This window comes from Arvicanthis niloticus, chromosome 1, assembly GCF_011762505.2.
Source record: "Arvicanthis niloticus isolate mArvNil1 chromosome 1, mArvNil1.pat.X, whole genome shotgun sequence".
NCBI classification, from domain to species: Eukaryota; Metazoa; Chordata; class Mammalia; order Rodentia; family Muridae; genus Arvicanthis; species Arvicanthis niloticus.
In genome coordinates this window covers 100,120,240-101,242,468 of record NC_047658.1, presented here as the reverse complement: position 1 = coordinate 101,242,468, position 1,122,229 = coordinate 100,120,240, and the positions used below count along the sequence as shown (strand labels likewise).

At 43.5% G+C, this 1,122,229-nt stretch overlaps 9 protein-coding genes, 2 long non-coding RNA genes, 2 other non-coding genes and 1 pseudogene across 30 annotated transcripts in view; 9 read left to right on the top strand and 5 right to left on the bottom strand.

Annotated features, from left to right (window-relative positions):
- C1H10orf90 (chromosome 1 C10orf90 homolog) overlaps positions 1 to 118,967 on the top strand; it is a 231,549-nt gene extending 112,582 nt beyond the window's left edge. The window contains exons 1-9 of one of the 4 annotated variants that reach the window (XM_034513007.2): positions 25,920 to 26,064; positions 32,417 to 32,508; positions 40,925 to 42,038; positions 85,175 to 85,459; positions 88,478 to 88,656; positions 91,348 to 91,525; positions 114,706 to 114,769; positions 117,908 to 118,007; positions 118,088 to 118,967. In XM_034513007.2, coding sequence (XP_034368898.2) covers positions 26,019 to 26,064; positions 32,417 to 32,508; positions 40,925 to 42,038; positions 85,175 to 85,459; positions 88,478 to 88,656; positions 91,348 to 91,525; positions 114,706 to 114,769; positions 117,908 to 118,007; positions 118,088 to 118,126 — 2,097 coding nt within the window. In that variant the 5' untranslated portion in view covers positions 25,920 to 26,018 and the 3' untranslated portion in view covers positions 118,127 to 118,967. Of the gene's footprint in view, positions 1 to 25,884; positions 26,065 to 32,416; positions 32,509 to 40,924; positions 42,039 to 85,174; positions 85,460 to 88,477; positions 88,657 to 91,347; positions 91,526 to 114,705; positions 114,770 to 117,907; positions 118,008 to 118,087 lie in introns of those variants that run through there. The other 3 variants (XM_034512992.2, XM_076912257.1, XM_076912264.1) reach the window with 3 other exon arrangements.
- A 40,374-nt stretch (positions 118,968 to 159,341) lies between these two features.
- On the top strand, positions 159,342 to 488,172 carry Adam12 (ADAM metallopeptidase domain 12). Its single transcript, XM_034485928.2, has 23 exons — positions 159,342 to 159,929; positions 208,000 to 208,097; positions 249,240 to 249,313; positions 366,444 to 366,522; positions 383,498 to 383,574; positions 399,235 to 399,421; positions 405,871 to 405,936; positions 406,983 to 407,054; positions 413,640 to 413,809; positions 416,458 to 416,542; positions 420,202 to 420,350; positions 440,578 to 440,755; positions 446,351 to 446,440; positions 448,057 to 448,252; positions 459,952 to 460,060; positions 460,165 to 460,363; positions 463,301 to 463,378; positions 465,229 to 465,337; positions 468,233 to 468,368; positions 468,996 to 469,104; positions 470,493 to 470,666; positions 481,063 to 481,193; positions 483,390 to 488,172. Exons 1-23 carry the CDS (start codon positions 159,839 to 159,841, stop codon positions 483,442 to 483,444), a joined length of 2,712 nt encoding a protein of 903 aa, XP_034341819.1. The 5' UTR covers positions 159,342 to 159,838; the 3' UTR covers positions 483,445 to 488,172.
- On the top strand, positions 321,343 to 321,553 carry LOC117701324 (small Cajal body-specific RNA 13). The gene has a single exon (XR_004605682.1).
- On the bottom strand, positions 352,658 to 362,660 carry LOC143436283 (uncharacterized). Its single transcript, XR_013106433.1, has 3 exons — positions 362,000 to 362,660; positions 360,823 to 360,947; positions 352,658 to 352,869 (listed from the first exon to the last, which is right to left on the bottom strand). It is a non-coding gene; the product is annotated as an uncharacterized LOC143436283 (long non-coding RNA).
- A 1,553-nt stretch (positions 488,173 to 489,725) lies between the features above and the next one.
- Fank1 (fibronectin type III and ankyrin repeat domains 1) lies at positions 489,726 to 594,337 on the bottom strand. The gene is made up of 11 exons (XM_034495249.2): positions 594,218 to 594,337; positions 514,723 to 514,900; positions 506,911 to 507,035; positions 503,237 to 503,318; positions 502,107 to 502,181; positions 501,391 to 501,456; positions 494,471 to 494,636; positions 491,228 to 491,371; positions 490,912 to 490,989; positions 490,772 to 490,816; positions 489,726 to 490,663 (listed from the first exon to the last, which is right to left on the bottom strand). Exons 1-11 carry the CDS (start codon positions 594,228 to 594,230, stop codon positions 490,601 to 490,603), a joined length of 1,035 nt encoding a protein of 344 aa, XP_034351140.1. The 5' UTR covers positions 594,231 to 594,337; the 3' UTR covers positions 489,726 to 490,600.
- On the top strand, positions 580,042 to 650,310 carry Dhx32 (DEAH-box helicase 32 (putative)). Of its 4 annotated transcripts, none has more exons than XM_076912199.1 (12): positions 580,042 to 580,401; positions 610,659 to 611,170; positions 623,226 to 623,419; positions 629,367 to 629,739; positions 634,279 to 634,524; positions 636,020 to 636,119; positions 636,203 to 636,361; positions 646,008 to 646,199; positions 646,836 to 646,985; positions 648,102 to 648,289; positions 648,965 to 649,146; positions 649,843 to 650,310. In XM_076912199.1, exons 2-12 carry the CDS (start codon positions 610,868 to 610,870, stop codon positions 650,009 to 650,011), a joined length of 2,256 nt encoding a protein of 751 aa, XP_076768314.1. In that variant the 5' UTR covers positions 580,042 to 580,401; positions 610,659 to 610,867; the 3' UTR covers positions 650,012 to 650,310. The 4 variants fall into 4 exon arrangements, with proteins under 4 accessions (XP_076768314.1, XP_034351130.1, XP_034351120.1 ...); XM_034495239.2 differs by lacking the exon at positions 580,042 to 580,401 and adding an exon at positions 588,038 to 588,136; XM_034495229.1 differs by lacking the exon at positions 580,042 to 580,401 and adding an exon at positions 594,352 to 594,574.
- Positions 650,105 to 662,910, bottom strand: Bccip (BRCA2 and CDKN1A interacting protein). The gene is made up of 7 exons (XM_034495261.1): positions 662,727 to 662,910; positions 657,342 to 657,416; positions 656,592 to 656,672; positions 654,159 to 654,248; positions 653,310 to 653,497; positions 651,972 to 652,146; positions 650,105 to 650,545 (listed from the first exon to the last, which is right to left on the bottom strand). Exons 1-7 carry the CDS (start codon positions 662,889 to 662,891, stop codon positions 650,375 to 650,377), a joined length of 945 nt encoding a protein of 314 aa, XP_034351152.1. The 5' UTR covers positions 662,892 to 662,910; the 3' UTR covers positions 650,105 to 650,374.
- Positions 662,301 to 683,740, top strand: Uros (uroporphyrinogen III synthase). Of its 9 annotated transcripts, none has more exons than XM_034495295.2 (11): positions 662,954 to 663,231; positions 668,299 to 668,400; positions 669,610 to 669,699; positions 669,920 to 670,003; positions 670,935 to 671,031; positions 672,220 to 672,294; positions 673,552 to 673,626; positions 678,969 to 679,049; positions 679,544 to 679,629; positions 680,524 to 680,622; positions 682,987 to 683,740. In XM_034495295.2, exons 3-11 carry the CDS (start codon positions 669,637 to 669,639, stop codon positions 683,116 to 683,118), a joined length of 792 nt encoding a protein of 263 aa, XP_034351186.1. In that variant the 5' UTR covers positions 662,954 to 663,231; positions 668,299 to 668,400; positions 669,610 to 669,636; the 3' UTR covers positions 683,119 to 683,740. The 9 variants fall into 9 exon arrangements, with proteins under 9 accessions (XP_034351177.1, XP_076768354.1, XP_034351186.1 ...); XM_076912218.1 differs by having other exon boundaries at positions 662,954 to 663,257; XM_034495286.2 differs by lacking the exons at positions 662,954 to 663,231; positions 668,299 to 668,400 and adding an exon at positions 662,301 to 662,494.
- A 4,480-nt stretch (positions 683,741 to 688,220) lies between these two features.
- Positions 688,221 to 695,520, top strand: Mmp21 (matrix metallopeptidase 21). Its single transcript, XM_034523625.2, has 7 exons — positions 688,221 to 688,759; positions 689,672 to 690,203; positions 691,197 to 691,336; positions 691,605 to 691,746; positions 692,616 to 692,873; positions 693,489 to 693,661; positions 693,826 to 695,520. Exons 1-7 carry the CDS (start codon positions 688,598 to 688,600, stop codon positions 694,123 to 694,125), a joined length of 1,707 nt encoding a protein of 568 aa, XP_034379516.1. The 5' UTR covers positions 688,221 to 688,597; the 3' UTR covers positions 694,126 to 695,520.
- An 845-nt stretch (positions 695,521 to 696,365) lies between these two features.
- Positions 696,366 to 733,237, bottom strand: Edrf1 (erythroid differentiation regulatory factor 1). Of its 4 annotated transcripts, none has more exons than XM_034505626.1 (25): positions 732,858 to 733,237; positions 731,667 to 731,875; positions 730,165 to 730,231; positions 729,468 to 729,593; positions 727,204 to 727,328; positions 726,821 to 726,977; positions 724,292 to 724,393; positions 723,917 to 724,038; positions 723,070 to 723,181; positions 719,014 to 719,161; positions 718,828 to 718,936; positions 718,303 to 718,414; positions 717,402 to 717,662; positions 715,421 to 715,492; positions 714,975 to 715,125; positions 713,209 to 713,397; positions 712,739 to 712,939; positions 711,082 to 711,300; positions 709,404 to 709,627; positions 708,239 to 708,397; positions 707,938 to 708,087; positions 705,425 to 705,578; positions 702,557 to 702,672; positions 700,871 to 701,022; positions 696,366 to 697,193 (listed from the first exon to the last, which is right to left on the bottom strand). In XM_034505626.1, the coding sequence occupies exons 1-25, from the start codon at positions 732,966 to 732,968 to the stop codon at positions 697,016 to 697,018; spliced, it is 3,726 nt and encodes a 1,241-aa protein (XP_034361517.1). In that variant the 5' UTR covers positions 732,969 to 733,237; the 3' UTR covers positions 696,366 to 697,015. The 4 variants fall into 4 exon arrangements, with proteins under 4 accessions (XP_034361517.1, XP_034361529.1, XP_034361539.1 ...); XM_034505638.2 differs by having other exon boundaries at positions 696,366 to 697,190; positions 732,858 to 733,102; XM_034505648.2 differs by lacking the exon at positions 724,292 to 724,393 and having other exon boundaries at positions 732,858 to 733,102.
- LOC143434189 (uncharacterized) lies at positions 732,980 to 744,921 on the top strand. Its single transcript, XR_013103528.1, has 4 exons — positions 732,980 to 733,113; positions 739,094 to 739,494; positions 742,522 to 743,048; positions 743,775 to 744,921. It is a non-coding gene; the product is annotated as an uncharacterized LOC143434189 (long non-coding RNA).
- A 24,124-nt stretch (positions 744,922 to 769,045) lies between these two features.
- Positions 769,046 to 782,909, top strand: Tex36 (testis expressed 36). Its single transcript, XM_034501193.1, has 4 exons — positions 769,046 to 769,267; positions 775,824 to 775,955; positions 776,706 to 776,786; positions 782,416 to 782,909. Exons 1-4 carry the CDS (start codon positions 769,217 to 769,219, stop codon positions 782,788 to 782,790), a joined length of 639 nt encoding a protein of 212 aa, XP_034357084.1. The 5' UTR covers positions 769,046 to 769,216; the 3' UTR covers positions 782,791 to 782,909.
- Positions 782,910 to 1,035,156: 252,247 nt separating this feature from the next.
- LOC117701481 (small nucleolar RNA SNORA48) lies at positions 1,035,157 to 1,035,300 on the top strand. The gene has a single exon (XR_004605743.1). It is a non-coding gene; the product is annotated as a small nucleolar RNA SNORA48 (small nucleolar RNA).
- Positions 1,035,301 to 1,042,373: 7,073 nt separating this feature from the next.
- Positions 1,042,374 to 1,042,955, bottom strand: LOC117695236 (ribosome biogenesis protein NSA2 homolog pseudogene; annotated as a pseudogene).
- Between the last annotated feature and the right edge of the window lie 79,274 nt (positions 1,042,956 to 1,122,229).

Sequence of the window (1,122,229 nt, the reverse complement as noted above, 5' to 3'; positions counted from 1 at the left end):
TTAGTGTATCTTTTGAGTCTAATGTTTTCCTTTGGTCTTCTTGTAATTTATATTTCTTCAATAAGACTTTCTATTTTCTTACTAAGCCTGTTCTGCATTTACTTCAAGTGTGCTTGGTACTGATTGTCAGAATGTTTTCATCATGGAGACTTTAACAAAGTTTTCAGATAATTCCAATGTGTTTTTCACTTCTGTGTTGGCCAGCATCTATTGACTCTCTTTCTTTTCTTCCTCTTTGGCTTGAGATTGACCCTTGCAATGGCAAGTGTTTTTTTTTTTTTCTATTAAAATCTGGGCATTTTCATCTTGGTATAAAATGCTAAGTCTTATTTAAACCCTTTTTTTCTGAAATTGACTTCTTTTGACAGTGTGTTTGGGTGGGAAACACAGGGTACTACCTTATATCTGTTAGGGATAGGTGGAAGTCCAGGCTTTCCACTTGGGTTCTGTAATTCCTAAGAGGACTCTTCATTATGGTGAGCTATAAGAGTTATCATTCTTCTGTCTGCCCATTGAACCTTCTCTGATGTTCCCCTGGCTGGAGTAGCATGTTGCTATAGCTCATATTTCTGTAATATTAGAGTGGGATGGCCTTGTTACTTCTAGCAGATGTGAAAGTGTTAAATCTCCATATGGCCACCTTGGGTACCACCACAGAGGGGCGTGGTACCTCATTCATGCCAAGTGACAGTGGAAGTTCATGTTCTTCAAGTGTTTTTTAAGTCATACCTAGGGTGTTAGCAGGGGTAAAAGTTCTAGTTCTCTGCATTGCCTGGCTTTCTGCCATACCATGCTGCTAGTGGTGTGAGCATGAGGCCGCTTTATCCTCCATGGTCGTGGGGCTGTACTTGTCCTTTCAAAGCTTTCTATCTAGTGAGTATGAATCTCCTCTGATCTCTGGAGCAAGCTTTGGAGGATTTTAAAAATAATCTCCACCCTTCAGTGTTTTTAGGCTACTGTTTGTGTAGCTCCAGGTCTGAGATACAGGAGGCAAAAGGCAAAACTGTATCACTGTGCTCTCTCATGGGTCCTCTAGCTTGTCCTCTTTCTTTTTTCCTTTCTGAGTCTCCTTGTGAATATATATATATATATATATTTAGTAGGGGGATAAAAAATGATGTGTTCCATCTTTAGGGGCCCAAAGCAATGACTTAAAATCATTAGAGGCATCTTGGTCCTTAAAAAATTATGTCTTTTAAGTCTCTGATGTTTTTGTTAAATATACTTACTTAAAACATGCTTTCTTAGTCAAGAAGATGAGAACTCAACACAGACCGTCTGTGAGCTTTCACAAATGAGTACAAATATGTGACATGGTGTGGAAATATCCCTTGCCGGGCGGTGGTGGCGCACGCCTTTAATCCCAGCACTTGGGAGGCAGAGGCAGGCGGATTTCTGAGTTCGAGGCCAGCCTGGTCTACAGAGTGAGTTATCAGGACAGCCAGGACTACACAGAGAAACCCTGTCTCGAAAAACCAAAAAAAAAAAAAAAAAAAAAAAAAAAAAGAAATATCCCTTACAGTTGTTTTAGAAGCTAGATTCTAGCTGGAGGAAATGGGTGTCTCAAATGGTAGGCCTTGAGGCTCATAGCTCGGCCGTCTTTCCTGTTCTATCTGTGTCTCTTGATCTACCCAGGCATGGGCAAGCAGCTCCACACTCCTGCTTCCATAACCATGAGCTGCTTCTTCTATCATGTTGTCCTTTCCATGATGGCTGTACTCTCAAAGCACCAGCCAAAGCAAACCTTTCTCTCATTAAATTGCTTCCTGTTGGGTATCTGGTCATAGGAACAAGACAGATAACCAGGGTACACTTGGAACAGAGACATTGTACTCACCAATCAGATCTTGTTGGTTCTAATCACCAATCAGATCTTGCTGGTTCTGAAACTCCCATTAATTACTCTAAAAACCACTCTGTTATAAAGAAATCATCAGCCCATCCTCCTGCCTTCCACCCTGAGGGGAAGGAAAGGGGCATCCTGTGTTGAGTGTTGCACTGTGCTGTTGGGTCATCCTCATACTTAACCTTAGTATCTTCAAAGAATGGATTTGCCAATGAGAGAAATGGAGAGAGGTCAATATTCCAATAAAGTGAGAGCTTTACTTAAATGTTTGTGCTAGCCCTTGCCTCCAAGCTTCACAACCATCTGGAGATCTTAGGCAATAGTTAGAGTTGAGCCTGAAATAGCTGTAGCATAAATGGTCAGAATAAGCAAATAATTGTAAAAGTCTCTTTACCACGACTCTTAAAAGGGAAGCTTCATGTTTTCAGGTTCCCAGGACACTTTTTTTTTTTAATATAACACAAAGGCATAATAAGAATTAACTGTGGTTACAGAAACTTATTAATCAAGAGTGGTAGAGTAATATGATACCAGTCGTGACCTCTTCATTTTGTGCACTGAATTTCAGGGAAAGGGAGAGGTTTATTGGTTTGTTTTGTGCTATGGTATTCTCCCTACTCATGGTCATGAGGATGCCCATGTCCAGAATGCTCAAATCCCTAATAGAAACAGGTGAAGCATTTGCCTGTAGCCCAAGCACATTGTACTTGACACCCCATGTGGTATCCAAGGTCTGTGAATACTTGATACAGTGCAGTGTTTGGGGGAACAACAGCATGAAAGACTGTACATAATTAGCACAGTTCTTTTTCACATATACATATTATAAGATCTGCTGGACCTAAGTACTGGCCCTCACAGCAAGGAGGACCAACTGAATTCAGTTTTACCTCTTCCAGCAGTTCTACAAGACAGGTATTTGCCAGTAGGGGAGAGAGAATCAGCGGGGTTGAAAGACAAGAGACACAGAGCTAAAGTGTTAGGAGTCCCTGGCACAGGAGTGGAGTGTTATGCACAGCCTTCTAAGCAAGATGTTCCTTATTTTCTTGCAAGGATAGTACACATGAATCAATATTTATTTCTTTTAGAAATGATGGTCATGTTTAAAACCATTGTGCTCACACCAGGGATAGGAAATCCATCTTAGGAGTTGGCTTTATCATCTTTTACCCCACATCTGTGCTGACCAAGAAGGAAAAAACTCACCAGATGTGCGTAGGCCCCCATCTTACTGGTGGTGCCTGGTGGAGATCAATAGGCCAGGCAGGATCACCATGCCACTGGGATGGAATGGGTTTCAAAGTAACTCTCTTGGATGTGAATTATGCAATTATTCACTCACCTCACTTAGGAAAAATCAATGCTGTCCTGGCTTTATAGTTTTCTTCTGCCTGACACCATTATTTTTTATTCTACTGTGGATAATTTTCCCAAGAGTTCCACTGACCAAGCAGAGACTCATTGTCACACATTCTGTTGTGTGTTTTAGCAAAAGTAAAATAACTCCCTAGCATGAGCCTCCTGGCTAGAGAATATATCCTTGGTGTCTGTTTCTGATGTGTGGGTGTGTTTTAAGTGTTGACCCTCAACAGGACCACTTTGAGGTAGGGAAGTCAGCCAGGTATCAGAGGTAAGGAAGCCACCTCCCATTGCAGCATGGACTGTCCATCACCCAAAGTCCCAGCTGGTAGTTTTCCCAACACACATACACCCATGTACCATTTCAAACTGCAAAGATTTATTACATAAGTAACATAATTTCTGGGCCCCTGCAGGGCCAGAAATATTTAATTGAGCTTAAAGACTTCTTAACATTTGCTATGGATTTATTGAAAAGATTTTTAAAGTGGAAGATTCCTCAAAATATTCAGATTAAGAGTTTTTTTTTTTTAACATTTTGTTTCAGATTTATTTATTGTATATATCTGAGTGTTTTACTTGCATATATAAATATATGTGTATCACACATGTGCCTGGTGTCTGGAGGTCAGAACTGGGTCCTGGATCCCCTGGAACTGGAATTACAGATGGTGGTAAGCCATAATGCAGGTGTTGGTGACAGAACCCAGGTCCTCTGCAAGATCAACAAGTGCTCTTAATCACTGTGCAATCTCCCCAGCCCCAAGAGAATTTTTTCTCTCTTTTTTTAAATTTCCTTTTTATTTTTTAAGATTTATTTATTTATTTATTTATTTTATGTATATGAGTGTTCTGTCTGCATGTACACCTGCATGCCAGAAGAGAGCATCAGGTTACATTATAAATGGTTGTGAGCCACCATGTGGTTGCTGGGAATTGAACTCAGGACCTCTGAAAGAGCAGCCAGAGCTCTTAACCACTGAGCCACCTCTCCAGCCCCCGACCCAAGAGAATTAAAAAAACAGATTTGAAAACCCCAGACTTTTGTTGAATTGAGCTGAGTCAGCTGAATTGGGAAGCACCACCCCTGGTCAAGGGCCTGTCCTGTTTGCCAAAGCCCCAGCTGCCTGCCTTTCACATCTATGACACCTCCTTGCTGGTGACTTGTCTTCTTGTGACCTCGGTACACGGTCTCTGTAAAGTGACAACAAGGAGTCAGTAGTGTACTGGGTCCTTCAAGGAAGGTCAAATTGATATCAGTTTTCAGAATGTCCTTTCTACTTTTATTTGAGAAAGGACTTTCCTGAAAGTAATGGCATTGCTAATGAAAATTGATTTTTCTTTCCAACAGTTTATTTTCCAGAGAACAAACACTGGGAACTGGTAAGCATATGTGTTAATGGAGATAGCAGGGGTGTACAGAAGATGAATCTGACCACCAGGGGGAAAACATATTAGCTTTCAGTATCAGGGATGCGCCCTTGTCCTGGTCTCAAGGGATGGGTTGGTTTCTAGCTTCTGTAAAGTCAGAGTGTGATAGCAAAGTGAACCCTGCATTCCCTCGAATTTTGCCCCATGGTACTCCTGCCCACAGCTGCACAGCCCTCTTCAACTTGAATTATAGGAAAATTTCAATTACTTACTTCTCCTTTCCAAATATCAACCATTGAGAACTTAATAACATAACATCCCACATTTGCAAGTGCTTAAGACACGCCAGCTCTAATGTTAAGTGCTTTATCTGAAAGGATTTACTGTGTTCTCTCCATAACCCTCTAAGGCAGGTATGACAATCATCCTGTCTTTTTTCAGATGAGCGATCAGAGCTGGAAAGATGCTTGGCTATCTGTCACTAGCCAGAGCTGGCAAGTCTGAAGAGTTACAGACCAGCTCTGCTGAAGGCTGAGCAGTGTAGCATGTGAATGCCTTGACTTGCTTATAGCCACCACACACTATACATCATAGTGTAAATTAATATACGTGTACATTTTTATTGCCTGTGCAGTTGTTGATACAAATCATGTCTATGGAATTTATGGGAGGTGTAAAAAAGTGTTCAAGGGCAATTAGAGACAAATTGGTTATATTAGTTTCTTCTCTGGGGCTCTCAACATAACCAACGGCACACACTGCCAGATTGAGGGCAAGTAGGAGACTGAGAGGAGAAGAGGGAGGGGAAACTGCAGTCAGATGTAAAACACTTATAATAATAATAATAATAATAATAATAATAATAATAATAATAATAATAATAATAATGTTTTGAAATTTTTAAATAAATTGATATGAACACCAAAATTTTTTTAAAAAGTTTCATTTTGTAAACAAATAATACACCAGTGGACATATATAGCTAAGGACCTTAAGTCTTGTGTTATTATGTCTTGTAAATGTGCTTTTTAAAGACTTATTAAATTTCATGTCGATGGATGTTTTATCTACTTGTACATGTATGCACTATGTAGGTGCCTGATACCTTTGGAGGTCAGAAGAGAGGATCAGATTCCCTGGAACTGGAGTGCTTGCATGAAGATGCACATGTGTGGCATGAGTGTGCATATTGTGCTTGTGTGGGGCATTTGAATATATGTACACACTTGTGCTGTGGGTTGTGCATGTATGTAGTATGAGATAGCTACTCCTGGTTGCCAACTTGACTATATCTGGAATGAACTACAATCCCAGAACAGAGAACATACCTGTGATATGGATCTTGGCATGGAGATCTTGAAGCATAGTGGCCATGAAAAGTTTAAGCCCAGGCAAGGCAGTACACGCCTTTAATCCCAGGAGAATGAGGCAAGGAGATCTCAAGTTCAGGAGTTCAAGGCCAGCCTGGGACAGAGTGAATTACAAATCCAGGTGTGGTGGTACACACCTTTAATCTGGGCCACACCTTCTGTTGGAAGCCTATATAAGGACAATGGAAGAAGGAAGGCTCTTTTTTCTTCGCCTGCTTGCACTTACTTGCCAGCACATCTGTTGGAACCTACGTCTTCAGGATTCCAGCTTATACAGACCACCTGAAACAACTAGCCTCATGGGACTGAGTAACCACCAGATTCTTGGAGTTCCCATTCAGAGCTGCCCGTTGTTGGGTTAGTTGGACTACTGACTGTAAGTCATCACAATAAATACCCTTAATATATAGAAGACATTCCATGGGTTCTGTGACTCTAGAGAACCCTGACTAATACATGGTATGAGTGTGCACACTATGCTTGTGTATATGTGTTTGTGCTTATGTGTGTAGACGTGTGTGTTAGCATGCTGTGGTCATGGAAGGTATAGAAAAACAAATGATCTTTCCTTTGCATATTGAGGTGAGGTTCATGTAACATTATTTTAAACAGTTCCTCCTGCAGTGTTGTACACCCTCTGCTTCTCTCTAGATCCAGAAGAGTCTCATTAACTGTCAACAAGAGAAAGTCTTGCATCCATAAGCAGTCATTTCCTACCCAGCAGTCCCTGAAAATAATGAGCCTACTTCTCTTCTCCAGGGATTTACCTAGTCTGGGTGCCCTGTGGAAGGGGGAGTTATTATCTGAATTACTGAGTTTGGCAGCAGTCTTGTCTCCAGCATCCTGGTTTTGAGGTTCACCTACAGTGTAGCAGGTAGTAAGTACCCCATCTCTTTTTGTGCTTAAATGGTACTCCCTTGTATGTAGGCACAGCAGTTTGCTTACGCATCCTCGCTCGCAGACTGGGTTGCTTCCACTCTTGGCCTGTGTACACAGTGATGGTTAAGAGTACTTTTTGAGCATCTCTGAGAACATGGCAACTCTGTGTTTAACTCCTTAAGGAGCTGCCAAGCTGCCACAGCATTTGTAGCACCTTATGTTCCATCCACAATGCACAGGGTTCCCATTTCTCTACATCTTACCAATACTTGAAACTTTAGGAAAGAGCCCAACAGGAGACGGTGCTATCTCCTTGTGTTTGTTTTTATATGCTGGTATCCCAGGTTGGCCTCCTTGAACTCATGGTGATCCCTTTGTCTCCATCTCCCCAATATATGTGCATATGCCACCAGGCCCAGCTGCGCTGTGGCTTTCAGTTATGGCATAGATCTTTGTCAGCAAATGTCTACTGAAGCTCTCTTGCTGTATCTAATATAATGGCTTGCTAACCATTTTATTGTTGAGTTGGGAGAGATCTTTACACACACTGGATATGAACTTTTTATCACATATAGGATTTGTGACAGCCCCAACCTGTGCGTTGTCCGTTTGTCTCTTGGAGTCTTCTGATGGGCCAGCCTCATTCTATCATGTTCTTTACTGTTTCCAGATCTCTAATTGTTAAACAGCCCTGGGCAGCCTTTCACCATTCAGTATCAGGGCCTTATTCACTTTTCTAATGCATTCTATTCTTATAGAGTCATGAGGGCTACTTTCATGCTTCAGATTTTACTGTTTTATTCCAGTCAATTGCTCAGTTTATAATTTTTCATGTAACCCCATTTGTTATATGAAGGTAACTCATTACTTCATAGTCCAATTATTAATCTTTTATAACCTCTTGAAGCGCCAACATCATCTAGTATTATTCGTATGCTCTTCTGTGCTGAGGTGGAGTCAAGGCTAGCAGCCATTCAAGACCCTGGTCATCACTACAAAGAAGCCCTGGAACAAACACCTCTATCATCCCAAGTTCTTTTTTACATCTTTATTTTTGTATTTTTAACTGTTTAAAATGTAACATTGAGGGTGGCTTTAAATGGACAACAAGGAGCTAGAGAAATGACCCAATGGTTTAGAGTACTAGCTGATCTGGCAGAGGGTCCAGGTTCAAATCCCAGCTCTTACATGATACATAAATAACTCTATTTCCAGGGAGTCCCTCTTCTGACCTCTGCAGGCATGGGGCATGCGCGCGGTGCACAGATACACATGCAGGCAAAGCACTCATACACATAAAATAAAAATTAAAAATAAATATATATAGACTACAGCATGATCTTATTCCTAAACAGATTCCTACTTTCTCTGCTGCTCTATTCTCTGGCTTGAGATCCCTCTTTTACAAACTAAGTCAAAAAAAACAAAAAAAACAAAAAAAACAAAAAAAAAAAAACAAAACCTCCCTTTTAAATCTCCCTGATCTGTTTACCTCCTCCTGGGCTTGCTTTACCTAATACCACTGTGAAGTCAGCTTTAATGTAGCCATCTCTGTATGTCTTTAAAACAACCCTGATTCTTCCAATGTGTTCTCTTTCCCATGTACATTCACAAATCAGATTGTCAGTTTATGGACTAAATATAGAATTATATAAGCTAATCAGGGTAGAATGAATTTACAGCAGTTCCCTTTGTATCCAGAAACATGTCGCACCTCCCCTGTTTGGTTTTTCTTTCATTTCCTCTGGTATGATTTTACCACACTTTAAATATAGGTCGTGCGTATTTTATTTCAGATGTGTTTCCAGATAGGCTGGGTGTTTTTTTTTTTTTTTTTTGCTAGTGTTAATTTGTTTTCTCCTGGTATTTCCTTGTTGGATGCTGCTGTTCTTCACAGTTATTGTCCCTTGTAGATTGCTTTGACTCTGGGTCAATGAGTCCCACTTTCTTTTTAAATTTTTATTTATTCTTTTAATGTATGTGTATGTGTGTATATTTCCACATATGTGTAGGTGTCTGTAAAGGCCAGAGCAGGGCATCAGCTCTTCTGGATTTGGAGTTACAGGCACTTGAGGATTCCTGAGCTGGGAATTGAACTTGGGTCTTGTGAAAGAGCCGCAAGCGTCTTAGCTGCTGAGTATCTCTCTAGCCTACCTCTCGTCCTCTGGCTTTACTATGCTGGCAGGTCTCGTGGTCTTACTTTCCTGCTTCTTACATCTTGTTTGGCTTTTCATGATTTACTACACTGAGTCTTATTGTTTATAATGAGTTTTCCATATGTCATATAACACACTTAACAAGTACTTGCTGGAAAAATTAACTTTTGCACTTTTAGAATATGTTGCTTTGAGAAATGTTGTCTATTATATAGAAATCACCAGAAAAAAAAAAAAGCATTATATTTATTTTGATTTATTTTCAACTTCTTTTTCAGAGTTTAATGTTTGGGTATTTTGTGGGTATTCTAGTTATGGGATGGACTGATCACTACACTATGTATCCTGTCTGAGTAAAGAGAAGAAAACCCAAGATATGTGTAGTTATTCAGGTTTCTCCCTGGAATTTTAAATAAGAGCAGTAGCTGGAGGTGACTGCTTTGAATGAAACCTTTGTGTTGCCATAAAGTATGACTGAAGAGGCTCTCATGAGTGATTAAGAATCTTTACATAGTACACACACACACACACACACACACACACACACACACACACACACACCCCTACTTACACCACTATCAGCCTCTCTACTGCAGAACAGATCTGGCAGGGACATGCTATTCTATTCACAGCAGGTCTGTTTTCTTTGCTAAATGCACTATTCCTAACTAAAATAGGATTTCTGAGAATTCCAATGTGAGAAAAGTGCTTCCCAAGTGCCCCCACAAGCCATCAGGGCAGAAGGTTCCTGCATACTGTTTTACTCAGTGTCTGGACTACGGGGGCCTCCTCCAGCCTTTCTGAAACCCTGGAGGTTTAATCAACTTCAAAGCTACTTTAGCTCCAGGCTCAGTTTCCTGTAGCCAAGAGTCTCTTGCCCATCAGCAAGGACCAGTTTCTGGCGGTGGCTCAGCTGGCATGGTGCCTCCCACCATCATGTTAAATGTTTCATAATGCTTTGGTTTTGGGGCTTCCCCACACAGTTAGCAGATGGCTTTGCTTTTGGTTACTCGGAAGGGAAACTCCTTCAAGTCTAGAATAAGCAGAGGCCAAAGGCAAGGGTCCCAGTATGGACTTCCAGATATAGCTACTTGGGTTAAAATCTCACCCCTTTCCTTGGGGCCTAAAGGGGGCACTGTATCCAATTGTTTGCTTCTCTGGGCCACAGCTTCCAGAAATGTCAAGTAGTTAAATGAGAAAAGGAGACGAAGACCTATGACCATAGGTGTCAAGTGTACACTTCTCAGAGATGCTGTGACAAACTGCCACAGCATTGAGGAGGCTGAGACTGACACTGACAAACTCATACCTGGAACCTGCCAGACATTCACTATCGAGGTGATGGCAAGGTTGGTTCCTTCTAAAATCCAGGAATCTGCCCCAAGCTTCCTCCAGCTTCTGGTGGCTTCTAAGTGATCATTGAAGTCCCTTGTCTTATAGAAACAACACCTCGTCTCTACTCATACCATTTTGTTTTCCAGTCAGAGTCTTATGTATCCCAGGCTGGCCTCAAACTCATTAAATAGGCAAGAATTTTTAATAAGCCCAAACTTTCTGATTACCCTTCCTCTGTCTTCTGAGTGCCGGGGGGGTCATGGGTGTGTGCTGCCACACCTGGGTTATATATTGCTGGGGATCAAACTGAGGGCTTTGGGCTAGACAACAATGCTACCAACGAAGAAGCTCCATGTCCAGCCCCTTCTGCTTGCACCTCTGCTTGACATTTTCCATGTGTGTGTTTCTGCCTCCAGTTTTCCACTTACACACTAGTCAGATTCAGTTAGGAATCACCCTGCCCCAAGACCTCATTTTAACTTGATTATGTCTTTAAAGGTCCTCTCCCCACATGGGATCACAATCTGGTGTGCTGGGGCTAGTATTTGAGCACAGGGATTTTGAGGGAACATGGTTCAACCCACAACAACATTCAATAAACATGATCAATGGTGATTTTTGGTTTTTTTCTAGTCACACGCCAAAGCCTGGGGAATCAAGTCCAGATGAAAGAGTACAATCTGTCCTGGGGGGGGGGGGAATCAAAGAACTAGAAGACAAGAAGGAGTTAGCATCTGTTTGGCCAAGCCGTAGGGAAACTTGAAAGCACTGGGGTATCTGAAGCTCTAAATCTTGCAGGAGAACAGCCTATGAAGCTAGGATCAGAGGCTTCTGGGCTCATTCCTACATGTGCACCACAGGGCTGACACCTGAGGAGGCTCTTTACTCTGGTTACTGCCACCAGAAGCTCCATCTGTGAAAGATATTCTGTTTTCATGGGCCAGGTAACCCATGGAGTTGGGGCTGAGGGGTTTTCCATGTTGCTAAGCAACGACATTCTCTTTCCCTGGGATGTGCCCCACTCTCCCAGACATCTCTCCTTAGGTAAAGGCTACCTTGGGACCACTGATAACAGTATACAACTTCTTTTCCACATATGTTATCAGCTATAGGAAGTCCTCACATTGGACGGACTGACACTTTGTCAGGCCTTGGCTGTTTTCCTCATTAAATTGTGTTAGTGGATCTGGGAGACTTGACTCGGGGTCTTCAGAAGTGGTCCTTGAGGATCTGTCTGCTGCTTAGCGTTAAGTGTGATATCAAGCCATCCTCCTTTTTAACTTTCAAATTCCACGTGCGAGTGATAAAAAAGCAATTACCTGTTATCTGAGTAGGGAGAGAAGATAAGTGTGACCTTGCTTTCAGGCCTCTGGATCTTTACCTTCCTGTGTTTGTTTACTCTCAGGTGTACCTGTGGTTCTAGGCCTGGCCAAGGGAATAGTAGGATTGCCTATTTCATCCTTCAGAGGTCGTATGTTTTGGGAGTGACACAAAGACCTCGTGAGTAACCACCCCTGAGCCTCTGAGCCTGGCTCATCTTCTTCTTCTTCTTCTTTTTTTTTTTTTTTTTTTTTGGTTTTTCGAGACAGGGTTTCTCTGTGTAGCCCTGGCTGTCCTGGAACTCACTCTGTAGACCAGGCTGGCCTTGAACTCAGAAATCCACCTGCCTCTGCCTCCCAAGTGCTGGGATTAAAGGCGTGCGCCACCACCGCCCGGCCTGGCTCATCTTCTAATCTGGGATTTTCAGGGGACTTGGAGTGGGTGACTTTATTTATTTATTTATTTATTTATTTATTTATTTAAAAATCAGAGTCAGACAGTGTTGTGAATGACTCAAGAATACTTTGCTTGGTGAACACACAGCTGTGGCTTCACTCCCTGGTCTGAGGTATTGGTCTCAAGTTGAAAGAACAGAATGAAGGCACTTTGTTTCTATGAGGCCAGAATAGCTTGGTGGGACTGTGCACTCATCTGGAGACACTAGGTCTGGCTTCAATTCCTTTCTCTGAGTCTAAGCTTCCACATCTAAATTTAATTGAGTTTAAGCCTTGATTTGTTTGTTTTACTTTCTTCTTGAGATAGTTTTACTATGAAGCAAGAGCTGGGCTGGAACTCGATCTGTAGACCAGGCTAGCCTCACCCAGCCTCTGCCTCTCCAGTACTGTGGTTGGGGGTTTACACCCGATCTTTTCAGTTGATTTTTCCAGTGTTTCGTCATTTGTTTGTTTGTTTTGAGATAGTTTCATGTAGTGCACACTGACTTCCATGGTTGCTATGTAGCCAAGCATAACCTTGAACTCCTGTTCCTCCCGGCTCTAGCTCTAAGCGCTGTACTTTGTAGACCACGATACCTGGCTCCTTTTCTTTAAAATGGGGTTCTACAGAAGTAAGGACTAAGGAGAGGATATCGCAGGCCAGCTCCTTCACAATGCTTACACACTCAGGGAAGCAGGGCACTCTGACCCTTCCCTGAGGTCTTGAGCAGCATCAAGAGCGGGGCTGAGAGTTGAGCCTGTCTAGCCAGTGGGTACTCTTCTATGCTGTGTGGTGTGAGGAAGACTCTCTCCCCATCCACCTGTACCCACGTCTAGAGGAGGGATGTCTGCATCCACGAATAGAAGAGATTATTTCCCGATGGAGGAGGGCCCTGCACAGTGCTCACCGCAGAGCCCTCTGGGAAATGGGCTATGTGCACAGGTTAGGCACGTCTATTGACTATGGTCTTCCTGTGATCCCACGGCTTTATACAGAGCCGGAGAAAACCAAAGGCTCAAGCCAAGGTTCTTTCTGCTCCATTGTTTCATGCTCATGGATCCACAGGGCCTGACACAGCTTGTTCCTGCGTAAGAGCAGCCACCGGCAAGGATCTGAGCACTAGCGCCTCTTGTGGCAGGTATTCAAGGACAGCCCTGGTTTGAATGGCCTTTATGGGTTTCCTGATATTCAAGCTGTGTTCTCTAATGAGAAGGTTCAGGAGGGAAAGGGCTGCCGGCTAATGCTGATGAGCAAGTGGGGCTGTCACCTATTTAGAAAATAGCTATGATTTTCTCCATATGATTTCTAGTTGGCTTCCAACTAGATAATCCAAGAGGGAGAAAACCAAACATTTGTTTTCAGATTTTGTGGCTTTTTAATGTATATGCTATATGGACCATAGCTTCACTCCTACCACCATGGCCTTTAAACTTCTGGAACTATATAGGCAAATAAACTTTCTCTTCTATGGGTTGCCTTGGTCATGGTGTTTTATCACAGCAATAGAAAAGTAACTAAGACATCATCCATGCTGTGGTGTAACATTCTGATGTTGTGCTTGCTTTGGGGTCACCCATACTTCTGTAAGTAACCCCTCACCCATTCTCCATAACTAAGTCCAGTAAACTAATTGGTTCACGAAATTGAACTTGGGTGATCACTTTCTAGCCCAGTGGTCCTCAACCTCCCTAATGCTACAACCCTTTAATACAGTTCCTCCTGCTGTGATGATCTCCCCCACCCCCAACCATAAAATTAATTTTGTTGCTATTTCATAACTGCAATTTTGCTACTGTTGTGAATTATAATGCAGATATCTGATATGGGAACCTCATGAAAGAGTCATTGGACCTTAAAAGGGTCTCCACCCACAGCTTGAGAACCACTGCTTTAGCCTTTCATCAGTGACCTATCTGCGTTCACATCTCTCCAGGAAAGAAAGGCAACACAGGCAACACCAGCCTGAAGCTGGCAAGGCCTAGCCATCCCTTAGGGGAGTAAAGGGAAGGGGCCAGACAGCAAGTTCATTCCTTTCACAGTGGGTTTCTGTGTGCAGCCTTATTTCTTTATGAAGCTTCTGCTGCAAACTTGTTCCAGCGCCCACAGGGTCTGTGTCTCATAGGAAAGATGCCATCTGAACACTCTGGATTGAGTCCCTCACTGGAGACCCAGAGCTTGTCACTCAGCCCAGCTCAGCAAACATTTAATTAGCTCTTATCCCTATTGGCAGCAGCTGCTTCTTAGCTTCTGCTGTGTGGCAGGCACTTGTGCTAAGAACTTTCCAGGCAGTAATCAACTCCAGAAACGGAGAAGGAGTCGTTTTTCTCATTTACCGAAGAAGAGAGGCACTGACAGGGTCGGGATGCTGAAGCCATCAACGCACCCCTGGTAGCCTTAGCTCTACAAGCCCAGGATGAGTGAGTGACTCCCGCCAAAGGGGGCTGCGGAGTACCCAGAGAGGCAGCTGTGTAGCCACTGCAGTGTGATGGGGTCCAGGGACAGACTCACGGAAGGACTGGATCATTTGGTGTTGGGACAAAGGCTCCTTGGAAGCATCTGAACTGATCATTTAATGATAGGCTAGAGGTTCCCTCAGTTGACTTATGTCTATGGACTTAGAAAAGCTGTCACTTTGGCCTTTTGTGTGCAGAGCTAAAGTCTGTGTAGCCTGGCTAAGAGGAGGTGAAATACATTATGAATGAAGGTAAGTGTGAACCCCAGGCTTTCACAGTCCAGAGTGAGATGAGGTTAATGTGACAGAAGCACTTGCTTCATGCTCATTCATAGGAAGCTGAGTCTAGACATCACTTACTGGGAGTCCATCTGAGGTGACTCTTTTTTTAAGCAGGCCCAGGAAAGTACCTATGCTAAGTCTGAGACAAAGAGGGAGAGGGGAGGAGGGGAGGAGGGGAGGAGGGGAGGAGGGGAGGAGGGGAGGAGGGGAGGAGGGGAGGAGGGGAGGGAGAGGGGAGAGGAGGGAGAAGGGAGAGGAGGGAGGGGAGAGGAGGGAGAGGGGAGAGGGGGAGGGAGGTAGAGAGGGAGAGGGAGAGAGGGAGAGGAGGGAGAGGGGAGAGGAGGGAGAGGGAGAGAGGGAGAGGGAGGGGAGGGGGAGGGGGAGGAGGGGGGTAGAGAGAGAGGGAGAGGGAGGGAGAGGGAAGGAGAGGAAAGGAAAGGGAGGGAAAGGGAGGGAGAGGGAGGGAGAGGGAGGGAGAGGGAAGGAGAGGGAGGGAGGGAGAGGGAAGGAGAGGAAGAGAGAGGGAGAAGGAGAGGGAGAGGGGGAGGGACAGGGAGAGGGACAGGGAGAGGGACAGGGAGAGAATAAGAATAGTTTGCTGTGGTGCTTTAAATAGGAATGGCCCCATAGACTTGTGTTTGAATGCTTGGCCCATAGTGAGTAGCACCATGAGAAGGTGTGGCCTTGTCTGTGCTATTGTATGTTGGAAGTATGTGATTTTGATTTTATAGGAGATTACAGTTAAGAGATCATATGAATCTCAGAAGAGACTTTGAACTTTTGGACTTTTAGACATTGTTGAGACTGTGATAGACTATGGGACTTTCAGTTGAACTGAATGCATTTCTGTATTATGGTATGGTTACAAGCCTATGGGGATCAGGAATGGAATGTGCTGGTTTGACCAGGAGTGGCCCATAGAGTGAGTGACACTCCTAGTGGGTGTGGCCTTGTTGGAGTAGGTATGGTCTTGCTGGAGGAAGTGTGTCATTGTCAGGGCAGGCTTTGAGGTCTTGGTCCTTCTGCTGCCTGTGAATCAAGATGTAGAACTCTCAGCTACCTCCCTAGCACCATGTCTGCCTGCATGCCACCATGCTGATGGGACCTTCTATAAGAGTTGCCATGGTCATAGTGTGTCTTCACAGCAGAAGAAACTAAGACGGTTGCTTTCAGTAAGATTTCTAGAGCCAAGAAGTGATGGGGAAAGGGATAATGATACAGTTGGAATTGCTACCACTGGGAGGGCAGCTCAGACCCCAGCCTCTTTGCCCTCAGGGAAAATCATGTTTATGATGAAGATGCAGACTGAGCATTGAAGACTCCCTGCAAGGCTGTTTTAGTCAAGCTTCTGTTTCTGTGAGAAATACCATGAATGAAAGCAACGTGGGGAGGGAAGGGCTTATTAGGTTCACAGGTTACAGTCCATCATCAGGTGAAGCCAAGGTAGAAACTGAAGGCAGCAACCTGAAGGCAGGAACTAAAGCAGAGACCATGAAGGAACAATGTTTACTGGCTTTATCTCGTGGTTTACTCAGTTTGTTTTCTTATATACTCTCCACCACCTGCCCAGAGATGGCACTAGTCACAGTGGATCAGGCACCTCCGTATCAATCGTCAATCAAGAAAATGCATTACATGTTGAGGGCATCTCCTCAGTTGGGATTCCCACTTTTCATATGATTCTAGCTTGTGTCAAGTTGGCAAGCATAGTAACACAAAGGTTGCAATAGAGTAACTCACTATACAGATGTTTAGCCATGGGTCAAGGTAGAGAATGAGAGGCTGGAGTGAATAGAGATAGAAGGGAGCCAGAAATGGTCCAGAATCCTGCAAGCACACTTGGAAGGAGTTGGCAGCCCATTTCTCCTTTATAACCAAGTTGTAGAGGACCCAGCAGTTTGATGCCCTGGGTGAAATGGACTGAATTTGTACATCATTCCCAGATGCCTAGCAACAGCTAGGAAAAGGAAAGTTGTTGCCAACCAAGGGAAGACAAACAGATGTTTGGTAACTCTATTTTATGTTGGGCTGTTTATACTTTTGTTAATACTTTGAATGATCCTGTCAATCAAATATCCTAACTATCTCTTCTTTGTTAGAATATTTTCTGTCTGTGGCAGCCTTTCATTTTCCTATGATGGCTCCTTGTGAACAGAAGATACAATAACTTATTGAAGTTCAATGTTTCCCCCTTTTTCCTATTTTATTGCTGTTGTTTTCTGAGCCTTCTATGAGACAGTTTCAGTAACTCCTAATTCACAAAGAAGTTCTGCCATGTTGTATTCTAAAAGCTGTTCATCTGTGAATTATTCCAAAATAATAGCTGTGAAGCGTGAGAGGAAATGGTTAAGATGAGCCTGTCTGCAGTGACCATTCTATGCCTATAAGGAAGTTTACTTGGTAGAGGGGGGTCAGTCCTATTTAAAGATTGTGGAATTGTCTTTGCAAATCTCTTATTTTTGTGTCTGTGTCAGGGTTCCTACCTTGAGAACTATTAACATCCTGAGCCAAATAATCCTCTATTATAGCTAGCTGCCCTTTGTATCACATGGTAATTAGAAGCATCCTTGGCCTCAGCCAATATCATCTCTCTTCTCAGTGGTAACAACAAAAAATGAGACAGAGAGAGAGAGAGAGAGAGAGAGAGAGAGAGAGAGAGAGAGAGAGAGCTCATAAAATGTTTTTAACATGAGAATTTATAAATAGATTGTGAGATTTTCACTGAGAACTTTCTAAAGATACCCTTTCCTATCCAGGGTGACAAAAAGTATTAACTATTCTATATTTTTAAAATACGTTTTTAATTTTGAGCCAGGCTTTTACGTAGCTAAGGATGACATAAAACTTGCCACACAGCCAAGGGTGGCCTTGAACTTCTGATCTTCCTACTCTACCTCCTTAGTGTTGAGGTGTCAGATGTGTATCATAGTTCCTGGCTTTAAAAACAAGCTATTTACTTTTACACTTTTTTAGGTTAGCTGTAGTTGATTGGTGGTTTTGGTAAGCAATAAAGATGATGTTTGGGTTTTCAAAATAATCATGGGTTTCTCAGTCATCATTTACTACTATATATTTTTGTTTCTATTGTCAAAATCTACTAATATGCTATGCCCACTTATTATTTTCTGCATTTCCGTATGTCTGAGGTTGTCTTTTATGTTCTTTTGCTGTTGTTCTTTTCTGCCAGTTTGGTTTTGTTCTTTCTCTAGTAATATATTGCCTATCCTATAACTTTCAGAGAACTTAGCATTTGGTAAGACAAATAGATCCATGGCCGTTTCTCATCTGTCTTTCTGCAAAGACAGACTTATTGGTGACCTTGACTAGCCATGAGTGACATGCCCACTATACCAGATTCCCACCCTCCCCCACACATGGAAGATTACAGTTGTCAGATGGCAGATAATTCCACAGGACCTTAGAAATCAGCTACAGTTCATGTGGAAAAGCTCTTCCAATAGAATGTTCCAATGTTAGGGAAGGACCTGGCATCCAAGTACCTGGTTAGATCAGAATTGCTAGGCAGGTAAGGGAACCTGGAGAAGGTTCTGAGGCTCATTCAATTCTTGGGGGTGGTCCTAAGCGGAACTGGTAGTGAATGCTGGTCTATCATGGCTTTGCCAACCTCTGAGCAGATCAGTGTGGCCTTGGAACCTTGTTGGCTTCCTGCCCTAGAAACATCCTTTGAGTTACCAGGTTTTCTTCTTCCTTCAGTAGTAGCTCCACTTAGCCTTGCTGTGCATGTCCCAAGCCCCCACCTAGTCCCGCTGCAATTCCCAAGTCTCCACGTACCTTTCTCATGCCCAAGCCCTCACCTCGCCCTGCTGTGCATCCGGAGTGTCTTGAGCCAGTTAATTTCCTTGCCCTTTGTTCCCATGCACCCTCTTTATTTGATTTTGTTGTGATTTTATGATTTTACCATTTTATTCCTGTAAATCACTCCTAGCTTGGAAAGTGTTCCAGGGTTCCTTTATCTAGATATATAGAGGTGCTAAATCAATCTCTCCCTTTCTCTCCTCTGCTCCCTCTCCTCCCTTTCCTCTTAATCCCTCTCCCCTCCTCCTTTATGCCTCCCCCCTCCTCCTCTCTCCTCCCCCCCCCTTCTGTGCTTTTTCACATCTCTGATCCCTACTGGACCTGCAGCCAGTGGCCCCGCTGGTCCCTCTCCTCTTGGTCTCAGAGAGAAAGGAAAGGCCACGCCTGGAACAGGCAGAGAGCTGCAATTACTGAAGCTAATGCTTTGTCTCTCACTAAAGTTCAAGTTCATTAGTGAAACTCCCTTTGTTTGGTCCTTCTGCTTTCTGATGAACTGGTACTTATTTTGCAATCAAGAATAAGAAAGTTGGATGTAATAATAACTAGCTTCATTAAGGTTTTTGAGAATGTTAGACTTGACATAACCTTCAGGAGGGCAGAGATTTTTTTTTTTTTTTTTTTTTTGCCTGCTGTGTCCATCACTGTGACCTCAGTATCCAGGCCAGGGTCCTGTCCATAGTGAATGATTCACTAATGCTTGCTGTGGAGGTAAAGAAATGGAAATCATCTGGTGCTTCCACAAGCAGGCAGGGTGCTAAAGGTCTTTTCTCTGTTTCTTCTCTCAGTACTCAAATAATCCAGTAAAATAGGAACCACAATGTTTTCTTTGTAGATAGGGAAACTGAGGTACAAGGAAGTAAGGTGACTTGTCTAGGTTAAAAAGTTTAGGAGCTGCCCAGTTAGATGCAAGCCCACATCTGTGGTCTTCCCTCAGCCACACTTAAAATAACAGCTCCATGTTATTATCCATGACCATCCATGGATAAGAGACATGGCATTATGGGAGTCTGGGAACCACTGCTGTCATTTCTCCCCCCAGGGATACAGGGGGCAGGGTGTACAAAGGTCATTAAACTCACTAAAAGATGCTCAATATTGTTAGGCATCAGAGCAATGCAACCACAATGGTCTACCAATTCACATGCACTTGGGAAGCTATAAGAAAAAATATGACAGACAATAACAAGTGTTAGCAAGGATGGAAAAACAACAACAAAACCAAAACCAAAAATGTAACCTGCCTATGCTGTCACTTATGACACAAGATGGTCCAGACACTTTGGAAAATAATTGGTTTGGCAATTCTTCAAAGGGCAAATATGGAATTACCATATACCTTAGCAATTCAGTGTGCACGGGCAGACATCTGCATTAAAACCTGGACACAAATGTTTGTGGTAGACTAGGTCAGCCTAAATGCCCATCAGCTGATGAATGACTATCAGCTCACATGAAGTCTTTCCAATTAACAGAGAATTAGTCTGCTATGAAAATGAATAAAGTCTCAGCATGTGTACAACATGACAGAGCTGTTATAAATGATACTAAGTGAAAGAAGCTGAAGGAGGCCACACCTCCCGTCATCCTGGATAGGCTAACCAGAGAGCGAAAGCAGACTAGTGTGTAATTGGGACTAGGGTGACACGAACCTACAGTAACTGCTCATGGTTCTGAGACTTCTTTGGGAGGTGATAGGTGTCCTGAAGTCACTGAGCTATGTTTGTCCTGTTCAAGATGGAAAGTTTATGGGAAATAAGTTAAACTGAATAAAACTGTTGTTTAAACATACAGTTAATCATTTGGGGAGCACTGAGATGCATAGCCTAGTTCAGCAGGAAGGGGTGTGGTTAGAGAAAAACCCAGAATGGCAAAGATCCAGGTCTTCTGTTCATGTTTTATTTCTATTGCTATGATACAATATCCTGAACAAAAACAACTTAGAGGAGGAAAAGGTTTGTTTGACTTACAATTCCAGGTTACAGTCAATCATTTTGGGAAAGTCTGGGCTAGTCATGTCATGTCTGCAGTCAGGAGCAGAGAAAATGAAGACACCAAGTCGCCTGCTTGCTGTGGCTTTCATCCAGCTTTCTACTGTCCTATAAGACTTCAGGTCCCCCTGCCTAGAGAATGGTGCTGCCCACAATGGGGTAGGTCTACATCAACTTGCAATCAAGACAATCTTAAACCAAAATGCCCACAAGCCAACTTGATCTAGATAATTTCTCATTAAGACTTCCCATGTGATTCTGGGTGTGTTGACCCTTAAAGCTAGTAAACACAACTTCATTAGGCTTGGCTGAGTGAGGCTGATTCTGCTGCTTCTTGGCTGAGGCTTCTTGGGGAAGCTCTGCCCATCTCTGGTCCACTTATTTCCTTCTTTGCCTTGAGGTAGGAGTGGCTATGAAGATGTTTCTGGAGGCTTCAAATTCTTATATGCTTCTTACCTCTAGGGTCACTTTCTATGATGCTTGAACCATTGTGAGGTTTGTCCTAAACAGAAAAGAAGGATATAGCACAGGGAATACTGAGAGCTTGCGGCTGCATTCAACTGAGATGAAAAGCCCAAGAACTCTAGGGGAAAGCCTTCCAAGTGAGAGCAACCTCACCGTAATTGGTCAGCATAGCTGATAAGCTGTTACTTCGCCTTCTAAGCAGGGAGCCAGCTAATGGTAGGAGTGTGGGCAGGCCTCTGCAAGCCTCGGCTTTTCTTCTGGTGTTGTGCTCTCAGATCCAGCCCAGTGATGGTGCCTCTCCTCACTCCCTACCTCAGCCACATGATGTGCTGTGTGCAGCTAATGGCTCTTCTAATGAGAGATTTACCACTTGGGGCTTTCAGATGCTGCGCCAGCCTCATTTGTCCAGTTCTTGGCGGAGCTTGTAATCATCTCTGTGGGCTCCAGGAACCAGGCTTGCAGTTATGGCCAATTCAGCTAAACAGACTGTCGACAAGAAGTCAGCAGTCCCATACACAAGTGTTGCATTGTTCCACCATGACATCTTATGAGAATACCTCTGCATCTTGTCTCTCTAATGAACCTAAGTTGACAAGTTCTTTTGATGTTACTGGAGTACATGTTTGGCAGCTGGGTTTAGGTCACCTTGGGTCATCTTGTGAAAAGGTTTCAAAAATGTCCTATTTTCTGTCCTGGTGTTTGGACATCTCTAGCCTTCAACTAGAATCTAATCACCCTTGCTTATCCTTTAGAAAGCTGCATGCCTATGCCTAATGACCTGGACAACTGGGATCCTATTACAGGCTGGATGTCACCCAGGCTGAAGTTAGAGTGGGGGCTTCCTTTTCTTGATCATTGTCCCCAGTTTTTGCCAGTACCCGCCTGAATAATGGCTTCTCATGAAATTGAACGGCTGCATGACTTCAATATGGTATAATGATGATTTGTGTTCAGCAAGTCTGATGGAGAGGAAAGTGTAGTATAAGAAGCCTGATGCACACTAGGCCAGTTTCCTCTTCATTAAAGGGTAAAACTGCAAGTGGAGATTGCCACCCTCTTCCATATACCTTAGCTCATGTGTCCTCAACCATAATGCCCCAGCCATGGCAGGATAGGACTCCAAGAGAACAGGACATGGCTCTGAAGCCCAAGCGGAGATGGGGCATTGAGCCCTCAAGAGATGTCAACCTGCTTAGGCTGCGACTGAGTGGGTTTGAATCTAATGTCCTTGCTGCCTGCCAGGCCTCTTCCCAGATGACCATGCTGTGCCTTCATGGAGCCAAAGGATCAAAGACAAGATTCTCATCTTCTCTCTTCTTTCATTAAGTGTTCCTACTACACAGATTCTGGCTCTCTGCTTAGGTTGCTAAGGAATGGCTGGAAGTTTGGTCACCATACCTGAACCCTGGGTGGCCTAAGCCAGGTTGCCCACAAGTGAGCCATACAACACTGAACGCCTGTGTTCAGCTGCACCCATCTGTTACCACCTATCACTGGCTCAAATCAAGATCCCACTCTCATTTCCCCCTCACTCTATACAGGCAGTAGCCTGGGAGGAAATGGTAACCACCCCCCCACCCCACCCCAAAAAAAGGAGGCTTTCATATGTCTGCCAAAATGAACTAGGCGTTTGCCTCTTTTCCATACACACTTTTTCAAGAAGATACCACAGGGCTGGGGAGATTGGCAAACTTGAGTTCAACCCCCTAGAATCAATACAAAAAACACTGGGCAGATTGTACACAATGTAACCCCAATGCTGGGGAGACAACGGTAGGAGATTCCCTTGGGCTGGCTGACCAGCCAGCCTAGCCTAGTTGGTGAGTTACAGGCCAATGACACTGTCAGAAACTAAGGCTTGCTAAAGTCTGAGGAGTAGCGCTCAAGGATGTTGCCTTGGTCTCCACGTGTGAAAGAGCTGCTGTGCACCTAAGAAGGAATTGCATAAGATCAAGTTGGAGCCACAGACTGAAAGACAAAGGGGAACCTGCAAGAAAGGATGAGAAGCCAGAACTCAGATATTTGTGCATCCACTGTATTGAGCATTACTCACAGCAGCTAAGATGCAGAGGCACCCCAAGTGCCAGCTAACGGATAAACAGATAGGCAGAATGGCATCTATCTGAATGATGGATGCTACTCAGCTTTCAAAAGGACAGGGAGTTCCAACAGATGTATAACCCTGAGGATGTTATATAATGTGAAATATGCCAGTCACAAATGATGCTTGAATGTTGAACTCAGACATCCTACTGCTGGGGGAACTCATAAAGGCTGGAGGCTGGAGGAGTGGCAGCAAGGGGTTGAAAGTAAGGATGATTTCTGTTCTGCAAGATGAGAAGTTCTGGGAACTGAATGGTGTAACAACATGACTATCCTTAGTGCCACCAAACACATGCCTAAAAGTGACAGAAATGGAAAATGTTACATTATGTATATTTACAACATTTTTAAGTCACCCATAAGAGTCAAAGATCTCCATGTCACATCTCATCCACCCCCATTATGCCATGGACTCTTCAGATACAGGAACTTCTGAGTGCTGTGTGCCTGTGTTCTCCTAGTACATGACTTGAGACCTTAGTGAACCTGCACTGCACTAAGGCTGGATGGTGGTGCTGCTGATGCTGTACATACAAACACCATGAATGTGGGGTTTGTACATGCCTTATGTTGAGTGACCTTCACAGTTGAGGATACTACCCCTATGCTGTCCCCCTAGAAGAGACTCATCTCTGACACATAGGAGCAGAGTCACTGCCTCATGTTTCAGAGGGCCTGCACCTCATACTTTGGGGGTCTTGCTCAATCAGATTCTCTAGGACCGAAAAATCCACAGGCTTTAAGAGTGTCACTATTTTACTCCATAACTGGCAAATTATGTGGACAATGTCTAGTCAACATCTGCCTCAGGGTCAGTCCACAGTCCAGTTCAGCCATTGTGATCTGATGGTGACACACCGTGGGGTCAGTCAGTGGCATTCACTTTGCCTAACTGCTTACAAAGGCACTGCTCATCTAGATAATGACCATGCTGTGGATGCCTCATCCCGGAACATAAAGCTGTCAGCATCCCAAATGATCTGTTTCACTGAAGGTCCTAAATTATGCAGCTGGCCATGTCTCCCTTTGGTCTTGGCTGCTGCATCTCATGCTTGAGTAGTGATTCATGTGTGCCAGGGCCATCTCAGCACAGGGGCTTTAGTTCAGTCACTTCTCTAGGGTGTCATTGGTTTCCATCACAGCTAAAATGGTACGCCACAATCTTACCTGTAGCTTTAGCGATTGTGCCTTGTTTCCAGTAACCAACCATAGTCGGAGAGTAGCAAGTGGGAAATTACAAAAGCAAACAAGTCACCTGTTAGAAGTTGCATTACTTGTGCTGTGCGGGTGGCTCAGTGGTAAAGCAGCTGTGGCACCAGCATGAGGACCTGAGTTTGATTTCCCCAGAACTTACATTTTAAAAAAGGTCCAGAGTGAGGGCTGGAGAGCTGACTCAGTGGATATGAGCTCTGGTTGAGCAGAGTGAGGCCTGGAGTTCAGATCCTAACACCCGTATAACAAGCTGGACATTGTCCCATGCATGCCTGTAATCCCAGCCCTGAGGGGCATGCAGATAGGATGATTGCTGGGGCTTAATAGCTGCCAGTCTAGCTGGAAAAAAATGATAAGATCTAGGTTGAGTGAGAGACCCTGCCTCAAAAGAATGAGGTAGAGAGTAATAAAGAACACCTGACGCCCTCCTCAGGACTCCTGACAACACATACAGCCATGTGCACCAATGCACACATGGGCACATACAACACACACATACACACATAGATAGAGAGACAAAGTGTTTTATCATAGCATATTATTGTAATTGTTCCTGCTTTATTATTAGTTACTGCTGTCAATCTAGCATTCTGCCTGACTTTTAAATTGCACTTTGTCATAGATTTCCCAGAATAATATGTAGCTAGTTGATCTCATCTGCAATTCTAGGCCCCTAGTTGAGTCTTGAACTACTTCCCTCCCTAGATAAGGGAGAATAACTCTAGAAGCCACTTCAGACTGAGTCACATATAAGTCACAAGATAATATTCTTTATATTTTAGGGACAAAGATATTTTATTTGATTGTATAAAAGCCAACCATAATAGCTATCACAGTAGAAAGAATTTCATATTCCCAAAGTTTAACTAGACTAGTTTTAAAAATTGGCAATAGATTAAATTGTTTAATGTTGTGATGTTATCTGGGTATATGTAGTCCTAAGAATTTTAAAAATATATTTCTTTCTATTTTTTTATAATTATGTGTATCAGTGTAGGTCTGTGTATGTGTGAGTGCAGGTATCCATAGACTCCAGAAGACGATATTGAATACCACAAATCTAAAGTTACCAATGGTTGTGATCCCTCTGGTGGGGATGCTGGGAACCCAGCTTATGTCTTCTGCAAGAGCAATGCATACTCTTAGCCTCTGAGACATCTTTGCAGTTCTCCTGAGAAACTTTTATACCATTTCACTTGCTGTTTAGTAAGGAACCAATATAGTCAAAGCAAGTGAAATACAAGAAAGTAGGGACAGGTTGGAAAGAAACCTTCTGACTCCAGGTGGTACTTAAAGAATTGTTGTTGTTGTTTTGTTGTTGTTTCCTTCTCATGTCTAACTGTTCCTACAGGAAGCTTTTAAACCATTCTCTTGAAACTCATCTTACTTGTCAAATGAATCTCAGATGTTAACCCCAAATTAGTGGTGACAAGAAATGGCCTTGAGGTAGCTATCCACCACCTGGTTGCTAGGTAAACATTCCAATGATTTTGTCAGTTGGATCAGGGCAGAAGGTTGGGACTCTGACTCATTCTGAGAGTGTTGTAGCTACAGATGCAGACTGTGGCCATGTTCCTTGATTTAGCAAGGCACATCTTTGTCCTTAGATGGTCTTCGGAATAAAGTAAGATGGCTTTGGAACATCAGTGGGACACGATTAAACTGTCTGGGGAAGGTATGTTCTTGGTTTTTCCTCACAGATATCAGAGTATAAATGTTATGTTTGTCTTGTACATATTTAATGTCTTCAACTGACCAGACATCCTAGGTACCAAGTTCCAGGGAAAAAGATGAGATATTTGTAGGAGTGAGACTGCTTAGCAGGTAGAAGAAAGAAGCCCATGTTATAACACTTGTCTGGGATGGGGCTGTGAGCTGACTTGGTTCTCCTAAAAAGATGTATCAGACCAAATCCTTGATGGTATGGATGTGATGTTATTGAACAATGTGGTCTTTGAGTATGTGGTTATATTTAGGGGATATCACACTGGATTAGGGTGGTCTCTAGACCCAGTGGCTGCTACCTTTACAAAGGCAAAGTGATTTAGAGGTATAAGCCCATGAGAAAGATGGCTGTGGGAAAATGGAGACAGAGGTCTGAGGCAGGTGGCTGAAGGTATGGACAATTCAGAGAGTCCTTCTGAGAGGAGATGACTTTGAACTGTGTCAGAGATAAAGGGTTAGGAGTTAGCCCAAGGAAAGCCTGGGAGACAGTACCTGGAATCAGTCAGTTCAAGGTTGTGAAGAAGTTGAAGGTACCCACATCCAGGATGTGAAGTAGTTTTGTTTCAAGGGTCCCTGTACCAGTTCTCTTGAGCCCCTGGGTGATCATATATGTGCATTCCAGTGTTGTATTTATTTTCTAAGCCATATTGTGAAGAAGAACGCTTTTTTAACAAGAGGAACCATGGATCCTCTTTATATGGTCCCTGCTGGTGGTATTAAGATTATTTAGCCAAGCTTGCAAGGAGGTATGATTTGTGACCCCTGGCCCTGGTGTGAGCTGGCCAAGACCAGGGAGCATAAGTAAAGTATACTGATGCAATGAAGAGGAGCTTTCCCAGGAGACCAGCTTTGCCTTGTGGGAGGATCCCGGAGGCGAGAGAAGGCAGGGGTGTGGGGGGTAATGCTTCTGTTTGTGCTGTAGGTAGGGGCAATATGAGCGCTCACTAAGGACATAGAAAAGACCAATGGAGCGGAGAGCTCTAGAGAAGTTAACTGATCCCCCTTTGAGAAACTGTGTTGGGAATGACTAGAAAGAGCTCAGCTGTAAGCTTTTAAAGTGTCTTTTTAGTACCATTAAGGTGTTACTCATAAAGGGGACCTGAACCCCCTTGCTAGATTGTTCCACCTGGATTTGTTAAGAGGAAGCAGAGGTAGACAGAAGCCATCAAGAAGAGAATCCAGAAAGGTAGACAGACAAACACGATGTTCTAGAAGTCCAAAATAGAAATCTCTAGCGGCTCAACTGAGGTTAAATCCCTAAATAATCTTAACACCACCAGCAGGGACCATATAAAGAGGATCCATGGTTCCTCTTGTGACATAGAGAAAAGTGACTTTTCTCTATGAAATGTATCTTAAAACCAACGAAAGGAGCTGTTGTTAAGGAGACAGTGACAATCAAGAGCAAGCCTTGACTCCTGTCAGATTAGAAATGCTATTCTACAACATCTACCAGAACAGGGCCAGGCATCTGCACCTTTCCTCTCCTCTGTCACAGTGCCTTAGATGTGAGTGAGTATACTCAGGCACACACACAGGCCCCACACACTCCCCTGTTTGCATGTGGCATTGATGGATTGGTTCATTAGACGATACACAATGGTGCTTGTCTGCTGTTTGTAGGGACAGCGTGAGTCATGTTAGACAATGTGTAGGAATTTATTATTCTGTAGGTACATCCTATGAGCCATTAACGTGTGAGTAGCCCTGGTCTTATTCTTTGCTCTGCTTTCTCCCTTGCTTTTGTCTTCTGCTTGGTTATGCTACTTTCTTCCCCATCCCTTTCCATTTATGTTTAAATTCTCCTATGATAATCTTCATAGTCATCTTGACAGAATTCTGAATCACCTAGGAGACACACCTTTGGATGGATCTGTGAGAGTGTTTCCAGAGAGGTTTATCTGAGGTAGGAAGACTTCCTGAGCATGGATGGGCAGCACTATCCCCACGGTCTGGGTACTGAATTTAATAAACAGAGTCAAAGGAGAGAGTGAGCTGAGTCAACAGCATCAACCTCTGTTTTCCTACAATAGACACCATGTCTCAGTGTGGCCAGCTGCTTCCCCAGCCCAAGCCACTCTCCCTGATGCACCATGCCAGACTGTAACCTTGGCCTATGAACCAAAACAAACCTTCCTTAAGTTCCCTTTATCAGTCATTTTGCCACAGCAACGAGAAATGTCTCTAATGTATGCCAAATTGGCGAGGCCACTAAACTTTTCCTGACCTCCTCAATTGAAAGAGCTTCCTGTGTCAATTGGAGGCCTGTGATAACAAATCCTCCATGACATTGCCTTGAAATCCTATGGAGAGCAGGGAATCCCTCCCACCTCTTGGTGCTCAGCACAGGGCCTGTCTCTTTGACAAGATGGCTCGGTTTGTTGGTACAGGTGCAGCCTGCTGTGGATACTTGGCGAGAGACCAGGGAGTAGAATAGTTTTGGGTATGTAGCTCAGGTTGAGTTGAGATACAACTGTGATTATTCATTCCAACAGACTCAGGAGAGCATCTCTCAGTGAAAGCTAGTGAGTCAGTAAATGGACAAAAAAATAAAAAAAATAAAAAAAACCAGACCATTAAATGCCATGCACCAGCAATGATGACCATAGGTCACTAGATGGTTTTAATTTGCTGCATCATAAATATCAGCTTGCTGATGTCACTGCTAGTTTTATACTAAGTGAAGCATCATTTGGTCCCCATGCATACATGTGGGGCACAGATCCTTGAGAGTTGAAGGTTAGTTTTTGAATCAAAGCACCATGGTTTCCTTCTGGGTCATCAGACAGACCATCCATAAGGGGTGTTACTAGTCTAAGACCATGTTGGACTTCTGATGCCTCATATGCTGAAAAACTGGCTGAAGCATGGATGAATATTTACCTCCTGTATAGGACCCTCACTTGGTGGATCTGGGGGTGGTGTTGGCTGGTGGCATTACTAGAACAGATGTTTCTTATCAATTCCTCCAATGCTGGTCCTGATGCTGGAGGAGCATACTTGGAGAAACTCTGCTGTGGGATAGCCTTGAGGGATGGTTAGCCATCACAGCTTTCCCCCAAGAATCAAAGCCCTAAGACAATTGAGAGCATTCAAGAATAGGTAGACCATTCTTAAGAGATGATCTAAAGGCAAGTGGAGGGTATTCAGTGGAGGGGACCTGAGTGAGGATGTTGTTCAAGGTAAAGTTTGGCCTTTGGTTAGTGTTCTGTTATGGTCCTTTATATCATAACCATGGTGGCTCTAGTCCATTGTGGAGAATGATGCTCAGGGGAGATGGAAGCTCTGTACTAGTGACAGCAAGTTCCAAACAGCAAAGGAATAGAGTAGCAATCCAGCAACCGGGAAGGTGTGAGGACTCAACAGCATCAGCTACATATGCTGACTTTGTAGATGGAGGGAACAGAAGCAGTGAGGTCAAACAATGTCGCACCTACATCACTACAATTGATACCTCAGCTGTGAGTCTTCAAACACAACGCCTAATTGAGCATGTATCCTTCAGTTGCTCAGACAACCTAGGCCAGTTCTTTTCACGCAAGGCCGTTTCTCCACACAGGCACTTAGCCTTTTTTTTTTAATTGCCTCATATACATGATTGTATTAATGTCACAATCACAGGCTTTTGGCTCCTTTCCATCATGTGTCATTGTAAATGTTTTTCTGTGTTGTTACATAGATGTCATATGCATATTTCAAGGTTCTAAAATTCTATCTACCTGAATCTTCCCCCAGTTACTGTGGTACAAGAAATATGATACCCCCCAAATATGCCCATATTCAAATACATCCTTCATATGAAGACATTACCTTGGATTGTTCAGGTGGGCTCACGATGGTCCAGAAACCCTCTTCAAGGGAAACAGTAGGGAAGAGTCAAGGAGAAGGGACAGCAGCAGCAAGGGCTGGAATGAGGCAGACATAGGTTAAGGAATATGAATACTATCTAGGAGGAAGAAAAGTCAAGGAGAATAATCCCCTGCTAGTACCCCCCAGAAAGCAATGCTTGGCTGCTAATTTGATTTTTATCCCAGTGTTATATTTGATATCTCTAGAGGATGCGTTTTGTTTTGCGTCTTGTTTTGTTACAGCAGGTGTAGGAAGCTCATACTTAATCACTCATGCTGCCCAATCCCAGCAGCCTTCCCATTTCCCCCTAGAAATGAAGCTATTCACTCCCAGTAGTGAGTGTCACTCAAATATTTCTAGTTACCCTGTGAAGTAACTACCTCCATATCCTTTATCACATAGGGAAGAACCCAGGTATGCTAAAGCAATGTGCTCAAAGCCACCCATGTACCCAGACCTGTGACTCTAGCCCTGGGACTCTGTGGTGAAATTTTAGTGGCTGCCTGACCCATTAGCACCACCACATTAATGATGTTGGACTTTGGCAAAGAACTGCCTTGACTCATGCTATAATAATAGCCATTTATGGCATATTTACCTGATATCCTTGCCCAGTGCTTTAATGAGGATATCCCAGAGAAGTGAAGGCAAGGCCTGTGTTTCTGCAGGAGGTATCATTTTCTGCTTTTATGGATGAAGGCAGGGTCCACAACTGATTCACTGAAGATTAGCTAGGGCCAAACTAGAGCGCATGGAAACCCATCTGGTCCCCAAGACTGTGCGTATTTTAAAGTTCTCACCCTCATATCATACTACACAAGCAGCTCAGGTGTCTTCTGTCTTCATCAGTCTCACCATCCGATCATCATGAAGCATCACCATTGCACAGGTACCCACCAGACCCTTCAGGTCTGACGTTAGTTAGTGCTTCACAGAAAGTAATCTGCATGTCACCTTGAATGACCCTCTGTCACCCAGTGACAGTCATAGATGGAACCACAGCCCAAGACAGGATGTAATTGTCACTCAAAGACAGGCTGTAATTGAGGCAGGCTTTGGGTGGGTTAGAGGTGATTCTTGAAAGCCCCCAAGGTCAAATCCTGACTACTTTGCAAATCTGTCAAACTTAACAGTAATATAGTATGTGATTTTCACCCACCTCCCCCTGACAAAAAATGCTCTAACCTTATTCAAACAAGAAGGAAATCTTAACATGGTACTGGAGATAAAGTCCCTACCCCAGCCCAATTTCATCATATTCTAGAATTTTGACATAAGCTGTTAAATTTAGGGAGACTGTTTTTGACATGTTTAAACTCCAGGACCAGGGGTAAAAACACTTCATTGCAGTGTTTTTTAAAAATCGCATTCTGTAGAATGTATTCATAGGGAGACAACATTTTGCCCCTGGTCTGAAGAGAATAGGACTCTGGCTATGCTTGCACAGACTCCTCCAACCAGGTCTCCCTATATTTGACTCACATTTCTGTAGGGACATCCTAGCAATATTACTGTGAGAGATCTTGGGGTTGCTGTCACTGTGGGTCTGCAGCTAAGCTTGTTTCAGTCCTGCCTCAGGACCCAGATCAACTTTTAAAATGCTCCTTGCTTTCATCAAAAGGTGCTTTTCCTGCCAGGCAGTGGTGGCCGCACGCCTTTAATCCCAGCACTTGGGAGACAGAGCCAGGCAGATTCTGAGTTCGAGGCCAGCCTGATCTACAGAGTGAGTTCCAGGACAGCCAAGGCTACACAGAGAAACCCTGTCTTGAAAAACAAAACGAACGAACGAACAAACAAACAAACAAAAAAAAGATGCTTTCCCCAAAAGCACCTCTGCTTGGAGTTTCAGAAGTCAGACAGGCCATGTTAAACATCAATCCATCAGGAAGCTTAAGCCAAAAGAAGCTTGTCTTGTCCCTGTGTCTATCCTCATTCACATTTGGGCCTGACCACAGTCTTAGATGTCTTTATGTTCTTATACCCAAAATGCCTTCACTTTCTCAAAAACAGTTTGACAGCCAGTGCCTGAATCTCCACTGTCCCTGTAGTTGCAGTGGCATTAAGAAACTGGCTAAAAGTCGGTCTTGTATTTATGCTGTGATTATAGAGGTGCTGAAAGAAGTAGAATGTAGTTTTCTTTCTCTCTGAGTGTAAACCTGGAACAATAGAAACATGATTAAGGCCATAGCTGATCAACCGATTACTGAATCTAGAGGAGGGAAGAATTCTACTGTATTGAGTAACTGACTCAATTACTGAGATCCAAGAGCATGAGTGATGGGAACAAAGAAGGAGGGACACAGGTTTTGTCATGGCTTGAAATATACCAGAATTGCTATTGGCTGGTATACCATGTGGATGGGGGAACATTAAATTTCATATTAAATTGAGGTTAGCATTCTACTTTATCCTTCGGTGTACTAAAAGTAGCCGTATCATCTCCTTTTGTCTAGGATTACTGCACAAGTGCTATAGTACAAATGATCAAAACACCCTTAAAAACCTCCAGTCTGATGTTACAGAGAGGAAGTTGGACTTCACCAAGGTAACACGTTTGTGCCTTCTAGTGAGCTAAAGGGGCTGGACTGTAAAACACAATTGCTGGCCTGTTCTATTAGGCTTGAGGTTTGTTTTCTTTAGTCAAATGTTGGATTAACGAACCAGAAAAATCCAACCACAAGTGATTAAGGATTTTATAGGAAAATATAGAATCTATATGTACATTTTAAGTAACTCTTCTATAATAATGGATAATGTGTAAGTTTGTAGTGCCAGAGAAAAGTAGGATGGTCTACCTCAATTTTAAAGGAGAGGGGAGCCAGAATATCATGTCATGTACCATTGTGAAGGTCAGGCAGAAATACTTTGAAATATAACAAGCTAGTACAGGTTGTTTTAACTGAAAAAAGGTGTCAGTAGTGTGAAATAGATACAAAAAATTAGAAGTCAAATTTGTATAATGAAGTGATTCAGACTAGAGGTAAAAGAACTCTACACTTAGTGGTTAACATTGCTAGATCGTATCCCCTAGGTTCTGTCAAATGATTCACTCATTTTGATTAGTCTTTTGGCCCAGAGTGGGAGTCCTGATATTTAACTCTTTGTGCAAAAGCCAAAATGAAGCTTTGATGCAGAGCCATGCATTACACACATGCAAATTTTAAAGCACTTAAGCTGCCAGGCCCCAAAACTCTTGTTTCCTTCTTTATTCTGGAGGTCTGACCCAGAAGAGCTTACCTGCTGTGTTGTATTAATATGTTCTTTTAAAAGATTTAAAAGATAAACACTCCTGTTTTTTTTTCTCAAAAAAATATATTTTTGATTTAACTCTCCCTTTAGTAAAGATCCAGGGGTCTCTAACCCCAATATCCCAAGTTAAAGGGTGCTATTCTCCTTTGGCTTCTATTGCTGTGGCACAGTCCTCTTGGGAAGAAAAGAGTTTACTTAGCTTACAGGTTAAAGTTCACCATCAAGAGAACCAGGATGGGAGCTCAATGCAGGAACCTAGGGGCAAGAACTGAATCAGTCCATGGATGAATGTTGCTTACTGGCTTGCTCTCTGGTTTATTCAGTTAGCTTTCTTATACAGTCCAGGTCTACCTGCCTAAGGATGGCACTGCTCGTAGTGTGCTGGGTCCTCCCACATCAACAATCACTCAATAAAACACTTCACAAATACACCCATAAGCCAATATGATGGGACATTTTCTCAATTGAGATTCTTACTTCGCAGATGACTCTAGCTTGTGTTACATTGACAAAAACTAACCAGTGAAGATGTTATTCGGGACCCTAAGATGTGAGATGTAGTTGTTGGCATTCAAAGTCTCTTCTAGAGGGGCACACTGTGACAAGAATTTAACATGCATTGGTGTACTTGATTTGTTTCCTGGGAACAGAGCAGGAAGCAGGTTGGGGCATAAGCAGGAGGAACTGTGGTCACTGGGAATGGAGGTTGAAGGAGAGGCTGGGGAAGGAAGATCTGAGTCCCAGTAGGATGGGGACACTGCTGAGATGAATTACTGTGCTCATAAGAAAGATTTTAGGGCAAGAGATACAGCTACAGCACAATCTTAGACTATTTGCATAGCACACATGCGGCTCTGGGTTCCATTCCCAGCATCTCAGAAAGGAAGAAAATGTTCCATTTGACCATAGTTCCCTTCGGTTTTTCACAAGGAGCTGGAAACTTCCAGCATTGTCCTACTGATTGATGTTAACACTAATTAGTTTGGTCATTAATGATGATCCAAAACTTTGGAGCCATGGGCCTAATTCTCTCTCTCTCTCTCTCTCTCTCTCTCTCTCTCTCTCTCTCTCTCTCTCTCCCTCTCTCCCCCTCTCTCTCCCTCTCTCACACATGTACAACACACACACACACATACAGAAAGAGAGAGAGAGAGCACCTGTACTTACTCTGGACACACATACACATGTGCTGGTATATCTGCACATATATATATAAATGTACATACACAAGAAAGTAACTTAGGAAAATATAGAAATGTATTTTCTTTCTCTATTTCTCCCTCGTGTGTGTGTGTGTGTGTGTGTGTGTGTGTGTGTGTGTGTGTATGAGAGACAGACAGAGAGAGAGAGAGAGAGAGAGAGAGAGAGAGAGAGAGAGAGAGAGAGAGAACCTGAGCACCGTTGCTTTCTGTGGTGGAGTCATCTGCAGATGACATCTTATCAACATCCGCTCTGGAATTGCCTGGATCCATTTAATCCAATCCATAGTGTGACTTTCAACTTTTCCTCCTAACCAGGAGCTTTGAAAGCTTGTCCTGTTTATGTTATAAGGCCACTGCCAAGTGTTGAAACATTCCACCAGATTCCTCACCTGGGTCAGTGGGTCAGTGCCCTAATATTCAGCCTCTCTTGTAACTTCCCTCCCCCAGGATATCAAGCCCGTGCCTCTTCTGCCAAGTGGTTGTTTAAGAGTAAAACATGAGTTATGTTTACTTCTTCTAAATATATATATAAATTCAAGTTTTCCTGATCCTAAAATTAATGAGAATATCATGTAGAAATTTAGGAAAATGGGAGTGGGAGATGACTCAATCAGTGCAGTATATGCGTCATAAACACAGAGACTTAGATCCCCAGCATCCACACAAGCCGAGCATGGTGGTGTGTAGCTGTAACCCCAGCATGATGGGAATGGAGTGGAAGAAATTTATTGTCTAGCTGGTTTGCCCAAATTGCTAAGCTCCATGTCAGAAGTAGTCTCTGTCTCAGAGAGCACCAGAGTATGACACCTGGTATCAACCTCTGGACACACACACACACACACACACACACACACATACAGAGAGCTGGTGCATCTGTACACAAACAAATGGCCATACACAAGAGGAAAATACAGAACTATGTACATCAAATATATTGATTTTCCTTTATTGATTATCCTTTTCTTATTTCCCCTGTGTTTAAAAAACATGCATTAACAATGCACATCAACTTTCATGGCTCTTCTTTCATGCAATATTCCAATAAGAACAAATCCTGCATCATTTAAGAGATTTATTTTTTTATTTTTAAATTCTGCAGATTATAAGAGGCAATTGCACACGCTGCAATTCCCCCTATTTAAAAGCATTGATTCTCGTTGGTTTCCAGTGGCTGAGAGGAGGAGGGAGTGGGGACTTTTTATTTAATGGGAACAGAATCCTGTTTTACGAGATGAGTTCTGGAAATGGTGAGAGCTGCATGGCATTATAGAATTCACTTGACACAGGGAAATGTATACTCAGAGTGGGTAAGATGGCAACTGTCTATTAACCACAGTAAAAACACAGGTGAAAGGTTGATTCTAGCCAGCTTTTTACTGCTGGGTTGCATGCCCGAACCCTCTAGTCTCCAGTGACTGTGTGGAAAGACACTGGCTTTGAGGTGAGGAGCAAGCCAGGCTCCTATTTCCCATTTGTTTTGAAGCCCCGCATCCCGGTTGCTTCTCAGAAGAGTAAATGCAAGTCTGAATTGCTCTTGTATCCAGGACACAGTAGCATGAGGTTGATAGATTACTCAGCAATGATGCTTCTAGGTCTGCTCTATGGAGGTAAGCAGGTTTGCAGCAATGCAGCAATGCAGCAAGCAGCAATGCAGCAAGCAGAGGCAGTGGAGGCAGTGGGTATCTATGAGGAGATAGATTCCAATCTGGAAAATACAGTCATAGTTTGCAGAGCTATACTGGCAAAGGAAAGAATTGTCTCACTTAGTGGGGAGAAATACATATTTCAAAGACAGATCATACTGCGTGCGTCTCCTTTGGAGATATAAATTGCTGCAGGAAGAAAGCCATTTCTACCTCAGTGGCTCAGAGTGGGATTGCTTTGAGTATCTGACGCTTACCTGCCTCTTATTTCAACTTAGGAAATGATGGCCTTCTTAGTCATATGCCTTAAGGTGTAAGTGCAAAGCAGACGCAGTTGATAGGAAACGTGAAACTATGAAAACAGTTACCAGCTCTACAAAATCATGCTGGAAATGCTTAAATCAGTATTTTAAAACATTTCAAAGAAATCAACAGCAGCGTCTCCATGCAAGAGATTGAAAAATATAATCTCAGAAGACAGCGGTCAGGAGATGGTCTATTGCCAAAGCCAGACTCAAACCCAGCCCGGTTCTCACTCATCTTGAACATGTATTGCTTTCGAAACTGACGGTTTTCTACATCCTTTCAAATGAGGTCTTACATCTACATCTTTTTAACTTGATTTTACATGAAAGATATCTCCCTTCAAAGCCACCTTTAGTTAACCTTTAGTTAAAAGGCAGAGGGGATCTCACCCCAAAGTAGCTTGATTTGAGACAAACTGTGTTTTTATAATTTGTCTCTTCTCTCTCTCTCTCTCTCTCTCTCTCTCTCTCTCTCTCTCTCTCTCTCTCTCTCTCTGTGTGTGTGTGTGTGTGTGTGTGTGTGTGGCTGTATTCACCTGTGCATGTAGAGGCCAGAAGTTGACATCAGTGTCTTTGTTGACTGGTTTTAACCTCATTTTTGAAGACATGGTCATCCTGATCCTGCCTCCCTAGCCCTGTGGTTATCGGCACATGCTGTCATGTCCTGCTTTTTATATGGGTGTTAGGAATCCAAATTCAGGTTTCCATGCTTGTGCAGAAGCACTTTATGAATTGAGCCATTGCCCCAGCCCTAGGGGCATATTATATTTGATTATCTATTGGTCTCAGTGAAAAAACTAGATTTGATAAATAAAACTTGCCTTATGGGAATATTGGAATATATGTTAAAGGGTGAAAAGTCTCTCGTTTCCTTTTTAATTTCCCTAATTTTATTTTGGGGATCTTTTGTCAACCCTCAATCTAATGATTGTTCTGATCATTTGGATAGTGTCTCTAGGCAGTTAATTCTAGCAGACCACAGGGGTTTATAATACTCAATATGCACCTGGCATGGAGATAGATGTTCAATACATATTCGTCATCTGAATCACTAAGCATATGCTTTGCCTATAACTGTAATGTTATAGACAATGCCAAAAAGCAGTTATAGGCAAGTTCAGTGAGCTGCTTCCGTTGCTCTGATCATATCAGTTATCTACTAACTTCTGCTGAGTCATGGGAAATGTAATATAGGCAAATGCTTATAATAATTCATCTTCATTGTTGACTTGACAAAATCTAGAATCACTTGGGAGATGGGACTTTGGAATCGGGGCCTTTTTTATTGTGGACACAGTGTGGTGAGCTTCTTTTAGCTGCTGTTCTGACTTTCCTTCCATGATACCTTGAACTGTGAGCAATACACCCACCTACTCTTTCTTCCTCCCTCCCTCCCTCCTTCCCTCCTCTGTCCCTTTCTGCTTCCTTCCTTCCCTCCCTCCCTCCCTCCCTCCCTCCCTCCTTTCCTCCCTCCTTTCCTCCCTCCTTCCCGCCTTCCCGCCTTCCCGCCTTCCCGCCTTCCCGCCTTCCCGCCTTCCCGCCTTCCTGTTACTTTTGTCAGGGTATTTTATCACAGCAACAGAAATGAAACTAAAACAAGGCTCACTTCGAGAGACACCTTCACACTGGCATCTCTCTTTGTTCTTCATACCTTGCATGTGAAGAAGAGAACCAGACAGTTTTTCCTGGGTGTGGTTCTGACCAGCATTGAGTCAGCCAGGAACAGTGTCACCCTGAGTAACAAGTGCTTGAGAAATCAGTTCAGATCCACACATCTCATTAGCACCCTCTCCTCTTCCTTTTGATGGAGTCAGAAATCACAGTCACACTTTGCAGGCCTCAGGTAGTGAAATGGCAGCTGACTCTTTATCCAGGCTCCCCTGGGCCCCGAGGACCTATTGGGATGATGCCTGAGGTCTGTGCCTTCAAGGAAGCCCTCAGCAAATATGTCCCTGAGCTTTGCCTGAAGGAACCAGACTGTCACTGCCAGCATCAGGGTCCTTTCTGTGTGAGCTCCAAGCAGAACTGGCAACTCTTTATTCCTAACAATACAGTCATGCTGATTCTAAGGCCCAGACTCTCACAAGATTCTGAGCCCAAGATTGGGGGCCCTTTGACATTGGTGATTCCAGTACCAGGAAGGGTGTCTTTTAACAGGCTCCATTTCAATCTTTTTCTCAGATTATAGCCATGCAAATCAAGGCTTCTCTGAGGTCTGGGGCCTCTGAGAACCATGCCTCAGGATGGGTTCCAAGTCATGTAGGTCAGTTCACCCTCTTTCTTCTATGTCTATGTACCCTCAAGGGCCACCAAGGAGTTGGTTACAAATACAGATACTAGACCTCATCCCAACAGGTCCTAATTCAACTTAAACCTGGAGATTAAGGTGTTCAGATATCTACCCCTACCCTGTGAGATTTTTAAGCGCCGGTTGTCACTAGTCCAAGTTTGAGGAAACACTGCCCTGCAGAATAAGAGCAACACTGCAGGTTCCAAGTTGGGTTTTATTTTTCTCCTCCAAAGATCAATGTCAAAGGAATTCCCACTGGGTATGATTACACCCATCGTGGGGTGCACAGGAACAATTATTATCAGAACTAAATTTAACTAGGATGGGAGGGACTGTGTACTGTCAAATGGGCTCCAGGTGCACTGTCATTTTCTTGTATGCAAATCATAGCCATGGGAGTGCTACAGGGAGAAGAGTAGAGTAGGAAGAGTGCTACAGAGACGCGGGAAGCCTGCTGGAAACAGATGCTATAAAAGCACTGACTCCCTCTAACCTGTCTCCAGCCCCCTAGCTTCTACTGATCTGTCTTAAGGTGGAGGCATGGGCATCTGGGTCTTTCAAACTACAGGTAATTATTGTTCTGCACTGTAGCATCAGAGGTGCTAGGGAGGCATCTCCACTCACGGCTGGAGACTCCACCAGGTTGACCTTGAACTGCAGAATGACCTTGAATTGGAAGCATGGCTGGAAGAGATGCTTGAAGTGTTGTCCTTGTCCAAGAGTTGAAAAGATTTTGTTTTTAAACACTGAAGGAGGTTTGAAATGGACTCCCCATTCCCCACCCCCATCTTTGGTTATTTTTTGAAATTTATGACTTCTCACATATCTTTAAAAAGTAAATAAAGGCATAGAAACTGAGGAAGCCAGGCATAGTTTCACTGGCATTTATTTAATCCCAACATCTGGATGGCAGAGATAGGCAGATCTCAAGGACAGACTGCTCTACATAAGGTGCTGCTTACTGGCTTGCTCCTCATGATGTGCTCAGCCTGTTTTCTAGTTGCACTCTGGAATACCAGCCCAGGGATTGCCTCTACCACAGTGGGCTAGGTTCTCCCATAACAATCATCAATCAAGAAAGTGGGTACTACAGACTTACCTATAGGCCAGTCTTAAGGAGGCATTTTTTTTCAATCGAGAGTCCCTTTCCCCAAATGACTCTAGCTTGTGCCGTCACAGGGTTGTATGCAGAATCACATGTCCAGATAAAGGAGAACACTCAGTTATTTGAACAAATGAATATTAAATCTACCATAAAGGAAACTCAAATTCTACCCTTGTTCTTTTACATCTTGGGAAAGGCAAAGCCCAGGCCTTCTTTCATGGTCCCTAGGCCTACCGCTTATAAATGATTTTTCTTGAAATCGCAGCAGACCAGCTGTGACTCTGTTCATGCTCCTAAATCACCTCCATCAGGATCCTTCATGTATGCATGTGGGCTGAAGTCCTTAGTTCTCCACACTCAGGATTTCAGACCTGATGAGGAAGCTGTGCTCCCTGTGTTCAAGGTGATTCTCAGATACGCTAGGGTTTGATATCTGCTCTCAAATGCTTGTGCATCCTAGAGATGCCTTTTGGCTTTCAAGGCTGTGTGTGTGTGTTTTAAATCATTATTTCAGAGTCTGTGGGATGTTGTACACAAGTTTCAGAGGGCTCTGTCATACTAAGTGCTGGGCTGTGGTCACACTAAGTGCTGGGCTGGAGTCAGCCTCCTGCAGCACTCAACACGCATACATGAAAACACAAGAAGAGAGGGGAAGAGAGGGATTCTCCTTTTTGTTCTTAATCTGGTTAGACATGGTACAAAAAAAAAAGCAAAAAAGAAAAGAAGCATAGTGTCTTATTCTACACAGTAGTCATCTACGTAAGGGCTTAAGAACTGCTAATTAGAAAAAATGGAATTCCTTGATCATTTAAAATGTGAACAAATGCTTCTCACAGAGTAGCAGCGAGCTACAGCTATACTCTGTATACTGATATATATCCATCTTGGTCCATCCCATTCTGGTAAGAGAAGCCAGCTGATTGGTTAGTCTGGGAAACTGAATTTGGGCATTTGATTTTCCTAAGGTGTCCAGAACATCACTTCCTCACAAACACACCTAGGTCTCCATCCCTCCAGAATGCTCAGGTTTGGCATCAAGAGCGCTTTAAAGGCCTTAATGAGAAACCCAAGTGCTCCTTCTGCAGGATCCCCATGACTTGTAAGAGTTCACTACCTGTATTCTTATGAACGGCTGGAATAATTGAGATTTTTTTTCCTACTTTCTAGGAGACATTGGCATCACAGAACACAAGAATGATACCACCGGTCGTCATTTCCCGGCTGATTGATGGAAAGAAATCAATGGAAATTGGAGCTGTGTTGCCACAAGCGATTGCTCAGCCTCAGCTGCATCCCACAAAGCCAGCTTTGGCCAGGCACGGTGGAGTGAGCACACATAGGCCATTTGCTCTATCTCCAGACAGATTGGGAATTTTGACTCCATCAGATGAACAAGGATTGGAGACAGAACCACTGTCTACAGGGGACAATCTAGACAAAGTCCCCCACAGTGGGTTCTCATCTATCACCATTACTGCACGACGTGTGGGCCCTCCAGCCAGCAACATGGTATGGGACACTTTTAGGGACCCACAGTGTCCCAAGTGCAAGGCCAAGGATGCTCTGTTCCAAAACCCCCCAGTTCTAACTAGTGGTTCTCATCTATGTCAGCACAATAGACCATTCACCTGTACAGAGTTCTCCAGCAATGGCTCCACAGAGGGGCTGAAGGTTTCCCAGGCTCACTCAAGGCTGTGTGCAAGGCAGGACTACTGGGTCACCCACATGCATGACAACGAGGACAGTTTTTCTTCAGACAATTCACCATCAAAAAAAGTCCCAGTGGTGTTCAGTTCTTGTGTCCACCTCCGGGTGTCTCAGCAGTGTCCCAGTGCCATTTACTATTTGGACAAGTCTCTTTCTGTTCCCCTTGAGCAACCTCAAATTGCTAGCCCCAAAATGCATAGGTCTGTCCTGTCTCTCAGCCTCCGCTGTAGTTCCCACCAGTTAACAGCAGATGGAGTAGACGGCCCAGCTAATGGAGAGCCAATCAACAGAGCTCTATCGAAGGAACTCCAGGGAAAGCAGGACCTCCTAGCCCCACAATGGGGCCAGCCACAAGAAGGTCATTGGAAGGAGAGCCCATCATTGGTGCCAGTACATTTGGGGAGTGGCACATGCCCTCGGACTGGCTCCCCTCCACTGGAAAATGTCAAATTTGCAGATGTGGGAAGGAACCAGGTCCCAGTACGAAAGGAGAAAGAGGACCATGCAACATGTACCAGTAGCAGCCATGCCAACCAACTCTCAATCCATATTCCCGGCTGGAGTTACAGGGCTGGTGAGTAGATGTCCACCTGCAGGAGGGTACCCAATATCAGTGTCCAGCTTAGGGAGTGCTATTGAATTTCTTCTGCACAACTCATCCCAGTAGATCGATCACTGAGCATTTGGTCATCTTCGCCCCAAGTCAGCAACTCATAAGTTAGCGCTAACGTCTGATTAGATAGATGTTCTCAGATGATACATTTGTAGATAACAAGAAGCCTTCTCTCAAGATCCCTATCCCAACAATAGTGCCAGGCCAAACAGGCAACCCATAGCAAGCAGTGGCTTCCAGAGCAGCTGGAATAGAGCATGCTCAGACCACATTCCAAAATAAGGTAAGTAGAATAAAACAGCACCCACACTCAGATTTTGTTTTTAACTCTACAGGGGTTCAGCAGCTGAATATTGAGAGTTCTAGAATTCTGAGGGTTTTACTTTTTAATCCTACCATTGATAAATGCATTAACATCAACATTTAAAAACTACACCCGAGTTGTATAATGGTGTGTGTGTGTGTGTGTGTGTGTGTGTAGTTAAGTACAACATGTTTTCTAATGGGAAAGTTGGAATGTTTCTTACCAATCAGCAGCAAAAGGAATCATGTGTCCTGGGTTGTGTCTCGAGCATCCTGGCTGGGCTTTGTTGCTATTTCTGCTATTTCAGAGCCAGACAGAATTTCCCAGGTGGGCTTCCCTGAGACCCTTTGGCTTTCAGGAGAGGAAGTGAGTCTGTCTTGGAGGGACGGAAGCAGCCCAGATTTCTCTGTCTGTTTCAGTTGTACTTTCTGTGACAGTGACTGGTTTATGAGTCATGGACTTTCCACTTGGGGAAAATATTTGAAAGAAATAATAGTAAAACGGAAAATGCAGCATATGCATAATAATTTTATAGCATGAATTTCTTATCCATTTAGCATTTATTAATTAATAAAAATGACTGTAAAACACTTAAAACTATAATGCATGTGGAAGTGTTAAGTGATATAATTAATTTTAACAAGTGTAGATATATTGGATGTTCAGAGATCTTTAACGTCAATTTGATATAGCTTCTGGATTGATTAAATTATTGAAATGCCTGCATCAACAGACTCATTGCATGCAGGAAAATGCAAGCAGTCGTTCTGTGTTCCAAAGATAAACGGCACTTTCGTATTTAAGACAAGTGCTCAAGCTGAACGCTTTATCCTCCTTATTGATGATTCCGGAAATAGAGAGACTGCACTCTATGGTGAGCGTGACTAGATGCTCTGTTTCACGGTATAGAACAATCACTTGGAATTTTTTTTTTTTTTTTTAAATCTCACCAAAGGCTCTTTAAAAAGAACCAGATCCAGATCACAAACACATCTCAGGGCAGAGTGGCTTCCCTGTGGCTTTGAAAAGAGGCTGGCTGTTCCTAGGCAGGTTAGTGGAGGTTAGTTCTGCCTCCTGTGGGGCTGACATCCCTCAGAATAGTCATGCATTATAGAGACTGTAAATGTATTTAGAGCCTGACTCTAAATCACAGGACCGAATCCTATCATTTGAAGAAAGCCACAGAGGCTCAGAGAACCCTGAGCATCACTTTTCTATTTTCTAGCTCAGTGAATGTGGACAGTGACGTAGCCACTCCAAGCTCTTATCCGTCACTCAGTAATTAGTATTCTTGAATGTTGTCTCCAAGCTTGGGTTTAGTTCCTATTCTCTGTGAGCCCCAGATGGAATTTTTGAAGAGAAGAAGTATCATGTGAGCCTCGGCAGTTTCTATCCTAATATTCAACACCACAGAAAACATCAAGGATTGAGGAGACATGCGAAGAAATAATTGCTAACCCTAGGGCCCAAAGGACAGCAGAGAGCCATATGTCTTTTAGAAAGCTATGCTCCATTAGAATGGGGGTAATTTATTGTTTGGGACATGTGCCTCTAGTGTGCATGTGCATGAATGCACGCATGTGTGCACACACACATGCACACCTACCTGGTTTGCGTACACTCTCACTCATGTGTATCTACACAAATTATCAGTGGGCTACATTTCTTATTAGATAACGAGAAAGCATCTTTCTCCATCCACAGAATTCCTGCCTCAAGTTTATAATCATAATTGACTAGCTCTAATGATCACAGTCTATTCTGGTACAGGGTACGTCATTACCGCAGGGAGCATCTGTAAGCTCATTTGCTACCCACCCTCACAGAGCCTTTTAACCTTAACACAAGTAGTCTCAGACCATGGCCATGCTCATTAAGACTTGGAGGACCCGAGCATTTCCTTTCAGCAACTGATGTTGTATCAAGGCATTCTTGTTAGCTTCCTGTGGCTACATACACTAATGGGCTTCATCCTTCTTACTGTCTGAAGCTAGCTCTTTTTATCTGAACTCTACCCAAGCAGGATCCCCTCTGGCCTCACTTTGCTGACACTCAGCTGCCTTTGTAGGAACTGCATGGGAGAGTCCATAGATAGTCAAGACAATTTTTGCTATAGTTACTAAGATCATTGGATAGAAAATTCTCTAGATGGTATTCCTGAGTAAGCCTTGAAGATAAATACCCTGGGAAGACTCCTAAGGTGGTGGTGGTGGTGGTGGTGGTGGTGGAGAGATGGGATACATGCAACTACATCATGAAAAACTGGTAGGTTCTGTCCCCTGAGAGAAAACTTTCCAGCAAACATATGGGTACTCACTTCTCCTTTGGGACTGAGGTTAAGAGTTGATTCTCTTTTTGCCTGATTTCTTGGTCCTTGATGCTTTCTCTTTACTGTTAGTGAGTATCCTGCAGGTACTGTAGAAGGAAACATCATACAAACCTCTGCCCCTGTTGTGAGGGAAGCTTTCATCACTGTTACCACCCTGTGCTTATCATCAGCATGAAGAACAATCATGGTATATGTTGTTAAAATTCCCGATGCCAGATCCTGGCTTAGATCCATTATTTTGAATCATCTAAACAGTTCTGTAGGGAAAGTATTGATTATGCCTATCTTGTAGACAAGACAAACAAGGCTTGAAGATAAAATGACTTACCTAACTCTAAGGATCCATTAAGCGCTATAGCTCTATCTGTGGCTCCTGTTGCATTCTTGCCAGTGATAACCCTGGGCAGAGTAGTCAGGGTGTCGTGGTACCCAGTAGTGGGTCTGTCCCCACTGTCACCATAAAAAGTGGTATTTAAAGATGGCTCAGGAGCATCTCCAAGGGTGATGGCACAGTGGGCTACAAATGGATTTATGATGAACTGTAATAAGTTTAGTTATTAATTTAGTTAAAGCTCATCAACTCAGAGCTCCTCCCCTAACCCAAATCTGGGTCTCTGTGCCGCTCTGTGGGATTTTTAATATTAATCTAAATGATTATGACCTCAGTGTGTGTGATTGATTCATTATTGATTCTGATACATTAACTGTTGCTTAGTTCATTTTGTATCTGTGATCCATCTCTGAAGTTCTCTTCCTTCCTGAGACATTCCTGTAGATACAAAGCAAGATACTGTGTTAGATGTTATTGAAGATAAGACTAGGGACTATGATGCCCTGCTTTGTGGTAGGTCCATGGCCAGTGTACATGCTCTAAAGCTTGTTTCTCAATCTTTGGAGAATGTACATCAGATATCCTGCATGTCAAATATTTATATTGCAATTTATAACAATAGCAAAATTACAGTTATTAAGTAGCAACAAAATAATTTTATGGTTGGGAGTCTCTACAGCATAAGGAACTGTATTAAAGGGTTATAGCATTAGCAAGGTTGAAAACCACTGCTCTAAAAGCATTAGTCTGAGTAGCTGGAAGGAATTAACCCCTGCCAGGCCACTGCATGGATACCAAATCTGCTTATGTTTCTAGGTATGGGGTGTGCATAATGATATAGCTTTATTTCATTTATACATCAGATTTACCTGAAGAGAAGATGCCTTCTGAATTCAGCTCTCTCATCACAGAGGACTTATTTTTACAGAGCTCAGACAGCATGGCTAGAAATGTTATTTTGCAAATGTATCCCCACCCCCAATAATCTAGAATTAAATGAAGCAATCTTTTGCTCTTTCTTTTCTTTTCCCCTCCCTTCCTTCTTCTTTTTCCTTCACTAACCTCTACCCCTTCCTCTTCTTTTTCTCCTCCTCTATCTCCCTCTTTTCTCCTTCTCTTCTTCCCTCATCTACACTCTCTTCCCTTTTCATTTATTCCCCTCCCCTCATCCCCTCCCCTCTCCTGTCCTCTTATAAAGGAAAGTATGCTTTTCCTTGAAGGCCACATGCATTGTATGGCATTTACTCAGCTCTGCTGTTCTGGTGGGAAAGCATTGTGATGCATAGGCTTATACGGCTGTTGCCAATAAAGCTTTTTGTACAAAGGCAAGTGGTATGACGGACTTAGCCTGCCTATAATTTGTGAACTTTGATCTAGAACTACTTGCCAGTATTGCATCCTGTATTCTTAGAACTAAGACTCTGTGTTGGAGATCAATGGACAGTCTATATCCTAAGGCATGCTTGTGAGAATGACCATGGATTGAAGAAAGATGAAGAAGGATGAGAAGATAGGGAAGGTACTCTTGATGTACAGATAAAACAAAGGTCACAGCCACCTCAGGATTGGGAATGACTCTTCAGTGTTGCTCTGAGCTAGAGCAAGAAGGCTGGGCCTTTGTATCCCAAGTAGTAGATGTGACCTTGAATGAGAAGCTCTTGCTTGCTGGTTAGTTCTCTAAGGTAGACTAATGAGGGGTATCTCCCCAGAGTGTGGCATGCAGTGCATGTAAGAGCTGGCCACCCTGCCACTTTCCACTGTGCCTCTTATCACTCTCAGAAATGAGTTAGGAGTCTTCCTGAGTTCCACCTAGGACAAGTCTGCAGGTGGGCTATAGACTGTCATCTTTCATCCATGTAAAGATAGCAGTGAACTATTTTTTCCTAGTTAGCCTCTGCTCACTCACTCAGGAGCACACTGGGCAATTGTGAGAATAGACTTGGACTGGGGACAGTGGTGACGATGTTGAAAAGTGTTCAGACCCAGAGCCATGTTTTTTTTTTTTTTAAAAACTTGTTTATACATTTTAAATAAAATATTTAGAGTATTGATGATTAAAATATTATTAATACTTTGTAAGTAACAATTAAAATATTGAAGTAATCAAAAATAATTATTTCACTTTCCCCTTCTTTTTCCTCAGCCATTTCCAAGGTCTGTTCTTCCAACTCCTTCCATACCCCACTATTCAGTCTCAAATTGATAACCTGTTCTTCCATGAGTATTATTGTTACACACACACACACACACACACACACACACACACACATACACACACACTATAGCAATATCAATGGACATGTTAATGAAGGAGGGAAAAGTCTCAAATCTTACAGGGTCACAACCCTGGACTAGAAAATACAAGAAACTGATGATTGCTGAGCAAGGGAAAGCTAGCCTCTGCAAAAGATAAGCCCTCCTTTTGGTTGTTCAGGACAAAGTGGTCAGCACTGAAACTATATATACACAAACAACAAAAATGTACTCAGCAGAGGCATGTTTTAAAGGTGAGCCAGCAGGACTCACCAATGGACCAGATGGATGGTCAGCTGTAGGGACTGGGATGTCCAGCATTGTGTATATCCCTCTGGATTTCTTGAGGTTGCTCCTGTTTGCAGCACTTTGCAATGAAATGAGAACTAACACAATAGCCACAACTTGTCCAGATGATAAGTGGGTACATGGTCATGACCAAGTAAACAGTCTTAAAGTTGTGTTTTCTTACTTTTTCTGAAGCAAGAAAAATTGGGGAAGGTGAGTTTTTGCTTGTTTTATTAACTACAACATAAGCCAGGAGGTGTGTTAGTGTGCATATGAATACACAAAGAAACTGGAACTGCATCTCACTCAACAGTTTGAAGAAAGCAGGTGTCAACAAACAGTGATTCAGCCCAATCCCACAAACCATTGATATTCGTTTTTATTTGTTTGTTTGTTTGTTTGTTTGTTTGTTTGAGACAGGGTTTCTCTGTGTAGCCCTGACTGTCCTGGAACTCACTCTGTAGACAAGGCTGGCCTCGAACTCAGAAATCTGCCTGCCTCTGCCTCTCAAGTGCTGGGATTGAAGGCATGTGCCACCATTGCCCGGCCATTGATGTTCATTTATACAATGTTCCCTGGCTACTTCTATAATAGTGACAGAGCTTGAGAGTTGGAAAAGAAATTGTGCAGCCCACCAACCGAAATATCTATCACCTGGACCTTTAGACAAAGTGTGCCACCCATGCTCAGGGTTAATCATTTTAGAATCTTAGGTCACTTGTCAGCAAGAGTCATATCAGTTTAGTAAAAGAGGTTGACCAGATGGTCACTTGAATTCTTTCATTGAGGGAGGGGGTTTCCTGTCATTGTAGCTGTCAGAAAAATGATCAGGGTAATTCTCAGAGTCAGATGGAATGATGCTCAAGCAAAAGGAGGTGTATACTTGTCCTCTGCCCCTTCACACCATTGACTCTACGGGTGCCTCGTACCTTCTGACCAAAGCCTGAAAAATTGCCTCTTGCTCTTTTCCTATTTCCAAAACTATTCATCATGGCCACTAGCCCAGATTCCCCTTTTATTGTCAGCAACAAAGTCTGTCACTGTGTGCCAGTCACCATTGTCACTAATGACTGGGGCACCTGCTAAGCTCTAGCACCTTCTGGAACCTCCATACCAGAATTCCGTCTGGACATTCTGTTCTCATTTTCTTCACAATTTATATCAGTCCTGGTTCCAGGCACTCTGCTGTTCTCTGATTGCACTGTTCTGAAACAAAACTCAGGTGTGTAGGTTACAGTCTTTTAAAGTGACCTCTTTATTCTCGAGAGGCCCCCTTTTTTTCTAGGCTGCACACTCTGAAAAGGTAGAAACCCTGTGGGTCACTGTCTCAACCCTGTAGAGCACCATGGGGTGTAGAGCAGATATTCAGGGTCTGGATTGACGAGAAGGTCAATATACTCTGATGAACCAACAAAGCAACTGATGTGACATCAAGATCACTTGAGTGCCCTGTGTCTTCTTCCTTGTACAACCACTCCTCATATCCAGACCTAACATTCTCTAACCAAGGAAGGGAGGGAACCATGTAAGATTCACCAAGAGGTCAGTTGTGAAAACTACAGAATCCCCAGTTGGTCTGAAAACTGGAGAGTGAGGTTTTCCAAACTGTGTTTCCCCTGAGAAGCCAGTCAGAAGAGTCAAATACTATCATGGGACAAGTTTGTCATCTTTCAGATGGCTAAATGGATGTTGAAGAGAGACTATTTGAGCAGCGCTGCACAAGGATGTAGACGGTTTTTACAAAGATATGGCAAGTTTTACATTTCTTTGTGTATTATTACTGATAAGTCTGAATGAGGTGGTGCCATCTCTTACAGGATAATAAATATATGTCTCCAGCATCTATAAGGTCCCAAATTTGCCCCTTTTCATCACCTAAGTCAGCTCTAGAAATCAAGAGCCATTTCCCCCCTACTTTCTTTGTTTTATGAGTCACACCCTTCATTATATGAATGGGTTATGTCTCTACAATGTCAGTGAAAAAGTCATTACTAATGCTTCATTTGTTCAGGTTTGCCAGAGATTCATAAAGAATTCAAGGACTGAAGGCTGACCAGATAATGGTCTGAATTTTTAAATTAGAGAAACACAGAGCGGCTGTCGACATGAATGAGTCATAGATAGCATGAGGACCACTAGCAGAGGCTCCATGGGGTGTCGATAGAAGACTCACTGCATTTCAGTCCGTTCGGCTACTTATTTACCACATTGTTCATAGGCGATTCATGTGTATCAACCTACTAATATGAATTTGCAATGGGATTCAATATCGCTCTATAGTTATTATTACTCTTTGGTGTGGTCTGAGCTGTTTGCTGGAAATTAGATTAAACACAGTCCTGGAAGGACAAAGTGGTATTGTGATGAGTTATGTAAAGAAGAGTGTTTTGGGTACAGATGACCTGGAAAATTGAAAATAAAAACTGTGAGAAATAGGATCATATGTTTTAGTCCTGTGTCTTGGTCAAGTTTTTCTTCCTCCCCAATAATCTTAGGGGAAATCTGAGACCTTTGGATGAGTTGTGAGCCTCTCTGGTGTGGCCCAACTTTGGAGAGCAGAAGACAAGTGAAGATGATAGAACAGACTTGAATCCTTTTTAAACTTTGATTTCAGAAGAATTTGCTGTCAAATGTGGAAATGCTTCTCACATTGTTATCAAATACTTTGTTACCCAGTAGAGCACAGCATGGGGAAGGCATCTGGGTTGGTAATGACCCTGCTCCACAGCTGGGACACTGTAGTGCATAATATGAGCCTTGTTTTGAGAGTATAGAGAATTGTTCTTACCCAGGAAGGATATCACATCATCCCACCCAACACTGATCAAGAATCAAGGCCTCCAAACTAGTATTGTCTTGTTTGAGATATTTGGGGAGATGGGTTTATCTCTTCTATGTCTCTTGATTCATAGGGTCTATCACAGGCTCTTCAGGGTTGAGGTGTCCTGGAGGGCAGGCATGTATAGTAGTAATAGTTCTTTTTGCAGTGTCACCACAATTATGTTTAGACTCTTCCCCATGAAGAGCCTACCTGCCTGTTCTGATTGTTGTGACATACGACCTGTGGGAATGTCCCCAATCATAACCACAGGAGGAGCCGTATATATTATCTTCTACGAGGTTGTCCATGGAATCAGAAATTGATCACCAAAGCTACCAAAACTAGGTTTTTTTGTAACCATTTTCTCTATGAGTTGTAAGATTTGCATGCATGGACCTCATTCTTGTATCTCCCCCGTTGAGGTGGATTTATCATTTGGTTTGTTGACTGGCTGGCTGGCTGATGTTGGTTTTCTTGATACAGAACCTCATTATATATTCCTTGATGTCCTAGAACTTGCTATGATGCTTCTGGTCTCTGCCTCTCCAGTGTTAGGATCACAGATGTACTACCAAACCCGGCTTCCCTACACTCCTTGGTGTGCTCAAAAATCTTCCTGAAGTTGTAGCCATTATTCATTCTATGACATTCACATGGGTCCCATGAGGAAAAAAAAAAAAAAAAACCTTAGTACTAGTTGCTTCTCAGAGCTGTGAATCTTCTGAGCAACTCAGGGTTTCTCAGAACCTTAGATTGTACCACAACAAAATTTCTAAAGTTGCTAAAACTCCAGCTTTGAAATCCAGCTCATACAAATATGTAGAAACTCATAATGACAGCTTTTTGCACAAAACATATTCCTTCTGGCTCTGTCCTACCTTTTGCATGTATAAATATGTGAGCTGGACAAGATAGAGATTATATTGTTCTTTACTCCAAGGACCAAACTGGCAGTTAAATGAAGTGGGATCTGCCTCTGGAATGTTGGGAAGATGAGGAGGATAGAAGCTTGAGCAATTTTTCTTGGATAAACCATGCATAGATGTTTTTGTTCAGATGGCTTATGAAGACAGTGAACATGTGAGTTTTCTCTAGCACGCCTGGGTCAGCACAAATGCTTTTGTGCATGTGAGTCTAAGTGAAACACTTCAATGCAGAAAGTATAGCCCACAGAGTTGTGAATGGCAGAGCAGCTGACCCCAGCCATGAATTTGGAGGAGTGGCCCACCAAATGCATGGAATGTCATAATGCAGTGCATTTGGGAGGTCAGTGTGAGAGGAACATCATGAGGACATGACATGCTGTGTCTAAGCCCACTTTCAGCATCCTTAAAACTTGGTTGGGTTGTGGCTCTTTGGTGGCTATGGTTTCTTCTAGGTTGAGCATTCTGTGAAAAGTTTGCTTAGAAAAAATTTAAATGAATCAGTCCCTTTATTTTCTTATTTTGCCATTTTATTTCTTATTGAAAAAGTAAAACATGCATTATTAAAATTAAAATTGAAGTAAAAATAGAAACATGAAAATCAACGTTAACCATACTACCCAGTAAGTCCTCCCACAGGTTATGAAAATTCATTCATGCACTAAACTTTTCTTTCTCCTCATATAATACTTTCTTTCCTCTCTTCTCCGTTTTTTAAAACCAAAACTGACATCATACATCTGGATTGTCCACTTGTGTTGTCCATGATTCCCTGTTAACCATCTAATTATTGTAAAGCCTCCTACTGTGTGAATTTACTTCACCTTGAAAACCAGAAATCATATTGTTAAATAGATTATTTTTATTTTAAAACTTTTAGAATGATGTGTTGATAAACATCCTTAAAAAGAGCCATGGAATTTCTTCATAAGATTCCTAGGACTTTGGTGAGAAGATCATAATGTTTATGGGTATAGACTTCTCGACACAGTAGTGTTGTCACATGAACTCCACCTTCACTAAGCCTCCTCAAACATCACACACTTATTATAAACTCCACAACCATTATAATGTTCTCTGTACACTTTAATAAGACAGAAATGACATTCATGATGAAAGTCTATAGCTGTTAAAGCTTCCAATTTTTAAGTAACTTCAGATGAACAGAATCACAAGATAGCAAGGGAAGTTTCCAAAGAGCCTTGACTGAGTTTCTATCTCCTTCTGGGCTCATCTTTATCACACACACACACACACACACACACACACACACACACACCACTTGGCTAGCAGTTTCTCAACCTAGATGTAAGACATAGCAGTGTTAGGAGCTTTCCTGGTCTCCACACATAGATACCAGTAACACTTCTCCCTGACCCACTAAGGGGTACATCCCCAAAATGTCTCCAGACATTGCCCTATGGAGTAAAGTTGACCCTTGTGGATAATCACAGATCTAAACTGAAGCATCAAGGCTGGTCTTACCAATAGTGTTAGCTAAGTGGCAAGTGAGGTTCGGGTTCCAGGAGTACTCACTAACATCCCTTTTCTGTTCCAGGATTTCTCCCAAGAGCCATCTTGACTTTAGTCATAATGCCTGCTTCTGGTAATTTTCCACATTCAGATTTTTTGTTGCCCCCATCACCTACTTTTTATCCTTTCCCCAACAGGCTTGGAAAGGTTTCTCTAGCCCACATTCTTCTCTTTATTTAAATCTGTAATCCTTTCAGATGAATTTCCTGTGTGGTATAGTACAGGAATCTTTTTTTCCTACACACTGTATGCCACTTATCCATGGGGACCATCGATGAGAAATCTGTTATTTCAGAACTGGCTGGCAGTACCACCCCTGTATGGAATTTTTGTTTATGCAAGGATTTCCCTGGTTTACACAGGTGTTTCCTTGTAGGAATTTCATGCAACATGAATACTATGTGAGTCAGAAAAGCTCCCATCTATGCATGGGAAAAATGGGGTATCCTTTCAGCTATTCTTAGTGTGCCCCAGTGTCATAGAGAGAGGTGCAGCCACTGCAGAATTCAGCCAAAGTGCTACTAGACCCTTTCTAACATCCATTTTATACTTTAAGCAAGACCTCCCCAATCTAATTCTGTACTCTCTCATACACTGTTGTTAGACATTGATTACCTACAGATGTTTTATGTATAGGTCTATGAAGGTATCCTGATAAAGGAAAAGATAAAAGCTTATAAAGTAAACATTATATTTAAAGGCATATAAAATAGGTAATTAAAATTATGAACAAGGAACACGAGAAAATAAAAGTTTCTAGACTGATTTCAGAAGCTAAAACATCCTTCTAAAGATGAAAAATCATATTAATTGAAACAATTTTTTAAAAGTCACAGAACTTTGGATACAATTAAAAGCAATTACACAGAGACATGAAATATTTCTGTCACCTCCGGAACACGTGATCTTTGATAGTCAGTGTTCCACCATGCTCACCCCTGCGGGTCAAGGGTCAATCTTCATGTCCATATAAATGGAAGTGAACCTGTGGTCTTCCATTATGTAGGGCCTTGTTTCCTCACATGTGCCCTTAATGTCCTCCATCAATATTTTATAGTTTTCAGTGTGGATAAAATAAATTCTTTCTTCCTATTACGAGTGCTACTATTGAGTTTTAAACAATTCATTTCTCAACACATACATAATTGATTTCTATAGAATGATGTTTAATGTTGAGGTTCTCTTAAGAGGTCTTAATCAAATACAGCAGTGTTGTATATATGGCTTAGGAGTTTCTTATTTTTTAAAATAAACTTTCTTTTCAACAGTGTCATATGTGAGAGTCCATCCCTAAAGAAGACATTTATTTGTTCCAGTTCTCTAATGGTCAGACAATTTATGTTGCAGAATAGGTACTGAAAATAATATAGGAGATGGGAGACAGGGAAAGGCTCTAGAAGGCCATCCTCTATGTATGGCCATGGTTTTCATGACTTACTGCACAAGGCATCATCACAAGTAGGATATAAAGAGAGGTACTGAGAGACAGCATCTTTGTCTTATTCCCTGTTATAAGGATGTTTTAAAATGTAATTCCACCTATATCAGACTTTCTGCATACAAGACTTTATATTTCACCTTTATTGTGAAATATTTTACTAGTTTTTAAGTGAGCAGTTCCATGGCATTAAGTAAATTAATGATATTTGGCAACTATCACCACACCCATCCAAAAAAACTCTTACTATCTTATAAACAAAACTCTGTCCCCATTAAAACTGACACTCCATCCCCTGATGAGCACAGCCTACTGTCTGTCTCTGTATTAACTTCTCTGGGGACTTCATGTGAGTGGAATCATACCTCATCTGTCCTTTTGGAAATGGTTCAGCTTACTTGCACACAACACCCTTAGGTTTTCTCCATAGTGTAACATTTGTTAGTCTCCTTCTTTGCTGAGGCACAATAACATTCCCTTCATGGATATGGCCTATTGCCTTTATCCATATGGTGATGGACTCTTGAGTTCTGTTTATCTTTAGTCCATTTTGATTAATCCTCCCAGGAACATGAGTGTACAAATCTTATTTTGATACACTGCTTTCACTGTTTGGGGGTAGGTACCAAGAAGTGAAATTACTGAATTACATGTCAATTCTATTTGTAAGTTTGGAGGAACTGTCATACTGTTTCCATGGCAACTGCACTACTTGGCATTCCTACTGTAAAGTACAAAGGTCCTTGTTTCTGTATACCATTATTCATACTTGTTCTGTATTTACTCTAAATATCCATCCTAATTAGTATGAAGAGATATCTCATTGTGGTTTTGCTTTACGGTTCTTTAAAGGTTTTCTAATGGTTGAATATTTTTTGTATGTGTGCCTGTTGATTATTTGTAGACTCTTGGAGAAATATCTACTTAAGTCCCATGTTTGGTTTTTATTCAGTCTAATTTTTTATTCCTATTACTAATTTGATGAAGACTCTTGATTTGCCTGGGTATTGAGTACTGCCAAGTTCTTTTACAACATCATTTGAATAACAATAGGAGTTTTCTTCTTTATTTTATGAACCTGGGGAACTGCAGTGATTTTCATGCTAACTTGGGATTGCTATTTGGTTATGATATATTACATCACAAAAATAATATTGCTAAATTTCATTTGCTAATATTTGGGGATATATTTTGTGAGGTACTGGTGTGTTTGCTTAGGTATCATGGAAACACTATTTTTTAGAAAATGAGTTGGAAGTTGTTCTCACCTCTGGCTCTGAGTGCTGGACTGAGCTCACCAGAGAAGCTCTCTTGGCTTGAACATCAGTTTGAGGGAAGGTTTTCATTACAAATACAGGTTTTGTTTTTTTTTTCACTTGCATTGTTGTAGTTAGGTTTCTATTTCTGTGATAAAACACTATGGCCCAAAGCAACTTGGAGAGGAGGATGAATTTATTTCATCTTATAGCTTTAGCTTATCATCCAAGGAAGTCAGGGCAGAAATTCAAGGCAGGAACTGAAGTAGAATCCATGAATGAACACTGCTTATAGCCATGGCTTTCTCAGTCTTCTTTCTTATAGCACCTAAGACCATCAGCCCAAGGGTGAAACCACCCACCGTGAATGATCTGGGTCCTCCCATAGCAATCATCAATCAAGAAAATGCACTGCAGGCTTGCCTTGCAAACCAGGTTGGGACATTTTCTCAGTTGAAATTTTCTCTTTCCAAATGACTCCAGCCTATGCCAAGTTGCCATAAAAACTAACCAGGATACATTGTCATTAGCCAGGAGTTCTACTTTTTTGGGGTGGGGGGGATTTGTGTCTTGAGAATCTACCATTTCATCCAAGACATGTGTATGATTCACATAAAGATGTTCATAGTATTTCCAGTATGTTGGGTCTCCAGTAATGTCCTTGGTTCATCTCTCATAATAATGTTTTGCCTTTTCTTTGTATCAGTCTACAGAGACATTTAACACTACACAATTTTTATTTCCCCTCAGATCCATATATATATATATAAAATATTATATATATATATATATATATATATATATATATATATATATATATATTATTTATTTATTTTGTTTTTTCGAGACAGAGTTTCTCTGTGTAGCCCTGGCTGTCCTGGAACTCACTCTGTAGACAAGGCTGGCCTCGAACTCAGAAATCTGCCTGCCTCTGCCTCCCAAGCACTGGGATTAAAGGCATGTGCCACCACTGTCCAGATCCATATTTTTATTCTATTGATATTTTCTATTTGCCAGTTTTCCACTTGGTTGAGCGTCTCTAATCCAAAATCTGAAATGTGCCACAGCCTAACTATATTTAAACATTTGATATAACCCAAGAAGAAAATATTTCCCCATGGAATTTTTTGTGTGTGACAAATTTAAAATGCTGCTTTAAGTTACCTCTTGGCTATGTACATAGCATGTATATGAAACATAGGTGAATCTCCTGTTTAGACTTGGGTTTCATTTTCCAAAAGGTCTGCATATACATTTGTAAATATTTCAGAATCCAACTCCCAAAGATGACTTGCCTCTATGATGCTTGATGTTCAAAGTATTTCTGCCTAGTTAAGCAGCACTTTATTCTCATTGTCTTTATGATGAGGTATATATAGACAGAATAAGACTTGTTTTTCAAAACATTATGTGCTATTCCCAGATGTTTAAACAGCAAGATGAGACCACTCAGTTTTCCTCATTATTCATTTGTATCCATTTATATCTGTCACATTATCTAAGTTTTCTAGGTTTCTCACTTCTGTCTTTTTATCTTCTTCACGGCCATGTGTTGAACGGGTATTTTTTTTTCTCATTTTGCTTTTTATCTCTGCTAGTTGAAGGCAGTTCCCTCAGGTTTTTATGATTTTAGTGACCACATGGAAATTGTCTCCTGTGAATATAACAAAGTCAAAAGCTAAGTGGTATTTCCACACATCTTGCAACAATGTAGCATCCTCAGGTAAGGAGGCGAAATGCAGAACAACGGAGGAGCTCTTGCACATCAGGTCTACCTGCTTCTGTTTCTGATGCTAATAGTCTGACTGTTACTTTTATGCAATGTCTGCCTGTTCCCTGTTTGCCTTATCTCTGGTTCCTTTCTATCACCCAGGTCAGATCTGTTTTCACCTTCCTAGAGCATGCATTGGGGTGGGGAGCTTTGGTGCTTAACTGTTTCAGGCTGGCATGAGGCTGAGGGAAGATAATGGTCCTAAAATGTGGATGGTCCATAAATTTGAAAGATCCGGTGAGAAATACCACACTGTGCTGACAGTGATTTCTGCTCAGCAAATGAAGACATTACTCTTCTTGTGTTTGGCTTCATCTGTTGCCATGGAGAAGATATCTGTACTGTAACTATCATACCTTTGGGCTTTACCTCCGGCTACATTGAATCTGTCTTTATATTTCATGTATCACACATACACATATAGGCATCTTCTTGGTTGATGTTCCCGATATATTTCATGGACCTGATGGTATTGTATTTATTGTGAGATATTCTCAGACATTTGTTTCCTCCCTTGTTTCCTCTGTTGCCTCTTTTTGGGTTCCAGATGTGCTTTCTGTGGTCTTCTATTCTTGTTTCGTCTACCCTTTCTTTTACTTTGGCTACTTCTGACTCTGTGTTCAGGAAAATTATAGTTTTATATTTTACCCCACTATCTTGCTCTTAGATTAATCTGAAGTTGTAAGAGTTTCAAAATTCCACATAATGTACTTTTTATTTCTAGGGCTTTTGACTCTTTTGAGATCAACCTGGCTGTTTTTGTAGATTCTTGGTCCTCATTCATAATTGTAATCTCTTTTATATACCATTAATTTTATATACTTTAAACAGTGTTCATTTCTATTCTATATGTTAATATTGATATCTGATATGTGTGTGACTACAAGTCAGCAGTTCATATTATACACACACACATACAAACACACACACAAATACACACAATTATAAGTTCATACTCATTTGAAACCTTGGGATGAGGATAATTTCCTTCAGAGGAGACCCCCATGCTCACTTCATGGGACTCTTCTGTGAACTCTTCAGCCTGTGATTGTCCATACCAACAGACTGTGTGGGTTCCGGACACAGCCTGCACTTAGGAATTTAGGAAGAGGGACTGTGTGGGTTCCGGACACAGCCTACACTTAGGAATTTAGGAAGAGCAGTTTATGCAGAGCTTGCTTCTGGGCTTTTTCTTCTTCCTCTGTTGGCCTTAAACCCCAGGCTGTAGATGACGTCAGAAGTAGTCACCACCACACGTACATTTGTTCTCCAGGGGTGGGTGGGTGTTTGTTTGTTTTGAAACTTTGCAGAGTTTCCTTGAAAACTAAGTACTATATTTAGAATATGCATTTATTCATATTTCCAGTCCTAGCTGCTTCATAGCAGTGGAATCTTGCGATACCCATTCTATCACATTAATGTACTTTTTCTCACTAGAATTTTATAACAGTGGCCACATGTTTCTTTAAAAGTTAAAATTAAAAATTCAGTTTGGAGCTGGGGAGAAGGCTCAGTGGTGAGGTGTCTGCTTCACAAACATGAAGACATGAGTTTAGATCCTCAGCATCCAAACAAAAGCTGGATGTGATGGCATGCTCCTGTAACTCTGTGCTGGGGGCTGAGAAAGGTAGACCTAAAAACGCATTGTTCTATTGAGCCAAAAGATGGGCTCCAAGACTGGTTACAGGCCCCATCACAAAAAAATACAATGAGGCAGACAAACAGTTGAGGAAGATATATCGAGTAAACCTTTGACTTCCACAGGCACTCACATAAGTGAGCATACCCACACATATGCCCATCTGCATGCAAGAACCAAACCCACACACCTCCCCACACAAACCAACTCGAGATAAATTTGTCATTGTAGTGTGTGTGTGTGTGTGTGTGTGTGTGTGTGTGTGTGTGTGTGTAACTCCTATTGCCTTTATCCATTTGGTGATGAACTCTTGAGTTCTGTTTACCTTTAGTTTACTTTGATTAATCCTCCCAGGAACATGAGTGTACAAATGTTATTTTGATACCCTGCTTTCACTATTTGTGGGTATGTACCAAGAAATGATTGAATATTGTATATGTATATGTATGTGATATATGTGTATTATATATATACATACACACACACACACACACACACACACACACACACACACACACACATATATATATATGAGATCCAGGGCTACAAGGTATGATGAGGACCCTTTCTGGTCACAGATTTCATTTCTTACTATAGCCTCACATCATATGGACCTCTTCTTTTAAGGACATTAAAACCATTCATGAAGACTCAATCCTCATGACTTTTTTTATTTTTATTTTAAGATTGCCATTTAATCACAACATTTCTCCCTCCCCTTTCTTTTCCCAAGCCTGCCCATATGTCCCTTCTCTCCTTCAAACACATGGTCTCTTTTTTCATCAATTGTTTTCGCATGCATATGTGTACTTGTATATACATATATATTCCTAAATATAACTTCTTCAGTCTATGTAACATTACTTGAATGAAAGGTTTCAGGGCTGACTGTTTTTGACACTGGACAACTATGCATGTGTTCTTCCCTGGGAAGGACTGTCTCTCTCGCTCTCAGCCTTACTCAGTTACCTACAGTTCTTGGTTTATGCTTGAGGCTCTGTGGACTTTCCCCCATCTCCTTTAGTATGCTTGCTGTTCAACCTTGTTTAGTCGGCATTTGTGTAAACAGAGTCTTTCTCCCAGGCTCTGTTCTCTGTCTAAGAACTATTTTCCTAAGACTTTCTAAAGTCCAAGTTTTTATGGAGCCAAGATGCAGGGTAACCTGCTTCCATTGCTATAGGAAGTTCTCTGTAACCATGGTGTATTGTTAGCTACTTTTCTGTTGCTATGATAAAATGCCATGGCCAAAGCAACTTACAGAAGAAAAAGGTTAATCGCGGCTTGCATTCACAGAGGGAAGCATGGCAGCAGGCAGTGATGGCCTCTGCCACAGGAAGCAGAGGGCTAAACATCTTCAAGTGCGATCATAAAGCAGAGAGTGAACACGAAGTCAAATGAGACTATAAATTCTCAATGCTTACTCCCAATAACACCCTTTCTTCAGTGAGGATCCATCTCCCAAAGGCTGCAAACCCTTTCCAAAGAGCAACACCAACTGGGGAGCAAGTACTCCAACACATGAGCCTGTGGGAGGCACTTCTCATTCAAACCTCCATAGCTATCTAATAATCTCCTCATATGACCATCCATATAAGCTTCATAGCTATGCCTCTAATGTTGGGAAGCCAGCTTGATTCCTGTGTTTTTCGGCATTTAAAATAATATTCAAATTATATCTCTGTGTGTGAATCTTTGGCCAGATGTCCACTCATGTTCTTAAGCTACATTCCTAGTTAGAGAATTCTGGGGTAAATTATTTGAACATTGTTAAGACTTTTGATTTTATCAGTTGTTTCTGTCGAGGTTCAGAAACGTACTTCAAAGTATGATTTCTGAACAAATTCAATTAAGGAGCAGCCTCAAGGTTTTGCTTGGTTCAGCTACAAACCCTCAGAGGGCAAGTTTAAACTTCCCAACACTTGGTAAGACATTGCAGTGCTATGAACTGACCTTGGACTTTCTGTCTCCATGTAATTTTGTAATTTCTCTGGAACTGAATATAATTATATATATATATATATATATATATATATATATATATATATATATATATATAATTAAATATGTATATGTTATTCTAACATGATTGGCAAGTTTTGTATAATTTTAAATCATAAATAGGGTTGAATTTTCTGTTTATTGGCTGTGCTTATTTTCTACTTTGGAAATTGTCTTGTGTCCCACATCTCAGTCAGCCGCCTAAATGGTTAAATTCTTCTCTGTATGAGTCTTTAGTGTGCTAACTCTCTTATGACCCCACAGAGACCATGGTAGTTAGCCTGTACCAATTGAATAGTAACTCCCGAATAATCTTGAACTTGTCTCTTCCCTTAGTTTGGTCTAGTTCCTTTGACTTTAACCAGGGTAGTTTTGATCCTTCAAAATAATGATATATTCAGAGGAAACTGACATGCGCACAAGCAAACCCAGGACACAACAATAACACTTTTTACATTTCTTTTGAATACAGACTACAAATGAGCTACCGTGCTTGGTGATGCCAGCAAAAATAGTGTGGCTTTCTCTGTTCCAGCCTTCACACAGGAGAGAGAAAGACTCGCCAACTACCAGCAACCAGTTTCAACAAGAATCATAGACAGATAGCTCAGGGAATAGAAGATCCACACATAGTGTGTGAAAATGCAGCGAGCAGCAGCAAGCAGAGCAAGTCCTTGGGTCCCTTAGGCCTTGATGGCTATAAAACAGGGACAAGAAGTTTAGGATGGAGCCAGGGTGGGGACGGTGGGGATATATTATGCTAAGTGATGACTTTAGGCCTCATTCTGAGACCTCTGCAGGCCTGAGGGAGAAATTTAGGTATTTCCATCCTCTTGCCATGAAACCCATGTTTACAGGGTGAATGCTAATGTCTGATTCCCTTATATTTCTCCATTCTTAGTATACCCTTATAAAAATACATCTGATGATATCAAATCACAATCCCAAATCACCCATGTGTTTTCCAACTGGTGCTTGCAAATGAGCTTTCTGCTTCCCGCCTGAGCATCGATCCAGTTCACATGAGAGGCCTTAGGTCCTGGATTAACAGAGACAGGATTAAGAAAGGATTTTTAACATGATGTAATTGGATGTGAATCGTTAATTACATTATGAAACGGCAACGCTCACAAGCTGAAGTCTCTGCAGCTGACTTAAATTAGTTCTTCAACTAAAGAAATTAGCGTGCAAGTCAGAAAACTCTGAGGATTAGAATGTCAAGTGTACAGCCGTGTATTTCCCCAGCTCCACCTGCTGATGGAGAAAGGCTTTCAGAAATGCTGCATAGATCCCAGCTGCATGCCTGGTTCAGAACCTGCTAAACATGCGCCTATCTATCTGGCTTTTAGAAGGATGTATTTAGCTTAAGGAGATAGCTCAGCCAGTGAGGTGCTTGCCTCACAGCCATGAGACCCTGAACTTGATCTCTAGTGCCCATTTAAAAAAATAAACAAGCATGGTGGTGTGTGATTATCATCCCAGGATGAGGGTAGTGGAGATAGGCAGATCTCTAGCCTGGCTGCATCTGTAAGCTCCAGGTCCCAGTAAGAGACACTGCCTCAAACAACATTAACAAACAACAAACAAATAAACAAAAGAAGAGATAGATCAGAAGTTAGGAGTACTTGCTGCCCTTGCAGAAGACTGGAGTGCAGTTCCCAGCACACACACTGGGCAGTGCATAACTGCCTGAAACTCCAGCTCTCCAGGGACCAGATATCTTCTGTGGATCTATATAAGCACCCAAGCATACATGCACATATTTAAAAATATAAACTAATCTTGGTTGACCTCTGGCCTCTACACACATGCACACACATGTACAGATGCACACATACACAATAAACTGATTTATTTAATAACCATTGCCTCGTTCAAACGTTACATTGGAATCATATTATTCTCTTGCATTGCATAATGTCTGCCAGAAATGTCTTCTAGACAAATCTTTCTTTAGAAATATATGAATTTCTAAAATGCTGCATGCTGGTTTGGCTAGAGTACCTGATGTCACAGATGTAGGATACCTACAGTGAAAGTTGCCCCCAAGCCAGGCCTGCTCTGTACCTCCTTTTCTAGAAGAGGAAGTTCCCTTGAGAAAATGTGGGTTCTTTTGAACTGCAGTAATGCCAATGTGTGTTCATCTCAGTTCCCTTTCTCTCTGAGGACATACCAGGGTTTGTTGTCTGCCCTAAGTGGCCTGCAAAGCTGACCTCCTGTTTCTTTTCTGGAAATTGGTCTTCTATGGCTAGGCTCGTGATGGTGTCAGAAACCAGGAATGAGCCATTTCAAATCCAAGGAAAAGCCACAGTAACCATCCCAGGAGATTAAGGGATAAGCAGTCTTAGTCTTGTTCACTGTGTCATCAAGACCAGGGCATCTGTCCACCAGCTCTTCTACCCACCTGCCTTTTTACTGATTTCTAAGCATCTATGCTTTGTAAGGTAGTAGCATGGAGAGAGAGAGAGAGAGAGAGAGAGAGAGAGAGAGAGAGAGAGAGAGAGATGTGAAGTGGGCTTGGTCATAATTGCCAGCTGTTTTATGCAAGGTGGAGGGCAGGACTAATCCTTTGGACAAATGGTCAAGATGAGGTGGACTCATGTAAAGGGTTCTAAGTGTCCCTGGACTGGGACACACATAATGCCACTTTCTCAAGTTCTTTGTAGTCTAATGCATGTACCACACCTGCTAATATGGAGATTCCCTTTATTTTCCTAAGTGCAGTATAAATGAGGAAAGGACAGAAAGGAGAAGAAATGCCTCCGCCAATTGGGATATAGATGTAAACCTTCTTTTTCTTTCTCTGAAGTGGTGGAAACAGAGCGTGGATTCTCTCTGTTAGAATAGCATTTTTTTTTTTTTCCTGCTAAGTGAGATAGACTTATCTCCAGGCTTGGGCATTTAGTCTCCATTACAAATTTCCCAGTATTCTCACTCTGTGGGTGGTGGGGGGAGCAGATATTTCGGCTGACCACCATCTCCCTGGAGCATAGCAAGAAGCCTGAACGAAGTACACACTCCAAAATACCTTGGAATTATTGAGGGTTTGCCCAACATAGACTGTCAGATTCCTTCATTGATTCTTTGGGGATGATATTCTGTCTCTTGATTTTATCTATTAACTGGTCAGCAAATGAATTCTCGGAATATTTTATGGCTCCTCAGGCAATACGTTCCCTTACTGAAGACATGAGGCATTAGACTAATGGTGTGTTACCTGGGACGTGGTGAGGGCAGAGTAGCAGCTAGATACTAGTTGCTGGGGTCAGGAACAAGTTCTTTGCTCTCATGAAGCTTGCTTCTTGGGATACTAGGCATGCATGGGTCTAGACACTTCAACCGTGCTGAACCTTGAGTGCTGAACCTTGAGTGCTGAACCAAGAACTTCTGTAGCACTGGAAGTTGGCTGATGAGATTGGGTTGATTCATTGGCGGCTCTTTTATATAGGATGCCTGGGGAGGTTCTCTAAGCAACTGACATTCCAGTTTCATCCAAGGCCTTTAGAGTAAAAGGAAGTCCTCTGTGACAGTGAAGAGCATGAGCTCTCGATACAAGCGACCCTAGTAGACAGTTTCTGACAGGGTACAAGGTCAGAACTGGCATGTTTAATGGACACAATCAAGGCTAATTAGGCAGAAAGGGCAAAGGTGGACTCATGAGCCTCAAGGGGTAGGCAGGGTTACAGGTAAAGGTGAGAAGGGTTTATGATTTACCTCGGGTGGGATGGAAGGCCGTCTGGGATAGTCATGACCCCACCCAGTTTTCTTCTTAAATCTTACACACAGCTAGGTTACATGCAAAGAAAATTTTAAAACATCAGATTGGTCTCAGATAACTGCAACACAAGAAATCAAAAAACAAAATTTCTCTATGAAACTCAGAAGAGGACACAAATGATAATTTGTAAATACAGCATTTAGACCAGCATCCTGGGGTCAAACAGCATCCTTGTGTGGAACAGCAGCTCAGAGACATTCCTGCTGCAGAGCACCGAGCACCTTTACTGAGCACAATGATTGAAGACATACCCTAACCAAGAGCAAATTAGTTAACTTCAAGTGTTCTTCTCTTCAGTGTGGGGCCAGGACCAGCTGGTCATTTGCAATGCGTGCTGCAGGAAGCTCTACAAAGCACAAACTTGGGTGTGCTGAAGTTACTCCAACATGTTTTGTGTCACCATTGCCCTTGCATATCTTGCAGTCAGGACAGCGGTGCAGATCAAAGCATTTGTGGCTGACTTGTTTACATTTCTCTTTTAGTAGGGTGGAGAGTGCCTGTCTTAGCATTTCTACTGCTAGGAAGAGACATCATGACCACAGCAACTCTTATGAAGGAAAATATTTCATTGGGGGCTGGCTTAGAGTTCAGAGGTTTAGTCCATTACTGTCACAGCAGGAAACTTGGTGCCATGCAGGCAGATATGGTGCTGGAGAGGTAGCTGAGAGTTCTACATCTTGATCTGTAGGTAGCAGAAATGAACTATGAGCCCCACTGGGTGTAACTTTACCATATGAGACCTCAAAATCCCACTCCCACAATAGTGCTTTCTCCAACAAAGCCACACCTCTTCCTAATAGTGTCATTCTTTATGTGCCAAACATGAGTCTATGGGGGGCATTCCTACTCAAAACACCATAGTGCCTTCCTGTACCAAAGACACTAGAATGTAGGAGTGAAAGTTCTTTGTAGGCATAAGCTTGATAGCTTGATGCTCACTGAGTTGTGTTGGTGTTGTCTTCAGCAATGGGGCCTTGACATCAGTTTGTAGAGAGCAAACTATAACTTTGGCAACAACCTGGGTTGTTTGGGGGTTCCACTGGACCCCATTTGGCAAATAACTCAAATAGATGGAACCCAATCCCAGAACTGGACCTTTGTTTAATGACAAGAGATGTACAGTTGGGGGTCTCTGTCCTTCCCCCCATTATTTGGTGATTTCATTTAGATCTTTTTTCATGTATGTATATATTTTAGGAAGCCTCTACAGTATTAGGTTTCCATACTACCTCTCAAATATCCCCTAATTTTAGCTGTCTCTTCACATATTCCTCCTTTTTCCCTTTCCCCCTTTCCCCTTCTTCCCTCTCCGTCTCCTCTTGATCTTTCCATTCAAGCCCCCTCTCTCCATCCATCACTATGTATTCTACTTCCCCTTTCCAACAGGATCTATCTGTACTCCCTAGTTCTTTACTCTATACATGACCTCTGTGGTTCTATAGATTGTGCCTATTATAGTATCACTGACTTAACAGCTAATATCTACACATAAGTGAATACATGTCATGTTTGTCTTTCTGGGTCTGGGATACCTCATTCAAGACGATTTTTTTTTTCTAGTTCTGTCCATTTATCTGTGAATTTCATGATGTCATGATTTTAAATGACTGAGTAATACTCCATTGTATAAATGTACTACATTTTTTTTTATCCATTCATCTGTTGAGGGGCATGTAGGTTGTTTGCAGTTTCTGGCTATCATGAATAGAGCAGCAATGAACATTGTTGGGCAAATGTCTCTGTGGTCGGATGAAGCATCTTTTGGGTTTATGCCCAAGAGTGGTATAGCTAGATCTTGAGACAGATTATTGATTCCCATCTTTTTGAGGAACCACTACACTGATTCCATAATGGCTGTGCAAATCTGCACTCCACCAGCAATGAATACGTGTTTCCCTTGCTGCCCATCCTCACCAGCATGTGCTGTCATGTTTTATTGATCTTAGTCATTCTGATGAGTGAAACATGGAAGTCTCCAAGAAGTTTTGATTTGCACTTCCCTGATGGCTAAGGTTGTTGAACATTTAAGTGTTTCTCAGCCATTTAAGTTTCCTCTTTGAAAACTTACTGTTTAGATCTGTACTCCATTTTAAAATCAGGTCATTTATTTTCTTGAGATTTAGTTTTTAAATTATTTATATATTTTGGACATTAGCCCTCTATCAGCTATATACTTGGATTAAAAATAAAAACTTTTCCCATTTTGTAGCCTGCCACATTGTCCAAATAAAGGTGTCTTTTTCCATGTAGAAGCTTTTCAGTTTCATGAGGTCCCATTTATTCCTTGTTGATTTTAGAACCTGTGCTATCAGTGTTCTATTTAGAAAATCTCCTCCTATCCCAGTGAGTTCAAGTTTATTCCCCACTTTCTTTTCTATCATGTTCAGTTTATCTGGTTTTATGTGGAGGTTTTTGATTTGCTTGGACTTGAATTTGTGCTGGGTGATAAATATGGATCTATTTGAATCCTTCTACATGTAGTCATCCATTTATTGAAGATTGTATCTTTTTTTAAAGTACGTGTTTCTGGCACTCTCTCTCTCTCTGTGTGTGTGTGTGTTATTCATAAACATGTAGATTTATGTCTGGATTTTAATTTGATTCTATTGACTCCATTAATTAATGTGTGTCTGTTTTGTGCCAATACCATGCTGTTTTTATTACTGCAGCTTTGCAATACAACTTGAAATTGGGGATGGTAAGACCTCCAGGAATTCTTCTATTATTCAAGAATGTTTTAGCTATCCTATGTTTTGAGGTTTTCATATGAAGCTTAAAATTGTTCATTCGAAATCTGTGAAAAATTGTGCTGGAACTTCGGTGGGGATTGTATTGCATCTGTAGATTGCTTTGGATAGGATGGCCATCTGTCCTATGTTAATCCTATTGATCTATGAACATGGGAGATCTTTCCATTTTCTGATATCTTCTTTAATTTCTCTCTTCAGTGACCTGAAGTTTTTATCATACAAGTCTTTCACTTCTTGGTTAGTGTTATCCTAACAATATTTTATGTTATTTGAGGCTATTGTAAGAAGTGTTGTTTCCCTGATTTCCTTCCAGTCAGTTTGTCATTTATATGCAGGAGGGCTACTGATTTGTGTGAATTAATTTTGTATTCAGGTTTGCTGAAAGTGTTTACCTACTGTGTTTTCCCATGGAATATTTTAGGCTCACTTATGTATACTACCGTATCATCTGCAAATAACAATACTTTGACTTCTTCCCTTCCAATTTTAACTCCTTGGTCTTCTTCAGTTACCTTATTGTTTTAGCTAAGACTTCAAGTACTATATTGAATAGGTATGAGGTGAGTGAGCAATCTTTTCTTGTTTCTTATTTTAATGGAATTGTTTTGAGTTTCTCTCCATTTAATCTGGTGTTACCTAAGAGCTTGCTGTATGTAAACTGTATTTATTATGTTCAAGTATGTCTCTTGTATTTCTAGTCTCCTCGGGACTTTTATCATGAAAGGGAGTGTTAGATTTTTGTTCAAGGCCTTTTTCTTTTTTCTTTTTCTTTTTCTTTTTTTTTTTTTTTTTTTTTTTGCATCTAATGAGATATGATCATGTGTTTTTGTGTTTCAGTTTGTTTATATGGTGAATTATATCTATGGTTTTATGTGTGCTGAGCCATCCCTGAATCTCTGGAATGAAGCATACTTGTGATGGTGAATAATCTTTTTGATGCCTTCATCATTTTTAAACAAATGAGATACTGAACAGACTACTCTGTGGTCCCTAGTTCCTGGGAACAGCCTTCATAGGCCAACAGAGACAAGTTATATTTGAGAATTCCCAAACATTGCTCATGTTTAAAGATACTTTCAGATTCAAGAAACAGGGAAAGGACCCCAGAGAGTAACAGTGCCACATGGAAGATTAGAGAGTCAGAAACAACAGAAGGCAGACAAGTTTGCCACATCCAAAGCAACCCTGTGGGAGACAGAACTGACCAGAAGTTCATTTTATTCTATTTTATTTCTGTTATTTTTAATAGACCAGTAATATTTGTAAAGATGAATTTAATTAGTTGGTATTAAAATTATGGGATAATATAGTTTTTTAAGGCCACATATTTCTACACATGCAATTATATTTCTGAACAAGAGGTTATCACAAAGAAGTAAATCTCATGAAGAAGAATTATCTGGGGGTTAGTTCAAGTTCATGTGCTTATTTAAATGGAACATTCTAGTTTTTAAGTGGGAAAATTAAAGTGTCATTTTGGAATACTCCAGGAAAATTATAATTTATTCACATAAACTTGAAAAAGTCATAATTCCTATGAATATTACTGAAATAATAGCTTTAAATCCCTGTACATAAAAGTATTTTTCTATTTTATTAAATGTCTTATTTAAAAAATTAAATATATTTTGAACATATTCTTCTCCCCCAAGTGCTTCCATATCATCGCCCACTTCCTACCCATTCGACTTTCTTTCTCAAAACAAACAAAAGCCCAATAAAACAAAACCCATCCAAACCAATAAAATAAAATATAAAATAAAACACCCAAACAGAAACAAACAAACAAAAAACAAATAAACAAAAACAGAAAACTGTAACCAAATAAAAAGACCTGCCCTTGAGTGACTGATATTCCTAGTGTCCCTCCATTAGAGAAAACTGGTTTTCCATCTCCCAGCAGGTACAAGTGACAGTTCCATTGTTAACCTTTACTCTAGTGTCTAGGTTTTCATTAATCCATTCATTCTTTTTCTAAAACAAAACAAAAACTATCACATTGAGTTGGGTAGAACAAGCCAACAGAAGGAGAAGAGCCTAAGAAAAGGCACAAGCATCAGAGACCACTGGTTCGCACACTCAGGAATCCCATGAAAACACTAGACTGGATGCCATAATATAAGTCTAGAGGACCTGGTGCAGACAAGTACAGGCCCTGTGCATGCTCAGTCTCTGTGAGTTCCTGTGAACTTTGTTCATGTTGATTTAGAGGCCTTGTTTTCTTAGTGTCCTCCATCCCCTCCATCACTCTTTCTACCTTCTTTTCCAAAGGTTTTCCTGGTCTCCGAGGACAGGGATTTGATGGTGACATTAGTATTTGATTAACATTTAATCACCATTGGATTGGCATTTTGTTACAGTTTTTTCCTTAAATGTGTGTCTTCAGAAGCATCTTTGTATTTGAAGCGTTATTTTCTCATCTCCGACTAGCATTTCCCTTTCGTTCTTGCGGTTGCAAGTCAGTAACAGAGTCATTAAGAAAATACAATTCCCTTTTTAAGAAATTTTCCCTGCAATGGATTTTTCTGGGACAATGTTCATCTTCTGAGCCAACACACAGGAATCATTTCTTGTCAACACACCAGGCGGAGCATGCCAGTATCACAGTCATTCAAGAAAAATGAGCAGTGTTTGTTAGGGATAAGAAGTTCCGTACTGCTGGTTTAGGTCTGAGTGTGTGAGAATACTTGGTCCCTAGATGGTGGCACTGTTTGGAGAGAGTGTGGAAGCATTAGGAGCCAAGGACTAGCTGAAGGAAGTAGGCCCTCTTGGGGATGGGTCTCGAGGTTCATAGCCTGGCCCTGCTCCCCTTATCCTGTCCCTGCTTTCTGATGTGCTAAAAGTGGGCAAGCAATCACACGTACCACCCTGCCTTCCCACCATGATGGATGCTACCCTTAAACTGTGAGCCAAGTCCTGCCTCATTTAAGTAGCTCTGATCAGGAATCCAGGCATAGCGATGAGAAAAGTGACTTGTAATCCCCTTGCAGTTTAGCCCACCTTACTTATTGCCCAAGGCATAAACCTTTACAGACCTGTAACCACTTGAGAGTCACTACCAGAAAGGGGTTGGAACTCCTAGCTTCCTGTTTTGATTTTAGAATCCCAAATAAAAACAATACATATGTTTTCCTTCTCTGCAGTGTATTTTTAGACTATCTGGGAGATGAAATGGCTTTGGTTCAGCCACATGACTGCCATTAGCACTAATGGGAGAAAGGCGTCTTCATGGAGAAAAAAGCTAATCCCCAAGTGTATAAATAGCAGCTGGCTGTGGCCAGAGGGCAGTCTTAACATGCTGTACATCACGTGCTGTGTTCTTGAGTGGGTAGCTCTGCTCAAGTCAACCTCCCACGTGAGGTGGGTTGGATCAAAGCTTAAGAGTCTTTTGGATTTCGAGGTCCTTTCTCTGGCCCAGCTCTTGGCCCCCCACCCAACATCTAGACAGGAAAGGCTTCGAAGTACTTGTTGGGAGGCTTGTGCCTTCTGGTTGAACTTTATCTCATAGTAAGCTCTCTTCCCCAATTCCAAACAATACAGTGGGATCCCACGCTTACCCTAGTGAGCAGACTTTGCCGAGAAATGAGTGTAATTGGTAATTCAGTTCTGACAGTGTGTTGTCTGGGCCCCAGCTCTGTAGGTGGCACATCAGGGGGGCCATCTGCACAGACTCAGCCCTTCCTTCAGTATCTGTAGCCTTGTAATGCAAAGGTCCAAATGTCTTGTGCACCTCAACCTTGAATTGCTGAATTGCTCTATCGCTCCTGGAGGGTATAGAAAGAAAGTTGGGACTCATCACTATATACCCTATAACCCTTTTCCCTAGCCTGGTACAAATATCTGACTAAAGCATTCAGAACACCTTAGAGGGGAAGGGAATTAAAGTAGCAGGTTCACCAAAAGGAAACTGTCTCCACAGAAGGGAAGAACCAGTTGTTGTCCTCTTTTTAGATTTAACTTTGCATTGCAAGTACACTTAAAATCTTGGGTCTCCTTCAGCTCATGCAGGTAACTCTCTCTCTCTCTCTCTCTCTCTCTCTCTCTCTCTCTCTCTCTCTCTCTCTCTCTCCCTCCCCCTCCCTCTCCCCCTCCCTCTCTCTCTCTCATTCTCTCTCCTGTTTCTAGTGATGTGGATGCAGTGATGCAGCTGCCCTGTCCAGAGGACAAGATGGAAGCCAGGGAGGGACTATATAACTGGGCCCCTCCCACACAGCTTCTAAGGCTCAGGAAGGTAGTTGAGTCTTCTCTACTGCCATGAGAGCACTAGTCTAGAGACAGACATATTTGTGTCCTTCAGCAATGTCAGAATTCATCGAACAATGAAGCTGGTATTCACTAATGATTTCCTTTGATAGATGGCCACTGGCAACTAAAGATTCTTTTACTCTAGTCTTAATTACTAATATTAACCTTAAGTAATAGTGTCTCAGATTACAGATAACACTTCACACATTAGGTTGTGTGTGTGTGTGTGTGTGTGTATGTGTGTTGGCAGATTGTAGAATGGTTACAAAATGATTGAACACCTTGAGACCAGATGGATGGGTGGTTTATTTATAGACATATAGTTGATGTGTGGCAGCGCCGGGGTGAGAATGGCTACTAGCTCTCTGGTGCTGTATTCTAAGTTGTTCCTAGCACTTTTCATGTTCTAAAATGAAGTATCTTGCAGACTCAGTCAATCTGAGAGCTCTGGGGTCACAGTATCTGAGGGTTGTACAGGTGGGTATGTCAGCAGGCTGAGTATGGTTGGTTCCTGGGTAGCTGGTGGCTTCTCTCTGCCCACCAGCACACTGACTGAAACACTGAGCTCCATGGAACTTCCTGGGTGTTTTAGTAACTGTGATGTTACCTGTATGTTTATGCCATATCTGGTAGCTCACCAAGTGCAGAGACAGTCATTTTACAGTTTCTGAGAAAGGACTTTACATGAAAAACTGCTCTGTTAGGACTTTTCTGAATCTCCCTACATATTAACATGTGTATGAATAATGACAGTTTAAACATGTTTTTCATAAACCAGCAAGCACCAGTGTGCCCTGAGGACCTACTTGCCTGAAAACTCACTTTTTAAAAGGGGGCCTGTTGTCATTCCACTCTGAGACTTCAGATCCCACTGGAAGGTGTCAAGAGAGGCCATGAATACAGCTCTGAGTGCTGCAGCAGCAGGGTGGACCCAGGTGTAGAACATAAGAGATGCCATCCTCAGAGAAGCTCTGGGCTTAAATGATGTCCTGGGGCTTAAAGGCTCAAGGAAAACTAATGCGCTGTCTTCTATCCACAAAGACCTGATCTTGCCGGAATATTTGTACCAGTGTAAGAAGTGTGGTGGAGTGGAGTCAGCAAACCTTACCTCTCACTCATCATTAGCCATCATCAAGGATAAAAGATTTGGTAATCTCTTTCCCTTCTTCAGGCTGTGTGTGTGTGTGTGTGTGTGTGTGTGTGTGTGTGTGTGTGTGTGTGTGCGCGCGTGCACATGCGCACGCGCACATACATTTAAAAAGATTTATTTGTTTTATGTATATGAGTACTCTGTGTGCCTAAAGAGGGCCTCAAATCACACTATAGATGGTTGTAAACCACCATGTGGTTTCTGGGAATTGAACTCAGGACTTCTGGAAGAGCAGCCTGTGCTCTTAACTTCTCAGCCATCTCTCTAGCCTCTTGAGCTTGTATATTAAGTATTGGCTGGAGCAGGGGTACTCTTCAGTGATTTTCCTCATGATTACATGTATAACTATATAATTTTCACAAAGAAATTTCTTACTTCTCTGGGGCATATAGGAAATACTTTCACAAGACAGTAGCTTTTAAGAACCAGTTAAACATATTTCTAGTTTTCCCAGCCTAAGCAGTCTCTTGTGTGAAGTCCATAGACTGTTCTGTTTCCTGCAAAATCTTTTTAGTGGAGAGAAATAAATAACTCAGAAATTCTCCACACTATGGGAGAGACCAGAAAGCAGAGCTTTGGTGAGACACCACCTGTTCATGTTATTATAGGTAACAGTCCTTTGGGGAAGAGATGAATATGTCAGGGTGTTAAATGTCCGTGTCTGAAAGTCACAGGAGAGGAAGGCAGAGGGATCCAGCCAGCCTTGCTGACCCAGCCTCCTTCTGAGATTTGATTCATTCCTAGTTACTATTTTCACATACCATGTGCTTTTCCATGGAGACCCTTGGGAACGTCTCCAATTCCGATTGTCAAAAATAGCCTTCAAAGGGCAGGACATTCTTAGGAGAGACTGCGTGCAGAGAACATGCTTCCAGCTGGGTTGGGTTGATGTGGCTGAGGCATGTGAAGTGTGTGATAGAATTAGAAAGTTAGTGGGTTCCTGGTCAAAGAACTCTTCTGGCTGCTCCGGAAGTAATTCTGTTTGACCTAGGAAGTACTAAGTAGCCTAGAGCCTTTTCTATGGGATTCTTCTAACCTTGGGAATATGCTTCCTTTTCTGACATAGGGTCATCAGAAGTATTGTTACCCCTCTTAAGTGGGGAACAGAGGTCCTACTGGTTAGAAGAAAGAATAAGGGAAGGGGTGGAGGGATACCATGATAAACAGGTGTCTCTTTCTTGTCTCTTTCCCAGCCCCAGCCCCAGCTCCCCAGACGGCCACAAATAACAAGTTCTTAGTAGAAAACTGTCCTAGGAGGTAAAGCCTATTATCAGAGCCATCAACAGAATCATAAAATCCTTTGTTTTATATCTCACAGGTTTAGGCCCCATCTTGGTCGTGTGTATTTAGCATTTTAAATCATGTTTGTAGTCCTGATTATTCTCTTCATCTCTCAACACAAAGCTGGGCAGTTTCTGGCTCAAGTCCCATGACCTTGAAATAAGGCTGAAGGTTCTCTCCCTCTGACTCCATGCTAACCAAGGTCCCTTTTTGTCTTCACTATTGTTAAGTCTGTGCCTTGTGCATTCATTTGCCCACTTGCTTCTTGTTTCTATAAAAGTAGGATATGGGGGATGTGTTCAAATTATTACCAGAAAACAGCACCTAAACAAGAGCCATGGTTTTGCTAATGCAGAAGGCAGCATTGCATTACAGGGGCTTATGTTCATCAGTGATCTGTGGACATTCAGAAGCAACATGAGACATTGCTGTGAATGTTGTTCTAAACACAAGGAGATTCCTGGTAGCAACACCCATGTCTTGCTGTGTGTGGACCATCAAGACCTTAAGTCTAAGCATATCTGTAACTGGGTGAGAGTAAGGCTGAGATGTCTTCAAGAGGTTTCATCCATGTTCAGCTAGGATGCTGGGAAGGCTTAGTGTCCTTGCAGGTATCTCTCTGTGTTTGCTGCCTTTTGGCTTTCTGTGGGGCCTTTATATCACTTGGTTACTTAGTTGATAATCTCTAGCCACAAATTCTTACCAGGTTCTATCACATGGCTAATCCTTATCTGATTTATTTGTGGTTTGGTGATTTAGGACGGCTAGTACTCTTGACAATATCCTCAGCTCAGTGCTATAGGTGAGATGGACTATTCTGTGGACCTACTACACTCTGCCCATTGCAGATCCAAATGACCTGCATTCATTCTACAGCAGGGACTGTCTTCCTCACTGTGCTGACACCTCAGCCTTGGGTCTGTGGATAAGAACAACTAGGCAGTAATGCCTGTGAGGTTGGTGGGGTGTCTTATAAGCCATCATAGTGGAGCTCCCACTGAGGAACCACTGGGTGGGGACACAAGTTCCCATGTTGCATTATTAAGCTATTGTCAAAGGCCATTTGCTTTTCAAGTCACACTAAATGCCCATTTTCTTTTAAAAGGTGAGTTTAGTCCATTTGTATTTATTGATAAGACTGACATTTGAAGCCAGCTCTGTAATAGACTTATAATTACACTCTCAATTCTGTCCCATGCTAGATTTCTTTCTAAGATACCAACTCTCTGCTTTTCTGTGTCTACATCTGCATACATACAGATATATTTACATATGTAAAGTTTGTGGGTTTGTCCTAGTGATTCCTTTGTGTTTGCATCTTTTTATATATCCTTGGTCTAAGAGTGGATGGAAAGAAGTACAGTCCAGGAAGCAAGATGGATGTAGAGCCTTTAAGACCATTCCTGTACATCCTCAACTTCTCGTGCATACTTAGACGGAATGCATGTCTTTCATCTTCGATGTTAAACCTTTGGCAAATGAAATCCCAAGTGAAGTGAGTCACTTGTGACTGGGCTTTCATAGCTCCTTAGAGACTACTTACATTCCTAATATCAGGGTCTATGGTCATATAGGCAGATGTCAGCTTCTGAGGTGACCAAAGAGCCCCCTGAGACTCTGTGACTTGGGATGTTCCTCAGATATGGATGCTTATATGAGCCTTCTGTCAATTAGCTACAATGCAAGGTTTACCTCAGAGATAGAGTGAAGTTAACAATCATTGGTCATAAAAGGCGTTTGTAGTAGATGCCATGTTCTTAGCAGTAGGAGGAGAGCGCTAGGGTGGATTTGACTATCCTGGGTGGAAAGTTGTTTCTAGAGTAAAGGGGTGGTCTTAGAGGCAAGAAGACATTGGAGTTCTTGTTAGTAAGAAGATGGTAGAATGAAGGTAGAGGTCCTTGAGAGATTTAAGGTTGCAGCCATGGTCTTTGTTGGCAGAAGGGGGTTAGAGTGACAGTGATTGTCCTTGATGGTAAGATGTTTGAAGTAGTTATCATGATCTTTAGTAGTAAGAAGGGTTGGGGTGGTAGTCATGGTCCTTGGTATGAGAGGTTGGAATAAAGATGATGCTTCTTAATGGTAGGAGACATGATGGCCAGAATTTTGTGTTTTTACTACTGTATCCCAATTGCTCTGTCAGAGCACAGTACATAATCAGTTCTCAATAACTAGTTTCTAAATTGTAGATAAATAGGGTTGCTAGATTTCTACTAGAGAGTAAGACTCAAAACAGTCTTTGCTTCTATCCGCAATACAGAAAACTACAATTGTGAAGGTGATAGAATATGAATTTGAAATGGAAGCCTCTCCCAACACACCAGCATACCCAATAATTTGTGGAAGAGTATCATGTCCTGTGTCAACATTCTAACCATGACCAGGATTCTCCTCTGCTGTCTCTTCTGACATGAAAAGACCCATATCTTTTTTAAAATTAATTTTATTATGTAGCCTTACCAACTTTGATGACTTGATAATTTTCAGAAAGCCCAGGAAAAGCAAATGAGGAGAAGAGATGAAATGTTCCAAAATAGCCGGGAGTGAGTAAACCTTGCATTGTAGCTAATTGTTATATAACCACCCAAGTCTGAGGAGCAACCCCAAGCTACAGAATTTCTTTTGACCCCAGGGGACTCTACTCATTGGTCACCTCAGAAGCTGATATCTGCCTAAATGACCATAGATCTGGTGTTTGGGACTGAGTGGCTTTATCAGCCATATGCAACCTGTACTAATTTGAGTAACAATGACCCCATAGGCTTATCTATTTAAACGTTCCAGGGAGTGGTACTACTTGAAAGGACTAGGAGGTGTGGCCTTGTTAGATGAAGCATATCACTGGGGGTGGGCTTTGGAATTTCAAAAGCTCAAGCAGGGCCCAGTGTCTCACTTCTTCTTGCTGCCTTTGGATCCAGGTTTAGAATTCTCAGCTACCATGTCTGCCTATGTCCTGACATGCTCCCTGCCATGGCATAATGGACTAAACTTCTAAAACTGTAAGTAAGCCCCAATATGAATGATTTCCTTTATAAGAGTTGTCATGGCCATGGTGTCTCTTCATAGTAATAGAACACTGACTAAGATAGAAGTTAGTATTAGGGAGCAGGAGATTGCAGAGTGTGGACTTTGGGACTTTGGGTTAGGAAAGCAGTTGAATGCTTTAATTAGGGCTTAATTGGTCATACTAGCAGGAAGCATGGAAGACCATTTTGCTGAGAGTATTGTAGATTATGACATCCTGGCTCAAGAAGTGGCAGAGAAGTATATTATTAATTGGCTTAGAGACTGATCTTGTGTTATTTTGGCAAAAAGTGTGGCTGCTTTTTGCCCTTGTCTACCTGAGGCAAAATTGAAGCATTTTGAATTAATGGTATTGGCAGAGGAGATTTCAAGACAGTCTAGTATTGACTCTGTTCCTTAGATCATTAGTAACCATTCTCATGCAGATCTATAATGAGAAGGAGCAAGCTGAGCAAGGGAAAATACAAGGTGTACAGGTTTAAGAGAAAAAGAGCACCAGGAAGAGTAATGGAGGTGATAAAACTTTTAAAGAAAACCCTGATGCTACATGGAATAAAGGGAGTGGTGACCTTAGAACAAAACCCACTCAGCTAAGCTTTCAGTTTGTGGAAATGAATTAAGGAAAAGCTTAAACAATGAAGGAAAAGCTTGGAAACAGAAAGCTAATAAACATGTATTTGAATGAGGGGACCAAGTTCCAGTTTCATCAAGCAGCAGAACTTGTCACCTTCAGCCACATGGCTCTGGCTTTAGAGTCAGGATACAAGAAAGGGGTTCTGGAGTCTCCCTCCAGGAAAAGCCACTGAGGCTAGGCACTTGTCAGGGATGTCCCTGCATGAAGCTATGAAAGTAAAGCCTGGATTTCATTGGAGTTTCCCAAGATGTTGGAGATGCCAGGATTGTGGAATACCTGCTGAGAAAAGCTGCATACCAGGTGTGAAAACAGCCCAAGAGAAAGAAGTGTGTTGCAATTAACAAAGTTGAAAGGAGTTGGAGATCTGAAGAGCACTTTAATGGAGATGTAAAGTTTGGAGTTTGCCCAGCTACTTTTCAGTCTTGCTTTGGTCCAATATTTCCCCCCACTATACCCTCTTTCTTCCCTTTTGGGATGACTAAGATACACAACTAAGGCACTACCTCTTGTGGCATCATACCTTGGTAGTCCTGAGCTTATATGTACATTACCCACTTTGGAGAAGGGTCCTGATCCCTCTATAGCACACCTAGCATGTAGTGGAAAAATGGAGGGAAAGGTTACATCCTAACGCCCACAAAAAGAGCTCTACCTGCCTGTCCGATAGCCACTGTAGGCATTGTCAGAGAGGGTCAAAATGTCAGATTTCACAGCTTTCTTATAATAGTTCAAGAGGTAGAATCGAGGGCTTCAGATACTCTAGGCAAGAGCTCTACTTCTGAGCCACACTCACAGCCTAGTATTTTAATTTTTAAATACTTTTCTAAATTACAGCTTTTGACAGTCAGAATTTGTGACATTTTTAGCTTAGCAAAAGCTACTTTAATGGAAAAAGATTTATTGAGAAATAAAAATATCTCTTTGGATATGACCAAGTTCTGAGAAATACTTGAAATGTGTTTCGTATAATGCTTCCGGATCAGAGGAGTCATACTTTTGGATAAGGACTGTGGAAAGTTAGATATTCTAGAGATATCAGCTGAGGGGAACACGGAACCTGATCTAATACCTGGAAAACTTGTGTGTCTTGGTGATGGTGCTTGCAATGTAGTAAAATGCTCCTGTTGTGGAGAGTGGGTGTGCACATGTATGTGTGAGTGTAGAGTGTTACTTCTGCCTCTGTATACATTTTGTTTGTGTAGACTTTTTTCATTATTAATATCCCAACCTCTAGAATTGTAATATGTTGGGGAAAGAAGCATCCTTTCTTGTTTCTGTCTGGGGGAAACATGCATTCTTGCGTTGCTGTGATTGTATGCGTGAGTCTTACAGTAAGTGAGAATTGCATGCACAGTTCTCCACATGGCGTGGAACTTAACCTTCAAATAACACCAATGAACACATGAGGGTTTTTCCCTCTTTCTTTCAATGTTGAGTGCTTCTTATTCCTAGACTTGCACGTTCAAACACCACAGTAAAATCTGCACAGCAGCTCTCTGCCCAGCCTCTTTCCTCAGTCAGTAACTATATCTACTTTTTACAAGCCAGCCTTTTCTGGTCATCAGTCCCTCCTCCCTTTATCACTCTTTCAAAAGGAAAAACTGCTGATATCTTTGTGGTTAGAAGAAAGCTGCTCACTGTCCAGGAAAGGGCTGGTATCTCCAGGAAGCCTCAGTTCCATCAGGGGAAGGAGTCTAATGTGCTTCATCTCTGCACATCCCCCAGCCTTTGCAGCACCCCCCCCCCCTTATGTGTGTGTTTGCATGTTTACATGTGAAGATTCACTTGTATGTGTGTAGGCACTCATGGATGTGTGTAGAATCTAGAAGTTGGTGTGTGTACCATCTTCAGCTACTTTCCACTTTGCATACCAAGGCATGGTCTTTCATTGAACCCAGATCCTCTCAGCTCAGCCCATCTAGTGAGCCAAATTGCTGTAGGAATCCCCCATCTTGGCCACTGAAATGTTAGAATTTTAGGCTGGCTGCTCTAAGCAGCCACCATTTACACAGATCTGGAGATCCTAACCCTTGTCTTCAGGCCTGCATGGCACGTACTTTATCCCCTGAGTAACCCCAGTGATAGCGACTCTGCTTTTGCTCCATGGACCAATGTGAGGATCTTGCAGGTAATCCAGCTTAGGACTCCCCTGTCTCTCAGGCAGGAGGGAGCTATTTATCCTATATCCTCTCTGCCTCTACACTCTTTTCACTCCTTCTCTCATCATTAGGATGTCATGCAAGCTCTGTAGAGACTGGGCAGAAATATGTTGAAGGAATTAACGTCTGATTTTAAACAGAAGTTTGCAGTGGGTATGTGGTACGACCCCAAAGATGCCCATCTCCACACGAGGAGACCTTTCACCACGCACCAAAGGATGAAGCCTGAGGTAGAAAAAAAGGAGAGGGAACCCCCATCAGCCATGCTTACGGAAAGAGCCTTCTACGTTTTATTTCCTCTGTTTCTCAGTGACTGTAGGCTAGCTTTACTTTCTTTGATTCTCCCTGCATTGTAATTGAAGGCAGAAAGAAAAAAGAATGAAGCAAACCATATCTGCTGGGAAAGTTGGACACTTAGAAAGCCACTCTCCTTCCTGTATTTCCCTTCCACCTTGGAGGCATTAGGATGACTCACGCAGAAGCCCGCTCCTCCTGCTTTCTCTTCTACAGCAGACTCCTCTCATGTTCCAGTGCTGCTGAGAAAGCCCGAGTCCTCCCTGCAGGGCCTGTGTCTGCGTTTACAGTGAGCATCTACCTGGTTGAGAGTCCACTCTTAGCAGGTTAACTTCCCTGGTTCCCAGTTTCGATGCTGTCATTCATTATGAGGTTTTACTGAACCAGATCTGTCCAGTGGATGTACACATAGAGTTATAAAGGCAGCAGAGTGGAGGGTCAAAGGTAGTCAGGGGCCACTTAGAGTAACAGGGATAGCCTTAGAACCTTCAGAACAACCCCTGCAGTTGAGTTTAGAAACTGATGTTGATGCTAATGGTCCAGAGACAGCAACACAAGCTCCAGCTATTGTATTTTTAAGATGAAGGCAGTTAAACAGTAGTCTGGCTTTTGAGGGAGATCATGACCACTAGATGCACATACAGAGGAAACTCATGACTTATGCTTACCAGGCTCCTGCTTTCATTCACAGGAGGCTCTGTAGTAGATTGAGAATCTGTATAATCTGGTTTTAGGAGATGGGAAGCTGTGATATGGTCACATATTAGGACCAGCTCCTAATATGGTCTTTGTCTACTAGGATGCATGTTCTAGAGAGCTCAAATCTCTTCTCAAGTCTCTCAACATCCAGGCCCAGTTTAATCTAGTTCACGTATCAGCAATGGAAACATGAGTTCTACAGGTGATAGCCTGGCCTGTACTGTGGACTGTTTGTGCAGCTGCCCCTTATGGGCTCTCATGTCTACTTTTTCTGGATTTAATGTTCTGCCTTTAACATCTGGCTGACAGAGTCCTAGTGCTGTGTCTGTCTTTGTGAGCAGCTGCTCAGCAGGTCTTTGTTGTCTGCTGTGACCCAGAATCCCTTAGTCATTGCAGCTCTGAAATCTATACATCTCCTGGAGATTGGGAAAGAAACAGGAAAGCGACTTTTTCTATCAAGTCAGCATGAATGGTGGTATATTACTGCCACTGGAGGTAAAGTACCCAGAGAAATGCCCATCTTGTTCTGCTGTTCTAAGAACCTGTGTAGGCTGGTAGTGCCCTAGCCTGGCCTGCATAGGCTCCTTCTTGGCTGATCTGGATCGGATCCTGTATTGCCAAGGTTCTTGCTATCCCATTTATATTAGGCTTTTCTTGTCAGGGGCTCTGGTTTGCTTTCTGGTTCCCTGATCCATCTGTCTTAAGATCTGCTGCTATACATAGGTAGGTCAGGATCCAGAAATGTGGAGTAGCACACTCTGCCAAACCCACAACCACTAGCTGGCATGCCTGACCATACAACAGCCTTAATGGTCTCATTGGGGTTAGTCATGTATGTTTAGGACACGATTTGCTGCTAACTTCTGGCCCTGCCACTCTGCTAAACTCTCTTCTGGAAGCCTTCACAATAGACACAGTGACAGGATAGTGGCTTTGGGCATGGTATGCAGAATTTTGGTATTAAGAACATACACATGTAGTGAGATTGATAAAGGTATAAGTGAATGATACACATTGGTCCAATGTTTTTCCCAGCCAAGGATATAATACCTGTTTGTTTGCTTCTTTTCTTTTCTTTTCTTTTCTTTTCTTTTCTTTTCTTTTCTTTCTTTCTTTCTTTCTTTTTTTTTTTTTGTAACTGCTGGGCAGAATCTTCTGTTGGTGTCTGTTTACTTTCTAGTACCTAGCTCAATTCTAGGGCAGACAAGTTTGCTGGGGAGTGGAGCTCCGGTGTATCAAGCAACACCATGAAAAGAATCTGATACATTCCTGTTAGGAAAAAAATGCGTAGTGCCAAATCCTCTTCATGTACAGACACAGGAAGGAGACAAAAATCACAAAATCTGGCAATAGACACTGCCTTTTCATGCTTGTATTGCCCAAGCAGAGCCTGTAGTAGTAAAGTATCAACTCATAAGGGTCATTAGAGTGGGTATAAAATGTCCCAAACCAGCTTCTATGTTAGAACAATTAGTGCCCACTTGAGAGCGCTATTTGGGCAGGTTCTGGAAACTTTAGGACATAAGAACTTGCTGACTGTAGGACTGTAGGGGTTGGCCAGGCTGATTGGCTTTTGGCTGGAGTTCCCTTTACTTCCTGGTCAGGAGAAAATGAAGAAGTTGCTCCAGAAGCTCCTATAGTCTAAAACCAAACCACTTCTAGCATGATGCTTTTCCACTGTGAGGGGATCTATCCCCCCTCAAACCACACACACACACACACACACACACACACACACACACACACACACACACAAGCAACAAAATCCTCACTTCCAGCAGTTGTTTCCGTTATATATTTCAGTCACAACCTTGAGAAAATTAATACAGGGCATAAATGAAGAACCCAAAGTCCAAACTCCCCAATGTATGGGACAAAAAGGCCATGCACACTTCCTGCCTATGCCTGTGCAGACCCATGTCATGGGCTTATTTTTTCTTGCAGAGTAGACACCTGAGAAAACATCCGGTGAATCTCCTAACTTTCATTATCTCAGTGTACCCATTCCTTTCTCCTCTCTTCCAACATATAAATATTTAAGGACCCTTCTCATTGCCATGGCTTTCAAGGCCATGTTTCAGAACTCACAAAAGAGACAGCAAGATACCTACAGAATTCACAAAAGATACATGGTCAATAAGTTACCCACTGTAGGAATTGTATTCTACTCTCTGGGATTGCTTTAACACTTTCCAGTCACAAATAAAGCATTTAAACTTATGCTCATTATATTAGAACAGATAGATGATAACAAGAAAAGGAGGGGGGCCCTGGGGAAAGACAGATACTACATGGGTGGAAATATTGACCATTATACTCCATAAATCTATATGAAATACATTGATTTAAGTAACCCTAGGTGCAGATGATCTCTGTTAGCTGCAGAGATTGCATCCCTGATAATTAGTTGGTTTTTGTACATCTTTTTCTGAGTATCTCTAATAAAAGGAAGCCATGTAGGAAAGTTGACTATTATAGGCCATTTTCTGCCTATGGTATTTTATAATTGAACATAATTGGTGATTTTTTGGAGTAAAGGTTTATAAGCATGTTTTCATACAATTTAGCAAAATGCAGCTTTATTGTACGAGGAGATGTCCCCACTTCAAAAACAAGTCCAGCAGCTGCTGCAGATTCAGCACTTTGGCCTGGGACTGGTAGGAATTTTTCCTGTGTTTTGCTTAAAAAGCACAGAGAATACAGATTCACCCTCATAGTGAGCAGGAACAGAAAGCTGCCAACTTAATTCCTCTGGGCCAGACCCCAAAGTCATAAGGGTGATTTTAGAGGTGCCTATGCTCAAATATCACTGCTTTTCACATTGGACAGCATGGCCTAGCCTCACCTACATCCAGCTGCTCTCAGATACACAGGGGGAAAGCCAGCTATAGAAACTGGGACATTGTTGACACTCACCAGTGACATGCTCAGGACAGGTGTCATGGATCCATGCTTTCCTGTATAGGACACACTTGAGAAAACAGTCTGAATCTCCTTTCTTTATTCCAGTGGTACCCACTATTTTTCCCTGACTCAACATATAAACGTTTAGAGGCCCTTCTCATTAACAGCAGTAGCTTGTACCTTCAGTGGAGCCATTTTTCTTTAGGGATATCAGCATAGGATGATAGTAACTCCAGAAGAGTCATAACTTTATTTAAAAAGAACAACTTATAGAATTTTGTGAAAGAAAGTTTAGGTTTTTTTCTATATCCAGCCCTATTAAACAGGGAACAGAAAGAAAGTGTCTACACTTCCATTTCTACCCCTGGTCTGCTTTGCCCTTTCCCTCACCATCATATCTCTCCAGACATATCCCATGCAAAGAAGCACTTGGTGAGTGCACAGCAGATGTATATAGCTTCCTTCACTGGTCCTGATTGGTGGACATAGGTTTCTGGGGAATTGGATGTCACACTGTAGAGACAGCAGGTGCCATACAACTATAGAGCCACCTCTTCATCAGAGCGTGACAAGGTCATGAACCTCTGCTTCACGTCTCTGCACTTGCTATATCACACAGCTTGATATCAGTAGCTCTGTAATATTAGGAACAGCCCAATATAGGAGCTAGACAAATGCTTAGTATCTGTAAAATGCCCTAAGCATTGTTATTTCCCTTTTACTTCTTTAAATATTTGCATAAGTAATGTTATTTGGCATATTAGACATAATTGAATACATTCTGTAGCATATAGTCTAGTTCTATATTTGTTATGTAAAACCCAATAATATGGTAAGTGAATAATATCTAATAGTCACTTATTCTATTATTATCCCACCTAGGTTTTATAGATGAGGCTATGGGGATTTAAGTGGTAGAGGTAGGATTCGAACTCAGGTACTGCCAGTTAAGCCCACATTCAAGATGCTCCATCCCACATTCTGCTGAGCATAATAGGGAAGATGATGTTACTTCCCAAGTCCACCACTGGAAATAGTCCCATTGTAGCTAAATACATGGTAACAATGTATACAAATGAAGCAAAATACCTGCTAACAGTATAACAGCACCTAACCTACAGTCCAGGGCCAGGGATGATGACCACATATGAGAGTTGTAACTGTATCAACTACTACCCACTGTTCCCAGAAGCCCTGCTGTAGCCCACCAGCCAGAATAGCAAAGGGGCAATGCGTCAGGCACCCGAGAGGCTGGCTCATCTAATAATATGAGTCAACTCTCATTTTATTTTTAATAGAAACAAAAGTACTTTCTGGAAGCAAGAAGAAGCAGCAAGAAGCACAAAGAACTCTTCCTGCTTGCCCAGTGGGACAGAAGCCCATTAAACACTTCCCTCCTGATGGGGACAGTTCACCAAGCAGTGATGGTCAGCCTAGCATTCTTCCTGAATCCCACGAGAGGCAACACCCATACTTCATGACATCCAGAGTCCCTCTGCCTGGGTTTTATTGCTCTTTACAAACTGTGTGTGCCTCTCTGCAGGAAGATGGTGCTGTTCAGATAGAAACACAGTTCCCCAAAGGTAAGGAGGAAGGGTGGCAGTCCCTGGGCTCTTTCTTAATGTGCATAAAAAAATAGCTCAGTGCCTTTCTAGGATGGTTCACACAAACTGGTCTTTTGGAGGTATCAGAGGAAAAGGAAAGATCAGGACCAACAAATAGACACGGTGAGTAAGTTATACTCCACAAACAGACAGAAGGCAGCACTATACAAACCATGAAGGCCCCCAAACTTACTTCACCCAAGGCTAGTGCCAGCTAAAGCCCAGGAGGCTACCCAAGGGGCATAGCAACGTCTGTTTTGGAAGATATGGGGTGCTAGTGCAGCTGCTCTGAAGGTAGCATGCCTCTGGGGCTGCCCAGGCTCCCAATAACTGGCTGACAGGAATAATAGCTAAGGGATACAGTCCCTTTACAGTTTAAAGTGAGCAACTTGGACTCTAGTGCACATAGGCAGGACGCCATCACCATTTCCCACAGAGGAAATAGAAATAGTCAAGTTGGACATAGGTATCATAGCCCTGCAGGTCAGGCTTCTGACCACTCCTAAATACCATAGTGAACAATTCTGTATGAAAAGAATAACACAACAGAGAATAGCCTCTGGTGCCTAGAAATGTAAGGGAGGGAATCTAGACTTTTTCTATCACCCTGAAGACGTTTTTAAAGAACTTAGAAAGACGCAGAAAGACACATACAAGATCATATGGTTTGGGATGATAAAAATTAAAATGACTATGGTAATTTACTAGGAGTTGGTTCTTATACTTTTAACTGCCAATTGATTGCAGAAGCAATTATTAAGCAATAATTATTAATTATTGCTTAATTATTAAGCAATTATTAAGTAAGCTGGTCGGTACTCTTCGAGGTGCAGGAGGCACAGGTCTGTTATGTATAATGAGGTAAACAATGAAGAGCCTGAAGAGGACCCACACTCTGGGAGGGTCTGAGCAGACATCTTTCTCCAAAATGATTCTGAGCTGGCACTTGAGAGCCAATGCTGTTAGAGATTTCAAAATCATACTGCAGAAGAAAGAAAGAAAGAAAGAAAGAAAGAAAGAAAGAAAGAAAGAAAGAAAGAAAGAAAGAAAGAAAGAAAAAAAGAAAGCACAAACACCACCCCAAGGATGAAGGGAAAAGTGCACGAAGTGAAGACTTCCAGGAAGGCCTTGGCTGCTTTGGAGAATTGCAAGAGGCCCAGGAGACCAGTGCCACAGCCAGGGACTTCTGATTCTCCAAGGGCCCCATGGTTTGAGTTGGAAGGCCCTCTAAACCCATCACAGGAGTCTGGACTGCAGGCAGGGCCAAGACTTTGAAAGAGAGAATCTCAGTGGGTTTACATTCCAGATGATGGTCCCAGGAGCAATATGCGGACAGATATGGGAGGGACCAGGCTAGTACTGAGACTCAGTCAAGGAAGAGAGAGCAGGTCTCTAAGGTGAAAGAGGTGTGGGTAAAGACATTCTGGCTCTTGGAGCAGATGCCATGAGCAGTGAGGAGGCATCCTGCTACGACTGGCCCTAGGATTATCATCTTCACATGAGGATGGAGGAGGAAAGAGATGTGAAGACACTAGTTTCTCTGGAGCCAGGGCAGGGCGGAGACGATGTTCACATGGAGACATGAGAACCTGGTGGTAGAGAGTGGGATTAACTTTGGAAGAAGAGGGTACAGGCTAGTGGCTAGACCTGAACTAGCCTGAACTACTAGTTAGGCCTAAATAGAAAGTGGGAGAATGAGGGAATCCTTTAGAAGGAAGAAGAGGAAGTGCTTGAAGGCTGGGAGGATGATCTAAGCACCTCTAAGTAATGTGGTATCGGCAGAGAATCATGTGACATGAAGTGGAGTAAGAGCCAAGGGGGGCTGGATTAGCTAGGGGATGAAGAGACCCAAGTAGAGAAAGTATTCAGCCAGAGAGGATACAGCTATAAACAATTAATGATACCAGGAGCTTGGATGAACTGTCTCCTGTGGGCAGGAGAGCCTCCTCTTAGCCACCTTGCCTCTCTCAGAAGAACCACCTGCTTCAAAGCCCTATACACGGTGCTGTTGATACAAGTGGGGTAAGCATCAGATGGTTCAGGGAGATTAAGACATACTCCTACAACCCACCTCATGACTGCTGAAGAATGTAGAAGGCAGGAATGCATCCTACCTTAGGAAGGCAAGGAGGTATCCTGGTCATTAGGACTCAGCCTGGAGGTGAGGATTCACCAGGAAGCAGAACCAAATGCACTTAATGGAGACCAGAGGCCCTTCCTGCAGGGGCAGGAAGATGCTGGGCAAAGGAGGAGTTAGGTGAGGCTGGAGCTGAGAAGGTACTGCCAAGAATAGAGGAGGTCAGAGAGGAAGAATGGGCTAAGGGTAACAGAAGGATTTATCTTGCATTCCAGAACAAGGCTTGGTCAGGAGGTGACCTGGAACAGTTACTAATACTATTCTACTAACCCCAGGATTGGCCCCACCTGCAGCTCAAAGGATCAATTAATTTTTGACCCTTTCCACAAAGGGAAACTAAAATGGCCCCAGGGAAGGGTTCTGCCAGCTTTTGAGAGAGCAACCCTTCCGATTGCTTCTATGAGGCTAGTGGCGGACTCTGGAAAATGAAGGGGAGGGATGCATAATTGGACTCCATCCCCAGTCATTATATCATTAGTGCGGCAAACACAAGACAGATTAATATGCTGTCTTGAAACAAGCGAACTGTAATAATTACACAGGACACACTTAATATGAGATCCAAACTAGAAAAGTTTCCTTTCATTTTGAGCAAAGGCATTCTGAACACTGCAATCTAAGGAACACTTCCATGGCCTAACTAGCAAGTCACAGACTCACTCGGGATGACTGCTGCAGTGACTGGGGCAGCTGGGAAGGTCTGTGATGAAGCTGGATCTCGTCAGCTTAACAAGGCCTGTTAAGAACTCACTGGCATTTCTATTTTCTAAATTGTCTTGTGTGTCTTCCTCCTGTGTCAGGCAGCCATGCAGGAGAGCTGCTGAATGTCTTCTAAATGTATTACATATCTGCTTTCCTAGATTACACGTGCTGTGACTTGGTTGTAAAACTAAAGGAATATGAGAAGCATGAAGACCCCACTGCCACACCTGAGCCCTCACCAGCAACCCCCTCTCCATCAACCCCAGGGGGACCACAGAGCTCTGACCCATCGGAAGATAGTTATGAGCCTCTGCTGGCAAGCTCTATGACCTTGCAGGTAAAGCCTCTTTCATATCCCCATCCTGGCTTACCTCTAGCTGAAGAGAGGTCTCTCCTGGGGAGTGTGGCATGCACCTGACCTCACTTCTGCCTGTGACTCCCAGTCTTTCTGTCTGTGGCACTCTGGCCCTTCCCTAACATTTTCTAATCTTTTCTTCTGCTATTTGCCTCATGGAAACAATAGCACTTGACTCCACCAGGTAAGAATAAGAATTGTTGGTTCTACCAACCATGTCAATGACTGTGGCAATGAAACAGTGCCTGGAGGTCCCATGGGGTCAGATTACATTTGATTTTTCAAAAGATCCCTATCAGATGAGAACCCCTAGTCATCCCATAGTCAGATGATGGTACAGAGCCTTTGAACAATTCAGGAAGCTTTCCAAGTTGTGTGTCTATGAGCTGAAGGACATGGAAGATATTTTTTTTAGTGGCTGCTTTGGTTAATAGAAGTAACATGATCAAAGTTATGACATTTAACAAGATGGATGACCTCAGAGAAATTCGCTGCTACTAGTAGCATACTGTGTAGTTAAATACACTTTCTGGGAAGGCTTTTGCTATGGGGTGCAACTCCCCATAAATGTAAAGGAAGCTCCCTTGGCTCACTGCTGCATCCCTGAACCTTGATGAGCCTGTGAAAAACATCTAGGGTGATCCCAAAATCCCAAACTTAACAAGATGTCCTCAGATTCATGAGCAGTGATGCTGCAGCCACACTTGCACCAGCAAGGGCATCCTTGGGGACTTTGTTTTCAGCCTTGACCCTTCCCTGAAGCTCCAGCACATTTAGCGACTGGTGAGTCACTTACTCAGTAGCTAATGGCTAGTATTGCCAAAAAGACTCCTTTATCAGTGCAGCTGTCAGAGGCCCAAGCATGATGCAGATGGAGCTCATGACATGTTCCTCTATAAGCTCTCAGTGAGTATGGAAGGGAATAGGACCAAGAAATACTTCTACCCTGGCAGCATTACTAGCAAGCCTGTCCTGAGCACCTACTGTAGGCAGACCCAGGACAATGGCTGTGAGAGCTAAGTTAATGAGATGCAGCATGTGTCTCTACAGCGATCTTTCTCAACCTGTGAGTTGTGACCCTTTTGGAAGTTAAACGGATCTTTTACCGGGATGGCCTAAGACCATCAGAAAATACAGATATTTACTTACGATTCATAATAGCAGCAAAGTTATAATTATGAAATAGCAAAGAAAATCATTTTATCATTGGAGGTCACCACAACATGAGAAATTGTATTAAAGGGACAAAGCATTAGGAAGGTTGAGAACCACTACTCTAAAGCCTAGCACTGAGACAGCCATGTGGGACCTATTCTTGCACAAGGCAGTCTGTGAGGTACTGTGAAGCTCTGGTAGACCTTCAAGACTCAGTAGGGCCTACTAGAAGTGAATATTGCTGTCACTAGTACTCCTATGAATAGAACAATTTTAGGCAAAGATATTCAAGGAATAGGAAGTTGGGAAAATGAATGGTATTAGGGGATACATGTGAACTTACACTGCCGAGGGTCAGCCCCATTGTATATTAATCTACCTTGAGCCTCATTGTTTACATCTAATATGAATAAATACAGAAGATTTCGAGAATTTATGCAGGGATTCATAAAGAGGATGGGTATAAGTGACTTCCCCAATGTCTACCATGGCAGCCCTGTGTAACTGGTCTTTGCTACTTTGTGGGTTTCCCACCCTTTAATCCTCCTGTCACCCGATTTCTACGTGGAAAGAAAGGATTGAGGCAGGAGAGAGAGGTAGAGATCCCTGAATCTAATTTCTTTCTTTCTTGTTTTTTCCTTGAGCACAACTACTAACAAATCACAACCAACTTGACTTACTGGGGCTCTAGTGTTTATATACCCTATGAAAAGTTCCCAGAATAAACATCACACAATTGCAAAAACTATCTGCAGCTGGCAAAACCACACCTCTGCTAGAGCATGAGACAAGTCATAGTCAGCTGCTGTGGAGAACTCAAACCAGCCCTGTATCCCTACACTTGAGATTAAAACAAAAGCACATTCTTACAACATTTCCAAAATTCTAAAATGTCACTATGGCCCTGCACATGCTGCCTTTAACAGGATGTGGTGAGATTCTGACCTGTCCTAGGAAGCTCACAGAACCACTCTGTATAGCAAAGCCTTCTACTACCTCTATCTACCCAGGAGAAGTGGCTCTCTTTAGTCACAGATAGACCTCTGAAAAACACCATTTTTCCACACCAAGGGGACAATGACTGTGCTTCTTAAGACTCTACCCCCAGCAGGAATGGGTATGCAGATTTCTAGCACTTGCCTTCTGGTCCCACCCATGTCTCTTAGAATATGAAATTACAAAACCCTGAGATTTGGGTTCCTAGGCAGTGAGTGGTTTGGCAGGGAATCCACAACTAGACAAATGTTGGCCATTTGTACCCAGTGGCTTCAGTGCTAGTTATTTCTTGGTCCTGATGCAGTGTGCTCTGTGCTGCTGGCCAGCACTGACCTCCAGTACCTTGTCATCAATGTGCCCATACTATCTTTATACATGGTTATGGGGAAAAGTGGTTGGATTTGCACTGTGGCTTTTGCCAGAGTGTTATGCTCTTGATTGGCTCCCATCAAGTAAGTCAGATGGTTGTTACCTGGTCTCCCTTCTTTCAAAAAAACAAAGTCTGTTCTTTGTTTCAATCAGGAAGCACTGGAAGTCCATAGACCTCAGTTCATTTCTCGCTCACAAGAACGGCTGCAAAAACTTAAGCACATGGTACAGCAAAGGAAAACCCAACAAAAGGAGAGCCTGGGGCAAAAGCAGAGCCTACGTCCTGTCCGCGCCAACAAGAAGCAGTTCACCATTCCCCATCCTCTTAGCGGTAAGCTGCAGGTGGCTTGGGAGGCCTATTACAGACTGGGGACAAGCATCCTCAGGCCTGAAGCCTTCACCGAAGGGATGATGATCCCATATTACGCCACTGGCATGCATAGACCTCAGCATCCTGAAGCCAGCTCTGGGAGCCAGTTCATTTTGAGAGATTACATATGGGCATGCAACTCAGCAGAAATAACTTGGGACACAAATTCACCATTGTAGCTGGGAAAGGAGCCACACCACTGTAAGAGCCAGGATAGCGAGTTCAAAATCTTGGCTCCTACTGGAGGCTTGCAAGCGATCTCCCTTGCCCTTTATAGATTGCAAAACAGACCTGGGGCAAGAAGTTGACTCCAGCTTGTCTGCATCAACATTTGTCATCTGGAGACCTCTTCTTGCGAGCTCAGAGGAAGGATGGCCAGCTTGCCCAGCACAGTGAGGTCAGGGTCAAGATGACCCTGAGAGGCAGGCCACTCACTCACTCACTCACTCACTCACTCACTCACTCACTCACTCATTCACTCATAGGAGAAGGAGTTAGCAGGAGCCTTTTCTGGGTCCAGCCCCACATTGGAGGCTGGAACTATCACTGTGAGCAAGATGACCTCGGATTTTTATTTTCATGGACCTTCATAAACAGGCCCTTGAACGAACAAGAATAACAAGAGATGAAGGCAAGGACCAGGGACATCAGAACACTTGTGTAGAGCCTGCCAACCCAAATCTTAAAATCTGGGGGTTTGGAGGAGCCTCTGGTTTATGACTGTGAATAGAGGAATGAGATCTCTCTCTTCCTAGGAAAATATTTTGGCTCCCAGGATGTGAAATCATGAGTATGATTCTGAGTAGAAGTCCTCTGGGGAAAATAACATATTCAATAAAGTGCAGCTAATCAAAGCTTACCAAGGTCTCAGGAGGAGGGGGGAGCAGGAGAGAGAGAGAGAGAGAGAGAGAGAGAGAGAGAGAGAGAGAGAGAGAGAGAGAGAGAGAGAGAGAAGGGGGCCTCTGTAATCAGTTTGTTCTTATTAGACTCCCTTCTGTGTAGATCAACTCCTTCCTGCATCCAGAACACTTTAGGAGAGCTTCCTAGAGACCCCAGCAAGAGCACAGTTGTATGCCTTGTTTTCATACAAGATATCTGGCAAGTTACCTGTTGCTTCCATTCCATGACCCCATTCCAAAATGATGAGAAACAAAAACCAACCAGGCAGATGTATAAAGGGCTGTCCCATCCCACTGTGTGTATGTGTCTAGCTAGCATTTCAAGCTAGGTATAGATACAGGCTTGATCTAGGTGTGTTTTCTAGGAGACTGTTTAGTCTCTGGCTCAACAAAGAGCACCTGTTTGACAGCTGTCTCAAGGTGCTGTGAAGACCAGATGCCAGCCACAGTGGGAATATCTCCTCGACACCTTCACTCATGCTGGGTATGAAAGATGTTACTTGGTCAAAAGAGGCTACTGACACTGGTGTAAACAGATAAGCACAATATAGATGCAAGCACACAAAAGCTGGCATTGGAAGATCTGTTTTCAGTCTTTGGTTTGCGTAAGAAGCAGAGGCATATGGCCATAGGGAACTTCTTCAGGATGGTGATGTCTTTGTTAACTTTATATTACTATGAAAAATACCTGAGACAAATCAATTTCAAAAGAGAAAGCGGTTGATTTAGGCTCGATGATTTTGAAGTTCCAGTATGATTAGTTAGTACTATTGCTTTACGGCAAGGTAGCACATCACAATGAGATGTGCAAAGTGGAGCAAAGCTGCTTACCTCGTGGCAACCAGGAAGCCAATGAGAGAAGGAAGAGACCAAAGTCTCACAGTCTCCTTCAAGGGCACACCTCCAGTGACCTAAGAATGCCCACTTTACCCTATCTCCTAAAGTATCTGCTACCTTACTGCAGCTCTGAGCTGGGGGCTGAGCACTTCACACACAGGAGGACGCTATAGATCCAAACTGTAGCAGGTCTCATGCCTAGCTCCTCCTCCTCTCCTGAGGTAGACCTTCTAGCTATGCCATAGCAATGGCCACAGTATCAGAGGAGGTACAGCCTGTGCATGCCTGCATTACTTTTCTGTCATACTGTAAGAAATTGCCACATGCATGCTGGCTTAAAATCATGGACATTATCTCCAGGTTCTGGAGATTAGGGGCCAATATTAAGACTGCAGGGCCAGTCTTGTCTGGAGGCTCAGAATAGAGCATGTATGTCACATCTCTCCCAGGTGTGATGGCTTCTGGCCATCCCTGGTGCTCCTTGGCTGGTGAGTGGCCCCTGTAGTCTCTGCCTTTGTCTTCATGTGACCTCCTTCCTATCTGTGTGACCTTGAATCCAAAGTTTCTCTTTTCATTCAAAGCTAAATTCCACCCATCCAGTATGACCACATACTAACTTGATTATATTTGCAAGGACCATATTTCCAATGACAAGGTCAAGAGGAGGTCACAGTCACAGTCTGGGGAATTTGGACTTGAATGTATGTTTTGTGTATGTGGGGGGCATGCAACACTGCTTGCAACATCAGCCAACTTTGATGTTTTTCCCAAAACAAATACTCTTATAAGTTTGTATGCTCTAAATGAACATTTTTAAAATTGTATATAATAATAAAAGAGGCCCAGTCTGGAGGCACAGTATTAAATAACCAAGTCACTGTTTTATTCTCCCAATTCCAAGACGGTCCTGGCCACTGGAATGCTCTTTGGGGGACTCGATCAGCATGGATTTTATGGCCATTCTAACTGTCCCTGCGGTGTGGACGTGTTGAGGAGAGCTTTATTTCCATGTTTGTTTGTGTTAGGTCAGTTAGATCAGACAATTCTTGAAACTAGAGCCTTGTATACGCGCAGGCTAGTGAGAGGGAATGTTTAAGGCCCCATTAAACAAGTCTACAGTACGCATCTTGTCTTCAGCCTGTCTGCTGGCAAGATGATAAAAGCAAAATGCAGATGTTTCCTTACATGCTAAATTAGATCATAAATCATGTGTGCGAACGAGCCCCGGCTGCAGCATTGAGACGTCTGGTGGAAGGAAGGCTCAGGTTTGCTTTTCCATGCTGGGGTAACTGCCTCTGATCAGGAACGGGCCAAGCAGTCTTGGCTCGGGGACAGACCTGAGCGTTTCAGGTGGGAGCTCTGGCAGCTGACAAGGCTGGGAGAGGCAGGTCCCTGAATTTGCAGGAGCAACGACGAAAGGGACCTGGGGCCAGCTGTTTCATGTTGTCTGATGAGTTTGAAGCAGCCTTGGAGGCTCAGGGGCAAATGATGGTGTGTGTGTGTGTGTGTGTGTGTGTGTGTGTGTGTGTGTGTATGCATGTGTGTATGCATGTGTGTATGCATGTGTGTATGTGTGTATGTTCACACACATGTGCATGCATTTGTGGGTATAAGTGCTAATTAGGGCTAAGGGTCCCTGTCTGAAGGGCAGGGAAAGTTTTATGAGCAGTTGGGGGTGACAGAGGGTGCATGAAGTAGCTTTATAAATTCCTGGCTACAGTCCCGAGCTCCTGATTGGGGAGTTTCCCATTGTGTGGAGTGAATGGAAACTAAGCAGGTGGGTTCTAGAAAAGGGCAGTGGGAGGAAAGTGCAGGAATGAGAAGTGGCTGGAAATCCTCAGTCTAACTATGGAGATGCGGTTAAGGGAGATGGAAGAGCCAGAAATCAGCTCAAGGAAAAAAGTTACTGGAGGGCTAAAAGGTATTGCTACCAAGTTTGGTCTTATGCAGAGGTCAGAAGATGGCAGCTTGCTGTGCTATAGGACAGAAACAGCAAAGACCGAGGCTAGGGAAGGTCCTGGTGTGGAGACATGTAGAAAAGTTCTTAGGTGGAATAATATGTAACATATGGTAATTATTGAGCTGTGTGAGTAGAGCTAAGATAATAAATACCCTGGCCTGTGGGCTTCTGCCTTTTTCCCAGATCAGTACTCTTGACAATTTACTAGAGTCACCTGGAGCTATAAGCAAGCATGAATTCTTCAGGATCATATATGGACTGAGTCATGTGCAGGACATGGTTAGACTGGGTCATGTACAAAAGCTAACCATAACCCAGGAGCTGAGTGTTTGGGAATTAGCTGTTGCTTCTTCCTTTCAGACAGAACCCAAAGCAGACTATGCTGAATGCATGGGGGAAGCATCAAGTACTGCCACATGGGCACCCGTGTTTAGTAGGGTTTGTATGTGCACCAGGTGGGTGGCAGCCCTTGCTGTTCTCCACTGACACATTGGGGACTTCTTCCTGTTCTCACTGCAGCTCCTCAAACTTGGCCTTGAGCATCTTCCACTGGAGTCTCAGGTTCTCCTTGGGTCATAGCCCCATCCTTTCCAGATCTCTCCCAGCCCATCTCTGCCTCTGGCTCCCTAGTTAATGTCACTTTCTAGCTTAACTCCTGAAAAGATGACAAGACACTAGATATGGCACCCTTCCTGACCTCACATCCAGCCCTTTAAACATTTACCCCAAGATTCTTTACCTTGAGGGGTTGCTTGGTGTATGGAGACTTTTGCTTCTCCACCCAGCTCTTTCTTAAACATGTGTCCTTACTCTTATCTTGGTGTTAAGCCTCAACCTGGCAGGACCCTGACACAGCCACATGGCCTGGCTACGACTTTAGCTCCTTCCCCATGCTCTCATCATGGCCTCCTTCCATATCTATTTCAATTAAGCTGTGTATCTCACCCTTAGGCATGCAGAAAGTCCACCAGGAACATCATCTGCTTCCATAAGCCTCTCTTTCCTTAATGTCCCCATTGCCATTTGCGAACTTGTGGTTCTTATTTACTTACAATTCTCCTACTTGTCAGGGTACTGGGGGACTGTCCCCAGACCAGAAGCATGGATGACCACATGGCTTACCAGCCTCCCTGCTGTATCTCACAGATCAGATGGACTTCATCTGCATTGCGTTATCCACATCTCCCAAGGTGAGCCAAGTCAGGGCCTTTCAAATCACGGACCAGTAGAGGGACGGAATTCTCTAGAAGGCATTTGCAAATTTCCTTTCCCAGAAGATGGCTGACAGTTCTTGGCTGGAGCCAGTATTAACATTGCTTTGCATTCTCAGAACACCCAGGGGGAGATGTGACTCAGTTGATAAGTGATAACAGCAGCCCTGGTCTCCACAGCTCCTGCAGTCAGCCCAGCAGGGCCAAGACACCCTCACTTCTGCCTCATCTGATCCCCTGAATGTTTTTCCATAAAATGCTGAGAGAAATATTTTGTGGTCAGCTCTCCCAGTATTAACCACAGAGGAATTTTAAAATGTGCTTATCAGAGAAAAGTAAAATTTTCTTTATCAGCTCACAGAGAAAACAGGAAGCAAGAGCTACTTGAAGCCTTCTGGTTCAGAGCCCTTTCACAGGCAGACCTCCGGCACTGCGGTGGGTTGCCCTATTGCATTGTTCCGTTATTTAAAGAAGTTTCCGTTTACATGCAGGACGTGTAGGAAGAAAAGACCAGTTCTCATCTATTGGTTAGAATTAGCCTTACAGGATGAGATCATTTCCAATCACAATAATAAAAAAAAGTAGGCTCTCTGGTCTGCAGATGGTGGGGCAAAGGGCTTTATTAGTGATTTGCCCAATGTCCTGGGTTTTGTTTTCCAAATGACTTCCTTCATGTCTTATGAGACACTTAAGTAATAAACTGTGCAGAAACTCTAAGGAAATAGTTTATGAAGTTCATCAATATTGCATAGACCTCCATTTCTTATGATTCTCAAGAGAAAAAATAAAACACAACACAACAAAACAAAGTAAAACTGGAGAATCCTAGAATCCAAGCAGACACTATTTGACTATTTACTATTTGACTAGCAAGGGCTTCAGCAGCTTGAGGGCAAGGTGTGCAATCTGTATTTAAACTTATTTAAGAACATATGTATTTTGTTTTAGCTTTACTCTAGCTTAGTTGATGAAAACTATGCACTGCCCCTTCATGAAGAAGCGTGCTGCAAAATAACGAGATGGCTATGGGGGTCCAGCCAGCACCTGCCTACTTACCTTTCGTCCTGAGGACCATTGCTTCAGCCATCTTGAGGTCAAATGCTTCCCGATACTCTCTGGTCACCTTGGCGTAAAGCAGGTCTTCAGAACTCTCCTCCATTTAAATAACCCAGACTTTATCCCCTTAACCATGCTTTCCCAGGCCACCCCACCCAGCTCCGGGAAACCTCCATTCTAGGCTGTGCTTCTGTGAGCGCCTATATGAAATCCTGCAGTGTTTATCTTTCTTTGCCTATCTATTTAATTAAACACAAGGGTGATCCATGTTGTCTTGACTGGTTCTCTTTTAAAAAACCAAAAAAGTAAATGAAAATCAAGCTGAAACTTTAAATCCTTAAATAGATAGATAGATAGATAGATAGATAGATAGATAGATAGATAGATAAATATCTAAGCCACCTCCCCGTCGCTAACAGTTTTCATGGAGTCCTCTGCTCACTATGTATCACTGTTACAAACAACATCATATATAGACATATATGTTATACATGTATCATTATCTATATATTTATCATTATATATTGTTGTTATGAGTGATGCAGCAATGGACACAGGAGTGCAGGTGTCTCTTCAACGTACTGGCGCAGTGGTTTCCTTTGAAATGCAAGAAGCTAGACACCATGCAGTAAGAGGGCCACACCTACAGATAGTTCTTTTTAGTTTTGAAAGAGCCAGTAGCTAGCCACAGTGTGTAAAGGTCCCTCCTCATCACCCCTCTCCAGAAGTTCTGGCAGTAATTTTTTTCTGTAGCAGAGATGCAGTGGTATCTTATTGTATTTTCATGTAGTGGTATATTGTATATTATTTGTTTGTTTGTTTGTTTTTAAAAATTCCAGCTGTCCAATTTTACCAATGAAGAATGAGGAGTCAGATGCTGGGGTGAAAACCTGCTAGCTTAACTAGGCAGAGAAAGCACCCAGCCGACCTCCCTACCCCACCAGTGTCCCAGAAGGAAAAGGCCCTTTCTCCTTCTCCACACTGTCTTAAATCCCCTTCAACTCAAAGACCCTCCTTTCTCTTTCCTGAGTTTTCTTATATTCATTCTCTCTCAACTGGTTGCTTGCTCTGCCTCTTGACCTATGACCTATTGTTGATTTTATTTAGCTCTTGTTTACAGAAAGGGTTAAAGGTATGTGCTAGGCCCGAGCCACACCAAAATGAGGTTTCTTCCAGTCCACTATCTGGAGGTTCAGAATGTGAGGAAATATCCTGCAATGACAATGTTGAGCATTTTTTCATATATCTAATGACCACTTGGGAAATGGCTATTTACACATTTTCATAGTCAAGTTCTTTTCTTGAAGTTATGGATTACTTTCCTAATATGCTTTAGAAATTAACTTTTTATAAAACGTATGGTTTACAGATATCTTCTCCTGTCTTACAGGTTATCTTCCCCCTTTGTTGATTTTTCTCTTGGCTTCACAAAATGTTTTAAATAGAATCCTCCAACTAAACTTCTTTCTTGTGCTTTCAGAGTCATAATCCAGAAGTCTTTTGTCTGCAACAGTGTTTGGGAGCCTTTTCCAAATGTTTTCTTAGGGTGGTTTGATTCTTGAAGATCCTGTGTTTAAGTCTTTACTCCATTTTGAATTGATAGTCTGAGATAAGGGTCCAGTCTTATTCTTCCACGTATGTCAACACCATTGACCAAAGAGATTGCCCTTTTGTCTACTGTATATTTTCAATGACTTTGTCAAATATCAGTTGAACAAAATATGAAACCATTTCTGGGTCCTCTATTCTGTTCTGTGGTCTGTGTGTGTCTGCCCTTATGCCAGAGCTGTGCCGTTCTGACTACTGTTGCTTTATGATAGTATTAAAGCCAGGTAGCATGGTGCCTCTAGTATGTTCCTTTGCTTGAGATGCTTTAGTTGCTCTGTGTGAATTTTAGCATTTTTTTCTTGTTTTTGTGAAAAAAAAATGTCATTTTGGGAATTGTATAGGTAATACATTGAATGTATAGGTTAGTTTGAGTAATGTATTTCAACAATGTTCTTCAAATTATTGACAGGGGTCTTTTTCCATTTATTAATGTCTTTTCTATTTCTTTCTTCAGTACTTCATAGTACGAACCTTTCCTAGCCTACTTAAATTTATTTCTAGTTTCATTTTGGGTAAAGTTAGTAGAATGGGAAGCATTCTTGATTGTCCATCCATTTCATTGATAACATATGGAAACAATAGTGCGTATGTGTGGAATCAGTTCCATAGTGCAACAGCTTTAGATGCTGTCTTTAGGAGTTCCTCCGTGACACAATCATGTCCTCTTCGTACAAAGATAATCCCACTCTGGATACCAATTGTTTGTCCTGGCTAACTGCTCATTCTAACTCTACAGAAAAAAGAAGTGGTGTGGATGGGCAGCCTTGTCCGGTTCCTGACCTTAGTTGGGAAACCTTCAAGTATGTGATGTTGGGTGTAATCTTAACTTGGTTTGTCACCTCTGTCCCTCATTGTGCTGAAATATATATATATATATATATATATATATATATATATATATATATATTACTTCATATCTTAATATATTGAGTTTTGTTTATTATGATAAGATGTTGAAATTTGTCAAATAATGGTTCTTTGGTTCTGTTAATAGTGTGCATCACACCACATATATACACACACACTCCACATATAATACCACATATAACACCACACACACATATACACCATACCCCCACACACATACACACACACATATACACTCCACATATAACACACACACACACACACACACACACACACACACACCAGGGAAAAGTTCTACTTGACAGGTGAAGAAGCCTTTAAATCACTGGGCAATACTGAGTTCTGCTTACTCATCTCTCAGTCCATCACAACATGTTGATCTATATTAAATTTGTCTAGATTTGACATGAAGGTAACACAACCACTTAAAAAATTAATTTGAAAGAACTCTCTCTTCAGTTGTCTGGAAGTTCCAGGAAAGCTTCTGTTGGATCTTACTAAGCTTTTTGCTAAAAGTCAACAACGAGGACCCCAGGCTTCCCTCTTGATGGCATTTGGTTTTGTTTGTTTTGTTTTAAGTTTCTTCTTATACATCTTCACTTGCTCCCTCTCTTTTTCTTCTTGAATTATTCTTGGTAGGTTTTCTCTTCCCAGGAATTTATGTCCTCCTTTGAGGTTATCCAATTTGTAGATATGATTATACACAGTTGTCTCTCGTGGTCCTTTACATGTCTGTGGTATCAGTTGCAATGTCTCCCCTAATTTCTGATTTCATTCCGTTGAGTGTTCTCTTTTTGTACTATTTTCTTTATCTCAAACCCAACATATTTTTAAAATGAATATCCACACCCCCATGTCTGTCTGTCTGTCTGTCTCTCTCTGTCTGTCTCTCTCTCTGTCTCTGTCTGTCTGTCTGTCTCTCTCTGTCTCTCTCTCTCTCTCTCTGTCTCTCTCTCTTCCTCTGTGTGTGTGTGTGTGTGTGTGTGTGTGTGTGTGTGTGTGTGTGTGTGTGTGTGTGTATACTTATCTGCTTTTGCCTTTGCCTTTGAATGCATGTGGAGGTAAAGTGACAACTTTGGGGACTCTATTTTCTTTGATAATACCTCTACACAGGTTCTAGCAATGGAATTCGAGTCATCAAGCTTTCTGGCAAGCACTCTTAAGCTGCTGAGCGATCCCATCAGCTCTCAAACCCAACCCTTCATTATCTTTATCCTTTGCATTGTTTTTCTAATCTTTATTTCACTTGTTTGTTTCTGCTTTGATTATTGCCATTTCCCCTTCTAGTAACTTTGGCCTTAGTTTTGTCTTCTTTATCTGATTCCTTGCATATAATGTTACATCTTTTGAAATCTTCATGGGTGTAGGCAGATGAACTTCTCTCTCAGGGTTGTTTCTGCCAAATCCTGTGTGTACTGGTCTACTGGTTTTGTGAATTATTCTCCTTTGCTCTCTTTTTAAGCTCATCGGTTGTGCTGAAGCATCTTATTTAATCTCCATGTATTTGTGAACTTTTTTACAGTTGATTTCACTTTATAGTACTATGGCTGTAGTCTCAGACTTGCTGAGGCATGCCTGTGACCGAACATATGATCTAGTACCCAAAGCAGGTACTCGATGGCCTTAGAGAAGAATATATATTTTGATGGTTGGAAGTAGAACATTATATGTATGTCCTATTAGGCCCATTTTATTTAAAGGGTAGCTAAAGCTGAATGGTTGAATGTTTCTGCACTGATTTTTTTTTTTTTTTTTTTTTTTTTGTCTTTTGACAGCATCCACTGTTAAAAGTAAGATTTTTGTATAGTCACTGTATTGTATGACTCTCTCATCTATTGTCACACTATTATTTACTTGGTACAGTTGGGTATTCCAATATCGAGTGCACATGCATATATGTGTGTATGTGTGTGTGCCCATGCATGCATGTGTGCACATGTGATTATTTTATAGTCTTCATGAATTACCTCCTGATCTTTAGTAGTATTTCCCCATATCACACCATTAACTTACTTCATTACATAAACCATCTTGTCTCTCCCCATGTATAGCCTGGTTTATTTGTCTTCATCTAAGGAGAGCCGCTCCTGGACCCTTTTGGTCTCCCTTTATATAAAGCATTTTTTACACTGAAATCTTACTAGTCTATGTACCATTAAAGCTTCAGCAAGTTCTCATAAGCGGTTTACAAATCTGTCTTATTTTGTGTTTATTTATTTATATTTCCATCTATTTTTATTCTCTTAGGAGAAGGTCTTGTTATACACTGAACTAGAAATCTTGCTGATTCCACTACCCAAGTGCTAGGACCACAGACCTGTGCCACTACACCTGGCTTGTTTTAATCCATGCATTCACTCCATGACTTTTTTCCCCTTTTAATTTTATGTGTATGGGTATTTTGCTTGCATCTGTGCACATATCATGTACAAGCAGTTTTTACAAAGGCAAGAAGAGGGAGTCAGATCCCCTGTGACTAGAGTTATATATCTTTGTGAGCTGCCATGTGGGTGCTAGAAATTGAAGTCTGGTCCTCTGGAAAAGTAACCCTTGAGCCATCTCTCCAGCTCCCACTCTGACATCTGGTAGATGGTTTAATTCATTTATACTCCAGTTAATTGGTGAAAAGTTAGACCTTCCTACTGTCATTTTTTAGTTTCTTGTTTCTTATTTTAATAGTTCCTCAGGGTTTTCCTCCCTTGCTATCTCCTGTGTTGATGGTTTTATAGTGATGGATTTTGTCACCATACTTTTTGGTTACTTTATTGGGCTCTTTTTCCTCTACCAATCTACTTCACCCTAAACCCTTCCAATCTCCCAAAATTAGGTAGGAGAGAAAGAAGGTTAGAGGGAAATGGGGTGTCAATCTCATTAGACTACTTTCTGCTGATTCCTTGGAGCAAGTCCAACCTTTGTAGTCAGGAAAACCAAAGTAGTCTTTGTAGTCAGTCTACTTTGGTTGTAGTCTCCAACCAACAGTCAGCATTCCAGCAACCAGCAACCTGCAACCAGCAACCACCAACCACCAACCACCAACCACCAACCACCAACCACCAACCACCAACCACCAACCACCAATCACCAACCACCAACCACCAACCAGCAACCACTAACCAGCAACCACCACCAACCACCAACCACCAACCACCAACCACCAACCAGCAACTAGCAACCAGCAACCAACTAGCAACCAGCAACCAACCAGCAACCAGCAACCAGCAACCAGCAACCACCAACCACCAACCACCAACCACCAACCACCAACCACCAACCACCAACCAACCAGCAACCAACCAACCACCAACCAACCAACCAACCAACCAACCACCAACCAGCAACCAGCAACCAGCAACCAGCAACCAACCAACCAGCAACCAGCAACCAGCAACCAAAGCACAGCAGCCAAGGAGCAGCAGCCGCCACTCTCTTGGGGGCTCTGGCATTTTTATACCCTCTGAAGAATAAACTATCTTGAGCTGGCAAAACCATGCCCCCGCCAGAGCATAAGACAAAGGGTAGTTAGTAATGGTAAACAGTCAAGCAGCCCCATATCCTATACCTGGATGGAAACAAAGACATATTCACACACCATAACTGTATTTTTAAAGAACCCAAATTCTCACTACAGGATTTTACTCTTTTTTTTTTTGTTTTGTTTTTAAATACCATTTCCATCTATTCTTTGAGAATTTCATAATGATCATTTTCATCCTCCTCCCAATGCCTACCCATCTCCCTGCCTATCCAACCTGTGTGTGTCTGTGCCTTTTAAACCCATCAAGTTCGTTTGCATTGGCTGACTTCTACTGGGTGTGGGGCCTGCCTTAGAGTGTAGTTAATATACCAAATGTCACTTTATTGGAGTAATTAACATTCCCTTTCCAAGCAGCAAGCAAATACCAATAGCTCATTAGCTAGCCATAGTTCCTTGGGTCCACTTCTCCTGGCCTACGTTTATGCAGGTCTTAAGCATGCTGATACGATCACTATGAATTCATGTCTGCACCTGCCTTGTTGGGTCTGCAAAATGCTGTTTTCTTAAAGTCATTCTTTACCTCTGGCTCTGATAGTCTTCTTGTCCCCCCTTTTGCATAGATGCCTGGACCTTGAAGGGAGGGGTGAGACATATAGTGGAGATGAGCACTCTCATTCTGTGCATGTTGACTAGTTGTGGGTCTCCCTGTTAGTTTCCATCTACTGCAAGAAGCAGCTTCTCTGATGAGGGTTGACACACTGATCTGTGGGTGTAGCTACCCACCGATTCCTTTCTATTACTTCTCACATCTACTGATTGGCTTTCAATGTAGTTACCTGAGTCTTACATTATTATAACAAGCTGCTTAAACTACTAGAAATTCAACTTTACTTGAATATAAAAACTATGTATTTATGAAGCTTAAGGAGACCCCTGGTATAATCTCAGTACTTGGGATATGAAATAGGAAGATTGTTATGTCTCAGAAATGTCTGCCCTTCCCCCTGCCTACAAATCCCTCCCTCCAGCTACATATATATATATATATATATATATATATATATATATATATATATAGAGAGAGAGAGAGAGAGAGAGAGAGAGAGAGAGAGAGGGGGGGGGGGGTTTCTCTGTGTAGTCCTGGCTGTCCAGGAACTCACTCTGTAGAACAGGCTGGCCTCAAACTCAAAGAGATCTGCCTGTCTCTGTGTCCTGAGTGCTGGGCTTAAAGGCATAAGCCACTACCACTCAGCTAATATAATATTCTTAATTCTTCACTACCACGTTTTTGTTGTTGTTTTGGTTTTGGGGGGGGGTTGGTGTGATAATTTACATATTTTATACTGTATTTTCCTTAGTTTAGCTATATTTTAATTACCTCTTTCTCTTAACCTATTAGAGATATGAATCACTTTCACTGCAACATTATGCCATTAGAATATGCTGATTTGTGATGCCTATGTACTTTCTCAGTGATTCTCACACCGTGTGTTTTCCCATTACTAGTTTGAAGCCTTTTGTTTCTGCTTGAAGAATGTCCCTCACCATTTTTGGCATAGCAGGATGGGTGAACTTACTCAAGAAAAGCATTTATGCATTTGTTTCTAGACTTCTTTGCCAGTAAAGTATACTGGGTTAGCATTTTGTTGTTTTGTTTTGGTTGGGGGTGGTTAGCATTTTTGCTAAGGTTTCTCTTTTAGCCTTTGGAACATGTCATTCTGTTGCCTCTTGGCAATTGATTTTTCAGGTAAGAACTCTGAATGCCCTGGGGGTGTAAGAATCTTCTTTCTCTGTTTACTTCCAAGATTTTATGTTTGGGGAGTTGAGTCTGACTGGAAGCCTTTGCAATCCCTGTACTTAGGTGTTTATATCTTTCCCCAGACTTTTAGCTTTGTTTCTTTAAATAAACTCTATCCATTTGTCTTTCTCTTAGAATCTTGTGACACAGCATCTTAGGTGTTTTAATGATGTCTCCTAAAGCACATAGACTTTCTCTATTTTCCTTTACTTATTTCTATGACTAGATAGTTTTAAATATCCCATTTTGGAGTTCAGATTCTTTCTTCTGTTTAATAAGTCTGACTGTTACATTTTTTATTTCATTTATGGTAGACTTTAGCTTTGGAATTACAGAGCTACCCTCTTTTAAAAGAACATTTCTTCAATCTGGTATACTGTTTTGTTCATTTGTTGTTTTCCTAATCTCATTGAACTGTTTATGTTCTCTTAAAATTTAGTACAATTCCTTCAATTCTTTTTCAAGGGATTTCTTTAAATCTCTGAATCTTTGTTGTCAGCTGCTGGACAATGGTTGGATTCTTTGTAAGAGTGTACTTCCTTGGATTTTCAGTTTTTTCTTGCTTTGTATTGATGTATGCACATGTGATAGAAGCCTCTTCTGAGTTTTATAAGCTATTTCTGTGGATAGGTATATGGAAACTAAGGGAGTGGCTGTACTACCTCTGGATCCAGTGACAACACAGTGAAGCAAGTCTGTGTAGCTGTTAGTTGAGGTTGGTCCTACCAGAGATTATAGCAGTCCTTGTCTATAATGGCAGCACAGGCTGTAGGAGTTTTCCTGGTCTGTCGTTCTCTTACTGAGGAAGCCACAGATAAGGAACATCTCTTTGTACTTGGTCTGTCTTGCAGTAGTAGTGGAAATAACATTATTCATGATGCTGTGCATGGATTCAGGGACTGAAACACAAGGATTTTGAAGGGACCAAAGAACAGAACCTGTATATATTCCAGACAATGTAAGTTGTAGAGAGAATCTCTTATAAGCACCACCTGTCAATAAAAACAAAAACAAAAACTTATGGCCAATGAGGTGAGGCAGAAAATAGGAGGTGGGACATCAGGCAGGGGTAGAGAGAATTCTGGAAATTGTCAGAGGCATGGGAGATTTCCCCCAGAATGCTGAGGAGACCATTGTAAACCACACAGCTGAACTCAGGCTAGAATAAAAGGGATAGCAAGTTAAGAGCAAGCCAGAGAACAAGCAGTAACTTATGGCCTAAACATTTATTAATAAATAATTAGTCTCAGAGTTGTTATTGCAGGAAATTAAGTGGTTGGGAAGAAAAATTAGATTTTACATATGCCAAACTGTATAATAATAATAATTTAATTATGTGATTATTAGTAGTAATAATTACTATTAGTACTAGCAGCAGCAGCAAAGCAGGGTTTTGCTGTGTAGCTTTGACTGACCTGGTACTCTGTAGCCCAGGCTGGCATTGAACTCACGGCAGTCCTCCTGCTCCAGCTTCTTCAGTGCTGGGATTATAGGTACATCACCATACTTAGCCAGATTTTATTTTATTGATGAAGATTAAATCCCATCCTGTGGGCACTGATAATTTTGGAAAATGTAGATTAATTTTAATGGTTAGTGTCCTGTAGCTGGCTTTTTCTTTTTCCTCAGTGTCCTCTGGTCCAGTGCTACCTACAGTTCTGGAGCAGGACCCATGTCTCTTAGAGTTATTTTGACAAATGTTTGTGCTACTACTCCTGTTTTCTCTCAAAAGTTTATAAAGCCCAGGGATGTTAAAGGCACTTACAGGTCCTGCAATAAAGTGTTTAAATCTATTTCACCTTATTTTCCCTAAACATCTTGAACCTTGAAATATTGTTCTGTGATTTTTTTGTTTGTTTATATCCATTATAGTTACTAAAGAAATCCCCAACTGGAGCTGCAATTTTCCATTTTTTTTCTTGGAAATTTAGAACAGTGAGGAAGTTGTCCTATTGTCTGCCTGTGATGCTTTGGTCCACCAATGCCTGGAAGTGAGGGCTGGAGCCCTGGGGATTGTCTGAGCCACAGACAGTATGGGGCGGGCCTGTTTCTATCTGTGACTGGCTTTGCCTCATTCTGGAAGGTAGCCTAGAATTGTGTCCATGCTGGCTCTTGTGCTATTCATGATGGTGCCCAGCATGAAGTCTTCTGGAGTATGAAGAGTTTGTCACAGAACCTTGGAAAGTGCTTCAAAGGTGCTGTGCTATGAAATAAATACAAGAGAGAGAGAGAGAGAGAGAGAGAGAGAGAGAGAGAGAGAGAGCTAGCTTTCAGACAGAGCAGAACTTGGTCTGACAAAATGACCAGGAGCTCAAAGAACAGATGACAGAGACCTCTCATAGGCTGTTTCCCCATTCACATGAAGCCCTGCTACTGTGTTGTCATGGCATGGAGAGCTTCAGTGAACACACAAAGCACAACTCCTAGATTCAGCAAATGGAAACAATGAATGCTGGTGTGTCTGTTACTTTCCTCGTTCCTATGATCAAACACCCAAGAAAAGAAGCTCCAGGAAGGACAGGCTCCTCAGTTTAGGGGTTCAGCCATTATGCTTGGGGTGGGGTATGGTGGTAGAGCTGGAGGTAGCTGGTCACATTGCATCTGCAGCCAGGATCAATGTTTAGCTCTCATATTATCTCTGAGCGGCATTTCAGATCAACCACAGTAAACTTGAATGATTAGGTTCCATGCAGCATCTAAAATGTATATACTTTAAGGGCTTTGTTATTCATCATAAGTGCCAATTCAATTGGGCAACCTTGGTCTGGCATTCCTGTCTCAAGGCTGTGAAGCCCACAGGAGGACTTGGCTTGTTTCTTATCCTTCACACTACCTCTGTTACAGTAACATGGATCCTCAGATATAGGTGTGCTACTAAGTCTTTTGTCAACTTGTTAGACTTAGCTACAAGACATAATACAAGACAAACGAATGACTCTGTATACATCATAAAAGCATAATATTTAATTTATGTATGCTTATATTATCTTTATATAGGATTCCCTGTCTGGTTGAGTTAGATCATTAAGAATTAAGGGTCATTAAATTTTAAGGCCCAGTGAAACGGCCCATCTTCCAAGTGGAATTCCTTCCATTTCCTAAACACTGTGGAAACTCCTGGGGGACAACAGGCATATGCTTTTCTTTGGAAGTGGACGCCCTTTGGGGTTTACTTTGGGGCTTCTGGCCTCAAGGAAAGTAGTGATCTAATTTAGTTTTGAAGCCTCTGTTGTTGCCAACACTAATTAATGGGATTTCTATAAATGTGGCTCATGGGCCCATGTGTCCTTGGCACTCTTTAGGCTAGTCCTCCTCTTTGGTAATCCCTCTGGCTTTTAAAGGGAACTAATGAAAATTGCTTGATCCCTTCGTCCCTTGCTGGGCTAGGCAGTAAGTATCAGTGTGGGGCATCTCATGTCTTCTGGTTGGAGGGTCAGAGTGTGGACAGGGATGGGGAGGGGTGCTGACCTGGACAGTATAAATGGATAGATAAAAGACCCTCCTGGTCTTGGAAGCTTATGCCACTTGGAGAAAGGAGGTAGGCAGACAGCTATAATTCAAGTCTAGAATGCTCTATAGAGGTCAGGAAAAGGATGATAAGGACAGTTCTCATGTGTCCCAGCACTGAAGCAGGATAGCTATAAAGCACATGAAGAACTCATTTCTCTCTCAAGAAAAAATTATTTTTAAATCAATGTTCTTTATATGTGGCTTCACAGCCTTCTCACTGGCCACCACAGTAAGGTCTTCCCAGAGGGGATGTTCCTGGCTGCCTCAGTTACCATGGTCCCTTTCATTCTGCCTTCCCAAAGGACTCTTCAACTCAGTCCTTCACTCCCTTCCACCTTGTCTTCTCACTTGACTCCTGAAATGGTGCTCTCAGCTTGAGGGTGACTCTCTGCGGACAGAATGGTTTCCATGTCCCCTGAGAACCTCTTTGCCATCTTATTTCTCAAATATGTTTTCTGGAGACCCCCTTGGGATTTTTTTTCTTTCTTCCTTTTGTCCAGAAGGGGCAGAGAGCTGTAGCGCCTTTTCAACCTCTCTCATGTGTTTGCATGATCGTGGGTGCACAGCTTGCTTTTCACAATCACCCCAGCCTCTTTGGGGCTCCCACCTACCTCCCACACTCCTAGAGCAAGGTTGGTCACCAAGTGCAGCTGTCAGCAGGGACAGGATTCCACAGAAGCAGGGCAGGGTGTTAGAGAAGTGAGACACTTTAGAAAACCCAGTACAGGTATTTCTCATCACAGAAATTCAGTCAACACTGATCTTCACTGAGCCCTTGTGAGGTTGATTTCAGAAGTTTCCATTAGCCCAGGATTAGTCAGCCCACTGTTGCCTACTTCAGATGAACTAGTGGTTCCTCAGTGGTAAGATGGATAGACGTGATAAATATGGTAGAACTTAGCTTAATCTCAGAAACCATGGTGTGATGGCTCCAGCCAGCTGCTTTTCTGAAATCATTGAATGAACAATCCTGTGGTCTTAGAATATATGCAAACCAAAATGCCCTAGAACACACCACATTTTCACTCTTCATGAAAAGGCCAGTCCTTAGTGCTTTTTTTAATAGAAGACTTAAGGGGGTGCAGACCAAGTGTCTACTTTGCAGGGCAGCTTATGTCATTTGAGTGTTCCTTAGGAAAAAGCAAATGTCTAAAACATTCTTTCAAGAGCCCAGGGTGATCAAGGAGAGGCTCCTGGGAGTTCGTTGTTGAGATGGATCTTCAAGGGTTGATTATCACAAAGATGACTGCAGAGGGAAGTTAAAGCTTTGCAGCCCATGGGAGCTGTAAAGCTTTTCAGGAGGGGAAGAGCTGGAGTCCTCAAGCAACTAGTTGTACTGACTTCAGGGTGGTCCTGGCTGCTTCCTGGTGACATGACACTGTCAAGAGGTTGCATGCTGAGGCCACCTGTCCCCATATGTGCTCACACACAATTGATGTAGAAATTGCAATAAATACCTTCCTGTGTTTATACAAATTAATGGGATTTGGGGACTTGGGTTTTATAAGAGCCGCCTCAGAAGCTTGGAGGACTTGGTACCTAGTTGCTTATTGACTTTGTAACAGGCAAGAGCTCAAGGAAGCCTGGCCTTGCCAAATGAAGTCATAAGGGGGGCCTGGGGTGTGTGTGTGTGTGTGTGTGTGTGTGTGTGTGTGTGTGTGTGTGTTTTCCAGAATGCAGCTTACCTTAGTAATTTTATTGAAGAAAAATCTCCTCCACTTTGGTGATAATAGATTGTATAGTTGTAGTCTTTTTCTTCCAAAGAACCCAGAATATATACAGCTCTAGGAAAAATCCATAAAAGATCCAGAAGGGGGTTAAAAATGATTCTCACCAGACTCTATGTTTCATAAATATAGAATTTTTGTAAGCAGGAATGAGCACCTGGGATTTCCCCGTATCTTTGAGCAAAGAAGGGGCTTCTCTTTGCTGAGACTAAACAACTGACAAACCAGCACAGCTGACAAGTCAGTGTAGGAGAGAAAGGGTTTATCCTAGCTCTCAGCGGAAGGATACAGATCATCATAGTAGGGAACACATGTCAGCAGAATCAGCTCACAGCCATGGTGGTAAAAAAGAGAGGTGGTTTGCTTTTAATTGGGTGAATTGGGAAGACCCAACAGAAAGTGAAGACCCAACAGAAAGTGAAGCCAGGTTATAGAAACTTCAAGGCTAGCCCTCTAGCATCCCATTTCCTCCAGCAAGGCCCCACCTCCAAGTATTCAAACCCATGAGCATATGGGAGACATGTACCATAATACATCTCACCAAATGAATTCCCCCATGAGTCTCACCATATCCTTGAAGAGCTATAAAAGGAAAGAGTGTGTGGGAAATGAATTTGGAATTAATCTCATGAGAAATGGAAGAACCCTTGTTTGTAGTTCTCAAAAAACCAGATTCTGTAGCTACCAGTTGGTGGCAGTGTACTGCGGTCCAGAGTACATGTGGATGGCACTAGGCTCATAGAGGCTGGAACCCAGCCTTGCCTCTCGTATACAGTGAACCTGAGCAGATAAAACTCACCCTTTGAAAACTAATGAACACCAGCCCTAAAATGCCAAACATCATGAGCATGACATCGGGTTGGGAGGAAGACAAAGATCATGGAAGGAAACTTCTGCAACAGTGCACAGAATCATTGTGATCAGATGCCCAAAGTCCCCCTCTCTCTGTTCTGGCCATTTCCCCCCACAGATTGCCAAAGGCAAAGTGCCATTGGTACAATAGTTTGTCAACTTATTACAACTAAGAATCACCTAGGGAAGAGAGTCTAAGTGAGGGATTTATCTAGATTGTGTGTCTGTGCGCTCACACAGCATTGTCCTAGTATCTTAATTGGTGTGAAAAGACCCAGCCTGAAAGTGGGTAATATCATTCCTGTGTTATTTACAGCCTTGGATGTAAGAGTAGAGAAGTCTAGCTGAGCAGTAAGCAATCGTACCTTTATTCTTTCTTCCTCTGCTTTTGACTATGCATCTGACCTGCTGCCTCAAGCTCTTGCCTTGACAAACCTGAAATGATGGGCTGTCCTGAAACTGTAAGCCAAATTAAACCCCTTCTCCTCCAAGTTTGCTTTTGTCATATTCTATGACAGCAACAAAATCGAAACTAAAACATGGCAGGTGGAGTCTTTCTACCTGAGTGACCTTGGACCCACTCCAGGGAGGTATGCCCTCTGCCTTTCACCTCTCATCTCCTGGCAAAGAGGCCCCAGCACATATCCCACTTATCAGAAGGGCTTGGTGATATTAAGCAGATTCAAAATCCATAACAACCACCTCCCCCACGGTCAGGGTGAGCGCACCAGCCTTGAGCCTTCTTGGACATAGACCTGCTTGTTTTGTACCCATTGAGGACTGCTGGGTCCAGGATCCCACCTCCTGCTCTCACAGCTGGCTAAAAGCAGTTCAGAAAAAGAATCCCTGGAAGTGTCAGGTGGCTCACAGTTCCTTTTGTTTCCTCTTGGAAATAGAACCAAAGCTTAATTGTGTTATCGGGTGCTCTGAAGAAACAGACCAAGGAGAAAATGAAGGGCTGGTTTCCAGAATGAACCACATAGAGGCAATTTGAGATTATGAAAAGTCTTACAAATACAGTTTATAATCTTTTTATCTCCCCAGGACATTGTGCCTGTGTCTGTCTACACTGGCTCCACTCTGGCCTCCAGTATCTCCTAAAGAATGCTAATCCAAAATTTGGTTTGAGACTCTGCTTAAGGCTTCCTCTTCCTCTCTGAGGGAAGTCTTCAAATATGCACATATTTGAATATGCACAATGACCAGGATCCAGACTGACTTAGCTGGAACTCCCTTCACTTTGGGAAGTTCCTGGAGCCCTGTCTAGGGTGGAGGCTAGGGTGGGGCACCAGGAGGATCTGTGCCTCACTGCATCATGTGTTGATGTCTTCTCTCCTCACAGTCCTCACCTTTCTGAACCCTGAAGTCTTTCTCCTCTTAAGCACCATGACATGGAGGAGCAGGGTGGATAACAACATTACACACTGCACTTGTAATCATAAAAACGTCATAGTCTTTTCTTTAATGACTGATAGGACAGGATGCAAGCTTATCCACCAAGATGTATTCCACACTGTGAACCAGTGACTAAGTTTTACTGTCTGTCCAGAAGGGAAGTCATTCCTTAACAGCCCTGTTTCCCTGTACCTCTATGGAAGCCTTTCTCCTTATGCTGAGGGAAGGCAGTAAACTGATTGTCTAGCCTTTTCAGAAAGCATGACAGCTGCACGGATATAACCCCTTGTGATAGCTCTCTAAGAGAGCTAATTGAATCATAACTATGGCTAAAGTAAGGCTGGGAGTCTCGTGGGCATTCCAAAGTCACTGCTTTTTCAGGTATTGTAAATGGTAGAAAGTATTTTTAGATATACTATGTTAAAGATATTATTAAAGATAAAGATTATAAATGTGTGTATAATGTTTATGTATATATTACACATGCACACAAAGGCACACAGTTCTACTTGTATTTTTATTGTTGTAATAAACTATCCTGACAAAAAAGCAACTTAAGGGAGCACAGGGTTTATTCTGCCTTACAGTTCATCACTATGGGGAAATCAAAGCAGGAATTTCAAACAGCTACTCATATCACAGCTTGTTTGTTTTGTCTGTGCTCACTTGGGTTTCTCCACTCCCGTACAATTCAGAATCCCCTTCATAGGGAATGATGTTACCCGCAGTGGACTGGGTCTTTCTTCCCAAGTGATACTAAGTTTTGTCCAGTTGATAATTGAAGCTAACCATCACATGTACTTAAACTTAAAAAAAAAAAAAAAAAAAAAAAAAAAAGACCCACAGAAAACAATGTCATGATTTCATGCCTACTCTAGTGTACTTTTTTTTAGTCAAAGGGCACTAGCAAATAATTTGTCCCATGACTTCTCTAGGCTTTAGAGGGTCTAAGAGGGCCTTCATATGACAGAGGTAGAATCTCTGAGTCTCCTTGCAGGATCCAGACCTTCCTTTTCAGAATATTCTAGGGGTGCTTGGGAGGTCTCCCTGTCTTTAGAACCCTGCGAAGCGAGTGTAGGGGCTTTCCCTTGAGCAGTGGTCTCACACTTGTCACTTCATCAAGATGTGACTTCTTCCTGCTAAAAGAAGTGTTTGGTAGGGCAGCTCACTGTGCAGTAGTTCATGTGCTGTGATAAAATATCCTATCAAGAGGTGATGTAAGGGAGGAAAGAGCATATTAAGGCTTACATTCCAAATTTCAGTCTATTATTAGGGGAAGCCAAAGTCAAGAGCAGACAGAGAATAAATTTAGAAACCCTTGCTTGCTTGTATGTATGGTACTTAGCTGGATTTTTTTTCTATTTTTTTTTTTAAGATTTGTTTTTATTTTACACATATGAGTGTCTGTCTGTACATATGCACCACCCATATGCATGGTGCCCACTGAGACCAGAAGAAAGTATCAGATCCCTTGAAATTGGAGTTACAAACAGCTGTGAGCCACCATGTGCATGCTGGGCGCTGAATCTGACTGAGTCCTCAACAGGAGCAGCCAGTGCTCTTAACATGTTCATGGCCCAGCCATGAAGTGATACCAGCCTCCTTCAGTATGGGCCTTCCTACTTCAATCAGCAATCAAGGCAGCCTCTTCACAGACATGTCCACAGGCCAGCCTGATCTACATAATTCTTCTCGAAGACCTTCTTCCTCAGTGATTCTAGATTGTGTCAAGTTTACAACGAAAAGATTCTGATGTTGTGCTTTCACTCTATTTAACTATTGCCAAGACCAGCTACTGGCTGGCCAATGGAAACCCACAGTATTTGTCTCAGGGTATAGCTTGGAGGGTTAACAACCAGAGAGTACTCTGGCTGTCCCTCAGGGTCGCTCCATACATTGTGCTGTTCTGTATCTCCTGAAATTAATCCTCTTTCTATTTCTTCCAGATAATTTGTTCAAACCCAAAGAAAGATGCATTTCAGAGAGGGAGATGCATATGAGATCTAAAAGGTACTTGGTTGTTGTGGGAAGTGTGGAAAGATCTGGGGAGGGGGAGGGGAGGCTTGAAGGGCCCAGATGCTATCCCCTGGGCCAGAGCTTCGAGACCTATATTTAAGGGCTGGGTCTGCTTGGCTGCTGATCTGAAAACCTGGCTGAGGTGAGCAAAGTTGTCGAATTGTGCCTCGGAATGTTTATGCTGATCTTGGACCAACCTTAGGAAAGTGGTGGGTCTTGGATTCAGGAGCGGGCCCATAATTGGTCCCTAAGTGATCAGCAGATTCTGAACTGGAACTCTTCCGTGCATTTGCCTCGTGGCTCTGGGCAGGAGCCATGTGCGGCTGCACCTTTGAAAGTAATTTTACGAGGAGGAGAGAACCCATTTTTTTTCTGGAGAACCTTGACTGTGGCGGTCCTGGGGAAAAGCTTCCAAGCTGGAAGCCGGCAGAGCATGAGAGCCAGAGGGGCCTCGGAGGGGCCACAAAGAGGCTTTTCTGGCAAGTCTGTCTCTGGCAGTCTTGGCAGGGGCCGCCAGGGTTCTCCCTGCTCTGCCTGGCCAGTTACCATTCAAGACTCCCACTAACTCTTAGCACCCTGGGGTACACAAAGGCTGCCATTCTTCCCTGGCATCTGGCTTCTTAACCAGGACACAAAAGCTCAGCCGGGTCGGTCATGTTCACACACATAAAATGTCATTAAGCAGTAATAAAGTACCTAGCCCTAGTAGAGATTATAGTAATTAAATCAAATTGATAGTGCACTCAGAGACACCAGTGAAATAGGAAGAATAATTTTGCCCCCACTCCAGATCCTAAATCTCTGCTTTTACTGTGATTATGTTGTTTCCAGGATAATTAAGTAACTTTGGTTACCTATAGGGAACCTCTTTGAAAGTAAGAAAATAAGAAATGGGGGCACACCATTAATGACATAACTCCCAGCATTCTAACCCGGCTTATAAATGGCCCCTGCATTTGAAGACTTGCTGTTTGATAAGTGAAAAGTTGTATACACCTTGCAATAAAAGTGTTCTCTTCAATTTAGTGGGGACCCCCATCAACACCAACAACAAAAGCTTTCCTTATTGGTCCCCAAACCTAAAACAGCTATTACAAAACCTCATCAACCAAGCAATTTAAATAATGGACTTCAAAGAAGCGATAGTAGACAGAGTTCTCTCCTGGCAAGTCTCTAAAGGAGAAGCTGATGTCTGAGGAAGCTGGGTGAAGCTGGATTCACAGCCTATAGTTGCCCTTAACTGGTCTCTTCAGGGGGACCAAACAATTGGATCTCTGCTCTGTGGAACATGCCTGTCTGGCCTCTGACCCCAGCTTTCCACAGTCACCTGAAACTGCTTTTTCTTTGTGTCCCTTGGTCATGGATTATTTTGGTTCTATTTTTATTCAAATCAAGCAATAGAGGTAAAGCTGAAGTTCCCTCAAGACCAATTAGCCAGCTCTCCTTTGCTCGGCCCCAGACCTATCTGTTAGACTGCTCACAGTCGGTCTCCTTTTTCTTCCCCTTAAAAGCCTCCTGTTGGTACCTTATGTGGTACTTTATGCAGGCACCTGGTCTCCAACCATTCAGTGTTGCGCTATGTGTGCCTTTTCTTCTGTATCTCACCATTTCCTGGCATCATCTGTGAACTTTCCCAACATGCATATTTCTGTCCTTGTTTTTGACTGCCTGTGCAGTATCTTTGTGGGGGCAAACTATTATATTATCAGGGGATCTTGTCTGAGGAAACAGTGCAGGGCCAGAGGTGGAACATGGAAGCTTTTGTTTCAACTTCCCAGTTGAGTTGGGAGTTCCGCTCCAGGAAAGATGGTCTCTGGATCTCAGGAACTGCCCACTTGAGGGCTGTGGGACCAGTTCCTTTGTGGTCTTCTCTCTTGTTCCTTGTTCCAATCACTCTCTAGTGAAGAAAGGTATATTTCCTTATCACACATTCATATAACCCCCATTAACACCCACAGTGTGCTGGGATCTGTCAGAGCACAGGCCACTGCAGGATTCTGTGAGTAGCTGTGCATACAGTGCTTCACAGTACGTAAGAAGCTTTGAGCTTGAGGTCCCAATGCCTGCCCACCATTGGCCAACTGAGGGGCTCTACCCAAATCTCTTCATCTTTCTGGGACTCATGTTCTTTCTTGTATGACAGGTTCCCCTAGATACTTCTTCCAGCTATCGTGAGCATTGAATGTGACTAGCCTGATGCTCAGTAACCAAGATGTCACCTACCGATATTGTCATTGTCCTTTTATACTTAGCACAGTTTAATCACACGTGCCATGTGCTAAGAGAAACAAGCATTTTTTTCCAATCTATGATTCTTGTTGCTGCCATTCATCTGTCGTCCCTTCTGCCGCCTCATCAAGTCACAGGTAGTCAAAAATTGGATGGCAAAAATGGGAATTTGTAGGGAATGTTGACATACAGAACAGCAAACTGGTGGGTCGAACAGCCCTCCTTTTTCAGGTAGTCCCCCTACAAAATATCATTATCACTGCAAATGTAGGGTGAGAAGTAACTTCCACACAAATGCCTGGTCCCCCTGCTCGCCTGCTTCACTGTCCAGGAAGCATCACTGAGATGCTGTTCCCAGTGTGACTGTGTCCTGGGACCTCAAAGGAGTTCTTTTCTTTTTCAGGGCCACTATGAATTGAATTAGGTTTACAAATGTACTTGTTTCATTTTAATTTTTTCCTGTATTCTTTTTTAACAAAATAAACAATAAGTGTTTTTTTAAAGCTATCACACTGAAGTTGGACAAGACAAGACAAACCAAGAGAAGGAAAAGAGCCCAAGAGAAGGCATATATATATATATATATATATATATATATATATATATATATATATATATATATGACCTGGCGCAGATCCATGCAGGCACAGTGCATGCTGCCTCAGTCTCTGTGAGTTTACCTGAGCTTTGCTCAGTTGACTTAGAGGGCCTTGTCCTCCTGGTGTCCTTCATCCCCTGTGGCTCCACCTCTTCTGAAGGTAGAAAAGTTTTTCAGCTGGCATTTTACAGTGCCAGTCGTCAGGAAGGACCCCACCTGTAGGCTCCCTCCTGCTGACTAACCAGGCTGCCCCTTCACACCAGCACCTGCTGTCTTTGGCTCACCATGTCTTCTGTCTATTTCAGAATCTATAATAACTTGCCGGAAGTTAGAAAGAAAAAAGAAGAGCAGAAGAAAAGAGTGCTCTTACAGAGTAACAGACTCCGAGCAGAAGTCTTCAAAAAGGTAACGCCTGGCGCAGGTTCGAGGTGGGTGGTACATGGTGAATGACGAGCTTGATATCTTTGTTTCCCTTGCTCCTCCAGCAATTACTGGACCAGCTCCTTCAAAGGAATGCAGTTTGATCCCAGGTGGCTCTGCTAGCCCAGCCTGGATCTGGGAACAGTTCTGACGATGCTGGATGAACCATTACATTTAACAGTATCTCCACACATGAAAGACACTTTTACTTTACTTCTGATTATTTTTTTTCCCACAAAGGAAATGTCACTTTCTGAATGTCCCAAACAAAAGCAGCAGTACTGCAGACAATAGATCAGCAGTCCATTACTGGGACTGGGACTTCAACCCCTTGGAACCTACCTACCAGACTTAGTCCCTTCCTTTTTTCTTTTTTTCTTTTTTTCTTTTTTGGGCCTGCAAATTTTACCCATTGAAGTTTCCATTGTACCATTTCCACCCAAGCAGGAAAGCTTTATATATTCAAGTGTGCTTGGATGCTTAGTTTTTTTTTTTGGAGGGGGCATTTTTTTTTTTTTCAAAAATTTGAGAAGCAAAACTCTATCACATTTTAACTTCCAATCCCAACGGCTACCAGTTCTGAAATCTAAAGTCAAAGTTTATGTTGTGTACACATTATGGAGTGCCAGAGGCTGAATTTGAGATGGACAGATGGAGAGGCGGAACACAGAACAAGCAGGAGAGCCCTCTGCCTCTCTTCTGCCCCACCCACAGTGCCTGCCTTTGTTAACTAGAGCACCTGTTTCAGTGGAAGCCAGGAGAATGACTGAGTAAAGCTGGCAGTATCTTCACCACCCATGCACAGGAAGCTATCTTGAGCAAATGGCCTAGTGGTACCCACTCTTATTTATTCTTTCAAGCACTCCTAAATATGTATTTGTGGAGTTAAGAACAAATTAGTTTTTGCAACCAGCATGGAAATAAAAGCAGTTATTTGAAATGCAAGCATTTCTCTGTCCTGTATTCTAATCAGTAATGACAAAACCCCCTGCAACCCCACGGCGATACTGTGTCTCCTTCACCTCTACCTCTGGCCATCATGAAAGTCCTTGTGCTTCTGATGCCCGGTGGGGAATGTCACCTCTTGGGAGCTGGTGCAAAGAAGCAGAGATGACTACCCAGGCAGTGTGTAAAAGTCTCCAGTGAAGGTGTAGAAACTGATGCAGGAGCCCTGGTGACACCCCTGTCCCTGTCATCCATCCCCCACTGCTGCTTATGTTTCCTTCTTCTGGAGCACATTTTTTTTTTTTTATTTGTCAAACTTAAAATGTCTACCTGAGGTCTGTCTCCTGGCACTGCTCTCTCTGCTATGCCCTTCAGCAGAGCCAATGCCATCACTTTCTCTTTTTCTTCCTTTATTATTTTATTTATTTGTAGATATCTGTCTCTGTGTATACACACAAACATGTGTGCTCAGATGCTCAGATGCAGGTGTATGTGGGCACGTGTGTGTTTAATTGAAGAGGCCAGAGGACAATCTTAGGTTTCCGAGTTCAGGCACTATCCATTTTAAAAAATTATTATTTTTTGAGATACTCACTTAAATGTCTCACTTGACCCGGAACTTACCAAATAGGGGTAAGCTTACTTGCCACTGAGCCCCAAAGTTCTACCTATTCTAGCCTCTCTAGCACGGGCTACAGAATGGCATTAAAAACAGACAAACAAGTAAGCCAGGCAGTGATGTTACACACCTTGAATCCCAGCACTGGAAGGCAGAGGTGGACAGATCTCTGAGTTCAAGGTCAGCCTGGTCTACAGAATGAGTTCCAAGACAGCCAAGGCTACACAGAGAAACCCTGTCTTGGAAAACAAACAAACAAACAAACAACAAAAACCATAGGTTATGGGGACCCAACACAATTTGGTGTACTTTCCTCTGCAAGCCATCTCCAACAACTAGAATCTATACTTGTGCTTCATTATGTCTGCCCTGTTCAGAGGAAGCAATCTGACAGAACCCTCAGGAGCAGAAATTCTGGGCTTCCACTACTGTTCCTGGTCTGTGGCCTTGGACAGAGATGCCAGTCAGCATCCAGCCGGGGGAGAATCCACATGGTAATCCAAGAATGCTTAATGTACTGAATTATTACCCATATAGAGAATTGTCTAGTAAGAAGTGGAGGCAGCTCTGAAGAGCCCAAGTAGCCACAGAAATAAAGGAGCTGTGCTGTAAGAGTCAATGTGGCTCATCAGATGACAGAAAATGTTTTGTACTGCCACACCCATAGAACTTGCTGAAAATACACCCTCCGAGGCTTGCCATAAACCTGCCCTAGGGATGTACAAGGTTGAGCCCCTCTGCTGCTGCAACAGTCAAAGCGGGTGGGGGTGGAGTGAAGGGAAATGCATGCTTTGCAGTGCCTGGCCCGGGACCTTGCTGAGCTGTATCTCTCCAGCGCCCCCTACTGACAAAGTTAAGCATTGTCCCTCCACCTAAGGGAGACTCAACAAAGGGCTAGGATCCATTTTAACTGAACAGACAAAAAGGGTGAGAACAGGGTGGGGGCTGGGGGAAGCGAAAGAGGAAAATACAGTGAAGACCTGGCACAGTTGGTTGTTTAACCTTGCCTCAGTTTCCCTAACTGCCAGATGCAAGTAAGCATAGTGCCTTCTTCATGCGGTTGCTATGGAAATAAAGTGGATGGGAGTGGAGTGTGTGGAAGAATGCCTGGCCCAAAGCAAACATACCATGAGTGTTTCCTGGCATGCACAGAGGTGGGAGGAGAAGTGCATGGGCCAGGCCGGGAGTTGGTTGAGAGGTCTTAGCAGTGAGATGCTTCAAAGGGCCATTGTATGCTTAACTTTACTGCAGCTGGTCAGTCCTGTAAGCAGGAAGTTTCATCATAAAGTTTGGTTGGGGGCTGGGAAGGCAACTCCTTAGGTGTAGGGGTACTTTCCCAAGGCATGACATCCTGATTTTGTTCCCCAGAACTCACAGAATAGAAATGGGGGAGAGCCAGCTCCACAGCTTGTCCTCTGGACCTCCCCATGTGCACCATGGCACATGCTCGCCCCCACACATACACACAGTGAAAAAGTAAATAAATGCAAGATGTTTTTGAAAAAGTTTGGTTGGTTGGTTGGTTTTAGTTTTTTTGAGATAATGTTTAATGTAACCCAGGCTAGTTCTGAACTCTCTATGTAGCAGATGCTGGCCTTGAACTCCTAATTGTCCTGCATCCACTTCCCAAGCTCCTGGCTTCTTGTAAACTTCCACATTCCCTCCATGTTCCCATCACCTTGGGAATCATTTCAGAGCAGCTCAGCAAAATTAGGGCCTCTTCTAGGTACCCCAATGAATTCCTATGTACAGTTCAACAGCTTTTTGAGAAAATACACACTTTAAGTCAATTCTATGAGAGTTAAGGACAGACACTCTTGGATGAGGTTCCCGAGACATCTGTCCTTACTTTTCTTTAGTACCTCCAGAGTATTTCCGAAGCTTTCCCATGCATCTAAATTCAGGGCCCAGCTGTTTTCAGACTGTTCAGGCGATACTTAAGGAGGTGGGTTTGTGTCGGCTAACATTTTAAAGAGAGAATACTAGGTGGAGCCAACTTTTAAGAGTTCATAAAACACTCACCTTCACTGTAAACCTGCTGCCGAGTCCTCAAATGTAAAGAAAGAAGAGCCAACTGCACATTAAATGGCACTGGAGAATGTTTTCAAGGGCGATCCTTAACTAAGGTCCCAGAGAGGGGAGCCACGTAGGGATATGGAGTGATGTCTGGTGTCGGGTAATATTCCCTCTGTTCTGGCTGGGACAAAGCAGAAAATCAACATTTGGTTTCCTGTTGAGCTTATTTTCTTATTGTAGAAATTATTTTAATGCTGACAAATGAATCGGACACAGCATGCGTTTCTCTTACATTGCACAGTAATAACAGGAATGAAGAATGTTATGATCAGTATAGAAATCAAGGACTACAGAATTAAAGCAACCATTTCTTCCCTCCTCTCAGGAACTGGCCACCAGTTGCTGAGTATTTTTCTTAAACTCAGACCCCAAGAAAGACTCTGTGGGGGTTGAAAATTCTAACTAGACTTTGCCATCATAACTTCAACAAACAAATTCTTCTCTGACAGTGGTTTATTTGCATCTGAGGATGTCTTGGGTCCAGAATGAAGATGGCTTTTCAGAGATGCAGCATGCTGAGGGCTGAGGGTTTTCTGAGGAAAGATTCCTGAGTCTGTTTGAAATCCTTAGAGCCTCCCAGGTGGTAAGAGAATTGGGCCATCTCCCGGTGGTCCCCATGACTTCATGTAGAAGGAGCAATTCCTATTTGGGTTATGCATCCTGTCTGCCAGCTGGTAATGGAATAAGGGGAAAACAATTGTCTTGGCTCTTCAGCCAGCGTCTGTTGCCAACCCAACTTCCTGGAAGTTGTCAGCTCCCCTGGGTGAGTCAGCAAATATTTGCTCCAAGGAACAAGACTCTGAAAGAAGTGTCCATGGGGCAGCCAATTGTGTGAGAGAGTGTGGATAATTCTCTGTCTCACAAAGTCCCCACCTTTCGACATTTACTGGCAAAAAAAAAAAAAAAAAAAAAAAAAATCATGCAATGGACCTGGCCTCTGAGTGTATCTGATGACCCACAGTCTGGGTATGAGGAACAGTGAATGCAGGGTAATAAGAAAGAGGAGAGGCAGGATGTGTCTGCCCAGGGAGGGTGATCTAATCATTGGTACATGAGAGTTCTGGGTCAAGCAACTAAGAATGTGGTAGAAAAAAAATGACTTCTCTGGGTGGACAGGAATGCACTGTGTGCATTCTCAAAGGAAGTGAGTTGCTAAGTGATTACAGTGTGTCCATCAGCAGATGGTTCCACATGATAAGGTTCCTTGAATTTGTACTTTCATCAAAATTGCCCACAAATGTGTAGCATTGTAGAAACCTTTGAAATCTGCCATCCTTGGCAGAAGCAGCCTGTTCCTGGGACTGAATCACATTGGAAGTTCCTCTAGTTCTCTCTGTCTCTCACTGTCTCTGTCTCTGTCTCTCTCTGTGTGTCTCTCTGTCTCTGTCCCCCTCTGTGTGTCTCTGTCTCTCTCTGTCTCTCTCTCTGTCTGTATCTCTCTCTCTCTCATCTTTCCCTATACAGATAGGACAGGGCTGGCTCTTCCTGGAAGAGCAGGCTATACAACAGCTACTGGAGATTCTGTGAGGTCCCCCACTAACATCCTGTGGCTTATTTTAGAGGGCCAAGATCCTCCACCAAGACATTGGCCTATAGCAATGACAACTTTGCAAGCCTCTCCAAAAGTCCAGAGCTTTTCTTCAAGTTGCAGCTGGCATCTCAATTGAAGATTTGATCTGAGGTGCTCATTTGAGGTGCTCATCAGACACAAAAATTCTAGTTTGTTCTCTTGCCTCTCCGAAAAGGGCAAGGTTCCTGGACACACCCTGAATGGCACTTGTCTGGCCATGGTGTAGCCAGAAAGATGACTTCAAGTAGTAGTGTTTCTCCCAGATCTAAGTGCCTTAGACCCTGGGAGGAAAAAAACTGACTTACTCAGAGAATCTCAAAAGAGTGTAGCATTATTAGACAAACAAAGGAAAACTTTTAAATTTCTTAAAAGAAGAGGATAAGAAGGTGACTCCTCACTCAGTAAACTGCTTGACATGCAATGATTGGATCTGAGTGCTTCCCACATGCAAAAGCTGAGCCCAACAGCACATGCCTGCAGTCCCAGTGCTGGGGTCAGAGAGACAGGAGATCTCTGGGCCTCACTGACCAGACAGTCTAGCCAAAACCATGAGCTCCAGGCTTGGTGAGAGACCCTGCCTCAAAAAACTAAGGTGGAGAACAATCAAAGAAGATACCCATTGTCAACCTCTGCCTTCACACATATCACACACATACACCTCTCTCTCTCTCTCTCTCTCTCTCTCACACACACACACACACACACACACACACACACAGCTGAAAAGAGGGGAACTATGAGGGCTTTTGTGGTTGTGAGCTTGACTATGTATGGAATTAGCTAAAAGCCAAACAACTGGGCAAACTTGTGATTTTTTTTTTAAAATAAAATCATTAGTATTTGAAGAGGTAAAAACTCATTTCTAATCTGGATCTTTGAGGTGGAAAGAAACACATTTAGTCCAGATCTTTTGAAGTGGGAAAATTGACCTTAATCTGGGCCACACTTTTGCTGGCAAACTATATAAATACACAGAAGAAGAAAGCTTGCTCTCTCTCTCTCTCTCTGTTTGCTTACACTCTCTGGCAAGTTGATTCCTTCACTGGCATTATAGTCTACTTTCTTGGGATTCAGACATATACTGAAGACCAGCTGAGACATTCAGCTTCATGGGCTGAACAACTACTAGATTCTTGGCACTTCCATTGGTAGACAGCCATTGTTGGGCTAACTGGACCACAGCCTGTAAGCCATTCCAATAAATCCCTTTTAAGTATGTGTGTATACATATACATATATATGTGTGTATGTGTGTATGACATATCTTATATAATAATTACAGTCATTGTTGGACTAGCTGACCACATCCTGTAAGCCATTCCAGTAAATCCCTTCATTCATATATATATATGTGTGTGTGTGTGTGTGTGTGTGTGTGTGTATACATATATATATATATATAAAATCAGTATTCACACTATATATATTTATACTACATATTTATACTATATATATGTATATATGTATATATATATTTTTATATATGTGTGTGTATGACATCATAATAATTATATGATATATATATATGTATGTATGCTGTTCCTTTCTAGAACCCTAATACATAAAAGATCTGTCTGAATAGGAAAAAAGGATGATTTCCTAGAAATTACTCAATTAAACAGCCCCCAACAATGAGTTACATAGAGGTAAGTGTGCTTTAAATATACTCAGAGCATTTCCCCTCTGTTGTGAGCCTTGTGCCTCCCTGGCATGCCTGAAGTAGTGGGACAGCTGCAAATGACATAGAGGATACCATACAGCTGTCACCCATGTTGACTGTGCAGGACAGGTGATCCCCTTTGTCAGAGGTGGTTGGCTGCGGTCTTACCTGCCCAGAGAAGAAAGGATGAACACTTCTACTACTGTGGATTCATTCAGAATTCAACCTCCACCTTTGTGCTGTAGCCATGGCAGCTTCTCTGGACATGTTATGATTACACAGACACCAAAGAGATTTATGATGACAGAGTCCACGTGACCTCGCCTGAGCTTCATGTTACAAACCTCTCAGAATACATGAGAGTTTTGTTTCTCTTTGAAAATATACCTGAAGGCTACTTAGGCCCAATTTAATTATTGTATGATGACATAATTACAGCTGTAATTCCAGCCTCACTCTCAGCCAATATGTTTGTTAAAATGATAAAGTAACTCAGAATGTTTTTTGAAGGGTTTTTTTGGGGTGGGAGGAGGGAGTGGGGATAGGCTGTGACATTTCATTAGCAATGCTGATCCTGACTATAATGAATAAATATTTTTACATGGATTACCTGGGGTGTGTAGCTGTCAGTATGTCTTAGCTGGTGGAGTAGATATGGGGAAGGGTGACAAGATTTTGGTAAAGTGTTTGCTTTGGATCTGGGTGTTCCAAGCCTGCCTTTCATTAGCCCTTGAGAGCAATTTCCTCTCCTGCCGCCACTGCCAGCTCTGAAGGGGCTTCCAACTGGTTGACAGTGAAACTTCCTAAACAAAGCACAGACCCTGAACAGAAATCCACTGTCCCCAGGGCACCTGCCACATGGTGTTTTTAGCAAGAAAACTTGAGAAAGCGTTTTGTTAAAGGCCTAACTACATGCCACCTGCCAGCCCAGTGCTTTCTACGTTCCTGTTTGATCACAGCTGCTTTAATACATGCAAATAAGTGATAGCTACTTTACTGAATTTTTTAGAAACATCAATACCACCACAGAGTCAAGAGATCCATGACTGAATCAGGGTTTCATCCCTTTGGAATCAAGAAGCCCTACTTCCTTTAAAGACTCCATCTGTTTGAGGTGAGCAGCCTGCCGAGGCTCACACTTGGTTTTTCATGTTCTACTTCTGCCCCCTTTCCTTGCCAAGATAGGGACCATTAATATAGGATGGATACCACCCTGTGTCCCGTTCTCCCTTTGGAGTAGCCAGGCCCTTTGCACACCAAGCTGGGCTGAAGGGAGGGAAGCTCAATGGTGTGGGGGGATGTTGCTGTGCCGGATCTTGGTGTACAATGAGTGCATGGGCAGTAAACACACTCAGGAGCAGCTTCAGAGAGCTGGTTCGGTTTATTGGAGGGGGTGGGGGGTGTATTTATGCCCCTGGAGACGTGGCCAGGGTCTCTGGGGAAAAGTTTGTGTTGCTATGGCTAGGACAGGGGTATTGGAAGATGCTTCATCTTCACACTCAGGCTATAGTGTTGGGTCCAGGACCTTAAAAGGTTAAACAAGGGGTGACACCTGATAACTGTCAGGGTAATAAATTCTTACTAGGGTTGATGGTAGGTTGATACCAGGTAGGGAGTAGGGATGGAGCCAACTCCTACCATCCTCAACTGAGGTATATCCAGGGTTGAAGTGTCCTCAACCCTTCCTCTGTAATCCTGGGTCATCGATTCCACAGATGAGTCCACTGGAGAGAGGTGAATAAGTCAGAGGTCTGGGTCTGCTTACAGGGTCCCTAGATAGCTGTGGACCTACTATGGACTGAACATTCATGTCTGTGTGGAGTTGGGCTTCTGAGGAAATAAGCAAAGTTAAAGGAAGTCCTGAGGGTAGCCTTTGAGCCAACGAGACGAGTGACCTGTACAAGAACAGACATAAAAAGAGCACGCTCTCTTTGAGAGCACACAGAGCATACACACAAATGGTGGCAGCCTGAAAGCCAGGAGAGAAGACCTTAGACTAAACCTCGCTGGTTGGCACCTTGATTTTGGATTTGGCCTTCAGAACCATGAGACATTTTTGGTGTTTTAAGTGCCCAATGGATGATATTTTATTATGGCACTAAAGGAGACTAATTAGGACCCTCATATGTCCTCTGCAGTCATGGTACACCTCATCCATTCTGCTGATATGTGCTACGTATGTCTAGACAGACTAAATCTCAGAGCTGGAGGCTGCTGGTTCTTCTTGTTGGTGATGCTCTACATTGACATTTGTGGAGACCATGAGCATATCCCTTTGAGGCATGGGCTGTCTCCCATAGACCCCACAACCTTAGAGGTCTACTCTACAGTCTGTGAATACAGAAAGCCCTTTGTTCATATTGACTCAAGAACCCAATCAAAGTACCCTTCTGTCCAGTCCATTAGAGAGGGGTTTCACTTTAGCTTACATCCTGGATTCCTTCTGTTCTTGGGATAAAGCCCCATAGCCCAGATCTTTAGACACAGCTTTCCTCTTAGGGTTACTATTGCTGTGATGAAACACTATGAGCAAAGCAACTTGGAAAGGAAAAGGTTTATTCAGCTCATGCTTCCACATCACAGTTCATCATCAAAGGAAGTCAGGACAGGAAACCAAGCAGGACAGAAACCTGGAGGCAGGAGCTGATGCAGAGGCCATGGAGGAATGCTGCTTACTATCTTTCTTCTCATGGCTTTCTCGGCCTGCTTTTTTATAGCACTCAGGACCACCATCCCAGGGATGGCACCAACCACAATGGGCTGGGCCTCACTTATCAATTACTAATTAAGAAAATGCCTTACAGCCTTGCTTACAGCTGGATCTTATGGAGGCGTTTTCTCAACCAAGGCTCCTGCCTCTCTGATGACTCTAGCTTGTGTCAAGTTGACATAAAATTAGCCAGGACAGCTCTTAAAAATTCATAGATTCAAGCGATTTTTTTTTTGCCCCTTCTCTAGAAAGTTTGGCTTTCCAATCAGTTATTGCAAGTATATCATGAGAGTGGTCTTTGGGCTTCAGAGATGCTCAGTACTCCCCTCCACCCTGCCACTTTTTTTTCCTGGGATTTTCCCAGTCCTTTACTTTTGGGGGCAAACCATGTCTTTGTAGGTAGCAAGTCCATCTTCCCTGCCCATGGAAAGTTCTGCCTAGTTCTCATTGCCTCAGAAGAGTACCAGGAGGCAAGGGGAGGCAGGCTCTGGAGAGGCTGCCTGTTAGAACAGGGCCTGTAGGCAAAGGCAAAGGTGATAGTTTCACCAGAATATATATATATATATATATATATATATATATATATATATATATATATATAATTTATATATATGTATATATAATATATATAATATATGTATATATAATATATATATAATATATATAAGTTATATATATTATATATATAAGTTATATATATTATATATATTATATATATTATATATATATATATATATATATATATATATATATATATATATATATAATCACTTTTTAAACTCTCTTAGATACCATCTTGTAAACAGATTGCCATCCTTCAGGACAGGCTAGCATACACAGCAGCACTTTCACCAGCTCTGAGACTGGAAATCAGATGAAGAAGTTGGATTGTTTAAGAGGCATGATGTACAAAACCTTTAAAATACCATAATCCCAAATGGGTCTGGTCACATTGACCTGTATTTTCAGCTACCAGGAAGACCAAGGCAGGAGAACTGAGTTCAAGGCTAGTCTAAAGGAGTTGGTGGGACCTTGTTGGAGAACTCTTGCCTAGCATGCATGAGGCTCCAGGATTTGACCACCAGTACTGAGAAAATACATACACTTGCATCTCAATTAGCATGGTGGTCCTGCTTTGAGCACCAAGGAATGTGTAATATGCCCTTTCCTATCTAGACCTCATCCAGGACAGACTCACTAGAGCCATGGATGTCACCAGAAGCTGAATAGAGCCTTCCCTGTCTTTCTTCTGTGAGCTCATCTCTGGATCACGCAGTGTGTGTGTGTGTGTGTGTGTGTGTGTGTGTGTGTGTGTGTGTGCAGTGTTCACTGCACTCTCACCATCATATCTGAGAAGATAGAGTTGTCCAGAGGACAGGAATAACTGACCCAGGTGGTCTCATGTTGGAAAGCTGGGACAAAGATTGGAGCCATGTTTCTCTCCTTCCAGAACTGTGAGCTTTCTGCAGTACCTTCTCCACTCAGGAAGATGGTAAGTATGAAAAAAAAAAAGAAGAAGAAGAAGAAGAAGAAGACACCGATGTCTTTGGGATTTCTCTAAAATCTTAAATAATTTCACTGATATCCCCCAAAGACTTAAATTACGGAGCAATATACCTCATATCCTCAAGTAAATAAACTTAGAAAACATCTGCCTTCATAGCTTGCATTCTTATGGTGATGTGTAAGGTATCCCAGAATATAAAAGATTATATCATGACTTAGGGGTTATGCCATAATGCAATACTTTCAACCAGACCAAAGCATCCAGGGGAACATCATGCTTCTCCCTAGACACTAGCACCTATAAATGCCAAAGCACCCCCACTTTGATACCACCTGCCATGAGGGCTTAGTTATTTTGTGGCATCACCCAATGCTTGTCACAACTCTTCCTCGCATCTCATTTTATCTGAGAAGGCCAACTTTGCTCAAAGCCAACATTGCTCAAGTTCTCTACCTACAATCAAAGGCAGGGGAACAAACAACACAGGTTTCAAATTCTGATAAGAAATTGCCTAGTTTGGGTCCCATTGGAAGGTGAGAGAGGCTTCTTAGATGCATGTATCAATCAATGCCATTCACATGTCCCTGGCTCACTCTTCCCAAGTAGATACCTTGGCATTGGCTGTGTGAAAATCGTGAATTGAGTAGACAGTGGATAAGAAAAGAGGAAAGGAACCATGATCAATAACTGGTCCCAGAAAGCAGAAGAAAATTCCCCAAATTCTGAACAGTCCAGACTATATTGGTGAAAGAACTTTCAACACAAGGTTTCAACTGTAGGTCACAAGGGCACTATATTGTGAAGACTCAATGTTCACAGATTTCCCTTTCTTCTATAGAATACATTCTTTCCTCTAAATGCATATATTATTAATGGACCATCAAATATTCACTTCACCTAAAATGAATTATTCATGCCATAATCTATGCAATGCACACATTGGTTTTCTCCAGGCACTTCACTGAAAATCTCATGTTGCCTTTGTCTTGTTGTCAGTGGGGAGAGACAAGTCTACAGATGTTGATTTGTAATGAACAGAAAAGTTCACAACCACACAGACAAAAGTCAGTGATTCTGTCCAGAAAGCCAGGTTTCAATCAACGATTGTTTCTGAAAGCCGAGAAAGCTCACAGACATGGCATGGTGCTTGTTCTTAGAATACCCCTCCCTTTGACTCCCTCTCCAATGTGAGATGTCAAGCCTGGGTGCTACAGTGAGGTCCACCACAAAGGATGCCCTTTGGTCAATGTTCATGCCTGAGCACATAAGATGATCTGCTTGATAGTTGAGCCTGTGTACACCCAGTTTCCTGTTGGACCAACTGTTTTCACACAAACATTGTATTATCAGTTCCAGGGATTTAAGAAGTTGTCAATATTTGAAGGGTGCACTGTAGTTTGAATCTTGGAATCTGTTCAGAGAAGATGCTTAGTGAGTTTTGATCTGCCACAGACTCTAAGCTCTAGAGAAAACACATCACTGCTCATAAGCAGGACACCTTGTCCCAGGAGGAACAGCTCCCACATGGGGTTGAATTCAATTAGTCAGCTTTTCCAAGAGGCGGTAAGGTACAATTTAAGATATTGTTTCTGGAATTCCTATTGTCAGCTTTCAAATGATTTTCAAGTCATTGAGACCATAAAACATTTTCATTAGTCTTCATATAAATCAATAGCAAGCCCTATGGTTGAATGTTTACTTGATGCCCTGTATAAGGTATGCTTAGACACACCTTAGCAGTGAGTACAGAGTAAAACAGGGAGTGGTTCATAGACGAGACATAACCCATAAGAATACAGAAGGAAGTGCCCCTGCCTCAACATGAGGCTCAGGAACACTGAAGACTAGATGGTAGAAAGACCAAAGAGCCTATGAAATGTTGTCTTCTGCAAATGACAGCATCCATGGTGACCTGTACAAGTCAGTGAGGTTGGTCAGCATTTCAGCAGGTGACATTAACTGGACTTAGTGGGTTACTAACAAACAAAAATAACAAAAAAATAACAAAATGACAAACAAAAACAAAACAAATAAACAAACAACCCAACCAACCAACCAAACAAAGACAAACAAAACCAAACAAAGCAAGAGGTATGATTTGAACACTAGAGGAAAATGTTTGGGGAAGTTCAGGGGAGAAGAAGGGTTGGAAGTCATCTTATACATGTATGAAATTGTCAAAGAATAAACAAAAGATATCCAACAACAACAAAGGCAAACTTCACATGAAAGTAGCGTTTTTACAAACAGAGCTATGGTGTCAGAAAAGGAGAGGCACTGGGAAGGAGGGAAGGAAGGAAGGAAGGAAGGAAGGAAGGAAGGGAGGGAGGGAGGGAGGGAGGGAGGGAGGGAGGGAGGGAGGAAGGGAGGAAGGGAGGAAGGGAGGAAGGGAGGAAGGGAGGAAGGGAGGAAGGGAGGGAGGGAGGGAGGGAGGGAGGAAGGGAGGAAGGGAGGAAGGGAGGAAGGGAGGAAAGGAGAGAGTGGCGACAAGGCAATGAATTCAGATCTGATTATATAAAATGAGCAATGGCTTGATGTGCTCTGTCCAGTTCCCCAAATGCTTAAGATACATCTTGTTGCCAGGGCAATAGTGAACCAACACATCAAACTCCTAACCACTGAGGTATCTCTCTAGCCTCAAAGCCCTACATCAGATGACTCACACCAGCCTATAACTCCAGCTCCAGGGGATCTGACACCCTCTTCTGTCTTCTGAGAACATATGTGATGTACATAAACGGATGCAGGTACATACATACACATACATAAAAACAATACATCTTTAAAAAAAAAAAAAAAAAGGTAGAGCCTTAAAGAGACAATGAAACCTTGGGGTTCACATGAATAGGATCAATGGCCTGATGGAAGAGATGAGAGGAAGCTGTTAGTTTTTCCCATCACAGGATAACAGCAAGGGACAGCATCTTTGAAAAAGAGAGAAAACCATTCCCAGACACCTAATCTACTGGGACTTTGAAGAACTTCTCAACCTCTGAACTGTGATAAATTCTTTTTTATAAATTACCTCATCTAAACTCTTTTTAACAGGAAAAATGGGCCAACAGACACATCGCTAAATATCAAAGGGCATTGTAAACAAAATTAAGAAGGTAAATGAAAAATGGAACAAATTTTAAAGCTATGTGACACAGGGTGTGTTTATTGGTCAAGGTTCTCTAGAGGAACAGAGTTAACAGAATACATATATACATACATACACATACATATATGACTTATTAGAGTGACTTACAGGCTGTGGCTTAGCTAGTCCAACAATGGCTGTCTGCCAATAGTAAGTTCAAGAATCCAATAGTTGTTCAGCCCAACAGATTGGATATCTCAGTTGGTCTTCAGCATACACTTGAATCCAGAAGAAGTAGGCTCTAATGCCAGTGAAGGCTTGCCAGTGAGAGTGAGGAAGCGAAGAGTAAGAGCTTTCTTTTCCCATACCCTTTATAAAGGCTGCCAGCAAAAGATGCTGCTCAGATTAAAAAATGGATCTTCCCAACTCAAGTTATTTAAGAAAAACCCCTCAGGAAGGAAGGATTGTCAGAGCCAGAGGGGTCAACACCACCACAAGAAAATGGCCCATAAAATCAACTAACCAGGACTCATAGGGGTTCACAGAGACCAAACCAACAATGAGGGAACCTGGATGGGTCTGACCTAGGTCCTTTGAAAACATGTTTATAGTTGTGTAGTTCTGTGTTCTTGTGGAATTCCTAAAAGTGGAAGCGACAGCAGTCTCTGACTCTTTTGCCTGCTTTTAGGACCCTTTTCCTCCTACTGGGTTACCTCACCCAGTCTTAATATGAGGGGATGTGCCTAGCCTTTTTGGAACTTGATATGCCATGTTTGTTTGATATCCCTGGGAGCCCTGCCCTTTTCTGAAGGGAAATGGAGGAGGAGTGGGTCTGGAGGAGAGAGGATGTGATAGGGAGGGGCTGGGAGGAGAGGAGGGAGGGAACCTGTGGTCAGGATATAATATATGAAAGAAAAATAAATAAAATAAAAAATGAAAAAAAATCTTCACAGGTTTGTCCAACTGATTAAGTTTTAGTTAATTCCAGTTGTAGTCAAGTTGACAACCAAAAATAATCACCATACAGGGTTAACTCTGTTATAAAGCCTTGATATAGCTCTATTTAAAAAAAAAAAAAAATCTAATAGAAAAATGGCCAAAGGACCTGACCAGACCCTTAACAGGAGAAACAAAACTAGATGACCAACAAACAAAAATACTACATACCATCAAATTTGGAAATTAAATGAGGCAATATATAAACCCATCAAGACATACACCCTCCACTTTGTGTATTGTGAGGCTATGTGTAGGGGTGCATGTGTGTACTTATGGAAGCCAGAAGTCAAACTCAGATGCCATTCCTCTGGTGCCATCCACCTTGATTTTTTTCAGCCAGTCTCGTCCTGGAGGGATCTGCCAGAAGCTGAGTAAAGAGCTAAAACTGAGAACAGGACAGAGAAGCTGGCAGCAAAGGGAGCTTGCAGACAGGAGGCATGCAGATGGTAGTCCATAGGCCCTTCAGAGCCTGTGGTGTGTCCTGTAACTGCAGACCCTGAGTTCTCAGAAGTCTGCAGTGGACCCACAGCCTCACCAGAGCTGCTGTGAACTAGGCTCTGTTTCTGGCAACTTTGAAGAGCATCATGGGAAGCCAGAGGGCTGGAACCCAAGCAGGCTGCTCTGCAGTCTGTTTTGGCCTTTCACACTGGGCTAGATGGCAACCCACAACTCCCGGGAAGGGTATCCATCATGATGTGACTGAAGATGTGTATCCAGGGACATGTAAGGAAATGTTATTTTTATCTGTGAAAAATTAGAAACAACTTAAACGATCCTCAGGAAGGAAGTTGTTTATATCTATGGGATTATGGGCAAAGGTCACAGTAATGTATTTATATTAGACTGATGTTGCAAAGCCATCTGTTGAGAATGTTAAATAAATAAATGGTAGTAAATGATGTGTTTTATACAAAACCATGGAAACGCGTTATAGCTATTAAGACCAAGGACTGTTCTTCCAGATGACCCACGGTTGGTTCCCAGCACTTACTTGGTAGCTCACAAGAATCTTTAACTTCAATTCCAGGGGATCTGTTGCCCTCTTCTGGTTTCTGTAGGCTCGAGGCACTCACCTGGTATAGGCAAAACCCTCATACACATAAAAATTTAAAAATAGTTTTAAAAATGGGTGTATTGTTTTTTTATTTTCCTGAAATATCTCATTTGTGGGCTTACAAAAATAACTTGTTTATAATGTCCAGCATTTCGTTGTTTAGTTTTTGTCTGGATGACTCATCCCATTGGTGAGTGAGGAACTATTACTGTATAAGGACCAATATGTAATTTAAGCTGTAGCATTGTTTCTTTTACAAACTTGGGTACCCTTGTGTTTGGGGAATAGATATTATGAATTGAAATGACATCTCGGTGGCTTTTTTCTTTGATAAATATGTATTGTCCTTCCCTATCTCTTATGATTAGTTTTGGTTTGAAGTATATTTTGTTAAATTTTAAAATGGCCAGCTTTCTTCTTAGGTCTATTTGCTTGGAATATCCTTTACCTTGAGGTAATGTTTAATCCTTGATGTGTTTTATATGTTTCTTGGATGCAACAGAAAAATGAATTCTGGGTTTTGTTTCTTTGTTTTTTTGTTGTGTAATATTTATCCATTCAGGTAATCTGTGTCTTTTTTTATTGGGAAATTGAATCCACTGATATTGCAAGATATCAATCAATGACAAATGATTGTTAGTCCTTGGTATTGTGTTGTTGTTGGTAGTGGTGGTGTGTGCACTTCCCTTCTTTTGACCTTGCTGGTCTGAGATTATTTATTCCCTGTGTTTTCATGAGTATAGTTAACCTTCATTGGTTGGAGTTTTCCTTCTAACCCCTTCTGTAGGGTTGGATTTGTAGACAGATATGGTTTAAATTTGGCTTTGTCATGGAATGTCTTATTTTTCCTGTCTGTGGTGATTGAAACTTTTGCTGGGAATAGTAACTAGCCTGGCATCTGTGGTCTCTTAGAGCCTGCAGGACATCTCTCCAGGCCCTTCTGGCTTTTAGAGTCTCCATTGAGAACTCAGGTATAATTCTAATGATCTTTCTTTATTTGTTACTTGGTCTTTTCCCCCCTGGAAGCTTCTAATATTCTTTCTTTGTTTTATATATTTAGTGTGTTGATTATTATGTGGTGGGGAGATTTTCTTTTCTGGTCCAATCTATTTGGTGGTTTGTGTGTTTCTTGTACATTTATAGACATCTTCTTTAGGTTAGAAAATTTTTCTTCTATGATTTTGTTGAAAATATTTTCTGGGCCTTTGAACTAGGATTCTTCTCTTTCCCCTAGTTCTATTATTCTTAGGTCTTAGATTTGGTGTTTTTATAATGTCTCAGACTTCCTGGATATTTTATGTCAGAAGATTTTATATTTAACATTTACATTGACTGATTCATTTTTTCTATCATATCTTCAGTGCCTACAATTCCCTCTTCCATCTCTTGTAATCTGTTGATGAAGCTTGCCTCTGTAGGTTCTAAATTTGTCATTTCCAGAATTCCCTCTGTTTTTGTTTTCTGTATTGATTCTATTTTCAGATCCTGAGCAGTTTTATTCATCCCCTTCCACTGTTGGTGTTTTCTTGGATTTTTTTAAGGGACGTATTTATTTCTTCTTTAAGCATATTTTTCTCTTCATATAGTTGATTTTAAGGTTTTTCTTGTGGCTTCAGCTGTTAGAATATTCAGGGTCTGCTGTGGATAGAGAATGCCAGGAGAACAAACCCTCTGAATCAACTAAGCAAGGTGCATATAAAGTAACAGAGACTAACAGCAAGCACAGGGCTTACATGGGTCTGTACCAGGTCTATTATAGCTTTTAGCTTAATATTTTTATGGGATTCCTAAGAATGAGAATGAGTGCTCCTTTGCCTGCTCTTGGACTCACCCTTCTGTTGGGATGCCATGTCCAATTTTGATATGATAGTTTTTCCCTTCATCTTATCATATTTTATTTTGTCTTGTTTGGTAGTTATCTCTTAGAAACTTGTTCTACTCTAATGAGAAACAGAAAGGGAGTGTATCCAGAGGAGTGAGGGTGGAGTAGGAACTAGGTAGAGTAGAGGGAGGGGAAACCCTAGTCAGGATGTAGTGTACAAGAAAAGAAATCTACTTTCAATTAAAGGGAAAAGAATAAGTTCACCAATTGTTATTTGGCTACATGTGCTTTATCATTCATTGTCTATACACACATAGTTCATCTTTCATGACTATATAAAACAATTGTTTACACAATAGATGCATAGTATATTTTTTGCATATATAGATTCACAGCATATTTAAATTCTATGTAATATACAAGACATACATATATTTGATTCTTTTTTAGATTTATTATTAGTGTTAATTTGTGTGGAGCTTTGTGAATGTGAATGGAAGTGTACAGAAAGGCCAGAGAGGGCCTCAAATCCCCTGGAGCTTGAGCTAAAGACACTTGTGAGCTGGCAGGCATGGGTGTTATGAATGGAAGTTGCTCCTCTGAAAAATTAGTACTTGTTCTGAACAGATGAGCCTGTCTCTCCAGCCCCCACATTTACATATAGGCAGTAAGATATATACGTAATAATCTCTGTGCAGTGTAAATTATATTTCTTACTGTTTGGGGGTAATTTGTAGAAATTACATTCTCCTAGTCCTCATACCTAATACCTTTTTTATAAGGTATTTTTATTCTTTTCTTCTGTTTCAAAAATACTTTGTATTTTTCTAAACAGTCTACCTTTGTAATTAGATACAAGTAATGATTTATGCTAGTTGAGGAAGTAAACCCCATTGTGAAGTCTCTCAACATTTTACAGTAACATTCAAATTGCTAGCTAGATAATGAGATGATACAACTCCTTTGAAGCCAATTTAGGAACGCATATGTAACATTTAAATTTTTACACCTGTTTTGTGCTCATAACCATATTTTCAGACCTATAGTCTGAAAAACTATTCTAAGTTTTTAAAAGGGCATTGTGTGCAAAATATGCTCATGGGGTTTCTTGAGACAGAAAACTGTGACTAAACCAAATGTCTTAAGGAATAATTGAAAGGTTATGACAACTGTCATCCCCCTTTAGAGAAACAATGTCTACCTGCATTCCTGAAAGGCTCCCCAGAGTCCAGTCAGTGATATACTGCAAGGATATGTGGAGGGAGCCATCCTAAAGTGGTTTAGTGGAGCCCTTGAGTTAAACTCCAAGTGTGGGACCACCTTTCTTGTGAGCCAGTTTCACCTTTCCTGTTGGTAAGGTCTGGGGCCACTGAAAACCCTTGAGCTCTGAGCATCATGACCCAGGGGTTCCACTAGCAGGGACAGTGAGCTCATAGACAGTTGGCCTTAGGCAGGAAGCTAGAGGAGCTGAATAGAGACATGGCTTCTCTCTTACCCACTATGGCCAGTGGCTGACTCCCCTCATATCAAGCCCTCATGCAGCTCTGAAAGAATCTTGAATTCATATTCTTAGAAGCTGTCACAAGGACCAAGTTGTGCTATGAGACAAACCTACCTGCCCTCTGAGCTAAGACTGAGACAAGAGCTCCAAGGAAGGCTCATAGGCCATCAAACCTAGACCATGAAAAACACAGAAGAGGCCAGTGGACAGTGGGCTGGATCCACTAGCACTGTGATTATGAGAACCACCCAGAACAGTCACTTGAAGATGACTGGCCACAGGCCTTGAACCATGGAGCCATGGAACATTCCTGCCTTCATGTAGGAGTACACAGTCCACCTTCCCAAAACCCATGTCATCCTCAGTGATTTTTCCAAGCTTCTTTTCAAGGTTGACTTAATGACCTGCAAGATTAGTGTCCTTTGGGGCCTGAAGTGTGAGTGACAATGGTCACCTTGAGTCATGAGCATAGGAGCACAGGTGGGTCTTGGGTGGGTTTAGCAGAAGTTGTGTATACAAGAGTGTTTCCTGTTACAACAATAAATGATCTCAAAGGGTGATAGGCCAGCCAGCTTTCTTCCCTGGTGCACATGGGGGTCAGACTGTCATTCCTGAGCAGATGGTGCCTAAGAACACATGGCACGAAACAACCTGATCACGTAGTCCTAGGGTAGTGGTGGAAGGCAGTCCGAGATGTGATGAAGTTGGTTGCTTCTAATCTAAGGGAGAAGGGAGGTTCCTACAGCCACAGCTGCTGCACGAATAGGAAAGCATTAAAAATAGGAATATTCTCAATGCCAAATGCAAAATCATAGCAGTAGAAAAGGCCCCAGAGATGTCTTTCTCCCTAAATTGAGATAGGAAAGATTTAAACTGGCAAAACCTTGCCAGGATTTTCCAGCTATCTTCCGAATATCATGCCTTGTTGTCAGCCCTGAGAGGTGAGCCCACAGAAGGCAAAGAGACAAGCTCCCCGAGAACAAAACTCTAAATGCACTTATTAACTTTCAAATCCATTTCTCTTGTACCAAATGAGATCTGCCAGGAAGTGACATTTTAGAGATTCCAGTCGTACGAGAATAACAAAGACAACCATTATGTTGGAAAGAGCAGCTGTGCTTTGATGGCTTAAAGGGCAGCAGACAGAGTGCCCAGGTGGAATTAGGGTAGGATTAGAAGGTGCAGATCAAGCTAGAGGCTGAGAGAAAGAACTCTCCAGTTTCAGACTAGGGTCTGGAGACCTATGACCCCAGAGAAAGCCAGGCACACAGTCGGGCCTCCTGGTTGCATAACATGGCTCAACCCCCAATCTGGACTCCAGAGTAGAAATTGTCTAATTATTTCTGGATGTGTAGTCCTGGAATAAATATGAGCAGAGGGGGCCCATGCTGTCCCTATCTGCTGCGTGGGAAAGAGCTAGAAAGATTGGACTCCAGGGGCGAACTGTGGTCATCCTGGAAAAGATGGGCTCAGTGGAGCTGCTCAGAGAGCTGGCGGAAGGGCATTTGTGTTCGCTGGCTCCCAGGGGATGAAAAAAAAAAAATCCCAGTCCAACTGACTCTTGCCCATTGGAACAGCTGCTGAGAAATTAAGTTTTAAAAAGAAACCCAGAGCACAAAGCCCCCTGTGGCTTGGAGTCCATTGTGTGCCCTTGGCATGTGGACTTCTTCTGTCTGTCTGAGGAGAAGGCGCGCTTATGAGTTGATGATGATAAAATGTGCGTTTTCCGTGTCAGCCAATTTACATCTGTGCCAGGTGGTGATAGAAGGTTAGAGTGGTCTCCATATTTGTGTGAAGGTGTCAGGGATGTCGTCCCTACAGGAGACTGTAGGGACCATTGTCCTTACTTTGTGCTTTCAGGTGTTGGAAGCTGCTCCTTCTTGTCTGTCATGATGGTTGGCCACATCATTCAGAGGGAAGTCGTCAGTCATTTTTCAATTTCCTTCCACTGAAGGAAACTGCCAAACCCAGATAAGAGGACAACATTTTGAAAGCTGCTCTCCAATTACTTCTGGGAGGATGAGCCTGTCCTGCCTCTGTTCTGGTTGGGAAGCAGACATAGTGAGAGTGCTAGAACCAGCTCATGCCCCCTCCTGCCAGAACAGCCACTCTAATCTCCAGGATGTTGACCACACTTCATCTCCTCTAGTACTTGATTCTTGGCTCTTGCCAGCTTCCCAGACCCTATGTGACACTGTGTGACCTTCATGTAAGTATCTCTACCATATGATTCAAATTTTATTTTTTAAGGGATAGGGGAAAAAATCTATTGGTCTAGAAAGTTATCCAGGTCTGTTCTGTAAAAGCAAAAAGAAAATCAGTAATAAAAAAGCAAAAACAGAAACAAAAACCCACCAAGGCTGGACATAGTGGCTTATACCTATAATCCTAGCACTTGGAAAGGGGAAGAAGATTATCTAAAGTTCAAGGCCAGCCTGATTCATGTTGTAAGAAGACCTTTTTCTATAAACAAAACAACAACACAATAATAAATAAATCGTTTAAAAACCCAGATCTAAGGTACCGAAGTAGAGTTTGCTTTTCAAATATGAACTCCCATGTGATAATATGTGGTACATAAGCGAGGTTTTCTTTATGCCTTCAGGACATTTTTAAAAGGTTTTATTCTGAACCTTGACCCTGTTGTTTACTGAAGCAATTTACAGATTGTCACAGGGTAAAACCACACAGATTGAAAATGGTATTGTACTATCGCTCAGAAGCCTGGCCTGGTCTCCCTAAGTGAAAATTCTGATGTCAGGGGAAGCAGGTCTGCATTTCCTTCCACAGCTCAGGGGTGGACCCGCACTGGACTTCATTTGATGTTGTTGGCAGACTCCATCTTTTGTGCTTTGGGTCCCTGTGGTCTCTATCTCTTCATTGGTGTCAATTGAAGGACATGAGCCACTGGCCCATGCCTCTCTTCTCTCTATGCAAGGCCAAAAATCTGGGTCAAGGGGTTTGTAAGAATTAATTTTGTCTGTCAACTTGACAGGATTCAGAATCAGCGTGGAACAAACCTGTGGGCATGTCTGTGATATATCTATGGGAGTTTCTAGATTAGGATTAATGAGTTACTGCTAGCTGTAGTGGCACTATCCAGTATACTGGGTTCGCAGACTAAGTAGAACGAAGAAAGCATTTCCTCACACTTCTTCATGCTTTTCCTCACCATGATGGACTCAACTGTAAGACGATGAGCCCTTTCTTCCTCCCTTCCTCAAGGGGTGATGTTACAACAACAACATGAGTTTCTAACACAGACCCAACTCCTACCCACAGCAAGCTCCTAAGTCTTAATACATTTTAAAATGCCATTGGAAATGAATCCATTTTAGCAGGGGAATGTGTCCCTGTTACCCAGCAGTCTTGGCTACTGAAGCTCCTCACATCCCATTTTGTTAGAAACTCCCCCTACTCATTGCAACTCTTTATCACACAATTCCAAATGTGACAGAGAAAGAGGAAAGAAGAAAGAAAGAAAGAAAGAAAGAAAGAAAGAAAGAAAGAAAGAAAGAAAGTGTTGTAGTTTTGTTTTTCAGAATGAACTTTCTTTTCCATGATTTCAAATCTCATGCCTGCTATTCTACATAACTGTATCTTCCTACCCTTGTTCTCTGTGGGTAAGTGATGGCACCTCCCATGAAGAGGTAGTGTCTCTCTCTCTGCCCATCTGTCCTGGTTGGCCATGGGAATATCTCTGACTATGAGAAAATATGACGTAGGTGGATGACAAGGGAAAGTCACCTCATGACTTGTTTGTGTTTCCTGCTTATTTGCATTCCAGAGGCCACCAGGAGCACTAGGGTCTAGGCTGTCCCAGAATGAGAGAAATATAGACAGCCATCCCAGATCAAGTCCTTAGACTTAGTGACCTGCCACTTACCCAAAAGGTGAATGTGTCCTCACTCCTACCCAGCCTGGCTGTCAGCTAACCACAAGAGCCACCAAGCCACCTTAGACTCAAAGTGTAGCCCTGATGACTCACTCAACCCTGAAAATGATGTCTCTCATTTTGTTTTTGTTCGTTTGCTTTTGTTTTTCGAGACAGGGTTTCTTTGTGTAGACCTGGCTGTCCTAGAACTTCCTCTGTAGACCAGGCTGGCCTCGAACTCAGAGATCCATCTGCCTCTGCCTCCCTAGTGCTGGGATTAAAGACATGTTGTGACACCATACCCAGCTAATGTCTCTCATTTTAAGCCATTCAGTTCCTGAGTGGCTTACTACATTGTAGAAGCTAACCAAAATATGTGTTGTTGTTTTTTTAAACTTTGTCACTGTAGAAAATTTTAATATGAAACAAAAGTTGCTCAAAATTCTGTCAACCCAAAATAACAAGTGTGAATATATTGCTGTTTTTTCCTATGATTTTTATAGACATTTATACAGCTGGAGGGAGCAAGGGAAGAAGGGAGGAGATGTGAGAGAGACAAAGAAACAGAGACAGAGAGACAGAAACAGAGAGAGAATGACAATCCACACAAACTTATATGCTATTTTGTTTAAATTTTGCTTTTTTTCCTTCTTGATTAGTATGATTTCATATCACTATTTCAGGAGACAGGGGCTTTTCTTGACTTAGTTACATCGTTCCAACCTTTCCCTAATAGTTACTTTATGAAATAATGTCACCTGTACAAACTTCTTCCTCCGTGTCTGTGCTTATGAATTCGGGCACTCTCAATTGGCTTACAAGGATTTAAAATAAACAAGTGAGCCTTTATTGGCAATCCCATGTTGCCCAAACTTTGCTGAGTAATTGACATGGGCTTCAGCTTTGGGTGGTCCAGTTTGGCCTTGGAAACAGGAAACTGCCTTTGCTAGCTTAAGCTTCCTGTGAATGCAAGCTTTCCTTTGCGGCAGGACAGGAAATGGCTGAACAGACAGGAAGAACTGCTCAGCAACATTGCTCCTGAATGGCGCCCACACTAGGCCTGTGCTTCCTTCTTGTACAGCTGACCTGCTCCATTCATGTCATGCTCCTGTAGGTTTTGGATGGGGCTATGCAGGCTTGAGGCAGCCTCCTGCATAGATCTCTTCCTAGGCTGAGGATCTGCTTGGAGGGCCAGCAAATCCTCTGCGGGGACAAATGAACTGATGGGAAGTCCAGTGCTCCCTTTCAGTTCTCCAAAGTACAGCACTCAGGATGTATAGCCAGTTCTTTGGAGCACTCCATTTTCAATCCCCCTCTCCCCAACTGTCTTTAGCCCAAATCAGACACCTGTTACTCCATTCTCCCCAACAACCAGCTGTCTCTCCACTGTATATAGAGTAAACATGAAAGCATTCAGTATTCAGCTCACTATCAGATGACCACCAGGCTCTTCCAAGGTTCCCTGGTTCACCTTGGAGAAGATGGAGATGAGAGCCATGGTGCTAGGGCCCGGGGACAGAAGCTAGGGATATTTGTTCAATAGCACACATATGATCATCATAGGGACAAGGTAAAGGTAAAAGGTCTAGGAACAAGTATAGAAAACTCATCAAGGAACTAGACAGGCCAGTGCAGTAAAATGCACCACTAATGTATGTATCTGTACTCTGGTTGGTATGACTTGGAGATGCCCCCAGTGAGGGAATGGAGGGGTGGCTCAGTAGATAAAGAACTTGCCACACAAGCATGAGGACCCAAGTTCAGATCCCCAACACCCACATAAAGCCAGATGCGATAGCTCATGTTTGTGATCCCAGCATTCCCATGGAGAGATGGGAGGCATAGATGTAATCACTGGAAGCTGGTTGGGGAGCTAGTCTGAGGGCTGCAGCAGTGAATAAGATTGTCTCAGATAAAATGGAAAGTGAGAACTAACACTCATTTGTCCTCTGACATTCATACATGTACCATGATTCATGTGTACCTGTATTCACACATATAAGCATACATGCATACACACACAAACACTCACACACACACACACAGAGAGAGAGAGAGAGAGAGAGAGAGAGAGAGAGAGAGAGAGAGAGAGAGAGAGAGTTTTTTTAAAGAGCCTGGTAATATTTCAGCACTCGATGTATTTTTTTTTATTCTGCATCAAGAAACTCTCATAAATCGCTCACAACCCAGGGTGCAGATGTCCATCCACCGGCGTAATCATTTTGCAGAAGTTCAGCGAAAGCCAAATATTTGCCTGAAAGATGGGCTTTTCAGTTTAATTGCTGGTGGTTACAATTATCTACATAGATACTGTGGTTATTTTAACCTGGCAGTGAATTCTCAAAACCCCATTATGCAGATGTCAATCTTTTTGTAGACATGTCTATTAGAGAAATTCAAAATAGCTTCTTCGGGATGATTCTTCTCTTGGCGCGTGCACTTGGACTTGGAGGTCACCGCTGGGGAAATCCTGAGGCAGAGGCAGAGCTGGACAGGCACAGCAAGCATGCACATCCATCAAGCCTTCACCTGGGATGCTCTTGGTCTTGGCACATGTTGAAAAACAAAGTAAATACGATTTGCTGTGATCTTGGCAAAATGGTGAGCAGAGGGGATGAGACAGATGCTTTAAAGCAGACCAGCATTGGCTCTGTCTGAGCATAGATCCCAGGCAGGGCACTCCTCCAGGCAGCTAGCCTTCTTCTTTGTATATTTCCTAGTGTTTGGGAGGGTCTCCGAATTCCAGTCCAAATTCTACTGTGCATTACAGCTATGAAGATAGGTATACATGAGCAGAATTTGTCACTTAGAAAATATGTACCATGTCCTTCCAGGTAAGTAGGTTTTAAGCTCTTAAAAACATTGGCCATTGATGGAATGTTCATTTATTAGTCTTACCAAGCACTGCTTGAACCAGGCCCTTTGACAAACATGGGGGCCACAGGATGAGAAGCACTGCCCTTGTCCTGGAGAGATTTAGACTGTAAGATGATAAACAGGAAACAAAGGCTTCTGCTACAAGTGATAAGAACCATAGCAGAGCTAGGGAGGAAAGGCCAGGGGAGTTGGAGGAGGCAAGATGAATTCAACAGAACTCAGAGCATCTTCAAGTTTTCAAGATAGGAATATCCAGATGGCTAAAACAGTGTCAGCCATAACTGCCCCTGTGAATAGGAAGCTCCTGGGACTTTTCCCTGGTTAGGTGGCAGCTGGTACAACCAAGCTGCAGATGCTCTGGTGGAGAACTGATGGAGGCCAACAAATATCAATCCTGACAACCAACAGGCCAACAGGTCTACTCCCAAGTTTGTGCTTAAGCACAGGTACTCAGGAGATGCCTAGAGTATTGTTTATTGCAGATATCTTCATAGTAGCTGTGGCGATTGAATATGCCCAGGGAGTGGCACTATTTGGAGGTTTGACCTTATTGGAGGAACTGTGTCTCTGTGGGCATGGGTTTTAAAACCTTTGTCCTAGCTGCCTGGAAGCCAGTCTTCTCCTAGCAGCCTTCAAATGAAGATATAGAACTCTTAGCTCCTTCTATACCATGCCTGCCTGAATATTGCTATAATGCGCTGCCCCCCTTAATGATAATGGACTGAACCTCTGAACCTAAAAGCCAGCCCCAATTAAATGTTGTCCTTATAAGTGTTGCCTTGCTCATGGTCTCTGTTCATAGCAGTAAAAGCATAACTAAGACAGTAAGTAGCCAAGAATGGAAGCAACCCAAGTGTCCATACATTGAAGAAAGATTCTCACAATGGAACACTCTACACCAGTAAAAACAGAATAAGCTCATCTTGTGGGTAATAGCATGTCACTCTCACATGGAGTCATAAGAGGCCACTTGACATGATGCCATTTGGATCTATGTGACAGAAGTTAACATAGTGGCTACTGTTTGGGAGGTGTATAAATTACTTTTCTGTTGTGATAAATGCCATGACCAAGGCTACTCTATAGAAGGAAGAGTTGATTCTGGCTTATGGTTCCAGTGGGATAAGAGTCTATCGTGGCGGGGAGGCATGGCAGCAAGTGGAAAGGTATGGTGCTAGAGGCGTTCATATCTTCAACCTAAAGCACGTGGCAGAGAGTGAAAGCTAGAAGTGGCATACTTTCTGTGGTGTCTTTTCTCCAGCAAGGCTGTGCCAGCTGAATCTCCCCAAAAGGCATCACCAACTAAGGACCAAATGCTCAAAAGCCTGGGGCTATGAGGGATATTTCTCATTCAAACCACTGCTGAAGTTTTACAGTTAGGACAAGGGATGGAGGTGCTGGAAGGAGTTTTGTCTTGTGATCTTTGTATTATCTAGGTGGCTGTACCTGGATCACATATGTAATCCTCGTGGAGCTGGGTAGTTAACATGCATGCACCTTTGGTGTAGACCATATAGATCAATAAAAATATCTTAAAGAAGCTAACTAATGAATAGAGCATTATTATTCATTCTTTAAAACACTTAGAAGAGACTCAAGCTTATAAACTCAAGAAAACACTTCTTTAAAACACTTAGAAGAGACTCAAGAAATTATAAACAATATGTTAGGTTAAAGTTTTGTTTGTCTGATTTTTTTTTTCTGGTGCAGGGGCTAGAATCTAAGACCTCACATACAAGGTTAGCTTTGTCACACTGATTCAAGTCCCAGCCTATGTTTTATAAAGTCTTACTCTTTTTTAAAATAAAGATTTATTTTCACTTTTGCGTACATGTGTGAGTATGCACCCACAGGAGTGCAGGTACCCTAAGAGGCCAGAAGAGGGTGCCAGATCAACAGATCCACTGCATCTGGAGTCACAGGCAGTCGCTAGTTGCCTCATTTATGTCCTGGGAACTCAACTTCAGCCTTCTGAAAGAGCAGTATATAATCTTAATTACTGAGCCATGTCTCTAGCACCCAGAGTTTTATTCTTAAACTCATTTCAAGGCCGGAGTAGGAGTAACACCGACCAGAACAGAGACTGCAGTAGCCGTGGCCCTCTCTGCACTCTGACCCTGAGACCTGCCTCCCTAGACCTCACTGCCTGCAGGTTCATGTCAGTTATAGCAGTGCTAATAACAACTGAGGTCACCTCACTTAACTCTCTTTGTAGAGAAATTTAACAACAGCCAAAGCAAACACTCCTTTATGGAAGCTAATTTTTTTTGTCATTTTAAATTATAGCATAATTTTCAAGCATACAGAAAAGTAAAGGAAACACGGTATCTGTTCCAACCAATCCAGTCTAGCTCTTGTGAACTGTTTGCTATATTATCTTCAATTATGGTTTTCTTTTTTTTCTTTTTTTGCCATCTTATGAAAACACTGAAATGTCAAGAAAAGAGAGAGGTGTAACAAACCCTCCTCACACCCACCACCTGCCTCTGTAACTATGAAGTGACACCCACTCTTATTTCAGCCATAGCCCACCCCTCACCCCTGGATCCTTTAGAAACAAGTTTTGACTTTGATACCTTTTTCACACAGAAGTGTTTATGCTGCTAAAAGGCCTCTTAAAATATAACAGGGGTCCAGGAACATGCCTTTAAAAATTAACAATTTCTTAATATCAAATACCATGTCGGTATCCAGCCCTCTCCATTTCCCTCATGAAAGAGTTTTACAAGTCATGCACGCCAGGAGCCCAGCAAGGTTTGCCCTCTGCAAAGTGTTATTTTAGAAAATTCTTTCTGCTTCTTTGGGTCCCTCTTCTCATGCACATCACATCTCTCTCTTTTTGGATATTTGATGATTCTCATAATAAGATGGTAAAAGAATTTAAAACATAATATAGCAAATATAACCAAAAAATTAATAACTACTACATTGGGTTGACGAGGTCAAGTACTCAATTTTCACCCTACTTTTCAGTATGCTTGAAAATTATGCTATTATTAAAATTGGGAGAAAAAAAAAACCTTCTTTGGAAAAAAATGAAATATTAGTAGGTTTTTATGCTTTAAAATATAAGGGCCCCTTGTGATTCACTCATCCACACAAAACAGGTTCCTGACCAGGCCTGTTGGTTTTGTACTCAGTTTTGTGTGCATGAGTATTAAATTGGGCTCAGGCCATAGCTTTGGGGTAGAATCCTGTTAAGCATGCCAGAGATCAGAGCTAACCCTCAGTACTGGAGGTGGGAAAGAAAAAGGACTGGAGTGTTCTCTAGCTCATGTATCAGCTCAGACCCTTTACAAACACCTGGTATGCTCTCTCAAACAGCATACTGAGCCCTGGCCCCAGAGCAGGCTCCGAGTCACTGTGACTGGGATGGCCAGAGAATTTGTTTCTAATGATGTCCCAAATGATGCTTGTCCTGGCCTGTAGCCCCACAATGAATGACACTGTCGTCATTTCACAGTCCACACTTAACCAGCATATTTCCCAAGGTGTGTTTGAACATGGTTCTTTGTTGGGTTTCCATTCAGTGCTGTGTGCTGTCAAGAGACACAGCCTCTGGTCAGCTGTGTGTAAGGCTGCAGTATTCTGTCTCCACCACATGCGGGGAAACTAAAGCAGAGAGTAAATGACCTGCTCTAGGTCACACTGGTCAAGCCAGGGTTTGTACCTGGGAGACTCTTCTTGAATGCATGGTTTTATATGGACTTGCAAACTGGCAAACTCCAAAGGCAGGTGAACATGTGCACACCTGCTGTCCTCTGTTGTCTGGCCGACTTCTAGAAAGAGTCTGTTTTAGCACCAACTATTTGCATACCCTGAGGTAGGGTTCACACAGGAGAGCCAGGATAAATGTTTTCTCTGTCTCTTTATTAGCCCCGTTTCAAAGTAATGACTTGGTTCCCTAGTGTCCTGACCATCCAAAGGGATGCTTATTCAGACTCTCCCTGTCCTAATGGATTACGAATGCAAACTATTCACTCAGTGTGTTTCCAAATCTAAGTCATCACTGCTCCAATTGTTCCACTCTTGCCTAACGGGAGCTTAGTCATATTAGCTTCTGGATTTTCCTGACCTGATTCTTGTGACCTTTGATGAACTTTTTTTTTCCTTCTGGTATGACAAGATATTGTAGGGTTTCTGTATTGGTTGGTGGTCTCTAAAGGAACTGACATGATAGAAGTTACACACACACACACACACACACACACACACACACACACAAGATTTTTAAAGACAGGAATCAGTTTGAGTATTCCAACAATGGCTATCTCACACTGGAGAAGCCAATAATCTTATAGTTGCTCAGTCCACAAGGCCGAATGTCTCTATAGTCCCAATCTGGCACTGGCATCCTAGAGGATTTTTAGACAGCTGTTAATCTTCAGTCTGTGTTGGAATCTGGAAGAAGTTGGATTATCTATTGGTGAGGGAGTTCCACAGCCACAGGATAGATGAGCTTGCCTGCAAGGGTGGAAACGAGCAGATGAAAGGCAGTGCTCTCCTTCTGTGCTTTTCTACCTAGGCTGCCATCTGAAGATGTACCCACATTTAGAGTGAGGGTTCCTCTTTCAAATAATCTAATCAGATAGGCCCCTCACAGGGGTGTTCTCAGTGGCTTGGGTTTTAGTTAGTAGATCCCAGACACAGTCAAGTTGACAGCCAAGATCAGCCATGCTTTTTGTGCTTCTTGGGGCCAGCACTGGCATCAGTGGCTTTTCAGGGAGCTGTGATGGAATTTCAGGGAAAATGGTTTATAGAGACCACAATGCAGGCCCAAGAAACATTTACTATTGATGGTTTGTTTCCTCTAGAACCTCTAGTGCATAAAGCTGAAATTTGAATTTTTTTTTTTCGCAAAAATGTTGAATCTGTCTACATGAATGCTCTCAGCCAAAATGGGTGTTTCTCTAGATTTTATCAGTCTTAAATCTCAAAACACCAAGCGCAAACCTACAGACAGCACCAAGACAAAAAATGCTCATGTGTTTTTCAGTTTGTTTGCTTTTTTATTTCTCCTTCTTCTTCTTTTTTGGATGTCTTCCTAAATATGTATATAATCAAACTCAAGTTTTCATGTCCCAAGGGCCAGATGGGATAATTCTCTCTTTGAACTTATACAGCAAATCAATCAATAGCTAAGTTTATTTATTTCATTTTGTTTTTTGACTTCTAGGGCCGATTTAAACAAAAATGTTTACATTTACTTTGCAATTAGATAAAAATACATTTGTGTTGAGACCGGAGTGATGGCTCAGCTGTTAAGAACCTTGACTGCTGTTTTCTGAGGATCCAAGTTAGCTTCTCAGCCTCCACATGGTGGCTTACAACTGTCTGCAACTCCTATTTCTCGTTTCTTTGGCCTTCTATGCACGTGGTGCACATACCCACACACAGGCACACACTCATACACATAAAGTAAAAATAAAAGAAAGAAAATAATATTTTTGTGGTTAAAACACTGGACCTACTTATGAGAGTATTTGGAGAAGCCCGACACTCCACCCCTTTCCTCTCAGTCCTGACTTATTATCTCTCTTTCATGGAATGACAAGCATAGTTCATCCTTCATTTTTTTTTTTTTTTTGTCACAGGAAATATAACCAAAAACTTGTCAGAAATACTTAAAAATTATCAATGGTCTTTTCAAAATATAATAGTGCAATTCCACACTCATGTTTGTATACTCAAATCATGATTTATTGGATAAATACTGGCATATTTCATGTACCCATACATTTTTCTTCCTAGCTTTTGAGAATATTTAATAATAAGTCTTTATTCCGGATTTCAACTCCACTTTTGGATCTTCTTGATTATACAATACAAAGGGAGACAAACCTACCATACATTTTAGTAGCATGTGTGTGTGTGTGTGTGTGTGTGTGTGTGTGTGTGTGTGTGTGTAAGCCCCAGGGTAACCTCGGATATCATTTCTCAGGAACCCTCTATCACTGGAACTTGCCAAGCAGTTTAGCCCGGTTGTCCAGTGGACCTCAGGGATCCTTTCGTCTCTGCTTTCCCAGTGTTGAGACTATAAGCATAGCCCACAGGATGGTTCAGAACTCAAGTACAGGTTTCAGTAGAGCAGGTGGGCACTGGGGATGGAATTCAGGTCTTTGTGCTTACAAGACTAGCACTTTACTGAGACAAGTCCTCAGTCCCTAGCACTTTGAATTAAGCATATTCACCCTGAAGTCCTGGTGGGTAACTGGGAAACACTGCTGCACTGTCTGTCCAGCCTGCAGTCAATGATACATGATGTGACTCTTGATCTCTGTTGTCTAGATGCTCAGGACTTACAGGAGAACTCCTTGTTTCCTTTCTCCTTTCCCATCTATCTCTTAGAACAACTTCTGAATTAAGAAAAGTCACATAAAGAGGGCAGATATGGCTGTTCATGCCCATAACCCTGGCACTTAGAAAGCTGTGGCAAGATGATGGCTGTGAGTTCACAGTCTGGACCACAGAACAAGACCCCCATCTTAAAAACAGAACAAAGCAAAGAAGTCACAAAGAGGTACAGGAAGCTCCGAGTCTCCATCACCCAGCTTCTCCTCTTGTCTATACCTAACATAACATGGCACATTTATTACAAAGCAAACCAACATTAATACATTATTATTAGCCAGACTTCAGATTTCATTTCTGTTTCATATTTTCCACTGATGTCCTGTTCTGGGATCTAATCAGGAATGTGACGTTGCCTTCTGTGTCCTTCCACTCTGAGTTAATCCATGTTAAACAGCACATTTTCTAAGAGGGAGAAGAAAGAACAGGAGACCAAGCAGTGAGCTCTTCTGAGATGAGCCAGGGGTCAAGTATGATTCTCAGCAGGACGGTCTGGTGCAGAGAAAGTAAGATGCTGGAATTAGGGACTGGGGAAATGCTCAGTTAGTAAAGTACTTGCTGCAACAGTTATAGGGACTCAAGTTAGACTCTCAGCACCCAAGTTAAAAAAAAAATGAAAGCATGTTGGTATATGCCTGCAATCCCAGCACTGGGAAGGCAGAGACAGGAAGATCTTTAGGGCCTACAAAGCTCCAGATCCCAAAGAGAGACCTTCTTTTAACAAACTAAACAAGGTAGATGGGGCCTGGGGAGTAACAACACTTAAAATTATCCTCAGATCTACACATGCTTGCATGTGCATGCACACACGCACGCGCGCGCACACACTCGTGCGTGCGTGTGCACGCGCACACACACACACATGCACACATGCATGCACGCATATGCGCAGATTCTCAAGTGAGGCACGTTTAGGTTTAGGTACTACTTCCAGCTTTTATTTACTGATTGTGGGTCTGGAATACCTTGGTACTACCGAGTCTTAGGATATCATCTGTAACATTGGAACATAAGCCACATCTTTGCCTCACAGGGCAATAGATGTGTTTATAAATAGCATATGTGAAGTGTTTGGGCTTTGATAAATACTCATTAAGTGGTAATTGCTATTATCACGGCATTATTGTTGGGGAGGCCTTTAACTAGCACTTGGGAAATGGATGTCTGGCTATTTGCTGTCCAGAGCATAAATCTCTCTTGTAAAACAGATATGTAATTTTTAGTTCGCAGGCTGAGTATGGAATAACGGTTCGGACAGGCAGCCTCTGGCTAAAAGTGTCCCTAAGCAGAGGGCCCTTTGCAACTGAATCTAGGAAGCACACAGGAGCTACCTGGCTTCTGTTTACAGAGGAGACTTCTACCAACAGGCATTGGCATTATCCTGCAGGGACACTTTAGAAAATAAACAGCTTATAAGTCTATCTATCTCTCTTTCCCTAACCCTCTTTCCCTGCACCCATTCCCCTGCCTCTCTCTGTGTGTGTATGTGTGTGCTTGTGTGTGCACATACACACAAGCACACACATACACTCATGTGCACAAATGTATGTGCACAATTTTGAAAAGACTAATAATAATTTTAAGGTATTTCTGACAAGTTTTTGGTTGTATTTTCTGGGATAAAACCCAAATACCTCTTTGTGTAACATTAGTGCAGCTCTGATTTCTGCTGTTTGTCCAGGGATACCATGTGTGAGCTTCCTCCTCCACTTCTCTACTCCTTTATTTATCCCTCCCCTTTTTTTGCTAAGATACAAGAGACTTTTGTGTCACTCTCAAAAACAGTACTTAAAAGTAGGTCAGAAAAAAAAGGCCATAAAAATAGGTCAACTGCCATAAAATGGAGATGACGGAAGCAGGGTTCAGTTACATATACTTCCCGCTTAAACTCCAGAGGCCTGTTCTGGGAAGGGCCAAAGGGCCACCTTGTGGGTCAGGTGACACCAGGTGCCCTAGGTACCAACCCTGGTCACAAGCACTTTCTTTCCTAGGGATGGAGATCCACCAGGAAAGACCAAGTGGCTGATATAAACCTGAGGGGAAGAGGGAGCCTGGCCTGCAGCTTCTGCTGGGACTGAATAAGCATTGCCTTCCAGGCTCCAGACAGGTGAGTAAGCTGCTGGTTTTGCATAGCAAAACCACACTATTGGATCATGCTGTTGGCATTTCAGCACTGTGGAATTGGACGTGGACTCCAACTCTCACACCAGCCCCCACCTAGGGTGATACACAGCTTCTTTCCAGGTGATGGAAAAGCGCCCAAGCAGCTTAGCAGGGATAGCGATTACCTTACATTAATGGTCTCTTCTTTAATGACACCACTGCTTCCTGCTCACTGTAGATCATTTTTCCATAAGGCACACAACTCTCTCTACAACGCATCCCTAAGAGACACAGGATTTTCCTTATGGCAGAGGATTTTGATTTCTCAACACTAGATTTTGTGAGGTTTCTTGGCATCTTACCAGGTGGAAGGGTCTGTCTAATATATGAGGCTATGACTTTAAAAAATATCAAATTTGATTTTGTCTCTGAGACTCTGCCATGTGACTCTCTGAGTTATTACCAACACACATTTCTGGTTTCAAATTATTCTGACTCAGGCTCTCTTCTAATTTTTCCATTGTTGGCAATATCCTCAAGTAACCACAATCTTATCCATTGTCTGATTACTAGAACAAAACATGGTTTGAGGTTGTTTGGAGCCTGCAGAGAGTTTCATTTTGTTTTAAAAATAATACCAGAAGTAATAGAGTTAGTTAAAAATCAGGGGGTTTAGGCTATAAAACACACACAGATTGCCACTCTGTGGAAATCAGGTCTAACTTGATTTGCGATGGCAATGGGCCTTAACTAGAATAATTAGGAGGGCTATTGGGACAGTGACTTGGGAGAGATGAAATATTGTCCACTTATCTTCTTGAACCTTGGCAATAGATATACTTCCAGAGAACCATCCATGTTGAATTTGGATCAGAAAATTATAGAGAAGAACATTTGTATGGATCCATAAAGAAACATGGAAGCACAGCGACTCACATAAGCACACAACAAGAAATTGATGTCCTTTTCTGTGTCAGCTCTCAGTGAAGCATGGTCCTTTCATATAGTGATCCAGACAAGTGCTGACACATATCCTGTATGGCAGACAGGTGTGTACAGTCCTGGTGACCATGGTTAGTGGGCAGCCTCAGATGAGCAGTGCTACATACAACAGCAGACAGAAAAAGGAAGTCTGCATCAGCTCAGAGCATAGAAAGATATCACAGAGATGCTGGTGCTGCCTAGGGAGGCAGCCTTGGAAGGTTGCCTTGGAAGGGGATATGGGAAACCATGGCATGGTAGATGTTTTAAAGATGTGAGTGACCTCATGGAATTAAAGGGTGTGGTAAGGTGGGAAGAAACATCCAGGCTGTATGCTAATCCCAGAGGATGTTATGTGCTCTAGGAGAGAGATCTGAGCTAACTCTGAAGGCAGCAAGGACCCTGAAACTCTGCCAGCTCTTCATTGGTATTGAAAATGGCAGGGTCATGGTAAAGGGTCCTGCTACGTCTGCAGTTGGTGGAGATGGTTATTCATTTCAAGATCCCAGACTGGAATGTTAGAGGAAGAACAGCTGGCCAAGAGAACCAATGGATGTCTTGTCTGTCTGTCTGTCTGTCTGTCTGTCTGTCTGCTTGCCTGTCTGTCTGTCTGCCTGCCTGCCTGCCTGTCTGTCTGTCTGTCTCTGTCTGAGGTACTGTCTGTTTGAGGCACTGTAGCCCAGATTGGCCTCAAACTCTTAAAAATCTCCTACCTCAGCCTCCTGAATGCTAGTATTATTGGCAAAAATTGCCACACTGGGTATCTGGCTGTCTTGTCTGCCTGAGTTCATGTAAGGGTTAATGGAAGGAAGGAAGGAGCCCCAGATAAGCATGTCCAGCAGGATGCAGAATGGAGAGAAACCAGAAGCTCAGATCTGGGATTCAGGAAGGAGGCTAAAATACCTTTTGTGAAGTTCAGGCAGTGTGTGTGTGTGTGTGTGTGTGTGTGTGTGTGTGTGTGTGTGTGTATACCTCAAGCAAAACCAGGCAGGGGACAGTCTGAGGGCTATCCAGAGAAACAGTGTTCCCAGATCTAGTTGCTTTCCATTTTCCAAAGTGGAAACCAGGCTACATAGAACTCTACAGAGAAGTTAGTGGTCTCTGCTTCAGAGATCCCAGCATACAACAAGCCAGTCCTAGGACTCTGTTAGCCTTGTACAGACACTTCTAGGAGCTCTGGGACCATATTTGGCCTTCTTGTTTGAGAGAAATCAAGACTCTGGAGCAGCCCCAGAGGACAGCAACAAACCTGATTGAGGAGCTTAAGAACTGAACTCAAGAGGCATGTTAAAGAAATTGGGGGTGATTTGCCTAAAACAGTAAGGGTGGCGTAAGAACTGAATTCAGGCATGGCAAAGAGGCCTGTGTCCAGTTATTTTCTAGTTTCAAGAACAGAAAATGAAAAGCAATCCTTCTAATTTTCCACCAGAAAGATCAGGTAAGGAAGGAATTTCATCCCATGTATGAGGCTTGGCCTTCCTTGCAGTTACTGTAAAGGAAATCCCACCTCTTTCCCTGCAAGAAAACTTTCTGGAGACCCCAACTTATTTCCAAAATCCTTTCCAGTTTTCCCTAGTCCCAATAGACTCCAGATCTCCTGGCCTTTAGGAGCCTGTGGAACTTGAGGAACACGTATTCAGTGCTCAAGAACAAGGCAGCTACCCTTGTAGGAGACACAGTCAGAAGTCCTGGAAGCTAGAAACCAATACAGACATGGATATTTGCTTCCATAAATGTGTGCTTGTTATTGTGGTGTAACAAGTTACCACCTATCCCTTCTTCCTGAAAAAAAAAGAAAAAAATTTGATGGTTCAAAACAAAACCTATTATCTCAGGGGCATTATGTATGTCAGGAATTTGAAGGTAGCTAAGCTAAGGCTGGACTTGGGATCTTTCCTAAGGTTGTGGTTAAATACTGTGTGGAGCCCCTGTCACCTGAAAGCTGACAGAGACCAGAAGAGCCACCTTCAGAACACCTCCTTCATACCACACTCAGATCCTGGTTCCCGACCTCAGTCCTCCAGGATGCTGTTTGAGCATCCTCACAAAGACTGGACAGGATTCCCTCAGGCTGAGTGACTTGAATTAAGAAGGACTCAGGACTCACGCAGTTGAGCAGAGCATGTCATCACGGCCAAAGGGCTGTTCAGCTCACCATGCGTAAGTATCACTGAACCCTCGGGTCATTCTTGTGAGTTCATCTCTTTTTGTAGAAATTCTATTTGTTTTCTACTCACTCCCCTCCCCCCACCAGCCCCTGCCATGGGAGTTTCAAGGCTTTCTCAGCAACTGACGTTTCTCCCCACAGATGACTCTACCTGGGGCAGTCTAACAGGATGGTAACATACACACACAACACACACACACACACACACACACACACACACACACACACGGTACCCTTTCCTTCTGTCCACTTTGACTCAGCATCCATGAGTGTCCCTCCACCCCCATCTTCCTTAAGTATTGAATCTGCATGATAGTTGACTCTAGAAGGTTGAAGGAGACTGTGGTGGGGCTGGGGGGGAGGGCAAAATTCTATAGAGGTGAAGCCCTGGGTTCTTAAGGAGAAACGCTTAAGACAAGAAACACAGGAAAATGAATGCCATTTACTACAGGCTACCAGGGAGCAGGCATTTCAGTCTAAGAGATGGAATTAACAAGATTTCCAAGAATCTCCATCTTGGGGCCATTGTGTTTGTTTACTTTTGCAGCAGGCCCTGGGAACTGTGCTGGGAGAGAGAAAAGCTGTTTTGTGAGCTGTCTCAAGTTCCATCAATAGGTCAAGCTGCCCACACTGGAGAGGCTGCCTGTAAAATCTCAGCCGAGGAAAATTTGCCTCCGTGTTTCCTCTGCTCGGACTCAATGGGAATAGAGCTAAACGCAAGCTTGGTTAAGAAATAAGTGCCCCCCTGTTCATTGTGAATGCCCAGGCTGTTAGTCAAAAATAGCACACAGGAAACAGCGCTGCAAAGGTCAACTCTTCTAGAAAGGAAGGGACAAGCAGCCATCTATCTGAAATTTTAATGAGCAGATCCTGGCCTCTGACCTCACACCATTACCTAACAATCCAGTATTGAATGCCATGTCGGCTTCCATTTCCTGTGAACGAGGAGGCAGAATTCCCATCCAAAGGCAGACCATCTGCCGGACGCCAGCCTTGCTCTCTGCCTCGCTGGCTGCGGCTGATGTACGTGAAGTTTTTATGGATGGAGTGGCACCAGGCCCAAGCTTCACAGCCACAGTGAATCAGAAGGCTGGGAAGACAGGGCTCGTGGCTAGATTTTTCTTTCTTTTTCTGCAATGGCTGTTGGGTTTCATTCAGTCAAACACCAAAGATAGTCTTGGGGCACATTTGGCCTCTTGAAGACAGCTTTGCAATTTCTACGCTTAAAAAAAATAAGTTTATTATTATTATTTCTTACAGTAAAGAGCAACAGCTGAGTAATAAACATGGGGAAAAAAACGGATATTAAGAGAGTGTGTAAAACGCCCCAGTACACATGAATAAGCCATTTCTGTATCAGTGGTTTGGGCTAACAGCTGTATCCATCCTAAAGCCATTCTGTCCTGGTGGCCTCCAAGGAAACCATTCCCAAGCCTTTTGCTTTGCATCCCTCATATATCTCTCAGCAGAGCTGGATGCCAAATTCCTGACATCTTTACTGAGCACCCTGGGGGAGCAGGTGGGTGGGAAGACCTTGCACCAGGTCTGTAGCATTCAATTCCTCCTAAGAGGTGTGACTTAGATGATCAGAGGGAAGGTTGCATCTCAGGGTCAAAGACACACACTGCTCCTAAGAGAGGTAGGTCTGAGGCTGGGCTCTTCACTGTACAGCTGTGAAAAAGTCTCTTGGCTCTTCTGTGTGCTGTGGGGTTTTTTTGTTTGTTTGTTTATTTGTTTTTTGTCTGTACATTAAGGTGAAATGATGTAGGTGACACTTTTTATCACAGATCACATGACAAAGACCATTATTATATATGTATATTATCATATACATAATAATGTAGTAAGCAAACCTGGCTACTGTTGATTCAGTTGTCGTGCACACGCTGCCCAATCATGGTGGTTTACTGGATTGTTCTCTAAGACTGAAAAGCCTGCCAGTTGTGGTTGGTGGTGCACACAGTTGGTCCCAGCATCTGGAAGGCACATCCTGGTGAGTTCGAGGCTAGTGGGGTCTACATAGTGAGTTCTAAGACAGCTGTGAAGGCTACATAGAGAGACCCTGCCCGGGACAGAACAAAAAGAAGAGCCTTTGAAGGTGAGAGGCATTTCTCTACAGCTTGATTTCCCAAATTCCTAATGTAACATTGTTAATTCTGACTGCATAAACACCTACAAGCAAGGGTAGCTAATAGCTGATTTCAAAGGGTGCCTGTTCCAATTTGAGTGTGAAGTCTCTCACTTTTAAGGTCTCATGTCATTTTTGAAATGAGAGACTGCTTCAGACCACTGCTGGTCAGAGGCAGCTAGTGAGTAAGGCCACTTTCCAGGGAGGTGGTCAGAAACCCAGCCTTCCCCATCCCCACTCTCATACTGTAGACTTGTTCCAGAACAGGGCAAGTTGTAGGATCAGAACAGAATCTCTGTGGTTGGCCCGGCCATCAGCTGCAGTGTAATCAACGGAGGCTTTGAAAACTGCCAGGCTCAAGACAGGTTTTGAATTCATTGGCCTGGATGGGGGTGACATCCCCTTGAACCCTTACAAGTTCTAAGAAGTTTCCATGTTAGGGACCATAGTGGCCATTATTCTCCAGATGTCTTGTCTGTGGCCCTTGCTGATTCTCACTTGGTTCTCAGGAACACAAAGAGTCCTCTTATGAAATCTGTCAGGCTGATGAGCAGAAGGCAGGGAGGGGCATAACTATAATCCTGAGGTAAGGTCCTCCATCCCTTTACTGGGGCTTGCCTAGCTATGCTCCGAAGAACAGCTCATTCTGAAGATGCCTGGCAATTGGCATTTTCTCTCTCCTGTCAGGCCTTGCCCACTGTCTTATTTTGTTGAGGCAGAATCTCACTTTGTAGACCAGGTTGGCCCAGAACACAAAGTGTAGCCCCTTGTTAGCCTCCCGTCTCAGCCCACCAAATGTTAGTATTAAGGGTGTGAATCACCATGCCCGGTTGCAATTTGCATTTCTAACCAGCCAAACCTGGTGCTCCTTAAGATCAGTGACGTTTGGAAAGTATCTGAACCCTTTCTTGGGTCTAGACAACTGAAAAGAAACTTTGGACAATCTATCAGCATCAAAAAACAGAGCACCACACGGAAAACGCTGTGCCTGAGTGCCTGCTACTGTAAATTCAATCTTATTTCTGAGGTGTGAGGTACTGGTTTGGCGGTTTGGGACGCAGCAGCCACAGACTGCCTGGCTGTGCACCATATACCAGACCTGTTCCTTGCGTCCCACCGGTTAACCAGCTAGCCAGCAGCTAGCAGCCCAGTCATCCTTTCCAGTCTCAGTCTGGAAAGCTAGACCCGGGCGCCGCGTGTGCTCTTGGCTGCCGGCGCCCCGGGCCCCGCGGCCACATCATCCTGAGGCTGGGAAGTGTGCGTTCTCGCGCCTTTGCGCCACGGAGCTGGGTCTACGCGGCGGCCCGTACAAGGGGTCTGAGGGCATCCTGCATCCAGCTACCCCCGGGAGTGGATAGGACCCGGGAGGTTGGGGACCCCGGAGCGGTCTCTAGGACCCGCGGGACACCGCAGGCGGGCGGGGTGCGGGGGAGACGCTAATTTGTTCCGTGGTAATGAGAACGGCGACTGCTGGCCGCGGATCCATTGCACAGGCCCGCCCTCAGATCGCTGGTCCCCGGCGCCAACTCGGACAGGCTGCTCATTTATTGCAACGGTCAAGGGCGGCTCGTGCCAGAGTAGCGCGCGCGCGCACGCACACACACGGGGAGGGGAGAAAGTTCTTTTTTGAAAAATGAAAGGCTAGACTCGCTGCTCAGCGACCTGGGCGCTGCGCAAGGGGGTCGCGGCAGACTCAGGGCAGTAGGACGTCCCCCAGCTCGGCGCCCGCGTGGGATGCTGCAGCGCTGGCCGCGGGGCCCCCGAAGCAGCTGCACGCCAGGCCGGCGACAATGGCAGAGCGCCCGGCGCGGCGCGCGCCCCCCGCTCGCGCCCTCCTGCTGGCCCTGGCTGGGGCCCTGCTGGCGCCCCGTGCAGCCCGAGGTAAGTCACCCGCACAGGCGTCTGCCTGCGCGTCCCCTCCCGGTCACCTCTGGACCAGCCAGGGTCTCAGCGAGTGCCACAGCCGCAGGGACAGGAGACGCACCAGGGCGCATCTGAGGACCCCCCCACCCTACCCCCCCTGTTCACGCTGCCAGCGCCTCGACACTGGTCCCCCGCCAGGTGCCCACTCCGGGGGTTAGGGTGGCACCGGGGAAGAAGACGCTTTGCTTGGGGGACCTTGAAGCAGCTGGTGTCTGAATGAAAAGACACAACCTCCCCTCTTGGGGTGACATTTGCTCCTAAGGCTCTCAGTGTCTTGACAGTTACACGTGTCTCCTGGGAGTGTGTGCTTGGGGTCTTTTTACTAATCCAGTGGGGTAGTCAGTTCCTTCACCCAGCTTCGGAGTCAACCCTCCAAGAGGTTTCCTTTCCACCCGCTGCTCTGACACAGCTGGGGGACGCAGAGGACGCCCCATCCCCATCACAGGTGTACCTGCAGTGCTCTTTACTTTTTTGTTTCAATTAACTTCGTCGCCCAAGTCAACCCTTAGAGATTTCTGACTTCACTCCCTAATTGTCAGTAAGGATCAAACTTTAACAGAACTTCTCTCTTGCTCATCCTTGGTAAATAAGGGCTTACGACAAGACCTCGAGTAGCGCGAGAATCCACTTCAGAGTTAAACGAAAGTGCATACATTAAAGGAGTTTTTACAGACTTGCATTTTCCTGAGTTGGATCTTCTTAAAGCTGGGGCACCTGTGGATCCTGTTTGTATAATGAGAACTCACAGCAGGTGCCTTTTTAAAATTCGGGAGCTTCCCTGGTCACCCTCGCTGCCGGTCCCCTTTTGCCGCTAGGGGAGCTGTTCACCAATGAATGATTCTCCTTGACTTCCAACTCTTATTTCTGTGATTCTAGGTATCGGGCATTTCGTTTTCGGCGACTAGCTAGCCCTCCATCATCAACAGTTTCCAGCACGAAACATTTTATTTATCAATTGTCACTGTTACTCTCGACCCCCAGCATGGCTACCATAATGTAACCAAATTCTAGCTCCCATAAAAACCTACACAGCAATAAAGACCAACTTGGTGAGTTGGTGATTAAACAATTGCACTTATCAATCATCAGTGAGAAAGGCTCCAACACTGAAGACTATTTAGAGAACTCTGAGACCTGCAGATGAAAACTGCAGTCAAAGGTGTTTTTGAGAGAGTTTTGTACAAATGTATTCCTTTGAAGATTCTACAGCAAATGTCCTTAGAAACGTGCAAACTGAGTTTCAAAGTATGCCTGAGTTGGCCTTGAACTTGGCATATACTCCACACACAAACAGAAGTCCAAGCACAGCTGATATTTTTTTTAGAGGCAAATGCTTATTAAATAAAGCTAATAGTGGGGAGTTATTTCATTGGGAAGGAAGCTGCAGCCCCGGTAGACAGAGCTTTGCCTTAGAAGTGGGGAGACATTTTCAGCAGAACGGTAGGACCAAGACGCTTTTAGCAGTTTAAGTATTGCGGTTTAATATTCCAAGTTCATGGTGTGTTTACACTTAGATTCTCAGAATCAACTCTCAGTCCATTCCCTAAGTCCTGTTATTGAGGATGTTTAAAAATGCAAACACATGAAGCATTTATTCATGTTGGCAGACAACAGGAGTCATTACTTGTTGAGGGCTGAGCATATCCTGAGTTTGACCGTAGCCTCATTCAGTACCCTGAGCTCCAACACAGCTCAGCACACACATGTCCAAAAGAGTCCTAGGTCCCAAGCTCTGCATTCCCAGCAGTCTTCCCTGCTGCAAGAATGACATCTGTTGCTTCCTCCGGATGCCTCATGCTGACACTTTGTCCCCGGGGCTCCCTTACACAACACAGGTGTGTTCTCATCTCCCCAACTCCTGTCTTGGTGCACCTTTCCATCCAGGCTGCCCTTAGCACCTCCCTCTGCAGAAGTTTACTTGTGTCCCAGCAGCTGTTGAGTTGTACACTTGAGGTTCCTCTTGTGTTCTCTCCAACGCTGTAGCCAGTGTTGTTACAGTCAGACCCTGGGAGTTGCCTTTCCCAGAACTCTCCTGTTACTTTTGTGTTCATGGATGTGTGTGAGTTTATGGGTGTGCAGATGCATGTAGAGGACAGGTGACAGTCAATCTCCAGTATCATTCCTTAGGTACCACCCACCTTTTATGAACAATGTCTATCACTGGCTGGAATGCATCCAATAGATATGGCTGGCTAGCTGGAAAGCCCTAGAGATCTACCTATCTCTGCCTCTTAGCCATGGGATTACAAGTGTGCACCACCAAGTCTGAATTTTTGCACAAATATTGGGAATTAAACTCAGGTCCTCATGGTTCTACAGCAAGCACCTTCTAGATTGAGCTATCTCAAACTGGTTTTTCTTTAGGAACATGATTCAGCAGTTACTTCAGGACTGTCTTTAATCAAGAGCCTAGAAAGTTCTCTCACATCCTCCCTATATGGCCTTACTTCTTTTCTAAGCAAATCACTTTTTCTTCCTTCGTTTTTGTGTTTTTGTGATGTACATGTTTCAGAAAGTTTTGAGGAAGAATATCTGGGTGATACATAATTTGAAAAGTATTTTATGTGTATGTGTATTTTGCTTGCTTGTGTGTCTGTCCTACAAGCCTGCATGCTTTCTGCCTGTGGAGGCCAGAAGAGGGAACAAGTTTCCCTGGAACTGGATTCAACAGATGACTGTGAGTGCTCCTGTAGGTGCTGGGTACTGAATCTGAATCTACTGGAAGAGCAGTTAGTGCTCTTAACCACTGAGCCATCTATCCAGCCCAAGATAACTTGGATAACTTGTGAATGTATGAAGGCTGCTTTTAGTTGCAAATAGCAGGAAACACAATTGCGGCAGGGTTTTTGTTGTTGTTGTCTTTGTTTTTTGACATGGAAAGCCACTATGAAGTGAACTATGTAGGAATGGTTTCACAAGAGTTACAGACCAGTGGTATAGTCAGAACACTGCACATCCTCAGCATCCGCCATTCTTAGATGCTGATGTCCACTCTTACCTTAGAGCCTTGTTGTCTCACGCTGGCTGCTGCAACCCTTATTCTCATACCTGCACTCTATGCAGCAACAGAGCGAAAAAGGCAAAGGCTGAAGACCTACAGTTCCTTCTCTTTTATTTCAGGAAAATAATATTTTTTTATAAGCCTTTTGGCAGATTAACAGATCTCATTGGCAACTTCTGACCCAGGACATGGTTAACTGCACAGGACTGTGGGTGGGAAGATATGTGTAGCTGTGAACATAGATAGGTACCTCAAAAAAAAAAAAAAAAGCCAATGTTCAAGAGGAAAGCTTATGTCTGCTGTACCCTTCACACACACACACACACCACGAGTGTGTGTTTACATGTATAAAATTATTGCCACTCTTGACATATAAACATTTTATCCCTTCCCTTGTCATTTGGCTCTATTTGGCTTCTATTCCTTCTTTGCAGAAACACTAGTTTTTGTAAAGAAACGAGGCTAAGTATATTTAAAGAAGCGGAGCACATCTCTTCCCCATAGAAATGATGCTCTCCTTCCCTCTCCTGCCCATTCTTTCCGCCTTCCCTTCTGTTCCCCTTCCTCTCCCTCTCTCCCTCTCCTCTCTCTTTCTCTCTTTCACACTCACATATGCACAAACACACATACACACTTCTGTGTGTATGGATATGATACAATACATATGTGTGTGCATATACCTACATATGCGTGTATGGCCAACATTCTAGTCTCTCTCCTTGCACATGGTCCCCATTTTATCTTTGCTTGCTGGTTTGGTGGAAGTCATATGTCCTCTGCATTCAATAAGGGATTTCCTCATTGTCTCTATGCCCACTGCTGCTAGGGGACATGCGAAATTAACAGCATGCTCATTGTTCATCTTTTCAGTATATTTTCTTTCTGAAAGTTACTATATTCTCTTTGTAACTGTGATCTTTACACTTTATATAAATGCACGTTAGTGGCAGTCTTTTCTGTGATCACACTGGGAACTCAGCGTAACTGTCGGATTGAAATTTCATGTGAAACTTTCACTTTACTTTCTCACACTGTTTCTTCAGCTGTTACTTCTTCCCTGTCATTTCCCACCTCTGCACTTTATTGGGTTTGAGGGGCTTTTCCTTATGGTTTCGAGTCCCTCTATTCAATTTAAAGATGTTTTCTACCCTTGCATAAATTGCCTTCTTTTCATTATAGTGACCATGCCTACTTGTCCTGTACAGAAGGTTTCTGTTAGCTCTGAAGACATTGTTGCTTTCTAGATACTCTACATTCAACTTAGGGTCACTGTGAAATTTGAGATTCTTTTGCCCCTTTAGTAGAATCTCTGACTTTGTTCAAACATCCTCTTGGTTCACTGTTGTCATTTAATACTGGGATTCTGATCTGATTGGAAGTTCTATGTGCTTCCACAGATGGGTTTATCAATAGGGGAAAGAGGTGATATTTTATTGGGATATCTCCATATATCATTGATTCTAACATATGTATCCTTTTCCTTTAGGCTGGTAAGGTTTTTTTTGCTTTGTTTTTTTTGTTTTTTTCCTTTTTCAAAAATGAATTCTCCCATCTCCTGCTGAAGATTTTAGCCCGGCTCTAGGGTCTGAGAACCCTGCGTGCTCAACAGAACAGGGCTAAAGAGGAGATCATGCCCTCATGTCCTTGTTTCTACTTACTGTTTGTTTTCAGTTCAGTACTTTGTGACCTTTCCTCTGTATGATCTGGCAGTGGTGGGGGGGGGCAGGGGGAGTGGGAGGAGGAGGTGTTCTTGAACTCAGCAATTCTGTCCTGCTGTGCCTCCTGGATTCATTCTTGCATCCTGGGATTGGGGTAGCAGGCAGCCACCATTCCAGCTTTGCAAGAAATTTGAAACTACCAATTCTCATTTCCCAAAGCCATGGTACCATGGCATTCTCCAAGGAGCAAGCACTCCTGTGTTCGTTCATTCATTCATTCATTCATTCACTCATTCTCTCTCTTTCTCTCTCTCTCTTCCTCCACCCCTCCCTCCCTCCCTCCCTCCCTCCCTCCCTCCCTCCCTCCCTCCCTCCCTCCCTCCCTCTCTTCTCTTTCTGAAGTGGTGCTAGGGATGTATAATCATTCCTTTTCTATTGCTATGCTAAAACACCATGACCAAGGCAACATATAGAAGAAATAACTTATTGGGGCTTAGAGTCACAGCACATTAGAATCTATGATGATGGAGCAAAGGCCCCAGGCATGGTGACAGGATCAGGACACCGCATGAAGCACGGGCAGCAAACTAGAAATGGTGGGAGTCTTTAAACTCTTAAATCCTACCCCCAGTAATATACATCCCCCAGCAAGGCTACACCTCCTTAGCCAAGACAACAGCTCTACCAAATGGGGCCCCAATGCCCACGACTATGGGGATGCTTTTCACTCAGGGCAGACCAGGACCCAGGACAGCACACTCTTGCCCCTGAGCTGTGCCCACAGTGGCCACCTCTTCTTACTATTGTTACTCTTTGTTTCTTATGATTATTGTTGTTGCTGCTGCAGTTAGAGAAACCAGTGTTTTATTGTGGTTCCAAGAGGGGATGTGGGGAAGCACCCGTGACTCTGCCATGCCAACTGGAAGCAGCCACGCCCTTTTTTTCAACAATTGACATTTTCTTCCTCCCACCATCATTTGGCTCCTTCTTTTCCTTCCTTGTGGAAACAAACATTTAAACCATTTTAAAATGTTTTAAAACTTTATTTTCAAACATCTATGAGAACTCAAAGTGAACGTATACCTAATTAGACAAATGTTGCAGCTGTGGGAATTGTGCACACAAAAATATTTTCAAGGACGGAAGCTCCATCATTTAAAGAAGCTAAGTAGATTTCTTCCTGCCCTAAATGGTGCTGTAATGAGCTCATTACAGTTGCAAAAAAAAATTTTTTTTTGTATCAGAGTGTATTCTAGGATCCTTTTAAAGCTCTGTTGTTCCTGCTGTGTCTCTGATTTCCAAAGATAGTTTTGAGAAGCATTTCTGAATATGTTTGGAGGCACATGGGCAACCCTACAACCCTCAGCCTGCACCCCACACAGCAAGGTTAAACAACTCTGGATATCAGGACTGAGAAGTGAGGTAGACACAATCTAAAAGTTTTGTGGAGCTTCTTTCTGTGCTCCATGTAACTGTTTCATTACATATGTCCGGCTAGGAGTTTACCAAACCCAGAGTTTTCATATCGGCATGTAGATATCAGAAAACACTGAGTGCGCTGTAGCCAGGCACCATGCCAAGATCTCACGCAGTGCTAGGGAGAGAATCCTGCAGCATGTCCTATTCCTGCCTCTTCACACAGCAGAGGATAACCAGGGCTTCAGACGGTGCCTAGAGGCAAGGCCATCTCCATGCTATCTCATGTGGAAAAGTAGGCCATACCCCAGCCCTGGTGAACACCCTGTAATCTGTGTACTACATCTTTGGCATAATACAATGCTCATGGCAGTTGAAAATCCATCTGATTTTAGACAGAATCGGTAATGCAGATCAGATACACTGCTTTCCAATTCAGATGTGTACTCAGGTCTTGTGCTTTTTGGACAGACGGCTGTTTCAACCTTCCTACTCTCTGCAAGTCATTTTTCATCCTGTTTCCTTGGACTTTATTTGATGCTCAATATGCCTTGCCTTCAATTGACAGATGAGGAGGAGAAGCTGAATAATTCAGCTTCATATTGATATTTTTTTTATCCTTTAAGCTTTTATGTCGTCCCAAGGCTATATGTTAAGAGCTCAACTTCCTGGCAACCGTTTTAAAATTTAGGCAGCCTCCTTGGGTAGCTTGCTCCTGCTGCTGCGTTGGCCCCCAGAGCCCTTTACATGACCCTCTGTGGATGCTAATATCCCTGGGCATGCCTCACTGAGCAGAGTGTGGTAAGTACCATTCTGCATTTGAACCCCAAGCTTTCCAATGTCATTTGATATTCAAGCCAGGAGAAGATTTCAGCAGTGTTAGAGCACATACATATGAGTGTAGGTTCTCTCCGAGGCCAGAAGAGGGTCTCTGATCCCCTGATGTGAGCTGCCCAATGTGGGTGCTGGCGACAGAACTTGGGTCCTCTTCTTTTAACCACTAAGCCATCTCTCCAGCAAGCCTGTATTTTAAAGATCTGCTGTTCTCTGGTTAACGGAGCAGGTGTACTCCTGAAATGAGATCTACCAAGTATGCTAGTGACTCGAGTTGACACTATGACAGAATGCCTGACAAAAACCACTTGAAGGAGGAGGGGCTTATCCAGTTCATGGCTCCAAGGGAACATCATTCAGCAAGGCATGGTGGCAGGAACTTGGGGTATAGAAAATCAGATCTTTAGTGAATTCAGACAACAAAGAGCTAGGTTGACTTGTGACCCTTGAGACCCGTTCCTCTAGCACTGTCTGTCAGTTAGGACCCATATCGAAGGCCCAGCACCTCCCCAGACTGCCAGAGCCTAAGTGTTCAAACACAGGAGCGTTAGGGTACTGGGGTGGTTCACATTCAAACCATAGCCCCAAGTAAACTTTTCAAACAACTATAGCTTTTTTTCAGTCAATTTCAGTATAATTTGGTTTAGTAAGAAAAGGATTATTGAAAAAGAGTGTAAGGTTGGAAAAAGGACCCAGAATAAGCCACATATTTTATTCCTTACCCTCCAAATTTTATTGTACATGATTCAGAATGTCTAAACTTTAAAGGTCTAAAATATTAAAGATATGTGTGTAATCACACACCTGTTTTCTGCCCATCTAACCTTCTTCCTTTCCGAGTAGTTGATGGGTCTTAAATATGCATTTCTCTAATTAGTCCCTGATGTTATTTTGGGTTTAAATGTTAGGCTAGTGGTACCTTACTACAGATTACAACATTTGCAACTTTCAGGGGTTTTGTTTCTGTTTTTATAAATTAATGTGTTTTTAAGATTTATTCATACTGGCATTTACTTGGTTCTTTCTTTTTAATTGTATGACTAAGCCTTAAATTGTGCTCTCCTCTGTTGACAAATACCTACATCCTCCAGCGTCTCCTTCACAGTGGTGGAGCCTCGTCCTGTCTCTGTGTGGAAGCAGAAGCTCTAGGGGACCTATTATGAATGAATTGCTGAGTTGTACGGTGCGTTCATTTTCCACTTTAATATACTTTGTTAAATTGCTTTTCAAATTGGCTCCACAAAGGGAAAAAATTCCTACTTGGAGAGTTTTGATTACACAAAATTAGGCATATTTTCTATTTTATAGCTTTTACATTTTGACAAGCTGGATGTGGAATATTTTCATCCTTTGACTGACATTTTCACCAGCACCAGATACCCTCAGACCTGTTTTGTTTGCACATTTTCTCTCAGTAGGTCATTGTTATTTATCTATTTTCATTCTTTCATGATATTTGTTTATTTTTCTTCATTCATATCACATAGCAAGTAAAGCGACAGGAAATTTAAGAAATGGCCTGAGAACATGAAAACAAAAATAAAGTGAAAATTATGCACAATTCTTGTACCCCCCCCCCCCAAACAATCACTGTTCCAACAATTTGTGTGTTTGTATTGCAGAATGAGAGCCGTGCTGTGGATACTATTTGGCAGCTTGCTTCCTTTCCTTCCTTTTTCGGTGGTGGGGTGGGGGTGGGGTGACCAATGAGTTTTTATTGAGGTCACTAACAGGAGTTTGGGGGTTACTTACAAGAGCAAGGATAACTCAAAAAGGTACAGCATCACAAGAGCATGGGCATCCACCCATGCCACCAGTAACAGCTCAGGAGAGCTGCAGCCTCTGACCTGCAGCTCAATGGTCCCATCGCTCCCAAAAAGCTAAATTTCTTTTCTGGGGGCTCAGTCCTGCTGGCCACAGGCTCTTCTTCCAGCTGTCTGCTCCTGCCACAAAGCTAAGGAAGGACCTCTGAGAATCTTCCAAGTTTCTGCTCTCTCAGGCTCCTGACCCTTTGTTTACTTGTTGAATCTCGAGAGCCCACCCCCCCCACCCCCACATACACACTCGGAAGAGGGAATATTTCAACTGAGAGGATGTTACTATGCAACAATCTGCCCCTTCTCCAGCACGGAATATTCTTTGCTTCCTTTCTCCTTTTAAATAGTACTTTTATTAATTCTTTGAGGATTTCATATATTTTGATCATATTTATCTTCCTCTCCCAATTATTCTCAGATCCACCCCTACCTACCCAACTTTGAGTTTTCTTCCTCCTCTTCCTCCTCCTCCTCCTCTCTCTCTCTCTTTCTCCTCTCCCTCCTCTTTTCCCTCCTCCTCTCCCTCCTCTCCCTCCTCCTCTCCTCAATAAGTCCCATTTGTGTTACCTAACTTACTCTTGGATGTAGGGCCTACCTTGGTCAGCTTACCAGAATCTTAACACTTTTTTCTGATACCCTCTCCACAGTGTTCCCTGAGCTTTGGAGGGAATGATATAGATGTCCATCTATGGCTAAGCACTGGACCACAGTTGCCACAGCAACAGACACTTGTTCTCAAGAGCTTCACCAGTGGTTATGAGTTCCCATTATACACTGTCTATTGCAAGAAGTTTCTTTTTATGACTGGTTGAGACTGATAGTGACAGTAATCTGCTTGTGATGGGAGCTTGGAAGACCACTTGTATCTGTGGTGTGTATGTGTGTGTGCACGTGCATGTGCTTGTGCACACATGGGTACATGTGGTGGCCAGAGATTGGTGTCAGGTATCTTCCTCAACTGTTCTCTAAATTAAAAAATGATTTATTTATTTTTATTTTATGTGTTTATGTATCTTGTCCGAATGTATGTCTGTGCACCAGACATGCCTGGACATGCCTGGACACCAGAAGAGAACATCAGATGCCCTGAATCTGGAGCCACGGGTGGTTCTGATTGGTGGTTCTGATACAGATGCCCTGTATGTGCTCACGACCAATCTAACCATGTCCTCTGGAAGAGCAGCCCATGCTTTTAACCTCTGAGCCATCTCTCTAGCCTCTCATTTATCTACTTTTAAGCATGATTTTTACAATTACTTTGTGTGTGTGTGTGTGTGATGGTGGTAGGGGGCTCATGTGTGCTATGGCTCACATATGGAGGTCAAAGGGCAACTTTTAGAAGTTAATACTCTCCTTACACCATGGGATCAGAGATAAAACTCAGGTTGTCAGGCTTACTGGGACTTTACCTACTGAGCCATCTCGCTGGCCCTTTTAGTAGATTTTTTTTTTTAAAGTTTGGTTTATGAATGTTTCCTTCTTTTTTGAAATCCAAAAAAGATTTTTTAAAAAGATAATTTCTCCTAAATGTTAACCTTTGCTATTGACTTATAACTGAAATGTACTTTCTGTTTCTCATATGAAGTCAGCATCTATATTTGTATACATCTAAGCAACCCATTATCATGAAAGCAGTTACTGAATCTGCTTCCTATTCTGGTCAACACAGGGAGGTCTGGGGCCTCTTCTGTAGTTTCCAGGGAAGTCTTAAGTTCTCACGTTCCAAGATGTCTTGTTGCTTTGATGATCCTGGAAGAAGGACTTAGGAGAGCTTCAGAAGTACAGAGATCTGTGCTAAAGTCAGCTAGCTGATCTTCCCTGAACACCCCACCTCCCGGGAAGCCTCTCAGGGCTGGAAGGACTGAGATAGTTGGAGCCGCAAATCTCAGGCAAAATTTTAAAAAATAAAACAAAACTATATTCCTGAGAATTTTATAAATGTATGCAATAATAAATACCATCATACTCTCCGATTTCCCCTCTAACTTCCTTCCAAGACATCTCCCTACCAACTTGATGTCTTTTCTTTTTCTTGATAGTCCACTAGGTCCAGTTAATGCTGTCCAATTGTGCCTAGGTGTGGGACCATCTTATGGACCAGACAAATCCTACCAGGGGCCATCTCCTCAAGAAAGAATGACCCTCAATATTCTTGGAGCTACCAACTGGAGCTACCAATAACTCCTCAGTTAAGGCTAGGGCCCTGGGATCATCTGCCACATCTGTTCTGGATCTCTGAATGGCTTGGTCTTACACATGAACCACAGCTGCTTGTGTGCTCATGAGTGCACTAGCCATGTCAGGTCCAGAAGACTGCCTCTCACAGCCCTCCTCCCAGTCTGCCAGCTCCTGCATGTTTTCTGCCTCCTCTTCTATTCAGACAGATTGTATAATCTCTCTCTTGCTTGGTCATCTTCTCTATGAAGTGGTGTGTCTACTTGTGTATATGTTCAGAAGATGCTGTAAGGGAGTGTAAAGTATCCAGCCCATACATACTAAGTTCTTAGAAGACTAAGTCTCTCCCACTCTCTTTTCCCCTTCCTTTCAAACTATCTTGATTGTTCTAGCGTTTTGTATGGATATTAGATTCTTGCTGTAGGGCTTACACAACTTCCCATCCCAAGATCTCAGTTAATTTGGCAGAGAATGAGCATTCTTGTGACCTCAAGGCTGTGATCATAAACATAGGCATTTCTACATACTTGTTCTCTTTGCTGATATTCAGGATGCTTTAAATGACTTTCTCCTGAAAGTCTTTGCATAGCTTTGCAAGAGCTCTGTCTAGATGCTCTGGGCACTTTTAGTTATTAATATTTTAGATCTTTAACTCTTGTTTGTTTTGTTTTGGACCATTATTATTAGTTTTTTATTTATGTGTCTATAAATGTGTCTTGCCACATGAGTGCAGAGGGTAGAGGAGACCGTTGGAACCATGGAGCATGGAGACTGATGTAGGTGCTGGGAACTCCTGGGCGAGCAGCAACCATTCTAAATTGCTGAGCCATCTCTCTAGCCCCTAGATCTTTAATATGGAAAACAAAAACAACAACAAAGAAGTAGACCCTAGTAATATTCTGTGTCTATGACCCATTTTCTACAAGTACCAACTCTAGGTACTCTTGTTTTATTGTGGATAAACCTTTTTGTTGTTCTGATACTTCCTTTAATTTATTGTTAGGGTGTTGTTTTTGAACTCAGTGATTTTGATTAATGTTTATTAATATTAGTAGAATGTGTATTCTGTAGAAATCCTCTGAGAATTATTACAATTCTTCATGTTATTCCCCTTTTCGATTCAGATGGGTCAGCACCTCCATTGCAGGGTAAATAGAAGCAGGTGGCACACATGTGTGATCTCTCTCTCCCTCTCTCTCACTCTAATTTTAATGAAAATAATCTTAGCTTTTGCCCTTTTAGATGCCTGCTTTCTTTCTTCCACGTCCATGGCTAAAGGACTATTTATACCTTTTAGAACTGCGAGTTTAGATACACTAAGTTCTAGTCTTTTCCACACTTTTACTATTACTGTTCAGTCTGTGACATTTGCACTTCACTAACAGAGTTTGGAGAGAACCTTTGCCTCCTCCCAGACAGTGGTACAGGCTAAGCGTGGGTTGATGCTTCCCACTGCACTTCCGGCTTTTCATTATTGCTATTGTTTGGTAGTTCAGTTCTGCTCTTTTTAAACATATGCTACTTTTTGTAATTAATCATCATTGTTAACATAGGATTTGGAATTTTCTAGGACAATGGTTTTCAACCTTCCTAATAGTGTGACCCTTTAATATAGTTCCTCATGTGTGGTGACTCCCAGCCATAAAATTATGTTCATTGCTACTTCATAACTGCAATTTTGCTACTGTCATGAATCATAATGTCACTATCTGACATGCAGGATATCTGACATGTAACCACTGTGAAAGGATCATTCAATCCCTGAAGGGGTTGTGACCCACAAGTTGATGACCAGTATTCTAGGAGAATCACCCATGTGAGGTGTATCCAGAGAGGGTTAACTGAGGAGGAAAGAATTGCTGAAGTGGATGGTACCATCTCACAGGCTGGGGACCATGCTTTAATAAAGGGGAGAAAGGCAGGGAGGCAGCTGAGGACCAGGATTCACCCATCTCTGCTCCCTGAGACATGAGAGACATCCACCTCCCTCTTTCACAACCCTGGGCTGTTCCTGTCACCATGGCTTCTGTCACGGCAAACAGTGAGCCAAGATAGCTGCCCCTCCCCTAAGCTGCCTTTACCAAGTGTTTTTTTCCTCCGCAGCAGCAAGGAGAGTAAATAATGTATTCTTCAAACATTGCTGTGCGTGGGAGAGCTGTAGAGATGCAGCAGCCCTTAAGAGCACTTGCTTTTCATACCGAAAACCCAGGATCAGTTCCCAGATCCCGTGTCAGAAAGCTTAAAGCCACCTATTACTCCAATTCTAGAGAATCTGATGCCTTCTTCTGGACTACAAGGACACCTGTATGCACGTAGTGTTCTCTGTCTGTCTGTCTGTCTTTAACTTAAAAACACTGCAGTGAGGCCATAGGAGACTCTGGTCTGGTTTTGTCAGCCAACACTTAGACTGGTTCATCCAATAGAACCAACTCCTTCCTGCAAACCTCCCTGCTGCTGGATTTAGCTCACTCCTTATTACAGTTGTGTTCCACTGAGAGTTTCTGATGAACAAACTATGTTTGCTGTCCCCAAAGATGTCCATTGTAACTCTCCCATGGGTTTACCTCTGTGTTGAATTCTAGATGGACAGTTGTTTCCCTCAAGCAGATAGAGACCTCCTGGTGTGGCCCAGCCTTCCCTGACATGGCTTTGGTCTCTTTAGAGTAACAATTATTTGTTGGATCTAAATCTGTCTTTTTCTCTAGATATGATAGTTTTTCATTGTCTGTAATTTTATATGTGTGTCCACATGTTGCTATAGTCTCATTGTCAGTTAATATGAATTTGTTTTCATGTATGTCTGAAATGGAATAATTTTTATTTATCATTTATACCTGGCTTTATGTCACTACCACCCCTACTACCTTTCCCCCTCCTCTTTCTCTTCCCCCTTCTCTTTCTTTTTCTTCACCTATGTTTCTTCCTCCTCCTTTGTCTTTTTGTGGTACTTGGGTTTGAACCTAGGGCCTTAAACATACTAAAAAATGCACTGACACTTTATATCCCAAGCTGTCTTTGGCTTAATAAGGCAGAGTCTTATTAGTTGATCAACCTGACCTTGAACTCATCACTCCATAGCTCAGACAGATATTGAACTTGTGATTCTCCTTCCTCACCTACCCAGGTAGAAGAGATAAAAACCTATACCTCCAGGCCTGGATTTCCTGAGTTTCTTGAATCCGGTCTGTTATAAAGATGATTAATCATTACCCCTTTCCTTTATTACCTGCTTTGAAACTCTTTTTTGCCATTGGACCTTGTTAGTCAGTGACCCTGTTCATAGCTTCTGCCTATGCCTTAATCTTTTTTTGCCTGCCTTCTATTTCAGGTACCGTCTCTAAGACTAAATTTGATCTTACCAATTCTCCTTTTAGCTGTGCCTGATTTACTGTTTGGACTACCTATCGATTCACTCTTTATTTCCTGATGTCTTTAAATGTTCATTTGTGAAAGCTTCATTTTGTTCTTCAAACTTGCTAGATACATTTTAAAGTAATACCTGTTCATTGCCTTTCATTGAGGTTGCCTTTTATTTCCTCCTATGTTTAGGTAGATGATATTGTCATATACCAGATTGTTCTATTTGCCAATTCTCAAGAGCTTAGAGTAAGATTTTACTTTTCTTTATTATCACAGATCAACTCTTCCAGAGCCTTCTGCTTTTCCTTTCCCAAATGCCTTTTCCATGGGAGCCCTGTATACTATGAGCCATGCTATAAATTCAGGAACTTTCCTGTAGAGCAGAGATTGTTTAAGACTGACAGGTGCCTGGGTGTTCACTCGTCTAAAGCCATTCTTGCACACTCTTCCCCAACTTGGAACTTTTACACCACAAGTTTATTGTAAGCTTGTTCTGTACACCCAAGGGCAAAGACGTGAAGTTCTGAGTCCCTAGTGTAAGTGAGAACACAGTGAAGATACAGAACTAGAACACTCTGTAGATTGAAAAAAGGTTTATTGGGGGTCGAACAGTCATTGCTGTCTCCTCAGGGGCAGAGAGGACAGGAAAAAGGTAGGAAAGCTTTGCCTGCTTTAAGGGAGGCATATGAACTACCAGCTTAGGATTTAGAGTATTAGAAGGTCAGGTATGGGTCAGAACAGCCTGAGACCTAGTGTGGGACTTAGATCTGTTACAGGCTGGTTTGTGTCAGTCAGAAACTCAGTGCTCATTGGAGGAGGTAGTTGGCTGTACAGGATGAATAAGGGAAGTTATCCCAAAGCTGACTAACAGACACCTGCTTTATAAGGCCTCAGAGTAATGCTGGCTTTAGGTGGCAATCCTTCTCTCTACCTGGTCAGCCTGCAGCCTGACCTGAACCAGACTCTCAGTCAGGACATCAGCAGCAGCACTGGTATTTTTTTGAGCCTGCTTTCGACCTAACATCTAATACTCAACAGATTTGAGGGTGAAAATAAGTGACGTGAGAGATTGCAGGTTCCTTGAGAAACCTGGTGTTTTTATAACCCTTCTAACTTGGGAAGGACAACCCTTCAAGGGTCTGCTTAGATTTTTGTTTTTAATGGGGAGATTGTGGTGCCAGGAATGGAAGCCAGGGCCTCATGTGCTAGGAAAGCATTGTACCCAGGACTAAACCCCTAATCCAGGCCCTGGTTTTAGTCAAGGGTCTTAGCTGTCAATCTCCTCTGTGTTCAAGTTATACTTCTGTCACATAAACCCCTGGAGTTGGGCTAGTATCCGCTGGACCTCCTGATTTCCAAGGTGTTGGAGTGCCTGAATATCTTTGCTTAGAATTCCTTTAACTCCCTCTAATTCCCTTCCCTTTCTCTCAAGTTCAGTTATATGGGTCCTCCAATGTGGGTATCACGTTTAACATTTGCATGTGTTTCAGTGGCTTGGAGTCACCATGTTTTCCAAGCCAGAAGGCCGCATATGAATCAACACATTTCCTTCCTGCACACTGGGATCCAAGAGTTGGGCTAGGAGCTGGGGGAAACCATGGTGTGAAAACCAGACACAGGCTCTCACCTCAGGCATGTAGAGCACATGAATCCTAGGGATGTGCTGAAAAGAAACTGAACCCACTCCAGGGGGACTGGGTCTCAGCTTCCAGTCCTCAGAATATTCATCAGGAAATCAGGCAGCTGCTCTCCTGCTGGCAGGTCATTCTTTGCCTTGGCAGCTGCAGGGGTGGATGTGCAAATGATGGGGCCAAGCTAAGCTTTGGGTGAGGACATCAGCTGTTCCCATCTTCTGCTGGCAGAGGCAAACAGAGAACAGCTGGGGAACCAGTCAGACACGAACTCCGGAAGTTGCCTCTCTGCCAGCAGAGGTGTCAACAGAATTCCTCTTGCCTGCACCTTCTGGGAGCACACACTAGATTTTTCCATGCTTGTTGATTTTGATAAGGGGAGGTTTGTACAATGAAGCATGATGATGGCGCAGACGCTCATCTGGATATGCAGACGCTCATCTGGATATCTTTGCAAGTTTTGGAATGGATTCTATGATTCCATATAAATACATTTCTCCATTCATTTATCTAGGGGATGGAGACCAATCACCTAAATGACACCAACATTTTGATGACTTATTAACTTGATTCCACAAGCTTTATGCCACCTCTTCATGGGGAACTCATGTTCCTTGAGCATCATTAATTCTATTCCTCTCTTATTTCCCTCTGCTAGTTTGTCCTCATGAATTTCACTGTCTTTTTGCCTGCTTCTCCACTCTGCTTGCTATTAGCAGAAGCTTTTCATTTTACTTTCTTCTCTGCACAGCTTATGTCCAAGCCACTGGTTACAGAGGATCTAACAAGACAGCAATTTGCTAAACGGGTGGGAGGAAGGATGAGATGAGAAATAGTTTTTTTTGTTTGTTTGTTTTGTTTTTAAAGCAAGCTAAGACTATTATATTCAGACATATATAATACCTCCTAAATGTACCTTTATCTCCCAAGGACATCAAGGACATAAAATAAGGACCTGTATTTTATCTGTCTCCTCTGAGGTCACACCTGGGTAGATGTTAGTGGGTCAAGGGTATTGAGAATTCTCCCACTACAGTTATGAACATGACAGGTGGCTTGAATCAAGAGTCAGAATCTGAACGTGGAAAAGTGACCTCTTTATATCTGTGTGACTCCAAGGCACCTAGAAAATCTTTTACTTTAGATTCTTCACCACTAAGGAATAAAAATGTAATCCCCTTCCTGGGTTATGGTAACCATGGAGTGAGGAAATGTGGACATTCCCTTTAAATTGTACATTGAGGCACGGGTACCACTGCTCACTGCTTAAGTTTATTTCCCACATCCCCACTCTCACCTCAGAAGGCATAAGTTCTAGGTTCTATGAGCTGCCATCCCATCCTAACGCTAATGGATGGTTGTCAGTGTTGTTTCCAAAATACAAGATGGGGGCATCAAAGGTTCAGGAGTGTTTTCCTTTCCTTCCATCTTTTAGAACTTATGTTCCAGTGTTTATGCTGTTAGGCTTAGAGGTATCTCTCTATAACCCAGAAAGATACTGTCAATAGTCTCTTTCCATAGCTCTGGCTGTCCTGGAACTCACTATGTAGATCAGGCTGGCCTCAAACTCACAGAGATTTGCCTGCCTCTGCCTCCAGAATGCTGGGATTAAAGATGTGAGCCACCAAGCCTTGCTTCTGGTCTTGTTGATTTACAGCTAAAAGGATAAAGACTCATTTCCTTCTATGCCACTGTGGGAGTATCGTAGGTTGGGCAGAAGGGATACTGAAAGGGGAAGAGCCAAGGTAGACCAAGGCAGGGCCATGTCTTTTCCAAGCCTTCATCTCCCAATGGGCCCCTGAGAAAGGACTCAGAGAAGAGGAGGGTTAATAATAGAGTGGGGGAATACATAGAGTTTTAAATGTCTGTCAAGGTTTGGCGTGGGTATTAATAGAAGCTACTGTTTAAATAAGAATCTTTCGTGCTTTTGTGGACAAAACAGCACACAGATCCCCCCCCCCAACCCCCATGCCAATCACCACTCAGAACACAGGACAGCAAGAGTGCAACTCATTCAAGGCTCTGGAACTTTGCTCTTCAGAATTCTACAGATTTAAAAACCAAGCATTCTAGAATTTGAAGGGCTTCAACCCCAAGACCGAATGTTCCATCCAGAAAAGGCAGTCAGTTGAGTATTCTTCCTGCTGCTGAGGGAGGATCTGTAAGGGCAGGACTGGGAGGAGAGGTTGGGATGTCAAGTGAATAAATAATAAATAAATTATTGGGGGAAAACCCACTGACTCGTCCAACACATCTGATTCCATCTCAGATCTCCGTTTAAGAAACAAAGCTAAACTGAGGATTTTATACCTAGAGAACAGCCATGTTTCTAAACATTGATTGCCTTTACCTTGTAGGAGAGAATTAGTTCTTGTTTGTCTTATTTCAGTGAGCCAGTCCTGTTCTGAGAACTGTGGCCTCATTCTCAGCTCACCCTTCACTACCCTACCCCAGGAGGCAGGAGCCACAGTCATCTCCCTTCCTAACTGGAAAGCCAAGGCTGGAAGTTTAAGATATGCAGGGTCTTAGTCCTGGTAGGAAATGCAGCTGCCACTGCATGTGTGAATCCCTCTGCTAAAGAAGAGGACAGAGTACAGACTTAGGCTGGTCACAGCAATTGTGGTGCCGCTGGCAGTTTCCCTCACATTCAGCAAGTGTTGGGATAAACCCTTTGAAGGAAGTAACATGTTAAAATGTGCCCATAGTCCCTCAAAGTGTGTGACCTTTGTGGCATCTGTTATGCACACAGAGAAGTTTAAGCATAAAGAACTTGGGATCTGATTTAGCTACTGCAGCTGCTAGCAGAGTCGAATGCAGTTTGATGGTTGATTTCAGAGCCCACTGGGCTGACAGGAGAGGAGCCATGATCTTTACACACCCCTTTAGACTCCAGCTTTTGCCCAGCTTCCACTTCTGATGATTCAGGGGGTACCCTTGAAGGAGACAGCTACTCTGTTTCAAGAAGGACACTGAAGTACAGTAAGACTTAAATCTCTCACTCTTGAGGGTTCCAAGACTTAGCCTGTGGGTCTTGACATTGAGAATACATTTTTAGGATTTACAGAAACCCTTCGTTTTCTACACTAAAGAATCATATAAGCTTATCAGGTCAACTGCGTTTTCTTTATAGGGAAACTTATTGCATGACAAGTTCAATTCCTGACTCTATTTATTCTTGTGAATGGATGCAAGACGCAGCCTGACAACTTTCACCTATGGCAGATAGAATATTGATGAACGTTATGATATACATATATGGGAATGCCACTTATCTCACACCGGCACCCGCTTATGCTCTCACGATGTTCGTAGCACAGAGAACTAGCCATAACTCGCTCGGTACTCTGACGTGGCTTCTCTTGCGGGCAGCAGTCAATGTACCGCCAGGGCTGGATCCTCATCAGCAGTCTTAACCAGAAAGGATCTGTTTCCAAATTTTTTTTTTTTTTTTTTTTGGTTTTTCGAGACAGGGTTTCTCTGTGTAGTCCTGGCTGTCCTGGAACTTACTCTGTAGACCAGGCTGGCCTCGAACTCAGAAATCCGCCTGCCTCTGCCTCCCAAGTGCTGGGATTAAAGGCGTGCGCCACCACCGCCCGGCTCCAAATTTTATATCACCATACAGAATTCAGTTTTTTAAAGTACTTGCCTACGAGATGATGCTTCCCAGAAGTCCTTCTCATTTCCCAAACAGAGGTTCTCTGCAGCTGTTGAGAGGCCATAGAGAAGGAGCAGAAGGAGGCTCTGCTTCCAAGAAACCAGAGGGGCATAATCCAATCATGATGTGATTCCTAGAATCTGTAAGTTAGAAGAGACTCATAAGGCCAGTCTAGTTCATTCCTAAGGCAGTGGTTGGCTATACTAAGGTGTAACAGGAAGCCAGGTCTTTAATGTCTTAAGCTAACACAATGAGTCAGATAGACAATGAGTGTTACGGTTGGAACCGTCTTCAAAAGGTAGACCTGTCCGTTCTCAGGTATCAGGATGGGTAATAACATCCTGTCTCTAATGCAGTTTTCTTTCTGACTTTCAGTTCCCCCAACATCCCCAAGTGTTGTGTTTACAGTTGTGTCTTCTTTGCCTCTGTCCCCAGATCAGTCTCTTTCACCCCAACACTGTCTTAGACCGAAATCCATCTCGGATGTATCAGGTGGGGTTCTCTAGGGGAACAGAACTGGTAGACCACATACATATTCTAAAGGATTGTACTAGACTGGCTTACAAACAATAGGGATAGATAGTTTGACCATGGTCCTCTGCATACCTAAGAGGCTGAGAGCCTGGAAGCTTCTCAGTCCACAAAGCAGTCTTAATCTGTTGGTGGAAGATTCCTGAAGGGCTGCTGGTCTTCAGTCTATGTCAGAATCCAGTGAAGATACTGGAGTGTAATGTCAGCAAAAATGGCAACAGTAGCAGAGACCGATGCTCTCACCAGCAAGCAGGGAGGGTAGGCATGCAAGTTGATTTTTTCTGAGAATTGTGTTCCTTCTGGGTCCCTGGTGACTGACACAGCTCAGCTGCCAGATAAATGGTAGTGGTTCAATGAGTGAGTAATCCCATTAATTAAGCTCCCCCCCAACCCCTTTCAACAAATGTGGATCAACTAAAGAGAAACTCTTTCCTAAAATTTTGCCTTTATCTGACCATTCATGTAAACAGATATACCACATTTGGCAATTTCTTTTATTTAAAAGAAATCCATGTGTCCTCATGTTTGGTATGGAAAACATAACATTTCTAATATCAGTGATCTAAAAGAAACACCTCTAAGAAATACTATTTTGCTCCAACTATCGAGTAAACAATAAAATGATGACCTGTCCAATGCTTTCTCTACTAGCTCAGCCTGTGCCTCAAGTTCCAGCAGCGTGGAAAGCTGTACACTCTAACTTGGGCTTGAGATCCCTGGAGCTGTTAGTTAGTGATTCAGTGATGATAAACATAGCTGTATGTTCCCTTTCCCCCCTTTTCTTCCCTCTCCAGAATGCTGGGCCTTTGGAGTAACTTTGATTCAAATGAGTAAAAATTCAATGGAGAGGCAAAATGCTCTTTCTAAACAGAGTGCAGCTTCAGCAGCTACAAAATCCAATAGAGAACTCTGCCAGGCTAATTTGTGAATCCTGAGCGTTACCTTGCTCCCTCTTGTGTTTATTAGCATCCTTTTATTTACAGCCGTGTTGGATGGCTTCAGTAGCCTCAGGAAAATGTTCTCGCGTGTAAGTTTGGAAACTTAGCTTGAAAGCTGGCTGTTGATAAACTCTCAGTAACCTTAAAAGAGCATGTCCTAAGGTGGTTCGCCATTTATCTTTATAATTCTCTCAGTGTTTACCATCTGTCCTTTGTAGAAATATGAAAACAAGCTGAGATTATGGAATATGGAAGTGGGTTATCAAAGGAACAGTGAGCATTGTGGTTTTAGGGAGCTTTAATGTACACAACAATTGGGTGGCCTAATTAGTTTTAGGCCTGGGAATATGATCTCCAAGATTTATTTAGATTCTGCAAATTAGCATGTTCATTTGTTTGATATACATATATCAGGATACACACATGCACAATACACACATATATCCACATTTATATGCATCCAGGGAGGTCTGCATTTGAATTCCTTATATTTTATTTCTATATTCATAAGACTTTCATTACTATATTCTTGCCTGGTTTGGGTAGTAGGGCTGTAATGGCCTCTTAATAAGAGTTGTAAGGGTTTTACCTCCTCTTATATTTTGTGAAAGAGTTACAACAAGACATTGTTATTTTTCTCTTAAACATCTGCTGGGATTCATCACTGTAATAATTTGGGGCTGATAGTGTGTGTGTGTGTGTACACATGTGCAGACTCTTGTCTTCCACTTTGTTGAGGTAGATTCTCTCTTGTGGTTTATACCATGGTACATACTTTAGGCTAGCTGACTCCCACGCTTCCGGGAGATTGCCCTGACTCTATTTTATATCTCCCTGGAAGAATCCTGGAGTACAGGATTCTTTAAAAGATGTCTTTGGTTGTTCATTTCTAATGTTGTGTGTTTACAGAGGATGCTTTTCTATTGAGATCTTTCTATCTGTTGGGGCTGCTCTTACACTTGAGTTGATAGCATGTGTTAGTGAATATTCTATAAGCATTTGAAAGCAATGTCTGTTCTATAGCTGTTGGGAGTGCACTCTCCCATAAATGGCATGGTCTTGGAAGAGCTTACCCATCTTTCTGTCAATTATTAAAAGAAAACTAAAACCCCAGATTGAAGTTGTAAAGTTGTTTCTCTTTGAAAAAATTTTAAGGTTACACACACATCATGAAATTTTCTCTCTTTCTGGCAATAATTTTATTATTATTAGTAGTAGCAGTAGTAGTATAGTTATTACTATTATGGTTAGTTAAAATTATGTGTATATGTGTCTCTGTGCCTGTGAGTGCATTGTCCTTGAAGGCCAGAAGAGGGCATTAGACTACCCTTGGAGTTCTGTGTGTGTGTATGTGGGAAATGTGGATATGACAATGTGTCTGTGTGTATCTGTGTGGGAATATGTGTACCTGAGTGCAGTACCCATGGAGATTAGAAGAGGGTATTGGATCCTCTTGAGTTGCTATTACTTAGGCGGTAGTGTGCTACCTAATAGGTTGGTGGGAAATGAACTCAAGTCCTCTGAAAGAGCAGCAAATACTCTTAACCACTAAGTCATCTCTCCAGACCTGGAAATGATTCTTGTTTGAAATCTACTCTGCTATATATGCAGCCACCTGGAGTTTTCTGTGATGACTGTGTGCCTGTGTAGCATGGAGTTCCATTTTTAAGTATCAGCCCTCCCATCCAGAAACACACACACACACACACACACACACACACACACACATCTATATCTATATCTATAAAACATAGTATATATGTATGTGTATGTGATAAATTTCTTGCAAACATCATATGGTTGGCTTTGTCTTTTAATCCATTTAGAGTGCCTTTGACTTTTACAGAGAAGATTAATTGAATTATATTTAATCAGATTATTCATAGTGAGATAGGTTTTTAGTGGTTTTTCTTTTTAATCAAGTCTTCATATCCATAGTTTGCATCAAACTTGCCATGTAGCTAAGGATGCCCTTGAACTTCTGAACTTTCTTGCCTCTGCCTCCTTAGTGCTGAGATTATAGGTGTCTACCACCAAAACCACATGCAGCTTATGCTGTGCTCTGGATTGAATCCAGGGCTTTATACATGCCCAGCAAGCACCCTACCCACTGAGCTACGTCCAGCCTCATGGGAGGGGGGCACTAAACTCGTTACTATGTTATTTTTCTTACATTTACTGGCTTCTTTTTCTTCCCTTTCATATATATGTATATATAAAATATGTATATGAAAGAAAAATATATATTGAGTACCATTAAGGTTGGTCTACTATATTCTCTGGTTTTATTGTTGTATTTTAGTGGCTTCCAGTGGGATTAGAATGGGTACTTTTAACATCCAAAGGATGGGAAGAGACAGGGCATCACAGAAAGGGCACATGGAGCTTAGTGACTTTATCGTTGTTATTCCTGTTCCATTTAAATTATGCATCCATCTAGCACATGTTTTGATATAAAAATGAGGCTACAAATCTGATTTTTACACAGTTGTGTTTATTACTTCATTTTAGTGATTGAAAATAATGTTTTGATCATGCACTAAATTTTTACACATATTTGGGTAGGTTTCAATGCTTCCATTGGCTTCTATTGATCTGTCCCCATCACTGCTTAACAAGTCTATCTGTAAGAGTTCAGTGTTTTGTCTTGTTCCCTACAAACCTTTCTGTGCTTCCCTGAGTATGTTCCGTAGACATTTTAGGGTCTGAAATAAATCACAGTGAATGTGAGCAGGAGTGGGTTAGAATTCCCATGAGTTCAGAGAGAGGACCAAGAAACCTTGTGAAATGTGGCCATGCATCTCAATCTGTCCCCAAAGGCTGTGTCTCCCAGCCTGTCACGCTGAGCACTTTTCACTGATCATCTTATTGTTTGCAATTATCATCGTATTTTTTTTTGCGAGTTCTCTAGATTGCAATATTTTTATTTCAAATTTAAAAGGGAACAGAGGGATGGCTCATTGGCTTGCTCCATAGCAGCTGCGTTCAGCTCTCCAGCACCCATGGAAACAGTAGGCTTGCTAGTGTGTGCTTATAATCTCAGTGCTGGGAAGATGCAAAACAGAAATATCTTAGGGTCTCACTAGTAGTCAGTGCACCCAATACAGAGAGATAGGCTCAGTCTCTCTCTCTCTCTCTCTCTCTCTCTCTCTCTCTCTCTCTCTCTCTCTTTCTCTCTCTGTCACACACACACACACACACACAAGATGGAGGACCAGAAGGATGGCTCAGTGGTAGAGGTACTTATGTACAGACCTGATGTCTCAAGCCATTTTTAGATCCCATAAAGTAGCGGGAGAGGACAGGGTTCTGAGTCTCCATACATGGTATAAACCTGCAGTAGATCACCCGTCTAACTTACCCAGGGCTTTCTCCTAAAGTCATCCTTAATATATACCATTGCTTTCTCTTTGCAAGGTTGGGGGGCGGGGATGAAGGTATCTTTGACTAATGGGTGTTTGCTCACATAAAAACATGAAGTCAGCAGGTGGAGAAGTTGATGGAGTGTTTTGAATTTGGTAATGAAGTTGAATTTTCTATTTTTAAAAACTTAATTTGAGATTCTTGATTTTTGGATTGTCACTTCCTGTTTCTTGGTCACTTTGTTATTGAGAGATTTGTCTTCCTGCAATTGATTTATTAAGGGTCATTTACATATTGTGGCACTACCCTTTTGTAAGCCATAGTTTTATATGAATAGCATTATCATCTATCTTCCACTATACATTTTAGGGTTTTCACCCGTGGTTGTTTTTCTTTCCTTGTCAGTGTAAATGGGATCCAATTTTCAGTTTTATTTAGTAATGTCATTTTTTGTATTGATTTACACATGTACATTTGGAGACTGGTTTGTCTATTAAAATATCATGTTTCTTTTCAGAAGAGATTCAGCTGACTTTTCTGGGTTTCCTAGGTAACTAATTGTACCACCTATAAATAATTTCTCTTTTCTTACATTTATTTCTCAGAGTTCTTTTTTTTTTTTTATTGCTTTATTACAATGAATCAAAGAGACACTGTAGGTTTACAAATGTATGCAAATAGCAGGCCTTCTTTGTCCCCAGTCACTGTATGAAGGCTCCCAGTGCCTCACTGCTGACTGGAGGATTGACTGCTGACTGGAGGTGCAAGTTCATCATTTTAAGGAGGCGTCTATTTCTAGTTTTCAGCTTGGACTTTTAGAAATAATCAGTTTGAATGTTGAATTATATGAATTATACGAACTGGTTTTGGAAGCAAGGCTCAGTCTTCACTCTCTCCCCTCCCTCTTTGGCTTATTGTTGCAAATATTAATTGAAATGTTGATGTAACTTGTCATTGCTAGTGAAATGAGCATGATTATATCAGAGGATTCTTGCATTTTAGGGGACATAGTCAACGCTGTCAAGATATAATGTATTTGAATTTGTCACACTTGGGTTAAAGGAAAAGAGATTTTACATTAAGCTGTGTGTGTGTGTTTGTCTGTCTGTCTTCAACTCCTCCCACATATACCCTTCCTCTCAAATTTATGGTTTATTTTTCTTTAATTACCATTGATACACACACACACACACACACACACACACACACACACACACTATTAAATATATAAGACATCCTGCTTGAGTTGTATGCATATGTGTTTTATGGGTTGACCACTTGGGACTGAGTAATGTAGCAGGAAGTTTGTCCTTGGGGAAGACTGATTCTACCTTTTTCAATGGTCATTAATTACCTGTAACTCTTTATCTAGGTGTGAGGCTTGTGAGATTTCTCCCATCTATATTGGCAGGTCACTTAGTATTGACATTGTTTACATTTTGTTTAGGGGATCACGTTTTTTGAGATTTCATGGGTACAGCCTCCTCTCATATATAGAAGATACAATCTTGCAGCCGACTTCCTGGGCCTCTGGCTCCTACAGTCTTTCCGCCTCCTTCTTGGTGATGTTCCATGAGCCTTATGATATGACTTGTGGTTGTGGATACATCAACCATCAACTGGGGCTGAGCATCCCTAATCACTTGTTCTCTACAATTTGACCCTTTGTGGCTTTCTGTTCTCATCTGCATCTGCTACAAAACGAAGGTCCTTCCATGAGGAGTGAGAGCTATTTACCTATAGGTGAGGATAAGTATTTAGACTGCAGCTAGCAATTGCACTGCTTTTAGTTCATCTGTGTCCAACTTCCTTGGTAATACTTAAAGCATTTTGGGTCTGTTTTATATCTATTGATGTGAAATTATCATTTTAAAAATTTATTTATTATGGATACAGCATTCTGCTGGAATGTATGCTTGCAGGCCAGAAGAGGACACCAGATCTCATTACAGATGGTTGTGAGCCACCATGTGGTTGCTGGCAATTGAATTCAGGACCTTTGGAAGAGTAACCAGTGCTCTCAACCTCTGAGACATCTCTCTAGCCCTATCATTTTCATTTTAAGACAAGGTCTCATCACTTAGTCCTGGAGGACCTCAAACTCACAGATGCCTGTCGGCCTCTACCCCGCCCCCCCACCAAGTGCTAGGATTAAAGTTATGTGCCACTATGTACTACCCTGATACATAAACTCTTTAAACAGAACTTCTAGAAGTCTTCTATCTTTAAATATTTTTCCTTTTACTGTATGGAATTGTTAAAAGTTGACATAGGAGTTCTTATGTCATGAACTGTCTGTGACTCACTCTAAACCTTATGACTATTGTAATAAATATGTGGAAAAACTTCCACTTGCCTTTTGTGACACTCCACTAAAGTGACGTGAGCATTGACTTAGAATTTTATTGATTGGAATCTTGAGTATTTGTTAAAAACTTAGCCAGGTTTTCACAAAATCTTGCCTTAGTCAAGCCTGTAACATTCTCTAGAAAATGATCTATTTTCATCTGCACTTTCCCTTTTTGAAGTCTGCACTTACTTTGGCTTTGAATAGCCACTTTGAAAAGCCAATCAGAGAGGGGTGAAGAGGGAGGTGAAGGGGAGACTATGCTCATACACAGTACATAGTCAGGAAAATGTTCTTAGGTAACACGGTGTCATATGTAATGAACATTCTTTATGCTAATTCAAACTTCAAGCTGGGTGGTGGTGGCACATGCCTTTGATCCCAGCACTCAGGAAGTAAAGGCAAACGGATCTCTGAAGTCGAGGCCAGCCTTGTATATAGAATGAGTTCAAGGACAGCCAAGGCTACACAGAGAAACTCTGTCTGGAAAAAAAAAATCAGACTTCAGTTATAATTCCAAAGACATTTGCATTATAACTGCCTGCAATGAGTATGTAGTATCTATCAGAAACTGGAAATCCACCCAATCCTGCAATCACTAGGCTTTCCCATTTTCTCACTGATGTTCACTGTGTGTCTACTGCATGCCAGATCCTGTGAGTCTTTCTGCTGAGTCCTGCCTTACTCTTCCCCTACACAGAGCATCACTAGTTCTTTGGAAGTTGATGCTCGTGGTGGAGGACAGAGTCCAGTGATCTTAAATCTGGACTAAGGATATAGTCTTGAACATTTTCATAATAAAAATTACCTCTTGGATCCCCAAGGATGCCAGTGACAATCTACAACTCTACTGTTCTTTTTCACATGACGGAGGATTGGCTATTGGCTAGGAAGCTGTGATGGTTAGTGCTGATTGTCAACTTGACCTCATGTGGCATCACCCAGGAGACAAGTCTCCAGGGAGTAGTAAGGGATTACCCAGTTGAGGTTAATTGAGGTGTGAAGATTTAAATTGATGTGATAAATAGAATAACACCTTTCACTGGAATTGAGGACTAGGTTGAATAAAAGGCTGAAGGCATCAGCTGAGCCAAGAGCATTCATTCAGTTGTCCTCTGCTTCCTAACTGCAGATGCAATATGGCCAGCTGCTTGTCCCCGCTGCCTGGATTTCCCTGCCATAATGGAAGTCAGGGCAGGATCTCAAGAAGGAACTCAAAACAGGAAACCACGAAGGAACATTCCTTGTTGGCTTGCTTCCAGAGCCATGTTTACTTAGCTTTCTTGTGCAGCCCAGGATCACCTGTCCAGGGAATGAAGCTGCCTATAGTGGGCTGACACCTTCCATATTAACTAACAATCAAGACAATCCCCATAAGAGAGCCCGCAGACAAAATGGTCTAGGTAATTCTTCAACAGAGTTGTTCTTCTCAGGAGGGTCTAGATTATGTCAAGTTAGCAATTAAAGCTAACCAGGACATAGACTAAGACACAAAATCTAGCAGCACTACGGCATGGGCTCTACTCTTGGAGTGTGACAGCCACAATTGTTTACGGCAGAGCACTTGAATGGTTACAGAAAAGAGTATTCTTTTCTTTTTAGGGACTCAGGAGGACTCATCATGAAGCCTCCCAGAAGGTACAGGTGACAGAAGGCTGGACCTGGATTCAGTTAGCTTTGTTCATTTACAGAGAGTAGTTAGTATCACTGGAGTTATAAACCTCTGTCTTTTTATAATTTTGCTCTCAGAAATCCTCATACAACTCAGCTTTCAAGAACAGGTGGAGGATACTGCAAATAAAACAGGGAAAGAAACAAGTGGGTGTGACCAGTGTCTGCTGTGCTTGCTTACTGAGTGACTCCTTACGCAGTCTGCTTTCCTAGCCCCAGATACCACCCCTGCTTGCTTTTCCTTGTGCTTACAATCCTTGTCCCTGAGGAAACCTCCCTGAACTCTGCCCTCTCGCCCCTTCTCCTGGTTCCTTTCTCAAGGCTATGGGGCTATGATCAGCACTGTTCTAGGCATTCTGCTCTCTTTGGACTCTGAACTCTTAACATCATTGACCTTGTAACCTTTGATTGTCAATGGGCAGGAACAGATGCTCAATACAATACGGAGGATTTTAAACTGATCTCATGAACACATGGGAACTGAGTTCATGTCTGGCTTATCACCACACACACAGGTAGGTGGTCATTGCTCTTGAATAGCTGGGCTGTTTGATAGAAGATACTTCAATGCCCCATACATGGAGGAAGATATACTCCAGCATGGTGGACAGGAGCTGCTCCAATCACAGTGGGAAACAACCACAGCAAGAGCATCCTCTGCCCTTCAAGTTTAGGGTAGTAGCCAAAGGCCATTGGCTCAGTGGCCAGGTTGTCTGAACTACAATATGACTTGCACCCAAATCACGCACTAGGAATTCATTATGAGCACGTGCAGCTTGATCCCAGCAGGAATCAGCATTGCATGCCTGTTATGGTGCGGAGAGCTTGTTATCTAGCTCCTTAAGTAATTAAACATATATCAGCAGTGGCCAGCCACGGACTGAGCAGTACCTGGAATCCCAGTGCTACCTGAGAACCGCTTTCATGGAGTTTTTGGTAGACATGCATCACCCATGCTAGTATTAGATTCCGTTTCTTTCACTGATCTTAATTTTTCCTCTTTGCATAAATTTATTTATGAAAAAATAATGGCCCTTGAGTGTTGGAAGCAGAAGGCCAGGATCTCTTGATGTAAATGCTAGAAAAATAAATCAGAGGAAAGCTAAACAATGTTACTAAATTCTGGCCAGATTACCATGTCTGCTGGTGTCCTGAACCAGAGCCCTTTGTGAGAAAGGGTGGGTGGCCAGTAGCTGGGGAGGTCATCAGCATGTTATGCCAAATGGACTCTGTCCTATAGTTATAAGGCTGTCAGGGAACTGGAAGGGAAGTAACTTGTTCCCCTCCCTGACTTTAGGGTTTTGATTTTGTTCCGCTTAAGAGCATCTTATAACCCACTATCCAGGTGGGTCTGGCTCTCTAAGATATGCTGACAAGGCGGAGGCCCAGGTTCTTGAGATGTTTTCCAAGGCTGACCCACTGAGATATATAGAAAATATGAACCAGAGTCTGCCAAGAACTGAAATATCATGGCCCACTGCTTGGGTTGAGTCTGAAGACTAGAGAGGGCTCAGCTCTAGACTCTGAAGTATGTGGACGTATATGAAGCTGGCCTAAAAAACCCAGGGCAGTGTGGAACCCTTGTCAGAGATGGGAATTCTGGGAAAACAGTGCAGACCTGAATATATCATCCTGCTAATGAACATTGACATTTTGTTCTTGGATGCTGGACTCCGTGTCTATGTAGAGGCAATTTTCATGCATCAGTGTAAGAGCCCCCTCCCTCCCTTTCACATCCATTCAACACATTTGTTTAGCATGTGATAGGTCAAAGGGGCTGATGCATTGACCACATGATGGGAAGAAGAATTTTAGTACTTAAAGAACCAGTCCAAGGCTCTTGTGTGAGCCTCAAATGGGGATGTATCATGCTGTGATAATGCCTGGTGACATCTACTGAGACCAGAACTGGCCTGTCTGTGAAAGTGAGCCCTATTGATTAACTCCATTGTGGCTGGGAGAGGGTAAAACTAGCAGGAGCCAGTTATGACCAGACTCCGCCTGGTGAGGTAGAGCAGGAGGAAGGCTAATTCTGTGAGTCAGGAGATAAAGCAAAGGGCCAGGGACCCAGGTCACCAGGCTACCTAGGGACTGAGCAGGAAGGCTCTGGACCCCTGGTGGTTATTCTTTGGTGCTCTCTGCCAGACCCTGGCTCCTGTGAAGTCCTGATTACTACCCTTCCTCCAAGCCCACTTATCTACCCTAGCAGCTGATGTGAAACAGGAAAAGGTAGGGAATACGTAGAGAGACGGAAGCCCTGCCACTTGCATGAGCATAGGTGCCTTTGCAGGTGAGAAAGAACGCACACAGCCCAAAGAGTGGGATTGACAACCACAACTCTATTCAGTAGTAATGGGAGCAAGGAAGGTAGAAGACTTAGATTCTCCCCCAGCATGTATGTATGCACATGTATGTGTGCATGCATATGTGTGTGTGTTTGAGTGTTTGTGCGTGCACATGTGCACATGCATGTATGTCCACAGCATACATGGAAGCCAGAGATCAGCCTCAGGAGTTATGCATCAGGAGCTATCCACCTTGTATTTAAGACAGGGTCTCTCTATGGCCTGGAACTTGTCTAGTTGGCTGAGGACCAGGGAAGCCTAAGAAATCTGCCCATTTCCACTTCACCAGCACCAGGATTGCTAATACATGCCCCTATACCCAACTGGCTTTTTAAAAATGTGGGTTCTGGGAATTGAACTCATGTCATAATGCTTACAGGCCAAGCACTTTAATAATGGAGCTATCTCCCTGGCCCCAAAGGCCTAGGTTTGAGCTGCTTGCCTGCCATGTGAGCTCTGGGAAGGGCCAATTTCCTGAAGCTCACTGTTCTACTCTGTGTAGAGTAAGTGAACATGTCCCATTAACTGCAGTATCTTTGCCTACCTGTGTGAGATGGCATATGGGGGTACATTAACACAAGATTGCTTGTACGACAGTGGCAACACACCCAGACCCCCAGAGAAAGTCCTGAGGACATGAGTTGAGCTGAGCACTTTAGCTAGAACTTTTCTAATCAGTGGTGACAATGTTGGATAAACTGAGTCTCCCTGTGAGTAACCTTAGGTGGCTTGTTTTTCTTTGGGCTAAATTCCCCTCTTCTTACTTTAAGGACGGCCTCCAAGGCCTGGCTGACCCTAGGAAAAGTGTGGGGTTCAAGATGAGTGTTCTCTCCATGTGACTGTGATTTGTGCTGATATAGTCAAGTTGAAGAATATAAATTATATGATTTCCAAAGAAAATCAATGTGACAATTTCTCTACTCCCCACCCCACAGTTCTCATGAACAGTAATCTCGGGGATGCACTGTGAAAGTGGAATTAGTCTGTGCCAGTGCACAGACCCTGCTTGCTTGTAGCTGTTTCAGTTTTTCCATTTTCTTCTTGGGAACAGGGAGGGGATTGAAATATTTACAAGAACATCGTTGGCCAGCCAGTGGCAAATATCGCCTGCTGTCTATTAAACCGGGCCTGTGTCTACACGCTATCCCGTAGTAGGAGGGAAAAAAATGAGAAAGAAACAGATAGTCTGCAAATATATGGCTTTCTGATGCTGAAGAAGAAATAACTACATTTGGGTACTTTGAATTTTCATCTAGAAATGCCCTACAGAAGAACAACTTAGAGCAGGCAACCTCCCAGAATATGCACATACAGAGAGAAACCCACTTGGTGCAGCCTATCAATTTAACATATAGTTTTCCTGGATGGTGGAGACACCTGAATTGTAGTGGGTAGAAGGCACTTCTGAAGTTTGCTAACATGTGAGTGCCACCCTGGATAATGGTGATCTAAACTTGTGTTTTTCCAGGAGCGCTTCCCCTTTGAATAAGGAGTTATGCAAATATTTGGCTTATGGCAGATACGTTTGGATTCTTGTCCCTCACTTTATAACAATTGAATACTGAAACAGGCGACTCTGGCAGGAGCCCCCTCATAAACTATGCTTTCTTTAACATATTTTAAAAGCAAATAATTTTGGTATTGCGGTCAGCTGCAGACATCATTTGTGCCTTAGCCAGGATATTATTTGAGAACTGTGAAGCTTGCTAGGTATGACATCCGTATATAAACCATGTGTTAGAAAGATATAAATTCAGTTTTGAAATATTTGTTAGACTGCTCTTGGCTTTCTGTCTGTGCCAAACATGTGTTCTGGTGACAGACGGAGTCGTGTGAGCCCTGAATGAAACACTTGGGTGTGTGTAGACCGTGTCTTCCAGCAGTTGGGTATAAAAGCCTCTGATTGCCTAGAGGTCTTTTCTTCACCTCTGCCCCCTGTAAATACGTCACCATGGTTATTCAGTCTTGAATTTAGTGTCATAGAAAAGATGTCTATCTGTGCTGTGAATTGACGAGTGTATTTGAGCCATTCTCATGTTAACTTTACATTTTAAAATTAGAACATTTTCCTGAATGAAGTTTTCTACCTTGTAGGCCTACAAACTATTCAAGGAAGCCTGGATCTGAGATTGTCAGGCAAAATAGAAGACATTGTGGAAACACAAAATATACATGGATACACCACACACACACACACACACACACACACACACACACACACACACACACAGAGAGAGAGAGAGAGAGAGAGAGAGAGAGAGAGAGAGAGAGAGAGAGAGAGAGAGAGAGAGAGAGAGTATAAGTTGCACAGGCTGTGCTAATACTAAAAAATTAATCATTGTTTTCCCAAAGTTTGGGTTTAGCTGAGCTCTTATGTTTTAATTTTCTAAATCTGATGACTTGACCTGGATCCAACTTCACTGTTCACTCTCAAACAGTGACTGTCATCGAGCTCCCTCCCCCCCCTCAGAGATGAGGGATTAGTGAGCTTGGAAATGTCTGTGAGACAGGCAGAAGCAATCAGTCGAGCCGTCTTGTAGAACAAGGAACATTCTATCAGAACAGAGCTTGAAGGTAGACAAAGCTCATGCTCTTACTGACTGGTCTCAGCTCTCCAGATATATATTCATCTCCTTCACTTCCTATCTTGTAGGCAGAGAGGAGACATAAGGGGGGGGGGCGCTGAAGAAAGGGAGTCTCTCACTAGGCATCTGTCTGTCTAAGCTGCCTTACTTTTCCTCTCCAGTCCTCTGATGTCAGAACTATCCCAATAGAAGCTTTTGGTGGCATCTCAGCCATGGTTGGGCTGTCCATCTGCTCAGAGTATGGTTTACCTCCAGTCTCTTCTGATAAATGCACTGCTTTTCATAGGCAGAAATGGATGGGACTCGGGGGAGAGACACCTAGGAGACAGAGGCTCAGGAGAGGCATCTCTGTCCTCGATCTACAATGCTAACTTTAAATCTTAAAAATTATTATTGTCATTGCTGTTGCTGTTGCTGTCGTTGTTGTTGTTGTTGTTGTGTGGGGGAGAGGAAGAAGGGGAGAGAGAGGGAGAAAGGGAGAGAACAAACACAATGTATGTGTGGGAGCATTTATGTCATGATGTGCATATGGAGGTCAGGGAGTTTATGCAGTCAGTTCTCTCTTTCCATCTTTATGTGGGTTCTGGGGATCAAACTCAGGTTATCAGGCTTTTCAGGCAAGTTCCTTTACCTGCTGAGCCATCTCTCAGTTCAAGTGCCAACTTTTTAAACATTGATTTGATGTTATTTCTGTTTGCGTGTGCAGGTAGGTATGTGCATGTGTTCATGTGTGTGCTAGTACAAGGGCACGTATTTTGGAGGGAGGTGCAGTGAGGATATGCACATATACATGGAGGCTAGAGCTCAACCTTGGGTAGCATTCCTCAGAGCCCATTCACCTTATTTTTTGAGGCAAGATATCTGGGGCACACTGGTTAAGCCAGACCCAGCAAAAGAGATAAGCACCCCTAACTACATCCAATCCTTCCAGGTGCATTCCTAGTGCTGGGGAAGGGCAGCCGTGGGAAAGTTTACCTCCTTACATTATTCCAGTGGTTTACCCTAATAATAATCAACAAGCACTCATTGTTTCTAAAATTCTTGCCTATAAAACTATATGGTATGGTCAGAAGCTAAGAGAAGAAAAGAGTGAGTGAGCTTGGGGCATTGACAGCTGTATCCTGCCCCAAGGCAGGGAACCGGGCTGGTATATCAGTGCCTATGCATGGAGAATAAAGGATGCCTTTAGAGCAACTAGTAAATTATTAGTGTGTACTTTAAACCAAGGCACCGATTCTCAGTTCTTTGGTCTTCATGTTCTGACTGGATATCTGTAGCCATCCTAGGAAGGGGCTAGCACTTCTTCTCTGTAAAGAGATCAGAATAAGAGCAGGTATTATGATAGGGGGGGAAAATCTTTAAAAGCTTAAAAGTTTAAAAGCTTCTAAATTAAGCAATTTTATTTGCACTTAGAAACCCCTAATTTAAAGCTAAGCAATTATTTGGAGATAGCAAATCATGCTGTTTAGTTTTAAAACTGAGTACGTGCCAGTTGATGCTATTAAACAGTGCTCCTATGGCCAGCCGTATGCCTCACAGATACTTGCCAAGTTGAATACATTAGGAGTTCTCTGAACTCAGGACTGGAATTCGATGTAGTAATAGTTTGAGTTGTTCTCTTTCACTATCCAAATTAGGATTTTTTTTCAAAGTTAACAGAACCAACAACTAGCAAACCAAAACCATTTTACACGCACATCCAGACTGCCTCATTTTTACACTTGGTCGTCAGGACCTAGGCCTGTCACCCTGGTGCCGTCACCCTCGCTGCTTCAAGCCCTTCTCCCAAGTTGCATTTGTTTCTTGTCCATTCCCAGTTCATCCCAAGCAAACCACAGGCGTCTCAAGAAGTGAATGGTGGGAAAGGAGGGAGAGAAGTGTCTCTTTCACTGCCTTTCCTAATTTGAAAGTTATTTCCTCATGGGAATGTATGGGATGTGCCTCTAAAACCATTATTTAGGTCGAAACTCTAAGTGTATTTTTCTCATGAAGAAAAAGAAGTATTCTAAATGGTATCAAAAGTCCCAACTACATCATGACTGGATAAGTATTTGAGGGCTGGCCTTAGGCAAGTCAAGAGGTCTATAGAAAATGAACTTGAAATGCCTGTAATAAACCCATGCTCTCTAAGTTCAGCTCTACTTTTGGGGGCTTAATGTGCCCTTGGCCAGCATAGCAGGTCAGAAAAAGCAGGATCTGGCTCCAGGGATGATGGTTTCTGTTATGGACCCTTACTTGCCTGCTCTGATCTTAATTTGGCTCCTAAAGGAAGCCTTCCTGCCGGGCAGATAATGAGCCAAATGTTTCAGCTGAGGACTAGGGTTGACACAGCACTTCTTTCTCATTAAAAAGAAGTAAATTGGAATTTTGGCTCATAAATAAGGCTCATGCGGATTGTGTTCTGAGTATCATCCTGCAAGGGAGCAAATATTGCCCCCACCTGCCAGAGCAGTGAAGCCAGTGTCAAGCCTTAGACCCTCACACCTACATCCTCACCAGCAACAACCAGCCATGGACAGTTGTGATTTGTTCCCCGGTGCTTCTCTGCATGAATATTTGTCTGTGCCTAGGGATATAGCAGGGAACTTGACAGTTAAAGCCTCTGCCCTTGGATATGCCCAGTTTTGATTAACTGTAAGGGAGTAGAGACAGACAAAAGGGTAAATAGATAAGTTTGTATCATAAGTTAATGAAGGAATTGAACAAGATGAAGGGCTGAAGAGAAACTGAGGCTGAGGGGAAGGGTACCCAAGTATGGTAACTGCTCTGAGGAGGCTTGGGGAGGGAGGGTCTCATGAAGGTTTAAGAACACAATTTTCTCTATATGAGAAAGGAGAAATGCAAAGACAGACATGTGGGCATCAAAAGGTGGTGGCAACAGAATAAGGAAGGTGGCACTTGCTGGAGATAACCTCTCCAGCTTGCTGCACTCGGAAGAGCATTTTATTGTATTCAGGGTTTCCTGGCCAGCCTGGCCAGTGTAGCTATCACTGTATAGATTGTCAACAGTGTGCATTTACTGTTTTTATAATCTGTGTTCAACACCGCATTTGCATTTGAGGAGGAGCTGCCATCCAAACTTCAGATGTATTATTGCTGCTAGGTGGAAAATGTTTCCAGTGTGAGTCAGCTTTACGCTGCTTATGTCTCCACACCCATAATTCAAACTTGGCCTTGGAAGGTCTGCCATGACCTGGACTTTGTCTCCTTTCTATAACCACAGCTTACCCCATTTTAACCACATGGATTTAGCCACACTAATTGTGTTCCGAGAACAGAATTAGACCCTTACTACTTATTCTCCAAACAAACAAACAAGTGACCAACCCCTGGCAGGCATTTTTCTCTTATCCGGTGTCTTTCTCTTAAGATTAGAGGGAGAACCTGTATGTGCCTCAAGCCAGTTTCAGGCATTGCCAGCTAATCTTCCTAGCACTTGATGCTGGGCTCTCAGATATCAGTACTAGCTTCTCAGAGAATCCCAAGGACAGCATCATTAGTAGATGTTAAACTGTACAATGGCAGTGTTCACTTTAGTAGTGATTTTAGAAGTCAGAAAGAGAACAAGAACCAAACACTCAACTGGACCAGTTGACCTGGTAAAACAAAGAGTATGTCAAAGAGGCCACCCACCCATGTAGCTTAGGGGGAAGTGGCAGATGATGGTGGTGCTGACATGATCAAAGGCTGGAGACAGAACCCTTCTTATTTTTAAGCATATTGGACAGGAGGCCACACTGCTGAGAAGACCAAAAGCAGCATACCCAGGAGATAGTTCAAGCTGTGCTTGGGTGAGATGGACACATGGAAAGAATACTGATTTGGGATTCATCAGCTTCAGAAATAAGAGTTCTCCATGGGGCAGTAAAGGAGATGGTTAGGAGAAGAGGGCAGGCTGGGGGAGATGGCTCGGCTAGTAGAGTGATGGCCATGTGTGGTGGTTTGAATGAGAATGTCCCTCACAAGCTCATTGTATGAACACTTGGTCTCTACTTGGTGGTGCCATTTGTGGAACCTTTGGGAGCTGGATCCTTGCTGGAAGAAATACATCAGTTGAGGCATTTATAACCTTCTCCTCACTTTCTGTTCCCTCTCTTTGCTTCCTATGTGCAGATGAGAGATACTCAGCCAGCTTACCGCTTCTGTTGCCATGCCATTACAAATGCTCCCTCTGGAACCACAAGCCAAAATAACCCTTCTACACATTGCCTTGATCATAGTGTTCTATCACAGCAACTACTACAGTACACGAGCATAGGGACCTGGTTTCAACACCTAGAACCTATGTAAAAAAATGCCAAGGTGAGGGCACACTTGTAATTCTGGCACCAGAGAGGTTTATAACCTCAATCAGAACCCTATGGCCCTGGAGTCAGGCTAGCTGACTGAGCCCTAAGCCAGTAAGAGACCCTACCTCAAAAATTAAGATGACCCCTGTGGAACAGCATCCATAGTTGGCCTAAGGTTTCCATACATATGTGCACTTGTGCACACATGCACAATCACCTTCCTGAACAAGCATGACCACACACATGCACACTCACACACACCATCTAACATCACATTTTAAAGAGTAGAAGACAAGATCTTGTCAGAGCAGGCAAATATGACATCATTAGGTTTTCCTGAAACAGGCCTGGGTTTGGCAAACGTAGTGTAAGATGCCAGATGGCAGAACCAGGATATTAAGTAGTACCCTTAGATGGTCCAGGGTTGTTGGGGAGCACTCTTCAATGGAGGGAAGATTTTATGGGCCACTCTTAGATGGAGCAAATCCAAGGTTCATTAAGCTTTATCAAAGATATTAGGGGTATTCTTAATTGGAGGAAGGATGTTAGAGAGCATCTTACATAGACTAAAGATGCTAAGGAACAGTCTTAGGGATAGAGCTTCTTGTAGCTATATAGTGACTTTCTCATTACTGTTTAATTCATTAAATGCAGTATTTTTTAAACTGTAGGTTGTGATTCCCTTGGGAGTTGTACAATCCTTTTACTGGGGTCATCTAAGACCTTCTGTAAACACATCTTTACATTATGATTCATAATAGTAGCAACAGTACAGTTATGAAATAGCAATGAAAATAGTTTATTTTGGGGGGGGGGGGTTCACCAGAATGTGAAGAGCTGTATGAAAGGCTTGCAGCATTAGGTAGGTTGAGAGCCACTCACTAATTTAATGCCTTAAAGTGGAGTACACTAGAATCCACAAATACCTACTCATGTCTTTTTGCTATTAATGTCTAAAAATCCTTTCTGGGCTATAAACTTTGATGCTTAGTTCCATTTTTCTCACTGAGTTACTTCTTACAAAGTAGGTTCAGAAGAATTCTGACATCCTTTGTTCCATAACCCCCCCCCCCACCTTCCACAAACTGTTACAAGTGAAGAGCTTCTCTTCTTCCAAGAGACAGTGGGATGATGGCATTTGAAATGTAGTCAGCTCTGCTTTTTCAGTTAATCCTGCTATTTATTTATGAGAAAAACCTATACAATCCCCTAGTCCTACCATTTGCCAAATGGGGCTTGTATGAGCCTCCACTGACCAGCCAAAGCTAGAAAATTAGAAGCTTTGCATTCCCTTCCTTTTCACACACGAGAGACTCATGAGGCCCAGCAAGCTTCATAGATGTGCAGTAGAGACAATGTGGATTTGGGGCATGAATCCATCTGCAACCTTTATTGGAAGCAATAGCTATCTTTTTCTGCATTTCAAATTGACATCCAAAACATCTCTGCAGAACTGTGATTGCTCCACAGAACTTGATTGCTCTTGTATCTAAATGGGCTCTGTCTTCTTCATGCTCCAGGCTGTGCCTGGTGGTGCCAGGAGAATTGTGGGACTTGTCATCAGGAGCCCAGATGATAGATATTTTTCCATTTTTTTCTCCATAATAAAAATAATATGTGCTGATTACAGAAAAATCAGGTCTGTATGAACATAAAGAAGAAAAACATAATGAATTCCTAGTGCCAGTGGCTCAAAGAAAACCAGCAGGACCATTTGGCTTCTTTCCAAACACTGATCTGGAAGAGCAGTCTGCCAAACTGAAGGGCATCAGGGACCCCTTCCACATCCATGACCTCAGGGCATCCAGGTCCCCATCTCCATCTGTGACCCCATGCTATTCTGCTGGTCCTCTTGGTAGATGATGGTGCCCTGTCTCAAGTAAGTTATAAAGGATTTGAGCCTCAAGAAATTCAGATTTCTTCCCCAAGGTCATATATATGTGGCATCTCTTCTGATTTTGGCAATACTGGGGTTTAAACAGAGGGCCCTGTACATGCTAGGCAAGCACTCAACCATTGAGCTACATTCCAGGTCAAAGGTGCATGTGGGTGTTTCTCACTCACCTGTGCCCAGGTTTTGTTTCAGTACCATTTTGTCAATATACCATGTGTCAGTCATGCCTTGAAGGTCCCAAAACCAAGTGGCAAGTCTTCCTTCACTTCTTTACTGTCTTATAGGCTAAATAAAGGCCAATAAAAGTTTGTTTTCTGTTCAGCCTCTTGTTTTTCTACTCTCTAGCATGCCCTAGAGTCCCGGAAGGAAATTCTAATTCCCATCCATCTGCCTTCCCAAACTCTAGAAAGCCTTGTCAATGCACCCCTCTGTGCTTAACTACAGCATCAATATCTCCTCTTCCTTCTGAATACATGTCAGTGTTGTAGGAGAAATGACCAGCAAACATTACAACTGTCTGGGATCTGGAGCCCTCAGTGATGTCTGCCTGGGTCCAAGCCTTCTTATACATGCTAAGCTCTTCCAGAAAATTATCCCTGCAAGATTCAGATTAGATTGTAAAAAGTTTTATGACTGGGGTATATTTTTTAACAGTTTTTACATTCGTGGAAACATTAGGAAGCTCATACAAATGCTTCCCAGTTACCCTACAGTTACTCCCAGCCCCCCCACTTCTTACATAAGCATCATATGCATATTTGTTGTAACTCTCATACAAGGATAATAATATCACCATAACATCAAGTTAGGTTCGACCTTATTCATGCTTTTTGTTGACTTTTACCCAGTGTGCTTTTCCTATCTCGGAGTCCATGTAGGAACCCACGGTGCATTTAGCTGGCATGTCTTCTTGGGTTCTTTCTGCCTGAGGTGTAGTATCTCAGATTGTCCTGGTGTTTTATGATACTTGGCAGTTTTGAAGACACCTGGTCAGGAACATTGTAGGATGTACCTTTGGGGGATGTAGCTTTTGATGAGATTGAGTTATATATGGTGTGTGTGTGTGTGTGTGTGTGTGTGTGTGTGTGTGCGTGTGTGTGTGTAATTGTGGATATGTGCGTGGGCTCATGTGCATGGAGAACAGAAGTATCATTTCTTGGGATCCAGCCACCTTTTAAATTTTTACTTATGTTTATTGTGTATGTGTGGATGTTTTGCCTGCATGTATGTACATGCATCCTGTGTGTACAGTGCCTATGAAGATCAGAAAAAGGGGTCATAGCCCCTAGAACTAGAGTTACAGATGATTGTGAGCTGTTATGTGGGGGCTAGGAATAGAACCCAGGCATATGCAAGTGCTCTTAATGGCTGTACCATATCTTCAGCCTCCACCTTGTTTTTTGAGACAGGGCCTCTCACTGGCCTGGTTAGGTTAGATGGACTGGCTTCTGTACCCTAAGTATTGACCTTTCTCTACTATCCCAAAATTAGGATTACAAACAGGTGACACTACATCCAGCATTTTTATATGAGTTCTGGAGAAGCGAACTTAACATCCCTGTGCTTTCATAGCAAGCACTTTACCTACTGAGCTATCTCCCTAACCCCAAAGTACAGGTTTTGAGGAGGAAGATGGCTCATGCAACATTCTGTCATATTATACCATGTCATATCAAGGGCATCTTCCACCCACATGGTGCACTTCTGCTGACGTTGGCTTTGATCACTGGGTTGGGGCAGAGCTTGTCAGTTTCCTCCACTGCGAAGCTACTCTTTTTAGCATCATCTGCCTTTGACTCTTTTGAGGATCGTTAAGTTGTATGTGTGCATTTTTAAATTGAACTGCTAATTTTCATGTAGAGAAGGTACAGATGGGATGAAAGGATGCTGCTGTGTTCTTCCTTAAGTTTGAAGATGTAAGTCTGAACAGAGTTTCTTTGTGTTAATGGGCACATCACCACCCCAGGACTCTGAAACAGGGAACCCCTAGATGGCTTCTGCCTGATTTGATGTAGGTCTTTGGTATTCAGGGCTAATAAAATGTTAAATGAGTTTCCAAGGCCTTGCCCTGGCTTTTTTTCAGCTTAAGATGACTTCTTCAACTTTTTTTTTTGTTAGTCTTTTTTAAAGTTCATCATAATTTCGTTTTGGCTCCTCCACCTGAGCCTCCTTTCTTAATTCCCTGTTGAGCATTGGTGGGAGTTTTCCTTTGAAGAACTCTGTGGGTGAGGCTTTGCTTCCTCTTGTCTTAACATTCTCACCAGTGTGTCTTCTCACTGGCAACTGAACCTTGACATTTTCGAGTTTTTAATATGAACTTCTGGCATTCACAGCAGGAGTTGCACAGCACAAAGTCTGGATGCCCAGATCCTTATGTCCTAGACCAAGTTCACACTTGTGGGTTTGTGAAAATCCTCTCTACAAGGCCTCATTTGTGATTCCTTAGTCCTGTGGGATCCCAAAAGGAGAGAGAATGATACTCTGAGAATTCCATCTCTCAGAGCAATGGTTCTCACCCTGTGGGTCATGACCCTTTGGGGATTGAATGACCTTTTTACAGAGGTCTCCTAAGACCATCAGAAAACACAAATATTTACATTATGATTTGTAACAGCAGCAAAATTACAATTATGAAGTAGCAACAAAAATAATGTTATGATTGGGGTCGTCACAGAATGAGAAACTGTATTAAAGGGTCGCAGCATTAGAAAGCTTGAGAACCACTGCCTTAGAGGGCAGCAATAAAGAAAACTGGCACATAAAGGAAAGTTTGGAAGCAGCTTAGTGGCTCCATGGTAGTGTATCCTACAGGTATGGTATCAGTCCCCATCTCTGGGGAAGTGAAATCTTAATCACTAGGATGCAATGGTTTTGGTTTGGCATGTCACCATGCTCCCCTTTATCAGACAGAAAGGAGAGATTGGGCCAAGCAAGAACAGGCTCAAACAGAAGCCATGTTCTGGGTGACTTTGGTTGTGGAAGATGGGTCATTTTGGGGGATATCTTCTTTGTCATCTTTTCTGTAACATTCAAAGCCATCATTGAAAGGATTCCTTTCTGAGGAGATGGGTCTATAGTTTATAACATCCTTTTTGACTACCCTTAATTGGGTCTGAAAATGGCAGAAACTAATAAAGAACCAGCAGAGTACACACACACACGCACACACACACACACAGAGAGACAGACAGAGAGACAGACAGAGAGAGAGACAGAGAGACAGAGACAGAGGCATGGGGGATGAGAGTTCATTCTTATAGAAGATAATTTGCATTAGAAATCAAAATAGCTACTGTGTTTTTTTTTTTTTTTTTCCCATGATGAAGCTTCTTTATCCACAGAGCAAATGGTGTGTTAGGTTTACCCAGGATCAAAGAAACTGGAAGCTTTTTCCCAGTATGAGCTGCCCACATTTCTTCTTTAGATAACAGTGAGTTTTGTCAATGCCCAAATACAGATTATAAAAAACAAACTGTATACAAACTGTGCATTTTATAAGGTCATATTTTCTGAATGTATGCATCATTCAAGACCTCCTTTTATGGTTTGTCAACAAGATAGCTGCATAAAATACATTGTGATATCTCACAGCTGTGTGTAATTCATCCTGTCTACCCATGCCGCACAAATAAAAATTTTATTTGTATCATCTAAAAGAAATACTAGTGCATAAATACATAAGCAAAGCTCATAAGAAACAGCCTCCTGACCACAGATCCCATGGAGGGGATATTGTGCAACCAATTAAAAAGCCCAGAGATGGCTCCATTATTCCTGTACACAGATCATAAACACTGCTCAGCAGATAGTACAGTTATGCAACTTCTCCAGAGCCTTGCAAAATGTCTCACAAGCATTGGCCCAGTCTGCCTTTAGATTCTCCTAGGAATATCTAGAAATAAAGTTTCTTTGTGAAGAACTTTGGAACCAAAAGAGAGCCTTAATTTGGATTCAGAAACTGGAAAAAAATGTAGGTGAAAGAGGAGAGTGTTTAATCTTGGGCACATTTGGCTTATAGGAAATCCAATAGCTATCATTCTCTGCCACCAAGAATGCCCAAGGAACTTGTCCTGAAAGGCTGAGGAAGTTCTTTCCATTGGGTTTGTTGGCTCTCAGGATGATCAAATCCAAGTTCCCCACCCACAGACCTTCCTTATGCTCCGAATGTCAAGGCATCTCTCCTGGGAGAACACGTGGTAACTGGCTTGATTACGGGACCACGTACCATCTGCTTCTATCTAAGACAGCAGCTCAGGTGGTCCGTAGAACATGCAAAGACCTTGCCTGAAGCATCTAAAGCCTGTGGAAAAGTCTACCAGGTCTTTCTCTGTCATGACTGAGAAAGTATGGGGAAATATTCTGTCTTCCTCTTGCTAGGGTTGAGTCCTGGGGAACAGATGATACCAATGTTAGATCTCTTCCTCTGTCCAGTTTATCAGGCTCCAGGACAAGTGGCTTTACCATCAACTACTTTAACAAATTAACTTGTATTGATAATTTAACTCAAAGCCTTTATGTGGCAAGGACCCTAAGATGCCTGTGCCCACCTGCACTTTGTGTGATCATTCCCTAGGCTGGTCATACTCAATTTGTCATTTAAAAAAAAAAAAAAAAGATTCACTTTTCTTGGCTAACGTGATCTTCCTTCCACTGGATCAGGAGAGTTCTCATCTGCAGATCTCAACTCATGCATTCCCCAAAGCCAACAATCCCCAAAAGTTTTCTCCTGGCGTCTCCCTCAAGAGTCTCATCTCTAGACACTCCCCTCATCGGTTTTTCCTTGCTATTGTCTTTTTCTTGAGACGATGTTGAATTTGCAGGATAAATTCAAACCTGATGCAGAGGATGCAGAATGCAGAGTTCCTCCCTCAGTCTCCTTTCATGTCACACGTGCTGCTCTCTGAACCAACCTCACAGGCCGAGTGCCTCTTCTGGCCATGCTTGGGATTGGAAGTTAATTCAAAAAATTTTGTCTAGATTCTAGAATATTTGAATATGCATATGTATTACTAGATATTTTGGAGATGGGATTCATGTATAAACACAAAAATTCATTTATATTTGTATAAAAGAAAAATTTTAGTACATATACATATAATATACATACATATACATCATATACATATACACATGTTTTTGTGTGCATGATAGAAGCTAGAGGTCTATATTTAGTGTTGCTATTGATTTTTCAAACCCTATTTTTAATGATGGTTCTTAAAAGCTTTAACCTCCCTTCTAGCTCACCACCTACCAGAGGTAATGGAAAAGAAAGGTTATTAGGATATGGGGACGTGGACCTGTTTAGAAAGGTTCCTTGGAGCAAATCCCATTTGCATTGTCAGGAAATCAGCAGTTCATTCACAGATCAGCAGCGGCAGCTCGATCCACTTGCAAACACTTCATGATATACCAGCATTTCCAGTTCAGTAGTGTTGGGATAACAGCCAGGCCTCCGCATGAGTCAGTAGGAGGGACCAGGACCAGCAGGGATGCCAGGAGAAGTTCTTTCAAGGAAGTGGACATCAGGGAAGACCAGAGACTATGAAGTGTTGCAGAGCTAGCTATGTAAGCAAACAAGCCTTCTTCACTGTTGTGTTTTATTTATACTCCCTCCAAACATCGAACGTCCTTCATGGGTCTTTCCTTGGCTTAGCAAAACTCCATGTGAGTCTGTATCAGCTGACATCACTCATCAGCCTCAGTCTGAGGAAGCAGCAAGAAGCTGTCAGCACACCACCAAGGGTTTGTGTGTGTGTGTGTGTGTGTGTGTGTGTGTGTGTGTTTCTCTCTATGGAGTTTCAACAAATGGAGCTCAACAGTGCATGTAAGGGGAACCAACATATGCACATCATTATCAAAGAATCCTTCATCACATATCCTTTCATACACTTGCTTTAACAGAACACCATTTCACCTGTGTCCACTTCAGTGAAACAGTTCTTCATGTATCTGCTTTAGCAAAACATCCTTTCACTTGTATCCACTTCAGGAAAACACTCCTTCACGTGTTTGTCCCAGCAAAACCCCATCCAACACAACTGTCTTTCCAAAGAACTCAGTTTCCACTTCAGTTGAGTCCTTTCCTCTATTTATTTCCAAACTACTATTGTTGTTATGTTATCATTTTCTTGCTGAGTCCAGGACTCACTGATTGGCTAGACTGGCTAGCCAGTGAACTGCAAGGATCCATCTATGTCTGCCTGCCTTATACCGCCATCCCTTGCTTTCATATGGGTACTGGCAATCTGAAATCAGATTCCTAATTCTTGCATGGAGGCACTTTATGGGATGAGCCATCTCCAAGTGCCTATTTAAACTCATCTTCTGCATATACTTAATCACATTCAGTATTAGAGTATCTGCATCATGACTGTTACATCAGTAGAAAGGAGTCAGGCACAGAATTTTACACTAATGGCAGAATCTCAAGTTCAAGAACGTCTGTGTGGGGATTGGTTTCAGAGTCTGAATTTTCAGATTAAGGATGCTCTGCTCATATTCATTCTACAGTCTCTGGGCCATGTATGTCCACCACAGGGTAGTTCCTTCTATGTCCATATGTTAGACACAGGACTGATACTGCCGTGTCTTCTGCAGTGGAGTGTATTTAAGAGACCAGGGTTTCCATACTGCAGACACAATGGGCTTTCTGAATAGAAGCATATGAAGGGAGCACTGGAGATGATGACAACAATGGCAATGACAATGAGACAAGGAACCCTTGCTTGCAAGCCCTTGATGCACAACCTGTGAGCCCCTGGAGGCCACCAGATGAAGACACAGATTGCCAGCATGATTTGTAATTGTAAAATGTAAAACAAGGTGGATTTCTGACCGCCCCGTTCTTTCTTTTTAGCTCATGTTCCCCTGATATGTTCAGATGTCACCTCTGACAGACAAATTCATCTCTGAGCATTTGTGTTGTCTGGGCATGGTAGTAGTTTCTTTTCTCGTTGTAACTAAATACTTAACAAAAGCAATTTAGGGAAGGAAGTGCTTCCTTTTTGAGTCCACAGCTCAAGGGAATGGTCCGTCATGGCAGGAAAGACATGGATATATAGTCAGGAGTCTAAGGCTCCTGGTCCCATTGCATCCACAGTGAGGAAGAAGTTGAATGTTGTTGCTTAGCTCACTGCTTTCTTTTTATTGCATCTGGAACTCCAGACATAGGAAGATGTCAATGACTTTAGGGTGGGTCTTCCCACCTCAACTAACCTGATTATAACCTCCCTCTCAGACATGCCTAGAGGCTTCTCTCCTAGCTCTTGCTAGCCATCTCAGCACTTTTGCCACCCTCCCTACCTTACCTGACATATGTCCACGTTCTTTTCTCCCTCTTTCCAAGATGGCTGAGGTACCCGGTACATTTCTCTGCCTCTGGACATATTCCTGACTTTTCACCCCATGCTACTCAACAACCAGGAGTTTAGAAAGCTTGAGACCAGCTTGAGATTGTTCTGGAAAGGCTACAGGAGACAGTTAACGTTCCAGTAGTAATCCTTTTGTAACCTGACTATAACTGCAGACTTCCACTTCGAGAATGATAAAACGGTGTGGATTTAGAAGTATTAAGGGGATTGTAAAATGTCTAGGATTAAAATTTCAATACCGTTTGTGCCCCATAAATATGAAGTCTTTAGTAACTTGAAACTGTGCGATTATGACTCAAGTCTGAAAATCATGAATTCTGGCTGAAGAAATGGGAATAACACGTGGGGGAATCTGGTCCCATCCCTCACCTCCAGGCCCATGCTGTGAGCCCACCAAATAGCAAGTGTGTGACCTCATAGGCGAACAAGTCCAGAGAAATCACCATGCTGGCTATGAAAACGATACACCCTCCAGAAGAGAAAATGTTATTCTTTCCATTGGGTTTGCTTATGGAAATGGGGCAGAATTGAACCTGTGGCCTGTCAGCCACCTCAGACAAGACTCTAAGAGACAAGTGCATTGGATAGTTTTTCAAATGACTTTATTTAAAAATAAATAAGTGAATAAACCAGTCTAGTCAGTCTGAACTGGCAAATTAATTTTATCTATAGAATCACTTACCAGTGCATATAAAATTAGACTTCCTAAGTGCCCAGAGGAGACTTGGCGTTGGGTCTAACATATTCACTGAGACTTAAGTAAATGGATTTAGTCTTAATACAGTTAAGGCCTTGGGACTTTTAATAGAGTTGATCTTAAGTGAACCACTAATTTATCATTTTTAAAAGTCACTGCACATGCACTCTGGTTGCTAATTTAAGGACTGAATTATATACTTTGCCTGAACTAATAATCCAACATGGATTACAGAAAAATTCAATTTGTTGTCTTTAAGGTACAATATTTTAACGTTGAAATTGACAGAGAATTTATTCATTCTTAATGCCTATGGTGATTTAATGAATTCTAGCGTTTCCCTGGGCTCTCTCAACTTCCAAGTATTTTCACTGTGTCATTTTTGTAATAAGCTTCTGATGCCAAATTCCTCCACCAGAATGAAAACCCAGCTGCTTTTCTTTTGATTCAGGGGTGAGTTCGTGGGACCAGAGAGGAGCTTACGAAGTGGCCAGAGTCTCCCTTCTGAGCAAGGACCCTGGGATCCCAGGACAGAGCATCCCAGCCAAGGTCAGATGCTGTCTGTCTGTCTGTCTGTCTGTCTGTCTGTCTATCTATCTATCTGTCTGTCTTCCTTTCTTCCTTCTTCCTTCTTCCTTCTTTCCTTCCTTCCTTTCTTTTTCACCTTCAGCTTTGAGATACCAGAAGTTTCAGAATTGTGTTGACCAAACTGTTATTCTGTTCATGCTTTGTCTTTACTCATTTCAGCCTAAAAACTTTGTCCCTTTGAAATAAGAGCTCTGTTCTTAACGGGAGTTAAAATGAGTCTAATTCTGGTGGGGCAGCTGTAATGAGAGGCTCACCAATGATAGCATCTACTGAGATTAATTTGGGAATGGAGGGGAGAGATGACTCATTAGTTAAGGCCCTTTGTTGCTCTTACTCAGTACCTGGGTTCAGTTCCTAGCACTCATGTCAGGTGGCTCACAACCATCTGTGACTCCAATTGTATGGATCTAACATTTCCTTCTGGCCTCTGTAGTCACCAGTCATACAAATGGTGAACGCACATACCTTTAAGAAAACATTTATATGCATACAATAGTACATCAGTAGTAATGCCTTTTTCAAAAAAATATCTGAGGGGCTGCTGAGAATGTAGCTTAGTGATGGAACATTCATCTAGCCTACATGACAACCTGGGTTCAATTCCTAGCACTGGAAAACAATTTTCCAACCAAATGCCAAAGGTTACAAGACATAACCTCTGCATTCAGTTTACTTGAATGACAAACTATTTTTTGTATTTATGTCAATATAATCAACATTTTGGTTTTTCCCAATCAGTTATTAATAAAAATGCTTTTATACAACAACAATTCACCATGAGTTTTAATACAGTCTAAACCTTGTTTGTTTTTGACATGTTTGCTTTGCACCTTTTGTGATATAACATAAACAATAGGAATTTTGCCAATTCACACTTTGGTGAGTTTCATCTGCCAAGCAGACATGACTTTCTTAAATTTCAGAATACATAGCAACAGAAGATGATGAAATCTATAGAAACCTGAGTCCTAAGGAGAGATCACGCTGATGGGTTTGCCCTGGTGTTCTATGCAAGTATTTTTAGATCATTTTTCATGATAGAAAACAGACTTTTAAAAAAAAGTATCAGGCTGTAGAAATCCCATGTAGCTTTCCAGAACAGTCACTGGGCCCCTCTGTATGGGGACAGATGGGATGATTTATATCTTCCATTTATCTCCTGGAAAGCATGCATTTGAAACTGTTTTAGGAGAGGTTAGTGGTTTGGCTAAAGGAGCCAAGTATCCAATCTGCACTTAGGGGAAAAAATCTGTTTTGTAGAGGTGGTCCCAAATTGTATGTATTGGAGGACAAGGAAGCATGTTGGCACTCACTGATGCTGTTTCCTAGAAGAAAAAAACAGATAGAAAAAAAACCCCATCATGCTATTGGCCAGTCATATTAGGAAATGATGAATGAGAAGAAGAGAAATATAGTACTTAACAAAGAATATATATATATATATATATATATATATATATATATATATATACTAAAATATTTATAGGCACTGGGTTAGCAGAGTGGGTAAAGAGGCTTGCTGTCAACCTTGATAACTTGAGCTCAGTTTCCAGGACCCACGTGGTAGAAAGAGAGAAACCCATTCTTTCAAGTTGTCTTTTTACCTCTACACACACACACACACACACACACACACACACGGTTTCTGGGTGGTGGAAAGTGTGATAAGGAGTTTCCCAGGAGTATATTTGTAAGACTCAGTGTTTATAAGTACAAAATATCTGTTTAGATTTGAAATTTAGCTCAACAGTGAAGGTTTTGGTTTTTTTTGTTTTGTTTTTTTTTTGTTTTGTTTTGTTTTTTGTTTTGTTTTTTTGTTTTTGTTTTTTTTTTTTTTTAGTATAAGTATATTCTATATAATTTTTGGAATATACATGTCCTACAAAGGTCTTCATGCCCCGGTATGGTTCATTAGAAGTGCAGGTCTGGCTGGCTATCCTGTGTTTTTTTATGTATCACCAGTCTTGTGTGAACTAGTACAATGAGCTACCATGTGGATGGTTCATCACCATTAGTAACAGCCAGGTTGGTTTTGTTCTGGCTTCTGGCCCTGGCTTCATCTTTTGTGTTCATTGGCCCTCTAGCAGGTGTCATGAGGCATACATAAGGAGAAAGTGGTACATCATTTCTGACCAAGTTCTTCTTTCATAAGATGGTCTGCATCACCAGAAACTAGGAAGCACTGTTTGATACAGTTTCTGATTCCTGTGGGATTCTGCTCCAGAAGTAGAACCATAAGGGGGATGAGCTAAAGTAAATTGCATTCAAGTGACTCCATAATATTGGCAGTATTTAAGAGAATGGGGACAGAGGTGAGTTGGTGACAGCTTTTCTTAGTGTTTGATGCTACAGGTTAACACATTAAGTTGTGACATTAACATTACGTGGCCATAATTGCAACACATACTCACATGTGGGTAACTGGCAAAGCTCTGTAAGAATGGGGTAAATGTAGATTGTTTATCAATGTGGCATCCATGCAATGGACACATCTGTTTGATCTGGTTAGTGTCTGCAGTTATTTATCTGCCCCATTTATCAGCAGCAGTCAAGAACTGACTTTGAAACTACATCAACACAGTAACTCTCCACACAAGTCTACCAGTAAATTATTTGTAAAGCCTACATGGTACTCATTGCGTTTCTGAACAGATTTGTATTTTCCTGTCCCCTGCTCATTTTTAAAAGTTCACCTTATGCAGTGGGCACTGGGGATATGGTCAACAAAGGAGGCAAGCAAGCCTTTGCCCCCTTGTACCTTATATTCCAGCGAGGGACATATAAATAAATTCAGATTGTAATTCAGAAGGAAAGAGTACTAGGCATCTACTGGGAGGTACATTGTGGTCAAACGACCAGGAAAGACCTTCTAAGAGATACAAGATTTTTACCTTTTCCACTGAGTTTCATAGAGCTAAGGGTGTAAACAGTTTATATTCAAGGAACAGGAAAGAGCTGGATTTATAACCAGCACACTGTGCACAGTGGGGATATACCATCTCACATTTGGGTCACTAGCTGTGAGAAAGTTGGAGCAGCATCAAGAAAGAGGAGGCAATAGTAAGAACTGGTCAGACTGGAGAATATTATCAGGGAGTGTCAGATATACCTGCAAGTATATTAACAAAGTTAAAGATACTCCCTGTTGTCTGGGCCCTGGCTACACAGAAAGAACTGCCACCATGGACACCCTCAGGGAGAAAGGATCCCCATTTAATATGGTTTTCCCACATTATCAATGTGCCTTGTTCACTGGCTCTCAGTCTGTGTATATATCAGGACTGCCCAGAAGTGTATTATCAATGATCGTTCCCTTTTGGCTCAGGAGAAGACACAAGAATCGTTCTTCTTTTTTTTTTTTTTCTAGATATTTTATTTACACTTCAGATGGCATCCCCTATCCCCATTCCCCCCACCCCCCTTAGGAAACCCATATCCCATGCCCCCTTTTCCTTTTTGCATTTATAAATTTTTTTTAAATGTTAATCATAGGCTTTATAAGTTTGGAATTGTTAAGTCAGAGGTGTAACCCACTGACTGACCTAGATATAACAACTATCTTTGACTGGTGGAGATACATGAATATCTGCTTCCCTGTCTCCCCCCTCTTTCTCTCTTTCATCACCTAGCTTCTCCTCTCTTTCTTCTTCTCCTCTTCTTACTCCCTTTCTTCCTCTCAGTACTCCTCCTACCTTAGCTCCTCCTACACATCACCCTTCTTGTTAAAATGAAACTTTTCTCTCAAAATACAATTAGAGCATAATTATGCCAATTTGTACCAGTGAGGTACAGGATAGTCCTAATACCCAGTCCATCCTTTTGTTGACTAACCAGCTCCTCTGTCATCTATTCTAAATAGAACATTTAGTTCTGAATCTGGCTTTAGGATGAATGTCAGCTGACGACCATCCACTCAAATCTTTTCTCTTAAGGTCAATAGCTATATGTTTTCAACCCCATCAGAAATCCAGAATGACTGAGTTAACTATAATTGTGGGAAGCACAAATCGTAGTTTCTAAAACTTAGCCAATTTATAGAGACCTCTGACCACCTGGACACTCGCTCTACTTCAAAACGTTGGAGCATCTGTTCTTCTGCCTTCTGGTCCAGGATCTTCTGACAGACCTTAGTGCTGCAGAATTATTAAAGGCTGATTACTCTGTCTAGGCAGATATAATTAGTCGACTATTCTGCAAGTGTGTCCTTTTCTGGACAGTAATTTGTCTGTAGAAGGAAAGTGGCAATTCTTGCCTAGTGGCTGTCTCACCACAATTGGAGTAACTCCAAGGATGCTCAATTTCTTCTTAGAATTCAATATAGGAAGCTGTCCGGAGCAGACAGGTCTCTAATGAAAATGAACATTAATACTGAAATGTTTGTCATGTCAATTCTAAGGATTTCTGATGTTTTGAAAACCAGCTATCCATGTAAGGTAATCTGGACTGTTGCCTGTTAACTCCACTCAGCTATTTCTAAATAAAACATAGAGAACACCCTTATAATAAACTCCAAGTCATGAATTTGCTATAGTCCCTTAACTCACAGGCTGACCATCTCAAATCAGTTAAAAAAAGTTAAAGAAGGACTGGGTCTAAGCTTTGTATTCCTAAATGTGTTATACTGGTACAATGCCTATGAGAGTAACAATATTCGTCTCACTCTTATATCACTAAGAAGCTCATGCCAATGAAAACCTTAAAATTTGTAAACAAAGTAAATTGGTGCCATTTAAGAATTTATATCTTCATCTTGATATTAATTATACAGATTTCTACTAATAGGTTATGGCTATGCAATAAACCCTAGCTAATCCTCTCTATTCTGACAAAACCACTACTTTTCCCTAGAGAGACAGCCCAACATTTACCACCTTAGTCCCCAAGCCCAGGGAATAGGGGCGCTGACTCTTCATTAGCTTCTTCAAGCTGATTATGGGCGTTGAGATATTAGAAGAGGAGTGTGGGGGGGGAAGCAAATTGACAATCCTCTGATGCTGTGTCTTTGCTGCCTCCAGATGGAATTCCCGGACCTCAGAAGTTTGAGCAGGTCTGCCCAGCTTGCTTGTTGAGTAGATACACCAAGGCTGATCATTCTGCAATATACAATTCTCAAAACAAATTTTAGTATCAAGATAGTTTTTTTTTTAAAGAGGGCTGACATTTTATTAAGACTGTTGGTTCTACCAGCTTTTCTATTCTTTCCCCTCTTTTATTGGATATAATATTTACATTTCAAATTTTATCCCCTTACCATATTTCCCCCACCACCCAGGAACCCCTTATCCCATCCCCCCTCCTCCTGCTTCTATGAAGGTGTTTATCCACCTACCCCCAGGCCCCCTCTGCACCCTCAGATTCCCCCCCCTCAGTGCTCAGCCTTCAGGGTATCATTGACCTTGACTTCCACCTGTGCCCAACAAGGCCATCCTCCCCTACATATACTGCTGGAGTCATGTGTCTCTCTATATGTGCTCCTAGGCTGGTGGTTTAGACCCTGGGGAGCTCTGGCTGGTTGGTATTGTTGCTCTCCTCACGGGGCCACCAGCCCTTAAGGTTCCTTCAATTTACTCTCTAACTCCTCCATTGGGCACCTTTGATCAGATTAATGGATAGCTGTGGGTATCTGTCTCTGGGTATGTCCGACTCTGGGAGACCTCAAAGGAGATAGCCTTATCAGGCTGCTGTCAGCTTTCCCATCCTGACATCCCTATCAGCATCTATTTTTGGTGACTGCCCATGGAATGAATACCCAGATGGAATGGTCTCCCTACAACCCCCCCTTCAGATTCTGACCCACACTTTGTGTCCATATTTGCTCCCTTGGGTATTTAGTTACTCCTAAGAAAGACCTAGGCATCCTCACTTGTTCTTTCTTCTTCATGAGCTTCATGTCGTCTGGTAGTTGAATCTTTGTTGTTTCAAATTTTTGGGCTAATCTCCGCTTATCAGTGAATAAATACCATGTGTGTTCTTTTGTGATTGGGTTTCCTCACTCAGGATGATATTTTCTAGTTCCATCCATTTACCTAAGAATTTCTCAAATTCATTATTTTTAATAGCTGAGTAATATTCCATTGTGTAAATGTACCACATTTTTTGTATCTATTCCTCTGTTGAAGGGCATCTGGGTTCTTTCCAGCTTCTGGCTATTATAAATAGGGCTGCTATGAACATAGTGGAGCATATGTCTTTGTTATTTGTTGGGGCATTTTCTGGGTATATGCCCAGAAGTGGTATAGCTGGGTCCTCAGGTAGTGCTATGTCCAATTTTCTGAGGAACTGCCAGACTGACTTCCAAAGTGGTTGTACCAGCTTGCAACCCCACCAACAATGCAGGAGTGTTCCTCTTTCTTCACATCCTCGCCAGCATCTACTATCACCTGAGTTTTTGATCTTAGCCATTCTGACTGGTGTGAGGTGGTATATCAGTGTTGTTTTGATTTGCATTTCCCTGATGACTAAGGGAAATACTAATAGGTTATGGCTATGCAATAAACCCTAGCTAATCCTCTCTATTCTGACAAAACCACTACTTTTCCCTAGAGAGACAGCCCAACATTTACCACCTTAGTCCCCAAGCCCAGGGAATAGGGGCGTTGACTCTTCATTAGCTTCTTCAAGCTGATTATGGGCGTTGAGATATTAGAAGAGGAGTGTGGGGGGGGGGGAGAGCTGTCACTGCTGCTGCTGCTGCTGACTGAAAGAGTGTGTGTGGATGGGGGTGAGATGGGGATAGGACCTTGCTGGAGTTACAGAGCTTCCTGCTTTCTGTTGGTGAACTGGTTGGCATTGCTGTGACATGGCATTGTCTCAGCACTCTCCCTCATCTTGGGGGCATTGTAAGCCTGAGAAAGAATACAGTGACTTTCAGAATAATCTGGGGCTGATGACTAAGGATGTTGAGCATTTCTTAAGGTGCTTCTAGGCCATTCGAGTTTCCTCAGTTGAGAATTCTTTGTTTAGCTCTGTACCTCATTTTTTAATGGGGTTATTTTGTTGTTTGGCGTCTAATTTCTTGAGTTCTTTGTAAATATTCGATATTCGCCCCCTATCGGATGTAGGATTGGTAATGATCTTTTCCCAATCTGTTGGTTGCCGTTTTGTCTTGTTGACAGTGTCCTTTGCCTTACAGAAGCTTTGCAATTTGATGAGGTCCCATTTGTCGATTCTTGATCTTAGAGCATAAGCCATTGGTGTTCTGTTCAGGAACTTTTCCCCTGTGCCTAGGTATTCGAGGGTCTTCCCCAACTTCTCTTCTAATAGTTTCAGTGTACCTGGCTTTATGTGAAGGTCCTTTATCCACTTGGAGTTGAGCTTTGTGCAAGGGGATAAGAATGGATTAATTTGCAATCTTCTACATGTTGACCTCCAAGAATCGTCCTTTTTAAAAGTCCCTGTATTCCTCAGTGATATAACCACTTATACATTGTCCCAACTTGAGCAAATATTCCCATATTCATGCTCATGCAGGCGCCTCTAATTAAATGTAGTGGCTCACACACAAAGAGAGACATGGAAGTAGGAAGACTTAGAAAAAAGAGGTTTGGTGTGAGAAGAGAGGAGACACGAGAACAGTGATTCTCAACCTGTGAGTAGCAACACCTTGAAGGGTTGAATGACCCTTTTACAGGTCACATATCAGATACTCTGTATATAAGATATTTGCATTATGAATCATAACAATTGCAAAATTACAGTTATGAAGTAACAACAAAAATAATTTTATGTTGAGGGGTTACCACAACATTAGGAACTGTGTTAAAGGGTCACAGCATTAAGATAGCTGATAAGCACTGCAAGAAATGAGGAGGGGGATTACTGAGAGAGCATGTATAAAAGTATAGAAGAATAAATTTGTAAATGCCTTTGGAGGGTTTTAATGGGAATGCAAGGTTTAGAAGTTGGAGGTGGCACTGAGACTATGTGCAGTGTTGAAATGCTGGTCAATGAGACCAGTAACTTAGACAGAGGTATAGTTGGCGATTCACGCCTTGTCTCCATCTTTCTCTCTTGTCAAAAGCTGTCACTGCTGCTGCTGCTGCTGACTGAAAGAGTGTGTGTGGATGGGGGTGAGATGGGGATAGGACCTTGCTGGAGTTACAGAGCTTCCTGCTTTCTGTTGGTGAACTGGTTGGCATTGCTGTGACATGGCATTGTCTCAGCACTCTCCCTCATCTTGGGGGCATTGTAAGCCTGAGAAAGAATACAGTGACTTTCAGAATAATCTGGGGCTGGGACATTACTGTGCAAATGTGATATTGGGAGTTTAAAGTGTCTTTGGGGACCCATCTCCAATGTCACGTCTTGGAAACATCAAGCTGAGGCTCAGGGAAGACATGTCACATTGATTGAGCATGCGATGGTCTCAGTGGAACTCAGCCTTTGAATGCTCCAGGAAATGTCCAATTTCTAGCTTCCTCACATTGCAATGAAATTATGGAAATTGCACATGAAATGAAAAATAAGAGGCCAAAGGATTAATGGAGGGGGGCAGAACTTCCCTTAGCAGATGTTAGGTCTCAAATATCCAGCAATGACTCATTACAACAGTAGAGGCAGATTCTGCTCAAACAGATACACTTAACATTTCCCAAGCCCAGAAAACTGAGCCCAGCTCTTGTGTCAAGTGGCTGTTCGCAACCACCCCTTTATAACTAGTCATCTAAGAAGGGTGGCTCGCTCTCTCTGTCCCTCCTTCTCACATGCCCTCCTCCCCTTCTGGGTAGGAGCTTCTAATACTTCACCAGAACTGCCTTGCCAGTCTTTAGTGGCCTCTGAAGCCAGGACATGCCTTCCTTCTCCCACTTCTCTCAACTCTGACTTACTCTCTTTTAAAAGCCTTCTTTTGGATCTCAAAAGTCTGTTCTTTTCATGTTTAAGTGTGTGTGTGTGTGTGTGTGTGTGTGAAAGAAATAGGGGAGGGAGGGGGCTTAACCGTTGAAGGTCAAGGACAACTTTGTAGAGTTGTTTATCAACTTTCACTGTGGGATCTGAGATAAAAAAGGCAAGTGAAGCTTCTTTTCTAAGGAAGCTCACAGACTGTGATAAGTTGGAACAAATACTTATTATGACTCGACTTTCAAGGTTAACTTATTTTACAATGGACTGAGAATTACAGAAAATTTGCAGAAGCAGCACAAGCAAATCATTCTTGTGAAGCCCATGCTCAGTTTCCCTGCCATTCATATTCATGTTGATATGACATGTTTATAACAATTAATGATAGTGTATGTGTCCGCATCCTTTCTCAGCCTGAAAGCTTTTATTGGAATAGAGAGATTGAGGTTATTTAAAAGAACACATGAATTCTGAAAAGAATTCTAAAGTTCTTTCAACTGAAGAGCTTAGTTTTCCCAAAAGTGATTTGACAAACATTAGTGGAACTTTGGTAATTTCACATCACAGGAAGGACGACGATCTGTCTCCATTGTTCCCCAAAAGGGTCACAACACTCAGCCAGTGAGGATGGTTCTTCACAGTTACTTGGTCAACAGGTATGAGGACAACAAAGGTGTTTTTTGTGCAACCAAACTTTCAAGTTTACTTTTTGGAAAGTGTTTTTACTCTTCATTTAAAAAAAAAAAAAAAAAAAAAAAGAGACATGTTTTCAAATCTTTCACAAGAGTGTCCAAGAGTATTCATGGGCAAGTTTATCAAATCATGTTACAGTAACACCTACAATGGGGATGGAGCTGGATAACATCTCTGAAGCTTTGGGATTTGGTCCCCAGTACCAGGAAGAATACCTTATATGCAGAACCATTGGATGGCTGCAGCTCTTGTCACTGTAAAATGTTCTTGAATTCGTTACTCTTTGTCACTGTGATGAAACAACATGACCAAAGTGACTGAAGGAAGAAAGAGCTTATTTTGGCTTTGATTTCGAAGGGCAAATTCATAATGGTGGGGGAGCCATGGCAGTAGGATCAGGGAGCCGGGAGGTCACATTGTCAACCACACCCAGAAAACAGAGAAAGAACTGAAACTGAGGGGAGGCTATAAACCCCCAAAGCCCACCCCAATAATGTTTTTCCTCCACCAAGGATTCGCCTCCTAAAAGTTCCATAACATCTTCAAACAGAGCACCATCCAGGGACCAAGTGTCCAAATACCTGAGTTTGCAGGGCACCTACCTTATTTGTTCAATCCACATGGCTCATGTGAAAAGATTTTGTTTTACATGAATTTCATGTGCTGCTGATGCCCTTATTTATTTATTTTTGATATGTCCCCATAAACATCCACCATGGGTTCTTCATGATATGTATCTATTCTTTCTGCTGGGTTGTCATGATAGTCTGAATAAAGAGAAAAATAGATGATTTAAAATTAAAAGTGTATCCCTCCCTAACAAGAGAAATTTATGCAAAGAAATTGGAATGTTTTATGGGGTATATTGAAGTTTTTGCGGGGGGGGGGCTACATGTATTGAAATATCTAAGAGTTTTCATCACTGCCTTAAGATTTACCCTTTTTGGAGGCAGTCTTAAGACCCATTGATCATGCACCTTGGACTTCACATGTAAAAAGAAAATGCAATTTTCCTAATATGGCATGTATTTCCTCCATTGGAGGTTTGGAGCAATAAGAAAAAAGTTTAATAAGTTAACACTTTTATTAACTCAAAGATTGCATTTGATAGATTTCCAAATGTTCATATCTGAGCAGTTTTTAAATTTACCAACGATGAAGATAAATTATAGAATTTCTTTATGTATCATGCCCAGTCCGCTCTTGTTAATATCTGGTATCTCTGCACTTAGCATAGCTATTAAACCACATCAGTAGGCCACTGTTGACTAAATCCAACCTTCAGACTTCCTTAGTTTTCTCCCTAACATTTTTACTTTTTCCCAGGATCCTTTTCTGGAGTCCTCTTTTTAATTAGCCTCATTTCCCTCAAGATTTCTCTTATTCATAGTCTTTTCTGAGACTTTGCTTGTTTTGGATGACCTTGACAGTCTCCAGGACACATCAGAGTCTAGAGACTCATAATCTAGACTGAGCCTCAACCATGGTTATCTGGTGCTTTGCTCTGGGTAGGACTGAGCTTTGCAGCAAAGAACATGGAAGAAAATCTCACTCTTCTACATCTAACCAGTTCTGTACTTGAGAATGGCATAATGCTAGTGTTGACCATTGTCTAGTCAGCCTTCCCTGTGGTCAAGTTCTTTCTTTTCCCTCTTACCCAGTACTAGGAAGTCACTACATATCTGCCACTAAGGAGAAGAAGGGATGCTACCTGTCCATGAGGACCAACTAGGTACCTAGGTGACCTTAAATTCCTGAGCTTGCAAGATTTATTAATTTTTGCCCTATTTTCCTCTGTATTTGATAATTTATTTATGACAATATGGATTTCAGAGATATTTATCATATACTTCAGATTGTGATCCAGTACTCTGGCTTATTTGTTGTTCAAACTGATCCTTCTTTGACTATTGGAATTTCTTTTAAGTGGTTCATGTGTCCTAGCCGTGTGTGTGTGTGTGTGTGTGTGTGTGTGTGTGTGTGTGTGTGGTGTGTATGCATGTGCACAAGTATACATTCTTGGTGGATTTTAAAACAGTAAATCTCAAATGCTAGGTTATGACTGAGGTATACCACTTGTAGAAACAGTGTGGGTGTGCCTGGTTTTTGTTTCGCTGTACCTGTAGAAGTCTGTTTCTAGCCATCAGTTCTTGAGACTGAAATACAGTCATTAAGATTTTCCCCTGAACAAGTTGTCTGTCAAAGTTAACTCTAGTTCTCAGCATTTGACCTGGTTCTGGCACTGGCCATTCCCCATGCTGACCCAGGCCTCAGCACCGCCTTTCTGCTAATTACTTGGAATTAATTTGACCTTTTTCTAAAAGAGGCAAACAGGAAGACTTTATTGAGCTGGCATAACCAATTTCTCATCGTTTTCCCTCAGCAGAGCTACTAAGGGTCTTCCTTTTGCTTGACCCACTAATTTCCCCAGCACATAATTTAAAGGCTTGGTCATGAACTCAAAACAGAGCCAGTAAGAACCAGAACCAAGGAGGCCAGGGCTGTAGGTCATGGAGGGGAGGATTACTTGTCTCCATGGGAACAATTCCTGGCTCAGTTCCTTGACCTTACCTAACAATCCTTTTTCTCCCTGGGAGAACTACTCAACTGCTACTCCCTGCATAAGATCCCAATGACAAAACAAAACTTGATTCAATCAAAGCTCCAGGAGAGCTAGTGGGTTTATTGACTTACACAAGAAAGAGGAGGTAGAGTTACTGCTGGCAGGAGATGGGTGTAGCTAAACCAGCCACACTGGAAAACCTAGCATGGCTGATAGCTTCCATAAAACCACATAGATGGAGACCCTTCCTTTAGACTTCCCAAACCTCAGCTAGCTACAACCTACCTGGATGATCTTACTCATAGAAGCATCTGTAAATCAGAGTATCTACAGACTCAATGTTCTTATTGTTTTTCCTTAAAGACGCAAATGATAATAATGAGGTGTACTGTGCATCTGTTAAAATGGTTTGTCATCAGACACATGTGTTTGGAAGAGTTTCTTTATATTTTCCACCCAATAGATGTTAATAACACCTTCTCGGGCATGTCTATGGACAAGCATACAAATTGAATGCTATACAACCGAGAGTGCAGCAGTGGGTGGGAAACATTTGACTCTAGAGTCAACCAGTACAAAACCATCTCAGCTTCTGCGGGAGTTGGCCCTGCCTAGCAATTAGGTTCCAGAGTAGTTCTATTATAAAAAGTTTCAAGAGGAAAATGTGCCAATTGAAGATGGTCCAGTGTTTTTTTCCCCATGTTCTTTTGGTATGTTCATTTAGTTGGCATTTCAGAACTGCTGTGCCCTTTGCTCAGACGGGACCTTTGAGACTGCCCTCTTCTCCCACAGTGCAAAAAATATGAAAGAACTAAAGACCACTCCAGGGAGACAATTCTGTCCTAGCTCATTTGAATTCTAGCACTTTCCTTTGTAGTTCAAAACAAGACCATTGGGGCACATCTTCTTCGGTCCTGCAAAATCTGCTGATAGGATGTGTTTGCTTGCCAGGTCTGGCTTTAGTGTTTTTTGACATTGGCACACTATAATTGGGCTGTGTATGAATGTATCTCGGCTCTCTGGGAAGTGCAGTCCACCAGGCTCTGCCTGCCCAGGGTGTAAGTTATTGTACACAGAGGCACTAACATCCTGTTGTCTTCGTGTCTTGACTGCTTAGGAAGTTAGGAACTAGACTGCTAGCCTTACTCATAGTCTTAAAGGAAGAGAGAGGGGCCATGTTTTGAGGTCTACCTCCATGGAATTCCATTTCCAGCCTGCTGTTTTGTTGGCAGGTGCTGAGCCCAGACTGGTTCAGTCTGAAAGCTGCTATGGGAAACGCCCAGATTGGGAACACATTCTGGACATCCTGGAGTTTCCAGGGTCAAATGCATAGCATTTTCTGATTTTCATGGCATATTGGCCAGTTGCCCAGATAGGGTTAAGAGTTGCTGACTGTGGAGACGAACAGGAAGGTATTCTGCAGACATAGAGGAAACATCAAATGCTAGCGCTAGGCGGGAACCAGAGGCAAGCCTTTGGCCCCAGCAGGCATGAGGAAAAGGCTGGCAGACAAAGCTGGCAAGACAGGAAATGAGTTGGAGACACTTGAAAGATGTCTTCCTATAAAATAATCATCCAGAAGTGGTAAAAAGACATGCCTTTAGTTAGGCCCACATGCCTAAAGGTAACACGTATACATTTTTTTTTTTTTCAGTGAAACCTTACCAGTTACAAAGGCCCGTATCTGTAAATTCCCCAAATGTCAGCTCACTTGAAATTGGCCTATTATGCTCATTAACCTCAGAGGCAACTCCTTGCAAGAAATTCCTAGAGCTATGAATTAATTTAGCCGTTTTATTTGAAGCAGCTAAGACCGGAACAGGGCCTCGGCATTTTCTTGCTCCCTGTTACAGGTTCGAATGAGGACATCCACTTACACATACTCAATTCTGTGCAGCCAGAGGCAGCCACAGGGCCCTGCTCTCTCCACTCCTCCTGTGGCGAGCGTTGTGGCAGCCTCTGTGGGAACTGTGCATTGAGTGACAAGCTGTGACTCTCTGCTTGTTTATTTTTCTTACCTTATTTGTGCTGCTTATATATGTGTTCAATGTGTATGGGGGGGGTATTTGTATGTGTGTACAGGTAGGTGTACAAATGTGAATGTGTATATGTGTGGAGTCAGAGAATTTAGCTCAGGTGCCATTTCTCAGTTACAAGCAACATTTTTGTTGTTGTTATTATGGTAGAGTCAGGGTCTTTCACTGGCCTGGCCTGGAGCTTGCCAGCAGGGATAAGCTCACTGGCCAGCGAGCCCCAGGGATTGTCTCATCTCTGTCTCTCCAGCACTGGGATTACAAATGTGTACCACCATACTTGACTTTAAAAAACAAAAACAACATGTGTTCTGGGGATCAAATTTGGTTCCTAACTCTTCCAGAGCAGCACTTTACCCAGCGAGCTCTCTCTAACTCTCTCTCTCTCTCTCTCTCTCTCTCTCTCTCTCTCTCTCTCTCTCTCTTATTCCTGCTATAGATAAGATAGTTTCAGTACTTGAGTTCCAAGTGAGTACGACATTTTCAAATGAAGCATGGTCTTGGGCGCCTTGCTGTAGAGTTGGAATTCCATTTAGAAGGCAATTGAAAGCCACCAAAAGCTTAAGAGCAGGCAAGTGATGTTTGGGAACTGTATTTTTGAGAAGGTTTGAAAAGAACATCATTGGAAATTGAATCAATGGGCTCTTAGATAAATCTTTTTCCTTGAAATGCCCATGATGATATCTTCCTTGGTTGGTTGAGTATATCTCATTTACGAATGGATGGTGATTCCCATATTTGTCCCCAGTGAGAAACAGAGTTGTGTAATTCAGGGCCCCACGAAGTAATGTTCCAATCATCAGCTGGGCTTGTCCTACAGCCCTAAGCCTTACCCTGTTCTATTCCCTTTGTCTGGGATCTCCCTTCAGAGCCAGCTCAGGCTGTGTTCTGTCCCCAAGAATCCCAGATGTTTGCTGTTTGCCCTCTCCTGAGAATCAAGTCTCTTTTCCAGGAACTATACTTGCCTCTTCCATACCCGATTTTTACCTTGTACCTTGCCTTTGGTTCATAGGAGCCTGAAATATGTCTCCTGAATGAATCAGTTTTTAACCTTGCCTGTGAATATGTCCATCATTGTCCCATCTATCAAAAATCTTCATCAACTACCCCTCTTCCTTTCCCTACTGTCCCATGGGAGCATATAACTAGCTACCCAGTGCCCAGTCCGTGGCTCTGGTTGTTCTTTCTTTGATCCATGACATTTTGCCTCACCTTTCTTTATCCTGTTTGTATTCTGGTTAAATGTCTTATTCCTCATCTGAACTTTCCATCTCAAGAGGAGGGAGACATGTGGTCTTCATTTTCCAATCTTCATGCCCCCATCTGTATTCCATCAAGCCTAGCTGAATCAGTGAGTTCCAGGCCAGTGATAGACCCTGTCTCAAAAATACAAGGTGACCAGCACCTGAAGAACAACATCCAAGATCAATATCTACTTCCTCTACATGCACACAAGCATTGCACCTGCATGAGCACACTCTCACACATGTGCACTGACACAGATACATGCACACATGTGTGAACACACATGGGTACACACACAAGAATATACACATACACTCAATTATTAGTCTCATGTTTTTATAGCATATATTTGCAAGGAATAATTGTTCCTTCTTGGGTATGTTCTTTCTTTTTCCTGGCCATGTTACACTTCTGAACATATTCAGAAAATATAGATAGAGTGTAAGTCTTCTTAAAACACAAGATGTCCAGAGATATTTGAATTTCAGACATGCAGTATTGTTTTAGTACACGTGTGATATGCACAATGAGGGGACACTTAGAGTGGCCAAGGAGGCTTGATACTTAGGGGTCACTTAGTGCCAAGTTCAGAAGCAGCTCCCTGGGGACCTTGTTTCAACTGATCATTAATGAAGACTATTGTCCCCTAAGGGTAGGTCCCCGTTTTTCCTTCATTAGGATCTATGGCATCACCTTACAAAGTAGGTGCTCAGAAAATCTCTCTCATCCCTCTCCAGGTACACATTTTCATATTTTGTCACACCAGATGTGAGATGACATAATAGTTTTCCTAGTATGAGCTCATAATTCTGCATTATAGGTTTTCTTCTTTTATTTCTGAAGAAGATACTTGTATGCTCTCATTGGCAGTGACAGTATCACCCTAAGTGATTATTTACCCTAAGTGGCAATTTACAGTGAAAGACAATAGAAATGTGCTTATGTCCTTTGGTATTGGTACCCTGTGCTCTGTACTATTGGCTCTTTACCTCAGTCTTCAGGCAGCTCAGAGGCAGCCCAATGTGGTTGCTGTCTGCTCTTCCTCATAGATTTCTGGGTAAGTACTACATTCTGGCCCCTTACTGCCGTCTGTGTGGGTTGGTCTTCCCTTGACAAAGTCAGCCATGGCCTTGGAAAATGGCTACCCCTTTCAGTCACTGCTGGCCCTGCTTCTTGACATTTGGAGTTGATCTCTTCTTCCCATTGCCATGACTGCATCTGGAGTTCCATGCTTCCTCTCATTGTATTCCTTCCTTCTCTTCCTCCTCATCGGCTCTGATTGGTGCACACTGTGATTCAGACATTACCTCTGTAGCATGGCTCCGAGTCTTCACCCTCCTCTCCGCGCCAATCTCCTACAAGGCTTAAGCACATACAGCTTTCTCAGATCCCCTCACCCTGGTTATTGTACTGCTTTCTCTGGCTCTTGGTTCCCTGCATTGAATGTCTCTGCTTCTACAAACTGAGTGACTAACTGATGTTCCTGTTTGCCCAGGAAGCCAGCCAGCTGCTAAGCATACATTTCACTCTCTGTAATGTGATTGGAGCACTTGAATTTTTCTTCTTTCTCTGGACTGAACTATTCTAGCCTTTCTTAGAATGGCTTCCTACTGGGAAAGATGTTCCATTGATGAAAATTACTTAACAAATAAACTGACTCTTAACTAATGATAGAAACCAAAATAAAGTCTGCTTTTGTGAAATCAGAAATATTTTGTCTATTCATAAAAATGTAAAAAAAAAAATCCTGCTAGATTATTTCCTAGATTAATGCACTAAAATCTCCAGGAACACAACCAATGTCTTGAAAACTGAGGTTTTTTTTTTTTTTTTTTATTCTCAACACCACCTATCTATTTTCCTCTGTCCTGTTCATGGAAGGGTAGGACTAAATGGCAATGTGTCTTATAGTACATAGTTGTAGCCTCACTCCTTCTCAGCAACCTCGGGTCTAGCAATGTTCTTCCTCAATGATATAAATGAAGATCCTCAAGTTAGTCTTCTAAGAACTGAGTTGGATTAGGAATCCACACTCTAAGAGATCAATGTGGTTAGACGGTATAGAATATAGAATAGAGTGACTGATCTCCCCCTTGACCCTGGATAGACGAGATAGTCAAATACTAAAAACTAAAATCACAGAGACTGAATGGGAGATACTGTTTGTTTCCCCAAAAGAACCTGGCATAAGATCAGACTGGACAACAAGCAGGCAAAAATGCTACCCTGGTTTCTTCTGGTGCTGTGGTAAAATACCCTAATAAAAGCAGCTTTAAGGGAGAAAGGGCATTTATAGCGCACAGTTCCAGGTTACGGCGCATCACTGCAGTGAAGTCAAGGAACTTGAGTCAAGAGCAGAATAAGAATGAATAGATGCATGCTTACTCATGCTCAGCCCCCTCTGTGTGCATACACAGTCCCAATGCCCTCCATAGGGAATGGTGCTTCCCACAGTAGGAGTGTCTTCTCATATCAATTAATATAAACAAGATAGGCCCCCCACAGATATCCCCACAGGCTACCTTGATCTAGGTAATATTTCATGGAGATTCTCTATCCAGGTGATTCTAGATAGTGTCACATTGACAATTATAACTACCACAGTAGTTAGGTCAGTGTCTATTTGGCTGTATAAATACATGTAATACCTGTAGTTAGCCCACAGGAGGTTCATGAGGTCTGACACAGACATCATTCTTGGATGGAAACAAGAAAATATCTGTCCCTCAGTGACGGCTATAGTACTAAAGGGACTTTGGCATGCCACAGGTGTTATTTGCCATTGCTAATTATGAGACAGTGGTGTGTATTCATTATCTAAGGGGAACTGTTCAGATATCTGTCACTGCACAGCAAACTGGGCATCAGAAAAATTGTGGGACAGCATCTCTGTGATGTTAGTTGAAGATATTTGACTATCTCGTCTATCCAGGGTCAAGTGTGGGTTCAGTCACTGTATTCTACATCTTATACCATCTAACCATCTTGAGCTCTTAAAGAGTGAATTTGTGATCTAAGTAAACTAAGTAAAAATGACTATGCAGAACTTTGCTTTTATATGATCTATCAAAAATGTTGTCAATAGTGAAGAAGAAACTTCTGTGGCAATGTGTAAAGAAACATCCATGAGGTTGATGAGATAGTCCAACATGTCAAACAGGCTTGCCACCAAGCCTGACAAACATGAATTTGATCCTCAGAACCTAAATGGTAAAAGGAGGGAACCAACTTCCACAAGTCATCCCTTGACCTCCAGACATCTGCTGTAGCACCCTAGTACATATATAGACAAAGATAAGTACAAGTAAATAAATTGCAGGTACTCCTGTTCCTATAATTCCAGAGGTAACAACAATTTTGGAGACAGAAATGGCTATGTCGAAACTTTCTCCAAATCAGTAGAGTAAAAGAGTTCTGACATAGGTTAGAAGGCTTGGGTGTTAGGTGGGGGATGGCATGTTCGGTGAAATACTCCATGTCATCCTGGTGGCAGGAGAAAAAAGGACCAGATAAAAGAAGGGGCTTGCTACAAATAGACAACTGGTCCCTCCCACTGACACACTTTAAAGTTGTGCGGTCAAGAAAGCTAAAAAGAGAGCTTCTGATATTCAAGGACAGAGCCACTTTTCCAATCTCTTGGGGTTGAAAAGATAGAACCTTTCTAGATTTTTACTCAAACATCTTGGAGGATAGCTTTCAGAAAGCAGACACTGACTGGCTGAAGGAGGACTGAGTCTCACAGAGGTGCAACCCAGCCCTGACCCAGCTCAGTTCCTATACAATAAAAAACTGCTTACATCTGTCAAAAAGGCAATAAAGTCAATATGGAGGCTTTTTCAAAAAATGAGAGTAGACTTACCATAAGACCCTGCAAAACTGCTTTGCATGTATACAAAGGACCCAAAGTCAACACACCACAGAGATGCTCTTACAATCCATGTTTATAGTTACACAATAGCCAAGAACTGAAATCAGCCTGGATATATCAACAAATAAGCAGATAAAAAATGTGGGAGATATACTCAATGGAATTATACACAGCTCTAAAGAAAAAATGAAGCCATTATATCACAGAAAGATGAAAAGAATAAGAAATCATGTTAAACAAAATAAGCCAGACATAAAAATGAACACTATGTGTTCTCCTGTATGTGGAGCCTAAATTTAAAGGTGTGTGTGTATGTGTGTGTGTGTGTGTGTGTGTGTGTGTGTGTGTGTAAATGAAATGGAGACAAATATGCAGTCTCAACAGTAACTTAGAAACTTAGGAACATTCTGTGTCTCAACAATGAATGTAATGTGTAAAATAACCATGGAAGTGGAAAAATAAGTCAGAGGTAGTGAGCTCAAAGACAGATCAAAGAACACAAAAAATAAAATATAAAAGAAAAATAAGATCGGGCCACAGCATAGAAGTCATATATGAAAACTGTAGCATTAATGGGTCTGGGCTGATTTAAAGACGAGAGACTGGGGCAGAAGCAATATCTGAAAAGATAGGGGTTTTTACAGGAGATGGGAAAACAGCTTATACTTTCACGTTTAGTGAACTTCAGTGAAATCCAATATGAAGAAAGTCTCGTTTGAGATCATGGCAATTAAATCCATAGAAATCGAAGTCTAGGAGGAAGGCTTTAAAATGTTCAGAAAGAAAGATTTTGAGAGGAGCAAGCTTAAGAGAGATAGTTGACTTTTCAGTAGAAACACGATTACTAGAAGAAATTGGAACACATGAAAGGACAGAAAGTAGGAAAGACAACCTAGAATCCATAATGAAAAAGATGCTAACAAAAGTCAAGGAGAGAGCTGCATAGATGTGAGTTAAGGAGGCAGAGGAGAGGTTAAAAGTGTCTTGTGTTCTCACAGAGGACCTGAGTTCAGTTCCCAGGTTTACAACCACCTGGAACTCTAATTTCAGGGGTTTCTACTACATCCTCTTCTGGTCTTGATAGGTACCTGCACATATATTGTAGATATAAATTCACATAAGCATACATAATATAAAAGAATAAATCTTTTAAAATAAGAAGGAGAAATAAAGATGTTTAGTAATCAAATAAGGAGATTAAGTTTCCTCTCCAATAGAGTCAACTATACAAATTATGAAAAGAACATTTTCAGGTTGAACAAAAGTGATTCCAGATGGATGCACAGGACAACAGGAAGAGCATAGGAAGCCAATATGCTGGCAAATGCAATCCTATTGATGCTTTAAAACAAAATAACAAGATGCTTAGGGATTTGCTTTAAAACAACAATAACAAGATGCTTAAAGGTTTGCAACATATGGAAATGAGATATATGAGCCCTGGGAAGGAAGAAAAAGGCGGTTAAACTGTTGTAATTGTGTTGCTTGTTGAAGGCAGTAAAGATGCTAACAGAAGATGCACTGTAATAAGTCTCCCATGCTTATTTTAAGCTCTCATATAAGCACCAAGTGGATAATTTAAACATCTATAACAAGCTATTCAAAAGTATGATGAATATGACATTTTTCACAAAATGGAAAGATCTTGGCTTTAATCTCAGCATCTAGGCAGAGGCAGGCAGATCTTTGTGAGTTTGAAGCCACCCTGGTCTACATAGTGAGAACCCGTCTTAGAAAGAAAGAAAGAAAGAAAGAAAGAAAGAAAGAAAGAAAGAAAGAAAGAAAGAAAGAAAGAAAGAAAGTCGTAAGAGACAAGAAAATAAGCAAGATGGTAGATTGAGTACAAAATCTTCCAATCTCTGCAGTAAAGTTGCATGAACAACTTTAACACAAAATTTGGGGATGAAATTAAGAAACCAAATTTTTCTATGTGTGTTTTATAATACATGTTTGTGTGTTTGTGTGTGTGTGTGTGTGTGTGTGTGTATTTATGTATACAGAGAGTGAAATATATGTCAATAGCTATAGAAATTTCTAAAGAACTAAAGTAAAAGAATGGATAGATGTGCACATATGTGGGCATGTATCTAGATAGGTAGATAGATAGATGCAAACTTTGATTCAGACCTGATCACTTCTGTCTTAGTCAGTGTTATATTGCTGTGAAGAGACACCATGACCATGGCAATTCTTATAAAAGAAAGAATTATTTGAGGCTTGCTTTCAGTTTCAGAGGTTTAGTTCATTATCCTCATGGTGAGAAGCTTGGCAGCATGCAGGCAGACATGGAAGCTGAGAGTTCTATATCCAAAGGATGCAGGAAAAGAGAGCCACTGGACTTAGCTTGGGCTTCTTAAACCTCGAAGCCTACCTAACCTGAATGACATACTTCCTCCAACAAGGCCATACCTACTTTAACAAGGCCATGTCTCCTAATCCTTCTCAAGTAGTGCCACTCCCTAATGACCAAGCATTCAAATACATGAGCCTCTGGGGGCCATTCCTGTTCAAACCACCACAATGTCTAATTTTATTAATTGTAACAGATTCAAGATTCAATATAACAAATCTGATTGGAAATAATTAAGGATAATCCACAATGAAAGCAGCCCAACCTGGCTATAATTCTGCTCACACTAATCTTCAATCTCAAATGTTTTCCTTATAACTCTTTTATGAAATTTGTGAAACTAAAAGGAGGGATAAACTAGACAGGCTCTCAGTGGAGATTTCTGCTAGATAACAGCTTAACATGTAATAATTAACAATACTTTAGATTTTGGTGTACAGCATGTTAATGAAGGTGAACACAGCCATCATTTTAATAATTTCCAAGTGGGAATGCCACTTTGGGAAACAATGTGGACATGTCTTAGAAAACTCAACATGTATTTGCTATGTGCAGTAGGAATTCACTCATGAGTATTTTTCTTTCTTTTTTTTTAAATTTTATTTAATATTTTATTTACATTTAAGATGCTATCCCCTTTCCCCATTTACCCTCCCTAGAAAACCCCTGTCCCATGCCCCCCCTTTCCTTTTTGCTTTTATACAATTTTTTAAAAATGTTAATCAAAGGATTTATAAGTTTGGTAATGCTCAATCAGAAGCGTAACCCAATACCCAACCTAGATATAAAAACTATCTTTGACTGGTGGAATGAGTATTTTTCTAAGCAAAATAAACATGTTTGATGCATCATAAAGAATGGATAAATGGATGCCTTAATACATGGCAGCTTCATCATTGGAGAAAGTGTGACTGAGGGAGGCTTCTGAACTTCCAAGTTGATTCTCTCACTTACAGACTACTGCCAATTCTAATTACTATGGTGGGAGAATTTTATCATACCTTCATCCTGGGATCCTTGCCCATTCACACAATGGTCAGTGTGATAGGTCACCTTGACAATGGTCTCACAGTCAGGAAATTTAAACTGTTTGTTATGAATCAAGAAGCCAAATTATTCTTAAAGCTGGTTTACAGCAATGCCAGCATTTAAATACTTCTTCCTTGCTCTCTAGTCTTGCAATGTAAGGGCATGCTCAAAGTACAATGCCTTCTACTGTTAGACTTTCTTAATGGCTCACAATATCCTGCCTTGAGAAATGGCCCCTTGCACAGTGTTAGATCCCTCTGTCCTGTCTCTCTCTCCCATGGGATCTTAGTAGCTCTTTAGCTATTCCCACTGACCAGATAAGACCAACTTAGCAGAAAAAAAAAAAATGACAGCTAAGCCTGGAAGAGCTTAGCTGTCTGACCTGGAAGAGCAGGTCTGTCTGTGCTTTTCCTGTGAAATGACAGCATCAAAGACATAGTTGTTGTTATGTTGGTGACACACACAGCTCTGCAGGAGCAACTACAATACCAAAAATTACCTCTAATGACAAATGGGGATGTCCCAAACTACTCATGAAAAGAAATGCCTGCTTACTGAAACAGATGAGCTCATACTGCACATGGAGAAAGACCATCTTCATTCCAGAAGCCTTGGGTCCTATCCCTGGCAGCACATAAGCCAGACATTGTGGAGTATGCCTGTAATCCCAGCACTCAGAGTGTAGAGACTAAAATTTCAAGACCATCCTCAGCTACATGGTAAGTTCAAGACCAGCCTGGGGTACATGAGACTCTGTTTCCAAAACAAACAACATAGCATTAATTTCTCATTTGTTAACACACCAAACACCAAAAGGATTGTGTTAGTGTTCTATGTCTTATTTTCCCAGGATGGGTATACTTGTAGACATCCAGATTCTGGCTTTGTTCCATCCTTAGCCTCCAGTCTTCTCTCCTTCATGTCTAGACTGATTCACACCCATGTTCTTCTTTTCCTCTCTGGAAGTCACCTCTTTTCTGCCATCATTAGCTATGTGCACAAGTAGTAGAGATTAAATGTGAGAAGGAATTTACTGTATTAAGAGCAGAAAATGCAAATGGTTCAGGCTGACTGTGTGAGGATGTGATCTATGAGTGTCTAGGAGCCCAGTTCCTTTCCCTCTAAATGTTGTTTTCTACCAGTGGGCTATAATTCAGCATGATGGAGTTTCGTTTTTGAGAACTGAGTATAAATCATCTTGTCTGATGTTTATGGCGATCACTTCAGGCTTAGTCCCCTCCTTTTCTTCCCCCCTTCTGTATCTCAGAACCCCTCCTATGCATTAGCTAAGCATCTCCATGCAAGGGATGAATTCTTTCCATCTCTCTGTGTTCTTTCTTCTTGTGATCATTTGTTTTGCTGAAACCAGTTTATCATATTCAAAATATCATAAAAGACCAATTACTTTTGTTTTTTAAAAAATGCTGATTCTTCACTTTCAGTCCAAACTCCCTGAGCTCACTCACAAAGAAACAGAGACCGAAACTGCATCTGTGATTGCCGCAGGGATGAGTCAGTAAGAGAAGGAAGGTCTAAAGGCTGAAGGGCTCACTTGCAAAGTTTGGCACCAAATACAGTCGCTCCAAATAGTGTGGAATGGTCAAAGCCTAGTGGGAGAGAAAGTAGAGTTTGAGGAGCAAGAAGAGAATGAAGCCAAATGATTATTTGACTAAAGCATCAGAGTTGGACGGCCTTAGGAATCCCTGTGGAGAACACAATACAGATTGTTGCTTCTCCAGAGAATGTTGAAACTTTAGATAAGCTCAGGATGTTTTTGTACACGATTTGGAACTGAGAACTTCTCTTAAGTGGCTCAAGCTGTCCCATGGTCATGATGCATGCTACCCATACACGTTTCTTGCATTGGAAAAGGATTACATGATTAGAGCTCCATCACAGAGAACAAACTCTGATTTTAGGAGGTAAGTGTTAACTGTGTCTTGGGGACACAGAGGAGCTTGCAAACCACAGTGCATTTTGTTGGGAGGAGAGTAGACAAGATGGTGCTCGTCTTCTGTGTATTTCTCAGGGGACACATAACGCTCCATGCCTTTTCTTGGCTCAGAACTAAGGACAACCTTGATGATTGTCCTCAAGGCTCTGGCCAACTAGCCACACCCTATAAACTGTGACCTCATGTAAACATACCCCTTCCTCTAATAAATCCAACAGTCAGCTACAATCACCATCACTCTGCCATCCATGTTTCTCATCCTACCTCCTAAGTTTTTTACATATAACTTAGGTATACAAAGTTTTTTTTTCTCTCCCAGTAACATACCCCCACTGTCTCTTTCCATGAGACCTGAAGATGAATCTCTTTCAGATCAAGGGCATATCGTGCCTAATATAAGTACATTAACCCTGACATGTGTTGAATGTCCTTACAGTTTGGCATGTTCTACCCCTACTCAAAGGTGGTCTTCGAAAGTACATTGAACATCTGTTTGCATATGTAAATAAAATAACAAGAATGGAAGCTGTGAAAGCTGGCTGACCACACTCTTAGCACTCACTGAGTTATAGAACATCTGGCTGAACACGGCTTTTTAAGAAGGAAACTGAACCTGGAGTTTATCCAATATGGCGCTGCTAACATTTGGGCTGGATCATTCTTTACTGAAGTCAGGGAGGGCCTGTCCCAGCTTTGTAGGATATCCAGGACTAGTGTGCTTAGCTTTAATTATCAACTGGAGACAACCTAGAATCGGAGAGATTGTCTCCGTGAGGATTGTTCACATTGGGTTAGCCTGTGATGATGGATGTGGGGGATTGTCTTCATTAAATTAATTGATGTCGAAAGACCCAGTCTACTGTAAGTGACACCATTCCCTAGGCAGGAAGTTTAGAACTGCAAATGGAGAGAGTAATTCCTGTCCTAGGATACAGGATTTTAAGAACCCAGCCCAGCATTGGGCCTGTGCAGGGTGAGGGGTAGTATTGGAATCGGCATCATGGTAAGAAATGGTAAGCCATGTCTTAGCTGCTCACTCATCTAGTTTCTGGTTCCTCAGCCCTGTCAGTCTGTTGAAAACATGACCAAGGTTTTTAGCCTTTCATCTACCTCTTCTAAGTTCTAAAGAACAGCAGAACAGACATCCTCAAATTCTGGGCTTAACATCAGCTTTCCTTCCCAAGCTTGATCCAAGTCCTACAGGCCGTTATTACTGTATAAATTCTCCACTGCTTTCAACCCATTTTAAAACGCCCCTCCCATACGCTCCAGCTGTTTTCAGAGAGGAACGGGGGTTTTAAATGGCTAATGATCATGTTCATCCTCCAACTATCCATTTAAAGCAGTGAGCATCAGACCTTAGTTTCCTGTTCATTTGTGTTGCTATCCTCTGGGTGGGAGGGTACATGCAGGTGTGTCCCCATTGTTCACCGTGAAGCAGGCCAAGCATCTTAAAGCTTACATCTCTGCATGCTCTGGGTTATCTTCTCTAGATGAATTCTTAAAAGTGGGGTGGTTGACTCAAAGCCGTGTGCATTTCTAAGGAATATGATAACAATTTCCAGATTGCCTCGTGGAAGGCCGGGCCAGTTCACACTTCTACCAGCTGTGCATGGAAATTCCTGTTTCTTGGCTTCCTACCAACAGTGGTGTTTCATACTTTAATAAATCTGGCATGGCCCTGGGCGGCTACCAGGTTGGCTGGAGGAATCGCAGCATTAAAAGCTCTCAATAGTTTGAACCTGTGGGTCACAACTTACAGGATAAATCTGGAGGTAAAGTGACAAGGTCTGTGGCTCAATAAAAAGCCTGTGAGCAGGCCTAGGGTGGGGAGGTCTGAAACAATAGCAGTTCCTATGAGGAAGAGCTTTCAGTAACAGTGGGTCACAGCAGCTGTGTTAGTGCTCACCAGGACTGAATTTATAGACTCCACAGGTCAAAAGGGAAAAGGGTTTCCTGGACTCTAAATTAGGTGGCTCATATCAGAACAAGTGTTTCTACATTGTAAGGAGAACTTGTGTACCTGACTGGCTTCCAGAGCCAGTGTAGACTGATGCTCAGACAGTTACTAGACTGCCGGGAAAATAGTTGAAGGAATGAAAGTGTGTGGCTTAACAGATGGTTTCAGGGAAGGAAACAACGACTTTGCATCACTCTTCTTGTTAACTACAGGACACAGTACACAAACATCAAAGTGTTTTCAACCTGAACTTGATTCCCAGACATTCCCACATAGGGAAGGGCATCAGCCTGCTCTTCTCTGGGCACCACCCTTCAAGACCTCAGTTGCTGGGACTTGATGGGTAGAAGAAGAGAAAATATGTAGGTGCAGTATTCACCTCTGTGGGGTGCGTGTGTGTATGTGTGTGAGCATGGTTGTTTGCATATGCATGTGTGCTTTCATGTATGTGTGTTTGCCCACACATGAGTGTGTATGTGAAAATATCTGTGGATGCATGTGCATATCCTTACATAGATATGTGTATCCATTCATGTGATATGTTCATGCATGTCAATTTGTATGTGGATATGTATGTATATGTATGTGTGTGAATCTTCTCATATGTATGCAAATGCATACATATATATATGTATGAGTATGTGTACATGTATATGTATGCAGATATATGTATATGTGTGCATGCATGCTTGTGAATGTATGTGTGCATATGTATGTGTATGTGTATGCATGTATGTGTATGTATATATGTATGTGTGTGTGTGTGTGTACATACACATGTATGTGTGTATGCATATGTATATACATGCTTGTATATAGTGTGCTTGTACATGTGTGCATGTGATTTTGTGTGCTTATATATGTGTATGCATGAGTATGTGTGTGCATGCATGGATTTGTGTCTGTCTCTGCTGTTAAGTACGTTATCTCACCACACTTGTTTTCTCATCACCTGTCCAATCTATGTCTGTTATTTGTTTTCTTTGTTTTGGTTTAAACAGCTTCATTCTAGGATAGGTGAAGAATTTAATACCCGTGCAGGCAGAATGGGGGCAGGGAAGTGTAGGTTCTTGCTAGGAAGGCAGGAAGTCCTGTTCACCTACCACAGTGTTTTCAGCTCCCTTTCTTATTCAGATAACTTCAATCACAGTTCAGTTCTTATGGGTGGGTCCTCTCAGATCTGCCAGGAGAAGAGAAATAAGAACTTGGTTTTGTGTATTTTATGATAAAGTCCTACAGCTTTCTGCAAACTGGACACTGGAGAGTTCTCAGACAAAAGGGATGAAGACCAGGCCAGTGCACATGCCTCCTGGTTCAGCCTTTACTGTGAGCCCCAGAGAGTGCTGCTGTGTGCCACGCTGGACCGAGTGATGTTACTCTGGTCCTAGGGGATGGGACTTGAATTTGGCCATAGTTCAACATGACCTTGATACATTTGGCGAGAGGAAGAGTTTGTCATGAAAAGATGAGCTCTCTCTGGTTTCCTTTGAGGCTGTTGGTGTGTTTTCTGTAACACTTTACCCTCTTGGAACTGGCAGGAGAATCTTTGATTTGAAGTGGATAGTCAAGTATCGGGCTCTATACATCCTTTCTTTCTCAGCACAGGCTGTAAGTGAGGTGCTTCTTCAGAGATTGGGGAAGGATACACATGCACTTTTCCTTATACAGAATATCTGAGTAAGTCATCTGGAAACTTGGATTCTTACAAAGAAAAAAATTTTTTTCAACAGACATTCTATCTCTAGGAAATAATAGAATCTTGGTTTCCATTAGTTACAAACCTTATTGGCTCATTATAAATGATGCATACACAAGCTCGAATCCATCTGTCAGCTGATCATCTTTCCCTCTTTCTTTCCTGTCATCAGTTCAACATTGTTTATCTTTATCATCCAGTTAAGTTGACTATCTGTCTAATATTATGAGTTTTTTGTAAGGTCATTCTTAGGGATGGAGTCACTCTTCCCTTATCCCCCAGAGGATGACAAGCAAACCCTGAACATCCTGACATTCCTCCAAAAGCAAAGACACGTGCAGCCATGGCTCTGGTCTCTGTCTCCCACCCATCTCCACCCAGCTTGTATCATGTTAGTCTATGTCCTAGAGTCCTCATGGTAATGTCATCACTGCTGCCACACTTCCACTCCCAGGGTCCAGGTCACACTGGCCACTTGCAGTATCAGCCATCACGTAACTGATACAACTGTATTTCCAACCTGAGATACTTTAATGACTCTGAACTTTGTAGTAAAAAATCAAGATTAGTATCAAGGTAGACGATTCATCTATCATGGTGCATAAATCTACCATGGGGTAACTCCAAGGATGCTCAATTTCTTCTTAGAATTCAATATAGGAAGCTGTCCGGAGCAGACAGGTCTCTAATGAAAATGAACATTAATACTGAAATGTTTGTCATGTCAATTCTAAGGATTTCTGATGTTTTGAAAACCAGCTATCCATGTAAGGTAATCTGGACTGTTGCCTGTTAACTCCACTCAGCTATTTCTAAATAAAACATAGAGAACACCCTTATAATAAACTCCAAGTCATGAATTTGCTATAGTCCCTTAACTCACAGGCTGACCATCTCAAATCAGTTAAAAAAAGTTAAAGAAGGACTGGGTCTAAGCTTTGTATTCCTAAATGTGTTATACTGGTACAATGCCTATGGGAGTAACAATATTCGTCTCACTCTTACGGTGAGACAGCCACTAGGCAAGAATTGCCACTTTCCTTCTGCAGACAAATTACTGTCCAGAAAAGGACACACTTACAGAATAGTCGACTGATTATATCTGCCTAGACAGAGTAATCAGCCCTTAATAGTTCTGCAGCACTAAGGTCTGTCAGAAGATCCTGGGCCAGAAGGCAGAAGAACAGATGCTCCAACGTTTTGAAGTAGAGCGAGTGTCCAGGTGGTCAGAGGTCTCTATAAATTGGCTAAGTTTTAGAAACTACGATTTGTGCTTCCCACAATTATAGTTAACTCAGTCATTCTGGATTTCTGATGGGGTTGAAAACATATAGCTATTGACCTTAAGAGAAAATATTTGAGTGGATGGTCGTCAGCTGACATTCATCCTAAAGCCAGGTTCAGAACTAAATGTTCTAGTTAGAATAGATGACAGAGGAGCTGGTTAGTCAACAAAAGGATGGACTGGGTATTAGGACTATCCTGTACCTCACTGGTACAAATTGGCATAATTATGCTCTAATTGTATTTTGAGAGAAAAGTTTCATTTTAACAGGAAGGGTGATGTGTAGGAGGAGCTAAGGTAGGAGGAGTACTGAGAGGAAGAAAAGGAGTAAGAAGAGGAGAAGAAGAAGGAGAGGAGAAGCTAGGTGATGAAAGAGAGAAAGAGGGGGGAGACAGGGAGGCAGATATTCATGTATCTCCACCAGTCAAAGATAGTTGTTATATCTAGGTCGGTCAGTGGGTTACACCTCTGACTTAACAATTCCAAACTTATAAAGCCTATGATTAACATTTTTTTAAAAAAAAAAATGTATAAATGCAAAAAGGAAAAGGGGGCATGGGATAGGGGTTTCCTAAGGGGGGTGGGGGGGAATGGGGATAGGGGATGCCATCTGAAGTGTAAATAAAATATCTAATAAAAAAATTACAATAGAAAAAAAATCTACCATGGGGACATTTGATGGTGAAATGAAGGGACATTTTGTAACGTATAGATGGCGTAAATCCCCAAAGCCTTGGATCAGTTCTGTATTTTTATTGCTGGAGGGGGAATCCTCTCACCTCTGATGACTTCCAGTTTCCTCTTCTCTTTTTTCCCTCCTTTCCTCTCTTCTCCCTCTCTCTTCCTCCCTGCTCTCCAGGATCAGGAATGAAGCCCCAGGCCCCTGTGTACGTTGCACTGGGTTTCATTTTTAGCTCAGATTTTCACATTTTCTATGCAAGACAGCATGGCCTGAGACTTGTGGATAAATTTTTAAAGTTGGCTGAAATATCAAAGAGCCCCTTGGTCAGTGAGAGTGCAGCCATGAACTCAAGTAACCCTAAGCCAGGTAGAGCATAGAGAAGTGGCTGAGGGGGTGAGAAGCAGTAAGCTTGATCTTCCACATCCATGAAGGGTGCAAGAGGCCAGAAGATATACTTTATTTATTATTTATTGTGTCATGTGAGTATGTGATATATGAGTATATGAGCATATGTGTTACAGTGCATGTGTAGTGGTCAGAATAAGTCAATTCTCTTTTTTCTACCTTTATGTGGTTTCTAGGAACCAAACTCGGGTTTGTTGGGCAGATGTGGCAAGGACCTTTACTTCTGAGCCATCTCTCTGGTACCTAAACTTTACTTTTAGTTAACTGATCTTTGTACATGCTTACTGGTCATGAAGCATGTTTTAGTATAGGAAATGGAGTCATTTTTTTTAGTATATTTCTGTATAGTCCACTATGTGATGATCAGCCTAAGATATTAAACCATGTGCTTCATCATAAGTTTTTGTCATTTCTTTATTATGGGAACATTCAAAACCCTCTCTTGTAGCCATTTTGATTATGCGATACAATATTGTTTGACTTTGGGCCAAGGACTTCAAAGACAAATGCACTTATTGTCATTGGCCCAGCTAGTGTTTAAGATGGTGAAGAAGCCAGGCCTAGTGTGATGGATAGTACCATTCCTGGACTAGAACTTGGGACTGTATAAAAGAAATGGGTGCACTGGGTATGAGTATCTGTTGCTCTCTGCTTCTTGTCTGTGGGTGCAATGGAACCAGCTGCCTCCAGTTCCTCTGCTATGATTCTCTCTCCATGATATAACATCCAACTATGAGCCAAAGCATACCCTTTATCCTTTAAGTTGCTTTTGTCAGGATATTTCAACACAACAACAAAGAAAGACAGCAGGTCAGGTGTATTAAACTCATCTTCATTTTACAATATTCTCAACTCAGTTTATCAGGATATAACCAAGTCACAGGTTGAAGCATGGTCATATAGGATGATGGGAACAGGGCAGCCCTAGGGTTGGAGTAGGGTGAGGGCCATACAAGAGCAGAGAGATGCAGGTAGACCACAGGAAAAAAATCACAGAATACAACTCAATATAAAGCTAAAAGAAGGATAGTACAAGAGATAGCACTAGTGTGGCCCCAAAGAAAGGTGCTTGTAAGACCAAGAAGGGGCCACAAGATGAAAAGTGCCCTTGGGGATGTTTGGAGGAGGTACCAGTTTTAAACACTGAAGCATTTGGGGTTGCTGCTGAGAGACACATAGGATAGAGTGTTCAGGGCACATGTCACACCCAGGAGAGGAAGAGGACCTAAGGGCCTGAAAGAGAGGGCCTTGTACATAAAGAACCAAGTCCCCATGGATATCACTGGCCTTTGAGGGTCGGTCAATGTTTTAAGAAGAGGAGTTGAATCCTACTTTTCATTCTGTGAAAGGTGCCAGGGAGGAACCTTCAGTGTCCTAGGACTCAGCTGGAATGGAGCTGGAAATCTCTGCCCATGAAACCTGGAAGGTTATTCAGCCTAGGGAAATGAGAGGCCATGTGGAGATTTCTCTAGAACCACCTAGAGGGGCTAAATCTTAAGTCCTCAGGGCTAAGTCTGGGACTTTATCCATTTTCCTATCCCATGCTCCCCGTTTCAGAGCTTCTCCTCTGCCAGCAGCAGTCTGCAACCCTTCTCTCCTCATCTTCTGGTTCCTCTTCTCTCCTGACTTAGTAGTTCATGATAGGCAAGCAAAGGACAAAGCTGGTGACAGTCATGCTGCATGTCTGAGTGACATGACATATGAGTTATCTTCACAAGGTCTGTATGAATCTTGGAGTGTGAATTTTTGTGGCACAGTTAGAATAGATTTATAAAAACTCAGCAATTAGCTGTAATCCTGTTTGTAATAGAAGTTGTTTGCACTTAGCTTTGCTGAGTCCACAGCAACTTGGCAGTGGCACCATGATCGATAGCGGTTCACTTTAAAGGGCTTCTTATATTCCACTAATGTTTATTTGAAAGCAGTTGCAGTGATGCTTGGTAAATGGCTCTCGGTCAACACGAGAGAGGTGCATTCTCTCTAGAAGACAGCTTGCATGCAAACAAACTAGCAACTTGAGCTATTAACTTCCTCTGAGTGACAGTTTTGAAATGGTGTTGCTGCGGGGAAAACAAAGCAGAGTGTGAGTGTTTCCAGACATCAAATTAGTTAGACAAATGAACTTTGAATAGGAAACCAAGCTTTCTGGTTAATCCACACAGTGCATGCTGTGTTCGTGTAAAACCATTCCAGAAAGCAATCATGGGCTAGACTATAATATTTTTAATACCGCGATTGTATCAGTAAGCACACCATAGGAAGCTATTTTGAACAAAGGTGAAGTTTGGAGATGTATGTTGCACTGTATCCACACAGGGTTTTTATTTGCTTCTGTCTGCTTCTGTGGTGATGTTCACATACAGATTACTTAAAATCGTCTTGCCATGTGGAAGAAAGGAGGAAGCTAATTTGTTTCCAGCCATCAATCCAAGGACTGGCCTGGAGCCCAACTCATAAATAGACCCTCAATTAATAAACATATAACATCGCTTTATGAAAATTTAAAGCAAAACAGTTTATGATAGCCATTTAGATCTAGATACAAAGAGCTTGTAAGACAAAGAGCTTTGTCTGGATAAACTGCAGTAAATAGTAAGAGAGATGGTGTCTCACTGCTGTCATGCTGGGAAGTTGAAATTCCATTTGTGGTTGGGTTTCTATAAGGAAAATGCATTTCCATTTCATCAAGCAGGATGGTTTGTAAATAGGCATTTTACCTCTCGGATCCCATCACAATCCTCTTGTTTATGTCAGTTTTGAATACTTCTGTAAAAAAATGGCCTTGGCTTAGGTGGCTTAAAAAGAGTCTCTGTTTCTTATCTCCCAGCTGACTGGTCTGAAGTCCAGTGAGCTGGGTGAGGCTTGACTCTAAATCCCAACAAGATAAAGAAGGCAGCTCAGGCAGCCTGCAGCATAGAAGACACCAAGACAGGATCTACTCTGCTCCTTGGAGGTGTGGTAGAATTAATTTTTTGTGGCATTGGGCCAAAGTCTATGTTTTCTCCATCTTTGAAGTAAGCAAGGCAAGGCTGGGGAGATGGGTCCGAAGCATGAGATCTGAGTTTGCTTTTTAGTTCCTCTGGGAAGTCACAGCAGAGGAGCTGGAGGTAGCTCAGCAGATTGTTCCTGCTGTCGAGAAGAGAACAATGAATGCTTGTGCTCAGATCACTCGGTCTTTTTATACAGCCTTAGACCCTAGCTCAGGGAATGGTGCTACCCACAGTGGGCACTTCCTACCTCAGTTAACTGTATCAGTAAATCAGTAACCCTGCACAGCCAGCCATGTATAATGGCATATACTTATAATTTCAGTGCTGGGGAGGCAAAAATGTGTGGGTCCTTAGGCTTTCTGTTCAGGTAGCCTGGCCTGATCAGTGAGCTCCAGGCCAACAAAGAGATCTTGTCTCAAAAACCAAGATGAATGGCACCTTAGGAAGTACACCAAGTTTTACTTCTGGCCCCCACATGCACATGTACACATTTTCACAAATACCTGAATATGTGTAACTAACACTCATAAATACATACTTTGAATGCACATGCATACTGTTTTTAAAGATCCTTGTGAGTACATTAACCACTTCCTGTCTAAACATTCCAGGGTAACCTCCCCATCCCAGTGTCCTTTCTCCTAGTCATCTTCAAAGCCCTGTTTATCACCTGAGTTGAGTTATTCCCAGTTTTCTGGAATGGTGTGTGGGGAAAAAAAGAGGTTATCTTCATTCTCCTAGTGAGAGAACTGAGGATTTATGGTTTAACAATGGCTCTATGGACAGCCATCTAGCTAAAGTCAAACTGTACATTTTTTAAATGAAAACACCATGTTTTCCAAGACAGCATGGAATAGTTCTTTATTCTGTTACTATGGCTTAATCTTTGGAGATGGTACAGCCATTCTGTGATCCTAACTTTCCATCTAGGGTACTCCTGAAAGGCAGACAAATGCTCAGCCATCTTCCTCTATTGGAGGAAGTTTGAAATTTCTAATGTAGCTCTGGATCCTGACACCAAGCCAGGCCTTCTGCACATGATGGTACTTCTTATGATGGACCCTCGTTTACAGAGGTATCAAGAAGCTGGTCCTCCCTTGTGCCTCCAGGTGCTTTGCCTGTGGTCGTGGGCTGCAGAGTAGCATAGGCTGATAAGACGTTCCCAACTTAGACATTATCCTCTCTTGTTCCTGAGCCATGGACAGATGGCCACTTGGGTGGGTAAGTCTGTCTCTCCTTGCTGATTTAAGAGATGTCTAAAGGCAGAAGGTGACACAAGGCTAAGGACCTGCGGTCATAGACTTCTTGGGAAGTTGTCAGCTAGACCCAGCTGGAAGCAGACTTCTGCAGGCTCATGACAACTCAGCCTCACACCCTGGCTACCTATCACTATGGGATCCTGTCATGAAACTAAAATGCACATTGCTGGAGCTATTACTTTACCACACAGTCTTGTCTTCAAGCCACCATATGGTCCTGTCTCCAGATCACCACATAGTCTTGTATATGGGCTACCATGTCACTAAATTGTTCCCAAGTTTCCCAGTCCTGTTACTCCAGCTACCATTTCTGTGAAAGGTACAGGATCCAAAACCGTTAGGAGGCAGGCCTCTGAGGACAAGAACTTCATGAGATCCACCCCCCCCCCCCTCCAGCAATGCCTCATGCTGGTGGATCCAGGGTTTCTATGCTCCCTGCCACACCCTCCACTCTTCACTTTGAATCTTACTTGAATATGCATTAAGTCCTAAGTCCTTCCTTGTGGCTCTAGGCAGAACCTCTCTTTCTTGTTTTGAAGTCTTAATCACTGTGGGGTGCACAGGAATGGGGCAGGAGGATCTAGAGTCTTCACCTGGTTATTGAGAGACTAGAAAGGCTTCTCCATGTTCATTTTATCCAGTACCATAGATAAACTAACCATTCAGCTCCCTTGGCACTGGAGGTATGGCTGTGCAGCAGAGTGCCTGCCTGTCATGCTGGGTTCCTCTCCCAGCATCACAAGGGGAAAGGAGTAAGAAGCAAGAAGGGCATTACTTAGCTAGAGCAAGCTCTGTCTGCCTCTCATCTCCAGAGGAACATAATGCATGTTCATTCTCAGGCCTCAGTGACTCTGTATGGAGCCTGTGTAGAGCTTCCTGGATCCTTCAGGGGTATCAGACTCTTGGCTGAGGTGGGCAGCCTGTTGAGGCCCCAGAGAAGTTGTGTATGTTTCTTAGGGACTATGTGTGACTAGGAGAAGAGTCCAGCATCCCTCCCATGCCTCATGAGAGGAACTTTAATGTCTTGGAGTCTCTCTTCTCCCCAAGTAAAATGTTTCTTTGGTAACTCACATTGCCTCTCTGCTTCCACTCTTTGCTGATGTGTCTCTCTAGGTTGCTGCACTTGGTACAGGAAGCATGCATGATGAGGCTTATACAGGCCTGACTTCACAGAGGTTCTCTTTTCTTGGAATAAGTATACCACGAACAAATAGATGAAAACATAAATGAATAAGGACTGGTGATGCTACATGCTGGAGGAAGCAGGATGCTGCCAAAAGTACATAGGTGCTCATGACCAGGTCAATGGCTAATGGCCAACAGCCAGTGGTTAGGCCACTCAGAGAACCCAGGGAGAACACTGCAACATTAGACCTTAGAAAGCTGGGTATGACTACAAGAAGATAATTAATTTCATGATCAGGAACCTTAGAGGATCAAGAACTGAACTGGGGGGTGGGTATCCATGTTGAGGGAAAGCAAAGTCCTACCTGGGCCAGAGGAAGGTGGGATATACGTTCTCTGACATATACTCCCCAGAGGGAGAAATTAACTGAAAAGCTGTGGCGTGTCTTAGGTCACAGAATGAGGTGAGAAATTTCCCAGTATAAATAACGGAAAGTGAAGACAAACACTTCATTTCATATGTTTGTGCACATATGTATGTGAATGTGCACATATGTATGTGAATGTGCACATACACATGTGATTGTACATGTGTGCACATATTGGCAGTGCTAGATATAACCAATTCAGGGCCTTACACATGCTATACAGATACTCTACCACTGGTCTATAATCCCAGCCCATTATGTATCCACCAAAAGCAGCTTTTACTGTGAAGAATTTGTGCTTTCTGTTCACAGTTGGACACATGGGTTGCTAATATCAATTTTCCACTGCAAAAAGAAAAAAAAAGATCACCAACTCAGGGATAAAAATCAGTATCACTTATGTAATAACTAACAGGCCCCAAGCCAGGGACCTCCCGTGATGGTGCAGCAGTGCCTTAATTCCTCACTGTGCTAGTCTGCATTTACTTCAGTTTTGTCTTCCCCATGTTCCACAGTGTGCAGATCTTGCTGGCTAGAGAGCTAACATGCTAATATTAAAGTGGTAATCAAGATGCCTCTAAATATTCATAGCAATAAATGCCTCCCTTGTGCCCCATGAATGCCAGAGCTGCAGTCTGAAGCATTTATTTAGTGCTGGAAAGGGACTTAGCTATTCCCCAGCTCCCTTCAATGCAGTATTTTAATGCTGTTGTTATGCCTGAAAAATGAGATCCCTCTGACCTTCCAGCACAATGGTTTAGATGGATGGCTTTGGCTCTGAGTGGACCCCTTGGAAAAGATGACCTCAAGGCTGTGATGGGAATGGACGTGGCTATTCTGCTCCTGCTGAGCCTGTGCCAAGCCACTGCCACAGGGCTTCAAGGTCACGGTCAAATCTTTCTAAGTAATTGAAAATTCAGTATGTGTGTACATATACGTGTGTGTGTGTGTGTGTGTGTGTGTGTGTGTGTGTGTGTGTGTGTGGTATATGCACACTTGTGGAGGGAAGGAAAGAAAGGATGATAATTTTTATCTGTGAATTACTGATCTTTTGCTTTCTGGTAGAAAATTGATATTAGCAAGCAGGTATCCACCTGTACAACAGAGCAAACACTCTCCATGGTAAAAATCTACCACTAATAAATACTAAAGGGATGAGGATGTGGCTCAGGGGTAGGAAGCATGAGCTGGATTTTCATGGAAGAGCAGTATCACATGTCCCAAAGGTTCTCTGCCTGTCACTGAGAGTAGAGATATGAACTAAAGCCTCGGGCTATAAATGGCTCATGAGATAATGGGGCTTACCTCTAAGCCAGAGGACCTGAGTTCAAGGTCTGGAATCCATGTGATAGAAGGTGAGAACCAACTCTGGCATATTGTCCACTCCCCTCCACATGTGTGCTGGAGCACTGACTCCCAATAAACAAACGGATGTAACAAATTTAAAACAAATAAATTCTCAAGAAAGTGTTCTCATATACTTAGCAATTTTTTTTTAATCTAACTTTTTTTTCTATGTTAGATATCTAGGACATGGAGTAGCAGGAATATGTATCCAGTAACTGAGGGAATGTGAGCCATCAGACATTAGAAACAATTAATTAATTATTTATTATTTAATTTGAAATCCCCAGTGAAGGCAAGTGGACAAATCCTACCAGCCATAGAACCTATTCAATTGCAGACATGACACAGATATGTAAAGTCATGTATAGAGAAAGGATCAGAAAAAAAAATCAGTGAGCATCTATTTACATGACTGTGGGTATGTAAGTTGTTTTACACAATAGAATATTGTAAATCTATAAGGATGAACAACACATAGAACCAATAATCCCTACAGGTATAAGATTAAGCAAAACCAACTGAGCCATAGAAGAATGGGCCCAGTATAAGGCTAACATTTGTTTAGAAATTCATAGAGTGTGAAAAAACTATAAATGAAATCAATGTGCTAAGTAATATTAATTAGTGATTAATGGGTTCAGGATAGTTGTTACATCTGGTGAGGAATGAAAGAAACATAAGAATGAAGAAGGAATGTTGTAGATTCAGTCACATCCCTGACCCTGCCAATCTATACTGACGCTCTAACCCCCCTTCTTAGAATGTGGAACATCTAGAGAGAAGGTCTTTAAGAGGCTACTCAAGTAAACTGAGGTCATAGGGTACAATAATAATCTTTTCTTGACTTTGTGACCAAAATATTTTACAGAACATCTTAGGAAAGAAACAATTTGACTCATGATTTCAGTTCATTGTGGCAGGGCAGGAATGAGTGGCAGCTCAGTTTATGGAGGCAGAAACACCTCAGCAGAGGGTCTTCACCTCAAGAAAAACCAGGAAACAGCAAAGCCAGAATCAGAGGCTGGAAGAAAAAAAAAAAAAAAACTTCAAGAGATTCCCCTTAGTGACTCATCTCCATCAGTAGACTGGACTTCCTCAAAGTGTCACAATACCCCCAAAGCGCCACCAACTGGGAATCAAGCATTCAAAACATGAACCTGTGAAGGACATTTTAGGTTTAGTCTATAACATATAGGTAGGCCCTAACTCAACAAGGCAGGCATCCTTCTAAGAAAAGTTTGGAACATAGCTGTGCAAAAGATAGCATCGACTTACTATGGGCAGTGCCATCCCTTCACAGGTAGACCTGGACTGTATAATACACATAGCTGAGCAAGCCAGGAGAGACAGTCCAATAAGCAGTACTCCCCCATGGTCTCTGCCTCAGTTCCTGCCTTGACTTCCCTCAGGGATGGGTTATAGCCTGTAAGACAAATAAGCTCTCTTCTCCCCAGGTTTCTTTTGGTAGCAGTGTTTATCAGAGCAACAGAAAAGCAAACTAGTAAAAGGGCTTTCTACAATTCTGGAAATAGTCTATATTTTCAGCTGGGTAGTATATACCCTATCTTTATTTTATTTTTAAAATGTACATTGATGTACTTTATATATTTGTTTAGAGGCACTTCTCCAAGTTTAAAAGATAGGATAATAGTGACTGCCTAAATATCTTTGGCTTATTGATTAGCATTTGATTGATTGGTTCAGCAAATACAGTTCTTTGCACATCCAACAAAGGATGTAGTTCCATTAGGTAAATCAGTCAATATATCATCGTAAGAAAAAAAAAAAAAAAAAAGAATGGTGTGTTTTATGGCCTTCGGTCAATAACAATTAGGAAAATGGATGCAAGCATGCTTTTAAACAAAAATATCCCGTGTAATGAGTGGATTGGAATGAATGTTCCCTTCATTCTTTTCCTCCACTGATATACTGTGGGGATTTATACTGGTTTTCAACTTGATAAGATATAGAATCACTTTGGAGACAAGTGTCTGGGCACAAGCATACCTGTGAGAGATTGTGTAGATTAGGGTCACTGTGGTAGAAAGATCAACCCTAAATCTGGGCAGCACCATCCCCAGGACTAGGCTATCGACACTGAGGTTGGGGTATATGGATTAGGGGAAGGAGACAGGGAAGGGGGGGGGCATGGAGCAAGAGAAAAAGATGTCTGCAGAGCCATTTCCCTGGCATGGGTGGATTCCTTCCTTCACTCTCCACCCAGCCCTCTGGTGGCTATAAAGAGGTGCAAGCCAACATACTGATCACAAGTATATGATGCCATTCCTTTTCACAGGGGAAAGAACAGGACAGTAAGAGGTTGACGGTGATGTGACACTTCTCCTAATAGCTGATTTTTAAGCTCATTCCAGTAAACAGTCAGGAAAAACATCACAGGTAGAGAAGCAAGCATGTGAAAATTCTCAGGGCATCAGGACAAGTCTTGTATTCCAAGAGCAGGCAAGGCCAGGAGCTAGAGCCAGGTTAGAAGGGAGGAGGGCAGTGTAGGCATGTGAAAAGCATGTGGAAGCCTGCAGGGGAAAGGACATTGGGAACCACAGGCCAAGTTCAAAGGTAGTATCCTATCAGTGCAATGGAAAACAAGCAGGGGCACTTTGTAAAATTGAAGTTTTAAGTGTCCTTCCACTGCTGGATAATAGATGAGAAGAAAGCAAAGGCAGACCCAGGAGAACCTGGATTAGAAGGATTTACAGGAGGAAGTCATGTACTGAGGAGAGCTGCCTGTGGGTTGAACAGAACAGGATGGAGGGGAGGATGGGAAGGTGCTATGGGAGCAGGAGAGGTACTGAAGAAAGCAGCTCTGCAGGATTGTTCCTGGGTTCAGTAGAGGAAGTAAAAGCCATGGAGCCTGAAGGATAGTTTCCGAGTTTTCTGCCACAAGCAGATAATGATAAGGTTGCCCTTTGTACAGTCCAGGAAGATTAAAGAAAGGGTAGATGGATGGGGTAGATGGGGTGGATGGAGCTATGACGAGAGGGGAGGGTTCAGAGGAAGAATCATTAAAGGAGAAGAGTAGAATGGCTGCATCAGAGCCAGGGGTCCCATTTTCTAACTCTGTTGCTCTGGTCTTCAGTACTTGGAGTTGAAAAAATCCCCAAGAATAAAATCATCAATCTGTTCATCTATCTATCTATCTATCTATCTATCTATCTATCTATCCAATCTATCTGTTATCCGTCTCCTATGCCCCTCCCCTGTCCCCTCCCTCTCCCAATCAATGCCAACCCCCCCACCCCCATTCCTTTCCACTGACTTTACTGATGCAGAACATCCAGATGTTGGCAAGGCAAAGCCAACTGCTTTTCAGCTAACCCTTCCTGTTCATTTTTCAGGATCATCCAGATGTGCTGACTGCGCACCTGCAGCTGGAGAGCCGAGAACTGATCCTCAGCCTGGAAAGGAATGAGTAAGTCAAGGTCATTCTTGGTTACAGAGCGGCAGAGAAAGTTAGGGCAACGTCAGTCAAAACTGCTCAACCTTTATATCACCACACGATGTATTCAATCTCATGAGCTTGCTCCAATGTAATAAACTTCATCTTATGCCTTCTTCTTCTTCTTTTTTTTTTTTTTTTTTTTTTTTTTAATTTTGGCTCTTTAATGAAGAAATTATAAATTCTTAGAAAATAGTACACTGGGTTTCTTCGTTGTTGTTGTTTATTTTTTTATTTGTTCTTTCTTTCTGAAAGAATAGATTTGTTATGTTTTATGTATGGATTCTCAGGGGAAATGGTGTCTCCTAAGATCAACTTCCCATGTCTCCTTTACCTTCTAACACTCCCACAAGAACCACAGTTGCAAAGGACTTCTCTCATCTACTTAATTCTTACTTTAGCTAATGAGGTCTTCCAGTGAGCAGCCTATACTTAAAAGATTAACTCTATTTGTCAGGTCCCACATGGTTTAAAGCAGCAATTTTCCCTTTGCAGGAGAACCAGCCCTTCTTCCTCACTTTGAAGAATGAGGGTTCCCTGGGGGGTGGGGGGTGGGGCTGACTGAGGAAAGAAGACAACCCCCAGGGACGTGCAGTTGCAGAAACCAGGATCAATCTCCATAAGAGCAGACCCTGCCTTTCATTGGGTCAGAGCTTGAGTTTGTGGCACTGAGACAGTCAGATGGAAGAACCACCCGTCCTGACAGGTAGCATCTAAGGCCACAAAGTGCTGTGAATCGTGTATGTAAATGGCACAGCCTGCTCCCTGGGATCTGCAACCTGCCACTTAGTGTTTGTTCCTTACATGCCTAGCTTTCACCACCGAGTGGATCAAAGACTTGAAAAACAGTAAAGAAATGACATGTTTTAGCTTTTTCTTGTATCCCGATGACTTTGAAAGTAGAGATTTGGGCACATGAGTTGAATACTCAAAAGAGTTCTGAACAGAATATTATTTTGCTTTTATGTGGCTGTCTTTGGAAAGTAAACATTTTAGAAGATCTTTCTAGACAATGTAATTGGTGTGTATGCAGATGCGGTGTAGGCGTGCACCTGTGCATACCAATGTGTGTGTTTACATATGTGAGACAGACAGTCACTTCCTTTATTGCTTTCTCCACTGTGGGCTGTTTGTTTGTTTGTTTGTTTGTTTGTTTTGTTTTGAGATGCCTGGAGCTAGACACTAAGATTTCCCTGGAGGCTTTTCCAGGGAAATCTTAGTGTCTTTGTTTCCCAGTGGCTCTTATGTGGATGCTAGAGAATCAGAATTTAAGTCATCATGTTTCGATAGCAAGAACTATAGCCACTGAGGAACATCCCCAGCCCCCCTTCCTATTTTTGTCCATGTAAAAATATTGTGGGAAATTCACCTTTTATTTTTTTCATTGCTGCATGCATAAGGTTTTGAAAATATCTCCAAGAAGGTAAGTAAAGAATATGGTTAGAATGTGAAGTGGCCTCTGTGGGCTCAAGTGTTTAAACACTTGCTTCTCAAACGGTAGCACTGGTTTGGAAGGCTGGGAAGCCTTTAAAGGGCAGGACCTCTCTAGAGAAGGTAAGTCACTAGTGGCAGACCCTGAGACTTCATAACCTGCCTCCTTTGTCCACTTTTTCTTCCTGTTCGTGGATGCAGTGTGACCAGCAAGTTCACACTCCTACCATCATGCCTTCTCTACCGTGATGGACCATGTTTTCAAGCTGTAAATCAAAGGAAATCTTCTTCCCTGAAGATGCGTCTAGTCAAATGTTTGGTCACAGCAGTGAGAAAAGTAGCTAGTACTCTAGATGCTCTCTGAAAAGACACAGAAAAACAAACAAAAATCTTGTAAAGACATCCATAGGGTCATGTGTCTTCATGGGTTGTTATGATTGGCAGCAGGGCCTAGAAATATCTGTGCCACAACCTGCTCTGGGTATCTGGCCAGTGTAGGAACATGTTGCTTCGCACAGGGGAAGCTGTGACCCCGAGTTTGCAGATGGTCTTAGAGTTGCAGGTAAAAGAGTGGAACGATCTTATGAAATCCTTTTCTGTTTTTACTCAAAGAGTCTGTTCCACAACAGAACATAGAAGACTGTAGGGAGAAATGAAACAAAGAATAACAACAAAATAAACCAATGTACAAACCCTGGGTGACAAGGCAAGTACAAAGGTGGATTTTCGCCTTATAAACATGTCTTTGTTTTGGATATCTCAAGTTGACACAGCAGTCTTTGTAAAACCCTGTGCCATCGCTTCACTTAGCATCATTATTGACATGCCCTTCCATAGAAAATGCTGTCTTGGCCCCATCTGGTTCTCTAGGTTTGTAAAGTGGCTTAATTGCTCTGTTCATGGCTCCCTCTGGAAGTGATTTACCCTCTGTTACTGAAGATAGCGTAATGCATGCTGACAACCAGACAAAGGATAATTTGTGTGGAAAATCATCTCAAAGGTGCCCTAATTTATTCCTGTCCAATCCTTTAGGCCTTTCCCAAAATAACCTCAGAATTAGAAAAGTTAGAAACATGAAATGCTTTTTTTTTCTCAATTTCTCCCTTTCTTCCTAATCTCTTTGTCTATATTTTTAGAGTATATGGATTATAGGATTGAAGATATGAGCCAGAGGTTAAGGGCACTTGGTGCAGGACCTGGGTTCTCTTCCCAGCACCCACATGACAGCTCATAACTGTCTGTTACTCCAATTCCAGGGAATTTGGTGCTCTCTTCTTGCCTCCCTGGGCTCTGTACTCCCAACACACACACACGTGCCTAGAGCCAAAGCACCCATACTTAAAAAAAGGAATCTTGGTGGGTTTTTTGTTGTTGTTGTTGGTTTTTGTTTTTTATCTAGAATATCTGGGCACAGTGGTGAAATTGTAATCTCAGTACTCAGGAGGCTGAGGCAGAAGATTCAGCACAAGTTTAAGGCTAAAATGGGCTATATAGAGAATTTTTAGGCCAGCCCTGGCAAAAAAAAAAAAAAAAACCAAAAAACCAAAAAACCAAAACAACAAACCAAAACAAAACCTTACCTGAAAGCTATAATAATTAATTTAAATGTAAAATACATAGTGAATACATAGTTATCCCTCTGAGATACTGTAGCTTTGATTTACTTATACCAGTTGTACTGACTCTAATTTTGCAGTGTTGGGGGCCTTGTGTGAGCCGAGTAAATACTCCCCTCTCAGCTTTTCCTCAGTCCCCACCTGTGCCAATTTTAAAGATCACAGTCTGTTAAAAGTAATGTTTTCATAATCCAGACATTCTGGTATTGTTCTTTTGATGATGTTTTTGCCCAAATATTCAGTGTAACCTTTTAAAAAGAAAGTGACATGTCTACTAGAAATGAAGCGATGAAAATGTACAGTTTTGTGAATGTACAATTTTGTGAGGAAGGTAACGTTGTTATGATTCTCCTCATGCTGGAAGACACAAAAGGTAATTAATCATGCACCTTTTAATTAAATTTTAATTTCCATAGCCTTTGGCCCAGGAGATCCAATTTAGAAAGTTTAGTCAAATGAAGCTGTAAGAAATGAGAACAGGTCATTTAAATATTTAAGACCCAAGACAGTAGAGGGCCTGACCAATCAGATAGCCAGACTGTTACAGCGAGAGAGATTAGCCCCAGGTTCAAAGTCATTCACTGCTGAGTCTCTTCCTCAAACTTAAATTGGAAGAAGATGAATAAAATGATGAAGAACTTTAATGTTGCAAAAGAATTTCCATGATGTATCCTATGTAAATATCATGTTAGGAAATCGTATACATGGCCTTCAGTTTTAATTTTAAAATGCTATGTATGCCACATAGCTCTGAATACAGGTACTATAAAAGAAGGCTTTATTGTTTTACAATAAGAAAGTATCACAATAGAGGTTAGGAAGGGACTTTATTTCAAAAGTGAGAAAACTAGGAATGTTTCAAAAGAGGAAAGATGGATGTGCCCCAGCCATTAAAGGGCATACAGCACAGGACCATTTTTCAAAAGACCTTTGAGCAGCCTCAAGCAACTCCTAGAGAGCAAAAATTGTCTACTTTTTGAGCAAGAAACCCCTGGATATCTTTAGATTTGTTATAATTTAAAACGTGCTCAGCAATTAAAGCTGAAGTAAGAGTGGCTTTGGCCCCTTTCGATCACAAGAAGTGTCATCTAGTCTGATGCTGGCAGAGCCCCCTCATTATCCTCCTCAAACCCCTGCCTGGTAAGACAGATTCTAAGCTGGATTCTTAGGAAACACTCCTTTCAGGGGATCTGTTTGATTTGCCTTCCAGCATCCCTAATTTGTGCAAAGATCTGCTGGTGGCTTAAAATATGTGTTTGTGTAACCATAATTGAATGTTTAAAGAAACATTAAGTTTCCCTGGAGCAGCATCTATCAGGACGTTGCCGTCTGTCTATGGGACAGCAGGGACCAGATTTTAGCTGCTGTAACCTCCTTGCATTCCTATAGATTCCCCAGCCATTCCTCAGTGTTACAGAAACTGCATCTTTGATCAAAATGCTTTATGGGACATGCTGGCCAGCTTAGACATCCAGTTTATTTTCCAATTTTTTTTTTTTTAAGTGAGAGCACTAGACCCCATTCAACACATCTCTCTGCCCCAGGGAGCCTTCGGTTTGCACGTCCTGTTCCACCACTGCTCAAAGGTGGTTGCTGTGGGAAATCCATGAAAAACTAAATTTATACATGGGGACTCTCTGAGTGCAAAGAATGTCACTATTGATTTTTATCCAACCTGGAACAATTCCAGACATCTCTAATAGGCAAGTCTAATTAGTACTTTGCTCCAGAACAATAGCAGAGTGGGTGTTTAAACATTGTTCCCTGGTGAGTATAAATATCTAGGAGGGTGTTTATTTTAATTTTGGGGATTATAGCATAATAACATTTCTCCCTTTCCTTTCCTCCTTTCCTCCCTCCAAACCTTCCCATACATGCCTCACCACTCTCCTTCAAATCCACAGCCTTTTTTTCATTAAGTGTGTGTGTGTGTGTGTGTCTGTGTGTGTGTGTACATTCCTAAATATAGCATGCTCAGTCCATATAAAGTTACGTGCATGCATGTTTTCAGGGCTGACTGTTTGGCACTGGACAATCATTATGTGTACCCCTTCTTCCCTGGGGAAGTCCACCTCTCACTCTCCCAGCTTTCCTTGGTTGTCTATAGCTTTTTGTGTAGCGGAGAGGCCTCTTGGACCTCATTCCCTTTGGTACATCTGTTGGTGTCACCCTTGTTCAGCTCTCATTTGGCAGCCATGTTGGTGAGACTTTATGTGTGTAGCTTCTGATGTTACAAAGAGGGCTAATCTCACAGCAAACTCCCTGATCATTTGGCTCTTACAATCTCCCCAGCCCTTCTTCAGCAATCTTCCCTGAGCCTTATGTGTGGGAATTGTTTTGTAGATGTATCCATTGGGGCTGGGGTCCACAACTCTGCATTTTGATGGTTGTAGCTTTCTACAGTAGTCTCCAGTTACAAAGAGATGTTTCCTTGATGAGGGATGAAGACTGTGCTTATCTGTGGGTATAAGGAGAAATGTTTATAGATTGTTGTTAGGGATTATGCCGGTTTAGTAAAATAATGGTTATAGAGTCTTCTCCAATATCCATGACTTCACCAGGACTGAGTTGTTGGCTAGGTTTCCAATTACAGGCATGTTTCCCCTCTTGTTGAGTGGATCTTAAGACTAATTAAAGAGCTGTTGGTTACCACCTAGGTGTGTGTACCACAACTGCACCTTTAATGTTATCACAACATACCAGTTTTTTATAGGAGTTGTTATAGGTTGCTCCATAGGTCTCATGACTTTGGAAGCTTATATGGTACCTTCTGTTACCATGCAAACTAATCCTTAGGGAAGGTCAGTGCCCACTCAGGCATCTCTGGGTGTTCCTAGAGTGCATGGTGTCTTTAGCAATAGGGACTGCCTTCCACCTCTGGGGGGTAACCAAAGGCAACAGCAGCAGGCTATATGTTTGAAGAGTCTCTTGGACATCCATGACCAATAACTCAAATGAGGGCTTCTCGTGTCTGTTGAGGTTTTTGTTATGCTGACTTTGGCTCTTGGAAGGAGTATCAGCAGCTTAAATGAGAAAAGTTTATTAAAACTATATATGTATATCCATATACGGCATTATGTGTACTTTTTTGGTAAATAGTTAAAAGTATAATTGCTTTTGACTTTTTCAGACATATTTATAAGGGTGTTTATTTTAGATCCTTCCTCAGGCTACATCATACAAATGAGACAAGTGTGGCTGGTGTGGAGATTGCATTTGGTGGATTAAGACGTGGCTAAGTGACCATGTAAAGGATGTTAGACCATCATTCATGCTGACCTGGACTATGATAGACAGCTGGAAAAGCTGCTGCCAGTTGCCTCTGGGCAATGCATGCATTTAGCCTCACCCTGGCCCATGGTTTTGGCAGTTGTTGCTATAAAGACATAACGAGGTGCCCAATTCACATCTTCTGGCAGTGCAAAGCTGAGGGGATAAACGTGCCCGACACGGCAGGATCTGGATTACAGAGCTTTTTACACTTTGGATCAATGGGCCAAAACTAACAAGATGAGATTAAATAGAGATAAATGTAAAGTCCTATGCTTGAGTTAACAGTGAAAAAAAAAAAAAAAAACCCTGCAAATTTAGGAAAATTGGCCAGTAATCTTGTGAATGAGACTGCTGACTCAACAGGAATCTTCAAGGCTACATTGGTACTGATAAGGGTGACTTCTACAGAGCATGTGGAAGGCAGTAGCAAGCCCTAGACTAGGGAGGCCACTTTTCTTTCCTATAGTGACCCTGTCAAAGCCACAGCTAGACCCTATATCCTTTACAGTCCTACATAGCATTTGAGAGCCAATGGACCCTGCATTTGTGTGCCCATTGTCAATCAGTGGTTCTTTTCTCCCTACCAAGCAGGGATGACCTAAGGTCAGAGGGAGGGTCATGATGTCCCACTACCATCTCCCACACAGCCTACTGATCATAGGCACCAAGTAAACCCTTATATACTAATGAATGATGGAACCTGAACAGCCTCCAGCCATCAGACATGAGTCACATGAACATGTCATACAAGGTATAGGAAACAATTCCAGGAGAAGAGCTTTGAAACCCAGCTGTTGTTTCTATAGCAAGCTGCTTTAAGGTCTGCCCCAATTTCTTAGTCTGCAGTGTGGGGTCAAGGTCTATGAATAGCAGTGTTGGAAGATTCCTGCTTATGTTATCTCTGACGCTCCCTGTAAATGGCTTCAGTATGGTTTCCCTGCCATGCCTGTAATGCTCATTGTTTTATCACACTGCCTTCTATCTGTGCTCCACTTTAGACTTTTGGATGAGTGAAAAATGGTTTAGATCTGTTCTCTTTCCAAAGGTTGGGTAACGGCCATCCATCTGACCAGACCTGAACTAGCAGGAGCCATCCTTTGGGTTCTTGTTGCAAGAAAGATTTTAACTTCATAGTCTTGATATTCTCAACAACTGCAATTGTAAAACCTTTGCATGTGGATTCTTCACTTTTTCTCAGAGAAATGCCACCCACCTGTAGCATCATAAACTGTAAATTTCCTTGTTGATTCTAAGTGCTGGTTAAATAAAAAAAAAAAAAAAAACTCGGCTACTTAGATCCATAGCTCCATTTCTCTCCTTCCCTTTTTCTGTTGACAAATCCTCATTAGCATTTTGTTAATGCATCGTTGATATCTCTTCATTCACTTACTTTTCTCATCATTTACTCATAAATATTTGATTGACAGCTGACATGGGCCATGGGCATTGGAGATGAAGGAATGGTCTGACATGATGGTGGGCCCTAGAGATAGAACAATGAATGAGGTAAAGACCTGGCTGGCCTCTTACAGACAAGTCAAGGAGCCCAACACTAGACAGACCACGGTAAAAGTAGTAGACTGAAATCAGTTGTGCTTGTAGCCAAGGAAGAACTGCATCAGACATCATCCTGGCCTTGAGAAAAAAAGCAGATGTATAATTGAATGTCATTCAAGTTGTGTGTGCGCGTAGGTGTTATTCAAGATATATAAATAGGCGTGAAACAAGTAAAGTGGTCAGATGGTCGAAGGTTCAAGATAGAAGGAAAGGCTATGCAAAGGTCCAGAGTAATGAGGAAGGGGCATTCCAGAGACAAGGATTTCATTGTGCTAGTAAGCAGATGGTACAGAAAGAGGCAGGATAGCTAAGCCATAAAAGGTCTTCTGCTCATGTGAGGGCTTAGAATTTTTTTATGGTGAAACACCATGAAAGACAGGCTTGTGAACAGGACTGTGACATGGCATGGGTTAACTAATTCTGACTATATGGGAAGATGGTACTGGAGGATAGAAAGAGTGAGGGTGACCGTTGTTATCCAGGGAAAGAGGATGAACTAAATGGAACAGTCGAGGACTGAAGAAGGTTGTTGGAAAATATTTTTGAGACAGAATGGGCTGAACTTGAACATTTGAACAGTTGGGGTGATGGAACAGAAGATCCCAGGATTGGATGATTCTTACATGGGAAGAGCTAGGGGGTGCTGCTTTCATCAGATTAAGAGCCTCCAAAGCATACTGAGGAGTTCTGCCTGGAGTGGTGATCAAAGACATGAAAATGTGGATTATGGCTGGCACAGTCTGATACCTGGGCTGCATGGAGCCTGGTGCTAAGATGGTCCATGGAGGGTAATGGTGAACTGAACAGGGCTTTTTCTCTGGAATTTCTGGATTTATGCAGCTGACAGTGTAGAGTAATACAAACCTAAAGTGGGTAGATCCCAAGCAGGGGGCAGATATTATAACCGAAGGCAATGCTCACTCCATTCAGCTTCTAGGCAGGAGCCGATGTAACAGGTAGGGCCTCCAAAAATGCAGGTTTCCTCCAACACCTCTTCCACATTCCTCCTAGTCCACACCCACCCACATAGTCTGTACTTCTCTACTAGACACTTAGGCAGGCCCTCCTCCCTGAATGAAACCCAGGAGATTATTTCTAGGCTGTAGCGGGGAGGTGTTAGAAAGAGCAGGCGGTCGGCTAGCTCCTGGCCTGGCTGCCATGTTTCTGTTCTAAGTTCCCACACTGACTGCTCAGAAGCGCTGGCCTGGAACCCACAAGACGTTGGCGTGGCTGCTGCCTCTGCTGGTCAACTCCATGGACTCCATGGCTCTAAGCACGGCCCTTGGGCCGACTCTGCCACCCTCATAGTGATCAACTCAACCCTAGACAATATCTGCCATCCTCATGGTACCCAGTAGAAAGAAGACTCTTAATGCTTGAAGATTATCCAATGGGTTTGTATATTAGCAAATACTCAATACACAAGATGTCCACACAATTAGAATTGTTAACCCAATTGCCTAACCTTGAATGAATAATTACTTTAGACTGCTAGAGCCATGCAACACCCTCAGACATCTTCTCTCCTCTCTCCTCCTTCTCCTCCCTCATATGTTCCTCCTCCCAACCCCTAGCTCCACCTAACTTTTCTACTGCCCAATCACCGGCTCTAGTCTTTATTTTACAAATTAAGGTGGGCAGAAGGTTCACATAGTTACCAGTTTACTGATTCACTCCTTGTCTTTAGCCCCTCCCAGGAAAGTAGAATTAGCATCAAAATACAAGACCAGGGCTATCCACAACACTAGGCCACTAACATAAACCCTAAGCCAAGTGTTTAGAGAACACAAGGAGCATGGCCATTCTCACAGACAGTTCTGTTGTTAAGAGCTTGGATTAGCAGGAAAATATCCACCTATAATGGGCTTCTAGTCTGAGGTTCCTGATGTAGCATTTTCCTGTTGTCCCAGTGAATGTTGTCTCCTATGAGGTTAGACTACATCTGTGCAGCTCATCCTACCTTGTGCCTCAGGGAATCAGGAGGCTCTAGAGGCCACTGGAGCACATTGCCATGGATGGCTGGAGGGCCAGGAGATAGTTCTGTGAGCATGAGAGTCAGCTATGAATTGACACAAGCTATACCAATTTGAACCATCTTCTAACAAGACCAACGACACATCAGATTTTGCTAGCAGTTTCTCAGCCTTAACATTTAAGAGTATTTTAATTGGACTAAATTTTATTTCCTGATACGAGCTGAATTCCTTTGAGTCTCTCTTTTTATTTGAAGTTGTGCAGACAGACAATGGAAAAGGTCAGAATACCATTTTTAGAATGTTTTGTTCACCCATCTAACTTAGCATGTAAGTGTCTAAGTGGGTTAAGATCAACCTTGTCCAAACAGTATCTCTTCTTGTTGCAACCAGGGAGTATAGCATCCTTAATCAGATTCCGTAGGAGAACCTGCACAGGATGCTTGAATATGAAGTAGAGAAGTAGATCTCCATATCCACTCTCCTCAGTTTAGTCTCTTAGCTCTTAGAACACACACACACACACACACACACACACGGGTCAAAGTTTTGCCAGTGAGAATCCTACAGGGTGGATCCCTATCTGTGTCTCTGAAGCTGCGTCCCAAATAAATGGGAATAGTAATGTCTTGTCTTCTCTGGGTGATCTCTGGCCACTGAGGGGTGCCAGTGCAATCTGTGGATGTCATTGTACTGTCCCTGTCCCTGAAGCATGGCTGGGTAGTTGTACAGGTGCTGCATGAGCTGGCTGGCTTATGGCAAGCATTTTCGTGGTTTTCATTTCCTCTACAGAACAACCATGGCACTTCTGTTCATGGGTGTCACTAAGATTCATCGGCCACTTAAGACACCAAAATTAATATGCAGGAGAGCTTGGAGCTTTAGCTTAGTTTTAATAAGTTTGTGGCCATTGATTCAGCAGGTTCTTGAACTGGCATGGGAGAGCACAAGGGTAGGTGATTTTGCTCAGAAAGGTTTCCGTTGAAGTCATTATCCTGAATCGAATTGGAGCCCTTGCCTATTATTGGCCAGGGCTTCATTGTGTCTTTGAGAACAACTTGAACTTGGCAGTTGATACAGCTGTTTCTTTGATTCCTCCTCAGTCCCTCTCATTTATGCTGCCAATTCCTACTTCATCAGTGATGTAAAAAGCTCTGATGTCATTAATCACCAATAGACTAGTTTTATCACTATAAAGTTTTCATGGTATAGCTGTGTTTTGCCAGGGGCTTAAACAGGTGTTAGTACACTGGTGTTTACAGCCATATTATTCACAGTAGACAAAGGGGAAAACAACTTACATGGTCATCAGCAGGATGGATAAACACCATGCAGTTATAGATCCCAAAAAGATTTTTTTTTTCCTGACTTAAGAAAAATATCACTCTGACACAGGCTGCAGCAAAATCAGAAGCTATTGAGTTAAGCAAAATAAGCCAGGGACAAAGGACAACCAAGAGTGTGAGTTCAATTATATGAACGTCCTAGTTTCTTCTTTGTTGATGTGACAAAGCACGCTGACCAAAAAACAACTTAGGGAAGAAATAATTTCCACAATAATGTCACAGTTCCAGATCATAGTCAGTGACAGCCAGGAAGCCAAGGCAGGAACTTGATTCAGGTCATGTCACATCCACAGCTACATCAACCCCAGCCATTTTCTTACTATAAATTCCTTCAGAGTTTACTGTCTCTTAGCCTTTACATTTAAACTCATTTTAATTGAGCTAAAATTTGTTTAAGAAAGAGAAAGGAATATACCCATGCTGTGTGGTTGCTATTCCTCATAGTATAGCCTCTGACTGAGGAATCTATTTCACAGCCAAAGAAGTGCAGTAAGAACCATGGAAGATGCTGCTTGTTGGCTAGGAAGTAGGCTTATGCTCTTATAACTCAGGGTCCTCAGGAATGGTATGGCCCACATCAATTAACAATCAAGACAATCTCCTATAGATATCCTCAAAACCTATTTTATCTAGGCAGTTGCTCGATTGAGATTCAGTCCCCAGAGATTCTAATTGACAGCTAAAATGAACCAGAACAGTGACCTACCTAAGATAAACAAATGGAGTTGAAAATGGAATGGGACTGACAGAGGCTGGAAGGAAGAAGCAGGAGTTTAATGGCAACTGAGCCTTGGGTGTGGAGGTTGAGAATATCCTGGAAATGGAGGGTAGTAGCAGTTCCAACATTGTGGATATAGTTCTTATCACCAGATTACATACTCCAAATGGTTAAAACCACTATATATACAATTATTAACATGTAAATACACACACACACACACACACATTTTATATTTCACCACTATTTTAACACCCAGAATCTGAGATCCCAGTATGTTTTTAATCTTCAAACAGAAGGTTTACTTCCAATATTCTTTCATGAACATATGTACTATAAAATTTATTGAATCTTTCTCTACTTAATTCTAGGAAGATCATTCATCTTGGTGAAGCCACTGTTCCAACTGGCAAATAAAGATGTAGCTACACTGTAACTCACAAGAGCTGATCTATATCCAGATCATTCTCTTGGTTTTCTGAGATGGCGTCTTTCTATGTAACCCAAAATGGCCTCCAATGTATGCTCCTCGGCAGTGTGTCACTACATGCAGTTGTAGCTCACTCTAGAGGTACTTCTGACTTCCAGTGCAGCAGATAACTGTGATGCTAGTGCTTGGATCTGATTATAAAAGCATCTCAAGGGAGGAAGGGTTCATTTTAGTGCACAGGTCAAGGTGTAGCCTGTCATGATGGAGAAGTCAGGGTCACCATCAGAAGCAGAGAGCAAGGAAAGCATGCACCAACTCAGCTCACTTCCCCCATTTCATACAGCCCAGGATTTCCTGCCCAGGGAACAGTACTACCCACAATTAAGACAGGTCTTCCCACATTCTTGATGTAATCAAGATAATCTCTCACAGGAATGCCCAGAAGTCGTTTCTAGATTCTGTTAAAGTGAAAAGTAACACTAGTTTTCACAGTAGAGTTTAGAAACAAGCCACAGTTTCCAGGTACTTGAAGGTCTCATCTGAAGCTTTCCTGCCTCTGGCTTCCCAAAAGTTCAAGTCCTGGGCTGTGGCCTGTCTCCCTGCCTTCTTGGTTCCATGCTTCTCCTGACACCAGCCAGCTCTGTATGGTGTCCTTCTTCATCCACCCTACCTCGAGCCACCTCATTTGACTCCCAGTCTTCACTTCAAACTGGCATTAAGAATGGGAGAGTCCCAAGTTTCCCATGGGCTGTGGGTCAGAGTGAGCCCTGAGGATCCAGGCTGCCTGTTGGCTGGCTTGGGAGCTGATTATGTGCCTGCCAGCTGGCAGTCCTTGTACAATAATGAATAGTTTTGTCAGACTCGCCATCCTGACACATCCCATCATCTTGTCCTAAGATTCTTATACCTGGAGCAGTATAAATATAATGGTTGTTTCATCTCTAAAAATGAATGGTGTTTCTCTAATATCAACTCTCCAGGCAGAATCAACATTTTGCAGATAATATATTTCCTTTCTTCTTCCCTCCCTGCAACAGGGATTTAGAATCACCATGGAGATATACCTCTGGGCATCTGCATGAGGACGAATGAGCTCAGAAAAGTTTGACCTAGCGGGGTAGACTCACCATGAATGTGGGTACCACCACCCAATAGGCTAGAGTGTGAGAATAAGGAGGAGAAAACAAAGTGAGAACATGACCTTTTTTCTCTGCTTTCTGAAACAGTGACCAGTTGTCCTCCACTCCAGCTACCATGCCTTCCCTGCCATGATGGAGTAGCCTCCTTAAGCTGAGCCAAAAATAAACCCTCTCTTCCTTAAGTTATCTTGTCAAATATTTTGTTCCTGTAATGAAAGAAGTAAATAATGCCGGATTGTGTATTCATATCAGTAGAATAGATAGAATGTTAGGAGGTTGGTTAAAACATATTAAAAAGTAAAATTTTACCTCAGGGATTATAGAAATATATTTAAACTTTCTCTAAATTTTGGGTCTACTTTATTGTCTTAATGATTGCGACTTGATTCATCACCCCTTCTGTTCTAGTTACTTTTTCTATTGTTGGGAAGAGACTCTGTTACCAAGGCAACTTACCAAGAGACACTCTTACCAAGACAAGAGAAAGCATTTAATTGGGGGCTTGCTTACAGTTTCCGAGAATGAGTCCATGACCAAAACCTGGCAGGCAGCATAGCAGCAGATAGGCAGGCATTGCTCTGTGGCTAAACTCTTTCATCCTGATCCATGAGCAGGAGTCAGAAAAAGAAACTGAGCCTGGCAAGGACTTTTAAAGCTTCAAACCCCACCCTGATTCACATACTTCCTCCTAAAAGGACACGCCTTGTAATCCTTCCTAAACGGTTTCACAAACTGAGAACCAAACATTCAAACATATGAACCTATGGGGGCCATTCTCATTCAAGCCACCACATTCTCTCCATTCTATAAGCACTTTATTCAAAAGCCTTGGGCTTTAACACTAGACTACAAAATAATCTTTATATTTAGAAAATTAGTCATTTCTTCAGATGGCTGCTCTCCCTCCCCCCGCCCCCAATTGCTATTCTGAATGAGATTTATAGCCCTAGAAACTTTGAGCACCAGAATCCATTCTCATCTCTCTGGAAGGAACGTGTTGCTTGGCTAGATAAGCAGACACACACTGATCACCCAGAGAATCAAGGAGAATGTATCACATTTAAGTATGGAAACCAATTAACTGAGTCCTGAGTAAGCCCATGTTCTCCCCCAGGTGTATTTTATAGTAAATCAGGGAACTTGAGCTTGCTCACTGGAAACATGGGAACCATAGGCTACATCTGTAGAGGCAGACCTGTCTATTTCCTTGGAAAAGTTAAACACATAAAAAATTTCAGTCTAGGAAAAATTGTGCTACAGGAATGCTCCTGTTCAGTAGTCATACAAGTGGAATCCCCAGGCTGTAGGGAGGATGTAGGGTAGGCAGCCCCCCAAGCAAAACAGGGTCCCTCAACCTGAGGCATAGGTGGCTTTGAGTAAAGACTGGAGGGCCTTCGTGGCCAACTCAGTGATGAAACCTTGGCCTCCTAGAGACTGTTGAATAAAACAAGAAGATGATGATGGACACGAGGCTTGGGTACCTCCAGGATGCTCATTCTGTTCTTAAAGCACATGACTGAAGTGTGCTGTTGACTTTGGAGTTTGTTTTTCCACACTCTCCTATGAGTCACAAGGATAAAACTCCAGTTTGAGGTAACAAATCTTAACAAGGTTTTTGTTTACAAAGGCCAATTCTGTTGTCTTTGAGCATGTCTGTCTTTCCCTCCCTACTGACCTTCATAGATAGGAATCCAGATGAACATTCAAAGGACATTGTTGTTGGATAGAGTTTAAGTAAAATGCTTTTTGCTGCCAAAGACAAGAGTTGCTGAATATTTTTGATGGGTTGACATCTTTTCTTCTATAATCTTTGGCAAGGAAATTTTATAAAAGGAGATTGTGGAAAAAAACACAAATACTATATAAAGAGTTGAAATTTATAGAGTATATTGGTAACAACAATACTTACATGGTGTACATCAAATATACTCATAATCTATAAGTATCCTGTATTATATAACTTTGCATTATATTGGACTATAATCTGTATTATGTAATACATATCTCTTCATTTTCTTAAAGTTACCCAGTAACCAATAAATTATATCTAGAAAAATAAAATTCATTCTATTCAGTCTATCTCCAATGACTTTGATGGTGCTTAAGATATAAGGTCTTACTGTGTAGCCTAGGCTGACTTTAAACCAATGGTGATCTTTTTTCAGTCTTCTAGGTGCTGGAATAACAGGTGTGAGCCACTACTCCTAATTTTCTGTGACCTCTGCCACTCTAGTGGGCAGTGTGAATCTGAGAGAACAGGGCCTAAAAATGAGATGGACTAAAGTCTAATGTAGTCGCCAACATCAGGCAATTAATACCTTGATGGTTAAGTAGAATCACATGAATGAGATTTTCAATCACAAGGACAGGCCACATGTGTTGAAACCATGTTTCCATAGAGAGGCACATGAATAATAGCTGCAATAAACTCACTCCTCCCACCACACGTGGAAGGAACATGAAAATACATCCCAAGAATCCTTTTGTGTTTTGAAGAAACTGAGGTCATGAGACTCTTGCTTTCTTACAGTGTTTACACAAGTCCTCAGAATTCTCACATGACTCCAGTTTTTGGATTGTGTTCTGACACATGACTTTTCAAAAAGTTCTATAGGTGTTAGGGAAATAACTAAATCAGCAAATTACTTGCTACACAAGCACAAGAATGTAAGTTTGATCTCCAGAACCCAGAGAAAAAAAGCCAGGTATGGTTGTACATGCATGCAATCCAATTGTTGGGGAGGCAGAGACAGGCCAGTCCCTGGGGCTCTCTATCCAGCCACCCTAACCCACTTGGTGAGCTCCAGGCAAGTAGAAACCTGTCTCAAAAAAAAAAAAAAAAAAGCAAAAAGCAAAAACAGAACAAAAAAACATGGATAATGCCTGGGACATGACACTAGTGGTTGTCCACTGACCTACACACACACACACACACACACCCCAAAATTAGAGTGGTGTAAACTTACTAAAAAACATGACAGATTTTTACTTAGAAACAGATATTAGAACATAGAAGCTGAGATGACCTGAACATCAATTCTTTACAACATTTAGAGACTGATTATTAAAACTATCAGTCTGGGGCTAGAAAGATGGCTCAGCTGTTAAGAGCACTGGTTGCTTTTCCAGAAGTCATGAGTTCAATTCCCACCAACCACATGATGGCTCACAATCATCTGTAATGGGATCTGATGCCCTTTTCTGGTATGTGTGAAGTCAGCTACAGTGTACTTATATACATAAAATAAATAAATCTAAAAAACAAACAAACAAAACCATATTAGTTCTTGTTTCTCACTAAAAGAAAAAAAAAGTTTCAGTCCCTGTCATCTCCAAACAGCCAGTGCATGTACCCTAAGAGATGACTCAGTAGTTAAGAGCAATTGTTTCTCTGCAAAGAATCCTGTTTGGTTCTAAGCACCCACAGGACAGTTCACAACTATGTGTAATTCCAGTTGCTTTGATATCCTGACTTTCTGTCTTGATGGACTGCAAACTGTAAGTTGAAATAAACCATTTCCTCCCCAAATTGTTTTTTATCATGGTGTTTATCACAGCAATAGAAACCTAACTAAGACATACAAGGAACATACAATATTAATAAATGGTACAACTGAAGTTGCATCTCCAAGTATTTCCATAATATATGTGTAGCTCCATAAATTTAATATGTGTAAAGACATAAATATGAGAGACGATTTTGGCATCTTCTTACCATGAACTCAGGAAACCACATGGGGCCATGCCCTTGGGTTTGGAGGATACTGTAGACACTGTTCTTCTAGTGTAGTGAGAAAGGAGGACTGGGACCATGAACCTTGCAGGATGCAGCTATGGGCAAGGGCTCCTGGGTATCAGCGTAGGGGCAACTGTAAAAGCAGGGCCTTGGAAAAACACAGAAGTCTGTCTTCATAGTCATTATTAGTACAGTTCTCCTCACCCCAGTGACTATGCTAGAAGGCTTTTGCAATGTTAATATCTTTTCACCCACCACATCATTTTATCTATCTTTCTTCCCCTACAGCATCCCCATCCTTGTGAGCCTCTCTGGGTAATTGAGAGAACCCCTGTTTACTTTTTCACTAGCCTAATCTCTGCTTTCTGAACTGGGCTGTTGCTGATCAAAGACCCAGGTCCCCAGAATTGCAGACTTTGCTTTATGGAGGTCATTAACAGGGGAGGCCTCCTGCAATGAGAGCCCACAAAGGACAGATGTTAGTCTGGCTCCTGGCTGCATGCCTAGTGTCCAGGATAGATCTAAGCACACTGTGGAGCTAGGTTAGACACATGAAAACAGGAGCCTCAACCATCATTTTATCTAGGTGTCCCTTGTACAGATGGAGATTTGAAGAGCAGGGAGAAACCAGCCCAAGTTTGGTGAAGGTGAAAAATGAAGTTAGGGGCTCCCCATATTAAACCCAGAGCTGCTGTTTGCTAATACTCTGGACTTGGGATTCTACTGCACAGCCTGAAGTCTCTAAACCTGGGTATCTCCTTTTGTTCACAAGCTCTTGGTCATGTGGTCTGGTAGTGTTATATTAGCCCAGGTGGCCTGCACACTTGTCAGCTGTAGCTATCTTTACTACTTTTTTTTTCTCCCACCCTTCTCCACCCTTCCTACCATCTAACACTAGATAAGAGAGGAGAAAGGATAGAGGGGAAAGAGGGTGATGTTATCATTAGACTACTTCCTGCTGATTATGGGTATCAAGTTCCTTGGGGCAAATCTGATCTTCACCACCAGGATATCTAATTTCTTTTTGTTGTTGTTTCCTCTTTGCATATTACTACTTAACAAATCGCAACCAACAACAATCAACAGCAACCAACCAACAACCCACCCTGCCTCTAGGAGACCTAAGGTTTATATACCTTCTGAAAAGTCCCCAGAATTCCAAACAATTGCAGAAACTATGTGTCCTGCTGATGGCAAAATCACATCCCTGCTAGAGCACTAGGCAAATCATAGCTGTTGTATGTTGTATGAGACTGAAGCAGCCTCATATCCCACGCCTGGGATTAAAATGAAAACATATCCTTATTTCTATGTTTTTTTCAAAGAAACTAAAACTCCAAAAGTCTCACTACAGTCAGCTGGATGCTCAGGACTAGGATTCCCAAGAAGAGAAGGCAATTTATCTACTTTTTCCTGAACTTTAGTTTTTCTCCGAGTACCCAGTTGATCTGAAGTTAGCAGGGTGAAAACATTGTGGAGGACGAGAAGCATGGCTTCCAGCTGGAAGAAGTAGGGGACTGAACCCTTCCTTGAAGGATGTAAATGCCTTTTCAGGTGCCCCCTTCCTGCCTGCAGCAATACCCACCTCCACCCCCATCCCACCACACTGACTGGCCAAGGTCCCAGATAAAGGGATTTCTGCCACTTTGGTTCAAAGGCCTTATAGACTAGTTTCAGCTTGCCTTGTTATCTTACTGCCAGATTGTAATATCAGGAGACAGCCTCATGGAGCATGTGCTTTTGGGGGTACCCCCTGACGATGAGAGGTTTCCCATGAATTGGAGGCAAATGTGTTTGGGTATTTGTAAATGCAGAGTCGGTTACCACAGACAGCCCCACTTTCTGTTGGGATTTAAATGTAAGTGTTCTCGGACCCTGTACCCTTTGCTTTTTAAATCTGAATGCTGTGGCCACTGATGTCTGTCAATATGGAAAGAACCCCTATGGGCTTTGCCAGTTCTCTCTGGCATAAAGAGGCTCCATTTTGAAGGCAACTATGTGTTGTGGGGGTAGGAGGAAGCTGGGCCTGAGAGCAAACGTGAACTGAACTCAGAACACAATCTAATGTTGTCACCAACCTACTTCAACTCCTTAGGATAAAAAGTAGCAGGCTGGGTGTGGTGGTGCATGCCTTTAATCCCAGCACTTGGAGGCAGAGGCAGGTGGATCTCTGTAAGTATGAGGCCAGCCTGTTCTGCAAAGGGAGTTCCAGGACAACCAGGCTACATAGAGAAACCCTGTCTGAAAAAAAAAAAAAAAATAGCAACATCTCACATTCACAAGCAAGCCCAAGCCAGCTTCTAGCCACCGATACAGTCTCAGTACTTCTATGAGAAGGAACCTGCCCCAGCTGCCACCCAGTACTTGCCTGAGAGCTATCAGCCAATGAGGCCACATTGAAGGACCCACAGAATGAAGCAAGAGCTAGTACAGGACCTTAGAAATGCCCAGACAGACCAAGGCACTCAGTGTGTGTCTCCTCCTGATGCCACCAGAGACTCTTGTCGGGAGTAAGTGACACCAGAGCCTACATACAAATCTGTATCTTTGGAAGCCCAAATCAAAATGGAGAAAATGTATCTAATTACAGTTTTTTCTTCTTGGCACACTTTTAAGGCCGTGTTACAAGTTTTTGAGCATGTCGAAAAATCCATCCAGAAAAGAGGGAGTACTCCCCAGAGATGGCAGTGTGTCAAGTAGTTTGACAGTGGCCTGGGAACATGATTACAAAACAGCTGAGGACTTTTACTCCTAAAGAGTGTGGCTGTCGTGGATGCTCCATGGGAATCCCAGGGCAGTGTGGACTGCAGCCCTGTAGAAATCTGGGAAACGCAGACCAGTGCTGCACAGCAGAACCACACTGGGTGGGCTCTGTTACCTTGTTCACAGAGAGAGCAGGAGGGAAGAATAGCATCCCTTGGGCAGGGCTTGAGAAGGTGCCTGAGCTGAGGCTGATGCTAAGGAAAACAGCCAGCCATGATGGAGCCCAAGATGTGCTCAGCTGCATTGTTGTCCACACTGTCTGCTTTTCCCTTACATCAGCCCTGTGCACTGCATATGACAGCTGTCCCTGTTCTTCAGAGGACAGAAGACCAGTTAAGGCAATTGATAGGTGATAACACTGGATCCAGACCCTAGCCGGTAACCTGCAAAGTCCAGCTTTTTACCCATTCTGAAGATGGAAGCCTATGAAAAGAAGGCAGGGATTGGGGGGTAGGCTGCACTGCCTAGGAGGGACCTGGGCTGAATATAATGTCTGAGCACAGCATGGGGCAGATGAGCTGGCATGACTCAAGGGCACCCTGTCTTCCAGAACAGGATGGGAGCTCTCCGGGGAAGAGACATCAGGAATGCTTAGGACCTACCAGTCCTTCCAGAGGCTTCTCTCACAGAGCCTGTACAAGCTCAGGCCAGACAGGAACCATATCTCATCACAGTTTATCCCAGGCCCTCCACTCCTCTTCACAGTGTCCTGCCATAAGGGAGCCCCCACAGCACAAGCGGGATGGTGTGTGAGAAGACCCTTTCATCCCCAGCCCCAAGGGATGTTATCAGCCCAAGTGAATCCAAGAGCTATCTATCAGAAGACCTGTCTCGGGGCAGACATTTCTCTGTCCTGCCCCTTTCTGTGATACAAGAAGCAGATGCCTCATTGTAATCTCTAAGCAGGCTCACTCATGAACAGAGCCACTGGCTGCTTTTCTTCACACAAGGAGAAATCTGGTGATTCCTTTGTGGCTGAGTTCACTGGGTTCCAGTACCAACACCCCTCCTCCAGGAATACCCCCTGGGAACAAGAGAAATGATAAACTAGGAGAGATTAAGCTGAAAGGAACGAGTCCCCATCGTGAGTCATGAGGACAGAGGACACATTGGCAAGCAGATGAAAACCCTTTGATAAAGACCAGTTGTAAAAGCATGGCCTAACCTAATGCTGAGTAAACTGTGGTGACTCAGAGCAGAATGTATGTATCACCCCCACGCCCTCCTTCTCTCTTTTTTGACTTAAAAAATTGACAAAACAACATTTCCTGTGAGGGGGAGTTTCCAGGGAAAGCTTAGAGGGGAGGGAACTCAAAGCAAATTTATGTTCAGAGTGCACAGTTCTGTGATGCATTTCCACAATGGCATTAGAATTGCCCTGTCCTGTCTCAAGAAAGCAGCTATGACCAGGCCTCACTTGCGAGACCTGCCAACTCACATCTCAGTATGGATAAAGTTGTTCCTCAGAAATGTCCCAGGGGAGAGCAGTAGAGTTTCAGGAAGCAGAATGCCCCAACCACAGGGGTAAAGCCAAATGTCAGGTTTGGTGGCAAGTACCTTTACCTTGCTGAACCATCTCATCTCTCCCCAGCCAGAGAAACCTGGTGACAACTGTGTGTTAATCTACAATTCTGTCAATAAAGTTTCAGTTAGTAACAGCTTCATCTAAGTAAGAGTTTTATCCTATAGGAGTTAATCGTTTAACTTTCCATTCTACTTATCTTTTTTAAAAAAAAGGAAGGAAGAAGAGAAAAAAGAGAGTTCAAAAAATATTAAGTGTAAAAGCTTTGAAGAATTAAAAATTCTTTTAAAACCCTTTTTAAGAAAACCTTGATATAATGAAAAAGAATGAAACTAGCTTGAACATTCACTCCATAAAGATGTTATTATTGGACATTCGATTAGTTTGGACACATGAGTGCACACAAACCTTACCCTTGCTGGCCTCTCAGTAAGCATGTGAGCAGACAGGGTCAGTCTGTGTCACCTCCTGTGGTAGATTCTAGGGAGAGCTGTTAGTTCTCACTCTTACCTCTTAAATGTTAGTTTACTTAAGTGGAGGTGAGCCTCAGTGTGCAACAGCTCCCAGGGACATCCTGTAGGCCTCTGGAGCTCAGACCAAGAGCCCCTGTTTATACAATCTGAGATTACTCTGCAGGAAACTACAGCATCAAAAGACTATAAAGAGCCTGGCAGAAGGCAGGCTCAGGTCACACGTTGGGATTTGCTTGTTCATTTTCTCTTCTCTGGTGTCTGAGGCTGGCCAGTCAGCATGACCATCAAGATGCAGTTCTGCCCTAGACAGACTCCTAGCCTAGGGGTAGATCATGAGTTCTGTTCCAAAAGTAACTAGTCCAGACAAGTGGGTCTGTGTCTTGTGTACTAGCAAAGTGCTGTTGACTCAAAAATGCTTAATCAATGAAGCCATGAATTTAAAGTTGCACTGGAGGGCCTTGGATTTCCCTTGTGTCGAAGGCAAAGGCAGGGCACTAGCATGGCTTTCTAAGGCTCTCTGTTTGCTCTTGGAGACCCACATGCTCTCTCCATCCATCTACGACTGACTCCCACTTGGACAATTTTGTTTCCAGTAGGAAAGGAAGTGCTTGCATTTGACCCTCTTGGCTCGTGAGTGTGGCTTGATTTTAGGAGGTGAATTAATTACAGAGTAAAAAATATATCATCCAGAACTAGGTGGCATCAAGAGTATAAGAACATTTTAACCTGAGAAGACCAGACTAGGGAGAAAGTCAAGCAGTGTAGCCCTGGCAAAGAATATTGACTTTCTTATCTCTCAATTTCTCCAACTGTAATAGGGATAGTTGGGTGTTCCATGCAAGTTCTAGAGTTGAAATAGGCAGATACCTGCGAAGCATTTACGAGAATGTGGTATTGATAGGTAATATTAAAAGTATAGCCTCTGCCTCAGAAACACTAAATGAGACTAGAGAGACAGCTTAGTCAAGTGTTTGCCTTGCAACCATAAGGATCCCCAGACCCCACATTTTTGAAGAAACAGCAAGGTGATATTCATTTTAATCCCAGGGCTGGGAAAGAAGGAACATGTTGATCCCTGGGGCTTTCTGACCTAAGCTGCTTTACAAATTTGAGGACCAGGAGAGTAACTAACTGAAAAAAATTTAGTTAATAACTGAGAAATGACAGCTAAGGGTTTTCTCTGGATTCTACAAACACATGTACTCATACAAACACATGCATATGCACATGAGAGAGTAATTTACTAAGTGTCTTTGATTGCTAGGGAGCCTATCAGGGCAGAAGAGCTTTCTGATTGACCAGACCTGTGAATGGAAGCAACAGATAGGGAAACCAAGGAAGAATCAGCTATCACAGTCCTTGTGCAAGAGTTGAGCTGCCTCAGAAGGGTGAGGCCTGCATTGCAGAGGGCCCATAGGAGGGACCCTGTGTTTCTAGCAAACTCAGAACACTGTGCAAGGACAGCGTATTAGCTATTTTCCTTATTCGTATGATAAAATAGAGGACAAAAGCCACCTGAAGAAGGAAGGGTTGATTTTGGCTTACAGTTGAAAGAACAGTTCATGGCAGCACGGAGCATCTGGAAGCACGTCATCCCCAGGAAGCAGAGGGAGGTAGATGCTGTTGCTCAGTTTGATTTCTCTTATTTAGTCTGAGCCTCCAGACAATAGAATGGTACTATTCATACTTAGAGTATGTCTTGCCATCTTGATTAACCCAATGTAGAAAATTCCTCAAAGATATGCCTGAAGATTCACCTGTCATGTTGGCTATCAGCATAAACCACTTCAGACAGAAGTAGCCATTTACTCTGTGTTGGGTCCTATGCTAAATGCTCTCAAGTTGGTGGTGGGTTTGGGTACTCTGTGGGTTTTGTTTACTCCCAAGCTCAGTTGTTCAGGCCCTCTTTGTGGACAAGTATGTAGCAGACAACATTCATCCTGGAATGTATGTGCAAATGATGGCTTCATTCATTAGACTTCCATCTCTGCGCCAAATACCTGACAGTGACTATTTAATAGAAATAGTTTCTTTTGTTCCATGATTTCAGAGGCATCACTCCATGGTAGGCTGGCTCCATTGCTATGAGCTGAAGTGGTAAGGTAGGGCATCATGTTGACAGGGCATGATAGAGGAAGACTTCTCACCTCATCCTAGTCATAGTCAAGAAGCAGAGACCAGTTCAAAAATTCCCAGTTACCTACCTCCAACTAGGCCTTGTCACATCTCAATAATGCCACCAAATCATGACTTCCTTGGTGGCCTAATCCATTAACAAAGTCAGAGCCCTCATGATCCAGTTACCTTCAAGCCTTTATCACATGATCCTTTGGGCCCACCTTATATCCAAAACACAGCAATGACCTTCTCTTTTTCCGATAAGCCAGTGCTATGGTTTGAATGTGAAATGTCCCCCACAGTAGTCCCTAGCCATCATGCTGTCTGGGAAGCATGTGGAAGCTCTAAGAGGTGGAGACTCACAGAAGAAAGTGGGCTCCTGAGTAAGGCCCCGTAGGTCTTATATCCCAGCCCTGCTTCTGTTCACTCTTTGTTCTTATGTGGGCATATGAAATGACTGAGGTCCTCCTGCTCCTGCTGCCAAGTCTTCCCCTCCCTGATGGAATAATTGCCTTGAACTGTCATCCAGAGTAAGCCCTTCCTCCCTTAGAGTTCTTGGCATTTATTTGACAACAGCAAGGAGGAAAGTAGCCAAAGAGTATGAGAGATGTCTAGGAGCATCGATGTCTTCCTCATTCTTGCATAGGGAAGCCTAGAAGGATGAAGGGCACCTCCCAATACCATAGACCATGAGTACTGCCACCAACAAGCACAAAATAGAGCACCCAAGGCCTCCTATGATTCTCTCTCCTGAAGTTCTCTGTCGGGCTGACTACCAGCTCTCAGCTTGAAGGCGCTCTTCCAAGCTGATCAATCCTCCAGCTCCTGAGCTCAAAAAGCATGCCTTAGGGTCATTACCACCCCAGTCACAAGAGCCTAAGAAACATAACTGTGTATTCCTGGTATTTTAGAAAAGGCCTACACATAAGAGGAGGCAAAGTTATGCCCCTTCCCACCCCACAGCCCACTTACATTGAGCATGTTATCGGCTCGTGGCCACCATGCTGACTCTAGGGGTATTTTTAGAGTCACATGGTCATTAGTCATGACCGACATTTTTACTAGTACCAAAAAGTTGATAACAGTACTATTTCCCAGTTGGTGACTTACTCTCAAGATTGGCACCCAGCCCTGTCTTAAGTGATTCACTTTATTCCCCAGCTGCTATGGGACATCAGCCATTTCTCCTCGTAACGTGGGGCCAAAAAAGCACAAGCTTCCCAGGACCCAGTCAGGCATTAGGAATACCCAGACATCACCCATGGCAAGCTCCCTCCTAAACTTGTCACAGCAGTTTCCACATTATCACCCTTTGTGGGTACGTGAGTGACTTTGGTCAGTGAATCATGTCACTGAGAAGCTGTTTTGTCTTTTTTTCACTTGATTTGTTAACATTGCACTTGAGTGGAAGCAACACTGTTTTGTCTAGGAAAGAGGGAGAGAAGAGTTAATATTAAACAGCAGTGTTTTATACATAACATCCCCAAGCTAACTCCAGAAGCAGCGATGTTTAAGTGAAGCACACACTTGATTCTGTAAGCTTGCTTGCCCGATGACTTCGTGCGTTCATGAAGTTGATTTGAATCAGAGGCTTTAAGGCTGTCACTGAAAAAGCCTTTCTTGTAAAACACTTTCAGATCTTTTTAAAGAAGGATAATTGGAGTTATTTTCCAACATGAAGGGGTTTATGCAATTTCAAAACCATTTTCATTTAAATGTCAAGTGACATCTCTTCTTTGCTATGGAGGACTAAAGTGTAAGCATGGAACTGAGTGGGTGCCTGGGTATTGGTGGTTTACTCTCATGGTCCATGGCCATCTTTTTTTGAGACTAAAACTATGAAATCAGAGATGCTTCACAACAGATTTGAAATAAAGTAGGGATGCAAACAATTACCCAGAACATCAGGTCAGCAGATGAGCACCTCTGAAGATGTCCTGTCACAATGCTTCCAGTCTCTGAGAAAGGTGACCTTTCTGTCCCTAGAGCCATTCCTTCTACTTTAAAGATCCTACTTTTCTTTCAGAACGCCAAGTTTGGGGTTCCCCATCACCTTCTTTATTTACACTGTTTTGTCCTACCCCTTCCCATGTATTTGTTACTTTACATTGGTAAATATACCTTGATCTCTCCAGCCTTTAAAAAATAACTCCCTCTGCCTGCCTTTGATTCATCCACCCCGCCTATCTCCCTTTAAGTTTAGTTAGAACTTTCTCGTTCATCTCATAGTCAAGGTACATACACACATAAGCTCTGGTGTTCTGTGTTCCCAAACCATTCCTTGCCCAGTCCTGTGCCTCCTCTCCATGCCCCTTTCTTTCTCACAAGGGAAGGACCTGTCTTAGGAAGCCCAATGCTTTCTCAGCCCACTGCCTTCTTGACCCCAGTTCCATCCTCCTCTTGAAGAGACCCATTCTGGACTTCCATGGTGATCTCTTTCCCAATGTCCTCAACCTACATAGCTACAGAATCTCTCTGAAGGCTTCTCTCCCTCCTTTCTCTAAGTGTGGATAAACAGCTGGGTAACTGGTACTCACCCTTTCTGTCTGTATTCTGTAGGTGTGCTCTGAGATCTATCTTCTATTGCCGTTGACTCCAAAAGGAGTTGTCCCAGCCATGCTACGCTTTGCCCAGTCCTCTAGTAATGGTCCATCATCTTCTAACTCAGGGTTGCTAGCCTGAGCTCCAGGCCCCTGTGGGTAGTTGTTATTTCCAACTGTTTACTTGCTCTTCTTCTTAGGCCAAGAGAAACGTCTTTCATTGTCTACATTTGGTTTGAGTTCCTATGTTTCTTCTTTCAGACTCTTTAGAACATGCCACTATTTCTTACAGTCCTCCTCTAGGTTCACATGGATTCTCACATGGGTTGTTTCATCAGTCAACTCAATAGTTTTCTAAAAATTTCTGGCCACCATTTATCTTACAAAGATGCTAGAGCAATCTCATTCCCTCCTCAATTTTCTTTGCCACATCTGACTTGGTACTCTTTCTGAAACATAGTTTAAGGCTCAACAGTGTTGTGCCCACACACCCTCCTTGGGCTGGCTTTGTGTCTACTTGATAGAGAGAAGAAAAAGCCTTGGTTGTGGGACTGCTTCCCTGAGATTCAGCTGTAAGACATTTTCTCAATTAGTGATCAATGGAGAAGGGCTTGGCTCATTGTGGGTGGTGCTATCTCTGGCTGGGGGTCTTGGGTTCTATAAGAAAGGAGGCTAAGCAACCTATGTGGAGCAAAGCCAGTAAATAACTCCCTTACTTGGCCTCTCCATCAGCTCCAGGTTCCAGCTCAGCTTGAGTTTCTGTCCTGGATAAACAGCAATGTGGAAATGTAGCCCAAATAAACCCTTTCCTCTCCAACTTGCCTTTTGGTCATGGTGTTTCATCACAACAGTAAAAACCCTAAGACACCTCTGGTTGCTCCCCATTGTTGGGAGCTATATTAAGCACTTTAACTATTCTGTGATAAAAAATACCCAACTGAAGCTTTCTAAGGGACAAAGGATGGTTTTATTTCAGATTACATTTCAAGAGTATAGCTCATCATAACAGGGAGGTCATTACAGCAGGGCCTTAAGGTATCTGATTATATTGCTTCTACAATCAGGAAGCAGAAAGCAATGGATGCCCTTGTTCAGCTAACTCATGTTTGTTTGTTTTTTGTTGTTTTGTTTTTGGTTTTTTTTGTTTGTTTGTTTTTTTGAGACAGGGTTTCTCTGTGTAGCTCTGGCTGTCCTGGAACTCACTCTGTAGACCAGGCTGGCCTCGAACTTAGAAATCCACCTGCCTCTGCCTCCCAAGTGCTGGGATTAAAGGCGTGCGCCACCACCGCCCGGCTAACTCACGTTTTCTTAAGGCCTAGGGGATGTGCTGCCATCCTTCAGGGTGGGTCTTCCTATCCTAATTTGCCAAATCAAGGTATGCCTAGAAGCTAACCCAATCAAAACAACCCCTGATAGGTGTGCCTGGAGGCTTGTCTCTTGGGTGATTTTTAGGTCTGTCAGGTTGACAGTTGATACTATCCCAGTTGGGGATGCCCTAGTGTTTCTAGGTGTCTCCATAGTCGGTCTCTGTGTTACACTCCCAGTTTCCTCTTTCTTTTCGTGCCCATTTCTGCTTAGCATCTTCTCAATACTTGTCATACTATATTGCAGGCTTTTCCATTCCTCACCATGCATTCCTGGCTTCTCCTCCATGTCTCTGCCCTCAATGCTCTCTTGTCTAGTTGCCACTTGTGTTAGTGATGGGATTTTTATCACCATGACCAAAGTCCTTAGAAAAAGGTTAAAGGAGGAAAGATTTACTTTGGACTTGTGATTTCAGGAGCGTTAGTCCATGGTCAGCTGATTCTTTCACCTCTAGGCCTATGGTGAGGCAGCTCATCATGGTGGATGAATGTGGCCAACTTGCTTACCTCATGGTAGCCAAGAATAGAAGAGATGTAGCAGGAAGGATCCAGGCAAAACTATATTCTACAATGGCACATGCCAGTGAATGCTATGAGCCTTGCTTTCAGCAGTTTCACTATCTCTGAGTCAGTGGTTCTCAACCTGTGAATCTCAATCTTTTTGGAGTCACATATCAGATGTCCTGCATGTCAGATATTTACATTATGATTCACAACAGTAGCAAAATTACAGTTATAGAGTAGCAATGAAATAATTTTAGGATTGGGGTCACCACAACATAAGGAACTGTATTCAAGGGTCACCACATTTGGAAGGTTGAGAACCACTGTTCCAAATAGTCTGTTCAGATCCTGAATCTAGCAACGAATTACAGCATTAATTAGGTCAGCGTCCTCCTGATCTAAACACCACTGGAAACATCCTCACAAATATGCTCAGAGGCTAGTCTGTTAATCTAAGCATCTCAGTCTAGTCAAGTGGACAATCAGAGCTAAACATCCATCCTTACCTTCACTTGGTGCATTGCCATTTACACAGTTTCAAATGTACAGCCTAAGATCACCTTCTCCAGAGCTTTTCATGTTGTTTCTAAGCGTCCCATTTTATCCCAATTCAAGTGCCGTTTTCCCCTTCTTTCTGCCCATGCAGCTTTGCCATAGTATGCACCTTTCACTGTCCCTATTACTAGGATTGCATGTACTAATGGTATACAAGCTACTTGGGATCTCTTCATAGAGATCCCCAATGCCAGACACATGCAGTAATAGAAATCAGTAGAAGCTGCTTGGATTGTATTAGATTTTTTTTTTTTTTTCGAGACAGGGTTTCTCTGTGTAGCTCTGGCTGACCTGGAACTCACTCTGTAGACCAGGCTGGCCTCAAACTCAAAAATCCGCCTGCCTCTGCCTCCCAAGCGCTGGGATTAAAGGCGTGCGCCACCACTGCCCGTGTATTAGATTTTAAACTGCACTTAACCTACTAAAGGATCAGATTCAGGTCTCTGCTGTTTAGCTAAAGGAGTACAACCTTTCTATGGCATTTACCATGATACCCCAACACATACTTAGTCAAAGATTTCCAGAAAATTTCTAGGGCTGTCCCTCCACTTCTCAGAGCCTCCCTCTCCCTCCCTCCCTATCTCTTATCGGCAGGCTATGTTTGTTACCACGAATACAGACAGTATAGTAAATAGCCAATGACTTATGTTTGCTCTCCAAATGTCTTTTACTAGTGGTCTTATCTCCCAATGTGTTGTTCAAGCCAGATGAAGGTACAGGCTGTGCTACGGATGTCTCACGATTACTACCAATGCTGGACTAGAGGCATGCACAGTACTGTGCATCAGAGACTTGATGAATTGTTTAGATATCTTAGCTTTCATTTCCAAGTACTCAAGACAATCTAGCCCACTGTTTTATGGCCGAACCTCTGTCTTTGAATCACCACAGAATGGCCAAAACATGAGTAGGCAGTCTGGAAATGACTAGAATTTAAGCAACAGGAATCTTCTGCTCCCAGCTCTCCACCAGATCTGAACAGTATTATGACTTTTCGCTCAACTAGTCAATGTAGGATTTGAGAAACTTGTTGCAGTCAGTGACTAGAGTCACACTTGTTTCCCCACAACAATGTTATTACCATCATAGAGCTATCAAACGCCCTTTTTATTCTCCAAGCAACAGGCTGCAAGCTAGACTAAGGACAGAAGATATCAGCAGCATTTCCCATCTGGGAATGTCTCCAAAAATCCCTAGATATTCACAGATATGTCTCTGGAAAATAAGACATGTTTTATCATGAGTGTGTTCATTTTCAAAGCCCAGCATTAGTGATGGAGGATGGAGGTTGGTTGTTAGAGTGCTTGCCTAGCGTGCGAAAAGCCCTGGCTTCAATTTTTAGCACTTCATAAAACCAGATGTGGTAGTCAGTACATGCCTGTAATCTCAGGACTGAAGTAGAGGCCAGAGGATTTGGAGGTCAGGGTCATCAATGACTGCATATGAAGATAAAGGACATTTTATACTACATGAGACTATGTCTTGATGCAAAAACAAAAGCAAGAAAATGAAAAACAAAACCACAAAACCCAGAATTTTAAGAATGTACGGTTTACTCACCCAATGAAGTCAATATGAATTTCTCCAGCTACCCACATGCCATGCCCCCAACACACACACACACACACACACACACACACACACACACACACACACACTTGCTCCCATTGAGTCTACACTGAGGTTAACATTAGTTTCTGCTTCCCAGAGTGCTAAGAGAAGTATGGAAGATGTGTGAGCAGAGTTAGCACAAAGTAAGAATCAATAAATGCCCAATCTGGTTTCAATTACACACTTATTATTGGTCATTTCATTTGCCTGCTGCAGAATCATCCAGGAATTAAGCAGAAGAAACCTAGCAAAAGGATTTGATGTCTGGTTGACGTCAGCCACTCAAGGTGGGATTCTCGAGATCCCCTACAATAGTGTCTGTATTTCTTGAGCGTGAATGAGTGATACCATACATTGGGCATGCTTCCTGCAGTGTCCTGTGGCCATCACAGCTGCTCTGAATGTACAGATGTGCTGAATATGTCTAGAGAGGAAAAGGGAAGGGATGAAGTCATGTGAGTATACATGGGTAGAGGGAGAATTTCCCACAAGGGTTGCCTGTGCATGTCCCTACACAGCCTTGATTAGGTCCCATCCCTAGCATTAGGAGCTTTCACAAGGAGACAAAAGTTGTATGACATCTCAAGAGTCTATTGCATTTTGTGATAGAAAAACCAGGCCATTAACATTGCATCATTGGGTCCTATTCCTTTCTATGTCAAAGTCCACAGTTAAACTATGTGTCTACCTATTTCTGCCCCAACACAGAGATTTTGACATCCTGAGGAGCCTGGAGTTTCAGCCATGTCTTTGTTTGTTATTTGTGTAGAAATTCCATAACCATTCCAACTCAAATAAAGCAAACTTGCTCTTCGTTAAGCAGGTTCACACAGCTTGGGTCAGACTCTTTGCTGAGACCCACCATGGACAGGCGGGGAGGCTTGCCTCACAAACTGCTGTGTTTGCAGGATCTCACAGAGGGGAAGCAAGCCCCCACTCCCCTGTGCTGCAAGAACTGCTTACATTGTGCTTAATTTTGCCTCATTTTGCCTTGATTTTGAAAGTCTTTGGGGAATTTCAATGAAAAGCAAGCAAGAACATTTAGTGTTTACTGCTGACCCAGAAATACAACTCACTCTCCTGCTTTGTAAAAATCCTTAGGAGTCAAAGCCAGTGTTTACAAAATAGGTAAGGGGGGGGGAGAGTTCTTTAAAGTGCATCAAGGATGGTTTAGAATATGTTTTTACAACTTGACAAAGTCTGTGGAGAAAACAAGGCTTAAAACTAAAGTGTTAGGAACAGCTGCCAATTGAAAATAAATCATAAATGAAGATAAATCACCTCTGAGCATATCATGTAGAAAAATGGAAAAATATTATCAGAATTGTAAAAATCTGATTTGCATGCATCTCGCCCCTCCCCCCCCCAAACATAGCATTGCAAGCGTAAATTGAAACAAGCAGAGACCAACTTGTGTAATGGAGTAAAATCAGCCTGAGATTCCAAACGTGTGTGTCAGGAGACACTGATTGGATTGGAAAAACAGAAACAAATAAACTTTGATTTCCCCTCACTAATTTATTCTTTTCCATGGAGAATTCCAAAGGGTGTTTATAAGTCAATTAACCACTAAGACCCTGGAGAATGTAGCAATAAGATAGTTAATAGTGCTCCTACTAATATCCCCTGCTTTTCTTGGTTCCGCACACACATCTCCAGTATTCTAGCAATGACCATGCAAGTATCCTCCACAAATGCATTCTGTTCCCATTTTCCAGATGGGTACACTGTGCACAACACACACCAAATTTGCCCCCAGGCTACACAACCCTTGCATCACAAAGATACCATTCAAACTTCATTCCCACGGAAGTTATGGTGCTATCTACTTTTGTGTGACCTCCTTGGGCCTCCCAGGCTAGCCAGTGTTGAGCATGGGTACATGGCATTGGTGCATCTTCGAAATAACTCCACTGAATATTGGCGTCATGCTGGCAATGGAAAACACCTGGAGCTCAAGGCAAAGATTCCACAGGTCTCACTGCTACTCGTGTGATCTAAGAGACAAGAAGAAAACATTGACTGAATGACGTTTTTATAAGAACTCACTCTGGTTAGGATTTTTCCAGTTGAGGTATAATTGATATCACATGAAAATAGCCATTTGAAAGTACACAACCTCAGTGTGTTTGGTATATTCACAGTGTATTATAACTGCTACTACAATCCAATTTACTAGTATCTCTTTCTACCTCCTTCCAAAACCACCAAAAGGACAGCAAAAATAAGTTACTTCCTACTTCCTATTTCCATCCATCCATAGCTCTGGTAGGCCCTTATCAGTTTGTAACTATAGATTTCACTGTTTTATTTTTATTTATTTTAGTGTTATGTCCACACACATACATATATGTGTGTATATGTCATATATATACATATATACATACACACACATACACACAAGATATGTATATGTGTGAAGGCCACTGGTCAATGTCGGATCTCTTTCTCTATCATTCTCTACCTTACCTTTAGAAAGGATTTAATGATTTTTATGTTATATGTATGGATATACATACATACATAATATACATACATACATACATACATAATATACATACATACATATATACATACATATATACTACGTGTATGTCTGTGACTAGTACTCTCAGAGTCTAGAAGAGGGCATTGGCTCCCTTGGAACTAGAGTGATAGCTGATTCTGAGCTGTCAGGTGGGTGCTAAGAATTGAACCTGAGTCCTCTGGAAGAGCAGCCAGTGTTCTTTACCACTGAACCATCGCTCCAGCCCTGCTACCTTATTTTTTGAGACAGGATCTCTCACCAAACGTGAAGCTCACTGACTGGTTAGGCTAGCTATCCAGCAAGCACCTCCAGTCCTCCTGTCTCCCAATTCCACGTGCTGGGATTGCAGGCACACAATGTGGTGCCCAGCTTTTTAGTTGTATGCCAGTGATCTGAGCCCAAGACCTTATAGTTACCCAAGCTCTTTCCATACTAAGCCATCCCCTTCTCAGCCTGGATTTGTCTATTTTTGTTCCTATAAATAGAATCATACAGTATGAGTCCTTTTATATCTGGCTTCTCTCACTGACCATGTCTTTTCAAGGTCATCTATATTGTAGCACATGTCAGAATTTTAGCTAGCATCATGATTTAATCACTGAATGATATGGATCCTGATTTGGTTGTGTGCTTATTAGTTACTGAACAATATTCTGAGGCCACTCTAAAGTTAGTTACAAGGAGTTCGGTGAACCCAAGTGAACAAACACTACAAGGTCTAGTACCTCACCTGATACCCAGTGGTTACATAGTAGCAATGACAGCAGCGAATGAAAGCTCTTCAGGGGCTCCATGGAGCTTTCAGAATACTGCAGATGTTCATGACAGGACCTCCAGGCCAGTGCTCCCTGCTCTCAGCTCCATTATCAACCTCTACAAGGCCCTTCTCTCATGGATTTCTGGCTTCAATCTTTTCAGCTCTTGAATATGTAGTTTTTGCTGCAGGCTCTCATGCATTTTTCTCCCTGCCTGGAAAATTCTACTTTCTCACTGTTGTGTGCTCCTTCTCACCCTCTAGGTCTCAGGGTAAATGCTGAGAGAGCACAACTGACCACCTGTCTAAACTAGATGCAGCCAATTCCTTGTTCTCTCCTAGGACTCCCTTTGTTTCCCACTAGACACGTTTCATAATTTACAATTGCATCCTAATGTGTGTTTATGAATTATTCATGGGTCCCTGTTTCTCCCAATAGCTAGAACAGGCATCTATTCTGTTTTGGCTGTCCCACCACTAGGACTTAAGAACACCAGCACATTTGGAGCCAGTCACTACCCACAGGGCTACCTTTGTACTCCTGGCCAGACCAGACTTCCTGGGTTAAAAAAGGACAATGGACCACCAACTGCTACTTCAGATCAATAGTGTTGGTGGCACCTAGTAACTTCTTAGATGTGCCCATCCTTGGGCCTCATCCAAGAATGCTGGGGTTGAGGGTCAGCAGTCTGGTATTAATAAGTACTCTAGGGGATTCTGCTGCTGGCTAGACGCTGCAGAATGCCGATGTAGGAAGCATCCCTAACTCTGCTCATACCTCTGGTCCTAGACCCTCCCGCCAGGTTGAGTCCTTTGATCTAAAACATGATCCAGAGAGGTCAGGAGAGGCTCCGGAGTCAGTCACAGGGTGATAACAGAAACCGAAGTATCACCTAGACCTAGAAAAGATCATGAAAGTTTCATCAATTGAGAAAACAGAATGGCTCTTGACTCAGAAATCCCATACCTGGGTGTATGGTGTATATCCAAAGGCAATGAAATCGTAATCTCAGAGATACATCTGCAATCTATGTTTATTATAGTAAGCATAGTGGGCAACACCAACCCAAGTATCTGCCAACCATGGATTGATAAAAAGTCTCTCTCTCTCTCTCTCTCTCTCTCTCTCTCTCTGTGTGTGTGTGTGTGTGTGTGTGTGTGTGTGTGTGTGTCTCAGTCTGTGTGTGTGCATACATGTTATAACATTATTCAGCTTCAAAAAAGGAAATCCTGCTACTTGGAACAATATGAATGAAACTGGAGGACATGATGTTAGGATAACATGCCAGTCAGGGAAAGAAAAATAACAAATAGTCCTGATTTTGTGTGGAACCTAGGAGCTAGAGTTCATCAGCCTCAGAGGTGCTTGGTGTCAGAGAGCACTGGCCTGGACTAGGTAACCTGAGGAAAGTGATGTTTATATACATGGGACACACACCCCTTCCAGAGCACCTTTCCTGACACTTCCTTTTCTCACCTCCTCCCTCTTCTTTGATGAGTGTCATCTCCTCCCATGTCTGTCAGGTCTGAGTCACATGATACCCTGCCGCTATTTCCCACCTACCCTGTGATATCTGATTACTATGTCATTGTCATTGTAGGCCCACAGGTTTCTTCTGCTGTGACCTGGGGACCTAAGCTACCTACCATCATCTATTTGGGTTGAGCCTGCCACACCTAACAGTTCTGGCAACACATTCTCTTCTTGGAGTTGGTCCCGTTTTCCATGATTACCAACTGATACTCTTCTCACATCTCCCTTGGAATTCTCTCCATGGTTAGAGGGATGCAGAAATCTACAGTGTGGAGTTTGAGCATCCAGATGGGCCAACAAAATCAGAGATGCTTTGTGTCTGCTTCTCCCCAGGCCTAGGCAAGCCATGAGTCTTTGTTTTCTCCCAAGTTGGTCTTTATTTCTTCCACTGTCCCTAAGTTGCCATTTGGTGTGAAGGAGACACTCAGTATGTAATAAAGGAGGCATATTGCTCAACTACAAATGAAATAACCAATCCATCACACGAGCCTGTGTTTGGCTGCCAGATCGTGTGACTCCTAAGCAAATGTCAATGAAGATGACAGGTATTACCAGGTGTTATCTGAGTTTGTATGTTTAAGCACGAATTTCTAAGCAGAGAAAAAGTAATCGCTGCACTCCTCTGACTGCATAAATAATGGTTTTTGGTTTTCATTGACATATGTAATATTATCATAAGTGCTATTACTGTGTAAAATTGTAAATGGAACTGAGCTATTTATATAAGACATGGAAGAAACAGAAGCAAAAAGGAAATTATTCACAGCCTGGTCTCTTTTGGGCATACTTCCTTCCTGTCACTTTTCTATGACATAGCAATTTTGTGACTGGCGGTTTCCTCAGTGTAGAATTCTTTCATGCCAGCCTGCTCATGGGCTCTGCCTAATGTGTGTCCATGCCTTTTATGACTCTCTTCATGAAGGAAAACTGTAGCTCCTACTTAAGAAAAAAATTATGTTGTTATTTATAAGTATCTCTCTTCTGTGTGTGTGTGTGTGTGTGTGTGAGAGAGAGAGAGAGAGAGAGAGAGAGAGAGAGAGAGAGAGAGTTAGTTACCCACAGAGGCCAGAGAAAGTATTAGCCCCCCCCCCCCCCGAGCTGGAGTTACAGGCAGTTGTGATCACTTGATGCAGGTGCTGGGAACTGAACCTGAGTCCTCTGCAAGAACAGTGATGCTCTTAACCATTAAACCCTCTCTACAGCCCTAGCTCCGAGTTTCTCTATAGTAATACAAGGGTGTACTTATGTCCCTGGCATACATATGTGAATGGTGATATATTGCCCTTCCTTAATCAGTTCCTCTTTTATTTCCTTTGTAGAAGCCTTTGTGATGTGGGGTATGGACCATAGTGCTGTAAAATACCAAGTAGGCTGTAGAGATGGCAGTTGTCATTCATCTTGCCATCTCTTACTGTAAATCAGAGGCTGCTTGCTGCAAAGCAGAAAGCTCCTTTCCAACACATGGTGGACTTGCTCAGATATGGCAGGACAGGGTTCCCCTCATTTAGTTCATAAGTGTTCAGTAACCTGTAAGTACTCCTTCCTCTTCTTTGAATGTTGAGGTACCTGGGGGGTGGGGAGGGGACTTTGGAGTTCACATAAAGTGCATTAAAACCAGCCTGAAAACACCTCCTCTTCAAACAAGTACCAATTGCCTCAAAGCCTGCAGCAGCCCCAAGCCTGTACACTTTCTCTCCTCCACGGCTCTGGTCCACACCCGCCCTCACCCCATGACAGTCCCACAAAGAGCACAGTCCTTTGGTTTTTCCCTCCTTAGCCCTTTTCCTAAGTATTTGCTCTGGAAGAGTGACTCTTCCAGCCCTCTGATTTATCATGCAGTCAGAAGGCCAACGCCATGTTAATACAGAGAAAAGAGGGAGCAAGGCATGGTGGGAAATTTGGCTTGACTCATTCAGCTTTTTTTGTAGATAGCAATTTCCAAGCAGAAGGATGAATGTAAAGTCCCCCTGAGAGTCATGGGAAAGGACTCCTACAAGCAAGCATTTCATTTAGTAGCACTGTAGGAACTGCATTCTCAGAGTGTAAAAAATACCCCACTGGAAACAGGATTCCCAGTGATCTGGTTTCACTCTAGTAGGCCATAGACTGAGGAGGAGGATGTTTTCTATTTAAGTATTTCAAAAACATATGTTTAAAAAGTAACTAAGTATCTTAGGGTTTCATTAAGATGAAGTCCTTCTATCCAAAGGATGTTCGAAGTTCTCTCTTGACAATCTGGTTGCTTCTGTTTCATTAGCTGCTGCTGCTTAGTTTTCTGAGGAATGATTTCTTGGACTCAAGCATTTAATAGTTGAGTAGAAAAGAAATCATCTCAGGGTATGCTTTAATGAGGCAACATCCCTCACATTGCAAGTGTTAAGCTCTGGTTAATACCAGTCATTGGCTGGCATGTAGCAGGCATTCTTGGGATTTTGCACACTTTCAAACAATATTGGTTTGCTTTCGTCAGCAGCATTTGGTTTTTATTTGAGAACCTGGGCATTTCTGAGGGTGTAGGGACCCCAGTCTACTCAGATGTTATATATCCATCTTTCTGCTTTTCAAATCAGAGCCAAGAATGCCTGTGACAGTCCTCATCCTCCCTTGAGGTCATTCACTCAATCCAGACTTGAGATTCCATGTCCATGTGTTCTGCCATTTCTTCCCCAGGGACCCACAGCTTTGGAACAGCATGAAGGAAACAGTTCTGGAAACAAATGGGAACTACCAATACCTGCTTTCTTTTCACCCTGGCAAGCTCTCGTAGCACCCTGGAAGTATTGTAATACTTTGGTTTCTGTCACTTTGTTTTCTTGGCCTTGTGGTAGCATCAGGATTATTCAGCAGGTCCCTGGGAAGAAATAAGGAGTAAGCAGACAAAGGTGATAGAGCTTTGTCTGCACCAGCCACATTTTTCTCAGAGTTAGTGCCTTCCGGAGTCTTGTCTTACTATTTATACGAGCTAGTGCTTCTCAAACTCAGATCCATCTAAGAGCCATTGAAGATGTGACTGACATGTACATTATACATCAGTGGTCCAGAGGGAGCTGGAGAATCCCTGCTTCCAAGGAGCCCCTGCGAAGGGTAGATGCTGCTGGCCCATTCTCTGAATAGTAAAGGGTACTCTGTATGGATAGTATGTCACCTAAAAGCCAGAGGGACAATCCATGAGGGAGCTGAGCAAAGTGCTTAGGAAAAGGCTTGAAGATATTGAAGACAGTCATGATGGTGGTGATGGAGGTGGGTGGCGGCGGCAGTGGTGATGACAAGAAAGATGGTGATGGAAATAGTAGTGGAGATGGTGATGGAGATGATAGTGATGGCAATGAAGGCAATGGTGATGATGTCAGAGATCATGGTAATGATGGCAACAGCAGTAGGAGTGGTTATAACGTTACCACGGTGATAGTAGTAATAGGGGTAATAGCAACAATGGTGATGACAATAGGCATAATGGTGATGATAACAGAGATAATAATGCTGATGAAGATAATGGTGGGGATTACAGAAACTGATGGTAGATGTCAATGATGGAAATAGTGGTTGTATTGGTTATAATTGGTGGTGATGGTGGTGGTGGTGATAATGATGGTGGTGACCATAATTATGAAACTATAGTGGTAGTGCTAGTTGTCATGGTGACAGTGATGCTGATGGCAATGGTGATTATAATGGTAACCATGGTGATGGTGGGAGGTGGGAGAAGTGACAGAAATCATGGTGTTGGTGATGGCGACTGTCTTTTGTGATAGTGAAAAACATTTATCTTCATAAGAAAGTCATTGTTGACACAGCTGTAAAATCAGCGTGATTTTTCATGGTCTAAGCAAAGGAGCAGAGCAGATAGAGATGCATTGCTGGGCAGTGTGCAGTCACTCCCCACAGGAATGTCACACAGCTCTCCTATCAGCCCGCTTCCCTTAGACAGCAGTCGAGTTAACTTTATTCTCTCTCTCTCTCTCTCTCTCTCTCTCTCTCTCTCTCTCTCTCTCTCTCTCTCTCTCTCTCTCTCTCCTGGTACCTGGGAAAAAGCCTAGACCCTGGCAACCCCTCAGCAAGTGTGGACTTCCCTTTTCTTTTTCTGAGAAGTTCTAACACACCAGACTGCTCAATAGTCTCCTCATTTAACCTTCACACAGCCTTGGGCGTGGGTATGGTTATCAGTCTCTGTTTAAAGGGACAGAAAGTAACTCTTGCCCAAGGTCATTTGGTTGGTTCAGGCACAACAGAAACTCAGCCACTGTATTCAACACCCTAAAGCCTTTACTCCATGCCATCCCAGTCTTGGGCTGATGACAGAAGGGTCTGTCATGGTGCAGCTACCTGCTGGGTAAGAGGCCCTTCCCCTTAGCTGAGCGGTCTGTAGAGAGGACACCCTGACTGATAAGCACTGTGCTCACTACACCCTCCAAGCCCACTTTGTCTTGTTCCTGTTACTGGCCCCTTAACTCCTCATCCTTCCCCCACAGTTCTGCCTGCATCCTGGAGAGCTTACCCAGGCAGACATTGAGGGTGAAATAGCACTGGCCTGAGAATGGTACCGCTCCTTGTTTCCTCACGGAGCTGTCATCTTTACACCATCTGTGACATGTGCAGAGAACATGGTCCCCACTTGTCTGGGCTGTCTGTGCCAGGATCTTTAGCTCCACAGCTGGCTTCAGTAGGATGTCTCTCTCTGATGTCTTCCAGGACTGCCTGGGCTGAACCCCAGGTACACATTTCATGTTACTGGGTAACCTCTGTTCCATATCCACTGACATTCTCCATGGCTACATCTTTGGTTCATCTGGCTGAGTGGGTGGAGATTCCTGTGCAGCTGGCTCCCATGTCCTATTGGGGCAGTGAGGAAGTGGTAGCTATACCATATTGCAACATTCCAGGGAGGTCGGAGAGTAGCGTTATTCCCGGCCATGTACTTGAAGTGTTTGGTGATAAAGGCTGAACCTGGCATATGCTGAAAGAAGAGATGGCATCAGACTGAAGGGCAGGACCAGGCCACTTTGTACATGCTTTGGTCTCCCCTCATTATCTAGCTCAAATACATTCTTGCTACTATTGCATGTGTTACACATTCAACTGCACTGTCTCTAGCTATGCAAAGAAGCCCGACTTCCCACTGAGACTTGAAAGCAAGCCAATATTCGAAAGGATTGGGCAAGGTCATACAAGGTCATAGATAGCCTGATCTCTCACTAATTTGCTGTGACCTCTTTACCTCTCTTCATTCATTTATTCACCTGTAAAATAAAGACCTTAACTAGAAGCCTCTAACATCCACTCGGGTTTGATACTAGGACTGACAGATCATAGTCTCCAAGCAGTCAACCTTTTTAAATGATTCCTTTTCCGTTATTTCTCTTTCACCCCCATGCTCAGTGATAGATAGATATGAGAGGGTCATGTAACACATAAATAATTCTTTAACAGATGAGTTCCAGTCTTGTCCACCTTTCCCAGGAGGTATGGGCAAGAGGAAGTAGGACACAATAGTCCAGGGTGATCATCATTTCAGGGAAGCATTCATACCATAGCCACTAGGAGACGGCTCCGGGAAGCCATGGGCAGCGAACCCTAGCAGGTGTACCTTCTTCTTGAGCTACTGCCATTTTAAATAGTAGCTGTCCATCTGAACTTATCAGCTGACAGTACGGCGCAGGGTTGGTGCTGCTCGCTGCAGTGTGCCCCCTATAACTGGTCTCCCCTCTCCTGCTGTGGTGCCTGCCTGGGGTCTTCCAAGGCTGGACAAAAGCCCCAGGAAGTGTGCATCTTCCCATGTTGCTTCCTGCCCACCTGTGGCTGGTGGCCAGTGTTGGCTGTGATGATGTACCCTTGTGAGGATGCCACTGTGGGTGTGCAGAGCCAGGGTGAGTGAGACAGGGAAGGAAGGAAGCAGAGGAGCTCGGGAGGCTACATGCTGTCCTTCAGGAAAGTCAAAGAACTAAAGGCCATTGTGTTGTGGAGGATACAAAGGAAACTCATAACTTGGGGTGTGGTGGTAGGTACTGTGTTCCCACAGCCTTCCTGAGAGTGAGGAGGGTGGCTTCTGTACATCTCTCTTCTCCTTCTCCCCACTGGCCACCTACTTTCCCAGAAAAGCTTTATTTGGATCAGTACGTAAGCTGCCCCGGTCTGTAGGAAGCTAGACAGGATCTCTGTGAAAGAAAGTGGCTAGATGTTGATGACACGTCGAAGTGTGGCTTTTCTCTTTTAATAGGTTTTACTCACTCACTGGCACAATCAAGCCTGAGCCTACAGAGCTGTCCATCCCTTGGAAGAGCTGATCATGGACTTTCCCTGACCCCTATAGGCCACTGGGAAGAAGAGGAGAAGAAAGGTACCCCAGGCACCCCAGGCAGGCCCCAGGCTTTTCCACATCAGAGTTTTGTGTGTTACAGGAGCCCTGGACAGTCCCACTAAATACCTTCCTCATAAGCACCAAGAGGTCTGGATGTTTAGAGCCCCGTGGCCTTACTTGAAGTATGGGTCAATGAGATACTGTGAGAACATGTTGCTAGGTTGAAATCCAAACCCTGCTCTGTGATCTGCTTGGCCTTTGTCTGACATCTGGCTTTGCAGAAGTTGCCATTCCCATTTATAAAACTGAGCCCTATCCCCCAGGAATGCTGTAAAGGTGCTAGCTGCCAGCATACAGGGATAGAAACATCAACATGGGTCTCACACAAGGCAGGTCCTCACACTTACGTAGCAAGCATTTGACTGACAGAGCCATTTCTCTTGTCCCCCAAATTATATATAGATACCTCAGAGGTTCTCAGCTCGTTCAACCAAGGTCATCCCATGTAGAATACCATTCATCATTTTATTGCCTGTGATATGTACAGCAAAGGCTGACACCAAGACAAACTCCAGGGAGAAGCAGCACCTAGCCCCAATTAGTTCTTATTCTCAGCCTTTCCCTCAGCAGATATGAGTCTACAGGAGAAAAAAAAATGTAACAGGCAGAAGCTGAAATGGGGGGAAGAAACAGCATGCCTCTTTAGAATCAAATTTGAGCCTTTGTCAGCGCACTGTTCTTTAATCTTATTAAGAGAGCAAGAATTGAGATTAAACTGCACCCAGTTATTTAGAGCTCTGCTCATTATAAGCACAACCCTCTCCCATTTGCATCCTATCTGGAAGCATCCGTGAAAACTCACAAACCATAAATGGATAGGGGAATGATGGGAGCAAATGCAGAGCATTTTCTGTTTGAATAAAGCAAAGCATTTGTGGCGGAGGAGTTGGCAGAAAGCTGGGCTTTCTAAAGCTCCAAGGAACCCAGAGACAATTAGTCAGGATGACAAACCAGCTGACAAAGGCACTTTCCCTCAGCCCACGTGAAAGGAAGGGAAATCTCCTCCAGTAAATCTCATTTCTAAAGGATTGGAGTGTGTATCAAATGACATCTGAGGTCTCTACAGAGATACAGAAAGGAATGGGTGGTGGTTGTGCATACACACCTGACATTGCCTGATGCAGGGAGAGTATGAAGTTGCAGGAGCATCACCCCACCCACCATCACCAACATCTCTTGAATACCACCAGTGTCTCTGTCTTTATTACACATAGTAAACAAACCAGAAATGAGGATAAGGGTTCCACATGGCATCTTTGGGGGACTCTATGGGTTGGTGTGACTATCAGATCCATTAAAAAATACTTGGTGTATGTTGTCTGCCACTCAGTGGGTCAAGTTGCATGGCTTCTGGAAAGCCAGGCAAGCTGCTCCTTCTGGGTAGAAGAGACAGTTCTGTGGTTGCCACTCACCTGGATCAGAGACTCTGCTCTGTCTTCTTCCAGCACTGTCCTTGGGGTGGGCACTGGCCTTTTCATCACTACTAGGTGAAAAGCACCCTCACAGAGAAGCTAAAAGACCTGAGCCTGAGCAGAGAAACACCTAGAAATGGAGGCATGATCTGTAAACCTGCCAACTCATTCCATGTAAGGTCCCAAAACCTGATTGCTCCAAGCAGAATCTGTTCTTACAAGGGAGAGTTCTATGCTACGGAGACACTTAGACCTGGCCACTTTCTAAACACAAGTTCTCTGCAATTGCCTGAACTGTGTCCATGAGCCCCTTTGACTCAGAACTCTTCCTGTCTCCAGAGACTACCAGCATTCATGTTCCATGGAATGCTGTTTCTATAACATGTGAGCAGTAACCCTGCTCAAAGGGGCTGCACTGCACTGCTAAGAACCTCAGGAGACAGCCATCTAGGCTAGGGACTCAGATGGACCATGGGTAGCCCTGGACAAGATGGTTTCTTGGGATATTTGGTTCTAAGGGTCTATGACAATCAGTGACTCACAGGAATGTCACCTTAAGAAATTGGGAGATGCTGCCATTTTTGAGCAGACAGTCTTTGATATAAGGTTTAACACAGTACCTGCCAAGATGCCTTTCTCTGTGGGAAGAATGAAGATGGTTTGACCTCCAGGGAGAAGCAGAATCCAGCTACCTTGAATTTTAGATCTACCTCTCCCTTCCATCATTTCTGTGTTGGTTACAATAGATAGAAGCTGCTGGCCAAGTTCTCTCTTCTTCACTGAGAAAGGAAAGACATGGAGAGTTGATTACAAGCATGTTAACCATGTCCACATGTAAAGACATTACAAAATGAGTAGGTAACTAGTGTATGTGAAAACCATCCATAATCCCTCACTTTTGGGGCAGCCTCAGCATCTATACATCTCCGCAGATCTCTTAGATGTGTGGATGTTCCATCATGATGTCATCACGACCATGTCCTTCTCTTTTCAAATATTTCTGCATGGTGTTCTAAATTCTACTTTGTCAATGCCTTAGAAAGAGTTCATCATGTAATCCCATCAGCTGGAGCCTTGCCTCCTTTGCTTGGGCATCTGGTTAAGCCTTGTGTTTAGAAGATAAGCAAACCATACAGAGATTAGTATCTTGGTACCCAGGCCCCATAGGACCAGTCTGTTTCCTCAGTGAGAACCACAGAAAGCTTGGCAGAAGTTGGGAACATTTGTGTCCTGCCTATGTGTTTGACAAATTGCTTTCCAAGGGGTTGTGTGATCATCTAACTGGCACTACTGCAGGGAGAGGTTTCATCTTTCCCTCAAGGGAAGCGTGTGAAGTATGGTTTGCAAGCGTCTAGTTCTATCATCTGGCCTTCTGGAGATGTGCAATCTTCTGACACAAGGCACTGACCATAATCAGAGACTAACCTTCTCTGAGAAACAGCACGTGCCTGAGAAGGGCTTATAGGTGCCAGAGGTGATGTGGATGTTGCCACTCGAGTCTTGGTGGAACACTCCTCTAGCGCAAGTCAGCTATGGATAAGGCTTCAGGGCTGCTCCACAAGCAGGGCAGTGGTAGCTCTGGAATAGCTAACCCATCATCCCAGAAGGGAAGCCGCTCAGGGTGGCCAAGCATAGCACATACACATATGAGCGGCAGATGTGAGCTTAAATTTCAGATAAAGAATTTTTAGAGTTATGTCTTAAAAATATACGTGACAATTATGTATTATTTATCTGAAATCAAGTTTAGTCAAGTATCCTAGGTTTTACCCAGCAACCCCCTACAAGCATGCCAGACATGCCATGGTGCCCCCATTTACAATGAGCGCTGAGAGGCCATCAACTAGATCACCCCCTAATTTCTCCCTAACTCCCTAAGTCCTCCACTTCCTAACACCTTTCATCAGATAGCACAAAGCCTCATAGCATAGCTGTCCAGATAGCCACATGGCATTGGCTCCAGGAACATCAAGGATACAACATCGATCAATGCTCATGTCCTTCGTACTGAATGACTTAGTGTGTGTCTGTAACCTAGAGCTGTAAATCATCTGTAGATTCTAACGTCTAATATAATGCAAATGATTTGTAAGTAATTCCAGAGTTTATTAAGGTTTTTATTATTTTTGTTTTGTTTTGTTTTTTCGAGACAGGGTTTCTCTATGTAGCTCTGGCTGTCCTGGAACTCGCTCTGTAGACAAGGCTGGCCTAGAACTCAGAAATCCACCTGCCTCTGCCTCCCAAGTGCTAGGATTAAAAGTGTGCGCCACCACTGCCTGAAGGCTTTTATTATTGTTAATTATATACATAGATACATTCATACACACACACACATATATATACACACACATATATAAACACATATGTAATATGTATCATATTTCATATTATACATAACTATACATTATATTTATATTTTTATATATAATAGATATTATATATTATAAAACAGCTTCCCTTCTGGGATGACGGTTAGCTATTCCAGAGCTACCACTGCCCTGCTTGTGGAGTGGCTCTGAAGCCTCATCCATAGCTGACTTGTGCTAGAGGAGTGTTCCACACAGACTCCAGAGAGGCAGCATCCACACCACCTCTGGCAATATAAAAGAAGGTAATGTATCCCTGTAGCTGGAGTTGGAGGTGTTTGTGAGCAGGATACTAGGAACTGAATTCAACTCCTCTGCAAGAGCAGAGAACTCTTAGTGGCTGAACTATCTCTCTAGTCCTTAGTCTGTATTGTTTATGGAATAAAAATAAGGAGAAAACAGTTGGGCCAGTGAGACAGCTCTATGAGTAAAGGCATTTCTGCCTAGCCTAATATGAGCTTGACTCTGGGAACCTGCATACAGAAAGGAAAGAAGTGACACCAGCAAGTTGTCCTCTGGTCTCCATGTACATGTGTGCACACACACAGATAGATAAATAGACAAATGAATTTTAAACCTGCACGTTTTCATTACAGGTGCAGTGTGGCTGACTGACCCCACGGGTGTGGACTGACTCCACGGGTGTGGAGCTTGCAGGCACAGGGGGCTGTGTCTAAGTTTACTGAGAGAGTGATACACAGCCCTTAGCTCGCAGAAACCACTCAGTAAATACTTACTGACACTTTTGCTGTCATGCAAAGGAGAGCTCAGATCTGGAGACTGTTAACAAAGCTCTAGCCTTGTGTTTTAATTAGTTTTTATTTTTTAGGAAAATAAGTCATATTCACCCTCCTCACACCACTCCTCCCAGACTCTCACCCCTTCTCTACCCACTAAACTTTGTGTCCTATTATTTTTAAATTGGCCAAATACAATTTATACTTCCCATATACTCTTAGACACGTGACTTTATTTTATTTTATTGGGTATTATATTTACATTTCAGATTTTATCCCCTTACCCCACTTCCTACCACCATCCAGAAACCTCCTATCCCATCCCCCTCCTCATGCTTCTATGAGGCTGTGCCCCCACCTACCCTCTACCCCCTCCCACCCTCACATTCCTCCCACTCTGTGTTCGTCCTTCATGGGAACAAGACTCTCCTCTCCCACCTATGCCCGACAATACCATCCTCCCCTACATATACAGCTGGAGTCATGGGTCCCTCCCTATGTGCTCCCAGGCTGGTGGTTTAGACCCTGGGGAGCTCTGGTTGGTTGGTATTATTGCTCTCCTCATGGGGTCACAAACCCTTCCTGCTCCTTCAGTCTTCTCTCTACCCTCTCCAATGGGAAACCCTTGATCATATCAGTGGTTAGTTGTGTGCATCATCCTTTGAATGTGTCAGTCTCTGGCAGACCTCTAAGGAGACAGCTATATCATGTTCTTGTCAGCATGCACTTCCAGCCATCCATATCAGTGTCTAGCTTAGGTGACTGTACATGGGATGGATACCCAGGTGGAGTGGTCTCCAGATGGCCCCTCTTTCAGTTTCTGTCCCACACTTTGTTTCCATATTTGTTCCCTTGAGTATTTTTGTTACTCCTTCTAAGTAGGACTAAGGCATCTCCACTTGTTCTTCCTTCTTCATGAGCTTCATGTGGTCTGTGAGTTGAGTCTTCGCTATTCCAAGCTTTTGGGGTACAGAGCTAAACAAAGAATTCTCAACAGAGGAAACTCGAATGGCCGAGAAACACCTTAAGAAATGTTCAACAACCTTAGTCATCAGGGAAATGCAAATCAAAACAACCCTGAGATACCACCTCACACCAGTCAGAATGGCTAAGATCAAAAACTCAGGTGATAGTAGATGCTGGCGAGGATGCAGAAAAAGAGGAACACTCCTCCATTGTTGGTGGGATTGCAAGATGATACAACCACTCTGGAAATCAGTCTGATGGATCCTCAGAAAACTGGATATAGCATTACCTGAGGACCCAGCTATACCACTCCTGGGCATATACCCAGAAGATGCTCCAACATATAATAAGGACATATGCTCCACTATGTTCATAGCAGCCTTATTTATAATAGCCAGAAGCTGGAAAGAACCCAGATGTCCCTCAACAGAGGAATGGATACAAAAATGTGGTACATTTACACAATGGAGTATTACTCAGCTATTAAAAATAATGAATTCGAGAAATTCTTAGGTAAATGGATGGAACTAGAAATTATCATCCTGAGTGAGTTAACCCAATCACAAAAGAAGACACGTGACTTTCTACTGGACTGTGGTCACCCTACCAGAGGACCCTTAAAGAAAACTGATTTTTCTTTCCCAGCAGCTGTTAGTTGCCAATAGTTTCTCAGCTAAGGGCAGGACTTCATGCCTACCTCTGTCCCTCCATGGGATTGTGTCTAGCTTGAGTGCATGCGAGTCTTGTGCATTCTGTTACAATCACTTTGAGTTCATAAGTGCAGCTGCCCTACTGTGTTGAGAAGACACTATTTCCTTATTGGAATCCACCATCTCTAGGTTTTACACTACAGTAATGATCCCTGAGCTTTGGTTGCAGGGGTGAGATGCTGATGTCCTGTTTAAGGCCAAGCATTCTTCAGTCTCTTATTCCCTGCTCCTTGGCCAGTTATATATCTCTGTGTAAATCACTATCTACTGCAAATAGAGGTTTCAACTCTTAGCTACTCAGATTTTATAAGGGACTGAATCTGGTTCCGTCTGAAGGATAGAAATACCCTAGCTGATGGACAGGTATGTGCCACCCATTTTCCAAGGAGATCCATGTGTCCTCTTGGGTGGACTTAGTCTCTGCTGAGGTTTTGAGTCATCCTCTTTTGGTTTGATGAGGTGCTATTTATTACCCTGGAAAATCCCAGAATTGTCCAGCTACTATCCAGCATGTTCCTCCTGCTTTCTGACTGCCAGAGCCCTAGTTCTGATGAATAAATTCCAGGTCAGTTTCCAGGAGTGATCCAATTCTTATCTTATATATAAACACACTTCTTTTTCATTTGCTTAGAGTTATCTGATAATGATAACAGGAAGAGAACCTATTTTCAAAATATTAGCCAGGTGAAATGAATAGATGTACCTGTCATATCAATACATTAGCTGGTACCCTGAGAGAAATGCTGCCTTGTAGGCAATTGCAGCATATCTATTTCCCTATTGTACTACTGTCCAGGCCTAAGGTTGTTAAGCTAAGGGTACCCACTAAGTTGTTACAATGTCATAATAACATGATTAGATTTAATGGACATCCATTTTCCTCCATAAAATGTGGTTATTTTACGGCTCTGCCCATCTTTAAAATGAAGATGAGGTTAAAGATCACTGGTACACAGAGCTAAAGAGATGAGCACATGTCCGGATTAGCAAACTCGCCCTGCTCTGACTGGCTGTGAGAAGGAAAGGTTTGAGGACTAAAGTGATGTGGCTGCTACAGGACAGGTCATTCAGAGCCAAGCCTCCTAAACCAGGTCACCAGAACATTCCTGCAATAACCATCTCAGGTTCTGATCCCAAAGGTCACACACAGTCTGGTGTAACACCCAGGGTAATCAGTCTTTTGGCCTGTATGGACAGTTCATGTATGTTTTTATTCTTTTGCATTCAAGAGCTCCCTCCAAACGGCGCGAGCCATGTGGACTCTATGACCAGCATTCCCAGGACTGGCTGAGTACTTGCATCTCATCTCTTTTAGCTGGAAACTGGGGTAACCCTACGTTACAGGACTGGGGAGACCAGGCACAAGGCGAGGCATGAAGCAGACGAGCAGCTGAGCAGAAGCATCAGTGAGCTCATCTATTGCAAAGGTCTAACCCACTGGCTTTTATTCTTGGACCCCAGACATCTGTACAGATCTCGGCTCAGAAGATGTCTTTCCCTCCAAAGGCGCTATGAGAAATGGCACAAAATGGTGCACATTTTCTCTGAGGGTCAGTTTTTGGGTTCACTTTATGTCGATCACACTGGATAAGGAACTAAGATGACAGAGAGCAGCCACCAATCCCATGCTCTGGGGATGGACAGTGAGTGAGGCAGCCTCCGTTGCTCAATGGTCTTTCTGAAACACTTCCCACAAACCTGTTTCTTAGTTCTTTCAGAGTGGGAATATGTTCTCCCCTAAACCTTCCATCTTATAGGCTAAGAGAGGAGGAGCCTCCAAGGAACCCACAGTGTATTTCTAATTAGCTTAGGGTCTACCTCAAAAAGTGAAAGCTTTTCAACCCATTGTAAGCTCTACAACCTCTCCTGTTATCTAGTTCTGTGACCTTGACCCAAGTCTCCACTTCCCTATCTGTAAAATGGGGACAAAAATACCTACCCTGGTGAGTGATGACAGAAGTGGGCAGATGATATGGGCAGTTGTCCTTTCTGTCCAGGCTTTTCTGAAATGGTCCAATATTGCCAGGACAAGCATTATAACAGTGCCTTCATTCACTCTCAAAAGTACCCAATGGCTGTGGGGTCTGCCTAAACATTTAGAATATAGATACCAAACAATGATATATTACTATTAGCTTTGGACAACGATGATTAATTATTATGTTACAACATCATTGCTGTTCCTAGTCCAATCTAATGAACACCAAAAAGCACCAAAAGTTTTCATTTTCCCTATTATAAAACATTGTAATTTACATGATTTTTAAAAAGTGTGAACTCTGAGGGCTACAGAGATGCCTAGTAGATGAAAGGACATTGTGTGCTTGCAGAGAGTTTGGTCCCACCCTCACACCAGGCAGCTCACAACTGCCAGTAACTCCAGCCTCATCGGATCCGGCACCTTCTTCTGGACACCGTGGCACACATTCTCACGTACACAGACACATCATGCATAATTTTTTTTTAAAAGTAGATATTTTTAAAATATTTAAATATTATAATGCTTGTCCTGGAGATATTATTTAAACTGTGAATTTTAGATGATGCTTCCACTTTCCAGTGACAATTTCATAGACTTGGGTTATTTGAAGTTTGTCATATTTCCTATTACAATTTTTTTTCATATTTTTCCTATTTCAAAGCATGATTTGTTCAGATGAGAGCATGTGGCATACACAAGTGTCACATTTCCTGTGTCAGATTCATAGAATTAGGGAGTCCATGGGAGCTTTTCTCACTTCTGAATAAAGTTTGGTTCCTCGTTTTTATAGGCCACGTAGACTTAGGCCACTCATTTGGGCAAACTAGTAAAGCCCAACCTTTGCTAGTTTTATAAAGTGAACTTACCTTGCACCAGCATTCTCTGCTGTGAGATGTGTTTACCCAGGCTCACCCTTTGCATAAAACTTCCCAGGTGCCAGAATTTGTTTCCTAGCAGCTTGGACTTTTGAATACTGAGTATCACTACAAACACAAACAGAAACTCACTTCTGTCCTGTGGAACCTTTGAAAGTCATAGAAAAGAGAGACCACGAACTGAAGGCTGGGCATGTATCTGGGGAGAGGCGCCCAAAGCCTCTTGAGTATCTCCAGGCTCATCTTTCAAAATCTGGAATTTTCTATTTAGCTCCGAGATAGCATCCTTTGGCCTTCTGCTGGGATTACCCTAGCAAGCTGGCTGAGTTCCATCCAAGGAAGAGGCCACCTCCCTGACCCACCAAGCCTTTTTGATATATGTTCAGCATTCCCAGTGGCCAAAAGCATGGGCGTCATTAATAAAGGACAGGTCTGCAGATACACTGGAGGCTGTGTGACACATTTTAAAGCAGTGGGAACAGATTTATAGCTTCAGAGCATCCTCCTCTTCCTGGAGTTACTCAGGCCCAAAGGCTCCATGAACCTGGAACAAAAGGTCTATCCTGAGGGTGATTTATGGAGAAGGCACTGATGGAACACATCTTGTTAGAGGCAAAATTGTTAGAGGTGAAATTGAGAGCTTTGAGCTTAAAGTTTCTTAACAGTTGGGAAACAAATGGTGGTATCCCCCACCCCCCTCTCCCCCCACCCTGCCCCTGCAAGCTGACCTGTGCCTGCCTAGGAGTTGCTTTCTTTAAACTTTATGGGAGTTCTTTTAAGATGAGAGGGACATGCATGATGCAGGGAAGGCTGGAGTTTGTCCTTATTGGGCACCGTCTTCCCTGGCCTTCACAGAGGAGGCCTCCAGGTCCTAGGCCTGAGCAAAGACTGAGACCCGTTAAGAGGGGCAAGGCCAGCAAGCCAGTTCTGGATATAGTGCGCCAATCTGGGGATGTTACTGTCCTTGTGTCAAGAGGCATGAAAAATCTCAGACACAAAGCATAGTAGCAGAAAAATCTGAAACACAGGAAACAGGAGCAGACAGAATCGGCAACTGGACAAAGACTTTTAATGGAGGTAATGGGACATACATGAACAGAAGTCCCTCCACGAAGCAGAGGACTCGGGAAGCTAAAAGAAAATCCAGTCTCTTCCCATGGCTGGTTTGTTTATTTGATTTTGTTGTTTGTTTGTTTGTTTGTTTGTTTGTTTTTTAAGTTTCTAAAGAGCCTTCCTCCCAAATTTAGGGTTGGTCAATTTAAAGACACAGGATAGTTGATTTGCCCACAACTGTTGGGTAGCATGTAGTGAACCTGTGTGGAACTTTCGAGCCAGTCCATCAACAGGAGGCCTAATGACTGGAGAGAAAAAAATATACAAGGCCTTTTATTTTATTTTATTTTATTTTTTTTGAAGCTGCCAGGCTTTTATCTCATGTCAAGAGAGTGAAAAAGAAACCGGCCATCTTGGAAGTTCACTTTATTACTTAGCCATGACCCCTGTCTCTATCTGTCTGCCTAGCAGGAAGTCTGTCTAATTCCTTGTCCCTCACTTGTAATCACTCGAACAATTTTTATTTTATTTTTACGGATGCATGTTTATATGTGAGTATTCACACATGTGGGGTACACATGTGTGCAAGTGCATTTGCGTGTGTGCAGATGTGTGCAATTGTGTATGGAGTCCAGAAAACAACCTAGAATGTTATCCTTGGTAGTTCCATCTAGCTTCTTTGAGACAAGGACTCTGACTGGCCTACAGCTCACCAAGTAGAGTAGGCTGACTGGGCAGCAAGCCCTAGGAATGCCTCTCTCTCTGCTTTCCTCACAGGGATGATAAGCATGAACCATCATGGCCATTTTCAATGTGGCCTCTGGTGATCCATCTCTGATCCCTGTGCTTTACACAGCAAGCACTTTGCCAACTGAGTTGTCTTCCTAGCCCACTCAAGCTATTTTAAAAGCAGAAAGCTGTAAGCAAATACTTTTAACGCTGCATGCAAAAGCAAGCACATGAAGCAAAGGTCCCAAGGCAGCTGATGTGGGGATGCGGTTATGGCTGCTTCCTTTGGGTGGGGTCGCATCTAAGACAATAACACAAATGTCCCCAGAGTGTATAAACCCAAGGGCGTTGGCCAGAAGGCGAGACCAATTTGTGAACTCTCATCTGTCACAATGTTGATATGTTCATAGACAGCATGGCACTCAGTCAACACACATGCACTTTTGTACTGTGAACATACGTTGTGCCATCGTGAGTTACAGGCAGTTTGCTACCTCTGATGCTTTTTCTGTTTATTGAAAATTCACCTCCTTTCCATCATGAAGCTTTCTTTGGAATTGAGTCCTCTCTTTGCTTGAGGTCTACCTCTAGCATTCTGGTGGGTGCATTTTCTCTTCAAATATGTTCCTTTTCCCCATTCACCTAGGATGAAGTTTCGCCAAGTTGTCAGAGCTCAGTGTCCCTTCATGTGATTCAAGGAACACTGAGCTAAGTAGCAGGATTCTCCAGGCAAGGTCCAAACAGTCTTCCTGATGCTCAAACCCCAACACAGTATCCAGGAAGAGTGACACACCCTCTTTACCCCCTGCTTATCTCACCACATCTGTCTACCCTGGAGAGGAACAGAAAAGGACCTCATTTTAGGTCCTACAGCCAAAAATTATCAGTGGCAGAGTTTAATCGGTGCTAAGTAGCCTAGCCCTACCCCTCAGCACCATGCAGTCTCTCAGAAAGCCATGGGTATAAGCAGAAAGTTCAGGGTGCAGTTTTAACTGGCCTGATCAGACAGGTGTGTCTGAAACAAAGCCTAAACATATGAACCATGTCCTGAGGAGATTAGGAGTTCAGAGAAGACAAAGAAAAACTATCCGATAGTTGCAGGTGACGGTTGTAAGACACATAGAGAGGATTATAGGAGTCTGGGAGACCAGCAGAACAGAGCCCTGGACCCAGGCATTCATCAGGCTAAAAAGTTAATGGTGGGGCCCAGGGTCACAGAGTTAACTATTCCAGTTCCAGAAATGATGTGTCGTGGGACCCGGGAGGGGAGGAGGAGTTCAGAGTTAGGATTCAATGGTGGAACCCCACAGATGTTCAACTTCAAAACATTTGCTTGTGTCAGGGGCCCTATTTCTCCATTTCAGAAAAACACAGTGCTGTTTGGTTTAGGTTTTGTTTGGATTTTTGTTTTTTGGGGGGAGGGGCATATATTATTTTGTTTTGTTTTTACAGCAACAAAGGCACAGAGAAGCTCAGAGACTACAAAAATATATGGCTGGGCTAGAGTTGGCTTTGTGGGGAAAGGCATCTGTGCCGGAGCCTGATGACCTGAGTTCAATTCCTGAGATTCAAAAAAAAAAAAAAAAAAAACTCTGACTCTGATGATACTTCTCTTCCACTGCATATAAGAACACACACACACACCATGGGGGTAGTAAATTTTAAAACAATTTTTAAAGATGTGATGAATGAGTGAATTACTCATTTGACTCCAAAATCTTTTCTCGGAAACAACCAGTTCCCAGCCTCCCCCCATCCTTTCTGTGAACATATGGACATGTCTGTGCTCTGATGATGGTAGCCATGGCAACAATATGCAATATGCTTGTGTTGTGCTTGCTTAAGTCAGGAACCACTGAAAGTAACCGTGAGTCGCATCCCAGGACAGCACCTTAAAACAACCTACAGGCAGGAGTTTTTACCTGTCCTATTCTTCATGTGATGGAGGCACGGAGCTCAGAGGGCAGGGCTGGGAGGCCTCAGCTGTCCACCACAGGGGGCAGTCATTCCTACCAGCTATATGCTTCTATGCAGGATACCCTGTGCAGAGTGGGCCCTAATCATGTACCCAACATCTTCTTGGTAAACATGCCAGTTGTTTCTGGTCTTTGCAGAGGGATCATTAGAGCACATGATAAAATTGGGCTTTTCTTTCTATTGTGTTCCTATCTTAAGAGTAGTTATGGAACCTTGTTAAGCCCAAGATACACATTGGTCCAGAAACCTTGAACTTTGATAGAGGAGCCTTCTCTGACTTGCCTGTAGTACGTCCATGCAGAGTCAAGGCAGCAGGTGGCCCCTGCTTTAAGGGGTAACCAAGGTGAGAACTCATTCTAGTGTGTCTGCAGGGAGCTTTCAGGAGCGCAGTTGAAAGGCCTGCCTTGTGCCCTGCTCCAGTTCAAATGCTCTGCGCCTGGCTGGAAGCTTTTCAGAATATGGATTATTAATCACAACAATAATTAGCTTTAGTCATATGGAGATGTAAGGATAAGAACAAATATCTAGTTTTAAATTGGTGGATAATTTAGGCCTGTTCATATTTTTACACCCAGCAATTATTCTGCAACCACCCCAGAGAAAACGTTGGCATGTTTCTGTGGGTGGCTTATTCATTTCAATGAGTTGGAAAATTCTAGCATATCATGCTGCAAAATTATGTGTGGTACAAGTACTGAATTGATTATTAGCTTTTCTTTCCTGCCTGTGCAGACACTCACTTTAGCATCAGTAATGTTTAGGGGTATGATCTCTAGCTCAGGATGGCCTATTAACTGGGCATCCCCTCTGAAACCTGTGGTATGAAACTGGGTAAAATGAAGTGTGTTGTTTTCAAAGAACAAAGCATGCCCATACCACACTCTCCAAGATGGTGTGGTCGGGTGAAAACATATCATCTCTAGCATTTTATTACTTACAAAATTATTGCCAGACATAATTTTTTTTTATAAACATGGTCTAGTCTTGCACCCACTAAATAGCTGAGGATAACATTGCACTTCTTATCCTTCTGCCTTCACCTCCCAAGTACTGGGATTACACCTGGTTAATGGGATGGTAGGACTCAAAGCCATGGCTTCACACATGCTAGGCAAGCACCCTAACTGAGTGTGATGGTTTGCACATGCTTGGCTCAGGCAGTGGCACTATTAGGAGGTGTGGCCTTGTTGGAGTAAGTGTGTCACTGTGGACGTGGGCTTAAGACCCTCATCCTAGCTGCCTGAAAGTCAGTCTTCTACTAGCAGCCTTCAGATGAAGATGTAGAACTCTCTGCTCTGCCTCCACCATACCTGCCTAGATGCTGCCATCCTCCATCCTTGATGATAATGGACTGAACCTCTGAACCTGTAAGCCAGCCCCAATTAAATGTTGTCCTTATAAGACTTGCCTTGGTCATGGTGTCTGTTCCCAACAATAAAATCCTAACTAAGATACTGAGCAATACCCTCAATATTTTTATATTGAATAGATTTCTGAGATTAGTTCCTCTACAAAATAATCAACATTTTCCTCCAAGTGTTTGTTGAGAATCTATTACAAGTTCCACACTGTGTTGGATACAGCAGGGGAAAATTGCTAAGCTAAACATGAATGCTGCAAAGCTTTGTGAGCTTTGAAGAGTGAGAGTGTGAGGTTGGAGGTGATGCTGAAGAAGTTCATGGCTGGAGAGATGGCTCAGAGGATAAAAGCAGTGCCTGCTCTTTCAGAGAACCCAGGTTCAATTCTCAGCACCCACATAGCAGCTCATACCGGTTTTAAGAGATCCAGGGAGTCCTCTTTTGACCTCCATGGGTACTGAACATAGACATTATACACAAATGTTTATATATGGGTAAAATATCCATGCATATAAAATAAGATGAACAGTTTTTTAACTTAAAAAATAATCTCTCCTACAACTCTATGAGTGTAGCACTGGCTTGTCCAGCTTAGAAGGGGGAATTTTATGGTATATGGATTACATCTCAATACTCTCTGGCTGTATATGTGGAATCTATCAAGAGGCTGATAAGGGAACTGACCTCAAGTGCCAAGCACCTTTTTGCTGCTTAGTGATTACACAAAGAAGGAATCCTGTCCCTACATTTACAGCAAACTTGAGAAAAATCAACATATCTGCCATCAAAGCTGCTCTCATTTAAGCTCTGAAGGATCTGAGTGCTGGTGTTGAAGAGGGTGCTTCAGTCAGTGACTGAACATGATGAAATTAGAATAGCAAAGCAAGGCTGACATGAGAGACCATAGAACCCCACAGCAGCCTGAACTTCTGTGTATACACAGGAAGAAAGTGAATTGATTCAAGCCTATTTCAAAAAGGAAGGAAGGAAGGACAGAAGAAAGGGAAGGGAAGGAAAGGAAGGTGGGAGGGAAGGGAGGGAAGAAGGAAGGAAGGAAGAAAGGAAGAAGGAAAAGTGAGAGACTGGGGAGATGACTCAGTCAGTAAAGCACTTGCTGAAAGAACATGAGAGCCTGAGTCTAGATCCCCTGCATTCACATAACCTCTCTGAGGTTAGGGAATAGAAGGATCCCTGGGGCTTAGTGCATAGTGAGCTCTAGGTTCAGTGAGTGTCTTAGTTAGGGTTTCCATTGCTGTGAAAAGACCATGACCAAAGCCACTCTTACAAAGGACATTTACTTGAGGCTGGCTTAGTTTCAGAGATTTAGTCCATTACCATCATGGTGGGAAGCATGGCAGCATGCAGGCAGACATGGAGCTGGAGGACCTACAAGTTCTACATCTTGTTCCAAAGGCCAACAGGAGAAGACTGGCTAGGAGGAGGATCTCAAAGCCCACCCCCTCAGTGACACACTTCCTCAAACAAGGCTACACCTCCTAAGAGTGCTACTCCCTGGGCCAAGCATAGTCAACCACCACAGTGAAACCCAATGGTGAAGAGTGAGCAACACTCAGTACTCACTCATTCTCAGCATTTTGACCAATTGTAAGTCTCTGCAAACAAGCTCCTCAAACCAAGGCTGAGAGAAACACTAATTGTAGTATAACCCAACTCATTCTAGAATACTGAACCTTACTATAAGCCAAAAGCAAGATTTGGCAGTGTGCATTTAACAAAGTACAAATAGTAGTAGATTCCTACCATAGCACCTGTGATCTCCCTAACCAAGAGCTTTGGACCAGGCTTGCAGTTCCAGGAATAGATTCTTTCTGTGGAGCAGGCCACCAATCTAATCAGAAAGTAGTTGGTTATCCCAATAACATTCATACCACTGTTTCATCAGTGGGCACATCTTGCCTGGATGGTTGATATTGCAACTTACAGAGTTCATAACTGAGTAAGATTGTTGGTGAGTTTCTGCCCCCAGAAGCCTGCATATAGCACCTTCTAGCACTGTGAAAGCCAACCAGCAGGGAGAAAGCTCTAAGCTCAGTTATCACTTGATTTCTCCATGCCCTACATATGTGGTCTACAACAGTAGGGGGCTCATCATCTAGTTATGGCAGGAAAGCAAGAGCAATACCAGTAACCTGTATTATTTGGTGGGTCTCCAAACTAACATTTCATAAGGAAGCATTCCACACCTGGCACTGGTGTTCTTGTTTAACAACCTATGGCTTCTGGGAGCAACATTACTCACCATAGAAAGTAGCTCTCTTCAAACTCCTTTTAAATTATATTTTAACATTATCTAATAAAATAGTAGGTCTCCTGATGGCATTTTCACTCATCCTTGTTTTGGTTAATTCTACCCTCCAGTCCAGGTCCCACCATTTCATGCCCACTAAAACCTTTATACCCTAAGTATTACCCTTCCTACTTTCATGTCATATGGCCTCTATTATCCATCCTTCCCTTAAGCCAAGAACATAATGGAAGTGGGGGCAGAAAGAATGTAAGAGCCAGAGAATGAAAAAAGAATACTGGGAAATGCTGTCTTCTGGACATGACATTGGTGTTGCACTCACGGATTCACAGCAGCAGTGGCTACCTGGATAGGATCTGCACAAGATTGTATCCATCAGCATTCCATCATGGATGAGTGAGGAGCTTGTAAGGTCACACCCTGAGAAGCTATAAGCAGTTAAGGATTGCTGGGGAAGGGAGACAGGCATCATTTTCTTCAATGGTGTGGCCACTGGTAAGTTCCCCTTGCTCAAGTAAATAACCACATGCCCCTGTAGGCGGTCCTAATTAAGTGCAGTGGGCACAGAAGCAAAAGGCATGAGTAAAAGAGAGAGATTTATTGGGAAGAAGTTTAGTGGGTATGAGACATGACAAAAGCTGTGTGTGTGTGTGTGTGTGTGTGTGTGTGTGTACAAGTGGGTATATGTGTACACATGTACACATGTACATGTACTTGTGTATTTGCATCTGTCTGTGCGCATATGTATGTGCAAATGCACATGCATATGTATGTACATGTATGTGGAGTTTCAAAGTTGACTTCCTTGATCATTGAGGCAGGGTGTCTCACTGAAGGCAAAGCTCACTGATGCCGGCTACTCTAGGTAGCCAGCTTACCCAGGCCTGCCTTTTTCTGCATCAGAGTATTGAGATTGCAGGTAGCTGCCATGCCTCCTGGGCACTGACTTGGACCCAGAAGATAAAATGAGGCATGCACTTTATCCACTGAACCGTCTCTCTAGGCTCCCTCCAAATATGTTTTTAATGATCTCTTCCTGGAGTCCCCTGTGTCTTGTAGCCTATATGAGTGTCACTAGATGTATCTTTTGCCACCCCTCCCAAAGACCTCTTAAGCAGCTGCTGGCAGAACACAGCTGGTATAGGCAGGTGACTGTGGTAGTGTCTTCTCACCACCTTATACTCTACAGCTTGTCCAGTAGAATTGTTACATGTTTCACAGTTAAGGTGTGATACAGACTCTTGTTACAGATATTAGAGTAGATCCTGGCACATATTTCCATGACAACAGGACACCAGGATATATTTTCTCATAGTTATGTGTTTATAAAGTCTAAAAAACAATTTTAAGGCCAGGAAAGAGTGACATTGTATTCGTCCATTGTTATACATTTTTATCTATTTGAAACAATTTATATATCCAGCAGATTTTATAGAGGTGTCACAAGAATATATACCGAAAGGTACCCTACAATAAAGATTTCACAAGCTGTATATCTGTCACCATCTTTATCAAGGTATGAACCATCTACATTTCCTGGAAGTATTCTTGAGAAACAATGAAAGACTGAACAAGTGCCTCTAGGTTGATAGCTACTGGTTCTCTGCCCAAATTTCTCATGGTGACTTGACAGCCTCTTCCTGCCTCTAGAATTCTGGTTTGCATGGCTCTCTTCCCAGCTGCAATTTTGACAGCAGTATAATAAGTAATATAAAAGTTCCATTAATCTTCAAAAAGAAATGCTCTGTCAGTTGATGATTCTCAGAGAATATTCCTATGACAAGAAGTAAGAGCATAATTGAGAGAAATCTCTATTTGTAGAGACAAGAGGACATGATCACTGAGAACGATGGGGTGGGGGCAGCGGGGGTGGGGGAGAAGAGAAGGGAATTTCTGCTCTCTTCTAACCTGCCCATCAGGAATGTCCGTAGGAGATAAATCAGGGGAAAGCATGTGTGCCCTTGAGCTTTTCATAGCCTTTCCTTGCAATAGGATCTTTTAGCCAATTGCTTCAGATGGTTCTAGCTTTGCTGTCTCCCCCTGCTAAAAGCCTCTATTCTCTTCTGCCCATATTTTGTAGTGCCAGTTTGGTCCCCCAGAAGAATATCCACTTATCCAAATGGTCATCTAGCATCAAATAGCAAATGGAAAGTCTAATTCCATCTATTTCTCCTTTCTGTAACTATGATGAACTGCTGGAGTGACATGTCTGTCCTGTACTTTGGACATTTGTTCTTTAATGTCATTGTATGTGAGCTTCAAGAATTCCTATCCAACCAAGACTGAATCCTTCACACAGATGCCTCAGCCTGAGCATCACTAGTTGTAGAGATGGCTAGCCTATCCCATAGGTTGCCGACGGTGCAGCATCCCTGACCTCTACCAACAGTCTATCATCCAGATTGTGAAAAACAAAACAAAACAAAAAGTGTCTCCAGATATTGCCATTTCCCCCCACCCCGGGGAACAGAAATCAACTGCAGTTGAAAACTACTGATTTAAAACCAGGAATGTAAAGGGCAGCTTCTCCAAATTTCCCAGGATCCCCTTCTCTTTTCTCAGCCAACTGACAGAAGTATGGAGTTCTTTAGAACAGCATGAGTCTCTTATCAAGAAGCACTATATAAAAATGCAACTCTGAATAATAACCAGTTAGCATACATTATCAAGGGGGAAAAATCGCATCCATTAAAATCTGTTCTCTTGGAACGCTAGCTGTCTGCTATTTTCCACTTCTCGTTATGGACATTAAAGTGCATAAGGGTTTCTGTATATTTTCATAATCTTATCAACAATTAATTATGGAATTTAATCTCTGATTCCTAAGGGATAGTGATAAGGAGATGAGTGGGGCAAGAATCTGGGAGAACACCACTGTCTGAGAAACAGTTTAAATAAACAGACACAACTATTATCCTTCCCAGGATCAGTAAGAAGTCTTACAGTAATGTAAACTCCAAAGATTTTGTGAAATGTCAGCCATGAGAGTGATTGTGCTTCAGGAAGCAGCTGCTGAGTGAGTCTGTATAGCTGGAGTGGATGAGCCTCCGCCATCCCATCAAAATGGTGAAAATAGCATTAAAGCACATGGGTACGCATTGAGTACTTTTGAGAATTTTCTCTTAAACGAATGACTGTTTTAATATAATTTCACATGAAATATCAGGCCTCAGTTATAACGTTCTTCTAGGACTGGAGAGATAGCTCAGTCACTAAAAGTAAAGGCTGTTCTTGCTGAAGACCCAAGTTTCTTGTCAGCACCTGTCATAAGTAGCTTACAACCACTCAGGCTACAGGTTATCCTATTTCTGACCTCCATAGACAGTGCACCTAAATTATACTGCACATAAATGTGTGTATGTATATATACATCATATATATATATATATATATATATATATATACATACACACAGAGAGACACACATAAATACACAAACATACACATACAAACATACACACACATACATATACATGCAGTTTGCTCTCACCATTTGGAACTGGATTACTAATTGGTGTGCTCTTCCCTGGGGAAGACCATTTCTCCTGCTCTCAGTATTCCTTAGCTGCCTGTAATTCTTTGTCTAGGATATTGAGGCTTTCTGAACTTTCACTCATACACGTTTACCATGTCTATTGGCATCTTCTTTGTTCAGATCATGTTCAAGCAACCATGTTTGTAGCTTCTTTAGCAATTATAGGAGATACAAGCTCACATCAAATTCTCTTCCTCTAGCTCTCTCTCTCTCTCTCTCTCTCTCTCTCTCTCTCTCTCTCTCTCTCTCTCTCTCTCACACACACACACACACACACACACACACCCTTCTGCAATAATCCCTGAGCCTTAGGTAAAGGAGCTGTGTAGTAGATATATCAGTTGAGACTGGGCTCCACAAGTCTGCATTTTGATTGGTTGTGGTTTTGTGTAGTGGTATCCTTCTGTTGCAAAGAGAACATTCATTGTTGAAGGGTGAGAACTGTACTGATCTGTGGGTATGAGGATAAATATTTATAATGTAAGTTGGGGTTATACTGGCTTAGTAGGGTAGTGGCTGCAGGTTTTCCTACAAAACCCAAGGCTTTACTAGCTGGGCTAGGTTCCCAGTACCAGGCATGAGTTCCCACTTGTTAAGTGGCATTAAATCCAATTAGAGGGCAAAGGTGTGTGCCACTACTGCACTCTTGGATTTCATTGTTTGTAAAGTCAAAAGGATATCAACTCTGCTAACATGTTTGGAAACAGGGAACAATGCTTTCTGCCAGTGAAGAGGCATAAAGCTCCTTTTCTCTCTTTTGTTCTTATTCCCCATTTACAGACCACAGAATGTTCATCTAAGGGATTTCCAGTCTGTGTTCTTCATCCTTTGCCTTCTGTCTGCAGAGAATTGCAAAGTCAGGGGGAAAAAATCAAATCCCCCATTGAAGTACACTTAGAAGTCAAGGCATGACGCTCTTGTGTTTCTTTGAATGTTGTAATCTATCAAATGACTCCGTAATTGTCTGGTGTTTAGTCTTAACAGACACACATAAATGTCCTGTAATGGAGAAGGGTCCCCTCCTGACAGCAGGCAGGCAATGTGGTGAATCACACTTGATTTGAATGCACGTCTCCTTACGCATGTGATGTTATGATTTACACAATTCCATAGCTGAGTGTGAAAGAGTCAACTTTTCCTTTAATGCTTATGTTTGAAAATGTTTTCAAGAGTAGATTAATGTGTCTCTGAGCTAGGCAGGGGAGTGTCCCTTTGCACAGAACTTAATGGGATGCTGCTTTTGGTGGGATTTACGGGGTCAACATCTCTGGTGTATTAGCCAACACTTTAAAAGGGTAAGAAAGAAATCCATGTCTGTGTATAAGTTTCATGGGCAAGTTGTTTTTGTCTTGCAGAATGAAGGTGCTTTCTTACAGTCTATTTTCTCCCAGAAATGAAAGCTTAACCGCTTCAGGCAGCAGAGATCACAACAGTAGGCTTAATTTGAGCTCAGTTCAGACTTGGTTTGTTTAGATGCTGCTGGGGAAAGATAGGCTTTTCCCCCAGACACATGAGATGTTTGTGGGAGAGCCGTAATACCATTTTCTCACCATAATTTTTGGACTATGATGTGTGTGTGCTTTAATGTGGATGAGTGTATAAACCAGCATGCATTAGCAGAACCGACTCCAATTCCAATGCTGTTTTGTCTAAAATGCTGATCATCTGGTAACCAGACCATCTCAAATTTTAGAAGTTATTAACTCAAAAACAATACAAAGGAATCCTGCCAGTGATGCTGGTCAGCTGGTCTCAGACAACTGTATAAGGCATGCCCCAGCCCTGCTGAATGGACCTGTGAAACAGAGAGAGCCATGGGAAGGTTCAGTTTCTGAGGTGAGCTATCTCAGCCTGGGCTTTGACTCTCTGTCTACAGAACATGGTGAGAAGTGCTACACCTGTGGGGAAGAAGCCAGCCTGCCTTGGAAAACTGTTCTATGAGAAAGATAGATCATATGTGACATACACATACTGATCTTTGAACTTTAAGAAGTGGTGATAGGTTCGTGGGCGTGATAGATCTCTTTCATTTCAGTTTTACTTCTATCACCAACATTGGATGAAGTCTTTTGCCATCCTACTAAAATGGATTGTTGTGATTAAAAAGTTAAACTTTAGGGAAATAAACTTAACTAACATCCTTTTTTTCTATAAAAAGTGAATTCTTTGTTTCTTTGCTTTTTGTTTTGTTTTAATTTTTTTATTTATTCACTTTACATTCCTCTTACTGCCTCCCTCCTAGGCACGCCCTTCCACGATCCTTCTCCTATCCCCCCTTCTCCTCTGAACTGATAGGGTCTTCCTGGGTACCCTCCCACCCTGGCAAATCAAGTCTCTGTGGTGCTAGGTACACCCTTTCCCACTGAGGCTGGACAAGTCATTCCAGCTAGAACATATCCCACAGACAGGCAACAGCTTTTGGAATAGCCCCTGCTCCATTTGTTCAGAATCCACATGAAGACCAGGCTGCACAAATGCTATGTATGTGCAGAGAGGCCTAGGTCCAGCCTGTGTATGTTCTTTAGTTGGTGGTTCAGTCTCTGAGAACCCCAAGGGTCCAGGCTAGTTGACTCTGTTGGTCTTCCTGCGGAGTTCTTATCCCCTTCAGGCCTGCAATCCTTCTTCCTATTCTTCTATAGGAGTCCCCAAACTGCATCCACTGTTTTGCTGTACATGTCTGCATTCATCTGAGTCAGCTACTGGGTGGAGCCTCTCAGAGGACAGCCAGCCATGTTTAACTTTTGTCTGCAAGCATAACAGAGTATCATTAATAATGTCAGAGATTAGTGCTTGTCCATGGGATGGGTCTCAAGTTGGGCTGGTTATTGCTTGACCATTCCTTCAGTCTCTGCTTCATCCCCCATCCCTGCATTTTTTGTAGACAGGATAAATTTTGAGTCAAAGGTACTGTGAGTGGGTTGGTATCTCTATCACTCTACTGGGGTTCCTGTCTGTGAGAATAACTGAATCTCTGACTCTTTGCGTATGCTTGGGACCCTTTTTCCTCTTGTTGGCTTGTCAAATACAACTTTGATATACTTTTTGCTTCATCTTATTATATTTTCTTTTGTCATGCTTGGCTGCTATCTCTTAGAAGCCTGTCCTTTTCCTTTTTAAGATGTATTTATTTTATTTATTATGTATATGACTGCTTTATCTGCATATATACCTGCAGGCCAGAAGAGGGCATTGGAACTCATTATAGATGGTTGTAAGCCACCATGTATTTGCTGGGAATTGAACTCAGGACCTTTAGAAGAGCAGCCAATGCTCTTAACCATTGAGACATATCTCCAACCCCAGCCTGTTCTTTACTAATGAGAGACAGAAAGGAAGTAGATCCAGATGGGGGAGATATGAGCAGGAACTGGGAGGAGTAGAGAGAGGGGAAACTATAATCAGGATATATTGTATGAAAAAAGAAACTACTTTCAATAAAAGAAGAAAACTTTATATATATATATATATATATATATATATATATATATATATATATTGTGAATTCTTTTTAGTACCAAGTGACAAAAAAAAAAAAAAAAGTTAATGCAACCTACTACAAGGAAAAGAAACATCTTACTTCAGGTATGGCCAGACGAGGGACTTAAAACCATCAGGGCCCCTTCTCTCCGGATGAATATGATGATCCAGAAGATCTTAAACATCCCCAGACTTATCCATAATCAACTGGAAGCCTAGCTAAATGCTGATATGTTTCCCATAACTGGCAAGGACAAGAAAGGGAGGCTTCCAAATAACTTGCCACTGAGCCAGCTCAATGACTAGGAAGTCAACATCCCATGGGCTTAATTTGGCCCTCGTGCCTATATCTGTGACGGAAGATATGACCAGACCTATCTAATCCACAAGAAGTGAGGCCATGTCACCAGCAAAAGGGGAAAGGAAAGAGAGACCATTGAGACCAGTATATTCATGGCATGGGTATAAAAACACAATCTTGTTTAGTCGGCCATCTCCAAGGACAGTCAATGACCATGTGTTTAAAATCTTCAGTACAAGTGTTTTTTTTTTTTTCCTCAAAGAGCTTATAAGTCATAGGTATAAGAAATCATTTCCATCCTTGGGGGCTTGTGTCCCCAAGAATCACTTATTGAGTCACAATTTTATATATTGAAAAATAAATGTTTATTGAGTCCCTGTGCTCAATTGACATTCATGGGTGTATACTTAAGCATGCCAGACACCACAGTGGGTATTAGGTATACAGTAGTCAGCAAAACAGATCTCTCCTTGAGTCTGGACTCCATAAGGGTCAGGGTTTAGCACTCATGGATCTGAGGGATCCTGTGAGCCTGCCCTGCAGCTCTGTCTAGTGTTTTTCAGTCTTGACTGTATACTTGGTGACTTGATTTCCTTACTATTGTGACTCAGAAAACAATGAACACAATGTACAGGTCTCTCTGTGGTAGGACTGGCAGTCCTCTGGGAATACACTCAGGAGCGGCATAGCCGGGCCAGATGGTAGTTTGGTTTTTAATTTTTTAAGAATCCTTTATACCGATTTCTCTAATGGCGGTACCAGGTTACACTCTCACTGGTGGTAATTAAGGGCATTGTCTTTCCCCACACCTTCTCCAGCATTTGGTACTTGGTTTCTATTGTTATTTGTATTCTAACCCAGGTGAGACAAGATCTAAAAGCAGTTCTAATTTGCTCTGGTTTCCCTGATGGCTCAGGATGGTAAGCACTTTTTCATGTCTCTTTCTTCTGAGAACTGTCGTTTTCACTTGTTAGCTTATGCCCTGCTTTGAAGATTTGTTTGTGGTGTTAAGTTTGGAAGTTATCTGTGTTACCCCCACTAAGTTCCCATTAAGTCTAGGGAATAAAGCTTACTGCCATAGGATAGGGGTGGGAGTTGGGGGTGAGAATTGCTTTCTCTTCTAGAAGCAACACAGACTTCATGAAGGTGCTGAGTAGCTGTAGGATCCTGTGGCTGCTTTAATGTTCTGTCCTTATCTCAAATCCCTAATACTTTATGAAGAGAGATGCGCCATATTAACAGCTGCACCAAGCACCATGAGTTCTCTGGCTAATTCTGTTAGGAAGGGACCCATTAATGAAGAACTGAGTGGTAAATTGCATGGTGCACAGGGCACCATGGGAAAGGTAGCTAGCTTCCCCTAGAGAATCCCAAGTGAGGTTCCTCCAAGCTGACCATCGACTAAGACTTGAAGGGTGAAAGCATTTCCAGAGAACTTCCACCTATAAAGACAGTACATGAAGCAGGCCTGTGTGTTCCAGTGGCAGAGTACCCAACCCAAGTAGCTTTGCCAACAGGAAGTTACTACATATAGACAGGCAGGCACAGCATTGCTAATATAGCAGCTGGATGTCATTTGGTCTCTGTGGAGGCTCATGGTGATTCTGTTTGGTTTTCATCTCTCAGTCGCAGCTACTGATTGCACTTTCGAGTATTCCACTGATGTGCAACATTAAATGTCTTAACTCTTTAATGAAAGAAGTTGTGTTTCCTCTCTTGCCTTGCTCAATTATTTAGGAAAGAAAATCTTTCTCTAGAAATTTCCCTGGCATACTCATTCACCAAGGGCCAGGGACCTGCCACGATCTACTTCCATGGTGAATTGGGGAGGGAATGGTGCCTGGAGCTTGGCGGTCACACCATCCTCACTGGTACCCTTGTGTTGACTGTTGCTACAAAGGAGAATTTGTTGCAGAAGTCCTTTAGCTCTTGGGTAGATTTGAGTGGACTGAAGACATCTGAAGAGACTAAAAATGGACTGTCTGTCACACACACACACACACACACACACACATACACACACACACACACACACGAAGTCAGACTTCCTCCAGTTTTCCAAGAATGGACCTCCATAGACAGTAAAGTCCCTGTAACAGTGAGACTCCCAAGTGAAAGCTGGTGCAATGGTGTGGTTTCTATGGGTCATACCCTCTTACTGCCCACAGTTATGAAACATCTTTTTAAAAAAATCTGCCTAAAAATTTCTGAGGAATTTGGGAATAAGAAGGAAATTTTTACCTCAAAGATATTTAGTCAGATCCTGTCAAATAAGTAAAGGATATTTGGGGTGTGTTTGCAAGACAAGATTTCTTGTCTGAAGATAGACAGCTCCTGGGTACTTTAGGTAACAGTTGCTTGGATGCAGTTTACTCCTAAACCATTGTTTTCTCACCAACTTCTGTGTTTCCTGGTGTTTACATTTCTATATTTGTTCAGAAAGGATGTCTGAAATCTGTAAAACATAATTTTTCTTGGCCAAGGCACCTACATTCCATAGGAATTCCACCCTACTCGATTTTATGAAATAAAGTTAAAACGTCTGTTGCAGTATTTACCTTAAATATTATTTTTGTTACAATTGAACCAAGGTATTCCTCTCCCTCACACTGTAATCCTTCTGAATATTAGATGCTGGGAGGGATTTATTAATATGCATGTCAAATAAAGAATGCTTTTTAGTTCCTTCTTTCAAAAAAAAAGACATTAATATGATGCCCATAAGTTAAGTAAAATCTACATTCTTGTTCAGTTTCAAGGTGAAAACGAAACCTTGAATTGGAATGGAAGGTCTACATGGATCTTGCCTTGGTAACAAGCCCTGCGCCATCTCCATTACTGTGCATCTGTTTCTCTTCATATTATCAACATAGTGCATTTTGGCCACTTTAATTTTCATGAAGATGGTTTCTTAAGAGGAAGCTCATGAGAATTTAGACTCAAAATCCTCTATAGCCTACCTACTCCACCATTAGTAAATGAAGGCAAGTGTCTCAGAGACATGGTTTTCTCTGTAGCGGTCTGAGGATCAGATCTCAATTTGAACTTTAATAGAAGTTCAAGGCGAAATTCTGTGAACCTGGGGTAATTTGGGGACCTTGTACAACCTGAAGCCACTTGAGTCCTGAGACAGTTAGCGATGATGAGACTTCCATTGTAGCAAAGTGCATTTCATGCCTCTTGGCCCCAAGAAAATTGCATGTTGTGAGTGGCTTGTGTTTTTCGTTGACGGATTTTTGCTCCAGGCTTGAAACTACAATTTTACTCTTGTCATTATCTCAGATCTGTAATTTGGGGAGAAAGTTTTTAAAAATATCTTTTCTTCACTGTGGCAATTATTCTGACTGGGAAGTGAACTTTTATTTTTCTTCTGGTTGAAGGGAAACAGGGAGGGAGGCATGAAGAAGAACTAGAGAACTTTGGGGTTTCCAGGCCCTTGGATTATGGGGTGGGATATCTCAAAATGAGAAAGGAACCTTTCCAGACTCTCTAATGTCATTGGGTAGTCATTAAGCATATACAAAATTATAGTTTGATGAACTTCAGGGTGCACCAGAAGAGGTAAGAGTGGTAATAATGGGAAAAGCCTGAATCTGGAACCAATTCACTGGAAACAAATTAACCAACAATTATGGCATGCCTTAGTTATATTTCTAGTGATCCCAAGTTGAAGAAAAAGCTTTTTGCAGGTACCGACAGCTCTAACCCACGTGGAGGCTCGGGGCACATTCCTCTCATGGGGTTGGGACTCCTGCCACTGAAAGAATCTTCCAGCCAAGATGTTTGAAAAGTTTTGATTTTCCAATTTTGTATGTCTCCAGAATGCACCAGAGATGAAGTCTGGGGTTCCTGGCTTCTAGTGCTTGTATCCTGTGGATTGAAGCTCCTCTTTCCCACTGAATGAATTCTATCATTACAGATACAGCTAGCCATCCATTCTTTGGCACAATGGCCTCCACCCAATGTCTAGTTCAGAGTACCAGGTTCTCTGGGTGTAGCTGTTCTTTCCATGAAAAGATACCCATTAGAAGCCACTTGACCATGCTATCTTTCCCGCCTTCCTGGTCTTTCAAATCTCATCACTTTTCTCAAAGGACAGTTTCTTAACTCTCCCCACTGTCACTAAGATATTCTCTGGTGTGCTTGTTAGTTTTAATGGCATAGCCTGGAATCACCTAAGATGATCAATCTGCCTGAAGATGATGGAGGATGAGGAGACCGGATTGGCCTATGGGCATGTCTGTGGGGGATTGCCTTGATTGTTAAATGAAATGGGAAGACCCACTCTGAAAGTGGACTGCACTATTTTATGGGCTGGGCCTCGTGTATAAGTGTAAATAAACTAGCTGGACACTAAGCCCAATAGCACAAGCAAGCAAGCAGTGTGGGTGTATTCCTTTTTCTCTGGTCTTGACTGTAGATATTATACAACTAGCTACCTTGAGTTCTCTCCTTAGCTTGCCCTCAATAATGGACTATAACCTAGAACTGGTCTTGCACTATGTTGCTTTCTGTCAAGATACTTTGTCATAGCAACAGAAACATAAGTAAAACACTTGTTTTGGACATCCAAGTCCTCATTCTACTCATGGCCCATGGCCTGCTCAGTCATTTCTGGCATATCAACATACTGAACACTACTGGACTTGGGGCTGGGGAGGTGACCCAGTAAATAAAATGATTGATAGGCCACATAGAAAAGACACACATATGCTCATAATCCCAGCACTGGTTAATTGGAACAGTGGAGTATGGCAGAGATAGTTGCATCACTGGGGATCACAGGCTAACGTAAACAACCTCTAGGTTCTAGGTAAAAGAATGGCTATCTCAAAAACAAAGCAGATAGTGGAGAAAATACTCAAGCATACTTAACTCTTTCACAGTTCTAAAAGTTAGAAGCCCACAGTCAAGAGGCTGAGATTTCCAGCAGGGCCTGGTCTAGAGACACTGAGGTAGAACTTGTCTGGCTTGTTCCAGCTGCTGGTGGCTTCTGACATTTCTTAGCTTACATTACTCCACTTTCTGCCTCCACTGTCATGTGTCCATCATCCCTGCATCCCTTCTGTGACTTCACATGGTTTTCATTTCTGGGTGTCTATGTCAAAGGAAAGGTGGGCTCTCCCTCAGTATGAGCCACATCTCTAAAGACCATGTTTCTAACCAAAGCCAGAGTCACAGACCCAAGCTAGGAGCTGGACTTTTCTTTTTGACGATTATAACTCCTCTCATAAAACCCACCATCGTGGTGTCTTAGCTAGGATTTCTATTGCTGTGATGAAAGACCATATGCAAAAAGCAAGTTGGGGAGAAAAGGGCTGATTTGGCTTATACTTCCGTTTCACTGTTTATTATTGAAGGTAGTCAGGAAAGGATCCTGGAGGCAGGAGCTGCTGCAGAAGCCATGGAGGGGTTTTACTTACTGGCTTGCTTCCCCTGACTACCTCAACTTGCTTTCCTATAGAACCCAGGACCAGCAGCCCAGAGTGGTACCACCCACAATGGCCTGAGCCCTTCCCAATTGATCATGAACTGAGAAAATGCCTTATTGATGAATCTCATGGAGATGTTTCCTCAGCTGAGGTTCCTTCCTCTCTGATGATTCTAGCTTGTGTCAGGTTGACACAAAACCAGCCAGTACAGTGGGCATCTCTCAGATACAATTTTCCTCCTGCTTCAGTGCTCAAAAGCCTTGCTCACGAAATCAATGCTAACTCCCCAGGCTTGGTGACCATGATCTTTCCTAGCTGGGTATTTCCCTTTCTACTCTGGCCTCCTCTTATTTCTCATAAGAAAGCCTGCTGGTGCCCAGGCTGATATAAATCCCATGAACATTTTTAATATTTGTGTCTATGTCCAAGGCATCTCTACTGCCTTGAGAATCCCGTACAATCTAAGAACCAGCAGCTCTCCAAGACCCATCTTAAAGACCTTGCTAGACTCTTCCTCTAACGTCTGGAAGACTCTGAGCTACTAAGATCTTTTTCTTCTCTGATGTCTAAGTACATAAAGCATTGTTGTGCATGAAGTCACCCTTGCTGTGAGAGCTGACGTGGCCAAAAGCATCCTTGGCTTCCCTTCTCAGGCCTCTGCAGGCATTGTCTTTTAAAAATATTTTTGAATGTTTCATTTGTTTATGCGATTGTTTTGCCTGCATTTGTGTCTATTTTCATTACTTCTGTGCAGTGCTCAAGAAGGAAATTGGATTATCTGGGGCCAGAGTTCGAGACAGATATAAGCAGCCACCTGGGTGCTGGTAATCCAACTTCCTTTCTCTGGAAAAGCAGCCAGGTACCCTTACCTGCTGAGCTGTCTCTTCATCCCCTGCAGGCACGTTGTCTTACAACATCTCCCACCCCAGCAATGCTGACATGTGGGGATGTCATATGGAGGCCTCATGAATTCAGATGCCATGGCTAAGAGAGGTCTAAGATCTCACATAGCGTGATGGAGCAAGGTGTCACACTGAGCCTTATAACTCCAGAATTCTGCTTCTGTGTCGTATTTGTTTGTTTTATCTGTGCCTGTGCTGTGTCATTGCCGATCCACCAACAGTCAGAGAAGCTTTGCAGTCAAGATATTGTTTAGCAGACAGAGCGGTTTCTGTTGGACACGAAGTACTGCTACGAATCCTCAAGTTACTAAGTGTGTTGCTGGAGGTGCCCTGCTTGTGCCTGGGGAGTGAACGTACAATCAGAGAGCTGTGGAGCCTAGGTTTTGGCCCGGTGGGAAACCTGAGCCACACACACTGAAGACAAATGGGATCACCTAGTGGATTCCTTGTTATTTGTATTGATTCCTGTTTTTTTTTTTTTTTTTCTGATGGCAAGTCCCAAACTATAATCTTGTTATTTTGCAGTAAAAAAAAAAATTATTAAATAAAGAGAATCTTTTGAGATTTTATTGTATCATTATCTTATGTATATAGGTGTTTCTCCTACTTAAAAGCCTGTGCACATGCACTCCTGGTATCTTCAAGACCAGAAGAGGATGTTGGATTCCTGTTACTAGAGTTACAGTTGAAAGTCACCATGTGGGTACTGGGAATCAAACCCAGGTCCTCTGGAAGAGCAGCCAGTGTTCTTCACCACTGAGTCAGTGCTCCAGTCCCCTTTAAATAATCTTTTTATAAAAAAAGTTGTTTGGGGCTGGGGGGGGGGGGGGGTTGTGGGGTGGGTGGAGCACATGTGCATGCTACAGAGCACAGGCAGAAGAAACCAGAGGACAACTTACCTGGTGGGTGGGAGTCAGTTCTTACCTTCTACCATGTGCGTTCTGGGGGTGAACCTGCACTTTAGCCCTGTTTCTCTCTGAGGCATTAGGTTGGGGGACCACCACCCCTGAGCATGCTCATTCTTGTGTTCTGTGTCTAGTCACTTTTCTTTACACTCAGTCAGAACCTTCCATATAATCGTCCAAACCAAACCTCCACCTGGTTAGTCTGAGGGGCCATGACCTGCTAAGAGAGTTATCTTATAAGCAAGTGTGAATACTCTATACTCTACTGTTCTCCGTAAGCCTATGGCCCAATGAGCACCATAGAAAGGTCAGCCTCCCCCACCTCCGAAGAAAACGATATCCCCAGACCTTCTCTAGCCTTCCTTCCTCACACTTTGAGATCAGATATGTGGCCATAAAATGGGACATACTTTTGATATATTGGGAAAATAATTTCTTTCCATCTTGAAAAAATGTACCCTCCTCTCACCACAGCTGGGAGTTTTGAATATGAATAAATTGCCAGGAATTTGGCAGTAACCGTATATTCATAAATACACATGAAATTTGGTGAGGTTTAAAGAAAAACAGAATTGAAAGAGCATATTGTCAGGTTGAAGCCCAGACATACCTTGAGACGGGACTGTGTTTCCAATGGGTTGTTCATTTGCTTTGTGAGGATGGATGCCAGGTAGTAGACCCCACAATGAAAGCCAGGCAGACACAGTACCCACAGCCTGCAGTAGGATGTGAAGAGACCTCTGCCTTCAGACCCAGAAATAGAAGCAACAGGATTTGTGTTCAGCCAGTACAAAGCATTTGCCTGTACAAAGCAGATGCCCCATCTTTTGCCTCAAAAGTCAGTGACCCCCAAAACATCTTGCCTCTTCTGATGGCTCCTTTCAGGGGCTAGGAACAGCTCTCACATGTGAGAGAGACGGAGAACTGGCTGGTGCACCCTACCCCTCCCTGGGCATTTAAATTTTGTCATCTAACACTTCATTAGACTTCTCTCCAGATAGTATGACTTCTCCTTTGCCACAGTTGAAATTAAGTCTTTTAAAAAGTGTCTGTGGAGATGGGAAATCATATGGTAGCTGACAGCAGTGCCTTACCACTCCATTTTGTGCTTGCAGACTCGGGAGTAGGGCCCACCAGGCAGGGGCAAAGAGCCATCTGAGGAGGGCTGCTTGGGAAGGCCATCATCCTGATTCAAGGGAGGCCTTGCCTGCATCATTGCTTCCCATGATTTGGTGATTGCTTATTTATGCTTATTTTGTTATTTGTTTGGGGGAATTAGAGGCATAGGGTGTGTGTGTGTGTGTGTGTGTGTGTGTGTGTGTGTGTGTGTGTGTGTGTGTGTGTGTGTGTGTATACACAGGTACACACACCTGTGCATGTCCAGGAACCAAAAGAGGGAATCAGGTCCTTTTTTATATACATGATAGGGTCCAAACTCTACTCATGATTGCATGACAAGTGCTTTTATTGTCTGGGTCATCTCTTTAGCTCTGGTGATGCTCATTCTAAATAAACACTCATGCAAAAGCCATGAAGCCTCCTGTCATATTACAGAACCCTTCCCCCAACAGTCTGTGCTTTGGAGGTTACCTCATGACTCCAATGTGGAATGCTCTCCCTGAGCAGCTTCATCCTGCCTCCCTTTCACCCTTCAATCTGCAAATTGGGTGAGGGGACTCTCAGGCTCCTAATCCTGTGAACCCCCTTGACACTTCCATCTCTATGACAGAAGGACCTCCCACTCCATCAGTGAATCCTAAGGATCATCTTTTACATCTTCAGGAGTTGCACCTGGCCACATCCCCTGGTACCATACCTTCTCTGATCTCAGATAAACATCATCTTCCATCCTCTAGCTCATCAATTCCCCTTCTCCAAGACACTATCATCCACTTGTCTGGACCATCAAGCATGTCTCATGAGCTATGAACGAGTCTCTGTGAAGTCTGAATCCTTTCTCACCAACCTCTGCTCAAACTTTCCAGTACCTTCATTGCTCAGAGCTAACTCAAGGGTCTGTCTGAGATGTCCTCACAAGTGACCTAGTTCCCTTGGTCTCTAGTCACATATGACTTTGTTGGAGAAGGTTCATGAAGTGGCAACCCTCCTGCACCACCACCTCTGCTCACCATGCTTCTTTCTTTTACTCAAGTATTTATCATAAAATCCTCCAAAATACCATGGACAGCTGTCTCATTTGGTCACTACCATATCTCTATACCTAGAATCAAGTCCAAGTGGGTGATGAAGATGTACTTACTTTAAAAACACAATGCTTGTGTGTGTGATATGTCAAGATGTGCAGAAGCCAGAAGAGGGTATCAGGTATTCCCCTCTACCACTCTCTGCCTTCTTTCTTTGAGACATGGTCTCCTACTGACCCTACAGCTCAGGTTATTCAGCTAGAGATCCCCCTACCATGATCCTCCTGTCTCCATCCTGCTTTGTATGGGAGTGGGTTACAGTGTGAAAAGATTGTGCCCAACTTTTGTCAGTAATAGGATCTGAACTCTGTTCTTCCTGCTTTCAATGCAAGTGTCCTAATCTACATGGCTATCTTTCCATACTAAACGTATACTTTCAAAGCGAATGATCAAATGCCCAAGCTGCTTAACGATTTGTTGAACACTAATGACATGTAGGTCCCCTATATAGTGAGCCAGGCTCTTCATGCCACACATCAAATCCTTTTCCAGGCTCACCTCTGCTCCTGAGGTGTGCTATCAACCCACCTTATAAATGCATGTCCCATCCCCGAGACTGTCACTGGTTCCCTCTGACTTCTTAGGTTCTGCTTTAAGCTTCTGGCTTCAGTCTATTCCCTCCTTCCTGTCGGGGATAAGTCACAACTGCTCCCATGGATCCCTACCTATGTCCTCTATGCCTCCTCATGATGCACAGAATCCTAACTGAATGAATGAAACCCTCTGCTTCTGTCCTCCTCAGTCTTGTGACTGAGCGATCATACATTTCCCCATGTATGTTATACATGACCAGTGAGTTACAGCTGTCTGAGTTGAGTTGCTTCCCACCATTCTACCATCCTGAGCTGTTGCCCTGAATTCCCTCACCTTCCACCCTCACACAATACTTCCACTGAAAGGGCCCCAAGGGCCAATCTGCTCAGTAAATGCACATATGCTCATTGACAAAATGGAAGTCATTTATATCAAGGCAGAGAGTCTGGAAAGTTAAAGACATGACTCTCACATACGTGGGCAGTGAGCATCTATCAAAGATTTAGACATCACCTTAATTAGGGTCTTGGCCAAGCTGACACTGGCTGAAAGAAAAAATAAAAATGATAAAATAAGAATGCTGACTTAGATACAAAACTGGTTAATGTCCTTCAGGCCAATAAAACCGAAACTTCAAGGTTTATCCGCTCTAGCCAACAGAACCGCTTGTGGTTTATCAGTCTTCGGCAAGTTAACCTTTAATTGCACAGAATGGGGTCAGTAATCAAAATCGAATAGTAAATCAAACCAAATAGCACCCCTAGGATGAGAGTCTACAAAAGTACAGGCACTGGGTATCTTAGCCTGACTGCCTCTGTCACAGTGACTCCATTCTGCCGGGGTAGCACAAAAGCTGGGCCAGACAACGCATAAATGGCTGTCTTCTATTTACACCAATCAAGCCTCCCTCCCCTGACCCTGCTCCACTCAGCCCAGTGAGCCCTAGGCAAGCTCGTTAAAAGACACCCTGGTTGGCTTTAAAAGCATGTGTGCCTGAATCATGACAAGCTTCTCACCCCAGTCTTGAGTTTTACTTAATGTATGCTTAACAGTTTGGTGGCTCTTTGAAATATCAGTTCCCAGAAGCTTAAAACTAAGAAGAGTAGTAAGAAAGAAAAAATATTCCCTAGGAGTTTGATGAGATTTACAATTAATATATAATTAGTGAAGATTTTTAAAATATATTTTCATTGGCAAATAAACATTACGTGTGTGTGAGAGAGAGATGCATATTGTTTTTAAGTGTATATGTATTGTGCAATGTCTAAATGAACCCTTTAATGCCTATAGTCCTTCACACCCATGTTTGTGTGTCTGGCTGGCTGGCTGGCTGGCTGGCTGGTGAAACCCTGTGATCTCTCAGTAATTTTAAAAAATACCATACTCTCTTGTTAGCTGTCTTAGTTAGGGTTTTACTGCTGTGAACAGACATCATGACCAAAACACCTCTTATAAGAACAATATGTCACTGGGGCTGGCCTACAGATTCAGAGGTTCTGTCCATTATTGTCAAGGTAAAAACATGGCAGCATCCAGGCAGGCATGGTGCAGAAGGGGCTGAGAGTTCTCCATCTTCATCTGAAGGCTGCTAGCAGAATACTGACTTCCAGGCAACTAAGGTGAGGGTCTTAAGCCTACGTCCACAATGACACGCCTATTCCAACAAGGTCACACCTCCAAATAGTCCTACTCCCTGGGCCAAGCATAATCAAACCATGACATTAACCATCACCATGTCCTATACTAAACATCTTGACATATTCCTGTATCTAACTGAGCTTTTGTGTTATTCAGTCAAGGGTCAAGACCTTCCCAACCCTTCTCTCCTAGCCCCTGGTAACCACTTGTGGATTGCTTTTGATTGTCTTAGATCCCATTTATAAGTGAGAATAATAAAGTTTGACCCACTACTAATCTTTTTATCCTGCCTCTGCTTCAAATCTATGTTGGTCACACCCTTTCTCATCAATATAGGCATTCAAAGACTGCTTCCTGATGTAATTGGAGGTGCATATGAATTTGCTTCCTCTGTTCAGACATGTGAAGCTTAAGCAATATGCTTAAACCTTAAACCAGCACAAAGAGGCATCCTTGGAGCGAAAATACAGATGAATAAAGTGGAGAGTGCCACTTTTCTATGCTGACATTTGAGATGAACCATCTTGTTTTAATGTTGTCTACAAGGTTGAGTTAATATTGCTTGTGGAGATTCAGGGACTTAGGACTCATTTTCTGTTTCACTTGTTAGTTTGATTGTAAGAAGTGCTCAGAGCTGACTTTAGACTTTGTTTTTACATTTGCACGAAACACTTCAATGCATCCATTTTAATTATGATAGAGACACAGTAATGGTCCGCTTTCTAAGCGTTTGCGATTATACCCATAGATGAATACAACTTCTAGCCTAGTCATAGCTTCTCTTTGCAAGAAGAGCTCACCTCAGCCTCTCAAATACTAGGATTTCAGGTGTGAATCATCATGGGTACCACTCCCTACCCTCAAAGGTTGGGCAAATGGCTTTGCCTTTGTGCAGAAGTGCCTGGTTAGACATGCAGCTCTAGACCCATCATGATCCAGCTTCTTCTGGAGGAAGTCAGTCACATGCTGAAATGAGGCTTTGGCATATTTCATAGAATCATATTGCATAGCTTCACGAATGCAGAGGTAAGTGGCTGCTTGAGATGCTAAGAATAAGTCTTGGCTGAGTGTTCAGTCCCAAACCAGCCATTTCTACCGACATTGTCCCTAAGTCTCAGGAATCACTGTGGAAGATGGGGGCAGAAAGAATATAAGAACTGGAGGGCAGGAAGCAGAACTGTGAGATGCTGTCTCCTGAACATGGTACAGGCACTGCAGTTATAACCTCATAGCTACTGTGGCTGCCTGCATTGGGCCTGCACAAGACGGGGTCTGTCAACCCTCAATCATGGGTAGATTTGAAGTGTTTCATGGGACCCTACCCCATCTTGCTGAACTATTAGTACATAGTGGATTCTGATAGAGGAACAGTCATTTTCTTCAGAAGTGTGCCCATGGGTAAGCCCATCAGGTTCCAATGGGTAGTTCAAACCCAGTGTTCACACAGCAGATCCTGTTAAGCCCAGCTGGTCTCAACAAATTTAAAAGATGTGAATGTGGGAAAGGGACTTGTATGGAAGACAGACTCAATAGTGATGGAGGGAGATTAAAGAGGTGGGGGGTATAATATGGAGAATACACTTCATACATGTAGAAAACTCAAAGGACAAACCTAATAAAATGCTGCAGAAGAAAAATTAAAGCATAATAAAATGAAAGTAATCCGAGTCAATACAGGGGCACAGGCTCAGAGTGCCTCTAAGAATTGGAGAATTTTTCTCCATGTGTGAGATCTGCATCCTTAGACAGGTGTTGACCAGCCACAGGGTTCAGCGTCCCAACTAGGCAGACCTTCCATTTCCATCCTCGCCTATATCTCCCAAAGTTGAAAGTGTCCCTCTCCAGACTCCTCACAGATCCACCAGGAAGCCTTTTTTTTTTTTTTTTTTTTTTTTTTTTTTTTTTTTTGCCTTTCCCCCCAAGCATCTAAGCTTCTTATTAGGTGTCTGTGACTTCTGGCAAAGTCCCAGCGTGCTGAGTACATTAGATCACTTAAAACTGGGTCACACCAAGGCTGGCTGTAGCATTTCCTCAATTAACATGCTATATCCAGAGTCACTTTGCTTTTATTAGCTTCTCTTGATAAGCACTTGGGGTGTTCATGAACCAATGTTCCCTGCTTCGTGGATGTAGATTGTCCAGGAAGAAATATATGATCCCTAAGTATTTTGGGCTACATTCCTCACCCCATTTCTAAGTAAACCCCTTTATTGCTGTCTCCCACCTTTGGGCTTCCTCACATGTGTAAAAGATGTGTCTAAGGTCATTGTCCTTGCTTTGTCTGTTAGAGAAATGTTCATGCTTCCTAGTATTACCACCAAATTTATTTCAAGCACCCAGTTTTGTTTTAAGTGCATAGGTGAATCCAGAAGGTGCACTTCTCAAATCCACCTCACCAGTTCCAGGACTCAAATAGATTTTCTCCTCCATTGCTGTCAGACTATGGGCTTTGCACGTGAAACAAACATAGTTGTCATACCCTGTTACCCATGCTGTGTTTCCTGTGCCCACACACTTAGTTGTATTTGTGTCACATGTTGATATTTATTTATTTACATTGGAGTGTTTTCTTTGAATTTTAGTTTTGAGGTGGGATCTTGGTACATTGCCCAGGCTAGCCTGAAACTTGAGTTTCCCTCACCTCAGCCTCTCAAATACTAGGATTTCAGGTGTGAATCATCATGGGTACCACTCCCTACCCTCAAAGGTTGGGCAAATGGCTTTGCCTTTGTGCAGAAGTGCCTGGTTAGACATGCAGCTCTAGACCCATCATGATCCAGCTTCTTCTGGAGGAAGTCAGTCACATGCTGAAATGAGGCTTTGGCATATTTCATAGAATGCCACAGACTTCTGTGATTAAATGGAATCTTTCCATATACCCCATGTCTTAGTTAGGGTTTCTATTGCTGCAATGAAACCCTATTGCTGCAATGAAAGCAAATTGGGGAGGAAAGGGTTTGTTTGACTTATGCTTCCAGATCATCAAGTTTATCATCAAAGGAACATCAAAACAGGAACCCAAACAGGGCAGGAACCTGGAGGCAGGAACTGATACAGAGGCTATGGAGGGATGCTACTTACTGGCTTGCTTCACATGGCTTGCTCAGCCTGCTTTCTTATAGAATCCAGGATGACCAGTTGAGATGACACCATTCACAATGGGCTGGGCTCTCCCCCATCATTCACTAATTAAGAAAATACCCTGTAGCTGGATTTTATGGAAACATCTTCTCCATTCATGTCCCCTCTTTTTGGATAACTCGTTTGTATGTCAAGCTGACATAAGACTGGCCAGCACACTGCACAACTGCTTCAGAAGCCTTGCTATCAAGTGGTGGCTGAAGGTATGCTCTCAAAAAAGATCACATGTACTAAAATACTAAATGACTTAGAGATTAACAAGATAATGGCATGAATGGGAACAGACAATTGGGTAGTGGATTCTCAAAGCCTATTTCTCTCAGAATCCTCATCCTTTTACCTGTAGTAATATGGTCACAGGCTGGAACACAGGATACCTGAAGTACATTTTGGACCAAGAATATGTTTACTTTTTCAATACTTTAAATTCAATGAGGGCAGAAAAATACATGTCAATGCTATGAAATCTCTGGCATCCAGTATTTGCTAAATGAATGAATTCAGTGAGATGTGGATGAAGACATACGACAAGGCAGTCCTCTCTGCCCCAGCCACAGGAGGAGAAAAGCTCATGCTGACAGTGTCCCAGCACTGGGGAAGACAGTTCTCCACTCTTGGTGCCTGTCTTGTGTGGCAGCTGCCATTTCAAGGAGGAAGGTCACAGCTACATTTTGGGTGTGGTACTGTCAGTGACCATCTTGTGAACTATGACAAAGACCTGCAAGACTCTGAGAACTGCCTAAAACAGTGACAAGAGCCACCTTAGATTTCACTAAGGTATGGTCTTTATGGAGACATCTCCAGAAAGGCACCACAGAAAACTGGAGTTAGCAAAACAGAGAGAAGGTAGAGACTTTTGAGGCCAGACATGGAACTGGGGCATGACTACACAAAGGAAATGCATGTAAGGGTTGAAAGCATGCCCCTTTCCACACACAGATCCCAGTGCCACCAGGTATAAACCTAGGATAGGGAATCTGATCTGATTTGATCAGCTTTAAAGTAGGTCTGAAGTCCCACCTACTCACATCTCACTATGTGGCATGAACAGAACAGTGCATGCTTAGCACATGCCTGGGGCACTGTCAGCATGAAGCCTGTAGCCGTGACCATCTACAGGAGGGTGGAGCTGCTGTGGCCATGACAGTGACAGGGTGGGTTACAAGAAAAGCCAGACTTGGGTGGTTGACATTAGCCTCGGAAGCTTCTGTGCTCTTAATCCAACTTGTCCTTCCTGCCTCAGTTGTCATCCTACTATGTGACATATGCCTCTATATCTCATGCTGAGGGAATGAATGCTCCAGTTCTTGAATAGCATGCCCTCGTTCCTTCTTTGCTTCTTTCCATGTGCTGTCCCATAGTTAGCACCTGCTGCTTGCTTTTCTTACTTACTTGTTGAGTCCCTCTCCTTCATTGTGAGCCTTCTCTGTGCCATCTGGGAGGGGGGACTCTGTTAATTCCTTGAGTAGGTCCAGGACTCCTTCCTCAGCCATCATAACATATGTATGATGTATGTACTATACATGTGTACTCATGTATCTCTCTCTCTCTCTCTCTCTCTCTCTCTCTCTCTCTCTCTCTCTCTGTGTGTGTGTGTGTGTGTGTGTGTGTGTGTGTGTGTGTGTGTGTGTGTGACTGTGGCATGAGTGCATCTGTGCATGTGCATCCATATGTTTGTGAGTGTGAACATATGCTTGGCACGGCATACATGTGGCAGCCAGAAGGTAACCTTAGGTATTGGTCCTTGCCTTCCACCTTACTTGAAACAGAATCTATTTGTTGTATACTGCTGCATAATCCAGACTAGTTGAGCTGCAAGCTTCCAGAGATTCTCCTGTCTCTGTGTCTCTCACCAAAAGAACACTGTATTACAGATGTGTACTTCCCCAACTGCCTTTATATAGGTTCTAGGAATCCAAACTCAGGTCAGTGTTTTCACAGCAGCCGCTTTACCCAGAGTCAAATCTCCAGGCCTCTCATCACACTCACCTGTGTCTCCCTACTCTGGGCTGAAGACCTCTTGAAAGCATATCTAGGAATTAGAGCTTACAGTGTGCTCACAGTTGCATGTGTAGAGAAATGGATGGTGGCTGGATGATAGAGAGGTGCATCCATGGGTGGTAAGTGAGTGATGAATATATTGAGGAGTGCATGGTTGATGGATTGCTACATGGATAAGTAGATGATGGATGTGTTTATGCATGCACGAATGAACAACTGATGGATAAGTAATGAATGAACAGTGGATGGATGATAGAATGATCTGAAAGATAAGAAGACAAGGGCCATGCTGAAGAAAATTTTGTACAGAAGATTCCTTGACCAATGAAGATCTCTGAGATACAAGCTAAGAAATAGAAGTGTTTATCACACTGGGCTGCAAGGCTAAGCCTGTGTGGATTCCTTCCAGGCAGCTGGCAGAACACCTGGTATACCATAGTAACTCTGGATGACACCCCTGGGCAAGTAGTCCTAGGTGCTATAAGAAAACAGGCTGGGCAAGCTAGGGCGAGCAAGTCAGTAAACAGCACTCCTCCATTGTCTCCTGCCTCCAGGTTCCTGCCCTCTTGAGTTCCTGCCTGATGTCCCTCAGTGATGGATTATAATTGTAAGATGAATAGGTCCTTTCCTCCCTGAATTGCTTTTGCTCATGTGTCTTAGCACAACAATAGAAACCTTCACCAAGACACCCACCATTCCTGACAAAAGCAAATACAAGTGTTGTGAAGTTGAAAGAGAAGAAGCTGTTACCTGCCTCTGTAGGGCTACCAATGGTCATTCCACTGGGATGTCAGGGGACAGCCAGACCTTTTAAACTAAAATTCAGTTTATAAGTCTGATAATAAATTCATGCCTTTTCATTGTGTGGCATCATTTAAAAGGGACTCCAGAATATCAAAAATGTTCAAGAGCAGAAGTGGTGTACCTCTATCAATTTTTATCCCAAACTTGCACATATTGTGCACATATTTGGAGTCAGACCCAGGTCTAAACACAAAACCCGCTTATGTTTTATATATCCCTCATGAGCAGAGTGTAAAGTAACTTCATACCTTGTGTTTAGAGCCCACACATCTTGACATGAGGTTAGGTGTTTGAGTTTCTCCCTGTGTTGTTAGTTCAGATTTTTGGGCCAGTTTGATTTTAAGAGTAGGGATGTTTGATCTATATTGATGCCTTCCTTTTGACAGTCAATGTCTGTTTTATGACCTAGAGAAGAGAAGAGCCAGATCCCCACAGCAATCCTTACCCACAAGTATAAGCGAAGACTGAGTTCTGTCTAATGTAATTGTGACTCTTGGGTGAAACAGTTTAGGAAACAGATAAGGTCAGAACAGGGGGAGGGGGAGGGGGAGGGGGAGGGGGAGGGGGAGGGGGAGGGGGAGGGGGAGGGGGAGGGGGAGGGGGAGGGGGAGGGGGAGGGGAGGGGGAGGGGGAGGGGGTGGGGGAGGGGGAGGGGGAGGGGGAGGGAAGGGAGGGGGAGGGGGAGGGAAAGGAGGGAGAGAGAGAGGAGGGAGAGAGAGAGAGAGAGAGAGAGAGAGAGAGAGAGAGAGAGAGAGAGAGAGAAAGAAACTTAACTTCAGGGCTTAGTCAAGTAAGGCTTGCCTTATAAACCTAACAACATGAGTCTGATAGTGGTTAACAACTGGGACACCTAAATCTAAATAAATGAACATTAGAAGACCAACCCAATAACAAGGGTTCAAGTGTGAAACCTGAGCCATAATCATAGTAAGCTTTGTACCATTTTAAAACCATAAGGTAACTTCTGTGCAGTATTCAAGAGACTGAAGTCTATGGAGGGTCAATGTGTTCACCTGGAGGATGCTGGTTTAAGAAAATCAGTGTGGGATGGGATTGTGTGACCAAAGGTGTGCAAATGTATGGAGTCCAGGCATCAGCCTCTAGTGTCATCCCTCAGGAGCTTTTCAGTTTGTTTTTTTGAGCCAGGATCTGTCACTGGCCTTAGGTTCTTAGGCTAGACACATTAGTCAGAGAGCCCTAGGGATCCATTCATCTCCATGTCGGGATTACAGGTGTATGCCGCCATGCTGGGCTTTTTACATGGGTGGGTTCTTGGGGTCAAAGTCAGATCTTCATGCTTGTCCAGCCAGTACTTTAGCAAACCCACCACCTCCCCATCCCCAGAAGACCAAGTCTAAGGCCGTTATGGCACAACTTTGTGATTTCAGTTTTTGTCTGCTTGTTCAATCTTGATGTGCTCTAGACAAGAACTGGGAAGAGCCAAAGACCTGGGTAGAAGAGAATCTAGGATGGATCATGCAAGGATTCAAGATGTGTGCACCTTTTATAAGTCATGGCCCTGGTTCTGGTACAGAGCTGCTAGGAATAGGTCCAAATTCCTTGGCTCATGAGTCTTGATGCTAATAGAAATTTCATGCTCTTTTTGAAGAAAACCAAGCAAAATATAAGGACAGTAATGAAGTAAAGAAAGAATATCAAATATACAATCATTTATTAAGTGTGGATTTAGGAAACCTTGGGGTGCCAAGTTTTTGAGTGTTAGTCACAGAACTCAGTAATAGAGTCTTCTACAGTTACATGGAAATTGCCATAACATCCCTGTGTTTGGATTTCAAAACATTCTCTCATGTGTTCATTTTTCCAGCAGTCCATCCATTCATGACTTATGTGGAGGGCTTGTTGTATGGCTCTGGGAAAAAGCTGTTGTGGGATGCCTGCCACTCTGCCGGGGGAGGGAGATGAGCCCCACCTTTCTCTGTCTCCATCAGGCTCTCAGGACCTAGGATAATGTGTGGGAACATGGAAGATATCCAAGAAATGTCTGGGTGAGCCGAGAGAAATCGACATTTGAAAGAAGCCTGGGGTCTATTTAACTGGAAGGGATAACCCTGACTTTCTTACTTGAGAAAATTTGTGCCTTCTTTTCTGTTCCACACATCTCTGTTTACCTCTGATCCCTGTTTCTCAAATAAACGCACAGATGGCAAGGCAGAAGGCAAACTGTGTTTGTTGGGACCAAGTCATCTCAGGGCTGAGCTGTTTGAAGGTACAAAGCATTGATTCAACATCATAGGTGGCACGACTTGGATAGTGGAAGCACTTTCTGGTAGACTGGCCTTCCTAAGATTTTGTCCATCTATGATACCCTGAGATATCAAGTTTGGAATCCCCTATAGAGAGGAGATACCACACGAGCACCATTGAACTCACCTCCATTCACCTCAGAGGCAGTTGTTTCTGCCCTACTGTGGTCAGCATTGACCTTGCATGGTCTTGCTTAGTTTCCCTACTGTGCATTTAGTATCATAATTCCACTGACGTTTCAAACTTCCCAAAGGCAGAATCTATTTACTCCTTTTACTTCATCTCTGCTTATTGAAAGGTGGTTTGGAAGATCAAGAACTCGATAAATTGCCATTAAGTAAGCATTTGGGGATGCTCACGAGAATGCTGTTGAGTAAATCCAGGTCCCATGGGAAGAAAATCCCACCTACACCAGAATACGTACGTGTGTTTTTTTTCATCTTGTGGATATGATGTCTTTCATACCGAAGATAAATGAGTGTTCTTTGCTATCGTAGACCCTCATTATCACACTTAAATCTCAACCTTGCATTTCCTACCCATGCTTTTAGTTTTGAAATAAAACTATTCCTGTCAATAAGGAACTTACCAGTCATCATGCATGGCACATTTCCTAAACCACCACTTCCTATGTATCCGTTAAGTTGCCACTACAGAAACTAGCTTGCATTTTCTGCACCTTGTGACATTTTATTTCAATTTTGAGTAGATCTCCTAATCATGTGCTATAAATAACTTCATTTTAAGTTGTATCTTATTTTGAATTATGTGTTGTCTTAGTCAAAGTTTGTATTCCTGCACAAAACATCATGACCAAGAAGCAAGTTGGGGAGGAAAGAGTTTATTCAGCTTACACTTCCATATTGCTGTTCATCACCAAAGGAAGTCAGGACTGGAACTCAAGCAGGTCAGGAAGCAAGAACTGATACAGAGGCCATGGAGGGATGTTACTTACTGGCTTGCTTCCCCTGGCTTGCTCAGCTTGCTTTCTTATAAAACCCAAAACTACCAGCCCAGGGATGGTGCCACCCACAATGGGCCCTCCCACCCTTGATTACTCATTGAGAAAATGCCTTACAGCTGGATCTCATGATGGCATTTCCTCAAGGGAGGATCCTTTCTCTGTGATAGCTCCAGCTTGTGTCAAGTTAACACACAAAACCAGCCAGTACATGTGTATATGCATGTCTGTGTGGGGGAATATGCACATGAGTTCAGGTGACCACCAAGGTTAGAGGCATTCCCTGGAGCTTGAGTTTCAGCCAGTTGCAAACCACACAACATGGGTGCCGGGAGCTAAGCTACAGTCCCCTGCATAAGTAGCAAATGTTCTTAACTGCTGAGCCACCTTTCCAGCCCCCTAAATGACTTCTAAAGGACTACATATACTCTGTCATCATCTCAGAGAAAGATGTTGTGTAGACAGCATCAGAGGATTGTCAACTTGCTCTCCCCCCCCCCCCACTCCTCTTCTAATATCTCAACGCCCATAATCAGCTTGAAGAAGCTAATGATGAGTCAGCGCCCCTATTCCCTGGGCATGGGGACTAAGGTGGTAAATGTTGGGCTGTCTCCCTAGGGAAAAGTAGTGGTTTTGTCGGAATAGAGAGGATTAGCTAGGGTTTATTGCATAGCCATAACCTATTAGTAGAAATCTGTATAATTAATATCAAGATGAAGATATAAATTCTTAAATGGCACCAATTTACTTTGTTTACAAATTTTAAGGTTTTCATTGGCATTAGCTTCTTAGTGATATAAGAGTGAGATGAATATTGTTACTCTCATAGGCATTGTACCAGTATAACACACTTAGGAATACAAAGCTTAGACCCAGTCCTTCTTTAACTTTTTTAACTGATTTGAGATGGTCAGCCTGTGAGTTAAGGGACTATAGCAAATTCATGACTTGGAGTTTATTATAAGGGTGTTCTCTATGTTTTATTTAGAAATAGCTGAGTGGAGTTAACAGGCAACAGTCCAGATTACCTTACATGGATAGCTGGTTTTCAAAACATCAGAAATCCTTAGAATTGACATGACAAACATTTCAGTATTAATGTTCATTTTCATTAGAGACCTGTCTGCTCCGGACAGCTTCCTATGTTAAATTCTAAGAAGAAATTGAGCATCCTTGGAGTTACTCCAGTTGTGGTGAGACAGCCACTAGGCAAGAATTGCCACTTTCCTTCTACAGACAAATTACTGTCCAGAAAAGGACACACTTGCAGAATAGTCGACTGATTATATCTGCCTAGACAGAGTAATCAGCCCTTAATAATTCTGCAGCACTAAGGTCTGTCAGATGATCCTGGGCCAGAAGGCAGAAGAACAGATGCTCCAACGTTTTGAAGTAGAGCGAGTGTCCAGGTGTTCAGAGGTCTCTATAAATTGGCTAAGTTTTAGAAGCTATGCTTTGTGCTTCCCACAATTGTAGTCAACTCAGTCATTCTGGATTTCTGATGGGGTTGAAAACTTATAGCTATTTACTTTGAGAGAAAAGATCTGAGTGTATGGTCATCAGCTGACATTCATCCTAAAGCCAAGGAAAAAGCCAGGTTCAGAACTAAGTGTTTTACTTAGGATAGATGACAGAGGTGCTGGTTAGTCAACAAAAGGATGGACTGGGTATTAGGACTATCTTGTACCTCACTGGTACAAATAGGCATAATTATGCTCTAATTGTATTTTGAGAGAAAAGTTTCCTTTTAACAGGAAGGGTGATGTGTAGGAGGAGCTAAGGTGGGAGGAGTACTGAGAGGAAGAAAAGGAGTAAGAAGAGGAGAAGAAGAAGGAGAGGAGAAGCTAGGTGATGAAAGAGAGATAGAGGGGGGAGACAGGGAAGCAGATGTTCATGTATCTCCACCAGTCAAAGATAGTTGATATATCTAGGTTGGGTAGTGGGTTACACCTCTGATTGAACAATACCAAACTTATAAAGCCTATGATTAACATTTCTTAAAAAAATGTATAAATGCAAAATGAAAAGGGGGCATGGGATAGGGGTTTTCTAAGGGGGGGGGAATGGGGAAACAGGATGGTATCTGAAGTGTAAATGAAAGATCTAAAAAAAAAAAAAAAAAAAAAAAAGATGTTGTGTAGAGCAGACTGATGTGCACTGCCCATGCCATGCAACTAAAATTAATAGAAATGGCTGAATACCCCATCCTTTAAGTCGAGACAGACTTCTGGACTCACTCATTAGCCCCAAAGACCTGCAGTTGGTGCCCATTCTGACAGCCCAATGCTGGCTCATGGTCTATGAAGCAATATAATGCCAATTAGGTAAACCTCTTATTGAAATCGTATCTCAATAAAAATGGGGATGAAAATTCCACATCTTCTTCATGGTTCTTCTTAAGTCTGCTTTTTTTTTTTTTATTTACTCATTTCATTTGCTTTTGCTGCTGTGGCTAAAAATTTACATTATGTCTAAGGGTTTTTTTTTTATTAGTGGCATTTATTGTATGTTCATACGCATGAGGGAAGTGGGACACAAGCCACAACACAAATGTGGAGGTCAGAGGACAACTTGCTGAAGTCAGTTCTCTCCTTCCATCTTTACCTGGGTTCCAGGGGCTGAACTTTGTTTGCACACTAAGTACTTTCACATGCTCTAACACTTCACTGGCCCCTTTGCCTTTTGCCACCTGAGTACTTGATATTTATCATACATGTAATCTCTGTTTATTGAAGGGATGGCTGTATAGATATATGTATGGCTGACAGGGGAACTAGGGGGGAAATATGGGAAGATAAGCAGCTGGTGGATAGAAGTATGGGTGTTTGGATAGATGGTGGCTGGGTATTTGGGTGAGTGGGTGGCTAGAAACATGACTAGGTAGGTGATAGAATGAGTGCAAAAGTGGATGGATGCTTAGAAGTGTGGACAAGTGGATACACTTCCAAACACTACTATAATTACCTGTGATGTATCAATAACTACAACAAATGGAGTAGGGTCTGGGTGCCATGTCATATGTCAATGTCCCTTCCTGCTCAAATTATTTTGAGGAATTAAGAACCATGGTCAAGATTCCTATGTAGCATAGTCTGTATTTTGTAGCTACTCTTCATCATCCTTATATTACTAAGCTCATGTCCTTCTCCCTATCCCAGAGTGTTCTTGAATAATTCAAGGGTATTTAGTATAACTGTAACAATGATGACAACTCACTGTGGAAATACAGAGCCACAAGGGGAACTAAAAACCTGAAAAGTAATAAAGTCACTCCTCATTAGTGTGTTTTCAAGAAACTTCTTTGTACATGATAAGGCTGTAAAATTGAACAGGGAGCTGAACCAATAACATCAAATGTAAATTTCATAAACATTTACACGAAGAAAATAAGGCACATTGGCTGTTTGGTCTTAAGTCCTTTTAGAACAAGTACTGCACTTATTCCAGATATAAATCTCATCTTTTGGGAGGAGTGGATAATTGATACATATTTATTATCAAACTTCCTTTTTTTGCATTTGGATTTCCTAAAGTTTTTTTTTTAACACTTTAGTCCTTTATGTTTGCTCTCTCGTTGGGATGGAGGTTGACATTAAATGATACTCATACATGTAAACATACACATGGATAATGTATACAACACACAAAGGCACATTCATGTGCATACACACTGTATGCACACATCCCACATGTGCACATACACATGCATGCATGCACATGCGCACACATGTAGACAGAGATACCTCTACACACACACACACACACACACACACACACACATATGCATATACACATACTCCTGATACTAAACTGTTGTTACAATTTTTCTTATGCTAAAGCTGTGGCTCCTGAGGAGGAAGGGGTCACATTTGGACCCTCCTTTCAGACATCAGACCATCACTTTTTCACTTATACAAGAAGTAGCCTTAGGGCTGTGCAGAAATGGACCTGGAATAAAAGGCTCTGCCCAGTCCAATGGATGACATCTTAACATCCACAAAACTCTTGTGGTATTTTGCTCTTTCAAAAAATGGGGATCTTTAAGACCTCATTTTTCTCAACCTAGATTGTAATTTTTAAAAAAAGTCTCCTTAACAGAGATCAGAGAGAGAGTGGAGGCAACCTGGAACCCCAAGTTCTCTTCCACTGAGAAGCCATCTGTTAACTTATAGCTAAATTCCTCTTCTATCTTTTGTCCCACGACATTATATTAATTGCAGTCTATACACACATGTGTATATATATGTGTGTGTGTATGTGTATATACACACACACACAGAGGGAGGGAGGGAGGGAGGGAGGGAGGGAGGGAGGGAGGGAGGGAGGGAGGGAGGAAGAGGGAGAGGGAGAGGTAGTGTTTATAAACCTAAGAGCCCAGTAACACAGAAACTGGTTCCTGAGGTCAGCTGCAGATCTATATCTTTCCTGAACTGCAGGGCCTGGCTCTTGAGTACAGGATAAGATGAAAACACTTGGAATGGTTTTTTAGCTACAATCCTTACATATAGCACAGACCTGAAGCCCTGCACCCACAGGGGTCAGGTTTAAACTTCATCCCAGACACTTATGAGAAGGATGACCTTAAAACATTCTTCATCTGTCTAAACACCAGTCTTCATGTGTCAACTGTGGCAATGACAGCGCCTGTGGAATGTGGAAGGGATTTAAGAATTGTTTAATGGAGCGCCAAGGCCAAGGCAACTATCCCAGATCACGTGTTATTTCCAATCACATCATCTGTGTTCTAGCAGTGTGATTTAGATGCACATTGTATAGACCTTGAGACCTACAGAGTATTTCTCTTTGAAGAATAACTTTTGTACACATTTCAGAAAAATCAAAGCAGAACTTTTCTTTGAAAGATTTATTTGCATTATTTTCAATTATATGTATACATGTATGTCTCTGTACTTGAGTGCAGGTGCCTGTGAAAGCCAGAAAAGACCATTAGATCCCTGAAGCTGGAGTTCTAGGAAATTGTAAGCTTCCTACTATGGATGCAGGGAACTGGATTTTGATCCTCTGGAAGAATAGTGCACGCTCTTAATCACTAGAACTTCTTTCCTTGGTCAAGAAAGCAGATAAGAAGACATGGGAGAAAGACTGCATTATTTACCTGTCTGTCCCTATAATAAGAAAAAGCATTGTGTCCAAAAGAAAGAGTCTTTTGGGTTTAAAGTTTCACAGGGATAAGAGCCTGTCATGGGGTGGAGGCATGGCAGCAAACAGGCATGGTAGCAAGAAGCTGAAAGAACACATCAGGAAGCAGAAAGAGCAAACAGGAAGTAGGGCAAGACTATATATTCTCTCAACTCCTGCCCCAATGACATACGTATGTAAAAGTAACTTTTATTCACCTGATGTAATTGTCATTTCTGAAGCTTGCTGCCTCAGTCTGCTAACCTAGGCCTACTTCTGGAAGCTTCTAGCCTCCATACAATCTAATCTTCTTCTTCTTTCTAATTCTCTGGCTCATGCTGTCTTCACCTGTGTCTAGCTAGTTCTCTTTCTGCACAACTGTCCCATTAAAACTGCCCTCCTCCTCTCTCTCTCCCTCTGTGCATTGTTCCCTCTTATTGTTGTCTCTTTTTCCTCTCTCCTTTCAAGGGAGTTGGGCAGATCTTTTCTGTCAAATCTTTCTTTGATCCATCACGTGGTCTGCCACTCAACTGAACATCACTTTCAAACTTGTGTGCTTCCTTCTACAAACTAACTTTACCTTCACTGTTTGGGATTAAAGGTGTGTACTAAGGGTGTGTTGGATTTCAGCCAGAGGGACTAAGGTGTGTGCTAAGGGCTGAGCCACACTACAACTAGAAATAGATTTGCTTCAGTAAGTAACACAATCTCAGGGTTCACAGTGTGATCAAATATCCTGCAGCATACTTACTCTAGCAGGGCCATACCCTCTAACTTTCCTCAAACAATGCCACCAACTGGGGTCCAAGTGTTCAAATGCCTGGAATTATGGGGATATCTCTTGGTCAAATTGCCATAGATGCTCTCATACCATCACTACATCTAGGAAGTCTTGCTTGTACACTCAAACATCTCCAGTCTACGTGCCTGTTTGCACTCCACACTTCCTCTACCAGGCCTGGTATGTCATGCATCAACTGCTGTCCAAATCTGGATACTTTATTTACATTTGTTTTCATGTTAGTTATCCTAACAAACTGGAGGACTTTGGTGACATGGACCACACTGAAAATCATCTCTTTCCTCAGTATCCAGTGTGGCATGTCGAGGTATTCAGTGTTTACTGTTATAATGAACAAGCTGGCTTATATTCTCTGAATGATGTTTGGATATAGTCAAAATACAGAGGAAATATCCTTGACTCCATAGCATCTTTCTATAAAAAAGGGTGCCACCCATCTCTCTATACAAAGTCAAAGCATTTCTAGAGTACTCCAACTTCTTCTCTTAGAATTGCCTTTTTATTTTGCTTCTAAAGTTGGTCATCCCAACCTTATTAGGTGTTAGGAACTTATTTTGACCCTAACAAACTAGATCAGCTCATTTTGAGTCCAGTGTATAATGAAAGTGCTACCAATTCACTGTATTGGTGTAATGACTTGTCCACAAAAATGAGAGGGAAAAACCAGAATGAAAAGACATATACTAAGTACATGGATGCCAAAAGAGAGAAACATCAAGGAGATAGGGGCTACAGGACCTACTGCACTCTTAGGCACACTTAAAACAACTTTAGCAGGAGTATTGGGAAATTCTCTACAGGCCATTCATATTCAGAAAATAAGTGGCACAGATGCATTGATCAGGATCATTCAAGAGAACCCAACTGTTGTGTTGTATATAAAAAAGAAAGAACTAGCAAGGATGTGTTTGGTAGAAGTGAAGTATGCTGAGGTAGAATTGAGGTAGAAGGGGGTGCCTATGGGTTCATGCTGAGGAGTCTCTTCCCTCTGAGGTACCAGCCATATGAGCCATATGACGGACAGATATAATATGGAATAGAGTTTATTTAGGGCATAGGAAGGGGAGTTGAGAAGGGAATCAAGACAGACAGACAGAGAGAGAGAGAGAGAGAGAGAGAGAGAGAGAGAGAGAGAGAGAGAGAGAGAGAGAAAAACAAGAAGAAGAAGAAGAAGAAGAAGAAGAAGAAGAGGAGGAGGAGGAGGAGGAGGAGGAGGAAGAAGAAGAAGAGGAAGAGGAGGAGAAGAGGAGGAAGAAGAGGAGGAGGAGGAGAGAGAAGAAGATGAGGAGGAAGAAGAGGAGAGAGAAGAAGAGGAGAAGGAGAGAGAAGAAGAAGAAGAGGAGGAGGAGGAGGAGGAGGAGGAGGAGGAGGAGGAGGAGGAGGAGGAGGAGAGAGAGAGAGAGAGAGAGAGAGAGAGAGAGAGAGAGAGAGAGAGAGAGAGAGACCAGGAACAGGTAGAGAGAAAGGGGGAAAGAGATGGGGAGAGAGGAAGAAGGGGCGAAGGGGCAGGGAGAGAAGGGCCAGAGAATAAGAGAGTAAGAGAGTGAGGAGGGGCCAAACAACCCCTTTTATAGTAAGCCAGGCATTACCTGGCTATTGCCAGGTAACTGTGGGTCGGAGCCTAGGAGGAATGCTAACACTGACAGCTTCTTGTCACATTCTTTAGTTTGCATATGATAGAGATGGGTCCTCTTGTATATCTCAGGGCTCCACCTTTGAAAGATTCTCTATGGAACTTCTGTTGATTGATTTGTTCTTCACCTGTTTTCCTCTTATTTAAAGTCTATCGTTGCTTTGGACTCATTTCGTTATCAGGGGATACAGTTGTTTCCATGAGCATACTGAGAAATGCATTGGTTTTATGTACTCATCTTTATAGGAAAGAGACTGGCAAACTGTATGTCTTCAGTTGTTGGTTACAGAACACTCTTAAAGATACTTCTCAAAAATGATCATTATATTCTAACCTCTTATGAGGCCTAAGAGAAACCAAAGGGGAGAACAGGTATTTTTTTAGTTTTTCTCCAGCACATATGATTGCTTAAATTTAGATGTAAAATTATTTAATTTTATAAAAATGTAGATTAAGGAGCTGAAGAGATGGCTCAGCAGTTAAGAGTACTTGCTGCTCTTGCAGAGGACCCAGGTTTGGTTTTCAGCACCCACATGGCAGCTCCCAATCACCTACATAGACACAATACATTCACATATACATTTATACATTTATGTATGTGTGTATACACATGTATGTATATATGGGAAATAATATGCACAAATAAATATGAATATATGGATTAGTAACTGAACCATGTCATAAAAAACCAAGTTCCTCTGATAAATACATTTTCCTTGATTCTTTGAAAGCATATTTATTTGAAAGCATATTATATATATCTGCACAATAAAACTTAAAAAAATAAATTCCATTTCTGTAGAAAAAAAACTAGGAGGTGTTTTGAGGCAGGGTCTCACTATAGAGACCAGGCTGGCCTTGAATTTGCAGTGACTCCTCCACTTCCGCCTCTCCTGTGCTAGGATTATAGGCGAGCACCAGCATACCTATCTACTCTAGCCAGTCAGATATTAACACTGCCACTTCTATAGCAATAACAGCCGCAAATAAAGCACACAGGCTTGCTCAGTCATGATCAAGGCTTTGGTTTTTAATACCAATTAAGAAAGTCTGCACTGTTGTTCAGAGGGAGGTTAATGAATTAACTTCAACAAACACCCAGAGAAGAGCTTCCTATTTAGTGAGGGTAAATTAAGACACCAAACACTTGAGTTTCATATTGCTTCACTTCAGATAGCCCCACCCAAGCACAAACCTTTTTTTTTTTTTTTCCCTAAGCTGTTGCAGTATAGGACATTTGGTAGCTGTTGGATTTTCCCTCTTCACTACATTACAATCAAGCATGGACTAACTCTTGACTTAATTATTTATTCTTTGTTACTGCTTATTTGCTGATTGGTATCTTGGTTCTACCCTGGGCTCCCTTCCCACATTCTTAAATGACCAAAAGAAAAGAAAAAGAAAAAAAAAAGTTGTTTACTTCTGTGTTTTAAATAAGTAATTCAAAAGAGCAAAAAAAACCACTCTGTCCTGATTAGTCTCCAGTCTTCAGTAGGCTCTGGAGGGGACTTAATTTGTCCCAGGGCATTCCTGTGTTTTCTTTGTTGTGTGATCCAGGTACTCACCACATCTGACCTCTATAGAACCGTCAGAATCATGGGCCCTTAGGAGCTAAGTGTTAAACAAGAAAAGATAAGCACCCTTCATTACACGAAGCAGGAACGCAGCAAACAGTGGCCACTGCCATTGTTCCTTAATTATAATTGTCATTGTTGTATATATGAGCAGTATGCATTCTTTTATTCTCTCACCCTACGTTTATTTCCTTTTTGTATTTGCAATCTGATGCTGCCTTCTCCTTACATCCTAGGTAAAGCAATTCTTTATGCTCCCTCAAACAGTTTTACAACCCAGCTTCTCCTTTCATAAATGCCCTCCTGAACGTTGCCCACATTGCACTTCAGCAGCATGCAGCCGTGAGTGAATGCTAAGTGCAGCACAGCAAAGACCCACCTCTCCCTCATTCTGCACTTTAGCACACTCAGTCTCCCAACAAGACATAAATCAGTGGGAGACTGGGGAGATGGGGTGGGGAAAACTGCTCACCGTGCTCTCATGAAAGCTGGGCATGACTGCACCTGCACCTGTAGCCCCAGCTCCGTGGAGGATGGAGACAAAAAATGGCTGGAACTTGGCTTCCATCCTAGATCTCCAGGTTCAGTGAGAGACCCTTTCTATAGAGCAGGACATTTCACAGACATAGAAAGAATAATGTCCTTCACTAACCTCTATACTGAAATGAGCACACATAAGTGTGAGTGTGTGTGTGTGTGTGTGTGTGTGTGTGTGTGTGTGTATACTATTTTTTTAATGATGTACATTTTTTTAAATAACTCCACTGTGGCTCTCTACAAATAGGATGTCACATTCTTCAGTGAACAGACCCTTTCCTGCAAGAACAGGAGGCACCCTGAGGATTTCCTCTCTCTCTGAATCTTCTCCCTGGACTCAGCAGTAAACCATGACAACAAGCAGTCCCTCAGCATCCTACCAAAGTAACACCCAACCTCTTAACACTAAGAGTCTCTATACTGTTGGGGACAGTAGGAGATTTTCTTCAAAGCCCTTCTGAATTGAGTTTTTATCCCCATTTGTTGTTAAAAGGTCATTGTGTTTAGACCGGGAGAAAATCATCATATTTACTTTACGAACTTTCGTGCTTCCTTTACAACTGAAACAAAAGACTCAAGCTGCACTGTGGGCCACATAACACAGATTGTCCTTCACTCAGCCAGCTGCACATTCTGATGGCAGAACCCACTGGATGACTCAGAACTCTCTGGAAACCCTCACAGCATCCTGCCGTTTCTGGTTTGGTATTCTCTCTACTCCTCATATGTCTTAAATTTCATCTAGTGTCTTTATTTAAAATGACAGTAAACTCTATTTTATATCACGTTTAAATGAATCTCTTAAGAGGCCTGGTGATAATTAATTCCACCCTGAAGTATAGAAGAGCCAGAAGTTTGACTCATAGCTTTGGGTGGAGAGCACCGTTACCTCTCTCACTGAAGGCAGAGGCCAACAGGGCTTGGGGGATTGGGGGGAGGACCTGGCATGCACAGAAATCCACGATGCTTCTGCAGTTGAATTCCTTCCTTTTTTTCTTCTTGCTGAGCTGGGGGTTGAACCTAGGGCCCCATGGATGCTCCACAACCACTGAGACTCATCCTTAAACTCTCCTGTTTTATTTTTGATTTTAGACAGGATCTTCCTAGGTTGCCCAGGCCATCCTTGAATTTATTCTATAATCAAGTACGGCTGGCCTTAAACTCTTGATACTCCTGTTCAGCTTCCCAAGTAGCTGCACTACCACCCCCAACTGGTTCTCTTTATTTTAGAGAGAGAAAAAGTAGTGGATACATGATGCACATACTAGGTATGTCCAGGTATGTGCCCACGGAAGCCAGGGGTCAACCTCTACCAAATCTATCTTACATTTAGAATCTGTTCCCTGTTTTTGCTAGGCTGTATGATTTGTACAAACTCCTAGGATCCCTCCACACACACCCACACTGAGTTTACAGACACACTCCACCACATGTTGGGCTTTTATATGGGTGCTAGACTCAGGTCTCCATGAGTGTAGCAAACACTCCAAACACACCATCTCCTTGGCCCCTGGCTGACACTCTTTCCTTTGGAGCAATCTGCAGCTGCATGTGTTTGAGGTCTTAGCTGAACTAACTCAATGCATGGTCTGTTTTTTATGAGCTTCCCAGTTCTGTGACCCAAGACCTAGGACCATGGTGACCTAACCCATTGTGGAAGCCATCTGTGGTTATAGGGTACAAGACAGACATTTGCTGATGCCAAGTTGCTGAGAGCTTACATACCAAATGCCAGTTTTCATGACAGTTTTGTCCACTGACCTTGCAGGTACACGGAGAGACTATCTTGCCCACCTCTGGTGTTCCTATACCAGTCGGGCTTCATCACCTGAGACTTGACCCCATGGAACTCCATAATGAAAGTGTAGAGGTGCTCCCTATCCCTCCACCAACAGCTTGTAGAGCAGGGTGGCCAGTGGCTGGGCTGGTTTTACAAAGCACGCTGGTAAGTGGTGCTCTTCTGTGTTACTGGATGGCACGAGTGGCCCCTCTGTCCAACTTCCATAGCCCTATGATCCCATCACTTGTAATCCCTAGCTCTTCACTCTCACTCCTCTCCAATGAGATAACTAGGTTAAGCTCAGAACTCCATGTCCCATCCTCAAGTATTTGGACAAGAGAAACCTTGGGGGCACTTATAGACAGTTTCCAAAGCAAGCCCTGTACACAGAGAGAGGGAAACACACTCCGTGCTGCACTCCTGGCAGCCCTCCCTGCTCTCTTAGAAAACATATGTTTAAAATAAAACTCCTTAGAAAGCTCTTTTTGGTGTTCCAATAGTTGGCCTGTTTTGGTTTTTGTTTTCTGAGTCATTATTGTTGTTGCGACTAAATAATAATAATAATTTGCAGAGTTGCCCTGGGAGAAGACAGGCCCCAGATTAGGGGAACCAAAGCTCTCTGCACCTGGCTGTGTGGCCCTTAGGTTTCTGAGTGCTGTCAGCATCTCCCTAACAAAGCTCTCCTCTCCACTGTGAGCCCACCTCCTTCTGTGTGTGCTCTTCTGTTTGTCTTGGCGGTGGATCACTGCTAGGCTATTGTTTTGTTCCATTCTTGTAGGACTACACCCCTGAGGTGATCTTGCCTCCCCATGTCTGGGCCTCCTTCTTCCCAGTTCCCCATGCTTCTGAGGGAGAAGGCTCTGAGTGGTTGTAGGGGTCAGCCTCATCTCTCCTGCCCAGAGGCAGTGAGTGGTGAGGTGCTGGGTCTGCTTTGACCTAAAGAAGAAGATTCTACTGTTCTCCTGTCTTTCTCACCTACAGCCCATTCTCAGCAGCTGCCTTCCCTGCCATCTCTTTCCCTCTGTGGCCTCTGCATTTTGCTGTGGAAATTTTAGGGAGAAAATCAAAGGGCCTGAGGTGGACGAAAAGCAATATAGAGAGCTTGGGCTATCCTAGGAAGTCACTGCTTGCTGGACTACCTGAATGGAGGGACAAGGTGTTCCCACACAGGTACAAAATGCTTTGTGGCCATTTAGCATGATCTTTTTCATTCTATCAAGCAGGGTCCTTTCTTCCTGGGTCCCAGAGACACTTTACAAGATCCATGAAGAACAGGATCGCCTTCCACAGCATCATCAACAGTCAGGCTCTCCATTAACCATAGGCAGATGGTGGCTGCATAGATGGAATGAATTCCCAGGCCCCTCAGAGGCCAGCTCTTGGAAGAGTGTCTTCTGGGCATAAGCCACACAGCAGCCAGTCAGCAGCATCTACATAGTAGCTATGTCTCTCTTAGCAAACAGACTAGAGCTCACTGTTGCCCCAATACAGAGGTGAAATAGCCACTCCCCTTGCTGAGGTGATCACAGTTCTATCAGTGATGGACTCGGGGGCATGTAGTCTCCTGCAAATGGGATATCCTGAAGACGGCATATGACATCTAGGGCATTATTTGAGATGAGAACACACAACCTCAGTAGAGGCACAAGAACTGCCAGATAATGGCAAACGATTTTAGCTTCAAAAACATAGAGGGAGCGCATTTTTTAAAACTTGTTATTTTCAGAAAAAAAAAAACATGAAAAAGAGAAAATGCACAGGCTTGAGGGGTGAAGGGTGAGGGGTTTGGGGCAAAGCAGGGAGAGAGAAACAGCCAGATGACGATGTGGGTGATGCTCACACAGGTCTGCAAAGATAGACTGAAAAGCAATCGATTACTTGTATCACTTGTGAATTATAAGGCAGGTGAATTGTATCTCAACATTGTATAAGATAGGGCAAAGGGACACTGGATAATATGGAACCAGATCCTGAGGGGACACTGCTGGAAGGCCAAGGGAACTGCTCTGGCAAAGGACTGAGGTTCAGCTCCCACCACCCACACTGGGAAGCTCACAATTTCCTGTAACTCCAGTTCCAGGAGATATGGCACCTTTTTCTGATCTTTGAGTGCACCTGTACATACATGTTACACATATGGATAAGCACACAGACATACACACAGAGAAATAAAAACTGATTTAAAAAAAAAAAAACTTAAAGTGCTCTGAGTCTGTGGCGTTGACACAGAGACCAGAGTGGACAGTTAAAGGAATGTTTCCAGGTGACATATGCTATGGTCAGTACCCGGTCTGAAATGCCAGCCAAGATCTGGGGACAACGGGCCATGATGTATGTGACTTAATGCTCACCGGTTTAGAAAAATATGTATTACATTTGCCTGAAACACACACAGAGACACACAGAGCCAGTGGGTTGCAGGGAGTACGGGGAAGATCATGGGTATGAGCCATCTTGTTTTCTGAGATGGAGTCTCTCTGTTAGGAGCCAGGCTGACTGGCCAGCAAGCCCTGGAATCTTCCTGTGTCTGCATCTCTGGTGCTGAGATTACAAGCACAAGCCACCATGCTCTGATTTTTTTTTTCTTTATAGATTAGTCCTAGAGCCAGAACTCAGGTCCCCATGATTACAAGAGAAGGACTTTATCTGAGAACCATCTCAAAGCCCAAGATGGATCCCACATAGCCACAATGCCACTGTCACACCCAACAAAATGAGCACAGATTCCACAGGCTCATCTAATAACTGGTCCGGATTTGGATGCTCAGGGTAAAACAGTGTTCTGTCCTACAGGGGGTTGAAATGTGACTCTTTAGCCTTGGAAACACCCAGGCTTCTGGGAAAAAGAAAGAGCTTTGGTGGTATTTTATCCATTTTCCACACTGATTCAGCTTCCCAAATCTGAATGTGGAGAAATGCACTTGGTCATAGTTGTTTTCTGGCCTTGGGAAGTGCTGATTAATTCAATAAGCTTTCAGGTGACTGGAGTATTCCTTTCAGGGAACTCTGGAGGGTTACTGAGGCAGATCATTATAGATGACATTTTTTAGTCATTAAACTATGCCTCCCTCCCTGCTCAGCGTATTTAGCTCTTTTCCCCCCAGACACATGGAAAGCGTTCAGCTCTTAATGAAGAACGCGTTTCTGGAGCATGTGTTTAGTGGGATGACATGATGTCATCCCAACTCCTAACTTCGCATGCAAGATTGTTGTGTGAAAATGAAACCACAAATCTCATCTGAATCTGAGTTTCTGGGTTCTTTAGAGGAAGTATTTTTCTGTTTTCCTTGTTTGAAGAAGAGAGAGAGAAAGAAAGAGAGAGTGGAGGAGGAGGAGGAGGAGGAGGAGGAGGAGGAGGAGGAGGAGGAGGAGGAGAAGGAGAAAGAAGAAGGAACAAGTAGACCACTGCATTTTCCAGCCAGGAAGACAAAAAGATGGGAAGCATGCTGTTTGTTTGCTTGTTTGTGTGTTTATATGCTTGTTTTCTGGCCAACATCCATCTAGACAAGAAAATTCTTAGTCTAGGGTCAATATATGGAGTAAGTACCCCCCTCCCCCCAAACACACACACCCCAGAGATATTTTGGGCATAGGACAGTAAGAAAAGTTGTAATGAAAAGAAAATTTGGAGCTGGGAGATAGCTCCATGGGTAAAGTGCTTACTGCATAGCCATAAGGACCTACTGAGTTCAGATCTCCAAGGCCCGTGTAAACATGTGATGGTGTGGCTCCGTGTCTCTGTAACTCTAGGAACTGATAAAATGAACCTAGGGGATCACAGTCTGTGAGCTCCAGGTTCAGTGAGAGACCCTGTCTTAAAACAGTAAGTTAGGGAAGAGATTAAGGAAGACATTGGATATCAGCCTACTGTCTCCACACACAGCTGCCCAGGTACGTGCATGTACACACACACATACACACACTCACACACACACATACACACACACACACTCACACACACATACACTCACACACATCCTCACACACACACTCATACACACATTCACACACACTCACACATACATACACACCCACACTCAAACACATCCACACACACATACACACACTCATACACACATTCACACATTCACACACACTCACACATACACACGCACACACACACACACACCACCTCAGTTGCCAGCTTTTTATAATGCTTCCAGCATTAGGATGTTAAGTACAGCATACAACTCCAGATACATCACAAATATAAGAAATTACTGCGTGAATGAAATGTGGACCAACTCTTCCCCCTTCCAAAGCTGTTAACTGATTTTATGGGTTGAGGCCATGTTGCTCATTGCAGATTTCAATTTCTCACAACCCCAGAAAACACGATCATGTGGTAAGTTGCTTAACTGACTCCACACAGCCATTCATATTGCCCTCTCCTACACATAAGGAGAGGAACATGGAACACTCCATCCACTGTTCTGACTGCACTATTTACGGTCTTGTAGAAAATTTAGACGATAGGATTAGCTACACTCTCGTGTAACCTACAGAACTGGAAGTGCATAAGAAATGGAGGTGCTGGGAGAGTGTTCCTTTGGGAGCCCATCTAGCAGAAGGAGGCAAGTCAAAGGCCCCAATGTGGGAATAATTGATCATGGGGCCTTTATCCTGGAAAGAGATCCAACCATGGCCCATTGATACCGGCCTGTCTTTTGATGGTTCTTCCCCTGGGCTCTGGGCCATGTGAGACCTAAATGCAAAGCTCTGTTCAAGACAGAAAAGAGAAGAAGCTGAGAGATCAGCCCAGTCCTTGGAGGTCAATTACAGAGAGGAAGATACACTGGGCTTGAGGATTACAAGTGCTCCCTGTAGCTTCTTTAAAGCAAGGAAGACAGAACAGCCCTTCCCCATGAAGATAGAATCCAGCAAGTAGAACTCAGGTGGGATTTATTGTTTTGTTCTACAGTTTTATATTTTATATCCTTTTGTTGTCCCGGAGACACAGACTCCCCTTTTGTAAGTTCTCTTACAGGCAGCAGTGCATGCTGGCTGCTGGCAGACACCCGGGTTTTCCTAGGATGTCCCAACTCAACTGAGCAGGAAAGCATGTGTGCCCACTGATGAGCGCCCTGCACACTCAGGTTCACAGTCAGGGGCCCTGTCTTAGAAAGGGAGGAAACCATGTACTCAAACTGCAGAGGCATTTCTCGGTGGCCTCTACAAGAGCCCATGAGCAGCTTTGTGGGCTGGGCTTAGAAATCTCGAGGATGGAGGGGTCTTTTTCTGTCTTGTCTCATTCTCTGGCAGCGATAGCATGGAAATTTGCAGAGCAGAACTCACTTTGAGCAAGCAGAAAGGAACAAATTTGATCTAACACACATTCTGTGAGCTTGGTTCAATGTAGGTCAGTGTCTAAGAGAGCCCAGCTGGCCAGCCGGCACGTCTGCCTGGGAGCTGGCTGACTGGCTTCCGCCTAGGCCAAGAAACTCCCCCTCAGCCCCAAGCACCAATTAATAAAAGCTCCTCTTCATGCAGTGCTGGTGAGGAGAGCAGGGCTGAACTGCATCCAGATTACTGGGAAAATGCTTACCCAATCGGCAGACCTGAGTGCTCTCCAAGGGTAGCTGGTATGTGGAAGAAACACGTAGACCAGACACACTCATTCTGAAGTTCAAGGCTGTGTATCCAAGGATTAGATTTTTTTTGAGGTCCATGCCAGCCAGAGTTACATGATGAGATTCTATCTCCAAACAAACAAACAAACAAAGTGTATGTTGGTTTGATGGTTCCTAACAACTTGCTAAATGTTTTATTAATGCTAGCAATTTAGAAACATTTCCTTGAAGATATTTATATAATATATATAAAACATATATACATACATATATGTTATATATACATACATGTATATACATACATATACATATACAATGTATACATATATGTACATATATGTATATATTTGTACATATACATATGTGTGTATGTGTGTATATATATGTGTGTGTTTGTGTATGTGTGTATATATATGTATGTGTGTGTATATATATGTGTGTGTGTATGTGTGTATGTGTGTGTATATATATGTGTGTGTGTGTATGTGTGTGTATGTGTGTATGTGTGTGTGTGTATATGTGTGTGTGTGTGTGTATGAACTAAATACCAAATAGGTTCTAAATGATAGAAATTGTAAGTGTCAGAATATCTTAATCTCCTCAGGATTTTTATTGATGTTGATAGTTACTGACTTTAGAGTAAGCAATGATAACTTCTACTCCCTCCTCAAAGCAGGAAAGCATTAACAATACAATTACTATTGATGTTATTTGTTACTGAATTTGATATATATCTTTCTTATTCTTCATTGTATGTGTGCATGTGTGTGTTTGTGGCATACGTACATGTTTGTATATCAGAACATATAAGCAGGTGCTCCTGTATGTATGTGCATACATGCATATGGAGGCCAGATATTAGTGTCTTCATCTATCAATCTTTGACTCATTTTTAGGACAGCATCTCTCACTGAACCTGGAGCTTACTGACTGGCTAGGCTGGCTGGCCAGTGAGATCTGGGAACCTCCCTGTCTCCACCTCCCACCCTGCAATGCCACACTGTGACATCCAGATTTGCAGGTACACTGAGGATCCAGGTCCTCACACCTGTGTGTCAGGTACTTTCTCTATTGAGCCCTCTTCAAACTTGCTGGCCTTGCACATGAGATGTCCCCACAAGGCTGCATTCTATCCAATAAAATGGGCATGAGTCCAGGGAGTAACATATTAAATTAAACATGTAAGGTCTTATCGGACCTGGGTTTGGTGACAGAAACTATGAGGTATTCTATAAATACTAGTGTATGAACTCTCCGGAACCATTAGCAAACATAAGCCCTACCTCCTTCAGCTGTCTGTGAGGATTTTAGTCACAGCCATGTAGCAGTAACTAACACACAGCTCACTCAACACACGTCCATGGAGCACACAACACACTAACTTGGAGGCACTAGTATAAAAACTGAGGGGACAGACAGCCTTTGCCCTGATGGGACTGTACACCTCAGACAAACCCCAAACAATTGAGGAACACACAGGGCCCAGAAGATGGGCAAACAGGAAACACAGAATGAGAGAGAAGCAGGCGTGAAGGTCACTGCAACATAAGAAGAGGACACCTATGGCGTTAGGGTTTCTGAATGGCCATGAAGAGGAAGAAAGAAGTCCACTGCAGATCAAGACAAGGAGGACACAGGCCTTAGGGAATCAAATGGACCCACACTGCCCGGCAGAGAGAGAGCAGAATGTCCTGGCCATCTCCAAGAGTTTGTCAGGAGCACTGTGCACTGTATGCAGGAGTGACACAATTTGAGAATTCCTTTTAAAATATTGCCATAACTTCATAAGGTGAGGAGGGAGGACCATAATGGTGCCAAAATGAGTGTGGGGCTGTGTTAGGCTCCCCTAGTGGGTTAGATGACAAAAAAAGATGAGCTGGAACAGAAGATGGGGTGATACTGAGAGCCACAGGCTATTGAGCAATAATTACTCCAGCTTTGTTGGGGTTAGACAGATGGCTCAACAGTTAAGAGCAGGTACTGGTCTTATAGTAAGACCTGGCTTTGACTCCCAGTATACCCAAGTATGCAATTCAATTCAGGACTGCCTATGACTCCAGCTCCAGAAATCTGATGCCCTCTTCTGGAGACATAGAGAGAGAGAGAGAGAGAGAGAGAGAGAGAGAGAGAGAGAGAGAGAGACTGAGAGAGAGAGAGAGAGAGAGAAAGAGAGAGAGAGAGACTGAGACTTGCATGTATATAATTACCTTTTGTAAATGTACAATGTAGAGTATTTACTAAATATTTTGAAATATCGAACCTTCGCAAGACGATACTGGAACCCCTGCTGCAGCTAAGAACACTCCAGCATGGGATCAGGCCTTGTACCCAAGGTCACAGAAAAAGAGGCAGAGCCGGGCTGCTCCTGGCAGTATTGATGACCTATTTTGAAGATTTGTCTTCTCATGTAAATTGTTATCCCTTGGCACTGTTTCTCCCAGATACTCACAGAAACCCTTTGGGAACTGAAAGCTGGCCTCATAAGTGACAAGAGATGTCAGAGTGACTGACCCCACTCCTCTCCGAAAGCTCCAGGCAGGCTGAGCAGGCACATCCCTCAGCTCTAACCCTCCTGCATGTTAGATGCAGTTAGTCAGTTGGATACATTGTTCCTTGAAACGACCATCCATACCTGATATTGGCTAGAAGTGAAGGAAAACAATTTTCTCCACTTACAAACAAGTAGATGTGTACTCAAGAGCTTGGTGTAAAATGTCTTAGCATCCTAACTCCTGAGTAACTGGGTTGACTTTGGACAGACTTCCTAACATCTCTGAGACTGCTCCTGCATCTGTAAAAGTTGTCAAATCCTGCCTTTGCCATGTTACTGTAGCAAGTTAAAGAACTTCAGGTTATGGCATCCCCTGTCCCATCACCTGTGTGGGTGCTCAGTGAGCAGAGGTTCCTAAATGTCCCTCATCGAGCAGGGTACCATGCACAATTAAAAATGAATTAAAAGCTGACTCTGAAGGGATGGAGATATGGGTTCGTATGATGCTCCCTCAGAATACCCGAGTTTGTTTCCCAGTGCCCACCTTGGATGGCTTACAGCATTTGTAACACCAGCTTCTCTCCTGAGAATTCAAGGTGATCTTCTCTCTTCTGTGGGCACGTGTACTCATATGGACATATGCTCCTTACCATACACACACACACACACACACACGCATATATAATTTTTTTAAATAAAAAATTAATCTTAAAATTAAAATTAATCTTAAAATTAATCTTAAAAATCAAGTTGACTTGGCTTCTGAAATCAAACCCATTTGGTTGTTTTCAGACAATATCTAGGTTGTCTGAAATGCATAGCTTATAGTTTATTATCAATATAGGGTAGGCTTGATTTTTTTCAATTACATAGCTGAACTTACAGTGTCCCATTCTGTAAAGAGTAGTGTCAGCTCTTCCTGCCCTGCCACAAATGGCCACACCTGAACCTGAACGAGTGTCCTTCAGACCCACACTGTTCCTCCTGTGCCTTTCAGCTTCAACCCACTGTAAGAAGTCAACACAAACTAGAAATCTTTCATAATTGCTTTTAAAGGCAATCTCGCCATGTTCAACATACGTTGTTCATTTACAAGGAGTTGGGCAGAGAGGCCATTATAAGACTAAATAATTTGCATAGCAACAAATAAATGGACTTTGAAATCAAACTGCCTACAGGGTGCCAGCTATGTGACCCTGGGCAAGCTGTTAGCTATTCTGTGTGGCCTCTGATCTCAAAATAAATGCCTGTCTGCCAAGGTGTCACAAACATGAAATTTGAACATGTGAGGCAGGGGACATAGCTAAGCGGGTAGAGCGCTTGCCTAGAATATGTGAGGCCGTGGGTTCAGTCCCCCAGCAGTACTTAAAGCAAGCATGGTGGCATGTGCCTGTTGTCTGAACTCAGGAAGAAGAAAGATGAGAAGTTCAAGATTATTCTTCCCTATGACAGGAGCCTGGGATACATAAGATCCTGCTTGAAAAATAGATACATTTGAAAATGCAGATAAAATGGCTTAGCTTTGTAGAGGCCTAGACCAATGTTGTCTGCTGCTATTGGTAGTGGTAATAGTACTTTTTTTCTTTAAAAAAAAAAAAAAAAAAAAAAAAAAAGCCTGAGAAATCCCACTGTTTGCCCAGGTCAACAGAGCACTGGCAGCAGTCAGTCCAGCTATGACCTTGTGATCCTTTCCCAGAGAAATGACCATGGGGCTTTAATTATCTGTGAAAATAGTTCATTGCATTTCCAACTTTTCTATTCTATCTGTCGCCCATCTCCCCCAACTGCATTACTTAAATTTGACAATTCTCATACAGTGAAGACAGCCCACATTCAAGACTTTGAAATAACATGTGATCATTTCAAACAACTGACAGTTGCCCAAGGACTTAAGGCTTTCATGGGAGAGCTGAGGACTAGAAAGAAGACATTTTCACCTGCTTCTACATCTTGGCTGGACAGAAGGTTGACAAATGAGTCTAGTCACATTAATTCTGATTGTCAGCTTGATTGGACCTAACAATACCCTGGAGACAAGCTTCTGGGCATGGTTGTGAGGAATTATCTAGATTAGGTTAGCCTCCAGGCATCCCAATAAAGTTAGGTATTTAGGTTAATTGAGGTGGGAAGACCTGTTCTAATGGTGGGCTGAGGCCCCAGACTGGATATGCAGAAAAAAAATCAAGCCAAATACCAGCCTTTGCTTCTCTTTGCTGACTGTGAATGCAGCTTGCTCAGCTGCCCCAAGCTTTTCCATCTCACCTTCCCTGATGTGATGTGTATCCTCAAACTTCGAGTCAAAGCAAAGCCTTTCTCCCTGGAAACTTCGGGATATTTTATCACAGTAACAAGGAAGGTGACTAAACTTGAGAGAGGCTTCTGCTGAGGTGATGATACCAGTGGTGTATGAGAATAGCTGAACTCAAGAGAGCCATCCCAAAGACAGCCATGACACCAGCTCCTTGTACAGATAGATGCCCATGCTTTGATCCAAAACACTGCACATTTGTTACTTACAAATGGAGGCAGTATATTAAGAAGTCATTTGGCCAAAACTTAATTGTCCCATACAGCTTCCAAAATGCTGTATCAACTGTTTCAGTTTTAATAGTTTCTAGAAACCAAGAGAGAAAGATCTGGGCAAAGAAAGCTTTATTGTCGCCATCATCGTTGTTGTTGTTGTTGTTGTTGTTGTTGCAGAAATCACATGTTTTGATATTTTGAGCATTTTAGTAAATAGAAAATAACAAATGAAAAGGAATGGAGTGCCATAATGTTCTAACAAACATACAGTGCTAATAGAATCCCAAAATGCTGAAATGATAACTGAAAATAGCCTGGAGTTTGTGACTAAACCGAACCGAATGCAAAAAGGCATGTTGGGCCTCCTTGACCATTCACTCACTCCAGTGGACCAGATACACTTCTGGGATGTGGCTGACAGCTGCTTTGTTTCAGGCCTTCAGAACTATGGGGTAACATTGCTTCTAGGAAGGCTGTGTGAACCAGTGGTTAGAAGGGATGGCCTTTAGAACCCAACAGTCCAGTCCCATCTCCCTGAGCTCTGCTATGTGGCTCTGAACACGTTACTTAACCTTTCTAACTGTTCCCTTTTCCTTGTAGCTAGGGTTAAACAGTCCTTATCCTTCCAGAGTCTCTGTCAAGAAAATAGACAGGACAGTGACAATACCTACAACTGTGATAGGTCATAAGGAGGGTGCCAGTGGGCAGTGGTAATGCTTCACCTTTCTTCCCCCAAATGAAGAACCCAGCACTTCTGTTTCCAGGGGACATTGACCTCCTCCAGGGACAACAGGGAACAAAAGTTCTGAGAAACACCAGCAAAGGCGAATTGAGCGGGGAAGATGAAGCCTCTCAGATTCTCTCCTTTTTCATTTTCCAACTCTTATCTGTCTACCTCCCTCTCCTCTCTCCCACTCCGTGTGTGTGTGTGCGTAGTTATACATGTGTGTAGTGTGTTTGGTGTGTTTGTGTATTCATGTGCACATTGGTGTACCTGCATTGTGTGCACATATATATTAAGGCCAGAGGTGGACACTGGGTGTCTTTCACTATTGCTTTCCATTTTACCCTTAGAAATGGGCTTTCACTCAGCCTAGAGATCAATGATTGACTGGACTAGCAGCTCGGGGTGGGGGTGGGGGGGGTTGGGGGGGACCTTCCTGCCTCCACTTACCCTGAAACCTCAGTGCTAGTGTTACAGGTGGGTACAACTGTACCCAACTGGTCCATAAGTGCCAAGAATCCCAGATCAGGCCCCTGTGCCCACATGGCAAGCATTTTACTAACTGAAGATTCTACCCGCTTCTCTCCTCTAACTTTATACCCCCATATACTGTTTTTTTAGTATATTATTTGCCCCCCTCTGTAGACATCACATTAATAAATTGGTGATTCTGCTCAGCCTAGGGTTTTTGCTACAAACCACAAAACATCCTTCATAATCCATGGGGGTTCGGGAGGGTGTGTGCTGGTCTGCTTCTACATATTGACTCTAAATTTACCTAGCTCTAATTTAGGACTAGATAATATTAGATGAAAGATGGTCATCATAGTAAGATGGCAAGCACAAATCCTGGTTTTTAGCCATGATTGTTATTGTGTGCTGTATCGTTAAATCTTCAGGGGCTTCACCTCTCGGCTCAGTCATCTTGGCTGCATCTCCACATTCTAGCGGGAGAAAACCACAAGCCACATTTCTATATGAATGACTTTGTAAGTTGTGGAATAATAGTCTGTGATGAATCTGCAGCAGAAAATGGGTTCAGGTCAGAGGCTCTGCCTGAGAATCAGATGGGTCTCCAGAAGGACAGAGTCACTGAAGTCTACACACACATATGACTCAATCATAGAGAGCATCCACAGGGCCTGCTGGGGTGACTGACAGGCAAGAGCTGTCTTGTGACACTTCTGTGTGACTATGTTGTACAGGGCAACTAAACCCACATCCCTATGTGCATTCTTCTAAGAAATGATGGGGAGTTTACATATTAACCATAAATTCTTATAACCCACATAGTTGATGCTGCTCTGCCATTTCTCTGTTTCCCTCATTTAAACAGTTTTAAAGTTGATACCAAGGAGTCAGGGTTTATCTAAATGGCCTTCAAGCTTTGAGAATTCTTTATTGTTATTACTATGTTGTTATTATACACGATCTGACATTGATGATATTTAATTACGTTTACACGTAAGTCTGAACGTAGGTATGTGCACATGAGAGCAGGCACCCATTTAAGCCCTGTTTACATTGAGTGGTCTAATCAGTTTGAATCAAGTGGCTTTTCTGTATCAGTGTTTGTCTGCTGTGTTCCATGCTCACCATGTGCCAGGCACAGGGCTAGTCTGGGATGTCACTTCTGCCCTGTGTCCCAGCTTACTCTGGGAAAAACAAGCCAACAAAAAAATTAAATGGACAAAGGAAAGTTCTGGAGCCAAATCCTGGCAGAGCACAAGAGAAAAGTTCACTTGAGGTGGGGGCAGGAGAGGGGCTCTCAGAGACCAAAATGAGTAAGCCTAGCATGGGTCCCGTTAATGGAATTCATCTCACTCAAGCTATATAACTAAATTACATAATGCTAAATGCAGGGAAGTGTAATTTCAATATTGATCCCAAAAAATCCATTTGGAGGGCGTCTGTGTTTTGATTCAATATCCAAGCATTTTCAGAAATGCATATTTTATAAGAACTTTACCTACATCAGACCATTTTACTGAAAAGCCTAAATGACCACTTTCAGCCATGTGTGTCCAAAGATTTTGAAATCAGAAAATACAGTGTTCAGACGGAAAGGGTGGAGTTCTGCTTGTCCCCCGCCACACTGCACTGGTGTCTCTACTCCAAGCAATCCCACAAGCCACACACATAGTCAGCTGCTAACTGCACAGAGCCAAGAAAAGGTCCTTCCAAATCACATACTCAATGTGAATGAGCTGAGTTCACCAATTTTCTGTCCCATCCCAGGTGGCCTCCTCCCACCCCAGCCATTATCAGCATCTGGAGTTGCACTGAGCCCCTCCTGGGTGTGACTCATGGATATTATAGTGTTAGCCTTTGTACACTCACACTGGCCTCCTCTGTAGCCTTCCTGTTTCCTTCCTTCCCCTCAAAGTCTTTTCCATGTCGCTGTCAGAGTAGAGGAGTGTTCCAATGCTGCTGTCCACTCATGGCACCGCTGTGTGTCATAGCTCCTGTTATAGAGGACAAATATAGTGACATGTAACAGCCTTCAAGTTTCATTCCCAGCTGCCTATCTCAGTAGCACACACACACACACACACACACACACACACACACACACACACACACACACACGTGCGTGCCATCTGTGTAGGAGTTGCATGTACTATCACATTCACCAAGTCCAGAACCCTAGCCTGCTGCCCCAATAGTCTGTGCCTTTCAGTGTGTGGCCACGCCCAGTAGAACGTCCTCAGTGTCTGCTCTTCTCTATATTTGTTCAGAGGTAACTGGTTCCTTCCCATCACCTTTCCAAATCCTTCTGGGTACCACCTCCTGGGCTAGCTGCAGGCTTGGAAGCAGTTCCAACCCCAGGCAGAGGTCTAGGTGTGTCTCATACAGCTGTGGCCCTCTGAATTTATCCTCCCCAGGTGCGGAAGCTCAAGCTCTGCTTTCCCTCCATGGTCCAGCACAATAATTATTGGCTAAATGCAAGTTATTTAGGTATCACTAATAACACCAAAGTGAATGGAAACCAGCAACATCAGCTCCTGGCAAAGTTGAGATGCCTCTCATTGTCTGGTGTCAAGAGGAAGAGAATGCCTTGTTAGGTCAGCTAATCTAATAAGCAGAGGAAAGGGATGTTCTTGTGAAATCATGCATCTGCCTTCTTCTGCCATTTGCTGATAGAGAGCCATCTAATTTGATTTTCTCTTTGAGTAGAAGTACAAGACAGTTGCTGTCATATTTCCAATACACTCATTGTCCATCTGTCCCTCTTCATTTCCTCCAAGGGCCTTTGACTTCCAGCCACTTTTATAGTAGATATGCATCTTAGAGCACTCTGATCTAGTACCTGCTTGGTGTCATCAAATGCACTGGAGAGAGGGGTGGACAATGAGTCAGCCAAGGGGGGGGGGTGTCCTGTGAATGGACAGAGCCGCTGTGCTACCCTCAGATTGACTCTTGCATTTGTGCATTTACTTAGCCCTTATTCTGCTCTACACATTTCTCCGCTGTTTCACATGGTATCTGCAACACATGCTCAACAGACATCAATCACCTGATCAGCTTGGAAGGACCGGTGGCTCCACAAGGCACAAAAGCACAAAGTGTGGGCTGGAACAAGGGCTCAGAGTTAAGAGCATTTGTTGTTCTTGCAAAAGACCAGGGTTTCATTCCACATGTTGTCTTACAGCCATCCATTGCTCCACCTCCAGGGGATTTGATGACATCTTCTAACATCTGTAGGCACCAGGCATGCATGTGGTACATAGATGTGCATGCAGGGAAACCACTCATACACATAAAGTAAAAATAAATAATCTTTTATTTAAGTACCAACTATGGTGAGACTTTATACCCAGGTCACCTGACCTTCCTGTATCTCTGGGGCTTTTTTCCTTTAAATTTAGATTAGACAGTGTCTAGAGCTAGAGCTGACTTTACTGACCGGAGCCTGTACTCTCAGAGGCTGAGCCAGGATCTGGAGCTCAAAGCCAGGCTGGACCTCCCTCTCTCAAGAGACATAAAACAAATAAATGAACAAAAATCAGAGCACAGACCCCTATAGCTAGCTACTGTAGAGGTTAACTGAGATGCTACAAGCCAAACAGGTGCCTGGCTCATAGGAAGTATTCAACACATGGAGACTGCTATAGCAAACTATAACCAATCAAAATGTAGAGTCATGGAGCCCAGTCCAGTGGATACATCTATAAAACACTCCCAAACCTAAGGCTTAGGGAACCTGTGGAAGATGGGGAGGAAAGACTATAAGATCTAGAAAGGATGATAGAGTTTTCTGTGAGATTGTGTCTCCCAGGAATATCAGAAGCTACACCCATAGAGTATCACAATGACCGCTCATCATGAGCTGAACAGAGGCAACGCCAATGAACATGCCAAAGTGGAGGGAGGGAGAAAAAAAAGCCTCAACTCTATACAAAGAACTGTAAGTGACTAAGGCAAGCTGGCAGCAGGAGAGGTGGCCTTCCCCAGGGAAGAGCACAGTTGTCCAGTGCCAAACAGTCAGCCCTGGAAACAGACATATAAGTCACATCGTATGGAATGAACAAGTTATATGTAGGAATATATATGTAGATATGTATAACCTATATGCATGCAATAACAATTAGTGTAAAAGAGACTATGAATTTGAAAGAAGCAGCAGCAGCGGGGCAGGGAGAGGACGTGTATGAAAAGGTTTGTTGGGAAGACAGAGAAAGGAGAAATGTTATAATTAAATCATAATCTCAAAAAAAATTTTTTAAAGGAAGTGCTCAGCAGACTCTTCCTAGCTTGGGAGGAAGGCTGTGTGGGCGGTCTGCACCACTGGGAACAACATGGTGAGTGAGCGGCCCCTATGGCTTACATTCTCGAGAGCAAAGGGAGGCAGAGTGTAAACAGATCAAATAAGCCAAATTGGAATGCACTACAGGAAACCAAAGGGCTCTGCAGTGGGTAATGGTGAAGGGGCTGCTTCAGAGTCCACATCAGAGGAGGGGGCCCCTGGGGAGACATCATTTACAGTAACTAAGAGAAGGAGGATCCCAAGAAGTAGGCCATTTGACAAAACATGCACAGAACATTCCAGATGCAGGATATTGCAAATGGCAAAGCCCTTGATGGAATATTCTAGAATCATCCAGGGACCACAGTTGGCTAGAGGAAGTGTGACCCAGAGGAGAATTACTCAAGGTGAAAAGCAGGGTAGCATTATGAGTGGCGGAGCTGCCTGCCTAGGCCACCCACCCCAGGACCTGGAGAAGCAGTCAGTGGTATGTCAGAACTCTCTGGAAGCCCAGCATATATATGACTGTATCCTCTCTGACTCCAAAGATGTTTCAAAGACAATTAAAACATGCAAGTACCTCTCCAAGGCTTCATTCTCCTGCACCCCATCTGCCCAGCTGGCCTGCTCCCTGCTATTTTCTCTGCATTAGACATGCCAGCAAGGCTGCTGTGCCCCTTGGAATGGACCTGCCCAGGAGGCCTGTGCAGGTACGAAGAGATGAGAACTTGGGGGATGGGCTTTTGTTCTGAGACCCCACTGCCACCAGGGAAGCCCACTCAACTGTATTTTTTTAAACTCTGGAGGTGAGCAAACTCTTGAGAGCTCAGGAGAATCCATGTGTGGTTGTCAACTGTATTTTGTCAAGTGTATTTTGCTGCACTGTCCTGAAGCACTCATGAAGAAGTACATCACATCTCAGACCCACCCACTGCCATAACCTACCTGACTTAAAATAGCCATGTGTGTTTCTTGAATGTATTGAAATCCATGTAAAACTGCAATATTGCCCTGAACAGGGATATTGTTGTGAACTTGGCTAGAACACCAGGGCAATATGAGTTTGAGAAGAAAGTCTTCTCTATTACATACCCAGCATTCCCACCTCCCTGAATTGAGGTACTTGCCAGGATGCTGGTTGCAAACTCGGGTGGAACCAGTTCAAGCCAAAGAGAGGCTTAATGGAGAGAAGGGATGCTACAGCACACCATTGAATGGACCATCTCTCTTCTTCCCTTCATTACTGAAAGATAGCAGGTTTGTCTGCTTCCAGCATCCTCTCCAAGTGGAGGCTGACTGTGGAGGTCGCTCTGCGAGATTGAGAACATGAGGAAAAGCCTCTTCCCAGTAGTCCCAGTACCCCAGGTTCTGCAAAGAAGATCTGCGATTGGCTGGGCTTGTCTCACACTCTTGTCACTTGATCCTACCCAGAAGAACTGGTGGTGTGAAGAGGACAGCACCATCCCCTCCACTGCCCTCCAGGGACACAGAATTTGAAACCACTGTGGACTCTACTACACTGACAGATAAGATCAGATTCTGTTTAGGAAGCCCTTGCTGGCTTCCTGGTCCCAGATCTTCAGGTAGCCTGTCATGGTCATCATCAGCCTGGGATGCTGCCACTCCTACACACTCTGATAAACTTCAGCATCCTCCTCTCTCTGTTACAGCACAGTGCTGTCCAGCTCCTTCTACAATGCTTTATTAATGTACTATCTAATGCACAGTGGTCCACCCAAGAACACAGCTCCCCTGCTCTGATACAATTCCCTCTGTCACCATACCAGGCCGTGGCATCCTCAAGAGCAGAGGCTGGTGTAATTATATTTGCAACCTAGCAGCTAAAACCAGCACATAGTAGGTATATAGGACATCTTTCCTGCATTGCGTCAAGCAGGATAAAAACCATGCTTTTAATCTCAGGCTGCAAAATCATTTAAAACCTAACTTTTCTATACTGTGTCCTCACTGAAGACCTGGTGACTGTCATAGTTGGGGACACAAGGGGCTTTCCTGAATTTATCTTCTCTTGGAAATTCAGATTTGAATATGTCCAAGTCAGATTTTTTTTCACACCTGCATTACTTATAACATTTAGGTATTGTTTTACCCTCTCCTGTGAGAGCTCAGTATGGATAGCTGGAACTCTGACCTGTGAGGAAAATACCTTTGGATCCAAAGCTGTTTTCCCAGCCAGTGGCTTCAGCACTGATTCTAGTTTGTGGAGCAATGTGACATCTGGGGATACATTTTCCCAACTTGGAAATCTGTCTGTACAACTGTAATAAAATGTGAGATTTGGGGTAAGGTGTATGGTAGGTACTGTGCTGGGGTGTTATTGTGGAAAATATTTACAGTCAATCAGGGGTTCTACCCTGTCTTGGATCATTTAGTTCCCAGATAAAAGGCACAAACTTTTATATTTATAATAAACTTTTACAGCACAAGAACTGAGCAGATCCACCCTCTATGCTATTACGTCTACCTCCCTGCCAATAGCCCTGAGATATGACTTGCCATGTTCTATGTAGGCTGCTTTTACTCTGATTGGCCAACCCTCAGAGTTAGTTCTTATAATCCCTTACTGCACAGTGTCTTCTCCTCCCTCCACCTTCTTTTCCTCTCTTCTCTAATGATAGTCCTCCTCACATACCAAGCCTGGGAACTGAAGCCCCATCTACCTCTCTTCTGCTCAGCTATAGGCCATCTGCATCTTTATTCAGCCAATAGTTTTAAATTAAGGAGCAAAGTCACATAGCATTACTTGGTATACATAAGGATTTTCTCATCCCTGAGGGCAACCAAACTTTGGAGGCCAAGTATTTAGCATTACAATACATAGCAACAAACCAAACCTTAACGGGGGCTGGTGGTGACGGCATATGGTGGGGGTTATGATGTGTCATGGGGGTATGGTGTTGGGGGAGGGGCCATGTATCTATCCAGGTACATGGTGAATGCTAAACTTTGCACCTGAGAAGAATGGAATCAGAAAAATGAAAGGGACCCCACAGGGACCATATGGACAACTTCTCAAAACATCTGTTGTAGACTGTCTCCTACTGGAGTGCTCTCTAAATTCTCCCTGGAAACCTGAATAGGTGAAGCCCTTAGTGAGCCTACCTGGAGTACCTCATTCCCACCCTTGAGAGGCACATGAGAGTCTGTCCATGCATGCCACACTCACCTTTTTATGTCATTTCTGTTTCCACAGGGGACTCATTGCCAATGGCTTCACGGAGACCCATTATCTGCAAGATGGTACTGATGTCTCCCTCACTCGAAATTACACGGTAATTCCTACATGTTTGGGCTAACAGAACTCTGTACATGGAATCTGTGCTGACACTTTTGTAGCTGTTTTGCTCTGAGCTAAAAACATCCCCAGATTCTTAATCTAGGCCCAAGAATCCCTGAAGAAGCCAGGCTCACACCTCACATTCCAGCTCCCTGGATGCTGAAACAGGAAGATCACCGAGGTTAGAGGCTAGTGTAAGTTATAAAGTGAATTTTAGGACAGCTTATGCTACAAAATGAGACCCTTCCCCCAAACAACAACAAAAACAGCTTTTAAAGAAAGGTGATGAGCCAGACATGGTGACATTGACTTTTAACCTCAGTACTTTGGGGATCTCCGTAAGTTCAAGACCAACCTGGTCTATATATCCAGAGCTACATAGTGAATCTCTGCCTAAATGTAAAATCAGGAGAGGAGGAGGAGGAGGAGGAAGAGGAGGAAGAAAAGGAGGAAGAGGAGGAAGAGGAGGAAGAGGAGGAGGTTGCTGTTATTTACCAGAAAGCTTGACCAGAGTTAGAGGTAGCTTAACAAGCAGTCCTGCCTGTAACTTTAATTTTTTCAAACCTTACTTTTAATGATGATTCTCAAACACTTTAACCTCCCTTGTAGCCCACCACCACCAGAAGTAGTGGAAAAGAAAGGATATGGGAAAAGTGACCTGTTTAAAAAGGTTCTTTGGAGGAACTCCCTTCCATGTTGTCTGGAAGTCAGCAGTTCAGTTCACAGGTTAGCAGGTAGCAGCAGCTCGATCCACCCGCAAACACTTCATGGATACACCAGCAGTCCAGCTCAGTAGAGTCGGGTTAGCAGCAGTGGTGACATGACCTAGCAGAGAGAGCCAGGCCTCAGCCTCAGCACAAGTCAGCAGGAGGGACCAGCAGGAACATCAGAAGAAGTTCTTGGCTGTGCCTCTCTCAGGGAAGCAAAGATCAGTGAAGACAGGAGACCCACAAGCATGGTACAGCTAGCTGTCAGCAAGCCAAGCTCTGTCTCTGTCATTCTGTAGAGTCCTATTTATACCCTCCAAACATCACATGTCCTCCACGTGCCGTGCCTCAGCACATGTATCCAATCAGCCTGAGTCCATGCAAGCAGCAAGAAACTACAGTACACCATCAGAAGGTTTTTTTGGTGCATTTCTCTCTATGGAATCACCACAAATGCAGTTCAACTACGCAGTGCAAGGTGGACCAATACATGTGTGTTGTTAGCAAGAATCCTTCGTTACGTGTCCTTTCATGTGCTTGCCTCAGCAGAACATTCTCTCTTCTGTGCCTTCTTCAGCGAAACGTTTCTTCACAAGTCTGTGTTAGCCTTTCACACCTGTGTCCACTTTCATGTGTTTGCCCCAGCAAAATGCCATCCAACGTGCTTTCCAAAGAGCCCTACATTTCCACTTCACCTGCCAGAAAGCTTGGCCAGAGTTAGAGGTGGCTTAGCAAGCAGTCCTGCCACAGCTGAGTTTTGCTGTGTTAAACTTTGCAATATTTTAAAGAAATGTAAAGGGAAAGTGATTGAACCTACCTTAAAGGAATGCACAATATACTTTCTGTTGAGTTACTACAATATATTTATCACCTCCTGACCAGCTTTTCTACTATTTGAACTTTAAAAATATTTAGAGTGTGTGCATATGTGTGTATGTCCATGTGGTAGTCAGGAGACAGTTTGTGGTAATTGGTTTTATTCTTCTATCGTTTGGGTCCCAGAGACAAAACTCAGATGATCAGATTTAGCAGAGAGCGCCTTTACCCACTGAGCCATCTCTGAGACTGTTTATATGTAACTTTGGGCCACATTCATTTGTGTGCTCTTTGGCACACACTATGCATCTGTGTGTACACACAGCCCTATATGTAAATTCCATAAGATTCCAAAAGCAGAGAACAAAAATCAATGCCCTGTGTGGGAAGAAGAGGCTCCCTGCTATAAAGAACTATGTGCATGTGCATTTGTTTTTAAAAATCAAGCCAGTGGAGTTGTTCTTCCTCTTGGGGCCCCTCCGTTCTCTGTGTCAGGCCTCCAGCATTCTCTCAGACCATCCTTGGAACTTGGAACTTAGGAGTGGACACTTCCTGATCTGGGAACATGGTAGCATAAGCTGCCCAGCTCTCCCAGCCCTAAGAAGACACAGAGATCCAAAACAAAATATAAGCATCTACAAGATTTTGTGAAAATGTCAAGCTTAAAAGTGAATCAGGAAAAGCCGTCCAAGAGATAATCAGTTAAGTGTAGTGACTCACACCTGTAATCCAAGCACTTAAGACACACACACAAGAGAATAACAGAAAACTCAAGGCCAGCCTAGGCTATATAGTGAATTCCAGATTAGCCCAGGCTATAGTGAGACCCTCTCTAAAGTTAACAAAACGATATGTGGGGGTGGGGATACCCAGGGCTTTGGCTACCAAGTTTAGGCCATGGAGTCCCAAAAAGCTTCTCAGGACCCAGAGCTGGGAGGGGAAGCGAGAGAATGAATGAATATGACTGAGAATGAATATAAAGGCCAAGTGCTGGAGCAGAGAAGAAAGAACTGAAGGTCTGCAGTTAGAATCTCACAAAGGTTGGCTTCCCAAGGAAGCTTCTTGTGAAGAACTCTCCCAGCCCTACAGAAGGCAAGGAAGAATTGTCCGTCAGGTGTCATGAATTGAAAGATTATACACACACACACACACACACACACACACACACACACAGAAGGAAAGAAGGAAGGAAGGAAGGAAGGAAGGAAGGAAGGAAGGAAGGAAGGAAGGAAGGGAGGGAGGGAGGAAGGAAGGAAGGAAGAAAGGAAGGAAATAGAAGGAAGGAAAGAAGGAAAAAAGGAAGTAAAGAATAAAGAAGGACAAACATGGATCCCCCGTGCAGCCTTTCACATGTGTTATATGCATTATATGCACTGGGGATGCATTGGCCCGTATCCAGAGTCTGAGTATCAGCAGCAGCATTATCGTCATCAGGCTGGTATTCCCAGTCAGATACTGACCTCAAAGCTACTCCCAAGCCAGGAAAGTCTGCTTGAGCCCAAGCTGGAGCCAGGGTTAGAGTGTTCCCTAGAGAATTTTCTACAGCCCCAGTGTATGAGATGACCAGCAAAAAGAAAAGAGGGTAATAAAATTTTAAGGATGAACCCTAAGGCAAAAATCACAAGCCAGACAATGAACAAAGACACTGTGAAGGAGCTCCCATGGGCAAAAGAAGAGAGAAAACAAGTCCTCCCCAGAACAGAGATAGGAGAAAAGCCAGAAGGGAAAAAATTTGAAGAACAAGATAGATCTACTGGAAATTCCACAAAAATCCAACACTCAGTATAGGAAAGAAGCAGTAATCAAATAGATTGTGACAGTGGTGTCCCCAGATTGAAGGAAGACAAAAACCCACCAATCCTGGGAGAAAGATCAGAAACACTCTAGGGTGATTTACAGAGAACCTGCAGGATGTCAAAGAAAATGTCTTAAAACTTCCTGAGACAAAGCAATTTGTAGCAAATGAGGATACAACAAATCCCATCAGCCATAATGGAGTTAAAGCTACAGGGACTGAAACTCTACCAGCAGCTGACTGAGACAGATGCAGATCCCAGCCGAGGTCTGGGACCCCTATGAAAGAGTTAGGGTAAGATTGAAGGAACTGAAGGGGATGGCAACCCCAAAGGATGACCAACATTGTCAACCAACCTGGACCTCTGGGAACTCCAGAGACTAAGCATCAACCGAAGAGCTACCAACCATACGTGGGCTGGCCTGTGCCCCCTTACCCCACACATACATAGCCTTGTCTGGCCTCAGTGGGAGGGATGTGCCTAATCTGGTGGGTACAGACTTGGATGCCCCAGGGAAAAGAAATGCCCCCCAGCGGGGGAATGCCCTTTCAGAGGTGAAGGGAAGGGGCTGGGGTAAAGAACTCTGGGAAGGGGGACCGAGAGGGATCAACATTGTGATGTAAATAAGTAGAATAATTAATTTTTAAAAACTACAGGGAGAGGGACAGTAGCTGGCACCCTCAACTCTGTTGAAATGACTTTACAAAGCCAAGAGCACACAGCCTACTCAACAATTCAAGAACTTACCATTCCCAGAGCCTAACAACAGCTATCCAGGCAAGAGTGCCCTGCACAGAACAGCTCAGCAAGAAGGAAACTAAACGCCAGGGTAGGAGGTTAGAGGCAATAGCAAGCAAAACAGTTGCACCAAATAAATCTATTTAAAATAACAGCTAGGAGGGACTATGTTTGGGCGTTCTCAAACAAGACAGAAAAACAGACTTGAAACGGTTTAAGAGTTTGTCTTGTACTAAAATAATAGGCATGCTGATTAACTTTGATAAGTAGAATATGAGGCACCTGAACATTTTCAGAGTAAACATCTAAAGAACAGAAAAAATAGTGTATTCTTCCAAATAACAGGCTATCAATGGATATCCTGTTTCAACCCAGTTCAGGACAGAAAAAAAAAAAAAGGAAAGGATGGGATAAGAAAGAGAGTAAATATAAAACAGGAAGGAATAAGATTAAAATAACATAACATATGAATCTCATTGTATGTAAATAGGTTGAATAGACGTGTTAAGACCCATATCCCCATGTATAAAATGGAAAGAAATCTAAAGAATGGGTAGATAGATCTGAATTTTAAAATAATAAAGCAGTTGTAGTTGTACTGACATGAGACAAGCTAGTGAGGTAGCAAGAGGGGCAGAGAGGTGGGGAGAGAGAGACGTATTGGTGACCAAGAGGTGCTTATGTAATGAGAAAGAAACAAGTCAAATTGGTAGTGAGAACTGTGGGATAGCTTGGCTGAGTGAAGGTCTTTGTAGCCAAGCCTGATGACTTTATTTTGATCTATAGAACATTCCCTCAGCTTGACCTCCGGCTTCTACATGCATGCTGTGATACATGTGTACACACACTCACGCAGGCACACACACACACGTGCGCGCGCGTGCGCGCACACACATAAATAATAAACAAAAGGCTATTGAAAAAGCTGTGCAACTGCTTACACTAAGAGGGAATTCTCAAAATAGAGTTTTAAAACTGTAACTGAAAAGGACTGTGACTTTTAAATCTACAGATTCACCTGCAGTTGATGCTTTAGCCCAACTCCTAATTATAGGATTTCTTAAAATCTAAAGTATCCATTAAAATTAGGGGTGAGGAGTGTAAAGCTTTGTTTTACTCATTAGTTCAATAATTTAAAAGCAACCCCCCCCCAACCACCATAACCCTTACACGTCACAATTTCTCTCCAAGAGAAAAGTCTCTAAAAATGACACTGACACAACTTAGGGAGACACTGGAAACCTCTGAGATCACCCGCAGCCCAGGTGGCAGTGTCTGAAAATGAGGATTAGGAAAATGAACAGAAACTAATGAGAAGGAACATGCAGGGGTGAGGGGGAACCAGTTTGTCAAAAATCTGGCTATTTGAAAAAATAAATACATGAGCAAACATTAGCAGAATGAAAGAGAGAAGACACTGAAGCTAGACCTTTTGTACAGAGACCATTTCAGTCACAGCAAAGCTATGAATAAGGCTGGTCAGCATCCTAAAAAAATGCAGAATTCTTGGGAGCTGGAGTGATGGCTCAGTGGTTAAAAGTGGTTGTTGCTCTTGCAGAAGGAACCAGGTTCTATTCCCAGCACCCATATCATGGCTAACAACCCTCCCTGACTCCAGATGCCCACTCTGACCTCTGCAGGAACTGTATGCGTGGTGTGCTCAAACAATACACATGCAAGCAAAATATCCACATACATAAAAAAATTTAAAATGAAATTTTTATAATTTTCATATATAAATATTATATTGTTATTAATATTAGCTAAGGTAAAAGAAAAATTTCAACATCATATGCAGAAATCAAGAGTGATGCTTTTCTTACCTGGGCATAGGGGCACGTATTGGTAATCCCAGCATTTAGGTGGTGGTAGCAAGGGGTAAGAGTTCAAAACCAGCCTAGGCCACATAGGATCCAGCCTGAATTACATGATACTCTGTCTCAAAACAAAATTATAGTGGTTCTTTTTCTTTTACCCACAGAATATGGTATCAGGTTCAAATGACTTTGATAAGTGAGTTCTGCTGTGCCTACAAGGGATAAACAACTTGTGAAGTGGGTCTTATAGGCTGGTGTTGTTTAGGAACACAGTTGTAAATGTCCCAAATAAGTTATCTCTACCCAGCATACAGTTTTCAACTTCCTTTTAAGGAAAGCAAGGATAGCTCAATATTTATAATTCTAACAGTGTGGCTTATTATATTAGTAGCTTCAGACTCGGAGTATTATAGTTACCTCTCTCCTCCTCTAGTCTTTACTCTCTCTTGTACAGGTTATAACAGCTTGAATAGGGTAAGGATGTTTCTGATACCCCTCTCTGCTTCCATAGAACCTTACATGGCCTCTTGTGTATAGCAGTTTTCAAAAAATGATTCACCCGATCAATACAGTGTCTCTATCCACAAGCTGTCTATTCCCCCATTCATCTGTTGGGTGGGGGTGGAATAGTGTTGAATAAAATACATTCATTTGCACATAAGCGCTACTGGGTTACTAAATTAGTTTAAGCAGCAGAATTAGACTAAAGCATTCTAGTGAGTTTCATTGTACCAGCTTCACCTCCACAAATTAGACAAAAGAGTTGAGGTATTTAAAAATAAAAACACACATAAAAGTACTTTGGATATACTTACTACAATGAAATAAAATAAAAGTATATTCACTACAAAATATTTGATACAATAAAATATGTACAAATCACTTTGAGAGGCCAGTTCAGTGAGGGAGGGATATTTGATATGTTTTCACACATGGGAAAAGTCCAGTGGAAGTGCTGTGAATCCTTTAATAATACTAAGGAGTTGTGGACTTGGACATTGAAAGTTTAGGAGTCTTGGAAGATGGTCCAGGTTTGTGCCATCCAAAGGCACCAGGGGATCAAGTGAGAAGTCCCGGTAGATCAAAGACAAGACATGCTCTGGGAAGGAGGTGGCAGTTAATGGAGAGTGTCCTGGTAGAAACTGCTATGTAATGACCAAAGGGACAGATAATGCAGGTGCCAAATGTTACCTGGTGAGGAACATTTTGCCAATGGGGCTTTCCTCTCCATATGGACAAACAATGGGGTTCTCCACAGTACTCCTAGGAGCAGTTACTGCTTAGAAGGAAGAGACAGAGACAGCAATGGGCCCCAGGTTTGTCTGTGTTGGATCTGCAGCAGGCAGAGGAGTCAGTGGACCGTTGAATATTTGTGGACAACAGGAAAAGATTGGAGGGTAGGACCTGAGGGTTGACCTCATGTATAAGCATGGTACTTAAGTTTACCCTGGGCTGGCTAACTCTATCCTCTAGATGTTTGGCTATCTTATTTAAAGTACATTTCAAACATAACTCCCCAAGCTATTTCCATTATATAAACCGTTATCCCAAAGAGAAATAGCAAAGGACTCTCCTAGAATGGCCCCTCTTCCAACTTCACAATGATGAAGGATGCTCTTCTACCATGCATGTAGGGTACACATCTACAGTTACAGCTTTATGTTCTGTTCCCATCTCCCTTGCTGGTCCCCAACACACACATACACACTAGCGAGGAAGAATAAGTAAGGGATAAGAAAAAATGGGCAAATTTGGGACCATGTAACTGTCCAAGAGCTGACAGTTCGGGTTTGGACTTCGATCCCAAACAAAGCTAAAAGCTACACATCCAGACATCTTCTCCTAAAAAAGCTACACATCTTCTAGAAGAGAGCTGGGATGGAAGGTTCCAGAATTTTAATAGTCATCACCTCTGTAAGCTCCGTGCTTCTTTGCATTTTTATTGATGTGTTTACAGGGCCAGGGGCTTGCTCCCTTCCTTCTCACTCTCCCTGGAGGTGTTTGGATGAAGGAGTTCTTTCCCAGGATGAGTCCATAGGCTGGAAAGGGATGAAGATGTAGGAATTATTGGAGGCTTCACTTCTGCCCAGACCAGTGTCCCTCTAAGATATACTAGATAGATAAAAGGTCTTTTCAGAAGCTGATGCTGTGGTTTACTCTTCCGCTGGCTGGATGACTCTACCTTAGTAGGTGAAGAAACTAAGAAGCAACTAAAAGTGGACTGCCCACCCCTCTCAGGACTCAGGAACAACAGCACAGTCACGTGCCTAATTAGAAAATGACCATGTCCTCTTTTCACCCATTGGTCGGTCCCCTTGCCCAGGTCATTTATGTGCTCATTACATTTCTCAGTATCATGACCACAGATCTCACAAGAAGGAAAGGATTTGTTTGACTCATGGTTTGCAGACACAGTCCACCATGATCCACAGACACAAGTACCAGGACTGTGATAGGAGCACTTGAGTAAAGCCCCTCATGTCTCTATATCTTCGCAGAACAGGAAGCAGAGGGAAAGATCCTGCAGACATGGGGCCATACCCTTAAGGCCCAGGCCCTAGTAACTCACTTCTGCCAGCTAGGCCCTGCCTCCTAAAGCTTCTACAGCCTTCCAAAAGAGCATCACCAGCTAGTAACCAAGTGTCCTAACACACTGGGGAGAGGTCTCCTCAAATGCTGGCCTTCTGGTCGTGCCAGCTAAAGCATCAACCACGCTATGGCAAAGATGCAAATCCAAAGAGCTGTCTCCCTGAGTAGAGTCAGGGCGCGGCAGCTAGGTCTTGTTTCTGGTGAGGAGTCAGATGCAGCCTTGGGAGTTTGATTCTTGTTGACTCAGACTGGAAAACAAAGGGAATTCGCTGACTCGTCTCCTTGCCCCTTATAATCATCCCTCAATGGGTCAGCCTGAATTTAAAGTTACATGTGGAGTGAGAACCACTTGGCCAGAGTGTTTTTTGTTGTTTTTAATATAACAATTAGGGCAAGCTGCTTGACTCAGAGCAGTGGCTGAGTTTAACTCTGGAATCAATCTCCTATGTCTCCTTTCCAAGATGAAGTATGTGAGTTTGTCCTTTGCTGGCTACATCTAAGAAATAATTATCTTTTATGCTGTCACTCCTAATATGGCCTGTGGGTGACCATAGTCATGCCTATGTGGGCTAATCACATTCCTACAGAAGCCCTGGGGAGACTGGAATAGCTGGCCAGCTCTCTCAGTGCCTGCAGTGTTTGGTAAAAATGTATCTGTCTGTTCCTCACATGTTGACTGAACAACTGCTTGGGCCACGCACTCTGCTCACCACTGAGAATACAACAGGGTTAAATACAGGTGAGGAGACCCATGGAGAGAAAGGAGGGAACTGGTGTGGTTCCAGCGACCACATCTGTGCTAAGTATACTGAAAGTAAGGCCACGAGGGCCTGATCTTTTCGGAGGTGTCAGAGAAGGCTGCATGGAGGAAAGAACATGTGGATCAAGATTTAAAGCTGGAGGAGGCATTCACCCAGGGTCAGGAAAAAGAGAGCATTCCAGAACACTGCTACAATTTTCCCAGTGCAGGGGTGGGGTTGGAGGGAAGGAAGGTATGCAAAGGTGACTAAGCTCAGAGTGACTTGGAACAAAGTCGTGATAGAAGAATGTTTGAAAGCCACTGAAGTGTCCCTTTAAGGTGTGTCATGGGTATGCTGAAGCTCTGAGGGCATGGGAGAGGCTATAGTAAGACCAGGCAAGTGTCTTGCCTAGGTGAGCTGGAGGTTGAATAGACAGTCTCTGCTATAAAGACCAGGTGTATAAAGATGGAGAGAAGGCAAGGCGCCTGAACATACCTAGAAAGACCACTCGTGGAAAACCAAGGGAGTTTCCAAGGCCATTTATAGGCTGTGGTGTCCTTCTTACTCTACAGGTACCAGCATTTGTAGGAACTCTTGGAGATGGGCCTTCACTTCAGGTGCAGTAGCTATAGGCCTAAGGACAGCAACCACGGTGCCACTCTAACTAGTTCCAAATACCAGCTTGACTGGAGTGCTTCACCAGACATACAATGTAAAAGTGAAGTAGCAGACACGAGGCTTGCACACAGTCAGGCCTTTGGGAAGGTTAGCCCACTACCATGGTGAGAGTTATTTACAACAACAGTCCTTTACTCTACTGTGCCCTAAGACCCTCTGAATCTTGTGGCTAGACAAGAAACTGGGCTGTAGCTAGAGTGGGTACATGAGCACTTCAGAGACTGGTCTCTCTAGCCTTGGGAGTCTCCATCAAAAGCAGCTGGGCCTGAAGGTCTGCTAACTCTGCCTACTCCATGTCCCCTTCCCTCCTGGCACCTATACAAAACCCCTCACCATTAATGAAGATCTGGAACTGGACCTTAGAAATGAATGAAGGTGTGCAAGTCAAGGGTGCTCCTTTCTCTCTAGCAGGTCAGTTTTCTCTTGCCCTCTTTTATTTCTTTATCCCATAAAAAACAGCATGGGAGAGCAGTAGGTAGGAAAGATCATACAGTATAACTGACTTAAGCACATGCTTGTTTTAGTATTTGTGAAAATGGCTTACATCTTACAGATTACTTCTCCATGCTATGTTTCTTAGATCTCTAAAACCCCAATAGATTAAAATCCATTCCATTTCACAGATTAAACACTAAGACTCTCACAAGTCTCAGCCCAAGACTTGAAGCCCAGGTTGATCTCGGTGACATCACAACGACAGATAGACTTCTTGACCTCTCAGGAGATCACAATGAACAGGAGTGTGAGTCTCTCATCCATTCATCCAGTTCCAGCACAGCCAAGTAACTCCTGTGGCCCCCAAGGTTAGGCCTGAGCAGTGTGTCACCAGACATGGTTCTTGTCAGAGTTGGGGAGCAGTGACAGTCCTGGGAAGATGGATGTGCCCGCTGTCTTCTCCACAGTTGCATCCTGGGCACACACATACTCGGGGCTAAGCATGGGGCAGATGGCTCTGCTAACACACAGGCTGCAAAGTCACCATTCCCTTTGCTTAAGGTGTGTGCTCTTGTTGGGGATTGATGTTCTGTATGAGAGACAAAAAGCCTGGCCTGATGAAATGTGGACTGGCTGGTGTGCAAACAAATACACCACACTCACAAACACACTCATTCATTTTCATATTCTCTCTCTCTCTCTCTCTCTCTCTCTCTCTCTCTCTCTCTCTCACTCATGCAGTTTTTTCTTCCTTTGGAAGTGACTCCCTTCTCCTATGATCCCATGAGTGATGTCAGGGTGAGACTCTGTAGGAGAGTGTGGAGTGCAAGCTTCCCTTGTAGGTGGAAGCTTTTTACAAAAAAAGAGAGGCTCAGGAGGGTGCAGGGCATATGTACCTAGCAGTGGAACATAGTGGGGAGCCTATCTGGAGTGAACAGGCCATGGTTTGAAGTTCTGCCCTGCCATCAGCCACCTCTGTGACCTTTAATGGCAGTTTAACAATTATGACCTCAGCTTCCACATCCTTTGAGCAAGAAGTTAGCTGGAAAAGCAAGGTTGGCCTTAGATGGCCCCAACTTCTTTCCAGCTAAAAACATCTTGTCTTTAAGCATTGAATCAAAAGGATTCACTATATTGCCTATGGCAGGGGTGGCCCAGGCCCTTGGGAGCACATCGAAAACACCATTCTCTTAGCACACCCTCCCAGACTCTGTCTTCTAAAAGTCCTTTTAAATTGCAAAATGGAGCTACTTTTGCTACCACTTCTGCATATAAAGTCCCCTTTCTCCTAGTCCACAGAGGGGGTTTGAGGGGTGGTATCGAGAGTTTGATTTGACTTCCCGCAGGGCATGGAGTTGAGGGCTACCAATTTTCAGGTTCAAGAGTTGTTACTCCAGCTTCCTGTTACCCACCATTAGGTTTGATTGATAGTATTAACCAGAAGGAAAACGGTATTTTACTGGAGTGGGGAAACGCATTCGGTTAAATAATAAGTATATAAAATGCACGGTTAGAGCTTTTGTGAAGGGAGAGATGTAATTTTGTGGTTGTGCATGTTCAGGACTCTCTTCCACATGAGGTTTTGTTGGGAGAAGTAGAATGCATTGGATCAGCAGAATGAAGCAAAGAAGATGGTCCTAGGAGGGCATGGTCTCATTCAGAACATCTTTAGAGTCAGGAGGCTGTGCAGTTGGATGCTTTGGGGGCAATCAGAGAGAGGAGAGGGTCTGAGAATGGCTATACAGAGACGAATAACCACAGATACCCAGCAAAGACTAGTGTGGTAATACAGATCCAGGGTTCTCTGGGTTGAGCACAGATTTTCTCTGACCACTGGCTGCCTGTCATGTCTCCTGCAGTGTGGCACGTCCAGAACCTATGGACCAAGTGCTCATAAGCCTAGAAGATCTGATTGGTCTGAGAATCTGAGTCTGAGCATAGGGACCAGCTAATTTCACACACTAGCTTGTGGGCCAAAGTGGGTTTTGCTGGTCTCTGATCAGGGTACTACCTGTAAAGACCCCTTAGCCTCTGACCCTGCCTTAGGAGTCAAGGTCCCAGCAGGGTCATAAAATGTATCTCTGCCACAATCCAATTTCTTAACCAGTACGTGGAGGGCCCAAATATGTCCTTCTGAGTCATGAAGTTATCCAGACAGTGACTCACAGCTTCATCAAAATGAAATCATGTTCATTTACATGTGGTGAGTCATGTTGAAAAACACTAAATTTCAGGAAATTGGAATTGTCTGGGGGAATCTAGTGACTGTGCTCTGCAGTTGAAGAGATTAATCCCTGTCAGGAGTGCGCAAGGGGCTCAGGAGCTGTCTAACTCAGGTACATTGAGAAGTAAGTTGTAAACTCTCACGACAGCTAAGATGCGTAGGGTTGTTGACTTCAAGGAATGGTTTATGAACACTAAACTCCTCTTTCCCTGCGCTTTTATATTCATAAAAGCAATATTTCAAGTTATTGAACTGGAAATTAATTTGATACTAATTTGTTCTCAGCCCGCGCTTTAATGAGCTTGTATTCCTGTGTATTTAATTAGAAAGTACACTTGATAAATAATCCATTAACAACGGAGCCTGAGAACAAATGAGTTTGAAATTTCAGAAGTCAGTAATTATTGTCACTGTGTGGTTTTTCACCCCCTCCCCCAAAATGAGGGAAACTCTAAGACGGATCTCAACAGCTAGTGATCCTGCTCGTCTGGGAAGCCTAGACACCAATAGCAGCTGCTATGCTGTCCTACTCAGTGTCACCTTCAGCTTTGACATGCCTGCAGGTGCCCAGGGCTAGAATCTACCCCCTACCCCAGCCTGTGTAGCACAGCCTGGGAGGGGACCAAGATCCCCCTGATGCCCTGAGATATTTCAGTCTAGTTACATGCATCCCTTGTGTGAGCAAATTTTTACATGACTCCCCTGAAAGTAAGGGGAGGGCAGAATCATTCAAAATCTATACAGACAGCAAGGAGGTACACTCCTATCCATGTCGCCCCTCCTTGATGTTCTACTAGATATCCGATATGGCTGATTGGGCAGCCACATCCCCTTTCATTCTCCTAGCTGAATTGGACCAAGCCACTGCTTATTGAAAAGGACAGTCTCATGGAGGAGAGACAGATTGCTAGGCACTCCATGCTCCTGTGTCAACATGTGTGCTCCCTGAACTGTGTGCTCCCTCCATCAGCCACTGCCTTTGCAGTTTTCCATCTGTAGGTAATTCCTTCTCCAGCCCTGGCCTCTGGACACCAGCTGTCCATACTGCAGCATGTGCAGTGAGATGCTCTCCGGCAAGTAAAAGAAAGCAGAGTTCATAATGGAACCTGGAAAACATTATGCTGCATGAAAGAAGCCAGGCACGGGGCCATGTGTTACAGGCTTCCATTTACATAAAATGAACACAGCAAGCAAATCCATAGGGACAGAAGGGGGACTAGTGGTTGCCAGGGGTGGGTTCCAGGTGTCTCTGTAGGGTCGTTAAAATGCTCTGGAATGAGATGGTTGTGCATCCTTGTGGATTTCAGTGATGGAGGACTTCAGGTACTCTGTGTACTCTAAACAGAACACCATTACAATGCTGACATGGCGTGCTTTAAAATAGTGAAATGTGTGGCATGGGAATTTAATCTGAATTGTAAAAGAGAATTAGATCTTCAGGATATCCAATTGTCATGTAAAACAATTGTAATTAAAAGAGTGGAACTGGCTTAGGAGTGGACAGTTGAGCATTCCTTGGTGGACTATAAAACAGAAAAGAGACATAGACATACCCTGAGTATTCCCATATGCTATGTTTGAACATCTCACATGCTTGGTCACTAAGTCCTCAACTGGTGATACTATTGGCATAGGCCTTGTTGTAGGAAGTGGGTCACTAGGGCTAAGCCACTCTCTACTTCTTTGTTGTCATGGGGAAGCAAGCAGTGTCCCTCTCCCACTGCCAAGAAGTCCACTATGCCTCCCATGCCACAATGGCCTATGAGCTGAAAGGAATCCTTTCTCCTTGAAGTTTCTATTAGGTATCACAGCAACAAGAAAAGTCACAAATAGCACATGACAGAGTGTTGGGAGAAAACTGATGAGCAGGGGTGACTAATGGCTGGTATGAGCTTGTAGGAGACGTTGTAGACTAGCCCTGTACTTCCAGGTTGTAAATAAATCCTGGGTAGATTAAAGAGCTACTCTCAAGACTATGTAAATAGAAGAAAATAAAAGGCATGTACCCGTGACCTCAAAGAAAACTGCCTTTAGTAATACAGTAAATCTAGAGGGTGGAAGAGACACAAATTTATAAAGCCAGAAACTCTGAGCAATAATAGTCAGGTTAAAAGAATTTTCTTATACAGAAATGGGGGTAAAATATTAACATCCTAAATCTATATAAAGGACTCTAAAATCAGAAAATAAAAAGCTCAAACAGCACTGCCACTACCTGCCTCCATGCAGCCTTCACACCTCCCTTCATCCTTTGCCTTTCAGATGACCCAAGAATTTTATCCTCTTGTGTTGTTGAGATGAAATTATCTTAGCAAATGTCTCACAATGTCATGGGTTTTCCTTTGTTACTCAAACCCATCTGGTGTTTGTTTGTTTGTTTGTTTGTTTGTTTTTAATTGATAGCGATGGTAGTGGTGGTGGTGGTGGTAGTGGTGATGATGGTGATGATGGTGGTGTGTGTGCACATGAATTTATGTATACCACATGCACTCAGGAGTCCATGGAAGCTGGAAAAGGGTATCAGATCTGATTCCCTGAATTACAGATGGTTGTGAGGTACAGAGCCAGTTCTGGGAACCAAACCGCCATCTTCTGCATGAACAGCAAATGCCACTGAGCCATCTTTCTAGTCCTGGTTGTTTTTCTTAGCAAAGTTAAGATTGTCTTTGTGAATGACTGTCATCACTAGGAGTAAGGCACCTGTGAGGTGACATGAGCATGTCAGAGGCAGGCTGAAACCTGATTATCACTTTGAAGAGGTGATTTTTTTCCTACAAAAAGCTGGTATGCTGCCGGCATTCTGGAGGCCTGGGTGAGGAGTGCTGGGTATGAGCGGCCATTCCTTGCCAATCAGCTGTTTAATTGGAGCTGTGACTCAACTTTTTTTCACCAGCACAATTAACCTTGAATCTGGACAGAGATCTGTCTTCCCAGGAGGCATCTGTGCTGAAGTTTCTTTGGGGGATATTGCTGGTATCCTACAGAGATATTTGTTTTTCTTCTGAGACTTCCCTCAGTGACCTTTCTGCTGAGCTGTGTATAGGTGACTCTGTGAGATCTCGTCTTTGATTCTTTACCAGCCCTGTCTGTTGTTGGGCTGTAGAGTGAACATGGGTGTGGGTCCTGTTGGGTTGAGTTGTGAGTCCTGTGTCTGTTGCCCCATAGCAGGGGCATGGGAATTTGACTGAGTTCATGCCATGCAGTACTGGGCAAACGTCAGGCTGTGAGAAGCCACAGGGCTCCACTCCAGGGGTGGGGAGAACATAGTCTAGGGTCCCACAGGGGTTGGAGCTCTTAGTTTGGGGATCCCTGGGCCAAGAGGTGGCTGGGAACCAACTGGTCTCAAGCCCTGGGGCTCTCAGTCGACCCAAAGCTGAAGGGGTGAGGGGGAGAGGCTCTGGGTGCATCCTGCAAGAAGGAGACTCTTGGTCACTGTGACTCGCTTGGCTGGGCCATGGCTGGTTTGGCTCACTTGCTTGAGTTGGTGGCCTCTGAGGCTAGAAGTAGAGAGATCATTAGCAGGAGATTAGAAGGCAGCTCAGTAGTTAAAGACCATCTCCACAGTTCCCCACGGTGGGCCCCAAAAAGGAGAGGTCCATGGTCTTTCCATGGTGGAAAGTAGATGAAGCTATACCTGTGTTCTCAGGCCTGAGGTTAAATAGCTTTTGCGAGGAGGAGGGTCTGGGAAGGAATGCTTAATTGGCTATGCCCTCTGGACTTTAGGTATCTCATGAATTTGAAGATGTCTTGAGGCTCTGAGGTCTGTAGTCACATCCTCTATCTGTGCTATGTGACTGATGGCCACAAACCTCTCTTTGGGAGGAGCTATAGAGAGCTGTAGCTATGTGAAAGGAGACATGGGCCCAGGAGCAAGGCTGAACTCCTTCCATCCCTGGAGGGTCTCCGGGGTTCAAGGCCTACTGGACCAGGTACCCAGCTGCCTCTCACAACCCACTACCCCACAGTCTGCTTTGGTGTTCCTAAGCTATTCATTCAGGCCTGGGTTTAGTGCCTCTCACAGTGTGCTTAAATCCCCTATCCTTTCCTCGGCTCATTAGTGGAGACAATTTACATGAGAGTAAACCAGGGGCATCGGTGTGATTTGTTCTGCTGCTGCATTTTGTACTACAGTGGGCATCAGGGACCTCCTTGAGGGATGACAGACATGTAAGAGTAAAGGCCAATCAGGCATGTCTAAACCATTCTGATAGTCTCTAATCAGGTCTGATTCTCTAACCATAAACTTGGGCAAGTCTCATTGGGCTTAACGTTGGATGGTAAGACAGCCTGTATCATACAGTATAACATGTCCTATAGCTAAAGCAAGGAGGGATTAGAGGAATCTGGATTGATTGATTGATTGATTGATTGATTGATTGATTTGATTGATTGATTGACTGACTGACTGATTTTCCCTCCCTCCGTTTCAGGATCATTGTTACTACCATGGACATGTGCAAGGTGATGCTGCATCAGTGGTCAGCCTCAGTACTTGCTCTGGGCTCAGGTAAGTGGATGTGACCACTGAAGCTCCAATTTAACCAAACATAGACCACCCCTGTCTCTGCACTCACTTGAAGACCCTGAGAGAAGACCATGTGGACTCACAGTACAGATGCTCCTCAGCCTTGGGACAAGGCCTGTGTAGGTACTTCCAATAGTACAGCTGACCAAGGATCATAGCTTCTCCTTCATTTCCCCCTTTTTAAATTCTGTTCTCAAGCTGGGACACTGGGGTGGGGGTCTGATAATCACAGAACTAGCTGAGTTTTGGCACCCAAGCATGGGCTGGGGCTGAGGCTATGGCTTAGTAGTAAACATGTCTAGCTACACAAACCCATAGATCCAGTCTTCAACACTGCCAGAAAGTGAAAGAACACAGACATTGCATGAAGGATCTTCTGTGTTCATGGCCCTGATGCTTAAAACCTCCAAGTGCTAACAGATATGGCATTGTTTATTACTATCATAGCAGCTTGCTTAATCAAAACAGATTTAATCCCTGCTTCTCACTGGGAAAGAGTAAACACTAATTTAACATTGACCATGTGAAGTTGACCTCAGGCCCACCTGGACAGGTTTTTCCTCGTGAGTTGTGGATAAGAGTAGGAAATGATGGCCTGTTACCCTGGAATTACACTCCATCCTTCCAAGTCAACTAGTCACTACTGGAGAAGCTACTTGTCTTGACTTTTTTTTTTTTTTTTTTTTTTTTTACTATATGTGTGTGTTGAGTTGTGAACTGTCATCTGGCCAGGGCACCAGAGTGTGGCTCTGTGGGAGGGAGGAAAGAAAGACCTAAAACAATGTACCAGCTTAAACGACAGGGTGGGACTGTGTTTTATAAGTCTATAGTAACTGCCATCTCTGTATGTTCTGTGAGAATTTGGGGAGAATGAGACACACATTACACACATGCCACAGACACATAACAATACAGCACACACACAAATGAACACGCAATCAACAGCTTAACACACACACACACACTGTATTGCGTTACACATCTTTGACATGGCATGGATGGAATACCATTGAGTTTCAGTATTTCTCTTTGTCTGAGAAAGGAAGGTGGTGTCTTCACTTCACCTTAATTCACTTCTCTCTGGTTACTCATTTATTCACGGGACACTACCCTGCCTTCAGTGCTATTCTAGGCATTAGGGATAGCACAGTAAATAAACAGTGTTCCTGGGAGAACACCTGCTAAGAGGATGCAATGGACAGAGAGTGAGTGACAGAAGCCATCATGAAAAGAATGAAGCTGATAAAAAGGACAGGAGGAAAGGACGTGGTCCAAGATGCAAAGATGAAGGCAAGGCACAGACATTGCAGGAAGCAGGAAACAGCATGCATACAGTGTTAGAGCAGAGCAGCCATGTGGCTGGCTTGGCTGGAAAAGGAGGAAGAGAGGTGGCAAAGGAAAATAACCTCAGAGGGGACAACAGAAAGAGCACAGTGATGGTTCTGACACAAGAGCGAGGTTGGGATATACAGGAGCCAGGGTTCATAGAAATCAAGATCGAGTGTGGGAAAGATATATGTAGGGAGATCTTGGTAACAAAATGAGGGCAAACCTTGTCATGGTTTGAATAGAACAGGTCTCTTAAAGGCTTATATGTTGGACATTTGATCCCCAGTTGGTGGTCCTGGCTCGGGAGGTTGTGGGGCCTTTAAAGGAGCAGACCAGCTGCAAGGAATGAATCACTGAGTGTGGGGAGGCTGGACTTTATAACCTTTTACTGCTTCCAAATGACCTCCCCTTCTCCTCCCCAGTTGACCCAGTTCTAGGCCACTCCCATCAACTGCCACGAGAGTATACCCTAAACCATGAGCCATAATAAGCCCTTCCTCTCTTGGGTTGCTTCTTACGAGATACCTGATCACAGCAACCAGAAAAGTAGTCTGACGGGTGAAGGTCAATATGCCATTGAGGGTAGGTAGGCTGAGACCACTGGTTGAAACACAGTAATCAGGCAGCAAGCCGGCTGTGGGACCATGGACACCTCATTCACCCTGAGCTCCATCCTGGGTTAAAGTCAATGGGTGCAAAGAAGAAAAAGATGTCTTCAAACTGGCTTGAAGACAAACAACCTGATGGGAAGTCAGACCCTGGCCATTAAAAAGTTCAGAGGGCTTCAGGCAAGGTTGGACCTAGGATCTCAAAAAGTGGTACCAGACTTGATTTTCTGTCTAACTCCAGCTTTGACTTTCTTCTGTGCTGCTTTACTCTAAGACAGTGTCTGTCTATTTGTTTGCCTGTTTTTACATTTTTAAAAAAAATTGTTTATTTTTAATGTTTATTTTTATTTTTGAGATTATAATTAATTACAGTATTTCTCCCTCTCATTCCTCCCTCTAAGTCCTTCCATAATCCCCCGCATACTCTCCTTCAAATCCATGGCCTCTATTTTCACTAATTTCCATTGTTTACATTTATGTATATACCTATATATTCATAAATATAACTTGAGACAGTGTTTTAGCTTGAAAAACCACACAAAGTCCCACAGAGTAGGTGACTGAGACTTCCCACAGCCCAAGAGGCTAAGTTTAGGATCAAGGTACTGACATGATACATTTACTTCTGAGAGCTCATCTCAGGGCTTTTGTTTGGTACTGTCTTGATATACACTCACATGACTTTCCTTCTCTGTGTGTAGAGATAGGAAGCTCTGGTGTTGGTTCCTTTTGTGAATCCTTCCTGTGACTCTGCCCTCATGTCCTTAACCAAACTTCTTGTTTCTCAGAAAGCCCCAATTCTACTACCACATTGGAGGCTATGTGAATTGTTGGTGCCAGGGACTGGCACTTAGACTATAATGAACACAGTTTAGTTTTTGTCATACTGAGTTATATTCTTATGGAAAGAAGCTGCTGGCATTAGTAAGCTTATATCCTAAGGGGGTGGCAGTGGAAGCATGAGGACCTCTCAAGTTCAGCAAACGTCTCCCAAGTGCATCTTAATTGTGCTTACTGGTTTGTTGCCCATCCTTGGGAGAATCACAGTGGCACATGAACAGATGCTCTGGCCCAAACGTTATGTGATTAGTTTTGCTGACACAGGCAAATAATAGGAAAGGATTGGCAGCATCAAGAGCAATGGTGAACATTAGCAAGAAGGACAACGAGAAGCCAGGGATGCTGAGCATGCCATGGTGGATCAACACTGAGATCCTTGATCAGTGGGAGCATCCAGTTGTCAGGGGGTCTCTATGAAGACATCAAATTCTAGATGAGTGCCAAAAACAAGGTAGACACATTTGATAAAACAGTTTATGGTCCAGTGACTACAACTGTCTAGAACCAGGGGTTCCCAGAGTAAGATTCTGATGTGGGACCTCTCCTGGGGGCATGTAAAGAAATATGTATGTACCCCAGATGGAGAAGACATCCATAGACCCGAGAAAGGCTTCTGCCCCTGTAAATTGCTAGTCAAACCAGTGTGTATGTTGGGGTTACTCACAGGAACATGGGTGGCACCACAGGGAAATCCTTTGTGCAACTTATAGATAGCTACTACAGAAGTTTCCTAAACCTCGGCCCATTCCTTACCTGTCTTGATTTGTTCAGCTTTACCATTTTATTTCTTGAGACAAGATCTCACATAGCCTAGGGTATCCTAGAACTTGCTATGTAGCCAAGGCTTGCTTGAACTTCTAATCCTCCTGCCACCGCCTCCCTAGTGCTAGGATTATGAGCATATGCCCCTACGCCTGGCTTCTTTTATCCACCTTTAAGCCTTGTGAGTCCCATGAGTACTGATAACAGTTATCATACCCAACCCAGAGGAAGCAGCTGCACAACACACCTTAAGGGAGCAAGCTGCCTCAGGTACCTGCCGCACCAGCCACCACATACTTCATCCTTCCTGCACTGCCCACTAAATGTCTATTCCCACAAACTGCCTGAAACTCTACAGACTCCTATAAAGACACAGGTAATCCCTATATAGCAAAGTCACCCAAACACATTCACACCCACCTCCCATTCCCAGCTCCTGGAAAGCAGTTCTTTCCCTCTCACTAGCCACAGACTCCAGAGCTGACTGAGGAATGTTGTACAGTCACTGTGACTGTGTCCCTGCCTCACTCCCTCTTCCCAGATCTTCTTGCCACTCAGAGCACACAGAGCACTCATCAACAGAGAAATCACAGGCCCATGCTGTCAGTTTTATCTTTCCGTGAGAGAAGCAGAATGCTGTATCCAATCTACAGCTCCCTGATAGAAGAATCGATCAGGGCTGGAAATAAAGAACTGTATTTATCTGTAATAGCACCGGCATGATAGACATTAAGATAGAAAATAGGGGTAAATTTTGTGCTAAGTGTGGTGTGTTTTGGAAACCCAAGGGCATGGAAGTACCTGGGTATCCTTAATCCTCAGAGAGAAGTGGCTTATGCAAGCGTCTCCTCATTGGCTGCCCATAATGATGGACAAAGTGCATCCAGTTCTGTTCAATCCATAGATTTATAGCTGTTCTTCTTGTACAGTTTAGACCTAGAAACCACGTGTGTGTGTGTGTGTGTGTGTGTGTGTGTGTGTGTGTGTGTGTGTGTGTGTGTGTGTGGATGGACTCACCCTCATATGTGCACATGTGGAGGTCAGAGGTGAGCACTTGGTGTCTTCTGTTGATCTTTATCATATTTTTTGAAACGAGATCTCTTACTGAGCCTGGAGCTTACTAGACCAGCTTTCAGTCAGGCCTGTCTCTACCTTCCCAGTGCTTGGGGGTATAGATGTGAAGTGCCGCATCCAGCTTCTCCTTAGGTGCTGCGCATCTGAATTCAGGTCTGCATGTTTATGTGGCATGAATTTTACTCACTGAAGACTCCCGAGCCCTGGGCCAGCATTCTTCTTTAGCTCCATGCCCTTTTCCCTAAGGGAGATGCCCTGTTCCACTAAGCTGTTTTCTAGATGTATCCCAAGCATGTTCCATGCACGTGTCTTCTTGTTGCCATCCCTGCCTGCCCCCTGCCTTTGGCTTAGTTGGCCTTTGCAATGTCCACTCTCCTGTCAAGGCCAAATCAAAGGGACGCCTCTCATGAAGCCTTCATTTAATGCAGCTCCACCCTGAACCATGTGAACTGCATATGCTCACTCACCTCAGTTAATACAGCACCCTTTGGTCCTCCATAAATACCTGTCCATAGCCTATGTGTCCATTCTTTTCTCTGGCTCTTCCGGCCCTGTGTTAAGAGCCTTCAGTGTGGCAAACATTCCTGACACATTCTGTGTAGCCCTTGGCCATATACTGGAACTTCCAAGGTGAAAGGCAGCACAAGATGATTTTTGAAATTCAATAAAATAAACTATCAAGGGCTGGAAGGGCCACTCAATGATAGAATCTTGCCTAGCATCCATGAAGCCCTAAGTCTGATTCCCAGCACCACAAAAAAAGTAATAATATTAAAATATCGGGATGAGAAGTATCTTAGTTAGATTTTACTGCTGTGAACAGACACCATGATCAAGGCAACTCTTATAAAGGACAACATTTAATTGAAGCTGGCTTACAAATTTAGAGGTTCAGTCCATTATCATCAAGGCAGAAACATGGCAGAGTCCAGGCAGACATGGGGCTGGAGGAGCTGAGAGTTCCATCTCTTGTTCAGAAGGCAAACAGAAGAAGACTAACTTCCAGGCATCTAGGATGAGGGTCTTAAGGCCCACCCCCACAGTGACACACTTCCTCCAACAGGTCACAACTACTCTAACGAGGCCATACCTCCAAATGGTGCCACTTTGTGGGACAAGCATATTCAAACCACCACAGAAGGTTTATTTATACCTATTAAATAAATAGGTATACTATTACATTCCTGAAAGTTTTGTCTTGATTTTAAGTGTATAATATGACATATATTACACCAGATTTTATATACTAGATGCAGAAAACTTTCCTTACCTGTGCTATTTGAAAATAGTTCTTTTGGTGCTTTCCATAAAGGAGACTTATTCTAAATCGTCCCTGGACTGTAGGGTGACCACTGCCTGAATTACTTTTCTCACTGCTGTGAAAAAATGCTGGATCAAAGTAACTTCAGGGCACAAGGGTTAGTTTGGGTTCACTGTTTGAGACTAAAGTCCATCATGGTGGGTGAAGCTAAGCAAGGACGGCCCTGGCCATAAAGACAAGGGCATGCGGCAGCTGCTCACATTGCTTCTGTAGTCAGGAAGCAGAGAGAGAGAAATACTGGTAGTCATCTGGCTTCCTCTTTTCATTTGTTATATTCAGCCTGGACCCCCACCTGTGAAATGGTGCTGCCAACATTTAGAGTGCCCACCCCCAGCCCCATTAAACCTCTCTGAAAACACCCCGAGGTATGTCTCCTAGCCTATTTGAAATCCAGATACATTGGCAATAAAGACTAAACATCATAACCACCATAATCAAAATAATAATTTACAAGTGGGAATTGAGACACGCACAACCATCGAAGTGTCCCTGCTGTGAGCATGAAGAATTATTGTCGATAATTTGACAATCTGAGTTGACATATCTGAAGAAATCCAACTGTCTGTCCTACCTGAGAAACCAAATGGCCCCTCTGCGCCTCTCCTTTCTCTGTCAGGGGCCTCTGCTGATGTCTGGCACCCTTTTCTTGTGCATATGTCATTCCACAGTCTCTGCCGCATCTCCACTTCTGCCCTTGTGTTATCAACTGTCTCTTGTAAGGACATGTCTCCAGAGTTAGGGCCCACTCTCAGAACAATGTTGTTGTAAGGGATGAGTTTTAATTACATCTTCAAAGACTCTTTCTAGGAGTGGTCTGTTCAGAGGGACTAGAGTTTAGCCCTCAAAACTTCTCTGTTCAGCCCCAGAGTGTCGAGTGTCCTCGGGCTGTTATCACTTCACTGGTGAAAAAGGCCTGTGCCACCCATTTTGCAGGATTTCTCTACATACTAGAAAGGACAATCCACTCAAGAGCCTGAGTTTGTGGGCAGGGGAGGGTAGAAAGTGACTACTAATGGGATCCATTGTCTTGGGAGAAAATGATGAACTGATTTGAGATTAGGTAGAGGCAAAATTTGTAAAAGCCAATATTCTAAAAACTATTGACATCTTTAGACTAGTGGTTCTCAACCTCCCTACACTGCAGCCCTTTAACACAGTTCCTACTGTTGTAGTAATTCCAAACCATAAAATTATTTTCATTTTCTGCTTTATACCTGTCATTTTGCTACTGTTATGGATCAAAATATAAAACCTGAAATTTCTTATTGTCTTAGGTGACCCTGTGACAGGGTTGTTTGACCCCTTTGTGGTTGTGACCCAAAGGTTAAGAACTACTGCAGTTTAAAGCTAATGATACACAGAATCTTTCTCTATGAAGATGTTACCTGAAAGAGGGGTATACCTCAGGATGTCTCTTCACACATACAGTCTCTTCACAGTAACAGCTCCTGCTGTTGTTGCTGGTGATGTAGGATGGCTTGAAGACATGATATTCAAAATGTCTGGGGAGCAGGGGGCTGGAGAGATGGGTTAGGAGTTAAGAGCACATGTTGCTCTGGCCGGGGACCCAGGTTTGGTTCCCAGCACCTACATGGTGGTTAATAACAGTCTGTAACTCCAGTACCAGGGAGATCTGGAGCCCTCTTCTGATTTTGTGGGCAGTGTGTGCAGACATATATGCGGGCAAAATATTCATACACAAAAACCTAAAAAATAAATAAATGTATTTTTAAATGCCTGGGACCAGCAGTGTTTCTGATCTGCCCAAATTTACAATTTGAGTCTTTCTACCTAAGCATCCTCAACTTGTAAATAACTATTTTAAAATGCCTTGTAATTGTTTCATCTTTGATATCTTTGCCATGCATCTCACACTACTGGCACAGTTCCATTTGAAACAGAAGCCCCAGGCTGGCATCTTTGTACCTAACTCAGTACTTGGCACATGGTCACGGTGGCAGTGGTGATGAATACTTTTGCTTGTTTCACTTGTGAGTCAGATATGCACATGGGAGCTGGTTCTGAAAATCGGCCTATGCTAATATTGCTAATATTAGCTAATATTGCTGCCCTCACAGCTTATCAAGCATACATGAGGCAGGATATTACTTTTACCCATGAGCTCCTCCAGAAAAAGAGACCGAAATGAAATTTCATGCCAACTGCATTTCTATCTTATGATTGGCAGTCTGATACAAAGACCAAAAGTCCTTCCTTGGGGTATCCTGCTGGCAGCAGGGCACTGAGCTAGCAGGGATAGTCTGTTTCCTCACTGGTCCTCACTGTTGTCTTACTGAGGTAGCCAGATCCTCACGCCACTTTCCTGCTTGCCTAGGACTAATGATGAAATGATAAGAACAGCAGTAAGCTGCATTGTTCCCAGTGCACCCCTGCTTCAGAGACTAAAGTCTGAATTTTTAGGACAAAACCCTAACATTGAGGGACTATAGAGCTGATGTGTTTTCCCAATGAAACCTCACAAAGACAGCTAACCAGTTTGATAAATAAATATTTTCATTTTTATGGGACTTTTGATTTGGTTTGGTTTGGTTTGGTTTCTGACAGGATCTCATGTAGCCAAATGCTGGCTTCAAATTATGCATATAATTTTGCATTCCCTTAAATGCAGCTTCACCTTCCATCTCTCAAGCACAAGGATAACAGCTAGTCACCACCATACTCAGTTGATGTGGTGCTAAGAAGGGAACAAACCCAGGGCCTCAAGCATGTCATCAACTGAACAACTGAGCAACATCCCTGGCCCCAGACTTGGAATCTTAAGGAAAGGCTGTAGGAGGAGCTAAGGTGGGAGGAGTAAGGGAGGAAGAGGAGAAGGAAGAGGAGGAGCTAGGAGAGGAGAAAGAGGGGGAGAGGGAGGGGGAGGAAGAGAGGGAGAGAGGGAGAGAGGGAGAGAGGGAGAAAGGGAGGGAGAGGGAGGAGAGGCAAACATGGAGGCAGATGTTCACATGTCTCCACCAGTCAAAGGTAGTTGGTATATCTAAGTTGGGTATCAGGTCACACTTCTGATTGTATGGGCATCTCATTATTGATCATTACCAAATATATAAAGCCTTTGATAATCTACGCTTTAGAGTCTCATCTGTACCGAGCGCGTATGGTTGGCAGGATGGTCCAGGCACTGCCCAGCCTTTCGGAGACAGCGTGGAAGATTAGCAGAGCCATCTCCCACTCTGGCATCTTGTAGGTGGCAGGGCTGGTGTCTCTGGCAGGCCATTTCTAGCTGCAGCGCCCACGTGGCCTCCGGCCACTGAACATGGCGTTTGATCTAGCCAGAGCTGCTGCAGCCTAGACAGTCGGCTTGGCTGGAGGCGTTTTTAAAATAATTATTACAACAAAAGGCCGTTGATTTTCCTGCAGCCACTCATCTCTCTGGTCTGTCTTTTTCTCCTTCCAGCTTCAATTCTCTTGTCTGTGTTCTGGGAGCCTCATTCCTCCCAAAGCAGTGCTGGTAGAAGTGGGCTAGGGTGCACGGAGAAACGCAAGCCTCATGGCCATCACACGGCTCCTACACAGAACACTGTGGTGAATACTAGGGACTGAAGAGAAAGATAAACACACTTAAGAGGCTAGTGGAGGAAAAAAAATCAATGATGGATAAGAGAAATTAAACAAAGGGGGAGTATGACATCATCAAACACCATAGGTCAGGGTTGGCTCTCCAGCTCTTCTGTGAGCTACCTGGATACCTTAGACACTGGGGATGATGACTGGTACTTCATCTGAACAAAGATCACCACAGTAATTGGTATAATGAGGCTAGATTTCAAGAAGGTACCTACAGTCCCCATCTTTCCCAAACCATGACATATCTTCTTTAGGCCTTTCCTCCCTGTGGTATGGAGCAGGCAGAACCCTATGTTCTGAATCTGCTAGATTTAAGTTCTCTACTCTGAGATTCTTCCAACTTGACATTTATAACCAAATGTTTATGACATCCAACTTAAAACAAATTGTCTCCCTTATCTAACTGGGGGCCAGGGAGGGCTGTGAGAACATCACATTTCCATGGCTCAGAAACTGTGAATGCTTGAATCTTGGACTGTTCTTTCCAGAGATCTTTACAGCTAAATGATTAATTATACCCAGGATAGTCCAAAGCAATTATTTAATTATGCTGTATCATAGGCTGCCAGCTGTGTGGAGCAAAGGGAAGGCCTTCACCCTTGTTTCTCAACATCTGGCCTTTGGATGACTTAAAAGATAAAAGGATATATGAGAACATTTTTATGACCAAGTAAAAGTTTCTAGAATTTTCCACTGAGTAAAAAAAACTCTCAGCAGTTTTCTCTCGAGCGATTAGAGCATCGTGCCATGTTTCAGTCTCAGTCCCCAGATGATTGGAGTCAACGCAAAGAGCAAGGGGGACTTGAGAATCAGCAAATCATTGAGAAACCATCCCCCAAATAAGGTAGAATTCAAGAAAACAGCTGCCGTTATTTAATTTCAGTGCTCCTTTATTAATGTTTGCCCAGTTAGAGTGTCTAAGGGTAAAAGTGAGACATTGAAGTCACCCACTACTATGATGTTGGAGTTAGTCTGTGACTCAAGATCTAGAGGTATCCATCTTATGAAATGGGATGAGCCTGCATTTGGGACACAAACACTTAAAATTGTGTTTTCTCTTGGATGATTCTCTTGGTCAGTATGAAGTGACCTTCTTTATCTCTTCTGACAAGTCCTGGCTTCAAGTCTACTTTTTTTTTTTAAGATATTAGAATAATAACACCTGCTTCTTCTTGTTCCCATTTGCTTGGGAGACTTTTTCCATCCATTCACTTCAAGGTGATGTTTATTTGTGACCATAAGGTACATTTCTTGATTGAGAAAAATAAGAATTCTGTTCTCTAATCCTGTCTTGTAGTCTGTAGCTCTTGATGGGTGGATTGAGATTATCTATAGACAGAGTCATAGACAGGTGTGTGTATCCCTGTCATTCTTATTGACTGGATGGTGTTTGATGATGTCATACTCCTTCTTTGTTTAATTTCTCTTATCCATCTTTTTTTTTCCTTTGTTAGCCTCTTGAGTGTTTATCTTTCTCTTCAGTCCCAAGTATTCGCTGCAGTGTTCAGTGTAGGAGTGTGGTTTGATGGCCATGAATTCCTTTAGCCTGCCTTAACCATGGAACATGTTTTCTTCACCTTCAGTTATGATAGATGGTTCTGCAGGTTATATTAAGCTGGGTTGGCACTTGTGACCCTTCAGATATGGAATGCCTGATCCCAAGCTCTTGTGCTTTTACAGGTTTGATTGAAAAGTTAGCAATTGTTCTAATGGGCTTATCTCTCCTTGTAGCCTGATTCTTCTCTTTTGAAGCTTTCAGTGTACTTTCTCTGTTCTGTATGTTCCGATTTTAAAATGTAACGTGACACAGGAAGCTTCTGTCCTAGTCTTGTCTACTGAGTGTTCTGTGTCCCTCTTGTTTCTGGATTAGCTTCTTTTTCCCTAGATTTGGGGATTTTCTTCTGTGAAATAGTTTCATCGTTTGAATGAAATTCTTCTCCCACTTTGGTGTCCATAATTTGTCATTTTTTACCTGTTTGTGGTATTCCCCACATCCGTGTATGTTCCACCCATACATTTTAAAATCTATTACTGGCCTCGATGGGCTGATCTGCTTGCTCTATTTTGTCTCCAAGCCCAGCTATTCCATTGTGACATATTCTGTTTAGGAAGCTTTCCACTGTTCATTATCTCTTGTGTTTTCACAATTTCTTCAGGATTTCTTTGCTTCAGTTTTACTTCACTTTCTATTTCCAGATCATAAATTGACTTTCCTATTTAGTCTTGTTTGTTTACGCTCTCTGGGAAAATATTTGCATCCTCCACAAGCTGTTTGAGCACATTTACAATCATTCCTTTGACTTTGTATCTAGAGTTTTGTCTAAGTCCTCCTCGTTAGGAGCTGAGACTATACGTGGATTGGTGTGGAAGGAGACACGAAGTCCTGATTTTTCAGATCACTTCGGGTTTTGTACTAGGATCTGCCCATGCAATGTCAGATGGTTGACTAAGATTTTCCTTCTTTTAATTTGGGCCACATCTCTTTTTTCAGTGGAGAGATTTACAGTTCAAGAGAAACCAGGTTGTAGCAGAGTCCTGATGGTTGAGCTATCCCTTCATCAAACTTGTGCAGGCACCAGGATTGATCATTAGTCCATCCCTGTGGGTTGATACAGACTGCAGGAATAGTCACTCTCTAGCAGTTAACCGACTCTCAGAATAGAGTGAGTAGCAGGTGGCTACAAAACAGACATGTTTTAAATAACGATTGTTCTAGTGAGTAAAGGAACCCAGATGGTGCCGTCTATACTGATGTTGGTGATTGTAGGTATGAGTAGAAGGAAAAGAAATGAAGGCGAGGAGTCACAGTGGGTGGTTCACTATTACATTGTTAGATGGGAACTAGAGGGAGGGGAGCTCCTCAAACAGGCAAACATTACAAATTACGGACACTGAAGAGGGGAAGGAATTTCATGCAAAAGATGAAACTATTTCACAGGAGAAAATAACCACAGAAGAAAATCCCCAAATCTCCCTAGATTCCAGAAGCCAACCCAGATTCAAGAAGGGCACAGAACACTGAATAGACAAGACTGGAAAAGGGGTGTCCTGTGCCATACATAGTACATCCTTAAAACCAGCGAAAACAGAAGGGTAGGATTCCATAGAGAACACACACGTAGAGAAAGAGTACGAATAATAGAGGCAAGGAGGGAAAGGGAGTGGAGAGCTAATGGTAGGTGACAGAGCAGGGTAAAGATGGAGACTATGATGTCATCTACCAGGTCAGCCTTTGGGCTCTAGGTGATGGAATAGGAGGAAAGGAGGTGGGGAAAGAGAAAAGAAATAGGGTGAACAGTGTAAGCATGGGGTTGTGCTTCTCTGCTACACTGCCTGGAGTATATAGATGAGAAATAACTGTGAGGAGTGGGGCTGGGAGCTCAACAGAGATTTAAGAGACTGCAGTGAGAGGCCTGGATGTTGGTTTTTGTCTCCCTGGGCAGATCGTTGCATTGCTTTCCTTGCTCTGCTCTGAGCTCTCCTCTTTGTTGATTTTCAGCAGCCTTGTTCTTCTCTCAGGAGTTCCTAGCTCCAGCTCTCCGTGGAGTTTTCTTAATGAGCTACTTGGCTCTGTACTGTGAGCCTGGGGATAGCTGAGGCAGTCTCTGTGTGGCTGCCATGCTCCAATTCACAGGGCCTCAGCAGGGGTGGCTGTACAGTGCCCAAAGCATTGCCTAGAGCTTGTACAGGGCTCCCACTGTTTCACTGGTCCCACTGAGATATTAATGGGGTCCTGGTAGCAGTCTTCTGGGGCCCAGTCAATAAAAATCTCCATTAGCACACCTTTTGTAGGTTTTCTGGATGAGGGCTTTTAGCCCAGTTTGCTGAGAGACTGTTGGAATTGGCTGGATTCTGCACCCATGGCAGCAGTGAATCCAATGTATAGGTTCAATGTATAGGAAGTTTGTTGGTCTGTGGTATAGAAAGTTAGCTGTGACATTGATCAAGCAGATCCTGGGGTCTGATGAGGAAATTATGAGATACCCCTGTTTTGTTTACCTAAACATAATCAATCACTTGCTCTGATATGGCTTCTAAGCCACTGCCTTACCCAGAGTTCCTTTGTCCATGTATTTTAAAACTATACACTTTTATTTCCAAGCCTAACTGTTGGCTCACAAGGTTCTGTTTTGGTCATTGTCGTTCCCAGAAGGGTGTTTATCTTATGAGTGCTGCATTTAATATCAGGGAGCAACAGATGGCCAGCATTCCTGTGGGTAAGATACATTCACAAAGTATGAGAGTTGCCTAAAATTATCAGTCTTTGGAATAACATGTGAACAGCAGCCTGATATGGGGATCTGTCCTTATCCAAGGAAGAGAGATGCCACAATTTAAACAGTAACTTGGTTGCCTGTGGGGCTGAAAGGTCTCACTGAGTGGTGTAGCAATTGTGCCCTGAAGTTACTGTTATCCACATAGTGTGGGTGAAGAAAGCAAGTTTAGGACACTCAGGAACCTAAACATAGCTAGGAAGTGTCAGAGCTGGAGCTTGAACTTGGAGCCACAGGGTGCCAGAATACCCTATCCCAGCTACAGGACAGGGAAGCTCCCACAGTGTTCTTTAATTCTATAAAGGGTTTCCCATTTGATGTGCACACAAGACAACTGGAGTTCAGATCCCCAGAATACTACAAGTAAATGCCTGATGAACATAGCAACTGTAACTTCAGCCTTGGAAGGTGTAAGCATGTGGTCCCCAGAGCAAGTAATACTGATCATAGGTGGTCTCTGAGTTTGATTGAGAGACCCTGCCTCGAAGAATAAGGGGTAAAGTGATCAGAGAAGATTCATAAAATTGACCTTCGGCCTCTGTATGAGTATACACACACACAAGGAGATAAAAATGAGCTCCCAGTGGACTTAAGGCTATCACCACACATACATCCAAGGATTGGCTCAAATGTTTTCGATACTGTATTAATTACTTCTCTTGTTAGTATGGGAAAATAACCTAATGAGGTAATTTAAGGGAGGCAAGGTTTGCATTGACTTAGAATGCAAGGGATACAGTCAGCACACTGGGAGAGCATGGCAGCAGGAGCTAGAGGCTTCTGGCCATATTCCACCACAGTCAGGAAGTACAGAATAGACAGAAATAGGGCCAGGCTATAAAACCTTAAGTCCCACCCACCTGACCCACGTCTTCCAGCAATGCTCTGCCTCCTAAAGGTTCTGCAACCTTCCCAAACGGCACCACAAGCTGGGAGCACCAGTCACAACACATGAGCTGTGGGGGGGCGGGGGCTCCATTTCACACTCAGTCCACAGCGGGTTCTAAGATAGATCCTTTGACATATTCACCTCCCATAGATTAAATAAGAAAAAGTTTTTTTTAAAGCATTATAAATCTTCCCCCATTTTTATATCTGAATCTCTTCAAAGATTTAGAAAACAGGTCTGACTAGGACAAATTATTTCAGAGCAGAAATGTATTTTTAAAGAGAAGGGAAAGTTTCCTTTCTGAGTTCATTCAGATGCACTTAGTGTAACATTGGATCTTTTTGCCAGACTCTTTTTCACAGTAATATATCTTTGAGATTTACAAAAAAAAAAAAACAAAAACAAAAAATCAAAACCAAAAAACAAAACAAACAAAAAAACCCAAGAAGCAGAGAGACAATGCAGTATAAAGTCTGTTCTTTACTATAAAAATATTTGGAACAAGTGAAATCCCCAAACTTGGTTTTCAAACAATTTCAAAAGTGAATGACAAACACAAATCATAGCAATGTATTTTCCGCCTAAAGCTTGAAAATACAAGTAAGTCAGAATTTCCCCTTTTATTTTCTCTTTCATTAAGAACTGTATCCTGTATACTAGACAGATGCTTCAGTGATTAATAGCACCCAAGGGGACCAAAACTCGATTTCCAGCACCCATCCTGGGTATCTCACAAACATTTGTAACTTCAGTTCTGGGAACCAACATTGTCTTCTGGCCTCCTTAGTTCATACATGTGGTATACATTCACACACACACACACACACACACACACAGAGAGAGAGAGAGAGAGAGAGAGAGAGAGAGAGAGAGAGAGAGAGAGAGACTTAAAGTAATCTATTTTCACCATAAATGAGATACTGTCCTTAAAAATTAATATTTGTATTACCTTCTTAACAGGGGACTAATCGTGTTTGAAAATAAAACCTACATCGTAGAACCGGTGAAAAACACCACTGACAAATACAAACTCGTCCCAGCTGAGAACGTGAAGAATATCCAAGGGCTGTGTGGGTCACATCATAACAAGTCCAGCCTCACCATGGAAGATATCTCCCCTGAATCCTCTCAAATGTGGGCAAGAAGGGTAAGAGGGAATTCCAAGTTCATGTTTCCTGGGCCAAGAGCTGCCATAGCGTTGTGTAGACAGAATGACATCCATTCCTCAGGATGTAGGGGATGTCCTGGGGAGAGTATGTTTACAAACTCAATCCCCTGCACCTTCAGAGCAATTGTAAACATCAGATCCATTAACTTGTGATGAGTAAAGTCCCATCCTCAGGGTCAGAGGATGTCAAAGTCATCAAGGACACAGACAGCAGTGTAAAGCCAGGGTAGGGCACCCTGCTGGTCAACACAGTAATCATGGATTCCCCACCCCCTCTCATTCTCCACACTGAGGTTTCCTCATCCCACAGTTTGGGATCTCAGAAGTGTGGACAAAAGATGAACACGCTTTTTAGCCACCTGCATGTGCTGAGGGCCACTGAGTCTTCTCTAGTGATTTTATCAAAGTCTTGTTTATCCCTGGGCTATGTTGCTAGTGTTTGTCCTTCCCTCCAGGGCTGTGAAGCAGCCTGCCTTGTCTGACCTCCTGCCCTGACTCTTTTTTTGCTGTAGCACTGGAGTTGTCAACAAAGTCTGTGCTACAAGCTAATTCCTCTCACCATTTCCCATAATACTCTGGAACAACACTGCCCTATGGTGCCTGCTGATTGCCATTCACATGGGCTGTGCAGGCCACAGTGGAGCTTTGTGGGCAAGGAGTAATGTGTCTTTTCCTTCACTAGATAATAACCAAAGATCAAAGTATAAACTTTTTCCTGTTTGTTTGTTTGTTTGTTTTTGGTGTGTGTATGTGTGTGTGTGTTTCCTATTCCTACTGAGAAGAAATATGTAAAAATCAAACATATGTTGTCCCCTATGCTAACATTTTATTGCCAAGGACAGCAAGAGTAACGTGTTCTTCATATCCATCACACATTTTGTCTTTCCTGGATTTGAGTTAGACCGCACACCCAACAGTCAACATTCCCTAAAGATTATTCTTGGTGCATTTTAATCCATTCATCCTTACTTAACTTTCTTTTCTTCTTTTTGCTTTTCAGCTGTTTTAGAAATTGGACAGGGCCTTGCTCGTACCAGGCCAGGTGTACTACCGCTGAACTACCCCTTCTAAATCCTCTAAGTTGAAAGAATAAGAGTTAAATTCCATGCTTTCGCGCCCCCCCCCCCCAGTGTTGTCTTTATACCTGTACAGAATATCTGTTTCCCTAAACCACTAAACTGCCAAGTCTGGACATTTTCCTGCCCATCCAGATTTTGCACCATGAGATTCAAAACTGTCTGCCCTCTGATGGTTCCCAAGACTGTCCATGTACAATGCTCGGGACATTTTTTTAATTTGTCTGCCTCCCCATAGAGGGAAGCACTCTCCTTTAAGTTCTGGGGCTCACCTCAGCATTGGTATTTAAGGGATATGGGTCAGAGGAGCCTATTGGAATTTCAGGATCATAAAACTACCCAGGAACACCAGCAATGACAGTACACTCACGATCTCAGCAGTGTGGAGGTAGAGGATAAAGAATTTCTGGGCATCCTTCTTACACAGCCAATTCCTGGAATCCTGTTTCAAAATAACAACAAAATGAGGCTAGAGAAATCACTCAGTCAGTAAAGTACATGTATGTAGACCTGAGTTTGATTTCCAGAACCTATATTAATAACTAAAAAATTTTTTAAAAGCTTGGCATGCTGATGTTATTTTGTAATACAGTCTCTGGGAAGATGGAGACAGGAGGATCTCTGGGACTTCCTGGCCAGCCATCCTAGACTCTTTGGCAAGTTCGGTGAAAAATTCTGTCTCAAAAACAAAATTAAATTAAACTAACCAACCAAACAAACAATAACAACAAAAGCAACAACATACAAATGATGTCCTGAGGAAGAATACCTGGAGCTGCCTCCTGGTCTATACACACGTGCACACATGAGCACATGCATCTACATGCGCTAGCGCGCGTGCGCGAGCACACACACACACACACACACACTCAAGCATGCACGCACACACGCATGCATGCACGCGTGGCAGGGAAATGTTTTCAGCAGTAGCAGCATTACCTCAGCTCACGAGAGGTCTCTCTTTCATTCCCCCACTGCCCCACCCCTCTTGAGTGACAGACCTAAGAGCGAGAATCAGAGGCAGCCTCTCCAGTCCCTCTCATGTTTATTTCACTCTTCAAACATGCCTGCTTTTAAGTCCAGACCCTAGCTAGGATGTGACAGAGCCAAGCTTCACCCATCATCAACAAGTAGAACATTTGCATTTTGTTTTCAGGCTCTTGGCTTTGAGTACCTGGTTGAATGCCTGTTCCCCACATTGCGTGCTTTATAACTTGACAGTTTAAATGATGTTCCAATGTGCTCCCATTTCATTTAGAAGTACAAACTCAGTCTTTAATTCTTTGAGCATACACAGCTCTCTAGAACCATGATTGGTTACTGTCATTTCCAGACACGTTGACATGGTGAGAAATAAGAACCCCTGCCTAATGATACCGTGTTGCTAATATGGGAGTGTAAATGAGCCTTTAAGTGGACAAGAGAAGGCATGGATGCCTGTGTCATTCACCTCAACTCCCAGTGTTGTTCTAAACTTTCTGTGGTGGTCTTCCAAGAGGGAAAGAAAGCATCCTAAACTGGGGGTATATAATATAGATTGTGCAAAAACTACCTTCCACATAAGCAGAATACTTGGGAGCTCCCAATTGTTTTGGAGAGCTCTGTAATGAACAGGAAGAACACAGGTTTGAGTTTCATGCCCATCACTTGCCTCACTATGCTGCCTTTATTCTATACTTTAAAAAAAAATCAATGTAGCTGCAGCTAATTAATCTTGTTTATGCAGTGTGCCAAGCACAATTGCTCCTCTCCAGCGTCTTCTGACCTCCCCCCCCCCAAATGTTAACTATCTCAACTTCTCTGCAGATGTTTGCACTTTTGCTCTTCACTGAGCATCACAAATCCATCTGATTTGGGTGCTCATGCCGACTATCACATAAAGCTGAGCGGTTTGTCACTTTTACAGGGCTCTATATTATATTGTAGTGAGAGCCCTATTTGCTTCTGGAAGGCAAGAGTGTCATCATTTTCTCTCTGGGAATTTTTTTAAGTCCATCTTAATGTTTCTTGGTACTCAGCTCACCTGCCTGGACTCCTTCCCTCCCCGTGGGCCACCAATCGAGAGCTTGAGGTTCACTTGAGGCCTCTGCATAAGGCCGCAAGTTCTATCCCTGGCATCTCCTAAACTGAATATAGTGGTGCATGCCTGTGAACCTAGCACTCTAGAGATGGAGGTAGGAAGATCAGAAGTTCAAGATCACCCTGAGCTCCATAGTAGGTTAGAGGCCAGAATGGGTTACATGGAACCAAAGCAAACAGAAAACCTAGAAGAGGATTTTAGCAGCCACCTCAGTAAGCTTTGTAAGAGAGACAAAGGCTAAGTCTGCTAATAAGAAAATCAAACCATACATCCCAATAGCAGAGAAGGAAATTGCTTCATGAAGGCAGTAAGTGGCCTTGGTCTTGTCCATTCCTATATCTCCAGTACCTAACCCATCCATCACATGACACACAGAAAGCTCCCAGAAAACACTGTGGGATGAGCAAATGTTCTGCCAAGGGTCAGGCCATAAGAAGACAGGATTGCTGTGAAAACCCATTGATACCCTGGTCTCCCCCTCCTTCACTAGCTCAAGTTAAGGTCTCTGTACCAGAGATCTCTTCAGAGGACAGATTCTGGGAACTTGGCTGGGCTGACTTTCAGAAGTCTAAGAACTAGTTCCCTCTTGGGTACCTTGCTCCCAACTCTACCCCTACACTGGAGCTGAAACTATTGGGCCAGTCTCAGAGGTGTGGGTTTGGGAACAAGCTTTTGTTCACAATCCTGCAAAAGTAAAAATTCAGTCACTAAGCAGTTTCTAACGTTGCTGCCCATATCACAAATTTGAAGTGTATTTTTTTTTTTAAAAACTGGACAGCCTAGATAGGTAGAGAGCCCATGGAGGTAATTTAAGCCTCTCTTTCAGCAGGGAGCTGGCCACTCCCCTGTGGCTTTTCATTACGATGTGGTTAAACTTCTCTCTGAGCTTGCAGTTCTCTAAATTCATGAGAAAATGTGGATTTCTCTGAAAACTGCAGAGACAGGAAAATTGTGTTCATGTGTTTGTTTTCATTATCTGGGATTGTATGTTTTCTAAACGATGATCCAAAGCCAGTTGGAAATGTCCTCTGCTCGGAGATTCCTCCCTCTGCAGTCTGAGAAGTATAAATGCCTAAGCAGTCAGAGCTCTCTCAAAGAGTTTTTCATGAGAGATTAATTTATTTCTCCATTTCCACAGCCATGTTTTTGTCTGCATGATTAGCTGGATTTGTTCATGGTTGAATAGGTTATATTACGGGGGGAGAGAGGTGTGGGAGAGAAAGAAACTGGTTCCTGGGAGCTGGAAAGATGACACAGTCAGTAAACTGCATTCTACTCTGAGTTCAGATCCCCAGCACCCAGGTACAGCAGCAGGCCCCTATCACCCCAGCACCGGCAGAGGAGTGGGAGACTTCTGGATGCCAGGGACTCACTAGCGAGCCAACCTAACTGAAATGATAAACTCTCAGTTCACTGAGAAATGATATCTCAAAAAAAAAAAAAAAAAAAAAAAAAAAAAAAAAAAAAAAAAAAAACAAGGTGCAAAGGGTTAGAGGAATACACTTATCATCAACCGCTGGCCTCCATGTATGTGCACACTCATGCATTCTCTCTCTCTCTCTCTCTCTCTCTCTCTCTCTCTCTCTCTCTCTCTCTCTCTCTCTGTGTGTGTGTGTGTGTGTGTGTGTGTGTGTGTGTGTCACACACACACACCTACAGTAGCATAATACAAACACATATACAAGCTTACATCACAGAGGTGAGGAGAGAAAGGATCGGGAAAGAAGTTCTATTCCTTTGGCCACTAAGTAAGGGAAAATCACAAGACTCTATTTCCAGAAGTGTCTCATTTTGAACACACAGGGGGGCTAACTTTTGCCTTTCTGAATTTGTAGTTAGCATGGTGAAGTCTGCCTGTGCATACGGTTACCAAGCCTGACAGTTTCTCCTTGCAGCACCGTAAAAGCGTGAGAAATTATACCTTTCATGGTACTTTATTTTCCTTCCTCCATGAGGTTTCCAGATTTCTTCAGGGACACCTAAATTCATGAATCAGCACCGCTGGGCAGCAGGCAGGAACACCACTATAATACAAACATTTTTCTTGTAAAAATCTGTTTGGAAGATTCTGGACTGCTGGAGATTTGTTTTATGAAAGATGTTTCCCTCTGGATTATGTGACTGGAAACCTGATTCAAAGCATGCCTTCATCCCTTTTGCTTTTGTCTGGACAAGTGGTTGTAACATTGAGTTTTCAGCTTAAGCCCTGTATGAGACTTAAGTCATAAACCAGCATTTTCAGTTGGGAAGGACCAGAGACAAGCACAACCCCCACTTCCTTCAACTGTGTGTTATTGCAGAAACAGAAGGCTTTGCTTTTTTTGTTTTGTTTTGTTTTCAGTGTTTGAGTTTTTTGAGACCACCCTCCACGAATTGTTATATTTCCCCTAAAAATGCCTTTGGGATCCTCCCAGTATTTTACAGAAGAGTGCAAATGCTTTCTGAGGAAGCTTGATTAAAATGTTATAACCTGCCTCAGAGGCCATCTCCTTTGGATCTGTATCTCTACTGCTGAGGGCGCGGTTCTGCACCTTGATACACAGTTTCCATATTCAGAGGCTCCACTCTTGCCAATATCAACTCTCCTAAGTCATCTCCCAGGCCTTTTAAAAGATACTGTTTCTTCCTAATCTATGCACCTACCTTTATCTCTATGCTTATCAGGATCTTCTACTGCTTCAAGCTATGTTCATAAATGACTGGCCACAAGCATCCCTTACCCAAAAAGAATACAGCATTTCCCAGAGGGACCACAGTTTCTCTATGAAGTGTGTTCTCCTCTACTTGCCTCAAAGCATGGAGCAGATGCACATGGGCCATAAAAGTTCAAGAAACAGCATGACAGGCTGGGCTCCACTGTAGCCATTAGAGGTCTTCACACCCATGTGTAATCTATAACAGCAAGCTTTTGCTGGCCCTCTTTCTAGAATGCTCTTTGGAGACGTTTATGTGTTCATCTTGTTTTAAAAATGACCATGACTTCTTTTAAATTCACAATCAATGAATGAGACGGCAAGAATGTTAAACTCCTTTTTAGGGTTTCCCATGTGGAAGTGGGAACCAGATCACCCCCTTGAGGCTTCACAAGATCACTGGGTCTGGGAGTCAACTTCCGGGGGGTACACAGTCACAAAGCCCAGGAGAGGAAGAGTCTCCCCTCCAAATATTGCTATTGTTGTCTTATTTGTTTCTGTTTTTGAAAGACATGCACAGTATTCTAGACACCTCCTTGAAGTATTAAGGGAAACTAAACTCTCACTTTCTTTTGACAGCATAAGAGAGAGGCCCTTAAGACGACCAAGTATGTAGAGCTGGTTATTGTGGCAGACAACAGAGAGGTAAGAACCGGTCAAACTCCTCTGTATAATTCATCTCAAAAAGAAATGAGAGAAACTACTTGGCCAGTTAGGACTCGCTTTACCTCCACTGTCAATATCTTCTAACAAACATTGGAGATGAGAATTTAAAAATGGGCTTTTTTGATCTGAGGAAGCATAGACCATTTAAGATGCCTCTAGTGTAATGTAAAAATTGGTGAACCCACCAATAACACAGGGTTTCTCTGCAGCTAAACTCTCTAAGTAAGAAGACTTATCTAGGGAGAATGAGAGTTGGCTTTAAATTACATTTTGACGTTTTGGGGAAAGTTAGACATATCTTAATCTGAATGAATGAATAATTGAATGAATGGATGGATGCTATACAAACATGGTAGAGAAATCCTTCCCCTTTGTGATAATGGCTTTGCACTCTTGGTTTTTTTTTTTTCTTTAAATTTATTTTTAATCAATTTTCTTTAGATTATCTTCCCTATGGTTTCTTACCATTCCATTACCATATTATAAATTGGTGACATTTTTCTCCTAAATGCATTCAGCATCCAAGAATGAAAACAGCTTAACAAGTTCTCAGAAAACTCTCCCCATTCTGGAAGGTCAACTTAAAAGAAAGAATGTGTTAACTTTTTCCCCATTCTCCTTGGACATGCTGCCATGAGCTTTGCTTGCTTCTCATATTTAATGTTTAAAAACAAGTATAAAGGAAGTATCTCAGGAAGATAAAATCAAGGCGATGATATGAAAAGTGGCTTTGGAGAGTCTTCCCGTTGTTCATTTTATCTTTGCCAAAACATGTCTCTTCCTCCATCATTTATGAAGTTGGAGGAATTGCAGAAGTTACTGTCCTGTGAGACCTTGGCTCAAACCAGTTTAGGGAACTGCAGGGACTCCCCAGCTGGGGAAACTACCTGGCACAATGAGAACCCTTTGTACTGTACTGGAGGGTCCCCCAGGAGTACAGGGTATCACCAAAGCCCGGGATATGAGAGGAGGAATCCTGACCGATATTCTGACCATTATTAATGCTGGCATTTAAAATTGTTAAGTTTCAGAGGCAAGGAAAAGATCTGGAGAAAGTTAAGCAGCGGTTAATAGAGATCGCCAATCACGTGGACAAGGTAAGTTTCTTTGCAGGTGATTAAATCATGCAGATCATGCCAGTGTTCGGGAATGAGGTTGGGAAAATTAAGCACTTTCTCCAACTGAGCAGAAAAATCATAACCTGCCGCTGTGGCCTGTGCTTGTCCTCTGAGTGGCCAGTCCTCTGAGCAGGTGCTTTCCAGGTCCTGGGCAACTTAGGAGATTCCAGCCCTAGCTGGTCTGGACCATGGATGGCTTTGGCGACTCAGCTTCCTCTAGGATCTTTTCTTCCCAGGAAGTGTTTCAGCCTAGGAGATTTTCTGGACAATGTATTAGACAGGATTCTGGTAGGGTGCATTGAAACTTCAAGAATTTGTAGCCTGGCTTCTTCCTTGCTTCCCACTGTAGAGTTGATGATGCACCAGTGTGGACTAGAGGGTTGGCTCTACAGGCTCCACTTCCAGAACCCGGAAGCTGACTTCTGGCTCAGTCACCACGTTAGTTCCCCCCCTTTACCCCTCTGCCTTCCATTGGCATGATAGATACCTGTAATAAAAACTGTTAAGGAGGGTGCCTTTATTTGACTTATGGCTTTAGGAATTTTAGGCTGAGGTCTGTTCGCTCCAAGGTTCTGGACCATCCTGGCTGAGAGGGTATGGTAGAACACAGTTGCTCAACTTGTGGTGGCCAGGGAGCCAAAAGAGGCAAGGAGTGGCCTCCAATTGTATCTTTTTGGGACACACCTTTATAATCTTTAAACTAGGCCCCGCCTCCCAGTAAGAGCACCCTAGTATTACTTCAGCCAGGCAATAGCTATTTGATCACATCAGAATCTTCACACCCCAGTCACATCTCAAGGATTGATGAACCAAGCTATTTGCAGAAGCAAAAACATTTGGAGAACACTTCCTCTAAGAACAACAGCTATTAGAAGACCCTCTCTGGGAACAAGGGAGACCCCACCACCATTTATGTAAGATGATTTCTGGGGGGAAGAGCCCCTGGGAATCTGGTTCCTTCTACAGCTTGCTGGCAAGGAAATTGGGGCGGGGGGGTCTGTCTAATGCACCCTTCTCTCAGTGGCCCTCCTGCCAGATAGAATCTGACTGAGGCTGGTGGTTCTTATCTGAGGCAGGGCTTCTCTCAGTGGCTTACACATGACTCCTTGGGGAGGGAGGTTCAGGAAGAGGCTTAGAAAGACTTGTCTGACTTCTTGTTTGCTGGCAGAGGTGTACATGAGTGTTTTCAGATGTCCCCTGGAGACTCTCATATTCTATGTTGCTGGCAGCTCCAGGGCCCAAAGCCAGGAATTCACCTGGTACAGGGCTACACTACAGATGTCACCAGTAGAGAGAAGAGACAAAGCTGAGCTTCTCAATGGGAACACATCTCCTACTCGTGACATCTATACGAAAAGGAAGACCTGGCTAAGCTGTGCCTCTCACACCCAAGCCTCTGTGGCACGACCACCTTTCACACAGAGCAGTTTGGAAAGACTTCTTGCTACATCTTTCTTTCCAAGCAATCCTGTTCTGTTCAATTTGCATTTCCAACATTTTCAGAAGGGGAAAGGCAAAAGCCCTCCCATAAATGTGTTTATACTCTACAAGAGCCTACAGACCTCACTGCCCTTAGTTCTATGCACCATGAACTTAGAAGCCATCAGATTTGTCGTCCTTCTTTTTGCAGTCACAGCAGACCCATAGCAGGTAGACATAGAAACCATAGAAACCCTTCCTCCTGCACCCAAGTCACAGCCCTTCAATGATGCTGTGAGCAAAGGTCTCTAGAGTTGCAGGTGAGAGCCGCTCACTTTCCCTGGGATAGGGACAGGGGTTATTGCAGACACAGCAGTGATCTTGCGAGATGGACTGTGGGTAAGTGGGTGTATTCAAATCAGGGAAGGGCTTGGTCTGCTCCTGCCCCTTATAGATACAGTAGGTAACTCCTTGTGGTCACAGAACATGGCCACATGCATGTGTGTGCATGTGCATGTGTCGTTGTATGCACACATGCATGCTTATTCATGCTGGTGTGTGTGTATCTGTGTGTGCATGCATGCTTGTGTTTGTGTGTGAACAGGATGCACACAGATAGGGTGGGAGCTGATGAATTGGAATTTAGACTGCCAAAGGTCCCAGTTCTTTCATCAGACCCTTGAGGCAGACTGAACTCTGGAGCAACACATGGTTTTTAAGTATGTTTTAGTAGTAACTCTTTGCACATTTTACTGTGTATCCTAAAGTTGAAAGATGAAGGAGAATCCGGTTAGGGAACCAGTCTTTGGGGGTGGGGGCAGGGAGCAGGATCCTGGAAAATATGTCAAGCGTTGCACAGGAGTCAAAGCTGGATCATAGTAACTGAGGATGTGGGTTAATTACCCACTTTCTATGCATGAAGCATTGAGTCCCATCCCTGGCACCACAGAAACTGGCCATGGTGAAACTTGCCTGTAATTTCCAGCCCTTGGAAGATAGAAGCAGGAGATCAGAAGTCTAAGTCATCCTCACTGTGAGGATGACTCACTGAGTGAGTTTGGGGCTAGCATGGGCTACCTGAGACCTGTCTAAAATGGAAAGGCAGGAGCACAACCAGGCTGGGGTGCTAGAATTCCCTGGAGCATTTTGTTTGTTCATGTGACTACCCTTTAAAATGTTGCTTCCTTTAATTCGTATCCTTCCTGTTCTGCTCAGATTGACCTGGGGAGAGACTTGATACAGACCCATCCAGAGTTTGCCTAAAATAGGTGACATAAAACAGAGACACAGCAACAAAGTGAAAGGGTGACGTAGTTAAGAGACCAGGCCAGCAAGCTAACCTCACCAAGACAGACTGTCATCTGATAGCCCCCCTCCTCTTCCCTAAAGAGGGAGAGAGCTCATATTGACCCTCAGAAGTAAAAAGAAATGGTGGGCTGCATTAACATCTAACTAGAAATTGCTGAAGCCCCACTTTAAGAAGTGATAATCTGGTCTTCTGTCTTATCTGTGTTTATGTATTATTCTAAGCTCTACCTTGCTTCAGTTCATAAAACTGAAAATGAGCAAATGGGGGAAGGGGTCTATTAATAGCTTGCGCGAATCATTAAAGAGTAGTGTGCTTCTAGAAGACCTAGTGGGCTTGGTCAAGTGTGCCAGCCTGGACAAAGGAGGACCAAGCCAATTTGCTGAGCACAAAGACATGTTTAGCCCTGTTCACCTTTCTACAGCTCCTAGAGACCCTGGAGAGGACACTCAGACTCCTTTGGGCAACTCTGTATCCACAGCTGTTGGCTCCAAGCAACATCAGACTTCCCAGTTTCAGTTTCGCAACTACACCCTTGGGATAGTCTCAGCCCAAAACTCATTGACTGTCTCAGTGGCCATTTCCTTTGCTGACATCTTGGCTCCGTTTGGGCATTCTAAATTAATAACCATTTAGCTGGACTGGCTTGAAGAAAGAAAAAGCTTCAGACTGGAAGAATGAGAAGTGACTTAGAGACAAAAGTGAAGAGTTAAAAGGGGCCAGAAAATCCCAGGTAACAGGAACAGAATGGGTTCCTGATGTTCATGCTTCTAGAAAAAACTTCAGGGCATCCTTCCTGGGTCCCAATTACTCTGCCACAGGAACCTCGGAGTGAGTGTCTGTGGACTGAAGCTTTGCATCTTGAAGCCATCACTCCAACCCAGGCTTTTAAGCTGTGACGTCAGCTCCAAGCCTCAGTAGCCATCCTCTGAAGGACCCTGAATTATTTCTGCTGTCTTCAGTCTTGTGACCGCCCCCTCTTTTCCTCCTCCCAGGCCAGTCATCTGAAGAATGCAAGCTCTCCTGAGACCCTAGGGAATTCTACCTCCCTCATTTCTCATCCAGAATTCCTTCCAGAATGCTTTGACCCTTCCATCACAGCAGTCTCTGGATTTCCTGTTGGTGCTATTGCTTAGTGGGATGGCATATCAGTTAACAGGATTCACGGTAGCATGTCCTGTGCCCTAAAGACTTGTGCTAACCTTTGAGCAGCTGAGCCAGGGTGCGGCCATCCTAATCTTTATTTGTTCTGCTTATGCCACATTCCTGCACACAGCAAGAACCGACAGCAGACATTTGTGGCCGTTGTGTATATAGGACAGTCACTCATGTGGGTCTCTGACTGTGTCTACATACATTCTGGGATCCCAGAGCCAGGCAGGCAGCTGCCGAGCTCTGTTTGACCTACATAAGCCTGTGAGCTTTTCTGGAAGTCTGGAGTCACAGTACTCACAGTGTGGGTGGCAGTTTTAATTATTCAAATCATGACATCAGAGTCAGCCTGTCTGTGCAGCAGCCCAGCTATGTAGTTATGATCCTGAATAATTTACCTGGCCCTTCCGAGCCTCAGCATCCTGACACTAAAATGGGAGCAGTAACAATTCCTGAGTCAGAGAATTGCTTTGTGGACTAAAGCAGGGTTGAGAAAGCACCTTGGCGCCAAGCCAGAGTTGTACTGGTTGCTCATTAAACTTTACTAACAGGAACCAAGATGACCTGTGGGCAAACCAAAGAGGAACATTCCGTGAAGGTAGTAAAGAACAGTGCATAAAGGCTTGCTGTAGGCAGAGCACACATGGAAGTTAACCAACAGTACCAACTTTAGAGAGGAGTTGACTAAGCCTGAAGTCTGTGCTAGGATGTGGTTTGAGAGGGCTCACAGAGAAATACAACCTCTCCATCGGTAGGAAGAGCCTCCCTGGTCGGTATGTTGCTAAGTCAGTGCTGAGAAAGATGATAGGTTACGCCCGGGCAGACCTTAGTTCCTGCTTTCATTCAATACTCCTGGGAGGACACTGAGGAACAGTTTCTCAGAAGACAATCCTCAAGGCCACTCAGGATATCTGGCCCTAGGGACTCTCTTAGAAAGTTGGCCTGAACATGAGCATTGAGTATTTGTTTTCTGATTATTGTGACCTTTGTCTATGACACAGCTGGGAATGTCATCTTGAGGGGTGCCCCTGATTTGAGCAGGCATCATTCAGGATGATCTTGAAACTGTTTTTCCTGGGAAACTTGCCCTGGAAGTTTGCAAATAGGCACAAGTCGTGTGACTTCTTGATGAAAACCATACCATCGGACAGCATTTTGCTTATGTAATTGTCTCATTAATGTATTAATTTCATATGGTCTTTGTTATCTGTTTAACCCCCAACTTGGACCACTGCAATCAGCATAGCTCGTGACATAATTTGTGCCCCAGCTGAGTTCTTTTGAGTTCTTCTGATGACCCAGTGTTCACCATGTGACCCTGGGGTTCAGCAAGGGAAAAGATGAGCTTCCTTGCATAGGGTTGAGCATCTGGGGTCGGATGCTCAGTCTTAGGGAGTTCCTTGCACGTCAGCTCACCACGTTGGAATGATGTTTAATTCCAAAATGCAAAGCTGTTGGGATTCTTGTTCCTTGATGGACAGATGTTACTAGAAATTTAGAGGATCTGCCTCCCTCTGGAATTGGCTATAAAGCTATACTTGTTTCCTTGTGTATTTAGGGTCTCAGAAGCAGGGGGAAGGAACTTTCTTGATGCATGTGGACTTGTATGTCATTGGCATCAAGAGATTAAAATGGCAACAACGTGACTTGTGTCCTTATCTCTTAGCTGTGAGCACAGAATCATCTCCCTGGCAGTATGCTGTTATGAAGCATATGAAGCAAGAGTGATTTGGAATGATTTGCATGGCCCTTCCCTGCCTTGTTGTCTTGACTATAAAGGAATGATATCAGTTCTTAACTATATAGTTGATTTGTGGCCTGAACTCTGGGCCTAGAAGCACCTCAGCATCAAGCCCAGGATGGACAGATGTGCATTTCATGTTGGGCAGCCACTCATGCTGCCCCTCCAGGCTTAGATAAGACAATCTATTCTTTGACAACTAGAAAAGTTGTCTTCCCCCACATCCTATGGATGGGGAAGGTGGCTTTGGTTGAAACCATTACTCCCTATATGTAGGAATGAAAGAGAAGACTCCCTTTGAGTCTGTTCAAAGCTTTCTCTCTCAAGCTCCTGTGAGAAGACTTCCACACAACAGATCTTTCCATCTCACTTTTTGGTATGGTAAGAAAAGCGTGGTCATAAATTTACTGCAGAAGGTTTTATCTATGCTTCTGTTATTCTGAAAGGCACTAAGCTTACTAATTTGATAGGTGATAGACCATGATGATGTCATCCAATTTCTTTGCTGAGAAATTCAGATTCATTTTCAGTATCTCATAGACAGAACACTGTACTTAAAACGAAAATATTATTATTATTGGCAGAAGTGTCTAAATGATCTTCATCTTGTTTTTTCTTGCAGTAGATCTTAATTTCCAGCATGTTAAATGGTAACCTACATCTATATGCATACTTAAATCATGGCAAATTGTTTCCATGTACATACAAGGAGACAGGGGAGAAATGGATGATAACTTTAGCATCAGATTGGTCAACATTCAAGAGTCCAGTTAACATTGCATCCAGTCTTATGACTATTTCTTAAACTTTGTTGCCATGGGAACAAAGGTGCCCAGAAAGGGGTTTTTCCTGACTTTCAAGAATGAACTGCAAACAGTGAAATCAGTTCCAGTTCTCTCTTCATGTTTCTGACAATGTGATCCTCCAAGGAAGTCCATTCTCTTAGTTTTACAGACCACTAAACATCCGGATCGTGCTGGTAGGAGTGGAAGTGTGGAATGACATCGACAAATGCTCTATAAGCCAGGACCCATTCACCAGTCTCCATGAGTTTCTAGACTGGAGAAAGATAAAGCTTCTACCTCGAAAATCCCATGACAACGCTCAGCTTATCAGGTGAGCCGTGCCGTCTTCCTCTATTAAAGATGTAGCACCATGCGCTCATACTTTCCTGGGGTCACCAGAGCCACATCTGCCTACACAGCATACCGGTTCCTTCAAAAGGTTTGCTTCCCAGCCTTCATCATGGCTAAGTACATCCCTATCTGGTATCACACATCCATCGGGGAAGACTCCTGTCCCCCTGCAGGACTCTCATTTATGGTCCCTCCTCATACTCTTCCCCCCATAACTGTTATTTTCCTCTATGCTAGTTTTTCTGGTATTAGTCTTAATAAGATTGCCTCAAGTAATCTATTATTAGTGGGAAAAATCCATAGTTTTATAAGATCTGAGAGCAAGGCATATGAGTGAAGATTTTCAGATACCTGGGGAAACACCTAGGGCCTTTCTCTGTTGGAAGAATTTGCTCTGGATTTCCAGGTCATTGAGTACATCTCGACCTAGTGATCTTCACCCAGTCAGTATCCACTAGGCACCTGCTAGGACCCAGGTAGGTGCTTTGAACATAAGTGACCAGTATTAAACCTTCCTACTCTGAGGAGTATCTGTCTGCCGAGAGAAAGCAGAAAGCTAGAACTCATTAGAGTAGCAAGTGCTATGGGGATGGGAAATGAAGAGGGAGGTACAACTGTCCCACAGCGAATGGTAAGTGGCTCCAGGCTCCTTTGCATTTAAAAGAAGAGAATGCCCCTATGTTCGCCTGAATCCATAGGAAGCAGATGTTTTCGGAAATGGCACATGTTTATTTTAATCTTTAGGCACTTTATACTATTATTTGTTTGTTCTCTTGTAACTTAAATCACCAAAGCAAAACCTTCAGACACAAGGTTCCCTATTCTTTGGCCAGTCATATCCAGCTTGTTAAACATTCATGAGAGGGGAACAAGATGGTTCTGCCCTGTGTTCCCTTTAGGAAATACCTCTGTCCACCCTCAGTCAGTCGGTGGTCCCTGATCAGCTACTCTAGCCATTTCTCCTGGGTCCCCTGTGGATGTGACTGGTTTCTTCTCATTTCATGCACTAATCAGTCCTGCACTGTTGAAAGTACATCTCATGTACTTTGAGTTGGAATGTTTTGTTTTTGTTTTTTCCCCACTAAAGGAATCTGTCCAGCCTAAACATCTGGAAATAAGTTAACATCTTTAACCTTCTTAATTTACTTGTATATATAGTTGTAACCATTCGTATGGTCGGTGTACATGGGCAGCTATAAATACAAAGGCTGAATGAAGTGCCTACTGCTGTGAATATGAGTGTATAGTTGGCCCTCCACATCTTAGGGTTCCACACCCATGGATCTAACCAACCCCAAACCAGAAATATTCAGAGAAGAGGTCTTATCTTTATTGAACATGTACAGATCTTCATTTCTGTCATCTCTTAATAATTCAGTGTAATGACTGATAGACAACTTAGATTGCATTAAGGACAAGTAAGCAGGAGATTGGACTGTATAGATGCATAGGTTCTATGTAAACACAATGCCATTTTATGCAAGAAATTGAGTATCTATGAGTTGTGGTACCCACAGAAGATTCAACGTTTAATCTTCATGGATAACAAGGGATAGTTAGTTCTAGTGCCATAGCAACAGTGGTATTTATATATTTGCTACCTCTGTAGCAATCATTGTGAAGATTTCATTTTATTTTATTTACATGTATGAATGTTTGTCCACATGTATTTCTATGCACCACATGTGCCTGATGCCCACAGAGGCTAGAAGAGGAAGTTGGATCCCCTAGGACTAGAGTTACAGACAGTTGTGAGATGTGAGTTGTGGGTGCTAAGAATTGAATCCAGGTCCTTTAGAAGAGCTGGCAACTCTTATCTTAACTTTGAGCCATCTCTCCAGCCCCATGTTTGACTTTTCAAATTAACTGTATTGTCTGTTAGTACCTGGCCAACATAACATGACTAAGGGACTTGATTACTTTGTAGGAGCCCAACAAATACAGCCTTAAAATTTTAACGCATGAGGCTGAGATTAACAAACACACTGAGGCAGTTGATTGTTATAATTAGATTCCTGATTAGGTTGAGATTCCAGATAGAAGAATGCCTTCTGGAAGTTCCCTTCCCGAAGCTTCCTCCCTGATGCCAAGGCTTTGTGGGTGCTTAGTAGCTATACACTAGCTCTGGAGAAGTGATCGCTTTTCTACCGATTTCAGTCTCAAAAGCTATATTGGCAGAACACTTTGAAGGATTCTGTGTCTGGAGATGATGAGTTACACAGGAAAGCAAACTCTGGCTACAACAGAAAATCTCCCAAGCTGTCTCCTATGTTTCCTTTAGCAAACAGTGATTCCTGGTGACTTCTCAGCCTTTCCATCAGCAGGCATTGTTTCAAAGGAAAGCTCTTTCCAGGAAGCAGGCAGACTACAACTTATAAATACAAAGTAACGCCTGGCCGCTGTCTGAGTCTGGACAGCAAAACTCTAAAAGAATTATGGGACCGTCTTGCAACTGGAAAAGTAAAGTGTAATGAAAAAAAGATAAAAGTCTCAAGTAAATACCCCCTCCTGGGGCTGTTTGCATCATTGAACATTCTGTGGCAGGCCTGCCTAACAAGATTTGAAATGGCGGGAAATGTACCCGTAAATGTGTGAGATTAAAGGAAGTTCTTCCTTTTGTTTTTGTAGTGGGGTTTATTTCCAAGGAACCACCATCGGCATGGCACCCATCATGAGCATGTGCACTGCAGAACAGTCTGGAGGAGTTGTCATGGTAAGCCAAAGATGTCTGGGAGATATCTTCCCTGTCAAATGATTCTCCAAGGAAATCTACTCTTGTCAGACTTCTTGAGGCCAGCTCCTTCCCATTGATGCTTCCTAAATTTGCCTCTAACTTTTACTCTACCCATATTTATGATTTATTTTCCCACATGTGGGGGACAGTTTAGAAGACACAGATGGTCTTCAGGGAAGGCAGACATGGAAGAATGGCCCCTTCTGTGGGGAAATAGCTCAACTGGGACTATTGGTCAAAGTATCTGAACCCAGGAAAGTTTCTTGACGTTGGGATGGGCCAGGACATGGAGGTTGCCCTCTGTGTTCAGTTTGGGGGTGTTGGGGGGATAGACTGTGGTCTCACCAAATTTTGCCACTCAAGTAATTTTTTGATGGTTCTGCCCCTGCACCCAACAGTCAGAAGTTTGAGGTTTTTCACTACGTACCATTGCAAATGCTTTCCATACCTTCTGGCCAGAGCACAATTTGTCTTTATCATAACCTTATTCTTGGAAGGCAGAAGCCTGGGTTTATTGCTTTACAGGGCTAACTTTGTCATATACAGGGCTATATATGTTTGTAGAAGGAAGTACAACGAGAAGCATGTTTGAGATTTCTTATGCGTTTAATGGAAAGAACTTAGACTTGCTGCCGAACAGGGGGCCTCCCTCTCACTCTAACCCTTCTGAAAGTTCTAGAAAGGATTCTCATACCAGATTGTCCCTTAAGAATCTAGTGCCCAGCACTAGTACAGGCTCTCAGACAAGGAGTATCCTCGGAGCTTGTCCCTCTATATCTATTAAATAAATATACTCTTGACCTCCCAAGAAGCCATGACTCCCTACTCACCCTCCATACGGAGCTTCCTGAGTGTCGTAGTCAAGGGTGGAAACAGTTACATTCTGCTGAGTGTTATTTTCTCTGCATACTGCCTAATCTAATCTTTCTAGTGAGGATACATAAACATTTTCCTCCCGTCTGGGAGCAGTGGTAGGTAATTTATGCAAGCATGCACTGCGTGGGCAGGCTATGTGGAGGGCCTGCACCCACTCGCTGGCTGGCTGGCTTGAACCGGTTCCTCTCAGGTTTCCTTTGAACAGGGAAGCCCTGCCGGTGATCTCCACCATGGAAGTCACTGGAAACTTTGGTTTTTTTCTGGTGCCAGGTTAATTTCAAGTCAGATCACAGCTATGTTTTCATAGAACAGATTGTAAAGTTTTAAGAGGGAGTAATTTTCAGTTTCATGGTCCCATGGTTAGTCGCTACCGACTTCGCCACTTAAAACTGGTGCAAATACGTTTAGGAGCCAAAATGGAGTTCTTCATAAGCAAAGCAGGTCCTGTCCCTGCAAAGGCCTGAAGCATCCCATGTCCCACATGACAGGGTAAAGGACTTGTCAGCCTGTATCCCTTGCTCTGTTTTCATAAAAGTCATTACCAGGAGCCCCTCCTTAAAATCATGCAGAAGAAGAAAAAAAACTATTTTATTTTAAAGACGTGAAAAGAACATGAGAATAAATGCCACTTATGTGTCATGCCAGTAGAGTCAAGTCAAGCCCAAGGTCAATTATCAAGGGGGATAGAGCAATGGCTCGGCAGTGAGGAGCTCACAGTGCTGCTCTTCCAGAGGACATACATGGGCTTGGTTTTTAGTACCCAAGTCAGGCAGCTCCCAACTGACCTCCTGTAACTCCAGCTCCAAGGGACCCAATGCCCACTTCTGGGCTCCGTGGCCACGGCACTGCTGTAGGCAAACCCACACACAGACACAGGCACATACACACATAATTTAAAAATAAATAAAATTTTTAAAGAAATTGGTTTTACCAATTAGATGGCAGAGAATATCTTTACACACACTGTCTTTATCCCACAGAGGAAAACCAAATAGAATGGGAGTTACCTTCAGACAACAGCATTAACTTCTGTAGGATTCATGAGACAACAAAACCAATACCCTGTTCAGACCGAAAACATCAACACTAGTTTTCTGTTACTATGTCCTGAAGTTGGATTCATGTGTATTAGGTGCAACCATCACCATATCCAAGGACCCTCAGTATAGAGAAAGAAAGTGGTTAACAAGAAGGAGGGAACCTTTATAGAGCTAAAAACATGATTTCTAAAACCATTTTCCCATTTTTTCAAGATATGTCAACTATAAGTTTTAGTAATTTAAAGCCATGCCTTTGTACCTAACTAACCTAAAAAGAAAATGTTAATTTGGGCATAATATCAAACACACAAAAAGGTTTTTTTTTTCCCCTAATTGTAAGCAGTTATAAGGGATTTATCAGTAGTCCTTAAGACAGATTCTAAATTATCATCTATGCATGATGTAAAACAACTCAAAAAGTAAAGATAAAACTGATAACTCACTGGACATAGAGTCAGCAGTTGCGTATTCTCAAGGAACAAGTTCCTTGAATTTTTTTGCCAAACATGCTAACAAAACTTAGCCTTTCACATGTTACTGCAGCAATATTCTCCTCGATAATGCATGTTATTAAGAATTGACTTCCTGAAACGTAAAATCTGTAATACTTCTACAACAGGAAACTGTGAAATGTAAAGGTAGCCATTTACCAGGGATTTCATCTAGTCTAAGAACCGCTTCCTTTCCTGACCTGCTATTGTGTCCTAGACAATAGGCTAGTGACAGCCCTGCCCTAGATCTGTAGCCTCTGCCAGCTCTCACAGAGACACACCTTCACCCAGCGTCCTCAGGAAGACTGGAAAGAAGAGATTTTTTTTTTCTAAAACACAATACAATACTCTCTTTTGGACATGTTTTGGGAAACATGTTATCTCTTTCCTGGGTAACACAAACCAAAATTCAAGGAAGATATTCCTTTCCCCTCAAGGTATGAACACCCTTTCCAAAACTCCATTCACTGGCAGAATTTCTATAAATTGCATCAACTAATTAACCAATCTGAGATTAAGTTAAATAACTGTAATTTTAGTTGTGTTTAAATATCCACTTGAGCCAAGCTATCCAAGGAGAATATGAAGCTATTAAGCCAGAGATGGCCAGCAGTGCTTGCTGATGGCAAAAAGGTCAGTGTGAATCCGAGCAGCTCCATCAGAGAATCAGGGCTTCTTTCTCTATGTCCAAGGTCAATTTAAAGGGCCAGCAAGACTGAGACAGAACTCAATCGCAATCTTAATTCCATCAAGCTTCCAGTAAATTATGTTACACGATTGGCTGTTTCTGTAGGTTGACAAGAACTTTTCCCAGAGTCATCCCCTACCAGGCAGAAAGGAAGAAACAGGGTTAAGTCCAGCTGTTCAGGGTTGATTTGAAAGTGGCTTTCATTCCACATCCTCTTAATCAGGCAGCCTTTTTTTTTTTTTTTCTATCATTAGGAATAACTTTTTGCCTTTCTCAGTGGTGTTTTGCAGCAAAGAGATCAGCAAAAATCCTACTGTATAATAAGATGGCACTCAGAAGAAGAACCCCCAAATGGGCTTAATGAAATAGGCCAAATTACTTCCCATGGTCAAAGTTAATAGCAAGGCTCTATATTGGGTCTTTACGGGGGAATTGAGTTAAACCAAGTGTTAATGACGAACAAATGCCAAAGGGAGGGAAGATGGGCAAGAAAAGGCCAAGCAGATGTGAACTGTAAATCTCTGCTCTTGTATTTTCTTTGAGGACCATTCAGACAGCCCCCTTGGTGCCGCAGTGACCTTGGCACATGAGCTGGGCCACAACTTTGGAATGAACCATGACACACTCGAAAGGGGCTGCAGCTGCAGAATGGCTGCGGAGAAAGGAGGCTGCATCATGAACCCTTCCACAGGGTAAGTACCAGGCTCCAGTGGCCCAAGAGTTAGCTATACACATCGTGAATCATGCGCTGAGAAACATCTTAGCAAAAGAGGATGGTGGCCCCCCTGCCCGGTTGTCTGCCTGAAGAATCTGCAGAGGTTTCCTGGAAGAAATCCATGCACAAGTAGCAAGAATGGACTGTGTGCTCTTGGGGGTCACGGGCAGCCAGTTTCAATGGCATGTAGCACAAGAGCTGGCCTCTCCTCTGGGAAGCAATGGGGATGGATTCTGTTATTTAGAAATCACAAATTATCCCACAGTCTCAGCACATGTTTCTAATTTAAGCATAGTTTCAGCTGACATTGGCTAGAGGAGGCAGGCTTTTGAGGGTCTTGAGAATCCACCTTACAGAAATGAAGTGGCTTATGTGTCCTAGAGGGTATCCTTCTAGAGCATGCTGGGTATAAGGTGCCTTTCAACTCTGGTTGGGTGGAGATGAGTTACAGTATCATGTTGACAGACCACTGAACCCAACCTTTGGAACTTGAACAAAATGACTTTCTAGTCCCACTATTGAAGACATTGAGTGAGGTGGACACAGATGCCCCCTGGAGAGATTCAAGATACAGATGTCCTCTGACAACTCTGAGAGTCTGTCCCAAACTAGACAAATCAGTGGCAGACTGATTTAGGCAAGCTTAGAAAGAAGCAGCCCAATGCTATGTATGGTCTCTTGTCCCCTTATATTAAAACCCAAGACCCTGTAGACACTTCTGTCACGGAGCTTCTCCAGCCAAGCCTGCTGTATATGATTGTTGAATTTGTAGCAGTAGGAGCAAAAAGTACTGATGGAGTGACCTAACTGGGCTCTGAGAAGCCTTGCTATCAAGGAAACACCATCCTGTGACTCACCTATGAGCTTTAAAGTCCCAGAAAGAGGGGAGGATTGTTGAAGAATGTGGTCTTGCCTTTGCAAACAACATGGAGATGGGCTCCTTACCAGACAGTTTGTAGGACACCAATAAAGTCTGAGCTGAACTGCACAGCCCGTATTAAATCATAGCCACCTCACGTCAGCCACTGCTCAGGTGCTCGGCATCACAGCAAGTTACCACTGCTTCAAGTCACTCTCATTGGCACTCAAACTCTGCAGGGGCAACCTTTCCGTCCATGCTTCTGCCTTAAGCATGATTCAGTGGAGTCACAGAGGCCTTGTTTAGTGATGACAGGAACCAAGAACTTGACTGAAAGTGAGAATAGTTTAAAGCAACACTATCAGGGAGCTGTAGGCATGGCCCACCCTTGGCCCACAGGCTACACGCAACCTAAAATAGAGATGAGTTTGGCTCAACACAAAATCATACACCCAGTCAAAACATGATGAGATACTACGTTTGCAGTTTGATTTTTTTACAACTCAATAGTGCCGTTCTCAAGTGCAAACTTTACAGATGGCATCATGTCACAGTGTCAAAGGGTTAGATGTGCCTGCTAGAGGCTAATGAGTGTTGTTCTCTGAAGGGAAGGCTGGCCACCCTGACACATAATGACCTCTCTATACAAATCCAAACAGAGGGGAAGATCCAGCTGAAGAGTTAAGGAAAAAAGCCACTGCTTGGAGTTGGAGGTTGGTCTTAAGACCTATTTGTACCTTCTGCCTCACTATCCAAGAAGCCTAGATAGAGCCAGTTTCTCTGGGTAGCATGCCCCCAGTGGCTCAGAGTGGGACTGGCAGGAGTTGGCCTGCAGCAGGGTGATCTTTTGTCTCTTCTCATTTTTGATGCACTCATTCAAAGGACAAATCACATACTCTCTATGCTTCATCCCCCAGATCATCCCCCAGACACTAATACATCCACCCACACACTGCCAGAAAAGGTCCCCACTGGCCAACCAACTGTGTTGCCAGTTGACATTGCTAGTGCCTTTTAACTTTTGATAAGAGAAAATGGAAGAGGAGAGTCCAGAAAGAGCTCTCCAGGTTGGTTGAAGAAATCATATGTCATTCCAGTTCTGACCCACTTATGACCCAATTGTTCTCATGCCCACAGGCAGAGGAGCAAGCCCTGTGTCTTTCTGAGCCTTGCAAGCAAAATACCTAAGTCCATCTGTATGTCTTTTCTGCCTCCCAGACAGCCACCCACTTATCCTCTTGAATAGGAAGTACTGTTTGAGGAAGACCCTACAACCCTAAAGATTATAGACATCTGCAGGCGTGCTCTCCAGCACTCTTGGGGTTTTGTGTGAGGTCTTTCTTGCTGGCAGGTGTCCACAGCAGTGCTGAACAGTGCAGGCTGAATTACCCTAGAGCTATCTGAACACCTCAGGTAGAAATGACATTGTTAAGAGCTCAGCAAAACATTTTGAAGTCTTCCATACACACTAGGGTCTTGCTAATAGCCTTTCTTTGATTTATTCCTTATTAGCAATGTCAGAGTTTTCTCTTTTGCTGAGCTCGTGTTTTCTGTAAATCTTTGTCTATTTGATTCCCATTTATGATCCCACATCCCTGTCCAGAGAGTGGTGTTTTTAATTTTCTCAAATGGAGAGCAACTTCCTAAGCAAGTGGATGAAATAATCATAAAAGCCCATAGTGAGGGGGAGAGCCAAGGGGCCCAGACAATCCCCCATCATCCATCACCTATGGTGGAATTTCCCAGGCTGCTCTAGCATTATCTCATAGTGGTAGTTCCCCTGCCTCATGGGGTTTCTGGGAGAGGAGGGGGAGTGGGTTGAATGAGATCACGCGCCTCTGTAAATTATAAATCACTCTCCAAAGACAAAGGAGTATTAGTGTCATTTAGTTTACAGAGACAGCAAGCACAGAAGTTGGATCTTTTTCAAAATTCTCGCTGATCAGTAGGTAGGACTTCTGTTTACCGTGGCTGATTTTAAACTGACCAAACACCAGCCTTCCTCTTGACTTTTTCCTCCGTCCTGATGGACCCATGGGTGGCTAGTGTCAAAAAAATACTGGTTAATTGAAGTCTTATCCTGAAGGAGACCCAGAAAGAGAGATTAACATCATATTTTATAATGAGGGCTCAGAATCAAAAAGAAACAAAGGCCAGAAATGAACTAAGGGTATACCCTGTAGAGAACCTGGTTTTCCCTTAACACACTATTCCTGCATCCTAACTCTAAAATCATGGCCCAGCCCTCACCCCTGACAAATGGGACTGGTAGGCCTAACCAAATACAAGCATGGAGCAGAATCCTGTGCAGACCAGGGTGCCTGATTTCCTTGCACACAGCAGCACCGGCTAGAGGGGGTTTCCCTATGGCTTGTCTCATTAATTATCAGGAGCCCATGAGTGTGTGTATTTTATGTCTTGAGACTAAGCATTTAAGACCTGCCTTGGATACCACTCTTACATGTATATGGTGTCTAGAGGTTTGTGTGGGAGTTAAACTCAGCAGTGCACATCTATTAAGGAGCTCCTTGAAGTTCTTGGTCTTCCTAGGTTGAGTGGAATCGCCTTGAGCGTATTCATGGGAATTAGGATAAAAGAGTACTGAGAACATTTTTAGAATTAGCATGATAGTAAATATAACTTGCTACAGTGGGAAAAATTAAGATTTACATTCAAAAATAGAGTTGCTGGTTCATCTCATTTTTGCAGAAATTGTATTATTTTTGAGAAATTGTATTATATTGGGCACTTAGGCTGCCTGAGAGGAATGCACCAGAATAGGCCACACATTGTGCTCTTTGATGAATGTTGAGTATACACCCATAACAGGACAGACTCATATCTGTTTGGTTCCCATTATGATTCCACATTCCTGTCCTGAGAGTGGTGTTTTTAATTTTCTCAGATGGAGAGAACTTCCCAAGAAAGTGGGTGAATTAATCACAAAAGCCCCAAGTGATGGTGAAGCCGAGGGGGATTTCTTTCATTGTGGTAGAAACAGATGAGAAAACCAGCCAACAAGACTCCTGCAGGTTGGAGTCTCATAATTGGTCAAAGTGATGAGATAAGTGACTATTTAATGCTCAGTCATAAATGGGCCATGTATATCAGCCCCTCCGGGGCTCAGGGACACCAATGAGTAAACAGCAGAAAGAATTGAATGAGCAGGAGGAAGCTGGGGAATGGTAAAGAACGCAGATGTCTGGGCACGATATGGCTCTTTCCGTCTTGAATTCACAGTAGCTGTGATTTGCCTACACAGCATCTGCAGCATGTAGGATCCAGCAACATCCTGTACATGGAATGAGAAGAGGCTCGTAGGAACCCACCCCTCCATGAGGTTTTATCTAAGTAGTTAATGAGGTCAGTGTAGGAAGGAAAGGCATTTTTTACTAGGAATACATCTCCTGATAAGATATCCTTGATATAAACAAACCTGCCTTCACCCACTCACCCCATAAGCCACCCTAATGAAACTCACTAGTCACTAAATAACAACAACAACAACAACAACAACAACAAAGAAAACATGAAAATCCAAACAGGGCTACTTGGGACAAGGAAGGAAGAGTGGAAGTTCTAGGGGTAGAAGATGAAGGGAGTAAATATGATAAAACTATATAAACATATGAAAATGTCATAATGATTGGGGTAATGGTAGTACATGCTTTTAATATCAGCACTCAAGAGGCAGAGGAAAGAGGATCTCCCAGTTCAAGGCCAGCCTGATCTACATAGGGAGCTAGCTCCAGGACAGCCAGGCTGTTACACAGGAATCCTTACCTCCCTCTTCCCTCCCCTTCCCTCCCTCTTCCTTCTTTCTTCTCTCTCTCTCTGTCTCTCTGTCTCTGTCTCTGTCTCTGTCTCTGTCTCTCTCTCTCTCTCTCTCATACACACACAAAGGAAGGAAAAGAAAATGTCAGAAAAACATCATAATGAAACCTCTTATTATAATTAATATATGCTGGGGAGATAGCTTAGTCAAGTACTTGATGCACAAGCACTGGACCTGAGCTGGGGGTCACGAAACCCAGTTAAAAACCCGAGCATAAGACTAGAGACCTGTAATCCTATGCTTGGTGAGTTCAGGTCCCCAGCACCTTCTTACAAAGCTGAGCATAGAATCTGGTTCCTACAATCCTAGTGCCAGGGAGAGTCTGGGGATTTGTAACCTGCTAGTCTAGCCAATCAGCAAACCCAGGCTCAGTGGAAAGTACATTGGAGAATGTTTGAGGAAAGTACCCAGTGTCAACCTCTGCACCCCCATACATACATGTGTATGCACACTCATACATATATTCACTCACATTTCAGAGAACATTCATGGTAGTGGGGAGACAGGCAAAGGATCTGGAGGTGACAAGTTGAAAAAGGCAGAGTTCTGATAGAAGATTCTGTAGGTATGGGGTGAGGAGTGTCTCACTTCTAAGCATCTTATCTGCTCTGTCTAAGTAGACCTGGGTACCACAGCATCCATCAGTAGGTACTTACAAGTCCCTCTAAGACAGTGCTTCTCAACCTTCCTAATGCTATGACCCTTTAATACAGTTCTCATGGTGTAGTGCCCCTCAACCAAAAAATTATTTCGTTGCTACTTCACAATTGTAATTTTGCTAATATTATTGATCGTTAATGGAAATATCTGATATGCAGGTGATCTGGTGGGGGTTGTGACTCACAGATTGAGAACCACTGCTCTAAGAGGTAGAGAAATCTTCAAACTCAGTTGTGGTACTACATTTCAAATCTTCCCAAAAGTGACCAATAATTTAATTCCCTGTGCACAGGGAGGCAGAGTTGAAAGGGTGCCAGCTGAGAATGCAGAGGAGAGCAAAGGCCAGCATGAGAGCCTTTAAGAGATTGAGCAGAAGTGTCCTCTCCCTGAGCATTTCCAGCTCATCCCGAGCTACGGAATTTCTCTTTGAAGGATTTGCCTGGAAATGCATGTCAAGGGGATGCAATGGATAGTGGTTTCCTGTGAAAGCTCCCAGAGGCTGATAAGAAGTACCAGAGCCCAAGAGTCCTCAACATAGAATAGACGCCCCATCAAAACAGACCCCCTTCCGAATTCTGAGCAGCTGTGTAAGATCACGGAACACTCTGGACGTGGAGGGATTTGCAAAGATGGGACTGAAGGCACTGGTGTCTCTGAATCATCTCATTTGAGGATGACAGGGCTGTGGGGGCGGGTGGTTCTCAGTGAAAAGTTTTTATAAAATCTTCATTGTTTTTCCTCAAAGTGTTGGGATACATAATAGAAATCTTTTTCCAAGGGAAAGGGGAACAAAAAAAAAGGCTTTCCAAGGGAAGCCTTGGCAACAAAAGGAGGGCTCCAAGAAGATGAAATATGACTGGTCAAATCAATTCTATTACCCAGCCGGCATCCTTGAGTCAGCTCCATCCTGACTTTAGCTTAGGGGGAAATGGCCTGGAGAGAGGATAAGCACATTGGGAAGACCTCATTAGTGTATAGCATGCTCCTGTTTACTGTCTGGGTAAGTAGATATAGCTTACTGGAAACTAAAAAGCATTGTCTGCAGTTAGTGCAGACTTCAAATACTGTATGATATGGCCCAAGGCTTAGCAGAATGCCCTTTTCTCTCAGGCTGGACACTGTATAAGCATCTCAAGTATCCAGCCCAGGGGAGATGACACAGGAAGTGTGCCATCTACCTCCATGGATGGCACTCGTGCTGTCCTGGGTCAGGGATGAGGACACAGTATGTCCATTTTCGAACTAGAGGAACTGGCGCTCAGAAGTCTAACAAGCCACCAAGTTTCTGAATCATCCAAGCAGAAGCCCAGGGCTCTAAAGCTGATCCTAATATTTTTGCCACATGAAAGTAATCACATCCATATTTGGACTTTGTGTAAGGATGAAGTAAGTCCCTTCTCAGGACAAAGTATCACTATGTAACTTCTGAGAGGCAGAAGACAGCCCCGTTTGAAGATGGTTAGCTCTACAAAACTTCTTCAAGCTACATCACTACAGCAGATAATTCTTGTCTGTCATGGCTTCTTTAATTCAGTACTTTATTTAATAGACATTCCAGCTGGCCTTCTTTCTGACCCCATTCCCTCCCATGCATGAACCCCACATGGCTTCCTCCTCTTCCTAGAAAGTGGTACAAAGGCTTTTACATGAAAGCAAAGGTAACTTCTGGGCCTCTCTGCAACTCTGCTATCCAGAAGTAACCATGATATACTCCATGAGGTCAGACATTTGTTTTAGCCATTGCTTAGCACCTGAATAGACCTAGCATGTACTAGAACTACTATTTCCTAGATGACCGGATAGGTGCATTGATGCGTGGATTGGTGGGTCAGGGGTAAGTGCAGAGATATAAACTCATGCATAGATGGGTGGGTATGTGAGAAGGGTGGGAGTGGGTGTGTAGGAGTGGGGGTAGATGGGTGAGTGGATAGGTGGGTAGATGAATGGATAGATAGGGGATTGGAGTGATGGGGGAAAGATGGCTGGAGATTTGTGGCTGGTTGAGTGAATAGGAGAATGAATGGAGAATGAGTGAATAGTTAGATGAATGGATTGACAGGTTTGTGAATGGATGGATGGATGGATGGATGGGTGATGAATAGATGGGTGGGTGATGGATAGATAATGATTAAATATGTCAATGAATGGATAAGTGGCAATTACTGTACAATCATTTGTTTACTATTTTAATAACTAACACTTTAGAGGGAAAGTTGTATGCTATCATCATTTTATCAAATTTAGCACTTGTACAACCTCAGATTTCCTTTTCTGTGTGCACCATATCTTTATACAAAGGGATTACAATCATTTACAAGAACAAACTCAATATAATCAATAGAAAAACTTACAAACGAACTAAAGTAGGAGCTGAGTAAACACCCAGGATGAGAAGGCCAAGCCTGTTGCTATTCTGTATGCACGCCATGGAGATGGAGGAGATGAGAGAAATTTGCTTTGCAAATGTGGGGTTTTCCCAGTGGGGATTTTCCTGGAGGTATGCCAAAAAAACTATGTACAATCTAATAGTTCTAGGACTTTTGAACAAAACCCCTGTCACCCCCACTAGACCTCACTTCACTGCACAAAGAACTCTGGTGTTTTTCTCATGCTGCTTGTCATAGCCCTGAGAACACACTCTCAGCTCTCTCTGATGAATGAGAAAACCACAGGTCAGGAAGGACACAGGCCCAAGCTCCTGGCTCCAAGCCCAGTCTTTTGCCCTTCGCCAGGTGCCAGCGAGCTTTGGGGCCTTGAGCTCTCGGGACTTGAGAATGAAAAGAGAGTCTCTCACCATTCCTGAACTCCCTGGTGGGAACCCATGCAAGAAAGGACCAGTGGGACCAGGACAAAATGTGTGCTGATTTTTCCCATCAGAGTTCTGTTGCAACTGCTTTACCCAGCAGGTCTGATAAGAAGCATCTTTCTCCTGAGAAGCATGGTATGTGCAGGTGTGTCTTCGACAGCAGCAGAAAGGGGTCTGTTACATGAGGCATATAAATTGCCCCTCATTATGCACAGCACCTGTTCATATCCATCAGCACCCAGCCCTGGAGAGCCCCACAAGCAGCAGTCTTCCCATTTAACCAAATGTTAAGCTGTTCATATGACACAGAGCCTCTGCTGAACCAACAGAGAGCAGAGGTCCCTTCTGTCTGAACACTGTATTCCCTGCCATGGGGTCCTCAGTTTTCAGAACTTCACTTCTGGAGGGAACATCTACTCCATGTAGAAGTGAGAAGCTGACAGTGGCAGCATACAGAAGCCTCCTGCATACAACTCAACTCACCACAGCTCAGTGTCCCTCTATTCAAATTCCTAGGGAATTAGATCCCCACTTTAATTAGGTTCCAGTGAGGAGCATTGGTCAGAGCTCACATCTTTAGCTCCATGAACAATATTGTTCGGCAGATGGATTCCGTCTGTGCTCCAGGTGCTTTCTATTAACTACAGCCATGTCCTACCAAGATGAGGACATTCTGGAGCCTTTCACCCCAGCCTGCATCTTCCTTTGCCTTTGGTAGCCCATCTGGCAGGCCCACTGAGTCAGCATTTATTCTGGTGAAGTCACTGCTACTCTTGCAAGAATATAAAGATGCAGTTCCTATGATCTTCACTAAGGTCTAGTCCATCCTCTGAGTCTGTGCTCTTGGTGTTCAGCCCATATACCATTGGGTGACAGAATGGGCTGAACATGTCTCCCCATGACCTGGAGTGATCAGGCTGTCCTGTGGGAAGCTAATTCTAAAAAAAGTAGTTCACAATCAGGTTCAGATGTGTGCATGCTCACCCGCACTGGAACCCAGGTGCAAATGACCCTTGTTCTCCATCACACCAAAGACCTTCAGGCAAGTGCTTCAAGGTGCATTTTGGAATTGGAGAGGACCCCAGGACTCACCTTTATTTTTTTTTTTGGCTTCTAGAAGCCCCAAGGCACTCATGTGACAGCCACTTTCTACAAATGGTACCTCATGTTCCCACTCCCACCCAACTCCTTGTGCCAGGTCCTGTCTAAGAAGCCTCATGGCTTGTGCCTGGGATTGGAGGAAAGAAGATCCTGACAGTCCTCCCAGGTCTAAAGAATGAAGAAGATGGCAGGCTCTGTTCTAAAACCCTACATTCAGTCCCAGTTATGCATTTCTTCAGTCTCAGTAAGGCTCCTCACCTCTCTGAACTCCAGTTTCCTCAATTAAAAAGCCACAGTGATAAAATTTGACTCATGGGATATCAGGGGAGAAGGTTTATTAAGCAAATGGAGGATAATGTCAGCATTTCTAAGTCCCTTAAGTGTAAACCTTTAAGTTTACAAGGCGATCCTTTCAGACTGCTGGACGAAGGAAGGCAAGGCCAATTGCCCAGAGGTGCCAACATCACCAGCCAGCCCAGTCAAGGGTAGGCACATGAGTTCTATGCCTAGAGATGAAAAGGCTTTATGCAGAGGTACAGTTGCAAAAAAAAAAAAAAAAAAAAAAAAAGAAGGCTTTTCTGACAATGGCCTTGGGATCTGGGGTTTAAAAGCCTACTGAGGTAAACCCACCCCAGTTGTGACTTCTTGTACTATCTCACTGTGGGAGGACCTAACCTTGACCTGGGAAGAGAAGTTGGAGAGAATGCAAAGCTGGTTCTTCCATGGGGACAGCATAGGACAGGGTCCACATTTCAAAGGACTGAGCTGTTTCTTAAAAGTCTATCTTTGCATGTTATGTGAGTGTGGTCCATGGTGAACATGCCTGGAAAAAGACAGGACTTGAGGATCTTGCTCCTGGAAGATGAGGAAATGTGGGGAAAGCTGTAGGAAATTGAAAAGGGGAGGCTCGTACCTGCCTTCTAAACAGTGTGTTCTTGTACCTAGTCTGTGGTTGGCTGGCTGGTTGGCTGGCTGGCAGATTGGTTGGTTATGCTTCTGAGTTCTGTTTCTGTTTGCCTTTTAAAACCCAGAAGTCTTTTTGTTACCCAGTATGGAATAAATTGAGATAGTGTGTAACTCTTCCTCGTTTGGCTTTGCAGTTTTACAAGGCTGTATCCTGACCACAGTTATGATGAATTCTGTACCATCTCTGAATGTTTCTAAGCCCAAGAATGAGCAAGGCAATCAGAGACATCTTTCCCTAAGACGCCTTAGGGAAGATACTGTGAGATTACCCCTAAAACTTTGATGGATTTGGTTGAAGTTCTGTTGTCTTTATCCTTAGAGCAGGAGGTGATGGGCCCCACTTTTTAGATATAAAACTGAGGCTCAAGGTAGCGCTGACAGACAGGTACCCAGACATCCTCACCCTGGTTTTCTTCCCCCCAACCTGCTCCATGCCACACCTCCCAGAAGAACATACCAGATCTGCTGTGCTGTGGCTTCCATCTCAGTCTACAAATAAAAAGTCAGTGAAAAGCTTCCAGCATCCTATTTTCTAGGAGGTGTTGAGTAGCCCTTTATGATGATGTCATTTCTTCTCAGGGGACATGTGAGTTTGGAATTTGGTTGTAGTTATTGGGTTTTCTGGTCTGGGGTTTTGTGTTTGATATGTATAGTCTTCCATGAAGAAGACTATTTTTCCCATGCTTAGCATTCCTTAGTTGCCCACAGACAGAGAGACAGACAGAAAGAGAAACAGAGACACAAAGAGATGGAGAGACGCCATCTTTACTTGCCTGATTTCTTCAGTCCCTCAATGTTGTGTACCGCCATCTGAAGTCCTGTAGCTAGGAACCACAGATAAGAGAAAGCATGTGATATTTGTCTTTCTGGGCCTGGCTTGCTTCATCCAATATGGTCTTCTGTAGTTCCACCTATTCACCTGCAAAGTCCATGTTTTAAATAGTATCTTATAGTATCTGTGTACCACATTTTCACTATTCAGTTGTCAGCTGAAGGACATTTTGTTTGCTTCCATGCCCTAGCTCTTGTGAGTAGAGCATCAATGAATATGGCAGAGCAATTGTCTATAAGGTAGGACGTGGAGTCCTTTGAACGTATGACAAGGAGTGGTATAGCTGGCTCATATGGTAGATTTATTTTTAGCTTTTTGAGAGTTCTCCACACTGATTTCCAGAGTGGTTAAACACATTTGCAATCCCACCAAGAGTAAATGAGTCTCTCTTTCCCCACACACTCTTAAGCATTTATTGTTGGTTGTTTTATTGATCGTTACCATTCTGACTAGGGTGAGATGAAGTCTCTATGTTGTTTTGATTTGTAGTCCCCTAATTGTTAAGGACAATAAACATTCTTTGAGATCTTTCTTTTCTTTCTTTCTTTCTTTCTTTCTTTCTTTCTTTCTTTCTTTCTCTTTCTTTCTTTTGTTTTTGTTTTTGTTTTTGTTTTTGTTTTTGTTTTTGTTTTTTCGAGACAGGGTTTCTCTGTGTAGCCCCTGGCTGTCCTGGAACTCACTCTGTAGACCAGGCTGGCCTCGAACTCAGAAATCCACCTTCCTCTGCCTCCCAAGTGCTGGGATTAAAGGCGTGTGCCACCACCGCCCGGCTGAGATTGTTCTTTTCTTAAGAACTCCTTATTCAGATCTGTAGCCTAATTGTTTGAATGGGTTGGTGTTGGGGTGGGGAGGTTGAATCTTTGCTTTCTGAGGTCTTTATATGTTTCATATATTAATCTTCTGTCATATGTACATCTGACAAGATTCTCTCCCATGCTGTGGGCTTCCTCTTGATTGTTTCTTTGCTTTTGCAAAAGGTTTTTTTTTTTTTTTTTTTTTTTTAATTTTTTGAGGTCTCACTTACCAATCGTTGGCTTCAATTATTGGGCAAACAGAGTCCTCTGTCGTGTAGAGCACTATCTATGTTTTCTTCTAGCATTTTTTTTTCAGTCAATTTAAAGAGATGAACATGGATAGCTTCCCACCCACGTTTCCTCAAAGGTAGCTTTCTCCATCACACAGTTGTATGATATCTGAGCTATGCTCGTTCAGGGCCTGTGAAGGTCCCTTCCTGTTCCTTCAACACCTCTGTAGCTCTGAGCTTCAGAATGGACTGGGAGACTGGACCAAATAACCAGGGAAGCAACAAAGCCATAGGAAACTGTCAAACCTGCAGCTCCTGCATCCAGTCTCCTCTCAGAAGCTTGGCCTAGCCTAGAGGGCTCATTTTTACTGGAAAAGTAGTTGTCTCCTAAGGATTCCCAGAGAACTTTCATGAAGCAGATAACTCCAGACTTCTGTCAGGGTTGATACATTGGCTCAGGACAAGTCACCCCAAATTGACAGCCATGAAATGTACAATAGGCTTAAACAAGAAAAGGCCTTTCCGACTGCAGGTTTCTCAAAGTAAAAGTTGTCCCTAATCATGTTTTACTTGGCAGTTTGGGGACAGATAGACCGCTGGATATTAAGGCATGACTGCCTGTATAGTGAGACGCCCTAAGTGGCTTCCTCTTTTTTTTTTTTTTTTTTTTTTTTTTTTTAGTAGTAGGGTTTTATTTTCTTGCAAATCACCCTCCTTCCCACTTCATTCTCATTTTATGTCTAACCTCGCATTCAATGCAGTAAGTTTGCCCAAGTGTCCCTGGCAGTGAAATATTAGAGAAAAGGGTGAATGTGTCTAACAAGAGGTCATATCTGAGCAGGAACCACAGCAGAATGATGATGGTGCCTGAGATAAATTCTCTGCACAGAACTGAAAGCAGCTTGCTTTTCTGGGTCTCAGGTGCAATTATTTTAAAGTGTTCTTGTGCCCAGGGACGGGAGCATGGGAAATGGCTTCTTTTCTAAGTAATTCTCCACTTTTATTGCTTTGCCCAAATCTGCCATTGCTATACGTTAGTTCAATTAGCTGCTGACCTGGCATATTGGGGATAGTATATTAAATGTATTAAATGGCATACTGTGATGAGCTTGCCAAGGACTATGGAAGAAACAAACCTGTGTTCTTAAAATGTATGCCATGCATGGGCTGAGCAAGATCTTTGATGTCATGAAAAACCCTAGAGCCCAATTTGGTCTTCTCTTCATGGAAGCCCCAGGAAATAGGCTAGTGAGTAAGAAAGCAAAATTACAAGTGAGGAGAGAAAGGCAGAATTGGGATGCTTCCCTGTGAAGCAAGGGGAAGGCAGCATCCTCCTGTCCACAATACTGCCTTGCCTAATTTGTGTGCAAGCAGTTCTGTTCTGTTTTGTTTTTGAGACAGGGTCTCTCCATGGAGCCTTGGCTGGCATGGAACTTACTGTGTAGACCAGGCTGGCCTTGAACTCACAGAGATTCACCTGCTTCTGCCTCCCAAATGTACTTAACCACACCAATGTTACTGTAGTTGTTAGGAATGAATGAACACATTCCTACTTTGGGTTTGTCTTAAAGAGACAGGCAGAAGCTTAGGGAATTTTGAGTTTATGCCCAAAACCAAGTTTAAGTTTTCCAAATACTGCACAGTGCTTCTCAGAAAATGACACCAGAATGGTATCTGATCAAGGCACTTAAAAGGTGCACTCCAAGGAGCCTGCACAGTGTTTCAGAGACGACGCAAATAGGTGGGGATTGTTCCATCGGTATCCTTACAACATGGATCTTAGGTAAAGTGTTCTCAAGCTTGAACTGACATCTCTTGGCCCATCTAGTGATAACCAGATGTAGTGCCATCTTATCATGGGATAATCTTTGAGCCATAGAAAGGGATGTTGGACTAATGCATGCTACAATATAGATGAACCTTGAAGCACTATGCTACAGGAAAAAAACCAGCCACACAAGGGGACATAGTGTGCAGTTCATCCTCCATGAGGCAAACAGAAGTGACTAATTAATAGGCCCCGGTTTGATTCTCATTTGTTTGTTTGTTTCTTTCTTTCTTTCTTTCTTTTTCTTTTGTTTTTTTTTTTTTTTTCAAGACAGGGTTTCTCTGTGTAGCCCTGGCTATCCCAGAACTCACTCTGTAGACCAGGTTGGCCTCAAACTCAGAAATCTGCCTGCCTCTGCTTCCCACGTGCTGGGGTTAAAGGCATGTGCCACCACTGCCTGGCCTCATTTGTTTTTCTGTTGCTGGTATTAAACACTCTTGACCAAAAACAATTGGGGAAAAGGAAGTTTGTTTTATTTCATGCTTGCAGATAACAGTCCATCATTTGAGTGAAGTCAAGGCAGGAACCACAAAGGAACACTAATTACTGACTCCTGATCAGCCACCTTTCTCATAAAGCTCGGGTCTACCTGCCTAGGGATGGTGCTGCCCACAGTGGGCTGAGACTTCCCATGTGAATCATTAATCAAGATAATCTCTCACAAACATGGTCATAGGCCAGTGTAATCTTAAAAGGTAAATTTATATCTTGTGCATTTTGTATCAAATAAGCAACTCTCTTGGAAGCACACAGGTGCTGGAGTTCTCCCTGTGTCCCTCCCACTCTGTGAATCTGTACAGGGCCTTGGAATCTGCATTCCTATTAAGGTATTGACACTTCTGCTTCTAGACCACACTTTGAGAGCCACTGGTCTAGGCATGTGCTAGGGTGTAGGCAGGTTGGTCCCCAGCACCTAGGTTTGGGCATCATGTACATGCTGATCACTTGCTACATTTCAGCTGTTCATCACAGGTAATTCAATTCTGACTTAAGTAATGAAGAAAATAGGGTAGTTTTTAATCAGTGAACTTGGAATCAAAACACTTATTCAAACCCAATATCTGTCAGCCCCTGAGTAGATTTGCAAATGGGAATCATACTCTCCCAGGATTGTTTTGAATGAACAATTAGACCAAAATCTAACTCAGTGACCAGTCTTAGGAATTTATAGTCTTGTAGTACTAATCCATAACAGGAAAAAAAAAAAAACAAATAATTAAACTGTCATCCCCACACATGTGGCACAAATAACTGTGTACCTGAGGGCCTGACAATTCTAGGACCATTTCCTGGGAATCCTACAGGACTCAGAGAAATAGTTTGAAAGACACATGAGGAGGCATTGGGCAGTCAGATGGGAAAGGAGTTGGCAAGGACTAATCCTGGGGACAATAGGTAGTACTCAGAACCTATCTGAATCCTCTTGGGACCCTCCATAGCTTAGAGTATAATGGAGTCTTAAAAACTACTTCTCAAATGGGTGAACAAGTAACAGGGAGTTTTGATGATAACATTCATATCCACTGAGCCCCTTCATCATAAAAAACACTAGGGGAGCAGACTAGGAGGCAGAGTGATGCACTTTGTTTTACTGAGTGTTCTCAGCATCGCCTCCCCGGTGTAGCTAAACTGGGATGACAGAATCCATCAGTGGCCACACCACAGGCCCTGCAGTGGATGCCTAAGGCCACAGAGAGCAGATTCTAAGCCTGGTTTGGGGTTCTTTGGCACATTGTTCATGTTAATGAAGGAACTCATGAGTCCATGAGCCAGCAATCCTTGGCTATATGCTCTGGCTACTAAGCACCCAGTGGTCTTTTGAGGTATAAAAAGTATTCTGATATGTCTAGTACAGAACAGCATTGTAATGAATCCAATCTGCTATTTGGTTCTGTTGGTTTCTCCTTCTTTCTTGAGACTTGACTTCAGATCACTAAACTTTGTGCAGGGAGTAGAGGTCAGGGTCTGTTAGCTTTAAGTTTTGATGCTTTCTTAGTACTGACCATTATTCCACTGCGCACCTTGGTAGCTTAGGCCTAGGTAGTTTGCTAAAAAGTTGGAAATCAGGGTTAAAATTTCTTAGGAAAGTGCCATCAAGAGTGTGCCAATTATATAATCCTGTAGTTGTCTCCATGGGGAGGAGGTAAGTCTGGGTGTGCTAGCCAACAGGCCTGCTTGATCACAAAGTCAAAACCTTCTAGATTTCTGGCAGGCCAGTCCCTGTCATTTTTGCTGCCTGAAGAGATGAGAGAATGTATTTGTAAAACAGACGGGCAAAGCCCCATGGGTAAAGACACTCTGGTGTCTTCTCACTGTATCAGGACTTTGTCCTTGCCTGTGAATGACAAAGACTGGCTAGGGACCCTTTTCTGGAGAAGGAGCTGCCTCTAGCGGTGTATATCTGCTTTGTTACTGATGAATGTCCACCTAACTGCCACCCATGTCCACAGTGAGCTCTTCCCAGGGTGTGTCCACACTGTTTTTATCTTGTCCCTTGGAGGGACTCAGCTGCTCCCTTCATAGTTCCCTTTTGGGAGTGGCCTACCCTCCATATTGGCTCAGTGTGGGTCCACTTTGGTTATGCTCTTCAGTGCCTTCCTTCCCAACAAGCTTACTTTGCTCATCTCCACACTATTCCACCTACCAGAATGAACCTCCAGGAGCCCTGGCCTGTATGTGTGTTTTATGCATTTCTCTGCCCCCAGAGTCTACAGCAAGCCTGATACCTTGTCTGTGTAGAATATTTTCTGAATCATTGCATGATGAAGGGCTGGTCACATTGCTTTTCTTCTCCTTAATTCCCAAAGAATGTTCACGAATAGTCTATCAGAATGAAAGAGTTGGTGGTCTTCTCTAAGGTGAATCAGGAAAAATTGTCTAGAGGCATAAAATGTCCCTCATCCCTATCTCTGTTTATTATCTATCGGGCTAGAATGGTATCCGGGCCATCTATCAAGTGGCTCAGGGTTAGAGCACTTGCCTGATAAGCCTGAGGCCCTGGTTACCATCCCAGTACCAAAGACAAGCAAAATTTATCCAAGGGAGGGGCTATGAGTACTAGAAAAGACCAAGAAGACACAGGTCTGAGAAGGAAGAGCTGAGGACCAGCAGTCTCTGGGAGTTTTATCAAGCAAGACTTTAAAAGCCAGCATGCCTAGGCTTTGGGGTAAAGGACAGTTCTGTTATGTGTGTCACCAACCCTCAGGGTCAGCATCTTTGCCAAAACCTTAGTATCTCAGGAGGACAGTGCTGTTTTGCAGTTCTACAGAGGCACCCTAAGGCATAGATGCAGACATGTGAGGGGACAACCTTGAGAACGGGTCCTCACCTGCCACCTTGTTTGAAACAGACCACTTGCTTTCTATTGAGTACATCAGGCTACCTGATCCATAGGCTCCTGTGGCTTCTCTTGTCTCTGCCTCCCTTCTTATCACAGGAGTGCTGGGATTATAGATACACACTACTGCTGAATGTGGGTTCCGGGGGTCTGACCTGAGGTCCTCACACTTGCATTATGAGCACTTGACTGAGCCATCTCCCCATTGTCAAACCTTTCCATCAACTTATCCTGGAGTCTTTTCTAAATAACCTGGGCACTCTCCAGAGACTGGCCTCTTCTGGGGGGAGCTGGACACAGCCTACTACCACAGCACCTAGCTGTGTATGTCTAAGAATGAACTTCAGACCCCAGGGTCCTCATGGAAGAGTGCTCTCAAAGAAAAGAGAAGACCCACCCTAGTCCTTGGCCAAGCTGCCTCCTTTGCAGAGGACCAACTTCAGCACCTTGAGTAATGTACTGGTCTCTTCCATGTGGGTCCCTGTTCAGAAGGGCATCCCATGACGATCTCCAGCCAGCCTGGCATGGGGATGCAGGCCAAGGGAACAGAGTGCGAGCAGGGAGGGGAGATCGCCTCCACTGCTGCCTCTGCTCCAGTCTCCGGTGTCACTGCCCAGTCACTCCCAGGTGCTGCACCTGTCTCTCCGAGCTGGTAAGAAGCCGGCTAGCTGGCAAGGAAGGGAGGGTCCTGAAGGTGCTTCGGGAGAGCAGATCTCTTCCCAAGTGTTACAGCTCTTGGGACAGAAACTCTCAGACACCTTTACTTCTCTCTCTTTTATACAGTTTTGGGGTGGGTCAGTGTCTGGCAGCAGATAACGCCTATTTGCTTGGTCTGAGAGGTTGGAGATAACCTCATTTACATGTAGGAGAGCCTGAGGCACTGTTCCTTGTGACGATGGCCATAGACCTCTCTGTGGGATTCCCTTTCGTTTGCTTATTTGTGGTTTGAATTATACTCCAATTAACCTGGAAGTGAAAAAAAGTAGGGGGAGGGGAGGTACAGGGGAATGAACGGTGTCATCAGCTTGGCTGCATGAACCCTCAGGACCCAAAACTATTGCCAAACACAGTCATGATGTGGCAGTTTCTCTGTCATATTTAGGGAGATGTAGTTGCTTTGTTGACTTGGCCAGTTGATTGAAATACAATTATAATGTCATCCTGTAGATGTCTCCATGGGGAGGCATGCCTGGGTCTGCTGGACAGCAGGCTTGCTTCCTCACTAAGTCATAAAATCTGGCTTTCTAGCAAGCCAGTCCTCATTGTCTTGAATGCTTCAAGAGATGCGAAAATGTATCTTTAAGAAAGAATGGTATAGCCCGGCGGTGGTGGCACACGCCTTTAATCCCAGCACTTGGGAGGCAGAGGCAGGTGGATTTCTGAGTTCGAGGCCAGCCTGGTCTACAGAGTGAGTTCCAGGACAGCCAGGGCTACACAGAGAAACCCTATCTCGGGAAAAAAAAAAGGGAAAGAAAGACAAGAAAGAAAGAAAGCTAGAAAGCAAGAAAGAAAGAAAGAAAGAAAGAAAGGAAGGAAGGTATACTTTGTGTTGGGCTAACTATATTAGTCTGTTTCTGTTGCTATCACAGAATGTTGCTGGTGCATAGTATATAAAGAAAAAAGGTTTATTCAGCCTAACATTTAGAGTTTGTTCAAAGGCATGGTGCCAACCCACTAAACCATACCCATAATACTGGCTGCTCTAGGAAAATGTCCCCAGTTCTCTGTGGCTCTCAAGAAATGTGCTCCCATCAGAGGCCACTTAGGGGCTCTAGGTTTTTAGGACCAGATACCACATCAGGCTCCTCCAGCTCCTGGTCATCTGAGAAAAAGGGAAAAAATGACTTAGGGGATGGATAGTCAATTCAGAACCACAGACCCAACATCACTCCTGCTCACAGCCCACTGTCAAGAATTACTCACAAGGTCCACTCAAGTACCAAGGGCCTGGGCAGCTCCTCTAGTCAACTAGAAAGGGACCAGTGCTATGTGGCTGACTCCATTGTAGCCTTGGAATTTATAGACAAGACCAAGACCTATGTTTCTGGACGACCTCCATTTACTTAGAGCTGTGTCAGGGAAAGACCATGGCTTGATCTTCATAAGCCTGAATGTCAATATCAACCTGATTTATAGTAGGACAGACCATATGTCCCTTGGACACATGGAGCCAATATGTACCATCATTCATTCCATTTTCCTCTTTGTACATACCAATAAAGATATTACTATATGTCTTTGTTAGAAGTTCTAGGCCCTAAGACTCCATTTCTTACACCATCACCTCTGTGGTGGTTTGATTGAGATTGGCCTTAATAGGTTTATAAGTTTGCATACTTGGTCCTCAGTTGGTGGAACTGGGAAGGATTGGAAGATATGGGCTTGTTTGGAAGAGGTATGTCACTGGAGGCCGGCTTTGAGGTTTCAAAACACTCTTGTCATTCCCAGTCTGTCTCTGTCTCTCTCTCCCTATCCCGCTTCCCCTCCTTCTCCTCTTCCTCTCTCCTACTCCTCCCCCTTCCCTCTCCCTCCTTGTGGATGAAGATGTGAGCTCTTCGCCGTTCCTGCCACCACACCTTTGCTCCATCATCATGGACTCTGACCTTCTGAAATCATAGCCCAATTAAGTGATTTCCTTTATAGGTTGCCTTGGTCATAGTATTTTGTCACAGCAATCAAAAGGTAATGAATACCTCCCGGAAGAACTGTTAATAGCACTGTAGTATGTCTAAAGCTACTGATGTGAAACTATCCCAAACAAACAAAAGCAAAAAATAAACACTTTGGGAATTGATGCTGGGACCATCTGACAGTGCTTCATTTGACCACGGTTAAGTAAATCCTGTCCATTGAAATAGCTGTATATTACTGCTCAGGGGTTCTAGGTCATAGCACCTGAAGGAAGGCAGGGATGGCCACTGTGCCTGTGTGACTCACTGGAGCCTTTCCTTCTCAGGTTCCCATTCCCCATGGTGTTCAGCAGCTGTAGCAGGAAGGACCTGGAGGCTAGCCTGGAGAAGGGGATGGGGATGTGCCTCTTCAACCTACCAGAGGTCAAGCAGGCCTTTGGGGGCCGGAAGTGTGGAAATGGCTATGTGGAAGAGGGAGAAGAGTGTGACTGCGGGGAACCAGAGGTAAGAGGACTCTCTCCATGGTGCCTGCCATTGCCTCTGACTGTGAGGCCGGAGGAGCTTGGGCGAGCTCGGGCAGCAAAATGAACATGCTAAAAACTGGTGATAGGAGGGGGAAGAGATGGCTCACTGTTAAAGGACTTGCCATGTAACCAGGAGAGCCTGAGTTCCTAAAAACCTACATGGAAATGCTGTGTGTGGTGCTGTGGACCTGAGTCCAGCACTGGAGATGAACAGAGAGAAGCATCTCTCCAAAACACACTAGCCCTTGAGCCTCATCTAAGTGGTGAGCCCTAGAGGCCCCAGTGAAAGACCTCATTCCAAAACAACAAAAAGGACAGAACCTGAGGAATGACACCTGAAGTTGACCTCTGACCTACACACAAACCACACACACACACACACACACACACACACACTGAGGGGAGAGAAAAGATGGGGACATGAGCTAGTAGTGAGGATATTGGTATAATAGAGATTCTCTGGAAAACTCCCATATGGCCACCTTGACAAGTGCCCCATAGTTGGTGGCTTTTTGGAATGCTGGCCATGTACAGAGTTGGCTGTGTCACTTGGCTTTAACAGGTGAGTGACTTCTCAATTGAAGGATGCCTTGTTCTTAGTGAGGTGAGGATGAGAACAACAACAACAACAAAAACACACATTTATCTCAGAGTCTCTTAGAAAGCAAAGCCCTGGGAGCCTAGCTTCTATGAGCCTGTAAGTATCATGCCTTTTACTTTGCAAAACCTGCTGTGAAAGGGGAGTGTGGCTAAGCAGTGCTGAGCTGAGCTTTCTCTAGCTGAGATTGTTCTGAAGCCTGCTCTGCATGCACAACTGAGGCTCCAGAGACTGGCCATTCAGCTTGTCAGTTCTCAGAAGCATCAAGAAAAAACAGTTAGGGTTTGCATCCTGCCCCAGGCTTATTGAGCCCTGCTTTCCAGCCACTCTCTGGTCAACATGAAACATGTAAATCTCTAGTCACTCTCTAAAATAGTCTTGAGAAAGGACAACAAAGAGAACTGCTACCTCCCATCATAACACGTGGCCCACAGAGCTCGGAGGAGATTGTATTCAGAGTAAGCCAAAGCCAAGGATTTGTAGAACAGGTAAGCTGGTGCTCCTTCCATGAGAACCTACACAAGCCAGAGTGGGAGACAGCTCTGAGGTAGGCTTAACCAGGTACACATGTGGGCTTAACAAGAGATCAGGAAGCCAGCTTCTCAGAGGGCTCCTTTGGAAGGAGAGCCCCAAGAAACAAAACTGGGACAGGAAGCCAGAGCATCTCAGCTATTCCATGCTCATCCCAGGAATAATAGAATCTTCATGTTAGCCTGTCTCCAGGTCCCTGAGAAGGCTCCATGCCAGCAGGAATGTTCTTATTCTCACAAAAAACTGAGAGAAAATGTATAGCACACGGGGCTGATGGGTGACCAGATGGCATGAGGCGAGATAGAGATAGAGTTTGTGTTCTTGACAAACTCAGAGCTTATCCGTGATAATGACCTTGTCCACACCACTCAAAACAGTGGTTAATTTTGCTCACGGTGAGAAGGGAGCGGTTGCTGGCTAGGAGCAAGTCCTAATTACAGAACGTTACAGAATGGTTTCGGGATTAGCAGAGGGAAAAGTGAAGCCATCATGGGATAGCGTGTGCAAAGGAGAAAAGTCCCTTGGAGGCCTTGTTAATTGCTTAAAGAAACAACCCAATTAGTTTAAATTACCCACATTTCTCAGGAGAGGCCATGTTGACTTAAGACAGTTTGTCTTTGATCTGAGTGCCTTATAATTATTTATTAATGCGGATAAATCTGATGGTTCTTCATGGAATCGTGAATGCTGAGATTTGGAATGACTCCATCGGCAGCCATTCACCCCATCTGCCTCCAATACCATGCATGTGCCACTGCCAGTGTGTCTACAGCTGTCATCACTGCCCCTACACCACCATCATCATCCTCTCACTGCTATCCCCACCATCAGCTGCCATCTCCACAGCTTCTGGCACTGCCCCCAACCTACCCACATCACCACCACCCTCACTACCTCTGCCACACTGGTGTCTCTACCGCCACCCACATCCTGACCATCATCACCAACATCCTCAGCATCATCACCACCACCATCACCAGCACTCCTGTCACCACCAGCACCAGTGTATCAGCAGATCCCCGAGTTCCTATTGTAGCTACTCTGTTCTGCTGCTCCTCCATCATCTCCACAAAGGAATCCTACAGCCATGGCTGAGCGCTTGATCTCTCCCTGGGGACCTCCCTACACTGTGTTGATTGTGACAAACTCCTCATTAAATGGAGCCAAGTTCCCGACTTGGTATTTCTGTGGTTAGGGTCCTCAATTTCCATTAGAGGTTTCTTGATATTTTAAGAAAATCCCCTTTCCCTCCTCTAAAGCTCTTCCTCCCAAGAACCCTGTTAACATCACAGTGAACCTTCTGCCTCGCATGGTAGTGTTATTTTAGTGGACTCTTTATGCTTCCTGTCTAGGTTCAGATGTCATCTGTGCTTAGCCACGGGTCCTAGTTTTGTTCAGTTGCTATTAGAAAGCACTCTGACCAAAGGGAACCCAGGGGAGGAAGCGTTTCCTTGGCTTCCATTTCCAGGTCACAGTCTATCACTGAGGAAAGTCAGGCAAGAGCTTGAAGCAGAAGCCATGAAGGAGGCCTGACTCTTGGGCCCATGCTCAGACAACTTTTTCTTTCAGCCCAGGACCACCTGCCCAGGGACTGGCACTGTCCACAGTGGGGTGGTCCATCCTAAGTCAATTAACAGTCAAGACAATCCCCCACAGACATGCCTGCACATCCCTTGATTGAGACTCCCTTCTAAGATGACTCTAAGCTGTGTCAAGTTGCCAGTTCAAGCTTACAAGGACACCAAACTTCTTTGCCCAAGATTTTTAGGCAAGCCTATTACCTAGGTTCTTTCTTCTGGTCCCCTGTCCTCAGGCCCTGAAGACATTCCTCCTGCTATTAACCACACCAAACCATGCATCCTTTGGTCCAAGGAGGGACTTGACACACCAGGAAAGCAAGGGAATGACAGGTCAGAGCAGCATACACCAGCACACAGCTGGAACAAGCCTGTGCTCCCTCACTCCTAGAAGTAAGGTCCATTGTTTCTAGAAAAACATACTGTAACTTTACCCCAGCTCATGATGACAAAGATTCCCCATTCTGCTCCCCACAGCCCAGGAATAACCGTTTGGTCCTTGCATGAGATTCTATATTGGCTTCATCATTCTTTCTGATTGGAAAACATGGCACTCAGTGGCTCTGCTGCTTCTCTGCTGACTACTAAAATAGCAAACATTAGTAGAAAAGGAATCTGGGGGTTGGGGATTTAGCTCAGTGGTAGAGCGCTTGCCTAGCAAGCACAAGGCCCTGGGTTTGGTCCTCAGCTCTGAAAAAAAAGGAAAAGTTAAAAAAAGGAATCTGCCTCTTTCTGAGAAATATGGTAATATAGAAGAAGAAGATTTGGGGTAGTTAAAATTTGTTGCCACCTTCTGGTAGAAGCCATGAAAGATGTCCTGATAACTCACCCTTCCAACCAAGGCTGGAAACACACACTGTCCCATTGAGGACTTTAAACTTCATTATTTCTTTCATGTGATCGATCCCCTTTGAAGTCTTTCCACTTGGATACATTTCCTTCAGAGCTGCTGCTTACACTTCTAGCGATCTGAAGGCAGACAGGAGGAGGCTTTACAAGTATTTCATCCTCAGATATCAGATGGCTGTTTTAACTCAGTATTGCAAGGAAATCTCTGACTCAGCTAATACAACATTAAGGAAGTCACTGAGACCATAGCGAGCAGAACAACGCTCCTGCGCATTCCATGGCACTGATCCAGGATGCAATTAATGAGATCCTTAAGGGGAAAAAAAGTTTCTAAACTTGTATAGAGTTGTAACCCCATAAGCTAAAACCCCTAACTGTCATGAAAGCTGCCGCAGTGACTTCTGGTTGGCAGTTTTATCTTATTGTATACATTACATGTCCCGGATGTTTATAAAGTCCTCAAACAGATTTAAAATTTAACAACTTTGGCAGTATGCATGGTAGGAGCAAACATAAACACTGCTTGACAGGCCAGTTCGTGGAGCTCCACATGGGATGCTGGTGAGGCATCTAGGGATGCCTTAAATTGTCCTAATCACTGTCTAATTTAGTAATTGTATCTATGATACTAATAAATTCATTCACAAGAGATAGTTTTAAGGATTAACCTTTTACACTATTAGACATGGATGTGATTAGCTTCATGTTGCCTGATTGGTAGAAGTTCTTCAGAGCACATCAAAAATAGAAAGTTGAGGACATGGGCCGCACTAAGCATTCTGTGACATTTTCTCCTAAATTGTACAGATTCCAAGCTATCAAAATGCTCTAAAGCTCATGGACTTCAGAGATTCACTACACAAAACGGTACAGGCCTTCTGCTAAAACAGGCAGAGGGTGTCAATCCACGTCTCTCTTTGCCAGAAAGCCATGTGCTCCCATGGTGCACGAGCTACTAAAGGAGGTTAATTTCTTCCTGGCTTTTATTTCAGAGAGCATGATACAGCTCATTTTTTATGTATCTAGATACCCTAAAGCAGGTATGTGTGCAAACTAGGTATGGTGGCCTAAGCCTATAATCCCAGCACCAAGGATGCAGAAACATTAGGGTTGCCCACCACAGGTTAGGGGCCAGCCTGTCTACAAAGGCAGTGCCATGCCAGCCAGGGCCACATAAAAAGACCTTGTCTCCAAAAACAAGAAAGAAGGATGATGATACAGCCCAATTTAAAGAGTGTTTGCTTTGTATCCATGAGTCCTTGGGTTTAATAAATAGTGTAAGAGAAAGGAAAAAGGAAAGGAGAGAGAAAATGGAGAGAGAGAAGAAAGAAGAAAAGGAGAAAGGGAGGGAGAAGGAGGAAGAGAGGAGTAAAGAGAAAATAAAAGAACTCTTAGCCCCAACATCCTTCAGTCTCATTCTGACATCCAGTCTTCTTCCCAGAATGCCCTAGGCCAAACACCTACCTTTGCTAAGCAAGGGCTTGCTTCATCCTCACCCACCCGGCTAGACCGCAGGGACCTAGCCAGAATTTTTCCTCAGTTTACCTGCATACTCTAAATCAAAAGTAGACCACTACCCCCATTTTTTAAACAAATATTCCAGGCAAGTGCTGTAACACTAGACTGTACCCCATCCCTATCAGAAGGGTTCATTCTTGAAGGTCACATCTATGCATGTGTTTTTAAATGAGCAATTTCCAAGTCCTGTGATGATTCTGACACAGCTCATTACAACATGCCCTGCAGGAAGAATCTCCTGGAAACCCCAATGTGCTGCTGTTCTGAAGAGCTCCCAGCTTCCCCAGGCCTCTTCCTAAGAAGGGTACTTGAGTGCTCCCGGTAACACCAGTCCTGGTGGTTCACAAACACTTAATAGACATTTTGCTCTTATGCCAAGGAAAACAGTTCTGGGGCAGGTTTTCAGCTCAGGATCTGGGAGGCCTTATCCTTTGCTGTCATTTGCATTCTGAGAGCCACCACTTCATATGGCCCTTCAAATGGATCCTATTCACCTCCTTAGGAATGTACCAATCGCTGCTGTAATGCTACCACCTGTACTCTGAAGCCAGATGCTGTGTGTGCACATGGGCAGTGCTGCGAAGACTGTCAGGTGAGTTCAGCTTAGCCTGAGGTTGCCAACTGGTCTGGGTGGCTCCCTTAGGATGCAAGCAGAACAATAGGGTGGGCTGGCTCCCCAAGTTCATCTCATCCTGAGAAGTTGCCCTTTCACTAGTCGGCAGCATCTAGCTGTTCTGTTAATCATCTGATCTGGTTAAAATGCATATTTTAATTGCTAATTCTCTGTGATAAATTATCTGTGGGCTAAAAACTAATAGGACTGAAAAACCCAAGCTCAACCTTAATGTACCATTTATGCTAATGAGGGTCCTAGCTCCGTGAGGAGAACAACTGGAGGAGAACCTGGCCCTTCCCCTGTCGCTCAGCCTCAAGCCAGGTTTACCTGCCTAACACCAATGTCTGGCATCTGGTAGGTAGCAGAGACTCTAGGCTGATGGTTCCTAGGATGTCTGTACCAACAGAAAGTGCAGGCAACCCTGAATGCCAGAGTGGTGGTTTCCCGCCCTGCTGTTTAAGTTGCCATGACTGTTCTTGCATAGGCATTTTTACCCTTACGATCCTGGTTATTCAGAAGGCACGTCTAGCAGGGGAGAGGCCTGAGCGTTAGCAGCTCCTAGGATAGACTTTTATGCCTTGATACTTAAGCAATGGATTTTGGCACAATGACTGCAGGAAACTCCCTGTTATCCACCCCACCCAAGCACAGCATTTCGAAGCCTGTTATAATGATATGTATTTGGCCTCTCCTGATGTTCACTAAGTTCTGGAGAATGTTGTAAGAAGTTAGCACCCTTAGGTGCCCAGTTATTAGTGCAGGAGAGTGCCAGGAAGGGGATGAGGGAAGGTGATAGCAGCTGAGCCTACACTCAAGACGTCCTGATGCCCAACTACCATCCACTTTTGTAGCTTTCAAACAATCCCTTCCATGCTTCAGACCTTCCAGGAGTAGGCAAGTGAATCTACCTTGTAGCCTTTGGGAATATGCAGGCCAAGCAAGCCTGGGGACTCAGTGGCATTGATTATGTAGCTTAGACAAGCCACCCTGAACCTTAATTTCTCCAACCGCAAAAGATGAGATGCTAGTCAGAGTTCTAACAGACCTCACTGGTGGCCACTCCCACTGCCAATGCCACTTCCTGGTCCTCATCCTCCCACTACCCTCCCAGCCCCCACCACTCTAGATTTCCCCCACAAAGTCAGAGAGGGCCCCAGTTCTTTAATGGGTTAACAGCTTACCACTGCTATTGAGATTCCGATCTTGCTGATTTTGCTACCTCCCCAGCAACTGGCTAAGATAAGGACCAGTGTCAACATAAAGCATGTGATGGTGTCAATAACCCGAGGAAAGTTCACCTCTTTAACATGAGGTTCAACAAGAGCCATCTTGTCTACTCCTTGGAGAACCCTAGTATTGCCTGTTGTTCCCACATGAGCTATCCTTGGTTGCTCACAAAGCCTCATAACACAAATGTAAACCATGCAAAACCATATTCAGAGAGCTCTCTATCATCAGGGGGGATGACTTTGAAATCCCCACCTGTTTGTGTGACTGTAGTAGGTACCATGCTATGTTCTGCCCTGGAAGAGCTACTGAAGGATGCTTCTTTCTACTTGGTACATGTGCTATAAGCCACCTTGTCATTTCAGCTGAAGCCTCCAGGAACTGCATGCAGGGGCTCCAGCAACTCCTGTGACCTTCCAGAATTCTGCACAGGGACTGCCCCTCACTGCCCAGCCAATGTATACCTACATGATGGGCACCCATGTCAGGGAGTGGATGGTTACTGCTACAATGGCATCTGCCAGACCCATGAGCAGCAGTGCGTCACGCTTTGGGGACCAGGTACGTGGCCTCTCCCAGTTCTGTGAGGGACACTAGAGAAGTATGCTGTATGTGCATGAGTCTGTCTCTGCCATTTGGGGAATCCATTCATGCATGACCATTCTGCTCTGCAGAAGAAGCTCAAACTCTGAGACAGGAGGTCTGCTTCTACTGGAGGCATGGCTAAGATTTAAGCTTGGTCACCTGGTCACTATGATCCAGCATCTAGCTGTAACTCCCATGAGCAAATAAGGCCTTAATCTAAAGTCTCCCTAAGGTTTTAACAAAACAAATAGATTAAAGCTTGGTGGGGGGAACCCCTTCATGTATGTCTCTTCCAGGGCTCCACTCTGAAGTCAGCTCCAGGGTCTCTTAGGGCAGCCTAGACACTGGAGTCTCACTGCTACAGAGTCTCCCAGACCCCCAGGCCTCACTACCTTGAGGAAATCTCACTGTCCAGGGTCCTCACCCAACTCCGGAAGCCTCACTACCACAGGGGCATTATTACTAAGAGATCTTACCACTCTAGGGAGGGCCCCATTACCTGGAAACCATTCTGGATCTGCTCCATTTACAGCTCTCAGGATCCTGGCTGGGAATCCCACTGGGAATGTTTTCTCAGTGTATTGCAGTTCTTTCTTTCCACTGTGCTTGGCTGAGGCCTTACTTAAGGCTGGGAGATGACCTCAGACCTGGCCAGAGGCCCCAGTGCCAGCAAGGCCGCTATGGTCAGCCAGACTCAGACTTAGGGCTGAGCCAGCTCTGGGAAAAACCAGAGACTTTCTACAAAGGTAGAAAATGATGACTAAACACAGAAGCCTGGTTTTAACTGCCACGTGGGTACAGCGCCCAGACCTGGAGAGGCCTCAATGCCCAGCAAAAATTCTTCCTCACTTGGAGCTTTCTGAGGAAGAAGAATGTATGTGATGGACATCATAGCTCTCATAAGTGGATGTACCAGGAGATGTATAACAAAGATCCTTAAGACTCCTTGTCCTTCATGTTCCCTCTTTAGAGGCTTGGTGCTGGCTGTCCCTCTTACCTGACGCCCATGAGATCATTAAGACAAAGGCAAGGTACCACTGTTAGAGTGGCAAGCACTAGAAAGACACTCATTATACCAGTATCAAATGGTCATAGGATTCTGAATGGATCTTGGACACCTTTTAGCCAAGCAAGGTCACTTTAGGACAGGGGCTACTACAGCAGGCCTCAGACATCTCTAATGGACCTCTGCTGCCAGCCCTTCTACAGACAGGAAGCTCTCCTCTAAAGTTACAGTGGCTATTCTGCTGCTGCCTTTATGGGAGCTGTCCTTGGCCAATGCACTCAGCCCTCAGAGCTTTTCAGTGCCCAGCTGTACTATGAGACCTGGCCCCAGCACCAGAATGAGCTCAGATGGAACAGCACAGTGTTCCCCAAGCCATTGTGCTATGTGACTCTTCTGGCTGTCATGGTGACCAAGGCAGGTATTTATCAAGCAGAAATTTAAAAGGAGGGGGAGAGAAACAGACAGAGATTGAGAACAATGGGGTTGGGAGATGGCTCAGCCAGTAAAGTGCTGACCAAGCAAGCAGACTTGAGTCCTGATATATTTACATATACATATATGTATATGTATGTATATATATACATATATACACATACACACATATACTCATGCATACACACACACACAAACATATATAGAAAAAGCTGACATGATATCACAAGACTATAGTCCCTGTCCTGTAGACACAGAGACAGAGGATCCCTAGAGTTTCCTTAGCCAGCCTACCCCATCACCAAGCCCCTACACGTGAGAGAACCTGTCTCAAAAGTAAGGGAAAGAAGTGACAGAGGAAGACAGCCAATGTCGACCTCTGACATCACATGCATATATGCAAGGGGCGGGCCGGGAGCAGGGAGGGGCATGGGCAGAGACTGCAATGGGTGCACACTACATTTGCAGAAGCAAGTCTGATTGACAAGTGAGCTTCTCAAAAGCAAGAGCATCAGCCTTCTTGGATGTGCCACAGCATGGCGGCTGATGCTGAAACCTGGCAGGTTTTCTAATCTGCCCACCGTCCTGAGCAGGGAGCATCCCGAAGGAGCCCTTCCACACACACTTGGCTTCTGTCTTCCAGCCACCTTCTCAATGGTGGCTAGAAAGGCCTTGGCACAGGTGCAGTAGAGTCACCAGAAGTGGTTCACTGAGAAAATCAGATAGGCCAGGTCTGGGAATCTACCTTAGGCAGTGACTCCTGGGTTTCAATGTAGCCCCCATTTCTTTTTTTTTTTTTCAAAACACTTTATTTATCAATATTTGCTTAAACATATATACTTATACACGTATACATATGTATAAACAATAATTAAACAATAAGATGTATTTAAAAAGTATGGGCGGTTGGGAAAAGTGGGAGGAAGGAGAGAAAGGGGAAAATTATGCAAATACAGTGTTCATATATGAAATTCTCAAAAAGGAATCAAGTTTTTTAAAATGTTCAACAGATCAACTAGCATTTTACAATATGAAAATAAATATGACCTATAATTATGTTGAAGGACGTTTTAACTCACTGCAAACATTGAAGTTTAAAATGAGATCAACAAAAATCATTTTACCCAGCACACTAACAAAAACCACAATAACGTTTTATAATTCAAAGTAGTTCTGAGAACAAAAAAATAGATTGTCAGGAGCTAAGTCAGCAGAACCAGGGGTACACTGTGTGTGTGTGTGTGTGTGTGTGTGTGTGTGTGTGTGTGTGTGTGTTATCAAATCATAATTTTTACTTTTTAACATGGGGGGTTATAAACACAAAAATGCAAGATGTGGGGAAGGGGATTACACAGGAGCATAAGGTGTTCAGGGGGAGTACAGATATCTTTCAGAACAGATAGCCCCCATTTCTTAACACGGATCATAAAAGAATATCCTTAGAAGAGAGGGGCCATGGAAGGCCTCCAGCTGTAGCCATGGCTTCTTGGAACTCCTACCTCCCCCTGCAGTACAGCATGGCCCTTTCCCTCCATTTTGGTGGGACTGCCTGGCTTTTCAATTATAGACTATGTGTATTCCCTGTGTCCATAGCCTTAGTGGCCCAGGACAGGACAAGTCACAGCTTACAATTCTGTAGATTAAAGTCCTCAGATCTGAGTGCTAGCAGGACATAGCACATTCAGGGATTCTCAGGGAGAGTGTTGTCTTGCTGACTTTCCCAGCCTTCAGAGGTTGTCTGTGCTCTTGACTCTTGGTCCCTCCTTCTTCAAGGCCAGCAACCAACGCAGCAGTTGTCTGTCTGTCCATGTTCTCTGACCTCTGCTTCTGTAGTCTGATTCTGCCCCTCCTATCTCCCTTACAAGTACTTATGTGATTATATTAGGCCCACCCAAGTCTCCATCTTTACATCTCCCCACCTCAAGATCTAATATAATTATGTCTGTACAGTCCCTTTTGTCATATAAGGGAACACACTGATATGGCACAGACTGGGGAGGATAGACTTGTATTGAACAACTACTCGATACTTCAAAAAACTTCTGAATCTTCTTGTAGCTAGTATCTTATATACCTGTCTTAATTAGGATTTTATTGCTGTGAAGAGATACCATGACTACTGTAACTCATATAAAGTAAAACATTTAATTGGTCCTGGCTTACAGTTTCAAGAGGTTTAGTCCATTATCATCTTGTTGGGAAGTATGACAGCATGCAGGCAGACAGTGCTGGAGGAGCCAAGAGTTCTACATCTTGATCTGAAGGAGACTATGTGCCACACTACACATAGCTTGAGCATAAGAGACCTCAAAACCCACCTCAACAGTGACACACTTCCTCCAACAAAGCCCTACCTCCTAATAGTGCCACTCCTATGAGATAAGCGTTCATACACACAAGTCTATGGGAGCCATTCCTGTTCAAACCATCACACCACACCATGCACGCAACATCATCAATGTAGCCCATACTCTTCTATGTAGTAGAATGCATGAAGGACCAGTCCTGGTACTCAGCACAGTGTAGAGCTAAACCAAATCAATACCATGTAAGTGTGTTCTCAAGAGATGCTCAAGTCTTTGGGGCTTGTAGAAAAGGCTCTGAGAGGACAGGACAATGGGTAAGATGTGGTAGGGACAGGAGAGACAGTGTGGATTGGGGTGAAGAGTAGCTAAGTTGGGGTAATCTGAGAAAAACTGCCATACAGTAGCCATCTGGAAGAGACTACTAGCATATGTTTCCAGCATCCAGGATGGGGTAGAGGGCAACCGGGGGAGGCAGGGCCATGGAGGGAGTCCAGGTAGTTCTATCTATACAGAGCCATGATTTGAACAGCAAATCATGTCATTTATTTATTACATGACAGCAAATCATGTCTCATCTGTCATTTATTCTCAGGTTTGTTAAATATTTGCTAATGTCATGCAGGGTGGAAGGCACTGAGTCAAGAGTCTGCTTGTGCAGAGGAACATACTTCCTATGGTCCCAGCATGCTTTGCTCAGGATGAGAATCCCTCAATGTCCCACCCTCTCTACCACTGCTCCTAAGCCCTGCCCTGGGTGGATATAGTCCCAGGGGCAAAGGTAACTTCCTGGGCTGGGACCCTGGCCAGCCAGATGTGCTGGACTGAGACATTATAATGCTTACCAGTTGGTTCAAATGAACTTTCCATGATTCAGGAAGGAAGCCTTTGTCCAGGATACATTTGCAGTGTCTCATCTTCCTAACTTATCAGCTAGAATCCAGATCTGGACCATGTTATATAGGGGCCATTGAAGGCCACCGGGAAAGGGGGTCACTCAGGATTCTAGGACTCCTTAAGTTGTTGCTTGGACAGCAATGCCCCTCACACCCAGTGACCTGTCCAAGTTGCTGAGTCACACTGGATCCTCTGGTTATATCTAGGATGTCCATTCATGCTTCAGAGCTGGCTACCCAAAGCTGACCAGATAAAGCCCTTCCTTCTAGCTAACTCTTCCCTTTTGAAATGGGCTTTGTTCAGCCGAGCATTAGATCTCAATAGAATACTTCTGCTTCCAGGTCTCCCTAAAAATAAAGCCACAGAAAAATCAAAACATGTGCCTGCAACTCCTAAGTGGCCCTGTGAAGAACTTTCAGAATACCTTCTGTAGGTTCATTCATTTACTTGTTTTTTTTTTTTTTAGTCTAATTATTGTTGCTGACATTGTTGAAGATCTTCTTACTAGTGGAGCAGTTTTCTTTTCCTACATCTGTGTGTGTGTGTGTGTGTGTGTGTGTGTGTGTGAGAGAGAGAGAGAGAGAGAGAGAGAGAGAGAGAGAGAGAACACATACACACATGCACACTGGAACACAAGCTGAGGACAGAAGATGACATCAAGTATCATCCTGAACCACCTTCTACTTTATTTTCTGAAGCAGTATCTCATGAACCTGAACACTGCTTTGGCTAGACCAACGGCCAGTGAGTTCCAGGGATTGTCCTGTCTCTACTTTCCATTGCTGGAATCTCAGACGTATTCCACCAGGCCCAGTTTTTTACATGGGTGCTAGAGATCTGAACTCAGGTTCTCATGTTTGCACTGCAAACACTTTACCCACTAAGCTGTCTCCCTAGCCCAGCATCTCAAGATTTCAGATGTTGATTATCCCAGACATAAATGGTGTCTGCATTGAGCTTCTTTTTTTTTTTTTTAAGATGGAAGATAATTTTATATTTATGTACTGAAAACCCAAGTGTACATTTTTAACCCAGTTTAGTGGCGAGTTCTTTAGCTTTTGCCTTTTCCAGCTTGGCAATGTGAGCCACAGACTTAGGACCCAGGACGTTGCCTCCCCAGTGGCGGCGGATCTCGTCATATCTGTCATTATAATTGGTCCTAATCGCTTCCACCAGCCTAGCCAGAGCACCCTTGTCTTCCGAGTTAACCTGTGTGAAGGCAACAGTGGTGCATGACTTCCTGTGGACCAGGCGCCCCAGCCTGGCCTTTCCCTTGATGATGCAGTAAGGCACCCCCATCTTTCGACACAGGGCAGGCAGGAAAACCACCAGCTCAATGGGGTCTACATCATGAGCAATCACCACCAGCTGAGCCTTCTTGTTCTCCACCAAGGTGGTGACTGTATTGACTCCTGCTCAGAGGACAGGTGGTCTCTTAGTTGGGACGTCCCCTTTGCCAGCAGCTTTCTTCTCAGCATGGGCCAGTAGCCTTTGCTTCTTCTCTTGCTTTGTCTCTGGCCTGTACTTGTGGGCAAGCTTAAGCAGCTGAGTAGCTGTTCGCCTGTCCAGGGCCTGGGTGAACTGGTTAATGGCAGGAGGTACTTTGAGCCGCTTATAGAGGATGGCTCTTTGCCGCTGCAGCCTGATGTATCGGGCCACTTAACGAAGCGTGTTAGATCTCTTTGGGGCTGGATGTCCTGCCCAATGCCGAAGTTCTTGGGCCTTTTCTCGAACAGTGGATTGACCACCTTTTTGGCCTCCTGTTTCTTGACGACGGCGAGGGCCGGGGCCACCTTCTTCCCCTTGGCCTTCTTTCCTTTGGGCATCTTGCTCGGCTGGAGGAGAGCTGCATTGAGCTTCTTATCCCCAGTTTGGTCTTAATATTCAGAAAGACTCTTGGCGTGGCATGACCTCTACTCCTGCTAAAAGAGAGCTGGGGTTTCTCTTCAGGCTGCAGATTTTCTTTCAGCCAGACTCTCTAGCCTAGTGATGGTGAACATTACTTGTCAATTCACTTCATAGGTGTTTTATGTAATCCCCACGTGCCAAAAGTCACTGATCGTCCTTGGAGAGGTCCCCAAACATATAGATATCAATATTATCACCCACCAGAATCTACTGTCATTTGATTTATGCCATGTCAGCTTGTCAAGTAGGTTTTATGGGCTGGTAAATATTCAGTGTTTATCTACAAGGCTGATTTAAATAAGCTTATTTGCTTGAATTCTACTGGGGCCTTGTATGTACTGATCACCTACAATTACAGAAAAAGATACAGGAAGAAAGAAAGTTACAGGGAGAAAGATATTTTGCCAAGAGGTATATTGTCGGGGAATCAGGAGGATCGTGTTCCATTGTGTAAGAAGGAAATGATAGAATTTGTTCATTTAAACTTCATTTCCTGATAAAGGCAAAGGCCAACTTGGAGAGAAGAGACGGGCAGATGCCATCTGCTTATGCCAGTGCCTTTGTCTGTGGATTTAAGTGACAGGGAGTTGACAGAGGGGGGGGGGGGGAGCCAAGGGGCCTGAGTTAGAGCAGTGTGTTTGCAGATGGTAACCATCTTAAGGAGAGGCTCTGAGTAAACCAGGGGCTTCATTCAAAACACCATCCTCTTCATTTTCTTTCCAAAGGACATCATGACACTGAGAACTTCCAGACTCAGTTGCAAGTGTGAGCTTCAGCACTCAAAGCCAAAGCTGACAATTAAAATGCTGAGCAGTGTCAAGACTCCCTCCAAGAGGCTGTTTTATCTCCTGCTAGTGGCCCGAGCACTGAGTGTTCTGTTATTAAGAACCCAGAGGCGTTAATGGCTTTAGCACTGGAGCGATAAGAAAACTGTTGCCTTCCTGTCCTTGAGATAGATGTCCAGTCTCTCACCTTCACAGCCCAGAACTTTCAAGTACAACAACTTTGAGCCCATGTGTCTGCTTTTGCAGTGGACAGACAAGACCTTTTCAAGGCTTTTCAAATTCTAGATCATTCTGCCTCAAAGGTAAACACCAGCTGGCAGCTGACATACAATAGCCTCGCAGAACACTAGCATGTCCTTGTCCTGATGGACTAGTGAGAGATTGAGAGGATCAGTAAGAAGGCCATCTGTGACTCAATTTCCTTTTTGTGCCTTTCCTTTGGTGATAGGTCCTTTGAAAGTCAAGCTTACAATCCCTCTGCTTCTGAGTTTTTGAACTTGGACTTCATCTCTGAGAGAAGAGCAATTTATCTTTCCCAAAAGCAAAGCCTCAGTCTTTGTGTGACTTATAGAGGGTGGTATAGCAGCATTACATCTGATGCCAAGGAACAAGAGAAAGTCCACAGATGCAGAACAGAACACTAAGGAGATGTGTCCATTCCAGGGCTTCCTTTCCAGAGCACAAATGGCAGCCTCTGGGAGTGTCAGAGACACTGGCTGCCCCAGTGGCCTTATGCTCATTTTTTCATGACTACAGTGCTATTTGTAGAGAGTAGACAAAAAAATTACTGATAAAATACAAGTAAGATTCATGAGAAAAAGAGGGAAAGAAAAAAGGATCATGACCAACCTCCATGGGAAGGGAGAAGTGGGAGAAGGTCCTGAGGGACCCGGCAGCCCTAGATCCATAAAACAGTGATTGATTTAGACCATATACCCAGCATTGGCCCTATCATATAACCTTGAGATAGACTCCTCTGGCCAGAAAGGAGTTTTAATGTCCATACCTCTGGCATTGCATTGGAAAGTCAGCTATACCTGTCCATGTAAAATGGGCTTTCTATAATAAAAATGTATTGGAAGTAGGAGTATGATAGAAATACTGGGCACAAGCATCAAACAATCTTATGTCTTCTATACTGCATCTCATTGTTATTAATAAAGCAGTGTTTGCTTCAAATAATCAGGGGAAATCCCTCTGCACTGGCTCTCCTATATAAGGAAGTTATTCCACAGAAGGGTATGGCTAGTAAGCTACACTGGGGGTGGAGTGGGGTGCAGTCTTAAGAAGTGCCTATGAGCTGGTGAGATGGCTCAGTGGTTAAGAGCACTGACTGCTCTTCCAGAGGTCCTGAGTTCGATTCCCAGCAACCACATGGTGGCTCACAACCATCTGTAATGAGATCTGATGCCCTTCTCTGGTGTGTCTGAAGACAGCGACAGTGTACTCATATACATAAAAATAAATAAATCTTTAAAAAAAAGAAAAATACAAATAAAAATAGCATCATTCTAAAAAAAAAAAAAAAAAAAAAAAAAAAAAAAAAAAAAAAAAAAAAAAGGTGCCTATGAGCTCTAGCTGGAAGCATATCGGCCCCAGAAAGTAGCCCAGAACCCTGCATAGCATCAGCCTACAGCCTAAAATTGGAGATAGCCAGATGAAGAATGAAAATTGGATAAAGTTTCAATTGTGTGCATCATTGTAAGTTTGATTAGACTTAACCTTTAGCCTTGAAATACCTGTTCTTGTGAGGAACAACATGAAATACTAGGCAATTGGATGAGGACCAACATTTCACACAGAGCTCTGCTCGTTCCCTCCCTGCCTTCCTGTCCCACCTCCCCACCATCCAGCTAAAAGAACAGCTTCAGGGTACCGATGGGAATCGGTTCCTGGCTGCCGAAGGATGGAGAAGCATCCCATCATGTTCTGCATAGAGAGAAGCACAGAAAGGATACTGGATTGTTGTATAGACCTGGCCTGTGCCACAGTCAGGCAGCTCTATCCTGTCTCCCAGTTTAAAATGATAGAGGGAGTCATGCCTTACTCCCATCCACATGGCAGTTCCCTTTGCCTCATCACAAGCCATTGCTGTGCTCAGGGACAGAGATGTCCTGGCTATGCATGTGTCAACTGCAAACTGTAACATAGATTCTCCTGTTCCTTATCACTTCCTGGAAGAGACACAAAGTTAGCCTCAGGATGCTGGATTGTTCAAGGTGCTGGAGAGAACATTTTATTGACCAAATTACACGAAGCTTGCTTGTTACCTCCAAAACTGACATCTCTTTACAAGTCACTTTAGGGGGTGGGTAGCATGTTTGTGTGTTTATATACATGGTATTTTTGCACATAAGCAAGCTATCCAGTGTTATCCACAATCTTTATTTTCTAAGACACACTCCCTCTAAACCTGGAGTTCACCAACTTAGCTAGACTGCCTGGCCAGCAAGCTCTAGAAATCCTCCTGTCTCTGCCTCCTCGGCGCTGAGATTACAGGTGCATGCTGCTGTGCCTGGCTTTGTACAGGGATGTTGGAGATTTGAACTAAGGTCCTGGAAAGCACTTTACCAACCAACCCAACCATCTCTCCAGCCCCTCTCTAAAATTTATCTTTTGCTTTTGTTTTTGTTTTTTCTTTTCTGGGATAATAAGCATCAACCAAAAGATTTGAAACTAACTAGTGCCTCTCTACAGTATCTCACAGTTGGAGAGAAAACCCTCTGGGCATGCACAGACTCTCTGGGGAAGTTGCCCAGCTGGTCAGTATCTAAGGAAGAATCGAAGAGCAGCTGGCATCATAATCAGTCTAGCAATTCATCAGGAAAGGTTCAGTGGACACAGAACCAAGTGAAGGAGATGAAGTGTGAAGTAGAAGAGGAAGCCGCCACAGAGACCTAGTGCTTGTCTTTTTCTACAACAGAGCATTGGTTCTGGCTTGGACTGGTGTACCTGAGCAGAGCTCCAGGAGGCCTGTCTAAAATGCTTATGAGGCATAAAGAAAGGTGTCGTGGGGTGGCACACACCTTTTATCCCAGCACTTGCCAGGCAGAGGCAGAGGCATGTGGATCTCTGTGAGTTCTAAAGTAACCTGGTCCACATAGTGAGTTCTAGGACATCCAGACCTACATAGTGAGACTCTGTCCAGCACAGGTTAAGGAACAATAGGTATGATTGGGGAGGAGAAAGAGGAGTAGAAGGAGGAGAGGGAGGGGAGGAGGGAGGAGGAGGAAGAAAAGAACCCTGGCCATGGACCAAGTCTGATTGGACTCTAGATTGCATTGTCACCTTGGAAGGCCAACAGAGACTCCCTGAAGTTGGGAGCAGAGAAGGACACAGGGCAGGTCTGGATTTTGGGACGTCACCTCTTAGTCATTGAAAGTTCTGTGAAAGGAAGTGTCCAAACCAGATGCTGATGTGGAAGGGAAGGCAAGCCAAGACCATGTGGCCAGGCATGGTTTGATCTGCCCTGTTCTCCTGACTCCCTCACTGTTACCAGCAGATACCATGTGGCTGAAATATAAAAGCCCTCCAAAGCTTTGGCTCCACAGCCCTCAATCATGTGTTCTCTTTCCCTGGCAAGAAAGATGTGTTTGTTAAAATGCCCACTTCTTGGGTCCTCTAGCTACTGTGACTCTATCACCACCAGCAGCAGCAGCAGCAGCAGGGCATCCTTCTACACACAGTGATTGTTGGGTATTGCAAAGCTATGGCCTGTGAGAACAGTCTGCAGAAATGACCATTCATTAAAGCCAGTGCTTACTCTTAGAGCTTTGTAGGACTGAAAACAAAGGATTTATGCCTCCTCCCCCTCCTTTTGATCTCACCCCCCTCTACACACACACACACACACACACACAGAGAGAGAGAGAGAGAGAGAGAGAGAGAGAGAGAGAGAGAGAGAGAGAGAGAGAGACATTAGTCATTACTACTCATTGGAGCCTGCCTAGCCTGCCTTCTCTCACGGGATTGTGTGGGATGTTGCTACAGAGAGTAGCTTCCCCTCGTCTGCAGCCAGCTAGCCAGCCAACTCCTTCCTGCTCTTGGCCTGATCGGATTGCACAGCCAGGCCTAATCTCTTGAGAGTCCGCACATACCTTGGGTCACACATCTAAGCTTACAACACAGAAAAACAAGTGGGCTTGCTTTGAGCTCTGAGCGGGACCAGGAACGAATGCCAGCTGTAGATCCTTCCTGGTTTGCACCAACCCACTCCTGAGCCAGCTGAGTATTGTGTGCAGATAAACATGAAATATTCCTTCCCCACCCCCAGCCCCAGCCCGCTGCTGTTTAGAAAAAGTCAGAAGCAGTGACAAGGGAGGTACCATTGTACTTCTGTTCCAGGTGCTAAACCAGCTCCTGGCATCTGCTTTGAGAGAGTCAACTCTGCAGGAGATCCTTATGGCAACTGTGGCAAAGACTCCAAGAGTGCCTTCGTCAAATGTGAGCTGAGGTACGAGGCCACACCCCCTGCCACAACGACACTGAGCCTGCTCATGTTGGGGTCACTGCTCCACACTGCCTTTCTTCTGAGCTTGTCTATTCTTATCCTTCCAGAGATGCCAAGTGTGGAAAAATCCAGTGTCAAGGTGGTGCCAGCCGACCCGTCATTGGTACCAATGCTGTTTCCATAGAAACAAATATCCCACAGCAGGAAGGGGGTCGGATTCTGTGCCGGGGGACGCATGTGTACTTGGGTGATGACATGCCAGACCCAGGGCTTGTGCTTGCAGGAACAAAGTGTGCAGAAGGAAAAGTAAGTCCCCCAGTTCTCACTTGTATCTTAATGTAAGTCTGGAACACAGCCCACTGGAAGAGCCTGTTTAGGAACTAGGGGATGAGGTCAGCTGATCTTCCTAAAACTACTTGGAATTTGGTCTCTGGGATCCAACTCTTTGTACTTAGAAGAAAAAGTCAGTGAAGCTGAGGTCCCAGTCTGACCATTGAGACACAGATGTGGGGACAGTGTCGTTTTTACCCTGGGATTCAGGAAGACTGTCTGCCAGGAAGTGACTTCCTAAAGAAACACAACTGTGGAGCTTTGTGCTTTGGGGATGTGCCAGAGCTCTTGGGAGCTTGTTCTCACCTGGTCACAGTGGAAAGTCAGATGCCTCTTCAGAGACTCTATAGAGAAAAGAGGAACAGAGGAGGGGTGGGATCAGAGAAGAGACAGAGGAATACTTTGGGAGGACAGAGAAGAGGAAGGCTGAGATGGTTTGAGAGTTAAAACCAAGTTCAAACATTTTAAAGGAAGAAACTAGGGTTTTTGAGTTTTCCCACACTGGTTTATATACGTGCATGTGTGCAGGTGGTGGGTGCGGGTGTGCATGGATATGTGTATGCTTGTGTATAGATTCTGTGTATGTGCATAAGCATATGCATGTGGTGTGTGTGTGTGTTTGTGTGTGGTGTGTGTGTGTGTGTGTGTGTGTGTGTGTGTTCTCATGGGTCCCATGGACAATCTTAAGTGCATTTCTTTCTTTCTTTTTCCCCCTTCCTTTCGTTTCCCCCCCTTTGAGACAGAGTTCAGCTCCCCTGTCTGCACAGTACATACTCCACAGAAGGGGCTCCCACTCCAGTCTCTGTTTTGCTTTTGTTTGTCTTTTCATCAAATTTTCCATCAGATTAAATGATAGCAAATTAATTCAACGTTTCAAGGGAAAAAATGATAAACCATCTGGCATTTTTAGGGCTCATTTTTTTCCCAGGATCATGAAGTCCCTCTCAGAGGTCATGGTGAAGAAAGGACAGAACCCAAGGTTTTCCTCACAAAACCCTGGAGGCTGAAATGCCCTCTACACATGTCTCCCATGTGTCCTGAGCCACAGACACTCCTTCTTCTTTATAGAGTTATTTTTATTTTTTTATATGTATGAATGTTTTGCTTACATGTATATCTGAACACCACATACATGCCTGGTGCCCTCGGAAGCCAGAAAAAGACATTAGATCCCAGGACTGGAGTTTGAGATAGTTATAAACCACCATATGGATGATGCTGGGAATCAAATGAGTCCTCTGGAAGAACAGCCAGTGCTCTTGAATGCTGAGCCACCATCTCTCCTACTCTAGACACTTTGTTTGAGGAAGATTCCACATTCTTCCAATTCCCCTGGGCACATTAGCGTCTGTTCAGGCCTTGACATTCTAACACCAGTCTTGTAAACCATGGTCAGAGAAGCCAGGGCTGCTGTAGCTGGAATTCCAAGAATGCTGCTACTTTTGCAGGTGTCTTTGACCTTGCCAGTAGGATCAAGACTACACAGGGCCCTCCCAGCAGAATCCTTCAATGTTCATGCTCTCCCTGAAGCTTTGGTTTTTTTTTTTTTTTTTTTTTTTTTTTTTTTTTTTTTTTTTTGCATGTTTATGGATGTGTGTTCTTGTGTGAGAGGATATGTGAGTGTGTGTGTGTGTGTGTGTGTGTGTGTGTGTGTGCGTGCACATGCATGTGTTGACCGGAGGACAGCCTTGGGTATGGTTCCTCCTGAGCTGTCCACTTTTTTTTTTTTTTTTTTTGAGACACTCTCTCACCTGCCTGGAACTTGCCCAAGTAGGCCAGAGTGGCTGGACAGTAAGGCCCCAATGGATCTTCCTGTTTGCACTTCCCCAGCTGTAGGATCACACACACATACCACCCTACTCCACTGCTTTTGTGGGTTCTGGGGCTCTAACTCAGGCCCTCCCGATTGCAGGTCAAGCACTGAACTGACAGGATCATCTCCCACTCCCTGGGGTTCCCTTATCAACAAATAGGCACCAGTCTCCAGCTCCCCTGACACCCCCCCCCAATATTGTTTTTTCTGAAGGGCACTCACTCTGCCCTCTGCGAACTGTTGGAGTGAGATGGCCACCTGCCCACCGGAAGGCTATACTTGATGAAAACGCTCTGTATCCTAAACCATGAACTCGTCTTCCTTTCTCTCCACTAACCTGTAGCATTAGGAGAGAAAGATGCTGAGTATTTCATAAGAGGCAGCCATTTCCAACTGGCCAAGGCCATTCAGCAAATCTGACTGGAGCCTCTGCAGTGCCTGGATAAGCAGGACCCTGGGGAGCATTCCTGTCAATGTTTTGTGACTCCAGTGACCCAAAGCCCTGAACAAAACACATGAGAAAATCAGTTATAATTTCTCACTGCACTAGAACTATCTTATGTGACATTAAATGTAAAAGGGCTCGGTGCTGTTCACATTGGACAAAGTGTCAAGTCAGACCCCAGGAGCTGTGTCTATGCTAGCAATAGAAGTTATCCTGTTCCATCTCTGCTCACTAAAATGAGAGCCTTCTCTGAGTTTTCCTTGCTTTCTCTCTCATATCTATGTATGGAGGCTATGCAAGGATGTAGACACCTTGTTTTGTTTTGTTTTGTTTTGTTTTTTTAAACAGACTCTTTCACTGGAACCCAGGGTTCACCTACTAAGTTAGGATGGCCAGCCAGCAAGCTCGAGAGAGCCACCCACTCCATAATCTCATAAGCACCTACCGCCATGCTTGGGTTTTTATTTTGGGTTTTTGGGTTTTGTTTGGTTGGGGTTTTTGTTTGTTTTTTAACATGGGCTCTGGGTCCTCAGGTTTGCACAGCAAATATTTTACCAACTGAGCCATCTCTCAAGCCACCTGCTTTCTCTTTTTCATGTGCCTGTGTGAGGGAGGGAAGCAGAGGTACTGAGCCTGTGCTGTGTGTCTCTCACAGATCTGCCTCAATCGTCGATGTCAGAATATCAGTGTCTTTGGTGTTCACAAGTGTGCGATGCAGTGCCACGGCCGAGGGGTGAGTAGATCAGTTTCTCCTTCTCAGCCTGCCCACAGCCAGCTAAGAATTTTTAAATTTTCTGATGTATTTATTTTACATCAGAAATTAATTTTAAATTTTAAATTAATTTTAAATTTTAAATTAATTTTAAATTTTAAATTTTCTGATGTATTTATTTTATGTGCTTGAATATTTTGCCTACATGTATGTATGTGTGTGCCTGGTGCCCAGAGGCCAGGGAGAGGGTCAGATTCCCTGGAACCAGAATTAGGGATGATTGAGAGCTACCATGTAGATGCTAAGAACCAAACCCAGGACTTCAACAAGAGCATCAGGTGCTCTTAACCACTGAGCCATCTCTCCAGCCCCTGCTAGCCAGGCTTTCTTAAAGCTATAGTAGTCAGTGAGTGCCTTCTCAACGATCTTTTCCAGAGATGTTAACTGTCTCTGACCTTTACATAGCAGAAGAAATGTCACTTTCATTTAACAAAGAAAATCAGATTGAGAGGTAATTATCTTTTGAATTAACATTCTGAAATATAAAGAAAGAATTTTGTCATCTTCAAAGTAATTTGGAGCTAACCTTGCCTCACAAAGGGCTTACATTAGCATTTCAAGCCGGGTTGTCCCTCTGGCTCCCAACAGCCCAAACCTGGCTCCACCGAGAAACTTACAAGAAGGATAAAAATGAGGTCATCACATCTACCAACCGCATGTTCTTGGATGCCCTTGCCATGGGTTTTGACTACCACATGCTGCTGAGTTCAGAGAAGCTTTAGGGAAGAAAAGGACTCTAATTGCTCGAAACGTAATTTCTTTTTCCTGATGCAGTTAATTTTTTTTCCAATGGGACGGTATTAATCTTGATTAGCAGCACCAGTGGCTCATTTGTCCTCCGGAAGCCTTTTCTACAGAAGCCATGCTCTAAATTGTATTTTTAGAATATCTAAACACTTGGGATTATGGGGGACTTTGTAAAATCACCACCATGCTGTAACCACAATAGATTGCCAGACTGCTTCAGACAGGCATGTTGATGTGTACAGCTGACACAGTATCAAATGGATTTTCATCATGTCTTCATTGAACTATAGATTTTCTTCTAATGGCAATAGATGAACAAGCCTGGCCCTTTTGTTTTTACTGATGAGGCCAAGACCAATGTGGTAGTGAGGGTGTGTCCACAGTGACCTTGCTCTGCTGGCCCCGAGAGAGTAGAACAGAGCGCTCTCTCTCTCTCTCTCTCTCTCTCTCTCTCTCTCTCTCTCTCTCTCTCTCTGATATTTATAGGTCTCTTGTACAGGTTGGCAAACTCTAAGGACCATATTTTCCAGAACAGCCAGCTATGCCTTAGTGTAATAGTTACTCTCAATTGTCAACTTTCTGAGATCTAGAGTCTCCTGGGAAATGAGCCTCTGGGAATGCCTGTGGAATATTATCTTGACTAGGTTAGTTGAGGTGGAAAGACCTGCCCAGTGTGGGTGGCATCATTCCCTGGGATGGAATCCTGAACTGTATAAAAAGGAAAAAGTGAGCTGAACACAGCATTCATGGCTCCCAAACTCTTGATATGAATGTGAAGTGATTGCCTGCTTCAAACTACTATCACCATGATTCCATACTGTGATGGACTTGGAACTGGGAGCTGGCTCCCAACGGTAGCTCCCCAGCACAGGCAGGTTGTGCTGATCTCAGCTCCTAGGGCTCTACCCAACTCACTGGTGGTGCTGTTTGGAGCTGATTCTCAAGGTCTTGCTTGCATTTACTGAGTCTATGTGTGTTACTGAGGGGATCTAGCAGAATACCCTTGCTTTTGTGTGTCCTAACCCTGTCCACTCTGGATGCTTTTCTCCTCTTCTGCCCCAAAGGTATGTAACAACAGGAAGAATTGCCACTGTGAAGCCCACTGGGCTCCTCCATTCTGTGATAAGTTTGGCTTTGGAGGAAGCACAGACAGCGGTCCCATCCGACAACCAGGTAAATGTGGCCTCAGGATTCCAGGAAGTAGATGCTGGGCTGCTAGGAGCTGTGTCTACTGGACAAGCTTGCCCACAATGGGACCCTGAGTGCCTCTGTCCCAGCCTGAAGCTTGCAGGTTCTAGATGTTATTGTCCTCCCAGCCTTCCTTTTTTTTTTTTTTTTTTTTTTTTTTTTTTTTTTTTTGGTCTGGTTCAATGCAGCTGAGGTATTGAGTTGGCCATTTTCTCTCCCTGTGACACTTTTCTCCATGGTGAACTGCCAAATGTGTATGTCACTGTCATTTCAAAGCACTTTGCAAAGGGTAGCTCTTGTGTGCCGCCACTTCAGTGCATTTTAAAACTCTGATCAGAGAAGTGATAGACAGCATGGGGGCAGGGAAGGGAACAAGCAAGAACAACAGCAAAGGCATGACAGCTACCTCTTAATAAAGAAGATGGATTCCACCGCTGGGCTAAGGGTGGTAACTTCAATAAAGTGCTTGCACTTGACTGCAGGTCCACAGAACCCACATAAGGAGATACGCATGGTGGTGTGTGCTTGCAGTCCCAGAACTAGGGAAGAAAGAGAGAATAAGATCCCCAGGGGCTGCTAGCTAACCAGTCTAGCCCTGTCTCCAAAATAAGGTGGAAGATAGCTGATGTCACCCTCTCACTTCCACATGCACCCACGCGTGTAGACACACGTCACACAGGGGAAAGCGCGCGGTCAGAGCAGTTGTCGCATTCATGGTAGCTGTTTGCATTGAGCAGTTGGTTATGGGCAGATAGGATGCTAATTAGTGTGCACTTTGCTGTCTGCTCTTTACATAGTTTTAAAAACAGACATTTTTAAAAGCTGAAATATAATTACATTATTTCCCTCCTTCCTTTTCCTTCCTTCAATCTTTCCCAGGGATCCCTGACCCCACTCACTCTCAAATCATGTCCTTTAAAAAATGTTAGTTAGACACAGAGAGAGGGAGAGAGAGACAGAGAGACAGAGAGAGAGACAGAGAGAGAGAGACAGAGAGAGAGAGAGACAGAGAGAGAGAGACAGAGAGAGAGAAATATATGCTAAATCCATTTATGTTGCTTATATGTATATGATTTCAGGGCTATCCACTTGGTATTGGATAGCCAATTAAGGGGCTCATTCCTGGGGAGGACTGACTCTCCCACTGCCAGCATTCTCTAGTTGTTTGTAGTTCTTTGTCTAGGGATGGGGCCCTGTGGAGCCTCCACCCTTTCACATTAGCATGTGGATTGGTATCATCTGTGTCTTGGCCTCACCGTTCCACTCTCTGATGGTGTTCACCAGCCTGACCATGGCCCAGCCTCTCAGTCAGCAAAATCCATGCATATTTGTCCACTTGTGATTCTAGAGAGGAATTAAGGAGATTCTACAGGACATGAGAGGTGCCACTATAGGGGAAGAGAGGGTATCCTGGGAGGAGAGCAGCCCTGCATGCTTAGGAACAGTATGGAAATGTCAGAGGGCTCCCCAGGACCTTGGTGTGTTTGTTGATATCTTCAGGAAGGACTAGGGCTGGAGCTCAGGCAACAAGGTACTTTCCTAACATCTTAGTTAGGGTTTTATTGCTGCGAAGAGACACTATGACCACAGCAACCTTTATAAAGGGCAACATTTAATTGGGGCTGGCCTACAGTTTCAGAGTTTTAGTCCATTGTGGTCATGGCAGGGGGCATGGTGGCTTGTAAGCAGACATGGTGCTGGAGAAGGAGATGAGAGCTCTACATCTTGATCTGCAGACAGCAGCAGGAGACTGAGCTGCACAGGGCATAGGTTGAGCATAAGAGACCTCAAAGCCTGCCACCACAGTGACACACTTCCTCCCACAAGGCCACACCTATTCCAACAAAGCCACACCTCCTAATAGTGCCACTCCCTGTGAGGGCAAGAATTCAAAAGCATGAGCCAATGGGGACATTTCTATTCAAACCACCACACCTAGGATGCATGAAGCCCCAGATCTAATCTCCAGTATGACATGGAGTAGGGTAATATGCCTTTCATCCTAGCAGTGGAAAGGTGGAGGCAGGAGGGTCATCTCAAGCCATACCTAGGCTACATGCAAATTCCAGGCCACCCTGGGCTCTATGAGACTCTGTCTCAGAACAGAGAGCTTTACAAAGTAGAGATACTTCAAGCACAGACAACTGGCTATTCCAAGGTCTGGAGTCGAGGTAGGAAAAAATGACAGTCACTGAGGGTGGTAGCTGCCAGATTACAGATTGGGCAGTAGAGTCCTGATGCTGGTTAGAATAGCTCAAGTAGGTGGCACTGTCCTCATGGCAACAAGCAACCCTGAGGTGAGATGTCCAAGTGCCATTTAAGACCTGGAAGGGCTTTGATTGTAGATACAGATCAGTTTAAGACTTACAAGTTAAAGTAAGGAAGTGAAAAGTGTTCTTAGATTTGTTATGGGGCAAAAGAACTCTACCTGAAGCCCCAGGATGCTACTAAGAGCCTGAAAGGAATTGCATTTGACCAGGAGACCAGCTATAATGCTCTTCCAGTCATGTGGGTGGCTTTATGGGGAGCCTCCAATCCTAATAAGATGGCCCCGGTACCTTGTGTGGCTCAATAGTTCACTCTGCTATGGTTGTGCCTAGGGGAATCTGTGTGGTCCAGCTGCCAGGGTCCTACCTACCAGACCATGTCTCTGTATTAGCAAGTTCCAAAGTCATCACAGGCGAATAATGGTGGTATAGACCAGAGCTCAAACATGACCTTTGAAGAGAGACTAATTTATTAGGACATCGTTCAGGGATTTATGTGCTCTGGTTCTGTTTGTTCCTGTAGAGCTTGCTCTGCCATAAATGTCACGGCTCAATGTCTCCCGTATTTTATTGGAACGGCCTCCTCCCCTGAGCCAAATGTGTTTTGTTTCAGATAACCAGGGCTTGACTGTAGGAATCCTGGTGAGCATCCTGTGTCTGCTCGCCGCTGGATTTGTGGTGTATCTCAAAAGGAAGACATTGATGCGGCTGCTGTTCACACATAAGAAAACCACCATGGAAAAGCTAAGGTCTGTCAGTGGTCAAAAACCAATGGCTGAAAGAATATTCAACAAACTGTCTCTCACTGTGTCAGCTGCACCATCATCAGCAAAGGACAGGGCAGATTCTCTGGAGAGTAACACTGGGTCTTTGGGTTTCTTTTGTTTGTTTATGTTTTTGTAATGTCTGCCAGGCCAGCTGTCTCTTTGACTCTCTCTTCTAGCTATGTGCTGTCCATCACATAAATAAGCCATGTGGTGGTGAATTCCACGAATGAGTCTTCTCTACTCTTTGCATCAGTATTTTTTACAAGGCATGTGGACACTGGAATGTGGTCCTCGGATGGCAGAGCTTTGGGCCCAAATGTGCCCAGAGATGCAATCGCTGACATGCCAGCTTCATGCAAAACATCTCCTGTGTGCCCAAAGCTGTTTCCGTGGTTTTCAGTTAACTAAATTGACAGAACAGTGGCTGGAGAGCAGGAATCTATGTTCATTTTTCATCTCATAGGCATGTTAGATCATGCTTCCCCCTGAGGATCTGTCCCATGGAATTAAAATAAGTGACAGTCTAAGTATCAGCAGGAACAGGATGTGAGAAGTTAGCACAAAGAGGAGGGCAAGCCCTTGCTTAGCAGTTGTTGGGTTGTCTTGCAGGTGTGTGCACCCTTCCCGGACACCCAGTGGCCCTCACCTTGGCCAGGCTCATCACACTCTTGGAAAAGGCCTGCTGATGAGCCGGTCACCACATTTCAACACCCCCAAGGTAGGTCACACAAGAACTTTGTATGCTGAGAAGGCGTGAGGTTGCATGGGAAGACAGGGCTCCATCATCTCTGTGAAATGCTTAGTTGGCACCTTTGGTTCAACTATAACCCCACTACCCTGCAGTAGTCAGGGCCTAGAGGTAGGTCCCAGAGTAACCCTCCAAGGGTCCCTAAAAGATTCTGATAAGGCAGTCAGTGTCCACACACAGTAGGGTATGTGACTATTATAAACCATGATCAATCTCTGCAGCAGCCCCACTGGGAACACATCCAGAGCAAACTCTTGTTATGAGGCCCTGCCTATCATATCCAGGGCCACCAGCTATGTCTAGGTGAGCTTTCTGGCCTGTGTCTCAGTTCCACTGAGCCTCAGTTTTGTCCAGAACTGTGGAAGCCATGCCCACCCTATTCTTTTAAAGAGCTATATATCCTTATCCTTAGCTATTTCATGGTTCCTCAATGTCTCAATGTTTTACTTAGGCATAGAAGTCTTAAATATTGAATTCCATCATAGTACATGCCTGTAATCTCAGTACTCGAGGAGCATATTTAGTTCAAAATACAAAAACACAGATGGAAAACAAAAAGTCGGTTAAAGAATAAGAACACTCGGCCCGGTGGTAGTGATGCACGCCTTTAATCCCACCACTCAGGAGGCAGAGGGAGGTGGATCTCTTGAGTTCAAGGCCAGCCTGCTCTACAGAGTGAATTCCAGGGCAGCCAGGGCTACACAGAGAAATCCTGTCTTAGAAAACAAAACAAACAAATAAAAAGAATACAATTATTTAATTACACAGCATTAAATACATTCAGTTATCTGGGAACAATCATACCTCGATAAAGATATTTATAAAAAAGGGTGTTGGAATACCAGAGCAGCTGCACCAGTTCTGTTCCTCCTCCAAACACAAGGAAGTTTGTCCGGGGATGAGCACCTTGCCTCTGGAGCAGGTAGTTCTCACAAGAACCCTTGTGCACACTAAGCTCACACCTTGCGGTCCAGCCTGTGTCTTCATACTTGGTACATCAAGTTTTTTTTAATCTATTTGTTAAACCAGCCTAATGATGGATTGAGTGAGGTGGAATGTTCTCTATAGCAAACACTAGCTTCCAATTCTCAGTCCTCCTGCCTCAGCCTTCCAAATGCCACTGTCATCTTTGTGGTTTTCAATGTTTGTTTTTTTAATCTATATAAAAACATATCTCTCTATTCCAGATTTATGGGGTGCTTCCTGTAGAATTTGAACTATAAACAAGTAATTACAGTTCGTTGAATGGTCACCCTGGACTTTCCATTCCTACATAGACAGTGGTCACAGGCCAGTTAGCGCTGCTCTTCCCTTGGCTAGCAAAATCCATCAGAGCTGACTCTGCTTTGACCACGCAGGACAGGCACTCACTGAAATGCCAGAACATCGACATCAGCAGGCCCCTCAACACTCGAGCCGTCCCTCAGCCTCAGTCACCTCAGCGAGTGCTCCTGCCTCTCCACCAGGCACCACGTGCACCCAGTGGCCCTGCCAGGCCCCTGCCCGCCAATCCTGCAGTCAGGCAGGCCCAGGTATGCCTCCCATGCTGACTGGGTGGGATCCAAGTTCCACTACTTGCTAACATGTAAACTTGGGCAAATTGTTTAACATAGTGACCGTATGAAATGGAAGTCAGTTAATCAGATGGTTGACTGAGATAACCCACATACAGTGCCTATAGTATAGCAATCATAAGATACTTTAATATTTTGTAATTAATAATTTTTTAAATATTCAGAGTTGTTTGCATGTCAGTATAATGTATCATCTAATTCAGAACTTAAAACTTTTCTACTGTGAGCACTTTTTACCTGAGGAATTTTTATATGACTCTGGGTAGATAGGTAAAAAAAAAAATGATAGAAAAATATTAAAAGTCTTTGTTTCTGTGTAAGCAGAAAACATAACAGTATTAAATCTGAGCTGAGGCATTCTGGGCAGTGTGTGTCAGCAGTACATGGTGTGACAGTTTGTGTCGTGTGTTCAGAGCCAAGGCTGCAGTGAAGTCATGGGATGTGATATAGGCAAGCGTGCAGAACACACTGAGTCAGTACACATGTGGCTTTGAAACAGCTTTAGATTACTGCACGTTGAGCTAAAGACCCACAGCTGAAGAAGCCGGGGTTTCAACCATAACATTTTGAGAATGGCAATGGTGACAACTTGAATAATGAAACAAAATCATTTTCAAATGCTACTGTTATATTTTCCCATTGCTGTTTCTATATGTTTATAATTACATCTTTAACATAGAGGTTATTCTCTGTGTGTGTAGCTTTACAGCTTGTTTCTGTCTTAAAGTTGTTTCTCCATACATTGTCATTACAAAGCCTATAAAATGTTCTTTCAATAGCAACATTCTGCTTGGATGTGGAATTAACCTGTGAGAGAGTGGATATATTGAGAGATGTGGGGTTTGTTTCATAAACAGTTGTTTGGAAGAGCTAGACAGATACATTTTGGAGTTCTTTATTCCTTTAGGAAAGATTCAAGTGAAATATGAGATTGGAAAACACATAAATCTTTAGATGGCTGGATAAAGTTAAATGTTTGGTTAGAGTACTGCATGTATTTAGGCTCTCCCATTGATACCAGCAAGGTCATGATGACAAAGACAGAGAAGAGATTGACATTTCAAAGCTTTGCTTATTTGATAGATAAAAAGTAATGGCTCCATTTTCTGTCTAATAGTTAAATCAGTTCCTGATAAATGTGCCTGAGCCCATCAGTTTTTGTTTTAATTTTATATTTTGTTAGTTTGTTTATACACAGTGTTTTTTCCTCTGCATTTTGAGATTTTGGGCTAGTTAAGTGTTATATGAGAGTTCCTTTTGCTTTTGTGAGAAGCTAAGCAGCACTGACCCCTATCAATTGATAATAACGCTTCTAGTCATGTTTTCACATATGCTAACTGTCTCCTGAGGGTCAAACTTTGCCTTTAGGAGAAAAAATGCCTCTCTGAAAATCAATCCGTGATCGTCATAGCTTGGTACCAGAGTTTTACTGCTTCAGGAAAATGTGGAAACCTGAGCTTTTAGGTCTCATTGCCCTCATTTTTAAATAATGGATGTCTTAAAATCATGGCCTTTGGAGCTAGAAAAAAAATGACTCAGAGGTTAAGAATACTTACTGCTTTTACAGAAGACCTGGTTCAATTTCCAGAACCCACATAACTTCTGCAGGCTTGCATGTGGTATACATATATTTGGACACATGTATACACATATTTTAAGTGGCCTTTATGGGTATCAAGAGCCACTTTGCATGGAACTTTTACTTTTAGCCAAACAGACTTTTTTAAACCAATGAGAATTTGATTATATATGCTCATATATTGATCCCTTCAGCTCTTCCCCTCTCCTGATCTCCCACATCTCATATTTTCCTTTCTGCCTAACACGACTTTGTTCATTATTCTTTGAAACAAGCCTGTTGTTGGGATGGCATTATCCCTTTGTCTAAAAATGTCTTTCTTCATGAAGGATATTTTGGCTGGGTATAGAATTTTAGGTTGACATTTTGTGGGAAGTGTTCTTCCCCTTCTGCCTGGACTGTACAGTGATAAGAAATCCACCAATTTATTTCCACAGCCTCTGTTCCAGGAAAGTAATGTGACCACTTATTTTAGGGAGGGGGTTGGTTTTGTCTGTGGTTAAGCTGGAATAAGATCATATATGGTCAAAATATTTGTTTACTGGACAACCCTCTTCCTAGGCTTGTGACTACAGAGGGGTGGCTTTCTTGAGTTTGTTTTTATTTCTTTGGTTCCATTTAGTTATTTCCAGATTGTATGTATTTACATATTTCATTTTCTCTTTGCTTCTTTTATACTTCCTGGACAGGGCTTTGGCATGCACCCATGTGCACACAGAAGGACCCACCACTGAGTAGTTCCTTGACTCTAGAGTCTACCAGGTAGTCTTTATTTCTCTAATTTTCAGTTTTCTATCAGTTATTTAGTGATATTTCTTGTTCCAAGTACTAAGGAATAAGGTGAGCCATGCTTATTCCATCTTGTCAGTCACAACCTCATTTCCTTTTATAATTCTTTTATTGATGATAACACTCAGACTACTTCATATCTAGCAACTCTCACTAGGAAAAATAATGTTTGACTTTCAGCAGGTTTCTTTGATCTAAAAACTTGTATCACGGCCAGTTTCAGGCTGTAAACAGGTTACTGCACAAGGAGCCCAGAACTGGCCATCCTGAGCTCATGTTGACAAGCACCATGGCCCTGCTTCAGGAGTGTGTTATGTGAATTATCTCATGCTGTCTCTGGCTGCTTTTTTTTTAAAAAAAAAAAAATATATAACAGTAAGGTAGTCTTATTTGCTCACATAATAAGAGTCTTCATTGCTCATATAGTAGATATTTCTTTTTAAAGACATTTCTTTCCTTTATTATAATTCTGATTTCTGGCATATCAGGAACTCTGGTTTTGAATATTGCATCAACGTATCTTTCCTTTTGTGAAACTCTCCTTTCTTGAATGCTTACAACTCTCTCTCCCACTTACTACCAGCTAGGAACCTTGTATTATCTCTTCAGTTGGTTTTGTGGACTGCTGATAGGTCAGAGAAACAAATGGAAGAGAGGCCTATCTTGGTTTACCTTGCTGTAGGGCAACAGGCACATTCTAAACATGTCTAGGTTGTGGGCTTGCTTGAGAATACAATAGGAGCTGTAAGCCTCAGGATATACACTATCATTCAGTGCCTACCATACACACTTCCAGTATTCCCACAGGGAATCTGTAAAAAAATAAGGATCATCTTTACACAGTGCACAAAAGATTATCCCTACAGGAACCCAGTGAATCCCCTCATCCTGAGGCTTCTTAGTCCTCTTTCAGCAGTGTCACCTCTGCACAGTGCCAAACAAAGAGACTGCATGACCCAAGAGCAGTTGTGAACAATGGTTTTCTCCCACAGTTGTCAGTACCTACACAAGTGGCTCCTTCAAAGCAGCCACCCAAAAGCCTTCTGTTTTGTGAAACTAAGAAAGTCTTCCCCTTTAAGCACCAATCATAGGGAACTCCACATCCTCACTCTGAGCTGTCTGTCTGGAGCTCTTCAGAGACAAGTAACACCAATAGCTGCATACGTTCCCTGTCATCGAACATAAGGACCTGGAATCCATATCATGCAAGTGTGAACAGTATCTAGAGGTGACTCTTGCTTGGCAGCAGGAATTGAATCCACTGACACTTTACAGTTCCCAGGGTACCACCCCATATGACATGACACAGATGTGCCTCCATGGTCAATCCTGCTATGCTTGTCCAAATTTATCATAGTCCAGGGATGGGGCACATTGGCTAACTTTACATTTAAAGAATGAGTGTCATCTTTCTAGAAAACATTTCGTCCCCCATAAACTCAACTCATTCTCTTGTCCAAATGTGCCTCTTGGAATGTGGGCTTCTCATCTTATGCTCAGTCCTTGTATAGTACCTGCTTGTATCTGCTTGCACATGCTATGTGCACATCCTGTGTGTACATGTATGATGATCAGAGAACAACCTTCAGAGATTAGTTCTCTTTCCACCTTGCTGAGACTGGGCCTGTGGTTTGTGTTTGTGTTTGTCTCCATATCGGAGAAACGCTACGATTATAGATGTGCCTAGATGTGTCAGGAGCCATTTTCCTGGGCTTACAGTGTGCCTTTTGTTACTACTGGAGGAAGGAGAGCAGAACAAGGTTCATGGCTGGGAGGATTCTTGGGCTCCAGGACAGGCTAGCTAAAATCCATCATTCAGTAGATTCTCACTTACTGGGAATTAATCGAGTTACTTACAGTTTAAACAAAAACATGCTTCATGTCCCAGAAAAGAAATACATTTCTCAGCTCACAGAAAACTGTGTCTCGAGAAGACGCAGCCAAGACATGGCAGACCTACATGAGATTCTTCCACTGTCAGACTTGATGTGCTCAGGTCCTAAACAGATTTGAGTGTTGCCTTCAGTTCAGCAGTGGCCATTCTCCTAACAAGCAGAGCCTCGCCTGTGTGCCACTGCCCAGCTTTACCCATTTGGTTTGCTAAACATCTGTCCCACAAAATGGCATGTGAATAATGCCTGCTGATGCATGTGCACACTTGATCTAAGGATCCATTTTTCTTTAAACTCCTCAGTTTCCTGGGAAATGCTAGGAAGTGGTATCTCAGCGAGTTACAGAGATGAACTAAGAGCTGAGATCATGCTCCCCATTGCGTTAGAAAAACAGAGACTTTTAAAGATTGAACCCATCACTTGGGAAGACTAATTGTTAATGTATTGTGTGTATTGTGGTCCTTTCTTGAAAATATTGCTAGATCCAAGACATTAGTCCAGGTTTGTGCACCACGTATCTACACTGTGGAAATTTCATCCAAACAGCAATGGAAGAACTCACTTCCACTGTTACATTTATCGTGTGTGTGTGTGTGTGTGTGTGTGTGTGTGTGTGTGTGTGTGTGTGCGCGCGCTCAAGTGGGTATATTGTTTTGGTACAAGGAACCTGTGTTGTGCTTTTAATGACTATAAAATCATTCAAGTATACACTGAGCACTGAATACATGACAGGTACTACAGAGCTGAGTGCTAGTCAGGTGTTTCTATCCCTGTGAGCTGAGAGAAGTTGCTACCATAAGCTCCAGCTTATGGAGGAAGACAGAGCACAGTAAGGCTGCTTATTCCATGGGCAAGGAGGGAAACGCAGGAAAGTTAAGGGCTCGAACTCACATTCTTCACTTGCAGCATTAAAATAGATGTGCAGGGGTTAGAGATTTGGTTTAGTTGGTAGAGTGTTTACCTAGTATGCATGAAGTCCTGGAGTTCATAGAAAGACGGCATGGTGATATAAGCCCCAGATCCCAGTGCTCAGGAGGTTAGAGTTGGGAAGATCAAAATTCAAGGTTAGTCGTGCATAGTAGCTCTCACCTAGGCAGAATTGGATGGATCTCTGTGAGTTCAAGGCCAGCCTGCTCTACATAGAGTCTACATAGAGTTCCAGGACAGCCAGAGCTACATAGTGATAGAGTCATTCACAAAAGGGGGGGAGGGGGGCAGGGATGGAAGGAAAGGGAAGGGAAGGAAAATGGGCAGAGGGAAAGAAGAGAACTTACAGTGGAAAGAGTTAGCAGCACACTCAGAGCAGCAAGCCAGCTGCCCTAGTCATCTTCCATCCCCATGGTTCTCCACTTTGCTGTTCATTGGTACTATGTAAAGCTTCCATTTGGTGCAGAAAGCATGCATCAGTTTTTCTTAACACAACAAAGCCATAGTCATCTTTGTCTTTATAAGACAGGCCACTGTTAGTACTATGGCCAGAGCAAGAAATCCCCTGTGGTATCACAGCACTTACATGGAAGGCAACTGTGTGTCTTCTGTAGAGGGTAAATAGATTTTCAGCTATGTTTTGACCAACACACACTTCTAATCACTTGCCTGTATCTATATCATATACAACCTAAAATATTTGTAAACCAAGACCAGCCAGTCTGGGACAGGCTCTTCCAGGAAAAGGCAGGAGCATGGACCTTTGCTTAAGTAGCAGCAGAAGGAACAGTGCAATGGCTAGGAGACTAACATTCCCTATCCCCTTCAACCAGAGTAATGAGTAACTCTCTGGGGATGTTACTGGGAAGTAACAGCCAACTGTCATAAATGCTTTCAAAGGATATAAATGATATCCTAGATGATTTAAAAAATAGTTTTAGGACAGGCAGATAATGGCCAACTCACCCAGAGAGAAGATCAGCTCATTCCTCCAACAGCGCCAAGCAGTGAGTTCAGCTTGGAACTGATAGACTACTGTGGTCAGCAGTGGTCCAGCAATCTGATGAGTTAGGTCCTTGCTCATCAGAAATGCTGGTATATATTAGAAAGAGAAGTCCATTTGTCAATATACCCTACTAGGGAAAATGCAAAGGTAAAGAAGGAATCTATGTAGCAGCCTTCATTCTCTGGGAAAACCACAGGCTGACAGTGGGAGAGAGCTGAATGGTGTCTTTGTGGGCCTCCCCCAACTTGGCAGGTCTTGCCCTTATGCCCAAGATCCTTCTTCAGTGATATCCATTTCCTGGTTCTTCCACAGTCTTCTGTGGGGCTCCCTTGCCATTGACTGCAGATGCTACACACTATGCTGCTCCACTCAGAAGGGCCTGTGGGCTGTTCCTCTTGGGTACATCCAAGTCTCATCTAATGAATGCAGTAGATGTGTAGCAAATGCTTTAGATGGTAAAACTGGTCTTGTTAAGAGTTGACTGTTCCCTACTGGCTGTCTCCCTCAGGAAGTAACAAAACCCCGAGTGTGTTTAACCTGTAAATCTAAGATGTGGCTACAGAAGACTTAGACTATAGCTGACCTCTCCTAGCCATGTGCCTAGTATGCTTGAGACAGACTACTGTCCTCAGTTTCATGTCACACACCAATGGGTCATGTGACAGGGCCATCAACTGTCTGTAAAGGTAGCTACTGTGATGGATACCACCATGGCTCACTCTAGAGAAACATCCCTTTATTTCTGTCACTGTGGAAATGGAGACTTTACATGGACAACTGTGCCCAGCATGAGCCTCTGCATCTGTAATAGGCAATGTGTACAGCTGTATATGGACATTTCAGAGGCATGAAGGACTATATGAAACTGTGGTCCACCTCTGTCACTAGGTCTCTGTCTCCTTCCTGGAAGCAATTTTGTTGATGCTTCTATAAAGCATTCTGGAACACGTGGAGAAGTCTCCGTTCAACCTCTCTGCAGCACACCACTGAAGCAAACACTTTCCCTAATATACTCTACATGGTGCCAAGGGAACCCTCCTTGTAAGCCACTGTCAGTAGATAAGAGTGTGCACTTTTGCCTAGACAGTTCTTAACCTGATGCTTCCTTTTGCAGAACTCCAGAGTTTTGCTGCAGAGAGGTTGGGGAAAGGATATGATGCCATTAAGCCAGAGTGTCTGGCTTCCCCTAAAGGTCCTGACTTTTGATTTCTGGGTTACTTACTATAGACGGCAATCAACACAGGACTCAGGTTTCCATAACAAGACTTAGGTTTTCTTAAGTGGCCAGATGCCTCCAGCTTCAGTCTCCTCTTTCCTTCTTGCACTGTGTTTTGATTCAAAAATATTTTACTCTCTTACAGCTATCCAATTCTTTTAGGAAAAAAATGAGAAGTATTTATTTTATCTAATCGTTGGAGAATAGGAAGTCACAGTGACCCTGCCTGAGTGTTTCTGACTATGGGCGACCCATTAGTATGTCAGCTTTAAGCATTTCCATGCTGCCCATATCACTGCGGGGGTAATAGTCGCAATCTTGTCTGTGCTCATAATTTCCATAATCTTTAGCCAGAGACAGACTCACTCTTTACAGTGAAACATGTTAATGTCAGCCTAGGACCTCAGTGGCAGCTCTGGGTTTCTCTGGCGGCCTCCAGTCTTCTTACACAGAAGCCTCAGATAGCAGGACATGTTTACTATTGTAGATTATGTACAAGCTGATAACAGGGTGATGGTCAAGGCACCAGGGCTATGTTGTGATTTTGGCATGTTTGTTCTCAAAGCTGAGAGAGGCAAGGGAGGGAGGCAGGGGGTGCTGAAATTCTGTAGTATATTGCTATTGCTAGAACTCAGGTGGAAATCAGAGGTCTGGGACCACAAGTGACAAAGTAGGACTTCTATCCAGGACATGAGGGAAAAGGAATGATGTTTGAATGTTGTTGAGAATACAGACTAAAGAAAAACATGCCAGCGGAAGTCCCCTGGAGTTCTCTGTTAGCTCCTATAGAGAAGGCTACATTTTACCAAAGCCACATCTCACATGCGTTCACCTGTACCATGTCCTGACCATGGCAATAAAGGACAAATGGGTGGGCTTTGCCATCCTCAGGACTTGAGTACTTTCCATCAGCATCTTGGCTGTGTGGAGATTTATCACTGGGGTGAGCATGCCATTTGTCCCCAAAGCTGAGAGCTATCTGAGATAACATGATGAACAAGACTACGAGCATAAATTGAGAATATCTCAGGCAAGCCATAATTATCTTCTAAGTTGCCAGGATAAATCCAGATGCATTAAGACAGACTGTGGCATATACCTTGCCTTTTCGTCTGCACAGCAATAAAACCCTGGTGTTATCTTTACTACAGGGACTGGATACTTAGTCATATTTAACAGCAAAATTAGTATTGCTTTGTAAGGAACGATAACCCTGAGTCTCCTCATGCTGAGTGTGTGCTTTCATTTTTACATTATGCATGGATATTGTGCTCATAGTTTTCTGTTCTATAATGAGAAATGGAGCCTGATTTGTGTGTGACCTTCATTACTCAAGGCTCACTGTCAATCAGAGGTAGCAACTCTTATTCATGGGCAACCGCATGCCAGGCCCTGGGCTAAAAGCTTTTCTGTGTCAGTCCTCGTACCACCCCTGATGGGGGTTGTTGGGGTGAGGGGGGCCTATTATCATCTCTGCATATGCTCACAAGCTCAAATGCTCAGGGCTGAGTGTACATAGCCACTGTGATCTTTATACCTACCTAAGGCATTTGTCTATATTCTAGAGCCCTCTTGTGTTTCCTTTGATGAAATTTGATGCAGACATGTCACCTGTCTGTCTGGCCCCTGTCCAGTGGCTCTCTCTGAGCCCAGTCTGTCTATTGTTCATTCTTGGTATATCTCCCACACAGCTGTAGTTTGATTGACTTCTGTAGTGGCCCCTTCTCTTCACAGGGAGCTGACGGAGGGTGGATCTGGTGTTGCAACCTCTGAGCTGCACTCTGTGGCTCTGAAGACATGATCTTAGTACAAGCACTGTGAAAACATCACAAGGGTTTGAAGTGACATTTGGGTGCTACTGGACACGTGGTCTGCCTAGTCCTAAGACAGTGCAGGTCTGCAGGTCTTATGTGATTCTTCACATGTGTTTTCCTGTGTATCCCCAATGGCTGACATTACAGGTGTGCCCCACCCTGCCTAGTCATGAACGTACATCAGCTCACTTAATTACCAGGACATCCTACCCTGTGCAGTGGGAGGTTCTAACTCTGTGCCTTCAGAGTCCTTTCCCTGCAGTGTTGAGACCAAGAGCGGAAAGCATCATGCTGACCAGACCTATCATGGCCCCAGGACAATGTGTACAATACTTACTGACTGGTACTCTCCAGGGACAGCTAGGAAGGTACCCCACAGGGTAGCTTGGGGTTCCTCATATTTCCATTAAGCATTTAAAGCTGACACATGAGTAACTTCTGGTATAATAATTATCTATGCTGGGAACATTTTATGTGTTCTTTTATTTAAGATAGCTTACTTACTCCATTTTCCAGATAGATAGACTTGTGGGAGTCCCAGATCAGTGGCCTTTGGACGTAACTCAATGTAGAATATCCCCCAAATTCTCACTCTGCTCCCATGGCCAGTGGCACATCACCCATAGTGTCCTCACAGATCCTTACCTGTCCACTGCATCGCTCCTTCCCACAAATTCTAACACGAATTCAGGTGGAAGAGCATCAGCACGTTCTGCAAAGCAACCCAACTCTATCATTTCAGACCTTTACACCAAGAAAAGGAGAGCTGTCTTGTGGATCCTATGTATCCACAATTGTCCCAGTATTTAGAAACGGGAAATGGTCTGAAGCCATGGGTAGATTTATATCCACCCCTAGGAACACTGGGAGAGAACCCAACCGTCCACTGTACCTCTAAGACCTGTGGAGTCAGATGACCCACATTTAAATGTACTTATGTGATTCTTTTAAATGTTACAGAAAATTTTCCATAAGAAGACTAAAAATAGGCCCTACCTTATAATGTAGGCAGGTTATACACCCAAGATGAAACCAGGGCTGTGTAGTATCATGCACTGCCTTCCAGAAGACTGCTGGGTCCAGGGCCCAGTTCGAGCTGAGGAGTCACATGTGACCTGTTGTCTGTTGCAGGGCACCCGCAAGCCCAACCCTCCTCAGAAGCCTCTGCCTGCTGATCCATTGAGCAGGACTTCTCGGCTCACCAGTGCCTTGGTGAGGACCCCAGGGCAGCAGGAACCTGGGCACCGCCCAGCCCCCATCAGGTGGGTATCATCTGGACTAACCACACTGGTGTGCAGGTATATCAGGTGTTGAGCCGTGCTTCCTACCTGTCCTGAATGAGAATGATGGGAGATGAGTGTAGAATAACCAGGAAGCTGTCACTGTAAACCATAGCTATGCACATCACCACAGGGCTTTCTACGATAGCTCACTTACCAGAGAGATCATAGCAGGATGAAGACAACCCAAGAAAGCTGAGCTGCTGACAAGAGCCCAGCCTGGTCTCCAACAGGCACTAAAGAAAACATTGTGTCTGTATGAAGGTTGGACCTCCACCATCCTCACCAAGACCTTCTCTGCCTAGTCCACAGCCCGAACACTAGTTCACTGTGGGAGACTATGGAGAAATGGGGGCTAAGCAGCTGCTCAGTAGCTGGAGCCCTAGGGGCTTCTCTACAGCTGAGTCACCCTGTGCAGGCTATCTCTGGCTGTGATCATCTCTACCCTGTCCCACGGGGGATGAAGCAGATGCAGTCCAAACTCTACTTAGACGGGGAGAGGTTACCCAGAGTTGTAACTGAAGCTGGCTCGTGCCTTTTTCAACTTAGCCAACATTAAATATTAAAGCACATCATTTAAAACAAGGGTGATGTAGACTCAAACCACTGCTCTGAGATCCTTGTTGCTGAGGTTGCCCGCATCAGGTATCTCTGTGGTGAAATCCATGGCATGCTGGGTGCTCTCCCATCTTCCACATTTGCTGGTGTAGCTGGGAGCGTTGACAACATGGAAATCAGTCAAGGCTGCAGCTCAACCTCTTTCTTAGTGAAATTATTCCCTTGTGGGCTTTTTGTTAGTTTGATTTTTCTCAGTTCTTGGGCTAGAACATGCTGGACAAGTGCTGCATACTCTGAGCCATGGTCTCCCTAGTAGCCAAGGCTGACCTGAACCTCCTGATTCTTTATTCTCCTTTGCATTGGGATTATAGGTGTGAGACACCATGCCCAGGTAGCAGATTGTTTACCCCACAGCCTACTTGTCTGACTCACATGCCCTTTAGCAGGCAGTGGGCTCTTTGGACACCAGAGACCCAAAGGTACTGACTGTTGGCCAGCGGCATGCTCAGTGAGTCCTGTCTATGCAAGGGAAAGGCACACGTCAGTGATTCATTACATCTCTTGGGAAGAATGTTGGCCTAGAAAAGAAATGACTGCCTCATAAATCTCAGAGATAACGCTGGTCAAAGGGTTACAATAGTCTAGTTCACCACTGTAGAAATGCCGGAAAAAAATTTGCATGGCATTTCGGTTACTTTTAATATTCTGCTGGATTAAAACACTGCATGGACATGATGGGCGGGCAGGGGAGCACTCCTTTTCATAATGCCCCCAAGGGCCACCCTGTCTTAGCCTCTACTGATGGCAGCCTGGCTCCCCATCTCTTGAGCTGTGCAACATGATCCTGTAGCCACTAGGCATGTTGGAGCTGGTTAAAAGTAAAATAGAAATATGAAAAAAGTGTGAATAAACATGTGCCAGGTTTTGAACACTTAACTCCGCCCCTGTCAATGGCCCTCAGCACTTTATGCGGATTGCATACTGAGATGCTGAAAAGAGCTGAATGAAATTTAGTGATAAAACTGAGTTCATCTATATCATGTGGCTGTTAGAAACATAGAATCTGAGACTGGAGAGATGGCTCAGTGCTTAGGAGCACTTGCTGTTGTTCTTCTAGAGGGACCAGAGTTCAGTGTCCAGCACTCACCTTGGGTCACTCACAAACTCTGTATCTCTGGCTCCAGAGGGATTAGAAACAATCACTTCTGGCCTCCACTGACACCTGCACTCATGTGCAGAGACATCCAGATAAATAAATCTAAAACTTAGAATTACCTGAGCTATTCATATCCATTTTTTTTCTATCGAATAGTGCTATTCTAAAATCAACTCATGGATGGGAGGCACAGTTCCAGAGGAGGGTGGTAGACTGTCATAGGTCACTGGGAGTTCTGCAGTAAGGTCCTTTTTATGATCAGCATCCCCACCTCCCAACCTCCACCCCAGAAGCTAACCTGGCCTCCAGTCTCAGGTGGGGATCTGTGAGCTCTAACCTGGGAGACGCACCAGTGTGCAGAAGCAGCCTTCTTCCAAGGTCAGACCTTGGAACTTGTCTACAGAATGGCTTCTGAAGTCTAACGGCAGTTTTGTTTTCCCCTCTCTGGCCTGTTTTCAATTCAGACCTGCACCTAAGCATCAAGTACCCAGACCTTCCCACAATGCCTACATCAAGTGAGAAGCCAGCCCAGACCGGTCCTCAACAATGAAGACAGAAGTTTGCACTATCTTCGACTCCATCGGAGTTGTTGTTGTACCAACTCTCAGAATTTCTAAAGTGTTTAAAACACCATTATTTCCAGAACTTGGAGCTACTGCCATCGGTGCTGTGCTGTGGTGCTTTGTGTACTTGCTCAGGTACTTGTAAGTTATTAATTTATGCAGAGTGTCTATTACTGCGCAGGGCGCCGTAGCAGGCATTTGTACCATCACAGGGCTTTTCTACAGAAGGAAGGCTCCTCGTGCTTTTGTTTTTCTGGAGGACTTGAAATATCCTGCTTGATGGGACCCAAGATGAGATGTTTACTTTCTGTTTGAGGCCTTATTGGAAAACAGCTCCCCAACTTCCCAAGGCTGTGTTATGGCACCAGACACACAGCTCAGGACACCCCAGGTAGAACCTGGAATGGGTTTTCTTTTGTTTGTTTTTATTTTATTTTTCATTTTTTGGAAACCCTATCGGGTTGTAGCCAGGGCCTTCAGGAAGGTCTTGGGCCCCTGCATGCTAATGGCCTTCGGGCCCTACACCCTGAAGCTCTCAGACAACAGGTAGGATCTGGTTTCTAGCCAGCAGCTTTGGAGAGAACCTGGGGTACTGAAAAGAAGGTTGGGGTGTGGCCACACCAGAAGAGAGACTGGAACCCTAGTCTGGGCAAACATTTGACCTTGAGCTGAGCAGCCATGAGCACTGAGGTGCTGTACAAGGCTTTGCATCGAGAGCTAGCAGAAGCTTCTCTCTGGCTGCCCTTTGCAGAGTGCGAGCCGGCATGGGCATGTTGTTTACATTGGGAACAGTGGTGTTTCTACAAGAAAGCCACTGCCTGGGCACTGCAGACCTCTGTCTCCTGCCCATTTAGAGCTAAGCAAATTACCACATTGTCTTCTTGACTGTAATACAATGACCCTGTGTTCTGACAGATAGAGGAGGCTTTCTATGGGACCATAACTATTTTCAGATGTGAACTGGTAACCAAATCTAGTCGATCAACTCTGGAGATAGAAATCTCCTTTTTACTGCAAGGCTCAACTTATTAAAAATTAGGCAGAATCCATATGCTTGCAAAAGCTATAACCACATGGAATGCTATTCTTATGATACAGCCTAAGTCTGGTATCCTTATTAGTAGCCATTGAACAAAGAACCCAAAGTTACCTGTGTGTTCCCTTCAAGACATCCTAATTTCTTCAGCATAGAGACGCAGCCTTTCTCACACTCTGAACATACCTGTTAATGCATAAGACAGCAAGGCAATCAGTTTCCTAATACTGCGTTTGCTCATGAAAGGCAAACTCAGCCAGACAACTCTTAAACCTGTACTCTTTCAATGTCTTACTGGGAAGCTACCTTCAGAAGCAGATCTTCAAGATGCCTCAACCCAATTGCATGAAAGATAGATATTAAAACAAAATTATGTAGGCAAAATGCCAGAGGCCTTCCCTGTCTGCAGATGGGGTGTAGGATGACTGGCTTTCTCATTAGAAGGTAATTGACAGCAGTTCTGTACCTCATCTGACTGCTTTAAGATCAAGGCTTCTTTGGAAGGGTCACATTAATGACTGGCCTGTGCCTTGAAGCAGAAGAGAAAACACAGACTTTAAATTTTGTTTGCTTTCTAGAATTCAAAACTGTATTCAGCATTGGGAAGCATGGTCTTCATGGTTGAGTAAATAAATCTACGTCACAGATGCATAAACGAACAACTCCTATAACATGCCTCTTTTCGTGGCACAGAGACAATACTGCTACCATTGAGATGCATACAGAATTCTCATAACTGATATAACATTGGGTACTTGTATTAAGGCCAGACATACACAACCGTAAAGGCTTACAGAGTTATGTGAGCATTGTCTTGTGAGACACACAAAGCCTTAGCTGGAGCGTGTGAGCCCCTCCTCTGGTGGGGGTTGAGAGGGAAGCTAGGAACACATTTCTTCTGTCATCTCTGTGACAGAAGAACTTTGGTTTTAGAGGACCAGAGAGAGTTTAGTTTAAAGGAAGTTGGAGCTGTGATCTTCTGCCATTTCCCTAGTGGCCTCTAAGGATGCCCATGGTGCCTTACCTGCTGTGCAATGCTGACTGCTTGCTTTTTTCACACCATGCATTCATTTCTGAATAAGAACATATTTAATCCTGATAGTCCCTTACAGGATAGACAGTGTTACTAAAGGTATACCTCTAAGATACAGCAGTTATCAATTAAAGCATATTTAGAAGTAACTTCAATTTTAACAAAATTGGGAACCAATAACCAGCATTGGGGTTTTTTGATAAAGGGTAGTTTTTCTCTCCCTTTCTCCATCCTTCAAATGACAGAAACCAACATTAACACAGTTCAATTGCAGTCTGTCTTATGCTTATACACACTAGAGGTATGCCTAGAGTTGGTTGAGTCTGGTAGACCATCCCTGAGAATGTCCAGTAGGTCAAGAGCCTAGACATGAGGCATGGCTGGATGTTCTCCTTTCCTTCCTGCATTGAGGAATAGTTATAGGTTATGTGACCCTACTTCACAGGAAAGTGGGAGGCAAATCTTGCAGGCATTCCACTTAAAAGCTGGTCTCCTACAATAGTCCTGAATCTGTTTTCCCAGCTCATGGAGAGCAACAATGCAGTTTTCCATTTCAAACTATGCATGCTGGGTTTGCGCTCTGTGTGAGTGTTTCCAGGTTGCACATATGGGATGACATCACAGAAACCACACAAGCAACAAATTAAATTCTACGGGAAGAAATACTCCTGACTGGTCTCCGAGGAGACATTTTTATGCCTTCTTAACTTTATTAGGAATTCTCAGGCTGAAGCTATGGGTCATTGTTCTCCAACAAATCAATACAAGCCATCAATGCACTCTCTAAGAACTGCCAAACCCTGATCTGTGTGAATGTTCTTAGGAGCCTGTGATCCCTATGGTGCTACAAAGAGGCTGGAGCTGGGCCAACAAGAAGGCCTAAGAATCATCCTGCCTCTCAGCAGATGTTTACTGAGCACTCTGAGCCAGCGACACCCCGACAACCAGGAGGACAATGACTGGGCAGTAGGGCACCCGGCCACTTGCAGCTCTTTCCTCTGAGGCCTGCTTCATGTTTTAATTCCCTTATATCTGGCCCCAGCCAGGGGACACTGACTACAAATCCTCCCCACAGTTTTCAGATAGCCTAAGCTGTCTGACTAAGCTACCCAGACTAAGAAACACCAATACTCCCAGAAGCCCCAAGAACTAGTTTTTGAGGATTATGACAAGTGGAAGAGGATATTACAAGCGGCCATTTTTTCTCTCCCTTCCACTCATACTGGAAGCTAGCCCTCTCCACTCCTAGTTCCTTCACACAACTCGGCAGCAGCTCCATTACACCAAGGACACAGGAAAACACAGGCACCAATTTGCCTTCCTCTCTTGCCAATCACAAGTGCCTTACTCTGGCCAGACCCTCTGCCAAAATCTCTCTTATCCAAGAGACCCAAATCTCCACCTTTGTTACTACTTCAAGCCAATGTGGTAACTGCTACCCTTCAAGGTTCACCTAAACAGTACAGTCCAACCTTCTCCAGAGCCACAGCACAGAGCAACCTCCAGCACATACCAGCCTTGAATCTGTCCCGCAGTGTATCAACCACAGTGACCTCCCTCCCACTGCCTTGCTCTAATTACAAGGTGAAGTTAGCCATAGAAAATCAAGTTAGCACTGAGTACAAAATGCTTTTGATGCAACCCAAATTTCCCAGTGGCACCTATTGCTTTGAAACTCTGATGAGCTAAGTGATGCTCTGGGATCTGTGAGCCCCACACTCAGATCCACTGAGTAGTGGGGACCCCTTGCAGGAGACGTGTACACATATGAATGTACCATTTCCATGCCTTTTGTAGAGGACATACACACAAACATACTTACATACATACTTTCACACACACACATACACACACACACACACACTTACATTAGTAGTGATAGTTTATTATCAAACCACTGCAAGCTTTTCTCATATAAGAGAAACTAGGAAAAGAAAATGTTTAGTGTGGACTTGTTAGGATGCTCAGTAATGGACAGAGATCGCTAGGAGGCCTGACACTCAGGAGTCATCTTCAACTGGAAAATGATCTGGCCCCTGCAAGTTGAAAGCCCCACTGCCTGCCTACCTTTCTATGCTGTCAAAGAGCATGTTTTGTGATATCTGTAATTCTCTAAGAAAGCAACATTTTAGCCCGTAATTTAGCACATTGAAATTTAGACAGAGTCAATGTCATGTGACTTCTTCATCAGATACTGGTTTATGTTCACTGGCCTGTGTGCTGGTACTTCATAAGGCGGTGATCAGAAAGCACATGAATCTCATGAGACTAGAAACATAATTAACAGTCCTTCTATCAGGGCAACTTGGTAGTGGTTGGGATTGCCAGTCATCTGAATGTGTGTGGCAACAAACGGCACAACCTGAACTGGCCACAGGCTTAGCTTCGTTCTGATTAATGTTAGTTACATCTCAGTTAACCAGCACAGCTATTCTGCAGGGCTTCGTCCATTGATAGCGCTTTGGTTAGCTCATGTTTTCACATTTGTATGTTACATGCTGTTATTTTTGTACGCATTTCTCATATGGGGGATCTACAGGTAAACACAGCCTCCAAGTTCAGTAGAAAATGTCATTGTTAAGAGTATTATATCCAATAAACAGTAAACATATAAACTTTTGAGTGTGTTATCTGAATGTTATTGATACAAAACTAAGGGTAAAGTCTTGTGCAGAAAAATATACTTATGTGCTCATTCACTTATAAAAGGAAGGCCATCTTGGAGCATTGCACAGGCAACTGAAGAGAATTGTTGAGGGACCAAGGTATGTGTGCTGCTAATCCTGGGAATGGAGTGGAAAGAAAGCCTGTCAATACACAGCACTGGTGAGACAGTGGGGAAACCTGATACCATTTTTAACAATGTGAATTCATAACCTACAAAATAATTTTAAAGTTCATATCATTTATAGAAAAGTTCAAGAAATAATCATAACACTGTCAGAGTGGCAGCAAAGAAAATCTAAATGCAATACTTACACATTTTTAAAACTAGCATCCAATTCCATTAAGCTGCAGAAAAAAAATGTATATATTCAAAATTATAGCAAAAAAAGAAAAAAGAAATCTTTGTCCTTACCACTTATCCCAAAACAAAGCAAGTAGGTTTTGTGATGTCACTGGGTGACTGACAGATCACATCTGCACACAGCAAATAGGTATTCCAAATGCACAGAATCTGACCTTTGCCCTACTGCCTCTTAGGATCAAAGAATAGTAATTTTAAAAAAATGTGTGCCCTAGAAATATAGGAATTCTTCAGCCAGTTAGAGAACAGCAAATGTAACTCTGGAAATGATGTATACTATAGGCTGTTTCTCACACTCCCAGAATTAGAAGCATTTACCTGTTGTCCTTGTTAAAGTCCATCCCTCTGCCCTGTCTCTGATGTCCAGTTCAGAGGGTCTGAAGGAATCCCCGCAAAGGTGGTTAGCAGGTGACCCCACTGCATCTGTGAACTCAAAGGTTCAGTTTAAGAAACCCTTATGATACTACAACAAAAGCAGTCCCTGGGGGAAAATTCAGAGGCTCAAATACACAAATTACTAAATGAAAGGGTGACAATGAGTAATCACAATGTCTATATAAGGAAAACAAAAATCCTTGCAGAAAAAAATAAATTTGTAAAAAATAAAGCATGCAATTTAATGAGTTTGTAAAACAGAACCATGAGTTACTGGGGGTGGAAAGAGAGTAAACAGGCTACAAATCACCTTCTAATAATCAGACAAAAGGAACAGGAAATACATGTAGCCTTTGAGCATGCAGACCCAAGACAGTGGACAATGTCACCAAGCTTTATGCTGACAAGAAGGATGTGAGGTATCCTCCTTGCATACAGGGGCTGGTGGGTACCATCTGCAGCAGACCCAGAGAGGATGGTAAGGTGGATGTCGATGCTGATCATGAACAAATCATGCGAGGATAACCCTTAAGAGAAAGGCAAAATGCCCATGCAACATCCACAGACCAGATTAGATACACCCACAGATCAAGTCCCCAGGTGGACCCTCTGTGAACCCTGCCGAGCAGAGCTGAAACTGGCCACGTCTGAGTCAGTGTGTAGCTGTTTTCTCTGCAGCTTCCCCAGTGTTGAACCTTGGTTACCTTTTCATAGGCCTTCCCTAGGTTTTTTGTTTTTTAAAAAAATAGAGTCCACTCCCATGAGGGCTTTTCTAGCTGCTTTATTAGAAGACTAAGTGAACCAGTTTGTCCCTGGAGACACAAAATGCACATGGTCCTGCTGGTGTTTAAGTTTGGTCCAGCTAAAACTTCCCACATTCCTATCTTGGGCTCTCAACTGACCGTCTTGGTGGTGGTTAACCTCTCTTTGTCTACAATCTATACGATTTGCCTCAAAAATCTATCTGCTCTCAAAACTAAATGTAATACACTAATCATTGGTGAAGCTGTCCAGGGTCTGGGTCCTTTCACCACAGAAGTGAGCATGTGCAAACACATGACCTGATGGGCCTGCCCTCCTAGCACTGTCCTTCAACTAAACACTACAAACAGAGCAGCGCCAGTCTACAGATACGTATTCTGAGCTTTGATGTGAGGCCAAGAGCCTAAGAGAAAACTCCTGGGTGCTTAGGAGGAGCCCCGCTGCAGGAGGCAACAGCAGCCTGGCCTGCAGTGGGGCGGGAGACATAATAAGAAACACATGAGGGGAAGGTGTCCAGTAGGCCTGGAACATCTCGAGGACAGCTAAGGGGGAGGGGGAGACAGAAGAGGGGACCCGTGAGTGCTCGTTTATGAAACACCAGTGCGTAAATATTTGGTTTTGTGTCTAACTGCAAAGGCACAGGGCAAGAAAACATTCCTGTTCTATAGAGGCCCAGTGATGAGACCACATATGAACGTGCTTAGGTAAAAAGATGTATTTCAATGTGGGAAGAGTTGCCCGTTACATAAAAGTCACTGTGAATCTTCAACTAAATAAATAAACATCTCATCCTCAGAGATGCTGCACGTCACAGGTTCAGCCCAGTGGTCACAGTTTGCTGTTCGCTAGGTCGAGCTCTCAGATGGGTAGCTCTCTGCTCAGTGGACAGAGGACTTCCTTGGCAGTTTTTTTTTCCTTTCTTCTAGTAAGGAAAGTACATTCTAGAAAAAACACAACAAACAGGTAGATGTCCTTCAAGGTTTTGGCAGGTTCTGTGAGTCTGAAAGAACTACAAAATCAGTTTTGATAGGCAGGAGGGAAGTCCTCACCTGTCTGTCAAAAACTCTGGCCATTTCTAGGACACCTTTGCCAAACTGGAAGGAAACACAACTTCCTTAATTTAATCACAGATTAGAGTGTGAAATTTTCATACATTTCTTTCTTCTCTAAGGATCCCAATGAACATTACCTCATTTTTCACAGTTGTATCTGCCCCTTTATCAAGAAGTAGCTGAACTAACTGTTCGTGATTATTTAAGACAGCAACCTAGAAACAGAAGACCTGGTGTGAGAAGCACTTCCCTCCAGCCTTGCCCTCCTCCCGTGAGTTCAAGCCCAGCATGGGAAACATGATAAACTCCATTTCAAACATATAGAGACTGTAATGACCTTCCCCAATTATCAGTGGCTGGGGAAAAGCAAACCCAGGCCTCAGATATAAACTGCTTAACTCTCAAGCCACGTGTAGTGTTAAGAAAAACTGAGACCCAGGGAGAACGGTGTACCATGAGAGGCGTCTTTCCATCTTTGTCCTTGACATTCACATCAGCCCCAGCCTCGATGAGGAGTGAGGCCACCTTCTGGCTTCCTGTCACAGCAGAGACTCTCATGAGTGGTGTCCATCCTGAACCAGTGTCCACAACATCCACCTATGTGGCCAAAGAGACACCTGCCTCAGTCCAACCACTTCCCTGTGGTGTTGCTGGGCAGACATAGAGGTCTAGTCATTTCCTAGACCTGTGGTGAGCTAGCTGAATTCATGTCTGTGTTTGGGGAGAGGATTTGCTGAGTCTCACAGGAGGTCTCCTGAGACATCCCACTCCTCACTGCCATACTCGTCTGTTAAATGGAAATGTTAAGATGAGAATGAGTAGGGGCAGGAAGAAACCGACCCCTCCTCACTATGGCTTGTGCTCTCCTTAACCGTAGGTTTTCCTTTTTATCACTTTAAAAAAATTTTTATTTATAACTTATTTTAAATTATTTATTTATTTATTTATTTATTTATTTATTTACACTCCAGACCCCATTCCTCTCCAGGTCCACCCTCCAACCCTCCAATCGTTCCACATCCCATACCTCCTCCCTGCCCCCTCTCTCCATGAGAATGTCTCCACCATCCACCCCCTCCCCACCAGACCGCTAAACTCCCTGGGGCCTCCAGTCCCTTGAGGGTTAGGTGCATTACAGACCAGTCCTCTGCTATATACAAAGCCCCCAACACATATATAGCATGTAGTTTTTAAACTCTTTTAAAGATTTACTTTGATTTTGTATGCGTTGACTATTTTGCCTGCATGCTATGTCCACAGAGGCCAGGACAGGGTATCAGAACCCCTGGAGCTGAGTTATAGACTGTTGTGGGCCCCCATGTGGATGCTAGAAATCAAACCCATGTCCTCTGGAAAAGCAGCCAAATGTTCTTAACCTCTAAGCCATCTGTCAAGTCTCTGACTATAATTTTAAGTGTTTACTTTCTTTTCTTTCTTTCTTTCTTTCTTTCTTTCTTTCTTTCTTTCTCTTTCTTTCTTTAATTTGAGGTAGGGCCTTGCTGTGCAGAGCAGGCAGCCTCAAATTCACAGAAATCTACCTGCCTTTCTGCTGCTGGGATTAGAGGCGTGAGTGAGCCACCACACCTGGCTCAGTAGCAGTTCCTCTCTTTGTTTGATGTATCTTTCACAGTGCTTTAACTCTTGTCTAGAATAAGACCATGATGACAAGAGCACATGCCTTTGTACTTCACAAGGCTTGCATCTCAGGTAGGGAGACCAGGGCTATCACAAACTGGCTCGGTTCATTCATGCCCAGAGCTAGCTCCCCAAAACACAGTGTGCCCAGTAGTAAGATAGCCAATGCCCAAAACCTAGTTTATAACCAACTCTTTCAATTTCTTCTTCTAAAAGAAAAAGTGTGAAATAAAAAGGTGTAACTGGCACCAAATTCTAGGGTATCTCCAGCCAAACCAAAAAGAGTAAGGATAAATATGAGAGAGTATAAGGGTATACAGAGAGAGAGAGAGAGAGAGAGAGAGAGAGAGAGAGAGAGAGAGAGAGAGAGAGAGAGAGAGAGAGAGAGAATGCTGCAGAATGCATTCCTCAAAGATGCAAAGATGATCCATGGCCACCATGAACAGCAGAATGAATAGCCAACAAGGGGCTAGCAGGAGGTCAGGGATGCAGGGATTCTCTTGTTCAGATGGGTGAGACTGATGGACTCTCTCTACCCCGTCGCTGCTCTTCCCCATAGAAATGGCCAACTATGAGCAACAAGCTCTGCTGTGTTTGAATAACAAAATAACCACCTGCCTTAACAAGAGGGTCTCCACATATCCTATCTAGTCCTGGGGATGAGGTATGCATATGTTTCTATTCCTAGTCTAAAATTACCAAACCCACCTCAGGGGTCCAGTATCTTTCCTGAGGTCACCCAGCCCAACAAATGCACAAATGGTTCCCTGTTAAGGGAAATATGTCTTCCTCAGCATGGAATTCTTACACCTGGGAAGAGGGTGGTAGTTCTGTCTGGCTCTCAGTCTTCCCCATGGTCTTCCAAAATGCCAGGTGAGCAATCTGCAACAACATGGAGGCCGGGCTGTGGTCATCTGTTCCCACTAGCCAGCTGTATACATAGCTGTCTCCAGAGGACCCACACATGCAGGTCTGTCCTCTACAGATGGCTCCTGGACAACAGTAGAAGGTGGGATTTAACCCAAATGGTTGGTTATCTGAAGGTAACAGGATTATATACCTGAAGCCCAGAACACCCACACTTCAAATTTCCAGAACTTAAATGTTTATATCAGAGAACCTGCCTGGTAAGAATCCCTTTCCCAGAAAACCTCAGCTTATTATCACTATAAACTCATAGTAAAGTATACACCCCTGTGGCCACCCTGCCACAGAGAGCTCTCTCACTGAGACCAGCCTTCTGACTTCTTGCAAATGTCTCTCAGGCATAAAGAAACAAGAGATGTGGTAAATGTAATTATCTTAATTTCTGGGATTTTTTTTCTTTGGAATAAATCAGTTTTTTTTTTTATTATTACAATGGCGGAAGCCAGTGAGACCCTGAGGCAGGAGCCCTGCTTTCCCTCACTCACACTTTGCAGATGAACTAGACATATCTACTGACATCTTCTGGGAAATGAGACTCTCCCAGGCCTGAAGTTCGAGGCCATTGATTCAACTTTCCAGGGCTCACCACACGTACTCACACTCAACACAACCACCTCTGGCCTCCACACATACATATGTGTACACATTCATATAAACATGTACATACATCACACATGTATGCAGAGAAAGAGGGGAAGAGAGACAGAGAGACAGAGAGAAAGCCCAAGAATAAAATCAACCAACCTAACCTTGAAAGCCACTAGACCTGTACACATCTCTGCATCTCTGGTATGTAGCAGATGTTCAGTAAGGCTTCAGCATCCAACTAAACAGACACCAGCAATGGCTGGAGGTGCAGAGCAGCAGCGGAGACACATGGGGTCAGCTCTGAGCTCTACCCACTTTCTTTGCCTCCCAAGACGAGATGAAGCCTAGCTGTCACCATGGTTCCCCAAGTATCCTCCAAGGCCCTTCAAGCTCATGAGCCAGAGACTCCTGTCTGACTTTTCTCAGAGCAAGTGACCAGGCCAGCCAGCCACCCAGCCAGCCTGCCTGCCTGCCTCCAGATCCCAGAAGATGGTTTCAAGTTCTGATTAGTGTGGTGTGGTTAACTAGGAAGCAAAGAGGCCATACCTCACAACCGTCCTTTATCATCCAGTCAATCACAGAGCAATGGCCTCCATCTGCAGCCCAGTGCAGAGCTGTGCAGCCTCCAAGGTCTCTAGCCTCCCAAGAAGCTCCATGTCTTCGGAGGTATTTGACAACATCCAGGTGACCCGCATAACACGCAAGCATGAGACTGCAACACACAGAAAAAGCAGAATCCACTGTAGGTCCCACCATCGACCTTGGGTCCGAATTTCATCCACCCAGATTAAACCAAAAGCTTGTCATTTGAGTGGAAAAAAAAAAAAAAAAAAAGAACTGTTCATCCACACAAAATGCACACATGTCTATCAACTAAAGGATAAAATGTGGCAAATCCACGCAATGAAATGCCAGGTCAGCCATGAAAGGGAAGTCAAGTCAATAGTGTGAAAAATCTTAAAACAATATGATCAATAAAAGATGCCAGGTATAAAGAGTCATAGCATATGATCCATTTACATGATCATCTAGGAGAGGCTAACAAGGAAGCTAACAAGAACAGTAGGATGGTAGCTGTCTGGGGCTAAGAAGGGGGACATATTTAGTATATTTCTAGAGTCATAAAACTGGCCCCCACAGTGGCAATGAGTGAGCAACTGTGTGGATCTATCTTAGAGCAGTGTACTTTATGGTATATGCATAATGTCTTAATTTGAAAAATAAATACTGGGACTGGCAAGATGGCCCAGCAGGGAAAGCATGATACCCTGAGTTCAAACCCAGAGCCCATGTAGTGAAAGGAGAGAATAGACTTCTGGGAGCTGTCCTCTGACTCCCACGTGAGTACCATGGCACCTGAGCATTGATAGATACATATATATGCACATACAAATGCACAAAATGTAAAGGTGTTTTGAAAATGAATATTGCCTACAAGTGAATATAAATTATTTGATTTTAAAATATCCACAAAATCTAGATTATATTCAAAACAGAGTGATGAAGGACCAAAGGTCAGACTGTCATTATTAAACCAATGTCTTGCTCTAAAACAGGAAGATTGCTCATTTACTGCCACTCTCCTTTAGAGGGCAAAGGCTGGTTGGTCCATTCCAGCTGCTGGGAAGTTCCTCCTTGAAGACTGTCAATCAATATGGATTCATACACTTCTTTTGTCCACCTCCTAATTGGTTAACTGGGACCACTCCTGGGCAGTTTTAGGATGTTAGTGGGGACTGATGTAGCCACAGAATATGAATTTATTACCCTATAGATTATTTTCTAGTTGCCATGAGGAAAATATAACTTTACAGAGATATTGCTATCCCCACCACTACAGAATTAAGCCTGGAATCACCACCTGTATAAGCCTCCTCGGCAGAGCCAGAGACACAGCACAAGCTCTCGAGGTTCCTAATGAAGATGGCACCCCATAATAGCCAAACCTTTATAGTCTTATCATGAAAACACTTCTATTGGAAATACAGAGTTAGATGAGCAAGCTAGACGCTACCCTACTCCTGGGGAAGGTGAGAAACACGAACCCAGAACACAGCATGTTGGGTGTTCACTCAGATGTCACTGCTAGGAGGAAGGGGAGGAAGGAAAATGGAAGAGAGACTGAAGGGAGAATGGAGAAGAGGATAGAGTGGAAGGAGAAAGAGAAGGCATCAAGGATGGAAGAGGAGAGAACTGAGAGAGAACAGGTCTTCAATAAAGGAAGTCAGAAAGGCAGAAACACCAGACACAATGTGGGAGCATAGACTGCATCCAGACCTTGCCCAGCCCCCACCACAAAGTGACATTGGAAGGATGAATGGGAGACAGAGTGCCAGTAACACCAAAGAACTGGGGAGATGTACTCGAGTGTGTGGTGACAGCTGGGCCGTGATGATGACCTTGTTTCCAGGAGTGCAGACTGAAGGTAACTGTGGAGCACACTTGGGGGGGGGGGGGAGGACAGGGGTAGGGGATTACAATAGGACAAATTCATGCACCTGCTAAGGCTGGCTGGAGCATGGACAGATGCCCTCCATGTTATTCTTCCATCTTTTCTAAATGTTTACAAGACCATCTCAGTAGGAGAGAGCAGTCCCTAAGTGGCCACACAAGGACATGGAGACTACGCAAATCCTCTATCATCCTAGGATGCTCTGACTGTAAAGTCTTAATTGCACTTCTGGCCATTTCCTGGGCCTAGAATGGAATCACTGTGTGAGCAGCCATGGTCTGTCTGAGCTTTGTATTAGCAAATACTCAATGTCCTCTCCTTTGCCTCCCAGCTCCTGCCAGCCCTCTTCTCTCCTTTCTACTTTTACATTTTGTGTGTGTGTGTGTGTGTGTGTGTGTGTGTGTGTGTGTGTGTGTGTTTTCACATAAAATGGGAGAAATAGATGTTCAAATTTTCACTGACACACAGCAAACATTCCACTACTGAGCAGGACCCCAGCCAACGGGGCTTAGCCCATGTATATTCCCAAATTGTGTGCATCATGTCATGCTTCCAGTGACTCTGTCTGAAAATGTCCATTTTACTCCACTTTTATCACCTTAGTTACCAAATATATAGGTGGTATTTTATCAGCAAGACTGACTGAACTACTTAATGCTGGCTCCTGTATGCCGTCCTGGTACAGTCGTGTGTGTGACTTGATTACTGCGCACAGGGAACTTTTCCTGGCTGAGGATGTGCATGTGGGTGCTCTTCTCCCTGCACAGACCCTGGTGATCCCTCAGACAGCCCCTAACTTTGCACCCTCTCCTTGGTTAGTTCCTTCCCACTTTTGTGCCAGGCATATTACAAAGACAGACAACAACATCCCTGCTTCCTAATGGCACTTTATGACTTCTTACACTTAATTCTCCATTCACTTGACATGAGCTTGCCAAGATCTTTCTTTTTTTTCAAATAGCCTATTTCTAGAACCTTCTCCACTGCTCTGTGTCATCCTGTTTATTTGTTTCCAATCTTTTATACAGTGTCCACCTCTCTAATTAGTTTAACTCTTAAGGCATTTTAATAACTGTCCCCATTGTCTTTGACAGAGTTTTAATGTCTATTACCATCTATTTGTTCTCTCAGATAAATTACAATCGTTTTGACGGGTTCCCCAGAATAATTCCATTTGAGGCTACATTCAATCTATATGCTAATTTGAGAAAAGTGGGAAATGGTGCCACAGTCTCCACATTCTGAAGTACGGCATAGTTTGATTTTTTAAATCTTCGGCTGTCTCAGTGCAGTCCTGTGAATGTAGGTTACTATTGGGCTTCTTGCCCTTGGAGATTTATTCTACTCTCTGTTTAGATATTAACCAGTTAGTACCAAAAAAAAAAAAAAAAAAAAAAAAAAAAAAAAAAAAAAAAACAGTTTCAATATATAGCCCTGGCTGGCCTAGAACTCACAGAGATTCTCCTGCCTCTGCCACCCCAAGTGCTGAATTAAAGGCCTTCAGATTAGATTTTTTTTTAAGTCATCTTATAACAACCACATCAGGAAGCCTCCTTATTAAGTTTCAAGTCTTTGGCAGTTGTCTCTCTTGAGTTCTGCAGGCCAGGAGGAATCACACCTGTATCTCCAGAAATACTGTCCAATCATGAAATAAAGTATAAGGTGCATTCACAGAGAGCAGGCCCCGTGTGGCACATGGCCATGGATTTACCCATTTATTGTCCACAGTAACCTCATAGTTACACAGGGAAGCCTCCTGAGGTAGCTAGCTGTCCAGGGTGACATACTGTGTCCTTGCGGGACTGGGGTTTGACAGCATGCTCTCTGCTGCCTGTGCTCCTCACCACACCCCGAGCCTCAACTCTTTGCAAACTCGGAAAGATTTAGCAGTTCTAAGAAATGACATTGGAGAATTGTCTGAAATGTTTTTTATATAAAAACAAGTAAGTAAGTAAGTAAACCATTTTATATAGTGTTGGGCAGGACCGCACACACCTATCATCCCAGCTCCTCCAGAACTAAGGTAGAAAGAGTGTGAGTTCCAGATCAGCTTGGGCAACATAGTGAGACCAACCACCCTCCATCTCAAAAAATAACAAAATAACAAGTGTTTCTATGCCAGGCACTGCCAAAGGCTGAGAGTCTGTGTGTGGTATGTGCTCAGGATGCCTGCCCTAGCACTGTCTGCCTTACTCCCTTGAGAAGGGGTGTCCCACTGAACCTAGAGCTAGGCTAGGAGCCAATAATCCCCAGTCATCTTCCTGCTTCCACATGCCCAACCACCATACTGGGACCAGAGACGCACACACCTATGCTGGCATTTTACAAGGGTGCTAGGAATTGAGGTCTTTACTCACTGGGACATCTGTCTAGCCATAATATACTTTTTTTAAATGATGCATTGTCTTAGTTAGGGTTTCTATTGCTGTGACAAAACACCATGACCAAAAGGTAAGCAGGAGAGGAAAGGGGTTTATTTGGCTTACACCTCTGCACTAGTTCTTCACTGAAGGAAGCCAGAACAGGAACTCAGCAGGACAGGAACCTGGAGGCAGGAAGTGATGTAGAGGCCATGGAGGGACACCGCTTAGTAGTTTGTTCCTGATGGCTTGCTAAGCCTACTTTCTCGTAGAATCAAAGACCAGCAGCTCAGAGACAGCCCCACCCACAATGAACTGGGTCCTCCCGCATCAATCACTAATTAAGAAAATGTCCTACAGGCTTGCCTGCAGCCCACTCTCACGGAGGCATTTTCTTAATTGAGGTTTCTTCCTCTCAAATGACTTAGCTTGTGTCAGGTTAACATAAAACTATCTAGCATTTGTATAGTCGTTGTATATAGTGTTGGGTTTCATAAAGACAAATTCTCTCAAGCAGATCCTGAATGTGGACCACATACTCCAACACATGCCCTCTACTGTCTTCACTGTCCCCTTTCTTCCAGGCTTTGTCCTGCTTCTGCCTTCATCTAACTTATACACAAATGACTGTATGTATCTGTATTAACCCAAGAATCCACAAATATAAAAAATCATGCAGCATTTGTCAGAATCTGGCTTGTTTCACTTAACCTGATGATGCCTAGCTGCATCCATTTCCTGGAAGGTATCACTTCATTGTGCTTTATAGCTGAATAAATCTCCCCTGTGAGACGTTGCTCCATGTATCCTTCTGCTGACAAACACCTATGCTGGTTCTAACTAACAAGGTGCTAAGATGCACCAAATTCTCCCTTCACCTTGAATCTACTAAGGAAGGATGTTTTGTTGGAAACCATCTAATGGGAATTTCCTTACCTTCCTAATTACCTTTATGATGGGAGAAAGGGCTTATAAATATAAGTACCTACAAATATGCAAAGAACCTGCTGCCATTTTTTCCAGTAGATTTGCACATCTACGCAAACACTGAGCCACAGCCCAGCCCTTCTCGTATGTTAACAACAACTTTGATGTTCTATCCAGCTTCCCAGCCTGTCATTGCTGTAGGAACTCCAAGCTTAGCACTGACACATACAAATATGAAGCTCACAGTCAGACAGCCACGTAAGAACATCTATGGAGCGAACACGTGAATGCATTTTCTCATTTTTTACATGGATAGTGTTCATTTAGATTTTCCACTTCTTGGGTTGATTCTGGTGATTTTGAGTTTCTCTAAAAAGCATCCCTTCCAACACAATTATCCAATCTATTATGGGACAAAAGCACCATTTTCTTTTCACTTTCAAATACTTTCTATAGCCATTCTTTCCCTTCCCAATGTCCAATTTTATTTCTCTTTTCTTTGATGTACAGGGCATTGGTTTATCAGGAAGATTTTTCTTAAGAGGTGACTCTTACATTTTTGCAACATGAAAACATTCCCCTTAGTCAGTTTCTGGTTCTCTTTTGATTCTTGCCTGTTTTCAACTTTCCTTACATTTTTCTTTTGTAAACTGGCAATAATCTTTTCAAAATCTTGAGCCAATTGATTACTTAGTCCCAAATCGGTTTAAGGGTCACTCAGAAAATAATTTTTAAATTGTTGTCTAAATGTTATCTTTCACTGCACTGGAATGGAGTAGATAGGCTTTCTGGCTGAAGAAAGCCACATTTTGGGTTATGAAGATGGCTTGGTGGGTAAATTGTTTTCTGTGCAAGCTGAAGGGCCTGAGTTCAGATCTCTAACATGCATGTAGAAAGCCACGTATGACTGCATGCACCTATTCATCACTGGTGGTGGAAGTAGAGACAAGAGGCTCCCTGGAAGTTGCAGACCAGCCAGCAACCCCAGCTGAATCAGCAAGCCTGCAGCCAATGAGAAACCTTGTCTTAAAAAGCAAAGTGGATGTCTCCTAACTATGACTTCTTACGTTCTCAGGCCTTCACCTGCTCTTACATCCACATCCATACAAATGTGCTCCCACACACATGCGCACACAAAATATGGCATATGATCAGAGTCTATGAGTGTGGTGCCTAGTTATTTGGCCTCTGTACTCCATGTACCTTATGAGCATACTGAGCCATGCGCTAAACACGGTGCCTAGCATGTAGTCCTCACCAAATAAATGTTGACTCTGCTGAAATAGTTCAATCTAATTGCTACAACAGCTGGTACTGAAATATTTCAAAATGTCCCTTCATCGTGAGTACCTAGCTCTTCTTCAGCCTCTTCCTGTAACCCCCAGCTGGTGTGGTAGAAACCACAGCAAGGCACTGCTTTAAAAACACCTGGCCCTTGGGTAGTAGAGGAAGGCTGGGATGAATCAAGAGCCCCTGGCCCAGAGCTGGTGGTGCTGTTCCAATAGCTATGGGTTGCTGAGCTGGAGAAGGCTGGACAGGTTTACCTGATGAACAAAACCACAGATGAACAAGTCAGCCTTCATCACCCCATCTTCCCAGGAGGCCCACTCATCTCTTGGGACTTTCATGGTAAAGTGGAGAAAATGAATAAGGCAAAACCCCTCTGAGTACAGTCTAGTACCACAACCGCAGCCAGGCCAGCTCTCCGAGGTCCCTCCTCCTCCTACCTGTCCTTGCCACTTCCGTTCTTCATATTCACGTCTGTGCCATTGGAAATTAGGATCTTCACAAGCCTGAAGGGAACACAGTTAACAGCAGTGAGCTAATGGCTTTGGGAACATGGCAACCCAATGAAACATAATAATCTGACCCTCAAGGTGTCCTGCGGCATCTTCCTCTCTGCCCATTCAGTCACTGTTGAACAGGAAGTGCACCAAAAACAGAGTCTCAGTCTTGCATGAGTCACTCATCTGACCCATCTGTCCACATGGCACAAAGAGCTTGTATTATTTTAATGGCTGTTTTAAATATAGGGTTAAACAGAAACCCTCAATGAGAACACATTTGTATTGTCTGTCAAAATGGCATTGTTGCAATTAAAATATAAGTGTGACTGTAAAGTAAGATACAAACACTTCTAGCCAGTCCTGTGGGACAGCCGGTGGCAACCTCAAGGGGAAGTCTGCTCCCAAAGTCCCCCTCACTCACCTTTGGTTAAAGAAATTCAAATTCTAATCATGACTGTCCCTAAGACATACTCACTATGTGATGAGACTAAATACAAACTCACCCAAAAGCTGCCTAACCCAGCACAAGAACCTGAATGGAAGCCATTGCATGGAATGGTTTGGGAAAGGAAAAAGCAGCTGCCACTCTGTGCTGGCTACAGCCCTGCGGGGAAGGAGAAGCCCTACTCCTCACACGGGACTAGGAAGAACCATACCTGGTGTAGCCTTTCTGAGCAGCAACCATGAGAGCGGTAAAGCCAAATTTGTTGGGCACGTCAATCATGACATGGCTTAAGGAAAACAGAGGAGAGACTGTCATTCGTGTCATAGATCCTGAAGTTAACCATGCTTTGCAGGGCCCATGGGGAGTGGAAATGGTTCATTTTACCAGAATGAGTCAGTTTCTCTTGGGCCACTACATTTTTCTTGTCTTACAATGTCCTAATAGTATATATATATATATATATATATATATATATATATATATATACACACACACATATATATATATAGATATATATACACACACACACACACATATATATACCATTTTTGTTTCACTTGAAACAGGAGCTCCCTTCAACTCAAAACAATCATGCCTTTCCACCAAATAGCTGCAACCAGCAAAGCCTCTATGGCACCAACTCAGTTTCACCATAGGAGCGGGCATGGCTGGAACCTGGGCTTTACTCTTGACTCTCCACTTTTCTACTGGCTATGTACTGATAGCCAGTACTGATGCATACATCTCATATTGTCAGCCAAGGAGCATGGCATTCTGTAGAACTTTCTCATCAACTTATCAAACCCCAGTTCAGAAACCATTGCCTTCTGAGATACACAAAACCACAGTGCAAAAGAATCTCAATTACATCTCTATGTGGGAGGCAGCTTCAGGAGTCACACCTGCATCAGCCATGCCCCCCACGCCCATCCCCACACACTTCATCTCTGGTGTCCTATACCAACTTTCTAGTCTCCGAGGCGATGGTTTGCCTATTCTCAGGGTCACCAGTTACTACATGCAGACATTTTGAACTGACCTGTACTAAATGCTGGGATAGAGAATCAAAGGATAATAATTGCTTCTGGGGATAAAGCATGATGCCCAGACCTGTCATTTCCTTTTATAGTTATCATTAAGCAATCACAAACCATATCATTTACAGGGGTCTCTAGGACTCCTTATTAACTAGACTTCACTAGCACATACCAGGCACCTGAGGTAAATGTAGGAGGTGCTGGAGAATTTGTTTAGGAAAACAAAATAAAGCTGTGCCCTGTATTGTCTGTGTACCTAGTGGGCAGTGGAAGAAAGACAGAAAAGCTGGCTGCGCTCTCTCACCCTCCTTCCAAAATTCGAAGCAGAAGATCTTCATCGTTCACATTGACAGCACGATGAAAGTGTTCGCTACTTATGGGCTCCCCTAAAGAAAGCAGACAGAGAGTGGTCATCCAAATGTGGGGGGGGGGGGTCCCCATCTCACTCTTCCTCCTGAGGCCTGGGTTCACCTTCACCTCCACAAAGGCATGAGCTGTCCCTGTCAGTAGGACTCACATGTCCTACACAACAACTTTCACTGGAAAAGACATGTTTCTCACATGTTAAGAGAAACTTCAGACTGACCCAAAGAACTAGGAACTGTCAAGTTGTAAAGTATTGCTTTGTGAGTGTTACCATTGGGATCTTCCTTCATAATGTCTCCTGTGACCAGGGAAACCCCAGCAACTGTCACAGCATACTGCTTTCTTTTACCCAGTGGCTAAACTACCTCAACAAGGACAATTGCCTTAGCTCCCTGAGCTTTGAGAACAAATGAGTTTTATGCCCACAAGGAGGTGAAGAGCATGTGAGAAGACCCTTAAAGGGAGATGGCACTCTTCCAAGTTGGGAACAGTGAGGGTCAACAAGCCTAACAAGACAAAAAAAAATCAGCAGGGAAATTGAGAGGGCCAGTGGCTGGCAGTGTGACACAGCGACAAGGGTATGGATGCCGTCTGAGGGGTGGGAGGGAGAGGCAAATCATCAGGCTCAACTTCCACACTGCTGGCCATGGGAAGACACTCTCTTCCAACCACATAAGGGATGCAGTGGTAAATGCCCAGCACACTGCTGCCGTCTAGCATAGCGCTCCTTAATGCTCTCACATCCCACCATGCCCAGCACTCCACCTCACTGCACTCTACCTTACTGCACTGCACTCCACCTCACTGCACTCCACCTCACTGCACTCCACCTCACTGCACTCCACCTCACTGCACTCCACCTCACTGCACTGCACTCCACCTCACTGCACTCTACCTTACTGCACTGTGCTCCTACCTCACTGCACTTTGCTCCACCTCACTCTACTCCACCTCACTGCACTGCACTCCACCTCACTGCACTTCACCTCTCTGCACAGTAAGGTCTCCTGATGAAGGTGCTTCCTAGAACATCCTAACCAGAAAATGCTGTTGCACAAAAATATTGGAAAACAAAGCAAGATCATTTCACGCTTATGAGCTTGAGGGCTGTATGCAACAGAGATGTCTAGGTGTTATGCCACAGCTAAAAAAAAAAAAATGTAGTGTCTATTCCCTGATTCTGCTAGGTATCCTCAGAGCTTCCCATGGGATTCTGAGAACAAAAACACCTCCTCACAAGACAGAGGAAAGCAGCACTCTTTCTCATCGTACTTGCTGAGTCCTACCAAAAAGAACCAAAAAACCACTTGTCATTATGAGAGTCCTTCTCAGCATTAGCTCAGTCAGTACTTTCAGTCAGTACTTTCCAGCTTCTAAGACGCTGTCCAGGAGGACAGTGACAGCTGAGAATACCACTAGAACCATTAGATCAGCCCAGGAAAACCTTTTTTTTTTTTTTTTTTTTTTTTTTTTTTGGTTTTTCGAGACGGGGTTTCTCTGTGTAGCCCTGGCTGTCCTGGAACTCACTCTGTAGACCAGGCTGGCCTTGAACTCAGAAATCCGCCTGCCTCTGCCTCCCAAGTGCTGGGATTAAAGTATTAAAGTCGTGTGACACCGCCCTGCAGGAAAACCTTTTAAGGTGGGCTGGCAGGGTGCCTCAGAGGGTAAAGGCACTTGTGATACAAGTGTGGGAATCTGAATGCCATCCAAATCCCACCAAAGGTAGACAAAGAGACCCAACTCCATAAAGTTGTCTTCTAACCTCCACATGCATGGTAACACACACACACAATAATAATAATAATGTTTTAAAAATAAAACCTGTGGACTAGAATTGACAAATATAGGACAGAATGAAAAGGCCTTTGTCTGCCACTTCTACTTCCTCTGTAGGGAGGAGTCATGGAGATCAGAGAGGAAATTCCAGGATGAGCAACATACTCCAGTCTTCCAGCCAAGAGCTTTTCAAGACTGCAGGCCTGGCCCAGGAGAATGGCCTCAATATGTGCAACTGAATATAAAACAGGCTAGCCTGGGCCTTGCTGAGTCTCACCATACACTGATTCTTCTGAGTGGTGTGACTGCAGGCATCATGTTGAGGATGCTCTAGGGGTGCCCATCTCAGTTAAATGCAGTGCACTCAGTGGGCAACCCTAGGAGGGGATGGGTAGAGTGGACTTTGAGAAGCCATCTTACTCTACTTGGGGGTCATTTAGCTGCAGATGTGCATATGAGTGTGACATGGGATAACACCTCCCTTGGTGGAATTTGGGTCTTTATTAAAAGCAGTGAATAAATCATGAACTCATTGGAGAAGATATTTGCCAATTAACAAGTAGCAGCTGTTTTTCTTTCTTTTTAAGGATCTGACTGATTAAAATTGCATGCTTCATTTAAGCAAGAGCCTCATGTACTTTACCTGGGAAGAAAAAAAAAAGGCTGAGCATCCTTTATTCAAACAAAGTGCAGGCTTTTGTGATTCATTAAAACACTCTCAAACTGAATGCAAATCATCAGCCCACAGAAGCATTTTTGCTTGCTCTGTATAATGTGAGCATTCTCAATTCTCTGCTTAGCATCTCTGCTTCCTTAAGAGAGTCCACACTGAACAAGATAGAATAAGGGAACAGCAGTCGATCAGCAGAATCAGAGGCCTGTCTCCAACAAAGATGACAACCAGTCTCTCTGCAGAGTATAGCCCCATGAGGATAGCAGAGAAACAGTCAGGTATAGTGTTTGGCAGTGCTATAGCATGAGCGTGCGCATGCACATGCATGCGTGCACAAACACACACACACACACACACACACACACCACCACCACCACCACCACCACCACCACCACCACCACCACCAGATTAAGGAACAGACCCTCTTGCCTAACCTGTATAATTGACTACTGCGTGTCTCCTATGAAATTGCCTTGTTTCATGACTGGCTAAGCATCACTTAGGACCACAGGTAAAGGTCCCCATTCCCCCCTGCCCCAGCTTTAACAAACTCTGCCCTCGGTCTGTTCATCCAGAGCCAGGCTCCTCTTGCCATCCTTGTAACCAAAGGACCAGTAAGGTAGCTCAAAATCTGAATCATCTTCAGTCACACGGAGGGCACAATGGTAGCCCACACACAGAACATAGGTGGTCAGAGGCAGTGTGGCTAGACTCCCTGGCTACCTCTGTGGAGCACTGCTTCCCTGTGGCTGGGGAAATACTGATCGTATTTTTCTTTGGTTTCAGTACCCAGGGAACCAGAAGTATACGACAGATAGGACATACACATGCATGGAAGGCATGTACAATAGACACTGTACAAGTTGTGGAGGAGGCAATTTTCTGTCACACTTCCTAAGAAAGGTAACTTTCACCCTGTACCAAATGCCCATGGACAGAACAATCCTGGCACCAAGCCAGCTCTCCCAATTCTGGACAGCATAGCTGGCCTTCCTTATGCTATGCTGTAAAGAGGTCCTGGGTAGTAAACAACATTATCACAGACCTCACAAATGGAGTGCTTTCTGCTTCCAGTGAGGCCTAGGAGAAAGCACTCAATTTTTACCTCTAAACTGCTTTGTGTTTTTTATAGCTCTAAAGTGAGCATAGAGCAGTGTACTCACGGGTCGTAGCCACCGAGACGACTGGGCTGTACTCATATTCTCCAGAGGGGCTGGTGACCTTCAGTCGAAATCTGTACAGCGTCCTTGGTTCTAGGCCTTCAACCACATGCTTTGTCGCATAACCCCTGGACAGAAGGAAACAAACATGAATGACTCTGACCACCTTGGTCTTTTTCTAGTTTTATGTCATTTCCTGACGGTGATACTTTAAAATATTTAAAGATATGTGTGTCTGGTGTTGTGTCTGAGGATGGAATGTTTTATATGTATTCACAGTCCTTCACTAACAATGCAGGTGAGATTTTGGCTTGTGTACAGCAGGTTTTCAGTTTTATATAGTGTAGTTTTTACCTTGCCTGTATGCCAGGTCACCTAGGCAGCATTTCCCAACAGCAGGTAACAACAGGTAGAAGCAACTTTTGAATGCTTCCACTGAATGAATCAGTATCAATCTGATCCTGCTTTATTGAATTCCTTGAGAAAAATGGATAGGTCACAGATCTGTATCTTTGTGGCATATAACCTCTTTGCCCCATCTGGCCTAGCCAGGTGTGGTCCTTCCTAATTGAAACATCCCACCCAGAAAGGAATAGAGAAGGCTCATGAGTCTCTGGATACAAACAACTCACAAGTCTTAGCAAGTTCCTAAAACCAGTAAGATTCAGAAGGCCAGGGGAGGGATTTTCCCCGCTATCCTGGATATAAGAGAAAATGAACTTTCCCACCACCTGAGCTGCCTAAGTAGAGACTCTCTGACCTATAGTGCTGCCTAAAAGTTTTTCAGAACTTTAAGATTGCAGCTTTCATCAGTCAGTACCTTTGACACAACTGCCTTTGAGTCCTCCATGCTCCTATACCTAACCCTCCCACACTTTCCCAGAAAAAAAAAAAAAAAAAACCAACAACAATCTCATTCATTGGTTCATCCAGTTGCTCTTTGGCAAAATTGTTCCCATAGTGTATCATTGGTTTGCTATCTAGAGTAAATACACATTTGTTTATACTCTCCCCAAAAATGTTTCACATAACACAGTGCTTGGTGCACAGCTGACAAGTTACATGTTCTTCAAAAAAAAACTCATACTAACCCATAAAATTCATATTCAGATGACAAAGTTTCACATTTAAAAGATTATGTACACATGTGAGTCTCAAATGGTCTTCAAGTAGGTAGATAAAGTCTGAAAGTCATAGCTACTACATCTAAAGCAAGCAAAATACTGCAGGGAGCAGGACTTAAGAAGTCAAGCCAATGATGGTTTGCTGCTCAGAACCAAATCTGTTTAGCTAGGAAGTCAGGCAGCATAATACAAAACAACTCTAACATCTTACATCACCTGTAAGTTCACCTAGGAATGCTAGCTGGCAACAGGAGTTGAAGGTTTCTATGGTAGAAGTCTGACTAGAGGCTTGCAGTGAAGATCCTATGACTCCAGGGGAAGATGTCTGAATTCTGTAATCAGGAGCCTAGAAAATGAGAACTGGAAACCAGTGCAGTGGCTAGCCTGCTGCCCTGCCCTTAGCCCTCTCAGAGGATGCTGGAACCAAAAGGTGCATAGAGACGCCAGTTCTCTGCTATATAGGAAGCTGATGGGATGCCTCTGCTTTGGTGCACATGCTAAGACACCAAGCCTTCAAAGGGGATAGGATTACTTGTAGCTCCTGATATATTTCAATTCTCAGTTTCATTCTACTACCAGAAATCTTTACTGGGCTTTGAGTAGATCCCAAGAATCCCTATTGCAATGCTATATCTAACTAAGTTTGTTTTTGCTTGTGCTTCAAAGGCTTGACCTTTGTTGAGGGAACATACTATCTCTAGTTCTTTTTCTCTCCACTTCACTATATTCTTGCTTTCTTCCCTTCAATATACTTACCCATGGCTCCATGCATACAAGCTTACCATTGTTTTCTGTCATTTCTCTCATCCTCAGCAGAGCTTCTGCAGATGCCAAAGCCATACATTACTATTTACAAACTGGCTGTTCAAGGATGTTTGTGCTCAACCTAAATATTTACACACAAGCTTTGTTCTATGCAATTCAAACTTATTCCATGCCCATTTCTTGCAAGGTGTTGGGCCAGGCAGACCCAGATGAGCCCAAGAAGGAGTTAAATCATTCAACATCCTGTGGGCCCTATCAGCTGGAGTCACCATCGTGGCTGGTAGAAGCTTGCCTGAACACACACAGCTGCAGAATAAAGATGGGCCTCAGCTGTTACTCAAGGCCTCATTTATTCATCCCCAGAGCCCACTAGAAAATCAGTCTTTTCTCAAAGGTGTGGCATTAGAGGGGTGGCTACAGAACAGAGCCACTCGGACACTGGGTGAAGCCTTCAGCTTCTCAACCCCATCCCTCCCAGAGCCTGAAGTCTGATTTCCTCCAGAGTTTCTTCTCCTGCATGAGGAATGAGGGGTGAGAGGAGAGAGAATTGCATGGTGTCCTGCAAGAAGTTCTCTCTGACTTCTATGACAGACAAGATGTGTCAGAATGAAATGTAAGGTTCAAAGGACATCAGCCCCAGGATGAAATGCATGTGTGCCTCAAACAGAGTATACGTAGGTTGTGTCAGACCCAGGTATGTGAAGAAAGATGCCCCCATGAGAGCCAGCTACATCACCCAACCCCACAATTATCAAAACCCTTTCTCCTTGGTGCTCATCCAAAGCTGAGACTCTAGGAGAAAGGAGTAACTTGCACTACAAAATTACTTCAGGCACCAAAATCCAACAGAGCCAAAAAATAATAATCTGAGCACTAGACGCCTCTACCATCAAGCCCTGCTCCCCATGCTCTGTTGGCAAATTCAGCCCCACTCTGGTATCTTTTATTTGTAAAGCCATCCCTCTTCACTCCAAAGAAGGTGCATGCTCAGAGAGGCCAGCCCATCCATCAATGCAGAAACACAGGCAAGAGTCTACTCCTGTGCCCTGGAATGGGAGGAAGGTGGCAGGAGGGAAGCTGGGTAACTCTGAGGTTGAGTGATAAGAAGCCTATAGCTTTCACACTGGTGCCATTGAGAGTTAGACACCATGAGAAGTTCTAATTCCTGCTGTAGAGGGACCACATGGTAAAATGGAGCTACAGGACAGTGGCAGGCAGTGATGGAGAGAAAATAGTCTAGGCAGCATCCCGAGTGCCAGCTTCCAGCCAACAGAAGCACTACTATGCCTGCCAAAGTCCATGGAGCAGAAGCCAGTGCCATCACAGGCTAGCTGGGAGACAGACAGATGGACACACAGCCACATAAGATAATAAAGAAATGGTTCTGATGGCATAAAGAAAAACATTTGAATTTTAAAAAGCAGACAAGAATGAGAAACATAAATACACTCACCACAACATGAACTCTCTAAACCAAACAGAATAAATGTCCTGAAATACTACATGGGCTGAAAATTGTAAGTAAAAATGAATCAGACCAGAGCAGGTGATTCTTAGGAAGATGTAGATTGTATTGCTAAGTGAGCATCCTCACTATAGTTTGAGTAGGGTTGGTCCCCTAAGGTATGGGTGAGCATGCCTGTGAGGGTGTGTGGGTGTGTGGGTGTGATGTGCACACATGCACACATACAAGTCTACACACATGCAGTCTCCCTTGCTTATTAGCATTCACTCAATCCCCATAACTAATAGAGGTCTAGCACACTGGAAAATTTTAAGATGTCCTGTTTTAGATTTTGAGATGAAGCCTTGAAATTTGTGTAGGCTGGTCCCCATCTCTGGGCCTCAAGTGATCCCCCTCTGTTTCAGCCCGCTAAGCACCTGGGACCACAGGCCTGAGCCTGGATCCACTCGCAAATGCTTTCAATCTACCATTAAAAGCATCGTGTGTTCAACCAGTTCACACACTGTTCTGCTATCTCCCCCCTCAATTATGGCACAAGCTTCCTGATTAACTCTCTCTGCTGCCTACTCCCCTCCTCCCACAGCCTCATCTCAGGCAGCCACAGCGGCCCTCATAGACCATATAGACCCTGCCTCTTCTGGATTAACAACTTCACTTGCTTCCCCCAACCTCTTTCTAGTAAAAGCCAGTACTCTCTGGATAAGTCACAGTCACACTGTCACCTCTTGCTACCTTGTCAGCCTCACCAATACCTCCACCTGTCCACTCTCCTCCACATTCCTCCATGAGTTTTCCTGTTTGACACTGCTTTGGCCTGGTAAGTCCCCTTCAGTACCCCACACTTGCTTCAGGCTCTTAATCTTGGTCCCAGACCCCTAACCTGTCCCCCACTTTCCTCTTTAGGACCTAGTACCCCTGACACACTATGCCCTTTTACTTGAACATCTCATTTACCAGTTTTTCTCAACATGAGGAATTCCTGTCTGACTCCAGTGCTGCCTCTGGCTTTTGGGACAGTGTTTACAATGTCATGGGCACTCATGACAATGGCGTGGGTAAAAAGCACAAGAGGGTGGCAACTGTCACAGCAAGAAAGGACAACAGTAAAACAGCAAGGGAGCTTTTCAGTTGATGCATAAAATTACATTGGCAGGACGAAGGGACAGAGAACAAGAAACACACGGAGGAGGATGCCAAGGCATGTTCAAAAGACAGGAAGTCCCTACATCAGAGAACCTTTGTGCTCAGAAATAGGACCTACTCAAGCAGGTGTGAGCAAGCTGCAAACACACACGTGTACCATGTATATCATACAAAGAGACAGATATCACAAATATGTGTATAAATGCACATGCATGTGCACACACATACGGCTTTAAAAGGAAACAACCTTCACAGTAGAACATGATGAAACAACACCCTAGGGAGTCAGACTGTACAAAGCATGACCTCCATGCAAAGAAGACCCGCTTGAGACAATATGACAAATGAGGGGAAAAAAAACCTTCAGGATAGAAAGAAGAGACAGAAAGCAAGAAGACTCATCTCACTGGCAAATTCTGGACTGTTCAGGGCCTGGAACACATAGGAAAACAGACAGAAATGGAGCAGAATGCCCTGGCCTTGTAAAGGGGAATGGAAGGGGGAACCCACAAAACTAGGTAACTGTACTTCTGAGAACTATAAGGGAAACCCAAGCCAAAGACCACTCCAGTGATGCAGACTGCCAGGGCAGAAGGAAGCACCCGACACCACCAGACCAGCGTGCACTAGATAACCATCCTAGTAAGGAAGCCATTTATTTGCCTTAATGTTAGAATGAAGCGGGAGATGAATGAGGTTGAGACTGCTGCAGTCCAAGCCTGCCACCTAGTGGTCAGGTACATGCACACAATTTTTAAAGGGATAAAACCTTTGACCGAAAGGTCCTTGGAGCCAGAGTATTCGGATGATGCCACAAGCTCTGGATGACAGACCACTAACCAAGACTGTTCTCTGGCCAGACAGCAGCCAGGTTTCTGGGGCCAATGTGAATGACGCAGACACTACATCAGCTGGAGGCTAGTGTATGTGGCTGGTATCTCTCTAAATGAACCTTGGGCACTTGGCAATAAAAAGAAGGAAGGAAGGACGAGAGGGAGGGCAGGACGGAGGATGGGAGGGAGCAGGCAGGCCAAGAAGTGACAAAAGAACATAGCCAGGGCAGTTCCCCATGCTCTGGCCAAGCACAGGTCAGACAAGTTGAAGGCTCTGTCTCTTTCTTCCTCCATAAAAATACTAAAAATATAATTTAAAGATGAGAAAGATAGTTTGGTGGGTAAAAAAGAACACTTGTCATAAAAGCATCAGGACCTGAGTTCAGATCCCTAGCACCTACATTAGAAAGCTGGCTGTGGCCCCACACACCTGTAATGCCAGCACTGGGGTAGGGAGAGACAGAAGGATAGTTGGGGTCTGATGGCCAGTCAGTCGAGTAGGTGGCCATTGCCAGAGAGCAAGCTGGGTGCCAGTGAAGGAGCTTGTTTCAATGAAATAGGGGCAGAATGGAAAAGCAGGATACTCAACATGCTCTTCTGGCCTCCATGGGTACATATACCTGGACACACACACACACACACATGCACACACATACACATATACATACATACACACAGGACATTCTATATTATGTATATATGTGTTTAGAAGGAAATCACCTTCGTAATAAAACATGTGAAATGATTAAAGAAAATCTTGGGGATTTGATGGTTATTTTTGGCCAATTTGATGTAAGCTAAAGTCATTTGGGAAGAGGGAACCGCAGTTGAGAACATGTTTGGCCAGACATACCTATGTGAAAGTCTGTGGGGCGTTTTCTTGATTAATAATTGATATGGAAGAACCCATGCCCATTGTGGGTGGTGCTAGTCTTGGGCAGGTGGTCCTGGAAGTGTAAGAAACCAAGCTAAGCAAGCTGTGGGGAGCAAGCCTGTAAGCTGCACCCCTCCACGACCTCTGCAACAGCTCCTGCCTCCAGGTTCCTGCTCTGACTTCCCCCCATGATGGACTGTGGTGTGGAACTGTAAGCTGAAATAAACCCTTTCCTCCCCAAGTTGCTTTTGGTCATGGTGTTTATCACAATAGAATTCTAACTGAGTCAGAAATTCCAGGTCCAAAATTATTCTCATATAGTAACTATACTTCAGATAATACTATTTTTGTTTGAAAAAAAATGCTTCTCAAATATCAGGATATTACCACTTAGGTAACAACTGAAGAGTAGGGTGAAGGGAAGAAAGACACTGGAGAGGGGAGAAGGAGACATGTGACATGAGACCAGACACACATCACCACCATCCAGACTGTCCCCCACATCCCCACATCAGCACTTGGGTATAATGCCTCTGGAGGAAAGGACAGACAAGTAGCTGACTGAACATTCTGGATCCTGACCATATCATTGCCAGACTGTTACCTGTGAATTACTACACTATTGTGTCCCAGAGCACCAGGGAAAGGTAGGGGAGGTCTCCAGGCTCTTCTGTGCTAAGCCTTGTAGTCCCTACAGTAAAGGCTAAGTGAGAGCACACTTGCATTTCTTTCTGGTATTTCTAAGTCTCAGGAAGAAGTGACTTTATTTTGCAAAGAGCTAAGCAGCCAAAGGAAGTTAAGGCAATGCTAAGATGAAGACAAGGAGTCCCCTTCTGTGGAACTTTGCTTTTGTAAAAGCCATAACTCTGCAAGGGCCTGCAGCCTGCCAGCAGTGGTCTAGGAACTGTGACAGAGTACTGCACAAGTCAGAAGTCTTGCCCATCTCCCATTGTGCCTAAACATTGGTGGGGACACCAAAAAGAACAAGCCACCATGTGGGAGAGCCCCAGTGCAGTGCTTGCGAGCACCTGAATGGGGATCTAAGGTAAGGCTGTAGGCAGAGCAGGTGGGCTGGCAAGCTTTGTGGCCGTTAGAGTAAGAAGGGAGTGAGGAGGAGGAAACTTCATCTAGGGTTCATACTCTGGGTTCAAATAAATCAGAAGAAAATGCTAGGGAAACTAAGGAGCAAGGCCCTAATATGGGGCAAGCCCAGCCTTGAGGCTGAGATGGAGGCCATTCCAGGTCGAAAGAGTTGAGAAGGGGCAACCATGTCAGAAGAGATTAGAACAGTCGGCTGGTGTGAACTAGAGGTGCGTCACCTGGTATCCACACACAGAACAGCCCGATGGGAACCACAGCTTGCTTCATCCTGCCATCTTGTCTTTCCCTCTCTGCATTTTTGCCATAGGCAAATGCACTAGCATACTTCTGGATTCAAGGAAGCTCTCAGTTATAGGGGGTTCATTCCCATGTTGACCACTAATGCTCATACCAAGAGTCCATGGGTTCAGCCCTTAACTTCAGTGTAGCCAGAGGGTTCTCGGTGACCTAGAAAACCGTTCTATGGTGAGGAAAGCAAGATGAAGTGTGAGCAGCCATGCCTGCACCTACGTGTAAATGACACCATAGTTGTGCATCTTGGGGTCCTCTTCTTCAATGGAGAACCTAAGCCACTGCTCCTGTGGTCCTTGCCGTTTCTCTTTCTTTTCCAGATCCCAGTACAGTTCGATGCTGTGATGAGTCACCTTGCCCACAACAGGAGGGTGCGGCTTTAAGAGTGGCACGATTTCTGAAAAAGAGAAATATGAGGTTCAGGGCTCTGTTTCCAGAAGGTCAGAGCTGCCTGGTGACCCAACTGTCTCCCACACATTGGACACCAGCACGTGAGAAGCACGCACATAAGTGCCTTGACACTCCTAACAGCAACTACACTGGTCCGCTGATACTAAAATTCACCATGACCCTTCCAGAAAGTGGGTTGGTGTGGCACAGCAAATAGCTGAATCTTTAAGAATGAAACTCAGTGTGTTGCTATCATCCTTTGGTGAACTGGCTCACAGAGAGAGCCAAGAGATGAACACCATATTTGGTCTAAATATGTATTTATAACAGATGATAAAGGCTTTACGTCTGTTCTGTATAATTAGCTCTGTGTAAACAAGAACAGACTAGTCTTGACCCAGGTAAAAGATAAGCTCTGTGCCAAATAGAAAAAGCAAATATCCAAGAGGACATATAACAACTGTTCCCACAACCCAGTGTCCACAGAGACCAGCAGCAACAAGCTCTCACTTCGTGTCCAGTCAGACACTGAAGAGACCTCGTTACTATTACAAGTGACACTATCTGGAGAAGACACTCTCAGCCATTGGCTATGGAGAAGTAAAAACCAAAGCCTTGCCAGAGAGCACTATGCAAGTATATGGTAGAAGGTAAAATTGGCCAGTGGAGATGTAGTGTGGAGGACAGAGTGCCTGCCTGGTGTGCACAAAGCCCAGGGCTCCATCCCCAACATTGCACAAACTTGAGTGTGCTATCTCACACATGTAATCACAGCAGTCATGAGGTAGAGGCAGGAGGGTCAGTTCAAGGTCATCTTCAACTCTATAGTGAGTTCAAGGACAGCCATGGGCTGCATGAGATCCTGTAAAATGTGGGTCCCACTCAACCAGGTCACTCATCTGTGGTGACCTTTGCCACAGTGATGAGGACACACACACACACACAAATGAGGACATGACCTGCTTCATAGCACAGCAATTTTCATGAGGAAAGGAGAGCCATTGGTAAGGGAATAGATGAGCAATTTTCCAGCTCTACAATGCTAAAGACAGCCTTGAAAATGAATAGTTTTGCCAGGCATGGTAGCACTCACTTTTAATTCTAGCACCAAGAGGCAGAGACATATGTAAATCTCTGTGGCTTGAGACCAGCCTGGTCTACATAGCAAGTTCCAGGACACCCAGGGCTATGTACAAAGAGCCTGTCTCAAATACAAGCAGACAAATAAAATGAATGATTTCCATGCTAGATGTTTTGAGAGGATTTCCATACAACTCTATCAGGTCAGAAATAAAGAAATACTGAGTTTTAAATGCACAAGGAGCCTGACCTGTGCCTGCTAGGAGCAAAGACCCAGTGCTGGACCTCATCCCTCATAGCACACACCCCAGTTGGAGCTCTACCCCTCCCCACAACACATCCAGCTTCACAGGTGAGATCTTAAACCCCTCCCAGAGACCCGTGTACCTGAACCCCTGGGACCCTGGGAAGCAGCTTCCTGCCCAGCAGGATACCAGGGTGCCTTCCAGCTCCCACCTGTGCCCACTGGGAGCAGAGACCTGATCCCATACAGCAAACACACCAGTGGTAGCTCAACCCCCCAGCTTGACTCCCCAGGATCACAGGATCACAGGAAGAATGGGCTCCAATAGGAGACAGGGAGGCCAGATAACAGCAGAGATAACCAGATGGCGAGAGGCAAGTGTAAGAACATAAGCAACAGGAACCAATTTGACTTGGCAGCATCAGAACCCAGTTTGTCCACCAAAGCAAGTCCTGGATACCCAATCACACCCTTCTTAAAACAAGATTCAGATCTAAACTCTCATTTCATTAAGATGATAGAGAACTTTAAGGACATAAATAACTCCCTTAAAGAAATGCAGAAGAACACAAGTAAATAAGTAGAAGCCCTTAAAGAGGAAATGCATAAATCCCTTAAAGAAATATAGGAATCAAACAGGTGAAGGAATTAAACAAAACCATCCAGGATCTGAAAATGGAAGTAGAATCATTAAAGAAAACTCAAAGGGAGACAGCCCTGGAGACAGAAAACCTAGGAAAGAGATCAGGAGTCACAGATGCAAGCATCACCAACAGAATACAAGAGATAGAAGAGAGAATCTCAACAGCAGAAGATACAATACAAGACATAGACACAACAGTCAAGAAAAATTTTAAAAAGCAAAAAGCTCCTATCTCAAAACATTCAAGAAATCCAGGACAAAATGAAAAGATCCAACTCAAGAATAATAGATATAGAAGAGGATGAAGATTCCCAACTCAAAGGGCCAGAAAACATCTTCAACAAAAGTATAGAAGAAAACTTTCCTACCCTAAAGAAAGAAATGCTAGTAAACATACAAGAAGCCTACAGAACACCAGATGGGACCAGAAAAGAAATTCCTCTTGTCATAAAATAATGAAAACTCCAAATGCACAGAACAAAGAAAGAATATTGAAAGCAGTAAGGGAAAAAAGGTCAAGTAACATATAAAAGCAGACCTATCAGAATTACACCAGACTTCTCACCAGAAACTATAAAAGCCAGAAGAGTCTGGGAAGATGTTATACAGACCCTAAAAGGTCAAAAATGTCAGCCCAGGCTACAATACCCAGCAAAACTTGCAATTACCATAGATGGAGAAACCAAAGTTTTCCAAGACAAAACAAAATTTAAACAATATTTTTCTACTAATTTAGCCCTACAAAGGATAATGGAAGGAAAAGTCCAATACAAAGTAGGAAACTACACCCAAGAAAAAGCAAGAAATTAACCTTTTCACAAGAAACCCAAAAGAAGAGAAACACACAAACATAATTCCAACTCTAAGAACAAAAATAACAGGAAGCAATGATCATTGTTCCCTAATATCTCTAAACATCAGTGGACTCAATTCCCCAATAAAAAGACATAGGCTAACAGACTGAATATGTAAGCAGTATCCATCATTTTGCTGCACACAGGAAACACACCTCAATTTCAAAGATAGATATTCCCTCAAAGTAAAAGGATAAGAAAAAATTTTCCAAACAAATGGTCCCAAGAAACAAGCTGGAGTAGCCATCCTAATATCCAACAAAATAGACTTTCAACCAAAAATTATCAAAAAAGATGGGGAAGGTTACTACATACTTATCAAAGAAAAACTCCACCAGGATGAACTCTCAATTCTGAACATCTAAGCCCCAAATGCAAGGCCACCCACATTTGCAAAAGAAACACTACTAAAGCTCAGAACACACATTGAACATCATCCAATAATAATAGGAGATTTCAACACCCCATTCTCACCAATGAACAAATCATTGAAACAAACTACACAGAGACACAGTGAAACTAAAAGAAGTTATGAACCAAATGGATTTAATAGATATCTACAGAATATTTCACCCTAAAACAAAAGAATATACATTCTTCTCAGAACCCCATGGTACCTTCTCAAAAATAGACCATATACTCAGACACAAAACAAACCTCAACATTAAATTAATCCCATGTATTCTATCAGACCGTTATAGACTAAGGCTGGTCTTCAATAGCAACAAAAACAACAGAAAGCCTACATAACCATGAAAGCTGAACAACTATCTACTCAGTGATAACTTTGTCAGGGAAGGAATAAAGAAAGAAAGAAAAGACTTTTTAGAATTTAATGAAAATGAAGGCACAATATACCCAAATTTATTGGACACAATGAAAGCAATGATAAGAGAAAAACTCACAGCTCAGAGTGCCTCCAAAAAGAAACTGGAGAGAGTATACACTAGCAGCTTAACCGCTCATCTGAAAGTTCTAGAAAAAAAGAAGCAAATACACCCAAGAGGAGTAGAAGGCAGGAAATAATCAAACTCAGGGCTAAAATCAACCAAGTAGAAACAAAAAGAACTATACAAAGAATCAACAAAACTAGGAACTGGTTCTTTGAGGATCAACAAGATAGAGAAACCCTCAGCTAAACTAACCAGAGAGCACAGAGACAGTATCCAAATTAACAAAATCAGAAATGAAAAGGGAGACATAACAATGGAAACCGAGAAAATTTAAAACAAAAGTCTATACTTAACAAAACTAGAAAACCTAGATGAAATGAATGAATTTCTAGACAGATATCAGGTACTAAAGTTAAATCAGGATCAGATAAACCATCTAAACAGCCCCATAACCCCAAAGGAAATAGATGCAGTCATTAAAATTCTCCCAACCAAGAAGAGTACAGGACCAGATGGGTTTAGTGCAGAATTCGATCAGACCTTTGAAGAAGATCTAATACCAATGCTCTTTAAACTATTCCACAAAATAGAAACAGAAGGAACACTACCCAATTCTTTCTATGAAGCCATAGTTACACTGATACCTAACAAAGGCCCAACAAAGAAAGAGAACTACAGGCCAATTTCCCTTATGAAAACCAATGCAAAAATACCCAGTAAAATTATCACAAACGAAATCCAAGAACATATCAAAATGATCCTCCACTATGAGCAAGTAGGCTTCATTCTAGGGATGCAGGGATGGTTCAATATATGGAAACCCAACAATGTAATCCAATACATAAACAAACTCAAAGAAAGAACCACATGATCATCCCATTAGATGTGGAAAAAGCTTTTGACAAAATACAACACCCATTCATGTTAGAAGTATTGGAGAGGTCAGGAATTCAAGGTGCATACCTAAATATAATAAAAGCAATATACAGCAAACCAATAACCAACATCAAACCAAATAGGGAGAAACTGAAAGCAATCCCATTAAAATCAGAGACTAGACAAGGCTGCCCACTCTCTCCCTACCTATTCAGTATAGTACTCCAAGTTCTAGCCAGAGCAATTAGACAACATAAAGAGATCAAAGGGATACAAATTGGGGAAGAGGAAGTCAAGTTATCACTATTTGCAGATAATATAATAATATACATAAGTGACCCCAAAAATTCTACTAGAGAGCTCCTAAACCTGATAAACAACTTCAGCAAAGTGGCGGAATATAAAATTAACTCAAACAAATCAGTAGCCTTCCTCTACTCATAGGATAAACAGGCTGAGGAAGAAATTAGGGAAAGGACACCTCAAAATTGTCACAAAGAATATAAAATACCATGGTGTGAATCTAACCAAGCAAGTGAAAGATCTGTATGACAAGAACTTCAAGTCTCGCCGGGCGGTGGTGGTGCATGCCTTTAATCCCAGCACTTGGGAGGCAGAGGCAGGCGGATTTCTGAGTTCGAGGCCAGCCTGGTCTACAGAGTGAGTTCCAGGACAGCCAGGGCTACACAGAGAAACCCTGTCTTGAAAAACCAAAAAAACAAAACAAAACAAAAAAAAAAAAAAAAAAAAAAAAAAAAAAAAAAAAAAACTTCAAGTCTCTGAAGAAAGAAATCATAGATCTCAGAAGATGGAAAGATCTCCCATGCTCATGAATTGGTGGGATTAATATAGGAAAAATGGCCATCTTGCTGAAAGCAATCTACAGATTCAATGAAATCCCCATCAAAATTCCAACTCAATTCTTCATAGACGTAGAAAGAGCAATATTCAAATTCATTTGGAATAACAAAAAAACCTGGATATTAAGAACTATTCTCAACAATAAAAGAACTCCTGGGGGAATCACTATCCCTGATCTCAAGCTATACTATAGGGCAATAGCGATTTAAAACTGCATGGTATTGGTACAGAAACGGACAAGTAGATCAATGGAATAGAATTAAAGACCCAGAAATGAACCCACACACCTATGGTCACTTGATCTTTGACAAAGAAGTTTAAACCATTCAGTGGGGGAAAAGACAGCACTTTTAACAAATGGTGCTGGTTCAATTGGCTGTCTGCATGTAGAAGAATGCAAATTGATCCATACCTATCTCCTTGCACAAAGCTCAAGTCCATGTGGATCAAATACCTACACATAAAACCAGATACACTGAATCTAATAGAAGAGAAAGTGGGGAAGAGCCTCAAATACTTGGGAACAGGGAAAAACTTCCTGAACAAAACACCAATGGCTTATGCTTTAAGATTAACAATCAATAAATGGGACCTCGTAAAACTGAAAAGCTTCTGTAAAGCAAGGGACACTATCAATAGGACAAAACAGCAACCTATAGTCTGGGAAAGATATTTACTAATCCTACATCCAATAGAGGGCTAATATCCAAAATATACAAAGAACTCAAGAAGTTAGACTCCAGAGAACCAAATAACCCTATTAAAAAGTGGAGTGCAGAGCTGAATAGAGAATTCTCAACCAAGGAATCTTGAATGGCTGAGAAACACTTAGAGAAATGTTCAACATCCTTAGTCACCAGGGAAATGCAAATCAAAACAACCCTGAGATTCCACCTCACACCAGTCAGAATGGCTAAGACCAAAAACGCAGTTGACAGCAGATGTTGGCAAGGCTATGGAGAAAGAAGACTCCTCTACTGTTGATGGGATTGTAAGCTGGTACAACCACTCTGGAATCAGTCTGGTGGTTCTTCAGAAAATTGGACATAGTATTACCTGAGGACACATCTATACCACTCCTGGGCATATACCCAGAAGATGCTCCACTATGTTCATAACAGCCTTATTTATAATAGCCAGAAGCTGGAAAGAACCCAGATGTCCCTCAAGGAAAGAATGGATACAGAAAATGTGGTACATGTACACAATGAAGCGATTAAAAACACAGCAGCGATTTAAAAAAAAAAATGGCTTCATGAAACTCACAGGCAAATGGATGGAACTAGAAAATATCCTGAGTGAGGTAACCCAGACACAAAAGAACTCACATGATATGTACTCACTAATAAGTGGATACTAACCCAAAAGATCACAAAGCATATGATATAACCTACAGACCATATGGAGCATAGAAGGAAGGAAGATCATGGGGTGGATGCTTCAGTCCTGCACTGAAGAGGGAACAGGATGATTGTGGGAGATGGAAGGAGAGGGAGACAAGGGAGAGAGAAAGGAGGAGTAAATTCTGGCAGTATCAGAATCTGGAGGAGAATTGAGAGAGGTACAGAGGCTCAGGAAATCAAATAAAAATAGTTAGCAGGGAGGATGAGAACCTGGGGATTGCCACAGGTAGGTCCCAGACACCAGAGAAATGTGAGGCTCCCAGGACCCAATGGGATTGACTTTAGCTGTAATGCGCAGAGAAGGGGGAGACAGAACCTGTGGAGACCACCTCCAGTAGATAGACATGGCTCCTGGTAGAGGGATGGAGCCAACCACCCATCTCAAAGTTATTTTAACCCAGAAGGTTTAATCCAAAGGAAGAACAGGGACAAAAAAATGGAACAGAGACTGAAGGAAAGGCCAACTGGGGAATTGCCTCACCTGAGGATACATCATGTCTGCAAACACCAAACCCAACACTGTTGCCATGGTCAAAAGGTGCTTGTGGACAGAAACCAACTGTGTCAGTCAGTTCCTAGGGAGGTCCAGCCAGCAACTGACCAATGCATAGGTGAATGCTTGGAGCCAACCATCAGGCTGATCTCAGGGAACCTAGTGAGGGAGCTGGCAGAAGGACTGGAGGATCAGAGGGGGATTGCAACCCCATTGGAAGAACAGCATAGACTAGCCTGACCACGCAGTTCTCCCAAAGACTTAAACCACCAACCAAGGAATGTACCGAAAAGACTCTTTGGCTCTAGATACATATATAGCAGAGGATGGCTTTGCCCAACAGCAACAAGAGGGGAGGCCCTTAGTCCCAGGGAGGTTTGATGCCCCAGAGTAGGGGAAACAGTGGGGTGGGAGAGTGTAGGTGGGTGGGGGAGCACTCTCATACAGGCAAAAGAGAGAGGGACGGCAGATGTGGGATGGAGGGGTGGCGGAGGGGTAAGCAAGAAGTGGGATATCATGGGATGGAGGGTTGATAGGGGGGTAACCAGAAAGTGGGATATCGTTTGAGATGTAAAGGAATGAAATGATTAATAAAATTAAAAAAAAAATAAGGAACCCAATATGGTGTATACCAAGCTGTCACCACACGGTTGTTATTTTTTGGTTGTTGTGTTGCCTCATGCCGGTTCATTTGTTTGTTTTGTTTGTTTTGTTTTGCTTTGCTTTGTTCTTGTCTGCCTACTATACTTTGTGTCTCTTCAGAGCTCACATTCTGAATCCATTGTTTAAACACCTCCCCAACTTGTAACTACAGCACACATCCCTGATGAACCGGTCAGTCGTTCCAAGAGAGATGACTGTGTATTTTCCTTTGCCAACATTCCACACATCTGGCCAGCTGCTCTCTCAGCACCCTGTACCTCCTGCAGTATGGCTCTGAAGAAGACAGACCTGTTCTTGTCTTGCCCATGCTAGGACACTAAGTTACACGGCTAACAATGTTCTCTGCACTGGTGCCATATGAAGGGTCATATCTGAAAGACAGAGACTTGATACAGAAGAGAGCAGCCTGGGAGCCCCCACTTCCTAACTTTATTTTCCAAATATTTATATATTTGGAAAGCACAATAAAGTGGCTCAGGGTCATCTAAGTATGTGCTCTGAAACACTCAAAAAAAAAAAAAAACCCTCAATTCAACATGTGTTTTGTGACAATTAAGTACCATTATGTATAAATGATGATATCTCTCAGGCAGTGGCATGGTTCACAGCAGTCAAATGGAACTAGTTCTGCACATCGACACAGCTGAATCTCAGAATGGATGATGAGGAAATGGGTTCCCAGGGGAACGAGCAAGTTATTAGACCATCAATAGCAAGTTGTGCCACACAAGCATAGTGGGTATCACTGAATAGCACATGCTATGGAGTCCAAGTCAGACCACCAAGTGAGGGTAGAGAGATGCTCAGCTGTCAAGAGCACTAGCTGTTCTTTCCAGAGAACCTGGGTTTGATTCTGAACACCCACATGGTGACTCACAACCTTCTGTAATTCCAGTTCTTAGGGGATATGACACCCTCTTCTGGCCTCCTTGGGTACTGCACAGACATAGTTCCATGATACATGCAGGCAAAATATGCCATCTACTAAACAAAATTAATAACTTAAAAAATATTAGCCGGGCGGTGGTGGCACATGCCTTCAATCCCAGCACTTGGGAGGCAGAGGCAGGCGGATTTCTGAGTTCGAGGCCAGCCTGGTGTACAGAGTGAGTTCCAGGACAGCCAGGGCTACACAGAGAAGCCCTGTCTTGAAAAACCAGAAAAAAAAATTAAAGAGAAAGATGAGAGCTGGTACAAGAATTGGTTTTCAACCTCTCCATGGTTGCCAACCCTACTTCCTTCCATCTTGGGACCATTAATTGGGTTATTTTTGCTTATTTCTTTTGGTCCCTGAGCCTTAAATAGGCTGACTAACTTTGTGAAACAACAGATAGATAATTTGGTAGCAAAACCTATTCAGATACATTATAATAAGTTAGCTATGGAGGACCACGAGACTCAAGATGAGGTTGTTACTCTATCCACGGTGTTCCCAAAACCCATCTCCACCCAACCTAAAAGGGGAGACTTCCGCCCCTAGACCAAGCAGAGAGGGGCCACCCAAAACCCACTCTGACTGGTGATCTGAATTCTTGCTTAGGCTGCGAGGCTAAGCACTGCAAGGGAATATAAATAAAAGTTTAAAATATGTTTCTGGGTTCCCTGAGGGACTGCATAGGGGTTGATGTCAAAATTATTCCCTCTCCAGGAAAAAGACATCGGGATGGGTATGGCCCTCATGCCTCACGGACAACAACAGGAGCCATTACAAGGTCCCCTTTAATTACTGGAGGTCAGGCCTCTATCCCCTCCTTCACAAGATTAGAATTGCCACGGCCCTTCTATACTTGGAGAAGGGAGACGTCAGGGGCAGCCCTGCTTATACACTGAAGGCTTAAAATCAGCCATAGGCCTAAAATCAGCAATAGGCCTGACATACATGCCTGCTAACACAGTCTTGGGTCTCTGTAGAAAAATACTGAAACAGATGGCTATAAGCTATTGTAAACAGGCAGCTTCTGTAGAAATTTACCAGCCTGAGTCATAGACCTTGTAGATAGGTAGCCTTGGTGGATAGTACCAACTTATATAAGGACAAGTGAATCATAGGCAGAGTCATAGTGACCTGTCCCCTGAACCTTCATCCAGCTGATACCCTGTTCTGAAAGATATCTGTACTCCCCTTGAACACCTACACTCCTGTGTCATCCCCTCCCCCATATCCTGCCTTTTTGTGTTTATAACCCCTGTGTGAAAAAGTAAAAATTACGATTTGATTTTTTTTTTAAATTTGAAAAAAAAATATTGAAATAAGAAGGTCCACCACCTTGGATATACATGAAGGGACAGAGTCAAAGTGAGGGCAGGAAGTGGACTCTTTGCACTACTGTGAGATTTATTTATGAAAAAGTTGGGATGTACACAGCAAGATAGTCACATATGTTTGGGGGCATTACTGTCTGTAATATCTTGGATGAGCATACCTGGGAGTTGCTGAGGGGCCACATTGGTCTGCCAGTTCAGGACACTGCCCTCAGTCCTGGTCCTGTGTGGCTGGTGAGTACAGTAATTCCCACTGTCACAGCCAATGCCTCTGCTGAGCACTTTGCTTGCCTTTCAGACCCTGATATGTCAAAGTGCAGAACAACTAAAAGTGCACCACAACTAAAAGCCAACTTGGATTTCCAGTCCAAAGACATATGACTTTGAACCCACTAGAAACACAGAAAAACAATTCTAAATTAATCTTACATCTCAAAAGGGTCCACGCAGATGGTGCATGGTGAATCCACAGAAGTGAAGTGCTGTTCCCACATTTACTACCAATTCGTGACCCTCGTGCCACTGAGCAATGGCAGACACAAATGGTGAGACGGCAGACACAAATGATGAGACGCCTCCCTCCATGAGCTTGACCCACAAACACCAGGTTCACTGCCACCAGACCTGGTCACACACACCCTGGCTCTTGAGAAGAGTCAGACTCTCATGACTTCTCACCATCAGTACAGACCTGCACAGGGCCCAGGCAAGGCAGAGGATAGGAAAATTTGTATCACTGTCCTTATTTTAGGAATGATCTGGATACAATGGTGTGTACCCAGAGACAGCACTTATTGCATGTGAGTACGCACATGTGCACATGTGTATACATACATTTACATGCTTGACCCAGAATACCACTGCTAGGCAACCCAACCATCAATGGATTAGCCACTGTATTTTTGCTTTCACACTAAACTTAGCAAGATCCACCACCCCTGTGACCTACCTGAGAAACGTATGTCCTATCCCTGCCTTTTTGTGCCCCTCTTCCAGGACCCTTTTCAGGCTGACACCCAGGTCTCACACTGCTAATGCCAAACAGCCCCATCAAGTGTCCCTGTCATGACCCCAATGTCTAGTTGGGGAGTCTAGACTGCTACCAACTCCACCCACCCCCACCAGCAAGGCTTACCCAGCCTTTACTCACAGACACGGCTATGTCCAGTCAGGAGCTGGGAGTGCTTAAAACAAAAGAAAGGCTTAACGTCAAGATGCTTACTATCTCCATCAAAAGCACAGTGAAGTTAAATAACCCAGGCAAGGTCACACAGTGTTGAAACACAGACGCTCTGGCTCTAGCTCTGTTCTCTGCTCTCCTCTTCACAATGCAGACATAAAATTCAGCTCTGAGATGAGAAATCAATCCGTTTATCAGCTCCTTCTCCAGGTCTCCTAAAACCATTCATTTATGTCCAGGTTTAACCCATGAACTAACTTGAACCCCAATGGACTTTGAAGATAATCAAGAAAAGTTGGCCAAAAAGAAAGGAGGCAAGGAAGGCCAAGAAGGTGGTTGAATAAACTACAGGATACACAGGAGGAGGAGGAGGGCGGGCTGCTCCTCAGCACCTGGCAGGGCAGCAGCCAGACCGTAGAAAATTCGTCCATGGAAAGGAGATGGACTATGCCACAAACAAGCTATGTCAGAAACACAGCCATGTTCTTGACTTTGCACATTAGTGTGTTAAACAACAAATTCACAAGCCACACATGGCTTTAACACACCAAATGCCTGTGGTTTCACTCAGTGGCCATGGCTTCCAGCAATCCTGCATCTTCTACTCCCAGCTAAACAACCAGGTGCTCAGGCTGCACTTTACGTTTCATATATGGTTTACAAAGTATTATTAGGTCCCAAGCCTGGGACAAGTGGGTGAGCTACCTATTTGTCCAGCCAGCCTCTCTCAGCATCATCCTGGCTGGTGTACCCCACCCTCTACCCTAGGCTCTCCAGCTCAGGGGCTTGACTGTTCCTTCCCCAGCTGTTCTCCCCTATACAACCTCAGTCATTTTGGCTACCCGCCCCTTTGGTCTCTTGGTCTCCTGGCCGCTTGAGTCCTGCTCATCCCTTCTCACATGGCACAGCTGAGTTTGCTGGTCACGTTCAGTGGTTCAGTGTGGACTCTTCCAGATACTTCTGCCAGTGTTCTCCCTTATATTTATAATAAAAACCTCAACCCCTTAGGAACAGTCATGGCCTTCATTCATTCATTCATTCTCATCCATTCATTCATTTGTTAGTTATGTTTTCATTCATGAATGACTAAGAGATGGAGGGAGGCTGTCCTGAGGATGGAAGCAGAGAGTGATACAGGACACAGGGCAAAGCTATGTGAGAAGCTTTATCAACAGAGCTTCTCAGAAAGCAGAGCTGTCAAATGCAGATTCAGGGGTGGGCAGTTCTGTCATTTAAGTGAACCTGGTGTCACTTAAAGAAAAAACTGCTTGAGCAGGAGCCCAGAGGCAAGAGTGCCTTACTGTGGCAGGTTCCCTAAATGAAGCTCATAGTGAGTGGTGAGGTGACAGTGCTGCCACATCTCAGTGTAAACTGGCTTAGTACCAGGATGTCCACTAGTTCCTCCACTTGAAAATTTGATCAGCTGAGTCTGAGATCAAAGCTAGAAATGCAAGTGTCAGTGAACACATCCGTGACTGCAGCCACGTGTCTCTCTGCCTTTAGGTCTAATCTACTGGCTGGGTGGAAGTTCCACCTCTTTCCATGGCAAGTTTAGTAATGGCCTGGGCCAGGGCCGGGGACCTTGGGATACCTGTGACTTCAGATACCAAGAAACCAACCCTAATGCTTCTGATGTCCTTGATCTGTGGCATGCTTGAGATATCCTGTGTTTCCTTTGTGTAACATTGCTTGATTAGCTTCCTGCTAACTTTGTCCCATTGTGTAGAAGTTTCCTGATGACTCTCTGCCATTTCCCCAGGCAAACTGTATGTAAGATGCTGACTTAGTAATATTCCTTGGCATAAAGACATAGCTTGTGCAAGACCTTCTGATTACAGTTTTTCTATCTCCCATATCTTATCCACTGGGCCCCTCTCCCAGGAACCTCTTCCTGAGGAATGACCTGCTGGTCCAGGTCAATATCCAGCCTTCCTTTCTCTCCCTCCTACCTTCATGGTGTCTTATCTTTTTTATAACCCACTAAGTGCAGCTAGTGCTGCCTGCATATCTATGGGTGTAAGACCATCTACCAGGGCATGGACAGCCTACCATCAGCCACAACCCCTCAAAAAATGACTCCTTCTCCCTAGCAGCTATCACTTGGCAATAGCTCTTCAGCTAGGGGTGGGGCTTTATGAGCTCACACCTCCAGCCATGCAAGAATATTAACTGGCTGGTCTGGCAAGAGTCTTTTGCAGATAGTCACACTGCTGTGGGGTCACAGATTGGACGCCCACATCATAAACAGAGGGCAGCAGTTCACAGCCTTTCCTGCCATTTTTCCCATCCTTTCTTCTGCAATGTACTGAACCTTGAGTGATCAAAAACTAACATTTTAAAAACTCAAACACTGACCAGTTCACTATTTGTTGAGCCAATCTATTTGTATTCAGACTTGTGCTACCCTTTTATCACCAGAAATGCTCCTGTAGGAACTGTTTTATAAACTCTGTCCAAGTTTTGCAGAGTATATGCAACAACAGCATATACTCCTATATATACAACCTGGATGCTTTATTCTTTTGTTCATTTACTTAGACAGGGTCTTGTGCATCCCAGGCCGCCCTCAAACTAGCTATGCAGTTGAAGATGACCCTAAACTTCTAACCAGCTCACCTCTACCTTCCAGGTACTAAGACAGCTGTGTCCCACCCAGCCCAGCATATTTGGTGTTGGGGGTGCAATGCAAGGCGTTGTGCACACTAAGCAAGAATTTTGCAACTGAGAGGCTGAAGAGGTGGCTCAGAGAATACAAGCATATAGAGCTGTGGCAGAGGACCCAGATGTGGTTCTGAGCACCTATGTTGGGTGGCTCATAACCCTGTATCTGCAACTACAGAGAGATCCAGGACCCACTTCTGGCCTCTGTGAGCTCCATACACATGTGGCAGACACATGGATACACACAAACACACAATGAAATATCATTAAAAGACAAATAATGAATTTAACAACTGAACTACACCCTTTGGTCTCAATGCTCTGTTTTAATGTAGAATACTTTGCTATGAGTATTGGATCTTTGAAATGTGCTTTTTGTTTGTTTCACATTTGATAACCAGACTTTGTCCCAAAATCCTGTCTCAGAAATTTAGGCTTAAAGTTTTTCTAAAGTTTCCAAACAAAGATTAAAAGCAGCACACACTTAGTTCCTTATGGCTCCGTTATGGTGGGATTTTAAAGTCTCCCAAAAAGTGAAAGGATGAAAACGCAAACCACAAGTTCCTCAAAAGGGCAATTGTGACTGACGCACGCAGCGTGGCATCAATGCTCTCTGTAATAAAATCCCTCCAGAAAACACGACAAGTAAAACAATGTTATGCCTCTGGTGCCATTTGCCAAGGGAAAAGTAGTGAATATGAAATCGTGACGGTGCCATTTGCTGTTTCTGTTCAGTCCTGTGAGCACTCAGAAGAGGCCCTGAGGCATCACTCTGAGTCCACCGGAATCCAGGGATAAAAGCTGTTACTTACAAACCACAGGCCAAAATGTAGAAAAGGATGGCTCAAGCAACCCACTCTGCGGCACTGTGCCTTTCGTTCCTGAGGTTTTAAAGGGATTTGATAGAGTGTAGTTAAGATAACAGAAATGTGCCAATCCTGAGAGGACTCAAAAGATAACTGAGCCACTATCAGGCCATAAAGCATCCTCATGACAATCTGCTGGACACAATCCAAAGCTACAGTCAGAGTTGAGTATCCAAACTCTGAAATTAATCTTCTTGGTTAGGGCCATCAAAAAATGAGGCATTGTAAAGATTAAAACAAAAAGTGAGCCCATTTGTCATATAGATACATATGCCATAAAGCACAAATGTCACCTAACTTATCTCCAGATAACACACCTGACTACACAGGAACCCTATCTCACTGGCAAGAAACATCTGTGACCTGGCCTCCATGGGCAGATGGCCCATTGGGATGCTAGTTACATGAATGGTATGACAATTCCTCATGACACTGGCATGTATCTATAGCAACTGCTAATCAGAAACATTCAAAATCAACACACTACAGGGGTCACCAGCATTCCCACAGGTTGGGAATTTTTTTAAATTTTTATTAGATTTACTCATTTTAGTTTGTGGGTGAGCATTTTGCCTGTATGTATGAATATACACCACGTGTGTGCTTGGTGACTGCAGAAGTCAGAAAAGGGAATAGGATCCCCTAGGACTGGAGTTACAGATGGTTACCAACCACCATGTGAGTACTAGGGATTGAATCCAGGTCCTCTGCAAGGGCAATGAGTGCTCTTAACCCCTTAGCCATCTCTCCAGCCCCAAGATTACATCTTAAAAGCATCAAAACTCTTTGCACAAGATCTTATTGAAGGATGAAAGTGTAGCTTGGGTGTCAAAGCAGTCAAGTTGAGATAATGACTTCTCGTTTCCCTTAAAAATAGGACAGCTAAAGTAAGTTTAATTCTACCAAGCCTTCCACTGGAGTTTCATACAATGGGGTTCCGTAAGGTCTGAACACATAAAAGGACTAATATGCAAGTGGAGAGCGGAGCAACTTTTCTGCTAGCACAGCAGAGTCTGCAGGGGGAGTGCATACACCATCAGCCTGAAGCTGTTCAATGTGGCTAATCTGCTCTGATTTCCATCTCCAGGTGCCCTTAGCTTTTTATTTAAGAAGGAAGGAAGAGAGGGAGGGAGGGAGGGAGGGAAGGAGGGAGGGAGGAAGGGAGGGAGGAGAGACTAAGGAAAGAAGGAAGGAAGGAAGACTTTTCTACATAGCCCTAGCCCTGGCTGTCCTGGAACTCACTTCATTGACCAGGCTATGAATTCTCAGAGACACATACATCTGCGCATGCCTCCTGAGTGCTGAAATTAAAGGCATGCACCGGGTGCCCTTGACTTTTAACATTAGGAAGTGCTGCTTCCTTTGCTGGCCCTGCATGGATGTTCCTCACTAGGAAGATGGAGATGGATAAGGATACTGCCTCTGCCTTAGTTACTTTTTCACTGCTGTAGTAAAACTTATTTGCACTTGCGGTTCCAAAGGGATCAGAGTGCATCATGTTAAAGAAGCATGTCAGTAGGTCACAGGCATGGCAGCCAGAACAGGAAGCTCACATCCTCAACCACAAGTATGAAGCAGAGAGAGAAAATGCAAAATGGTGTGAGGCTTTTCATCGCAAAGCCTTCCCATAGTGACACACATCCTCCAGCAAGGCTGAACTCCTAAACTTCCGCATTCCACCAAATGTGGACCAAGTATTCAAGTGCCCAAGACTGTGGAGGACCTTCTCATTCAATGTAGCACAGTCTCCCTCTCTGACTTAATGTAAACACACACACACACACACACACACACACACACACACACACACACATTGAAAAATTACTAAAGCTTACAAAGGACTTCACAGACCTAACATGGCTAATGCTTTTGCTACACAGAAACTCTCCTTGGAATTCCATGTGGGTAACAGGTCATAGGCAAAAGTACCTTCAAGCCAGGTCCTTAGTTCCACAGTCTGCAGTCCCTCCCAGCACTGAGCTTCACCACTTTCCTGTGAGATGAACAATGACTGACTCTGTATAGTCATCTCTAAAATCAGATGTGAAAAGTCAGATTGTCACATATATTCCTTGGACACAGTCTGTCACTGACATTTAATTCAGACTGAGAAGTGGTTTTACTAGTTGCCAACAGGAAAATGTCTCAATGTGTATGACTGGTTAGCATGTATCCTTAGAGAAGATGCAACTGAGGGCCTTGCCAAGGACTTCCATGTAAGAGGGGTGAAAGGAAAATGTACTCGGCCTTCCTGGTGGTCAGCACTGTGGCACAGCACAATCCAGACAGTGTGTTTCTCACTGGGAGGATTCACTAAAACCAGAACTTCCCAACAGCAAGGAGGAGGAAGGCCAAGATTAGACCACACCCAACAGTGTGAGCTGGGAAATCCCTTTGGTTAGCAGCACAGGGCTACTGAGGGTTCCCTCCCTCATCAGCCTACAATCTCATTCCTGGTGACAACCCCCACATATGCCCCTACAGCAACTTTGCTTTGAGGAAGAGGACTGAAAACTACCGAAGCAGCCAAAATGAGTTACATTTGCTCTGTATACTCAAATACTATGTAGCCAGTAAGATAAAGTTACAACTCACCCATTCTAAAAATAATTGGGAGGGAGTTGCTAAGAATTATAAGACACTGTTTATAGACTGTTGCAATTAAATGCTTTTTAAGAGTTGCCTTGGTCATGGTATCTCTTCAGAGGAAAAAAAAAAAACATAACTAAGATACACAAGAGATCCAAGCATGATGGCACAGGAGGCTGAGGTAGAAGCATTGCTTTGAGTTGGATGCTAGCCTGGATTACATGCTGAATACCAAGATAGCCAGGTACCCCTTTAAAAAACCATTCCTCTATCATGAGAGCTCAAAGCATCAGCTGAGCCCATCATGCAAATCATTCTCCAAGACATGACAACAGTCTCCTCAGCTCTGGGGCTAGTAAGCAGCCAGTAAGCTGTCTCCCAAGACGTCTGTTACAAACTCTCAATCCATCGAGTAACAGAAATCAGTCACACAAGTAAGAGCCTCTATAATCTGCACAAATAAAATAGAGTCGTGCATATTGCCCCAAAAATCTTCTAAACTGTCTGGCTTTGCAGGACGAACTGTGAGAGCATCAGCAGCCACTGTCTGGAGTTGCCTTCACAGCCATTTTCCTTCTGTGCCTTCCAGCCCATATTCTCTGTCCTGCTACAGCACATGTATAGAGGCCAGGACAACTTCTGGGAATTGGCCCCTGCCTTCCACCATGTTGAGGCAGTCTCTCATTTCTCTGGCTTCTTTCCAGGCTAGCCAGCTAGTCTCCTGCCTCTGCCTTGAATCTTGACATAGGTGCTGGGATTACAGATGCATGCTGCTGCATCTGGCTTTTCACATGGGTTCTGGAGATTGAACTCAGACTGTGGCAAGCACGTTTGCCAGATGAGCCAGCTCTCTGGTCCTCTATTTTTAACGTCATTGTGTTCTGGGCCTCTGCTGAGTATTAAGAACGAGGCAGATGAGATGGTCAGCTCCAGCCCTCTTGAAGTCTCTGGTCCTCAGGAGACACAAACACTAAACAAACAAACTGCCTGTCAAAAGTTATCACCTTGTGCCAATGGAGTAAAAAGAAAGAGACAGGACAGGTGAGTTCACACCTCAAGAAAAGACCCAGAGAAAACAGTGAAAAACATCAGAACGTGAATGAGGACTATTCTTCCATTTCTGCTGGCAGTAATGTGCTCTGGAAACTTGCCCAGTGAAGATTAAACAAACAAAAAAAAAATCCCATCATTGTACCAGCAACAGAATGGTCCAGCTAATAGAAAGTGCTCTGGAGAAAGGCTCATCTATATCCTTCTTCTTCCTCTTCTTCCTCCTCCTCCTCCTCCTCATCATCATCAGGATGGATTAAAGTCAACCTGCAAAGTCACTAGAGATTCTAGGGCAGTGGTCTCAACCTTCCTAATGCTGTGGCCCTTTAATACAGTCCCAACTCCAATCAGAGAATTATCTCATTGCTTCTTTATAACTGATTCTGCTGTTGTGAATTGTGGTGTAAATATCTGATATGCAGGATATCCGAGATGTAGCCCTCAAAGGGTTGATACCTACAGGTGGGAACCACTGCTCTAGAGGAATGAGAACTGCATATGGCTGCCTTTGTATCGGCCTGTATCATTTCCCTGCCTCTTCAAAATGGGACTCCTTTGCAAAGTCCAACCACTCCTGCTTCTTACAGCTTGCTACAAACATTTGCAATAAAAACAAAAGGATAAACAGAAGTGTTGGAAGAAGTTACCACCTAATAACAAATTCTATACCTGTACAATAATCTTTCCAAGCACACTCATTCTGAGTAGGTTATGGGGTATATGCAGAAAAATAAACAACCTTTCGCAGTCAGTATAGAAAGAACCAAGATCATAAATTAGGCATTAATTATCAACAGTGGCCATGGTTCTTTGCATCCATCAGAAGAACGTCCTGCATAAGAAATCCCCTGCTCCTACTGGGGCAATGCTGTCATATTTATCTGCTGCTTGGCTCTAGCTAAGTCTTCCCACAGCAAAGATTCATGCCCACGCTCTTTGTGGCAGGCAGTAACTAAACCTGCTCTGCAAACAGAACCCAAAGGCAGCCACTAGATCATTGCCAAAAGCCTCCCCACCTATGTATAAAACTGTTGGAAAACAGATTTACTTCCCTCCTCTGCATGGGTTACAAGTGTACAGCTTTGATCTCAGCTCAGCTATGAATAAATCTTTTTAAATCTTCCCACCAGGTATTGCTTCCCTCTCCCACCCATTCCAACCTCCATCCACAACTCCACCCCCTGCTTCTCTCATGTAATATCCTCCCCTCTCCATCTAAGCGTCCTCAAAATATGCAGGACATTTCTCCTTGGGACAGTCTTGGAATTGGTCATTTGATGTGCATTTCTCTCTCTCTCTCTCTCTCTCTCTCTCTCTCTCTCTCTCTCTCTCTCTGCAGTATGTAATCACATGCCCCCTTTCAAAGTTCAAATGGCAGACTAATCTTACAAATATAAGCTGACATGTGAGGCAGTGGGGTACAGCCTCGCTCAGCTAGGAATGTAACTGCTGCCAGGCAGTGAGTGGAGTTCTGGAAAGCATGCTTTGTAATCTTTCTTTGATTATATATGTATATGTATATGTATATGTATATGTATATGTATATGTATATGTATATGTATATGTATATGTATACACACATACATACACACACATACCCACACACACACATATTAGAAAGTTTAAAAAAATAGTTCTTTCTTATTTAGCACTTTCCATTCCCCCCAAAAAGATAGTACTTTCATCTTCTTTTCTGGTTATAAAAACAATCCCTATCCATTGTTTTAAAAAAAAAAGAAAGAAAAATCAAGCAATAAAGTGTTTGTTTTGAGACAGGGTGGTCTTGATCTTGGAATCCTCCTACCTCTGCCTGCTGAGTGCCAGGATGTAGACAACATTTCACAAAGAGGTGCTGCTCTGCAACTTGTCTTTTTAGATTAATGGACTACCAGTGTACACTTATATAACAGGCCATGTGACTTCAACTCAATCTTTTAAAATAAACTCGCCATATAGTAATTTATTATAGACAAAACTTCAGCCAACGTTGTGTGTTTCACTTCACATAGTCATGCAACCACAGTACCAAATATTTTATGGCAAAGACCTGGAAGCACAGCTAAACTTTTGTGTAGCTTTTCATTTGGGTTCATATTGCCACCTATATGGAAGAGATCTCTATGTATTTAAGCAAATAGGAATAGCATTTATCTTCTGTTACCTTCATGTAAAAATACATTTATCTTCTGTTCAGGTACAAGAACTAGAGACATGCCCACATAAGAGCATAAGAACAGGAAGCCAAGAATGACCAGTGTATTATCAGAGCTGTAACCAATGGTAAGGTGTTCATCCTCCTGTAAATAACCGTTCACCTCTGCTCCTCTCAGCAACCCTAAAGACTCTCATTGGATGTGGTGATTGACAGTCCTCTGAGCCAAGCATTTGCCATCTTCCATCTTAGGGGAATTTGGCTGTGCCCCTTGGCATAAGGACCATCCCAGACCAGCTTGTTGACTGTTTATATCTGGTACTGGAAAGGTGTGGAAAGCCATGTCCCTGCCTCCAGCTGTATGCAATTCCTAATTGTGCATGTAAATATATTGGAGAATTGAAAGAGGGCTCCATCTAGACCTAGACCCATACAGGGAAGCCCTCATCCCTGCTGGGTAGAGAGGCTTTCCAGGTTTGTCCTGTAGGGTGAGGAACCTCCTTACCCCTGTAGGTAACCCTTTACCTATGCTCTGTAAGGAAGCCTAATAAACTTGCTGTCTCCCCAGAGTGACCATTGAAGGAATCGGGCCTCTGTTTGTTGTTGGGATCTTCGGGATAGATGTCACTTGCATCTCACTCTGAGAAAGAATTTTAGCAACCCCGGGTCACAAACCAAAAATAAAAATAAATAAAGACATGGAAGTAGGAGGGCAGTAAGTTTAAACGAGAATCAGTAAATGTATGATGGGAACAAGGGAGGGTAATGAGAGGTAAGATCAAAATACACCATCTACAAAATACACCATGCACTGTCATACTAAAGCCCATTATTATATATAATAATAATACTATAAATAATAAAAACAAAGAACTAATGATCGTGCAGTACTGTTAACAATATAGGAATAGAGTAGAAACATCTTCAAGAAAAGAGTGATACTATCATGGGCACTCAAGTCATAGAGGACTGTACAGTCTGGCCACAGCTTCATGCTTGAGATGAAACAGTCCCTTTGCGGCATTGCTGATCTCGTTGAAAGTAGACCAGCACCCAAGGACAGTCCACCATTTCTCCTCACATCCCACCTCTGCTCAGATCAGAGACTGGAAAGCATAGGAACGGTATCTCAGCACACAGTGATCATTGCAGGAACACTGGAAGGAGGGATTGTAGAACATGTAGAGCCAGAGATGGCTCAGGGTGTGTGAGAAAAGTGGAGAACTGTTTCCATGGCGCCAGACTGAACAGCAGCCATGCTGTGAGGATTTCAGTCTGGGAAACCATCAAGAACTAGTTTGCCCTCAACAAAACTGTCTGGGAGATGGAAAGTGGCCCTAGTTTGTGGGTCCTCCTATCTGGAGAAGAGGAACCACACACAGACTGAAGGGGACACAGTGTTGACAACACAGACTGAGAGCAAAGATTAACACACACCAAATAAGGCAACCATCCATGTAGTCAGGATACAGACCAAGAAAGGGAGCAATTGAGACTGTCAGACTCAAGAGACCCATGAACTACTACGTACAACAGCCCAAAGAAATTGGAATTCTAACTACAAACTGAATAAGCGATGAAAAAGGTAAGAATTTGCAGAAAGAATTGAGGGGGAAATGCAAATAGAAATTATTTTAAAAAGCATCATGGTTGGAACAAGAAACTCTGTTGCTGGGTTAAACAGAAACTTGGCACAGGTAAAAAGATGATGCCAAGCTGGGGCTGCAGTTCAGCCAGTGGAACACTTCCCTAGCATGTGCAAAGCCCCGGCGCCACATCAGTGTAGTGACACACTGTGATCCCAGCACTTGGGAGGTAGAGGCAGGAGGAACAGGAGCTCAAGGTCAACTACTGCTCCACAAGGAGCTAGGGAGGAGCCTAGGCTACATGTGAGAAAGAGAGGGGGATGGAGAGGTGGGAGGCAAGAAGAGGGGAGGGAGGAAAAGGGGAGAAGAGAGAGTGGGGGAGGGGACAATAATTATACATCTGAGGCGTTTACCCAGGATGCAAAACACCACCTAAAAATGTAAACCATAGACTATGAAGTCAGCCTGGGGAGACTGAGCTGAGATTAAGCCAAGGCCAGACAGGAAAAGGTGATAACCAGAATGGAAGACAGAAGAAATGCCAAAGGAAAGTAGATCATGGCTAATTAAGATATGAATAGTGTCATGTCTTTGCACACTTCCAGGGATGGACCTGACTAGGGATATCAAAGGAATGAAGAAAAGACACACACACACACAGAAAAGCTGGAGTTGGGTGGACTGGGTTCTCTGATGGAGAAGCCTTAGCACCCTAGGTACACGGCACGTTCATCATATAGAGCAGAATAGAAAGGCAGGGCTATTGTATACAGTTGGACAAGGACGTGGGTTTATTGCATACAGGTAAGCAAGGAGGTGGGCTTATGATATGCAGCTGAGTCAAGGAGGCAGGTTTAGCTAATCTCTGTAGGAGCAGTCTCTAGGGGAGCAGTGAATTCTGGTCATAAATATCTGAGGAGAGAAAGCTCTGGTGGACATGTTCTGTACACATTATCAACATCCACACTGAGACCAGAAGGAAGGGCTTTGTGATGCCTCTGAGACTTGGGGTGGGGTGGGCTTTACCATTTTCCCATGGGTTTGAGACTATAAGGTCATTGACTGGCATGTCAACTAGTGGTGTCATTGTGCTGGTCTTGTTCATGGGCATGTTTTACCTGTTATGTCTCACAAATTTAGAAAATGAAAACTTAAATCAGTAAAGAAACCTTTTATAATTGGAGGGAATTTATACATGGCACTATAATCCTAGCTGACTACCTGTGGCTGGTGAGGATATGATTTATTTGTTTATTTTTTTTATTTATTTTATTTTTATTTTTATGTTTTTTGAGACAGGACTTCTCTGTGTAGCCCTGGGTCTCCTGGAACTCTGTAGATCAGACTGACCTCAAACTCAGAGATCTACCTACTTATGCCTCCCTAAGTGCTGGGATCAACGGCATGTGCCACCACCACTTGGCTGAGGATATGAATTCTTAAACCAGCAAGGCAGTTCCCAATTGGATGGTGGCTCAATCCTGTGGTGAGACTCTGCAAGAAACACCAGGCTTTCCTCTAACAGCCATTATGTTCTCTTCAGTAGTGGGTGAAAGTTGCCACTGTTGAGTGTCTTTCTTGGCATTCGGTGGTCAGGCCTTTGAATTTTATACCCTTTAGCCATTTAAACTGCATTGCAGTATCACGTCGATGAGAATTTGCAGTCTCCAGATGATGTGATATGGTACCCTTTACATATATTAATTCGTCATCCTTGTCTCTCTCTTTGCTGAAGTGCCTATTTAGATCTTAACTTCTTAATTAGGCCATGTGCCTTTGCTGAATCTTAATGAATTCTTTGTTTGTTTGGGGTATGTCTTCTAGCAAATATGTTTTGCACTTCTTAATCGGCAATGTGTTCATTTCATTCTTACTTTTGATGGGAATTTTTGCAGAGTTTATAGCTGTAGGCCAACAGTTATTTTCCTTTTGTTTCAATGTATTCCTGCACGGTGTCTAGGTTCCCATTGACGTCACTGGGAATCTTGGTGTCATCTGACAATCTTCTGTCAGTGCCACCTGTTTTCTCTCTGATTGCTTTGGGAGCCTGTCACTTCTGATGCTCTTCTGGCTCATTGTGACACATCTAGGCACATGCTACTTCCTAGGACTATGTACTGTCTGAATGTGTGTTCTGATAGTGGGCACTGCTGTGGGGTCCCACTCCTAAGGATCAGCTATAGATGCTCAGTTGCTGCTGAGAGAGGGAGAAGCAGTTTCCTCCAGGGAAGAATTCCCACACAGGGTGTCCAGTCCCAAGTGGTCAGCCCAGGAAACATGTACATCAAAACAATGCTGAACAGATTTCACAGGTTATATAAATGTGTATGTATACATATATGTGTGTGTGTGTGTGTGTGACAATAATAAAAAGATTGTGACTTTGGGATGGGGAAGGGGCACGGGAAGTGTTGGAGAGAAGGAGTGGTGACAATGATGGAGATATAGTGTTCTTGTATGAAGTACTCAAAAGAAATAAAGTAGGGTTTGTCTGAGACAGCCAGCACAGGTATATGGCATGTGTAATCCCTGAAGCTCCATCATCTAGTTCTGGTCTGGCTCCCTGGTCTGGAGGAGCCTTGCTGGATCCCTAGAGCATCTTGTCTCTCTATGGAAAGCTTTGGGGGGCCTCAAAACTAACCAGCTTAGAACCCTGCCTGACTACCCATCCTAGTTGGACCAGCCCACCACCTCAGCTGGGTCTGATTGGGATACATAGGGTCTGTCTGAAGCACAGCCAACAGATTAAGGGTACCCTGATCTCCACTGTCTGGACCATGGCTCAATCCACTTTCCCAAGAAATCTTGCTACCATCAGGATTACCCAGCCAACACCAGGAAAACCAGATGCCTAAAAGACAGCAATCTAAGGACATAATTAACACAACCCAGAGCAATAGGTACTACCAGAGCCCAGCCATCCTACTACAACAAACCCTGGATTTCCTAATGAAACTGAAGCACAAGAAGAGCTTCTTCAATTCAATATTTTAAAGATGATAGAGGTCTTTAAAGAGAACATGAAGATATCCCTTAAAGAAATACAGGAAATACATTCAAAAAGGTAGAGGGATTAAAAGAAGAAGCAAATAAATATAAAGAAATTCAGGAAAATACAATCAATCAGATGAGGATATGAATCAAACTGTCCAAAACCCGAAAAGGGAAATGGAAGTAATAAAGAAAACACAAGCTGAGGCAATTCTGCAGATGGAAAACAGCACTGGGCCAGATGGTTTTAGTTCAGAATTCCACCAGGCTTTCAAAGAAGAGCTAATGCCAATACTACCCAAACTAGTCTACAAAACAGAAACAGAAGGAACTCTGCCAAATTCATTCTAAGAGGCTACAGTCACCCTGATACCTAAACCACACAAAGATTCAACAAAGAAAAAGAATTTTTGAACCCATTTCCCTAATGAACATTGTTGTAAAAATACTCAATGAAATATTTGCAAACTGAATCTAAAAACACATCAAAATTATCATCCACCATGATCGAGTAGGCTTCATTCCAGGGATCAGGGGTGGTTCAATATATGAAAATCCATCAACATAATCCACCATAAAAAGAAACTGGAAAAAAATTACATGATTATCTCACTAGATGCTAAAAAGCATTTGAAAAAATCCAACACCCCTTCATGATAAAAGTCTTAGAAAGAGCAGGGATACAAAGGGCATACCTAAACACAATAAAAACAGTATACAGAAAGCCAATAACCAACATCAAATTAAATAGAGAGAAATTTAAAGCATTTCCACTAAAATTGGGGACAAGACAAAACTATCCACTCTCCCCATTTCTCTTCAATATAGTACTTGAAGTTCTGGCTAGAACAATATGACAATTAAAAGAAATCAAGGGGATACAAATTAGGAAAAGAAGAAGTCAGAGTATCACTATTCCCAGATGATATAATAGTATAAATAAGTGACCCCAATAATTCTACCATGGAACTCCTACAGCTGATAAACACCTTCAGCAAAGTGGGTGAATACAAAATTAACTCAAAGAAAACAGTAGCCCCCCTCTACAGAAGTGATAAGCAAGCTGAGTAAGAAGTTAGGAAAGAGCACCCTTCACAACAGCCACAAATAACATAAAATACCTTGGTGTGATTCCAGCCAAGCAAATGAAAGACCTGTATGATAAGAACTTCAAGTCCCTGGAGAAAGAAACTGAGAAAGATATCAAAGATGGAAAGATCTCCCTTGCTCATGGATCTACCAATCCATTAACATAGTGAAAATGGCCATCTTACCAAAAGTAATCTATAAAGTCAATGCAATTCTCATCAAAATTCCAACACAATTCTTCACAGATCTTGAAAGAACAATTCTCAACTTTATATGGAAAAACAAAAAACCCAGGATAGCCAAAGTGATACTAAACAGTAAAAGAACTTCTGGAGGTGTCATCATCCCTGATCTAAAGCTGTACCAGAGCAATAGTGATTAAAAACTGCATGGTGTCAGTACAGAAACAGACAGGTGGATCAATGGAATTAAATCAAAGACCCAGAAATAAACCCACATACCTACAGACACTTGACTTTTGACAAAGAATCCAAAACCATACAATGGAGCAGGGAGAGCATCTTCAACAAATGGTGCTAGACTAACTGGATGTCTGCATGTAGAAGAATGCAAATAGATCCACATTAATCAGCTCACACAAAACTCAAGAACAAATTAATTAAAAACCTCAATGTAAAACCAGACACACTGAATCTAATAAAAGAGAAAGTAGGAAACAGCCTTGAACACATTGGTACAGGAGACAGTTTCCTAAATAGAACACCAATGGCTCAGGCACTCAGGTCAAGAATTAATAAATGAGACCTCATGAAACTGAAAGGCTTCTGCAAGACAAAGGACATTGTCAATAGGACAAAACAGCAGCCTATAGATTCACTAACCCTTCATCCGAAAGGGCTAATATCTAAAATACATAAACAACTCAAGAAGTTAGACTTTAAACTAACAAACAAACAAAAACAAAAAATCAAATAATCCAATCAAAAATGGGGTACAGAACTAAACAGAGAATGCTCAACAGAAGAATCTCAAATGGTTAAAGAAATATTCAGCATCCTTAGTCATCATAGAAATGAAAATCAAAATAACCCTGAGATTCTATCTTATACCAATCAGAATGGCTAAGATCAAAAGATCAAAAACTCAAATGACAGCACTTCCCGATGAGGATGTGGAAAAGGAGGAACACTCTTCCATTGCTGGCGGGATTACAAACTTGTAAAACCACTCTTGGAAATCAATCTGGTCGTTTCTCAGAAAATTGGAAATAGTTCTACCTGAAGACCCAGCTATACCACTTCTGGGTATATAACCAAAAGATGCTCCACCATATGACAAGGACACGTACTCCACTATGTTCATAGCAGCTTTATTCCTGAATAGCCAGAAACTGGAACAAACCCAGATGTCCCTCAACTGAAGAATGGATACAGAAAATATGGTACATTTACACAATGGAATACTTTTCAGCTATTAAAAACAAGGGCATCATGAATTTTGCAGGCAAATGGATGGAAACAGAAAATATCATCCTCAGGCTGGAGAGAAGGCTCAGCAGTTAAGAGCCCTGACTGCTCTTCCAAAGGTCCTGAATTCAATTCCTAGCAACCACATGGTGGCTCACAACCATCTGTAATGGGATCTGATGCCCTCTTCTGGTGTGTCTGAAGACAGAGACAGTGTACTCATCATATACATAAAATAAATTAATAAAATCTTGAATGAAAGAAAGAAAGAAAGAAAGAAAGAAAGAAAGAAAGAAAGAAAGAAAATATCATCCTCAATGAGGTAACCCAGACCCAAAAGGACATGAATGGTATGTACTCACTGATAAGTGGACATTAGCCAGTAAGTTCAGAATACCCATGATGCACCCCTCAGAACGAAGGCCCAAGTGAAGATGCTTGAATTCCACTTAAAAGGAGGAACAAAATAGTCATGGGAGGCAGAGGAAAGGAGGGAAGTGGGTAGGAGTGGGGAGGATGAGGAGAATAGGGAGGCAGGATCATGCACAGTGAGAAACAGGATAGAGTCCCAAAGGGTCAGGAGAATGAATTGAAATATGCAGCTGCCTGAGGGAGAGGGGGATTCTCTAGGAAATCCCAGAGACCTGGGATGGGGGAGGTTCCCAGGAGTCAGAGCAAGTGACCTTAGTCAAAATGCCCAAGAGTGGGGATATGGGACCTGAAGAGACCACTTCTAGTAGCCAGATAGGACTACCAGTGGAGGGACACCAACCCACCTGCAAAACTTTTGACCCAAAATTGTCCCTGTCTAAAAGAACTGCAGTAACAATGATGGAGCAGAAATTAAAGGAATGGCAGACCAGTGACTGGCCTATTTTGAGACTCATCCCATGGTCAGGCACCAATCTATCATACTATTAATAATGTTATATTGTGCATGCAGACAGAAGCCTAGAATAGCAGCCCTCTGAGAGGCTCTACCCAGAAGCTGACTGAGACAGGTGCAGATACCCAGAGTCGAACATTGGCCAGTGGTTGGGGACTCCTATGTTAGAGTTAGGAGAAAGATTGAAGGCTCTCAAGGAGATGGCAACCCCATAGAAAGACCAACAGTGTCAACTAACCTGGACCCCTGGGAGCTCTCAGAGGCTGAGCCACCAACCAAAGAGCATACACCGGCTGGTCCAGTTCCCTCGGCACATATGTAGCAGAAGGCTGCCATTTCTGACCTCAGTGGGAGAGGATGTGTCTAATCCCGTAGAGACTTGATGCCCAAGGATGGAGGGATGGGGGAATATGAGGGGGAGGGTGTTGCCCTCTCAGAGTCGAAGGGAGGATGGAGGAGGGCAGCACTGGAATGTAAATAAATAAATAAATAAATAAATAAATAAATAAATAAATAAAATTTTTAAAGTAAACATGAGAAAAGAAAAAGGAATAGAATAATTTTTAAAAAGAAAACAGTATCCTGCAAAATGAGAAAAGATCTTCACCAACCCCACATCAGACAGAGGACTGATATCCAAAATATATAAAGGACTCAAGAAATTAGACATCAACAAACCAAATAATCCAATTTTTAAATGAGGTGCAGATGTAAACAGAGAATTCTCAACAGAGGAATCTCTAGTGGCCAAGAAGCACTTAAAGAAAAGTTCAGTCCTTAGCCATCAGGGAGATGCAAATCAAATGACTCTGATATTCCATCTTACAGCTGTCAGAATGATTAAGATCAAACACAAGTGACAGAACATGCTGGTGAGGATGTGGGACAAGTGGGCCACTCCTCCGATGTTGGTGGCAGTGCAAACTTGTACAACTATTTTGGAAGTCAATATAGCAGTTTCTCAGAACATTGGGAGTTGATCTACCTAAGGACTCAGCTATACCACTCCTGGACATATACTCAAAGGATGCTGCACTTGCTGAACCACGTTCACAACAGCTTTATTTGTAATAGCCCAAAACTAGAAACAACCTAGATGTCCCTCAACAGAGGAATGGATAAAGAGAATGTGGTACAGCTACACAATTGAGTATTACTCAGCTGTTTAAAAAAATGACATTATAAAATTTGCAGGAAAATAGATGGAACTAGAAAAGACCCAGAAAGACTAGCATGGTACATACTCACTTATAAGTGGGTATTAGCTGTAAAGTAAAGGATGATCATGCTGCAATCCACAGACCCAGAGAGAGTCTCTAACAAGGAAGGCTCAAGGCAGGGAGGGGGATGCATGAATCTCTTTGGAAAGGAGAAATAGAAGAGACATCATGGGTGACCAGATCATGGGGACTGCATGAGCAGGGGAAGGATGGGAACAGGAAAGATCAGGTGCAGAGAAGATGGAGGGAGAGAGTACTGGGAGAGACAACTGGAATGGGGGGAGTGCACATCTCTGGGATGATCTAGAAACCTAAGGCAATGGAAATTCCTATTTATCTATGGGGGTGACCCTAGTTAAGACTCCCAGCACTGTGGTATACAGAGCCTGAACCAGCCATCACCTATAACCAGGCAAGGTTTCCAATGGAGGAATTGGGACACCAACCCAGCCACAAAATCTTCTACCTACAATTTTCCTGCCTGCAAGATGTGCTGGAGTAAAGGTGGCTCAAAAATTGTGGGAGTGGCCAACCAATGACTGGTCCAACTTGAGACTCATGCCATGAGAGGGAGCCACCCTGAAACTACCTGGAGAGCTAGGAACCAGAGGCTAGGTGGCCTAGGGATCTAGGATAGAATGAAACATAACTGGGAAGAGAAGAGAAGAGAAGAGAAGAGGGGAGGGGAGGGGAGGGGAGGGGAGGGGAGGGGAGGGGAGGGGAGGGGAGGGGAGGGGAGGGGAGAAGAGAAGAGAAGAGAAGAGAAGAGAAGAGAAGAGAAGAGAAGAGAAGAGAAGAGAAGAGAAGAGAAGAGAAGAGAAGAGAAAAAGGTCAATGAAATGGATCCTGATGATACTCATAGATTGGCACCTCACCAGTGGTCATCAAAGAGGCTTCACCCAGTAACTGATGGAAACAGATACAGAGACCAAAGCCAAACATTTGTCAGAGCTTGGGGAGTCCTACAGAAAAGGGAAAGGAAGGACTGTAGAAGTCAGAGGGATCAAGGACACCACAAGAAAACCTACAGAATCAACTAAGTCCACAGGGATTCACAGAGGCTGAACCACCAACCACGGCACCAGCCTGCATGGGACGAGCCTAAGCCCTCTGTATGTATGTTATAATTGTGTAGCTTGGTCTTCTTGTGAGACGCCTAACAGTGGGAGCCTGTCTTTAGGACCCTTTCCTCTTACTGGGTTGCCTCATCTAGCCTTAATAAGAGAGGAGGTGCCTAGTCTTACTGCAACTTGATTATGCCAGGGCTGGTTGATATCCATGGAAGGCCTGACCTTTTCTGAAGAGAAATGGAGGCGGAGTGGATGGGGGCCAGGGAATAGGGAAAGTGAAGAAGAGGGACTGGCTAGAGAGGAGGGAGGAGAAGTTGTAGTCAGGATGTAAAAAACAAACAAACAAACAAATAAATAAATAATGTTTTTAAAGCCTTCTTTAGGTTAAAAAAAAAAAAGTTGACGGACTCATGACCAGGATCCCCCAACTACAACCATTACAGGAAGTGTCAAATGGAAAAGAAGCAACATCTGCACTCAGAAAATAAAGAAGAAAAAGGAAGTAGGGCCAGATGTCTTGGTTAGGGTTTCATTGCTGTGAACAAACACCATGACCACGGCAACTCCTATAAAGGCAAACATTTAACTGAGGCTGGCTTACATGTTCAGAGGTTCAGTCTATTACCACCATATGGGAAGCACGACATCGTACAGGCAGACTTGGTGCAGTAGGAGCCAAGAGTTCTACAACTTGATCAAAAGGCAGCCAGGAGGAGACTGGAATTCCACACTGGGCAGAGCTTGAGCACAGGAGACCTCAAAGCCCACCCCCCCATTCCTCCAACAAGGTCACACCTCCTTAGTGCCATTCCCGAAGGGGCAAGCATTCAAGCACATGAATCTATGGGGCCATTCCTATTCAAACCACCACACCAGACTATAAAGCCTCAAGACCAGCCCCGGGAACCCTTTTCCTCCAACAAGGCTCCACCTCCAAAAAAGGTACCACAGCCCAGGACCAAATGTCCAAACCTGTTAGCCTGGGAGGAAATTTCACTCAAATCCCAGCACTCTCTGGGGGGAAAAATAATAGCAACGTGTTGTGGGGTTAATCTGATATGAAGAAACAAGATATAAAACAGTTATACAGGACAGGGCAGAGAGGGTGGAACTGTTGTAAAGTCCTTTTATATAATGCTGAGATAGTAAGTTAACCTGTCTGTTTTAAGTCCTAGAGCAACCACTAGTCAGGAGACTCACTGCAGGCTTCAAGAGTGTCTACTAGGGACCCACAGCCTCAGAGAGTCCACATGGTCCATTAATTAAAACCATCCTCGCCCAGGCCTTCAGGTAACCTTCTAAAGAGCAAGCTCACTGGCAAATAAACTCACTTAGACCACCCCTTGTTCCGCTCTTATTATGAAGTCTTGACTTTAAATCTGTGTAAAATTGCCTGCTCATAACTCTCTGATTAATTTCTTTATACACTGTAAATACATACATAAATATGTTACCCTCCATGCATCTGTGCCATATTTTCTGCAATCCCAACTAAACCTTTGGTCCAAAGTTAAAAAAAAAAAACAAAAAAAAAAAAACAAAAACAAACAAACAAAAAAAAACCTATCCCACTTGTTCTGAGTGGGAAGTGATAAACGTCAGAATTATTCATGTTCACAGAGAACAGTAAATCTGACTCCCTGGCCCGCCTTCTCGAACGGTGAAGCCTGCATTATAATCCGGGGACCCTGGCAGGCAAGGGACACCACTACTAAATCATATTGTCTATACAATCTTTAAGAAAATCTCCGGTTCCTGGCTCTTCTAAAGTGAAGTGTGCACTAAACTTCACTTTGAATCCACTTTCAAATACATTCAGGCCTCATCCTGGCTGTTCCCCAACCCCACCTCTTTGCCCCCCGCCCCCCAAAAAAAAACCACCATAAAGCTACTGGGTTAAGCTTTGAGAGCTGACAAGTCTGTGTAAAAGATCTGTCCTTGATCCATAAAACACACACCTGTGGGACACGAAACAGCAAAATTATTTTAAACTTTGTTTCCCTCCTTACTTTCCGCTTCAACTCTAACTGGATGGAATCAGCTTCTATCATTCTCCTCCCCCACCCCCCACATGCAGGGTCCCAGGCCTCTGCTCTCTGGGAAGGAAGCTTGCAGCCCCTTCTATGCCTCCTCTAGCTCATTCCTGGACTGGAGACCACCTCTCATCCTGGCCTTAGAGCACACAAATGGTGTTTTTTGGTGGTAGTGGTAGTAGAGTTTTATTTTGTTTTGTTTTTTAATAGCTGGGCAAAACTTGATTTGTTTTTTGAGATAAACACCACCAGACATGAAGACAACTGAGTTTATGTTAAAGCATCATTAAAAACCAAGATGCAAATTTGAGTATTTCAAGTGTTTTCACAAGAAAAGACACAAAGAAAACTAAGTAATTTGTGTGAATGCAGTGGGGTTTGAGACTCTAAATGTTCTTTTGTTTTGTTTTGGGTTTTCTTTTATTTTGTTTTGAGACAGGGTCTTACTATCTACCCTGACTGGCCAGGAACTAACCTGCCTGTGTCTCCCAAATGCTGGGATTAAAGGTGTGTACCACCATGACTGGCTCAATGTTGTTGTTATTGTTGTTGTTTTCTCTGTTAATTTATTTATTTATTCGCTTTACATCCCAATCACAGCCCCCTTCTCCTCACAGTCCCCATCACACTGCCCTTCCCCCATCCCTTTCTCCTCAATAACAACAAATTTGTTTTGTACAAGAAAAAAACATAAATTATTAGAATTCTCTCAGATTTCAGACAAACGCACAAATTCATTTTTAAACTTACTCTGTGGAAATAACTTTTGGATTTTTTACCACAATCACAGAGCCAGCCATGACAAGGCTACTTACTAAGCCAGCACTGACAAAGCAGGAGCGTGCAGAGAGCTTTAATCTACTACCTATCTCATCCAGGCTCTCTCCAACCCTGCTACAGATACAGAACCTCCACACAGGGGACTGGCCACACAGTGAATCAGGGCAGAGCCAGGGTGAGAGTCTCTGACTCCAGAGTTCTGCAGAGAGCTAGGCTGTATCTGGACATGATATGGGAAGATACAAGCTAGCACCCCAGCATCTGATCTGAGAAGACCCCAGTCCAGCTGTCGGCAGGCTGCTCTATTTTCTAGAGCTCACAATCCAGGTTGTTTGAGTAAAAAGGATTTATGGCTGTGGTCTCTTCCCTGCTCTGTAACCCACCCTCCAGACAGAGCCTCCAGAGTACAACTGATAACAAAGCTGGGTCCGTGGTCTCCCACACACGGGGTCACCCCAAGGAAGCCTGTCCTACTGCATCAGGGTGGGAGTAAAAAGTCTAGAGAGAGCAAAATATGAACATCCCTAGATAGTCCCTCAGATTCCAACAGTGCCCGTCTGAGGACCTTACCAGGGCCAGAATAACAAGCCTCTCCCAGAGCAGAGCAGGAGACACACACACACACACACACACACACACACACACACACACACACACGCAGGCATGCACACATGCACACACATTTCTCTCTCCTCTGTCTCCCCCTCCCTAGTGTAGCTTGGGGCGTGGTCAGACATGTAGACTGTGAGTCCTGATCCCGGCTTCCTTCTGTTGCAGAAGGAAGCCTGGCATCAGACAGTCAGTGAATAAATGACCTTTCAGGTGGTTCTCATGTGTAACCCATGGGAGGAAATGCCTCATCCTTGGTGCTTCATAGAAACCCTGTCGGAAGCCTGTAGCTGGGACATCACCCCCTCCTGGACACACACAAACCTCCGGAGCCCCTTACACACTTTCTGACTTTTATGGCACTACAATTTCAATACATATCTCTACATTTTCAAGTCTAACATCCACATATGAGAGAGAAGATACAACCGTTGTCTTTCTGGGTTTAGGTTACATCACCTAGAATGATTCTTTCTAGCCCTATCCGTTTGCCTGAGACTTTCATAATTTCATTTTTCTTTACATCTGAATTGTGTATATGTGCCATATTTTCATTATCCATCATTGGTTGATGGATATTTAGATTGTTTCCATTTTCTAGCTATTATGACTAGAGCAGCAATGATCATGGATGGGCGGGTATCTCTGTAGTGAGTTAAGTTGGAAATATGTACAGGCGTGGTATAGCTGCTTTGTATCTATTGCCACAAGGGGGATAGAACACAGGTGATATGAGGGGGAAGGAGACTGATTAGACAGGAAGGGTTAACTGAAGCAGGGGTGGAAGGACAGGGCAGAGAAGAGGGTATCAGGAGGGATAACACTAAAGGCCTTTTTAAAATATAAAAAACATTACTGTAGAAACTTAAAATGCATGCATACATATATGTGTGTGTATGTATACACATATAAAAGAAGTTTAAGCATAGCTAACCTGCAATGGGGTGGGGGTTAGGGGTGACAACGTCTGTCCCAAACTCCATAGGCTATCAAATATAAGTCCTAGTACCAGCCATGAGTTATCTCTTTCCCAGTTGTTGATCACTAGGGTCCCAGAACTCCCGCTCCAACATTTTAAGTTACTGCCATTGCCTCTAGATCGATTACTCTCCAGAACTAGATACTGAGACCTGATTGCTAAAGAAACCAATGTCCTATGCTATAGGACATAGAAAAAGCAAGCTGGTACTGACCTGGAAGCTTTCTCCCTGCTGGCTAGTTTTCATAATGCTGTAAGGTACTGTGCATGAGACTAGGGGAGAAAATTAATTGGACATCTTACCCAGCTGTGAACCCTGTAAGCTACAATAACAACTGGCCTGACAAGATACATACACTGGTGCTATCATGGCACAGATGTCGTGGGCATAACCAACTACTTTCTGATTAGCTTTAAAGAAATCCATGCCTTGTACTGCTAACTGGGACAAAAAGCTTGTGGCTCGCTAGGTTGTCTCACTAGGTCATAGGCCCTGGGAGACAACCTAACACAACTACTCTGTCAAATGGACAAAGTAATAAACTAACCCCTAAGTTCTTAACTTTCTAACCATATATCTGTACATCTCTCAACCACTTCAAAACTTCTTAGGGCTGGAGAGATGGCTCAGCAGTTAGGAGCACTGGTTGTTCTTCTAGAGAACCCAGGATTTATTCCCAGCACCCACATGGCAGTGCTCTAACTCTAGTCCCAGGGAATCTGACACCCTCTTCTGTCTTCCATATGTCTATGCACACATACATGCATACATGCAGACAAAACATCCATATACATAAAATAAAAAATAAAATCTCAAAAAAAAAAATTAAGGACATTACTAAAGAAATTCTGGAGAATGTCATTGCCACTCATCGATCCAGGGAACCTCCCAAACAGCTGCTGGCCAAGGGGGCTCACTTACCTAGATAGATGGACAAGAATCAAAGAAAAAACGTTTCCAGCCATGAAAGACCCTGTAAATGCATAATTATTGGCCACATTTTGAAGCCAAAGACAAAAGCATGTCTAGTCTGAATGTCTGATACTTGTGGTGTGGATCCTTGTCCTCGTTTTGACTGAGCCAGGCACAGCTACAGCAGGAACACGAATCTCATCTGGCTCCCAAAGGAGCTTTGCCTATTACAGAAACTGGTTCTGTGTCCTTTCCATAGACCTTTGTCCTTCCATCCATAACGAATGGTCAGACTTAAGCACAGTTCTGCAGTTGGGTGGGGTGATGGCTACTCTTGGTCAACTTGACTACATTGGAATTAACTAAAACTCAAAAATGGAGGGCATACCAGTGAGGGAAATTTCAGCTTAATTTGAAGTAGGAAGATCCACGTCTAATCCAGATCGCGAGGTAACCGACAGGCCACACCACCCAGTGGGCTCTCCAATGGAGAAGCAAGGTGTGCAAGACATGATGGAGACCTAGTCAATGGAGGCCTTTCAGTTTTAAGCAGAGAATTTGGTGCTTGTTGGTGCCCACTAAAACAATCTTTCAGGTGTCATAAATACACTCAATAAACAGTATTGCAGTTCTGAAAATATCACACGTTTTGCAGGAAATCGCACATAAAATTTTCCAGATCCCTGGGTTTGTAGGACACAGACTCAGAGAACTACTACAGATCAGTCCATGGTGGTGGTTTGATGGCTTGTGCACATCACATCTGAGGCACCTGTCCTACAGAGGCTGAGAGTTCCAGATAAAAGAGCATGCAGAATTGCCTCCAGCATAGCCCAGTGGCCAGGGAAAAGGACTGCTGCAAAAGACCCTACACAGACCCTACGGAGGGTGCAGGACTCAGTCTCAAAGGAGAGATGGACTGCAGAGCTGCAGGGCTCTACCAAAACAGTGGCATGTCTACGAGCATTGGCGTTGCTCTCAAGTCGTCCTTCATTTCAGATGAATGCTCTATGGTTTTCTACAGCTAATGATCACTAAAAGATTCAAACTCAGTGAGAATAACTATCACTGAAATTAAGAAAGAACAATGAAGGAATAAAGATGGGCAGGCACTTCAAACTGTCAAAATTCTTAGAAATTATGAAACCAGAAAGCTCACACCTGAATGGCAGGCTGAACCATTTCAGAAAGATTAGGGCCAGCCAGAAAGACATAGGATGTGACAACAGAGAAGACAAGACAGACTCTGAATATTCTCCAAACAGAAAACAAAACTGTCCAAAGGGAAAATAAGATGTTAAGACCTCATCTTAACAACTGTTGATTTACTGTCCCCCTGGCTGGTCACCATGAGGTACTCACAGAGACACCGTAAATACAAATATTTCACACCCCAAATCAGGGTTTCAGTTTACAAATATGCCAAACAGAATACACAAAGGATTTGTTAAAATGCTTCAAAAACAGATATTATAAGACAAACTTAAATATGAACAAAGTATGGAAAGATCTTGACCTGTCTATCCTATTATAAAAAGTGAACAGTGTTCTTTTTATTTAATATTTATAATAAAATCTGCATAGTTTATCATTTAAGAGCAAATGGATAAAGCACAGGGTCCAGGGACATGGCTGAGCAGTTAAGAAAGCTTGCTGCCCACACATACAAAGACTGAAGTTCAGATAGACAGACAGACAGACACACACACACACTCACATGCACACACACACATAAAAGCATACTAAGAGCTCTCAAAAATCAAAGAACAGGGTTGGAGTGATGGCTCAGTGATTAAGAACATTTCTGCATTCCAGAGGACCTGGGTTCATCTCCCAGCATCCACATGGCAGCTCATAACCATTTGTAACTCTAGTTCTAGAGAATCTAATGCTCTCTTCTGGCTTCTGTAGGCACTAGGCAAGCACATGATGCATAGATATAGATATAGATATAGATATAGATATAGATATAGATATAGATATAGATATAGATATAGATATAGATATAGATATATGTACAAGCAAAACATTCATACATATAAGTCTTAAATAAATTAACATTTCTTTCTTCCTTTATTTTTTCCCTTTTTTTATTTTATTTTATATTTTATTTACATTTCAGATGCCATCCCCTTTCCCCATTTCCCCTCCCTAGAAAACCCCTATCCCATGCCCCCTTTTCCTTTTTGCTTTTATACATTTTTTTAAATGTTAATCAAAGGCTTTATAAGTTTGGTAATGCTCAATCAGAAGTGTAACCCAATACCCAACCTAGATATACCAACTATCTTTGACTGGTGAAGACACGTGAACATCTGCCTCCATGCCCCACCTCTCTTTCTCTCTCTTTCTCTCTCTCATCACCTAGCTTCTCCTCTCCTTCTTCTCCTCCTCTCCTTACTCTGTCCTTTCCTCTCAGTACTCCTTCCCCCTTAGCTCCTCCTACATATCACCCTTCCTGTTAAAATAAAACTTTTCTCTCAAAATACAGTTAGAGCATAATTATTCCTAATTGTACCGGTGCGGTACAAGATAGTCCTAATACCCAGTCCATCATTTTGTTGACTAACCAGAACCTCTGTCATCTATCCTAACTAAAACACTTAGTTTTGAACCTGGCTTTTTTTTCTTGGCTTTAGAATGAATGTCAGCTGAAAACCATCCACTCAAATCTTTTCTCTCAAAGTAAATAGCCAGGATTGGCTATGAGACTATAGGTCTTCAACCCCGTCAGAAGTCCAGAATGACTGAGTTAACTGAAATTATGGGAAGCACCAAGCATAGCTTCTAAAATTTAGCCAATTTATAGAGACCGCTGAACACCTGGAAAGCCCCTATACTACCGAATGTTGGAGCATCAAATCTTCAGCCTTCTGGCCCAGAATCATCTGACAGACCTTAGTGATGCAGAATTATTAAGGGCTGATTACTCTGTCTAGGCAGATATAATCAGTTGACTACTCTGCAAGTGTGTCCTTTTCTGGACAGTAATTTGTCTGTAGATGGAAAGAGGCAATTCTTGCCTAGTGGCTGTCACCACACAACTGGAGTAACTCCAAGGATGCTCAATTTCTTCTTAGAATCCATGACAGGAAGCTGTCAGGAGCAGACAGGTCTCTAATCAAAATGAACATTAATATATAAATATTTGTAATGTCAATTCTGTGGACTTCTGACGTTTGAAAACCAACTATCCATGTAAGGTAACCTGGACTGTTGTCTGTTAACTCCTCTCAGCTATTTCTAAATAAAATATGGAAAACACCCTAACAATAAACTCAAAGCCATGAATTTGCTATAGTCCCTTAACTCATAGCCTAACCTTCCCAAATCAGTTTAAAAAAGGTTTAAAAAAGGACTGGGTCTAAGCCTTGTATTCCTAAATGTGTTATACAGGCACAATGCCCATGAGAGTATCAATATTCATCTCACTTTTATATCAATAAGAAGCTCATGCCAATGAAATCCTTAAATTTGAAATCAAAGTAAATTTTGTACCATTTAAGAAATTATAACTTCATCTTGATATTAATTATACAGATTTCTACCAATAGGTTATGGCTATGCAATAAGTCCTAGCTAATCCTCCCTGTTCCAACAAAACCACTGCTTTTCCCTAGAAAGACAGACCAACATTTACCACCTTAGTCCCCAAGCCCAGGGAATAGGGGCGCTGACTCTTCTTTAACTTCTTCAAGCTGATTATGGGCATTGAGATATTAGAAGAGGGGTGGGGGGAAGAGCAAATTGATAAGCCTCTGATGCTGAGTCTTCACTGCATCCAGATGGAATTCCAGGACATCAGAGGTTTGGGCCAGTCTGCTCTCTTCCTTTATTTTTTTAATTTTATGTGCATGAGTCTTTTACCTGCATGTCTATTTACCATATACTTGCAATGCCTGTGGGAGCCACAAGAGGGCATCAGATCCCCTGGAACTGAAGTTCAGAGGGCTGTGAGCTTAGGAATGGAACCCAGATTTTCTGGAAGAGCATCCAGTGCTCTTGACTCCTGAGCCATCTCTTCAGCCCTCAGATAAATTTTTAAAAATCATAGGACATCACAGAACATAAGGCTTTGTTCTCTGGCACTGCACATAAGTGAACTAAAATTTTCCTTTACATTGGCTTGAGTGACAGACAAGAATGAACAAAGAGTATTATTCTTCAGGTAGTATGAAGAGTAGCAGAAGGTCTTTAGTTATGAAGTGAGAAGAGTTTACCTCTCAGAGGCTACAGCAGGAAAGTGTTACCACATCCAGCAGACACAGGGCTTGGATTCCATTCTCATCATCAGAAGAGTAGTAGTAGACAGATAAACTGTTGTTTCAGACAACAGAAATCTCAGGGACTCAGGATAACCGCTTGATAGTACCACTGTGTACATGGTGTACTGGAAGACTATCAAGACAAAAAGCAGTGTGGGGGCTGGAGAGATAGCCCCCCAGTCATGACCACACACTGCTCCTGCAGAAGACCAAGGTTCAGTTCCCAGCACCCACATCTGACACTTCACAACCACCTGAGACTTCAGTCCAGTGGATCTGACGCCCTCTTCTGGCCTCCACAGGCACTGCATGCACTTGTACAAACCTACAAGCAGGCATACACTTAGATTTTTAAGTATTTTTAAGACAAACATGATTTAGTTATCTAAATCAGTTCATAGAGATTAATCAAAATAAGTAAAAACTATAAAATTAAGTGACAAGTAAGTAAATGAACTCTGACCTAGACGTTTCTATTTCTCCAAATTCTACACTAGCAAATCGCTTCCCAGATGTTACCAGCTGCCCTGAGGTACAAAGCCCATTTGCTACACAGAGAGCAAAGCTTTAATTTTCATTAGATCCTCTGACATTAGCACACATAAGACAACAATTCACATGAAAGCCATGTTTTTCAGAAGAGTAACTTCCAGATAGTTTTAGCCAGCATCACTCACTCTCCATAGTTTGTGACACAGCACGAAACATTAACAAGTCCTTAACACACATGCATGCTGCAGCTTAGCTAATCGGGGGCCATCTCAGAGAGAGCTGCCTTCCTGGTCCTCAATGCTGCCGCTATTTCATGTTCTACAAGAGTTACACACTGCTCTTGGCTCTCTTTCTTGTATTCAATGTCAAATTGGATTTCATTTTCAGAGGCTAAGGACAGCGAGATGCTTCCCACTAGGAACTGCAAGACAATTGGCCCTGCAGTACACTTTCTATGGGTCTACACGGTCACTGTCACCATAAAGCTTCCTTCCATGTGTTTTCATCTTCAAGTATTCCATGCCTGTGAGCAGGTCCCTCATTACTTCCCACCCCTTGCAGCCATCAATCTGCTATTGTCTCCTAGGAATTTCCCTATTTGGATCATTGCCTATAAATAGTATCATACAACACATTCTTTTAAAAAAAATTTTAACTGTGTGTGTGCATTTGTGTGTGTGTGTGTGTCACATGTGGGTATATGCGCATGAATGAAGTTGCCCAGAGAGATCAGAAGAAGGCATCAGATCCCCAGGAGCTGGATTTGCAAATACAAGCCACCTGTCCGGGTGCTGGGAAAGGAATCTGGTCCTCCTCTTTCACTCCTGAGCCATCTCTCCACCCTCACATGTCATCTTTAGTACAACTTTTACCTTTTGAAAAAGCTTTGAGAATCTGGTTTCTGCTCCACTTGGAGTCATAAAAAGTGTGTGTGTGTGTGTGTGTGTGTGTGTGTGTGTGTGTGTGTGTGTGTGTTGGGGAAGTGGAATTGTATATGAGGACACTGAATCTGCTGGAGCCAGAGTTGCAGGTGGTTGTGAACTGCCCAGTGAGGGTGTAGACAACTAGACTGGTTCTCTGCCAGGGCAGTACATGTTCTTAACCACTGAGCCTTCTTTCAAATTCCAATGTTTAAATATTTTTAAAGCCAAAGGGGTTAAATATGTCATTATAATTGCAACTTAAAAACTTTGGACTAGCATGTATTTTTTTTTATTTCAGATTCCTACATTAGGTAGACATGAGAGATTTCTATTTACTCACTTAATAAAAACACAAAAAGTGAACTGTTAAATTAAGGTGGCTTAAATGAACAATGAAGCTAATAGAAATTATTCCAGTGCCACGGGGCAAACCATAATATAATTTCCAGAGCTAAAAGCAGTAATTACAAAGATAGATGAACAGGTTATTAGATTATTTGGTAATTGAATTAATAAAAAAATGTGTGTCATATGACCATATGAGGATGATGTTAAACTTAGTTGAATATCCATAAAACACTGACTTAAAGGCAGAATGAAATACCTAACTGTCACTGTTATGGAGTCATCGATAGCAGATGGGGAGCAAGTGCCCTTGATATAAGAGCTGTGCTTTGACCATCAGAGAATATCTGAGGAGACCTGGAGTCTGGCTACTGATGTGAGAAGGAAGCAATGGAAATTCCAGTCAGTCTGAGAGCGATCCTAAAAACGTACATGGCATCACCAGTAAGAGCTGCAGAGCTGAGCATCTTTAAAAGCAAGGTTCAGACATGGTCAGTGGGGTAAGAGCATTTGCTGTGCAGGTAAAAAGAGCTGTGTTCAAATTACAGTTCTATGTAAAAAGCTAGGCATAGCTATATGTGTGTTTGTACCCAAGCACTGAAGAGAACAAAGACTAGAGACTTGACGGGCACTTGCTGGCCACCAGCCTCACTCTAGGTTCAGTGAGAGACCCTGTCTCAAGAAATACGCCAGAGACTGAGGGAGCAGAGGACCCTACCATCTCTTCTGCCGTTCACCCACACACAAGCAAGAGCCATGTATGCACAGTCACTTCCAGCCTGCTCTCTGCTATGTGCCTGTTGCTGAAGATGCGCTCTCTCAGCTCCTGCTGCCATGCCTCCCCTGATATGATGGAATTGGCCATTGGAACCATGAGCCCAAATAAATTCTTCCTTCTGAAAGGTGCTCTTAGGCATAGTGATTTTATCACAGCATGAAAACTAACTAAGGTGGGGGAAGGGCAGCTTTCTATTGTCAGATGAAACCAGAGGCTGTGAGGTACAACAATGTCAGACCTAAGAGAAAGTCTGCGGCAATAAATCAGAAAGTCCTCGAAACCACCTCATACTTCATACCAGAAGGGCCTGGGAAAAATAAAAACAAGCTAAAGCCCACATTAGTAGGATGGAAGAAAAAGACCAGAGCTGAAAAGTAATGAAGGAGAAACCAAAAGAACACAGACGCGGCACAACAAATGATTCTTTGAAAAGATAAAGAAGACTGGCGAGCTCTTAGACTAACTAGCAAATGAAGATAGAAAATTCAAATTAATAAAGTTAAAGATGAGAGCGTAAGTAGCACTAAAATTCAGAGGACTCTTAGGGAATGTTTTGAAAAATTATATTTCAATAAATTTGAAAGCCTAAAAATGGGATGTATTTCCAGACACATGACCAAAGCTGAACCAAGACTGCATAAAAAGCCTAACATATCTATAATAAACAACGAGACTGGAGCAGAAACAAAGTGTCCAGACAATTTTTAAAAGCCTGGCATCGGAAGAATTTAGTGTTGAATTCTTACCAGACCTTTAAAAAGGAATTCTAATGCTCCTCAAATTATTATATAGAATAGGAAGGGAGGAGATGCTGCCAAACTCCCTTGTGGATCCAGTACTCCTCTAATACCAAAACCCAATAGGGACACAAGAAAAAGGAAAACTATACATCAATTCCCCTGATGAACATGGATTTTTAAAAACCATCATAGGTTCACATACTATGGCCAGGTTCGTTTCACACAAGGAATGCAAGGATGGCTCCTGTATGCAAATCAATAAATGCCACACAAACAGAACCAAAGACAAGCTCACATGAGCATCTCCACAGGGTTTAGAAAGCCTCTGACGAAATTCAGCATCTCTGCAGGATAAAAGCACTGGAGAAACTAGGAACAGGAGGGTTACCTCAGACAGTAAAGGCTGCATAGAACATACTAACGCCCACTACTCTAAATGGTGAAAATTTGAAATCGTCTCCTATAAAATCAGGACCAGGACAAGAGCGCCCATCATTCTCATCCAATATGGTGCATGAGATGGGGCAGTGGAGGGCAGGGAGAGTGTGTGTGTGTGGGGGGGGGGGGGTGAGAGAGACAGGAAAAGGAATAAAAAGGAGCCTGGAGACGATGGCGCCATTGCTCTCTGCCAATGGCGGGTCTCTATATTAAGACTCAGAACTAACACTTTCTGTACTGAAGCAGGATATAAAGCAGACATATAAGTCACTAGAATTTCTATAGAACGACAGACCTGCTGGAGAAGAAGTAAGGAAACTCATCCTGTCCATGTGGACCTCGAAGGGACAATGCCTGGGTATAAACTTAAAGATTCCACAGACTGAAGAGACAGTAACAGACACTAGAAGTTGGAAAAAGTTCCCATGTTCATGGGTAAACAGAAATGCTACTGTTTAAACTGTCATGTCACCTACCAAAAGTGGGCTACAAACTCAGTGTAATGACCTTCAAAATGCCAGGGACAGTCTCCACAAAACATCAAAACAATCCCAAATGTCATATGAAAGCACAGGAGACCCCAAAAAGCAATAACAGTTCTGCACAGTAAAGAGGAAAATTCCAAAACGCTGTGTGGCCATTTCTCCCATACTGGAATATTCTCTCCTGGAGTGAGTAGCAAATCTCACAGAGTTAATGAAACTAACAGGACTCACAAGTCCCCTCACCTCAGAAGTTACACAGCAGCATGCAGAGCTGGAGACAAGGCTCTCAAAGGCATAGCTGTCTCTAAGCTGCACAGAGACCCAGCAACACAGGGCCTAAGGGGGAGTGAGGCTCCTTAGTGATGTAGCTGCCCAAGTCACCCATCCCCCTGTTGGCAACCAACTTCACCCTTCCCTGTACGTAACCCCAGGGACCTCAGTGACTCACAAATATGGATTTAGATGGAAACATTTCTTTGGTCTGCTGCTGTCCTCTCTTCACACAACACGGCAGAATCATAATTTACTCAAACTGCACCACAGGATTAAACAACATACAGCAACCCACCATGTAGAAAGACCATCACCTTACTTAATATACAAGCTAACAAATTATGAACAATACTATAACGATGACAGTTCCTTGAGTCTGAAATGTCCCCTACAAGATTATGCTCAGGGCATTTGCCCCCCATCTGGCTGACAAACAGCTCCTTGAGTCTGAAATGTCCCCTACAGGATCATGTTTGGCTTATTTGCCCCCCAGCTTGCTGACAAAAATAGGTCAGTTAGAGAAAGGCCTTCAAAGGCTGTGGCTCGGGTTCTGACTTCACTCTTGCTTCCTGGCCCACTGTGATGTGAAAAGCCTCCATCACAGGCTCCTGCCATTGTAAATACTACACTAGACTGTTCCCACCATGATGGACAGGACTTTGAAACCATGAACTAAGATAAATTGTTTCTCCCTAAATACCCAGCCAGATATCTTGCCACTCCAAGCAGAAAGACACCTACTACTCAGACCTGTGGCTAGGAAAGGCAGAAATAAGCCCAGGCCACTATAGCCCTCTACTTTCTAAGGAAAGTCAAAAGCATACATGGAGGGAGGTGGAGAGAAGACAGCCTCTGCAAAGGGTGGTGCTGAGGAAACTGGATATCCATATCTAGAAGAACTAAATTAGATCTGTATCTCTTACCCAATCAAAAGAATCAACTCAAAATGAATGAAAGACCTTCACGTAAGACCTGAAACTATGAAACCACTAGAGGAAAAACATAGGGAAAAACATTTCCTTCCAACTTTAGGCATAGGGAATGAATTTCTGCATAAAGTTCCAGAAGTAGCAGATGTTGACAAAACAGACGGTGTGGAGTTAAAAGACTTCTGCACAATAGAAGAAACAACAGAGGATAGGGGCAGCCTGCAGAAGGGGAGGGGAGAGGCAGCCTGCAGAAGGGGAGGGCAGAGGCAGCCTGCAGAAGGGGAGGGGAGAGGCAGCCTGCAGAAGGGGAGGAAATCTTTACCAGCTATTTTGGCAGGGGCTTAATATGCAACATAAAGAACTCAAGAAATTAAACACTGAAAGGACACAAAACCCAATAAACAACGGGACAAACAAACTAAACACTTTTCACAAAGTGCAAATGTCGAGAAAATAACATAAGAGGGATTTCAACATCCTCAGCCATCAGGAAACTGAATCAAAACTGCTTTGAGATTCCATCTGACCCCAGTCAGAACGGCTATTGTCTGATAATAGACAGTGACTGGAGGGATGAGCAGGGGCCAGCGCACAGGAACAACTTCTTTACATTGCTCATATAAGGCAGATTAGACCAGACACAGTGAGAACCCATCTGAAGGCGCCTCACAAACTTAGGAGTAGAATTCTCCAGAATCCAGTGATCCCACGGCTGTTAGACACAGCATCCTTTAAAGACAGCACGTTGCCGGGCAGTGGTGGCACACGCCTTTAATCCCAGCACTTGGGAGGCAGAGGCAGGCAGATTTCTGAGTTCGAGGCCAGCCTGGTCTACAGAGTGAGCTCCAGGACAGCCAGGGCTACACAGAGAAATCCTGTCTCAAAAAACCAAAACAGAAAGAAAGAAAGAAAGAAAGAAAGAAAGAAAGGGAGGGAGGGAGGGAGGGAGGGAGGGAGGGAGGGAGGGAGGGAGGGAGGGAGGAAGGAAGGAAGGAAGAAAGAAAGAAAGAAAGAAAGAAAGAAAGAAAGAAAGAAAGAAAGAAAGAAAGACAGCTCGTTGACGACATTCGCCACACACTCCACGTCAGTTAAGCTCTGGGGTCAGACTGGGTCTCTAGCAAGCGATAAACCAGGTAAAGAAAATGTGGTGTGCTTACATGGAGCTGCATTCATCACAAAGGATGAAGGCCTCTGTTTATGGGAAATGTAGCTAGAAATTATTGTGCTAAATAAACAAGATTCTCAGAAAGACAAATATGTTTCTCTCATGTGTGGACTTGGCAGAAAGAAACATGAAAATGAGGTGAGGGCCACTGAGATGTGGAAGGGGAAGTGGGGAGAAGGCAAGAATGAGGAACAGAGAGCACAGGCTGCCAGCCTTGGGATGGGGATTGTGTGGAAACTTCACACTGAATGTCACAACAAACCCCTTAGTACAACACCCACTGAAAAATCACTCAAACACTAAGTTACTTATTAACTTCAAGATCCAGTTTCAAACTTTATATTCTGTTTCTTAAAGAATGTTCCCCTCTCCAAGCTCAGACTGGCTGAGAATTTTCAGCTAATCTACATTGAAATTTATTTTAGAGTTTTGATTAAATGTTTATAGGTTCGGGGAGAGCTGACATTTTTCTGAGGAGGGATTTTTCTAAAAGGCAGCTATGCTATTCCGTATCTTCCCATCTCTGTGACTGCCAGCCTTTCAGGGTGGGTCTCACACACATCCTGTACGTTTCCCTTAAAATTTCTAACACTTTGTCTAGGGAGTCCTCCCTGACCTTTACCTTCTGGACATGGCTGTTTATGCCAACACCACTTGTTATTAACCATTTTTTTGTCTCTTCACAATTATCATGCTATTCTGGTATCTTGGGCACAGGAAGCTTAAATACATGATACATAGATAGGTATGTGATAAAGCTACTGCTGGGCATACATGCACTGTACGAGCTTCCAGGACACTGCCAATGTACCAGTGGCTAGGCCTGTTCCCCTTCACTTAAAGATAACACAGGCATTTTTGTATCATTTCTTGTGTGTGTGTGTGTGTGTGTGTGTGTGTGTGTGTGTGTGTGTGTGTGTAGGCTGAGAAGGATGCAGTGTGGTCTGCTCTACCATTCTCTGTATCATCCACTTGAGATGGCGCCGAGGCTTGTCATTTTTAGGCTAGGCTGAGGGGGCAAGAGGATAATCTATGCCAATCCAGTCTCTGAGCATCCCACCATCCCCAGAGCTGACGTTACAGGCACATGAGCACATACATTTTATGTGGACACAGGAGATCTGAACTCAGTGCATAGCAAACATCTGACCCAGTGAGTATCTCTGTAGCCCCTATGCTACTAGTTTCTAAGGTGATTGTATATAAATCCACACATTTAGTCTTGCTGAAAAACACTAACTATGGCACTAGACTGCATTGTCTAGACTTGCTATTCCATTATACATCATGATACTGAGGTGTATCAAGTTGTAAATTTTTCATCATGTGCAAGACAGCCTGACCTGTGATTTTCAACTTACAGTAAGGCAAATATCATGTCCTCTCACTGGAAACCACACCTTAGATTTTACTTAATATTTTAGGGTAAACATACACTACATGGTATATCCAACGTCCAGGACAGCAGAGAGTCCCAGCTGTCAGTCAACCAATCAGTCACCGTGAAGACAACTCAAGCTCCACTGTGTATCATGTTACTAAGCCCTGAGGTTAGGAACACTAAGTATGTGAATGCTTGAGCTGATGCAAAACCAAGGAGTATCAGTAACATATCCCATCATGTGAGTGCACCATAACATACTCAGCCATTCTGACAGTCTGCAGACTGCTCTTCCTAGGTCTTTAGTGCTATGGAAAGGGCAGCTATGAACATCCGTGGCCTTCCAGTACCCAGATACAACAGCTTTACTGGGATACAGACTAGTGGTCTAAAAGGACACAATGTTCAACTTTCTGTGCTAATGCTGAATTGTTTCTCAAAGTAATTACACTAATTTAAACTTTCCCTAGAAGTAAAGAGTAACCCCTAATTCATCATGACCAGGCTTTTTAATTACGGCCAAATTATGAATAAGTAAAAAGCTACTTAATTGTGTATTCAATTTTTAATTCCCTGTTTACTAAAAAGATTATGGCTTTCCTGTGATTATTTGGCAACAAGTTGTCTTCTGAACAGTATCCACTATTATGCATTATAATTTTTCCAATTGAGTTTAGGTTTGTCTGCTATTTGTGTGTGTGTGTGTGTGTGTGTGTGTGTGTGTGTGTGATTGTTTTGCCTTCATGTATGTACCATGTGCAGGCAGTGCCTGTGGAAGCCATAAGAGGGCATTGGATCCTCTAGAACTGGTTATAGATGGTTGTGAGCTACCATGTAAGTGCTGGGAACTGAACAAAAGTCCTTTATGAAAATGCTCTTAATCCCAGTGCTCTTAATCACTGATCCATCTGTCCAGCCCTGGGTTTTGAAATCTGAGTTCTGGAAGTTGGGTTTTTGGGTTTTTTTTGGGGGGGGGGTGGGGGTTGTTGGGTTTTTTTTGTTGTTTTTGTTTTTGTTTTTTCAAGACAGCTGGAAGTTCTTTAAATGTTCTGAATCCAACCTTTCGTCAGCTATGTAATGAAGGTAAAACATGTACTAGATTGGTGGTTATCTCCTTATCTGCTGTTTACCTCTGTAGGAAAAGTTAGAGATAGCTAAATTTTGCTGTGCATGTATAAATCCATAATCCATTTGGAATTGACTGTTATGTTCAGAGTAAGAGAGAGATCTAATATCCTAAGTGTTTTCACGCCTGTTGACACCAGTTGTGCAGCACTGTTTAGGCTGGAACTGCTTTACATATGTATCTTAGCTGTGGAGAACTGGTCTACCTACCTGTGAATTTTCAAGGCCTTTGTAGTGTCTTTCAATGAAGTTATTTGTTCCTAATACAGGACATATATCTTGTTAGAAGTATTCCCATGTTCCCTCTGGTTTCATATAAACTTCTAAGAATAAAAACTGTTGGATAAAAAATATTGTTCTCAGGCTGGAGAGATGGCTCAGTAGTTAGGAGCACTGACTGCTCTTCTAGAGGTCCTGAGTTCAATTCCCAGCAAGCAACCACGTGGTGGCTCACAACCATCTGTAATGGGATCTGATGCCTTCTTCTGGTGTGTCTGAAGAGAGTAACAGTGTACTCACATAAAATAAATAAATAGATCTTTAAAATATGTGTGTGTATGTATATATTGTTCTCAGAATATTATGTGTGTAAAATACACTATTTAATGTTTGCCTATTAACTTCTGGCATGACTATGACACTATCTTCCTAGTCCTTTCCCTCTGTTTCTGTGGAGAATGGCCATCATCTACCTTTTTTTTGAAAATAATCATCAGAACTGAGAAGGATGATGGGATCATCATTCCAGCCATCCATCTTTGTTACTCTAACTCTACGATGCTCTTAACACATACAACCACAGAGATGTTTACATTTTAACTGGGACATATTGTTTTATATCAGGTCAAAGGTCCTACTTACAGCCTAAAAGTTTTAAATTGCATTTAATTCTCAGCACATCATACAACCACAGAGATGTTTACATTTTAACTGGGACATATTGTTTTATATCAGGTCAAAGGTCCTACTTACAGCCTAAAAGTTTTAAATTGCATTTAATTCTCAGCACATCATTTCTGCTTCTGTTGAAATGACCAAATAGTGTTTCTCTTTTTATTCTTTGCATGCATGTGTGCATAGGCATACGGGAAAGACAAAAGTTGACATCAGGAATCTTTCTCAATTGCTCTCCACTTTAGTCTCTGAAACGGGGTCTTTCCTTGAACCTAGAACTTACCAACAGGCTAGGCTGAGTAGACAGCAAGGCCCTGTGATCCTCTCACCTTTGCCTCACAACACTGGGGTTATAGGCACATCCTGCCAAGTCCAGCTTTTTATATGGATGCTGGGGGTCCAACTTAAGGTCCTTATGCGTGCATCGCAAGCGTTCTCCCATTGTGTGCTCTCCTAGCCATACTTTCATTCTCTGTTGTTTTTGAAATGGTCTCATTGTGTAGCTCTGTCTGTTCTAGAATTTACTATGTAGTTCCAAAAGGAGGTATAATGCCAAATACCTCCCTTTTCTACAGTTTCAGGATCAGAAGGCTGTTAATTTTTACTGGAAGTAGCATTTCATAATTATATATATATATATATATATATATATATATGTATATGTATATATATGTGTGTGTGTGTGTGTGTATGTGTGTGTGTGTGTATCCATCAGTTATCTTGTCATCTTCCAGCTAAATATTCACATCATCACCAAACAATGAAAAACACAGCTTGTACTTTGAAATTTGTATTTCAATTTCTTCTCATCTATTTTGGCTACTGACATCCAAATATAAAAATAAGTGGCAGCAAGAATAATTTTCTTGAGCCTGCCTTTAATGAAAATACTTCAAGGCATGGCTCTGCAAATTGCAATGCTGACATTCAGAACTAAGTTTGCAATTGCCATGTGTAGGAAGCAGCTGTGTGCTCCTGCACTTCATTTAAAAGTGTGTTAAAATGGAAAAGGATTTTGATTTTTATCAAATACCATCTCGTTATTCTTGTTTTGATTTGATGCTGTGAATTATATTAACAGATTTTCTCTTAGGGAACCATCAGTGACACAATAGTAAATTAGTATCCTTAGCGTAAACTAATACAGAGATTAGATGCCACACTAGTCACCTGAAATGCCCTGGGAGTTTCTCTGTGTTGCTATCTCAAATATTTCAAGCCTATGGATAATTTTTTTTAATACTCTAAATTGTATAAGATAGCGCATTTGTTTTCTCAATATGTGTGTGTACAGTTTGCTTGTCATCAAATCACTTCCATTAAAATGCAGTGTCAGAGCTCTGCATTCACCGGCATCTGTCTCCGAGGACAGCCTCCCTACAAGCCAATCCCATCCTAGCAGCAAAGCTGCCCCTAATGAGATGCTACTTCATGCTCACATTTCCCCCAGTTGCCCTGCCGGTGTTCTAGTAGGCTAGGGTTTGATTTTATTTGGGTTTTCCTTCAATTCGTCCCAGATTCAGTGAAAAATCCCAAAGCTCTTATTGGCTGCTTTGTCTCTTCAGTCCATGTGTCCTGCACAGCCCCATTTTTCTTGTCTTTTGTGACCTTCACAGTCTAAGAGTCCAGGCAAGTTGTTTCGAACTGAGTCACAGTTAAGTCTGTCTGACTACACAGTCATACTGAACATGGTTTGGCAAGGAGAAAATACAGATGTGTGTCTCACATCAGGTGGCACAAATGCCATCATGATCATCAGTAATGTTGACTTAAATTGCTTGGTTACAGCAGAATGTGCTAGGTCTCTCTATTGTGATGCTCAGAACATTCCAACTGTGGCTCCTGAGACTCTCTTCTTGGGCCGTAGAGGTTCCAAACAGGTTCTTGATTTCCTGCAGCCCTTTGATATTCTAAACTCTATATACTCTCTGGGACTAGGACAGGAATCATGGAACTCAGCAAGACCTTCTTTTACTGGGAAATCCAGTTGGCCACTAAGATCTTGCAGTGGCATTGCTCCTTCCTGCTGGTGAGTACTTGATCATCCAGACTTTACAACCATCCACCAGGCTTGTTCATTCTCTGTTCAGACGGATCACAGTCATTTGAATTTGACTTGAAAACTTTATTTTCTCTTCCCCATTTCTACACTCTTTCTTCTAACCTGACAGTTATTTCCAATAGCACTGACATTTTCTCAAATGCCTAGTCTCAGAACGTATACAAACTAGTATCCAAACCACTGATAATGAAGAAACTTTAATAAGCCTTTGCAGTCTGTCTTTAGGGTATTTGTCAATTAAGGGATTTGAAGGTTTAATGAACTGTTTGGCCGGAGAGAGCATGACAGTGCACGTCTTTAGTCTTGGCATTTTAAGTTCAAGGCCAGGCTGGTTTACATAGTGGGTTCCATGCTAGTCAGGGCTACACAATGAGCCCCTGTCTCAAAAACTAAATTAATTAAAAGAAGTTTGCTTGTTTATCTTGATACCAAATCTCAGAAGTTTTGTTTTGAATCTGTAAAGCCCTGGCTTACCAATTAAGTGTTTGGTTGTGTTTGCAAAAGTCCTTTGACTTTTCACATGCTCTCACCTGTCCAGTCAACCTTCTTCCCAGTGCTGATTAGTGTACTAGGTCTTACTAGTAGTATGTGGCAGGTTGTTTCGTTTTGCTTTCTTATGAAAATATACCATATATATATATGTATATGTATATGTATATGTATGTATGCACACACACACACATATATATGGCATCCCTGTGTATGTTCATCCAGCTTGGTTCACTTGCATAACATATCGTAGAAAAACCACTCCCATTTCATGGTTTTATGAAGAGTGAGTTCTTATTTTTCTATACTTGTATATTATAGACTATATAAATGTCCTGTAGTCTATTCAACAAGAATCCTATGTATGAGAAAGGCCCTAAGGACCTAAAGCTCATACATGAAAGGGACCTATAAGGAAGTGGGAAAATGGCTCTGTGGTTGCAAGTACTTGCTTCTCCTCCAGAAGCCCTGTGTGGTTCCCAGCATCCACAGGAGTGGCTCACAAACCACTGGTAACTCCATCTCCAGGACATCTGACCCACTCTTCTGGCCTCATGCATGTATACAGAGACATATACACAACATACACATAAATTATGAATCATTAGGGCCAGTGTATACCTTTAATCCCAGCACTTGGGCGGCAGAAACTAGAATATCTCTATGTATTCCCATTTAGCCTGGTCTACATAGTGAGTTCCAAGGCAGCCAAGGCTACATAGTGAGAGCCTGTCTCAAAAAAAAAAAACAAGCAAGCAAACAAACAAAAAACAGAAAACCACCAGATGAGAACCAATGGCAAAGGTTTTCCTAATCTGACAGTGATTCTAAAACCTTATACAATACCAAACCATGTTATAAAACAAAATTATTTTATTTTTTAAAACAAGGTCTCTCTGCATAGCTCTGGCTGTCCTGGAACTCAATATATAGACCAGTCTGCTTTAAAACTCAGAGATCCATCTGCCTCTGCCTTCTGCTGGGATTAAAGACATGTACCACTATGTCCAGGCAAATAAAATCTTTCCTAATCTGTCTACTATTTAAAATTCAATACCAGGTCAGCAGGGCAGCTCAGTGGGTAAAAGCCCTTGTTGTAAAAGCAGAGAAACTTGAGTTCAATTCCAAGAGCACACAGAAGCTGGAAAGGGAGCAAGCAGACTGGAGAAATGGCTCAGCGGTAAAAAGTACTTGCTGATTTTTCAGAGAAGCCAGATTAAATCCCCAGCACCCACATGGTGGTTTCACACTGTCCATAACTCCTTCCAGGATATTGGTGCACCCTCTCTTCCAGTCTCCATGGGTGCTAGACACACATGTGGTACACAGACATACATGCAAGCAAAACACCCAGACACATAAAATAAATTGTAAAAGTTTTAAAGTTGAAGAGAACCAATTCAATACAAAGTTGTCCTCTGCCCTCCAAAAGCATGCCCCTCTACAGACCCCAGGTGTACACACACACACACATACACACACACACACACACTCAAAAGCAATACAAATTAAAATGCAATGAGGTATGACTAAACAGGTACTTAAAGTCTAAAGTAAAAGACAGAGATAGCAGAAATCATGTCACACATCTGTGACCCCAGCACTTGGGAGGTGCAGAAGCAGGAAGATGAGGAGTTCAAAGTCACCCTTCAGTACACAGTAAGTCTAAAGCCAGCCTGGACTACATGAGACTCTGCCTCAAAATTCAAACATAAATAAGAGCACAACATAAATAAAAAAACAAACATAAATAGGTCAAAATATCAACTATCCATTATGACATAGAGAGATCCACGTTCACACACTCCTCTTATGAAAGCATGAACTGCAGTTTTGAACAACTCTTTGGAACTATCTAACCAAAGATAGCTACATGCAAACTGCATCCATCCGTAGCCATTAGGAACTTTTAGGAACGTATTCAGTAGGAATGTGTATAAAAGACATTTTACTGGGTGGCTCATGAACGCTGTATTCATCAGAGGCCCACTCTGTAAACTACCCAAATGTGCACAGACATCCACATCCTGGTCTGTTCTCACAATGCAATTAGCATTGAGAGCAAAGAATCTTCAGCTATGCACAATGGCAGAGATGGATTGCCCAACATCAGTGCTGGGGAGGAGCCTCATCTGAACAAGAATGTGTCACATTGATCTGCTTACAAAACAGTCAGAGTCAGGTAGACTAATGCACGCTGTTGGAAGTGGTCTCTGGCTGTTCTTGCTGAGTGCAGGCAGACTCTGGAATGAACCTGAGGAGGCTTCTGAGGTTAATCTGAACTTGGAGTAGATAAGCAGGTCATTTTACAAAAATCCATCAAGCCACATAAAGCATGCACATTTTTCTACGCATATAGTTTATTTCTATAAAAAGCATGTTCTAAATTTCAGTTATGGAGGAAAAAAGTTCAAAATCATTCAATTCAACTAAATATCTAAAGACAAGTAGAAGAGCAATCATGGAATCCTGAGTGACTAATTCTGATTTTAAAATGTTGAGCTATTCACTCAAATTGCAGGCTTCTGGACCCTGGTGCATGGCCTTCATAATTAGCATGAACATCTATTCTGAATTTCTATTTATCTTAACATAACCGTGTTTCTGTATACATTATGAAAGGTAAAAGGGATGAGCCAGGAAAATGGTTCTCACGTCCCCAGGGTGTGAAAACCTCCCCTCAAGCATGCTTCTGACAAAGAGATGCAGAGGCCCTCATTAACTGCAAAGATGCAGACCTTATATAATGCCATGAGAAAATTATATAAGAAGTCAAACAATTTCAGACTGAAGAAAAGAAGTTTACTAACTAGACTACTGGGAAACAAAAACACGTCCCTACCTGAGTCAGAGAAGTTATTACTAAAGTATTATATTAAAACCATATGACAGACAGCCAAAACATGTTTTAAAAGTGAAAATATATTAGACTACCAGAAAATGCTATTTTATTTTGTGATATTTATGGTATTTGTTGGTTTTATATTCTTAATCAGTTGTACTTTTTGATAAAATTCACCCTCATAATCAATTTTGTGTTTGTAGTTTAACTTTAAAAAAAAAGAATTGCTTCAAAACCACAAACCTTGCTCTACTCTTGAAAAGGATTTGTTTATTTAACTGTTTGATTTTCTTTAGTATGTTAAATACAATATGACAGGGTGTGTTCCCTATAGGGGCGGTGTATAAATAAGTGCTATACCACCTAGCAACTCAGAAAGTTAACTTAAGAACATCACTTGGCTTTTATCCCTTCTTCTGGTGGGCATCAAGGGATGCTGGGCTCAGTGCTAAGCAGCGGTGACCATGTGATCACAGACATTGTGCCCAGACTTTCATGAAGATAAAGCTCCATGAGACAGAGTTAGGATTCTAATGATCACCCAGTTACAAACTACAGTCACACAGCCAAGGAAGAGGACTGTACTACTGGAGAACACAGGGTGGTTCTCCGCAAAGGAGAAATGACGGGTGCTTGGGTGTCTCTGGTGATGCAGACATCTCTAGCAAACAAGCAAACAAAAAACAAAAACAAACGAAACCAGAAAGCTCTGCCACATCCCCTGGCAGACAGGTCCAGGGATGCAGACAGCTGTGTCTGAACCCAGCCAGACTCCAACTCTGAGCAGAGCTAGAGGAAGAGCCAAAGACATGCCAGCACAGCTAGGCTCGGACGCTGCATTTATCTGTCTGTGAGGAGCCAACTCTTCCAAGCAGCAATAACTGGGCATTCCAACAACAAACTGTTGTTGCTGGTAACTGGGAGCAGAAATTGTGAAGACAGACTGAGATGGAGCCCTGGTGAGTCCCATCCCAGCTACCTTTGCAATTTATCTTCTGTGTTTAGCAAAGAAAGGTTAAGGGTACCTAAGAGGAGGAAGCTGGGTAGCTGAACAATAAAGTGTGGGTGCCTGCTCAGAGCTGAGTACCCAGGCCTGCATAAATAGATCCTTTTCCTGGCCCTCCTCCACCTTTCCCAGTCCTTTCTCTGTTCCTTCCTCATGGTACTGACACATTCTTTATTCATAGGGGCTTCTGTCCTAGCTCAGTCCCTAGGACTAGCCAGGCATCTTAAGCCTTCACTTGCTTGACCAACACTGCCACCTACTGCCCAAGGTTGGATTTCCTTAGCACCCTGCTCATCCCAGCCCTCACAGGTGGATATGTAACAATATATGTCTTAGAATAGATTTGTGTATGCTAAACTGCAAGGAAAACCACATAACCAAACAATGTACTTTTCAATTACGGGACATTTTCCTACTGCAGAAAAAGAAGCCCTTTAGAGAAGCATCTAACAGACTAAAACTTTAAACCCAAGCAGGACTTCTAACTTTTCAACTGTACCTCCTTCCAGTAACATTAATATTACTATCTGACTCTTCTCTCAGATTGTAAGCATGTCTGGAGCAGGGCCTGTGCTTTATTGTGTTTGCTTGTTTCTAGAACCAAACAAAATCCAGATAAACTAACCAATGGATCAGCATGGAGAGCCAGAAGCACAGTCCTATATATATGGTGTATGATGTGCAATAAAAAGAAAAGTGAACAACAGTAAAGGTAGTCACTTTAACGAAGGCCAAATCAACTCAATGGTACTATTTTTAAATTTTACTTTATATTCAGCGCACATTCAGATAAACAGAAAAATAACTTGGAGTACACAAAAAAGTGCTAACAAAACTTTACTTATAAAGACTAATCAACTGGACTGTGTAAAATTCAAACTCTTTTGAGACACAAGTTTATGATGTAGCCTGGCTAGCCTGGAACTCACTATGTAGACCAGGCTGTCCTTGAGCTTATAGAAATCCAGCACCCTCTCCCTCTAGAGTGCTGGGATTAAAAGTGTGTGTCATCAAAAGAAACCTTAGGAGTGAAAATGAAGGCTGGAGAGATGGCTCAGAGGTTAAGTACACTGGCTGCTTTTCTAGTGAACCGGGCGGGGTTCAGTTCCCAGCACCCTCTTGATGGCTCACAACAAACTGTAACTCCAGTGCCACGGGGGATCTGATGCCCTCTACTGGTTTCCATGGGCACTGTACACACATTACACAGGCATAAATGCAGGCAAAACATTCATACACAAAAATTAACTGCTAATTTTTTTTTAAAGAATGAAAACACAAGCCACCAAGTAGGAGAAAACATAAACAAAAAACTTTGGCCCAGATTATGTTTAAGAATTCTTAGAAAACAATGGTAATTTCACACCAGGCAACACAATTTAAAAAGTTGGGCAAGAAACATGAGCAATTCTCTCCCCAAGAAACATAATCAAATGACTGGTATTAGAACATAAGGAAACATGTTTGGCCTAATTAGGTGTTAGGAAATTACAAACACTAGAAGATACTACTGCATACCCACCACAATGACCAAAGCTTTAAGAAGCTAATCAATGGGAAGACAACAGCTGCTGCAGACACTGAGAGAACTGAAAGACTATCCTAAGACCAAACAGAGCAAGCTTCATTAAACATCACTCAAGTAAGTCCATGGAAGCACTGGCATGTGTACCAAAAAGACACGTCTGTAGAAGAATCGCTTACAGCAGACCTAACCAGAATGACCCAAATGTGGGATCCAGGCAGGACAGACCACACTGTGGTATGGTAGAGAAATGGAACAGCTAGACACTCGACAGGCACAGATCTATGACCACAGCGCAGCGCGTGTGCCCAGCCACACAAAGGCAGAGTGACAGGAAAGGAGAATTCATAGGTGGGTAAAAAGTCAAGCCAGGATCAGGCATGGCAGCACACACCTTTAATCCTGGCGTTCAGAGCAGAGGCATGTGAGTGTATGTGAGTTTTAGGCCAGCCTGGTCTACATAGTGAGCACCAGGACAGCCAGAGTTAGAGTGAGACCCTGTCTTCACTTTCGGTTTTTTGTCAGTTACCTGGCCAGTCAGTCATGTATTCCTATCATATAGCCCCTGTCTATCACAACATTCAATTAAGTCGCCTACAAGGAACTTTCCCGTTTCATTTCAAATCCCTCTGCTGGCCTCTGTCAGCTCCCACTGTCCCTGCCTCTCCTGGTCAGCACTGTCATCCCTAAGACCCTACAGTAAAATGATGTTACTGTTTCATAGCTTGAACTGGGACACAGAAGCCAGAATTAAACAGACAAAGCATGAGACACTTTAACAGAAAAAAAAAAATACTATCCCTTGGAGAAACAACAAGGAAGACATAAATGAAGCAATAAACTGAAGTCACTTTAAAATTGACCTTTAACAACCTTCAGAATCCCAAAAGTTGTGAAAACTAATGAATCAATTCTAAAATTGTGCAAAAGACCAAGAATGGCCAAGATCCGGGGAAAAGTTAATAGAAATTTTTGTTTAGTGAATAAAGTAAGTAAAAGGCCAGCAAAATTAGCATATACTCTTCCAAAATCCCACAGCACCACCAAAGCAGCTATATGCATATGCTAAGGATTCCCTAGGGAGATCTTTATAAAATATACAATTTTTAATATACTAGAAGCTTACTTTTAAATAATATAAACCATATGAAGGAAGGAAGAAAGGGGAGAAAGAGGTACTGGGAGGAAGGGGAAAGGGAGGGAGGGAGGGTGAGAGAGAAAGAAGGGAAAAAGAAGGGAGGGAAGGAGGAAGAAGAAGGGAAAGAGAGGGAGAGGGAGAGAGGGAATCTGTCTCTCTAAGCACAAGCCTCACCTACTTCTACAGCTTTGAGTGGGCTAACAGATTGGTTGCTCCAGCAACCATGTGTCCATGTGATGTACCTGCCCCGGGAACAAATCTCAGGGCCCTTTTCTTTTCAACTGTAGTCAGTGACTGAGCCCAGGCCTGACACATCCTCTATTTATGGTCATTGTTTTTAACAATGTGTCAACTGTACCTATATATCACAGAGAGGCACAGATGTTTACCTGGCCTTCTGCCAAAAGCAATCACTCCAGACTGCTTGCACACTGCCAGGTGACTCCAGGAGATGGCATTACAATGTTTTGTTTTGGTTTGAGTCTTTGAGAATGAGACCTAGTATGTTACCCAGGCTGGCCTTGAATTTACAACCCTACTGCTTCCACCCCCCGGAACACTGGGATTATAGATGTGCACTGGAACAGCTGGCTTGAGATTTTAAAACAAGAAAAACATTTTCAGAAAAAAAAAAAAAAAGAAGAAGAAGAAGAAAATCTCCCTTACCTAATAAAGTCGGTGGAGTGTGTTGGGTTGTTAAATTTACCTGGACATCTTGTGAAAATGGCTGGAAGGGAACATTTAGTCCAATATCACATCAAACTTGTCAAGTGAAACGAACATGTCAGCACAGTTCTGGACTCAAAGGGCCAGAAACCCCCACGTTTTCTCCCAATCAAAGGTTCAGGGAAAAAAAAAAAAAAAAGGCAAAGCAAGATGCACAGGGTCATAGATGGTTTCTCCTGCACATCCTGTCACCTTTGTCACTAGAACCTGAGGCTATGTATTATGATTGATAGTGTCCCTCAGCAAAGAGACAAAACTAACATAGTGAGTTAAAACCATTAACCAAAAGCGCAGTCAAAGGGCAAAAGGCGGGCATTTTTTCCTGAGCCAAATTTTCCCCTTTATAACACAAGGTTTCAATATTTTGCTTCAGTATTGATTACAGTATTAGAAAATTATACTCTTATCATAACATTGTAGCAATACAGTAATGAACATTTTGTTGCACACACAGTTGGAAATCTCAGCACTCAGGCGATAGAGGCAAAAGGATCAGAAGTTCAAGGTCATCCATGGTTACGTGAGTTCAAGGCCAGCCTTGACTACATAAAATCCTGTCTTGATAAATTAATATTTAAAAGAATGATAAGCTTAGTTAATCTTTTAAATTTCAGAATTTCCTGATTGTTACAATCACAAATAAGGAATCTGGAATAAGCACTCACAAAAAAAAAAATGATACAATTTTGGAAGTAAAATCACCTACTTTTGGGGGACGGTTTAAAAAAGTTAACTCAGGTGTTGGAGAGACAGCTCAGGTTACTGGTTTTGTGCAGGATCCAAGTTTGGTTCCCAGCACCCATACATGGCAACTTAAAACCACGTATATAACTCCAGTTCCAAGGGATCTGATGCCCTCTTCTGACCTCTGCAGCCACCAGGCACGCACATGGTTCAGAGACATACATGCAGGCAAAACACATAAAATAAAACTAAAAGAAAAATCTGTTCACTGTCTCAGACACAAGTATGAAAGAGAAAACTATGGGTGAAAACAGTTCTCTAGAAGCTATAGTGGTTGGTTGGCTAGGCTCACATCTGTGACTCACCTCAGCGACATCTACTGTCTGCAAACCCCAGCTCCTGTTTACAGTAGCCTAGCAGAGTGGCCCCTTCCCTCTAGGGCGGGCTATTCCTTCCCTTCTCTCTGGGTCCTCTTCTCCATCCCAGACCAGTCAACGAGGAGTGAAGCAAAGGAGCCCCTCACACTCTGGAACATGGGAATACTTTCAATGCTTCCCTGGGCTACAGACCACCAGTTCTTACGTCCTGTAGCCAATCATTGTCCTCCACAGGCTGAGGCTTGACATTTAACTCTCAAGATCTCTGTTTCACCCCAAGCCTGGAAAGGCCTTCCCGTGACCCATTCACCTCTCTCTTCTAAGTAGACTCACTACTCCAGGGATCTTCAGTCTCCATTAAAAGGCTGTACTTTTCTTTTTCTCAGACTCTACTCTGGAATTCCTTCTACCCTTGTGGGGAGGAACATAACAGGATACAGAGAGGACAAGACACATGTCCTAATCACCTGTGGCATTTTGAGCTTCAGTTTCCTAAAGAGGTAGGGATGTTTTCTGTCCAAGAATGTTTTAAGGACTAGTTGGTGCATATAAAGCCCTGAGTGTTTCATAAGGGCTCCGATGACATTAAAATGTTTAACATGTGGGATAAGGAGATGGCTCAGTGAGTAAAGTGCTTGCAGCTCAGATGTTAAGGACCAGAGTTTACATTTCCAGAACTTGCATAACAGCCTATTCTCCTGGGTCAAGATAGAAGGAGGAAACCAGAGAAGGGTCGCAGGAAGCTCAAGGGACAGGCTTACCTGGAGTAGCTCAAGAGACAGGCTTACCTGGAGTTTTAACGGCAAATGAGAAAGCCTGTTTCCAACAAGGCAGAAGGTGAAGACTATCACTGAGGTCGTCTTCTAGTGACCACACACACTACGGCACGTGCTGCCCACACTAGTACACACAAATATATACACATGCATGCACAAAGAATTTCTTTAAATTTAGGTACCTTGGGCATGTGAGATAACTGCATTGCCATCGAGAGCAAGCATAACCACCACCTCTCTCTACAGCTTTGCCATCCCCAACTAAAACTATGCTGATGATAGTCAAACCTGGATCCACCGAGCCGTTATCTCCACAGCCCCAGTTTCATTTGTAGAAAGGAGTTCTTTAAGAACAAGTAAATTACAGGGCATTGTGGCCACACCTCTAATTCTCTAGGAGATTGAAGCCAGCCTGGTCTACATAGTAAGTTCTAGGCTACCCAAGACCCTTTCTCAAAACAAAACCCACAAACAAAACCAAGTAAACCAGTTAATATTAATGACACTTTGTTTAATCTTAATTGTAGACAAATATGTTTTGAAAATTTTAAATAAACTTTGCTTAATCTTTAACCCTCATTATAGATCACTTACTTTGGACCTCACAAGCCACCAGGTCATGTATGCCATCACTGCAAAAACACCCAGTACAATTCTCTTGGGAAGCCCATTCCCATGTCTTTGGTATGTGCCATCTCCTAACGACCATCTCTAAATGCCTCCACTTCTATCTAAAGTGTGTCCTAACTCTTGTCTCTCTGTAATAAGCTAGCCTTCCCTCACTCTGAAATTCTTCTCTGTTGTACAGTCAAAGGATTTGGTGCTGCAACTGGTCTCTAAGGGGGAATGGAGCATCTCCCACAAATTGGTGGCTGTTCTGGGATGTTCTGGGATGAAGCTTCACACATCAGCACTGGTACCTCATGTACTATATAGAATCATATCCATGGTAAGAAAAGCAATGAATTCTTCTACCCTTCCAAAAGCCCAGACTCTTATGACAAAGTGCAGACAAACAAGGAGACCATGCAAATGTATCTGATGCAAGTTTTACACATCAGTCTACATAACATACTGAAGGCCTGCATCAATAAAGCTAGGTTACTCTTGTTGAGACAGGGTCTTATGGAACTCAGGACATCCTTGAGCTTGCTATATAAATAAGGCTGGACTTGAATCCTGATGCCCTTGCCTCAACTGTCTAAGTTCTAGGGTTGTGGAAGCAGAGGGTTTTCACACTAGACTTTTTGAAGAGTGGAAAGCTATAGAAAATGCAATAAGACAAAAGGGGACACATGGTGTAATGAACATACTGTGGTGTTCACTGAATGTGGCACGCACAGTGTGGTAAGCTAGGGAAAGCAGGACCTGCTCCATGTCCTTGTAGCAGGGGACCTTTTACAGGGAAAAGGTAGTGGGAAGCTAAGATTTTCTCCTTTCATTTCTTAAATTTATTCAATGTAAGATACATCACCATATACTGGGGGCCACATTTGGAGGTGACCCATCTCAGCCCCCAATATCATAGAGTGTTTGTACTTTCATCGGCTTATTTCACTTTGTATCTTTAAAAGTTCATCCATCCCCTCCAGTATTTGGGAAGCAGAAACAGGCAGATTTCTGAGTTTGAAGCCTGTCTGGTCTACATAGCAAGTTCTAGGTCAGCCAAGGCAATATAATAAGACTCTGTCTCAAGTGTGTGTGTGTGTGTGTGTGTGTGTGTGTGTGTGTGTGTGTGTATGTATGTATGTATGTATGTATAAAAAACTTTCATCTATTTTATAGCAGGTATCAGAATGTCTTCCTTTTCAAGGATGCATGATGCTCCACCACATTTTGTTTACAATTTGTGAATGGGAAGTTAAGTGACTTCTGCTTTGGGACTGTCAGCAAGGACACACATGCTTTTACAACATATGTTTACACCCATATACATAATCAAAAGAGGTTGGTCCTCACAGAAGGCTGTGTCTCTAAGCTATAACAGCATTCTCTTCTAGAATGACTTCTTCCTTCCCTTGAGTGGCAGGAGTGCTGTCACACACTCCTGACTGGGAATTCCAGTCCTGACTGGGAATTCCTGCTCACCTTTCCCATCACCTGGAAGAATGAACTAGGGCAGCAAAGCAGATGTGATTAAAGAAACAAATTGACTTTGTAGTAATCACCACAAATTGTCAAGCTAACATACAGAAAGATCCAGAAATGCCCATGGATTACAAACCACAGAGCAGCCCTATGCATCCATTCACTATGGACCACTCTGCTTCTTTTGGCTCATACTTGTCTAACTTCCAATCACACTTCTCACGTGCTCCACAGTTAATGTTCAGGACCAGTAGCAACACATGTGCATGATTCTAAGCACAGACATTAGCCAGTTCCACTCAGAGCCTTCCTCAACTGCATTATTCTCAAGTTTACTTCCACATTCTGATTCACAGATGTCTCTGTTCTCTGGATTTTCCTTTGAAGGGGTAAGAACACCTTCCTGGTTAGTTCATTAATAAGTTGAAAATTAAGGGTAATCATTTTACATCTGTATGTCAGCCACCATCTTACCAATGTTTGGAAAACCATCCTTTAAAGGCTAAGGTCACACCCATCCATAAGTTGAGTCCTTGTTTCTCCAGAAGGCCTGTGGAGCAGCCTGGCCAGCCTTGGGGAAGCCGGCCAGACGACAGGACTGATAGCCAGACACTGGAGTTAAAGCCAAGCCAGGTTGGCACACACCCTGCTGACCTCAAGTGTGGAGGAACCAGACCTACCTGTCTACCCAGCTTTTCCCAGTCTTTACTAACTGTTGTCAGCCCCTTGGTGTAATCACACAGCTCGATGCCAGCAGCTCCACCTTTGGAACCCAGCCCTGAACACACAGACCTCACTTCAGGGAAGGAAAGGACACTCTCCAGCTAGGAGCCTCTAAGCCCACTGCTTCTCCACTAGGGCCATAGCAGAAGAAAAACTGCTTCACAGGGCTGAGAGGACAGAGAGGATGACAGAAGCCAAATCCTTCAAGGGTCTTCAAAGCTCAGATGAAAAATCTTTTTCATATTTAGTTCTCTTGCTAGAGAGAATTGAGTTTTTATCTTCAATACCAATATAAGAACCACTTTGGGGACTGCGACATAGCTCAGTGGCACAGACCCTTGCCCATCATGAATCAGGTCCCGAGAGTAGAGAGAGAAAAAGCAAGGGAACAAAAGCATGCCCTGCCTTAGCCAGTCTCCTCTTCCCAGCTTCACGTGGTGGTCTCTATCCAGTTCTCTGCCCTGTCTGCCTAAGTCAACTGATAAGGTAAGTGCCTCACCTGCCCGTGAACAGGTCTACAAACCTGGCTTCTGGCCTGGTAAAGTTTACAATTCAATGGGGGTCAGGCATAGAGATAACAACTGAGACCAAAAAGAACTGAAGATAAGCAGAAAAGGATGCAGACAGGGAGCTTTGGCAAATGAAGGAAAAAAGTAACACAAATCTGTAAGATAAATGTGGTTGCTTTGTATGACACTGAAAACCCCTACCAAAACTGAAACTCCCTCCAAAGTGGAGTCTGCCCCCGATTAATTCTGGGAGGGCAGGAGGGACATCCATAGTCTACAGTGCCATAGGTATTAGGGAGAAGCAACCATTCTAAGGCTAAAGAGATGTAGAGATTCCAGCTAGCTGCCACCCTGTGAAAGAGGACAGGTCTGCCCCCATACCACCCACAAGTCCTGCACTGTCAGTCAGACTTCTGGGCTTGGGTTTCCTGACTCAAATCTGATTCTATTTATTCTCTTCTGGATCTTGTTCTGCTAACTGTTCTGGGATAGCATGCACAGTCATCATAGTCCAGGCCCAATGGTATGCACCATGCACAGCTCGGTTCATCCACAGGGATCCTACAGGTAGGTCTGTCTGTCTCTCCTCTTACCTACACACCCCAATTGGAGAGAAGCAGGGGCTGACATGCAGAGTCAGGCTTTCTGATTCCTGTGCCTCTCTGTGACTTGCCAACTGTGCTGTTGGCATCATTGCAATGTAATGATTAATCTGCTTTATTTAAAATTAACTCAAAGTAAACAGATGCCAGCTGAAGTGGGGCAGAGTGTCATCAGAAGAGACACATTTAACAGAAAAGAGCTGTGGCAAGCCAGCCTGACTCATACTGACACTATCTGGGGGCTGTAGGAAAGCTCACACAGCACCACGCCTTTGGACATGCCCAGTTCTTGACAGACCACTGGAGGACTGAGTTTAGGTGTCAGAGAATGACTCCTGAATCAGAAGTTTGTAATCATGAAAGAGTAGCAAGTCATTGGCACAGCTCCCGGATCATTGCTCAGGACGCGTCGACACTTCTTGCCTGTCTGTCTGCTTTTACTTCCCTTCCCAAGAATCAAACAGACAAGTTGTATTGGGCACATTGTCAACAGGTCACTGTCTTGTATTCCCAAGACACATGAGTCATTACACTTTGTGTTTTCTGAAACTTGGGGGGGGGGGGGGGGGGTGAGGAGACAGAGTGTAAGTGGATCACTGACTTCCCGAGGTTTGTGATAACAGACATGTGCCACCTCACTTAAAGCTCTTAGAAGCTTTTAGTGGGGTCCAAATAGCTGGCTAGCACCAGTTCATACTGAAGTCACAGCATGTTAGACAGATGAAACGTGCCAGCCAGATGTTTATCTCATTGGTGTCTTCACACCTCATCAGTTTAAATGTCCAACAGCCAGACCACAGAAGGCAAGAAGTTCAGATTGCCAGTGATTTAGTTAATATTATGAAAAGAGACAGCACATATGACACATTACAGTACAACACAACACCTACAGTACCCAGTTGTGGTGGCAAAGGCCTTTAATCTCAACACTCAGAAGGTCTCTGGGGAGAACTAGACTAGCCCGATCTACATCTGGATGGCCAGACCAGCCAAAGGTACATAGTGAGAACCATCTTTAAAAAGAAAAAAAAAAAAGAATTATCTTCATGAGTTGGCAACTTAATGGTAATGCTGGTCTCCAAACTAAGGGAAGGAGATTGGTGATCTGGATTCATTCCTCCTTTTCCACTGGAAACATGTTTGTGGCACTGATAGTCCTTTAAAATGGCAGAACCAATAGGCTTTATCTCATGTGCAAATAATTTTCACCAATGACATCCCAAAGCCTGAAGTTCCACCTGACCTCCATGAGAAAGATCTCTGGTACCCACAGTAGGGGCTGAGATGGGGATGTAGCAGCATACTGTGTAATTGCTGATTCTGCCTTACCATCAGTGAGGCAACCCCCACAGTGATCAGGACACTGACAGCAGCCATGTCTTCAGTCTCTATGACTGGCAATGCAGCATTCAGGTCCAAAGCAAGGGAGACCTTTTCATAAGCAGAACTTGATAGAACATATTTGACACCACATTTCTTGTCTGCTAACTACTTAGTCATGGAGTAAACAGTCCATGCCACCCTGAACTCCCTGCTGTTGCCAGCTGGGGTCCCATGAGGACCAAAAGCAATGGCTCAAGTCCATCCTAAATGGAATTTCCAGAACAAAACCAGTAACTTTCTTCCAAGACGGTCTCCCAGGTGTCTTACAGGATGGAAAGCTGACTTAAGAAGAATGATTTAGAGGCTGGAGAGATGGCACAGTGATTTAGAGAACCTGGTGAGGACCCAGGTTCAATTCCCAGCACCCACATGGTGATTCACAACTATTCACAACTCCAGTTCCAGGGGATCTGATGCTCTCTTCTGACCTCTGTGGATATCATCCACACATGTGGTACATAGAAAGATACAAGCAGGCAAAATTTTCATACACATCAATCTAAAAAAATGTTTTTTTATTTTATTTATTTATTTATTTGGTTTTTCGAGACAGGGTTTCTCTGTGTAGCCCTGGCTGTCCTGGAACTCTGTAGACCAGGCTGGCCTCGAACTCAGAAATCCGCCTGCCTCTGCCTCCCAAGTGCTGGGATTAAAGGTGTGCACCACCACTGCCCGGTAAAAAAAATTTTTTTTTTTTAAAAGAACAATCTAATGATTACAAAACTAGCTTAAAGTACTCCCTACCTAAACTCTTCCCCATAGATACAGATGCACAAACACAAAATGGCAGACTCAAAAGGTTGCCGCTCTCAGTTTAAGTAAATCGGCCATACTGGTCTCGGTCTCCTGCTGCTGCAACCACAGTTGCTTAAAACAACAGACTCTTACAGTTCTGAGGATCACAAATCCAAAATGCATCTTAGAGGGTTCAAGTCCAAGGCTGGCTCCTCCAGCAGGCCCTTGGGACCACCTCCAGTGCCTATTTGGTATCTGGCCCCAGACTCCCTGCTCAGGTTCTCACAACACACCAACCTCTGCTCCCTTTCTCAGTGTGTTCTGGCTAGGCCTGCCCTTCTGCTCCCCTTCTAGTAAGGGCACCTGTGGTTGACTATATAAGGTCCTCCTGGATAACACACCACGGGCCCTCCATCTGTCCATCCTTAGCCATCAAGCCACCTTCAACTGCAGACTAACACACAAATAAATTCAAGACCTTAGGCTGTGCATATCTTTGGCTCATTGCAAATAATTAGGAGTGAGTCTCCATCTGTAGTAGACTGATTAAATAAATTACGATAAATTCCTACAACAGAATATCATTGTTCTCCTAACAATGAGAAAACTCATTATGAATTGAAGAGAAAGCTCTCCAAAATGCAATGTTCACTAAAAAGAGCCAGGCACAGGTCAGAGAAAGAAATGCAACACAAATAACCTGCTTTCACTCCTAATATTAAAGTGTGTCAGGTTAGAAGGCAATAGATAGGAAATGGAATGGAGACATATTCAAATGACTTTTCACTAAATACTCCTTCATAATTTTGTTTTGAACCTTGTAACTGTAGCACTTATCCAAAAACCTAGAAAACAAGGTCTAAAAAGAGGAAAAAGAAATCCAAAAGGAAAAATAGTGACAGATGGAGAATCCAGGGCAGGTGGAGCCAAGCTGGCAGGCTGGGTCTCCCAAAGCAAAAGCCATAGGTGGTGGCTGGGGCTGCAGCACAATGGGAGCTGACACCAACATGAAAGGGGCTGTGGCTCTGATGCTCAGCACTGCACACAACACACAGCCCAAACAAAGACCATACCAGAGCAGACTGGATTCCAGTGCTGTGTAACCAATTACCACAAAACAGCCCTTCACCCTGCATAGTTACCATAAAAGGAAGTCTGTGGAACAGGTACCCAAAAGAAAATATGGATGAAAGACTTGAATGGTCACATGGTATAAAAACATTTAAGTAACCTATAAAAATGCGTTTAAAAACTTAATAGCATTAGTTAGTGTAGGAAGTATAAAGGGACACATCTGCTTTGAGGAGAAAGGCTGGAACAAACAACAGCAAGCATGAAGAACGGCTGTGCTCTGATGCCCTGCCGGTACAACGCCTTGCTGCAGAGGTGGTAGCTGCTAGAGGTGCATGGACCCGGGTGAACTCTGCTGTTTGGGAGGGCACTCTTCTCCCAGGCATGTGCCAGCTGAAATGCACATGCGTAGGGAGAGGGAAGCTTCATTCAGCCAGTGGGATTGCAAACTGGTACAGCCACTCTAGAAATCAGTGTGGAGAATTCCCCAAAAGCCAAACATAAATGTACCAAATGAGCCAGCTATCCCACTCCTTGGTATAAGCTCAGAGGAATCAACATCCTATTCCACAGATACTTGTTCAGCCAAGTTCACTGCTGCTCTACTCACAATTACTGTGTGCCTTAGTAGAGTTTTATTGCTGGGAACAGACACCATGACCAAGACAACTCTTATGAAGACAAACATTTAATTGGGGCTGGCTTACAGTTTCAGAGGTTCAGTCCATTGTCATCATGGTGGGAGCATGGCATTGTGCAGGCAAGAGTTCTACATCTTGGCCTGAAGGCAGCCAGGGCTGAAGACTATAATTCCACACTGGGCGGAGCTTGGGCCTAGGAGACCTCAAAGCCTGCCTCCACAGTGACACACTTCCTCCAATAAGGCCATACCTATTCCAACAAGGCCTCACCTCCTAATAGTACCACCCACTGTGGCCAAGCATTCAAAAACATGAGACTCTGGGGGCCAAACCTATTCAAACCACTGTACTGGGAAATGGAAACAAAATATCCTTCAGCCAATGAATGGATAATGAAAATGGGGGTACATATTCACTATGGGATATTATTCCCTTGTAAAGAAGAATTATGAAATTTCCAGGTAAACAGATGGAACTAGAAAGGATCATACATATTGAGCAAGGTATCCCAAACCCAGAAAGACAAATGTGGCTTGTTCTCATTGGAGGCTTGTAGCTCCAAATTGTCAGATGTGAGTAGCTTGCAGTAACTACAGAAATCAAGGAAGTAAAAGGCCATTGCTGTGGTAGAGGTGGGGAGCAACAGAGGAAATCAAGGGTACAAGCGATCTGATCACAGAATGGAAAAGGGGGGCTCTGTAGGGTGTAAGGAGGGAGATAAATATGAAATAAGAACAAGGATGGGGGAGGGTAAATAACAGTAAGGATGTCTGAAAAAGTCATAAGGAACCATGCTATTAACTATCTACCTAAACCAAAAACTATAATACATTTCTATGTATAGATATGCTTATATATGCTCTCTCCAGACACCAAAACCCACCTAACAAAATATCCCAATACCAGACATAAGAAGCCCTCTTTGAGGTATTGGTCCTGGTTGTCTGAGACTCCCATAACAGTACCGGGTACTGCTACTGCTCTTGGTTGCTCCTTCTCCGCTTGTTCCACAGAGGTGGAGGGTAAGTCCCTGTGGCTGAAGGCACCAAGCACTTCAGACACAGGGCCCAGAAGCCCCTGCACTGAAACCGATTTGAAAGCCTTCTCCCTAAGGACTACCTCTCCTGGTACCAGAAGGCACCATGCAAGCTTTCAAAAGAGAAAAGTAATCAACCACGGACCTAGCAAGAGATGAACACCTATGAACCACAATGTCTGGCATGGGGCAATAGCCCTAACATTGCAGTTGCACTAACATTTTTAAGCTGAATGACCGCATGTATTAGTTAGCTTTCTGTTGCTGTAATAAGCACAGTGATCAAAAGCAACCTGGGGGAGAAAAGAGCTCATTTTGTTTACACTTCCGTAACACCGCCCATCACACTGGAGAAAGTCCAGGCGGGGATTGAGAGGCAGGAGCTGATGCAGAGGCCATGGAGGAGCACTGCTTACTGTCTTGCTTCTCATAGCTTGCTCAGCCTGCTTTCTTATACCCTCCAGGACCCTCCTGCTCTAGCTACAGTGGGCTGGGTCACTAATCAAGAACTTGCCCTACAGACTTGCCCACAGGCCAATCTGATAAAGGCATTCCCCAACTAATGTTCTCTTTTCCCAGATGGTGCTAAGTTGACAAAACAAAAACCAAAACTGACCAACACACATGGATGTGATTGATTTTCAAATTTTCACTCAACAGTGTTTGTAGGATTTGTATATTCTATTGTCACACATGTCAACTAAATAATAAACATTGACTTTAGCCAGTCAGTGGTGGCACATAACCTTTAACCCAGCACTTGGGAGGCAGAGGCAGGCAGATCTCTGAGTTGAAGGCCAACCTGGTTTACATAGTGAGTTACAGGACAACCAGAGATACACAGAGAAACCCTGTCTTGAAAAAACCAAGCAATAATAATAATATGACATTATTATTATTATTATTATTATTATTATTATTATTATTAACATTGACTCCTAAGGAAGAGCAATCCACTCAGTGAGCAACACTCTAACATGGGCCAATTTTGTTCACCAGAGAATTTGTATAACCCCAAATAAGCAATTCAAATGGGTCATCTCTTTCTGGCCATGTCTGTTAGGTCATTTTACTGCTTTGTCTGCCTTCCACAGTTCTGGACATAGAATCAAGTGTTCTACCCTTGAACTATACCACCCATCTATAAAGTATGTGAGGGGACCCATACAGGTCCCAGCATACACTTGGAGGTCAGAGGACCTCTGGAGAGTGATTTTTCCTACCACAGTAGAAGACACAGCGGCACTGACCTATAATCCTAGCACTGGAGAAGCAGAGACAGGAGGATTAGAAATCCAAGATCATCTTAGCTACATACAGAGTTCAAGGCCAGCCAGACATTCATAAATCTCAGTCTCAAGGAAGAAAGTGTCCCTGTCCTAAGGATGTTTCTCATAGAAGAAACTGATCACAGCATGTTAGAGAAAAAAAATACAAAACAAACCAAAACATGTAGAAGCGGTACCAAGGAGACAGATCAATTTTGGGACAGGGATTAAGAGAGGGTAAGCTGCTGCAGAAGGTTCTAAAAAATGGTGGCATCCATGAGCAGTCTGTTTGTTTACGTTTATTTTTATCTTACATGAATGTTAAGCCTGCATGTATTTGAGTGCATTCACTGTATGTGTACAGGAGCCTGTAGAGACCAAAAGAGGGCGCCGTGTAACCTTATGGAATTAGAGTTAACAAGACAGTTGTGAGCCACCACGTCCAAGCTTGGTACTGAACTAGGTGCTCTTCAAGAGCCATTTCTGCAGCCCCAGGAAAGGTTGTAAAGGAGGAACAAGTGGATGGGTGGTTAGGCGATAGGAACATGACAACACAGGATTCTGGTCAAACTGTAAGGAGTCAGGGACACAAATAAGAGACTGGGCACCTGGATCTTGAGAAAGGCTTGCCCCTTAGTCTCAGGAAAAACTCCCCCAAAACGTCTAAGGCTCCTGACTTCTCACCCAGCCACTCGTACATTCTACCTCGGTTGGGCCTTGTTTACTGAGTGAGTTCTTGCACCTGAATTCACTGACTCATTCTGGGCTTCCTTGGAAGCCGCTGGAAAGTATGAGCCCCTCCTTGAATCTGGTTGGCTGCTTCAAAGAAGACAAGTCGTAACAGTGTTTCACTGGCCCAGTGAGGTCAAGGACAACCAAATTAGCAGGAAGCAGATGCTGTCTGGGACAAGCTGGGTGACACGGTTTCAAGCACGGAGCCTCTCTGTCCTTTTCTGTGGCTGACTGGACATCACAGGTCAGGACTGCTTTGATTCTCAGTACTTTGATGGGGATTTTTTAAATAAGGCTGTTTAAACATGTTGCTTTAAAATTGTTTTTTAAAAAGTTTTTAATTTGATTTATACAAGCATTTCCTTTTTAATAAGGTTTGAATTGTAACCTAATAGAAATAATTGGTTTTTTTTTTAAGGACTAAGAGTATTTAAGAAAAGAATAACCGCACAGATTTGGTAAATGATTCCTGTACTCAAGTAAGATATGACTTTGAAATCCTCGTGGGCCTCCCAGATGATGAATGAGCGAGCACGACATGCTGATGCTAGGGGCTTTGTTAGGTCTTCTGACCTGTTGGTCCCTTGATCCAGAGAAGAAAATGAGTTATTTCCTCCATCATACCAGATAAAACAAGACTCTTAAAAGCATCCACTTAGGTTAGCCAGGACAGTGGAATGTCGAGGTATTTGTAACCAACCTGACACTTATAAGCACCTGACTTAAATGAAGTTTGCCCAAGAGGAACTTGAAGTTTACCACGAGCACAGTCTCTGTTTTACTCTGTAGAGTAAAACAGCTCTCTCTCTCTCTCTCTCTCTCTCTCTCTCTCTCTCTCTCTGTACATTACCCTTGGAGAAATAAAACTAAACAGTATCATCCATTCCGTAAATATTTGTTTAAGGCCCCTGGGACAAAATGCTAAAGAAGGCAAGCTGATGCTGCCCTCTTTAGCCTATTCAACATGGTAGGAAAGTAGACTTTTTTAATTAACAAAATAATTAAATTGTGATTATTGCTAGGAAAAGCAGGAAGTCCAGAGGCAGGAAAAACATTAGGGAGGTGGCACCTCTATGTCAGGCAGACATTCAGGGAGAGAGTGGATGAGGAGGGATACTTAAGCAGAGACTGGAAGGATATGAGGGCCCCTTCCCACTGGAGCAGGAGGGAAGACTCTCCTAGTGGCTGGCTCAAAGGACATCTACTGTGTTGGAAAGAACTGACCAAGCAGAATAGTATGATATGTGAGGGCAGCTAGTCCATAATAAGAACCTTAGAGGGCTTTGGGAGTGGGGGGGAGGGAAGCACTGCAGAAATCAGTAGAGCATACAGTCATGGCAGCCATCATGGTCTATGAGATGGTACTGATGCCAGCAGGGAGGGAGGGAGGGAGGGAGGGAGGGAGGGAGGGAGGGAGGGGAGCACATCCTGGGTTCACCTCGGAAGCGGAATAGACAGACATGCTGGTGACAAGGACATGTGTGAGGGCTGCTGTGCTAACAAGAATCCAAGATGACTCCAACTTCAGGATGGAGTGAGCAGGAAGATGGCGGACACAATCGGACCAGCAGGTTTGGAGAAAGGAATCACTCCTCTAGGGTATGATGCCCAGCCCCTTAGTAAATTCGGCCATTTACATCTGAGTTTGAGGTTTTTTTGTTTTGTTTTGTTTTTTATTTTTTTGAGGCAGGGTCTGCTATATCCTTGGCTGGCCTTGAACTCAACGAGTCACCCAAATGACCCTGAGCATTTGGTCATCTTCCCTTCCCTACCTGAGTGTTGGGATTACAGGCCTATGTCACATTCATGGCTTTTGTAGCCTGGCCTACTTCAGGATGCATTATATATGTATGTGTATAGGAAAAGAAATTATATACTAGATATAATTACATAAATTCTTTTCATGTAATATATATATTTTACACACACACACATGAAAAGAAAATGAAACAGCCTGAGTGTCATTCACCTGACACACACTCACTCAGAGCACAGTATTTGTAATTGACCCAAGGTATGTAGGGAGTGGAATCTGGAGGGAGGGGCTTATCTTGCTCCATTTGATAAACAAATTCAGGTTTTGTATCTGATAATTATGCACAGGTTATTTTTAGATTGTTGGTTTCCTTGGCTTGTCTGTTTGTTGTAAATATGCCACAGACTTCCAAATCCACTCCTGGAATTACATATTAGGGAAGGGGTGGTACTTCTGGAATCAGATGAGTTTTGGTTTTGTTTATTTTAGGACAGGGTCTCACTACCTAGCCTTGCCTGGCCTGGAACTCACCGACATCAACTTGACTCCCCAGTGCTGGGATCAAAAGCATGCACCACCACAACCAGTTTAAATGACTTTTTAAAAAGGCACACATTCTCCGTGTGATTCTTATAAACAGGTTATCTGCCTGATAGTTAGTTTACAAAGAAAGTAATTAGAGGTAAATGTGCAAGCCAAGACTCTAAGCCACCCAGAGCAGCCAAGGTCATGAGCTGATTTTAGTTGCCCTTTCCCTGGGGGGAATCATTTCTTGGCTCATTACCTTGCTATTATTCTGTAGCACAGAGGAAGCCCCCGCCATCCTTTGCTTGGTGCCAGAGTTTAAGCCAGCTGTGGGGTCTGAGAGGTTTGTGGTTATTAGATTTTAATGACTCAACTAACAGGGGTCATTACTAAAAGTAATAGGAAGCTAAGACTGTGGAAATTATTGGTTATTTCTAGTAGTTCCTTAGCATTGCCCTTGGATATACAACTAATTCTTAAAAGTAATTAAGAAGGATCTTTCCTCTTAATCAACTTACTAATGCTACATAAAACTACTACTACTCCTGTGTTATTGAAACCCCCCAGTGGCAGAAGAAATAGTGTATACACCAGGCTTCAAATGTGCTCCATAATCCCAGCCTAATAACCTGATGTTGCTATAACACTATTAATGCCAGGACTGAAATTATTTATAGTTAACACTAGTTAGTATCACATCTGTCATACTTCTGTTACCTCTGAAAGAATCAACTTTTTCCCATCTTGGATGAGAACTGACACTGAAAGAGACCTTAGAGATTAGACTGTCCTTTTATTATTAACTGACCACAGTTCACACGCAATTATCCAAAATGGTGGTTATTAGGTTTCAAGAGATTTCCTAAGGTGGTGATTTCTGAATTATGTAAAATTAATACAAATACATTTTAGTATGTATGAAAAGAATAAGTTTTATTGTTATATGGGCATAAGTAACTTGGTATGTATTTTCTACTTTAAATCTAATGGGATAGAGAGCAGAAATGCAGTCATGGATATAATAACTGTATTAACCAGGTATGGTGGCACACATCTTTGGTCCCAGCACTTAGGAAGCAGAAATAGATCTCTGTGAGTTCCAAGCCAGCCAAGTGTACATAGTGAGACCCTGTCTCAGATTTAAAAAGTACTTTTTCATGTGTCTATTTGTATGGTATGTATGTGAGTGTGCATAATTTTATGTGTGAGCACACATGCTGTCTGGGTACATGTGCCCATGGATGCCCAAAGTTGATGTTGTAAATCCTCTTACATCATCTTCATCTTCTCTCTTAGTCTCTGAGGCAGAGGATCTCAATCAAACCAGAACTTGCCCAAACAGCTAGTCACCATGCTGTGGGGTCACTGCTTTCTCAGGATGATTACAGGCCAGTCACCATGCCCGCCCAGCATTTATGTGGGTTCTGGGGAATAAGGCTTAAAAGGCAAGCATTTTAACTAACAAGATACCTCCACCCCACTTCCCCAGATAACATTTCTTATTCTGCTTCCTGATCTTGCCCCTGTTCAGTTTTCCAGGCTAGCTGTTTTCTCTCTGCCCAAATGACTTTGTCTCCTCTTGTTGTCTACAGCTTAATCTTTTTTGCTCTGCTCCTAGACCCCTTCTTCCCCAAGTTTAGGGCCTATGTATTAGGAAAATCTAATGAGAATCATGTCTTCTCATTCTTAACCACAATTATTGTGCAAGCCAAGTACTTCATGCTTTCTCTTGGAAGCCTGTCTTTCTTTCCTTCCCTACTTTCAGACCGTGGGAGGTTTCAGTATTCCCCAGTGGGTCTCTGGGAGGACCCATGAGGCACTGTGCTGTGTGTTTAACCCGTTGTTCCTAAAGGGGGCTGCAACACAGTAGGAACCAGAAAAGAGAACAGATAAAAGCATCAAGAGCTGCAGAGTTTGCAGTTGAAGTGTACACCTTTAAACAGTACTGCTTACTTACAGAAATAAAGCTGTCTCTAGAAGTTATTTATTTCACAGCTAAGGATGCAGCTATGTTGGTAGAGGGCTTGTCAACAAGCTATCAAATCAATATTCCATCTTTAGCACCACATGGTGCTGTGGAGGGCCTATAATATAACCACATCATTTTGAAGGATCAGAATTTCAAAGTTATCCTTTGTTACATAGTGAATATGAGACCAGCCTGGGATATATGAGGACACACACACACACAACCCCACACACACTCAGATACTTTCTCTAGGAAAAGATCACACAGCCTGGCATCAGTTTGGAACGAGACTAAACTACTAGCATTGCTGTATGTTCATTTATTTCCAGCAGGTTTGATAAAGTGTACAATCCTTTGAGTGTTAAACACAAATGACAGATGTTGTATTAAAAATCCTACCAAGCCAAGCAACTGTAATTCCCAAACTGTAGGCTTTATAGTCAGCAAGTTAGTTAAAAGAAAGGGAGAAAGCCTTAACATTTCCTTGTTATTATGAAATTGTGTGTGTGTGTGTGTGTGTGTGTGTGTGTGTGTGTGTGTGTGCCAATTTCCCCTAAGGAATATGGGATTTGGTTTAACTGTTTTATTTTTGAAATAATGCAGAAAGACAATTTATTTTTTAGTATCAAATTGAATCTTATCAAGGTTTAAGCTCTTTCTAGTCACTAAGTCAAACAGTGTATTTGTTTTAAGAACAAAGGAGGCAATAAAATAGTTTGGGTGGGGAGGAGGAAAGGGAAGCCTAGGACAAAGTCCCTGGAAAGGTTGAGAAAAACAACCAACAGACAGATGAGTTTCAGGGCCTCTCACTTCTAGCAACTATAAAGCAGGCATCCTCAGCCATATATCAAACACAAGTCTGTAGCCCCTCATGGCAGCCCGTGCCTTTAATCCTAGCACTCCAGAACCATAGGCAGGTGGACCTGTGAATTTGAGGCCAGCCTGGTCTATATAATGAGTTCCAAGCTAACCAGAGAGATAGTGAGACCCTGTTTCAATCAAAACAAAATGAAAAACAACTTTGTAAGCTCGGCACTTTCAGAATGCAGAGGCATGAAGATTCTGAGCCACAGGTTCGGGAGGCTAGGTCAAGAAGCTTCCCATGAACTCAAGGTCAGCCTGGGCTGCAGGGGACAAGCAAAACTCAAGAGTATTTTACAAACAAAACCAGGATTTAATGAGATTACTTCTTGCAAACAATGCTTGCAGGAAGTATGAGAGCCAAGTTTGATGCCCAGAACCTACATAAATAATCAAGTGTGGTGCTGCGGTTTGTACTTCCAGACCTAGGGAGCTGGAGACAGGATCATCTCTGAGGTTCTAACTAGCCTGTTTGCCTAGCCTAGTTCACTAGAGCTCTAGGTCAGTGAGACACCTTGTCTTGAAAACCAAGGTGGGAGCCTGAAGACAAGGTTCAAGTATCCAAAGTACCCAGCACCCACACACCTACTTACAACCTGCTATAAACTCTAGTTCAAGTGAATTTGGTTCTCTCTTCTGGCCTCTGTAGAGCCACAAGGCACGCGAATGGTGCACAGACATACATGTAGGCAAAACACCTGTACAACTTAAAATAAAATAAAAATTAAAAACCAAGGTAGATGGTAAGAAATGACACCAGAGCTTGCCCCTCTGGCCTCCACACAAACGTGTACACACTTGCGGGTGTACCTATATGACACCTGCACACGTGTGCACGAACACGCGTACCCGCACGCATAGCCAAGCAACAAAGAACAGGGAAATTTAAAAGACAAACAGGAATGAGAAACGTTTGTTATGTATCTTATGCTTGGAGGACGCATGTATCTTATGCTGGGCAGAAGCACATGGATTATATATACCACAGACTTTAGGGGTACGATCGAAGGGAGGCAAGAACGCATAAATTCAAGGCCCAGGCTCCTTGCAGGTTCACTAAGGCACAGGAAGCACTATTCACCATTAGTGAGCCCACTACTAGTGAGGGCGTCAGCAGTGCTCTGTGGAATCTGCGGATCATCTAGCTGCAGGTTCGAGACCTGGCCCAGCTGACTCGGCTCTGCTCGCACCCCAGTCCCTAGCCCGCCGCTTACTGTGGGGCTCCATGGTCAGCTGCTCCCGGGGCCCCTCGGGCCCAGCCCTGGCGGCGCCGCCCTCCTAACGCCCGTCCTCGGCGGGCGTCGCTCGGGTTGCCCTGACAACCGGGGACGGGCGGGCGGGGCCCGACGGACGGCGAGAGGGAGGGACCAAAAAGTGACGTGGAAACGCAGAGCGGCGCACGGGCGGGAGTGGCGCAGGGGGTCGGGACCGGGGAGCGCCACGGTTTTAGTAGAGCCGCGCCCCGAGCTCGGGAAGGCGCTGTCAGCTTCTGCAGGGACCACGCGAACGTCGGCCGGGCTCGGGAAGCTCCCTCCCGGGCTCTGTGAAGGCCTCGGCGGCCGCCGCTGCAGGTAACGGCAGGGCAGGCGGCGGGGAGCAAGGAGGCCGCGCACCTGTTGCGGGCCCCGCCCGACCAGGCACAGCTGAGGGTGAGGGCGCCCCCAGCTCCGGAAGGAGAACAGGAGCTCCGGACTGAGATCTTCTGGACCCTGGTGGGTTAAGTCTAGGATGACCCGAGACGCCCAAGTGAGAGTCAGAACAGACCCTGCCAGAGGACCCAGCCATTGCACCGCCGGAACCCCAACAAGAGTCAGGGTTACCCTTACATCTGGCGTCAGCTCGGGTCAGACCCCCGATGACACCGGAGATGCCCGGGTGAGAGTCAGGATAGACCCTATTCCTGCTGGAGGACCCAGCTTTTGCCTGCCAGTACCCTCTCTCCAGGGTGAGGGTGCATTGCTCCAGGATGTTGCCCCCAAGTCATGTCCCAGATCCAGTCTTTGCGCGTGGCAGCTCTAGCACTTTTCCAGGATGGGTTCCCTGCACCAGGATGTTGCTCCAGGTCAAGGCTAGCATGACCCTAAGACACTGGGTGTGGGTGCCCTCAGTTCCTCCTGGAGGACTCGTCCTTTGCACTACATGTTTCAGAGTGGGGTGTCCGATTCCGTTGGCCTAGGTGAGGGTGCGACTGTTCATATGAAAGCTGCTCCTGCCTCTGTAGTAGGCCAAGTCTGTCTCCTGAAATTCTGTGCAGTCCTCCCCTAGGCCTGCTCTGTCATCCCCACTGTCACCTATCATATTTCAGGCTGTGGGCCCCGTGTGAGATCTTGGTAACTGGTTTAGTTTGGGGTGTGTGTGTGTGTGTGTTAATACCTCTGCTTTCCTGTTGATTTTGGGGGGAGGGAGGAGTCACCGAGGAGGCAGCCAAATTGTGTAAGATACTGGTTTCAAAGACCCTGGTCCAGGTTTTGCTTTAAGAAAGGTGTGAGGGGAAAAAAAAATCACGATGGATTTTTATCTGGTATGCTGTAGAATTTTCAAACCACCCTAAAGAGTGTCGTGGGTTAAGGAGAAAAGGGGGAAAAATGGAAGGAAGAAAAATGGAGAAGAGATAAGGAAGGGAATGAGAAAGCGCAGAGGGACAAGGGGAAATTGTAGGATTGATTTACCGTTCAGGTCTGGAGATTAAAGCCTCTCCATCAATCCCTACTGCTACCATAGACAGGACTAGAGAAAAATGGAAGGCCCAGCCAGCTCTATTGGGGTCATATGAGTGATAACTCATCTTTGCCAGTAGAGAGATTTCTACTGTGTGGCTGTCAAGGACTCGGGGGAGAATTACTTTCCCAAGGGAATCATTCAAAGCTTAGTTGAATCCGAGAAGTATCTATTCTGTGATGGAAATGGACGTTTATTATATTCTGCCAAATTAGGCTTCCCTCTCTATGAGGGTGATTGTCAAAGCAAGTAGTAGACTTACAAATGGGTGTGGACAAGCACTGTGATTTATGCAGAACTCAAACTTCCTAGGCTAAAGTACCAGAGAAGTTCAGGTTGGAAGTAAATATATTGTGAGGCCTTTCCCATAATGTTCCTGTACAAGACAGAGTATGACTCTGGGTGCTTCTGTATTTCCCAAACACTGTCTCTCATTAAAAAAAAAAAAAAAAAATCACAGTCGAGCTTTCCCATGCAAGAAGACATGGTTATAATGGAACGGAACAGCAAGTGTCACAAACAAACCTGGCATCACACACACACACACACACACACACACACACACACGGGGGCGGGGGGGGGATAAAAACTGTCTAAAAAACAGAAGCCTAGCTACTGGGGAGAGGAGTACTTTTTTTTTTTCCTCAAAGAATAATGGCAAATCTGCATGCTAAGATAATAAAGACTAGTGTAGTGATTGCGTATGGATTTTAAGATTGGAAAAGTAGAAATAGGAATTACTGAGTAACCTTGTAATGGTCTAGAAGAGACCAAATCCTGGAAGTGAACATTGAGGAAGTCTCAGTGCATAAAGGCAGTTAACTGTGAAAGCAAGATCTTTGGGGGATGTCTCCTCTTTAACTATGTAAGTAAGATCTTTAGGGTGTGTCTTGCCTTTGAAAGAAACAGCTGGCTAGGAGGTGGGAGTTGGGAGGGGAAGGCACTAAAATGTCCAAGGGAGGGGGTGTGTTCATCACATTTCCCGTCTAGCACCTAACACCGCGTACTTACTCAGTACATGGGAACTTCCGCTTAGGGATGTGTTTTACCCTCAGAGAAGATGCTCATGGCCAGAACACTGTCGTGGCTGGGGGTTGGAAATGAAGGATAAAAATTTTATTGTCACTTTGGGTTCTTTCTGCTCTTATGTCTATTTCCTTTGGCCTTTGTGTTCAGTATGTTATTGGTGGTCAAAGGAAAATCAAAGAGGCACTCTGGGTGGGGGTAGGGGTTGCTTTGTTTTTAAGTTTCCACGTTTCTTTGTGCACAGAGCTGTGACATTGTTTCTTAGCTGATGTGTAGCAAACCAAAGAGAGCAGCCTTAGCAGGGAGCAGCAAGGTAGCCAGGAAGACATGAAAAGTGCAGCCTTTCTTTTTCTTAGCTCTCTGGCCACTCTCAGAATGAAAACTAAAGACAACTTAGTTAGAGGTTCGCTTTATTTGGTGCAAACAGGGCAGCCAGGATTACGTCACTTGAACAAGTGGGTTCTGTCTCCTGCCCCCACTATCATAACTGGGAGAACCTCTTTGCTTTGAGGAATTTTTTGTTTTTAACTCTCTGCTACTTTCTGAATTCATTAAGGGGCTCAGTCAAAGGTAGAATACAACCTTGTTTTCATAACTGCTTTTCTGCTTTCCCCAAACCTGTTGCAAACTATACTCAACCCACTGGGCTCCCCTGAATGCGTGCCTCTCTGCTCTTTTCCTCATCCATGGTGTAGTGTAACAGGGCTGCAGTATCTGGCTGTTTCTTCTCCCTCCCAAGCACATCTTCCAGAGGAAGCCTCATGCCCACTCAAAGTTTCTCTCCACTAGAGGGACTCTACAATGGAGCACTCAGTTCTAAAGCTGCACTTTTCCTGTAATAGTTATCTCTTGTTTTGTTTTTGGATCTTGAGCCTCTGATCAAGCTTTTGTTTTCTGTTATATAAACCCGCCCCTTTAATAAGGGGTGGGCTTTGGCTTGAATGGGATGGTACTGGAGAGGACAGCTTCCAGTCTCTTCATTAGTCCTTATTTCCCGGCACACCTCTTTGGGAAAGCCAGGAGCTACTGTTAGCTCATTTATAGTTTAGTGCGAATCAGAATAAGTTATGTGTAATTGTAGGGACTGGAGATATAACTCGGTTGGTAGATTACTTAGCCTACACCAAGCCCTGGGTTCAGTTCCCAGCAAGTATAAACTGAATTCAGTGTCCTACCATGGTAACCCCAGCACTGGTGGGTTAGAGGAAGAGGATTAGAAATTGAACGCCATTCTTGACAGTGAGTTCAAGGCCAGCCTAGGCTACCTGAGACCCTGTTTCAAGTAATAATAGTAATAATGTGTTAATAAATATGGATACTGGTATCTTCCATGCTGTAAAACAGCCTTTAGTTTTGGAGTTTTAAATGGAAAGGGCAAACATTACTGAACAGTAACAGTGTGCTATCCTAATGTAGGACACATTAATGTGTACCCTAATGTGCTACCCCAATGTCCTTGTCTCATAAATGCCCTTACTGATGGGTGGACATGAGGGCACGAGGGCTTCCCCATCACAGGATTACTTGGGCAGTGGACAAAAGGCAACAGAAAGCAAGTGTGGGCAGTAATCGATGCTGGTTGAACATGTACAGCCATATACACAGAAGAGATGGACTTGAAGCTAGACAATGAGATTACAGAGAGCCCAGGGACTGAGTCTTTTTTTAAAGGGAATAAAAATTTGGGTCAGTGATGTAATCATTTTCGGAAAGGATCAAAGATTATGAAAAGTCAAAATTAGAGACAGAAAACTAAAATGGGAGGGGCTTTTGGCTTTGTTTAAGGTATGAAGACAAGGTCACTAAGAGTGGATGCTGGTGATTGTGGAGCCAATGTCACAGGATGAGGGAGCCACTGTTGTCATAGGGGAAGGCAGAGCCACCAGAAGGAGCAGAACTCAGAGGTCTTGGTAACATGGGGTGAAGGAGAAGCCTGGCCACTCTCATGTCTGACATGAGGGGGAAGGTGGGCTCCTGCTCTTTGTTGATGTCTAGAACCCAAAGAAGGGAGCAAGCTTTGTAACGAATTTGACTGTGCACTAAGTTCAGGTTGAAATATGAGCGCATGAGTGTTGTGTCTCCCATAAGCAATAGCTAGACATGTGGGTCTGCAGCCACCCAAAGAAATCTGTGTGGAAGCCAGGAGACTGCACCAAGTGTTTGAGACTACTTTTTCCATAGGAACTTTAGTGAGAAAAGGGATTCAGGAGTCTGGCACACATGTATTTTGCAATGGAGTGGAAAGGAAAGGACAAGCCAGGGAAGTAAAGTAAGCTGGGACTGTGAGAAGGGCCTAGGAGTGCAGGTCTAGCCATTCCCTCAAATCCCAGTGCTTTCCCACCCGACCCCCAACCCCTCTGCACCTCCACCAGCTTCTAGTCATTCTTAAAAATGAATGCAGAATGGCTACAGATTGTCAACAAGAAAAGGAAGCTGCTTGGTATTTGTAGGGCTCAAGGTCTCCATCTAGGACAGTAATTTATGAGGAAGTTGGTCTAATGATGCCTCAAGTAGGTACTAGGGTAAAGTACTGGCTGGTACCACCAGAGCATGGTGGTAAATGGCTATAGTCACTGCACTCAGGTGCTTAGGGCAGGAGGTAAAGGATAGCCTGGGCTACGTAGTAAAGCTCAGTCTTCCAAATGAGTAAACAAAGAACTTTTATAAAAAGTTTAATAAGATGGCTAGAAGTTTATTTTGCAGATTTCAGAGGTAAAATAATATCTTGGAGAGACTGGAAGTGGTACATTCCTTAGATCTCAGCTGTACTGAACTGAGTCCTACCCGTTCACTGAGAAGTAAGCCAAACAAGTGTTCTTTTAGTGTGCTATGCTAACCATGCTCTAAGGAGCCCTTAAAATAGTACACAGTCAAAACTGATTAAAAAATAATATTGAAAAGCACCTAGCAGTCTGTTTGTGAGGATTTGTAACCAGACCCTTTCCTCTCACCCTTCATTGTGAGGAGTTCCGTGTATAAATATTAAGAAGTCTCTCTGGCTGTATACTGTGGCACCTTTAATCCTAGCATTTGGGAGGCAGAAGCAGGAGATCTCTGTGAGTTTGAGGCTAATGTATCAAGTTCTAGGCCAGCCAAGATTATTTAGAAAGACCTGTCTCAACAGCAAACAAACAAACCAATAAAAGTCTAAATCTAAAAATATTTAAATTATAATGTATGATTTTTAAAAATTCATCACAGGGCCAGTGAAATGGCTTAGTGCCTTGGTTTTTGGTCCTCAGCCTTCCTAATGCTGAGACTCTTTCCTACAGTTCTTCATGTTCTGGTGTCCCAACCATAATATGATTTTTGTGGCTATCTCATAACTATATTTTGCTACTGTTATGAATCCTAATATAAATATCTGTGTTTTCTGATCGTCTTAAGTGACCCCTTTGAAAGGGTTACTTGACCCCCCCCCCCCAAAGAAGTTGTGACCTACAGGTTGAGGACTACTGACTTAGTGGGTAAGGGTGTCTGCCACTAAGCCTATGAAACTGAGTCCAGTCCCCAGAACCCACATGGTAGAGAGAGAGCTGACTCCTGATCTCCACCCCAGTGCCCTCATGCCCCCATACAAAATAAATAAATAATGTAAATTTTTTATTGATTGTTCAATTGATGATTCAAGCTGCATTTGATACAGAGCAATGCCCAGTACAGACTGGTTTTCCCAAAGCAGATGAATTGTTCACATTATTTTTAAATTTTATTTTTATGGATAGTCTGCCTGTGTACATATCTGGGTCCCTCATGTGCTAATCCCAGAGGAGGGTGTTGGATTCCCCTGGAACAAGGGTTTCAAATGGTGAGGAGCATTCATATTCATGCTGGTATGTTGGAGAAGGCTGGGCCTATGAGAACATAAGCAGAGAAAGACCAAGCCTGCTATGCAGCCCAGCCCTGTCTTGAACTTCTGGTCTTGCCTCAGACTTGGGCCTACTCGGGTTACAGGCCTGGGCCACCACAGTCAGCTTTCTGAGAACCTCAGGAATATGACCCCTTGTGTCATTGGAAGCTTTCTGTAGCCGAGAAAGTATATGCTAAGTATTTGCCATGTAGCCCCATGAGGGCAGTTAGAACCATACCTTTCAAATACATAAATACAAGACTTGCAAACAGACCTGTACCTGTTTTACTTCAAAAACATCATTTTATTTACATTTATTATATGTGTATATTTGTGTATGCATGTATGTATGCATAACACAGCATGCATTTGTGGAGGTCAGAAGACAACTTTCAGCATTCTGTTCTCAGGAAATCAGGCTTGGCCAAAAGTATCTTTCCCCACCCCCATTTAAACACTATCTGAACATCTCCCATGGGGTAAAGTATTTCTTCCACCTGTACTGATAGCATAGAAACCTATTTTCTTCTGTTTTTTGAGACAGGGTCTCACTGTGTAGTTCTGGCTCTCCTAGACCAGGCTGGCCTCAGATTCACAAGGATCTGCCTGCCTCTGCCTCCTGAGTGCTGGAAGTCAGGGCATGGGCCGCTGCACCCAGCCAACCTCCTGTTCAGTAAGGAAATTGGACCGGGGAGTGGTTATATGGCTCAGCAGGCACCATACACTTATCCAGGATCAAGCTGGGGCCAGACTGCCTCACTTCAGACTCCCACTGTATCACAGCCAAGATGCTAAAAGCTGGATAAATTAACCAAACCTCTGAAGGCTTAAATTTCCTCATTTGAAAAAAAATGGGACTAATAAAGTAAACCCTCATGGGGTTCTTAAGGGTTTAAACGAAATAATCCATATAAAGTGCTTAAGTGCTTATCAGCGTCTGGCATAAAGTAAGCATGCTGTGAGCGCTAATCAGCAGAATTATCATCGTCATCATCATTAGTCCAACTTCAGGGGTGTGTGGAACCATGCTCCCACTGTGGCCTGCAGACAGGTGCTGGCTCCAGCCCTTCTGTCAAGGTTACAGTGGGAGATGCAGAAAGTTCATGTACACTCTAGTGCCAGCTTCTTAGCTTGCCATACATCAGCACTTTGCATAAAATTGCCATGAAATATTGGACCCATGATCACATGCTCTAAAAAATAGATGGCCTTTATCCTGAAAGCCGCTGCTAGCACTCACTTGCAGTCTTCATTCCTCTTTTGTGAGTTGTAAGTATATTGCTTGTTGCTTCAGCAAATCCTTACTGATCACACTGCCCACGCACAGCCCTGTATCTATTTTCTAGGAGTTGCAAAGATAACTCTGGAACTACATCTAAGCTAGAGCAAGAGGGAGTGGGTAAGCGTGGGAGGTGGCACATTTCGAGCACATGGTGTTTGCAGGGGTTTTATAGCCTGCTCACATAGGCTCCTGCTTCCATGAGAGGACAGCATACTACCTGTTACTCCTCCAGCATCATGTGGCGTCACAGAGGTCAGTGTTCTTGTTTTTAAAACAGGTCTGAATCTTGTAGAAATATGTAACATTTGAATGAAAAAGTAACTTTCAAAGATTATTATTAAGAACCCATCTTCTTGTAACTGAAAGAGTCAAGAAAAATATGACCACAGATTAATTCAAAATCTAACTGAATCTAGGTGTTTCTGGCATTGCTTTTCTATGTTGTGTTGTGCAGCTTCAGGACAGCCTTGGTCCTGAGCATACAACATACATACTTTATTTTGTGCCAGCAGAAAATCCAGTGCCAACAAGCTCTGCCTGAAACACTGTGGCTCAGATTCCAAACCATTGTGTGCTAATATGGCAGGTGCTCTGTTTGGTGTCTGTGTGTGGTATATGTGGAGAGGTGTCTGAGCACATGGGTGTGTGAGTGAGGAGGCCAGAGGTCATTGTCAAGTGTTTTCCTTAGTGACTTCACCTTGTATTTGGGGACAGGGTTTCTAGTTGCACCTGGGGCTCACCAATTTTCCCAGACTAGGGCAGCAAACCTGTAGGATCCTCCTGTCTTTGCCCCACTTCCCCCAATGAGATTACAGATATGCACCTCCACACTTAGCTTTTCTTGGAGGCTAAGGAATCGAACCCGTGTCCTCATGCTTGAGCAACAGGTTCCTTATCCACTGAGCCAGCTCTGCTGTGCATCCAGAGATTTCTGCTATTAGGAAAACAGTGCTTTAGTTACAGAGAACAAAGAGTGGTTACTTTGTACGACTTTCCCTAGCATGCCTCAGATTACTGTCTTTGGGTTTGGTGTGTTTGAATCCCTGGTTTTAAAGGCTGCTGTTTGTATTGCTCACCTTAAATTTCAGGGGGAAAATTATATAAAATTTGGCCTAGGATAGACTTTTCTAATTTTGAAGTCCCCCTAAATATACTAATGCCACTTATACTATGAATTTGTAAAAAGAGATGGACATTCTCAGCAATTAATGATTCTAAAATCAAAACGACAGTTTACCTTAAAAAAACACTGACGAGGCTTCCTGTCCAGCAGTATACCTGCCAAGATTTTACTTTGATAAACTCACTTCATTAGCATGGAATTTTGCCTTTACTAAATGGCAATACTATACATATGCCAAAGAATTATTTTAAAAGTGAATTTGGGGGTGGGGGGAGGGGACTGGAGAGATAGCTCGGTGGTGAAGAACACTGAGTGCTCTTCCAGAGGCCCTGGATTCAGTTCCCAGCACCTATATGGCAGCTCACAACTATCTGTAACTGTAGTCCTATGGGATTCAGTGCTCCCTTCTGGTGTTCAGATGCATATGCAAATAATACACTTGTATACACTCATTCATACACACGTCTTTTTTAAAAGTGAGCTTCTTTATGATTTCTGATCAGTAAATGTTTGATTTGTATATTGATTTTATGCATCTGCTTATCCAGAGTCACAACAAAGTTTCTGAGGTTCTAAAGGGATGGTGAACAGAAAACGCTAAGAAGCCTTGTAGACGATCTCTCTAATCGTTTGCCCCTGTGTGCAGACACATGAGTCATTAATGATTTACTGCAGAGAGATCAAAATCCTGGAGAGCTTTGACAAAGATGAGTACAGTTTGCAAATTGGCTGCATATAAAGTTGGGTACCATATAAAAGAATAACTTAAAAGAGGCAAGGTATTTTATATGTGTCCTGTGAACTCAATATTGGGACAAACTGATTTGTCAGACCTACTATACTAGAAATACTAGGAAGACTAGAAGATAATATTAAAGGTTTTGTCAGGAAATGTTCCTTAGCAGGGGCTGGAGAGGTGGTTCAGTGGTTAAGAATATTATTGCTCTTCCAGAGGACTCAGGTTCATTTCCCAGCATCTATATGTCAGCTCACAGCCATCCATAATTCCAGTTATATGGGATCCAACTCCCTCCAAAGCACAGGGCATACTATGGTGGACAAACATGCAGGAGGCCAAACACCCATACATATAAAATAAATATAAAAAAACATAAAAAGAGAGATGGTCCTTAACTGGTAATAATTCTTAGGGGTTCCTTGTTACATAAATTGGGTTTACTGGTTTCTCCAGAGCTGGATCTCAGGGGCAACTTTAAAAACCCAAAGGCAGGTAAGGGAAAGATAGACAGTGTTGAAGAAACTCATATCCTGTCAAAGTCAAGAGGAAAATGTAAGGAAAGGCAGAGAACATTTAAAGTTGACCAAAAATGTCAAGTTGTCCCAAGTGTGTGAACAGCCTTTGTACCACAGTGTGTCGGGCCACTTGTGTTCTGGCTCACTTTCATTGTTAAAATCACCCAACACCCAGATTTGCCTGTCTCTCCTGCATGGACCAGCTTTCCTTCTTGAAGTTGCTTGGCAATAAGATGAAGGGTTTCATGGACCAAAGAATTTCCATTTCGACACCCCCTCTGCCTTGGCTGGACTGGAGCCCCGGGAAAGAAGCCAGCCTGCCCATTCGTACCATCCCAGCATGGCCGTCGTGCAGTCGTGCAGCAGGCCAAATGTTAGCTGAATGAGTGAGGAAACCTGCAAACGCAGACGCTGAAAATGAGAAAAACCAGTTGGGTTGTGAGTGCTGCCTATGGTACAATGTGTCAATGTTTTGAAGGCATAAAATTTCTGAAGGTCAGAACATGGATCATCTATTCAGTCACAATTCGTACTCAAGATTTGGGATCACAGGGATTAGTGAGGAGCAAAGCTCCAGCAATAGTTTAAGTGAAGACTGTGGGTAAGTGGATAATTCCCTACATATGAGACTGTAGCCTCTCCTCTGTCAGCCACAGAGGCCTGTGAGGTACTGGAGCAAGTGTAATACCTGCTGCTTTCTGAATCTCAGGGCAGCCCTCTCATTTCTAACAGTAACTCCTGAAGGGACCAAGAACAACTCAACTCAGTAGGCACTGGATTGATGAAATCTCAGTGCAGGTGCACACTATTGAATTTATGAATTTGCCCACTTGTCCACTACCCCCTTCTAAGCAAGGGTATATAACATGCCATTATCAAAGAGGAAAAAAGTGTCACCCTGGTGACTTCCTAATGAGGGGATTAGGCATTATTTAGCAGTACCAAGAGATCTGGAACTCTGAACAGTGATGTGGCAAAACCCAGCTGTGCTGGAAAAATACAGGATAGCCTGCAAGGGAGGCAGGGGTCGGAGGTCAGGTACAGTGGTCACAAGTCTCATGCATGGTGGCCTAAGGAAATTTGAGAAATCTGAGGAATTTGTTAAGGACTTGTGGACTGGCTTTATGTGGAGGAGTTTGATAAAAACTTCTCAGTGGCGTTAGCATCTTTCATCCAGTCAACAGACAATTACTGAATGTCTCATGTGCTAGGCCCTGTTGCAGATACAGTGTGCAAAGTAGAGAGCCAGAGCCCTGCTTCATAGAGCTTGCCTTCTGGTGGGGAGCTCTTACACCAGACAAAGTGGAGGGGAGGTACAGATGGTGCAAGGTGGTATGGAGTGGAGAGAAGTTGGCCAGGGAATCCTTTCCTGAGCGGACAGTTGGCAAGCTTTTGTAAAATAAGGGAGTCAGGCATTGGCTATCTGAGGAACATTTCAGCACAAAAGAGCAACAGAGCCAGAGGCTCAGTAAAGGAGCCTATGGCTGAGGAAGAAAGAGACAGATGGCTGTGGGAGGTTGACAGAGTGGCACCAGGTCTGTCAAACACTCACTCCTGTTAGGGGTCACCACCATTATTTCTGGGTTTAGGAGACACTTCCTCCAGCTTCAGTAGCCTCAGGTCTTTGTAGTTTTTCTTATCCCCTGCTGAGCACAGAAAGGTTCAGTCTGAGCCCACCAGGCTAGCCCTGGATAATCTGAGCTCAAGGTCCATTGTTACAGCTACAGGGTCCCTTTTCCATTTACTGTGCAAAGTTCATACTCAGGACTTTGAGGAATCAGGCACCTGATAGTAACCTGTGAGACCTTTTGAGCTGTCTTGTAGACTACCCCACTCCCCGAATCTGCTGGTGTCTGCTGTCCCTTTGTAAGTTAAGGTCAAAAGGACTATAGAAACAGTTGCCTCAATGGGGAAAAGCACAATTACTCACTGCCCACATCTTTTGAAAGGTCAAGTAGAGGATCTGAGATTAAGAAATCAAGGGGCCAGTGGAGATCAGTGGTGGAGGGCTTCTGTGGTCTACGTAAAGCCTCTGGTTTTAGTCCATTAGCATGAGGGATATTCAAGGGTAACTTTAGATATTCTGGTCCGAGCAACTGAAGGGATTAAATGAGATGCAGCCAGATATATGATTTTGAGGTCATGTTGAGAGCTGAGGTTTGGACATGCAAAGTTTGAAGTGCTTATTCAGTATCCAAGGGGCAGATAAGGAGAAGATGGTTGACCATATTCGACTAGAGTACAGGGAGGCAGGGCATAAGGGCACAGAAATGGGAGGCGAGAGGAAACCACCACCCCATTATCCAGGGAAAAGTCCCCTATTATTTGGGGACTGTGTTGGGAAAGACCCAAACACAGAAGACACACACATGAGGAACCAGAACGTTGAAACGAAGTAACCCAGGAGAAAGCAAACACAGAAAGCTGGCTCTCAGCCTTCTTCCTTGCTTTTCTGTGAACTATATTTCTAAAATTATCTGAACAGACCTCATACATATAAATGACCCAAGCATGGCTTTTGATTTCAACTTCTGACTCTTGCTTAATAAGCTGTTACACACAAATGTTTGGATGATGTTGTTGTTTTGTGGATACCCAACTACATACATACATACAGTCATATAGTGTCTTTTAGAAATACAAGTTGTTACAGATCCAATTCAAAGGACAACCCAGAGAAACTACAGTTTATAGTACATACATGGGGTCACACTGAAAAGGAGTCTTTCAGATTTAGATTTCTTTTTTTTTTTTTTTTTTTTTTCGAGACAGGGTTTCTCTGTATAGCCCTGGCTGTCCTGGAACTCACTCTGTAGACCAGGCTGGCCTCGAACTCAGAAATCTGCCTGCCTCTGCCTCCCAAGTGCTGGTATTAAAGGCGTGCGCCACCACTGCCCAGCCAGATTCAGATTTCTTAAAGTAAAGTGTCTATACTGAAACAATTTATTTGAGTGACATATATTCTACCATATTTGCCTGTCCAATTCCTCTCTCTTCCTCCCTCCTTCTTTCTTCCTTTCCTTTCTTCTTTTCTTCTGAGTATCATATATCACAGGCTGACCTAAAGTCCACCAGGTGGCTGAGGATGACCTTGAACTTCTGATTCTCATGCCTCCACCTCCAGTGCTGGGGCTTTGTACATACTAGACAAGCGCTCTGCCAACTGAGCTATAACCCTAGCCTCCATATTCTCTTTTACTTCTGCAGTCATTTGCGCATGTAGGGCATAGGTCACTTGTGTATTTTTAATTACTGCCAGGGAAAAAGAAATTCAAATAGCTTAGTACAGATGTAGGCTCAATGAAGCCAGGTGTCTGAACATCACTGGGCCTCAAGTTCAGCCTCTATTTGGTTCTCGGTCACTCCTCTGTCCATATCCAACACACAAGCCACAGTCACAGGAAGTCACTGACTGCTCCAGAGTCTGGGAGCTTAATAGCCTGGCTCCTCAAACTCACCAGTTTACACTGAAGCCCTTTGTGGACTCAAGCTCTACAAATAGTTTTCAGTCAAGCCTGTCTGGTTTCTAAGGCAGGGAGGAGAGCTTCCCTGGGTGATTGTGTAGTTGATGGGTTACAGGGGTACTGAATCACTGAGACAAGCCGGGCTCCAGGGCAGTAGTCGGGTTTTGACTCTTCTCTACTCAAGGAAATATGAGGACAGTGTTCTGCTGTGGTAGCTTAACAGTAATAATGACCTTGAATTGCTAAGAAAAAATTAAACTGTGGGTATATGTTATCTCAAGACTTGATGGTCCTGGGTCCCCACCCAGGAGCATGTCAGCATCACCTAAGATTCCTTGGGTTGAGCAGGCTACTGAGGGTACTTGCTTAGGGCTCTGGTATGCTTGGTAGGCCTGGGGCACCTTTCTCGGCGTGCTCAACTTGGAGGCTTTTGCTGTTTATTCACTGCTGTAGCCTGAGCATCCCAGAATGGTAGCCAGCTCCAGAGCAGAATGGTTCATGATGGCCACCATGGGAATGACTCATCATCACTCCACTGTGTCTCTTTGTCACAGCTCTGACTCCTTTCTGCTGGCATAGTGGCCATCTTCCGTTCCACCATAGCTGTGAAGTAGTGTGAGCCAAGATGTGTAGCTGTGAGCCCCAGGTGTCCAGAAAGCACCCCTGAGGGTTAGAGTGGCCACTCCTTTTGTCATGTTCAAAGACAGCTGTAGTTTCCAAGCAAATAAGAGTTCAAAGCCATGTATGAGGGACAAACCAGGAGCAACAGATCTAGGTTGTCCCAAATACCATGTTCCACAGAACAGAAGAGAGTCAGGTCAGTGCATTTGCCAAGCATGTGAGTGAGGACATCACTTAGGTGGGCCTGAGAGCCAAGGAATCCCTGCTACAGGCTCCAGATACCAACATCCTTATCTCTGGGTTGCACAGAAGCCAGTGGTCTATTCAGCTGTAACAGTGTATTCCAAGCTTTGCTTAGTAGGAGTAGGAAGTTAGGTCAGATGCAGTGGTTGGTAATGAGTGTCTACTAAGAGGACTAACAGTAGAGCAAGATAATTGTGGCTATCCAAACCATTGCATCTCTCCACAACTACTAAGGTGTAGCCTTCAGGACTGGCCACACACATGTGGCCCAAGCTCTGTGAAACTGTACTGATTACACCCAAGTGTACCCCAGAAGTGAACAGAAATATATTCAATAAACATGGCAGCTGCGCTATGCCTTTTACTTTTATTTTTATTTATTTTTTTCAATTAAAAAATTATGTATGAGTGTTTATCTCTATGTATGTCTGTGTACCGCATGAATGCAGTTTCCAAGGGGGCTGGAAAAGGGTATCAAAATCCCTGGAACTTGAGTTACAGATGGTTGTGAGCTGCCACACAAATCAGTCCCAGGTCCTCTGGAAGCTAGCCTCGGCTCTTAACTGCTGAGCCATTGCTCCAGTCTCTTGCGCTTGTTTTAAAAAGGAAAACTGGTAAGAAGTAGTTCCTAAGGCAATCAGGGATGTGGTATAATAGCAGCTTAACTTAAAAGGATTACAAGGGTGGACTCTGAGATGTGATTCTAATTAGAACAGAAGAAACTGTGAGCTGGAGGCTGACTTCGATCCTTAGCAGAGTCTGCTTCTTAGACCTACTGAAGTCAGAGCTGGCCTGCCTGGTGTCTCAAGCTGCCCTGTTTCCTGCAGCTGTCTGGGGTAGTGTCATCTCACACCCTAGGAGCTGTGAAAGGAAGAGAGTCCACACTGTAGTCTGCTGTTTGCATTCTGAAATATTGTAATTCCACTTTAGTTGGGAAATGGGATGCATTTTCCAGAACCCTATTGAGAGCTGAGAAGTGTTGGGTCCCCCACCCAACAGTACCCTCTGCCCTATGTGTATGTGCTGCCTGGTGCCCACAGATGCTTCTTGAGTGACTGCCTTCCCAGAACCTACTAGGCCAGCGGGCAGATCTTTTCTTCTTATTAATAAGGGTCAGCCGAGGAAGCAGTGGAAGGCTAGCCCTGTAGGCTTCAGGTGGCACAGTGCTGAAGGCTAGCTCTGTAGGCTTCCAGTGGCCATTAGTCTTGTTTTATAACTTGTTTTATTTTTAACTTGCATTTTCCATGTTGTTTGTTTTATTTTGTTTTAAATTTCCACCTGGCTGATATGAGAAGGGACGTTGCTCAGCATCACTGATTGGTTTATTTCCTCCTGTTAATCTCTAGTAATAAGAGATGGAAGAGAAAAAAAAAGTCTCACCTGACATGTAAAGACTGTGTCCTTGGTGTAGATCTTGCCTTTCCCTAAGCAAGCTATCTTTGTTTAGATTAAAAGTTATCTTTTATGATTTTGGCCCTGTTGTTGGGCTTCACACCTAGTAATCTCAAAATGTACTCTGGAGACTTATGATTTAATTAAACAAAGACCGGATCAGCAAAAGATTGGGGGTGAGGGTGGGGGATAAAATTCACTTAGCTCTCTGACATTTCTAGGCCGGCCGGCATGAGCAAAAGTACAATGTCAGGTTTCTTAAATGGTCCTTTACACCCGAGGCATGCTGGGTAATAGGAAACTTACCAGTGTTTAGGGACCACTCTCCAGACCGGCACAGCTCTCCCCTTTATAAAGTCCGTGCTCTTTGTCATGGGATTAGGTGACCACGTGACTGATTATCTTCACAATTCCAATCAGACTCCCTGTTGCTTTCCATTCACAGCCTTGGTGAAGCAGAGGCCTGGACAGGGGTCAGGGAAAGAGCACCAGGCTCAGTGAGGATCATTTTCCAAAGCTGCGCGCTCCAGTAAGAGCCGGTCAGGAGCAGGGAGAGCAGCCGGGACAGACAGTAGTTTACTGAAAAGGCTGAATGTTTGCTTTGAGCGAGTCTACCGTTTCTCTTTTTAACTTCTTGTATGTTATCCGATATTACACTCAGCTTTCATGTGTTTGTTTTTAGCGTGGTTTATTGAAAGCCATGTAACAGACTGAAGTGCTGAAGTGAGCCAGCACCGAGGGTAACCCAGCAACGAGGGACACGGGTTTGAGGAATTAACTTGCTGAAATCCCAAGCTGGGCCTGGGATCCTGGCTGAGTTTGTGAGCAGGCCTCACACCCTCTCTGCAATGGGCTGCTGACAGGAAAACTGGACTGTGGAATGTGAACAGGATGAGCTCACTGAGGGAAGAAATGGACGAAGAGGAACTGGAGCATCCAAACACCTCTCCAGAGAAACGCTATTTCCCCGAATCCTTAGATTCCAGTGATGGGGACGAGGAAGGAGTTCTGGCCTGTGAGGATCTGGAGCTGAACCCCTTTGATGGCTTGCCATATTCATCACGATATTACAAACTTTTAAAAGAGAGAGAAGAGCTTCCGATATGGAAAGAAAAGTACTCCTTCATGGAGAGTCTGCTGCAAAATCAAGTTGTGGTCGTGTCAGGAGACTCCAAGTGTGGCAAGAGCTCTCAGGTGAGGACACTGGAAAGCCTGTGTGTGGCTGTGAGGTTCTGCATGTGGAGAATGTTGTGACCAAACAAAAGGAACATTAGCAACCCAGGTGCTGTTAGTCAACATTGACTATTACGCACTGGAAACTGTGTGCAGTTTACCTAGATTATCCTAGAATAACAATTCAGATGATTTCGTTTGTAGATGAGGTCTCAGAACATGAAGTGGGAGTTATTTCCCCAACAGGTTTTAGAGAATTACCCTTGATATTTGTCTAAGTGCCAGTGGGGGTCATCAAGACACCTGACTGTTCTTGCCCTTTTCCCCCTTTTAAAAAGGTTTTTTATTTTATATGTATGAGTGTCTACACGTATGTGTGTGCACCATGTGTGTACCTGGTACCCAAGGAGACCAGAAGAGGGAGCCAGATTCCCTAGAAATGGAGTTGAGGACATGTGGGAGCCACCATGTGGGTGCCTCAAACTAAACCCAGGCCCTCTGAGAGCATCCTCTTAACTGCTGAGCTATCTCTCCTGTGGGGCTGTTCTTATGTATGAAGTTTATTTTTAAACTTCAGAAACCAAATGCACAAGAAATTTATTTTCCTCTTGTACTTCATTTGTTTATTTTGGAGAAAAGTTCTTTTTGTAGCCCAGGCTGCCCTTGAATGCCTGGTCTTCCGGCTTCTACCTGCCAGTGCTGGGATTATGAGTATGTGTCACCATGCCCCGCAGAGATCCTTATTTGCCTTGCAGTAAGAAATAACAAAATAGCCGGGGCGGTGGTGGTGATGCACGCCTTTAATCCCAGCACTTGGGAGGCAGAGGCAGGTGGATTTCTGAGTTCAAGGCTAGCCTGGTCTACAGAGTGAGTTCCAAGACAGCCAAGGCTACAAAACCCTGTCTCGAAAAACCAAAAAAGAAAAAAAAAAAAGAAAGAAAGAAAAGAAATAACAAAATAGGCCAATATTATCCTGGTCTGGGACTACATAGAGAAGAAAGAATCAGGTCTGTTAAAGGATGGCTGTAGTAGCTAGAATTGTGGTCTCGCGGCAGAGCACTTGCTAAAGATGCCTGAGGCCTAGGTTCCATTTCTAGCATACTAAAGAGATAAATTTAGGAATATAAATGTTTCCAGTATTGATGTGAGCCAAGGGGGATTTATGAATTAGGCAGAAGGTAGTGCTTTTTTGCAAGTATAATTGTAGTGGGTGGGTCCTGAGCACTAAAGATAGTCAGTTACTGAATACTTCCTGTCCAGTTTGTTGTGTTTAAACTTCAACTTTTGACTCAACTGAGGCCTGTGTTTTACATTGTAGATTCTTATAATGAAACAATTAGAATAGAACACAGAGATTATCTGGTAAAAGAGCACAGAGGTTTTTCAGATGACAGAACTGTGGTCTGGAAGCCTTTGACAGGCTCAAGTTGTTGGCTCAAGTTGCACAGTCTCCTGAGTAGGTTGAAAAAGAACACTCACCCTGTGCCTGCCTCTTCCAACTCCCCACTTAGGTACTTTGGTGAAAGGAGGGCCGGCATTGATGGTTTCTATCTGGTTTATAACTGCCAGTGTTAGTCACTCTGATGAGTTATTTTTATATCAATTTACTTTTATTCATTATAAGAACTAAGTGGATATTTTTTTCTGATTTCTGTGGGCAAACGAAACTTTATTTTCAAAGTTATCCTTTTTAAATCTTGTTTTTATGTTTATTATGTTTATTTCAGATGGATAAAGAAACTTCAGTAATAGTACAGATGTTTTCCACAGCTGTCTCCTGATTTCCTAAAGATAATTTGACTCAGCATTCTCTCCCCCACACACAGTTTTAAAGGATGTATTAAAGGATGGCTGTAGTTGCCAGGACTGTGGCCTCGCGGCAGAGCACTTGCCAAAGATGCCTGAGACCTAGGTTCTATTTCTAGCATACTAAAGAGATGAATTTCTTTTTTGTTCCAAAACTTAAAAGTGTGTGTGTGTGTGTGTGTGTGTGTGTGTGTGTGTGTGTGGTTTTTTGAAACAGGGTTTCTCTATGCAACCCTGGCTGGCCTCAGACTTACTATATAAACTACCCTGGTCTTGAATTCACAGATTCATCTGTCTCTGCCTCCTGAGTGCTGTGATTAAAGGTGTGCACCACTACACCTGGATATTTATTTTTATTTGTGTGTGTGTGTGTGTGTGTGTGTGCCCTTAGAGGCCAAAAGAGAGCTGAACTTATAGGTGGTTGTGAGCTGCCCAGTGTGAGTGTGGGAACCAAGCTCTGATCCTCTGAAAGAGCAGCAAGCTATTTGTACCCCTGAGCCATCCCTATCTTTTAAGACTAAACTGAGGTAAGCTAGCACACACCTTTAATCCTGGCACTCATGAAGCAGAGGCAGGTGGATCTCTCAGTTGAGTCAGGCCTGGTATACATAATGAGTTCCAGGACAACCAGAGCTATGAAGGGAGACTATGTCTCGAAGAAAACTGAGAATGAGCTGACAAAGCCAGGTATAGTGCATACCTATAATTGAAGTACTTGAAAGGCTGAGGGAGAATGAACATTTGCAGGCCAGCATGGGCTACAGAGCAAACTTGGTCAAGGGGAGGAGGGAGGAGGGAGGAGGGAGGAGGGAGGAGGGAGGAAGTGGCATGATGTTCTTCTCTCAGTATAACAATAAGAATGAGAAAAGGGAGTATAATGTTGGTGTCTCAATTTTTCCTGGCTTCTGGGTATTCATATTTACTAGGTGGGATGTCATAAAAACAGTGAACTCATCTTCCAAAATGAATCCAGAATTATGCTGTATCTTAGTGTCATTTAAGATTCCATTAGTTTGAAACAGCTGTTCTCTGTCCCTCATGACCTTGGCATTTTCAGGGCACAGTGAGTTCTGATCTGAAGTGTCATCCGGTGGGTTCAGGCTCTACCTGTGGCAGGAAGGCTGCACTAGAGCTCCCTCAGCGTGCTGTCAGAAGGTGCAGCATGCCTTCCTCTGGGCTGTTGGTGTTGAATGTGATTACTTAGAGAGATGGCACCTGCCTGGTTCTCAGTGGTAAAGCTGATGTTTCCCCTCATGGTTTCATAGACTGAAATCCACCCTTTGTCATACTTTGGGATGGTCACCTTGCACTGGTGGCAGCCTGACAGTGGCCCCCTAATTCTGACATGCCTGGTGGCAGATAGCAGATTCCTTCTAATTCTGCCTTCAAGTTGACTGTCTCAGATTCTTCCAGAGTCAACTCTTGGTTTCATTTTAGTTTAGTTTAGTTTAGTTTAGTTTAGTTTAGTTTTTGGAGATAGAGTCTCTCTATGTAGTTCTGGCTGCCCTGAAACTTGATAAGTAGACCAAGCTGGCCTTGAACTCACAGACATCTTACTGCTTCCTAGCTGCTGGGGTCAAAGGCATGTGCCATCATGCTTAGCTTTACTATTTTTAAAAAAATCTTTTTAGTGTTTCTGAGACTAGGTCTTATTCTGTAGCCCACATTCACCCTGAACTCTTCTCCCGGTCTTCTAAATGCTGAGGTTGTTGGTGCGAGCCACCATACCTGGCTTAGCTTTCTTTGTTTAAATAATTTACCCTGTTCTCTGTGGGTTATCATTAATAAACCTGTTGTGTTGCTTAGTTTGTCCCATTGTGGCAAGTTGAAGCACCTCAGAATGGGTCCTGCCCTTGTCCCTCACCTGCATGGTTCTTGAGTACCTGTTGCTCTCACGGGAAGATATTCCAGGCTCCTCCCGAACATTCCCCATCCAGCCCAGGAAGCAGACAGTCTTCTCAAGGAGCCCTAGTTTCTTTAGCAGACTAGCATCTGGAAACTGAGACCTGAGCAGCAGATGTCCTGGTGGCCATTGGCTTCTCATGTTTCTGGCTCTGCCCAGTGGGGAGAGCGAGGATTTATGATTTACACGTCCCCCATCGGTTGGTTCATCTGCATATGTGGGTCCACATGTTGTCCTCCCTCCATCCTTGTCTGGGCGTCTCTCCATCTCTGTGTACTTGTGTGTATTTCTGTTTGTTCACCTTTGATATTTTCCTCCCTATGTCAGGACTTGTTCATACCAGTTGGCTCCAACCAGCTCAGCTCTGGTCTCATTGTAGCCTTCCCATTTTTCCATAACATCCTTCCCCCAGCAACATGGCCCTCTATTTATATCTCTCCTTACATGTCCACTCCCAGTACCTGTCATTTCAGGTGCTCCTCTTCTTTCTTTAGGGATTTGTGACCATTATGAGCTAAGAATTGCTATATATTCTGTAAATGTTGTGACAGTTGTTATAACTGGGTATAGTTATAGTTTCTTTTGTCACTTTGAAGTTTTGTTTGTTTGAGATAACTTCTCAAAGTATCCCAGCCTGGTTCCAAATTTACTATATAGACAGCCAAGAATGACGATGAACTTCTGACCCTCTTGCCTCTACTTCCTAAGTGCTGGGATAGCACCATTTTAAACTTCTTAATCATTTTAGTAAGCTGTACTTTTGTTCTGTTAAATAGGAAGTCAGTGTCTTTTTGGTTTAGAGAAATCAAACCATATTCAAATAAAGAGAAAATGGGCATATTAATTTTTTTGTTTTCTGAATTCTGAAAATAATCTGTTTTGTTTTGTTTCCGAGACTCTTTTCTTGTTCCCCACAGTTTTAAGTCTTTCAAAGAAAAACCTATTTTCAGAGCCAAAGATCTGCCTTCTTTTGTGGTACAGATGTTATAGAGATTGTTTAGCAACTTCCCTGGGAAAGAGAAAGACAATTTCTCATCTGTCTGAGGGGACTTTTTCTATTACTGTTTCAGGATAGTCTTATGGGAAGCCAGAAGGGAAGAGAAGCATTTCTAGAACTACCTACGGTGTCTTTTCTAGCTTTTACCCTAATCTCCCACAAACTAAATGACTGGCTTTGACATCCATGTGGTAGTAAACTCAGGCAGGCACCCATGGGGGTCAGTGCTTAGTGCCCCTGATGGGGGTGGATCCAGACACTTCTAGGGGCTGCTGCCAAAGGCAGCCAGAGATTGGAGAGGTCGCTCAGCAGGCTGTTTCGAATGGAACAAAGCGTAATTTACTGGGGCTGGCATTCTTTGTGGCCAGGGGAAAAGCTATGAACTCTTTTAGCTCCTTGGAAAGAGAGAAAATTTACACACACACACACACACACACACACACACACACAGAGAGAGAGAGAGAGAGAGAGAGAGAGAGAGAGAGAGAGAGAGAGAGGAGAGAGAAAAGAGAGAGAAGAGAGAGAAGAGAGAGAAGAGAGACAGCGCATATGCATATTCCCACATAGAATGCTTAGAACAAAGCAAGCAGGGTCCAAGTATTTCACACATATATACATAAATATGGGCTTGGGGACTTAGCTCAGTGGTAGAGAGCTTACCTAGCAAGCACAAGGCCCTGGGTTCAGTCCTCAGCTCTGGAAAAAAAAGTAAAAAGAAAAAAGAATAAAAAGACCAAAAACAAACAAACAGAACTAAAGTACCTGGCACATACATAAATACACACAATTGGTAGATGGAAGGAACAGTGTTCCAACTCCCATTCATACAAACTTTAAATATACACACATACTTGTAGGAAGGGAGAAACAATGTTCCAGCCACACCATTCTTTATTCTTTCTTCCATAGCTTATATATCCCAGCAAAATCTTTTAAGCACTATATAATTATAATGTGATTACATTTTAGTTTTCTTCTAATGAATGATTATAAAAACCAATGTGTTTTCAATACCTTTACAAGAAATAACATTACATAGTACAGGTAAAGAAAACAAATTATTCTAAAAAAAAAATAAAACCCACGTACCTTCATAACCAAGCAATTTGTTATAGACTGACAAAGTATAAGCAAGCAAGGTAGTTTTCTCAGCCAGTTTCTCTTACTGGCAGGCAGCAATTTGCAGTTACAAAGAAAGAAGTAATTATTATTTATCTTTGAAAATAATCTTGTAAGAATCCTAAAAGGATCAGAAATCTAAATTTTTATATAAAATTCAGTCATATCTACTTTAAATCCTCAGAATGCATATCTACTTATCAGCAACTTTTAATAAATCATATCAGGAAGCTGAGGGCAAAAATGGGTATAAGAAGTCATCACCAATCCAGCCTCAGTGAGAGTCACGTCAGCCAGTGCTGCCATTGTTCTTGTTCCCTGACCATAAAGGGTCCCTAGCTTAACTAATCAGAGTGTGTCTTTCTCAACTTCATACTGTTCCCTAAGATTTTCTACATCAGAGCCAGTAGTAAAAACATCTCACCCTAGCTTCACTAACACTTTTATTTTCCCAAATGTTTTCTAAGGGTAGTGGTCACTGCTGACAAGCTACATCTCTAAGTTTTTTCCTAGGGTGGTGATTGAATTATTAATCTGCTCCAGCAGCAATGCCTGAAAGAGATCAGGCATTAGTACTGTGAATGCCAGAGATACTGTCCAATGAGGAACTGGAAGCCTCCTTAAAGTTTTCATAGAATTCTTAGATTAAGAGGGATGTGAGGGCAGCAAGCAGAGAACTCCATAATAGCATAAAGTCCTCAGGATATATAGTCCTTGGGACCGTGGCACACCAAGGCCCACCCATATGGCCGTGGTAACCCATGAACTGCATTGCATGAGTTCTAGAGCCATTTGCAGTTCCTCCTGCATGGCCCTCAGCAGTCTGTGACATGACTGAGCACAAAACAGCTAAGATTTAGTTTAAGACATTGGTGGTGGTAAGTGTCTCCAGTCATGGCCGGGCATCCTCATCCACCATTCTGTGCCAATAGATTTGACTTATGTACACCCAGAACCAAACATGTGGGATTTGTATGACTCGAAACTCACAAGCACTCACAAGTATTCTCACTTACTGGTTGGCACTGGGCAAAATAAGCTGCATTAGGAGTCCGCTTCATAGCCCCTCCACAGGGATCATGTGGAGAGACTCCTATCTTTGGGTGGATTGCTATTCCTTAGGACTCCTTTGGATAAAGAAAGTCTGTGATTATCTTGGTATTGAAGAGATTGCCGCTCTGGAGGATTGATGTCCTTGGGACACTAGGAGACATGAAAGAGGTTTCTACGCGAGCCAGAGAGATCAGCAAGGGCCTGGAGATGTGGGGGCCAGGAAAAGTTGCATGGAATAGTGTTCTCACATTTTCTCTCATAGGGGACTTCTTGCTTCTTTTTCCAATGTTAATGGGCATAAGCTGGCTGTAGCAGTTGATGGAAAGGACAAGACAGCTCCACACCAGCGCTGCTGTTGTGGAAGTTATCTTGCCAGATTGGCCACGATGAAGCCATACACAATGAGTTGAACTGAATTTGGCTGGTGGATTCTTATAAGAGATCTGAGCAGCTGACCTTAAGTCTCCCAGAGTCCCACAGCCTGCATTCTTAAGCATGGACACTGGAATCTTTTTGTTTCATCTCCCGAATTTGTACTGGGAGAGAGCATCAGTCAGTAATAGAAGGCCACAAAGCCGGTGGGAGTTGGGTTACCCACCCCTCTCACTGCCCTCAAGGCAGGAGACATACATTACTGGCATCTACTCTGACACTTGCTCCTGTCCCAGGAGTCCTGGAAGCAGGTGAGGCTGTGGGCAGAGTAGAAGGCACAGCTCACTGTGAGGGCCTTTATGCAGTTAGCAGGCCTGACAGGTCATAAAAACACTTACAGGAAGTAGATTGAAAAAATGTGATGATTTGATAGATGAGTCCTAAGTGATTGATTTCCAGCTGGTGGATATTTGTAAACCACGTATCTAGATGTATGTATTGTCTACTGCTGCACTCCAGATGAGCAAGCTGTGTGGAAGAGTTTTCTTTCTCAGGAGGTGAAAGAGTGGTTCCCTATCTTTTTTTGCTGTGTCATTGCTGTCACAGTGTCTCAGAATTCACCTTCCCCAAATAGAGCAAGCCCAGCGGGCCATGGAAAGATGGAGCTTGCTGCATGCCTGTGGCTTCCACAGATCCAACTTGATTCCTAGTCTGCCCAAAGTAGGACATTCTGGTGGAGAAAGAACTTCCAAAGAGAAACTGCAGTGAGGACTGAGAGCTCTGTCCAGCAGGTGATTGTGAGGTGGCCAGAGTGAGGGGTCCTCTTGGGACAATCAAGGATTGCCTGGAGGAGTGTTCAAGCAAGGTGCTTGATCACAGCAGTAGGCAGAGTATTCACCAGTGCAGAGGTACAGAGTACCAAGCTCTCTTGGAAAGTGCTCCTCTGGCCTAGGATGTTAGGAAATGGCCAGACTTCTAGCTTTTTCTGACTCCTTTTTTAAAGAAAATATTTTAAATATTTTATTGGTTTTTTAAGATTATCTATCTATCTATCTATCTATCTATCTATCTATCATCTATCTATCCATCCATTCATTCACCAGAAGAGGGAATCAGATTCCATTACAGATGGTTGTTCAGCCACCATGTGGGTGCTGAGATGTGAACTCAAGACCTGGAACAGCCAGTGCTCTTAAATACTGAGCTAGCTCTCCAGCCTGACTCTTACTCTTTTCAGCAGTACCTGACATTTGCCAAGGATTGACCAGAATGGCCCCTGGTTTGCATAGAATAGTGGTTTTCAAACTTCCTATTGCTGTGACCCTTTAATGCAGTTCCTTGTGTTTTGGTGACCCCCCCAACCATAAAATTATTTTATTACTAATTCGTAACTGTAATTTTGCTACTGTTATGAATCACAATATAAATATCTGTGTTTTCCTAAGATCCTAGGTGACCCCTGTGATAGGGTTGTTTGACACCTCCCCCCTCCAAGGGGTCATGACATACATGTTTAGAACTTCTAGCCTAGAATAATGAGGCCATAAGGGTAGGCAGTCTAACACTGGGACTCCTCCCTTTTCTGTTCAGAGAGAGAACATTTCAGCCTGCAGTTTCGAGGCTTACTGTTATTATCCACATGTAATGGACACTTCTTCTAGGCTCTGTAATTAGCTGTGGTTAACTGCTGGGCTGTGAATTTGGTTGCTAAGTAAACATCTGTACTCTGAGCAAAGCAAGCATGTGCTCCCTCCTCCACCGGCTGTTCTATCTGCCCTGCGGACTGACCTTTCCCAGTCACCTGGAGCTTGCTGATTCAGACTGGCTAGTGAGCCCTGGGAGCTGCCTGCCTCTGCCTCTAGAACTGGCATTACAGAGGCGTCTTTTTTCATATCAGTGCTGGACATGAATGCAGGCCCTCATGCAGCACAGCAAGGATGCCATCCTTGGAGTAAAGGGCACCCTGCCTCCCTTCTCCTTTTTATTCAGTCTAGGACTCTAATCTAGAACATGATATTCTACATACATTTTGAGCCTTCTCTCTTCGACCAAGCCTTTCTGGAATGCCCTCACAGACATGCTCCTGGGTGATTTTAAGTCCTATCAGATTGAACATGAAGGTTTTAACCATTACACCAAGGAACGAAGGAAACAGGAGTTTTTGTGAATTTCTATTTAGGCCAGTGATTTTGAAATAATTCAAGATAGAGTATTTACGATCATAGAAATTTTAAATATTTCTGGAAAAGTACAAGACACTGTCTTTGCTTGATTAACAAATATTAACTGATAACTGGAATATCATAATTTGGTGATGAAGAATCTGGATCTCTGCTCTCACACCTCAGTCTACAGGGGATGAGGAGCCTATGGCTCTGCAGTGAGGGGATGAGGAGCCTATGGCTCTGCAATGAGGGGATGGGGAACCTATGGCTCTGCAATGAGAGGATGGGGAGCCTGTGGCTCTGCAATGAGGAGATGGGGATCCTGTGGCTCTACAATGAGGGGATGAAGAGCCTATGGCTCTGCAGTGAGGGGATGAGGAGCCTATGGCTCTACAATGAGGGGATGAAGAGCCTGTGCCTCTGTAATGAGAGGACAGGGAGCCTGTGGCTCTGCAATGAGGAGCCTGTGGCTCTGTGGTGGTAAGCATCCTACCACAGCACTTCCCAACCCAGGTCTGCCAGCTGTTTATCAGCACAGTAGGATCTAGGGCAGTGAGCCTTGGAGAGAACAAGGAGATGCTCAGACTTGGTGGTCAGTCTCCTGTTCAGTGAATTGTTTCACAGATAAGGAGACAAAAGCATAGGGGAAAAAGAAAAAAAAAAAAAAAAACCCTGCTTTCTGTGAAACAGAACACTACACAACCGACCTGGGGCTCCTGGGTACCTGGCTCAATTCCTGAGTTAAGCAGTTTGAGTTCCCCAGTGCTTAAACTTTCTTTCATAGAACAAGTAGGCAGTGAATAAATAATGACTGATAGTTTTCAGTCTATTGACAAGGTTGCCCTGTAGTGTAGAAGGATTACCTTTGTGCATTAATCATGGCAAATATGTAGCTCATTTTGGAACTACTAACATTCTCAAATTATTATGAGAATTAAAATCTAACAATCCTATAATGAGTCAGTCTCAGTAGCAAACCTCAAGATAATCTAAAAATGTTAACAGGTTTTTACTACCTGGATCAGTTTTTAAAACACTATTGGACCGGCAGTAAACCTGTGTATACACATTTAATCCCAGCACTCAGGAGGCAGAGGCAGAGGCATTCAGATCTCTCTAAGTTCAACACCAGCCTAGTCTACAGAGTGTGTTCCAGGACAGACAGGATTACACAGAGAAACCCTATCTTGAAAAACAAAACCACCCATGGACTTTTTAAAATTCATGTACCAAAGCATATTTTATTAACAGTGCCTTAAGATTATAGTGTACAAAACAAATTTGGTACCTTCTACTATAATTCTTGCACAAATGAACTTAATTAAAAGTCAGTTGATCCATGACACATTTTATTTTTAATTTTTAAAATTTACATATTTTTTTAGATTTATTTAGTGTATATGAGTATACTATAGCTGTCTTCAGACCCACCAGAAGAGGGCATCAGATCCCTTTTCAGATGGCTGTGAGCCACCATGTGGTTGCTGGGAATTGAACTCACAACCTCTGGACAAGCAGTCCATGCTCTTAACCAGCCCCTATTTATTATTGTTGTTGTTATTATTATTATTACGTGTGTGTGTGTGTGTGTGTGTGTGTGTGTGTGTGTGTGTGTTGCCTGTGTGCCTATTTCTGCACCACATGCATGTCTAGTGCCCATAGAAGTCAGAAGAGGGTACCAGATTCCCCTGGAACTGGAATTGCAGTCAGTTGTGAACCACTCTGGGAATCAAACCCAGGTCCACTGGAAGAGCAGCCAGTTCTTTTAACAATGAACCATCACTCCAGCTGTATAACACATTTTACATAAAAGGATTTTGAAAATAAAATGATTAAAGGGCAGCTTTGCTTGAAATTGACTCTAGACAAGTTGGTTGTCTCACTAGGTTAATTTTTAATTACATTCAGATAATAAATTGACAAACTGTTTTAGCTTTTATTAGTAGAGCTATGTTAAGCATGCTAATTTGGGTATTGTTATAATTGCATGAATTTAAATGCTTTAATTTTGGGTTGTTACTTTGTATTTAAATGCTATTTAATATTACATTCTTTAAAACATAATAGCTCATACAAAGTTGTAGTTTTATGGGACCTCCTTATTACTAGAAAAAATAATTTGTGACTATATGAGTCTCTCAAAACTGGCATAGGTTGGAGCTGGAGGGACTGCTCATCAGATAAGAGTGCTTGCTGCACGTGGAGAAGGCCTGGGTCCTGTTCCTGGCACCATTGATAACTCTAGTTCTCAGAGCTCCAACTCCTCCTTCTGGACTCTGGGGGCACTGCATGCACATATGTGAGCAAAATACTCACACACATAAACAAATCTAAAGTATTTTAAGAGGCATAAGTTTTTCATGTCCTTAACTGCCTTTCTAAAATCAGTGAGTCAAAACTTAATTGTTTCTGTTTTATGATAACAACGGTATGCTCTTAACTTCATGTTTTAGTGGTTAAAGTCATAGTATCTATTGCTCAGAGCTCTACTAAGTAAGGATTAGAACTGTTCTTGGCACCATCTGCTGGTAATTAACCAGTGAAAGAAAAAGATCTTAGAAAACATGAAGCCAGCCGTGAGACAGAGCTACTCCTCTGTGTTTTGTGCTTGTCTGTCCTTCCTAGCAAGGGCTGATCCTGTGTCATTTTTCCCTGTCAAAGGTTCCTCAGTGGTGTGCTGAATATTGCCTTTCCATCCATTACCAGCATGGGGGCGTGATATGCACACAGGTCCACAAGCAGACGGCAGTCCAGCTGGCCCTGCGGGTAGCCGACGAGATGGATGTTAATATTGGTCATGAAGTTGGCTATGTGATTCCTTTTGAGAACTGCTGCACCAGTGAAACAATCCTGAGGTTTGTATGTAGACACTTCACTACAGCCTAGGTGCCTCTTTCTCGGCTTGGGTTCTACAGCCCTCAGAGCGCTGGCCTGGCCTTCTGCATGTCAAGCACTCCTGGTGTAATGACTACCCTCTCTAGCCTGACACACATTCCTCCCTTGTTTCCCTCCCTGGTATCCTTTGTTGTCTCTTGTCTTGTCTTCTGTGATTATAATCCTCAGGGGGAAAATTATAACTTCTTAGTTTCACCCAAGACTTTCCGTCTCGTACTTAGAGAGCTGTACCTCTTGGTGAGTCCATGTCATTGACCGTGTGCCACCATGTGGCCCTGTGGCTCTATGTGATACCTACCTATGTTTCCACCTCTATGGCTTATACCTGTCTACCCATCTGTAGCCATACTTTTTGGCTTCTTTATTGGGTCCTATTATCTACCACCCTTCTAACCTTTATTCCACCTAATCTCTTCCCACCCCCAGCAGTAGGTAGGAGAGAAAGGAGGTTAGAGGGGAAATGGGGCATAGACCTCCTTAGACTACTTCCTGTTGATTAGGTGCATCAAGTTCCTAGGGGCAAGTCCAGTTTTAGTTGTCAGAACATCTCCAACCAGCAAAAGCAGCAGCCTCCGCCGGCCTTCTCTGGGCTTTTACACATTCTCAAGCATCCCCAGAATTCCAAACGTAAACTATCTTCAGCTGGCAAAAATCATGCCCCTCCTAGAGCACAAGGCAATCATAGTTAGCAGCTGTGGACAATCTGAAGCAACCCTATACCCCACACCTGGGATTAAAACAAAACCATGCTCACGTGACATAACTGAGTTTTTAAAGAAAGGAATTTCTCACTCCGACCATCACTGTGCTTTTCCTGTCTGTTGCTGTTTCTGGGATTGGCCAATTCTTTCTAGTCACTCAGAACTCAGTGCAAGGGTCACCTGAACCTCAGGGCTCCCCTGACCTTGTGGGGTGAGCTGTCTTTGAGGCCGAAGTAAGTTATGTTATCAGCTGTTTGTGTTAACTTTCTTTATCGGAAGCTTCCAAGGGCTGGATTCTGAGCAGGAAAGATATGCAAAGAGATAATTGAAGTGGAGGGGGGGACTAACTTCTCAAGGTCAGGGCTTCTCTTAGTGTTCTGTCTCCCTCATAGACAGATAGCACCTGTGCCTATCCCACTCTGCAAGGAGTGGCCAAAGCTGCTTACAGCCAGAGGTGACCACCGGATGTGCATCAGGTGCCCTGGACACTTTCTTCCCCTCTAGGAGCTTAAGAGATCAGAATATACTGGTCTCAGGGCCAGAATATCTGCACACTTACAATCCACTCATGTAACATGCTGGTTGGTGTGTGGCCCTCTTGTTGATTTGTGCTGCTTCAGAATTACAGGACAGGAGTAGCATTCTGCACACTGCTATCCCTGCGTCTGATATGCTTATCCTGTAGAGGACGTTCCCTAACTTGGTGGTGGGAGGAGGGAGTACTGCCCTGGTCCAAGCTTTGAAGGCCATCCAGAATGCCCTTGTGACTCAGTGTTAGAAGCAAGTGTCCAGCCATGGGGAATGTTCAGGCCAGTAACTCACTGACCTAAACAAGGTTCTTCAGGCTGTTTTACTTTTGTAAAAAATTCACAATGTGTGGAACTATTGGGTGTTTATGTGCTTGTAAATTACTACTATATACAGGTCACATACAAAAGAAAATCACCCCTTCCCTGCCTCTTAGGAACTCACAAAGTAGTTGGAGATTGGTTACACAGGACAAAAGAAACAACAGACGAGGGAAGAGCGAGAGTGCTTAAGCTTAGCATCTCAGTCACGACTTTTGACTGAAGGACTGTGAGAAGTCTCATTCTGTAGCCAAGGCTGGTCCAAAGCTCTTAGTCCTCCTGCCCTCCCCCCAGTCTAGGACTAGAGGGGCCCACTGCCCCTCTATTTTTATTTTTAATTTTTTTAAGTGGCCTTTGAAATGTCTGTTTTAATCAAATAATGGCTTCAACTAAGTTCTGCAATCACTACATTTAGGCTTCAAAAGAACTCTTAGATGTAATGGTTTTTAGGTTAACAAGTGTGGAATCATAATTTTAAGTTATTGTTGTTATTATTATTATTATGAAATCCATGAAAGTACTTATCCTGGGATGTACTATCATTGTTAAGAGTTTAACAGAACATACTTTTAAAAACATCTGTATGTTTTAGACTTGACTTTAATAAGATTATTTTAAACACTGGATTCTGCCAGGCAGAGGAAGGACTGAGTTTCTGTACTAAAATGTTGACTCTGAGTGGGAACCCTGAGGCTTGGTATAAGCGATAGCTCATGTGGATGGCCTATTCCGGCTACTGCAGGTTCTGTTCTCTGCTGCTCAGACTGCCTTTCCTTATCTTCACTGTAAGAACTTGGTAGCAGCACACGGGAAGGGTCTGAGCCTGAAGGTGGCTCAAAGATCTGAAAGCTCCTACAGTAAAGAAAATAACAACCCTCCTTTCCTCCCAGAATGCTGTCTGCCTAGGATCCCTCATGGCTATACAGCCAGTGTCTGCAGCTTTCTAGCAGGGCCTCTGCAGAGGTTCCCACCCAGAGCTCTTTCTGTTCATGTCTCCTCATCGAAAAGACCAGTGGCTGTTCAGAGGGCGCTGTGAGGAGTAAATGGCTGGGTAGGCAGGCCGAAGCATAGGGTGGGTGGTAGCTAGTTTATGATTATAATTAAATGTAATTAAATCTTTACAGTTTTTACCAGAACCAGTTCATTTACCTGGAAAGGTGTGCTGGCTATGATTTTGCGTGCCCTCAGATTGAATGGCAACCTAAACCACAGATGTTTCTTAATGGGCCAGGACCTTACACATGCTGGGCAAGTGCTCTGCCACTGAGCCTCTTTGCCAGCCTTCAGTCGGAAACTTTAAAGGTCATTACTAATTTGAGAAGCTGGTGCTCTATATTGTTTTATCTTTGTTTCTTTGCAACCCTACTGGGCATATCATAGATACTTGATAGAGGTAATGTTGCCTGCCTGCCTGCCTGCCTGCCTGCCTGCCTGCCTTCCTGCCTTTTCCTTTTTTAATGATATTAAAAAACAAACAATTTAGCTCCTTAAGCTTTTTTTCTGGCCTTTCCAGATAGTAGACATCTAAATATTGCATACCTGAAAGTGCGTTCTTCTCTGTATGCCTCTCCTGTGCAGTGGGGTCTGCTGTGCAGTGGGTGTGGCTCTTAAACCTCTTCAGTTTTCAGAACTGAAGAGTTTCCAGTTTTCATTATGGTCAAACTCAGTATAAAACATTTCAGAAAAAAAGAAAAAAAATTCAGAAGATACAAATATTAATACAACTTTTAAATATGTATTCTTGGCTCTTACAAGTCTTGAGAATTTAAGGTGCTAACTGTGTTACATTACCTATCACACTGACAGCATGTCTATGTAGTTACCATGACAACATTTTTAAAGCATTATTCACATGGAATCTTATTAATGTGAAAATGAGAAATAAATCTTGCTTGCCAAGCTTGGTGGAGTACACCTTTAATCCCAGAACGCCAGAGGCAGAGACAGGATTTCTGAGGCCAGTGAGTCTACATAGTGAGCTCCAGCCCAGCCAGGGTTACAGGATGGGGTGGGAGAGAGGGAGAGAAGGAGGGGGGAGACAGAGGGGGGAGGGAAGGGAGGGAAGGGGGAAGAGAGAGAGGGGGAGGGAGAAAGGAAGAAGAGAAGAGAAAGAAAAAGAAGAGAGATGGAGGGAGAGAGGGAGGGAGAGAAAGAGGAAGAAGAGAAGAAAAAGAAGGGAGGAGGGAGAGAGAGGGAGAAAGAGAGAGAATTGCATCATCATGCTGAATTTAGCTGAGTTTTAAATAGGCCACCGATCTCTCTCCTTTGAACCAAGCTGGATATATTTACATAACTCATGCCTCCTCCACTTTATAGGAAGCATAGCGTTGAGGGGCTGAGTGCTGACTAGATGGTTACTCAGCTGAGCTTTGCTGAAAAGAACAAGGTCGTTTTTGTGACATGAAAGGAACTGACATAAACATAATTTGCTTTGAAATAGGGCAACAGTAGCTTAGGTCTTTGTGTCCTAGTTAACCTTGGCAGAAGATGCCTGGAAAGCTAGATTGTAGGTGCATTTGTCTGCATCTTGCATGAAATGCAATAATATTGTACTCAGGAAAACTTCACTCTTAGGTTTGATCATTTAGGAATGATCTACAATTTGATACTGCTCACCTGATAAGACCTAGGATGAGTCTATATGAACAGAAAGGCAGAGAGAGAAGCTTTGATCTCATAAAGTGGAAGGAAGACCAAATCTAAAATCTTACTGTCCAAACGCTGGCGCCTGAAGAAGTAGTCTCTGATTTGATAACAGCATCAAGTATGATAAATCATTTGGTTCACATCTTAACCCTGAGGTGGTGTCTCCCTTTAATTCCTATATGTAGTAGGAAGTTTGGGGTTAACCTGAGCTACATTGTAAGTCATAGGCAAGCCATGGCTACATAGTGAGACCCTGTCTCAAAAAACAAACAAACAAAAAATCAAACCTTGACTCTAGCTTTGTGAGCCTTGCTAGACTCCTTAAACTGTTAGCTCATTTTCTTTATTTATAAATAAGAGGGGCAACATTTTTCCTCAAGATTTATTCTGAAGGTTAAGTGAGAAATATATGTATTGGCCCAGGGCCCAAACTAGGAACTAGAAGGAAACGCTCGCTTCCATGCTCTCTGTCCTCCCTTGAAAGGGTATTGAGTACTACTAGGTTGGGCTCCCTACTGGGCCGGGGTCCCCAGTTCCATCAGGTTTGGTTTGTCTGAGGGTCACTATATTCAGAACAGTCTCCTCGCAACTGAAGCTTATCACAGTGAAGCCGATAGAGAGCAAAGCCAGCCAAGTGAACCATGAATAGGGTCTCCACAGAGGACAGAAAGCATGTGTTCACATTATTCCTGCACTGATACAGCCACCTGTGTCAGTTTGGGGTAGGGTGGAAGCTCTCCCCAAATCCAAGCTAAATGTCAGCCAGGGGCCAGCACTGCCAGCAGACCTGTCCAACAACCTCAGTCTTAAGTGCTGGGAGAGGTGGAGAATTCATAATACTTCCTCTTCAAACAGTAATCTCTATGCATATACAGATAGTATCAGAAAGAAATCTTTTATGGTAGTGGATCATTACCATGGGGCCTTTACTTTTTTTTTTCTTTTTAAGTATCTCAAAGGCTTCTGGGGTGGGATCTATTAAATCACTAATGAAGGAGGCTGAAGCTGGAAGATTTTGAATTCGAGACCAACACCTCAGACAAATAAAATCACTAATGCCCTTCCTGCCCCATCAGGCATGCTAGGCAGTTTGCACAAGTACTCCAAACTGATGGTTACTGGGTAGCTACCTCTGTTTGCTCTTGTTTGAACAACATTTCAAACTTAATGATGTTAGCAACTTGGTGACACAATTGCCACCAGCAACCCCAGTGAAAGTCTTAATGTGAGTGACTGGGCCGTGAGTTCTGGGTTCTCACCTTGTAAAATGTATGGTAGTACCCAGAGTTCCATCAATGACAGGAAAGGAGGTAACTGTCCAGTAAGGATGTTCCATGACAATACTGTTTAGTTTACAAAGCAGCAGGCAAATGTTACATGCATTTATTATCATTTGTACCAGTGAGTTTGCATAAGCTTGTGATTAACAGCAGAATACTCATGATCACTAGTTATAGACCTCTGTAAGGTGAGGCCTCTGACCAGCATTCTGTGGTGAGCCTTGAGGACTCACTGGGCATGTACAAAGGGCCTTTAAAATGTGTTTATGTGGGGTTCTGTGCTGTAGCCCTTCAGATTCTCAAAGGAATCTTAGCTCCAAGAAAAAATGTAACCAGTGCCACAGAAAAAGGCAGAGCATACGTGTATATTTTAGGGAGTCCTTTACATGGTATTCATGAGAATTCTCTAACTTGAATGTGTCTTCTGTATAGGTACTGTACTGATGACATGCTGCAGAGAGAAATGATGTCCAATCCTTTCCTGGGTAGCTACGGCGTCATCATCTTGGACGACATCCATGAGAGAAGCCTGGCGACGGATGTGCTGCTTGGACTCCTTAAAGATGTGCTACTGGCAAGACCAGAACTGAAGCTCATAATTAACTGCTCTCCTCTCCTCATCAGCAAACTCAGCTCCTACTATGGAAGCGTGCCTGTCATAGAAGTGAGGAACAAGCACCCCGTGGAGGTGGTGCACCTGAGTGGGGCTCAGAAGGAGTCCCTCGAGCCTGCCGTACGCCTTATCTTTGAAATTCACCGCTCGGGTGAGAAGGGTGATGTTGTGGTCTTCCTGGCCTGTGAACAAGTAAGTTAAATGGCATTCCGACCCGACCGAGTGTTGTCAAAGGCATTTCCTTTGGGAAGTTTCCCATCAGCACCTCGTGGCTCCCATTGCCTAGCCACCGTGCAGATACTCCCTGCAGCACACCTCATTGTACACATTAGCTGCAGCACAGATAGGGTAGACAAAACCTTCAGTCTCTCAGGTCTGAGAAGGAATGGGGTGGCATCTTGAGGATCCAGGGCCCAGCTTGATGGAAGCCGGCCGTCTCTTGTGGAGACACAATGGACACAGAGGACTCCACACTCTGCTGCCCTCTCAGCAGCATCTGAAGTAGACTGCTCTCCCAAAGACTAGCAGCCTGTTTTACCCTGGCCTCCAGTGTTTCTATCCTCTCAGTAAGAAGCAGGTGTGCAGGAGTTCTAGTGATTAACGGGAACCAGAAAGTGTTGAATAAAGATTAGCTACAAAGGAATGAGTCCCTGCCTTGGTGAGGATCTGCCAGGGTGGGAAGGGGTAGCTCGGAGGTGTGACTTCAATTCAGGCTCAGAATTATAGGAGCTTGGGGTGGGTCTTGAGACTTAAAATTTGTTTCCTTAGGGAAAGTAATTTAGAGTCTCATCTGCATAAGGACATTTATCAGTAGTTTGTGTAGATGGTATACCTTCTTCTGAATACTAATCTTCTCTGGTGGTGATTTATTACATGATTTAGAATGTTTAAAAAGGCCCTTGAGGAGGTAACACAATGATGAGGGGGCAGAGTAGAGCCTGGGGAAGGGAACAGCAGTGAAGTTAGGAATCTAAGACATTTGAAAGTTGAAACTGCCAGATGGAGATGACAGGAGAAACAGGACTCTTTGAGATTAAAATCAGAAATTTCCAAACAGCCAGGTACAGGCAGGCCTGTAGTCATGGACTCACCAGGCTGAACCATGAGATCCTAGAGTCAGAAGGTAGAAGCTGAATGAAACTGTCTCAAAAAAATCCCAAATGGATGCTTTGGAAACTAAAGATCATAACAGGTTTGGCATAGAGGTTGTCTTAGAGACTGATTCTTGTTTTGTTGTTTTTGTTTTTCAAGACAGGGTTTCTCTGTGTAGCCCTGGCTGTCCTGGAACTCACTCTCTAGACCAGGCTGGCCTCAAACTCAGAAATCTGCCTGCCTCTGCCTCCCAGGTGTTGGGATTAAAGGCGTGCGCCACCACTGCCCGGCAAGACTGATTCTTGTAAATGTAATGGAACCTATACATCAGGGACATGGTGACCTTTAAACTGGTGAGCAGTCCACAGAGCATAGAAAGTGTCCTTTCTGTTAAGAAACAGTAAACATGGCAGTCTTCTCCCATGGACATGATGGTCATGAGAGCTGCAGGGAGCTCTCACCCTCCCGGGCCCAGAATACAGAGGCACTATTGCAGTGGCCTGTCAGTACCATATAAGACAAACAGAGGTGAGAGCTGTTTTTTAAGAAATTCAGCTTGCAGACATTGCCACTCACCGTAGGTTTGGGAGTCAGCCATGCACTCTTGTTAGGTGTATCATACATCCTCCAGCTGCTGACTCTGCTCCATGCCTGCTGTGTGTTGGCCCCCACGATAGTGCATGGGCTTCCCTGCGACCGAACTGAACACCCTGAGTACTTCTAGCCTTCTTTAACCTGAGAACAAAATATGAAATAAATTAAGTAGAAGATGTAAGTTGAGTTCATAGTGTGTAGTCTAACCAGATCACTGTAAGGGGCCAGCAGGCCAGTGCTTAAATTAAGGGTTGGAGTTTTCTGCCCAGCAGTGGTGGCACATGCTTTTAATCCCAGCACTTAGGAGCCAGAGGCAGGTGGATTTCTGAGTTTGAGGCCAGCCTGGTCTACAGAGTGAATTCCAGGACAGCCAGAGCTACACAGAGAAACCCTGTCTTGAAAAACCAAAAAAAAAAAAAAAAAAAAAAAAAAAAAAAGGGGGGGGGTGGTGGTTGGAGTTTCCTGGTAAACACTCTGCATGGCTGCAGGGCCTCTTTGATCTCAGATACCTTCTCTCAGTGGCTGTTGCAGTCTCAGCTTTGCAAGTGGTCACAGCAGAGTCCTGCAGACTTACTGAGTAAGAACTGAGAGAACACGGTGGCTGTGCTGGAGTACGTAATTCCAGCCCTAGAGAGGCAGGCAGGACCTCATGCCTGTTTCATAGAGTGAGCTCCAGGATAGCCAAGGTGGAAAGGGGGTGGGAAAGAGAGAGAGAGGGAGGGAGGGAGAGAGGGAGGGAGGGAGTCTGTCTTAATCAATCAATAAATAAATAAAATTTAAAAAGAGGAAATAAATGGACAGCAGACTTGAAGCCCCAGAAGCATACTCAGCATTGCCTTTTGCAGTTTTTGAAGGTGTGGCCTCAAAGCTGTATGTCAGCTATGCGTGAGGAGCAAGAACCACACATAGCATCTGTTCTGTCACCTCTGCCTTTTTCCTGCAGGATATTTTCTTCATGTCTCCTCCTGCAAAAAAGTCTGTCTCTCTCTCTGTCTCTCTCTGTCTCTGTCTCTCTCTCTGTCTCTCTCTCTGTCTCTCTGTCTCTCTCTCTGTCTCTCTGTCTCTCTCTCTCTCTCTCTCTCTCTGTGTGTGTGTGTGTGTGTGTGTGTGTGTGTGTGTGACCAATAAAAAATGTTTTAAACAATAGAAATAGGCAGGTTTCTGTGAGTTTTAGGTCAGCCAGAGTTACATGATGAGACCCTGTCTCAAAAAGCAAAGCAAAACAAAACAAAACCCAGCTTAGTTAACCTGTAACCATTATGGCTTTTCTATGTCCCAGTTCCTGAACAATGACAGAGAGACTTACTTGTGTATATATGCCTAGGCCTTATGCTAGGCTTGCTCCTAACTCTTAACTTACATCAGCCTGTTTATACTATTCTGTATCTGCCATGTGTCTGGTTACCTCTTCCTCTTGAGTCAGGGTGGCAAATCTTCCCATGCATGACTCTTTCACAGAGTTCTTCTTTCTGCCATTGGCCCACATTCTGTTCTGTCTTTTGCTATTGGCCATAGGCCTGTTATTTTAACCAATCAAAGGGTGCCTTAGGCAGGCAAGGAAGGACAGAGACCCATCTTCACACAGTGTATATAAACATTATCTCTATGGTTACCAAAATTATTTCTTTCAACAATATTCTTAGAGGTAATTGCTCTGAAGTGGGCTTCCAGAGCTGAATTCCTCGTCTGTATTCTCTGTTGAGAGTTACCGACACCTACCTAAAGCAGGAAGAATGTGAGTGTTCCCATTGAGGCTGTCCTCAGAAAACATGTGTGGTAAAATGAAGCAAGCAATCTGGATCGTTCTTTTCGTCTTTTAGACAAGAAGCCAAGAACTTCTCAATCCTCCTGCCCCTATTTCCCAAGCACCTGCAAGAATAATTTTCTCTTACTATCTACTTGACCAGTTTTTCACTATTTGGGATATAGATAGCCGTGCTGTTTGCTTAGTTTGAGAAAAAAAGATTGTGTGTGTATGTGCTAGAAAGGGAAGCCTGAGAGCACACCTCCTGGGAACAGTTCACCCCAGCTGCCAGCAGCCTTTGCTGCCTCTAGAACCCTGCAGGTGACTAGACCCACCCTACGAATAGAAAGAAAAGCACTAGGAGCTAAAGGCAGGGAGAAGGGGATGGAGCCTTAAAAACTGCAGAGGTCACAGGAGGCCAACTTTTCAGTTTGGGGGTTTTAGTGAACTGATGATTCCCATTTGGTGGCTTGCCTTGTACTTTACAAAAAAAAAAAAAAAATTGCAACTATTAAAAAGGACTCAGAGCTGGGGTTTGAGAAGTGTGCAAACTAAAATTCCTTACCTTCAGGCTCTCCCATTTGCTTGTTAGTAACTGCATTTGTTCTTTTTCCCCATATGTGTGATGTACATTTGAACAGATTATTCTAAATGCCTGCAGATGCAAGGCAACAGAGGCAGTGGCAGCTCCCTGCCCTCCTTACAGCTTTTCTGACGCCACTTTGAAGTATATGTGGGTCAAATGATGTCTAAGGTGACCCAAGCGAGGCTCCCGGTTGTGCTTTTGCATATGCCTTTATGTTTTGAAATGAAGTTTCACTCTGTAGTTAAGGCTGTCCTTGACCTCATGGCAATCATCCTGCCTCTGCCCCTGAGCCCTGGGAATCCAGGCATGAGCAGCACGCCTGGCTGGCATGCCTTCCTTTATAGAAACCCTAGGTACTGTTGAGCCGCACTTAGTTCCATGGGCTCAGAACAGTGATGTGAGGATGAGTCTGATTCCTCTGCTCATGCTAATGTGTCTGAGGAGTGGCATAAGCTGGGAGAACAGTAGAAAGGCAGAGAAGAGGGAGGACATTTTTAGAGAGGAAACCTTTCTGGATAAAGGCAATAAAAGTGTGTAGAAATCACATTTTAAGTTGCCTAAAGGATGATTACATCCCCTTTCCTTATTCAAGGCAACAGCTTAGAGGTTTTTTTTCTTTGTGTGTATTATTGTCTAAAACTTTATAGAATTGTGGGATCATTTTTTACTGAAATACTGTTATTTATTTTCATGGATGTCTATTTTTCCACTTCAGGATATTGAAAAAGCCTATGAAATTGTGTGTCAGGAAGGATCCAACTTAAACCCAGACGTGGGAGAGCTGGTGGTCATTCCTTTGTATCCCAAAGAGAAATGCAGCCTGTTCAGGCCAGTGGATGAAACTGAGAAAAGATGCCGAGTATATCAGAGACGGGTGGTGCTGACCACCAGCTGCGGGGAGTCTCTGATCTGGAGCCACACGGTCAAATTTGTTATTGATGTTGGTCTGGAAAGAAGACAGGTAATTACCATCACTGGCACCCACTTGCTGGGTTCCTACTACAGCAGTAGCCAAAAAGTGAGGGTGCACTGTTGACCCAGAGTTCTCTCTGTTGTGTCAGATGTGCTTGGAATCATCAGTTAAAGTCTTGGCTGTATCTCATTAGCATATTGGTAGTCTGGAAACAAATTAATTGAGGGTCAGAGGTTTGAGGAAATACCAAACTTTAGCATAAAGGTATTGATTTCTGTCTACCTGCCTGCCTGCCTGCCTGCCTGTCTCCTTTCTCCCTTCTTTTTCTTCTCCCTTTTAACTGGGGGTTAAACCAGGGCTTGCCACTTAGTAGCCCAGTGCCCAAACCCTTGTGTCTTTAGGTAAGCTACTAACACAGTACATTATTCAGCTTCTGAAGCTTCTCTAGTATATTGTATCTAGTTGTCCATTTATCAGTGTAATTAGCATCTTCAGGGAAATTGGTTTCAAGTGAATTGACTAACTTTTAAAATATTTGATAATTGGACAAAAATGTTTTAATTCTAATTTTTTTCTTTTTATATATAATTTATTTATTTCATGTGCATTGGTGTTTTGCCTGCATGTATGTCTGTGTGAGGGTGTCAGATCCCCTGGAACAGGAGTTAGAGACAGGTATGAGCTGCCATGTGGTCTGAGAATTGAACCAGGGTACTCTGGAAGAGCAACCAGTGATCTAACCAGTGAGTCATTGCTCAAGCACCCTAATTCTAAATTTTTTAGAAAATAAATTATTAAAGCTGGGCAGTGGTGATGCACACCTTTAATCCTGCACTCAGGAGGCAGAAGTAGGTAGGTCTCTTGTGTTCTAAAGAGTGAGTTCCAGAACAGGGAGGCTACACAAAGAAATTCTGTCCTGTCTCAAAAAACAAACAGCAATAATAATTTAAAGATAATAAATTATTATAAATAAAACAACTTAATGCAAATTATTTTTTTATCAAAGTTCCCTTGAAACAAGTTGTAGGCAGTCTCTTTTGAGTCAGGCTGTCAGTTGCCCTTCTAAGCCACACACAAGAGGAACTCTAGTGCTGTGTGGCATTTGCAGAAGGTGTACTACCCAGAAAATCCCCTATGTGTCATAAACATGGACCCACTGAAGCAACACTCAGCCTGAACAAAACATCAAATCAGTTCAGCCCCTTTGAATGGAAATTCTTTCTTTCACGTGGCATTGTGTGTGTGTGTGTGTGTGTGTGTGTGTGTGTTGGGAGGGGGGGTTCCCACTCACCAACATGAGGCTGGTGGCAGGTGATACTGAGGTCCCGTACTCCACAGAGTGCAGTGGAGGTAGGCAGCTTGCAGAGCCATATGCCAAGTTGCCTGCAGTTCTATCTCATAGTTCTTCTTTGTTGTGGTAGACAACAAAGAAGAAGAAGCTGACAGCATTTCTGTGGGGGCATGCTGCAGGGCATTCACTGTGGGTAAAGGCAGGTGACTGCACCTGAGTTCCCAGGAGCTAACATGTGTGTTTCTGTTAAAGGTATACAGCCCCCGAATCAGAGCCAACTCCCTCGTCCTGCAGCCCATCAGCCAAAGCCAAGCAGAGATCCGGAAGCAGCTCCTCGGGTCTTCTCCCTCAGGTAGTGTGGTGGGCACAGTAACAGTGTGAAGTCCGTCAGGGATGTCACAGCAACACTCAAGCCATTTTCCTTGACTTTTTAAGGAAAACTTTTCTGTCTGTACACTGAAGAATTTGCCTCCAAAGACATGAGGCCACTTAAGCCAGCAGAAATGCAGGAAGCCAACCTGACCAGCATGGTGCTCTTCATGAAGAGGGTGGACATCGCTGGCTTGGGCCGCTGTGACTTCATGAGCAGGCCAGGTAGCTTTACACTCTGACTTTCTTCCTACTCCTGCCATTTCTTCCTGCCATGGCTCCTGAGAGCACCTGGCACCTATCACTGTAAGCCAGCATGCAGTTCGATCAGTGCTGACCCTTTCACTGTCACAAGAGTAAACTATCTCAAAATTTAAAAGGATAAAAACCTAGAGGTGTGTGTGTGTGTGTGTGTGCGAGTGCATGCTAAAGGCTTGTCTTAGTTAGGGTTACTATTGCTGTAATGAAACGCCATGACTAAAACAAACTAGGGAGGAAAGGGTTGATTTGGTTTACACTTCCAGATCAATGTTTTTCATGGAAGGAAGTCAGGACCGGAACTCAAGCAGGGCAGGGATCTGGAGGCAGAAGCTGGTGCAGAGGCATGGGGAGATGCTGTGCACTGGCTTGCTCCACATGGCTTTCTCAGCCTGATTTCTTATAGAATCTAGGACCATCAGGCCAGGAATGATCCCACTCACAATGTGCTGGCCCTCCCCCATCAATCACTAATTAAGAATATTCCCTACAGCTGGATCTTATGGAAGCATTTTCTCAGTTGAGGTTCCCTCCTTTCAGATGACTCCAGCTTGTGTCAAGCTGACATAAGACCAGCCAGCATGAGGGCCAAAGGTATTTTCCTGTATCACTCTTTACCTTCATTTTTGAGACAGGGTCTGTTATTGAACCTGGAGCTCGCTACCTACTGACCATGGAGCAAGCCCCGGGGATTCTGCTAACTCTGCCCCTCCCTCCCGCCAGGCGCTGAGATTCAGATGTGCACCAGGAGCCTGGCTGTGTATGTGGCTGCCGGGATCTGAATTCAGCTTCTTATTCTTGTAACACTTTACCCACTGAGCCATTTCCTCAGCCCAGAGAGTGTCTTATGTTTTGGACACTGGAACCAGAAGGACTGGTCAGTATAGGGAGGGACAGTGGAGAACTGACATCTAAGGGCAAGATGAACAGAAGGTAAAAGATACATTCCCAGAGCTTGGGAGTCCTCCTCATGAATCTTATTAGCACCTGGAGAAAACCCACTCAGATTCCACTTCTTTGCAATTCAGGTCAAACTGGAGAAAACCCACTCAGATTCCACTTCTTTGCAATTCAGGAGGGGAGATTCCTGAAGTAAGACTGAGACATTGGAATCCTAATCTGAGCAGTTTTTTTCAGATTTTACTGAGCCTCCTAGCCCTGGCTTACTCCTGTCCCCAGAGCCACTGGAATGCTGAGGGAAAGAAAGGCCAGAGAAGCCAGGCCAAGCAACTGCTACCTCAGGGACAGCCACCTATGCCCAAGGCAGAGCAGTGTTTCCTGTTCAAAAGGAAGCCAGCTTGTAGCTTTCTCTGCACTTCCAGTTGGCTTATCCTCTCTGGAGACGTGGGGTTAAATCCTTCTTCAACTCTAGGGACAGTGTCTGGGAGATGGTGGCAGCTGTACTTGTCAGCAGCCAGCTGGTAAGGAAGGTCTGCCAGTAGCCATGGTCTGTGTATCTTATCTGTTTAAACCCTGGTCTGTTCTCTGAACACTTGGTTGTTTATATATGTTTACTGGTGCGTTAAATCACTTAAGACAATAGCCCAGTGACTGGATGCTGGTGTTTGCTCCACTTTATAGATGAGAAGCCAAGTTGCTAGATTTAGGGCAACTCACAGATGGAGCAGGGGGCATCTGCCCTGACAGTGGCTGGTGTCTGACTGTCCTGCCTTCTTTTCCTACTAAGGTCCCGGGTGGCTTTCCCTCTTGTCTCTTGTGCTCTTTGTTCGGTGCTCCTTGCCAAGCAGAGCGGCAGATGCCTGTACATAACGAGTGGAAGAGCTCAACCAGGGCTTCCATTCCCCACCCACAGCTCCTGAGGCTGATGGGGACCTAGCCCCATGGCCAGGGGGACACTAGGCTGTCAGAGCAGGCTCCCACTTCTCTCACCTGCTTTCTTCTGTAACTTGGAGCTTAGCTCCCAAAAAGCAAGCACAGTGTCTAACGTAAGACTATTAGCTGCTCTTTAATCAATACTTTAGTTTTTGTTTTTATTTATGTGAAAATAACTTAATTTCCACACACTTTTGGCCAGTGGTTAAACTTTTCCATGATGCGTACCCTAGAAGTAAATAACAATCTGCCTGTAAGTAATGTCTGTGCCCTTTGTCATATTTTGCAAGACGGATAAGTCGGCAAGAAGGCCACCAAGGTAGGAGTGTTTAAAATGGGAGCTGTGTGACCCATGCTTGTCTGCATGCTCTCCTTCACCTTGTCCTGGCCCTGAGGATGACATCTAGGGGTGAGAGTGTCATCCTCTTCCTCCTTTCTACCTGATGGTCCCTGAACTTCACATGGGTTGGTGGTTGCCACAGGTGGATCTGCTACAGTGATCCTTCCAGAAGCCTCCTCTTCAAAAGGGTTCTCACTGGTTTTGTTGCTTTTACATTTTGCCGTTAGGGGTTGAACCCAGAGCCCAAGCATTCTGTGAGTGTTCTACTACTGAGACACACTCCGGACTAGACTGTTTTTCATGATGGGATGGGCCCTAGAGAATGCATGCTACAGTGTTAGCCCCAAGTGCACTTCACCTGTTAACATTGCCCATCCAGCCTATGCTCCTCCCGCCTTGGTGCCCTCAGCATCTTTCTGCTCAGGGAATGGGGATGTTTGATGGACTAGATGTGAGGGGAGAAATAAGAGTAGGTTTGCAAGAGGGTTCTGAAGAAATCAAACATCAGAGATACCTGAAAGGAAGCAGGTGGCTGGGCTGTGGGCTCCCTGCTCTCTCTGCTGGGCTCCCTGCTCTCTCTGCTGGGCTCCCTGCTCTCTCTGCTGGGCTCCCTGCTCTCTCTGCTGGGCTCCCTGCTCTCTCTGCTGGGCTCCCTGCTCTCTCTGCTGGGCTCCCTGCCCTCTCTGCTGGGCTCCCTGCCCTCTGTGCTGGGCTCCCTGCCCTCTGTGCTGGGCTCCCTGCCCTCTGTGCTGGGCTCCCTGCCCTCTGTGCTGGGCTCCCTGCCCTCTGTGCTGGGCTCCCTGCTCTCTGTGCTGGGCTCCCTGCTCTCTGTGCTGGGCTCCCTGCTCTCTGTGCTGGGCTCCCTGCTCTCTCTGCTGGGCTCCCTGCTCTCTCTCTGCTATGCTCCCTGCTCTCTCTGCTGGGCTCCCTGCTCTCTCTGCTGTGCTCCCTGCTCTCTCTGCTGGGCTCCCTACTCTCTCTGCTGGGCTCCCTGCTCTCTCTCTGCTATGCTCCCTGCTCTCTCTCTCTCTGCTATGCTCCCTGCTCTCTCTCTCTGCTATGCTCCCTGCTCTCTGTGCTGGGCTCCCTGCTCTCTGTGCTGGGCTCCCTGCTCTCTGTGCTGGGCTCCCTGCTCTCTGTGCTGGGCTCCCTGCTCTCTCTGCTGTGCTCCCTGCTCTCTCTGCTGTGCTCCCTGCTCTCTGTGCTGGGTTCCCTGCTCTCTGCTGTGATCCCTGTTCTCTCTGCTGTGCTCCCTGCTCTCTGTGCTGGGCTCCCTGCTCTCTGCTGGCCTCCCTGATCCCTGTGTGGTTCCTGTTTGCTGCTTACCTCGTGAGGCTTCAAACTGATAACTGGGAACAAAGGGGTCAGAGTCACCATTTATTTTTGGCTCCTGACAACTCGAGCAGCTGTTTTCTGCCGTGCTTGGGGAAATGGAGCTGTGGATGAACTCTGACTCATCATTTTGGAAACAAAAAAATATAGAAGATGCTTGTGGCTGATGCATTTAATTCAACTTATAATTGAAATGTACGAACACAGCAAGCTCTCTGGCCTTTTCAGGATCTATGAACCGTGTGAAAATGGTCTTGGCATGACTAGGCTACTGGCAGTTAAATGGATTCCCTCGGCATGGATCTCTCTTCAGAAAAACTAAACCCAGGGGTTTTTGTTTTGTTTGTTTGTTTGTTTTGTTTTGTTTTGTTTTGTTTTTTCTTCTTCCTTGGCTGCATGAGGGTTGACCTCCACATGAGTGTCACAGCCACTGTTGATCTGGGACAGGACAGTTTGGGACCAACTGAGTGCCTCAGCAGAAACAGATGGCCAAGAGTGTTATTGTCCTTGGAAGGCAAAGGTACCTGGACAGGGATTTGGAGAGAAACCAGGAAAAATGTCCCAGACTATGCTGAATGTCATCTCTATGCTCTGATTCAGAATTTGTTTTAACTTGTTGCAGATAAAACTGATTTCTGAGATTTGAAAAGAAAAATGAGAGCCAGGCATAGTAATGTGTGTCTATGATCACAACACTTACAGAGTAGAAGTAGAGGCAGGAGAGTTTGGGGTTCAGTGTCAACCAGGGTAGATTGTTTCTCTGCCAGTGAAATGAGCCAATTCAAGCCAGATTAGAATATATTAAAGGCAGGCTTATTGGGAAGATGCTCTCGGAGGAGGTCATGGGGCCACAAGGACTGAGGCCAGGGGAGTTGCCTTGGGGAGAGGGAAGGGAAAAAAGAGAAAAAGGGGTTGCATGCAGAGAGAGAGAGAAAAGAAGAGGGGCCAAAATGTCTGGATTATATAGGGAGAAGCCACTGGGGGAAGGGCAACCTAGCCCCTGGGTTGGAAAGTTCAAGGTTGGGGCAGGGTCTTAGGGATACTAGGAGAACCTGGAGGCCAGGTCTGAAACCAGAGGCGGGTGGGGAGGAAGGGAGAGAGGAAGGAAAGGAGAAAGGAAGGACAGACAACTCGGATTTGTAGCTTGGTATATGCAGTGAGAGATACTAAAGAAAACACAAGCCGGGCGGTGGTGGTGCACGCCTTTAATCCCAGCACTTGGGAGGCAGAGGCAGGAAGATTTCTGAGTTCAAGGACAGCCTGGTCTACAGAGTGAGTTTCAGGACAGCCAGAGCTACACAGAGAAACCCTGTCTCGAAAAACAAAACAAAAGCCAAAACAACAAACAAACAAACAAAACAAAACACAAAGTGCAGGCAGGGACTGGACTTTTTGTTGCAGAGGCCAGTTGGAAAGAGGGATCCAGCTCAGCAGTGGCCCCATCAGGGCTCAGGTATATACTTTCCACTAGAAGATCCCTGAGTCAGTGAACCTGGAGCTTCTGTCATCACAGTCACACCCTCAAGGCATTAGTGAGGATGCCTGTGCATCTGTAGAGCATTGAAAAAACTCCAGAGTGTCACAGTCTGCTCTAAGGAGTGAGAGAAAGCCACCTGCTAGCTTGGCTCAGTTGTCACAGCTGCACCTGGGCTTTGGACAGGGACTTCTCTCTGCAGGCAGGATGCATGCTACGTGTTACCTCTGAACAGCCCAGAGCCAAGCCATTGTTCATCCACTGCACCTGCAAAGACCAGAGCTAGGATTTTGTTGTTGTTTATTTTTATTACATTTATCTGTGGAGGTTAGAGAACAACTTGCAGGAGTCAGTTTTCTCCTTCCACCATGTGACTCCAGGGTGTCATTCAGGCTGTCTGGCTTGTGCCGCAAGCCTTTTCCCCTGAGCCATCCTCTGGTCTGACTGCTAGGTGCTGCACAGATACTATTGTTTGTGCAAAGGCCACACAGAATTCATCACCATCTTCAGAGAGGGATGTGTGCATTCTTGTGGGCCTGCGTGAATGTGCGTGCATGCGTGCGTGCATGTACAAGGAGGAACATTCCAAGAACAGTTCCCAAGATGAAACCATTGGAGCGCCTTGGAAACATTAAGAAAGTCATTTTATAGATAGTGAAAACTTAATCAGGGAGGAAGTTAGAAGCATGGAATAGAAATAGTTTTAATATACTGCAATCAAAGTAACTGCCTCAGGGCTCAGGTCAGCTAGTTAATGTATTTTCATCCCTTAAAAAATGACTGGGGTTCAATAAGCATTTGGCATTGCAGGTCTGAGCAACTCCTGGCTGCCCAAGGCTACCTACCTAGACTGCAGAAGGCACGTTCTCTAGGTGTGCAAGCAGACAATTACCACAGTGATTAGGAGATGTCACCACTATGCCCCTGAGATGGGCTCCTAGATACTAATTCTTATTAGTATCTTGCCCTTTTAGAGTCATGTCAGCCTTGCTGGCAGAGCATGACTTCCAAAAAGACATTGTTCATTAAACAAATAGGGAACCAGCTGTCTGGCCACTCAGCCTTGGCCAGACAAGAGAGATTCAAATGTGAAAGTGTGTGGATCCTGCACATACCAGGTTCTAGGAGTGTGGCCTGTGACACTGTTGTAAAGGCTATGCTGTTCCCTCATATCCTCATCAGTGCCAGTCTCTTAATCCCATTTCCCAAATCCCAAAGCTTGTGAAGTGCACACCATCAAAACGAACACACCTCTCCATCTTCAACTGCTTCCCCACTGCCAAATCTTCACTTCAGTGAACACAGCAGCCGAGGCCCAGTCCTGACATAACTAACCGACACTGACTTGTCCCTTACCTTCCCAAACAGTGTGTGATTTGCTCTGGGTGCTGGCACACAGACACAGCTCCAGTGTCACTTTAGATGACTCCTTGTTACAAAAAACACTGGGTGGTAGCATGTGGATTACAGTTCTCTGTGGAAGAGCCAAAGATCCAGCTCAAACTGGCAGAGCAGAACCTGAATTCTGAGTAAGAAAACTAGGTGTCTCTTGAAATCCAAGCTGTGCCTCAGGAACACCTGAGTGTTTTGGTTCTCCTCTGTGTCCGTACATACAATCTCTTTCTCTCCTCCTCTCCCATCTGGAAAACAGGATCTGAGCATCTCTTTGCCTGAGCTTTGTGATGTGCACACAGCCCCTGGAAAGGTCCCTATTTGTCTGGTTACAAAATACAAAACTCCCAAGGAGGGAAGTCTGACTTGGTGTGAGTAGAAGCCCACCCTGAGCCACCGCTGTGACTGGAATAATGGGAATAGTCAGGTGTAAATGATATTTTTATATTCTAGCTAGCCTGTATAAAAGACATACAGCCCAGGTATTTTATTTATAAGCTGTAAGCCTAGACTGGGCACATGTCCCTTATTACTTGCTGTTTTTCATGGATATGTGCTCATAGTCCATTTCTTCTTATGGTGGCTTCCTCCTCTTCTGTCTCCTTTCTTCTCTTCTCCTGTCTCTCTCTGAGATGCCCAGTCAGGTAACTGAAACCCCACCACCACCTCTATCTGTTACCCATTCACAGGCTTCAGCCTTTGATTGACCAGTTAACTTGGGGAGCAGAGTTTGTACAACAATAGCTGGTATACATGAAATTTCCTCTTCTGTGGCAACTAGAGTTGGGTGGTCAGTAACACAAGGCCACATCTCACGGTCTGAGTCCAGGCTCTGTCTGTGTCTGCAATAAGCTCTTCCCTAACCCGGCAAGGACCAGCATTGGGACAGGTGAGTGCGCTCCTGCCCGAGAGCCATGCCAGTGCCAGCAGTACAAGATTCGGAGGTTGGACTGAGAGTGGGTAGACGATGAACATCACCGGGAAGAAGACAAGTGACAGCCATGAGAGCCTGTGGGACATGGGCCCACTTGCTGGACAACCATTTTAAAGCTTGGGCATTTATAAAAATTAATTTTGTTACTTTTATGTTTATGGGTGTTTTGTCTTCATGTAGGCCTGTGTACCAAGTATACAGTCCAGAGGAGGATTAGGATTGTAGTTACAGGTGGTTGTAAGTCACCATGTAGGTGCTGGGACTTGAACCAGGGTTCTCCGGAAGAGCAGCCAGTGCTCTTAACCACTAAGCTATTGCTCCAGCCCCCATGCATTGTTTTGGCCTGTTCTTTTTTTTTTCCCCCAGGTGGTTTTGGTATAGCCAGTGCTATGCCATCTCACTCACGGTGCTAGGCCTTGTTTGTCTGAAGCTTGGTCACAGACACTGTGGGGTGAGAAGACTTCTAGTAACACTGCAAAGAACATCTGTCAAGGGTGTCATTGTTTGGTAAGAGCTAGCAATCACAATGCCTTATCCTGGGGAACACTGACAGATGTGTCTTGAGGAAGGCCAGCAGTCTTCTCTAGCATAGTGTGAGCAGGCACAGCCTTAGGTGGAGACAAACTCAGCTCCTTTCCTACCTGGTTCTCTCTCAGACCTAACTGGTCTGGGTGCTGATGTAACTTGCTAGGCAAAAAGGTCTGAGGAGGCCTGTGGCTGTCTGTGGACCGCTGTACTTTCTGCTGTGTCACAGACAGGAGCTGAGCTAGTATGGAAGAGGTCTCAGAGCCCAGCAAGCTCAGCTGAGCTGTCACCCTTACCCTTGAGCGTCTGAAAGTCTGACACAGCCGTCATCTGAGAGCCAGGCTCATGGCATGGCTTCTACCAGTGTCCTGCTAGTGGATGGAGAGTTTCCCCTTCTCCAACCCTTTCCATGCCAAGTGACAGAAGGAGCCCTAATCTTTCACCCTTGCTGGTAAGACAGGCTGAAGAGCATGCTGAAGAAGGTCTGACTATGGCTTTGAGGTTTGCTTACCAAAAGACTTCCTGTCTTGTGCTATACCTGGAAGTACTTACCCATCCCAGACAAGAAGAGGCATAGGGTTCTGCTAACATTCCCAAGGGTGACTGTATTTGAAAACTTTTTCCTATAGGAGAATATAAATATAGTGACATGAAATTGTATAATATCAACTAGTGCCCCCATTCCCTCACTGTTTAAGCACCCCCATGCTCCTTCCTGCAGCTGCTGCCTGCACTTTCTCTGGCACATCAGATGCCCCCTTTCAGGTCCCACAGACCTCGGATGGAACTTTTGGACTACCTAAGTAACCTATCAGTTCCCTTCCTGGAACTGCAGACTCTCAAGTTTGTGTGTTTACCAGTATAGTCAGGCCCTAAGTCCCCAGGGATAACGATAAAGAAAGCCATGCCACTTAATAAATTTTGATGGGGGGGAAAAATCAGAAACAATAGGCAACTTCACTGTCTCCCTGGAATGTAACTCTCAACAGGCTCCTCACCACCCTCTCCGTTCCTAGCCTCTTGCCTCAGTTGTTCTGCTCTCCCCCAGCAAAGCTGCAGGGCAGCATTGCTGTAGCCCAGACCATACTTGTGGCTTCTAAGGGCTTTCCTGGCTTCCTGACCATAGTGGAAATCTGATCAAATTAGAGCTTGTGAGTAGGTTCCAGAGTTTCTCAGTGTACCTTAAATTTTGACACCTTAACCTTGGTGGTCAAAGTGTAAATATAGCAAATGAGTCATTTTTTTTTCCTGTCAGCCACTTAAAAACTCAGGGACAGGCAGGTTCAGTTGCTTCTTCAGTTAGGCCTGTGGGCGTTGCCTCCCAAACACCACACACATTCCAGGACTGAAACTGACAAAAGCCAGTCCGTGGCTCTTTGAAGCCCTTCAGTTTCAGGTAGCACAGTTGGTGGAGGCTTTATTGGAGTACCAGGTAGCAGACAGGTGAAAAGGCGTTTTTAATAGAACATGGTTCCAGAAGGACAGAAACTAAGTAGACTTCTTTGTGGAAACTGAGCAGATATAATTAATACACACAGTAGTAGCGCCGTGTTATGTAAGAAATGAGGGATGGGGAACGATAATCTGTTTGCAGTAACCTGGTGTGTCTGTGTCTAGCATTTCTGCTTTCCCTGTGACTTCTAGGCTGCTCTGTCTTCTCTGTTCTCTTGTTTTCCTTGTCAGACCTCAGTTTACTGGATTCTAGACCGTGTGCATTGCCTTACTGAGCAATAGCTTTGTCTTCCCTTAAGTTTTGCCTTCCCCCTCCCTGCCTCTTTCCTAGCTCCAGAAAGCCTGATGCAGGCACTGGAAGATTTAGATTACCTGGCAGCCCTGGACAATGATGGGAATCTCTCTGAGTTTGGAATCATCATGTCTGAGTTTCCTCTGGATCCACAGCTCTCAAAGTCTATCTTAGCATCCTGTGAATTTGACTGTGTAGATGAAATGCTAACCATCGCTGCCATGGTAACAGGTATTCCTTAAAGACCTTTCTATGTGCTGTGAATCCACAACAGGTATACATTTAAACAGTATAGACGTAATGGAACAGTGGTTGGCTCATCTGTGTAGATGATAGTAGTGTTTTAATAGACTGAAAAGGGGAAACTTTTATAATTACCTTAATGCAAAAATACAAAAGGCCGTGCTTGGCTTTTTGTCAAAAGGACTATTATAGTGCAAAACAAGCAAACAGACAATAGTCAAAAGTAGTGCTTCCCAAATAACTGTGTGGTTTTGTGTTTGGCTCCTATATTTTCATATATTCTTTGACAGTAGCATAGACTAAATGCTGTGCTACATCTGAACATAATCTTAAGCCTGTGTCTGACCCTCTGGACCCCTTGACACTTTGGCACACTGCTTCCACTGGAATATGAGCAGGGTGCTAACTGCTATCCGCAAAACACCATGACAAAAAGGAGAAAGCACTAAGACAATTCACTTTTAATTTCTTTGGCTTCCAAGTAAACAAGAATATTAAGAACAATAGATTGATTCAGAGATCCAAGACAGGAGTGGGTTCATAGACAGGGGTCCTGTCCCTGGGCGTGCCACCAGGCCAGGATTGTCCTCCATATTGCTGACTGTGACCTCTTGCGTCTTAAAGCTCCCAGTTGCTTTTTGCACGTGCCTCATGGTGCTGAGGAGGCTGCAGTGACTTGCTGGAGAACGTTCTTGCACCCTGAAGGTGATCACTTCACGCTCATCAACATCTACAACGCCTACCAAGATACAGTTCTGAACTCTGCCAATGAACGTGCGTGAACATAATTCCCCAAACCACCTCCCCAGTCCCTCTCCCTTTCCCAAATGAGGCTCAGATACTTGAATTATTTGCTAGCCTCCCTTCTCTGAGAGTCCCACCAGCTACTTGAACAGAATGGCACTGGGTCCCTAAATGCACCACAGGCACTGCCATCCACCCAGGCAGTGAGGCCTAGCAGGTCACAGCACAGGTCTGGATTTGGGGAGCTTTAGTACTCTGGTCAGCCAGCTTTCAGAAGCAGCATGCTGGAAGCAGAGACTGGGTGCACCTGAACCTCAGTGGGTATTGTGTACCCACTCAGGGCTCTCAGGGCCCTCACCTGGAGCTGGGGAAGCTGGTGGCACCTTTGCCAGGTCAGGGGACAGATAGCAGGACCAGCCTAGCAGTGGACCAGCCGGCTTCCCCAAAGGAGGCTTTTCTGCTTCCCACAGAGCAGCCTCACTTCCTGTGTTCCAGAAGATGGAAAAATATTTGCAATGATGTAAAAAAAAATTGAGAACAGCTTGCAAGGCAGGAAGATCATGTCCAGAGCAGGGAGTCGGTGTTTCTAAGTGGACTGGAGGGAAAGGTGATCGGCGTGAGCACCAGGCTGGGTAATGGTGTCTAACCAAGTGTGGACTTTGGCTACTCTGAATGGGGTATGTGGACAGGACAGGGTAGACGAGGGTACCTTCAAACTGAATCACTCGTACATTTGCATTTAAAACAAAGTTGCACCCAGAGTAGACAAGGCGCTAAAGTGTTTGACATAATGAACTCCCAGGTCAGCCTGGCAGGTCCTTACTAAATGAAGTATGAGATGCTCACAGGGATAGATAGATGCTAACTCTGGGTCTTTAGCTCTGGGTCTCTAGCTGTATACATCCTTGCTGTGCAGAGAAGGAAATGCAGATGCTGATGCCTCTCCACAGCCACAGGCAGTGTGCTGCTCACACTAACAGTCTACTGTGGTGGGCTCACAGACCCTCAGCAACTGCTCCATGTGTGGCTGATCCCACAGCCACTGGTGAACCTAATCCTAGGTTCCTATGACTCACTCCCATGGCCTTTGATGGAGCTTAGTGAAGTCTAACACACCATCTGAGTGGCCTTTTGTCCTCCCTCTAGACTGTGTGGAGACATGGTGTCATGATTGCTTCCTCAGCTGCTCTGCTCTCAGGATGGCAGAGGTTATCCGAGCAGAACTCTTAGAAATTATCAAGCGGATCGAGCTTCCCTATGCAGAGCCTGCCTTTGGCTCCAAGGAAAACGGTCTGAACATCAAAAAAGCGCTGCTCTCTGGGTACTTCATGCAGGTAAGCAGGGCAGAGCTGTGCTGGCACGTGGCGTGCGAACTCAGCCACCGCTCTCATTCACGCTGATGGCTTTATTTACCTTGAACTTTTTAAGTAACACTAAAAAGATGTTACCTATAAGAGTTGGTATTTAAGTACACGTCTTCTCAAGCCAGAATCCTGTATGTTAATTTTGCGCACCACACCTCCTCTTTTCTGTTTTCTAGTGATGAGTGCCCAGCAAGCCAATGTATTGCCCTCTCAGCTATTCCTTTCATCTCCACGAGGAGCCTCATTCGTGCCCATGGTAGAAGTAGAAGTCCTTCACATCAGAGTGGGAACACTGTACCAATCTTAATGGAGAAAAATTTTAAAATGACATTTCAGAATAGGGTATCTATGTACGAGGGTACAGTATGAACTGAGCTGACGATCAGGCATAGTAGCCTGGAGAGCATGGGCAGTTCACGGCAGAGCAGATGGCATGCTATTTTATTTCATGACCCAACCATTTACTTTACAGCAGCCCTAAAGTGCTGGAGCTGGCACTATCACTGGCTCAGGTTTAAAGACAAAGTCATTGTGCCTTATTTTCTGTTATCTGGAAATAGGAAATGCTATTCTATATAAAAATTTTCAGATTTTTTTTTAACCAACATGTCTATCAATTCTTTTTTCTTTGAACCTGCCTTTTAGATTGCTCGGGATGTTGACGGGTCAGGTAACTACTTAATGCTTACACATAAGCAGGTTGCTCAGCTGCATCCCTTGTCCAGCTACTCCATCACCAAGAAGATGCCCGAGTGGGTCCTCTTCCATCAGTTCAGCATATCTGAGAACAACTACATCAGGGTCGCCTCAGCAGTCTCCCCTGAGCTGTAAGTCTAATGGAGAAGGACGGGCTTTCTTTTTAATTCACCCTTGTAGGAATAAACCACACACAGCATTATTTCATTCTCATTTATATGAGACTGCTAGAGAGAAGGCACCAGTGCACTGGCTGTGTAGAGGAATGGGCTCGGCCAGCTTTTAGGAACAGATAGGCACTGGCTGGAGTGATGATGCAGAGGAAGGAAGGGGAGCTTGAAGAGACGTGTAGTTCCAGAAAGTATACAGCTTTTTACCCCAGTGAGTGCTAGGCAAGAGGAAGGCTCCCTATACTATCAAGATCTCTAGAGCTGCTAAGTAGTGAAAGGACGGGAAGAGCAACACTGGAATGGGGACTCTCAGAGCTGACTCCATGGTGTTCAAGGTCATAGCTTACACAGGTAGACTCAGAGCAGAGCTAGGTGAACAAAGATTCCCCTGGTTGCCTCCCCAAAGCTCTTTCCAAGTATCTACTGAGGGTGCGCTGCACTTCCACTGTGTGCCTTTATACTAGACAGGTAACATTTGGGAGTGCAGTGAGTCTGGCTGCAGTAATACCAGAGCCTGTATTACCTACAGAGGCAATACAAGGTACTGAGTCTTCAAATGAAATACCAGGCCTGCACATACTCCCTGGGGTGGGGTGGACCCACACATCTACCTGCCATTCCCCAGTATTCATAGTACTCTTTGTTTTAAATGACCAGATTTATGCAGCTGGTGCCACAATACTATTTCAGTAACCTGCCTCCTAGTGAAAGCAAGGACATCCTACAGCAAGCATCAGGCCACCTACCCACCACAGCTGTGAGCAAGGACCAGGATGTGTGTGACAAGTGCCCAGATGCTACTGAGCAGAGATGCACGATCCAGTGACCTCTCTAACACAGAGTGCAATATGGACACCAAGGGGAGGCTGGTGGTAGGCTGCTGGAGCCAGGGCAGTCCTGGACATAAACACTTCAAGTATGATTTTAAAATAAAAAAATAGTTTTTATTAAGTTCTTAAAATCACTATTCCACATTTTTCTTATTGGAAGTTTTTAACCAATCATTCATAATTTGATCAAAATAAAGAAAAAAGAAAACCATTTTGTAAATGTGTCACAGACACATGGAACAGAACCCTACTTTTTGTAGAGGACTTGAATCTCAATAAAATGAATTTTTCAGTATCTCGCCAATGGGTTTCTTGGTAATTACACATAAACAAGCCTGTCAGTGTCCGGGGGAAGTGGACTAGATGGATAGATGGTCTTTCAGGGTTGCCATGATCTCACTCATCCTGTCGTCTGGAATTAACATCACAGTCCGCAAGGGCTTCATCGGAACATCATCGAAGGACCATCTGCCTCCCAGACCAGTGTCGCTCTCCCCCTGCACTGAGTAGCTGAACTTGAGGACTGCCTTCTGCAGCAAAGGAGGAGACACAAGGGAAATGGACAACTCAGGCAGGCTCATTTACCCAAATAGAGAACACTGTGCATAACAGTGGAGAGAAGGAACACTCTTATCAGAATAAAGTAAGTTCAAACGCACCGCAGGGAGAAATCAAACACCAAACAAATTTCAACTTACAGGAGGACCATAAATTAAGGAGTGCCAAAACAAGCAGTCAAATGACAGAGGTGACATTGTTTCTAATTCCAACTTACTTTCATGGTCTCACTTGATAAGGCAATATTGTGACAGATAGGTGGGATGACAACTGTCCTCAAATGCTGATCTTCATATGCCTGGCAGCTTCTTTAGCCCAGGGATGCTGTGTCCACATGGCGTTTGCATATCTAGACCATGTTGAAATCCTACACAGACCTCTTTGAAATGCTCTCCATTTGTACAGAGTTCACCACTAAACTGGAAACTGACCAGAGAGCTCTCCGGATTCTCCTGTGTCTGTGCTGGGGTTACAGGCAAGTGCTACTATAGCCCACTGTTTGAGGTGGTGTCAGGGATTCCATCCCAGGTCCTCATGCTTGCATACCCCATGTTTGCTATTTACTTCTTGTACAACAAAGGTGGAGCTGAATCTCTACTGCTGTGTAAACGGTGAATATCCTAGCTTTACCAGTCTGCATGCATACACACACTCGCACATATATGCATACACACACTTGTGCAGACACACAAATATATACATTCTTAAAGACTGTATTATCCAATTCAGAAAAATACCACCCCTAAAACTTTTGAAGAGGGCAGTTGAGAAAAATATAGGAATACTGTCTAGGATTTGGTTGCCCACCATCACAATATGAGCCACCAATACAGAAAGTCCCTGAGATCCACTGGGGTGTGGGGTGGGTGTGGGTGTGTAACACTCAGACCTCAGGTCAGGGCACAGAGCAGCTATGATCGATCACCTTCCCTCACATCTGCAAATGGGGACTCCTTAGAACTGAAACATGCACATGTGGCTTGACCATCACACTGTAAGCATGCTCTAAGTGCCTAAGTGGTCCCAGGCACTACCCACCTCACCCCCACCACCTACCTACACACAGTGTAATAGGAAGCTGTTGTGTGTGCAAGATGTATGGGACAGTGTGTTCGGCCATAGCCAGAAACCACAGAGAGCTGGGTGGGCTAGAGGACTCAAAAGGATAAGATTTTGGTTTTGTGTTTTTAATTTCTAGAGACATGGTTTCTTTGTGTAGCCCTGGCTGTCCTGGAACTCACTCTGTAGACCATGCTGGCTTCTAACTTGGAGAGCCCCCTGCCTCTGTTCCCTATAGTGCTGCAATTATAGGCGTGCACCACCATGGTCCAGCCGAAGGATGTCTTATTTTCAAGAAAAGCCATCAAAGCTAACAAAGATGAAGCAGGGCATCCTTACCTCATAGAAGAACTCTTCCTCTGCATTTGCAAACATCAGTGTTTCCTGTGGAAGGCCATCCCGCCTCTTTCTGGAACTGGACTTTCCTGCTTCCACAAATGTCTTACTAATCAGCAGGTAGTAGCAACACTTCCCACATGGCTTGTTGGTTCTTCGTGCCTCAGCCAGTTCTTTTCTACAAGATACAGCACAGACACACACCCACACACACAGGTGACCACTTGGTTACATCTACCTGGACCCAGAGAAAACCAATGCAGCACCTCTCTGGGCTCTGCTGCACACTGGCTGGGCTAACTCATGCTACTGGCTATACCCAAGAATGCGATGAGCCTGATGAAGAATCTGAGTTCAGAAAGACACTTAGCCACTAACATGATCTCAGATTCACTCAAAATCACTGTTTGTGCAAATTTACAAATAAGAACCTGCACTTTTCAAACAATTAGTATTTAACTGCAAATTCCGAGGCACACAGGCACAGCATGGCACTAGAGCATGTGACTACACTGCAGAAACTTCATACATGCAGATAACCTTAATTCCAGGATAATAAACACAATGGCAGTAAATTTCTTTCCACAATTAATAAGCTGTGTCTAAACAAAACTAATAAATTGAGAACAATCCTCTTCAGCTCCCACACAAAATCAGCAGAAAGTTCAGTCCCATGACACCAAATAAGCAGAAGCCCGGGCTATTAGAGGAAGACACATACAAACCACTTAGAGCACAGGGGCAGTGCGAGCTGCAGCCAGGGGTACAGGTGGGAGAAGGTGCCAGTGAGGGAGACAGCTAGCATGCCTGTCTACACCCTAACCCTGTGTATCAGAGCACAGGTGATTTGCTCCTTCCCTCATTTAATTCTCTAAACTTTGTAGTTCTGTGCTGAAACTCCTGCACTGAACAGCATCAGGAGGCTAAGAAGTAGGAGCAGTATTAAGGATTTGGTTTCACTAGACGAACCAGAATGTAAGAATTTGACTCTAGTTTTTTTTTGTTTTGTTTTGTTTTGTTTTTTTTTAAAGTATTTGTTCAACATTTGGTCAAATTACAGACATCTGTGAATGTGGAAACTGTCAGTCAAATGTAAAAAGTCTTGAAAATTTATCAGCTTCTTTACCACCTGAATCTTTGAAAATATTAAAGTTCCTGCCAGCAGTAATCAAAACTGCTCAAGGGTCTGGATACTGGAAATGAGTGGCCTCCGTGCACTACGCCACCCCCGCATCAGAGCCTGCTGTAGTCCAGGCAACCTACACCTGTTGCACAGACTCCATCTCTGAATCTACTTGGGTAAAGAATGACTCTCTGAAGGCACTTCCCAGAACTGCTTACTGAAGCTGCTGGTGCATAGGCAGAGCAATCTGTGGAGGGACGTTAATGAATCTTTCACTTAGCAGAAAGCCCACAGGCTTGCTGGTGTCATTCAAAAGCTTGTCCAGCTGTTCAACCATGCTCTGCTCACAGCTCTTCTCACAGAAGCTTAGAACCAACTCTTTAATTTGTTCAGCACACTGAGTCCCCTGGAAAGTAAAGAGAAGGCTTGCTCTCCGCCTCAAGGGTAGGGGTTTCTCCCGTTGCCTTTACACCCTAGTGTTTCTTCAGTACTGACCGCTGAAGAATTCCCCAAAAGTAATGACACCTAATTACCATCCCATGATTAGTGGTAAGTCATGTTTATCATTAACACTCACACACTGGAACAGCAATCTTACTCAACTTCACAAAAACAGCTGGAAGTTAACTGTACTGTTCCTTTGAAAACTGAAGGTGGACTGTGGCCTGCACCTTATTCTCAGAGAATAAGCAGCTGACACAGTTTTTATTAGAACTCATTACTGAGTCAATAGAGAAAGATGACAAAATGTAAGCCCATGTTAAGGGCTTTGGAAGTTGAATAAACCCTCTGTATGAACACTACTGGGAGCAAAGAGACCAGCTGCAGAATCCTGCCAACAGATCCTGCGTCAGTACCACCGCCCCAACACCAGACACTACAATGTTAGTGACCATGCCACCAGGGTATCAGCTTTAAGCTGGTACAAATCACTACGAACAAGACAGCTCCACACTGAAAAATACAGAGCAGGAAGGAGCACTTGCCCTGACAGTGTCATAGTCTGACACAAAGACTCCATCCTGACCACAGATCCCAGGCATCAAATGCCACTCAGTGAAACTAACCTTTCTTTCCGTTAGATTTAAAAGGCTTATGAAGCCAAAGACCTCGTCTTCATCCACTTCATCATCACTGTCTTCTGAAACATCTGTTTGCTGTTTTAAAAGGATAATACTTCAACTTTACATTATTCGGTTGGAAAGAAGTATAACACCAATTTTTCACTTTTCAAAACCAAAGCTTGTTTTTCTGCTGTTAAGTCCCAAAGCAGCGAGTCCTGAGTGCAGTGTGGCAACGCTCATAACACTTTACCTCTATTATATTCTGGATGATATCATCCTGCTCTGTATTTCTTTATACAAGACTCTTCGACTTTCGTTTTTTGAGACAGGGTCTCAATGAGTAGTTCTGGCTGTCCTGGAACTCCCATGGACAAGGCCTGTTAATCATGTATAGCAACAGCTAGAACCACACGGAGAAACCCTGACTTGAAAAACCAAAAAGAAAAGAAGAATCATGTATAGGTGGGTATGATGACCTTTGCTTTTAATCTTAGGCAGGTGGGTCTCTATGAAGTCCAGGCCAGCCAGAGCTACATGTGAGACCCTGTCTCAAAAGAAGATCCTTACCGGGCAGTGGTGGCGCAGGCCTTTAATCCCAACACTTGGGAGGCAGAGGCAGGTGGATTTCTGAGTTCAAGGCCAGCCTGGTCTACAGAGTGAGTTCCAGGACAGCCAGGACTACACAAAGAAACCCTGTCTCGAAAAACAAAACAAACAAATAAAAGAAGATCCTTAACGTTTTGTTTTGTTACCAGAATATCAACGTATTTATTAAATCCAGGTAAGGTAGATATCCATGAGCCAACCCTTTCTTCTTTGTCTGGGAGTCTCTAACACTTTATCACCTAAAACTCCCATTTAACAAGGGATCCTTGACCATCACAGAAACAACCCGGGTTTATGTAGGAAATATACATACCACATGGGCAAAGGGGAAAGCAAACAGCAAGGAACGATAATGATGAGCCAACTTGAACTCCCTAGCTCTATTCTGATTGCCCCTCCACTAGGAGACTAACCCCGTAGCCTGCTTACTAAAGCCCTCCACATGCTGCCTGTTTGCTTGTCCGGGCCATGAACTCCCTTCTCACTGCTCTCCAGCCCTCAGCCTGGCACACAGTAAGGAATCCACACACTGAAGGAATCCACGTTGAATGAGGAAGAGGGGATGAACCTGCTGTTTCCACCCAGAGGATGGCGGGGTCTATGATGGTCCAGTACACCCTTGAACCTGTTGCAGCTTCAGCACCACAGGCTGGCAGTGCTCATCTATAGCCTTTGGCAAAGATGTTGGTTTTGTTTGTTTGCTTACTTCTTTTGTTTGTTTGGTTTTGGTTTTTTGAGATAGAGTTTCTTGGTATAGCCCTGGCTATCCTGGAACTAGCTCTGTAGACCAGGCTGGCCTCAAACTCACAGAGATCCATCTGCCTCTGACCCCAAGTACTGGGATTAAAAGAATGAGCCACCAGTGCCCAGTTGGCAAGGATGTCTTGAATTCAGCAAAACTAGATGAGAATGAGAAGGTAGCTCTGGAACCAGCCCTGGTCCTCCACCATCTCTTTCTGAGTTTTCCTGTACTTCAAATGACCCAGCAACAGTGCCAAGACCCAAGCAATAATGCCCCACTCCAAGCTTCTTTGGCTCACAGAACACAAAGCAGGAACTGAGGTGAATCTGACCTCTGTCCAAATGGCAGGTCCATAAACCAAACAGATGCCTGTTGCAATTCTAAGCTTTGAGACTGTTCATAATATAACATTAAAAATACCAGAAGAATCCCAGGGGACAGGTGGCAGAGCTGGGTCCGTGCTGGGTCCTCATTTTCTATAACTACTGGACAAGTGCTGCCTTAAGTAGCCCTTCCTAGCTTTTATAAACTCATACTGCTTTCCCCTCCCATTGGAGCTATTCCTATCAACTCTCTAGCGTCCCTGCCACTTATTTTGCTCAAAGAAGCATGGCTGGCTTTGCCAGAGTGTCTGTCCTTTGCTCTCCCGTGGCAATTCTGATCACGTCTGATGTCAGTGACTGATATCTGCAGAAAACTCTGGCTCCAGCTGTTGCTCAGCATCTTGCATACACATCTTGGCACGCCAGACACTAAGTGTGCACACCCTGTAATTTGTTCATCCTCTCAACCTACCTTCTATGCTAGCTAACCTCAGTGCTCTAGCAAATTTGTGAGTCAATCTTAACACACACATACCTCTCTCTCCCTGCCCCTCCCCCATTGGGGGCCCAGTACACTATGCCCTACCTTATTTCACCTCCTGAATACCTTCTAAGTCAGCCATCTTCTCCCTCCCCCAGGGCTGATGCCTGGATTCCTGCACATAGTATCCCTGGACCACTGCAGTAACCTCTGGGTAGTCCTCAATAGTACTTCCTTTCAGATAAAGAGGACAAAGTACCCATGGTATCCATCTGCCCACTGACCTTAAGCACACTCCCAATGTGGTTCTGCTGAATCAGGAGATTCGTCAGCTCTGCAGTATTCACAGGGGCTTTTAGGAAAAGCTGGAAGGAGAAAAAGAAATATTTTAAATTAAGATCAAAGCACAATTTCTAATAACATCATGATTATGTTATTCAAACAAAAACAATGAAATGTAGTGACCTGACCAAGGTGGCTGTAAAGTAACCCCAGGAGGAAAACAAACATCCAGAGTCAAATAAGCTTCAGCAAAGACAGGGCAAGTGGTATTTAGCAAACAGGTATGGAAAGGAAATAAACACAGGCCATATGATTTGAAGTAAAGGCAAAGTACAGGCAGCCATGCGGCCCTCACTGCACTGGCAGGTGCAGGTCTGCGGCTATTACCTAAGGACCGATGCTCTGCTCTGCTTCTGAGCTGCTGATGCTGTGTGAGGCTGGCCTCGGCCCTCACTGCCTTCCCTGCTTTCCCTGCCACATCCCCTATGAACTGTAAACCAAACTCTTCCTCCCTTACAAAATTATTTTTTGTTTCTTACCCACCAAGTTTGGATGCGAATTATAAGAAAGAGATTAGAAACTCAGGCAATGTTCACATGAAAAAGAAAGCATTCCAGGACACTGCAAACTTCAACATTGTAACCAGGAGCAGGGCAAGGAGGAAAGGTACAAGCAGCCATTCACCTTGGGAAAGGAAAGATTCCTTCAGCAAGGTGCAGAAGACAGACACAGAAATTCTGGAAAGACTGTACCTGTTGCAGTAATTTCTTAATTCCGCCATAATCATTATCTGAGATGGAATAAGCTTCAAATTCAATATTCACTTCCTGCAAATAATATGTGAAACAGGTCAGCACAGACAGATTCACAGGCAACGCAGGCAGTGTTTGCATTTTATGCATTTTTCTTCTGCCCCAGATGCCATTTTTTCAGGTCTGTTCCTCTATTAGTTATCTGCAGAACATGTCTCAGGGGTCGGGATTGAGAAAAACATTAAATGTGTCTAATGTGGTGGCATAAACCTGCAACTTGGGAGACAGGAAGGAAGATAAATAATTTGAGACCAGCCTGGGCTACACAGCAAGATGTTGTTTCATAAAAGGGAAGAGAATGGGGGTCACACATGTGCTCATATCCCACAATACATGTGTGGGAGTCAAAAGGTAGTTCACAGCAGTGAGCTTTCTTCATCAGTCCAGGGAATCAAACTCAGGGAGTCCGAGTGGCAGTCAGTGCCTTAACCTGCTGCACTGTCTCTCCTGTCTAACCCGTTCCTTTTGAATAGCACATACAGTTACAACTTTTTGTTTTGTTTTTTTCAGGACAGTTCCTTGGTGTAGCCCTGGCTGTCCTGGAACTGGCTCTGCAAACCAGGCTGTTCTTGAACTCTCAGAGATCTGCCTGCCTCTTCCTCCCGAGTGCTGGGATTAAAGGCGCCATCTCCTAGCTATACACATTACAGTTGCAATTTTAGACTTATTTCCTGTGTCTCCTGTGTCTGTTCCACAAGAACAGAGTCATTCACATCTGCTTTGCTCATCATTCTATCTATCTATCTATCTATCTATCTATCTATCTATCTATCTATCTATCTATCATCTATAATCATCTATAAATGAATGACAAGGTCTATCTATCTATCTATCTATCTATGAATGAATGACATGGTCATTCTATCTATCTATCAATCATCTATCTATCTATCTATCTATCTATCTATCTATCTATCTATCTATAAATGAATGACATGGTCATTCTATCTATCTATCTATCTATCTATCTATCTATCTATCTATCTACCTACCTACCTACCTACCTTCCTACCTACCTGCCCACCCATGAATGACATGGTCAGGCTATGTCACTTGGTTGGCCTTAAACTCACACTGTAACCCAGCTTTACCTTGAACTTCCCATCCCCCTGCCTCAGCCTCCTGAGTGCTGGGATTACAGGCTAGTCCTACCAGGCATGCCTTCACCATTTCCTCTCAAGTGCTTAGTACCTGCTGTTACTTAGTAGATATTTGCTAAGTGAATAAAGCCTAGCCTCACAGGGATAGGTAAATTAAACTCTAGGCAACTCTGAGGACTTGAAGCGATCTTGTTCTCTATGCAAGTCTTTTTGAGCCAGGTGAGTAATTATTTCTCTTTTGAGGCTGCCTGGCAGTTTTATCTAGGTGAGACTGTGTTTGCATTTAAACCAGGTCACTGCATTTTGGTCCTTCGGGCTTTTGCATCACATGAGGAAATGGTATGAATGGCCTTTGCAATCTGTTCAAGTGGCAAGCTTGGCAGTATTTACCCTTTGATTCCCCTTTTTCTTTGATAACCAGTCCCCCTGTGAAGAACAGGATGACCTCAAAATTGAGATGTCCTTGCAACCCTCCCCCCCAACTTCTGAGTTAACACTGCAGCCCTGTAGGACTATCCTGGCTTTAGGTTCACCCATTTTGAAGTCTAACATTGACAGTTACTTAGGTAACATTCTGGCATTCTGGGTAGGGCAGAGTTCCTTTCTCATGACCCACATGGCAGAGTGACAGACCCAACTACTCTGCAGTTCCCCTCTGACATCTACACATGTGGCATGGCACATACGTGCACAAGTAAATATACATACACAATTAAAAAGATACACGGTGCTGTTACAGCTTAAAACTAGGAAATCAGAAAGTCAAGAAAAGCTTTCTTTAAAAAGTGACATGAACAAGAGGTGCTGAGGTTTCCTGGTACAAGAAGACACATGTCCCCAAGTCCCCTGTCAGCTTTTGGAAGCACCTTACAACAGAATCTTAAGAGAAAAAGCCAGCTACCTCACTTTGTCCTTTAAGGTTGGCACTGCAGAATCTGAACTATGACATCCCTTTATTCCTGATATACCATTTTGATTCTGAAAAGATTTGAAGTTAATCTTGACCTTCCAAGATAATTTTCATGAGTTTTTACATAAAAGAAATGAATTGTAGGTGAATAAGTGTATCAGAGAATGAAAGACTTCAATTAAATAGAGGAAGAAATACCCACTAAGGATTTCAGAATGGAGACATGCCTTAGAAGCTCTAAGAATTTACTTTGTCAGGCTGGATGGCTCAGCAGTTAAGAGCACTGGCTGCTCTTCCAGAGGACCCAGGATTCTCAGCATCTACATGAAGGCTCACAACCATCTGTAACTCCAGCTCCAGGGGATCCAATGCTTTCTTATGGCCTCTGTGAACATATAGATACACGTAGATACAGGCAAACACACATACACACAAAATTTAAAGGCGTATGTGAGGGGTAAAAGCTACACTGACGGGGCTGGAGAGATGGTTCAGTGGTTAGGAGCACTGACTGCTCTTCCAGAGGTCCTGAGTTCAATTTCCAGCAGCCACATGGTGGCTCACAACCATCCGTAATGGGATCCAATGCCCTCTTATGCTGTGTCTAAAGACAGCTTCAGTGTACTCATATACATTAAGTAAATAATTCTTTAAAAAGAAGAAAAAAGCTACACTGACTGCTAAGGTCTGAATGAGAGGGCCTTTTCCTAGGCTTGGTATCATACCCTATTCTCTTAACGCTACTGTCAGCTAGCACACCAAAGAGCACACACAGCCTGATGGACTCCCCAACCCTGACTCTTTTTTCCTCCACGTAACAGCTACATACACACATCCCCCCTTAACTTGCTGTGGGGTCTCACTTATAAAATAGTGGTAATTCCTAAACTCATGGTGCTGATATGAGAATTAAATGAATTAATATAAAATGCACAGAGCCTAGGAGTATTAGTAATATTATTATTACTGTCAATTTCTGGGGGTAAAGTCTTACAAGTTATTGAGTCAGGAGTTATATGTACTTTAAGTTTTGAAAAATACTGTCAAATTACCCTCCCGAGGGATCACAGATTTATACTCTCATTTACAGAATAAGTAGATGTTTATATGGCTACACTATTATCAACAACGGCATTCTTTCTATCACTGTTATAAACAGCAAAACCAAAAGCAATTTTTTTTTTTTTTTGTTTTTTTTTTTTTGTTTTTCGAGACAGGGTTTCTCTGTATAGCCCTGGCTGTCCTGGAACTCACTCTGTAGACCAGGCTGGCCTCGAACTCAGAAATCCACCTGCCTCTGCCTCCCAAGTGCTGGGATTAAAGGCATGCGCCACCACCGCCCGGCAAGCAATTTCTTCTAGGTAATTGTTACTCACTGAGGAAAGTCAGGACAGTAGCTCACAGCAGGAACAGAAGCAGAGAACACTGTCTACTGGCTTGTTTTCTTATACCACTCAGGCCCAGGGGAGGCGCTGCTCACAGTGGGCTGGACTGGCCCCCCATCAATCATTCATTAAGCAAATGTCCACTGACAAGCCCATAGGCCAATGTGATGGAGGCAATCCCTCATCTGAGGTTCCTTCTTCACACAGCCAGTGATGACAGCACACAGTTGTAGTCAGTGGCAATCTGTTAGATTTTCCATGTTAATAAAAGAAGGAAGTATTGACTTCTAAAACCCTAAGGTAGCAAAATAGCTAGTAAACATTTTTGAGATGGTGTCCAAAGCAAGATAGCCAAAGCAAAGCAATGAGGTGGATGGGAAGACAGGCTGAAAATCACACCACGGTCTTGTTCCCAGTGCTGCACTACAATTCTTGCATGCGATATTCCCTTGTGAACTCAATGCTTACTTCATTGAAGTTTTCCAGTCACTCTCTCCTGATTTCTCTGAGCCAGCCATTCTGGCTGGAAGGCCCCCACCCCCATCTTTCAATCACAAGAGTTGTGGTTTTTCTATAAAGGAAAAAGAAGCCCTTGGAACATTCAAAGCAGGGAGAGTAGAACAGGCCAACCAGATCTCTCTGGCAGAATATGAAATACAGATGGTAAAGGGGACAAGGATGGAACAGTAGGACAGTGAAAAGTTATTAGAGGGAGCTGGGAGTGTGGCTCAGTCAGAAAATGCTTGCCCGGCAAGCACAGCATCCTGGGCTTGATTATCAGCACTGCAAAAACAGTAAACTAAAGCTGCATATGACTTCACCGTGGTTGTCCCAGCCTTAATTTAATCTTTTGAACTTGAAGAAAAAGAGGTAGAGGAGGAAGAAGAGGAGGAGGGAGATGAAGAGGAGAAGCAGGAGGAGGAACAGGAGGAACAGGAGGAGCAGGAGCTTTATTTATAGTAAGCAGGCAGACTAGAATAGCTGCAGGATCAATGATAAGGTGTGCCTGGGTACTTAAGGAAAAGCTAACCGAATTTACTGATGGACTGGTGTAGGGTGAGAAAGGAGGAGTAATCAAAGTCATCGCCCAAATTTAGGGTTTGAACTGGAAAACTGTAACAGAAATGGTGAAGAGATGGGAATAAATTACAAGCCCTGCTTTGGACAATCAATTCTGAGACAGCAATTGTCTTGAACAATCATTCAAGCCTAACTATTCTCCAAAAAAGAAGTGAATAAACCACCTTAACCTTAAACCACCTGTTAATAGGTAATAAGTTTAAGCAATCCCAGAACGCAGGAGGCAGAGGCAGGAAGATCTCAGAGTTTGAGGCCAGCCTGGTCTACAGAGTGAGTCCAAGGATAGCCAGGGCTACACAGAGAAACCCTGTCTGGAAAAACAAAAACAAACAAATCTGAAGAAAGGACATCAGTTCCCCGAGAGGCCGTAAAACCAGTCTGACCAGGTTGGCTGTCTCAGGTTGGCAGTAAATACGGTTTAGCTGAGATGTCTATAAAGGGAAAGCTGCAGGTTAAAGAGCATTTGAAAACTGTACAACAGAACAAAGCAGGTGGCCTTTAATCAACTACAGAAGGCCAGCGTGAGCCTGTCTATGTAGAAGGTGGAGAGCTGCCGCAGGGAAGAAGAGGGACTAAACTTGGCAGGTCTCTGCCGGCCTAAGACTTGGGCCACTGAAGGTAAGTGTGCGGCTGGCGGGCTTCTGGGATGGGAATAACTCATCCGGGAAGAGCTGCAGGGAGTAATGTGTAGAAAAGCCTGCAGTGGGATGTGTCAAGGATGTGTCCTATACCACAGCAGGGGAAATCACAACTCCCCACATCTCCCATCACGCTCCCACAGCTTCGGCTGCCTGAATGGTTTGCTCCTTCTCAGATCTACACCAAAAGTATGGTCACGTGTGCCTCTCACCTCGTCCACGATTTCGTCGTCTTCATCCTCTTCTTCGTCGCTATCTTCATCGTCTTCTTCCTCCTCCACCACCTCATCCTCTTCTTCCTCTTCTCGCTGGCTCGGTGCTCCCAGCGGCCGCTGGACCCCGTTACCCACGGCTCGCTTCTTAGCCTTGGATGCCATGTTGCCGGTTACACTGCGCCTGCGCGAGTCCCGCCCCCGTCCTTCCGGACTCTCTCCAATCAGACTCGGGGGAGACAGTAAGCGCCAGTTCTCCGCGGATCCGGCGCGACTAAAAACCGACCCGGTCGAGTCCCGCTGAACTAATCTACAAATTTACTTCCACCTTGGGGGCAACGGTCTAGCCTTCTCTCTTCTTCCCTCCATCCTCCCATCTTCCTCATTCTCTCCGGGTCTCCCCCCTCCGTGCGTAGTGGTTTGGCCCATCCGTCTGATTTCCTTCCGCTGGCTCCTGGACCCCGCTGTGTGAGAGCTCAGCCAGATGTGAGCCAGTGGCTCTCAGGTACGAGCACCGGGAGCACTAGCCGGGTGAGAGACCGATCTCGGTTATCTGTGCTCAGCAGCCTGGGCCGGGACTGTGAGACTCCTGCCCCGCGGCTTGCAGGTTGTCCTGCCTCTTAGCCCGCGAGGTAGGTGTCGGGCCCAGGACTGCACTAGGACACGCACTGTGGACGTGCACGCAGGCCTCGGTCGTCCCTGACACCGTGGGGCGGGATCCCGGTGCAGCTGCCAACCTCGGCGCACCAGCGTTGGTGGAGTCTGCCCCGGAAGGTCCGCAGATCCAGACAACGCCAGCCCCGCGCCATCTCCCTAACAAAGTTCTAATAGACATGACGACTTTGCTATTTCAGGCCCACGGCGTCGTTAAAGAGCTGTTTTTTGAAAAGAATTGAACAGAAAGGAGGAGATCGCGGCAAGTTAACACGCCGGTTACACTGCGCGTGTACCCCACCTCTGCCACCACTTGTGGCTAAACAAGTACTTGTCCAAAGTTTCAGATCTATTTCAAAAGAAGCTGAATTTTTGCAAGAAGTGCCCTAATGGTTAAAATCCATATCAGATAAATCAGGTCTACCAGTCAGGTTTATCCCTCAGTCTACCAATTTGCAGCTCCTTGTAAAGATTACTGACAACGAAATCATTAAGTAGGAAAAACATTAACTTCCTGACAATAAACTCTGTGGTTCTTCTTTTTCTCTAACAACAACATATGAAGTATGTTTGATTCCCAAACCAGAGTGAGCTGGCCCTAGAGGTAAGAAAGCCTTTGCCAGAGAAATTTAGGAAATGTAAATAAGCCCTGTGATCATCAAGAGGAAATAGTCGGGAACCCCATTAGCTCAGAACCCCCATGATGGTATTCTGTGGGATCCGAGTGTCCTGGGAGTGCCTTGTCTACCAGGCTGTATCATGAACAGTAATGACGCCAGGACTCCACCTCTGATAAAGTAGCTCTAAATGACAGCCATGGGTTTTGTAATTGTCTAAAAGCATATTCCTATAATCTATTTCAAGGTTAATAATAGCTTGCCATGCATACCTATCCCAAGGTATAATAATATCCCCAGGTATAATAACAGGGGAAAAAAAGGGTTAAAACATGTTAATAGAATTGCACTGAGACTCCTGAACGTACCCATAGCTAAACTAGAGACTTGAGTGCTGGGTCTTGGCTAAGTTCATCCACACTGTTTCACAGCCATCTCACTAGCCATTCTTTGTTTATACCTTGCAAAACTATTCTTTAAACAATTCCCCAGGATCAGGCCAGGAGATGACTTAGTGGGTAAAATGCTTGATGTGCCAGCATTTCCCAGCTCCTGCATGCTACAACTGAAACTCCAGCACTGGAGTGATGGCCAACTAATCTAACCAATCAGTGAGCTTCGGGTTCAATGAGAGACCTGTTCTTAAAAATGAGATTAAGAGTAGAAGACAACACCCTTTATCAACAGGCACCCATGCGTACACAAAAGCAACCGGTATCGCTTCTCACAGTCTGGCAGCCATTTGTACAATTTAACGAAGGGCTTTCATAATTGTGATCACAGTACTCGGGCATCATGACTTCTTACCAAAGGCTGCTCACATGGTCTTCATATTTCGTCTTATGTCTGCAGACACTTAAATTTGCTTATAGGTTCTACCCATTGGATGAAGAACATGAATGTCTCTGCTTTTATTCTTTTGGGATCTTCCTAGAAATGCAATTATACATTAACTACTTTTAATTTTTTGAATAATTATATTTTTGTAATTTGCAAAGTTTTTCCACCAGGAGCCTGTACTGCTTTGCAGGGTGGAAAAAAAAGGAAAGGTTTCCTTGTGTCCTCAGATTAATTCCTGTTATCAAGCCCATGGACAGAGTGTATAGTCTAGCACTTGTAAATAGTTGGCTCACCTGTGCTGTGCTGACTGCAGGGACCTTAGGAAGTGGACTGATAACTTCTGGCTCGCTTCCTCTTCAGCACAGAATTTGTCTTGAAGGTCAGCTGGCAGCCAGTTGTTAGGAAGATGGGCCCCAGGTCTGGATCCTGATTCTATTTCTGTCATTTATTCTGCTGGCCGTGGGCAAATTAAGAGCCATGGTTTCCCTTCTTGTTAAATGAAGATAATAGCTGCTTTACAGGCTTAAATGAGGATTGTAAAATGCTTAATCCAGTGTGACAATTTGATCTGTCAACCTGACTAGATTGTAAGATACCCAGCTAGCTGGTTAGGTACCTTCCCAGTGTGCCTGTGGAGGTTTCCAGAAGGGAACTTGCATGTGGATCTGTAGGTTGAATATGCAGAGCACACAGGCACTGCTTGATCTGTGGGCCTGCAGAAAAAGAGGAAGGAGGGCAGTCCTTCTCTCCCTGCCTCCTGCTGCCTGGTGCCCCTGGGTTTTAGGTTCTCAGCTTTGGACTAGAATCTATCCTGTCAGTCCCTGTCACTTCAAACTTTACTAACTTTCCTGTGTGTCTAGTGCTCAGCATGTTTTGTGAGTAAGCATTCTCTGAAATAAAGGGTTTGCTGAGCTATATGCATGCTAGGCAGAAAAGGACCAGATCCTAGGATGCATTCTATAACCACCAGCAGCAAGACAGCAGTTGGATCTGACAGTGAAGAGAATTTTTATGATAAAATTTTGAGAAAGGAAAACAAATTTTCACCAGGCAGTGGTGGTGCACGCCTTTAATCCCAGCACTTGGGAGGCAGAGGCAGGCGGATTTCTGAGTTCGAGGCCAGCCTGGTCTACAGAGTGAGTTCCAGGACAGCCAGGGCTACACAGAGAAACCCTGTCTTGAAAAACCAAAAAAATAAATAAATAAATAAAAATTCTACATAGCTAGCATTGGCTATGAACAATAGGGGTAGGGTAACAGAGTCACAACATGGGGACATTTGGGCCTGGAAGGCAGTCTGTAAGAAGCACTTGCTGCTTCTGGATTCTAGGGTGGGATAGTCCAGAAAGTTTTGGGGTACATTACAGCTGATGATCTTTCAGACACTGGCTTTTTTGAAGGCTTCTTTCCCAGCAGTATTTGTTCATACTGTAGAAAAGCACTTTAAATTTACCCAGCATCTTTGGAACTGGGGAAATGCTTGCATTTCCAAAGAAACAGGAAACTAACTCCTAGGAGTAAGGCCATGCTCTGGGTTAAAAGGAATCTCAAGCCCTCCTTGAGCATACCTGTTCTTTCATGGAGACATCCAGGATTTCTGCCTGATGCTGGAACATCTCTCCTTACTGTCTAGTTCAGGTAGTAGTCAGCAGTCAAATCCAGGGCCTGTTGCTTGCAAAACATGGAGTCTGTTCCTCTGCCCTGTGCCATGGTCATTCAGATTTCAATTCAGACATCCACTCCCCAGAACAGTCTTCCTGGTACCTGGAGAGGTAACTCCTACAGCTGTCAGAACCCTGGTTACTATCTCATCCCTCACAGCACTTGTCAGTACCTGAAATTACCAAGTAACCTCAAGTAAATCCTGTAGACTTGACTCTCATGAGGAAGCTTCCAGGCCCAGGACATTTAGGCTCACTGTCTGACAACTAGAAAGACAAGTGGGAGATTGACTTTATTGTGTTTTTAAAGCATTACTAAAATGTCCTGTGTAGAACTGGAGTCTGTGTGCCAGAGCCTGGGGCCATGGCAGGCACAGCAGCAGCTGGAGCACAGCGAGCTACAGGATTACCTGTTTCCACAGCATCGCATTTTTGGCGTTTTAATCCCCACTCTCATTGCTCGCATTGGGGGCCTCAGAAGAATTCATTCTTCAGCAGAAAATGCTATGTTTTACGCGCCACTAAATTTCATACCAGAGCTCCCATTGGAATGTGCATTAGAATCGAAACCAAGAGAACAAGAATCCTCAGGTGAGGCCGGGCGGTGGTGGCGCACGCCTTTAATCCCACCACTTGGGAGGCAGAGGCAGGCGGATTTCTGAGTTCGAGGCCAGCCTGGTCTACAGAGTGAGTTCCAGGACAGCCAGGACTACACACAGAAACCCTGTCTCGAAAAACAAAAAACAAAAAACAACAAAAAAAAAGAATCCTCAGGTGAGAAGAGATATATGTTAGGAGATGCATTTGAAGAAATTGCCTTGCACAACTGTGGGGTTGGCAAGACAGGTTGGAATCCACTGTACAAACCAACAAGGGCAGGCCAATGGGACGGACATGCGGGCTTTGTTCAAGCTGAAGCTGGTTCTGGAGGAAAATTATTCCTGCTTTGGGGAGCCCCCATGCTATTCTTAGTAATGCCTGAGGACTGATTGAATCAGGCTCCCCAGAGTTATCTGGGGTGGTTTCTCTTCCTAAAAGTCTGTCAGTGGCGGACTTGGTCCTATCTCCTAAGTACCTTCTTAGCATCACGTGGGTTACCATTTGCAAACAGGTGGAGACCAGCTATTGATTGCTTTCCCATAGCTGTGGCTCAAGGACAGAAGAGAACAACTTAGAGGAAGGGTCATGCATTTTGGCTCATGGTTTTGGAAGTTAGACCATTATGGGGCTAAGGCTTGATACTGTAAAGCAGGAGACGTGGCATTCACCTTTGCCTCTTATTCCACCCCCAGGCCTCCCTAGGAGAGTGCATTCTGAGGCAGGTTTCCCCCTTTAATCCTTTCTGGAAGCACCCTCACAGATACACTCAGGATGTACTTTACAGGTCTCTTGGGCTCTTTTCAATCCAATCAAGACATAACTTATGAGGCGTAGTAGTAGATGCCTGTATTACTAGCACTTTGGAGGCTGATAACTTAAGTTCACAGCCAACCTAGGCCACATAGTTCCAGCCAACCTGAGCTACACTGCAATGTGGTATCTTATCTCCAGAAAACAAGTCAGAGCACAGAGTAAAGTGAAAAAAGTAGGATTTGCTACCGTAAGCTTGGAAACTGAAATGACACAAAGATGTGCCGTGTGGTCCCACAGAGGGCAGGGTCCCAGTTAGCGGGGAGACATTTTGAGGACCTCAGGAAGGACTAGGAACCATTCTGTCTGTTTGTCCACCCTCTCCCCCATTTCTCTGACACCAATGGCAGCAATAACTAGAACATCCTTTCCTAATTCTTACCCATTTAGCTGGATTCGGCTACTGAGATGTAGAGCAATTCATTCTGAGCCAGACTTCCTCATGCTCCATGGATGGACTCTTCCAGCCATCAATGTGATCAGTAGTTACTTGTGAGTCATGCCTCCAGAGCTCACTGGTTTCCAAATGTCTTCTTTTGGTGGGTCTCAACTAAATTTACTGTGTAGGTCTTACCTGGCATTTATTTTGAGACTATTGAGTGATTTTTAAAATGTCTCTCATATAACCAGGAAGATAATGCTCATAACACTTTTAGATAATAAGGAAATGGAAAGGAAGAAAAATCATACTACCACCTACTCAGAAATAAGTACTATTAATATTTTGGTGTGTATTTTCTCATATATTTGAACATAAAGACAGATTACTTATGTAACTGTTGTTGCATGTTTTACTTAACATGTTTGATTAGATAATCCATGTAATTAGGTTATTTGTCAATATTTTAATGATTTTCTAAAACCTGCATCATATATTACTTAACCAGCCTCTCGTTGGATGCTTATGTTGTTTCCAGTTATTGGAAATTATAGCAATGATCAAGAAGGTCTTTTGTTTGTTTATGTTGAGATAGGATTTCACTGTGTAGCCCTTGCTGGCCTGAATCTTGCTATGCAGACCCAGGTGACCTGAGCACCCCTCCCTGTGCTTCCCAAGTGCTGGGACTAAAGGTGTACGTCATCACACCAGCCTGGGATGAAATTTTTATGTCAGTCTCTGTGTACAGTTTTGATTGTTGTCTTGTATTTATTCTTACAAATGAGATTGCAGGAAGAGAGGATATAAATTATGTAAGTCTTTATGGGTGGTACAAGTTGACAGATTGTGTCGAGGTTGATAGATCACCTCAGGAAACATGGTTAACATTTAATAAACATGCCTTGAGATGTGGAAAAGCCAGTATAGCTATTTTCTAAAGGTCTTATGCATGGCATGCTTCATTTATTTTGAAAACGAAGTAAGTGTTTAGTTGCTCCCTGACTCATCTACCTCCTTAAAATTAAGACGCTCCTTCCTCTGTTTGCTGCTGGTGTGACACAGAACACACATGTCTTTCTGGTCAGCCACTGTCTGGTTTAGACACTTGGTTTTACTAAAGCCTTTCACTTGCCTTTCCAGGCAGTATCAGCTGCTAACATGCTCTCCTTCGGCCTTATCAGTGACAGGGGTCTTGAGAAGGACCAAGCCCATTTAGCTCTGCACAGGCGATTGATTGCCTCATTCTTGCCTCTGTCCCCTCCCAACACTGCCTAGGAACAGTCTGAGATCTAATTAACTTCCATTTCCTCGCTCTGTTGCAGTGTCTTTTATAAGGGCTGCCAGGTACAATGAAGGTTCTCTTACTGAAAGATGCCAAGGATGATGACAGTGGCCAGGATCCATATATCCAGGTAAGTGACTGAGCCTTATTCCTTGACCCCTAAACTAGAACCTCCTTTCTAATGGAGGTTGGGGTGGAGATGCTAAAACTCGGTGAACTTGGTGCATAGCTAATGTGATGCTGTGCTCCGTCATTTCCAGATAACAGTTGGTGGGTAATATGAGGTCATGACCTTTCCTTATTTTCAAGACAGCCCTGGCCAACCCAGAATGATAGTCTTTCATTTACAGGAACTGCGATTGTGTGGCCTGGAAGGTACACTGATTCCTGTTCTGTCATTTGAGTTTATGTCTCTCCCCAGTTTGTCAGAAAAGGTAAGAATCCCATGCTAAGGCTTGCTCTCTGTAGAAGTCTTACCATACCAAGCTATGAGAGTGTTCACCTCATTTTACCATTAGAAGTGACCACAAGGGCAGTAACACACTTACCTGATTGTGGGGAGACTTCTTACGGACTTCCCTTCCTAAGCTCCTGACTCCTTCATCAGGAGGCCATGAGCCCCGGAGATAGGACCCTGGAGAGCACCAGCAAAGCTCTCAGAGGTAGGACCATTTAGTCCACTTCTGGCCTCTGCACAGACCACCAGGCAGGCACTTCTGACTTTAGAGTAAGCTCTGTTATAAACTCATGCCAAGCTCCTGGCCAGGAAGGCAGGGCCGAATGCAAGCCCATGGCTTCTGCCCACCACCATGCTCTGCTCAGCAGATACTGCAGGACTCAGGCCCAGTGAAATCTCAAAGTGTTAAAGATTGATGGTGGTTTGAGGGTGTGCTGAGTGTGCACAATGAATGTCTGGTACCCAATACTGCAAAAACCAAAGATTCAGTGTGGACACCTTGAATAATGCCAGGTACACACAGTGGCTCAGAGCCTGGCTCAGAAATGTTCAGCAGAATATTATATCTGAAGCCCGGGCCTCAGCCGGGCTTTACCTCCTTCAGAGTCTGGTTGTGTTATGGATGCAGATCAAGTTTTCCCTCCTGCCTGCACCTGGTTGCCCCTCTGCTCTGCTCATCTCCTGGGTTGCAGTTGTCTTTCTCTGTCCTAGAAGGAGCTTTCTTGAGGGAAGAGCTGTGACAATAAATGGGCTTACCCACAGCCCAAAATGGCTCCAGGCCCATAGTCGCACTAAACAAGTGTCAGGTGGGTGGAGGGATGCCCGCTTCTTTGCGAATTCATTTGGACTTTGGGGTCGTGGCTCTTTGAAAGGACGGTTCTAAGCCAGCCTCTGTTGGTTTGGTGCAGCTGTCTCATCCGGAAGGCTTTGGAGGACTCATTTTCACCAGCCCCAGGGCAGTGGAAGCAGTGAAGCTGTGTTTGGAGAAGGACAATAAAACTGAAGGTGGGGTTGGGTCTGCGCTGGAGTCCACCAGACTCTTACCTGCTCCCATTCCCTCTCTGAGACACTGGAGTCCAGAGGAAGCTGCACACCCGACAGAACCAAGTGCTTGGAGGAGCGGGCTCACAGCTGCCCTCTGAGTCCCCAGACAGACATGGCTGAGAGCGTGCTCTCACTAGCTGTTTCATTTGTTTTATTATATTTAACATTATTTACTTACTTGTTTATTGGGTACATGGTATGATATGTGTGTAGACGTCAGAGGACAGTCTATAGGAATTGATTCTCTCCTTCCACCTCCCGGGTCCCAGGGACCCTCAGGCGTGGTAACAAGCCACTTTGCCTGCAGAACTATCTTACTAGCCCTCTGTTGCCTTCTCAACGTTTACTTACGTGTCCTGTCAGTTTCTTCCTCTAAAAGTAGGGTAAGTGCTACTACGCAGTGGATGATGAGAAAGTTTAGTCGTGGGGAAATGCTTCACGGCCCCACCAGGCCCTTTTCAACATGGCTGTTCCTTCTCCATTATATGAGTATGTGGTAAGCCTACCCATTCCTGAACCCAGGCTCCAGACTGGCTGGCTACTTAACTGACACTAATGGAGTACCTGTGGTCCTTTAGACTGAGGGCTAAATACAGTCCTGGGGTGTACACAGCACTAGGACCTCACTTTACAGTCAAAATGCAGGCTTCACTGGAGTTCCTCCAGTGAGGGGAAGCAATTGGAAGATGGTTAGTGCTGGAGTTTTGGAGTCCTATAGGCCTGGATTCATGCAGCCATCCTGGCCACTGTGAACTCCTTGATAATCCTTGCTCTCAGTGACCTGGCCTTGGAGTAAGCTTTATAACACCCAAACCATGAGGTTACTCTCATTCCTACCTGGAACATGTCATCTGTAGCTCTGTGCCAGGTGTTCTGAGCCACAGGTTTTTGATGGACACTACATAGTCTGAGCCCCATAGAGGGGCATCCAGGATGTTGCATGGGACAGTGTGAGTAGTGAGGGACTGAGGGTGATTTTATTCCTGCTGTTGTCCCCTTGTGCAAGTAGAGGGCTCACTTCAGAGCCCAAGAGCCTAGTTTCCTGCTGAAGTGAAGGCTGAGGCCTTAGAATGAAGAAGCAAACTACCACAGTGACATCTAGCTGGCCACTTTGTATGCATATCTCACATGTAATTTCATGTTTTGCAGCCTGGGAGAAGTCTCTGAAAGACAGATGGAATGCCAAGTCTGTGTACGTGGTTGGAAGTGCCACCGCTTCTCTAGGTAAAGTGTCATGGGAAGATGAGGGTTCAGATCCTAGGCTCGATGGATGAGGTTTCCTATTGAGACCATATATAATCCGAAACCTATGAACTGCTTATTTCTGGAATTTTTCCATTTAGTCTTTTCAGACCATAGTTGACCGAGAGTAGCTAAAATGGGGCGGGGGATGAAACTATAAGATGGGAGTGGGGGTGGGGGGTGTCATACGTGCCTACTGCACTAACCATCAGCCAGCCTCACAGCTGTTCGTCCTGCCTCAGCTCAGTTCCTGGGGACTCTAGGCTACTTGGCTCACTTGTCCTGAACAGAGTTTACACCTGCATAATACTTTTTCCTCAGGCTCAGTACGTTTCTAATAGTCCATGAATAAAAAGCCTCTGGTGTATCCACTGAAGCTGTCTTTGGTGGTAACAGGTACTGGTTGTTTAGCTCCTGAATGGAATGCCCACCAGACCTCTTTCCTCTGAAAGTCGTGTGCTCCTTTATACAGGTGGCAGTCCTGAGTGGGCCCGCCTTTATCTCTGCAGATTAGCCACGTGCCCACTTTCTGGAGAAGGCAAGAAGCCTTCATCTGTCTGTTTCTTCTCTTCAAGAGGAGGAGCTTGTAGAGTGTAGTGGCACACACCTTTAATCCCACCCAGCACTCAGGAGGCAGGCAAGAGGATCTCTGTGAGTTGGAGGCCAGCCTAGTCTATACAGAGAGCTCCAGTACTGCACTGAGCGAGGGGTTGGGACACCGCTCTCCCTAGACTACCTGTATCCATAGTGCTATGAGTCCTTGTTGGTTGTTGGGAAACCTTTCCTTGGCCCCCTTCATTCTAGTCAGGCCAGGCCAGCCCATGACCCATTTCTGGACGGAAGCTGATCACATCTCCCTGATGAAATGAGGGCTCTCTAAAGAGATGCTTGCAAAATGTAGTGGCTTCCACATGCTAGCCGTCTGATAAGCAGACGCCAACAGTTGGCCTCATTATCATATGAGCCCCAAGACAGTCCTACAGGGCTGATGGTTTTGGCTCATGTAGATAAGTGGGGTTCAGAGAAGCTAGTTAGGACAAAGACCCCTGTCTAGGGGAGGTGTGCTTAGGGCGCCCTTTTCTCTGAAAGGATAGCTGTGGTCTTACAATTTGGCTTCCAGAGGACACTTTGCTTTGAGTGGGAAACCAGCCTGGACATTTGCACTTTAAAGTTAGTGAGTGCAGGAACGAAAGGGCTTCAGTAGCTGAAAAAGGAATTCACCTCTTTGTCATTTTCTAGTGAATAAAATTGGCCTGGATGCAGAAGGAGCGGGCAGTGGAAATGCAGAAAAGCTTGCTGAATATATTTGCTCAAGTAAGTGAAGATCAACCCAGATGAAAGCCACCCTCCCCCACAGAACGTGCTCTCAGGAAAAGAACTGACTTCCCATAAGTCTGTCTTTGGTCAGCACATGGACCGGCTCTAGGGCTGCTGGATTAGATGGTGATTTACCTTAAGCTACTGATGGGGTTCTAGGCTTCTGAAGAACACAGAGGAGAGATCTGGAGAGTGCAGATTTTAGAGTAAGGACAGGAAGGTTGAGTGTGCACCCTCTACGTAGTGTCTCCTGCCCTCTTCCCTGTCTGTCTAATCCAGCTGTAGACACAGGTACTTGCAGCATGTCACCCAGCCACACGGATTGAAGTGGAATCCTTCTGTTCAGTATCAGCAGAGGAAATGGGAACCTGCTCACAAGGTCAGCAGCCAAGTGTCTCCAGTCTTGCAGGCAGGTCTCTATCAGAATCATCAGGCCCTGCATTTGGAACAGGAGAACAAGAGGGGAGAGTACAAACTGTTGCTTGCCTCTCACTGGGTCTGTAATGTGCTGACTGGCCCTTCTGGAGAATTGCTTGGGGATCTTCTGGGCCACAGTGCTGGCATGACTTTGGCTTTCCTCAGAGTTGTAGGAGCTGTGCGTCTTCTTTTCCCTTAGCATATTAAATGGGTGAGGAGAGAAGGATTTCCAATGGGTCTCTTTATGCTTTTCAAACGATGATGGATAAAACAAAGTATGTTTGTTATAAACTGTATCTTCTCAGGGTGGTATTGGCTTTTGTGATTTGCAAATTTGTATGTTAAATTCTTCTGAGGTTCTCCTGCTCTAAGATACTCTTATCGTCAGAAGGGTCTTTAGCTTACATTTTAATGTTCCTCTGGAAGCTGCTCATTTCAAAAGCCCTGCAATTTTGGACTGAGGCTCCCTAGATTGTAGACAGACCCTGGGCGGAGCCACGAGCAGATTTCAGCAGGCAAGCAGGGAATGGCAGAGGCCCTCTGCAAATTCTCCACTTTTTTTAAATATGAAAATGGACAGCTGTTTTGGTTAGCTTTGACTGTCAACTTGACATAGCCTAGAGTGACCTGAGGAATTTCAATTGTGGAATTACCCAGATCAGACTGAACTGTGGGTATTTCTGTGGGGGATCATCTTGATTGATAATTGATGTTAGAGGATCCGGCTTACTGTGGACAGCACCACTCCTTGGTCAGGTGGTCCTGAGCTGCTTAAGAAAGCTAGCTAAGCCTAAGTGTGAGCAAGTCAGCAAGGGGCATTCCTCTACACTCAGTTTCTTGCTTCAAGTTCCTGCTCTTACCTCCGTCAGTGATAGACTACAACCTGTCAGCTGAAATAAACCCCTCCTCCCTAAGCTGGTTTTTGTCAGAGAGCTTATCATAGCCACAGAAATGAATCTAGAGCATCTTTCTATTAAAATTTTAATTTTTTTTATTTTTTACTTATTCATTTTACATCCTGCCCACTGCCCCCCTCCTTGTCACCCCTTCCCACAGTCCTTCCCATCCTCCCTCCCCTTCTCTTCCGAGCAGGTGGGGCTTCTATGGGTATCCCCCGACCCTGGCACTTCAAGTTTCTGCTGTATTAGTAGCATATAAGTTGTCTTCCAAAAGCAGTTTCAAAGTTGGGGATATAGTTGAGTGTCAGTGCATGAGGGCCTGGGTTCATTCCCCGGCACATACATACATACATACATACATGCATACGTACATACATACATACATACATACATGCATACGTACGTACATACATACATACATACATACATACATACGTACATAAATACATACATACATTGGTACTTACCTTTCTGGTAATTAGATGCTCAACATTGACACTGAAAACTAGAGTTAACAAGTGCCCAGTGTGCTCAGGAGCCAGTCTTCACAGCCAGCCAAGGAAGGTAGGAGCCATGTTAGTGACAAATGTGTCATCCAAGATGGTAGTCGCAGTAATCCAGATTAAGTAAAATTCCTCAGGCATACTGGGCACAAGTTCAGCCATCACTAACAGCCAGTACCCCTGCGCCTGACTGTGAGGCCCTCCTGTTGTCTCCAGAAGTTTTTTCTTAGTGTGCTGTGTCGAGTCTCTGGGGACCAAGGCTGTACGCTGTGAGGTTACAGGGTTAGAATTCAGACTCAGACCTGCCCAGCACCTTCAGGAAACCTAAGTGAACCCTGCTTTGTGTCCACACACCTTCAAGGACTGCTGACCAGGCAGATTAAGGGAACCCCATGAGGTGAGAGTTCTAGGGGCCTGACCCTGGTGTAGCAGAGCTTTGGTGGGAGGACCTCCAGCTTGCAGATACCAGAGAGGGCCCCCTCTAATCACTCTTATTCAAAGAGGGAGCTCCAGTCACAGGGTGGTTTACCAAGTCTACATTCTCTTGCACCCCATGTTCATTGGTATAAGGAGACCTGTTGGGAACCTGATGCATGGGCAGAACCTCTCTTTTCCACTTCCACAGTCTCTGCTACTTCATAGGAGATCAAGTCAGTTCGGTCTCAGGTCTGTGAGAGTTCCTGCCTCCTGGGATCTCCCAGTTTATCCAGGCTTGAGAAGACAGGTGAACTAAGCAGTGAAAAGAGCAGCGAGCCGTTGGGTGTGGTGAGGCAACTGCTACTAGCACTAAATGGGTTTTCCTCACACCACAGGCGTCTCCCCAACTCCTCAGATACCAGCTGAGAGTGTCCCATACTGTAATTCAGCTCTGAACCAACCCACAGTAAGTGCAGATTCACAGGAAAGGGCGCAATCCTATAAGACTGCCCCCAACTTTAGATGTAAACTCTGTCCAACTGGGTTACAGATCTTGTTCCCAGAGCCCCTCCTGAGGGTCAGTAACTTGGTAGAATGGCTCCTAGAACTCAGGGCAACACTCTGCCCATGTGCACTGGTCTATTATAAAGGGCATAATAAGGTACAGGTGCCCAGCCAGATTTAGAGACATAGCGAGGTCTGGCATACAGCTCTATGTAGCACTGAAGCCTGTATTTTAACAATGTAGACCTGAATGTAAAGGGCAGACCGGGGTGCTCTCTTAGAATCAGGCGTTGTGTTTCTGAGGGATAATTGCCTGTTCTATAAATGGGACAGTTTGCTTCCACCTGTCTCCAGGGCAGATAGATCATAAGCATACTCAAATTAGATGCATCTGTTTGGAAGGAGACAGAAGTGCCAAAGCCATTGCTCATTACAAGGCCTAGTGCCACCAGGCTGGTTTCCTGGATTTGGAAGCACAAGGCAGAGTGTCAGTACCATTTTCCAGTGCTCACACGGTGCTCCAGCTGACCTGCCCAGGCTTGGCAGGGTGGATAGTGACATGCTTTGCTTTGTCTCTCAGGATTGGTTCTCTCCTACGTGTGGGTTCTAGGGTTCAAACTCAGATCATCAGGCTTGGACACAAATACCCTTACCCACTGAGTCCTGACGCCAGCCCCTGGGGTGCAGTCTTTGCAAAGCCATTGTTACTTCTAATTTATTACCAGCAAATCTGTATGTTTAATAAATCTTCCATTTGCTATTAGAATATACAAATAAAGTCCTAGTTACCTGCTGCTACTGAGGACCTTCACCTTGGTTTTTTACCAAGGCATTTATGAGTTTCTCTTGAAGAAAACTTTGTGGCCCAATTTTAAAAGCTACAAGTGTAGCTGTTACTTCCAGTGTGTGCTGTAACAAAGCCGCCTCCTGGTCGTGGCTCATTATTTTATTTAACAATTATTTACTGTGAGAAAGACATTGTTGTGGGCACTTAAAGCTGTTGACCCATTTAACCTGGTCACTCATTATAGACCTTTCACTGGACCTCTCTTTGAAGGAGAGAATAATTACAAGGTAAATAGCTTAGGATCAGAGATAACCACGTTTAAAGAGACAAAGAAGCCAAGGAGGACAGTGCTCCCTTTGTTTGAAATGGCTTCCTGGATGTACAGAGTTCCCACTCCCGTGTTCCAGGTAGCCTCAGGGACGAAGTGCACAACTCAGTTCTTACCTGCATCCGGGGCTGCTGCCCTGTCTGTGGAGACTTCCTCAGGTCCCTCCTCAGCAGCGTGGTACTCCTCGAACTTCCACACTGCCAGTCTTCTCTGCCAGTATGAAGGGGTGAAGGGGAGACTCTTGAATCATCCAGAAGCTCTTTGGCTGCCTTGGGGTGAAGATTGCCAGAAAGTTGGGCTGTTTGACTTCCTGTAGGAAGAGCTTTAGCCCCTGGCTCCCTGCACCTTCCACCCACCACACTCACAGGAGAGACTCCTAGGCACAGCACCTGAACAAGGCTTTGAAAATGTTTGCCTAGGAGTGGTACCTGCAGCCCTTCACTAGAAAGCGAACTCAGCAGGCACCTGTGATCTATAGTTAATCATCTCCCAGTCTGTTCGCTCGTTATGTTGGTACCAATATTTACAGAGCAGTTTGAATAAAACATCCACCAGCATGTCGCTGTTGTATGTACTTCAAACACAGTAGCCTCCAGCTATGCCTGTCACTCAGCTACAGCTTCCCAAAGCGAGTGCCAGCTGGGGAGAGTTGTTTCATTCTTTCTGATCTCAGTCGCCAGTAGTGTGTTCAGAAGGATCATTTGGTATAGGAAATACATGATGTTTGTGCACAGCCAACAACCTATTACATTTCTTGATCTGAGATGGAAGAAATGGTTGGTTTTAGTAAAACGCTTTGTGTTCACCATTGAGGAAGGTTCTTGCATCTGACAAAGCCCTCAGTTTGGCCGGATGGTTTTGTTACAACATGCTCTTTGTTCTGTCAGTTGCAAAGTGCTCAGGGTTGAACATGGCCTCATGGAGGTGGGTGGTGGGCCCAGTGAGATTCAGGGTCATTGGAGCGGCCTTCTGTCTTTTGTGCCCTTTGGGCTACTGGCATGGTTGGTTGAATAGTATGCAGGGAACTCGTCTTTGTTGGATGTGGCTACAGAGGTACTCCAAGGGGCCAGTCCCTTATTGTCACCTGCAGATGGCTCATCCAGCCCTCCTCTAGACCTAGGAAATCTCTGCCCAGTGTCAATACCTTACTTAGTTAGTCAAGTACAAGGCCTCCGTTCTAAATAGGGACTGTGAATGAGGGAGCCTCCTCCTGACAGTTCACACAGCAAATAGGACAGTGGTGCCTTGTTTCTGTGGCTTAGTTTTTAGGCTCTTCACTGACATTCCCCCTCGGTTCTTCATGGAATCCTCCAAGGTCAGCACAGCACAGCAGTTACCCTTCCTGGCGATAGGTGTTAGAACTGAGATCTTAAAGCAAAGGTGAGCCCGAGGTCCCTAGCTTCACCCTCCTGGGAGCCGCCTCCCTGTTCCTTTGTGCATAGTGTCATACAACGCTCTTACAATGTCTGCTTCTGTGTCCACAGAGCCATCTTCAGAACTGCCTCTTCTCTTTCCCTGTGGAACTATCAAAGGAGATACTCTTCCAAAAATACTCCAGGACAAAGGTGACTAGAATTAGCTAATGACACCCCCAGGATGAATGTCCTGAGACCAAGGAGGGAGACATGACCATGTACAGGCAGAGCTGGGATGCAGCTGGGTCTCCTGATGCTAAGCTAAGCCTTTCTTGAGAGCTGTCCTAAACCTGGCTGCCAGCATGACTGTGGGATATACGGAGCAGCCAGGGTCAGAATTGTGTGGACAAACTCACATAGACATGGGAGCCAACAGCATGTGTGAGTATGGAGGATGGCTGTGCTTTCTGGACCTTTCTTTGCTAACTCAGCCTTCCCGGCTGTAGATTGATTCCGTGGTGCTCTGCAGGACACACAGGGCTGGGTGAGGTCTTTTGCCCCCTAGTTGAGCTTTCCATTTCTGAGGAGCTGGTTCTTGGAGGTTTGATGACTGTCCCTATCAGCTACACACTGCAGAGGGTGCAGAGCCCCCATTCCCATTCCCTGTCAAGTGAAGCCTGTCTCATGGCTTTGATTATCTCCAGGGATTCCCATGGAAAGCATGCATGTCTATCAGACAATTCCACACCCTGGAATCCAAGGGAGCCTGAAGAGCTACTATGAAAATCAGGTATGTAGTTTCCAGGGAAAGAAGGCCTGGCAGGACAGGCCCCAGGGGAGGAGCAGGAGCTGGGAACATGAGATTGCGGGTGTTGATTCTCCTTGGGGTTCTGTCATTTCCAGCCATGTGACTAAGCAGATGGCTTCTCTGCAGCTCCATTTTTATGTATCTGTAATACAGGCATAGACCCATCCAGTAAAAGTTGAATAAGGATTAAAGGAGAGAGTTCATACAAATCTGTTGGTGTAACATCTGCCATATACAAAGGGCTGAGATAAGCAGGGGCCTGGTTATTGCCTTTGTTCTCCATTGTGTGTGGAAGAGGCTACACCCACCCTGGGAGGAGCCCACTGTGGAATCTGGATTGGGATTGTGAGACCTGAGGAAGAGAGTGGAGAGCGCTTCTTACATTAATGACTCCACCATTTCTATTCAGAAGTCACAGCCTTTTGCTCTCCTAGAACAGCTTCTGCATATCATGCCTGTTCTGGGGGTCCTGTTGGGACAATCCAAGTGCAGAGAAACCATGTAGGCTGTCTGCTCTTCCTCTAGCGGGTAGAAGTTGACAGAAGCCAACAAGAAGACTGTTGATTCCAGCAGGGTTGTCTAACTCCAGGAGCTAGGGGTGTCTCCACTGCTGAGTCTGGGCTACAGGGAGTCTGTGTCTTCTGGCCAAACAGACCTAGGGCCAGCTGAGCAACCAATGGGAACTGCCAGCCTCTCCAGCCTCAGCCTGCCTCATGAACAGTTCCTTCAGACTGTGCCTTGGTGGGCTGAGAATGGCACTTGGTCAGGGACCACACCATTGCAGAGCCCCTGGGGCTGCTGGAGCTGCTCCGGCTGGTGTTGGTGAGGACTGCTGTCCAGGAGCAAGGCTACATCTCATCTTTACCTTTCCCATAGGGTATCCCAGCCAGCATCACATTTTTCAGCCCCTCCGGCCTTAAATACAGCCTCGAGTATATTCAGGAGTTATCTGGTGGCAACTTTGATCAGATTAAGGTATGGTATTCTGTGGACTTTGCCATTTGCTCCTTACTGTCTCCTGGAATTTGCACATTGAGTCAGGTGCCTGGGAGCTGACTATAGAGTCCAAGGGCCCACTACTTTATCGCTGGTGCTCTGCATACATTGCTAATCTTCACTGGACCAGTCTTAGTCTAACTTGGGGATGGTTATCCACAAGTCTTTTGTCCTGGATAGCTAACTATCTGGCCTTCCCCGTATGGCATTGTCCTTGGTTAGTTGAGGACTCAAGTGAGGCCCTTCTGGCAGGGTTTGGTGTGGGTATTAGTGCCTTCCTCTCCTTTGTCCCCTATTGAACATGTTGACGTGGTTCTCTAGTCTGGAAATATCTGTCTGTTTTTACTTAAAGGATTTACATTCACACTTTCAAGGACTGTATTTATTAGGTGTCTTCAAGTAACACAACCCTTGAGGCACCTGAAACAGAGTTGTCCTTGTCCAGACTCCACTGGGACTGAGGAGAAGGTACAAAGTGTGGCGTGGAACCCAGGGACAGTAGGTCCCATTTCTACCCAACAGAGCTCACTTCAGTCAGGTGACCCCAACACTTTGGCTTATCATAGTTGCATCTCACAAGTGTGACCCACCTGGACATTTAGACTTTCCCAGCTTCAAGGTGGAATATTAGGCACAGGGTAGCTGAAAGGGAAGAACCCATGGTTGGAACCCAAAAAAGAGAATGTCAGGCTGTGGGCCATGGTGACACCTAGCTATGGTTTTAGCAGTTGGTGGGCAGTCATTAAATTTCTTGCAGTCATAGCTTATGCTAGTCTGGTTGAGGGGATCCAGCAGGATGGGGATGACTGTCCTCCTTACAGGGAGGATGCTGAACACAGAAAGGTTCAACGCCTTGCCAGGCTTACCTACACCATATTATTAGAAGCCAACCTTTATGACTGGTAGTGAGGGAGGCACCTGATCCCTGCAGTCAGGATTAAAGAGAAATGGCCCATGAGCGCTCAGCACAGTCACTGGTCAAGTGAGCATGCGGGCACCGAGGAAGGTTTGGCCAGTGCTGCCCATGTGTCTCTGGATGAGTCCCGAGATAATCATGGTGTGCCTGTGCAGTTTGCTGATGGGAACATGCCTCAGAACTCACCTGGGCTGCCCATGCCACAGTGAGAACCTGTACTGTCATGACCTTACTCCATCCTCATCCTAAGCAAAAAAAGTGTCTATTTTGTTGGAGCAAAATAGACACTGGGAATTTCAACTTAGGATTTTGCTGCCAGTACTGCCTAGACCCATGCAGCAACTGGGGCACAGTGAAGGTTGCCCATCTTAAATCTGTTCCATTCATTTCTGTAACCCAGGGGTTCTTGGCACCCCCAGTTATCATTCCACCACTGTTTAGTGTATCATGCACCAGTAGTTAAAGATATCACTGGGACCTTGGGTTCTGCAGCTGCCAGGAAAGAAACTTTCAGGGCTAACAAGGCACTGTGGGTTATTCCAGAGCCAGAAGGCCAATATAAATTAAAGTCAATATAAATTCATTACTGGGACTTAGTGCCAGCCCACATGGGTACTTTTGAGGCTCACAGAGGACAGAGTCCTGAGACCCAAGCATTGGGTGGCTTAGCATTCACACCTGGTCAGCTCTGCCCAAGATTTGACAGTGACCTTCCTTCCTCTGTAGGAGTCTTACGAGACTCACTGTTTATACAGCATTATTTAAAATGTAGGGAGTCACAGAAGGTTAAGGAGTAACTTCTGACCTGTGCTTGCCGCTTATGGCTGACTTACATATAAATGCCACAAAGGAGCCATACTGAAGCAGGGAGAACTTAATGGCACTTGCCACCAAATGACTAAGTGGTTCACCCTGACCACTTCATGTAATCCTCAAGCAGCCCAGGGAACAGCCTGGCTAGATATAAGAAGGTAGAGGCAGAGAGAGTGGATACCAAAGGCCTCTCTCTGCCCTATGCTGTTGGGATTTGAACGCTGACCTTCCAGGTTATGACTGTTCTGTGCACCTGGGGGATCCAGACCCACCTTGGCTCCTCATGCTCCCCACCTGCTCCCATCCAGAGCCCCTGACACTGGAGCAGATCTGTTTGTAGCTATAGTCCCTGAGGAAGATAATATCCACCCTGGATTTCATCCTCACACATACCCAAGCCCTCAGGATATGTGCACTTGTGGCACGAGGTGATATTGAGATCCTGACTGAAGGTATTGTGCAGATTCTGAAGCCAGCTTCGAGTTAGGTGGTACTGTTATTCACATGAAACATCATGAGGAATGATCTCCTAACAGAAAGTGTCCAGATGACGCCTGCACACAGCCATTGCTATGGTGCTGAGGCTGTGTCTCTTGTGTCTTCCTCCCTTGCAGTTTGTAGCCATTGGCCCCAGTACAACTCGTGCTATGGCTGCCAAGGGCCTGCCTGTGAGCTGCACTGCAGAAAGCCCCACACCACAAGCCCTGGCTGCTGGTATCAGGAAAGTGCTGAAGCCAAACAACTGATGCTGACTGAGGTCTGTGTCAAGCCAGCTCCTTCCCTGTGTGCGGGACAGCTTACTGCTGCCTCTGGGATGGAACCCAGAATCAGAGAAGAGCCCTGGAGAAGATGCCTGTGAGCATGTCACCATCCTCCATGGAGTCCAGCTTGGAACCTAGGCCAGGTTCACTGACCATTAGACCCGGGGAGAAAGAGCTTCCTGTGCCTAGAAAGAAGGACATGAAATGGACCACATGGTGATGTGTGCTTGCTGCCCGCTCTTTTACAAACTGCATTTCTTTTATGTGTATTGGTGTCTTGTCTGCATGTACATCTGTGTACCATGTGCATACCTGGTGCCTGGAGAAGCAAGGTGAGGGTGGCAGATCCCTTAAAACTGGAGTTAGGGACAGCTGTGAGTCACTATCTGGGTACTGGGACTTGAACCCAGGTCCTCTGAAGGAATAAGTCCCCTCAACCACTGAGCCATCACTCCAGTCCACTATTATGTGTGGTTCTTGGCACAAAGTAGTGTTCTGGGGCAACAGAACATCATAGTCTGATGCTGACCTGGTAAGAATGACAAATGGCTATGTATGAAGTAGATTCAATCATCATACAAAATAAATAAAATAAGACTGAACCAAGCATGCATGGTAGCACACTCATCAACCCAGCACTGCAGGAATAGAGACAGCAGTCATGAATTTAAGGTGAGCTAGGACACTATACATTATATCTAAAAATTTCAAAAAAAAAAAAAAAAAAAGACTTAAAAGTTCTGGATTGGGGGAGGGGGCTGTGGATAATTATGCCTTAAATACAGAGATTTTTTTTTATCTCATTCTGAAACATAACTGCAGCATATCTATCAATCTGGCTGCCCCTGGACTGTGTGCGTATGTGTGCGTGTGCGTGTGCGTGTGTTAGAAATGTAGTGCCCTGCAGAAAAGCTCTGAAAACTGTCCCCAGACTATATTTCTACCAGGCAATCCTGGACTAGATTGAGCTGTGTTAAGAAAACCCGTGCTTGTCTTTTAGCAGCTCAAGGCCTGTGGTAAGGAAGACGACTGTGTTCTTGTGTAGCTGTCTTCATGGAAGGCCAGGTTGGAAGGCATCTCTTAGGTGCACACCATGCCCAGACTGATGAAGTAAACTTGATACATGTGATCAGATCCTCAGAGCAACTCTGAAACCCCTGAGCCACCACATCCTCACCACAGGAGAGGAAGAAGGGTCTAGTGCCGTGGTTTAGTGTTGTGATTTGGGCACGGAGTGTGTCCCTCTAAGTTTGATATGGTAGGTTCTTAGTCCCCAGATGTTCACAGAATCTTTGAGACTGGGCATAGGCTGGCAAGTTGTCAGAACCTCAGTGGAGTAGAGGCCTTGATGCCAACTTTATAACTAAGTTCAGTCTCTGGAGTCCACATGGTGGAAGGAGAGAACCGACTCCCACAGGTTGTCCTGAAGCGATACAACTAACGGGGAGGGGAAGAGGGTGTGAGTGCCATTTGGAACTCCTGTCAGGCCCATATGAGCTACGTAAGAACAGAAGAGCTTCATACATGGTTAGCGGTGCGGCTGCAAAGGTGCTATGGTTGTTTTGCATGAGATCTTAGAACCTATCATAGACTGTCTGATCTGAAAGTGATGGCGATTCCCCTGCCTGCTTTATCGCAGGCAGGAGAAAAGACAATCAGAGTGAGGTACGAAGGCTCAGCTTGATTCTGTTGTAACCAGTGCTGGGCCAGGACTTCTAGAGTCTAGTCCAGATTGTTTTACTTTAGCCATATTTAAGCACAGCACAAGATTGACCTGGCCCTAACATAACATGGAAGTCACTTAGGCTGTTGTAAAGCACAAGTGAGCTGGGCAGTAGCAGCGCACGCCTTTAATCCCAGCACTTGGGAGGCAGAGGCAGGTGGATTTCTGAGTTCAAGGCCAGCCTGGTCTACAGAGTGAGTTCCAGGACAGCCAGGGCTACACAGAGAAACCCTGTCTCCAAAAACAAAACAAAAAACAAAACAAAACAAAAAGCACAAGTGACATCACCCCTAAGAATGGGTTTTATCGTCTAAAAGCAATACTTTTAGCAATTACTTAAAGCAATTTACTTAAAGCAAATACTTAAAGCAATTTAGAGGAAGGGGTCTGGGATAGGTGAAAACATAAACTCTGGGAGATACAGGCAGAGAGAGCCCTTCTCTTCAGACACCTCATTCGAATCCCCACATTCTCAAGGAACCCTTTTCTGTGGAGGGTACCTGTTCTTGGGGAAGAACAAGCGTGATAATCAGTGCTCAGGATGCTGGCAGCACCTTCACATTCAGCTTCTCGGGTGTCCTGAAAACATTGTGCCAGATGTGTAGGAGCCTCGGGGCCAGCAGCTGTACTGAGTGCTCCCTTCAGTGCCAGATGTGCAGGAGCCTGGGGCCAGCAGCTGTACTGACTGCTCCCTTTGGTGCCAGATGTGCAGGAGCCTGGGGCCAGCAGCTGTACTGAGTGCTCCCTTCGGTGCCAGATGTGCAGGAGCCTCGGGACCAGCAGCTGTACTGACTGAGTGCTCCCTTCGGTGCCAGATGTGCAGGAGCCTCGAGGCCAGCAGCTGTACTGACTGAGTGCTCCCTTTGGTGCCAGATGTGCAGGAGCCTGGGGCCAGCAGCTGTACTGAGTGCCCCCTTCAGTGCCAGATGTGCAGGAGCCTCGGGGCCAGCAGCTGTACTGACTGAGTGCTCCCTTCGGTGCCAGATGTGCAGGAGCCTCGGGGCCAACAGCTGTTCTGACTGAGTGCTCCCTTCTGGCAGACACTATCTCAGATTACAATGTCATTCCACCATGCAAGAACCAGGGAGCTTGTGCCACAGCAGACTGCCTGTGGAGCACAGGTGCGGTGGGACAGGAGCCCTGTGCACAGGCTGCTGTGTCAGCAGTGCCCGCTGGCCTTAATAGTCAACTTTTAGACCAGCGAAATGGCTCAGTGAGTAAAAACCCTGTCATGCAAACCTGGCAACCTGAGTTTGATTCTTGAAACAGTTAAAACTGACATAAGGGCTACCCACAGAGTTGCCCTGTGATCTTCACACGCACAGCAAACATATAATGTACACACGTGGACACAAACATTAGAAAAGTTCACTTTGTTCTTATACTTTTGGCTAAGGCACAGTTGTGAGGAACAAAACCTTTAAATTATGTAAATGTAATTCCCACAGAAACCCTTGTTTAGTGGAATACTGTACCACAGAACCAGGTGTCCTCTCAGAAAATTCAGTGAACAGATTTCTATTCCATTTTTAAGTGGAATATTTATTTGCCACTCTGTGGTAGTACATACCTGTAATTCCAGCACTTGGGATACAGAGGTAGGTGGATTTCTCAGTTTAAGGCCAGCCTTGGCTACAGAGTTAGTTCAAGGACAGCCAGGGATACACAGAGAAACCTTGAGGAAAACAATTTTTATCTCATGTGCATTGGTGTTTTGCCTACATGTATGTCTATGTGAGGGTGTCAGATCTCCTGGAACTGGAGTTAAGGACAGCTGTGAGCTGCCATGTAGGTGCTGAGAATTGAACCCAGGTCTTCTAGACATTAAGAGCAGCCAGTGCTCTTAACTTCTGAGCCATCACACCAGCCCTCTACTCGTTTCTTTCCTTCTATTGTTTTCAAGGCTGAATGTAGCAGGAAACCTAATAGAATCAATGGATCTAGGGTAAACATTACAATGAAAGAGTTTTCACTGCATCTAAGGGAGACACCAGAAAGAAGAGTTGTTTTCTAGAAGTACTCTGATCTTGAAGAAATCATTGTAGGAAAACATGATTGTTTTCTGTTTGTTATCTATAGAGTTGTTTTTCTGAAGGAGCTTAAAGCCTCTGCACAGCATTGGTCACAAATGGTCCCCGCACACCTGACATGTCTTGCATTATTGAGCGCTGCAAACAGTGCACAGAGAGGACTAACATTGCAGGAGAGTGAGGTTTTCCTTCAGGAAACAGATAGATTAGATGAGGCGCTTTGGGATGAGGAAATTGTTTCCCCCCCCCCCCAAAAAAAAAACCCACACAACTTTTGTGTTACAATCAATAAATAGGCTTTTGACGGCTCTCTGGCAATCAAATCAGTCCTCAGAAGCTGGATCTCCCTGCTGCTAGCAACGCTGTAATTCATCTTTCTTCAATTGATAGCTAGAGGCTGTTGCCATGGATCTCCAGGTCACCCAGTGATCACAGATGCACACAGATGCAGGAATCACCTGTGAACCTTCTCTGATGCTGGTCACCTTAAAGCAGAATGAGGAACAGGTCTCTATTAGTGAAAGGACAGGGTTGTCCTCTCCAAAAGAAAACAGGCCAGAGAATGGCAAGATTTTCAGAATCTTGCCATTCTGGGGCTCTAAAAAGATGGAGCATTTGACAATGAGAATCACGAGCAGTTGGATGCTGGCTCACCAAAGCAGGTGCAGGGATGGTGGAGGAGGGAGAGGAACCAATTGAGGCAGTTTGAAAAGAAAGTGGAAGAGATGATGAAAGGAGGTGCCACTGCTCCTAGGGAGGCTGAGGGAGAGACAAGCCCACTGACAGGCAGTAGAGCAGGAGGAGCCTCATGGTTGGTTGGGAGGGCATATTGAATGGCTCCATACTACAAATGCCTCATATATGGTCTCCCATCTCTGGTGCCGAATGGTACTGACCACAGCAGGGCCTCGAGCTGAGCAAAGCAGTGCTTGGGTACAGATTTCAGGCTCAGCTCTAGACTCCAGGGACTGAGGGCTGCTTCCTTTAACTCCTTCAGGCTGTGTAGTATGTGTAGGCCTCAGTTGTTCTAACTTACCCTCACATAGACTCACTGACCACTAATTGGGACTCCATAATAAGTAGCTGTATTCAGGAACACTCAGATACCCAGGGCTTTCTATGGAATTGTGACACATGTACAATGAACATACACTTTACAGACATACACATATGTGTCTGCAAGAAAATTCAGCATGGTACTGCCCACTTCAGAAAAACTCTTGCACTGGTTCTAAAGTTTACTTTGTTGAATGGACATTCTACTTTTTAAATTACATTATTTACTATTTATTTGGACAGTGGAGGTTATGAAGGTTATGAAGCCATAGGCCAGGTCCTAAAAGGCATGTTGTCGGGGGTAGGCTCTGCCTTGTAGCAGCACAGGTGGACTCACCCAGCACTCCTCCCTCAGTTCACTTTGGAGCAAACTCAACCACTAAAGTCAACACAGGAGAGCAATCCACAGGTTCACCACTCAGAAGTATGTGACCCAGGACTAAAAGAAGAGGAATTGTCACACCCACGAGAAAAGTGGCCCTGGGGTCTTCAAAGGCAGCTCACCTAGGCCTCAGAAGCAGCCTCCTAGCAGGCACACTTCAGAGCTGGGTGACAAAATGCTTGCTTGCTTATAAAAGGGGCCCACCATGCCCTGCTCCTTAGGAGGGGACACAGGGACACAGCAAGGTAAAAGGACCAGAGTCCCAGTGAAGCCATGCTTGCTGCCTCTGTCTTGCGTCTGACACTGCTGCTCTGCTGGCTAGTTGCACCCCAGCCCACCCAGCCTGAGAGGCTCTTCCACAGCCGGGACCGTTCGGACCTGGAGCCGTCTCCCCTGAGTCGGGCCAAGCCCATTGCTGACCTCCGTGCTGCTCAGGTAAGAGATGCACAGAGCACCAGAATCTGCATACACACGCAGTATACACTACACATGCACACATGTAGAGGGCAGAGCATAACATGGAAGGCTAATGGTGCAGAGGCAGAGAGCCTGCTTTACCTGGCACCATCTTTGTGGAGCTGGGAATGAAACCTGGAGCCTTGTGCATGCTAGGCAACTACCTCTACCACTGAGTTGCACCTAGTTCCATCTGATGTTAACTCTAGAAGCATCGGTGTCTAGGCAGGATCAAGCCTGCAGAAAGTAGCTTTAAATGTCAGCAGACATTTGAAGGTAAGCATGTGGTGCTGTCAGAGTCTAAGGCATCGTGTTGGTAGCATCCCTCAGTTGGCCTCCTGCCATCCTGGCTATACAGAAAAAGGACAGCCCCAGCAAGGATCCCCACAAAGTGCTATTGAGTGCCATCCACTGTCACAACCAGACCAGGGCTCCCTTTCTCCAGTCATGGCTCTGAAGTCTGGAACTTACCTCCATCAGACAGATGATCAAGATTTCCCCTAAACTCTGGCTCCAGGGTGCCCCTAGTGTGGAGGGCAGTGAGAAGCAATGATAAGCCAAGCTTGCCTTGGATGTCAAGGGCACCCCTACAGCCCCTGCCTTTCCTGCCCCTGCATTCTAAAAACCCACCAGCCCACACAGTGTGTACTGACCTCCAGCCTTGACCTCTGGAATGGCTCCTTCCCTCTCAGTCCAACCACCTGGCTGGCTTCAATTCTGCCCCTCCACAGGCTATGTGGCACCCGTGACTTCACTCTGGTAGAGACTGGATAAAGTCCTTTTATGTCTAGCTTCACTCTGTGTATCTCCTGCCTCTCCCCAGCCACCACAGCACAAGAAAAGTCCCAGCAGGAGGCAACCTTATGCATTTAGGGTTTCTCTTTCTCACAGAATTTCCTATTGAAATACGGTTGGTCAGAGGTGCCTAGCCCAAAGGAGTCAGCAGGAGTCCCGGTGGGCTTCACCTTGGCTCAAGCTGTACGTAGATTCCAGAAGGCGAACAGACTGCCAACCAGCGGGGAACTAGACTCACCTACACTGGCAGTAATGAACAAGCCGCGCTGTGGCGTCCCTGACACACGGCTGCCCCCTCGGGCTGGCCTGCCAACTCCACCAGCCCTGGCAACCCTTCTAGGTCTCCAGCCGAGGGCCCGACAAAAGCGCTTTCTTCAAATGTTGCTGCCCAAGCCAGATGGGCAACAGGAGGATGCCTCAGACACTGGGGCCAGCAGGGCCTTCTCTAAGAAGACACTGACCTGGAGGCTAGTGGGAGATGCCTACAGCAGCCAACTCTCTGGGGATGAGCAGAGATACATCTTTAGACTGGCCTTCAGGATGTGGAGTGAGGTGACACCACTGAACTTCCTGGAGGACCTCACTGCCCCTGGCACCATGGTGGACATAAAGCTGGGTTTTGGGAGAGGTAAGAGGGGTGCAGACTGGGGATCCCTTCCTGCCTACTCTGCAGGCACCCTCTGATTCTTCCACCAAGGCCCTATGCCCAGCATCATGCTTAAGGCAACCTGGGCCAATCACAGCTTGATTGCCTTGTTGCCCAGAGTAGTGTGGTTCCAACTCCTACCTGTTGGGCTTCTTTAGAGAGAATACCTAAGAGGGTAAGGGGTTCTACTCTCTATGGATTTTAAGGTCTTAGATGTTGGGGTTCACATGCCTGGAGCACAACACCCACCCTCCTGGTCACACAGAGACACAGCAGGTACAGTGTACTGACCTGTGAGAAGACTTATACATAAAGCCACCACAACCTCCTTGTTGGCAGACTGGACAAATAACCTATCTTCTACAGCTCATCTGTGACTAGAGGTGTTCCCATCCACCTTGCTGCTCTCACTGGGTAAATTTCCTAATCCTAGGGTACATAAGACATGGTTTGTTATAAAAGTAACAAGGGGACCCAGCTCCAATGCAATACCAGCAGTACCAGCAAAACACACACACACAGAGAAAGAGAGAGAGAGAGACAGAGAGAGAGACAGAGACAGAGACAGAGAGAGCCCAGTTAGCATCTAGATGTTTCTAGTCTTTTTGGTTTTGTTTTGATTTTTTTGTAGGTTTTTTTTTTTTTCTTCAAGATGACAGTTTTCCTGTATCGCTCTGGCTATCCTGGGACTCTCTGTAGACCAGGTTGGCTCAGAACTAAGATCTGTTGGCCTCTGCTTCCTGGGTGCTAAAATTAAAGACATTCGCCCACAGGTCCTGTCTGTTTCTAGTCTTTATAGCCTCACAGTTGGCAGACACCAGGCAGCTCAGTCTGCGTCCACAGAGGAGCTTCTATGGTGCCGATAGCTGTACCAGCTCCAGGAAGCTCTGGTGCTGTCAAAAGTCTGTGCTGTTAAGAGAGGGACTCAAGATGGGCACCTTCATTCACTGCTACCCACCCCTCTCCCCACATCAGGCCGGCACCTGGGCTGTCCACGGGTGTTTGATGGGAGTGGGCAGGAGTTTGCACATGCCTGGCGCCTGGGTGAGATCCACTTTGATGACGACGAGCACTTCACTCCTCTCTCCAGTGACACAGGCATCAGCCTTCTCAAAGTAAGAGGCTCCAGCTGCTCTGTTGGGAAGCAAAGCACACTAGCCCAAGTTCAGAAACACAGCTTTTCCTTGTTGTGTGTATATCCTTCTAGAAATAGAACATTTAGCAAATCTCTGGTGGTGGTTCCCCAGTAGTCACTGTTTCTCTCCTAAACAAGCACAACTCTGCACTGGGGATAGGACAGGCTTCTTTAATTCAGTGATTGGTCCCAGCAACATCAAAGACTCAGGTTTGGTCCTACACCTGTGGTTTGTGTTCCCCTCCTAGGTAGCTGTCCACGAAATTGGCCACGTCCTTGGATTGCCTCACACCTACAGGATGGGATCCATAATGCAACCAAACTACATTCCACAGGAGCCTGCCTTTGAGTTAGACTGGTCAGACAGAAAAGCAATTCAAAGACTATATGGTAAGATGGGTCTAAGGCAGACCCTGCCCGGAGGGTACTGAGGAGGTTAAAGCCAGCAGGCTCTGCTCTGTGCTCATTAGGAGGCTGATCCCCAAACAGGTTGCATGGCTAAAGACCAGCCTTCAAACTCTTGTCTGCAGGCTTTTAAAATGATCACACTAAACCTTTAACACACACACAGGCAAAGAGCAACAATCCTTTTTTGTGTCTTCTCTTCCCCTCCTTCCACAATGGTGAGGACAGAGGACATCATGGCTTTTAGATACCCAGGTCCATGTTGTAGCATCAAAGCCACTATAAGAAGCTGTGCTTCCAGACAGCAGCCTTACTGCAAACATTTAGTTATTATGCCAGGCACCGCTGGCTATTTAATACAAATGGGACAGAGAGATGGCTTGATAGTTAAGAGCACCTTCCAGAGGTTGAATTTCCAGCACCCACATCTAGTGGCTCATAATCACCTATAATTCCAGATCCAGGGGACCCAACACCTCTGGCCCCTGTGGACGGACACACACACACACACACACACACACACAATTCTAAGTCCAGTCTTTACAAAAGAAAAGGGTTGGTTATAGCACAGATACCCAGCAGGGGAAGAGAGTGCTTCCATTCCTAGATCCTCACGTCCCACCTCAGTTCTGCTCCCACTCCTGACTTCCAAAGCCTGTTTCAGCCACATTGTCATCCTCCAGTAGAAACATGGCAGTTTGTGTGTGCCCAGAACCAAACATCTTTCCTCTCATGAAACCAGATAGCTTTAAGGCATTCCAACAGGAAGTGCTAGCCATGTACTGTCTCCATTCCAGACAGTTATGAATGCTGATGCTTACAGTGACAAGTGGCTGCGTTTTTTTCTCTATCAGGTGCATGTGAGGGATCGTTTGATACAGTGTTTGACTGGATTCGCAAGGAAAGGAACCAATATGGTGAGGTGAGGGTGAGTTTCAACACCTACTTCTTCCGCAACAGCTGGTACTGGCTCTACGAAAACCGCAACAACAGGACTCGCTATGGGGACCCCCTCCAAATCCTCACTGGCTGGCGTGGAATTCCCATGCAAAGCATAGATGCCTTCGTCCATGTCTGGTCATGGGGAAAAGACGAACGGTATTTTTTCAAAGGTAATGATGCTTCTAGATGTGTTTCCATTTCTTTTACTGAATTTGTACTTAAGATATTTCCAGCACTTACCAAGGAATCCATGGTAATGTACTGGCAACCACTGCTTTTCAGTTTAATTAGACAGACTGCACGCTCAGGGTGGGCTGTATCCTCTGATCTTGGACTGCTTGGTAGTAACCAAATGAATAAACTTTGTTAGGTCTCTACCATGAAAAGGAATGGTCTGTGGACTAAGTAAGACTCAAGATACTCCATGGTGTTCATGGCTTTCACTGTGAGAGGTGACTAGCACTCTGACACAGCAGTGATGGGCTGGGCAAACATTACCGGGGTCAAACTGAGAAATGCTAGGAGGCCTGAGCAGATAGCTGAGTGAAAAAGTCCTGTTTTTCTGGAACCACGGGAGAGGACATGCAGAACTGACTTAGGACCTACTGGCAGCTGCCCTTTGGAGTGACACTAAGCAGAGAGGCATGCCAGGCTCTCATAGGATGGTGGGTGAGGTCTCACTTGGGTGGAGTTTAGGAGTGCTGGGCTGCATTGCTGGTCCATGCCATACATCTTATAGTCTGGGATTAATAAACCACATTGACAGTTTTTGGGTTGGCTCTCAGGAAACCAATACTGGAGATATGACAGTGAGAATGACCAGGCACACACACAAGATGGACAAGGAAGGAGCTACCCTAAACTGATTTCAGAAGGCTTCCCTGGCATCCCCAGCTCCCTGGACACTGCCTTTTATGATCGGAGGCAGCAGTTAATTTACTTCTTCAAGGAGTCTCTAGTAAGTATCACTGCATCCAACTTCTTAGTTAAAAGATTACTTCAGCTCTATGACACAATGGCAGACCATCAGATGGAAACATTTAGAATATCTACAGAATTCAGTGCAAAGTCAGATTGTTAACAGTCAGCAATCATCAGCAACCTGTCTTGCTTTATTTGCAGGTATTTGCATTTGATGTTAACCGAAACCAAGTACTTAATTCTTATCCAAAGAAGATGAGCCAAGTGTTTCCAGCAATAATGCCTCAAAACCATCCATACAGAAGCCTCGATTCAGCGTACTACTCCTATGCACACAACTCTGTTTTCTTTTTCAAAGGCAACTCGTACTGGAAAGTAGTTAGTGAAAAGGACAAACAGCAGAACTCTCGGCTTCCTCTGAATGGCTTATTTCCAAAAAAATCTATTTCACAGAAGTGGTTTGATGTTTGTGATGTTCATACCTCTACACTGAACATGTAAAGAGAAGAAGAAAATCAAGACTGGGACTTAGGAACAGCTTTAAGAGAAAGCATCGCCTTCTTGGCAAAGAAAACAAACCAGATTCTTAGTAGCTAAAGCAATATGGCTTCCTAAACTAAACCAAACAAGAAACCATTACTTGAACTTCAAAAATAGATTTAAGGATCAGTTGCTAGGCGAAACTTTTTAGAAACATCAAAAAATTTATCCTATGGCATCCCCATCTTTTCTTTTGATGCTACATGAACTCCATTCAGTCCCAATAGTGCCACCAGGGGTCCCACCACTGTGTACAGAAATGGCTTTTATAGCACTTAAAAACTGAGTTCTGGTCTAGGATATGGCGCAGAATTGAAATTAACTGCAAAACACATGTCATAAATGACATGTTTACCATTTGACTGTAGGGGTGATTCTGATGCTGTCCCGTTTCCCATTTGGGTTCTTGATCTGTCAGTAAAGCCATGGGCCAATTTCTGGGCGGAAGGAATAGGTGGGACTTCTGGGTCCCTAGAGAAAAAGAGATGGACGCAAGGAAGGAGTTTGCCAGGCTTTTCATGGAGAAAAGTTGACCAGACGTGTGAGATCTCGGGTGGAGAGGTGGCCTATGGCCGCTCCTACAGGCGAGAGGTCAAGGATGTAACTGAACAACAGGTGGGAGGTGCATAGATAAGAATGCTTTTCTAGGTGGAAGATAGCAGTGCCCAGCAATTTTGTCAAAAGGCAAGTTAAAAAAGGAACAACTATGTGTCTTTTATCCATGGATTCAAGGGAAGCTGGGTGGGGCTGGTAGCACAGCCTGTTCATGGAGCTTAGGTGGGGTATCAAGAGCTACATGCAATATTTGCCATGAGTCAAAGGTCCCCAAAGTATCTGTTTTGGTGGCAGTCTGCAGCCTGTGATGATTGCCTCCTGCTGCTGAATGCACCTTCTGTGTGCATAGGGCCTCCCACTAACTGGTTCTGCAGATCATGGCCTTTCTGGTTCACTTTGTGTTCCTTGCAGAGCAGTGAACACTTGCCTGTTTCTGTCCTGTAGGCCAGGCCACAACAGGGTTCTGGAAGCTAGCTGGGTAACTGGCTTATGAATGCTTTAGTTTTTTTTTTTTTTGTTTGTTTGTTTTTGTTTTTTTCTGAAACAGGGTTTCCGTGTTGCCCTGACTGTCCTGGAACTCTCTCTAGACCAGGCTGTCTTGGAACTCAGAGATCTGTCTGGCTCTGTTTCGTAGGTGCTGGGATTAAAGGCGTGTGCAGCTGCAGCTGCAGCCACCACCACAACTGGCTGGCTTAAATTCTTAGCACACAAAAGCCAATGTCATATATGATTATGATATCTGAACAATAAACTGGAATAGGTTCAGAAACATGAGTGACCAGGCCACAGTCTTGTAAAGGAACAGCTAAAACACATATATTTTAGGAAGCTTTAATTAAAACCAACACAAGTAATTACACATTTGAAAAGTATCTTTTATTTCTCCTGCAGAAATTTTCATGTTATTGCTATGACAAGGGAAAGAGCCAGAATTTCTACTTCCTTGCTTAAAATCCATTTTCCTATCAGAAGGCTTTTCAGCGAAGGAGAGGGACATGAGTAGTCTTCACCCCAGCTTACTTCTAGGGAAGCAGAATAGACCCTGTGGGCTCATCTGCTCCAGGGGTGCTGTGCTCAGTGGGAGCAGGCAGAGGCTCTCCAGTGCAGGAAGGGTTGTTACCATGTGTGCACTCCCTGTAGAGCAAAGGACACAGCAGTCCTCAAATGGGGCTGATGAGCTGGCTCAAAGCTTTACAGTTTTACCAAAGCTTTAAGGGTTGCAATGATTAATTCTTGTAAACAGATGCAAATTTATTCCAATGACAATGCAAACCAAACAAGGAGCTAGACAAACAGACAATCTGCCTTGCTGCAAAAGGAGACCTGCTTGCTCCAGTGACAAAAATGGCCGCAAAAGGGGTTAGTGTGAGAGGGAATGCAACAGTGGCCAGACACTAGACTATCACCCAAGCAGAAAAGTCTGCCTGATGCAAATGCTGCACTTCCTTGAAACTGTTAGTTACAGCCTTACAGTCCCACATGCAGTAGGCTTTGGACAAGATCCCCAGAGCAGCAGGGCACAGCAGAATGTTCCAGGAGCATGAGTGTGTGAACCCTAGGATCTATGTACTTCATAGAGTTCTGAAATCATAAGCAAGCAGATCAAACCACAGCAGTGTGAAGAATGCAAGTGGGAACTACCAAGGTATTTTAAATAAATAGCTTATTTATTCAAAATAGTTCTCTTACCTTATTCACAGTTTTCAAGTTTAAAATGAGAAAGTGATAGTACCTATTCTTTACCAATGTCACACACAGTCAAAGAAAAGTGAGTTCTTTCAGAACATGCACTGAAAGGAGACCTGCACAATTTTCAGTCTTCAAACCTCCCGTGCCAGTTTGGAAAGGGTACACTTTTGTGTCACTTAGAAGGAAGTGTTGACGTGCACTGTTTCTACACGCCATTTGAATCTATGAAATCACTTGAATAAGAGTTCTCTTGGCCAGACTAACATTTTATCCAAAATAATCTCATCTTACACCCAAGTGTTTTTAACATACTTCAAGAATATCTGCAAGTCTAATCACATCACAGGAGGTCTGTTATCACTAAGGAACCATGTACTTCTCGAGGAAATACATTCAGAAAACCTTTGGTTCCATTATAGTTTCTCACCTTCATAGAAAGAAGCCAAACCACCCTGCCATATTCTCTGCATGCCATGGGAAGCGAGTATCCACTGTGGACCTGATTAAATGGCATTTCCTCATGTTTAATATGTCTCAGCACCGAGTGGACAGAACAGCTCCAGGATGGGAAGGCACTGACAAGACAGTCCTCCGGTACAACTTCAGGTCAGGGGACAGCACTGCCACTTGATCCGCTGCTACCAGATGCAAGCTGCTCCAGCAAACAAATGATGACTTCAGTTCTCTCCAGCAGAGTTGAGTTTCTGTTGGCAGTCGCTCTCAAAAGCTGGGAGTAAATCTGCTTGTTGGTTTGGAGGACTACGTCTTCTTCAACGGCATTACTGCTAAGGTTAAAAACAGGCAGGTGAAGAGACTAGAGGGCAGGACTGGAAACAACAGGCACTTCCTAGAGCATCCGACTTATCTAGGGCTGTTGAGTGGATCAAAGAAAGATCCCTGCCTAGCAGCAGGGGCACTGGGAGAAGGCACAGTGAGCAGCCACAAAAGCATGGTCAAAGAATATGTCAGCGAGAAAGTCGAGTGGGAGTGGGCTGATCAAGCACAGAGAAGCTCCGTGGCCATTCTTCTACTTAGCAGTGTCTATCTCAACTGGCTGAGCTCTGCTCAGACTCTCTTGACTCAACTTTTTTTTCCAGTTTTTGAGACAGGGTTTCTCTGTGTAGTCCTGGCTGTCCTGGAACTCACTGTAGACCAGGCTAGCCTTGACCTCAGAAATTTGCCTGCCTCTGCCTCCCAAGTGCTGGGATTAAATCCCAAGTGCTAGGATTAAAGGCATGCGCCACCACTGTCCGGCTTGACTCAACTTCTTAGAATTTGTATAGATCATGCCTTTCTTAACCTATTGTCACCCACCGAACTGAAGTTACTATTTATAGTCTCCACATGTCAAACAGATCATTTTCCTCTTAAGATAACTAGCTGGCTTACCTTATCTACCACTTTACTCAACTAAATACTTAATGTCCGTATCTGGCTAAGGACCATCCATGGTGTTACGAACTTCTCTGTACCACAGGAAAGGGCTCCATGATCCTGAGATGTTTTACAGCTTTTTATCTCAAATCCTAAACCCTCTGAAATGACAAGAGATCCCACTCTGCTAGAGCAGTGAATGGTAAGGGCGTGATAAGAACAGCACAATTCTTAATCCAAAGTGGAGTAAGTCCCCTGCAATTTAAGAAACAAAATGTGTATTTTGTCCAATAGCACCTACACAGTTGTCATACCATGAAGCACACTCAACAGACTGAAAATAAAAATTTTCAACAAGAAAATTAATCCTAACTTTCTTAGATCTCATTTTAATTTCTGGGAACCTAAGTGAGTTAAGCTTTTCAATTATTAAGCCCACTTATTTTGCCTCAGGCTAAGGGGGAGAAACAGCAGTCAAAATAAACTACTAATGTTCCTTTCTGTTAAAGTTACATTCTAATTTCCTTTTCTCTTAAAGAACACAACTGGGTCTGCTTTTTCCAACAATAAACTTGTCAGCTGTTTTCACCTGAACATGAATGAAACACAACAGAAAGTCACAGACTCGGTAACCATAGTGATCTGTTTCAAACCTGCAGAGTATCATGTTTCTTGTTTAATAAACCTGAAAGCACAAATTGGCTCATAGGACATTTGGCCTACATGAAAACTTTAGATTAAAAATTTCTTCAACAAGCCAGGTGTGGTGGCACACACCTTTAATCTCAGCACTTAGGAGACAGAAGCAGGTGTATCGCTGAGTTTGAGGCCAGCCTGGTCTTCCTGGTGAGTTGCAGGACAGCCAGGGCTACACCAAAATAATCCTATTTCAAAACAACATTTCTTCAACATAAATAACCTGGTCAGAAATAAAAAATTACATAAGCCATACATAGAACTATTGTGATAACATATCAAAAGACTGAAACTATTACCTGTCAGACAGTCACTCAAACCACTAATATGTGAAAAATCATTGAATTAGCTCACAGGATCTTATATATACTGCCACCTTGTGGACACCAGTGTTTATTGTACACATTAAAAACCTACCAGCAGTTAAGTTTTTAGGCAGTTGGTACAGTGACAGACAGGTAGATCAATGGAATAAAATTGAAGACCCAGAAATAAACCCACACACTTAAATCTTTAACAAAGGAGCTAAAACCATCCAGTGGAAAAAAGACAGTATTTTCAACAAATGGTGCTGGTTCAACTGGCGGTCAAGATGTAGAAGAATGGAAATTGATTCATTCTTATCTTCCTGTACAAAGCTCAAGTCCAAGTGGATCAAGGACCTCCACATAAAATCAGATACACTGAATCTAATAAAAGAGAAAGTGGGGGAAAAGCCTCAAATACCTGGGCACAGGAGAAAATTTCCTGAACAGAACACCAATGGCTTATGCTCTAAGATCAAGAACTGGCGCCGGGCGGTGGTGGCGCACGCCTTTGATCCCAGCACTTGGGAGGCAGAGGCAGGCGGATTTCTGAGTTCGAGGCCAGCCTGGTCTACAGAGTGAGTTCCAGGACAGCCAGGGCTACACAGAGAAACCCTGTCTCAAAAAACCAAGAAAAAAAAAATTGACAAATGGGACCTCAGAAAACTGCAAAGTTTCTGTAAAGCAAAGGACACTGTCAACAGGACAGCTTATACTACACACAGTCAAGGATTAGCAAGACTTAGCATTTTCTTTCTTTATTGAGAGCTTTTATCCCTTGCCAAAACTGGAATATTCAAATTGTCAGCAACGCTGCCCTCTTATGATCTGGGGCTATTATGAAGCAAGACAGAGGCTACATGAATACAGGCCACCAGTATTACAACATTCTGATCAGCAAGCAATCTACTACTAACTAATGAGTAGACTACCAGTGTGTGTAGTGCGAACATGCCGCACAAGGAATGATTTACATCCTGAGATAGCATGCACTTCATCAGGCTATGCAGTGTGCTCTATAACACTTATAAGTTATTTATTCTGGAATTTTACATATTTTACATATTTTGAACTAGAACTGACTAAATAAAACATCAGAGGTAGAACTTTAGCTGTGGGCATCTACTATTGTTAGAACTTGTGTCCTATGCTATACAGAAGGTTGCAAGTTTAAAAAGAAATTCTCAACTGCAGCTCTGTTTAAGTAAGTTATAAAAATGAACTCAATAGAATATCTGTCAGGTGAAACCTCTCAGACAAACCAAATCAGCCTCTGCTGCCTAACAGATGTCCAGTTTCCAACACTTCTGAACAAATACCCGCACAGGTAAGAAATAAAGAACAGCTAGCTGGGCAGAGATGATAGTGAGGGGCTACCTCATGGCTTGAAACAACCACTGTTAACAGAGGCAGTAAGAGAAAACTCTGAAACTGTACGTCAGACTGCTTAACGTCAGAGCAAGGAGCAATTTGTGGAGTGATGGACAGAACCTTTTGGAATGCTAAATAAAGGCTGCCAAAGCTCATAACACTGAGTCACACTATGTATAAACTAAAACATAAAACAAAAATTACTTTACCTGCATCCTAAAATAAAATGGTAAGATAGATTTAACTAGTAACAATGATGTATGTGGGTGCATTTTCTTTTACTTTTATCTGTTTTCCATGTTTTGTAATATGGGGTAGGTTGTACTTGTGTTCTTATATCATGCTCCTGATGAAGTACTTGGTACTCAATTTCAGGTTAATGATGCTAAAAAACAGCTCTGCTCAAACAGCACACTGCACACATGAGCAGAGGAACCTGGGAACCCTGGCTGTGCACCCGATCATCATTCTCCCTCCTTAATACCCCAGCTTCAGCTACTTTAACATTTTACTCTTTATCTTTTATCGTATTTACCCCTTGCAGGAGGCACATGGAAATGATTCTTACTAACAAGGAATAGTACTTAAAATGTTTGCATTTTCTACACACAACATAAGTAATACAACCTGTTCTTTACATCAACAGAAGGAACTCATGTTCTTTTCATAGGTGAGGAGTTAGCAAAGAAGGCTCAATAAATAACAGAATAATTTACCTCATTTTCCTTTTAGATGATGACATCAGTTTGATTGACTGAAGGAGAAGGAATGACAGACGAGATTCAAATATACTAAGGAGTTTGATCACTTCTTCTCGATTAAGATTAGGTGAAGAATCAGCAGCCGATGTAGCCTCATCATTCTTAGGCTAAAGACAGCATAAAATTACTTTACCTAAGCCACCCTCCTCCCATGTTTGATATACAGTGAAGGCTAAGCAGCCTCTTCAAATCCAGCAGACTATGGAATTATAAACAGAAAGCAGACCCAAAAGCTCCATGATAAAGATACAGTAAAGCTCCCACACCTAAGAAATACTGACATAAAAGAAATGAATCCTATATGGAATATCATGACTTCCCAGCACTGACTGGTTGCTACAGAAGCAACATGGAAACAGGTACTGCCTAGCCAGGACCCACCAGAGATGGAAGTAAGGGGTGGCAGGAGCCTGGGGTGCACTCAGCAGAAATGCTGGACTATGCTGCAGAGCTTGTGGAATAAATGTTTCTGGGCAGTCAGCTGGGACTGAGAGCACAGCCTTCCTTGCTCTTGGAAAGTAAAGGCAAAGACACCTCCAACCAGAAAAACAACTTTACAAGGCTTTGAAACTTCTAACAGGTCCTTTCATAACTATGGCTCATTAAGACTGGGGTCAGTAATGCAATCATACAAACACAGCTGCTAGGCTTTGAGGCTCCTGTGTAGTGTGTGGCTGTGAGCTGATGAACTTGATATGGGCACAAGGGAAGATAACTGGATCACTGGGCTCCAGTGTTGTCAATGCTGCCTCTGGAGAGTGTATCAGATAAGTGTAAAGTTCTCAGGAGGTGGGTAGGTGGGTGTGGGAGCTGCATGTATGTTAAAGATTCTACAAGGCTAGCTGATTAGAACTTCCATGACTGTGAAGAGCTGGAAAGCTGCAGGTCAAATCATCTTGGGCTATCTTTAGTATCCTTCAAAGACATTCCCTGTCCACCTGTGTCTGACCTAACATCTATCCTTGTGATAATGAGGTAAAACCTGTTGGAATGTATCGACAGAATCCTAGCTTCTGTCAACCCCAAAACTAAGGATGCCCTCACATAGCAGCTGAGGCCTACCTAAAACAGATGCCTCTGCTTTCTTGTAACTTGTCTGCATGATATTCCCAACAGTACATTTATAAAGTATGCCTTTCTTGGTTCTATTACTATATGACTTCAGAAAACTAGTGACACTCATCTGTGTTCCCAGGCATGATCAGCCATGTGGCTGCAGAATAAATGAACTTATTCTCTCTTGGTGATGAGAGCTATATCTCTGCATCAACACTGGGCTGTCTTATAAGTTTAAGTTATTACAAAGAGGCTTCTTCATGCCCTGTCCCACTCTGCATGTGGCCTGTTCCCTTTCCATTTCACCATGCTCAACATGGTTAGAGAGCCTTTACCAGGACAATGGTGCCATCTACTTGGTTGGATCTGCTAATGTGGATCACAATATGGGCCAATGAGCTTCTTTGTAACAACTTACCCAGCCTCCAGCATGTTGTTATAGCACACAAATAGACTAAAGCTTTTAATTACATAAAAATACACTACTAACTATATTTATATACAATACACACACACACATTCATAAGTACATGTCATATACCTGTTATATAGCATAAGACATATAAAAATGTTTTCTCCAATTACCTGGTCACATTCCTCTACAAGCTCCTTCCGGATGAGCTGGAATGCATGCTCAGTTCTTACCATGATGTCAAGTGCCCCAGATAATGTTTTTAACTTTCCAACATTGCTATTCTGACCTAAAATAAAAAACACAAATGATCATTCCTAAATGACAAGCCTATGAAGCCATCCAATGTTAATGTTACTGACTTTCAGCACTATAAAGGCAGCTTGTGCTAATCCTAACAAACCAAAAGTCAACTTGATTACTAGTTGAAAAAGAAAAAAAAAAAAAAACAGCACTCAGCCTACCTACAATAATATCTTTAACTTTTTAAAGTGGTTGACGCACTGTTCACTTGCCTCAGCGTATGGTTCCATAAGTTAAGCATACAATCTCTCTGGAATAGGAGCTCTAGTATCTAATGTATTAGTTTACAGGGGACCAATAGACAAGAGCCTGTGGTCCAAAGGTCATTCCATTATTTACTTGGGTGAAGTTGGGTGAAGCTGGTTGAGTTGATTTAGTCCTCAATATTGATTGGCTGTTCTACTGTGAAGTATCACACTTTTTGTTCAAAGACAGATCAGGTGAGTATTACACTCATCTACATCCCTCAGCCACTGCAAGACACCTCTACCCCTGTTCTCTGTTCACATTCAGTGTGTGTAGGGCACTGCTGTGAATAAAGGATCAATCTCCATAGAAAGGCCTAGCCATTCTCTATGGCTCTCAAGGCCATCTATAGGTCTTTTCAAAGTGCAATTTCTATGGAATCTTTGGGCTGCAGAGTGATAGCTTATCTTCTAGAGAGGCTGGAGGCTAAGTTCTACCATGCACCCAAATTCTAAAAACACTAGACTCCACATGTGGTAGAACTTCCGGGGTGGTTGTCACTGGGAAGTTACACATCATTGCTGAGATGAGGTGGAATCAGTAATACCTGCACTAAGAACACAATGCAAGCTTTGCTTCTGGGACACTCCTGTTCTTCCTTGGCTGATTTTGCTGTAGGAACAGTGAGTTTGGGGTCCTTTTGTAAACTGCAAAAACCCACAGACAGTGTCAGAGTCCTTAAGTGTGCGGGAAGCATCAGAAGTGAAAATGGGCATGGGAATTCCACATCTGTTAATGGTCACCTCCTTCCATTACAATATAATCTACAACTTTCAAAATAGCCCACTACCTGGAAAGTCAATGGACAAATATATCAGTGAAGATGTGGCATCTGGAAGGTAAGCCACTGACTATGTGAACTGCCTCTGGGAAAGAAGCAGACAACAGAGAAGTAAGGAAGGTAAGCAGGAGCCCTATGCACTAGGGTAAACTAAAACATAGTGTCACCAATGACAACATTTAGTAATACTGCTGATAAATTCCACAAAGCTGGCTAACTCCCCCTTCTCCATTATTTTTTCCAAGATATTTTTAGTATTAGAATGGTTCAAAGTGTTTTATTAAAAACATTATTTTATCGTGTAGGGGGAGGTACATGTGTCAAGACACATGTTTGGAGGTCAGATGATAACTTGTGGGTCTCAGGGATGGAAGTCAGGTCATCAGATTTGGTAGCAAGTACCTTTACCTGATGAGCTATCTCATTTGCTTTTAAAATGTTTTCCAAAAGCAATTAACTACATCAATCCAATTGTGTCTCCAGTGTCTCTCTATTCTTTTATAAAAATATGTGCTAATTAAGAAGAATTCAAACATGTCAGAAAATTGCAAGATGCAAGTGAAAGGTCACCTACCCAGAGCCTAATCCATCCCATATACATCTGCCATGCATACAGTGACAGAAAAAAAAATTGAAGGAATAGTTTTAGAAATGGTAATGAATCCATTTCTAAATGGGTCTACAGGAAATGGTTCTCCTATCCACCCAGAGTCCCTATGTATAGGCAATAAACCTGTAGTTTCTTATTCTCAAGGGCTCTGTACCTCACACAAACTAAGTCACACATATTTAAAGTACATGTTAACTTCTTTAATCAGACTGCCTGGGGTCAAAACAATTCTGATCTTGCCTCCCCATTCTGAAGTAAGCTATAGATTTTACAAGCTGAGCTTCCTTAATTCCAACATCCGATATCACGCATACTCCAAAATCCAAACCTCTATAAATGAAAGTTTAAATTTGTAGTATTACAAAATCAAGATGAAATAAAGTAAGTTGGTGTAGTTCAAACAATAGTTGCCTTTTATATAAGAGGTCTCAAAAGCTAGCATTGAGGCTGGAGAGATGGCTCAACAGTTAAGAGCACTGACTGCTCTTCCAGAGGTCCTAAGTTTAATTCCCAGCAACCACATGGTGGTTCACAACCATCTGTAATGGGATCTGATGCCCTCTTCTGGTGTGTCTGAAGGCAGCAATAGTGTACTCAATTACAATAAATAAAAATAATAATAATAATAAAAAAAAGCTAGCATTGCAGGCAAGGAGAGTGAGCCCTGGGCAAGAATCCCAGGGCAGGAACCCTGGAAGCATTAAGTGGTCAGAATGTTCTCTCATTCTCTGCTGTGACGATGATATACAATGAAGTCCTCTCACTTCCTGTCACCCTCATTTGCTCACCTATCTGAGCTCAAGCAGGTATTACAGCAGCATCCATTCCACAAAGACCCCAGTGTCAGTTCCATATTTAAAGAGCGAGGAGCATGGGTCCCCTGCGGCTGCTTCTCCACCCAAAACTTTTCATACTTAAAAGTCTCTATTCATTTCTCTAAGTTTTAAAAAGCATTTCAAAAAAATGTAGGGAAAGCTTAATTATGGGCTAATTAACAGGAAAATGGTCCTGCTTATATCCAAGAGCCACACACAGTATGGCCTCCCTTATACACGATGCAGAAAACAGCCAGCACACAAGTATCTAAGAAGTCAGACTTACTGCTCATCTGAAATTCTGCAAATGCCACTCTTTCTAACTGCACTCTAAGCAGTTCACAGGGAGCATCTCTGAGAAGCTGAAAGAGCTTGGCAGCTTTGCTGTAGTGGAGATCTGCCAGCACTCGGTGCTGCTTCCTAAGATGCTCATCACCAACCTGCAAATAAAAATGCTATGACAGTAAAACAAAGTCCCAAGGCTGGGGCTTCAGCATTATTACTCAACTCCGCCTGCATCACTCAATGCATTTTTATTTTTTATTGTTATAAGTTTTAAGTTCATTAATTTAAAATATCACTTAGTACCTGCTATGGAAATAATAAAATGAAGCAGGAGACTAAGAACCATAAGTTCTCAGGTAAGCCAGCTACTATACAGTGAGTTCTTGGCCAGTCTGAAATGACATAGCTGGTCTTTGTCTCAAAAATCTCAAGGGACAACAGGAGTAAACTCCAACAAAGAAACAAGGGGCTCCATGCATTAGAGACAAGGTGTCAAATGAAAGGCAGTCAGCCATGGAAGAGAAAAGGCAGTGTAACTCCTTCCATCAAGTTCTTAACAAATCACCCCTTCCCCCCCCCCCCCCCAAACAAACCAAAAAACCCAATTCGTTCAGTCTATAATACAGAGGACCTAAACACTAGAGAACACCTGGGACAATGTAACACATCAGTAGGGAAGCCCAGGGCTCTACAGAGGAGCACTCTTTTATCCTCTGGCCTCTAGAGCAGGCACACTGGGGCTTCCCTCACAATCCTTCAACTGTGTCCATGCTCCACTGATACTTTCTAGATGCTTTCACGTGCATTTTCCATTTCACAAAGATGAGAGAGTTGTATTGTAAATCTTAATTATGTACATGTGTGTGGAAGAGAGTATGTGCATATGAATGCAAAAGGCTACAGAAGCCTGCAGCGGCCAGAGGCACTGGATCCTCCTGGATCTGGAATTACAGATGGTTTTAAGTTGCTGACTCTCTCACTCCCACTCTGGGAAGTCTTTTAAAATGTACACAGAACTACTACTATACAAAGTAGTATAAACTACATTTATAACAAATATTAAGTAGCATACCGAGGAAAATATCTGATTTCCACACTAAGACGCAATCATTTACAGTAGAGGAAAGTACATGTAATGGAAAGTACGTGTACATACTCCTCTTCCACATGTACATAATTGTCAGGGGCAGCCCTGCTTATACACTGAAGGCCTGGAATCAGCCACAGGCCTAAAAACAGCAATAGGCCTGACATACATGCCTGCTAACACAAAGTCTTGGGTCTCTGTGGAAAAACACTGAAACAGATGGCTATAAGCTATTGTAAACAAACAGCTTTGATGGAAATTTACCAGCCAGCCTGAGTAGTCATAGACCTTGTAGATAGGTAACCTTGGTGGATAGTACCAACTTAGATAAGGACAAGTGAATTATAGGTGGAGTCACAGTGATCTGTCCCCTGAACCTTCACCAGCTGATACTCTGTTCTGGAAGATATCTGTACTCCCACTGAACACCTATGCTCCTCTGTCATCCCCTTCCCCACATCCTGCATTTTCCTATTTATAACCCCTGTGTGAAAAAGTAAAAATTATGGTTTGATCAGCCTATAGATAAGCTGTGTTTCTTTTTGTTCATCCGTTTTCCCCCCCATTCTCTCTTAGGTGATCTCTCCGGACCCTGTTTAATGCCCAGGAGCGTTGAGGGTGACTTCCTGGAGTGCCTGGCACTCCGATTACAGAGCACTTCTTAAAGTGACTCCCAGAGGCACGGCCCTAGATTTCTCAGGGGCACCCAACAGGACACTCCCGAGGTCCACCTGAGAGCAGCCTCAACTGGGACACCACAGTCTGCCCAACCATGAGATGACCCTGTGGAGGAACAGAGTGGCAAGGACTTGAAATAGGAGGCATTGGGACGGGTATTTTTTTAAGCAGTCACTATTCATGACGGATTCAAGGACTCAAGTCAACTCAGGACTCAAGGAATTAGGGTTAAAGAAAAGACATGGGACAAATCTTCTCTAAGCAGTCACTATTTGTGACACGGCTCAAGGAGCCTATCTATAGGATTCAAGGAACTATGGTTAAGAAAAAAGGATCTTTAAAAAAATTCTTTCTTTCATTAGTGTTGTTTTCCCAAGAGGAGACTATTGATAAAAAATATTATATCTCCTAAAGAGGAGATAGGAAGTTAAACCTTGAAAATGGGAGTGAGAAGAGATGAAAGCGAAAGAAGTTGCCTGCTCTCTGGTGTGTTAACAAAAGAAAAACAAAAAGCTTATTACAGAGCCCTCCTGTGAGCAGGAGATGATCTGGGGACTCTCACATCTTTGTGAAATGGGAAATGCACATGAAAGCATCTGGAAAGGTAGAGGCACTGACATGCTAAGTTCTCCTAAAACAGCTACATCAGCTAGCAGGAAGAAGTGGCATGTAAAATATATCAAAGCATTGGCAGGGAGGAGGATACTTTTAAATAAATGAAGCATGGAATTTAATCCAGATGGCCACACCTGGTTCCTCAGACAGCTGTGGTACATGGAAGCCAGCCTGTGATGGATGGTCGCAGCTCGGTACTGACAGAGGGGCTGCCGAGCAGTTGCCGAGTCAACATCGCAGTGCTTCAGGGACTTCATCATAGCCTCGCTGACTTCCTTCTCAATCTGTTCATAGATTTCAATGGGGAAGAATAAGCTTATAACTCTATACAAGCTTTCACATTAAATACTGCTTGCTAAAGATGACTGATGTGCAATATTAAATACAGGAATAAGTAGTGCTCACTTCAGTTTAAACTTCAGACAATCTTCTCACCTGCTCCTGAGCTTTTCTGGATAATGGAGCATAGTCTTGCTGTAGCGTCGCCATGGTGAAGTATGTAGTGGACAACTCCCAGTTCACAGAATCCCAAACAACTGGGTGCATGTCTCTGGTTCCCAATGACCTCAGCGCCTTCAGATAGTAGTCTACGGCCTGTGAGAAGGCAAGTGTTACACATGTGCAGAGAGCACAGAGATGAGACATGCTTCAAACCACTCAGATGATGGACTCTGGGAGAATTAACTAAAGGACAGCATCACCAAGAAGGAGGCAGGACAATCAATGTAAGTAGTAGAGATGACTCTGAAGCAGACAGAATGCCCCTGCAAGGTCTGCCTTTGGTGCTGCTTCCTGACTCAGGCTTGATGCAGGAGGATGTTCTTTGCTGTCCCCCCCACCCCCCTGACTCTGAGGGGAAAATTACTTTGTATAACTAGTAAACCACAAAAACTTATTGTAGTAAAATGAATTCTCTCATCCTCATCTTCAAATACCAGGCACAGTACTAGTCACATTAAGCTCCATCCTCAGCAATACTTATTATATTTCAGGTAAGTATTTATTAACTGTTGTGGAGACACAAGTGTTTTTTTTAAGTCACTTTTATTTTAAAATGTACTATGTCAGGTATATTTTCCATTGAAGGCTAAATTTAAAGTTTCAAAACAGCAAATAATTTAAGTCCTCATGTCTTTTTATAAATTTTTTGTTTTTATTTACTCTGTAAATACATGTATCAAAGTCAAAGACAACTTGTAGGAGCTGGTTTTCTCCTTTGACTGTGTGAGCTAAGGGGACTGAACTCAGATCATCAGGTTTGGTGTCAAGTGCCCTTACCTCCTGAGCCACACAGGCTTATTTCTTATACTTGTTCTCTCCAACACTGGAGACAATATGACAATTTGAAAAGTTTCTCTCTATACCAATCTTTAGTACGCTGAACCCCAGCCTCATTAACACCATTTACCTGAGCATCTTTCCCCCAACAGTTTCATAGGTCATCTTCAGCACTAACATCCCATGGTTCCTAAGAGCTGTATGCTCCTTTACCATCACAATGTTGTAATCACTTTTAGTTTATTTAGTGGAGCAAAGGTCAAGTTCAGATGGATGACAGCGAGTAAGTAGATGAGGCCTGATGTTTATGCAACCACCTTACCTTGCTGTAATACAAGCCCTCTTCTGGAGAGAACTCCCGTTTGAACTCATCCTCTGCACCACAGTGCGCCTGTGCACAGACCCGCATGAGTCTTCCTGTGTTGCACAGCAGAAGGGCAGCATTTGTAGCATCATCAATCGACTCAAAGTTGTGAATCCCCTTTTCAAAACAAGAAAAGCTTTTTTTCCACAATTGTTGCTCTGCAGCAGACACAGATTTGCTCACTTCACAAAGAAAGAAAGAAAACAATTGCATAAGCAGACATCAGTGTGAACCTAATGGGTCATTTGCTGCACTCTCTCTGCTGCCTGTCACATGAGGAAATGCATTCTTCAGGAGTCACTGGGGTAAATCACTAACTCCCACTAGCTTACAATGTGACAATACTTAGGATCAGGTCTTTGAAGAGGTGATTAAAATTAAGTGAGGTCATTAAGAATGAGACTCTGATCCTATATGACTCAGGGAAAAAACACCAAAGGTATACATAGAAAAAGAGCCTTGTAAAAGCACAGTAGGAAGGTAGTGGCCTGAAAGGCAAAAAAAGAAATCTAAGAAAACTCCAATCGTCATGTTGCCTTGACCTGGGACCTCCAGTATTCATAACTGGGAAGTTAAATTCTAATATTTAAGTTACCATCTGAGGTACTTAGTAGTCCCAGCAGGCCAACACATTTAATCACAGCCATTCAAAACCAACCAAGGAAAGACACCTGAGCAAAGGACTACATTATTAAGCTTCAAACACACATCATGGTTCCAACTGAGTTTTAAGAGGCTACAGTTTATGTTTTATATAGTTCTCCTGGATTCTTACTATGCTACATGCTCTCTCACTGACCAACTCCAGATGTCACTTAAGCACTCAAGTTCTCCCACCAACAATAAACTTTCTAAAGCATCATTTGTAACCCCTGGGCCAAGCACGGCTCACAATTTAGCAGGCATAGATGAGATCAGTTTATCTGTGGCCCTCAGTTCCAGCCAGGCCCTTTACCTTCTCCTAGCACCTAGTCTGTCCACTAATAGCCACCTCTAATGGCTGAGGAGCATCATCCTTTTACAGTTCTCAGCACATTTATAATCAACTACTAAATTAGAGCTTTCCACATGGACAGTCCACTGGTGTCACAAATCAACACAATGCAGCCTGAGCCTCTACTCACTGCTTCCTGAACTCCATGTGGTCTTCTGCTGCTACCCTCATCCCAGGCTCTTGTGCTCTACACACTCATGCTCCAGAGCCTTCCCTTCCTCATATTTGCATCCAGAGGTCCTTTTCAGGGACTGCCAATGCAACTTTAGCTTCTTTCCCAAAGCCTTCAAATACCCTATAGCGGGGACAGACAGTTTCCCCATCCACTGCACTGCATATATGTACCTTTTAGCACATTTCCTAGAGATCTGCATTTATAGCAGATTTTCCAGTACAGAACCTGGCACAAGGCTGGCTGTCCAAGTTGTTTCCGAACTGACCAGCTTACAGTATGGAAGATACTGGAAGGAATGAATCCCAAGGGGGAAATACTACTTTCTCTAGTTTTATTTCTTAAGATTTTCAGCAGAGAACCTTGTAACTACACATCCTCAGGTGCCAATTCTTTGCTCCACCCACAAACAATACAACTGATTCTCTAGTACAACTGGGAATGAAGAGAAGGCCACAGGAGACACTCACCTACTCGCTCACCCTGCAGTGCAGCAGCCTGATTCATGTAGAACACACCAATTTCATTTCTAATGTTTCCCATTCTCTTCAACACTTGCACATAGTGTTCTGGATTCTGACTTTTTAAGTCACTGAATTGCAAGATTTCATTAGCAGCCTCGTAACATTTACAACTAACTGAAAGTTGACTTTCTAAGTCTGTAGACAGATCTGTTGCCCATGCAAATCCTAAAAAAGAAAGGGAGGAAGGATTAGATAGATATATACATCAGGACAAGTGATGTTATAAGTCCTTACTCTTTAATACCTGTTAAATGCCTGACATTTTAAGTCAAAAAGAAAATGCATACAGTGTAAATACAGGCTCCGGAGGGCAGTGGTGCCACACGCCTTTGATCCCAGCACTTGGGAGGCAGAGGCAGAGGCAGGCAGATTCCTGAGTTCGAGGCCAGCCTGGTCTACAAAGTGAGTTCCAGGACAGCCAGGGCTACACAGAGAAACCCTGTCTTGAAAAACTAACTAAATAAATAAAGACTCCACCAACAAAACAAAAATTGTAAATGTCACTGTAAAATGTCTATTAGTAAAATGGTATTTTCCTAGAATATTCATGTTTGATTAAAATAGTATTTTCATGTCTATAAATACCAGCTATTTCTACCACTCAGATCTTCCAGGCTACTTGTACAGACTAAAGGGCTTTAGTTCAGATAGGCAGCTTTGCTACTTGTTTTGTTTGGACTGAAGGAACCAGCTCCTGAAATAGAACACAAGCTAAACTTAAGCCACCAAAGATACCAAAGAGGCTGCTGGGTGACGCTAGACTCAGCATGGCACTACATCCAACTCACGGGGGAAATGTGGCACTCCTGCTGTGCCACCAATGCATGGGGGAACATCACAAAGTATCTTAAGTGAAGTAACTATGAAGAGAGAAGTAAAATCTCTAAAGATTTTCTCACTGTAGCTATTAAAATAACTATTTTAGAAAGAAAAAAAGGAAGGGTAAAAATACTAGGAAATGATACAACTCTCTCTTCTAGTATTGTACACTAATTGTAATTATCCAAGACTGATACTACACCCTGTTGAAGTGTGTTCACATGGCTGCTCTAAGCTGAGGAGCATGCTCCTGCAGTTAAACCACTCTCTCTCTTTAGAACAAATGATAAAAAAGCATATGGTATGAGCTTTCTCTTAGCTCCTTGGGCTCATTCATCAAGTACTTAACCCACTTTTACTGACCTTTTTTTTTTCTTTCTCCCCAAAACCCTGGCTTGCAGAGTTGCCTAAATGTGTACCCACAAAAATCTCATCAAGAGTAAAGGAAACATAACTGTACTCAGACCTTAGTTAAAATATCTGAAAATTATTTGATACAAACAACATAGGATCATACTCTGTTTCATGTTCTTAGTATGTATTCCTTGGCTGTCTTGGAACTCACTATGTAAGCCAGGCTGGTCTCAAACTAAGAGATCTGCCTACCTATCTCCCTTTGGTGAGATTAAAGGTATATACAACCACACTCAGCCACGGTCAATTTTAAAACTTGATAGAGTGGTACTGAACACTTAACCAAAAGGGTAATGTTGCTGACACTTTTGTAGCATACTTCCTGAGCTAAACAGATTATCCCACTGTGAACAGAAAGATGTCTGCATACCCTGGCAGCTGGACTCTCTGTGGAGACTGTGGAGGATCTCCTGGTCTTCTTTTGTTTGGTAATTAAACTCCTCAAGGTGTGCTGCTCTGTTATTTGCATTCTGAGCCAGCATGAGTTGGATGTCGCCACAGAGTGTCAGGTATTGAGAGAGAAACAGCAGCACTTCAGAAAGCATGTTGGTGCAGAGGCAGCAGTAAGTATCTGTTTGAACAATGATGAAAAGGAGAGCCCACAAGGATGTTAGAACTGATACTCATGGCAAACATGAAATCTGTGCTGTGACAGCCATTGTCCACAGCAGGTGGCACTGGGTTTCACATATTTTACACCAAGATGTTACAACACTGCTAAAAATAAAATTCAACATGCTGCTTTAAAATTGAATTTTTAAGGAAGAATGAAGGTTCACTATGACTCAATGCTTCTCTCCTCCCAGGGCCTTCAGGACATACTCAGTTATGGTGGCTTACCATGGCTCTGTAGAGCTAGCTTAATGTATCTCAACGCCCTTCCGTACTTCTGAAGACTCATGGCAGCATCCGACAAAATGTAGTAGGCTTTTGATGACTTGAGAATTAGCTGAAGTTTCATTTTATGTTGCCAAGAACCAGGGGTCATTCCAGACTGCCCAGAACAATTGCCCTTCTGAAGGGAGCCCACTATAACAGAAAAACATCACATTTTGTCTGAATTTAAGTCTCAATAGAAAACAAAAAAATAACCAGACTCAGGTACTACTGGCAGGCTGAGACTGACAACTTAGGGCAGGAGAAGAAAGCAGCAGTGTCATGGCACCTTTGTGTGGGACTTCTGAGGTCTTCAGAAGTGACATCTGCCACCTGTCTACAATCTCTGCATCACACTACTAAGCAGTATATACACTGTAAACAGAGCCTGTCCTCAGATATCAGACCAGCTTCTCTACTCACACTAAGCTGTTTCCTAGCATTCTCCCTGGCTCGCACCTACTACTGATCAGCTAAAGCCATTTCCTACCTGTGGCCTGCGAAGCTGCTTGCTCTTCCCTATTCTCCATTGTACTTTTCCATTTTCTCTCTATCAAGAATACTGAAGTTGCCAGGTATATGACTCATGTCTAACATCAGCATGCAAGAGTCTACATTTGAGGACAGCTTGGGGTACAGAATGACAACTCTGTCTCTAATAAACCACAACACAAAAACCAATCCCATCAAAGTCCAGTCTCATTACTGCCTTCCTTCTGTGAAATAATCATTTTTACACTAATCATGGTACAGTGACACTAAGTTAAAGGAATACCTTGGTGACATACACTGCACCAGAATACTCTACACTGATAAATACTGTGAAATGAAGAACACTCCCAGCCCATGATTTAACTTCTCTCTCTTCTTTGATCACTTTTTAATTAATGCCACATAATTTTTCAAGGTACTTTGTTGCTATGGCCTATGATGGCCTAGGCTGTGCCTGCATCCTTTTCTTTTGTTGCCATAAACATTTCCTGCACGTGAGGCACTGTGAGAAGGTCTTGCTCACAGCTGTATGTACTGAGAGCTGTTTTACACAGGAGAAGAGGATTAAGTCTGGTTTCAGTGCAGACGAACTGGTGACATGAGACAGCAGCAAAGAGAATGTGAATGAGACCGATATCCTTTTCTTCTTTCCTTCCTTTCTTAAAGTTTGTGTGCATTTGTTGTTTTGTGAGGGTATCAGATTCCCTGGAACTGAAATTACAGACAGTTGTGAGCTGCCATGTGGGTGCTGGGAATTGAACCCAGAACTTCTGGAAGAGCAGCCAGTGTTACTAACCACTGACACATCTCACCAGCCCACCCTTTACATCTTCTAAGAGCCTCTAAAGAAGCTGCTGTCAGCGTCTCCAGTTTGAGAAAGAAAAGGCAGCTTAACGGAGTGGAGACCATGTCCTTCAGACCAGTGAGTGGTCTAGTTCTCTTTGCTCAACTCTTTGCTCTTAAAAGACTCCATACATTTTACAAGAGCAGCAATTCCCTAAAACTCTGTTGGGTTTCCCAAGGTTGACAACAGGAAGCAGGAGGTTCCTTAGGTTCTCAGTAGAAAACTACAAAATCTCAAGCTTATCTTTCAAGGAAAGGCTTCCCTGACTTTTCATTTACATGAATTCCTTTTTCTCAATCCCTTCTAGAAAGTGCCTTGACACAAGCCTGCCTTTCTGGCTACAGGGTAGTATGTAACTCTACTGAAGACATTATGTGCATATCACCCAACTTACTTTTGTCCAGGAACAAGGCCATCTGCTTCTCCAGCCCCTCAGGACCACCCCTTGTGGATTCATCTTCATATTTTAAGGGGATAGGAGTGCTGGGGTCAGCTGCTGGAAGGTCACTTTCTTTTTTGATGCTACTATCTACAGATTTTAAACCCTTTAAAAAGTAAAAACACATAAATACACACCTTTATTCCCTTCCTAAAAAGAAAAACATTTGCTATTTCCCATTCACTAGTAGTCAAACAAAACCTAAACATACAGTAACATTTCTACCTCTGATATTTAGAACTACATGTGATCTGAAAGATTTGGAAAAAAATGATTTGGTTTTTGCTCTAGATGAAGAAAATAAAATCACAGCAGGGCATCATTCAGATCATTTGGACACTAACAAACACTTGCAAATAAGCACAGACTGTTTGACCAATGAGGAACAAATCTAGACTTACCTCCAATACATAGCTAAGTACGAGTCGACAGCGTTCCTCCGTGTCATGGCAAACAGGAAACGCACAACTTGGCTTCAGAGATAAACAATGACAAGTTACCAGCTTTCTACCACAACAGACCAGCTCTCAATTCCCAAAATTATTACAACTTTGCAGAGCAGTAATTTAGAAATGCGCTTTGTATTGCAGTTGGTGAGGTATCTGATACAAATGTTTTCAGCACTGTTTTAAATCTTGCTTAACAAAAGACTGTGTAGGCCAACACTTAAAGTTCTAATAATTCTATTTGATAAAAATGAAAGCAAGAATAGTAATGCTTTAGAAAAATGTACACCAAACAGGTCAGCTTAGCTTTTATTAGCGTTGATAACAGCACACTGATAGTAACACCATCAATTTAGTAGTAGGCTAACAAGTACCACCCATCACCCAGAGCCCCTCCCTTTCTATAATTTATTTGCTTAATTAATAAACAAAACCTGTTAACAGTTCCTGACTAAGTGGCATTAAATGCAAGGGCATTTCACTTTGCTGATTCTGGGAAGGCTGGAATCACTAGCTTTCACAGGAAAACTCACTCAGATGACTCAGGAGTTTGTCAGAGAACAAAGTAAGTAAATGAAGAATTAGGAACCAAAAAATGCAAACTCCTAAGTCATTCCACACAGGCTAGGCAAAGCTTAGACATGTTCCCAGAAAGATGACACTCTTTTGTGTGCCTCAGACACTGGTAAAGAGTGTTCTCTATAAAATCCGAGGATCTTAACACTCCATACCATCCTTAAATCATCCACTTGTCCTGTGAGTCCAGTGCTCTGTTACAATGCAGTTTTCCCCAGTACATGTAAGTGTAGTATTATTGATTTAACTGGAAAAATGTAGCACTCAAGCTAAATGTAAACTAAGATTTAGACAGACAGACAGACAATGACTTATTTGTAAGCACATTACTCATCCTAGATGGAAGCTTACACTCTGGCGAAGAGAGAAAACATATCAACAGGGCTATCAGGTACAGACAGACTCTGAGAAAAATAAAAACAGTACAGTTTGGCCAAAGTGATCAGGACACAGGCCTAGAAAAAGGCAGCCATTAAAAAATACATCAGGAAAAGCATGTACTAAGCAGAAACAACAGCACAGAAGACCGACTCTGATGCTTTTCTTTATAAAAAAAATTTAAAAAGTGTGGAGTGAGAAAATCAGGTCAGAAAAACCAGGCAATGACTTAGGGTAAAAAAAAAAGGTATGGTTTCAAACCCTGTACCTAAACATAGGGAGGCAGTGTACAGCAAAGTCCACTGTTGCCAAGAGAGGGACAGTAGGGTGGTTAGTGTGGATGAAGTTGTTAAGGTTCACCTGGCCCCAACCAAGGCAGACACAAGACCACAGAAACAAGTACTGGCAACACAGTGGTAATTCACCAGTTTTCTCCACATGGATACCAAAGGGCCAGCCCCTTCTCAACTCTGATTCTATGTTCACTAAACAAACAGTAATCCACCAACAGCTCAAATACTAAACAGCAATGCCCGGGGAAGAAAGACCAGTGCTATATATTGGTCGCCAGAAAGGAACATCTCCCTCATAAAAAGTGAAATACGGACTCCCAGTTAACACATTTACTCACCATGGCTTTACATAATGTGGATCAGTTACTTCAGGTAATTTTACTTCACTGTGCATTTCTAAAGTCAAGTTCTATAACTCATAAGTGAGTTGTAAGAATGTCCTATTTTGCAAGGATAACAACATAAGCCGGGCGGTGGTGGTGCACGCCTTTAATCCCAGCACTTGGGAGGCAGAGGCAGGCGGATTTCTGAGTTCAAGGCCAGCCTGGTCTACAGAGTGAGTTCCAGGACAGCCAGGGCTATACACAGAAACCCTGTCTCAAAAAACCAAAAATAAATAAATAAATAAATAAATAAAATAAAAAAAAAATAAAAGGATAACAACATAAATATAAATAAAGCTTGCTTACTCTGATCTGATGAATTGACTTGTATTTTTCTGGTACTGACAGTTCTCCAACAGACTTAATTATAGCCACTGCCTTGTTGTCATCCGCTGGGTCAGAGCTGGTGCTGTAGGAGCCATTCTCATCACTGTCCGCCATCTCCTCTTCCTCCTCACTGTAGCTTTCATCGGAATTCTCATTTAAAGGGGAGTCTGAACTTTCTTCCTTTTTAGGCTCATCCAACTGGAAAAGCTCTGAAAGCATGTAGTTGGCTGAAGCAATAATCTTATTAAAAAAAAAAAGAAAGAAAAAGGAAGAAATATATGTAAAGACTGAAGCTACCTCACCACACTGAAAATCTAAAGTCTAAAGTCTAAAGATGAGTTGTTTCCACCTCGATACCACACAATGGATAGTTCCCAATCAAAGCTACAAATACCCTGGGTGTGCTCTGTGAAACCCAGACTGACTGTTTTCTTCCTTCTAGAAATTAGGTGTATCTGGGTTCTCCTCCTCCTCTACAGCAGACAAGCTTTCATGTGTAAAGTGTCATAAGTAGAATACTAGCAAATTCCATTGAGTGTCTCTTTATAAACTGTGACTATTAATCTTTAATAGGCAACTAACAGTTACTATATAACCTATGGCTAAAGGGAAAATCTAAGAATGGAACTTGGACTTCCCTTACTAATAAATCTCATTTCTGTAATAAACCCTTTAAAAGACTTTCTCATTGTGATAAAGCAAAGGAAAAATGCACACTCTACTAAGATTACATGAGTGCTTATCACTGAACAGAGCTGTACTCAGCTACAAGCAGTTAGGGGGGGATACAGTATGGAGAATGGATCTGACCAGGTTCCAATACAACAATGCTCTATTAGTATTCCAGGACTGGCTTACTCATCAGACATGGCAATCTTACTTGAGGATGTCTGCTTTTGTCCAACAACTTAACACAGTTGAGAAGTAATGTTCTAATAGTTCCATAGTGTTTCTTGTTTTGATTTTTCTTCATCATCATGTTACAAGCAACCCTGAAAGAAAAGCATGTTAGTTTCACTACCCACTTAGATTCTCCTGTAGGATACAATGGAGGCTCATCCTGTATCCTTCAAATGGAATAACTGACACAAAGCAGCACCCAATGCTGCATCTCAATCACCCACCATGAGAGGTTACACAGCAAAGCTGAACATTATTTAGTATAAAGTGTCTGTGTATTTCTCTGAGCAACACACTCCAACTGCCAAGCCAGCCCCACTCTGACATAACATAAGCATTTAAAAGCTTTAGATTAGATAGTGGGACTATTTCTTTATCTTAAAAGTTTTGTTTTCAGACAGGGTCTTGCTACGTGGCCCAGGTGGACCTGAACTAGTTATGTTTCTCCCTCAGCTTCCAAAGTGTCACCATACTGTACTGACACCTGAGTTCTGCGAGGACTCACTTGTATAAGAGGATAGCCACTGGCATTGTGAATGGGTTCTGGTACTTGTCTTCAGTTTCTTCACACAGAGTCGTGAGGTCATAGAGCTTCACAATATCACTGCCGCTTGCTGAAAAGAGAGAAACAATTTACCTCATGGTACAGCCCTCACCCAAATCACTACTGTCCATTCCAGCATTAGCTTACCTTTAAAGAGCCAGTAGGTATGCCCTTCTTTGGTACAATTAGATTTAAGAAATGATAAAATATTTTGTGCAATGTCTTTTATAACTTTAGTAGAAAAATTAGAGTTTTCCAAATTGGGGATTTCTTCTGTCTTTATCATTTCGTATTTCTGTAAAGCACAAATGAATGGAGTTTAGGAGATACCGAGGTAACAGCAACTTACTGTTAAAAACCAAATAGGTAAGTCCTAAGTACAAATGTATCTAGCATATAGTTTAAACCGGTGTTTTTCGATCTTTTCCAGTTTCAAATGGCAAAGGGAGCTGAGGGCCTTCCCTTGCCCATAAGGGGATCACTCGTGTCGTTTTCTAGGAGTGATCCCAGAAGATGCACTGTTCCTACCAGAGCACGGACAGACCATTCTTCTCCACCTCATGTTTCCAATTAGGAAGATAAATGAAGGTGGACTTTACCCATCAAGCTTTAAGAAGCGTGCGTGCGCACACACACACTCTCACTCACTCACTCTTCTGGCCCCTTTTCTTTCTGCAGACACATGTATCAGTGGGCCAAGGGAAGAACATCACTCCAGATGTATTCCCTGGACCTGCAGACTTTTCCTTTGCAGGAATGGAGCACAGTGGGTAGAAGTGGCAAGAAGAAGAAAAGTTGTATGGATCCTACTATTGATTTTATATGTATGTATGTATGTATGTATGTATGCATGCATGTATGTGTTTTTTTTTTTTTTTTGTTGTTGTTGTATTGTTTGTATTGCTGGGGATAATGCTAAAAGTCTGTCACCTTAAGCAAGTACTCTGCTAAAACCCAGCCAACTATTACTACCTTTAAGGTAACTCCACATTTTTCCAGTTTGTGTTCTGTGCACATTGCCCTCAACAACTCTTACCTGATTTAAGACTAGACATTCCTAACATCATACAAGGTGTGTCTCATCCTTCTATACTACAGTCCTCAATATGGTTATCTCCTTCTCCAGCATTTCACACTGTGCTATCCCCTTCAATTTCACTTCTGTGCAGGAACTCCAATGTGTGACTTTATATAATAGAGTCTTTGGTGAGGAAACATATCAGCACCTATCCAGATCAAGTGTCAACTTTTTCTCCAGCCCCAGTGTCTTAGTAGGGATTTACTGCTGTGAACAGACACCAGGACCAAGGCAACTCTTAAAAGAACAACATATAATTGGTGCTGGCTTATAGGTTCAGAGGCTCAGTCCGTTATAGGCAGAAACATGGCAAAATCCAGGCAGGCATGGTATGGGAGTAGCTGAGAGTTCTACATCTTCATCTGAAGTCTGCTAGTAGAATATTGATTTCCAGACAGCTAGGATGAGGGTCTTAAAGCTCACACCCACAGTGACACATCTACTTCAACAAGGCCACACCTCTTAATAGTGCCACTCCCTGAGCCAAGAATATTCAAACCATCACATTCCACTCCCTGGCCTCCAAAGGCTTGTTCAAACATAAGAGTCTAAGGGGGCCATACCTAAACATAGCATAATGCAAAATATATTTAGTCCAACTTCAAAGGTCTCCATAGTCTATATCAGTCTCAACAATGCTAAAAGTCCAAATTTGAAAGTCTGAGACTCATCCAATCACTTGACTAATTCCCAAAGCAAGACAGGAAACCAGCTGGGCAAATCCAAACTCTGCATCTCCATGTCTGATGTCAAAGTGGTCTTCACATCTCCAACTCCCTTTTCATCTTTGTTAACTGCAACAAACTTCTTTCTCCTGGGCTGGTTCCACTCCCTGTTAGCAGCTTTCCTCAGCAGGTATGTCACAACTCTGGCATCTCAAACATTTTGGGGCCTCTAAGGCAACTTCAACGTTATATCTTCTTGTTCTATTATCTGGGATCCACACATGATCTTCTGAGCTCCTCCTAAGGGCTGGTGCCACTTCTCCAGTTCTGCCCTCTGTAGAACTCTAAGCTCAGGTTGATCTACTCCATTACCTCTGCTGTTCTTGGTGATCATCCTATGGTACTGGCATGTCCAATACACTGGGGTCTTCTTCTGCAACTAGGCTTCACCAACAGCCTCTCATAGGCTCTCTTCATGGTGCCAAGCCTCAAATCCTTTGCATGACTCCTTCAGTCCTGGGCTGTCAACTACAACCGAGGCTGCACCTTCACCAATGGTCTTCCATGGCCTCTCACAGTGCCAAGCCTCAGCTGTTCTTCATGACCCTTTAATGGCTTAAAACCCAGTTCCACCTGGGTGACTCTTACACATTACCAAGTACAGTTGCAGCATGTGTTGCAACCTTGGCTATCTCTGGAACACAGCTTCTCTGTGCTTTCAGAAAACACTTCCCAGAAGATTTCACCTCAGTGATGCTTCTTAATCACCAATAATTTCATAGCTCCAGTTAAACAGGATCAATTGTCCCAGTAGTCCCTTCTACTTTTCACACTAAAGCCAGAGTCACATGGCCAAAGCTGCCATGTTCTGCTTCTTGCTGAGGATGGAGTGTGGCCTCCCCTTATTCTATTAACAGCATTCTGTTTTCCAACTCCCTTTATGTCTAAGCTTGGCTTTCCTGGAACTTGCTCTGTAGACTGACCATGAATTCAGAGATCTGCATGGCTCTGTCTCCTGTATTGCTGGGATTAAAGGTGTGTACCACCATGCTTGGATCTAAATTTAGCTGGGTAGGATCTCGCCCCCAAATCCTACTCCCTTAATCTGCTATCTCCTAGAACAAAAGATTCAGCTCCATTCCACTTCCTGGTGCCTCTTTAATATTTAAACCATATATTTTATATTTTTCCTAAGCTTGCTACGCTTATTCAAAGTGCTCTTCATGAAACTTAACCAGAGAACAAAGTCTATGCTGGGTGTTTCTGAGAGTTCCTTTGACAATGGAATTAATCTGAGTCTCTTCACCTCACGTAGACTCTTCTGACAAGGGCAAAAGTAGCCACATTCTTCACCAAAATATCACAGAAACAGTCTCTCAGCCACATTAATACCCTAGTCCCTGGTACCAACTGTCTTAGTTAGGATTTTACTGCTGTGAACAGACACCGTGACCAAGGCAACTCTTATAAGGACAACATTTAATTGGTGCTGGCTTACAGGTTCAGAGGTTCAGTCCATTATCATCAAGGCAGAAGAACATGGCAGAATCCAGGCAGGCATGGTGCAGCAGAAGCTGAGCGTTCTACATCTTCATCTGAAGTCCGCTAGCAAAATACTGACTTCCAGGCAGCTAGGAGTAGGGTATTAAGGCCCACATTCACAGTGACACACCTACTTCAATAAGATCACACCTACTCCTTGATCCAAGCACATACAAATCATCACAGCCAGCATCCCTAGCAACTGCATCTTAAGAATACTCATGAGACACTCTTTTTGATTTCCTCATTCTGAAATGAATCAATGCCCCCATCTCAGTGGACTGTATCATTGTCCTAGACCTGGGACTCCCCCTGCTCTTCCTCCATCCCCATCATTAATACTTTCTGCCCTCTGCCTGCTATGAACACCTCACTACAGCTATCTCTTAGGGTCATGGCCTAAGTGGTTTTCAAGCAATGCTCAACATTAGATTGTGTACAAAGCTTCTTGAAAAGAAAGTTGGTTCACTGATCCTAGAACACTGGCATCCAAACACACAGCTGCTTAAAAATCCTTAGGTGATTTTAAGATACAGCCCTGGAATAGACTTGGTGATGGAAAGCACAATCTTGCCAGATTATTACTGTGGCATTTTCTTTAAGCTTTGTATAGATGGAGTAGATGTTTGCAAAACAAAGCAATGTGTCCACTTTGAATTAGTCACCATGGGTGCTTAATAGTAACATTACAGGCTTCAGTGGTATTTATGACCTTCTCAAAAATTTACTTATAATGATAGCCCTTAAAATCTAAAATTCTGCTCTAGCCAACTTAACCATAAAAACACTAAAATTTCAGTTTATTCATACCTATCTTCAGGGCCAAAGACACATTTTCATATGTAAAGCCCTGAAAATTGTGAAGTTTTCTGAACCATTCTACATTTGGAAGATTAGAACCATCACCCCACATCTTACCTGTACAATCCCATTTACATGGAAGCACATCACAAGTTCTGGTACATTGCATATCAAGTTGTCCAACCAATAGTCAATTCCAGTTAACACATTAATTGGTTTGTTGTTATCCCTGAAAATACACATTTCTAGTGTTATTTGGCTAAATTAAAATGTCTCATAATGAATCATCTTAAATAACCTACTCTTTTCTCTAAACAGAGACTGCCATAGATACTTTCTGATCTCAAGACCACCCAGATACACATAGCTCAATAGTTGTGTTATGTCTAAAATCTTTCCAAAAACTTTGCATTTCTAACAGGCATTGCTAAGTTCTCAGTACAAACAGAAGGTGGTATGAAGCTGTGACTGTGCGCTCCTTGCATGCTACTCACACATCTCAAGGAAACACTGGCCACATAAATGATAATGCCCAAGTCAGAACTGATGTTGGTTAATGAACATGGAGCATTAAGAAAATGTTTACAATTACTTAAGGGGAAGCTGGTCAAGCAATTAAACAAACTCTTCTATTTTCAGTAGTTGTAGCCTCAAGCGTAAGATGAGGCCAGTTCCACAGACATATGGTTTGGCCTTTCAATCAGGATCGGAATGAACACCTGTTTACTGGGCTGTTAGCATCTGTTTTCTTTCTTACTGTGGCCATTCTCACTGGCAAGAGGAAGAAGGGGGGAAATAGGGAAAGAGGACAAACGAACAGCCAGAGAAGAGCTAATGAGACATTACACTTTAAAGGAAGCTTATAAAAAAAGAAAGAAAGAAAGAAAGAAAGAAAGAAAGAAAGAAAGAAAGAAAGAAAAAAGAAAAAGAATAAAAAAGCACTAGGGGGCATAAGGTGGTTTACCTGAGACGTAAGCTAACTGCTGGATATCTGCCTCCACCAAATATAGGCATGTTAGAACCAACTAGCATATGGATATCTTCAAAAGTCCACAGAATATTCCGGACGAAATCATTTTTAAGACCCTTTAATTTAAAACAGGAAAGATTTTAACAACAACAACAGATCGACAATTTTCCCCCATGATCCAAAGAAACACCAGGAAAGAAGAAGCAGAGAAAAGGTCAATTCCCGAGAGCTGTAAGACAGAGTGATATTTACAAAGCAATTTTGAAGATCAAGTGGAATTATTCCCTATCAGTTCCAACTAACACTAGTTTTCGAAGGATGAAGTGGACCGGGGACCAGTTGTCCCAGATGGGTACATGGAAAGCATACCTGACTGTTCTCCCCGTCATTGAACAAAGTAGTAAGGTTTTGCTCTTTGGGTGCTGAGGCCACATGCCCCACTATGCATGAGGGCTCAAGAGGCTCCCTGCCCTGTGGAAAGTGCAAGATATGGAGTGACTGTGCTGCCAACATGTCTTACAATTGACCTATGCTTACAGAGCTATCACCCCAACACAAGAACACACACCCCAATCTACCTGCATGAAAGCCAGTACAATGCACGGTGCTCATAACTCATGGAGTGTAGCTTGCTTTAGCTCTGACTTTCCACAGCTGCTGCAAGCCAATCATATGCATATCTCAAATGAGACAGATTTAAAGATCTTTCAAAGAATCAGTTTTCATTTCTTGGTTTTTGGTAAGCTTGATTACCACTCTCTGGAGGCCCAGCATATTTCTACTGAATTGAAACACCTAGCACCTCAGCCACAATTTAAAAAACAACAACCTTCACCTCCAGTCTCCAGTTGAGAATATCCTATGTGAGCTTCACAGAATCCTAAACCCTAGAGACCCAGAGAAAATTTTCCAATTAGTGTGAAAACCCACTGCCTGCCACATACCTGCTTTTGAAGATTAATGTCTATTGACCATCATTCTCACCACTGTCCTAAAAACCAAACAAAACCAAACAACCCCAAATCCAAATGTTTTAAATGGTATTAAATTAGAAAAATCTATCTCCCTCTCTGTATAATCCAATGTCCTCCCATTTTTTTTAATATTAAAACTTTTTCTTTTTTTGAGACAGGGTCTCTTTGTAGTCCCATCCTTTCATTCTTCCCAGAGTCTGGAATACATTAGAAAAATACCCACATTTTTTTGGGTAAGCACAGTATATCACTCAGTTTTGCAGTCATTAGGCAGCTGTCACCAGGAAACATTTTCTAAACTTTTAATACCTTTGGCCTCGAGATGTATACATATACATGCTATTGCTTCCACAAAACTATCTTAGTCTATTGACTTAGAGGAAGACAAAGGCTCCCCTGGAGCTGGAGTTAAAACAGTTGTGAGCTGCCCAACGTGGGTACTGGCATGAAGTGCAGACCCTCCAGAGCCGTGTTAGCTTACCTACCCAGCTACTGTTCTAGCCACAGTAGCCCGAGTTTCAAGAAATCCTCTGGTTACAGATAACCACATGCAACAAAACACATAAAGTAAAGAATACAGAAGGTATGCCTCTACTTCTTCCTGTAACCACTAAGTGACTTGCATACTAAGCACCTCCTTCCTTTTACATTTTCTCTTTGGGAAAAAAAATAAATCAAAACACCTCAAATTCATTTATGTACTTTTATAGAATGTCTTCTCTACTTTAAAACCTCTAAAATTAAAACCAAGTTAGTCATTTTTTTTATAAAGGCAAGTTTAAATGTGTTAATTTTTTTTTACAAGTCTATTATAATGTATAAAGACTGACCCAATCTGGCTGAATCATGTTTAGTACATGAAAATACACAGCAAGACAAAAAAAAAAAAAATTACCAAGTTAAAAGCTTTACTTTTATTTCTTTGGGCTTATTTTGGTGTATTTTCCTAAAAGCAAATGCCACAATTAGCATCTATAGTGTTATTTCATCCTATGAAAGACACAGTAAGTTAAAAACAAGTAACTAGGGGCTGAAGAGATGGCTAAGAACACTGGCTCTCTTCCACAGAGCCTTGGTTCAATTCCCAGGATGAACACGGCAGCTCCCAGTCAGTTAACTCCAGTTCCAGGGGATCCAATACTCTTTTGTGGCCTCTGCAGGCACCAGACACGCACAGGGTACTACTCAGACATGCAGGCAGACACACACCCATATACATAAGATAAAAATAAATAAAATCTCAAAAAACAATATGCAAATAAGAAGCCAAGAAGATGAGACAAATGAGATAACATTCTATTCTTTCTTCACATGAGCTGGAGAGATGGCTGAGCAGTCAGGAACACTTACTGCTACTACTCTAGAGGACCTAGGTTCAATTCCCAGCATCCCACATGGCAGCTCACAACTGCCTGGAACTCTCGTTTCAGGACAGTCTATCATACCAGGCATGCATGTGGTGCACAGGTCTGTGCATGTAGGCAAAATACCCATACAAATAAAATAAATATTGTAAATCTTCATATAATATTAATGTGGGACCAAATCTATTTTCCGGGGGAACATCATCCATTTTAGGCCGAACAATCTAAATTACAGGTACACCTATCACCTCAATGTATGACAGGTACTTAGTACACATCTAGAGTTAGAAATATACTTTACTGTTACATTCAATAGTACTCAATTTTAAGAAAATAAAATCAGTTAAGTAAAATATTTTGTGTTATTAAATTAAAAAAATTAATCTAACAATTCATGTTAACTCCTGGAAATTCTACTTTGGAAAACTAAATGCATTTTTCCCCTAATTCTTAGATGAGGCTAAAAAAATACTCCTCACAACTTCTTCATCACCTGTTTTTTAGAAAGGTTCTGTTTTCCTAAGTGAGTTCACAGAATCAATATCCAAGGACTAACAAACCTGACTGGAAGCACTGGGATCTTCAGAAACTGAAGAAGGCATTTCAAACGGAGCAGGCCAGGAAGCCCCTTCAGACTCATGTGTCTGATCAGAACTAGATGATTCTTGTTGTTCTGCAGGAGATGGGACAGGCTGAGCAGCTCCATCACCATTGATGCTGGACAATCAGAAATGGAGGGGAAAAAAGTGATCACATTTATATTACAGTCTACCCGTTTGTATAAACTAGATTCTATAACCAAGCATACATCTTGTCTATAAGAAACACAACAAAAATAAGTGTTGACAAAATAACTTGAATTCCTAATTTTACTCTATTCAAACTGTTTATAAATTTTCAGACAGATCTGATATTTTTCTTAAAATAAACAGTAGTCAAATACCTGTAGTACAAGAACTTGGAAAGAATAGCCTTCTGATACCAGTGCTCCTTGCTTTTCTTCTTCCTCTGCCACTTCTGATCGATCAGTCTTTGATAGAACTCTTTCAACCATGTCCAATCACCAGTCTGAATAATACGAGACATTACCGAATATGCACACATGTGATGAGTATTGGACAAAGTGTGTTGAAAGCTCAGCCCACAGCCAGTGGTGTTTCTAAGATATGGAGGAACCTCTAGGAGGTAGAGCTTAGTGGAAGGAAGTTAGGTCACTGGAGGTGTGCCCTAGACGGGATACTAGGTTCCTGGTCCCTTCTTTTTCTCTTTGCTTTTTGGTCACCATGAGGGAAGCAGAATCTCACCCTAGCTCAAAGCAGTTGTGCTGTGATAGGGTGGAACTTCTGAACCCACAGCACAACAACCCTCATGTCCTTCCTGTTGCTCTCCTGGGTGTTTTATCACTCTGACAAGACACCAACTCTTACTCATCCAATGCTCTCATCTAAAAGGAGATCTTACATTCCTACAGACTGATTCGTAAGCATGCACTTATGGAACACATTGGTCCTTCTGCAACCAATTCACACCTCTTCTAAGAATCTCCTACCTTTCACTTCTAAGCCAGGCCTGGAGAGGAAATCCTTTCCTATAGTATCTTCCTAGCTGCCTAGGTAGGCCCTCCTTTTATACTTTGTTCAAAGTATCTATGGATGCCTCAACAATCAACCTGAACTAAGGAGCAAGGGCTGTGACTTGTTCACTGTCATACCCCAAGATCTGACAAAGGACACGAACACACACACTACACTGTGTTGTTTTCCAAAGAAAAACTATCTTTCTTATCAATCACCTGTAACTTATTTTTTGTTATCAAACCACTGGAGAAGTTAGGACTGGTGGGCAAGTCTGTCATTCCAGCTACCTAGAGGCTGAAGCCGGTGAATTACAAATTTAAGACCTGGGTGAACTACAAAGCTGAGTTGGAGGCCAGCCTGGGCCAAGACCCTGTCTAGGGAGAGAGGTGTGTGTAGGTATAGCTCAGTGGCAGAACACTTGTCTATCATGCATGAAGTCAGATTCAAACAAAAACAATGCTGTGTAGGAATATTCTTTAAAAGTTAGTATAGATAGGCAGAACCATCAACTACTTGTTAGCAGCCCATGAAAGTAAGCGCAAACATGAAGTAAGCCTAGAGAAGTCAAAACTGTCCTTAACACCTGGAGGAAAACATCTGCTGACCAATGGCTTGAGACACTAGAAATCAACCAATATAATCAGTTATACTCATAGGAATAGTTCTTTAACATTGTTTACATTTTAGCCAGCCATGTTTCTATAATAAACATTAAAATGTTTTTCAAAAATCCAATTAGTTCCTTTATTTCACAGATTTAACAATCCTCTCTTTTAAAAATTGACTTCATCCTTTTTCTTAGTTTTAAAGATCAATAAAAGGGGGTGGGGAGTTGCTGGAGAGATAGCTCAGTGGTTAAGAGTACTGACTGATCTTCCAGACGACCTGGGTTTGGTTCCCAGTACCTATGTAATGTAGGATCCAACACCCTCATCTGGCCTCCCTACGTACTAGGCATGCATGTGGTTCACAGATGTGTACATCATCCACCTAAAATGGTCTTCTCTGTTCTTTTCCTTTAAAAAAAAAATACGGTCTCTCTATATAGCCAGAGCTGTCCTGGAACTCTTTACATAGACTAGGCTGGCCTTGAATGCAGAAATTCACACTTGTTTCTCTCTCCTAATCACCACCAACCATGACCAGATTTTTTCTTTAATAAAGCCTTCCATTATTTTAAATCTTTGATGAAACACTTCAATTTTTTATTGCTAAAGTACTCAGTCACAATTCCATTTTGGCATTAAAAAATTGTATAAGTATGAATATGTATGTATGATGTGTTCTGATGGGCAGGCGAGGTCTGAGGTCAGATGAGGTTGTCAGGTATTCTGCTCTACCACCATCTATCTCGCTGTATCCGAAGCTTGTCTTGTCATTCTCCGCCCGGTTCCTGCCAAGCTAACAAGCCCCAGCAATCCTATCTCCAGCTTCCAACAGCAATGGGGTTACAGGCCTGCATGCCTATGCTCCACTTCTTATACAAGGTCTGGGAATCTGACTCAGGTCCTTATGCTTGCCCGGCAAGTGCTCTTAGCCCTACTTTAGCATTTCCTTAAAACAAAATCATACTTGCATAGCTCCTTAACTATTAAGAAGTGCTTTTCTAAATGATTTTTGCATCAATTACCTGAGATGACCTCATAAAGAGTTCCTGGATATCCAGTTCATCTAATAAGAGGGTCCTTCCTATGCGGTGGACAGCCATGCTTACATGGGACTTGCTGTAGGGAATCTTCAGGAGCTTTTTTATGTTCTTAAAAAAAGTTTAGAAAGGCCCCATTAGTATGACCCAGAATCTTACGGATTTTAATTTCATTCAATTTGAAGCTTAATAAGTCTCATTTCTTTAAACTAGACTTTCCATAAGAATAATCACATGGAGGACAGAACTTTAAACTCTGAGTTATACTATCAATGTAAGTGCACCCAACACTTTTACAAGAGAATTCCTTTTTACAAGAATGAATGGAGACATGCTGATACTAATCAAGGATCAACAGCTACTAGAATATCATTTTTAACTCTCAATTGGTAATATACACAGAATAACTCCCAATATATTATGTTTCAATTATTACTGTTAAAATACAACCAACAATACTCATGTTTTTTATCATTCTCACTATTCTGGAATTATCCCCTCCTCTTAAAGGAGATAAAAAATATTTTTAAAACAAACAAAGGCATTAAATAATCATGTAACTTCGCCTTACTGCATTGCTGATAGCAAGGCTGTAAAACAAAACTTGGTTTAACACCTCCCACACACACACCTGCCGCAGCCCAGCATTGCATATCCCAGAGTCACACTGAGTAACACTTACTTCTGAGTCCGAGACGACATCCACATCGTTTCCTACTGAGTCAATGAAGTCATAGGCCATGCCGAAACTATGGAAGGAAGAGGCCACAGGAGGAAAGCTGAACAGAGTATAAAGTTCACTGCTTCTAGGACATGCACAGCTACATCTTACACTTGGAAATCGAGATGCCCACTGCTATCTGGCTGCCTACTACTCAGTTCTTCTATGTGCACATAAAAGAAGGCACATCTAAAAAAATGCATCTTCAACTTAGTGAAACAGTAAGAACCGTGAAAAGCAGTGTTAGCATAAACCCTTAATCTCTTTGATGTAATCAAGATTTTATTTTACATATGAGAAAAATGAGAAAGATATGATTAACATATATAGACATATGTATATACCCAAATATATAAATAAACATATATAGATATAACATCACTAAAAGAAAAAAATTGTACCTAAAATCAACTCAGCTATAAAGAGAAAATGAAATGAAAAACTGGTAATCACCTAACTCATTTCAAATCACCATATGAAGTTCATCTATGCAATCTATAAGCTTGAAAAGGCAACATTTTCCCATTAGTAGGTGGCAGAGTCAGGACATTTACCTAGGACTGCATGTTGCACATGATTGTATGATTTTCTATCTGCTTTGGGTAACTAGGTTAAGCTTGATTCCGCATGTGTAAACAGTTAATAATGTTTATCTTAAAAGATGTTGTGAAAAATACAAGAGAAAAATCATCTAGCCAAGTGTTTATATAGTCAACAAAACTACTGAAACCAACTCACCACATTTAATATAATTAAGCCATTTTTAAAATAGTAGAAACATATGGTCACTTTCAGACTTTTCACAATACCACAAATGCTACAAACAACCAACTTGTAAACAAAGCTATTTATTACCTCTTGAGGCATCAGGATAACTAGCTCATAGAGTATTAATGCACTTGTGGCTCTTTCTAGGTAGGTTATTTGAAAATGTTTTAAGTCCAATCATTCAAAGGAAGAAAAAGAAAACACAGTTAACAGCCTCCAAGAATATGGACACAGCATAAGTCTCCCATATACTCTCAACTTTAAAAACTACCAGGAGAATTTCCAGTGTGGGTTAAGGGTATAGGTTACAAAGCATGTGGGGTTTTAAACTTCAAGCTTTTTCAGATACTCCATCGTCATCTAATAAACACTCCAAAGGGCAAGCAAGTAGTGGCTTAAGTCTTGCTCCTCACAGGCCACTCTACTTGTACACATCAAAGCATACACAAAAGGCTAAAACAACTGAGTAGCAGTCAACGTGGATACATGTTATAGTGACGTGCTGCAGACCTGGAGAAAGCATGTAACTCTGCTATCTTCTTACTGTACCATGGACTTTGAATGACAACCATATTCTTTGATTTAAAACATCTGAGCAAGTTAACGTGCATTTCAAACTGAACTGCAAAGCAGCTTTAACAGCTTCAAGCTGGGGTTGAGAGGGAGGGAAAGGAACGCCAGTGATTAAAATTTACCTCGAAAACGGCTTGCTTTTCTTACTATTGCCAAGAATGGTAGTTCCTGCTGGTCCTAATTTGGCACTCTCTCGTAACCAGTTGGCAGGTGGGAGTTTCAAGTCTGTTTTCTCTTCGAGACGTGCAAATGCTGTTCGAGGAGGGGCAGAAGAGTACTTCACCACGGCTCGGCTTTTCACTTCACTGCCTCCAAGAAATAAAGCTGACCCCTAATTAACATATGGAATAAAGCTTTGATGAACACTGCCAGGAATGACAATCTCCCCTTCAGAGAAACGAACCAAGAACCCACCAAATCAGGATTTGCAAGGAGCCTCCACTGCGTGTCAGCTCTAACATTTAATAAACAAGCTTAAATTATGCTTACCTACCTGTTTTTCATGAAACTTAAAAAAGAAAAGGATCAATCAAGAAGCGGATAAAGGCCAACCTGCTTTTTAAAAATCTGGGCACAGTAGCTGCAAACACGTAGTACTTCCAGCACTGTGGAGACAGACGGACAAGGGCCAGTGCAAGGTCTAAGGCCAGCCTGACTGGTCTGGATAACCAGTTCTACACCAGCCATGACTCAACCCAGTATGATGAGTCATATAAAATGTTGAATCAAGTGCGCTCAATTGTGTCGTGTTAACTGCACGCAAAATGAGCAAGACGTCTGTACGGTTCGAATGGAATATTTTAATGGAGCAAAAGTCAACTACAAAGTCATTTGTAGGAAGATACTGGCTCGTGTTTATTTTACCAAACATAAAGCGACCGACCTGGAAGCTCATGCTAACACCATTCTAAATGAGCTCCATAGCCTACACTCCAAGCATGCTCAGAGTCTGGACTCACACTACTCGAATCTCCTTCGAGAACCCTTTTAGGCTTTGCAAATTCTCTGTGCCTTTTACGAATCAGCTCAGCTAAGGTTTCGGCGAGGGCCTCCCTGGCACTGTCCCGCTTTCCCCTGCCTTCGGAGGACTGTGGCACACTCTATAGCCCGTCAATTGGCGCCGAGTGGGAAGCCAGGCGTCTCTGCATTGCAAGCAAACACCTGCAGACGCGACGACAAGCACGCCTGGTGACTCATTCTGTACTAGAGGTGCCAAGGAGGCGTGGAAGACAGTTCCAGACGCTCCATGATTGCCCTCCCAGGCCCACAAACCCCGAAATCCCTGCAGGTCGCGCTCCGCCGCCGACTCTCACCTGTGCAGAAGGCTCCTCGGACTCCGTCTGGGATAGGAGGCTGAGCCCTCCTCGGGCGGCCGTCCCTGAAGGAGAAGCCTCGGCTCCTGCTTCCTTGGGGTCCCCCATCATTTCCGACTCTGGGGAGGCGACCAGACGCGCGAGCCCTGGAGTCGGCGACAGGAACGCGGGCCCAGAGTCGCAGGAGAACCTCAGAGCGAGAGACTCGGACGCTCAGCGGCTCGCACTTCCGGCGGCTGACAGGAAGGGAATCTAGGTAACGCGATCAAATCTCGCGAGGTTTGCCCAAAGGTCCAGCTCGTCCTCCGGCTCTAGCTCCTCCTTCGCGGTCGGGGCCGGAGCTGCCGCACGCCCGCTCCTGTCACACCATTGGGGCGGCCACTTCTCGCGAGAGACGACTCCGGGGCTCCTCCCCCTCGCTCGTGGCCGGTCTTTGTTGGCAAACAGTTCTTAGGACTTGAGTCAAAATCAGGGTGGCTGGGTTGGGGAGGCGTCGCCTCGGCTACTCGCGTAATCAGAGCCAGTGGCGTCAACGGGCGGCCGCTCTCTCTCCGTCTTAGCACCTTCAGATCAGTGGGGCTGGAGGGCCAAGAGCCCGCGTTTCTCCCCGAAGCAAGGAGAGAAAAGTCATCAGTCTGTTTAATAGTTTTCGAGGCAGGGTCCCATGCAGCCCGAGCTGGCCTCGAACTCGCTGTGTGGCGGAGGGTGACCTTGAACTTCGTATTCTGCCTCCAGCTCCCTAATGCTGGGGTTTATGCCTGCCTTAGGATGGAAACCAGGGCTTCGTGTAAGCTAGGCAAGCACTCGGAGCTACATTTCCACTCTGCACCTAATAACAGACAAACTGGGCCACATTCCTCATTAAAAATGTTTTTGAGGTAAAAGGTTTTGTTTTATGACGAGGTATTGAGTTTGGGAGGAAATGTTTGTGTGTTTGAGTGTTTTGACTGCGTGTGTGCATGCAGTACCCTCAGAAGCCAGAAGAGGGCGTCAGATCTCCTGGAACTAGAGTTCCAGGCAGTTGGGAATTGTGGGCTGTGGGTGCCCACCTCTGAACGGGATCCTCTGCAAGAGCCCAAAGTGCTCCTAATTGCTGAGCCATCTCTCCAGCCCTGAGGTATTACGTTTTCAGTTTTAAGTGTTTTCAGCCTTTGCAGTTATTTGGCCATGCCAGGTTATAATTTTTCCTTAGGCTCTGAAAACACAGTAACTGCAACTTTGGGAATCCTTGGAGAAAGCAGATGCAGTCTGCAAATTGTTTTCCAGTAAAACAAGACATTTTTTATGAATTAACTTTTTGGTGCATATTTTGCAGATATTTACCTTAAAGCATGTCTTGTGATTTTTTTAAAAAAAAAAAACTATATTTTACAGTTTTTGTTTCTTTTGGGTTTTTTTGTTTTTGTTTTTCCATTTTTGTTATTTTATTACATTAGAGACCAGGAAGCTAATCAGGTAAAAGCTCCTGCCAAACAAACTTGATGTCCCGAGTTCCATGTCATCCCTGGAATCCACTGTAGAAAGAGAGAACTGACTCTGGAAAGCTCCCCTCTGGCCATCACATGTCCTATGGCGTGAACACATGGGCACAGACACAGTAATAATATAGAGATCTGAATAAAACTTATGTAACTAACACAAAAAGATTAAACTTACTTTGAGTACTTAAAAATAAGCCCTGTCCATCCATTAACTCATTTTACAGGAATACTTTTAAAAATCTAAATTGCACATCATAATATGTTAAATGATAATCAAATATTTAAAACGTAATATGGTCCCAATTTAAAAATCCATCAAGTCTCTGGTTGTTTTCGTGTCTCTAAATGAGCAGATATATGTAAGAAAGAAATGATTCTACATTTAATCTTTAACATTTTCCTATTATTCTTTCTTGTTTTATAATTAATTTTATTAATACTTTTACAAATATAAGTTCTGATAATCTTACAGTTTTGTCATTTATTATATAGCAGTGTATCAGTGAGAATTTACTGAGGCAGTGATATTTTTTCTTCAGGACTCAGATATTGCACATTATTTCCTTGACATGTTAACATTTGGACCCTTTTTAATGATGTTTAGTAGGAAAGTGTGCTACTAATATCCTACAAAGAGGCAGAAATGAATGAAGCAGAGCTGAGAACTTGGTATACAGAAAAAGAGGCTGACAACACCTAGGGGCTCATGGGAACTCAGGGCTCAGCCAGGCAGTCAGGCCTCCCAGGACTTTTGGAGGGGGGCCTGGCCAGGGGCTAGGTTTTTGAAAGCCACACACAGGCAGGGACTAATTTAGTTGGGAGAGAAGAGTGATCCCTGAGGCCTGGAGAAGGCAGGCACATCTGGGTTACATAAAGTTTATACATTCCTCCAGCTCTAAGAGCTTTTTCCCCCATAATCAAACACATGCTGTAGGCTTTTAAAAGTTATCATCGCTGCCTCTAATGTAAGTGATTGAAATCCGATGTTGTGAGGGAACAGATCACTCCTCCTGTAATTTAAACCTTAGGACAAGAACACATGCTCTTTTTTGAACTGTGCCATACTTTGCCTGACTTATGCCCCCTAGGGATGGTCTCTGTCCCCGACAGTTGTGTCAGCTTTGGGCTCTTGAGTTTCCTGTCTTAGTGCTTCATGGCCTCTTTGCTTAGGACACACATGTTGAGTGGATGTCTAACTTACTATGTGTTACCTGTTACCGCAGCACCAAGTTACTGGTGCTTTTCTTCTGCTTAGAATACCATTCTCTGCATTACCTGGCTTAGCCCTGCTCATCTTGTAGATTCATCTCAGGTCACTTTAGTAAGTCCTTCCTGACAACCCCCACTTTCTCTTCGCGCGCGCACACACACACACCCACCCTTTGGTCCCTTATGCTTGTATAGCTTTATCCTGTATTTGTCACACACAAGAAAATGACATTTGTATCTGCCTCCCTTTCCGCCTTTGGACTATGTCCTGTCTGATCACCTCGGTTTCACCAACAGCAGGCTCTGTATCTGCCAACAGAGCTGTTTAAGCCCTTAGGCAATGTAGGGGAAATTGAGAGTGCTGTCGGGTTTTTTAAATGCTTTCAAAATGTTGGAAACACAAAAACAATGTTGTTCACTCAAAAATATTTTAATACTTAAAATCCAGACTTAAAATGTCTTACAAATAGCCCCAACGTAGTACAGTGCCAGTGTCATTAATTATTGAGGTTAATATTGATGCATGGTTTGTACCATTCTGAAATGGTTTGTTAGCTAGAGCTTCTTAGTTTGCAAAATTTCCCTCGGCTTGCAGGAGTCTCTCAGGGAAATGCTAGCCAGTAATAAATTGATTTAGTTGCCAGGTGTGGTAATACATGCTTTTAATCCCAGCACTCTGGAAGCAGAGGCAGCCAGACCTCTGAGCTCAATATCAGCCTCAGATATGTAATGATTTCCATGCAAAGATGCACAGTGAGACCCAGTATTTAGTTATTTGTAGCACTCAGTATTTTTATATTGTTTTGGGGGGAAAAACCCAATGTACCTTCAAAAGTGGGATCATTAAACACTAGGTTTTCTTAGATTTTTTTTATGTGTGTTAGTGTTTTATCTGTGTGTGTGTGTGTGTGTGTGTGTGTGTGTGTGTGCACCATGTGTATGTCTGGTGCTCTTAAAGGACAGAAGTGGGTGTCATATCTGCTGGACCTGGGGTTACAGATGGCTGTGGATAGCCATGTGAGTGCTGGGAACTGAACTTAAGTCTGTCTAAAGAGCAACAAATGCTCTTAACCATTGAGCCATCTCTCCAGACCCCCACTGAACATGAAACACTATTCAGATAGTAAAGTAAGTTTGCTACCCAATGTTTTTTAAAAACATTTATTTTATATATTTGAGTACACTGTTGCTGTCTTCAGACACACCAAAAAAAGGCATCAGATCCCATTACAGATGGTTGTGAGTCACCATGTGGTTGCTGGGAATCGAACTCAGGACCTCTGGAAGAACAGTCTTAACCGCTGAGCCATCTCTCCAGTCTCCCAGAGAAGTCTTGTAGCAAAGACAACATTAAATTCTTTTAGAAGTAAACTTTTTGGATTTTCATTGTTTTTATTTTTTAAAAGACTGAATGTTTTTTAAAAACATTTATTTTATATATTTGAGTACACTGTTGCTGTCTTCAGACACACCAAAAAAAGGCATCAGATCCCATTACAGATGGTTGTGAGTCACCATGTGGTTGCTGGGAATCGAACTCAGGACCTCTGGAAGAACAGTCTTAACCGCTGAGCCATCTCTCCAGTCTCCCAGAGAAGTCTTGTAGCAAAGACAACATTAAATTCTTTTAGAAGTAAACTTTTTGGATTTTCATTGTTTTTATTTTTTAAAAGACTGATAGTTTGTTTGTTTGTTTATTTTGGAAGTTAACCTTTTATTCTGATACCTGCTGCTATTTCAATACTCACATCTCAAGGAAGTCACCTCAGTCCTCATTGTTATTGTTATGCTCCAACCTCAGGGAGGCTTCTCAGGACTGCTTTCACTATGTCTTCCTTCTTTCAGTCTGCGGCTCCAGGCTCTTGAGGTTCTCTGTGGTTCTCTCAGTCTCCTCATTAGCGCCCCATCATCAAAATAGGCCCTGTTCCACAGTAACCCTGCGGATCCTAGATCCCTTCAAATTAAAGGTGCGTTGCCATGATGCTACCCATGCCTGCAGGATGCTTTCACTGGAAGAGTTGCCATGAACTGACTCATGCTTGTCCAGTACTTCTTGAAACAGAGTTAGGAATCCTCTATAAAACCTTTATAGAAAGAGAACTGTATGAGGGGGTGGGAGTGGTTGGGGTGCTGCTGGGTCTAATGGGGAAATTCAGTAGGAGGGATGGGAGCAGTTGAGGGTGCTGCTGGGTCTAATGGGGGGAACTCAGTGCACTTGGAGTTGTTCTGCAACTTCTCTAGTGGAGGCTGCTGACTTTCGAGACTTTACACTCAGTAATGTTTCCAAATGTGGGCCTCAGCTTACCTTGGGTCTTACATGTAGCCAACATCACTTTCTGCTTGCCGAACACTGGAAGCCATGAGCTTCTGACTCGTGGCTATGCTCAAAACTGGAAGTTGGATTTAAGATGATCAGAACCCACCTCTTCCTTCTTTAAAGAGAATAGCCTGGCCCAGAAAGACAAACAGAATTGTGTCACTGAAAGACATGCAGTCTTCCCTAGAAGCAAAGCTGGGCGAGTGTTCAGGTCCACTATCAGGTGTCTCTATAAAGGTTGTGCTGCTAATGTAGGCCTGTAGAGTTTCACTGTTTTTGTTGTTTCTTAGGATTTCCCTACACAGCCTATGCTGGCCTAGAACCCATGATGCTCTTGCCTCAGCCTTTCCAGTGCTGGGCCACTATGCTCAGATAGAACCTGAATTTGTTTCATAATAGCTGGCTGAAACAGCAGACTCTTAAGCCACCATCAGTTTTGAAATCAGTGTCTCTGGGTTAGCCCAAGAACTCTACATTTTTAATCAGATTGCTGATTGTAGAACACATTGGCCTATAAACCACAACTTAGGACAGTGACCTCCACAGGCAGTTCCCGGGTTGCAGAAAGAGTCCTGGCATCCTACAAAACGAAGTATACTAAATGTGTGCCCTTCCTTGGGCCCTGGTCAGTGTCGTTTGTACCAGGCAATCTGACTCCATATGCAATGAAAGCAGTGCTTGTTGCTTATGAAGGTTGCTAGGCAAACAATAGGACAGTAAGTCAAAACTAAATTTCAGATGAATATTAGAAACACTTGTAGAGTGAGAATATACCAAATATTTATTGTAAATATACCCCATGCAGCCCTTGAATTCCGCTAGTCCATGTCATCTGTATCCAGTACCTGGCTGCTAGTCCTGAAAGCCTTTGGTCCTTGACAAACACTCCTGCCTTTTGCTTTGTTTTAACAACAACAACAACAAAGATCACATGACCAGCTGTTACATTCATGAGGTTGGGAAGAACAAGGCTTCTCTCGAGGCGGAACATTGGATTTCAGCGACCACTACACCACATGTCACAAACAAAGGCTGTTGGATGGCACTAGCAAGATTAAACAAAATGGCAAAACCAGGCTTTTCAGGACTCTTCTTTGCAGGTGTGTAGTGGGGTAAGGAATGACCTTGAAGCAGCTCCTATTACACACAGAGGTCACAGGTCCTCAGTGACAAACCACTAATGAGAGCTGTCAAGCTTGAGAGTGAGTTACTCTTTTTTTTTTTCCCAGAGTGCTCCACATTTTCTCATCTGGTCAATGACAACACGTAGCTGTCATTAGGAAACTACTTAGAGAAAATTTCCCCAACAGATTTCATCTGTCCGTTCACGATAAAGGTGGTGTTCAAGCAACGACTGCTGCTCAAAAGGATTTCAGCCTGACAGGGAGCGCTTCTGAAGACAGACATCTGACTGGAGGGCTGTCTGAGTGAGTAAAGTACTTACTGTACAAGCGCGAGGACCTGAGTTCAGAGACACAGAGCCCACATAAAAGCCAGGCAGCTGAGCTACTCTGCCTGTTATCCCACTGCATAAGAAGAAGAAATGGAATCCTTTGAGTAAGTTGCCTAGTGAGACTGGGCAAACTGCCAAACTCCCGGGACAGCCAGAGATGCTGAGCCAATATATAAGGTAAAGAACAATCAAAGATGACACATGATTGTCAACCTTCGACATCCACATGTATGCACATACATGTGCACATATATATGCACACATGCATCCACACATATATGAACAGGCACGTATCACACACACACCTGCATAGGCAAAAAAAGAAAGAAAGAGAAAAAAGGATAGAAAAGATGAAGAAAAGCAAGAGTTTCAGACTGCATCCTTAGTGACAGTGGGTGCTCTCAGCACAGAGCAGCTCTGGCTTAGGTAGGTTGGATATTTAAGAGGAGAGGATACACAAGGTCAAGGAGGCAGCGTTGGGAAAAAAAATCTATTCATACTTTATTGTGTCTTTTGATACTACTAGTTGACCAACTCAGGTCACCTAGGTTAATCTTGTCAGCTGTAAACCTACCTGTTTACTTCATATCTGCTTGCAAGATCCTCTCTTCAGAGCCTGCTGGCCAGCAGGTCCATCCTGTTATTCATCCTGGTTTTAAGTTTGTTCTATGACAACAGTCTGGCAGCCTGTCTTCTGGATATATGACAAAACACGTTGTATGTAAAACAAGCGACTCACTTAGTCCTCTGTCCCATGTGACTGATCCATGACAAGGGCTGCTGGCTTCCAAAGGATATGGAAACGTACACAGCCAAACCTCAGTTTAAAAACCTCGTGTGATTTGTGGCCACAACAGAAAGTGCAGACTGATACAGTAAGGCCCGAGGCCATCTAAAGGAGGTCTAATTATCTATTAGATAGATTAAATGGGTCAGCCATCTAAAATCATTTAAAAATAAACAACTGGGCCTGGAGAGATGGGTCACCTGGTGTGTGAACATGAGGACCTAGGTTCCAGTCTCAGTACCCCCATAAAAATTCAAGCTGGGCATGTGCTCACATGGAACCACAGTGTTGTGGAGGGCAAAGACAACAGGATCAAGGGCTTGCTGGCCACCAAGCTAGCTCAGGATTTGATAAAAGATCTTGTATTAAAGGAATAAGGTGGAAAATGACAGAACAGAGCACCCACTGTTCTCTATCTCCTGCATGCATGCACAGACTCACATACTCATGCATACATACATGCATATAATATAGTCAACACATACATACACACACACCACAAATGTTTAATGATGAATGGTTTTAAAAGTTTATAAGCTAATGCTTTTGTAAAGATTATCTATTTTATTTATTTAGATTATTTATTTGACTTATTTGGGATTTTAAAAACATAGTCTCATATAGCCCAGACTGGCCTCAAACTTTCTAGATAGCCAAGGACTACCTTGAATTCCTGACTCCCCTGCATCTGCCTGCCATGTACTGGATTTATAGGCATGTGTCATCATGCCTGGCTTTTAAAAGACTATTTTAGATGCAATTAAATGCTATCTTTAAGTCAAGAACAATTAGCAAGTTAATGAGGTATACTTTGCTTCACACTTTAATTTGACAAGAGTAGACAATTTTGAAGCACAATAAAGGATTGGATGTACAAGTCACTCATGTAATGGCAAGATGGCTTTGGTCACAACTGCCTGATGCCTTATTTATGAACTCATAATTATTTAATTTCTGTTCTGAAATTAATAACATCTAAGCAGAGCATTTGGAAACCTTCTCCCTCCCCCCCCCCCCCCGAATTGGAATGAGTTTGTTTCCTAGACATACATGAACTTGGATTTTTTGGCAAGCTCTCAGCATGGGCTTTCAGAATACAGACAAGTGTTTGTAAGGGCAAGCTGTCTCCACTAGCGCTCTCTCTTTCTGTTTCTGTCCCCCTCCTTCCTTCCCTCCTTCCCTTCTTCCTTCTCCCTCCCTCCCCCTTTCTCTCCCTCTCTGTCTCTGTGTCTCTCTGTGTATCTCTCTGTCTCCGTGTCTCTCTTTGTCTCTGCATCTCTCTCTGTTTCTCAGGGGGTTGGGTGGTTGGGGGTTGGGAGAATGACTGTGTGTACATGAGGATCTCAGAGGAGGAGACTGGGTGTCCTGCTCTGTCATTCTCTGTCTTATTCTCTTGAGAGAGGGTCTCCCAGTGAATCTGGGTTAGGCTGGCATCCAGTAAGCTCAGTAGTCCTTCTTCCTCTGTCCCCAGCGTCATTAGAGCTGCAGGGGTCGGTACAGCCACACCCAGCTAGCTCTGCATGCTTGAGGTTTGAACACTGGTCCTTATGCTCGCACAGCATGGACTTCTACCCATGTAGCCACCCCACACCCAGATACAGCTTCTTACGGGAGGAGTGTAGCTGGTCCTTGCTGCTCTGTGGGTTCTTCTTTTTTCCTAGTCTTTATCCCCCAAGTTTCACCCCTATCACTGGATAGGAGAGAAAGAAGGATCGAGGGGGAAAGAGAGATGGAGATCCCTGAATCCGATTTCTTTCTTCTTGTTTCTTCTTTGTGCATGACTGCTAACAAACCACAACCAAACCCACTGAACGGCAACAACCAACAACCAGCACTTCTCAGGGACTTCTGAAAAGGTCTCAGAATTACAAACATCACACCATTGCAGAAATTATCTGCAGCTGGCAAAGCCACGCCTCTGCTAGAGCACAAGACAAATCATAGTCAGCTGCGGCAGCCCCATATCTCTACACTGGGATTAAGATGAAAACATAAAATATTTCTGTGGTTTTTAAATAAACTGAAATTCCAGAATTCTTACTATAGAGGAGTGTTCTTAGAGTATTTGGGATTTATCCTATAAGCCTAATCAATACGCAAAATGAATCTGGGAATAGTTTCCAAGTTGCTAACATCTGCTCTCTAAGCATATCAGTGGCTGAAGCCCAAAAGCAGCTATTTACACAGCACATAGACAAATGAGGAAAAATTGCCCAGCGCACCACCTGATGAGTGTGCCAGTCAACAATGCTGCAACCCCCACTTTCCCTCCTTCCCAGCTAAGGGTGCGGCTTTCTAGACCCGAATGAATCCTTCAGCTATTAGATATTTACAATGAGGCATTCAACGGGGGCAACAAAATGACCACAGCCTGGGCCTCTAACCTATCATAACATCATCTGATTATCTTCCCTCAGGCACTGAAGAGATGTGGTTCCTGTTCTCAGGGTCACACAGTCACGAGGACCCCACCGACAAGACCCATTGCTTTTGAACGCCATGCAGGATGGCTGCCGCTGCCTGAACTGTGACTGTTATCCACATATGACAGTTTTTTTTACATATTTATTTACATTTTTCTCTCTCTGGGAAATGGAGCCAGAATCCACAGATGTCATTATCCATCTGCACACGTTTGTTTACTACCCAGAAGGCAAGATTGCATTTTAAAGTCTTGGATGGTTATTCTTTCTCATCACAAGTGACTCCAGAAGCTCTGACCATTCACAGTGACCCTGGCTGAAAGCGTCTGTCAAAGCCTTGCTTCCTGGAGTGCTTTGAGATTCTCCTACAAAAGGCATTTTCCAAGCACAGAGTGGAAAAACATCATTTATATTCACTCGTTGCTGTGGCATTTCTCCCTGGAATCTTCCTCTTGTCTGTCAACACTGGGAGAGGGGCACTGACCTCATCTACATTACAAATGGCCTCCTTTTAGCAGGAGGTAGGTAAGATACATGCAACACACACACACAACATGTGCGTGTGCGAGAGAGAGAGAGAGAGAGAGAGAGAGAGAGAGAGAGAGAGAGAGAGACTGAGACTGGCTTTTGTTCTTTACTAGGGGAGTCTCAGGCTTGGCTATCTATTAGCTAGTTGAGCCAAATAGGTATGTGTGTTACAAATGTTCTGGGATGACTTGAGTATTTGAGTATTCAATCAATACAGTATTCTGTAGATTTCGTGGGATGTTCCTAGGGAGGAGGAGCACATCTATGCTGAAGATTTCAAATGTTTGCCTGGTTAGAATTTCCCTGATTATGAATAGTTGAAATATTGCAGTTCCAGAGCCAAATTATCTTGGGTTATCTTTAGTCCATTGTCCATTGCCCAGCTCCATGTCTGACCTAAAATCCTTTTGACGGTCAGGCAAACTACTAGCTTCTACAAAAAAAAAAAAAAAAAAAAAAAAAAAAAATTAAGACTATCACATGACAACATTGAAGTCCTACGGTGGTTTTCCTGCTTTGCTGTGACCTGCTTAGATCATGCTCCTGCCATTAGTTCCTGTAGATGCCTTAATTCACAACTGTCATTTGTTCTGTGATGACAGTAGTTCAGGTAACGGTTTCCACACTGGGACATGTTGTTAGGGCAGCCTGAATCCCTCTTGCTGGGACATGCTCACTCCTATTGGACACAGAATAAACTGGCTCTTTTTCCCTTTCAGGTGAGAGCTGTGTTTCATATGGACACCTGGCTGCAAAAAGCGTATTAGATTTTCTATTTGTCACTGTGACTTACAAGGGAGTCACCAGACATAGAAGAGGACGCCCTAAGGCCTTATTTAGAATGTAACTATTCTGGGTGGCTGCCAGTCTACACTGCTCTACACTCTCCTAGGACTGTGTTCAGAGTAGGGAAATTTCTACCAAGATGGCTCCATGACCCGAACATACTCTTCTTTAAGGAGGTGGAGGCCCTGCTCAGTGTGACTTAAAGGATTAGAGGGATATTCTTTGCCTTATTGTAAGGGGAGGTTACCAACTGGATCAACAGGATCTCCAATCCAAAGGCTTTGGTTCCCATTGGCAATGTTCTAGGCTATGGAGCATCCTGAGGCAGTGCCCAAGGTGGCAATACCAAATGTGGAAGTCTGCATCTATCAATGATATCAGGTGGAGGGCTGGAGGGCTGTCCCAGAGAGGTAGGGGGCTCGAGGGAAGAGAGACCCACCCTGGAGCCCTTCTCCCATACTTCCGCCTGACAGCCTCTTGGTCTGCATATCAGCTTCTGCTTACTTCTCTTTCATCTTAAAATCTTTTTATCACCAAAACGTTTCAAATGTGAACTTCAGTAGAGAAGACAGAAAAGCAGTCCCAATACTTGCACCCCAGTCACCATCATCTGCTTCCTCAGTTATCCACACATGGGCCATCCAGGTCCATGGTCCCGCCTTCCTTCCTCCTCCAGGAGACCACTGAAAGTGGTTCCTCTCTCTTAATTCTGTTTAATTTCATCCTCCCAGATGCATTTCTTCTTGACATGCTTTTCTGTCCTGTCAATCACTGTCATCAGACAGTCTTGGTTTGCCCTAGAAAACCCAGATCTCCAGAGAGCCCTGAGCAGCTTTGAGAGAAGTATTGGGGTTGACTAGAATCATGAGGTATGATGACTTTGATGAATTTAATTCATTTCAGTGATCTCTTCCATCCGGCATACAGCTCTGGGTGGAAGGTTACTATTCAGACATGATTCCTGACCTCTGAGGTCTGTTCAAGGTTCTGGATAAGGGCAATAGCAGGTATCAGGCATGAAAGGCAGAAAAGCAGTTTCTGACAAAGGAAAGGTACAAGGTGTGACAAGCACTACAGTTTGGTTAGGAAGGCTGGTGGGGGAGGGGCTTGGGGGAGAGACTGACAGGCTGGGGGTGGGGTGGTAACAGTGATGTATGGAGGTGGAGTGGCCACAGCGGACAGAGGAGCCATCTAGGTGTCTGGAACACACTGCACAAGGGGCCTGGCAGGAGACAGGTAGTTAGGTTTTCAACCCCACAGTTCTTTCTAGCTTAGTAATGAGATAATTCTTTTTTTTTTTTTAAAGATTTATTTATTTTACTTATATGAGTACACTGTAGCTGTCTTCAGACACACGAGAAGAGTGCATCGGTTCTCATGACAGATGGTTGTGAGCCACCACCATGTGGTTGCTGGGAATTGAACTCAGGACCTCTGGAAGAGCAGTCAGTGCTCTTAACCACTGAGCCATCTCTCCAGCCCGGAGATAATTCTTATTCTTTTACAATCTTCTTTCTTTTTAAAGATGTATTTATTTTTATTTTATGTGTATAGGAGTTTGGCCGGCAGGTATGAATGTGTACCACAGTCTCATACATGGAGACTGGAAGAGGGTGTTGGATCCCTGGGATTAGAGTTACAGACAGTTATGAGCCGCCATGTGAGCATAAGTTTTAGGGTGGATCTTCCCACCTCAAAATATCCAGTCAAGAAAATCCCTTATAGGCATGCCCAGCTGCTTGGGGTTTAGTTGATTCCAGATGTAGTCAAGTTGACAACCAAGATTAGCAGCCATCACAGAGATATATACCAAGTGCCCCAAGGGACGGGGTCTGGAAGCAGATTTCAGCTGTTAGTAAGGATTTCTGGAACTGCAGGTGAGGTGATTCATCTTTACCCCTGGGCTACATTGAGCAACAGTAGGATCCAAGGCAAGTGGCCTTTGGGCCCTGGTTTGAGGTAATCATTCTCTATTTCCTATGTGTATTAAGACTGGGTGCTGGGACCAGCATGTGCATGTGGAAACCAAAGGGTAGTGAGACTATTTAGAAACCTTAACTAAGGACCTCTGACTAAGACCAATAGGAAGGAGGTTGTTATGCAACCAGGGGTGGGAAGGAGGACACAATGAGAATTGGGGGGGGGGGGTGTTCAGCAAAGTCCCAGAAGCTGAGGGGGCATCCCTGGGTCAAGGGTCACTAGTGAGGCTGGCATACAAGCAGCAGAGCAGGCTTGAAACCTGACAGGCAGGCAGGGATAGGCCAGAAAAGACCTCTGTGACAGGGTTAAAAAAAAACCCATGTCCTCTGCACGAGAAGCTTTCAGCAAGGGTTCTTATGGCCAGGGTAGATGAGGGTAGCCCAACCAGTGGGGCAGCCCTGGCTTGACACAATCCTTCTCTAGACCAGAGGGGAATGAAAGGGTGGGGAGAGGAAAGTGAGCGTCAGATGACTAGGGTTTGGGGGATACATTGGCTCTGAAGTGTGGAAAGATGAGTAATAAGGATGCTTGGTCAGGATGGGGTACATAAAGCAGGGGTGCTGAGAGGGCCTCAGCTTGAGGCAGTGGCAGGCCATTGTTTGGGGACACTTGTTATGGGTTTTGGAATATTTAAGCAGATAGAAAGGAGGCAGGGGATATACCAGCCCAGCTGTGAAAGGAAGGTGGGGATTATGATAGGTGGGAAGAGATGTAGAGGGCATGCGGGGGCAAGACCTCCAACCCATTGACAGAGTGGACAACCCAAACTCTTCCAGGCAACAGCTTTCAAAGGGAGTCACGTGAGCAGTGAGCTAAAATGAGAATGGAGGTGTCAGAGAGATAGCTCAGTGCTTTGTTATTGTTTGTTTGAGACAGGGTTTCTCTATGTAGCTCAGGCTAGCCTTGAACTCACAAAGAACTACCTGTTTCTGCCTCCCAAGGGCTGGAATTAAAGGTGCACACTACCACCATGGCCTAAAGTATTAGTTTTAAAAGTAAAAAACAAAACAAAACAAAACTGAACTTGATCCTAGAACTCATGAGGGGGAAAAAAAGGTCTGGCATGGTGGTGATCTTGTAATCCTAGCACTAAGGAGACAGGTGAATCCTTGGGTTCACTGGCCAGCCAGCTTAGATTACTTGCTGAGTATTGCATCCAATGAGAATCCATGCCTCAAAAACAAAATAGAAGGCAGAATGACTCCTGAGGTTGACTTCTGGTACACACACACACACACACACACACACACACGTACACACACACACTACACATACACACTACATACACCACACACACACACACACACACACACACACCACACACCACATACCACATATATACCACATATACAACACCCTACCTCCTCCACACATACACCACAAACACATACATACCACACCACTCTCTACACACACACCCCATATACTACACACATACCCCTCTACACACACAGCATACAGACACACACCATAATACCATACAACATATCAGACATGCACACACACATGTTCACTGTGCACATGAACACATGTATGCACACACAAATGATAATGGAAGACTTTCCAGTCACCTTGTGTCACTGCAACCAAGTGCCTCAGACAAATCATATGTAAAACCTGAGAGGTTTGTGGATGGATCTGGTCACCACTGCCTCAGGTCTTTCATGCCCGTGAGTTAAGTCAGAATCTTGTTATCTGAACACTATTTTGCTGTGTATGTTTGTAAATACATCTCCCTAGCATATTTTATGATCCAGTTAATTTAGTTGACATCTAATTTAGTTGACATATAAAAATAAAATCAATTTCAGACAAAATACCCATAAAATAAGTGAAATGGCATAATAGGTTTCAAGAAATTAAAATGTAATGTATTTAGGCTTCTATTCTAAAGCAATTTCATCTAGAATAGTAGATACTGTAGCTGTAATTTAAAATAAAATCCCTGTCAGTTGTACAATAACAAATGTTGCTACATATTCAAGAAATTGTTGCTTGGAATACTTCATTGTGAAAAATAAAAAATTTTTGTTCAAGTGTCCTTTAAAACGTCAAAAAACCTAAACAGGAATCCTTGGTGCCTTGATGATCAGGCTGTAATTAAGCTGTGACAATGATTATTACTTTGGATATAAACACTATCACATTTCACTGGGTGAGTTCTTTAATTAATGTCGGGTTCTGTTCTGTTTATTACCCCGTGTGCTTATGCTTCCTGTCATTTTCCAGTTGTCTGCTTGAATCCCGTTTTTAAATAGTGATTTAGCAACTGATAATGTGTATTGATTCCCGTGTTCCTTCTCATTTACATTTTTATCACTTTGGTTGGCATATTCAGGCTTAATCATTTTATTTTTATAAACAGTCATACAGTGTGCTAATTTAACTGCATGATTAACTTTGGCTTCTAAAGAGAGTTTGTTTTAGAGAGCAGTCTCTGAAGTAACTCAGTGTTGGGTATTTTCCCCAAGTCAAAAGGTCTGCTCTCCTGCAAATAACTGGAAACATAATTCTAGATTTTCAGAACTGCTTCTGTCATCTGAGGTTTACAGCACTTTGTGTTCCAGTAGGGGGTGCAATGTGATTTAAAGCCAGGACCTGAGCTACAAGGATGCGGATTTCAATGTATCTTCTCAGCTGCAGATCTCTCTAAAGAATGCTCTCGCCTGCAGCCACAAGTCCAGTTCTGTGGGTCACTGCACAGGGGAAATCACAGGAGAAATCAGGGTGGGCTAGAAAAAAACAGATTTCCTGCTAAGAATTATGCATATGTAGAAGGAATATTTTCTCATGTGCTCCAAGTCCATGATGTGTTAGAGTATTAGCTTTCATGCTGGAAAGATGAAGTGAATGTCAGACTTTATCTTTACATGAGGTGATGTCCTCATGCAAGCAGATAGAGCATGCGCACAAAGATGCTCAATACAGCCTATTTTTAAGTCAATTGTTTGTCTTCTTCTTTTCTTTCTTTCTTTTTATTATGATTTAAAATTTTTTTTATCTGTTTGTTTATTTGTTTTCGGAGACAGGATTTCTTTATATATCCCTGGCTGTCCTGGAGCTCACCCCCTCAAGCTCAATGCTCCTACTGTCCTCCCATCCCTTGCCGGGATTAAAGGCATGCACCACCACCGCCTGGCTTATATTGTTTACTTTCAATGCAGTAATTTATTTGTGCGACCTGTGGTAACACAGGATGACTTAGCACAGGGACAACTCTGCTCATGGTGTTGACGAATAAATGAGCACATACACAATGCATTTAGAGCATGGTGGGCATGTAGCAAGTGCCATGTAAATGTCTGGTGTGTGTGTGTGTGTATGCACGTGCACACGCACGCACACGCGCTGTATGTGCCTGTGTAATACATGTGTGCAGAAGCTAGAGGAGAATGTCAGGGGTTCTACCCTCTCATTCTGCATTTTATTCTTCTGAGGCAGGGTCTCTGATTGAACTCAGAGCTAGGCCTGCAGCTGGCAAAGCCCTAGCCATTTTTTTTTTTGACTTTGCTTGCAAGACCCCTGGTGCTGCAGCCATGCACCATCATTCCTGACTTTTTATGTAAGAGCTGGGATCTGAACTCAGGTCCTCATGCTTGTGTAGCAAGCACTCTTACCCACTGACCTGTCTCTCCAACTCCTACTCAGTATTTTTAAAAGTAAAATAGCCAGGCATGGGGGCTCATGGCTTTAACCCTAGCACTCAGGAGGCAGAGGTAGGCAGATCTTTGAGTCTGAGGCAGCCTGGTCTATAAAGTGAGCTCTAGGACAGGAAGGGTTATATAGGAAGAAGACCTATCTTAAAAGGCCAACAAATAAAATGAACAGTAAGATAGGGCTGGAACCGATCAACCCCCCCCCCCCCCCCGAAATGCCAGGCAGCATGGTGGCTCACCTGCAATCCCAGGTCTTTAGAGCAAGCAGGCTAACCAGACGAGCCTCAGTGGGGAGCTCTGGCTGGACTGGGAGGCCCTGCTAATAAAAAAGGTGGATCTCATACAGAAGCACAGATACTGTGTTTCCCCTGCCAGTTGCTCTCACAGCCTTTAAATGTCATCCTGTTTTTCAAAGCCCTTCAAGCCGTCTTAGTCGTCTTTAGTGGATAATTTAGCAGCATTAAGTACATTCACAGCATCAGGAAATGATCTACTGTTACTCATTTCTAGAACTTTCTCAGCTTCCCAAACCAAAATTGTGCCCATGAAACGTGAATTCCCCTGTCCCCTACCCCACTCCCAATCCTGCTTTCACTCTCTATGGATTTGGTTACACCAAAGACCGGAGGGAAGTGGAACTAGACACTCAATGTCCTCTTATAACTGATTTATTCCACTTACGGTATTTCTAAGACCCATCTACTTTGTAGCATGTCTGTTAACGTTTCATTGAGTGTGTGTGTGTGTGTGTGTGTGTGTGTGCACGCGCCAGAGGCCAATACCTTAATTACTCTTGGCTTTATTTTTTGAGATAGGGATTCTCACTGAATCTGGAACTTGCTGTTTTAGCTAGCCCAGTGAGTTCCCAGGGTCCCCCTGTCTCCCTCTGCCTAACACTGGGGTTAGAGATCTATGCTGCTGTGCTCAGTTTTTTATGTGGCTACGCATGCTTGCACAACAAGCACTTTCCTGCCATCTCTTCCCCCTCATCCCTTTATGAGGCTGAATAATATTCCATCACATGGTTGTGCCATATTTTGGTACCATTTATTTGCCAGCTTACACTTGGATGCTTTGTAACTCCTGTGGAGATGCTCACGTAGGCACTGATGCCTGCTGCTTTCTGTTCCTTTGAGCACAGACTTCCTTTCTTTGCGGGGGTGGTGGTGGTGTGTGTTGAGCAGGGTTTCTCTGTGTAGCCTTGGCTATCCTGTAACTCACTCTGTAGACCAGGCTGACCTTGAACTCACAGAGATCTGCCTGCCTCTTGCCTCCCAAGTATTACCACCCAGCAAGATATTTCTTGATTTATCTCTACATTTTTTAAATTATCTCTTGACTTCTAGACCTGGTATATTAGTCAGGTGAGAATGTGACTCTAGTCAATCCCTTTCCTTTTACCCACAGAAGCCCAATCCCAACCCACCCTTAGTACAAAACCTGTTTATTATGATTATAAAAAGGTACGGGTTCCAGCTGAGGCATATGCTCTGGACTTAAGTCTTTTCTTGACCATCCACTGGTTTGTACTAGGATTTCAGCATCATGTGATGGCTCTGTGTATCATCAGTCTTTTGCCTCAACACTCAGCTACATGTTTAAGAATAACAAGTTCTGACCTAGCTGGTCTGCTACTCTGGAGACACCATATCCTGAGACATCCTAGAGGAGCCACTGCATTCAGAGCAGCAGGAGCTCAGGATCACAGGATCACAGGATCACAGGATCACAGGATCACAGGATCACAGGATCGCAGGATCGCAGGATCGCAGGATCGCAGGATCGCAGGACCGCAGGATCACAGGATCACAGGATCACAGGATCTCAGGATCACAGGATCACAGGATCACAGGATCACAGAGACATCTGGACCCTGAGGAGTTCTGACACAAGCAAGATAACTGGAAAGACAGGCTCCAGTCAGAGACAGTGAGTGCAGGTAGCACTAGAGTTAACCAGATGGCGAAAGGCAAGTGCAAGAACATAGGCAACAGAAACTAAAGTTACTTGGCATCATTAGAACCCAGTTCTCCCACCATAGCAAGCCCTGGACACCCCATCACAAGTTCAGATCAACTGGACAAGGTGCTTGTCTTTTCTTGTTCTCATATTGTCTTGTTTCCTCCACCCCACACCCAGAATTCTGTCATGCATCCTTACTGCTTCAGTGGGTGCTCCCTTATATGGCTGACACCCTCTTCTCTATTCTTCCAGAATGTCCCCCCTAAACTTGTTTTTTAGATTTATTTATTTTATTTTATGTGTATTTTTTACCTGCATATATGTATGTGTAATACAGAAGAGGCCGTTGGGTCCTCTAGAACTGGAGTTACACATAGTTGCCAATCAGTATGTGGGTGCTGGGGACTGGACCTGAGTCCTCTGCAAGAATGTCAGGCACTCTTAACCACTGAGTCATCTCTGCAGGCTGAGACTTCCCTTATTTTTGATGTTGTTCACCACATCACATCTTTGTTGCTTAAAACACATTCAATGACTTTCTTAAGAAAAGATTACTGGAGACAAGTATGTTGATGTCTCAATTATGTTGAATGTATTTACTTACTATTTTGGAGACTGTACAGCTGAGAATAGAACTCCAAGTGGACAAATCACTTTATTTAGAATATCGCAAGGAAATATTTTTCTTGATTTTTTTCTCTTTGGACAGTACTAAGGATTGAACTCTTAGTTCTATCCAAAGGCACACTGCAAGAACTCTTGTTCTGCCTCTGAGTTGCGCCTCCATCCTCTGAGCCATGGCCCTGGCCCCTCTTGCTCTTATTCTTTGTTCTCTGTGTCACTGTTAAGAAATCTTACAGAACTTTTGTTTCTGGTTTTATTTTGTGATATTACAAATCTACAAGAAAAACCCAAAGGCAAGAATACTGGGTACCTGAAAACCACACACGTGATTCATTACTGTGACCATCTTGGTAGGCACACCCTCTGTTTTCCTTTCCTTTTTCTGCTTGTTTCTTGCCATCAGTTATGTAATTTCTGTCTGTCCTAGTTTGCTTTCTGTTGCTGTGATAAAACACTGATCCAGAGCAGCTAAGAGGAAGAAAGGATTTACTTCTTCTTACAGCCTACGGCCCATATCAGAGGAAATCAAGGCAGGAGCTGAAGAAGAGACCATGGAGGAATGCCACTTACTAGCTTGCTCCTCACAGTTTGCTTGGTATTCTTCCTTATATAACCCAGGACCACCTGTCAAAGGGTCAATCTGCCCACAGTGGGCTGGGTCCTCCCACATCAACCATTAATTAAAACAAAACAAAACAAAACAAAACAAAACAAAACAAAAACCATGCCCAACAGGCTTTCCCAGAGGCAAATTTGTTGGAGGCATTTTCTCTATTAAGGTTCCCAAGGAACCTTAAGCTTTCCTGAGCTTGGGTCAAGTTGATAGAAAACTAACCAGCACACCATCTATGAATACACTCTCTCACTGTTATAAAGCTCATTTGCTGAGCATTTTAAAGTAGCACATATCATCATACCTCCATCCTGAACACTTCTGCATGGCCATTGAAGAACAAGGATGTTCTCTTAGGTTTATACAATGTTATCACCACAGTAAGATGCTGAAAAAGACACAGTAGAGCCCAACATAGAGTCCATATCACCTTCATCCTGTGTCTTTGATCTTTTTCTGACCCTGGGTTGAGTGTGGCTCCCAAGGCACATATGGTGACTGGAAAGGATGCTGTGTCCTGCCCAGAGCTTGGTTCTTCCAAGTGTGCATGCCAATATGCATCATCAGCATTGACATGCCAGTGTACCAGGCCTCATCTTCCCTGCTACAGGAACAGTTTGCCTGTCCACAGGTAGCTTTGTGAACTCCCTCCCCCACTGTCCTTGGCTCTCCTGCAGAGGGTAGAAGCTGTGCTTAGCCACCCTGCAGTAGATTGGCATATGGTCCTCCACTTGACCCTGCTGGCACCCCACCCACCCACCTCCTGTGGTTTTTGTGTCTCCAGATCTCAATTCAGGTCACCTAGTTAATGTCCTCTCAACTTCTGGGATGTAGCCACTGCCCTTTGCCACATAGCTGCTATTTCTCTTGGTCCTCTTAGTTCTTGTGGGTCTGTTACAACAGCAGTTCTCAACCTGTGAGTCTCAACCCCTTTGGGGGTTGAAAAACCCTTTCATAGGGGTTTTTATATATTATTATATATAATATATAATAAATATATAAAAATATAATATATAATATAATAAATATATTTAAAATATAATATATAACATATAATATATAATATATAACATATAATATATAATGCAGGATATCTGATATATATCATGACTCATAACTGTAGCAAAATAACAGCTATGAAATAGCAATGGGAATAATTTTATGGCTGGGAGTCACCACAGCATGAGAACTATATTAAAGGGTTGAATCATTGGGAAGATTGAAAATCACTGGTCTACATCTTTGAAAACTTCTGTTTTGGAGGATTTTCTTAAGGAGTGAGGAGAAAATAGCATGGTCAGCTTGCAGGAGTTTTCTCTAAGGTATCTCTTCTTACATGTGCTGGCAATCGGACTCAGGGCCTTGCACAAGCTAGGCAAGTCTTCTACCACTGAGTCAGGTCTCCAGCTCCACTCTTTCCTTTCTGATCCTGAAACAAGGTCTTGCTAAGTCTCTTGAACCCACTGTGTGGCTCAAACTAAAGCTGTGGTCTTTTTTTTTTCCCCCAGCCTCCAGAGTAGCTGACTAACAGGCCTGCAACAGCAATGCCCTCGTCTGTGGCATTTTATCAATGGATAATGCATTACTCACTCAGGACTAATGAGAAGCTGCCATACTCCAGGCCACGGAGATGTGATGGTGGCCACCAATCCAAGGATGGTCCGTGCTTTACAGAGATCACTGTCTGGGGGCTAGGGGGATGCATGTCTCCTTACAAACTGTGATGGACTTTCTGCAGAAAGGTTCTAGATTCTCTGCTTAACTGGGGACCTGACCTAGTCCAGAGGAGTAGAACTTATCTGTGGTATCTGAAGGATGACTGGGAGTGGAGCAGGTAAGAGTGCTGTGGGCTTTTGGAACTAGCAGAGAACTGTGCAGGGGCTGTGTGGTGGCAGACAGCATGGTGTGGGAAGAAGCACAGAGGACACGGGCTGAGCGTATGAGGTGATATGGGCCATGTTCTACCTTAAGGACTGTGTCTTAGTACTCAGTGTCACTGAGGCCACTGAAGAGATTTGGAAGCATCAGCAGAGACCACAGGGTGAAGAGTGGCTTGAATGGGAGGCAGTGTGGACCAGGGATGCAGGGGGAGGTAGTCATTGAACTGACTAATAGGGTGACTTCCAAGATATGACAGGACTTGGGGAGTAGGGGAGGCAGGCGACATGAGGTTAACCTGTGTCCTTGGTATGTGGAACTGGACAGATGATGGTAAGAAAGAAATAGAAAATTCCAGACAATAACTAGGTTTAAGAACTACCAGAAATGACAGATTTGGCCAGTTGACACATGCCTGTAATCTCGGTATTTAGGAGGTGGTAGCAGGAGTTCAGGGTCATCCTCATCAACCTAATAAACTTAAGGTGAGCCTGGGCTACATGAGACTGTATTAAAAACAAAACATTAAAAATGACCCTATTTGTCCATCAGCAGAAGAAATATAATCCGACTGTGATGGAAGCAAAGCTGGAGCCAGACAGAGCAAGAAGAACTTGAATTATGATTCCAGAAAATAGGCTAAGGGTCAAAAACAACAGAGCTGCTGGTCAACCAAAGGTGCAGCTAATAAATTCCCAATTCCAGACTTGAGAGAACAGCATGGAAGAGGAGGCTCTTGAAGGTGTTTCTCCTTTGCAAACTGGGAACTGTTTCCTAGGGATGTTGTCTGTCTGCAGAGCTGTGTCATCCAGGTCAACCACACGGGGGCACTGAGTTGGTGTCCAATACTGGCTTGAGAGTGAGGTGGGTGCACTTCACTGCCCCTGTATGACTATGCGGTCAGGCTGGCCACTAAACAAAGGTAGGCTATTGCTTTGGTAAGAGGCAGCTAGTGAGGGGCTATGCTGTAAGCAGGGCCCCTAGGTACCTGTCCATCATTCCCACATCTCCAGACCCTAGTGAAGACCTACTCTTTGTCTGTGGAGCTACAGATGGAAAATAGAGAGCTTGTCCAGATGGCTTCATGAAAATGTTCTCAAGGAGCGATGATTCAGAGACATATGGGCAGGTTAGGAGACCATGTGCATGGTAAGGCTCTGTCACCTTGGGACTAAAGGACAGGGACGGAATGGTGGCCCTGGAGCCCAGTAAAAACCAAAACCAGGGAAGAAGTAAAAGAAAACAGAAACAGATAGAAAGATAGTATCATAGCAAACAGGAAGCAGAGAAAAAATATCCTAGCCTTTCTCTCATTTTGCTTCTTCTCTCCTTGGTTTTAAGTGTACTTAGGAAGCAAAAGGCAGAGGAGCCTGGACCACAGTATCTGCAGGGTTCAGTCTTTTATAGCCAGGAGCAAGTAGGGCGAGACTAGGGAAGGGTGGTGCTGGTGGTGGAGAACCACCCATGTATTGGTTACTTTTCTAATTGTTGCAACAAAATAGCCAACAAAAGGGAGGAATTACTTTGAGGCATAGTTTGAGGACAGATTTCATCACCAGGGAAGGAATGGCAGAAGGTGAAGAAGGCAGCTGGTCACATTGTATCCACAGCCAGGAAACAGGTGAATGCTGATGCTTAGAGCACTTTCTCCTTTTGATTGAGACTAGGATCTCAGCCTAGGGAATGGTGCTACCCACTTTGAGGGTTGGTCTTTCCATCTCAGTCTAGATCCTGTCATATTACCAGTCAACGTTAGCCATTACAACTTCTAAACTGCCCTCTTCATCTTCTGTTGCCCTTGCTGCTGGCTGGGAGATGTCTTCCAGAGTTCAGCTTGCATCTTAGCCTCTGCTCAGCCCTCTCCCAGCATATGCACACTGATCTTCCAGGGAGGTTCACAGACACCCATGCTCAGAACAAGCACAGAAACTTCTCTTAAGGCCAAATACAGATGGCTCTTGGATTCCCCAGCATTTGGCTGCATTATTTGCACCATTGCTTCTGTCCATCACTGAGGAGAGCTGGGAGGTGTCTGGCTTGTGCTTGACTTTCCAGGACGACCTTATATAGAGCTGATTACAGTGTGTATGCTCACAAAGATGTGTGAGTGTCACTTTGTTCTTCACTCTGGTTCAGCAAAGCTTAATCTTTGGCTTGTGACTGGAACCCTGAATTGAAGAACCTGTCACTGCACATGGGTTTCACACTCCAAAGGGTTCAGTGGGCCCTGACAGTAAAAGAATGAGCATATGTTATGAACACCAGGGAAATCTCTCTGGACAAGAAGAGAGAGGAGATTTAAGGCTGTCTGTGCCAGCTGGAAGAGAAACCCAAATAATGAGGAAGAGGAGATGCCATGGAGGCCCCAGGTGTATTGAGTCAAGTTCAAGTCAGAGTATGCAGCTGGGGTTAGACTTAGATATGTAGAGAGTCCTAATGGGGCCAGGGAACTGGAAGCATCAGGTTTCTGCAAGCATCATCCCTGTGGAGAGTCAGGATTGAGATCCACCACCCAGCCCTGGAGAGGCAACAGCAAGGGTGTGCTGGGCAGTGGTGGACAGACAGACCTGGGAAAGTCACATTGGAGGAGAGACAAGTGTCCCTAGCTTAGATGGCTTCAGTCAGGCCCCTATTAGGGCTTTCTGATGCTGGAGGGAGCCCCTGTACCCTCAGGACTCTCTCTACTTGTCACCAGCAAGGCCTCACCTTCTTTCTTTCCCAGATACCTTTGAATCCTCATTCTTTTTTGACAAGGAAATATTTCATTGACTCACAGGTGGGAGGGAAGGCAGCAGAAACACCAGTCTGTGCATTCTGATTAAAATCTATCAGTGAGGACGGAGGTTCTCACTCTGCTCAAATCAAGAGTTCTGGAGCCAGGTTTGGTTCATGTGCTCATTCTAGAGCCTGCATTCTTCCCAGAGCAATATGATGCTCTGATGCCTTGGAGATGGAGTGAGGAGTACAGCTACTTCCACCTGGACAATACAGAATGGCAATGGGGATTATTGCTGGAAGGCCATGGAAGATGATGATCTCAGAACTACAAGTTCCAGGTGTCCCTCTCTGTGGCCTTGGGTCTCTCTGCCTCTAACTCCTACAATTACCTCCTTAAATTCAGATCTGGTCCCTGGCACCTCCCCTTTAAGGAAGAATCATCCAGGTGGCCTATTTACATAATAATTACTCCTGGACACTCAAAGAGTAAGGTCACTGGGCTTTCCAGAGCTCAGGAGGAAAGAGATATACATACATATCTTCAGTTGGCACCATCTGCCTTTTTAGGGGTCTGATGCCTGGGAATGCAAATTTGGAGTTTCACAGTTGTGTTCAGGGGAACACATGAAGACAACCTGGCAGGCCTGGGCTTCCTGGTTAGAGATCTTATCAGGAATCTTCCTGGAATCCAGCTCTGTTTTTTTCCACTGTTAGACGCCAAGGCTTCCCTCTTCCAAGTTGGGTACAGGCCCAAGTATCAAGCATCAGCAGACGGGACATTTTATGCAATTTCACTTTCTATAATGCAAAGCTTAATTAAAGTGGCCCCCAAGGGGCTGAGGGGAGAACTGCTCTGTCTACCACAAGAGTGGTAGTGGTTCGGTGAAAATGTGGACCCATCCATCAGGCTGTGAGCCCTTGAGAACAGAGGCTCTTTAGCACCTCATGCAGTTTGGTGTATCATCTGTAGACAGCCCTACCACCGAAGGAGCGCCATTGTAGCTTCGTCCCATTCTTGCCCGGCTCTTAAGTGGCTGCAAGGCATTCACCACACCTCACAGGCTTTGCTTTGCTTTCTTAAAAAAAAAAAAATCCTTAAATTTTGCTTCTGACCACAAATAGCAATAAATGTTAATTATAGAAATTTGAAAAAACCCAATGCAGAAGAAACAATTATAAAATATTTATGTAATTTCTGTTAGCTTAGGCATATCTTTTTTTTTTTTTTTTTTTTTTTTTTTTTTTTTTTTTTTTTTTTTTTTTTTTTTTAAGCTTTTCAAGACAGGGTTTTTCTGTGTAGCCCTGGCTGTCCTGGAACTCACTCTGTAGACCAGGCTGGCCTCGAACTCAGAAACCTGCCTGCCTCTGCCTCCCAAGTGCTGGGATTAAAGTCGTGTGCCACCACTGCCCGGCTCATTTTTTTTTTTTTTTTAAAGACCACTTCATATAAGTATCTACCTTTCTCTTGAAGTTTATATTTTCCTGTATAATTCTTTCATATCCTTCGGTACTGACTGCCCTGCTTTCAGCTGCATTTAAATTATGCCTCATATAGTAATGAATACTATAATGAGTACACTTAAGGAGAAATCTGTGCAAGTGCATGACTGTTTTCCTGGGGTACATTTGCAGAGGCAGAACTGCTGGACCATTCACTATGGGTGTTCTTACAGCTTTGGAGGGCTGTTGCTACCACATTACCCTTTGATGCCAACAGTTGTTCCTTAATTCTTAGTTTTGGTACCAGGGCTGATAACAGCACTGAATCCCGAGTGGCTCTGAGAGACATACATGCCAAGCACCGACCTTGAGAGATGAGGCTCCCAGCCAAAGTGTTCTTTGCTCATTACAAATGAGCCTGCCTTCTAGAACTTGGCTCCTCCCACTGCTTGTCCAAATATCTGTGTGTCTGTGTGTGTGTGTGTGTGTGTGTGTGTGTGTGTGTGTACTCACAGGTTTCCACATGTGTAGGAAACTATCTTATGTCTGCCTATATCCCTTTTGTCCTTGTTCCTTTTAGACAGGGTCTCTCATTGAACCAGAAGTTCATGGTTTCAACCAGGCTAGCCCTAGGAGTTCTACCTATATACAACCCCCTGCTCCAAAGCTGGGATTTCAGGCATATACAACCATCATTTTGTGTGTGTGTGCATGTGGGTGCTGGGGATTCAAACTGAGGTCCTCATGCATACAACACACAACTCCAAGCAAGCACTGTTATCCACTGAACCATCTCTTCAGGCCTAAGCATCCCTATAAAAGTTGAGGTGAATTTGGTTCCCACCTCTTTTGTGTGTATATGTGTATATTTGTGTGGATGAGGTTGCACATCCACATGCGTGTGTGTGTGTGTGTGTGTGTGTGTGTGCATGCGCACACGCACGAATTCATGTGGGGGTCAGAGGTCATCCTTGAGAGTGTCTTTCTTTCCTTAAGCACCCACCATTCACTGTTTGTTTGTTTTTGTTTTTCTGGGACAGGGTTTCTCATTGGCCAGGAACTCGATGAGTAGGCCAGGCTGGTTGGCCAGTGAGCCCCAGAGATCTGCCTGTCTTTGCGTCCCCTGCACCAGGGTACTAAGCTTGTATCATCATGCCTGGAATTTGTAACATATGTTCTGGAGACTGAACTTGGGTTCTAGTTTTCCTGCCTGGGCCATGTCCCCAGTGCCCCTGTCCCCCAGCTCGAGACCCTGATGACTGGAACTGTTGGTGTTGTGTATCTTTGTTTCATGGTTCAGTTTTCATTCTGCACTTTTTAGGGAGAGGCTACAGGTCAGAATACCCCATTCTGAAAGCAAGCCCATCTCTCTAGAGACTTTGCCATTTGGATCTAGTCCAAACAGGAGGGCTATTTCACCCTCTCAGCAGCCTGGTCTCTAGGATGGCCATGGCGGTTTTCCTGGAAAGTGAACTGAAGTGCTTTAGCAAGACATTTTTATTTCATTTTGTTTTTCATAAACAGAGAGCTGACCATTTGTGGTCTTTTCAGATATCAGTAATAACTGGCCAAAGAAGGAGATAGTCACTGGAACATTTTCTGGGCTCTCCAGGCAAAAGTCACAGCTGCTCTGGCCAATGAAAATGAGAGCTAATTTGCTCTGAGGCCCTAATTGGCTGATGGTGTAATTACGTGCGTACTATCTTAAGGCTGTGTTTCTAGCCCCAGCTTGGCAGGCTTTCTTGAGGCATCTGGCAGCAATGATCAACGCCTCTTTTTTTCAAGGAGGCTCACAATCGATTCATCCACGGACTGCAAGGACAGACCCATTTAGTAGGACCAACATGTTTCAAAGAAAAGTATATTTTCATTAACTAGCCTCAAAGCAGTAATTATATATCCAGAGAACACAGTAAAATTTTATTTCTAAATATTTGGCAGCGAAAGGTTGAAGGCGGTGTGTGTCCAACATACTGCATGTGTTTTAAATAAACCCAGCATCTTCCCCTCCAAAAGGAAGCAGGATATACAATCATGTAGACTTTTGAAATCTAATTTTTAGCAACAGGATGTGTTTCTAAATACCACTCACATATCAAAAAGAGAATGTGTAAAGGCTTTAAAATTGTTATCAAAGCAATTGCAAAGCAAATGAGGCGCCTTTAATTTTTTTCCCTCTTCTGCCTCCCCCCACTCCCTTTTTTCTTAAGCGGAGTGGTGTCTGAACACAAAACTAATCTCCACTGAGAATCAAAAGCGGCAGTGGCATCTTTGCCTGGGATCCTGCTGAACTTGGACGCTCCCCTGATCGGATTCACAGTTTATAATCACAGTTATCACAGAACCATTAAAAGCCTATTAACTTGAATTCCCACAATTCCTTGAGGGCAAGGGCAGGGAGAGAGAGAGAGAGAGAGAGAGAGAGAGAGAGAGAGAGAGAGAGAAGAGAGTGAGTGAATAAAATAACTTGAATGTAAATGTAACACAACACTCGAGAGGAGAGAATCTCTTAATTATGCCAGCCAAGGAAGAAGACTTGTGGATGTCTCTACACAGGCAGATGGCTGAATGAAAAAAAAAAAAAAATGCCACACAAAATCTTAGGCTCAGGGGTTGCCACGAAAATGATTTTTCTGGGAAGAGGCTGGTACAGTGTTGGGAAGTGGGGGCGGTATGCAGTGTCCAGACTTCTCAGGAGAGGGATGGGTAGGAAATTTGTTAGAATTCGTAGCTACTGGTTAGCTTGGCTGAACAAACACATTTCGGTGGCTGACGAAATCAGCCTGAAAAGAATGTTCACCATATTCGGTGGAAGCAAAAGCCGAGAAGATTCAAGCTATTGTTATGTGAGAAATTTGATTTCTTGTTTCTCCACCCTTCAGTGCCTTCCCTGACATTCCCCCCCCCCAACAATGCTATTATGGGCCACCCCGTAAGCCAATGCAGTCAATAAGGTGTCTTGTGCCTAGAGATAAAACAGAGAGATCTTATCTCGCCAAGAACAATTAGACACATCACATTCCTTCCTAAAAATCATACTGCAGTGAGCCCCGTGCATACCAATGACAGAGCCTGATCCCAGCTGCTCATGGGAGGCAAAGATGCTCACCCTGCTGGGTTCCCCACACCCCACATCCCCGGTACATTTGGCTCCAGCCCTCACCTTGCGTTTATAAAGGAATATTGGAGTCATCTGAGGAGGGACTGCATGTTCTCACTGCTGTAAATACTGAATGCCAATCAACCCAGCCTCACCTTAAAGGAGTTCTTCCTGCATGGATTACCCACGCTCACTGCCCAGCTTGATCTCATTCCTTCAGTGGATGAAGCAAATGACTCAGCCCAGAGGGAGTGGGTTATTGACTAAGTGCTTAATTAGGCGCACATCTCTGATGTGGTCATTCTTGTACACGCAGAACAACTGGACCATGGTGTGGTAAAACCATGAATCCGGCTAACTCTCATTTGCTTGAGCCACAGTGGAATCAATGGGGCAGCAATCTAAATTAAACATTAACACAGTCATACTGCAGCACGTTTATGTAACTGTGCAACGAAGCAGCATGCATTGTAGGACCCTTCGGGGAAACGTGGTCCTGGCTTTCTGATAGTCCCACTGGGCACCCCAGAAGGTTTGTTTTTTGTTTTTTGTTTGTTTTTTTTTTGTTTTTGTTTTTGTTTTTTTTTTTTGGTTAGGGAGTGCCTGAGAACCTGCATTTCTGATGATCTCTGAGTAATTCCAATGTTGCTGGTTCAATCTCCACAATAGATGCAGGAGGCCCAAGTGAAGGAGGGCAAACCCCACAGCTGATAGTTTGATGACAGGACATACTGGGATCCAGCATGGGTTGCCATGTCTGGGTCTTCTTCATTGTTTCCCGGGCTGAATAGCTGGTGGCTAAAGTACAGAAGCCTGCACAATCCGGCTTAGCACCCCGTCTACTTCCTGTCTGCCATCTGAGACTCGTGCTCTGAGCAAAAAATACCTTGGAATGTGAAGAAAGAGCAAAGGCAAAGAGAAAGGATAAATTTGTGGTCATCCACACGATTAACTCAGTTGATGAACCCCGCGTCCCCGTGGAACTGCAGAGCAAGGCTGAGAGCCAGAACTCAGCCCAAGTCTGTCTTTTATGACTTTGTCTTATTATCTTTGTAACAAGCCTCTTTTATTAGCTCACGATTTCCTGCCAACTTGATGAAATCTCCATTATGTTTTACAGTACAAAATAAGAGGATCAGGTGGTTTTTAAAGTCTTCCGTTAGAGACCCTGCCTCCTGGGCCTTCCCCTCTGCGCCTCTGTGCGGTCGGAATGAACTTCTTGCTATGTTCCAAGCCACTGTTTATTTTCCCTTTAGCTGAAAATAGATATTTATTTTGCTGATTTGTTTCAAAATTCTAGGGCTGCTGTTTCCCGTCTTAGAGCTCCAGTTTGAGTCACACATGTTATTACCGCTGTCATTTATTCTGGATTTTTGGAGAGCTATCCCATTTGATCTGTGGAGACAAAAGCAGCTGTTGTGGCACACGCCTGTAATCCCAGCACTCAGAAGGATGAAACAGGAGGATTAGAAGTTCAAAGTCATCCTTAGCTGTAGGGAAAGTTTGAGGCCAGCCTGGGATACACCATACCTCGTGTAAACAAAATCAACCAACCAACCAACCAACCAAACAAACAAACAAAAAGACTGAGCAACCAAGGCAACAAACAAGCATCTCTCTTTGTAGAGGTGAAGGGAGCTGGAGCATGGTGCTTTCATTTCATCTCATTTAACACTGAACCAGAGAATCAGAGGAGGAGATGGCAAAAATTAGACATTTCCCACCCAGGCATTTTAAGGGAAACTTCCTCTCCCTGAGGGGAAGTGCTTTTAAGGCTTGCGGCTGGCTCAGTGGGGTAAAGTGTTTGTTGTATGAGCATGAGGACCTGAGTTCAGATCCCCAGTAGTCACATAAAAGTCGGGAGTGGTGGCCCATGCATGTCGCCTCAGTGCTGGAAGAAGGGATAGAAACAAGATTCTACTTGGTACTCCTGGCCAGGCAATCTAGTTGAAATGGCAAGCTCCAGATTCAACAAGAGATCCTGTCTCAGAAAATAAGGAGAGTGAAAGAAGATACCAGACCTCTAGTCCTCTATTCCCCTCGTATGTGCATATCAACACACACGTGTACACACCAATCTGCATACACACACGTGCATACACACAAATGCTTGCACATATAGACACAAAAATACTGTCCCTCAAAAAGCTAGAGCTTGTTTTGTGGCTGTTGCCCATTTTCTGTGTATGCATTCAAGTTCATGTGTATGTGGGGGTGCACACATGTATGTAGGTATATAAGCATATGTGTGTTCATGCATGTGGAGGTCGACATCCAGGTATCTGTTTTTTCTACCTCTCAAGAGCTGGGATCATAAGCGTGCCAGCATTCACAGCTTTTGAAAATATGGGTTTTGGAAATTGATTTCTGGTTTTCCTGCTTGTAAGACAAGCACTTTACAGACTTAATCATCTCTCCAGTTCAACTCACCTATTCTCACATCTCTGCCTCCCATTGACCTTGGTCAGCTGGTCAAGGTCATAGAGGACTAGGTGCCTGTTTGCAGCTCTCAGAACTACCTGGCTGGCTGACCAACCCCTTTGCCTTCTCATTCAGTCTCTGCTCCAACCCATCCATGGCCTTCTCCAAAATGTTCAAGCTACCCTTAACAACAACAACAACAACCAAACAAAAGAGTTCTTCTGTTCTTTAGTGAGAGAATTCCTCTGGCCATCAGGCCTCCAAGCAGGCTGTCCATCTACCTGAGCTATGTTTTCCCTCTTTTCTGAGCTCACAGAAGTCAGTCTTTATTTCCCTGTCGCCTTCCAGATTCATTTAGGCTTTTCTGCCAGATAGTCTCAGGGAACCTGTACCTCTCATGGTTATAACCAGCTACCAGCTACCAGCTACCAGCTACCAACCAGCTACCAGCTACCAGCTACCCCAGCTACCAGCTACCAGCTACCAGCTACCCCAGCTACCAGCTACCAGCTACCAGCTACCAGCTACCAGCTACCAGCTACCAGCTACCAGCTACCAGCTACCAGCTACCAGCTACCAGCTACCTGTGTGGTACGGTCTGTCTCTCCATCAGGCAGCCAGCTTTATGAGAGCTGAGGCAGCATCTACAGCATCTGTAACTGCACATCTGGCACACAACAGGTCCCAGCAAAACCTTTTCTGGAAAGCTCTTAAAACCTGTATAGTGATGGGCATGGTAGCATGTTTGTGATCCCAGACTTGGGAAGTGAAGGTGGAGAGAATCAAATCATCCTCTAAACCATGGAATCGCCTCCAGAGCTGGAAACAAGGGCAGAGATGAGAACCTGGGCCTTCTACAGACTCATGACTGCTTGGATGGAGACGATGGCCGAGATCATGTTTGCTGTTTAATGAGAGCTGATGTTGATGAGGACAAAGGTGTGAGCCCGCAGTGGATTTGCAGTAGAATCTGTATAAGGAAAACTTTTTCTTAAGTAAAGACATACTTATGTTAGTTTGCTTGTTTCTTTTAGTTTTTGAGACATGGTTTCTCTGTATAGCCCTGGGTGTCCTGGAACTCACTTCGTAGACCTTGAACTCGCAGAGATCTGCCCGTCTCTGCCTCCCAAGTGCTGGGATTAAAGGTGTGCACCACCACTGACCAGTTTGTAAAGACATGCTTTTGCAGAACCACTATCTTTCTGTCTAACAAGTGAAGGACCACAACTGAACTATCCTCTTTATGCTTCCATAAAAAGTGGCTTTGGCACATCTGGTGCGATCTTATTACATATTGGCTGTGCAACCACACCGAAACCCTTCATTTTCCTGAGGTGCCGCTTCCCTCCCTGCCAATGGAGATAGTTACTAACACCTGGTTCAGTTTCTGTTAATGTCCCACCAGGGACACTGATGGTGCCTCCGAAGACAGAGGAGGCAGGGACACGGAGATAGCTCAGTAAGCTGTCTGAGCAGGCACGAGGACCTGAGTTCAGATGCATAGCACTCAGGTAAAAGTCAGGCACTGTGCTGTGCCTCTAACTGTAACCCCAGCACTGGGGAAGTGGAGGCTGGCAAATCCTAGAGACTTTCTGGCCAGTAACCATCAAAACCAGTGGGCTTCAGGTTTAGCGAGAGACCTTGTCTCAAAAAAATGGGGGAGCAAATGACAGAGGAGGATGGTTGCCATTGACCTCTGATCTCCATATGTAAATACACGTGTGCATACACACATGTGTGTACCCAAAAAGAGACAAAGAGGAGAGACAGAGAGAGCAGACATGCAGCTCACTGAAGTCTCTTCTAAGAGCTGTGGCCCAGCAGCTCTTAGAAGAGACTTCAATCCACAGGGATTGACAAGAAAGGGTACAGACCCCAGGGGCAGCAGTGGCAGGTGACCTGATGCACCTGGAAACCAAAGGAAGTTCTTCACAGGGAGATCAGTGGTTGTGGGGATAGAGCCATGGATGCTGGTAGAGATACGTAGCTGCTTCCAGCTCACGGCTTTCTAGGGACGGAGCCTGGAAGCTCAGTGATTTGACTCAGTGGTATATTAGAGACTCATATACAGCTCTTCTTTCTCCTGTGTTCAGTGATATTAGCAGCTCGAAACCCACCACAGCAGAAGCTCTTACAGCACAGACATTAGCAAACCCCATCACAAGTCAGGTTGCTATTCTCCCAGAGACCTGGGTGTCATATATCACAGCACCTAATGCCTCCTGCCTTTCCAGTCCCATCAGGGCTTCCCTTCTGGATGAATGAAGAAGCCAGACACAAACACTAGGAAATTAGGTTATGTGTTTTTTTACATATCAGACTCTAGGGTGCACAGCAAGATGGGATGGAAAATGAATTGGTAGTGGGCTAGGCATAAATAGAAAATAATCCGCATAGCTTGTAGGATGACATGGAAGTGATTTAAGTAATGGCAAACATGGAAGCACTAAGCAAACATGGACGTATGTGCATTGTGTCCGTTCTTAATTTTCTGATGTGCTTTTGAGTTATCGAGTATTGCCTGGGGCCCATGATCACAGTGCTCAGGAAGAGGTGGCAAGCATCCTCCTTTTCTGCCATGCCTGTACTATAAAGGATGACAGTACCCCTCACCCCCTGCCCCCATTAGGATCCAAGAAAGTCCAAATTCAAGATCTGGGAGGCAGAGCTCATTGACCTTGGGACTCTGATAGAACTTTGAGCTAAACAACATTACAGCACCACCAAGCCTGACTCATGGTCACATTGAAAAGGTTGGAGAGCTCCTCAGAGTTGGTACAGAACACACCCTGACACCGATTACCAGCTCAAAGGAGATTTAGTACCCAGAGGGGCAAGCAGGAAGGGGGCACTACCTCTGGATCAGACAAAGGCAGACAGCAAGCAGCAGCAGCCGCGGTGGCAGCGTTTCTTGCAGGATGGATTTTTAAGTAGAAAAAGGGGGAATCTATACTAGGGTCAGTTGATAAGTCCTGATTGGACAAGTTAGCCATTGTAAACAAACAATGAATTTTAATGGCTGATCTTGGTATTTTGTCTCAAGAATGGCTCAGTGGCCAAATAAGGAGATGGACCTTGGGGGCTAGTTTTAGGAATGTAACCTGTTCAGCAAGGGAGAAAGAAGGGCAAAACCTGTTGGCTCTGTGCTTGCCATGCTTGGGCCTGTTAGAGCCTTTCATATATATTTCAATTCTGGGCCTTGAGAGGAAGTGTTGTGGCAGAGGCAGGTGGATTTCTGAGTTCGAGGCTAGCCTGGTCTACAGAGTGAGTTCCAGGACAGCCAGAGCTACACAGAGAAACCCTGTCTCGAAAAACAAAAAAACAAAACAAAACAAAACAAAACAAAAAAAAAACAAAAAAAAAAGAGAGAGAAAGAGAGAGAGAGAGAGAGAGAGAGAGAGAGAGAGAGAGAGAGAGAGAGAGAAGAAGTGTTGTAATGGTGGCTTCCAGGGACATTTCTTAGACCACTGTGACCATGACAGGCATGGGTTGGGATTGGTCCAAAGTAACACTTTACCTCCTGCTTCCCACTTCCTTCTTTTTATCCTGTATTGTGATGCTTCAGTCACTATGTACATTATGTACACTATGTACCAGGGGGTGACATCTGCCTCCTGGGATTGATCAACTGGTGACAAGCAGGAGGGAGTCCTGGATCCCAGGACCAGACTTTAACACAGCTGCCACACTGAGCCAGTACTCAGCTTCAGATATGATCCTCTTTTCTCCTTAGCCTGTGGCTCTTGTATCCCCACTGAAGCAAGACTGTGGTACCTCGGGGATCATACCCAGGAACCCATGTTGAGAGATTATCAATGCTGGCAAAAGGGTAAGATCTCTTGTCACTGACAAGGCAACTCTTGTTTGTCGTCATCTCCCACCTCTTGAGTCATCCTGTGGATGTCCACGCTCATCTTCATGTGGAACAGCCAAGAGAAATGGCTGGATGGCACCCAACAAATAAGGCACACAGAAAGCACATTACTCAGCAGAAGAGAGGCAGGTCTGTGTCTTGACCCAGGGACAGAGTCCAGATTTCACAAGCAGCTTTTGCCGGGCGGTGGTGGCGCACGCCTTTAATCCCAGCACTTGGGAGGCAGAGGCAGGCGGATTTCTGAGTTCGAGGCCAGCCTGGTCTACAGAGTGAGTTCCAGGACAGCCAGGGCTACACAGAAAAACCTTGTCTCGAAAAACAAAACAAAACAAACAAACAAACAAACAAAAAGCAGCTTTTGCAGCCTCAGAATGATAGACAGCCTTTGGCAGTGCTGAGGGTGTCTAGAGGGGATCCATACCATTGCTTTGCCTTCTGGTACCTTATTATTAAGGATGTGACCCCAATGGAGAATGAGTAAAGGAAAAACAAAGAAACGAGTTTAGTTTAGAATGGAATCTGATACATAGATAGGCCCAAATGTTTTCTCCTTGTGGTGTCTGTGCTATGCCAGGCAGGCAAGGGAGTAGGAGATTAGGTCTGAGCTGGGACACAGAGAACCTGTATGGAGGGAGAAAGGGGCTGCTTTGGTCCTGGTACAGCAACATTGCTGATGTGAACAGGGTCAGCTCCAGAGCAGGACTCGGGTTAGTTTTCTGAAAACTTAGAGATTGAGGCAGGTGGTTGCCATGAGGACAATGCTGGATCCAGGAGGGTGCAAAATGTTTGCTGTGTTTCCAGCATCTTTTTTGCTCTCACCTCTCAGGCATTGTTTGGGACTTCTTCAGTTAGAATCTGGTGGTTAGAATTCTGCACATGCTTAGGGAACCCCATGCAAGAAACAAGTGGCAAAACCCTCTTAGAAGGCTCTGCCCATTGTGACACAAGCTTCCATTCCATGACAGTAGCGGGCTTTCTCCACCTCCCTGCCCGGGCAACAACGGAGAAGATCAGGGACAGGGGTAGAGGAGCTCTATAGACGTCACAAGCTTGTGAGGCCGCAGACAGCTGAGGGAACCCACCTTAGTACATTCAGCTGCTTGGAGAGAATGGCCAAAGGGAGGCGTTTCAACCCACCTTTGAACAAGGATGGAAGATGGGTAAGGAAGAACGCATTCCTGGAAGCTTCCTCATGAAATGTGGCTGTTGTTGAGGGAACAGATCTGAACTGGCTTCTCTTCTGCTGCCTATGGTAGCATGACCTTCAAAAAGACCCTGGGCCTTGGTCTCTTCACCTGTCAAGAGGGAAGCTCTCTGTTCTTTTTGAGGATTGAACGAAAGCACATGAATCTGAGGGAGGCAGTCCAAGCCTGTAACCTAAGTAATTGGGAGGCTGAGGCAGGAGGATTGAGAGCTCTAGGGTATCCTGGGCTACTTAAGACTCAGACCCAGAAAATAAAACTAAAATAAAAAAGAAGGACAGAGAGAAAGAAGGGAGGCACAGGGTATTGGAGGGAGTAGAAAATGTGAATGAAGAAAAAAGAGAGGGAAGGAGAGAAGGCAGAGGGAAAAGCAAGAAGGCGGAAGGCAGAAAATGGGAAGGAAAGAGGAATAAGGGGAAAAGAAGGAAAATGCTTGGTGCAGGTGGGCCCCTGAGGATGCTCACTGGGTAGCAACTGCTACTTACTCTGTCTTGCCCATTTCTGTATACCTACCTTCTAATACTAGATCCCTCATTATATGGTGAGCTGTCTCTTCTTCCTGGATCATAAGTTCCATGGAGCCTTTGTCATTTTTCCTCAGTGGTGCTTCATCAGTACCTATAGAATCCAGTGCAGAAGGCATATATGGTATTTGTTGAAGTAGTCTTTTTTTTTTTTTTTTTTTTTTTGGAAGATTTATTTATTTGTTTTATGTAAGTACACTGTCACTGTCTTCAGCCACACCAGAAGAGGGCATCAGATTCCAGACACACCAGAAGAAGGTGTCGGATTACATATGTCCATTACATATGGTTGTGAGCCACCATGTGGTTGCTGGGAATTGAACTCAAGACCTCTGGAAGAGCAGTCAGTGCTCTTAACCACAGAGCCTTCTCTCCAGCCCTGTTGAAGTATTCTTAAACTCCCAACAAATCCTGTCCAGTCCCTGTCACCAGACTAGGAAATGGATAGAGCTAAGGAGTATGTCGTTTACCTGTTTCCATCATCCCTCAGACTCCTGGGCTCAAGCTATCCTCCTGGCAATGCCCCTGTTTGTTGATATCACAGACAGCCCAGTCAGAAATTCTAGTGTCTTCTAGAAACATTTGCATCTTGGCCCAAGGACTTCTCACTTGCTCTTTATTATGCAAATTTCATGTACTGTCAGCTTCCCATGTCCAGTTCCTACAACTTGTTCACAAAAAAGGGAACTCTTGTGCTGCTTTCCACTCTCAAAATGAGAGGCAGAATCTGAGAAAAGATTTGTGTTCAAAGCTTTCAGGCAGTAAGGGGGGGATGGGAGTGGGAGTGGGGTGGAGATTTGTGGGTGTTTTGCATGTGTATGTGATAGTATACGAGCATGTTTGTGTGTGTGGATAGGTGCTGGGCATGTGTGTTTGTGGGGGGACCCAAGGATGAGGTCAAGCATCTGCCTCAGTAACTCTTTACCTTACACAGTGAGGTAGAGCCTCTCTCGAGTCTGGAGCTGGCTCGTTGGGTTAAACAGTCATCTTGCTCTGGGAATTCCACCTCTGTCTCTTGAGTGCTGGCATTGCAGGTGGGCTGACACTCCAGCCTGGTTTCTGTATGGGGTTGGGGAGCTGATCCTCAAGCTTACAAGGCAAAAGCCAAAATCTTTACTTAAGCAGTCATGTCTCTAGCCCCCAAACTGAAATTTTTGTTGTTTAAAAGAGAATGGGAAAGGGAAAAGATGTTGGGAAATTTGGGTCTTTAGAATTTACAACACTGACTGCAATCTCTTCAGTATCACCTCAGACTAAGGCAAACATATTTTGTCTAATCTTGACTTTTTAAAGTGTAAAATGAAAGATACCAAAATTAGAGAGCTGCTGTGAGACCAGCAGGATAATTCATTCAGAAGGACAAAGGTAAGCAGACTAGCCAGTCAGCACTTCCTAACTATAGTGTATGTGTATCTCATACCCATGTGTACACACACACACACACACACACACACACACACACACACACACAGAGTACACACACACAGAGTATACTTTATTTTATTCCATTAAGATCAAATGTAATATGTAGAGAATATACAATAAAACATAAAAGTCTAATAAAGTAAAATAAATTGTATGATGACTATAAATATATGTTAGAATAATGTGCTGAGACTGGGAAATGTTTTTGAATCTGAGTTTCCTTGGGGACAAAGTCAAATGGGAAATAGTATCACCCACATTGTAATTTTATCCTATTTTATTTTATTTTTGAGAAAGGGTTTTATATGGAATCCTGGCTGGCCTGAAACTCACTTTATAGTACAGGCTGCCTTGAACTCACAGAGATTTGCCTGCCTCTGCCTGTCTCAGCCACATACTTGTAATGGCTCATGGTGAGAAAACTGTTTCCCAGATTAAAAACATGAACAGATTCATGTTTCTGTCATCCAAATATCAGTTAGGATGGATGTTTGACTGACTAAAACTGACTCCAGGGCTGGAGAGATACCTTATTGGTGGGGTATTTGCCTAGCATGTGTAAACCCCTGAGTTTGGGCTTTGGTCACCAGCATGGTGGGATGTGGGGTAGACACTCTGCTTTTCCTATTTTTAAATAGCAACAAAGTTCAGAAGCAGGCAGTGTTAGGGGTAGGACTTTGTGCCAGGGAGTTTTTAGAGCTCTGGGTTCTTTTCAGCCTTCTCTTCAGCTATTTTCATTGCAGAGCTAGTCTTTTCCATGTTGTAGAGAGTCTACATACACTCCAGGCAGGAAAACAAGAAGATCAAAGGACATCAATACTGAAGGTATCTGTCTTGTTTATCAGGAAAACAATACTTTTCCCAGGAGCCTTACAGGCTCGTGGATTCACACAGCCAATATAGCTAAAAGGGAGAATGCTTTTTTTTTTTTTTTTTTTTTTTTTTTTTTTTTTTTTTTTTTATGCACTACATTGACATTTCAGGTGAACTCAAGTTCTGTTATAATAGATAAACTGAGACTCCACAGATTGTAGGTACACATTTCATGGCCTCCTCCAGCCACAGGTGCAACAGGGCAGCCTGGTACTCAGGAGTGAGGAGGAGAGGCACTGTCCATCCACACCCTTATCTAAACTTGAGCCTCTGGCAAAGGTCCTCTCTGCTGTCCGCACCTAAGACATAAAAAGAATAGTGCTGACCCTGAAGTTTCCGGAAGGAACTTCAGATGAGCTGGGAAAATTGAAGAAGCTGTTGGCTGTGAGTCAGCTGCAGCCCATCTGTGAGGACGGTAATTGTCCCATTAGAGGTGATAGTCATTTTGCAGTTGACCTTGCTGGTTGTAGTCTGGCTGTTGCTGGGCAGGAAAGGCTCTTTTCCCCCTACTTACTTTCATTTTCCTATTTAGTATTTCAGTCATTGAGTGATGGAAGGCAGCAAAAATTTCACCACCAACTAGTTAAAAAGCTGTATTTCACGGTTACACTATCTAACAGAAGGGTTTATTTCACAGCTATCATGCTATAGCCATTAAATATATATTTTAAAAGAGTGAAATTAAAATGCTAGAGCCATATTTTTTTAACAGTGATTTAGTCCACAGACTTGCAGAATATAAATGAACTCAAGTCAGTTGTGGGCTGATGTGAACGGTTCTTTCTGCTATCAGAGCAGTGGCCCCACCAGCCCCGGTCTCCAGGCTTTTCCAAGAGGGTTGCAACTTAGCTGGATAGAGGGAGAACAGAGAGAGTACTTGGAGCCTGATTGCTCTTTTTTGTATTCATCTTTAAAAGTGACTGTTCAGGGACCAGCAGGTAAAGGCAGTTACCATGCAAGCTGACAACTCCAGTTCAATCTCCGGACCCTGTCAAGGCTGAAGAAGACTGCCAGCTTCACAGTGTTGCTCTCTGACCTCCAAATGCATGCACCTTATATCTGCACATCATGCACACAGTAACCATAAGTAAACAACTAAAATTGTTTAGGGGCTTAGGCGATAGCTCAGTCAGCAAAGTGCCTTGCAAGAATGAGGGCCCATGTTCGATCCCACGTAAACAAATGGGTTTGGGAGTGTCTATTTGTAGCCAAGCACTGGGGAGAGGGAGACAGGCATATTCTTGAGACTTACCGGTCAGCAAGCCTATCTTTACTTGACAGGCTCTGGGTCTCAGTGAGAGATTCTGCCTCAAAAATCAAGATGATAGCTCCTGAGGAATAAAACCTGTGGTTGGGTTGACGTGTAGCCTCAAGATGCACACACAAACACATTATCAATAATTGACAATGCTTTAAAATTTAATACAAAGCTGCTTTAAAGTATATGTAAGTTGGTCAAGAATATTTTAGTATATGTTAATGAGGAAAGCAAGGTATAGACAGTGGACAGTGTGGCCTGTTTCCTGTAAAGCAGTACCAGTTAGTTCCCTTCATATAAAACACATGAAGGCTCAGTCAGGGTTGTGATCTGGGGTGGCAGTACAGGCAACAAGGCGTGAGGAAGAGAACAGCAAAAAGTTTGTGATGAATAAAAAGGCATTCAGTGTTCAGAAGTGACATTGATCAGACCACGTGGCTACATGTCACTTCTAAAATTACAAATACATTTTAATTCTTGTACTATCTGTATGATACAATGTGTGCAAACTACCTATATGTAGAGCTGTAAATCCATATCAGGATGTTATGCTAGTCTTCAAGAGCTAAAGGGTGAGGGGTGGGGTAAAGATTTAGAGAGTGTTATCCCCTCTACCCATTTTGTGGTTCTGAGGATTGAACCCATGCTAGGCAAAGCTCTTGACCATCAAGGCATGTCCCCAGCCTTTTCTGTTTGTTTATTTACTTTTTATTTTGACCCAGACTTACTGAGTTGCCCAAGCAGGCCTTGAACTTGTGATCTTCCTGTCTCAACCTGTTAGTGGGTTACAGGCTTGAGCCAATATAGAGTTGGTTGTTTCCCTTCTCTCTCTCTCTCTCTCTCTCTCTCTCTCTCTCTCTCTCTCTCTCTCTCTCTCTCTCTCTCATTTAACATCAGGCATATATATTACAAGTCTCATTAGGAACAAACTCACTGGTGTCTCATGGGCAGTTCCTTACATTTCCACAGAAGGCTCTGCACACATGGAGGCTGGTGGGTTTGCCAGGTGGTTCCGTCATCATTGGTTTTATCCTTCTCACCCCATAGGTAGCCACTGAGACATATGTGGTGGTGTTTCTTTTATCATACTGTATTCTTGTAAGTTACCTATTGTTTTGTGTGCACAGGTTATTTTTCTACATCTGCTGTGCTGGGTTATACATCTGTGAGTCCCAAACTTTAATACAGGAAAGGAGGATGGTCACAGGCACCTGGGAGGTCGAAGGGAATTTAGAAATGTGTAAGCTGATAGGATATACTTCATATACAAGGTAGGGAGCTAATGACAGGCACCCAGGCACACATTGGTACATACTAACCACAAACAGCCAAGTGGTACATGAGCTTACAGACAAAAATACACTGACAGTTTGGAACAGGCAAAGACTCAGGCCTTTGACATCAAGGCCCATTTATACAGAACCCACATAAAAATGACACACTGGCAGGGTAGAATTTATGACAGATCACATACCTGATTCATCTTAGGGTTCCCATGTCATCCAATGTCACTCATTTTGTGCTGACTCACAGTCCTCTGAGGTCTGGTGTCAGTCATATTTTAGCTGATTCATACTAGATATCATTCCATGATCAGCTCCATGATTTCTACACATAAAACTGACCCTTATGACCCTGTTCTCAACAACACCTCATTGTGTTTCTTTCTTTTGCCCACTCTGTCAAGTCCTATGTGTCTTCTAGCTTCTTCATGGCTAGAGATAACACTACAAAGTGCATGGGATTTATAACACAACCTCCCAGCCTAGCTACTTAGCACACTCTTGCACAGATGCCAATCAAAAGTCATCTGGATGTCCAGTTGTATCTTAACTTGGGAGAATAGAGAGATAATTACAGAGTTAACCAATGTCTTTACACTTCAAAGGGAAGAGACAGGTGGGGAAATGGTGTAGCTGGTAAAACATTTGCCTTGAAAGTGCAAGGACATGAGTTTGATCCCCAGCAGTCACTACAAAGCTGGGAATGGTGGCACACCATTACAGTCCCAGTGGTAGCGAGATGAAGGCAGAGACAGGAAGATTTCCTGAGAGTTTGTTGGCTACTTAGTCTAGCATGCTTGGCAACCTCTAAGCTGAGAGTAGATCCAGTCCTTAGAACGTGGGCTGGACACTAGGCTCCCGTACCAGGGCTCCCCAGCCAGAAGAAGACCTCAGACCACATGATTCTGTCATCTCTTTGCTAGAATGTGGAAATATTTCCAGGCTTCCTAAGACCTTGAATAAGAAGAGGCCCCTGTGGCTTGAAATGTTTGTTTGGAAAGAATACTTCAAAGTTACATGGGTTTTTACCATTCCCCGAGCATGCAAGAAGTGCCCAAACCATGTTTCAACCACGTGGCAGAGGAAGCCCGTATTTGGCACCGAGATTCAATTGTATCTGTTTTTAATCAAGACACATGTTATGTTTCCAGTTCACTCACATTGGTCTGATGGAGAAGACACCAGAATCCATCACACGTACTTCCCTGAAGGAAATCCACTGTTCACACTTGTCTGAGCAGATGGAGAGGAGGCTGCCACCAATCTACAAAATCCGAGAGAAGGTGACATGTGTATGGGGCCCAGATAGAGGGTCTCAGAACTCTCCGAGGAGGTGTCATTTTGGCTAGACAGCTAACCCATTTGCCCATCTCCCATACCCAGGTTCCCAGTGATAGACCCATGTCCTCTGCAGCTACAGCTGCCTCCCAGTCCAAACAATGAGCTGGGATTCTCCACAGGAACCTTTAGTCATCAACAGCCACCCTCTGCCTCCCTCACCAGCTCCTGAGCAGCTGCCCCAGCCTCGGTGATGTGAAGGAGGAGGCAGAGTGGTTTTGATGTCAATATCAACTGCACTCACTGTGGACCTTGATTTAGGCTCCAGGCTTCTGGAAACCCAACCTCAGGACTTGTAGGATCAGGCTAGGTTTTCAAGATTTGGTTTCTGCCATCCTTATTAGTCAGATAAGAGGTTGCCAGCATTTGGTTCCATGCATATATACACTTTTGCATCCTTGCCTCCAAAGACATTTTGAAAGAGATGGTTTTTTTTTTGTTTTGTTTTTTGTTTTGTTCCCCCCCCGGCCCCCCCCCCATTTCAGAGATTTGATAATAGGATTGTTTGGAAGCCCTGCCCATGCCTGCAGCACATATCCTGTGCTGTTCACTCCACACTGGTAATAGACTTCATTAGCCTTACTGAGAGTTTCCTTTGTCCAATGCCTCTCCCTTCCCTATCACAATGCCTCAGTTCTGAGGGCATCCCACAGTTCTGACATGTTCTTTTCATTTCTCTCCTCATTCTTTTCCAGGAAGCAGCAACCAAAAACTTCCCTTTCTCTGTGCATGACAATCGCCACAGTTTCCAGAACTCTGGATACTATTTTGACTCTGTGAGTACTTCTTTGCAAACTAGCATGGTTTCAGGTATAGCTCAGTAGTGAGCACTTGCCTGGCATGTGGGAGGTCCAGCATCCCATCGCTAGCACAGCAAGCAGGAAACGGTAGGATGGGGAACAGTCTCTTGTTTTCTATGCTGCACAGATTATGGAGACACATGCGTTTCTCAAGACAAGAGCAATGTCAAAACAACCCGGCATCTTCCACAAGACTCAGGAATAGTCATAAAACAAAAGCCACCTCTTGAAACTCTCAGAATTGGGTGGCGTTTTTCAATCCTACACCAGGCTTCTGCCTTCATACACACGGGGCATGGTTACAAACGTGTCCTCTCCCAAATTGTCTCCTGTGAGATTCCTGGAGTTGTCCCTCTCAGGGTGGCAAGTCCCCCGACACTGGAGAAACTTAAGTTTTGACAGTATTTGTTAACAGTTTAATACAGCATTGGATGTAGAAATATAACACAAGCCACAACTATGATTTTCAGATTTCTAGTAGTGATGGAAACATTTAAAAACCAGGTAAAATTAATAAAACAGATGGTCTACTTAAAAAGTTTCAACTTTATGGTGCTATGAAAGTGACACTCAGCAAAACTTCACACTTAGAATTTTGCCCTTTTCTTGGGCTGTTGCCAGGTATAAAGTATTTTCTATCTTTGTTTCTTGCAAGGCTCTGTCATTGGTGTCGGGTCACACCTTCCAGCTAGCCACACAGGAAGCCATTAGACAAATTTAGTGTTTAGACAAGTTTAATGTCTTGCTAAGCAAGGTCAGACGAACCAGAAGCATATTTTTTTTCTTTAAAAAAATTAAACTGCATTTTTAAATTGTTTGAGAATTTCATACATGTATATGATGTGTTTTGATCAAACCTACCCCATCCTCTTCTCTCCAAGTCCTCTCCTATCCCTGTGACCACTTTTTTCCCTCTCATCTTCATGTGGTCTGTTTTAAACCCACACAGGCCAGTCCAGATACACTTTCAACTTAGAATATTTTCAGTTTCCATTGGTTTGTTTGTCCATGGGCATTTGTATATTTTATTTAACATAACATTTCCTCCAGGTTATCAATTTAACATGTAATACATGTAATAGAGCAATTCACACACAATTATGTTTTTAAAAACTCTTAAGCTTTAAAACAACTTACTTTTTACATTTACTTTGTGTGAGTGTGTGTGTGTATGCACGCACGCACGCGGCTGTGCACACATGTGTGAGTGCATGTGTGGACATGGGTGAAAGTCAGAAGACGACTTACAGGCATTGGTTCTCTCTTTCCATCGTGTAGGCTCTGGGGGTGGAATTTAGATCTTCAGCCTCAGTGACAAGAACCTTTATCTGTTGAGGAATCTCACTGGCCCCATAAAAATTATTAATTTACATTTTCCTTTTCAAATTAAGTCTTTTTAAAATCTGATTTACATGTTACTAACCTCAATGTAAACTGCTCACATTTAAGTGCTCTGTAACTAGCGGTCTGGGGCTTCTATACTGGACGTTACAGGTACGTGTACCTTAGGCAGAAGAATGTATGTCAGGTGAGCTTCAAGAATACTTATCAAACTCGAAAATCCACAGGACAAAGGTGTTGGCTAGTAACATCCTCTCTTCATTAAGCCATGACTATGCTCCAGTGCTTCATATGGTCCCGTTTAAACCCCACAGAACTCCTATGGGCTAATTACTCTTATCCTTGATTTTTGAAATGAGCCCAGAGAAGCTTTTCCCTCCACACAACCGTGTTTCAAGTAAAACTGAGTAACTTAATCTCAATACCTTCTCTCCTTTAGCAAAGTATTGAATAGAGACTCGAAACACCCACCCTGCCCTCTCCAAGAGGATAGCTTAAATGTTTGTTTTAAACAATAAAATGTTTATTTTTCTATGTGTATGAATATTTTGCCTGGCATGCATGTCTGTGTACCACATCAGTACTTGCATGCCTGGTCCTCCCAGAGGTCAGAGGGAGGAGGTGGATACTCTGGGATTGGAGTTAGAGATGACTGTGAGCCACCATGTGGGTTCTGGGAATCTAGGTCTTCTGCAAGAGCAACAAATGCTCTTTAACTGCTGAGCCAGCTCTCCAGCCCGCTTAATGTGTTTTCTAGATTGCTACAGTAACATAAATCTATCAAAAGCCAAACAAGGGATGTAAAACAAGGTTAAGACACTTCTTAAACATTTACATTTGAAGGTAACTATTAAGAAAATATTGTAAGTCAGAATGAGCAAATAAAAGAACAAGTTAACATTTTAGGCATACACATCATTAAAATTGGTATTAATCAGACCTAATTAAGGTCTCATTAGTATTTGCCTTCAAATAGTCTTTATTTAATTTTTAATTTCTCTTTTAACTGAGAGCTATTTGGAAGATTCCTTGAATTTCTGATGTGGCTAGAATTTGTTAGGTTACAAATTTGTTGCTGATTTTGATGTCCCATTAATTTTATGGAGGGCGCTCTGTGATCTTGACTTTTTGAATGATAGAGATTATTTTTGCATGCGATTAATTTTAAAGTGTCTCATTAGTGATAAAAAAGATTATATAGTCCCTCATTTAATTGCAAAATTATTGACTGAGGGCTGCTAATTATGTTGTAAAATATTTTTCATTCTTTGTCTTGCTCTGCCAATTTCTGCTTCTGAGAGTTACTCTTAAATGTCAACACTTTTTGGCTTTTGCCTTAAATTGCTTAGCATCATGTCTTGTTGCATAAAGGTTCATGATTCCTTCGTTTTTATCTCGATGACTTTGCCACTTTCCACTGGGAGTGTCCCTCAGCCTCTGGGTTGCAACGAGTTGCACTGCAGAGTGTCGTTCTTTCATCTTAACGAATTAAAAATACACTTTACTATTCCTTTGAGCATTTCGTAACCACATACAATGTATTTTGATTATATTCACCCCATTCTTTCTCCAAACTCCTCCCAGATCCACCTCCTACCTCCCCACTCCTTCCCAAGTTCATGTCTTTTTTTTTTTTTTTTCAACAACCCACCAAGGCTTGTATACTCATACCTGTGGGGGCTTCCACTGGAGTTTTCTTTTTACCTGCCAGGGACCATACCCATCAAGAAAACAGACTCTCCCTCTCTTAGAAGTCATCAGCTCTTTATAACTCCTCGGCAAGGGGCTGGGACTACTGAGTCCCCCCCTACTACATGCTAGGCTGCTGCCTGGCTTGCTTTTGTCCAGGTCTTACACAGGCAGCCAGCAGCTGTGAGTTCCTAAGTGCAATAGTCCTGTCTTGTTCTGAACAGTGTTTCCTCTGGTCCTCCCTGACCTCTGGTCCTCCCTGACTTCTGGTCCTCCTTAACCTCTGACTCTTACAATCTCTCTGCTTTCTCTTCCACAACTGTCTCTGAGTCTCGGTGGGAGGGGGAGTGATACAAATTTCTCATTTGTGTCTTCATGAGCTTTAGTCATTTTGCTTTGAGTTTATCTTTTATTATAAGCAGGGTGCAGCCCAATTAAAAAGAAAAATAATACCCGAGTCACTGCTTCTCCACATAGGACTTTGCACCGTTCACGTTATTATGACAGCTCTGGCTTTATGCCTGCCACTCACTTTCTACTGTGTATCTGCCATTCTCTCTCTCTCTCTCTCTCTCTCTCTCTCTCTCTCTCTCCCTTTCTTTCTTTCTTCCTTCCTTCCTTTCTTTCTCTCTTTCTTACTTCCTTTCTTTCTTTCTTCCTTTCTCTTTCTTTCTTTCTTTCTTTCTTTCTTTCTTCCTTTCTCTTTCTTTCTTTCTCTTTCTTTCTTTCTTTCTTTCTTTCTTTCTTTCTTTCTTTCTTTCTTCCTTTCTCTCTCTCTCTTTCCCTCCCTCCCTCCCTCCCTCCCTCCCTCCCTTCCTTCCTTCCTTCCTTTCTTTCCACATTGCTCTATCAGTTGCTCATTCTATTTGCATATTCTGACTTCAACTGACTTTTGACTAATAGTTAACTTCCAATACAAATGTTTTCAATGTGTGCTAATAAGGTACTTCTCTCTGGATAAGAATGAAAAAATAAAAAACAAAACCAAACCCTGCAGACTTCCCCCAGGACATAGGGGCCCCTTCATGAGTGCCTTTCCTCTGCTCTTTCCTTCCTGAGGCTGATAGGGTGGCGGCCCTGGCTGGCTTCTCCTAGTCTGTGGATAAGCCCTAAAGGGGCTTCCATCTGAAGCTCAGCCACTAGTCCTGATTTCTCTGGTCTGGTTAAAAATCCTGCAATTTCCCTCCAGTCTTTCTTTTCCTCTCTCCCTCCCTCCCCTCCTGCCTCCTCCTACTCCCTTTCCCTGTCCAAGCACTCTTTGCTCCATCCCAGCCCCCACCCCGGCTTCCTGTTCTTTCCTCTTAGCTGTTCAGCACCGATTTTTAACTTCTGATTCCGGTCACGTTCCTGGCAGCTCTTTTCCTATATTGTTTATATGATTTTTATTTTTATTTTTCTGGAGCATCTTCAGGTAACTTCTCAAAAAGATGTAATGTGACCAGTATCTTCTCTTTGTCCCTCCAGAGCCTCTGACCCTCTTTATTTCCTGCCCTAGCCTCATAGGCTGGTCTGTACAGGCTGTACACCAGGAGCCATTACACTGTGCCTGGACATTTCCCCATACTACTTTTACAATATGTGAATGCAGTCATTCCTGTATATCTATGGGGATTGGTTCTGGAATCCCCTGTTGATGTCAGAATCAGCAGATGCTTGTCTCTTATAGACAATGACATAACATCACACATTTTCCATGCCAGTCCTCTAGTCTACTTACCATGTTGTGTAATGTTGTGTAAATAGTTTTAATATTGTTTGGGAATAATGCTAATGAAAGTCTATACATGTTCGGTTCAGTTGTGATAGAGTATTTTTGGTGCACACACACACACACACACACACACACACACACACACACACTAATTTTCCATCCTCAGTTAGTTGGATTTGAGGTGGTTGAAGTAGGGAGGCAGATACCAGCTGTGGCACTTTGTAGACTCTCTTTCACCCTAATTCAAGCATCCCACTCAAGGGCCCTGTTGCCACCTTGTTGATGGGCCCTTGGAGCAGGCAGCCTCATTATTCTGGTACAGAGCCTGTGTAATCTGCTCTCTGTTTCCTTTTCATTCTTTTGTGCCAATGTCCATTTTCTTTCTTAGCTTTTCAGCCCATTGTGATGAATCAAACATTCAATTCTGAATATGGGCTGATTCTCAGGTTCACATGTAAGGTGCTGACTGTTAGCAAGCAAGCCTGTGGGCAGAGATCAGAGGTCCCGCTTCCTTTGGGAAACACACAGGGTTGGAAAAGAAGTCAACCTGATAGTTCTTCAGAGGCAGCCAGGAGTGCTGCAACCCTGAGAATTGAAGATGCTTAACAGGTTATATCCAGCTGGGCTTCCTCTGGTTTTACCTTCATTGTCCTCAAAGTCCAGTCCCTTCGGTGGAAAGGAAGCTGAGAATAGTGACAGGGCACTGCTAGGATGTCATTGACTTTTGATATTCAACAAGTTGGCTTTTCTAATGGTATCTTATCCATGCATTTAAATATATGCACCTCATTAGCTGGTTTCATTGAAATCCTCAGACTGTGTGACCTTGTGTATCTCTCTCCCAATCTTGTTCCTCTTCCCCAGGGTTTGGGGCGCAAGAAGTTCTCCTCAGATCAAAAGCAACACATTTCTAGAAATTTCAATCTCTGGGCCTGTGACTACATCCCATCCAGTTTTGATGGCCTTTCAAGTAACCAAACATCCTATGTACCTAAGAAAGCCGTGGTGATCTCAACTTTCCGACGCTTTCCAAGATGCTATGATGAGAAATGGAATGACTTGAAGTTTGTTTACAACCACAGCTGTGGAAGGTCTTTGGGAAATGAGCCAAATGGAGAGTTTGCTGTTGACCCAAAGGTTGTCTCTCTACAGGCTTACCCAGGATCCCTAAACCTTCCAGAGGCTCTTGATGAGGTTTCTGACGTTACTCCATCAGGTGTTCATAAAGACTCTGATTAGACACCACCCCATAATTGCTGAAATACTTTTGTGATTTTTATAAGGTTGAAAATATTCAAATACTTAAGAAGGTATGTGAAGCTATATGCATATGTAAATAAACTTAAGATTGTCACGTTAACCTTTGGGGGTGTTTTAAAACTTTATACTTCATATATGATTAAATTTTCATTTTGAAATCCCAAACAATGCAGAGGTGGCAAAGAGTCACCTTGATTCTGTTTCATCTCCAGACCTATGATGTCTAGGAGAAGGATTGCTTCCTGTTGTAGGGTAATTTTATTTAAACTTCAAGTGTGCGTGTGCGTGTGCATGTGTGTGTAAGGTTTTACAGTAACAGGTTTCTACATGCCATTTTCAAAGGTCTTTAGTTATCTTTCCTGATACTCCCTCCTGCATCCTGTCTTTCCAACCTCCACCTGACCCAACCCTTCATGCTCCACTATACCTATCCCCACTTCATATTACCTGTAATCTATTCCCTCTCTCTTGAAATTCCCCATGTCTTCATAGCATCCACATACAAGAGACAGCATGCCATGTTTGTCTTTCTGGGTTTGAATTTTGGCGATTCTTTTTATTTTTAAAAGTTGAACTTTTAAATTAGCCATGGCTAGGAAGGGGTTGGTGATTTCCATATACAAATATTATCTTGGTTCCCTCAGCTGCACTTTTAATAAAAATAATTTAAAGAAATAAAAATTAAGTTCTAATAATGTTCCATTTGCTTCCCCCCCCCCCCCATTTTTTTTCTACAAAAACCAATTCAATCATTTGGGAAAGTTGTGACTTGGTATCATTTCTGACACACTGCTTTGTGTAGGTCTAGGTATATGTTTGATTAGGTGTAGGTTTGTATATGGTTGGCCCAGGGAGTGGCACTATTAGGAGTTGTGGCCTTGTTGGAGTAGGTGTGTCACTGTGGGCATGGTCTTTAATACTGATTAGAAGCTAGGTTTTTCCTAGTTGTCTTTAGAACAAGATGTTGAACTCTCAGCTCTTCCATTCCCATGCCTGCCTGGACATTGCCATGCTCCCATCTTGATGATAATGAACGAAACCTCTGAACCTGTAAGCCATCCCCAATTAAATGTTGTCCTTTATAAGAGTTGCCTTGGTCATGGTGTCTGTTCACAGCAGTAAAATCATAACTAAGACAGCCTACTTTTAACATTAACATTGGTAATACTTTAATTTCCAAGTTGCTTCTAATATGGCACCCAGAACCTTTATTTATCACAAGTTTTATTGTAGTGTTCATGTGGTTAAAATTTATATTTATCTAATTGAGCATAATCTCTGATGGTCTTAGTTTTTTATTTTTCTCTAAAGCATTTTTGATTACATGTATGCTGATATTTCTAAGAAAAGAAGAATAAATATGACCACAACAACACTGTACCTTAGATTCTGGCTGTAGTCCTCCCCCACAGGATGCTGTAGTCCTCCCCCCAGGGGGGGCTGGCTTTATATTGGCTTTGCATGTTTCTTTCCCCAAGTCTATGTATAGATTTTCTCACATATTCTTTCTCTATCTCTTAACAATATCATAGTAGATACCATCCACTCTTGTTTCTTGTTGCTCTCCTATAAAATACACATATAATTTGAAGTCATTTCTTACTAGCATGTACCATGTACTCTATTTGTGTGTGCATGTCTTGTATGTGTGGCAGTTGCATATGAATTCGTGTAGCACCAGAAGTTGATGCCAGGCATCTTCCTTGATCACTCTCCACTTGAATTTCCAAGACACTTCCTCTCCCTGGCTTTTATTTATGGATGCAATGTTTAATTCTGCCTGATACTAAGGCTAATGACTAATGTTTTGCTAGTCCCCTTCCTTCACTGTGCTTTCTCAGGTGAAGCGAAACACATTTGACTCTTGCTTATGTTTCTGGCTGTGGGGGTCGGGGTCATTGTGAGCTGTGTGCATGTTCTCACTGACCATATGATCACCGGGACAGGGTTGGGGGTGGCTGTAAGAGACAGGACAGATGGCTCTGGGTGTGGCTACCAAACACACAGGGAGAAAGAGCTTCCGGTTTATTTACTAATACATTCCTGGGATACTACTCTGACCCCCAATCCAAGGACCCACACAACTCATGCACTTTGCAATGACTTTGATCCATTTCAGCACTTAGCAGAGAGAATGAAGGGGACCAGATATGGCAGAGGACATCTATAAGAAACCTCATCAAATGCCCTAAGTCCAACCTCTTCCCAAATTCACTACATGAATGTCCAAGTTTACACATTTTTCAGGGGACCTGACCTGGGCTCTGTCTGCTTCTTTACTTAGAAAAACCAGGCACTTTTGTTTTGGTAATAATCTGTTAGATATGCCATCATCAGATCTGAGAAACATTCTCCTTGAAGTCAACAGGCTTGGAGTAGAAGAGAAAATGCAGGAACTTTCTTAATATGTGGGTCAGTGTAATTGGGTGCTACACAGGGGTGGTCACCCCCTCACTGCCACCCACACTGCAGGAAATGCAGGCTGAGAGCATTTCATGTTCACAAAGCAGAATCTTACAAATGGGCTCAGAGAAACAAAAGGGACAGGCAGACCCAGTTTCATATAAACAGCAGTTTTATATAAACAGGTAATGTGGCAGTGTCCTCTGTTTCTTTGCCTAGGGTACCTGCAGGCACACTCCCTAGTCTGGTTTTGTTGCAGCTCATTACCTAGAACATGGTGATGACACCAGAGCTTCCTTTGATGTCTAATCCTGCTTCTTGGGACACTCATCTGATGCAGATACAGTCCCTGGATGCTAGAAAATCTTTGGCTTGCACTATACTTAACTCCAAGTTTGTGTCCAATACATACACTCAGTCATGTGCACACACATGCACACACACACATACATGCACACACACATACATGCACATTACTAAAATGTGTTCAGAACCAAATCTGCAATTGTTTGGTGTTTAATAAATGTGGAGTATGTTTATTATCTGTGGAAACACTCCTGAAAGCTACGTTTTCCTCACTCAATTCTCTCCTGTGTAAAACAAATGACACCATCTGATTACCCACAATTCTTAATGCAGTGAACCAAGAATAAGAGGACACTGAACTTTAAGGGAAGTTGGAACTGAGGATTCCAAACGTGATCCACTTTATGTAAATAAAAATCTCTCATAAATTGGCACCATGCTAATGTTGGTTCTTGGTTTTAGTAGGTCATTTTGAGTGGCGGGATAAAGAAGCAGTCAGTTACAGAAGCCCCAGTTTACTAGTCAATTACATGAAGGTGTTTATAGATATCTCCCCCTTAATGAATTAGCCTTAGACTTGTGCCATGCTAGAAATCACTTAGGTACTAAAAAGGCAACCGATGGCTCAGCAATCCCTTTCTGGAGCGATGCTGCCTGGTTCTTGTTCTAGAACAATACTAGGAAGCTCTCATTACTTCTAGTACATGTAGCAGGCATGCATCACCACTGAGTCTCATATTTGCAAAAACAGAGTCTGGAGATGCTTGGGCAGCAAAGATAAAGGAACAAAGTGGTGGTTTTCTATATGGAATACACTCATAAATGCTTTCCACTTTTGAACAGAGACACACAATCCTCTGTGGTTCATTTTGACATTTAGGATTATGTTCTAAAGATTTTTTTGTGTGTGACTTTAGTTTTTGTACACGTTTCTATATGTGGTATATGTGCAGCATGTTCAGATAGATATGTGTACATGCATGTGGGTACATTGCACACAGGTGAGCATGAATGTGTCTCTGTGTGCTATATGTACAGGTTCAGATAGGTAGGTGTACATGTGTGAGCATACATGTGGAGACTAGAACCAAAAAGGCCAGAGGTTCACGTTAGGTGTTTTCTTCTGTGGCTCGCCACCTTATGTTTTAAGGCAGAGTTCTGCATGGAACTTCCATTGTTTTGGCTAGACTGATTGGCCAATGAACTCTACGGATCCACTGTCCTTGCCTGACCCGGAGAGTACTGCTGATACAGATCACTGCATGCCCAGCTTTTTTTTTTTTTTTTTTTTTTTTTTTTTTTTAATGTAGGTTTGGGGAATTTAAATTCAGGTCCTCATGTTTGTGCTTAAAACCACCCCAAACCATACCTAGTGATTTCTTATTTAGAGCACCTTGGGGCTTCCTTTAGCCAAAGCCATCCTACTGCGTGTGGCTTTGCTCTGTGTCTCCTACTAAGGTTGATATGACAGTATTTTAGGAGCAATCTTCACATGTAAGTTAACTCCAATCAAACATGTAGGTTAACAGCTCCCAGAGAGTACGACATGTCACTGCTGCCTCAAGGGTCAGAAGGAGTAGACATTCACCCAATTCAGCACCCCCCACCTACGTGATGGGTCCATATTGAGGACTTCTAGGGAGAAATGTGGGTGTGGGGGAGGAATGGTAAGCTAAAAATAGGCTCCCCATATGTTCTGCTGAGTACAGGGAAAGATCCGCGCTGTTATGGTAACACCCTAAGAACATCATATAATAAGTGAGAATAATCAATTTATTCCTTTGGGTCTCTGGAGGCTGCCCATCATCTTTGGCTGGAAATGACAGTGGGAGCCAAGGGTTTGGCAAGACCCCTTTTGACTCTGCCATGAGTTTTGAGGCTTGGAGGTCCTTCCAGCTCCTGCCTTTGGTTGAAACAGACCCACTCTTCACAAGCACACAGGGTAGTCGCTGCGCTCATCGCTCATCGTGGTGCTGGTTGAGGATAGAAAGTGCTGGGTAAGTGTGAAATGCGGAGTAGTGCCTTCACGAGAAGCCATCAAAACAAATGAAAACATCTTGTTTAACACCCCGTATTTCAGCAAACATGTTCCCAGCATACCAAAATAATCCCCCCAAAATATTAAACAACAAATCAGGCCCCTGCCAGAGCCTGACTCACCAAATAAACGTAATGAGGAGAGCTGACTCATAGCCTTCATTGAGGCTGCCTGAAGGCACTGAATTAACTACAGCGTGTAATTTCTGCAGAGGATTGGGAATTACCTCATTATCCTGTCTCCTAACCAAAGTTAAATGGATCCACGAGTTCCAGAGTCAGGTAGTACAGGCACAAAAGTGTGGATCCTGCCCTTGTCCCATCTCTTCTTCAAGCTCAAGTAGGTGCCATCCCTCTGCTTCCCCAGGCACTGATGTCACAGCACCAACAGTCTCCACCAGGGACAATCCTTCCAAAGGGGAAGAGCAACTCTGTCCACTGCTCACATGGAGCCCATCCACGTGCAGGATCATTGATGATACCTACGGAAGAAACAGCCTTCTCTAGGGGAGAGTGCAGCTATACCTTTGGCTAGAAAAGAAGCCACCATTACATAGTAGTAGAGTCTTCTGATGGCTAGAAGCTGTTTCTGAGATCCCATGACTGACATCAGCTGGGAGTGGAGTACCCAATCATCCTCTAGCAAACATTGATGAGGTTCTAAAAGACGTAGCAAGAAGTCCCCCCATGTAATCCCACAGGAGACATATTCTCATTCCTATAAGGACTAGCTGGCCATGGTGGTCCATGCTGGTGACTATGGTGCTCAGAGGCGGGAATTCAGTGTCATCCTTGGATTCATAGCAAGTTCGAGGCCAGCCTGGGCTTCATGAGACTCACTCTGTCTTAGAGCAAACAAACCCCGAAACAAGATAGTTTACAGCACCAAATACCTGGAAACTTCTCAGTCTTTTAAGGAAGAATTTGGCTTTCCTGGAACACATCAATCAAGAGTTGGATATCTCTGACCAATTAAAAACAGTCCGGATCAAAGCAGATGCTGTTTACAGCCAAATGTGAGCTGATTTAAAGCTTAGTTTCTGACATAGCATTATCCCTTCCCACTCATAACCCCACCATGCACTAAGCCCCCTCCTGAATATTCGCCCATCCTCTTTGAGATCCACCACAGATCCACACCACGAGTGTAAATGTTCATATGTTTAAGCATTTGGTGACTGTTTAAAAATTATTTAAACATTTTTTTTTCACACAATATATTTTGGTCACATTTCCCCTCCCCTAACTACTCCAGATTCATCCCATCTTCCTACCTAACTTTATGCTCTCTCTCTCAAAGAAAAACAGAAAAAACATGAAAAACAAAAAAATCAAAATAGACAAAAAAAAATTAAGTCAGTAAGACAAAAACAAAAGCCCAAACTAAATATCACCCTGACACACACATACACACACACACACACACACACACACACACACACACACACACATTGAGTCCTTTTGTGTTGGCCTGGCACGTGGGGCCTACCTACTCTGTAGTACGGTTGATATATCCAGGGACACTCTGTTGGAGAAAACTGAATTTTCTCTTCCCCAGAAAATATCAATGGCAAGTAACTTTTTGGCTAAGAATGGGACTAGTGACTGGATTTTGAGCCCTTACTGAGTTTAGCACGGCTCTGGGCCTCTGCACTACAAGGGTGAGCAACAACAGACCTCATCCAGACCAGATGACCTGTCAAGGAGCTGTAGCTGCCCCTAGAAAGAGCCAATACTTGAAGCTAAGGATGCAGCATCAGTGAGGATCAGGCGAGGATGCTTTGAAAGGTCATAATTATAATTTTATTAAGCTGTGATCAGGGAGAGAAGATAAATGTCATAGCAATGTGTTTAATATTGGATACATATTATATTACAGGATGATTATGAATTTGTGTTTCTTGTGTACGTTCAAATTTGGATATGTATGAGGGAGAAAGCTGAGTTTAATTTTTTATCTGCTGGATAAGGAATTGATTTTAATTCTTTCTCTGCTAATTAAAGGAAAATTAGAAAAACAAGCTACTTACTAAGGCACTAAATACATTTTGATTACTTATGGATATAAGCAGTTGTGCTGGCTTCATTTATTTATTTACTGAAAGCCTAATGATAGGTAAAATGAAGAATTAATAGTGTAATGGAGACGGGTAATGGAATTATTCAGCAGACAGAATGAGGTCTACTGTTTTCCCACCTTGCAGCTGGAAACACAAAGCATTCAGTCTTGGGCAAGCCTAGGTAGCACGTGACCCCTGCTTGAGTGGAACTAACTGCAGGGAAACTGGAAGGGTGGGGAGGGGGCAGGGAACAGCAGGTAGGGGCTTCAGGTGAGTTCAGTTCAGTGCACCTGAAGGAGACTGAGAGTGTTTCTGGCATGGAGCTGGGTGTGGTGGCTCTGACGGTTAACCTTTGTTGTCTCTTTGATGGTTTGGGTGTGTCATCTGTTTCCAGACCACCCTAGATGTGGGTGGCACCATTTCATAGCCGCAAGGCTATGAGGCTTGAAGAGGAAGGAAAAAGAGAACTGAATGTCAGTGTTCATCACTGGGCTTCTTACTGAGGATGCTATGTGATCAGCTGTTCACATTCAAACCGTGTCAGCACGTGGGGCTGGGACAGGATGAGATGTTAAGAGAGGGGAGGAACTCAGCATCAGGTGGAACCTTGATGAGTCTGAAGGAGGCCCAGCAGCAGTGGGTCTAGATTTGTAGAGGATTTGAGGTCCTCTGGGATCTTAACCGGGCTTGGCAGATTAATAAAGGGGCTGGAGAAAATGATAAAAACTTCCCAGAAGGAAAATGGAGATGGAGATGTGAGTGAGACGAGGCTGGAGGCAAGGCTGTTTTCTCTGAGGTTTGTTTTTATTTATAAGGTAGGGGATGTGGGTGACCAAGGAGGCCTGGAGAGGACCTCAGACCCCTTGGAGATGGAGTTATAAGCAGTTGTAAGCTGCTTGATGTAGGTGCTGGAAAACCAATTTAAGTCCTCTGGAAAAGCAGCAAGTGCTCTTAACCACTGAGCCAGCTCCTCAGTCCCAAGTGTGTGGGGGTAGAGGGGCTAAGACCCATGAAGCTGACTGTTCCACAAGTGTCTTGAGGAGCCTAGCCAACATTCATTAGTGCCTGGGTCCCACTAGATCAGCCTAGGGAGATTCTGAAGGTGGGGATGCCTCAGTCTTTCATAGAAAGCTCTCCAGGTGACCCCAGGGCCAGCCAGGACAGTAGGAAAACAAGATCCCAAAGAATTGAAATCAGGTTCTCAAACAAAACAAAACAAAACAAAACAAAAACCCAAACAAAAAACAAGCAAAGAAACAACCCTAAAACCCAAAAACAAACTGCACTCTCATGCTTGTGGCAGCAGTAGAAATTAGGGAAACAAAGACTGCCTAAACAGCAGCTGAATAGGTAGATGTGGTGACCATGTTCAGTCTCAGAGAGGGAGGAACTATGGTGACAGAGAAGCCTAGGAGTGGGGGAGAGGGGGACTCTGAGGACATGTGCTAAATGCAATAAGATAGACTCAGAAAAATAGTCAAATTCATAAAGCCAAAAGCTAGATTATTGGTTACCATGTGATTGAGAGGGAGGGAGTGGGGAGTTAGTCATCCACAGGTCAGAAATTTGGGTCAAGAAGAATAAGCTCCAGAGACGTTCTATGGAACACAATGCCTGCAGCCAGTGCTGCTGCTGCACTCCTCACACTTAAAAGTTATGAGGGAAGATCTCAGGCTAAGTGTTCTTGACACATGAGAAAACCAGAACTTTTGTAGATGCTAGAAGTCGGTGAGAGGGCTATGCCTATGGGGAGGAGGTGAGCGGAGAGGGGCAGATATGATTGGTCACAATGTGTGCACTTACAGAGTTGGAATGCAGAGTTTAGAAAAGTCTTATACGTGAATTAGTTTGAAAATTCCATGTAGACACCAAAACTGAATATTACTTGGTCATTCCATTAGAGAATCTGTACATTATAATCAATAATTGTCAGAAGAACTCCAGGAGTTCAGGCTACAGGTAGAATCTTATAGCCTGGAAATGACGTGTGTGCATGATGTGGGTGTTGACTTGGATGCCCAGAGAACAGGATGAGAGGAAACATCAAGCAGGTCCAGGGGATGCAGGGACACTGTGATGGCACCAGGTCTTCGGGCCTGAGGTCTCTGCACTTCCCTTTCTGCTACCCTGCTGACCCCAGTCACAACACTTGCATTGTCACAGATATGATTGAAAGAGCATTCTAGAACACATGTGTCTGGGTTGTGATGAAGGCTGATTTCAGCTCACTGACTGAGGAGTGAAGCTCTGATTCCCAGCCATTCACACACTACCTTTGTGATCACCAGCAAGCATCTAAGGCTTGGTTATTTATAGGGCTTTCCTGTTAGCATTAAGGGTTAGATGAGAAAATTCATCTGGAATGTTTTTCAGAGCACTAAATGCAGGATTTACGTTCTACATACAGGAATGGATTAGAGATGTAGCTCATTGGCAGAACACTTGCCTAGTGTGGGGCTGATAGCTCACGAGTGGGTGTGGACATGGGCGTGGGTCCTGTTGAGTGTTTGTGGTTCCCATGGCTCCGGAGAGCAGCAGAAGCCTGGGATATTTTGACTGAATTCACCTCGTGCGGCATCAGGCAGACACTCTGGGGCTCTGCCCAAGCTTGGGGAGATCTCACTCATTCTGAAGTTCCTCGGGGGGGGGGGGCATGGCTTTTGAGTGGACCTGGAGCCAGGTGGTCTCCATTCTTTGGGCTCCCAGATGCTGCTGCAGCCGCAGAAGAACAGAGATGCATGAGAAATGAGAGAAACAAGGAAGAGAGAAAGCCCCGACAGCGCCCTGCAGGAAAGAGACTCTTTGGTTACTGTACTTGCTTGGCTGACTTGGCTAGCTTGGTTGAATTGGCGGTCTCCATGGCGGGAACATGGAAAGGTCCTCAGGCGGCAGCCACGGCTCATTAAAGGCCTTCTCCACGGTTCCCCACGCAGGCCCCAAAGACACGAAAAAGTCCATGGTTTTACAAGCCTTATTGTCATGGTGGATGGTAGCTAAATCTGTCTGTACCCTCACAAAACTCAGGGCAGGCCTGAGTTAAATAGAGAGAAAGGAGGGAGGATGGTCTCAGAAGGAATGCTTAATTGGCTATGCCCTCTGGCCTTCAGGTATCTCATTAATATGAAAATCTCTTGAGGCTGAGGCCTGTAGTCATGCCCTCAACCTGTAGAGGGGCTGGTAGGGGCGTTGCCCTACGTGACTGCAAGGCACTGATCAATGGAGCCTGGAGTCTGGGATCGAGGTGAGATATGTGCCCTCCCTCGAAGGCATGGACACCTGTTGGGTCTCCAGCTATCTCTAGCCGTAGCTCTACCAGAAACCAAGCCATCCTTTCACGGTCCCACAGCCTAGCATTCAGGAGGCTTAATCCCTAGCAGAACAAGATAAAAACTAACAATAATCAAGAGGTCTGGGCTGGGGAGATGGCTCAGTTGGTAAAATGTTTGCTGCGCAAGCCAAAGGACCAGAATTGGATGCCCAGAATCTATATAAACAAGCTGGGTGTGGTCCACACTTGGAATCCTTGCCTGAGGAGGAAAAAGAGAAGGAGGAGGAGGAGGAAGAAGAGGAGGAAGGGGAGGAGGAAGAGGAGGAAGAGGAGGAAGAGGAGGAAGAGGAAGAAGAGGAGGAAGGGGAGGAAGAGGAGGAGGAGGAGGAGGAGGAGGAGGAGGAGGAGGAGGAGGAGGAGGAGGAGGAGGAGGAGGAGGAGGAAGAGACAAGTGAGTCCCAAGGGATTGCTGGCTATCCAGCCTAGCACAATCAGCAAGCTCCCAGCCAATGAGAGAGTCTGCTTCAAAAGAAAGTGGACAGCATTTGAGTGACGGCACTTGAGGTTGTCCTCAGGCCTACATACTCATGGATGTGTACTCCTCCACAAGAACATACATGTGCTAGTACACACACACACACACACACACACACACACACACACACACACACACATCAATGAGGCCTTGGCTGATCTCAATGACTCCTTACTTGATAGAAGTAGCAATGGATGGTGCATACTTGTCAAGACTCTTTACTGTTAAATTTTCCACATGTCAGGTCCTGATATTCCATTGTGCCAACATTATTTTCTGCTAGTTTATAGAGAACCAAGAAGTATCAATTATGTGGGTGGTGGGTCTGGGTCTGCTGTGACTGTGGCTCTCTTTCTGCCTTGCCAAGAGAAATCTGGATCATTCCATTTACAGCTACTGTGGATTCTTCCTCAGAACTCCTCACGGCTCTGACCATGACACGGGTGACATTAAATGTGTGTATAGGGTTTGTTTTCCTCCAAGACTGCAAGTGTGGTGAAAGGTAGGTTCCTTCCAAACATTTTGTCTTCAGCTTGCCATGGAGCTTAGCGCTCTGTGTCTCTCTGGCCTCAGCAATAACTCACTGTGTTAATGAATAGGTGAGTATTTTCAGAATAGCTGGCCACTAAACTCAAACCTGAAGACCTGGGCATTTTTAACCTTTAGATTTTTGTTGTTGTATTGCTTTTAACAAAATGGGTGTTTACTAGCTCAGCAAACAGCAACTATCATTTTGCTAGCCAAAGCCACAGCAATAAGTAAAGACACGTCTGCAAAGATGACAGCTTTTCACTTGGGCCGTGTCTCTCTGACAATAGAGTCCCATCGGTTATTTATTTAATAGTTGTGATCACAAGTAGAGGAGAGAACACATTTGCTCTAAACTAAGCATACAAAGAAATACGTTTTACAAGGCACGGTGTCCACCTCAGGGCCTCCAGTAAGAACAACAACCTTAGTGGGTTTGCTGTGGAAATTGTCAGAACACACTCTGTCTGTGATGTCACAAGGTCAGAGTCCCTTCAATGGCTCATGCCAAAGACAGACCTTGCAAAGTTGGAAATGGGCTTCACCTGGCTCTCTAATAAGCCTTCTTTACATTAGAAGCTGCAAGCACATGAGTGCTGTATAAGATAATAGGAAGTATCTGGGATTCCTAGGCTCTCCTCTGCAGAATAATTGACTCCTTCTGATGCCCAAAGTTTCTGCTGTTTAATAAAAAAGTATCCCTGGGTTGGGAGATGGCTCAGTCAGTAGGTCAATAAAGTGCTTGCAAGCAGAAAGATCCCAACACCTCTAAAATGCTAGGTGCTGTCGCTCCCTGGCTGTCCAGCCTAGCTGAATTGGGGAGCTCCAGGTTCAGTGAGACCCTATTAAAAATGGTAACAGGAACCTGAGGAATGAGATCAGAGGTTGACTATTGGACTTCATACTGACACACACACACACACACACACACACCCCTATTCACTCCTTTCAGATAATAATATTTAAGTAATTGTCCATCTACAGAAACCAAGTAGAAAAATTGGCAATCAACTGTGCATATAATGTTATCTAGAAAGAAAATGGTTGCAGGACAGAACAGTCAGATAGTTTCCCATCCTCTATGGAAACCAACCAAACCCATTCTGACCCAGTCCAAGTAAACCAAGGCTTTCAACAAGTGGCCCGAGAGAATAAGCCTTCAGATGTATCAAAGCCCTGGCTCTGAGTCTTCTACCCCAGGCCCCATGTAAACCTTTCCCTGCTCGACTTTCTCACTCAGAGAATTGTTTGGTAACATTAAGTTTTGGGGTAACCTATTACAAAGTTCTAGTGTATAGAGGGAATCAAATAGTAGCAGGTTAGTACAGGAGTTTTGCCAAATGTGAGCACCTTGAGGAATGTCCCACCCAGCAGAGGAGTTATATAGTAAATGTTGACTGGAGACAAGTGTTAGAGCGTGGAGAGCCACTTGGAATACTGCTTAGGACAGATAACCCCTGTCTTGGTCTTAAAAACAGTGAATATACAGATTCGTGCCACAAGAGGGCAGGTGTACATGCTGAATGGTTCCAGAAACTTAAACTCTTTCAAAAAAAAAAAAAAAAAAAAAAAGAAAGAAAGAAAGAAAGAAAGAAAGAAAAGAAAAAAGAAAGAAAGAAAGAAAGGAAGGAAGGAAGAAAGGAAGAAAAAAGATTTGCCAGTGGATTTTGTGTCCTATCTGTCACTGCCCACAAACAGGCTTTGATTTCAAAGAAACAAAAGCCCGATGCTGAAAACTCAAGCCTGGAGGAAAAACCTCTACAAGAGCATTCCCCAGCATTGAATTTAACTCTGCCGTGTTTGTGTGTGTTATAAAATATATTTCTGCAATGAAAACACCTACAATTTCATTACCACGAAAGATGGAGCTGCTATTTTTAAATGTTGGTGGGATAAACATTTCCCAACTCCGTGTTGCCGCGTGAATGCAGATGTACCATTCCCTCAATCTCATTTACAGAATAATGGGATCAAATAATGCTTCGTTATTTTGTAATGAACAAAGCAATATGTGAGTCTGAAAAAAAGAAGCAATTACACTTATTTTTCTCTCACCCCAGACCCTCTCTCCCGATTGCATTCTGATATTAAATGAACTTAATTTGTTGGGTAATTCCAAGTCCTTGCTTCCAGTTCTCTGAAGATGAGGGTTCAGGCTTCTCAGAACTTTAGGTTTTCTGGCTACAAATTGTTTTCTCAAAATGTTTCTTAGAGACCTCAGACAGCCTCGCCCTGGCTAGGAGAAGGCAGGGAGAAGGCGGGGTAGGGCCGGGGGAGGGGGCGTGTAGGAGGGCGTACTTCCTACATACCATGCATCTGTACTGACTCTGGGGCTGATCAGGGTTAGCTGTGGAGCATGGTTAGCACAGCTATGACACAGACAGCAATGGAGCTCAAAGCCTGGCTCCCTTGCAGTTTGGAGCTACAGAGCCACGCCCTACTTTAGTGGCTAAGATTTTTGGAGTGACGGTTAATGTTGTGAGCTTACTGGGATTTAGAAACACATGGGAGATTAATCTCTCTGGGCATGTCAGTGAGGGGGTTTCTAGATTTAGGGTGATTGTAGAAGAACGACCCACCCTAACTGTGGACAGTACCATCCCTTGGGCTGAATGAAAAGGAGTGGGCTGCCTCAAGGTCCTCCCACCATGCCTTCCCCACCATGAGGGACAGTGCCCTCAATTGTGAGCCAAAATAAACTCTCTCTCCCAAAGTTGCCTTTGTCATGGTTGGTTTTGTCTCCCCCCTCCCCCACCCACCCCCGCAGCTCTGCAAACAATAGGCTAGGTATGCATCACATGACTTTGGCCCTTTCTTATTTTCTCTGATGCATGCCCTTCTCATCCATTAAATGGACATCACATCTTATTTTTTCCCCCAAGAGGATTGAATAAAATCATGAAGGTAAAGCACGAGACCCCACGGCTGGTGTAAGACTATCGATCAGAAACTGGCCCATCCTTTCCGAAGGCTATTGCTGTTCCTGAGCTCAGATCTCCCAGGGAAGGTCTACTGGGACACGGCACTGAAGACACAGTAGGATTATGTATTGCTGCTTTTTATTGCCTCGTTTCCTGTTTTGAAAAAATGATTTTGAAGACAATCACGTTAAGTCTCCTTTAGCAGCTGACTCCAAATGCACAACCTCTCTAACACCTTCTGGAAGATTCCTCATAACACCCTTACACAGTTCCTTATCACGCCCGGTAGGTTCAATCTATTTTGTCTGGAACATTATCACTAGGAAAAAAAACCACAAAGAGGATGATGCCTTCCAATCCCACTCTCTGGGTTGACATCGAGGTCCACGAGCCGAAGGACTCCAGAAGGAAGCTGCTTGCAAAGCAGTCGCTTTCTGTTTTCTCTGAAGGTTTGCGCAAGTGCCCACCAGCACATACCGGTGCCGCAGTAACAGGTAAGATGTAGTGGGACATTAACCATGCTTCCGTGTCTGAGGCGCCGAGTTGGCAATCATTTCTGACAAGACACGCATGGCTGTGCTGCTTGCATGGAGCAGGCCCCTTATGCAGTGACTTCAAATGGAATTCTCACAAACCTTGCTTCCTCCCAAGACCAGCGCACAACTTCAGATGTTTTTATAGCGGCAGTTCCTTGGCTCTCGCTCGTAAACCAGAGTGCTTGCAGCTTTGTTTCCTTTCAGCACGACAAATGTTTCTTATCGTTGCATGGTTTCAGACACGTTTTATTATTACCCTTTTTTTTAAAGGCACCAATAACTTGAATAACATTTAACCCAGGAGTGTACACACACTAAATTTGGACAGGCAGTAAATGATGACAAGAAAGTCATTTGGGTTAGCCTGGACAGTCTCTTCTGTGTGTGTATGATGGGGTGTATGCCAGAGGTTAGCTTGGATATTGCTCTTTGTATAAGCTGTCTATTTCTTCCTATTTCTTTTTTTATTACATTATTTATATAATGAGTGATGTATGTGTGTGTATACAGTCAAAATGCATCCTTGCATGCCACAGCATAAGTATAGGGGTCAGAGGACAGCCAACAGGAGTCAACTTGCTCCTTTCACAATGTGGGTCATGGGGACCTAACTGTCAGGCCTTGTGGCAAGAACATTTCTCTGAGCCATTATCAGCTCAAAATACTACAGGATTTTTTTATGGGAAGAGGACACTACTTGTTCATTTGAGCTCCAGCCCCACCTGATGTTTTAGACAGGATCTCTCATTGGTCAGGAGTCTATCAAGGACTTTTGGACTGGTTGGAGAGCAAGCTCTAGGGACTCACCTGACTCAACCGCCAGCAGTGGGGTTAAAAGTGTGTGTCATCATGTGTGACACATGGAACATTTTTAAAATTCTTTTTTCATATATTACACCCCAACTATAGTTTCCCCTGTTTTCCCTCCCCCTACTCTCTCTCTTCCACCTCCCCTTTCCCCCAGAGCCACCCTTCCTCAGAAAAGAGCAGGCCTCCCATGGACATCAACTAAACACAGTATAACAAGATACAATAAGACCAGGCACATGCTATCACATCAAGGCTGGACAAGGCAACCCCATAAGAGGAACAGGGTCCCACAAGTAGGTAAAAGAGTCAGAGAAAGCCCATACTCCCACTGTTAGGAATTCCACAAGAACACCAAGCTACTCTATAACATATATGCAGAGGACCTCAATCAGAACCCCACAGGCTCCTGATTTCTGTGAGCCACCATGAATCCCTGTCAGTTGATTCTGTGGGCCATGTTCTTGTGGTGTCCCTGACCACTCTGTTCCTCTGATTCTTCCTTCCCCTCCCCCACAGGACTCCCAGAGCTCTGCCTAATGTTTGGCTGTGGGACTCTGCATCTCTTCCCTTCAGGTGCTGGATAGAGTCTCTCTGGTCTCTCTGATGACGATTATGCTAGAGTCTGGCAGACAGAATAAACTGTAGGTTGAAGGTTTTGTGGCTGGGTTGGCGTCCCAATCCCTCCACTTGAGGCTTTGTCTGGTTACAGAAGAGGGTCAGTTCAGGTTCCATGTCCTTCATCTCTAGGAGTCTTTGCTAGGGCTACTCTCATAGATTCCATGGAGTTTCCATTGCACCAAGTTTCTACCTCACCCTCCTGAGATGCCACCCAAATGCAGTCATTTCTCCCAATATTTCCTCTTTCCCTTCCCTGCTACATAATCCTTCCTGTCCTCTATCCCACCCATCCTCAGTCCACAGGTGAAACCTCTTCTATTTCCCCTCCCAGGGAGATCCTTGCTTCCCACCTCAAGCCTTCCTTGTTACTTAGCCTTTCTGGGTCTGTGGATTGTAGCATGATCATCCTTTACTTTACAGCTCATATCCATCCCTAAGTGAGTACATACCCTGTTTGTCTTTCTGAGTCCGGGTTACCTTATTCAGGATTTTTTTTTTTTCTAGTTCCATCAATTTGACTGCAAATTTCATGATGTTATTTTTTTTAACAGCTGGGTAATAATACTCCGTTGTATAAATGAACCACATTTTCTTTATCCATTCTTCAGTTGAGGGACATCTAGACTGTTTCTAGTTTCGAGCTATTTTGAATAAAGGTGCTATGAACAGAGCTGAGCAAATGTCCTTGTGGTGGGATGCTCAGAAGTGGTACAGCTGGGCCTTGAGGTAGATCAATTCTCTGTTTCTGAGAAATTGCCAAACTGATTTCCAAAATGGCTGTACAAGTTTACATTCCCACCAGCAGTGGAGGAGTGTTCCCTTTCTCCACATCCTCACCAGCACGAGCTATCCCTTGTGAAACAGAGGGACAGAGATAAGATGGACTCTCAGAGTCATTTGGATTCGAGTTTCCCTGTTCCCTAAGGATGTTTAACATTTCTTTAAGCATTTCTTGGCCATTAGAGACACCTTTGTTGAGAATTCTGTTTAGACCTATACTCTATTTTAAATTTGTTTATTTGATTTGTTGTCTAGTTTCATATATATTAGATATTAGTCCTCTGTCAGATGTAGAGTTGGTGAAAATTTTTTCCCATTCCATGAGCTGCTGTTTCATCCTATTGACAGTGTCCTTTGTCTTACAGAAGCTTTTTAGTTTCATGAGGTTCCACTTATTAATTGATTTTAGTGCCTTTGGTAGTGGTGTTCTGTTCCGGAAGTTGTTCTCTGTACCAGTGTGTTCTAGGATATTCCCCACTTTCTCTTCTAGCAGGTTCAGTGTATCTGGTTTTATGTTGAGGTCTTTGATCCACTTGGACTTGAGTTTATGCAAGGTGATAAAATATGGATATATTTGCATTTTTCTATATGCAGGCATTCAGTTAGAGCAACACCATTTGTTGAAGATGCGCTCTCTCTCTTTTCTTCTTCTCTCTTTCTTTTCTTCTTCTTCTTCTTCTTCTTCTTCTTCTTCTTCTTCTTCTTCTTCTTCTTCTTCTTCTTCTTCTTCTTCTTCTTCTTTTTTTTTGCATTGTATGGTTTTGGCTTTTTCGTCAAAAATCAAGAGTCCATAGGTGTGTGGGTTTATTTCTGGGTCTTCAATTTGATTCTATTGATCAATCTGTCTGTTTTGATGCTAATACCATGCAGTTTTTATTACTATTACTCTGTAGTGCAGCTTGAAATCAGAGACGGTGATTACCTTTAGAAGTTTTTTATATTATATAAGATTGTTTTTACCTACCTTGGGGTTTGCTTTTTTGTATAAATTGAGTATTGTTCTTTCAATGTCTGTAAAGGATTGTATTGGAATTTTGATGGGGATTAAGTTGAATCTGTAGATTGTTTTTGGTAGGATGGCCATTTTTACTATGTTAATCCTACCAAGCCAGGAGCATGAAAGATCTTACTATCTTCTGATATCTTCTTCAATTTCGTTCTTCAAAGAGGTGAAATTTTTATCATAAAGGTCTTTCATTTGCTTGGTAGAGTTACCCCAAGATATTTTATATTATTTGTGGCTATTGTGAAAGGTGTTGTTTACCTGATTTCTCTCTCAGTCCATTTATCATTTGTATATAGGGGGGCTATTGGCTGGTTTTTTTTTTTTTTATTTTGTATCTAGCCACCTCATTAAAGGTGTTTTTTTTTTGTTTGTTTTGTTTTTTGTTTTTTTTTTGTTTGGTTGTTGTTGTTTTCTTTTATTATCTCCAGGAGTTCCCTGGTAGAATTTTTGGGGGTCATTTATGTATATTATAATATCATCTGTAATAATGATATTTTGACTTCTTCCTTTCCAGTTCATGTACCCTTGATCTCCTTTAGTTGTCTTATTGCTTTAGCTAGAACTTCAAATACTATATTGAATAGATATGGACAGAATGGAAAACTTTTTCTTCTTCCTGGTTTTAGTGAAATTGCTTTGAGTTTCTCTCTATTTAATTTAATGTTGGCTATAGGCTTGGTATAAGTTGCCATTAATATGTTTAGGTATGTCCCTTGTATCCATGATCTCTCCGAGATTGTTATTATGAAGGGTTGTTGGATTTTGTCAAAGTCCTTTTCAGCATCTAGCAAGATGATTGTGTGCTTTTTTCTTTCAGTTTTATATAGTAGATTACATTGGCAGATTTTTTTCTTTTTTTATTGGATATTTTATGTATTTACAATACAGATGTCATCCCCTTTCCCTATTTCCCCTCCCTAGAACCCCCATCCCATCCCCTTCCTCCTTTTTGCTTTTATACCATTTTAATTACATGCATGTATTAAGGTCAGTTCTAGGTTGAGGGTCTAGCAATACAATAGATGCAAATAGTCAAGAAACAAGCAAAACAATAAACACAAATAGTCAAAGAACAAGTAAGGCACTAAACCCAATTACATGATCACTCCTGTGATCACTGTTTCTAAGGGCTTATCAGGATGACCGACATATCTGAGCCTACTTCCCTGTCCTAGCCCAAAGTCATTCTCATGTCTGAAGCCTACTTCCTTGTTTTAGCCTAAAATTTAGATTCCTATCAGAAATTACTTTTTGTTCTAGCCTAATATTGAGATTCCTGCCTAAAATTACTTCTTTGTTCTTTGCCTAATGTCACCTTCCTGCCTGAAGCCCACTTCTTTGTCCTTGGCCAGTGTCAGATTCCACATTGGCAGATTTTTGTATGTTGAGTTAGCCTTGCATCTCTGGGATGAAGCCTATTTGATCATGGTGGATGATGTTTTGGATGTGTTCTTGGATTTGGTTTTCATGTATTTTAGTGAGTGTTTTTGCATATATTTTCATGAGAGAAATTGGTCTGTAATTTTCTTTCTTTGTTGAATTTTTATGTGGTTTGGGTATCAGGGTGATTGTGACCTTATAAAATTAATTTGGCAATGTTCCTTCTATTTGTATTTTGTGGAATAATTTGAAGAGTATTGGAATTATCTCTTCTTTGAAAGTATGGTAGAATTCTGTGTTGAAACCATCTGGCCCTGGATATTTTAGGTTGGGAAACTTTTATTATTGCTTCTATTTCCTTACAGGTTATAGGTCTGTTTAAATGGTTTGTCTGATCTTGATTTAACTTTGGTAAGTGGTATCTATTGAGAAAAATTGTCCATTTCTTTTGGATTTTCCCATTTTGTAGAGTACAAATTTTTGAAGTATGACCTAATTATTCTTTGGATTTCATTGGTATCTGTTGTTATGTTCCCCTTTTCATTTCTGATCTTGTTAATTTGGATATTTTCTCTGCGTCTTTTAGTTACTTTGGCTAAGTGTTTGTCAATATTGTTGATTTTCTCAAAGAACCAAATCTTTGTTTCATTGTATTGTTCTTTTTGTTTCTAATTTATTGATTTCAGCCCTCACTTTGACTATTTCCTGCCATCTACTCCTTTGGGTTGTATTTGCTTCTTTTTGGTCTAGAGCTTTCATGTGTGCTGTTAAGGTGCTGGAATGAAATCTCTCCAATTTCTTTAGGAAGGCACTGAGTGCTATGAACTTTCCTCTTGGCATTACTTTCATTGTGTCCTATAAGTTTGGGTATGTTGTGTATTCATTTTCATTGAATTCTAGGAAGTCTTTACTTTCTTTATTTCTGCCTTAACCCAGTTGTCATCCAGTAAAGGGTTGTTCAGGTTCCATGAGTTTGTAGGCTATCCGTGGCGGTCTGATAGGATATTGACACATCTTCTTAAATACAGGTTCTAGGGGTCAAACTCAGGTCCTGATGATTACAAAGCTACCTCTCTGCTGACCAGACCATCTTCCCTGGTCAAGATTTCTTCATCTTCCCTGGACAAAACTCTTAATTATTTGAATAACCTTTGAAGAGTCTCTTGTGGCTTTACTATTTCTGAGCATTGTTTCTCTACTCGTGAGTCTTGAGCCCTTTGGGGGCCTAAAGACCCCTTCACAGGGGTCACCAAAGACCATTGGAAAACAGATATTCACATTACAGCTCATAGCAGTAGTAAAATTACAGTTATGCAGTAGCAACAAAATAATTTTATGATTGGGGGTCACCACAACATGAGGAACGGTATAAAAGGGTCGCAGCATCAGGAAGGCTGAGATCTCTCTAGAGGCTGCTTATCTCATCTGAGCACTCAAAGGGCCCTAAGCTCACTCCCTCAGATGCAAGGGCTCTGTTTACTCTATCTCCAGAGCTTCACACAGACCTGTGAATATTGCCTTCTCTCCTTCTACACTGTGGTAGCACATAACAGACACTCAAATATTTGCTGAATAAAAGACAATAAATTATGTTATTTCTGACACCAAATATTCATTTTAATCTTTCTTAATAAAATTAAGATCAGGGTTGTTTTAGAGTAAGGCACAATGTAATGCTTAAATAGAAAATGACATTTTAAATTAAAGGCATGCTTTCAAAGAACTTAAGTTAATAGGTTTTTTTTCCCCTCCTGAATGACTTTTAGCATGACTTAAATATTCTAACAGGCCAATGGTTTATTGATCAGAAAAACTTGGGTATTAAATTACCAGCTGAATATCGCCCTAGGAATCCCATTTGTCTTGAGATTATAGGGTGATTAATTTGATAAATAGCCAAGATCTATTTTCATCTTTGTGGCATCTCGAAACACATCCGATGTCCATTGTTCTTTGCAGACGTGTTCTTAAGAAGTGCATCTGACCCCACCCTTAAGCATTTTATATTCTGCACCAAGCCCCACCCTCCAGCCTCAACCTTCCTCCTTCACATGAGTGTGTCCTACATCCAACCTAGGGCAAACATCTCATTCACGTGTGTTTTGTTCTCATCTATTTAAGTTCTACCGAAGTTACAAACATTAGAAAATCCTGTTGACTTTGAAAAGTCACAAAGAAGAGTTTAAGTTAGTCCAGTGTATGAAGCAGAACCTGGGGCAGTGTGCTGAGAGATTCTTTATCTGGAATCCCCACCTACCACTTGGGTTCTCCTTCCTTCCCTTTGACCCCTCCCCCCACTATCTGTCTGTCTAGCCCAACTGCTTGGTCTCCAAGTAATGATGGCACAGGAAAGGAAGGGAAACTGAGCCCACTGGGCTTTTCCTGCCCTTGGCACCTGGCTCAGAGCAATATAATCTCCTGGGGCTTGCCCTGTGTGTAATCCCAGCTTTAGATGGTGGGTATGAGGAGGATCTGAAGGCTGTGGCAATTCTCAGCTATATAGCAAACTTGAGAGCCTGGGATATACAAGAAAGAGCAAGGCGGTATCAAACTGAAAGGTTTAATAGAGCAGTTATTGTAAAATGTTAAACGAGGGTTTGGAGAGACTGCTCAGTGATTATCCAAGTGATAGCAGATAGTGTATGTATGTTGTATGGCTTGGGCTCCATTCTGTGCTGATTGCTCTGCAATTGCTAGTTCTGTATTCTACACAGCTGCCTTCTTCCCCAGAAACTTTCCTCAACTGCCATGTGCTCTGTTCTATTTCATGGTTTCTATGGCCTCTGCATGGTGATCCTTAGTATCTGGGAGACTTAAGGGAGTGGGCATCATGAGCCTGATATGCTGGGCTGCAAGTTCGCAAAGGAAAGGAGAGGTATTTTCTCTCTTATCTCTTCACTCTTGCATAGAGCTGGCACTCCACCATGTCATTAGGGCAAAGACACGAATGAACAGATAAGACTGTAAGCACAGAAGAGCTTTGTAAGTAAGTGCCAGTGTAAAGAGCAGACAGTAATAGCTGCTCTGTTTACACCCAGTGGGTGCCTCATTTGGATCTAGAGGGCTCAGAGCCATCTATCTGGGGAAATGAAGACTATAGAGCTGAAGAGAGTCAACTAACTGTGGTTCACGTCCCAGGGACAGCCTGAGGCGGAGGCAAAGGTTATAGAATGTTACCAGGTAGGCTATGGGACCAGCCTATGGGAAGGATGGGGATAGGAGGGTAGTGAAAAAGTATGTGATGTTGGTCAGAGACAGCCTGGCTAACCCATAGAAGCTCTGGGCTCTAATGGCCTTTCAGAACTGCCCCAAGTTGAACCAATGTAACCTAACCTTCATACTTGACACTGACTGTCCTTGGCTGTGTGGCTCTCTGGAAAGGGTGGTGACCTGTCTCTGATGAAGTGTCTGCACTGCAGACCTTGGAGATGTGTCAGAGATTTCACTGGGTGGTGCTTCCTTCCAGAAGAGGATGGAGCAGCACACAGCAGTGTCTAGCACAACGTGACTGCAGGGAGCTAGTTGAGAAGGCTGGCCATGCACAGCACACAGTGGAGATGTCTGTAGTTGGGAAAACAACCCTGTGGCCAATGTGCTTCTGCATTTGGGTCAAGTGCTAGAATCTCCAAGAGCCCTGTACCTCTGGGATGCCACAGTGTTTTGAGTCTTCCTCTGAGAGTGGAGTTATATTAAGTTGCATATGTTCATAGTATATATATGTGTACATTATGAAAATTATGCCCCAATTGATCTCTTAAATTTAGTTTTATGTTTTAATTTGTCTATTTAATTTATTTTTACCTGTAGTCTGTGCACCACTCACTTGCCTGTTACCTGCAGAGGCCAGAAGAGAGAATCTCATCCTTTAGAACTAGTGTTACAGACTAACATTGTGAGCTGCCATGCGGGTGCCGGGAATTGAACCTGAGTCCTCTCAAAGAATGGCCAGTGCTCTTAATCACTGAGCAGTCTCTCCAAACCCTAGTTTAACATTTTGCAATAACTGCTCTACTAAACCTTAGTTTGATACCACCTTGCTCTTTCTTGTATATCCCAGGCTCTCAAGTTTGCTATATAGCTGAGAATTGCCACAGCCTTCAGATCTTCCTCATACCCACCTGCTAAAGCTGGAATTACAATTGTGAGGCACAACACCCAGTTTATGTGATGCTGGGGAATGAACTCAGAGCCCTGCGCAAACAGTCTTCCAGTTGAGTTACATCCCCAGCCCCCATTTTTATTTTTAAAAGAGAAAATACCACAAGAGTTTGACTGTAAAGTTCTTCCAACTTGCAAGTGGAAATGGGCATCTGAGTGCTAAACTAAGTTGAATGAAGACACCACAGTAACCTGAACTTGAATATTACTATAAATGTGGACAACTCTATCCTCTACACAAACCCTTCAGCAACCCTCTGACCTCACTGAAAGTAACGAGTCAAATAGCTGGGGAAGATTGAAACTATTTTCTAGTCTTGCTTTTACCTGAGTTTTGTTGAGTATTGGTGTTAGCACCATGGCAACTCTGGGTGTAGAAACAGGACTGAATGAGGCAGTACCCATCTGACCACATAAAATCCCATTTGCTGGGAGGTTTGGATGCTCACAGATGACCCACATCAGAAGAGCTCAGTGGATCCTACAGGGGGTGGGGGGAGATCAGCATGACCTCTGTGGAAGAGCTAGAACCCTTACACATTCTAAGATATTACCATCTAAAATGTTTCTCAGATGTCCTGGAAACTGTGTTTTTGCTTGTGTTTGTTCTTATCCAAGCATCAAGGTCACTGTGACCTCCTTGACCTTTAGGGCTCTTAGAGTTTCGCTCCTGCCTTTCGACCCATTCCTTATCTCTCTACACACAAAAGTGGATTGCTGTTAGGTCCCAGGATTTGCTTGCTGGAGGGGATCCTCTGACTTTGGCCTCTCTCTCCTCAAATGCTGTGTCATCCACTTCCTCAAGACTGGTAGAGAATGCTCTCATAAAATCAATGATTTCTTCTGTGTTTCACACCTTTAAAAAACCTGTAAAACTCTATCCTAATAAATATTTGGGGAATGGTCATTTCTCGTGCTCAACCCACATGAACAAGGTGCAAAGGAAACCTGGGAGGACCTAGCACCAGGTGAATTTCTTTGTCTATTACCCAGCCTAAGTAGTAGTGGCCAACCCCATCTCACCTGCACCACTGATCTCTTACAGGACAGTATTGAGAATCAAATCCATCCATTTTCAGACCCTAAACAGCTTGCCAAGAAGTTAACTCAATGTGGAGTCACACTTGCTCTGCTCATGTTCACAGACACATCCTGGTCTTTGCTTCCATTGGATGATTAGTGAACTGCAGGGAGGTCTTTGAAGAAGATCAGGATATTCAACAGCTTGCTGTGTTTTGCTTCCATAAACACTGAGATGAGCTTGCCTCTTTGAGCCTTTTACAATGTACAGATGAGAGAAAGGAGTTGGGCATGCATAGTTTGCTGAGACTCTACCAGAATTGGGGAAAATTCTGAAGGCAGTGATAAAAGAATTGTTGTCAGCCAAAATGGCTATCTACAGATTGGGAAGGTATCTTCACCAACCCTACTTTTGACAGAAGGCTAATATTCAAAATTTATAAAGAACTCAGGAAGTTAAACACCAACAGTCCAAATAACCCAATTAAAAAATGGGGTACAAAGGGAAACAGAATTCTCAACAGAAGAGTCTTGAACAGTCAAGAAACACTTAAACAAATGTTCAAAGTCCTTAGTCATCAGGGAAATGCAAATCAAAGTGACTCTGAGATTCCATTTACACCCATTAGAATGGCTAGTATCAAAAACTTAAGTGATAGCATATGCTGTCAAGAATGTGGAGCAAGAGGACCACTCCTCCACTGCTGGTGGGAGTGAAAACTTTTACAACCACTTTGGAAATCCATTTGGTGGTTTCTCAGAAATCAAGGAATAGGTCTACCTCAAGACCCAGCTGTACCACTCTTGGGCATATACCCAAAAGATGCCCCACTATACCACTGGGACACTTGCTCAACTATGTTCATAGCAGCTTTATTCATAATAGCCAGAAACTGGAAACAATCTAGGTATCCCTCAACTGAAGAATGGATAAATCTTGTGTGGTATATCTACACAATGGAATACTATTCAGCTATTAAAAACAAAGATATCATGACTTTTGCAGGCAAATGGGTGGAACTTGAGAATATTATCCTGAGTGAGGTAACTCAGACTTCAAAGGACAAACATGATATGTACTAAATTACAAGTGGATATTAGCCATAAAGTACAAGATACCCACACTACACTCCACAGACCCAAAGAAGCTAAACAAGAAGGAAGGTCCAAGAGAGGATGCTTGAATCTCACTTAGATGTAGGAATAAAATAGTTATAGGAGGCAGATGGAGGGAGGGAACTGGGTAGGAGAGGGGATTTGAAGGGGAATGAGGCGGGGCTTTCAGGATCAGGTGTGGAGAGAGACAGGATAGATGGTCAGATGGCCACGAGAATGAATGGAAATCTACAGTTGGCAGGGGTGTGGATATCTTGAGGACATGCCAGAGACCTAGGATAGGAGAGGCTCTCAAGAATTAATGCAGGCGACTTTAGTTGAGTATTAGGTATAGGGAACCTTAAGAGGCCAGTAGCCAAGAAAGAGCCATAGGGACAACAACCCACCCAGAAAACTTTTGACCCTAAATTTATCCTGCCTATAAGAAATACAGGGATGGGGGATGGAGCATAGACCGAGGGAATGGCCAAGCAATAACCAGCCCAGCTGGAATTCATCCCATGAGCAAGCACCAATTCCTGACACTATTAATGATAGTCTGTTATGCTTGCAGACAGGAGCCTAACATGGCTGTCCTCTTGAGAGGCTCCACCCAGCAGCTGACTCAGACAGATGCAGAGACCCATAGCCAAACACTGGATTGAGCTTAGGGACTCTTATGGAAGAGTTGGGGAAGGATTGAGGACCTTGAAGGAGATAGGAACTCCACAGGAATACCAACAGTGTCAACTAACCTGGACCCTTGGGGGCTCTCAGAGACTGAACCACAAACCAAAGAGCACTCATGGGCAGGACCTAGGCTTCCCCATATGTAACAGATGTGAAGCTCAGTGTTCATATGGATCTCAAACAACTGGAGCAGGGCTATCCCTAACACTGTTGCCTGTCTGTGGAATTTGTCCCCCTAACTGTCTTGTCTGGCCTCAGTGGTAGACAAAGCATCTAGCTCTGCAAAGATCTGATGTGTCGGGGGGGGGATACCTAGTGGGGCCTCCACTCTTTCAGAGGAGAAGGGGGAATGGTAGGAGGGACTGGGGGGCACTGGGAGAGGGGACAGAGATCAGATGCAAAGTGAGTTAAAAAGAAGAATTGTCAGCAAGAAAAGAAAGAGATGTCTGAGAAAGGCTCCCACAGAGCCAGACATGGTGTCTGTCACACATCTCTAATTCCAGCACTTAAGAGGTTGAGGCAGGAGGATCAGGAGTTTAAGATTAGCCTTAGCTACATTGTGAGTTCAAGAACAGATTAGTAGCCTGGTCTATATGAGAACCTGTCCCAAAATACAAAACAAAACAAAACAAAACAAAAAAGCCTTCTGACTTCTGCATGAATTAATCCTGTAGATTCTTATATGTGCATCTTACTCTGCGGCAAGAATAAGATGATCTTAGTAAATACATCCCCAGACCTCCAGACCCAAAGCACAGAGGTGATTGTAGATTCATACTGCCTAGACAGCCATTCCAAACAATTTACACCCAATCCTTTCTTAATGTGTTGCTAAATCCCTGGGTACATATTTGCTGATACAACATTCACAGCAAGGCTTTGAGAACTGGAAGGGACAGAGAAGTGCTTTTCTTTCCAGACTTACTTCAGCCTTGTTTGTCAGACCTCTGCAGGGGCCTATACCTCAGTACTCGACATATGTGCAGGACTGAGTGGATCAGGGACCCACATAGCCTTCTTGCCCACTGTGAAGCTGGCCAATCAAATTGGTGCATTCATATTAAAGCTATTTACTTCATCGATTGGTTGGGTGATGGGCTAGTGTGTGAGTCTGTCTTAGTGTGTTTATTGGTGTGTATGTGCACCTGTGTGTGACGGTGTGGGTTCATGTGTGTGCGTGTGCGAGTGCAAATGGTGCATGTGTGGAGGTCAGAGGACACCTTCTTGGAGTCAGCTCTCTTCTTCCACTATATAGATTTTAGGGATTGAATTCAGGTTGTCAGGCTTAGCAGCAAACACCTTTACCTCCTAAACCATCTCGATGACCCCCTTACACACACATTTGTGGGAATGGGAACAAGGTGTATCTGCCAGGGAAAAGAGCATGGTGCTTCTCCCAAATGTTAAAAATACAAGTGTCCTGAGATTCTGCAAGTCTGCTTATTCCAAGAGAGGTTTTCGGATATATACCAGGAAGGTGCTCATGAGACCATTGGTATGGCAACTTTGTCTATTGCCAAAACTTAAGAAAACATTGTGAAGCTTTGACAGGTGAACAGGTGAGCAAAATGCAGTCTGCACCATAAAGGATTATTACTCAGCCTTAACAAGGAATGGCATTCTGGCACTTCTAACATAGAAGAGTTTTTGAGGACAGTGTGTTAAATAAAGTAAAGTACACAGAGAGAAGATCTCTATGTGATTCCACATGTACCAGGTTCCTGGAGTAGCCAAGTCCACAGGGATGGGCAGCAGAAGACTGGTCAGCAGCATCTAAGGAGGGTGACATAGAAAGCTTTGTTGCCATAGGGACAGGAGTTCAGTTTTACGGGATGAAACAGTTCTAAGTACAGGTTACACAGCAATGTGGATGCGCTGTTGAAGTGGACCTTGAGAGATTGTTAAGATGGGGACTGTAACTCAGCGGTACACTTGACTGGCATGCACAAGGCCACGGGCTCCATCTCAAGCACTACACATATACAAAATAGTAAGAGAAAACCTTTTGTCCACAACTAAAAGAAAGAGTGCATACTTGCCTCCTTGTGGTAATGGCCACTGGCAGCCAGCTAATGCTCCCGGTGTGCTGCGAATTCTCTTCTATCTCTGCCTGATCCTCATTCTTCACAGTCACATTTGGTGTCAAACAAATGGAGGCTCAACACACCTCCTTCTCTGGATGTCAGAGAAAACCAGGGAGCAGTCAATGGAAGAAGGGAAGAAAAAAAATGAACAGAAAATCCACAGAAGATAAATTACAAATGGGCAGTAACCCAATGAAGGGATGTTCAGCTTCACTGGTACTTCAAGGAGAACCCAAGGAAGCAATGGGGCTTACTGCCCACCACAAAATAAGTAAAGAGTTTAGTGTCGCAATGTAAGTACCAGTGTTAGGGAGAATTTGTTGAGTTGCATAACTTCAACAAATTACATTTGTACACTTCTATATGTATATGGTCATATGTGTATATATTCGTGTGTGTGTGTGTGTAGGTTTGTTTACATGAGTATGTATGTGCAAGTATGTGTTCATGCATGATGCTGTCAGAGGACAAACTTGGATGCACTTCATTGGGTGCCAGTTTTTTTTCAATTTCTGCCCTGATCTTAATTATTTCTTTCTGTCTACTAGTTTGGGTATTGGTTTGGTTTTGATTTTGTTTTTTTTTGTTTTGCTTTTTTTTTTTTTTTACTTTTTAAAATAAGATTTTAATTAAATCTATGAAAATGTCATATAATAATTTTTGTTTGTTTTTGTTTGTTTGTGACAGGGTTTCTTTGTGTAGCCCTGGCTGTCCCAGAACTCACTCTATAGAACATGAACCCACAGAGATCTGCCTGACTCTGTCACCCAAGTGCTGGGAGTAAAGGCCCCACCTCTGCCTGGCCATACAATGAGTTTTTATCATAGTTATCCCCCAACTCCATATCTGCCCTCACTTCCATACCCACCAACTTTGAGTCTTCCTTTAGTTTTCAATCAAGTCCAGTTTGTGCTATCCAGTTACACTCATGGAGCCTACTCTGGCATGTGGTTGACCAGTTATTGTTGTTTTGTTTGTTTTTGCTTTGTTTTGTTTTTTGAGGCAGGGCCTGGAACTAGCCAACTAAGCAAGGCTGGTTGGCCAGTGATCCCATGAATCTGCTTATCTCTACTTCCCAGTCATTGGGATTACAAGTTTGTCCCACCACACTTTTAAGTTTTTTTACATGGGTTCTGTGATTTGAACTCCTGTCTTCATGCTTGCAAGTCAAACTCTTTACCAAGTGAACCATCTTGCCAGCACCAATAAGTACATTTCTGTAAAGTAATGTGGCAGTCTATACTAGTAGCCCTCTAAGAATTTCAATTTTCTGAACAAATGAAGATCAGCCCAGGGGACTGACAAAATACTCAGTCAAAGAGTTAGGGCCAAAGATGCATATTGTGTATGGAGTTACTTATAACAGCTCAGAGCCTGCAGCTTAATATCTGACAAAGCAATGGATGCTTAGGGACGAGGTGGAAATCTTTGTAGTTATGAAAAAATCAGAAGGGTATTTAATAATATATGCATTTGATAAGATCTGTTTTGTAGAAATGACATAGAAATCACAGAGGAGTCCACCAAAAGTGACCTGTGGCTTCTGCAGGGTGAGGTGGTTAGTGTGGACTCTCCTTGCCATTCTGTAGCTTCTAAAATGCTCTAAAATGAGCATTTGCTGTTTTTGTAATTAGAAAACCTATGATTTCAAAAAAAATCAAAATATTATGCCTCCATCTGACGATTTAAAATTAAAGTCCCTGGGGCTAGGGAGATAGCTCAGCAGTTAGGAGCTTATACTGCTTTTGCAGAGGATCTACGGTCAGTTCCCAGCACCAACACTAGGTGGATCACAACTGCCTTTGACTCCAGATTGGGGGTTAGGGGGTGGGGGCAGGCACCTCTGACCTTTCCCTGAAATCACACACACACACACACACACACACACACACACACACACACACACACACACACTATGCACATACTTGAAAAATAAACCTTCTAAACTTAAAGTCTGTTCTAGAAGCAGATGGCATGGTGATGGTCCACTCTGCTGCTAAGGAATGTTAGAGGTAGTATGCAGTGTTGGGATGAGGATGAGTGGAAAATGTCTAGAAAGGATGCTCATACACTTTGGAGGTTTGAACCCTTGGCTCAGTCGTTGCCAGACATCTATAGTTGGTGTAACTTTCCTTTTCCTCTTTCTCCTCTTTTTCCTCCTCCTCCTTCTCCTCCTCTCCCTCCTCCTTCTTTGTCCTCTTCTTCCTCTTCCTTCTTGAGACAGAATCTCATACTGCTAACATGCCTGGAACTGGAGCTCACCATATGGTCTAGATTGGCCTCACACTCCTGGTGAATCTCCTGCCTCAGCTTCCTAAGCGCTCTCTTGCCTCTTTGAAGCTTTTGCTCTCCCTTGGCACTGCATGTCTTGGGCCTTCTGCTCTGTGATGGGCTCATCATATTTTATGGCTTATTCCCTTTCTGTGATCTATGCCATTCAACTCAGCCAATGTGGGACCTCCACCAAAATGATCCCCTTAATGCTCTCGTACAGAGGAGACAAGTGAGGATTTATTGAAATGATGTCTTGGTTTGTATTTTCTCCAACCCGAGGAACATGAGCTGGAAGGCAGGACACATACTGCCTGAAGTATGCACTGCAGTAGCCAGCTGGATTCCTGGGCCGTAGAGCTGTACAGTTAGCTCCATTGGAAAGTGCAGCAATGAGACCATAGACAGTAACTTGTTCAAGTCAGGGTACCAGTTCAGGGGCAGAGCTGGGACTGGTCCTGGCTTACCTGAAAGCCAGCAGCATACACATGGCAGCTGTTGCTATTCCACTCACGCTTTTCTTGCAGGGCTGTGACCTTTGCTTCTGACCCCAGCACTAGATTCATTGCCTTGGTGCACTGTGAGACCAGAGCCAGCTAGGCCAGAGGCTGTTTCAATCTGCTAGGAACTCCCTGAGGAAAACCAACCTTGAGAGAATGTTAGGAGACCATTCAGGCAACTTTTAAAATTTTTAGTTGCAAAAACTTACAATTTAGGTGGAATGCTGCTATCTCTTATTTTAGTTTTATGCAGCTTGCTTGCTTGTCTCCTTCCTTTCTTTACTCTTTCTTCTTTCTTTCTTTCTTTCTTTCTTTCTTTCTTTCTTTCTTTCTTTCTTCTTTTTCTCCTGATTATAAAACCGCCACGTTTTGACAGTTTTAGCTAATACCATACACAAATTTAAAAAACCCCTCAAGTTATATTAGTAGAAGTACAAGAAATTAAATTTCTTTTAAATATTGTGCTTGGTGGCTGCTAAGCCTAGGAAGATTGTCCCCCAAACCTACTGCAGATGGGAGGACAGAATGGTCAGTGACTGCAACCTGATGCAAATTCACCAAGGGGTGTTTGGGCTGCCACTGTACAACCATAAAAGATTATACACATGTGTGTATATACATGCATATATGCTTACTGATATATGCCTGCAGTGTGTTTACTCAAGCATATGCCTGCATACGTTTGTGTCTGTATGCACACTATATGTTAGCTCTCACATGTCTGAGTATATACACTTCTGTCTATGTGTGTCCTAGCTGAGCTAAACAGCTGTAGCAAGGGCTGGTGGAAACAGAAGCCCTCAGGTGTTCTGCGTGGGAACACAGGTGCAGAGGCAGGTGTCTTGCACTCTGATGCATGCTGGAGTACAAAAGCGGGAAGAGGCAGAGCATCTACCTCCATGGGGCTTTGTGATGTATCAGGACATGATTCTTAATGAAAGACTTGCGTATCTGGAAAACTTGGCCATTGTGTGAAGTGCTAGCGGGAGATGTAACTGATGCTCTGTGAGAGTCACAGGGGATCCAGCCAGGGGAGGTTGGGAGAGGTACAATGTACCACTAAGAGCTGAGTGAAACTAAGAAATGAGGTAAAGTAAGACAGCAATCTCTAAAGAAACAGAAAGAAAAAGAGGAATAGCAGTGTGTGAAAACAGAGTCTCTCTCTCTCTCTCTCCTCTCTCTCTCTCTCTCTCTCTCTCTCCTTTTTTAAAACCACCACACTAAAGGAAGCATTCTTGGGAATGGCAAGATGGCTCAGCAGCTGAAGTCACTTGTCACCAGGCCCTATAACTGAGTTCTCTATCGAGAATCCACAGGCAGATGGAGATTACCAGCTCAACACAGTTGTCCTTTGACCTCCACACACATGTTGTGGCATACACAACACGAACATATACAGAAACAGTAAATAAAAATTAAAATGTAATAAAATTTCTTTAAAAGAAAGCCCTGCTGGATGTGACCCTATTACCACCAAAAGCACCTGTCTTTTTCTACCAGCAAAAGCAAAAGGCAGAATGCAGACTGCAAAAGCAAGCAAACAAAACAGGAAAAAAAATTCTTGCAACAAACAAAAGTAAGAGTTGCAAATTTTACATACAAAGAGCTTTGTTTGTCAATAAATCTCTCCTCCCTCTCAAAAAAATAGATTTAAGCCAGGAAAGTCTCACACACATGCCCAGAGAAGTCAATACAAAAGGCCAATAAGTAGGAAAAAAAATGCCGTCAGTGGTAATCAAGACATGAATTACAACAATCATGTGCCTTTATTTCTTTATTTCTTTTTGCTGATGAAATCAGCAGAGATTTAGTGCAGAATTTAGGTGGGAATAAAATTGGTATAACTTTCCTAGAAGGCAATTTGACAGTGTCCATAAAATGCTTTAGAAGTATTCTTACTTGGTAATTTCATTCAAAGAATTTACCTTTGAGAAACCAATGTACAGAGAGTGGGTGAGGCCTATTCACTCCAACATCTCTCACAACTGTAAAACTGAGAACATTGCAACTGTCTAACAGAACGAAATGGGATGGAGTGATAAGAATCCATTGACATTTACATCATTGAGGACACTTAATGATGTGGGAGAATGGCCACAAGCTATAGTCAACTGGAGGGGACACAGTTTACACAGATGGAAAATTCAAATCGAGTGGCCAGAGATATAAACCAGTCATGTGTGGGAACCTGATAGATTGCCTGGGACTGGACTCACATTACATATCGGGGGAGAATGGGTGGACAAGTCAATGGGAGGCTCAGGGTCATCAATTATCCATGTGAGAGAATAAAATAGAGTGTCATAGTTCACCCTTGACAGTCGGACTCCAGGTGCAAGAGCAACAGGCAAAGAGAAAAACTAAATGTTCTAGAAAAATAATGACATGATAGCCACATGACCTCAGACAGAGCAGTGTCTTCAGTGACAAAGAAAATATACTAAGCCTAGAGTTTTTTTTTTTTTAATGGTAAATTTTGTGCATGCAGTCCCAGCTCTTATGAGTTTATAACTGACAAATACTGTTCAGGAGTTGACGGGGAGGGAATGGGGTGGATTGGATTCAAACACATTATATCCATGTGTGAATACGAAGGAAGTATTTTAAACACCTGAAAACTATCACAATCAATGAATTCAAGGCACTTAAAAAAAGGAAGAGTTGTCTTCAGAACGTTTGAGGCAATGTATCCTCCACCTCAGTGCACATGGGAATCACAGGCGGATGTGTGAATAGATGCTGTTGCTCCATGGACCACATTTTTAGTAAGAAGGATATGAAGGAGTCTTATGGGTAAATAGAAAAGAATCAACACCTTAGACTAAGCCCAGTGAAGGGTCCTTAGAGAAGAGAAATTAAATGACCAATAGACATGTTACATTGCTTAGGAGGATGAGATTGCCAATCTCCATTGCTGACTAGGTCGACTTATATATAATAACCTAGAAGATACACTTCCTGGTGGGCATTTCCAGAGAGGTTTAACTAAGAGGAAAAGATGACTCTGAATGGGGGTAGGGCAGGAAGACTCAATGAGCTGAAGTTCCAGACTGAATGAAGAGGGGGAAGAAGAGGTTCAGAATGCTGGAAGTCCCCATCCTTTGCTTAGTGGTCAGTGACAGGACCAAGCCACTTCTGTCACCATGTGTTCTCACCACAATGGACTGCATTCCTCCAAACTATGAGGGAAAAGAAATCCTTCCTGCTTTAAGTTGGCTTTTGTCAGTGACTTTGCCATAGCAACAAGAAAAGTAACAGATAAGTAGGTTTGTGGCTATGTGGTTTGTTGGATTTTGGAACTGCTGTACGGGAGGAATGTAGAAGAGTCTGAAGCTACTTGTGAGATAGCTCTAGGGTGCTGTAAGATGCAGCCACTGCTGGTGGAGATTTGGAAGGTCTAAAGCAGGTGAAAATGAAGTCAGGGATCACCAGGCTCCAGAAGGGAACAAAGATTCTACAGGGAATTAGACTAGAGAGCATTGTATCATGGGGAATAAAAAGCCCCTATGCCAATGGATAGCACTCTTCTTATCTAAGGTCTTTAAGCTGCTTCTGTCAGGTCCTTGGTCACAGCAGTAGCACAGATAAGGTTGCTGCTACAGACCTGATAACAAGTTCATTGCTTAAATAAATAGGGCAGACATTCTAGGCTATTGAGGGGAGTATAAGGTTCTGCACTGCACACCTTTGGGGTCCTGGCTCGGGGCTCAGAAACGTTGCTAAGCTGTATTAGGAAACTTGGTAGTTGAAAAAGGGAAAGAGGATCGTCCTGGGGAGGTTTTCACAGGCTAGGCCAAGAAAGTATGTAGAGCTTCTGTTAATATCTATTGGTTGGAACCCTAAGGCCACAACTAACTGAAGAGAGGCTGAGAGATGGAGTCAAACCGTGCTGGAGAAAAGCGAGAGCAGTTGGGAACCAGATAACAATCTTGGCCACACATCTTATGAGACACTCAGCTTGCTAGCAATCAGGGAAATGTAATTAAAGCCATTTCCATCACCAGACTGGCAAAACAGATTATCAAGACCATCACAGCCAGCAAACAGCTTCACAGAGAATATCCCCAACCCCCTCTCACCCTTCTTAAAAATCTCTATTCTAAGCATGCACTGCCTCGCACATACCATTCATTTACTCGTTAGTGGTGTTTACTGTTTATATTCTATATTCCTGTTAGCAATGCTAACAGGGCAGGGCTGTGTGAACATTACCTTATGCATGCCCAGCATCCACAGCAGAGGGGGCACTGTTCGGCACAGCAAAAGATCTGCAGAATAGAGAGGCTGCAATGGAGGTGCTCTAACTCACCTGTCTTCACCAGTCCCTAGCACCCAAGAATGAGACTCAAACCCTCAATCATACGGTCAGTTCCAGCCTGTGGCTCATTCCAGCTAAAGTCCCAGATTACCCCTTCATACATCCATGAACATAAGCAGCTCTTGGTCTTCACACTGTATGCTTGGTTATTTTATAATGTTGTTTTCCCTGCAACATAAATAGTATGTCATTTGATGTGCAATTTAATGCATTTTGACAAATGGGGAGCCTCAGTGAAAGCACTGGGTATTGGTTACTCTACATTGCTAACAGAATGCCCGACACAAGCGATTTGGAAGAAGGAAGAAAAGGGTTTGGCTCAGGGTTATAAAAGTTTCAATCCACTGTGCTTTAGTTAGGGTTTTATTGTTGTGAAGAAACATAACAATGGCAATTCATAACATTTAATTTGGGGATTAAAACATTTAATTTGGGGATGGCTTACAGTTTCAGAAGTTTATTTCATTATTATCTCGGCAGGAAACATGGTGGTGTCCAGGCAGACTTGGAGCTAGCAAAAGAGCTGAGAGTTCTACATCTTGACCTGCAAGCAGCAGAAGGAGACTGTGTGTCACACTGAGCATAGCTTGAACATAGAAGACCTCAAATCCCACCCCCACAATGACACACTTCCTCCAACAAGGCCACACCTCCTAATAGTGCCACTCCCTATGGGCTAAGCATTCAAATACACGAGTGTGTGGAGGCCATTTCTATTCAAACAGCCACACATGGTCTGGTTGCTTGACTTTGTTGCTCCTGAGGTTGTGTAGTGAGTCTGAGCATCATGAATGGAACATGTGCTAGAGCAGAGTAGGAGGGAAAGAGCGAGAGGAAGAGGAAAAGGAAGAGGAAGAGGAAGAGGAAGAGGAAGAGGGGGGAACAACTGACTTAAGAAAATATAAGTCCTTCAGTTCATTGTCTTCCTTGCCTACACAGTGACCTGTATCTTTCAACTAGGCCTCACTTCCTAGTTTCCACATTTCATAATGTCATTAAATTATGACTCCATCCATTAACTAATCCTCTGTTGACGAATCAGAGACCTCATGATCCAGTAACTTCCTAAAAGCCCATCAGAAAGCATCTAACCCTTTACAGGGTGGGCTTTGTATTCTAACCACAATGCATCACCATGGAGAGATAGACTGTCAAACCCCATAGAATTCCTCTTAAGGGAGCAAGCTTTGGATGGTGGATCACACATCAATAGGAGAAGGAGGAGCACACTCCTCTCCCTTCATTGTGAATGTGTTTCTAGTCTATTTTTCTATCCTCAAATCTCTTTATGTGATCTCCTAGGGGTTTGCAATAAAAGACTCTTCTCTTTCCCCATTAGACTATGAGATCTTCAAGGACCCTGACCAATAGGACTGTTCTTCATGGCTGCTCCCGGGTCTGGCACAGTTCCCTACCCCTGCTGAATAGAACATAATTTCATGGCTAAAGGAATGTGATGATATCTGAGTGGTCAAGAAATTTGACTTCTCCCACTGACTTTAATCTAATATGGGAAACACATACGACTTAGCATTAGGAATATGAGATGGGGTTATGGATGAGACAGCTGGCTCAGAGGGCTCCCTCAATGGCATATTGTTATTCAGTGTCTTTTCCTGTTACTGTGATAAAATACCCTGACCAGAGCAACTTTAGGGAGAAAGTTTTGGCTCACAGGTCCAGGTTACAGTCTGATGTGAGGAAGTCAAGGTGGTGGGAACTTGAAGCAGCTGCTGACATCACATCCAGTCAACAGAAGAAAAAACTGAATTAATGTGTGAGTTCTCATGATCAGCTCACATTTCTATATGATTCTGTATCTCAGTGGGGGAATGACTCCACTCACAGTGGGTGAGTCTTTCTACCTCAGTTATGTAATCATTTCGGGTGTGCCCAGAGGCTGGTCTCCTTGGTAATTGCAGATTGTCGAGATGACTGATAACATCGACCATTATGTACATTCAGTAAGGACTTGAGTGCCAGGCACTGTACTGGGTGTTGAGGAGATGAAGGTGTATATGAGCAGATACCATGTCCACATTCTCAGGAGGCTTACCATTTGAGTGAGAGCTATGTGATAGTCAATGACCTATACAATAAAGAGATTTAGCACACCACAGTCAGAGCGCTACAAACCTCTAGGTGCCAGGCTTGAGCATTCTGCTATGTTCTTCTGCACACAAATAATCCTGTTATCACAGAAGAATTGCTCAGGAAAGAAAATCCTTTTTTTATTTGCTATCAAGGTTAGAGTTGTTCTGAGAATCACCGTGTCTATAATTGCAAGCTCTTCTGCAATAAACACAGGAAGGCAGAAAGGAACAAAACCACCAGGCTGTTCCCTTTCATAATCTCTGACTTCAAAAACCACAAAATAGACCTCTCAGATAAACCAACCAGCCTCGGAATTCCCCGAAACTCCCAGGGACACTTGCCTGAGAACACTGGAAATGACAAACTCTGCTCCCGCCCCTCTTGGCACGACTTTATCACTCAGAAGGAAGCGCCCTGCCTTATAAATATTTCCCATTATGGAACTTTTTGGTAAGCTCCTCTAGTAATTTCAGATCTCAGCTAGGTTTGTTCTCCCTGCTGTCCAATACAATCTCTTCCAGGGCTGAGGCACTGAAGTGATGGTGAGAGAAGAGAAATTAAGACAACTTTGCAGCATTCCATAAGCATTTGCATGCGAATCAGGCTGTCCTGCTGTTTCATAAATTTGCTATGGAAGGGAACCATGAGGACCAAAGTCCACATCTAGTACGGCGCTTTAACAGTGCATCATGAAGGTTGCTACAAAAAAAGTGATAATATCGTAGCAAATATAGGACTAATGAGAATATACATAGCACATCTGAGAGCACTCCGATGTGTAATTATTGTGAGGATTTCACAGACACATAAATATAATGATCTTCAGCTAAGTAAATTGCTAGCTACCAATGAAATAAATAGGGTCCCTTCAGAATTTGAAATAATTTGGAGTAGGAGGGGGTGGGAAATGATTCACCTTAGCTGTTATCTTAGGAACAGTAATAGAGGAATCTAGCTGCCAACCCCAGTGCCTTTACATTGTTCTTCGTACCCTGTAGAGTGTGTCAGAAGCGCTTGGTCCCCGCTGACTTCCAACCGCCCATTTTGATAAGCTTCAGCACAGCACGGCTCAGCACTGGGTAGGAGCAGCTAATACTGTTTACCGCAGTAGGCATCGCAGCCATAATATTTTCCCCAGAAACACTGATGTTTTTAAAGGTCAGATTGCTATTGATTTGACAGGATAACATAAATTCATCTTTCTAGGAAGAAAATGGTATACATGACTCGGTTTAAAGGTTAAACTGCCTCCCCACCACCACTGGATAGGTCAAAGATATAGGACTTTAATACACAAAGTATAATTACCTGTTTGGACAGATAGGTGGAAGGAAGTGGTCCAGACTTTTGGTTTTTGTACAGATGTTTGAGAACCTAAGAATCTATTGACATGTTATTTCTGAATATAGTTCATTGTAGGGGAAAAATTCTACCATGTTGCTTGGTTAAGATGTTCTGTCTCTGCCTTTCCTAACTATGGGATCCTATAAATCTATTTCAGAGAACTGATATAATCTGAGGCTGTTACCAGTTAGCAGTGTTCACAAACCTAGCAAACTCCCCATTGCCAAAGGATACAGGAGGTGGTAAGTGAGGGCTTTGTAGATGAATAAAGGGAAAACACTACACACACACACACACACACACACACACACACACACACACACACATTCTATACTACATTTGCTTTGTATATGTATGTATGTGTCTGTAGATCACAGGAGTCAGGAGTCAATTCTCTCTTTCTACCATGAAAATCCTGGGAATCGAACTCAAGTCATCAGGCTTGGTGGCAAACACTTTTGCCCACTGAAACATCTCATTGGCCAAAATGTACTTTGTAAATACACAGTTTTTTAAAAAATATAAATTATGAAAATGGTAGGTAGAAACTCTGTCATTATAAGATAAACATAGACAAGTCAGACCCAGAAAATTTTATTCCTTCTTTCCTTTATTTAGTCATACTTTTCATTTGTATATTTAAAAAAGTCCTGAAGCTTATAACATTTGCTGGGTTGAGAGTAACCAGGGGAGACCTGGTCCTAATCTTATAGATTCTATAGCCAAACTGGGAAGAAAAATGAATTAATCTCATGCTTAAGAGGGGCAGTTGAGGTAGGGAGTAGACACCATTGCCTGTCCAGCAGAGCTAGGACCTGGCTGTGTTTCTGTTGGGGGGATGGGAGAGGCATTCTCCTATATTCTCCATATGACATCTGCCTCATGTCCACACCAGGACACAGGTAGACCAAGCAAGCAGTCTAGGTTTATTTTAGCAGATGCCAAAGCAAAAGTAGAAAACAAGTATAGCCTGGAGAGAGGCAGGTAGAGCTAAGAGACCATTTTATTTCTTCTCTGCTGACCCTCCTCCAGGGTGGCATGCTGGCCTCCTTCCCTAGAATAATGGAAAGCTTTCCTAGAAGTCATTCTAACTTGGTTCTGTCTGTGTTAACTATATTCACAAATATGTGCTGGTTGGTTTTATGTCATTTTGACACAAGCGAGAGTCATTTGAGAAGAGGAAACCCCAATGGAGAGAATGCCCACACTAGGCTGGACTGTGGGAAAGTCTGTGGGTCATTTTCTTGAATGATGGCAGATGTAGGAGGGTTCAGCTCACTGTGGGTGGTGCCACCCTTGGTCTTTGGTGCTATAAAGAAGCAGGCCATAAGGAGCAAGCCAGTAAACAGTGTTTCTCCATGGTCTCTGCACCAGCTCCTGACTCCAGGTTCCCCTTGAGTTCCTACTCTGACTTCCTCCAGAGACAGGAGTGTGACTAAGATTTGTAAGGTGAAATGTGGGGAGCCAACAGAAGGTGGCTATCATCCTTGCAGCCATCTTGAGCCATATACCCTGACAAGAGACTTGTTTACAATAGCCTACAACAGCTGAGCACACTCTGATAACATCTTGTTTTAGATACCCAGGATTTTCCCGTGGGTGTGTGAGATTTAATGGTGTGATTTAGAGACAAGACTTAAAGGCATGACGTAGAAGTGAGACATATAAAAGGTGAGAGGCAGACAGAAGAAAGCACTTGGAAAAGTACTAGTTACTGGGAAGGAGACTAGCAACTTGGTACTAGGAACTAGGAACCTGAGACTTGGTACTAGGAACTAGGGACTTGGAGAGAAGAAGAGAGACTGAAGAATAAACGGGATAGAATCACACTCTGTCTGGTCTCCATTCCTTGTGTCCGTCTTCACTCTGTCTCCTGCTAAACCCTGACCCGCAGACTGGAGCAGCTTGGGGCAGTGCGGGCTCTAACAATTTAGCCTCCAAGGATTTTGGCAGTGAGGGTTCCAACATTGACAGAGCGGTCCGCAATATTTTGGCCCCCAAACGTGGGGCAGAGCGGTTCTCAACAGTGAAATAAACCCTTTCCTCCCCAAGTTACTTTTTGTCATGGTGTTTTATTACAACAGTAGAAACCCTAAGATAGTATGAAAGCAAACTACTCACAAAGTTGAAAAATTTTACTAGGAGAAAGGGAAACGATGTCTTTTGTATGACCCTGGGCAATCGGGATGGTGCATGAGAGCCATCAGTACCTAAGCAGACACGTTTTATGGTTTTCCTGTTCTTCCCTTTGTGTGTTCAGCTTGGTTGTGTCATACCCAGCTGTAAGCCATACCTTCCTCAACATTACCCACCTTGCTGCTTTATCCTCAATATTCATTCAACTTTAGCATCTGTTTGCACTGGAACACTACTAGCCTCCCCCTCTGCCATATTATGTCATGCTGAGTTTTACAGAACACAGTTTTTTTATAACACTGGGCTTTCCCCACCACTTACCAATTCTCCCACACAGACCTTGGTCTTACTTATAGACACCAGCAAGTACTTTTTAAGGGTCTGGGAGAGGCCTGGACCGAAGCAAAGGTGGGTCAAGGGTAGGCCCACTTGTTTGCTTTTGATGTTTAGAGATTTTATTGTGTGTTAATTTAACCAAGTAAATATTCATATTCATAATATTCATATTCATAAATATAAATATTCAAGTACACAGTAAGGAAGACCTCACCTGCATCTCCTCTAATGTACTTTGAGGTAAGACAGCAGCTTTCCTGCTCCTACCCAAGAAGCAGGAAGCAACGGGGTGTGGTGGAGACACAACCCTCCCTACCTTTTGGTTCAGAGCCCTGGCAGCTCTACTATCCTCTCCTGCTTGGTTGAAGACAAATTACTCACAATGTTCACAAAATAACGTAAGAACGATCTCTCGCTCAGGTGCTAACGTTGTTCCCCTGAAACCTCTGGGGCTGGGCCTCCATAGTCCACCCTGCTCCTAGCACTACCATCTTCCAAGCTCCTACTAGGATGGATCATTAGCCCCTGCTGACAGCATCCAACCACTTTCCTAGCACAAAAGTCCCAGAGTCTTCCACAGCCCTTCCAAAGCCAGCATGGGTCAGGTTTGTCATAGCAGTAGCCTCTCTCCATACCAACTTCTTCTGTCTTAGTTACTCTTCTATTGCTGCAAGGAAGCACTATGACCAAGGCAACTTACAAAAGAAAGCATTTCATTGGGGCTCACCATTCTAGAGGAGTGGAGTCTATGTATTTAAAAAAACGAGTGTATGGGGGGGCTATTCTATGCCAAACCACCACAGGGCGAAAGTGCTATTTTTTTCCAGGGGAGATAGAATTCTTAATAGCAAGTTGATATACCCAAAAGTTTCAGAACCTGGAGGAACAGCTGAGCCTGCTCCCAGACTCACTCCAGCCTTTCTCTTCCCATCTCTTCATCCTTCCCTCCTTTTCCCCTTTAGTGACATCAGCAGCAGGACAGAGCTAGCACTCACATGTGTTTGGGGAATGAGTGATTCAAGCACCAGGCAGTCACATGATGTCCTGGTGTGGGGTATAACATGAGATTGTGTATCCTGGGGAGAAGGAATTGGTTGCAACTTCCCCAGCTCCTGAAGGTATGAGACTGGGGAGGCAGAGGGTGCTGGGAAGAGATGAAGATCCTTCCTGGAACCAGGTGTAGTGACTCTGGTACCTGTAGTCCTGGCGAGGTCAAGACTTGAGCTGGAGGGAATCACTAGAGGTCAGAGTTTAAGGCCAGCCTGTAACACAGTGACACTTCATGTTTAAACAACAAACCCATCTTTCCCAGCTTGGACACAGAGGAGAGGGGGAAGAAGGCAGGGCCCTTATCTGAGGTGGAAACTGCTCATGAAGTATGGTCTTCATTTCCTTCTGTTCTTTCTGCCACTCTGGAGTCATTCCTACCTTTTGGGGGCCCTGCCAGGAGCAAATGGTTCTGCACTTGAAATACCATGATAAAGGCACAAACCCTTTCTAGACATACCAGGCAGGAGACGTGTGCTGTGCTGGCCCCCATTCCCCAGAGTGAAATTGTCACCAGTTTCAATGGGACCTCTCCACTCGGAACTCCTTTTACTTTTCTCTTTGATGACTAAGCAAGCTGAGCCACAGTGAGAGGCAAGGAGGAGCAGCCTCTGTGAAGACTGTCCTGCCCCCAACACTGCCCTGGTCTTGCAGGAATCTGGTCACCTTCCACTGGTGACATGGACCCAGCTCTAGGATGGTTGCCTCAAGTCTCCTGCAAAAGGACAAGGGAAGGAACAAGGACAGAATTCAGATTTCCAGAGGTCAGCCGCTGTTCTTGGACAGTGTCTAGAGATGGCCCTAAGAAAATATCACACCCAGGCTTGCTCAGCCTCTATGCACAGATCATTGTCATCCCACATGCCAGCAGTTCGGAGTTCTCAGTCACACTCCCTTCTCCCCCTCTAGCCGAAGAGCTTATGGCTATGCCAAGCTCCAAATTACCCAGGGCCATGGCTCACCTTCCGGTGATCACCATCTTCTCCTAGCATTTCCTAAACCAAGCTGGCAAGCTGGTGAGTGCCATCATACACAAGTAATATTTCAGCTGGAAATAAGTGCCACGATTCACATTAAAGCTAATGTTTAGCTAATATCCTCTATAAGGACAAACATGAAAATCTGCATTATTCTTCTGTGTCTGCCCCTCAGAGGAACTGGCAATCATCTTCCTTAGCTAGCCATTTTTGGGTCTATACTGCTTAGAGATTAGGAGAGAGTGGATCTTTGAGGTGAACACCTAATATCAGCGGCACTTTTGATCATGCATCTCCCGCAAGTTCCAGAAATCCTCCCTGTCCTCATCATCTACCACACACTAGAACACATAGAGTTGCTTTAGCTGTTGGTACTGACAGGATGCTAAACTCTAAACAGTAGGACATGGGAGTTAGCAGATAGCAATATGCTTAGATACCAAGAGGAGGTTTGTGTCTCCCAGTCTTCTGCTTCACCCACAGAGCTCAGGAATCAGCACTGGTTAGACAGCTGTTTATATCTGTGATGGTGTTCTTAAGAAAACAACTTAACGGGGGACTTGTTGTGCTTTGTTGTTTCAAAGGTTTCAGCCATGGTCCCTGACTCTTGTTCCTGGGCTATGGTGAGACAAGCTCATGGCAGGAACAGGTAGGACAGAGGGAGAGACTGAGTGAGAGGCAATGTCTCCAGTGACCCGTTCCCAACCCCCTCTCTTCCCAATAAATATCATCAACTGAATCCATAAATGGGTTTTCTCATTGATTAGGTCAGAATCCCGATGAATCACCTCCCATCACCAGATGAAGACTAAGGCTTCAGTACACGAGGCTTTTCAGGGTAACTCGTATCCAAACCATAAAAATCACATATGCCAGCTCATCTGGCCAAACAGGAAAGCTGAAGCATAATTGCTTTTGGACTCCATGACTATATGGTGTTCCTTAGCAACTGGTTCTGCCTGCTGAGGCCACTGAGCCAGGCTTCTGTTGGTGCAATTCTAGGAAAGACCTGGAGAGAAACAGGCCGCGGATTCAGAAGCTCACATTTACAACCAAGTCTTTGTCCTTTCTTTGTCCTTTTTCATATACAGGGCTTCGTGCATGCTCAATCAACCAATGAAACATCACAAAAAATTTCAGGTTGTATTAGAATGGTTTGTGGTCAGCTTAAACATGCTGAGGTCTGTAACTCAAAGACCATGATGACGAGGGCTGTGCTGGAACTCCAGTGAATTGCTTGGTGTCCCTGGGTAGGGACTTGGGCTGCTGTAAAAATCTACTACAAGTATGGATTACGAGCTCAGAGTGGAGCTCTTTCCTTTGCCTTATTGAATTTTGTTTCCACTGAGTCAGGATATCATGTAGCCCAGGCTCGCCTCAGATTTATTCTGTAGCTGAGAATATCCTTGAACTCCTGATCCTCCTGCCTCCACCTCTTAAATGCTGAAATTGCTTGTGTATGTTGTCCTCTCTGGCTCCTTTTCCTTAATCTTAAGTAATTCAAATAGCTGAAGTAATAGACAGTCTACCAGAGGGGTTCAAATGCCCAAAGCCTCCAGTCAACAGCCATCCCAAAATGTGGGGCTACAAATGGCATATGTACAAGCACTAAAGGATGCTCTTTCACTCTGAGGGCAAAATTACCCCAATCGAAGTTTTTATCAAGTTGTTGGACATAGGGAAATGTCCAACAGAGAGGGCACAAAGGGGCAGAGACAGACTAATGAGCTCATATCAAACAGGATGCTGCCGCTCCAGGGAGGTATGGTGGCTTGTCATTCACATCAGCTGTCCTCAGCTGGTCCTGAAGGACAGGGCGATGAATCTCCATGGTTACCCATGGAGATAGAGTTCAAGATACCTTTTTCAAGGGCCATGATGTTGGTGTCTCCCATTCACCATTTCTGTTTGCTGGGACTGTGGGTGGCATTTTTCTTTTCCATTCACCAAATCTTTAATGGGCTATATTTTATAACACAACAATGTTTTTCTTGCTATTTTCACAGGAAAAGTTCAGGAGGATGACCCCTTATAACCTTCTAGTGAGAGATTCTTCAGGCAGAAGAAGGGGGAGGGGAGGGGACATGGATAAGGAAGGTCCACAGGGGAATCTTTCCATTTTGGAAAAAACACACTTGATGTGGTTAATTTAACATTTAGCTGTTTTGTTGGTGGCTTATTAACAGGACCAAAGAAAGCATTGTTGCTCTCCAACTATGATAAAATTTTCAAGACAGCTTGGTGTTGGATTATTTCCTAGCAGAGATTCAATTTAGTCCAAGTAAAGTGTGTTTTTCTTGAGACAATTCTGAGCATGCCCAATGATGAAACGGTGCCCAGCTATTCTTCCATGGTGGACTTGATTTCCTATAATGCATCTATTGGGTTTGCTAAGAACCTCCAAGCAAAATCTACTGATCAGCAAAACAAAGAGTTAAAAGAGGTGCCAAGGAACATAGACATGTTTTTTTTTTTTTTTTTTAAATTTATTTTATCGGCACAAATGTTTGGCCAGTTCAGTGACAGGTGATCAGTTCTGACCTCCGTTGGTTTTGGGAGAATTGAGATTGTCATGATTCCTTAGGACAAATCTTCCCAAGACCTGTGCTTTCCTAGAAAGAACTGTGAACTGGCTGCTGAGCTATGTGCAAACCCATAGCAGGCAGGGGCAAAGACAGACAGAACATTGGCCTCAGTGTCACTGACATAGGGTGACTTTACTCTCTAAGTGGCCATCGAGCTTTTGTCATTTTGGTGGCTCTAGTGTTGATGCCATACAGGATTGCATGGGTTTGCCAGTCACAAAAAGGCAGGTGCCAACCTAGGCTGTAACCTCCACAAATGTACATCATTGATCCTGCCAGCTTTCCATTGCTCTTCTAACCAATCAGCATGGATTTAGGAACTCTTAATTTCCCAGTATTTTGGGAAGTCATAAGTTTTAAAATCAAGAGTCAGTCCTGCTGTGTCCCTTTTGGAGGCTGTGGGAGACCCCGTCTTCGTGTCTTTTGCAGCTTCTACAGTTGGCAGCATTTATTCCCTGGCTCATGGTCACTTTCTCCATCTTCAAAGCCAACAGTTGAGTATCATCAAAGCTCAATCTTTCTCTCCTTTCCTCTTTTCCCCCTCCCTTCCCTACTCACCCCTGTGTATGATCTCAGGTCTGCTTCTCTGAAGATGCTAATCTTTCAAAGGGATCTTTGTGAGAAACTCAGCCTCCCCCCCCCCCCCCCCCCGTTGGTCCAGGATCACACTGGCCTGTCAACATCATCAATCACAGATGTTAAGTTTATGTTTTGTATAAAGTTTTCACAGGTTTCTGGGTTGGGAGACTGTTTTATTCAACCTGTAACTTACATAAGTCCATCAATATGGGGTGTTTTGTTGTTTTGTTTGGTTTGGTGTTGAACCTACCTTGTATTCCAGGAATAAATGTTACCCATTCATGACTTTGTTGTTATTGGCATTTTAAAATAATTGTTGGATCCATATCATTAATATTTTCATCAAGATCTTGGTATCTAAGTTTATAAGTGAGATTTTCTTTGTTTTATTTAACAAATAGCTTGAAGCAACAACAACGTGTCAGGCATTGTTCTAGGACCTTAGAGTTCATCCGGAGACAAGATAAAGTCATTGACTTATTTATATTCTAGAGGCAGAGACAATAATAAGTGCCCAATAAATACTTAAAAGACAATGTTATTCACTATATGGAAAAGTAATCTGGGAGGAAATGGGGAGTAGCAACACCTGATGAGGAGAACTGAAGGAAAGTGTCGGATAAGCTGTGATGGCCAGGGCAGAGGCCCTGAGGTAGGGTTGCTCTGTGCTGTACACAGCAAGACGGCTGTACAGGAAGCAGCATGGGAGAGCGTGAGAAAGCATGCAAGGACCTGGGGAGCAGACAAGATCCTGTTACCAGGGCAGTGACATAATCTTATACCCTAAGCAGGTCTCAGTGGAAGCAAGGAAGATCAACAAAAGAGGAGATAATAGCAGGGAGACTGGTGCAGAACACTGGCCAGCCATCTTCATTTTCTAGAATGTTCCTGTTTGGTTTTGATATCAATATTTTAACAAGTCCTGGAACTTTCCCTCTTTGTTTATTTTGGAGGGAGAAGGGTTTACTTAAGAGACTGGTGATCTATTTGTGATTCAAAGGTCTGGTAAAACTCACCTGTCAAGGTAATGGAGCCAATTCCTTTCCCGAGAACATTCTGCCTGATCCACGGGTGTACTGGGTCTGTTTTGATTTTTCAATCCATTCTTTGTACTTTATATTTGTACAGACTATCAGTTCAACTTGCTTTTAGGCATTGTGCGTTGTTGAACAGTTTTTACATCAATGCATTCTTTTGATTTTTAAAATCCCAGTTGTTTCTAGGATTGCATATCCTGTTTTAAACATAACTGTGCTATGGCTGACTCTTCTTCTTCTCCTTTTATCTCTCCTTTAGTCAACCTTGCCAGGTATTTATGTTTCTTTACTTTTTAAAGGTGTTAGTGGCATCTTCCTAGTCTTTCATTCTGTTTATTTCTTACTCGTTTTGTAACTTCCTTCCTTCTGCTTCCTTTACTGTTGTTTGCCGATTGTAGTCTTTTTTTTTTTCCCAAATAATTCTGGCTTGCTCTTTCTCTCTGTGGCAGTGTTGTCAACTGACAGAATCTCGAATTGCCTGGTAATGGCCCTTTGGGAATGCCTGTGGGGCATTATCTTGATTGTGGTAAGGTGTTAGGACTTGTCTACTGTGAGCAGCGCTATTCCTTAGGCTGAGATACTTGGCTGTATAAGTGGAGAAAGGGAACCCAGCAGCAGCATGCATTTATCTTTTGCTGCTTCTCGATATGGGGATGTGATGTGACCAGCTGCTTCCAGCTCCAGCCATCATGATGAACCATACCCTTAACTATGAGCTGTAATAAACCCTTTCTTCCCTAAATTGATTTTCTTAAAGTATTGTTACAGCAACTGAAGAAGATGCTAAACGCTGGCACTTTCAGCCTCATTCTTTAGCCTGGGGAGCCGGGGGTGAGAGAAAGTTGAGTGGATCAGCCAATGATGTCATCTATCAGACAGATCTAAAAGAGTTTCCATAAACCCTGAGAAGGACGTGTGTCTGAGAGCTCCTGGACTGCTGGGATGTCCCTGAAGGAAACTGTACTTAGGAGACAAGGAAGCTCCACAGCCCTATCCCATGCCTTGCTCTATGCTTCTCTTCCATACAGCTGCACATGTACACCCTCAGTAACAGCCTTTGTCATGAATGGGTGAAGTTAAACCAAAGTTCTCCCCAAATTCTGCCTTAACAACTACATTACACCTAAAAGGATGGGATGTGGAACCCCCAATTTACAGCTACAGTAGACCGCAGTTCAGGGGTACCTGTTGAGCCAGATGACATCTTTAAGTAGGTGGTATGAGAGGCAATTATATTCGAGGACACTTAGGTGGTGTTGGCTTGAGGATTGTCTTGAGAGGGAAGCCCTGTGTGTCTATGTCACATGACCACAAGAGTAGGAAGCCAATGCTTCATCTTCTTCCCAAACTTCCACAGGGAAAACATGGAAAACACACCATTTATAGCTATATTCATCCATTCAGGGAAAGCAGCATGGTGCTTGTGAGTTAGAGGGAGATCATTATCAAGACATCAGCACCTTCAAAGACTATGGGAGGTATCTAGGGACAGCCTGATGCCTACCTGGCTTCACGTGGACAGTCTTACCTGTCACCTCTATCACTGCTTCTCTTCTGCTAGCTCTCCACTGAAGATTTTTCCCTATTAGGGATTAGGATGCTCGAGTCACAAGCTTCCAAAAGTTCAGCATTTGTTCAGGAGCCAGCAAAAACAACCAGTGTCCAGGCAGGCTGGAGGACCACTGTTTTCTGAGCTCCGAGATCATCCACACCTCTCAGTGTACATGTTTGTAAACAAAAAAAAAAGAACAATAGCACGTTCAATGTGGGACACTTATTCACAGCTCTATTGTGCGGGCTGGTTGTTCCTTAGGACTTAATTATAACTGTCAGCTTGTGAGACTGTTGGTGAGCCCTGGCCCTGCTCAGGAATGGAATCTTGGAAATCTTGCTGACTTGCGAATGCAAAAATCTGTCCTCTCTGTTAGGCTTTAATGATTCTCATGACGGCAAGCGGGTGCTGGTTTGAGAACAGCTAAGTTGGCAGGAGCTGAGCAAACAAGATCCACAGGAATGTGCTTGCTAGCTGATGCTCTGAATTTGAGAGGTGTTTCCACTTAATGTGGCAACCCCATGTGCATGCACGTGAATCACAGGTACACTGTCAAGGTTAAGGCTGAGATTTGCTCTGCTCTAGGAACATAGGTTTCCTATTAAGTAAATCAGACCATCTGGAGAACCAGGTAGAACCTCAGTGGGGCTCTCTAGTACACAGACAGCAAAGCATCCAGCCTGCCACTGATTACCTTAACCAGGGCAGACACCAGAGTATCTCTTGGTGGGTGAGGTTTCCCAGCATGCACACACAAAGTGTGAGGGGTCCAGGCAATTGCTGACCACCCTTCATGGGAGAGATCTTTAAGACAAATCCATGTCACTTTAGGCACCTTTTCTTCTGGGCCCTGCTGGTTCCTTGTTATTAAAGATAGAACTAAGTGGCAAAAATTTGGAGTAGCTTGGGAACTGGGGTGTCTTATAAGTCTGGTCCTAGTAGCCTAACTCTGTAATCTTAGCTACTTGGGAGGCTGAGATAGGCTAGTGGCAAGTTCAAGGCCTTCTTGGGCTACAGAATGAGTTTAAAGCCAGCCTAGGCAATGTAAGGAGACCCTATCTCAAGATCAAAGATTAAAAAGAGTGCTGAAGGTGTATCTCAAAGGACGAGGGACAGAGGGACGGAGGGATGCAGGGACAGAAGGACGGAGGGATGAAGGGATGGATGGATGGATGGAGAATGTGAATAACCATTGGCAGTAGTTCAAGCCGCAGTCTTTACCCCTTTTCTAATTGGGAGTAGAGAGGCAGCAATGATCATTTGAATGTGCGGCTGCTGTTTGCATCTACTGAGGGCTTCAGGCAGTGCTGTTGTGTTTTAGCTTTGCTAACTTAGGTTTTGATCCTCACAAACAATCATAAATGAAGCCAGTTTCCACCAGCGAAGATAATCGTCTGTGTGCAGCCTCAGTGCCACGCCTCGGGGAAGGAACACAGATGCAAGCCCTCCCCACTTCAGCTCTGGTGACCTCTTCCCCGGCTCCCGCCTCACACCATGTTGTAACCTCTCTCAGTGCAGCACAGTGTAGGCCAGTTCTACTGCGGGAACCCTTTCTCTCCTATCCACAGGAGGGGCGAAATCTAGCTCATTAAAATGACTTGTGGGAACAGAACTGGAGAGAAACATTTAGTCTGTGAAGCAGAGCAACTTTTGGAACAGTTCTGTAACTCATGCTTTGTGTGTGCGCCTGTGTGGAAGACTTCGGAGGTAAATCATCAGATTAGCTAGCTAACTAGAGATGTGATTGCAGCCGACAGGTTTTGTTTTGTTTTTTATTTTTTTTTCTGGTTATACTTTTTTTTTTGTAATTGTTTTCATTTCAGAAAAACTTATTTATATCAGTATTTCGTACAAAACATACCCAAACCAAGGGGATTAAAAATACCTCATTGTTGATGACAGTCCTTGGGTCAGCTACCTGGGCTGGCTCAGCAGGAAATCCTACTGGTCTTACCTGGATTGTTCATGAGTCCTGCTGAAGTAACTTTGTGTCTAGTCTGCTATTCTGTTGGGGCTGGAAGGCTGTCCTGAGTATCTGCTGACTCCTCTTGTGGTATCCTTTCTGTGCCGGGTCCCACTTGGGCTTTGGTATGTGGTACAATATTCCAAGAGGACTGGAATAGTAGCTATGTGACCTCTTGTGGCCTCAGTTCATGTGTGGTCATTTCTAGCATATCTATCGCTCACAGTGAGTCACAGGCTCAGGCAGATCCCAGACTCCAATGGACCTTTGTCTAGGAGCACAGGCATACTCAGAGAAGAGGCCAGCAAATGGGGCTTTGAAAAATGACTTTGAACTCTGCCAAGAACCTTCTAAAGTATCTCTTCTGTGAGTCTGTGAAGCAATAACAATGACTTGAATATTTGCATTGGTTATTTCCCCCCAGGTGCCAGATTCTATTATATTTGGACTTCTAAAAATGACATGATATGATTTTTAATACAAAAATAAGGTAACCCTTTGGAGGGTCTCAATGTATACCCTAAATTTTGTTGAAATTTAAATAGCTAATGAGGTAGTGCCAGGATAAGGCCTTTATGAGCCCGAGCTTCCACTTGGACAAACAAGGCAGGGTGACATACTGTTCAGGGGCAAGCAGGGAGTTTCCCCAGATCTGGATCTCTGGGACACTGGAAGCCATAGTACATTTGAAGCAGCCAGGAGGGGCGTGTTTAAGCATCTGCCAACAACTGGGCTTCTGAATGATAAGCAGAGATGTACAGCCCCTCCCACCTAACACTAAATGCCTCTATGGCAGAGGTGGGATGGAGCACCTATGGGGTACCACCAACCCTGCAACTCAGGTCTTAACTGTTGTGTGTAACTGTTTAAATTATCTAATATTTATACTAATGAAGAGACATGAGAGGCGTAAACTGAGGTAAAAACCTACAATAAACTGCCAGCTCTGTAGAAATCTTTCTCTCTGTGTCAAATTGCCTGATTAGTCTACCTTTCCAAACCCAAGAAGGCTCCTTAGCTCTTTTTTCTAGAATCCTGTTTTGCCTGTGCCTGTGCCAGCTGCTTCTCTGTGGTTCCTGCAAGCCCAAAGAGACAATCTCTGTCTCTCACCTGGAGCTCCTTCCAGAGTTACACCATCACTAAGAACTGGATCTGTTGCCCTCAGTGTATTTAACTACCTTACTTTCTTTTTCTTGAAAAGTCAAGTACAGTGGAGACTCACTTTTAAAAAATCTATCTATCTATCTATCTATCTATCTATCTATCTATCTATCTATCTATCTATCTTATCTATCTCTCTATCCATCTATCATCTATCTATCTATCTATCTATCTATCTATCTATCTATCTTATCTATCTCTCTATCCATCTATCATCTATCTATCAATCATCTATCTATCTTATCTATCTCTCTATCCATCTATCATCTATCTATCTATCATCTATCTATCTATCAATCATCTATCTATCTATCTATCTATCTATCTATCTATCTATCTATCTATCTATGGAAGGTGTGAGAAATCCTGGACAACCCTGGAGAGTTGGTTCTCTCCTCCTATTGTGTAGTTCCTAGGGATACAGCTCAGGTTGTCATTCATAGCTGAAGTCACACCTCTCCTCCCTCAGGCTTGCTTCTTCCTAATGTGGGATTAAGCACTAGTTTGACTTAAATTGTTTGTTGTTGGGAATTAAAATTCTAGGAGTTATGGTCTCTGCCAGTCCTTCAGCCTAAGGTCTTAGGAAGAGAAGATGACCTTCCCTATGTATGCTTCAGAGACACAGAGAGAACTTCAAGTTTGATTATTCTTTTCTGCTGAGTGTATGCTTGCAGGTCCAAATTGGAGGTCAAAGGCTCCAACTTTCTCTCGAGACCCAAGTGAATTTGATTATTTCACGAGCCTCTTAAAAGGTCAGTTTAAAGCAGAAAAGATGGTTCCATAAATAAAGCAATAGCCATACAAGTATGAAGATGGGAGTTCATATCTCTAGAACCACCCCCAAAGCAGATAAGTATGGGGACTACTGCAATTCCAGCACAAGTGACACAGCCAGAGGACACCCAGGACAAGCTGGCTAGCTCAACAGGCAAGCTGGGGTTCAGCAAGAGAACTCAGTCCAATAAATAAAGTGGAGACCAATAAAGCAAGACACCTGACATCCGCTTTGGGCCTTCACATGTATGTGCACACACATGTAAATTCAGTGCATAACACACATATCAAAACCCGATTCAGTTTAGTGAGTGAGCCAACAGCATGGACCTGTAAGCACAGATCCATTCGTTCATTCTGACAATCAACAAACAAACCCTGGGAATTAGTGGGAATAGAAATCTGAAGGTTCCTTACAATGTCATTCTTCAATGCTTATTTCACTTTGGGTTGCTAGGAGATAAATTATTTTTTTAAAGGGCAATTTGCATAGAGACCAGGACAGCATTTTAATAATGTCAATATATAGCCAAATGGACTGAAAGTGCCAAAGCGACAATTTCTCAGTGGATAATTAAGCTTCCAAATTTAAATGTTATAAAAAGAGATGGGCTTGTATTCCGCAGCACTTGGGTCCACTTTGGGAGCTAATTATTTCTCAAGAACAACGCTGGGTCATGTTAGCCATCATCTCACTAATCTAATAGTATTGAGCCACTGGGAGGCGGTGCCCGTCCTACCACACAATCAGGAATGGTGTTTTAATTGTGGAATCCCAGGATACTTTTTTTTTTTTAAATCACTAGTGCAAATGTGATGATTTGTCCAGCAGCCAGGAGCTCAATCTTTCCCCCTTGCTGCTTCATGAGAGTTTTGCCATCACCTGTATCTCCTCTGCTTCAAGTTTTCCCCCCAGGAACCTAAGCTCTTTGTTGGGGTTGTGTCTGGTTTGGTAGAAGAGCTTAAGGGAGGCTAAAGAAAGAAAAGAAGGGAAGACAGGGGGTAAGATTCAGACTTGGAGCATGGGAGGCTGTCTTGGAGAGGATACAGCACAGCCCAGGCTGCTCCAAGCAACAGCTGCCTGGACACAGACATCCTTGGGACACTCTGCCTCAATAGTCTATTCCTGCTTGGTTGTAACCCACCCTCTCTGGTCAGTGGCCTTTCTCCAGGAAATGCAATCTAAACCTGTCTGCAATTCTCTATACAGGGTTATGATAGGCTGTGGATAAACCAACTGTTCATGCCTTGTGGGGGAGATGATTAGCAGAGGTGGAAATGTTATCCCTTCTGGCCCCTGCCCAGCCACTAGCTAGACAGGCTTCAGTGATGCTGACCCTTACTGTCAAAGCTGTAGAATCTTGCTTGCATCACCTTCAGAAACTCTCTAGGCTCTGAAATTAAATCCCCCCTTCCCTTCCAGGAGTCTTAAAGCTCTAGACATCTGAGACCTTACCCCTCCTCTTCCCACCCACCAGGCTGGAGACCATTAGGAATCATCAGCCTCATAGAACTTGATGAGTTTAATGGTGCTCTGGATAAATTCTCATTTTCTTTTATGAAACATGAATAAAAATCAGAGAAAAGGTTTTGACAAAAACCCCCCTTCAAAAGAGCAAACAGGGAAGATGTAGTTCTTTCACACCTTAGGAAAATTGACATTTAGTTAGATTCATGCTTCCCCTTTCAAGACTTTCTCTCACCTTGCCCTAATAGGTGTCAGAAGGGTTCTTCAGTAGCTCAAAGGTGAACTTCATCTCTAGGAGGTGAGAGGTAAAAAGCTCAGGGACCATTGACTCTAGTGAAACGGATCCCAAGTGCTATTGTCTAAGAATCATGAGGCAGGACACATCTGTTTGCAGATGGATGCTCATCCACTCATGTGTGCTTAATAAGTCATGTTGACTGAGGGTGATAGCACTGTTGCTTCCAAGGAGTTCACTTTGAGTCGGGGCCATAGAGAATAGGCATGTGCTAATGAAGAAGAAAGGTAAGGCTTTGGGGGCCTGTGGCTGCTGCTGGAGAGATGACTAGCATCGAGAATGTACTGCTCTTGCAGAGGACCTCAGCTTGGTTCCCATGCCCAACTTAAGGCAACTCACAACTAACTCTAGATCTAGGGTCCAATGCTTTCCCCTGGACTCCATGGGCACTGCACTCACATGTGCACACAAACACACACAGAAGCATACAAATACACATAATTAAAAATAAAATCTTATAAGGAAAATTTCTTCTGTGTGATGACTTGGGAAAGGAGCAGACAAAAGGATGAGCAGGTGGCCAAGACCCAAAAGCAGAAACTTGTACGAAGTGTTCAGGAGGCAGGCAGGCAGGAGGCAGGCAGGAGGCAGGCAGGAGGCAGGCAGGAGGCAGGCAGGAGGCAGGCAGGAGGCAGGCAGGAGGCAGGCAGGAGGCAGGCAGGAGGCATGAATAGGCAGGTACTGCATATGGGGAGTTAGAGGTGTAGGGAAGTCAGAAATGGGTTCTGTCTATCTAGATATGGCGGTTCATGCCTGTAACCACTAGAACTCAGAAACCTGAGGCAAGAAAGCTGTTGTGAGTTTGAGGCCAGCTTGGGCAATCTAGTGAGTTTGATGCCAACTTGGGTTATGGAGTGAGACATTGTCCAAAAAAAAAATCTTTAAAAGATAGATATTCCATTGTAGGGTGGTGGGCCATGGTGGGACACAGAGATGGTGGTCTCTGTATGACAGGAAAATGTTGAAGGTCTAGATGAGAGGACGTAGACACTGGTTTTGAAAGGTTGCTCTAATCTAGTGGAGATAATGACTAGGGACACAGTGGTTCAGGAGAATGAAGAGCATGGTTTGTAGGAGTTGATAACCAAAGAAGTTCTAAAGGTAGTGCTGGCAGTGCCTGCAGCCTGGTGGGACAGGGCAAGGGATAAGAAGTGGGCGGCAGACTGGAGCCACCTGCCTTCTTTTGTGAAAATGGGTCCACAGGAAGCCAAGGAAACCCAGAGCCAAAGTTGACTTCAGGTGAAAATGGCTTCCTGTGCCACTGAGAATGTTCTAGTCCTGTCCCTGCCACCTTGGGAAAAAGGTAAACCCAAGTCTGAGAACAGCAGAGGATTCTGTTCTGTTAGCCAGAGACAGCTTAATTCTAGTTGACATGTCATTTCTGTGTCAGAACCAGTTACTCACTCAGTTTCCCTGTGTGACCAGGGATTTGTTTTCATTGTCTGTAGTAGTCACATTGAGCCAGACTAGAGTTTGAGTCGAATGTGAATTTCAATTAAGAAGCTTTGAGCCAGTGGGTTTGACTCTGTGGATTACGATGCTCCAGATGTTCTGGGCACCACTAAGATGAACAAGCAATTTGGGGAGGGATGGTAGAGAAAGAGAAGCAGAACAACGTGTGCAAAGCAGAGATGCAGAACTGGAGGCATGAGAGTAGTGAGGGGACAGCACAATGTGCATAACTGATGCCATTTGAGGCCATGATGCTGGGTCAGCGGTTCTGCAGCAGCTGGGGTCTGTTACCACCAAAGGTCATGCAGACATCCCTAATCTGGGCTGCCACCTGGGGCCATGTTAATGTTTGAGATCTGTGCAGAATTGGCCCCACCCCTCATCAACTTCAGCACTTGGGAAAGCTGGCCCCAACCCTATGCTGGGCATCCTGGGATAGCTAGCCCCACTTCTTACTGGCTGCAACACTCAAGAGAGCAGGCCCGAACCTCTCCAGGAAGCACAGTTGAGCTAGCTGGCCCTGGGTGAGCCAGCCCCAAGGGCATGAGAGCAGAAGAACTGGCCTGGCCCTTTGCTGGGTGAGCTAGCTGGGGCAGTGCTGGAGAGCTTGCCCTGTGGTGTGGGTGTGGGAGAGCTGGAGGGCTGACCAGTTTAGCTACCCGCCCCCGGGGGGCCCAGATCCAGGACTTTGAGTTGGGTCACTCCAACATCTACCTCATCTATGAACTGCTGGAGTGCATTCAGAGGCCAGTCCTGCAGATCCAAAGCTTTAGGATCTCCACGACACAGGGCAACCACAGGATATCCAAGAGGAATCCTGGTGAAGATCCAGTATTGGTATTGTAGCAGAATCTAGAGGTCTCAAACCAGACCAATGACTCGATGCAATGAACATCTGCAAGTAAAGATGTGTGGACAAAGGGTATAATGTGGGACACACTGAAGTTCCTACAATAAGATAGTTGTTTTTAATTTTAATTATTTATTTTATTTTCGGGGGGGATATTGCAAGGGTAAAGGTCAGATACAAAGGAATGAGGAGATGAGTGGGATTGGAGTTCATGATGCGAAATTCACAAAGAATCAACACAAAGTTGAAAAAAAAAAGCAGAGTCCAAGGAAATAGCACAAGAAAAATCTTTCTGTTATAGCTTTAAATAAAAACAGCAAATTGAAAACATGCCTACATAGGATACTAGGACCACATTAAATATAAAACATGTGTGTGCCCAGGAAAAGTAGCTGGAGGTAATGTTCCTTAGTATGAATAATATTGTTTGAAATGGATGGGTTACAAGTGGTGAGGTTTTACCCCATCATTTTAAATATATTTCATGATTTAAAATCTTTAACATTTGTAGAAGATATTTACTGTCTTGAGAACATTTTTTTAATTAAAATTTTGTTGTAAAGAATTGTCTTAATTAGGGTTTTATTACTGTGAAGAGATGCCATGACCACAGCAACTCTCAATAAAGGAAAATGTTTAATTAGGGCTGGTTTACAGATCAGAGGTTTAGCCATTGTCAACGTGGTGGGAAGCATGGTGATATGAAAACAGACATGGAGACCGAAAGGTAGCCAAGAGTTCTACATCTGGATCTGTAGGCAGCAGGAAGAGACAGTGAGCCACTAGGTCTGGCTTGAGACTTCAAAGCCCATCATCCTTAGTGAGACACTTCCTCCAACAAGGTCACACCTACTCCAACAAAACCACACCTCCTAATAGTGCCAATCCTTAGAGCCTGTTTTTCATTCAAACCACCACAAGAATTTGCAAATAAAAACTACCACACACCAAAACTAACCAGACCCAGAGTCTCAATGGGCTTCTATATATCTGTGAAAACTTAGAAGTTGGGCTTAAGTCAACTTTTCATTGCAGAGACAGAATACTTAAGAGAAATAATGTGAAAGGGAAAAGGGTTATCTGGGGTCATTGTTTTAGAAGTCTTAGTACATGTCTACCCAGTTGCTTTGGGGACTGTGGTGAGAAAGAACATAATACCTGTGAGAGCATATAGCAGAGATAGCAGACTATCTAAGGCGCTTCCTGCCCTGCTTTGGCCTGGACTTCTGCTACTGTCTGCTTCTTACTGTTTCCCTACATTTACTGACAGGGATGGATACCGATAGATATGGCCAAAGTGAGACCATAATGACATCACAGTCACTGGCCCCAGTTCAGAGGCGAGGACAGGACACAGCACAATTACACCAAACCTTTCCTTTGCATTTGAGGTAGGAGGGGTTCATTTTAGGCTCACAGTTTGAGGGATATCATTGTTGGGAGGACGTGGTGGCAGGAGTGTGAGGCAGTTGGTCACATTGTGCCCATGCTCAGGAAGCAGAGAGATGAGTGCCAGTGCTCAGCTTTCTACTCAGTTCCTTCTACTCAGTCCAGGCCTCAGCATAGGTACCAGTTCTACTCATACCTGAGATGGGTCTTCATACTCCAGTTAAATTTCTCTGGAAATGTCACCATAGCTCTTTGGCAAGTCTAAACAGTGTCAAGTGACAGTCAAGATTAACCATCGCAGAACCTAATATATCACATATATTATGTATTATATGTATATATACATGTACTGACATATATTTATTATTATTACATACATGACATGTATATACATATATCAATACACATATATTAATATTACACACATAATATATGTGTGTCTATTATTACTCACATAATATATGTATATACATATATGTTATATATTATACATATATATGTTCCATACATATATATGTTCCATTATATAAATATGTATCATATATATATAATACACATATATATATATATATATATATATATATATATTATACTGGTTGACTCTGTACATAGGCTCATGATAGAGTATAATTAATAAATTAGACACAGAACAATTATACAACACACTATCATGAAAGTGGCATTAACATGAGTTCTCTCTCCTATTAAATATCTTTTAAAAATATTTATCTTTATTTTTTATATATAAAACTATTTTGCTTGCATGTAAGTACTTATACAGTAGCCATAGAGGCCAATAGAGAGCATCAAATCCCCCTGGAACTGGAGTTACAGATGGTTGCTAGCCATTTGATGTGGTTGCTGAGAACCAAACTTGGGTCCTCTGCAAGAACAACAGGACTCTTAACCACTGAGCCATCTCTTTGACTCCCTGTTAAATATTGCACTTTGACCATTTCACTTAAAGAAAGTGCCTCATGACCTCTATGACAGATCAGAAATGCCACTCCACTGCTCCTGGGCATTGGGCATCACTGAACAGAACAAGGGTTACTTCATCACCCTTGGTGACGCTGTGAGTCAGTCTAATAGCCAAGACAGTCACCCAGTGACTCACAGGCAGGTAGCATATGTAGAATGGATTCTTCAGATAATGGATGAGTCACATCCCAGGCAGGACTGAGCCAGACAGCACAAGGATTCATCAAATTACTCAGAAGCCCGAGCAATTTAAAACTCATGATCTCCAGAAAGTTCCACTTAGTATATTTTTTTGACTATTGGGAATGGAAAATTCAGCAAGACCATTAAAGAGGACTTCTGTGTTCATAGTTTCCCATTCAGACTCAGTTCAAGCTATCTGGGGGAATGGTTTTATTAATCTGTCTTTAAGAGGGCAGGTGTTTAGGTCAGTCCCATGTGCAAGGAGACTGTCCATCTAGTAGTCTGTTCTTCCTGTTTTTCTCTCAGGAAGTAGGATGTGTTTGCCTTGTTGTTTCGTTCTCGGAGTAAATACATAGATCCTGGGAGTCAGATGGGACCACTCATTCTGTCCTGCAGAAACATCTACTGTAGCTATATGAATATCTACATGGGTTTCACTTGATCAGAAATTTCAAAGGGCAACAGCACCTGACAGGCATGAAGTTCAGTCAGTGAAATGCAATTACAAAAGACCACATGAACATGCCACAATTGTCTACAGAATAAAGTGCAGTGACCACATGTGTTTCTTCATTGCACTCCTCTAATGTGTCTCCTAACGTTGTGCTATTTTGACTCTACCTTGGGATGGACAGAGGAGCTGAAGAAACAGAAAAAATCTTGAGGGACTTAGGAGCTAAGACATTGACCCAGGATTGGGGCAGGCCAAAGATTCTAGGAAGTCAGCTGTACTGAGTGATATATAACTACCTGTTGAGTTATCTAAGACACAGGACTATTTCTACATTTGTGGTTTGAGAAAAGGGTTCAAGCTGAAACTGGGATGAAAGGTGGGCTCTGATCCAGCAGGAATTAGTGAATTAAGGCATGAAAATGGAGCAATCAATCTGCTCATCTGTGGTGGTTTGAATGAAAATGACCCCATAAGCTCATATGTCTGCATACTTGGTGCCCAGTTGGTGGAATTGTTTGGGAAGGATTTGGGAGTCTGACCTTGTTAGAGGAGGTGTGTCACTGGAGGAAAGCTTGTGATTTGTGTCATTTACTGTGTATTCCATGACTTCTGCTTACAGTTTGAGATGTGAGTTCTCAGCTATCCTCGCCACCATGCCTTTACTCTGGCATGGACTCTAACCTTCTGGAATGGTAAACCCAATTAAATGCTTTCTATAAGTTGTCTTGCTTATGGTATCATATCACAGTAATAGAAAAATAAGAGGCCAACCATTCATCAGAGCATCCATCTATGTATATATGTATTCATCTACCCATCAATCATCCATGCATCCATCCATGCTTCCATGCATCCATTCACAAACATATTCTAAGCATGTGGCACAAGCTGGCACCATGCCTGACACACTGGCAATGTAGCACTAAACACTGTTTCCACCTTCAGAAACTTCAGTATAGTGGAGGACAAATACCAGATGCTACAAGTAGCAGAGCAGTGTTGAGTTGGGAGTCCTCCCAGAGCACCAAGAGGAGATTATCGTCAGAGAAATGGAAGAGAGGAAGGAAGGGAGTGGTGGGCAGCAGCAACAGGAATGATGTTCTTGGAAGAAGAAACAGTTTGTTCAAAGCCCTGGGTGCAGGACACTGTGAGGAGCCACATTCGCCATTAAAAGATGGCGCAGGCTTCTGCTTCCTGGTTCTTCACGGAAGCTTTACTTGAGAATGCGCCTGCACATGGCGCGAAAACCGAGTATGACAATTGGATGAAAGATTTGAGCCAATGAGGGATCTGCACGTCTCACAAAGCTCTATTTAAGCAGCGGGCTTTCTGAGCTCGGCATCCTTCCCTCCACCTCACCATATTGAAGAGCTGTTCAATAAATGCTGTCAGAAGAATCCTGAGTGTGGCGTTCTCCTTATCGGCGAGGCTGTGTGCTACAGGACACAAAGAAAGCAACCTCTAAACAGTTGTGGGGAAAGTAGAGGTTGTGAGAAGCTGCAGAGGGGTCAGGGTCCCAAATGTAAGGGCCTGCGCCTGGGTGGCAGTATAGTGTTTACACTGAGAGATGGGGCCAAGGGGAAGGTTCTTGAGCAGAGATGAACCATGGGTAGGTCTGGGTTTAGGGACAATCCTGTTTGCTACATATGACACAGAATAGAAGAGAGCTGAGTTGTTTGCTCGCCATTGCCTCTATCTTCCTCCCTGTTCACTATGGTCCTCAGTCCCATCCACTTCTGCAGGCAGGGTGTACTGGCTGGATTTGTATCAACTTGACACAAGGTGGAGTTATCACAGAGAAAGGAAGTTCAGTTGAGAAAATGCCTCCATAAGATCCAGCTGTAAGGCATTTTCTCAATTAGTGATCAAGTGGGGAGGGCCCCTTGTGGGTGGTACCATCCCTGGGCTGGTAGTCTTGGGTTCTATAAGAAAGCAAGCTGAGCAAGCCAGGGGAAGCAAGCCAGTAAGTAACATCCCTCCATGGCCTCTGCATCAGCTCCTGTTTCCTGACCTGCTTGAGTTCTAGTCCTGACTTCCTTTGGTGATGAACAGCAATGTGGAATTGTAAGCTGAATAAACCCTTTCCTCCCCAACTTGCTTCTTGGTCATGATGTTTTGTACAGAAATAGAAGCCCTGACTAAGACACAAGGGAATCTTCCCTATAGAGAAAGCAGTATCCAGAGCTCATCCAAGCCAGACACTGGGACCGACACACAACACCTCCAACACCCAGGTTCTGTTGGGAAGCCAAAACCAAATGTCCTCTCTACCCCTCCCCATTTCTACCTCCCGGCAGTGAGCGGAAACCAACAGAAGTGAGAAGAAAGAAAATACTTGGTATTACAGGTGCAATATTATCTGATAATTATAATACAAATATAAAATATACGCCCCCCCAACTGAAGTCACTGATAAAGGACCATCCACACAGCCTTTAGAACTACAATAGGTCTCTGATGACTTGGTATCAATGGCCCTTCATGGGGAACAATTACACAGGCCCAGCTTTGCATATAGAATCTTCAGTTAGTCCTCGGATCTCCCCTATTTCTGTGGCTCATAAAAGGGCAAAGAATAAATGATCTCAGGGGGGGCACACATGCTATTATGAAAACAGTGGGTGTCCTCCAACCAGGGATCCCCACTTCTAATCTGATTCCTCAAGGATATTGCATTATTATACTTGTCTTAAAAGACGGCTTTTTCTCAGTTGCTTTGCATTCTGATAAGATCTTACATTCTCTGCTCCTACTTTAAATAATCAAGAGCCAATGATTTGATATCAGTGAAAAGCTTCACCACAATGGACGATAATTAGCCCTATACTGGGCACTAGTTATGATGATGTGACCACCACAGCCAGCAGAATAACCATCGGTGGGAGGCGAGAGGGTGGTTTTGTTCAGCACGACTAAGTAGCTGATGTTGGTTCAAACTTTGGAAGTCTGACAACAAGTAGCTTATTTTAGGCATATTTAAGCACAACACAATTTGGTGAAAACTTTTCTGGTGATAATTAACTCAATCCCGTGTGCACAATAAAACTCACTCATGTGTCCTTGAGGAACAAAGTAAGCTGAGTAAAGATTGGGCATAAGTAGATCAAAACTCTTTGTAAAGCACATGTGACCCCTTCCATAAAGATGGGCTCTGTAAATTGATTGAGAAAAAAACAAGCTTATGATAAATGTCTGGGAAGATCAGGTGTGGTCTCCCACTACACAGACAGTGCCGAGGTCACAGGCTATTGACCACAGCTGCTCCCGGCCTTCTGGGTGGATAACAAGTTACGTATCCCTCTCTTTGAAGGAACAATACTGCGATCAGTATTCCAGTTTCCCCCCAGTGCTTATCTGTGAATACAAGGACCTCCATACCCCCTGCAATAGTCAATGAATGATTCAGTGTTTGTCACTGGGCCCATGAAAGGCTACTCCTAAGGTTTAGAGGGTCCTGAACAAGATGCAATGCCTTTGTACTGCATATCCAACTTCTCAATATTTACCAAACTATGAAGTCATTACATGAAATGTCCGGTTCTTCTATCTCAAGAGTTGTGCCTTCTTAGGAACAATTTTTAAATGTTTAAATGACATGTTAGAAAATCTAACATGAGTCAGGTGTGGTGGCTTATGCCTCTGATTCCAGCACTTGGGAATTGGTGGCAAGAGGATTAGTTCCAGGCCAGCTTGACTAGTCAAGACCTTGTCTCAAAAAAAAAAAAAAAAAAAAAAAAAAAAAAAAAAAAAAAAAAAAAAGAATAACTATTAAAACTTATTAAGTGAATGCGCTGTCTAGCTATGGTGATGCATGCTTTTGATCCGAGCACTGGGAAAGCACAGAGACAGGTGCATCTTTATGAGTTCCAGGAAGCAAGTGCTACATAGTAAGACTCTGTCTCAAAAATAAAAATACGTTAAAATACATTTGATAACAGTTTTTACAGAAGAGGAAATTGGAAAAATTTCAAAGATGACCAAATTTAATTATTTCTGAGTGTTTCACTGGTGGTTCCATGATAGATTAATGAATAATAAAACAGACATACATAATTCAAAAATGGTGAACTTGTGTTATAAATCTGTATTTCTTATATTTACTTCAAAAATTTCAAGCCTGAACAGAAAATATTCCCTATTGAGACTAACTTGGGAGCCATTTTTCTAATGACAGTCTTCTTTGTGCTTATTAATTCTTTTTGTTTCTTTGTCTAATTTTTTTTCTTTTACCATTATTGGAACGCTACACATTCTATATGTTTTTAAAAAGACTTACCGTTTTAATATTTTTAAGAGTTTATAGATGTTGCATTTCATTTTATTTTGCTTATAGTTTCATATTAGCATTTCAGTACACCAAGGCCTAAATTTCTTTATTTTTATTTTTTTATTTACTTTACATCTCCAACACAGCCCCCTCCCTCCTCTCTTCCCAGGATCATCCTTACAAATCCCTTCTGCCATTGCCCCCTCCCCTTCTCAGAGAAGGCAATCTCCATATGGGTACCATCCCCCCCCCCCCCCCCCCCCCGGGCATCTAGTCCCAGCAAGACTAGGCACATCCTCTCCCACTGAGGCTCAAGCAGGCAGTCCAGGTAGGGGGAATGGGCTCCTATTGAAGGAAACAGAGACCAAGACAGCCCCCCAGCCTCATTTCCGCGTGTTAGGGGACCCACCTGAAGACCAAGTTGCACATCTGCTACAACTGTGCAGGGTGTCTAGGTCTAGCTCCTGCATGCTCCCTGGTATGTGGCACAGGCTCTGTGAGCCTCCACCGTCCCAGGTTAGTTGACTCCATGGGTCTTCCTGTGATGTCCTTGACCCCTCCAACTTGCTCATTTCTTTCTTTTAAAAAAATTTTTTATTACTTTTTTTTTGCAGTGCAGTCTTTGCTCCCCTCCCAGTCTGTCCCCCCTTTTAACATTTTAAAACATACTTTTGAATGTTTAAAAAAGTAGAACACAGTGTCTAGAGAGATAGGCCAGTGGTTAAAAATAATTTCCTGCTCCTCCAGAAGGCACAAGCTGGGTTCCCAGCACCCATGTCAGTCAGCTCAAGACAACCTGTAAAACTGGCTCTAGGGGATGAAACGCCCTCTTTGTCACCTACACACACACACACACACACACACACACTCGTAAAAATAACAAGTCTTTTTTAAAAAGTCAAGTATCACTTTTCCCCTTTGGAAGCTTTGGCTAATATTACTCTATGACTAAGAATAGAAATCAAAGAACTATGAACATGATAGTTCAAATTAAAAATTAATTACACATTTTACCCATTCATCTTTTTATGGGGTCTTCTGCTTATTTGTCTAACTCCTGTTGGATCTTAATTGTTCTAATCATTTGAACTTAGCTTCCATTCTCATTGTATGCCAAGAGAGGTTCTAAGGTCAAGTCTGCTGTATGCCTAATTAAGATGTTCCCTCTTTGTATTTTAATCCAAAAGATATTCTTTATTCTCACATGCTTCACTCTGTGTCAAGATGAGACTCCATGTTCTAACAACTATAGTTGTTATGTCAGACTATGGACATAACATACACACATCATATAACATATAACATATATGGTTATAGTCAGACTATAACATATAACATATAACATATATGGTTATAGTCAGACTGTGCCTGGGATGTTTCAAATGAGAAAAACTGCTTCTCTCACTTTCTTCTCCATCAGCAGACTGACAGTATAAAGAGAAAGAGTAAATGGTACTGGTGAGAAATTGTCTTCGCTAATTTGAATCAGATTGTGAGTGACAGAACTCACAGTCTGTCTATGGGGTATGTCCAGAGCCATTTGGGGATTATCCAAGTTGAGCAAAGTTCCCGGGATCTCACCTTTCCCATCGGAATTGATGAATTCATCAAGGCTCCCTTCTCATCTTCTAAGGCTCAGGCCCGAGTCCCAGTGGATGCTGAATCACACACTTGTTAGGAACGCTCATCTTTCCCCAGCTCTTTGCTTTGATCACTAATTGAATCTTCACATCGTGAGTACTGCGGGGGCTTCAGCTGACCTCGTCATGTTGCAGATTTCATGAGAATGATGTTCTTCATTTTGATTGTTTTGATCAGTAATTAAAACCTTGGTAAATGCAGAGTCTGTACTTTCTTACTTGCATGTTCCATGTGGACTGTGCCTTCTGTAGGACCGTTGTTTCTAGCTTCAAAAATCCCACGCAAACCACTTATGTAAGGGGCCCTTCTTCCTTTCAACTTCCTCCCATTTTCTTTACTGTGCTTCACCTCAAACAAATTTCTACCATAATTTTGACATACATTTTCTCTGGTATGGAATGGTTTAAAAATTAAAAATGGGATGTAGTTGCATTTAAAGTAAATAAATTTAAAGTTTTAAAAATAAAAGCAAATATGGTATAAAAATTATGTCCTCGAATCAACATGACTTTAAATGTTTTAAAAGTTGCTTTTAATTTGTTTTTAATGTGATGGGTATTGAGTCTAGGACTTCATGCATGGTCTGCCAGTAAAGCTATACATTCAGCCCCCAAATTAACTTTAAAACACTAAGTAGAATGGTAAAATTAAGATCAAAATAAAATTAAGAAGTACATTTTAAATGAAAATTTTATTTAGTTTTTAATTTTTAACTACATCTTATTAAATAGTTTGAGAAAAAAAAGAACCATCCAGTTCTATCATTTGATGACCATACAATCACTGCTGAGGCCTGAGTGGGAAATGTCCCACATGGGCTCAGGTGTTTGAACACTTGGTCCCCAAGTGTTGTAACTTTTAAGAGGCAGAACCTTGCTGGAGAGGTGTGGGTCACTGGGGTGTGCCTTGAGGTTTTAAATTACAATTATATGTTTATTACTTATTGTATGTGAAGGCCAAAGGACAACCTGTGTGAGTCTCCTTCCACCATATGGGTCCCAGGACTCAAGCTGTCAAGCTTGGTGACAAGTGCTTTACCTACTGAGCCATCTCACAGACTTGACTGGAGAATCTTATAGCTAAACCCACTTCATGTTCACTTTCTGCTTCTTTCTGTAAATGGAATGTGATTGGCAGCCTCGCCATGATGGATTGCGCCCCTCCCCAACCATAAGTCAAAAGAAAGAAATCCTTTAGTGGATTCGTGTCAGATATTTTGACTCAACAATGAGAACCATAACCAATATAGAGGCAGACACAGGCTTCATTCGCCTTGTATCTAGATCCACATATGCACAAGTTTGAGAGTAATGTGAACTGCTTAACTGTTGCAGAATGTTCACATACAAGATGTAGCCATGCCAAATAATGTAGTAATTCTTTGGTTTCTCCAAGTCACAATCTAGGTCACAAAGACACAGAATTAAGTGGAATTTTAGAGCTACAAAGAAGGAATGCTTTGTGATGCAAGAATGCACTGTCTTTGTCGAGTGCAGAAGATCAGATTTACATGTAACTAGTTAGCCGTTTACCTTAACTAAGCATTTCTGCATACAACCTGCTGGACTGTTTCTTACATGTGCAGGGACAGCCCACTAATCTTCCTTGGCTCACTTACTTTTCGTTTGGAGGGACAGAGCAAGAGATTCTGAGATGAGTTTCCTTGGGCCTGAGCTGTATTTTTCCTAAGGGGATACTTAGGGTTGCAGGTGGCATTATGCCAAATGTAATATCTGTCAGGACCCCAGAGACAGAGTACTGGTGTGCTTTCCGAAACGTTTTCCCTGTGAATAGAAGCTATACAGCACGCTGGGAAATTCAGGACCCAGGACAGAGCTCTCCTTGCCCGGGGCCACTGTAAATTCCAGCCCTATAATATTTTTAAATTTGGTGGTCAGAGGCTTGGTTTTTAATCTATCGGTTCATTATTCAGACAAAGCATTTGGAGCAAAGTGCTGGGGCTATCAACTGGGCACACTGAAACACTTCCAGGAGAAAAGAGAATCAGCCAGTACAGGGTAACCTTCTTGAAGGATATGAAAGATTCTCAGACAAGAGGGAGAAAGTCCTGTTACTCACATTTGTGACAAGGCTTCATGCGGGACTGTGGGGCATGTTTTGAGGTTCTGGGGATACAATAAGTCTGTTCTAGGCAGCATTGGGGACGTCACACAATATTCTGTGAGCACCAGCAGGTTGTGATCCTATGTGGTACCTGGAAGGAAATCCTTGTCAATGTGGTTTTGGGTTCAACATCTGAGGTTTGCAAATTGATCAGAAGAAAGACAAGTTAGCAAGAAAGATACAAATTTAATTACATATGGAAGCACAAGCATTGCCAAAGAGGCAGTTAGAATTGGGGCTTATATCCCACCTTAATGTGAGGTTAGTGGATGAAGCACAACAAATGACTTCAGAGGGATCAATGATGCGTGTGAAAAACTAATGTGTTTTTTAAAGATTATTTTTATTTTATATGTATTGGTATTTTTCCTGCATGTCTGTGTATCATGTGTATGCCTAGTGGCTTCAGAGCCCAGAAGAAGGTGTAGGATTCCCCTGTAACTAGAGTTATAGATGGTTGTGGGCTCCATATGGGTGCTGGGAACAGAACAGCCAATGCTCTTAACTACTGAGCTATCTCTCCAGTACCTAATACTTTTTTCTTGAAAAGAAGGGGAAAACAAGAAGAAGGAGAAGAAGAGGAAGAAGAAGGTGTCCTTAGGGTGAGAGCGCTGAGAGTTTTGTGTCAATATCTGCTTAGGTGTGGCATTGACCTCTCTCCTCTCTGACCTATCAGAGAGGAGAATATTCTAGTTTCTTATGGGGAGAGGATGCATGACAGCTGAATTCCTTTGGGACTCTTTATTTTAATGAGGACACAGGATTTTAGGAACTCAGGTGTCTGCAGCTGAAATAATTTCAAAGCCTCTGTGGCTCATTCTCAACCACCTCGATTCAGAGATAGCTTAGCATGAGGGAGGGTAGAAAGAAAAATCTCCTAGGAGACTGGCTGGATCCCGCCAGGGGTTGTTGAGAGGGGGTTTCTCACAGTTTAAGCAGTTGCTTTGGCCAATGCAGGGGGTGGAAACAGGAGGATCCCCAAGAAAATTTTAGGTCTGTGGCACAACAGAAGCACCCGGCCGTTTTTCAGAAGAGTGACATTGAAAACTAACTCTAGGGGGTGGAGCCAGACATCAGTGGTTTGTGAAGCTCCCCAGGTGAATAAAACAGCCACACTGAGTGGCAGGGCCTGAGTGGCAGGGCCATAGAGCAAGGGTCTCAGAATTCACTCTCACTCACCCCAACATCACTCCTCTGACTCTTCAAAGTCACAACTGGTTTCCACAGTTGCCTGTGTGGAGCACAGGCAGTGGCTTCTGAGAAGCCCAATACTGAGAAAGACAAATGTTGAGCAAGCATGGACAGAGAGGGGGGCAGTTTGTTCGCCCCTCCCTCTCTGTTGTCTTTGATTCCACTGTCTTAGTTGGAACAGATCTTTGGTTTCCTAAAGTCAGAAATCAAGGGCAAGAATCTGCTACTGTTTACCACAGTCGGATAAACATCCTTGAAGCCCCCCAGCTCCCATCACTCGCCAGAGACATTGCTGCTCAGCAAGAGGCAAGAATGAAAACACAAACTGTTTTCCTTTGTTTACAAAAAAAGTGTCAGTTGCTTTTCCTAATTACAAAAATTATACAGGCTCATTGAAAAAAATAAATCAGACATGATGGACAGATAAAAGCTAGAAAGGGCCAGTCTCTGGGTATCTGGTTGTTTTGTTTGGATTTCCATTTAGGGAAAAAAAAAACCATCATAAGCAAGGAGACAAACAACTGGAACTCCAGGCAGCATTGTTGTCAAGTATTACTTTGTATCAGCCCCTTAGCCTTTGACTTCCAAACTTTCAGGAATGTTCTCATCTCACCTGGTGCAATCGCTACTTAATGGCAGTGATTAACTCTCCAGTTTGGAAGGCAACTAGTTATTAAATAACAGCCTCCTGCCACGCTACCCTTCTCCCTAACAATGCACTCAAAAGCCCCAGTGTTCTCTCGGCTCAAGCCGTGGCAGGGCTTTGAGGCAGGTGGCTGCACTGATGAAGTCATCTCCAAGCCCACACGGAAACTCAAGCAGTCTCTTTAAGAGTTGTGTTGCACCAGAGACTTTCCGGCGATTCAGCTCTCTCCCTGGCTCAGTCCCCTGCAAGTTCTGCTCTTGAGGAAATGTGCAGTCGTAAATCTGTTTAATGGGATTAGGAAATGAAACAGGGTGGTTTTCAAATACTGAGTTGGCACAATTGTGGGACATCTGGGGAAGATATTAAAATTCTGTGGGTTCTTGAGGTTGCCAGGCAAAGAATGGAAGAAATACACAGAAAGATGGAACAAAGGAGCAGACTCCATCCATCTCGGATGAAAGTGATACAGTCTAGGGGTCTTGATTGGTTCACTTTCTCTGCCAGTTAAAGAACTGAAAGGCAGGAAAAATCTGGAGCACAGTAGGTTTTGTTGCAAGAAAACCAAACAGCTGCTGGATTTGACTTAGTTGGTGAAGTGTTAACCCAACAAGCACAAGGAACTGAGTTCAGATCCCCAGGTCCCACGTAAAAAATGGTCAACTGTATCAACGCACACCTATAATCCCAGGGCTGGGGAGGTGGAGGCAACAGCATTCCTGGCGTTAGCTGGCCAACTAGTCTAGGTGAGCTCCACTGGCTGGGTGGCTCAATGAGAGATCAGGCCTCCAAAAATAAAGTAGAAAGTGGGGAGGAAACATACAACGCTGCCCCCTGGTTCCTCATGCATACACATCAGCACACACACATCCTCACACTGCAGAAGGGAACAAAGCCCATCTGTCTTCACCATGTATCCCAAGCACTGTTCAGGTGTCAATCACGCTCTGCTTATGAAGGGCTCGGCTATGTCGTCAAGGTGAGTTTTCAAGTCCGGTGGCATTTTCTGAACCATCTATGATCCTCTAAAAGGTAGTTCTTTGACCTCTGATGAACAACGCTAGTTTTCATAGAGGAGCTGATCCACTGACTCTGGATTGTCACCACCTTGCATTTCTGAGTGGGTACCATGTTTCAGATGCTCATCAGAACGTTCTGTTGTATTCTAGAATACAAAAAGCCCCCCATTGAGCCGTTTCTTTCTTTGTTTCTTTTTTTTTTTTTCAGTCACCATCTTGCATTTGAAATGTGGATAAATCAATAGAAGCCATGACATAGCTGTGCTGGTTTTGAAAATAAGTTGGGCTCAGGATTCAAAGTGTATCCCTGATGGGAAATGGGGAAGGACTGGGTATTTTTAGATCTACTCTAATTAAGCATAATTGCCTGGATAGTTCAGGTGGAAACAGGGTCTTTCCCCACCTAAATGGTCCTAGTGATTCAGGCTGTGAACTGTGGTACACTCTGCAGACTCTGATTGTAAATGATTCATATACCAGTCATCAAGTAATAGCTAAAAGCTCTGCAAAAATTACTCCCATTAGAGCCTTGATTTCCTATTATTTATGCTGATCAAAACCCCATCACAAAGCTCTCCTGATGTATTGTTAAGTGAAAGACACAGGACAGAGAACAATGAAGAGGGATGTGTTACCACTGTGATCAGAGCAGCAGGAGGTGAGTGGACATCCATAGTGACTCATCAGTGCTTTGTCATGCCTTTGAGGAGACAGAAGTGACAACAAGAAAAATGGCTCAGTACTTAAGAACACTTGTGTTCTTGCAGATGACCAGAATTTGGTTCTCAGCACCAATGTCAGGTGGCTCAAAATTTTCTGTTACTCTATCTCAGAAGGATCTGGTACCCTCTTCTGGCCTCTAAGAGTACTGCATGCACACACACACACACACACACACACACACACACACTCTTAAGAAAGAAGACATCACTTAAAGAAATAACAACAAAAAAGAACTTACTAACCTTGGTTTCCTGCTGAGAGGGATGTGCAGCTCTTGGATGGAGTAGGAAGGGAGAGAAGGCTTTCTACTGATGTTTGAACCACAGGAATAAATCGATTAACACAATCCCAAAATTTACTTAATTGACAATCTATAATGCCATATAACTGGTAGTTAACTTGTGAAGGAGGGGCACATTTGGAGACCCCATTAGTTTCTTAAAAAGCAACTCCAGAAGAGCACCTGGCCATCCGCCTGGGCTGGCAGGAGCATCCAATCACCAGGAAGGCAGCTGGCAAGTCTGTAGACGCACAGTGCTCATTTGCTCCCTCTAGCTGTGATAGTGTGTATGGCAGATCCAGAGTGCAGGCCTGCCTAACATTCAACCAGCAGAGGAGGCTCTCTTCAGAAGACTGTGCTGAGCTGTAGGCAGACGGGCACCCTGAATGATCTCTGATTAAAAAAAAAAATGAAGCAGGCAGCACTTAACGTAGACTAAAAGGTAAATCTAACACTACTCACATCCCACCACATTTAGAGAAATTAACAATGTACTGGACTTGTTTAAATGGATGAATTGTATGGCATGTGAAATCTATCCTAATACACTACTTTTAAAAAGCATATCCTAGAACCCTTCTTTTCTCCTAAAGTAGTGGAAGCTCCTCAGTTCTGGGCTTGTTGCTGTGACAAATGCCTGAGAGAAATAATGCACGTGTAGCAAAAATGATCCCAGCATCCCACAGACGTTTTAGTCCATGGCTGGCTGGCTCCATAGCTATGGGCCTGTGGTGAGGTAGGACATCACAGAAGCTTGAAGGCACCAAGGACCAGAGCCACTCACCTCATAGCAGGCAGGAAGCAGAGAGAGAGAGAGAGAGAGAGAGAGAGAGAGAGAGAGAGAGAGAGAAAGAGAGAGACAGAGAGAGACAGAGAGGGAGAGAGACAGAGAGAGAGACAGAGAGACAGGGACAGAAGCTATGAGTTCAAGAGTTGGATGGCTACACCGTGACCAGAAGACAGCATTCCACTGAATTCCTCCTTATACTCTTTTGTTTCTTCTTCTGAGATATTCACTGGGCATTGGAGGCAGGGTTGATGTGGATGTCTTATTTAAGCCTGAGCACCCATTAGTCACTATTTAATAGATCATTTCTTAAAGATGATATCTGTTCCACCTGGGTACCCATCCCTTGTGCAGTCACCAAAGATAGACACAGATGTGGATGCCAAGAAGTGTATGCTGACAGGAACCTGATAGAACTGTCTCCTTAGAGGTCTGCCAGAGACTGAAATATACAGAGGCAGATGCTCACAGCTAACCATTGAACTGATCATGGGGTTCTCGATGGAAGAGTGAGAGAGAAGACTGAAGGAGCTGAAAGGATTTGCGGCCCCAAGAGGAGAGGAGCAATGCCAACCAACCAGAGCTCCCAAGGTCTAAACCACCAGCCTGAGAGCACATAGGGAGGGACCCATGGCTCCAGCTCTATATGTAGGGGAGGATGACAGTATTAGGGATAGGTGGTAGAGGAAGTCCTTAGTCCAGTGAAGGCTGGACGCTCCAGTGTGGGGGAAATTGTGGGTGGGGAGGTGGGAGTGGGAGGGTGTGGATATATCCTCATAGAAGCAGGAGGAGGGGGGATGGGATAGGAGGTTCCTGGGTGGGGGGAGGGAAGGGGATCCGAAATGTAAATAAAATAGCCAATAAAAAATTAAAAATAAAAGATTAAAAAAAAAAAACACAAACTGATACACATGCTAAGATGCCCCACTGCTAAAAGTATCAGGAAACAAGGCAAGCACAAGTCTTACACCCACTGAGCGAAGTAGCAAGTGCTGGCAACAACATGGAGAACATAGAATGAGTGCTTACCATTGATGGGATTGTAAACTGAGGCAGCTTCTGTGGAAAACAGGTATGTCTCTTAAGAACTAAGAGCAGGGCTCATGAGAAGGCACGGCAGGTAAAAGTGTTGTGGAGCCCCCACATAGGGGGCTGGAGAGATGGCTCAGTGGTTAAAAGCACTGACTGTTCTTCCAGAGGTTTTGAGTTCAATTCTAACAACCACATGGTAGCTCACAACCATCTGGGATAGGACCTGATGCCCTCTTCTGGTGTGTCTGAAGACAGCTACATTGTTCTCATATACATTAAATAAATAAATAAATAAATAAATAAATAAATTATTAAATAAATAAATAAATAAATAAATCTTTAAAAAAAAGAAAACAAAAGGGAGTTTAGGACTTAGTAACATTTAGTAAAAGCACTTGGAAATACTTACAACAAAAACCAGAAGCCCCACAGAAGAACTTGAGGAGGGTGAATTTAGTGGGAATCTCAGCTCACTCAGGTGCCCTGTCCAGGACTGCAGCCAGAGGGGAGTCAGTGATGCTCCCACAAGTCTAGATCACACCTAACAGGAGCACAGTCAACAGCAGTAAGTGGCACTCTTTTGTTTGCTGGGCATCTTACAAGAGATTGTGCATTATTCTCTGTTGTAGCTATGGACTGCTGGGAAATAAATATTCTGATTACAGGAACTATATTTCTGATCTATTTCATTTAATTTCCAGCCACTTGATATCTGATTAAACTTCTCTACCCGCCTTTCTGGGATAAACAATATAAACAATTTCAGTGTTTATTAAGCTTTTCAAACACGCCATCAATTCCCCAGCCAGAATACCTTGCTTGGTTACCATGGATTTGATCCCGACACAGCTCCCCACGGATATCTGCCAAAACATTCTTGGATTCATTCGTAATCCATTTACTAACTTCCATTTGAAGGATAATTGTTTGTGTAAAACATTAACTATATTATTATGCCTCTTGATGGCTACCTAGATGAATTGGTAAATTATACAAAAACAACAATAAATAATAGAATGGTGAAAAATGTGAGGAAATAGGAAAAAAAAACAGCTTAGCCTTTATAAATGACGTCACTCACTACATTGTGCCAAATTCCAGAAGAAAACTGAAGATACTCATGTAGATACCTTATTTATCTATGACCATCAAATGTCTATGCATTTGTGTTGATCAAGACACGGGTATCTCATTTCTTATATATAGCTGGTGTGTATCTAGTTGTTCTGTGTGGGCTGGAGAATGACCTATGACAGCCCTACTGTTGAATGAGGTCATCGAGTATTTAACAAGCAAAAGTAAAGAACAAATAGCAAGTAGCTGATAGAGAGAAGCAGCAGATAGATAGCTATAAATCACCAAAACAGGGGTTTGCAACCTCCAACAGAGATGGCTGGAGTAGCCTGAGTCAGACAGCAAATGAAGGTCACAGCATCAAATAGGGGAATTAGAACACACAGCAGAAACAACTGTGGAGGCTGAAGCTGTCATCTGGGGCTCCCAATGGAGCTTCCTCTCCAAGGATGAACAAGCAGCTTTCCATTCCTCAGGGATAAACAGTAGTAATATCTTTTATTTCTGGCTGCTCGAGGGGACAGGCTACCTTTCCTACTCATAACTTCTTGCTCTTCCTGTCTCCCTGTAGCAGACCCAGGGGGCCAGTCTGACCTAAGACAGAGGTGTTTGGGGGATACTTTGAGACAAACATATTTGAGTCTGAAATAGGAACACCTACCCTGCTTCCAGAACCATCTTTGCAGAAAGCTTAAACAGCACACAACAATTTAGCGATATACTGTGCACTGAAATAGTACACACACACACACACACACACACACACACACACACGCATAAACTGCACACATAGATGAAATTCAAAGAGGACGTTTCTGGAACAGTACCAGGGACAGTAATGAGACAGTGCTGCACAGTATTATACCTGTGTGAGCAGGGCTGCTTCTGGCATGGGAAAGTCTGAGATACTGTGTGACCAGCCTGTGGGACCCAAGCACTGCATTCCTCAGCACCTAGTCAGCTGACTGACCTCTCTTGACACTTGCACATAAACCTCCAGATTTGATACATAGGCTGAAATACAAATTACCCCTCCTGAAATAATAATGAAAACAAAGAACATGTCATTCCAGGTGGCATTTTGTTGCCAAGGCTAGCCTTTGATCTCTGCAACATCTTGGGGCAGTCTGCAGGCATATTGAGAAATCAAATTACCCACTGTGTTTTTCTTTCTTTCTTTTTTTCCCACTTTAGCCATTTGTTAGAAAATGCTATAAAAATCCAAGTTGTCTCTCTTGATCTTTATCAGAGACTGCAGTCTCCTTTGATCTCCTCTGCATGTGACATTTGTGCATGGCTTCCCCATTTAATTGTCTGACTTTCACTAGCTGTTATAGTTGAAAAGTTAACAGTAGTTTTGCTCTTAAAGAACTCTTATTTTCTTGCAGCCAGTCTTTCATATTAAATATGTCATTCCCTCACCACACCTAGTCACCCTGGTCACCATGACGGCCTCAGCGAACTTCCACATTCGTATTAACTCTATGAAAATGACCAGAAGAAAAGGCCTGATAAAGAACTCCATAAGGTTGGCAGGAGTCTTAGCCTTCCAGAGCCTCACTGGAAGGCAGGAAAGCTCATAGAAAGGCACCACAGCACCTCCTCTAACTCAGCTTGACTGCCTCAGTCTACCCTCAGGCATCTCCTTTCTCCGTGGCAGCTGGCCAGTAGAGGGGAGGGGTGGGGCGAGGAGGCTCACTCCCTCCTCTTTTTGCCCTGTCTAAAGCTGACACTCTTTCCAGGTCCTTGAATGCAGAGACTCTCACCACTGTTTCCTGTGGGTCTGTGGTAGCTGTCACATTCTCAGTGAGGAAATTTCAAACCATCACGATCTGTGGAAAATGGCTGTCATTTGTATGTGTAAAGCTTCAGATAGTATTTTCTGAACATTGCCTCTATTTTGCCCGTAAGAAACTTAGCTTGACGAAACTGGTAAACTGAGTCTGGCGGAGTGGATAAAGGTTCCTACATCTGTGGTTTGACTTTCATCTGGTCCCGAGCAGGTATCTCTGAGCTCCGTGCTCAAATCTTTCTTAAAATGGACTGTCACAGCTAATGAGCAAGTACTGTGGGCCACAGTGCCCACCTGGAAGGGAGGCTAGAAAATGCACTCACACCTCATTTAGAGCCAAACACTTGAGAACACGCTTGAGACCAAACAAAACACTTCAGATGAGGCTGCAGACAGACCTGGGCTCCCTGGCCCTGGTAGACTGCACCACACAGTGAGTCTTCTGCACTTTCCCTGCAACCATAGCCTATCTAAAGAGAAGTCTGCAGACCCTAGGGTAGGGAACCTGTGCCCAGGTGGGAAGGGTCTGAAAACAAGAGCATGCTTCTACAGGAGTGGCCTTTAATTATCTCGGTTACTGGGAGGTGCCTCTTGAGAAATGGAGCACACCAAAGCATGCGTTGACTGCCATAGTCCCTTCCTCTGTGACACGCATCACAACCAGGGGTAAATAAGTGTCGCTAGATATTTGTTGTGCCTTTTTCCTAGTGGACCTCTCACCTCTTGCTAGCAGGTATGTGACTGCCTCATTAGTCACAGAGCCTCTCCAGAGCCTGGAACACACGAGTACCCTGTGAATATTGATCAAATAAACAGGATATGTACACAGGGTGTCACGTTTATGGTGTGAGCTGGGAAAGATGCTCGGGAGACAGTGAAAGGAAACAGGTGCCTGGTGGATGCCGGTCCCAGTGAAAATGCAAAGCCTAGTCAGAGACACAAATTCCTCTGGAGCAAACAGCTCTGCTGGAGCAGGGGTATGTGTGGGGTTTGCTCAGGGTTCAGACTAACAGCTGCGTAAGGGCTGTTTACGAAGGGGCCCCTGACAAGTAGCCGGCCACAGAAAGGTCCTGGGCAGGGAGGGCCACCTCTGGATCCTCATGGGGAGATATTAGGGAAAGGGAAGGAATGAAGAAGGGGGGATGAAAGAAAAGGAAGAAGGAGAAGAGAGAGGAGAGAGGAGGAGGATGTGAGCAGAGAAAGGATGTGATAGAAGAAAGGAGATGGGATTAAAGAAAGACGAAGAAAGGGGAAGGGGTGGATGGAAGAAGGAAGAAGAGAACACAGGAAGGAAAGAAAGAAAAAAGAAAGGAAGGGAGGCAAAGAGGAAAACAATGGGAAAGAAAATAAAACCTTTTTTTTCATTAGTAGAAAAAGCCCAGAGACCAGAGGGTACAGCTATTTCATAAAACATCCCTAAAGGTGAGCAGTGGGAGTGGCTAATCCCCTATGTAACCCGGGCAGGGCCATCCTGTACCCCGAAGAAGAAAGAAAGATTGACAGGTAAAAGATGGACCAGGCAGGAAGTATAAATAGTAGCTCTGGGTTATTTGTAACCTTCATTTTACGGTAAGGATGACTGACACGTGGATGGCTTGGATTGAGGGAGCCTCTGATCTTTAACTTGCAGGTCACATGGAGAAAACTTTGAGAAAATGCTCCGACATGGAGATGTCAACTTGAGTGACAGCCCTGCGCGAGGAGCCGCGCGCTGGCTGCCTCCTTTGCATGCATCACTTCACAGAAGTGATGACTGCCATTTGAACAGAGAGACATCTTTCCCGCCCGGGGTCAAGAAACTGACAGAGCCCACCCATTAATAGAAATAACTGTCATTTAAAATAAAATGCTTGGTGGAAAACTTCAGCCATCTATTAGAGAACATGGAACCTGCAAAGGGGCACCCATGAATTACTATTCGGGACACTGGGACTCCAGTATGGCCCAACTGAATGGGAGACAATAGCATCCTGTGCAGTGCCTTCAGCTGGTGATGTGGCTTCCTCCTGTGGAACATGATGGATTGTCTCTTAATTTACAGCCCTCCTCAGTGCTAATTAGGAGCTTTTCCTATTTGACCCCACAGGGGGGAATCTGAGGGAGAAATGAAAGACAACATAGCTTTTGATTTGACAGCCTCTTATCACGAAAGGTCTTTTGGTGGCAAAGGCTCTCTGGAGAAGGGTCCTTCCTGAACAATAATAGAGCCTGGAACCTCTGCTGAGCTTCCACGACATCATAAGTGCTCCAACAAAAATGGCACACGGAGACATTCTGTTACCCAGAAGTTTAGTGTAGCATGCATATGGTTTTCCGTGAAAGTTTAACATATATCTAAAGAGAGGACCTTAACCTACACGCAGACGATTGCTCTTGACATGCTTGTGGGAAGTGGTCCCTGACGGCTGTTCTCAGAGGCACGACACCTGTGGCTTGTGCAAGGCAGATGTATAAAAAGCAAGTAACGGTTTTGAGCCCTGTTTCAAAATCTCAGTTGATATGGGTTTTAGAATGGTGGTAAACTGCAACACCAGGCAGGAGAATAAAGAAACCAAATTCATTCTCTCTTAGATGGTGGTCATGAGTTGAAGGTCAGTCTGCATGTGTCCTTGCGGTTATAGATTAATTAGAATCAGTGGTAAGGGCTAGCGAGATGGTTCAGCTGGTAAGATGCTCATTGGCCTTGAGGACCAGAGTTCAATTCCCCAGAATCCATGATAAAAAGCAGGATGTAGTATTGTAGCCCTGCAATCGGAGTACTGAAAAGGCAGAGAAAGGTGGAGCTTATCCGCCAGCCAGCCCAGCTAACCAGCTATCTCCAGGTTCAGTGACTTTGTCTCCAAAAATAGAATGGGGAGAGATGGAGGAAAACACCTGATACCACAAATGAGTGTATGTCATACACACACACACACACACACACACACACACACACAGACACTTATACACAGACACACAGAGAGACATATACACACACCCATAGACACACACACAGACATACACACACACATGCACACACACAGAGAGATGCATACAAACACACACATAGACACACACACCAGAAAATGGGTAGAAGCATGAGTTTCATAGAGCAGATAACTGAGATGCTTAAACACCTCCCCCAAAGGCAATTATCTGATAAGGAATGGAGTCTTCAAATCCAAGTCCTCAGACTCCAGTAACTGGAACATCTTTGCAAGGTAGGGATCATAACCAACTCCTAGATGGTGAGAAAACAGTTACTCAAAGGGTGTACACAGTCAATAGAAAGTAAAAGTAGAAGCAGCCCACGTGTTTCACTCTGCATAGAGTTTTCAAAGATTAAATCTATCTACTACTGGGCAAAAGATTTCTTCAAGTTTAGTGGCTTTAAACACCACCCACTTCTTATCTGACAGCTCCTTAGGTCACAAGGCCCTTGTGCTTAGCTGGGTAATCCTTCGAGTCTAAGGATTACAATCAAGGTTCCCATTGGCTGGGCTCTTATCCACAGACCCCTCCCTCCCCAAGAAGAGTGTACTTGCAAGCTCACTCAAGTCTCTGGCATTAACTAAGTCCCTTGCAGTTGAAGGACTGGAGTCCTTGCACCTTTGAGCACAGTCTCTATAGGACCCTTTCCAGACTCTGCATCAAGCTCTTCCCTTTTTTAAACCAATGGCAGCATGCTGAAGTATGTTCCTGCCTTAGAACCTCTGTTTCTCTTTCTACAACCAGCTGGGAAAAAGCTCTCTGATTTCACACTCACCTAGATTGCATCTTGTCTTAAGAGCAGCTGATCAGTAACTGTAATCACAGCTATAAATCCATGGGGCCAAGTCAAGACCACTGGAGTGACAACTCATATCCAAGAGGAAGAGATTCTGCTAGTGAGGGAGGGGCCTCTTAGAGTTCTGTCCACCACAGTGCACATGGGCTGGGCATTGCTGGCCATTGCTGCTCAGAAATGTGTCTTTTGCTTATGGAAGTCCACTCAGTATAGACCAGGAGATGACCATAAACTTTGCAGCTCCCTAGCAGTGAGAAGATGAAGAGATGGGAATAGCTGGCCATGGATTTGGAGATCTGGGTCCTTAGGAACACTCAGAAACACTAGATCTCCCTCTCCCTCTCCTCCGTCCCTCCCTCCCCTTCCCTCTTCCCCTTCCCCCCTCTCTAATACATCCTCATGCTCAGGCCTCATGATGTGAGGACATTGCCCCAGGCAATGTGAATGCCAGTCAAGCAATGGGTTAAGGTCCCAGAAGACAAGGAAGTGAGTGACATTTAGATGAGAACAAAACTTCCTGAGGGTCTCTCATGGAAGGTGGAGCCTCACAGAAGTAAGGATTTAGCAGAGGAGTATAGTGGAGGTGTCTGATCTCCACAGCGCCCTTCTGCACTGTCTCCACATTGGTGAACCACCAGAAATCAGCCATGTAACAGTCAACAGAACCACATTCTCTGAGAGACCTCCATTTGAACAGTGTTAGAGTCCAAGACCGCCTCAGGATCTGTGCCCTACATCACTCTGGTCCTTGGATGGCTAAATCTCTCCTCAAATATCCTAGCTCGACTGAACACCCACCTCTAATCCTACAGCGATTAGTGGAGATTAGGCTATGTTGATGGACACACAGCATGGAGATGACATTGGGGACACAGTATAGATGAGGGAACTGTATAAATTACACCTGAAACCACCATGTAGAGCCTATTGGCCATGTAATTCCCTGGGGTTCTTCTTCTCATCTCTCTACTTAGGGCTATCACTCTGAAAGGGCAGCTACCTCATCAAGGGAATGAGTGACAGGTTTCATCATATTCCTCTAACTCCAGATTGATCCTGCATATGGAAGTCCCTTACTCTAGCATAATCTTCCCCAAATGGACAAAAGCCATCACTCCAGTGGCCTTGACACGGTACCAGAATAACACACACTTGATTTCTGATAGCATCCTTGTGGTCTCGTCTAATATGGGACTCTTCACCCAGTGTATTAGTCAGGGTTCTCAAGAGTAACAGAACATATAGCCTGGATTGCTCTCTCTCCCTCCCCCCGCCTCTGGATTTTATTTTCGAGACAGGGTTTCTCTGTATAGCCTAGGCTGTCCTGGAACTCACTCTGTAGGCCAGGCTGGCCTCGAACTCAGAAATCCTCCTGCCTCTGCCTCCCAAGTGCTGGGATTAAAGGCATGCACCACCACTGCCCATCTTTCTCTCTTTGTGTGTGTGTGTGTGTGTGTGTGTGTGTGTGTGTGTGTGTGTGTGAAGGGAATTTATTAGACTGGCATACAGGTTGCAGTCTAGCTAACTCAACAATGACTGGCCATGAATGGAAAGTCCAAGAATTCAGTAGTTGCTCAATCCCCAAGGCTGGGCACCTTAGCTGGTCTTCAGTATACACTGGAATCCTGAAGAGGTTGGCTTTAATGTCAGTGAAGGAATGGACTTACTAGCAAGGCAAGACCAAGTAGGCAAAAACCTTATTTTTCCCATGTCCTTCAGGCTTCCAGCAGAAGGTATGTGCCAGATTAGAGGTGGGTCTTTGCTCTAAAAATCTGCATCAAAAGTGTGTGTCCTCTGCCTCAAGATCCAGATTAGAGATGGATCTTCATACTTCAAATTAAGTAAAAATCTCTCACAGGTGTACCCTCCATTTTAGGGTTTTGGTTATTTCCAGATGTAGTCAAGTTGACAACCAAAAGTAGCCATTACACCTAAGGAAGACATCCTTGACCATCAACAAATTGTGCTCAAGAGAAAAGTATGGTCTTACTTTCTTATCCCAAGCAGACTTAGGACTCTACTTTCAGAACAACAACGATATTTACATGCCATTCCCACGTTCAGACAGATGTGTAGTCTGTCCCTGGGAACATGGTTGACTTCTTCCTGTGCCAAAAAAAAAAAAAAAAAAAAAAAAAAAGGCAATTTTAAGTGATGGTCTTCCTCCTTTTTATCCCTCTAGATTTTAGAAACTGTACACAGTAAACTTATGCTCAGAGCACCCGGTTTCAAACATAAACACCCTGGGAAGAAGTATTCTAGGTCACATAACCACCACTACCCCTGCCCCTAGAAGATCAGGAGGTGACAGATGAGAACAAAACTTCCTGGGCATCCCTCATGAAAGGTTGAGCCTCACAGAAGTAAGGATTTAGCGGAGGGGTATAGTGGAGGTGTCTGATCTCCACAGCGCCCTTCTGCACCCACATTGAGGAAGATGGCATGAACTTAGCCAATCACTGTGTGACAGCTGCCCCTCAGGGAGAGGAAAAAAAAACATAACCTTAGGAATGTCTAGTCCCTAAGGCTAGTGGCAGTCACCAATGAGCACAGAAGCTGCGAGTGGCTCAGTATAATCAATGATTACTTTGGTTCTAAGGAGGGGATGAAGGGGTGATGGCACCTGCCACCAAGCCTGACAACCTGAGTTTGATCCCTGGTAATACACACACACACACACACACACACACACACACACAGAGAGAGAGAGAGAGAGAGAGAGAGAGAGAGAGAGAGAGAGAGAGAGAGAGACACACACGCACGCACACACACACACGAATGCAGAATACCTTAGATCTACTAGAGGAACTTGAAAGGCCACACATTAACCCAAAGGGGGGCAGCCATCTAGGAGGGCTTTCTGGAGGAGGATATGCACAGTTTTGAAGCTGGTAGAACATAGAGGAATGACCATCATAATAAACGACAGGACCCTGAGACGTACGAGCCCCCCTCCCCTCCTCTGCATAGTTCACATTTACATTGTCTCCCCAAAAGTTGGCTGTCCACCATCCTCCTGTGTCTGGGAAGCAGTGGGCTTGGGCTCCATCAATGAAGGGATGCCCACTGTTCTAACAGGGCATGACTTTGTGCTCTTCTTTCTGTCAGGAAAATGCATATGGAAATAAAAATAACAAAGAGGTTAATTAAGGGAGCCCACAGGTTTCTTTGTAACCTCCTCCACTTTACTGTGTCAATAATAACTGGAGAGCAGACTTTCCCCAGGATATTCCGGAGCATGACTAATTGCGATAACAAAGAACACATTTTCCCCATTCTCCGCCCTCTCTGATTTGGAAAATAGATTTTTGCCCTTTTCCAGGTATGTGATGCAAGACTGGTGATCCTACTGTGTAGACATGACAAAAGTTCATTTGCTGAGATCTGGGCACCCCAAGGGGCTTCTTGGTGCTTTTTGGGAACCCGAGTCAAGCAACACCCTGCAAATTGATGCTTGGCTATGCCGGGAGGACAGGGCTACCAGCTGTGACTTCACCAGACAGAAATGCTGGCACAGGATCATTCAGGAACTGCACACGCATGGATTTTTTTTCCCTGAAAGTCAATTTTGCTTCTGAGACATTTACATTGTTTCCCTAAAGGTTGTACAAATACATTTGCACATTTATTTCTATCTAGCTGCTGAGACAGGAGGCTCCAGGGATCAGAGGAACTTGGGGGTCTGATGAGGACCAGGCGGTTTCCAAGGCCATTCAGGGAGTGATCGGTGTGTCTGGAACACATTAGGGGCATGTAAGGCAGTGTTTGCCACAGGCTTGTCAGCCCCAAGGACCACAGAGGATCTGCTATGCACTGATTGTGTGCCCAGGGCGAGGTACTTGTGGCAGATTACAATAACAACCATAATTTATTTGACCTCCTCTATCTCTCCACTGTGATAGTTCCCTGCCAGGCTGACCTCAGGCCTCCCTTTGAGTACTGGGACATTAGCAAACCCACAAGTGAGGGCTTGGGAAGTACTTACACATGGCAACTGCCTGTCTTGCTGCCCCTGCAACCAAGCCACCCACATGTAAAGGGACTCAAGCCAGTCTACTGGGAGGTAAGAAATGTGTGGCCTGTTATCCTGGTCATTCAGCTGGTGGCCAGCCAACTACCAGACAGGAATATGAACCTTCAGGCAACCTGGTAGATGACCTTCAACACAATTTCCTAGCTGAGATCAACAGAAGAGAGTCTATCTGAAGCCAGCGCATATTCTTAACCTGTAGCATTGGGAGCTGAAGAGAGTTGCATAGAGTCACACCCTTGTCTTATAGGGCGCCATTCTCACTCGTGGGCTTAGGGCTAGGCCATGTGACTTGCCCTGTCCAGCTCTCAGCTTACTGCAGCAGCCATTTCAATGACTCCTCGAGGCATGGCACTTCCTTCCTGTGTCTGTGGGGAAGTGGGAACAGCATCTCCTTGTATGCCCGGGTTCTGCAGTCTGGACAGAGCACCACAAGATGCTTTCTTTCTTCCTCTCTGAGAAACCACATGGTGGCTCTTCTGTGAAGCACTCGCTCCTGTGCCCCCACAGGGTTTTCACAAAGGTAACTGCAGCCTTGGAGAGCCAGCACTGGGAGGCAGAGGAACTTCCAGGCACAGCTAGTAAAAGATGGGAGCTTACCTCATCTGAACAAGGTGTCCCTCAGGGCTCTGGTGGCCTACTCACACTTTCGTCTTTTGCAGATGACCCTGTGGGCAGGAGGCTGTAACCTATTAATAGGCTTTGAGTTGGACAAAGTAAGGAGTGTGCCCATCTTGTCTTTGTTCTGGAACTTGATGATAATAATGGCAATTGACACTTTTAAAGAACTTCAGCGCCCAGACAGGCGTGGCCAAGGACAGTAGATGACATCTAGGAAGAGAAAATAGAGACCCAGGAGTCAGCGTTTGGTGGCACATTAAAAAAAAAAATGTTCTTGTCAAATGGGTGGCTGCTGCCTAGGGAATCCTAATTCCAGGTCTTAGATTCTTTGGTTGGATCTTGAGGACTCTAACCTAACCATGGAATGTGTTGGGATGGCAGTAGAGTAGACCTTGGTTGGAGGAAGTATGCATATACCTTGAAGATTGTAGGAAGTCGGTACATAAAAGGAAGAGGAAGCTTGTCCCAGCTCTCTCTCTCCTCCTCCTCCCTCTCCCTTTCCTTCTTCAGTGTGAACAGATTTCCCCACAGTCTTCCACTGTGCTATTTCTGCTTCGCCACAGTCCTGGACGTAACAGAGCCGGCCAATCATGGACTGAAACCACGAGCCCCGTAACTTTTTCTCCTGTTTTGTAACCTCAGGTATTTTGCTTCAGCAATGAAAAACAAACACACACAGATTTTTTTATTCTTCGGGAGCCATGAGACCACTTTACCTGACCTGGGGAGGTGATTCAGCAATTACTTGGCACTTGAATGAATGAGTGAATGAATGAATGAGTGAGTGAGTGAGTGAGTGAGTGAATGCACTAAAGAGATGCACATGAGTGTGTTTCTGTCTTCCAACTCCATACAGGGTTCAGAGGCCTGTTAATGGTGAGGAAGGTTCTGTGCTGTGGAAACTTCTCCGAAAGCTCCTTATAACTTAATTGCACTTTAGTATGAAGAAGTTCTGCCAACATCCCCTTCCCATGTTCTTCAGTGGCCAAAAAACTGAGAGCTTTGTTCTCCCCTGTGTAGGAGGGCTGGCTTGAGCTCTGCAATCTGCAGTTGTGGGAACAATATCTTTTTATGCATTCCCTGTCTCTCCCCCATCCCCAGCTATCCTTTCTTCCTTTTGAGTTTTAAGATGTCTTTTATGTGTGCCCCCACAACCCATGCTCCATGTCAGAACCCCACCCCCCACCCTCCAAAGTTTCTGACAAGGCTGAGTTTGCTGTAAACACTTAACAAAATTAGTCAGTGGTCTCATTTGTCAATGGCCTCCCTTTTCCATTCACCTTTTGTTTTTCCTGGAGAAAAAAAAAAATGTTTATTTCTGTATGTGGAAGGCAGTAGGAAATGAGAAGGTAACAATACGTCCTTTCTAGATATTTTGACCACAATGTTCGTGAGTATAGTACTAAATGCTTTTCTAAAACATAATAGTTCCTGGAAATCAGCACATTGTAAAGGAGGGATGCATGCTCTGGTCACTGAGATCTGGCTCATCCTCTAGGTTAGCTTCCCAGATGTCTGAAGCTTGCTTCTTAAGAAGATTCTGTCCATCTTCCTGGTGAGGTGAAAAGGTGACAGAATGTCCCTTCCTTGTTGGGTGTGATGATGTTTACTTGAGCAGGGCTGATGGGCACCGCCCACCAGCAGAGGTTCTCTCAGCACTGGGCAATGGAGTCCTTCTGTTTCAGTGTGACTGTGGTTCTTGTACTGACTTACACTCTCTAAGCTACAGGGGAAAGCAGGAGCCAGGCCCTTGTTAGTGAATGGCATGGTAGCACAATCCCAGCACTCACAGAGATGAGGTCAGAGAATTAAAAGTTCCAGGCTAGCCTGAGATACATAATGAGAACCCATTAAAAAAAAAAAAAGGGGCAGGCAGACAGAGACAGAGAAAGGAATGAAAGAAGTAAAAGGAGAAGAGAAAGGAAGAGAAGGGAAGGACACAGCCTTAAAGTACAACACAACCCTGGCTCCCAGCACTCATTGCCTTCTAGACACCCTAGACTCCTAGACACCCTGTTTCTTGGTCCCAAGTTTCCTGCCCACTACTGCACTGTGGTTTGGCAGAGGAGTGTCTGAGGGCTCTAAATCTTGGGGCTGAAAGAGCCAAGAGACCACATTTTCAGGGCTCAGAGCTGTGAGGGGGCACAGGAGGAGGGATCCCACTGCTTGCCTCATTGCTGAAGAGGTGTTCATGTCCCGTGTGCCACCTTTCCACCACCTCCACCGGGGAAGAGGCTGAAGCTGGGGTTTTACTCTGCACCGTCTCTTTCTCTAGCCCTGCGTCTTCTTGGGCTCCTTTACAAGTCATTCATAAGTCACCTGTGGTAGAATTGCTAGACTGGGAAGGACCTGACTAAGACAAGGGTTTGTGAGACCAGCTGTGTTAACTGGAAGCAGCTATCTTATCTGGGATTTATCTTAGTAAGAGGAAGACTCCTTCCGGACTCTGAGAGCATCACATGCAGATGGCTAGCCTTGATACCGCTGAGTGACTTAGGAAGAACTTACAAGATCATTCACAGGGTAGATGTCTTATGCAGGCAGCTCTGGCTATGGGGAACTGACAGAAGAGTTAAATCAGCCCAGGACACAAACCCACTCAGAAATGCCATAGTCCTTCGAACCTGGGATTGTAGATGCCAGAACCAAAGCTCTAGAGCCCAGTGAAGGTAAAGTCCGCACCAGGAGCGCAGTGGCAAGATGTAGAAGTGTTGGCAATAGTCTCCTGTTCATGGGGAACATTAAGTCCTGGGGGTGACAAGAAGACCCAGTCTGTGAGGCATGAAAGTAGTATGATGCTTCTGCATTAGTGCCCATAAAAAAGAGCTCCTCGTGCCTGGCTCGTGGACCATCAAGCTCAATGAAGGAGCTTCCTAAGGCCATGCTTATGCAACTACACCCAATGACACAAAGTATAGGGATGCAGGAAGCATAACCCAGCCAAAGGCAACCGTTTAGAAAGGCCTTGACACTACCCAGCACCTGGCACCAACCCATGTGCACCCGCAAGTCACCTGGGATGTGCACCTGCCTTTGCAGCCTAGAGGACAAAAAGCCTCTGTCCAGCTTTATTCTGTGCAGAAAGATATTAAAAAAATGATTTGGGTTGTGGGTTTAAACTGGCATCTAAGCCTTATGAGAAATTTATAGAATTGATTTCCAGTTACTAGGGTCCTTTAAAAATTCCCAAGTACTTCAATGTAAAAGGAAGAGATTTAAAAGTCTCAGGGGCTAGGGAGATGGATTGATGAGTAAAAATGCTTGTGTAAACATGAGGACCAGAATTTGGAGCTCCTAGAACATACATAAAAATGGGATGTGGGTGCATATGCCTGTAGCACTAGGACTTGGGTTGCAGGGAAGTGGGGCAGGGGTCAGACACGGGAAGATTGCTGACTCTTATGGCTGCTAACAAACCCAAAAAACTGACAGGCTCTGGGGTCAGGGAGAGACCCTGTCTCTAGAGAATAAGTTGGAGAGTGATGAAAGAGAAGACTCAATGTCCTTTCTGGTGTGTGTGTGTGTGTGTGTGTGTGTGTGTGTGTGTGTGTACACACGCACGCACGCACGCACGTTCCTATACATGTGGAAACCACAGACAAATGGGCGAAAGGACACACACACCACGAGACTCAGGTCTGTCTACACCACACTGAGCACCACCTAATGCTCTGAGTGCACAGAGCGCTTACACGCCATTTGAGCCATACTGGAGGAATTCCACACCCTGCCTCTGCAGCAAGAAGATGTTGCTTGTGTGGTCCCACAGTCTCACATTCCCGTGAGGTAAACAAGGCGCACCTTTTATTACCATTGGCAGGTGGGAAATTAATAATTTCAAAACCTAGGGTTACATTGTTCAGTGGTGTTGAAGAGACCCTGGCCTTCTGAGTTCCTGTCACCTGCTCTCTGCCTCTCTGTCATATCTGATATGTGTCTGTCATCCCTCCCAGTCCATTGTCTAGCAGGAACATGCTGGGGTACCTTCCCAGGACTGATGAGGCTGTGGCTTCATCTTCTTGTGAGCCAAGGTGTCACTCAAAGAAGCTGGGGAAACCTCCAGACTTTGAGAGGCTGGACTCAGGAAGGGAACACGTGGCTGGATGGACATAACTCCCCTCCACTCAAAGGGAGAAAGAGTCACTCATGCTGATGATGACAAGGCAGTGTTCCTTTTAGACTAGGGGAGGAAGCCAGTTCTCAGCACCAGAACTCACTCTGCTAGTCACCATGTGCAGCTCCCATTTCATAGAATAACATCTATTTCCATAACAGGAATAGGCAATAAATCAATGTCAGCACCTTCTGCTTCTCTGCATTTGGGGTTGTGGTGGTGGTGGACTGTGCCTTTAAAAACGTGAAGGTCAGAAAGGCAATGCTTCTCAGAGATGGATGGATGACTGCAGGTCTCCTGTTACCACGGGCTTGTAAGAGCAGGATTGACAGCTGTTTCCATGCTTCCCATCTGGGAACAGTTTGTTTAACAAACACAGCAGGACACACATGAGGCCCCGGCTGCCTGATCTCATTCCCACACAGCTCGGCACGCTGCCCACTCACATGCAGCATCTTCTTGCCCTTGAGCAGAGGTGCCAGGACTCAGGGCTTTAAACTGATATTGAATAGAGACAAGAGATGCCTGGCTTTTTGCTTGCTTGAAGTTGCCTCATGACCCTGGCAACCTAGAGCCCAGCTTCTCCTTACTATGTGCTCTCAGAACTTATAGGGAGGATTCAGACAAACAGGAGGAGGAAAAGCGTGTGCTGAGAGTTACGGCTCAGGTCTGGTGCTAAATAAACACTTTAAATTCTGTCCCTCACGGGAACATCTGAGAAGCCCTCACAGAATTATAGATTAGCCAGACCCTGGACAGTGAAGAGGAAGAGGAGCTCCAAATTTGAATGGCCTATCCAGCATCTCTCAGTAGTAGCAGATTTGGGTGATACCCAAAAAGCAGGATGCAGGGTGTGTGGGGGCATGATATTCAAATGAGCAAAAGCTTGTGGGAAAGTTTAAGTCTGGAATTAGTACGCTGACTCACAATATCTCAACTTCAAATGAGTTAGGGAATGGATAGTTTTATAATCAATATCAATGTGGCAAGTAAAAGGTGGCCACACGCTTTTTGACACTTCTCCCATCAAGAAGTCTCAGGTCCTCCCCTTGAACTTGGGTGGGCTCCGTGTCTACATAGAATCTAGGGAGGTTATACCTGTCCTCATGAGACTGGGAGCTTCTACTTCCTGCCCCTGCAACCCGTGGTTCACTCGTGGTAGCATGAACTGCTCTGAGAGAACTGTAACCATCCTGGGGCAGAGACCCAGGGACAAACTCCCAAAAGCACTTGAGAAAGCCAGTGTTCGCAGGGTTTAGCCTTCCTGGTGACTCTGTGCTGAGTATATGGGGCATAAATTTGGGATGGCTCATTAGCTATTGTCTTAACACTGCCATCAAACTCTACCTTCTCAGGGCAGAAGAACAGGCAAGCTAAGCTATGACTCACAAAACTGTGAGGGACAGCAGGACGGCTCACTTCCAGTCTCTTGTTCGGGGATAGCGTGTTCTGCAGTGGATGGAACTAAAAGACCTGGTCTATCATGTCTCTGACCTGGAGGACAACCTTGAGATCAACTTGTTCATGCAAATCTAAGACTTCGGATACCATTCCCACTGATCTCCCTTCAAAGGAATCTATCTCAACACAACCCAACACACGGTCAGCGTTCTCGGGTCTTCTTTTCAGCTTGAATTAGGTCCACTTAAGATTAGAGCAATCCAAATGTCAACCATGATGGAAATCTGAGCTATAGCACAACCCAACAGTGTCATGTTAAACTTTTAAAAGAATATTTGTTTTCTTTTCTCTTTCTTTAATATTGGGAGTAGAACCCAGGGCTTCTTGGAGGCTAAGCAAGCACTCCATCATTATGCCACACTAAAAAAAAAAAAAAAAAAATCATTTCCTCTTTGAATGTTTTAATGACAGTGGAAAATGACTCCAAATGGTGTATTAATGTTTGTTGATATTAAAAATATACAGATATGCCAAGACTATAAGAATATGTGTTCAAATTAGCAATCATGGCCGACAGTAAATAATGGAGTCAGAGTGGACTTTCCCATAAGCCTTCAATGTTTTATATTAGCCACATTTTGACTTATCTAGGTTTTTTGTATTTATTACATGTGTGTATATGTGTGTGTGAGTGTATACAAGCATGCACCTGTGATAGCATGTATAAAGAAGTCAGAGAACAACTTTTGTCAGTTGGTTCTTTTGGTCCATTTTGGGTTCCAGGGATGAAACCCAGGCCATTAGGCTTGCCTGGCAAGTGCTTTCTCTCACTGATCCATCTCATCAGCCTTCAAATGATTTATAATGCGACTGTATTGCTTTTAATGAAATGTATGCACTCCCCCTCACTGTAATGTAATTCCTTTGATAATTTCTTATGAAGAGGAAAGATTTATTTTTGGCTCACAGTTTTGGAAGTTCTGTCCCAGATTGAATCAGCCCATTGCTGGGGCCACCTATTGAGTCAACAAATGGAAGTGAGAAAGAAGATAAGCCAGATACTGCAGTCACCTTCAAAGACATCTAGTAAGCACCACCTCTCAAACATTTTATCTCTCTGTAGTGCCATCCTGGGGAACAAGCCTTCTACAGATGAGTTTGTGGGAGGACATTCAGCACCCAAACTACAGTACAAAACAGATAAGGTAAAAACAAACCAGACACAATCTTGAAGTTAATATGGAATGAGACTGAGCCTTTGAGGTAGAGAAGGCCACTTGTCAAGCTGTCGTCTGTACAGACTGACATTCTCACCACATCACTTAACCCTCCAAGGATGCCAAGAATTTACATTTGACCTATCAAGCTTTCCAAAGAGACCATATGAAGTTCTACTGACTTGTGAGATCTGGTCCAATGTATCCACCTTCAAAGGATTCTGGTGTTCTGGAATAATCTATATGTGACCCCGCCCCCATCCCTAACCCTGTTCTCAATGACCAATGCACTTTCCTGACCTTGCTATCCAATATTTAGCCCTGGGAATCCTATCAGGTCGTCTCCTTGGCACAGAGGATATAAGTGATGACGGTGGTTCATGGCTTCAAGGACTCTGTAAGCTCATGTCACACCACTTGGTGCTTTGTAGCTTGTTCCATGGGGTTTATCTCCTCCAGAAGCCCAGGAGGGACCTCAGAGTGGCAGGATCCTTGCCAAACTCTCTTCTGTGTTCCCATGGCACCCAGCTTGGCACTGGGCCCCTGTGAGGTATCAGTGGAAGGAGCGATGCATTGGATATCCTGCCCACTTCTGTCGTGTTGTTCAAGTCAAATGTGCTAAAGAACATGCAGGGCTGTGTAAATGCCACACTGGCACATAAACAGAAAGTACTGGAGTTATTAATTACCCGGAATGTGAAAAACTGAGCATTTTCACAGAAGGGGGGAAGCATGCGCTCATCCACGTTTCTCTGAGAAGCAGCTCCGCCTGCTAAATAAGGTTTCCTTGTTCCAAAAAGTAGGAGTGGAGGAAGCAGATCATCGCTCTCCGAGATGTCAGCAGAAGCTCATCAGAGCACGCATCTGTGGCTTCCGCCTCCGTGGCTCCTGCTATTGTTCTGTTTGGCGACTTTAACAACAGCCTGGATGAAAAGGGGAATTATCACACAGCAAGCCAAGACAGGTGAAGACCTAAGCGCTATCTCATGCCAAAGATAACAGTTACTTTTTCTTTGTATGTGTGGATGTTTTCAAAGGCACAAGCCCTAGGTATAATTTGTAGGCTAATAGCTTGTAAGAAGATCACTTACCTGGAATATATGGGGTAGTAATTCTCCAACTATAATGTGCCCAAGTTCATCAGACACCGGGAAGCAATATTTGGAGTTGTACAGTGGTGGGGCATGAGATCCCAACCCAGAACTCAGGACCTCAGACAGAGCCGGATATGACCATGTGAGGTCTTGCAGGTTCTCTGAGAAAGCCAGACAGTACAGTGGTGGGAGATATTTCCTTGTAAGACTGTATATACTTGCTTATTTGTGCATCTTTTTGTTTGTTCATTTTGCATAAGCATCTATTTAAAGTCAATGGTATAGAGCGATAAAGACGGAAACTGCCCAATGGAAATCATGCTGTGGGGTGAGGGGAAAGTTGGGTCGCTGTGGTCTGAGTGAGTGAGAGGAGACAGGTGAAAGTGAAGCAGGTAGTGTAGGAGAGAGACAAGAACCCTTGAAATGAGACCCAGAAACTGGAAATGTGGATGGGGACAAGAGCCAGAGCAGTGTGGCAGAGGGCAAGCCTGAGCTAAAGTTCCAGGCAGTATCTTAGCCCAGTAGCTAGGCTGGTTCCATTCTGTCTCTGCCATATACTACGAGTGTTGTCCTGAGCCAGTGTCGTGGCCCTTTGTTATCTTGGTTTTTTTGGTATCTTGGTTTCTTTCTCTGTGAATGGAGTCACATTAGGCCCTGTGACCTAGGCTTGCCATAGAATAAGGGGAAATGGCCCCTGGAGATGGCTTCAGGAACTCCATACACAATCTCCACACACAGTCTGATGCAGATTTCTCTGGCACTGGGGAAATGAGGGGAGACATCTCCAGACTATTTGTGGAGTTGGTCAAATTTCTTCCTGCCTGGGGCCTTCAGTTTTCTCTGCTGCTGGAGCTGGGGGCTAGGGAGTTGAGGGTCCTATTTACTTTCTGTTATTGTAATTAGCACCATGACCAAAGCAATTTTTGATGGAAACGGTTTATTTGGCTTATACTTCCAAATCACAGTCCATCATTGAAGGAAGTCAGGGCAGGAACTGAAGCACAAGCCATGGAGGAGTGCTACTTCCTGGTTTGTTCGCTATGGCTAACTAAGATACCTTTCTATACATCCCAAGGCCACTTGCCTAGGGATGGTCCTGCCCACAGTGGGCGGAGCTACTCTGCATCAACTAGTAAATAAGAAACATCCTCATGGACATGCCACAGGCCAATCTGAGGAAGGCAATTCCTCAATTGGAGTTCCCCTTTCCTAGGAGACTTTATTTTGTGTCAAGTATTGGTAAGAGCAGGAGAGACAAGCCCTAAGCCGAAGGTGGCCTAGTTAACAGAGAGGTCTGACTTCAAGACGAAGGATATGCCCAAGGGGAGCCACACAGAACTCCTTATGGAGCAGGGCTGTCTTTCCTGGCTTCTTCTCCCCCATCCAGAACTTTTATCAGTGCTTTTCTGAGATACTCACTATGTACCTAGGGATGGCCACTCGGCACATGAAATGATGGGGAAAGGCAAATAGAACACAGACAGAGGGACACCTGCATGGAGCTGGGAGCCAGTGCTTTCAAATGACGTTTGCCTATGGCAGTGGGCAGTGGGCAAGGACTGTATGCACCTGGAGGGCCCGGCCTCCGTTTCCACCCCATAAACCATTTCTCTGCCTACACTACTCTTCAGCCTGTGCTTGGCCTTTTAGCAGGAAGCTAAGGAACTTCAGGAACATGGCATACTCGGACCATGTGTAATCAAGGGAGCAGACTTGGTGGTTACATGCCCAGGGGTCTTATTCACTCCTGGTCAGTTCTAGACAGGTTTTTATGAAGATCCTCAGAGGTCCCTGGCAGTATGTAGCCTCCAATGGCTTTTCTGTCTTCCCTGTCTCGTTTCATTTTTGTCTTTGTGTTTCCATAAGTGTGTGTTCACACACACACACACACACACACACACACACACACACACACAGAGAGAGAGAGAGAGAGAGAGAGAGAGAGAGAGATCTACTTACCCTTCAGTGCATATATGATATGTGGCTCTTTGGCTAGTTCCCAGAATCCAGGTACTAGAAGATTAACATGAGAAGACGGTAAAAGCCCCACTAATTTCACACACATGAGGGGGTCTTCAGTGAGTAAAGTCAGAGAGCTGATGAAAGCTTAATGTTTAATATTTTTATATTTTTAATATTTTTAATTAATTAATTTAATTAATATATTTAATATTTTAAATATTTTTAATATTTTTGACAAAGAACAGTGAGTTTGCTGTCAACCAGTACTTGGGGAGGCTGAAGCAGGAGGGTCTTGAATTCAAGGGTAATCTGAGTGAGGTAAAGGCACACACCTACTCTCCCTCACAGCAGTAAATAAATGAAATAAGACTTATTTTTATTTTAATTTTTTAGAAAAATGACTAAAAAAGACAGAGACTGAGCTCCGGGCTGTCCGGATGAATGGCTGTCTGGACCAGAGCAATAAATACTATAGATTATGCTTAGACAGATGGATATGCAGCCCAGTGGACAAGCCAGTGGTAGATAAGGGTTATTCCTAAGTGTACTATAGATTATGCTTAGACAGATGGATATGCAGCCCAGTGGACAAGCCAGTGGTAGATAAGGGTTATTCCTAAGTGTACTATACATTATGCTTAGACAGATGGATATGCAGCCCAGTGGACAAGCCAGTGGTAGATAAGGGTTATTCCTAAGTGTACTATAGATTATGCTTAGACAGATGGATATGCAGCCCAGTGGACAAGCCAGTGGTAGATAAGGGTTATTCCTAAGTGTACTATAGATTATGCTTAGACAGATGGATATGCAGCCCAGTGGACAAGCCAGTGGTAGATAAGGGTTATTCCTAAGTGTACTATAGATTATGCTTAGACAGATGGATATGCAGCCCAGTGGACAAGCCAGTGGTAGATAAGGGTTATTCCTAAGTGTACTATAGATTATGCTTAGACAGATGGATATGCAGCCCAGTGGACAAGCCAGTGGTAGATAAGGGTTATTCCTAAGTGTACTATAGATTATGCTTAGACAGATGGATATGCAGCCCAGTGGACAAGCCAGTGGTAGATAAGGGTTATTCCTAAGTGTACTATAGATTATGCTTAGACAGATGGATATGCAGCCCAGTGGACAAGCCAGTGGTAGATAAGGGTTATTCCTAAGTGTTTGTTCAGGTGCATCAGAGCCCCAGTCACTACTCTCTGGTGACCAAGGCCATTTGTCAGCCCCAGTCGCTGAAGGCCACCCCTCCCAGAGGAATCTTTATGGCTTGCTATAGAGGAAAATGAAGGCCATATCCTTTTCTGAAGCTACAGTTCCGGAGTGACTTCAGTTTGACCCCAGTCCGTGTGGCTATGGGACTTGCTTAGAGACTTAGGGACTCACTTACGCTTCCCTGCATACCCAACAGTGACCACTGCACCCCAGCTTCATACACACTTTGCTTCGGAGAGCCCAAACCAGGAGGAAACTCTAGCAGGCCGAAAAGACCTCTTTGTCCAAGCCTTGGAGTGAATGCACAGTTTGACCCCGAGGCCAGGCAGCTCCCTTAGCAGCAGGAAGCTAGATGTGAGGGGGCTGGGGGTGTTATTAAGAGTTTCCCCGAGGAATCTAACCATTTTGGGAGGGAGATCTTTGGCCCTTCCGGGTGAGAGTGTTCTTGATGACTAAAGAAAGACTGGGTAGTGGCTGGATTGTTCCCAGTCACAGATGGGCAGGTATCAGAATCCAGTATCTCTATGGTCCACAGTAGGGCATTTGTCTGGTACACATGAGGTCCTGGGTTTCATCCCTCACATGGGGTCAGGGGAAAATGTGGATCCTGATTGTATTGGGAGGCTGAAACAGGAGGATTGCCATGACTTTAAGGCCAGCATGGGCTATAAATTAAAAACCTATCTCAAAATCAAACAACCACAAAAATCTCCAAAGGAACAAACAAAACCCCCAAGGATGCCAGAATCCCCTCATGATGACTAAGAAAACCACAGGCTGCTTTATAAAGTGACATTGTTATTTACAAACGGAGTTACAATATGTTCATTTACATATTGTCTGCTGTTGATTCCTCCCAGCAAGCAGGCAGAATTGGGAGGATGAGACAGAAACTACTACAGGACTCCAAGGCACAATAATAACAATAATGATAATGATGATAATAATAATAATGATAATAATAATAATGATAATAATTGTACCACTGAAATGCCTATGGCAGAAGGTCTTGCCAGCTCCAAATTGGAACAGGCCAGTCAGTACTCAGGCCCACTTAGACCTAGCTGAATCTCTAACCTAAGAATGGTGTCCTGGGCAGAGGGACTCACCAGCAGAGCATGCGCAGTGCTCACAGCCATACTTGCAAAGCAGCTGGCCGTCTTTATCTGTCAACTTCACAGACACATGGAAATGGGACATCATTATCACAGCAGTTTGAACCTTTGGCCACTGTCCACAGTTTCTGATGGCTAGGGTGGTCTTTGTTACTTCCCACTTGCCTCTGCTGCCTGTCCGGCAGCCAAAGGCTCTGCAGGCAGCATTCTGGGGCCACTCAGGAATCCCCACCTGCAGCAGAAGAAAGGAGACTGATTAGTAAGGCTTTAGCACTCATCTCAGGGAGGCTCCCCCAGTGATTCGTCTTCAGCCTAGGTTCAAGAACAATCATGAGAACCAAGCTTTAAAGGCTAGCTGGACTCTGGGGTCCCTTCCAGAACTGTCTGTATGTTTCTATGGTTTCCCAACACGGTCTTGGCCACAGATGCTTCCTCTTTCCTGCCCTCAAGCCCAGTAATCAACAGCTTCTGACTCCTTTACAGCCCTGTCACCTTTCTTTGACAGGTCCCCTAAACCCAGTGTCTGCCGTTGCCCTGCAGCCTCCAGTGCACACACCACCCGAATAGCAAAGAGGAAAGCTAGCACTGTGCTTTCTTAAGACAAGACTGCAGATAACTCACTTTAAATCACCGATTTTGGCAGACAGTTGGGACACTCAATCCACGTGGGCATAGAAAGCTGTTCTATGTTACAAGCGCTACCCGAGACAGGAGGGAACGTTTACAAAGTGAATTAGCAAACACACAGGAATAGGGAAGCTCAGCTCATGTTCTATTATGGGAGGCAAGTCTAATGACAGCGCCGTCGCTTTTAGTATTTCCATTTAATTCCTTATTATGTCCTGACTTGGGCTGCCCATGCATGTTACATGTGTTTGCACCAACAGCTCTCCCTACACAATATCTGATGGAACGCCAGCCGTCAGCTCCCTGCCTTCTGTTTACAGTGCAGGACACTGGCACTGACACGGGCCGACAGCGACAGAGCCGTGTAACAAGCATCACTTTGTGCACATAGCTCCTGAGGGCTGGGATCAAAGCTCCGTCTCCTCAAACAGGGAAACTGTAACGTCTGCCTGACAAGAGCGCCTGATTGGATGACTCCTGCGAGCAGAGCTGAGTGTATCAAATGTGTCCTTCACATATTTTAAAAAGATCTCTCTACCCGTCACTTAATGTCTAAAATCGTTCGGCGTGCCTGCGCTTCTGTCTTGTTTTCAAACTGCATCAGATGTTTAATTAGGCAGTAAATATCTTCTTCAAATAAAGAGCTTAAAATAAAGTCGGAACGTGTCTCTAATTTGACCACCTGCCTTTTGAAGTCAAACCTCTTCCATTCCAGCTAAGTGTGGAGATAAGGCAATTATCTGACTTATTCAGAAAGCAGATTTTTGGCCTAAATCATCACATTCTTAGAGAACAAAGACTATGTGTCAGTTCAGCCGAAAAGCAGAACTGAACACTTTGCTCTTTTTCTACATGAATAGCGTATATATGGCCTTGTTTCCTCCGAGTTAATTGGCTAATGCCTTCCCTCTGACCCTGCATGGAGTTAGAGACGATCCAGAGTTCCGGAATCATTCTAATGAACAGATGGGGTTGTTTCTTTATTTGTTTGGTTTTTGTTTTATTTTGTGTTTGTTTGGTTTTTGGCTAATCTGGATTTTTAAAGTTGTTTATGTATGATATGTGTATATAGTAGGTGTTCGTGTGTGCATGCAGGCATGTGCATATGTGTATAAGTCAGAGTACTGGGTATTGCTTGGTATTGTTCCTGCCTTCAACCTCATTTTTCAACAGTTTCTTTACAGCAGGCTAGCTGGCTCTTGAGCTTCTGGGAATGACTTTGTTTCTGTCTCCAGCTTTTCTGTTGTAGTATGGATTACACATGCCTGTAACCACATCTCAGTTCTGGGGATCTATGTTTTATCCACTAAGCCATTTACTCAGCTTCAGACTGGAAGTTCTAAAGACTAGTGTCCCTGCCTACATTCTCCAGTAAATGTTCAGTTTAATCCCCCCATTACTCCATTCTCACCAGTTCACCTGAAAGCAATTCCACGAACATGGGATAAACTTGGGAGAGCTTTACTTTATATTAAAGCTTTCTTTATTCTTCCCAAAGAGTGTGGAGTCTGAGACCTCACTCAAAGCAATAACTAGACTAACATTTACAAATTATGTTGTATCATGTAGATAGCATAACTTAGGAGAAAAGCTGGCTTTGTATAAAAAGCCTTTGACATCATAACAGGTAGATTTTTCCAGAAGCCCTGGATCCTCTATTCTGCATATTAGTCTTTTCTGCTTGAGAAGTTTGAATAAAATCAAATATATCCAATGTTATAATCTGAAGATGAAATGTCTGCCACAGGCTTGTGTGTCTGAACACTTGGACACCAGCAGGTGGCACTGTGAATAGAGGTTGTGGAGACATTAGGAGGTAAGGCTGGCTATAGGAAGCGAGCATTCCGGCAGGTCTTTGAAGGTTACAGTCCCTTCTGGTTCCAGCTTGCGGTTTGTGCTGCCCCCCTTCATGTGAACAGGCAGCTGCTCCTTGCTCCTGCTACCTTGGGCAGAACTCCTCCCATGACCTAACCTTTCCCGCTGTGATAGATTGAAACATCTTTGAAACCAGGAGCCAAAAATAAATACTTCCACTCTTAAATCCTTCTGTGAGATATTTTGTTGCAAGTTGAAGAAGAGTAAGTAATTCTCCCAGATTGGAGGGAGGTGGTACAGGGTTGATGGTATATTGTTTCTTTCTTTTTATACAAAACAACAGATCGCCAATTAATTGGGATTTGAAAGAACAGAAGCACTTCAAACTTCTAATTTTGAAATCGTCAAATGTAAATCCTCTAGACTGACAAAGTTTATATGGCAACACAATATGTTCAGAATAAATTCTGGAAAGAGTTGGGTCTGTTCTTGAGGAGCAGCAAATAACCAGTACTGCAGTCGCCAGGGCGTGGTCCACACCTCCCCAGATGACGAGCCATCAGCTGATTCCTCTTGGTTTTGATGCTGCTGACACCTGCTTTGAGCACCTTTGTTTCCATGGTAACCAAGGGACAGCATCCTCATCCCCATGCTTTCAGAACCTCATTAAATCAGGCAGCAGGACAGCAGCTGTGTTCTCCATGCGCTACTCTGACAGCCATGGACTAATTTTATGATGCTCAGGTGATTTGGGGGGAGCTTTCTGGGCCAGGCTGTTGAGAATGTGTAGCTAGTGAGACAGATGGCAGAATAAATAAATATTGCCAAAGTGTTTAACTCATACAAATTTTCTGAAAGGTGAGAACCAACAATGGTAATTTTATTGACTGAAGTAATTTGGAGCCAACTAATAAATACAACAGGAGTAGAGGCTCTTGGAGAATGTGGCTACAAGTTTCCCTTCTTGGGCTAGAAACTTCTCAGGATAGCAGTACTTAATCAGAGGCACTGTTGGGTTCTAGGTAGCAGTGGCCCCTGTTGCAAAGACGTATCACAGAGCTTGCTTCTTTTCTTTGAAATTTCATTCTTTTTATTTTATGAAACAGGGTCTCATAAGACCGAAGCTGGCCTCAAACTCACTATATAGCCAAGGATGACCTTGAACTTGATCCTCCTACCTCCACCTTCCAGATGCTGGGGCTCCAGGCCTAAGCCACTGTGCCTGACAGACTTCACTAATTTTCATTCCAGGATCCTTTGTTGGATTCAGGAAGAACAGCAGAAAGTAGCATCCATCCACCAGGACCAGAGACACTTAGTTAAACCAAAAGGCCAATCTAAAGCCCAAGGCGATGGGAAAACAGAAGAAATACTGAGTTGATAGCCAGAATTTTGCCCATTTTCTTGGAATGATGCTTGAAAATATGTTCAACTGTAAGACATCTGGATAGCTTTACAGGTGGAGGACACCCAGATAATGCTAAGTCCTCTCTGTACTGAGGCGAGCAGAAAGGGCACTGGACTAAAGCAGAGAACAAGCAGACCAAATGAGGCCTGAGACTGCCACAGTTCTCATGAGGTTGGAGCTAGACACTGTGGGTTACAAACCCTGACCTGTGGCAGCTGGGCCTGATGCAGCTTCATGCTGCAGTCAAGTGAAGGCCATGACAGTTCCCACCTTTTCCCTTTATTTTAACGTCCTGACCTTTAACAAGATGGTAAAAACAATTATGTGTGTATCAAATTCAGCTTTGGGATTAGCCAATGGGAGTGGTCCTTTTACCGTCACTCTGGATGAGTACTGTGTATTCCATATACTAATTTCTAGTTTTTCCGTGTAGCTGATATAAATGGTTCAGCTTTGGAGGAAGTTGGCTCTGTCTCCAAATTCCTAGTCTTCTGTAGACTTACGGCTTGTGGGTTCCATGTGTGGAGTTAACCTCGCTGAAGCCCACTCACTCATCTGTTCAAGCAGAACTCATCATCTGGGGTGGGGGTGGGGCTACAGGAATAAAGTATGGAGCCACACACAACCCAGAGCTGGTGCCTGATGGGCAGCCAAAGCTTAGCCCGTGACAATGGTTATGAGCCACTTTTCCTTCACTATCAAGTTGCTACTTCTCAAGACTGTGTCAGAGTCTTAGGACAACTCAGCTCTTACTTGTTTGTCAGAGAAAATGCAATCCAGCATGGCATAGTTTCCAAGTGAGTTCTAAATTACATCATGGATGCTGACGACAGGAGACGTTCCCCCCACTCGCTAATCCTCACACTGCTTTGGTATAGACTCAAACCATGTAGTAATATTTAGATCCTTCAGTCGTTACGAATTGGGTCACAAAGGGTTTCTCATATTAAAGAAGATTAAGAATTCTATAATCTTTCATGTATTGCATTGATAAATAGTTCAAGAGTTGGAGATGCCATCTGACAGTGCACTAATGGTCTCTCAAGGCTTATTCTTCCTGCGGCTGTCAGAGATGGCCACAAAGTCCGTACTTGGTATTGAGAAGAGAAGGATGTTCTAGACAGTCACCTAAAAAGAGTGACACTTCTTAGGCTATTTTAAAATAAGAGTGACACTTCTTAGGCTATTTTAAAATAAGAGTGACACTTCTTAGGCTATTTTAAAAGATGAGCCAACAACACTTGTTGACATGAGTCATGCACTGAAGCCTGTGATGATCACCGGAAGAACATGGCGGTTCATCAGACGCTGCCTCCAACTCTGTAGGAGGCCATGGCCAAAGGGCAGAAAGTACAGGGTGAGTTAGGAAGGGAATGGGCTAGACAGTGAGTGTGCACTGTCAAAGTGCACCAGCTGTGCAAAGACGGAAGCTACTGTTGGGCTGTGGTGGAGGCTGCTCACACTCACAGCCACAGGAGAGGCACATCCAGCCCAGACATTAGAAAAAGAGAATGTAACCAGGGGCTGATGCTTCCACCTCCCCCGACAGTGCTCCATCTGCCAGACTCCCACCTCATGCTCCCTTTGGGTGGAAGCGGGTTTCCTTTATTTTTGACACTGCCATTTCTTTCTCTCCAAATGTGAACAATCAGACTCACTTATAAAATGTAAAAAGAGAAAATAAATTTCAAAGCACTATCCAAGATAACTATTTGATATTTTAGTAAATTGATTCCTATTCTTATTTTTTTGTTTTCCATCATTGGTTTAGTTTTGATGTAGCTGTGATCATGTAGTATATTTTTTTATCTTGACTTCCCAGGTAATACTAATGTGTTTCATGCCATTAAGAGAATCTTTGCACACATCATACCGACTGCTGAAAGTTCCATTCAATTATAATTTACAGAGACATGTCCTATTGTGTCTTAATCTTTGCCACTATATAAATAATTTGCAGGAGGTGTTTCTGTGTTTCAAAACAGCATTGGCAATGCTGATATTTTTTTAAGGACAGCCCATGGGGTGCTTGAACAGAATACTGTCTCCCTTTCCTTCTTCAGACCATGCCAAGTGCCTGAGATGGTTTAGGCAGAGTAGAAGCAATGGGATTCTTCCCTGAAGGAGTTTCCAGAGCCTTCGGAAGTGGGATATTGTGACTTTCCAACCAAGAGCCTTGCTTCCCAGACCTGCTGGACCATGAAGCCTTTCTTTGCAAGAAGATTTATTAGTTTGTCTGACACTTTTCAATGTAACCAAAATGTATTTTATATTTGTTTTACACAAACTACAGAGTGTCTTCAGTGCACATTTGAAATAATGGTCATGTCCCTTGTCTCAAACCAGACAGATGAAATTCAAGATAGGGAAGCTACAGGTCATTCTCAGCTTTGAAAATAAATAAATAAATAAATAAATAAATAAATAAATAAATAAATTTTAAAAAAGAAAAAACCAAAAAAAAAAAAAATCAGCCTATCAAGAGGACATAAGTTAGGGAAATAGGAGAAGACCATCAGCATTTGGGGATTCTGTAGAAGTTTATTGTAACATGGTAAAGTTAGATATCCTTATATAATCATGTCAGGAGATGTCAAGATGTCCTAACTAAAGAAAACAAAAGATACAAAAGAAAGCTTTATCAAAATTACACACATACACACACACACACACACATATGTATATATGTACACATATGTGTATATATATAATCAAATGCAATAAGTTATTAATTAATATAATTACACTGAAAATATTTGACCTGAATAAGACCAGGGATCCTCTACACATGATTGTTCAGCACCATGCTGCAGATCTAATCATTGTAATAGGAGAAAAAAGAAAATGAAAGATGCAATGTCGGTCATCATCATGGCTAGCACGGTATGTGATTGGTCTATGTAGAAATCCCAAGGGAAGCCACGGGAGAGTTGTTATAACCAACATTATTGTTTATATGATGTGTGATGGCTACACAGCACTCCCTTGTTTTTCTTTATAACCATAGTAACCAGAAAGTATCATGGCAGCAGAGGCTCCACTTAAAACAGCAGCTACAAGTACAAGTATGAGAAATAGAACTGATGAATGTGTAACCTTAACACGGAGAAGCTCTAGGAGGGAAGAGGTGGACAATGGTTCAGAGCAGGAAAACAATGTTGTAAAGCTGCCGTCTCCTTGAGAGCTACGCACGGCAGTTTCTACCATGTTTCCAAAACAATTTCCCCTTTCATTTTGTATTTGTTTATACTTAATGAATCAACTCTAAACTTTACCAAAATCAAAATTAGGAAGTAACCCAAAACACCTTAAAAAATGGTTTCACCTTACTAGATGAGAGCAGAAACAGTTCATTTCAGTGAGAGAAATATCTTGGTAACTTCATTCCTCACAGTAATTTATAAAAACATCCCCTATTAAGAGTCCTGGGGGAAACCCAATGATCATTATAGGGTAGAAATATCTAGTTGAAGTTCTCTGTTAGCTGTGAAAAAAAATGAAGCCTATAATGCTTCAACTAGAAAAGAAATAAGAAGAGCAGGAGAGATGGCTCAGTGGTTAAGAACACTTGCTGCTCGCGCAGAGGATCCAGGTTGAGTTCCAAGTACGTACTTGACATCTCAAATAAATCCGTCCTCTGGCCTTCGTAGGCACTGCAAGCACAAGGCACACATACAGACAGGCAGGCACACATATATACACATAAATAAAATTAAATAAGATTTGAAAAAAAACCCCCACAAACACAGAAGGGCCAGAATGAAAAATACCAGATATGATCAGAAATGCAGGAAAGCATAAGAAGAGACAGAGTCAGGCCAGGTTGAGCAACAAAACTGAGCTCTACGCTGCCTGCAAGAAACACAGGGGAACAAAAGAAGGTGGAAACCCTGAAGATACCAATAGCAAAAAGGGAAATAGAAGCATGCTTAAGCGTTGGCATGAATCTCACACAGTGAAATGTTAGATTGACAACTCCAAATGGTACGATGAGGTAGTTATGATGACAGTAACAGAACTCATAAAGAGGAAGATACCATTCACAGCTGTATATCCTAACAATGTAACAGTTAAATATCTAAACTGTAAGGTTTTAGAAAGAAAAAGTTGAATTTACAATCAACACTGCAGTGGGATATGTAGTCAGTATAGATAGACCGAATATGTAAAGGAATTCAACCAGATAATCAGTAAACTTGATTCCAGTTAAGTCTTAGATATATCTCTCAGAGAATATACTTTTGTCCCTCTAATACATGAATCACTTTATTAAAAAAAAAAAAACACTTATGCTGTGTCCTACTTAGTCACATTTTTTTTTTTTAATTAAAAAAAGTATATATCAAGGCTTCAGAGATGGCTCTGTGGTAAAAAACATTGGCTGCTTTTCTGGAGGACCCAGGTTTGATTCCCAGCTTTTACACTACACCTTACAAACTGTCTGTAACTTCAGTTCAGGGGCTCCAAAGCCCTCCGCTGGCTCCTGAGGATATTGCATGTGTGTGGTGTACATACATACATGCAGGGAAACACACATAAGATACATCATTTTTAAAACATGTATTTACAGACAACATTGTTTTATTGAATTTTAAGTTATAAATAGTTAAATGTTAATGTAAAATCTTGTAAATGAAGATTCACAATCCCAGCTAATCATTGGGTCAACTAGGAAAGTAAAGACAACAGAAGATCCCTTTACCATAAATATCTGGAGTACGGAATAGAAGGCTAGAGAAAATCCACTGCATGTACGTCCAGTCAGGTGTCTTCAGCAGACTGCCAGAACATACTTTGAGAAAAGATGGTCTACTGTGTCTGTGCATGGATGGGTTCTGGAATCCTGAAGGATGACGAAAGGACAGACGCTGAAGAAAAAATAGACATGTGGGCACAGCTTGTTTGGAGTGGTCTGGGCTCTCTGATGGAGAAGTTGAAGCACCCCGGAAGCTCACTGGGTTTATCATATACAGGTGACCAAAGAGACAGAGTTGTGATACACAGCTGAGTAAGGAGACAGATTTAGCTAATCTCAGCAAAAGGGGCCCCCACAGAAGAACAGTCTTCAGGCTATAAACAAGGGGGCGGGGAAGAAAGCCATGGTGGACATTTTTGGCAAATGCTGTCAGCATTTGTACTTGAACCCAAAGAAGGCTTTGCTCTCCCTGTGAGCCTCACCCACTCACATGGGGCTGAGGCACCAGGATCCCTTACGTGACCATGGCCATGTCAGCATACACATTCGCTCAGGACTTCGATCTCCCCCTGCAATGGTCTCCAGTGCGTGGTGTTGGTAGAAGTGTGAATCAAAGAACTAAACTGCAATATTATACCACACACAAAAATAAACAAAATAGATTAAAGATTTATGTGCAGCCCTGAAAACATAGAATTACTGTTAGAAATATAGGTAAAACATTCCTTGACATGGGGCAAAGTAATTATTGTTGTTGTTGCTATGACATCAAAAGCAAATATGCAGGCAACAAAAGCAAAAATGAACAAATAGGGTCAGCAAGATTCCTCAGTGGGTAAAGGTGCTTGATGCCAAGCCTGGTGACCTATGGTGGGACCTAGGACCTAAATCCCTGGAACCTATGTGATGGAAGAAAAAAACAGGCAACTTCAAAGTTGTTCCCTGACTTCCACATGCATACATATTTTAAATATATTAATAATAATAATAATAATAATAATAATAATAATAATAATAAACAAACAACAGCATGTCTGACTGGAAAAGCTTCTGTAAATAAACAATGAACAAAATAAAAAGGCAGGCTTGTTCAGCATGGCATTGCTTCTCATCGGGGGATGCTCTCAGAGTCACAGTGAGATGTTGCCTCATGCCTTTCAAGATGGCTACTGGTGAGTGGCAGAGGTACCAGGGTATGGAGAAAAAGGAACATGGTCCACAGATGGTGGGAACACAAATGGAGAAGGCTGCTGTAGACAACAGTATGGAGGCTCCTTAAAAGTTTCAACAGAGGGCTAGCAGGGTGGCTTAGCTAGTGACAGGGCTTGCTAGGCAAGCCTGGCGATGTGGGTTTGATCCCCAGATGAACGGTGAAAGGAGAGAAGAGGCTCCTGCAAGTTGTTCTCTGACCACGTATGTGCTGTAGCATGCACACACACAGGAGGGGAGGGAGGAAGGAAGGGGAAAGGGAGAGAGGGAAGGGAAGGAGAGGGAGAGAGAGGGGGAGAGAGGGAGGGAGGGATAGATATGAATAAGAAGGCAGAGGGTGGATGCTGCCTCTATAAGCCAAGAAACACCAAAGACTGCTGGCTAAACCTCAAAGTAGGGGAGGCACTGGGACAGATGCCTCCCAGCCTCAGAGGATGCCAAATAGGATCTTCTGCATCAAACCTATTTCCATATAAGGTGACATCCACAGGTACTTGGACTTAGGACATTCACTTCTATCAGGGAAAACAAATTTATTAATGTTGGATGTGTTTACCTAACCTTTAAGAGTTGAGCAAGACGCAGCTGTGAACGGCTGATGCCTTGGTCTTGGACTTCGAACCCCAGAACTCTAGGTTGATAAGTTTCTGTTTTAGCCAATTTATCTGGATCCTATAGCAACTACAGGAGAGAGATATACCAGGAAAATGAAGTTACTGTTATAAACATGGGAAGAGACAGAATTACCTACGTTTAAAAGTGCTACAGCTGTATACCTAGAAACCCGACAGCATCTGATCTTAAAAAGTTACTGAAATAGACATGTTAATATCTAAGGTGGCCTAACACAAGACTTCCAGATCCTCCACAGACTCGGTCTCCCCTGTGGTCCTCTCCTGCAGCTAGAGCCTCAGTTTCAGATCTAGAAACCGGCTCCTCAGAATTTGTGAATAAGCTTGGCTGCTCCTAGGCTGCCACCCCCTGCTTATTCAGCTCACACCGTTATAAATACTCTTTTTTCTTAAACACTTTAAAGTATCTAAGCCCATTGGGGTATTTCCGATGTTATGGGAAACAAGAGCCTGTATTTCATTCACTGTTATAAAAGATTCAAGAATGGGGGAATTTAACAATGGAACGGGGGATATAAAGAAGAAAACCAAACACTCCAAGTATCGAACAAGACCCTAGTAAACAGTCTTCTTGGATTAGAACTTAATATCATAAAATGTCAATTCATTCAGAGTGAAATATAAAATAATGGGGTAGAGAGATGGCTCAATGATTAAGTCCTTAATACATAGAATATACACAACATAAAATCTTAAAATATTTTAAAAGGTTTTGTATTTGGAATGTGTATGTGTGTGAGAGAGAGAGTATGTGTGAGTGTGTGTAAGAGTGTGTGTGTGTTTGTGTGTGTATGAATGTGAGAGTCAGTACACATGGAGATCAAAGGACAACATACAGGAATCAGTTCTCTCCTTCCACCACGTGTGCCCCAGAGATGTAATTCAGGTCATCAGGCTCCTCCACGGTGTCTTTATCTGCTCAGGCATCTTCCTATCTATTAATCTGATTGTGATGTAAATCTCAATAAAGGTTTTGTTGTTGTTGTTTTCCAGCTTGATGGAATGATATCCAAGCTTCTGTGGAAAAGTAAGAAAGCAATAGAAAAGAACAGTAGATAAGGAAGAGAACCCAGCAGCCCAGTCCTGGACATCAGTTAGGAATACACAAATGAACCAGCAGGACTGAACAGAGAACTGAAAGCAGATGCTAACAAATGAAAACACAGTGCATAGCAAAGGCTCATTCAGTGGGAGAGGTGGGTTTTTAAAATAAACCCTGTTAGCACAAAAGCTGTTGGAAAGAAAATACAGTTGGATCCCCATCTTTCGGTGCACTGAAAATGTAGCCTAGATGGACCAAAGGCTTGAATGCAAAAGTAAGACCTAGACTATTCACAAATCGTGTGTCTGTGCTGACCATCCAGGGCCTGAGGAGGCCTTTTCAGCCTTGGCTAGATGCCTGGAAGTGATAGATAAGAAAAATAATAATGGGACTGAGACAAGATAGGTCTTTAAAAAAAACTTTTAGAAGACAAATTTGGCCTCAGCAGACGAAAGGTAAATTTGGAAACCAATATTTTTAATGCATAAAAGATGTAGGGTTTGGTGCCAGTTCTTTGTTCAGAGGCACTGGAGGGAGACAAGAACAGTTGGAAGCTTTCATCCTGGTCCTATGTGTCCTCAGATAGCTGCTGTCACGGACAGGGATAGTGTCCCCACACTCAGCAAGACCAGCCCAGGGAATTACAGGAGTAGTGTCTTCGTAGGTGGCTTGCCAGAGATACTGTGGTGCACAATGGTCTCAGTCCTCTGTAACCACAACTCCCCGTGCCAGTTGTGTTCCAGCTTCAGAGACATCTCTCCCCTCAACCCAGTTCCACACTTGTTTATCTCTGATAGTGTCACCTCTGGGGGGTGGTCTCTACAGAGCACCCCACCTGCAGTAGCTGGTTCCCTGTTCCCATCTGTTTCTGCTGCCTTTTGTTGGGCCTCCTCTGAGTTCCTGTGTGTCAGCCCTGTGTTTACTGTGTGTCTCTCTCTGGCAGAGTGGGGCTCTGAGAAAAAGAAATGTGACTGGCTTGGCTATGTTTTGCATCCCCAGTGCCAACCATGGTACCTGGTCTGTAGGAGTCCACTGAGTACTTGTTGAGTGAGCAAGTGAATTCCTTTATAGGCAGAAGTCTAGAAGAAAGCTTAAGATATACTACATCTTGAGTACTGTTAAGGATGGGCATAAAAGGCTATGGGCATGCAATAAATTGCTATAGCTTTACATGCTGCCAGGATATCAAACTCTTAAATGTATAGTGCCTCCTCTGTTATCTTCAGGAATTGGCTCCAGGATGCTCAGCACATAACCAACTCTTCAGATGACCAAGTTCCTTCTGTTAGGGAACTCAGTATTTTCAGATGATTGGCAGGTACTCTTCTGTATACTTTGAATCATTTCTAGAACTTGCCATATCTGATACTGCATAGAATCTGTGTAAATAATCTTACTTTGTACTATTTAGAGGATAACAACAAGAAAAAAGGTATGCATCCAGGACAGGCACAGTTATTTTATTTCAATACTTTTATCCTGAAAATATCAACTAGTTGACTGAAATACCTATCATTGAGTCTGTGTATGTAGAGTTGCATATTGCAGTTGCTCCTAGAAACCCAAATTACAGAGATAAATGCAGAAAGTGGATAGGTGACTCAGTGGTTAACAGCACTGGCTGCTCTACCAAAGGATGGAGGTTTGATTCTCAGCACCACATGGTAGCTCACAAACCATCTCTAACTCCTGTTGTGGGGGAAATCAGATGCTTCTGGACTCTGTGGGTACTATATGCATGTGGTACACAGCTGTGCATCCAAGCAAAGCAACCACATGCATAAACAAAGATATATAGAGCATTTTTAAAAAGCAGAATGTGAATATATACATAAGAGAAGTTTAGACATGCATGGTTTAACAAGACATATAAATAAGGAAATCAACCATCCCTTGGGATGGGCTAAAAAATCTATATTAGTGACTCAGTTGTTTTGGAGGAATACCCACAAGGTTTTGTTGAGTTTCAAAAGCAAGAGGCAGAAATGTCTAACTTGTATGATCCTGTTGTGTACAAAGCCTTGAAATGTTCAAAACACTAAAATAATGGGCGTTAAGAGCTATTAAGTTGGCCAACCTGAAAGAGGTGAACACAATATGCTGAGAAACAACACAAAGCCAGCAAAGACATAGTTTCCAGCACTTGCACCTCGCTGAAGACTCAGACATCTTCTCTTTTGTAGAATAACAAGGTTATGATGCAGCGGATCGGAGGGTGGGAAGGTCACCAGGTGGGATGAAGCAAAGCACTCCCAGGAATGCTGCCACACAGCTTTGAAAGACAAGATTATTTTCTTTCTTTAAAAGATTCATAGTTTGTTTTTTTTTTTATTGTGTGTGAATGTTTACCTGCATGTATATATAGGTACCGTATGTATGCTGTGCCTGGAGAGGCATGAAAAGGGCATCAAATTCTCTGGAATTGCAGTTATAGGTGTTTTGTTTGTTTGTTTGTTTTTTCGAGACAGGGTTTCTCTGTATAGCCCTGGATGTCCTGGAACTCACTCTGTAGAACAGGCTGGCCTCGAATTCAGAAATCTGCCTGCCTCTGCCTCCCAAGTGCTGGGATTAAAGGCCTGCGCCACCACCGCCCGGCACTTATAGGTGGTTTTGAGTGGCTACATGAGTGCTATGAACCTGACCTAGGTCTTCTGCAAAAGCAGCAAATGCTATCTATCTCTTCAACACCCAGAAATGATGGTTTTCATGAATAGCAAAGCAAATGAGTGGCCAATTTGCCTGCCAAGTGTTTTGTTACTGTTGATGTTTTGTTTTGTTTTGTTTTGTTTTGTTTTGTTTTGTTTTGTTTTCAAGACAGGGTTTCTCTGTGTAGCCCTGGCTGTCCTGGAACTCACTATGTAGGGCAGGCTGGCCTCAAACTCAGAGAGCTACCTGCCTCTACCTCCCTAACGCTGGAACTGAAGGCATGTGCCATCACAACTGGCAACCTGCCAAACTTTTATTTACTTTGTGTATGAAGCCTGAAGCTTTTTATTAATATATGTTTCAGGAGGACTTATAGCAGAAGTTTATTAAATCAAGATGATATCTCATTCATAATACTACAGTGAAATGATTTGTATCATTGTGTAACAAAAAACCACGTTGCTACATCTACTGAAGAACTGTCTTCAGGGTGATGAGATGTATTCATTTGGATTTCATAGTTAGCTGGAAATTTCTGTGATGCACAAACCCTGATAAACAGGGAGAAAATATGATTAACAAAGAAGATTGAATATTGTAATAATGCATATGGACAGAAATTGTTTAAATGGTGAAATATTATCAATGTTTCCAAAGTCCATCTTCCCTTTGGTGTGTAGAATTCAGAATTGACCACAGTTGATTTCATCACAAAAAATCAATGAACATCGAAGAAAGAAGTAATTGGTTAACTATTAAAACACAAGAGAGAGAGAGGAGAGAGGAGAGAGGGGAGAGCAGAGGAGAGGAGAGGAGAGGAGAGGAGAGGAGAGGAGAGGAGAGGAGAGGAGAGGAGAGGAGAGGAGAGGAGAGGAAAAGAGAGGAGAGGAGAGGAGAGGAGAGGACAGAGACCCTCAAACTTACAGAAAATTGCAAGGGCTTGGCATGAAGACATCTTCCTAGGAATCTTCAGAAAGAGTCTTGAATGCAAGCATTAGAAGTTAAGGTGCATTCCTAGCGGCACAACTGGGAAGTTAACTTTGATATACCCCCATTGACCAGCAGACTGAACCCCTGTTTTTAATCATCCCAGCACTGTCCTCCACAGCAAAGGGCCGAGTTCAGAGACACAAGTGGTAGCTCTCATTTCTCTCTAATCTCGCAGTCTTTCCCTGACTACTGTGACCTTGGCACTGTAAGGATCACAGGCTAGTTATTTGGGTTAATATTCCCTGGTGAGAAGATTTACAATACATTGTCACATCTGTGAACCACAAAGCTGACACTGTGCCCTTCTACTCTTCAGGGGGGCCCACAGTTTCAATCTGACTGCTCTACAACTGTAGCCGTTTCTATTTATAACTTGTACGTCAGTGTTTTAAGGTGATTTGAGACTACATAGCATCCCGTTCCCCACCACATGTTGTGTCCTTATGTGGCTTGGACTCTCAGTTTCCTGTCTGCTCTCTGAGTTATAACCCATTGCAGTGAGGATTTAGCTCAGTCTGCAGTTGGACTGGATTTAGTCAGTAAGAATCAATCTGGCTTCTGTTTCTTGGGCCTGCTGCCTTCATTCTTTAGACATCTTCTCTTCTTTTTCTTTTTTTAAAAATTAGATTTATTTTAATTGTATGTGGGTGTCTTGAGGGATGACATGTGAACACTAATGTAAATGCCTCCAAAGGCCAGAGGTTTGGGATCCCTTGGAGATGGAATTACAGGTGATTGTGAGCCTCCTGATACAGTTGTTAGGACCTGAACTCATATCCTCTGGAGGAGCAGCAAGGGCTCTTACTTTCTGAGCCATCTCTCCGGCTCCTTAAGACATTTTCTTACTTACACACGCAACTGATTTTCTCTATGCTCAGGCACTGAATCAGCCATGGTTTCTTTTAGCAAAAGAAGAATATTCAATAAGACACAGCTGGAGGTTTGTGAGATCTTCCTACTTCTAGGTACTCCTGATGGGAAGAACAGGGGAATACATGTACTCATATACACATGCCAAGTAATAGTAAGATTTATTTATCAATGTATGTAATAGATGTATATAAACTTGCTGTGTTCACACCAATACACACAGGGTGTCTTAGTTATGGTTTCTACAGCTGTTATGAAACACCGTGACTAGAAGCAACTTGGGGAGGAAAGGGTTTATGTGGTTTACTCTTCCACATCACAGTTCATCACCAAAGGAAGTCAGGACAGGAACTCAAGCAGTACAAGAACCTAGAGGCTGGAGCTGCTGCAGAGGCCATGACGAATGCTGCTTACTGGCTTGCTTCCCATGGCTTGCTCAGCTTGCTTTCTTATAGGATCCAGAACCACCAGCCCAGGGATGGCTCCACCCACAATGAGCCCTCCCTCATCAGTCACTAATGAAGAAATGCCTTACAGCTTGATCTTATAGGGGTATTTCTTAATTGAGTTTCCCTCCTCTCAAATAACTTTAAGGTGTGTCAAGTTGACATAAAACTAGCCATCACACAGGCTCTCCAGTCTCCCTCAGTGAGCAGAATTAGGGAATGCACGTACAACACACACATACTCACACACGGAGGGAGAGAGAGAGACAGACAGAGAGAGACTGAGAGAGATAGAGAGGGGACAAGTGGTGGTTTTATATACATATATGTATTAAATTATAATACATACATGTATGTAACCATATGTTCACAACCAACACCCACAAGGCCTGAGCTCTGTGGTTTTCTGGAGTTGTGACTTTCTCCTTGGGCTTCCACTATCCATGACACAAAGTACCTATTTAGTCATAGCCCCATGGGAATGCTCTCCTCACTCAAATAGGATTAAGCTGGCTTCCATAGCCACCTCCACCACCTTTATCCACCCACAGAGAAGATGTCTTTCTCTCTGCTGTAGCATCCTGCACAGGGTAACTACTTTCCTGAGTGTAATCATCTCCCTCAGCCGGGGTCTAGTTCCCTACTCCAGGCCACTGTAGCCCCACCTCCTGCACCGTGCAGAACTCCCAGCAGGCCTAAGGAAGTGATTTCTGCCGACCTCTTTATGACCCATACTGCTTAGCGCAGTGGTTCTCAGCCTTCCTAATGCTGTGACCCTTTAATACAGTTCCATGTTGTGGTGATCCCCAACCACCAAATTATTTGCATTGCTACTTCATAACTGTAATTTTGCTACTGTTGTAAATCTACTGCTGTAAATTGTAACATGAATATCTCATATATAGGATAGCTCATATGGAACCTCCGTGAAAAAGTCATTGACACTCCAAAAGGGTTGTCACCCTCTTAGAAGGTGCAGGAGAACAGCGAGAAAGCTTGCTGTCATGACTTGAGGTGGACAGTCAGCTCTCTTGCTCTGCCTGGCTGGCCTGGTTGAAACCTTCCAGGCCATCCATAGGACTATGGATGCTCCCGTATTCCGGGAAGCCCAGGGGAAGGCCTCTGCAACTGCTTGCCTTTGCCTTGCTTCCAACATCTTCCAACTCTGCCTCTGCCCTATGAGCCATCCTTCCTCAAGTCCAGCTCACAGTAGAACTTTCTGACATAGCTCCCACATGGGATGGGATGAAGCACACTCTCTGGATGCTCCCCACCATCTTTCATGTACCACAGAGAGATGAGGGGACAGAGAAGACCCTCTGGGAGCATTCTCCTGGCTGCAGAGCTAGTGTTTCCAGTGCATCAGAGTTGCCTCTTGCCATGAATGCCTGGAGGTGAAACTGAGTGAATACCGAGTCCCAGGAAGAGTAATCAGGAGATCATTTGGGTGGCGAAATCATCCCATGCATTGGACATTGTTAAAAGCATTGTCTGTGCTTATAAACATTTAATATCTTATACTAATTGTTATTTTATGTGTATAGTAAAGATGATTTATGTGCTTGTCTTATATATAAAAGGCCTGAGCTGCTTGGGGGTTTTTGGCTCCATGGTGTTTTGGAAGGATGTCTTTTCTCAGCTTTCTTTCTGTTTTATCCCAGCAGCACCGACATGACCAGGAGGAGCAGAGCTGCTCTGGGGATGGGAATGAGAGCGAGCATCTTCTGGACACAGGTTCAGATTTGCTCAGATGGGACCAGAGGCGTGAGCTTGTGGTTTGTGGGTTTTCAGGTCTCACGACCATCTTTTATTTGATAACAATCACAGTAACACTGTTTCCTGAGGAGAGCAGAGCTGGTTGGGGTTGAGACACTCCCATATGACCAGAACATTCTAGTAACTCCAAGATGAGCAATCCCAGAGCATTTAGACACAGTTAAAAATCCCAACAAAATACTCATTGATAATAGGGAACACCCCTCCTTTTAAGTACTTTTTGTTAAAAAAAAAAAAAGCCTCTCAAATCCGAATCCGTAAAGCTTTTGGTTTTATTTATTACTGTCAGCTTCAAACGCTTACTTAACCTGTATGGCAGCCGGGAAGCAATGCCTGAGGCACAGCCACCAGCATCAATAAGACATTCTTCCCTTTTCCTTGGGGACCCACCTGACTGAAGGAAGCAGGGAGAATTCTATATTTGGGCAATTCAAACCAGAGCATACACCCGCCCAGCTTCTGCAGATCTTAACCCAAGTCCATGCCTCCTGCTGATTGCGTTTTGTCGTTCAGTACCTTGGAAGCCCTGCTCCCCTCCTAGAGGAGAGAACACTCTCTTTCTGACTCCTTTCTAGGGGGTCTTATGGTTTCAGACAAAGAACAGTACTGTTCCTGGCCGTGTGCCTTAGCCTTAGATCTTTCTGGGCAATTCCCAGTTCTTTGAAGCTGGTACTGAACTGAATGAATGAATGAATGAGTAGGCGTTAAATGGGGGGAGGGGAGAGTCAACCAAACAACAGAGCTTAGGAATTCATGGTAAGGCAATCAGGGCAGGTGTGGGGTTACAAAAGTATCTATCCTTCATCAACTTCTGGCTGGCATCAGAGCATCCAAGGCTAGTGAGAAGGAAACATCCAGCCAAGCATGGTGGATGCCACTCTGAGATATCCATGTATCTCTTGGCTTAAGTATTCATGCATTCTTCTAAGATCTCTACAGCTTGGAGATTCCTACAGAGTTGAAGACGTGCTTCAGATACAAAGTTGGCCTTGGTGATGAGATGTAAGAACATTAAGAAGACATCTGCCGGTTGTGGTGGTGCACACCTTTAATCCCAGCACTTGGGAGGCAAAGGCAGGCAGATTTCTGAGTTCGAGGCCAGCCTGGTCTACAGAGTGAGTTCCAGGACAGCCAGGGCTATACAGAGAAACCCTGTCTTGGAAAACAAACAAACAAACAAACAAACAAAATCAACAAAGAAAAGAAAACATCCCAGGGCTGGAGAGATGGCTCAGAGATTTAGAGCACTGGCTGCTCTTTCTAGAGGTCCTGAATTCAATTCCCAGCAACTACATGAGGGCCTCTAACCATCTGCAGTAGGATCTGGTGCCTATCAGGCATACATACAGGAAGAACATTGTATAGATATGTTGATCTAGAAAGAGAGAGAGAGAGAGAGAGAGAGAGAGAGAGAGGGGGGGGGGAGGAAATATCTCGGGTCTCTTTTGTTTGTTTTTGAGACATGGTTTCACATAGCCCAGGCTGGCCTCAAACTTGCTATGTAGTCAAGGATAGCCTTAAAACTTCTTGATCCTTCTGCTTCCACCTCCAGAGTGCTGAGATCACAAGTATGTGTCAGCATGCCCAATTTATGTGGCCCTAAGGATCCAACCCAGGACATCAAGCATGCTAGGCAAGCATTCTACTAACTGAGCTACATCCCTAGCCCAGAAGCTCAAATCTTTAAGAGATAAAAAGGGGGTGTGTGTGTGTGTGTGTGTGTGTGTGTGTGTGTATGTGTTGAGGACAGAAACAGACAAACCAGCTTAAGGGCAGAAAGCCTTGGACGGCATCTCCACACATAGGAAGCCAGTCATTCCCTCAGTCCTAGTATGGAGCCCTAAGATGTTAGTTGTACACGAGCCACCCCATCAGTTAAACTGTGCCTGCCATCCGAGGCCTGCTCAGTCTGATTCATTGTGACAGTGGGGTTCCCTTTCCTCGCCTCTCAGTTGTGCAGTGGGACTTGGCCTCCGGCTTCATTTCATAGACCTTGCCTTGGAGGCTTTCCAGTCCTTCCCCTCCCAGTTTTCAAAAGAACTGTGCCGGGAGGGCAAATCGGGACCAGCAGAATCTTTCTGGAACTTCTTTGGCGACAAGCCTAAAAGGCCATTAAAGCTAAAAGCCATGTAATGTTTTTCTGCTGGGTAAAGAATGGAGTAGGGCCTGGTTCCACTTAGGAAGTAAGGTTTCTGTTCTTGTGGGAAGTTTGTGGTTGAAACAAGCCATTTTGTGTTTTTACTTTAAAACAATTTCCTCAGCTGTGCTAGGTGATTAAATAACAGTGCTTCATTATGACAGAAACTGCCATTTCTGTCCACACAAGAAAGCCTCAGGCAGGTTGGAAACAACAGGCAAGAAGCAACCATGGCAGGTATTGTAAGCACTGATTTAGCCTCCTAACAAATGCTGGAGAATAAAAACATCTGGTAAAGGTCACAATCGTGTTCTTAGTTAAGGACAGGGTTCATCTGGCTCTTAGGACAGTTTCTTAGCTACTTGGACAGGAAGCAGAAGTTGTCTCGTGGCAGCTGTATGCACAGCTCTTAAACGAAGGCCCTGATATGAATTCCTCCTCTGTTCTGAGTCACTGGGGACAGAAGGGACAGCTTAATCTGTGCCACACGAAGGAAGACAGACAGAGAGGGAACGAATATGGTGCTCTAGCCCTGAGAAGACAAACAGGGAAACTCTTTTAACTTAAAACATGTTTGCTTGTTTTGTTTTTGTTTTTGGCAGATGTCTCATTTGTCTTACACACACACACACACACACACACACACACACACACACACAGCCTGAAAAAAATAGCTTTTGAAGGAAAAAGAAAATATGGACAATATACTACAGATCTCAAATTGTGTACAAACCCTGAGGAGTCAGATGCTTGACAGAGACGTCCAGTGAGTCTAGAGAGGTTGATTTCATTGTTACTGACACAGCAAATGGGGTGCAGACAGGAGAGTGAACAGACACCTTAGCTTACCTGGCCCCCACAGGTCCTTCTCTGGCCCCTTACTCTCTGCATTAGAGCTGCCAGCATGCCAACCAGTGCTCTCTGGCCTCTGGGCATGTGCTAGCACCCCTTTACCAACCCACAGTGCAGACATTATCCAGTCTACCAGCACCGATGTCTTAATCCTCCTTGTTTCCAGAGAGCCGACTTCTTCAGAGGCTCACTTGTCTTCCTCCTGCGGAAGCTTTGCCTCTTCTGGGTGCTTCAGTCCAGAGAGGAGACGATCACTTGCCACAGCTATCACCACCGCTATCCAACTCTGCCTGTCCTCACCAGCCCCTGCTAAAGGTATGGATACAAACAAACAAACAAACTCCCTGTCTACCTGCCTTTGATTTCACACGGTCCTTCCAGCTGAGATCTGTTTGTTATATTCAGAACCCTTCACTGTGCATTTGTTACAGACAACCATATCTCCAGTTGCCAGGATAACTCTTTTACGAGGTTCCTGGCATCTCCTTCTTTAAACAATACTCCAGAAAGTCTATTTTAAAATGCATGAAAAGAAGGCCAGCTGATGGTTTAGTGGGTGGAGCAAAGTGCTGCTGGCAAGATGGCTCAGTGGGGGGTGCTGTCAGCAGGCAAGGCTGATGACCCGAGTTTGATCCCTGAAGGCCACTTACAGGCATGAGAGGAGTGTTGACTCTGCGAAGATGTCCTCTGACCTCTGCATGCCTGCTGTGTCACATGTGTACCCCCACCATGTACAATAACACTGAATAAATTAATTAAAAAATAAAATTGGTGAGGAGGTACATAAGAAATAACTAAAGCAAAATGATGGATGGCATTGAATGTGTTTTGTTTTAAAATTCAGTTTTAATCAGAGCGCTATATGAATAGGGCATGTACATAGTGTGGGCATGTGTATAAAGGGTGTGTGTGTGTGTGTTCTTTCCTTCTTAAAGAAAAGAAAGGATTCAAATGTGAGGCTTTAACTGAGCCTATGATTAAGAGACATGATCTTGGAGAGGAAGCAGGAAACAGGAAATGGAAAGACTGACTTGCAGAAGAGGAGAACAAGCTCTTCCAGGTCTACAATAAAAGGGTCCCCGTGTTATTTGTCCCTGTGGAAAATGTCCCTTCCTTCTCACCCTATGGCTGTCACAAAAGGAAACATTATCAATGGCTCTCTGTGATATTTTTTTTTAAGATTTGGGAAAGACAGGCCTTTTGTTGTACTCCAGAAACTTTTGCTAATTAGCACTCACTTGAAACCATGGGTCCAGACACACAGTATGGCCATTCCCAGTAGTCAGTGTACATGGGATGTTGTCACTGGGCAGGACCAGTATGGGATGTTATCACTGGGCAGGACCAGTATGGGTCGCCACACCAGTCTTTCATTTTTAACCTGGCAAATGTTTATAGAGCACATAAGTATGTGCACACACTATGAAGGGCATTGGAACTTCACAGTAAGCAATACCAACTCAAGGACTCCCTCCATGGAGCTTAGAGCACAGTGCAGGATAAACAAGTAGTGTGACCCTGAGACACAGCTACTGTGGGGGGACAAGGATATAAGGCAGCATGGGTTAGTCCAGGGGACCAGGAAGGCCTCCAGATAGAAGGGACACCCACGTTGACAACTGAAGGCTTAGATGAATGAACGAGGCATAAAAGGAGATGGAAGGAAGGGGGTAAGTTCAGGCCAAGGGTGATGACATGTGCCAAACGTACAAGCATGACAGAAAACACCAGAAGCATCAAGTGAAAGTACTTGAAGCTGATTGCAACAGCAGAAACAGAAAGGATGGCAGGAAGTTAAACTCACGCTCATTTTCAAGTATCAGACAGTCATGTGCTGTAGATTAGGTTGTTCTGTGAGCTGGCTAGTTCACAGGGCCAGGCTCAACATGAAGGCACTGGCTTCAGATTAAACGATGACAGCTTTCTGTGACTTCATCTTTAGGCTAGGTCAGATTCAATGTCTGAGGCTCAACCACCACTGTGCCTTTAGATCTTCCACAGAGTCCTGTGAGGCATGTTCAGAGAAAGCCCCAGCAGACCAGTTACAATATGTGAGCTCCAAAGGCACCAACTTTGTAGGCCCCTGCCTCACCTGGCTTTTGAGTGGGAATCGTGTCACACAGCACACAGCACACAAGCATTTAACCCTGTCCTGGTACATTGTAGGGCAGTGTTTTCTTCAGTTGTGGTGACCCCCTCAACCATAACGTTATTTTTGATGCCACTTAACAACTTTAATTTTGCTACTGTTATGAATTATAATGTAAATATTTGTGTTTTCTGATGGTCTTAGGTGACCCCTAGGAAACAATTGTTTGACCCCCAAAGGGGTGAGACTTGTGAGTGATCCCCAAAGGGTAAGAACTGCTGTTGTAGAAAATCCACATATTGTCAGGAACCAGTGACCCTCTGAAGACTTAAAGTTAGAAGATTAGAAAATTGGGTATTCAATGACCTTTCAATAGTAGAATTTGTGAAAGGAAACCACCCTGTCCATCTCAGTCTCAGGCAGCTTTGTGCATAGGGAACAGGTGGTGTCCCTTTAAGAGACCCATCATGGTGTTCATCATAGTAGAAACGTGGGGTGGGTTGAGGATGGAAGGAGAGGCCCAGTGAAATGGACAGAATTAGGGTGGTGTAACCCTCCAATAAGGGCATGCATCTTTCACAAACATCTGCTTTGCTAATGCTGCCTTGGGCAGTATTAAATTATGCATTCAGCTCTTAAACTATCACAGATTCGTGTTTTGAGACCATAACTGTGAGAAAATCTTGTGCCACTGGCAGAGACAAATGGTTCTGTTCAGTTTTTTTTTTTTTTTTTGCATTAAAAATTTTTTGGTGGCCCTTCTTCAATAATTCTTCATCTTCTTTCAAATTAAAGGACACTGTAGGAGACCACATAGGTTAGAATGCATAGGAACTTATCCCTTCCAGTACTGGCTTATTGAAAAAGAGAATTAAAAAGTACCTTATTTGCTCATCACTCAGTGGAGGGAATCCAAATAAATAACAATAAATTACATGATGAATCAGAGGCGGCGAGGCTTGGGAGGACTTCTCCCTACAGCCTGGAAATTGCCTTTCATTTATAATGAAGTGTTCCTCCCAAGATCTCAAATCATTATCTTGTTGATACATACACCGAGCAGAAGTGCTCCTGGCCCCAACGCAGCATTTTCTAAAAACAGAAAGACTCACACACTTTTAGCGTGATGTCACCTGAGAATTTTAGAAGGAGAAATTGGTTGAAGAGGGTGGGGGCTCTTCTTCAGTCTCATCAGTCCTGACCTGTTGCTCAGTATTCACTGTCCCTTGCTCTGTTATTATTTTTCTTCTCAGTAAGAGAAGGATGTAAGGGAAGCCTCAGAGAAAGCATAAAATAAATAATAATAATAATAATAATAATAATAATAATAATAATAATAATACTTTGAGAGCTAGGACCACCCAGAATGGGCTTTCTGAAGACAAAGTTAATGTGTTCACTTTTAATCCCCAGGGTCCAACACAGTGCCTGGTGAGACATTTGCTGTTTTCCAGACATCCTCAAATATGGCTGTGGAATTGTATGTCCCTTCTTCTGATCTGCATCCTCCCAACAAAACCAGGAAATCCAAAGAGATTTTTGTTGTTGTAAAGCATCTTTGAAGAGGAGAAATGGATGACTGAGGAGCCCTAACTCATAATGTCAAATAAAATCCTACATCTCCAAGGTCCCTGTGAGAATGGAAGGCTGCACTGGGGTCATCTGGGAAACAAAAAGCTAGACCAATCTATCTTAGGCTTTTTCTCCTGTGAAGGCAGTAGGAATGACAACCAGGACCTCTTCTTGACAGTACAATGGGGCATGGGAAGGCAGACTGCTATTGTCTTAAGATGGATGTCATCTCTACCTATGTTCTGCTCAGCCAAAGTCCTTGCCCTGGTCTCCACAGTACATTGGCTTCTGAGAAAGTACATCCTGTGAGCATCATCCCTCCTCTGCTACTGAATATGCCTGCTGTGGTTGTTTGAAAAAAAAAAAAAAAAAAAAAAAAAAGCCCCCATAAGCTCACAGGGAGTGTCACTATTAGTAGGTGTGGCCTGGTTGGAATAGGTGTGGCCTTGTTGGAGGAAGTGTGTCAGTGGGAGGAGGGGGAGCTTTGAGGTCTCAGATGGTCAAGCCAGGCCCCAGCATGGCATTCTCTTCCTGCTGCCTGCCAATCCAGATGTAGAACTCTTAGCTACCTCCTAGCACCACGCCTATCTGCATGCCGCCATGCTTCCTGCCATGATGGTAATGGACTAAGCCTCTGAACTGTGTGCCATCTCCAAATAAATTTTTCCTGTATAAGAGTTGCCATGATCATGGCATTGCTCCACAGCAAGAAAACCCTAACTTAGACAACTGCTATGCCCCTCCTGGTCGTCAGCACCAACTGTCATCCAGGCACTCTGGGGAAATGATGTGAAGCAAAGCCGCCCTGTTCCTACAATACCTGCCTGTTTCTGTATTGAGGAGGCTTTCTTGTAAGGCCTGCCCTGGAGTTAGACATGGCCTTTCCTCCCTGTGCTCTGCAATGATGAGTCTGGAACTTGTCTGGATACTGTCTGGAAATACTACTTGTCACCCAGACGGTAGAAGCAACTGTCTTCTTGTGTTTTGTTCTCCCACCTCTGGATGCTGCCTTGGAGGAATTACATCCAAGCTAGTGACAACCTTGGTTTGTGGCCAGCTGGAGCCCACAGCTGTGCTCCTATGTGGCTTAGATGCAACTGAAAAAGCAACCTTGAAGCTGATCCCAAGGGTTTTGCAGATGGTGTTAAAAAACAAAAAACAAAAATCTGCAGCCAAGTAGGAAGGTTGGACGGAGGAGACAGACTCAGCTGCCAAGAAGCCTGCAGAAAGTATGATGACCCCAGAAGGCAGTTACAAACATCGAGGAGCCCACTGTTCACCTATTCATGAGCCAACTGGCCTAGAATATGGCATAGTGGAAAGACCGAGAGGAAGCCAGCCTTGCTGAAGGTCAAGGACAACATCACGAGGCCTGACCTCACAATAGGTATCGCCAGTATGTTCATACCAGGATGATCAAGTCCACCTGGTGGGGGACGTGGTACTTACTTCCTGAGACCACAACGGCAGGAGAGGAAAGCATAGGGTTTTGGGAGTGCCCAGGGCATAGTGGCCATTAGCACGGTAGTGCTGTGCTCTGGACCCCATAATGGTTCCAAGGATTTATCTCTGTGATCAAGAATTAGCACAACACCTACTTTTGCATGAGCCTTCACCAACTGACTTGGGTGATCGTGCCTGAGCATTCAACAGAAACCTAGTTTCGCCTTTACTGCCTGCATTGGACCATAAATCAGAACCGGCCAGATCAGAGATTTGACTTTTATTCATTTGTCTTGATCACCTGTGAATCTTCATGGGGCTCCAAGCAGAATCCTGCGATCCTTGAACTACAGAAAATGCAAAAGCATTGATAGACAGCACGTTGTAGTTCAACCAGGAAAAGTTAAAAATAAACAACAGTTTATTGGGGCCCTGGGTATAGTGTCCAACAACAGACACACACACACACACACACACACACACACACACACACACACACATTTGCAAGGAGGAATATCTGTTTAAGATCTGTTTTGTGACTTTAAACTTGAACCCAGGGCAGTACACATGGACACACACTCTCTACCACAGAGTGACACTCCAGCCCCATGTTAGTAGTTTAACCCAGGGATTCTGGTGTGGTTTGAGTATCTCTCTCTTCATTGTAAGCCCTATATCAGGCCTTTGTTGGCCTGTGGGAGACCGTAAGCTAACATGAAGCAACTGCAGGAATATTATCTTGGCCTAAACTAAACAAAGAAAGCTACTGACTCAACTGAGTTTCAGGAAAAGCAGCTTTATTGTTTACAAAGTGCTGAGCTATTAGGTGCTTCCATTAGACTGGAATAGTTTGAGGGACTTCACAAGAGGTCGGCGCACAGAGAAACAGCCATCTCCAGAGAGCAGCCCGTATTACAGAGCTTAGCATGGAAGCCGCCTCAATCTCCCATTTTCTCTTTCTGGGAAATCATTCCACATTATGACTGCTTGTGACTACAATGTATTTGCAATGCACAGTGTTATCATCAGAGCTGGCTTCCTCTGTGTCCAGGCCTCGGAATTACATCCGCAATATGCCTTCAGGCACATTATATACAATTAGGAAGTCTTCTTGAGTGGCTCATTTTTTTCCAAATATGTAATTTTAGCCAAATGATATTAAGGGATTTAAAAAAAAGATATCATTCCATTAGCTGAAATTATTACTATTTTAATTTGCCCACAAAGCCTTTATTTCAAGTATCATTTCTTATAACTTGCAACTCAGTGGGTATCATAATCCTGATAAGATTCGAGCTACTTGATAGCCTGTGACATTTCAGAGGCCTCATTCCCAACAGAAAGTCAGTTTAATGAGCACTTCTGGTGTTAACTGTGAACAGCTATTTTCCACACTCTTAAAGTACATGACTAAACCAGGGACTGGTGCCACCTTTGTTAATGTAACACCTGGTGTTCTGTCCCTCCCCGTGCCTGACCCCAGCAATCATCCTGCCGTCAGGCCTAGCCAATTTATGGACTAGATGGACTACAGAAAAAGCCTAGGAGCCAAGCCAGCCTCCTGAAATAGCAAGATGCAAGACGAGTTTCTGGAAATTTCCCTTCCAATTGCAAGACAATGAAACTTTCTCATAGACAGTTCAATCAGCGGAGCCTCTGCCAGAAAGGTATTATTTATTGGAGAAAGTGGAATGCCTCAGAATGCAGAAAACAAATGGCAGACAGGACCGAACTCACCACTCACTGTATTGTCCCTTTGGTATGCCACAGTCAGCTTAGGACCCTGGTTGTCCAGCACGCATCCTCTGTCCTCCCTCCCCTCCACACTTAGCCTCTGTCTCCCATGCTCATCTCTTGCCCTCTATTCAGCAGCTCCATGGTCCAAGTAGACTGTAAGATTCTTTTCCTTCTCTGCTGTGCTGAAGACACACTGATCCATGTCAAGCAGATGGAGAACAGCACCATCTCTGAGCCCTAAGCAGCACTGGGGTGACACCAGTGATGTGACATCGTGGCAGGGCAATGCTGGGGTCCTCCAGAAGAACATTTAAAACATACGTGTTCTTTACATGCAATATTTGGTTGTTGTTGAAAGTGTGGGGGGAATGGATTTTCTCACATTTTGATAGGGACTGTCAAGATGGCTCAGTGGGTAAAAAGCATTCGATTCACAAGCCTGATGACCTCAGTCCAATCGTCAGAACCTACGTGAAAATCCAGATGTGGTTGTGCACATCTGTGAATCCGGTGATGAGAATCTGTGGAATCTGTGGTTCTAGCACTCCCACAGAAACATGGGAGGAGACGTAGACTTGCCAGGAAGCTTGTGGTTCAGCAAGCTTATAGTATATAGTGTGGCAGACACCTCACCTCAAAAGAAAGGAAAAAGAAGAGAATCAACTCCCAAAATTTGTCCTCTGACCTCCACACTGGCTCCATGGGCTTATACACTTACTCTGGTACATATGCATCACACACACACACACACACACACACACGAATAAAATAAAAAGCATAACAGGTACTAGAGTAATGAGTTTAGATAGCTAGCATCCATGTAAAATGCCAGTCATGGCAACATGGGTATGTGACCCCAGTTCTGGGGAGGCAGAGACAGGAGGATCCCTGAGCTTGCTGGATAGCCAGCCCAGCCCAGTTCAGTCAGAACTCCAAGTTCAGTCAGAGATCGTGTCACAAAAAAATGAGGTGAAGAGCTACTGGGAAGACACCTGTAGTTAACCACTGCCCTTCACACACACATGCACAACATACACACACTTAAATACAAACATGTTCGTGCAAGTGTCACACACACACACACACATTTTTTAAAGCAAAATTGAATTCATTTTACATTTCAAATTATGCTAAATACTCTTATGACATAAATATATACAAATCCTCATCTATCACAAGTCTTGCTGAGGAGAGGGTTAGAGGGTAAGCATGGGCAAGCATAAAAATTCAAAATACAGTCAAGCACCTAATTGGTCTAGTACCTTCTATCTCCCCAACACTCGAGGCATCCTGCCTTCTTGCACAGTGTTGTTAAAGCAAAATAAATCACTTGATATGACTAGGTTTTAGGAAAATATGTGCGAACTGTTCAGGCAAAAAATCAGTTTGAAATGGATGAAATTTTCCATCTGAGTGCTTCAACCGAGAGAGAGTGCTTCTGGGAGCGCGATGTTTTTAATCTTGTTTTAAAATAAATACTTTAATGTATAAATCACTCAATTGTAAAGGCACTTCAATTTTATTTTCCTTTAGTTTTGAGGCTTTGCTCTCTGCAGTCCCAAGTAAAACTCTCAGATAAAACCTGCTGAAAGCCACAGTCATGAATGCACAAGAACAACTATGAATTTATACATCATTCAAGCTGTTTGGACTTTGCAAAACTCACTAATAAAACACAGAAGTGGGGTTTCCACTGCACATGCTCCCTGGCACTGGCGTTACCTGTGCGTCTTTGATGCAGGCAGAGGATGGAAGACTTCATGCATGTATGGGGCTGTCTTGTGCACATGACAATTTGCTAAATTCTTAATGAGTAAGTTATGGTAATTATGAAAAATTTTAGCTTTGCACTTTTTGTTCTGACCGTATTGTGTATGTGTGTGTGAGAGTGTGTGTATGTATGTGCGCATGTATATGTGTCTATGTGTGTGTATATGTGTGTATGAATGTGTATTGTGTACATGTGTGCATGTGTGTGTGCATGTGTGAGTTCATGTTTGTATATGTGTATATGTGCATATATGTGTGTATATGTATGTGTATATATGTGTATGTGTATATGTATGTGTGTGTATGTGTATATGTGTATGGATTTGTATGTGTGTATGTGTGCATATATGTATGTGTATATATTATATGTGTGTGTGTATATATATATGTGTGTGTGTGTACATATATTTATTTGTGTGCCTTCCTAAGCCAATTTTTGCAGCCTTCTAATTCAGCAGCATTCAAGGGAAAAAATTTCTCAGCTAATAATACAAAATAGGTCTTAAGCTGCTGCATATTAATCAAATTCATTTAAGTACATTCATTAATTTGTGTGTATAACAGCCATCCTGGGAATGAGGAGGGTGCTGATTTTGCACAAAGTACATATACTAATGAAAGCTAGAACTTCAACATGACTAATAGCTTTAAAAATATTTTCATAAAGCAAATTCTAAGGGGGTAATACTGAATAATTGTTTTCTTTTTTAGTGGTTCTACTTTGATTTTGTTTTGTCTTATTTGACTTTAAGTAGAAAAAAAATGAAAAATAATGGAGAAGAAGATTACTAAGAAATGGTGAGCCTGAAGCAAGGCAAAGGAACTGATGCTGCAATACTGGGCAACAGTGATATTAAAATTCCAACCTTGCCCATAAATGACTTGACCTAAAAACAGGTTCATGGTCATATGTCTGTGTAGAAAGACATGAATCTGAAGTTAATTGGGAGAGAGTCCTTCATTTCCTGTGTTGGGCTTCAAGCTAGGAAGGGGTGTGGCGAAGACAAGTGAGCATGGGAGGGTGTGGCTGTTCATCTATGTGTCTGAAACCAATGGGAATCTTTTCTTTATCCTTCTCAGGTTAGAGTGTTCCCTGACTTGTGATAGTTGAATACCTTTGAAGGAGTTTCTTTAGCCCTGGATGCTGCTTCAAAGGCTAGGTTTCCACCCAGCCAGCTTCCACTCCGGCAGAGCCTGTCCTCAACAAGCATTTAAATGAGATACTGTACAAAAACAAATACAGTAAGACAGCAACTTGAGGGAACCTTGGGGTGGCCTCAGGGAAAGAGATGGCATGCCATGCCAGGCCGGCTGGTACTGGATGGCATATCCTTCAGACTCTTCTCCCCCACCCTCAGCTTGTATGTGGTGGCTTGTGTCTGAAATGTTACCACCCTGAAGTCAAGTTGGTTGGTGGAAACAGGAGAATAGCCCAGAAACCGTGAGTACCAGCTGGAGCCTGGAGCAAACAGAGTAGCAAAGAGAAGAAGAGAAGCCCTTCTTCAGCAAGGTGGAAGAGAGCTGACTCTTGCAAGCTGTCCTCTGACCTCCATGTATACATCACAGCATGCAGGGGCCATTAAAAGTGGCCAAAGAAGGCTACGTCCAGGTTATACATACATACATACACACATACACACATACATACATACATACATACATACATACATACGTACATACATACATATAATCTTATGTAAAATACATTATAATATATGAAATATTGATTGTTTTTACATCTCAACTGATACAGGCAAACAGTTTCTTTGCTAAAAAATTGGAAAGGGGGTTAAAAATGACTAAAATGTGGAAGCCTGGGGAGGTGGCTGACCTGGCCACATGCCTGCCACGCAAGCCTAAGGACCTGAGTTCCATGCCCCAGCACCTGTGTTCAAGCCAGGCCTGGGTATCTGTAAGTCCAGCACTGGAGTGCAGAGTGGGGAGTAGAGATGGGGTGAGGGGCCTGTCATCTATAGTTTTGAACCTTTGTGCATGAGGCAGACAAATACTAAAAGTGACTAGATGCTGAATGTGACTAAGTGTCACACTCCCTATCTTTAACTGTTCACAACACTCCATGGAAACCTGCGTTTTGACTGTGAAAAGATGATGGTTATGGGCTGGGTTTTTTTTCCTTCTTCTTCTTCAGAAATAAATATAACAAGGGATGCTACTCGTTAAATTGTATGCTACGAAACAGTATCGTACATGACACATACACATGACCAACACAACCAAACATTAAGCTACACAACATGGGCTCTCTTAATTATTAGCTGTCATATTGAGATTAAATTGGGCATTAAATTAAGTTTAAAGAGGGATTAAATTGTAACAAGAAGTGCAGTAAAGACACAATAGGCATGGAAAAATAAAAGGCAATTACTCAGAATGCAATCACAGTATTAAGGGCCTGAATACACTCCTGCTTTCAAAATTAAACTCAAGTTTATTTTGGTTGAACAATGGAGATGAAAAGGTGACATTTGTTATCTTGGTCCCTGCATTTTGAAATCGTGGACCATCCAGACAACCCTTACTCATTACCTGTGGTTGAAGCCTCTGATGCGTCGTTGGTGGCTTTTCAATGTAATATTAACATTAACATTTCATTGTCTTGTGACTGTCTCACACCATTCCTCTTAAGCAGTTTGGCAAATTCCCTACTAGGTGAGGAGATTTTGCCAAATTTTAACATCTTATAATTTTTAAATGATCTTTTATGTACATGTGTGTCTCAGTATGCTCACATGCATGCTGGTACCCCACAAGGCCAGGAGGCGGCATCTGATCCCCTGGAGCTAGAGTTACAGTTGTAAGCTGTCTAACAAGGATGCTTGGAGTCAAACTCAGGTCCTCTACAAGAACAGCAGTGCTCTTAACTACTGAGCCATCTCTCTCCAGCCCTTCCTCTATAATTTATGTTAAGAAAAATTTCAGGGCTCTTCTGATGGCTCCATTGATGGCAAGCAGGAGTGCCTGAATTCACATCCCCATTCACATATAGATGGGGGCATGCAGCGCACATCTGCAAGCACAGCACTTGCTGGGGTGGGGAGTGGATACAGGGAGATCCCTGGAGTTTGTCACCAGCCTGTCTAGCCAAATCAGTGAGCACCAGGTTCAGTGAGAACAATGTCTCAAAAGTGTCACCAAGTTCAGTGCCACACTGTCTCAAAAAAAAAAAAAAATTAAGGTGGTGAGTGACTGAGGAAGACATTGACTATTAAACACACACACACACACACATACACACATGCATAAACATGCACAAGTGTGCACACACATGCGCACACATACATGGATGCAGACATGCACATAATTAATTAACTAGTGTAATTAAATAATGAATAATTGGGCATCCTCAGCATATTGCAATAAAAGTCCTAGACATTCATGTTCTCTGCTTCACTTGTCCACTTTAAACATACTTAATAAAGACCCATAAAAAGTCTGTGTGTAGACTGAAATAACACCAGCAGGGTACCGTTTGTCAGCTGCAGCCCACAGATGAGGCTTCTTGGAGCCTGGGCTTAGACAGGTCGTCCTATGAGGTTTATCTTTACGGGGATGCCTTTTATACGTATAAAATGAGAAAAAAGAATTAGATCTTACCATAGGCAAACTGGTGGCATAAAACATTCTCCTTTAGAAGCGATACAATAATATAATAATAAAATAACCCATTACTTTATTTTCATAGTCAGTCAATGCTTAGAATATTGGAGTAATTAGATCTTTAACGTTTCTGAGATGACCTCTATATCCAGGATGATGGTGTCATTCTCCTCTCAAGTGTTTCCTCTTTTATACTTTTTAGGACATCATTTGAGTCTGAGATCTGTGCACAGTCAGGCACAGGTTATACAAACTCACTAACAAGAACAAATCCAGTTTCTGTTTATTTTTTTCAGGTGTCTTTCTACCCCTCCAATGGTACCTGGTGACCTCATTAATACAAACATCCAGCCAGAATCTCAACAGGCCAGGGATGAATTCCGTGGAAGGGGAGATCCACTGAGTTTGGGAACTTATGGTACCTCCGTTGATTTGGGTTCTGAAGTCCAGCTCCTTCACTGTGTGTAGGAAGCTAAACATAAGACCCTACACAGACACCTTCACAAACAGGTGTATTTACAAAATGCTTTCTCCTAGCCTGCCGCCTCTGCCAACACCTGCCTGTCAGGCATCTAGCCTTTGAGATGTCACTGCCACAGCATCAATTACACATATTTCCCAGACCACATGACCTCCATGGAAACATCCAGAAAGACAGCACACAACAGACTTCTCTACTTTGACTCCCACTAAGTCTGGGGGACCCCTCCAGCAAACTAGCAGCTATGGACAAAGGACTATGATTGTCTTGGGGTTGTGAATCATTCCATCGCAGGGGACACCTTTGATATTAACCACAACCAAGCGTGGATTGTGTCCTACCCACTCCAAAGTGGCCATGCTGTGACCTGGGGTAGATGTGAGTGAAGCCCAAGCCTTTCACCACAGAGCACAGTCCACAGAAGTCTTGCATTTGCTAGGTGAGACTGAGCACTGGGTGGGGAGAAATGAGAATGAGGAGGAGGGAGGAAGAAAGGAGAGGAGGAGTAGAGAGAAGGGAAGGGAGGGCTAGAGAGAAGGGAAGGGAGGGCTAGAGAGAAGGGAAGGAAGAAAAGAAAAGAGGGATGAAGGGAGGAATGGGGGAGGAAAACACAACAGAGACGGGAGTTGGAAAGCAGAAATTTATCCTCACCCTCTCAAGCCTACTAAGGTACTTAAACAATATCTCAAAGCAGTAGAGATGTCCTGTTGAATGGAAACAAAGCAGACTCAGAATCCTGCTATAACACTGACATCCTTAGGACCAGCCGGTCAACCTTCCAGAGATCATGTCTACCAACTCCAAAGAGACCTTCATTTCAAAGTCCTGCATCCCTCAAACAAACACACTGGCTGCCTCCAGAGAGACAGCCCTAGGCCCTTAGCTGCTCACAGCTATTAAAGGACTCCCATATTAGAGAGGGAGCATCTACAGACCCCTTATTTATGGGCATCATGGAGTAGCTGCATGTCAGGATACTGGGGACTCATTCTTGGTGGCTGTTGAGGGCCATAAAAACAGACTTCCTAGTAATGGAGGGAAGGTAACTCAGCAAGGGATTATTAAAGTGAAGAGAGAAAAATACAGATATTCCACAAGTCCAGACTTGTATGTTTGTGCATATACTCATGCACATGTGTGTGCACCTGCATGTGGAGGCAAGAGGCCGACTTTGGGTGCTATCACTACTTAGCATTCTCCTTGTTTTTTGAGACAAGGCCTCTCATTGGCCTGGGTCACCTCTATCAAACTAGACTGGCCAGCTGGCTGGTTGCCACAGCCAACATTTTCCTGTGGGTACTAGGAATCAAACACAGGTCCTCAAGCTTGCCAGCAAGCAGTTTTACTGCGCAGAGCCATCTGCCCCGTCCTAGTCCTATTGCTGTTCTCTGGTCTTCTCAGTGGAGGGAGCTGAATCCGGAGGCTTGCTCATGTTGAACAAGTGCTTTGCTCCTGAACTGCAGCTCCAGAACCATCCATGAAAGTTTGTATGTGAATCCTCTCTTTATCCTGTCTTCATCTTCGAGACAGGGTCTCAGGATGTAGCCCAGGCTGACCTCTTATATGGTATATTGCTCAGGCTAGCATTGAAATCATAATCCTTCTATCTCAGGTTCCTGTGCTGTGACTATGGGCATGCCTGCCATCCAACCATGCTTCTCTCTCTCTCTCTCTCTCTGTGTGTGTCTGTGTGTGTGTGTGTGTGTGTGTGTGTGATAGTGTGTACACATTCAGAGGTCAAAGGACATTTGATGTCCTCTTCTATTGCCTTAAGACAGGATTATCACTATCTTTACTAGTCTCATTGCCCAGTGAGCTCCCAGCATCTACCCTTGTCTGGCCCCCAACTGCTAGTGTCACAGGCACACATAGCTATGCCTGCTTTTTTTGTGAGGGTGGAGGATTCAAATTCAGGTCCTCAGACTCACACAGCAAGCATTCTTACCCACTGAACTGTCTCCATAGATGCTATTCTGTTTTGTTTTAAAGAAACAACAAAATCTCTCTCTTTTGGTGTTTTAGAAAATTATTCTTAAAAATTATTTCTAGGGTAAAATAAACACATGTAGTTTAGAAATAGCTGCCCAAAGTTTCAACAACCTGTGAGGGTCATACCTGGGTATCTCAAGGGTAATACCTGGGTATCCCAATGGTAATACCTGGGTATCTCAAGGGTAATACCTGGGTATCTCAAGGGTAATACCTGGGTATCTCAAGGGTAATACCTGGGTATCTCTTGCTCCCTGGCAGTCTCCTCCTGTTGTGTGTCAGACTTACACACTTACTGAAGTCTCAGCTATTCTGACACAACAAGGTAAAAAGAACTTTCTAAGGAAGCAAAAGGCCTTGATTAAAGTGAACAACTAGATCAGAACCAGTGACCTTGCAAGCAAAGTCTGCTCATTTTATTCTTGTCGCTGACTGGGAACAACTGCCATTGAAGGTGCCTTCTATACCCTGGCTCCTTTGATATCTTTATTCAGATCTCTTGTTTACCACATAACAATGGTTTGCTGGTTCGTCCACCTTTGTTCCACTTTTCTTTGTTTGTTAAGAGCACAGGCTCTTGCCTTTGGCCTTGTCCAGGAGTCCTCTGCTGGACGTGACATGTTACTTTCCCTGTGTTTTGAAAAGTTGTGCTCCAGAGATGTCCTGCTACAGGGTGTATAGCCAGTTTTCCCAGATTGCATGTCTCCTTCTGGATGCAAAGTTTATTTATCCCTGCTACGATTTTTGTGTGTGTGTGGCGGGGGGGGGGGGGGGGGGGGGGGGGGGGGGGGGGGGGGCAGAAAAACTGAGTGTTCCTATTTATAACAATGTAGTCAAGATGCTTAGAATGGTGATAGCCCCTGTCCGTCTTGTTCAGTTTCTCTCTCGAAAAGGGGGCCTGACTTCCTTTCTCCCCGTGCTAAGCTGTTATTTGTCGGTGGGAGCTAGAAAGTGGTGCTGTTTAGCATGTAAATAAACCAACACTTTTTTCCAGTAAATGGCTCCTCTGCCTAGCATTATATGCCAGGAACCCCTTTCTGCACAATGAGGAATTCCTGTACTCCTTCCCCCCACCCCACCCCCCTGTCCTTTCACAGAGGGAAAGGTGATCGTGCAATTATGGAAGTCCTTTTTGCTTTATTTTTTTTTCCCAATTGCGCCCTAATTTCGCCGGTCTCCTCGCAGACAGCATTTCCATTGTTAAATCAGAGTCCTATGGTATTTTATGAATTAATCCATTTCCTGCAGTCCGGTGTTTAATAAACGATGTAAATGAAGGCTGTGGCTCTGAGGTCTATTTAAAGAGCCGTGCTCACGCTCCACGGTTCTGGCCAGATGAGTGGGCGCATGCTTCTGCATTTTTATTTGAGCCACACTGAAGCTGGTCATTATATTGTGAACGAACGGCACAGCGCAGCTATGCTGCGCTTTGAAGGCTCTTGTGCATCCGCCCATGTGATGATTGACGTTGGCTAGAACTCCGATGCAATGTTACACTATTTTAATTCTTTCCCAGGCAGTGTTATCTTTGATCACTTCCTATTCACTGGGAGAAAGTCCATACAATTGCCATCCCACATCATGTTGTGGGGACTGTGCCAAAGCTCCCTGGAATTTAGCTGTTCAAGGCAATTTCCCTACCCTTGGGCTGCTCGTTAAAGGGATGTGGCTTCAAACTTTAATGAATAAGGTAGACTGAAAATTCCACTTTTCTTTCAAAGAGACTCTGGCTTCCTTTCTTCTTTCTTTCTTTTTAAAAGTGTTTTCTGCTGCTGGTTTCTTTGTTTAACTGGAATTGATCCTCTCCCTGGGATAGCCATGGCTACAGTTCAACATTCGAAGTGGTTTCTAGTCACATTCTGTCTTTGCAATTCAAATGTATAATTTTATCAAATAATGCCATAAAAAATATTTGGAGTTTTCACTCAAAGAAAGGACACTACTGCTGATGAGTGCTACAGCTACCATGGATAGCTTTAGTCTCGCTTGGAGCATTTCTTCTTTAGATGTTCTGTTTTAGCAAACACCAAATCAATGTTCTTTTTACCCAGGCGACGGTAAGCCACCAAAGCTCACTAAAAAGTTGAGCAAGGAGGAGTTAAGTGGGAAAAATGACACGGTGCATCCAGTGCTTAGGAAAGAGCCTCCTTTTCAAACCCAGCAGGAAAACGCTCAGCCAAATTTGAGTTCATTTCCCTCTTTAAAGGCAGGCATTAGCTGGATCGATGATTCGGTTGGCAAAGTCCTGGCTGCATAGTTCATCTCCTCAGTAAAAGTCAAGCTCATTTAAACATCTATAGTTCCAGCACTGCAGAAGCAGAGACAGGCTTTCTGGACAGCCAGTCTAGCCATGGAGGGCTTGGGGTCAATGAGTGTTCTGGTGGTGGTGATGGTGGTGGTGGTGATGGTGGTGGTGATGGAGGTGGAGGTGTTGTTGTTGTTGGTGGTGGTGGTGGTGGAGGTGTTGTTGTTGTTGTTGGTGGTGGTGGAGGTGTTGTTGTTGGTGATGGTGGTGGTGCAGGTGGAGATGTTGGTGGTGGTGGTGCAGGTGGAGATGTTGGTGGTGGTGGTGGAGGTGGAGGTGTTGTTATTGTTGTTGTTGGTGGTGGTGGTGGTGATGGTGGTGGTGGTGGTGGAGGTGTTGTTGTTGTTGGTTGTGGTGGTGGTAGTGGTGGAGGTGTTGTTGTTGTTGTTGTTGGTGGTGGTGGTGGAGGTTTTGTTGCTGTTTCTGGTGGTGGTGGAGGTGTTGTTGTTGTTGGTGGTGATGGTGGTGTTGTTGTTGGTGGTGGTGGTTTGATATGTTTTGATTAGGGGTTATTTTGTTTAGCAACTTGACACAAACTACAGGTCATCTGGAAAGAGGAAACCCCATTTGATAAAATGCTTCCATTGGATTGGTATGTGGACAAGCCTATAGGGGCATTTTCTTGATACGCAAGGGCCCAACCCACTGTGTACAGTTCTACACTGGACAGGTAGTCCTGAAGTGAATAAGAAAGCAGGCTGATGATTCTGGAGATGTGGCTCAGCAGCTAAGAACACTGGCTGCTCTTCCAGTGGACTGGGGTTTGAATGCTAGCACCCACACGGTGGCTCCTAATCACCTATAACTCCAGCCCCAGGGGATCAGGTGCCTTCTTCTGGCCTCCTCAGGCATTGCATGGGAACGGTACACAACTTATACGCAGGTAGACTATCCATGTACATTTAAGAAGTGAAAACAAGACAAACATAAAGCAGGCTGAGTCAGCCATGGAGAGCAAGCCAGAACCAGAGTTCCATCATGGCCTCTGTTTTAGTGCCTGCTTCCAAGGTTCCTGCTTGACCTCCTGCCCCAACTTCCCTTCATGATGGACTGTAAACTGCAATCTGAAATGAACACTTTCTTCTGGTTTTGGTCATGGGGTTTATCACAGCAAGAGGAAGTGAAGCAAACTAAGACTGTGAAAGACCTCGTCTTAAAGAAGATGTGATGGAGAGCCATTGAGAAGGATGCCCAGGATGACTTTTGGCCTCCAAAGGAATGCATGCACATGTGTACACACACCTTAATACACAGACCACAATACACATACATACCCTACCACACCCAGAGAAAGAGAGAAAGTGGTGGGAAGAAGAAGGGAGGGAAGTGAAGGAAGGGAGGAAGGAGAAGAAGGAAGGAGAGGAAGGAAAGAAGGAAGGAAGAAAGGAAGGAAGGAAGGAAGGAAGGAAAGAAGGAAGGAAGGAAGGAAGGAGAGGAGAGGAGAGGAAGAAAGGAAGGAAGGAGAGGAAGGAGGAAGAAAGGAAAGAAGAAAGGGGAGGAAGGCAAGCAGCCAGGTAGGCAGAACTAAACTATGTTTTATTCTTTTTTAATACTTCAAATAAGTCTAAAATTTTCTTTCTGTTGCCTGGTGAGTCAGGAGCAGAAAACAGTCCTCAGAGGATGGGAGGGGGCGGGGTGATACTGAGTGCCATTCTGGAAGTCTGAGTCACATCTAGAGTTAGTGTGTCACCAGCATGGGAGGGAAAGAATATACTTCATGCTGAGCCTTGGAGATCTTTGCCACTTCACAGAAGCCCAGCTCCTGAGCTCCAGGGGCTTCACAGTGTCCTGACAACCAGAGGAGAGTCAGGCCTGGGATCATTCATTGACATGTGGAGTAAACAAGAGTGAAATAACGAAAATAGGAAAAACAAACAAACAAACAAAAAACCAAACAAAAAAACAAAAGAAGACAGCAACAGCAAACCAGCACTAACCAGTGCTCACTCTGCCCAGGATACGCTTCTAGTAAAATCAATTATTCACTGTTATTTGAAACTCAAATTTAACTGTGCATCCTGCATTATATCTGACAACCACAGGCCTGGGATTTTTAGTTTTTATTTTTTGTCTTCAGGAGCAGAGTTCCAGCCCCACAACTGCCTGCTGTTAGACAGAACAGCCCATGAGTGGCAGAAAGACAATGTGCTCACGCATTGTCTGTGTCTGAGCTACCGCTTTATCCGTATTAAATCTAACCCTTGACACAATCCCTGGGAGGTGGACAGTGTTCAGCTCACTTCCAAATAAAAATAAGACTCAAAGTCATTATCTGATTTTTTCAACTTAAAAGCACCAGAGAGATAACCAACTCCAGATTTCCCAGTCCCAAACGCTGTGTTTTTTCACCCCACCACAGTGACCAGTGCAATCCTCACAGCCGCAGGGCTCTCTCCACTGCAGTGTTCATTCCTGCACTTTCTCTGTCATGTTTCCTACTGAGTGGCCACTTCCTGTCCAAAGCTATTTATTCTCTACTCCTTGTCCCCGGCTAAGGCTACCATCAGCCCACAGAGAGGGGACAAAGGGAACTGATTGAGATGGTTTTCTCTCCCTGGGGCCTTTTCTCCTAATCCTGCATTTGAAAGTTCCCTCTGAATGAATTGACACTCAGCTGAAAACCGAGTGTTCCTGTGACCCTGAGTTTGGCTGCCTCATGAATCCAGCGAGTGATTCCCCTCTTCTGTTCTTGGTGTAGAAAGTTTGATTTTGCTGGACATACAGAATGAGGAATTGGGGGAAGAAACATAAGATTTTTCAACTCATTTCTGAATTTTAATTATTCTTTTTCTTAATGGCTTACTTAACACAAACCATAAAACATCCTACTATGGAGAAATGTAAAAATTAGCTCAGAGGCCTGGGGGATGGCTCAGAGGGTGGGAGTGATGTCCCTTACAAGCGTGGGACACAAGCTGATCACCTACAAGGCACCTAGAAAAGAGCCAGGCCTGGTGGTACACCCTTGTAATACTAGCCTGGGGAAATAGAGACAGACAGATTCTGGGGTTCACTGGTCAACTAGTCAAGCCCACTGAAAATTCAGGGCCAATGCAAAGACCCTGTCTCAAAAACAAGGTGGATGGCACCTGATGAATGAGAGTTGTGTGTGTGTGTGTGGGTGGGTGCGTGTGTGTGTGTGTACATGTGTGTGTGTGTATGCATGTGTGTGCATGCGTGCGTGTGTGTGTGCTTGTGTGAGTGTGCATGCATGTGTGTGCGTGCATGTGTATGTGTGTATGTATGTATGTATGTGTGTGTTTGCGTGCATGTGTGTGTGAATGGAAAGAGATTTTGCTTTCTTTTAACAAATTAGCATATATTCTTTCAAGATCCTTATACATCTTTATCAATATACATATTTTAAGAAATTACAAAACCATGAACAACTTTTTTACTTAATGATTATACCACTTCCTTACTAGTATCCATAGACTTACCTTTTGAATTTTTGGTGGTCATATAATATTTCATTGCATGTGTGGATGTACCACAATGTATGAACTAATAGCCTATTAACATGTATTTTTGGATTTCCCCCCAGAGGTTTTTTTATAGCCAACACTTGAGCGTTTGTATTTCTGGAGAGTAGATTCTGAGGAATGTACTCTCTAAGGCTGGGTGTGCACCTCACGGATGTGAGGGTGAATTGCCCTATGGCTCTCCACAAAGGCTTTGCCTGTCCTTTTTCATCATTTCTGTTTAACTTTATCTTGGGAATTTTCACTTTTTCTTATGCATTATAGAAGACACGAACTTTTTGTCTCTTGTGTGCAGTAAGGATTCTCCACCCAATGTATCTGTTATCTTTTTCACTTTAATTGTGAAATTGTTAAACTGTTAAGGAGCCTGACGATCCAGGTGTGTATAATTTTTTTTACCTATCCTGTCCTTCTGGAGACACCTTTCATGTGCCAAGATTATATGTCACTCAAATAGTTTTCTGGTGGTCTCACGGTTTTAGACATTTATATCCCAGGCTTTGAAACGTCGTCTACCGCCCATTTCAATGTGAACAGCTCAGCAGAGCGCTAACTTTATATTTTCCAAATGGCTAGCCATCTGAGTTATCTACCACTTTCCCATCAACTGGAAATGCCACTTTCATCGCCTGTTCAATGTCTACATATACTTAGGTCTATTTCTAGATGGTGTTATGATTGCTTTGCATTTCTCCCTGGTCCTGAGTTAGGACGGTACTTACTAAAACACTGAGATTCTTGGTCTATTCTATCAGGATAGAAAACATGGGTGGAAGAGGAACTCTTCCACTGTTGGCAATCCTGAGCTTTGTGAGTGTCAAAGCCTTAGAGGCTGGACCCAGCACATTCTAGCTCCAAACCATATGTTCTACTTTCACGTCTGTTTCTGTGATAAAATACCCTGACAGAAAGCAACCAGGGACTAAAGGCTTTATCTTTTCAGTTTCAGGTTCTGCCTGGCATGGCAGAAAAGTCACTATGGTGGGAGCTTAAAGCAGGCAGGCCCAGCATCCACAGCCAAGAGCATCAAGAAATGAATGCACACGCTCTTGCTCGACTGATGGTGCCCAGCTGGATTTCTTCATTCTTGCCTAGCTCTGGATCTCCTGCCTAGGGAAAAGTGCTGGCCTGGTCTTTTCATATCAATAACTTAATTAAGGCAGTCTCCCACAGGCCAAGCCAATATGAGACTCTTGTTAATTCTCCATTGTGTCAAGTTTACAAGTAAAGCTAATGACCACTCCACAAGACTTAAGAACCTTTTTTTTTTTTTTTTTTTTTTTTTTTTTTTTTTTTTTCAGACTTTAAAAGTCAGCGACTTACGGCTACAGGCACTCAAGTTGGAGGATTATTGCTCTGGGCTTTAACCACCTCAGCCCTTGGGAGCTTTTGTAATCTTTGGCTTTTGGCAACACTACACAGTGGCATCAGATAGCAACAAAGCAGTAGAAGACAGTGCCTCAAGTCTGACAATGTTTGCGCAGAACTCAAGTCAGGATGCTGAACCATGGACAGTGACCATTGTGACAGCTGTCTGGCCCAGAGTCCCTGAAACTTTTGGGCCTTTGGTAGTTTCTCAGAACTATTCCAGTGAGCATAGTCTCTCACCTTCAGCTCCTCATAGCCCTCATTGTCTGTGCTACATCTGTCCTCTGTTGTCTCTGCCGTAGCCACTCTCTCCTCAGCTACTCTCCCATTATCCTTCTGTTACTGCTGGGGTCTGTCATTCTTCATTTGTGTTATCAGCTTGGACTACTTTACTACAGATAAATATGGAAAGTAGGCAAGGAAAGTCCACTTCAGACAAGCCTTTTAGTAGACTTCATGTTGCAACATCAGGGGGCAGCATAGGAGGGTAGGGTGTCTCCGAATTGGTTTACAGAGTGTGTCAAACAGTCTGTGTATATCAATAAAAAAAAGGGTGTGGCTAGGGTGTCTGCAACAATCATGTCAGTTCCTCATTCAAATAAAGAACCGTGTTTGCAAGGTCACTGCACAGTTCTGCGTGCAAACGAGAGACATCCACCAGTCTTCCTAGTCCCACATGTAAATGAAGGACTGTATGTGAACCACCATGAATCTTGAACAGCCAAGAGAAATACTCCCCTTCCAGTTTGACTCTCTGTCACTGTGAGAAACACCACGACCAAAACCTTTCCTCTGGGGAGAGAAAAAGGTTTATCACATCCTACAGTTTAGAGGTCATCGACAAATAAGTCAAGGACAGGACCTGGAGGCAGGAACTGAGGCAGAGACCGTAAAGAAGCGTCGTTTACTGCTTTGTTCCCAGGTTCATGTTCAGCTACTTTTCTTATCCAATCCAGGCCCACTTGTCCAGAGATGGCACCGCCCACAGTGAGCTGGTCCTTCCTCCACCAATTAACAGTCAAGGAAAATGCTTCTCCTAGAGCCAATCTCACGGAGTCGGTTTCTCCGATTGATGCTCTCTCTTTCCAGATGACTCTAGTTTGCACCAGTTGACAAAAGTTAACCAGCACACTCCCCTCTGACCCGTGTGGGAATGGCTACAGGGTCTCCTACAGTTTTTCATGGCAAAAAGTCCAGCACAAGCTGTTGAAGCCCTCATAGCTGAGACAGTGCCCTTTGGAACTAGAGTTGTGCTTCAGCAGCAAGCAGCTGCAGTCGCTGTCTAGCTTCCTCCCGACAGCCACGATCTCAGTATAAACTCCCCTTACAGTGGCTGTGGAGCGACCAAAACATCTGGAGCTGGCGTGAGGAAGTACAACTGGTTGTTAACTCATAATTCGTCACTCAGAGAAGCTGGGATGGTAGGGAGGATTTGGCAGCTACAAGTTAAGGAACCAAGTTATCCCAGCCCCTAACAGCTTGTTTATAAGAAAGAAAATGTTTAAAGGGGGTGGTTATAATAAAGGCTTATTATTAATATTAATGGTGTTTAATGGTGCCTTGATAACACTTGGCTCCTGACTCAGTGCTCCAGAGAGAGGTGGGTCTTTCTGATCCATCTCACTAAAATATGCTCTGTCCCACTGCTCCTGGTTCTCCACCAACACATAGTCTGTCACTTGATTGTCTCATTTTAGCATCACAGCAAACACCTCCCCTTCTCCTTTTTCGTCATAGTGACTGTACTGGGATTGGACCTAGGATCTTGCCTGTGCACCTTAGCCAAACATTATACTGCTGAGCTATAGCCCCAGCCAAACACTTCCATTGTTTTATTTTTTTTTAATTTGGCTTTAATGAATGTACATCTTATATTTGGACTATAAAATTAAATAACAGAAGATAATTGAGTAAAACATGCAAGTTCTGTTTACTTTTGATGGTCATGGTTCCTGACAAGTAACTTGAAGTGTTACCTTTCAATCCTCAACAGATATGTTTATCAGCTAAAAGCAGGGCCATGTGCAAATAGACAAAGAAAATGGGCTATCCTAGTGTTGGGTAGACAGGCAACCAGAGCATACCAGGAAAGCTGGTAAATGCTAAGTTAATTTCACACTACATGGGACGTGGCTGCTGACCCCAGCTGTCCCCGCTGAACCCTGCTGTCCCCTCAGGGCTGCCCCAGTGCCACTAGCATGGCATTTCTCTTTACATCAGGTTCTGCAAAGATATTCACAAATGACATTTGCTCTTCTTTTAGGTTAGGATTATAACATATCCATAGAAGGGTTTGAAACACTTGAACTGTTTTTCTTTTTATTCCCTGGAAAAACCTAAATGTCACAAGAGTCCTAAGTTCTTTTGTTAAAACTTGTTGATCAAGGCATCAGGCTTCTGGGGGAGGAAGAACAGTGGTGCGTGAGGTCTTGACTGTTAGGCTTTTTCATATTCCAGTGCTTTAGAGAACAGTGGTAATATCCGCTTTCTCAGAAGCTTATTTATATGTTTGCAGCATGGGCCACGGAGTTGGGCTTCCTTGATTAAATCCCACCACCACCAATCTGCATATGTCTCTTTCACAGACTATGTTTTGTTATGCTTTATATTTGGAAAATTTGAGAGGCCCCACATACCCCGCATCCACTGTTCCCAGTATTAACATCTTATATATGATTCAAACTGGTGCTGAAATGTTATTAGCTAAAGACCACAGCTTAGATTTCTTCCACTTCTACCAAATGCCTCCCCCTTTTCTACCCCAGGTTCCCACCATGAACCCCACATTGCACTTAGTGGTCATGTCCTCTTAAGTGCTCTTAACTGCGGTGATTTTTCTGAGTGTCCCGTTTGTGATAACCTTGACAATTTTAATTTTAATCTGGTTGGTTGGTTGATTGGTCAGTGGGTTTTATGAAACATGCTTTCAGTCTCTAGCCTTGACCACATTATGTAGCCCCAAATGCCTTGAACTCATAAAGCTCCTGCCTCTGCCTCCTGCGTGGGAAGAGAGTGGAATAACTAAGCCAGGTATTGTGGTGCCTGCCTGTGATCCAGCACTTATGGAGCCCAGGATGGAGTATTGATGAATATCCATGGCCAGCCTGGGCTCTGTAGTGAGAGAGATCCTGATTCAGAACAAGAATCATGAGAGGAGGGGGAAATCTTAAGGGAGGAGGAGACAGTGAGTAATGGAATATATGTGATAAAAAAAATCAGAAATGGAGACTCTGGTGGTTTGCATAACAATGGTCCCCCATAGGCTCATAGATTGAATGCCTGGTTATTAGGGAATGGCATTACTTGAGAGTAATTGGGAGGTGTGGCCTTGTTGGAATTGTTGAGGCTTTATTGAAGGAAGTGTGTCATTGGTGTTGGCTTTGGGATTTCAAAAGCTTAAGCCAGGCCCAGTGTCTCCTTCCTTCTACCTGAGGATCTGGGTGTAGAAGACTCAACTTCTCTAGCATCCTGTTTCCTTGTGTGCCACCATGCTTCCCATCATGACGATAATGAACCGAACCTTTAAAACTGTAAGCCAGCCCCAATTAAATGTTTTCCTTCTTAAGAGTTGCTGTGGTCATGGTGTCTCTTCAGAGCAATATAACTCTAAGAGAGGAGCTTTTTTGTGTGTGTGTGGAGGGAGGAGACCTAGATGCAGCTGGAGGGAGGGAAATAGGGGAGGGATACAATTAAGAACAAAGTATAGCAGCACTTATGTATGAAATCGCTGTAATGAAATCTGCTTTGTGTGCAAGCTAAAAAGTTAACTTAAAAAAGCAAAAATCATGGATGGGGGAAGAAAGGGAGAATAAAGAAAGCAAGGACGGAAAGATTAACAATCAGCATTAGACAAATCCGAATTCAAAGAGACTTCTGAACCAGCCCTGAACAGCCTGACTCCCTCCAAATGTTTTGTTGCTCATGGTCAGTTTTGAAAATATTAGGAATCTTTGATGTGACTCTGAGGGTTCCACATTTGTTAAAAACTGACTGGCTTCTTTACCTCCAGTGCCCTGAACTTCACTGAGGTGACCCTGGAAGGCAGACAGAGCTTTTACACCAAAGCACATCTCTTGTAAGCAGGTTGGACAACTGTCCCAATACACTTCTCTGCTTGGCAGCTATGACATTTCCTTTAACATAACTTGTGAGACTTATTAAAACTTCTCAAAAAAAAAAAAAAAAAAAAAAAGGAGGGTGGCTATTTTTTTTTTTTTTTTTTTTTTTTTTTTTGGTTCTTCGAGACAGGGTTTCTCTGTGTAGTCCTGGCTGTCCTGGAATTCACTCTGTAGACCAGGCTGGCCTCGAACTCAGAAATCTGCCTGCCTCTGCCTCCCAAGTGCTGGGATTAAAGGCGTGCGCCACCACCGCCCGGCTTCTTCTTCTTTTTTTTTTTTTTTTTTTTTTTCATGACTTTCTATTTAAATTTCTTTTCTCATATTTTATGACACCCCCCTTTTACTTTCTTGGTTAGACCTCAACAGAGATTGTGTCATTTGACCAACAATTTGAAGACACAACAATTCACTGTATTTATCAGGTTTGTCCTCACACTTCCTACTTCAGTAATTCCCAAAGTTATCTTTTAGCTGAGAGATGAAAAACATTAGCTCTCATTTTGTTATTCCTTCCTTTTCTGATTTCTTGAATTGAATGCTTGGTCTTTGCATGCGTTACTTTTCTATTACTGTGCTAAAACACACAACTGAGGCATTATTTAAAAGGGGGGCGGGGAGGTTATTTGGACTTACAGTTCCAGAGGGATTCGAGTCCATCACTGTCGCAGTGGAGAAACATTGCAACAGGCAAACATGGTACCGGAGCTGGAAACTGAGAGCTCACGTTTTGATCCATATGGAAGGAGAGAAAGCGAACTTGAAATGCTTTTTTGCATTTTGAAGCATAAAAACCATCCCCAGCAACATACTTCCCTCAGCAAGGTCACACCTCCTAAGCCTCCCCAAACAGCCACCAAGTTGGGGTGTGGGGGGGGGGGGGAGTAGCCAAATGCCTAGGCTATGGGAGACTTGCCATTCAAACCACCACAACTGTTTAATCTTAATATTCATTGTTTTGTTGTAAGTAAGCTTGAGATAGTAAGTTCTCTTTCAATATTATTTTGGCTTCATGTCATGAACTTTGATGAACTGTACTATGGTTTGTGTCAATTTCTAAAGGTTCTTTAATCTACTTTATGTTTTCTCTTTAAGCTTTATTATCTACAACAGTTTTGTGGGGTTTTTTTTGTTTGCTTGTTTGTTTGCTGTTGTTATTGTTTCTTTTTCAAGACAGGATTTCAAGACAGGATTTTTCAGTGTAGCCCTGGCTGTCCTGGTACTCATTTTGTAGACCAGGTTGTCCTTGAACATATATCATAGAGATCCGCCTGCCTCTGCCTCCAGAGTACTGGGATTAAAGGCACATGCCACCATGTCAGGCTAGAACAGAGTTTTTAAACATCCAAAGTATTAATTTTAAACTTAATTTAACTATAATCAGAAGGTAATAGCCAGGATTTCTATCTTTTTAAGCTGCTAATTCATTATGGCACAAAATATGAACATATGCTTTGAAAGATTGCATGGTTTTAAGTAGAACCAGTATTGAACATATACTCCCCCATCTTGATATATATATAATAATTATATATTATATTATTTAAATATCTATATCTTTGTCACAATTTTTGTTACTATAGCTTTTTATAACAGTTTTTGCATTACAGTATATAATTATAAACATTTACAACTATCTTATTTTATTTACTATTTATTTATCACTTCTCTAGAAAACTCGAATACCCTCAGACCATCAATATTTTTCCTCTTGGCCTAACTGTGGCTTACCTCCATGTTTCCCCTGGCTTTTTTCATGTTAAGATTGGGCTGCTTTCATGATTTGATTTGTAGCAAGAACTCACATTGTGCTATTTCTCATCACCCTTGAAGACCAGGAAACACTTTGTAGACTTAAGTCTCATTTTCACAAATGAGACTTATTCTAAGTTATTTACAATTTGTGTCTATTGTGTGTGAACATGTTTTTTCTATTAAACTTTTTAATTACTTATTATGTTTATTGTAAATTCATTTTGAGTACCGTATTCTATGTGTTAAACACACTTTTGTAGCCAGCCGCATTGTCACAGTAAGCTTTTAGTAACATTTTTCAGTTCACTCATTTACTGTCAATAGTTAGTCTGAGTCAACTAGGCACAAACCTGGATACATCTAGAGGAAAGAAACTCAGTTAAGGAGTTACTTCAGTTCCCGGCTTCCAGCTTCTTCCTTGAGTTCTTGCCTTGGCTTCCCTTGGTGGTGGCTGTAAACTGTAGAATGACATAAACACTTTCTCCCCGAGTTGCTTTTGATCATGATGCTGATCAGTGCGACAGAAAGCCAACTAGGCCAGATACTGTTTCAGTCAGGATAATTTGACTTCTCTTCTTAACCTTTAGTTTTCACATTTGTTTTTCTTGTCATGTTGTGTTGGCTAGCAGTTAGTAAGCAGTTGAAACCACCCTTAGGGGTTTCTTTGTTTAATCTTTTTAAAATGAGCGTACTGCACTGATTTGTCATGGAAATAAATTCTTCAGTGAGAAATGAGTTTTATTGAGAATAACCTGGAATAAAGGTGGTAGAGATTCACACAAAAAGTTCACTTATTTCAGTATCAAGAAAGTTAATATGTGTCCATTCTAGGCATAGCGTAAACTATCCCTATGACTGTGACTCTCTTGACTTTGCCTCATGTATGAGAAAACCATAGTCATACATCTGTCTGTCCTCTTATCAGGGATGCAACCCCTGTCCCCATCCCCAGACAGTTGTCTCCTTGACCAGGGAAGATAGGAAGGGGGGACAGACAATTGCTTTTCATTCATGTTTTAGCTTGGGTTATGCAAAACATTTTGAATTCTCTCAACTCCTTTTGGTTTTCTATTTTTATTTCTAATTTTATATTGCTTCTACTTTCTCACATTTCTTGATCAGTCTAACAAGAACTGACTGTGTCTTTATTTCCTCTTTAAAAAAGCAGCCCTCAATTTGATTCTGCCATGTTTTGTTTGCAACTCCATTCATTGCTCTTTATCATTATTGACTTGTTCCTTACTTCTGTTTGTGGTTATTTGTTGTTATTTGAGTTACTCATTTTCTGCCTATTTGAATTCTTTAATGATTAATAGTAAAAGACTTAAAGACAACGTTTTTCTCTGAGAACTTCAGGATACAGTCTGGGTTGCTTTTGTTATTTTTATTTTTAGTTACTGTGCATTTGTGGGTTTGATCACACACACACACACACACACACACACACACACACACACACACCCCTCTGCCGTCAGAGTCGACAGGAGGTGTGTGATCACATACCGTGGATAAACATGAAGCTTCCTCTGCTGTTGCTTTTAGCTTTATTGCATTGGGGTGGTTAAAAGAAAAACCAGAAATTACCAGGTTTTACCTGTTACTCAGTTTTTACAAATGAATGGACACTTGAAAAGGGACGGACAGATCCAGCAGGCTTTTTGCTTTCACTTTGCCTACATCCCTGTTTATGCTTAGTTTATGGAAGTCATTAGTGCCTAAGAAAAGTGAGTTGTCTCCCTTTATTATTATTATTTTTTTTTTAACGATTTATCCTTTTCCCTGCAAGTTCTACTTTATTTTAATGTTAAATTCTTTGGCAAATAAAATACATGAAGTGTATCATTTCTCTGTGGTTGTTTCAAAAGCTCAATGGTCTCCTAGAATTTGTCTAATACTGATATCACAAACAGGGCTTTCTTTTCATCTGCTGCCTGATGTGTTGGGAAAGTGTCTAACCCTAAAATCATATAGATTCAGGAAGCCTGGGGGACAGACAGCATGATGGCAGGAACTATAATAAGAACTCTCTGAAGACCCCAGCATTACACAAAGCCACTGATACCTTATGTAAGAAATCAATCTGTGAGGACATTTACCCAGACAGCGCCCTTGCTATGGATGCTCAAGCCAAGTCTTGCTATTTCAAGGCAATATAAAGAACCTTCTAAGTGTTTTACAAAAGATCCTTTTCATCTTTTGTCACCCAGATTCACTTAGGATCTATCAGAACATCCATCCCTCAGATTTTTCAATCTCCTTGCTCATTCATCAATAAGATATCTTTCTCTGAAATTTCTATTACAGAGGTTGACAATATCTTTGTACTAATTTCTAAGTCTGTGCCTCAAGGCATGTAGCTGGATCTAGTTTCTAATCCCTTATGTAAGTTCTTTTGAAAAACAAACTGAACTTAACTTTCATGACTTCTGCATTTATGTTCACAACAGCAATGTTTCACTTCAAATTTGTAAACTTATTTTATATTTTTGCATTAGTTTTTTCTTCCGTGGGCTTTCCTTGTTTCTTTTCCCTTTTAATATATCTTTTGGATGCTTTGTTTCCTGATTTTACCCAGAGGCAGATGGAAAGTGTCTAGTCTGTTTCAGTTCCAACTAATGATCATCTTTGCAACATTAAACACTGGACTGAATCACTCCACTTGCCAGTCAAAAGAAGAGCTACCTGAGGTCACCTGCATTGCTTTTATTTAGGTTATACCTATTTGTTCTAATTTATGCTACATATTCTAGTCTATTTAACTAGTATACATTTTCTATCCAAGACCATTATTATGTTTTTAATTTTTTTATTTTGAGATTATAATGAAATTACATCATTGCTCCATTTTCTTCCCTATAAACCATCCTACAAACCCTCCCTTTTTCTTTCAAGTTCTTGGTCTCTTTTTTAATGAGATAGAGATAGATAGATAGATAGATAGATAGATAGATAGATAGAGATTGATATATATAGAGAAGCCAAGATTAAGTAGGGTGTATTTATATATTTCTAAGTACATGTAAATATTTAATAATATTTACATATTTCTAAGTTCCTGTTCAGTCTGTGAAATGTTACATGTACATATATTTTCAGGGTTGAATTTTTGGCATTTGTGGTGGTTTGAATATGCTTGGCCCATGGAAAGTGGCATGATTAGGAGGTGTGGCCATACTGGAGGAGGTGTAGCCTTGATGGAGGAAGTGTGTCATTGTGGAGGCAGAGCTTTGAGGACTCATATATATGCTCAAGTCTGGCCAATGTGATTCAGATCCTCTTCCAGCTGTGTATGAAAGACAGTCTCCTCCTGGCTGCCTTCAGATCAAAATGTAGAAGTCTTGGTTCCCCTAGTACCATGTCTACCTGGACTATGATGATAATGGAATGAACCTCTGAAACTGTAAGCCAACCTCAACTAAAGGGTTTTTTGTTGTTGTTGTTGTTGTTTTATTGCATATTTTATTTATTTACATTTCAAGTGTTTACCTTTATAAGAGTTATCTAGATCATGTCCCTTCACAGCCATGAAACCCCAACTAAGACAGTATTAATCAACCAACTGGCGTGCTCTTCCCTGGGGAAGGCCATTTCTCTAACTTTCAGTTTTCCTTGGTTGTTGTAGTTCTTTGTGTAGGATTGAGGCTTCATGAGCAGATCTCCCCTGGTCCATTTAGCATGCTCATTGGTGTTGTCCCTCTTCAGCTCATGTTTAGGCAGCCATGTTATCGAGACTTCATGACTGTAGCTTCTGAAATTCATAGGAGACACAATCTCACAACAAACTGCTCTTTCTCTGGCTCTATAACCCTTTTACCCTCTTTTCTGCTATGATCCCCGAGCCTAAGGTTAAGTTCATATGTTAATATGCTTTTATAGATTTTAATCAAGCATTTACTTTCTCTTTGGGATGAGTTTGTTTTTCTTCCTTTGTAATTGACTTTTTAAAAAAAAATCTTTTCAGCTATTCTCTGCATTTGGTTGAAGAATTTATATTTAAAGTAGGTATTAGTAGACAAGTACTTGCTACCAGTTAAAAAAGATTCATTTTATTTTTAATTATTTTATTTTTAATTTTTCCTTTTTTAATTTTTTATTGGTTATCTTATTTGTTTACATTTCAATTTCTTTTAAATGTATATCTGGTAGGGGGATATGGGCAATTCAATGCAGGTGCCCAAAGAGCCAGAGGAGTCAGAATCCCTGTCCCAGAACTGGAGTGAGAAACCCCCAACTAAGACAGTATTAGTCAACCATCTGTCGTGCTCTTCCCTAGGGAAGGCTGTTTCTCCTGCTCTCAGCTTTCCTTAGTTGCTGTAGTTCTTCGTGTAGGATTGAGGCTACACGAGCAGCTATGTCGTGCTGTGGTTGTGATCCACCTGATGTGAGTGCTGGGAACCAAATACAGGTCCTCTTCAAGAGCAGCGCATGCTCTTAACAGCTGGGCCATCTCTCCAGCCCACAAATTCTATTCTTTTAACTTTCTTAACTTTGTCATGAGAATTATCTAGATTTTGCACATACACTCGCACTGTGCCTTTAATAATGTAACTACTAGTAGTGTCGCTTTACTTGTTTAGTTAAATTTCACCTCTGGTTCTGTCAGTGGTTTTCCTACTTAAGCAGCCCTTTCTGTCCCACATCTGAGGGCAATGTGTCTCTTTAGTCCTTGAACATTTGTGATTGCTTTTGTGCTGTCATTATATATGAGTGACCAAGTAAGAAACCTTATATTAAATATGCCCCCTCCCAATTTATAAAGGTTTGTTGACATCAAATGTTTCTCAGTTGGATTCCTAGCTTAACTTTTCTCAGAGACTTATCCTGTCTTCCAACCATGAAGTATTCCTTTTTAAATTTTGTTGTGTTTTGAAAGTTTTAAGTGAGCCTGAATGTGTGTGTATCTCCATCATCAAAGAAGTCAGAAGAGGACATCAAGTCCCTTGAAGTTGGAGTTATAGGCAATTGAGAGTGGCCTGATGTGGGTGCTGAAAATCAAACTTGGTTTACTTGCAAAAACAGCCAGTGCTTTTGACCACTGAACCATCTCTCCAACCCCTTCTTTAGTTTTATAAGGTTTGGTAGATTTCCCTAAGATATTGAAGAAGAATTACAGGAGCATAGACAGACAAGGTTAAATGACTCCATGAGATAGTGGCTTCCTGTGACCAAATGAAGACATTTGGTGAAGAAAAGTGGGAAGACGCAAGGGTAGGTATCTAAACAGGACCAATATGGGAACCCAGGGGTTCTGAAAATATTCAAGCCACCATCATTTTAGCAGATCCCTAGTCTACAGACCAATTCCAGGACAAACGGATAAAGCTGTTACTTTCTTTTTCCTTATGGCTTGGTCTTCTGTCTTTCCAGGTTATTAAACTCCTTGTCCATTGTTGTTAGGGAATGAGCTTGAAAGTCTACTAACACACTTGTTACAACATGACTTCCTGATTTCAATCTGTATTAGTTACTTTTCTATTGCTGTGATAAAACATCATGGCTAATGCCACTTAGGAAAAAAAAAAAAAGCATTTACTTGGGCTTCTGGTTCCAGAGTGTTAGTGTCCATGATGGCAGATCACAGGCTTGGCAGCAGCAACAGCTGAACTCTCATCTCTAACTGTAAGCAGGAGGCAAAGGGTGTACTGGGGTTTGCAGGAGCTTTTGAAACCTCAAAGTCTGCCTCACCTCTGAGATACTTTCTCCAAATAGGCCACAACCCCAATCCTTCCCAAGCAGTTCCACCAACTGGGAACCAAGCATTTAAACAGATGGGCCTGTGGATCCATTCTCATTCAAACAACTGCATAATCTCTGTTTGTCTGAGTTGCATGAGGGAGACTTGATGCTTTCACAGATATTCCTGTTGATTGCACTTCCCTTCTCCCTTTGTCAGTACACTCTCCATTCAGTACCTTGGTGATCTGTGTTTCAGTTACTGTCATCTACCCTCATCCACTGGCTTGCTTCTCATCTTACCTTTCTTTCTTTCTTTCTTTCTTTCTTTCTTTCTTTCTTTCGTTTACCTCTCCCTAATTTCTTCCTTGTATCTTTTGACTCAGTTTTCTGCAAAGCCAGTGCTACTTGTTTATAATATATTGGTGATACATTCTTCAATGGGGTTAATTTTATCTTCCATTTCCCCCTTCATTCTGGATATCCCTGCTCATACTATTTGTGTTTTGTTGTCCCACTATGGCTCTTAAGCTTTGTGGGAATTTTGATTGGTTTATTTCCTTGTGACTATGACGATGCTGTTGTTACAAAGTGTAGACCTAATGGACCAGAAAGCATCTTCTGGGTGGGTCAGGAGACAGAAATGCCCCTAATGCTTATACCCCATAGCATCCTTCCACATTCTCTAGGATCTCTTTTCCTAGTCCTTCCTACTTAGCAGAAAAGGGAAACAAACCTCATTTTTAGTCCTATGCTAAAGAAAACAAATAGATTTTAGGTTAAATTTACCCAATAATCTCATGATACGGGATGAAGGGCCTATTCAAACCCTTCAAGAATCAATTAAGCCATATAAGTCTGTTCAGGTGAGAAGTTTATTTCATTGATTTCCATTGTTGGGCCAAATTCAAGCCTCACAATGAACTAAGTAGAGAACTATCACTAAATCATGATGACAGCCACAGAAATAAATGGTGGAGTCCAGAACTGTCCTTGTTCAAAGCAAATAAGTTTCGACCAGCTAGAGTGAGTGGCTGGAATTCAAATCCAAGGCTCCTTTCTCAGTCAAGGGACAAAGAAGCCTGAAGCAATTTCACTGTATTTACTAACTGGTTGAATATGTGTGTTGCCCTCTCCCAGACAGTGTGACAGGGTGAAGACAGTGAAACAGTTGGCCTTGGACATTTCTGTCCCATCTAGATGTTGTATCCATAGGGAATATTCTCCAAACAGATAATATCTTCCAAAATCCTCCAAATAGAAATATTTCCATCCTGGAGGGGGCTCTGCATGACTCTAAAAGTAAGTAACTTAAAAGTCTCAGGAAGTCACAGAAAATTACAAGATTCATACCCCTCCTCCAACTTCATAAAGGCAGTAAGGGCTGAGGATGAGAGTCTCTGATCTGCTAGGCTACCCGTCCGTCATGTAGAGTGCTCTAATCATGCACCTTTCATGAGTTCATGTTGGACAGACATTTTGCTGATACAAAAAGTTGTTCCTGATCCTGAAACTTTTTATCCATTCTCTCCTAATTATCTCCAATACACTCATTTGTTCACCAAGCTGGACTTTTATAGAACCCTTTCTTTGATGGCGCTCTATCTGGAGCAAGTAGGCCTCTCTCCAGGAAAAGCCACACAGCAATGCAAGGTTGGAACAACCTTGGGAAGCATCCAAAACACCATCATCTTCAGGCCATGGCAATGTAATTGCTTCCTGGGAGTGAGTGATACACTGGACACAAAACCTGTAGGGCACAGCAAGGCATGATATAGACTGACCCAGCAAGGCAGATGTAGACTGAGCTCCATCAAGAACAAACAGTGAGCACCATTCTGCTAGATACAAAGCTGATCAGGGTGTGTACTCAGAGAGACAGCCATGTCCTTCTAACCATGTCTCTTTTTTGTGGCATTATCTTAATCAGACAAGCTGCTGTTACCCACAAGAGAACTTAACAGGTACGAGATGTCAACATTCCCTCATAGAAGAGGGTGAGAAGGCTGTCAGACTCACCTGAGATTCCTGTACCTCCTCCTTGTGTGAAATTCTACCCCAGCTGCATGCAGTGCCTGGAGGTACTAGAGTATTAAGGAGAGATAGAAGGTTAAGCAGCTGTGGAAACATCATCACAATGCATGCTGGCATGAGACTTTTCAGTGCTGCAGCTGTTTGAGGATCACCCCCATGCTCCTCCAAAACCCCCTCCTGTGCTCTTGTAAGTGACCCCCAATAAACTCATGAATACCTCAAACTAGATTTGGTACGATCATCCTTTTCCACCGTGGGTGCCCTATCCAGGGTGAGTATATTTTGTTTATATGGTCAGCGCCCTCCTACAAGAGCCTTGTATAATTCAAAGGACCTTTCAGATAAACACCCTGAAAGTCCTATTTATGTTTCAGTGTCCTCACAGCAGAACTGGAAATTCAACCATCCTATTTTCTGGCAAATTCTGAATTTCTAAAACCACATGCCTCTCTTATCAGATGGGGACCTCAGAGATCATCCCGTCTTACCTAAAACCAAATATCCCCTAAAGCCTCTCCACAAAAGCCTAAGATGGTTTCAAAAAGACTCCCACGTCTGTTTACAAACTGTGTCAGAAAAGTAGATTAAAGGTTTCATTCTGAGAAAAACGGGGATAAATATTGAAACATAAATTATGGTGGTACTAGTAATCGCATATTTGTGCTAAGTAACTAGAAAATTATTTGAGCATTAATTCCGTTTACATATGTTCGTTCCGATCTGTCTCCCCGAAGCGCGCAAGTCTTTGGGCTTTGAAACATTTAATCACTTAGTAAGCAGCCCTCACTGGGAGTGCCTCTCATTTGTTGTCTTCATTGATTTTTCCACACAGGAGAATGCTTGTGGTATAGAAGCTGACTGCTGGAGTGAAAGAACTCTATCTTACTGGTGCAGAATAAAAGCTCCCGGTTTTTTCCTTTTTTCCTCTTTTTTTTTTTTTTTTTTTTTTAAAGGGCAACCCATTTTCTTCAAATCACCAGCAGGGCCAGAAAGCCCACCTTCAATCTATCCGTGGAATGCTCCTGTAGTGTGAGAGAGTGTGTCATTCAAGTGAATACACAGAGGAGTTCTTGGCTTTTGAGCTTAGTTCTCCTTGAGAGCAGGGTGGGCTCTGAGGCTCCCTGTGATGGTAAGTGTTGTCAGCTTGACAGGATCTAGACTCAGCTAGCTAGAGACAAGTCTCTCTGGGCATGTCTATGATGGAGTTTCTACACTGGGCTTAATTGGGGTAGGAAAACCTATCCTGAATGTGGGTGGCACTATGCCCTGTGTTGGGGTCAGGGACTGAATCAAAGGGAGAAAGCAAAGCAAGCAGCAGCATTCATTCACCTCTGCTTCCTGACTGTGAATACAATGTGACCAGCTCCCTCGGGCTCCTGCCATCTTGCCCCTCCCACTATGATAATCTGCACCCTCGAACTGTGAGCCAAAATGAACCCCTCCTTATTTAAGCTGCTTTTGTCAGAACAAGAAAGATAACTATATACTCCAGAAGCACACTTGGGTCCAGGGTGACACATGGACCCGTACTCCAGTAGATTCTTGATCAATACAGAAAACCCTTTCTGAAGACAGCACCTGGAAAATCCTAGAATTCGGTTTATTAGCACAGATAAGATATCTTCCTGAGTCTGTTCTTAAGGGAATACCCAAGTGACTTGATGATAAGATTGTCATTTACATTTCAGACCCTGATCCCCTCTGCTGCATTTTCCTGACAGCTGATCCACTAGGCGTGCACTTTGGGCTGATAAAGGAAACCATTGTCCTAGTCACTTAATGGTCAAAGAGGGAATTTTGTGTGCTTTATCCTACCAGTGTCCTCATTCTGAAGGAAAAGATGCTGACCACATGGACATCACTGATTGAACTAGGACACAAAGCCTTACTCAGGAAGTCTCCAGACACATGTGCCATTGTGAAACCACCCACAGCAATAGTAACCCTAACTAAGACATCCAGGGTAGCCTTCTGAATCTCTTTTTGTGTCCTGAAGTTCAAGCCCAAGAGGAGAAATGACAGAGGGATTGTGACCCAATGGATCAGAAGAACAAGATGGGAAGCCGATCCTGGCTGAGAAGGTAACAACTGTGTGTGTGTGGGGGGGGAGGGGGCGTGTTTCAATCCAGCTTCCCTTTTATGAAAGCCAGAGAGAGAAGAGGTCCCTGGAGTCCCACTGAGGCAGGATAAAAAAAAAAACAAACAGAAATTATAGGGTCATAGAAGGGAAAGAGAGCTCTCCCATTCTCTAGCACACACACATGAATGCCCAGGAGTCTAGTTAAAGCCTCAGCAAGCAGAGGATCAAGAATCCCAACACAAGTGACAGGTGTTGAAGGCCTTTACCCCTTCCCAGATGGAAGCCTGATATTTTCTAGGAATCCAGAAACCTCATTAATAGGGAATCCTGTGCCCCGTTTATCCCCGTGGCTCCTGACTTTGATCAGATTTCATTCTATCCAAGGCACCTCTAAAGCCTATATTCTCTCTTGTCAAAAATGAAGAAAAGAAAGAAAAAGTCACTGACAACCCTTAGAGATTTTACCAGAGAGCCACCCAATTGGTGTCCATGTCCACTGCAATAATATGTAAGCCTGACCTTCCTTGAGAGGTCCCCACACATGCGTTTTGTGTTTATCTCTCTATTTTAATAAACTTTAACCTTCCTCACTGACTCATCCAGAAATTCTTTTCCACGCTTGCTGCTGGAGCAAATAACCTAGAGAAGAGACCAGACAACTACATGCCATGGGGCTCCTGAAGGACACTGCAGCTAACCATATTCCAGACCCGTCTGGGGCTCTTCCAAGCCTGACTCATACTGTTTACCTGAGAGATACTTAAAAGAGTCAGAGCGGAATACCACAAGGAAGTACAGTGCGGCTCACTATGCTGTGTCGGTCAGCGGCCTTTGTGTGACTGCTTCACAAAACAGCATGTGGGCTGGGGAAGGGCCTCCCCTGGTGCTCAGGGTTAGCTGAAAGAGAAGGTGCCCCTGACTGTTCTGACACTGGCCTGGCTCTGACACCCAGCTCAGTTTTTTCCTGAATAGGCACAGTTTCCTACCAAGCCACACTCAAGGTTGTGGCAAAATGGGACTAAGCACTTCCTAATTTTGCCTGACCATATTACAAAATTTGTTAAGGTCAGAGCCTGGGCGCTAGTAACTCTAACCGTGGAGGCTTAGCCAACCATCCGCAAGCCATTAAAGCAACAAGGAATAGTGAAAAACAGAGAGAGGTGGTGTATTCAGTGTGGCTGCCTCGGGCAGAAGAACAGAAAAAGAAACTTAGTAACATGCCTACTCCCCAGTCTGAGTATGGGGTTCTGACATAAGGTTGGCATCTGAATAGAGACTGAGAAGTGTATCTGACTGAGCAATCCTGGCCAGGGCATGGTCCTGCCATTACTAACCCATCCTTGTCCTGGTTTCATTGCTTCCTCCCATGTAGTCCAACATGGTCAGAACTCAGTGACATCTCAGGAGACAAGCTCCTCTCCCACGGACACAGGCTTAACCTTTTCCCTCTCCTAGGCTAAGATTGCTGGGGAACTGCTAATACCTTGGGGCTATTGTTTCAGTAGTCTGACAGCCAAGGGGAGGAGAAACACAGGTGCCTTTAGATCTTCAGTCCTGCCAGGATGGCTACAGTTAGAGACTAAACAAAGTCACTGTGCCACTAGCTCCAAACACTTCTCTCACCAGCCATGAATGACCTTGGCCTCTACACAAGTGACAGCTTCTCCCCTCCCTGTAGGTAAAGTTCTGAGGGCTGTTGGCATCTGTAAGTAGGTAGATCGGTAGAAATAAGGATTGGGATGCCTTTGGCTAGAGATTTGCTGTATTTATTCTTAGAGAAGACAGAAATGCAAAAGGAAAGTATCCAGTTGTACAGAAGTGAAGGATCCAGGTTGCCGAAGATTTTCTCCCATTTCAGCATGCTCACACAGTGGTTCTCCGTGTGGATTGCTGGGCTGGGTTCTCACAGCAAACAGGAGGGAAAATCACATTAATAATGTGTGTGTGAGTGTGTGTGTTCACTTACAAAACAGCAATACTAACTACCCCACCACCCCCTGACTCTGTGCCATTTTGCAGGCTGATTGATTGGTTCAGGAATCTAACAGGATATGTAAATAAGGGATGATTTTGTAAGATATGTGGTTATGATAGGATTTGAGTGTGTCTCCTGTGTCGAAGGCTTGATTCCCAGTATGGTGAATGTGGAAGGTGGTGGGGCCTTTAAAAGGCATAGTCTAGCTCCTGCTCTCTTACCCTCACCCTCTTCTCTCCCTATTCTCCTTCCCCCTCTCTCTATGTGTTCATGGTCAGCCTCTACTCTCTCTCTCTCTCTCTCTCTCTCTCTCTCTCTCTCTCTCTCTCCCTCCCTCCCTTTCTTTCTCTGTCTCCACTACTCCCTCAACTCCCCTCCCTATGCCCTAAATAAACTTATATATATACATATATATATATATATATATAAACTTATATATATACATATATACATATATATACATACATATATATGTATATATATACATATATGTATATATATACATATATATATATATATATATATACATATATGTGTATATATATGTATGTATAGTCTAAAGGGAATGAGAGAGAGGAAGGATCAAGTTTTTTTGGGATGTCAGTTACACAACAGAAATGTCTTTGAAAGTTTCTGTTTTGAAAACCCAGCCCTTCCCCCTACCCGTGGCTTCCTGGCACCCCAAATGACTGCTTCCTTTCATGCTTACTCTTGCCATGATACATTCACCACAGGTAATGCAGCCAGTGAGCACTCACCGGAGCCTGCATTATGTTCTTCGAACACTGAGCTAAGCAAACCTCTTCTCACACAGAGCACCTCATGGGGCTCTGGCAGTTTGTTGTAGTCATGGGAAATAGATCGATAACAGTGGTTTCCTATTTAGGTGCTCATTTTTATCAGTAATGCTTTTATTTTTAGTGAGAGACTTGTTCTAGTCTCTCAACCCTACAGATGAGATTTACTGAGATACCCATAGAATTGTCCTGCTTCCTAACAGCATTACATCACCATGGAAACCTCTGCTTCTCTAGACCCACTCCAAATAACCCAACTAAAGCCTGCGTTCCATCTTGGATTCTTTCTGGCATCCTCCTGCCAAGCTGCCTCACAGCACTCCAAGGTGCACACCTTTCTTCATCACCAAGATCATGCTTATATACAGCATGTCCTTGGGGGTGATGGATAGGAGGGGATTCCATGACAATGATCGACTGTGTATCTTTGATACAAAATGAGATAAGGCCACTTAATACCCAATTGCGGTAGTTAGAATATGTTTGGCCCAGCGAGTGGCACTATTAGGAGGTGTGGTCTTTTTGGAGGAAGTATGTCACTGTGGACATGGGCTTTAAGACCCTCATCTTAGCTGCCTAGAAGCCAGTTTTCACCTGTCTGCCTTCGAAACAAGATCTTGAACTCTCAGCTCCTCCTGCACCATGCCTACCTGGATGCTTCCATACTCCTACCTTGATGATAATGGACTGACCTTCTGAACCTATAAGCCATCCCCAATTAAATGTTGTCCTTATAAGAGTTGCCTTGGCCATGGTGTCTGTTCACCCTAACTAAGACACTAGTAAAACCCTAAGACACAAGTCTTCTTCCCACAAACCTATACTTCCAATATAACTGTGAGAAAAGGGTCAGGCAAGACAAACTTGAAGGATGTTTTACAAAATACCTGACCAGAACTCCTCAGAACTGTCAAGACCAATGCAAAAAGGGAAAATATGAAAAACTGCTGCTGTCTGGAGAAGTCAAAGGACCCGCAAGAATAAACCATTATGGCTTGGTTTTCTTGGATGGGATCGTGGAATAAGACAGGGACACTGGAAAAACTTGCAGGACTGCCTGTCCGCCTTGCCACTGGTGTGCCCAGAACGCCTCTGATTAGCTGCTCAGAGGAGGCAGAACACAGTCGCATTCCATAATGGCAGTCCTTAGTCTGTGTTTTCCAGGTAGAAAACAGCAGAATGTGGGTTGATGACTGTGGTTCCCAGTCCCCTTTGTAACCACGTGCTGTGGCATACTGCTGGAAGTTGGGAACCCGGCTTCATGGTCCACATTTCCCCTCAGGGCATCCGCGGTTCAAGAGCCTGGGGTGGGGGCGAAACCCAGTTTGGTTCCCAGTGAGTGCCGGGAGTACGAAAGGGTTGGGAGAGAGAAGGCCTTCTACAGGAGATTTAGTGCAACTCTTTATGAGGAAGGCCTCTCCCTATAACAATCCTTGATGAAGACACTGTACTTGCTTCTTCAAACTGCTTTAGTTGATGGTGGATGTGAATGCATACACCTTACTCATGGTGAACCAGGGATTAAATACCTTTTATGGGAAGAAATGCCCAGGAAGGGAAGCTCATTGGCTGAACACTTAGGGCCTATCTAGACACCTTATTAGCATGGAGAACTCCAGGGTTTTATGCTAAGTGACAGATTATCATGATCCTCTCAGTAGTGTGTTGTGGTTGTGTGTTCCAGAGCAGGTAGAAGCAGGCAGGGAGTGGCCCCATTCCTACTGTTCTCAATTCTGAGATTTACAGGGTCTGGGCTCATCCAACCTTACCAGTTCTGTCTGGTGACAATGCATTTTCCCCACAAAAACTAACAGAACTCATAATGCAGAGAATTCAGTTGATGAAAACAGTTGCTTGTTAGAGACAAAGTTGGCTTTGGGTTGGTTGAAATTCTGGGTGAAGCAGTGTCTTCCTCCAGCTCCGCCACTGTCCACTCATTCCTTTCTCAGGCATGTTCACCTCACATTAAGTAATATGATATCTCCTTCTGGGTCTTGAAAACCCAGGAAAGCATAATTTTGTGCTGTGAGAGGCTGGTCAGAGCCAACGGTCCCTTTCTAGACTCTGAGGCCAGCTCCACTAGAGTCCTAAGGTCTAGCAAGTTTCTTAGTAATGTGTGGAGAACTGTTTGGATTGGTTGAACCACATCCCCTCTGCCAGCCCTAGCTGCTGACTGAGCCAGAGCAAATCAACAAGTATCTCAGGTCATTGATGAGATAAAGCCTCTTCTTGGAGAAGCCACATCACCACTGCCTTGCTTTCCCTCCATTATGGGATGAGAGGGTGTATCACCACACAGGGCCACCGAGAAGATGGAGTGATGGGTCACACTGTGGAGCTCAGTGGAAGTCTGAGCCTTTCCTGTTCAGAGCCAAAGAACTAGCATAGGTAATTCCACTACTTCATGAAGAGATAAGCAATTATTAAAAGGAAGCCACACTAGTTTATTTATAGAACTCTATCTCTGTCCTAACAGTATGAAATCTTTAATGCAATTAACCTATGTAATTTTTAGACCTTATTTTTTTTTTAAGTAACTTCCATAGGTCACTGAGGGTACCTCTGACTAAACAACCTTAGCTATCAAATTATCGATGTTGCCTAATTTATCATCAAAGACCCAAGAACGCCATTAAAGATAATTACTGCCTGTACGAGTCAGAAATCTTCTACAACTGAAAACATTGAATACAATTAATTTAAGAGGTCTGTCACATATGTTGTAGAACCAAGCTTAATGAATTTGCACAATGTATGTTGTGTTTTATGAGAGCAACTTTGGATTCTCACGCTGGACCTGGATCCTCCTGGTAAGACTACTTGGGGAGATGGTGGAAACAGAGATCTGGATTACTTTTGCTCCTGGTAAAGGGTTCGTTACCACCCCACCCCACACCCCTGCTTGAATGGGGACTGGAAACCCCTGAACCATCTCTGCAAGGCATTTGAACCACAGAACGACACAAACACACCTTGCTTCTCTTTGGTTTTGATTGCTTTCTTGGCCTTGTTTTCCCTGCAGCATTTGGCATGACTGAGTAATTTTCAGTTGGGTTTTCTCGCCCTGCCTCTGCTAATCTGCTAGTGGTTGGTTTTTACAGCATTGCTACAATCTACTGCCTTGATCTCTTGCTGGAGTTTTTAAAGGGGTATTTTATTGCCTGTCATTACCATTTCAGTCGCTTCTGGGCACTGTCATTTCACCAGCCTAATGTGTAACGGAGCGTGCCACTCACTGGGCCCTGGTCTTTGAGAGAGTTTCTGTTTCCTCCCAGGAACAACGTTCTCCTCATTCCTCCAGCCACTCTGCTTTTTGGCTCACACTTTATTTTTCATTTGAAATGAGATGTTAAAAGTCTCAAAATGACAGATAATGCCATTTAAGATGAGACAAACTCTTCAATGGCTCATATGATTACGTTTGCATAGCCTTTGCCCAAACTGCAGCACGGCAGTAAAGTCACATTCTACCCATGGGTGGGTATTTCAGAAATTTCCTAAGAATGGGACTGGGTTGAAGACCCAAACGTGCATGTGCCTTCATCCATTGAGCATTGAGTAGTGTTACCCTCTGTAAAGCATGCATGGATGTCCTTCCCCACAATATGTCTTCATCTGGGTCTTGGTGGAGGAGTGTAGTCCTTCTCAAGAGCAGAGACACTTGTGAGCAGACAAACAGGACCCTTACACCATGCTTTGCAGTCTGGACAAAGGACGCAGGCAATATGCTTGCCTGGGCAGGAACAAGACGGCTTTTGTTGCCTGAGCAACAGAGCCAGGATTCTTACATGCAGGGTTCCACATTCACTGACCACTGATCATGGAGCTGCCTGCAGCACAGAGATAACAGGAGGCCTTGTTAAGTCATTGACACTGTAACCCATGGGCTTGAATGTGAGTATTTCTGTCTTCATTCATTCATTCATTCATTCACTCACTCACTCACTCACTCACTCATTCATTCATTCAAGGGACATTAGCTCACTGATTACTGCAGAGCAGACATCAGGCCTGGTGTTACAGATCCGAAGATGAACATCACTGAGCCACCATTCCTGCCTCATGGAATTAATGCTCCCATCCTATTTCTGCATAGCAAAAGAGTCCAAGCCACAGTGATACCATACAGCCAGTATGCAGTCCTGAAGAGTAGCTTACTATGAAAGAATTGAAATGCCTGTGGCATGCTAATGACCACCTGACTGACCCTAGGGCATTAGTCTTGTCCACCTGACTCTCATTTGCCTCTCTTCTTCTCTTCCATTGTAATGTGAACCTCACTTTTCTTCCTGTATGACACCAAGTGAAGCATTCAATTAAACTATTGTTGTCACTGTGTCCTAGGAGAGCACCAGCATGTGGTTTTAGTCTGTGACAAAACATTGCTTGTTATGTGAAGAGACAGGAGACCAAACCCTACCTGCTTGCTTTAAGATAGACTGGGGGCCGAAATCATCAGAGAGTTTTCTAGAATGCATGCTTGTGTGTGTGTGTGTGTGTGTGTGTGTGTGTGTGTGTGTGTGTGTGTGTAATGTATATTAATGTATGATTATTTTACCCTCTAGAGCAGCAGTTGTAACCTGGGGGTCACATATCAAATATCCTGCATATCAGATATTTACATTACAATTCATAACAGTAGCAAAATTGCAATTACAAAGTAGCAAGAAGAATAATTCTGATTGGGGTCACCAGAACATGAGGAACTGTATTAAACGGTTGCAGCATTAGGAAGGTTGAAAACCACTGCTCTAGATTAATTTGGATTTTTTTTTTGACCAAAGTTAACATTATATTAATTAGTCCTCCCTAAAGGATAAGGTGAGGGATGGAGAAGTGGCTTGGTGCTTAAGAGCACTTGCTACCCCTACAGAGGACCTGAGTTCAGTTCCCAGCATCCACGTGACAGCTCGCAGCTACCTGTAACTTCAGCTCCGGAGGATTTGACATCTTCTTCTGGTCTCTTCAGGCACACTCACATACAAGACACCCTCACACAAACAAACACACATGCACATAAAGAAAAAAAAATTTTTAAATCTTTAGAAGCAGTATGCATATAATTACAAGGTAAAATGGCTCCCTGGAGTTGTTTCTGCCATTGCTCCCCTTTTAAGCAAAGGGTACAGAATTACCTTCCATAGGGATACTTGGTAGCATCAGAGGCATTTTCAGTTGTTACGATTGTGGGGACTACTGGTATTCAGTAGGTTCAGGCCTGGGATGCCATTAAACATCCCACAATGTACCGACACCCCCCACCCCCAACTCCTGTCACCTGCAACAAAGAACAATCCGGCCCCAAATGTCAGCTTTGCAAAGGTTGCCAAACCCTGCTTTTGAGCTAACCCACCTTGAGACACACTGCAACTCGCAGCACACAGGTGCCAAGACCAGAAGACTCTTTGAAAGCAAGTTCAGCGTCCTCCTCCTGCTCTGCTTTCCTTCTTTGTCTGTTTACCCATCGTTTGGTTCTCTTGTGCTGCATGGCTTTTTGTGGCTTTTATGGATTCAATCTTTAACTATATGGGCTTTTCATTACCCATTCTGAAATCGTGACTGGTTGTAATGTAAATTACATAACACATCTTTCTGCAGCTTCGGATTCTGCAAGTTAACCCTCCCAGGCTGCTTATCTGTCTTCCACCACCTACCTACTTTTATGCACTGCGCTTGGCATTCTGGATTGTTCCTTTCATATTAATTTCAATGGTGCCTGGAGGGTCCCTCTCACCACATAATAGGTTGCTTTGTGAGCGATTCCAGTAAGAGAACAATTCCTCCCAAACAGTGAGATATTCTGGAATGTAAAAATGATACCCTCTGTGTATCATTCACATTTGTAGCATGCCACTCTATCCGCAATTGTAGCGAAATTAAAATGGAAGATGAATTATTTGCTCCTTCTTTTTCTCTGAAAGTGTCCCCACTGTTCCAGGTAACACTCTCTGCCATTTAAAACAGTCAGAACTCAAAAGTTACCAGTTGAATGTAGATGAATATTTATTTTGTATCTAAATTTGCAAGCCATTAAGTATCCCTTGTCCAGAGATCATTATTTCCATCATAATGGATCTCTAATGTTTTCAGGTTGTTCCAGTTGGTGATTGACCGTTTGAAATGCACAGTTGTTTGTCACATCTATTGAGCTGTCACCTCCCTTAGCTCCTCTGTGCTTGTCCCTCCTGCATAGTTTTTCTCACCATGATGCCTGAAGAAGCTGGCCTCTCCCTTTTCACAGATGCTGGGCCTGGTGGGAAAATGAAAGTGACTTAGAGAATGCCTGTTTTGAGAGCCGGATGCCTATTTGGCAGGATACGTGCAGTTGCAGGTCATTGAAAGACACTGGTTTTGAGTTGTTTGCTTGGAATCAAGTCTGTTGTTTCCTGAGAGCTGGCTGGTATCGTTGTCCTCCATCAGGGGATTATGACCTTTCTATGTGAGAAGACTTGATTTCCATCTTAGTCTACACTTCCTGAGTTTCAATATTTACAACCTGTACCATAGCAACACAAATTGAAGTATTAAGTTATTAATTATATGGTTGGGGCGGGGCTTCAGCATCGCTCCAAGCATCTACATGGTGCTGCTACTTCCTCTGGCTGGTGCTCCTGAAACCATCCTGGCAGGGATGAGGACATTTTGAAGACACTTATGCATCTCCTCCAGCTGTCAGACTACTGACACTGTGGTCCCCAAGAAATTTGAATTTCCCCAGAATTCTCATGCCAAGAGAAGAGAGAAAGCTGAGGCCCTGATATTGGCCAAAGAAGAGTTTTCGCAGTTCTGACAACTTATCAGAATTCCTTGCAGGAGAGACTGGAAGCCAAGACAATGGTAGGCCAATGGTGGGTGGGACTATACCTTGGCCAGCACTGATAAGTTATGCAAATGGCTTGCCTTCTATTTAAACTTAAACATCTTATCTAGACTGGAAGATAGAGATGGGGGAGATGTCTATGAACCTCTTCTTTCCTCATCCCAATGTAGATACATGAATAAATTTTTCTTGGCTTTCTACCGGTACCTGTTCTTTTTATTGTCTTATAGAGGACAAGTAGCCAAACTAACTTGTTGGGGATGTCAGGACCTGGGCTGTGATTCTAAGGGCCTCAGAAATGTTGCTGCCTTCCTGGTGTGACCACTTCTATGGCTGCTGCTGGACAGCTTCACCCAACTCATTCCCTCCATGTCTCCATCATTCTGATTTATCTATATCCATATACTTGAGTAATTTTGAAACTCTGATTTCCTGCAAATAACCAGAGAAGCAGAGTCCCATTCTCCAGCCTGTCCACTGGGTTCTTCTGAAGTTTCACCCTAAGCTGCCTTCTTCCTCATTAACCTATCTGGCTCACCATAATACCCTATTCCAGGCTGACACCTTAGCTCCCTAACCAACAAAATGCCTTTCCCTTCATTACTACTGTTATTGCCTACTAGACTTAAACTCCACATGGAAAGTCCATGTAGCTTTCCTTTCAGCCTCTTCTACTGTAATTCTCCTCGTCTGTTCTCATGATTCTTCATGAAACTTAGGTCTGTCTCCACTGGTGCTCACTGGCTAACTGAACTCTAGACCAGTGAAAAAGCTTTTCCCAGAAAACAAGATGTAAGAGTCCCGAAGAACAACACCTGACTTGACCAAGGCTTCCTTTTTAAAAATAGCATCAAGGAAGTTAGAAGTTCAAGGTCATCTCAGACTATGTTTTGAGTCTGAGCCCAGGCTGGACTGCATGAAACCCTGTCTCCAAAGTGTCTCAGGCAAATATAATAAATTTTCTCTTCTTTGTGATTCCTGGATTTTATACAGCTGCATAAGATAAGATCTGAGTGACTTGAAAGTAAAAGTAAACTAACCATGGGAACCAAGAAAACTAAAGGAGGAAAGACACACAAAAAAGAAGAGATGTGAGGGAGAATATTCTCATCACGTGATATCTACACCTTACTTTCTTTTAGTGTTACTATGTTAGAATACATTGACAAATGCAACTTAAGGGGAAAGGGTTTATTCTGGCCTACAATCCAAGGTGGCAGGGAAGTCAGACCAACAGGAGCTTGAGGCAGTGGTCACCTTGCATCCCTGGTCAAGAAGCAGAGCAGCACCAGCTCATTTCACTTATTTCTTTTTCACTTATTTCCAAATTCCCAGCCAAGGGAATGGTGCCACCCACAGTGGACACATCATTCTACTTCAATTTACTTAGTTATCATAATGCTTCACAAGCCTGACCATCTGCCCACCTTCCAGGTTAATCTAGATTCTATCAGGTTGACCGAACCATTGCAATACATGTATGTGTCAAAACTTTTCAAAAACTGTAAACAGGAAAAATATAACTGCAGGATCAACTTATTAAAAAAAACAAAACCCAGTAAGATGGTACTCATGACTTCTCTGTAAATCCTCACTCTAAAACAGCAGCACAGAACAAGACAAAACAGTTAAAAAAAAAAAAACAACAACAACAACCACATCAGAACACTAGAAAAAAAGAAAGCACAACAAACTAAGGAATGGTTGGTGGCTTTTTGGTTGTTTTATCTATTAGAACCGGGTAGTTCAATGGGATCCTGGGTAGTTGAGGACTCTAGCCACTCTCTCCCCAGGCTCTTTATCTCAGCTCTGAGGTGTGCATATCTACCAGGGTGCAGCAGGACTGTCTCTACTTGGGGCAGAGAACGGAAGAATCTGCACCCAAGAAATGCGACAAGAAGTTCTTCAGGTTGCAAATAAAGAGACTCTAACCCAAGTCCATATGAGGAAATACAAAGCACTAGTACAGGTGATTAGATAGGTAATTGTGAAAGACAATATAAATTACAAGAGAATATAAATAGATCTGTTCTCATTGTCTTCTGTTAATTGATTTAGAAGGCAATTGCATAAAACAACAATTGTACAACTATATTATTGAGCATATGATGTGCTGACTGATATCATGGTAGATATCTCCAGTGCTGGCTGGAGAGATGCAGAAGCAGAACTAAAGGACTCCACATGATTATGAAGCTGTATGGTTGGGTCTATAACATACACAGATGAAATGGCATAAGGAAAGAAGGAAGGCAGAATGCCAGGAAATATCTATTTAGTACAAAGAGGGAAATAGGAGCTGAAGTCAGCTCTGTTGAACATGAGGAGATGGGAGGAAGGGTGACATGGTGGCCCTTGGGTAGTCACAGCACACTAAGATTAGAGGCAGGATTTTCCCACCTTAACCAGTCAGAGAGTTCTGGATTCAGCAAGAGACACTTTGTCAATAAACAAAGTAGAAAGCAGTTACCAAAGACACCAATGCCAACCTACACACATATACATGTGCACATGTTTGCACATACACTTGTCCCCACCTACATTCAAACAAGTATACATTCAAACAAAATATGGCTGATCTACAGTGATAAGAAAAACCTGGACCTCAGGAGGTTCAGAGGGCAGGAGAGGGACATTGTGAAAAATTGGTAGGAAGCTTGGTGACAGAGCTACTCAGTATATTAATTGTGAATCCACAGGTGTGCACATAAAACCAAGTTTGCCAAACCTCATACTAAAAACATGCATGACTTATTATATGCCAACTTTACCTAAGTGTGGTTGTGTGTGTTAGCACATGTACACATGTGTGCATGTGCATGTGTGAAGGCCAGAAATCAGCCTTAGGTGCTGTTTTCTGGAGTACATCGACCTTGCTAGGCAGAACAAGGTCTCTTTTCAACTTCCTGGAGCTTTCTGAGTATACTGGGATGTCTGACCAGTGTGATTCCTAGGGATCTTCCTGTCTCTGTCTCCATAGTGCCAGGATTACATGCTCATACCATCATATGTGGCCTTTTATAATAGAACCAAATCCTGCCCTGCATGCCTGCATGGCATGACAGATGCTTTGCTGAATAAGCTCTCTCCCCAGCCCTTAAGTAAGACTTTTAAGGAATGCCCATGAATGAATTTCACTATTAGCTGTTGCCTGTGTTTCCCGTCTGCAACAAATAGTAACCTAAAAGCACCTCTCAGCTACTGAGTGTGTTCCTCGAATTGTAAATAAGTAAAGGGAATAAGAAAGCTTAGTAACCATCCTTTTCATATATCCTAACACAAAGTCTCAGTATTTTTACTTCTTTGTGAAAATTGAGGGTCTGAAATTTATATTTACAGGACTATGTTCTTGTGTAGGTGGAAACTGATCTCAATTTTGGTAAACCTGAAATGCAAAGAACTGTGTAGATTTTAAATTTATAGCTGTAAAATCTGTAACAAAAGCAGAAGCACGTATCATGGTCAATAATTGAAGTTTTTCTTTGGCTGTAGGAAGGGTACCTATGGACCACCTCTGTCACCAAACCTATTTGTTAAATCAATACACTGATATTCTGTGGACTGAGGGCCACTGCAAGTTAATCCAGGTGATTTATGCTTCTATAACATGATTGTGATTAGCTGTTAGAGTTTAAGACTCTCCTAGACTTTTCTCTAAAATCTAACCAATTGTGCTGTTTATAAAAAGTAGAACCACGGAGCTCATATCTCCGGAGCCCATGATGCATTTTCTAGGCATCTGTACTGTGGTATCTCCTGCTGCCCGCTACTGTGTCCTGTCATTAGTTGTTTGGCTTCTGTTCTTTAGAGCCGTAGATGATCTGTGTCCCAGGGTGATTTACACAGCAGCTACTAAGCGATCAATAGCACTCTTGTTTCTTAAATAGTTCCTAGCTTAGTTAATCTCATAAGTACCCCCTTTCAAATTACAAAGGCAGAGTTCTTCTCCAGGACATCTCCAGAGGCCAACAAAGTATAGTGGCATTTCTACCTGCCCATGTTCCTCTGCAGGGTAAGTTGAAACTCAGAGGTCAGGTGAGGGGCAGTGGAAAAAGACAGTGAGCTTTAACCTCTGACCTGGGTTCAGATGGTGGCATTTCTACTTGTTGGCTACTTGACTTTGAGCAAATTTCCAGATGGCTTCTTTCTTTGGTACAGAAGATTTATGGAGATTGCAAATACCTGTGCGAAGTTCCCATGGGGATGCTATAAGGTCATAGTTATAAAATACGAAGCCACCTGGCCAATGTAGAGCACACGTAGGCTCTCAAGAGATGTGACCTTGTTCACTTTTTTTCATAGACTTTTTCCATGTCCTTTTGGGCACAGGAAAGCAAACCTTAACTGCAGGGCACATGGACTGTGCCACCAGAGTCAGCATAGGACTCACGGTGAGGTGGAGCGTGCTCAAACCCTGAAAGTCTCAGAACTCCTGACCATCAGGAGTAGAGCCAACTCCCTCTCTGTTTCCATGCCTGCCTTGGGGCACGTAACCATGACTACCAGCCAGGTGGTCACAGGCAGTCAGTCACATTCTAGTGCCTAGAATGACTCTCCATGGTAATGAGGCATCTCAGTAGCCTTAGTCTTCAGCTAATGACCTTCCCTTCCTGGATATTTTCATGCCCTTCCCCAAAATTATATAATCCTTGGTTCACCCCAAATAAAATGTATGCATTCAAACTCACCCCCAGTAAAGGAATATGAGCAAGCCAAGATCGTCTCAGAGAGCTGCTTCATTAGAGATCATCAGGGAAGGCCATCACCTAAAACCTCCATAGCACTGAGACTTTTGAAGAAAGCGTCCCCCCGACACACTTGCTCCCAACCAGACTGGGAACCTGCTTGTTCCAGACTTCACTTCACCCTCCCAGCCTGGTGGCAGCAGCATCTGACACCCCAAAGGTGTCTGTATGGACTGTAGACCCCCCATTCTGGACTTCACCTTTTCCTCCTAGAGGCATTCACGCACCCCACTGTGATCTTGGGTAAATCAGGCTTCAGTTTCAATACTTGAAAATTAGGAATAATAATCACAGCTGAAGGATCAAAATTAAACAGTCAACTCTGAAAAGTTACACCAAGTACAGAGTTCATCTTTTGGAGCTGGGCCAGGCATGGTATTGGGATTCCTTACAAAACAGGATTATAGGTAAGGATCAATGATCTCAATGGTTAAATGCTGTCTGGACTTTTCGCCACAAATCACTGAGCTTTGAGATGTGTCTTTGTAAAGTCATAAACGTTTGTTCAGGCAAAGCAAGACAGGACACCAAGCAGGAAGGATCTGTCCATCAGTGCCATCCCGTCTTTGTTTGTATTCCTAATCATGGCATACCTCACTCACTTCTAAATGTAATTATAGATAGACTCAATAAAAATGAGGCATCCTTACCTTATCTTAGCCTGCTTTGTGCTGCTGTACCAGAATTCCACAAGCTGGGTAATTTATAAAGGAAAAAAAATGTATTTCTTATGGCTCTGGAGGCTGCTAAAGAACAAGATCAAAGAACTCTGTCAAGAACTAGCAAGAGGAGCCAAGCTCACTCTCATAACAAATAGACTCTTGAAGACAATGTATCCTCTCCTGAAATAGCAAGATTGGACCCATTTTGTAGAGGAGGAAGTTTCACTGCACAGACACCCTTCCCAGGCCCCGCCTCCCACCATTTCTGTCCTGCACTGAGTTTCAGGAAGACAGATTCAAGCCATACCCACTTCCAAAGACCTCCTTCCCCATCTGTTCCCTCTCTACCAGGACTTACCATGTAGCTAAGGATGACTTTGAACTTCCGATTCTTCTGTCTTCATCTCCAAATGCTGGATTCTATAATCACATAGACTATGACCAGTTTATGCAGTACTATGGATTGAACCCAGGGCTTTCCTGCATGCTAAGCCAGCGTGTTCCCCACTGAGCCATACCCCAAGCCCTGCCCTCTGTTACTATTAGTTTCTACTTACAATGTGGCACAGGCATTAAAGGTGAGCACTAAAATGCTTTCCCCTTAAAATTTCTTGACATTTTGATGTTTGGCTTGAGGCCTATTCTGCTCTTGAGACTGCTTTGCGGATGTTTGAAGAGTGTTTATTCTCTGTTCTGGCTTAAAATTTTTATATTGAAACATTAGATTGGGCTTATAAAATTATGTCATTCCAGCATCCAATGGTCTCACTCTTGTCAATGTCAAGAACTGTAGGTATCTCAGCAGTGTGCACCACTATCAGGACTCCCCAATACTGTTTCTCCCTTAACCCCATCCTACCTGCTTTCTCTTATCCAGGAACCAGCCACATTTATTTTTCTTCTCAATACTATGGAGTTGTTTTTGCATAATGTTTTCTTCCTATGTCAAGGGTCTTGGGCCAAAGGGAAGAACGACTCCATTAGTGCCTCACATGTTAAAAGTGGAATGAGAGTGTTGTGTCCAGGGAGAGGGAACACCTTCACAACGGTTCTGGGTGTGCTGCAACCATAAAGGTCTCCTGTGCCTACAGTGTGGTCTGCAGCAGGCGCTGTGCGTCATAAAACACATATATGCGTGTGAAGGTTTGATTCTATGATGATTTCATATGTGTTTATAACACATTCCAATTACTCTCGCCTCTTGCCTTCTATCCCTCCTCCTCCCCACAAGCCGCTTCCCTTCTGTATTAGCAGGGTTTTGTTTTTGTGATTAAAATCACCATGACAAAAAATAACTTATGGGAGAGGTATGGCAGCAGATGGCCAGAATAAGAAGCAGAGAGATCACATTTGCAGCCATAAACTTGAGGCAGACATAGGAAACTGGAAGTGGGAGAAGGCCATAAACTCACAAAGCCCACCCCCAGTGATGCACTTCTTCCAACAAGGCTTCACCATCTAAACCTCCCTACACAGAGCTACCAACTAGGGACCAAGTGTTCAAATACCTGAGCCTATGGGATAATCTCACTCAAACCACCATACCTACTTTTGTGTCTTTTCGTTTTGTTTTTGTGACCTACTGAGCTTAGCCATAGCCATCTGTGTGGCCATGGGTTTAGAATTAACCATTGGATGCTAATAGGCTCAACAGTGGATGCAACAAACGACCACAACTGCCTCTCCCCCAGAATCCATAATAGTTCCACAGGGAAAGGTAGCATTCCCATGAGCAACTCTTTGGCCCATGATTAACTTTCTACAGCCCAAGGGTGGGCAGCCAGGGTTGCTGCAGAGCCCCTGTCTTACCCCAAGGCTACATGCTATACCCGAGTCACCTTGGAAAAGCACTTAACTCTCCTCTCTATATCTCTCTGCTTCATTTCCCAACTGCAAAGAGGACATAATGATCAGATTGGCCTTTCGGGGCTTCTGTGGGATTCTGTGAGATAACAGGAAGCTCTTCACACACACTCCAGAGGTGTAACAGACAGCACTGGAGACAGACCTCTCAGAGAGCAAGCTCCAAGACATCGAGGAGATGCACAATGGAGGTTTGGAAGCTCTTTCCTGTTCATCTGGATCAGCACCAGATATGATTAGTCACTTAAAGAGATACATTTGATTATTAGGCTGAGAAGAAATAGGTTCTTACACTTGAGAATTTTTTTTTCACTCTGATGGGAAAAAGAGAATAAATGAAAACCCCAATTCCCAAGGACACAAGTTAGAGACACATATACAGACACAAATGTAGCTTGTGAGCCCAGGATGGGAATCATTGAAATAACGAGGATGCAGAGAAACAAAAGGAAACTGGTTAGCTCACATCTGCCTAGAACAGGTTTCAAAACAGAAAGATGAAAGAGAGCTCAAGCACAGAATGCAATTCACCAAGTGTATTTTCTAAAACTTTCTTTCACAAGGGTGAGCAGAAGTTGGTGTTTGTTGTGGCTTCTACTAACCCAATGAGACAGCTCAGTCTGTAACCCCCCTCAGAAAATCCTATTTCTTTTATAACTTACATAAACCATTCTGGGGCTGGGCATGTGGCTCAGTGGGTAGAGTCCTTGTCTAGCATGCAGGAAGCAGTGCTCTTGATCCCCAGTGCTCTATAAACTGAGTTCTGTAAAGCATGCTTATAATCTCAGCACTGAAGAATTGGAGGCAGGAAGACCAGAAGTTCAAGTCATTCTCCATTAAACGATATGTTTAAAGCCAGCCTAGACTACCTGAGGCCCAGTCAAGAAAGAAAAACAGAAAGAACAACAAAAAAAGAAAGAACAAAAGAATGAGGGAGGGGGAGGGAAAGAAGGAGAGGGAGTGAGGGAAAGGGAGAGAGAGAGACAGAGAGAGAGAGAGAGAGAGAGAAATACATTCAGCATATCTCACTTTGAGGATACATATGATTTTTTTTAATAAACTTTTTTAAAAAAAAAAATAAGATCTTTCATGAGCTGTAGAGATGGCTTAGTGGTTAAGAGCATTTGCTGCTCTTGCAGAGGGCCCAGCTTCTGTCTCTAGTCCCCACAATGGACAGCTCATAGCCACTTGTAGCTTCAACTCCAAGGAAACTGACACCCTCTTCCAATTTTTAAAAATAAAGATTTCAAGTCATTAATGGCAAATAGTGAACAACCAAATGGGAAACTCATTTTGCGTTGGAGTCAGAATAAAACACGACTGTAATTCCACTACTAGAGCAACTGTTGAGGAGCAACAACACCACACCAGTGTGTGTTACCATGTCATCCACACCCCTGACCAGTAACCTAATCCTTTCAAAGAGATACATAAATTAAGTGGCTTCAGGACTTGCATGGAGACAGAACAGTGTGACTGGACCATGACACTATCCACAAGCAACCCAACAGGCTTCCCTTCCAACAGGCTTCCCGTGTGACTTTGACGGTGCTGGGATCCCTGGAGCCGTGGACCACAGCACAGATGCACCAGGCAGATGTCTCTGATAGAACGGTGGAGATGAGATATGTAGCCATAGACTGACCACTGCATCATGGCCACATTTCAACATTGCTGGCTTCCTTTCCCTTTTCTATGATAGTTTCCTTTGGAAAAACCATTCAGCCTCTCTCCCTCTTTCCTCTTCAACCAGTTTCTGCCCACTGTCTTTGGGTCTGAGAGCACAATGTGGAGACATGATGTTCATTAATTATACATCACCCTTTATTGCATACTTTATGATCCTCCAGAGACTCTGTTCCTGACTTCTTTTACTGATGTTGTCGTAACAAACACAGTGGAATTAGTTTTCTTTGATCATTGCCTGTAGTGATCAGATAAAATTCTTTCTCAAAATACCTCTCTAGGGATACTCTTCTGAGATGGGGTAGCATACTAGAGTGACTGGAGGCTGTCTTGATTCTTAGGATGACGTGGGAGCCAAGTCAAAGGAATTCAATTATTGCTGGTGGCAACGAGAGGCCACTTAAAGAATCCAGCAGGTCTTGGCATAGATTCTGGGGCTTGCGTTGTCCAGCCAGAATGGTGGGACAGAATAGAGACAAATCAGAAGGCATCCCAGCAGTGGTCATTCCAAAGGATCTGGCCATGACTGCCAGAGGAAGATTCCAAAAAGATGCAGATGTTATGGAGGCAGCTGAAAAGGACAAATGAATGGACTTCCAGACTTCCATACAGAGATGGAATTCTGGGCTGGACAAGTAGCTGAAGTAAGAAAATAAAGGCAAATGCCCTGAACACTAGTGTGGCTAAGAAGGGAGAGCCAGAGCTGAGAGGCTTCGTGCATGCAGACTTTGATTCAAGCACAAAGGTTTTTAGGACAGGATACTACAGTAAGCCAGTGGAGGCAAGAGCTGAAGGCCAGGACTTGACGACACTCAGGCAGAGTTGGAGACGCCCCTGTTTCTGACAGGCTTAGTGTGGACAGAAGGGTACACCACCACACCACACAACCTCTGGTCCCATCCCCCAGTGAAGGCTTTGAGTGCTGTCCTCCAGACCCGTTTCCATCATCCAATAAAGCAGTGTCTGGGAGGCCTTTGGCAGCATTGCTGGGCCTCCGTTCCTGTCAGTGGGATGTGTAACTGCTGCAGCCTGGGGGCCTGAGCAAGGAGCCAGGATGGTGGCATCATCCTCCAGGGCTGCCTACTTCCAAGTCACCAGATGTCACATTCCTAATATTTCCCCTTTTCTGGCCATGCTGGAAAGAAGAACAAGGACTATTTGGAACATAGAAAGGAGGTGCAAGCAGGTGTGGTGTCGTACAGACACCTCCTCTGCAGAGTGAACCAGCAGGCTGAGAGGCCTGCTTCCTGTTGCACACTTTAGTCAGGCTGATTTCTGACCCAGACACACCACTGTCTTGTGCTTCCATACAACAGGGATAGAAGTAACATCGACATTTGTTACCACAGTTGCATTTCTTCTGCCGTATGGCTTTCTTTTCACTTTAAAATAAGTCCCCGAGCATGGACGGTCATGGAAAAATGTGCTGTTGGATAATTGCATGTAATCTCCCAAACTTCCTCCAAAAACAATTGGTGAGTCTCAGAGAACTGTCATATTCTATTGTGTTTCTCTGTAGCAACAAGCACTGGGGGGGAGGGGGGGGGAGAAAAGCAATTTCGCTGGCTTCATTTTCTTGCAGACGAGAATCACTATTGTGATTTTGTAATTAAGTCTTTTCACATCAAGAAAGGAGGGTATCTGTGAAGTGTGCACGGACCCAAATGAAAAAGTTAGTTCAATAAAAAGCCATGATTATCTTGTGTTTATTAATGAGACAAATATTTAATAAAAAGATCCTCGTTTTTCATCTCTCTATTAGAAACACTGCAACTTAAAAGTGTTTTTCTTTGGACATGATAGCGCATGGTGGGCTGAAGCAGCTGCTAGCTGGAGGAAGCCCTCCCGACAGCTGTGTGTCATGGGAGCTCTTTTCTGGCCAACTCAGGATCAGGCCTGGAGAGAAGATGCAGGTCCACAGGTTGTGCTTCCCAGGTCTAGACTGGGAAAGCTCGGGGCACCTTTGTGTTAGAGCCATCAGCTTAGAATTTGAATTTTATAAAGAAGATTTATTTATTTATTTATTTATTTATTTATTTATTTATTTAATGTGAGTACACTGTAGCTGTCTTCAGACACACCAGAAGAGGGCATCAAATCCCACTACAGTTGGTTGTGAGCCACCATGTGGTTGCTAGGAATTGAACTCAGAACCTCTGGTAGAGTAGTCAGTGCTCTTAACTGCTGAGCCATCTCTCCAGCCTGAAATTTGAAATTTTAAGTCATCCAAGGCTTGGGTAAGATTTTGTTTTAACCCAGTTGCAAACCTGCCATAGGTCACGCATCTCTTGTGACCATGGATTGTATTTCTGCTCTGGGGCTAGATACAGGTTCCACGAGAAACGGACCAACAAGACAGACAAGAGCTGGGCAAACCCAAGCATCTGATGAGGGAATCATGGGGCGAGCTGTGTTTCTAGCCCCAACCAACTGTCTAGTAGAATTCCTTCTTGCCCAGAAACAATCACTGTAAAATTAAGGGCTTTTCTATGCCTGCCCTTGCTCTGAATAGTGAGCGAGATCTTTGTTTTTATTAAAAAGCACAATAGTTGGACAGATTTTGAGCTATTCTAACCTGATGATGCTGTCCTGGCCTACTGCCAGCCATGTGGTCCGTTACCTGCCATCTTAGTCTCTCCTGATATCTTCTTTTTCATTCATGTCCCAATTATGGCAACATTCCTGGTCCCCACCTGAGACCTGATCTCTCTCTGAGCCTGGAAGTCCTGCCTTTTTCACCCCTGCTCAGCTATAGGCTGTTCTTCTCTTTATTTTAACCAATCAGAAGGTGATAAAATACACAGTTTTTACAAAATACTGAGTCAGAAGACACTTCAAAATAATGACAAAACCAAAGGCCAGACTGCAACCAGATCTCCGGGTACAGAGATCGGCATTTAAATATACAGTGCATAAATATGTCTCCCGACAATCAGTCTTGTCTTCTTAAGGCTTTCAGTTGATTATCTATGGCCCTCCTACACAATGGACGGTCATCTGCTTTACTGGAAGTATACAGATTTAATGTTAACCCCACCCATAAACAAGGAAACAAACTGCCTTCACAGAATAATCTTTGACCATATAACTGGTAACATGTCCTAAGCCAGGACTAGTTTTGAGCTGTCACCAACCAGTACAGTACAATTTTGACTGTCTCCTCTTCCTGTGTGGCCTATGTAGGAGTTTGATTTCTTCCTTGTAAAACGGGATAACAAGACCTACATCCCCAAGTAATAAGGACATTGACATGTTCTTTTCAACCTTACAGTAGTGTATACATTCCTGTATCACATATGTCATGTCTTGAATTTTGGATTCTGATCTTGTCCTGCCTGAATGTTCCAGAGGATTTGCTCTCCACATTGGTTGTCAGGGCAGCAATAATGTAGCTCACAGGCCCTCAACTGAGAGTTGAAACAGGCAATATTCTGGAGGACTGTGTTGTGGAACTAGAATGCCTGGGGAGTGTGATGGTTGGAATGAGAATGGCCTCATAGGTCATATATTTGAATGTTTGATCCCCCATTAGTAGAACTGTTTGGGAAGGAGTAGGAGGTGTGGCCTTGTTGGAGGAGATATGTCACTGGGAAAAGCTCTCTCTCTCTCTCTCTCTCTCTCTCTCTCTCTCTCTCTCTCTCTCTCTCTCTCTCCACTGTCTACAGATAAGGATGTAAAGTGCTCTCAGCTAATTCTCCAGCACCATGCCTGTCTGCTTCTAATCATAATGATCATGGACTAACCCTCTATACCCTCTACAGCCTCTACAATTGTAAGCAAGTCCCCAATTAAGTATTTTCCTTTTAAGAGTTGTCTTGGTCATGGGGTCTCTTCATGACCATAGAACATTGACTAGGACAAGCAAGTTAGGCCATGAGATGTACTTTTGACTTGTAGATGTGTCAGGGGATAAACTCAGCTAGCTCAAAGCTTTAACTCAAGGATGAACTGCAACATTTCTGAGCGCCATTTCTTTCTTTTATATCAGACTTAGAACATCCGTTTCTCCTGCCTATGGGTGTTGGACATATTTAGGGCTTCTGTTGAGCTGACCTGCTGTGAAGTAGCTAGTTTTTTGAGTGTGTTCTACACATTAGGCACCATTCTAAGCTGGAGACACAGGTATGAATTCAGAAAGGCTCATTCTGTGCTGTTATGGCTCTAGCCACAGTCATTAAGGACTGCCATCATTAGCCTCAAGTTTGTGTCTTATGGTGAATATCAGTGCCCTGTGAAGACAAAATGGTCTAGCCTGTGTATCCCTGTGTTCTGAAAGATGGAGACATCTGCACAAGCTCCTTTGAGCTGGGAGTACATCTATCTGCATTCGCTGACTCGTCTAAACTGCTTGTAAAGGAGCAGTGTCTCCTGCCAGCTGCACGGCTTTCCTGAGGCTGTGCTCCCAAGATGAAGGACAGAGTTATTTTCATCTTTACATTTATACCTGAGCTCAGGACTTGTTGCATAGCTACTCACTAAATATTTCCTGTAAAATGACTGAATGCATTAATATCTTCACCTTTGGTCACATAGCAAGCCATGGTAAATCACAAAAGGAGAAGAATACTGTGTTCTTTAGTCAAATAGAAAAAAAAATCAGTCCCTTCAGAATGGACTGGGCTTTCAAGTCTCAGCAGGTAAAGGGAATCAGGGCACTGTCTGCTTTGAGTTTCCACTGCAGTTCACTTTCCTGTGCTCTGCGTAGAAGAGAGGTTGTCCTCGGTCAGCATGTAGCCTCAAGCTCTCTGAAGCAAAACAGCAGTTCTCAGTAAATGTCCTTTAACTCCACATCTGAGGGGAATGGCTGCCCTCTTCTCTGAAGGAAATCTTGAAAAGAGGCATTGAAATTACTGACCTAGCAAATAAACTAATCCACCCGAGGCTTGTCTCCATTCCAGCACACACTAGCATGTGCATCCTGTTGTCTAGGAAGCCTCCTGGGCTGTAGATGCTCTCCCAGCTGTAAGTATTGTAGAGATCCAGCTTCTCTAGCTGCAAAGCTGTCCTTTCTGCCTGGTCCCTGGTATCAAATCCAGCCACCAAGACAGTACAAATAGCCCATCCTTTCAGCATCTTTTTTAGCTGCCACTTGCTTAAGAGGAGCTGGTAGTGCACTTCCAAGTGACAGTATGAGATATTCCAACCTGTCAGTAGCTGGGGATCTGAGCATCCTTAAACCAGCACAGGACACAATGGCACATAAAAAAAAAACCCAAAAAGTCACATGGGTGACTCGGACCTCACACACACCCGAAGAGAGCCCCACGGAAGAGAAAATTACTCTTCTGTGGGTTTTTCTGTAATTTTGTAGCACCTGGTTTTCTGTGATCTGTGTTAGTGTCCTCTGTGGTCAGAAGTGATGACAGCTATCTTCGTTACTTGTCTTGTTGCTGTGACAAAATGTCTATCAAATGCAATTTAAGAAATAGAGAATTTATTTTGTTTCATGGATCCAGGGGATACATCACTCCAGGGAGGTTGTGATGGTAAAGCAAGAGGTAGCTGGTCCTGTGGCATCTCCCTGTAGTGCTGGAATGGGGGCTAAGAGGGGGGGGGGCGGATGAAGATGAGAAGATCCTACATACATACTCCACTGGCCAGCCAGGTTAGATAGAAAGGCAAGCTTTAGGTCCAGTGAGAGATCCTGTCTCAAAAACTAAGATGGAGAATCATCTAAGGACGACATCTTCATGTCAGCCTCTGGCTCCTTCCACATGCAAGTAAGTGCACCCACACACATAACACTTAAGCAACTAAATGAGGGGCCATAGAAATGTCTCAGCTCAGTGGTTAAGAGCACTGGTTGTTTTTGCAGAAGACACAGGTTTAGTTTTCAGAACTCACATGGTGGCTTATAGCCATCTATAGCTCCAGTCCCAGGGGTTCTGATGTCCCTTTTTGACCTCCATAGACAACAGGCATGCACATGCTTCACATACACACATTCAGGCAACATACAGTAAAACAAAATAAGGAATCTCAACAAAAATGAAACAAGGGTGGAGAATAACAACATGTTAAAGGTAGCCTATCATAAGAATAATAAAATACATTGCTCAGTAGCAGAAGGGTCAGAAAGCCATTTTGCTTCTTGTATTGGTTAGGTTTCTATTACTGTGATAGTGCATCACAACTACAGCAATTTATAGGAGAAAGAGTTTATTTGGGCTTAGAGTTCCAGCAAGTTAGAGTCCATCATGGCAGGGTGACAATGTGGCAGCTCCAAGACCACACACAAAAAGCCAGGAGACCAAATTCAAAATGGGAGACCAAATTCAAAATGGCCCAAGCTTTTAAATCTCAAAGACCCCTAAAGACAAGGTCACACCTCCTAAGCATCCCAAACAGGGACCAGGTATTCACATGTCTGAGATATGGGGGACGTTTCCCATTCAGACCACCATACTTCTGAAAGTCTTGGCACTAGAACACAGCACGTCTTTTCCCCTTAACCTACGTCCTGCTTCCAGTCTTTAGTCAAGCAGTTCTGACTTATTCAACTGATCAAACAAGCAGCATAAGATAATTATCCATGCATAGATGCTTTGGAGTAAAAGACATCTTAGGAGTAGTTCAACTTTCTAATTTTTCAAAACCAAAAGGTGCCAAAGAGAGAGGGGGGAAAGGAGCAGCCGTGCTTACCACGCAGCTAATGAGATGCTAATGTGCACAAATGAATTTTGAAAGAACACAAATATTGCCTGGAAATTAATTATACCTCTCCCATTGTCTTCAAAAAATGGAAGATTGAAACCTGCATCTCGATGTTTACTCTGTTTAATTTTCAATTGTTTCTTTGATGTTTCCGATAGAAAGGTTTTGCACCTGCAAACAAAAAGGGCTCTGAGCAGATTGTGAGCCCTCTGCAAACACTTCATCAGAAATGTTCCCTGTCAGCCTCTCCCTAGCACAAGGGAGCCTTGATGATATCTTTGTGTGTCTTTGACTCCTTTTGATTAATAAATGCAAACAATTTTTCCCAGTAACCTTGCTGCAAACTATGCATGACAATTAGGGACAACCTCCAGTGAAGGAATGCACCAAAGCCTGTTCGTGCTTCCTCTGCTGCAAAATAAATGGTTGATGTTTAATGCTTCTTGACAATTAGAGAATGAAATCTCCGCAGCTATGCAATTTCAGTAACTGTTTATTATTCCTGTCCCCTGCAATGAAGGATCAATGTTTATGACAATTTTAACTCCACTCTGGATAGACAATTTGATTATCTCTTTCCCCGAGTTTTATGTCCCATTATTGAATTCTTGGGTGCAAATATCATTGGCTTTTCACAAAATGGATTTGTGATGTTGCCATCCGAACAGTCTGTTGAACAGGCATTCTAAGGAAGCCAAGTGTGACACTCATAGAATATTTCTCTCTTGCTTTCCAGGGCAGAGACAGCCCTGGGAAAGTCAAGCCCCCTGAAGAGGCAAGCTTGATTCTGCTCAAAGCTTGGTAGTCATCTGTCAGGGACTGGCTAGTCATGCCCTAGAAGGTATGTCCTTGGTTGTGGTGTCAGGGCAAGAGAACATAGCCAGTACCATCATACAGAAAGCTCAGGTGACTGGAGGAGCGCAAGCACTGGGTGTCTATACATCTTCAGGAGGCACCGTCCTCATGGGATTCGGGTTGGAATGCAGCTTAGGCTATATAGCACATTCAGAGCCCAGCCTTTCTGTACACAACCTGCCAAGGAGAAGAGAGGTCACACACTTCAGCAATGTCTTATAGACTGTGACCCTCAGCTGTCTGTCTTGCCCCTGGCTTCTACCAGTTATTCATAAACCTTCCTGTCACTCACTCAATCAAACATACTCAGTGTGTCATTGCAAGGAACATGTCACTCTCGGGAGTGATGGCGAGAGCTGGTGGCCTTGAGAGGAGGAATGGTTGGCAGTTGATAGCTGGGCTGGCTTAGGGTGATAAAAGTCAACAGGTGGATTATCACTGCTGTTCAGAGATGCCCTGTCACCAAAGCAGGCCATATTTCTTGGACTAAATAGGTCATGGAGTATGACAAGAGGGAAGAGACCAGAACAGAGGGATGGGAAGAAGACAGGCAAAGGTTCTGGCAGGGTAGATTAACCTCAATCAATAGGAAGAGGGAGGGAGCAAGTAGACCAGAGCCCAAGTCTGGAAGAAGCTTCCTGAGGTGGGTTGAGAAGCAAGGAGATGTGGAGTTTTGTGTCCCTGTGTGACCTAATCCTGAGGACAGGATTTCTCAGAACTCGCAGAGGATGGGGCATCTGGCACATTCTCACAAGCACTCAGCCTTTATTCCATCTTGAACCAAGGTCCTGACAGCTATGAGAATTTGTTGACATATTCATGTGTTCCTTAGTAATTGGGTTGTGTTCTTACAGACATATTATCAGGTGATTTTACTATGGTGTGAACACCAATCAAGCAAACTTACACAGGCCAAGGCAATACAGTCCACTACACACCTAGCGGCATGACATAACCCGTTGCTCCTAGGCAGCAAACCTATATAGAGTTATGTACTGAACATGATATTCACCTTAACCCAGAGGTACCTGTGTCTCCAAACATCTAAACACCTCATTAGTTACTTTTATCATCTCTATAATAATCCCTGAAAGAAGAAATGTATTTATTCTGAATTAGAGAAGTACAATTCATCATGCTATCCTAATTAGTTCTTGTGATTTGACACAAACTTAGACACACCTGGGAAGAGGGAATCTCAATTAAGGAATTGCCTCCATCAGATGTCTGTAGGGTTTTTTTTTTTTTTTTTTAAATCACTGATTGATGTAGGCAGGCCTAGCCCATGGTGGGCGGTGCCATTCCCCAGACAAGTGGAGATATATATATATATATATATATATATATATATATATATATATATATCTGTTCCTGAGTCACCTCAAATAATATTTAGAAATGTAGAAATGGGTAGGTATATTATAAATATGTAGTAATCTGGGATAATAGACAGACTTCAAGCCCTACCTCTGAGTTACCTGTCCATCATCATCTCAAGTCCCTTCTATTCAAAAAGGGGTAAAGATGTCTTAAAGAAAAATACTGTGGAAGAGTGAAGGACCTCAACTTTATTTCTTTAAATTGAATACATTCAGACAAAATAATTCCCAAATTTTATGCAAAATACACCTGATGTGCTACAGAAGGGCCACTGCTGTTAGAGAGCGGATGATGATCAGTGAGAAGATGATTCCAGAAGATAAATTCTTCATCCTTTGTTCACAAAACTGATATTCTGCTTCTTTCCAGTGGCGCATCCTGACTTCAACCTGGGCACCAGGATTCCAGGTGGCTATGAGAAGTGATGGGCCAGGCTGCTCTGGTCCACAAGGAACCAGGTGAGGCCAGAGATGCAGTCTTCTTACAGAAGATAGTATTGTGACAGCAGGAGGTGACAAGGCTGCAACTGCATACCAGTCAACACTTAATTTGTAGCTGCCTGAGTTTTAAAGACTTTTAGCCTCTGTGAGCCTCAGTTTCTTTATCTGTAAAATGTGTGCAAATTTACCCATGGTTCAGGAATTAGAGTTGAGAATGCTTGTTGAGTACTTCTGGGTTTGCTTGCCATACAATGTATAAGTTGTATGTGTTTGGTTTTTTTTTTTTTTTTTTTTTTTTTTGCAAAAAAAAAAAAAAAAAAAAAAAAAAAAAAAGGCTACAATACTAACCTTGACTCTTGCTTGGTGCATTCCAGAATTTGGCAAGTGTTTATTTATGGAAGCCATGTATATGCTTTTAGAAAATAACTTATAGGCGAAATTGGGGCTGGGGAAATGTTCAGACCTGAGTTCACATCCTCAGAACCTGTGTTAAAGTTAAGAATAAGCACCTGCCATTATAGTGATGACAAGATAAGAATGGAGACAGCTGGAATCCTGGAAGCTTTCGGGCTAGCTAAGCTGGCTGTGGTGGTTTGAATGAAAATGATCCTCATAGGCCACTGGGGTGACACTATTAGGAGGTGTGGCCTTGTTGGAGTAGGTGTGGCCTTGTTGGAGTAGGTGTGGCCTTGTTGGAATAGGTGTGGCCTTGTTGGAGTAGGTGTGGTCTTGTTGGATAAAGTGTTATCACCAGGGGTGCAGGCTTTGAGGTCTCAGATTCTCCAGCCAGGCCCAATGTCTGACTTTCTTCCTGCTGCCTGATGATTTGGATGTAGAAATCTCAGCACCATGTCTGCCTGTGTGCCCCCATGCTTCCTGCTATGATGACAATGGGCTAAACCTCTGAATCGTAAGCCAGCCCCAATTAAATGCTTTCCTTATAAGAGTTGCTGTAGTCACGATGTCTCTCCACAGCAATAAAACCCTAAGATATAAGGTAATAAGGCTTGTTATGTCAAACAAAAAGGTAGAAGGCCCAAGAACTGACACCAAAGGTTGTCCTCTGACCTCCACACTACATGAACACTTCTAATCACACACACACACCACCACCACCACCACACACACACACACACACACACACCACCACCACCACCACCACCACCACCACCACCCCAAAAGAAGGAAAAAGAAAAAAGAAAATTTAGTTGAGATATTAGGCGATAATTGAATTGTTATTGGGTCAACACAAACTTGAAAATCACTTCAGTCCTGAACTGGAGGTTTTGGGAACAGCACTCACTTACATAGCAGAGGCTACCAGCTCAGGACAGACTTCACTTCACTTTCATGGGCTCTTAGAGCAAGCAGTGGCAAAAGGCAGTTGAACCGTTCTTTCCTGAGATGAGAGCTGAGTGGAAGAGGCAAGGTCAGAGCTGTAATCCAGAGACAGCATGCTCAGAGAGAGGGGGACACATGTTATACTATAAATGCCACGTAAGCCATGCCGACTCATGCCATCCTCAGGAGAGCCCCAAGGAAGGAGGAAGGAGCTGTCACTAGTCCATACCACAAAGAAAATGAAAAACTAGGGCCCCGAGAGGTCAAGGTTACGACATGAGACCCACAGACACACTGTATTGTGAGCTGACATCACTCCCCACCTAGGAACCAAGCCTGGAAAGGTGTGCCCTGAAGACATTGCAGAAGGTGACATGTTAATGAACATATTCCACAGAGGCCATCCGTATTTCATATTTATGAGAGTTAATGTAGACAGAAATAATATTAAATGCATAGCAATAGATTAAAATACCTTTAGAGAAAAGAGGTAATTAAGAGGCAAGGGTGGGAAGGGTTTGATTATTTAAAGGAAAAATGGCGAGCATGAAGAGAGCTGAACTGGAAGAGCGAGGAAAGGCGCTTCACAGAACGCGTCCCGGTTCCCAAAGCTTTGGCTCGGGAACAGGCTGCTCACAAAAGAGTCTGTGCTCATTACCCATCAAGCCCACTGTCACCGACTCTTAGTGTGAACTCGTAATCAGAGTATTTTATAGTCTACCTGGCCACAAAGAACAACTGGACTGTGGAATGATAGAGCAAATAAAAAAGCAGTAAAGAGCCAGAGTGATGGTAATGGGAGAGTCTAAGTACCTGAGTCCGGCCGGAGCTAGCACAGCGAGGACGTGACATAAAGCCCAAAGTGCTTGCAGAGGAGGCTGCGGATGGAGAGTGGGAGGCAGTGGGGAGGGGTGAAGAGGAAAGAGATCATGGCACTAACTCTGGCAACCAGCAAATTGGTACATTACACCACACGTGTAATTATGACGGGCGTGGATACTCACCACTTGTCCCGGGGTGTGCTCCACCTGCCTCCTCTAGACTTCTGTATCTATGAGCTACCTCAGCATCCAGTTCCCTGTAGCTTTGGGAGGTTCCCACACCTCCTGTGATGGGTCTAGTAATCCACCCAGGGTGTCTGGAAATGGACCTCGGACCTCAGACCTCGTGTCAGCATCAACTTCCAAGTTGAACTGAATTAGTATTGTGGTACAAGGGATTAAATTTAGGGCTTCACACCACACTGAGCTGTTATCACAGCCCTCTGCTCTTAAATGTAACCATTACAGTGTTCAACACACTCACATAAAAGCTAGTGAATTTGTTTAAAATTGTTCTTGCAGAGGGTGTGCACAGGCACACATATGTACAAATGCATGCATGGAAGACAGAGGAGGATGTCAGTTGCCCTGTTCTATCACTCTCTTGACAGATTCCCTTGAAACAGGAGCTCCTGTCCAGGGAGCTTCGTGGCTGAGCTCACCCTGCCACAGTGCCTGGGATTACACTGCATGAACAGCCATACCTGATGGGATTCGAACTCAGGTCTTTACGTTTGTACAGCAAGCACTCTTATCTGCTTAGTCATCATTCTAGCCCATTATTTAAATTTTAAATTGCATTTCTGTCTTATAATTTTAATTCATCAAAGCTAGATTCTCTTGTACAAATAAATACTACTCATATTTTATAAACCACTTTCTTATGATCACTTATGAAACAGAATTGCATGGCATAAAAAATGGTATTGTTATTAACTGATCACTTGAAAACAACTTCCCAGCCAGGACTGAGTCTGGTCAGTGATGTGACAAGTGTGTCCTTGAAGTGCTCTGAGTCACTGTAGCTGTGGGAACGCTCACCAGACACTCACTATCAGGGTGACATACAGGGAAGCCCCAGCAAAAATTCCCCCATTGGTGCCATGCTTTACAATGCACTGGCCCCATGCAGAAACACGGGAACTCAGGAAAGGTGACAGCCACTGTCCCCTTTTCTACTTCCTGGGTGATGAGAACCAGGCTGACCTGGACCCTGGGACAAGGCTGGTACTGACTCTCAGCACCAAGACTGAGAAAATGGGTCCCAAACTATTCACTGACCAGAAGCTTCAACAAGCAGAAGGGTGTGATGTAATGTCCATCCCAGCTTTGACTAAGGCTATAGCATCTGGAGAGAGTGCTTGGTTTGACAGGTCACTGAGATACCAAAGTCTGAGCTCACGAATGCAAGGCAATATAGATGCATACCATCCAGGAACTACCCGAGCACACAGGATTGGTGAACAAGGTGCAAGCTAGGTTTTGGAGGCAGGCCTTGCTCTGCAGATATCTAACGTTGTCAAGGGCATGGTCACGGGACTTCAAGGCTGTGGTTTGTCTTCTTTATTCCTGAAGCATTTTTCTTAAACAAACCAAACCTTAAAAGCAATGAGAGACAGTGACCACCTAGCTTCCTCCTTCTCGATGCAAAAATAAATAAATAAATAAATAAAACCCTGGCAAATATTATTTTAGCTATTTGTTCTGAGATTACACTTTCCATTTTCAGGATGTTAATAATGGGCTCTAGGGGGATTTTTTTCTGGGCCCAGTAGCAATGTTATAAAATTAAACATCCATGTGAATGAGGCGAACTGAAGTAATTATCTTGCAGAGTAGAGGAAAACTGCCTCTGTCCCAGAGTACCCCAGACAAAGAGCACAGTGTAACTCGTGATAACTGTTACTCCAAAATCGGAGCTCTGCTGAAAAGCAGGGTGCTCGCCGGTACTTTGAAGCCCCATCTCTCCAGATTATGGCCCCAGAAAAACGGTGCCTCTCCCAGTGGCTCTTCTGGGTCTTGTACAGCACAGCAATGTGCAAGGAACTGGCCCACTGGGAACATATCACTGCCATGTCACTCCACTGCCTCCCCTGTCAATGCTGAGGGACACTTCTGCCATGTGGAGGTGCCTAGGATGAAAGCAGAGACTGCACTGAGATTTAGGGACAGGGATTTTCTTGTTCCCTTCATAAAGAGTAGCACTCAGAACTATTCAGGCTTCAAGAACTGGGGAGATGGCTCAGTCATTGAGTGTGTGCTATGCAAACATGAGGACCCCAGATTCAGAATCTCCAGGACCCAAATAAAAGTCTGAGAATGGCAACACGCACCTGTAACCCCAGCATTAAAGATAAGAGGATTTCTGGATCCTGTTGGACAACCAGTCTGGCTGAGTCAGTGGATCCAGGTTCAATGAGGGATCTTGTCTCAAAAGATAATGAGGAGAGTGACTGAAGAAGACACCTGATATGAACCTCTGGCCTTCATTCACACACCCATCAGCACACACACACACACACACACACACACACACACACACACACACACACACAAGAATGCCTGCACACACACCTATCTCAGAGTCTTGGGAGAACTGGACAAATTCATAGAAAACACTTGAAACAGTTCAATGCATGATATACAGTTGGTAACCATTAACCATGAGATGTTAAGCATGGTGATTACATCTGTTGGGATCCAGTCAGGAAAGAGAATGGTACTATTTAACAGGAAGAATCTAGCATAAGACACATAAGCAAGCATTGGGGAAGAGGCAAGGTAAGAGACAGGGAAGTGACAGAGACATGATTGTGGCAGCCACAATCCACCTGGGGACAAAGAGCACGGATTGTTAATGACTGCTGATGACATGCTCCGCTGGGCCCTTGGAATAGAGGCCCGGAAGAAAGGGGAAATGGTGGAAACATCTTGGTTTTAGGTTTATTATCGTTTTCATTTTTATGTGTATATGTATGTCTGCATATTTGCAGGTATGTGTGCTTATGGATGCCCCAAGGGGCGAGAAGAGGGTGTCGGGTCCCCTGGAGCCAGAGTTACAGGTGATTGTGAGCTGCCTGATAAGGGGGTTGGGAATCAAACCCCAGTCCTCTACAAGAGCAGCCAGTGCTCTTAACCACTGAGCCATCCCTCCAGCAGCAATGGTGGCACCTTCTTAAAGCGTGGAAAAGGAAAAAGCCTATAACTTTCCAGGGAAAGACTAGAAAATGACAGTTACTGCAGCACAAGCTAGCACAAAAGAGCAAACCCTGCGCAGGGTTCTCTGCCCCCTACCTCCCCCATCCAACGTGGGACCAGCTAGCAAAGAAGACTTGGAGCCGACGGAAGCTGGGTTGGGACTTCAAGACAGGACTTCATATGAAGCACGGCCAGGGCTGATAATAATGAACTGGGTTATGTCAGGAAATAGAGACAGGCTCTGTGCTCCGGCGCAGTGTAGACATGCAGGGACCGAAAGATACACAAAGATAAAGACATGATCATGAATACTGATAAGTTCTGAGAAGGAAGTGAATCCTGTGACAAGTTTGGGTCGGATGACCCGTGGCTGCCTCTTTGAACAGTTTATTTCCAAGCTGAGAGATGGGGTGTGGAGTGGAGGTCCCACTTACAGAGCGTGAGGATGGAGCCGGGTGGCGATTGTCTAAGCAGAGGGAACCACACACAAGCGAGAAGGTCAGGGAGCTTCTCGAAGCTTTCATTGTCTAGCTTCCGACAGAGGACATCTATATCCCCTCTACCCTTTTGACCCACAGGCAACATGCCTGCAAACAAAGAGGGTGCAGAACGGTGCAGAATGGCAGTGTGTTGTCTGGACCACAGATTTACCTGGTGATTCAGCATGATTAAGGGCCACTCTGCCTGAGAACTTCAGTTTAGACTTCCAGGTTTAAAGATTTCTGGCTAACATTTAGCTCAACTCTGACAATCGAAAGTTACCCCCCCCCCCCCCATCACACATTAAATGGCCTGTTTGCTGACTTAGAGGAGTTTACATTGATGCTTCTCAATCTCCACTATCACTAATCAACCTTTGAGGGGGTTCTGCTCTGAGGACCTGTGTTTATTTGCTCTTGTCCTGTTTCTGTGACATGAGACAGTTTGAGAACCAAGACAGTAGCTTGACAGGTGTATTGATTCTTGGGGGAGTCAGGATTCCCTCATTCATTCTTTCTATAATTACACCTGTGGTCCTGTTATATGTCAGGAAGTATTCTGGATGGTACTTGTCACTTAACACATCTAACATGTACATTTTAGAATGTTTCCTCAGATTCATACTCATAAAACTAGTAACTTGAGAAGCAGAGTAGAAGGCTGGTTGCCAGTGCTTAGTGCAGCAGCTGTGTGTGGACCTGCAGGCTGACCCCCAAGTCATCAGAGGTGTCATCTGTGCACTGAATCCTGGCTTGGTCTACCACCTCACAATCAAGCTTGTTTCTCGGCATCTTGAGGGCTGCATGCTCCAAGGATGGGGCTTGCTGCCTGTGAACTGTAGCTCTGAAAAGAAACTTGTTTTGAGCCAGGAGGAAGGTTGAGGGTTAACCTGACAAAGCCAACTGCTAACTCCTGCCAAGGACAGACATGAGAAAGCTTAGAAAAGTAGCTACATCCTCAGAGAAAGCTGGGGTCAAGAATGACCTGGGTTCTTATGGAGCCATAATCCTGGGGTGGGCAGGATTCAAGGAGAAACGCTCATCCAGGTGTGCCTGTCCATCTGTCATCCCAAATGGCTGAGGCACGAGGACAATTCAAGGCTGTTGTGGACTATGTTGTTCGAACTTGTCTCAAAAAATAAAAAATCAGAGGGAAAAGGAAGAGGGAGGAAAAAGAGAAAGGGCAAGGGAGGAGGAGAGAGGGGTTGACAAAGAAGATCCGACCAAATACACCAGAACCAGGCCACCATCCTTGGGACAGCAAGTCAATAAATAACCCCTTTGGCTACTCCAAACACATCTTACCATACTAGCGGCCCTCACCTGTGTACCTCCTGACATTGCATGCATCCAGTGACATCTTTCCCAGCATCCACTAGCTTCTGGGTTGTCCACTCCCTGTTGCCCATGGAACCTGGCCAGAACCCCAGAAGCAGCTTCAGCTCCCATCCTGGGCTCGATGCAGACCAGGCAGCCCGGCTCTGGCAAGCTCTTTGTTTTCCCTGATCTGTGGTCAGGGCATCTGCAGATTACCTAATGGATGATTCTCTGTCTTGCCAAATGTTAATGGTATAAAATGTCATCATTTTGCTGACAAATGTAAACAGGTTTCCTTCTGATTCTGAGTAGAAATAATCCCTCAATTTTGTACTCTGGGAACAATAGATTTTGTTGATGTTGATTACTCCATTTTCAGCTCCTTCCTGTGATACAGGGAGGCTTTCGACTGCAGCTTTCAGGTGATAGGTGTGTGATGTTTTCTCATTAGCACCCTAATGATAGATCCGATGAGTCCCTGTCTGCAGTGCACCATCTCACAACCGAAAATGAATTTGTTGCGGCAGAGTTACTGCAAATTCGTTTGCTGTCTCGCCTGCTTGGGAAAGATTCTTCCCCTCTCCCAGAGTCTTGAAAAGCATGGGGTCCAGTGCCAGTCCCTCATATCTTATTCTACTGCTCACTGGGGAAGTGATGTTTAGTCTATACCTTGGCTAAATACTGATAGTCTAGGAATTTCCCCACAGGGAGTCATTTTGTATACACCTCAGCTTCTGCAAAATATACAAACTATATTATATACCCCCGTGTGGCTCTCATTATCACATGGCTCCCCAAGTTTTAGCAAATAACCATTTGGAGTTTCTTAGAGTCTTGTACAAAATTCCATTCTGAAGAAGCAGTGGGTGGGGCTCTGCTTGGCCACCTCTAAATTAAACATGAATAAGTTATTAACTCATTTGTGTTTCTGCTACAGTCCCAGGCCCTGGGGGAAACAAGAGTAAACAAAAAACAGTCTACAAAGACCCAGAGGTGAAGGAAAGAGAATGTGGCAGCACCAATTCCAGAAACGAAGGAGTGTGGTTTATCTCAGTGTGGACTAGGAGGGAGAATCCACCAGTGTGCCACCCACTTCTCATCCCAAGACTCAGGAGTCTGCTCATTGCAAGTTTGAGAGAGGTCTCTGCAGTTGAACCTGATACCTAGGGATGGAAAACACAAGAGAATTCCCAACACAGAGACATCCTGCAGGGGGATGAGCTCTGTGCTCCACACACAAAGGAGAGTAAGATCACAGGGGGACCATCACCCGACTTCTCCCTTCTAAAAGCTCCTGCACAGCGTTGAATCTGGATGAGCTGCAGAATGGAAAGGAGCAAGGGAGCTTTCTGCAGATCCCCCTGGAGCATTGACCCCTTGGGCCAGGCTCACAGCAAACATTTGAGCAGTGTTTGCTGCATGGCTGAAGGTGGTCACTGCTGGAAGGAAGCACAAAATCTAAACCTGCTTTCAACACCACTGCCTCTCTTCCCACTGGAGCCAGAGAAAAACGTCTCTGCTCACTCAGCCAGCAGCTCCAGTACCCATGAGGCCAGGAGAGGCGATGGGAGGAAGAAGTGAGTTGGGCTGAACAATTTCCCTGTGACTTCCAGGAGGCTTGGGTGGGCAAAAAAATGAAAAAGGAGGAAACACAGACAATGCTGGGGACACAGCTCAGGAACTAAAATGCTTGTTATGTAAGGATGAGAACTGGAGTTTGATCCTCAGAACACACACACATACACACACACAAATAAATAAAGATATATAGATATTTAGATAAATAGATGAATGAGTAGATAGATAGATAGATAGATAGATAGATAGATAGATAGATAGATAGATAGGGAAACAAAGGAAAAAAGAAAGTAAAGGAGGGAAGAGAGAGAGAGAGAGAGAGAGAGAGAGAGAGAGAGAGAGAGAGCTGGGCATGGTGGTACAGGTTTAAAATCCCAGCACTATGGAGAGAGAGACAGGCAAGGCAGATCCCTGGGCCTCTCCAGCCAGTCCAGCAGCACAGCTCACTTGTTGAGCTCCAGGCCAGTGAGAGACCCTGTACCAAAAAACTAAAATGGACGTCTTCACAGGGACTTCAAGACAAGGTTGGCCTCTGGCCTTCACATACACACGTGCATGCATATGAGACTGAACACAAATGTGCACACGTGCGTGCACACACACACACAAATATGGAAAAACTGGCTAACTATAACAGGATAATAATGAAAAATATTTGCTGGAAACAAAAGAGCATTGTTGTGAGGGGAACCCAGCAGAGAAGGCCACTCAGACTGGAGTTTAAGCCAATATAAAGTCTTTGTCTAGTCAGTGACCACACTGGTGTTCAGGATCCCAGCATTGCCCCAAGATTTCTCAGGATGAGCTTTTAAATATACACACAAAAAATCCTGGGTTGACATATTTCAGTTAACAAGAGCAGTTAGCCAGAAGCAGAACTACAGAAGCCAAAAAGCAAGGTTAGTATATTTAGACTTTCTCAGAGCTATGGGCTTTGATGGATTAGGTCTTTGTTCTCATTTTGGCAGGTATTGCTGTCTATGTGCTGGGCTCTAAGGCCTGAAGGATACTTCCATCATGGCATCAGTTGTGATAAGGTCTGGGGGGGCTTTGACCTCAGTTGGCTTGTCACAGATATATCATTTAAGTATCAAGGTAACTGACGCTTTTAATAGTCATGTTGTATAGGTACAGCACAGAGAAGTTCGGCCACTTGTCAGTGGCTGCACAGTTAGAAAATAGTAAATTAGGTTCCTGGTTGATGGGCACCTATACCTACATGTTGTGTCAGGACAGCAGTGTCTGAGACATGTTTTGAAATGGAAACAGCTTCTCTCTGAGAACTCCAGTGTTATCAAATCAGATTACAGCAGTGCCTGGAACTTTCATTAGAAAGACTGATATGGGAGTCTAAAAATGCCAGAAAAAAACAGACATCATGGACTCCTTTTCCTGGAGTAAGGTCTCTGAGCACAGAAAGGGTGACACAAGAGTGAGGCCACTTGGTGAGGCTGGACAGGCATGGGGTGTGGCCGAGATGTGGAATTCTTTCTCAGCAGGAAACTGCAGGCGAGAGTAAATGTCTGGATAGGGATAAGAAGGGGAGAGGGCTGGAGCCAGTAAATCCCAGAGACCAGAGCTTAGCAAGAGGGCCCAGGGATTGACAGGAGATTTCCTAAGTCTTCATTTGTCAGCCTGCCTCCCTGCTCACCTGCCTCTACCAGCCTCAGCGCAGGGCTGGGGATGTTGCAATGAGCAGGATGGGTAAGACAGATACTGGCACAGTACCAGGATCCAGCCATCATTAATCTGGGCCCAGTGCTGAGCACTTCCCGTGTGTCAGCTAAATCATGTCCCCCTGGGAGCTGAAGATGAGAAAGATCCCACATGTCCTGACCAGAAAATAGGCTGAGAGGGGTGAGCTCCTTTTCCATGTTCTCAGAGATAACACAAGAATTCTTCAAGGGGCAGGCATAGTGTCCAAACCCAGGGCCATGCTGTGAACTGCTACACAGGACAGGCTCCCTGACTGGACAGCAGCAGACCCTACATTCACACCCACCATGGTTTACTTGGGAGTCACACGTCTTTATTTATTTATTTTTTATTTTGTCATTTTCTCTCTTTTTTCTTTTATTGAAAATGTTCATTTATACATCCTGACTCTCACTGCTCCTCCCTCTGCTCCTCCCTCTGCTCCTCCCACTTCCTCCTGACCTCTTCCCTCCAGATCCTCTCCCATTCTGTCTTTCATTAGAAAAGAACAGGCTCCTTTTTTTTTTCTCACACTACCAAACTATTTCAAATGATGAAAACACAATTCTGTCACATTATAAATCCCTTTTTACACTTTATGTACAACAAAATGATTAGGAATTTTAAACATTCCTTTAAGCTCCAATCACACATAAATCTTACTTTTCAATATAAGTTCACATTTCCTAACATATGTCATTTACATGAACTGTAATTCTATTTATGGATATTGACTGGCTATGTCGTAGAATTTATGTAGATGTCTCTTTAATGCTGTAGTTTTTATAGGGCATCTTAAATTTAAAAAAAAAAAATGGCATTAACAACTTAAAAGAAAAGAAGAACAGGTTTCTAAGAGATCACAACCAAACATGACAAGATAAAATTCAATAAGACGAAACAAAAAAATGATCATATTAAATTTGGGCAGAGCAACCCAACAAGAGGAAAAGAGTCCAAGAGCAGGCACAAGGGTCAGATACCCACTCATGCACACTCAGGAGTCCATACAAGTAATAAGGTAAAAGCTAAGATATGTGCAGAGGGCCTTGTGCAGACCCACGCAGGCCCTGTGCTTGCTGCTTCAGTCTGAGTTCAGATGAGCCTTGCTCAGTTGATTCAGAGGGCCTTTTCCTACACACACACACACACACACACACACACACACACACACACACAGCTCTTACACTCTTTCTACCTCCTCTTCCTCAGGGTTCCCTGGAGTCACATGTCTTTCATGTGACAACATCATTGGAAAAGAAGCATTTGGAATATGTTCTAAAATGTCCAAGTGTGTCATTGGGAAGCACTGTATGAAGGATCAGCATCAGTGTTGATGACCAGCCAACAAAAAGCTTGAAAATGAACTGGAGAAAGGCAGAAGGGAGGTAGAGGAACATCATGGCCAACCAAGGAAAGGGAAGGAACTGAAGCTGCTCCCACACTCAGGTCTGAACACATTTACATATGAGTACACACATGTACCATACATGCACATACATACACACATGCACAAATAAACACATACACATTCACAAATATACACACACAAGCACACATACACACATGCACAAATAAACACACACACATACATCCTGGTGCATTTGATCCAAGCAAGCAGTGCTGGAACAATGTTTAGTTCCAGGGCAGAAGCAGAAACGCAAGAAAATGTACTTAGAAATGAGAAAAGATTTCTTTGCCAGGAACAGATGCAGATCTATGGTGGGAAAGGTCTCAGTGAAAGTAGATGGGGTATTCTGGGGGATGGGAGAGGGGAGAGAAAAATGGAGGGAAAAGAGAGGAACAGGAGAGGAAGGGGAAGAGGAGGGATGAGAGAAATAACATGTTTTTTTTTTTTTTCATGAAAAAACATGCTTCGTGTTTTCACTTTTGAGCTACGACGAGCAATGGCATCATAAACATCTTGCATTCAACATCTCTGGGTGGATACACACACACACACACAGTTTACATGAACAGTAATTCTATTTATGGATATTACCTGGCTATGTCATGGAATTTATGTAGGTATCTCTTTAATGCTGTAGTTTTCACAGAGCATTTGGAATACATTCCAAACATGTTTGTTGCTTAGTTGTATGGTAACTTTATATTTTATCTTTGTGAGGACCTTCCATATTGTCTTCCACTGTAGCTGCCCCATTTGGCATCTACCAGCGATGCACCTGATTTTAGCTTCCCCTCAGCCCTGCTGACACTTGGCCTAACTCTGAATTCTTTTAACAATAGCCATCTAAATGGGGATGATAGAATGACTGCAGAAATATGAAATTTACATTCTTCCAAATTTTATATCTGCATGGTATCTAATCCATAATCCTGTGTGAGAATCTGGAAATCCACATTTGCAGAAATCTAGAAGCAGGAACCAGATTGAAGCAGAATGTCACCATGTGCAAAGCACTTTTGAGTTTACGATGTGTGCGCCTGGAAAACACAATTAGGTGTAGGGTTGCAGGTCGAGGTGGAACTATATTAGAAAACAGGAAACTGAGGCAGGTGGAGCACACGCTGTTTGTTTATATGACTCCAAACAGGTTTCCCCCACAAGGCTTTTACTCGATGTCAGATCCCCACCCCCCCAAACCACAGTGTAGTTAAATCCCAACATCTAAATACATTCTAGAAATATGGCTTGTACATATGGTACTATGTAAATATTTACATATGGCTTATGTGTACACAAGAACGCGCACATACTCTCTCTCTCTTTCTCTCTCTCTCTCTCTCTGTCTCTGTCTCTCTCTCTCTCTCTCTCTCTCTCTCTCTCTCTCTCTCACACACACACACACACACACACACAGCCTATTCTGAGCCTATGGTAGGCTTGTAGACAAAGTAGCCAAGTCCTCTTTTCTTGCATTGGTTGAACTTGGCCAGGCTCCTCAGAGAACCAAACATCAATCAGTTGTGAAACAAGAGGAAGTCAGTGGTGGGGAGCAACGGGAGCTATGTGAAAGCATGTTTATTCTTGATTGTGTCAATCACAGTGTATGTAGACATCAAAATACAGTGCCACCACGGAACTCAAAGCAGGAGCAAACGCCACTCAGTGCATAGCAACCTAACAGATAAGCGCTGAGACTGTGTCTGGTCCAGCCCATCACCATGTCTCATTCCATCCCGTCTACTGTCTCTCACTCCTCATGAAAGAATGAACATGAACTACGGGCAAAGGTCAGGTCAGGAAGCCAGCAATGAGTCTCAGTGAAAGCCAAGGCACTCAGAGGGAAGCAGTGAGCAGCTACTGTTCCCTTACAGACACTCAGCAGCTGCACATTCCACGGCGCTCCAGGTCCTGGGCAAATCCTTGGCTTTTAGCTCCTGCCAGACCTCTCCCAAAATGGTCCCTGATGGCTCTGCTGGTCCTGGCTGATGGCTGAGGGTTAATTTTGCTATCTGTCAGCAGCCTCGGTGGCACCAGCTCCTACAAATTCAGGGAGAATTGTCTTCAGTTCCCTCTACCTGATTTATGAAGGTACTACTTAGCTTCTGGGAGTATAATAAATATTAATTAATTTGCAGTAATCTTACTTAACACTTTTATAGTAGCTTCATAAAGCATAATTAAGATAACAGACCAAAGACTATATCAATACCAGGTATTATTATCTTGCTACATTAATTTTTAAAATACATTGTCTAAGCAGTACCTTAATCAGCCAGTAAGTAGAGCTCGGTCACAGTGCTCTCCAGGGATGCTTCACAAAGGACAAGGGAGTCAGCATATTTCTGATCGGGGAAACAAAGGTAGAGGTAACGTACCTTCAGTGTCTCTCATTAATATTGTGACACCCAATAACCAGATGGGGAGATTGAGGCTCAGAGAGGTAAGGCACCTCAGGGGAGTGAGAAGCAGAAACTAAAGCGGGATCCATTTTCCACTTCCTGGAACACTAGGTTCCTGGAGCCCTGGTAGACATTGTATTTTCCCACAGTGTCCTTCCAACCTGAGGCACTGGAAGCCTCTGAAGAAGGAAATGGACAGATATGGTGATTGTTTATGTCAGGGAGCAAATGAGGTGTGATGTGATAGTTGTCCTCAGTGGGATTACAAGTTCCTTTTACAGAACATGGATGCTTAGGGGGAGGCGAGGGGAATGCCAGACTGTCACAAGGCACATGATGCAGGTGATTGGTACTAGTTCACACGAGGAGAGAGGAGACTCCGTGAGCCATGGGAGGTGGTATCTCTGGCAGAGACAGTGGCATCTGGAAGCTCCACGCTGAGCAGCACTCAAGGGAAGGCAGAAAGCCAAAGATGGGAAATCGGGGGCTACAGGATGCCCAGCAACTTGTGTGGGTTCGTCCTGGGTGAGTGGCCACAGAGTGGCCAGAGTCAGAAGAAGAAGTGTATTGGGCAGCCTGCCCAGAAAGCAAGTGGGGTACCCAATTCTGAACATTCTTCTCCCTCCTGTCCTGAAGAGCAACAGCAATGAAGACCAGAGTCGGAAAGAGGAGTGGGAGAGAGCAGACAAGAGAATCCTCATAATACACACAGCTTCATCCTGATCTAGATGGTGCGGAAAGCCATGTGACATGTTGAGAGAGCAGATGCTCCCAGGAGGAAGGCAGAGTGGCCCATAAAGCAGTCTCTTACTCTCACAGATTATATAGCGGGGGTGGAGGGGGTGTGTGTGCGTGTGTGCGCTCATGCGCATGTGCATAAAGCCCAAAATGTTAGCCACAGGGTTCCCGGCTGTGACTCTCTTTCTCAGACAACAGGTCTCTACCTCTGGATTCCAACTGCTACCACCTATAAACAAATGTTCCTCCACTCCCAACAAACCATGCTGATGTCAGCCCCAAAATGGGCTTAGAGATCTGGCCAGGCTGGTTCTCTCTCTCCCTCTCATTCCCCCTCCCACAGTTCCTGCTTCTCCTCTCTCCCTGTCTGTTCTTTTAGACCCACCCCCACCCCAAACACACAAACACACATTGACTCTCTCTTACACTTTAAGCTGTCTCTTAATGAAACTCCTCTAGGTTTTAAAGGGAAGCCTCCCCTTCCTTTCAGTCTCTATACTGCTGCCTCTGGCCTCCCACTTCAGGGCCCAACCGTGGACCCATGGCCATGCGGCTGTGCTGATAAAGCTCATTCTGAGGGGTAGTTTTGTGTTAGCTTCTTTGGAGGCCAAGGGATATCCTCAGCTGTCACTTCTTCACCAGACACCCTCTCGCTGGCCTGGAACTCATCCAGTAGGCTGGTGTAGGTGCTTGTCTCTCCTCACTAAACACATGGCTCACACATGCGTGTCTCCTGCCCAGCTTTGTTGTTGTTGTTGTTGTTGTTGTTGTTGATGATGATGATGATGATAACATAGCTTTTGATGATCAATCCCAGGTCCTTGTGGTTTCAGGGCAAATACTGTACAGGCTGAGCCATCTCCACAGCCCTAATTGGTATTTAAGCATTCCAATTTCTAATCGTCTGTTGCCAGTACATAAAACTATAGTCAACTCTTGAATACTGACCTGCTTGGAGAAGATATTGCTACAGTTACTCACTAGTTTCTAGAACCTCGTTGGAGATTGCTCAAGGTTTGTTGTGTTTGCAATCATATCTTCTGAGAATAAAGATGATCATTTTCATGTCTTTCTTCCCAGTCTGTAAGCCTTTCCTTGGGCTCTGTCTAAAGTTTCGGGATTTTGGAGATAATGAGAACAGAGGTGACAGTGGATATCCTCGATCTGTTGACCCCAGGAAGAGTTGACAGTGGACATCCTTGATCTACTGATCCCAGGAAGAGGTGACAATGGACATCCTTGATCTACTGATCAGAAAGAGTTGCCATTGCTGTCTCAGCACCAAAGGCGTCACATAAACATTCTATCAGTCGGAGGAAATTGGTTCATCTCCTGGTTTCTGAAAGTTTTCCGAAGCTCATGTTTAATTTTGTTCAATACTTTTCTCCTGCTTCTATGGAGACAATCACTCAGGTTTATTCTGTTGATGTAAATTTAAATGATTAATAATCTAACACTAAAACAACCCTGGATCTCTAGAACACGTGTGTTTCTTTATACTGATTTGAGTCTATGTAAGCTAAAGTGCAGACATACACCTTGCCACGGCTTGTGTGTGGAGGTCAGAGGACAGCCTGAGTGCATATTCTCTTCTGCCACCGTGTGGGAGACAGAGTCTGCCTTGTACACCACTGCATGTGCCAGGCTAGCTGACCTGAGAACTTGCAGGGATTCTCCTATCTCTGCCTCACACTGCCGATGGGAGAGCTGGCATTACAGATGTGTATACTACCATGTCTGGCTTTACGTGGGTTCTGGAGGATCTAGCTCAGATCCTCACATTTGCACAGCAAGCCCCTTGACCCACTGAGCCCTCCCTCCAGCCCTGGACCTGCCTCTTTTCTGACAGGAAGCTTCCAGCGTCCTTCACTTGTCCCTCAGCAATGCTTTAGCTGCACGACACAAATTTTAACGTTACAATTTTTTGTTTACTTCACAGTATTTTCTAATTTCCCTTAAAATTTCTCCCCTTAATCTATGGCTTATTTAGACATGCATATTCATCTAACAACAGAAGAAAGGACAAAGAAAATGTTAATGTTTACGCAATGGCCTTTGAAAGCCTTGAAGAAGCTACACCATTTGCAGGAAGATGGATGTGAGCTCATCATATTAAACAAATTAAACCAGTCTCAGAAAGGCAGATATCATTTCCTTTCTCCCATAAGAGAGTCCTAGATTTCATATAGATAGATAAAACCACGCATGTTATAAGACATGACAGTAGCAGCAAAGATGTCTAAAAGAATGAAGAGGGCTGATAGGAGTAGGAGGAGGCAGGAGGAGGCGGGAGGAGAGACCTGGGAACGTATGGAAAAAGGACTCGATGTATAATGTACACTTGTATGGAAGTCTCCTGCTGCAACACAATAGCATGTACAACAAATATGTGCAATAAAGATGTCCGTTAATTTTTTTTAAAAAAAGAGAAAGACTTGTTTAATTTCCAAATGCCTGGAGCCATCCCAGAGATCACTCTGTAAGTGACTGACAGCTTAATTTTGTCATGGTCAGGGAACATGGTAAGCATTGTTTCAACCTCTCCAAACACTTTACAGCATGTTCTATGTCCTGACCGATATGGTCCCCTCAGCTTCTCAGACCTCTCAAGCAACCTCGTCACCAGACACAGAAGCAGTAAACAAACACAGATTGTCTTTCCACCTCCATCGTTACACAGTCAGATCTCTATGATAAATTTTATATTCCCAATATCTTGAATGGTCAGTATGTCGTTAAAATGAATGCATACTCTGCTCTTACTGCATAGAATAAATGTCAGCCAAGCCTAATTAGTTAACTGTACTGATCAAGCTTTGTATCTCAAAGGCCAGATAAGAGTATCGAAGTCTCCAACGGTATTAGAAGATTCCTCTGCTCCCCCTTTGGTTCTGCCTGTCTTGCGCTGTGTATTTAGTAGCTCCGTCACTACACAGATCTACATTTAGAACACACATCTTCCTGTCATGACACCCCTGTCATCATTATGCACTGCCCACCTTGGTTCCTAGCAGTTCTCTTTGGCTTGAAGATGATTTCATGTGACATGAATATAGTCACTCCAGCTTTCTTATGAGTGTTGTCGGTAAGACATATTGATCAGAATATTGAAAAATGCCCTAACATTCTATTATTCTGTTGAAAAATAATGCCAATAGCAAGAACCACTATGGACCATAGGGAATAAAAAATTTATCATAGAGATCTGATTATGTAACATATGGAGGCAATATGTTTGCTGACTGTGTCTGTGTCTGGTGACGGGGTTGCTCAAGAGGTCTGAGAAGCGGAGGGGAGCTGAAAGGAACTAACTGAAGAGGCTGCAGATCTGGCTGCTGTCTTCCCAGTCCACAATGTGAGCCATCAATCAGTGGCAACATGCATGAAGGACCACAGTGGCCAGCACCTTTCCACATACTGTTTGCCTGTTGAAGAAGTATGCTTGCCTGTCCAGTAATCCACAAGAAAAAAGAACAGTGTCACAGGGTCTCTCAGACTTGGGTCTTTGGGAGCCTCTGCACCTCCAGAGGCCTGACAAGGGTTCTCTTTTCCAAACTTTCTAACCAGTAAGGCTTCTGCATACTGCTACCCATGCTGTGTGGTCTGGTAACTCATTTAAGACCATGACAAACTACTAAACCAGTCTTTTTTTTTTTAATTGCCTTGCTTCCTGGTTTCATTCTACGTGTGTGTGTGTGTGTGTGTGTGTGTGTGTGTGTGTGTGTGTGTGTGTATCTGCCTCTCTGTAAATCTCTGTCTTTGCTTTATTTCTTCAACAGCACATAGTACTGGTGCCTGTGATTCCACATTGAGGAAAATCACTCTCTTTCCCAGTGAACCTGAAAATTATACACTTGGGTCTTCCTGCTTCTTGAATTCAGTCAACAGTGAAAGCACTACCCTGCTGGGAAGAACCAGACAAGACCTCAGAGCCTTGAGTCATGCCATGGGTGCTAGCAGGGTCTAAAAGTCACAGGTTCTGGTCCCCACGGGTCCTCTTGTCTCCTCTTTGCTGCATAACTTCCATGAGCTTCATTTGGGAACTATAGAGAGAGTCTCTCGTTTACTGTGTGAAAGCATCACCTGTCAATAAAAAACTAACAGCCTGTTAGCAAAAGGCAGGAAATAGAAGGTAGGAATTCTGGTAGAGAGATAGGAACTCTGGGAGATAGGCATAGGGAGATTTGCCCTGGACTCTGATGAAGTAGGACAAGTAAAACTGAGGAGAGGTAATTAAACAACCATGTGGTGCACATAGATTAGAATAAACAGGCTATATAAGTGAGTCGGGGAACGAGCCTATCTTATGACCTAGGCATTTGGTAGTGATAGGTAGTGATATTAAGCCTCTGAGTTTTACTTGGGAACTAGGGCGTGGGTGGAAAAGCCCGCGGTTATAGGAACACACAACACTCTTACAATACACATATATCATCATATACATATACAGCACTCTCACAACACACACACACACCATCACTGTCACATACATGTCTGTCTACCCCACATGCAGACAAACACATGCAACCTCCAGTTTCACATGCGTTTCACATCCTATGCATGTGTGTACACACACAGTCACACAGGCACTATTCCAGTCTGCTTCTCTCTGGCTGTGATTAAAACACTCTAACCAAAACAACTTGGGGGAAGAAAGTATTTCTTTGGCTTACAGGTCACAACCCATCAATGAAAGATGTCAAGGAAGGCACTCAAGCAGAAAGCATGAAAGAATGGTTGTTCACTGGCTGGCTCCCTCTGGCTAATGCTCGGCTAACTTTCTCATACAATCTAGGACCACTTGCCCAAGGATTGTACCACCCAAAGTGGGCTAAACCCTGCTTTAACAACCAACAATCTATACATTTCCCCACAGACATGCCCACAGGCCAATCTGATCTGGATAATCTTTCAACTGAGACATCCCTCTCTCAAGTGACCCTTGGTTGTGCCAAATTAAAATAAAAGTTAACTACTACTGGTAGTCACATCCCCAGACATCCAGGAAGTTGATATCTTCTCCACAAACTCCATCACTAAGGGTTTGTGACATCATCGTGTTTATTTCAAGCAAATCCAAGTTCTTTACCTCATCAAGCTTGGGGGCAGTCCCCAACCCAGACTTTGTTCTCATCATGATTGCTTCTGTTTAGGGATCTATGCTAAAAACTACTGTGAATCACAGCTGATATTGGGATCCTATCTCTGCCCCAGACAGGAGCTAATGACTGCTGCTGTATTGTTTCATTTAATTTCTACCGAAGAAGAAAACCACCTTCTGATATAGATCCCATTGCCACAGTCCCTGGGGCAGGAATGTGAGACAACTTGCTAGAAGTCACTCAGCAAGAAAGGTAAGCGCTTGCCACCTCAGCCACAGTTTGTCTCCCATGCTGCTTAGGTTTTTCTGTCAGCTTGACACACACTATGGTCATCTAGGAAGAAGGAACCTCAATAGAGAAATGACCTCATCATACTGGCCTGTAGACAAGTCTGTGGAGCAATGATGGATGTGGAAGAGCCTATCTCACTATACGTGGTGCCACATTTGGACTTGTGGGCCTGGGTAGTATGAGAAAGATGGCTGAACATAAGCAAACATTCCTCAGTGGTCTCTGCCTCAGTTCCTGCCTCCAGGTTCTTGCTCTGTTGGAGCTCCTGCCCTGGATGATAGACGGTGACATGGCAGTGTAAGGAACAGCAAGCCTCCTCCTACCCAAGCTGCTTTTGGTTATGGTATTTATCACAGCCACAGAAAGCATGTTTTCTACCTAGCATATCTTTGCTGTTTATAAGTCACCATGTTCATTTTCCTTCTGTGGGGGCTTGCCACCTTTGCTACCTCCTGATCGTGCTCTCTTGGTAGCCTTGTCTGCATTCTATGGATCTGGGTAAATACCTGACCTACCAAGCCAGCAAGCTCAGCTTGCCTCCTGCTCTGGGTCCAAGGATGCTCCAGACGTGGTTCAAGTCCAGCTAGAGCTAATGGGCCTTCTCCAGACTGTCGTGTCCTTACTGGACATGAATGAAAAAGTTCAAACCTGGTGACCTGCTGGTAGCCATTGTGTGCCCTGAGTCAAGAGCTGGCTTCAGAGTCACTGTTCATGAGGTACAGGGAAGAGTGAGAAGAGACAATCTAAGTCCTGGTCATGTACCTGGATACCAGTTCTAAACCAAGCTAATTAGTCTCCCAATGAGTGATTTAAGTTCCACACCAGTTTGAATTGTTTCTCTAATCCTGGTAGCTTTGAGTCCTGGGTGATTGATAGGCTTCTTGCTTTCTCTATCTGTGAGACTCAGAGTAGAGTCACTTGCCTCACTCTAAAACTGGGTGACATCATACACTTCTGCTGGCAGCTGGCCAGGGTGGAGTCCAGAGGCAAAAGAGTGGAGGGTATTTGTTCCCCGCCTAACATATTCCTAACATGCTGAGCTAATTCCTTTCATTATACTCGAATATGGGCAAGCTATAAATTAGGTGCAACCTCCTTCTGTTTGTTGCTCTTATGCAATCTATAAAAACCAAAGCAAAATTAAAGATTAAATACAAACAAAACCATAAAACCTATAAAAGTCCAATTAAAAGCACAGATTTAATGTGACAGAGATGCTATGCTTGAGCTTAGCAGTGTCTTAAGATAAGGCTCCCGGGACTACTGTGCTCGGGACATCTATGCCTGCACAACTGACAACCCAGCTCCACCCTGCTCTGCAGAAACCTCTCCTTTCACTTCAGCTATCGGGATCCTGGGTGTCTGCCTGCCAGGACAGGCTTGGGCCTTCTTGGAGAGATACATGTTTATACATGGTCCCCTACTCTTGGCTTGCAATCTGTCCCAACCCCGGCACAGTCCTAGCCACAATGCAATAACAGACAGCAGGGTCACAAGCAGCATTTGGATACACAGAATGTTTCTCTAATGATCTCACAGTAGTCTCTATGAGTATTGTCCAAATAAAAGAATTATTAGCTAGACTGAGAGGAATCCCAAGAATACATGCTTGAATCCAGCTTGCGAAGCCTGTGAAAATGAAGAAGAGAGTGAGGTCTGGGAAGCCATGGTTTCAGCATAGACTCATGAATCTGTTTGAGTTTTGGCATGGGTTTGCCTCCCTGAGCCTTGGTTTTCTGTTTATAAGTTGAAATTAATATGCATCATAGGTTGATGGGTGCTATTAAGTAAATTATTACATTGGAGCACATAGTAGGTTGAATAGAGTCCTCTGTACATAGTAGGTTGATTAGAGTCCTCTGCACATAGTAGGTTGCATAGTGTGCCTCACAAAATTCATGTTCCCCAAGAACCTTGTTTAAGAACTGGGTCTCAGCAAATATAATCAGCTTCAGGCAAGTTCATGCTGGACCTCGTCATAAAAGCACGCACATCAAAGACTGCCAGGACAGAAGAGAGGTGTAGATGAGCATAATGTGCCCACAGTCCCGGGAATGCCAGAGATAGCTGGGTAGAAGAAGCCAAAGAAATTGGTAAGGCAAAGAACAGACTCTCTGCAGTTCCTCCAAAGGAGGCCACTGACACCTTGACTTTGCACATGCAGTTTCCAGGTCCAGGAAACAGTGAAGCCTGTTGCTTTCGAGCATGGCCAGCCTACAGCCCTCAAGTCACACATAGCTGAGAATAGCCATGGATGAGCACAACCAGCAACAAAATCCTAACTCACCTAAAACAATATGAAATAGTTTTACATTTTTTTGGTAATTCAATCAAGTGTGAACTTTGTATATTGGTAATGTTATTTCTCAAAGTCAGAAGGTTAGGCATGGGCTGGGGGATGGCTCCAGGGGTCAAGGGTCTTACCACCAAGGCTGATGACATAAACTGGAGTCCCCAAGCTTACATAGAAGAAGAGAGAACTGCTTTGCCCAAGTGGTTCTCTGACCTCCGTGCGTGTGCTGTAGCACACACTGAGATACACAAAAAATACCCGTGAAACATTAAGGTTGGATGCACCTACAAGCTACCCAAATTGTTGCACTTTGTTCCTGAAGCCAGGAAAACCAATAAATCAGCTTAACCTAGTCTGGACAGAATAGTAAACACTTGGTGACCGAGTAGCCAGAGCTGTTTCTTAGCCAATAAGACCCTGAAGCTTCAAAGGACAATGGGACACACACAGGGAAATTTCTATTACCTTCTCTGCAACTCCACCCAGCGCGCTAGCCCCACTGATGTGTGTGATCGTTGTCATCATAATGTGCCCTGTATGGGACAGCGCTTTCAGTGTACAAACCTCTTTCCTGATGTGACCTCAGTTCCCTCTCAATGTGATCCGTTGAGAGAGATAAAATGAGCGACTATTGTATATTGACCAGGGAATCCTCCAGATTAATTGGATAAAATTCATGTTTAGTATAACAGATTGAATCCCAAAACAAAAACAAACAAACAAACAAGAACATCAGAGTGGAAACTGGTAAATCCCAGCTGAATTTGGTGACTTGGTTCATAGTGATGTGCCAAGGATAATTTAAGTTCTTGTGGGGAAATGGGTGAATAGGATGTGTAAACTCGCCACTGCATGGACACAACTTTTCTTTGCATGCCTATCATCCAAAACAAAAGCTCGTTGTTTGCATGCTTGTTTTGTTTGATTTTTAAGATATAGAAAGGATGTTCCAGTTGATATAAATATAATGCTGAGGTGTCACCAAGAAACCCTCTCAGAATAAAATGTCATGGGGGGAGGGAAGGAGGGAAAAGGGAGAGAGAGAGAGAGAGAGAGAGAGAGGGAGAGAAGCTTTGCCTTTCCTTCCATATTTTGTTTGTTTTAAGAAGCTATAATTAATGTTTCCCATATATTCCTGGGGAGTAGAAATTTAGAACATGCATACAATTTAAAGGAGAGAAAAATATCTCACCCGTGGCCCCAGCACCTAAAGGCACCCAATTTGTATGCCAAGGTATCTCCAAAGCAAAATGTATATGCTATCATGTGTGCTAGCCATCCTCTCTCCCATGCCTGAGCATCTGAACATCATCCTGCATCTGAGCTGTGTGAGGCAGCTGCATGCCCCCAGCTGAAAACCTCATGGGTACCCAGCTCTTCCCTATTCCATAGTGTCGTCTCCCTACCAAGGTCACCTTCAGGCATTTGTGCTCACATATGTGTGTACATTCACATGATCACACGTGTTCACACAAACACATGTGTGAGCTCTTTTCTAATATTCAACCTCGCTTGGGAAGGAGAATCAACCCAGGGAGCGCTCTGACCTTCCTGCGGTCAAGGGTACCATCTCAGCAGCTTTATTCCACCCACGTGCCTTGGTGTGTCTGAAGAGGCTGAACCTAGCTCCTGGGTACACAACCTCTCCGTGGAGAACACCATTAACCTTCATCTCCTCCAGAATCTCCACGGTCCCTCTTAAATCCCAACAGCATATAAAAGGCATCCCAGCTCTGGTCTTGGGGGACAAAAGGATTCCCTGTGCTGTGCATCACCTCTGGCTGTCATCCCTGTACTCTGTTCAGCAGAGAACATCTTTTAAGAATCCATCCCAGCCATCGGCCCTATTTCCTCTCTGCATAGTTTAGTCACTCTTTGCTGCTCTGTTGTCAGTCTTTATCCACTCCCCACCCCCACCCCCACTCCCACCGAGCTGTGTATTACTTTAGACACAAAACACACTTGCCTTGATGCCATGAGCCATCAAGGATACCTGGTATGTAAAAGGTTCAAGAAAGAAATTGTTGAACGAATAACAAATGTATGTTCTGAAAGACTATCCTCCCTAAATATGACACTGGGGAACTTCAGTTTTTCAAATAACCCCTTTAAAAATTTTTTTTCATTTTTCACTTTATGTATAGGAATGTTTTCCTGCATGGGTGGATGTGTACCATGTATATTCAATGTGCAAAGAGGACAGAAGAAGGCTTAAGATCCCTAGAGCTGGAGTTACAGGTAGTTGTGAGCTGCCATGTAGGTGCTAGGAGCTGAGTCCAGGTCCTTTGTAAACTAGCAAGTGCCCTTAACTTCCGAGTCTTTGCTCCAGCCCCACAAATGTCTCTTCTAACAACTAGATTACAATATATGCTGTGTTTGGATGCTGGTGTCCCCCAAAACTCATTTGCTGAAACCTTCAGCTCCAGCAAGACATAGTAGGAGATAGGTAGGACCTTTAGGAGATGACTGGGCCATAATGCAGAAGACCTCATGAATGAGACTAGTGACTTAATTAAAATGATCTCAGAGAGCTTTGCCCACACAGCAAGAAGCCAACAGTTTGCAGCCCTGACCACAACTCAAGCCTGCTCACACTTGATCTCAGACCCACCACTTCTAGAACTGTGAGGCATAGCCTTAAGCCAGCTGACTCTCAGGAAGTGTCTCCCGCCTCTAGCCTCACACACTTGATGCCCAGGCCAGGCTTTGGCGAAAAGCTGAGAAGGCATAAAACATCAGCACGGGAAGCTCCCCCATCCTCTTACCCAACACACTCGACAAACATAGAAGAAAGCCAAGCCTGGAGAAAGGAATTTCCCAGGACCCCATCTGAAGTTAGCATGAAAAGTCAGTGTTATTTTCTGTGACAGAACAGTACCTGTCTTCTAGAAATTTCATTAAGGAAATGTAGCTTAATGATCCACAAGAACTCATAGCTGAAAGGAAAAGAGAAAAACCTCCTGTCCCAGGTTCTTTAGCAAAAGAGCTTTAATGAATAGATAATACATTTTTATAAACAAATAGATATTGTCCCCCCAAGGGCACTTGAAAGTAATCTACATATCTTCTCCAATGTCCCTCTTCCCTGTGGATTTTCTTAGCATATGGTCCCCCAGAAATGATAGGGGGAGGACTGCCACTGTTTATGGGATCTTGATAAACTCTAGATGATAGGGCTGGGTGCAGGAAAATCTAGTTAGTTCCTAAGCACTGAGAAATTTGACCTGGACAATAGTGGGTAAACTCCAGGATTGAAAGGTTGCTGATGTGGTTTTAAATTGTTTTCTAGGTGTCAGCAAAATGACTCCACCAGTAAAAGCCCTTGCTTTACAGCCAGATGATCGGAGTTCCATCCCAGGAAACCATATATAATAAAACCAAATGCAGTAGCTCCATCTATAATCCCACCACTCCTCTGGTGGACAGATGGAAAATAGAGAGGGGGGAATTGCTAGAAGGCTCTCTGGTTAGGAATTCTGGAGTAGGATGCCCAACAAGAGAGACCCCACATTAACAAGGTGGAAGGAGAAAACCAACTCTCAAAAGTTGTCCTTGAACTCCATATACAAGTTGCCGCACATCCCCACCCCTCCATAGGTAAAAAAAATTAAATTGTGCTCTATAAGGATCGAACTGAAGTTGAGGGTCTTTACTTCCTGTTTAACTCTGCCTGTATACCCCAGCAATGGCATGGAGTTAAGGGGCAGGGGTGACCCCCAGCAATGGCCTTTTACCCACAAGGAATGTTCCAGAAGGTATGCATGTGGTGAGTATCCTGGCCTTTTCTTCCTTTCCTGGGCTCTACTGCCTGGTAAAGCTTCAGAGCTCTGCACATATTTTAACCAGCCTGTCAGGAGGGAGATGTCAAAGCTCCTTGTAAATGATTCTTGTAACAGTCATTTTTAAGGGACTTCCATTGACATAGAATTGATTTTTCGTGGTGATTAGATGCCATGATCAGAAGAGTTTTTATGAGCATGAAAGCAATCCTTCTAAAGCGATCCTAATCCTGATCTGTTACCCTGGTTGTATGAGGGAGTCTCACAGAAGACAGCCATTGTGGGCAGCCTCTCTCCTGTACAGCAGAGATCAACCAACACAGAATGCCCTAGGTGAGCAATGCCGTGTAAATCTCCCCTCTCCGCTCCTAACCTGGGTGATACTTTTTCCGTGTAGGGAATTGTTTTGGACTGAAGTTATTAAACCACAGTGAGGCCAAAAGACAACACCTCAGTCATTGTCATGGTGGGCAGAGTGCAGGCAATGTGCTTTGTGCTTCCCTCTGACTCATTCAGTCCGAAATGGCGACCCAAACGCACCTCTGCAATGTTCCCCCCGTTCCAAAGTGTGACAACGACTATAATTCAAATGTATAGCTGTGTGTGTGTGTGTGTGTGTGTGTGTGTGTGTGTGTGCGCGCGCGCGCGCGCGTGCGCTTGCTTTTCTTTTCCTTAAACCAGTAATGAAGTTGTAACCGCAGCATTTCTTTCATTACCTATTCATTAAAGATACAGACATGAAAACAGTTTCCATGGCAATGGCTTTGTGGATTCTGAGTACATAATAAGAACTTTATTGTTTACACTAAAGCACAGATAACTGACAGGTGCTATTGTCCCCAGGAAAGTCTTATTTAGTTTCCTGAATGCTCGAAGGGGCAAAGAGCACTGCAGCCAATGCTCAGCAAAGGTCGTGGGGGATGGGGCCAGAGCCCTCGCAGTCATCATGGCGTACTGTCTTCAGGAAGGAAAGGCCATTCCAGCTATGCCTTTGCAGTGCACTTGAACTTACATAGTCTAAGATTCTAAGAAAAACTAAAACAGAGCCTATTCTGAAGGTCCTGAAATATTTCCATTCAATGTTTAACAGGAGGACATTTGATGTTTTTTCTCTGCTTGTGCTATGAGATGAGACTGCTCCTGTTCGGAGCTGTGCTCTTCAACTTACTAGCTCAAGCTTACTGTTTGCCAGCGACCTTGCTATTCTCTGAGTCTCAGCCTTCTTATCTGTGAAATGGGTGCAATCCGATCACCAACTTCACATGTATAATATGCACCTATATAAAGTACATGTAAGGTGTGCACCCTAGGCTGCTCTGAGTGTGAAGTTGTCATGCATCGCCATGGCTTCTATAAAGGATGGTATGCTGTTATCAGTACCTGCTGTCACAAGCTGATAAAGATTCAGGGCTTCTGGCTGATGAGAGGCCCAGAGGGTAAGGGCATCTGCCACAAGACTAATGACCGGAATTCCACCTTGGGTTCTTACATGGTGGGAAGAGAGAATAAGTTTGTCTTCTGTCCTCCACACGCCCACAATGGCATGCCTGCCCATACACATGTCTACATATGCATACAAAATAAGTAAAATGAAATTTAAGTGGTTTCTTTTCATTTTTTTCTAAGATTTCGGGCTTTGAACTTCAGGCCCAATTTAAAGTATGCCCCTCCTTGACACCTTCCTTGTGGCACAGGCTAGGTTCCCTGTTCTTCTCACTGGCTAGCCTCTAGCATCTTCTGCATCATGGGCCATGGGTTTATTCCCACCCATCACAATGGCCCTGCTCATTTATGGAGAACTGAAGGCTGGCACAGAGGAAGGACATTCCTCTGAAAGACATATCTAGTTTGTGAAATTAAAGTTAATTAACCCACTACATGAACTCACTTCAGAGAATCGGAGTCTTTATTATTAGTACTGAAGTTGTTTAAGGTTAATCTGAGGGTAGGATAGCCTAGGGAAAGCAAGGCTTCAAGTTGATGTTAAAGATTTGAGGGACTGTGTGATGCTGGCTGTAAGCAGGAGTGGGAAGGATTGGGCATGGCAGTTCTTACTCCTCAGCCTGTCATCCCAGCAACTCCAGGATGCGCAAGAGCATCCGGCACTGAGGACACAGAACGTAATGTAGCCTTGCTCTCAGCTGTTCACTGGTGCTCCATCACATCCTCTCCAAACCTCAAGCCTCTCACCCTGGTCCCGACTGGAGTCTGAGGTTGTTCACGGGGTAGGCTCCATGTCTGTGCACTGGCTATGTGTTTCTCACATGCAGTCATACAAAGTCTACCCCTGACATTTCAGAGGGAAAAATAAAAGAACAGGAGCCATGTTGCTTCACAGCCTGACAGATGGGGCGGCGACCAGAGGATGCACTACAGACAGAGAGGTGCCATGCGGGTCTTAGTTACAAACTAGGTGTTAGTTGGTTCTGGCTGACCACGGTACAGTTCACTCCCAGCATGCCGAGTAGTCATCTAGCCTACTAAAGTCATTTCTCTACAGACTCCTTGAGAGCCATGAGTCCTGGTCCCAACATATCAGTGAGGGGTGCTCAACCATGAAGGCTCACTCATCAAAGGCTGTGACCAGACAACAAAAATGTTAATTGTCAGAAATATTCCTCCAGGACAGTCCTCAACCCTCCAAACACTGTGACCCTTTAATACAGTTCCTCATGTTGTAGTGACACCCCCCCCCACCATAACATTATTTATGTTGCTACTTCATAACTGCTGTTTTGCTACTGTTGTGAAGAGTCATCTGGGACTCATCCCCCAAAGGGGTGGAAACCAGCAGGGTGAGAACCACTTCTCTGGGACTTGTGGTGGGTAGAAGCAGAATGTGTGGGACGAGAGGGGAGGACAGAGACACAGGAATGTGTCTACCTACCATTTACTAGCTCACCTTCCTGCTGGAGTGGGTAACAAGGAGATAGGAGCCATCACCCCACAAGAAGGCAGGCAGGAGCTCTAGGTAGGAGTACAGGGTGGCAAAGCTAGTCAGAGCAACCTTGAGGAACAAGCTTGGAAGACACACGTGAGCTGATTGCAAGGCTTTAAAAGCCTCAGTCACCAGGACAGTGTGACCTGACCAACAGGAAGAAGCAGAGGCCAGAACACAACGGATATACAGATAGTATTTTTATTAGGGTCAGAACACAGCCAATGCATAGGCAGTGTTTTGGTGAGGGTAGTTTGGAGTGGGGAGGGTTGGTGTTTTAGTAAAAAGGTCCAAGACAGCGTAATGAAAGATAATCTTGTCAACACAAGATGTTGGAACAATTAGATTTCCATATGAAGCATAAGAAACCCTCCAAAAGGCGGGCCGCAGACAGGGAGAGGGGAAAACTCTGTCAATTTATCTGAGGCAAGACAGGCATCTAGAATATACACGGAACTTTTGTAACAAGGCAATGAATACACATGACCCAAGTTAAAAACAGAAAGATATTTAAGTAGACTCTCTACCAAGAAAGTCCTGGACTGAGAAGGTACTTAGCCTTGTGACCACACGAGAGAGATGCAAATTAAGACTCACTGTGCAGTGCCGCCGAACACCCACTAGAGCGGCTGCAATGAAAAGGGCTGACCACACCAAATGCCCGTGAGGATTTCAGGGACCTGAAATACACCCTCACATGCTGTCAGTTGGAATCTAAAATGATACTCCCTTTCGAAACGTTTTGGCAGCTTCTTAAAAAGTTAAACATAGACCTACCATATGACTTAGCCATTCCACCCCAGTATTTACCCAAAACAAATGAAAACATATGCTCACACAAAGGCTGTACACAAATGCTAGTAGTAATTTCATTTGTAACAACCAAACTCTGGGACTGGGGAGGCATAAAGCCACAAATGTTCCTCTATCAGGTGATTTATGGAGGAGATACAACATGTTCACACAAGGCAACTATTCAACACTATGACAGGTGCACTATTGGTACAACATAGATGAGTCTCAAAATAGCCATACTGTGGGAAAGAAGAAAAATGGTCAATAGCATGCTGGGTGAGTCTGTCTATATATGGTTCTATGAAAGCTGCCCTTGTCCAAAATTACAGAAAGTAGATCAGTCCAGAGATGAGAAATCACTATGAAGGTGCAGGAAAAAGCATTGAAAGGAGTTGGCCAATGAGCTGAGGGGTATAGACACGTGCCTAAAGTCATTAGTGATGTACTTTAATTGTGTGTAGTTTGTTATGTGTTAATTACACTTTGCTAAAGCCATGGGTCTTTCAAGTAACAAAGCAAAATAGAGGATAAATGCTAATGTTCTGTTGCCATAACAAAAGAACTGAGGAAGTCGGGTTACAGGGGGAAAGGTTTGTTTCTGCTCACGGTTTTGTCAGTCCATGGTTGGCCCAGAGGTTATAGTGAGATAGAACATCGTGGTGGTGAGGGCATGTGGCAGAGGAGGCCACTCTTCTCAAGTCTGTAGAACATAAGAGAAGGTAAGTCAGGTGAAAATGTACCCTCTAAAAGCTGTTATGTAGAGCCTTTGTGTGAGTGCACGTTTTCATTTATTTAGGGTAAACACTAGGGTAGGATAGCACAGTCATATGGTGACCCTAGGTTTAACGTCTTTAAGAGAGTGCTGAAATGTTTTCAGGGGCAAATATCATTTTATATTCTTACTAAGAGCCTACAAGAATTTATTCAGTTCCCTGAAACTCTCACCAGCACTTGCTGTGGTCAGGCTTTTTCATCCTAGCCAAATGTATGTCTTAGAACTCAAAGAGCTGTTCTTTGTCTGCAACCCAGGAGGCAAGATATGTAGCCATTTCTCACACACAGTAGGGCCTCCCTTTGGGATCCCAGGGACCTCCTACCAACCTCTGAGCCTTTGAACTTACCAGACCTTCTACCTGTGATACCCTCCTTTTCTGAGCTTCTCATCTTCCGCCTGACATGTCTATTCTGTCAACCACCGTGCCTCGGAGTTGCTTGGAATACCACCACCATCGCTACCATGACAATCCCTGAATAGAAACTGAATAGGAAAGAGGAAAGCCTACGAGAGAATCCCAGTCTGGGAAGTCTTTGCTCCCTCTATCCACGGGTTTCCTTCCCACTTCCTCCTCAATTTGCCCTTTCTGGCTACCTGCCTGTACTGCACACTTTGCCACACACATAGGTGCATGAACACACACAGGCATGCATGTATGCACACGTGCATACAACACACACATATACATACATACATACATACATACATACATACCTTCCACGTTCTTCACTTCCTCATTTGTGTGCCTTTGTCCCCCATGTTAAAAGAGAAACACTGCTCAAGGGCCAGAATTTCAATTCTATCCAGCTTTCCCTTTAGTACCTACCATAGTGCCTGTACACAGAAAATGTTACAAAAAGGACAAACCTCAGGAGTGGGCTTTGAGCTCTGTCCCTAGGGGACAGGATCTTTTCACTTCCATCCTTCACAACATTACATCCTCAGATGACATTTGTGCCTCTCCCTTTGACAATCAGAATATTGAGACAAAGGACTCCAAGTAATTGGAATTTTCCAAGGAAGCCATGCTGGGGAAGCGAAAGGAAAGGCTGGGGGCCCTGGTGCCAAACAGATGGAAGCTCATCTCCCAGGAAGAGATTTCACACAGTTCTGACAATGTGTCAGACTGCCTCGCAGGAGAGATTGGAGCAGAGACAATGGCAGGTCCATGGTGGACAGTCCACACCTTGCATGCCTCTTTCCCTTTATTCAAACCCCAACCTTAGGCCAGGACTGGGGGGATGGATTGGGCATCTCTGCACCTCTGTATTTGGTCCTCTCCTCAGTATGGCCACACTGGGCAAATCTCCTTTTCTCTTTTCATTCTTCCTGTGTCTTTAACTGGTACACTGGGGATAGGGAGCCAGGCCTGGTTCATTCATTAGGGCTTCTAGAGCCCAGGCTCTGACACTCAAATTCTGACAGCAACCTGTGCTATAAACGCAGCCTGGGGGCTGTGGTTTAAACAGTCAAGTTGAAGGTGACTGTGAAACACGTTGCTTCTCATCTAAGATGCCACAGGGGCCCCTTGATAAGGTTGATGGGATCCCACTCCATCCCCAGCCTACAGCCATTGTGAATACCTCTGGCCCCTTTTGCCATTGGTTATGTTCTGCAGAAATAGCCTAGTTGTGGGAAAAAGGATGCAAAAGTGAAGATGCCTGCAAGAAGTGCTCTCCAGCACAGCACATGGTTAAAGGGAAGGACAAGCGTCCAGCTGCAGAGCTGCACGCCAGGCCATAGAATTCAGGACCTGGGACAGCCCTCAGTCTTGCCCTAGGCGGGTGAAAGGTCTTTGCCTCTTCCAAAGCCAAACTTAGAATAAGTCCTGCCTGTGGGGAGAGGTATGAACTTGGGATATGCAGTTCCCCTCCTCCCTAGAATGTACCTTCTATAGCACATGATGGTCCTGACACTGAAGAGAAGGACATCTAGTCCTGAAATGGCCTCCAACTTGGCTCCATGACACTACCCCCGTGTTTGTTTCCAAGTCTCTGCTCAAGTCTGTAAGGCTTCTACCTCAGAGTCCTTGAACTTGTGCCCCTGGCCAAGAGACTAACAGTCCTGAGAGACTAACAATCCTCTTTGAAGCCTTGTGAAGCTCTCTCTTACCTGGGAAAGCCTGTCATCTTCTCTCCCTGCCTGATCTAAAGGCTGGGTCTCCACCCAGACTCCTTTCCAGTGTGACTCTTCTCTGTCAGGCACCATGCTCTCTGCACACCCTTTGCCCACCCGTTGTGGCCATAGTAACGAGGAAAGCGGCAACCAGTATGATGGAGACGTGCATTTTAATATCACCATTCAGCGGCATTAACAATAAGCAATCACTGACTATTATCTTATAGTTCAAGGAGGACTCCCACGCCTCTTGGCTCATGTAATTAGCAATAATTAAGTGGCCTGCATAGGCTATGTGATTAGAAAACGGCAGAAGTAGGAACCAAGTTCAAGTCTGCACCACCAATCTTAGTCAGTATTTTGCAAACCTTGGCGAGTTTTCTCTACCTCTGGCCTTTTACTTAATTAGTATTTTTCCAGTGATTGATTACATTTTTTATAAAATAATGCACTGATTTTAAAGTTCCATGTCATTCACAAATAGAAAATAAGTGTCACTATTGCAAATAGGAGAAAAATAACTATACAAACAGATTTAATGAATGTCAAACAATAGGATTGGTGCTCACTCGAAGCCATTGTCTGCAGAAGGTTCCGGGCCTTCCAATGGCAGTAGAAAGCTTCCAGGAACTAAACACTGCAGGGGACTCCATGAGACAAATCCTGCTACTCAGTAAACTTGTGGTGGTTATTGACAACCTCTGTGCCTCCTAAAATCACTTCAGCAGGTTTTGAGCGGCCCACAGCCACCTATCCAGTGGTGGCAGAACTCCGTGTTGAGTGAGAGACACATTCTGCTGTTAACCTTCCCCAATGTACAGGCTCCACGAGGAACAAGCAGTGCAGCTGTCATGACTTGTTGGAAAGCCACAGGCTTTGTTTCAGCCAAGCCAGGACAGAGACCCATCCCAAGACTCTCTCCTGTGGCTGACAATCAGATGCCATCAGTACAGGGCTGGCACGGGTATTGGCATGATTTCTAGAAGACTTGGGTCCCTTGAGGCCACATGCCAGCGGTGAGTAGGACCCAGTACTGAACTGCTGCAGTCTCCAGTGAGGCCTGCCTTAGGGTTCAGGCAAGGAAACTATGCTTAGCTGGCACTGGGTCCTAGATAAAGTCAGTGTGATTCCAAACAGGAAAAAGAAGAAACTATTTTCCAGATCCTTCTTGAAGAATTTATATATAAACTTATATATATATAATATAATATATATAAACTTATATATAAAAAATAAACTTCCATGAGGTTCAAAACAAGCAAACGGTTGCATTGTCTCCTCTCCAAATAGGGTTGTAACGATTAGTAGGTAAGATACACCTCCCAGGCGCATGTGTTTGAACCCTTGGTCCCCAGTGTGTGCTGCTGTCTGGGAAGGTTGTGGACCTTTAGGAGACAGAACCTCAGTATAGGAAACAGGATACTGGGGACACATTTGATAGTCTGGTCCCTACTTCCTGTTCACTCTCTGCTTCCTGATTGCAGAGGCAATGCAAGCAACTGCCTCAAACTCCAACTGCCAGCCTTCCCCACCATGATGGACTGTACCCTCCCACTGTGAGCCAAAATAAGCTTTTATTTCCCTTGCTCGCCTCTTGTCAGATCTTTGGTCACGGTCACAGAAAAGTAATATGGTCAGTTTTTCATTCCTTCCCTCCTTATGCCTAAAGCATCCTGATGACATATTTCAAAATTCTTATTAATTCTGTTTTCATTAGTAGACCAACCTCAGCACCCTGTGACTCCTGTGTTGTCATCGGTGCAGCTGAGAAGGCTGGTAGTCTCCCTAACACACTGTAATTGTTTGGTTTTTTCACTTATCTACCATTGCAGTCTCTCCTCAGAGCCTGGCAGGTGACCTAGAGCTTCGTGGAGACCCAGGAAGCACTGGCTCACAGCTTCACTAGCCTCTCAAAGAGGTGGCCGTCTGCCGCAGACACAGAGGGGGGTCTGCTGTGGCAGGGAGATTTCAGCACAAGGTTGGTGGCCAGCTCCTCCTTACTGTGACTAAACTTCACCACGGATGCTCTGAGAGAGCAGACCAGAACCATTTTCCAGGGGATTCAAGGTCAGACGCAAAGGTGAGAAGCGCGGATGTGGAAGAAGCTTTGCTTCTGTTCTGCAGACTGGCATCAGACACTGAAGCAGAGATGAGCTCCATGAAGCAGGTGGCAAGGCCAGGGTACCCCAGTTTCAGTTTCCCAGAGCTCTGGGTTGGTTGGTATTGCCTCATAGTTCTTGATCAAGTTGGAGTTTCTGAGAAATCTACCATCTGTTGGATGCTGTCCAGACCCCATTCTTGGGGTTCAAATCTCCCAGACTGAAGTTTTCATCCTTGGATTCTGAACAAAAGCTCTGAAAAGGAAGCTTGTCTAACTGATGCTACATCAGGCAAACCACCTTCCCAAGGGCACAGGATCACCTCCCCTCACAGAGACTGTTCCTTCCCCTGCCCCCTCTGTGACCTGGGGTAAGGAGTCAAATCCCATTCTCAGTATAGAGGCAGAGCTCAGCACAGTGGAGTTTGGCAAGATTGGAACGTTGACATGTCATTGCTTTCCTGAGTTGAATGAATGCTCACTTCCTTGGGTTTGCATGCGGGAGCAGATGCAAAGCCTTAAAGGGCAGAGTTGTGTACCACTTTGGTTGCATGCCTTCTAAGCCCTTAGCCCTTGGCTAAGAAGGCATGCAACCAAAGTCTATCTCCTCAGTCTTGCTTACCCATCTGTGAAATGGGAATGAAATCACTCCCCAGCTGGCTCCTGGGAGGCAGGAAATCTGAAGCTTAAAGTGATGCACTGATGTTCTGGAGTACGGTAGCTTTCAAGGGTCACAATCACATCACAACTCAGGGGGGATCTGAGACAAGGTAGCCTCCAGCTTCAGGTCTCCTGCCAAGCTAATTAATGTAACCCTGCACTGCTAACTGGAGAAATGAGACACCCAAACATATACTGCTTCAAAATAGAACCCACAGCATCTTAGAAGCCTTCTGAAGTGGAAACTTAAGGGTTCTTTGGAGAGTCCATTGTGTCGGATGTTATTTTGCTGGGGCACACATGTGAAGGAGTGTTTTCCTGAAGTGGACACAGGTGAAAGGCTAAGACAGACTTGTAAGAGAACATTTGGCTGAAGCAGACACAGGAGAAAGCATGTTCTGCTAAATCAAATAAGTGAAAGGACACATGATGAGGGATTCTTTGCTAATGACACGCATGTGTTGGTCTGCCTTACACTGAGTAGTTGAGTTGCATTTGTCATGACTCCACAGAGAGAAACCCACCAAAAAAACTTCTGGTGGTGTGCTGCAGTTTCTTGCTGCTTCTGTGGACTCGGGCTGATTGGCAGAGTGATGTCAGCTGAGACAGATGCACGTGCTGAGGCAAGACCCGTGTTAGGGCAAGACAGGTGTTGGGGCAAAAGCCATGGAGGACATGTGATGTTTGGGGAGAATATCAAAGGGCTCAAGGGACAGTGACAGAGGCTGAGCTCAACTTGCTTATAGAGCTGGCTGCGCAATGCTTGTTGGTCTTGAGTCTTTGCTGATCTTCACTTTGCTGAGACAGGCACAGTTGAGAACTTCTCCTGGCGTTCCTGCTGGTCCCTCCTGCTGACTTGTGCAGACACTGAATGAGGCCTGGCTGTCTCTGCTAGGTAGTGCCACTGCTGCTGATTCATGCTTGCTAACCCAACCCTACCGAACTGGACTGCTGGTGTATCCATGAAGTGTTTGCCAGTGGGTTGAGCTGCCCCTGTGAACTGTGAACTGTGCTGCTGATTTCCAGACAACACAGATGGGAGTTGCCCCAAAGAACCATTATTAAACAGATCTACTTCCCCTGTATCCTTTCCCCCCCCCCCCACTACCTCTGGTGGGTGGTGGGCTAAAAGGGAGGTTAAAGCATTTAAGAACCATCATTAAAAGTAGGTTTTGAAAAAAATTAAAGTTACAGCCTTCAGTTAAGCAGAAGCCGTTGGCTTTGTGCTTTTCAAACAAAACACTATGAGCCCGTTGCTTGAGAGAAAAGAATTGAGACAAAAACAAACGCTCTGACTGTCGTTCTTTGCTTTAATTTCTGCACAACCCTGCCGGCCAGCAGCCACTGATGCACTCAAGGTGACCCGAACACTGTCATGGGATGCAGGAGTTTTTGAACTACTGTACTACAATCCTGATCCCGAGGGTCCACTTTTAAGACCAGAAGCATATGTGCATTTTTCTTTAGAAATTGTTTTGACATTGGTTGCTGGTTTTCCAAGGGAGCAATGCTCCACCAAAAGGTGGAGCGTCACTTTTGCTCACTGTACTGTCTGTCCTGGGAAAGGGGATATAAAATAGCTCTCAGCCAGGAGAAGGGACTTCCAGATGTCTCTGGGGGGTATGAATCAGGTTGAGGCAGGATTCTGGCCAGGGTGGTTGTACAGGATGCCTCAAGAAAGATGTGTTGGCCACATAGAAGTTTCCAAAAGTATCTAAAAGGCTGTTTGTGAGAAAGGTTATGTAAGAAAATTCTGCCTCTGGGCAATGAGCTGCAGAATTCAGTGTGTCTTCTTCTCTCTAACATGTGAAGATAACAAAATTAAAAGACAAAAATAAGTTTTGAATATTTGCCTAAGTCCTAGCTATTATAGGTCACATTTACTAACGGACAGGAAAATAAGATATGGCGTTTCTTCCAAGTATAGTTGTGATGCTTAATATTGGTTGCCAGCTTGACAGACTGTCACATTACCTAGGAGACTAGCCTGCCAGCACACCTGAGGAAAATTAGATTAGCCTTTGGGCATACCTGTGAGGTAGACCTCATCACGTTAACTGAGGTAGGAAGCCCCAACTTAACTGTAGGCCGTACCATACCAAGGGCTAGAATTCCAGACAAGGGAGAAGGCAAGCTGGGCACTAGCATTCATCCCTCTCTGCCTCCTGACTGCAGATCAATGTGACCAACTGCCCTAACCTCCTGCAGCCCTGACCAACCCTCCATGATAGACTGTATTCTCTTGAATTAACTGTGAGCTAAAATAAACCCTTTCTCCTTTAAATAGCTTTTGTCAGAGTGGTTTAATCACAGCAACTGGAAAAAGAAAAAAAAAAAAAGACGACACAGAAGGCTTGCTTGCTCTTATCCATTTTTCCTCTTCAATTCAATTTTCAGGAGATTCTTCCACCTAATCCCATCTCTCTGATGAATAGCCGCTATACAGTCACAAAAACAAGTGGTGGTGAGATCATATCCTAAACATAAATAAGGGATAGATACTATGTGTTCTCATGGTGTTTCTGTTTGAATCTGGGAGTCGGGGTTCATTACTGGAGGTGGACACACAGGAACTAAAGGTCACATTATCTACTTGGTATTGATGGGTGGTATTTTTATCTGTCAGTTACTGTCCTACAGCCCACTGATAACCATATTTTTTAAAAAATCTGACTTTCATAAATAATTGATTCCTCCTGTTTCCCAGAGAACCACAGATTGCAGTTATTTGGCATTATATATAATCACTTTCATAGATGATGAATTTAAATTTTTTTATGCTGTGCATTCCAATGTTATTTCAAAATGCTTAAATGTTTGGAAGACAAGTATTCTGTAGAATAAAAGAGAAAATAATTGTAAGCCAAATTTTCAGCTCTGATCATTGATTTGTATCCATACCAGCAAAAGATGAGCTTGGCAGGGGCTGGCTGGAGGGATGGCTCAGTGGGTAAGAGCACACATACTGGAGTAAGTCCCACAGAAGACCTGAGTTCAGTTCCCAGCATCCACAGGAAGGAGGATGTATATTTTACAACCACTTTTAAGCCCAGTTCCAGGGAATCTAACACCCTCTTCTTGTCTCCTCAGACACACAAATAAATCATTTTAATATTTTATTTAACTATTTATTAATTATTTGTAAATTTCACAACATGCAACCCAATCCCACGAGTCTCCCTGTTCCCTCATACCCACCCTCTGCCCTTGCAACTTCCTGCCCCCAAAAGAAAAATTAATTGGGAGCTGTAGTGTGTCACAGTGTGTCCCACAACATACCCTTGTATCCACACTTCTTTACTTGCAAATGTTCGTTGTAATGAGTCATTGGTCTGGTTCGAAGCCTCTGTCTGGTTTCTGCTACACTATCAATACTAGATCCTCACTGGGACTTTTCTTGGATATCCTGTGGTTGCCATGTGGAGATCCTCAGCTTTGGATCTCCAGGACCAGCCCTTTCACATGCTCTAGCAGTTCATAAATGGAGTAAAGGTTGGGGTGGGCCAACTCAACACCCTGAATTAGGGCTTGGGTGGTTGCTAAGAAGATCATCCTGCCAGCTCTCCTGCACTCACACCACCAGGGTGAGCTCTTCAGCACTGCCTCAGCTGGCTCATTCACTGCCACAGCTGGCAAGGGGCATAGCCAGGTCTCTTGCTTTCATGCCCTCAGGACCAGCTCACCCTCACCACGTCATCTGGGAAAGCTGTATTGTGCTGCCCAGGAGAGATTCGGGGCCAGCTCTCCTGCCCTTACCCACTGGGGCTGGCAAACTTGCAACCCCTACAACTAGGGCCTACTCTACTGTGCTGCCAGGTGAGATGTAGAGTCAGCTCTGTGTAGCCCTCAAACATCAACAGTACAGCAGCCCAGACCAAGGATATCTACATGGCCTTTGGTGGTAACAGATCCCCACTGCTGCAGGGCCATAGACCCAGCATGGCCATCATCATCAGCCCAGGCCAGGACATTAACATGGCCTCAGGTGGAATCACCAACTACTCACATCAGGCTGTCCCTCACTACCCTCGAGCCACCACCTCATTGTACACACATTCTTCTGCTTCTCTTTTTCTTCTATCTCTCCACCATTTACTTACTCATCTTAGTGGAGCCAGTGGCCTCTTGGTGTCTGGGGTCATCTCAGGAGTACTATACCCTGTCTGTGCTGTGTGGCACCAGACAGGGCTCATCTCAGGCACTATCGGGCTTGCTCTGCCCTTTCAGCCATATGTGGTGCGGCTGGGGAGTCATCTAGAGCATGATCCAATATTTCATTTTTACTTGCTATTATGTGTGTATATGAGTGTAGTGCCCACGGATGCCAGAAGGTGGCACCATGTTCTCTAGAGCTGGAGTTACAGGTGCTTGGTTATGCGCTGTCTTGTATGGATATTGGGAAGTGAACTGAGTTCTCTGCAAAAGCAGGAATTACACTTCACTAACGAGCCATTGCTCCGGTCCTCTTATTTTTTAAAGAGCACTTCTCTCATAACCTAGAAATGTATCCAACTGATCTCTCATCCACCCATGTCCCTCCTCCTATCTCCCCCCTCCTACTTCACCATCTCCCTCCTTTCACCTCTAGCACCAATTTATCCAGGCAGGACTAACTGCTGGGATTTTCCCTTTGTGTGATTTAAATGAAGCTTCCTTGTCTTTCACTCTTGCAGGACATTCTTTGGACACCATCACCAGGAAGGAAAGGGTCCTGAGCAGGGTAGCATGAGTTATCTTTGCAGAGAGGGACTGTGGCAGTGGGTCCAGAGTCCCCAGAATACCACTTTGCTGCTCTGCATGGATAAACCCAAGTGATGGCTCTCATAGCCTAAAGAAGCCTTACATATTATGTCTCCATCAGAACTCATGATCCATTTTTTCAGCTAACAAGAGAGACCTCAGCCATTGGTCTAGCAAGCTGGTATGTTATAAGATCTTCAAACAAAGTTCAGGGACAGCAAGTATCTTAGTTAGGATTTCCATTGCTGTAAAGAGACACCATAACCAAGGCAACTCTTATAAAGAACAACATTTCATTGGGGCTGGCTTACAGCTTCAGAGGTTCAGTCCATTATCATCAAAGTAGAAAGCATGGCAGCACTCAGGCAGGCGTGGCTCTGGAGAAGGAACTAAGAGTTCTGCATCTTGTTCTGAAGGTACCCAGGAGGAGACTGTCTTCCAGGCAACTAGGAGGAAGCTCTCTCAAAGCCACCCCCCACATAGTGACACTCTTCCTCCTACAAGGCCACCCCTACTCCAACAAGGCCACACCTCCTAATAGTGCCACTCCCTGGGCCAAGAACACACCACCACAGTAAGTTAAAGTCATAAGTGAATGAGTACAGAATCAATAGATAATAAAACCTTGCTCTTCAGATTTCAAACAAGACTGCACAGTATTAATACATATGCTAAACTTCAGAATCATTCAGGGCAAATTATTTAATTTCCTTTAACTTTTTTATTCAATGTGTTTCTTGGAGCCTGAATTTAAAATGAGTACACTTCTAACCATTTAGTAAATTCTGTCAAAAAGGTGAATCTGCCCTGCACTGCATCTATCAGTGAGCTAGAGAGAATCTAATCAATTTGAATGCTTGGTCACCACGGAGTGGGACTTTTTGAAAGGATTAGGAGGTGTGGCCTTGTTGAAGGAAGTGTGTCATGGGGAGTGGCTTTGAGGTTTAAAAAAATACCCATGCTAAGCCCAGAGTCTCCCTGCTGCCTGTGGCTCTGGATGAAGAACTCTCAACTACTTCTCCAGTACCAAGTTTGCCAGTGTGTCACCTTGTTCCCCACCATGATGAAGATGGATTAAACCTCTGACACTATAAACAAGCCCAAATGAAATACTTTTAATTGAGTTGTCATAGTCATGGTGTCTCCTCATAGCAATAGAAAACTGACTAAGACAAGGGATAAATATACCTGCCACCAATCCTGGCTTTTGAGTTCAGTCTCCAAGACCCACATGGTAGAAGGAGAGAACAGACCCCTAAAGCTTCCTCTGACCTTTACTTGAGTGCTGCAACATGAACAGGTAAACACACACACACACACACACACACACACACACACACACACACACACAAAATATGCACCTAAGACTTATGGAACATCAAGGCAGAGGAGGTTGGAAGATTCTAAGAGTGAGAAACCAGGACATGTGCTCTGAGATAGCATCATCAGTATATGATATAGAAGCTACGCCCATGAAATTTCAAAAATGTGGTTGACAAAACAAGACCTTCACAATGACACCACTCGACTAATACCAATGAGAAGAGGGGAAATCCCTCAAGGCTCTATCTCTAGATCAAGAGCTACATGCAACAAGTGGCTGCCAAGAGAGGGAGAATCATTCTTCTCCAGGGATGATCCCCCTGATAGGTTACCTAATCCAAAGTAGTCAGCCCCAAACACATACAAGCAACACTAATGGGTTCGGCAGTCTATTTATATACTTATATGCATACTATATGTACTTATAGATATTTTTATATAAAACAAAAATTAAGGAAGTCATGAATATGATAGGGACTGTGGAGGGGACACAGAAAGAGACAGGGAGAGTAAAGGGAGGGTGCAAATGATATCAATGCACTACTAATGTATGAAAGTCTCAAAAAGTTAAAAATAAACCACACCTGCTGTACAGATCTGCTGTTAGGACCATTTCAGAATCTGTGTCTTGAGATGTTGCTTTCATGAAAATGAGAACAGAGGTAAACCTGTTGGGCTGTGAGGACTCAGAAGCCTCATAGCCTCATGACAGTGAGTCCTCAGTGGGGCCGAATTTCCCCAGTGGCTGTCAGAATGTCACTGGCTGACGTGATATTTGAAAATGATGTGTTGCCACCCAGCATGGTGGTGCACACCTTTAATGCCAGCATTCGGGAGGCAGAGGATCTTTATGAATTTGAGGCTAGCCTGGACTTCATAGTGAGTTCTAGGATAGCCAGGGCTAAACAGAGAAACCTTGTCTCAAAAAAGAAAAAAGGGGAGAGAGAGAAAGAGAGAGAGACAGAGAGAGAGAGAGAGAAACAGAGAGAGAGACAGAGAGACACCGAGAGCCAGAGCAGAAAGGAAAGAGAAAAGAAAAGAAAAAAAGAAAAAAGTAGTGGTTGGAGGAGTTGTAAAAGTGATTGGTTTTTTCTTTTTCTTTCTTTTTTAAATTACCTTTAATCTTTTTTTTGCAGTCTAGTCGTTATTGTCCTCCAACAGTTCCTCATCCCATTCCTCCTCCCCAATCTCCAAGAGGATGTCCCCACCCCACCCCAGCAGGCCTTCCCACTCCCTGGGATCTCAAATATCTCTAGGTTCATCTTCTCTCACTGAGGCCAGATCAGGGAATCCTCTGCTGTAGATGTGTCAGGGGCCTCATATCAGCTGCTGTATGCTGCCTGGTTGGTGGCTCAGTATCTGAGAATTCTCAGGGGTCCAGGTGAGTTGAGACTGCTGGTCTTCTTATGGGGTCGCCCTTCTCAGCTTTTTCCAGCCTTTCCCTAATTCAACCACAGAGGTCCCTGGCTTCTGTCCATTGGCGGGTGTAAGTATTTCAGTCTGACTCAGCTGCTTGTTGGGCCTCTCAGAGAGCAACCATGTAGGCTTCTCTCCGTAAGCACACCATAGCATCAGAAATAGTGTCAGGCCTTGGAGCCTCTCCTTGAGCTGGATCCCAATTTGGACCTGTCACTAAACCTCCTTTCCTTTAGTCTCTTCTCCACTTTCATCCCTGCGGGTCTTTTAGACAAGAACAATTCTGGGTTGACTGTGGGATGGCAGCCCCATTCCTCCACTTGATGCCCTGTCTTTCTACTGGAAGTGGGCTTTTCAAGTTCCCTCTCCCCATTGTTGGTCATTTTATCTAAGGTCCCTCCCTTTGAGTCCTGAGTATGTCTCACCTCACAGGTCTCTGGTACATTCTAGAGGGTCTCTCCACCGCCTACTCCTGAGGTTGCATATTCCTACTCATTCTGCTGGCCTTCACGGTTCACTCCTGTTCTCCCAATACTGTATCATGTTCCTCTTTTCCTCTTCCTGTCCCCTCTCCCACCCAGGTATCTCTCTCCCACTGCCCCCCCCCCATGATTGCTTTCTTTTCCCTCCCAAGTAGGATTGAGGCATCCTCACTTGGGCCCTTTGGCTTGTTAACCTTTTTGAGTTCTGTGGATTGTATCCTGGGTATTCTGTACTTTTTTGGCTAATATTCACTTATTAGTGAGTACATACCATGCATGTTCTTTGGGATCTGAGTTACCTCACTTGGGATGATATTTTCTAGTTCCATCCAGCTGCTTGCAAAGCTCATGATGTCCTGTTTTTAATAGCTGAATAGTATTTCATTATGTAAATGAACCATATTTTCTATGTCCATTCTTCCATTGTAGGACATCTGGGTTGTTTCTAGCTTCTGGCTATCACAAATACTGTAATGGAGCATGTGCCCTTGTGGCATGGCAGGGCATCTTTCGGGTGTATGCTCAAGAGTGATATAGCTTGGTCTTCAGGTAGATCTACTTCTAATTTTTTGAGCAACCTCCAGATTGATTTCCAGAGTGGTTGTACCAGTTTGCAAACTGCTTGATATTGATACAGAGATAGACAGATTGATCAATGGAATAGAATTGAAGACCCAGAAATAAAACCAAACACCTATGGGCATTTGATCTTTGACAAAGAAGCTAAAAATATACAATGGACAAAAGAAAGTGTCTTCAATAAATGTTGCTGATCTAACTAGCAGTCGGTATGTAGAAAAAATGAAAATAGATCCATATTTGTCACCTTGCACAAAGCTCAAGTCCAAGTGTATCAAGGACTTCAACATAAAACCAGATACCCTGAATCTAATAGAAGAGAAAATGGGAAAGAGCCTCAAACCCATTGGCACGGTGTGGGGGCAGGGGGAGCGGATTTCCTAAACAGAACTCCAATGGCTCAGGCTCTAAAATCAAAAATTGATAAACAGAACCTCATGAAAGTAAGGCAAATGACATAGTCAATAGGACAAATTGGCAACCTACAGATTGGGAAAAAATCTTCACTAACCTCATATTTGATAGAGGGCTAATACACAAAATATATAAAGAACTCAAGAAGCTAAACTCTAAAAAACCAAACAACCTGATAAAACAATGAGATAAAGAACTAAACAAAGAATTCACAACAGAGGAATCTCAAATGGCTGAGAAGCACTTAAAGAAATGTTCAAATTCCTTAGTCATCAGGGAAATGCAAATCCAAAAATCACTGGGACCAGGGTTACACCAATCAGAATGGCTAAGATCAAAAACTCAGGTAACAGCACATGTCTAGATTGCTTTTTGTAGCAGTGAAGGATAAGGAACTGGGGGTAGCCACCAGAAAGTCCCAGATGACAGGGAAGCGAGAGGCTCTCAGGACCCAACAGGGATGACTTTAGCCAAAATACACAACAAAGGGGAGATAGAATCTATAGAGACCACCTCCAGTACATAGGCACGGCCCCCAGTTTGAGGGATGAGGCTATCCACCCATCTCAAAATTTTTAACCCATAAATGTTCCTGTCCAAAAAAAAAAAAAAAAAAAAAAAAAAAAAAAAAAAAAAAAAAAAAAAAAAAAAAACCAAAACAAAAACAAAACAAAACAGACAGGAACTAAAAATGGAACTAAAACTGAAAGAAAGGCAATTCTGAGACTGCCCCACCTGGGCTCCATCCCATCTGCAGACACCAAACCCTGACACTACTGCTGATGCCAAGAAGCACTTGCTGACAGGAGCCTGGTATGGCTGTTCCCTGAGAGGGTCTACCAGCACCTGACCAATACAAATGCAGATACTCACAGCTAACCATTAGACTGACCCTGGGAACCCCATTACAAGAACTAGGGGAAGGACTAAAGGAGATGAAGGGGATTGCAACCCCATAGGAAGAGCAATACCAACTAACCAGACCACCCAACGCTCCCAGAGACTAAACCACCAACCAAAGAATATACATGGAAGGGTCCATGGCTCCAGATACATATGTATCAGAGGATGGCCTTATCTGACGTTAATGGGATGGGAAGCCTTTGGTCCTGCAGAGGTTTGATGCTCCAGTGTAAGGGAATCCTAGAGTGGTGAGGTGGGAGTGAGTGAGAGGATGGAGGAGCACCCTCATAGAGGCAAAGAGGAGGGGTGAGAGGAAAGATGGGATAGGGGGGCTGTGAAGGGGTGACCAGGAAGGGTGATCTCATTTGAATTGTAAATGAATAAAACGATTAAGAAAAAAGAAAAACAATCACTAAAAGCACTGGTAATCTTGGTTAAAACAGGACTTTACCATTTTCAGAGCACTCTATGCATCTCCAAGAAGAACTCATTATAACAAAGTACTGTGCCACTCCATTTGTGTGAAACAATAGCCTCCTCCACGGCATCGGATGTTTAACAAAATGAACGTGCCCCAAAGTCACTGAGATAAAAGTATTGATCTTAGGAGCACCACAGCCTGAAGACTGCAGGTTATTAGAAGATAATGCAATCTTGCCTCTCTGCCTCAGCATCTTAACCCCTCATGATGGCCAGAGTACTTAATTAGCCAGGCAGAGCATCTCCATAAAGAACAGAGTACAGAAGCAACCAGAAATCCTTGATCAGATTTTTTGTTGTTATTGTTGGTTTTGCCCCCAAGAGGTAGAAAATAAGCTTCTTTCTCTCTCAGTGTCCATAAAATAGTCTTGAATCAGGGCTATCAAGAAAGCATGACACTAAGAGGAAAAAAAAAACCCTAGGCCAGTGATTTCAGGTCTTGTGGACAGTTGGATGTAAAATGCTGTTTATTACAAACAAGAGACAACCACAGTTACCGTTGGCTTCTACACGAGTTTTACTTGTCACATTCCTTATTCTAGGTTGACTTTTCTTGACGTAATTACACTGGACTCAAACCCCAGAGATACCAACCTATTTGTTTAGTATGAGAATTTCACTTTAAATATAAAGGCTACAAAGTCACTGGTGGATTAAAAGAAAATGATCAGAAAAAAAAGATGTCTACCAACCTAATCATATAGTACACATTACAGGAAAACTAATTAAAGACAATGTATATGACAATGGAGAAAGATTTTTCATGATAAAAAGGTTCATTAATCAGGAAGCCAGACTCTTTCTAAATGTATTTGTGCCCAATCACCAGAAAGCAGAAGAACACATTGGCAAAAGAAAAATCACTATACAGAATAGTAGAGGGTGGAAAATAATTATAGAAAACCATTTAAATACTTTGCCCTCGGAAACCATTGGGCCAGGAGACAGAAACTGGACAACTGAGAACAACACTGTCAGTAAAATGAAGTTAAAGGGTATTTACAGCAAACTACACTGTAACACTGAAAAGTTCAAACTCCCTTTAGGTAAACATAGGACATTCCGGAGGCTGGAGAGATGGCTCAGTGGTTAAGAGCACTGACTGTGCTTCCAGAGATCCTGAGTTCAATTTCCAGCAACCACATGGTGGCTCACAACCATCTGTAATGGGACCCAACACCCTTTTCTGGTGTGTCTGAAGACAGCTACGGTGCACTCATATACGTAAAACTAAGTAAATAAATCTTTTTAAAAAACAGGACAATCTATCCACCAAACCAAGTCCTGCTAGATTTGAAATCATGCATGATATGTTCTCTGCTAATGGAATCATATTAGAAACCAATACACGCTATAATCTTAAGATACCTAAGCATTTTGAAATGAAACAGTGTACTTCTAAACACTCGATGAGGCAAAGAAGTAGTCCCAGAAGGAACTGGAAGCTAGTTCAAACTGAATGACACTTTAAAAACAAAACGCCGGACTAGAGAGAAGGCTCAGTGATTAAGAGTGCATTCTATTCCTGCAGAGGCCCTGAGTTTGATTCCCAGCAGCCACAGTGGGTGAGTCACAACACCTGTAACTCCAGCTCTGGGGGACCTAGGACCTATCGTCCACAGGCATCTGCACTCACATGCACACATACACACACAGACACATAGTTAAAACTAAATATAAATGTTTAAAGTAAAATATGCTATTTGGGGAAGATAAAGCAATGTTTACAGGAAAATATATATCCTTAAATGGTTGCTTTGGAGAAGAAATTTGGTCTAATTTTTTTTTTAATCTAAGCTTCTCCTTTAAAAATCTAGAAAAATATTAAATTAAAATAAATTAAAGGAACAAAATAGTAAAGATATAAACTGGATTTGGCAAAGTGTAAACAATGAACAAGTAGAAATAAATAAATAAGACTCAAAGCTAGGTCTTTAAAAATGTTGACAAAATGGCCAACCAAAATTTGGTAGCTTAATCAAACAAAATGAGAGAGCTCAAAGGATTCATATCAGGGATGCAAAGAAGATGCCACTCTAGGTACCACAGATACTCAGACATCAAAAAATAAATACAAACAACTCTAATCCACTCATTTTGAAAAATTGTATGAAACAGATAACTCCTCAAAAGACAAGAATTCCCAGGATCATCTGGTACTGGAAAGCTGGCTCTGTCAGTGAAATGATCGCTGTGAAAAGAAAGAGAAACTGAGTTTGAATTTTGGCACCATATTTTTTAAAAAATGATAATCCAGGGTAGAGGAGGGTGGAGATGGAAGGACTCCAGAGCTTGAAGGGCAGCCAGTCCAGCCAATTAGTGAGTGCCAGGTGCAGTGGGAGGCCCTCTCCAGAGGTAAGGCAGACACTGATGAAGACAGACTCTGGCTCTCATATGTATGCACATACACAGACACACTAAGTACATATTGCATGCATAGAAAAATTCCCAAGATCATCACAAGAAGCAATAGAAAATTTGTACAGCTCCATATCAATGTTTTAAAAAAATGAATTTGTAATTTAAAGAAAAGCAACTCCTCCTGCAAGAACCTTATATGCCGAGGGATTTTGTCCAACTTTTAAGGATGAAATTATAGAATATGGTTAAAGGAAAACATCTGAGGCACATTAATGTTTTGATGAGTTTGAGTGAGAAATAATTCTGAATTAGAAAACATCAAACCAAAGTGCTAAGTGTTAAGTATTTATAGGGAGCATAAGGAGGGTTCTTGTCATGTGTCGCCTTGTTTGGTCATTAGGAAGTACCTGCTTATATAACTGCAAGTTATCTGACTATTTCCAGTTGGTTGAGTTTTGGTTTTCTTTACTAAAGGTATTTATAAGATAATTTAAATTGAACTATGCTTATATCTATAAAAACAAGCAAGGTTTGGTTCAATGGCGTTGGAGTCTGCTCTTTACTTTAATTTACCATAACAATAGAAATTTTATGAAGGAACAGAAGGAAGAAATGCTACCCAACACATCCCAGGAAGTCAAAGTGACACTGCATTAGTTACTTTTCTGTTGCTGTGATAAACCATCACCAAAAGCAGCTTCAAGAAGGGAGAGTTTATTTTGGCATTTTTGTTGTTGTTCCAGAGGGCTATAATCCACAATAGCAGGGAAGACATATTTTAGCAGCACACAGGAAGCACAGAGAAAGAACAGGAAGTGGGGCGATTCTATAAACTGTCAAAGCCCACTATGATACATTTCCATCACCAAGGCTGCTCTTCCTCATGGTATTACAACCTCTCTCTACACACCATCACCAACCAACAGTTAAGTGTTCAAACCCATGAGCCTGTGACCACCATAGACTCTAAGATCAAAATCAGAAAAAAGTTAAAAGAAATAAAAATATCCCTCAACTTGCACAGATGCAAGCAAACAAAAACCACAAACTAAATATTAGTAAACTGAATCCCTTATTACAAGAAGAGAATGTTTTATCCAGAATAACCCTGTATTGTACAAAAATATAATAGAGACCTCAAAAATAAACTTGACCATGCTTCATCACCAAATTGAAGCAAAAACTCAACTGTCTTTGGTTGTAATGACTTACCTTCCTATTGGTTTTCCATTTTATTGAATTCCATTTATATACCAGGAACACAAGGTTAATATAACATTTTAAAAATCAATCTATATGTTCATTGTATCATACTAAATGAAGAAGAAAACCATTCGGTCACATAAATAGATTTAGAAAATACATTTAAGAAAATTGAACACCCATTCATGAGAGAAAGTTTCATCCAACATGAGCTGAGAGGACTATTCTCAACCTGATAAAAGATACCTATCGTGGGGCAGGGGGGAACTGCCATCAATATCACACAATATCATTGGAAAAGGTATGGACACTATTCTCATCTATTTTATTCTACTTACAGTCACCCTGAGCACGTTAGTCATGGCATCAGAATAATAACAATAGCTACAGTAGCCACGCAGATCACAAAGGAGCGAGGCCATCATTATACACAAGCCACAGGATCATTGATAAGGACTATAAAAAGTTAATATTAATACACAAATTTAGCAAATTTATAAGCTATGCCACCAAGAGTTTAAAAATCAATCTGTATCCCCATTCTAAGAGTGAAGGACTGTAAAATAAAACATTAGGAATGTCAACTACAATAAGATCAAAGATTGTGAAATAATGATGTGTGGGAGAAGGTGAGCAAGCCTGTGTAAAACAGTGATGAGAGCAAGTGAGGCCGGCTGGAAGGATCAAAAGGATGCTGGTGCTGGGCTGGGAGAGGAGATAGTTAAAACTCCTGAAATCAGTCTGCAAACTGTATCCAAGCACAGCCAGGCTTCTAGCCAGCTGTCCGTAAATACACATGGACAAAAATGTGCATACATGTGTGCACTTGTACATTGTTAAACTAATCCAGAATTTGTATATTAATTCATAGGCTCTAGAACAAGGTTGGAAGATACAGTCCCTTACTTTAAGACATTATGAAGCTACAGTTGCCAAAGCAGGGCAGCTTTAACATAAAAGCAGACAAATAGATCAAGGAAATTGCAAAGATATAGACTCTTATGACTCATTGAACTTGATCAAGGTATCTAATCAATTAAATGAGAGAATGTCTTTGTGGTGGCTTGAGTAGGTTTGGCCCCATAGGCTCATGTGTTTCAGTATGCTTGGCCCACGAGAAGTGACACTATTAGGGTGTGTGGCCTTGTTGGAGGAAGGGTGTCACTGTGTAGGGGGACTAGAAGACTCTTAGTGCTCAGGTTCCACCCAGTTCAGAAGAGAGACCCTCCTCCTGCCTGTCTGCAAAAGATAGCCTCCTCCTAGCTGCCTTAGAATCAAGATGTAGAACTCTTGGCTCCTCCAGCCTCGTGTCTGCCTGCATGCTGCCATGCTTCCCACCATGATGATAATAGACTGAACCTCTGAACCTGTAAGCCAGCCCCAATTAAATGTTTTATAAGAGTTGCCTTAGTCATGGTATCTCTTCACAGCAATAAAACCCTAACTAAGACAAGTTGGGACCAAGAGTGGAGATGAATGAATGAGTGTGTGTGTGTGTGTGTGTGTGTGTGTGTGTGTGTGTATACATATATATTTATTCTATAAGTTCTGTGAGGGTTCTCTCTAAAGAACCCTCAATAATACACTCTCCAACAAGTAATGCCCATGCCTTTATCACTCACCATATATGAAAGTTCATTCTGGAGGACTGGAGAGAAGTCCTAACAGTACTTTGCTTCTTCAGAAGACCTGGGTTTGTTTCCCAGCATCTACATAAGGTGATGAACAACCAGCAATAACTCCAGTTCCAGAAGCTTCTATGCTTTCTACTGGCTTCCAGACGCACTGCGCAGAAGCAAGGCACATAAACTCAGGTAGCATGGTAAAAGATGCTTAGAATCGTTAATGTTATGGATAATTCAAATTAAAAGCACAGTAAGCAACTATTTCACATCTACCAATTTTGCTGACATTGGAGAGACTGACAATAGCAAATGTTGCCCAGAGTCTGGAGCATCTCAAACTACAAAACTAGAGGGGTGGACACATAAAATGTCATAAACGCTGTAGAAAACACAATGGTAGCTTCTTACAAATTAGACATGTGTCTGCCCTAAAACTCAAGAATTTTGCTTCTGGGGACTTGAAAAAAAATTAATATATGCCAATCAAAATGTTTGTGGATGAAGTATTAATAAAAATGTGTGGAGAAGGTTAGCTATCTGTGAGCAGGTGACTCAGTAAACCATTCTTGGTTTCTTTTACATGGAGGAATATTTTCCAGGACTGATAAGGACCTGACTACTGATCTGTGGAATAAATCAGATGAATTTTACAAACACATTGGCCTAAAAAGCCAGAATTATCTGCCATGAAACACGGGATATGCTTTCACTTCCATGATGCTGAAGAACAGAGAGAAGAGAAGGCGTCGATGGAGCCAACAGTGGTTGTTTCCAAGAGCCAGGGTTGAGGGAGGTGACTGGTGGGAAGAGGCAGGAGGCTCCTGTGGGCTGTGGAAGTGCTGACAGCTTTTATTTGATTTGGGGTTACATAAGAATCTATAATTGTCAATATTCATCTAACAATACACTGAACATCATGCATTTCACAGTGTACAAACTATACCTCAATTTTTTTAAAAGAGGTGTTTAAAGTAAAGCAAGGGCCAAAGCTAAGGTAAGAAATTGGAAAATGAGCTGACTGAGATGTCCAAATCAAATAACAGGGTAAGAAACAATAAACAGAGAGTGTATTTCCCTCCTCAACTCCAGCCTTGCAAAAGTCATATAGTTTTACAAGTGAATCATACTAGTCTTTTAAAACACAGTTTGTTTGTTTAAGTAAGCTGTTTTCCTAAAGCAAAAGGCAAAATAGGGGCAAGGGGAATGGGGGAGGGGAGGAAGGCAGGAAGAGAGGGAGAGAGGGAAAGAGGGAGGAAGGGCCAGAGTGACCTGAGGGATGGGAGAGCAAGAAGGCCTTCCAAGTTGGTTTTATGAGGTTTGTATATTCTTGATTCCAATGCAAACAAATAAAAACACATGACTAGAGAATCCCATGCCCATTTCACTTATAAATAGAGGTGAACAAACCAAAGGATGCCTGAAACAAACCACACTAGTGCAGCAGGGCCCAGGAGTGGGGAGTCCAGTCGATTACAAAGACAACTCAGTCTCAGAATGTTTGCCAGTGTGATTCATCATATCCACGTATTAAAAGGAAAAAACACATAATAGTCAAAAACTGATTCCTAAAATATGTATGTGATAAAAATAATGACTTGCTGGACTGTTTAAAATAGTTCTTACCATAGACATTTCTCTAAACTTAGCATAGATTATATATCAAAACTTATCATGGTTAATGAGAAAATTCTGCATTCATTTCCTCTAAGATCAGGAACAAAGTGAGAAGACCCATTCTTTTTTTGTTGTTTGTTTTGGGTTTTTTGTTTGCTTGCTTGCTTGCTTGCTTTTCAAGACAGGGTTTCTCTGTGTAGCCCTAGCTGTCCTGGAACTCACTCTGTAGACCAGGCTGGCCTCGAACTCAGAAATCCGCCTGCCTCTGCCTCCCAAGTGCTGGGATTAAAGGCATGCGCCACCACTGCCCGGCTACAAGAAGGCCTATTTTTACCAATAATGTTTCTCATAGTGCCAGAGACATGAGATCCTTTGTAGATAATATAACTGCCTACTTAGGACAAGAGGAAAATATCAGAAGCATAAGAAAACATTACTACTATACTACTACAATAGATATTTTAATGTAACATAAAATATCTGAACAATTATACAACTAACTTACATTTTATTAAATAAATATTAAAATATTTTTTAAATTAAAGTAATAAATAAAGGCTGTGGATATAACTCCATGGTAAGACATGAGCCTAAGATACATTCCCCAATTATAAAAAATAAAAAGTCAATAAACAAATAATAAAATGACTAGCTGGAATTTTCAGAAGTTGTATTACTACATTAAAGAGATAGCAAATAGTAGAAAATAGTTTTTAAAGATACTATTTACAGCCAGAGGTAGTGTCACACATCTTTAGTCTCAGCACTAGAGAGGGAGAGGCAGACAGATCTCTGTGATTTCCAGGCCAGCCTGGTCTACACAGTGAGTTTCAGGACAGCCAAAGCTATATAGTGAAGCCCTGTCTCAAAACAAAAACAAACAAACAAACAAAAAAAAAACCAAAAAGTCAAAAAAACAAAAAATTACAAAAGATAATATTTACAATATTGAAACAATGATAATACATCTAGGGATTAACAAAGAATAAATGCAAGAATGATGATGATATAAAAATCTCAAGAGTCAAGCAAGACAGAGAAAGACCCAGGTACAGATGAGGACTATGGCAGCCCAAGGGGGCCACTGTCCCAGGTGATCCACACCTGATCAAAATGGAGAAAACCTGGAAAACACATGCACTGTGTGAAAAGGAAGAAAACCTGATCAATACAACAAATCAGATTTGTGATGTGTGAAAAGTGAACAATTGTCTAGCAGTTTAATCACATTGAAAGCAAGGATTTCCAGCCCACAAAATTTAATATTGCTCCACTACATTCATAGCAGCTTTATTCATAATAGCCAGAAACTGGAAGTCTCCCTCAACGGAAGACTGGATAAAGAAAATCGGGTTCATTTATACAATGGAATAGTACTCGGCTATTAAAAACAAGCACATTATGAAATTTGCAGGCAAATGGATGAAACTAGAATATATCATCCTGAGTGAGGTAACCCAGCCCCAGAAGGACTTACAAAAGGATATTAGCCATAAAGTACAAGATAACCATGCTACAATCTACAGACCCAAAGAAGCTAAATAACAAGGAGGCCCAAGGGAGGATGTTTGAATCTCACTCAGAAAGGGAAATAAAAGAGTCATAGATGTGGTAGGGAGGGAGCTGGGTGAGATAGGGGATGTGAAGGGATCAGATGTGGGGAGAGGTGAAAGAGAGAGTGAATGGAAATCAGCGACTGGGGGTGCAGGGGCTTGAACATGCCAGAGACCTGGGATGGCGGAGGCTCCAGAGAGTCTATGAGGGTGACTCTAGCTGAGATTCCTAGCAGTGGGGGATATGGAACCTGAAGTGGCTACCTCCTATAGTCAGGCAGGAGTCCCAGTGAAGGGATAAGGATGTCAACCCACCCACAATGACCTTCAATCCAAAATTTGTCCTGCCTACATGATGTACAGAGACAAAGATGGAGCAGAGACTGAGGAAGAAGTCAACCAATAACTGGCCCAACCTGAGACCCATCCTATGGGCAAGAACCAATCCCCTTACACTATTAAAGATGCTCTGTTATACTTGTAAACAGGAGCCTAGCATAAGTATCCTCTGAGGGACTCTACAAAGCAACATACTGAAACAGATGCAGAGACCCACAGCTAAATATTAGACAGAGTTTGGGGAATCTTGTGTAAGTAAGTTTTGTGGGAAGGATTGAGAGACCAGGAGGGGATAGGAACTCCACAGGAAGATCAATAGAATCAACTGACCTGGACCCTTGGGGCGCCTAGAGATTGAAGCACCAACCAAAGCAGACATGGGCTGGACCTATCCCCTGCCTCCACACATATGTAGCAGATGTGCAGTCTGGTCTTCATACAGGTCTCCATATAACTGGAGTAGGGGCTTACCCTGACTCTGTTGCCTGCCCGTGGATCCTGTTCCCCTAACTGGGCTGCCTTGTCTAGCCTCAGTGGGAGAGGATGTGCCTAGGCTTGCAGTGACTTGTTGTGCCAGTGTGGGTTGGTACCCAAGGGCGGCTTCCCATTTTTAGAGAAGGAGAGAGGGAGTGTAGGGAGGATCTGTGTGAGGGTGGATTGGGAGAAAAGGGGCTGTGACCAGTATGTAAATAAATAAATTGGAAAAGGGGACCCTGAAATAGCATTTTTAAAAAAGGAATTATAATACAGACAGAAGTTAAGAAAGATGACAGAACAAAAGAAGTTATTTGTAGTGCCTAAAGTCAACAAGAGATGTATGAAATAGTCAAGGAGGTCCTGACAGTTGGAATAAAAGGCAAACTCATAGAAAAATAGGGGAAAGATGCAAACAAAAGAGGCAACCCAAATGTAGCCCAGAAAGCAAGCATGAAGATACCCATGCTTCTTCATAATCTGGATCCATTACCTCCACAAGGTCTCATGATTCTTTGTCTAGGACACTGTTGATCTGGGGGTGAGCCCTGCAAGGAATGTGCAGCAGGGACATTTGTGCACATGCACACACTGGTCACAATGAAATAAGCAGCAGCTGCTGTAGTAACCATCTGACTCTTCTTAGTCACATCAAGTACACAAGAGTCCTGCAATCCTAGTGTCACTTCAGATACAAATCCCCTATTCTCACATAGACATGTGCAGGTTGTTCTCACAGAGGACAACAGCTGCCAGATGAGGGTTGTTAGAAACAGTGGGGCAGAGGGAAGGCAGTTTGGGATGCCTGGCTTGGAAAGTGAATAATTTATTTGGCATAGACTGTACTGGAGTTAAAAGCAATGACCTTAGCAGTGTGGATGGTCTTAAGGTTACTACTCAGCGAAGAAGTTAAGGGACAGAATAAGAGATGCAGCCAAGTACCATCTATGGCAAATAAAAATGCATGCACACTAATTATGGATGCACATTTTCTCAAGAATTAATACAAAGAATAGCAAGCAAGATGGGAAGTAGTTCAGAAGTACTCTCTGTGGTAGAGGGGGAAGTGATGGTGGGGAGTAAGAGTGAACCAAAGCAGGCAGGAAGAAAAAAAAGAGAGAAGGCAATATGCGTGGAAACATTCTACACCCACACGCACACACATGTGCACACGCATGCATGTATACAGTCACATGCACACACACATTCACTAGCACACACATGAACTCACATGTGTGCATACAAACACACTCACATGCACACATGCATGTATGTACATGTACTCGTACTCACACACTCCCAAGTACTCACACATGTGTGTATACAAAAACACATGCTCACATGCACTAATTTACACAGGCACACACGCAGTCACCCATATATACACACATATACTCGCAGTCACATACACACACACACACATACTTACAAATATAGTCACACTCAAGCACATTTAGACACAACTTCTAGTCATAGCCCTAAGAGAATAACCCACTCTGGTATAGTCACTAAATAGATTGACTGTATGGAAATCTTGTAGATGTTTACCATAGGGTGTTAGATTTAAAAACAGAATGAAAGTTGTATCACAGTATCAATAGAAGCATTTTTGAAAACTATACACACACACACACACACGGGAGGTGAAGGATCAGGAGGGGAAAGTTACAGAGCTAGAGGCCATCTTGTAAAGAGGGTGAAGCCATAAAAGACTTGAACCCACTGTGTTTACACATTGAGAATATTTTCATGTTCAGTGTCTCATGCTCTGTAGCATATAGTGTCTCATGTTACTTTTTTTTAATGTTAAACAGATTATTTACAAAGAAAGGAAAAGAATGTTCTTTAACTATTTTATTTATTCTTTGGTAACTGCACACACACATATAACGTAATCATACCCCCCATATTACCTTCCCTTAGCCCCCCACACCCATTTAATCCTTTCTTCCTCCCATTTCCACCTCCCACTTCCTCCTCCTACTTCCATGTCTTTTGTGTGTGTGACTGAGGTGGTCTGAATGAGAACAGTCCTCAGTCCTTGGCCCTCGAAGGCTTGCATGTTTGAATACTTGGTCCCCAATTGGTAGAACTGTTTGTGAAGGATTGGGAGGTGTGGCCTTTGCATGTGCATATTTGGATGTGGGGTTACTTACTAGAGTGTGCAACCTTCTCAGTGACAACATACTGAAGACAAATTACTCTCTGCCCCATCCATGATGTTATGTTGATGGGCAAAGAGCACACATTTTACCTGAGACTTATGTGAACCTGGCCCAGTCAAACTAACTGGCAAGTTTTCCAGTTCTTCAACAGGAATGCTGATTTTCATATTTCTAAGTAGCACAATTCTGTGTCGGTGGCTTAGCTGGTAAAGGTGATCTTAGCTCCCCAGCTGACAAGTGAGGGCTGATGGAGTGCTTTGAAGTTTGGAATTGTGTTTATGGAAACCTTAAGGTTTCCTTGAATGAGTCCATTAAAAACTTTAAATCTGGAGGTGAGGGTATGGCTCAGTTGAAAGAGTGCTGGCAAGCATAAGGACCTGAGTCTACTTCCTCCAAGGCACAAGTTTTAAAAAGCAGACATGGTGGCAAGCAGCTGTAATCCCAGCCCTGGGGAGGTGGGGACAGGAAGATCCCTGGGGCTTGCCGACCAGCCAAACAAGCCAATTGTAGTTACTATTTTTCAAATCTTACTTTTAATGGTGGTTCTTAAATGCTTTATCCTCCCTTCTAGCCCACCACCTGCCAGAGGCAGTGGAAAAGAAAGGTTATTGGGATACAGGGGAAGTTAACCTGTATGGAAATGGTTCCTTGAGGAGAAAAATCCCATCTGCATTATCAGGAAGTCAACAGTTCAGTTCACAGGTTAGCAGGCAGTGGCAAGTCGATCCACTCACAAACACTTCACAGATACACCAGTAGTCCAGTTCAGTAGTGTTGGGACAGCAGCAGTGATGGCACGACCTGGCAAGAATAGCCAGGCCCTAGCTGAATTGGCAAAGGTTAGCAGGAGGGTTCAGGACCATCGGCAATGGCAGCAGAAGTTCTCTGCTGTGCCTCTCTCAACAAAGCAAAGATCAGTGAAGACTTGATACCAAGATCCATTGGGTCCTATTTATACCCCTGTCAAATACCACAGTGTCTTCTACAGGTCTTACCTCACCAAGTGTCATGTCTCAGCACGTGAGTCTGTCTTAGCAAAACTCCATGTGAGTCTGTATCAGCTGACATCACTCTACCAATCAGCTGAGTCCACAGAAGTGGCAAGAAGCTGCCAGCATACCACCAGAAGTTTTTTGGAGCGGTTCTCTCTATGGAGTCCTGACAAAAGGAGCTCAACTATGGAATGTAAGGAGGATCAATACATGCGCGTCGTTAACAAAGAATCCTTCATCACTCGTTCTTTCATGTGTTTGCTTTAGCAGAGCATCTTTTCACCTGTGTCCACTTCAGGAAACACACCTTCACTTGTTTGCCCCAGCAAAACACCATCCAACACAACAGACTTTCCAAAGAGCCCTTAAGTTTCCACTTCACCAATCAGTAAACTGCAGGTTCAGTGACAAACCTGATCTCAAGAAACAAAATGGAGAGATGGCTCAGTGGTTAAGAACACTTGTTAATTTTGCAGAGGACCTGGTTCATTTCCCGGCACCCCCATGGTGACTCAAGACCAATCTTAGCTCCACTTTCAGGGACTCTAATGCCCTCTTCTAACCTCCTCAGGTACACACATGGTGCACATATGTACACAAAAGCAAAACATTCACATACAAAAATACTAAATTGAAAAAGTTAAAATTAGAGTGGAAAGCAATTGAAGAAGACACCTGACATTGAACATGTCTGAACATACACATGAACACATATACACACAGAGACAAAGAGAAAAACCCAAAACACGAACCTGGGATGGCTACCATATCCCCAAGACTTGGCCAATGTGGGGAGAAGTGACGCATGTGGACTTCCCCTTTTTCCTTATTTAAATTTCTCCCATGATGGTCCTCTAATGTCCACAAGGACTGTGTTCTCAAGAGACTGTGCTGCAGTGTCTCTGCTTCTCTCGTCACTGGTGACAATTCCAAAGGTGAATAAGAGCCATTTCCACGGGAAGGCATGAGGCTAAAATGAAGGAGATCGTGGCTGGAGAGAGCTTCACAATGATCAAACACCCCAGCGTGGTTCAGACTCACAGCTCGGACTATTTTATCACTTTCTAGTTTAAATTCTAGCAGTTATTTACAGAGATGTATAAAACATGCATTATGAATGAAGACAAAACGGCGGAATTTAATTTGCCAGGGCTCCTTTCACAGAAGCTATCTACACTCCAGACATCCACTTTCCCCAGCAAGGAATCCCCGGAGAAAGAGAGAAACCACAGCTCTCATCCACAGAGGCAAATCATCAGAAACAGCCCATGTAACAGAAGAGAGCTCCGTTTCTTCTTCAGCCTCCTTGGGTTTCCTTTTCCTTCCTACCCCTGTTTCCCTTGTTCCTATCTCTTAAGTCATATACTGAAAAGATGTCTCTGGGTCTTATCAGACATCTATGGTTTTCCTTTGCCTCTGTAACTGTCAGAAAAAAAGAAAGTATATAGCAGTTATCTACCTGAGATCCTGTATTTCACCTTTACTATCAGTGTGCTACACTATCCCAGATCTAACCTTTGATGGTAATAAAGAGAAAATCTTTTTAAGAAATCGATTGGCCATCATTTTCTATTCTTCAAGAGAGGCAAGATCTTTCCATTTATTACAGAGTAATCATTCTCAGTACCGAGTATATAGTATGATATGCTAACGCATGTTCTCAGCCATTTATCAGAAGTAACAGCAGTGAGCACATAAAGGAGTTTTAGATGCTTCCCAGTGAGGATGGAGGGACATAGATCAACCAGATACCCCACAGAGAAACCTAAAAACTTACTGCAGCCAGAGATAGTGGTGTACACCTTTAATCCCAATCCCCAAGAGGCAAAAACACATAAAGAACTCTGTGAGTTCAAGGCCAGCTTGATCGATATAGTGAATTCCAAGCCAGCCATGGCTACACAGACAGATCCTGCCCAAACCCCAACACACACACACACACACACACACACACACACACAGAGAGAGAGAGAGAGAGAGAGACAGAGACAGAGACAGAGACAGAGACACAGAGAGAGACAGAGACACAGAGAGAAAGACAGACAGAGAGAGAGAGAGAGAGAGAGAGAGAGAGAGAGAGAGAGAGAGAGAGAGGTGTTTCAACAGGTCACTCAGTGAGGGAAGCAAAGAAATACTTCATCGCATTCATCTTTGTACAACATTTTTTTAATAAGGGAAAGATGTCCAGACACAGGGAGAGGATGGGAAGCTCTAGAGTGACGAGCTTGGAGAGACTTAAGCTGAGATTCTATCCAGAAAGCTACTGCTAGCTAGCAGCATTTGCAGTCTCTTCATTTGCTCACCTCCTCTGAAATACTGGAAGAGTAGGAATGAGTGTGGGGTAAAGATAGAGAAGAGGTGACAGGTTCCACCAGAAAGAGTTGTACTAGCAAACCACACACACAAGTATTGTGGTGTCTAATCTGGGTTGTCATTGACATTCCTAGGAAAAGGGAACCTCAGTTGAGGATTGGCCTGTGCATCATTTTCTTGATTTCTACATAATATAGGAGGGTCCAGCCCACTGTTGGCTGTGCCATCCCTGGGCAGGTGGGGCTGGTCTATACAAGGAAAGCAGCTGGGTAAGTAGTTGTAAACATTTCTCAATGGTCTCTGCTTAAATTTCTGTCTTCAGGTTCCTATCCTGAGCTCCTGCCTTAGGAGTCCTTCATAAAGGACTATAACCTGCAACCAAATAAATCCTTTTCTTCTTTGGTTGCTTTGGACTGTGGTGTTTATCACAGTGATAGAAACCAAACTAGGACAGTCACCATCCAAGAAAAAATATAGGTTTCCTTTTTTAACTATTTGGGTGAGTGGTATTGATACAAGTGTTTAGATTAGTGGTTCTTAAAATACATTTTGAGGAACCCCTAGGTATAGCTGGTCTATGCTCCTTTGTGGATTCTTCCTTTTCCCATCCTTTATCCCACCAGATTCACCCTCTAACCAAAGATAGGAGAGAAACAAGGAGAGAGGGGAGAAAGAAGAAGTAGAAAAAATCTTTAAATCCAATTTCTTTTTGTTTCTTCTTTGACCATGGCTACTAACAAATCACAGCCTACCTCCCTAAATGACCACCAACCACCCATCTCCACCAGCAGGGCTCTAGCATTTTTATACTCTCTGAAAAGTTCTCAGAATTCCAAAGGTCACATAATTGCAGAAACTATCTGCAGTTGTCAAAACCCACGCCTCTGCTAGAGCACGAGGCAAATCACAATCAGCTGCTGTACAGTCAAAAGCAGCCCCATACCACACACCTGGGTTTAAAACAGAGTTCTTATAGTGTTTCTGTTTTTAAAGAAACCAAAATTCTGAAATTGTCACTACGCCCAGGAGTCCCGAAAGTGTTAGAGTTATGATGATAATGATGTCATTTGCCATTCCTATTCCCATTACCTTGATTAGTTTTGTCAACTTGACACAATCTGAAATCACCTGAGAAGAAACCTCAATTTAAAAAATGCTCCTTCCAAATTGGCCTGTGGGACATTTTCTTTATTAATAATTGATGCGGAAAGGTCCATCCCACTGTGGGTGGTGTCACCCTGAGAATGGTGGTCTTGGGTGCTATAAGAAGCCAGGCTAAGCAAGCCATGAGGAGCAAGCCAGTAAGCAGCACTCCTCCGTGGCCTCTGCCTCAGCTTCTGCCTCCACATTCCTGCCCTGTTTGAGTTACTGTAAGGATTGCCTACAGTTGATAGACTATAGAATATGAAACTATAAGCTGAAATAAGCCCTTTCCTCCCCAAATTACTTTTGGTTTTGGTGTTTTATCACAGCAATAGACATTACTGAGACCTTAGAAGGGTCATGCCTTAGCAAAAAAAAAAAAAAAAAAAAAAAAAAAAATGTTTCTCAGGGGATTGATGATAATCTTAAAAAAAATATCTAAACAGAACTGCCCTGGAAAGAAAAAAAACAAATATGGGATCGATAATTTAACTGTCTGCTATAAGAAAGCTGAGCACTCTTCAAAGAATTGCAGGAGAGTCTGCTTTCTACACATTGTATCAATAATTCACAGTATACACACACAATAACAAATTACACAAAATCCAACAATCAAGAGAGAAATCCATGAAAAGAAACAAAGCCTCAAACAACAGGAAAATGCTGGGCTCAGAAAATAAACACTTAAAGTAACTATGACAGCAAGATGCAGAGGCACATACCTGTAACCCCAGCTCTCTGGAGTCTGAGGAAAGAGACTATGGGTTTCAGAGCAGCCTCAGCTACACAGTAAGACCCAGCCTCAAAAATAAACCAAAATTACAAAACATAATAAAACTAGCAACTATGACCAATATCAGAATGGGTAAAATATGAGGAATTACAGAATAAGCACAGAGACAATGAAAAGAACTAAACACTCTGGAGCTGGAAAATGGGAGTTAGTGGAGACTCAAAGGAAGGTGGGTGACACTCAGCAGAACGGGTGTGAAGAGAGAAAGACTTAGTGAGTCCAAAGACATACAGTAGAAACCACACAAGGCAAAGCACAGGCAGAAACATTGTAAATAATTGGTCTCAGTGGCCTGTGGATAGTATAGAGCAGTATAATCCACTCAAATGCTGAAACCTGGAAAACATTACACGATGCAAAATTTGAAGAAATATTAACATTTGAAGAAATATTAACTAACTTGCTTTCAAATCTTATGGTAAATACAGAAATAGCAACTCATAAACTTAGGAAATATAATGAATGCCAAAGGGAATTCATAAGAAAATAAGCACATCTAGACTGATTATAAATAAGAAAATAAACATAAACTATTAAGACAACTATATAAGTGTTAACCCACACTCTGAAAAGGATGGGAATTGTGAGTTCAAATTCAGGCTCTACCATTATTAGCTGAGAGAATACCAATACCATACCTCATCTTTCTGTACACTATGCTTCTTATCTAAGAAATTGGGAATGGCAATTGTGCTAGTCAGGGCTCTCTAGAAGAACAGAACGCATTAAATTAGTTCATTAAATCAGCTTACACTGAAATAGTAACAGTAACAGCTGTCTCTTGTCTGAGAGACTGAGAACCCAGTTGTTGCTCAGTCCTTGAGGATAGGTGCCTCAGCTGTCCCAGTATGGCATCTCAAACCCAGAGAGTTCACAGGAAGCTGTTGTCTTTAGTTGACACTGGAAATGATACAACAACAGGGTAAATGGATTCAGTGGTGAGAGGAAAGAGCAGTGAGAAGAAGGGGAATAAGCCCCCTTCTGCCAAGGCCTTTTCTCCTGAACTTTTACTAGAATGTGCCTGCCACCCACATCTTTGGTGGGTCTTCCCATGTCAATCAGGGTAATCAGGACAATTTCTCAGCTGCAATTCTCTTTTCAGGTGATTCTAATTTATGGCAAATTGACAGTAAAATCAGAGGTTACAATAATCTAAGTAGATTGGGTTGTTTTGAGAATCAAGTAAATTCGTGTATGTAGAGTATAGCATGGTACGTGGTGGGTGTACAACTCCTGTTAGGCACTTGTAACCTATCATTATTTAACATTCTTTGGGAACTGTCTGTTGTTGTTATTAGAAAATAAGGAGAAATAAAATGTATACCTATTTTTAAAAGAAGAGAACAGAGAATTGTTTTTAGAGATGGCTATAAATCTTACATGAACTCAGAAATAAATCAAAGCTTTGGATGGCTCAGCAACGCAGTGCTTGCTTAGCTTGTGGGTGGGTCCTGGATTTGATGATCAGCACCACAAAAACATAAAAACAAAAAAAAAAAATAATTTACTAAGATTGCCCAGTAGGTAGTTAAAAACAAAAGATGGCTTAAAACAGTTAGGGCATAGAGCAGTAGTTCTCAACGTTCTAATGCTGCGACCCTCTAACACAGTTTCTCGTGCGGTGAAACCCCTAATCACAAAATTATTTTGTTGCTTCTCCATAGCTGTAAATTTTCTACTGTTATAAACTGTAATATGCAGAATATGATATCTGATATGTAAACCCTGTGGGGGTATCGACCTTAGGTTGAAAACTGCTGGTTTAGAGGAATACATGGGAAACTACAATATTACCAAAAATGTAAGACTTAAGAATACAAGCCAGTCGTGGTGGCTTGTGCCTATAGTCTCACACTCAGAAGAGTGAGGCAGGAGGATCATCATGAATTTGATGCCAGTCTGAGCTACAGAGTGAAACCTGTCACCTGTCTCAAACAACCGAAGAACAAAAAAGAAAAAGAAACACTTGAAGTGGAAGTTTCTGGTCACATCATGTGATGCGGACTCACTTGGTGTTTTGCTGAGTCAGAATCACATGGTATTTTGCTGAGTTAAGACCTGTGGGAGAACATGTGATGTTTGGAGCGAGTATAAATAGGACTCAACATATAGTAATGGGGCGCTTGCATGGCTAGTTTTGCAATGCTTCATTGGTCTCTAGTCTTGCTTCCTTGAGAGAGGCACAGCAGAGAACTTCTCCTGGTATCCCAGCTGGTTCTGGTTGCTCCCACTGACTGGTGCCGAATGGGCGGGGGGCCTGACTGTTTCTGTTGGATCCTACCACCCACCGCTGCTGATTCGAGTTGGTATCCTGACACTATTGAACTGGTCTGCTGGTATCCTGACAACAGAGATTGGAATCGCCTCAAAGAACTACTTGTAAACAGGTTCACATCCCCTTGCCGTTTTTACCATCTTTGCTCCCCTACCTTTGGACCATGGGCTAGAAGTGGGTAAGGGGTCAAAGTGTTTGATAACCCTTATTAAAGTAGGATTTGAAAAATCTAAATCTACAAACACTGTTTTGTTTCTCAGCTGTCTATGGAAGTTTGTTTTTGTTTTGGGTTGGTTTTTTTTTGTGTGTGTGTGGAAGTGTATTTTGAAACTTGAAAAGCAATTTTAAAAATTATTCAGAAGACATTTCAGAGAATAACAGGAAAAAAGATGGAGTTAGAAACCTAAAGGTGGATCTCTTTGTCCTGGCACACATGAGAACCAGTATGCTGGCACAGCCAGGACCTGACGCGTAAAACAGAGTAAGATGTAGAAAAGCACACCTGTGGTCACAAAAGGAAACAGTGCCTCAATATGATCCCTGAAGTTAATGGCCAGGAACTAGATCCCTCAGTTGCTATGCACCCTGGGAAAATTGGCCAAAACCTGTCCCCAGCCTTGATCCTGCCAGCTGTACACACTGCAGGTGTATCAGAGCAGTCAACATAAAATCGTAACTAAAACATAAAAGTGCTAGAATACAACAGCAGGGAAGAGGCTCACAGCTTGGACGCAGCTCTTCTCTGTATAAACACCAAGAGGAAACCAGTTAATACAGAAGATTGAAGATTTCATTACGTTAGATGTATTTAAGTTCTTTCATGTCAAAAGACATCATAAACAAGATTAAAGGCAAACACTAAACTGATCAAAAGACTGGTGAGGTATATAACAACAGCTATTAATTTGCAAGAACAACAATGTCAAACTAAGGAAAGAATGAGTGAAGGGCTGGAGTGTGTTCTTGACAATAGCACAAATGGCTTGGAACAGAACCTAACTCAGAAATGCTTGGAAAGTTTAGGAAAGGCTCTGCAGAGACAACCTGGCAGTTAAAAGAACACTGGATGCTCTTGTAGAAGACCCAACTTCAGTTCCCAGGACCTAAGGCAGACAACTCCAAGCTACCTGTAACTCCAGAGGATCCAACGCCCTCTTCTGGCCTCCATGGCTATCTGCACTCACACATGCATACACACACACACACACACACACACACACGCACGCACGCACAAAACACATATACTCACTCATGCACAAATACACATGCACACAGAGATAATTTTAAAATAAAAATGAATCGTTTAGAGAAACTATTATTAAAATAATTATAAGACAGCCTCCTATATAAAGTGGACAAAAGAGTAATAAAACATATAACCACAAGTAGAGGTTCCAGTCACTTCCATCTTAAGCTGCTGAGTGTCAAGCTACTAAAACCTTGTCAGAGGAGAATCTAATTGCAAGTGCACTGACAGTGTATCATTTACTGACTATAGTGAGCATCACTGATACTGATGCTGATACTGTTTCCTCAGCAAGCAGGATATTGGACCAGGAGTGATGATACAACTTTATTCCAGAACTCAGGAGGCAGGGGCCAGCAGATCTTCTGTGAGTTCGAGGCCAGCCTAATCTACATTGTCTCCTATATCTATATCTATATCTATATCTAGATATAGATATAGATATAGATATAGATATAGATATAGATATAGTGTGTGTGTGCACATTCATGTATTTATATTGATACATACATATATTTTGGTTATTGACCTATATGATACAAATTTTTATAACTAGGAAGTATTCATTCATCTCAGACCATGGACCCTTTAAGGACGACGAACACGCAGCATTGCTCCCAGCTTTACATGGGTCCTGAGAAGTGGGCAGCCAGTGCTTTACCCACTGAACCATCTCCCCAGCCCCCTGAAGCCTCCTCACAAAAGGATCCCAGACCTTTTCTTCATCGTTAAAGTATTTGGATTTTCTTGTGCTCTTTTCACTGGATGTCAGGTATATTTTCTTTAGAAACCATTCATTTCATTCTTGTAGCCAAATTGATTGCCATAAAACGAAGCTGAGGCTCCTCAGGGTGCCGTCAGTCTTGGCTCCATAACCTTCGTGTATACTAGTCTGTGAATGCATGCTCTTCCTTCCCTCTGGCCGAAGCCAGTGGGTCGATTGCTCCATCGAGCTGACGGCCTCCAGTGTGCTCATGCGCTCCCCGCCCCCCTCTCTCTCACTCACTCACTCTCGGCTCACTAATTACCTCATTTCCCAATTTATCAATTTTCACTTGTCTATCTGTTTTTATACCTCTACTTTCCTAAGACATAAGAATTCTTTCTTTAAAACAGACGTTGTTTCTACTGTAGTTTTAGGCTCAGCGCAAAACTGACTGCAAGGTGCAGCTTCATTTTATTGGATCCTTGAGTGAGTGTTTTTATCTGATCAAGCACTTAAAAGAAAACAGGGCATCCTGGGTTTTGCTGTGTCTATAGATTTTGAAGCCATATTTTATTACAGTTATTTTGTAGATATTCAATCTAGAGTTAAAAGTTTGTTTCCTCTTATGTTAAAAAATGTGGCCTATAGGGGAGTTCGGGGGTTAGTTTGGAGAATTTAGAAAATTGTTCCTTTCGTACTTTTATTATTGGCTAAGAGGTAGATTGGCAAAGACAGTGGTATTGTTTTCTTCTTTGTGGAACACAACAGTTTTGTTGGCTTAATTGTAAGATGTCCTCTGTGCCAGTGGTCCGTCTGAGGGTGTTCTGTGTCACAGGGATGTCCTCATCCTTTAGATCTGCACCCTGAGGCGTGTTACTCCACACTCCACGTTCTCTTTCTTCCTTTCCAATTTGGTTTCTGTAGAACAGTTTTAAAGTCTTCCTCCTCGGTTTTATTCCCATTTGTTTTTCTTAAATGCCTAGAGATTCCACTTTATATATTTCAATGATAATACATCAGCAAGTAACAACTGCAATTTTATCTTAACTGTGTGCTGTGTCCTTCGTGTTGATAAAGTCGCTGACATTGTAACAGTGTCTTTTAAAAAGATAAACATCTCAAAAGTCTTTGGAAAATAAACATTGTCTATACTATTAGAAATAAAATAACAGTAAGCCTGGCCCAAGGTTGCATCCCCTTAATCCAAGCTACTTGGAAGGCTGAGCTAGCAAGATTACAAACTCAGGATCATTCTGGACAATTTAGTGAGAGCCTGTCCCAAAATAAAAGTAAAAAAGAGGATTAGGGATGTGGCTCAGTGGCAGAGGACTTGCCTAGCTAGCATGTGTGGGATCCTGGATTTAATACTTTTTGGTTTTTTGTGGTTTTTCAAGACAGCATTTTATGTGTAGCCCTGGCTGTCCTGGAACTCACTCTGTAGACCAGGCTGGCCTCAAACTCGGAAATCCGCCTGCTTCTGCCTCCCAAGTGCTGGGATTAAAGGAGTGCGGCACCACCACCTGGCAGATTTAATCCTTAATATTGAAAAAGTATATAAGCGAGTAAGTGGAAGATCAGAAATATAGCACAGTTCGTAGAGCATGTGTTAGACCCTTGTTTCAATCCCCAGCACCAATCACCACCACTGCCATCACTGCCTTTACTGCCACATCACCAACATCACCATCATCACCATTATCACCAATGTCGTTGTCATCATCATCATTATTGTCATCATAAATAATATATACTGTAACTCCTGGCAATGGGCAAAGCGACACCTTGTTGATGGTGTTGTTCTTATATCAGTCAAAGGCAGAGCAGATGGCAGTCCTTTGTTCATCCTAGCTTGATGCCTAGCGTGGTTGCCAAAGCAGTTTTATACCTAGGACTCATAAAAATCAAATCAAGTCAAATCAAATCAAACCCAGGCAGCCCAGCGTGGAAGGGGAAGACAGACAGAGACCTGTGGACCACTGTGCCGCCCACAGATCTGTTCTCCAGTGCACAGCACAGGTCGGATATAGATACCTGCTCACCAACATGCCACACAGCATAGATAGAAGATATCATCCCCAGGGGCCTGCCAGCCATGTGAAGCTACCACAGTGTGTGAGTATGTGGTGGTCAGATGGGAGAGAAAGAGGAGTGGAGCAGCTTGGGCACTGTGAAGAGAGATGGAAATGGAGACTCACGGGTGGAGAGGAGTAGCCTGTTGTGAGTGGCCAGCCGTGCCACCTGGAGCCATGGTGAGATCCCAGCCCAAGCTGCCACTCAGGGCCATGTCTGAGTCTGCAGCTACACAGTGGGAAGGCTTGATGTCAGTATCTGTGGCTCATAGTACCTCTAGAGGACATGGAGATGTCTCTGGTCAGGGCAGCCATTGGGGACTACCTGAATATCCAGGGGCTGTGCAGAACTGTCACTGCCCTCCACTGGATGCATTGCTCTAAAGAGCTGGTCCCATCTCTCAGTGCTGGAAGCATTCAGGAGAGCCTCACCCAGACAGCACAGTGGAGCTGTCCGTGATGGCAGGGGTGTGGGTAAGCTGGCCCCAGGGCATGAGCTGGGAAGAGCTGACTGCCACTTGTCTGCCATGGGTGATACACGTGCAGAGCTGATGCCTGCCCCCTGTCCCCTACCCACCTCTAGCAGTCAGGAAAGCTTCCCATAGGGTCCTGAGCTCAGGAGAGCTGGCCCTGACCTTCCACAGCTGCAGCATTTGGAAGAGTGGGCCCTGAACGTTGCCTGGACAGCACAGCAAAGCAGATCCTGGTGGTGGAGATACAGAGACAGCCTGGCATAGGGGTAGGGATAATACCCTCCCCCACCCCCTTTTCTCCCTTTCTCCACCACCACCACCACCTGTGATAAACTGGAGAGCAGACCCTGAGGGCATGAGAGCAGGAGACCTAGCCCTGCTCCCTTATCAGCTGCAGCACTCAGGAGAGCAGGCCCTGCCCCTCACCTGGGCAACACAGTGGAGCTGGCCCTGATGGCAAAGGCTTGGGTGAACCAAGCCTAAGGGTGTGAGATCAGAAGAGCTGACCGAGCCCCTCACAGGCTGCAGCACTTGAGAGAGTGGGCCCTGAACCTTGACTGGGCAGCACAGTGGAGCTGGCTCTGGAGTATGGGAGCAAGAGGGCAGAGAGATAGCCCTGCCTCCTGCTAATGACAGCACTGGGTGGCCTACTCTGACAGTGCTGGAGAGCCCCCCCCCCCCCCCCCCCCCGGTGGTGTGCATAAGGGAGAGACTGTGTGCTGACCAGCTAGCTCTGCTATCACCCAGGTCCAGATCCAGGGCTCTGAGATGGCCCACCCCAAAATCTATAACATCTAAGAGTGGTTGGGACATGTGAAAGGCCCAGTCCAAAGCTGCAGAATCTCTATGACACAGAGTAACAACAGGATAACTGGGAGGAGTCCCAATGAGGATCCAATATTGATGGTGTCACAGAATCCAGAGATCTTGAACTGGACAATAAACATTTGCAAGTGAAGATGTGTGGACAGAGGGATAGATAGTGGCACACACTGTGACATACTACAACCTCCATGGTGAGATGTTTTCTATGCTTTGTTTTTGTTGTTGTTGTTGTTGTTGTTGGTGGTGGTGGTGGTGGTGGTGGTGGTGGTGGTGTGTGTGTGTGTGTGTGTGTGTGTGTGTGTGTTGGGGTGGGAGTAGATTGCGAGGACAAAGGACAGGGAAGAAGAGAAAGGGAGATGAGCAGTACTGGGTTGTATGATGTGAAAGAATTAAAAGTTTTTTAAAAGAGAGAGAAAGGGAGGGTACTGGTTCTTGTAACACATTTTAGCTCAAGAATTTGTTGTTGCTAGCGTTAAGTGAACATGGATTTTATTGGGCCTTTTAAAATAATTACTGTTGTATGAGTGTGTTTGTGTGTCTTATGTGTGTTGTATCATGTGTGCAGATCATGGAACATGTATGGGGTCAGAAGACAGCTCTCGGGAGTTGGCTCTCTCTTTCCACCTTTCTGTGAATCCCAGGGATAGAACCTAGGTTATCAGGCTTATGTGCCAAGGCTTTGCATGCTGGGTCATCTTGCCTGTAACATCATCTTTCTTGAGACAGGATCTCACTATGTAGCTCTGGCTGGCCTAGAACTCACTCTGTACTGTTAGTGTAGTTTTAAAAGTGAGTGTTTTTTCTTTATACTAGCTAGCTCCCAAATAAATGAGACAAAAAACTATAAGACTTATTTAATTGAGTTTGATGGCATAATAGCTGTACAGTGTTAATCTATTTTAATCCTCTGAGTTAATCTGGCTACATCCCAGCCAAAATCCCTGCGATGCTTGCCCTTTAGTATTGCCCTGGCTCCCTCTGCTCTAGATGTGTTCTCATGGTGTCTTTTGGACCCTCTCCTCATGGTGAATCCTTTCTTCTTCTCTCTCACTCTCCCCTGGCTGGGATAGGAAGTCCAGCCCTATTCTCTCCCCTGATCAGTCATTGGCTGACCAGCCTGTATTGACAAATCAGAGAATAAATGGGGAGCAATCTCTACAGGTGCACAATAGCATTATGCTTACAATGTAGACCAGGCTGTTCTCAAACCCAGAGATCCTCCTGCCTCTGCCTCCTCTCAAGTACTGGACTGAAGGCATGTGCTACCACGCCTGGCCCACTGTGACGTTTTTTTCTACTTATCTACTATGGCATTTGCTGCTATTCTCATCCCCTTCTTGCTGGTCTCATCCCTCCAGCTGGTTTTTCCTTCAGCTAAGTCAAGCTTGAGACAGCAGCTCCAGTGGTATCACCAAGAGCCTCCTTTCTCTATTCCTTCTCCTCTTCTTCTGGTGACATCTCTTCACCTTAAGATGCACAGCCAGAAGTGGGAAAACGACAAACTCTTTCAAGAGAAAATAGAATTATATTGGAGGAACGGGTTCCGCAAAACAAACAATGACCACCCACCCAGTCACCGCTTTCTGCAGCCTTTACCTTCGAAGGCCTGCAGACTCGAACTGCCTCCTTTCAGCTCTGATTCTTATTCTGCCAGCGGAATCTGCCCTTCCCACCCAGCAGACTTCACGGTACCCTTCTGAATCCATTAGAAATGAAGCCGAGTTCCCCACCCCCACCCACCCTGCAGGATGATCGGCTCACACTCACCTTCTCATCCTGTCCTACAGTATAAACATTATTGACTACATTAACATGTAAATGATAGTTCTGTGATCATGTGCCCACCACTGACACCCTGTGCATGTGTCTCTGTGACCTTCCAGCTCTACCTTCTGCCAAGAAGCTACCATATCTGTATTTATTGTTATTTTATTTTAGTTTGTACTTTCTTCTTATTGTCCTTTTTTTCCCCTGTTGTTTTGAGACAGGGTCTCATTCTTAACCCAGACTGGCCTGGAGCTCATTTCATAACCCATGATGGCCTGTGATTTACACAAATTTTCCTACCTCCGCTTCCCAAACCCTGCTAGGGTGGAAAATAGGGAACACTGGGATCTCTTTAAGTCAGCCTAAGGGAGATAAATCAACTTCAGTTAGTGAGTGTGACCTTGGGGTCTGTGTCGGGTAGATGCGCGCACTCTGCTGTAAGAGGCCTGCCTGTGCCATGGGAGGTATGAGCAGCGTCCTTGATCTCTGCATCTATGTGGCAACTGCTCTTCTCCAGCCATGACAATCAAAACTGGCTCCAGAAGTGACAAATGTCCCGTGGATGGCAAAATTACCCCAGTTCAGAAACAAATAAGGCATGGGTCCTCGGAATCCACAGGTCATGGTTTCAGTCAGAAATACTCTCCACAGGTTCATGTCCCAAACTGATTCGTAAGGCTGTAGAACCTTCAGGCAGTAGGGCCATGCTTACAGAAGTAGGCCTTTGGAGGCTGACCTAACCCTTAATTCCTTCCTCGGTCTCTTCCCTTCTAATCCACCATGATGTATACTTGTATGGCATACACACACCACCATCATGAGCTGAGCCCCAGCCTCTCTTTCCCCACCATGGTGGACTGAAACCCTCTGAGACTCGGGGAACTGACAGCTCTCTTCCTTTATGTGAGACATTTTCCAGAGCAAAGCATACAAACTGTCTTTCATGACACAGAGTCTCATCCCTAGTTCAATGAACAGTGAGAGTCACAGTCTGAGGTCTTTCACTACGCCAAAGCTGAATTTCTTTTCTGGATTTCGTTTTTTTCTCAGAGTTGCCTTAAAAAAAAATCATCTGTTTTTTTCCTTAGAGAGAACGAAATCCTTCTGCCTAGTCCCTTTGTTATGCCTTCATTTGTTTACTTTGTATAGGCAAACGTGGTTGTTCGTTCTCTCTCTCTGACTCAGTTGAGGTTACTATGGCTACCATTAAACATCATGACCTCACAGCAAGTTGGGGGGAAGGGTTTATTTACCTTCAGATCACTGTTCATCATTGAGGGAAGCTAGGACAGGAATTCAAACTCCGTATGGCAGGGATCTGGAGGCAGGAACCGATACAGGGGTCATGGAAGGATGCTGCTTCCTGGCTTACTCCCCCTGCTTTGTTCAACCAGCTTCCTTATAGAACTCAGAACCACCAACCCAGAGGTGGCACCACCCACAAAGGGTTGGGCCCTCTGCCATCAATCACTAATTAAGAAAATGCCCTACAGCCAGATCTTATTAAAGCATTTTTCTCAGTGGAGGTTCCCTCCTTTCAGATAACTTTAGTTTGGGTGTCAAGTTGACATAAGACTAGTCAGCACACCCTCTTCCGTGTGTAGTCTGGGGATCAAACTCAGGTTATCAGGCTTGGTGACAAGCACCCTTCACTACTGAGCTAACTGTTCACACTACCTCAAACTCTCCTTGCTAATGTGCCAGGGATTTCTTCATGTATAAGAGGATGTGTGTCTGGGTTCTGAGACTGCCCAGGAGCAAAGGCTTGCTTGGCACTTTTTATATCATCACCTCCTTTCGTCAGACTGCCTGCCATCCCTCTCCTTCTAGAACCTTCTCTCTTCTCACAATAAGGGAGAATGGCAAAATGATTAAAATTTCCTCCCATCATCAAGTTTTTCAGGAATCACTTTTAAGTTAACATGTAGAGTGTCCATTTTTTCATCTTTACTTACCTGTCTGTTACTGGGGACACCAGCAACATTCTGGAACCAGCTCCTGCTTGCTCAGGAGCTGACTGCACTCATGTCCACTTAGCTCTACATCCACTGAGGTCAGGTCGGAAGGCTGGAGACATGGATGCCAGCAGAATCATCAGGGGCTACATATCAGATTTCTTGTTCCTCAGAGAGATAGTTGACAGACACAAACCAGCAACGGCAGTGACAAAAATGGGCAAGATACAGACAGCAAGAAGCACGGAACTTGCTATTTATTTATTTATTTATTTATTTATTTGACGATATGTCTCCCTCGGCTTCTCTCTAGTTTTATAGAATGAACTATACCCTCCAGAAATCCCTCCTACACTTCAGAACAGAACCACACTGCATTGGGGTCTCCAAAAGTGGAATTAACAAGCAGGAGAGGTGGCTCAGCCAACCCAGGTTCAGATCTCAGCAGCTACATGGTGGTTCTTAGCCTTCTCTAACACGGGTTCCTGGGGGATCTGATGCCCTCTTCTGGCATCTGAGGGCACTGCATACATGCGGTGCACTGACACAGACAGGCAAACACCCAGACACATAAAATAAAAAAAATAGAATAAATCTTATTTTAAAAACTGGGCACCAAGTTAAAATAAGACCATTAGGACGGACATTAATTAATGCAACTGGTATCCTTATAGAAAAAAAAGAGAGAGACCAAGATACAAGCACGGACAAAGGGACAGCTGTGTGGAGACTAGAGGATGAGATGGCCATCTAGAAGACATGACTCAGAGCTGGTGCTGTCAGAAATGTCTCGAGGCCATTCAGCCTAGAATCATTTATTGAGCTGTATCTTCCCACTTTAGTTTTCTGGATTAATCCACTGCCATACAGAGAACACAAATCAGGACCACTTCGAACCTGTGCTCAGAATATACTCCCACATGTCAAATCGTAAGCACAGTCACTGAACAGACAAGAGAAAAAGATTGTCCATCACTGAAAAAAAAAAAAGCCCTCAAATCCAACCAATCTAAGAGGAAATCTGGTAGACACCAATGCTCCCTAAAAGTGTCTTAAAGTTTAGGTCCTGATGCTGGGGATTTCATTCCCACCCTTCCCCCACCACCCCCAGTGAGCACATATTGCCTCTCCCATTCACCACCCTAATGCTTAGGGGCCAAAATTCAAATAAAGTTTTCTTCTTCACTGACATGGCAACTTTCCTTCCTATACCAGCCTCTCTGGACCATTGAAGACAAGATTTCCATCTGCCCCCATATAGAGAAGAGAAAATCTCAAACTCTTTCTTTTCCAGGACAAACTTTGACACCCTTGATGCTATGTACCTTTAACATGTATTCAGAGGCTAAGGAGACAGCTCCGTTTCTAAATTGCCTTTCACACAGCCTGAGTCTGATTCCCAGCAACGATGGGGAAAGCTGGGCATGGAGAGATGGGCCTGCAACCCCAGGAGAGCAGAGACAGGAGGATCCTGAGGCTTATTAGCCTTTTTTTCTTTAAAAAAAAAAAAAGGGAGGGGGCAGTGTTTTATTTTCATTTACAACTTAATAAATACTTCTTGATGACTGCATATGGGGTAAGTCTGCTTGGTAGTACAGAAAGGTCACAGCAATGATGTTTTCCTGACAGTGTGTAGTCTTCAGTAGTGAGTGGAAAGACTTGTCTGATGTCACTGTCAAACCAGCAAGACTGCATTTATGCACCCATTGTTTTCAGGATTGTTGGTAACTTGGACATACTTTCCCCCGCAATAACCTTGCCTCCTTGTGTCACAAGGCCCAAGTTGCTCACATTCACTGCAATAACTGTACCTTTGGTGATCACACCCAGGTTGTATGTAATGTGGATGATGGATTCTTTTTCACACTGAGTATAGGCAGGCAAAAAGTCACTTTCAGCTCAGGGTGTGTGACATGGGCTTATTTTGAAATGTAGACCCATTGGCTTAATGAACCTTTCATATTTAGGTGGTTTTCTTGTAAAACCATCACCAACAAAGCAGACTTTAGTAAGCATTCTCTTCCATGGCTTCTGTTTTCTTCTTCCTGTTTGAATAACTTTCAATACTTCTGTTTCTCCTTGGGTACAAACTTTGGGTAGAGGGACCTCCAATTTTCCCACCTTTTCGTTTCTACTTAATCTGTTGGAAAGCACTTTTGCTCTCGACTGCCCCTCTTTGTCCAGCAGACAGACAGGCATTGCTCCCTGCGGAGTCTTCTCATCATCCTTCTGCTTGGTGTTTCTCTATTCATGCATCGCAATAGTCTTTTTCATTTGTATTTTCTCCGCATGGTGCTGTTTATGGTAGAGCTTAGCCTTCAGGCCAATCAATCGGTTTTTTGTTGTTGTTTTGCCTTCTTTGAAAGTTCATCGGCCAACTTTCTTTCTTTTTCTTTTTCTCATGGTAGTCCAGATGATATCCATATCATTCGTGGTGCAATTCAATATATTCATTTTGTGGCATGATGGCAGCCATGGAGCAGCCGTCCGAGACCTCTAGGGTTCCAAAAACCTCTTAATTTCTGGGTGTCACTGGTCCATGAGCCTGGTTCACTCAGTGCTTATTAGCCTTTAAGGCTAGGGCGATCAGTATCTTCAAGCCAATTAGAGACCGTGTCTTAAAACATAAGGTAGGAGGGCGGGGGGGGGGGGGGGGGAGAGAGAGAGAGAGAGAGAGAGAGAGAGAGAGAGAGAGAGAGGTAGTTCAGTGTGTAAGAGCACTGGTTGCTCTTGCAGAGGACTTGAGTTCAGTGCTCAGCACCCACATGGCATCTCACAACTGTCTATAAGTCCAGCTCCAGGGAATCCAACACCCTATTCTGGTCTCTTGCAGACACATAGAACACATGCATATGTTCAGACACATACAGGCCCAAACAATAAATTAAATACAGTGAAACTAAGGAAGATACTGACCTCAGCTTCTGGCCTCCACATGTACACACACACACATACATGTGCACACACACATGAACATATACATACACAAATATAAACAAAACCAAAGTGTACGCAAATGGGATTTCCCCATTACTTAGCAGATGAATGGCAAACAGGAACATAGCGCTTCCCTCCAAGGAGGCTCCTGTGCACCCGGTCCTGCTCTCTCTGGCACAGTTCTGTGTCTGTGTCTGTGCCTGTGCCTTCTCTCTCCTGTCTCACCTTCCCTTCTTCTCCAGTCAATAACTCCTGGAGCACAAAGAGGGATCCGTACCAGCTCACTGGCTCGCTATGAATCACCCAGAGTGCTGCATTTTAGAACCCAATTTTTAAAGCTCACTTACACTTCAGAGGAGAAAAATAGCAACATTACTGGAAGGCTCAATTAAATTATCCCAGGTTAACGTCTCCATGAATAACTGCAAACACATGGCCCATGGATATACTAGGAACTGTTTCCTTTGCAGATCTATAGTCTGTTTTGTTAGCACATTAAAATATATATATTTCTAATAGAAAAAAATGTTTACTCCTTTTTAGAGCAAGTTAATGCCTATCATTCCCAGTACAATGACTTCCTTAGAACCACAATAGCTTTTATCTCCTTAAGCCCCAAAGGACACTGGGAAAATCTCTCACTTGGGTTAACTTTGCTGAATATATTTAACCAGTAAATTATTTGCCTTCCCAACTGGAAGAGCCAATATACGTTTATGTCCTAGGAATGGTTTGTTTTACTAACTTTATGAGTGAGGACCTCAATAGTAGCAAAGCCAAGGGACATTTAATTAAGTTATATTTGCTTTTTCATGATCTTAGGCTCAAGCTTATAAATCAAGAATCAATGAGTACTTAATTTCCTCTTATAGCATTAAAAGTAATTGCTTCATAAATTCTCTTTAGTAATCCAAATATTTGCACACAGCACAGCACAAAGAGAAGTTGTCTTGCTGATGAGAGCCCAACTTTTATTTTATTAGAATAAAATGGAGCTGGCTCATTTTATAGCTTGTGATTTTCCTGGCTGCCTCAAATTCCTTTTTGAAGCAGACAGGATATAAATTTAAAATAAATACAATTATGACTTTGCTTGAGGAGGGGAAAAAAAAGCCAGTCTACTTATTTAAAATGTAAAAAGAAATCACAGCTGTAGATCTATTTCTACCTGGTAGAATATAAACATAATAGCTACATTTTCCTCCCCACCAGAAAATAAAAACTACTTTGAAGACTGGTTTTGCCTTTATTTCACCTGTCTATTTTCGTTGGGAGTAGGGAGAATCAAAGAAGTCTTAATAGTTCTGGTGAAATGTTTCAGTCAATAAAGCACTATAGAAGCTTGAGTACCCAAGTTCCTATCCCCTGAATCCACACTGAAGAACCAGCTACTTTGGCATGTGCCTTTAATCCCAACACTAGGAAGTAGTGACAGGAAGATTCCTGGAGCGTAGTGGCCGGTCAGTCTGGCCAAACTGGCAAGCTCTGGGTTTAGTGGGAGACTGTCTCGAAAAATAAGGTAGAGAGCAATTTAAGGAAGACTCTAATGCAGACCTCTGACCACACGTACACACACACACACACACACACACACACACACACACACACACACACACACGAGCACACAAAACAAATAAATAAAATGGTTGTCAGTTGCATCTCTATGGATGATCGCCAAGTTGGACTTGCCACAGAAGCTGGAAGCATCCTTCTACTTCAACCCTCTGTTCCCCAAACCTAAACACCGCACTGATATGTACAAAACTCATTTACTGTCTCTGAGTCTGAATGAGCCAAAGATCACTTTTCTCACATTGCAAACAAAAGCTAAGGTGAGGACCGACCGACCTTCAGAGCTCAGGCTCACATGCAGCCTGAGGCTGTGTGGGAGGAGCCCAAGCTTTCAGGAGGCCAGTCCAGAACCAGGGCTGCTCCACAGCAACTGCAGTCTGCACATAGGGAGTAAGCAGCACATGCTATATGCCAGCGACTCAGTAAGCACTATAAAATAGAAGGTGCAAGAGAGCCAATGTTCCTGCAGGCGGGAGCTTCCAGGCTGGCTGCAGCATGGGTGAGCCTGAACCACACTGCGCTAAGTGGAAGAGGCCAATCACAGAAGACCCTGTGTTGAGGCTTGTGTGGCAGGGTCAAGAGGATGGTGAGTTCAGCAACAGCCTGACCCAAATATGAGACTCTGCCTTAAAGGGACATGTTTTACAATTCCATCTACATGACATGACCACAGAGTAGAGGGAGGCCAGGGACTGTGGCACTGAGAAACTGAGAGTGGAGAGGACAGTTATGGGGTGTGCAGATTCTTTGGAAGATAGTGAAAGTACTCTAAAATGGATTGTGGTGATATATGAACAGGCTCTGAAAGAGGAAATAATGTATTGTGTTGGAGTCGCTTTACATTTAAATGGGAATATTGTATGGTGTGTGAATTACATCTCAAGGAAGCTAATATGTCTTTTAAAAGATATATATATTGCACTTATAAGCCCAGCGTAAAACCCATGGCTGAGGAGGTCCTGGTCTCTAGGTGAGAATTTATCATTATAATATAGCTACATTGACCTGGTTCCAAATTACTTTCCAAATATCTGTTTATATACATAGACAGATACCACTCTCAACCTTAATCAAAGAATACTTTTGATTAAGGTTGAACAGTGGTGAACGCAAACTCATGGCTGCTCTGGGTACTGAGAATAAGTGACAGGTTGAGGGAGCTTAGCCCTAAGCAGGATGTTTATAACATCCTCTGTAAGGCTCAAGAAACATCATGGAGGGAGGAGCGGAAAGAATGTAAGCACCATAGGACAGTGAGGTGCTACAAAATGCCATGTCTGGGCTGACCTGGCCCAGCGAGTGGCTCTTTAGTGACAGGTTGCTGGAGGAAGGAGCAGAGGGCAGGAAGTCTGGGGGCAGGGGCTGTTGCACAGGGCTGTCTTATGCAGGCATGTCTGCTAAGAAGTGTGGCACCTTATATATGGTTTGCAGGCAGAAAGCAGGACAGTCAACAGAAAGCCATCATACCACAGGATGACGTCAGCAGGAAGCTAATCAAGCAGTGCTGCACAAAGGGAATGCAGAATTATCTCAAGGGCTTCACAGACCTAATGCTCTGCAGCCTCAGGACTCATAACTCGTCCCTTCAGTGGAGGAAAGGTCAGGTTCCCAGGAACAAAACCTTAGGGCCCCAGCCATAGACAGGACATTGCCAAGTCTGCCCCTGGGCAAGGAAACAAAATTAGTGGTCCCTTTGACCTTTAATCAGGGCCTCCGAGAAAGCCATGGAGGGACCTGGCCTTCAACACTGGGCATGACACAGCTTTTGCAACCATGATCCCTATATCGACTGAGGTTGCTTCCGCTGTCCTGCACATGACTGGACCGGTCACTTGTTAATTATGGATTGGGGAGGAGCTCATGGGACTCTACCCTTCTCTGTTGAGCTATTGTCAACTAGTGGATCCTGAGGGAGGAGATTTCATTGTCTTTGGTGGTATACCTGTAGGTGAGTACACCAGTCAGTCTTCATTGGATAGCTCCAAACCTCAGGTCACACAGACGGCCGGATAAACTTAAGGGGGTTTCACAAAGCAAAACAAGAGACATGAATATAAGAAAAAAAAAAAAAAAAAAAAAAAAAAAAAAAAAAAAAAAAAAAAAAAAAAAAAACCTGTAAAAAAGAGGAGAGTGTAGGGAGAATTTTACTTCCTTTAAAAAGCCAGTTATGTTATGGGAATATGTTTTTGTTTTAATCCTAGGTATGGGATTATGGGGCTATTCCAGGTTGTCCACAGCAGCAGCTAACTATGGTTGGTTTTACGCAGGGGCGTAATCTGGCAGGGTCATGATTCTGCCAACTGAAGATAGTTTATGTTTGGAATTCTGGGGACTCTTGAGAGGGTATATAAATGCCAGCACCCGAGAGAGGTGGCCACTGCTGCTCCCCCTGCTGCAGCTGTTGCTAGATTGCTAGATTGCTGTTGCTGGTTGCTGGTTGATGACTGGAGATATCCTAGCTATGAAGACTGGACTTGCCCCAAGAAGCTCGATGCCTCTAATCAGCAGGAAGTAGTCTAACAAAATTAATGCCCATTTTCTCCTGTAACCTTCTCTCCAGTGTTGGGGAGTTGGAAGGGATTGGGGTAGAGAAGAATGATAGATATAAAAACTCAATAAAGTAGCCAAAAAGTACTGTTACAGGAGAATGATTGACAGCGGTGGGAGGGACATAAAGAGGGCTGGGTGTGAGAGTTACCAAAATGTATTATACATAGTATAAAATTGTCAAAGAAGAAAATTAATGAAAATTATATTTTCAAAATGTACCTAGTCCCAAAGGGCATCATTTCAATGGTTAATATATCTATGTTTAAAAAGGCAGTAGATAACAACACTTTAGAAGCCTTTTTCTTGAGGAGGCAGACTTGGTCCAGGTATCCCAGGACATTAATGCCTCTGTCAATGTCACTCAAAGGCCAGGCTTGGTTTCACCCTGAGGACAGTCCAGTGAGTACAGTGGACCAACAGGTACCCCAAACTCCTACCCCAACACTCCTCAGAATCCCCCCTTTCTCTAATAAGTATGAGTGTGTGAACCAGGATCTGTGTCTGTCAGTTAAGCAGGACTGGACAGTTACCATCCTTCATCCAGATGCCAACATCTTAGAACCAGCATTGTGACCTCAGGGATCACGGGTCCTCAGAATGGCATTCTCACTAGGATGGATGCCTTCCAGTCCTCTGGCATGCTGTTACTCTCTGTGCTGCTTGTGTTTGACAAACTTGATATAACCTAGAGTCAGCTGAGATACGTGAATAGAAGTTGAGAAATTACTTCCCTCACATTGTGCAGCATTTACTTGATTGATGATTGACATGAAGAGAGCCCAGCCCACTATGGGTAGTGCCGTCCCTGACAGGTAGTGTAAAGCAGACTGAGGGACTATAGCAAACAAGCTTGTAAGCAGTGGTCCCTTGGTGTCTGCTTCAGCTACCACCCCCAGGTTCCTGCCTTGGCTTCCCTAGGAGATGGACTGTAACCAGTAAGCCAAATAAACCCTCCCCTCCCCAAGCTGTCTTTGGTGTTTATCACAACCAACAGAAAAAAAAATTAATCCACCCTCTGACTCTGTCTTCAGAACTGCTGGCTGACCCCAGTTTCAAGAACTCCCTAGAGCTGTCCTTCAAGGCTCGCTAGCTCAGCAGAGACACAGTTGAAATGACCTCATTCCAGAAGAATATCAGCTGGAAAACCACCCATGTGACTTGTCCTGCAGTGGTGACTGGCTCTTCATGCCTCCCAGCCAGTGCTCCTGCTGCCTGCTGCTCTGGCTTGTGCCTTGCTTGCTTGCTGCGACATCGTACATCCGCAGCATCCGTCTCTGTAGATCCAATGCAGGGTCACCTTTGCCACAAACGGACTGTAATTCTCTCTGGATTCTCTTAAAAACTGAAGCTGTGAGCGCTGCTTTGTGTCAGGGCCAGACTTTTCCAAGCCTGGTGCTCCAGCTGGGCTAAATCCAAGATGGCTGTATAGCATCTTCCTATTGTCCCCAGCTCTGGGCCCTCAGCCCACAAACTTGCCACCCTGCTGAGATTCCTAAGACTTGAATTGAGTTCAGTCTTTTAACAAGCAGAGACTTGGATGGGTGCATGTAGGCAGAGGCACCAGAATGCCACTTCTCAAGGCCTGAAAGAAAAAAACAATCGTGTTCCTTAGCTATATCAAATGCGATGAAGGAAGGAAGGAAGGAACTGCCGGGGGTCACAGGCGACTAGCAGAGTGGAAGAGTTCCATTGGAGCGTGATGCAATAATCAAGATTTATTTTTTAAAATACTGTTATTAAATAAACATTACAGAAACTTTTGCATTGCCAACTTATTTATAGCTTAAGGCATGAAAGCCCACATTAGTATGTTGAATTACAAAGATCCACTGCAGCCTGCTAGCTGACAGCACATCAAGTTATTTGCAAATATTTTCTGAAACAGTAACCTTGAAGGATGCCAGCCCCATTCAGCGTAACCTTATCAAGAGACAAGGGAGAGCTGCTGACTAGCTTCCCTTCCAGCAATCTCCACAGCAGGCTGTTCAGCCAGGAGTGCAGTGCGACCCCAACCCCCCCACAAAGCTCCCATGCCATATCTTAGGCATTGGCATCTCTCTGCCTCATTTGCAGAAGATGATACGTGGGGAGTCCCTTGAGGATCGTGCTCCCAGTAGGAATTGGTCTGTGCATCGGTCAGATATAAGAACCTTACTGTCCTCCTCTCAGTAATAACATGGATCTGCAAAAATCATATAAATTGCCTTAACAGAGTGTCTCTAATGGGCAAAAGCAAAGTCAAAGGAAAACAGAGTCTTCAGGGGAGCAGTTTGAACTCCCCATGTGACATTCACAGACATCTAGGTTGTCCATGAAGATAATACGCTTAGCACATGAGGATCTGGGGCCTAGTGCAAACGAGAAAGGTAGATTCCTCAAGGGAGACTCTGTGTGTGTGTGTGTATGTGTGTGTGTGTGTGTGTGTGTGTGTGTGTGTGTGTCCGATGTATCTGCTTCCAAATGCCTTAATTATTTTTTTTCTAACAGTTGACATTATTTTCAAATCTTATATACTGTCCTTTCCCATCAAAAACCATCTTTCTTTGGTGAACCATCTTTATTTGGGTCCATGTAAACAACTATGAAGCGGTTGAGTGGCTTAAAAATCACATCTAGTTCGTTTAGCAAGGTTGGCACAACATCTAACTTCTAAAACCAGCATTTGCCAAATATTTTTGCCATATCGAATTTGCTACACTACTGAGAAAGCTCTAATTGCTTGGCATAGATGGGGCCATGTTAAAATTAAGCAAAATTGATTGCCTTCAAAATAACCTTTTGTTTTTGCCTCCAAAAGAGCTGCTTTGCACATTTGGTTCAGGTAAGAACACATTGCTCATGTTGACACGAACATCTTTCATGTCTTAAAAAGGCTCTGTGTTTTTCCGTTCTCCCATCAATAAAAACAAGCCCATATTTTGCCACTCCTCAGTGAACTTGGAGATTGCTTCTTAAGTGTCTACCTTGAGCTCAGTGCTATGCTATTAAATGCAGCTCTGCCCCCTGCAGTGACTAAGTACCACCGCAGTGGTATGCTGCAGTAACAGGGAGATGGTAGGAGTGTCCTCAGAGACTCCAGCACAGTGTACTTAGGTGATCAACATCTTCAAATGACTTCTCAAATTAGAAGAGCATCAAAATTGCCTCATTTAGATTGTCAGATCTAATACGCTCTCATAATATATTTTTTTTAAAAGTAAATCTAGGCATCTATTATGAAGATGGCCATGGTAAGAGACAGGAGGTGTCAGGTCCCTCCAAAGAGTTCTGAAGACAAAACCTACAGTTTATAATGAAATGAATAACAATGAGCTACATTCCAATCATTCCAGAGGAAATGCATCAAGAGAAGACAGAGGGTTGGACATGGTAGATCACACACACACACAAAAAAAAATGACAAAGCTGGGAGAAAGAGGAAGACCACAAGCCCCAGGCCAGCCAGGTTTAGAGAACTGCCAAAAAGGATAACAACAGAGAAGATGAACTAGCATGAATTGAACATCTACTATTTGCCAGATGATTCACACATCTTGAAGTCTCAATTCAGACATGCATGGCTCCCACTGGCATCCTATACAATAGCTACCTCACCTGGGCAAGGGAGAAAAAATATTTGCCACAGCAAGAGTTTTAAAGGACCTACCACTGGGTATCTCTCACCATACATCTCTTTGGAGCTGTTGTCAGCCACCATGTGGGTGCTGGAAATCAAACCCCAGTGTTCCAAAAGAGTAGCCAGTGCTCTTAACTGGTGTGCCATCTCTTCAGCCTCTACTTGTGGTTTTTAACCTAAAATATTTCTCCCATAGACAGCATAGAATTGAATTATTTTTATCCATTCTGTCAAATTTGGCCATTTAGTTGGAATACTTATTCTGTTCAATCTACTCCAATGAATTATAGGTTAAGGTAAGGCTCAGGGCTGCCTTTCTTCTATTTGCTTTACCTCTGTCATGTCTCTCCTGATCCTCTAAGGTGTTGAATATTCTCATATATCATTTCTGTTTCCTTTTGACACTTTAACATTTTCTTGGTGTTATTTTTTTTACTGCTTGCTCTGAGAGTTATAATTAATACCTTAATTTACAACAGCTCTAATTCACACTAACAACAGTGTAATCCGACTACAACATAGACATTCTATTCCTATATAACTCCCCTCTCTTTGTAATTTATAATGTAATTTATGCACTGTAGGTCAATGAACACAATAAATGTTGCTTTGTGACGTTTTCTTTAAAAATGTACAGAAGAAACACAGTGAAAGAGTCTGCTCCTTTTTATTTCGTTTTTGTTTTGTTTTGATACAGATTCAAGTTGCTGCTGGAATGTTTTTCCTTGGCTGTCCAGGTTCACTTTAGTATTTCTTCCCAATATTTCTCTCTGATTTCTTTTATCTGGGGATAGTTTAGCTTTTTGCCTTTGTTTGGAAGATAAGTTTGCTAGATAGAATTCCCACTTGACAATACTTTCTTCTGCTACTTGGAATCTGACACTGTTGTCCTCTGTGTCTCTGTGTCCCCATAGTCCCCATAGTCCCCATAGTCCCCATAGTCCCCATAGTCCCCATAGTCCCCATAGTCCCCATAGTCCCCATAGTCTCTGGGGAATTCAGATGCCAGTCTAATTGAGAGGCTTCTGTGTGTGATAAGTTTCATGATGCTTTTAAGATTTCCTTGTCAAAAAAAAAAAAAAAAAAAAAAATTTTCTTGTCAAAAGGCTGCAAAGTTCAGGGGTTAAGATCAGGTTTTGGTTCCCAGCACCTACTAACAGCCATCTGTAACTCTTGTTCTGTAGAGTGAAAATTATAAAGGCCATTTTATGAAATATATGTAGATTTTTTGCCTTACAGAACTCGGAACTGAAAATAAGATTTCAGGCCTTCACATTCCAGGTGAAGGACACTTGCTGGATTACATTCCTCAAGCCTCGACCAAGGCAGGAAGACATTCCTGATTACAGATAAAGATGCTACCACCTAGGTGGGGCTATAGCCCTATAGCCAGAAAAAGTAAAGATAGTAATCTGAAATGGCAGGATAGGGCACAATGGCATGGTAAAAACCACATTTTTGAGAAGAATGCAGGGCGATTTCCACATGACACTAATCATTTAGAGTGAGTACCTCTGAATTGTTCCACTGTTTTCATGTTTTGTATCCTTGACAACCCCTCGCCCCACTTCCCACTCCCCTGGTTTGTGGTTTTTCCCTTTAAAACCCTCCAAGGACTGGCCTAGGAGGTCGGACCTTGACTCCAGCGCGAGTACCTGGTCAGACCGCTGGCTGCCAGCTCTTTCCCTAATAAACCTCTGCTGATTGCATCCAGGTATGGTTTCTTGTGATCTTTGGGTGGCCGCAATGTCCTGAGGCTTGAGGAAGGGTCTCCGGAGTTTGGAGCTCTTCAGTTCCAGGGGAGCCATCCAACACCTCTTTCCACCTCCTTAGGTTCCTGTGCTCATGTGCTATTCTCTCTCTCTCTCTCTCTCTCTCTCTCTCTCTCTCTCTCTCTCTCTCTCACACACTTAATATTTTTATAAGATTTCTTCATCTGTGGCTCTAAAGCGCTTGTCCAAGAACCATTTGGAAACAACTCCCTTTGAGTTTATCTACTGAAAGTCTATGGAGTTTCTCAGATGTATAATTTTTCCATCAAACTTGGATGGTTATGTTCTTTGAGAATTTTTCTGGCCCTTCCTCTCTCTTTATGCTTCTGGCATTATCAGCATGTGTGTGTGTGTGCGTGTTCGTGTGTGTACACGTGCGCTTTCGCATGTGCGTGCCCACACGTGCTGCTATGATTGGCAGAGTCTACAGGACTCTGGATTGTTTTGATTTTCTCCTTTCTTTTTCCTCTCTGGCCTCATATCCACAACTCTCGTTTGTTGAGCCCAGGGAAACTTTCTGTTCAGTCATGGGCTCTGTCTACTCCTGAATTTCTAAATTGGTCCTTTTTTCCATACTTTCAACTCTTTTTAAAAATTCTTTATTTGGTGAGATGTTGTTCTACTAAATTCTTCATGCATGTTCACTTTAATTCTTTGAACTTTCTAAATAAGTAACTTAAAGTTACTCATGTAAATCCAGCCAGGTGGTAGTGGCACATGCCTTTAATTCCAGCACTCAATGTAGAGGCAGGCAGAACTCTGAGTTCGAGTCCAGCCTGATCTACAGAGTAAGTTCCAGGACAGCCAGGGATACACAGAGAAACCCTGATTCAAAACCACCACACCCCCCCAAAAAAAATCATCAAGTAAATCCAATGTCCTAATCTTTCTCAGATGCAGGTTCTACTGACCCAGTCTCTTTGCCTCTGTGAATCAGACATTTGCTCGTTAGATAGTGTGGAGTTTGTGGCTGAAAAGCAGAGATTTAAGATAATGGAATATGTCAGTTGTGGTGGTACATACCTTTAATCTCTGCAGTTAGGAGGCAGAGTCAGGAGAGAATCTCTGTGAGTTTGAGGCTAGCCTGCTCCAGGACAGCCAGGGGTATGCAAAGAGACCATAAAAAAAAAAAAAAAAAAGTAATAAGATGTTATATATAACCCAATCACAGAAGATCAGATCCAAGGCTTGTTAATTTTGGTTATGTATGGCAGTTGGAGGTTTTGCTTTGACACAGGGTCTGACTGTATAGCCCTGTCTGGGCTGAAACTCAGTATGTAGTTGCACAGAGAGCCACTCGCCTCTACCTTTCCAATGTTTGTTTTTCCACTTTTCTGAAACAATGTGTTAAGGTCCTGCCCTTTTGTGTGCGTGACCATTAATGTATTTGCCCAGTTAGCTCAGTGCTCAGCTAATAATTCAGCAAAGATTTCCTTAAATGCTTGCATCAATAGTCTGTCAATCTTCACCAAGGACTTCTTAATTGAGGGGTTGGGGGCTGGAGCGGGTTGTCTATGAAGGCCAGAATAGGCCAAATCCTTGGGGAGGCAGTCACAGGTGGTGGCAAGGCACCTGGTGTAGGCTCTGGGAACAGAGCTCAGGTCATCTGGAAGAACAGCAAGGTCTCTTAGCTCCTGGGTCGTCCCTCCACCAAGGGGATACTTTGTGTGCATGTTGGGTATTACTCTGACACTCAACCAGGCAGTTTACAAATCTATCTGCTTGTACAGAGCCTCAGTTGCCGAGGCTACACAGCCAACAACAACTCTTTGGTTGTTTCCTGAGCATGTGCTCATCTCTGTGTCCATGCATGACCCCTTTGTGTCCTAAGGAGTTTCCCAGGACTTTTCAAAGCTCCCTCTGTACATCTCACTTCCTAGATTTCTCTTTTAAGTTGTGTTGGTTTACACAATGTTTGCCCCAACTCTGCTCTGCCATCTCTTGAGAAACTACAGTCAACAATGGCCTGACTGTGTGTGACAACTGTCCTTGAGGAAAGGCCTGTTCATGCCGAGGGGACCTTCAAGCAGATAAATAAAGACCTCTTTGTGAGTGAGGTCTTCCAGGAAACCTTTGGACCAGCCCCACAGCGGCAGTTCCCTGGGAATGCGAATCTGAGGAGTCTAACCTTCTTGCCTTGCCAATGGCTGCCAGACTGCTGGTGCTCACTGTGGTTAAAGGCCAGTGATCTTCCACATTACTCCTCAGAACTGAGGAGGTGGGTTGTTAACAGGACAAGCCTTTCATCTAAGTTTCAGCCATTTTCCCCTCAATAAATTTTCCCCAGGTTCCTCAAAGCAGTTGTTTAGGTTTTTTGAGCTTGGAAAGTGTTAGTTCTGACCATTTGTTCCCAATGTTACATTGCTTCTTTAGAGGAACTGATTTAGGGAACTCCTTACTCCTTACTCCTGGCTGGCGTCTCCTTCACCCAGAGACGTTTGAATGTTTCCATCCTATGGAGGACTCAATGGGAAAGTACAGTTGAGAATGGTAGATGAGAGAGCAGCAGGGAGATTTTGCCATAAAACCAGTGCTCCTCTAAGCCTGTCCTGGTGGGATACTGTGTTTGTCTACTTTGCTTTACTAGAACAGAATGCTTAAGACTAGGTAAGTTATAAAGAAAAGCAATTTGCTCTGGCTAATGGTTCAAGCCCATAATGCAGACATCCAGTAATAGTCATCCTCTTGGCAGAGTCCCAGGGTTGTTCAGGGCATCACTTGGAGAACCAATTAGTCTATCTTCCAGTCTCGTTCAATCTTCTTATAAATAGTCTAGTAATTTAATCACAAGGTTTCACTGTAATGATCCTCTCCAATGCCAGGGGGCCTCCCAAAGGCCCCATCTCTAAACACTACAGTCAGATTAAATGTCTACCCTCTTAATAACTCACAATAGGGATCACATTTCAACACATGAACCTTGGAGGACACATGCAAACCATATCTAAACCCTAGCAGCCCCATACTGAGGAGAGAGAGTCTCTCATTCAACCTGTCTGTGGTCACCTGGACACACTGTTAGGCACTGCACTGTCAAGTATTAAAAAAAAAAAAAAATCTTCCCAGAAAGCACTTTACAGAAGCCCAGACAATCCTGTGCTGCATCACTCTAAGACTTCTGCTGACCAACTGCAACCCAGTCAGATAGTAGCTGGCTTTAAAAATATGTCTTATTCTATGTGATGGGCATCAATTTCTTGAATATTCTTTTGTATGGGTAACCAGATATGGTCTCCATTGTGGGGTTCCTTTTCTAGATATGGATATGACATCACAGGCAGGTTTCATGAGCCACCAAACTGAGTAACAGCAGGACACAAGGAGAACTCAAAAGATGGATATTTGGTACAGTTTGGAAAAAGGCAATAGGTCTACCTGAGCCTTTGAAGGAAATTAGTCTTGATTAAAAAAAAAAAAAAACCAGATAGACAGAAAAGAAATGTATTTGTTTTCTAGAACTGACCAAGTAATCTGAACAACAGAATTTCTCACTTATGAAAACCCAAGTCAAGGTCTCAGTGAGTTTGGTTTCTGTTAAAGCCTCTCTCCTTGACTGACAGATGACCTTCCTTCTCTATCCTCAAATGGCTTTTCTTCTGGGCACATGCTCCTGTTCTGTTCTTCTTTATTTAAAACTTGCAGTGAAAGCAACTTTGAGTTAAGGAAATGCTGGCAGGTATAGAAGAAAAGCAACCCTGATATTTCAGCATCATCACAAACCAGAGAGGAAATTTTGCTCATATTAAGTCTAGAACAGATACTCAAGGACCCAAATGCCTTCCAGATATAATTATCCATCATTGGAGTGTGTGTGTGTGTGTGTGTGTGTGTGTGTGTGTGTGTGTGTGTGACATGGATTGCTCTGGGACTTTGTGAAAAGACTTCACAGACCCATGTCTTCTCTGTATCTGGGTCCTGGAGGCAGAGAGCTATCATTTGGAGATTTCATGACAGCATCTGGGTAGTATCAAGGTGGCCCCCAGAATGTAATATTTGCTCAGTAAATGTCTGTTTAGAGTAAATTGATAGAGAAAGAGGGAAAAGGGTAAAGAGAAACCTAAGAAAGCAAGCATATATTTTGATGCTCTTTGCCAATCTTTTTCCCCTTACAACATACTCAGTTGTTAAAAGGCACCTTCATACAGCACCTACACAGCTCATTAAGCATGGAAAAGTCGAGCTGGTACCTACCTAGAACCTACACCCCTATGAACTAGTATTCATGATACTGAAAGGTGATCTGCATGCAACCAAAGGAGAAAAGTGAACGCAAACCTAGCTACAAACCTTTCACTCTATAAGAGTGACCTACTTGCAAGATGTGTTAATGCCATAGAGACACAAAGCTTGTGGGGGTAACCAACCAAGGTCTGATTTGACTGAAGGCCCACTCTGTGAGATGGAGCCCATACCTGACACTGCTTGGAGGGTCAAGAACCTGAAACTAGATAGACCAGGATACAGGGGAAAACAAATATACTATTGTTGTGCTACAGGAACACAACGATAAAATGACTCCTAATGACATTCTGCTGTATTCTCAGATCCTTGCCTTGCTCAGCCATCAACAGAGAAGCTTCCTCCTGCAGCAGGTAGGAACAAAACAGACACCCGCAGCCAGACAACATGCAGAGAGTAAGAGACTTTGGAACATTCAGCTTTAAAAGGTATGTCTCCATCAAGTACCTACCCTCAGGGCTCAAAGAACTCGGTAGAAAAGGAGGTAGAGGGGACACAAGAACCAGAGGGGATGGAGGACAGCAAGGAATCAAGGCCTTCTAGACGCATACAAACTCACAGAGACTATGGCACCATGTACAGGGCCTGCATGGGTTTGCACCAGATGGGGTCCTAGAGCTGAGAGAAGTGGACACACATCCACATCCCCAACACAGAAGCTATCTCCAGTTGATAGCCACAGCCTCTTGCAAGTGAAAAATAGATCTCTCTAAGAAAGCCTCACCGTGGAAACAAACCACTATTCATGGTGGGCCCCATGCCCAGCAGTAGATGGTCAGCACAAAACAAACTCATTTGTGCTTTGGAAGTTCTAAGACTCATAATATTGCCAGGTTTTTGTTTTTAAGCCTTGTAAGTCCTTTGCATACATATTATGGCTTCCAATTTTGAGTTTTTATGAGATTTCTGTGTGTGCAAACGTTATATTTCTGTGTCTATATTAGTTTCTTGTGGTTTTTTTTTTTTTATTTTTTTTGGCACTTTTTCTTGTTTGTTTTGTCATAGTCCAATATGTTTGTTTTCTACTTATCTTATTGTATTTTATTTTGTTATTCCTTAGATGACTTTTTGTGTTCTAATGAGAGACAGAAGCGTGTGGTTCTGAATGGGAGGAGAGATGAGGAGGAAATGGGAGAGGTGGGGGAGGGGAAAACATAATCAGGATATATTGCATAAAAAATGTTTTTCAATAGAAGAAGAAAAAAAAGTCATCTCCATTTGTCACTTTTCCAAAGCTTAGATAGACGATCACACTTACTGGAGGACCTCATCCGGGCACCTTGCAAGTGTGTGAACACAACTGCCAGAAGAATGATGGTAATGAGCAGCAGAGATGCACAGTGACAATGCTCAGGTGGTTTGCAGGGGCTCTCAACCCCACCTTTCACCAACAGGTGGTCTGGGAAGCAGCACCGATGCTGAGATAAGTCAATGAAATGTGTCCAACTGAAGAAAGAAACCATAGACATGTCTACATAATTCCCTTTCTACACAGACAAGTCATTCCAACACCATAAAGGCTGCTAGCCTCTGTGAAAAGCAGATAACGAGATTTTTTTAAACAGCTTTGACAATCCAGTTTGAGGACCAAAGGTGTTAGGAGCCAGGTGCTCCTCAGCCTACTTTCAGAGACTCAGTGTCAGCAGCCACATCATCCCCACCACCAAAAGCGACAGGCAAGTTTCCCTTTAAAAGGTCCCTGCTATCACAGCTGACTCTCTCTCTCTCTCTCTCTCTCTCTCTCTCTCTCTCCCTCTCCCTCTCCCTCTCCCTCTCCCTCTCCCTCTCCCTCTCCCTCTCCCCCCTCTCCCCCCTCTCCCCCCTCTCCCTCTCCCCCCTCTCCCCCCTCTCCCCCCTCTCCCCCCTCTCCCCCTCTCCCCCCTCTCCCCCTCTCCCCCCTCTCCCCCTCCCCCTCTCCCCCTCCCCCTTCCCCTCCCCTCCCCCTCCCCCTCCCCCTCTCCCTCTCCCTCTCCCTCTCCTCCTCTCCCTCTCCTCCTCTCCCTCTCCTCCTCTCCTCCTCTCCCTCTCCCTCTCCCTCTCCCTCTCCCTCTCCCTCTCCCTCTCCCTCTCCCTCTCCCTCTCCCTCTCCCTCTCCCTCTCCCTCTCCCTCTCCCTCTCCCTCTCTCCCATTCTATGGTGGCCTTCCCCTCCCCACCTTCAATCTTTTGTGTGAGATCTGTTACATTGTATAATTTCTGTAATATTCCTCAGCCCTGATCTACCAAGTTACTCTTCTTTCTGCTGTTAAACCTGAGCAAAGGGGCCTCATAATTTTATTAGTTTATAGGGTGCTTTATTGTTAAGACAGCAATTTACTGTGTTCTGTAGTTGTTAAAGAGGAAAAAGTTTCCACTTGGGAGGCAGAATCAGGTGAATTTCTGTGAGTTCAAGTCCAGCCTGGTCCACAGAGTAAGACCCTGTCCAAAAAGAAAGTAGGGCAGGGGGAAGGAATAGAGAGAGGGGGAGGAAGAAAGGGAGGGAGGGAGAGAGAGAGAGAGATCTTTATTACTAAAAAATACTGTAAAGTGACTATTTGCCTGAAATAGGGCAGAGAAATTTAAAGATCCACCAAGATACAGTTCCAAGACATACCAAAAACAGACAGACAGACAGACAGGAATCTCAGATGTCAAAGTAATGGAAGAACAGAAACAAAAGGAAGCCATTCCAAGAACACACTCTGGACCTAAACTTTGGAACCAGAACTCATTATCCACTCACTTCTGCTTCGGTTGATTCACTAGGACTCAATAAAACAATGGAGTCTAGGCTAACTAGTGTGACAGTCACCGTACATTCACCACAGTGCCCACTTGGCGCCTCTGAGCATAGACAAGGAGAAAGAGGAAAGGAGACAGCAAAGAAAGAAGAAAAGGGGGAAAGAAGAAAAGATGAGGAAGGGAAAGGAAAGAAAAAGGAAGAGGAAGGAAAAGGAGGAAGGAAGGAAGGAAGGAAGGAAGGACAAGTTTTGGAACCAAAAGACAGGTATTTCGGTGTGGAAGCTCCCACCATTCCTCTTGTGATATCATGACCCTGTTTTTGTCTCTAAATAGACTCATGCAGCTCAAATGTTCTCCTGAAGGTAAAATATTTTGCTAAATTATGAGTCAGCAGTGAATTTGGATTCAGATAATATTTTGAAATATTGTATGTGTGATACATATATTAGTATTTCTCTGTGTATATGCACATGTGCAAACCCAAAAGACAGTGTTGGGTGTCTCCCCCAGTTGTTCTTTACCTTATTTTTTGAGAAAGGTCTCTCACTGAACCTAAATCTCACCAATTCAGCGAGGCTGGCTGCCCACTGAGCCCCAGGGATCTCCTCGTCTACTGAAATTACAGGTGTTGGCTTTTTAACATGGGTGCTAGGGACCTGGACCCAGGTCCTCATGCGTGTGTAGCAGGGGTCTTACCAACTGATCTGTCCCACTAGGCCTCAACATTTGAATACTTTTCAACATATTTGCCCTTCTGAGTGACTCTTGTTTTTTTGCTTTGAATTTCAAAATAGACATTCTAAAATACATACCAAAGCCATCATTTGCTGGCCAGCCTTGTGGTGCCAAGAGCCTAGAAAAAAGAGTCACAGGGGTCTCAAAATGTAGTTAATCAGCATAGCTAAAGTGGGGTAGCTGGGGGAGTTGCAGGAATGCAAAGGAGAAGAACAAGGCAGAGGGTAAGGCTGGAGAAACAGGGAGAGGAAAAGTGAGGGTCCTCTTCTGTCTGTCACTAGGGTGGCATCTGGAGGTCTAAAGATAAAAAGTTCAAAATTGTTCCCTAGTGAAACTTTGAGAAAAAGGGGCCTTGAAGAGAAGCAGAGGAAGATGGGAAGCAGCCATAGGTAGAGAAAAGAGAGAACTCCTCCAGACATGTGAAGACCCCCAAACTCGGGAGACTCTTCCTCAAGTCTCAGGAAATTACGACCACCCAAAAAATCACAAGAAACCATACCTGAATGCAATCAGCAGAGGTTTATTGGAGAGTTAGCTAGCCAAGGTCAAAACTGCTTGTCCACACAGGAACAGAATTTTGACAAAAGGCCAGCAAGCTGAGGAGGGTTTTTATAGCATGGGGTGGGGAAAGGAAGGAATTTTCGCGTGGTTACACATGATTGGTTGCATTTTCGCGGTTACACATGATTGGTTGTTTTACAAATTTTGAACATCAGCAGGCTGTAACACTGGAAAAACCTCAAGGGGGGTAACCAAGAACAGTGGAACATTTCAGAGGAACCCACCCTAAATGATTTAGAGCCATGTGAAAATCACTCTGTATACTCATTCTTCTCAAAAATGTAGTTTTACCATGTCACTGTGCCCTACCCTGTCATTACCAACTATTTCAGGTTAACTATTTCTCACTTGCCATAGCCCCACCCTGAGGCTTGAGGAATGTTAATCCAGCAAGTGTCCTCTGATTCAGAGATAATGCCCTCCACCCGGAATGTGTCCCAGGGCAGTGAAAGCCTGAAATCTTACATCCAGTTCCACTTTCTGGAACTTGCATTCTTTTGCTCAGGTTTAGGGTAAAGAAAAAGCCTACATATATTTCATAAAATGGTCTTTATAATTTTTCACTCTACACATGCAGATGTGAAAAGCTATCCCTGGTTGTCCTGCGGTATGGGCTACAGAGGGTAACTGAGGAGCCAAGACCCTGTGTGGCACTTAGTACACAGCAAGAGTCCAGTGTGAGGCTGTGAGGGGCGGACAAGCCTAGCAAGAGGGCAGGGCCTTCCTGTCAGGGTAGACTGAGATCTATTCTCCACCCTCTACAGCAGCACAGGGTAAAGTAGACCAGTTGAAGGATACAAACAACTGAAAGTTGACACCCTGGGTTTGACCTGGAGGCAAGGGATCCATGAGACAGTGTCTTTGTATTGACAAGGTGAAATATTCTGGTCTTGAGTAGAATTAAGGATTTGGAAATTAGTTAACTCCCAGTGTCTATAAACTGACTGTCTTTGAATGTCCAAGTTCCTGACTGGTAAATGTACCTATAGCACCTGAGTGCTACTGGGTTTGCATTCAAAGTGCTTTGCCATCTTTAGTATGAATAACCACTGCCGGTGTTGTTAATCTCCCATCTAGAGCTATAATGTTGATGTGCTTAGTAGATGCATCTTAACTACCGGAAGTCAGGTGCTGAGGGAGGTACCGGAGATACAGCAGGGAGCAAAGCAGAGAACTTTACCCTTGAGCTTCCAGTGCAGTCTGGACAGCTATAGGGGATGCCCAGATGCTCTAGGACCAACAGGTCTGGTAAATGCTTTAGAGGATATCCTGCAGAGCACACCAGGGTCTGGGGAGCCCCTCACTCCCATACCACATGACCACATTAGGAGAAAGCATCAGAAAATGCTAGAACAGCCATGCAGCTCTATGAAACAGCAAACTCCAGGTGTCAGAGGTGCTCCCCAGCTGTGCACAGGGCCATCAGGGGACTGCTTGGCTATAGCAGAGCAGGAGGAAGGTTGAGAAACAGACAGTGTGAGCCTGAACCATTCCAGAGACCTTTCTAGACTCAAGGTGAGATGCAAGGCACTGGAAGGTCTGAGCAGGGGGTGTACTTGGGGTATAGAGGGGAAGAGTGTCCAGGAGGTTTATTGGCAAAGATTAAGACAGGGGGGTTGGCGTCTCAATAGAACACTGTCACCAACAAACTCCATACTTAAGGATGGCATGGTAGAATTACAACACAAAACCTCACATTTTTTTAAAGTAAGTTTATGAGTTTTGTACTGAGAACAAAACTGTAGTCATCCTTGTCTGAGAACTCTGGGTTGGATACATCTAGAGACGCCATTCTCCTAAGAAATTCAGTGTGTTTCCTTTTGTGGTGTTTATATGTGGCCTCTCACATTTATTATAATCAGGGAAAACAACATCTGGCCTGACAGTCCTTTGAGGAAAAGAAAGCCACTATAATTTGTCCTTTTTATGGCACAGGACACACAAAAGAAATAAAAAGATTTGTCCAGGATCATAAGCAGAAGAGCAGGGGAGTAGTCAGCTGCCAGACCCTGGATCCCCAAGCTTGCAGCACTCCTGGTGGGGTGAGGAGGTGCAGGGGGAACAGGCGTGCAGAAAGACGGCATCCTTCTCCCTTTCTCAGACAAGGCATGAGGACAAGCACCCCCAGGAGAGTGAGAAATAAAAACCACACAGCAAAGAGGTGCCTTATGGATGGACGAGAGCAGTATGCTAAATAGCAGTAATGTCACCAAGAAGATGAAGCGTAAGTCATGCAAAGAATTCTGTCACCATGACTCAACTTTTACAAGGCCAGCTAGGAGCCCAGGGCCGTCCCCACCCTGCCCACCTCCTGATGATGGAATACCTCAGCTCAGCACTGGCAGGTTGGGAGCTAGGCAAGGATGTTTCTCAAAGGAGTTTAGCATCCTTAGCTGGAGTAGAAGCTTGGGTACAGGGCATCTCTGTGACACTTACTCTCTGATGGATCCCCTCTCTCCCTATCCTAATGGAAACAATAACAGAGGGAAATAGATGGCCACTGGTCTGTGACAAGTGCTCTCTTCTTCCATCCTCTCTGTCTCTCCCAAGGCTAACAAGCTAGTTTATATATCACAGGGAAATGGTGACTTTGTGGGTTTTTTTTTAACCTTTGTAAATTGCCTCTCTCATTCGCCCCACCCCCTATTCCTCCCCACACCCATTCCAGCCCACCCCAACATCCCACCCCACCCCATCCCCCACACTGACTCTTTGCTACCTCCTCTTTTTGGCATAACACCTGACCCTTTCCCTTCCAGCTCGTCTCTGCCCTCAGCCAACTAATTTATTGATTGATTCTCCCCGAAAGCCAAATGAAGTTCTCTTTTATTGAGACAATTTCTCAAAGTCTGGAACTTGCAGACGATGGTGACTTCACCTCATGTTCTCTTTAATTAATGGACAGCCACTCGTGGCACTGCTCCTCCAGCCCCCAGCCTGTGTACCTTGCATCTTAATTCCCTGGCTGTGTGCTCTGAGGCTTGGCCAGATGGGAGAGCCAGAAGGAATTGCTTCAATCATGCTTTACTCAAGAAGTACGGGTTGAGTGGACACACTCTGTCCCTGACCTTGAGGAAGAGTCTGTAGAATGGGGACATAGGCATTTGCTTAACATATGCAAGGCCCTGGGTTCTACCATTTGTTACAAAAAGGAGGGTGGGATTCATGTGATGAGCCATGGATTCATGATGCTCTTGAGCTGGAGTTTCAGGCAGTTGTGAGCCTCCTGACACGGGTGCTGGGAACTGAACTCAGGTCCTCTACAAGAGCAGTATGTGCCCTTAACCATTGAACCGTCTCTCCAGCCCCAGGGTCTGGTGAGGCCTCTCTACTTTGTCCCCCTACAGTCTGTTCCCCCCATGAGCAGTGTTTCCATTGGCTTATAATGGCTGTGCTCCCAACATCCAGACAGTTCATTTTTCTTATCTATCAAGTTTCATCTGAAGTGTGGTGAGCGTGGTGTGTGGAGAGAGAGTTCATGCATAGCCTCACCAAGTTGGACAAGAAGAACTTGTGCAGATGACCTAGCCCCAAACTCAAAGTCTAGGACCTCAGTATCCTGGACCCTACTCCCTCCTGTCTCTGCCCCAACTCGTGGTTACCACTAGCAAAGATGAGAGCACTTGTTATTAAAGCTGATCTGACTTAAATATGCTATACACATCCTTCACCCCTGACTTCTTCCCCTCCTGTTGCATTTATGAGATTTACTCATACTTCATTCATTCTCCTTGCTGTGTATACAGCATCATTCTGTTGTATGAATATAGCATGGTACATGCATCTATTCTTGTAATGACATTCTGATGGTTTCTAGTGTGAATCTGTGACAAGCACTGAGGCTGTCAGCCTCCTTACCATGTCTCTGATGGAGCTATGCGAGTGTCTCTATTGGCTGAACTCCTGGAAAGGGAGCTGCTGGATCATCAAGCCTGCACATAGCCGCAGACTGTGCTACTATTTAGCTTCCATTTTTCATACTCAATCAAACCAAACTCTAGTTAAATTCACTCATATTTGTTGTATCCCTACTATGTCCAGACCCTTCACATTAAACTGTCTCACTCAATGATCACAAGAGCCCTGAAACGCTTCTATTTTACTGCCATGGAAACTGAGGCACACCCCAACCTCTTGGTTGAGAAGTTTCGTGAACAAATCTGAGATATGGACGTTATCACATTTAACAAAGCTGACTGTCTAGCTGACAGATTGAGTTTCCCTGGGTTCTATTTTTTTAACAGTGGGATTTACTGTGAATACGAGGTAAGGCTGCTGCACATTAAGAAGATGCTATGAGTGCTTCCACACATATTTAAGTTGTTATATATACTTGGTTTATTATGGTGGGTTTTATGTCTACAAAGTGTAAAATTACAGTATGAAATATAAGAAATCATCCATTCACTCACTCACAGGTTTCAACAGCTGTTATTGAGCCCATTCAGGACAAGACCCTTGGGGCTAGACCGAGGCTTGGAAACACAAGGCAAATAAAATGGGGGAAGATTACAAAGGGAGCTTGCAAGCTTACATTCTTCAGTTTTCTCTAAGACCAGAGCAAAGATGGCAAAGCAGGCTGACAGGTCCTATCCTAGGACCACACACGGAGAGCTGCCGTGTGGGGGGGAAAGCTCCCCAGACATGAAACCGCCAGCATTTCCAAGGAAATAGATGAGCTCTGTACATGGATGGAAAGTGGAGAGAATTCACAAAACACGGCCCAAGTTCATAGCAAGGGAATGACCATTCACCTGTGGCTCAGGGAGTAAGAAGGGAAGGAGGAATCAATGGGAGTGAGAGGCCGGTGTCAATCGATTCAGAAAACCCTCAATGCCTAGGATGTGTGTTTTATTCTGTAACTGCATGAGATTAAGGATGATAGCTGGAGCCAAAAATAATGGACTAAGAAACAAGACTGTAAAAAGAAGTTGATGCTCAGAACGCAATAATATGAAGCAGACATTTTATGAAAATCCATCATTGGAGGGAAAGGAAGAGAGGAGGCCAAGTTCCTGGAGGCTTGAACGAGGCTGTGAGCTAAAGGAGGGAAGGAGATTTTAGGGTCCCCGCAGGCCAATGCAACAGAAATTAAGGAAGACAAAGGTCTCCTTGGAGCTTCTGGAATAGAAATGGGGGTGGCAGGGGCCAAGAGGATGGAAAAAAATGCAAATAAGCCAAGACACTGCCTCTGTCGGCAACTCCATTGGCTAGCAGCTCTTTCTAACAGCTCCCGGGATGGGAGTCTCCATCCCCACTGGAGTCGTGAGCTCCTGGTTGTAAATCCACGTCCTTGGAAGAGGTCACATCCATTCTGCTGCGCCTCATGTCCACAGGCCCAACCTGGGGAGCCTCAGCTTTTAAAAAGGCTTCTGTCTGCCAGAGCTAATCGTAGATCTGGATGGTAGAAGCTTACTACTGTTTTCCTGACGAAAAGAAGAATGAAGGCATTTCATTTATTCTATCTTATTTATGTATGCAAGCACGCGTGTGCATTTACGTATGTGAGGTACACGCCATAGCTTCTATGCAGAGGCCAGAAGACAACCTTGGGTGTCAATACCTGCCTCCTGCCTTGAGACAGGCTCTCCTTATTGTTCAGCACAGCATACAGCATGCCAGTTAGTCTGGCAACCCACTGATCCCCCTAATTCCAACTCCATCTCACCACCATAGGTGCTCCCGTATGACAGAAGCTACCTCTCTGGCCTTTACATGAGATCTGGGGATTTGAACTCAGGTCTTCTCAACTGTGCAGCATGTGCTTTACCCACTGGATTGTCTCGGCAAACCACAGGAAGACATCTCAAGTTTGTGGTCACTATTAGGTGTGTCTTTCTTGATGCACATTAGCCTCTCTGTGAACTTTGAACAAGCGCTCTGACTCACAGCCTGGCTGGTGAATACTTCTCATGTTAGCATGATGGAGCAAACCACTGGTACCAAATGTCGATTATTATTATTATTATTATTATTATTATTATTATTATTATTAATTTTAAATAAGTGCCATGAGACTTTGTAGCAAAATGAAGTTCCCTTTATTTGAATGCTTACATCCCCCTATTATCTCCTGTGTTATACAATGCTGTGGCATCTACACTTGCCATTGTCCATGAAATGACGTGAGGATAAATGGCTTCAGAAATCACATTTGTTATTTCCTAAAAGAAACTGGGAAAAGATGATATCTGGAACAAGGGTCACACAGGAGAACTGTAGGTTATTTTGCTGGGTTTGTTTTGGAGTTTCGTGTGTGTGTGTGTGTGTGTGTGTGTGTGTGCACGCACATGCATTTTGAGGCCAGAGGTCAACCTCGGGTGTCATTCCACAAAAGCTGTCTACTTTGTTTTTTGAGTCATGGTCTCTCACTAGAACCTGGAGCTTGCTGCTTAGGCTAGGCTGGCTGGTCCAGGAATCCTCCTGTCTCCATCTGCCCAGCTCTGGGATTACAAGTGTTGCCATGGAGCCTGGCTTTTTTACGTAGGTTCTGAGGACCTAACTCAGGTCCTCATGGCTTAAGCCATAAGCAATTTTCTTAGTCATCTCCTAAGCTTTCTTTTTTTCTTTTTGTAAAGATCTATTTTTCAACAATAGAAATAATGGGTGGAGGTGCACACATGATTCAGCTGACAAAGTATCACAGAGTTCCACAGAAAGCTGATGGGCCAGAGGGCCACTGGAGCGGAGCTGTAGGGCCCTTCTCCAAATGCCCACAAATGTTCCTGCCAGTGTTTACCACTTATAAACCATGAGATCCAATGTGCATATCTGCAGTTTGATAATCAACTGCCATTAAAGGTGATAGTAGTTCAGTTCAGAAGGAGGAGCGCTAACAACCCGCAAACATCTACCTGATTCCCCTCTGTGGAAAAATAACAAGGAAGGCCACTGCAATGTTGTGACTTAAATCACAGCCACAGTCTGTCTTATCTCCACTGGCAAAGCTTCAGACAGACTTCTTCCCTTGTGAGATTTGCAATTCAGCCTGGCTCATTCCTTAGGAAGAATTGCACTAAACTCATCGAGTTAAAGAAAATCACTTTGGGAGCTGGAGAGATGGCAGAGCAGTTAAGAGCACTTGGTTTCTTGTAGAGGACCTAGGTTTGGTTCCCAGCACCCTCATAGTGACCTACAACCATGCATAGCTCCTGTTCTAAGGGTTCTAACCCCCTATTATGACCTCCAAGGGCTTGGTACACATGTAGTGTGCTTACATACATACATGAAAGCAAAACAGCTGAACACATAAAATAAATAAGCCTTTCTTTTAAAAATTACTTTTAAAAGATAATCACTTTTCAGCCCTGTCTGCACTACCAACCCACCACAGAGTCTATGCAAACATAGCCTTTCAGCAAATTTCTTCAGGCTGGTAGAATTACTCAGTACTTTTAGGTGTACCCATTAATCTCCCTTCCGGTAGCCCAGCTTTCATGCATGAGTGCCATCAACACTGCCATCTCTATTAATATTAATAGATTGTGATAATTGACCTAAACAGTTGTGTGCCAAGTAAAACTTTATGCATTGGGGTATTTCCCAGAAGATAATGTAAAGGTGGTGGGGGGGTGATGATGATGATGGTAGTCATGGTGATGAAGATGGTCATGGTGATGGTGAGCATGATGGGTGATGATGATGATAGTCATGGTGATGATAAGGATGAAAATGACGGTCGTCGTGGTGATGGTCATGGTGATTCTAAAAGTGATGATAGTGAAGGTTATAATGATATTTTAATCTCAGTGCAATGAGAAATTACTTGTAAATAAACCTATAGCTTTAAGTGACCAGGTTCTCCTGCATAAGTCCTTTAAGAACTCTCAACAGTGTTGGTATCCTATGCACAACAGCATTACAACAGCCAAACGGCAGAAACTGGTATCTGTGGAATAGCCATGGAATAGTCAGCCTTGAGGGAAAGAAGAAAGGGTGTGTGCTGCAACATGGATGAATCCTGAGGACCTTATGCTGTGACATACGCCAGTCACAAAGGCAACAATACCATGTGACTTCACTTGCATGAGTCTCATAGGGGAGTCAAACTCATAGAGACAGAAAGTATAATGTTTACTAGTAGGGGTGGTTTGAGGGTAGATTGAGGAGTTATTTAATAGCTTAAGGCTAAAGTTTTGTGAAATAGAGTCCTGAAGATTAGTTCCACAGCAGTAAAATGGTACCTAATGCCTCTAAGCTGAACACTTAAAGTGGTACACTCAAGAGGATCAACCTCTGTGGATTACACCATAATTAAAACTGAAAACAATCAGTGAGACTGAGGAGATGGCTCAGTCTATAAAGTGCTTGCTACACAAGCATGAATCTGAATTCAGATTCCTAGCACCATGTAAAGGTGAGAAAAACTTGGCAGCTCCTGTAATCCCAGCACTTGGGAGACAGAGACAGGGCTTCCCAGAGAAAGCTGCCTAGGTAGACTAACCAGAACTGGTAAGCTCCAGGTTCAGTGAGAGACCTTGCCTCAATGAATAAAGTGGGGAGTGACTGAGAAAGACATGGGATATCCATTTTCAGCACCACATGCCCCCACACGCACACACACATACACACATACACACACACACACACACACACACACTATATATATATATATATATATATATATATATATATATATATATATACACACACACACACACACACACACACACAGGCAGATACATGTAGACATCACACTAACATACACGTTGTCAAGTAAAGGTATAGAAAATAATAACCTTGCAAGTCAAGATGGCAAACTAACCCGAGCTGTGCCCCCTTTTTTACTTACACTTTGATGAAATGGCATTGAAGGAGCCAGATGTGTTGTTGCACATATGTAATTCTAGCAGCTGCCTCAGAAAGCTAAGGTAGATGGATCAGAAGTTTGAGGCCAGCCTGGGCTGCATAGTGAGACTCTTTCTCAAAATAACAATAAAAACAATGACGAAGGAATTTTTGTGATGTTGGAGCCCATAACAATGAAGGGACCTACCAGAGATAAACTGGTTTAAAACAAGCTCAGTGAAGACAAGGTGATAGAGTTCCAGCGGTCGAGATGGAGCAGAGGGAGCTGATCCTGGGCAGAATTTGTTGATGGGAGAGGTTAGTTTGCCCATGTGTGCAAAGAGCCTGCATTGTAGAACAGTGCAGCTCTCCAATGGGCAGCAGTAGGGACCTGGCATTGGTAAAGGTTTCTGTTCTGAATGATGAGGACCATACAACCTCACTCAGCCTCTCTGCTGGCCATCCAGTAATCAGCTTACTACCTAAGGGAGGGGGTCTCTCTCTCTCTCTCTCTCTCTCTCTCTCTCTCTCTCTCTCTCTCTCTCTCCATTCATCCATCCTCCTCTCTCTGGCTCTGGTGCACTCTATCTTTCTCTCTCTCGCTCTCTCTCTAGCTCTGTGTGTGTGTGTGTGTGTGTGTGTGTGTGTATGTGTGTGTGTGTGTGTGCGCGTGCGCACGCACGTTGTATACATATGCCACAGTATGCCAGAAGTCTGTTCTCTACTTTTACCATGTGGTCCTGGGGATCCAATTCAGGTTGTCAAGCTTGGCAGCAAACACTTTTACCCACCAAAATCCTTTTGTTGCTCCTCCATATAATTAAATCCACACCAAAAAAAAAATGGAATGAAAGGGTGTGGAACCAATTAGGAAGCCTGTGAACACCGGCACACAACAGAGTTAGGAAGTGACTCCTCCAGGTGCAGATCAGCAAAGTCAATGATCTCCAAGGAGGAGGTTTCAAGGAGAGGACTGGAACAGACCCACCTGAAAAATGTTGAAAAGAGCTTTGCCAGTGAGAAGAAAGGAGGTGTATGTCACTTGAACTGCTTGTATTGAAATACCTAATGAACTACCTAATGTTAGTATTTGGGTTAGTGGGTGGCTAGACTAAAGAAGGGATGGCAAAAGAGGGACGCTGACATCACTCCCGTGTAACCATATACTCTAAAATTCTTCAGATCCATGAGGATAGAAAGGCTGGAAGATAAACCTTCCTTGGTTTGGGGGCATCATGAAAATCACACAGATTTAACCAAGCTAGAGGAACTAGAGCATGCCTGCCCATGTTTGATTGGTTTGTTAGTCATTCAAGCTGAGATTTCTCTGTGTAGCCTTGGCTGTTCTGGAATTAGATCTGTAGACCAGGCTGGCCTCAAACCTGGAGATTCGCCTGCTTCTGCCTCTTCAGCGCTGGGATTAAAAGAATGAGCCTTTACCACCAAGCAACCTGCCCATGCTTTTTATTGGCTGGGCCCAACAGGGCGATGATGGAGATGAGAAAGTTTCCCAGTGGCTGTTTTTATGGGACACCAGGACAGAAAGGAAATAGGATAGAGGATGGACAGAAGATGGAGATAAGACAGTCATCACACTGCTGTGGTCTGCCTTCCAGTGAAGCTTTAAGTCAGAACACAGAGGTGTAGAGACCTTTGTCTATGTTTGTTGATTGAAGACCAAGAACTGTGTACAGTATGGGGTAGATGCAGTAAAAACATTTGTCAAATGAATAAATGGCCTTTGCCTGAGCTGGACGACTGACAGACATCATCTAAGGCTAGCAAACGTCAGTAGGTAGTAAAGCTTTCCTCTCTTCACTTGGTCATCTCTCTTCTGCTGCTGCTTCACAGTCACAGCTGTTGCGTAAGTGCTTGGGAGACAAAGCTGCAAATATTTACTCTTTGGTCCTTTACCGAATAAGCTTGCCATGCACTGCTGTAGAGAGACAGCCAAATTCCACATCACTCAGATTGTTGGCCAGGGAGCCAGAGAGATACAAGGAGCTACATACCAGCATCCAGCCAATCACAGGAGCTGAATGGACTATGGTGAGAGATGGTTTCTGATCCCAGGATTCTGCTGAGTGAATGACCTCTACACACTACCCAAACGATCCTCTTCGATGTCTTCAGATGTCGGAGGAAACTCAGCGCCCATATACTGCATCCATAGCTGCAAACAGTGGTGCTCTGGTCCGAAGCTTCACCCAAACTGCTCTCAGAGGTCACAGCCCATTGATCATGGTGACTTTACAAGGTAAGAAGAGGTCAAGAGCCACAGCACAGTTCTGCCAAAAAGTTTCCATCTTCCAGACTTCCTAAGACACATAGACTAAAGAGGGACAGGCATGTTCCATATGCCTCTTGCTCACCAGAACCTTCTCCTTAGAGAATCCTTCTAAATTTGGGGTCTTGAGGTTTGAGATTTTCTGCAGTGATGTATATGGAACCCAGGACCTTGCATATGCCCTCTGCCTTATCCTCCCAAGTAGCTGTGATCAAAGGTTTATGCCACCAAGTCCTGCTCCATCTTGGTTTGACTCTACCCTGAACCCCCTTTTTTTCATGTGCCACCTGGAACCACAGACTCACAATAAGGACCTAACCTTTGGGGAACATGGAATGCATGTAGTTTATATTTCTCAGATATCCTCACCCCAGCAGGAAGAGATGGGGTCCTGCCCACAGTTCCAAACCACTGAAGCCCCTTGGGCTATATCTGCTCCTAGAGTCCTCACTTCCCTGCTAGCCCCTGATCAGTCTCCCTGTTGGTTTCCCTCACACTCTCTCACCTCCAGGGATTCCTTTCTGCCCTAAACTCACTCCACAGGACCTACCAGAATAACCACAGACACATGTCAGGGTAAAACTGCACACACTTGGAGACACATTCTTGTACCTATCAAGCTGACATCATGGGCATGTACCAGAAGTTAATTGTACCTGGAATCCTACCACCAGAGTGAGGAATTGAGTCCTGACTCCAGAACAAGGCTTTGCTCCAGCCTCGCACTTTACTCAGTCCTCCTGGTGACTCTTCATTAGGGTGAATGGAATATTCCCTACAGTTTCCCTAATGCTCTGCTCAATTCATGGACCGGGGAATCACACATACTGTACTGTGTACATTGTATTACTGCTAACCTGCAGTGAATAAGAACATTTTGTACGCTCAGCTTATTAGGGGATGTTTCTTCACATTGCCAAATGTAGCGGAAGTAACATTATTAATATTTCATTTGGAGGAGGCAAAGTCAGAAATGTAAAGGACTCATTCTCAGCAAAGAGGTGAAACAAATGAACTGGCTCAAAAAGACATTTGGGTAAATTTCATCGGCTTTCCTGTGACCTCAGCAATTCTTGCTTGCATCCTCCTTTTGGTTGCCTTTGAATAATAAAGTGAATAAAAGATGTCTCCAGCACTGTGGGGCTGTCTGCTGTAGAGAGTGGTAGGAGACAGTTGTAATGAAGTTAAAATGCTTACATAATAAAGAGATCTACTCATGTCTGTAGGTAAAATAAGCAGATACAGTGGTGCTTAAATTAGATCCGACTTCCCCCATAGAATTGGCAGCATGTAAATGAGGCTGGCACCACCCCACAGCCAAGTAAAACTGGAGAAACTGCAAAGGCAACCTTCTTCCAGGCACCCTGGTCAGGTGGTTCACCCATCCTTAGGGAAGCAAGAGTTGAGATGCTGGGAGTGTGATTGGAGAAATGCCAGCCAATCAGGGCTCAGCTGGCACACACATGCTTATGAGAGGGCCAGGGAACCACAAGTCAGTGTTCATTTCCACCCACCCACCAGCTCCACCCAGCATCTCCCTCAGGTGCAAGCAAATAGACTTCGTTACTCAAATGCATCTCTCAGGAGAGCATGGTCAGTGTTTCTGGATTCTATTTCAGCAGTCACTGAGGAAACTGATATAACTCTGGTGCCATCTTGGAAAAACACATTTATCTAATGAGGGCCTCGTTGGAATGTAAGAAAAAAAGCCTCCTGGAAGCTACCATGGCAGTGTAGGATCATGAAATAAATAACATAAGGAAAAGGTGTGGACGCTGTAATTACAGCCCATGCCATCCTTGTCAACCTGGGAGGCTTGGGTTTACATATGCGTGCATGCACACACATGTGCAGGTGTACTAGTGCATGGATGCACACACATGTCTAGACATGTGTGTGAAGACTAGAGGATTACCTTGGATGTCATTCACTTCAGGATCTATCTACTTTGTTTTGGGTTTGGTTTGGTTTGGTTTTGGGCTTTGATTTGTTTTGTTTTGTCTTGTTTCTTCTTGTTTTGCTTTGTTTTTCTGAGACAGGGTCTCTCACAGACCTGAAGATGTCCAAGCTGGCTAAACTGGCTTGCTAGAGGGTCACACAGATCCAGCAGTGCCTACCCCTCCAGCAGTAAAATGGCGTGTAGTGCATCCTTCCACTCCTAGCTTTCTTCCACAGATTCTGAACATCTGATTCAGGTCCCCAAGCTTGCAGGGCAAGCATTTTACTGAGATGTCTCCCCTGGCCTTGATGCCCTTTTTTCTGTTCATACACAAAACCAGGAGGATTTTTAAGAGTTTGTTTTCATACTGTACAGCAAACGAAGTGTGGCTTTCTCGTCAGCGTTCTAGTTTATAGACAGTTTGGTGCCATAGTACTGTTCATATTTGACTCACTCACAGTGTGAGGCCCATTTCAATGGTTCCCAGGAAATGCATAGGAGTAGTGGCATTAGAGGGGGTGGAAGCTATGAGGTGGAACCCTGAAAGTTTACTCACCATGACCTTTGAGAAGGGTCCATCTTTTTCTAGCCAAGCTTCTCTCCAATACCACCATAGGATTGCTTCCCACAGTGGTTCCTGGGGACACTCCCTCACTGACCAAGGAAAGGCTTTGAAAGTCTTTATTAGGTGATGTGCCCACCTGCCCAAGGAACTGTGCATCTGAGCTCAGGGTTGATTTTGAAGCAAGACTCAACAGGAACCAAGAGTAACCGTCTGGGAAGTGTCTCTCCTGCCAACACACTTCTGTGGCAGCCCCCTGGCACTTTGGATACCTGTGTCCAGATGGACACTTTGACCTTGGCCATAGATGCCCAGGACCTCTTTTGTCCATGCTGGGTCTGGCCTTAGCTAGAATGCCTCAGAATATCGGGAGGGGGCAGCCATCTGCTGTGGGAGGGGTTGGCTGTGGGTCCTCTCAGGAGACAGGTGGTCAGCAGCAGGGAGACCCACCAGGTTGAAATAATCTGAGGCCAGGCTGGCTGGTGACTGAAGCTCGCAGCAAGGCTACGGCAGGTGCAGAGGGTCAGAAGCTGGCAGCTCAGAACTGGGTCACTCTCCGTGTGGTCCTTAGTGAAGTTTACCAACCACAGGTTTAAAAAAAAAAAACAGAAAAGCCAGCACCCCAAGATTTAGAAAACCAGGGGCTTCAGGAATATGAAGGGATCCTGTGAAGAGGGCTCATGCACCTTGATCACTGTCCTCGGGTTCTAAGCAATGGGTGCCTACCCCCCAGAGGCTTCTGAAAAGTAGCTGTAGTTTTGTATAACATGGAGTAACTCCTGGGGTTAAGGGCATTATGAGCAAGGATCAGGACTATATTTCCATCTCTGGTACTTAGGATGGTCTGTATCACGGAGAATTGGACATGTTACAGAGAACTCCAGGGACTGCCTTTGACATGGAAAACATGGTATGTAGAGAAGCCTAGTTGTCAGACTCATTTGCTCTCAACCTCAGTGAAGCCACAGATTTCTGCAGGCCACATCTGCTCACCTATAAAGGAGTGAAACCAGTAGACAGCTGTCTCTTGGCTCCCGGGGGTAGGAGCAAAGACATGGAGCCTGAAGTGGCTCAACAGCTGACATATGCAAGTGACCACACAGAGGAAGTGCCTGCTTCCCATCACCCTGGCCATGTTATCTCATCTCTTAGATTCTGACCCAACTTTACTGCCCCCCCATATGCTCCAACCCCTACTGAGAAATCCAATCATAGACAAAGCCTCGAGGTTTGCACTGCCTTCATTAGAGTTCAAACAGAAATTTACCTCTACACTCTACATGGAGAAACAAGATGCACTCATCAAATTGACTGTGAGCCGAGAAGGAAGCAAATGTTTAACCTAATACTGAAGGCCCTACCATCTGAAAATGTCATCTTTTCCACAGACAACCAGAGAATTACATTAAAAAGGGTCCAGCCTGAGTGTCCACCTGGTCCCTTCCTGAGACCCAGAGCACCTGACAGCAAGGTCGTGCAAGAAGCTTTAAACACAAGTGTGACACTAACTCAGCTGACCTCATACTGACTTTGAACAGCTTTATAGACATCCTCAGATGAGGGGTGATGGAGCACAACTCTTTGGGACATTTTATTTAAGGACAATGAAGCTGGACTTGTGGGTGATAAGAGCCTTCATTAACTAGCCATTAACAAGGGAAAACATCACTGCCCTGCCTATGGACCAAATCTGAAAGGCTCTTGAGGGAAGGAGGTGGAGTGACCTTTATAAACAACCTTCATGTTGATCCTTCCAGAGATGAGACAAGAGTAAACGAGCAGCCCTCAGAAGCAAAATGTGAAAACGAACAGGACTATGGCTATTCCTTCTCCCTGACCCATGGCTATTCCTTCTTCCTGATCCCTGTCTCTGCACATCTTTCCACACTCTGTGCTAACACATTGTGCTAGCATGTTCCATCGATGGGCTGCCTAGTCAGCACTTAGTGAATGCCTGACAGATGCCAAGCTCTGTGGAAATTGGATGTTGAGAGGACAGACAGTGCTGATCAAGTTAAAGTATATTCTAATAAGCGAGACATCATCTGCAAAGGGCCATTTTAACAAGCAAATTCTACAGTAAGGTGAATGTTCTGAAGGAGAAGGGGCTACAGAAGGAGAGAACAGTCTTGCAATGGAAGTGAAGCACAGCCTGGCAGGTAAGGAAAAGTTAATCTCAGAGGCCCCTTAAACCAAGCCCTGGATCCTGAGGAGGGTTGAGGAAGGCTGAGGAAGGCTTGACACTATAACAAGCCAAGTCCAAGAGAGGTGGGGCAAGGTGGAGTCAGGCTCTGTGTTTTAGAGAAGGTTTTATGGAAAGAAAATGTTTACTCTTGGGCTTACCATTAACCCTGAAGAGTTAAGTAAAACAGAACCTTATTCCATCTGCTTGGAAGCACATTGTGAGCACAGAATGCCAGGCAGCAACGTATCTGGGGCTGGCAGGTTTGGGGTATTGATTAATTTTATGAAAGCTTGAACAATGGAATGGAAATCATTCCCTTGGCATCTTGGCAAATAATAAAGCTGCGTCCTTGCTCTATCCCAGAACCCTCATCTCTTGGAAATGTCAATTTCTCATGAGTCAACAACCAAGTGTCAACATGGAGATAGGGACAATATAGTGACATCTCAGTGCCACCTCTCTCACTTCCTGTGACCTGCTTCTCAGACTCCTACCAGAATCTATATACAGTGTCTACCTCCAATTCCCAGGTGCACCCCACATCCATCCAGAGTTGGCAGTTAACCCTTTGCTCATCTTCCTCTCCGCTACAGACATCACCTGTGTGCTGGGTGCCTTCACTACCTACATCACTTCGTCCAGTTTCCTCCTTGCTGCCCCTTTCCTGTCTCAGACCCATTGACCTCCATCTGTCTTCATTGTACACTGACATGGATGAGTCTGGAGACCTAGATTTTTTTTATGTCCCTCTGGTTTCTGAATATGGGTTGGACTTCAGGAAGAGCGAAAGAGTGGAGAGAGAGAGGGAGTGAGGACAGTTTCAGCAATCCAAACAAAGACAATGGCCATGTTAAACCCAGAGCAGTCAGCACAAAGGATGTAGTCTGAACTTTGGATATGTGTAGGGTGGTACCAAGAACAGGAATTATTAATTTACTGGAAGATGAAAGACATGAGAAGAAAAGAGTCAGCAAATGCTACAGAGTTGGGTTAATGCATGAATAGTGTTACCATTTCAGACACACTCAATACTTGAGCAGGCTTGACCGCCCAACATGCCAATGCTTATAAGGTCCTCTCCTTCAGTCTTTCCAGATTCTAAAATATAGGTTTTGTAAATCACCAGTTCTCTCTGTGGAAAGCATGTATGTGAAACAGGCTATGTTAGAATCCAGAAAGGAGAGCTGTGGTCCAAAACTCTGCAAGAAGATACATGCTAAGGGTCTAAAAACAGGCACAAATCAAATCCAGTAACAGATATAAAGGAGAAAACATTATTGTGAAGCAGAGTTTATTCTAAGAATGCAAAGTTGGTTTAATGTCCTCAATTCAATCAGGGTAATGTACCTCATTATCAAATTATATCATCATCTCAACAGAGGCAGAAAAGGCATTTAATAAAATTCAATGCCCATCCACAAAAATAGGCATAGCAGAGAAGTTCCTTAATGAGTATCAACCAAAACAAAGTCTGTGAATGTCAATTTTGTTTTTATTTTCTCTATTAAGCGTTTCCCTTGCTTTACTGCCCTAGTGTCAGACCTCTCATTCAGTGCTGAATAAAAGCAATAAAAGGCAATGTTGCCTCATTTCCTCTCTGACAGAATGGAAGTACAGCCTCCTCCCCACCTATGCTACGTTCATCCTGTTTCAGTCATGGACCACACAGGAGACTTTGCAACCATAAGATGACATCACTTATGAATGATGTCATCGTCTCACTTTGTGTCCATGCACTCCAGAATGTTCACCTGTGATCACATCATGTGAGAATGCCTTTCTCAGAGCATGCCCCTGTGTTGAGTGATGCATGGCTGCACATCATGACTAAAGAATTAAAATCAGGACTGATGTGACTAAGGGCAACTGAAGACACGGAGCAAATGGACCTCCCATCTACTGCTGGAAGGATTTCTCAAATACCATCTGTACCTGAACATATCTACACTCTAGGGTTCAGCAGCCTCCTCTCTTTAGTGGAAATGCACACAGTATGTTCCTTAAAATATATGCAAATGTTTATAGCAGTGATCTTTTTAACTTTTTATTGATTCTTTGTGAGTTTCACATCATGCACCCCAATGCTACTCATCTCATCCCTTCGTATCCTCCCCTGCTCTTGTAACCTCCCCCTACCAAAAGAAAATAAAAAACAAAAATAAACAAAATAGAGAGCACTGGTTCCTTCCAGTCTGTGCCTGAGCACTGAGCAGATCCTGGGTGACAGCTCTGCCCCCAGTGTCACAAAACCCAGAGGAAGCGGGCCTCCCAGGAGCTCTAACCCGGGCAGTATCTCAGGTAAGGAGACAACAATACCGCCCCAAACAGGGACTAACTGGGACCCACTAGGACCCAGGAAGTCACTCCTGGCCTGGAGCACTGGTTCCGGCCTATCTGCGCCTGAGCACTAAGCAGATCTTGGGCCCCAGCTCTTACCCCAGTAGTAACACCCACCCCACACAGTTCTGATACAACTAAGATAATAGGAAAGACAGGCTCCAGTCAGAGACAGGGCAGGTAGCACTAAGGAGATCCAGATGGAGAAAAGGCAAGCACAAGAACATAAGCATCAGCAACCCAGGGTACTTGGCATCATTAGAACCTAGTTCTCCTACATTAGACAGTCCTGAATTCCCCATATCACTCAGAAAGCAAGATTCAGATTTAAAATCACTTCTAATAATGATGATAGAAGACATTAAGACGGACATAAATAACACTCTCAAAGAATTTTAGGAGAACACAGGTAAACAGGTAGAAGCCCTTAAAGAGGAAACACAAAAATCCCTTAAAGAATTACAAGAGAACACAACCAAACAGGTGAAGGAATTAAACAAAACCATCGAGGACATAAAAATGGAAGTAGAAACAATAAAGAAATCACAAAAGGAGACTACCCTCAAGATAGAAAACCTAATAAAGAAATCAGGAGTCATAAACACAAGCATTACCAACAGAATACAAGAGATAGAAGTGAGAATCTCAGGTGCAGAAGATACAATATAAAATATTGACACAACTGTCAAAGAAAACACAAAATGCAAAAAAGTTCTTAACACAAAACATCCAGGAAATCCAGGACACAATGAGAAGACCAAACCTAAGGATAATAGGTATAGATGAGAGTGAAGATTCCCAATTAAAGGGCCAATAAATATCTTCAACAAAATTATAGACAAAAACTTCCCTAATCTAAAGAACGAGATGCCCATAAACATATAAGAAGACTATAGAATGCCAAATAGACTAGACCTGAAAAGAAATACCTCCCGTCATATAATAATCAAAAACCAAATGCACAAAACAAAGGAAGAATATTAAAAGCAGTAAGAGAAAAAGGCCAAGTAACATATAAAAGCAGACCTATCAGAATTATACCAGAATTCTCACTAGACACTTTAAAAGCTAGAAGATGCTGGACAGATGTCAAACAGACCCTAAGAGAACACAAATGCCCAGGCTACTATACCCAGCTAAACTCTCAATTACCATAGATGGAGAAACCAAAATATTCCATGACAAAACCAAATTTATACAATATCTTTCCACAAACCCAGCATTACAAAGAATAATAGCAGAAAAGCTCCAATACAAGGAGGGAAATTATACCATAGAAAGAGCAAGAAAGTAACCCTCTTCCAACAAATCCAAAAGAAGATAGCCACACAAAGTTAACTTCACCTCTAATAACAAAAATAACAGGAAGCAACAATCCCTGTTCCTTAATATCTCTTAACACCAATGGACTCAGTTTCCCAATTAAAAGACATAGGCTAATGGACTGGATACATAAACAGGACCCAGCATTTTGCTGCATACAGGAAACCTGCTTCAGTGACAAAGACAGACTCTACCTTAGAGTAAAAGGCTGGAAAACAATTTTTCAGGCAAATGTCCCTATGAAACAAGCTAGAGTAGCCATTCTAAAATCTCCAGCCTGAGAACACAAAGGGAGGGACTCATGGCTCCACCTGTATTGTTAGTTGAGGGTGGCCTTGTCAGGCATCAGTGGAAGTAGAGGGCCTTGGTGCCTGAAAGTTTGGATTCCCTGGTGTTGGGGAATTTCAAGAGCAGGGAGGCAGGAATGGGAGGATGGTGGGAGCACACCCTCATAGTAATTGAAGGAGGGGAGATGGGGTAAGGGCTTAGACATCTGTGGAAGTGGAGGGCCTTGGTGCCTGAAAGTTTGGATTCCCTAGTGTTGGGGAATTTGAGAGCAGGGAGGCCGGAATGGGAGGATGGTGGGAGCACACCCTCATAGAAACTCCGAGAATTATATGGATTAGACATGACAGAGGCAGGCCGCCAAAAGACTAGATTCCAGAATTAAAACAAAAAAATTATCTTGATGCTAAAAATTTGTTTTGAGAATTGTATATTGAAGAATACACAGCCTTGGTGTATCTACTCATCAAACGAGCTGAGCAGACCTGCTCGAACCTCTGATGTCCTGGAATTTCAGCTGGATGCAGTGATGACACAGCCGTCAGAGGCTTATCAATTTACTCTCCCCCTCCCCCTCTTCTAGTATCTCAACACCCATAATCACCTTGAAGAAGTTAATGAAGAGTCGGCACCCTTATTCCCTGGGCTTGGGGATGAGGTGGTTAATATTGGGCTGTCTTTCTAGGGAAAAGTAGTGGTTTTGTTGGAACAGGGAGGATTAGCTAGGATTTAATGCCTAGCCATAACCTATTCATAGAAATATGTATAATTATTATTAAGATGAAGTTATAATTTCTTAAATGGTACAAAATTTACTTTGATTTCAAATTTAAGGTTTTCATTGGTATGAGCTTCTTATTGATATAAAAGTGAGATTAATATTGTTACTCTCATAGGCATTGTGCCTATATAACACATTTAGGAATACAAGGCTTAGACCCAGTCCTTCTTTAACTTTTCTAACTGATTTGAGATGGTTAGCCTGTGAGTGAAGGGCCTATAGCAAATTCATGGCTCTGAGTTTATTGTTAGGGTGTTTTCTATATTTTCTTTAGAAATAGCTGAGTTAACAGACAATAGTCCAGATTGCCTTACATGGATAGTTGGTTTTCAAACCATCAGAAGTCCACAGAATTGATGTTACAAACATTTCTGTATTAATGTTCATTTTGATTAGAGACCTGTCTGCTCCTGATAGCTTCCTGTCTTGGATTCTAAGAAGAAATTGAGCATCTTTGGAGTTACTCCAGTTGTGGTGAGACAGCCACTAGGCAAGAATTGCCTCTTTTCATCTACAGACAAATTACTGTCCAGAAAGGACACACTTGTGGAATAGTCGACTGATTATATCTTCCAAGACAGAGTAATCAGCCCTTAATAATTCTGCATCACTCGGTCTGTCAGATGATCCTGGGCCAGAAGGCTGAAGATCAGATGCTCCAACATCTTGTAGTATAGAGACTGTCCATGTGTTCAGCAGTCTCTATAAATTGGCTAAGTTTTAGAAGCTATGCTTTGTGCTTCCCATAATTTCAGTTAACTCAGTCATTCTGGATTTCTGACAAGATTGAAGGCTTATAGTCTCATAGCCAATCCCAGCTATTTACTTTGAGAGAAAAGGTTTGACAGGATGGTTTTCAGCTGACATTCATTCTAAAGCCAAGAAAATAGCCAGGTTCAGAACTAAGTCTTTTAGTTAGGAGAGGTTACAGAGGTTCTGCTTAGTCAACAAAATGATGGACTGGGTATTAGGTCTATCTTGTACCTTACTGATATAAATTGGTATAGTTATGCTCTAACTGTATTTTGAGAGAAAAGTTTTATTTTAACAGGAAGGGTGATATGTAGGAGGAGCTAAGGTGGAAGGAGTAAAGAGAGGAAGAGGAGAATAAGGAGAGGAGGAGAGGAGGAGTTAGGTAATGAGAGAGGGAGGGGACATGGAAGTGGATGTTTGCCTGTCTCTGCCAGTCAAAGATAGTTGATATATCTAGGTTGGGTATTGGGTTACACTTCTGATTGTATGGGTATCTTGTTATTGAGCATTACCAAACTTAAAAAGCCTTTGATTAACATATATATATATATATATATATATATATATATATATATATATATGCAAAGGAGAAGGGGGTCGAATAGGGGTTTTCTAGGGAGGGGAAATGGGGAAAGGGGATGGCATCTGAAATGTAAATAAAATATCCAATAAAAAATAAAAAAAATAAACAAAGCATTAAAAAAATATCGTGGAAGCTGTAATGTGTCACAGTGTTTCCTATAGCATGCCCTTTTGTCCACACTTCTTTATTTGCAAATGTTCATTATAATGAGTAATTTCATTGGTCCGACTCGAGGCCTCTGGCTTCTGCTACACCATCAGTACTGGATCCTCATTGGTACCTCTCTTGGATATCCTATTGTTGCCCTGGGTCATGGAGATCCTGCAACTTTGGGTCTGCAGAAAGGGCCCTTTTAAGTACTTCAGCAGTTGATAGATGAGGTAGATGTTGGCATGAAAAGGACAATTAAAACCCCTAGATCTGGGCCTGGGCTTTATAGCTGAGTTGGACAGTCCTCCAGCTATCCGGCACTTGTACCACCAGGGCTAGCTAGCTCACCCAATGCTGCAGCCAGCAAGGCACAGGGTCAGCTCTCCTGCTTTCATACCCTCAGGGCCACTAGGCCACCAGAACCAGTCCTACTGTGCCATCAAGGGGTGGAGATAGATTTCTGGACTACCTCAGTTGGCCAGGGCAATGAGGGCACCTCCCAAGAGCCCATGCTACCTCACAGCAGACAGTGGCAAGTGCTAGAGCCATCTCTCCAGTGCTGATGCCCTTGAGCCAGCTCACCCTGCCACCAGGATCAGTTCTACTGCACTGTATGGCAGAGATATTTTATAGCCCAAACTGAATGGTAGTAAGATTATTAAACAAATTATGCAAATTGCCATAATGTAATGGGACTCAGAAATGCAGATATTAAAAGACTGCTGTCCACACAATAAACATAAAATAAATACATAACCATTAATATTAATCCCATAACATAATAAGTAGTTTATGAGACAAAAGAAAAACGAGAGGACAAACCTCCTTAGAATGTAAAAGCAAAATTGCTGAAAAGGAGCTGGTGAATTGCCCAACCACCAGTAGCAGTAGCTGGCACTGGTGGTCTAGAACAGATCAACAAATGTCATTAGCCCAGGACCAGAGGATTCTACAGCTACATTCGAGGCCCCTCAGGCTTTCTAGCCACTGTTGATTGTAAATACAAGGAAGGCAATATGTACATGGACAGACATGGCTAGGTTTCAAGAAAACTTTGTTTGTGAAAGCCCCATCAACATGGCTGCCGAAACATGGCCTGTACAAGAACGGCACCAATGAACATGCTAACATGAGAGAGGGAAACCCATAAGGCCTCAGCCACAGACGACAAACTAGGAAGACAGCTAAAAATGCTGAGAGCTGAAGAAACACTTTTCTCCAGGGAAGAGAATGCCAACTGGTTATCCAATATCAAATGATCAGCCCTGAAAACGTACATACAAGTGACAGTAAATGGACTAAACAGGTCATACTTACATACACAGGGATGTATGTGTATGCAACAATAATTAAAGAAAAAGAGATCATGAATTCAAAAGACAGTGAGAGATACATAGGAGCGATTGGATAAAGGAAGGAGAAGGTAGATTATAATCTCATATATAAAGTAATGATAATCTTAAAAAGCTTTATAATTAAAAATTCATTCATGAATACTAAAGTTTTTTTATGAAGTGCCCACCTGATATGAAACATTGTCTGTTTTATCTTTTTTTCAATCAGGGAAAAATATAAAATCCAACTCGTGGCTCAAGGACTATATAAAAATAGGCCATAAGCCATATTGTTCCGTTCTGCTAGAAGACCTAGCACAAGAGATCTGCATCCTTCATAGTGGAGACAAGCAGTGAGAAAAGTCAGAGGAGTGAAGGGTCATGCGTAACAGGTGCAGAAGGTGACGGAGCAGCAAGTGGAATACGGCAGCAGGGTAGAGGCAGCAGAGGCTGAGCCAAGACCTGAAGATTCCGACACCCAACAGGTACCCAGGGTGAATGAAGGCACGCCTGCACCTAGCTCTCTCTGCCAGCATTATAAAGTTCCAGAGACGTAACAGGAATTCCTAATTATTCTCAAACAAAGCCACTTTACGTAGGTAGGCTGGAGAGTCAAACTTGACTCCTACATCTGCTTGGATACCCCCATATGAGAAGACCCAGACAGTGCCTTGGGTTCTTCACAGATGTGGCTTGATTCAACAAATCCCGGCAGAAATAAACCCTGGAGAGATAAGCAAGCACACAGGAGACACCTTTGAATATCCCAGGAAGAGCCTGAGAAAGCTTCCCCAGGACCAAGAGAAGCTGTTTTCTGCATGCTCTGTGGTGATGAAGAGGCATAAGACTGCAGGCAGAGCTTGCTCACAAACATTTCATCCCACTCACTATACCATCAAGCCATTTCTCTTCACTACAAGAAGAGACTGTTTCAGAAAGGCAATGCAGAAAGCTAAGTATTAATTAACTAAACCATTCATCCAATTTCTTTGCCAGTGAGGGGTGGGCACATGATGAAACCCACTGACAAGCTGCTAGGTGAAAGTCATACAAGGTGCCTGAGAAAGATTTCCCTTGATGATAAAAGAAATGCACAAGAGGAAAGGGTTCTCTCCTGTTCACATTCACATCATCCTCAAATCCCAAGAGGCCAGGAGCCAGGTCACCTGCCTACAGCATCAGAGAAGAGCTCAAGAACAACTGGCAGTGTGCAGGTCGTGACGGAGTGGAAAACCAGAGCAGCTGGTCTGATACCATCTGAGCTTCCTCATTAACCGGCATCTGAACCAGCCTGCCTCCAGGATTCCTAGTGCATGAGGTAGGACATGTTGCCTTTGCTTAAGTCTTCCCTGGTTGGGTTTTCTGCTGTTTCCAACAAAGAGCACCCAATCAGCACCAGGAATAAAATAAGTCTGAACAAGAATAGAAAGATGGCTCACTGTTCTTGTAGATGACCCAAGTTTGGTTCCACTGCTGGCAGCTCACAACCACCTGTAACCACAGCTCCAAGGGATCCAACTCTCTCTTATGGCCTCAGTGGTTACCTGCATGCAAAACACACACACACACACACACACACAGAGAGAGAGAGAGAGAGAGAGAGAGAGAGACAGAGACAGAGAGACAGAGAGACAGAGACAGAGAGAGAGACAGAGAGAGAGAGACAGAGAGACAGAGACAGAGAAACAGGGACAGAGGGACAGAGAGACAAAGAAAAATCTTTTTTTAAAACTGAAAGCATTTAAAACTACATAACTGTAAAGATATGCCTCTATGACCTAAACCAGGTTGAAGAAGACATGGAAGTGATGACTGGGCCCTGGGGAGATGGCTCATGGGTAAGAGCACTTGCTCTGCCAGCATGAAGACCCAAGTTTGAGTTCCCAGCTTGCACACAAAAATCCAAGCATGGCTGCTTATGCCTGTAACACCAGCGTTGAGAGGCAAATGTAGACAAGTCAAGGGAATTCACTTACCAGCCAGCTAAGATTAAACAGCAAGCTTCCGGTTCAGTGAGAGACCCTGACTCAAGGCAATAATGTGACGTGCAATAGAGCAAAACACAAGACATTCCCTCTGGCCTTTGCATTATATGCATGATGGGTTTGGGGGACACACACAAACACACACACACACACACACACACACACACACGCACGCACGCACACGAGGGTGAAGAGGAGGCTCCAGGACTTTGAAAGGAAGTGGGCTTGAGCTTTGGATCTCTTTAGTCTAGAAAGTCCAGATATTCATGTGAATATAGTTAAAAATCAGTTGAGGATAAAGAATCATGGGTGGAGTGACTGTAGACTTTCCTGCAGCCAATGACATGCTGGAGAAGCAGAAACACCTGTGTAGAACAGGCGCCTGCTGTGGGTGTGGGCTGTGCACAAACACAGCTTCCAAGAGCAACCAGAAGATTCCATGCACTCTGCACCATAGACACCTGACTGGCATTCTCCACACACTCTTACCTCATCAGAGCAATTCCTCAGGACCTGCAGATCGGGAAGGAGATGGGCAGGCATCAGACCATTGCCCTAGACCAGACTCCTCTGGGTCTTCCCATGTGTCAACATGTGGGTCTCCTAGAAACTACTTCACTGCGGGTATTTCCGTTGCAGCTCAAGCTATCAGAAGAACTTTCTTACACAGGTGAATTGGACCCACCACCCCTTCCCAGTGATGTCCCCTTGAGGAAGCACCAAAACCTTTAGGAATACATGATGTCATGGCTACTACATGAGCCCAAGTGAGCATAGTTGGTTCTTGGCCCTAGAGGTACATTGGAGCTTTTTTTTTTTAATAACTTAATTAATACAGATTGGGATCTAGCAGGTGCCTTTATTAACAGCTCTCCAGGTTGTGCTAGTGTATCTGAGGAATGAAGACACTTTTGCCTGGAAATAGATGGTATGGGTCACAGCTGTGTTACGAAGCCTTTGTTACTAAGCACAGTAAGTCTTTAAATTCCTGTAGTGACCTAGGCCAGTGTGTAGGTCAGATCCTGGCTCTGTTTGGTTTTGAGTCCCAAGACTCAACAGGTTTGGTGTTTGAGCCTTCTTCCACCTGCCTCTAGTCTATTACTGTGACTGCCATTGATACTTTATTTAGATCTGGAAAAAAAACTCTCTAAAAAGTCAGGCATGGTTGGGAAACATCAGCAATACAGCCTGTCTCCAGGAACAAGCTGTTTCCCACGATTTGACCACCTTTTCTTAATAGATAGTCATTTATTTCAGTATCCTGCCCCCATCATTGTGACAGAACACCTGAAAGAAAGAGCTTAAGGAAGATAGTTCTCTTGGCTCACTGACTACAGAGAACAGTCCATCTCAGAAAGGCAGGCACGGTGGCCAGGAGCTTCATCAGAGGTGGTAACATCTTGAGACACATCCTCCTCACATCTCTAGGAATCAGGAAGCAGAGAGCTCAGGCCAGAAGCAGAGAAAGGCCATAACCCTCAAAGATGACCCTTAGTGCTGTACACCAGTCAGATATATCTTGATACCTTTATGCACATGTGTGAAGTTGTATATATAAGGATAGAGATAAACACATCTTTTACATAGGAATATATATAAGCATCTTTTACATAGGAAACAGTTCCTTTAGATTCCTTTGAAAGTATTGTTTATTTCATGTGTATGTGTTTATGCCTGGGTTGTTACCATGTGCATGCAGGAGCCAGCAGAGGCCAGAAGTGGGCATCAGACCTTCTGGAACTGAAGTTACAGATGGTTGTGAGCTGTCGTGTGAGTACAGGTAAGTGAACCCTGGTCCTCTGTCAGACTAGCAAGCTCTGCTAACTGCTGAGCCATCTCTCCAGCCCCTCCCTCAGATTCTTAAATTCGTCTCAGAGATTCCACAGCCTCTCAAACCAGTACCACCAGCTGGGACCCAAGCAGTCAAGTGCATGAGCGCATGGGAGAAGGTCATATTTGAACCATATCATCGTGACATGACATCTCAACACATTATCTCCATGTATGATGATCCTCATGAAAAGTGCCCACCATGCTGCCAGGCATGTAGAAGAACGATACACACAATTGCACATTGTTTATAACATTTGGTAATGATAACTAACAATGGTGACTCACTTAGGCATGCACTATACTTTTATTGTTATTTTATAGTCCTATTTATTTTTTAAAACTTACCATAAAACAGTATGTCATGTTACACCAGCTGGAACTGCATATTTCTTCTACAAGCTGTGTCTGCATGCAAAAAGTCATGTGACTAACACAGTTTGTGACATTCACAAACAACTAAACCACCTCATAGCACGTTTCTCCCTATGCCTCTTCAGCATTCAGTGGCGCATGCCTGCTTAAGGACACATTTGCATATGGACACATTTGCATCCATACACATGCATTGATCGAGAGGCTGAGGCCTTCTTTTGCAAGCACAGTATTGTATTAAACATTTCAGTGGGCACTGAGTGATTTCACATTGTTTCTTTTTGCACATCCCAAAAATCACCATTCCTAATAGTCACCAGGATGCTATATCACACCCAGAGGTGGGCAATGGATGGTTATTTAGATAGCCCAGGGTTATGTGGCCCTGGGACTGCAATATTCCAACTTTTTACAGTCACAAGATTCTAGTCAGTCCATCATCCTGAAGACTATCTAACGTAGGCACGCCTAGTTTCTGGGAGCTTCAGTTTGTGCTACATATAAAGCAAGGTTCAGTGTGGGGCCTTAACACAGCATGGAGCAAATCAGGCAATTAGCATTCCCACTTCTCCCATTTCTTTATGTGTGATATAGAGCACAAGAACCCATTCCTTCTATCTGAGCCTGGGTACCTGTTTCCCCCTCTCCCATTGTCCACCGTCCACCCCACCCCTTGCCACTCCCCTCTTCCCACTTCCATCTCTACACTTTCCAACTTCAGTAACTTCCATTCCATGATCAGATCCATTTTATTCCGGAATGTTCTTTTCTGTTGTTGTTTAGATGGTATGTAATTTTTTTTTTTTTACTGTATTGCTCCAACATCTAATTAGGAATATATCACTTAATTTCCTATAAGTTGAAATTCTATTACCTCTTTGCGATTTCATCATTTCTAATTTTTCTTCTATTGGAGTGTATGGTTTCCTTTATAGGCAACTTAAACATCACCAATTCCTGAAAATGTTCTGCAGAAATAGAGGGAGTGTATCCACCCCTCAGAGGATGTGAATATGTGTGTACTGCATCAGTTTTCTTGTCTCTGCACTTTATTCCTCTATATCTCATAGTTATCTGCCAGATAGATATAGTTCTGAGATAAACATGCTAAATCTCCTGCTAGGACTGTAATTTTCCCAGGCTTTACTTCCCTTTAGCTTATACCTTCCCTTTAGGTATAAATGACTAAGAACTGTTATATGTTTACATTTTTACACTTTATGTTAATGTTATGTTAACTTACTCATTAGTTGTACTTCTTGCGGAAGACCCAAGTTCAGTTCCCAGCACCCAGACACAAATGCCCACACATGCACAAAAAGCTCTCAAAGGCCAGCAGAGGGAATCAAATTCCCTAGAGCTGGGGTTACAGATGGGTGCAAGTAATGTGGGTGAAGAAACAAAACTCCAGTCCTCTGCAAAAGAAAGCGCCCTCACCACTGAGCCACATTTTCAGCAACCCTGTTTAGTATATTTTTAAAGACATGGATTCTTTAAAATGGCAACAAAAACAACTAAAAAGAGTAATTAGTAAGTAATGATTTGATGTGGAGGAGAGGCAGGAGCATGATGCTAGGATATGGTGCCCTGATAGTGATTGCTCTTGCAGAGCAGGACTCGGGGAGGGCTCAGATCCATTAGCTTTTGACTCTATTGTGAGCCTCTGGGCACCTACACGGACCTGCACATCCAGTCTCTGGAGAGAAGCTGTAGGCTGATCTGGACATATACTGGGCTGCTCACAGTAAAGATGAGAGAAAATACAGGTGCTTTTCAAGACTATCTGAAAACCTGGGCCCTGTGTTGATGCATGGTGTGGCCTTTACATGAGAAACCCACACCTCCAGTGTAATTGCTTATGAGCCATGAGCCACATCACTACTGAAAACCCTGCATCGCACTCTCCAGTGCCCTGTGTTAGTGAGAATCCTGTGGAGGGCTGTCTGACAGGATATCACGTAAAATGGCAGAACTTCCAAAATTTCCTCTAAAGGCAAAGCTCTATGTTGTTTCACGTATCCTCAACCAAGCAATGCAAATGTAACTGAACAGGGTGCTAACGTGAGACTTGATCTTCTCGCAAACTAAGGAGTGCAGAGGAAGCTGTTTCTGGCATGGTTCCCAAAGGTCCCATAGTGTTTGGGCTCCAGAACAATGTCTCCCATTTCTCTGGGTCTTGCCCAAAGAAGCAGCTCCAGAACTCACCTCCTCATATGCAGAAGGAAATTGAGGGGCTCACCTCAGAGGCTTCTTCTCCTACCTTCCTACCCAGAAGGCCCAGGAGTCTTCACTCTGTCTCACTGGCTGAGACTGGGTCATGTGCTTGAGCTGAAAGAGAGGCAAGCAGTCAACTCCTCCATCAACCTATTCCATCCTTCCTCTTCTTATAGGGTATCAGGACCCCGATTGTTATAACAGTGGCTGTTCTGCACCACCTCCTTACAGGTGCTTCTGAATACTATCACATTGAGTAGTTAGGACTTCAGTACAGGGCTTTGGGGAGGTTCTCTATCCATTCTGTGACAGAAGGCAATCAGGATAAAGTTCCTTAAGAACCAGCTAGTAAGAAAGTATGGGCCTCTCTCCCAGCCAGGCTTCCTAAAGACAGACATTTGCTTATTTTTTATGCTTCCTTTGAACTGAAATGTTCCTTCGAGGAGAGAGGTGGGGGGGGTGACTGGTGAGATTCTAGAGGCAAATAAGCTTCATGTATCTGGGAAAGCTAAGACTTACGAAATTGAAGAAGGCCCTTTCGAAAGCTTATAGAAGCAGTAAAGACTACTGAATAGGGAGACTTCGGTCATCCCTGTCGCCTAGAGGAGCCTCTGGGATTAGTTGTGCTTCATGTAAGCTGTGCAGAGAGCTCCAAGGATGATGATCTAATGAGTTGATCAATGAGCCCACCTGTGTTGGGGTGGGCTTCTCAGTGATGCAGAGGCTTCTGGGTCATCTTTGTAAGTAACCCCTCACCCACAATCCTGTTCACAGCCACAATAAAAACGCATTGGTTCATCAAGTTGGACTTTGGAGCAGCCATTTCTTTGGTCTGTTATTTGTGCCTATTCTGGAGTGAGTAGGGCTCTGTGTGTGTGTGTGTGTGTGTGTGTGTGTGTGTGTGTGTGTGTGTGTGTGGTCTCCCCAGGAAAAGTCTCTCAACCCAACAATCTATAACACCAGAGAGCCTGGTGCCTTGATTTGCAAAGAGCTGACAGCTGGCAGGGCTGCTGGTTCACAACATCCAAGCTGTGAATCTTCCCAGTGTCTTCTCCATCCCAGGAAATATCCTCTAAGAGCCTAGCACTTAATATTGCTTACAAAGGTCTTGACTTTGGAGCAATGTGACATTCTGGGTACATCTAAATGCCATCCATTACCATCAAATGGTGACATTTACTTCATTTGTAATTCAGAAAAAGAAAACACAGATTCAGTACAACAAAAAGACATTCACGTCGTAGATAATGGACACAAGCAATTGCCATCCCTTGTACTTCCAGTTTGGAGAATGGAGCTAATGAAAGATTAAAGAGAAAGTCCGGGAGCTGTAGGAACAAGTTTGAGCAATCACTTGTCACTTGAGGTTAGCACAGAAGTTATTTTAACAAGATATTACTTGCAGAATTTCCCCCATAAATCTTTTATTAAGTCCAAGAATCTCAGTCAAGACACTTCCCATGCAATTGTGAGAAATAACACTGCCTCGTAGCTTCCTTTAAAACCAGATAGGGAGAGACACTAAATGCAGCGACCACTGACCTTCACATAAACCTGATATTATTATTGATTTTCCTTTACTCCAAGAAGTGAAATATATTCGGGGAAGCAACCATTAATGTGCCTGTCTAGATAAGTCCAGACAAAGCCAACAAGTATTTGTTTTTCAGTCCTATTTGCTTGGAGTAGAAGACCTGGTTGCCTTTAATAAGCCTTGACACATTCTGATTGTTCTGCAGCACCCCTGGGTCCCATAAAGAAAGGGCAGTAAGCAAAGCCTCATCAGAGACAGAAAAGACTGCGGAAAGCCAGCACTCCTGTAACCTTCTGATACTAGGCTGACCTTCCCAACACAGGCAAGAGTTCTTGTGCATAGATTTCAGGAGGGTACCCCTCATGCTCCTTCGTCCCAGATCTTCTGGCTTCCCAGCCAGCATCCAGACTAAGAAGTTGGTTGCTTGCCTCAGTTCTGCAATCTCTTGCTTTGACTTTTCACCCTCCAGTTGTTCTGGTACCCTCAGTGAAGAAGATACTCTCTGCCATTGTACTGCCTTTGTCCCTTTGTCGAAGACCAGCTCTTGATGCACTCACATTTCTATACTGAGAGTGTCTACTCTGTTCCACTGGTCTTAGTCTCTTTGACCAACACCAGCCATCTTAACAGCTCTAACATCCAGAGTTTTGAAGCCAGTTAATGTCAGTTCCTCAACTTCCTTCTCCTTTGATATCCAGTTAAATGCTCTGGACCTTTTCTCTGCGTATTAAAACTTCTCCAAATTATTTTGCTGGGGATGTTGATGTCCATTGAAAATAGGGACTTTTCCAAATCCAAATTAGGTTCTTATTTTTTCCTTTTCCTTACATCCTTTCACATTGGAAGGGGGAGGAGGAACAAGAAGTGGGGAAGGAGGAGAAAGAAAGAAAAGGAGAGAATGGGAAGAGGAGCAGAGGGCAGAGAGGAAAAGTGTGAGGGAGCCGAAGCGTTTTTTGTTTTTGTTTTTTTGTTTTTTTTTTTTTTTTAAGAAAGTGCTAGCAAACAGTTTCAGTAGCTCAGTTTGGTACCAGACCCAGCCCAGACTGAGTGGCTAGAGGCCATGTGTGACTGTCATCTGCACTCTGAGAAAAGCTGAGCTCATTGTTTGCTGTTGGTCAACTGCCAGCCAAGATCATCTTATACATTACCATCACACCCTGGAATTACAACCAGTTAAAATTAAAATCCACGCATTTAAACAAGGGCAGAGCTTGAAATGGAGCAGAAACATGCTTTTCGGAACTCGTGTGTAGGATGCACACTACAGCTTTATCCTTTAGACCTTGCAGTTAAAGAGAATGGCACTAAAAGGATCCTTTTCGTCTTGTCTTGATTTGATTTGTCTTGTCTTGCTTGAGACAGAATCTCTCTATGTAGTGCTGGCTGGCCTGCAACTCCCTATATAGACCAGGCTGCCTCACTTCCCTAGTACCACAACTTAAGGCATGCACCTCTATGCCCAAGAGAAAGAAATATCTTTTAAATGGACCAGTCTAGTTATAAGATACCCATGCTGTGCCACACAAAGCAAATTCTAAATGTTTAAAATGTCAGTGGTGAGATACTTCTTAAAGAGTGAAGCCACACAAAACTGAAACTTTTTAATCACCCATAACATTTTCCTGAACAATGCCCTGCCGGTCAGTGCTAGTCAATGTTAAATGCAGACAGACCTCATTCCAACAGGACCATCTGCAGGACCTGAGACACAAAGCCAACGCTGAATTTGTTTGATGCCCTTCAGTTTTCAAAATGCAAAGCCTTCACATGCATCCATATTGATGATGCCTCCAGACCACGCCGTCACTTTCTGCAAACTGAAAACTTGAATGGAAATTTCAGGAAATAAGCAGTTTATAACTCTTAGGTAACTCTTGTCAGATTTCTCTATCGTGTCATTGGTTATTATTTGTCATTTTCTACCATGGTAAGCTTTATCACACCAATAGGAGAAAACAGTATGTGTAGAATTTGGTGTCTACTATCCACTGGGAGCCTTACAGCATGTCCCCCTGTGGATGAGGAAGAACCATTCTATGTTGATGGTGGACTATAGACTGCTGATGATCCTGCCTAAAAATCTAAGTGTGTATGGTCCTTGACTTAGCACTCTCTCTCTGAATGGACTGATCCTACAGATTTATCCAGATACATGTTGAAAGATGTACAGGCATGGAAGTTACTGAGACAGTGGCTTTTCATTGAAGAGTTAGAAACACACTACACACTGAACACTACGCACACTCCCAAGTTACTGCAACACTACAGTGATGACTTGATGATGCTCAAGTGTTCTCCCAGTTGATTTCTGCATGAGTTACACACATACGCACACACACATATATGTATATATATGTATATATGTATATTATATTTATATAACATATATATTTATATAATATATATAATTATAATCATCATTCTAATCAAGAAATAAGATGTGCATACCACATGGTCAGCACTAATTGGACTCAGGGGGCTATTAATAATAATAAAAATTTTATAAAGAGGACACAAAGCCCTAAGGCAGACAGGATGGAGATGGAGTAATAGGGGTGGGTAGATAGGATCAAAATATATTGTATATATGTATGAGATTTTAAACATTTTAAATATTATTTTTAAGGAAAATAAAAGAAACAGGGAGGGTAGAAACAGGGACCCCTTAAGCACATCCATGTCCTTCTAGTTGGCTAGTCATGGCTCACACACAAAGACACATGAGCACCTAGCCACACACTGACCTCTCCCCTGGTCAGTTTTGTCTGCTCTTGAGCATCTACACACAGTTTGCTCTCTTCTGTGTCTGGCGTCTTCATTATGACTGTGAGATCCGTTCGCGTTTTTGACTCTCGTTTATCCTCTGCTTACTTCTGTGGGGCACTCCCTTGTATGGACATGCCACAGCAAAGCTGTCCCTTCTCCTCTTGATTCACATTTGTAATCTTCCTGGTTTCTTAGAAACAAGCTTTACATTTATTTGTGGGAGGAGGGACACATGTGCCACAGAGCAGGTGTGGAAGTCAGAAAACAACTTTTAGAAATCAGATTTCCCCTTCCATGTGGGTCCCAAGGAATGAATTCTAGTCAACTGGCAACAAGCATCTTTTACGCACTGAGTACTCTCACAAACCCTATTTCTAGCTTCTGCATGAAGCTGATAATATTTTTGTACCCTCCTAATTTTAGAGGATATTAACCATTTTCCAAAGAAATCCTACAAGTTCCCTTTCCCCCAGTTCTAGATGATGTACAATTTAGGATTATTTGATAGTAACTGTCTTTTCCTTTGGCCATTCTGGGGAGTGTGTGACGATGTCTTACTAAAACTGTTTCTTTGATCATCGTTTTCTGATGTCTGATGGTAATTATGTCTCCTCATATGTTCATCTTCCACTCAATAATCTCTGTCTTGGCAATGCACCTGCTCAAATCCTGTGCTTGTTTCTGGTTTGTTTAATTTGTTTTGTTGTTGTTTTGTCATATTTTGGTTTTTATTGCCTGTGGTTTTCTTATTGGCTTATATAAACTCTTTATATATTTAGACACACATCTTTTCCTGGGTGTACATGTTTTTATAGATCCTCCCCTATCTCTGGTTTGTCTTTTTACTCTTAGTGAATGGTGAGCAGAGGTTCTTATTTGTAGCGTAGTGAAATTTGGTGGCTTTTTGTGGGTACAGTTTAGCAGAATATATATGCCCATTCGGTTGCCTTTGCCTAAGCCATATCTTAATGACACAATGCTTTGCCTTTTCGATTGATTCCATATTTTATCAAATGTGCCACACAACAAACACTTGAACTCCACAAGCTGTAAAGCCATCACAGGACAGCAGCATCATTGGATCAGGCACCAGGCAGACCCTCTTGAGCTTGGACATGAAGGTTCTGTGACAGAGTAGACACGCTCACACCCAGAAAGAGGCCAGGACAAAGCCACACTTTTTCCCCAGCACTGCACTCAGGGAAGCTCATCCCTATGTGTTGGTTGGATGTTATTCCAGTCCATACCAGGCAATCTGGTAGCTTGGGCAGTTAAAGTGAACTGTAATACACTTGAATAAACACACACTTACATAATAGAAGGTTCTCTGCTTTCTTCAGTGGTGTAGCCTCTGGTAAGTTGCTCATACTCCTGTAATTAATCCTTCACTAGTGCTCATGAGAGCAACTCTCATGACACAAAAAGAGACAAAAAAGTAGAAAGAGGGATTACCTAGGAAGAGAAAGGACATGAACAGGAGAGGGAGGGGGAACAAGAGAGCGAAACAGAATGAGTGTGATCAAGACGCACTAGCACACTGCATGAAAATGTCATAATGAAATCTGTTACTGTATACTGTGAATATGCAGTCATTTAAAACAGCAAAACGTGGGCCTGTTTTAAGGGGGAATGTGGGCCTGAAACAGTTCTCACAGATAAGATCTAAAGAGGAAATATAAGACAAAAACATTTGCTGCACCACTGCTGATTCCAGCATAAACACATTTCCCTTGATATTTAAATAATAGTAGAAGAATTTGAAGACCTTTTCAGAAGTTGTCCATCCTGGGAAGCTGACCCTAAGTGCCTCGACCAGCCTGGAAACCCTAGTGCTGAGGAGGCAGATGACAGCCAGTGGAGGACTCACCCACCTTCAAATCCTGGGGAGCTGTTCCTCTTCCTTCTGCTGATCAGTGGAAACTCAGGGTTCTCTGTAAATCAAGCTACAATAGTCTGTATACATCTGCAGCTGCATCCTCAATGAGTCTTTAAATATTTAAGTCAGTCTCAAAGTTGTATTGTACATGGTCCCTCTGCAGTCTACAAAGTGTTGATTAGATATCCACCACTCTGTTAAGGACTCTGCATTAGGAAATTACATTTTTTTTTTTTTTTTTGAGTCAGCAAACAGACAGTGAGTAAAGCAACAGCGGGGAAGACAAGAGGAACCAGTACCACAGGCTCAGCACCCACACAAGAGCTGAGGAGTACAGGGTGGTGCTAGAGAACAGAACATAAAACGAGAAGAAGAGCTCTACTGTGTTCCCTGCCCTTTGCACACACATATTCACAAGTGCACATCGTGCACACACACACATACACACACACACACTTACAACCTGATGAGAATTAATTTACAGTAATTACATTTCCTTTGCTGTAGAGAAGTGTGCAACAGAAGTGGCAGAAGTGGTGGACGTGGCAGAAGTTGGCTACAGAGGATTTGCTGGGACTCACAGCTCCAGAGGGTTTCCATCTGGTTGTTGAGCCTCACATACCTGAGCAGAACAGCACAGCAGTGGACAGGCAGGCATAGTCCTTCACTTCCGGCGGACAGGACAACAGGAAAGGACCAGGGACATCCCCCAAGGACACCCCCCCTCCCCAGTGACTTACTTCCTTCAGCTAGACCCCACCTTCTAACATTCCCATTGCTTCTCAAAATGACACAATCAGCTGGGAACCAAGCACTGCAGGTGACACTTCATATTCAGTCCACAGCACTGTGCAAGGGCACATAACCTGTGTGGGAAAAGCTGAAAGAGTCTGACTCAAATCCAAATTCTCTCTCTCAAATCCAAATTCATTCTCTCTCTCTCTCTCTCTCTCTCTCTCTCTCTCTCTCTCTCTCTCTACTCTCTCTCTCTCTCTCTCTCTCTCTCTCTTCTCTCTCTCTCTCTCTCTCTCTCTCTCTCTCTCTCTCTCTCTCTCCTTGCTCTCTCTCTCTCCTTGCTCTCTCATTTCCTTTATGGATCTCATGGTAGCTGCATGCTACAAGAAGGGAGCAAAGCCCCAGTTACTTAGGAAAGCTTGTCTCGTGTCAGATATTTTGAAGGATAAGTAAGTATACCTGAGCTTTTCTTTTCACTTGCTGAGACCCACAGACTTGCTGAATTTTGCAGTATAGTCAGGCCTCAGGTCTTTGCTGATGAGCATGTGTGGACAGAATTTTATGTTCCCTCTTCATTCCCAGAGATATTATTTAGTACATTTCTTTGATGGCTAGTGATGCACAAATCAGTCTTAATATCAATAATATGCCATTTGGAAAACATTCAATTGCTAGACCCATGAAGAAAAAAATCCCTCCATGTCAGGATTTATTGAATCTGATGCTAGGGGGCTGCTGGAGAGCGGATTCCTTAAGCAACAGAGTAAACAGATGGTCTTTGGAAAGCATCCGAGTTCTTAAGTACTGAATTAGTTCAGGACAGAATGGAGTCGCAGATGCCAGGACTTGCTGGCCAGCAGGGTGGTCACAGGGAGATGTCAAAACTATTGCAACATTCTCCAAACCTTTGGGCTTAATCCGGGCCTGTAATATCTAAGAGCCCTAATTACAAGAGGACAGGCTTTAGGGAAGGCATGATTGGCAGACAGAACAGACCTATCTAAATGGGGCTTGGAACAGGTGAAAGCATGGGGGGTGGGAGCTATCTATGCTATGGGCTGGGGGGGGGGGGAAGTCATGCCATGAGCTGGAGAAGAGGCTATGCCATGAGCTGGGAAGGGGGCTATGACATGAACTGGGGAGGGGGCTATGCCATTTGTTGAGGCCTCCCTCACTAAGTGTTGCTGGGGGCGTGGAGTGGATTTCTAAGAAATATGACCAAGTGCTTGAATATAACATTTGTGGGGAACCAGAGAATTCCAAATGCATAAAATACAATGTCAATAACTTCTTAAGGAAACCACTATGTAATTCTGAAGAAGCACTACTGTATGTACATTTGGGACACACTAAAGTTACCAAAGTCACACCAAGTCATTTGTAGTAATCCATCTCAGAGCTTCGAGTACTCAAACACATGCTGTGAATTCCAGAACTCAAAAGCCGTAAGTAATTCTCCCACTGATGTGACTGAAGAAAGCTTCACCCAGATCCTAACACTGCTTGGACATGTTCTATGAAGGTGGACTGGGGCATCAGGACTGTAGTTGGTCCTGCTTATGAGAGCAGACAGGATCCACTTCACTTCTCCACATGGAAACCCATGGGTAAAGAACAGTCATGGTTAAAGGATACTGCAAAGAAAGCCTTCTTGAGGCTTTCAGTGGTTTGAGTGGGTATGGCACCCATAGATTTATGTGTTTAAATGCTTGGCCCATTGGGAGTGGCACTATTAGAAGTGTGGCCTTGTTGGAGTAGGTGTGGCTTATTTGGAGGAAGTGTGTCACTGTAGCACACTTGGCAGGCTTTAAGGTTCCTATGCTCAAGCTCTGCCCAATGTGGAGTCCAGCCTCCTTCTGCTGCCTTCAGATCAAGACAGAGAACTCTCAGCTCCTTCTCAAGCACCATGTCTGCCTGGATGTTCCCATGCTTCCCACCATGATAATAGACTGAAACTATAAACCATCCTCAATTAAATGCTTTATTTTATAAGACTTACCTTAGCCATGATATCTTGTCTTAGGGTTTCATTGCTGTGAAGAGACATCATGACCACCCCGACTCTTATAAAGGACATTTAATTGGGGCTTGCCTACAGGTTCAGAGGTTCAGTCCATTATCATTATGGAGGAAAGCATGTCAGCATTCAGCAAGCATGGTGCAGGAAGAGCTGAGATTTCTACCTCTTGTTCCAAAGGCAGCTAGAAGACCGATTTCCAGGAAGCTAGGAGGAAGGTCTCAAGGCCCACACCCACAGTGACACACTTTCTCCAACAACACCACACCTACTCCAGCAAGGCCACACCTCCTAATAGTGTCACTTCCTGGGCCAAGCATATTCAAGCCACCTCATGTCTCTTCTCAGCAATAAAATGCAAACTAAGAGAGGGGTTTACACAAAGGCCCCAATATCTGGGGGAATGAAGTTAAGGCAGACTACTAACATCATTGACTTGAAGGAGAGGGAGTCATTAATGAATAAAAAGATTCAGTGTCTGGATGGTTCAAGAAAGTCTGACTCAACTGGATTTAGGATCATTAATTACTGGCCCTCCCCCCCCACCTCAAAGAAGGACATTTTAAATATTTGCTTAGTTAGAGTGGTGGAATAAATCACATTTTAAGTTGCATTAATAAAAATAGCATATGGTTTTTCTAATGCAAATGTGCATGATTTTAATTTTAACAACAGTACTATGCAAACTGGCCACAAAAAAATGACAAGAAATGTTTAGTTGCTACTAATACATGTGGAGGTATAGTTCATACAACAGTCCTTGGGGTTTTATGTTAACGCTGCTACCTTGGCTCCGGATTTAGTACACTTTTTGTTGGTTGGTTGATTTGAGGCAGGATTTTACCATGTAGCCAAGGTTGTAATTGAATCTCCTGAGTGCTAAGATATCAGACATGTGTCACCATGCCTGGCTTAAACTGGTATAGTTTTGAAACTGTTTCAAAGCAAAGTCAATCTTCCCAAAATAAATGAAATAGGTTTGTCAAGTGGCATGTAAATACTAAAGGGAAAAAATTTTGGTCCAGTTACCACAAAATTTAAGAATGCAAGTCTACTTTTTTTTCTAATTTGTCAACTTGGGAGCTTGCCCTGTACCTCAGCCTTCAGAGCATTTGAGATCCCCAGCACCAATCCCTCAGCCCCTGGGTGAGATCCCTGGCACAGATCTTCTGGCATGCCACAGCCATCTCACTCTTGAGTTCACAGAAACTGTTTTCCTGCACAAGACATGTGAAATATTAGCCCTATCTATATCCCATCATAGAGGGGCAGGTGCTCACGAGGCCTCACCCCTCTCCCCTCCCTGAAAATCAGTAGGCAGTTAATGGTTTGTTAGGGGAGGGAGAGAGACAGTTTCCTCAGGAGGTTAGCCACAGGTAATTTGTCTTCGCTCTTAAAATGAACCCCCTACTTATGACCCTGTAAACAACCCTAATTAAACTCATTTGGCCACAAAAAAAAGTAAAATTTTGAATTTTATAAAAATCTAAGTCTTATTAAATACTCCTGACAAAAATTTAGAATCTAGATTAACATATGGTATAAAAGTAAAATGTACACTAGGTTTGGAAGATTTAGTACAAAAAGAGAATGTAATATAGTTCATTAATAATTTTTATGTTAATTACATGTTGAAATGATACCATTATTGATGTATTGATTTGAGTACTATTTTTAAATGCAAATATATGCACATTAGAAACATTGCACATTATTAAAGAACACATTAAAATAAAAATACATATTAAAAAAATAACATATGGATTCATCACTTTTCTTGCTGCTGGGAAAACATGCCTGCCAGAAGCAACTAAGCAGGAGGAGGCTTTGTGTTAGCTTGTAGTTTCATGGGAGGAAAGTACTCTTGCATTCATAAAACAAGGAACAGCACCTGTCCCCCACAGCAGTCGTGTGAGGCAGCGCCCACCCACAGCAGCTGCAGATCAGGAGACAGAAGCAGGCAAGGTCTACATAATGAGTTCCATGCTAGGCTGGCCAAAGCTATATAGCAATACCCTCTAGTAAGGAAGAAAGGAAGGAAGGAAGGTAGGAAGGAAGGAAGGAAGGAAGGGAGGGAGGGAGGGAGGGGGAGGGAAAGAAAGGAGGAAAAGAGAGAAAGGAAATGAAGAAAAGAAGGAAAGAGAGGGGAGGGAGGGAAAGAAAGGGGAAGAAAGGAAGGGAGGGAAGAAGGAAGGGAGGGAGGGAGAGAGGGAGGAAGGGACAGAGAAAAAATTAGGCAAAAAAGGGGGGGCAGAGCATAACTTCTAAGACTCACCTCCCAGTGACCCACTTCGGCCAGCCAAACCCCAGCTCTTAGAGGTTCCACACCTTTCCAGACACCACCACCACCTTGAAATCAAGCACTGAAACACAGGAATCTAAGGGGACACATTTCGTGCTAAATCATAACTGCGAAAGATAAGCAGTTGCACTGAGCCAAATATCATTGTCTTTTCTCAACAGCTTTTTTACCCCCAACCTGGAGAGAGCATAAGTCCTTCGCCAATACTGAGGACAGAGGTGTTCTGCATAGAATCAGCCCCAACGTTTCATTCAAAATGCAGCTGAAAGCAGATAAGGTGGCTGGCAAGCTCAACAACCTGAGTCTAATCCTCAGGACACACATGGTGGAAAGAGAAGATCAGATCCCCAGAACATTACCCTATGATCTCCACACAGGCACCATGGCACAGGGGTTCATGTGTGCATACACACACATGCATGTGTGCATGCATGCACACACTCACTAAGAAGATGAATATGTGTGCCCTTCCCCCAGGCCTGAGCAGGCCTGCAAAGTCATTTACCACAATAGACCAAGCAACAGTAGGACCTACGAGATGCACTGCATTACCAGCCTTGACTTGGAGCCTGCTACTTTAGCTAAGAAGAATGGAATGCCTGCTGAGCTAGCCTTGACACCTTCCGGACTGCTATCTCCTTGCCCAGCCCCTGAGCTGAACCAAGAAGAGACTGGGGGGGGGGGGGGGGCTTCCCCTTTATATGTGAAAGCAAATTATTAAACTTCAAGCCTTGATCAGAGAACTTTGTCTTGGCTTCATCTCTTCCCGACCGTTTCCCTATTCTCAGCCTCTCTTACAGGTGAACCCTGTTCAGCTGTTGCTGCTGGCAGCAACAGAATGGTGCCTTGAACAGGGATGGACCTGAGGACAAGAGATCAGCTGAGGGATGTTGTCTTGTGTAGAGCTCTACGGAAAATGGAAGAAGAAGATTATCCCACACACTTAGTAAGTAGCAAACGATTTTGATACTAGCGCTAGTTATGGTTAATTGTTGAAAGCCGTGTTTGCAGGAAGTGTGTTTGTCAGGGATAGGGCCTAGGAAATAGGCGTTGGCCTGGCGTCGAGAATTTACCTAGGTGTTGACAACGAATTCAGGAGAATTCAAAACGGGCATTTGCCCACAGCTTACAAGGATTGCTCCAGGCGGGAGGATCAGGGTTTTCAAATAGTATGTTAGAAAAATTTTTGGCAGAGTTAAAATCATACTGCCATGGTTCCCACAGGAAGGAACCTTGAATAAGAAAACCTGGGAAACAGTTGGACAGGTTTTAGGAACTAAGAAGGCAGATCCTAACACCCTTTGCCTTTGGGAGCTTGTAAAAGATGTTATTAATAATCGAATAGGGGGTGACAGTGAGTTGGGGAAAGGAGAGTATTTATAGGCCCAAGAGAGGCAGCCTTAGATGAGAGGAACTGGGTTTAAAAGAATTTGAAAAACAAAAAAGGGCAGAGCACTGAGCAGTATCCATAATTCTGCTTTCTTTGTATGTCCCTTGGCGCGCCAATGTCCACGTGTCTCATTGTTTTTTGTCCACATGTCTTAATGTGAATGATTGGTATGTCTTGTGGTGTTCTATGTTTAATGTTCAAAAGATGGTTAAAATTGCTTGATTCAACCCTTGGTCTAGTTTAACTTGGTTTTCAAAGGCAGTTTTAATATGCAGAGCAGTGGCTGATAAGTTTGCTTAACACCTGTAGCTAAGAGCTGAGCTGGAAAGGCTACTTTTAAAGGGACCAGCAGGATTTTTGGATTAAATAAGGAAGTTAAGAGTTGTTTGTCATAGAAAACTCTCTGTGACAAGGTGCTTTTATCTTAAAATTACAGCTAGAAAAAGCAAGAAATTTTGCTTGGTTTAAATATATAAGATGTGTTGTCACTTCATTTTTGTTTCTAATTGGTTTTTAGGTATAAATATGTTCTACATGTCTTGGTTATAGATTATCGGCCTAAAGTTATTGGATATGATAAAAAAAAAAAGTTTACAACCTTGGTAACAACTTGGTTAAAGATTGGTAACTCAGGGTTAGAGTCATTCAGAAACCAGATGTATAAAGATAAGATTTAAGAATAATGTCTCTTTAGTGAGATATTAAAAGCTGCACTATCATGTATTCATATATAAGAATTGGCAGCAAAACTTTGTAACATAAAGGTAATCTACTTGGTGTTGATTTTAGAGAAAATAGATTGCTTATATCATTAAAGATTGGTTTTGTTTCTCAAAAATATGGTTATACTCTCATGTTACAAAAGAGGCTTAAAAACATAGTTAAACTGCCAATATTCCATTGGCTACAGTTGGTAGTTTTATCGAGAGTTTGAGATTTTTTGATTTACTCATGTTTATAGAGAAAAGATACAACACGTGTCTTTTAAAGTTTACAGTTTAAATTTAAAGTGTAAATTTAAGGTTTTTTTTTTTTTTTAAAAAAAATTGCACAATTCAGGCCTAGCCAGGCCTCAGAGAACAGGCCAGAGATTAAGAACATTTACATTTGAATTAAGACAATGCAGACTGAGCTCTAAAGAAGCTCAGGGGCCAAACATTCCTTTTGAACTGGGCTTTCACTACCAGGTCCTAGAAATGTGTTTACCACAATTTGTCTTTTGCCTTGCTTGTTTCTACAGTGGAGGAGGGATAAATCTAAGATCTAAAGACTTTACAACAGTCTGTGGGCTGAGCATTATAATTATGCTGGAGACATTAAAATTATGCCTACTTCCCTCCATGAGTTATAACTATACCTGCTGATAAAATATTGTTCAAATTGTTTTTATTCCTTTATATCCAAAGTTGTTAAAAATGAGATGCTTTTGGTTCCTCTAATGTATGTAACCATTATTAGAGGATAAAGTTGGCTTTTATCTGATATTCTCACTCAGATAAAAAAAGATTGGTTATTAAATTAATCCAAAATAAAGTTCAAATTTAAGATTTATATAGCCTAACTTGCCTACTGCAGCTGCCATTCCAGTAAATACATATAGAATTATTATAGATATAAAAGATGTTTTTATACCATTCCTTTACATTTCTGGTAAAGGTGGGAGGTTTGCATTCAATAAATTTATTCATAATTTTTAAGAGCCCATGAAGCGATATCATTAGAAATGTTTGCCTCAGAGAATGGTTAATTGCTTTTATATATATATATATATATATATATATATATATATATATATATTATGTATATATATATATACATATATATATATTGTTACTTTGATGCTAGAAATTAAGAGTTTAACTCTTTTAGTGTATATTATTCATTATGTGATACTTTATTAGCAGATTTCTCTAAAGAAGTTTTTCTGCAAGCCTTTGCTCCAATATAACGAGCTTTAAAATTTTTTTGGAGTACTTGTTGCTCCAGAAAGGATTCAAAGGCAGTATCTTTTCAATATTTGAGACCTCAGTTATATCCTAAGCAGATTGTGGCACAGAAAATTCTAATAAAAATAGATAGTTGCGGCTAGAGAGATGGCTCAGCCATTAAAGGCTAGACTTATAATTAAAAATATAAAAGTTGAATTCCCAGCAACCACATCGTGGCTCACAACCATTTGTGGTGGGATCTAGCACCATCTTCTGGCTTGTAAATGTACATGCAAAAAGAAAATGGTTTCCTTTTAATCTTGATTTGCTTTTTAGTAATTTTTAAAAGTTGTTAAGAGATATTTATTGGCTAAAACCTTATCTTAAGCTTACTATAGGAGGATTTAAACCTCTGTTTGATATTTTCAAAGGGATACAAGTCCTAATTCCCCTTGACAATTAACTAATAAAGGAGAGATAGCTTTGCTGAAAATAGAGTAAGCTGTTAGTTATCAACAAATAAATTATATAGACTATGATAAATTGTTGGCTGTTTGTGTTATTACTACTCATATGTCCACAAGCAGCCCTTTGACAAAAGAAACCATTAATGTGGATTTATTTTTCTATATCTACAAATAAAGTTTAAACATCCTATTATAAAATTATAATTGTGTTAATACAAGATTATATGATAAAATCCTAAAAGCATTTTGGATAAAAGGTTTATTCCTTATTCCAAATAACAAATTGGTTATTGAATTATTAAAATTGGCCTATTACATGACAAACTTTTTGGACAAATTTGATAATCATTTGTTACAGTTTTTCTCTATGCATGCTTTTATATTTCCAAAAATTTACTATGCATGCAGCCCATAGAAAAGATGTTTGCTGTATTTACTATATTTACAGATGCCTCATCTATTGAGAAGGCAGTATATGTAATTAAATCATATGTGTATTTTCTTGAGTTTCCCCTGCTTCAACACAAATAATTAAATTATGTGTTGTAGCCACTGTTTGAAATGCTAAAAAATCAAGCTTTCAATTTATATACTCATAGCCAGTATATGGCTCATGATTTATAATTACTTAAAATTGTTTCTTTTTTAGATATAGCTAATTCTCAAATTTTATTTATTAAAATACAGCTTAATTTATGAAACATGTACTGTTTCTTAACTTTATAAGACATTCAAAAGCTCTTTGGATTGCCTGAACCCCAAGGCAATGCCAGAGCAGATTTATATACTAGAAATATTCTAGACCTTTCAAAGATAATTGGCCACAAGTCTTATTCTTTACAATATCAAAAGAGTAATAGCTTAAGACAACAATTTGTTATTTCTAGAAAGTGTGCAAGTTAAATTGCAAAAACTTGTTCTCAATATTTTCAATTTTTTCATAATGGTGTTAAGCCTTGAGGACTTATATGTAATCAATTTTGACAAATAGATGTTACTCATTTTTGATTAAAAAATTAAAATATGTACATGTGACTTGACGCCTTTTAGACCTTTTAGTTGCAACTACTTTAACAAGAGAGCAACTAAAAATATAAATAGTTATTGCCGGTATTATTTTCCTCTGCTTGGTGTTTCATATCAGACTAAGATAGATAATAGAACTGGCTATTACAGTTATTTGGCTACAGTCAAACATTTGAGATGTTTTGTTGACAATTTAATATTACTGATATTTCCTTATTATCCTCAAGGACAAGAAATTGTAAAAGAGAGATTATGATACTTTAAAGTAATATTTTCATAACTTTCTAAATATGGGAAAAGCAGCTAATGGTGCTTCTTCCCTGGTTTTACAAGTAATTCTAAAAAACTGGCTTTTTTAAAACTAGAAAGGGGGAATTATACACCAAGGTCACCAAAAGCACACCTTGCTTTTGTCTTGTTTTAAATTTTCTGCAAACTGATGCTAAAGGTCAGTCTGCAGTGGATTGCTACTGGCATCCAGTTACTTCTAGCTCATTTGCCAGGGTCTTGTGGAGAGACCCCTTAACTTGGTACTTGGTGTGGTCCTGATCCTGTTTTAATTTGGGGTCATGGGTCAGTCTACATTTTTCAAAAAAAAAAAAAAAAAAAATGGAGCCTGATGGCTGCCTGAAAGACTGGTTCATCAAGTGGACACAGATCTTGAGCCTAATAATTATGATTCTAATGATGAAGATGGCTCAAAATCTTTATCAACCAGCTTATTTAACTTTGTATATAGTCTCCACTCTTACTGGAAAGTAAGTAATTTTTACTAAGCTACCCACCTGGTGGCTAGAGTTGTGTCTGATCCCTGCTAATTAGCAGTTGGATTAGATACTGAAATACTTCCACTTCCAACCTTATTTTCTACATTGCTTGAATAATCATGTTGCTTTTAACCTTTGAACCTTATATTTTAAGCAGATTGGTTGCCCTCACACAGGATCGTTCTCAGCAAGCTCAGCTATTCATCATGGCAGTTACACATCGCTGTGAAGAATTACATCTAGTGCATGCCCACAGGTCCTTTGGTCTGAATGTGGTCTTGGTCTAAAGAGTGTGCCAATGATGGCCAGTTAGTCAATGACGGGTAAGAGCGTTTTGAGCTCCTATAAGCCTAAGACGGAGGCATACATCATTATGCTATGTATGTTTTCCTCGATGACGGGTAATTATAGGAGTAATTTTTTAGCTCCCATAAACCTAAGGCAGAGGCATACATCAATATGCTATGTATGATTTCCTCAATGACGGGTAATATAGGAGTAATATAAACGCCAACCTAAGCCAGGCACGGTCGCCCGGCCACTTGAGACCCTAGACAGGATGAAATTGTGCCCCGTCCAGATATTGGCATTGCCATCTTAAAAAATTAAGGGGGGAACTATGCTCTTCCCCCAGGCCTAAGCAGGCCTGCAAAGTCATTTACCACAATAGACCAAGCAACAGTAGGACCTACGAGATGCACTGCATTACCAGCCTTGACTTGGAGCCTGCTTCTTTAGCTAAGAAGAATGGAATGCCTGCTAAGCTAGCCTTGACACCTTCCGGACTGCTATCTCCTTGCCCAGCCCCTGGGCTGAACCGAAAAGAGACTCTGGGGGGGGGGGGGGGCTTCCCCTTTATATGTGAAAGCAAATTATTAAACTTCAAGCCTTGATCAGAGAACTTTGTCTTGGCTTCATCTCTTCCCAACCATTTCCCTATTCTCAGCCTCTCTTACAGGTGAACCCAGTTCAGCTGTTGCTGCTGGCAGCAACAAATATGTAAGTTTAAAACTCAAAATGCACCAGAAAGCTCCTGTTTCTGGTTTTGCTATCAGCAGCCACATCTTCTCTTCCATTGTGAGTATTTTCATTATTGTTTTGTTCTTTGACTTACCAAACTGGGCAAGTATTGTTTACAGTGGAGTTACAGTAGACTCTAGAAATACAAATAATGAAAGAACAACTCTACAGGAAATAGAATTATACCATACACTACTTTGATTTCAAAGTTCTGTGTCCTGAGATACCTGCTCCAGGTAACCACTGCCAATCAGTCTTGGGCTAGAGAGTATGACCAGAGGTGGCTTTGACCCTGGCCAGTGTCTGGTGCCATCACTTGCTTGCTTGGCAACAGCAAGGAATGTTCCTAAGCACTGGCTTTCTCAGGTGATGGGAAAAACAACACACGGATTCACCATTTTTTCTGCTGATAGGAGAACTGATAAGCTAAAAAATGAACTAAGCTTTGTGTTACCTGATGGGTGAGCAGACATGTGCAGAAAGCTACCTTAGCCAGCACCTTCTGTGGCTGAAGGCAGTGTAGACAAGGGATACAATCCCCTGTACTGCCCCTACTCCTCCTCCTCCATTGTAAACAAGCTTAGCTTGACACTTGTGGTCTGGGTCTGAAGACTATATCTCCTGGACTCCTTTGCAGCTAACAGGCTAAATCAAGTTTTCCAAATAAAGTTTTATCCCTGGGGAAAGGCAGGTACTTCCTTTGCCTTTGTCCCCTCCTGCTGGCCAGAACAAAGACATGGTAGTAGCAATCCTATGATGCATGTAATGGGAACATACAAGGGACTGGGAAGACACCAGAAAGAAAGGATTTGGATCCTGATGACTTTATGGTGCACAACCACATTTCACATAAATGGGAAACATTGCCTTTCCTGGTTAAGCCATATGGCATTCAATCTTGCACACACAAACAAAACCACATTTTTAGAGTGATCCTGTAGAAGCTGCCTGGCTACCCACCCACCACCCACCACTGCCTCCTCATCAGTGCACAATGGAAGCACAGAGAAGGTGTGAATGAACTATTCCCATGGAGAAGGCCCTTCGGAGGTGACATATGAACTGGGGTTTAGAAGATGCAGAACAGGACTCCGACAACACAAATTAAAGAAAGATTTTGTACATACAGAGACACACAATAGATTCCAGCAGGGTGTGGGGGTAACAGAGAGAAGGTAAAGGAATTCCTAAGAATTGGAAAGAAACTCAACTCAGAGGAGTGAAGGAGAGTGTGACTCCAGGCTCGACGCCTCTGCTTACAAGAAACAGATACACCGTTTAATGAGCCGAGCAAAAGAAATGGCCGGCTTTTAGAACACCAACAGGTGGACGGGACATCTTAGACATATGACTTGGAAACCCAGTGATGTTGCCAAATTCAGCAGTGGTCCCTCATTTTCTACAGAGAGAACTGTGACTTCTTCATACTTAAGTTTTACTCCTGGTTTTAAGGCAGCTAGGGGTAGCAGGTATCCTCGTTCACTCTCAGAGGGAGGGAGAGATCCTGCCTATCTGTATAGTGAGGGGGAACTTTGAGAAATGTCTAGAAAACCTCACATGTCATCTGCCACAGTTGGGTCCTCAGTCTTGAGCAGGGAAACCCTTAACCTTAGCCTACTGAGGTCTTGGTCAGAGCATTTGCCTCAACAGATTCACTGTTCCACAGTGAGAGAGGGAAGGCAGGGGTAAGGAGAAGTCAGCCTCAACACACTGTGCTCCAGTCACTGGTGAGGACTAGGTCCGGAACTGGGAAATGATTCCAGCCAGTTGGTAACTTGTTCTGGAACTTTCTGGCAGTTCTTTTTACTAAAAATCTTAAGTTTTTACTTTCTTTCCTTCCCTGAGTTCCATTTCAGCTGAAAATGTCAGCTCTGGCAGAGACAAGGGGAGGGGGACCAAGAATGCAATGAGTAAGCATGGTAGCCCTCTCCTGAGGCTCCGGGGAGCCTAGGCTCTCCCCCAGAGGTAATGTCGAAGGTTAAATACAGGCCAAAATAACATAGCTCGCAATTACAGTTGTTCACTCGTCTGCTTAAAATGAGGAGTAAAGGTCATGAATCAAATCAAATCAGCGCATTAAGTCCAGACTCACCTGCCTCCAGTCACCCATCCTTTTGTTAGTACGATAAAGCCATCCCTGTTCCGTTAATTAGAAGACCAGAACTCTGCAGATGGTGACAATGGAGACACCAGGTGAGGGTCAGGCAGCCTTCAGGTTAATTGCTCTGTGGAAGCCACCAGCTCTAGAGCTCTGAGTAGAGGTGGCCCTGCTGCCCAGGTCTCTGACACCTCAGAGGAAGCTCGACTCAGTTTAATGCAAAGAGAAAAACGTAATGAAGCATGCTTCCACCAAGCCAAGCCAGTTCAGTGTGGGGCACTAAGTTCCCTCCAGAGAATGGCTCTCACGGGGGACAAAGGCTATGTTTCTAAAGGGGTACTTAGTGCAGGTAAGTTTATGTTTTAACATACTCTTCGTTAGAATAAATAAAGTTTAGTGGCAATGCTAGTGCCCTGCACTCTGGGTTTTGCTCCTACATCACCAGAGCCACCAACCAGATCCTCCAGGGATATAAAGGAGTCCTCATCTATGTCCTTGCCTGTTTCCTGGAGGACATGGACCCTGAATGTTTAGTCCTTTGCAACCAAAATTAGCTTGACCCACAGGCCAATTCCATACTCAGCCCTTCCCCAGCTCAGACCCATCCATTTCTAGGTCCCAAGCCCTTACTTTTCATCCCTTCCTCCACTTTCACTCTCTGCTCCCCACCACCTCAAGTCTCTGCATCTTCATCTTGAGACCCAGGCCCCTGCTATATCCCATCCACCAAGCCTGGGGCAGATACCCATCTTGGGAGTATCCTCATTACCCTCCCTGGCCACCTTCTCTGCCTAAGGAGAATGTTCCTTGGCCATTCTCAAACTCTCTCCCAGGCCCTTTGTCTGTCCAGCTCTTATTTGGCTCCTAGCCCACTCCTGCCCCTTGTTTCCACCATTCTTTCAAATCCAGAGTCCCCATTCATCCAAATCCCATGGAGAATCAACTTCAGTTCTACCCTGCTTCCTGGGCAGGGCTGGAGTAGACACAGTGCCTCTGTTTTTAAAATAGTCCAAGTAAAAGCTAAAAGATGATTCAGTTAAATGCTTGCTGTGTGAATACAAGGACCCAACTTTAAATCACCAGCACCCACTGTGGTGCTGGGCATGGTAGCACACACCTGTAATCTGGGCACTGAGGGTACAGGGGTAAGAGGATCCTGAAAGCTTCCTGACCCACCAGTCTAGACAACTAATGAGCTCCAAGTTCAGTGAGAGACTCCACCTTAAAATATCAGATGGAGAGTGATTGAGGAAGACACCCAACATCAACCTCTGGCCTCCACATCTGCACATGCACCTGCATTCACGTGTATACACATTAATACATATACTTGCATGTGTATACACACATTAACACACACATACATGCACCCACACTCATATGTCCATACATACGCTCACACATACATGTATATACACACATTACACATGTACACACATATACATGCATTCATATGTGCATACACATGTTAATACACTCTCATGTGTATACACACATTAACACACACACATACAGCTGAACTCACATGAGTATATACACATTAATACACACACATACATGTACCTGCATTCATGTGTGCGTATACATGTTAACACATGCACCTGCACTCATGTGTGCATACATACATTAACATACTTACATGTGTGTATACACATTAACACACATGCACCTGTATTCACATGTGCATATACACATTAACACACTCATGTGTGTATACACACATTAACACACGCACATCACATATACACATTTTAAAACATACACACATGCACCTGCATTCACACATCCATACACACATTAACACAGAGAGATACACACATGTACACGTGCTTGTAATTCAAGAGCACTGCAGTGAATATGCTTTGATCCCTGTCAGTGTCAAGGTAACATACAGGCAGATTCTGGACTTCCTGCGACACCAGTCGTCTGGTAGGTACTGATCACTTCCATGCACTGGGAACCTCACTGTAGGTAGTTGTGGCTGGAGAACGCAGGGTTCCTCACGCCAGGCTGTGGGTAGTTGGCTGGGAACGCTCTGGGTTCCTCCAGTGGGAAGTTAGGCCCGGCTGCTGTGGCTCCATGGTTCCTCACGGTGTGGTCCCAATAATGCGAAAAAGTCTTTGGGTTTCCAAAACGGGTTTATTGGCACAATGGATGGTGGATGGATCTGGATGCACCCCCCCCCCCAAGAAAACCCAGGGCAGACCTGAGTTAAATAGGGAGGGAAAAGGGGGGGCAGGGGAGGAATGCTTAATTGGCTCCACCCGCTGGCCTTCAGGTACCTCATTAGTATGTAAATCTCTCTAGGGCCTGAGGCCTATTAATCTTGCCCTCTACCTGTGCCCTGTGTGACTGAAGGGTGCAGGTTGAATGGAGATTAGACCTCATGTCGGGAGCCTGGGTTCTGGGGGCATGGCTGAACACCCACAACCCAAGAACCAGGATACTCTTGCACAGCTCGACACCTCACATCTTTCATCAATGCTGGTTCCACATCCGGCAAACAAAGGCCATTCTTTGCAGCACATCTGAAACCTGGAGGCAAAGGGAAGAGGGATCCCCAGCTGTCTGATCAGTATAAACACCCACTGTGAGTCACTGAAACTACAACCAGTGTTGACACAAAGTCAAGAACTGAGACAATGTCAGGGATTGGCCATGAGCCAGTTACATTTCACAGAAAATGGCAGCAACAGCCTTGTGACTGAATGTGATTTGAGTTGAGTAGATAATAGGTGGGTGGCAATGACGAGGATAAGATGCCACAGTGCAACCTATACATTCCTCGTCTACAGAACTCCTGCAGTAGATGCTGACAGAGATGCCCCTCGTCCCCAGGAATCTATGGCTCATGTGCTGTAGCAGATGCCAATGTTGTCCTCCAACCTGGACTATTCCAGAAAAGACCTTAGTCTCAACAGAACCTGAGCAATGTCTATCCTCTTAGCTAACATAAGAAATGACATTTTGTTTTGAAAAATGCCAATCTACCTCTTAAAAAGTGTGATAAGTATTAACATACCCTTCATCTATATTCCTCAATTATTAACATTTAGCTCCTACCTTCTTTTTATTACATTATTTTTTATATGCAGGGAAGCACCCACGTGTGTATGCATGTGCATATCCGTGTGTGTATTCATGAAGGGCAGAAGAGAACTCGCAGGAGTGATTCTCTTTTTCCACCATATGAGACCCAGGTATTGAAAATAGGTTGTCAGGCAAGCTACCTCATTGCTTAGTCCTGACCTGTTTGCTTGCTTGCTTGCTTGCTTTTTCCTGAACTCATTGAGAATAAGTTGAAGAATCATTACCCATCACCACTAAATGCCTCCCATTGATTTCATAAGAACAAAGCCAGTCTTTTGTGTAACCACATTGTGATCACCAAACTCAGAAAATTTCACTTTGGCATAATACTGTTATTGTCAAGCCCATTCGAAGATTCCCTGTTGCCCCAAGAATGTCCTTCAGAGTAACGTTTTTCTGTCTCAGGACCTAACCTGCAAGAACATATCATATTAGCTGTCAGAGCTACAATTTCCGTCCATCCGGACAGGATCCTATGCCTGTCGATCTCCCCCCACTGCTCTGAGGAACACAGGCTAGTTATTTCTCAGTACATCCTGAGCTGGCATTTGTTGTGTTAGTCATTTGACTAAGGCTCCACTTTCAGGCAGAGCAGCGGCACAAACACTTGGCTCCTGGTACACACATCGACTCCTCCCCTGTGGGGAACTTCAACTGTACCACTCAACTAAGCCTCTCTGCCTGCCAAACAACTGCACTACAAAGGTTTGTTTTTCAAAAGCTCACAAGGTTAATTAAACGTAGAAGGAAAAACCTTTAGATCTCAATTCAAAGTCTTGTTTTAACTGTAGAAGAGATTAGCACAGAGTGATGAGTCCTGACCTCTGCCATCATGGAGATCCTACAGTAAGGGCTGCAGACCAACACCTTTGTGTAACGCAGCTTCCTCTCATCCTCTGTGGAGAGGAGCAAAAAGGCCTCCTAGCTAACTGCAGCCACCAAGGGACCAAACACCTTAATGCAAAAGTTGATAAGGGCGAGAAAGATGTCAGAATCAAATGAGGTGCCTTGTGCCAACCCCAAAGGCTTTAAGGAGGCTTTGAGGAAAGGATGCATGTAAGGATGACAAGAACTATCAAAAAGGCTTCTGACAAGACCACAAAGGCAACCACAACCTTCCACAGAAATATTTCCACAGGACCGTCTGCCTGACAACATTCTGACCTTGGCCTGACACCATCTTTTCCATTGATCCTTGCAGTCCAGGATAACAAGGTAAGAGTAACTTCTGACTCCTCATTTAATCTTTAAGAAGTCCAACTTGCCTCCGCCTCCTTGAATACACTCATAGGTCATGGTGGCACACACATGCCTCTGCAATGCCCTTTCTGAATAAACTCACCTCTGCCTCAAAGACGTCTAGATTTTGACAAAGGGATACAAGAGTCATCACATAAAATAGAGCGATTGCACCAAGGAGAAAAGGAGGCAAATGAGAAATAAACTAGAGAAAGAAAAGAAAAAAGACTCTGTCTCTTCATGAGTCAGGCAGATACACTTTAAAATAACAAATGTTTGACTAATGACCAAGACAAACTTTTGGAATATTTGCATAGATCACTGTGGGGAGAACATGAACTTTTACATCTTTAAAAAGGAGCCCTATAGGACATGGCAACTTGTGTCTGTCTCAGCACCTGGAATACTGAAGCAGGAAGAACACCAGGAGTCAAGGGCCTACATAATGATTCCCATTCCAAGTCATTCCAGTCTACAGAGGGAGGACTCAAGGAAAAGAAAGGGAGAAGGAGGAGGGCAGAGAGAGGAGGAGGAAGACCAGCAGGAGGCCTTAGAGGAAACTTGAAAGCTTCTAAGAGCTTAAGAATCAGTATCATCTGGATCCCACCTGAGAGCAGGAAAGCTACTGGAGTGGTTGGGAGGTGGCTCAGCACCGGAGAGGTGCAGACAGGAGATTCAGGAGACCAAGATCATACTCCGATACATAGCAAATTCAAGGCCACGCTGAGATACATGAGACCCTGTTCAAAAGATGTTTTAAAAAGAAAGGAAAGAAGAGGAGAGAAAACAAGAAAGAACTTTGCTTCCATTTCCCCACAAGCCCACCTAATTTTAGTTCATTGCTCCATTAAAGTCCAGACGGAGAATCCCAGGTTGTCACTATTTTTCAGACCACATCACAGCTGCCACTCATACTTCTTTGTTCAAGTGAGAGTATAAAATGTGTTTTTTTATTTTGGCACCACCCAATACAAACTTCCAACCTCCCAAGGTATGGAACTTGTGGATCCTCAGTCAGTGTCTGAAGAATAAATAGAGAAACAAAAGGATGGATGGATGGATGGATGGATGGATGGATGGATGATGGATAGATGAACAGACAGACAGATGGATGGATGGCTAGATGGGTGAATGGACTGGTAAGTGGGTAGATAGATTGGAAGGTAGATAGATAAAAGATGGATGGGTATACAGATGGGCAGATATTCAGATAAGTCGGAGATGGTGTGTGTGTGTGTGTGTGTGTGTGTGTGTGTGTGTACCTAAGAGGCTCAATGATGAATAAATGGGTGAGTCAATGAATGAATGAATGAATAAACAATTATATAAGCAAATAGATGAGTGGTTTTGGTACATGGATGGATGTGTAAGTGATTGAAAGGACAATGGATAAGAGCATGGCTGGAGAGATAGACAAGTGTTTTGATGGATGGACAGACAGATGATGAGTGGATAGATGGAAAGGTGGTTTATGAGAGTGTAAGTAAATAAGTAAATTGGCAGGTGGTTGAATAAGAGGATGGGTAGATGAATAAATAGGTTAAGGAATGGATGTGTGAATAGGTAACTCACTGAAAAATGTGAGTAAAAGTCCCCTAGTCACACCACACCCAAAAAGGCCAAAGCAAAGACTTCCTCCTTTCCCGTATCCCATTAGAACAGTGAACTACTTCAAAGCCCTCCTAGGGCATGGTCAACCTATTGTATTACTTCTTTCCCCAAGGAATAGACCACTGTCTTGGCCTGTAAAAAAAATACCTCGGGTACCCAGGGACAGTCCCCTGCTCTGAGCAGTCCAGGCTAGCCTAACACATCTCACTGGTCTCTATCCATTACTGGAGCAAGACAGCTAAGACCTGCCTGTTGGATAAATAAAAAGACGGAACAACACACACACACACACACACACACACACACAAAATCATTCCTATTCTAGCATCCAGAAACAGTAGAAAGGGTTACCAATTTTGCATGTAATTTGTTGGGAGCCAACTTTTAGCAGAAAGTGGCTAGAAAGCAGCTATCATCTTTGCAGCCATCTCGAGCCATATACCCTGACATGAGACTTGTTTTTCAACAGCCTACAACAGCTGAAGCACACTCTGATATCCCACATATCTTGTTTTGCTGTTTAGTGCCCCCAGCTGCAAGGCACATGTGGTATCTATGCCTGCAAGCGCACGGTGCACATGCTATCCATGCTATACACGATTGTAAGGCTTACGTCATATCCACACCTACAAGGCACGTGACAAAAGCATATAAATACCCCAGATTTCCCTTCAATAAACAAGACTTGATCAGAACCTCTGTCTTGTCTCCATTCTTTGCGTCTCTTCCCCTTTATCCCCACTCTCTCTCTCTCTCACTAGACCCTGACCCACATACTGAAGCCACAGAGCTGTCCGAGACATTTTGGCCTCCAAGCATGGAGCGGAGAGAGCTGCAACAGTAATTTCCCATTATTTTTAATTAGCAAGTACATATTTTGAATACAAAATAGATATATATGTATATAATATATATAATATATATATATGTATATATATATAATCACTTTATATCAGTTTTTTCTCATGACAGCATAATAATTTCTTTACTTAATATTCCTCAGAAATACAAAATCCCATTACAGGAATGCACTGTGGTTTACTTCACTCACCCCTTCGCATTATTTCCGATACGTATTGTTCAAAGCTCTGCTGTGATGGACTTTACAGCTCTATTTTTAGACACACAGGGTCATTTCCTCAGAAGAAATCCCTGTTGTAGAACAGCTCCATTAAATGGCTGTACAGAAGCACGAGGCTCTTCTTGTGAGTCGCCAGATTGTCCTCAGGAAAAGCTGTGCTAATTCACACTCCTTTGGCAGAGTGAGAGCCTGCACAGCTGCTCACTAACCTGGGCTGGTTTAAAACAAACATGGAAGCAGGTTGCCGAGGGAGGGAGATCGGCTCCTTTTCATGCCATGCAAACACCTTCAAGTTACCCAGTTTCTACCACCCAATCTGCTGCTGCACTGCTGGGTAGGGGTGGGGATCATTTTTAGAAAGTGCCAGAATCTCATGCTAGAGGACCTGTTGCCTCATTCAGAACAACAATGGGGCCCAGGCTCAGTTACTGACTCAGTCGTTAGGAGCTCTTTCTGCTCTTCCAGAGGATTTGGTTTTCAGCACCATCAGACATTTCACAACAGCTCACAACTCCAGTTCCAGGGATCCAACACTGTCTCCAGGCCTCTGTGGCACCTGCACATATATGATGTACATACAGACAGACATGAAGGCACATGCAGACACACAAATAAAAATAAATACTGCTTCAAAGAACAGTGTTGAGGGCTGGGCGAACGGTTCAGTTGTCCTGACGATGAAATGCTTGTCAGCCAAGCATGAGCACAAATTCAGATCTCTAGCACCCACTTAAAATGCATGGCATGGTGATGTGTGCCTGTGATCCCAGAAGTGAGGCGGAGGAAAAGTGGGATCGGTGGATTGTACTCTACCCAATTTAGTGAGTTCCAGGTTCAGTAAGATACTCTCTCAAAAAAAAAAAAAAAAAAGATGTGCCCTGGAGCATTGACTCAGCAGTTAGGAGTGTTTGCTACTTCTGCAGAGAACTGGAATTTGGTTCCCAGCACCCACATCAGACGCTCACAGTCCTGTGTAACTCCAGCTCCTACGGAATCAGACACTGCCTTCTGGCCTTCGTGTGCACCTATGTGCACTTGTATGTGCACCTACGTGTACACATGGAGAAAAGTGAGGAGGGGATAAAACTAAAACTAAATCTTGAAAACAGCAGTCCCTCCTAACCAGCTTCACCCTGCACCCACTAACCATCCTCTTTGCATCCCTCCCTCCCCCATAGCCCTCCCAGCATCTGGTAAGTGATGTTGTATTATCTCCTTTGAAATCAGCTTTTTAAAGCTTCTACAATGAGAGAATATTCTTCTTTGTGTCACTTTATATAATAGTTTCAGTTCCTTCTGTGTCCCCATGAGGACCAGGCTCCCATTTCTCACAGCTTCCTGGGTTTCTATTGTGTGTGTAGACTGCATTTCATTCATCCATTGGTGTGCACATGGACAGGTAGGCTGATTCCATATGTTGGCTAATACACATGCCTTTGCTCTAATGATATCCATCATGACAACAGGTGTTTCATCAAGGAACAAAATTGAGAGAGTAAAAACAATGGAAGCAGGGTGCCCACCTAGCATTCCATTTTCTAGAAATAATGCCTTTGGGTGCTTCCTGTCAGGAATAGATGTCTTTTCTGTGGTTGTAACAGTGATGCAGCAACTACGGCAATGGCAGTAGCGGCAGTGGAATTCTGTTTGGTTTCTTACTTGCCAACACACTATAAGAATTTTTTAAATCTTGTTACAAACTCCTGGGAAACTTAATTATAACAAGTGTTTCCTCTTCCTTCAAGTGGGTGGAACATAGCCAACCCACATCTCTGAGAAAGTAGTAAGCCATATTAACAGTGATTAATAAAAGATGCCAGAGCCAGGCATGGTGGCGCATGCATTAGAATCCAGCACTCTGGAGGCAGAAGCAGGTAGATTTCTGAGTTCAAGACCAGTGTAGTCTACAGAACTAATTCCAGGATATCCAGAACCACACAGAGAAATCCTACCTTGTAAATATGCATACTGAGATACCAGACATGGTGACACGGGCCTGCACTCATAGTACAAGACAGGCTGAGGCAAGAGAATTGCCCTGAAATGAGAGTCCCGGTCTAAAAAAAAAAAAAAAAAAAAAAAAAAAAGGCCTGAGAGTGTAACTCAGTGGTAGAGCATTTGTCCACCATGCACAGGTACTGGGCTCAATCCCTAGCACTGAAAAATAAATAATTTTTAAACTAATATGCCGATAAGCAACATTGTGCTAGAAGGTCAGTACATGTCCTTAAGTTCTTGCCTTAATGCATGTGACAATTCTGGTGAGTTGACTGAGAAGACCCATGTGTGGACAATGCTCTCCACCCACCTCCCACCATAAGCCATGCAGGGATAGCTATACCTCTTCTGGCCAAAGTAGTGGCTTGGCATCTGGGCAGTTTCAGCAGGACAGTTCTGAAAGTACAAAGTCTAAAGCTGCAGTTAAAGTGCTCTTGGCAGGGCAGGGGCCACCAGCAGGATGGGGTTGTGGCTTCCATGTAACCTTGTGTTGGGGCCCACACTGCCCAGCTTGGGGGCCACTGTGTCCCACCCAAGGTGCTGCTCTGGTCCGTGGGTCAGGGTCTAAGCAAGAGAGAGAGTGGGGATGGAGGGGAAGAGACGTGAAGAATGGAGACAAGCCAGAGTGTGTGATCAAGTCTCGTTTACTAAAAGGAAAATCCTGGGTATATATACACTTCACCACATGCCTTGCAGATGAGGATAAGCAGGGTAACACAGCTGAAGACACTTTACCATGTGCACCTTGCAGCTGGGGGCACTAAACAACAAAACAAGATATGTGGGATAAACAAGACGTTTATCAGAGTGTGCTCAGCTGTTGTAGGCTGTTGAAAACAAGTCTCTTGTCAGGGTATATGGTCCAAGTGGCTACAAAGATGATAGCCACTTTCTGCTAGGAGTCGGCTCCCAACAGGTCCCCCTTTTTAATTTTTTTCAAAAGGGAAGGCTGGGAAAACTTATGGAAATCGTGCCTGCCTTAGGTCAGAACAAAGGACCCCAGCCTCCCTTTCCCGTCTTTGGACACTCAACAACCATTGGTTGAGCTCCTGTCTTGGGATGGTGAGGCCTCCCAGGTAGGGGCAAGGGTCTTGAGGTGTTCTCTTACCCGTCATTGACTATCTGGCTTAGCGCGTAAGTTAGGGGTTAATCCTCATCAGTTTTGATGACAGAGGTTTTAGAGTCCCCTACTTCCAGCCAGTAATAATGGACCTGTATGGGTTTCATTTGAATAGCATCTATCTGTTGTTGTACAAAAGCCATCAGTTTGTTAAACAGCATGAACCCAAGAAACAAGAGACTTAATGCCCAAATGGTTGGTATAAAAGCAACACTCTTCTTTAAGGGTAGCACATAAGCCCCCTGTTGGAGAAGTAAAAGGTCTAAGCCTTGTACCCACAAATTTTGAATAGAAGAAATTATACCAATGAAACCCTTGAATTTGTATCAGCTTAGTAACAATTATACAGATTTCTACCAATAGATTATGGCTGTGTAATCAATTTTAGCTCTTCCTTCCTGTTCCAATAAAACCATTACTTTTCCCTAGAAAGACAGCCTAATATTAACCATCTCAGTCCCCAAGTCCAGGGAATTGGGGTGTCAACTCTTCATTAACTTCTTCAAGCTGAATATAGGTGTTGAGATATTAGAAGAGGGATGAGGGGAAGAATAAATTGAAAAGCCTCTGATGTCTGTCTTAACTGCATCCAGCTGGAAGTCCAGGGGATCAGTGAACATGCAGATGATAAGATTCATTCACCAAGGTTGTGTATTCTGTAATATACAAATCTCAAAACAAATTTTAGTATCAAGATAATTATTTTGTTTGATTTTCTAGAATCTAGTCTTCTGGAGGCCTACCTCTGTCATGTCTGATCCACATAATTCTGGAAGATATAACTACTACCTTAATGACCTCTTCAGAAAACACATAGAAAAACATTTTTTCCCAAATCAGCCTTTCCTTGAGCCAGTAACCAGAAAAACCTTTCCATTGGCCTTTTATCCAGAGGAAAAATATAACTACACAACTCAGAATCACACCCATTTTGAAAGTTGAATCAATCTAATACAACTGATTAACACTATCTTTCTGTTCAGCTCTCTGCCTAGAGCAACCGTCTATTTATCTATTTATCTATTTATCTATTTATCTATTTATCTGTTGGCTCTCTTGACTCAGAGCAGCCTGCAATTTACTCCTCGTGTCTTTAAAGCCTTTTTCATCTGTTTCTGCTCACTTATTTCTTGCCCCATTTTTGTTACTATAACCTACTGGTCTCCCTGCAATCACCTTTGTTTCACTTCTGAATTCTCAGCAGACCTTCCAGTAACATTCCTCACTGGGTCTCTCGTTCTTGCTGTATCTCATTGAGCAC

Coding starts and splice junctions, on each gene's coding strand:
- Adam12 (XM_034485928.2), top strand. CDS start 159,839: ATGGCAGAGCGCCCGGCGCGGCGCGCGCCCCCCGCTCGCGCCCTCCTG. Junction 208,098..249,239: donor GACAGAGCATCCCAGCCAAG/GTCAGATGCTGT, acceptor TTCATTTTTCAG/GATCATCCAGATGTGCTGAC. Junction 407,055..413,639: donor TCGCCAATCACGTGGACAAG/GTAAGTTTCTTT, acceptor CCATTCTCTTAG/TTTTACAGACCACTAAACAT.
- Fank1 (XM_034495249.2), bottom strand. Junction 494,637..501,390: donor AACGGAAGTGGCAAGGACAG/GTAGGAGGAGGA, acceptor TGTGTGTTGCAG/TCTCATGCTTGCGTGTTATG. Junction 490,990..491,227: donor ATGGAAAGACGCCTCTCATG/GTACACCGTTCT, acceptor TTCTGTTTCTAG/GTTGCTGTCTTAAATAATCA.
- Dhx32 (XM_076912199.1), top strand. CDS start 610,868: ATGAGCTCACTGAGGGAAGAAATGGACGAAGAGGAACTGGAGCATCCA. Junction 623,420..629,366: donor ACCAGTGAAACAATCCTGAG/GTTTGTATGTAG, acceptor TCTTCTGTATAG/GTACTGTACTGATGACATGC. Junction 636,362..646,007: donor TGACTTCATGAGCAGGCCAG/GTAGCTTTACAC, acceptor CCTCTTTCCTAG/CTCCAGAAAGCCTGATGCAG.
- Bccip (XM_034495261.1), bottom strand. CDS start 662,891: ATGGCATCCAAGGCTAAGAAGCGAGCCGTGGGTAACGGGGTCCAGCGG. Junction 656,673..657,341: donor TTAAGAAATTACTGCAACAG/GTACAGTCTTTC, acceptor TTCTCCTTCCAG/CTTTTCCTAAAAGCCCCTGT. Junction 653,498..654,158: donor TAAATCTAACGGAAAGAAAG/GTTAGTTTCACT, acceptor TTTACTTTCCAG/GGGACTCAGTGTGCTGAACA.
- Uros (XM_034495286.2), top strand. CDS start 669,637: ATGAAGGTTCTCTTACTGAAAGATGCCAAGGATGATGACAGTGGCCAG. Junction 669,700..669,919: donor GCCAGGATCCATATATCCAG/GTAAGTGACTGA, acceptor TTTCATTTACAG/GAACTGCGATTGTGTGGCCT. Junction 679,630..680,523: donor AGAGCTACTATGAAAATCAG/GTATGTAGTTTC, acceptor CCTTTCCCATAG/GGTATCCCAGCCAGCATCAC.
- Mmp21 (XM_034523625.2), top strand. CDS start 688,598: ATGCTTGCTGCCTCTGTCTTGCGTCTGACACTGCTGCTCTGCTGGCTA. Junction 690,204..691,196: donor AAAGCTGGGTTTTGGGAGAG/GTAAGAGGGGTG, acceptor TCCCCACATCAG/GCCGGCACCTGGGCTGTCCA. Junction 693,662..693,825: donor ACTTCTTCAAGGAGTCTCTA/GTAAGTATCACT, acceptor CTTTATTTGCAG/GTATTTGCATTTGATGTTAA.
- Edrf1 (XM_034505626.1), bottom strand. CDS start 732,968: ATGATGGGGGACCCCAAGGAAGCAGGAGCCGAGGCTTCTCCTTCAGGG. Junction 730,232..731,666: donor AAAAGCAAGCCGTTTTCGAG/GTAAATTTTAAT, acceptor TTCCTTCCATAG/TTTCGGCATGGCCTATGACT. Junction 715,126..715,420: donor TACTTAGCTATGTATTGGAG/GTAAGTCTAGAT, acceptor TACTTTTTAAAG/GGTTTAAAATCTGTAGATAG.
- Tex36 (XM_034501193.1), top strand. CDS start 769,217: ATGGCCAAAGGGAGGCGTTTCAACCCACCTTTGAACAAGGATGGAAGA. Junction 769,268..775,823: donor TGAACAAGGATGGAAGATGG/GTAAGGAAGAAC, acceptor TTATGTTTCCAG/TTCACTCACATTGGTCTGAT. Junction 775,956..776,705: donor TCTACAAAATCCGAGAGAAG/GTGACATGTGTA, acceptor ATTCTTTTCCAG/GAAGCAGCAACCAAAAACTT.